General features: G+C 45.2%; 21 protein-coding genes and 10 long non-coding RNA genes across 96 annotated transcripts in view; 18 read left to right on the forward strand and 13 right to left on the reverse strand.

The window, feature by feature from the left end:
• The first annotated feature begins 9,731 nt into the window (after positions 1-9,731).
• On the forward strand, positions 9,732-68,604 carry ADAM10 (ADAM metallopeptidase domain 10). Of its 7 annotated transcripts, XR_014557926.1 has the most exons (17): positions 9,763-10,220; positions 31,489-31,639; positions 33,549-33,667; positions 35,476-35,634; positions 41,896-41,999; positions 43,118-43,267; positions 44,194-44,286; positions 45,697-45,880; positions 50,516-50,679; positions 53,048-53,231; positions 54,328-54,478; positions 58,214-58,397; positions 58,777-58,885; positions 59,778-59,981; positions 60,443-60,663; positions 64,449-64,575; positions 66,251-68,604. XR_014557926.1 is itself a non-coding variant. In XM_083712588.1 (16 exons), the coding sequence occupies exons 1-16, from the start codon at positions 10,166-10,168 to the stop codon at positions 66,343-66,345; spliced, it is 2,250 nt and encodes a 749-aa protein (XP_083568714.1). In that variant the 5' UTR covers positions 9,732-10,165; the 3' UTR covers positions 66,346-68,604. The 7 variants fall into 7 exon arrangements, 5 of the variants coding, with proteins under 5 accessions (XP_083568714.1, XP_083568718.1, XP_083568715.1 ...); XM_083712588.1 differs by lacking the exon at positions 59,778-59,981 and having other exon boundaries at positions 9,732-10,220; XR_014557927.1 differs by lacking the exon at positions 59,778-59,981 and having other exon boundaries at positions 9,765-10,220; positions 64,421-64,575.
• Positions 68,605-71,265: 2,661 nt separating this feature from the next.
• LOC310831823 lies at positions 71,266-73,228 on the reverse strand. Its single transcript, XR_014557994.1, has 2 exons — positions 73,032-73,228; positions 71,266-72,324 (listed from the first exon to the last, which is right to left on the reverse strand). It is a non-coding gene; the product is annotated as an uncharacterized lncRNA (long non-coding RNA).
• A 128-nt stretch (positions 73,229-73,356) lies between these two features.
• Positions 73,357-128,490, reverse strand: LIPC (lipase C, hepatic type). The gene is made up of 9 exons (XM_083712754.1): positions 128,330-128,490; positions 95,017-95,192; positions 92,597-92,776; positions 89,512-89,629; positions 86,641-86,874; positions 85,107-85,349; positions 79,312-79,432; positions 77,966-78,184; positions 73,357-73,778 (listed from the first exon to the last, which is right to left on the reverse strand). Exons 1-9 carry the CDS (start codon positions 128,412-128,414, stop codon positions 73,679-73,681), a joined length of 1,476 nt encoding a protein of 491 aa, XP_083568880.1. The 5' UTR covers positions 128,415-128,490; the 3' UTR covers positions 73,357-73,678.
• LOC310831841 lies at positions 93,733-94,691 on the forward strand. Its single transcript, XR_014558015.1, has 3 exons — positions 93,733-93,895; positions 94,444-94,475; positions 94,649-94,691. It is a non-coding gene; the product is annotated as an uncharacterized lncRNA (long non-coding RNA).
• On the forward strand, positions 118,445-119,795 carry LOC310830951. Its single transcript, XR_014557711.1, has 2 exons — positions 118,445-119,163; positions 119,689-119,795. It is a non-coding gene; the product is annotated as an uncharacterized lncRNA (long non-coding RNA).
• A 9,811-nt stretch (positions 128,491-138,301) lies between the features above and the next one.
• On the reverse strand, positions 138,302-174,708 carry LOC310831698 (tetratricopeptide repeat protein 24-like). Of its 4 annotated transcripts, none has more exons than XM_083712772.1 (7): positions 173,972-174,708; positions 169,437-170,131; positions 166,720-166,935; positions 160,785-160,913; positions 157,913-158,034; positions 153,866-153,970; positions 138,302-138,707 (listed from the first exon to the last, which is right to left on the reverse strand). In XM_083712772.1, exons 2-7 carry the CDS (start codon positions 170,101-170,103, stop codon positions 138,606-138,608), a joined length of 1,341 nt encoding a protein of 446 aa, XP_083568898.1. In that variant the 5' UTR covers positions 170,104-170,131; positions 173,972-174,708; the 3' UTR covers positions 138,302-138,605. The 4 variants fall into 4 exon arrangements, with proteins under 4 accessions (XP_083568898.1, XP_083568896.1, XP_083568899.1 ...); XM_083712770.1 differs by lacking the exon at positions 173,972-174,708 and adding an exon at positions 172,407-172,702; XM_083712773.1 differs by lacking the exon at positions 138,302-138,707 and adding an exon at positions 150,742-151,540 and having other exon boundaries at positions 173,972-174,693.
• Positions 174,709-182,249: 7,541 nt separating this feature from the next.
• AQP9 (aquaporin 9) lies at positions 182,250-213,483 on the reverse strand. The gene is made up of 7 exons (XM_083712905.1): positions 213,259-213,483; positions 212,589-212,715; positions 200,319-200,445; positions 195,152-195,289; positions 191,120-191,238; positions 188,936-189,153; positions 182,250-184,772 (listed from the first exon to the last, which is right to left on the reverse strand). Exons 2-7 carry the CDS (start codon positions 212,688-212,690, stop codon positions 184,583-184,585), a joined length of 894 nt encoding a protein of 297 aa, XP_083569031.1. The 5' UTR covers positions 212,691-212,715; positions 213,259-213,483; the 3' UTR covers positions 182,250-184,582.
• Positions 213,484-235,618: 22,135 nt separating this feature from the next.
• Positions 235,619-305,875, forward strand: ALDH1A2 (aldehyde dehydrogenase 1 family member A2). Its single transcript, XM_083712730.1, has 14 exons — positions 235,619-235,732; positions 236,235-236,409; positions 264,089-264,193; positions 265,680-265,820; positions 269,271-269,400; positions 279,507-279,568; positions 282,221-282,349; positions 282,594-282,707; positions 296,987-297,089; positions 299,014-299,198; positions 299,794-299,958; positions 300,357-300,514; positions 300,640-300,714; positions 301,485-305,875. The coding sequence occupies exons 2-14, from the start codon at positions 236,293-236,295 to the stop codon at positions 301,555-301,557; spliced, it is 1,557 nt and encodes a 518-aa protein (XP_083568856.1). The 5' UTR covers positions 235,619-235,732; positions 236,235-236,292; the 3' UTR covers positions 301,558-305,875.
• Positions 264,931-275,852, reverse strand: LOC310831812. 2 transcript variants are annotated; one of them, XR_014557981.1, is made up of 2 exons: positions 275,483-275,852; positions 264,931-265,459 (listed from the first exon to the last, which is right to left on the reverse strand). It is a non-coding gene; the product is annotated as an uncharacterized lncRNA (long non-coding RNA). The 2 variants fall into 2 exon arrangements; XR_014557982.1 differs by lacking the exon at positions 275,483-275,852 and adding an exon at positions 266,292-269,122.
• Positions 305,876-353,344: 47,469 nt separating the features above from the next.
• On the reverse strand, positions 353,345-416,002 carry MYZAP (myocardial zonula adherens protein). Its single transcript, XM_083712133.1, has 17 exons — positions 415,588-416,002; positions 409,251-409,340; positions 402,637-402,795; positions 402,212-402,304; positions 400,736-400,849; positions 398,149-398,301; positions 397,201-397,326; positions 395,584-395,712; positions 391,707-391,792; positions 388,364-388,469; positions 376,482-376,565; positions 371,187-371,287; positions 368,440-368,608; positions 359,357-359,742; positions 356,940-357,611; positions 356,031-356,253; positions 353,345-353,946 (listed from the first exon to the last, which is right to left on the reverse strand). Exons 1-17 carry the CDS (start codon positions 415,669-415,671, stop codon positions 353,806-353,808), a joined length of 2,916 nt encoding a protein of 971 aa, XP_083568259.1. The 5' UTR covers positions 415,672-416,002; the 3' UTR covers positions 353,345-353,805.
• A 6,606-nt stretch (positions 416,003-422,608) lies between these two features.
• On the reverse strand, positions 422,609-519,928 carry CGNL1 (cingulin like 1). Of its 9 annotated transcripts, XM_083712472.1 has the most exons (23): positions 519,757-519,886; positions 514,136-514,224; positions 511,681-511,794; positions 510,347-510,458; positions 509,730-509,813; positions 471,518-473,151; positions 470,888-470,982; positions 470,457-470,550; positions 468,502-468,603; positions 467,053-467,201; positions 466,073-466,208; positions 465,051-465,263; positions 450,703-450,909; positions 445,831-445,935; positions 443,998-444,150; positions 442,344-442,514; positions 440,403-440,564; positions 438,431-438,520; positions 433,019-433,102; positions 431,070-431,194; positions 428,461-428,569; positions 427,258-427,421; positions 422,609-426,653 (listed from the first exon to the last, which is right to left on the reverse strand). In XM_083712472.1, exons 6-23 carry the CDS (start codon positions 473,129-473,131, stop codon positions 426,518-426,520), a joined length of 3,909 nt encoding a protein of 1,302 aa, XP_083568598.1. In that variant the 5' UTR covers positions 473,132-473,151; positions 509,730-509,813; positions 510,347-510,458; positions 511,681-511,794; positions 514,136-514,224; positions 519,757-519,886; the 3' UTR covers positions 422,609-426,517. The 9 variants fall into 9 exon arrangements, with proteins under 9 accessions (XP_083568598.1, XP_083568599.1, XP_083568604.1 ...); XM_083712473.1 differs by lacking the exons at positions 509,730-509,813; positions 510,347-510,458; positions 514,136-514,224 and having other exon boundaries at positions 519,757-519,928; XM_083712478.1 differs by lacking the exons at positions 509,730-509,813; positions 510,347-510,458; positions 514,136-514,224 and having other exon boundaries at positions 470,457-470,547; positions 519,757-519,906.
• Positions 519,929-520,005: 77 nt separating this feature from the next.
• LOC310831824 lies at positions 520,006-522,858 on the forward strand. The gene is made up of 3 exons (XR_014557995.1): positions 520,006-520,172; positions 521,448-521,600; positions 522,763-522,858. It is a non-coding gene; the product is annotated as an uncharacterized lncRNA (long non-coding RNA).
• Positions 522,859-523,624: 766 nt separating this feature from the next.
• Positions 523,625-531,116, forward strand: LOC310831795. The gene is made up of 3 exons (XR_014557958.1): positions 523,625-526,396; positions 526,664-530,096; positions 530,380-531,116. It is a non-coding gene; the product is annotated as an uncharacterized lncRNA (long non-coding RNA).
• On the reverse strand, positions 523,625-661,401 carry TCF12 (transcription factor 12). Of its 27 annotated transcripts, none has more exons than XM_083712599.1 (23): positions 661,301-661,401; positions 659,775-659,910; positions 658,906-658,978; positions 635,055-635,116; positions 617,086-617,159; positions 613,546-613,614; positions 608,997-609,099; positions 589,062-589,126; positions 580,974-581,106; positions 578,685-578,737; positions 559,703-559,805; positions 557,889-558,028; positions 556,197-556,344; positions 553,437-553,501; positions 550,913-550,991; positions 547,440-547,513; positions 545,444-545,515; positions 544,026-544,232; positions 535,312-535,426; positions 532,395-532,566; positions 531,123-531,355; positions 527,185-527,338; positions 523,625-525,800 (listed from the first exon to the last, which is right to left on the reverse strand). In XM_083712599.1, exons 5-22 carry the CDS (start codon positions 617,155-617,157, stop codon positions 527,196-527,198), a joined length of 2,046 nt encoding a protein of 681 aa, XP_083568725.1. In that variant the 5' UTR covers positions 617,158-617,159; positions 635,055-635,116; positions 658,906-658,978; positions 659,775-659,910; positions 661,301-661,401; the 3' UTR covers positions 523,625-525,800; positions 527,185-527,195. The 27 variants fall into 27 exon arrangements, with proteins under 27 accessions (XP_083568725.1, XP_083568726.1, XP_083568727.1 ...); XM_083712600.1 differs by lacking the exon at positions 661,301-661,401 and adding an exon at positions 660,762-660,890 and having other exon boundaries at positions 544,026-544,229; positions 659,814-659,910; XM_083712601.1 differs by lacking the exon at positions 661,301-661,401 and adding an exon at positions 660,762-660,890 and having other exon boundaries at positions 531,123-531,352; positions 659,814-659,910.
• LOC310831855 lies at positions 557,422-570,728 on the forward strand. The gene is made up of 2 exons (XR_014558029.1): positions 557,422-559,379; positions 559,531-570,728. It is a non-coding gene; the product is annotated as an uncharacterized lncRNA (long non-coding RNA).
• LOC310831522 (uncharacterized protein) lies at positions 660,112-666,050 on the forward strand (the record flags this gene model as incomplete). Its single annotated transcript, XM_083712134.1, has 3 exons — positions 660,112-660,193; positions 660,351-662,964; positions 663,227-666,050. 2 exons carry the CDS (start codon positions 660,112-660,114, stop codon positions 661,280-661,282), a joined length of 1,014 nt encoding a protein of 337 aa, XP_083568260.1. The 3' UTR covers positions 661,283-662,964; positions 663,227-666,050.
• A 4,144-nt stretch (positions 666,051-670,194) lies between these two features.
• Positions 670,195-680,402, reverse strand: LOC310831811. The gene is made up of 3 exons (XR_014557980.1): positions 680,267-680,402; positions 673,910-678,567; positions 670,195-673,531 (listed from the first exon to the last, which is right to left on the reverse strand). It is a non-coding gene; the product is annotated as an uncharacterized lncRNA (long non-coding RNA).
• On the forward strand, positions 674,567-703,394 carry ZNF280D (zinc finger protein 280D; the record flags this gene model as incomplete). Of its 3 annotated transcripts, XM_083712413.1 has the most annotated exons (20): positions 674,567-674,708; positions 675,400-675,465; positions 675,563-675,861; positions 677,241-677,334; positions 678,145-678,168; positions 682,954-683,085; positions 685,636-685,739; positions 686,849-687,075; positions 687,675-687,832; positions 688,387-688,487; positions 688,587-688,733; positions 689,572-689,706; positions 690,472-690,773; positions 692,368-692,505; positions 694,239-694,301; positions 694,976-695,094; positions 695,188-695,224; positions 698,259-698,307; positions 699,357-699,421; positions 700,137-703,394. In XM_083712413.1, 20 exons carry the CDS (start codon positions 674,567-674,569, stop codon positions 702,436-702,438), a joined length of 4,704 nt encoding a protein of 1,567 aa, XP_083568539.1. In that variant the 3' UTR covers positions 702,439-703,394. The 3 variants fall into 3 exon arrangements, with proteins under 3 accessions (XP_083568539.1, XP_083568540.1, XP_083568541.1); XM_083712414.1 differs by lacking the exon at positions 678,145-678,168; XM_083712415.1 differs by lacking the exons at positions 674,567-674,708; positions 675,400-675,465; positions 675,563-675,861; positions 677,241-677,334; positions 678,145-678,168 and adding an exon at positions 681,929-682,066 and having other exon boundaries at positions 682,297-683,085.
• A 10,564-nt stretch (positions 703,395-713,958) lies between these two features.
• Positions 713,959-723,747, forward strand: MNS1 (meiosis specific nuclear structural 1). Its single transcript, XM_083712869.1, has 10 exons — positions 713,959-714,068; positions 715,415-715,651; positions 716,578-716,705; positions 717,099-717,201; positions 718,764-718,993; positions 719,486-719,702; positions 719,783-719,890; positions 720,988-721,245; positions 721,525-721,650; positions 723,365-723,747. The coding sequence occupies exons 1-10, from the start codon at positions 714,066-714,068 to the stop codon at positions 723,461-723,463; spliced, it is 1,509 nt and encodes a 502-aa protein (XP_083568995.1). The 5' UTR covers positions 713,959-714,065; the 3' UTR covers positions 723,464-723,747.
• A 140-nt stretch (positions 723,748-723,887) lies between these two features.
• Positions 723,888-745,654, reverse strand: TEX9 (testis expressed 9). Its single transcript, XM_083712836.1, has 12 exons — positions 745,320-745,654; positions 745,091-745,179; positions 741,853-741,916; positions 740,295-740,371; positions 733,288-733,336; positions 731,795-731,880; positions 731,125-731,288; positions 730,388-730,470; positions 727,752-727,925; positions 726,871-727,005; positions 725,362-725,496; positions 723,888-724,336 (listed from the first exon to the last, which is right to left on the reverse strand). Exons 1-12 carry the CDS (start codon positions 745,353-745,355, stop codon positions 724,259-724,261), a joined length of 1,170 nt encoding a protein of 389 aa, XP_083568962.1. The 5' UTR covers positions 745,356-745,654; the 3' UTR covers positions 723,888-724,258.
• Positions 729,536-732,604, forward strand: LOC310831818. Its single transcript, XR_014557988.1, has 2 exons — positions 729,536-730,243; positions 732,419-732,604. It is a non-coding gene; the product is annotated as an uncharacterized lncRNA (long non-coding RNA).
• A 6,543-nt stretch (positions 745,655-752,197) lies between the features above and the next one.
• On the reverse strand, positions 752,198-774,594 carry LOC310831804. The gene is made up of 5 exons (XR_014557968.1): positions 774,344-774,594; positions 771,619-771,861; positions 768,251-770,813; positions 752,636-753,405; positions 752,198-752,603 (listed from the first exon to the last, which is right to left on the reverse strand). It is a non-coding gene; the product is annotated as an uncharacterized lncRNA (long non-coding RNA).
• A 57-nt stretch (positions 774,595-774,651) lies between these two features.
• On the forward strand, positions 774,652-820,839 carry RFX7 (regulatory factor X7). 2 transcript variants are annotated; one of them, XM_083712420.1, is made up of 9 exons: positions 774,652-775,380; positions 795,791-795,824; positions 799,451-799,533; positions 800,053-800,175; positions 806,688-806,804; positions 807,728-807,812; positions 808,854-809,061; positions 810,993-811,288; positions 813,046-820,839. In XM_083712420.1, exons 1-9 carry the CDS (start codon positions 775,202-775,204, stop codon positions 816,418-816,420), a joined length of 4,500 nt encoding a protein of 1,499 aa, XP_083568546.1. In that variant the 5' UTR covers positions 774,652-775,201; the 3' UTR covers positions 816,421-820,839. The 2 variants fall into 2 exon arrangements, with proteins under 2 accessions (XP_083568546.1, XP_083568547.1); XM_083712421.1 differs by lacking the exon at positions 774,652-775,380 and adding an exon at positions 791,371-792,228.
• Positions 820,840-823,616: 2,777 nt separating this feature from the next.
• On the forward strand, positions 823,617-867,650 carry NEDD4 (NEDD4 E3 ubiquitin protein ligase). 6 transcript variants are annotated; one of them, XM_083712483.1, is made up of 29 exons: positions 823,617-823,828; positions 834,433-834,506; positions 835,245-835,323; positions 836,978-837,016; positions 837,188-837,241; positions 846,717-846,767; positions 847,303-847,364; positions 848,242-848,344; positions 849,185-849,345; positions 851,181-851,298; positions 851,822-851,986; positions 852,239-852,304; positions 853,010-853,129; positions 854,770-854,973; positions 856,337-856,414; positions 856,581-856,635; positions 856,735-856,793; positions 858,591-858,656; positions 859,893-860,122; positions 860,795-860,916; positions 861,020-861,090; positions 861,255-861,350; positions 862,180-862,253; positions 862,453-862,513; positions 862,920-862,979; positions 863,106-863,213; positions 863,637-863,733; positions 865,598-865,670; positions 865,785-867,650. In XM_083712483.1, exons 1-29 carry the CDS (start codon positions 823,730-823,732, stop codon positions 865,885-865,887), a joined length of 2,748 nt encoding a protein of 915 aa, XP_083568609.1. In that variant the 5' UTR covers positions 823,617-823,729; the 3' UTR covers positions 865,888-867,650. The 6 variants fall into 6 exon arrangements, with proteins under 6 accessions (XP_083568609.1, XP_083568610.1, XP_083568611.1 ...); XM_083712484.1 differs by lacking the exon at positions 851,822-851,986; XM_083712485.1 differs by lacking the exon at positions 835,245-835,323 and having other exon boundaries at positions 823,643-823,828.
• Positions 867,651-876,910: 9,260 nt separating this feature from the next.
• Positions 876,911-959,128, forward strand: PRTG (protogenin). 2 transcript variants are annotated; one of them, XM_083712494.1, is made up of 20 exons: positions 876,911-877,078; positions 878,390-878,692; positions 912,374-912,518; positions 912,803-912,936; positions 913,171-913,308; positions 915,107-915,265; positions 915,889-916,048; positions 916,568-916,815; positions 920,678-920,842; positions 921,519-921,824; positions 922,294-922,482; positions 943,815-943,910; positions 944,290-944,476; positions 945,896-946,023; positions 946,449-946,619; positions 947,480-947,665; positions 949,056-949,176; positions 950,005-950,170; positions 952,641-952,742; positions 953,472-959,128. In XM_083712494.1, exons 1-20 carry the CDS (start codon positions 877,021-877,023, stop codon positions 953,823-953,825), a joined length of 3,516 nt encoding a protein of 1,171 aa, XP_083568620.1. In that variant the 5' UTR covers positions 876,911-877,020; the 3' UTR covers positions 953,826-959,128. The 2 variants fall into 2 exon arrangements, with proteins under 2 accessions (XP_083568620.1, XP_083568621.1); XM_083712495.1 differs by lacking the exon at positions 952,641-952,742.
• A 4,281-nt stretch (positions 959,129-963,409) lies between these two features.
• PYGO1 (pygopus family PHD finger 1) lies at positions 963,410-981,954 on the forward strand. 2 transcript variants are annotated; one of them, XR_014557942.1, is made up of 6 exons: positions 963,410-965,269; positions 965,651-966,227; positions 966,399-967,529; positions 970,370-970,455; positions 971,757-973,083; positions 981,794-981,954. XR_014557942.1 is itself a non-coding variant. In XM_083712830.1 (6 exons), the coding sequence occupies exons 3-5, from the start codon at positions 967,478-967,480 to the stop codon at positions 972,870-972,872; spliced, it is 1,254 nt and encodes a 417-aa protein (XP_083568956.1). In that variant the 5' UTR covers positions 963,410-965,269; positions 965,651-966,227; positions 966,399-967,477; the 3' UTR covers positions 972,873-972,914; positions 981,794-981,954. The 2 variants fall into 2 exon arrangements, 1 of the variants encoding a protein (XP_083568956.1); XM_083712830.1 differs by having other exon boundaries at positions 971,757-972,914.
• A 2,301-nt stretch (positions 981,955-984,255) lies between these two features.
• DNAAF4 (dynein axonemal assembly factor 4) lies at positions 984,256-994,702 on the forward strand. 2 transcript variants are annotated; one of them, XM_083712831.1, is made up of 9 exons: positions 984,256-984,442; positions 985,335-985,482; positions 987,308-987,441; positions 988,286-988,514; positions 989,282-989,427; positions 990,568-990,677; positions 990,967-991,120; positions 992,687-992,792; positions 994,347-994,702. In XM_083712831.1, the coding sequence occupies exons 1-9, from the start codon at positions 984,320-984,322 to the stop codon at positions 994,445-994,447; spliced, it is 1,251 nt and encodes a 416-aa protein (XP_083568957.1). In that variant the 5' UTR covers positions 984,256-984,319; the 3' UTR covers positions 994,448-994,702. The 2 variants fall into 2 exon arrangements, with proteins under 2 accessions (XP_083568957.1, XP_083568958.1); XM_083712832.1 differs by having other exon boundaries at positions 984,294-984,442; positions 985,384-985,482.
• Positions 994,703-997,078: 2,376 nt separating this feature from the next.
• Positions 997,079-1,002,152, reverse strand: LOC310831523 (uncharacterized protein; the record flags this gene model as incomplete). The annotated part of the gene is made up of 3 exons (XM_083712135.1): positions 997,079-997,495; positions 998,369-998,931; positions 1,002,135-1,002,152. 3 exons carry the CDS (start codon positions 1,002,150-1,002,152, stop codon positions 997,489-997,491), a joined length of 588 nt encoding a protein of 195 aa, XP_083568261.1. The 3' UTR covers positions 997,079-997,488.
• CCPG1 (cell cycle progression 1) lies at positions 998,713-1,017,305 on the forward strand. Of its 5 annotated transcripts, none has more exons than XM_083712564.1 (10): positions 998,713-998,838; positions 1,003,879-1,003,949; positions 1,004,614-1,004,740; positions 1,007,449-1,007,528; positions 1,007,990-1,008,209; positions 1,009,766-1,009,816; positions 1,011,137-1,011,391; positions 1,013,940-1,014,088; positions 1,014,779-1,016,178; positions 1,016,603-1,017,305. In XM_083712564.1, exons 2-10 carry the CDS (start codon positions 1,003,890-1,003,892, stop codon positions 1,016,784-1,016,786), a joined length of 2,526 nt encoding a protein of 841 aa, XP_083568690.1. In that variant the 5' UTR covers positions 998,713-998,838; positions 1,003,879-1,003,889; the 3' UTR covers positions 1,016,787-1,017,305. The 5 variants fall into 5 exon arrangements, with proteins under 5 accessions (XP_083568690.1, XP_083568691.1, XP_083568692.1 ...); XM_083712565.1 differs by having other exon boundaries at positions 1,013,967-1,014,088; XM_083712566.1 differs by lacking the exon at positions 1,009,766-1,009,816.
• PIGB (phosphatidylinositol glycan anchor biosynthesis class B) lies at positions 1,017,294-1,034,433 on the reverse strand. 4 transcript variants are annotated; one of them, XM_083712623.1, is made up of 12 exons: positions 1,032,440-1,034,433; positions 1,030,620-1,030,755; positions 1,029,641-1,029,758; positions 1,028,220-1,028,324; positions 1,027,959-1,028,092; positions 1,027,055-1,027,195; positions 1,026,333-1,026,384; positions 1,024,496-1,024,707; positions 1,022,782-1,022,846; positions 1,021,152-1,021,374; positions 1,018,790-1,018,970; positions 1,017,294-1,017,721 (listed from the first exon to the last, which is right to left on the reverse strand). In XM_083712623.1, exons 1-12 carry the CDS (start codon positions 1,033,116-1,033,118, stop codon positions 1,017,596-1,017,598), a joined length of 2,172 nt encoding a protein of 723 aa, XP_083568749.1. In that variant the 5' UTR covers positions 1,033,119-1,034,433; the 3' UTR covers positions 1,017,294-1,017,595. The 4 variants fall into 4 exon arrangements, with proteins under 4 accessions (XP_083568749.1, XP_083568751.1, XP_083568752.1 ...); XM_083712625.1 differs by having other exon boundaries at positions 1,032,469-1,034,421; XM_083712626.1 differs by having other exon boundaries at positions 1,032,396-1,032,651.
• Positions 1,034,434-1,038,947: 4,514 nt separating this feature from the next.
• RAB27A (RAB27A, member RAS oncogene family) overlaps positions 1,038,948-1,043,186 on the forward strand; it is a 21,495-nt gene continuing 17,256 nt past the window's right edge. For 2 of the 4 annotated variants that reach the window (XM_083712934.1, XM_083712936.1), the window contains exon 1: positions 1,039,092-1,039,320. The gene's annotated coding sequence lies outside the window, so the exon portion shown is untranslated. Of the gene's footprint in view, positions 1,039,321-1,042,561; positions 1,042,645-1,043,186 lie in introns of all 4 variants that reach the window. The other 2 variants (XM_083712933.1, XM_083712935.1) reach the window with 2 other exon arrangements.

A 1,043,186-nucleotide genomic window follows, 5' to 3' on the forward strand; every position in this document is an offset into this window, starting at 1 on the left:
GCAAAATAACAGCATTCAAATTTCTGTTGTAGACCACCTTTTCTGTGATGTAGGTATGATGTTTGTGGGGGGTGGTCTTGGGTTACACTCTTTCTGTGATGTATGTATGATGTATGGAGGGGAGGTCTTGAGCTATATAAGGGCCAACACACCTTGGTTCTGGGTCCTCCTCCTCTCTCCTGCTTGTGGGGGGAGCCCCCTGTTGCAACAGTTCAATAAAGATCAGGCTTCCTAGCTGCTTTGCTTCTCAATATTCTCTGGTTGGCCTCTGTTATTTTCTCCGACTGATGGAAAACCTACAAAGGACTCTATAAAGGCTCTTGTGTCCCCCACAAGGGAACAAGGGCAGATTTTTGTTTATTACAAGTTCAAAAAGCTTTCCTCTCTCTGATCCCAGATCCTAAGTAACTTCCTTGTTAAAACAGTTAACTTCTACTCCTGCTGTTGCCTCCATCCAATGCTTGAGACGCTGTGTTCTTAGGGTCCATCTTCATTCTGTGAGAGATCTCTGCTAGACTTTCCAGTAATGAGTCATCAATTAGAATAAATCCTCAAATGGAAACATCTACCCCCTTGTGCTGCATTAGCTAGAGACAAGCATGCCTAATGCAAAGTTCTCTTTGCAAAATGTTTTCACAGAATCATAGAGTTGGGACCATGGGGATTGGGGGGGGGGGTTATCTGGTCCAACCCCCTGCAAAGCAGGAATCTTTTCTACCATGCGGGGTTTAAAACTAAGACCCTGAAGTTAAGAGTCTGATGCAAACACAATACAGTGGTACCTCGGGTTAAGTACTTAATTCATTCCAGAGGTCCGTTCTTAACCTGAATCTGTTCTTAACCTGAAGCACCACTTTAACCAATGGGGCCTCCCGCTGCCGCCGCGCTGCCAGAGCACAACTTCTGTTCTCATCCTGAAGCGAAGTTCTTAACCTGAAGCACTATTTCTGGGTTAGCGGAGTCTGTAACCTGAAGTGTCTGTAACCTGAAGCATATGTAACCCGAGGTACCACTGTACATACAAGCATAGCATTCTATGCACAATAAATTTATGCGCCCTATGCCTGCCCCACATTATAAATGCTTCCTCCCATTCTGCTCTCGCCATCTGCACTCTTACCTAGATTATAATTCCGTTATCCACTGGCTTTCTTATACAGGCGATACTAACTACCTAAAGTAATGTACTGCATACAGAGGACTAGGACACCTATCTGCACTGGAGGTATCCAGGGCTTTTTTCAGCCAGAACTTGCCAGAACCTAGTTCCGGCTACTCTAAGGTGGATGCCATTGTCATTGTAAGAGAACAAGGGAGAAGTTCATGGTGAATTCTGGCACCTCTTTTTCTATACAAAAACCTGGTGGCATCTCACAGAGAAAGCTCAGACAGCTTGCCAAGGCGAGCCAAGTTATTTTGGCACTTGAGGAAGATTCCCAAAGGTGCCTCTTCCTGGGAGAAAATATACACAAATAACTGAAATAGCACAATTTCCAGCCTTCCAGTGACACCCAAAGCCAGGTGCTGTAGACCGCTCCATCACTCACACCCATATAAAATCTCTGTAACAGTGTTGTGCTGTTAGTGTACCAGACTAGACCTGGGAGACCCAGGTTCAAATTCCCACTTGGCCCTGAAACCCATCACTCCCAGCCTAGCCTTCCTCACAGTATTGTCGTGAGGATGAAAAGGGGCTCCTTGGAGGGAAGATGGAATATAAATGATACACATACATAAAACCTTGAGTAGGATTCCTCTCAGGGAGGGAGAATCCAAATATCACCCTTGGATAAAGACCTTTATTTTCCTTTCCCTCCTCTCTCATTGTCCCCCCCTCATGGTAAAACAGTTGATGTAAGCTCCTTGGGGCAGGGGCGTCTGCTTGGATTAATCTGCACCAAGACCTAAAAGGCAGTGGTGGAGTGGTAAATTCTGAAGTGCAGGTGTTCGCATAACAGCCACCATAGCCACAAGCCTTCTAAGTGTCAGCTTGGATTTTCACCATGCATGCTAATATAATTTATGCGGGGCTGCCCTTGAAGCTGTCCCAGAAACTCCAGCGGGTGCAGAATGCTGCAGCGAGGCTCCTCACGGGGTCTCTGCCATGGGAGCATATTCACCCAGTGCTTTTCAAGCTGCACTGGCTCCCGGTGGAGTACAGGGTCAGATTTAAGGTGCTGCTTTTGACCTTTAAAGCCCTTCACGGCCTAGGACCCTCGTACCTACGGGACCGCCTCTCCTGGTATGCCCCACAGAGAGCCTCAAGGTCCATAAATAACAACACCCTAGTGGTCCCAGGCCCTAAGGAAGTTAGATTGGCTTCAACCAGAGCCAGGGCCTTTTCAACTCTGGCTCCGGCCTGGTGGAACGCTCTGCCTCATGAGACCAGGGCCCTGCAAGATCTGATTTCTTTCCGCAGGGCCTGTAAGACAGAGTTGTTCCGCCTGGCCTTTGGCTTGGAGCCAATTTGATTCCCTCCCTCTCTCTCTCTCTTTTCCCCCCTTTCTTTTCCTTCTCCTCCTGCGATGAGGCTACATTTTAATATTTTAATGTTCCATTATTTTAATGTTGTATTTTATTTTTGTTTTTAAGTTGTAATCATTCATCTTGTTTTTATTATTGCTTGTAAGCCGCTCTGAGCCCAGCCTTGGCTGGGGAGGGCGGGGTATAAATAAAAAATTATTATTATTATTATTATTATTATTATTATTATTATTTATCTCCCCCCTCTGCTTAGCTTATTTTGTGGATTTATCTGTAGGGGAATGAAAGTTTATATTCTACATGCAGAATATTTGCAAAAAGTGCCTCAGGAGATGACAGGCATGCCCGTCTTGTGAAATAAAAGGCAGAGTCCCCACCCCGCCCCACAATACCTCTTTGTAAAAGAATAAAAATACATCAAGGGAATATACTCATCACAGAGGGCTAGATGAGACAAACCACAGCTGCATGGCACTATGGGACAGCAAAGCCAGAAACTGCCTTTTGTTTTCAACTTCATCTCTGTTCTCTGGAAACAGCTGTTTCCTGTGTGCAGTCAAAAAGGACACAATTGTGGAGAGGAGGCCTTCTGTGTCAACAATACAGTGCTCCTCACATTACTCTGTTCAAAATAAAGCCTTTTAAGCAGTGTAACTTGCTTTCAATAACACCCATTAGTTATTTCCCCCCAAAGTGCCAATCATATTCCAACAAACATGCATACACATAGCAAAGCATTTCAAACTTTTTAAAATGTTACACAGCCCTTGAGTGTACTCTAAAGTCACATACACCATTGGTTTGATCTGTTGTCCAACCAGCACTGATAGCAACTGAATAAAACCCATGCAGCTGCAACAGATCAAAGGCCCATCAAGCCAAACATCCTGTTTCTACCAGCGGCCAACCAATATCTAGCTCTGCCACTCAGACTCTTAGACAGGAGACACCTGTACATTCTTGCTAGTGCCAGAGGAACCTAACTCATATATTACAAATATTTTCGTACCACAGTGTTCTAAGACACTTTTATGCTTGTATTTATATTCCACCTTTCCTCTAAGGAGTTCAGGTGGTTGCCCGATTTTCCTTGCTCCCCTTTTTATACAGTGGCACCTCGGGTTAAGTACTTCATTTGTTCTGGAGGTCCATTATTAACCTGAAACTGTTCTTAACCTGAAGCACCACTTTAGCTAATGGGGCCTCCTGCTGCCGCTGCGCCGCCGGAACACGATTTCTGTTCTCATCCTGAAGCAAAGTTCTTAACCCGAGGTACTATTTATGGGTTAGCGGAGTCTGTAACCTGAAGCACATGTAACCTGAAGTACCACTGTACTTGCAACAACTCTATGAGGTAGGCTAGGCTAGGCTGAATGAGAGCAACTGGCTCCAGCTCACCCAGTGGGCTTCATGGCTAAGTGGGAATTTGAATCCAGGTCTCCCAGACCCTAGTCCAACAGATGTGTGCAGTGCAGTGCTTGCGGTTGTAATCTTCCACCCCCAACAGAAGAAATCCATTGTTTACTATATGCTGCGTGAAACAATACTTCCTGAAGTCTGCCCTGAACGGAGGTGTACCTAAGCTCCCTTGTGCCCTTGACAAGGAGCTGTATTGGTGCCCTCGTCTCTTGGGCCCTTAGCAAGGAGATGCATTGGAGACCAGGCCAGCAACAGAATTTCTCTGCCAAGATGCCCAGAGGAGCCTGTGCACCTCACTGCCCAGAGCAGTGGAGGAATGGCCTTGGGAGTGTGTGAATGGGGGCGGGCTCCTAGCCACTCCAAGCCAGTGTGCAGAAGCACAATACCTGACAGAGCCCTAGACACACCCCTGGTCCTGAATCTTCCAGCATTCCGCTTCATTGGATGCCCCAAGTTCTAATATTTGGGAATTCACTTTCTTAATGCCATGCCTAACATTATTGTCAGGGGCTCAGGAGCAGAGGCACAGGGGAGAGAGGAGATGGAGAGCGAAGGGGAAGAATCCGAGGGCAGCGTAGGGGAGTATGACAGTGGCACGAGAGATTCCATGAGCTTCTCCAGCGAATCAGAAGATTCCCAGAGGGGGGCGCCGAGGGCCAGGGCAAGGGGGGTCCCAGGGGCCAGCGGGGACTCCCAAAGCAGCAGCGGGAGATCAGGACCAGTTCCCCCACCAGAGCGTAGTGGGGGGGAAGAGTCCCATGTATCGGGGCCAGCGTCTCCTCCAGCAGGGAGAGAAGATGAGTCAGGGCTGACCACACCTCTATCGGAGAGTGAGGGAACGGAGGGGAAGTCAGGTCCAGCTAGCCTCCCCGAAGGGGGAAGCAGTGACAGGAGCAGTGTAACGGTCAGGAGAAAGGTTGCCGGCTGGGCGCGCGCGCCAAGTTCAAATGTACAGGCGCGCGGGACAGCAGAAGACCCGGATTGGGAACCAGGTCCTAAAGCCCGCCGGAGACGGGGGGAAGACTCAGGGGACTCAGCGTCAGAAGAGTCTAGAAAGGGCAAGACCCCAGTGGACAGGCGGACCCAGAGGAGGAAAGAGCAAAGGAAGAGGTGGAGCAAGGCTAGAGTCTTAAACTGGTGTCTGGGGGGAGGAGATTCAAACGCAGCTTCAGCGGTCTAGAATTTGAGACGTAGAGCTGCGCGCCGCGGCTTTGAAATCGAAACTGAACTTCAATAAAGACTTTTGTATATAACAACGAACCGGTGTTGGTCCTTTGTGAGCTGGGACCTCAGGCAGCTCTGACAATTATATCTGTCTATTGTGACACCTCTGACTTGCCTTTTCTCTAAACTAAAAAATCCCAAATGTTGGAACTTTTCCACATAGCTTACTAGACCCATGCTTGGTGGCCTCAAGGTCAGATTGTTACATTGTGCTCCACATGGGGACTGAAGACAGCCTGGAAGCTGCATCTAGTGCAGAATGCAGTGGTCAGAGTGCTGATGGACACAGCGGATTGAACCCATACCTACTGATCAAGGGAACTTCACCGGTTGCCAATCCACATCTAAGCCCAATTTAAGGTGACATGTAAAGCCCTACAATGACTGGAGACCCAAATATCTGAAGAAGGGCATCTTTCCATATCAACCTCCCCATTGATATGTGGATGGGTCTTCTCTGTGGTGCCTCCCTGTCTCTTGAATGACCTCCCACCCACATTAATATCAGTGAACCATGGCTGGGAACCATTTGCACTTTCTGCAGCTTGGGAGGCTGTTAACATACCTACAGCTGGGGCTCCATACTTTGTTCCTGTTTGGATGAAGCAGCATGCTTCCTTCTGTAGATATTTGTAAAATGGCTTTGGTCCCCACAGTTGGGGCATGAGACTCCAGAGACAGGGCAAGGCTTTGTTTTATGTGCACTGCCACATATCTTGCAGGAATGGCCCAGAGCTGAGGAGCTGTCCTTAGGAACTGCAGACCGCACATAAATAAGTCTTTGCCTCCTGGTGCACTTTGTGCCTTTGCTTGTTATTTTGAGTGTATACAGGCATTGTAAATTGTAAGGGCTTGAGCTCTGAAAATGTTTATTGCTTGAAAAGGTGTGAGACTGGAATGCTCAGTAGGTTTCTCTTTTAAGTTGCAATCAAAGATGCTAAAAGCAATTTTGACTCTTATCATCACATCCTCTAAGGCTCCAAACTCACAGTCCTGAGCTTTGTGCTAGAGTAGCAATGCCTTCTGTTTCATTAAATTTGAACTATCCAAACCGAGAACATTCAAACTCTCTAGTGTCACAATGTTATTTAAAGGCTGGTGATGACTCCTTGACCGTGACTGGGAAGACTCCTCTATATAAACCAGGGGTTGGCAAAGTTTTTTGTGGCTTGGGCCGGTTCACGGTCCCGCAGAAGCTGCGGTGGAACGGAGTGCGTGTGCACACGTATGTGCAAATGCTATTTCCGGCGCTCCTTCCGGTGCGGAGGAGGCGCGCACAGCTTCTCATTGGCTGCAGGAACTTCCTGTAGCCAATGGGAAGCTGGCCAGTGTCGTGGAAGGTGATCCCCGCTTTGCTCCATGCCGGTTTAGCGCGGTGCACGGGAACTGACCGAGCGGGCGGCGGGGGTCCATGGGCCGGTTAAACAACCCCCATGGGCCACTTGTGGGCCTTAGGTTGCCGACCCCTGATATAAACCCCTAACATTACAGTAATGGAATGGTAAAACATTTCTGCCAAGGTTTTATTGGTTGGATCTGTTTGTTACATGTTACTGTATAGTGCCTTGTTACCAATGTAATGTGTTATAGATTATGGGGGGATCCCCCTGAACCCTATAAATTAAGAAATGCCAGGATTTTTATTAATTGGGTAGAGGCTGCCAGACAGGGAATTCCTTGGCTGGCTGGCTTAGTGAAGAACAAACCTGTTAACATGACCAAAGGTGTTGATGGGCCATTGGGGAGAGGAATCCTTTAGCCTGGGAAGTGAGATGTTACCAAGGTGATGGAGTGTGCATTTGAGGGGACAGAAAAGGGAGTTTTATGAGAAAGGGGTGCTGGGAGGGAGAGGAGCTGAGATCCATCTTGAGCAGGCAGGGAGAAGATTGCCTGTGCTGCTGTGGGGTACCAGCACCTCTGGAAAAGTCTATGCTGTAAGATCTGGACTCCCTCCATGCAGACTGAAGGTGTAAATAGGTGAATAAACCATATTTATTAAAGCCACGATAGTCTCCGCTGTCCCTTCCATTCTCCAAAGGGACACAGACTGTGTGGGCGGGCACCTGGGTCCCACGGGTTATTGCCACTGCTCGGCAGAGATAGGGGCAGGCACACAATTTTTGTAACAATAGTCTGGTTCATTGTTTGTATCAGAAACAATGAGGCAGAGAGGCTTTTGCTCCCATCTTATTCAGTTCTCCCAAAACTTCTAGCCAAGCAGACCCAGAAAGAGGCTTGAAGACATCCATGAAGCAGCTTCCAGCAACAATGGCAGACACTCTTAAAATAGCTCAGTTGGTTAGAGTGGTGCTGATAACGCCAAGGTTGCAGGTTTGATTCCTGTATGGGACAGCTGCATATTTCTACATTGCAGGCGTCTGGACTAGATCAGCGTTTCACAACTGGAGGCCATATGGCCCCCTGCCCCCCCGGATATTACAAGGGGGCCACAGGTGAAAATCGCACAAATGGGGGTGTGTGACTAGGGACCACAGAGGGAAGTGAGAAGTGAAGAAACCAGAGAAATAGCCAAGAGCAGAAAACAGAGAAGTACAGTGGTACCTCGGGTTAAGAACTTAATTCGTTCCGGAGGTCCGTTCTTAACCTGAAACTTTTCTTAACCTGAGGTACCACTTTAGCTAATGGGGCCTCCTGCTTCCTCCCACCACGTGATTTCTGTTCTCATCCTGAAGCACAGTTCTTAACCCGAGGTACTATTTATGGGTTAGCAGAGTCTGTAACCTGAAGTGTCTGTAACCCGAGATACCACTGTAGAGTGAACAGAGAAGTGATGGTGATTCCCATGCACATTCTACGGCAGCATCGCTTCCACTTCCTTCTCCCTCCCACTTCCATACTCCACTGCTGCATGCACCAAGCTGTCCACATTTCATATGTCTCGGGCAATGTGCGTGGCTGTAGCAGTGTTAGTGTGTGGGGTGCTGTTTTTTCATGCAAGTACTACTGCGAAAGGAGGCATGTTACTCAGCCTTGTTATCTTCCGCCCGTTCTGCTGTTGAAGACTTATTGGATCCTTCTTTGTCTAGCTCCTCCCCTTTGACCTTACCACCTTGGGCAACCATGCTGGCAGTACGAGATTCCTGACGGTTCTGCTCACAAGGATCATAGGAACTTGCAAGCCCATTCCCCACAAGATGATGATCCCGCACAAGACAATCTTACTAAGCTATGAGTGATTGCCAAAGAAGTTACTCAGTCTAACACAGAATTGCTTTAACATAACAGACAAAGGTGATTTTCGGTTATCCCTCAGAGCAATAGAAGCAGATATAAAAAAAGCTTGTTTCTGGTCATCAAGTACAAGGGTCACGTTGATCGAAAAATACTTAAAAAGTATATATTTTTTATGTAATTGCATTTTGTATAAATTATAAAAATTATAATTTTGTTTGTTCTATTTACAAATAAAACATTTAGATAGCTACCTTTCTACTGGTAGGACAGGGTGCCACAGGAAGGAAACAAGGTTGGAAAGGGGCCACAATGGGGAAAAGGTTGAGAAACACTGGACTAGATGATCCTCGGAGTCGCTTCTAACTCTACAGTTCTAGTTCTATGAAAAACTGTTATGGTTTATTGAAAGTGAAGGCCTACTCTGACACCATGTGGTATCCCACTGGTTTGGGAAGCATACCATGCAACGGTTTGCCCTAATACCAAGAAGCTGGAGTCAGGTAAGCTTCAATACTAGGCATAGCTGTCAACTTTCAGATTTGAAACCAAGGGATCAGCAGCCTCGAAAATAAGGGATCAGCAGCCTCACCTGTCCCGGGGACAGTCTACAGGATATCTAACAATCCGGGATAGCAGCGGGAAGCGGTGCTGGAATAAGGGAATTTCCCACAAAAAAGGGAAGGTTGACAGCTATGATACTAGTACAGTATTTCTCCATAAACAACAGATTAACAATTCAGCATAGCAGCTAAGGTTTGCTACATGGGTAAGGTCCCAAACCTTTTCGGTTGGGTTACTATCGCATGTCTCTTTAAAACAAAAACAGGCCACACACGCTATAATGGGGGGAAAGCCTCAGAAAGCTTAGAGGTGATCCACTTGCAAAACCTTTGTGAGACTCTGTAGAAAAGATCACGGCATAGACGAGATCCTCCCATGCAGTTTTTCAGGCTGGTTCAGTCTTTATTCTGTGTCTGTGTGGAGATGCTAGAATGTTTTTCTCCCCAAAAGGCCAAATATCAAGGGGGGGGGGGAAATTGCACTGCGAAAGGATTTGCAAATACAGCGGGGGTTAGATCTGCTGCACGCCGCTGCCCCAGCCATGACCCGGCCGCCACCTTCCCCTTTAAGGAAACAATGTTGGCAGGAAAAAACAACGCCCCTCACTCCCGCCCCAGGGGAGGGACTCACTGCGCACGCGCCAGCCGGCTCCGGCCAAGGCCTTCAAGTTAACAATAACAACCCCGGGCCACGTGATAGACAGGAGGCGGGCTTTTGGCTTGTGCCGGGCGGGAAAGAAAGGAAGAAAACACGAGACTGTAAGGGGCGTGGCCCCAAGCAACGACCGCCGGAGGGCGAAGAGGCGGGCCTAAACACAGCCACGCCTCCTCTCGCCTCCCCGGCGATCTCCCAGCGCTTGCGTGCTCGGCGCCGCTAACCTCCGTCGCCCCTGAGTGGCTGAGCGGAGGCGCCCGGGCGCGCGCGCGCACGGAGAGGAAGAAAGAGGGTAGCGGCGGCGGCCGGGAGGGGGAAGAAAGAAGGGCTGAGGGAGGAGGGGGGGGGAAGTGCGCGGGTGCGCGCGCCGGGCGCTGACTGGACTCTGAGGCGACCGAGGGAGCTTGTTCCGAGGCACTTTCGGTGGGCGCCTGAGGCGAGGCCGACGGGAGGCGGAGAAGGGGAAGGAGAACAGCCCCAGCAGCAGCGACGCCGCTCGGCTCCTCCTCCTCCCCCTCCTCCGGCCGGGGCGGATGCTTTGTGGGTAGGAGGAAGAGGAGGAGAGGCGGCCGCCTGGCTGGCTGGCAGGCGGCGGCGGCGGCGGCGGCGGCGGGGCCTTGCGGAGAAGATGGTGCTGCTGAGGGTGCTCGTCGTGCTTTGCTCCTGGGCGGCCGGAGCCGGAGGTGAGGCGAGGCGAGGCTAGGCCGCGTCGGAGGAGGGCGAGTGGTTCCCCCGCTTCTTCCTTCCTTTTCCCTCCCTCCTTCCCTCGCCCCGGGAAGCAGCCGAGGTTCCTTCCTGCCCCCGGGGGCAGCTTCCCTCACGGCTCCCGCTCCACTCCGGTTCTGGGTCCCCCGCCGCTCTTTCCTTTCCCTGCCCCGATAGCGGCTTCAGTTCTCTTTCGGTGTGGTTCAATTGTTGGATTGGGCCCATTTTGAAAAGGGAGGGTGGCGGGGAGTCTCCTCCACACTCTCTTGTCTCTTCCTTTCACTCCTATCTGCGGCCGCCACACTATTTATTTCGACCCCTCTCCTGCTTTTCTGGACAGCTCCGGGCTCTACGTAAAAGAAGAAACTAATTATGAAAAGTATAACTATACACACACACACACATATGCAAAGGTGGCCGTTTGACCCATTAAGGGGAAAACCAACCAATAAAATCCCACGGTTGAGTAATCCTTTTACTAGAAGCAGCCAAAAATGTCACTACTGTGTAGCAGTCGTTTGAGTTCTCTAGAACTCTTTATTAGACAATATGTTCCACAAAGCCCAGGTGAAACGAGGCAGAATAATAAAAGTACAGTAATGGGGAAAAGTGCAAAGCTTGCAGCCATGAGGTCAGCTTAGAGACTCCCAAGATGGAGCTTGCAGGCTGATTTATTTATTATTATTTTGATAAAATTTATATACCACTTGATTGAAAAAACACACTCCCTAAAAGCAGTTTGCTAGTAAGCCTCTTTCACAGTGACACTTGGAGGAGACTGTTTCTCCTCCGCTTAGTCTTATGTGCATACAGTAATTGCTTTGGGGTAGCACACTCCCCCCCCCCCAATAACTGTAAAACATTAGAAAAATATTGTCGTCTATACATGCCTTCATGTCTTTCCTGCCTTTTCTCTACCCTCCCCCCTATCGGACTTTCCCCTCTGAGATTTCCTCTCCTCTCCTTTCTGCTGCCTCAAATGAATGGAGGGGTGGGGTTGTGTGAAAAAAGGGGAACAAGGCAGGTAGGTACATGTAAATATGCCCTCTGCACTTACACCTAGTATGGAGCAGTTTCCAGTGAGTTTTTTGAATTCCTGATGTGCCATCCCTCTTTCTCACCACTGTCATAGGCCTGGAGTCTGATCCAGTTGGGCATCAAGTCAAAAGAGCTAGGAGGGAGTAGGCCTTCTGAAAGTTGTGTATTGTATCTGATACCTGGAAGGAATGATACACTAAATGAGTTTCTAAAGCAGGGTGAGGTATTTCTGAAAAGAGGAAGTGCAATATTGTTGAGATTTGCTAAAATGTTACAGTACTTGTAATTTATGGCAGATCTGCTTCTTTTATTTTATCTTTTGCTAGCATTCTGTCTGTGGTTCACTATCCATATTTTGAGTAAGCTGAATAATTTTGCTTACTTAAATCAGAAAGCAATTCTTGTGGATCAAAATTAGAAGTCCTCACCCCATCATTGCAACTTACTGTGAGTGCTCAAGAAGCGGCTTGGGATTGTGGCTTTGTCTTTATGCATAACATCCCTAAAGTGTCACAAAGCTCTTAGCACATTTATTCTGTCATTATCTTTTGTGGAACTGTACATGATGACGGGGGGGGGGGGGCTCTTATTGTGATGCAAGTTTTCATAGACATACAGTGCAGTCCTAACAATGAATACTCGGCAATAAATCCTATTAAATTCAATAGGTTATATGACCAGCTAAACAAGATTAGGATTGCAGCCTAATCTATTAGTCCAGTGGTTCCCAATTAGCTAACTACTGTGGCTTTTCAAAGGCCAAGTCATGAACCTACTACTTTTGAAAATTTTGATGATAGTTTTAGTTATGTGGGTGGGTTGAGCAGACCACCAATTGGGAACCATTGTATTAGTCTTAAAGATACATGGGGACTTTTTTTGCTGTGTGCTGTAGTGGCAGCTACTCTAAAATTTTGATATTATGGAAGGCAGAATAAACACATTTATCTTATAGTATCCTGCCATGGAAGGGTGTTTTGGTTTTGTTTGCTCTTTGACAAAGATTGGAATCAGAATAATTTTGTCTGAATGGTGACAAATTGCTCAGTCGGTTACCAATTCCAGACATGCAGCTCTGCTAGGAAAAAAACAAAAAATAAGTCTTTTAAAATACAGTTATTGTGGTGAAAACTTTTTTGATGAGAGCTGTGAAGTGGGCTCTAATTCACCAAACGTATGTCACAAATGAGGCACCTCTTTGGAAGGGCACAAGGTGTGGTCCTGATGATGTCATAGAACTCGGTTATGAGCAATTCTTATCAGGAAGTGGAGTAGGGCGTGGATTAACAAGATTAACCAACATTTCAACATCACCTGTGTAGTATGGTTTCAGTTAAGATCCTGACTCTAGGAAAGGCTCTATTTAAAAGTAAACCACATTTCACTAAGTTCATGCAGAAGCTTTTGTGAGTTAAATAGTTTTTTTTCTGCTTAGGGCAGTGGTTCTCAAAGGGTGTGGCATGCCACACTAGTGTAGTGGGAAAGGATGGCGAGTGTTGTGGGAAGATTCAAAGACAATTGGAGAAACATTTAAACATTTAAGTGTCGTATAGTATCAGAATAATATTTTTTTATTTGCAGAATAGGGACATATATTCAAAATGAGAGCAAGAGCATCAAGTGTTTGGGAATGATTGTTTTATACTCTGCAGTGATTTATACTTTCTGGGTGTCCCGTGATCATATTATAAAGTATTTGTGTTCTGTATTATAAATCAAGCACTGCTAGTTGTTGTTTCTCCCCCCCCCAATGTATTTCTTATCAATTAAAAATTGGGTGTGTCGCAAACAAATTTTTATTTTGAAAGTGTGGCCCAGAGGAAAAAGTTTGAGAACCACTGACTTGGGATGTTCACATATGAGTACGTGCAGACCAGTGGTTGCAAATGATTGATAGCACACTTCAGACTTACTCAGTTATCAACCTTCTGTTGTTCTGCACTTAAATAATAACACCACATTAAAGGTTTCAGTCCTTGCTTCAGAAATTCTCAATTAGAGTCAGTGGTATTAAGTGTTGGAGGATTTGCAATCTTAAGTATACTGTACTGAAAAGAAACTTTGTCTACCAACATACTTTTAGTTGTTGTTTCCTCAAAGTCTGAATCTAGTTGTGAGACCATATAACCTATGCTGTTGAGATGATTGGTAGGGTTAATGGCATGTTGGTTTGTTTGTTTTTTGATAATATATAGTAAACTTCAACCTACTGTCCTTCTAAGAGAAAGTCCATGATTGCATTTCTGCATGTGCATTTTAGCATCTTCTTAGGCTTTGCAGTCTCCAGTATACTTTAAAAAATGGGTATAAAAGTGGCTTCATATAGTGCAAAAAACCCAGAACCTAGTTCAGGATTGGGAACCTGCAGTCCTTCAGTTGTTGAACTCCAATTTCCATCATTTTTGACTATTACCCATGCTGTTTAAGTAGATGAGAGTTGGAATTTGTCTGACCCTAGTCAATGCTCAGAACTTATAAAATTCAAAGTAATTTTAAAAACTCAATTCTTGTTAGTTAACTAGAGAGTGATTCATTAAGTCAGGAGATCTTTACAACTATTTCAGCATTTTACATGGAACATGATGTATTCCAGCATCACATTTGCCTGGTTAAGATATTCACCGAAACTTTGACTCAGATGACCTGAAACTGTCCATGACACTGCTTTCTCTCTTTTTCCTCTATGCCTGAGAAAGAGTGGCAGCTTTTGTTTTTATGCTGGAACTAACTACAGTTTCATATTACATTACATCTGAATTGGGAAGCTGAAGATTATAATGCATGTGAAGTGCATTTTGTATGGTGCTTTCAAGTATTCAAAGTGATGTGAAAGGGCTATATAAAAAGCATTATTATCAAACTGGTTTCAGATCTTGGTTTAACTAATTTGAACAAACTGAGCTCTCCCAAGTTTAAATGTAACATGGAACTGTAATTGTTCCAAAGTGAAAGCAGAAGCATTAATTCTCTTCCTCTTGCACATAAATTAGTACTAAATAAGGTGAAAAGGAGAGGCAGCATAAGTCTGAGGCCTGCTGCCCCTTATTTCCAGTCATTGAAACAATATAATCTCAACACGGCCCCTATTTCATATATCTGTATTGACTGATTGTAGTGTCAAGCTTTGTGTTTACTGCTATAAGATAAAGTAAGGTTGTTTGACTTTGTGGCTAGTTTAATGCCTGGAAACTAAAACTTTCAAGATAAGGTCATTCTTTGGAGCATTTCCTAAGTTTGAGCTGAGAATGGAAACCCATTAACTTTCATCCAAGCAGTCAGCAAAATGATCCAATAGTTTGCATATCCTTTGAACCACAGACATCTGTAATAATTGCTGATAGTTGCAGGCTGGGAGGTAAGGTGTGTTCCTGGTCCTAAGTTCTAGTGTTTTTTAACATGGTATGTTGATGAAAGTGAAATGTGTACAGTAGATGCTCTTGCAGATTACATGAATCTAGGAGTACTTATGTACTTGAGGCTAGTATTTACAAGGCATGTAAATGTTCCTGTTCATTTTGGTTAGTCTGGTTTTCTTTGACTATTCTCCTTTATGTTAAAGGGACAGGCAAGTGTTTGCTTGTATGGTGGAGTTGCCAGGCACCATTTTGATATCTTGGAAAATTCCAGCTTCACAGTATTCTTTATTTTTGTTTCCTATCATATGCAACTTACTGTTGTCCAAAGTTATGAAGTTTATGACAGTTTTCTTACCTTAATTGTTTTTGAATTAAAACAGATTTTGTATTTACTTGCTTGTTGGACTTACAGGGCTGTCTAAAAAATACTTGCAAAAATATTATGCCAGTTTATATGAAGCTTTTAAACTTGTTCTTTCTGAAAATCCCTATTTAACAACTTTTGTGGAACCTGGTATATAAAGAATAAGCTATTTTGGAGCTGCTTAATGAAAAGTTAGATTTTTGTGGAAGAATGGAAGTCTTTTTCAAAACATTTAAAGAAATGTTATAGTACGATGAATTCGTGAGCAGTATTTGAACTATGAGCAACAGAAGGAATTAGAGATTGTTGTATGATGGTTATGATGTAAGGGAGAAAAAATAAGGGGCAGCAAGGGGAAGAAATTAAAAACACCATGGAAAACGGGAGGGGAAGTTGAAAAAGCCAAAGAATTTTTTTAATGCTTTGTTTATGTGATTTTTTTTGTAGTTTTGAATTTTAATAAAATATAATTATTATATTATGCTGCTCATTTATTCCTCTGATACTGGTTGCTGGTTGCTATTCCCATAGCCATCTAATTAGGAGTCTTAGAAACTGGGATAGAAAAGGTATTTGCCACATGGCTCCCTGGAACCTGGGTTATGAGTGCAAAAACCGAATGGCTACTTACCCCCCATGTAGCGGCACTTTGTTTATTTTTCCATAGAGAATTTATTTGGTTTATTTTGCAATTTGTGGTATTGGGAGGGTTGTAACCAGCCATAGCAAAGCAGGTCATACAGAGAGCACAGTGGGGCTTAAAATTAGGCGTGTATATGACAGTAACACTCAGTGAACTTCATGGGGATTTAGTGTGTCTAGTCATACAGTCATATACCACACTGCTTCTCAATAGGAAGAAGCTTTTTCTTTCACTTTGCAAAGTCACAGCTTCTGCCAGTGAGGGACCATGTCTCATTCTGTACAGTCATGCCCACATAACGTGATTTTCAAAGTTCTAATGTTTTTATTTCTGAAAAGGAAAGCACTTCCCTGTAAGTAGTACAGGAATACTCATGCAAATATTTTAAAAAGTAGGATGATACTCCACCAGTTTGTTTTTTAAAAAATCCAGCATTATGATATTCTTTAAGAGACATGGTGATGAGAAGTGCAAACAGTATTCCAAGTGCAGCTGCATCACAGACTTGTATAAGGCCATTATGATATCAGGAGGCAGGTGGTGCTGGGCTTGCTGATCAGAAGGTTGGCGGTTCAAATCTGCGACAGGGTGAGCTCCCATTGCTCTGTCCTAGCGGCAGGAAGGTAAATGGCGTTTCTGTGTGCTCTGGTTTCTGTCATGGTGTTCCGTTGCGCCAGAAGCTGTTTAGTCATGCTGACCACATGACCAGGAAATCTGTCTGTGGACAAATGCCACCTCCCTTGGCCTGAAAGCGAGATGAGTGCCACAACTCCATAGTCAACTTTGACTGGACTTAACCGTCCAGGGGTCCTTTACCTTTTTTTTTTTTTTTACCTATTATGATATTTCCAGTTTGTTTCCAATCCTTTCCCTAATGATCCCGAAAATATATTTCTCCATTTTACTGCTGCCACAACCTGGGTCAACTTCTTAATTGAGGTATCCACTTTGACCCTAAGTTCTTGGTCAATCACCACCAACTCAGACCTCACTAGCATATATGTAATGTTAGGATTCCCCCCCCCCCCCCAGCGTGTATCACTTTGCACTTATTAACACTGGATCAGATTTATCATGTTAATGCTTATTCATCCAGTTTGGAGAGATCCTTTTGGAGTGCCTAACAGCCTCTTTTAGTTAAAAGTTACTCCAAACAACTTTGTGTCATTAGCAGACTTTGCTAACTCATCTCCAGGAAAGGTTAGGAATGCTGCAGACTTGGGTTCACAAAACAGAAAAGCCACATCCAGTAAATCTCACTCACTGTCATAAATGGGCAAGACTGGAACAAAGAACTAGACCTGAATGTGTTTCTTATCTATTTCAAGAGATAAGAATGTTTATTCGACTTACACACCTCCCTCCACACCAAATACACCATCAGATACACAACATCAAATTTCAAAATGGGATACACAGGAAGGAACCCCCCCCAACCCTCCTTTTTGTCATAATTTCCAATGTGCTTTCCCCACCGCAGTGCTCAACCTGCATTCCTGGAAAAAACGATGCACTAGAATCCAAATAAAGGGTGTAAACCATTATTCTTCTAAGCAAGCCAGCAAAAATATTCTTACTGTATAAGATGAAATGAAAGGTAAACAAGAAAAGAGGCACTGCTTTACTGCTAGAGCCATTTCACTTTTGAGATGCAAAAAATTAGAAACATTTTAAATAATCAGGCAGCACAGGAAAAAAACCTTTCACCTGCTTGTGTTTGTTTGCAAACTACAATGTGCTTTCTACTTCACCCTGCCTCCGCCCCTGCAGGAGATAAACAATTAATTCAACTGTGTGAAAAAACTTTTCCTGTTTGCTTACTTTCCTACAACAATGAAAAGGTTCCCCTTCAATCCCCCCACCCGCAAGATATCTGTTGCAAGATTTTCACCCGCAAGATTTCCAGACTGGAAATCTCAACTTGGCCACTAGGTGGTGCTTCTGAGTAGCAAAACTGGCGATAGAGTAATTTCAAACGTTGTGCCTGGACCAGCGGCATAGCATTGTTTGCTGCTGCCCGGGGTGGGAGTGTGCAGGCTGGGTAGGAGCTAGGTGTGGAGAGCGATTGAAACCTGCTGCACCAGCCTAGCTGATGCCACCAGCCAAATGCAGAGTGTAAACAGAACCCGCCATGCCAGCTCAGCCCTTGCCACCAGAGCCAAGGGGGCCTCTGCTGCACTGCCCACCCATGCAGACGGGAGCCTGGCCAGCCAACACTGGCCTTGGTGGGAAAATCTCCCCCAATGCCCGTCAAGAGGAGCACTGAGCCGGGCTACGCAAGGGTTGTCCTTTGCCTCCCTCCCTTCATCTGTGCCTGCTCACCGTCTGAGCAAGGAGCAGGCCACTGCTCGCTGGGTTGCCAGGGACCTGACAGTGAGGCTAGGCCAGGTTCTGGGGCCCAGAGACCTCAGACAGCAAGCAGGGCGCAACAGGGAACCCTGCATGGGGGCGCCTGGTTCACGCCCCTCAAAATTGTGTGCCCAGGGCCGCGAGCCCCGGCCCCCCCACGCTACGCCCCTGACATGTCCACCCTCCTTATTTGATTTTGACTGTATTTACACACTAATACCACATCCTGTAGAATTCTATCAGTTACCTTTTATCTGTACAATCAAAATGAATTTAAAGATTCCTAATGCTTTTTTGTGCAGCTTGAGCAGGAACAGTGAACAACGTTATAGTTACCGGTAATTGTTGTAGCTTGTCTTTGCTTACCCTACTCCTCTGCCCTGCTCACAGTTGTGAAGAGTATTATTACGTTATGAATGGTCTGTGTCACCATTAAGAAAAAGAGGTAGGAATAGGCCAATATATATGAGGATATCTTGACAGGATATTGTTAAATTCTCAAAGTTTTTAACCTAGCTCAAGGTTGTTATCAGAACCAGCCAGATTTTTAAATCAATCACAGTCAGTTCATCATTTGAAAAATAAGACTATAGAGCTGCCTTGCCCCAAAATGGCAACTAGACATTCTTTTTTGGTGGCTCTAACCTTGGTTTAAGGAGCCATTTGGTGCGTAGTTTATATACCTGAGTTTCTAACACTGCTTTAAAGCCCTACGGCCATGGCCCTGTATAGCTGAAGGAGCATCTCCACCCACCTTGTTCAGCCCAGACACTGAGGTCCAGCTCTAAGGGCCTTCTGACAGTTTCCTCACTGCGAGAAATGGAGTTAGAGAACCAGGTGGAGAGACTTCTCCATAGTGGCATGCACCCTGTGGAATGCCCTTTTGTCAGATGCCAAACAGTTAAAAAACTATATGACTTTTATTTTTATTTTTTTATAAATATTTATTGAAGGTTTTTTTTTATAAATTACAATACAAATAAAGAAAACAAGATAACACATATCATGACATATTTTCTTAACTTCTTTGGACTCCCTCGCATCCCCCGCTCCTGCGTTCCTAATTTATAAATATCTAACCAGTAATTTATCACCTTATTTCCATTCTTATTATCTAATTTTCCAATGTTCTGTCTCAAATTTTCGATATCATTTATTCAAACCTTAAAAGTTTAAATTTAGCCTAATAATTATCCAAAATTTGTCTTTTCTTAAATTTAACTTATCTTCATATATCACTTCACCTAGCTTAATGGTGCCAAGTTATTTATAATCTAGCATCCTTCTTAACATTCATACAATTTACAATGTTTCTGTAGGTAAGTCTTGAATTTCTTCCAATCTTCTTCTACCGTCTCCTCTCCCAGGTCTCGGATTCTGCCGGTCATCTCGGCCAGTTCCATGTAGTCTATGAGTTGCATCTGCCATTCTTCCAGTGTGGGTAAATCTTGGGTTTTCCAGTGCTTAGCGACGAGTATCCTTGCTGCTGTTGTTGCATACATAAAGAATGTTCGGTCCTTCTTTAACACCCTCTGACCGACAATGCCCAGAAGGAAGGCCTCTGGTTTCTTAGGAAAGGTATACTTAAATACCTTTTTCAGCTCATTATATATCATTTCCCAGAAAGCCTTCACTCTAGGGCAAGTCCACCAGAGGTGAAAGAACGTTCCTTCATTTTCTTTACATTTCCAACATTTGTTATCAGACAAATGGTATATTTTTGCAAGTTTGACTGGGGTCATGTACCATCTATATATCATTTTCATAACATTTTCTTTCAAAGCATTACATGCAGTGAAGTTCAGCCCCATGGTCCACAACCTTTCCCAGTCCTCAAACATGATATTATACCCAATGTCCTGTGCCCATTTTATCATAGCTGATTTGACCGTTTCATCTTGTATGTTCCATTTTAACAGCAAGTTATACATTCTTGAAAGTACCTTAGTCTTAGGCTCTAACAATTCCCTTTCCAACTTCGATTTTTCCACCTGGAATCCTAACTTTTTGTCAAGTTTAAAAACTTCTTTAATCTGAGTGTAATGTAGCCAATCTCGCACTTTATCTTTCATTTTCTCCAAACTCTGCAATTTCCAATTATCTCCATCTTTTTCTAATATTTCCCAATACTTTGGCCATTCGGCCTCCATATTGAGTCTTTTCCGGGCCTTAGCTTCCAATGGTGAAAGCCACCTCGGAGTTTTATTTTCCAATAAGTCTTTGTATTTTGTCCAGACATTAAACACTGCTTTTCTGACAATATGGTTCTTGAACGCCTTATGAATCTTAGCCTTGTCATACCATAAATATGCATGCCAACCAAAAGCATTGTTGAAGCCTTCCAAATCCAATACATCAGTGTTTTCGAGAAGCAGCCAATCTTTTAGCCAGCAGAAAGCTGCTGATTCGTAATACAGCCTTAAGTCTGGCAGGACAAACCCCCTCTTTCTTTCACATCAGTTAGTATCTTAAGCTTTATTCTGGGCTTTTTGCCCTGCCAGACAAATTTGGAAATTTCTCTCTGCCACTTCCCAAAGCACTCCGTTTTGTCCACAATCTGCAAAGTTTGAAACAAAAACAACATTTTTGGCAATACATTCATCTTTATAGCGGCAATCCGGCCTAACAAGGAAAGTTTCAATCTCGACCAACTTTCTAAATCTCTCTTGATTTCTAACCAACATTTCTCATAATTATCCTTAAATAAGCTCAAATTTTTTGTTGTTATGTTTACCCCTAGGTATTTTACTTTTTTAACCACGTTTAACTCTGTCTCTTTCTGAAACCTTTCTGACTCTGTAACTGTTAAGTTTTTTTCCAATACCTTAGTTTTTTGCTTGTTTAATTTAAATCCCGCCACCCGACCAAACTCTTGAATCAATTGTAATACCCTTTTCGTGCTAGATTCTGGCTCCTGTAGAGTCAAAACCAGGTCATCTGCAAAAGCTTTAAGTTTGTACTGTTTCGCTCCGACCTGAATTCCTTCAACCAACCGGTCTCCTCTAATCATATTCAAGAGCACCTCCAAAAACTATATGACTTTTAGAAGACATCTGAAGGCATCCCTGTTTAGGGAAGTTTTAATGTTTAATGTTTTATTGTGTTTTTAATATCCTGTTGAAAGTCGCCCAGAGTGGCTGGGGAGGCTAATACTACAACTACAGTGGTGCCCCGCAAGACGAACGCCTCGCAAGACGGAAAACCCACTAGACGAAAGGGTTTTCCGTTTTGGAGGCGCTTCGCAAAACGAATTTCCCTATGGGGTTGCTTTGCAAGACGAAAAAATCTTGCGTCCCCCCCGCGGTTTCCCCCCTGCTTTTTTCGCCCTTTTCCTAAGCCGCTAAGCCGCTTATCAGCTGTGCCGCTGATAAGCCGCTTAACAGCTGATCGCTAGAAGCCGCTAGACAGCTGTAGCGCTAATCCGCTAAGCTGTCAATGGGCTTGCTTCGCAAGACAAAAAAAACCGCTAGACGAAGAGAATCGCGGAACGGATTCTTTTCGTCTAGCGAGGCACCACTGTACTACTACTACTAAAAATATTTATTATTTTATTGACCACCTTTGGCACATTACAGAAAGGTAGGGTAAAATGCTTTCTTTAATTTTATTGAAACTATTACAAATATATCCAGATTTAGTTGGAGCTGCCTGCAGCTTGAGCTGGTAAACGGCGGGGGGGGGGGGGGAGTTAAAAATAAAACAAAAGCTAAAATCTGACATTTTGGTAGACAAAAGTGATGGTTACATAATTTGGGCATAACAAAAATAGCACGTACAGCCCAAATTTTATGTAGAAATAAAAACCACAATTTTCGGAGAAAAAAGTTGAGTAAAGAAAAGAATAACCATAGGATTAGTTCTTTCTTTTTAGTGCTGGTCAGTGATATTTTATTAGGTGCCCCATAAACCTTCTGTTCATATCAGTTGGAATATTATTTCCCCCACCCCACCCATAGGTTTTGCGTCACTAGTTCAACAAATGATTTGGTTTGGTTAACTTGAAAAATGCTAGAGTGATTTTGCAGCTCTGTCTGTATTTAAGAGCCAAGAGATACAAAAGTGATCATTTTTCTAGATTGGAAGAAAGTGAGGAAGAGATCAGGAAAGGGGGTTGCTAAACCTTTTTAAAAAGCTCAATAGCCATGTCCACTTATTACTATTTAGATCAGTTCCATATCAGTGTGTGCTTGCAGCTCACTATCGAACCAGGTCTTGGATGACTTTGCTGTTGCTGTTGGTGGGTGAGTTAGGGGATGGGGGAAAGTTGCAATTCCACAAAGCAAAATGGTGTATCATGATAAAGCCATTGTTGGTAAGAGTGCTGTCTGAAATGCTGTTCACTCTAAAAACTGGTGGCGTCTTAACCATTGAATTGTCTCCTTAAAAAAAAAAAGACAAAACTCTTTATAAAACTAAAAATGTACAGTGGTACCTTGGTTTTCGAACATCTTGGAAGTCGAACGTTTCGGTTTTCAAATGCCGCAAACCCAGAAGTAAATGCTTCCATTTTCAAATGCGCCTCAGACATCAAACAGCATCCAGTGCGCCTCAGACATCAAACAGCATCCAAGAGGGAAGATGGCCGCCGAACTAGCTGCAGAGTTCTGGAGGTTAGCTGAGGCAAGTTCATAAACTTGTTTTTTAAATAGGCTCGACACCGAGCCAACTTTTGACACTCTTTTTTAATATACTTTAACTCCTCCAGAGTAGTTAAATAGTTCTAATTAGTTCTTTTAGCTTGTTTCCAAAAGAAGCCCTCCTTGTTATCTTAATGTCCGGAGGGTTTACTCCTCACGCTGCCGCTCTCCTCAAGTCTGTTCGATAATAAGGAAAACGGGTGACAGCTAATTTATTACCAACCCCGTGTTATGCTCTGAACTATAAGCTATCATTACAAACAGCTATCCCAAATCTTGCCTCAAATTTGGACTTTAGTCTACAGTTGGGTGGAGTCTCTGACTTCCTAAGAGACTTCCTAAGAGACAAGTTTTTGAAATAGGAAGAATAACCCCTGACTGGTAACAAGATTTACAAATGGTACTTACTAGAAAGAAACGTAGGGACCTGGGGATAGTGACAAGCCCATTGTTCCAGGAGTGCCTTGAGAAACAGAGTAAAATCACGCAATACTTTTCACATACAAGGGACAACGAGAATGGAAATGGAAATGAGCAAAAGATGGCTGAGATGATTGAGTTGAAGCAGGATGAGGCTCTTCTCTTTTCCTCTGCTGCTCAAGATCACTCAACTTTTCCTAGAGGAATACAGGACTCGGAGAATAACAACCAAAATAGAAATACAATGAGCCTGGCCCATGAAATAGTCTTGGCTGAGATATTATCTTCAGAGTTACAGGAAGAAACCCGAAACTCCCAGAAAACCCAGACTTCATCTATGGGCTCCCAGACGGAAAACAATGACTGCTATTCTCAGGACTGGCTGCTCTCTATAAATCTGGATCTGGCAGCTATGAAAAAATATTTAACAATAACAAATGGGTTGCTCCTGACACTAGTGGAAAATTATTCCCTCCAAGCTAAAGGCTCAGAATTTCATGGTGCTGATCCACCAACCATCCCTCAAGAGCCAGAACATATAAAGCAACCAGCAACCAGTAAGTGCACACAAGGATCATCAGCGGAAAATCATTTACACCAAGGAAAGGACATAGGGTTGTATGTCTCTGCCCCCAAAACTGAATCTTCTACTCAAGTAAATCAAAAGAAGCGAGGTATCAGCAAGAGATCCCATAAGAAGAAAGCTGAAACTAAAAAGAAAAGTAAGAACATAAAAACTGCAAGGAAATCTGTCATAAACCGACGTGCATGTAAAGTATGTTGGAAAAGACTATATAAGCTGATTCCAACAAAATCAAAAACAAACTCTAACAAACCTGCTACACATGGCAGCAGAGAGAATAACAGTGTGGATGCAGAAAAAAAGATCCAGCTGAAGTCTTTGAAAGAAACACCATTGCTGCCTAACAAAACAAGTGAGGAAACGAAATCACTACTCGGGTGCTCTATGCTGAAACCTCAAGGATCCACAAATATTAAAGAAGACTCACCCCATACCATTGATTATGGCAGATCTCAAGATGAGCCAGTAGCAGGGCAAGATCTGTCCCAGGATAAAGGATGGAAACTGATACTGGCAGATAGGAAGTTGGCTTTTCTAAACTACCCGAAGCCAAAGGGCTTCCTTACACAGAAAGAACGCTCGGTGCATTTTGTGAATACTTTAGATGATATGCTGCCAGGGAAAATAAGATTAAATGACATCACCTCAGTAGATTTCATATTCTATAATGGATACTCTCTGCGAGTGATTGCCTCCTTCAAAGATCAAAACTTGGCCAAATATATATATAGATCAAGACACTTGCTGTTAAAGAAAAGGATAACGGTAACAAGATATTTTGAAAACAGCACATGTTTGAATTTGCTTCCTGATGATATTACGACAGCTGAGATAAGATTCACTTGTAAATCAAAGGAGGAGAGAGGACACTCAAAAGACAAACTGGAATATATTGAGCAAGGGCCCTTGAAACTAAGACAGGAGATGAGACTGCCTAATGAGGGGACTGATAACTTCTATCCAGAAGAAAAGGCATTAATAAATCAGTTTGGATTGTTGCCTTTCCTTGCCCAATCTGAGATCTTGGGAAGATTGGAGACCCTTAGAAATAAGCTAACAGAGATGAATGTTCAGGAAAAAGCAAGAGAGAAAGATCCGGCAACGGACCATTTAAAGAAAGAGAACCTCTCTGAAAAAGCCAAGATAGACCCCATGAAGGACTACTCCTATAATACCTCTGCAACTGCAGAGATAAACCTGTTAACAACAGATCTAACACAGTGCACAAGGGACAGTAATAAACTACCATCTAAGAAGGAAACCATCCCTATGGCAACCATGAAAGACTACTTTTACAATACCTCTGCAGTTGCAGAGATAAACCTGATAGCAACAGATCTAACACAGTGCGTAAGGGACAGTAATAAATTACCATCTAAGAAGGAAACCATCCCTATGACAACCACAACGTGCTCTTGGACCAGCATGAGATATCTGGATGAGGACGAACTTGGTACTAGACAAATAGAACACCTCAAGGTAGATTCGCCAAAAAAAGGAGTACTGATCACTAATGTTAGCACGTTGCACCCTTCAATCGATTCCATTGAGTACTTGGGCGATAATACATCTATGGACATTGCCAAAATGAACGAAACTCAATCAATAGACAAAAAGATAGGCCCTAAAAATCTTTTAAAGGCAAATTGACTAAGATCAACTTTTGGCAAGACAACGTGCAACCTTACCTTGCTAACTTGGAATATTGCAGGTTGGCAAAAGAGGGCTTCTGACCAATCCTTTACTAAATATATTCAGAGACATGACATTGTGTTTCTCCAGGAGACCTGGAGCACAAGCGAAGTGGAGTTAAATGGCTTTTCTGCGTTCTCCCTCCCAGGTCTTTTAAGTACTAGAGGGGGGCGAGTTAAAGGTGGGTTAGTTACTTTAATCTCAACAAGGCTAAGGGCCATATTTAAAAAACTAGACCCACTAGACCATCTGGCCACAGCTGTGCAGGTACAGTGGAGAACCCACAGCTTGCTGCTGATTAACGTATACCTACCCCCACAAAGAGAGAAAAGACTGATAAGAAATACCTGGGCTCAGTTAGAACAGTATCTTGACAAACTATCAAATCAATTTCCTGATGCCTCTGTAGTGGTGGCTGGCGACCTAAATGCCAGAACTGGACAATCTGATGAGGCTTTGTATGCCCATTTCCATGAAACAGCCCCCATTATAGAGGAAGCCCACTCAATACCAGCTAGAATCTCAAAGGATAAAGGCTGTAATTATGCTGGCTTATGCCTATTACACTTGGTCAATAAGTTGGACTTGGTTATACTGAATGGCCGTACTGAGGGGGAGAAGGTCGGAGAATTCACATTTATATCTAACAATGGCGCCTCCACAATTGATTATATAATCGTGTCGTATGATCTTCAAAACAAAGTTCTGGAATGCAAAGTGGAGGAGCGCTTAGACAGTGACCATCTGCCATTAAGTGCACTTGTAGTTGCGGGAAAGGATTTATCCTGCGCTGAGAAAATCGAATATTCGAGCCCTACAGCTTTGGAGCTCAGATATTCTCGTATTAGATGGACAGATGAACTGCATAAGGAAATTTCAAGTAGGCTATGCTCAAAGGAATTCCTCACTAAGAGAGATAACCTTATAACTTCCTCAAGCCATGAATTAAAAATAAATTTATTTCAGGAGTTAATTTCACTCCTTCAAGATTCCCTGAAGGAAAAAAGGAACAGGTCAAATAGGCAATCCTCAGTATATAAAAACTCCAAACCCTGGTTTGATCAAGAATGCCAGGACATGAAGCTAAACTTACTGAAAAAATACAAGAATTATAGATCTGCCAATTTACCCCAACTCCCCACGGTCTGGTTTGAAGATAAACGAAATTATAAAATCCTGATTAAAAACAAAAAACTCCTGGCACAGAAAAGAGAATGGAAATGCCTAATAGATGCATCCAGAGAGAGAGACTCGGCCACCTTCTGGAGAATGGTAGCGAATGGAGTGCGATCTACCTCCTCAGAAGTGGAGTATACTATACCTGCAGGGACTTGGGAGGCATTTTTCCAATCACTATATTCAGCTCTGCCTTTGACACAGCCACTAACACAGTGTGCGGCAGGTGATGAGTGGCCTCCGGTGTCGGTTGCGGAGGTCAGGAGGCTTATTCAGGCACTCAAATACAGAAAAGCCCCGGGAGCAGATAATATCTCCCCTGAGCTTCTCAAAGCCAATATTGACTGGTGGGCCCCAGTCCTTGCCACCCTATTCACCAGCATAGATCAAACAGCAATAATACCAGAGGACTGGGGATTGGCAATCATCGTTCCCATATTCAAGAAAGGCTGTAAACTTGATCCAGCCAATTACAGACCAATCAGTCTCTTAAGCATTATTAGCAAACTTTACGCAACTCACTTACGTGAAAAGTTTGCGGACTGGCTGGAATGGGAACACATCCTTAAGGAAGCCCAGGCTGGTTTCAGGGCACATAGATCAACTTTAGACCAAGGACTGGTATTGCAACATCTAGTGGAGAAATACACCTCAAAGAAAGGAGGCTCCCTCTATGTAGCCTTTATAGATTTCAAATCAGCTTTTGATTTGATACCCCGGCACAGACTTTGGGAAAAATTAAGTGCCACAAACATCGACAGACGTCTTTTGCTTCTTATCCGTAGACTACATGAAAATACTCGGATCCGTGTTAGATGTGACCGTTATGGGAACCTATCAAAGGAAATCCAAAGTTTCCATGGTGTCAAGCAAGGCTGTGTTCTTGCTCCTATTCTATTTAATTTCTACATAAATTCCTTAGTCAGAAAGATGGAGGATGCAAGTACTCATCCCCCAAACCTAAATAATATACCAATTCCAGTCCTTTTGTACGCAGATGATGCGGCACTTATTTCCTTCTCTTGTGTGGGTCTAAGAAAACTTTTACGAGCTCTTACAGAGTATTGCGAAGCTGAACACCTAATAATAAATTACACTAAATCAAAAATTATGGTGTTCTCCAAGAGAAAACTCCGACATAAATGGAAAATTAATAACCAACCTATTGAGCAAGTAACATCCTTTAGATATCTTGGAATAATCTTTGATGAGAAGGGATCCTGGTGCCATCAGATTAAGAATTCCATTGCAAATGCGCAAAGATCCTCCAGAGCTATCATAAGATTCTTCTATAGAAAAGGAGGTCAATATGTTCCTGCTGCCTCCCAGGTCTTTGTCGCAAAAATACTTCCACAACTGATGTATGGCACCCAGATATTTAATTGTCAAAAACTCAAGTCCCTGGAATCTGTACAAACTAAATTTTACCGCTCCCTACTAGGGTTACCTACCTGTGTTTCCAACACAGCCATTAGGCTGGAGGTAGGTCAACTCCCTATCAATGCCAGGATATGGATCCTGAAGATTCACTTCTGGCTAAAACTCATATTTTTCCCAGTGGGAGTGGCTCCATTGACTCTATTAGACCCGTTCCAGTCTAAATGGAGATTGTTGCTCTATGAAAAATTGAAGGGCCTGGGGCTTTCCCCACAAGAACTTATAGCCTCAGGTTTTGAAAAGGCTAAAAGGATGGTGAGCCAGCGAATAGGAGATGTAGAGCTCCAGGACCATATGAGCAAGATAGATAAATATCCAGCCATCCAAGATTATGGAAAAGGGTTCAATCTAACACCATATTTGCTGGATTTACAAATCGCAAAATACAGGCGGGCGTTTACCCTTACCAGATTTGATGTACTGCCATCTGCCTTACTAAAGGGCAGATACGTGGGCAAACCCTATGCTGAACGAGTCTGCCCATGTGGTCTGAAAGAGGTGGAAACGGTTTCACATGTGTTGCTACACTGCGACCTCTATGGGGATATCAGGTCACTGTTTATTTCCCCTATCGTTCAGAAATTTCCAGGTCGATCTGAATCTCAGCGGCTGAAAATCCTACTAGGAGATAAAAACCCAGAAGTAACACTGAAAGTGGCCAAATTTTCTGCGGCTGCGATCAAGCGGAGGGCATTAGCTGTAAAAAAGTAAAAGACTTGACCCCTGGACAAGCCCCTTCATTTTTTAAGTCTATACATACATTGTAGTGCGTGTGTGCGTGTATGTGTGTGTGTGTGTGTGCATATGTGTATTGCTTTTATGTACAATTTTACAATTTTTAATTGACACCATTACTCCCCTTGTAAATTATCGTTGTTGTTTTTTCTGGTCTATGACCGTAATAAATTAATTCATTCATTCATTCAGTGGTACCTTGGTTTTCGAACATCTTGGAAGTCGAACGTTTCGGTTTTCAAATGCCGCAAACCCAGAAGTAAATGCTTCCATTTTCAAATGCGCCTCAGACATCAAACAGCATCCAGTGAGTTGTCCCCCCCATTTTCTCTATTGAATTTGCAGGCCGCCCTTTGTGCCTCGGTTTTTGAACGTTTCGGAACTCGAATGGTCTTCCGGATTACATTCAAAAACTGAGGTACCACTATATTTGCTAAATATTGCCTTGTAAGTATTTTGCTTTGGCCCACTTATTCATTTGTGTCAGACTTATGTTCTAGTATCGTCCCCCCAGTTGACTGGAAGTAAGGGAACCGAGGTTCCTTTTAGTATTTGCACATGTTTGGGGCCATGTGCTGTGAGACCAGTTAGGGAGCAAGTGGTCACTGACGCTGGGCAGTGAAGCGTACAACTGCCACCAAAGCAGAGACTGCTAACAACCGAAAAGGCTCCCAGAGCAGTTTGCTAAAATCAGTAAGTCAGGTTTGCAAATTAAAAGACACAACCCAAAAAGAAAAGGGCTTGGGAGACGGGCGGAGGAAATGCAAACTTGGGCATTTGTTCTTAGTCATGAAGTTCTTACTATCATCAATTGGATTGGAAGCAGTTCAAGGAGAAGAGGTGCCAAACATTGCTGGTCTCTCAGATAAGCTGATAAATTGGCTGTACTTATCAATCTCTCCCTCGGATGCTGCATAATGGAATGGCTGCTTCTGGATGACAGTTTGGGGAAGACAAATGTCCAGTGGGCTTGGCTTCATTTGGGCAGGAGAAGAATAGTGTTCTAGCACCTTGACCACCAATATATGACCATAGGAAGCTGTCTTTGGTCTATCTAGCTCAGTACTTCTAGGATTTCAAGCTGGGGACCTGGAGGTGCTGAGGATTGAACCTGAAACCTGGTGTATGCAAAACAGATGCTCAACTACTGATCTACAGCCCTTTGTTATATGGCTGCACATATACTTGGACAAGTTTTGTTTCTTTTATAAAACTTCCTGTGTTTGGTTCAAAACTTGTTGGATGGAAAATGCACACTTGAATTTGAACTTTGTTTCAATTCCATATGATGCCTCCTCATTTCACAATTGGTGTTCTCCTTAAGCTCAATTCTCCCATGAAAAATGTCCTTAGTTCTTTTCACTCTTTAACAGTCTCTCTTGTTTTCTGCGATAATCCTTCTTACTATATTAGCTCCATTTTCTTCTGTCATCGAACCCTGGTTAGATTTTTCATTTTTTTCATTTTTATTGAGCAGTTGTTTTTAATTAGCGGGTTAACTCTTTTAGTAGATACAGTAGTCTATTCAAACTGAGAAGTACAAGCATAATCTAGTTCTCAATATTTTTAGGAAAAAAATAATCTTGGAAAGCTGTTTTGAGGCCAGATTATAATTTATCTGTACCTGTGGTAGTGGCCTTCCAGATTCTGAAGCAAACATCTTTCCCATCACTTGATACTTTTTTTTTTTTTAATGGATATGCCGGGTAATGCTGGTTGATACCTGGTTTTCAAAAGTGTGATATATCACTAGCTAATCATCACAATATACTGATATATCACAATGTCTGAAATAAGAATGGAGCTGTGTAGAGGCACTGGCTGGCTTCAAGGTTTTCCCCACATTGTGATTTTTCAATAGCACAAACCATGATACATTGCCAGGACAAAAATTATGAAAGCAATATCATATTATGGACTTTAAACCGGTTTTGGGCGATATATTGCTCAGCCCCAAGACTAGGAATTTAATTTAGTGATTTCTACATGCAAAGCATGTCTTCTGGGTCACTGAGCTGTTGCCCCTCCCCCCTTAGAAATATAATTTCATTAAAGTGGAAGTGTCTAACCCCTAAGAGGTTCGGCTGATGGAAAGAGATTTGTCCGTGACTCTCCTCTCAGCTTCAAGTATGGGTGAGCACCTGTACCTTTGTCTTCTGCGTCCACTTCTAAAACCTGTTCACTCTCCAAAGGAAGTCTGTTGGCTTTCTTCTGCCCCAAACAGAGCACACCTCAAAATGCTAATATTTATTAGTGTAATAATAAATTTCCTAGTTCTTCACCAGCAGATCCAGGGAAGGTTACAGCAATTCAAAATTCAGAATTAAAAACATTTAAAATAGTACAGTCTCAGGCCAGGGTAAAGAGGTAGCCCAATGTGTTTCAGTCTAAAGGTTTATTCAGAAAGAGAAGTTAGTGTCCCTGTTTCTTTTTCTCTTTCTTTTGGTGATTGGCTTGGTAGGTACTTCCTAGTGTGTATTTTATAGTTCTGAAAAGAACAAGTTATCTTGACTGTCTATTGAAAATATTTGATATTTCTTAATCTGAAGTAATAGTGTTTGGAATCAAAAATATAAGTTATAAGCAACATCTTAAATGTATTTCAACATGCTTTGGAGTTACAACTGGTACATGTAAGAATATCGCTACCATTTGATGTTGAGTTTGTATTAACAATCTCAATTTACTTTTCTAAGCAAAAGGTTTAGAAAATTAAAGGAGAATGAAAATAGAAATAGTTTGGGGAAAGAGCCTTTCCCTTATTTCTGTAATGTGCCTGGACTGACTGATTTATCAATCCACTGTTTTGTTCACAGGTCAATACGGAAATCCTCTAAATAAACACATAAGACATTATGAAGGCCTGTCATATGATGTGGATTCATTACACCAAAAACACCAGCGTGCCAAAAGAGCAGTATCACATGAAGACCAATTTTTACGCTTAGATTTCCATGCTCATGGAAGGTAAGTATTACATCAAGCTTATTACTTTATAGCCCTTAAATTTCATTAAATATAAAGGAACGATAAAGAATTATCTTAATATTAACATTGCATTGTACTTAAAGTTGTGGTTCTTGGCTGTTGAATTCCTTCAAGTTTTTCGTTCAATGTGTAAAGGCACTTAGCACTTTGGAACTTTTTTCAACAACCTGTAGGCTTCAAGACTTAAGTTTTCAGGAACTGGACAGACTTTGACTAATCTGGTTTACAGTCTGGGGCACAATGAAATCTCCTCCTTTGTATATACATAGCTGGTTTTTCATCTGTTAATGTTCAAGGTTGAGGTGCTGAAGGAATGAAGGATAAATTGCTCCTTGCTGCATACATTTATAAGCCAATGCAGCTACAGTGCTTTTTAAAAAGTAAGCTGAAAAAAATAACACATGTTTGTTCTCTTTTCCTTTACTCTTGCTTTGCACACCACTAGCTCTATTCTACTCGCGTTTACCAATACTAACTTTCAGAAGTTTATCTTATAAAATTCAAGTGAATGTAATTTTAGTGGATAGTTTCTGGGTAGAAACCGGGTGTGTCTCCATCTATCTCTTAAAAAAAAACAGTCAGTTGTGTATTTATAGTGTTTAGAAATCGGTAGTTTATTCCCATAGTAGTAAACCAGGGATAGGGGACATCTGACCTACAGAACAAACTTGATCCACAAGGCAGTTTTCCTGTAACAGGTGGACTGGACAACCTAACATCAATACTAAATGAAAAGCGAAATTCATTTTGGGAAAGCCTTTACTCTCTTGTGTGGTTCCAACTGTGAATTTCCTCTCCGTGTTATGGTCTGGGCCTGCTTGTCTGTTAGCTTAGTTTCTTTTAGTTAGAATTACTAACGAGCAGAAGTAGATGTAGGCCCAGCTAGTTAATAGACCGGATTACTGCAAAAGAGCTTTATCCTATACTTGGCTTCTTGCCGGAAATGAAAGAGCAAAGAGAAATTGCCCTGCTCTAACTGACTAATAAAAAATTATGGAGTTCTCCAAGATTTCTGGGTTTTGGAGTGAGAGAAAGCTCACTGCAAATGGTCTTGCTTAGATCTTACTCCCCACCCCCAGTATTTTGTCCCCTGCTTATAAGATTTTGCCAAGTGGCACTGTCTCTTGCAGCTTTAATCAGAGCAGTATTCCTAATATGTACTTCTAGGCAGGGGGCAGATGTTTTCCTATAAGTGGTTGAAATAGGAAACCTAAAGATTATAATAAAGGAAACCGGGAATTCATGGCTGCAGTACCAGATGGTATTTTGGGATAATTGGGCTACATTGATGGCCTATGAATATCAAAGAAGGAAAGTATTTAACAAGATTCAGGATGTTCATTCTCACTCACACTCTTAACAGCTCATGTTCTTGAGGTATTTTTGTAATTGCAGAGCTATATGGCCTGTAGCTTAATGGTTGAGTACCTTGTTTGTATGCAGAAGGTCCCAGATTCAACCCCTGGCATCTTCAGATAGGGCTAGAAGAGAATGCCATCTGCAACTTTGGAGAACCCCTGCTGCCTAGTGTAGTCAGTATTGAGCTGGTTGGACCCAATTGTCTGACTTTGTAGAAGTGAGCTTTGTACAGTCATACCTCATGTTACGTCCGCTTCATGTTATGTTCTTTCAGGTTATGTCCTGGGGCAACTCGGAAGTACCGGAAAGGGTAACTTCCGGGTTTTGCCACTTGCGCATGCGCAGACACACAAAATGACGTCATGCGCAGAAGTGGCGAATCGCAACCCTCGCGTGAGCAGACGCGCCGCTGCGGGTTGTGCTCTTTTCATGTTGCGAATGGGCCTCCAGAACGGATCTCGTTCGCAACCAGAGGTACCACTGTATGTTCCTTTGTTTACATTTAAGTTCTGTTGTCTTCCCTTTACAGACAATTTAACCTTCGAATGAAAAGAGATATGTCTCTCTTTAGTGATGACTTCAAGCTAGAGATGTCAGATAAAGTACTTGATTACGATACCTCCCACATATATACTGGGCACATTTATGGTAAGTTCAATCATTTTGTATTTAAATAGTTTGTTGTTGTCTTAAGTTAGTGATAAATCTGTTTTAAGTGTAATAGTCAATAGATCAGGTCTCAATAATTGAAATATTTTTGGAAAGTCCACCTAAAAACTGCCTCTAAAAGTTTCAAGTAATGTGAATTTAAGCTGAAGTGCTCTCTTTCCATTGGTTTTATCAAATCTCATAAGCTAAAGCTGCTTACTTCAGGGCAAGCCTCACATCTGGCCTACTGCCTTTAACTGAAGGTGCACTATGTGTGCATCCCGCCTGCATGTAGCAACCCCTCACTGTTTTGACTGCACCCACTACTGGAGGACGACCTTCAGAAGATTGGCTCTGAAGGAAGGTGGGCCTTGGGCTCAAAAATATTCCCAACTTTTGCATGAGACCTTTGCACCAGTGAAGAAAAGGTGTAAGTCAGAGGTGTAAGTCATCTTTCAAATTAAAGCCACTTCAGCAATATTTAGATGGCCAAAGGTTTCTGAACTACAGCTGCCATTATCCCTGGCAATTGGCCATGCTTGCTGGGGTTGATGGGAGTTGTCGTTCAGCAACAATAGAAGGGCCAAATGTTCCTCAAACCTGGATTAAATAATTTATTTGTATGAATTTATATGAAGTACCTTTGTTACTGGTGTTAAAATCCAAGCATGGATCCCTGTTATGCCTTTGAAACAAATAAAGCCACACAAATAAATACATATAGCACATGCTGCACTCACACACCATCCTACCAATGCTAGGATGTTTGCTTTTACCCCCCCCCCCCAAAAAAAACCAAAGTTTATTGGCCATTGTTAATGTAGCCATCACCTTCTGTACTTTGCTGCATTTAATTTCTTTCTGATTGCACTGTTTACAATTCTACCACCACTACCAGCTATGTGTTTATTTTCCTGTAACACTTGAAGGCATCTGAAGAAGTGGACTGTATTCCATGAAAGCTTATATCATAGTAAATTTGTCAGTTCTTAAGGTGTCCCACAATTTGTTGATTAGCCGTAGCAGACTAACATGATTTAACCTTTTGGAAATTATTAGAAAGGTTATTATTCCTTCATAGCACAAAAAGTCAGCAAATCAGTAAGTGGCTTGATGGTGTCAGAAATATTGCAGGACATCTTGTTTGCTAAAACTCATTATTTGTGTATTGACAAATAATGTTCACAAAGTTAATGTTAGGAGTCTTTTTATGGATAACTGAGACATGTGTTTTTTTAAAAAACTTTTGGAATAAGTTTAGTCAACATCTATCAAAAAGACATCCTTTTCATTTTTCTGTGACTTTAAGGAAAAGGCTTGTTAAGAGAGTGGGAATTTAAACATTAAAGAACTGACCCTGCTAATGATGTTTTCACTATTTATTAAAACTAATGATAAACTGGAATTGTACAGTTATGTGCAGAATGGTATATTACTTTTTTGACTGTTTGCCACCTGCTGAAAAGTGGTAAACAATTTCAGCAAGATTGGCCAACTGAACTAATATTTTCAGAGGTTAAATCTGTGACAAAACTTCATGGTAGAGGTTTTATAATAAGCTGGTTAAGCGTTCATATAAGGGTCACATGGTATTTAATACAATATTTTTGAAGCAACTGGGGTAGCTCTGCAACTTTCCCGCTTTGAGCAGAGCATGTTAATGGTGGTTAAAGGAGAAGGCGGCTGGCAGGGGAGGGTATCAGCTGTTTGCAAGCATAGTTTAAGAAGCTAAATTATTGGTGGCTGATGCCTGAGTATGAAAACTGCCAGTGCACTTTTTTATTTAATCTTTTATTTCTCCCCCAAAGGTGAGCAGGGAAGCTTTAGCCATGGATCTGTTGTTGATGGAAGATTTGAAGGATTCATTAAGACTCACACTGGGACCTTCTATATTGAACCAGCAGAAAGATATATTAAGGACAGAGCCCTGCCTTTTCATTCAGTCATGTATCACGAAGATGATATTAGTAAGTATTTCCGTTTATCATGTACCGTGAAAATAATCAGTACAGCACAAATATCCTAAAATGGTGCGACACTTGATTTTTTATGAAAGCAAACCGCGTGAAAGCTGTTCCCATACTCATGTAGGCATTCGCTGTTGTGCTACTGTGTAAATATATGATAAAAACCATAAATCTCTTTGACTGCAAGTGTGGGGATGACAGATGCTTAAGGGCTAACTTATGGTGGGGTACAAGCAACAACAGCAACAACACCACATGGGAAGTGATATTACACATGTATCCTTGGTCTACCAAAGCGTTAGGGAATGCATGTAACTGAAGAGTGACATCACAGCTGTAAATTGTCATAGGTATGTTGCCTTGGAATGTTATATCAGATGTGTTTCTTAAGCAATAACTATTAGTATCATACAAGATAAAGGGTGGGCAAGAACCGCACATATTTTGTAGGTTTGTCCTGGTAGAAGCAATGTGAGGAGTTAATTTCCCTTAGTATTTTAATTTATTGGCTATGTTGCACTGGCTGTCAGTCTCTGAAATTAAATGTGTGGCTTAGCAGTTCTAGTGATTGTCCATGTCTTGAGGATAGCATTAGGGAATCCTGAAAGGATTTCTGCCAGCAATAAAGCTTTCCTTTGTTGCGTTCTGTTCTCTGTCCCTTTCCATGACCCCTTTGTTGTCTTAAAAAAGGACCAGCCTAGTCTCTTCATTAGGGAGGACAAATTGGTGCTAGTGTATACTGGTGCCATTGCTCTGGCTCCTGCCAACTTTGGTTAAAAAGCTATCTGTTCAGGCAGTGTGTCAAGAACTTCTGGGTTCAAGTGAAAGGAATGGATAGTACATTTCTTGAGATCATATTATGGAAAATCAGTAGCCAAAGTTGATAAGGATAATTAAAAAGATATAGCCAAACATAGTTCAAATCAGCTCCTATCTTCCACCTTCATCAACTTCTCTGTTGCCTCTGCTTTTTTTTTTTTTTTAAAAAAGCTTCCTTGAGGTTCTTGTTTATTTTCAGTTACCTCTTCTTCTGGGATCCCTACCCCTTCACCTCCTTACCTCAGATTCCTTCTCAGTTCACAGCCTTCTTTGCAAGGCTACTGCCCTTAAAGTCTGTATTAGGTTCTAATCTCAGGCATTTTCACCTCTCCTGGAAAGTGCATGACCAACATTCCATCAGCTTTGAGCTTTAGAATGTTTATGAACAGCCCTTGCCATCACAGCAGCTTAGTTAATGCTGTTAGTCTTCACTCATGAGCTCAGATACATAATACAATCAACAACCAAAATTCTCATTGCACTGTTCTCATTTTGCAACTGGCAACGGACCTTTTGAAACTGGTTGGAGATGTCCGGGAGCCACCTTTGTGCCTAGCATCTCCAGCTGCCTGTCTGCTGGGACCACTCTGCCCCGCAAAACACCTGATTCGCCAAGCAGAGCAGCAGCAAAAGTCTCTCTCTCCCCCTCTCCCTCTCCCAAAGGTCTGGGTGGGCTCTTCACAGCTGCTGAGCTGGCCAGTTCCATAAGTTTGAGCCGGCAGGAAAGAGGGCACTATCCCGGCTGGTTTACTTCAGCTGCGTAGAAGGAAAAGGAAAGGCGTCGAAGAGGAGTTTTATTTCTCTCTCTCTCTCTCTGGGAGATTTTCTTCTCAGCATGCTGTGGGATTAAAGTGGCCAGAACTTTATTGAATTCAGGTGTAGATAAGCCTTGGCATAGGCCAGGCTTCCTCAATCTTGGCCCTCCAGATGTTTTGAGACTTCAATTCCCTGCTAGCTAGGGATAATGGGAGTTGTAGGCCAAAAACATCTGGAGGGCCAAGGTTGAGGAAGCCTGCTAGGCATTGGGCGTTTGTCACTCTTAGCCCCCTGCTGAGGTTCTGAGGCATGACAGGGTCAGTTAGGGGAAGATGGGTCCAACGCAAAATGCGAGCTTATGCAGCCGGACCCTCTCCAATTTGCTGAAGGGAGCTCTGTGGCCTTTCCTCCGTGCGCTTCTGACACTTGGACCCCTCTGACCCTGTTATTGCCACCGCCCTTCCTTGCTTTCTTCCTTCCCGATCACAGCAGCAGCGAGTCTTGCATTAACAATGGAGATTGGGGGGGGGGGCGTGCGCTTTGGACAGGGAAGTGAGCACTCATTTGCTCTCTGAAGAGCTCAACAGCTACTCTTGGGATAGCAGTGCCTTGAAATCTTTTTAGAGAGAGAGGGAAAGGGGAGGAGAAGCTGGAGCCTTTGAGGGGAGAGAGAGCCAGGAGCAGCCACTTTGCCTTGAGATCTCACATCAGTACAGGCAAAGAATTTTTCTCAGCTGCAGAACCTCCCCCACCTTTATATCTAACCCAACTATACCTACTCTGCTATTAGTTTAGCAGCTGGATTGGAAGCAAAGTATGGAATTGGCAAGGCTACAAAGGAGAGGTAGAGATAGAAGATACTACTGCAAACCCAAATGTATGGGAGCAAAGCAGCTTGATGTTCCTGTTTAGGACATTCATTTTGGAAAACTAGTTTTTATACAAACAGACCACCATGACGGTGTCCATCATTTTGTCTGAGGTTTATCAGATCAAATTCAGCTGACAGAGAATAAAGTGAATGTAGTGAGTTTTTGATTGTGAGAAGTCTTCTATCCTGTGCTTTGCAGCACTCTACACTATGGGAAGGTAACAAGACAGGCATCAGCTGAGAAGATTGTTTGAAATAGACAAAATATGTATTTCTAATGGATGAGCCTCTTGGTTGCTGGATCTTTCAGTTTTTGGCAGGAATATCCTTTTAGCGGCTTTTCAGGCACAACAATGCAACATATGTTTAGCATCACAATAAAGTCTTATTCAGAGTTTAAACAAAAGCCTATTCTGCAAGTGGGGATCTTCTTGTCCATTTTCTACAAAGCCCTTTGTCCATGTTGCAGTGAAATTGGTGGCCAGTGAAAGGTGACCTTTCTATTCTAATTTCAAAGTATGGTGAACTATTTTAGATTCTTACTCTTGATCTTGATTCATACTTTTTATATTAGTGATGTTAAATATGTAAGTGATAAGGGTTCTTTCTTTTTAAAAAATTCTTTCTATTCTGTTTCAAAATGAATTGTCTTCGTTAACTAGTACTCGTTCTTTGCCGTAAGCCAGTGGTTTTCAACCAGTGTGGCGCGGCACCCTGGGGTGCATTGAATGATGGTCAGGGGTGTCATGGGCAATTTTCCTTCTCCCCCCCCCCAATGCCCTCTCGCATTTCTGCCTCCCAAAGGCTTGCACAGCTGTTTGCTGCAGCATCCCTGCTACCACCCAAGATAAGGTACTGTGCTTATGTTCACCTTTGGCCAATCTCTGTAGGGTCACTAAAGCTGGGGGCATCCTCTGCCCAAGCCCCTGTGGAGTAGCAGGAGCAGGCACCTCTTTGGGGGGGGGGCAGCTCAGAGACCAGGGGTGGCTGCAGCGGCTGCCCAGAGGTCTCCTGAGGAGAGAGGAGAGGAAAGGAGGCTGAGGGAGGGTGTTCAAGAAAGGGTAAGAGGCTGTCAGCTCTGCAGGCAAGGGGTGATATACCGTAACTGGGCTCCTGAGCACCACAGGGGTGCTGCAGAAAAAAGATAGTTGGTCAAGGGAGTCGTGGACTCAAAAAGGTTGAAAACCTCTGCTGTAAAGCTGTGTTACGAAATGCAGAAATCACTGGCAATTTTCTTGTAGAGCAAGATTTGCAGTTTAATCGTGGCTTTTTAATATACTATTAGTACTAAGTAAATGGTGGGTGATAGGAAATGGGACTGCTTTGGGGCTTGTTGGCACATTTGATTATACCCCCTTTTCTTTCATATGTTCAGATCAGAATTAAAAGCTGATAATACAATCAGAATTGTAGAGTTGGAAGGGACCCTGCGGATCATCTACTCCAAACCCCTCCAATGCAGGAATATACAGCTGTCCCTTATGGGAATCGAACCTGCAACCTTGGCACTATCAGCACCATGCTGTAACTAAGCTATCAAGCTGAAGAAAGTTTAAAGAGAAAAGAAACTATCTAGCAGTAGATCTAGATCAGCACACATTCGAAGCTGTGATATTATGAAGAAAATATTGATTAATTGGTCAAATTGCAAATGCAAAAGCTGGTATATATCTAATTTTAGCATTAAGTAGTACTTTGTTAAATATTTTCTATAAATAGCTTGACTGAATCCTTCCGCCACCAAGTGCCTTGGATTTGCTTTATCTAGGAATGCTTGTTTTGTTTGTTATTTCATAGTGTTTCTTAATACATACCAGGAAAATGAAATAAGTCATAATATAATACAGTGAACAGCATTCTTGTGAAATGATATTTTTAATGAGAGAAGATGTGCATACTGGAGCTTTCAAATTCTATTTTTACTACTTTAACTATATTTCACCTTATTGTAGAGGATTGCAGTTGGGAAAATAGCCGCCTGGAAGATTGTGCTTGTTGAGACTAGATTTGGTCTCGTGACATTAAATCATGTCTCAGATCTACAACCATGTTTCAAGACAGAAAAGCTCCCACTGAAATATGGGCATTTTGCATAAAAATTCAATTTATCCTGAGCTTCAAGATCCAAGGTTAGGGGCAGGAATGCATTGAATAAGTTGAAGTGTGTCCTGCTGAACTCTGTGCAAATGTGACCAAACTGTTTCTTGCATCATCGTATAGAGTAGTAATGGTGACGCAAGTAACCTCCAGCCCTAGAAGTCATAGATGACATGTATATTTTGTATTATAGCATCATTTACTTAATTGGGATGGAAAAAATAAACCCCAAATTAATATATATTGCTTCTCCTTCTTTGACCGAGTTCAGGTCCAAACAAACACATGAATAATGCCAGTGTTCTTCTAGAGCATGAGTTAGGCCTCTAACTAAAGGGCTGGCTAACCTTGCAGATGCTCCTGGACTACAACTCCTATAATGCCTGGCTTTATTTTTTACATTTATTATTAAATTATTATTTTTTATTGGCCATGCTGCTTCTTTGCCTCAAGAATGCTACCTGAGAGCCAGTCAGGGTATGTTACCTGGTCACTGGACTCCATGCTCTGGTAACCTCCCAATCAGACTGTTGCAATGTGCAGTATGTGGGGCTGGCCTTGAACATGATTTGTCAACTTCATCTTGTCTAAAATACTGCAGCCATGTGATCAGCTGGGGTTTCATGTAAAATGTACATTACCTTTGTTTTGAAACAGCTGTATTGGTTGCCAGTTAGTTTCTGAGCCCAGTTCAAGATGCTGCCATAAAGCGCTAAATTACTCAGGCCCCAAATAGCTGAAGAACTACCTCTTTCCTTACGGATCCTGTCAGATGTTAATATGTGCAGAGAGGGCCTACTTGGCAGTTTCATTGCCCTCAAGAATCATGGGGAAGGGGTGGCAGCCCAGGAGGGGGCATAATGGGTTTTTGTTGTTTGCTGAAGACACCCCCTTTACCTTGGCCTTTGACAGATGAGATTTTTGTGAGGCCACCTGTATTGCCTGATACATATCTTTTGGTTTCTTTAAATTTTTTATTAGCTTCCTCTAGACAAACCATGAGCTTGTAACCAAAGTCTGCTTTAGAGTTTACAGCTCATGGTCTTGTCCATAGTGAGACAAACCACAAGCCAAAAAAATGGATAACATTTTAAAGCGAAACCATGGCTTAACCTCACAGGAGGTCCAGAGGAGGAGCACAGTATCCACACACTCTCACATTTATAGTAAGCCATGTTAGTGTTACATGTGAATGAGTCCTCCGCTTGTGCAACCTGCTGGTAGCAGTGGCATTTGGGCCTAATTATTACTCATATCAGTAATAACTAAGTTGCAGCTGGAGGCACTATTTAACATTAGAAAACAATTTGTAAATAATTGCATCCTTGTTGTGAGCACGCGGTATCAAAGCATGAACATCTCTTTGTTGGCTCCTCTTTGTACATACCTACTACCTAATTCTTCTGTGCCTCTCCAGTATGCAAGCTCTTAAACACTGCATAGCCAAAACTTACACAGTCTTTATTAAACTGTTCATTGACATTAGTTAACTTTTTTTTTTTTACTTTTTAGTTACTTTGAAATCACTGTAATCTTAAAATAGGATGCATTTGTTTTAAACATGGAGGGAAATGGATATCTGAAGTTCAAAACGGCTTATGCGGGAAGCATACAGATTGTCTTCACTAAAAAGATTTGATAGTAACTTACAAGTATTAGGCAGATCTGTCACTAGTTTCATAATTAAGATTCAACTAGTCACTTGGTTTGTGTTCTAGGATACCCACATAAATATGGACCACAAGGTGGCTGTGCAGATCATTCCGTATTTGAAAGAATGAGAAAGTACCAAATGACTGGTGTAGAAGAGCCCATGAACCAGGTATATAAATATAATCATTTACTGCTGACCCCCACTACTCCATATTAGGATGCTCATAGCTTTGTAAAGGAACTTACACTCTTTAGCCAGAAGCCAAAGAGCTATTTACTGTAGCCGTGACCAAGGATCATGCCTTGTGATAACTATGTCATTATTGCACACTCTCCCCCTTCAGTTTCAAAAAGGAATTGATATATTTCATAGGAGGACTGTATGAGAAATACAAGCTCAAAGAACCCTTGATGGCACAAAACTAGTTAAACTGTTACTTGGATCTGAATCATATTACCTGATAATGCAGTTTACATTAAATTTCCTGAAGCTTTACAGTCAAGAACATGGATACCATTAAGCTAAGTTGACTTATTAGGTTTTCTGATTTTGATTAAAAGTTAATTGCAGCTCTTAAAGAACATTTTAAATACCTGTCAGTAGCAGACCTAAAAATTTTCTCAGGCTGCAGAAATGTTTTTTTTTTCATTGAAACTTCACTCATGCATTCAGCTAGCTCATGAGCTATTTTATTTCCTCTTAGTCCTTAGATAAACTTGCATGTGCCAGATTAATTGGAGGCAAACAATTTTAAGAGCCAAGTCTCTGTACCAGTACGTATGGAAATAGGGGAATGTGGCTGGATTCAAGCAACTGTAATTGTGGACTCAGACCACTCTCTCACTAAAGAGGACAGCCAAGTCCTGCATGATGGAGGATAGAAGCTTCGGTGTTGAACACATCTTTGCATATTACTGCATCAAAATTTACCAGCCAATACAAATTGTTAGTCACCACTTGCCCACAGTTGCCTTCTACATGTTGGAGCCCTGCTTGATTTGAAGGTTCTTAACAGGCCTTATTTTCTCTCATCCCCCCCCTCCCCCATTTTGAATGCAGATTGTTACTATTGTATTACAGCGCATAACATTTTTCATTGTGTGTAACTGAGGCTGCAATCATAATTCTACTTACCCAGGAGTAAGCTCCACTGAATTCAATAGGATTTACTCCCGAGTTGTCTTGGTTAGAATTGTGCTGTTGGTCTCTGTATTCTTTGAACTGGAAGGCTGTATAGAAGTGTTATTTATCTATATTGCTAAGCTCCTTGGCTTTGTATGGTGCAGCAAACTTCAGAAGAATCTACCAATCATGGCCCAGAGCTTTTAAGAAGAAAACGGGCTGCACAAGCTGAAAAAAACACTTGTCAACTCTATATTCAGACAGACCACCTATTCTTTAGATATTACGGAACAAGAGAAGCTGTGATTGCGCAGGTAAGTGTTTAGCTATTGCTTCAAGTGATAGTTTTCTTTTAAAGGAGGTAAAAAGAGGATGTCCTTTATGTAAAAAGTCATCTTAATGTACAACTGCCTACATTGTTCTTTTCTGGGAAATTGTCATGTATACAACTTTTTGCACAACACATAAAAAGCACATTGTCAGCAACAGAACCTATAGTTTCTTGTAGATGTGCACTATGGGTATTTATGTATCTCTAGAACATACGATAAATGACCATGCAGGGGTTGGACCCTGAAATTTCCCTGGGATGTGGTATAGCACATACAAAAAGTTCCAGGTTCATCTCCAGGTAGGATTAGAATCCTAGAGCAACAGCCTGTTATTTTGTACTGCTTTTAATAGTTTTAAAACTGCTTTTATATTGCTGTATACGGCCCTGGGACGCAGGTGGCGCTGTGGGTTAAAGCCTCAGCGCCTAGGACTTGCCGATCGAAAGGTCGGCGGTTCGAATCCCTGCGGCGGGGTGCGCTCCCGCTGCTCGGTCCCAGCGCCTGCCAACCTAGCAGTTCGAAAGCAGCTCCGGGTGCAAGTAGATAAATAGGGACCGCTTACCAGCGGGAAGGTAAACGGCGTTTCCGTGTGCGGCTCTGGCTCGCCAGAGCAGCGATGTCACGCTGGCCACGTGACCCGGAAGTGTCTCCGGACAGCGCTGGCCCCTGGCCTCTTAAGTGAGATGGGCGCACAACCCCAGAGTCTGTCAAGACTGGCCCGTACGGGCAGGGGTACCTTTACCTTTTACCTTTATACGGCCCTGACATATTTATGAGGGTGGTACATAAATACTACTTTAAATAAAGAAGTAAATGAACTAAATGAATCAATGGTTTAAGGCAGCTCCCTTGACATTTTGTCTCTCAGAGAACTACATGCACAGAACTTTAACCTTCTTCTGTTTTAGATATCCAGCCATGTTAAAGCAATTGACACAATTTACCAGTCAACAGATTTCTCAGGAATCCGAAATATCAGTTTTATGGTGAAACGAATAAGAGTAAGTACTCTGTAATTTAATTTTTAGAATTTCTGTTCCTTGCAAGCTTTAGCTAACTTAGCCATTCCTGCTAAATAAAGTGTTTTAAGTTGCCTATTACTTATTCCAGTAGTCCAGTGCTGGTGAACATACTGTTAAGTCTTACCCTATTTACACTAATGGAATGAAAGATGTGGAGGCAACTTTTGAATCTTCGCTACAAATGAAATGAAAATGTTGCATTGAGAAATGTTGTTGGTCAGGGTGCCGGCCAGCCATACCTCTTCCAGGTTACCCATTTCATTCCTCCTCCCGCAGCTTGCCATCCTCCCCGAAACACGTTCAGTCTTCCATAGCCGCAGAGCAGCATGAAGTTCTTCCATCTTGTGTGTGGTACCATTTTGACTAACATAAGCATTGAGATTCTCCTCCAAATTCCACAAATAGAGGGGTGACTGAATTTCTGAAAATCTCAAGGAAAATCAGTTGGTGAAATTCGATTTTTTACCAAGAAGCCCTGCTTAGTATAGTGGAGAAGTTTTGGACTTTGCATTTGGGTCTGAATACCTACTCAGCTTTGGAACCCGTTGGTGGGCTTAGACCTAGTCACTTTGTCAAAGAGAGATTATATAATGGAATATTAATAATATAGCGCTCAGACTTGATGACATGAAAAACAAACCTTATGAGTTTGAGAGCAATAAAAGGCAAATGGTATTCCTTTCCACCCCTTCTTAAAGTGTAAGATAGGCTGTCTGTGTGTGCAGAGTGATGTTGGTTGACCTCCATCCCTCTGACACTATGATTCTGGGTGTGATATTTTATCTCCATTTTCTGGCCAGTATAAATTTTATGCCACTCCATCTGTACTATTGGGTATTGAGGGTATTGAGGCCCTGAAGCTTTCCTATAACGGCAAATGTTCTTTGATTCCAATTACATTTTCCCTTAGAGTTCAAGGGATTTCTCCTGTGCATTTGCTTCCTCTTTGTTTAAATTTACTAGCCCCTAGGAATTGGAGTACATCTGTTGAACTTATTACATTGTTACCATTTACTTGCTGTCCTTGGGTGGTGATTAAAGCAGCTCCTTGGCTCTTGGCAAATAATGTTTTCTCTGGTCCTGTGTCACTTCATACCATGCCTCTTAATGACTGCAACATCAAGCCACAAATTGCATGTGTTGAACTGCTTTTGCAGATCAAGCGCCACAGTTTTCTTTCCCCCTCTGAATGCTTTTCAGTGGGTACTGTTCATATAATTCATTTCTGAGTCACTGAATGTTAAACTGGTGAGATTGAGTAATGTATATTATTATATCTGTGAATCAGTCTTGCAGTGTGGATTCTTACAGTGAGCATAGGTTACATCTTTGAAAAGCTGCTACTTGGCTAGCAAGAGTTATTTGACACCACAGAACCTTTTCTTTTAGATCAACACTACTCAAGATGAAAAAGACCCTACCAATCCCTTCAGGTTTCCAAATATTGGTGTGGAGAAATTTTTGGAACTCAATTCTGAGCAGAATCATGATGACTATTGTTTAGCCTATGTGTTCACTGATCGTGATTTTGATGATGGTGTCCTTGGCTTGGCTTGGGTTGGAGCACCTTCAGGTAAAAAAAAAAAGTTTATGTTGCTTGAGTGAAGTATAGAGGGCATTTTGTGTGTTAAAGATCTCAAGATCAAGACCAATCTGGCATCTCCTGTTAAAATGATATCTATTAGCAAGGATATCTATTTACCTGTATCGTAGAGAGCTGCTGCCTGTCAGTGTTGTGGCAATGGTCTGGCTCTATACACAGAGTTCCATCTTGGCCATCATTCGTAAATGGTTGTATTGCCTAGTTTAAATGGTTAAACTCCTAGTGTTACTGAAAGGCAGCATACCTTGCTACCTGGCAGGCTTGCCTGACTGAGTACTTGTAGTACTTGTACTACGTAGTTGTCATATGCGCCTTACTCCCACAAAAGTATATGAGGCACAGGAGATTAACTTCCATCCCACAGCTGAAGTGTTGAAATAAATCTTAACCAGCCAGAAAAAACGTTACAGCTTTTCCTCACCTGATGACCTCCAGACATTTTGGACTACAACTCCTATCAGCCTCAGCATCATATGGCAGTGCTGGCTGCAGCTGATAAAAGTTGTAGTCCAAAATACCAGGAGGGCACTATGTTGGGGAATTCTATGCTAGACAATACCAGAACAACTGCCATTCGGTATCATCAGTGCCCATTTAAACTGTGTACAGTGGAACCTCTGGTTATGTACCGTCCTCCTTACTTTGGGTAACGAGCTCCGCTAACCTGGAAGTAGGTGTTCCGGGTAGCAAACTTTGCCCCGGGATGCGAGTGGAAGTCACATGGTGGCAGTGGGAGGCCCCATTAGCAAAAGTGCGCCTCAGGTTAAGAACGGTTTCAGGTTAAGAACGGACCTCCGGAACAAATTTAAGTTCATAAACAGAGGTACCACTGTAGTATAAAGGGAAGAGTCTTGCTTTTCAATTAAGTGTCTAAAGCTGCCCTCGTTGCAGTTAACCAAAGTGGAAGGGTCTGAAACTTCTGTTTCAGTGTATATGAAGAAGTGTGCATGCACACGAAAGCTCATACCAAGAACTGACTTAGTTGGTCTTTAAGGTGCTACTGGAAGGAATTTTTTTTTGTTCAAAGTGGAAGGATCATCTAGCACAGTCCAAGGCTAGGAGGATGTGAAACTCGGACTAATTTCAAAAACCCTTTGCAAGCAGTCAGTTCAAACCTTTGGCAAGAGTGGCCAGTCCATTCTGCAACAGTCTCTGGGATACAGAGGAAGAGGAAAGAGAAGGCAGTAGTAGAATGATAGACTACAAGTTGTTTTTCCTACTGCTAACTGTAGCCCATTGACAGAAGACAGGTTGTGTCAGAGCTGCCTCTAGGTCCCAGCTCACAGAGGACCAACGCCAGGTTGATGTAATGTACAAAAGTCTTTATTGAAGTTTAGTTTCCATTTCAACGCCAGAGCGTGCAGCCCTACGTCTTAGACCTTAGATCGGCGAAGTCCCGTCTGAATCACCTCCCCTTCCGCACCAGTTTAAGATCCTAGCCCTGCTCCACCTTCTGCGCTGTTCTCTCCTCCTCTGGGTCCTCCTGCCCACCGGGGCATTGCCCTTTCTGGACTCCTCCGACGCTGAGTCGCTTAGCTCCTCCCCCTGCCTCCGGCGGGCTTTAGGACCCGGTTCCCAATCCTCATTCTCTGCTGTCCCACGCTCCTGTACATTTGAACTTGTTTCTCGCGCCAACCCAGTGACCTTTCTCCTAACCGTTACACTGCTTCTATCACTGCTTCCCTCTTCCGTGACACTGGCCGGATCTGACCTCCCCTCCGTTGCCTGACTCTCCGATGGAGGCGTGGTCAGCTCTGCCTCGTCTCCTCTCCCTGGTGGGGAAAGCACTGGCCCCGATACCTGGGACTCTTCCCCCCCCCACTCTGCTCTGGTGGGGAAGCTGGTCCTGATTTCCAACTACTGCTCTGGGAGTCCCTGCTGCCCCCTTGCTCCTGGGGCGTTCCCCTTGGGAACCCCCTGCCCCTGGTCACTGGCGCCCCCTTTTGTGAATCTTCCGATTCGCTGGAGAGGCTCATGGAATCCCTCGGACCACTGTCCCCTCCTACGCTCCCCTCGGATTCCTCCCCCTCGCTCTCCATCTCCCCTCTTCCCTGTGCCTCTGCTCCTGAGCCCCTGACAGGTTGCCTTGCTCATGTCTAGTCTTTGGATACAGGTAACTTCACTTGTTTAGTACTTAATGTCCAGGTTCTGCCTAAAAGCAAGTGGCAAAGCAGATCTGCTTCTGTTTCAATGGGCTTAGGGAAAGGCTATAGTTCAGGGGCAGAGCTCCTGCTTTGAATGCAGAATATCCCAGGTTAATCCCAGCATCTCTTATGTAGGGCTGGGAAAGGCCCTGTCTGAAACCGGAGACTTACTGCCAGTCAGTGTGTAGACAATACTGAGTTAGATAATTGGCATAAGGCATTATCCTGTAGTCCTTTTCAGGCATTGTCATTAGGGTTTTCCTTTTTGTACTTATCCAAGTCACCTTCGGGGAGCAAGCCTTAAACAGGAGAATGTCTTTTGAACTGATTATGGTTTGAACTCACTAACCATTATACAGGTGACTTATGGGTGTTTCACTTCAGGGCATTTGGGTGCATGAAACACACTTTAGGGCATTTCTCTACATAGCACTTCGATGGCAAAAATAACTTCTTTTTAAAGCTGCTTTGGGAGTCAATATTGACTGAAAAACAACATATACATTCAATAAGTAATGTATATGAGGAGGAGGGAAAATTATCAACCTTATCCTTCTGCAAATATCATTTTTAAAGCCCACAGACGGCTGGTTATTTTGGCAACTCTTGCATTATTTTTCTGCAGATGTAACATAGCCCCTTCCTTAAAAACAAACAAACAAAACAAAACCTTCGAGAGACTACTGTTAACCTCTGCATAGCACAATTTATGTTATTTTCAGGTCACAACCTATCCCACCATCCTATTAAAATTCCTGTTGATCAGTAGTTTCATCTTCAGGAAGACAATTTTGGATAACTCTGGTAACTCAGAAGTGGGTGCGACTTGTCTAATTGATATTTTTGTCTTTGTGGTTTCAACTCAAACTTCCCGAAGAACAGTTGGTCTGTAAATATACTCTTAAGAATGAGTCATACTGCTTGCTGAGATTAGCAGATATTCTTAGGCTAAGTACTTTGCAACAGCAAAGTGTGCTATTTAAGCACTTGAACTGTAGCACTTGGAAGAATCGCAGTTTAAGAAGCACATATTTGAGGACCTCAAGAATTTATAGTCTACCCCTGCAAGTGCATGTTGACCTCCATATATAATAGACTGTTGGCCATTGGGGGTTGCAGCTGAGGGTGGGAAAAGTTTGTGGCAGTGCAGGATTGTAAAGCTTTGTCTCTGCCCCACTCCGTCTCTCTCTGAAAGCCATATGAAAGGCTAAGGGTCACATAAGGCTGCAGGTTCTCCTCTCCAGTATAAGATAAAACTTTTTTTCCTCAGTCCAAAATTAGATATTTTACTGAGGCATAGTTTGTAGCCCCCCCCCCAAAAAAAAATAAATTACTTGTCCTGCTAAAATCCTAAGATCATAGATTTGGAAGGGACCACAAGGGTCTGCTAGTCCAACTTCCTGCAATGCAGGAATGTGGGGCTGGAACCCACAAACCTGAGATTAAGATTCTCATGCTGTACTGATTGAACTATCCCAGTTGTGAGACCCTTTCCAAACTTGGCAACAGAATGGAAGGTCAGTGATACATGTTGGAGCAAAGAATCAAAACTTCAAATAGAGCCTGAATGGAATGATAGGATTGTGGGAAGTGGTCATAGGATCATGGAAAGCTGCCTTGCACTGAATGAGACCATTGGCCCATCAAGCTTGGCCTTGCCTACACTGACCAGCAGCCGCTCTCTAAGGCAGGCTTCCTCAACCTCGGCCCTCCAGATGTTTTTGGCCTACAACTCCCATGATCCCTAACTAGCTGGACCAGTGGTCAGGGATGATGGGAATTGTAGTCTCAAAAACATCAAGAGGGCCGAGGTTGAGGAAGTCTGCTCTAAGGTATCAGCCAATTCGTAGGAAAAACTCACTGTGTCAGTTTCTTGTTCTGTGGCAGAAGTTCTGTGCTGGAGATTACCGTATTTTTCGCTCTATAACACGCACCCGACCATAACACGCACGTAGTTTTTAGAGGAGGAAAATCCGTAGGCATGCCACCCGTAGACATTCCCTCCATAACACGCACAGACATTTCCCCTTACTTTTTAGGAGGAAAAAAGTGAGTGTTATGGTGCAAAAAATACGGTATTCCAAATGATACTAGAGGTGGGGTAGTATTGTTACATAAACTAAAACAGTTCCTCACTTAACCCCAAGCAATGAAATGTCCACTTAAGTAAAGTGTGGAATGTGCCAGAAATTTGAACTTCTGATGGAAGGGAATGCTTTGCAGGGGATTAAACATGGCCAATAAATCTGCCTGTCATTCACTATTTGTCTGCACAAAGAGCTTTGTTACAGTTGCTCCTTGCTAATTGTGCCAGAATATAGGGTGAGATGTTTTGATAACAAAAGTAATGGTGAGAAAAGCTCTATTGTGGCATTTTCTTAGCTGGAATATTTATTCATAGCTTTCTAGTGAATCTAGAATAATCCCCTTTTAAAATGCTTTTGCTTAATTTTAACTGCAGGGAGCTCTGGTGGTATATGTGAAAAGAGCAAGCTTTATTCTGACGGCAAAAAGAAATCCTTAAATACTGGCATCATCACAGTACAGAACTATGGTTCCCACGTCCCTCCTAAGGTCTCTCATATCACCTTTGCACATGAAGTTGGACATAACTTTGGTTCTCCAGTAAGTATGAGTGTTACAGCTGCATTCCTAGCTGGCCCTGCTTCTACAGCAGATTAGGGGTACCCAAGAGTTGTGCTGAAATCCTCCCCTCCCGTTTTGTGTAAATAGAACTGATGTGAGTTGTGCTTCTCCCAAGTTAACAGTTTGTTGCATCCAAGCCTTGACTCTTGAACTTGGGCAATCAGGAATTATCATACTTTCCCAGTGCACTTATGACCTTGTGCAACAGAGCAAATGCTTCTCTCTCTCTCTCTCTCTCTCTCTCTCTCTCTCTCTCTCTCTCACACACACACACACACACAGAGAGAGAGAGAGAGAGAGAGAGAGATGACATTTTAGAGCCTTTGCTATGGCATAGTTGAAAGAATACTGGCTTGTTCCTATACAGTTTGGCCTTGTTTTTCCCAGCCTGCAGGGTCACATGTGCTAGCAAGCTTCTGCAAGATAGATGTTAACAAGGACTGAACTCTGCTTTCCAAGAACATGTCCTTTGCAAGCTTCAGTGAAATTACTAGGACTTGCGTGAGATGTGGCAGGAGTAGTTTGCAATAACCATGTGGAATGTGCTGTTTGTATAAATACAAAGGCAGACACACTCTTGTGTGGACACAGTTATTGCAACTTGCCTTGCTAAAATGTAAGCAATGATATATAGTCTGGTTAACCTAATCTGGAGAATCCATTTCTTTGTCCTGGCTTTTGATAGTGTTAAATATAAATCTTATCACTTATGCCAATGTTTAAGAAAAAATTGCCATGTCTCTTATGGTTTATGTGACTAGCTTGTATTGATACTGAACACCTTCCACTGGGATATAAAACATGTTGGGATTAGCAATGCCAATTTATGCTGAACTTGGAGCTTGGATGCTCAAAGCACTTTGAGATATTAAAATGTTTTTTGTTTTCATAGAATCATAGAATGGTAGAGTTGGAAGGGACCAAGGGTCATCTAGTCCAACCCCCCTGCAATGCAGGAATCTCAGCTAAAGCATCCATGATAGATGGCTATCCAATCTTCTTAAAAACCTCCAAGGAAGGAGAGTCCACAAAACTCCCAAAGGGAGAATGTTTCACTGTCAAATAGCTCTTACTGCCAGAAAGTTTTTCCAAATGTTTGGTTGGAATCTCCTTTCTTGTAACTTGAAGCCATTGGTTTTATCTATTGCTAGAGTGGTTTGTTGTGGTTTTAAGTCTAAATTTTACTTCAGTTGGTGCTCAGACTGTTCATATTGAGGTTGAATCCTGACAAGACAGAAGTACTGTTTTGGGGGGACAGGGGGCGGGTGGGTTTGGGGGATTCCCTGGTCCTGAATGGGGTAACTGTGCCCCTGAAGGACCAGGTGCGCAGCCTGGAAGTCATTTTGGACTCACAGCTGTCCATGGAGGCACAGGTCAATTCTGTGTCCAGGGCGGCTGTCTACCAACTCCACCTGGTACGCAGGCTAAGACCCTACCTGCCCGCAGACTGTCTCGCCAGAGTGGTGCATGTTCTGGTTATCTCCCGCTTAGACTACTGCAACGCACTCTACATGGGGCTACCTTTGAAGGTGACCCGGAAACTGCAATTAATCCAGAACGCGGCAGCTAGACTGGTGACTGGGAGTGGCTGCCGGGACCACATAACACCGGTTCTGAGAGATCTGCATTGGCTCCCAGTACGTTTCCGAGCACAATTCAAAGTGTTGTTGTTGACCTTTAAAGCCCTAAACGGCCTCGGTCCTGTATACCTGAAGGAGCGTCTCCACCCCCATCGTTCAGCCCGGACACTGAGATCTAGCGCCGAGGGCCTTCTGGCGGTTCCCTCATTGTGAGAAGTGAGGTTACAGGGAACCAGACAGATGGCCTTCTTGGTAGTGGCGCCCACCCTGTGGAACACCCTCCCTTCAGATGTGAAGGAAATAAGCAGCTATCTATCTTTAAAAGACATCTGAAGGCAGCCCTGTTCAGGGACGTTTTTAATATTTAACGCTGTATTGTTTTTAACACTTGATTGGGAGCCGCCCAGAGTGGCTGGGGAAACTCAGCCAGATGGGCGGGGTATTAATAATAATAATAATAATAATAATTATTATTATTATTATTATTATTATTATTATATTGTGCAGATAAGGGGATAACATATTGGTTATTAATGGATAAACAATCTATCGAATGTAACAAAAATATAATATTGCTTATGGTTGCTGGTTGGTGAATGTTCTATGAAATGTTTTCAAGTTAATTCCAGGAAAACTGGCTGCAAATATCATTTCTCCCTAACCCTGCCTGCCTCTTATCCTGGGGACATTCACTCTTCCACTAACACTATTACTGTAAAGCTGCCTTTAAGACAACAGAAAATTAAACCGAGAATTATCTCTTGCAGCATGATTCTGGAACAGAATGCACTCCAGGAGAGTCTAAAAACTTGGGACAGAAAGAAAATGGCAATTACATCATGTATGCAAGAGCAACATCTGGGGACAAACTTAACAACAACAAATTCTCTATCTGTAGCGTTCGGAATATCAGTCAAGTTCTTGAAAAAAAGAGAAACAATTGTTTTGTTGGTAGGTATCTCTTCTCGATAATTCATCCATGTAGGAATAGGGTATCAGTATGAAATCTAGACAGTCTCAAGTCTCTCCAATTTGTCATTTTTGAAAATTTCACTCGCCAGTTGTCCCTCCAACAGATAAAATAGAAAGCCAAGCAAAACCAAGCAAGAACCTTGCTTGTCACCAATAAGCTACAGCTCTGCTTGTTCACAAGTGTGTCCCACCCCCTAGCTCACACAGATGCTATTTTTCTGGGTCCTGTTCAAGGTGCTGGCATTTACCTTTAAAGACTCAAATGCCTGTCCCAACCTACCCATGTTTTGATATCTGCTTGGAGCTCTTCTTCAAGGGCCCTTCTTAACAGATGTGCACTGTGTCACAACAAAGGAGAGGGTTTTTGTGTTGGTGGTGTCCTGATTGCAAAGCATCCTCTCACAAAGAAATGCACCACACCATTAAGTGGCAACCTTTTTGCTCCTGGTTGTGTTTCTGTATTCCCAGGCATATAAATGCATGCACTGTCCTTAGCCTATGGTTTAGCTGTTGCCAAATATTAGTGCTAAAGTTACAGTTCCAGCAGAGATTCAGCAAGCATTCCTTTTGATTTGCAGGCATCACTTAAATATTTTTTCATGCCACAGGCCTATGTGGCTGTTCAAAGGATTTTTTTTTTAAACTGACTAGTCATTTTAAGAATTTTTGTACAGTTTTTTTAGTTTACATAGCCATATATGGCTCTGATATTGCAGCATAGAAATACTTTTATCAATAAAATCATTATATTTGTTCACTATCTTGGAATCTACTGGATGGAGAGCAATATCCACATGTTTTGAGTAAATAGAACATCTTAAGCAACAAAAAAATGCAACTTGGTACTCCCCCCCCCCCCCCCCCCGTGAAAGTCAGAGCAAGCTGATACCTGCCTCCTGCAACGCACTCATTAGAAGCGTCCTGCGAAATGTTTCCCATACCTGCTCTGGTTATTTAAAAGGAATTTCCATTTTGTTTTGGTTCAGTTAATCACTGTGTCCTCCAGTGTTGCTCCAAATATCTCACAATATATTGTTAAGGGACAAAGTGTTCTGAAGATCTTCCTGCTTTTCAGAGTCTGGTCAACCTATCTGTGGGAACGGATTGGTGGAGCAAGGAGAGCAGTGTGATTGTGGCTACAGTGACCAGTGTAAAGATGACTGTTGCTATGATGCAAACCAACCAGAAGACAAGAAGTGCAAACTAAAACCAGGCCAGCAGTGCAGGTATTGATGTCCAGCTTGGTTTTCACTATCCAGCTGCTTGACTATTGCTGCCCCTGAACATTTTGCCAATAAGTATCTGTAAACCACAATTTACAGTGGCAATTGAAATGATTCAACCCCCATTTCAAATTGTGTTTATTATCAAAATTACTTTCAGCTGTTTGCAGTGAGCAGATCAAACAGAAGCAATTGAAATAGCTCAACACAGTGGATGCTTCCCCAAATTCAGCTGGCTAACTGGCTTCTCCAGGCTCACTATTATCCAACTCCCTGAATAGAATCCCTCACAACAGCACAAATACAACAGGTGTTGTCTCAAGCACACTGGATGCAACTAATCAAGAGCTTAACTAGTTGCACCAGGTGTGCTTGAGCTGGAATGCATGAAAACTGCTAGGGCAGTAGTTTTCAACCAATGTGCAATGGCATCCTGGGGTGCCTTGAATGGTGGTCAGGGGTTCCATGGGCAACACTGGCCTCAGTCCCTCTTTCCTTCCCTCCCTCCTCTGATGCCCTCTCGCATTTCTGCCTCCCAAAGGCTTCTGCAGCTGTTTGTTGCAGCAGCCCTGGCTACAAGCTTCCGATGCGAATGGTGCCTCTGGGGCTGGCCAGGGGGTGCTGGTTGCCAGAAGCTGAGGTGGCCTCGGAGTAAAGCAAACAAGCAGGTGAGGGAGCCCAGCCAGCCAGTCCACCAGCCCTTGCTGTTGGGAATGGACAGACAAGTGGGAGGCCAGGCACGCGGGCAGGCACAGCTCTGGCCTTTCTTGTGCTTGCTGTGTGCAAGGCCTGCCTGGGAACTGAATGCCCAGCACTGATGGGAAGCCTTTCTGCCATGCATGCTCATTGGCACCCATTGCTGCCTCCCAAGGTGAGTAAGATAGATGCTGGCCTCATGTTCATCTTTGGCCAGTCTCTGTCAGGCTGCTAAGACTGGGGGCATCTTTCCAGGTCCCTGTGGGTGGGGTGTGGATGCACCTCTCTTTGGGGTGGAGGGGGCTCAGAAACCAGGGGTGGTGGCTGCCGCCTGGAGGACTCCCGAGGAGAGGAGAGGAGAGAAGAGGAGAGGAGAGGAGAGGAGACTGAGGGAACACTCCACAAGGGAGGGTGTTCAAAAAGGGGTGAGGGGCTGCTGGCTCTGCAAGCAAGGTGTGACATAACTGGGCTCCTGAGCCTCACAGGGGTGTCACAGAAAGAATGTAGTTGGTCAAGGGAGCCATGGACTCCAAAAGGTTGAAAACCCCTGAGTCTAGGGGTTTGCTGAGCGTCAAATTTGGCTGCATGTTAGAAATACGACGTAAGTCAAGAGAATGGTCCAAGAAGGCAAGTGAAGAGATCATCGGCCTTCACAAACAAGGAGCAGGATACAAAAAGATAGTGAAGGCACTGAATGTTCCTAGAGGCACATAGTTGGGAACATAGTTTGCAAGTTCAAAGTTAAAGGAACAATGGTTACATTACCTGGATGGGGCAGAAAAAGAAAGCTATCTGTGGCACCAACCAGATTTCTGAGAAGGCAGGCTGGGGAAAAATCTTGAGTGACGGCAAAAGAGCTGTAGCAAGACTTGGTGGCAGCAGGCACTGAGGTTTTAGTGAGCACAGTATGGCACATATAAATGCAGAAGGTTTCCATCCCAGAACTTCCAAGACGTACACCACTACGAAACCAAAAGCACAAGAAAAGTCGGATCCACTATGCTCAAAATCATATAAATAAGTCACAGAAGTTTTGGGATTCTGTTCTGTAGAGCAATGAAACAGAATTGGAACTTTTTGGCCCCATGGTTCAGCGCCGTATCTGGAGGAGGAAGAATGAAGCATACGCTGAGAAGAACACTCTGCCTGCAGTGAAGCATGGTGGTGGCTCGGTGATGCTCTGGGGCTGCTTTGCATCCTCTGGCACTCAAAGCGTGCAGTGTGTGGAAAGCAGGATGGATTCACTGAAGTATCAGGGAATCCTAGGAGGAAACATCATGCCATTGAGGAGATTTCACCCCTCCCATATCCAAGAATCTCCTGATGAGTCTGCTGATTCTCCAGAGAGAAAGAGGCGTGTTCTGCTCTCTACTTATTCTACTCCAGCACCAAGTCAGTCAGTCAGTGTGTCGGAGAGAGAGAGAGACTGAGTGTTAGAGATCGTGTGTATAGATAAGGTTGCTGCTAAGAGCAGCTGCAGACACTCAGTGCAGTTTAGCATTCATTTATGCTTGGAACCCATTAAGCTCTGTATATAGTTGTATAATAGTTGTAGACAGAATAAAGAAGATATTCTACAGAGCTGCTCTCCGAGTCGTTTATATACTCTGCTAGACTCTGCTGTGCGACGACTGTCTTCTTGTGGAAGTGAATCCGGTGCTCACAACTCTAAGCTGTGAGTCCACAGCACTTTGACCTGTTCCTGTCCAGAAGGTGGTCTCTGGAAGTGCCACCCAGCTCGCCTAGCCCAGTTGGGGCTGAAGTGTATGAGTCCAGTTGGTGGCACTGGCTCAAGGGCGATGCTGACAGCCGTCTGTGAGGAAGCTGAAGCTTGGACGTCACTGGACAATGATCCCAAGCATACCTCAGATTCCACCAAGGTTTGATTGCAGAAGTCCTGGAAAGTTCTACAGTGGTCATCACAGTCACCTGACTTGAACCTCATAGAAAATCTCTGGTGGGATTTGAAGAAGGCAGTTGCAGCATGCAAATCCAAGAATATTACTGAACTGGAGGCCATTGCTCCTGAGGAGTGGGCTAAGATTCCTCAGGAATGCTGCCAGAAACTGCTGTTTGGCTATGCATCTCTTTTGCAGGAGGTCATAGCAGCAAAAGGCTGCTCCCTAAGTACTAAAGTTGCTTGCCCTGAAGGGGTTGAATAATAGTGAGACTGAAGAAGCCAATATAAGTTGCAATTTCAGCTGAATTTGGGGAAACCGCTCGAAGCATCTATTGTGTTGAGCTATTTCAATCGCTTTTGTTTGATTTGCTCATTGCAAACAGCTGAAAGTCTGTACATTTTGATAATAAACCTGATTTGCATTGGGGTTGAATAATTTTGATTGCCCTTATACATGTGAATAGGGTCACTATTTGAGGCTTTTCAGTAGTATATGAGGTTTTTTTAAAGAACACTGGTGGTGACAAAGTCCATGTCTTTTTCTATTGTCAATCATGCTAGCTTTAGTCCTCGTTTCTGGCTCTGCTTTTGAGTTCCAAATTCCAATTTTCTGTTTTCCTTCTGCCAATGGTATAAAACACATCCCTTCTGTTTGGCCTTTGATTCAGCTGACTAGGCTGTTTGCTCCTATTGATGTTGTTACCTCTGTTTTGCTTTTGTTGAATATATTTTATTTATTTGTTGCCTTGAACACTTGAAAGGCAACTAATAAATTATTTGAAACTGAAGGAAGTGCCACAAGTAGGGCTGAGTGTGTTACAGATGGAAGGGGGACCCACATGTTCTTTTCAGTGCCTTGTTCTTTTTAATACTGATTTAAGCTTTTGAATTCAGCTAAAAACTATCAATGAGACTTTAAACAACCCTGTTATACCCACAGTCATAGGGATTAAAGAGTGATAGGAGGCACCTTTTAAAGAGCAAGCTTATTAAAGTTTTGATCTATATTGGTGATGGGCTGCAGAACAAAGGCTAAAGTTAATCCTTCTAGCTAAATAACAAAAGGGTATGTGTGGGCTGAATAAGGTGACAGGAGGTACCTGTTAAGAAGTGACAACTGAGTATTTCCCCCTCTTTTACAGCCCCAGTCAAGGTCCCTGTTGCACACCATCTTGTACATTCAGGGTATTTGGAGCAAAGTGCCGAAATGATTCTGAGTGTGCGGAAGAAGGGAGGTGCAATGGCAACACTTCTTTCTGTCCAACATCTGCACCGAAGCCTAACTTGACGGACTGCAACAGAAATACACAAGTTTGCATAAATGGAGTAAGTCTTCTAGAGATGTTACAGAAAAGCTAAGGAATCAATATCAGCTTACATGCTGCTGGCCCAGGATGATTGTATATTCCCCCCTGCTGGAATAAAGCATTTCCTTTATTGGGTAACAAGTGGAGAACCTGTGAATTTTCTTAGTGTTTAGGAAATGGCATTCTGAAGCTTTGCATTCTCAGGCCTTGTATTCTGCCCAGTCTATATCAAGCGCCACCAGCTGATGCATCCAGATTTATTATTTCCAGAGTGGGAAAGGTATTACTCTCTGTTCACAATATATGGTGGTGGTGGTTCTTTCTGTGCAAATGATGAACCTTAAGTTTTATGGAATGTAAAGCATGTATGGAAAATAACTGTATCTGTTCTTCTCTAGCAATGTGCTGGCTCTATCTGTGAGAAGTATGGCTTAGAAGAATGTACATGTGCCAGTTCGGATGCAAAGGATGATAAAGAATTATGCCATGTATGTTGCATGGAGAAAAGTAAGTTCTCTTCACATTAAAACATAAATAGTGTAAGCTTGGATTTTGATACAGTGGTGCCCCGCAAGACGAACGCCTCACAAGACGGAAAACCCGCTAGACGAAAGGGTTTTCTGTTTTGGAGGCGCTTCGCAAAACGAATTTCCCTATGGGGTTGCTTCGCAAGACGAAAAAATCTTGCGGCCCCCCCCGCGGTTTTTTCCGCTTTTTCCGCCCTTTTCCTAAGCCGCTAAGCCGCTTATCAGCTGTTCCGCTGATAAGCCGCTTAACAGCTGATCGCTAGAAGCCGCTAGACAGCTGTAGCGCTAATCCGCTAAGTTGTCAATGGACTTGCTTCGCAAGACGAAAAAACCGCTAGATGAAGAGAACCAGGGAACGGATTATTTTCATCCAGCGAGGCACCACTGTACTAGAATTTCAGATACTTTTATTCAATAAAACTGAAGCTGGGGAATAGTTTGCAGAACTCTTGAGTTATTCAGAGAACCTTACCATGAAGAAAGATGATTGGATCTTGTGTGCCATTAAGGACAGCCAAGTGTGAGGACACAATCCATTGAGAGATCCTGGTAAAAGCACTTCTAGCCACTGAGGCTCCCTGGGACTCCAGTGACGGAGTGGGATCCAGATGCATCCCCAGACTGTGCACCTGAACGGGCAATTGACCAACATCTCTGACATGGAAGCCCCTCACCGACCATACCTCCATCCTGTCAGGGTTCAAGCTTGGCTTATTTTGTGCACAAGCTTTATTTAAAAAATCTCTGCTCCTTTGCAGCAGGAAATGAAATTACTCATGTGAGAAACCATCCCAGTGCATTGTGTGCTATTCTACTAGTTCAAATGGTGTTCCTCCCTTTTCTCTTTCAACCACCAAAATGCCTTGGCTCAGTCCTGGTTGTAACACTTCAATCTCATGAAGACTATATCCATTTAACCTGAGGGGCAGGAGGAACCTCCAGCCCACCAACCTAATTAAGCTCACCAGACCTCTGAATTTGACCCATGAGGCCTTTCCGGCAAACTGTATCCATCTATCAGTTACCCAGTGACCTGTGATGTCAGGCGTAGAGATCTGTTATCTCTGATCTTGGCAGTAAGTGATGACAAGGGATCAGTACTTGTACCGATAAGCTTATATCTGGTCTTTAATGCTGTGGTGCTTAGCACTGAGATAACAAATAAGCCTCTGCCTGCTCTTTGTAAAAGTCAGCAAGATCTTAACCCATGATATGAGAAAATGGCAGCCCACTCTTGGAGCATTTCCATTCATCCACAGATTTCTTGCTTTGCAATCCTGGCTTGAATTTGAAGTGGGGCAGCAAAGGAAGAATCATGACACAACAAGTGATTGGCAGTTGTGTGCCCCCCCCCCGGTCAAAATGACCCATGGATCAATTTCCTACCCTTGATTTAAGTAATGATTGCTGTCCTGTACCTCTTACGTTCTTTCAATACACATGTAATTGTGGGCAGGCTGTTGCTTGTGATGCATTTTGTTATATTGCTCTTCCTAAAAATAACATCTGTTCTTAAAATGTTTTTTGCTTTATCCAGTGCTTCCAGACTCCTGTGCAAGTACAGGATCTGCTAAATGGAAGAACTTCTTCGATCACAAAACTATTACCCTGCAGCCTGGGTCACCCTGCAATGATTTTAAAGGTTACTGTGATGTGTTCATGAGGTGTCGATTGGTAGATGCTGACGGCCCCTTAGCCAGGTTAAAGAAGGCCATTTTTAATCCAGAGCTGTATGAAAACATTGCAGAATGGATCGTTGTAAGTTTTTTAAAATAAGAAATCTCTAATACTATGTTGTGAACTGTGGTAAAGCCTGCCATTCTCAGTTGTTTTGAATTTGAATTAATTCCCACCTCCAAAAAAAAACCCCTTTGATTGCTACAATTCAACAATGCTACCTTGATGAGTAGTGCTTTTACAAGAGCTGTAGTTCATTTTCTTCAGAGCCATTGTAGCATCTGCTTTGCTAATATGTAAATATTTACCCGAAGGGTAGCATGCTAGCAGTTTTATTGATGCACCACTAGGAGTCACGTTCTCTCCCCCCGCCCCCAATATGGATAATGGTAAAATTCTCCTGCGATCATACAGATTCTGCTTTAAGAATGTTGTATGCTTTTTCTAATGAAGCAGAGTGGTAGTACACTGTTGAATAAAGTGGGGTGGGAGGATGACAAAAAGCCATTAAGAATTGCTTGAAGCTGTCCTCATGAGCACTTGTATTTTCCAGTTTTCAGAATTTGAGTATGTGTAACATTGGCCATGGTTGCTGGGGCTGATGGGACATATAGTTCAGCTACATCTGGAGGACCAGAGGTTCCCCGTATCTAATAGAATAGAATAGAATAGAATAGAATAGAATAGAATAGAATAGAATAGAATGACACAAATATATAGAGATAAAGCTTGTTGCCAGCTTTGGGTATGACACGAGGTGAAAAAGGCTGTTGTGCACTTTCCAGGCTTTAGAAGACAGTGTGCTATGGGGCTAGAGCATTGGACTTGGTCCAGGAAGAGCTGGCTTAGATTCTTGCTTGGCCGTGAAGCTTACTAGGTGACCTTAGGCAAGGCATGATTAGTCTTAGTACAGTGGGGGTTGTCATGAGGGAAACTGCATAACTCTGTGCTTCTTAGAGGAAGGGTGAGATAAAGACCCAATAGGCAGGCACTGGTGCAGCTTCACTGATTTGTGTGCATCTGTATTGGCTGAGTGCCAGGATAAATAGATTTTGATTTTTATATTTCTATGCTGCTTTTCATACAAATGAATCCCAAAGCCGCTTGCAAACAATAAATAATAGTAACATGGTAGAGCATAATAGAACATCACAAATACAGCATGAGTCAAATGAAATAACTAAAAAAAAAATCATCAATATAATTATTACACTCTATAAAACACCATTAACAAAATAGCAACTAAAAAACAAGCTGCACTGTAATTAAAGCAAAAGTCATATGATTAACAAATCAAGACAGCATTTATAATCTATAAAACAGTATTAACAACATGAACAAAAAAGCAGCCAAAACTACACTAAGCTCTGTTAAATTCATACTGCACCCCCATGAATCATATTCTTTCACTCTGTTCAGTGCATTGAAATACACATGTGCATAATAACTCTCTTCTGACGGTTCTTCAGGCCAGACATGGGGCAACACTGGTGAAACCAGCCACCCTCTGATGGAAGCAGAGTCTCTCCTCCTCAGAGTTTGGAAACAGCTCCCCTATAAGATCTCCTAGGGCTGGAGGATGGGGCAAGGCAGGTGGGAAAAGCCATTACCTGCTGGCCAACTCAGTGTCTCTCTCACAGTTCTTCCTCTGGATATTACTGTGTTTCATTTCACATTTTCCCTTTATTCACCAGAACAGGAAATGTTACGTTATAATGAAACATTTTCAGGGTTGTTTAGGAATAGAAAAGAATGGGAATTGCCAGATAAGAAATTTTCCTACACACACTCAGTAACTAGGTTTATTGCAGTAATGTGTTTTTGACCTAGCACATTTTCCAAACAGTGACCATTGCCTGTGTCCATGGGCGTAGCCAGGATTTTTGTTAAGGGGGGCAGGCTTTTGTTGGAGGAGGCAGAACCTCAGTTAGGTATTTTTATTGATATGTGGGGCGGCTGCACCCCCCAGCTAAGCCCATGCCCATGTCCTTTAAATTTGGTCTCTTGAGGGGCTGATTCTCACCTCATTACATTAGAGAAGCTCTGCCATTGTCTTACCATGCTTGGTGGCTTGTTCAGGCCTGGGTGCCACTGCATTCCTTTATTCCTGCTGAATTGTGATTGTCAGACACGTTCTGTTTCGTCTGGTGACCAGTCAGCCTCCATATCTGCGCTACTTCTAATGAGACCTCATGGGAGACAGTCGTGCAGTCAGCTCTTCCTTAGCAGCTCTCAGTTTTGTGTGCAGTAAATGGTGGTTGGTAGAATTCTTTGGTGCCCTCTGATTTCAGAATCTATAGCTGCTGTATATGTCTCAGTTGTAAATGGTTCTTTATGCACTGCCAAAAGTGCAGCCATTTCAGCTTCCTTTTGCCACCTTACTCTGAATCTGGCCAATCTAACTGCTGGTGCAGTATCCATCTTTTCTTCTCTTAACAAATTTTATGTTTGGTCACTCTTTTTTAAAAAAATTCAATAAAATGTTGTCCTGTTCCAGTTTTATTTTCAGCATTTTCAGGTACAGGGCACATTGTTAGCTCTAACATGCAACTTGGGGCTAAGGTTTAAATATTTTGCCATACAAATATGTACTGTGTACCTGGGCATGGAAAGAAGGACTCTGCCTTCTTTCATCACTGATGTATCACTTAGCCAAATGATTAACATAGTTCCCAAATGCCAGGTCAGAATAGCACCTGTGGCCAGCCCTCTGCTCCCAGGAAATTTGCATATGATGGGTGCCCTTTGTGACACAGATTACAGGACAGAGAGCAGGACCTGTTTCCCCACCCCAGTTCCCACCCTGTCCGCCTACAGGAGATTCACTTCCATAATATATAAAAAGTGAGATGTCCCTGGTCTCTTATTTGTTTTTCCTGCTCTTGTCCCGTGTTCTGTCTTTTTCTCTCTCAAATGCTACTCTCCCCAGCAAAATGCAGCTGCCATTGTCACAACCCACCAGTGTCCTGTTCCAGTCTCTCCTCCTTTAGTAATTCTATTAGTGCGGTATTTTCTAGTTTTCCTATGGAGTTTGGGCAGTTTCCAAGATGGAGCTTAACCTTTTATTCTCTATATCAGTCCTGGGAAAATTCACTTTTCTAGACTCAAGTCAGTTTACTTTTTTGGAAAATGATTGCATTAATATATGGATGACTTGATTTTAACCTGCAAATTCAAATTGAATTAAAGCCAGAAAATGTAGTGGAGAAACTTCAACACAATAATTAGATTTGCTAATGGTTAAATGGCTTTTGCTTTGCAATTTGTGAATCATCCAACTTCAGCCTTGTTTCTAGAGCTGGGGTGGGGGAGGTGTGAGGAGGGCAAGTGCCTGCCCTGAGAAAGCAGATGACCTGTCCAGGTTTGGGTAGTTGAACTGGTTTCTGCATTCATTTGCCTCCCTCCTGAGAACTTTACTCATTTGATTTTTCCTTTAGTGCTGTAACTGCTTTTATAACCATCTAAACCACTCCCAGGTACGCTTTTATAAAAGTAGGTGGTTGACAGGCCCTCAACGATGCTGCTTCGTTCAGCTTTACTTGTTATAGGTCAAAACAAGCCACCTACCCTGCTCGCATTGCTGGGGTCTGCATGCCCTCTGCTGCCACCACTAGCACCCACTTCTGGTGGACCACAGAGTAAGGCAGGTGGGCTGCAGCTGAGGAGCCAGCAGCTAAGGCTGGGATCCATGGGCCTCTCCCCAGCTCCATGGGGGCTCTCAGGGGTCCTAGAATCTCATTCATAGAGGCCTTTGGTGGCATTTGAGGAATAAAGCTATGGCTTTGCACTGATTTTAAGATGCAGTAGGGTTGTACATGCACATCTATCTTAAAAATAGTCTTTTGTGTTCTGTCACAATATTTCAGATATACTGGTGGGCTGTACTGCTTATGGGGATTGCGCTGATCATGTTTATGGCCGGTTTCATTAAGATATGCAGTGTTCATACCCCAAGCAGCAACCCAAAGCTGCCACCACCTAAACCTCTCCCAGGTAAGCACCTTCATGTTGTGACTTCTGTAAATTCTGTATAACCTCTTCTGTATAATGGAAAATGTCGCTGGCACCTTGTAGTAGTTGCACTATGAAAGGGAAGGGCTGTGTTTCCTCAAAATACTCTTGTATATAAAAGAGGAAAACCTATGAGAAGGTGCTGCCCTATTGGACACTCAGGGGCATAAAAGTCAGTTGTCCCTTCAGCTGTCAAATCTTTGTGGACTTAGTATAATGGGTGGTATCCTTAACTCCTTCACACTAATGGGCTTGTACTGCCCCTAAAGGAGTAGGTACCGTATTTTTCGCCCTATAGGACACACCGTCCCATAAGGCGCACCTAGTTTTTTTGGGGGGGGAAATAAAGGGAAAAAAATTATTTCCCCCCCCCCCAGGCGCGGGGCTGGGGCGGGGGACGCCCGCCGGAGCTTCCCCTGACCCCAGCCCCCAAACAGGCAGCTCTCTGCAAGCCGTGGGAGCCCAGGGCTGGCTCCCGCTGCTTGCGGAGAGGTCCGCGAAGCCTGGACGCGCTGAGCTCAGTGCGCCCAGGCTTCCGCATGCAGGCACCTCTCCGCAAGCAGCGGGAGCGCTCCCCCCCGCTTGCGGAGAGGTGCGCGAAGCTTGGACGCGCTGAGCTCAGCGCGCCCAGGCTTCCGCATGCAGGCACCTCTCCGCAAGCAGCGGGAGCGCTCCCCCCGCTTGCGGAGAGGTCCGCGAAGCCTGGAGAGCGAGAGGGGTCTGTGCGCACCGACCCCTCGCACTCTCCAGGCTTCAGCGAAAGCCTGCATTCGCCCCATAGGACGCACACACATTTCCCCTTCATTTTTTGAGGGGAAAAAGTGCGTCCTATAGGGCGAAAAATATGGTATGTAGCTTATGTTTTTTATTGGAGGTCCAAATGACTTGGTGGCTGTTACCTGTTTAGTCTGGTGCAACATCTGTATCTGATAGCCCATGTGTTGCTAACATTGAGAATGGATTTCTGCAATGTGCTCTGTGTGGGCCTTGTTGACATAGGACAAGCTAGGACAGAATGCAGCAGCTAGACTACTGATGAGGGCAGAAAGCTGGCAGCATGTGACACCTCTGCTAAAACTTCTGTACTGGTTGCCCACGTGCTACAGGGCCAGGTTCAAGGTTCTTGTGTTGATATACAAAACTCTGAACAAAACTCAGGATGCTTTAAGGACCGCCTGAGCTTTTGTTTTTCAGCCCAATCACTGATAACATCCAGAGGAGAGCTGTTGTCCTCTGTGTTGTAGGGGCCTGACTGGCCTCAGCCTAGAGATCAGACTTTTTGTGTCACCACCAGTCCCATGCTATGAAGCACTCCACTAGCAGAAACTGAGCAGGCATTTTGACTTTCAGGCTTCCCCTGGCAACTTACTTTACGCTGACAGGCGTTTGCAGTTGCATAAAATGTTGCATAAAATGGTCGCCTCAACCACTGTTTTGTATTGCTTTTCCTTTGTTTAATGTAACCCCCCCACCCCACCCTGATGTTTTGCAGGAAGAGGGAGAACTGATCTTGAGTACTCTGTGCTTGGCATCCTTATTCTTACCTTATATAAGCAATCAAAGGCCTTGCACATTTGCATATAGCACATTAAGCCTTAGGCTTTGACTGGTCTCTAAACAGGCAATATGTTTTTTAAAACTATGCTTTTTTCTGTAGGCACTTTGAAGCGAAGGAGACCGCCCCAAACAGCTCAGCCTCCTCCACGCCAGAGGCCCCGAGAGAGTTATCAGATGGGACACATGAGACGTTAAGTGCTGTTTTTTGCCTTGGTTCTTCCTAGTGCCTACAGTGGGAAAATTTCACTCCAAAGAAAACCTATATTAAGTCATTGTCCCTGGTCTAACTTTCAACTAAAAAGCAGAAGAAAGAAAAAAAAAGGCAAGATGTGGAGATGTTCAATGCTCGCATTTCCCTGCCCCAAAAGAGAAGCGGCTGATCTTGAAGCAGATTTTTAACCGTCTTCAGCACCATGATTTTGACCTTCTCCTCCCTGTGCTCTTCGTTGTTGCCTTTTCTTCACCTGGAGGCAAACATGGCTCTTGTGAAACTCCTCTTCACATGAATTAAAGCATATATTTTTCAACTGTTGAGGCTAGGAAGCTAGACATTGGAGACATTACTTTGCCAATGTACATAAAATGTTATATGCAGACATTGTATTTCTCATGTACACCTGTACTTCTGTGTGCAATTGTAAAACAAGAGAATTGCAATATGGATGTTTCTTTGTATTATAAACCTTTTACGCTCTTAATGAAGAAATTACTGTTTAATTGACATACTCAGGATAACAGAGGTTGAAGGTGTATAAAAGTCTGGATTCTGTAATGCTTTATGCAGGAATTGTGAATCGGATCGAATCCTTTTTTAAATGTATCTATATTATGGTCAGAATTACTGCTAACATTCACTCTGGATGCAAAACCCAGATTTCTCATCCTGCACAAGCCCCACTAAAATGAACGAAGCTCTGCTCTGATCTAAAGGGGGCTTGTGGAGGAAACGTTCCCTCTGGGTTGTGCTTTCTCTCTCGCATTGTGCCGCTGCTGTCCTGGGGATAGCACATGCCAGAATGTTCCCATCATTAATTTTTATGTAAAATATATGATTTCTGAGAGCTCAGCATAAGTATTTTCCAAAAAAAGGAAAAAAAATCTTTGCCTGTTAAATGATCGACTTCTTTTTTCATGCTTTGGTAGAAAGACAAGTGTGTTCTATTTTTCCTCAGAAGATTGCAACTGACTTTCTTTGATATGCTCTGATAGTCTTAATATGTGGTAATTAGGTTCCCAGTTCTGACAGATATGGGAGAGATGAAAAGTTGTTTAATTTTTTTGTTTAAGTATTTTGGTAATTCTTCAGCATGATACTGTTCTTAAGGATAACCACTAAAACAAAAGTAACTGCTGCAGAGTCTGCTGTAGTTGTGTTTTAATTGTGTAGGCTGGGGAATGTCCACAAAAGGCGCTTAAAGGAGTCCGGAAGCTCAACAGCACAATGGCCCAAAGTTTTTATTATGAGTGTAAATAATTGGCATTTTAAAACAAAGTAGAAACAAAAGCAATGTCATAATATGCTTAACTGCTATGCAGGAAATGGAAGAGGGCATTATTCAAGCTTGTGATACACTGCTTCTGTTTTTCCAAAAGCACCAAGCTAATTAGGGAACAAATGGCTGTAAAAATATTTCTGGCTTTGCTTGGGAAGCAAATTTTATTAAGGGGTTGGCCAGGGTTTTGTTTTGTTTTGTTTTCCAAGAGTATACAGTTTACACACACATTCTCATAATGTGAAGCAAGCCAGCAAGGCCAAAAATGTTAAAAGAATATAATGAAATCTCTTCCTTGTAAAACTTGTACAGTATGTGGTGACTTTTTTCAAAATACAGCTTTTTTGTACATGGTTTAGAGACAAATTTTGTACATGAAACCCCCAGACCAATAGACTATAAATAATTCTGAAGGATCTTAACTAGTTAGAAATCTGTAGTTGCTTTTAAACCATTTTAAAATACATTTTGGGGTGGTTCTGTTCTTGTTCTGTTCTTCAGACTGTGCAAAGGCTGGAAGCTAGGTTTGCATTTCTAAAATGGTGACTTTTGTTCTGCAAGAGTTCATAGTAACTTCTTGAGTGTGGTAGATCTTGGAACATGTAAATTCTTTGCTTGTAATGTTCTCCTGTGGCTAGGGTGCCTGGCAGAGAGCTGGCTACCCTGTTTTATTTTGGGTCTAAGTTTCATGTTTTCTGCAAAGAGAAAAGTGCACTGAACTCTCCACTACAAGTTAAGATGTGGTAAATTAAAACAAGATTATCAAGGCAAATTGCAATCTAATACTACTGTCAGTTTAATGTCCACTGTGTTTTATACAGTATCCTTTTTTTTTTTTTTTTTGGTTCACTTTGGAAATTTTTACTAAAAAGTTGCAAAAATAAAATAAAGTATTGTGCAAACAGATGTAAGGTTTTTTTTAAAACTTGAAATGCATTAATAAATAGACCTGATGAAATCACCCTGGAGGTTGAGCTCTTTTTCAGAACTGAAGGGCAGTCAATTCTGATGTGCCTTCCTACATTTCACTGCCAGTAGCAGGCTGTGCTTCTTAGTAGATCTCATTTTATTGGTGTGGCTCAAAAAGGGGGGGGGGGTCTCAGTTAAACATGCCCCAAATCATACTGCTGCTGCATCTGCAGATTCTTCCTCCAGGCCTGTAAAACTTTATCTCAGTACAGTGCTGTGGTGTGATTATCAAACTATTTATTCTTTATTGAAATGTGTTTGTGGGTTAGAGGTGTGTGTGTGTGTGTGTGTGTGTGTGTGTGTGTATGTATCTATGTGTGGTGTTTTAGGGACGGATTGGCCTATTTCTGATCAGTGTCAATTCCACATGGGTTCTTAAGTACTTTCTGCATCATTCTGTGAATTTTCTAAAGCCCACAAGCAAATTTTGTTTTAAAATGTGTATTTAAATGCTTTATTTCAGTGTCATTTCCAAATGTATTGTATCTTAAATAAGCATTCGTTAACATGTTCTAGAACACTTTTAAGCAGAGAACTATATCACAAAGCTCAGAATTGTGAAATCTGAAGGAGAGTTACATTCTAATCTGTTTACAAAAATTCATGCACCACTAGTTCCACTTTTTTGCCAGTGTGCTTTTATTTTTTATTAGTGCAACACTTTGCATTGGTGGGTGGACCGCACAAGTAAACTGATAATGATGAGAGCAATTGTGGCTGTTGGATGGGGTCCGGCAGGCTTCCCTGTGCCCCACTGGACTCCCGTGGATAGCTCTCCGTTAGCTTCCTGTAGCAGAGTCGTCGCAGCGGTAGAAAACTGTTGCAATGTGTGTGTGATAAATCAGACTGCACGCAGGCTTTCTTGCTTATCTCCAACAGTTTTTAATCGTGTAGAAAAACATCATAAATCAGCCCGGCGAAAGAGCGCACATCTTGCTGCCTCTCCGCAAAAGCGAAAGGAAAAAGCACACAGAGAAACACTCCCCTCTGTGAATATAGCCACGCCTCAGAATGTGAGACGTCACTCAGAACTGTTTAACCCTGTAAGTTCTGATTCTCTTCACAGCAATTAGTTCTGGGCACTTGAGTGGTGTGAGGCTTTGACCTCTGTCTTAAATATTGACCCCTTCATTTTATATGGCAAACAGATAGTGAATTGGAGCTGTACTTTCAGATATGACACAGAGGGTAACAATCTCAGACGCCAAGAGAAAGTCAAAAATACTACTTGGAGCACCTAAAGTAGCACTTAAAGGTAAAGGACCCCTGACAGTTAAGTCCAGTCACAGACGACTCAGGGGTTGCAGCGCTCATCTCACTTTACAGGCCGAGGGAGCCACCGTTGGTCCACAGACAGTTTTTCCAGGTCATGTGGCCAGCATGACTAAGCCGCTTCTGGCGCAACGGAACACCAAAACCAGAGCAGCGCACGGAAACACCGTTCACCTTCCCGCCGGAGCGGTACCTATTTATCTACTTGCACTTTTTGGCATGTTTTCGAACTGTTAGGTTGGCAGGAGCTGGGACCGAGCAACGGGAACTCACCCCGTCGTGGGGATTCGAACCGCCGACCTTCTGATCAGCAAGTCCTAGGCCACAGCACCACCTGTGTCCCTTTAAAGTAGCATTTTGGATGCAACTAATTTTACTGTGCATGTTTCTGTTTAAGGTGGCTGAGTAATAGGCATGCTAGCATGTTTTCCCTCATCTCCAAGCACTGTCTTTCTGGTGAACTTATTTTGTGGAAAACACTCCCTATTATGTGGGAAACAAAGGATTGTATCCCAGGAAGTTCTGGTCAAAGTAGACCCATTGAAACAAATGGACTTAAGTTACTCAGGCCCATTGACGGGCCTAATTCTCAGTAGAACTTAGCTCTGGATACAAGCCAAAAGAACCATTCAGTGCAATTGTAAAATGTCCAGCTTGTTTTCAAAATATTTTTTTCAAAGATATGGATGACAAATGGCAACTTAAGGCATGGAAACAGTTGCTTAATTTACTTGAGCTTAAAAAAATGCATTCCACTTCCACTCCTGAATCTTAGGGGAAAAGGGGCAGGGTTGAAAATGTCCATAAAGAGTAGACTAGGGACTCATGCACCCTTCCTCTTGTCTCGCCGCTTTGCCCTGGAGAAAACTCTTCCTTAGCATTCAATCAGACCAAACAGCAATTCAGTTTTTTCCCAGATTGACGTTTGGTCTAATTTAGAGCCAAGGAACAGGTTTTCCCTGAGAAAGGAGTGGGGTGAGGGGAAAACCGCTTGAACCCATGCTCTATAGGCATGGGACAAGCAGAAGTGTGGATGAGCCCCTAGTGGCAAAAGAATGGCAGCCCATCCCTGCTGCTTCAGTCACCTGCACTAAGCATCATAACTTGGTGTGGGGCAACTGCTTTGCCTTCAAACAGTCCCTGGTTCAATCTTTAGTATCTCCAGTTAAAAGGTGATGAGCCCTGGATCCCTACACAGAAACATACTGCTCAGCTGTAGCGCCTTTTCCAAGTTGTTGTGAAAATCCTTAAACTAAAGTCTTAAACACACGTTTACCTGAAAGTCTGCAGAGCATGTATATGTTTAGGATTCTAGGGCTGGATCCAGGCATACAGTAGCTGTGGCTAACCTGCCCCATTAATTTCAGGAAGTATGGCTAGGTCAGGATCAAACCCACAGTTTGCAGAACTTGATTTTCTGGTTCACATAGTTTAAAAGCAAGGTTTCAACAAATATAGCCAATGTGTTCAGACCAATGTTTCATTTGGGGACCCTAACAAATTTGAAAATGTCTTCAGATGACCATGCTAGCCAGGGCTGGCCCTGCTATAATACAGAGTGAGGCAGCAGATGCTGCAGGGAGGAGAGCAGGCAAAGCTGCAAGTGTCATGCCCTGCCCAGCACCCCCTAAACAAGCCTGCCGCTGTCAGATGCAGTGGAGGGTTCTGTCCCATCAATGGTGTTTGGCTTTTGTACGTGGAATGGGGAGGCTGCTATCTCTGTTGCCTCAGAGATCAAAACGTCTTGGGCTGGCCTTTATACTAGCCACACGCTCATGGGGTGGTTGCAATTATCACTTTAGCTTGGTCATTTGAAGCTTCCATAGCCTTGCAGAAGACTGCCCTTAGCTCTTGATTGGGTTGAGAAGGTGGTTTGTTCTACTGCAGATGCTGGTCAAAGTGGGAATATATGCTCATGCCATACTAAACATGCACCCAAACATGTGATTCCAATGAATGCTTGCTTTTAATTTAGCTGGTATGAAATTTAACCTTGATCCTGTGCTCATAAAGTGTGTTAGAATTATAGGCTATAATCCCAAAACACATGGGCACAAAATCAAGACTTCACTTTCACACCACTGTTAAGCTTGAGCCATAAGCCTTAATTTTACTAATGCTTGTATGGCTAACAGGACTGGCTTTCCCTTTTAAGGGAAGCAATTGGGCAGTATTTTCCCTGCAGATCTGTCTAGCTGGGCTTGACCCATTTGGCAGGAGGCAGGAAGCAGCAGCAAGATGGAGAGGAAGGGGGGGTGTGTGTGCATGGCATGTGGCCTGCTTGCTGCCCTTGGGTGGAGTGGAAGATGCTCTCTAACGCCAGTGTTGGTAGAAGATTCAGCTTCCAATCCAGTCAGATAATGCCCTTCGCTAGAAGCACTGAACAGTCTTGGACCAGCCCCCCTAGATATAGCAAAGGGAATCCAAATTCCGAAGGTGCCTTCTGTAAGGCCCAAGAGTGCTTTCGATTTCAGATCGGTCGCTGCACTGAGGATGAGAGGAGTCAGGTAAATGCAGCTGGACACTGATGGTCTTTGATGGATTGTAAATAAGCTGTTTTTGCTGTACAATAAACGCTTCTAGGATAGAGAGCCATAAAGAAGGCTGATCGCCGAAGAATTGATGCTTTTGAATTATGGTGCTGGAGGAGACTCTTGAGAGTCCCATGGACTGCAAGAAGATCAAACCTCTCCATACTGAAGGAAATCAACCCTGAGTGCTCACTGGAAGGACAGATTGTGAAGCTGAGGCTCCAGTACTTTGGCCACCTCATGAGAAGAGAAGACTCCCTGGAGAAGACCCTGATGTTGGGAAAGATGGAGGGCACAAGGAGAAGGGGACGGCAGAGGACGAGATGGTTGGATAGTGTTTTCGAGGTTACCAGCATGAGTTTGAGCAAACTGCGGGAGGCAGTGGAGGACAGAGGTGCCTGGCGTTCTCTGGTCCATGGGGTCACGAAGAGTCGGACACGACTAAACGACTAAACAACAACAGGATAGAGAGGCCGTCTGGACTTGTTTACATTCTTTCTCACACATGAAATTTCGCTGTACATCTGCTTAATTGCTTTCTCCGGAGTTACGCTGAAAACAGAAGCTGGCAGACGGAGCGTAGCTGGACAATAAAAGCAATAAATCTACTGAACACCTTCTACCATTTCATTGAGACCTACGGGTATAGGGCGGTATATAAATTCAGTAAATAATAATAATAATTGTTGAACGGGTGTTATATGAGTGCAGGAGGGGTTATACAAGTGTACTTTCAAAATCACCAGCTATGCAAGTCTTCTCTACAGTACGGTGGTACCTCCAGTTATGAACTTAATCTGTTCCGGAGGTCCGTTTGTAAATGGAAACTGCTTGTAACATGAGGCGTGCTTTCACACACATTAGGGTTTAATCTTAATGAGTCTATAAACCTCAAGAGATTCTTGCTGTTTAAATTTCCTAACCAGATTGGACCAGAAAACTTTTTGTGTAAAATGGTATGTCCCTTTATTGAGTGAGTTGATAATGAAAAATCCATGCTGTCTAACCATTTATAAAATATGCATATTCTGGCCTACTTAACAGCTGATTTAGTTGTTTTCACAGTTTAGTCAACATTCGGGATAAATGTAAACAATTGAACTTTGGGATCCAGCAGGATTTTCTATGACCCCACCCCAGCCCGCCCAGCCATGATATATACATAAAAATTATAGATGTTAAGAAATAAAAACCCAAAGAAAAGGTACAGCTTAAAAGTGATTGAAGAGCAGTGGCAGTTTTTCCGGGTTCTTGCTTGTATCTTCACCTGAGCCGCTGGGAGCTTACTTCACATCTTACAAACATTTTCTCCTGGCCTGGATAGAGGTGTAAATCGTCAAGGCTTTGAGAACAGAATGTCATTCTATGCAGAAGATTGGGGTGGGGGAAAGAAGAGAAGAGAGAGAAACAAAATATTACTTGTTTATTTAACTGTAATAGTCACATCTCCAAGAGGACGTGTAGCGGAGGATTCCCTGGTCCTGAATGGGGTAACTGTGCCCCTGAAGGACCAGGTGCGCAGCCTGGGAGTCATTTTGGACTCACAGCTGTCCATGGAGGTGCAGGTCAATTCTGTATCCAGGGCAGCTGTTTACCAGCTCCATCTGGTACGTAGGCTGAGACCCTATCTGCCTGCGGACTGTCTCGCCAGAGTGGTGCATGTTCTGGTTATCTCCCGCTTGGACTATTGCAATGCGCTCTACGTGGGGCTACCTTTGAAGGTGACCCGGAAACTACAATTAATCCAGAACGCGGCAGCTAGACTGGTGACTGGGAGCATAGGCGCCGACTCCATGGGGCCTGAGGGGGCCCGAGCCCCCTCAAAAATTCGTTTGGGGGGGCTCTGCCCCCCCAATAATTTAAGAAAATTATTACCGTAAATTTCGCTCTATAACACACAGATTTTTTCTCCTACAAAGTAAGGGGAAATGTCTGTGCGTGTTATTGAGCGAATGTGTGGTCCCTGGAGCTGACTCGGAGCGCAGGGGCAAAAATAGGCAAAAATCAGGCAAAAATAAGATCGGGTGGGCGGGAGGAGGGAAGGCGGAAGCTGCTGCTTTCCTGCATTCTGCCTCAGGGTCTTACTGCCCACCCGCTTCTGTTGCTGCGTTTGCTCAAACTCAACAAAGAGCAGGGAATCCCCTGCCCTCCTGGCAAGCAGAGGGTTAAGGAAAGGATCAAGTCCTTCCTTCTAATTCTTTCCTAGTCACACTGCGTGCAGGCTCCAGCCCACCACCTCCTCCTCTCCGTGCTCTAGGGATGCAGGTGGGAGAGAGAGAGAGAGGGCTGGCTTGGGGGGGGGACTTTTGCCTTCCTTTCCTCCCCCCCACCCCGTTAAACTCCTCCCCTGCATTCTTAGCCAGCTGTGTTTTTCCTTCCCTCCCCATTTAAAACGTGGTGACAAAGCATGGATCCACATGGATCCTCAGGATTTTTGCATTGGGTCACCCCAAATTCACCATCAGATCACATTACATGTCCATGGCTACAGTCTGTACCAAAAAAATCACGCACCCATTGTTGCCTGGGGCTGCAATGGTGCAAAAACGCGGTTACAAAGCATGGATCCACAGGATCTTTGCACTGGGTCACCCCAAATTCACCATCAGATAACATAGCATGTCCATGGCTACAGCCTGCACCAAAAAAATCACGCACCCACTGTAGCCTGGGGCCACAATGGTGCAAAAACGTGGTTACAAAGCACGGATCCACATGGATCCTCAGGATTTTTGCATTGGGTCACCCCAAATTCACCATCAGATCACATAGCATGTTCATGGCTACATCTTGCACCAAAAAAATCACGCACCCACTGTTGCCTAGGGTCACAGTGGTGCAAAAACGTGGTTACAAAGCACGGATCCACATGGATCCTCAGGATTTTTGCATTGGGTCACCCCAAATTCACCATCAGATCACATAGCATGTCCATGGCTACATCTTGCACCAAAAAAATCACTCACCCACTGTTGCCTAGGGTCACAGTGGTGCAAAAACGTGGTTACAAAGCACGGATCCACATGGATCCTCAGGATTTTTGCATTGGGCTACTCCAAACTCACTGTCAGATATTAAAAATCTTTATAAAATAGAGAATTAAATACATACAGAATGTTAAATTTTCAGTTTCGAAATATTAGTACTAGTTTAGTACTGTATTTCTATATTACCATAGTACTGTATTAGTTATTTTCAAATACTTAAATATTTTTAGGGTGTAAGACCCAATTAAAGCCCGTTATTTACATACAGTATTACAGTATTTACATACAGTATTAGGCATACTGTATTAACTTTATTAACTGTATTAAAGCATTAACTTTGAGATATTATTTTTATTTAATGAACCCTCAGCCTTATTCAAAGTAAGCTTAAATTAGCTATTTCACTTATTAATCAAAGTGCTATTACTGTGCGACAGCAATATTTTTTGTTTTATTCTTTTAATGATAGTTTAGGATTTATTTAAATATCATTTCAGTCTTTTCAGAGCTATATATTCACTGCTCTGTAATAGTCTATAAGCATAATTGTTACTGTAAATTAAATTAGCTTTTTACGAAAATACCATGCGTGTTTATGTTTTGTTTCTTTTTTCAAAGCCAAAAAGTGTTTCAGGCTTGTCGAGTTTCCTGGAGTGTGGAGTTATAGAGAGTTGAGTTTTCGGGGTTCTAATGTTGATCATATGACTCTAAAATACTTTTAAAAAACTTTAAAACTCACTAATTTTCATCTAAAATTTATAAAACTTCCCGGGGCAGGACCCCGGTATGGGCCCCCCCAACATTTTTTATAAGTCGGCGCCCCTGACTGGGAGCGGCCGCCGAGACCATATAACACCGGTCTTGAAAGACCTACATTGGCTCCCAGTACGTTTCCGAGCACAATTCAAAGTGTTGGTGCTGACCTTTAAAGCCCTAAATGGCCTCGGTCCAGTATATCTGAAGGAGCGTCTCCTCCCCCATCGTTCTGCCCGGACACTGAGGTCCAGCTCTGAGGGCCTTCTGGTGGTTCCCTCACTGCGAGAGGCCAAGTTACAGGGAATCAGGCAGAGGGCCTTCTCGGTAGTGGCGCCCGCCCTGTGGAACGCCCTCCCATCAGATGTCAAAGCAATAAACAACTACCTGACATGCAGAAGACATCTGAAGGCAGCCCTGTTCAGGGAAGTTTTTAATATGTGACATTTTAGTGTATTTTTCATCTTTGTTGGAAGCCGCCCAGAGTGGCTGGGGAAACCCAGCCAGATGGGCGGGGTACAAATAATAAATTATTATTGTTGTTGTTGTTGTTGTTGTTGTTGTTGTTGTTGTTGTGTTTAAAAAGTGCACTCTAAAAATGGCATCGTGGAATACTAGACAGGAAGCTCAAAGACCAATGACAGCCGTCAGTTCATCATTACACAGCAGGGCACATGGATGATTAGCAAGGAAAGCCAATCATCATAACAGCTGCAACAGCCTTTAAGCAGTTTCATTGCCTGGTGGAGCACTGCAAGGCTGATGATCAGGTGGACTTCCTTTGGCAATGAAGTCCACATAGAGAAGCTGTCTTAAACCAGGTCATGTTATTGGTCACTTCTGCCATAGCTCTGTGATAGAGCATGTGTTTTGCATGCAGAAGGTCCTGGGATCTCGCTCTGCTTTGCTAGATGGACTGTAGTCTGAGACCCTAGGCAGCCATAGCCAGGGAATAGGCAGTGCTGAGGAAGAGGGGACAGTGGCCGGAGGCACCGTATGAGGCAGTTTCCTGTGTCCTACTATTGTCTGTCTACTCTGGTAGGAACTTTCCAAGGCCTCAGATGAAAAAGACTTCTTTCCCTTGCGATCTGCTCCTTTCCAACTCTGACCTTCCTGCTCGAAAAACACAGCCACTTAACTATGGGGGGTCTCCTCTTTCCTGTGCGACTGTCTCTATATTGTTGTCAAATTGGAACACACCTGTTCTATGATGTAATACAAGATTCAGGGTCTTAATAATCTCTCTGTGTTTGTTTTTTGTGGTGGTGGTGGTGGGGCAAAATCCATCCTAGTGCAAATGCAGACATTGCTGTTGGGCCAAAGAGGAAGGGCAGCTTGTCCCTTGGAGCAAGGGTGAGGGATATGAAGTTCTCCTGCTAGCATGCCTAGTGTTTAAAGGTGATGGGAGATGTTGTCCAGCAATGACTGGGGCCCCACAAGTGCCCTAGCCCTGCTCCAGACATCAGCTGCAGAAGGCAAGCAGTACTGGAATTGGCTGTGGTCATCCTCTAATGCAGCCTTTGTCTACCTGGTGCCCCTAGTTCTCATCAGCCCCAGCCAGCAAAGGTGTTGATTGGAGTCATCTAGAGCAGTGTTTCCCAACCTTGTGCCTCCAGATGTTTTTGGCCTACAACTCCCATCATCCCTAGCTAGCAAGACCAGTGGTCAGGGATGATGGGAGTTGTAGGCCAAAAACATCTGGAGGCACAAGGTTGGGAAACACTGATCTAGAGGGTACCAGCTTGGCTCAAATGGCCCAAACCCCAACAGGGCTGTAAGCAATCACCCCTCTTTGTCCCATGACACTTACTTCTGTTGAGTTTCGCCTGCCTTGACTCGTATCGTCTCCATGATGAGTCCCAGTCGGCGGTCGCCCTTTCCCCATGGGATGATGGTTTGAACAGTGTTCCAGATGTTTTCCCAAATTGCAATCCCTTCCCACTTCAACTTGATCATCATCAGCTCACCAATATCAATTTCCAGAGGGACAAGAAAAGTGTATGTTTTATTCCCTGTAATGCCTTCGACTCTTAAGGGAGAGTTGGAGAGGGAGAAAGCAAATATCCAAGCGTCATACAAGGCACAGACCCATTGAAATCAATGGACACGTCACTCTGAATAATTCACCCAAAATGCATGTGTGACACCAATGCACTTTTCACACATTTGTTTATTTATCCTTGGGTCACTTTCCCACCAAATTATGCTTGCTATATATCAAATGAACTTCACTGATAAACCAGTTCAATACATAACATAATATAAACAAAATCAATTTGCAGAGTCAATACAAAATAGTATCAGTAAGTCATTAACTATCCAGCCAACCCCCTCCCCCCAAATGGAGACCGTGTGAGGAATATGTGTTACAAAGGATAGCGAACACGGTGGTCAGTTTGGATGTCCAGGAGCTCATTGTGATTACACTTAAAGCTGTGCTCCCAATGAGAGACCAAAAATGCAGGTAGCTCTGTTGATCCATGTTATCTTCCTATATACATAAAAGTGTAAGGCTGTTGTCGGCAGCCAGGCAGATAAGCAAGGAAGCAGGGATGAGCTGCTTAATGTGGGGGAGGTGAGACATGCAGAAATCCAGAAGGAAGTGAGTGCTGGCAAAAAGCACCAGCTGACTGGCGGGCAAACTGAAGCTGCCTGCTTTTCCAGTGCACTTTTAAAGCTCCCAACTGTAGCGGCAGCAGTGTCTCTACCTGCCGCACACATGATGTCAGGTGTGAGATGGGTTTGGTTTAGGATTAATGTCCTTGTGGGCCAAATTTGAATCCTTAGCTGGCCAGATGTGGCCTGTGGGCTGAAGGCTCCCCACCCCTATTTTGCACAAAAATATTTGGTACCGCCCATGCTCCTCTCTGAGCTGATACACACCCATTGGTTTCAAAGATAGATTCTATACCCGGCACAGTAAAGGAGCACACTCGGCGTTAATTTGGCTTATAATTCAGCATTTAATTTGGCTAATTAAAAAATCTATGGCCTTTTAAACTGTAGGGTAGGTTATTGTTGTTATTGTTATTGTTTGTTACAATGTTATATATTTTTGCATTTTTATATTGCAACTGTCTGATCCTTGGATGAAGGCGGTATAGAAATTTATTAAAAAAAATAAAAACAACAGCAACAATATTATCCAGTACTCACAAAGTGATGGAGAGGTTTTCAACGTTGTCTTTGCTGCCTGTCAGTGAGATTGTGAATGTTGGATCTATTTGCCTCTCTTTGAATTCATTGATGAAACGGAACTTGAACTGATAGTGATGAACTGTGGAAAGGAGGAAACCACTGGCTGAAAATATGCACCTGCCTTTACAGGTACTCTCTGGCTGTCTTCTTTCTCCCTACCTCCAGGGGCAAACTTGGGCTGCTAGGGAATCCGCAAGGTCATTTCCCCAAAACCACCTCTCTCTCAGATGGGGGAGGGCAGGGTTCAATTCTGCTGGGTGCTGCTTCACCAGTGAGTTTCCTGTGGGGAATGTGCTGACAATGCAGACACCCCTCCTCTCACCCCTCTGACCAACTTTGACCAGTGGGTAGGACTGCCAAACTATCAGTTGCCTGATGTCCATCATGATGTCAGATGCGTAACAGCTGGGGCCGGGGCCACCCACCTGTCATAGTTGGCCTATGGGGTGGGAGGAGGTAAAATCTGGCCTGCTGGGCCACAAAGGTTGCCCACCCCTGTCCCACTGCAAATGCAACTTGGTGTTTGAATCCTTAGCTCAAAATTCAGATCCATAAAATGATATAAAATGAAATGCAGTGGTTCTCCCATAAAATAATTCAGTTTGTTTGCTTCATCTAATGCAACTTTCTACAACGTGTTGCCCTTCAGATGTTGTAAGACTATAGATTATGCCATCTATCATCCTAAAGGGTCATCCTTTAAGGGTCAACATGGCAGGGCACCTGCTTAGGGGCAACAGCCCAGCAGGGCGCCCATTCATGACCCCCTCCATGTACTGGTTCCTTCTCACCACTGTTGCAGCTGGCTGGCTGGCTTGCCTTGCACTCTGGCACAGAAACAACCACCATGTTGGCCTTCAGTGGCACTGGCTGGTTTGAAGACACAGGAGGTAACAAAGATGGGGCAGAGGAGCAACTGCAGTAGCCAGCAATAATGGTAGCAAGTGGGTAAACTCACTGAGAAAAGGGGGGCATTCAGAATGTCTTTCCCAAAGATTCCCCCCCCCCCAAAAAAAAATAAACCCTGAAGCCAGCATTGACTGTGATGCTCTTGTTTCCAGGGCAAGGGGAACTCCTCATTGGATTCAGCCTTGAATCCCTGATTGCTTTAATCGTTTGCAAAATGCATCCATGTTCTGGCGTGTGGTTTTGTTGTTCCTATCTGGCATTCTCACATGATCGCTGCAGCGTTTTGAGGAAAGTCATACCAGATCATTTGACAGGCCCAGGAATAATAGCTGCACTGTTGTTCTCCATTGCCTATGATGAAAGGCTGCTCTTGTTCCATGCCTTGACCTTTCGGATAACTTGACATTCTCCGAATGTCTTATTTCAATGGTGGCAGCCCCAGCCCCAGCAAGCAAATCTCAGGGTGGATGCTGAGTGGGGGAAGAGCAGGGCTGGGCCTCAGGGGAGGGAGGGTCTCGCTTCCGCCACTCCCTCCCTCCCCGGCCAGGTCTGAGCTGTGAGTCATGAAGTCACACTGCATTCGAATGTCACGTCTTTCGTTCAGGAAACCTTTGGCAACTTGCTAGCTTTTAACTTCAGGGTGCAACCTGGGGATAATAAATTTGTCCCACCTTACATGGATGATGCAAGGATGACCAAGATCATTTCTCCTTTACATCTGCAGGGGAGGCAGTGGAAGTGCTGGACCAGTGCCTTGCCTGGGTAATGGACTGGATGAGAGCCAACAAACTGAAGCTCAATCAGACAAAACTGAGGCACTGTTAGTGGGTGGTTCCCAAGACCAGACTGCTGGGAGGTCGCCTGCTCTTGATGGGGTTACATTTCCTCTGAAGGAGCAGGTTCATAGCTTGGGGGTCCTCCTGGATCCTTTGCTGTCGCTAGAGGCTCAGGTTGCCTCAGTGGCTCAGAGTGCCTTCCATCAGCTTCGGGTGGTGGCCCAGCTACGCCTCTATCTGGACAGGGATAGCCTAACAACTGTTGCCTGTGCTCTGGTAACTTCAATGCTAGATTACCAGAATGTGTTATACGTAGGGCTGCCTCTGAAGACAGTTCGGAAACTTCAACTGGTGCAGAATTCAACAGCCAGGTTGCTCACCAGAGCAAGACAGTTTGAGAGTATTACACCGATCCTGGTCTGATTGCACTGGCTACCAATCAGTTTCCAGGCCCGATTCAAAGTGCTGCTTTTGATCTATAAAGCCTTAAAATGGCTCAGGACTGCAATACCTCAAGGACTGCCTCTTTCCATATGAACCTACCTGGACCCTGAGATTATCTTCAGAGGCCCTTCTTCATGTGCCACCTCCTCAAGAGGTCCGGAGGGTGGCAGCATGAGAATCAGCCTTCTCTGAAGGAACCTTTTACCACCTTTGGTGGACCTGCCCAAGGATTAAGGCCTACTGGGAAATGATCTATAATGAACTTAAGAAAGTCCTTAAGTGGACCTTTTCAAAGAAGCCGGAGGCCTTTCTCCTGGGCATGGTTGGCCAATTGGTACCAAAAAAGGATAGGACATTTTTTATGTATGCAACTACAGCGGCAAGAATTCTTCTGGCAAAGTATTGGAAGACGCAAGAACTACCCACTCTGGAAGAATGGCAGATGAAGGTGACTGAATTTATGGGACTGGCGGAGATGACCGGCAGAATCCGTGACCAGAGGAAAGAGACAGTGGAGGAGGATTGGAAAAAATTTAAATTATATCTTAAAAACTGTTGTAAGATTGTGGACTGTTAAGATGTCAGGGGGTAAGAAACAGAGAATTACAGCTGTAAATAATAATATTAAGAAATTGGAGAGAGATACAAATAGAAAAAAGGACCAAAGGGTTGCTAAAAAATTGCAAAACAAGGATGCAGTGTAAGGGAGGTATGGGGAAGTCACATTTTTTGTGTTTTGTATATGTCTATTTCTTTTCTTTCTTTTTTTGTGTGTGTTGTTGTTTTCTTTTTTGTCTTTTGTTAGTTGTGAAAATTAATAAATATTATTTTTTTAAAAAAAAGAGAATCAGCCTTCTCTGCAGTGGCTCCCTGCTGTGGAATGTTCTCCCCAGGGAAGTTCGCCTGGTGTCTTCATTATACACCTTTAGCCGCCAGGCAAAAATGTTCCTTTTTAACCAGGCCTTTGGCTGATCCGATTTACATCCTATGCCTTTTTAAAATGTGTTTTTCAGGGGGGGGGGGCTATAGGGTTGTTGTTTTTATTTTAATTAGGTATTTTGTGGTTTTATAGCTTGATTTTATATCTTTGATTCTGTGGTTTTATATCTTGAGACCCCTGGGTGTAGGGCGGTATATAAAATCAAATGATGATGATGATGTTTAGGAGCACTTGGAACAGTCTGAAATGCCATGTACAGTGGTACCTCAGGTTAAGAACTTAATTTGTTCTGGAGGTCTGTTCTTAACCTGAAACTGTTCTTAACCTGAAGACCACTTTAGCTAATAGGGTCTCCTGCTGCCACCGCGCCGCTACTGTGAGATTTCTGTTCTCATCCTGAAGCAAAGTTCTTAATTTCTTAATTTCTGGGTTAGCGGAGTCTGTAACCTGAAGTGTATGTAACCCGAGGTAGCACTGTAAATGCAAACTAGCATGATTGATTAGAACCAGAAATTTCTGGTGCCCTTAGTTGCAAGCCCAGGAATGTCCATCTCGCTCATGCTCCTCTCTGACCTTTCAGATGTGCAGACTGAGCATTGCTTGTGTCTCCTCCTTTGCTCAGTTCAGCCCAGCTGGGCCCTGACACCAGGCAGGAGGGACTTTTCAGTGGAAGTACTTCTCCATGCAGTGCAGAGTTAAAGTGTGGAGCTCACTCCCATGGGACACATCAATGGCCACCAACTTGAATGGCTTTAAATTAGACAAATTTATGGTTATTGATGGCTACTAGCCATGATGGTTATGCTTTGCCTCCAGTCAGAGGAAGCAATTGCTTTTGAACGCCAGTAACTGGAAACCACAGGAGGTGGAGGGAGTGACTCCTGCGCTCAGGTCTTGCTTGCTGGTTTCTCACAAACATCTGGGTGGCCACTGTGAGGAGAAGATGCTGGACTAGATGGGATACTGGCCTGATCCACCAGGCTCTCCTTATCTTCAGCAGGGGCACAGCAATGGTGGAAGCTGCTCTTTTGGGTGAAAACGCAAGCCTAGCTGCTGAGCATCTTCTGTAACAAAGTCAAGCCTTTCATAGTTCAGAATTTAGAATTACCATTTGAGACGGGTTGACTCCACTCTGTCTCTTTAGTATGAGGTTGTTATTGAAAATAATGTTCAATGGCAATTAGTAGTCTGTTTTTCAAAAAAGTAATTTAAATACTTACCTGCTTTTATTCTGGATTGGACAACTATATGTTGTTGTCCCCCTTTACAAGTACTTTGAGTAAAATGTTGGATAGAATTTATCTAATAACCAACAATGTTATTGAAGAAAAGACTCACGTCACTAGTAGGCTGTGTTCTGTTTGGGAGTCACAGAGTTTTGTAAGCCTCAATTTGGAAGGTAGTTAAGAGGCAGGAGGGCAGGAGAGGGGGGGCAGGGAATGCTCCCCCCCCCCACCCATGGGAGAGACAATAAGTGTGGGATTGGTTTTAATGGGTAGGAGAGGATATATTAATTGCAATTTATCTCCCCAGGCACCCACATGTGTGGGCTGAACAGAGTTTCAAAATCCCATCTTTGACAGCAAAATTAAAAGCATAGGAATTTGGCTATAAAGCCTTATTTTGGACAGGTCCAGCTATGAAGTCAGCTGGCTCTCCCTTCCTTACCCCACTTAACTAAGAACCAGACAGCAACTTGTGAAGCAAGTTTAAAAATTATATTTACTTACTTTATAACCCTGTGTTGGTTCACAGCAACAGTAGCAGTAAAAACTATTCAGGGAAAATCTTTATATTTACAGTATAACCAGCTTCAGGCATCTGCTTGAAGCTGGAGCAAACAGAGGCAAGTCTGCATCCATGGCTAGTCAAAGGGAGAGAGAAAGGAACAGGGAACACCCCAGGAGAGGAGAGGAGAGGAAATGACGTCACCCAGAGCCCTCTCAACCAACTGTATTTCTGTGGCCCACCTATCAGCAATACAGCTCTGTGGACTTATCCCCTTCTCATACTAACTAGCAAGGATATGCATTTGTTAGCTTTTGCAGCTAATCTCCCACAATAAGCCACAATCTCAACTTGAAAATGCCCAAACTCTCCAGCTGCCTATTTGCACTTCAAAAACAATGCCAGTGTGAGTGACTGTTTGCGGACAAATTCCAAATAAAATCTGGAGTGCCATCAAAGGAGGAGGTCATTTGTGGCCCTCTCTGGGCAAATACACTGGCATGGCCGGTTCTTTGTCAGATTCATCAGAACCACTGAGTAATGGAAGCCTGCAGATCTGACAATCCTCCCTGGGTTTTTCCTCAACCTGTCCCCACCCCTGCCCCTTTCCATCCTGGGATAGCACACCTGGCAAGTCTGTCTCCAGCCAGAGGCCCAGGAAGGGGTGATTCTTCATATCAGGGCTGCCAAACTCAGGTTCCACCCTCACCATGGGTGTAGCCAGGGGGGGGGGTGTTGGGGAGGGGCAGCTGTTCCCCCTAAATCAATAAAATACAAAGCTAGCTAATGGAGGTTCTGCCCCCACAACAAAAGGCCTGCCCACCCCCACAAAAATCCTGGCTACGCCTATGATGCTCACTCAGAGACACACTTAAATCCACATGTTGTTGCCTGCCTTGGCTTCCCAGGAGACATGGTGGCAATCTCTTGCACCCTCCTCATCTGCTCACACCAACCTTTGAAAGGCATCTGGGCTCGCGTCTTCAGGAACAGCTGCCGGCTGCCAGGGACTCTCTCCTTCCGAATATGGTAGCCCAGGATGTTGCATCTCTTTGCCCTGCAGCTGAGGCACCGGCCCTTGTCAAAGGTCTGCATGTCTTTGCACCAGTAGCCCTTGATATGCTGGTTGTTGTGCCACAGGGAGTCGATGAAGAGGTGGACGGACCTTTCATGCGCACACTTCACGGTCTGAGCCAGACCTGCACAAAAACAGGGCAGCAGGACCAAGCGCTTCCGCGATCTCTTGTTCACAGGGAATGGAAAGAGCTCCTAACCTGGTCTCTTCTCCCCCAGCACTCTGCTGCCATGTCCCTCTTCTGACAAGCCCCTTCCTACCAGCACCAATCTGAAGGACAGAGCCAGCTATCTACATCCCAGAGATGAAATCAAGAATAAACCACCTGCTGCTACTCTTGAATCATTCCGTCAGAAGAGCCAGAAGGCAGACTGCAAGGAAGATGAAGACAGGACCCGATTTCAGCAATCTTTTATGATATGGCGCCCTGAGGCAAGCCAAAATTTGGCATTCCCAAATGAATCCTCTCAATTATGGATTGTCTCAAATTTGCACCCCCTCAGGGAACCACCTGCACCACCCTAAATCTGGCACTGATGAAGAGGAAGGGCTACTTGAGGAACTTCAGAACTTTTGCCTGCAGGGAGACCATCCCTGGGACCCCATCCGCTTGGGAAGGGCAGAAGCAAGGCAGAGGCTCTCTCATGCCAAGCAACAGGGGCAGCAGCCAGAAGTGCAGTCCTCTCCCTCTCTTTGCATCTTGCGAAATGCCAGGCTCTAACGGCAGAGGCAGAAAAATCCAGGAAGGTGGGAGGCAGCTGGTTGGCAGGCTGTGTTCTGTTTGTGGGCCACAAGACATGCAAGACTGAATGAGGGGAACAGCAGGAGAGAAGGCAACAGGAATTGGGGACAGGAGTGCTACTGGGACATTGCCACTATGGGGATCCTTAAGCTCTTTCAGCTGATGCTTAGAAGCACTAAGGACAACCCATGCTGTTCTCTTGCTTGGGCCTCCCCACAGTTCCAAGCACATCTGCCTATAAACTTTGGAATTCAATCCATTTCACTCAAGAGAAGGGGGGGGGGGCTCTTTCACACATTTTGCATGAAGGGGGCTCTGCTCCTCAACAGCTTCAGCGACATTAAAATTGTCGGCCTTTAAGGGGCCACAAGACTCGTTGTTGGTTTTACTGCACCAGACTATAACAATCATCTCCTTCAAAGCTGTGGAAATATCATATGCACAGATCCTGTGGGAGAAGATTTTGCCTAAGGGTGTGCATGGGATGCAACAGTATATTATGGGGGTGAGGAGGAGGAGTGCTGAAAGTGTGGGATGGCAGGCACACTTGTGGGCCTCACCCTGCAGAGCCCCAACGTTACCGCACCCCCTTCTCTCTTGCTGGTTGGCCTCTGTGAGAGGTGCCATTAACTTGATCCAGCTGGGCGCTTCTTACATTTGTTATGTTCCTTACCTGTAATTCCATACTGCACTATGTGATTATAGACATGCATGATGTGGCATCCAGGCTGAAAAGTCCCTCCATTGGGGTAGAAGTCAAAGTGAGCAACAGGCTGCTTGATGCCAACGCTGAGGCCCATTTGCTGCTGGGTGAAGGTGTGGATGGCATCGACAAAGTCTGCATCATCTGGTGATAAGCGGTCTGTTGGGGACATGCCTTCAAAGAGAGGGCCAGCCGGGTCAAGCCCTGTAGGAAATGCAAACCAGGGCTTGTGATGAGGGCACCATCTCCAGACTGTGCCCGTTGACAGGCTACAGGGACTTCTGCCCATCTCATGATGTAAAGTTCAATGCCTCCAAGAGGGGGAAGAGTAGGGGCAATGGAGGTGGTGGGTCATGGCTCAGTGGTAGAGCATGTGCTTTGCCTGCAGAAATCACACCACATTTTTGTAATTGCAAGTTGTTATAAACTGTTTTGAACATTGTGCTTTAATGTTGTAGCACGCCCTGGAATCTTGGGGTGAAAGGCCGGCAATTAATAATAATAATAATAGTAATAATAATAATAATAATAATAATTAGGGAACAGGGCAAAGGTGTCATAGACATGGTAAGGGATTCTGCAAAGTTTCGGTAAAAGTGTGGGGAGGAGAGCAATGTTAGCCCTTGATTTCTCCAAGGTGGAAAATCTCAAATGGCTCCATCTTTCCAAGCCTCAGCCTGGAAAGGATGTTCATGGGAGCTGAGCAAAAGTTCCTCGGCTGAAGACCCTCCTCAAGTTTTGCTTCTGCCTCACCTTTAGAACAAAGCACCAGCACTTCTGGCCTGGGAGCAGCGCTGGCTCTTGCCTTACCAAAATCAAGCAGGTGGTGCAGGGACAGGGGAGTAACCAGACCGTCCCCTACTTTTGCTCTGTCTTTTCCATCCACTCAACCTTTCATTGTTGCTCCTCCTCATGTTTTTGGAAGGCGTCTCTTTGACACAGAAAACACACAGCAGCCTATTGTGCAACTGGGTTCAAAGAAGGGGGTAGATAGCCGTGCAAGATGTGGAGATAGGTTGCTATGAATGAAGCTATTCAAGGCAGCTTTCCTTCTGCAAGAGGTCTCCTTTGCACTAATTCCTCCTAAGCAGGAATGCTGCACAATTCTAGACTTCCTGAAAGCATTTGGAATATGATTATTTAATTGCAGAAATGGTGGGGCCTGCTTCACAGTCCGTGACTGGAAGCCTGTTGGGCTTGGACCCTTTTTACACACCAGGCCCAAGATAGAACCCAGCACTTTTTCATCTTTGATGCAAGCACTGTTTGCATGTGGCTTACTCACTTGAAGGCCCCTATTTCTCAGTCCCATGAAATCTACGGGAATTATGCCAGACCCTACAAGGAGCGTCATGAGAGCTCTCATTAATGTGACAACACACAATAGGAGCAACTTCAACAAAACGCACACCAGAAGGCAAGGCAACCATTGTTCTGGGCGCAATTAGTTCTAAGCACTGAGATTTTCTTGCAGCTGCCAAATAGAGCAAATGCTACAGAGATGCTTTCTAGAGAGATTATCCTGTCCAGCCCAGGACCAACACCACAGGCACTGAAGAGTGAGGTTATCACCCCTCTACTATTGCCCATTGCTTCAGTGTCCTTTCTTTTGGCAGTTCAGAATTAACAGGTGACAGCAAAAACTGAATACTTTTTAGGGGGGGGCAACTAGAATAATATCTGTCATTTGATTATTGATCTAAACCCCCAAAATGTATTTTATATACAGTAGTTAAGTTTTTACCTTTATCTTCTGTACATTGTATCTTATTTTATTGCTATGGCTGGTGGTTGACGCAAATAAAGATTATTCTGATTCACAGGCACTGTTGAATGAAGCAAAATGATTTTTGTTCCCAAACATGTAAACTATCCCTTAAAATAGGAAGCATATGGCAGAAAACCTACTGTATTTTTTGCTCTATAGGACGCACTTTTTCCCCCTCCAAAAATTAAGGGGAAATGTGTGTGGGTCCTATGGAGCGAATGCAGGCTCCTTGGCTTCAGTGATAGCAACGCGAAGCCTCTGAAGCGCAGAAGGAGTGCTCCCTCCGCACTCCGGAGGCTTTGTGTTGCTTTCGCTGAAGCCTCTGGAGTGCAGTGGGAACTCCTGCTGTGCTCCGAAGGCTTGGGGATAGCAGCCTGAAGCCTCCAGAGCGCAGCAGGAGCTCCCGCTGTGCTCTGGAGGCTTCGGGTTGCCTTCACTGAAGCCTGGAGAGGCACTGCACAGTTTTCCGTCTCTGCGCAACGCCCCTTCAGCAAAGCGGGGGGAGAAATGGAAGGGGCTCCGTTTCTCCTGCCGCTTTGCTGAAGGGGTGCTGAGCAGAGAGGGGGAGAATTCCCCCCCTCTAAAACAAGGTGCGTCCTATGGTCGGGTGCATCCTATAAAGCGAAAAATATGGTAATTAATATTATTAGCTGATAACTGATTTTGCATATACCGGTAGGTGTGTGGGGGTGTGTGTGTAGAAATTATCCTACTGTATAAAAGTAAACTATACATTCATTACTCACTTTTTCTACTGAACAGGGTATGGGGATGTCCCCTCACCCCAGAAGAGCATGCAGGCTGGAAAAAGTTATCCGCCTCGGTTTTGACTGAGGGGTTTAAGACAGAAATCTGCCTTATATGGAGTCAGACCACTGGTCTATCTAGCTCAGCTGTGTCTACACGGACTGGCAGCAGCCCTCCAGGATTCTGGGCAAGGTTCTCTCACAGCCCTGCCTGGAGATGCTGCCAGGGATGGTACCCAGGGCCTTCTGCACACAAAGCAGCTGTTCTACTGCTGAGCTACAATGGCCCTTCCCCCAAGGGATGCTTTGCGGGATTTTTCTTCTTACCTGTAATTCTGCCAATCTTCCTTGCACCCCTAATGTAGCTGCCGGCAAAGCCAGAGACGTGAGCGCCAAGGCTGTACCCAATCAGGTGAGCATTGCCTCTGGAGAACTGGACAGATTCCTGGAAGATACCCGGCAGCCATGTAAGTGCAGGCAAAATGTGGGGCATGCATTGTTGTTGCAGGCTCAACCTGGGGCTGGCGCAAGATGTTTGGGTGCCCAAGATGGGAATCCAACTGACCTCAGTCCCTCCCACTAATGAGCATGAGGCACAACTTGGTGGGAAGTTCTCTTGTGCAAGCCCCATTGGAACAGTACAGTTGTGCTCTTGCATTGTTCCCATTCATTTCAATGGGGTTTGCCCAGGAAAACCTCCCAACTGGATTTTTTATTTGTTCCATTAGAATCTCAGCTGTTCCTCCAAGACTATTTGATCCTCACAATGGCCCTAGAAGGTAGGTGTGAGTGACTGGCTCAGGGTCACACAGGGTGCTTCATGGCTGAGTGGGGATGATGACGATGGTTAATTGCAATTAGAATCATAGAATTGGAAGGGATCCCGAGGGTCATCTTGTCCATTGCAGGAATCTTTTGACCAGTGCTCAAACCCGAATTTAAGAGTCTCCTGCTCTACTGACAGAGATAGTTGCATTTACTTTTTCACAATATGACTTATAATATGCAACTTGCAATATGATTTTAACCTGGGTCTCCCCAGTCTGCATGTGGTCTCATTCAGCCTTCCCAACCTGCTGTCCTCCAGATGTTGCTGATTTACCCATTGGTCCTGCTGCCTGTGGCTGATGGGACTTGCTGGACTTCAACGCCAGGTGGAGAGCTCCAAGTTGGGCAAGTGTGTTCTAGTCAGCATGTCAAACTGGATTGTACCCCGTGGCCCGAATCCATCTGGCTCCCTTGCAGGCGGAATGTTGCCCCAACTCCCTCAATTTACCTTATCATGCACCCACACTGGTCTAGGAAGCTGTTCCTACGGTTTGGGGACCACATTCAGAATTAATTTGAACTCTGAGATTCAGAGAGAGGCTGCACTCAAGAAAAGCCCTGCTTGATCAGTCTGCTGGGCCACGTAGTCCAGCATCTCACATCCCCCTGTGGCCCGAGCCGCCTGGGAAACCCACAAATGGAGTTTGAAGTCAGGCGCACACACACTCCAGCTCTTGCTCTCAAACAGCTGATATTCAGAGGCAGACAGTCTCTGTAAGTAGAGTCTTGATTTAGCTCTCATGCCTTATAGCTCCTGGTGGACCAGGAATATAACTTGTCCTTCTTAAAAGCTCTATAAGCTAGTGGTCATCACCATCACCACGTCATGTGTCAGTTAATTCCACAAGTTAGCAGCGCATCACCTGCTACTGGCTTAATCCCACTCTGTAGGGCAGAAATCACATGGAGTTGCTTGATTTACTTTTCAAATAATGCAGGAACTGTGTTCCTTATTACCGTGACAGAAAAACTGTGTTTAAACACATTTTTCTTTAGATTCAGATATGCAGAATGTTGATATGTTTTTAAATCTGTTTTTAGTTTATGGTTGACTTTAATTATTTTGTTAAATGTTTTAAATAGTTGTTTTTTTGTCACATTATTTTATTCTTTTTGTAAACTGCTTTGAGTTGGATTTTGTTTACAATCAAGTGGTATATAAATTTTATGAAATGAATGAAAAACAAATAAATGGTAAATAAAAGGGATTGCTTTGCAGATGTGAAAATTGTCATGCCTGTTCATTTCACCCTTTGCTTCAAGCAATGCTCTACCTTCCCCTGAGACACTGGCACATTGCAAGTGTCGCATCCTTGTCCGAAATGTAAGACGCCTCAACTGCACCTGACTTGACAGAATGACAGGCTATAGAGAGCTGATATGAATACAAGCCTGTGGGGTCAAAATTGGCCTGGGGCACTCCACTCTCCCTAATCAACACTGAATACACTTTATTTCCTTGTTTAAACTCTGCCACCATAATGGAAAGAATCACTCCCCCTTCTAGGCTAATGCTCTCTTTGCAGTATCTTCAGAAGACTGTATGGTTGCAGCTGGTGATTAGTAGGAAAACCCAGGCCTACTGCAAGCTTTGAGGCCTCATCCACACTTCTGCTTGTCCTGTGCTTAGGAAACCTGGATCCAAACAATTTTCCATTTGCCCCACTGCTTTTGCTAAGGAAACCCACTTTTTACCATGGAATTGGAGCAAATGTGAATCCGTAGAAAACCTGGTTGCTCCATTTCTGTGGTAAATAGGGGGTTTCCCCAGGGCAAGTTGGTGGGAGAAGCAGGAGTTTGGATGAGCCCTGAGAAGAGAGCCTTCCTCTATCCCTGCCCTGATGGTACAGCTCACTGCATGTAGAAAATTAGCACAGCCGAGTGAGGACTGAAGTAGGAGCCAGCATCGTGTAGTGGTTAAGAGCTGTGGACTCGTAATCTGGGGAACCGGGTTAACTTCCCCGCTCCTCCACATGCAGCTACTGGGTGACCTTGGGCTAGGCACACTCTTCTGAAGTCTCTCACTCACCTCACAGAGTGTTTGTTGTGGGGGAGGAAGGGAAAAGGAGATTGTTAGCTGCTCTGAGACTCCTTAAGGGGAGTGAAAGGTGGGATATCAAGTCCAAACGCTTCTTCTCTTCTTCTTCTTTCTCCTTGTCATGCTTGGGGTTTTTTCAGGCAGAGAGTTTGAAAAATGGCTTTGCCCATCTGCTGCCTCAAGGTGGTAGCGTCTATACCGGGCTTTCTCAACCTCGGCCCTCCAGATGTTTTTGGCCTACAATTACCATGATCCATAGCTAGCAGGACCAGTGGTTAGGGATGATGGGAATTGTAGTCTCAAAACAACTGGAGGGCTGAGGTTGAGGAAGCCTGGTCTATACCATCACATCAGGACTTTACCACCTCCTGCGTAGACCAGATCAACAAAGGCAGTAGCAGCAAGGCAGAGGATCTACACCAGCCCATAGCTATGAGTGGCCAGCACAAGACACATTTACAAATTTTAAGTTGGAGGAGCTGGGGTGGTAGGGAAGAGGCATTAAACACACGCTTCATACTGTCTCCTCTCTCTGAGTATGCTTACCTCCAGCCATTCCAGGAATCGAGCGATTTCTTGGCCAACGTCTCGGGTGTTCTGCACTGCAATGGGGTAGTGTGCATGAGCAAGGGCCAGCCAATCAGTGATGATCACGTTTGTTTGTGTCAGCTGGGATTTCAGGGCTTCGGCCAGCTTCCAAATCCAGCCTTCTAGCCTTCCATCCACCTGCAGTCATGGGAGAAAACCAATTCTGTAAAATTCATGATGCCCTGTCATGAAGTAGTGAGCCTGTGAGCAAGTACCACTGGGTGGAGCCCCTCAGGCAGGTGGTAACAATTAGTCCCCAAAGTGGGAGCATGTGATGGGGCTGGCTGGTTGCCAGAATTCCCCAGCCCCTATAAATATATGAGTTAACCTGCCGAGGGAGAGAAAGAACACACCATGTATTAGACTTGCTGGCTGATGTTCTGTAGCTGGTGCCAGAGAAGAAGCCAATAAAGCCTGGTAACTTGTTTGGTGCCTGCATGTGATTGATTAGTGGCTTGGAGGGAGGACTTGGGAAAGAGACCCCCTCCTTGAGAAGCCCAAGCAAGGGCAGGCCTGGCTCACAGCCAGCTGACAGCCAGGACACCAACTCCTTGCAAACCCCAATGGTGTGCCTTGGGTGATTGCTTCCTAATGGCCAAAGACAGCCTGTCACATCCTTGATTTCGGGCTCCAGTTTTGCCCATCTGCTGTAGCATGAACAATTCCCAGGACAGAATTTTTATATTTTTGACATCTGTATGGTGACATGCTTATATTTACTCTCACACACCCTTATTTCAGTGGAAAGAAGGAGTATAGTTCCGCATGTGAGGCCAACTGAAAGTAATAGCATCTTTGTGTTGTTTTTAAAAGGTTTATGGTTAAGACCATGACTATATAGATTCTTCTCATCCTTTTGGGGTGAGTGAATATAATTTATTGTTATAGGTTTGAGGGGGCAGCCTGGGACACCCCCCCAAACCCTAGAAATTAATAAATGGTAGGGTTTCAATTATTTGGAGTATTGAAAGGAAGACTGCAGGCCGGTGGAAAAATACAGGCTAAGCTACCTTTCCAAGCCAGGTCCTCACCTGGGATAGAGGTGTTAACATGACAAAAGGTGCTGATGGCCCAGCTAAAAGGAATCCTGGGCCTGGGCAGAAAGAAGGTTTCTAGGTTAATTGGGTGTGAAGTGACAGGCAATGACAGTCTTTAGCAAGTTGTGCTGGGAAGAAGAACAAAGGGAGAGATCCATCTTGGGCAGGTTGACTGAAGGCTGCCTGGGAGAGATGCCTTGCACTCCAGTGCTGCACAACTGTGGGGAACAAGTCCCTCTTGAAATGGTCATGCTGTAAGTTCTGGAATTCCTCCAAGCAGACTGAAGGTATAAATATGTGAATAAATAATATTTCTTAAAACTATGACAGTCTCCACTGCGCCTTCAGTTTTCCGAAGGAGGACAAACTTTGGGTGAGCGCTAATGAGTTCTCCCAAATGTTTAGTCAGAATCTCCTTTCTTGTAATTTGAATCCAGTGGTTCGGGTCCTGCCCCCTTGGAGCAGCATAAAGAAAGCTTGCTCCATCTTCCATGTGTCAGCCCTTCAGATATTTGAAGATAACTATTACATCTTTTCTCAGCCTTCTGCTCTCCAGGCTAAATATACCCATGTCTGCAAATGGTCTGGAGTCATTCAAAACACTTGCATTAGGCATCCTTGACGTAGCAATAATTTGAGGTTGAGCAAAAGGAGGTGGCAGAGGTGTAGCGTGGGCAAGGTGAGGGGGCCAGTGCCCCAGACACACTTTTTTCCAGGGTGCATTTTGCTCCCCACGCTGCCCTTTCCAGCCCCATGCTGGTTTGTGAGTTTGATCCCACATTCCAGCCTTGCAAAGCAACGTGGGGCTGGCAGGGCATCAGGAGGATGCAACAGGCATGTGATCAGGCTGATTGGAAGGGTGCATGCCTGCCCAGCTGCAGGCTCCTCACATTGCCCTCCACGCCCCACCTCCCTGGGGTGCCCCAGGTATGCCCGCCCCAGGTGCTGGGAAGACACGACCCGCCGCTGGAAGGTAGTAAAATCCTGAAATGGGAGAAGGGGCTGTGCCAGTGCAGGGTAGGTTTGAATGCCCCTTTGTTACGCCCCTCCCCCCAAGAACCTCTGTGCTAGAAAATTAGCACAGCAGAGTGAGGAAGGAACCTCTTCTCTGGTAGGGAGTCTGAAAAATGGCAATGCCCACCTGCTGCCTTTAGAAGGTACAGCCCATAACATTGTGTCAGGACTCTACCACCTCCTCCACAGATCAGGCCAATGAACAACCTTTGAGAAAAAATGAAGTGGGGGGACCCTGTATGAGGCCAGATTTATCTAGATATCAAAGTTCAGCTGAGCAACATCCCTGGATAAGAAAGAAAGAAAAAGTGCTGTGAAGTTCATTACCGACCACCCGTGGACTATCATCACCAAAGGAAGAGAGGCATTGAAACGGCATTTTTCAAGAGTATCGAACTGGTTAAATTCGATCAGGCAGCCTTCTTCAATGGTATTTGAGTAGAGCAGGAACTTTGTTTCGGAGCCGGAATGACTGGTCCTTCGGATTGGCTGCAGTTGTGGCCCTGCAAAGAGATGTTTCAGAAATTTATGGGAGGTTTTTACATAAAGTTTATACGCCACTTGATTGTAAACAAGAAACTAAAAACTCAAAGTGGTTTGCAAAAGATAAAACAATAAACAAGGTAAAGAAAAAAATGAAAGACTTTCAAATAGTATGATACATTGGGCAAAATATATTGGTCATAATATTCAGTTAGAAGATTGGGGGAAATTATGGAAGGCTGGAATAAACTTGACAGCATGCAGTTTACTTAAAGAGAATATAATGAAAATGATGTATAGATGGCTAAAGAACTTCTGAGACAGATCCTTGTGATGAACAGGCCTAGCGAACCAACACTGAAGGGGCAACCCAGGCCTGCACTGCTCTCTTCTCTTTTGTGTACATGTGTAACATTTTCAGGATATAATAAACTTGCTAACTTAAAAGCAAAATAATAATAATAATAAAAATGTTGAAATATACATTTGTAAAAAAACCAGAAGCCTTCCTATTAGGAATTGTAAGTAGAGAAATACAAAGGCAGGATAAGACATTATTTTTATATGCTATAACTGCAGAGAGAATATTATTAGCTCAACGATGGAAGCGAAAAGAGATACCATCAAAAGAAGAGTGGCAGATGAAATTTATGGACTATGCCGAATTGGCGAAATTGACTGGGAAAATTCGGAACCAGCAGGATCAGAATTTATTGAAAGACTGGAAAACAATTATGTTGTACCTGAAAGACAACTGTAAACAACTGACATTGCTAATAGGGTTACAATAAGTTTTGTAGGCTTAAATTATCATTTATTACTAAACATAATTTACAAATTGTTTATTTAAGATTATGCTGGAGGAGACTCTTGAGAGTCCTATGGACTGCAAGAAGATCCAACCTATCCATTCTGAAGGAAATCACCCCTGAGTGCTCACTGGAAGGACAGATCCTGAAACTGAGACTCCAATATTTTAGCCACCTCATGAGAAGAGAAGACTTCCTGGAAAAGACCCTGATGTTGGGAAAGATGGAGGGCACAAGGAGGACGAGATGGTTGGACAGTGTTCTTGAAGCTACGAACATGAGTCTGACCAAACTGCAGGAGGCAGTGGAAGACAGGAGTGCCTGGCGTGCTCTGGTCCAGGGGGTCACGAAGAGTCGGACACGACTAAACGACTAAACAACAACAAAATGATTTAATAGTAATATTAATAAGAATAAAATGCATACTAGAGATTAAGTTAGAAAACCATTAGTCGAGGATGAGGGAAGTTCCAGGCTTATACAGCCAAATATTTGTTTATTCTATTTACAAAATTGATGCTATGATGGAAAATATTTGGGGAAAACTAATAAAAATCATTCAAAAAGTTAAAGTAACAGTAAACTAAAAACAGATTAAAACTTGCCTCAGTTTTCTAAATATCTGGGTAGGCTTATCTAAACAAAAATATTTTTAGCAGACGCTGAAAGTGGAACAGTGAAGGTACCTGTTATCAATAGGCAGGGAGTTCCAAAGTGCAGGTGCTGTCACACTAAAAGGTGGAGTACAAATGTGGAATGGGTTTTATGTGGCACCTGTAACAGTGCCAGTTCTGCCGACTGAAGCAATCAGGTGGGTGTTAATGGGGTCAGGTGATCTCGTAGTCACCCTTCTGATGAGATTTGTTTGGTGGGTCAGGTTTATTCTTCTTTCTTTCCAGGAAAGGCCTCAGGGAATATGGAACAGGGTGGAAGGAGATCCTGCAAACCCATCAAGTTGTTATTTTTGAAAGGAGATGGCTGCTTAACAGGTCTTGTTCCAACGTTCTAGAGAGCATTTTGGTTGCCAACTTCATTCTAATAGGGCTCCAGTGTTCTTAAAGGCACTTTTCCTCAACAAGGGGACAAAGAGAATGGGGAAACTGGCTGACACTGCGAAAGGACTCCTGGTGGCCAGGAAAAAAGGCTGGTGCAGTGAAGCTCACCAAGAGAGAACTTTGTTGCTTATGCTGGATCTCTCATTCAGTGGGTCAAAAAGTTAAAAAACACACACACTTGGGGCAGTGACAGAGGATGAGACCCCCCTTTAGTTGCCTTCATTGGCCATGCAAGTACGTTATGAGTGCCTTCTACTAAGCATGTTGCTGCATCATCTGCGAAGGACAAGAAACAGAACCTCTGGTGACACTAACCATTTTCTTTCCGTTTGGCCATTTTGCCACAATTCAAATATGGGGGAGAAATTTGGTTTTGTGTGCATTTTAATGTGAACCCCCACCCCCTGCCACACTTCCCAAAAGAACCGAATTGTGCTCCGCCAAGTGGCAGCTACCCTGCAGAATTTGCCGTGCAATTATCCAACCAAAGAATGTGTATCTTAAAGGGAAGCATGCATAAAAGTGTACATGTATTTGGGAACATAAAAAGGCATTGCCTTTGGGGAATTGGTTTGTAAAAACATTTATGGTAGGCAAAATTGCATATAAAATGTGTCTATTAGACTAAATGTACCCAAAAATACTAACTTAAAAAAATAAATTGGAAGCTGATACAAAAATGTGGTGAACAGAGAGAGAGAAAACCCAAATCCACAGTGTTACCGATCTCTAGTCTCAGAACCAGATTCAAACATCTATTCATTTGCTGGAGCTTGAACTGGTTTTCCTGAACTGTTTACTTCCTCTGTTCATCCCTGTTAATTTCTACAGCGTTAATGTGACTTGCATCCTGATATAACTTTAACAAGACTTTATCTGCCACCAAGTACCACAACACTAACTAATCACATTAAGCAAAAAGGCAAGCTGTGAGCCGTAAATGTCAGAACAAAGCCATTCTTTTCATCACTTTAATTAAAAAAGAAATTCTTAGCTAGGATTACACTTATTAATGTTAAGTATCACTTATTCAAGGAGAACCACTTTCACCCAGCAACCTCTTGCTGGTGCAGGCTCTCCATACCCACAGAGAACCAGCCCCACACCTGCAAAAGCTCCCTTTCCCTCTCTCAGCTCCATATGTGCAAAGCCTTCCAACCTCACATTTCAGAGGAAGAAGACTCCTCCTCACACAAGAGTTCCATGTGTCCATCAGAGCACAGGTGAAGAGCAGGCTTTTCCTGTGACTTTCCTCTACTCTTTTCTGTTGGGGCTGAGCACAGGAGACTCCAGATTCTGAGGAAGGAACCTGTAAAGCAGAGCTGGGGAGGTTGAGGGGTGGGCTGACAGGAATGGACTCCAACTCCCACCTTTCCTTACTGCTGGCCGTGCAGGCTGGGTCTGGAAGGACCCCACAGGTGAGTGTGGGTGACTTTCAGAAAGACTGGGCCGTGGCTAATTCAGCTGCTAGAAATATATATAAAAATAAAAATAAAAAGTCCAGTAGCACTTTAGAGACCAACTAAGTTTGTTCTAGGTATAAGCTTCCATGTGCATGCACACGTCTTCAGATACACTGAAACTGAAGTCACCAAACCCTTATATATAGTGGGAGGGTGGGGTGGGTTTTTTTCTCAGGAGGGTAGTAGGAGATGGGTGATTGACTCAATGGGTATGGTAAACCTGTTGACGACTGTTAATGACTGCAATTAGTCCTACAGGAAAAAGCAAGGAATAGTATGCAGATGATTAGCATATGTAATGAGACAGGAATACAATATCTCTATTAAGACCATAGTTTTCTCCATAGTTTTCTCCATAGTTTTCAGTTTAGTGATATGTTGTAATTCAGCAACTTCTCTTTCAAGTCTGTTTCTGAAATTCTTTTGTAATAAGACAGCTGCTTTGAGATCCTGCATTGAATGTCCTGGGAGATTGAAGTGTTCTCCTACTGGTTTCTCTGTCTTGTGATTTCTGATGTCAGATTTACGTCCATTTATCCTTTGGCGTAGGGTTTGGCCTGTTTGTCCAATATAGAGAGCTGAAGGGCATTGCTGGCAGTTGATGGCATGCACAATGTTAGAATGTCAGCCGCTAGAGTTTTGGAGTTCCCTCTCTGATTTCTACAGAAGATGCTGGTAGTCATCACGAGGCTTTGTTTTCCCTCCACAGGGAAGGTAATCTTGTTCAAATGCCAACTTAACAAAAAATGATGAAAAAGACCTCAATTCAGCATCGTGTCTGCATTGCAGACTTAAAGAAAGGAGCAGCGGACCACCAGGAATGTGTCTTTTGAAATGGGGAGGGGGGTGGAGCCAGAAAGATGCTGCTTCTCTCCCCACTGCCAGCCTGCAAGAAAATATTGGAATATTCCTGGCATAGAAAAACGATTAAAGTGTCAGTACCCTGGAGCCCAGCCTAGGCCTGCAGCTCAAAGCTGAGCTTTGTGCACAAGGATCAGCTGAGCTGCCGGCCTGGTGTCACACAGGGGCTTCTGCTGAGCCAGTCCAGCCAGACAAGAGGTTTCAGAACCATTCTTTCGATTTTAATAATTGTTTTAATAGTGGGTGATTTTTATTGGCTTTATGGATTTTCTTTACTCCCTAAAATAAACTGCTTTGAAGAAAAACAAAGTAAAGCACCAGAAAGGTTTTAAAACAAATGATCCCAGGTCACTGTTGTGGAAGAATGGACTCTGGGCTGGGCCTCGGTGGTTGGTGGAGCGGGAATGGGTCTGCAGAACAACATACAGTTAAAAGGTTGGGAAAAACTCTGGAAAGAAGGAATAAAATTTATAGCATGCAATGCCTTAAAAGAGAATGTGATGAAAATTATGTATAGATAGTATATTACACCAGTGAAATTAACTAAAATGTATAAAACAAGTAATAAACTCCAAGTTTACTCTCACCTCTTCAGGGGATAGATATGGGCCAATGGACACATCACAAAACTGGAGTCTTTCCCAGCCCCACCCTGCCTGGCTTCCTCTCAGACAAATCACAGCCCTATGTTGGAAATGTAAAGAAAAGGAAGGATCATTTTATCACATGTGGTGGGAATGTCAGAAAGTGAAAAGCTTCTGGGAAATGATATATAATGAGATGAAAAAGATGTTGAAATATACATTTATAAAAAAAAAAAACCCAGAAGCATTTCTACTTGGCATTGTAAGTGAGGACATTAATAGACAGGACAATAAACTGCAAGTATTGTTGGCACAGAAATGGAAACAAGAAGAACTACTGATGAAAGAAGAATGGCAGACGAAATTAATGGACTGTGCAGAATTGGATAAGATGACAGGAAGGATTCGAAACCTGCGGGATCAGAGTAAATATATGAACTATTTGAAAAGCAATTGTAATCAACAGATTATGCTAGTAGGATTGCAAGAAGTTTGGTAAGGAGGATTATGCGAAATATTGCAGAGCAAAATTATGATAAGAATTATTAGTGAAGGAGTATTAAATGTGATACTGAAAATAATGAAATGCAGATTAAGTGATAAAGACTGAAAAATCTTCAGATGCAGTTGATGGAAGTCCAAAACATTGTATAAGATAAGCAAGTACGTTATATGATTTTTGGAAATTATTTGTAAAAATCAATTAAAAAAAATTTTTTTTAAGGGAATGGGGCTGCAGAGATGCACAAAGCAGCCCCCAGAAATGGTCTGGGATTTGTCTGAGAGGAAGCCGGGCAGGGTGGGGCTGGGAAAGTTTTGTGATGTGTCCATTGGCCCATATCTATCCCCTGAAGAGGTGAGAGTAAACTTGGAGTTTACTTGCAGAAGAGCACAAACAAGCCTCTTCCACAAGAGGAACATTGGACATTATTACCCCAGGCCAGGCCACTGGTTCCTCTAGGTCAGGACTCTCTATGAAAGGTTCTCTTTCTTAGCCTTCTCTGGAAACGGCTCATCAGGGATTGAACCTGGGACCTTCGGCTTGCAAAGTAGCTGCTCTGTCATGGATCTGTGGACCCTTCCCAGTGCACTCTCTTAGGCAATGGATGGTGTTGTCTTGCACACCATAATTCTATACGTATGCCAGTTTCCTTCCAAAGAACTCAAGGCAACTCAAGGCAACCCCCTACCAGCTCTGGTGAGAAGCCAGGCTCCTGCCTCCATCATCCATCCCTAGACAGCAGCTGTTACCTCAGCTGGTCATTAGAAGAAACTGCAACTAAGAATTTATATAGTGGTACCTCAGGTTACATACGCTTCAGGTTACAGACTCCGCTAACCCAGAAATAGTACCTCGGGTTAAGAACTTTGCCTCAGGATGAGAACAGAAATCGTGCTCCAGTGGTGCAGCGGCAGTGGGAGGCCCCATTAGCTAAAGTGGTGCGTCAGGTTAAGAACAGTTTCAGGTTAAGAACGGACCTCTGGAACAAATTAAGTACGTAACCCGAGGTACCACTGTACATGTATTTGCTTATCTCCTTCTGCCACCTAATCCGTTTCTTTTTTATATCATGTCTCTTTAAACTGAGGGGACGCGGGTGGCGCTGTGGGTAAATGCCTCAGCGCCTAGGGCTTGCCGATCGAAAGGTCGGCGGTTCAAATCCCCGCGGCGGGGTGCCCTCCCGCTGCTCAGTCCCAGCGCCTGCCAACCTAGCAGTTCAAAAGCATCCTCGGGTGCAAGTAGATAAATAGGGACCGCTTTCTAGCGGGAAGGTAAACGGCGTTTCCGTGTGCAGCTCTGGCCCGCCAGAGCAGCGATGTCACACTGGCCACGTGACCCGGAAGTATCTCCGGACAGCGCTGGCCCCTGGCCTCTTAAGTGAGATGGGCGCACAACCCCAGAGTCTGGCAAGACTGGCCCGTACGGGCAGGGGTACCTTTACCTTTTTTACCTCTTTAAACTGTAAGTCTGAGGGCAGGGACTGTCTTGGCTTACAGAGCTGTTCCAGAGCTTTTTTGGGGGTGGGGGTGGGGCAAAGAGTTTGATAACTACACTTAAAACAATGGCTTCCTATGTAAGAAATGCAACACAAAAGGAGAAAGTGACAGGGAGGGAAGAGGTCTCATGGCCACTGCTCAAGACAGTTCAGAGAAGGGAGGGGCCCAATGCCAGCTGGTCTCAGCCAAGCCGCTGGAGGGATGTGGCCGAGTGGAGGGAAACCCTTCTGAGAGCTCAGGAGCCTAAAGGTCCCTGCCATGGTGCCCCTCTTTTGGATCAACTGCCCTCTTGCAAAAGGTTTTCCTGTGTAATCCTCAGCACTTCCTTCTCTGCCTTCTATCTCACCTGCATGTGGGCTGCGCAGAGAGCCCTGCAAATGCCAGTCAAGGCAGTGGCATCAGGCTGGTGATTCCTCTCCAGAGTCCAACAGATGCAACAGCATTTCTTTGCATTGTAAGCTTAGGAACGATTAACGTGGAACCAATCAATGAACAATTGTAGCAGCAAATACGCAAAGCAAACATTCCGCTCCATAGCCCAACCCAGCCCACTGCTGGTGCCTTGGCAACAGTGAATTTGTTGAATTAATGAGGGAATGACCATGAACTGTTGTGAGTTACGTGCCTCTTTCTGCCCCAGGTCTGTCAGAATCCACTTTCCCCTCTCCTTTCCTGCTTTAGTGGTCATTCATTTCTGTGGAGATGGGGTTGGCTGAGACAGAGTGGTTTTGATTTGAGTAGAGCTACTGAGTGGAAAGGACGCGGGTGGCGCTGTGGGTTAAACCACAGAGCCTAGGACTTGCCGATCAGAAGGTTGGTGGTTCGAATCCCCACGACGGGGTGAGCTTCCGTTGCTCAGTCCCTGCTCCCGCCCACCTAGCAGTTCGAAAGCACGTCAAAGTGCAAGTAGATAAATAGGTACCACTCCGGTGGGAAGGTAAACAGTGTTTCCATGCACTGCTCTGGTTCGTCAGAAGCGGCTTAGTCATGCTGGCCACATGACCTGGAAGCTGTATGCTGGCTTCTTTGGCCAATGAAGTGAGATGAGCGCCGCAGCCCCAGAGTCGGCCACAACTGGTCCTAATGGTCAGGGGTCCCCTTTACCCTTACTGAGTGGAAGACCTTGCAGTTAGAAGGGGCCAGAGATATGCTGGCTCATTGTACCCTTCCTGGGCCAGGGCTTCTGGACATCTGGCACTTCAAATCCCCACACCCTGAGCAGGGGGCATCCAATCCTTGGTTTTGGCAACATTAACCCCCTGCCCAGTTATAGGGCTTGTAGCTCCATGGCAGAGCCCCTGCTTTACATGGAGAAGATCCCAGGATCAGTCCCCAGGGACATCTCCAGGTAGGGCTTGGAGAGAATTCCATCTGAAATCCTGGAGAGCCACTGGCACTCTGGGTAGACAACAGTGAACTAGATGGGCTCATGGTCTGACTCAGGATAGTGTATCTGTTTAAAACATGCATGGCCCACTTCTCCCCTCAGAAAAGGAGCTGCTCAAAGCAGCTTACAAGCAAACATAAATGTCACAGCGGTCTAATTATTACAACACAAATTAACAACACTAAAAGCAGCAGCATGAGAAATCAATGCACTAAGAAGCAGCAGACTCAAAAGCTTGTTTAAAAAGGGACAGTATGCATAGAACTATGATTCTGTGAAAACTGTCCCTTTTTAAACAAGCTTTTGAGTCTGCTGCTTCTTAGTGCATTGATTGCAGAGTTGGAAGGGATGCCAAGGCTCTGTTAGAATTCCTGCTCCATGATTGCAGTCATGGGATTTTTGTCTATCACATGACAGTGGATGTTTTGATTCCACAGAGTGGGAAGTGACAGAGGCAGGGTGTTTGTGTTACTGTGTTCTGTGAAGTGGGACTATTGTCCTTTGGTTTTTTCCCCCTTTGCTGCCTGATGCTAGAGAGAGAGGGAGGCATGTTGCAGTGCTCTGTGTGTGTTTATATGTAAATAAAGTAGATTAGCCAAAATGCTGAGTTGCTGGGGTTCTGTCACGCAAGCTGTGAAGACTCTGCGATCCCTAAGTGTGCCGGTGTCGGCATCAATTGCTGTGATGTTCTGGCTGAAGAAAGCTTTTGAAGCTCCCGAACGATTGACCAGGAGGGAGAAAACATGGCAGTCAGGCATGTGTCTCTACCAGGGTCCTACGTGAGTGTAGGCTGAACTCCTGACAGGCTCATCTAGTCCAAATCCCTCAATTGCCAGTTGAACGAAGATAAAAGAGGAGGAGCTCCCCATAGCTCTTGGAGCAGGGAGTTCCAAAAAGAAAACCTTCCTATATGTTGACACCAACCCTGCCTTTGAAAACAGAGTGAAACACTAACCTTAAAATATGCTGGGCAGATTTCACATGCGAGGAGATGGCTGTTCCAGGAGCGCTTTCCCAAACTATGAAGGGCAACCAGAATTACCCTTGGAAACAGACTAGGAGCTATAGCAGCTGATACAGTCGAGGTGTCATGAATTGGCAGAACAGAGGGGAGGAGGAAGAGGATCCTGAAGAGGGGTCTAGCTATGCCTAGGACACACCAGGACAGGCTGGGGATGGAGAAGGAGAGGTTGGCGTAGAAAGTACTCATGGGGCAATGGAGGGTGGCAAGGGCATGGAGGTCAGTGCACAGGAAGGAATCAGAGCAGTAGCACCCATCACCAGAGCGGAGGTGCTGTGTCTGCTCAACTTTCCCATGTTGGTTGGACCACAGCTTGGGTGTTCCAGGGGGCTCTTTGGTAGCTGCAGAGGTGGGAACCTGAACATTGGACTTTGGACTTGTTGGCCTGCCAGACTGCATCCTAGCATTCGTCATGGGATCGTGCACTCCCACTGGACTTGTCACCACGTATCCTGTAGTTCAAGACAGAAGGGGCCCCAGGAGGCAGGTTCACGTGTTCATATGAAACTCACCAGAGTTTTGGGGAGGGGCAGACAGAGCACCTCTTTTACATGCAAAAGGCGGCAAGTGCAATCTCTGGAGGCATCTCCATTTAAAAAGGCACAAGTGCTATGCCATGGGGTCCTTGCCATGCTGGGTGTGAATCATCAATACCCCAACACAGGCTGGAATGGTACCACTTGAGCACATCCACATTGGGGATGAGGATTGAAGCAAAGAACTCTCCTGTCTGTGGGGCAGGCACAGGCAGCACCATGGCAGGTCCCTCTGGGTCAGTTGGTGGGTGTTTTGCCTCTGGTAAGGCCCCTTCCCACTTGCCCAGTTCCACAGCAGCTAGAGGCACGAGGTGCCACAAACGCCCCTTATGCCAATTTCCTCAATTCCTGCTGAAAAATGTATTGTGTTTAAGGCCTGCTCTGAGTTACCTCATTTGGATTGTCTTCCATAAATTGTTCAATTTATTCACAAGACCATTATGGTCCCATCTGAGAGTATGGCCTGCTCTAGATTAGATGTGCTACATTAATTTGCAAAAAGAAGCAGCAGTGAATCAGAGAGGGAAGATGCTCTGAGGTTAGTGCTGGGTTCTTGTTGTTTCATCCTGTGGTGTGACAATCCTAGGCAAGTTCTACATGAAACCAATATTTGACAGAAACAATTTGGCCCGTTTTGGCGAGCTCAAAATATAAAGGCCCTTTCAAGTAAAGAGAACTTACAGAGAGCTGTGCTCAGTAATGAAGATCAGCAAAACTTCGGCTCTGGATTTTTCATGAAAGCCTTACAATGTGAGACCTTCATTTTAGCTGGGCAAGTATTGCTGCCATTTGTATGTGGGAAAAAACTCATTTCTGGGGGAAAAAGCATTTCATTTGCTATTATAGCTTAGGTCTCCATTTCTAATTAATGGGAGGGTTCATGGAGCTATGATGGGCACTCCCTTGCTTGCCGGTAGACTGCCCAGGACATTTCCCCCTGCCTAAAACCCACCAGCTTTTATCTTTGTTGAGTGAATTGTTGCCTGCTTTACAATCCACTCACTGTTCTCAAAAAACTCATCTGTATTATTACAGTTGTACCTCAGAAGTCAAACAGAATCCATTCCAAAGTCCGTTCGACTTCCAAAATGTTTCACTTCCAAAGCGTGGCTTCTGATTGGCTGTAGGAAGCTCCTGCAGCCAACTGGAAGCCGTGGAAGCCCTGTCAGACATTCGGCTTTGAAAAGAACATTCGGAAACTGGAGCACTCACTTCCGGTTTTTGATCGTTTGGGAGCTGGAACGTTCGACTCCCAAGCGTTCGGGAGCTGAGGTACAACTGTATTATTATTATTATTATTATTTCTTGTTTCCTTTTCTCCCAAAGGAGCTCATGCAAATAAAATCAACATAGAACAATAAAACCGCCAATATACAGTGGTATCTTGGGTTACAGACGCTTCAGGTTACAGACTCCGCTAACCCAGAAATAGTATCTCGGGTTAAGAACTTTGCTTCAGGATGAGAACAGAAATCGTGTGGTGGCGGCGCAGCGGCAGCAGGAGGCCCCATTAGCTAAAGTGGTACTTCAGGTTAAGAGCAGTTTCAGGTTAAGAACGGATCTCCAGAACAAATTAAGTTCTTAACCCGAGGTACCACGGTATAGTAAAATAACATACAGTAAAGCAACAGCAATAATTGAACTGTAAGGCTGTGTATGGACGCAGGTGGCGCTGTGGGTTAAAGCCTCAGCGCCTAGGACTTGCCGATCGAAAGGTCGGCGGTTCGAATCCCTGCGGCGGGGTGCGCTCCCGCTGCTCGGTTCCAGCGCCTGCCAACCTAGCAGTTCGAAAGCACCTCCGGGTGCAAGTAGATAAATAGGGACCGCTTACCAGCGGGAAGGTAAACGGCGTTTCCGTGTGCAGCTCTGGCTCGCCAGATGCAGCTTTGTCACGCTGGCCACGTGACCCGGAAGTGTCTCCGGACAGCGCTGGCCCCTGGCCTCTTAAGTGAGATGGGCGCACAACCCCAGAGTCTGTCAAGACTGGCCCGTACGGGCAGGGGTACCTTTACCTTTACCTTTTTAAGGCTGTGTATCCGCTATTCATTTAAAGCACATTCAAAGCACCTCCCCCACCCACCCACGAATTCTGTAGTTTGTTAAGGGCTGCTGGGAATTGCAACTCTGCTGAGGGGTGAACTGCATCATCCAGAATTGTTTGAGGGGGGAAATGGGTTGAAAACGTGATCCAAGCGAGATGCACGTTTGCAACCCGCATGGTGCATCTGCGCATGCGCAAAGCACGATTTAGCGCTTCTGTGCATGCGTGACCCCCGAAACTCAGAAGTAACCCATTCCAGTACTTCCAGGTTTCAGCGGGTCCGTAACATGAAAAAACGCCTGAGGTATGACTGTATAGACAACTGGGTCATGGAAGAGGTAGCAGAGTCTGAATTCTGTAAGGCCTTATGTTTAGTGATAGACGCCCAGCAAATCTTTTGGTATGGTCTTTAATCAGGTAAGTTGTATAGGAATTGAGAGACCAAAAACCTTTCCCGATCTCCGCCCAGCAGGGCCAGCTCACCAATGAGGCAAGGTGAGGTGATTGCCTCAGGTGGCAGGATCCACAGGGGCAGCAGATCTTTGTCTGCTGCCCCAGCCGTAGTAGCAGCAAGAGCTGTGCTCCTTGAAGACTGGATCTGCTAGCCTCTCAGCTGCCACTTCTCCAGCAGCCTTTTGGCAAATAGGAGGTGCGGCCGCTCTCCTCCCCTTCCCTAGTTGGGGGCTGCCCTCTGGGGGTCTCCTGGGCTCTGCACCTGGCCAGCTGGAGTCACCACAAGCCCTCACCTTCTGTGATGGCCTTTGATTCCCAATTTCGTGATTCACCTCAAAATGTCTTGAGGCAGCCCTGCCTCTCAGCATATGTCACTCTGCTTGGTAGAACCGCCCCGGTAAGCACTTTCAGTTTAGCCCCTGAATTAAGGGGGATTTAAATACCCGGTACTTCCTTGCTGTGCAGAAGGAAGTGTGAAGTGCCTTGTATATCCAGGCTCTCATAGAGTCTCACCCACACAGTTTATTAGATCTGGAAGTTTGGGGCTCTCTCTCAGATTCTCTTTTTATTTTTGTGTGTATATTAGGCTCCCAGGCCAGTTTGAACTTTCGTATTCCAGTTTTGTTAACCTAATATATTGCGAAGCCACACGATTATGCACTGAAATATGGGCCAAACAAGCAACACAGGCACTGCCATTTCTGCAGATTGAAAGTTGGCTGCTTTCAGGATCAACGGCCTTTATTTTTAGCATCACATTCTCAACAGTGGCCGATTCTGGCGTCATAAAACTAAGGAGCAATGCAGTTCGTTTACCGCATCCCCCTTTTTTCACCCCTTTCTTTCTCATTCTGCTGCAATATTGTGAACTGCTCTGACAGCCTGTCTTTAATGTAATAAAGCAGAAGTATTTTTATTAGGTCTTTGGAATAAGCACACGGCATGCATATTTCATTGGCCTCCATTGCAATGCAGCCTCCAATCGAGGCAGCCAGAAGGTTGCGGCAAAAATGTCGAGGCAACCCTTTTTCAGGATCCAAGGTTTTGAGGAGAATGCAAAACAGAGAAAGATGCTCAGCTTGGGCTCCTGAACATGTTGAGACCTCAGCAAGAAGCTGCAAGGGTGCCATTACTTTGGAAAACATTACAGATGTGCAGGGTTTCGTGATATCTTAAAGATTAAATGAATTTACTGTTGTTTTTGTTATGAATTCTACTACAGTCAGATGGGTGAAGGTCTGTTCCTGGGTGCAGAATGGGGGCAAGGAAAGTAAATGGTGTGAGATCAGAGGGAAATGAAGTGCTATGGGGCCATCAGGACAGGGCAGCGGTCAGCAAACTTTTTCAGCAGGGGGCTGGTCCACTGTCCCTCAGACTTTGCGGGGGGCCGGACAATATTTTTTTTGTGGGGGGGGAATGAACAAATTCCTCTGCCCCACAAATAACCCAGAGATGCATTTAAATAAAAGGACACATTCTACTCATGTAAAAACACGCTTATTCACGGACTGTCTGTGGGCCAGATTTAGAAGGCGATTGGGCTGGATCTGGCCCCCGGGCCTTAGTTTGCCTACCCATGAGATAGGGTTTTGGGTAAGACACCAAGGGCCCACACCAGCACAGGTAGCAGACGGCCCCAAAATGCAGCAGGGGCGTCTTACTAAATGCAAAAGTTAGTGAAATAATTACATTCCTATCTGAAGCAGCGGTGGTGTCACAGAGCGAGCTGGCAGTAAATTGCACCACTGAAAGTTGGAGTTAACTCTTTATTAGCAAAAACATGATCTTCACAGACTTGGCTGCGTGTCTAACCTAACAAGCACAGCTTACTCCATGAATCAGTTGTTCAGATAGAAAGTCCCCGCCTTGGCACCTCCGCACAGCCATCTAAGTCCCCTCCTCTCCAGGGCTTTCCCCAAGCAATCTGAGGCTAAGCCTTCATGAAGCCAACCTCTCCTCCGCTCTTTTCATGCCTTTTCTTGTTCTTAGAGACTGGGGGTGGGGAGAGGGAGCTTCTTGCAGCAGGAGAGGGAGACACCTGTGACTCTTCGCCAGCTGGACTCACCTTTGCCTCTGGGTCTCCCTCCTCCCACTCACCTGATTTGGCTTTTGGCCCTGATTCTGAACTTCTCTCTGCCATGTTGTTGTTGTTGTTTAGTCGTTTAGTCATGTCCGACTCTTCGTGACCCCATGAACCAGAGCATGCCAGGCACTCCTATCTTCCACTGCCTTCCACAGTTTGGTCAGACTCATGTTTGTGGCTTTGAAAACACTGTCCAACCATCTCATCCTCTGTCGTCCCCTTCTTCTTGTGCCCTCCAGCTTTCCCAACATCAGGGTCTTTTTCCAGGGAGTCTTCTCTTCTCATGATGTGGCCAAAGTATTGGAACCTAAGCTTCAGGATCTGTCCTTCCAGTGAGCACTCAGGGCTGATTTCCTTAAGAATAGATAGGTTTGATCTTCTTGCAGTTCATGGGACTCTCAAGAGTCTCCTCCAGCACCAGAATTCAAAAGCATCAGTTCTTCCGCAATCAGTCTTCTTTATGGTCCAGCTCTCACTTCCATACATCACTACTGGGAAGCTCTCTGCCATAGATGCTCCCTGTTCACTATGCCCTGCTGCCTCTTCCCAGTCTTCTCAGTCTTCTCCCTCTTTGTTTTCCCACCACCACTCCCCGTGCTCTGAGCCTTCTTCCCTTGGGGGTTCCCCAGCTGGTTCCTTCCACCATTCCTCTGCATCCAGCCTGTCCAAGACACCTAGGGAAGCTGTGGGATTCCTCCATGTGTTGTTGGGCTCTGACTTCCATCATTCCTGACCACTGGCCATGCTGGCTGGGGCTGAAGGGAGCGAGGGGAGTGCCCCACACATTCCCCATTCCTGGTCTCAAGAAAAGGGCTTGAAGTCCAGAGCCTAAATGCATCCCTGATGGAACTATCTCTGGGGTTCTTTTTGGAAAGTACCGGGGCTTTGAAGTAGTGGATTATAGCCAAAATCTGTTAGAAACTGCTGGTCTTTTAAAGTGCCTCAAGACTCCTTTCTTGTTTTTGCAGTAACAGCTGCCACCTCTCTGGAAACTGTTATCAATGCACAGGCAGGTGCTTATTTATTGAACAGAGAGAAACCCAAAGGGTTTAAGGAGAGCAGGGGCCACTTTGAGAGAGAGGGAGGGAGAGGTGCCAGGGTTGCCATATTTTGAAGAGCAAAAAAGGACACGTTTGCTGACTTTGACTTTTAACTATAGATTGCTATAACGACTCTCATGAAAAAGAGGATGTGTCCTGCAAAAAGAGGACATATGGCAACCCTACAGGGATCCTGGAGTACCAAAAAGGCAAGGATGCCCAACCTGAGAAGGTGCCCAAGAGAATGGGATGTGCTTTGATTGTAACCCCTCTTCATCTGAGGCAATTGTCTCCGTTGTCTCCTGAATGATGAGTTATTTTGTCATTTGGGAGCGGGCTAAATTGCAATTTGTTTATCCATAAAACATACATTTTTTCCCCAGCGCCTTTTGAAGCTCACCTTGTTTTGGTTGGAAATAGGGTCCTACCCTCTCCCCAAGTTATCCTGGTTAGACACCACCTTGGGAAAATGTGACAAATGCACAGGAGCTTGTTTTTAGCATTATTATTATTATTATTATTATTATTAGTACATAGCTGTCAAGTGTCCCTTATTTGAAGGGACAGTCCCTTATTCCAGCGACATGTCCCTTATTGATGGATGTCCCTTAAATGTCCCTTAAATGATGTCCCTTAAATTTCAAAGGAAGCAGCTCCTCTCCCTCCCTCCCTGCCGGCCAGGGAGGAGGAAGGCTCCAACTGTGTTTCTTGGCTGTGTTGCTCACCCAATAAGAAGTCTAAGAATGACTGGGGGTGGAGCTTGAATGCCTTGTGTGTGGCTAGTTAATGCAAGCTGAGGAGGTTTTTGAATGCTGGACGCCATTTTGTTGCACGTGCTGCTGCAAACTTTGCAGTGCAAAGCCAGGCCGGGGAGCCATCTTAAGTTGAGGCTGCATAGGCCTTGTGGTGCATGTGATTCAGATTCCATTCAGTTGAACCTCTGGTTACAAAGTTGGTTGGACAGTGTTCTCGAAGCTACCCAGCATGAGTTTGACCAGACTGCAGGAGGACAGGAAGACTGGAGTGCCTGGAACAGGTGAGGCTGCAGGTCCCTTATTTTCATGGCTGCTGGTCCCTTATTTTCAAATCTGTAAGTTGACAGCTATGGTAGTAGTATTCATTAAATTTTTATACTGCCTTATACCTGTAGATCTCAGGGCGGTTCACAACATAAAATTACAATACACAAAAAAAAGGTTCTTGAGGGTAAGACAGGGTGGTGGGCAGTCATGGCCAAATCCTTCCCAAACAGGAGAGTCACTGTCTGTTATTGCTGTTTGATGGATGTAATGGTCTGGATCAGGCAACTGAGGATCCATACCAGGCCTGGCCAATCCAGAGTCTTCATACTCCTGCCAACCAGAGGCCCTGATGTTGCACACTCCTATTCGGTTCCATACCCAAAGGGGGTCCTGAAGCCTATAAGTAAAGTTCAGTCACAACCCAGGGAGACAACTGCAACCTTTCTTGATGTATAGGTGCAATTAATAACTGAAAGCTTTTAATTTACTACAGAGGGGAGGGGGAGGAGGGAATGGTGCTCCAAAAGGACCTGGAACAATTACTATTAATCAAGGCAATTAATCAACTAACCTCTGCAGCACTTGAGGGCACCCACTTCTCCCCATTGCCTGATTTCCTTAGGTCCTTCTTACTCTTAGCTCTGCTGCCCACTTTCACTGGCCATGCTGGCTTTTATGCTTGCTGACCTGGTGAACACTTTCGCTCTGTTGGCACTTGTTGAAAGCTTGGAAGTTGCACAAGATGGGGAAGGCGTGGAAGGCGCATTTCTGGATCTGCAGTCTGCAATGCGGACTGTGCCACAAGCAACATTCGTTTTAGAAGAGGACTGGGCAGACTTCTGGAAGACAAGGCTATCAATGGCTACTAGCCATGATGGGGATGCCTCTAAAGACCAGTTGCTGGAAGCCGCAGGAGGGAAGAGGACTCTTGTGCTCAAATCCTGCTTGGGGGTTTCCCACAATCATCTTTTGGGCTGCTGTGAGAACAGGATGCTGCACTAGGTGGGCCACTGGCCTGATCCAGCAGACTCTTCATATGTTCTTATTGCTTGATAATAATAATAATAATAATAATAATAATAATAATAATAATGATAATAATAATAATAATAATTTATTATTTATACCCCGCCCATCTGGCTGGGCCTCCCCAGCCACTCTGGGCGGCTTCCATAAAAACCAAAAATACAGTAAAATATCACACGTTAAAAACTTCCCTGAACAGGGCTGCCTTAAGATATCTTCTGAATGTCAGGTAGTTGTTTATCGCTTTGACATCTGCTGGAAGGGCGTTCCACAGGGTGGGCGCCACTACCGAGAAGGCCCTCTGCCTGGTTCCCTGTAGCTTTGCTTCTTGCAATGAGGGAACCGCCAGAAGGCCCTCGGCGCTGGACCTCAGCGTCCGGGCAGAATGATGGGGGTGGAGACGCTCCTTCAGGTATACTGGACCGAGGCCGTTTAGGGCTTTAAAGGTCAGCACCAACACTTTGAATTGTGCTCGGAAACATACTGGGAGCCAATGTAGGTCTTTCAAGACCGGTGTTATATGGTCTCGGCGGCCGCTCCCAGTCACCAGTCTAGCTGCCGCATTCTGGATTAGTTGTAGTGATACCCAAAACATCCCCCCCTTTCCCTTTAGTTAGTTGAAACACTGAGAGGAAAAAACAATTTGTTAAGTTGTGGGTGAACATATCAGATGACACAGCGATTCTTCAAACAGCTCTTGTTTATTCACAGGCCAGGACAGAACTGAACTGAAGGGCTCAATCAGCCTGCTTATATAGAGCTCCAGTATCACGTTACTGTAACAACTTTCTAAAACTAGCCAATCACTGAACGTCACTTTCGATCCTTCATTTGCATAACTATCTACAGTATCCCCCTGCTGGCCCAGGGTGAGAACTTCAGTACATAACACTGTCCAGGGTTGTAAAGACTGCAGAGAGAATAATTGGGTGCACTCTTCCCACCTTGGATCAGATCTATGCTTCCAGGTGCCATAAAAAAGCTGCAGAGATAGCTCAGGATAGTGCACACCCTGGAAATGATCTATTTCAGCTTCTACCTTCGGGAAGAAGATACAGGGTTATAAAGACTGGGACTAGCTACCTGAGAAACAGTTTCTTTCCAAATGCGATAGTATTCAGAGGTCTCCTGCCTTCAGTACTGGACGTAGTACATCGACATCAAGGCCAATAGCCATTGATAGCCTTATTGTACTCCATCACTTTGTTTAGTCTTAAAAAAAGCCATCTGAGTGGCCCTCACCAGATCCTGTGGCAGCAAAGTCTCTCAATTAGATGCTGTGTTCACAGATATTCACAGATCATTGCATATCTGTATTTGCTTCTCATTTTTTTAAGGCCAGACAGTGACAAAGTTGCTCAATGATAAAGCCATTATGCAGTTGTAATAATACAATTGTTGATCAAAAACAGAGTAAAGAACCAACACAATGAATATCACCGTATCTGCAGTTCCCAAAAGCAAAAGGAAACCAATTCTGAAGACAAAGCATGTTTCTTAATAAACCCTTCCCTCAATTTTAGAGAACGTGTTAATTTTAATAATATCAGGATACTCACGATGTTCCCTCTACATTCATCCAATATAAATGTTTTAAGTTTTTGTATCAAATTAGTATATATTTTATTGAATGACATTGTATATATTGCAGCAGCCTTTGGCTATAAGCAATAAACCTGACTGAATGACTGACTCTACATTTATCACTCAGTGACAAATGTTTATGAATCGTGATTACGAACCTCTCTGCCACAATTAAATTCAACACAAAGGAATGCCATTCCTTTGCGGACAAGGCTTTTTGTTATTATTTAGAGTAACAGTTCGGGAGACAGTTGGTCTATCTACTCCAGACATGATTGATATCACCCTTCTGACTACTCCAGTCTATAAATCACTCTGCACTTTCAGAACAAATGTATTTATCTTGTCACCATCTCCAGAGCTTATCTGAATTAGTACTGTAAAAGTTCTGAATTTTGGCTAGGATAGGACACCATCAAAACATAATTTTATCCTGCTTTTCTTTTAACACGACACAGTGAGGCATAGCAAAGTTCGTGCGCCAAAACTGTAGCCAAATATCACCTGATAAGTGTTCTTCAAACACACATATTCTGGTACCAGTTAACAACCTAAGTATGCCTTAATATGTTATCCTCTTTTGCTGTCCCATTCAAATTTTTAGAAATGTTGTAAAAACCCCAAAAACCTTTATTAGCTGGTAACAAGACATGCCTTTTACATCCTGCTCATTTTGATAATTGTCAAGGTGACAAATGCCTCCTTCAGAGGCCCCTGCTCCATGTAGGGATTGGGGGGGGGGCTGTGGGTTCCCAAATGTTGGACTCCACCTTCCTGTTATAGACTTAAAGGTAAAGGGACCCCTGACCATTAGGGCCAGTCACGGACGACTCTGGGGTTGCGCCGCTCATCTCGCTTTACTGGCCGAGGGAGCTGGCGTACAGCTTCTGGGTCATGTGACCAGCATGACTAAGCCGCTTCTGGCGAACCAGAGCAGCGCATGGAAACGCCGTTTACCTTCCCGCCAGAGCGGTACCTATTTTCCTACTTGCACTTTGACATGCTTTCGAACTGCTAGGTGGGCAGGAGCAGGGACCAAGCAACGGGAGCTCACTCTGTTGCCGGGATTCGAACCGCCAACCTTCTGATCGGCAAGCCCTAGGCTCAGTGGTTTAACCCACAGCCCCACCTTATAGAGTTATAGAATTACGTGAGCGGAATTCCATTATCTTGACCTTGGGGACTTCCCATTCCCATTCAACAGTGCTATTTTTCTAGAAAAAGAGTTGCCAGAACTCACCATGAACCCTTGTTCTCTTAAAATAGAAATGGCGCCCAGCTGGGAGGTGCCGGAACTGAGTTTCTGGTGAGTTCCGGCTGAAAAAAAGCTCTGCCACTCAACCTGTAAATGTACAGTTGAACAAATTTTCACCGTGAAGGGCAAAACTCAGTGGTTCTCTGTCTCTCCTTGACTGAGCTGGAGAAAGGATTGGGACAGGTTTAAATAGCCATCATTTGAATGCTCACTTGGATCCCTTTCTGCTGCTGAGGTCCTTTAAGTTAAATGCCCCAAGTTATATACCGGTGAGATCTGTGTTAGACAGACTCCCAGCCACTTGTGAGCTGCTTCTGAGTTGCCTTCCAAGATCTGAGTGCTTCTCTGCCGTTCCCTCACCTTGAGTGCCACTGCTCTGCAGGTGGAGATGCTCGTGGGTGTGCTAATTACAGCTAATAATAACTCCCATGACCTGCCTTGGCACACAAACGCTTTTTTTTTGCAGCCGGATGTCAGCGCTTCTGGGCTGGTCTGATGGGGTGGAGCACGTCACCCTACATGCCCAAGAACTGTACAAATTAGGGATAAAAATGGTCTTTAATCACAGTATTGCCTTAAAGACAATGCATTCCACCTAAAGCTTGGATTTCTTTCTGTATGTGTTTTCAATCAGGTGGAATAAATAGTCATTGAGCAGGCCAGGAAATTTGTTTCAGCAACTGTTCCAGGAAGGACACTGAGGTAAATTTTAAAACATTCATAGAATACTGCGAGTGTACAGGGTACAATCTGATTAGTGGCGTCTCTTTGAAGAAAAGGCTCCCCCTCCCCCCTCGTCCTTGTCCCCTAAGGTCACTAGGTGTGCCAGCTCAGCCACAGGATCAGAGAGGAAATACAGTACAATAAATACGGCAGGGAACCACAAAAACAAATCAGTAAAAATCCCTGAAATCTAGGTCAGAGAACCACAGTATTTCTCTAAACTGGAAACATATAATTGACAGCTCAGCACCATCTTGAAATGCCTGAGCCAACAAACTCTCTTAAAATATTTTGCAGCGTAATGGGAATTTTTTTTTTAGTGCTTTCCTGAACATTTTTATTGCCAAATGAAAGCTGCAAATGGACAAGATAAAAAACATGTAGGTGAAAGTTTCACTTTAATTGACCACAGAGGTATTAATAATTAGCATTTATGCAATACTCTCGGTTGTTTTGGATGCCTCATTCATAGCACCAGAATTCTTACAACAGCTTCATTTGAGGGGGGGGGGGTGCAGAGGGGCGCTGCCAAGTCCCTCAAGGGAAGGGCCTATAGATTCATGGGAGAGTATATGCTCTGCAGGCAGAAGGTCTCAAGTTCAATTCCTGGCATAAAGGTAAAGGTAAAGGTAAAGGGACCCCTGACCATTAGGTCCAGTCGTGTCAATCTGTGGGGTTGCGACGCTCATCTCGCTTTATTGGCTGAGGGAGCCGGTGTGCAGCTTCCGGGTCATGGGGCCAGCATGACTAAGCCACTTCTGGTGAACCAGAGCAGCGCATGGAAACACCGTTTACCTTCCCGCTGGAGCGGTACCTATTGATCTACTTGTACTTTGACGTGCTTTTGAACTTGCAGGTGGGCAGGAGCAGGGACCGAGCAAGGGGAGCTCACCCCGTCATTGCGGGGATTCGAACCGCCGACCTTCTGATCGGCAAGTCCTAGGCTCTGTGGTTTAACCCACAAGCGCCACCCGCGTCCCTTAATTCCTGGCATAGCATCTCCAAATAAGGCTGAAACCCTGGGGGAGATGCTGCCCGTTAGTGCTGACATTATTGAGTCAGGTGGGCCAACGGTCTGACTCAGCATACGGCTGCTTCCTATTTATGTAGAACCATGAGGACTAGAACCTTACTTTTTAGAGGAAAGGCCAATACCCTCAGTGGTAGAACACTTGCTCTGCATGCAGAAATGCTCAGGTTCAGTTTTGGGCATCTGCAGGTAAGGCTGGGAAAGATTTCCATTTGAAACCCTGGGGAGCTGCTGCCAGTCAGAATCAAGAGTACTGAGCTAGGATGGAGAGAAAACCAGGGGAACTTGGCCATACCCTTGGGACCTTCTAGCAGCCCCACCAGGTCTGGGGGACATCAACTGCCATTGGCCAAAAGGTTGGTGCTTTGAGCTTACTGCCCTTGAGCGGGGTGGGGGCCGCTGCTGGGAGGAGGCAGTAAACCTGCCCCCTACTAATTGATCTTGAGGTCTACGCCACTTTGTTTAAAATTTTGGGAAGCAGCTGAGCAAGCCTGGTACAAATTGGCAAGGCTGCCCCACCTAGGGAAAGCCACAGAGTTTGAATGGTGAATATCTTTGACTCAAAAAGGCATTGGCTTTGGGGGGTTGACCCTGGCATGCCTCATTGAACAAAAAACAAGATCAATAACTTCTCTCTCTCTCTCTCTCTCTCTCTCTCTCTCTCTCTCTCTGTGTGTGTGTGTGCGCGTGCGTGTGTGTGTTGTTGTTGTTGTTAATTAAATTTCCTGATTTGACTGGGGCATCCTGGAATTACAGAAGCCATCCTAGCTTCTGATTAGATTCTGGGATGTCATGTTTTGTTTCAGTGAGGGCATGGCCCCAGAAGATGTGTGTCCTGATTTTCCTCTGCAGCATGTTGCAGGGTATGATATACTTGGTACTCAGACATTTTGGCTCCAGAATGCTGCAAACCCAGAAGTAAGTTTTTGGGAAGCTGAACGTTTGTTTCGGCTGTTGGCATTGTTTCCAGGTCCAATCAGCCAATCAGAAGCCGCGCCTTGGTTTGTGAATGTTTTGGAAGTCGAACAGATTTCCAGAAAGGATTCTGTTCAATAACCAAGGTACGACTGTATTCCACAAGCCAACCAATTTTGTTTTTAAAACGTGTCAGAAGAGAGGTTTCGAAATGTTTTAAATACAAAATTTAATAGAATTGAGAAATAATTGGTTCCATTTCCAAATTGCACTCAGCAACCAAAATCTCCCCTTTTGTCACTTGAGCCCTTGAGATTGAGCCCAGCCCACTGGGACAAGAGCAGCTGAGGACAAGGCTCCCCCACCCCCACGCATATGAACCCCCCCCCCATCTCCAGTCATGGCTCCTTCACACACAGATTGTCAGAGCAGGGTGTGATCACGCCTTGGGGGAAGTGCTTCACGCCACCGTGGGTAAGCGTGAATTGGTCCCATAATTCCCCTTGGTACATATTTATATTTCTCTCTCCTGTGTTTTCCTTGATATAAACTGTATGTTGTTAGCCCAGAGAATGAAAATATCCTCCAGCTTTCTGTGCTGTCAATCATTCTAGGAAATGGGCACACAATGTTCATTAAAAAATGTATTATTTCATCAAGGCAAGACATGGGGGCTGTAGAGTAGAAATGCTGCTTGTACTGGGGTATTTTCGTTCCTTTTTTTGCAGAGGGGGCAGTTTTTGGTTTTTTTAAGCAGAGTTTGAGGCACCTGAGCCTGGGGCCTCACTGCTGGTGTGTTGATTGTTGGACGCAGAAAGTTGCCTTCTACAGAGTCAAGGGTCATCTACACTTCTGTTTGTCTTGTGATCGGCAGGCATGGGTCAAAGAGATTTTTCTTCCAGTCCCTATCTATCTTCTCTTTTGAGATCCTTCCAATTTCTCCCATTGTTTTGGATATATTGTAGTACTCCAATAATTTGGCAAGCCACTCTATTTTTGTCGATACCTGGCTGGCTGTTGTGAGAACAGGATGCTGGACTAGATGGTTCCACTGGCCTGATCCTGTAGGCTCATGGTGCTCACCCCCTGTAATGGTTCTAAGGGGGTTGCTCGTGCGTAAGTTGCCGCCACTCCTGGCTAGGTTGCCTGGTTGAACCCTTTCCCTCTGGACAGCCTTGCACTCGTGGCTGTCTCAGTGGGCGTTTCTTGAACTTCTTCCAGCAAAGAAGTTCTTTGACGCCCAGTCGCCTCCTACTCTCCCTGTGCGGAAGTCTTCTGCGCAGGGAGGGTGTGGGCAGCGGAGGACCTGTGCTCTCCCCACTGGTCTCCGGTGAGGAGTCCAGGAGCCTTTTCTCCGATTCCCCCATCTGCCCCCCTTCTCCACTGGTGCTACGCTGATTTCCTTCCCCAGCGGATGGGCTGCCTCTCTCCCTACTGGGACCCTCTCCGGCATCCCTCTGGAGCCCTCTCTCCTCCCTTGGCTCCAATGGCAGTTCCCTGACACCCACCTTAGAGGGTTGTTATGAGGATTACTGTGAAATAATGTGACAGAGCGCAACTATGTTAAAGAGCTGTTTGAAGGCAAAGTGTAACTATTATGTATGAATTTTAAAGGATTTGGAATCTACAGTCATACCTCAGGTTACAGACGCTTCAGGTTGCGTTTTTTCGGGTTATGGACCGCCGAAACCCGGAAGAACCAGAACGGGTTACTTCCGGGTTTTGGCGGTCGCGCATGTGCAGAAGCGCTAAATCGAGCTTTGTGCATGTGCAGAAGCGTTGAACTGCAACTCGCACGTGCGCAGACGTGCTGCTGCATGTTGCGAATGTGCATCCCGCACAGAGCGTCCACTTTATATGTATCTGAGCCATTTAAAAAAGTGAGGTGGAAAAATGTATCTCCTCCTGGGGCTCTTAATAGTACAACCTTTGGAAAGCATAGCAAACACTTAGTTAAACATTAATGTATGACCTTTGGTGGTCCCCATCACCTCTCCTTACCCAAAGGTTAATTCCAGTTTATGCAGTCAGCTGAACTAAGTGTTAGAATGATGCATGGACTCAACCACTTCAGGCTTGCTGACACTGTTGTATATCTGAAGAAAGGAAAGACGTCCCTGATGCATAGACATTTAGCATGTGAAGGAGAAGAGCTCTGGGCTCATTGTCTTCCATACATGCTGTTTTCTTGCACTTGAGGGGCATCAAACATCTCAGCCCCACCAGCCCACAGTAGAGCCTTCCAAGAAGACGTTGGCACCCAGCTCCTCTGACTGTCTAGAATGGCCATGAAGAGGTCAAAATTGTGTAATGGGCACAAAGAAGGGGGACAGAATTGTGCCCACCACTAACTGCCACACACTCATTGGTTCTGCAGACACAGCACATTCTCCACTTAGAAGTTCTGCCATTAGGCATTAGGAATCTGGAGCGTCATATTCTCTTGGAGAACACTGGGGAGGAACTGATGCCAGCAAGTGGAGGAAGAGGGAACAGGCTGAGGAGGACGTGATCAAAGGGTTATCTTATTAATCAGAAAGCATCTTTGGACCACCCTCTCTTGTCTGCTGCTTTCTTGTTCTGCAGTAGAGCTATGGTTCATCTACATCTTAATTTAGGAGTCTTTATAAACGAGTGAAGGGACGTGGGTGGCGCTGTGGGTAAAACCTCAGTGCCTAGGGCTTGCCAATCGTATGGTCTGCGGTTCAAATCCCCGCAGCGGGGTGAGTTCCCGTCTTTCGGTCCCAGCTCCTGCCCACCTAGCAGTTCGAAAGCACCCCTAAGTGCAAGTAGATAAATAGGGACCGCTTTATAGCGGGAAGGTAAACGGCGTTTCCGTGTGCTGCGCTGGTGCCGGCTCGCCAGAGCAGCTTCGACATGCTGGCCACGTGACCCGGAAGTGTCTCCGGACAGCGCTGGCCCCCAGCCTCTTAAGTGAGATGGGCGCACAACCCTAGAGTCGGACACGACTGGCCCGTACGGGCAGGGGTACCTTTACCTTATAAACGAGTGAAGCAAAAAAACACCTCCACCATGGAAGATTTTCCTGTTTTTTACAGCATGCAATGTACTTCCATTAACTGTGAAATGTTCTGCATGGTTGATTATGGTGGTGGTTTCATTCAAAATACAAACATCTTGTTTATACCTGCAGAGTGAGGCTGATCAGCGGAACCAGGAGGGCTTCTTGTCAAGAGCAAAACTGCACCTTTTAAGATCCTGGTGGGCAACCTGCCTTATTTTATGATTACCTTCAAGGCAATGGCACCTTTGGCAGGAAAAGGCTGCCCACCCCTGTTTGGAGTGGAATGCCTTCACGAGTTAACTGGGGCCTGGGGACTACTTGCATCAGCTATCACTCTTTCTCAGGCTTACTTCCCCATCTGTTAAATGAGCATAAAAGTAACATACCTCACCTAAAGTCTGTAAAACTATGCTGAAATCCTCAACCCAATTACCTGTGCCTCATTGAACTCCATTTAATTTATATCGGAGCAAATGTGCATTGGCAGCGGTGGAATTGGATACTATGGTGTCCAAAATTTGGCAGCCCCACCCCAGCCCTTGTGCCTCCTTCCCAAAGCTGGAAAAGCAGTAACGAGGCTTTGGGAAGAAGGAGGGAGGACTCCAGGACCGGAGGACCCCGTCAGAAGCCCATGCCACCTTCCAAAGCCCCGTGCCTCGCTTATTGGGCTTTGAGAGGGCGCCCCCTTGGCTCAGTGCCCAGTAGTACAGTCTTTGTTCATAAGATGCAGCTGTCTCCCACTCTCCTGTCTTTAATGGTGCCCAGTTTTTGGTTCCTGTTGCTCAGCTTGTACCCTGTGAGGGCTGTTCCTGATTAGAAAGAGACACTTTCAGGCCTGGGGAAGATATTAATTCAAGGAGTGTACAGTACTTATTTACTGCTGGGTTGCTATTAAATCCCTCTATTCATAATTAACTAGGGTGAAAACTTCACACACACATTTCTAGTGAGTATTTCTTATTTGCAGGTTTTGGAATAATTGAATTTAGAGCCTGCAGACCAAGGGAGAAATTAAGTCCCTCCATTCATAATTAACTAGGGGGGAATATTTCACACATTCTAGCTAGTATTTCTTGTTGGCAGAGTTTGGAATAATTGAATGGAGAGAGTCTGAGGCCCTGGGAGGGATGTGGTGGAGGTGAATGGCAAATTCAGCTCCGCTTAATTCAATCCATGTGTCCACCCTGTTTGTGAAAGAGGAAGAGGAGAAGGGAAGGACAGGATGTCAGGTTCTGGGAAATCTCATCCTTCCAATCTCAGCACATTCTCCTGCTACAAAAGGTTTAATGAAAACAAACCAGTCCTCATCTGGCCATAAATGGAGCCCCTGGAGTTGTGACCAGAATGCGTTCATATTGAAAAGTCCTTTACAATATGGCATGTTCAAGGGTTGCATTAATCACAAAAGTCTGCTTAGGCTACTGCCCAGATGGGTTCTCTCTGTTTGCTGTTTCCTGGTACTCCCACAGTGCACTATTCAGCTACTGTTCCAGAGGGGTTTCTTTTTTTAAAAGAGAGATATATAATGTAAAAAACAGCTGCACCTGTTGTTGTTTTAAAGACATGCAACGCCCTTCATTGCACCCTAATGCTGTTCAGGTAACTGGTAACTGTACCTGGGCCAGGGGTCTGCAGAAAACCTCCAGCCTTTGGCACATTTTGAAAAAGGGATGGAAGATGGCAAAAAAACAGTTCCTTTTGCATCACAGGACACACGCCAGGCACTAAGCAAAAGATTCTTTTTTGAGTCTCTTAGGCTGTTTGCTTCCAGCATTCATTTCTCCAAGTGCTGCTCTTTCTGTACCCAAAGCAACACTATCCTATGGCTGAGCCACTTCTGGGGCCAAATGTCCCACCAGTCCATGAGATGGACTGTTGCTGTGGCCCTATTCTTCTTCCAGCTTGGAGTAGGAAAACACTGATTATCGTATTTTTCGCTCTATAAGACGCACCAGACCACAAGATGCACCTAGTTTTTGGAGGAGGAACACAAGAAAAAAAATAATCTGAATCTCAGAAGCCAGAACAGTAAGAGGGATCACTGCACAGTGAAAGCAGCAACCCCTCTTGCTGTTCTGGCTTCTGTGATAGCTGCGCAGCCTGCATTCACTCCATAATATGCACACACATTTCCCCTTACTTTTTAGGAGGGAAAAAGTGAGTCTTATAGAGCAAAAAATACGGTAGTTGCTTATCCACATCAGGCCCCGACAGAAAATAGTTTACTCAGTGCCACTGGCAAATGGGTGGCCTTCACGAGGAAGCCTTGGCAAATGCCTGGAGCTGGGCCCTTCTGTCACTCTTGCCAGTGACTGCCATGAAAAATGTACTTATGCTGATTGGAAATGGTTGCAGGCAGAACTGCCTGGTGCCAAGCATTTTCCCTGAGGCCCAGCCTAACCTTTGCCAAAGGCGTGGTTTCTCTCTTTCTGAAATGCTAAGGAAGAGGAGAGGATCCCTTTGGAGAAGCCATGTCGTGTCAACCATTTATTCATTTTGCACATTCAGCACCAGAACACCAAGCTGCAAAATCAGCTCGCAAGATACAGGGCAGTGGGGCGGAGAGGAAGCAGAATTCCAGTCTTGTGTTTCCTTCTGGCTGGCATTTCTCATTTGTTTTCTGTCGCCTGGAGGTGCTTTTTAGATAAGTGTTATCTGGTAAACAGTCCCAGTGAAAGCAGTTTGCCAAAGTGACAAAGAAACCCGAAAACACACGCATGTTTTTAAAACAAAGTCAGTGAAAATTTGGGTGCAATCTTATTGCACCCCCAATGTCTCCCGAACAAACCTTGTAGTTGAGAGTGTCAAGGTGAGGGATTTGCAAGCAACTGTTGCCATGTGAACATGTGGCCTCTTCTGTCCAGGGTTTCAAAGGCTCCATCTTCCGACCCTCCTCCCCTTCCAGATTTCATTTTACAGCAGTGAGGGAAATGCACTCTGCACTTGCTCAGGAGTAGTTCGATCTATTTCTGTTTCCTTTTTTCCCCACCTCAAATGTGCAAGGAGGGAGGCAGTAATCCTTTTTATTTCCACCTGTGAAATGCCTGTGGGTAATGCTATCTATTTAGCCACCAGCAATATGGAGGAATGGCAAATGCTTAGAATTTCAAAAGTCACCCTACAATTGTTAAGAAGCTGGTGTGGGTGTTTTCCAGGCCTTGGGAAATAATATTTTGAGACTAGTTGTATTCTATTTAATCCATTTCAGTATACAAAAGCAAGGTGGAAGCAAAACCCCCTAACTTTCCTGAAGCCACAAATCTTTAATTGACGCTAAAATCAATTTCTCAGATGTTGTCGTGGAGCCAGCATCCTCCTCCCGCTCTTGCTTTTCTTTGCATTTCTCCACCCATCGGAAAAAGAATTCAGCATCTTGATGACTGTGGCACCGGGCAACATCATTCCAATTAACCATAGTGAAAGTGAGTGTGGTATTTGACAAAGGAATGGCTGCCGTTGCTAAGCAAACACTGTTCAGCTATGCCTGTCAGAGATAAAAGCTGGCTGAGAGGGCTGGGTCCAAAGTTCTCATTAAAAGAGCATTACGGGGTGCTGCTGTAATGCGCTGAGTGGAGAGGTGCCCACCTCTCTTGGCTTTTGGACAGCTCAGTCGCTTGCTTAATGGCTTGTGATGACCGGTGGCTACTCTGAGCAACCGGTATCTGCAGCTTACACGTAACAGGCAGAGCTAGGACTGGAAATGAGTGTTCTGTTTGTAGCTGGAGACCGGAGAAATAGCTTGATGCTAGCAGTGAGAAAAGCACTGAATTTTGCTATTGGCTGGAAAAAAGCAGTCTCGGTGGAAACTGTAAAAATGTGTGCTTTTGTGGGGGTCAATGCTGTTTGAAAGGTCGGCATTCCTAATGGATGTGTAAGGTAGTAAAGGCATTCTGGGAAATGATATATAATGAAATGAAAAAAAAAGTGTTTAAAATAACCTTTATAAAGAAACCAGAAGCATTTTTTTTAAGGAATTGTAGACAAACCTGGACAGCATCTTAAAAAGCAGAGACATCACCTTGTCAACAAAGGTCCGTATAGTAAAAACTATGGTTTTCCCAGTAGTGATGTATGGAAGTGAGAGCTGGACCATAAAGAAGGCTGATCGCCGAAGAATGGATGCTTTTGAATTCTGGTGTTGGAGGAGACTCTTGAGAGTCCCATGGACTGCAAGAAGATCAAACCTCTCCATTCTGAAGGAAATCAGCCCTGAGTGCTCACTGGAAGTACAGATCCTGAAGCTGAGGCTCCAAGACTTTGGCCACCTCATGAGAAGAGAAGACTCCCTGGAAAAGACCCTGATGTTGGGAAAGATGGAGGGCACAAGGAGAAGGGGACGGCAGAGGACGAGATGGCGGGACAGTGTTCTTGAAGCTACCAGCATGAGTTTGACCAAACTGCGGGAGGCAGTGGAAGACAGAAGTGCCTGGCGTGCTCTGGTCCATGGGGTCACGAAGAGTCGGACACGACTAAACAACTAAACAACAACAACAACAACAGGTACCAAGATTCCAAAGGAGCAGAAAAGACTTTTCATGTATGCTACGACGGCCGCACGCATGGTACTAGCCCAGAGATGGGAAGAAGACAAAGTCCCTGCCAGAGAAGAATGGCAAATTAAGCTGTGGGACTACGCCAAAATGGCAAAACTGGCCAGAAGGCTCAGGAACCGAGACAAAACTTTCAAGAAAGAATGGGAAAGATTTATAATTCATTTAAGAGACTACTGTAAGCAAATGAAAACAATAGCAGGATTTTAACAACACTTGTAATGTAACAAATACTTTGAATGATATGGATAGACTTAAAATCTGGATGATGAAATAATATGCAGCTGAAATTGATGACAATAGGACCCATGGAGGGGATGGTGGGAAGTCTTGAGATTCAGAGAAGTCTCTAAATCTGAGTATGTATTTGATATTATTATAATTTTACACTTGTAAAATCAAATAAAAATTATTTACAAAAAAAAAGAAAGGTAGGTTGGCATTCCTAGACCTAGTGACTACTGCAGCTCAGCTTGTCTGTTTGCAAATAAGCAGCTTGTACTTTATTAAAGGCTTACAGTGTGTCTTTTTTTACTGACGTGGTTACAGGCCACTCCTGGAACATCCAGTTCTTCATGGAAATGGCAAGTGTGACGCAATAAAGAGACCTGTGTCCCTAAGAGGTTGATTTGGTTCGCATTTTGATACAAGCCTACTTCCAGGGTGGCATAACCTTACATTATGTGCTGTATGCCGTCTCCATTCTAATTGTGCTTCCTGCAAATTGCAGAAAATCAACAAGACTAAATTGACCCTCACCAAAACTAGACTTGACCTCTATAGTGTATTCAGCACACAAGCTGATGTTCTATTAGGTGTGCTCTTTTAAGTAGGTACAGTGGTACCTCGGGTTAAGTACTTAATTCGTTCTAGAGGTCTGTTCTTAACCTGAAACTGTTCTTAACCTGAAGCACCACTTTAGCTAATGGGGCCTCTTGCTGCTGCTGCGCCGCCGGAGCACAATTTCTGTTCTGATCCTGAAGCAAAGTTCTTAACCTGAAGCACTATTTCTGGGTTAGCGGAGTCTGTAACCTGAAGCGTATGTAACCAGAGGTACCACTGTATTCCCTTTGCAAGTGGGTGCATTTTTTAAAAAAAGAATTTACAATATCCTTTTGCAATAATGCCTTTTGGAATGGGACCATTTCAACACATAGCTCAGCAGGACTGCTGTTAAAGGACAGAAGCGAAGGGGCTCCTCTGTTTGCTAAAGGGTTGTACATACGGTTTTCATGAAAAACCCCAAACCCAGTACAGGTCGATGACTTGTTTGTAAAGGGGTGACCTTTTCCCTTGAGAAATGGTTTAAGCAGAACTGATTGCTGTGCCAATTACATCGCAACCACTGGCAGATTTGAACAGGTAAGATGGGTTATGAGCAGCAATAGAAATTATCAAAACTTTAGCTACAAGGAAGAGATTAAAGATACCAGGGCAGGTGGAGGCTATTCAGAGAAATCTGGCTGTTCAGATTTGATCCCCATTCCCCACTCTAAAAGGCTGCTCCTAAACTCTGCTAAATTCAGGTTTCAGACTCATTCCAACTTAAGTGTTTAGGGAAGTTTTAAATGTTTGAAGTTTTATTCCATTTTTAGTCCTCTATTGGGAGCCGCCCAGAGTGGCTGGGGAAACCCAGCCAGATGGGTGGGGTATTAAATAATAACATTATTATTATTATTATAAGTGTTGAGCCTGCAGAGCTATTACTGCAGCCTCCTATCAGAGCAGGAGAGTTTGGGCAAAAGAGAGCAGGCAATTGTTGGTGCAGGAGTTCAAAACCAAAAAGCAGCCTTTCTGGAGCTGCCCAATGGTCACTTACATCCTGTATTTTAAAAAATTCTCCTACCAATTTGAGAAGTGATGGTGCAGACATGCTTAACCTGACCCCCCCCCAAAAAACTGCGCTTCCCCCACCATGCTACAAATTGCCACCTCCTCCATCTGTTTCCTCCTCCATCGCCACTGCCCAGTTGGCTCCAGGAGTGGTCTGGGCTCTCAGGCCCAGTGATCCAAAATTTGCTCCCACCATGTTGAAGTTGGCCTCCGTCCACTTGGAGACCAACAAAAACATTATTTTATAAACCTATTGGTTAAACCAACAGAGCTTGCAGCAGCCCTTCTCACTGTACAATGATCTTACACAAACGGATGTTTTGCCAGGGTCTCTTGGATTCAAAGGAACAGGATGCTGTGTTACTTCAGGCAACTCAGATGAACAAAAGGGAGCCGAGAATAAGAGCCCAGATGTGGGATTTTCCTTGAGACCACAAATATTACACACACACACACACACAAACACACACACACACACACACGATTAAACTATTGCAAGCAGATGTGCCTTGCTCGATCCAGCCGTGGCTGGCTTTGCTCATCTACCTTGAGGTCACCTAGATTTTCACGAGTATTTCAGTCTTAGTAACAGAATACTGTACTCGGTTTCCCAATGAGCAGATACTTATGGGTGCTAATCTTGTTTTCTTTTTCTTTCGCAAAGCCACTTCAGTCTTGTTATAAGAGTTACCAATTTGGGGAGAAGGTGAGCCCAATTCTGCCCACCTTGTGCTCAAAGCAGACCCACATTTTTTTGAATTTTCCCATTATCTGTCCTCGAACAGCATCTACCATTTACTCAGCACGGCCACAGCGCAGTTTCCACAAATGCATGTTAAAAATCTGGAAAGTTGGCAACTCACCTTTCTTCTTCCTGTTCTTTGGAATCTCAGGACTAACAGCAAGGCAGGAAAGGAACAGAAGTGAAAAGATCAGGAAGCTTCTCATCTCTTTGCCTTTTGACACAACAAGAGAGGCTGCTTTCCTGTGTGATGTGGGCACAGGAAGGAAAGGAATAGCCCCCCCTGCTCATCAATACATAGTGAGGATCAGCAGCTCATTAATGATTAACCTTTAAAATGGAGTTCAGTGTCTCCCCCTCTTTGGCCCCAAAGAAACATCACCTTAATCTGAGTTGGTCTTTTCTTTTAGGCCTAACAGCACAGAACCACCCCTAGCCTAACCCCAGACCATAACAGAACTGACCTTTTTTGTGTGTTTTTTAAACTTTGAACAATTTTGCACAGATCAAAATGTGAGGTTGTGTGTTTTGTTTTGTGAAATACTGTGGTAGTTCACTCAGTTTTGGTTGATCTTAGTCCAAAGATATTGCAAAATGGGTACAGGAAATGAAACCCGTTTCCCCCAACTTCTCTGAACTATATTGTGATAATTTATGCCCTCCCTTCCCCACAGGTGGGCAGTGTTAAGTTGTGGGTGAACATATCAGACGACACAGCGATTCTTCAAACAGCTCTTGCTTATTCACAGGCCAGAACAGAACTGAACTGAAGGGTTCAGCCAGCCTGCTTATATAGAGCTACAACGCAACTGTAACCATTTTCTGTAACTATCCAATCACTGAACGTCACTTTCAATCCCTTATTTGCATATGTGGACTTGAGTGAAAACTATCTACAGCATCCCCCTGCTGGCCCAGAGTGAGAACTTCAGTACATAACAGGGGGTTTGCGGCACCAAGCGAGGGCTCACCTGGGCGGGTGCCTCCCACCTGCTTGGGCTGGCCTTTGACCCACCCTCAGTCAGGGAGGACAATGGACGGCTGGCCGGGGGTGGGGCAAAGGCCAAAGAAAAGATCCTGACCCCTTTTCTCCAAGCCTCTTTTGGTTTTCTTCCTTCCAGGATCAAGATGGGGGGATGCATTCAAGGGGCAAAAAACTGGGAGTCCCTGGCCCTAGAGCGGTGGCATGTAGGTCAAACTCCCGGGACAAGGTCGGTGGAAGGGCATGCTGTGTAAGTTTGTGCTTTACAGTCCCCTCTCACTGGATCTCATCTGCCTGTGTATCCTCAGCCAGACAGGCTGTGAGGGTTACCTGCCAAGGCCTATGAGAAGTTTCCCACTTCTGAAGCTCAATAAAGTTGTGGCCAATTTGAACCCATACTCTGGTCTCTTGTCTCATTCTTTGGGGAAAAGGGGAGGCACCATAGACAGGGTTTAGCATGTGTGCCCACAAAGCTAAGCAGAGTGGTGGACATGGGTGTAGCTAAGGGGCAGGGGGCAGCTGCCCTCCTAGATCAAGTAAAAAAACAGAAATACTTAACTATAACTGACGAATCACATCGGTTCTGCCCTCCTTAACAAAAGTCCAGCCCCCCCCCCATCCTGGGTCGCCCATTTTGATGGAGGGGGTGAATCTAGGAAGGAACAGGGCAGGATGCAAGGATCTGCCTATGTTGGTTCTCTGCGTTTTTCATTTTCTCAGTATTAAAATTCAGTTCACCACATTTCTCCAGCAATTTGCAGATTAAAATCCTGGTGAAAATTCATCATCTTTTTTTTTTCTTTTTTGTATGCAGTTTTGACTGCAGTTTTGATTAACCAGTGTGGAAGGATGGATTTTTAATTGCATGTGGAATATCAAGGTTTTCAGCAGGCATTAAAAAGTTGTCACAGAAAGCACCTGCTGAATCTCTACTGGTAGAGTATTCCACAGGACTGATGACACTAAAGGTTCAATTTCTTGATGTTGTCAAATGGGCCTTGCGAACTCGGAGAGCAACCAATGATGTTCCTGCTGACAATCTCAGTTATCGAGCTGGGATGTAATCAGATGATCCCTAAGGCCCCTCTGTGTGTGACACTGATTTTAGTAATTGTCCTTGTGCTTTATGCATTTTATGAATTACTTGTCAGCAGCTTTGATTTGATTTTATAAAGAAAAGCAGGGTGTACATTTAAACTAATATATAAACTAGGGCTGGGTGATATATATCAATATATTGTCCAAAACTGGTTTCAAGTCCGTATGATATTGGTTTCATTTTTTTTGACCAGGCAATATATTGTGAATAATGGTGTGTGTATGTGTGTGCTATGCAAAAATCACAACGTGCAAAAAACCGTGAAGCCAGCCAATGCCTCTTATTTCAGACACTGTGGTATTTTGGTATATAATGATGGTTAGTGTTATGTACTAAGTTGAATAGGATCCAAAATGCAGCAGTCTGATTGGTCCTAGAACAATGCAGCAGTATGATTGGTCTGCAGGAGCCACCCAATCCAGCTCCAGATGGAAGTGAATACACAACCTGATTGGCCTACAGGAGAATTCCAGAATTAGCCAATCACGTGCAGCCCATGGTGTAAATAATGTATATAAAGCAGATACTTTGAGGGGACTTTCATTCCTCCTCACCTTTATGAGCCGAATAAAGAGCATGAAATCCACTCTCGACTCTGAGTATATTTCAGTTAGCTAGTGATATATCACAATGTTGAAAATCAGGTATCGCCCAGCCCTAATATAAACATAAAACCAGTTGGCAATGGAAAAAGCTGCTGAGGGTCTTTTTCAGCAGAAGTTTTGAAACTGAGGCTGGAAAGGCAGAATATAAAATATGGTGCATACACCCTCGGTGTCTGCTTTTGCCAGACTGACCAAAACAGGGATCTGGGTGGGGAAAAGTGGTTTTTCTGAAGATGTAGTGACATTACGGAGCAGGGAAAAGCTGTAGGCTAGGACAGACACCAAGGACAATTCCAGATAAGATGTTTGCACACCTTAACAACAGGAAAATGTATAACCAGGTCAGAAGGAAACAATCCTGCACAAGGGGTGAGGGAGGGAATGCCATCAGTAAGAGCCCTGATGGGTCAGGTCACAGCCAGACACCCATAGAGACCAGCCTGCTGTAGAGAAAGGGGGGTCATGCCCTGCTGCCCTTGCTTATCTAGCATTCTCTGCAACAAAAGCCTAATGCTTTCTGGCATAATTCCATGATGCTGCAGAACAGTCACACCCAGGGCTTTGTGCAAAAAGATAAGATAAAATTTTGCGGCCGTTCTTCAGCCGGTATGAAGATGGATGGATTGATTATTTAATTTCTATACTGCTGAATGCGTTTAAAATGTCTTTAAGTGGTGTACAAAAAAACTGAAGCAGCAACAGCTAAGTTAAAAAAATTACAAAAACACAGTTGCATATGAAAATGTTACATTAATACAAAGTTACACACACACACTCATTTTCATTCTGACACACCCTCCCTCTCAGTCTCTGGGTTCTCACCAAGGGTCCAAACAAGCTCTCAGCTCACCCACAAAAATCTCACGACAAGAAGAGTTCCTGGAAACAGCAGACGTCACCCTGGTCTCCTGCTCTAAACTTGCTTTTTATGGGCACTCTCCACACCCAGTTCCAGGTGCAGCAGGTTTGCTGAGTTTCCTTGGGGGTCCAAAGGATGGGGAAAGGGCCCCGCTCCACTCACAGCTCTTGCTTCACCCTCTGCCCTCTCCTCCTCCAGCTGCAAAGTGCAAATTAGCCGAAGGATATCCTGAAAGTAATTTTATTAGTTACAAGGGGGAATGTGGAATCTGCTCCCACAAGAGGTAATAATGTCCATCAATTTGGGTTGCTTTAAAAGAGGATTAGAACAAATCCACAGAGGATAATAAGGCCATGCTCTGTCTCCAGTGTTGGAGGCAATGTGCCTCTGAATGTGAGTTGATGGGAATTGTGTGGGGTGGGGAGTGCTGCTGTTGTGATCAGGTCCTCTTTGGAGCTTCCCATTGAGGCATCTGGTTGGCCACTGTGAGTACAGGATGTTGCATTCGATGGGCCATTGGCCTGATCCAGCAAAGCTCTTTTTAGGTTCTTATGCAATTTACCTTTCCCAGGTTATTGGGGGTATTTGCAAGTGTGTGTGTGTATATATCCTGCTATGGGTGTGAGGTGTAACGCAATGGCTATAGATGATTGATGAAACTGTGGATGGTTGATGAAGGTTGCAGCCAGTGGGGCCCCCGATGCAGCTCACAGATGGCACTTTGCCAAGCCCCCCCTCAAACCTGTAGATGACCCTAATTTTGGGGCCAACTCTGAGATTCTTTGAGCTCCTTGAGCCATCCCCCTCCTGCTGCCTTGGGATCTGCTCAGCTCCTTCCTCTGCACATGACACCAGCACAACACACACACACACCCCCCCTATGGATTTCAGCTGGGTTACTATTCTGATGGTGTCCTGGTTCCCATTTTCCCTTCTCCCTTGTGGAATTCCATAGCCAAGCACATCACAGGTCTGTGGGGATGGCGCTGTTGGGGTCTATGGGCAAACATCCACATATTTTGTAGTCACTTGTGACGTTTGGAGGCACATCAGCAGGCAGGCTTGCAAGATTCACAACTGTGCTCCAGAGAGAATTTATGTATCTCCACCTTGCAAGCCACAAACGCATAAGTCTCCCTCCGTTGTTGCTGCTTTTGACAAGGCTGTGTTCTGCCCCCTCCTGCCTTGGTTGCTGGCTTGTTGCAGCGTGTGTGTTTTCGAGGGTCTGCTTCTTCTTTCCCTTTAAAGTAAAATAAAAAAAATGACCCTCTTCTCTATTTGATGTACATGAGTAATTCCAATTAATTTTAATGTGCACTCATCAAGTGAAGAATGACCAGCCTACAGCAAAACACTGTTGCTCAATGGAATTGGGTTTCTGCCCATGTCCCTTGCTTCATGGATCCAAATTGTGATTGAACCAGCAACTCCTGGAACTGTGATTTTGATTCTTGGGTGCCTGGATGTTCTTCTTTTAGCTTTGGAGTATGGGAAACAATAATAAAGATATCATTTCTAGGACTCAGACACAAGGAAAGGATATATTGTTTAGGTATTGTCCTTCCATGCTCATGTTTGTGAGATCAACAGAGTGCCATCCTTTGAAGTTTAAACTTGGAAGCTAAGGCAAGGTTTATTTAACCTTCTGCCACAACAATCCAGGGTCCTTTAAGACAGACTGGATTTTCCTGGTATTACCCCCTCCCCCCCTTAAAAACAATAATGACACAAACATGGTTATATAAAAAATAAAAAGTTTTTAATTACATATTGCAGGTCTTGAAGTAGCAGTTTACAGTAGCAAAACGAAGGCAGGTTTGATACTACTATCTAAATTAAGGTAAAGGTAAAGGTAAAGGTACCCCTGCCCGTACGGGCCAGTCTTGACAGACTCTGGGGTTGTGCGCCCATCTCACTTAAGAGGCCAGGGGCCAGCGCTGTCCGGAGACACTTCCGGGTCACGTGGCCAGCGTGACATCGCTGCTCTGGCGAGCCAGAGCCGCACACGGAAACGCCGTTTACCTTCCCGCTGGTAAGCGGTCCCTATTTATCTACTTGCACCCGGAGGTGCTTTCGAACTGCTAGATTGGCAGGCGCTGGGACCGAGCAGCGGAAGCGCACCCCGCCGCAGGGATTCGAACCGCCGACCTTTCGATCTGGGAAGTCCTAGGCGCTGAGGCTTTAACCCACAGCGCCACCTGCGTCCCCACTATCTAAATTACCAAAGTACAAAATGTAAGTTCAAAAATGGTCATGCACATGTGGTCAGCTTGCCAACATTATGAAGACAGATGCAATCAGGATGTCTGTAGTGTTACAGCTTCCTGCCAAGGCAGACAAAGGAAATGATCTCACAGAGTTCTCTCTAGCAAATTGTACAAGAAAGCTCTATGAATCTCAGTCTTTTCATGCGCCCATCTGCCAAAGCAGGAATTGTTGGTTTGACTGCAGGAATGTCCTTCAACTAGTCCCTCCCATTTTAACAATTAAGTGCAGGATTTCATGTCTCTCTGGATCATCAACAGCCGCCACCACTCAAGTAACTCTGCCCCCCTCTCCCCAGTCAGGACCTGGGAGTGTAATCTTGGTGCAGGAGTCCCAGAACATCTGGGGCAGACCATGGGGCCAGTAGTACTCTGGTGGAGCTTTGCAATGAAAGTGACTTTGTTCTAGGGAGTGGGGTTGAAATGAAGAAGTTATGGGGAGCAGCGGCATATTGTGAGTTGCCAGTGCCTGGGGCAGGGCAAGTGTTGCGCCCCCTGTTGGACTGGGCAGCCAGGGTAGAGGGATGTGTTAAGTTGTGGGTAAACATACCGGCCGACACAGCAATTCTTAAAACATCTCTTGTTTATTCACAGGCCAGAACAGAACTGAACTGAAGGGTTCAGCCAGCCTGCTTATATAGAGCTCCACTAGAACGCAACAGTAACCATTTTCTGTAACTATCCAATCACTGAACGTCACTTTCGATCCCTTATTTGCATATGTGGACCTGAGTGAAAACTATCTACAGTACCCCCTTGCTGGCCCAGGGTGAGAACTTCAGTACATAACAGGATGCACCTGGGTGGGGTGCACGTGGAGCCCGTGCAGAGGGCAAACACGGAAAGCAGCCTTGGCGCTTCTGACATGCGCCAAGACATGCAACCTCTTGCCCCATGGCTCTGGAAGTTGGCAGGAGCTCGGGCCAGAGGGAGCCAGTTCCACCCTCTCAGATTTGTGCCCAGTTCAGTCACCCCTTTCGGTGACCCCCACGTTATGCCACTGATGGGGAACACCAAGGAGGAAAGACAGCCCTCGTGCCACAACTGTTAATTATTTCATCCTGAATTGCATAGTTCAGTTCCAGACATAATCCTCTGTTACACCCCTTGCTTTGCTGTTTGTATCACTTACCACTTTACAGTGCCAAATATTATTCCCTAAAACTGCCTTCCCCAACCTGGTGCCCTCCAGACATTTTGGACTACAATTGCCCTCAGCCACAGCCACCCTTAACATCCTCTTAATATGCTTAACTTAAACATTCTCTTAATTTTATGAGTCCCTTCCAGCTGCCAAATTGTTCCTCTAAAAACCCCACCAGAGCAAGCCGGGTGTCCTTTCTAGCTAGTAGCCCCCAGTCATCAAAAGCCAATGAAAAAGTGTATAGTTGCAGAGCTTGGGGTTGTTTACGCATTCATTTGATGCCACCAAAACATCTTTCTCGTAAAGCAAGAACTGTGTTTCTTGTCTGCCCAAACGATGGACATTTTTCTAACATACCTCTTGAAAAGAGCAAGTGTTTTTTTAAGTCCTTACTTAGAGGCATATGAAAGAATGCAAAATGTATTTTATTCAGCACCAGGTGGGGACCAATTAGAAGAGTTCCTTTTCTTCACACACCAAAGTCAAGTTTTAAAGGTAACAAATTTGGTTTCATTTAAGGCCTAGCTTGCAAATTTGAGTCCCTGGATCACTTTCCCCAGAGATGGAGACTGCATACATTTCAAGCTCTCTTCCTCTCCTGGCCTTTCCCCAGTGGCACCCCCCTTCGCCCACTGACGCCACTGTCTGAGTTGTGAGAATCTGTGATTGCCAGAAGGGCTGCTCTTAATCAGGCCCTCCATCTGCTCCCAGGCTAGTGTGCCAATTAGAGGCAGACCTGCACGTCCAAAATGAAAGGTGCACATTCGTGATTAGCGGAAAGAGCATGGCTGGAAGGTGGATTCTATCCTGCCCAAAGCACCACTTAAAATATATTGAAGTTGGGTGAAAATACAAAAGAACTAGCTGGGGAAGCCCAGCACTCTCCTCTTCACCTCTCAGATGGCAACAGATGGTGCCCTAAGGGAGAGCAGTACTCTCAGTTTTGCACCACGAACGTTAACATTTGCTAAAGGAGAACTAAAAAGGGAGGGAGAAAATTGGCTAGTTACCTCTAAACTCTGTTCTGAAGTCATCTGAAGAGCTTGGGGAGAGTCTGGTTGCTGTGCCTTTTTGCAGGGGGGGCACTGAATATGCCCTGGGGAAATTTGCCTCTTCAATAAGTGGAATTTGGGGGTAATTAAATGCCCCCCTCAGCCACCCAGCATTGTCAGGTTACAGCTGCTGCCCATCCGCAGGGCCCACCTGAAGGCATTCTGTCCAGGACCCCCTCAAATCTGGGGCTGGCTGTGGGTGGAGAAAGTTCTCCTGCATCATTACCTGGTTGACAACAAGTGACGCCATTCTTAAAGTGTTAAGTTGTGGGTGAACATATCAAACGACACAGCGATTCTTCAAACAGTTCTTGTTTATTCACAGGCCAGAACAGAACTGAACTGAAGGGTTCATCCAGCCTGCTTATATAGAGCTCCACTAGAATGCAACAGTAACCATTTTCTGTAACTATCCAATCACTGAACGTCACTTTCATTTTTTTTTCTTCAAAATTTTTATTAGGTTTTTTTAATAAAAGAGATACAAAAATGAAAAACAGCATTGTTTGTGTCTTTACAAAATTTCATGACATCTTTGGACTTCCTCGCGTCATCCGCTCGCACTTACATTGTTCATAAAATTTTTCAAGCAAATTACCATCTTATTTGTAATCTTATAACCAATCATTACAATATAGTCTAATAATACTCATCTAATTTAGTGATGGCCAATTGTTTATAATCAAGCATCCTTCTTAGCATTCCATCAAATTACAATAATTTTGTAAATAAATCTTAAATTTCTTCCAGTCTTCTTCAATCCTTTCTTCTCCCAGGTCTCGAATTCTGCCAGTCATTTCCGCCAGCTGCATATAGTCCATCAGCTGCATCTGTCACTTTCAATCCCTTATTTGCATATGTGGACCTGAGTGAAAACTATCTACAGTATCCCCCTGGTGGCCCAGGGTGAGAACTTCTGTACATAACATAATCTGCACTGGCTGCCTATCTACTACTGAGCTAGGTTCAAGGTCAGGGTCGGCCCATCCCATTTCACCACCTGAGGCAAAACGGAAATGTGCTGCCTCCTACTCCCCTGCTTGCCCCATCACTTCTGCCCCTGACTGAATGCCCCTCGCTCTTGCTGAACTTGGCAGGAGAAGGGGGCATTCTGTAAGGCCTTGCCCCTTGTCTTCTCTACCCCAGCGGTGGGGAAGATGAGCAGAACAGCAACGCCACATGCCAGAACGTCTCCCTCTCGCCAAACTTGGCAAGAGCAGAGGGAGTTCTGTAAGGCCTCGCTGTTTGTCTTCTCCACTCCAGGGACAGGAAAGCTGAGCAGTGACATCATGTGCTGGAACGCCTCCCTCTTGCTGAAACTTGGTGAGAGGCGGGCGTTCCACCAGTGGTGGATGTGGTGGGGAGGGCAAGACAACACCTCTTGCGTTTCCACTGCTGGAGTCGGCTGCTTTGCATTTATTTACAAAGCCCAGAACAACTTAGGTCCAGGGTGCCTCAGGAACCACCCAAACCCTTATATCCCAGCTCAGTCTCCAATATCATCTGCAGGAGCATCATTGGCTGTTGTCCGTAGTAGCAAGGATCATTTGACCACAACAGGGAGCCGAGCCTTTAGTGTCCTTGGGCAAGTCCTGGGGAACTCTGCCAACAGAGATGCAGCAGGCGCATCTCTTTTAAACTTTTAAACACCTGCTGAAGTAGGGTCACCATATATCAAAAAGTGAAAATCAAGACACAAAAATTGCCATACATCCGCATTTTCCCAGACATTTAAGCAATTTCCACCTGGACACTGTTTCCAATGACCGAATCTTGGCTATGTCTGGGAAATTCCGGACGTATCGCAACCCTGTGCTGAAAACATTTCTGTTCCATCAGGATTATACACACAATTCAGCATTACAGTGGTACCTCGGGTTAAGAACTTAATTCGTTCTGGAGGTCCGCTCTTAACCTGAAATTGTTCTTAACCTGAGGTACCACTTTAGCTAATGGGGCCTCCCTCTGCCACTGCGTGATTTCTGTTCTCATCCTGAAACAAAGTTCTTAACCCAAGGTACTATTTCTGGGTTAGAGGAGTCTGTAACCTGAAGCGAATGTAATCCGCAGTACCACTGAACATCTTACAATATTAGCTTATTTCCTATTTTAACTTTTTAATATAGTTTTTATTGTATGGTTTTATGTGCAATTGTTGTAAACTGTTCTTTTTTCAATGAATGGGGTATATACTGTCGATATTTTTATAAGTAAAATGTAAAAAAGGAACTGCTCAGGCTGTCTGCCCTGCTGAGCCCCAACTTGTCAGATCTGGGATTCTTCAGGTTTGTGTGTTTTTTCTTCTCTGTTCCAGGAAGAGGACTGAAGTGAAACCTACAACGTCAGGGACCGTTTTCTTTTGAAGCTGCCTTGCTTGTTCACCTCTCTTTCTTCAAACAGGAAAAGATCTGAGAGGCCTACGAGAGACAAGGGCCCTTGCTCCACTAGCTCCAGGTGGAAAGGCAGGGCTCCCTTTTTTCTGATAACAGGGGTTCTGTTTCAGGAAGAGATTAATAACAGTTTGTACAACAAGTACAAGCCAGGCAGGGCTGGTTGCAAAAGTGATGTCTTTGCAGATGAGGTGTTTGAAGGTGTCTTTCAAAGAAGATAAATAAAGAGGCAGGAAGGAGCTTGAAAAGCGATCCGTGTTTGAGGGCTGTTTTGATGGTGCCACTTCAGAGGCAAAACATTTAGGAGAGCAAACCCCAAATCTCAGCCCAGAGAGGAGGAAGGACAAAGGCATCTGAGGACAAAGCCCTGAAACAAAAGCCCAAGTCTGAAAAGCAAATTTGAAATGAAGTTGGAATTTGTAAAATGTGCAAAGCGGCTGGAGAATCTGGAGCCAAGCAATGAAAAGGGGCTTCTACAAAAATCCAGGAGGGAGCAAATCATGTCTGGTTGGGTTTTATGGTTCAAGGCATCAGTGAATGCTTATACGTAGGGGGGGGGGAGACATAGCTTGCTACAGCATACATAATTTGTGACAAAAAAAGCACTGCGCACAGACAGCAAATATTCTGTGACACAAAAAATGGACCCATCTGCACTACACATTTAAAGCAGTATCACAGCACTTCAGAAAGTCACGACTTTCCTTACAGAATGTTTGGAACTGTAATTTGTTAAGGGTTAGGGTTGTGGCAGGGACGCAGGTGGCGCTGTGGGTTAAAGCTTCAGCGCCTAGAACTTGCCGATCGAAAGGTCGGCAGTTCGAATCCCTGCGGCGGGGTGCGCTCCCGCTGTTCGGTCCCAGCGCCTGCCAACCTAGCAGTTCGAAAGCACCTCCGGGTGCAAGTAGATAAATAGGGACCGCTTACCAGCGGGAAGGTAAACGGCGTTTCCGTGTGCGGCTCCGGCTCGCCAGATGCAGCTTTGTCACGCTGGCCACGTGACCCGGAAGTGTCTCCGGACGGCGCTGGCCCCTGGCCTCTTAAGTGAGATGGGCGCACAACCCCAGAGTCTGGCAAGACTGGCCCGTACGGGCAGGGGTACCTTTACCTTTACCTTTTTAGGGTTGTGGCAGAATTATAGTTCTGCAAAGTCTCCAGAGAACTCTCAGCACCCTTACCAAATTACACCTCCCAGGATTCTTGGGGGGGGGGGGGCGGTGCCAACCATTATGTCAAATTTAAACATCACCACAGCAATTAATTGACAAAGTCTAAAATACTTCCCCCTCACCCCAGATTCTCAGGACTGCCAAGCCAAAAAGAAAAACCCTATGTGTCACAAAACTGTACAGGCAACTCCCAATTTACATGGGGTTTATGTTCTCTCCTTCCTTGGATGTTTGTAAGCAGAGATTGGATGGCCATCTGTCATGGATGCTTTAGCTGAGATTCCTGCATTGCAGAGGGTCCCTTCCAACTAGAAGATTCTATGATTCTATATACAGATAATTTTGCATGGCAAAATATCCCAGTCTTCATAGTTTAATATTTTCAAGCTTCTGCCTTCTTTTCCTTCCGTCTCTCTCTCTCTCTCCCTCCCTCTCTCTGTGTGTTTGTGTGCAAGCTCACAATTGTGTTACAATTTTATTATGGTGGCAACTTACTATTTAGATAAAAGGTTCTATACACTTGAGACTTGGGGAATGTGAAGTTCCTCTCCACATGCAGAATGCAGATTTAGCGTCAACTCTTCCCTTGCAAGTTTCCCTGATTTGGGGAAGAAACAGGCACATCATAGTACATTTGCCTTTGACATGAAGCCTGTTTTAGGCCTAATGAGATCTTAAGGGCTTCTTGCGTTGAATTATTTTTTCACTTGAAAATCTTTCTTGTATATAGTGCCAGATTTAGGGTGCTATGGACAATGATTCCCTTGCACAGGGCACCAAGCCAAAAGGGTGAAAAATTGTGAAGATTCATAATTGAGAAGATCCATTTGGGGGCACTGAATTTTGGTCTGACATGGGTTGCCATGTTACGAAAGATGATCAAAGTCCGCCCCTGGTGGGATATTGTTGTTATATAAATGGGCCAAATGTGGACATTTCTGGCACTGAGGCAAAAAACTAAATCAGGTGAGCAACTTGTGGCCCTTCTGATGTTGTTGGACTACATCTCCCATCAGCCTCAGCATACTGATGACACTTCACTCCAATCCCCTCATGGGGATTCCTGGGTTCTCTACCTCCCTCTTCCCATGTCTCAGCCTGCCATGCAAAGCTATTCCTGTTTTTAGGACCTCTTTAATCTCATCCAAGCAGACAGCTTCCCTTCTCTCACAGGAAAAGAACAACAAACACCCTTGGTGTTTAATTGCCTGAACAGGTGGAATGTTGATGCCCATTCTTTGCCATTGCACTAGCTCAGCTGCTCCACATCAGTAGGTTCATTGCCACCAGCACCATACAATATAGATAAGCTGGCATAAAATAAAAAGTTATTGCCTTGGCAGTTCTTGCAGATCAAAGGTATGCAAATGTGGTCTAAGGTGCCTTTAATGTTTTTGGCATGCACATCAGTCACTCATCTGTATGGTGAGCTCACTTGAAAAAGAGCTCTCTGCTTCAGGCTGGCCTCCCAGGGTGGCAAGTCATAGCCGTCTGAAGCCTTCACGTGGCTTTTTGCTACAGCTTCATTATGTCTTACAAAAGAAATAGCCGTGCTATATCTCTGAGCCTTCAGTGAGAAAGGACTTTTTTGCCTGGGCCCAGGTGTTCCTGCAACCTGCTCTGTAGGGCGCATGGACTTTTTCAGTGTACATATATCATCAGTGCAGTGGAGGAACCCTGGGGTGGGAATTTACCTTTGGGGGTGAAGTCCAGCAGTCAGGTCTGGGGAAAGAATGTATTTTAGCTACGTCAAATTCATCCTGTGATGGTGAACCAATTCTCTGCTTAATTATAGTCCCAGCTGTAAATATTAAAGCATCAGGCCTGCTTCGTTTCACAAAAGTATACTATTTTGCATGGTAAGTTCCAGAAATAGCATGCCTGCCTATTTGAAAAACTAAAAAGCAGCAGATTTAGGCACATTGCTTTTGGCTGTCTCCAGTGCACCCTCTTCCCAATGGCTTGTCTCAGAAATGCTGTCTCTCTTCCCATGTTCACTAGACTGGAGGTCTTCCTTTTTTTAAAAAAAAGATATTTATTAAGGTTTCCAATTTAATACAAAAAAAAGACAACAAAAAACAAATAATGCACAAAAAATAACAAAAATACACAGTTAAAACAAAACAAAAACAAATATAATTCCCATTACTTATTTCCATTACCTTATATCCTGGACCTCCTCTCACCTCCCCCCTTTGTATTCCAGTTCAAATTCTTAATTCAGCAAATCCTTATTGTAACTTAATATAACTTATTTTAGTTTGTTACTCAACCTTTGCATTACAGCTGGTAACCACTTAATTTCTGTCCAACATCATTCTAACATTCATTAATTTTACAATATTTCTGTAAGTAGTCTTTAAATTTCCTCCAATCCTCTTCCGCCGACTCTTTTCCCTGGTCTCGGATTCTGCCAGTCATTTCTGCCAATCCCATATAATTGATCATCCTCATCTGCCATTCTTCCAGAGTGGGTAAATCTTGTGTCTTCCAGTATTTTGCGATGAGAATTCTTGCTGCAGTTGTCGCATACATAAAGAAAGTTCTGTCCTTCTTTGGCACCATTTGGCCAACCATGCCTAGGAGAAAGGCCTCTGGTTTTTCCAGGAAGGTATACTTAAATACCTTTTTCATTTCATTATAAATCATTTCTCAGAAAGCCTTAATCCTTGGGCATGTCCACCAAAGGTGAAAGAATGTACCTTCAGTCTCCTTACATTTCCAACATTTGTTATTGGGCAAATGATAGATTTTTGCAAGCTTGACTGGGGTCATGTACCACCTATAAATCATTTTCATAATATTCTCTCGTAAGGCATTACATGCCGTAAATTTCAAACCGGTGGTCCATAACTGTTCCCAGTCAGCAAACATAATATTGTGTCCAACATCTTGTGCCCATTTAATCATAACAGACTTCACTGTTTCATCCTGGGTATTCCATTTCAGCAGCAAATTGTACATCTTTGACAGATTCTTTGTTTTAGGTTCTAACAATTCTGTTTCTAATTTCGATTTTTCCACCTGGAATCCAATTTTTTAATCTAATTTATAAGCCTCCATTATCTGATAATAATGAAGCCAGTCTTGCACTTTACTTTTTAGTTTCTCAAAACTCTGCAATTTCAATTTGTCTCCCTCTTGTTCCAAAATTTCCCAATATTTTGGCCATTTGGACTCCATATTAAGTCTTTTGAAAGCTTTCGCTTCCATTGGTGACAACCACCTTGGGGTTTTATTTTCAAATAAGTCTTTGTATCTTATCCAAACATTAAACAATGCTTTCCTGACAATATGGTTTTTAAATGCTTTATGTATTTTAACCTTGTCGTACCACAAATATGCATGCCACCCAAAAGCATTATCAAATCCTTCTAAGTCCAAAATGTCTGTGTTCTCAAGAAGTAGCCAGTCTTTCAACCAGCAGAATGCTGCTGATTCATAGTAAAGTTTAAAGTCTGGCAGGGCAAATCCGCCCCTTTCCTTTACATCAGTTAATATCTTAAATTTTATTCTGGGCTTCTTGCCCTGCCAGACAAATCTAGAAATATCTTTCTGCCACTTCTTGAAACAGTCCATCTTGTCCACAATCTGTAATGTTTGAAACAAAACTGGAGGTCTTCCTGATCAGTTCCCTCGTGCCCCCTGCTTTCCTTTAGAAGGCAGCTTTCAAACAACTTGGGGCCCCAACACAACCACATTAAAAACATTACATGTGATCTGGCAACACACAGGGATGTTGGGGTATATTTTCAGAGATGCTTCAAACACAGAAGTTCTCCATCAGTGGGACTTTTTTTTTTTTTAAGCATTCTTCATGAAAACTCATCAGCATTTCAACTAGCAGAGATGCTTGTATGAAATTTAACCTAACATGCATAGTTTTGCAAAGCAATTTTTCCTATTGTAATGCAGTTTTCGATGTCATGTTCGCTAATATGCACATTTTATGCACAACTTCCCCCTGGGCTTGCATTTATGTACACATTACTTGGCTGGAGAACTGCATTGCAAAATTCAGGGAAGTGCAAATTTAATAGGATGCCTGTCTTTCAGCTGCCATATTGTTTCAGGAAGTGCAAACCAGGTAGATTTGTGTTAAATTGCAGAAGAGCATTTTCTTAGAGGAGCATTTTCATGCCTTGCAGTCTGACGCGAGTGGCACTGTGGGCTTGCCGATCAGAAGGTCGGTGGTTCAAATCCCAGCGATGGGGTGAGCTCCCGTTGTTCGGTCCCTGCTCCTGCCAACCTAGCAGTTCAAAAGCACAAAGTGCAAGTAGATAAATAGGTACTGCTCCGGCAGGAAGGTAAACGGCATTTCTGTGCGCTGCTCTGGTTTGCCAGAAGTGGCTTAGTCATGCTGGCCACATGACCTGGAAGCTGTACGCCGGCTCCCTTGGCCAGTAAAGCGAGATGAGTGCCGCAACCCCAGAGTCGTCCACAACTGGACCTAATGGTCAGGGCTCCCTTTACCTTTAGTCTGATGCCGGACTCTACATAGGCAGCTGGAGAGAAGCAACACAACTGCTCAAGTGTGGCTTATGTGATTCAATTCTGAAAATGTTGCAGAACTCGTGGCTAGTTAGGGTGGGATTCTGGCCTCCCCAGAAAAAAATAAGAAAATAAGTTTTCTGTAGGAAAGTAAAGAATGAAGTTACCACTGAAGAAGTTGCCTATGTTTGCAACAAAGAACCATAGAAGTTGTGGGACATGACATATCTACTGATAGGCTGTGTTGTATCTTCTGGAGAGTTTAACATGGAGTTTAAATCTTCAGGTGAGCACCGTCTCTTTGCCCCATCAACATCAATGGCCCAGTTGGTGGTGACACAAGAGAGAGCATTTTCTGTGGGGCTGGTTCCAGGTTTGGAATCCCCCCCGCAAAGGTTAGACTGGCTTCCTCTTTGCTATTCTTCTGCTGGCAGACAGGCCTTTGAAAAATACAGCCAATGCTGGCCACTGTGCTATAATGCATGGGTAGGCAACCTAAGGCCCGGGGGCCAGATCCGGCCCAATCGCCTTCTCAATCTGGCCCGCGGATGGTCTGGGAATCAGTGTGTTTTAACATGAGTAGAATGTGTGCTTTTATTTAAAATGCATCTCTGGGTTATTTGTGGGGCATAGGAATTTGTTCATTATCCCCCCCCCCCCAATATAGTCTGGCCCCCCACAAGGTCTGAGGGACAGTGGACCGGCCCCCTCCAGAAAAAGTTTGCTGACTCCTGCTATAATGCAATGCTGATTTTAAATGTGTTTCAATATATTTTAACTACTGTTTTTAAGAATAGTTAAGAAATGCTGTATTACTGTGTATTTAAAAAGATGTTTTCATATGCCATAAGCCGCACTGAACCCAGTCTGGAATACTGAATACAAATACATTTTTAAATAAAAAAACAGTAATTTTTTTATTACTGCAGATTTATTTTTATAGCATTATTTTATGCATCCAGTGCAACAACTGGAATAATATGTCAGCTCCAGGAGAGAAGACTGCATTGCAGGGCGTTGGATTAGATGACCCTCAGGGTCCCTTCCAACTCCACAATTCCTGTCCGGTGCTCTGAGAAATTCCCAATACCGAAATCCTGCTGAGGCAACTGTGAGCAGAAAGCTATGTTCCTCCCAGTCTCCACTGTGGCTTTGCAAGTGGGATTCCAAGGTCTTGGCTCACATCAGAGGCGCTTGGGAAAGGAAAAGGAAGCTCAGATCTGCCCTTGCCACAGTTGCAGCGCTTTCTCATTAGCCACCTAAGCTGCTTTCTCTAGTACTGTATGTGGTATAAGCTTTTCAAGTGGGGAGGAAGGGCAGACAATGGTGTGTGCATAAAATGAAATCCAATGATGAAAGAGAGAAGGAGAGAGGGAGAAAGAGAGGAGAGACTGTATGACAGTAAGATGCAAATATAAGCAGTACTTTATTCTTAATACCATCCTTTCCACACACCTCAACAATTAAAAGAGATGCCTCTTGATTCAGAGCAGATCACCATAACTTATAATTATATTTAATTCTTTGCTCCTCCAGCCCCAAAGAAAAGGAATCACATGAAGGGTGTACTGCAAGGAGCGGGGGGCTCAGTTGTGTGCAATATTTGGGTGAGTCTCTACCAGAGTAAGAATAGTGTCAGACTGGTTATCTAACCGGACTTCAACATTGTATATTAGCAGAGGGTTGGGAAGTTCAGACCACAGACTCAAGATTAGGACTGAACCAAATCAATCCATTTAAAGATGCACAATGCTTCATGCAAGGCATATGATTATCTTCATATGGAAGATAATGACATTCTGCACTTGGAAGGCAAACATAAAAGAAAAAGAAATGTAAGATAGCAATATATTACGAAGATTCAGAATGGAATAGGAACAGCATTATAATTACATCGACAGAGCAATCAGTTCAAGTAATTTGAACGAGAATCTTGGGCTTGTAGCTTCCTGCTCTAACGTTGGCCTCCTGCCTTTTTGGTTATTATATTTGTTTCTTACTAGGGGCTGTTGCCCCTGCTTGCTGCACTCAAGAACTACTTGCTAAGATAATCATGGATAATGTTGGCCTTGAGAAAAAAACGGAGATGTTCTCAGGCATAAAATGCAAGGGAAGGCAGATGTTGAGAAGTGGGAGGTGGCCGATCTCTCAGAAAAGCCCAGTGCTCACAGTCTTGGGAGACATCTGCTGTGACAAAAGGGCTGCTGCCCCAGGCAGAGAGATTTAGTCAGGACTCTGGGAAGAGCAGAGTGTCTCTTTTGGGGAGAAAAAACATGGGAAGGGAGGTGGTTAATCTTCTGTATGGCAGAGGCCAATAAGCTCTTCAATAAATTTCTGTGGTTTGCATCCCGTAGTTCTACGTGCTGGAATAAATGGTAACAGATATCTCAGAAAGCAGACTTGGATGTTACCTGGCAGCTTGGGAGAAATGAATGAGGAAGAGGTACAGTGGTACCTTGGGTTACATATGCTTCAGGTTACAGACTCCGCTAACCCAGAAATATTACCTCGGGTTAAGAACTTTGCTTCAGGATGAGAACAGAAATTGTGCTCCAGCGGCGCAGCGGCAGCAGAAAGCCCCATTAGCTAAAGTGGTGCTTCAGGTTAAGAACAGCTTCAGGTTAAGAACAGACCTCCAGAACGAATTAAGTTCTTAACCCGAGGTACCACTGTACAAGCTGCTTCATACAGGGGTATCAAACGTTTTCCTTCCCCCACTCAGCCTTGGAAACAGCTTTAGGTACCAGATCAACCTGCCCATTAGGTGGGCGTAGCCAGGATTTTTGTTGGGGGGGGCAGAACCTCAGATTGGTGTTGATTTGTATTGATGTAGATTGATTTATGGGAGAAGTTGCCCCCCTTGGCTATGCCCATGGCCGATAAGACTTGGCCAAGCAGTTGCCTCAGGGCAGCAAGATCAGGAAAGCTGGGAGGGGCAGGAGATCTGGACCCCTGAGGAATGTGCCACTCACCCCCCTTCCCCCCTTCCTTTACCTCCCATTTTTCTTGGTGTTGTCATAGGCAACAGGGGTGGAGTCCCTGGCAGAGATTGCATTTTCTATTTTGCCTCAAGCAACCCGGCAGCATGGGCTGGCCCTGTTGGGTACTATGCACAGGTCATAAATACATCCATTTCGTTGCTTATTTTGAAGATTTATACCCAGGGCTGAGTTCTGGCACCCTTTCTAGACGCATTATGGTCTATTTTAAAAAAAGCTCACCAACTTTGGTTGGTTGCTCCCCCCCCCCCAAAAAAGTACTTTTTTCACTCTATAAGACACACTTAGTTTTAGAGGAGGAGAACAAGAAAAAAAAATTCTCTCCCTCTCTGCGCTGCGCCTCTCCAGCGAAGTGAAGTCAGAACAGCAAGAGGGATCGCTGCTTTCGCTGCGCAGCAATCCCTCTTGCTGTTCTGGCTTCTGGGATAGCTGCGCAGCCTGCACTCGCTCCATAAGACGCACACACATTTCCCTTTACTTTTTAGGAGGGAAAAAGTGTGTCTTATAGAGCGAAAAATACAGTAAGTTCCAGTACAGTGGTACCTCAGGTTAAGAACTTAATTTGCTCAGGAGGTCCGTTCTTAACCTGAAACTGTTCTTAACCTGAAGCACCACTTTAGCTAATGGGGCCTCCTGCCGCCTCCGCGCGATTTCTGTTCTCATCCTGAAGCAAAGTTCTTAACTTGAGGTACTATTTCTGGATTAGCGGAGTCTGTAACCTGAAGCGTATGAAACCCCAGGTACTACTGTATCTCCTCTTTTTTTATAGAAAAAAAGCCCTGATTATACCTCACCTTTCGATCAGCAAAATCAATTTCAAATCAAATACAAATTGTAATGAAATTGTTTTTACAAAGAAAGCTGATCTCTCTCTCTCTCCCCCTCGGTCAGCAGCCCTTAATTCTCTGACAGGTGAATGGTGGCAGCTCTGGCTTCCCTTTGGTTCTGCAACCCCAGATCACAGATGAGAGGCTTCTGATTTGTAGGGCTATTGCCCTAAGCATGGTTCCCGGTTGCAGTTCCCCCAGGAAGCAAGAAACAGTTGCCCTGTTGCAGCTTGATCCTTGTCTACCCCACGCTGCTTTCTCCAGCAGCTTAAAACTTACTTGATTAATCAACTTAGATTTGTTTAATTGGGTGACAGTCCTGCCCCACATGAGAATAAAAGAAAAAATATTTTAAAAACCAGTTATAGACAGTGCCACAGATTCTATCAGAACTGTCTCTGGGTAAATATTTTCAGGACTTGGGGTTTGTGGCACACTAAAGATCAGGTGGGTCAGTGGGGCATCCGGGGAACAACTGAGCTAACAATCTGCACCAGCCCCGGACAATGAGGCCTTTGAAATGGACCAGTTTTCTTCTGGATGTGTGCCTAGAAAAGGCATCCATTCTCTTTCTGCAGCCCTCGTTATATTGCAGCAACAGCTAAAAAGTGTTGACGGAAAGCTTCAAAGCAGCGCTCTGTGACATTGTTAGCAGAGTGTGGGAAACGACCGACCCCTTTAAGCTACGGGTTGCGATTTCTCCCTGTGCAAACCCTGCACAGCAGCAGCAGAAGCCGGCACAGCAGAAGACTCTGCTTAAGCAGAGAGTGCATGTTGAACAGGAGTAAAAAATGGCATTACTACAGTTTGTGGAAATGCTGATAAGGACGGTTGTGTGGAAGGAAGAGAGGAAGTGGTTAGGCAAGTTTGCGTTTTTATTTTTCTAAGGAAGGAACAAAAGGATCTCTGTGTTGCAGAATTAAGCTCTTTTCCTGGCAATTTAGACACTCTACAAAGAGAAGGCTACTCCTGTGTAAGTTTCATGAAACTGCTGCAACTTCTGCCATGGCTGTCTTGAGCCTTCCTCTGGATTGGGACCCCAGAGTGTAAACCTATTGGATCCCCCACACTCTCCCTTTCCCTGGTGCTATGGTGTCTGGCAGGCTGAATCCCAGGAGAGCCACTGCCAGTCCGTGTTGACACTATAAAGTCTAAGGAAGCTTCCTGGGTTCCCTGCTTCTTTAAGGGGGAAGGCTGTAGCTCACTGGATGTATGGGATACTGGAAAACTCCAAGGAAAACAGAAACAGGAGCAGAAACGGCCGACACTCACTTATTCTGTAACAGAAAATGATCCAGTGAATACAATCGGTATTCGGTGTTCTGCTTTCTACCTGCAAACAAAACGTAACTGAGTACGTCCTCCCTCCCCCATTTGCATTAGGTTTCCTTTGCACTGAAATAAATGGGGTGGAATAATGTAATGAAAATGTAACATGTAATTAATTATCTAGGTTACGTGAGCTAGGTAGTTTTGCCACAGTGGACAGCAGGATAAACAACATGGTTTTTGGCAGGAAGTGAACTGCAGTGGAACAGAAGCAGTGCTGGATGTGATGAGCATAGGGGCTAATGGAAGATGGTGCCTTCTTCCATCTCTGGTGGAAGAGCAACTGTTTTGCATGCAGAAGGCCCCGGGTTCAATCCACAGCATCTCCAGGTATCCATGGGATCTCTGCCTGCAACTCTGGAGAGCCACTATCAGTCATGTTGGCAGGCAATACTCAGCTAGATGGATCAACGGATTGACTTGGGGTAAGGCATCTTCCTCTGATTCTAGGACCTTTGGACAGAGCCAGGAGAGTTCTTGTGATGTTCTTAGGCCCTGTCTCTTGACTACGCAAGCCCTGAAACCACAAAGAAGGGACCTGGGACAGCTGCCTCCAGGTTCTGCCTCAAAGACACAAGGTGTGGCTTTGATGTGTTTGCTTCATTGTATACACACACACACACACACACACACACACACACACACAGAGCTTTCTTTTTAATTCTCCAAGGCTTTTCAACCAAATTTGAAGCTTTGGTTTTTCAGTTTTGCATGAGTTTAATTTTATTGCTTAGTCTCTGCTGTGCTGCTTTTATTTTTATTATTTTTATTTTTATTATTATTTTACTGTGGTAGTGTTTCAGTGTTTATTTTGCAGGAGAGTTTCAATTATAAGGTGGCCTGTCAGTGCTGTTGATAAACAAATAAATAGGTACTTATTCTCTAATTTTCAAGAGAAGCCCAGATTTCACAATGCGTCTTAGTATGCAAGTAAAATAACATTTTTTTTTAAGCAATAAAAATTTCCTAATACTGTGAAAACATTTATTCTCTTCCCTCTTCAGTTTAATTTAGGACAGCCCCTCCCAACCTGGGGCCCTCCAGGTGTTTGCAACTACAACTCCCATCAGCCTCAGTCAGGTTGACCATATGATGGTGAGGCTGATGGGAGTTGTAGTCCCAAATACCTGGAGGGGCCCAGAATGGTGAAAGCTGCTTCAGAATCTCCCCAGGGCCAAGTTGTCCAAGGGGGAGCCTCTCAAAAGCTGCAACTAGCCAGCTCTCGCTGGTTCTCATGAGGAAATGGAAGGTTGATGGGAAATAATTTATGACTTTTGACGTGTGGAAGGAAGTTCATTTAAGAAGCAAGGAGACAGTTGGAAATTGGGGGACATTTGCATTTTAATCTGAGGATTTCCATGTACCACCAATTAGAGACAAAAGATACATAAGAAATTCTGATGAATGACGCAGGCCTCTCGGTAGCCTTCTCATTACACTGGCATCTGAAGTGGAACCAATGCCATTTATTAATAATTTAATTAAAATGGCAACACATTATTTTTTTCCTGTACTATACAGAACTGTAAACATTAATTTGATATGGTTGAGAATCATGAAATGCAATCTTAATTACTTAGAAACTAGGATAGCCAGTTGAACTGAATCAGGCAGGCAATTATCTTGAGTTTCCCCCCTTTCTCCTTCTCAAAATGAGCATCCATCTTAAAGAGCGGAGATAAAAAACAAACTGAAAAAATGAAGAATATTCTGGAGAACTCTTTGTATAAACAAACCACCCTCCTCCCCAAACTGATCGAACAGTTCTATGACGCTGTTAAGGAATTTCTAAAAATGAGATGTTTTGGTGCCCAAGGCACAAAATGGCTCACACACAAACACACTCCGCATCAGGTGCAATCATCTAAGAGGTTCTTATATGCATGCTCCATTGAAGTGAATGGGGAGTGGTCTACAACTGCACCACAGTGCTCACAGAATCATAGAATGGTACAATGTAGAAATGTCAGCTAAAGCATCCATGACAGATGGACATCCAACCTCTGCATAAAAACCTCCAAGGAAGGGGACCGTTCCACTGTCAAACAGCTCTGTCAGCTCCTGCTCTTTGCAATGGGATACCTGGAGAACAAGCCCCACATTCTGGATGGTGGAAAAGGCTCTGAAAAAAGGTAGGACAGGAGCTCAATTCTGTTGTTTTTTTTTTTTTGAAGAAGGTGGCGCATAGATTTGTCGCATGTTTCATAAGAACAGGATAAGAACACATAAAATGCATTGAATTTAATTGCCATATTTCTAGGGTTGAGCCTTTGAATTAAAAATAGCTGCTTCCCGTGTGCCCATTTCATGAGCCATCATCACAGCATGAGCTGGACGCCACACCCGCTTGCAACAACAGAGATAAAGTGGCTTTGTGGAATATGAGGTCATCGCTGGGAATAAAAGAGAACTACAATCAGCAGCCCCTGATGCCTTTGGCTATTCAGCCTAACGGGGTTCATGGGCAGCGCATGACACACACACTGAGCACGATAGAGAAATGGGCCCAGGCACTGCCTTCTTTGCTAAGCCAATTCTTACAGACCCATGTCCACAGGATGAGAAATCCATTAAATTAGAGAATGGAGAGTTGTTGGATCTAGAAGGATTTGACAATAGATTTGGGTGGCATGCATATCTATGGTATGAAAAGAGAAAAATTCATAAAGGTTTTGGAAACCACATCTTCCGAAGATCACTGATAGAGGTGTGGGAGAGGCATAAAAATCTGTTGGAACCAAAACTCCCCCATTGGATTTCACCACTGGAAGTGATGAGTGTGAAAAAGATAAATATGAGGGGGAGGTGGATAACTTATGGAGAATTGATAGTAAGAGAGGGGGGGAAATGGAAAATGAAAGCTTATGAAGAGGTGAAAGAATTTGTTTATGACTGGTTGCATTATTATCAGATTAGTGAAATGTTTAAAAAAGATTGTAAAATGTGTGGATATGAAGAAAAAGAATCAAAATTTCAAATAGAGGTATTGAATAATGTATAAAAATTTGTCTAAAATGTATAAAATGTTGCTGGAATGGCATACAAAAGATGAAGAGGTAAAATCAGTAATGATACATTGGGCCAGAGATTTTGGTTATAATATACAATATGATAACTGGATGAAATTATGGAACGAAAGGTTAAAATTTACGGCGTGTACCGCGTTGAAGGAAAATGTAATGAAAATGGTATATAGATGGTACATAACGCCAGTCAAATTGGCTAAAATGTATAAAACATGTAATAAGTGTTGGAAATGTAAAGAAAAAGAAGGAACTTTCTATCATATGTGGTGGGAGTGTAAAAAGGTGAAAGGCTTCTGGGAAATGATATATAATGAATTGAAAAAGATGTTGAGATATACATTTGTTAAGAAACCAGAGGCCTTCCTACTAGGATTGGTAGGTAATGAAATCAATTGAAAAGACTGAAAACTTTTCCAATACGCAGTAACAGCAGCAAGAATACTTCTGGCGCAAAGATGGAAGCAGGAAGAGATTCCAGCAGTGGAAGAATGGAGAATGAAACTGACTGAATACGCAGAATTGGATAAACTGACTGGGAAGATTCGATATCAGAAAGACCAAAAGTTTATTGAGGACTGGGAGAGATTTACAGAATATCTGAAAAGCATATGTGATGTACAGACAACGCTTGTTGGTTTTGAAGAGTCTCTGTGAAAAATTAATAAATATTGTAAAAAATAAGTAGGAGAAAGGAAAAGGAATGGTTAAAGGCAATAATAAGTTCAGAAATGCGTTAACAATAGAAATTTTAACGAAAGATTGGCAGAGAAACTGAGGGAAGTCAAAAATTGATGAATGTGTGATAAAATATGAGCTGATTGTATAAAAATGTTTGGAAAATGAATAAAAATTATTTAAAAAAAAGAAAAGAAATCCATGGTCTGTGTAGAGCACAAATTCCCAGGTTTCTGTTGGTTTCTATTTCCCTCACTGAGCAGCAACTGTAGTCACAAGACATTGTTTTGCATTCCACAGACAGAGTTACTGTTGGATTCCCATGGGAATGGGAGACTGGATGGGGGACTGGATGTGACGTACACTGGTTTCCTGTTTTTCACTGTTCTCTCGGTTTCTTTGTTAAAGAGACGGTTGCTTCTCTGCTCTCACAGAGGCAAGATGCATGTTTGTATTCTCTCAGCATAGAAGTGTAAATAAAGTTAAGAATGTGGCACATACTGCTTGTCCTCCTGCTGTGTGGACTACTCTGTTTGGGCTCAAGATAAGACGAGCCTGTATCAGCTTCAGATGGGTAGAAATCAGCTTCACATGGGGGTGAGCTCAGCCAGGGCACCCTGGGCCAGCTGCCCATTTGAGCCAATGGCCAAGCATGCTGGGACAAGCGGGAGGAGCCTGAAGAGCCAAGGTGGGCCCAGCACGGCAGCAGCATTTGTGCAAATGTTCCCCCCCCCAGTGATTCTTACATCTCTTATTGCCGAATCCGCAAACTCATCCTCGGCGTTCGCTTGATAGTTAGTGACAGCAGCCAATTTCTCCCAAATCCGTTTTCGAGGGATTTCAGATGCTTCCTGTTGATGAGGGAAGAAGAGAAGGAAATAAGATCCAAAGAGATGCAGCATGTGTCATTGTGGGAGACAAACACGAGAGCGACATGGGAAAGTGGTCGTAGGTCCATGGCAAAGCACCTGTGTTGCATGCAGAAGGTCACAGGTTCACTCAGAAGAGCTGCTGCCAGTCAGTGTCGACAGTATTGAGATAGATGGGCCAAGTTCATCTTCCTACTCTCCACAGTGGGGAGGGCAGCCATTTCCCCTCTAACCGGAGGATCCTGGTTGTTATATACTGAGTTGAATAGGATCCAGAATGCAGCAGTCTGATTGGTCCTAGAACAATGCAGCAGTATGATTGGTCTGCAGGAGCCACCCAATCCAGCTCCAGATGGAAGTGAATCCACAACCTGATTGGCCTACAGGAGAATTCCGGAATTAGCCAATCACGTGGGGCCCATTGTGTAAATAATGTATATAAAGCAGATACTTTGGGGGGACTTTCACCACTATGAGCTGAATGAAGAGCATGAAATCCACTCTCAACTCCGAGTATATTTCACTGGTTTTGGAGGCTTCCACTTTCCTAAGAAACACAAAACTTCCCCCTCTTCCTTTTCCAAGGCTGCCCTGAGTGGCTTGTCTCCTACACTCTGCGGTCACCTCAGCCTCCATTCAGCCTTCCTCCTTTTTCTACCCTGGCCAGGCTGAGTTGGGCAATTATTTCAGTGTGACTCCGAATAGCCACAGATCAAATCTGAAAATGGCATTGGAGATGGCTAGGCTAGAGAACCTGTAACTGATGGCTCCCTCGTGAAAAACATCTCTACAGGGTCTAGCTCTATACTCCTGCAACTGTGTCGTTAGCCCATCCCCACAGCCGCAATCCTATTCAGGGCCAACCCACCTGAACAAGCAACCCAAGCAATGTGTTTAGTTGCCAGTGGAAGCAGCTAGTCCCAGGGTAATCAATGTGGAGCATTTCAGATGTTGTTGGTCTGCACCTCCCATCATCCTTGACCATGCTGGCTGGGCTTGATGGAAAATAGAGCCCAGCAGCATATGGAGGGCACCACACTAGTCACCCTGGCTTAATGTGAGGAGATGTCCAACAGCCTCTTTTAACTGAGATTGCTAAATGGAACCTCCGTGTTCAGTGGCATGCCAGGAAGTGACTTTTTGCGCTGCTTAGGGGCATAGAAAACCGCCTTGTTGTTGTTGTTGTTTAGTCGTTTAGTCGTGTCCGACTCTTCGTGACCCCATGGACCAGAGCACGCCAGGCACTTCTGTCTTCCACTGCCTCCCGCAGTTTGGTCAGACTCATGTTTGTAGCTTCGAAGACACTATCCAACCATCTCATCCTCTGTCGCCCCCTTCTCCTTGTGCCCTCCATCTTTCCCAACATCAGGGTCTTTTCCAGGGAGTCTTCTCTTCTCATGAGGTGGCCAAAGTATTGGAGCCTCAGCTTCACGATCTGTCCTTCCAGTGAGCACTCAGGGCTGATTTCCTTCAGAATGGAGAGGTTTGATCTTCTTGCAGTCCATGGGACTCTCAAGAGTCTCCTCCAGCACCATAATTCAAAAGCATCAATTCTTCGGCGATCAGCCTTCTTTATGGTCCAGCTCTCACTTCCATACATCACTACTGGGAAAACCATGGCTTTAACTATACGGACCTTTGTTGGCAAGGTGATGTCTCTGCTTTTAATGATCCTGTCTTGGTTTGTCATTGCCCTTCTCCCAAGAAGCAGGCGTCTTTTAATTTCGTGGCTGCTGTCACCATCTGCAGTGATCATTGAGCCCAAGAAAGTAAAATCTCTCACTGCCTCCATTTCTTCTCCTTCTATTTGCCAGGAGGTGATGGGACCAGTGGCCATGATCTTCGTTTTTTTGATGTTGAGCTTCAGACCATATTTTGCGCTCTCCTCTTTCACCCTCAATAAAACCGCCTTACACCAGGTCAAATCCTTGGTCCATCAAGCTCAGAATCATCTACACCAGGAACAGGGAGCCTCACAGCTGCTGTAGGTCTTCTCCAGCTCCCACTAGCCCCAATCTGCATGGTCAGGGGGATGATGGGAGTTGGAGTCCAGCAGCATCTGGAAGGCCAATGGCTCCCTCTCCCTGGTGAACACTGATTGGCAGTGCTTCAGGTGGGGTTTCAGATAGGAATTCTCCCATGGTCTATCTGGAGATACCAAGAATAAAGCATGGGCCCTTCTGTACATAATGCTGAAAGGAAGGGATGTAGCCTAGTGGGAAAGTATCTGCTTTGCTTGCAGAAAGATCTGGGTTCAAATCCCCAGGTTGGGCGTGGAGAGCTCTCTGCCTGAAATCCTGGAGAGCTGCTGCCAGTTAGTGTGGGAACTACTGAGCCAGATGGACCCAAAGGTCTGATTCAGTATACGGCACACTTCTTATGTTCCTATGTCCTGCCCCTGATAGAGGCCCCTTTCCTATCTTCTGCTTCTAAAGCTCCCAGAAGCATCTCTTTGCCTACTTTGGGAATTTGGGTGCTGGATTATCCTGGACTTCAGTCTGTTTCTGTAAGGAAGTTCTGGTGTCCATATGTCTAAGGCCAACCATCTTTCCCTCCCCCAGTGGACTCTGGGATAGCACCTTTCCTGGGCCATGCAAGAATTGCTTCCTCCTTGCTCACCTGCCCAGTGATGCTGTCTGCTTCTGGAGGGGGTGGCAGTGATAGGCACTATCAGATGTGGAGAGCAGGGCCTATCCGCCCAATGGACAGCAGAATCCAGCCCTTGATAAATGGCCCAATTGCACCAGCTGCTTTGGTCTGTGCTCATTAAGCTACAGTTTTGTTCTTTTGGTTTTTATTTTATTTAATGATCCTCTTGTCATTAGAAGGTTGGTTGTTCTCCTGGGTATTTAAACTGTTTTAACTACTTGTGTATATATCTCTGCTTTGTCAGCTATAATGGCAATTGTGGGGTGTGTGTGATACTGATCCCTCTTAAATCTTTTTTTTTATAAAAATGCTGTAAATCTAGCTATAAAAATAAATTCAATAAGAGTTTGGTGTTGATCCTTTCTCTCCAGGAGAAAGGCAATTCTGGCTCCCTCTCTTCCTTATTTGTAATTCCTCAAAGAGTGCAGTCTCTAGATGGGATTGGATGGTGTCATCTGGGTGCTGCTTTCAGGGTACAGGGCTATATTCAGGCTGCCTCTGTACCTCTCAGGTGATTAAAGAGCCAGGGCCTAAGAAGAAGGAGCTGAGAACGGCAACTGAGATTCTGCCCTCCCTACAGGCCAGGTCTGCTATCTTCTGTTCTTTCAACTTCAGAGTGGCACCTGGCCTTGGAACTGGGCTAATCTTGCTGCGGTTTATTTCTGGGTCCTCTTGTGCCGGTACACCGGAAGGTAGGGCAGGGAATGATTAACATCAAAACGAGGAGGGAAAGTCTCTTTCGTGCTCCCAATTGCAGACTGTCCAAAGTCAGCAGCAGCAGTGCCAGCAGGGTAGAAAGGAAATTTCACTCTTCCTTTCATCTGTTTGCACTTCCGGGCTCCCATCTCCAGGTGACAACAATTGCAAAAAGGGACAAGCACTGTTGCTGCCTTTATATCCTGCATGTGGGCATCCCACAATGGGCATCTGATTGCCCACTGTGAGAACATGATGCTGAACTAGATAGGTCCCCTTTGGATTGATCCAGCTAACAGCCGGGCTCTTCTGATGTTCCCACAAGTAGAGGGGGAAAGGAATATGGCCCCCATAGTAACCTCAAGAGGTCTAAATTTCAGTAGGACATGAAGGCGGAAACTCTGAAGCGTGGGCAGTGCCACACTATCTTCCATGGTTGCTAGTTTTAGAAGCCCCTCTGAGAGGGGAGGGAGAATCAGGGCAGTTTCCTGATGTTGTCTCGAAGGCCTTTCTCCTCCTCCTCCTCCTCCTCCTCTGTATACAGTACAAAGCAAACAAGGCAGACAAACACAGATGTACCTTTGACTTTTCAAACAGAGCCAGGGCTTGTTTGTAGTAACGGATGGCTGGACCAAAGTGGCCCTGGCAGAGGTGAGTCATGCCCAGCTGTTCACAGGCCTGCGCCTCACCATAGGAGTCACCTGGAGGAAGAAACAGAACCAATAGTTACAGGACAGGGGCCAGGAAGTCCAGGATGGAATGAGGAGGAGCATAGGGTCAATGGCTTGTAGTTTATTGCCTGGAATTGGGGACACTTTGATCTGCAACTAGCTCAGGTCTTTGGCTGGCATATGAGCTGAGCTACTTTTCAAAGTGAAACAGTGTCAATCTGCTCAGTTATAAGCAGGAATATACAAAACTACTCTTTTTTTAGTTTCACCTCCTTGTCAGGCGGCAGGCATTGTAGGTTTCTGGAGACATCAGTGCAAAAACAAGGTTTGCAGTGGTGAGTTGCTGGAAGTTCTTAATAGCTCATTGCTCCACATTTAAGAGGACTTTCAATTACCATTTGATTACCTTGTATAAAACAGGTTTTATTGTTCCATTTGCATTTTGCAAGCAGAAATAAGGCAGCTGGCCCCGGAGGCCTCCAAGGGACAGTGAGAGTTCCTTCTTCCCCCCGGCTGCTCAAATTCAGAGGCATTTTGCACTCCAAAACATTCCTTCACTCACACTCCAAAATGTCTCAACAACACTAACAGCTGCATCTTATATACTTACAGAGAACTCATTGCCTGTGTGTGGATTCTTGTGTAGCCAAAGCAGCAGTACCCAAGCCCAAGAGGAAGGAGGAGATACTAACAGGCATGGAGCGAATGACAAGGAGTGCAGAAGTACAAAAAGGCTTTTGGGGCGCAGGGGACTAACAGCTCAATGAACAATACCTACAGAACAGGTCAGTTGGGGGCCCAGGAGGATGGAAAACCAGGGAGACGGCAAAATGGAATACTGTAGACTAGAGCAGTGTTTCCCAACCTTGTGCCTCCAGATGTTTTTGGCCTACAACTCCCATCATCCCTAGCTAGCAAGACCAGTGGTCAGGGATGATGGGAGTTGTAGGCCAAAAACATCTGGAGGCACAAGGTTGGGAAACACTGGACTAGAGTGTTCTGAAAACAGGCAAGGTAGCATGCATGTAACATTGCAACATTTTGCCGCTGGTCCCACCTGCCTGTTCTGTCTCTCAAATTGCTTAGTATGAGCTCTCCTGGAGGTTAACATGACTCTGTCCCAAACCCACTTGTAGTTCATGATCTTAGCCTGGAGCAGAAACCAGAGGCCTTTCTCCTGGGCATGGTCGGCCAATTGGTGTCAAAGAAGGATAGAACTTTCCTTATGTATGCTACAACAGCAGCAAGAATACTTATTGCAAAGTAGTGGAAGACACAAGACCTACCCACACAGGAAGAATGGCAGATGAAGGTGATGGACTACATGGAATTGGCAGAAATGACTGGTAGAATCCGAGACCAGGGAGAAGAGTCGGTGGAAGAAGATTGGAAGAAATCTAAAGTCTATTTACAGAAACATTGTAAAATTAAGGAATGTTAGAAGGAGGCTGGAATGAAGTTATGTGGCTTTAGCAGAAGTATTATAAAGGATTAAGTAAAAATAGATTGTTAATGGATGAAAGGAGGGAAGGTAAAGTCACATTGTATCAGGATAAAAATTGGGAAGGATGGAAAGGATTTGGTGAAATAGCTAACCGAACTAGAATACAAAAAAGGGAGGTGCGAGGAGGTCAAGGAAACAAGCAAATGAAAGATAAGCTATGGGAAGGTTTGTTGTATTTTTTTCTTTTTTTCTTTTTTCTTTTTCTTTTTGGTTTAATTGTATCTATTTTTCTGTTTGTTACAAGTCTGTGTTTAATTTGGTGTGTTTTCTTTTTCTTTTTGTAACCTTTAAAACCTTAATAAATATTATTTTTTTTAAAAAATGATCTTAGCCTGGAGCCTGCAGTGTCAGGGTTGCAGTCAGCTATGAAGAAAGCAGATCTCTGTTGTCAGCGAAGTTAACTCTTTATTCAAGGAAACGGACATACAACTCAGCCTAGTGGTCTCAGCAACACTCTCCAGTAGGTTTTGCCCCTATGGAGCAGTGGTCAGGACTGCAGGTCCCTGCCAGCCATCCTTTCTAAGCCTCCTCCTCTCCTGGGTGTTTCCCAAGCAGCCTAAAACTGTGTCTGTGCACCTCTGCTCTCTGGTCTGCTCTTCTCATTACTCTGCACATTCTTGGGAGACCTCAGAGTCTGAACTGCTCCTTAAAGCCTGCTGCCCCTTCAGCACTGGGCTCCTCCTCCTAATCTTCTCTCTCTGGGTCTCCCAGCTCCTAGTCTGCCCTCTAACCACACCAACAGTGGCTCTCTGCTTTGCATACAGAAGGACCCCAGCCTACTCCCCACGCTAGCTAATACAGTAGGATCAGTAGGTGTTCCTGGATAGCCCCTGCCAATCAGAGTGGACCTGCCTTCCCCAACTGGGCACTCTGCACATGTTTTGGACCGCAACTCCCATCACCCCTGACTCAGGCTTGGGCCAAGGGGAGTTATCATCCAGTCACTGGGACAGCACCTGATTGGAGATGGCTGGAATGGGTCATACTGGACCAGAGGCACCAAAGGACTGACCTGATACAGTGGTACCTCGGGTTAAGTACTTAATTCATTCCAGAGGTCCATTCTTAACCTGAAACTGTTCTTAACCTTAAGCACCACTTTAGCTAATGGGGCTTCCTGCTGCTGCTGCGCCGCCGGAGCACGATTTCTGTTCTCATCCTGAAGCAAAGTTCTTAACCCGAGGTACTATTTCTGGGTTAGTGGAGTCTGTAATCTGAAGCGTCTGTAACCCGAGGTACCACTGTATATAAGGTGGGCTTCACCACAGTCGCTTACCTGCATCCACAAAAGCTTTCAGTGCTTGCTGGGAGTAAAATCCGGCCATGTCGTAGTTTTTCAGCTGGCCGTGAGCAGTGGCCAAATTGTAGTAGCATTGAGCCTGAGCAGCCCTCTCCCCCAGTGCCCCTGGCAAAAAAAGGGTGGTGGGGGGGAATCCAACACGGATGATGTCAGCAGCTTGGCAAATGGATCCAGCCCCTTCCCAGAACTCTAGAAACTTTCCCCCAAAAGGATATTGTTCTGAAAACCTCCCTAGCAAGGGACATTTTAGCCTTATGCAATCCTGTAGGGTGAGATCGAATCTGCCACGGGGGCAGTGAGGGCTCCTGCAGGCTTGGAATTCTGTATCAGAGTAACCAAAATTATGCACCAATGAAAGCTACAGTCTGCAATCTGCATATATTATACAAATCACATACTGTCTCTTATTTGACTGTTTTGCTGAGAACTGAGGCAAAGAGATCTACATGCTTCACTGGAAGCCTTATACAGCCATCTGCTCTGGCTCCTGACATTTCAGACAGGGTAAAGAAGCGGAAAGGGAACCAATTTGCAGGGGTGTGTGTGTGTGTGTTCATGACTGAGGCTCCTGGCTGATTCCCACTTACCTTTTGCCCTGCTGGTTCCAGACACAGGTCTGCACTTTAAAGCCCCAAGTCCTGAGTGCTACTTTTTGCCCCAGAGCTTTCCCCACCAAAACCCACTCTTTAAAGCTCAAGTGTAACAAGCAGCAGGTTCAGAAAACCCAAATTGTGATTTGCTCTGATTCAGCAGTGAAGACCAGGTTTTTCTGGGGAAAACAGCAGGACAAAAAAATAAATCTCTTGGATACAGACTGAGAAAGCATGGACTTGTGTCTGGAAAGACACAGGGCAAAAGTTAAGCGTGGATGAGTCCTTGGCTTTAAAGAGTGTGTCTTCACTGGGGGAAAACTCCAGAGGGGGAAAAGACCCCTCAGACACAGACTTTTCAAGCGTGGAGGAAAATATTTTTATTTAAAAAAATAATCTTTATTACTTTTCAAACTTACAAGAAAAGAAAAAAGAAAAGAAAAGGCAGGAGAAAAAGACAAAATAGAGCAGACAAAAAAAAGAACAAAAGAAAAAACAATACAATAAACAATACAAAACACAACCTTAACACTAAACTGAACAAAACAAAACAACAACAATTTAAAAACATATAGCATGCCATTTCATTACTCTATCTTTCATTCCCTTATTTCGACCTCCTCTCACCTCCCTTTTTGTATTCCACTTCTATTACTTGTTTCAGCAATTCCTTTCCATCTTTCTCTATTTTTATCATTATGAATATCTTAACATATTTTTAACCCTATTTTCCATTAATACTAAAGTACTTATTTATACTTAACTCCTTATAACATTTCTGCTAAAGCCATAAAGTTTCATTCCAACAATTTTCAAACACTCACTAATTTTACAATATTTCTATATACAAACTTTAAACTTTCCCAATCTTCTACCACCATCTCTTCTCCCTGGTCTCGGATTCTGCCAGTCATTTCCGTCCATTCCATATAGTTCATCAACCTGGAGATCTTCTGTCCGAGGCTCTTAAATCTTTTCCAAGTCCCTTCTGCAATTCTTCTTCATATTCTTTGATGCTGAAGATGCTGAAGAGCAAGTCCATGCCCCCATTCCCTCTCGACAGGCCAGCCAACTCTCCACAGCTAGAACCAAGGTCCATACAATATCTCAAATCATGTTTCAAGGCTCCTCCAGATCCAAAGGCCCCCACAACTCCAGTCACCTCCTGACCCAGATTCAGGACCCAAAGGTCAGTAAATCCCTGCATGAAAGAGTCTATCCAACCTTCCTTCTCCAGTCCAAGCAGGGCTCCAATCTTCAAATTCTGACTTTTTCTATATTCATTCATAGAAGGCCTCCACTTATAGTCCTCGATTTGCCTCTGTAAGGCTGGGGCTTCCACTTGTATTACTTTAGGTTCAACAACAACAACTTTCTCCTTCGTCTTCTCCCCAGTTTGTCCTGTCAAAGTAGGTTCCTGTGTCAAATCCTGAACAATTTCTGTATTGATAGTCACTTTTTGTCCCAAATTTATCACTTTTTGTTCCAAGTTCTCAAGTTTGGTATTCATAACATCCGTCTTCTTGTGAAGCTGTTCCAACGAATAGCTTATCTTACATAAAACAGTCACTAAGGCTCCTTCTGTCAACATTCTTAAAATCCAAGGTCAATCTCTAATTCTCACAGCTCTTATCTTGCAGCTGGAAAAAACCCAGCTCCACTCTTGTAACAGTTTCAAAAGCTCCCTCTAGAGGGAAACAGTCTCCACTTGTATCAATCCTTTCAAGCACAATTTAAACTATAAAGTTAGTTTCAATTTTCAGTTACTTTTCCTCCTTTTTAAACGCAGAAGAGGACAATAGAAACAATATATTTCTCTTATTTAGCCATCTGTCAACATGCTTTCTGTTCACAGTCAATGAACTCTCCCAAAACGTCAATTCTGCTGGCAGCCCGTTTCCAGGTTCAGAGCAGTGTTAATTTAATTTTTCACTCTCTCCTGCAGGCTCGCTAGGTCCAAAATTTCCCCCCTCTTCTCCTGCTTCCAAGGGGGGTTTAATAGTTTTAACCGATGGAGATTTAATCCTTTACAAAAGACTTTCCAGGGCTTTAACTTGCAATGTCTTTGCTTCAATCTATTTACAAAAGAGGAAGGCGGACTTCCTGTTTAAAACCTTCCCGTTTCGATGCCAAATTAATGAATTTAAAGATCAAATTTTCCGTTCTACTCACGGGTAGTTGTTTAAAGTCAAATTGTCCACAGGAAAAAGTCAGCGCTCTCCGGCAACAGCAATGCGGCTTCACTCCATGAAAGAAGCAGTTGATTCAAAGCACCGCGCCGCTCACCCCACTTCGCTCAGGATCCCCAAATCAGGGTTTCCCCACGAGTAGGTTCACAAGCTTCTCCCGCCTGTGATTTCAGTGGGTCTCCGCCTTCGCCGTGGCGGTCAGACCCTGATTTCCACGGAGCAAATTCCTCCCGATCGGAGGAACTCTGCCATTGCCTGGAGGCGCCAACCCGGAAGTCCAAGCGTGGAGGAAAAGTAAGTATCAGACTTGACCTCTGCCTCTGCTCAGTTGGTGTGGTTGTGGGCCAGTTATGCGTTTCCTCACTTTGCCTTCCCTTAAAATGGGTATTGTATTGCAGCAAGAAATAGGACAAAAGAGTGTTTTGGTTTTTGGTGTTCATATCTGTCAGGACTGCCGCTAGGTCCCAGCTCACAGAGGACCAACGCCCAGTGGATATTATATACAAAAGTCTTTATTGAAGTTTAGTTTCCATTTCCAAGCTCTGGGCGCGCAGGCCCACGTCTTAACGCTAGACCGGCTAAGTCCCCTCTGACTCACTGCTCCACCCACACCAGTTTAAGATTCTAGCCCGGCTCCACCTCTTGCGCTGCTCTTTCCTGCGTTGGGTCCTTCTGCCCTCTGGGGTTCCCTCCTTCCTGGACTCCTCTGACGCGGAGCCTCCTGAGTCTTGCCCCTCCCTCCGGCGGGCTTTAGGACCTGGCTCCCTTCCCGGGCTCCCCGCTGTGCCGCGCTCCTGTACATTTGAACTTGGCGCGCGCGCCCAGCCGGTGACTTTCCTTCTGACCGTTTCCCCGCTTCCTGATGTGGGTGTTGCCAAACCTGACTCCTCTCCTCCCTCTGGTGGTGAGGACACTGGTCCCGACTCCTGGGACTCCCCCTCCCCACTGCGCTCTGGTGGAGACGCTGGCCCTGATCTCCAGCTGCTGTTCAGAGACTCCCCGCTGGCCCCTCCCTCTTGAGGTTTCTCCCTTGGAATCTCCCTTGCTCTGGCCACCGGCGCTCCCTTCTGTGAGTCCTCCGATTCGCTAGAGAGGCTTGTGGAATAACTCTGGCCACTGTCACTGCCTGCGCCCCCCTCGTACTCCTCCTCCTCACTCTCCATTTGCTCCCCCTCCTGTGTCTCTCCTTCTGAACCCCTGACAATATCCAACCTCTGCCTTACAGTCTGTTGAGCTTTTTTTTAGAAAGCCACCACTCTGAAGACTGGAAAAGAGACCCTCTTATGAATATTAGGGGGGTGGACAGGGGATAGACTAGGCCATGAACATAAAATTTTAGTTGCAGTTCATTCATTTTTAGCTTTGTATTCTAGTTATTAAAAAAGCGTGCCTAGACATTCCATTGTTGCGCCCATAACCTAGGTTTAAGGTGACATTTAGCTCCTAGCTTTCATATCTCAGTTTCTAACACCGGTCATTTCTCCCTGTCTGGCCCAGTATCCTGTTTTCCACATAGGCCAGCTAAATGCCTCTGGGAAGCTCACAAGAGCAAGAACATTTCCCTGTTGCTTGCCCCCAATATTCTGAGGTAGACTGCCTCTGAACCTGAAGGTTCCATTTACCTGTTTCAGCTTACACAGTCCCAGAGAGGGTGGAGAAGGGAGGAGGAGCTTTGGGTGGCTGGAAGTGCTTTAGTAGGGTGCAGCACCCCTGCAGTTTGGAGGGCAGCACTTGGTGGAGGAGGAGAATGCCAGGGAGCCAGTGGTGGGACTGAGTGCTGTCTTCCTGAGGCCATGAAGAGTGTGGCTGCCAGCCAGCGGAGGTGGGCTGTGGGATTAATTTAGCCTAAGGAGGCAGCCTGGCAGAAATAAGGACGTTTATTTTGTCACTCAACCAGTGCTTGCTTTATGGCAGTGGTGGCCAAACTTGGCCCTCCAACTGTTTTTGGACTACAACTCCCATCATCCCTAGCTAACAGGACTAGTGGTCAGGGATGATGGGAATTGTAGTCCCCAAACAGCTGGAGGGCCAAGTTTGGCCACCACTGCCTTATGGTGTCTCCCAAGCTCCACACCCTCCCGTCTCTCCCCTGCAAGAGGCAGCCATGAGAAACTGCCTCCCACCATGTCAGCTTAGAACCTGAAGCCCTCCTTGCAAATAGGACAGAACAGAAAGCAATGAACATCCCCCCCCTTTACCAATGAGTCCTGGGTAGCCTCCCATGGCTCTTTCCAGCAGAAAGAGGCACAATGGGTGGTGAGGTGGTGGGACCAGGTACTTCCAGCTTCTAAGTCTTTCAAATCTCTGCTAAGCTGCTTAACCAATGCATACCCCAGCCTAGAAACTCCAGGAGGACATGTTTTCAAACAGGGATTGTAACATTCTAGGTAAGAAGGAGTGCAAATGAATGGAACAAGCACAGCACCCCACAGATGAGACCAGGGACCCACAAGCTTTGTTAGCTGACAGACAGAGGCCCAATTGGCAAACAAAGCTGAGCAGAAATTAACAGACAATGACATGCAAAGATATGTGAACAAAATAAAGATTGCAATTAATTATTTGATGTGATCAAAACAACCAAATATTATAAAAGTTTGTATTAAGAAGTACCGTATTTTTCGCTCTATTACACGCACCAGACCATAACACGCATGTAGTTTTTAGAGGAGGAAAACAAGAAAGAAAATATTCTAAATGAAATAGTGGATATATGATTTTTGTGGTTCATGCTGTGGCCACAGACATGTCATCTGACAGTGACTTTGGAGTAGCCCAATGCAAAAATCCTGAGGATCCATGTGGATCCATTCTTTGTAACCACGAAGGAGGGAAGGAAGGGGAACCATGGATCCTCTGCTCACGACTGCAGCAGATCCCCCCCCCGCCACCCGCAAGCATTCGCTCCATAACATGCACAGACATGTCCCCTTACTTTCTAGGAGGAAAAAAGTGAGTGTTATGGTGCAAAAAATACGGTAGGTATTTTGTTTATCTTTAAAAGTAATATGAATAGGGACAATAATTTAAGTTTTTTGTTTATGTCACATAATTCTCTATGTATTGGTACAGCAATGTGTTTTTAAGATTTGAATAAATTGGCTTAAATAAAACTAACCCAATGCAACTCACCGTACATGTCAGCTGCTTCGCTGTGGTACCGCAGGGCCCTTTCGAAGCACTTCAGGGCATTGCAGGCAGCCCCCAGGTTCTGCAACAGGACAGCTTTCTTCCGCACCAAAAAGCCTTTTCCGCTGCAAAGGCGGAGAGCTGCTTCAAAGTGTTGCTCTGCCTGCTGGAAGCACCTCATTTCCGCATAGTGCAGCCCCAGGTGGTTGTAGAGTTTGCCTGAGAGCCAGAGTGGGATGAGAAAACCCACCATTAGCTGGAGGGAACTTGGGATCTTTCCAACTGACCAAGCAGGACCTTGTAGGCATTGCACAGCTGAAGGGAGCGAGACTCAGAGGAAATGTGTTCCCCAAAGACTGGGCTTTTCCACTGGGATGGAGCATCCCCCTCGCCCCTAGAAAAGGCTCAGAGGATGCCCCTCCCACTCAAGAAGTGGCAAAGCCCCCATCCCTACTTGGAACAGGCCATCTTCAGTTACCGTATTTTTCACTCCTTAAGACGCACGTCTTCCCTCCTAAAAAGTAAGGGGAAATGTGTGTGACTCTTATGGAGCAAATGCAGGCAGGAGGCTCTGCTCAGCGCTCCCTTTAAAGAGCCACATGGAGTGTGTGTGCGGCTCTTGGGGGCTTTTCCCCGAGGAGGGAGAAGGGCAGCCCGTCAGTGATGGGCTGCCCTTCTCCCTCCTCAGGGAAAAGCCTGCAAGAGCCATACACACACTCCATACATACTGTATGGGATGCATACAGGCTCTGCTCAGCGCTCCCTTTAAAGAATATTTTTTTCCTGGCATTCCCCCTCTAAAAACTAGGTGCATCTTATGGAGCGAAAAATACAGCACTTAAAAGAACCTTCAGCTTCCTCTTCTTGCAGAAGTACTCTTAGCATTGTGGCGTCAGTGTGAGTTCCAGCTATGACTGGAAGATAGGAGTCAACTCCTAGGGGCCAAGGCCCCTTTGCACCCCAATAAAATATTTGAGAGGGCATGCCCCCCAAAAGTTGATGGGACATTGCCATTCAAAAGGGGTGTGTGAGTTGCATCTTGTGAGGGGCTTATCTGGGCCACCCTAATATTTTATTCAAGTTGGCACCCCTATCGGAGAATGAGAGGCAATTAGAGTAGCATCCTGCTAGGCCAGGCTTTCCCAACCAAGTGCCCTCTAAGTGTTTTGAACCACAACTTCCATCTGCCCCCAGCCAGACCAGCCGGGGTCCCATCAGCCCTAGCTGTGCAGGCCGCGGTTGATGGGAGTTGTGGCCCAAACCATCTAGAGGGCACCAGGTTGGGGAAGTCAAGTGAAGACTTTCCTTGCAGTGCACAGGAAGAGACAGAAAGGGCCACTCCACCCTCTCTGCTGAAAGACCAGCTCCATCAGGACCGTCCTCTCCCTGTTCCTATTCAAGTTGGTCATTAGAAGAACTACCTCTCCTTCCCTCAACACAGCCAGGAATATAATATAACTGCAACTCAGGATAACACTTCATGCATCTGCAGAGGTGGGCTGTAATTCACAAAAGCTCATGCCATAATAAATTTGCTACTTTTTAAGGTACCACAAGGCTCTTTGTTGTTTTTGCTGCTAGAGACTAACCCAAGGGATACCCCTGTGGAAAATATGTAGCTAATTGGTGCCTATTTTATGGTTACCAGATTTTTTTCAAGGAATCCGGGGACACTTTTTTGTTTTTTTAATTTCATGCTTCATTATTTTAGGAAAGGGTTGCCCAGAGTTCTTAACCTTTTTTAGGGGGGAGTGCACCTTGACACAAGGCAGGCGGAGAAGCCCATCTACAAACACACAAATGCCCCCCAAAAAGAGGTTGGGGGGAAGAGAGCGAGTAAAGGTGTTAGTTGGTCTTGGGAAAACACACATTAAAACACACACACAAGGCTCCATCTCTGTCTGTCTGTCTGTCTTGCAACGCAGCAGAGCTCTTTTCTAGGCTTCTCCTCTTCTTCACTGCCTCAGCGCCTTGCTCGCCCCCCCCCCCAACTCGGGTGTGCAGAGCCCGCAGCAGAAGGGTGTCGAGGGCTCTTCTGCTGCAGGCGGCTCTGCGCGATTTCAGGGCAAGCATTGATCGAGGAAGTGAGTCAGAAGGCTCTCTGGCTCGTGCCTTGGCTTAAATAGCCCCCCCCCCCCAGCCAGCGGATTGGCTGGCTGGAACTTTGACATGGCCGGGACCTCCAGTGCTGCTTGCTGCCATGGCACCCGCCATGTTGCCTCACCGGAAGTCCCCAGGCATAAATCAGGGGACATTAATTAAAATCTGGGGACATTCCGGGGCAGATTTTGTCCGGGGACAGATTGGTGGATCCGGGGACGTCTGGTAACCCTAGCCTATTTGCCTGTTTTCCCTCCCCCTCCTTCCCCTTTGTGATGTGCCCATTGTAAACATGTGAACAGGGACAATCTTGTTTTTAATGATCATATGTAAGTTGCTCTTGGAGCCTTTCTAGCTGAAGAATGTGTTAGTACATCTGTCTCACACACACTGTCCCTGGGCATGAGATTTCTTCTTCCACTTCATCTTCATACTTGTCTATCCAAAAGTCTGTGTTTGGGAATCCCCATTCCTGCTGAAATCAAAGGTAGGAACTGGGTCCCAAAGGCAGAGTAGCTCATCTGGCTAGAGGGCACTCTGGCAGCCCCCTGAGATTTCTGGGGTGGCAGGATTTGTCCTTAAGGAGACCCAATGGGGACTACGGAGGTACTTAGCTATACCCAGCAGTTCCTGGTTCCTTATCTTGGTGCACAACTGGCTGCAGGCCTGCAAGCTCTCCAAGACGTCGTCTGGGGAGTACACTGGGCTTCGCAGGAAGTAATTTGCTGCCTCCCTCATAGCCATGGCTGCGTCTTCTGGGAGTTGCACTCTTTGGTAGGCCTGGCCGGCCAGGCGAAAAGACTGTGCGGCTGACTCTACGTCACCTGTGCTCACCAGGCAATAGGCCAGCTTGATCAGGGCATCGGCTGCGCTTTGCGTTTGATTTGTGCTGTATTCCTGGATGGCCTTTCCGTAGAACTCTGCGGCTTTTGCGTATTCTCTCATGTCGTCGTAAGCAGTGCCCATGTTGAAGGAGAGGTCGCCATCCTTCTCCTCAGCTCCAAGCTCTTTGGCTTTCAACAGGCCCTTGAGGCCCTTCTGGGGCTTGCCGGTGGCAATGTAAGCCGCCCCAAGGTTGAAGAGACACTTGGCTTTGGAGCCAGGCTCTGACAGGCTACCTGAGAGCCTGTATGCCTTTTTGAAGGCAGCCAAAGCCTGGCCTTCCTCGTTGCTGCTGAAAAGACATATACCAGCCTTCAACAGCCTTTGCATTTCAGTTTGGACAGAGCCCAGCTGGCTCACAGGCTGGTCTCCGACAGAGCCAGAGATCGGAGGAGCAGAGGCCATCTCTTCCGAAGAGGCAATGGAAGGGGAACTGCAAAAGGAAGCAGAGCATCACAACCATCTGCACTTTGAAGCACAGTTTATCTGCATATTTAGTTTTTTAGACTGCTTTTCAAAGCACAGATCCTGGCTCTAGGTAACCACCTCCCACCTCCCAGTGATGAGTCAGAAAAACAAATGTAAGGGAGACCCATGGCTGGCATCAGCACCCAGCCCTTCCAGGGTGCAAGTCGTCCAAGTAAGCCACCCTTCTCAGAAGATGGAGGTGCCACTTTCCTCTCTTCCTCCATGTGGTCAGGCAAGATGACCTTCACGGTCCCCCCCCCTCAGCTTTATGAGTTGCCCCACTCCCCTTTTTATAGCTCCCAAACCAGGGGACATCATCACTACACCTTGTGGCAGAGAATTCCTAAGATCATCAGGATGTTACACAGAGATCTCACCATCTTGTCTAATGCCTCAGTTTCCCACTGATCTTGCAGTGAGAATGCATCATGTAGCTATATTCGTATGTTGCTGTTTCAAACGCTCTGTGTCAAGAGGTTATAAAATCACAGAATTGTAGAGTTGGTAGCGACCCTGAGGATGTCCAACCCCCTGCAAGGTAGGAATATGCAGCTGTCTCATATGGGGATCAAACCTGCAACTTTGGCATTCTCAGTACCAACTGAGCTCTAACCAACTGAGCTATCCAGCTGGTGTCTGTGCCTTCCATTTTTTCTACATGCATTTTATTATCCCATACTTGTTTCATTTGCCTGCTCCCCACAACGTAGCTTTAAAATGATTTATAACAGGCAAAAGGGAGCAGAAAAAAGGGGGGATATTATGAACTAACACGTGTTAGGAGGGAGGAGGGAGAAAGGTTGTTTTCTGCTGCTCCAGAGAAGCGGACACGGAGCAATGGGTCCAAACTACAAGAAAGAAGATTCCACCTAAACATTAGGAAGAACTTCCTGACAGTAAGAGCTGTTTGACAGTGGAATTTGCTGCCAAGGAGTGTGGTGGAGTCTCCTTCTTTGGAGGTCTTTAAGCAGAGGCTTGACAACCATATGTCAGGAGTGCTCTGATGGTGTTTCCTGCTTGGCAGGGGGTTGGACTCGATGGCCCTTGTGGTCTCTTCCAACTCTATGATTCTATGATTCTATGTGTCTTCCATGAGAACATTGCTGACAGGTAATGCAAACAAGTCAGCAGAAAGAAAAAAAGGAGCTTTTGAAGAGAGAGATGCAGATTTTGGTATAATATTAGCTTCAGCTATCCAGGGAGCTCATTAGTTCCTCATTAAATGTTTGCTATAAACATACGTTTTGACTGATAATTATGTAATGAGCTGGAGAGCCTCGTTTCCCATCATCATGCTTTCCAGCTTGCGTGGCTGTTACTAGACTTTGATTAAAAATAGTTAATTGATGGGGGGTGGTCAGTAAAGGAAGCAGCACCATTTATGATCTGTGCAGTGGGAATCCTCTCGATTTCCTGGCTCTGGTGGATTAACTTTGGCTGCTTAAATGCCTTTCCAGGGAGCTATTTTGGTCTGTATCTGCATGTGTGTAAGAGAGAGAGAGAGGGAGAGGGATTCTGGGAGAGGAGGCAAAATTCTCTGCAAAAGGGGTGGGGGAAAGCAGCATATATCAAGGAGTTGCAATTCCTTTTGACAACTCAAGAGGGACGCAGGTGGCGCTGTGGGTTAAAGCCTCAGCGCCTAGGACTTGCCGATCGAAAGGTCGGCGGTTCGAATCCCTGCGGCGGGGTGCGCTTCCGCTGCTCGGTCCCAGCGCCTGCCAACCTAGCAGTTCGAAAGCACCTCTGGGTGCAAGTAGATAAATAGGGACCGCTTACCAGCGGGAAGGTAAACGGCGTTTCTGTGTGCGGCTCTGGCTCGCCAGAGCAGCGATGTCACGCTGGCCACGTGACCCGGAAGTGTCTCCGGACAACGCTGGCCCCTGGCCTCTTGAGTGAGATGGGCGCACAACCCCAGAGTCTGGCAAGACTGGCCCGTACGGGCAGGGGTACCTTTTGACAACTCAAGATGGCTATAGCAACGTTCCTGTGGTCACCATGGGCACAGAACTGGGACTCTGAAACCTCAGGGTTGGTGGAAAAGTCCATGGCAGATCCTACAGGAAGGATACCGAGAATGGCCAAGTCTGTCTTGGGAGAGCGGGAGCGGGGTGAACATTACTCCTTCATGCTCAGTGGCACGGCTCATGAGTTTGGGGGAGGCAAAGATAGGAAACTGTGCATAGAATGGTAGAGTTGGAGGGGACCCCAAAGGTCATCTAGTCCAATGCAGGTAATCTCACCTAAAGCATCCATGACAGATGGCCATCCAAACTGCTTAAAAACCTCCAAGGAAGGAGAGTCCGCCACCTCCCGAGGGAGTCCATTCCATGGTTGAACAGCTCTTACTGTCAGAAAGTTCTTCTTGATGTTTAGTCTGAACCTCCTTACTTGTAACTTGAAGCCATAGGTTCGAGTCCTGCCCTCCAGAGCAGGAGAAAACAAGCTTGCTCCATCTTTCATGTGACAGCCCTTAAGATATTTGAAGGTGGCTATCCTATCTCCTCTCAGTCTCCTCTTTTCCAGGCTAAACATACCCAGCTCCAACCATTCCTAAAAACCCTTGATCATCTTGGTTGCCCTGCTCTGTACATGCTCCAGTTTGTCAACATCCTTCTTAAATTGTGATGCTCAGAATTGGACACAAGTGTTCCAGGTGTGGTCTGACCAAGGCAGAAGAGAGTGGTTCTCTTGCTTCCCTTGATCTGAACACTCTACTTCTGTTGATCCAGCCTGGAATAGCGTTAGCTTTTTTTTGCTGCTGCATCACACTGTTGACTCGTGTTAAGCTTGTGGCCCACTAAGACCCCTACACATGTACTACATGTACATGACTAGGACATGGTGTGGAGGCTAAAGCCACAGAGCTGTAGGGAGAGGAGAAGGGGAGGGTTCTAGCCATTGCCAGCTGCATGGCTACCTGCTCTTTTGCTGGGTGTCTCTCCTCCTAGGTAGACCCATGGCAGTCAAATGAGCACTACTCTGGGCTTCTGCTGCCTTCACTCCTGAGGCCTGTCAGGGGGAGGGGGAAATGGGGGAGGGTGGAGATCAAGCCAGGGCTTGGAATTGGATCAGTGAGGTTCCTGAGGAATCCCTAAAAGGGGGCTCTGAATCCAGTCTGGTTTCTCCAGGTCTTCAGTTGGGAGTGAGATTCTCTGCAGGGCCCTAAGTGAAAGAGGTCTCTTTAGGGTCTAGGTTGGATGGGATCCTGCTGTAAACACAAAGCAATGGCTTCTCTCTGGGGAAGACCTATGAGGGTGGACCAGGAAAGATACAGCAAGCAGCACAAGGAGACAAGGCTGGTCCCAACAGCAGCTGGCTGAGGCTGGGACATCTGCCTTCAAGGATACTTCCAGACATGGACAATTTAGCAGTGGCCTGTGGCAAAACGCAACCAGGTAGCAGCCTGTAAATTTGGTCATTTTTGAGAAAGAGAGAGGCTTTCAAAGGGAAATCATGTGAGGTATTTATCTTGGACTGTCAAATAATTTGTCCATTTAAATAATTTTTGACACATTTATGAGTATTCTTCCTCAACCTCAGTTGACCTGTTGTTGGGTTTTAGGTTGTTGTTGCTGCTATGTTTGCTGTGCCCCCTGCCCCAATATCTCTGTTTTTTGCTTCCCAATAACCTAATCTATTGTTGGGCATCTCTAGTTGAAACGTTGCATTATGGGGGGTGTGCCATACACAGGCCAGGAATCTTGAGGTGCTTTAGTCCGGAATGGCTGACAGGGAAGGAGAACGGGGGGGGGGGGAAGAGAGAAAGCACAATCCTATGAGGTGCGCAGAGCTGCTCATCACTTACCTGTGCAAAGTTTTGGGAAGGAAAGTTCTGAATTGTACCAGAAACGGCAACTGCAGGCAAGCCCAGAGGCAGAGAGGAGAAGGGGCAGTTCAGCCTTTCTGCAAAACTCTGCTAGGGAAATGCTTGTGGAGGCGTCAGACAGGCTTGGCAACAATGCCTGGTTGTCATCAACAAACTTACTAAGGCTGTGTACACATCATACTTTGAAGCCACTCCCCTAAAAAAGAACAATTCTTGGAACTCAAGGGTGCTGGGAATTGCAGCTGTGTAAGGAAGGTCAGCGGTTCAAATCCCCGTGACGGGGTGAGCTCCCATTGCTCGGTCCCAGCTCCTGCCAACCTAGCAGTTCAAAAGCACGTTAAAGTGCATAGATAAATAGGTACTGCTCTGGTGGGAAGGTAAACGGTGTTTCTGTGCGCTGCTCTGGTTTGCCAGAAGCAGCTTAGTCATGCTGGCCACATGACCTGGAAGCTGTACGCCGGCTCCCTTGGCCAATAAAGCAACATGAGTGCCACAACCCCAGAGTCGTCCACGACTGGACCTAATGGTCAGCGGTCCCTTTACCTTTAAAGAGCAAACTACAGCTCCGAGGGTTCTGTGTGTGCGTGTGCGCACACTTTGAACATATGGTGCATATGCAGCCTAAGACTGCGATCCCAGACGCACCTACTTGGCTGCCTCTGTTTAAAGCCTGCCTTTCATGCAATTGCAAAGCAAGCCATCAATCTGAGGACAGCCAGCACGGTACCACCAGAAAGGGGCTGGCTGCCTTTCCTGGGTTCAACGGAGCACTGTGGGCTACGTCCTGCCTACCTGGTGACATTGACAAGTTGCAACACTCCTGTGATGGCCTGGAACTCGGGCTCGGGCTCGGACTTGGAACTGGAGGAGTCTCGATCCGCACCGGATTCTTTGCCTCAGGCGGCATCTGAACCTAGTCTGGGGCCTGATTCTGAAGAGCCCCAGTCTGCACAGGTTCCCCTGCAACAAACACCAGCTGGGCCAAGTCGGGGGCCTGAGCCTGCCCTGAATCCAGATGCGGGGATTACCTCGTTGCCTTCAGCTGGGCCATCACTTACAGCTGCTCCACTACCAGTTGGGTCAGGAGAGGCTGAGGCGGCCTCTGGGTCTAATAACCCACCAATGTCTCCCGAACTGCAGAGACTCAGGTCTGAGAGAAGGAGAGACCTGAGTACTCACAGGAGAAGTGCCCACCTTCGGGCAAGACAGGGAGCTGAGTCACCAGGGGATCAGAACTGGCCATTACCCCATCAGAGATGAAAGGCTGCCAGACTCCGCCCCAGGTTGTGGGAGCAACATTGTTGCTTGCTGGAACCTGCCTGTTACCCTGTGCCTGACCTAACCTGGTTTCCTGCCTTGGCCCTGTTGGACTGACTCCTTGTGGAATCCTTGGTTTCGGGACCAGACCTGGACCACGTTGCTCGGGTTAACCCCCGGTCCCAGCACAACTTCCTAGACCAGGAAGTTACCATCTTTGCAAAGGTTTGGAGGCACTAGATTGTTCTGTGTTCCAGTTGTGTGGTATCACGGGTGGAGAGCCAGAGAAGGGTCAGAAGGAGCTGAGCTCAAATTCCTTCTCAGCCATGGAGGTTCATTTGGGCGACCTGGTTGGCTCAGCCATACTTTCACAACCTAGCTTATCTTGAAGGGTGGTTGTGAGGATAAAATAGTGAATCATGGACACTTGTCTTGCTTGACCTTATGCTCTCCAGATGCTCCACCACCTGCATGGCCGCTGGCCAGGATGCCTGGGGCTGAGAGGGGTTGGGAGTCTAACAACACCTGGAGAGCATCAGTTTGGGGCGGACTGATGTATGCAGTTCTGGGCTTTCTGAAGGAAAAGTGGGAAGACAAATGTAACAAGTTATTAAAAAAACGAAACAGATGGCCAACCATAAATCTGAACTCTAAAGATGCAACGAACCTGCATTGGCTACCAATTTGCAACCAGGCCGGTCTCATGGTTCTTGTTTAGATACTTGCGTTGGTTCACAAAGTTCTAAGCAACTTGGGCCCAAAGTCCACCCGATTCCTTATGCTCTGATCTTCTGATGGGGCGCTTTTGGTGGTCCAACCTGCCCCTGAGGTTTCACCTGGCCATTACAAGACACTGAGCCTGGCCCTGTGGAACACTGTGCCAACAGAGGTTTGGCAGCTTCTGAACAGGGGCATAGCGCTGCTCATCGGTGCCTGGGGCAGGTGAGCACACTTGCCCACCTCTTGCCGCCAGGTGGGTTCTCTCTTCACCCTCTGCTCTCACCAAGCCCCCGCTGCTGGAGTCAGGCAGGGCACAGGGATCTCTGTGGGGCCGGGGTGCCCAGTTTGTGCCCCCGATTCTGTGGGATGTAAACACAGGAGCAGTCAATGACAACATTCCTAGAGTGTACATGTTAGAACATGGGGAGGGATGTCTGTCCAGCAAGCAGGTAAACTTCCTGGGGACGGACTTCCTCCGCATGTGACCAGAGGTGGGTGTGGCCTCACCTGTGCAGGTAAATGATAAAAGCACAGGGCAGGCAGCCATTCTCTCTTGCCTCTTGCCTCTCTCTCTGCCATCTTCCTTCGATGAGGAAACATCTAAGGATGCCCTCTTGGCTCTCAACCAAGAGAGGACAGTACTATCTTCCTATAAGATAGTTTCTAAGTGTATGTAACCTTTTTAAGCCTGCCTACCTTCTGGGATCATATTGTGAACAGAACGTGAGTAAACTCTTTTATACTTTTATAAAGACTGTGTCGTGTCTTGTATTTTAAGAGGGAACAAAGGGGAATTTACCAGAGTAATTATTATAGAGGTTCTAGCGAACCTGTGCAAGCGTTACCGTTGCGAACTTAAAGGGGAATGTCTATAAACTCTGCTGATATTTTGGGAACTTGTTAGCACAAGTTGGATAAGGATATAGTTAGTCAATATATCCTCTCCTGCACCCCAGAACATTCCCACAAAGGGTTAATGGCCCCAGTATTGCATATTTCTGCGTATTTTTGAAGGATTGTGTTGGATTGTGATTTTGAATTGGGTAGTATTTTTCTGAGTTAACTTCCTGGTAAGCACATGGTCCTTTGTTCCATTGTGCAGTGGGGATTAAGCAACCCCCCTTCCCTCAGAGTTCACAGTGACCCAAGGCAGTGAAGATTTGTTTTGCATTTTGAGATTTTTGAGATTTTGATTTTATAAAAAACCCTAATAAATATCTTTATAAAAAAATAATAATTTGATTTTAAAATTTTGAGAAATTTTGAAATTTTTGAAGAATTTTCAAATTTTTGGATTTTAAGATGGCTAGAGCAGCTTTTGATAGTGATGCACAGCTAGGAATGCCTGAGCTGAATGAACACAATTTCATGCACTGGAAGCAGCGCTTGATAGCTTAGATTATAAGCACATTTTGGAAGCTTTAAACCCTCAACCTACGGGATTGTCTGAGGAAGCTTTAGCCAAGATAAGTGCTTGGAGACGCATGAACAGCGAAGCTGGACACATAATTTTGAGTGGACTTCGTGATGAGCAGCTATCATTAATAAATAGTACAGATGATGCATCTCAAATCTTAAGAGATATTGAGCGCGTGTATGGAGAATCTAGCATAAACTGCTTCAGAAACTTGGTGTGTAAATTAACCAGAGTGAGGATGAATTCAAAAGAGGACTTCACAGAGCACATCAACAAGTTTACTGAGATTATTCAAAGAATTGATTTGACTCCCAAAGCTTTTGATGAAGATACAAAGATAGCATTTTTGTTATCATCACTTGGACCACGCTTTAGCGCATTTGTAAGTTTGATGGATCATAGACAAGGTCTGACTTTTAAAGATTTGATTGGTTATTTAAAAGAAGAATGCAGAGATAGAGCTGAATCTCCAGTGAGAAATGCTAGAAGCAAAGACAGCAGTTATGCATCTAGACAATGTACAAAGTCCAAAGAGATGCCTAAGAAAGTGATTTGTTTCAATTGTAACAAAGAAGGACACATTGCAAAGAATTGCAGAGCTCCTAAAGCCAAGAAACCCCACCCCTTTCAGCCAAAAGGAGAAAAGAAGGGGAAATGTGAATGCACATGGCTACTGCAAGAAAGAAATTTAACTGTCCAGAATCGTGAGAATAAACGTAATAAATGGATTTTAGATTCAGGAGCAAATTCGCATTTTTCATATAAAAAGGACTATTTTAATGAGATAAATGATGAAGAAGGATCTGAAATTGAGATTGCAGATGGCAACATTGTTAAAGCAAAAGGTGCAGGTTCCATGAGTCTGAAATGCAATATAAACAATGAATGCATTGAGAACACAATCTCTAGAGTTTTGTATGTACCAGAGCTGAGCTGCAATTTAATCAGCGTGTCCACTTTGGACAAGAAAGGTTTCCAGATCACATTTGGAAATGGAGAATGTAAAGTGAGTAGAAATGGCAAAGTGTTTGCTCAAGCAAAGCTAATCAATTGTGTATATGAGCTTGATCTTTCAGAGAATCAGTCTGCAAAAGTGGCACATTCCAGCCAGAAGGATGAAGCAGATCTGGACCTATGGCACAGAAGGCTTGGACATAGAGACACCAACGTCATTCTGGATCTACAGAAAAGAGATCTTGTAAGAGGTTTGCAGGTAAAGCAGAGCAACAAAGCTCCAGCAAAGTGCATAAGCTGTATTACTGAGAAGACTGTAAAACCTTCATTTCCACGTTGTGCAGAACAAAGAAGCAACAAAGTGCTTGACATAGTGCACACTGACATATGTGGACCCATGAATGTTCCCTCACTGGGAAAGAATAGATACATTTTAATATTTCTGGATGACTTTTCAAAATTTTGTGTTGTATATTTCCTCAAAGAGAAGAGTGAGACAGTGGACAAGCTCCAGGAATACATTGCCATGGTCAAGAATAAATTCCAAAGAGCTCCAGCTGTGCTAATGAGCGACAATGGAGGTGAGTACTGCTCAAATGAAATACAGGCTCTCCTGGCCAAGGAAGGAATTGCACACGTAACCACAATTCCTTACACACCACAGCAGAATGCCATAGCTGAGAGAAAGTTTAGGTCCATTATGGACATGACAAGGTGCATGCTAAAGGATGCATGTTTGCCACAGAAGCTGTGGGCCGAAGGAGTGTACACGTCGGTCTATTTGCAGAATAGACTGCCAACTAAAGGTGCAGAGCGCACACCATTTGAACTTTGGCATGGGGAAGCTCCCAATCTGTCGCACATACGTGTATTTGGAAGTCCGTGTTACTTCCACGTGCCCAAGGAACACAGACACAAGCTTGACTCCAGGGCAAAAGCAGGTATCCTTGTGGGATACGCCTCTGGAGGCAAAGGATACAGAATTATGGACTTACAAACTGGTAAGACAAATGCATACCATGCAGTTTATTTTGATGAATATGGAAAAGTAAACACTAAGAACACTGTTGTGGATTCTTCAGATGAGTCAGAAAGGACTCAAGAGTTTGTATATTTCCCTTTTGAGACCCCACAAAGTAATAATCTGCCTTCGAGTGTTACAGCGCCCCCTACAGGCAACGCACCAGAAGACGCAGAGGACCAGAACCCTGGCGGCACCAGAGACGAAGATGAGGACTCAGATGGGGACATGCCTGCGTTGGAGGAGGATGAGGAAGCTGATGCGGTCGCAGAACCAGAGGTCAGGCGCTCGTCCAGAACCAACAAAGGTGTCCCACCATTACGGTTGTCCTACTTTGCAGGGTCGGCGTTTCCACAGGAACCTTCCACTTGGGAAGAGATACAGGAGATGCCAGCTGCAGAAGCCAGTCTCTGGAGGAAGGCCGCGCAGGAGGAGATGGATGCACTGCATCAGAACAAGACCTGGACACTCACTGAGCTGCCTCCCGGTAAGAAGGCCATTGGCAGTAAATGGGTTTTCAAGGTTAAGAAGGGGTCAGAAGGAGAAGTGCAGCGCTACAAAGCTAGACTTGTAGCACAGGGATTTTCACAGCGTTTTGGTGAAGACTATGATGAAGTTTTTGCACCAACGGTGAGGTACAGCAGCGTAAGAATGCTTTTAATCATTGCAGCCTCCAAGAAAATGAGGGTGAAACACATAGACATTGCTACCGCTTTTCTACATGGGCAGATTTCTGAAGAAATTTATATGAAACAGCCCAAAGGTTTTGTAAAACCACATGAGGCACATTTAGTGTGCAAACTCCAGAAAGGACTTTATGGACTTAAACAGGCTGCTAGAGCCTGGAACCAGAAGTTGCATAAAATGCTGATGCAACTTGGGTACAAGCAAGGCGACGCTGACAAGTGCTTGTACGGTAAGTCAAATAATGGACAATTCTCATATATCCTAGCATTTGTTGATGACCTGATTATTGCCACAGCAAGTGAAAAAGACTATACACAGATAGTAAAACACCTTAGCAAAGAGGTGGAGGTCAAGGAGCTAGGAGATGTCCAGTACTACCTCGGGATCCAGGTGGAAAGAGAAGAGGACGGCTCATTTCTTCTCAGCCAAAGACAGAAGATCCACGAGCTAATTGAGCACATGCAGATGCAAGACGCACATCCAGTTGCTACACCGATGGCTACTGACTTCCTGAAGAATCAGCAGGATTCGAAGCAGTTGCCAGACAACAATGACTACAGGTCGGCGATTGGTAAACTTTTGTATTTAGTTACCACATGTAGACCTGACTTAGCTAATGCTGTGGGGATTCTTAGCAGAAAAGTGAATTCTCCCACTGAGCATGATTGGGCAGGTGTAAAGAGGGTGGTGCGATATTTGAAGGGTACCATGAATTGTAAATTAAGGTTACCAGCCGTCAGAGACCCTAAGTTGGTTGGGTATACTGATGCGGATTGGGCTGGGGATAATGCTGATTATAAATCAACAAGTGGTCATGTTTTCATGTTTGGTGATGGACCTGTTTCATGGGGCAGATATAAACAGAGCTGTGTAGCATTATCTTCCACAGAATCAGAATACGTTGCAGCAACAGAAGCCTGCAGAGAGATCGCCTGGCTTGATCAACTCATAAAGGACTTTGGGTTGGTGAGAAAAGGGCCAGTCAGCTTGCTAGAGGACAATCAAAGTTGCCTGAAGCTGACACAGAGTGAGAAGTTCCTGGCCAGAACAAAACACATTGGGGTTAAATACCACTACATACGCCAGATGATCCAGGATGGACTTGTGGAACTATCCTACTGCAGCACCCAAGAGATGACTGCTGACATCCTGACGAAACCCCTACCAAGAGAGAGTTTCCAGAATCTACGTGTCAAGCTGGGACTCTGGGTGGTTGAATAAAGTTGTTTATGTTTTGTATAATGTTGTATTGCCTGAGAAGGGGTATGTGGGATGTAAACACAGGAGCAGTCAATGTCAACATTCCTAGAGTGTACATGTTAGAACATGGGGAGGGATGTCTGTCCAGCAAGCAGGTAAACTTCCTGGGGACGGACTTCTTCCGCATGTGACCAGAGGTGGGTGTGGCCTCACCTGTGCAGGTAAATGATAAAAGCACAGGGCAGGCAGCCATTCTCTCTTGCCTCTTGCCTCTCTCTCTGCCATCTTCCTTCGATGAGGAAACATCTAAGGATGCCCTCTTGGCTCTCAACCAAGAGAGGACAGTACTATCTTCCTATAAGATAGTTTCTAAGTGTATGTAACCTTTTTAAGCCTGCCTACCTTCTGGGATCATATTGTGAACAGAACGTGAGTAAACTCTTTTATACTTTTATAAAGACTGTGTCGTGTCTTGTATTTTAAGAGGGAACAAAGGGGAATTTACCAGAGTAATTATTATAGAGGTTCTAGCGAACCTGTGCAAGCGTTACCGTTGCGAACTTAAAGGGGAAAGTCTATAAACTCTGCTGATATTTTGGGAACTTGTTAGCACAAGTTGGATAAGGATATAGTTAGTCAATATATCCTCTCCTGCACCCCAGAACATTCCCACAGATTCTGCACCTGGAGCCATGCCCCCCTAACACTACACCACTGCTTCTAAAAACTGTATTACCCAGGGAGGCCTTTCAAACCTGCAATGCTCTTCCAACCGGATCTTTGATGTTTCTGTCGTAACACTGTGTTTTTAATCTGTATGCTGCCTTGTGATATAGGAAAGTCCGGCTTATAAATATTTCAGCAGGTCTTGGCCTCCTACATAGGCCAATTTTGCTTTTTGATCTCATTAGCTAAGAGGGAGTTCTGACACACACACACACACACACACACACACACACACACACACACACAGCTTCTTTTGCCCCAGATAAACCTTTGAGTTACCAGAAGACAAAAAAAAAACACTTTATTTGTGGTCATTATCAGTGTATATATAAAAATCAGAGAAGGCTCTCTACTCTCTTTCCACTGCTGGAAACCAGGAGGGGGGGGGGAGAGAGGGGGACAGCGTGCACTTCTGCCACCAAAGACTAAGGCCCAAGCACCTCCTGCCCATTCTGTGGTGGAGAAAAAGTTGGCTGGTTGCTGGTTGTGTCCTGCAAAGAGTTTTGGAACCACTTAAGTAGGTATAAATACTTTCCGTTGAAAGGCTAATCCTTGGGTGACATGCCAAGGAAGAAAGAGTAGGAGAAAATATGGCACATTGCAGAACTTCCCTGACAAATTTAGCATTACTGAAAGATGCAGAGGTGCTGTTGGTGTTGTTTGGTGATAGACTCCTCCCCACATTTACCATTAATAAACATGGGGCACAGTCTGCTGGGAAGTTGTTATTGTAGGTGTTGGTGGAACTTGTGTAGGAAGGAGAGTGTTCAGGTGGATTGGGCCCTGTGGGTCAGACCTGCCTGTCTCCTGCATGGCATGTTTAAAAGTCCTCTGTGCACAGGGCGCCCTGTCTAATGTGTTCCTCCCACTCTTTTGTGCAGAGATGGCTAAAGTGTAGCTGCCTTTCCCTGATGTTGTCCGACTACAACTCCCATCACTCTTGAACATTAGCTATGCCTTGGGCTGAGGCTGATGGGAGTTGGGAGTCTAGCAACATCTGGAGGGCCATGGGGGGGTCACCCCTGCATTGGAGTTGCTGCTTTGGCCTTTGAGCCTAACAACCACTTCGTTTGAGCCTAACAACCAGCCTAAATGCCCACTTCGTTCCCAAACTGTGGAATTGCTTGATTGAACTGTTACAGGTGGAAGATGTGAGTGGAATGAGAGGGGTACATTTGTAAAATGTTTTTTCCCCTCCAGAGCATTTGCCCCCAAAGGTGGGGGTGCATAAAATCAGAAAAGTGTATTTTGTGGATGGATACTGATGAACAGATGTCATAGGAACAGCAAAGTTATGTTAGTGATGCGTGTATTTAAACACACGACAGTGAAATTAGATGGGGCTGGAGACGCAAACCAAGAAACACAGGAAGAGAAGTACAGGGAACTCTTCTAGTTTAGGAAGATCCCGTTAAGATTAAGATATCTGGCATGGGAAGTAAATCTGAGCACTTGGAAGTGCCTGGAATAAAGCCTTTGGTGTCCCAAACTTTAGTGCCCCAAAAAGTTAGAGACTGACAATTTAAAATTTGGTTTTTCCAATATTCAGTTCTCCACATCCATATATATATTTATATCTCTCCACAAAGATTTCCAGGATTTTAATGTGCATTTCTTCTAAAATACACATTTTTGCATCCAATTTGCCTAATTTAAAAAATATTTCCTCCCAATAGAATGCATTTTGTATATTTTCACATATTTGCATTTTTATACACATAATATGTGTGTGTGTGTTTACTCTTTTGGTTGAAGGATTGCATCACAAAAGTTAGAAAAGTTCTTTTCCATATATTTTGAGAAAGTGTATAAGAAAGCATATATTAGTGAAAACAATACACAAAATGCAAAAATGCATTCTATCAGGGGAAATGGGATCCAGAAGCCAGCCAGGAGCCTCTGGCGAAACTGGCAAATATGGCAGGAAAGGAATGAGTCTTTCCTATTGTTTGTTCCCAGCATTCAGTTATGTAGGGGTAGACTGCCCTTGAAGATGGAGTCCCCCCATCAGCCTTCACAAGCATTGTTATACGTATCTGCCATCACTGGTCTAATCTTCCATGAAAACCATCTAAGTTAATTGCTGTTTGATAGCTGTGCTGTTAATGCCTTTAAAACACAGCCAGGTCAACCTCATTTAAGGTTATCTCATTCAAGGGTGTATTTTCTTTTTTAAAAAACCCCTCAACCCTGTAAAATATAGCCCTTTTCAACAGATGCTTTTGGCAGTAATGAGTCTCTGCTAGTGGCACCACGGAACAATTAACAGCCTCTGTCTGCAGCTTGTTGACATGAACCTCACTCATTAGTGGTTAATTAGGTGACATTATTTAAATTGCATAGGCTGCATTAGCAGGTCAGGTGACTGCTCCCCCTTTTAGATTCGTGGGTGGGGGTGGGAACTGGACCTCAGCTGCGCAGAGAGGATGGCAAACATCCTTCGCCAGGCGATGCAGCCATCTCCCCGTTCCCTTCCCACCTGTCCTGCAATGCAAAGGAGACGGAGGTTCAGCAGCCTGGCCCGACTCTCAAGACCCTCTTTTTTTCACGTGGCCCACCTGGCAAGGGCTGCTCGGGGGGGGGGGGGGGGCATGTCCATTGTCCCTTTTTAAATGGAAGTGTGGAGCGACTTCTCTTCCTCCATGTTTGTGAGGGTGTATTTCTCATGTTCTGTGTTGCGCTGGGGTGGCTCCCGAGGGGCGTGGTGAAGTTCAATGAAGAGCATGTAGATAGCAGTTCCGATAGCTGCCCCAACCATCGGGCCGACGATAGGGACCCACCAAAAGTGGTGGCCAGCCCTGGGTGAAGAGAGAGAGAGAGAGAGAGATTAACATTCCAGTGTTTTCAATGCCTACATTTTTGTAGACCTGATTTGTGGTGGCTCCCCACTTCCACTTGATATGGAAGGGGGGGGGATGTCTTCTTCACCTTCTTCTTCGCTACAATATATCAATTTATTTCCAATTGTCAATGTCAAAAGGGACTAAAATCTATAAAATTCATAGAAAATCAACGTGCCAGTTTGCTCAATTTCTCTAGGACTCCATCAGACCTCCCCTGTCCAGCATAATCCCTCAAGCAAGGTGTTAAGACCCTAATCCTGTCAAATCGCTCTGATCAGCCTTTCCTCCAGGCAATGTCAGGTGGCAGACTATGCATATTTGAGACCATTGTTTTCTCATCCCCAGGAAGTGTTTATCTGTGCATATCTCCAGCTCTGCATATTCCCCCCTCCCTCCTCCATATGTTAATCTGTGTAACCCAACCTCCCTTTAATATATTCATGATGTAATCTGTGTAACCAAACCTCTCTTTAATGTATTCATGACGTGTTTTGCACTGTATTCTGGGACATGGAGGGAGTTTCAAAAACTCATGTCACCCCTTTCTCACTGTTCAATCTCACCTTGAACCTGTTGCGCAATAAACTTGGATCTTCTGCAGTTTGCTCCTGTCTATGGCTGAGCTCATTTTTCCTCCGCAGGGACCCGCGGACTTAGTCCGATGAGCTGGGTGGCAGAGCAGCCTCGCACCCAGATTTTGCCGTAACACACTATCAACTGTCTCTCCAATGTGGTGAGGCAATGTGGTACTGAAGATTTGAATGGGCCACTGTGCTTTCAGTTAAAAGCTTCCTATCCGTGGGAAAAGCTACCTCAGCCCTGGTAGAACCTCTCCTGGTATGTCCCACGGAGGACCTTACGGTCTTCAAACAAAAACATCTTGGAGGTCCCGGGCCACAGGGAGGTCAGGCTGGCCTCAACCAGAGCCAGGGCTTTTTTGGCTGTGGCCCCGATCTGGTGGAACACTCTGTCACAAGAGACTAGGGCCCTGCGGGACTTGACATCTTTCCGCAGGGCCTGCAAGATGGAGCTGTTCCACCAGGCCTTTGGCCAAGGCACAGTCTGACCCCCTCCTTCTGTATAATCCTCATAGCACTCTAGCCCAATGGTTGCCATTAATTTGATTCTGCATTGATTTTAGAATGAATTGATTTTAGAATGCTGTGTTACTTTTATTGTTGTTAGCCGCTCTGAGCCCAGCTTCGGCTGGGGAGGGCAGGATATAAATAAATTATTATTATTATTATTATTATTATTATTATTATTATTATTATTACTCCTTGCTAGGTTGTTAAAGGCAAAGGAGCAGAGCCAGTAAATGGATCTGCAAGGGACCCATCTTGGCTACTGTCACGCTTTGGGTGCAGCCATGTGGGGCTTGGTTTGGCAACAGGCAGAGCTTGTTTTGAGGGGCACCCTGTTCTGTTTGCAGGCTACCATTGCTGATTAGAGCAGGGGGGTGGGAACCCCTTTGACATGGCACCTTGTAGCTGAAGCACTGCAACATCTTACATTTTAAGGACCAGGCCTGACAGCCTGCAGACAAAACCTCTTGAATTGGAAGTTTATCCTCATTTTGAAATGCAACAGAAATCACGTCACAGTGCAGTGAGGCTAGCAGGGGTGGAATTGGGTAATATGGTGCCCTGAGCGAGGACAAAATCTGCACCCCCCCAATACTTCTTATTTTCACAATAATTCCTTTTGGTACAGTTACTTATTATTATTGTTTTGCACACCCTTGGCTCAGCACCCGGGGGGGGGGGGGAAACCACCCACACTTCCCTAAATCTCAAAACAAAAAAAATTCCTTCCAGTAGCACCTTAAAGACCAACTAAGTCAGTTCTTGGTATGAGCTTTCGTGTGCATGCACACTTCTTCAGAACTCTTCAGAACTCTTCAGAACTCTTCAGAACTTCTTCAGAACTCTTCCCTAAATCTGGCATTGATGCCAGCCACACTGGAGGCTGCGGGAACGACAGCACCAGGAGCTCTGTTGGAAGGAAGCTCATATTCTTATTAGAGTCTCCCAAGAACAATTGACTGTTTTCTCTGCTCCGATTAGAAAGAGTTGCTTCTGTGTGTCCTCTAGGGGTCAGCCTTGCAACACGATGGAGGCGAAGGCAGAGGCATCGTCTCCATCACTCAGAATTCCTCCACCATCCTCTGTCTTTTCTGAGCCTTGGCACTCAGGGAATATGCCTCTTATTTCAGTGAGCTTTTTAGAACCGCTCCTGCTTCCACAGCCAGGTGAAAGAGCTTCAGCTTAGAGCTTCAGCTTAGCGCTAAACCCCTGCCCCAGGTTCAGATCTCAGTCTCTTCAGGTAAAAAAGCAGCAGGTTAGGGAAACACGACAGCCACACAGCATGTTGTTGTTTAGTCGTGTCCACCTCTTCGTGACCCCCTGGACCAGAGCATGTCAGGCACTCCTATCTTCCACTGCCTCCTGCAGTTTGGTCAAACTCATGCTGGTTTGATAACACTGTCCAACCATCTCGTCCTCTGTCGTCCCCTTCTCCTTGTGCCCTCCATATTTCCCAACATCAGGGTCTTTTCCAGGGAGTCTTCTCTTCTCATGAGGTGGCCAAAGTCTTGGAGCCTCAGCTTCACGATCTGTCCTTCCAGTGAGCACTCAGGGCTGATTTCCTTCAGAATGGAGAGGTTTGATCTTCTTGCAGTCCATGGGACTCTCAAGAGTCTCCTCCAGCACCAGAATTCAAAAATATTGGAAAATATCGCCACACAGCATACAACTGTGTTTTAACATGGAAGTTCCTGGGAAGGGGCCCCCACTGAAACTACTACTACTTCTGCTGCTAAACCACAGACAGAACAAGCCAGAGTCCGGCTTCTGGTATTCTGTAAACCTGGACTCCTACCACAAGCCAAGAACATACCTTGGTAATTGCTCAGGGCTTGTTTGGAGTGAAGCCAATTCAAAAGACAAGACGGACTCTCTTGAGAAGCGTGCAGCACCATGCTGGCCTTTCACATTAAATCATAGTTTGTTTTACATTATGGTTTAATGTGGCATTAAAACTGGGCCATAATAATAATAATATTTTTTTATTTATATCCCGCCCTTCCCGGTTCAAAAACCGGGCTCAGGGCAGCTAACGACAAATTTAAAACACTTTTAAACACTTTATTATAAAATCAGCATTAAAATGCAGCATAAAAACATGAACAACAATAAAATTCAAAAATCAAAAATCAATTAGCTAATCCCCAGGGATTATCTGGCTGAATTGGTCCTACTTGGGCCGGCGAGGAGGCCAGGGGAGAATTAGCTGTGGGGTCTCAGAGCGGGTGATCTTCACAAAAGGCGAGGGGGAAGGAAGAGAAGGGAAATAAAAGATCAGGCTGAATTCAAATTAAAGGCCAGGTGGAATAAGACAGCTTCAGATAGATAGATGATAGAGATAGAGATAGAGATAGAGATAGAGATAGAGATAGAGATAGAGATAGAGATAGAGATAGAGATAGAGATAGAGATTAGATATAGATATAGATATAGATATAGATATAGATTAGATATAGATATAGATATAGATATAGATATAGATATAGATATAGATATAGATATAGATATAGATATAGATATAGATAGATCCATATGCTGATATCTATGGGGCAGAGTGGTGGTTCTGCCCATCTCTGCTTTTGCTGGCCAGGGTGAGGAGCTACTTCAGAGTAGCAGCCAAGAGACTGAGCTATGAGTCAGAATCTCACCCCTGCCATGAACACGGATCTCATGAAGTGACTTTAAACTAGTCACTCTGTCTCCGACTGAGGGTAATAATGATGATTTACAGGATTGCTCTAAGGATTACAGCAAAGTAATTCACGTGAAAACAATGATAAGAACATAAGACAACCTGCTGGATCAGGCCAGGATCCTGTGCTTGACCAGATGACCGTGGGAAGCTTGCTGGCCAGATATGAGGGAAACATCAACCTTTCCCACAGACCCCACCTATGAGCAAAGCCATCATGGATCATGGCCCTTGATAGCCACATCCTCCGTTAATTTGTCTAATGCTCTTTTAAAGCCATCCCAGCTTTTAAATGGTTCCACAAATGCAGTTTATCCTTCTGCCAAGGCGAGCGGACTTACGTGAAGACTTCGGGCCCCCATCCAGCAAAGTAGGTGAAGAGGCGTGGGGACAGGTCTCTGGCAGGGTTCATGGCACAGCCACTGTTCCTAGCCATGGAAGACGTCAGCAGTATGATGACCAGGCCAATGGCAATGGGCTCCAGCCCCTTCGGCACAGGAAGGTTGCACGGGTCAAAAACAGCAAAAATACCCAGGAGAAGGATGGCTGTCGACATCACCTGGTCAGTGAAAAGCAGGCGGATTCAGCTCAGGACCAGCCCAATACATTTGGGTACCAGAAAAGGGTACCTCCCCCACCCTGACCAGGGAAGAAGGGGGGAATGAAGATTGACAACAGGAACAAGGGGCCGGGGGGGCGGGGCGGTGAATATTGACATTGGGGTCTGCTGCCCCTGTGAATCCTGCCACCTGAAGCTGTCGCTTCACGGATTGGCCAGCCCTGGATGAAGTTTTACATCTGGATCCATTGTCTCAGTGGATCCTACCGCCTGAGGCAGTTGCCTTACTTGGCCTCATGGGTGGGCTGGCCCTGCCAGGAAGAAGTAATTTTTATTATTGAGGGAGTGCTCAGCCGCTCCCACAAAACTTTTAAAAGACTTCCCTTTAAAAAGCCACCACAGTTAGCAGCGGCCAGGGGCACTGTAGGCAGCCTCGCCAGCTGCCTATGCATATAGGAAAGGCCAGCTGAGGACATTGTGGGGTCCTCAGGAAGTGCAGGCACCTGGGGAGGCTGCAGACCACCAGAGAGATGGTTTGCAGAATTAAAGAGAGGATTCTCAAGTAAGGTAAGCAGAACAAAATGCCCACACGCTGTAATTTTTGAATAAAATGTCTTATTAATTGATGTGAAATGTTTGACAAGAATGTAGAAGAAAATTTCAGCACAGAACCCAGTGGCTTCAGCCCTCCCCCCCGCCCCCAAATGGTGGTAGAAAGGTTGCATGAGCAGAGCTGCCCCCCAATGAGCCCTTGATACGGGACTACTCCTGTGCCCAGTTTCCAGTACACAAGGTTGGAAAATCCCTGGCCCAAAACTTGGGGTGTGGGGAGGTCCTACAGAGACTTTGAGCCCCCAAAGGTGGTGAAGATTCCAGCTTCCTCATACCCAGTTTTACACCACAGTTCCTAACATTATTGCTTTCTTACTCCACTTTGTGCTAACCAGCTTCCAAATCCATTTCGCAGGGCTGGAAAAATAAAATTGCCTTGGAATTTGGCACAGCTGGTTCCTGGGCAATGGGAATGTTATTCCAGCCCTAAAGTCCTGTTTTCACCCCATGCCTTCCCAGTGGCTCAGGCGTGTAATAGCAGTAGGGAGTCACCTTACCCCATATATGCCCGCTCAAGTGCTTCAGCCTGCAGAACTGGCACTGTTACAGGTGCTACGTCATCCCCATTCCACACACGGACATAGTTCATCATTTAGTGTGGTAGAGCCTACACTTCGGAACTCCCTGCCTATTGACACCAGGTAGGTGCTTTGCTTTACTCTTTTTGGCGCCTGCATAAAATGTTTTTGTTTAGGCAAGTCTCTCCAGTAAGGTAGAAATTTTACGTAGGTATTTTATCTCTCTTTAGCCACTGTAGATTTCAATTCATCTGTTTAATGGTTTTATATACTTGATTTTATGGGACGCGGCTGGCGCTGATCAGAAGGTCGGCGGTTCGAATCCCCGCGACGGGGTGAGCTCCCGTTGCTCGATCCCTGCTCCTGCCAACCTAGCAGTTCGAAAGCACGTCAAAGTGCAAGTAGATAAATAGGTACCACTCCGGTGGGAAGGTAAACGGTGTTTCCATGCACTGCTCTGGTTCGCCAGAAGCTGCTTAGTCATGCTGGCCACATGACCTGGAAGCTGTACGCCGGCTCCCTCGGCCAATAAAGCGAGATGAGCGCTGCAACCCCAGAGTCGGTCACGACTGGACCTAATGGTCAGGGGTCTCTTTAGCTTTACTATTCTTGATTTTAACTGTGTTTTCCCGGCCCCTCAGAGAATCTTAATCTTTTATTTTAATTTTATGTAGACTTCTTGTTTTACAATCAAGTGGTATATCAGTTTTGTTAAATAAACACATGAAAGCACTTAGTAGTGGAATCCTCAGCTCAGTCACTCCAGCTCCCATAATCCTGCCTGCTAGATGCCCAGCTGAGCCGCACAGGAGACAGGTTTAAATGGGTGAAATTACCTGATCTGAAAATCCATTTGCCACGGACAGATACTCCTCTGGGTAAGTTGCAAAAATATGTGCCGTTTTATTTACTCCTGTGACGGTGAGCTTTCCCCCAGTGTAGAACATCAATAAATCTAAGGGGAAATGATGGTTAATAAATATTAAGCATTTAAACAGCATATTTCAGAGCACGTCATAGAAGGGAACTGCAGGTGCTTGGTACACACACACACACACACACACACACACACACACACACATTCCCCCCCCATTAAAACCCTTCAGGTGGGGCACATTCCTGAACTAACCACTGTTCTCTCCTTGCGGGAGAGGGGAGATTTAATTACTCATTTCCTCTTTGCAGCCAGAGCAATTGCTGAGCATTTTTAATGTTTTTGTTTATTATAAATAATGATCAGAATTATTTTTTTATGACTGCAAAGAGGAGACCTAGAATTAAAGCCTTCCGCCATCCGCAGCAGGGAACAGGGGCTGACTGACTAAGGGTCAACCCAGGAATGTTGGCCATGGCAAAGGACAGGAGACAAGCAGGGGCAAAAGTCTCTTGAAAAGAAAGGGGCAAGGAGGAGCCTTCTAATTAAGGAGACAGATCCTCTGAAAAGAGGAGTTTGTTGCTAGTCCACATGGGACAAGTGGAGGCAAAAAATAACTAACTAATTAAGTAATTAATCTGTCACATCTGAAGAAAGGCAGGAAGGACTCACACACTTTGGCAGAAACCTTTTATAGATTTTCTGGGAATAAAACAAATGAGAGTGAACAACGAGTGAAGTTAATTGTGGAGAAAATGGCTTCAGTGGAAGCAAACCCCAGTCTGAAAACTTGGACTGCCCTCTCATACCCTCCAACATTTCTCCGATGAAAATAGGGACATCTCATTCCATAATGATAATTTTACTATTTATACCCCGCACATCTTACTGGGTTGCCCCAGCTACTCTGGACACATATAAAAACATAATACATTAACATTAAAAAAACATTCCCTATACAGTGGTACCTCGGGTTACATACGCTTCAGGTTACATATGCTTCAGGTTACAGACTCTGCTAACCCAGAAATAGTACCTTGGGTTAAGAACTTTGCTTCAGGATGAGAACAGAAATCGTGCTCCGGCGGCGCGGCGGCAGCAGGAGGCCCCATTAGCTAAAGTGGTGCTTCAGGTTAGGAACAGTTTCAGGTTAAGAACAGACCTCTGGAACAGATTAAGTTCTAACCCGAGGTACCACTGTACAGGATTGCCTTCAGACAGGTTGGGGGCAGAATAATGCCATATCCTCAAACATTTCTCCAATGAAAATAGGGACATCCTAAGGAAAAGTGGGACATTCCAGGATCAAATCAGAAACTGGGACAGCTTCTCTAAATCCAGGACGTCCCTGGAAAATAGGGATACTTGGAGGGCTTGCCCTCTCCCTCCCGTCTTTCTCAGAAACATGCTTTTCTTTACCTCCCACCAAGTGTGTATGTGTGTGTGTTGTTTAGTTCAGCATCAAGTCTGATGAAGCATGATTAGGATCCTAATAAGAAGAATATTAATTAATAAATGATACCCGTTACTGTTACTTCTGTTTGTTTTCTAATGGCACAACAGGGTTACATCTAATGATTATCCCTGCAAAGTGGGTGGATACCAGCTTTCATATTTGATAGCTAAACCATATTTCTGGGCAAAATCCCTTAAAAAGTATTGTTGCACGCCAACTCAATCGCTGAGTGGTGTGAGATTCCAGGGTTTCCAGGAACTTACCCAGGGTTCAGTTTCCTAAGAATGAGGGGGCAGTGGAGACTCTAGTGTCTTTAAGATATATGGCTTATTGACACACATATATACAACTTCACAGCATTAATACCCTGAAAGGTCTTGCTTCTCTCATAGTCACAGAATCTGATTCCAGCAGAGGTCAAGCATGGCTCTGACACCCAGCGTCTGCCTGCAGTCTGCTCTCAGCTCACACACCAGCCAAGTGGCAATGGGCAAAGACCCCCATTTGCCCACTAGTACAGACGTGGGTGGCGCTGTGGTCTAAACCACTGAACCTCTTGGGCTTGCCAATCAGAAGGTCAGCGGTTTGAATCCCCGTGACGGGGTGAGCTCTTGTTGCTCAGTCTCTGCCAACCTAGCAGTTTGAAAGCACATCAAAGTGCAAGCTGATAAATACCGTATTTTTCGCTCCATAACACGCACCTGACCATAACACGCACATCGTTTTTAGAGGAGGAAAACAAGGGAAAAAACATTCTGAATGAAACAGTGGATGTATCATTTTTGGGCTTCATGCTGTGGCCACAGACATGTGATCTGATGGTGAATTTGGGGTGACCCAATGCAAAAATCCTGAGAATTCCTGTGGATCCATGCTTTGTAACCACGTTTTTGCACCATTGCAGCCCCAGGCAACAGTGGGTGCGTGATTTTTTTGGTGCAGGCTGTAGCCATGGACATGCTATGTGATCTGATGGTGAATTTGGGGTGACCCAATGCAAAGATCCTGAGAATCCCTGTGGATCCATGCTTTGTAACCACGTTTTTGCACCATTGCAGCCCCAGGCAACAGTGGGTGCGTGATTTTTTTGGTGCAGGCTGTAGCCATGGACATGCTATGTGATCTGATGGTGAATTTGGGGTGACCCAATGCAAAGATCCTGAGAATCCCTGTGGATCCATGCTTTGTAACCACGTTTTTGCACCATTGCAGCCCCAGGCAACAGTGGGTGCGTGATTTTTTTGGTGCAGGCTGTAGCCATGGACATGCTATGTGATCTGATGGTGAATTTGGGGTGACCCAATGCAAAGATCCTGAGGATCCATGTGGATCTATGCTTTGTAACCACATTTTAAGTGGGAAGCGAAGGAAAAACAAAGAAGGGACATGAGAGGGGTGTGCAGAGAAGCACCTGGCTAAGAATGCAGGAGAGGGATTTAATGGGAGGGAGGAAAGAAAGGCAAAAGTTTTCCCCCACCCAAGCCAGCCATCTCTCTCTCTCTCTCTCTCTCTCTCTCTCTCTCTCTCCCTCCCTTCCTCCCTCCCCCCTCTCTCTCTCCCTCCCCTCTCTCTCCCTCCCCCTCCCCCCTCTCTTTCTCCCTTCCCCCCTCTCTCTCCCTCTCCCCCAGCAGCACAGAGAGGAATTCCCCTCTGCTTGCCTGGAGGGGAGGGGCTTTCCCTGCTCTTTGTTCCGTTTCAGCAAACACAGCAACGAAACAGAGGAGGGTGGGCAGTAAGACCCTGAGGCAGAATGCAGGAAAGCAGCCACTTCCTCTTTTCAGGTTTCGCTTCTCCATGCAGTGCCGCGATTTGATTTTTGCATGATTTTTCGGCTCCAGGGACCACACATTCGCTCTATAACACGCACAGACATTTCCCCTTCCTTTTTAGGAGAAAAAATCTGCGTGTTATAGAGGGAAAAATACGGTAGGTACCACTCCAGCAGGAAGGTAAACGGCATTTCCGTGCGCTGCTCTGGTTTGCCAGAAGCGGCTTAGTCATGCTGGCCACATGATCCAGAAGCTGTCTGCAGACAAACACCGGCTCCCTCGGCCAATAAAGCAAGATGAGTGCCGCAACCCCAGAGTCATCTGCGACTGGACCTATCGGTCAGGGGTCCCTTTACCTTTACAGACCACTAGGGTTATTACCTCACAAGAGAAACTTGCCTGACTAGTTCAACAATAGAATTCTCCATTAAATTTTAACCCTTGCTAGATCTACGAGGACCTCAGGAATTAGACGGGACTCAGGCATCATACAGACTGACCCCACAAACTCAGAACACTATTTTCCATTGTCTACTAGCCTGTCATTTCAGTTTGGGCACCTCAAAACACATCCAATCTGGCAGGAACTACTTCTTATTATTTTTGGACTGGGGGGGGGGGGGGAGTCAGAAGCTACCTTGAAATGACATGAGATTCCTACAAGAAATTTCAACTTCTGAGTGTTCGCCAAAAGGTTTCAACCTAAGCGTAACTTTGGTCTTTGTTGGGAGGTTTCTTGAGGAGGAGGAGACTGGTCTCTTCCACTCACCGTAGTTGATCCAATAGACAGCAGCTGCTCCAACAAATGCGCCAAGAAACTGTGCTACGACGTAAACAGGGAATTTAATCCATCTTATCTTCCCCGACAGGCACATGGCAAAGGTAACGGCTGGGTTTATGTGACCACCTGAAAGAAGGAAGGTAGGGAGAAGAACAAGGGTTGGGAATAATTTTTATATGCAAGTTTTTATGAATCAGATATTTCCCTTCAGTAGATTTATTTCTTACTTATTCATTGCATTTATATCCCACCTTTCCCCCCCATGAAGCTCAAGGTGGCGTACACGGTTCTCCCTACCTTTGTTTCATCCTCACAGCAACCCTGTGAGTAGGTCAGGCTGAGAGGGAGAGTGATGGGCCCAAGGTCATCGAGTGGTTTCATGTCCTATCCTGACACTCTAATCACTACACCACTACTACAATCAGAGGTTTGGTGAAATAGTACATCCTATCATAGTATGGTGCTGGAGGAGACTCTTAAGGAGACTCCCATGGACTGCAAGAAGATCAAACCTATCCATTCTTAAGGAAATCAGCCCTGAATGCTCACTGGAAGGACAGATCCTGAAGCTGAGGCTCCAGTACTTTGGCCCCTCATGAGAAGAGAAGACTCCCTGGAAAAGACCCTGATGCTGGGAAAGATGGAGGGCACAAGGAGAAGGGGATGACAGAGGACAAGATGGTTGGACACTGTTCTTGAAGCTACCAGCATGAGTTTGACCAAACTGCGGGAGGCAGTGGAAGACAGGAGTGCCTGGCGTGCTCTGGTCCAGGGGGTCACGAAGAGTCAGACACGACTAAACGACTAAACAACAAATCATAGTACCAGCTTCATTTTGGGTGGGCGGGTGGATGATCCTTCTCTTGGTTCCATTCCAAGCCCAGTCCTTGGTGATTGTTCTGACACAGAAAGTCACAGACAGCTTGGAACCTAGGCATTTGATGGGTTGCCCTGAGCACCTGCCCAGACATGGTGATGGCTTTGGGCATGGGGAACACCCATTTAACTGTGCCACATCTGCTGAGCTCTTGCCTTGAGGCCATGCTGGCACACGGATTGCAGAAGGCCCTTCCCCCTTAGTCTCAGGTTAGACTGGCGCCAATCCTGCATGGCTTGTCAGCGCAAGTTAAAAGCAAATTTATCTTCCCACCTGCCTTTGTCTAAATTGGCACTGCTGGAGGAGGGCTGCGCCCTTGTTGAACTTAATGAATGAATGAATCTTTATTTGCATCATTGCCATCGGCCATAGCAATAAAACAACAATACGATATACAAAGGATAGAAATAAAAAGTCAATTATATAAAATACATTTTAGGGTTTTGAATCAATAGTCAAATAGTGGATCTTATTCTGATTGCCCCAGATAAAAATCTGTTGAACGTGTTGGTTTGCTGGTGCTACTGTTCTTTTAAGGTTCTGTTATGTTTTATTTATAATTTGGTTTTATTACATTCTAGGCATTATCAGTGCTTTTTTTTACCTAGAAAAAACGGTGCCAGTACTCACCACGAAGTTGTTACAGTAAGTGCCACATTTTTAATATTGGGGGGGGGGGGGGCGAAGGTGCTGGGACTGTGTACCCTTGAGGAACCCCAGAAAAAAAGCACTGGGTGTTATATTTTTTACATGATATCCTCCTCCAGGATTGGATTTTATGAAGAGCAGGCTAGAAATGCCTCAGATAGATAGATACATGCAAAGCAACCATAACTGAGGTGGTATACGGCCCCTGACTTTAATGAAATGTTTCTGATAACAGTGACCTTTGCCTGTCAAAGGGGAGCTGGGAAGAAGGGGCCCCCTCTACGTGATTCCTCTGTTTGCTTGCACTGGGGGGTCAGGGTGTTATCTCAGGCACCCGAGAGCACCTCTGATGTATCATGAGCAGCAAACACAGATAACAAAAGTTGGATAAAGGCCAGCATTGTAATGTCTTCAAAATGGTGTGACCTGCGACGAGCCACGGGGGAGTTAATTCTGAACTTTGGATTATTTCTTCTTTCACATTCTTCATCTAAGGATTGATGTCTGCTGGTTCTATGTGCTGAAGAGGTGGCTTTTCAAATTTCCTTGCCTTTTGGTTTTCTTTTAATCTGAATGAACAATTTTCTTCTCTTTCAGCAATTGCAAATATGGGCAGCGCATGGTAAGGTTTGGAGTAAGGAATTCATTTACTTTGTCACGAGGCCTTGTCCATCACTGACCGTTCCTGTCAAAAGAATAATTGTGTCTCTTGCTATGGATTCAGCCATTGAGCAGGACTGATGTGAAATGATTGACTGGTATGTGAGTGAAATGAGGGAGGGGCCACGTGCCAATGGTGGGCAGGGCCACAGGCAAAGAAGAGCAGGGCCAAGGGGAAGCGGACTTTATACAGTAGGCTGCATTCCAACCACACACAAGGCAGAGGCGTCCGTGCTGGACCTGTTCGCATTCTCTCCATCCTGCACCCAGGCAAGCATGAGGCCCTGGCCATTACTGTATTTTTTGCTCTATAAGACTCACTTTTTCCCTCCTAAAAAGTAAGGGGAAATGTGTGTGCGTCTTATGGAGCAAATGCAGGCTGCGCAGCTATCCCAGAAGCCAGAACAGCAAGAGGAATTGCTGCTTTCACTGCGCAGCGATCCCTCTTGTTGTTCTGGCTTCTGAGATTCAGAATATTTTTTTTCTTGTTTTCCTCCTCCAAAAACGAGGTGCGTCTTGTGGTCTGGTGCGTCTTATAGAGCAAAAAATACGGTAATTCCAAGGAGGCATTCCAACCAGGCAAAAGCAGTTGAGGGGGGCAGAGAAGAGAACAGATGAGGCACTTGGCCTGGAAGCTCAGAGAAAGACTTCCAGGGCTGTCTTGATCTCTTGAGTTTGCTGTTCTCCACCCCTAGCTCAGTCAGTCTGAAACATTCTGATAGTGTTGAGCTACTTGCAGAATGGAGAAGGGGAAGGGCTGGAGCTCAGGGGCAGAGGCCCTCATTTTGTAAAAAGAAGCTCCTGCAGCTGGGAACAATTTCCACTTGGGAGAGTGGCTGGAAGAAGCATGGCTAGTCAGCTTAGGCAACCATGGGAGAGATGGGTGGACCAGTGTCCTGACTCAGTATAAGGCTGTCCACTCTCTCTGGGCCTTGGAGCCCTACATGAGAAGAGGATGAGGATTGCGTTCCTCTCCTCCTTTTGCAGTGTGCTCCTGTGGGTTAAACCACAGAGCCTAGGACTTGCCAATCAGAAGGTCGGCAGTTCGAATCCCCGCGACAGGGTGAGCTCCCGTTGTTCAGTCCCTGCTCCTGCCAACCCAGCAGTTCGAAAGCATCTCAAAGTAGATGAATAGCTACCGCTCCAGCGGGAAGGTAAGTGGCGTTTCCGTGTGCTGCTCTGGTTTGCCAGAAGCAGCTTAGTCATGCTGGCCACATGACCTGGAAGCTGTATGCCAGCTCCCTTGGCCAATAAAGCGAGATGAGCACCGCAACCCCAGAGTCGGCTACAACTGGACCTAATGGTCAGGGGTCCCTTTACCTACATGCAAAATAGCCCTTGCTGAACGTGGACATCAAACATGAGCATCGAAACATAGAATTTTAGAGTTAGAACAGTGGTTCTCAAACTTTTTTCTCTGGGCCACACTTTCAGAATAAAACATTGCCCATGCCACACGCTCACTCCCAGTCTAATAAGTCCATGAACCTCACCCTGGTCCATTATCTGCATGTGACCTTTGCAAAGCGGCAAGAAAACAGATGAGGCAAATATTTTGAAAAATGACACTTTGACAAGCAGGTGTCATTAGGTAGCCGTTTTCATTTGTGGCATGTTAGAAATTATGGCTTACACAGTGGCTCTTCTTCTTCACAAACTGTTGATAAGACTTCTGTGACGTTTCCTTTGTTGTTAAATGATGTGCAAATTTGTTGTCCCAATCATTATCTTAGAAGAGGCACCCAAGAGAAAACGACTCTTCCAATATTGGTATTTGCTGTGTGCAGTTATTATAAATACTTGCATTAAAATATTGTTTTAAAAATCTGCATCAGTGTGTGATAAGTTGACTAATCAACTGAAGTGTTGCAGCTTTGCACCAAATACTCCTGCAGGTGTGTGTGGGGGGGTGTCAACATTTAATTAGGAGTAGGAGAAAATGGAGATCACCATACAATCTGTGCATATGTGCATGAAAAAAATGGTGATGCATGGATTTGGAAAGGCAACATCTAAGTTGCAAATATTTAGTACAAAAGCCATTAAAAATGCCATCAAAACAGAAGCCCTGCCCCCCCCCCCCGAATTTTGCAAATACAATTTCTTAAAAATCTTGGCTGATTCTGAACATTTTGGATCACCTTTTAAATCCACAATTTTCTTTCTTTCTTTCTTTCTTTCTTTCTTTCTTTCTTTCTTTCTTTCTTTCTTTCTTTCTTTCCAACACAGTTTACCACCAGCTCTCTTCTGAATTACTTCTCCTTTGATAACTCCAACTATAGGTTCCACCAGGACCAGCAAAAGCACTTCTTCCTCCCTCCCCCACCCATGAATTCTTTTTTTTTTGCCCCCCCCCATGGATTCCTTTTGTGAATTCCTCCTGGATGGTTTCCACATCCAACCCCACAGCATCATATTGCAGATTATTTTCCAGTGAGTCACCCATTATAATGTGGATGCCCTTCTTAGTATTATTCCTGCATTTATTTCTTATGCAACAGGGGTGTTTTTTCTTTGTTCCCAAGGGGCAACACTTGCCTGCTGTCTTTAATTTAAATCAATCCACTCATTTTCAATGGATTGATGTAGCCAGTTTACTGATTACACAGTGCAGCCTTACTAAATATTTTCACTGTTGTAGACACTATGAAAATAGCCATAAGATTTGTACTGTATAACATTTTCAAGTGTTCAAAGTGCTTCATTCACTGTTACTTACAGAAGCTCTGAAATAGACCTCACAACAACCCTGTAAGGTAAATCAGGATCATTATCCCACCCTCTTTATTACAAAAGGGGGGGGGCTGAGCGGAGAAAGGGGGCTTTGGCTAAGGCCACTGAGTTTTCTTATGGCAGAGATAAGATGAAAGCTGTGAACCTCCTGATCTGTAGTCTGGTTTCTTAGCCACCACTCCATCCCACCAGCTCTCCTCCAACTTCTTTAGCAACACGGTGAAAATGCCAGCTTACCAGAAACACCTCCGGCGATATAGATGGCGATAGTGACAGCCATGGCAAAGCCAAGGGATATCATTGGTGCTCCACCCAATTCACCTCTGCTAAGGACAGACTGCGCAACCGCACCGCATCCCAGGGCCTGCAGTTTGGGAGAGAGAGAGAAAGAGAGAGAGGGTGGGTGTACGCTCATGGTTTATAATGTTAAGGAAGGGTTAAGGAATGGTTTTCATAATGTAGTTGAACACGTTACGTTCTACTTTGAATGGTCATAAAGCATTATTAAAATGTGACACTAGAGGGTGCTGCAGAGTAATCAGGAACCAGCAGTAGGCAAAGTGTGTTTTGACGATTAAAACAGGTAAGAAATGCTTTTATTTTACAAGTAGGCCCTGTGAAGTTTTAGAAGGATATATCTAATATTGTTCTAATAGCATGAAATACCGTATTTTTCGCTCCATAAGACGCACGTGACCATAAGACGCACCTAGTTTTTTGAGGAGTAAAGCAAGAAAAAATATAGTCTGAACAAAACAGTGGATGTATGATTTTTGTGGTTCATGCTGTGGCCACAGACATGTGATTTGACAGTGAGTTTGGGGTAGCCCAATGCAAAAATCCTGAGGATCCATGTGGATCCACGCCTTGTAACTACGTTTTTGCACCATTGCAGCCCCACGAAACAATGGGTGTGTGGTTTTTTGGGTGCAGGCTGTAGCAATGGACATGCTATGTGATCTGATGGTAAATTTAGGGTGACCCAATGCAAAAATCCTGAGGCTCCAGGGACCACGCATTCGCTCCATAAGACGCACAGACATTTCCCCTTACTTTTTAGGAAGAAAAAAGTGCGTCCTAGGGAGTGAAAAATACAGTAGGCCAGTGTACACCCAGCCAGAGGGAGAGAAAAGCATGCTGGTTGCAATCTGCAGCACTGCTTTTGGAAGGCCGGGCAGCCAGAATTTCATCCTCTTGCCAAGATGCTAAAAAATGGGCACATCACCTGCAAGTGTACTTCTGCATGGATCTTTTTTTAAAACCTCTTTTCCCATCAAAGGCATGTTGTGCATATCGCATACATCCTTTGTCATTAAAAAAAAAATGAAGTCAGTTCTTTGAAGCAATTTGCCCACTGTGGGGCCCCCACAGGTATTTGTGAATACCTTGTTCCTCTTGACAGGGTGGAGAATTTTCGGAAAGGGCTACTCATTATTTGCAAATGCAAACTTTAAGCATTATTTGATTAACTGGCATATTTTAATTGGTGAGTCTGCAGAGCAAGGAGGACACAGGGTTGTTTTTTTTTGGGGGGGGGAGAGTCTGGTTCCAGCATCTTAAAAATTCACCTATATTTAGGTTTTGGTGGTATGCAAATATATTTCAGCTTTAGTCAATTGATTGATCAAAAGACTGCATTTTAATCTACCTCGAATTGTTTAATCTATTGTCAAGCCTTAGAAAAAGCTATATGAAGCAAATAAAAGTGAAACCTGACCCTTTTAGCCAGCTTAAAAGCTTCCTTGGGAAATGAAAGGGGAAGTGGAGAGGCCAGGAAATCCGGGTGCCAAGGTCAACCAAGAAAAATACAGTTTAAAATGAGAGATCCTCTATAAACCATTTGGTTTCTCTGGTAATTTATCTTCCCCCAGCCCCACCCTGACACTAAACATTTCATGAGAATTTAGTCTGTTTTATTAGATGTCAGTGGAACCCATTCCTCTTTGGGGTCTCCTCACGACCCACATTCAGGGTATTATTAATGGACTCCACTATAAAAACGTCCCTTCTCACGTTCAAACTTCTGCCCAGTTCAGAGCAGCCCCAAAGCATGGAATTCTCTGTAAAACTGGGCTGCATTTCACTTCCTTAAATGTTGTGAAAACAAGGGTGAATTTGACATTTCCTTCCCTAACTACAAGCAGTGACTCAGACTTTTTTTCCTCCGTAAAAACAATAGCAGAGCTTCTCTTTGTGGCAAATGTTGAGTCCAGAGGGGTGGGAATGGGGCTGCTATTAGGGATGGCAAGGAGGGTTTTAGTTTGTTTCAGCTACCAAATTTACACTTCCCCAAACAATACACAAATCACAACACAGACACCCTTTGAAATTTACACTTCTCTGAATTTTGCAGTTTAGATATCTGACAAAAATGAATGCGTACAAAGCTGTGTATAAAATGCATATATTGGTGAAAATGACATAAAATGTATTTTTTTCAAAATGCACACAAGATGAGTTTATTAAGAGTAATGCCCACTGAAACACTGACAATTTTTCATGGGATTTTTTTTCAAACACACACACACACACACACACACACACTGATACGGAAATGTAATCAACTAAATTTTAAGTTTGGGAAAATGAGAAACTGAAGAGAATCCATAGTTGTTGCCGTGGACACAAACCCACCCTACATGCCCAAGCAATTCAATGCAATAATTTGAGGCTGCCCTGTTTTCAGGGGTGCTACTGACACGGCATATGGCCTGAGATCCTCACTTCCAGAAACCTTTCTGATGCTGCACCTCAGAATCCTTTGTGACATTGCAAGAGAGCTCCCGTTCATTTCACTGATGGTTGTGCAAGAGAAATTGCAGGTGGCGAGAGGTGAGGAGATGGCAGTGCCATGTGGATTGTCCCACTCAGACACAGTGAAATTGGCATAATCTGAATAAACCAGCCCCTCTTTGCTGACTTTGTCAGATGCTGGCCTGGCAGTTATGCCCCACACAATTCCCCCCCCCCCCCCGTTCCATTTCCTTGTATTATGTGACATTACACAAGTGGCAACCTGATATGCAGATAATCTCTTCTCAGGTGGTTTTGATTGTGCTTGTATAACACTTACTTTCCCTTTTCACTGTAGAAGGGAAAAAAAGGCAATTCCCTTCTTTGTCTCCTGCAGTCATTTACTCTAGAGTAGCCTGTCTTGCAACAAGGGACGCGGGTGGTGCTGTGGGTTAAACCACAGAGCCTAGGACTTGCTGATCAGAAGGTCGGCGGTTCGAATCCCCATGACGGGGTGAGCTCCCGTTGCTCGGTCCCTGCTCCTGCCAACCTAGCAGTTCGAAAGCATTTCAAAGTGCAAGTAGATAAATAGGTACTACTCCGGCGGGAAGGTAAACGGCGTTTCCGTGCGCTGCTCTGGTTCACCAGAAGTGGCTTAGTCATGCTAGCCACATGACCCGGAAGCTGTACGCCGGCTCCCTCGGCCAATAAAGCGAGATGAGCGCCGCAACCCCAGAGTCGGCCACGACTGGACCTAATGGTCAGGGGTCCCTTTACCTTTACTAGCCTGTCTTGCACTGGCTAAACCAGCAGATGGCTGTCACAACACAGCTCTGCTCCAAAGGCGGGGAGGACAATAGAGAAACCAACCAGGGCATGACAGAAGTCACTACACTGTGGTGGTTCTCCCTGACACCTATAAAACAGCCTTTGTCAACCTGGTGCCCTCTAAATGTTTTGGACTACAACTCCCATCAGCCCCAAGCTGCAGGGACACTGCATTCAAAACAACAGATTGGCGCATGTGGCTCTCCAAGGTTTCTGGGCCAGGCTTGTTCCTGGGGCGGCCTGGGCCTGGGCTCTCCTGGGCCTCCACTCTGCTTGGCAGGAGCTATGGCTGGCAAATCTGCACCTTTTTGCCCTCACTCCCCAGTTTTCATTATCCGTGCCGTTTGATTTTCCGCCCAGCGATAAATAAGAAAGATGGTAGCTATTAACTGAAAGCTTAGCTAGGCAGCCTGTGAGGATGGCCGCCTGGGCCGCCTCTGCCAAAAAGCCCTTGCCTCACAAGACACCGGATCCGTGTTTGTGTCTGGAAGGTGGCTAACCTCACATGGAGGAAAACAGTTCTCCCTCGGAGGAGGGAGCAGCTCCCTTATCCCCTAGGAAGTTGCTGTGTTTCATTGGCAGCCCACTCATATGGGAGATTAAAGACCGGTGTCTTTTTCTTTCGGCTGCTTTCAGGAAGTATGCATTAGTGTTTCCAAGATACATAAATATGACTTTCCAGTATAAATAGGGTTTTTCTAAGAGGTCTGGGCCCTCAGCTTTTGGAAGAACAGGGCCTCCCTGGGTGGCCTCGGCCAGGCTGGTAATTCTTTTGGCCTCCATTCTCACTTCGTTAAATGGGGATTAGAGAGACAGCTACCCTACACTTGGGATCCGCCTTTGCCAGAGGATGTTTGATGTTAGCGAAGCTGACTAGAAACTGAGGCAGAAATGTCTGATAATAAATAAAGTCACCTTAAGAAAGGCATTTGGGGCTGGATTAATGAATAAGCTAAGGGTGATTTAGAGTCCTGGATAAATTGTCTTATGACAAGGAAAGACCCATGGTGTACATTCATTTTATCCCATTATCAACTTTGGTCTAACAGGTGTGGTAGGTTTTTTGGGGAACCACAGAAATATTCAAAATCTATTTAACCAGAGATCATAGAATGATAGAGTTGGCCTTGCAAGCCACTTAGTCGAGTGCATTGCAAAAAATGAGAATCCTCATTATGTACTTTTACATGACTGTCTATTTGTATATATTTTATAAAAAATTATATGTATGTTTTATGATGGCCTATATTTGTAATGCCTAATAAAGTTTTGGTGAAGTAAGCATTGCAAGAAAAGGACAACGATTTGCATACATTGGCATGTGCATAGATGCAAATTTTGAAATAACAACATAAATGAAAAATAGATACAATATATCTCACCATAGAGGGGCTTCCCATATGACCCTTATGGCCACTTCCATTTTATGGTAGGATTGCTATACATCTAGAGTTTCCCAGACATAGACGATGTTCTGCTCTTGCTAGGAGCGTCTGGGCAGAAATTGCTTTAATGTCCTGGAAAATCCGGCTGTATGGCAGCCCTATTCTATGGATTTTCACCTTTTTAAATATGGCAACCCTATTCTATGGATGTTCTTGGACTCCAGCTCCCATCAGCTCCTTCTGGATGCTCCTGGCCAGGAATGATGGGAGAGCTAGTGGGGCACAGTGGTTAGGGTGCTGGACTAGGACCTGGGAGACGGGGCTTCAATCCCTGCTCAGCCATGAAACTCACTGGGTGTGAACTTGGGCCAGTCACAGCCTCTTAGCCTAATAATAGAGGACACAATTGATTCAGCAGTGCAGAAATGCCTGAATGAGTGAACATGCTGTCCAAATGATGATGGGATGACTGTGTACACACCATAGGCAACAACTGTGCTCTCTTTTCACCTTCAGCTGTTTCAAAAACTGCCATCCATCTGCAGCCTAGCAAGAGAGCAATCTGAGAAATATCCTCTGCAACGTTGCCAGGGGGCTGGAGAGCACGGCCTGCAGCTGGCCGTGCGGACATTAACAATGACTGATACGTGGTGAGATTTGACCCATTTCTCTTGGTGCAGGTGACACATAACTCTCTGGTAAAGTACTGAATTGGCTGGACAACTAAGTGGCTCTTCCTTGATAATTAGTTATATATTTATCGTTTCTCTGCTGCATATTAGAAGGTAATCAAACTTGCAGTAATAAAATGGGCCAGATCCATTATTCCATAGGTCTCCAAGGAACACAATCAATACCCTTTCAGGTTCAAATGGATTTCCCTTCATTTGGTTTCAGGCCCAAGTTTAATTTATATATTAAAAAAGCAGCTTGGAATTAAAGATGGCCATTTAAGTACTCAAAAACTGTGGATGTAAGCCATACCAAGATTGCTTTTTCAAAGACCGCTTCCATTCAAATGGCAGAATGTGAGATTATTGCTCAATCACAAAATGTATGTTCCATAAGGCGATAGCCAAACTCTATACATTTTAAAGCTTTTAAAACTCATAAAGATCTGGTTCTAATTGCACATGGAAAATGAAACCTGTACACTCAAAACATTATGACTGTGTTTTTGTAAAAAAGAAAGAAAGATAGTTTTTACATGTAAAAACATTAAGTAGGAATAGAAGTGTTAAAATAGTAAATAGAAAAGGAACTGGCTGTATTTTCTCATGTGGATGAGTTCTGATGGTTTGTGCCTGGGTGCTAAAACCCATTTTTATAGACAGACAAGCATTACAAGTAGTTGGAAAATGACCACTGTGCACTATGTTGGCCATGAGTCCCACAATCAGAACAGCAAGGAAGCTTTGTTATACATTGTCTTGACATTATATCCCAGATTAAAGTCTCATCCTTACTCCAAAAAAAGGTGGAAGTGGTTACCTGCCGTTTACCATCTCAACAATCAGGTGAGATAAATTGGGCTGGGAGAGAAAGAGGCCTGATTCACAGGTGCCAAATCAGGGTTGATTAAACTATGGTTTCTTAATTGTTCATTTGTTTGAACCCTGCTCAGCAGCTGAACTATGGTTTGTTTACTGGTAACAAACTGTGATCTAAAGCCATGATTTGCTCTTGGCTTACAGATTTTGGTTTTTATTAAAGAACATAAGAAGAGCCTGCTAGATCAGGACAGCGGATCATCTAGTGCAGTATCCTGTTCTCACAGTGGCTTCCATATGCCTGTGGGACACCCGCAAGCGGGACCTGAACACAAGACCACTCTCCTCTCCAGCAGCCTCTGGCAACTGGTATTCAGAAACATGCTGCCTCCAAGCATCTTTCAACTGTGGCCTGGTGTTGTGCATGGATCCAGCACCCTTCCTTAACCATGGTTTCTTTGACCACCCCATCTCACCAAACAACAAAAGCACTTGGAAAGAGCAGCTGGGAAACCAACCCAACCCAAGCTCTTTGGTATGTTGAAATAGCTCAGTTGGTAGAGCATGAGACTCAAGGTCATGGGTTCAAGCCCCATGTTGGGCAACAGGCGGTTGGACTAGAATCACCCTTGGGATCCCTTCCAACTCTCCAGTTCTATGATTCTATTATTCTACTGGCACCCAAAAATCCAGAGGTGGCCTAATAGTAATGAATCACAGGATACTGGAGTAGGCAACAGCTGGCCTCCCCTGCTAAGAGGAGGGTGGCTGATTTAAGCTGGGTGAGTGTGAAGAGGAAAACAGCAGTTTGGGTTGTCTGAGGGAGAGAGAGGGGAGAGAAGGCTGTGATCTGGCTGAGGATCTGATCTGGGTTCACAGATTTGCTGCTTTTCAGGCGTGCCTCCTGTGGGCCTCCACTTACGCTCTGCCTGCAAATTTGTAATTAAAGTGAGTATTTCAAAAGTGCCCCATGCCATTTGCAGTGCTCTAAATTGCATCCAAAGGAAGCCAAACTCAGGCATTGCAGGAACTTCTCAATATTCTGGGAAGTGGAGAATGTCCCTCAGCTGAGAGTACGAAATGGAAAAGTAAACATCCACAGCAGGAGCCTTCACCAACTTGGCGCCCTCCAGATGTTTTGGACTACCACTCCCATCAGCCCCAGATGAGACTGATAGGTAGAAACAGAAGGAGGGCGCCAGGTTGCTGAAGGCTGGACCACTTTCAGCTCTCTGAATTGAAACGATTGTCTGCCTTCAGCCATTGTGCTCTACATCTGCTGGGTAAAATGGAAACACTGGACAGCTTGTTACGATGGGGTGAAAGTACCAGCAACTTTAGAGCCACACCCATTGATAGCCTCTAGAGATCTTTCCCAGCTATCACATGGGGTTTTTTGTTTCTTTATAAAATAAATCACACTAAGGAGGGCGCTTGATCATGTCATTGTCCAGGGCTGTCCTTCCTATTTAACCTCCAGACAGGCGCTCACACAGACTGCATTTTCTGCCCTCCAGGGGACTGTCAGGGTGGTTATTTTAGTCTGGATGTGATTCCCTGGAAAACGTGCCACCCTCGCCTCTTCTCCAGCCTTATCTCCAGCCTCTCCAAGTGCCGGAAAGTGGCAGCCCCCCTTTTCAGCAGCCCTCAGCCAACACATCTGCAATGCGAGTCGCCACTGTTCTGCATCTACAATTCCTGGCTACATCTTCAGTCCTCAGGGACTGAAACTGGGCCATAGTGGAGCTGCCAGTTGCTGGCACGCCAGAGACAAGACAAAGGCAGGCGCTTGGGCAAGAGTGCCCTGCTCTGACCAGGACTGGGGAGCTTGAACAGAAAAGGGAGAGCAAAGGGTGCTGTCCAACCAGATCCGAGCGATGTCCTTCTCCTTGGCCGGATCCTGTATTTCTGCCTTGGCAAACACTCGTTTTCTCTCCTCTTCCCCGCCTTGAGCATCTGATTCATTTCAAATACCTGTAGCTTGCTTTTTCATTTCAAATAAAGTTCCCAAAATGAGTTGCAATAATTTGAGGAATCAAAGGAAGTCAAGCAGAATACCAGCTCGTCAGATTGCAGTGCAATAAGAAGCACCACCAGTCAGACCTCCCTTTATACAATGTCAGGAGCTGGAATCAGGAGCAGGTCAGTAATAAAACACCCAGCGTCAGTTAACTCTATTCAAAGAAACCAAAAACAGTGCAGGCCTAGTGATCACAGCAACTCTTCCCAGTAGGTCTTGCCCCAAGAAGGCAGTTATGAGGACTGAAGGTCCCTGACTCCCCACCGCTCTCTAAGACTCTCTCCCAGGTCCTTCCGCAGCAACCGGAGGCTCCTCCATATCGTCTTTCTTTGCTCCACCCTCTTCATTCCTTTTTGTGTTCTGGGAGACAAGGTGGGAGGGGAGCTGGTCACAGCAGGAGGGGAAGACTTCCTGGCTTCTTCAGAAGCCTGCCTGACCTACTCTTGGCCCCCTTCCTCTCCAGCCTCTGCTTCTGCTTTTGAGTCAGAACTGCTCTCTACCCCAGCCTCTTCCAGCTCATTGAACCCTGTTACATCTTCAGCTTCTCCTCCCAGTCTTCTCCCTCTGACCACTCATTGTTGTCCCACCACCAATCCCCTGGCTCTGAGCCTTGGGGTTCCCCTGGGGGTTCCCTTGAGGGTTCCCCACCATTCCTCTGCATCCAGCCAGTCCATGGCATAGGACCCCCAAGAAGCAGCCATCTTGGGAAGGACCTGGAGAAGGGCCTGTGCTGAAAATTCTAGTTCTCAGACATGTTCAGATAGGAGAAGAGGACCTCCCAGCATTTGTTGTATGCAAAGGGAAGAGGAATTGTGTTCCCTCCAGAGGTGGTGGTGGTTGCCATCTGTGACACAATTTGCACGCTGCAGGTCTCAGATTGGGTGGGGAGGGAGACCCCCCCCCAGGTTTCTCCTGCTCCAGGCAGCTGCTGCCTAGATTGCTGACTACCCCACATCAGAGGATCACAGGGGCTGGCAGGCTGCAAATCATGGGCAGCAAAGCCATGCCAGGCTATTCTTCTTCCCTATGATTACTTCTGCATTCCAGGGTTCTCTTGCTATCTGGGCCAAGCATCAGCCACCTCCATCCTGGCTCTTGCCACCCCTTGCCTTCAGCTCTCAGTTTACCCTCCTTTAGCCCTGTAGTGTATCAGTCATGGACACTCTGTGATGTCCCCTCCCTGCATAGGCAAATAAATGTCCACTAGCTGTGCTAACAAAGCCCCCCCCCGCTTTCCTAACCTTTGACCTTTGTCTGTGCAGTTTGTTGTCTTCTGGTATCTGTTTGATGTTGTGTGTCATTGCAGGTCATTTGTTCTGGAAACCAGCTGGAATAATGTAGAAAAAACCCCAATTGCTCCTAGGACATACCCTCCGACATTTCTCTGATTAAAATAGGGGCGTCCCATACGAAAATGATAATTCTACTATTTATACTCCACCCATCTGACTGGGTTGCCATTCTGGGTGGTTTGTAACATATATAAAGCACAGCTTTAACATATATTGAAACATAATGTAAAAACTTCCCTATTCAGGGCTGCTCAGATGGCTCAGGGGTCGGATAACTCCATACCCTCCAACATTTTTGCAATGAAAATAGGGACGTCTTAAGGAAAAGCAGGACCTTCTGGGATCAAATCAGAAACTGAGACGGCTTCTGTAGATCTAGGACGTCCCTGGAACATAGGGACACTTGGAGGGTCTGCTAGGATGCTCAGGACAATATGGGCCTAAGCTGAGAGCCAGCACCTGGGCTTTGAAAATAATTAAAATTATGCTAGCATCCATTTTGTGTTTGCTTCTATAGGGATAGAGATTAATTCTCTAGCCCAGTTTGAATTTAGTTTCCTGTTGGGGGAGTAGCCCAGGTTCCAGTTGGCAGGGGGGTGGTTTCTTGAACAGATCGAGGGAATCTGCATTCCACAATGTTCCAATCAAGAGTCTGGGTAGAGCGGGATGCATTCTGGACTTAAAAGTTCTGTTCTTAGACTTCCAAGTGGCAACCCTCTTAGGGGCGTTGTGTGCTGGTACCACCAATTGCAGGATCAGATAGAAACTTTTCTAAAGTTGTTTATACGCCCCTGAACAATGCATTTTCTGTTACTTGTCCCATGAAAATCACCAGGTGTCCCGTCATTTATCTCATATCAAAGATCTACCTTATCTGAGGTCTATTTTTATTCCAGCTGTTCATTCCTGGTTCATCACTAAATAAAATGAAACACAACAAATTGTGTGATCAAAATATGGGGGGACTTGTTAGATAAACACCAAAACAGCATGCGTGGTGTATTCTGAATGTGACTCCGATTATGTAGTGCAATTTACCATATATTGATAAAAGTTGTCAAAAAAACCCCCAAAACCCCTCAAAGTGGTTTACAAAAAAGATAAAACAAAAAAAATTATCGATAAGAAGGCATTGTCTCTTTCAATGTATTCTGCAGCTTCCATTCATGTCAATGGGGCTTGCAGGGAGAACACTCTTGTGGATTACACCCCATGGTAATTCATAGAAATCCCTCACCTCCGGCACCAAAATGTGCCAGGGCAATACAAACTTGCAAAGACCTGTGCTTACTTCCTATTTGGAAGCCCTCAGAAGGGGCAGATTTAGGGGAGCACGACTGGTTCGCCCACACTGGGCGCCGAGCCGAGAGGGTGCCTCAGGGGGTGCTGCAACAATGACTTGGAACAGAAGGTGAGTTCCAGGGTGTGTGCAGAATTTGAATGTCTCACAGGGCGTAGCTGAGATTTGAAAGCTCAAAATCTGCCACTGGCCTCAGGCACCTTATTATCTCACAGGCTCAGTTTCTCAGTCTGTAAAATGGAAATAAGCGTGAGCTACAGTTTCCCTGGCAAACCACTCTAAACACACAGACCCTGGGTTGTTGAAAGGACAAATAGCATGTGTATTATTTAGCACGTTGCCATAGAAATAGGTAGCTATAGTTGTTAACTGAAACCCAAATACCCAACATGTTTTGGATTAAGTCAGCCTTCTCCAACTGGCGCCCTCGAGATGGTCTGAATGCTCGCTGGGGCTGGTGGAAGTTGAAGTTCAAAACATCAGGAGGCCGCTGGGTTGAAGGAAGGCTGAGCTGTGTTAGTGATACGTTTCTGCCTGTACTTCTCTTCCCATCCTTTGTTGTCTTTCCCTGTGTTGAATATTGGATTGTAAGACTCTTGGGGCAGGGAGCTGTCCTCTTGCACTTTTCTAAAGCATCAGGCACACTGAGAGCACCATAGAAATAGTCGTAATGTGCTGGGCATAGAAAGGGCAGCTGGTGCATTATGTGAAAAAATGCATGCACCCAGCCACCCTTTGTATAGCCCGCCCAACACCAGTTTAGCCAGGAAGCACTGGGGATGAATAAACTGGGGAGCAAATCTGAGAATTTCACTTTCTCTCAGTTTATTATTTTTCCAGTCCTAAATTCAGTTTCTCCACATTTCCACATCAGCTAGCAAACTTTTTTTTAGGTCCTGAAAATTCTTCAGCATTTTAACGTGCATTTTATACCTAATACAATACATCACATTTCTTGTAAATGCCATAGTTTTATTACAATCAAGTTATATATTTAACTTGCCAAATAAAGTCAAGCAATAATATTTTTGCAAAGCAATTTTCTCTAACATGATGTTCTTTCGTACGTCATGTTCACCAATGCATGCATTTATTTGCACGCTACCCTAGTAGATAAATTTTTGTACACATCATTTGGGCTGGGGAAATGCGAAATTTGGGGAAGTGTGAATTTCAAAGGATGGCCTCATTTTGCTCTGCACACTTTTGGAAATTGCTAATTTGGTGACTTTGCCTTTAAATGAAAACAGACTTGAATTTGCCCCTCATCCCTAAATCTGGGACTGCTGTGTTTTATAAGGCAGCACAACAGCTGAGTGGGCAGCACACCTCAGCCTTCCTTGCTGAGCTGCTGTGGCAGAAGATATCACTCACCAGTTGCTCTGCTTTGGGTCAATCCTGTTAGGGAGGAAAATAAGGAGGGAAGGAGGCAGGCAGGCAGGAAGCTGCTCACACTTACTACAAGAATGAACGTTCCCAGGAATTCTGAGAGGGCTTCCTTCACCAAGTGGTTCTTCAGGGCCAATTTTTCCTTGAAGCTCCTCTTCATGTTCTTGCTCATTTTGGTTCCTTCTTGCTTGGTGCTTCTGGAGCAAGGCAACAGAAGAACGGTAGTAGCTTTACAATCTTCTCTGCAATTGTCACTTTCTTCCCCCCCTTTTCTTCTTAACTTTGGCACTCCTCCTCATATGTTGAAATACGAGCCGTGGAGTGCCGCAACACAGTCTTTGGAATCATCTGATCGTTCCAGAGCTTTACAGAGACCACTTCACATTCCCTGCTCGTTCATTGAGAGTTTCCATCATGTGCTTTTCCTTCCTGGTCCTGCAGGCACTATTTATATCAGGCCTGACTAGATAATAACACACGTCAGCTCACTTCCAGGAGCTAGCCCACACTTTCCCTCCTAATTCCCTCCTAATTTCTGCCTCTCTGGATTAATCATTACCTGCTAATCATGACCCCCACCTCCAAAATAAACACCCATGCAATTAAACAAGCTGAGGACAGAAAAGAAGGGAAATGATCTCTTATATTACCTGCCAAATGCAAAAGCACTGCAGTAATTGGCTGGTTTTTAAAAACAACAACACAACAACCCCCAAAAGATTTTTCCTTTGGATGCTTACCAGGAGGTGTGTCCATACTGAAAAGGTGAGAGTCAGATTGCTGCTTGCATTTGTGGAATGCAGTCTGTCTCCACATGCCCAGGTGAACAGAGAGCATTTCAGGCGAGGCGAATCAATGGCATTGCTCTGGCATCCCACCAGAGAACCTTCTGGGTGTTAAAAACATCAGTTGAACCCTGCTGGATCATTCAGACTCCTCCGCCAATGAGCTTCTCGAGGCAGTTTACAAGTAAGCAAAGATAAAAACCACAACGGTCCAATTATTACAAAATAAATTATTACCAAAAAACAAAACAAAATTATTACCAAAACAAAATTATTATACAAAACAAATTATTACCTGTCAAAAAAAGAGGAACAAAGGGCAGCACCAGCTATCAACATATTAAGCAGGAATAGAATCAAAAACTTGCTTAAAAATGAAAGGTTTTCAATTCCCGGTAGAACAAAGATAGAGAAGAAGAGGACCCCTAGCCTCTTGAAGCAGGGAGTTCCACAGGCAGGGCCGCCACAGAGAAAGCCCCGCCATGTGTCGCATCATGGGGGCAGGGGCAACAGCCAATCTTAAAGGATTTTGGGCAGAGTCATATAAGAGACTGCCTTTCAAGGAGTATGGTCTCAAGCTTTTTAAGATTTTAAAGGGTCTCAGTTCAAGTAGATCAACAGCCACTTTGGGTCTCAGATCACAGGTTCATTCCTTGTGGAACCCTTCGATTTCTCTTTGTTCTCCCCTCTGGTGGTGGATCAGAGGCTCCAAACTTGGACCCCCCAAGTGGTCTCTGTAGCTGCACCCAGGGCCTGAAGGCACAACTCTGCAATCAAATCTGATTTCCCACTGGTGCCCTGGGAGTCCCCTTCGTCTTTTTTCCCCTCTTGCTGCCCCTGGATCACTTCATCCCCTGCTCCAAACTGAAAATCAAAGTCCTGCCACAAGTCTTGATCTGGGGGCCCCTTCTTCAGGAACAGCTGGCCCAGTCACCCAAGCGGACAGCCACGTATTCCCCTCTCTGCTTATTCCCAATCTCTCTCACGCTCCTCATGGGCCCAAATAAAGGCAAGTAACACAGCATCTCTTGCTCCCCAAACTCACAGGACCCTGGCGGCTGGGGCCTGCTTAAGGGCTGCACTCAGTATAGGGACTGGTCCCCATCCCACAAGGCCATCTTGGGGCACCCAGAAGGCAAGCTCATGGGAGGGCTTTATCTCACCCAGTTCAGCAGGCACTACCCTGGTGCATGCCCACGGATCTCCAACATTCTCCACCGCCACTTCCTCTGGTACCAGCTGCTCTTCCTGCATGCTCACACATGCCCCCCATTCCTTCTGCTGCCCCCCTTCTTCTGGCACTTCTGCAGGCACTAGTTCCTCTTGCTCATGCATGCCCACCTCTTCCATCTCCTCCTGCACCGCTGGCACACGTGGAGTGAAAAGGTCGATAAGCAGCAGCTCTTCACCTCCATCCTGCAGTTTGCTCTCCGCTCAGTCACTTTCCTCCTGCATTTCTTCTTCCACAACAGGCTCCCAGGGAGTTGAGACATCTAGCAGAAGCAGCTCCTCAGCTCCAACCAGCTTGCCCTTCTCCATAAGAGCCAACTTCTAGTGCCTGCAGGGATTTCAGCCCCCGCAATAAAATATTTGAGGGGGCTGGCCCCCCCAAAGTTGATGCATTCAAATGGTGTGCATGCACTGTGTCATGTGATCAGTTATGTGGGCCGGGGCTTACCTGGGTCCCCCACAATGTTTTATTCAAGTTGGCACCCCTGCCCTTCGTGGACGCGTCGTCTTCTCCCTTGCTTTCAGCTACTGACTGCCTCTGTTTGCAGTCCCAGCCCCTCTGCTGCCCATTCGCACTCTGGATCTCTTTGCCCACTCCTTCCAGCTGGGTGCCTTGCAGCAAGGTCCCTGGCTCACTTTCAGCCCCCTGTAGCATCTCACACAGCATGGCTCTCACCTCGCGTGGAGTCACGCTTTCCTCTCCACGGAGACTTATCACCCACTTTGCCACCAGGGAAAGAACCGGGGCAAAAAGAAAGAAAGAAAAGCACTTGGACACAGCTACTTTCTGGCAGAATTTAATCAGGGTCCTGCATCAGGACCAACACAGGGCTTTGTCAAGGCGTTGTGCAGAGACTCCAGGAGTAGGTTCACCAAGGACATAACAGGAAAAGTATATGTCATAGAATCATAGAATCATAGAGTTGGAAGAGACCACAAGGGCCATTGAGTCCAACCCCCTGCCAAGCAGGAAACACCATCAGAGTACTTGTCACATAATCTGCACATAATCTTGAACATAATCTGATTTGGGGTTTTCTTAGAAACGTGGAAGGAGCTATAAGCCAGTTTCATCAGAAAACCAACTTCTGCTTTGCAAAATGTCTTGGTCAGAAGGGTGGGCGAAGCAGTTGTTGGCATCTGTCTGTCTCTGGAGACAATGGAGGAGTGAGGCTTTGGGAGTGAAGTAAAACTGTTGGAAGGTTGCAGCGCCTGCTGTGGCTGTAGAAACCGATACAGGAGAGGCATGTTTTGTTGCAGCTGGGGCAGATGGAGGAGTCTGATTGTGCTGCTGCAGATGCACCATGGGGTTTCTTCTCTCTGCACTCCTTCCAGCGGTCATTCCTCCTCTGGACACTGCTATGAATGTACAACCTGTCTGTCTGTCTCCAGGCGCTGTGGTCGTCTGCAAGGGGGGGGGGGAGTGTTGATGTTGCCACCCTTCGTGTCACATTTGCAGACATCTTTGTAACACAGAGTTGGAGAAACAGTAGAGACACCAGAAGCTGTTTCCAGCCTTCCTCCTCCTTCTCCCCCCACTTCCCCTGCTCTTTCAGATCTCATTTATTCCAGCACCACTCCCATACCCTCCAACGTTCCCCCCCCCCAAAATTGGGGCATCAAAAGGGGTGCACCTTCCAGTCCAGTGCTCTCGCGCTTGTCAGCTGGGTTGCGCCAGAGCCCTGGTGTGACCCTGCTGACCTGTGCCAGAATGAGCATGTTTTGCAAGACATTCAGGGCTTCTAATAGGGAAGCCCAGTTCTTTTGGCAACTCCATGTTAAGCCCCGATCTGTGGAGAAGGCCCACCATGGGAGCTACCATCAGCAAACTGGGTACTGTAGCCCCATGGATAATTGACACTGAAGCTTCTTTCTGTGAGAGTCTTAAGTCCTTCTTGGCTAAACAAAGGGGAGGATATAGGAAGATCAGTAATCTAAAAGGTGGTGGTGGGGATGTCACACAGGGGACATTCCCAGCCCTATTTGGAGATGCCAGTGAGAACTGAGCCTGTGACCTTGTGTGGGCAAAGCATGGGCTCAACCACTTTGCTCTGATCTTTCTCCCAATATCAGAAGAATAGGCAGCAAGTCTCTCAGCAGAGGCAGGTTTCTCAGTATGAGGAGCAAGCACTGAGGCCCAGGGCTTTATAGGGCCTGGTGTGCTGGGACTGACTGGTTGGGAGCAGCAGATGGGATGCTCTGGGAAGTTGGCACTGTAGCCTAGAAGCTCCAGTCTGCTGGGTTTGCAGAGGGAGTGAGCAGCATGGTAGAACAACAACAACAACAACAACAACAACAACAACAACAACAACAACTTATTTATATCCTGCCCATCTGGCTGGGTTTCCTCAGCCACTCTGGGCAGCTTCCAACAAAATATTAAAAATACATTGAAACATCAGTCATTAAAAACTTCCCTAAATAGGGCTGCCTTCATATGTCTTCTAAAAGTCAGAGAGTTGTTTATTTCCTTCACATCTGATGGGAGGGAATTCCACAGGGTGGGCGCCACTACCGAGAAGGCCCTCTGCCTGGTTCCCTGTAACCTCACTTCTAGCAGTGAGGGAACCACCAGAAGGCCCTCAGAGCTGGACCTCAGTGTCCAGGCTGAATGATGGGGGTGGAGACGCTCCTTTGGGTATACTGGGCCAAGGCCGTTTAAGGCTTTAAAAGTCAGCACCAACACTTTGAATTCTGCTCGTAAACGTACTGGGAGCCAATGTAGGTCTTTCAAGACCAGTGTTATGTGGTCTTGGCGGCCGCTCCCAGTCACCAGTCTAGACCAAAGCATTTTTCTGCCTGAAGTAAAGGAGAAGGTTGTGTACACCCACACCCACCCACACCCACACCCTACATACAAAAGCTGACTGGAGCAGGAGCTGAATCTTGTTTCAGAGCTGGTGAAGGGCAGCGTCTTCTAACACGACTGAGGCAAGAGGCTACCTTAGGGGTGCAGGGCAGGTCACGTGGCCTAGAGAGGAATGGTTGGGGATTCTACAAGGAAGAGTTAGGGGCCTGCTGTTATGAGTTAGGGGCCTGCTGTTATGACCTCCTCCAGAGGATTTTGCCTCACTCTGCCTAATGGTAGAGCCAGCCCCTATGTTCAACACAAGCCTCAACATGTGAGTGTGTGTGTGCACACGTGCATGGACACAAACACACACCCTTTCTCTTTCACACAGTGTTATTTAATCCCTGGCAGGAAATGTGCCATTGCTGCTGCCACAGCATGCCCCTTGCCCAGTTAGTCAATATGAGATTATAAAAAGGGCGTGAAATTCAGGCATTAACATTTACCCAGAGCAGTTTTTGTTTAGTTAGCTGTGGCATACCTGCTGGGGCTTGTGAGAGTCCCCTGGAGGCTTCAGGTGCAGCCTAAGTCCTGTGAGGCGTGCCCTTGCCCACCAGGCAGCAACATGCAGGATGCTTGACCATGTATTCAATAGGCAATGTGATCTAGCTGTCCTTTGTTCCAGGTCTCTTATTCAGGGCTGCAAGGTGTGGTGGAACAACACCCCATGTAAACCTATAATCTACATGGGGAAGTGCTGTAGCTGAATGGCAGAGCGTCCGACTCACATGCTGAAGGTCCCAGGTTCAATCCTTGGCATCTCCAGGTGGGGTTGAGAAGGTCTCCTGCCTGAAACGCTGGAGAGCTGCTGCCAGTCAGTGTAGGAAATAGAAAGCGAGATGGACCATCTTGTCTGAGTCAGTATAAGGCAGCTTCCTATGTGCATTTGTTCATTCCATCAGCCCAGCTTTTTAAATTTCAGGTCCCTCCTTTCTTCTGTCAATAAAACGGTGATGTGCAGGGGGTCTTCCAGTGCTGTCTCCACTCCAGATCTGCTTCTCTTCAACAAGGCAGCTGCATTCGGATGGCCCACAACAGCATTTTGCTGCCTGGAGCAAAGGACAACATTTTGCTGCCTCACTGGCGGAGAGTTGAATGTTACTCCCACCCTGGTGACAGAGCAGCATCCCCCACCTCATCAAGCTAGTTTAGGGGCACACTTCTACTCTAGGGTTACCAGACGTCCCTGGTTCCCGGGGACAGTCCCCAGATTTGCAAATCTGTCCCCGGGAAACGTGGCAGTGGCAGCCTCAGCAGCCCAGAGCCAGCCTGGTAGCTCAGTTGGCCCTGCCTGGCTTCAGGAGCTGCTTGCTGCCATGGCACCTGCCATTTTCCCTCTCCAGAAGTCCCCATATGATGGGTCTTGTGCACAACACATCACATAGGGACTTCCGGAAAGGAAAAATGGTGGGCGCCATAACTGTGAGCAGCTCCTGAAGCCAGCCAGAGCCACCTGCACTACCAGGCTGGCTCCAGGCTGCTGACTGCTGCTGCTGCCGCCACTGCCAAAAGGGAACCAGGGGCGTCTGGTGGTCCTGCCTCCTTTGTTTTGACTGATTAGGGGAGGCTCGGGTTGCGGGTGGGTGCCTGTTGCCCAGTTTTTTAAAAACTCTGCGTATTTATGTTTCACAGGGTACGAAAGAAGGGCTTTGCACCTTTATACAATATGCATGTGTGCTTGGGCCCAGGGTCTTTTGTCTCACCATCCCCACTACTGACTCCCTGTTGCTACTCAGCTTCCCCCCCCCCCCAAAAAAAAGTATCCCCAGATTCATTGAAAAAAATCTGGTCACCATATTCTACTCACCTGCCCTCCAGCAGCTCACTGCCACTGCCCATCCCATGGCATCTGCTACTAAAGCAGCTGCTTTACTCTACCTAATGGTTTCATTTCATTGTACACTGATGACTGTCTGAAAGATCTCAAGGCAATTTAAAGTAGATAAACACATAAGGGTGCATCAGAGGTACACACAGTAGGAGAGGGTCTTCTCGGTGGCTGCACCCAGGCCTAGGAACTCCCTTCCTAGAGAACTTTGGTGGTTGTCTTTTCACTGGCAGGCAAAGACTTTCTTGTTCCAAGAGGCTTTTGGGAACTGACTGTTTGTATGGAAAGGGCTTGTGCTGTGGTGTTTCTATTGTAACAATCAGTATGTTTTAATAGAGAGTGAGTATGTTGTCCGCCCCCTCTTGATGTCTAATTGTTTTTTAATGGTAGCTAATATCTGAAGGGAGCAATGGACTCATGCCCCAGCCACACTGGTCACTGACCATCTAATACTCCTCCCCATCCCTCACCTGAGAGGGGGCCAGATTGATACCAGAGCAAGCTCTCAGCCTGGAGGATCACCAACTCCTCCCATTCACTCACTTGCAGCCACAGAGTCACAACATGCCTGAGTCTGCACAACTGATAAAGGGACCTTCAACACTGGCAGCAGATGCAGACATCAACCTGACACTCAAAGCAGCTCTGAAGGTCACCATGGACTCAGTTGGTTCGGCCAGCCCTCATGCCTGGGACACCTTGCCTTGGTTACTGTGTATATTGGGCTTTGACACCAACTTTGTTTCAGAAAAATCTTCAGGGGCCTTTTGGGCCAGGTTTCTCACGATAAGGCAGCAGGAGTGGGTGGCAGCAGTTTGCATTTACTGGGTAATAAGCAGACTTATTTTTGGATTAGGGAATGTCTCTGGGTGAGGCCTTTACAGGAGGCAAAATCTTAGAGGGAGGGGTCGTGGCAAGTACCCAAAAGGCTATCCAAGGCAATAATGATTCCCCTTCTGTGTAACATTTTATGAGCTCCTGGGAATCACCCAGTGTCACAAAGGGAGATGCAGGCAAGGTACACAGGGAGGAGTGAGAGAGTCATAATCCTTTAAGACCGTAATTACCCTTTTATGCTGGGCCTGTTTCCTTTTACTGCTGCTTTTCTTCTTAGGGCTGCTAACTTAAATAAAGGAAAGGTGATTTATGGTCACAGTGCAGTGTGTTAAAGGGTGTGGGGATCTTTCTGTGGCCTTGCATGCTGGGAGTGCTATTTAAGCCATATTCTCTAAGGACCGCAGGACCCAAGCATCTGGCCATTCGGATTCTGTTTCTATCACCAGTGTCCAGGACCTGAAAACCAGGCTCAAGCAATGCCAACTTTTGCCCTGAACCCAGAGCTCCTCCGTGGGCTCTGGGTTCCTATCCTGCTCAGCTCTCAGATGCCAGATTATTCCAGGCTTGGCTCTGAGGGACTCTAGAGCTAGGACCTCCTTTGCCTCCAAGTCCACCACCTGACTTTGACATCAAGTCCTTGCAACGTCATTTCATGCTGCCTCAGATTTCATGTCGTCCTACTCTTTGGGGTCATCCCCCGTTGGAGACTCTGGTCTTCCTTCTTAACCTGCTGCTACTGTTTCTCCTCCAGGCCCAGAAAACTGAGTTTGGTGGTACCATCTAGGCTGCAGTACCAGCCAGTGTGCACATTCCATCAGCTGAGCTCCCCCTTGCACCAGGCTCTAGCCAGTGTGGTGTAGTGGTTAAGAGCGGTAGTCATGTAATCTGGGGAACCGGGTTCGCGTCCCCGCTCCTCCACATGCAGCTGCTGGGTGACCTTGGGCCAGTCACACTTCTCTGAAGTCTCTCAGCCCCACTCACCTCACAGAGTGTTTGTTGTGGGGGAGGAAGGGAAAGGAGAATGTGAGCCGCTTTGAGACTCCTGAAGGGGAGTGAAAGGCGGGATATCAAATCCAAACTCCTCTTCTTCTTCTTCTTCTTCTTCTTCTTCTTCTTCTTCTTCTTCTTCTTCTTCTTCTTCTATCCTGGCCCATCAGGCCCTGTAGCAAAACCTGCTGCTAGGACTGGCCAACTTGGTGCTCTCTTGATGTTGCTGGACTCCAGCTCCCACCATCCCTGGCTGGTGAGCATGCTGGCTGAGGCTGGTGAGAGCTGGAGCTGAACAATATCCGCAGGGCACCTTGTTGGCTACCCTGCCCTACATGTGCCAAGCCAGCTTTGGAGGCTCAGCTCGCTATCCTGCCCACACGTGAGACCAGACTGCTGGGCTCCACCAGCAGACGGCCTACTTGGTGGCGCTGGGACTTAGAACTTCCTCTCTTGGTGACAGTCTGGCCGGTTCCTTCCTTCTCAGTTCGACACAGCTGGTAAAGCTTTTGCTAATTCCGGCCAGCTTTTAAGGCAGCTTTTTCTCTAACCCACACTTTCTGAATAAAAATTCTTTGCACCACGCCACATTTTTATTGATAAGAAATACAATGGAAAACAAAGAGAAACTCCTAGCCGTGCTTGATTTATAACATAGAACACAACTACTTTATAATATGATCATGGGACATCCAGACAGTATAAAACAAAGAACGTGAACCATTTAAAAAAATGAATCATTCCCAAAATGTAATTATAAACATATGTACCATAAGTATGTATGCGAACTTAATGAGAGGTGTGAGCTTGCCTGGTAATCTCGTTTAGATTAAGTCTAATTTGAGACAAATGTACTCTCATTGCCTCATCAGCACAAAGAAGCCTTTCTCTTTTCCGATTTCCCATATTTTCCAGAGTTGGAAATCCCCGCTCACAACAATATATCATGAAGAACTGTAGCATAGCCAATGCTGTTGAAGAGAAGTGTGGGTACTGTTTCTGGTTGTATATTGTTGTATATCCAAAGAGCCCAGTGCCGTGCAGTAAATGACACTGAAATGCTTAAATACTTCTTTGATGGTCTTTGAATCTTCCTGTCACACTTGCCACCCTCTCCTGCCACACCAATTTGGGATGCCACAGCCTTTCAGAACCACTGTTTTAAGGTATATTTGGACTACATCTCCCACCAGCCACGCCAAGGCAAACGATAAAAAGGTAAAGGTAAAGGTACCCCTGCCCGTATGGGCCAGTCTTGACAGACTCTGGGGTTGTGCGCCCATCTCACTTAAGAGGCCAGGGGCCAGCGCTGTCCGGAGACACTTCCGGGTCACGTGGCCAGCGTGACAAAGCTGCATCTGGCGAGCCAGAGCTGCACACGGAAACGCCGTTTACCTTCCCGCTGGTAAGCAGTCCCTATTTATCTCCTTGCACCCGGAGGTGCTTTCGAACTGCTAGGTTGGCAGGCGCTGGGACCGAGCAGCGGGAGTGCACCCCGCCGCAGGGATTCGAACCGCCGACCTTTCGATCGGCAAGTCCTAGGCGCTGAGGCTTTAACCCACAGCGCCACCTGCGTCCCCAAGGCAAACGATAACACTTGAGCTATTTGGCTTTCTGTAGAGTCTCAGCACCTCGACCCTATGCAAGGACAGTTTCTGCCTGTGCTCCTGGGCTCAATGGCCAGTCCACTGTGGACCTTGCCCTCTGCTTGATGTTGACTGTGTGTTGCAGTCTTCTGGGACACTGGGATGGGCTGTCTGACAGCCCTGTCAAGTGCCTTGTCCGGTGTCTAAACCTTGCCAAGGCCAGACAGAGCCCACCCCTCCCGCTGACCGCTATTGTTTGCATCTCCAGACAAGGATTTGGGTCCAGGTGTTTGCTGACCTCAACCCTTCCCTCCTTTCTAGAGGGTGTGTGTTTGTGTGTGTGTGTGGGTAAAAGAAGGATTACTCCCGGATTAATTCCAGAGCCCTTTTCATCGCCAGCAGAAAAATCTCCATCCCCTTAACCCAGGCTCCATATTCATTAAGCCATAATGACTCTATTAATTGAATATGTAAGTTTGCTTAATTAGACACAAGACTTATTTCTTCAGTTTAAAGGGTAAAAATAAAAAATTTAAGCAGGCGGACGAGATCGAGCATTTAGCGATGATGGATGGGAACTGGGAAAGTGCAATATCCCAAGATGGAGGTGGTTAATGGCACCCGCTCATTAGGCGATGTACATTAGCAGAAAGGTCAGTCCATTTTAGGGCTTGATGCGTTTCTCAGATAGTAAATTTTAAGCAGGGGTGGGTGGGAAGGGGAAGGTACACCGAGGAAGAGCTGGAAGTGGGGGGTGGATGCCATTGGACCCCAGGGGGAGCACAGTGGTTTTCAGAAGCAGCGCTGGGACCAAATTACTTCACATGGGTGGAAAGCTTGGCATTTCACTATTGGGGAAGATCTGTATGGGTGTGTGGCTCTTTTGGGCTCCGTATCATCACATTGGGCCTCTGGAACTCCCTGCCTCATGAGCTCTGTCTGAATCCTCCCCTCAAAACCTGTTCTGAGGGAGCCTAGTTAGAAAAAGAGAACCTGGCCTTTGGCAACAGTGTGTCGGAAGGGGTCATAGTTCAGAGACAGAGCTGTCTCACCAGAGTGGTGCATGCTCTAGTTATCTCCCGCTTGGACTACTGCAATGCGCTCTATGTGGGGCTACCTTTGAAGGTGACCCGGAAACTGCAATTAATCCAGAATGCGGCAGCTAGACTGGTGATTGGGAGTGGCCGCCGGGACCACATAACACCAGTCCTGAGAGATCTGCATTGGCTCCCAGTACGTTTCCGAGCACAATTCAAAGTGTTGGTGCTGACCTTTAAAGCCCTAAACGGCCTTGGTCCTGTATACCTGAAGGAGCGTCTCCACCCCCATCGTTCAGCCCGGACACTAAGGTCCAGCATCGAGGGCCTTCTGGCGGTTCCCTCATTGCCAGAAGTGAGGTTACAGGGGACCAGGCAGAGGGCCTTCTCGGTAGTGGCACCCACCCTGTGGAACGCCCTCCCTTCAGATGTGAAGGAAATAAGCAGCTATCTTATCTTTAAAAGACACCTGAAGGCAGCCCTGTTCAAGTTTTTAATATTTAACGCTGTATTGTTTTTAACACTTGATTGGGAGCCGTCCAGAGTGGCTGGGGAAACTCAGCCAGATGGGCGGGGTATAAATAATAAATTATTATTATTATTATTATTATTATTATTATTATTATTATTAAGCATCTGTCTAGAATACAGAGGGTCCCAGGTTCAGTTCCTGGTACCTTCAGGTAGGGCTGGGAGAGAACCCAGCCTGAAGTCCTGGGGAGCGGCTGCCAGTTAGAGTAAGCAGTACTGAGTTAGATGGACCAGTGGTCTGACCCAGTAGGCCAGCTTCTTATGGTTCTTCCTCGGCTATGAGCTGAATTCTCCTCACTGGGGGGCTCTACTCTGGCTTCCTGTTTCACTTTATTGCATTGTATTTTAATTGCCTTGGGCAAAGTATTTTACCATCACAGCACCGGATATGTTGTGCCGTCAGGATCCCCATCTCAGGGCCAACCTAAGACCGTGTGCTTGAGGGAGGGCCTTGACCCTCCATTTCTCAGCTGCCTGCCTGCTTGGCCTCTGCACAAAAGGGTTGGGGGGAGTCAATCCAGTTTGAATTTAAAGGCCAACCTGCCTCATTCGCACTTTCTTTTTTTAATATATAATAATTTTATTAAGGTTTCCATTTTAACAACCCAATCAAATCACATTAAATATTCCAAATTATACAAATACATATCATAAAGTCCAAATATTTTGCCAAGTTATAAATTTTTGTTGGGGATTCCCATGCTTCAGGTTCAGTGGGGTCCAATCATCTTATGTTTCTACTGCCTTGAGTTTCCAAAAGTTCCTTCTTTGAGTCCTCCTGTTGTTATCCTTCTTTCTTTCTCAGCCTCTGAGTTATTTCCACAGGCGAGTTGGAGTGAACAATAATATACTTCTGTGTGAAATTTGTATGGCTCTCCTTTTTTCTTTTTGCAGCTGGTAAGTCTATTATTTGCAGTATGTCCTCATACGCTGATGTTTATGCCGAATCAATCCAAAAGCCCTTCTCTGGTGGCAGACGCCATCTTCTCTCAGTTTCGATGAAATAAAATCTAGGCGTTTGCTCATTAATTTTCTCAGACAGGTTGCATCAAACAGTCTTTCCAGGGAAGGTTTGCCAAATTGGACTTGAAGTACAGATATAATAACAAATTAAGAGCTCGCCTCCCCCTATGACTATTTATCTCTGCAACTCAGTCTATCCCATAATGGCGGATCCCAATTAAATAGTGCGTCACAGGAGAGTCTTTTATCTTCTTCCAAATATTTTAAAGAACAAAGGCTTTAGTTAGTATTATTTCCACACAGTTTATATTTTCCAATCTCACTTGCTATCAGTATGTAGACAGTTCTTCGGGGGGGGGGTTGTTAGGTATTATCGTAGTAGAAAATGAGAAAGTTTTATCCCCCCTCCTTTCCGTTCCGTTCCAACATACCGGCTTAGATGTTATTCTTTGATGTTATCTTTCTTCCTCTCCATCACTCTTGGCTCCTCAGTGGCTGGCTTAATTAGCAAATTAATTACCCTTTCTTCACCTGAAGCATGTCCAAGATCTTAAATCAAATTTTTTATCTTAAGAAATGGAACTAGGAGCTATCATGAAGACAGCGTCCAGGAGATCCGAACTCCCTTGAGGGCTTTCCATCCAGTGCCCCCCCTTCTTTACGAACTCGAGGGTGATTTGTTGGGCATCCGCGGATGAGACTGCATCTTCCCTTCCACCGGGAAGAATTTGGGAGGCTGATTACTCCCATCTCAGCCTCTAAATTACCTCGTGGGAACTGGAGAGATGGTACTGTCAGCCATCTTTCGCGGCGCCCCTAGCGGCGCCCCCTCATTTGCACTTCCTAAAGCAATATTGGAACTGGAACACAGTCATCCTTTGAAATTCAAAATTCTCCAGCCGGGTAATGTTCACAAAAGGGCATTTACTAGGCGAAAACGAGTACAAAATTGCAAATCCTGGTGAAAACAGCATATGGAAATGCATTCCGTGAGGGGAAATTGCTCCGCAAAAAAAGAAATTTCCACTAAGTTTTGATTAGTTTTCAGGAGGACTTTAAAGAGAAATCACAAACTGATGGGGAAATATGGTTAATGGAATTTAAGATGGGAAAAACGAGAAGCTGAGAACACCTGAAATTGACACATTTGCCTTTGGTCTGATCCAGTTGCAGGCCTCCTCTTGTCTTTTTCACAATTCCTCCAAGTGTCACCTTTCCTCTTCCAACTAATTAAGATGTTTGCAGGAAGCTTTCTTGTGCAGGATGAATGGGGACCCAAGAGTGAGCTCCCCTGCTCTCCTCTTGCATGGCCCCTGCTCATCTCAGTGTGGCTTGTGCAGAAGAATTTCCCTCCTGGCTCACCTCTGTTTCTCTCCCACTTTATCCCACTTATGGACACCCAAAATGTGGTGCTTGGGGTCAGGTAGCCCACACCTCACCTTGTTCCAGGTTCAGGCCAGTTGGCTCCAACCTCCTTCGTTCCTCTTGGCAGCCAAAGATTTGTCTCCAGAACATCTGCAGAAATGTAAGGCTGCAACTGGGTGGAGTGGGGAGAAGCTGGCCCTTGGCTGGTTTGGCCAGTTCACTGCATCGTGTACAGTGGTACCTCGGGTTAAGTACTTAATTCATTCCGGAGGTCCGTTCTTAACCTGAAACTGTTCTTAATCTGAAGCACCACTTTAGCTAATGGGGCCTCCTGCTGCCGCCGCACCTCCAGAGCACGATTTCTGTTCTCACCCTGAAACAAAGTTCTTAACCTGAAGCACTATTTCTGGGTTAGCGGAGTCTGTAACCTGAAGCGTATGTAACCCGAGGTACCACTGTATAGGCTGGTATTTGGTGGTGGCTTCACCATTTTGACGACTGTTTTCTCAAACTGTTATAGTATTTTTGATTTCCACAACCTGCCACTCGCTTTGCCCTAACTCTTCTGAGGAACACAAGGTGGCCTGCTCTAGAGAAGCCCCCTAGACTCTGGAATGCAGAAGACGGCTTTACACTGAGAGACCATCTCAATCAGGATTGTCTCCAGTGACTGGCTGTGGTTGTCTGGGGTCTCAGGCAAGCAGAGGTTGGATGGCCATTTGTCATGGATGCTTCAGCTGGGATTCTTGCTTTGCAGGAGGTTGGACTAAATGACCCTTGGGTTTCCCTCCAACTCGGCAATTCTGTGCTCTTTCCCAACCCTACCTGGAGATTCCATGGGCTGAGTTCCTTGGGGCACTGGAATGCAAAGCATGTCCTCTGCCAGGGAGCTTTGTCCATCTTGCCCAATATTTTTCACTCCAGCCACTTGCCTGCCTTTAAATGAGAGAAGTCAGAGCTTAAAGCAGTGGTCTTCTGCATGCAAGGCCTGTCTCCCACCATGACTGAGTGATGGTCTCTTCCCAGGCACCTTGCTTGTCAGAGTAGCCAGGACAAGGGATGAGCCAAAGGACTGGACTCAGGGGTCAACAAGGCAGCTTCATATTTTCATAGGATGCCAGGTGGGGGGAGGAGGCTGTTTGGGGTGGCAGCCATGTGTCATCATGTGCGAAGGGTTGTCCCACCCTCAATTCAGGAACGGCTATCAGGCCCCATCCTTCCCTGTAAAAGGTCTAGAAGAGGAGAAGCAATATTTTGACAGATGAACCATTTGGTGGGAACACTTCTCCCTGCACAAAGCAGCAGGATCATTTTGCAGCCAGCCCAAAAGGCAATAAATTTGCAGGGGCTTTCAAATGGTGACCTCCTCTCAAATCATCATCAGGCTTGGAGGCATTTAAAGAATTGATTCAATTAACCCAGGTGGTGAGTCTTGGATGGGGGAGATGCTATAAGGCATGATTTATTCTTGCACTAAAATTAAAACACAAGTATCTGTTGAAGAACATTTGCTGCCAATGTGATGACTAATGAAAGTGCCAAGTAATTAATGAGAGAAAGCTAAGGCTAAAGCACTTGAGATATAATAGCGCATAAAACCATCAGTACATCGTAAGGGCTGCCTTTCTGGACCGGACTGAAGCTCCATTAGTTTAACATTTTGTTTGCAGCAGGAGTTCCCAAGGTGACAATTCCCTGGCTTAGGTTTGGTCCCCACTGCTTGCTTCAAAAAGGTAAACTGCATCTAAACCTGGAGGTTCTATATTGTTATTACATGTAACAGACACTGACAGACCTTCTCTCTCTCTCTCTTCTCTTTTTGTCTAACTCCCCTTTGGAAGCTATCTAGACTACGTATATGATGGATAAGGCAATGATATGTACAATTTTACAATATGCAGAGATTAAAATGTGTAAACAAACCAGAGAGGGGAGCTGAGGGAAGTCCTTTGTGGGTGGGAGAGGGAGGGATGGGAGGAAACAAAAAGGGGTGGTCAGGAAACGTAATCAGTTATATTGATTGATAATTTGTTTTGTTAAAATGGTTTAATAAATAAATATTTAAAAAAGAGGAAGCTATCTAAACCTACATTCATCTCTACATCTTGTGGCCGTGAGTTCCTAAGTTAAATATGCATTGTGTGAATAAAACCTTTCTTTTCTATTGCCAGTACATCAACAGGGCTCCCCCTACTGGTGGTTGACCTTTAAAAGACTACCTGCATGACGGGCAGGAGTCAGTTATAGTCGGTTCAGTTCCAGTGCCGCCTAAGCAAATACTGCTCACATCTGCAACCAATAAAGTTCTGGCCTTATTTATCCCATGAACCCAAAATACTGGCGTCCGTGTGTTTCATTATCTAAGAAATGGGGTGGTGCTTGGGGCCTTGCCATGCAACGCCCCTTCCCAGTCCATTTAGGGGTTTAGAAGGCACCCTCAAAGTGAGAGCTGGACCATAAAGAAGGCTGATCGCCGAAGAATTGATGCTTTTGAATTGTGGTGCTGGAAGAGACTCTTGAGAGTCCCATGGACTGCAAGAAGATCAAACCTCTCCATTCTTAAGGAAATCAGCCCTGAGTGCTCACTGGAAGGACAGGTCCTGAAGCTGAGGCTCCAAGACTTTGGCCACCTCATGAGAAGAGAAGACTCCCTGGAAAAGACCCTGATGTTGGGAAAGATGGAGGGCACAAGGAGAAGGGGACGACAGAGGACGAGATGGTTGGACAGTGTTATCAAACCAGCATGAGTTTGACCAAACTGCAGGAGGCAGTGGAAGATAGGAGTGCCTAACATGCTTTGGTCCATGGGGTCACGAAGAGTCGGACATGACTAAACAACTAAACAACAACAAAAGACAAAGCTGATCTTTCCATGCTGCCAAGAAGTGATCACCACTGCAGGCTCGCATTCACAGCCTTCCTGCCGTCTTTTGAACCAACTCACGTTTCTTAAAACCTTTCAGTGGCACTCCCATATGTGGGGCACTGTAGGACTCAAGCCTAGGTTACATGTGCCCCCCCCCCCGAGGGATAGCTGTCTCCCTTTGGCACACATTTTAACCCCCTAGTTTCTAGAGAGATTGGCCCCAGGCCAGCATCAACATGTTTGTTCAAGCACCGAAAGGAGTGTGGGTGGGTGTGGAGCAGTGTGTAATCTTGTGATAATCTGGAGGCTGACATTAGCTACTGGGCTACGTTCAAGGTGTTGGTTTTGGTGTATAAAGGCCCATACATCTTGGGTCCAGGATACCTGAAAGTTTGTCTCACCCTTAAAATATGCAGTTGATCACTGTGTCCTGCAGAGAACTACTTCTCAGGAGGTCCATTCTGCACAATCTAGGAATTGGCCCTTTAGTGCTGTGGCACCTGCCTTCTGGAATTACCACCCCTTGAGTATTAGACAACGTTGGTCTCTTTTCAGTAACTACTGAATACCTTCCTTTTCCAGCAAGCCTTTCAAGCTGAGATCTTTCCCAGTCTGCATCTGTGCTAGATTGTTTTAATGGCATTTTTGTATTGTTTTTATCAATTGGTTCCCACCCTGGGCTCCTTTGGGAGGAAGGGTGGGATATAGATTTAGTAATAATAATCTAGGGTGCACCTATTACCCCCCCCCCCACGTATTTCTTGGACTGGTGATTAAGAAGGTTTTCGAGCCTCTTGCTGGCATGTCTGGTTCCTTCTCTTTGGGTTTCCTTGGAGAAGGCCCTGCAAAGATTCAGAAGTTCGAACAGTGATTTGATTTGTCAAGATTTGTGCTGCAGAGCAATTCTCACACCTCCTCTGCAAAAGGTGAAACTGGCAGGATTTGAGGTCACCTCCTCTTCCCGCGAGGGACGCAGGTGGCGCTGTGGGTTAAAGCCTCAGCGCCTAGGACTTGCCGATCGAAAGGTCGGCGGTTCGAATCCCTGCGGCGGGGTGCGCTCCCGTTGCTCGGTCCCAGCGCCTGCCAACCTAGCAGTTCGAAAGCACCTCCGGGTGCAAGTAGATAAATAGGGACCGCTTACCAGCGGGAAGGTAAACGGCGTTTCCGTGTGCGGCTCTGGCTCTGGCTCTGGCCAGAGCAGCGATGTCACGCTGGCCACGTGACCCGGAAGTGTCTCCGGACAGCGCTGGCCCCTGGCCTCTTAAGTGAGATGGGCGCACAACCCCAGAGTCTGTCAAGACTGGCCCGTACGGGCAGGGGTACCTTTACCTTTACCTTTACCTCTTCCCGCGGCTGAGGCCAATCTCTGCAGGGTTCAGAGCAGCCTCGTCCTCCGCTGCCTATGAGCGTGTGTGCTGTCTCGAGTGAAGGAAGGCATCAACAGCCTCCCTCCTAACAGCATGGAGGCTCATGAAGTTTAATTGAGCAGATTTAATGTGCTCCTGCTGCTGACAGCTGGTCCTTCTTACAACGCCGGAGCTGCAGCTCCCTTTGGAACAAGAGAACATGAATTCTTGGAAGGAATGTTTCCGTTCGCAAAAGGTTGCTTACAAATGCCCCAAAACGTGTTCAAACATAGACTCTTTGGCCTAATCACATTTACTTTCTGCACTGATTTCTTCCTTCTCTTTGGGGCTACATGCTGAAGCAGGCAGATTTAAGAGCAGGCCCCACTGAACTCAGTAGGAGTTACTAAGGGAAACAGGACATAGGAATATGGGAAACTGTCAGAACATTGAGCCATCTAGTTCAGTATTGCCTACACGGACTGGCAGCAGTTGTTTAGGTTTAAGGCGGGGTCTCTCTCCCAGCTGGGATTGAACCTGGGACCTTCTGCAGGCAAAGCAGATGCTCTGCTACTGAGCTACAGCCCTTACTTCTGAGTAAGCATGCACAGGGTGTGGATCACTTCTTGCAAAATCTCTGCGGAGGGACCTAAAAGAATGAAAAGTGATTTTTTTAGTCCATCTCTGAGATCTTGCAACCTTTGTGCTTTGGCTACAATGCAATAAAAGGAGATGTCTGTGCTACTGCTTAAGTTTGCAAGCCAACCACAGAAGTATTAATTTGAAGCATGGTGCGGTGGGCGGCCTGGGAACTGTAGTTTGCTTAGAGGGCTGGGAATTCCAGCTCTGTGGGGGGTTAGACTTCGGGGTAGTCCCTGGATTCTTTGGGGGAAGTTTAAAAGCAAAACAAAAACCAAGCTTGATTACTTTTCTTTCAAAATGTTAAAAAAGAAAGGATACTATTACTATTACTATTACTATTACTATTACTATTACTATTACTATTACTATTCCCAGTGGAATAATAATAATAATAAATTTTATTTATATCCCGCCCTCCCCAGCCGAAGCCGGGCTCAGAGCAGCTAACAACAGTAAAAATAACACAGTTTACATAAAATCACGATCAATTAATTGAAATACATTCTAAAATCAATTCATTCTAAAATCAATGCAGAATCAAATTAATGGCAACCATTGGGCTAGAGTGCTATGAGGATTACAGAAGGAGGGGGTCAGACTGTGCCTTAGCCAAAGGCCTGGTGGAACAGCTCTGTCTTGCAGGCCCTGCAGAAAGATATCAAGTCCCACAGGGCCCTAGTCTCTTGGGACAGAGCGTTCCACCAGACTGGGGCCACGGCCGAAAAAGCCCTGGCTCTGGTTGAGGCCAGCCTAACCTCCCTGTGGCCTGGGATCTCCAAGATGTTTTTATTTGAAGACCGTAAGGTCCTCTGTAAATGGACGCGGGTGGCGCTGTGGGTTAAACCACAGAGCCTAGGACTTGACAATCAGAAGGTCAGCGGTTTGAATCCCCGCGACGGGGTGAGCACCCTGCTCCTGCCAACCTAGCAGTTCAAAAGCACAAAGTACAACTAGATAAATAGGTACCGCTCCGGCGGGAAGGTAAATGGCGTTTCCGTATGCTGCTCTGGTTCGCCAGAAGCGGCTTAGTCATGCTGGCCACATGACCCGGAAGCTGTACGCCGGCTCCCTCGGCCAATAAAGCGAGATGAGCGCCGCAACCCCAAAGTCGGTCATGACTGGACCTAATGGTCAGGGGTGCCTTTACTTTACCTTTAAGGTCCTCTGTGGGACATACCAGGAGAGGCGGTCCTAGGCCTTAAAGGGCTTTAAAGGTTAAAACCAGCACCTTAAACCTGATCCCGTACTCCACCGGGAGCCAGTGCAGAAGGAGCGGTGCTGGCTGTGGCAGTTCCCCGCGTGGCCAGCAGATGGAAGCAAACACACGGGAGATGCTGCATCCGCTGGGGAAGGTGATCTTGGGCTGGGCATCACCCCAGGCCCAGCCTGACGGACGCGGGTCGCGGAGGGGCAGTGGGCTGCCCTCCTGCCGCCATCCAAGCTGCACAAAAAGCAGCCGCGGGAGTGCCCTGTTGCGCCCAGCCAAGGCGGGCTTTCTGCACGAGCCCCGGAGCTATGAAATCAGACGCTGCAGGCGAGACCAGGGCTCTGGCCAGGTGCGGAGCGGGGAGCTAAGTCCAGGCGGAGTTGGGGCTGTCAAAGTAGCGCCCCCTGGTCGCCCCCCGCGCCCCTCCCGGCAGGAGTGGCTTCAGGGGCTCCTGCCTGGCCAGCAACCTGCCAGCAGAGCGGAGCCTTCCCTGCGCTTCTGGGGTCGCCCTGAGCTCAGCCAGCAGGCCCAGTGGTCGGAGGTGCTAGGCGTGGTGGGGGGCGCCCGCTCCGGGTCTCCCTCCCCGGACATCAGGTTGGGAGGCTGGTCCCACGCACATTGGCTCTCACTGCTTTCAAGAAAGCTTAGCAGGTGACTCTTGCGCGGATCATGAAACTTTATCTGCATCTAGAATGGATTTATGGACACACTGAGAAAGAGAGAGACACGCAGACAGACAGAGATCTAAAGCATCGGCCGCATCCGGAGCCCCCCCTCCTCGGGTCCCCGCGGCTGCCTTCGAGGATCGCAACGGGGCTTGCTTCCTTGGGGACCCGCAGAGGTCACGCGCATGGCCAGGGGTCTCGGGGTGACGCGCATGGCCGGGGTCCAGCAGCGCCTGAAACGGACAGAGCTGTCCAAGCCGGGATGGAGAGGGCCGCCCTTCCAAGTCCGGTCGCTTTCAAGTCCTAATTCTCCCCCCTCGACCAACTGGGCCGGAGGATCCGGCGGGGGTGCTGCTTCCCTCTGGATCGTGGCCCAAATGCCAAGCGCTGTGCTTGCCCCTGCCCCGCCTGGCCGCCCGAGCAGAGGAGGCAAAAGGGCTTCTCCCTGCGAACGTCTCTCCGGCGTCTCATACCAAGCGAGTTTTCCTGGCAAGCCTATTCCTTGCCAGGCCTACTCAGAGGAAGGACTGCAGGCATGGCCAAACTCGGCCCGCCAGATGTTTTGGGGCTACAACTCCCATCATCCCTAGCTAACAGGACCAGTGGTCAGGGATGATGGGAACTGTAGTCCCAAAACATCTGGCGGGCCGAGTTTGGCTATGCCTGACTCAATCCTCCCTCGCTGCCCGACCAGGGCCTTGCACGGATCCAGTGGCGTAGCGTGGGTTGTCAGCACCCGGGGCAAGGCAAGTAATTTGTGCCCCCTAACCCGTGGATTTGTGCCTCCTAACCCTAACCCCCAGATGTTGCGCCCGGTGCGGCCGCCCCCCCCCTGCACCCCCCACGCTACGCCACTGCACGGATCCACTGGATGATGGGAGCAGAACTGACGACCCCTGTCTTTTGTGGCTAACTGGACTCCTGACTTCTTAGTGGAGAGTTTCTCACTGCAACGCCATCCATTGAAAGCCCTCTTGCGCCTCTTTAAGAGTCTTGGCTCCCCTTTCAAAGAACCCTGGGAACTGTAGTTCGTTGAAGATTTAACAAGGCACCCTTCATAAACCACAACTCCCAGGGTTCTCTGGGGGCGGGGGGCAAGACTCCTAAAGTGGCCTGCAAGCCTGGGGTTATGTTGCGGGGTCAGGCTTTATGCAGCGGGTGGTCACGTCCTCAGTTAAGTTTTTTTATTGATTTACTTGATTTAGGGGGCCAGCTGCCCCCTGCTCGCCCCCGGGCACGCCCATGCCCACCAGTGTTTTACATGGATGGTGCCAGGTGCGATAGAGTGGAGATCTGGGGCCCTTGAGCCTTTTGGTCCCTTTGCGAAAGTCACCCAGCAATGAAAGGGTGGTGGTGGTCTTCGGGTGGCTCACTTGGGCCAAGGCTTAGAGTCACAAGGGAACGCGGGGCTTAAGTACAGGGGTTGCATTAGATGACCCCTGCCACCCCTTCCAATTCTATCAGTCTATGATCTGCGCCAGGTATCGGCCAATGAGCTCTACAAGCGAGACTCCTGCAGAAGAACTTCAAACCCACTTCCTTCCAAGGGCGCGCGCGCGGATGTGTCAGGATGAGTCCGTCCGACTCCTCGCTTTCTCCTGCCTGGCGATCAGAAGTCAGATTGAATGCGAAGATTGGGGTTCCCCCACCCCCACGTTCTCCGTGACGTTTCTCACTTTTGAAACTGAAATAAGTTTCCAATTAAAACAAGAACAAAAAAACCGATCTGCCAAACTCGGAATAAAACAGCCCCTCAGCAACAAAGGGTGGGTTTTTTTGGGGGGGGGGCGTTCTGCCCCTCTTTGGATCTTCTTCTGCAATCCCTGAACTGGTCTTCAAAGCAGGTGCTGTCAGTCACGCCTCAGCCCAGTCCCCTCTGGGAGGCATAGGAACCAAGGTCATTTCGGCGCCCCCAATAAAATATTTGAGGGGGCAGCCCCCCCAAAGTTTATGGGCATTGCCATTCAAATGGTGTGGGTGTGCGCCACGTTATGTGGGGTGGGGCTTACCTGGGGCCCCCAATATTTTATTCAAGTTGGCACGGCTCCTGTGAGGGGAACAGGGGTCTCTCAACAACTCTCAACACCCATAGCAAACTACAGTTCTCACGATCCTTGACTGTTCATTGTGGTATCAGAGCGCTTTAAATGAATAGTGTGGAGGCTGCCTGCGGCTGCTTCTCTGACCCGCCCCTCTGCCATCCATGGCTGAAGTGGCTTGGGGACACCCTGGCTTCCCCAGACCCTCGCATCGCTCCCACCTGGGCTGAGGCTCCGTGCCTGCGCCCCCAAGAGAGAGGGGGGCGGAGCGCGTTTCTGGGTCTGACATGTTTATGGCTCCTTTTCCTCCCTCCCTTGGCAGCGAGTTTCTAATTAGATTCCCAAATTCCTTCTGGGCTGCTGGAGGAGTGAGTCCCTTCTTCCCTCCTGGAGCCTCTGCCCAGAAAGCCCTCTCGTCGGATTTCCGCTGGGCTGCATCTAAGACCAAGGTGCTAATTCCTCTTTAATTATCCCAGGGAAACCCTCCGTAATTGCTTCTCTTCCCCCCGCCCCGCCAGCCTCGCCTTGGACCCTCTTCTCCCGCCTCTGCTTATCAGCAAAAGGGGGAAGAAGGATTCAGGCAAAGCCTCTTTCCCTGGTGAGCAAAGGGAGTTATCAGTTCCTGCTGGTGCCCAGTTGATGGGATGAAGCTCAAGGGGGGAGCGGGTGGCCGGACTTGACGGCCAGCCAGGGAGGACCTGTTGCCTCTCCTCGACGCCTCTGCAGGGCTTGGGGTGGAGAGGCTCTGGATGCTCCCATCCTCCTTGGAGGTCGTCCTGCCTCCTTGGCCCTGCCCTCCCGTCCAATAAGGAGAGGTTGCCTTGACACCTGCTTATATACCGAAGGCGGCAGCAGCCTCCAAATCTCCAGCGCTGGGTTGGGGGAAGAGGGGAGAAAATACACACATAAACACCCACACCCACACTCCCCTCTCTCCATACCTATTTCAAGCCACAGACTTAGGGAGACAGTCGCCCCGTCGGGCAAGGAGGAGAAGGCTCCCGAGACGATGACCTCCAGCAAAATCGAGATGCCAGGTGGGCTGAAGGCGGACCCGGCGGCTCTGATGGCTTCTCTGCATTTGCTCCCGTCTCCCACCCCCAACCTGGAGATCAAGCACACCAAGGTAAGTCACCTGTCTGCTCTTCCCTGCCAGAGGAGCACGGGCTTCTCTTTTTCTGAGCTGACTCAAAACCGCTTCCCTCGGACTTCTCTTCAAAGACACACAAACACAAAAGCCAGAAAGAGGTGCGTTTTCAGGTGCTGGATACCAGTAGATGGGTGGCTATATGTGAAAGAAAGTCCATAGGATAAGAAAAAATACCTTGCCCTTTCCAGTTTGCCTGGCATCATTTTAACTCTTGGGATCAGTTTGTCTTTCTTTCTGGGAAAAGGGTTTCTCCGCACAGACTTGAGCTCCTGAAGATTATTGGAGGGCGCGATTGTACAAATCTTGTTTTAGCCTATTGAAAGATGATGAGAATCATGTTCTGTTTTGCTGGTCTAAAAACTGGGGTCTTTCGCTCCTGGGACTCTTCCTTAACAATTCCTGCCGCAGATGTCACCAAGCCAAGTTGTTGTAACTTTGGAAGGAGGGAATCGTTTGCTGATTTCCTTCCTAGACAAATAACCATCTCGAATACAGGCAACTTGGCAAGAAAATTATTTGCTTATCCACATCACCAAGTGCCCAGGGTTGATGGCTTATTCTGCGGGCTAAGGTGTGCAGAGCTTTCCTATATTACAGTTGATACAGATCTGCAAGGTTTTTAGCATATGTGTGTTCGAAGACAGTTATTCCAAAACGCAATTTCGACAGGAAGTGTGATGCCTTTGGTCCGTCTTCTGGTTGTGAATGCCTGTTTGTATTATGATCCCGTGGGATGCAAGGCCATTTGCACAAGCCCCACTGAGGTTAAAGGGGAATTGCGCGAGAGCGCGAGAGCGTGCAACTCAGCGAGCAGTCATTGCAGGAGAATTCGGGCATGGATCAGGTCCCAAGCGCGGACATTCTTCATCCTTTGAAAGGGACATTAGACGCTTCAGGCTTGTAAAAAGGCGGCACTTCTATTTAAAGCCAATATTGTCCTGAAGGTCACGCAATGCCGATCAACAAGAAACCTCATTGATGCAAACATACATGATAAATGTTTGTTAAAGATGCATTCTGTTCCCAGAATGTTTCATCACGAATGTGTTCTATTCCCAAATTTCATCATGAATTTGCTGCTGCTCCCTGTTTTTTTCTTAAATCCGAAATACAATAGCCACATAAGGACTTGCTGATCATTCGAATAAACCACCTATTTTCAAATAAAAATAAAATAAATGTGAGTCTCGAATGCCTTGTGCCGGTTCACTTACCTGGCACTTAACTGCTCTTAACAATGTAAAGGATTATTTGTCTATAGTGCTAGGATTACTGGGGGGTGCGATCCAGTCAAATTAAGCACTTTCAAGCCTCATTGATTTCAGTGGGAGATAATGAAGCCCGTCGCTGACTCTTCCCGTTGAAATCAAAGGAATGTGCAGAAGCGTAGCTGGTTCGTAATCACAATACTCGTGGTTTTATGCGCAGAGGCTGCAATCCTACATACACTTCCGAGTACGGGGTAAGCCCCATTGAGCTCAATGGAACTTACTTCTGAGTAAAAAAAAAATACTGTATGAATTTTGCTGTAACAATCTATAGCTAAGCATCTTTACATCTATTCTGATGTCTCATCATCTTGCTTAGTTCTCTCCAGCTGAAATCAGTGAGATCTAATAGCGCTTAACTTGGGCTGGATCCTACCACAGTCTTGATATTATTTATAAAAAGAGAAAGAAAAGTGATCTAGATTAAATATGGATATGTAGAAATATAGAAAAAAAAAGAATCTGTCTCACGGCAGCTTGTTTCAGTAGCATACAATTAGTCCCAAAATATTTTTGGGTCACATCGTCGCCTCGGTATGCACCGAACGCGGGAGAGACCAGAGCAGATTCTTGAGGACCAGAAACTTGCGCCCCAAGTAGAAGCGGGGGTGACGACGGGCTGGGATTAAGGAGGCACAAGGATGGGACAGGAACTTCCCTCACACGACCCAAAATTCATGTTGATCTGATGTATTGAGTGGCTGTGGCACTCGTAAAAATACTTTACCTGCGTGGAACTGTGTTACTCTGCAAAAATCCATGCACAATGATGGTGTATATCAGTAGTAAGTCCTTGTTGTTTTTTATCCCATATTCCTATAAAAATTACAGTGCATCGAGAAATGGAAATAAAAGGTTGCCTTTGCAATTGCAAATGAAAATATGGTGTGTGTGAGAGAGGGGGGGGATCTTAGTTTCGTACACCCGTCTCTGTTTTTCTCGCTCCGTTTTTCTCCGGTCTCTCTCCCCCACTGCCGCCCCCTCTCTCGGCAGGCCAGGCAAGTGATTTATTGCTAATTGAAGCCTTTAATTGGGTGTCGTGGCTCTGGCCAGACTTTTATCCAGGATCCACTTTCCCACTTATTGCAAAGAAAAACAAGGAGATAGAAAATGACGGCTCTGCGCTGGATTCTCTCAGCCGGTGGGGTCACTTTTATGTCTCTCTCAAGTGACAACTCCTGTAAACAAAAGGGAACAAATCGCCTCCAGAAGGGGAAGGGGAGGGGGGGGGGAATCACTTGTAACCTCGAGCATCTCAAAAGTTATAGCAGCGCCCATTCTCTCCGGCTGCTCCGCCTCCCTTTTCTTCTGGGCTGTTCCTTGAGCGCCCAGCGGGATTTCCTTCTCTTGCCTGGAATTCGGCGCAACCGTTCCAGTTTGCGGATGCTGCGCGGCTCTTGCGATCCTGAGTCTCGGTGGAAAGGCCGCCGCAGTTGTGTCTGTGACTTGCATGCAGAGGCGGGACGAGGGGGGACACTTTCGGCGTGAGATTTCGAGCCTCGTTTAAGAGTTGCGGAGACCTGTCCCCCTGGGGCGCACAATCCACTGGGAAGTTCTCCTGCACGCAAGCCTGGAAATGAGTGAGAGTTGCGCAAGAGTGGTGCTGTGCCCCCGCGCACCTCTGTCATTTCAGGGGGGCTTGCCCGGGAGAAAGGGGTTGGCGGAAAGCATTCTGGGTTCATTAGTGGGAGGGGGGCTGGTTGTTTGTTTGTTTTGCTCCTGGGGTACCCAGATGCATTATAGACTGACCCCATCACTGAATGGGGTGATGTTGCTCAATGGAAGCCCTTAAACACATTAAACTATTGCAAGCATGCTCAGATGAGCGCTGAGTGCAGGGTGAGGGGAGGGCCAAAGGTGGACCAACAACCACAGAAGGAGCATGATGTATCCTTCACCAGAGACACTCCTTCACCCAGAGTAGTAAGACTTCTACACCCTACCAGACATAGGTAAAGGTAAAGGGACCCCTGACCATTAGGTCCTGTCGTGGCCGACTCTGGGGTTGCGGCGCTCATCTCGCTTTATTGGCCGAGGGAGCCGGTGCACAGCTTCCGGGTCATGTGGCCAGCAGGACTAAGTCGCTTCTGGCGAGCCAGAGCAGCGCACAGAAATGCCGTTTACCTTCCCGCCGGAGCGGTACCTATTTATCTACTTGCACTTTGACGTGCTTTCGAACTGCTAAGTTGGCAGGAGCAGGGACCAAGCAACGGGAGCTCACCCCGTTGTGGGGATTCAAACTGCTGACCTTCCGATCAGCAAGTCCTAGGCTCTGTGGTTTAACCCACAGCGCCACCCGCATCCAGACATAAGACTTCTTTAAAAACAAAGCCTGATTGGAATCAGAAAATAAGAGTTGAAGGTTAGAATCAGATGGTGGCTGAGTGTGTTGAAGAAGCTCTTGACTTCTGAGGGTGACTGGCAAAGAAGCAATTCCAGTCAGGTGGGGACTGGCCAAGGACAGACTAAAATTTGTAGGGCTGTTTCCCACTAGCCACACTGGACCAGCCTCCACCAGGAACAGAGCTCCTCAATGTTTCTCAAATCTGGGTGTCGAGCTGTACCTGGACTACAACTTCCATCATCCCAAGCTAGCAGGAACAGTGGTCAGGGATGATGGGAGTTGTAGTCCAACAACAGCTGTCAATGGCCCTCCAGATGTTGCTGGACTACAGTCCCTGGTCATTGGCCTGGCTGATGGGATGGGAGTTGGAGTCCAGTCACATCTGGAGGGCCACAGGTTCTCCATCTGTGCAGCAGCCACCTGTACTAGCAACCTTTGCTGCTTCTTGTGACAGCAAGCTTCATGTGCTAATTCTGCATTGTGTGTGATGAAGAGGCAACTCCTTCTTTCATCTGTTAAAAATACAGGGAAGGCTGGTGCATCTGGCCATCAGAGGAGATGCATGAATTCGCCTCCAGATGCTCAGGAACTGAATGTGGAGGCAGCTTGCCTTTGTGTGTTTCCTTGTAACATCCGAAGCCACCCTGCGCAGTCTGAGATGGGGTGCAGGGTGTAGGGAAAGGTTCAGGAAATATTTTGCTAGATCTACAAGCTGTTTACATTGCTGAGAGGTCTGCATTAAATAAATCCAGCATGTTAAATTGTGCAGTGAAAGACAGCAATATTCACTGAGTGACTCATAAATCTTTCAAACATCAGGAGGTGGACCAGTTTGTTGGGAGAATTGTTGGCTGATGCTGGAGGCTCGGAAGCACCAGGGTGTATTGCAAAGGCTGCTTGCTTGTGTATCACAGCTGCACATTCTTCCTCTTGTGTGTAGCTTGAACCGTTATCCTTTAGGGGAAATACCATAATGAAAAATGAAATTTACCTGGACAAGGGCATTTTAACAGAAGCTCAATCCAAGTAATGCAGAGATGTTGACAGTGAGCGGGTTGATTGCCTACTCCAGAGGGGCTTGTGTGCATCACTCTATTCCATGGGTCAGCAAACTAAGGTCCGTGGGCCGGATCAGGCCCAATTGCCTTCTGGATCCGGCGGACAGTCCCGGAAATCGCTGTGTGGATCGCCAGCAAGCGTGTTCTTTCCCTCTCCCTTACACATTGGTGCCAGTGCCTCCTCCCTCCCTCCCTCCTCCTGGCTTCTCCTTGCCCTGCCTAGAGGAGGAAGGGGGCTGGGCTTTGTTGGTGCCAACAGCAGCAATGCTCAAGCGGCCGCCATTTTAAGCAGCCCCTCTCTGGAGCCCTTCCGTGCGCTGCTCATTGTCCCTCCACCACCAGCCCCTGACGCTCGCAAGACACAGGTAACAGCCACCAGGGCTCATGGTGGTCTTGCATCATCCCCCCCCCCAATATAGTCCGGCCCCCCACAAGGTCTGAGGGACAGTGGACCAGCCCCCTGCTGAAAAAGTTTGCTGACCCCTGCTCTGTTCCTTAAGGGGCAGCTAAGGGATGTTGGGAGAATCCTCTTGGACTCTCTGGTGTTGGGGGGGGGGAGGCAACTCTGCACCACATTGTGCTCCTTGTCAATATTCTTACTTGCTTCACTTGGGGGCTTGTAACTGGACACATTTCCTTAGAAGCAAATCCCAAGGATCTCGCTTCCATGCAGGTGTGCTTAAGGTTAGGATACTAGGGCGTGTGTGTGCTCACATTCAAAGAAATAAGAAAGAATGAGTTACTTCCAAGTAATGCCTTGAAGCTTATGATACTAGCAGAAAGAGATTCAGGTGTAGGATCATGGGAACCAACTCCTAGAGGTCAAGGTTCCTTTACCCACCCATAAAATATTTGAGGGGGCTTCCCCCCCCCACTTGATGGCCATTGCCCTCCAAATGGTGTGTGCACGCTGCGCCTCGTGATCAATTATGTGGGGCAGGGCTTACCTGCCCTCCCCAGATTTTATTCAAGTTGGCACCCCTGTGTAAGGTTGTGGGGAATTGGGGATGCACTATACTCAGGCCCGACCTCACGAAAGAGCCAGTTGCTTGAGGAAGCAGTGATCTTCTGCAGCTCGAGGTCTTTTGCAGTGCTGCTGAAGGGGCACAACTCTGCGATTCCTTGTAGTTGTGCATGAACCAGGAGTTCCAAAGTATTCCTGGGACTGATTTGGGGTTTTCCCCAAGGCTGGGTGGTTCATCCCTACTGGACCATGAAGATGACTGAGGAGGATAGAAGCATACCTACCTGTCCCAGGAGATTCCCTCCGCTTACTTTGAACTCCACTTTTGGATAGAAGCCAGCCTCATTTTAATCATCCTAAAGAGCAAGCTGTCTCTTAAATATTGAGACATTCATGGAGGATTCATCTAAGTGGTGACTATCCAGGATTGTTCTGTGCAGGCTCCACATTCAAAGGCAGTCTAACACTGAATATGGGTTTTGGGAGAATGACATTGAGAGAAGTGACATCCTCACACTCTGCTTCTGGACTTCCTGGAGGTATCTGGTTGGCCCCCTGGGGGAAGTAAGGGCCTTGAACTAGATGGACCTTCAGTGACACCCAGCACCAGCCAGGCTCCTCTGATGTTCTTATGATCCTCCCAAACCATGTAAAATGACAACCATGTGCTTTGGAGGAATTTAAAATTAAAATGAATAGAATTTTTAAAAAAACATTTTTATTTTTTGCAGGAAACAAATTCTGTTTGACACAGATTTTGCAGGCCCAGCTTTAGGCAGCCTTTTAGAAGTGGCTTATCTCTCAGGAGACTTAGCACATGTATTCTGAAAAGTGACATAAAGAACCATCACATTGTCCTGCCAATTGGCTATGTCCCCGGGATGGAGAAGCAAGACGCGAGAGGTGTGGCGACTGCATCCTTTTTTGCCTCTGTTTAGAGTTGTGTCCCCCTGCTTGTTGGGCCTGGGAGAGCTCTGTGGTTAAACCCTCAGATAAACAGCTCGGTAGGAAGACAAAGTGGTGTTATGAATGGAAGACAAGGCTGTTGATACACCCGTCGGCCTCTGTGCAGGAAGGGAGATGCACCAGCCACAATCTCCTCCTTTCTGTCTTGCTTCCAGCTGTATAAACTCCATATAAACACTTTGGGGGGAGCTGGCAGGATTGTAAGCACAAACCAGTGGTCAAATGGGCTGGTGTGGTCTGCAGTGTAGGCAGAAAGTCTGAGGGGAGGGGGGAGATGGGAGTGTGGGGTGTCCCCTTCTCCCCTCCCCTGTCAAAGTGTGTGCTAAGTTGCAATGTCAAGGTGTTGATGGCTTTGCCCAAGCTCAAGGTACCCCTGAGATACAATTACTCCTAGGCTGCAATCCTACATTTACCTGGGAGTAAGCCCCATTGAACACAATGGGACTTTCTTCCAAGAAAACAGGCACGGGACAGTCGTTCAGAAGTGACAGGTCAGCTTTCTTCACTATGGTGTCCCTTCAGATGTTTTGGACCCAGAACTACGTTCTACTTCCACTGCTGGAGACCATAATGCTTCTGAATGTTACTTGCTGGAAACTGCAGGAAGGAGTTGTTGTGGTGGTGCTCTGATCCTGGTGGGCTTTGTATGGCCATTGACTGGCCACTGTGAGAACAGGACGCTGGGCTAGATGGGGCACCAACATGACCAGCAAGACAATTCTTACATGAACCTGTGGCTTCTGCCTCTGCTTCTCGTAATGCTGGGCTGAAGCAGTCCTACCTGAAGACAAAGCCTGGGTGCTCTTAAGGGCGGCTGAGTGAATGAGGGTTGCATCCCATTCCTCACAGAATGAGGAAAGAATGGGTAGAGAGGGATTTTTATCCCCCACAATTCATAGTCCCCCAGTGCCACTGATGGAGAGTAGATTGATGGAGAAAGAAGTTCTTCACACAAGACAATGTATCATTCATTGATGGATCTCACTGTGAACTTAGGCAAATTCACAGAAGAAGGGGAGAAGGCCATCAGCGGCTGCTTGTCAGGAGACGGCACTATCAGAGGCCACATGCTATGAAATACGGTGTCTGTGTTACTGGCAGGAGAGAGCCATGGAAGGAGAGCTATTTGTCTTCATACCCTGTCGGTGGACTTCCTGGAGGCTTCTTGCTGTTGGGTGGTGGAATGGGTGAACCTTTGATCTGATCCAGCATTGGTTCTTCTGGTGCTCTTCCAAAAAAAGTCCATTTATACCCGTTCCCCTCCTCTCTGCTGACAGGGCCTGATGGGAGTCAGAGCATCTGCCCTGGTTTGTTTTCACAAAGGTTGGCATTTGTTCTGGTTTGTTTGTGAGATGGTTGTACAGTGCTGCATCAGACAGTTGTTATCCCACACACTTCATTTCCCCATCACTTTCCTTACCGCAAGTAGTCTATGGAGGGTGTGTGGTTGTTGTTTTGGAAGCAGATCTGTTGTGGCAGAACTCCAAACTCACTCTAGTTGTACCACCTGAATTTGCCAGCAGGGGCCTGAGCCCCATCTCGAAAACCCAGAAATGCCCTTGGTGTGCAAAACCACTGCTGAGGGTGAGTCCCCACACAAACGATGCTCTGAGCGATGCCAGAATACTGTAGGGCTGCTCTTGACGGTACACTTTGCAGCTGAATGTTTTGGCCATTCAAGGTGGCTTTTAAAGTTAGTATGAAGTGTGTTTTACGTTGTTTTTTGTTTTAAAAAGCCCATCCCTACCCTCTGCCTTTAAGCATCCTTTAAGCTGTGTTAGTTCTGGCTCACCACTGCAATTTCTTCCTCTCTTCCTCTTTCTCTCTCTGAGTGCGGTTGCGGGTATCAGCTTTTGTTCAAAGAGCCCATTTGAGATTCCTGCATCTCCCTACACAACCCCACTGTTTCTGTCCTATATTTGGCTTCAGAAATACCCCCTGAAAGGGCCCTGGAGGTGGGGAAGGGGGAGAGGCACCTCCGTTCCCTCCCGCTTTCCTGCTGATTCTATGGACTCCAATTTCCGAACTCCTTGCAGGGAGTTTCAAATGTACTTCCTTTTTAAATTAAACCCACCCTCTTGCATCCTCGCACGGCACCCCAGGGTGCAGTAAGTCAAGCGCATCGTGTTCTGCCAGCCCGGCTGCAAGAAGGCTGACATTCTAACATGTTGGCAGTTAACTCACACACACAAATACACGCCTGCGATAGCTGCTTGAATCACCAGCCTTTGACAAGAATGTTTTGCATCACACAGGATGCCTTTTAATTGCCTTTATTTCCAGCAAATTAACATGGGGGGGGGGAGGCACGTGGAATTACTACTAAGCTTATTTTTCTCATGAGCAATAAATATCAGGCATGTGCTTACATTTATAGTTTCCTCAGGATATTAATGACTTCCATGCGCCTAGACCTTGCAAGGAATCTCTTCTCCCTTCCTTCCATTTGTATGCAATCATTGGAGGCAGGGCCTCTCCAGGGGTTGTGAGGCCTGGGGGTTGAAAGAGGGTTTCCAGGGCCACCGCCAAGTTCCCTTCCCAGAGGCCCCGATCCCTCAAATCCATCTCCAGCCTTTCAGGCCTGTTCTGCACCTTGAACCCTGTTCCTCACCTGCAGCAGCTGCAGAGCTGTGGCTCCTCAGTGTCCCACCAGTGGTTCTACAGCAGAGGGGACTTTTTTTTGAAGAGAAAGCCCCCTCCCCCTGGGAACAAGGGGGTCACCAGCTATTTGGGGTTTTTCAATAGTTTTTTTATTTATTGCCTTTCTATACCTCTCTTCTTCCCAGGATCATAAAAAGGTAAAGGGACCCCTGACCATTAGGTCCAGTCGTGGCCGACTCTGGGGTTGTGGCGCTCATCTCGCTTTATTGGCCAAGGGAGCCGGCGTACAGCTTGCGGGTCATGTGGCCAGTATGACTAAGCCGCTTCTGGCAAACCAGAGCAGCACACGGAAACTCCGTTTACCTTCCCGTCGGAGCTGTACCTATTTATCTACTTGCACTTTGACGTGCTTTCGAACTGCTAGGTTGGCAGGAGCAGGGACCAAGCAACGGGAGCTCACCCCGTTGCGGGGATTCGAACCACTGACCTTCTGATCGGCAAGCCCTAGGCTCTGTGGTTTAACCCACAGTGCCACCCGCGTCCCTCCCAGGATCATAGGCCAGGCCTTTTCCAGGGTAGCATTGTGGGATATTGTTCCTGCTGGTCGGTTTTTAACTTTGTATCTTGTTTGTTACTCTTTTTTGGTACAATTCCACAATACAGTGGAACCTCGGTTGTCAAACGTAATCGTTTTGGAAGACCGTTTTACTTCCGAAAAGTTTGACAACCAAGGCGCAAAGGGATGTTGGCAATTTCAATGGTGAAAATTGAGAAACACATCTCAGAAGCCATTCGACTTCTGAGGCATGTTCGAAAATGGAAGCATTCGCTTTTGCGTTTTCGGTGTTCGGCTTCTGAAATGTTTGGCTTCTGAGATGTTTGAAAACTGAGTTTCCACTGTATTTTCAAATGATGGTGTTTATCGGTTCTTTAATTCTTCACCAGGTAAGGACACAGAAACAAGTTCTTGCCCTCTGCCCCCCCTTGCTCTCTGCTTTGCTTCAGCCTTTCTTGGCCTTGGGGGGAACCTGCATATTTTGTCTTGTGGAACAAAGAGTAGCAGCAGGGGGACAAATATTTTTATTAGGAAAATGAAACAGGAAGAGAGGAAGGGTTAACATACAGACTTTGCTGCTACCACACCAATGTCTTGATCCAATTCTGGGGACAGAATTGTATCTCTGCAGCTGCTACTGACTTTTTTTGTTTCGTTTTTTGGAGTGGGGAAAACCTTGACTTTAGCAATCTCTTCTCCCATGGCCAGTTGTTCCTTGAGATATTCTGTACACCAGCTTTCTCCATCCTGTTGGTGCTCTCCAGATGTTTTGAATAACTGGCTGATGGGAGTCCAAAATCTCTGGAGGGCCCCAGGTTGGGGAAGGATGCTCTAAATTTAAAATAATGCCTTCAGAGGGAGGGGTTCCCTTCTGCAGTTACCTGTCTGACTCCCTTGTGGTGGCTTCTCTAAGGTCTCCACATTTCAGATGCCACCAGGGCAGATCTGGAAGCCTATAGCCGTCCAGGAAAGGGTTCAGATTTGACAGCCAGAGGCCTATTTGCTTTGCAGAGAGTTCTTGATGCAGACATTCCTGGTGGAGAGAAATGGCGGAATTCCTCCCCCAGCCATTCCTGTCCTCCCTACATAGTTTATTGCCAGGCGTAATGGGATGCCATGGAATTGTCTCCATCCACTGCCTTTCAGGAGAACTCTCTCCCTCTTCCTTTCTCTCCCTCTTCCCCCCTCTCTCTCTCTGTTTTTTTCTGGTGTGAAACAATCCAGATCACTCTTTTCCATGCTTTCAAGCTCCCCTCATTCGTTTGTGGGCACTTGCTCTTATTTCTTTTCTTTTCTCTTTGTAATAATGGTTGAAATTCTAATCATGGAAGAGGTGATCATATGGGGAACAATTAGGAAAGGAACTGAGAATAAAACAGCATTGTCTCATAATGCCTTCTTTAAAAAGGAAATCTCTGGTGCTGCTGCATTTTGAATAGCAGGCACAGTTTTGGTCGCCCCGTCTGAAGAAAATAATATAAGAAGAGTCTGCTGGATGAGGCCAGCTGCATGCCTGCCATTCTGGGAAGCCCACAAGCAGGATCTGAGCACAACAGCGCCGTCTCCCCTTGTGGGTTCCAGCAACTGGCATTCGGAAGCATTGCTGCCTGTGACCATGGAGGCAGAGCAGAGCCATCATGACTAGTATAAACATTAACCACCATGATTGGGTCCGATGTGTTTTTAAAGCCATCCCAGTTGTCGGCATCACTGTCCCTCCGGAAGCAAGTTCCATAGTTTAACCGTGCAGTATGTGGAAAGAATGGGACACAGGTGGCGCTGTGGGTTAAACCACAGAGCCTAGGGCTTGCTGATCAGAAGGTTGGCGGTTCAAATCCTCGATGCGGGGTGAGTTCCCGTCAACCTAGCAGTTCGAAAGAACATCAAAGCACGTCAAACTGCAAGTAGATAAATAGGTACTGCTCCGGCGGGAAGGTAAATGGCGTTTACGTGCGCTGCTCTGGTCCGCCAGAAGCGGCTTAGTCATACTGGCCACATGACCTGGAAGCTGTATGCCGGCTCCCTCGGCCGATAAAGCGAGATGAGCGCCGCAACCCCAGAGTCGGCCACGACTGGACCTAATAGCCAGGGGTCCCTTTACCTTTACATTATGTGGAAAGAAGTCCTGTCTTTTAACTGTCCTGAATCTTCCGACATTCAGCTCCATTGAATGTCCCCAAATCCTAGTATTATGAGAGAAGGAGAAAAACATTTCTCTATCCTCTTTCTCCATCCCATGCAGAAGTTTATAAACTTCTATCATGTTGCCTCTCACTCACCTTTTCTCTAAATGAAAAAGTCCCAAGTGACGCAACCTTTCTTCATGGGGGGGGGGTGTTGCTCCTTTCCCTTGATCACGTGGGTTGCCCTTTTCTGAAGCTTTTTGCCAGGAAGGCCCTGGCCTGTAGGGGGCATCAAAGAACCAGCTCACAGGCCCCATGCTTTGAAGATGCTGCTGTCCAGAGCTTCCCTATGTCCCCTGCCAGGGCTGAGCCAGTGGCTCCGAAGAATGTCTTTACAACATGAGCAGTAGTGCGTAGGCATTGGGGAAGCATTGCAGTGCAACTAATAAAGCAGGGAAATCCACCAACTGTGCAGTATTGCTGTGTCAAGAACATGGTGCGCAATGCATGCACTGCAATAAAGCACAAGTCTCGAGGGCCACCTAATCACAGTGCAAGGAGGACCCACTTCTGCCAAGCAGAAGACTTGGGTGTGAATCATGACGGGGACACATGGTGGTCAAGAGAACAGTTCCCTGCCTGCCCCATTAAGCTCACAACCTAAAATTTGATAATGAAGAAGTTTTGTTGTGTTGTGTTTCATGATGGGCGTAAAGCCGAATAAACATTTTGAGTTGAGTTGGAGGAAGTGGTCTGGCGGAGTACCAATGTAGGCAGGGGGAGGGGAAGGGTGCTTTTTCAGTGGCCTGATGCAGAGAAACTTGGGGGAATGGCCTGGCTCCACTTCCTGGGCCTTCCAAACCCTCCTGCTGATTTGAAGCCTTTGTGTGGCCTTTTGGTGCCATGTTTCCAAGCTCCCGGTTGCTACCAAAGAGCACAGCTCAGCTTTTCCAGTTGGGGGGTCCAGGACTTTTTGAGGCACCCCAGACAATTGCAAGCTCTTGGAGAGGCTGCCTCATGGAAGGGAGCAAAAGCATCTCAGAGAGAGAGAAGCCAAAAGGTTGTTTCTGCTGGGGGCCACCCTGCTGTGCAGCTGCTACCCCCGGGGAGGACGCTCCTGGCGGCAGAGGCCAGCCATGGCAAGATCCTGGGCCCAGCCTCTTGGACAGGGGAGGCAGCTGTGGAGGGAAAGCAGAGAGCAAAGGCAGGCGTTTGAGCCCCCTCGGCTCATCCCGCCCCCATCTGGATGTCTGCTGCATTCTTTCTCAGGGCGGGGAAGTGTGAGCCTTTCCCCTCTGGCTGGAACTCCAGAGGCCGATATAGCCTGCTACTCTCAGGAAACACAGCAGGGTCCAGGTGCACAGCTTAATTGGAAGCGGGACTTGATCCTCTGGGGCTCAGCTGCTGGACACCTAAAGCGGCAAGGGACAGTAAAAGCACTCTGGGCATGCGTCAAGTGCTTTTGCATCAGCTCCAAGGAAAGGCTGCCACATGTTTTAAGAAAGGGGCTTTTCAGTTTGGGCAGCACGTCCTGCAAACAAGCTTCATGAGTGGTTGTTTTGGGGTGTTGGGGAGCCTTTTCCTATACAGCTCTTGAACTCTGATGCAGCTCAATAGGCTAAGGCATGAAGGACCCATTTCCAAATACAGCTGCTGGCTCTCTCTCCCACTTTGTTCTGGACCAGCCACAGAGACGGGATCAGAGCCAAGTGATTTCAGCCCAGCAGGCAGAAGGGCAACCCTTTCCAGTCCGTTCCTTTGTGGGCAAATGTTTTGGGCTGTGTGTCCAAGTTTGGCCCACAGACCTGAGGCTGCCCACTCCTGCTGTAGAGAACACAGGGCTAGATCCATCCCAGTCTAAGGCAGCTTCCTGTGTTCCTACAAAATGAAGCAAAGTATCATCTTCGTTGTGGTCGAAAAGTGCCTCAGTATCGCTTTCCATGTTGGCTTTGGGGTGAATGAAAGGAAGAAACTCTTGCGGTCTGATGTTTGGCCACCTATTAGTAAATAGTTACAGTATGCTTCACCAAAACATTGCCAGTGATGGCTGCCAAGTTATGACAGGGCCATGCTGTGAAGCTTCAGTTGCAGATTTGACACTATCAGACGAGGGCTCAATAGAGATTGGGAGTGGCTCACTCATCGTTACCGAGAGGAACGTTTCCTCCTCTAGTGTTTATGTACAACTTGCTTTGCCAATTCATTACCAGTCAAGAGAGACTTGCACCCACTCAGACTGGATTTTCAACCCTTTTGAGTAGATCATGTTTGCATTAGCACTTTGCACAGTTCTAGAACAGTCCCCCCCCCCCAACTGAAACACTCCAAATGTTGCACCTTCCCTTTGTAGGGCGTTTCATCCCTTTGACCATTTTGGTTGTCTCTTTCTGCATCTTTTCCAGCTCTACGTTATCTCACCTCAGGCAGAGCCATGAGGATGTTGGTGGTGACACTGCCTTGATTTCAGCCAAGACAAGGGGGAGGCAAGAAAGTTACAGAAAATCAGGCCCTGTTCTCACAGGGACAGCATATTTTCAGGAATCTGGGGACTGAATATCAGCCCAGCCTTAATTTCATTAGTGGGATTTCAAAACCCTTTCTGTTTTTGTGCATTTGGGTTTTTTTAATACAGAAATTGCTGGAGGGGGGAAGTTCCCCTACATTTTAATATTAGGCACTTGGCAAAGAATTAAACTTACATTTTTAATTACACCTTGAGCACTGTCCCCCCCTTTGAATTTAGTGGTAAATAGAAATTTGTTGTTCACGCTGGCCTTTACTGGGGAACAAGTCATTACTATTCCCCCGCCCCCAAAAAAATTTTTTTCACAATAGATTAGAACAGAGGTTTTCAACCTTTCTGAGTCCACAGCTCCTTTAACCAACTACATTCTTTCTGCGGATTCCCTATGGGGCTCAGGAGCCCAGTTATGTCACCCCTTGCCTGCAGAGCCAGCAGCCCCTCACCCCTTTCCAGACACCCTCCCTTGTGGAGGGTTCCCTCAGCCTCCTCTCGTCTCCCCTTTCCATGGGAATCCTCCAGGCAGCAGCTACCACTACCCCTAGTCTGAGCTGCCCCCAAGGAGAGGTGCCTTCGCACACTGCCCCACAGGGGTCTGGGAAGAGGATGCCCCCAGCCTTAGTTGCCTGATGGAGACTGGGCAAAGGTGAGGCTAGCACCTTACCTTGGGGTCCTCTAATAATTTCCAGGGCCCTTAACTAACTACAATCCCTGGGGTGCTTTGAGGGAAGCCATGGCTCTCAAAAGTGGCATGATGTTGCTTTAAATGTATAGTGCAGATGGGGAGCTGTGCAGCAAAGTTTGTTATGCCTGCAAAAACAGGGGAGGCGCTTGACCCCCCACCCTTAATGTAGCCATGAAGAGTCAGAAAGGTGCCCTGGATTCTATGCTCTTGGCTTAGCAACCTCCAATTCTTGTACTGTCAAAGAAAGGAATCATAACTGCAGTTGCACAGTAGGGGGTGTGGAGGGCATCTGTGTCCAGCGGATCACCACCAGGAAACAACTGTGTAGGACATCAATGCCCTGCCAGCTAACGGAGCCTAAAGAAAAGGGCGCCAGCAATATGAATCGCTTCTTTGCACAACCATGAGCTGCCTTACTGAATTCACTGCCACAGGTGCAAGGGAAGATGGCCATTGGCTTGTTGTTGTTTAGTCATTTAGTCATGTCCGACTCTTCATGACCCCATGGACCAGAGCACGCCAGGCACTCCTGTCTTCCACTGCCTCCCGCAGTCTGGTCAAACTCATGCTGGTAGCTTCGAGAACACTGTCCAACCATCTCGTCCTCTGTCGTCCCCTTCTCTTTGTGCCCTCCATCTTTCCCAACATCAGGGTCTTTTCCAGGGAGTCTTCTCTTCTCATGAGGTGGCCAAAGTATTGGAACCTCAGCTTCAGGATCTGCCTTCCAGTGCGCACTCAGGGCTGATTTCCTTCAGAATGGATAGGTTTGATCTTCTTGCAGTCCATGGGACTTTCAAGAGTCTCCTCCAGCACCATAATTCAAAAGCATCAATTCTTTGGCTATCAGCCTTCTTTATGGTCCAGCTCTCACTTCCATACATTGGCTTAGAAGCATTTAAATAAGGTTTAGAGGTATTCATAAAAGAGGAGAGGTTTATCCAAGGGCTGTTAGTCATGACAGATGACAAGGAATGCTCCAGAAGACACCTATCACTTAATACCAGGTGCTGGGTGCTGTCTTCCTGTCCTGGTGGCGAGTTTCCTGGAGGCATCTGGGTAGCTCTTGGTAGGAAGAAGGGTTCTGTGGACCTTTGGTCTGATCCAGCTGGACTGGGAACATAACGCTTAAATGTTTCTTTATTGGTTTTGTGTAGGAGAAAGGGTCCAAACTCCCTTTTGTTTCTTTGGCAGCCAAGACAGTGGGAAGGATCTTCCATTTGACTCCATAAGGGTTTTTCTTTGGGGGGGGGGGATGTGGCTTTTCCAGCTTCTGCTGCCATCACCCAAAGTTTGCTTAATGCCTTTCACCAAAGATGTCATAGGTGGCAAAAGGCAGCGAGTAAATGTTCTTTAATATGATGTAACCTAATCCTGATGGATCCAAAACTGTCCTTTTTCTGAACTCCCTGTTCATGTTCTCCCATTTCACTGAAGTTGTTGAATGCTTGCGCTAAATTATAAGAAAAGGTCTACCCACAGATGATCCTCAGTTGGAGCCCCTCCTGCTCTTTGCTGCTTTGGCCCATCTCTAATTATAGACTGTAATAATAATCACCAACATCCTTCTGAGCAGATGAATTTGTGAACATCAGAAAGATGCTTTTGCCAACCAAAAGAGAGCGAGAGAGAGAGAGTGTGCTGTGTGCGCATCTTGACGGTGGTAGTGCTGGTGGGGGGGAGGCTAATTGGAACCACATGTTCAAACTTAACATTAGAAATACTCCATTATAGGCACCACAATCAGTGTTGATATGTATTCTGCTGCTTGCACTGAAATGCCAGAAGTCATTTAGACTAGTTAATCCTTCCTGAGCTCTTCCCATGGAGTTTTTAAAACTTTGTTTTAGAGCCACCAGACACAAAGAGACATGTCCGGCACAGGCTCTCCGCAGAGCTGGCTTTGAAATGCTCTAACAGGAGAATTGGGGGACATTAAGGAGGCTGGCGGGAGGCTTGCTGGAGTGAACCCTCATCCCAAAGCTGCCTCCTGATGGTTCACTTGGGCCTAATCGAACAGCCACTCTTTGCAGGTCACAGGCTCTGCTATTTGTCTCTGACCTAAGAGATCTGGAGTGTTCTTCACATCAAAACCGGGTCTTGCTGAGCTGAGATCAAACAGGCAAAGGTAAAGGATTTGGCCAGTGATTTATCATGCCACGGAGAGCGCTCAGGCCAAAAGGGGCCACTGAGGATGAAGCTGACATTCCAGCCGTTTCTCATATGTGCTTAGAAGAGGGACTTCCAAGTTAAACAGAAGGAGGCCCTCCCCCCTCTCTTTTTGCTTTTTTTCAGGAATAAATATTGAGAGATTGTGTTTAACTGCAAATGTCTTCCCAAGGACAGCATTTTCCAAAGCTGATGATTAACAGGAAGGTCTTCACCTAAAAATAACAGAGATACACAGACAATCTCAGTGCTACTGCAAAAGGGGCACATTCTACCAAGTGTAGAAGAGCAGCTCCTGCAGAAAGATTCAGCACCTACCTTTTATGTTTTATTAAGAAGTCAAAAAGACACCATCCTTCTGAACCAGACCCCAAGCTCTACTGATCTAGTCGAGCACTCTGTTTTAATGGCATTTTATTTGCTTGTTTGTTTGTTGGATTTCTTGCCTGCACTATACTGTGGGGTCTAAGGTAAGGTAAAGGTAAAGGTACCCCTGCCCGTACGGGCCAGTCTTGACAGACTCTGGGGTTGTGCGCCCATCTCACTCAAGAGGCCAGGGGCCAGCGCTGTCCAAAGACACTTCCGGGTCACATGGCCAGCGTGACATCGCTGCTCTGGCGAGCCAGAGCTGCACACGGAAACGCCGTTTACCTTCCCGCCAGTAAGCGGTCCCTATTTATCTACTTGCACCCGGGGGTGCTTTCGAACTGCTAGGTTGGCAGGCGCTGGGACCGAGCAACGGGAGCGCACCCCGCAGCGGGGATTCGAACCACTGACCTTTCGATCGGCAAGCCCTAGGCGCTGAGGCTTTAACCCACAGCGCCACCCGCGTCCCGGGGTCTAAGGTACATCACAACAATAAAATATACCATTTGTAAAACAAATAAAACAGTGTTATAGTGAATTCTGTCATTTAGCTACATATTGTGCAAAGAAGGGCTCTCTTTTGTTTGTTCTGAATCTGTTGCTGAGGAATGTCACTGAGTGTCCCAGAGTTCCTGAATTATAGAAGAGGGAGAAAGGGTTCTCTTTCCACGCCTCCCATTCCATTCATAATTTTATAAATCTCCATCAAGCCTTTCCTCATATATCATCTTCTCCAAACTAATACTGCCATGTATTGTCAACTTTGTCTTCTCAGATGAGGCACTGAGAGCCAGGGCCTTCTTATGTGTGGCACCTCTCTTGTGGATCTCCCCTGCTCTTGTCCTGCAGAGCCCAAGTGGTAGTGGAGGGGGGGAGAGGAGGAAAGCAGCACCATGGAGAGCTCATAGGGAGCTGCTTGCTCTAAGGAGGGCTGGAAGTGACCTGAGGCCTTTTGAAACTCTCCCTCCTAGGTTCTCCCCCCTTTCTGGAGAACAAGAACCTCTGGAAGGGCCAGTACACTGACCTGGAGAAACCCTCTGTCCTAGAGTGGTCCCTATGCCATTGGACTGGTGAGACAGCATGGGAGGTGCCAAAGGCAGGTGCCTGTGAGGGTTCTGGCTCTGGTCCTATAGACCCTGGTGCTGTGGGTTGTGCTTCAGTGGGCTCCTCTGCCAACCTCTGGTCCAGCTGTCCTCTGATCTACAGCATCTTGGAGTCTGCTCTGGTTCCTTAACTTCCGACTTGGTCACTGCAGGACTTAGCAGCAGAGCCCAGACTTGGCATGTATTACGTAGGTCCCGGGTCAAATCTCTAGCATCTCCAAAGGAATTGGCAGCAGGTGGCAGGAAATACCTGTCTGCCCAAGTCCCTGCCAAGCTGCTGTTTCAGTCTGAGCATCTAATACTGGCCTAGGCAGACTAATGGTCCCGACATGATAGTTGTGTCCACGAGCAAAAATGTGCAGCTGTGTGCTTGTCTCCTTTTACCAAAGAGAGGCCTTGGCTCAGGGACAGAGCACCTACTTTGAATGCAGAAGGTTTCAGGATCCACCCCCAGACTCTAAAGCAGCAGAGAGAGATCAGGGTTCTCACCTGGGTCAGCGCAACTAAGTGATGGGCGGGGGGGGGGGACGGCCACTAGGATACTCATATTCCTCTGTAGCCATGAGTGTGAGACCTTCACTTCACCTCACACATACACACCCCACCTGCCTCACAGGTTTGTTGTGAGGATGAAGAAGGATAGAATAAAAATGGGATTTAAAAAAATCATCCAAGGTAGCTTCATGTGTCTATGTAGAAGTGTCTTCTCTCTCTCTCTCTCTCTCTCTGTGTGTGTGTGTGTGTGTGTGTGTGTGTGTGTGTGAGAGAGAGAGAGAGAGAGAGAGAGAGAGAGAGAGAGAGAGACTGCTGCAGACTGAGCCCAGCAAAAAGTGGTGGAGGAGTAAGCATTCCTGGACCTCAATGCAGACGTGTGTGTGTGTGTGTGTGTGTGTGTGTGTGTGTGTGAGAGAGAGAGAGAGAGAGAGAGAGAGAGAGAGAGAGAGAGACTGCTGCAGACTGAGCCCAGCAAAAAGTGGTGGAGGAGTAAGCATTCCTGGACCTCAATGCAGAAGTGTGTGTGTGTGTGTGTGTGTGTGTGTGTGTGTGTGTGTCTGTCTAGGAGGCAGCAGGTACAGAGATAAAGGCATCCAAAGCTGCCTTTATAGTTGCTCATCCCTATCACCCACCTGGCCCAGTATTGCAGCTGCTTCCTGGGTTCTTGCCACAGAGGCTATTCCCATCTCCTACTTCCTGGGATCCTTTTTAATCAGAGGTTGAACCACAGAACCTAGTGAAACCCCCTGTCCCCAAGACCTTTCTCCAAGATCTCCCCTCCTGTCTCTTAAGCCCCTTCGCTCTAGGCGTGCTCTCTGGGGCCTCCTCTGCACCCTTCCATGGGACTGACAGCCTTTCAGCCCCCCCCCTCAGGTTTCTCTTCCTCTGGCTGACCTGAGACCTTCCTTTGTGCCAAATCTGTGCCCTGCCAATAAGCTCTGGGTCTCTATTCCCCGTACCTCATATTTGGAAACCTGCAGCAGCCAGGCACTTTGGGGACAGAGTGTGGGTGGCAGAGACAGACAGGGTCCGGGTGACCGTCTTCCGCCTTTGCCAGAATCTGTGATGGCCTTTGCAAAGTTCCGCTGGTGATGAGTCCCTAAAGCCAAATTCCTCCAAAGCGAAATGTTCATTGGGAAGGATTCTTCAGCCAGCTGCTGGTGGGTAGCTGATCCCAGGAATGCATCGTCATTCCCTGGCGGGAAGGTTTGGGCTTGAGTCGGATCAGGACAGCCATGTGCTTGATGAGCCCTGAGAAATCAAGACACATCACGCACCACACCTTGGGTTGGAGAGGATTTTCCTTTGCCAGGCTCAGCGCTGGAGCTTTTGAAAAGTTTCCAAACAGAGAGGAAATGAAGGATATGAAATTTCCGGAGGCACAGGTGCCAGGTATCTTCAGTGTTATGAAATATTTACCAAGGGAAGCGGGGGCTGCTGGATTTTTTGCATGCCTCCAAAATTATCCCCAAAAAGTGTCATTATGCACTCAGCTCCTGCAGCCACGAGATGGTCGCTTGGGGCCAAACAGCTGAGATTCCTCCCTTAAGCTTCTTTGGCATCCAATGCCTCCCCCCAAAAAAAAACCCTCTTGGAGGAACGAGCCTCATATGAAAAAGGGATCACTTTGATGGAATTGAAACTATAACCAGCTACTAAATCAAGAGAGCTAGGAAATTCCAGTTCATCCAAAAACATGCTTCTCTCCTATGGGAAGCTGTTATTATGTGGATGTTAAAATCCTCTTCCTGTATGGGGGAGAGGAAAAAAACATTATGGAATTGCAGAACTACAAGAACATGGTTTATTAAATCCATGGGAAAATAATTCCACCTTGGAGGACCCGAGGGCTCAGGCTTAATTTCTGTCCACTGGCTGAGGTTCTTGCTGGTGCTCCAGGGAGGTCGCCGCAGATGCCTGATGACATCATCACGAATCAATATTGAAGGAGGAATGAAAATTATTCACTCGCACATCGTTCCAGGACATATTTCAAGAGAGGAAATGAAAGGTTACACTGCATGCCATCCATGTTGATTCGTTGGCCAGTGGTGATTGTAATTTGGTTGCTTTTAACTGCAGAGTTTAAAAGGAGATGGTAGAAAAAAGAGACTCAGTGGATGTATTACTGTTCATGAGTTTTCAACATTGTCCTGTCCAAACTGGGTGGATGTTAGAAGGAATTTGTATTCAAACCCCCCACACCACTTCAGTTCTATACAGAATAGAGCAGGAAAATGTCAAATTTGAAACTGGGATGGGTGGGTAGGTTTTATACAATAATTTCTTAGCTGCAAAGAAAAGAAAGCCCGATGTGGGATTTATGTTTTCTATCTGAAGTAAATCCCCTGAGCACTGGGAAATTTCTTTTTCCATAAACGTGAATGAACTTCATTTTACTTGTCGCTAAGAAATGGATGAGACACATTCATTCTCAGTTTTGTGTTCAACACCGACCAGGATGTGTCCACAGGGCCATTATTCCATTTAGTTTCATAACATGAGGCAAGGGGCGATTTAGATGTTGTCATGGGTGGTAGAGTATCGTATACTCTGCTTAGCTGTCTCCCATTTCCTTATTATTTTGGAACAGTGGAGGCTGGCCGGTTGCTTTAGATCACCCTGTGGTTTCTTTTTCATAAGGCAGGCTGTTCCAACGACACTCCATGGTTTGGGAGGGAAGGAAATCTGGAGAGAATTGGCTGACTATTCCTCCCAGCAGCAACTGGAGACAGTCTGCTGGCAGTTTCCCAATTCCCAGGCCAGGATCCTGAAGGCTGTAGGTGCCTCTATGACAACCCACTACATGAGATGTTATAAACAGTGTCGTTGCCACACAATTTAAAGGTAGGAGCCACCAGTGGGGCTCTGGCCCCTTGCAGGGTAGATGTATCTGTGTGATATCCTGGGGTTCTGTGCCTGCTCCTAAGTAGAGGTTGCCTCTGTCAGCTTGAGGCTCTGAGGCCCCTTTTCTTTGGATTTGGGGTGTGAGAAGCCAGCACCATTGACTGAAGCCCTGGCTGATGATGTCCTAGAATTGGGCTAGCAGGGGGAAACAAAGACCAGAAGATGGAATAGGCAGAGGAGAGCTGTGGTCCACAAGTGTACAGGACAGGTTGGAATGGAAGCACCTCTTCCCATTCTGATGCAGTTTGCACATCTGGCAAACCATGCAGGAGGTCTCTGATTCCTTGCAGGAGATTGACAGTCCTTTTGAGGGGAAACTGGACCGGCAGGAGGATAGCATCCTTTACCCACCATGGATATGCACTGACTCATTTTCTTTCCCCTGCCTGTGGCCGAGGAGAAGTTCTTCCCTCTCTGGGCAAAGTGATCCAGAGCACCTCCTCCACAGAGGACAAGGTAGAATCCACAAGGAGAGCCCTATGGAATTGGACCAAGGGTGGTTTCCTTAGCCCTGCACCCTGTTTCCAGATGCCAGTGGGAAACCCAGAGGCAGGATATGAGGAAGGCTGCCTTGCAGGGGGTGCACTCTGCCAGAGCCATGCCCCCAGCATCCTTGGGGGGCACATTTCATGGCTCCAGTCTTAAGCAGTGGTGTAGCGTGGGTTGTCAGCACCCGGGGCAAGGCAAGTAATTTGTGCCCCCTAACCAGTGGATTTGCGCCCCCTAACCCGTGGATTTGCGCCCCTAACCCTAACCCCCAGATGTTGCGCCCAGTGCGGCCGGCCCCCCCTGCACCCCCCACGCTACGCCACTGGTCTTAAGAACTGGGCCAATCACATGCCTTTTCTGGATATTTATCCCTCTATTTTTCTGAAGGCTGAAGTGGCTTACAGCATTTCAGCATTTTAATGTCCTAACTATGAGACACCAGTAAAAATAGCATTCACAGGGTGAGGTGGTGGGGGGGGGGCTCTCCCTCTCCCAAGAACCGGGTGAGATCCCGGAATTCAGATGCCAGGCGAGAGCAGGGACATTGGGAGTTCAGCTCTGGGCTGCAGTTAGTTTCTGAGCTGTGAGGCGATAGCAGCAAATGTTTATGTGCTTTCCGTGTTACTTGCAAAATATATCAAGTGTTTCTCTCCATCCTACTGCCCCCCTTCCAATTTGGCTCAGTTCCATGGACCGTGCCCCCATGAGCTAAATTACTTAACTGCTTACAGTGCCACATAGCAAACACATGACACCCCTTTTAGCAAACCACGGAATGTAACTCTGGGGTTCAAACCAAAACAAATGACCTCAGCAACTCTTGGGAGATTACACACACACACACATATTTACACACACACACACACACACACACACACACACACACACACACACACACACTTAAAGCAGAATTAAGTTGTAAAACCCAATGGCTGATTTATGGCCGCAGTCAGCCTTAATTAACATTGATTCCAGGGGAATAGTAAACGTTGAATAGGGTTCACAATTGAAGTTGAACAATGCCCTCTCTGGGTGTTGTTCAATTTGTAGCATGATTTACATGGAGGCGAGCCCTTCCATTCCTGGGGTTATCCCTTTTTCATCTGGTCCTTGGGATGAGTTATATATAATCCACTGATAGCAACATTTGCTGTCAAATAGTCCCCTTGATTTAAAGTTACCCACTACAATGGTCACTATAAATAAGAAGAAATAAAAGAGGGAAACGAAAACCCAATTTGAGGCTTTGCAGGGATTCCTTGTTTGGGCAATGTGTCATCGCTTGTCCAGGCCTGTGGCGTTTTTACGAACTGGCCGTAATGAAAGTCAGATCAAATGTACGGGCTCTAAACATTTAATCAACAACCACTGGAACCGGACAAGTTCTTTAAAAGCCCCAGCAAGCTCAAATTTATTGTCTAAGAACCTCGGTCTTGGTGGGGAGGGAAGCCGGTGGAGGAATGGCACTACCTGACACCAAACGCCTAAAACTTTCAAAACGTGAGTTATTTAAGCATAAGGTTGTGCTTGTAAAGCCGCCAGCTGCTGGATTTCAAGATTTGAAACCCTTCCAAGAGTTTGGACGAGGTACTTTATATGGGCAGGAGAGTAAATACTCCAATTTTACTGCCAATTTAGAGGCGCTCGGTTTACAGTAATGAGCTTGCCTTGACCGTCCTTTGTTTATAGAAAGTGGAACAGGAAGAAATGAACGTTAACCATTAACAGTAGCAATCCCTCAAGCCTCTCCTTCTCTCTCTGCTCCGTGCCAGCCTGACGCCTTGCTCTTATTGGAAGGCTGGCTGGACACCTTGTCAACCGCAACTGGTCGTGTATAGAATAAAACTATTGGAGTGGATGCAGGGTCACTCAAAAAGTGACCTTTCAACAGCATTCTCCAAACGCTGTCTGTGGAACTCATTGTCACAAGATGTTGGATTGACTACTTGCACCAGCAGCTTGTCAGGATCAGCCCTTCCATTAGGCAGAGGGAAGCATCTGCTTCAAGCGGGAAGTGGCCAGGGTTAGCTTCAGCCACCTTCCATCACCCCCCTTCACCCCCCCCCCCAAATCTCCTCAGCTAGCATGCTGCCCTCACAGATCTGGGTGTGGAAATGTTGCCTAATTCCTTGTGTGGGAGTCAGATTCAGTGGGCGGTCCAGTTGGATCCTGCACATGGAATGAGGTCATGTGTCCCATCTGCCTTCTTTGCCTCAGGCAGCAAAATCTCTTGGGCAAACTTTGCTGAGGTCTGGACCATGGTGGTGCTGAAGGCTGACATCTCTTCATTGCTCAGATCTGCAAGGGGTTAAGGTAGGGCTGCCATACATCCATAATTTCCCAGGTATATATGGGATTCACCCATCGTGTATGTCCGGATTTTCACTTGAAATAGGGCAACCCTAGTTAAGGAATATCACCTGACTCACTCCGGCCTATTGGGGAGATTCCTTGGGTGGTAATGTTATTTCATGGCTCCATAGGTCCTTCCCTCAGCCAGAGATGGCGGCAGGGGGCAGAACAATGGCTGGGCATAGGTAAAGGTAAAGGGACCCCTGACCATTAGGTCCAGTAGTGGCCGACTCTGGGGTTACAGCTTCTGGGTCATGTGGCCAGCATGACTAAGCCGCTTCTGGCAAACCAGAGCAGCGCACGGAAATGCCGTTTACCTTCCCGCTGTTGTGGTACCTATTTATCTACTTGCACTTTGATGTGCTTTCAAACTGCTAGGTTGGCAGGAGCAGGGACCGAGCAATGGGAGCTCACCCCATCGCGGGGATTCGAACCACAACTTTCTGATCGGCAAGTTCTAGGCTCTGTGGTTTAACCCACAGCGTCACCCGTGACATACCTTAAGGTTAATCATGTGGCATACTTCTGAGTGCACAATTGCAACTCAAAACCCTCTCCTGGCACCTGCAATTTATATGGGTTGGGGTAGCTCCTATTGGAGCAAACAGGAGAGTTCCCGCTGTTTCCAAACACAGGTGTGTGCAGAGAAAATCCAAATTGGGACTGCAGTGACAGGGGATCCTAGGGATACCGCCCCCGGTCTCATGCCAGAATCCAAAGCCAGATCAGGGCACAGGGAGCACTGGCTGGTTCAGCAAGAAAAATTGTACCCTCAGGTGCGAAGCTCGCCATTAATGTTGAATGTGGTGTGGTCTTCAACTCGCCAGTGCTGCTCCATACTCAGGTCTGGACTCCCAGGACCAGCCTCCATTGTGGGCAGCTGGGCTCACCAGAAGCAGGATAGTGTGGCTCCTCCCCCTTTCATTGGGTCTTGTGTGGGAAGAGGCGGGAAGAGTCAGCCCGTGCCAAGCTGCTGACTTCCAGGTGTCATTGGACTACAACACCCATCAACCCTAGCCAACATAGCTGTGACCCCATCAGCCTTGGTGCTGTGTGGCTGGAAATGGTTGTAGTCCAACATCTGGAGGGCACCAGCTTGGGGAAGGCTGCCAAGTGTTGTGCTGTTGTTGTCTGTTGAATGTCTCAGTTGCTCCCATCTCTGAAGGTTGGATCTCTGCTTGTTTTTGTGATAACCTGTGAAGTCAGGCATCTGTTTTAAGAGTTGAGCTACCTGGTCTTCTTTGTGATGTGTCTTGTATACTGTAAAGAACTTTGGGTGCCTGGAATCCCGTGAGGAAGGTATTCTGTCCCCTACTCAAAAGGCGTCAAGGAGTTTTGAGTGGTGGTGGTGTAGCAAATAGAGAAGCAGAGGGGGGAAACTTGCACAGACTCAATGGACTGAGATGGGTTTTGAGAAGGGGTGCACCAGAAAATGTCCAGATGGATGGATAGATGATAGATAGATAGATGATAGATAGATAGATAGATAGATAGATAGATAGATAGATAGATAGATAGATGATAGATAGATAGATGATAGATAGATAGATAGATAGATAGATAGATAGATAGATGATAGATAGATGATAGATAGATAGATAGATAGATAGATAGATAGATAGATAGATGATAGATAGATGATAGATAGAATAGATAGATGTCTTCATGTTCGCAAGGGGGAGGGGAGTATGTGCCATTTGGATTTTCCGCCTTCGTCACCGAAATATTTTGAGCCAGCCCTGCATCTCGGATCAAGGCTACTGTTAATTCCACACAATGTGTTTTCGTCTCAATCAACGGTTTGTTTCCTTGAAGAAGAGTAAAGTTGGAGATGATTTCACATTATCTGGGTGATTCCCATGACAAAAAGGTTTATGTTTTGAGATGGGGTATTTGGATGGCTGAGCTCTGGGCGGATTTGCCTTCATTCTGGATAGTTGTGCGATTTTAACAATTTGGGGTTTTGCAGTTTCTCTTTGTGCTCCGAGAATCCCAATTTCAATTTCAGGCAATCCACTTAAGGCTTTAAATCCTATCTCTCTTGCAAAAGGACTGTTGATTTGGAGTGACAGATGGATCCAGGCTTTCATGTTAATTTGCAGGAGCTGGTGAGCTGGCCAAACTTGCTGCAGCAGATCCTGCCCATGGTGTGTGTGGCAACACACACACACACACACACACACACACACACACACACACACACACTTCATTACAAACAAGAGCCGCTCCCCAAAATAAGATGTGCCAAGACGCTTTAACAGCACAGATGAGAACAGTACCACCATCTTAGTAGCTGCAAGTTTAAAAAAAACCCAAAAAAACCCTCTGTGGCCTGGAAGCTCATTTCTGATTACCAGACTTAGTACTTGGCCATGGAAAAGAAGCAGCAAAGTAGCTGAGCACATGTACCTCAGGAGCACCTTGCATATTTAGGGCCACCACCAAGAATGCCCTGCCCTAGAGATCATCCTTAAATCAGCAGGAGCATCCTTTGCTAACCTGATGCCCTCCAGACGTTCAGGACTACAACACTGGTCAACCCAAAACTTCCAGCGGGTACCACCTTGGCAAAGGCTGAGGGCAAGGATGTCAGCGAGCCTCCCACCCTCTTTGATGAAAGCAAATGAGGAAGCACATATAGCCTTAAAAAGTTACCTTTGTCTTTGTTTAATCCATTTTTTTCTCATTCAGATTTTTATCAACAACGAATGGCAAAACTCAGAGAGTGGGAAAGTATTCCCTGTGTCCAACCCTGCAACAGGAGAGCAGATCTGTGAGGTGCAAGAGGCTGAGAAGGTAATGTATCCTCGGAATTTGTCTGCTTCTCATGACACCTGGCCTGCCCTATCCCTTGGCTCAGGCAGAGAAACAGATTCCTTCTCACCCTCCATGTGACAACAGTTCAGCTGGCAAGTGGGCACTTTGCCCACCCAAGGGCCCTCTCTGCCCATCTGAGCCACTGCCAGCCATTGGAGATGGGCAAGGGATTAAGAAATTTCCTGTGTGATGAAGAAGCGGAAACATTTATCTGGTAACTTCTCAAAGCACCTCCACCCCCATCTGGCACAATCAGGGTCGCCCTCTCCCGATTACCTGGGAAATGGCAGGCTGTGTGCAAATGGAGAAGGGCTCTTAGGCTACCTCCAAACCTCAGTGCCCCAACCTCTCTGGCCTCTGGAATGGAACTGCAGCCACAGTCCCCTGGGAGGGTCTTCTGTGCCTGAGGAAGGGGCACTCTAAGGCTTGCCCTCGCTCAGTGGCGTAGCGTGGGTTGTCAGCACCCGGGGCAAGGCAAGTAATTTGCACCCCCTAACCCGTGGATTTGCGCCCCCTAACCCTAACCCCCAGATGTTGTACCCGGTGTGGCCGGGCCCCCCCTGCACCCCCCATGCTACGCCACTGCCCTCGCTGCCCAAAGTGTGTCATGAGAAGCATCTATCTGCCCTCTTCAGCCAGGCGGCCTTGCGGCCCTTCCTGGGCAGGTTACCCAGGTTACCTGGTTCCAGTTCATGGTTGTCTAAGTCAGCCTCATCTTTTTTAAAAATATAATTTTTATTAGTTTTTTAAGATATCATTTTCAACAGTAATTAAACATACTTTTACATCTTACTCAATTTTTTTGACTTCCATCAGTCCTGTCTGAAAATTTTCCAATCTAATCTCTCAGTATGCATTTCTTATCTTCCCTGTTACATTTCAAACTCATAACCAATATCTCTATCTTTTTCTACTTTGTAACACTTTGTATATTTCTCCTTACAAAACTTCTTGTAGTCCTACTAGCGTAATTTGTTGGTTACAGTTGCTCTCCAATAATTCATATACTTCTTCCAATCTTCTGTAAATCTCTGGTCCCATCTCTGGTTTCGAATCCTTCCTGTCATTTTGTCCAATTCTGCATAGTCCATTAATTTCATCTGCCATTCTTCTTTCGTCGGAAGTCAGCCTCATCTTAACCCTGGTCCATTCCAAGCGCTTCAGACTACAGCTTTCTGCTTTAACGCCAGATCATGCCTTCTTTTCACCTGTGCATATTTTAATCCACTGAAAGACGCCTTGAGTCTTTTTGAGAGAGAAATAGTGTGTAAGGAATTTAATAAACTGCACTAGTGAAATGGGTGGGAACAAATCCTAAATGTCTTTTGTGTATTTTTCAAAGACACCTATCAGTCAGTCCATCTATCCACCGACATCTTTTCTTCCCAACAAGGATTGTTTCTGGTGCCGTGTTTGTACTTTGTACTCACTAAGGTTTCTCTCTCCCCCCCCCCCCCTTTGACAGCCTGACACAGACAAAGCCGTGAGGGCCGCTCGCCTCGCCTTCTCTCTGGGCTCTGTGTGGAGGAGGCTCGATGCCTCAGAAAGGGGGCGTCTTTTAGACAAGCTGGCTGACCTGGTGGAAAGAGACAGAACCTTACTGGCTGTAAGTTTTGCAATGGGACTGGTGGGAGTGGGGTGCTGTTTTTCCTGCCCGCTGAGAGTACTGTTAAAAATGCTTTGGGCATCAGAATATGACATGCAAATAAGTTTGTTTGATGTGCTTTTAAAAACGTTTTATTAGAGCTGCCACCCAATTAAAAAAAGAATGATTTTTGTTGATTTGGTAGTTCAGCCATGGTCAACCTGGGACCCTCCAGATGTTGCTGGACTCCAACTCCCATCAGCCCCAGCATCATATGGTCAGACTGGCTGAAGCTGATGGGAGTTGGAGTCCAAAATATCTGAAGGTTGAACAACAACAACAACAACAACATATTTGTACCCTACCCATCTGTCTGGGTTGCCACAGCTACTCTGGGTAGCTTCTAGCATATATAAAAACATAGTAAAACATTAAACCTTAAAAAGCTTCCCTATACAGGACTGCCTTCCTAAAATATAGACAATTGCTCACCTTCTTGACATCTGATGGGAGGGCATTCCACAGGGTGGGCGCCACTACCCAGAAGGCCCTCCGGCTTAACTCTTCTCTTCCCAGAAAGCCCTAATGAGAAAGCCCTTGCTCCACATCTGGGCAATTGAGGTCCATGTATGTTTATGGCAAGGGTCAGTTCTTGAAGCCTCCCATGTCAAAACAACCCCCATGACATGGCTCCTAGATGGCATCTGCCACTGGGCAGGAGTCCCGAGAAGAAGGTCTCTCAGCAAAGCATCCCCTTGCTGAATGCAGGCTGCTGAATTCGGGAGAGGCTTCTATACAGTCTCCAAGGGCAGCACTGCAGAAACAGGTGGGCAGACCCCCTTGCGACTGTATAGCTTCTCCCACTCTAGCTCTTTGGGGAGAAAGTTGTGTCAGAGGCTTGTGCCAGGAGCAACTGTGACTGTGTCTGTGTCTGTTTGGGCTGTGGATCCTTCAAACCTTCAGGCTCTGGGGTCCAAATGCACTCTCTGTGCATGTAAACCACTGCTCTCCAACCCCCTTCACTGGGGCTTTTGTGAGAGATGCCTTTGGGTGCTCAGTGGGTTGCTCGCAGCCTGAAGGCTGGAGGTTGCCAGTCCCCTGCTAGAATAATAATTTCTGAGCCTGTGCAAAGTAACCCCCCCCCCCGCACGCCACAGCGAGAACGCTGAGCTGCACAGTTCAGGCACGACGCGGAGGAGCACATGTGGTCGGCCCCGACATGGTGGCACTCTTAATGTTATTTTCCACATGTCAAGTGCTTTGAACTAAGCCGGCAAACATCTTAATTCCAGCTTTGTCAACACTTAAATCATCTTACCACCAGTGTATGCTGTAAAATCGCCACGGGGAGAAGGGGAGGGGCCCAGCAAATCAAGTCAGCTCCCTGCCTGTCGCTGGATTTGCGGTTCCCGAGCCAAATTCTTTATTGAGCGGAGCCCACCGCCTACCATGCCACTGACTTCAATTGCAGGATGGGAGGCAGGGGGAAAAATATGGCTATTGCCCTTCCGTATATCAATGGGATTTATGGCTCACATCCATTTGTGTGTTATACCTGCTTTCACGGATACATTTCCCCCAGCTTGGAACTATCGTGGGGAGATAATGGTGCCTCTTAAAAGTGATTTAAGCGATCTGGGTGGAAATTTTATGGGGTTCCTTAAGAGGATCTTTAAGGTCTTCTTTTTAAAATGGGAATATCCCCTTAAAGAAGGGCCCGTGGCTTGTTTCATTGGGGCTCGGAGCCTTCCTAGAGAAGAGCAGGCTTATTTGATGACGGGCTGGACGCCGTAGATATCACATCGCTCAGCAGGGGTCTTGGCAGCCACGGCAAGATTCCTTGGAGACTTGTTCCAAGGAACAGTGCAGTGGCAAAGCAAAGCGAGGAGCACAGAGGAGTGTGGCTTTTTCAGAGCAGGTGTGATGGTCTCACCTGCCAAAGTGCTAGGGTAATTGGCCGACCCTTCCATGCTCTGGTAGATGCATGAGGTGATAAGGAGGCTTCCACGTTTGTTTGTGACAGATGTGAGGAAAGTCAGAGGATGAAGAAAATAATCAAGCGGAAGCTGGATACATCTTTCTTTTCCTTTAAGACGGTTCCCACTTCACACAAGCAGTTTAAATGACACATGTCTTCTCTGCACAAAGTTTTGCATTTTTAACGAAAAGCTAAAGTTTGCATTTCATCTGAAGATATTTGGTTAAAGCTTGATGTGTTTTACAAACTGAATCTGTGCAGTTAGATGCAGGCACCACTGAGTTCAATGGAGCTTCTCCCAGGAAATGATGCCTGGGATGCAGTCACGCTGATCCTGAAAAACAGGGCAGGATGCTACTTCCTGTTGCTCTTTGGTGCATGTCAACAAATAGATTAAGGCTGCTGCCTGAGTCTTGGGCTCTAGTTGGGGGTTATCATGATGTACTGTATACTCCTGTTCTTCAAAACTTACCATGATACCACTGTTTCAGAAGGACAAGCTGACCCTTCGGTTTCAATATGTTTCTTATTAGGAGAGGGTTCTGGCAAGCTCTCTCCCAGCTGCTCTCATTAATGTAGCAAAGCCCAAGGCTTTCATTTTTCAGCTTGGCCCCTGTCCATAGGAACTTCAGGTTTATCTGGCTGACCTGAGCCCAGAGGCAAAAGGGAGGCAGACAGCTCAAGGGTACTGGGTATTGTCAACTTGAATGGTGGAGAAGGTGGATCTATGGAGCACACATGGTCTTCTGGGAAGTTTCCCTGTAGCTTGCCACCTGCAGATGATCAGGAGCTACGCAAGAGCATTGCATATCTCCCAATCATGTCAGTGCGACTTGTACAGGAGAACTTCCTCCTAAGATGCCCTCTTTCTGTGCTGTTGGGAACGGGCCTCTTTCTGGGATACATCCTGTGCCCCCAATTATAGCACTGAACTTTGGCAACTACCATCCAGCTACGCCCATTTCTTCCAGGCTTCTTTGCCCACTCCAGTTTGATCGCCAGGATACCCCACGGTGGCTCGGAAGTTGCTGAAGCAGCAGCTGAGATGCCAGGAGTGATTTGGGAGTGTACCTCTCAGATTATGTGCTGTTCATCCACACCCTGAAAAATCTTACCACTCCAGCTCCTTTGTACAGCTGGACCAGCCCTAGCTCACAATGGCACTTTGATGAGCTTCTGCAGATACGGAGACAGGAGCAGCTGTCCAAAGGGGCCCTGTGACTTCCCTTGGCATATTGACTAGGCACAGGAGAGGTACAGTCAGGAATGCACTCTGAAAAGACCGATGTTAAAGAGGCAGTCCCTGGTGTATGCCCAGCCAACTTCCTCAGGCCTTAAGGGTCAAAATCCAGTCCTTTGGCTCAGAGGCAGAGAGGCGAAAACTCACCAGTTGCAAATTATAATAGCCTTTTTCTACTGTCCTGTCTCTGAATAGGAAATGGTTGTGATCGCTGGCTCTACATGCCTTTTCTTTTGTCTTCTTTGTCCTCCAGACCATGGAGTCACTGAACAGTGGGAAGCCCTTCCTGCAGGCTTTCTATGTTGACCTTCAGGGCGTCATCAAGACTTTGCGCTATTATGCCGGCTGGGCAGACAAAATCCATGGAGCGACCATTCCTGTGGGTAAGTCAAGTCCTATGAAGCAACAGCTCCTGCCTACAAGGACATGGCTCTCCTGGGGTTTTATTTGTGTCACGAGTAGACCGAGGGCATCTCTGTAGCTCTTAGCCAGGATGGCAGCTATAGAGCGATGTTTCATGTTCACAGGCCGTGTGTGTGACATCTGCCACTGAGAGAGGGATGTTGCCGCCTCCCCCTCCAGGGTCTCTTCCTGGGCCTCCTGGGGGCATTTGGGCTGGTGTGGCAGGAAGCAGGATGCGGAGTGAAATGGACCGTGGACCAGATGGCTCCATGTTTGGGGAAAGAGTGTGACTCAGAATGTTTGTTTATTGCATTTACATCCCATCTTTTTCTTCTCTAAGGAGGTCAAAGGGGTGTGCACAGTTCTTCCTCCCTTCATTTATTCCCCCACAACAACCCTGTAAGGTGGGTCAGGCTGAGATGCAGTGACCGGCCCAAGGTCACCCACTGAGCTTCTCCACGGCCAAACCCTCCCCTCCCAGTCCAATTCTGACACTAACCATTCCCAGATGCGTTTGAAGGTAGAGCGACTGGTCCAGCTGCACTGGGTGTTGGCGCTGCAAAGGGCACTGCAACAATGATGCAGAGCAGAGTGCGAGAGGAAGGCGGGTGCTAAACTTTAGTGTTGCACCAGGTGCCACTGAAATTTGGAAGCCCAAAGTCCGCCACACACAGTTGGGGGGGGGGCAAGAGCAGAGAACAACTGCCCATCCTGCCCCCGCTTTTCATTCCATGGCCTTTGGCTCCCACACCTCTTTTTAGCAGCTCTGCTCAGATGCATTGTGGAGGCTTTGCCACTCAGCCAGAGAACCTGAACATCAATTGCTGCTTGCTAGGGAGACTGTGTCCGAAAATGTGCAAAAGAACCCCTGCCACGTGACTGTGAGTCTCTGAATGTCTGGTGCTCTCAGGCCCCTCCATTTTGTTCTAGTAGGGTCAGTGGGGGTGAAAGCAACTGCAAAGGGTGCCTTGCTTGCCATCTCTTGGAGAATGCAGCTGCCCTGAACCCCCAGTAACAACAGGCATCTGAACCAGTCTGTGTGGGGAGCTTTCAAGTGTAGAGTCTCTATGCCCTCCCTTCTTCCACTGCTGGCTCAAGCTTTGCCATGGAGGCTTGGGAGATGGCTTATGCTCCTGCCCCTCCAGCGGGAGAGCATTTGGACCCTATTCCAGAGTTTCTGTGCTATTGACAGAATTTGGCCTGTTCAGTGCCCACTGCAGCTGCTTTCCTCCATGCACTGCACCAAGGAAAATTTGTTTCATGGTGGTGATTCTTTTTTTGACAAGGAGGGAGGATGACTTTACAGCTCTCTTGGGTTTCTGTTGTCTCACCAAAGGCAGAGATGGCCTTTCCTCCCCTTGGCGGCAGCGCTGAGTAATAGTCTAATATTGCACACAAAGGTGAAGACAACAAAGGCCAGCGTGAAACATGACACAGGGCTTTTCTTCGTTCCTCTAGCAGCTAATTTAGTTGATTTAAAAGGGGCTTGGTGGGTGGGAAAGTTTGTCCCGGGAGGGGGAGAGACTTTAGGAGGCAGACGGCTTAGCCTGGAATAGGAGCACAAAGTCACCCAAGAGGAACTCTCTGCAGAAGAAGCCAATGTCCAGATGGTTGCACTGGGTGTAATTGGACACCCCCAAACTGACCCCAAAATCTTCAGGGGATTATTAACACCCCTCCCCACATTTGCACACAGAGCCATAGCTTTGAAATGCATGAAATAAGAGTAAATTCCCACTGAGCATGTGCAGAGTGTCTGAGTAATTGCGCTTCCAAGTCATCCACTGTGATGGGCCGGCTGGATGCAGAGGAATGGTGGGAGGCACCAGCTGGGGAACCCCCAACAGAAGAAGGCTCAGAGCCTGGAGAGTGGCGGTGGGATGACCATGAGTGGTCAGAGGGAGAAGACTGGGGGGGGGGGAGGTGTCGGAAGCTGAAGAGGCAACAGGGTTTAGTGAGCAGGGAGAGGCTGTGGCAGAAAGAAGTGCAGAAGCAGAAGTGGAAGCAGAAGAGGAGAGAGGCCAAGAGGCAGAGATCAGGCAGGCTGTTGAGGAACCCAGGGGGTCTCCCCCTCCTGCTGCAACCAACTCCTCTTCCCCCTGGTCCCCAGAACCTGAGAAGGTATGAAGAGGACAGTGTAAAGACAGGCAAGGTGATACAGCTTCATTTGTCTAAACAGACAGATCCTGGGATTTACTGCTTCCCAAAAGCCCACTCACCCAATCTCAATGGGTTGGCTAGTTAGTGGGGCACTTTTGCCTGGGGTCAGAAATTCAGAGAATCATAAAATTGTAGAGAATCATAAAATTGTAGAGAATCATAAAATTATAGACCCACGAGGGTCCAGTTCCTTATAATGCAGGAATCTGTTGCCTCTCAACCCTGAGATTAAGAGTCTCATGCTTCAACAGAAGCCTTGCAATTTTTGAAAGTGAAATCCTGGACTTGAGAAGAAAGGGGTGTTCTGATCCATGGGACCTTATATTAGGTCTTATTCTCCCATTGTTTGCACATGTCAAGCATTAATGTGTTCTGGAGCTGATACCTTGGCTTGAATGCTTTGCTTTTTGGGGGAGGACAGTGGGAGAGCACATTATTTGCCTTGCCCCCCCCCCTTCCAGATAGGCCTGTCAGAAACCTCAGAGAGCTGCTCTGTGCACAAGAGGGAGCTTGATGAACTTATGGTCTTCCTCACTAAGAGGTAGCTTTTGGTGCTCTGATGCTGTTCTGCTGAAAGGGGCTTCCAGGGAGTAAGGCACACCCGCCCTGCATAGGGACCCTCTGTTGCAATGCTGATCCCTTTCATTAGGACCACTCTGTGGCTTACTTAGCGTCCCTGTTAATCCCTCCCGGCTGCAACCATATTTCACTGAGCACATGTGAAAGCCCACTCTAAAAATGCCAAGGAGAATCCAAATGAGAACCACAAATGTTATTGATGCTTTTCTACAACATGTTAAAGTCGGATCATTTTCACTGCTGGGGCTTTCCGAGGTTTATATGGAAACAGTAAAACTTTCAACGTTGCCTGCTCAGTTTCCGAGGACAGGAGGCCCCCAGCTCCGGAAAGATCAATGTTTAGGCAAAGTGGGCCATTTTTGTCAAACTTCGTTATTCTGGTATCACAAACGCTGGTTTTATAGCAGGCGTTGGGCGGGCGGGAAACTCTGGGATGTGACTCTCCACATTCCGACTTTAATCTCCATCCTCTGTGTAAAACATTTGCCAAAAGGAGGGTCTAATAAACAGGTCTGTAAAATTCCGCCGTGATTGCAAATGCTGAATACAGGAAGGTGTTGAAAAAGGGCAGCTCTTTCAGAGTCCAGTCGCAGTTTGGAGTTTGGGAAGCCTGTGCGCAAAAGAAAACTCTTAGGTGAGGAGGGAAGACCTGGCCGTTTGTGTCTGATCAAATTAATTAGTGCCTTCCAGTGGCGTAGCATGGGGGGTGCAGGGGGGGGGCCGGCCGCACCGGGCGCAACATCTGGGGGTTAGGGTTAGGGTTAGGGGGCGCAAATCCACGGGTTAGGGGGCGCAAATCCACGGGTTAGGGGGTTAAATTACTTGCCTTGCCCCGGGTGCTGACAACCCACGCTACGCCACTGGTGCCTTCCCAGGTCCTGATTTAGAAACCGGGTTTCCCCTCACAGTTTTGGCCTCTCATCCTCAGGCGCAAGGCAGGGCAGGGACGCTAAGAGGCCACGATGTGTGGACTTGAGCCAAACCTGGTGGAACCACCATGGAAATGGGGTGGAAATGTTGACAGGCTGCCTGAAAGGAAAACGAACCAACAGAGGCCACTGCAGGGCGACAAAAGCCACAGGCAAATGGCTCTGCCCAATATGGACTGATTTTTTGGCTCATTTGCTAGGGTGCTTCCACCATGCTGGGCATTTCAGGTGGCACTGCCAAGCCTCGTTCACTCGCTCTTTTTACATCCTACATTTCCTCCGTGGCGACTCTGTTTCCCCCTCAGGAGTCAGTTGTATACTAGCAAATTTAGGTTGCACAATAAAAGTGGGTTGGGCCTTCTTGTGCAACCAGCTCAAATCAGAACTCTTTGTGGTAAATAAAGTGGAGGAAATGCCCAGGAAGGCAGGGGGTCCCAATTGCTCAATGCAATATTGTGCAACCTTCTTGCAAACAAATTAAGAACTAATGCTGACCTCGCAGGATCTCCCTGAAGGTTTTGTGAAAACAAATCAGGGTGGATGCTCACTAAAGAGGTTCTCTGGAAGAGCCCCCAGATCGCAGAAAGTCTGACAGATGCCTTTTGCACCATTCTCCTATCCTGTCTTTTTAAAAGGGTGGGGGGAACAGCTCAGCACACATCAAATATAGCCTTTGTCGGGGTGGGCACAATCTGATGACTCAATTTTTTAAAAAAATCAATATTTTCAATTACCTCAAAAACTTTACTTAAAAACAAAACAAAATGAAAGATTGTTGTTGTTTAGTTGTTTAGTCATGTCCGACTCTTCCTGACCCCATGGTCAAACTCATGCTGGTAGCTTCGAGAACACCGTCCAACCATCTCGTCCTCTGGCGTCCCCTTTTCCTTGTGCCCTCCATCTTTCCCAACATCAGGGTCTTTTCCAGGGAGTCTTCTCTTCTTATGAGATGGCCAAAGTATTGGAGCCTCAACTTCAGGATCTGTCCTTCCAGTGAGCACTCAGGGTTGAATTCCTTCAGAATGGATAGGTTTGATCTTCTTGCAGTCCATGGGACTCTTAAGAGTCTCCTCCAGCACCATAATTCAAATGCAGCAATTCTTCAGCGATCAGCCTTCTTTATGGTCCAGCTCTCACTTCCATACATCACTACTGGGAAAACCATAGTTTTAACTATACAGACCTTTGTTGGCAAGGTGATGTCTCTGCTTTTTAAGATGCTGTCTAGGTTTGTCACTGCTTTTCTCCCAAGAAGCAGGCGTCTTTTAATTTTGTGGCTGCTGTCACCATCTGCAGTGATCATGGAGCCCAAGAAAGTAAAATCTCTCACTGCCTCCATTTCTTCCCCTTCTATCTGCCAGGAGGTGATGGGCCCAGTGGCCATGATCTTCGTTTTTTTGATATTGAGCTTCAGACCATATTTTGCGCTCTCCTCTTTCACCCTCATTAAAAGGTTCTTTAATTCCTCCTAACTTTCTGCCATCAAGGTTGTGTCATCTGCATATCTGAGGTTGTTGATATTTCTTCCGGCAAGGGATTCTTCCAGCCCAGCCTTTCGCATGATGAATTCTGCATATAAGTTAAATAAGCAGGGAGACAATATACAACCTTGCCGTACTCCTTTCCCAATTTTGAACCAGTCAGTTGTTCCATATCCAGTTCTAACTGTAGCTTCTTGTCCCACATAGAGATTTTTCAGGAGACAGATGAGGTGATCAGGCACTCCTATTTCTTTAAGAACTTGCCATAGTTTGCTGTGGTTGACACAGTCAAAGGCTTTTGCATAGTCAATGAAGCAGAAGTAGATGTCTTTCTGGAACTCTCTAGCTTTCTCCATAATCCAGCGCATGTTTGCAATTTGGTCTCTGGTTCCTCTGCCCTTAAAGTCCTATAGCACTAACTCTTTCTGTCATGGGGGTTTGGGGCAAAGCCAGAAAAATGTTCTAGCACTAATTAAAAGATCATTAAAAAAAAAAAACTGATGAGATTATAAAATGGCACCCACCCAGGGGCGAAACTAGGTTTTATTTCACCAACTGGGTCAAAGACCCAGTTTGGTATCCCCCGCTATGTGCATTTGCGCCCATACACATACAGGCTGGGAGCCTCAATGGTGCCCTTCTGGAGTCTTCACCTGGGGCAAAAACCCTGGCTAGCCCAATAGCTATGGCACTGCACCCACCACAAGGTTTATAGTGAGTGTGTGCTGCACTACAAACAACACCCACACCACACTAGCTACATTGCATCCACTCATGTGGATGGCAAACAGCCATGTGGGCATTTGGGGGGCAGGAAACCCAGAATCCTCTCTTCCTGGTAGTGTGGAATGTCATCTGCAATGTTGATAATACAGTGGAAGAGTCATGATTAACTAATTATGGGAACCACTCACCTGCAAGCAGTACCCTTGGGTCCCCTAGGTGTGTTGGGAGATAGGCCTTGCCTTAGTGGCAGCAGAACCGCCATGCTTCATGTGGAAGGCCACCGGTTGGTGACCTCTCAGTGTTCTTGGACTCCAACTCCCATCAGCCCTAGACAGCACTGCCATGCTGCAGGCTGCAGAACACGCCAGGATGGAGAAGGATGAAGGAGACAGCCATGGGCTAAGACCAGACAGGGTCTAATGCAAGGCATTTCACTGGGGATCTCACAACAGAGATGTATTTTTTGAGCTGGATTCAGCCTGTTGTTTTTTAAAGTCACATTTCGAAAGGAGCTCCTGAGATTCCCCCCCTTTTCAGAATGTTTTCTTTTTCGCTGGACTGGCCCTTCTGTTGACTTCTTAAAAAAATCAGTTTCCTTTCTTTTTCGGGGGGGGGGGGGTTCAGTTCTCAACATTGCAAAATAAGAAGGTGGCTGGCTGACACATCGACCATCTTTCCTGTTGTATCAGGAACAGGAAAGGAAGTGAAAATAATCCCCAAATCATTGTTTCTTGTAATTTGGGAGGCCTTTGTGCTGTTCCAGGAAGAGACTTCAGCTTGCCCAGTTCCCAGATGAGATTATCTGAGCAGAATAGGTTCTGTGTGCCCACTGCTCAAAACCTGATAATGATGTGTGATCTGAGCAGATGTGTTAAAAGGGATCTCCCTGGTTTCTGCAGAATTAGGGCTTCCAAGTTGCACAAGCAGGGGTTTATTGCACGCACAAAAAGCCAGCCCCCTCTGTCTAGCTAGAATGTTTTCTTTCTGTCTCATCGTCTGTGCCTTTTACTAATTAGCCAATCTTTTCCTCTCTCTCCTTCTCCTCTTTCCTGTCCCTACTGCTTCTTATCGGGCTCCTCCTTGCTCCCACTTCACTGATAACGGGCCTATCTTTATTAGTCTCCTTCCAGGGCCTTGGAAACATCACACTGAGCAAAAGCAAATCCCCAGCTGGTCAGTCTAGAGCTCTGCGCTGGTCTGTCTTTCTCCCACTCATCCCACCCCGCTTTGTGGAGCAAACGGAACAGGGTGAAGAAATTCAGCGAGCTAGAGAAGGGGCTTGTTTCTAATCAAAGTCAAGTTGAAAACTATGTTTAGAAACCAGGATGCTTTCTGGATTCATCCCTTTATTATGACCAGATGTTTGCACAGATGCCTCCCCAAAATGCAACCAGCCCCAGTAAATCTTGATGTGTCCCTTGCCAGCCTTAGCTGCGGACTCCTGGCGTACTGGGCGAGTGACACATCCAAAGCCGGTGGGGAACTCCAGGAACCCCTAAATGCTGCCGTGAGAGGTACTAGTGTGGAACTGCAAGGCAGCAAGGAAAGAAAGAATCCAAGGCTCCTGTTTGCCCAAACAGAGAGAGGGGGAGGCTGCCCGCTATAGCTCTCCTTGAAATTCATTGTTTGCGCCTTGCTCTCCCTCCAGCTAGTCTTTACTGGTGGAGGTGATGTTGCATTGGGTCTGATTGGATCACTCACTTTTCCCAATGGGGACAAGAGACTTGCTCACTGAGAAGGAGGTTGCCTGTTGCATCTCTGTATGTGTTTCCCGCTTCTGGTCACAACAGCAGCGGAGCGTCTCCATACCGCTCGTGTGTGTGTGTGTTTGTGTGGGTGGGTGCACACTCGTGCCCTTGCTGGGGGTGGGCTGAGGGGCGGAAGACAAATGGAGCCCACCGTGCCTGCCCAGCCCCCTTGGCACTGATCCAGCAGTTTCTTCTGATGGACTTAGCCCTGGTGATCCTACATCCTGCTGCTCTTTTGGGGTTCCCTGGAAAATCCCTGACCCAGTTTTGCTTTTCGGGGAGACTGGAGGGAAGGGGGTTTCTCAAAATGTTGTTAAGTGTGCATATATATGTATTGTACATTGTTGTTTGCCACGTTTCAGCATACCCACCCTCCAGCCGTTGCAGGTTAAGAGTAAGGAAGAGGATGCCCTTTGGCTCAAGGGCCCAGAGCTGGACACCAAATTCCCCCTTTTCCTGCTTGTCTTCCTTCAGTCCCTCTAGAATCTGCCTATCCAGAGTGCAAATGCTGCTGAATCTGGCAGCTGTCCTGATACGTGCATGCGGATTCAGTGTGAGATTAAACAGCTTATTAAACTTTCATAAGTTTTATATATTATATGATGAAAGGAAGCTGTTATGGCTAATTTGCTAACACAAAACTGCTTCCGCTGTCAGCTGTTGCAAAGTTAGTGAATCAGTTGTGGGCACTCGGCCACAAAGAGCTTCATTTAGCAGTGGGAACTGAGCCCAAACTGGAGCTAAATTCATGTTCGAGTTCTCTGTACACGTTGGGAGCCGTGGTTGGTGAAGCAGGGGAGACCAATGAGGATCAGGGCCCACTCACATTATAGTTAGCATTTGCCAAAAATGTAAAGAGGTGGGAGACCCAGTTTTTGATCCACTTGAGCCTGCCCAGTGTGTTCCCTTGTAGGAGTTAAAGGGAATTAGATAAATTCATGGAAGAGGATAAGGCTACCCATAGCTATTAGTCACAAGGGCTACCCGGAACCTCCATATTCAGAGGAAATCTACCTATGGCAAGCTATTGCCTTCAAGCCCTGTCTGTGGACTTCCTGGAAGTGTTTGATTAGTCACTGTGGGCAAAAGAAAACTAGATGGATCCTTGGTCTGATTTGGCAGGGTTCTGGCTCTGGGGAAGTCCCCCCCCCCAAAAAAAATTCAGTGTAGAGAAGCTTCCAGCTGGGCTGGCTGTTGGGGTGCATCTAAGTACTGAGATGGGATTGTATCCTGCACTGCACCATAGGGAAGTAGGGAAGGCTAGCTTAGAGGGTGAAGTACAGGTGTTGTGCCAGCCACAGCTCTGTCTGCTCCACGCACACCCATCAGCATCTGCCACCTGAGGCAGCTGTCTCACAGCGTCTAATGGTAGGGCAGTCCCAGTCTCTCCTTATGTCCCTCTCACCACTGCTGAAATGCATCACCACGCAGAGGGGAGAGGAAATAGGGTCTGTTCGGTGGGGCATTCTAAGTTCAGGTGAGGCAACAAGGAAAGCAAGCAGCATCACCCTGGCATGCACTGCAATCTGACTGTGAACCCTGGAAGAAGCTCCTCAGAGCCTCTTCTGCAACACTTGAACTTGGTGGCAGATGAACGTGGACCTTTTAGCTAGGGAGTTGATGCAGAATGATAAGCACCCAAAAGGAAGATATTCTGCGAGCCCAGGTGGAGCAAGCCTGTTTTCTCCTGTTCCAGAGGGTAGGACCCGAACCAATGGATTCAAATTACAAGAAAGGGGGCTCTGACTAAACATTAGGGACACTGGTGCCACCTCCAGGGGGCCTTGGGGGCCTGGGCACCCACAAAACGTTAGCTGTGGGTGCCCTGCCTCTGCCTCCCCCTCGCATGCTGCCCCTGCACTTTGCTGCCTTAACCTCTGGCGCTCTGGCACCACGGCAGCAACTGGGTTTCTGCTGTGGCCATGGACATGCTTCTGGGGTGTGTCTGTGCTGCAGGCCCCAGCTCAGTTGCCGATGTGGCATTGGAACATGCACATACGCCGCACCTCAAGGTTCATGGCACCCACACTGTGGGGTCCAAGCAGCACTGCTGAAGGAAGAACTTAATGACAGTAAGCATTGCTCAACAGTGGGACAGGCTACCTGGGAAGATGGTGGACCCTCCTTCTTTGGAAGTTTCTGAACAGAAGTTGAATGGCCATCTCTCACAGATGCCTTAGCTGTAAATCCTGCATTGCAGAGGGTGGACTAATGACCCTTGGATCCCTCTCAACCCCATAATTCTATGATTCTGTGATCCATTCATTTAGTACACAGCAAATGAATTGGTGCTTCCAAAGTTCCCAGGCTGAATGTTCTCCAGTAATGCTTTGGTAGCTTTAAAAAATATATAGTCCCACTCATCAAAGCTGTCTCAACCTCTTTCCCCTTGGATTTTCTTTTCTTTTTGTGTGGCTTGCCTGGCCCAAGTGCTTTTGAGAGTAACCAGGCTCCTCTCTTTCAGACGGAGATTATTTCACCTTTACAAGACATGAGCCCATCGGTGTGTGTGGACAGATCATCCCTGTGAGTATCTGTGCTCGCACCTCATATTTATTTTCACTGGAATGAGCTCCCTTGAAAAGGCCCATAAGCCCCAGGCTTCAGCAAGGCGTGTTTTTCATTATGGGAGACCGGGCAATGGGGTGAGGGGGGAGGCAGGCGGAACTGAGCACACATTGTTGACATATCTTTAACAGCCGCCCTACCAGTGCTTATTTGCACATCCTAATAGAGTTTTCGAGCTGCATTATTAGGGAGGTGAGGCCTCCAGTCACAGAATTCCCAGGACTGGAGAGAGCAAAGCAAAACACGGCATTAGCATCAGGCGGCTGTCAGCCAATTGAGATGTTTGCACAATGGGGAGGAAGTGGAGCCCCCCCCCCTTTCAATCCAGCAGGATCTTTTTATCTCTCCTGTTCCAAACTGCAGCGTAACTGGGATCCTTTTCAGGTTCTTCATCTTTTTCCTTCTTGCCATAAGCAGGGCAGAAAACTCCACAATAGAATATACTTCCCTAGAACTGGTCCCTTCCATTGGGCAAAAGGGGCTATTGAGGTGTGCCCCCCACCAGAGAGGACCCCTGGTGTCCCCCTTCCAGCAGGAGGTGGCTATAACATCTTCTCCCCCATCTGGATTAGCCTTCCACTGCTAGAGCCGGCTCAGTCCAGCCATTTTGCTAGGCAGGGGTAGGGCAAGCGTGTCTTTCCAACCAGACCTCCGCCACCTAGTCTGTCAGAGTTATTGTTGGTCTGGAAGGGCAGGTGCAAAGATGCATATGTCCCTGACTGACACAGAGTAGCTTCCACTGTGTGACAGAAAGAACAGCTTCCCCCCTGGGCAGTGTTGCATCTGATGCCCCTGATTGATGTGCCTACTCCTGATGCAGAGACATCTAGCTGGTCTCCCAGGGAATATTGGATTCAAAGCTTCAGACTCAGAGCAGGAAAAGAGGAAACACAAAGGCCACAGACTTCCATCACATCTATTGCATGATTGGGGTGGTGGGGAAATTATTATTTATTTATTTATTTATACATACATACATACATACATACATACATACATACATACATTTATACATACCCCTCCCATCTGGCTGGGTTTCCTCAGCTACTCTGGGCGGCTTCCAACAGAAAACTAAAATACAATAACCTATTAAATATTAAAAGCTTCCCTAAACAGGGCTGCCTTCAGATGTCTTCTAAAAGTTTGGTAGTTATTTTTCTCTTTGACATCTGGTGGGAGGGCGTTCCACAGGGCGGGTGCCACTACCGAGAAGGGCCTCTGCCTGGTTCCCTGTAACTGGAAAGTGCATAATCCAGTATAGCTTCATGTTGCAGAGAGCATCTCTGCTATATCCACCAGCTTCAGGGCCCCACAGAGTTCAAAGGATTGGCTGGAGAGATGGTGCTACTCAAGCCAAGGTCTGCATCCCTACAAGAAGTCCATCATGTCCCCCATTAAAGGGGTACAAGAGTGTACCAGCTCTCCTTTAGTAACTGCACCTCTTGATTTGGAATGGCTTCTCACTGTTAAAACCAGAGAGTCCCTGCAAAAGCATTCAAACTGTAATCTGCTGCTACAAAACCCCGCAGACTTAATGAGCATTTTAAAACAAACGTTTGCAAGTTGCTCGGAAACTGCCAAGGTCAACCCAGAGTCCTGAAGCCCAGTGCCAGCTCCGATTAAAATCAGCACAGTTAAGCCTTCTAATCTGTGTTTGTACAGGACCGCACAGCAATAGGGGTCCTAGTGACACCCCCTACCAGTGGTGTTTAAATAAGTTATCATTCAAGTAGTTAGCCAAAATATCCCCAGTAGTAGTTCTGACGAATATCAGAGCCTCGTGTATTTTAGTGCCTGTTTGGAAAGAGCAGAAGAACCAACAGATGGAATTTGCTGTCACAAGAGTGATGATGGACCCCTTGCCACAGAGCCATGAGCCATGAGCGAGAAGGAGATCAGTGGCTGTTAGTCATGAGTGCTAAAGGCAGCCCCATGTTCAGAAGCAGTGGGGGGGGGGTTGTTGCCCTCATGCCTTGCACTGTTGGCCACTATTGGAAACACAGAACTAGGCTAGAGGAATGTGGTCTACACCTGCAAAGCCTCACTTAGGAAGTTTGGCTTTGATTTTTGATTTTTCTGTGTACATTTAATTGTGGGGTGTTGCATGTTGAGCACACAATAGTTACAGTAGATGTAAAGTATTCAAGGACATCAGTTGGCCAAGCCCAGTTTTAGTAAGATTGCTTTTCATTTTTTAAACAATGATGATGACGATGATGCTTTTGTATTCTGGTCAAACCAGAGGCATTCCAGGCTGCAGAAGTGGAACAACACATTGCCACTGCATGATTACTGTGCTTAATATGAGTACAGTTCACCTACAGAGCACTTATAGTTTTTCTAAGCACAATCTAACAGACATGATACAAAAGGAAAAAAGGACCAGGGAGGGAAGAGGAAAGCAAACACTGGAGCAGGTTGATGTTGCTCTAATGTTCTCCACCTTATTCTTTAAAATAGACTAAATAAGTAAATAAATAAATATCACTGGTGGATTGATAAGCTAAAACCACCTTTGGCAACCCTTTTGCCCTCCAGAGGACTCGAGCAGCTAGGATTTCTTGGGTCATGTGGCTGCCTTAGTAATAATGGCTGCATTCTTTCCTTCAGTGGAATTTCCCCCTGCTGATGTTTGCGTGGAAGATTGCACCTGCTCTCTGCTGCGGCAACACCATCGTCATCAAGCCGGCAGAGCAAACGCCGCTGACCGCGCTCCACATGGGAGCCCTCATCAAGGAGGTGAGCAGAGCAGCGGGGTCAGAGCCGGGCTTTTTTCAGCCAGGCCTTGCCGGAACTCAGTTCTGGAACTCGGTTGTAAGAGAGCAAGGGAGGTGTTCATGATGAGTTCTGGCACCTCTTTTTCTAGATAAATAGCACTGAGTCAGAGGATGCATCCAGGGAGCTGCCCAGCTTGGCTTGTGTGTGGTCCATTCACCCTAAACAGCTTGCCCCTCCCCCTTCTCTCTCTTTGTTGTTGCAACAGGCTGGGTTTCCACCCGGAGTGGTCAATATCGTGCCAGGATTTGGACCCACCACCGGCGCAGCAATTGCTTCTCACGTGGGGATAGATAAGATTGCCTTCACAGGATCCACCGAGGTAAGTGGGTGCTCTAGAGGCTGTTTGGCTTCATCCAAGAAGGCATTCTGGAGCCTGCGGTAGAGATTCGCTTTCCCAGTTAAGGCCAGGGCAGAGCATCACCTCCAGGAAGTCCTCACTGAACTGCCTGGGAGATGTGCCACAGGCCTGCCCATTTCAGTCGGGCTTTGCAGAAGTCCTTACCCATCAGCCTCTGGAGGTCTGGCACGCTCCTCTTTTCCCAAAGGCCCTGAAGAAGAGTCCTTTGCCCGAGAGGGTCTTTACAGAGGTGGAGCTTCTCTTGGTTGCTGTGGTTTTTAATGGAACTCCTGTTTGGTTTGAAGAGACAGATAAATGTGGCTGCAGGCCATGAGCTTTCCTAGAGACGATTTAAGGTGTTTCCTTTGTTTAGTGTTGCTGTTGTGTTTTGAACTTTAATACATCGACCACCTCGAAAGAGTGCTCCTTGGAAAGGCAGCATACAAAAGTAAAATTAAAATAAAAAGAATGAAGATAAGCTTGTCCCTGGATTGTGCCCAAGATGGGGCCCCTTCACTATAGACCCTGCAAAGGCTCCCTCAGATGGCTACTACCTGTTGACACCAATATTGGAGCATTCTGGAGAGTCTGGTAAAGACAGAGTCCGGTTCCATTGACAGATTTTGTAGCTGTATGTGGCCTACGTTTCAGACTCTCATGCAGGATGCACTCCTGATTGCGGGACCAAAAATACAGATGGATTTGCTTTCAGAATTGTCTCTTGTAGCCAAAATAAATTTTTAGCGTCATTCCAGCGGGCTTTCATTTCTAATAGGCGTTCAAACTCAAAATGCTGTGGATTTTGTCCTAACTCAATACCTGCCTTTAAGAGCCTTACTAATAGGAAGTGAAAAGCGTTACAGAGATGAAAAAAAGCAATTCTCTAAGAACCTAAAGTGGGAACAGCTGGAACATTTTAATGTAACGCGAGTGTAAACTGTTCCATATTGTTTTTTATTTCCTGTTCTGTGGAATTCTTGTAACAGCAAGTCGATGTAGTAACACTTTCAAACCAGTCTTGTAAGATCAGCTGTTCTGCAGAGCATTGGGCTTCTCAGAACTAATGAAGGCTGCCTAGCTTTGTTAACATAAAGGTGGAAATGGTTTGTTTTCTCCTGCTTGTATCCGTTGAATATCTCTCGCACAACCTGAAGACTGGGTTTACTCCTGCTTTCAAAATTTATATGCCACCACCTCCAGGAACTGGGAGCAGAGAGTGATAGTTTAGGAAAGTTAAAAGATGCCTTGTTAACAGGCAACAGAAAGGCTGGCGAAGTTTGCCAGATTCAGGCCCATAAACAAGCTTCCTGGTAAGGCTTGCCTCAAACTTCTGAAATCTTTTCTGGCTTGGCTTTTCATCCACGCTGGGGAAGACATCTCAGCCCCCAAACGCCTGGTGGGGGCAAACAGCACTCTGCCACTGAAGACCTTAGTTTGGAACCACAGGGTTTGCAGCTTGGGCTACCAATTGCCAGTCACTAGTTCTTTTCATGAATGCGCACAGATTTGTTTGTTTCCAGTATTTGTGTACCACTGTTTAACAACAAGTCCTCAGAGCAGGATGATAGTCGGGTCTAGAGCTGGAGGTCAGGGTCACTGAGTGGGGGGCAGCAAGCCTGTCATCTTTTCTGACGTCTAAGCCAGGCATGTCCAATGCCTAAGAGACTGCAATCTGCTCTGACTATAAAAAACTGACAGTGGATTGGATTGACCAAAGTTGCTGAGCTTTTTTTCGGGGGGTGATCAGGATCATGCAAATGACCAGGATCAACCAGGGACGCCCCACGATAGATTGGTAGATCGCGATCAACCTGTTGGACATCCCTGATCTCAGCTGTCTAATATAATTTGTGTGCATCTGTGCAATACCCATTCACATGAACAATACAGAGACCCACGTGGTCTGATGGGATTCTTGTATATATAATTGTTTTTTTAAAAATCTACTTTTTTCTTTTTAAACCTCCTTACTGTTTCTCCAAAGAGACTGAACACAGCTAACAATCAGCAATAAAAACAGAGTAACACAAATGTATGCACTACTGACTTTTAAAAGATATAAAAAATACATTAAAATTGACAGGACAAGCAGCTAATCCAGCCTCTTTGACAAATTCAAGCAACACAAAAATAGCAAAAAGTACACAACTAAAGACCCTTTTGAAAAGTCAGGTCTTTGCCAACTGCCTGAAACTGTGAAGGAACTTGCTCTGCAAGCTGTTTCATAGAGGAGGTGCCACAACAAGGAAGGCCCCGTCCTTAGTGAACACTAGCTTCACCACCTAAGATGGAGGGATTAGGAACAGGGGCCCATCTGAGTACTGGAGTTTGCAGGGAGAAACATAAAGAAAAGTGGGGACTTGAGGCCCATGGAAGTCTTTAATCTGTGCAACCCAATTCTATACCTGTTACTTGGACGAAGTTTCTGGTAAACGCAGGCCAGCTCACTCCCAGACAAGTGCCTGAAGGATCTCAGACTTTGCTGATCAATCACATGCATTTAGGAAGAAGAGTTTGCAGCCCTGCTACTTGTAAAACAACATGGCCATTGCCAGTTAACTTTTTTTGGTCCTCCTCCAACTCCTGAATAATGACTGTGTGGTGGTGGTGGGAGATTGGGAGATGGACCATATGTCAGATCTTTGTGGAGCCTTTGATGTGCTCTCCCCATCCCAGCACCCCGCCTCTTTTCCCATTCACGGCTCACCTCTCCCAGGTGGGGATGCAGCGGGGCGACGGTCCCCCCCAGCCTGCAGGCAGGCAACTTCTTACACGAACCCGCCCGTCATGGATCGCTTCTCTGCACAATCCCCCATCGCTTGTGTTTCATGCTGCCATGGCTCATTAGGGACAGCTCTGCAAAAACGCTGGGTTTCTGTAAGCACCAAGGCTGAGGCCCAAATGCTGCCTTTGGGAGAAAGGAAAGCAAAATGTGTGCATTTACACTCCATGCTTTTTCCCCGCTGGGCCTCAGATCAGTCACAGAGCCCTCAGAAGTAGAAGAAACGGGTGTGGAGAAAGAGGGACGTTTTTCTCCTTCTCTCCATAGTGCAAGAACGAAATGGGATCATTCCATGAAGCAGAATGGTGGAAGATTCGGGACAGTCTAAAGGAGGGACTTCTCTGCACATCTCAGAGTTAAATGATGACATTCACTCTTGCAAGGTGTACAATGGCTACCAACTTGGACTTTTTCTAAAAGGGAATTGGACCAATCCATGGAGCATAACGCTCTCAGTGGCTAGTATGGCCTGCTGTGGCTGTAGAGACCGATGTGGGAGAGACATGTTTTTTTGCAACTGGGGCAAATGAAGGCGTCCGGTTGTGCCTGTGCAGATGCACCATGGTATTTTTCTTTCTGTGCTCCTCCCAGAGGTCAATCCTCCTTTGGTCACTGCTGTGGATACACAATCAGACTGATTACCTCCAGGTGCTGCAATTATCTGCATGGGATTCCCACATGGCACGATCAATGTTGCCTTCCTTCATGTCATGTTTGCAGACATCTTTGTAAAGCAGAGTTGGCCTGCCAATGGGCCCGGTGCCTGAAGCCAGCTCCCCACAGAGCACATCCTTGGAGATCTTTACTGCTTCATCAGCATCTCCAAAAATCACTTTCCCCTACTTCCGAGCAAACACTTAGCTCTGGGGTGCTATCGCGTTGGCCTTGGGAAGTGAACAGGGAGTGGTATTCCTGGAGCTGCTTGAGTGTTTTCATCCCCTGTATGGCTTCACCTGCCTTCCTACCTCTCTGCCCCTTGTTAAATGAGCATCCAGTTATCAAGGATGAAGAGAAAGCAGAATGCAGGCAATGTAATGTCAGTGAGCCCTCAGGCAACAAACCAAATGGAATCTGAGGTCTGGGAACAACTTTAGAAATGTCTGGGTGGGGCTCTATGCCAGTCCCAATAGCCAGATGCCTCAAAGTCCTCTGGGGAATATGTGGAGCAGGAGAGTTTTTTACCAGCATCTCAGCATCACATTGCTTTCAACTCTGGATCCTTCCTTCCTTCTCTTTGCTCCTTCAGTGTTGGTCCTGTTCTAGCCTAGATGGCTGTAGAAACAAACTGGAGACATTAATGGAAGAGCATTGGTCTATCAATAGCTGCGGCTGATGGGAGTTGCAGTCCAAACATTTGGCAGTAAAGGCTGCTGTAAATCACGGTAGCTAAGCAGAACTTCCATGTGCCAAGGCAGTGCTCCTCAGATTATACCTGACACCAGGAGCAAAACCAGTGGATGGGCCTCTTTCCCACGCCTTGTTTGTGCGTATATCAGGATTAGACTCTGCTGGATTAGACTAACCTTGATCTCCTCCACCAAGACAATTCTTATACACTGAAAGGGGCCTGGGGCAAAGCATGAATAGCCTGAGATAGCGGTCAGGTCAGTCGCTGGATGATGTTTAGGGAAGCTCACAAGCCTTTTTCCTTGGGTGTGAAGTGGGCTGCAGATTTGCTTTGTGCTGCATTCCAGGTAAAATCAGCCATAGTGGTTACTTCTGTTCCAAGCTGACCACATTGTTGTCTCCAGATAGAGTCTCTCAGGCAGAAACTGAAGATAATGAAACATCTGACATTTGTTCTAACATACTGAAGTCTGTATGAGTGAGAGGAAAGATGAAGATTTGGTTGATACAACAAACACACCCAAGCAAACAAGTTAGATCCCTAGTTTAATGAGAGAGGGAGATCAGTGGGGGAGAGGGAGAGAGGGAGCGCTTTGGGCTCAAAGATCTTTAGGTTGAACAACTTCAGTCAAAAGCCCAAGGAAGCATCTTGCCTGATTTGCTTGCAACTCGGGTGTTTTCTTTATGCTGTGAGTTTAACAAAGCATGAGCTCATCATTAGTCAACAAGATACCGGGCGAGGCCATCAAAGCAAACTACAGGAGAGTCCAGGATTGAGTCATGCCAAGCAAATGTTTGCAGCTAACAGCTGTATTACCACTGATCCTGTCTTGCTCAGCAGGTGACCCCCCCCCAAGTGAGATGGATATCATGCTGCAGGATCCAGACCCTGTCTTGTCAGCTCTCCCTTCTCATCCAAGAGGATTTTGCACTAAAGGCCTGCAAGGACCTTCCAGATCAACCCTGCAAGACATTTTGCTCATTTTTACTGAACTTCTTGGGTTTCTCTCAAAAGTTCTCAGAAGAACACTCAGATTCCAAAACTTGTGGAGGGGCAGGGCAAATTGGACTGGCCCTGTTGAAAGCAGAAGTGGCACAGAGCCCACAAATGTTCCCCACCTCTGTTCTGTGCTGAATAAATGCTACATTTCAGATTAAAATGGTCATTGGTATCATTGCTCATAGCTTAGAACAACTTTCCCCCAGGTGCCCTTGACATGTTGCTGGACTACAACTCCCAGCAGCCCCAGCAGCCAGCATGGCCAATGGTCAGGGACAATGGGAGCTGTGATCCAGCAAAATCCAGATGGCACCAAGGCTGGCTACCACTCCATTAAGAGGAAACAGGTCAAATGGAGCCATAGGGCAAAGAGTCCACCAGGAATTCTACACAACAAGGTGGCCTGTCCTGTTTCACCACCTGAAGTGAAGTGGGAGGGTACTGCTATGTGCGCGCACTGTGCGTCACCCCTCCTTGCCACCCCTTACTGGGATGATGCAGCTTCCAGGTTCTGGCAAGATCTCACTGGAAGCCAGAAGTCACTCCAGATGCTTCTCCTTACTTCTCTGGTAGCGGCGATGGTAGGGTGCCCACAGAGGTGCCCCTTAGATTCAGCCCTCTGAGGCGGCTGCCTCAGTCTGCCTCATGGATAGGCCGGCCCTGCTGTACTAGCACCACTGGGATTTATGGAGGACTTTCCTGGTGAAGGCAAGAGGTGCCATTTGGACTTGTCACTCTGGGCACCGAAATGTTTTGGGTCACCAGCAACGTGGGAAAGACGACACACAAATCGAAAATGGAGTGAATGTGACCCAGTCATAAAGCAATGCAAGGTCTTCTTCACACAGGCCTTCTGTGCCATTTGTAAGCCCTGGTAGCTTGGGGGGGGGGGTCCTGAAAGCTGATCCCTGAAACAGTGCTGGTTTTAGGGTGGTGCACCCCACATAGAACATGGAGCCAAGGGGACACAAAATTGAGAAGATCCATCACTGAGAAGATCCATTTGGGGATGCCAAATGTTGGCTTCACTCAGGGCTCCATGCTATCAAAGATGACCAACATCTGACCCTGCCCTGAAATGCAGCTGTGATATGGACTGAGCTGAGAGGACCTGCCAGACCCCTGCATCTCTGTGTGCATCTCTGTGTGCTGCTGGCTTGGCTCATCTGGGCCAAGGAGGTTCTTCTGGGGTGTGCCAAGGACTGACAAGCACAGCTTACTCTTCTCCATGCCAATCTGTAGCCAGGTGCTGTGTTTGTGCAGCAAACCAGTGTCGTAGCGTGGGGGGTGCAAGGGAGGCCGGCCGCACCGGGTGCAACATCTGGGGGGGGGGCCGCTCGCACTCGCAGCTCTCTGCCCCTACTAAAATCCACGGGTTAGGGGTGCAAATTACTTGCCTTGCCCCGGGTGCTGACAACCCACGCTACGCCACTGCAGCAAACAACCCCACTTCTGCAGAATCGGTGTGTGTGTGTGTACTTTGCATGGGGAGTTAGGCTTTGACAGAGGAACCTGAGAATATTCTCATACCTGCAAGATCCTTGTTTGCAGTTTATGTTTGTTTTGATATTTAACCTTCCTTTCAGCCACAAAACAACCCCTTAAGCAACTCCAAAACAGACTGCTTAAAATAAAACACACACACCACAAAGCAAATTAAAAATAATTACATCCAGTGAAGAGCAGATCATGAATAATCACAGAGGACAAGTCTAAGCTATTTGACCCTTTCAATGTACTTTAAATTAACTGGATTATTATTTAGTAATTGAGAAGACAAAAGAAAAAAGCAAGACATTTTTTAAATTTTATTTTTGCATTTTCTATTTTACATATACAAGTGAAATAAAAACATAAACGCAAAATCCCCTTTGACTTCCCTTCCTTACCCCCCCCCCACCAAAAAAAAGCAAGATATTTGCCCCTTGTGAGTGACCCAAGCAGAGCTTTAAAAAAATCACATTTTTATAGAGGACTGAAGGTTATATATCTATTTTAAGCCAAATTTGTCCAATATTTTAAGTCTAATTAATGCATTAAGGGGTTAATACTATAGAGTATGCTGTCCTGCTAGGCTTAACTAGGTCACTCCCCAACACCTTGAGAGAAAGGTAAACCTCGTCTACCATGGCTGTCAACTTACAGATTTGAAAATAAGGGACCAGCAGTCTTGAAAATAAGGGACCAGCAGCCCAAATAAAGGACCTGCAGCCTCACCTGTTCCAGGCACTCCAGTCTTCCTGTCCTCCTGCAGTCTGGTCAAACTCATGCTGGTAGCTTCGAGAACACTGTCCAACCAACTTTGTAACCAGAGGTTCAACTGAATAGAATCTGAATCACATGCACCACAAGGCCTATGCAGCCTCAACTTAAGATGGCTCCCTGGCCTGGCTTTGCACTGCAAAGTTTGCAGCAGCACATGCAACAAAATGGCGTCCAGCATTCAAAAAATCCCTCAGCTTGCATTAACTAGCCACACACAAGCCATGCAAGCTCCACCCCCCAGTCATTCTTAGGCTTCTTATTGGGTGAGCAACACAGCCAAGCAACACAGTTGGAGCCTCCCTCCTCCCTGGGCGGCAGGGAGGGAGGGAGAGGAGCTGCTTCCTTTGAAATTTAAGGGACATTTAAGGGACATCCATCAGTAAGGGACAGCAGCGGGACATGGTGCTGGAATAAGGGACTGTCCCTTCAAATACGGGACACTTGACAGCTATGCGTCTAACTGAGAAGCTCAGTGTGTAAAGAGGTCTGAGCTGGTTGCACCAAGCTCAGACCACGTGGCTCTAACAAGCCTGAGTTCCTAAACCAATAATTTAGGAACTTTCACCACTGTAGCTAACCCACATTTTACTAATTGATGTATGAAAAAGCACATGAATCTGACCTTTGGAGAGTTTGTAAGTAAACAATTTTTAATTTACCAAATGTGTGGTCTTTTCTATGCTAAGAGAAAAGAGAAGTTTTGGAACTCACAAGGGCATATTTTAAAAGTCGAATAGCCTATATTTCCACGCTTCACTTTGCAGCATAATTTGTGATTTTAAAATCTCTAATGGGGTTCTTTTGCCAAAGAGTACTTGCCCCAAACTTGTATCCCAGCATCCAGGAAGTCTCTTTTTATATCTATTTTCCTCCTTTTTTGTAATAATTTTTATTACATTTTCTGTTTTACAATTTCAAATAAACATTTTACAAACTCTAAAATATCCAGTGGCTTCCCTTCCTCTCTTTCTATGGTTGATTTTACATATCATACATCCTTGCATATATTACTATAACCATTCAAATAAATTCTACACTTTTACATCCATCAAAAATTATTTACTCTGTTGAATTTATCTTAATGCTGTCAGTGTTTTCAGCTGTACAGTTATTTTCCAGATATTCAATAAGCGTTTTCCAATCTTCTTTAAATGTATGTTCTCCTTGCTCTCTTATTCTATATGTTAAATCTGCAAGTTGTGCATATGCTTTCGACTTAAGTTGCCAATCTTTTTTAGTTGTGACCTCGCTCACTTTCCATTTTGGGGCTAACAAAACACAGGCCACAGTTGTTGCATGCGTAAATAACCTTTTCTGACATCTGGGAATTTCACTCTGGGTTATCCCCAGCAAAAAGAACTACGGTATGTTTTTGGGGGGAGGGACGTAATTTTGAACATTTTTTTTCAATTCATTATAAATCATTGCCCAATACCCTTTTACCTTTTTACATGTCCACCACATGTGGAAGAACGTTCCCTCTACTTCTTTACACTTCCAACACTTATCTGATTCTGTCTTATAAATCTTAGCCAACCTACTCAGAGTTAAATACCATCTATGAATCATTTTCAAGTAGTTCTCTTTCAATGAATAGCATGCTGTAAATTTCAGGTCACTTTTCCAGAGTTTGTCCCAGAGGTTGAGATCTATATTGTGTCCTATATCATTTGCCCAGTGTGTTATTGAAGTTTTAACAAGCTTGTCTTTTGTTTCCCATTCTAATAGAAGATTATACATTTTAGACAAAGGTTTATCCTTATTTTGCAAGAGTTCCATTTCAAATTGTGAACTTTGGTCCAAAAATCCATTCTTTCTATCTAATTTAAACATATTGTGTAACTGGTGATATTGCAAGCAAGCAATAACTTGGTTCCTTAGTGTATCTGAAGAAGTGTGCATGCACACGAAAGCTCATACCAAGAACTGACTTAGTTGGTCTTTAAGGTGCTACTGGAAGGAATTTTTTTTGTTTTGACTATGGCAGACCAACACGGCTACCTATCTGTAATTGGTTCCTTAGGTTTTCCATTGATTTCAGTTTGGGTTCCCCAATGTAAATTCCAGCAGTTACAGGGAACAGTCTCCCATTGTCTACAGTTACAGTCGCCCATTGTACAGTGGTACCTCAGGTTACAGACGCTTCAGGTCACAGACTCCGCTAACCCAGAAATAGTACCTTGGGTTAAGAACTTTGCTTCAGGATAAGAATAGAAATTGTGCGGCAGCGGCACAGCGGCAGTGGGAGGCCCCATTAGCTAAAATGGTACCTCAGGTTAAGAACAGTTTCAGGTTAAGAACGGATCTCCAGAACGAATTAAGTACTTAACCCGAGGTACCACTGTATATCCACATTAACTTTCTTAATTGTAATTGCTCCGATGGGAGATAGCCATAAAGGTGTTTTTCTTTCCCACAGATTTTTATGATTCTCCCAAACTCTATACAGATTCTTCCTAAAAATGTGATTCATAAAACTCTTATAGATTTTCACCTTCCCATACCAAAGACATGCATGCCAGCCGAATTTTAAATCATGTCCCTATACCTATAAATGTATATATACCTATTTTTTCCTTGCCACCAACAGAGATTATATTGATGCAGGTCCTTGTGGCACACAGTGTTCTGGTCCCTCCCGGGTTATGCAGAGAATAATCCTCCCCTCCAGCCAGTCTCACAACCTATTCCAAGTGGGGATTGAGGAGTGGAAGATGCTGGTGCCAACATTCCTGTTGATGAAACGTCTTGGCTCCACTGTCTATGGGGGAGAAACCTTTCCCCTGGCATTCGCTTCCTGGGCTGCACCGGCTGTCTGTGGGGAGTTCATTGCGGGAGCCAAGAGATGGGAAGGAGGAAGCAAATGAGCAGTGCAGAAGACATAAAAGCCAACACACACCTCCCTTTGCAACCCTTTCCAAATTGAAAACTGGAAAGAACTGCCTTTTCTCTCTGCAAAGCTTCCCTCACCCTGCCCAGGGTAAAAAACCAAATAATCAAATAATTAGTGAGTAGTCATTCAAGAAAGGAGAGGAGTAGCATTGGAGTTAGAGCACATATTCTCCCAGATGAACTGCAACGCTCATTAAGCTTATATCTAGAGAGGCTTTGATCTGTGCACTTTACTGAGCTAGCTCTATTACGTAGTCCCATAATTCAGGTGATATCAGATCCCCACCCTCAATTTACTGTGGCAGCCACTCTGAGGAGCTCCTTCCCTGGGAAAACAAAGTTGCCTCCCTCTTCATCCAACTCCCTTCCCGGACAGGTGGAAATCTCCCTCTTTGCGAAGGTGTTTGGGGCTTCCTCTTGTTGGCTTTGCAGCATCTCTGGATTGTTTTGCTGCACGACTTTTCATTCATTGAGTTTTTAGCTGTGATCTGAAACTGTGATTGTTTTAGATTTTGTTGTGTGTCACTTTGAGCATTTAGTGGTTTTGAAAGGCTGGGAAAGAAACTGAGGTATTTTATAAATAAAAATAGAAACAGTTGACAGGATGAGGTTGCAGACCGAAGGGGCAACAGATTGCTAGTTCTTTGATTTATTGCTTGGTGTTTGCCACTGTGATGATTGTAGGGATGTGTATAGATGTTAGGAGAGGATGTATTTATTAGATGTTATCCTTCCTTCCTCACGTTTTAGCAGAGTGCATCTTTTTGCAACTTAAAAGGGAAGCTTAGATTGGCCAGTTTTAGCCTTTTAGTTTAAGTAACCAGTATGCTTTAAGGCAGACTGGATTGATTATCCTTTTCTCTCCCTTAAAACAACAATCACATAAACAGTCTTGTAAAAGGTAAAAAGCATTTGCTCACTCAGAATACTTGTTGAGGAGTAACAGATACAGCAGCTTTGTTCAGGCAGGCTTAAAATGGTAATTCTGTTACATAGGCATGCTTAAGTCTAGCTTAAGATGGAGTCTGGTCATTGGAGGTCAGACATGGAAGATTGTTCTTCACATTTATAACTTGGTGATGAGATAAAGAGTAAAAGTAAAGAGAGGCAAAAGAGCAGAAAGGAAAGACAAATTGCCCAGCCTGGTAAGGAGATTATACATGGCTTTGTCCTACTTCTGGCCTTGCATAGTGGGAGTGTCTCTCATACAGCTCTCTCTAGCAAACTTACTGGAAAACTCTGTGAGCGTCAGCAAACATGCATTGTTGGTTGGACTGCATTGTAAATATCCCACAATGATTTGGTGTTCTTGGGATATGTTGCATCCAACCATCAGGATGTCTCAGGCCAAAAGCATCTGAATGGAGTCAGTTCTGAAGGAAAAGTCTGAAGGTGTGTGCTTTTCTCTAAAGTGAAGCATCATATGGGTCTTCTTGAAACTTTGCTGAGGTCAATGGGGCTTGCACAGGAGATCTTCCCAGGGACTGGGCTTCTCTGTCCTCCCAGCTGCACTGTTTGGCTAGATTGCCTCTGCTTTGCATTTGCTTCAATCTTATGCTGTCATTTTTACCACATTTCCCATTGTCAAGTGATGATGGGAAAGAAGAAACAATTGTCGGTAAGCATGACCATTTCATAACACAGGAGGGGAGAGGGCTGCTGTGTTCAAGTCCTGCTCATGGCCTGACTGTAGGCAACTGGTTGGCCACTGTGACAACAGGATGCTGGACTAGATTGGCCAATGGCTTGACCCAGCAGGCACTTCATATGTTCAGCTCTGTTGTCCACTCTTGTTGATTTTGCACGTGTGCTTTTGGCAAAAATCTGAACATGTTCAAGGGTGTGAGCAGCAACAAAACAGTGTTGAGGTCCGTCATCTATCCATGAGCATTGGCTTGTAGTGGAATGCCTTTTTTGATATGCTGGCAGATGCCACCTGATCCCTTAGAAAAGGCTCATTAATGCTCTGTCATGCTACCACCCATTTCTGTGTGTGTTGTTAACAATATTAACCTCCATCATAGGTGCTGGCTCCCTGGGGCCTTGAGTGCCTGAGCACCCACAAAATTCCCTATGAAGGGGCCAGGCACCCACAAAATTTGGCACCAGGGCCACCATGGCCCCAGGTACCCATGGTTGCAGGGCCAAGCTGGCACTCTTGACTTCCATGATATGCCCAGCTGAGCCTACAGCCAAGGTTGTTGGGGTTACCTCAGCTTTGTGTATGATTAAGGATGTCTGAGCAGATAACAGGCAGATATGGCCAACTCTCCTAGCAAAGGCTCCAGTGCAATGCAGCAGATGTTGCATAGGCACACAGGGCTCTTGCAAGCTCTGCTTAGTTTTGCTGAGGCTTTTTGCTGCCTGCCATTATTGTGTGGCAGCTGACTGCCATACAAAATATCTGCCTCAGAGTCAAAATGTCTCGGGGTTTAACCACTCTTAACTTTCCCCTGCTTTTTCTAGGCATGGCCCACACTTAACAGCTCAATGTCTGAGCACCCTTTTCTTTTGCTCTGGAGCTTTCCTCACTGCCGGAAACCCAAATTGACATTTGCTCTGATTGAGCACTAAAGAGCAGGTTTTTGTGGGGAAAACTCTTGAGCAAATCAAAACAAAATGCTCATACCTGGAGATTTAAGCACAGTTTTAAGCACTTTCTTTCCGGGAAAGAATGGGGCAAAAGGTAATTGTGGATAAGCCCACAGTCCTACATTTGAGTAAAAATTGGAGACCACAGGGCACTGGTTCTGACTGCTTGCAGTACGCCCATCTCCCCGCATGGACTGCACAGTCAAAAGACTAACCGGTGTCTAGACTGTGTGGGCAGGCAGGGAATCTTTGTGGACTTGTATGGAGCAAAGAGACCAGGATGACTTCAGTCCCTCCTTAGACCCATTGTTGATATGTCTGCCTCCACTCTTATCTGCCCATTGCTTCTGGGAATCAAAATGTTTTGTTTCTTATGTCAGCATAATTATGCATCTCCACCTGCATCTCGTGTCAGGGCTGGTTCAGTTGCAGGTCAGCCCAGAGACTCAGAGACTAGCAGTAAAGGTGATTCTTTATTCAAGGAAACAGAATACAAACAGAAAAACCTAAGGTGAGACTGGCCCCGGTGAAGCAGTAGCCAGAACTGGCGATCTGGGCCTCCCACTTCCCCCTAAGCCTCCTCTCCATCTGGCTGTTTTCCCTGCAGTCCACCAGGGAGGGGCCCCTTCAAACCTCTGGGCCCATTGTTCGGCTACGTGCAAAAGTCTCTGAGACCTTGGATACAAGAGGGGAGCTGAATACAGTAGGACTGGCAGGCTCCTATGGATCTGTTGCAGTCTCAGCCCCCACCTCCAACTGTCTGTCCTATGTCTGCAATGTTTTCTTCCTCTTTGTTATGTACTGAGTTGAATAGGATCCACAAGGCAGCAGTCTGATTGGTCCTAGAACAATCGGATTCAGAATGCAGCAGTCTGATTTGTCCTAGAACAATAGGGTCCAGAATGCAGCAGTCTGATTGGTCCACAGGAGCCACCCAATCCAGCTCCAGGTGGAAGTGAATCCGCAACCTGATTGGTCAACAGGTGAATCCCGGAATTAGCCAATCACATGGGGCCCTTTGTGTAAATAATGTATATAAAGCAGACATTCTGGGGGAACTTCTATTCCTCCTCACCACTATGAGCGGAATAAAGAGCATGAAATCCACTCTCGACTCTGAGTATATTTCACTCTTCTTCGTCTCTCTCACTCAGAACTGTTGCTTGTCCAGTATTCAGCCATTTCCCCCCTCCTCTCTTCCGTGTCCCACCAGCATCCCCCTGGCCTGGAGCCTTCCTCTTCTGAGGCTTCCCTGGGGGGTTCTCTGGCTGGAGCTCCCCGCCTCTCCTCATTGTCCAGCCAGCCCCTGACATTCCACTACTGCCTTGAGCTGCCTGTTGCTCTGAGCCCATTTCTCAAGCCTTTTCTCCTTCATCTTCTCAGGTTGGCAAGTTGATCCAAGAAGCGGCTGGGAGGAGTAACTTAAAGAGGGTGACGCTGGAACTTGGGGGGAAGAGCCCCAATATTATCTTTGCAGATGCCGACTGTAAGTAAGGACGAGGGAGGGATTTTGTAAGGTTCACACTTTAATGCAAATAATGTAACTTAAATAACTCTCACTTTCTGAAACAGCCCGCCAATCAAAACACTGATGTCCTTCAAAATGAACTCTTCTCTGAGTTTTGCGATGCAGTCCTTCAACCAATTAAGATGTACAGAAATGTATATGTCAGGGAAAGTGTATACACCCCCCCAACAATATTGTTGTAAAAGTTGGGCACCATCCCCACTGTTTGTTGAGTGGTAGTGAGATTGCAGGGGGTTCCAGGCATTCACCCAAGATCTATGCTCCTTTGGAAAATAGAAGACTGCCATAGCTTTAAGAAATATGATTTATTCACATATCTACATCATCAGTCTGCATGGAGGGAGTCCAGATCTTGCAGCATGGTCCTCTCAAGCAGAGCAGCGGCACAAATAAAGAGGACAGAGGGAAGATTTTCTCCCTCTCTCATAATGACGGCACTTGAGAACATCCAGCGAAGCTGAATACCGGGAAATTCAGGACAGATAAACAGTTCTTCAACACAGCGCATAGTTAAACTGTGGAACTCATGCCTACAAGAGAAAAGGATAGCCATCAACCCAGATGGTCTTTAAGGGCGGATTAGAATTTGGGGAGAAGAAGACTATCAATAGCAACTAGCAATGATGGCTATTTTGTTTGTTTGTTTATTAACTTTATTTTAAATTATTATTATTATTATTATTATTATTATTATTATTATTATTATTATTATTTTATTTATACCCTGCCCATCAAGGACGCGGGTGGTGCTGTGGGTTAAACCACAGAGTCTAGGACTTGCCGATCAGGAGGTCGGCGGTTCGAATCCCCGCAACAGGGTGAGCTTCCGTTGCTCGGTCCCTGCTCCTGCCCACCTAGCAGTTCGAAAGCACGTCAAAGTGCAAGTAGGTAAATAGGTACCGCTCCAGCGGGAAGATAAACGGCGTTTCCGTGCGCTGCTCTGGTTTGCCAGAAGCGGCTTAGTCATGCTGGCCACATGACCCGGAAGCTGTACGCCGGCTCCCTCGGCCAATAAAGCGAGATGAGCGCCGCAACCCCAGAGTTGGCAACGACTGGACCTAATGGTCAGGGGCCCCTTTACCTTTACCTTTACCCCGCCCATCTGGCTGGGTTATTAACTTTATTAGATTAAATCCTTGGATCACACGGTAGTTTACAATATTAAAATACAAAAATACATCAGATAGTAACAAACAAAAATAATACTCCCCCCGCCCAGTGTTTATCTGTGCTCTACCTCCCCAGTCAGGGGTAGTAATGCTTCTGAGTGCTAGAAGCTGGGAATCAGAAATGGGGAGAGTGCTGCTGTTGTGCTCACAGGTCCTTCCTCTAGGCATCAGTTTGGCCACTGTGAGAAGAGGATCCTGGACTAGATGGACCTCTGGTATGATCCAGCAGACTGTCTTTACGTTCTTATGATATTTGGATAAAAGCTGCCGGTTCTCAGTTACTGGGTTTTCATTTCAACAACAGGCTGAGTTCTGAGTTGTCTGCCAGCGGTTTTATGATCTGACACAGTCTGAATTATGCAGGCCAAAATATTAATTAATCCGTTGTTGTCGTAACTAACATCCAGGACCTCCTGCAGAGCGCCGTGGGTTCTTTCTTACGGCCCTCAGAACCTTTTTGATCTCTGCCCTGCTCTTACAGGAATCCCTACGTAAAACAGAATGAATCATCTGCAGTAACGGCAGCATACACAAATAACATGTGTGTGGATGTTTTGATCTTTTCAAACGTCTGCCCACCACCCCAGCAATGGAGTTTTGTTCTGTTGCTTTGAAGTTGAGCAGCATTATTTGGAGTGATGTGTGTGACGCGGGCTCAGGAGCCACAGATGTGGGGAACGGTCCCTCAGCATGTGGCTCTCTTGCTTTCGCAGTGGATTACGCAGTGGAGCAGGCACATCAAGGGGTCTTTTTCAACCAAGGCCAGTGCTGCACCGCCGGCTCCCGGATCTACGTGGAGGAGCCCATCTACGAGGAGTTTGTTCGAAGGAGCGTTGAGCGCGCCAAGAGGAGGGTGGTGGGGAGTCCTTTCGACCCCACCACAGAACAAGGACCACAGGTAAAGGGGAGGTATCCAGGGCCCGGATACTAAATGCATTTCTACGGTGCATGCCAAGTCCTGGAAAACCACTGGCCACATTAGCACCATACATTTAAAGTGCTACGATCCCACTTTAAACACTCATGGCTTCACCCAAAGAATTCTGGAAGCTGTCATTTGTTAAGGGTGCTGAGAGTTCTTAAGAGGCCCTTGTTCCCATTGAAGAGCTACAATTCCCAGAGTTCCTTGTGAAGAGAGATTGATTGTTAAACTACTCTAGAAACTAGAGGGAGGGAGGAAGAGATCAGGCAAAAACACTATAACAGCTATGCAATGCATGTAAACTTTAGTGTGTAGTTTTCCAAGAGAGCAGATCTCCAGGTGCCAGGCAGTCACGGCAAAGAAATGAAGAGGAGGAATTGATAAAGACGGTTTGTGCTTTGCAGATCAATCTATGTCCACAGCCAATGATCCTGTGATTCCAGGTGCATCATGTTGGCTGCTGTGAAAAAAGGACGCTGGAAAAGATGGTCTTGTATTGGGTGCGCCCAGTTTCTGCAGGGCCCTGCTTATGCTCATCTTTCCTTCCTTCTCCTTCTTTTTCTTTTTAAAGATTGATAAGAAACAATACAATAAGATCCTGGAACTGATTCAGAGTGGCATTGCTGAAGGCGCAAGGCTGGAATGTGGAGGCAAAGGAATGGGAAGGAAGGGATTCTTCATTGAACCCACTGTCTTCTCCAATGTAACGGATGATATGCGCATTGCCAAGGAAGAGGTATTGGTTCCTCTCATCCTCTTTCCCCACACTCTGGGTCAAAGACCTTGTAGGATGTTGCCAGGATAAAACCCTATTCACAGGGGCTCCTGAAGTTTCCCCCTGGCAGGGCACCAGCGGTCAGCCAGGATGAGCACTGGTCAAGAGACCCAACAGCTCAGAAGCGCCCCTTGTTTGCTTGACCTAGCTGTGCCAGCTTACCATTCTCTTTGCTGGATTCCCAGGAGGTATCTCAGTGGGTGGTGGTGTGGTGCCATTTCTAAACAAGATCCAAATTTTTCTGAACAAGAGCCAAACATTTCTGAACGTATCTGAACAAGATTCATACTTGACTCCCGTCCACAATGACTGCCTGCCATTTTAATTTATCCCAGATGCCCACTCCATTTCTGTTGCAGATCTTTGGGCCTGTTCAAGAAATCCTGCGGTTTAAAACCATGGATGAAGTTATTGAAAGAGCCAACAATTCAGACTTTGGACTGGTTGCTGCAGTCTTCACCAATGATATCAACAAGGCCTTGACCGTTTCCTCCGCAATGCAAGCAGGAACTGTCTGGTGAGGAGGAGGGAGGAGGGCTGGGGGCAGGGGGTGCCTGCTCTGGGAAATGGGGTGTCTGTTTCTGGGGTGAGGGATAACATGGAGACTTTGTAATCAAGGTGTTTTCTTTCTTCCTCTGACAGGATAAATTGTTACAACGCCTTAAATGCCCAGAGTCCTTTTGGAGGATTCAAAATGTCTGGCAATGGGAGAGAGATGTAAGCAACACTTCCAATGTGGGCTTTGGGGCTCATTCCTGTCCAAATGCTGCCTCCACCAGAAAGGGGGAATTGGTGGCTCTCCAGGTGATGCTGTGGGAGTGGATGTGGAGGAAGCAGTCATGCAAACAAGCCCTTAGTCTGGATCCACAATGACCTTTCAGCACCTGACCCTGGGCATTTTAATGCCTGATAAAGCTCAACCAAAATGGCCCTCAATTTGGCAAAAGTTTATGGGGGGGGGAGATTGCTATGTTCAGTGTTTGACCTTGAACCACTTTATTATAGTCCAGTGGAAACAGGGTTGTAGTGGTGGTGGGGGCGGTTCTTTTTCTCCCCAAGCAAAAGCTTAATTAACTGCCTATATTCTTCCTCCGAGGAAACCACTGCCAGTATCCCCAGAGGGGAATTGGGGTGGGGGACAGCAGGGGATGGAGGGCACTGGGTCTGCATTTCCTTTGTTGAGCAGAGGGATATTCTCCTCTGCAAGCACCACTGAAGTGAATGGAGGCTTGTGATGCTCTACACTTGCTTCTCCCGTTCATTTCAACGGGGATCACACACAGGGATTTCTCAGGTCAAATCTCTTGTCTTTCATTCTCCCTCCTTTAGTGACACCCAGGATCTGCCTCCTTAACTTATCGTGTGGGAGGGTTGGCCATCCCTGTTTGTTGGTGCATCACCCAGACTCTGATAAGCATCTCTGTGTGGTACTTTTAGAGAGGAATAGTGTTTAGTCACAAATCTTGCACATTTAATTTGTTTTCTAGGGGAGAGTGTGGACTGCGAGAATATTCCGAAGTGAAGACTGTGACGATAAAGGTTCCTCAGAAGAACTCGTAAGAAGACAATGTGCCGATCACTGCAGTACATCAAGTGACCCTCTGTATTCCTTTTATGGGGACTAGCACTCAGGAATTTTTAAAAAAACAACGACACAGATTTCTTTTTTAAATAGCATTGCAACCAGGCTTGCCATTAAGCTGGATGGGTTTTCACCCCACTGTTGGCCACAAACCACTCGTTTAATATAGTACAGTTAGAAAACATTCAGAAATGTTCCCACTATACAAATTGCAAGTAAACATACACTATTATGTTCCTGAAAAGAAAACCTGTTTTAAACTGGCCTTCCCAACCATCATGTCCTTGATTTGCTCCATTCTTGTATGACGTTGGCGCTGCAACTGGATTCATTGGGGGACCCAAAACTCAGCAAGCAGACACTTACCAGAAATATAAGCCCCAAGGCTGGAGGTGGGCAACTTAACTGGAGATTGTAATGTACGTTCTTGAAAGCATAATCCTTTTCTCCTGAAGTGAGTTTGTATTCCTCCTCATTTCAGGGAAACTTGCAAAAACACAGTGCTCCAACAGAGAAAACGATGATGGAGTTTTGGATTCTCTCTGTAGCTGCAGGTGTGTCTTCATTTCCCTTTTGGATCTGACGTAAAGCGCACTTGCAGTATAACCACCACCACCACCACCACCCCCCCAAAAAAGGCTGGTTGTGTTGACACATGCTCTTCTAGGCAGAAAGGCAGGAGCTGGGTGAGAGGAAAGGGGCCACTTCAGCCACCTGCTCCCAGGTGGAGTTATGAGGGAGCAGATTCCTGGAACTTGACCCTCTTCAGCTGCAAGCTGGGTTTCTACCATCAGTGTTGCAGCTGATGACAGGCAGCGAACGTGAGGAGGAAGAGCACGCCTGGAACCCCATGGCACAATCTGCACAAATGGAGCTGTGGGCAAATGGGAATGAGCCCATTGCATCCCTGGGGGCAGTTCCAAATCCTGAGCAGAATTTGAGGTTTTGATGTTCAAATTGGCAGGCTAACTGCAACCTCCATTCAGAGCAGCGCTAAATGGCTTTAATGACAAGGGGCTGCTGCCAGCCACGTTCTGCATCATTTTTGTCCCTCTAAATCATGCTTTGCTTGGCACCCCCAAATCAGTGGCAGCAGCTGGGAGACAAACATGGTGACATCACACCATATGATATGTTAATGTGTGGGGAAAGGAGCCCCATTGCATCCAAAATGGCTGTTGCTGATTTGGCCCCTGGAGCAAGGAGGAACCTCCCTCTGCGGTTCGTCTGCCTTTTTCTGGCTTCTTTGCAGGCAGGTCCTCATTTCACATAGGAAGGTGGAACAGTGGCAAGTAACCTGGGCTTTCTGTGACTTTCACTCTTGACTGAAGCCTTGCAAAAAATAAAAATAAAAATGATCCTTTGGCTGTGGTTCTGCAGAACAGTGGTCTGACTTGAGAAATTACAATTACAATTATTATTATTATTATTATTAAAGACCAACTTGCCCAAAAGAAAAGCTGAGTAAGGAGGAGGCAATCCCTAGTTTTGTCATGGCTACTCTTAACCATACTAATTCCAAGTACACTTGCCAGCCTTCCTCTTGTGAAGGAAGGACATGCTCTGCTGCTGCTCCTTCCATAATGGTATTCAGCAGTTTGTGGCCGGCCTTTGAGAAGCACTAGATTTAGGGCCAAGGGGGCACAAAATTGAGAAGATCCATTTGGGGGTGCCAAATATTGGCCTCCCACAGGGTGCCCAATTTTGGCCTCCCACAGGGTGCCCTATTACGAAAGATGACTGAAGTCTGCCCCTGTTTTGATTGTCACCACCTTTGCGGCCACAGCCTCTCAGTGCTACTTGAATGAGAAATCTACTTGTTTTTTATTCCCCAAAACCATCATTGCTCCTGTTGCATAAGGATATAAATGCATGCAGAAGGGGACTGCTGGGTGATGCTGCCAGGTGAGCATCAATGGCACCAGCCAAGGTTGTGGGCGCTGCAACAGTGTGATTTCCCTCGAGGAGGCCGGATCCACATACAGAGGCCCACAACATCATCACTTTACCACTTTTTCTAATGGTTCCACTCAGTTCATCTGTTTGTGCTTCTGGCTGCCAACTGCAGAACAAGGGCTGAACCAAGAGGCAGACAGCAATGTTGGCTCCACTCATTAACTCACTCCCCTCTCTGTTGCTGAACTGCAACTTATCACCAAACTTAAAACCATGGAGAGAGCTGGTCTGAATAGAGACATTGGATTTGTAACTCATTATACATGATAAAGCTATTTTTAGCCATCTCACCCTTTGCTTTTTCCTGTAAGACCAATTGCAGTCGTTAACAGTCGTCAACAGGTTTACCACACCTATCAGCCAATCACCCATTCCCACCACCCTTCTGAGTAATACCCCTCCCCACTCTCTCACAATATATAAGGGTCTGGTGACTTCTGTTTCAGCGTATCTGAAGAAGTGTGCATGCACACGAAAGCTCATACCAATAACAAACTTAGTTGGTCTCTAAGGTGCTACTGGAAGGAATTTTTTTATTTTGTTTCCCCTCTCTGTGTGAACCTCACAATAACCCTGTGAGGTAGGTTAGGGTGAGAAACAGTGAGTTGCCCAAGGTCACTCAGTAAGCTCTATGGTGTAATGGAGATTTGAATGCAGTTTTCTCTAATTCAAACCCAGCACTCTACTGATACATCAAGGTGGATCCCGGTTCATTGTGTGGTTTAAACACGTGGCTCTAATTTACACAAGTGGCTGCAAAACCATTTAGAACTCTGGGCACATCTGGATTTTTCAGTGAGTGATGTGATTGTCACCCCTTCTGGTCTAGCTGTGTTAATGTGAACCTTGAAAAGCACATAGAGCTGAAACAGGAAGTGAGAAAGAGTGTCACTCTTCCATCTTCCTCCTTCAGCTCTGTGTACTTTTCAATGGAGAAGAAGTTAACCACCCTTTCCAGAAAGTGGGGAATTCAGAGACTTCATGGGCACCAGGGAAAGACCTAAAGGGCACAACTGAGCCCATGGAATGGTGTCTCCTGATTTACACCCTCATTCAGCCAGGGGTGATTTCAAAGGCAGGAGACCTTTGTTCCCGATGAAAGATGGAGGCCTCATGTTCTTTATAAAGGAGAAAACAAATTCAAAGACATTCGTTTGCATGTTATCCCCGTGGGAACATCCCACATCTGACAAAATCATGTCTGGATGAGACATAGAACAAATGTGAAATGTAGTGGCCAATCATGAGACAGAAATATCAGCAGTTTTTGGACACAATTTACCAGGAATTGGGCCAAAGCACAGAACGTCCCCAAGGGTGGTATTCAGAGGCGGTTGAAACACCAGTGCAGAAGATGCATTTTTGACTGGTCGACTGAGGGTTTTTTCTGGACTTTTGAAAGACAGCTGTGTGTACTCAGCTGTCCATGTTTGCTACAGCATCTTTACAAAAAATGGATCTCCCAAAATGAATCACTCTGTGTCAAAAACTCAGACAGAAACTCTGGACACTGAAAAGGTTCATCCCCTCTAAGCTGAAGGGTTGAGAGTTAGTTAATAAGGAACCTAGCCATTGGAAAGTTGTCATGAGAAGGGGTGAGAGCTTGGCGGAAAAGCAGACCAAGGCATCCTCTTGCTCCACACGAGGATCCAGATCAAGCGTGCAAGCTCAGCAAAGTACTTCATTGGCTGCCCAAAGCTGCCTAGAACCTGAAACATTTAATGCAAAGGGCTCCTCTTCCCACCACATCACATGGAGCACCCTCTGCCAGGAAGTTCCCCTGCACAAGCTCCAGTGGCACAAGTATGAGTCGTGTCCGATGGGCTTGCCCAGAAGAACTTCCCCCTGGAATGGTGGGGCTCTCTGTCTCCCTCTCTGCCACCCCCTTCAGGCTCTCTCCATCTCCCCTCTCCCTTCCCTTCCCAGCCCTGCACTCTCTGCATCCTGCCCCCTATGTTTGATATTTATGCCATCCTTGTTTGTCTCCAAATATAGATATATATTTTTTGCTTGATGCATAATTCAAGCTGTTCTTTTCCGAACGTGGAGATGCAATTGCAAGCTATACCAGAGCTGTGCAACATGAATGTCATATACTTCTATTGTAGAGTTATGTCAGAGTTTGGTTTTCTTTCTTGAAAGAAATATGCTTTAAGAAATTAGTTTTCTTATTATCTCCAATATTCATTGTGAAGGGATAATTTCCATTTCTTTTTCTGTTACATGCCTTTGGAAGAAACTCGTGCTAGCAATAAGCATTTATACTGTGTACTCCTCCGTATTATATGTGTCTTGTCTATTGTTTGTGTGTTATTTCAAATAAATTCAGGTAACAACTGATGTTGCCATTTTTCCCACCATCCTCAACGCACATGAGTCGGTGAAATTTGTCTTTTCATTTGCCAGATGCATCATGTGCTGCTCAAGGGCACCCCCCTACAGTCTTCGAAGTTTCCTGTTATCAGTTTTAATCCTGGGTATGGTTAGAGCCGACAAATGAAAACAGGTTATTGAAGTCTTTACTATTAAGTTTCGCTTAAAGGGCTTCCGAGGTGAAATTCGGCCATCCCCTCTCATTGGTGGGACTCTGCTCTGCACAGAGGCAAGGCCTCCTCCTCAGTAGCTTTATTTTCCTTTGCAAAATGAATAGAGAGTGGGAGAAGCAAGTCTGATTCCCCCCCCCCCCTTGAATATTATTGCAGCTGCATTTCTTTCTTTTTAAAAAGAAAACTCTGAATTGTGGATCCAGGTCAGAGGCAAAGTTCATCCTCACCCACTGTGGCCATAAAGTTTAGCTATCAGCGAAAGTCTGAAATCATCGGCCTCTGCAGGGTGCTCAGGCAAACTCTTGCTTCTTGGAGGGAGTCCTGGATAAAGTTTTAAGAAGTGATGATTTTTATTTCCTCTCTAGATGAGTCACACAGATACGATGAAGTTAACACCCAGATCGCTTGCAGAAGAGACACCCGCCAGCTCTCTTGAGCCACAGATTCTAAGCGTGCTTGCCGGAAGGACTCCTTAAAATCAACTGGCAGCTGCTTCCCAGAAAAGTGGCCCTGGACTTCAAGTCCTGGGCTTGGTTTTCCAAGCCGACAGCCGGCCGATCAGCTTCTAAGGCCACAATGCTACAGATGTGGCATAGGGCTCACCCATCTTTGCTCCACATTTCCAGATCCATGTCTGACAGCTTTTTTGTTTTGTTTTTCCCAGCAAAAACCCGCTATTTACCACTGAATCAGAACAAACAGCAATCTCTGGGAAAAACCCGAACAGCCATCTGCTCTGATTTAGCAGTAAATATCGGGTTTTCCCGGAGAAACAGCAAAGCAAAAGAAAAAAAGTGGTGGGGAGTGTTTATTTGGGTCTCCCCTCGAGGGTGCAGTCCCCTTAGGTGGCTCTTGCCTATTCCTACCCCTTATTTGTAGTTGGGATAATGCAATTCTCCCCCATTTCCATTGCTAGGAGGGGCTTCATAAAGTGAAGCACCTGACACAAACAATCCTGCCCACTCTCCTCGACACACCATCTTCGTTCCTCCTCTGATTGTGGAATTGCATTTCCTCAGCTTCTTAGGCTGCTGTGCATGTCTTGCACCTCTTGGGCACGTTCAGGGAGTAGATGGCTAATTACGATCACTGTATGTGCTACCTCCAGAATCCGTGGCAGTGGGCCTCTGCACATCAGCTTCTAGGTATCAGGAGTGAGGAGAGCGGTGCTGTTGCACTCAGGTCCTGCTTGCAGACTTCCTATAATGACAGGCATCTGGTAGGGCATTGCAGGAACGGGACTTTGGACTAGATGGGCCCCCTTGGGGCTGATCCGACTGAAAGGCTCATGTTCTTATGACTGAAAAGCATTCTGGTCCTACCTGCCCTCTCTGTTGACTTGGGAGGCCACCAAGTTGAGGGAGGGAGGTGGTGTTGTGGCTGAAGTTTTTCTTTGATTGGCTGAAATAAAAGGGGATGATGGGGTGGGGTTTTTTTGGGGGGGGGGTTGGACACCAGTCTGCAGGGATTGCTCTTCTCATATGGGGGGTGAGAGGGCAGCCAAGGTCCCTGGAGTGTTTGAAAAGGCACGTTGCGAAGCCTGAGGCGTGATTAGTCTTCCCAAAGCGGATACTTTGAAAACAAAGCCCTGGCCATTTGTTGGTGTCCCACCTAGGAAGGCAGCTGAGAGAGCCAAACACCCATGAGAAAGCGTTCAAGATGTGCTGTGTGTGTTTTTAAACCCCATCCCACCCACATTTTATCATAGCTGGTCACTGGCCAGCCTGTTCCAAAACAAGAGCAGCGCTGGTGGCAGAGAGGACAGCCTCTCCCTCTTGGAAGAAGTGGCGACAGAGAGGGGCCCAGCAGACAGGTCTGGATCCTCTGGACCTGCCATCCCTCCTCCTGCCCAACCCCACCAGTTAGGAGCAAGAGGGTCCTTTATTTCAAATTGCCAATTCCCTTTTGCTTGTTAAAGGCGTCTTGCAACGCCACCCGGGTTCCTGTTGGTCTTCCTGGGTTCCGAGCTCTGAGCTCTCAATACCTCAGGTGACCTTCTCCAACTCTGGGCTTTCAGCTGCCGCCCAAGAGACACTCTGATCTCTGGCTGGTTTTATCACAGACTTGATAGATTGGCCAGCTATGAGACATGGTTCAAATAAACTAATATTGCTTATAATAGGAAATGCTGACTATTACCAAGTTCTTATAGTGTTTGTTTTCAGTAACAGTGTTTGCATAGCTTTGCATTTCAAAGCATGTGCTTATAACTCTATTCCTATTCCTTACCTTATATCTTAGAAATATCTCCCTACATAACATATTATAGTACAGTGGTACCTCGGGTTACAGACGCTTCAAGTTACAGACTCCGCTAACCCAGAAATAGTGCTTCAGGTTAAGAACTTTGCTTCAGGATGAGAACAGAAATCGTGCTCCGGAGGCGCGGTGGCAGTAGGAGGCCCCATTAGCTAAAGTGGTGCTTCAGGTTACGAACAATTTCAGGTTATGAACAGACCTCCAGAACGAATTAAGTACTTAACCGAGGTACCACTTTATATCTCTTAATACAAAAATCTTGTGCCGGTCAGTAACAAAGAGAGACACCGCAGGACCCTCCACAATGGGGAGAACTTTCCTCGACAAGGGAGTGACAGCTCTTGGTTATGTTTGGAACAAGACCCTCTCTATGGGCCTCCTTCCTCCGTGCCGCACACGCTCCCTCATGGCTGCCAGCTGATCGCTTGCCAGGCAGAAATCCAACTGGGCAAGCAGGTGAGGCCAAGGCAGCTGCTTCTCTGGCTTCTCCTCCTACCCCACTGTTGGCTGAGCCAGAGGGAGGCACAGATGTACAAACTAGCAGAGCAGGGGGCCATGGGGAAGAAGAGGAGGAAGAGGTCCAGGGAGGTTCTTGTCTGTGGGCGCCTTGACGCCACCCTTGCTGTGCAGTGTCAGCACCGAAAGCAGCTGTCCCTGCTACTGGCAGCATCCCTTGTGGGCTTTCAAGGAAAAGGCTGCCTGGCAGGCTTGCTTGGGTTGAGAATTAGAGGATCTGTGCCCCCCCCCCTCCCAGTGCTGCTTTTGTCTTATTGTTGCTGTGTTGGGGAGAGGGGCACTGCTTGGCAGTGGAAAACCTGCTGTGCCTGCAGATGGCATCACTTTCCCCCCATCCCTGGCATCTGGGGTTGGAAGGAGCAGGCTGAAGTGGCAAGGGAGCGCTGGGCAGTGCCGGATTTACGTATAAGCTAAACAAGCAATAGCTTAGGACCCCACTCTCTTGCCCCCCCCCCAAAAAAAATCACCATTAATATATTTCTTCTTAATTGTATTTCAGTCCAACAATTACTTTGATAAAATACATATTTTGTTATCAGCTACTTTAAAATGAGGCTGTATTTTAAATTGCATTTTAACCTGTATTTTAAATTTTTCTTTTCTTTTCCTCCCCCTCCCTTTCCCCCCTATTATGTTTTAACTGTGATTTTATTGGTGTTAGCTGCCCTGAGCCCAGCTCTGGCCAGGGAGAGCGGGGTATAAATAAAATTTACTATTTTTCATTTTTTGCGTTGCTTCGCAAGACGATTTTCCCTATGGGCTTGCTTCGCAAGACGAAAACGTCTTGCGAGTCTGCTTCCTTTTTCTTAAAGCCGCTAATACCCAGCGAATCCGCGCTCCGCAAGACGAAAAAATCGCAAGACGACACAACTCGCGGAACGAATTAATTTCGTCTTGCGAGGCACCACTGTACTATTATTATTATTGTTATTATTATTATTATTATTATTATTATTATTATTTATTATTATTATCAAATGGCTTTAGATACCTATTAGGTCCATAAATTACCTTATAGCATATATTCAACACAAAAAAACAGCGACAATTTGTTGTTGACAAAGGACAGCTGGACATATAAAGGGCCCCATTACCTTCAGGAGCTCAGGGCCTCATTGAACCTAAATCCAGCCCTGCACCCGGACGCATTTCCCCATGGGTAATCTGCTGGGGACCAGAGGCAGTGGGGGGGGCTTTGTCTCTCTCCCCCTCCCCCTTTGTCACCTGCATGAAATCAGGCCAAGGTGTAGAAAAGGCCTCTCTGGGTCTGGCAGCCCTATGCCCCCTCCATCAATAGTGTTGTCCCAGCTGCCTCTTGGTCCTTCGTGGCAGGCAAAGGCACCTTTTGGTTCGCTGACTTGACAGTGGCTTGAAGCTAAGTGGGAGACCTCCCCTCCCCTCCCCCCACATGTTGTTGCTGGACTCTAACTGCCAGCAGCCCCAGCAGTCAGAGAGGGTGGATGTTGGGAATCCAGCAAGATCTGATGGGCACAGATCTCCCTCACTCTAGAATCTTAGAGGACCTTAGAGGTCATCAGCACAGCTACCCCATGAGTGGTTCTACTTTCAGGACTGCTCTTTGGAGAAGAGGTCCAGGGCCCCATTCAGGAGCAGGAGGGTCCCCAAGCGCAACAGGGCTGATATGCCACATTTGGAAGCAAGCCATTGGAAGAGGACCATGAGGTCCAGAGCCTAAACCTGCTCAGAGCACCCCTGCTCAGAAGGAAGCATCTCCCACTAGGCTAAGGAGTTCAAACCCCAGAGCCTAGGACTTGCCGATCAGAAGGTCGGCGGTTCGAATCCCCGCGATGGGGTGAGCTCCCGTTGCTCGGTTCCTGCTCCTGCCAACCTAGCAGTTCGAAAGCACCTCAAAGTGCAAGTAGATAAATAGGTACCACTCCAGTGGGAAGGTAAACGGTGTTTCCATGCGCTGCTCTGGTTCGCCAGAAGCGGCTTAGTCATGCTGGCCACATGACCCGGAAGCTGTACGCCGGCTCCCTCGGTCAGTAAAGCGAGATGAGCGCCGCAACCCCGGAGTCGGTCACGACTGGACCTAATGGTCATGGGTCCCTTTACCTTTTTACTGCACTTTCACTAGGACGTATGTGCCACCCCTCCCCACCAGCCCAAGGACAAATGATCAAATATGGAAGCAGCAGAGGGGGAATCCACCAGACTGCCCTGTTTCTTGCAGGGCTGCACCCACCAGTATTTTGCTGCTTGAGGCCAAGGACAAAATGGAGCCCCCTTGTTCCACCACATACAACGGGAGTGGCAGCGGAATCCAGATTCCACCCTCCTCCTGCAGCACACCTCCTCTGCCCTCAGGGCCAGCCCCAGCACCTGCAGCCTGAAGCAACTGTCTCCTTGGTAGAATGGCAGAGCCGGCCCTGGATTCTTGCCAGGCCATCATGTTTGAGTTGTGACAAGCCCCCTTAGTCCAGCAAGCGCTGGTCACCAAAGAGAAGCCGAGAATATAATAATAATAATAATAATAATAATAATAATAATAATAATAATTTATTATTTATACCCCGCCCATCTGGCTGTGTCTCCCCAGCCAGTCTGGGCGGCTTCCATAAAAACCAAAAATACAGTAAAATATCACACGTTAAAAACTTCCCTGAACAGGGCTGCCTTAAGATGTCTTCTGAATGTCAGGTAGTTGTTTATCGCTTTGACATCTGCTGGAAGGGCGTTCCACAGGGTGGGCGCCACTACCGAGAAGGCCCTCTGCCTGGTTCCCTGTAGCTTTGCTTCTCGCAGTGAGGGAACCGCCAGAAGGCCCTCAGCGCTGGACCTCAGCGTCCGGGCAGAATGATGGGGGTGGAGACGCTCCTTCAGGTATACTGGACCGAGGCCGTTTAGGGCTTTAAAGGTCAGCACCAACACTTTGAATTGTGCTCGGAAACATACTGGGAGAAGACCATTCCTCTCCCCTCAGTGCAGCACAGTGCATGCAGGATTGGATCCAGGTTGAGCCCAGGCTTGGAGATATTTCCTTGGAGCACCTCAATACCTTTGAAAGGCTGTCTGGCTTAGACATGGCTTGCAGTTCCTGCTCAGCGACGGCAACATAGATAAATGGCCAAAGGAAACGTTATCCAAACATTATCCGCTTCAAAGGCTTGACTGCAAACTTGCAGAGCTTTGACTCTGTCCAATCGCCCAGCGAAAACTGTAAGCCGATCCCGACCCAGGACGGGGGACCCATGCCGCTCCGGGCCAGCCTTTCCCAGGCTCCCCTGCCAGCCCTGCGGCATTTGATGTGCTAATGGCCTGTGTGTGATCTCACTTGGCAGCAGCACATTGTGCAAGGGCTCGGCTGCTGGATCCCTCCCATCGGACAGGCGGACGCCCCTCTGGCGGCCTTGGCTGGCCATGGGAGAGTTTCTTGGAGAGCAGGCCGTGTTCCTGAGGCAGCAGCACCCGTCAACAGGAAGGGCGTGCGCACCCCACCCCAACTTCAAAACAACACAGGATTTTAAAATGTTGTTTTTTTGGGGGGAGGTGGAGAGGGCAGAGGTTGCTTGCTGCTCTCTAGAACAGGGGTGGATAGATGCAATGTGGAGACTGTCGGACTCATTCCTTGCAGAAGGCAGCAGGGTCCATGGCCAGGGAACTTGGGAGTTGTAGTCCAACAACATCTGAAGGGCGCCAAGTTGGGGAAGGCTGTCCTGGAAGGCCACATCGGGGGCGGGGCGAGTGTCACAAGAGATGCCAGAATCTCCTCCTTCTTTTTTAAGCTTGTGTTTGATAACACAGGACCTCCCATTTTTATTAAGCCTGGTTAAACATTTCAGCCGGTGAATCATTTCCTCTCCGTTAAGTACATTTGCACATTACGGAAGTGTCAAGGCAGCACCTTTTTGGAGATGCTGAAATTGTAAAATGACTTACAGATTAATTAGCAAAAGCTGTCACTCTTTGACAGAAGGGGAGGCTGAATGGAGCTGCTATGCTCAGCCGCAGTCTACCTCTAAGTTCCAGTTGCTGGGGGCAGCAACGGCAGTAGTCAGAAAGGCTCTTGCTTTTCCACCAGGCAGCTGACTGACCTCTGTCTGAATGGTGATACTGGGCTGCTTGGGCCTGATCCTGTTTCTCTTAAGCAAGCTGCCCTGGTCATCAAATGACGAAGAGAATGGCTCCAAGCAGAAGTACATCCTCAATGCTCAACCCAGCCAATTAAGATCCACCCTTGCACTATCAAACAAATAAAGTTTGAATCGGTTGAGATCAAGCCATTCAAGTTAGGGCTGGCAAACCCAGTGCGCTTAGGTGTCATTGGATTCGAACTCTCATCAGCCCCAGCCAGGAAGGCCAGCGATGTGGGATGAAGAGATTTGGAGCTCAGAAACATCTGGAGAGCCACACATTCGCCACTCTGGATCAAAGCAGATTGTCTTCCTACTCAGTGCAGAATAAATGGTCTTCCTTTAAGTATTGAACTGATGAGAAACAAAGCGATCATCAGCTATATTATGTCCCAGGTCACATTTAATCCCTGCCCTTATCCCTTACAACCTCCCCCCCCCCCCCGACTGCTGTTAACTGGCGTGAATCTTATGTTGTGGAGGAGCGAAGGGGCCCAGATAAATCCACAACGGATGGGTCTATCAAAGCCTATTAGCCATGATGGCTACATGGAACCTCCGTGTCCAGAGGCTGTGTACCCCTGAATACTATTTTCTGGGGTGCAACAGCAGGAGAAGCCTGCTGGATGCCCTGCTGCTCGTTGGCTTCCTGGGGGCATCAGGTGGCCATTGTGAGAAGGAGGGGGAGGTTGCTGGGCTCTTCTGATGTCCTTAGGCCACCTCTTTGGACGGGTCTTCTTGGGTTTTATTTTATAGCATGTTGCACGCATAAAGTCTACATGAGCTTTATTGAAACATTTGGTCTAATTCGACAGACACAAATTCATCCCTGGAGACTCCCCTCATGGGTTAAGCGATGGTTATCAAGAGGCAGCCAGTTATAGCTAGAAGATGAATAGATGTGCATTGCAGGGAAATGCCTCTTTTAAGGCAAAAAATATCTCTCATGGAAGGCAGTGCCATAAATCTTCTTGACTACCTTGCATGGGAGAGCGAGAAGTTGAAAGAGTGGCGTGGGGATTCAAGCTGAGTCCAGCAGGAATAACATTCACACCGGACGGAAACAGCCCCACACAGCACACTGACTCTCTTCTTTCGAGGGCTGCGCCGTGTCCCTCGGCAAAACGGGCACAGACCAGGTGGGCAGGGCCGGCCTAAAACATTTTGATGCCTGAGATGGAACATTGAAGTGCGTCTGCCCAGCCCTCACAGCCTCATGTTGGACATAAGCCACAGGGAGTTTCTCCTGCACAAGCCTCATTTCCACCAGGAGGATGTGCAGCAGACCATCCTGCCAGATCGCGCTTTTTGTCGCTCAGAGTGGTCCAGCTCCCTCTCCCTCTCTGCAACCTTCAATGGCACCCAAAACACACCCCTCCAGGGGGCCACCTCGCCTTCCCCATGATAACAGAGCTGTGTGTCTGAACTCGGCTGAAGGACCACACAAGGTCTTGACATCACATGCGTCTCCGCATCAGGACTGGTTTATTCTCAAACATTCCAGAGGGGTTCTTGGGCTGCTCCATGAACCAAGGAGTCTCCAGTCCATCTATGACTTCTGCCATGAACTCCCTAGCTAGCCATAGCCCCCCTCCCCCACCTCTTTGTCATTCCCAATCTGTAATCTGTCCTCCTTTATGAGGGCATTGCAAAAAATCTCCATGATGGCCCCCCATGTATGGAATTCCTTTCCACTGGACTGGCATCAAATTTTTACACTGCTGGCTTTTTGGAAGGCCCTGTAGAAGACCCCTCTCTTTTTCCATTGATCTTCTAGGTAGGATGTCTATTAGTTGGCTGGTGGGAGAATTATGGGTTTGCTGTTGTGTTTCTGGCTTTTTTTTTTTTTTAAGGTGCAGTCAGTGTTCCTGTTTTCTGTAGTTTAAAGTTTTGCACTTTTTTTGCATTACAGTGGTACCTCTGGTTGCGAACGGGATCCATTCCGGAGCCCCGTTTGCAACCTGAAAGGGAAGCAACCCGCATTTGCACATGTGCGGGTCACGATTCGCCACTTCTGTGCATGCGCGTGATGTCATTTTGTGCGTTTGCGCATGTGCGAGCAGCGAAACCCAGAAGTAACCCTTTCTGGTACTTGCGGGTCGCCACGGGGCACAACCTGAAAAGACGTAACCTGAACCGAACGTAACAAGAGGTATGACTGTAGTAGGTCTTTCCATCTATTGTAGTTCTTGATTGCCAGCTGCTTTGGATAGGCAGGTGCTCAGAAAAGCCACCATTATTATTTTTATAATTTTGGTGGGACTCTGAACAGTTTGTAAATGTTGTGTTGCTTTAAAGCTTTGACCAATAACAACTGCACTAGTGGAAAGATTTTACTCTTGCACAAGTCACAGCATCCAATTTTCACTGGTTCTCTTGCTCCATGGACTCTCCCAAAATCTGACCCTGAGATTTGGGAGACAATCTAGTACACCACAGAATATTTGCAGAAAGCTGAAGCAGGGTTGTTGGGAATCTGAAAAATTGGGTTGCCTACATTGCCAGTGGCGTTGCGTGGGTTGTCAGCACCCGGGGCAAGGCAAGTAATTTGCACCCCCTAACCCGTGGATTTGCGCCCCCTAACCCTAACCCCCAGGTGTTGCGCCCGGTGCGGCCAGCCCCCCCTGCACCCCCCACGCTATGCCACTGTACATTGCAGGAGCACAAGCACTTTCAGCCCTTCATTGGATACAGTCCAAAATGTTGACTCTGGTTACCTGTAAACTCACAAACTTGAATCCCTGGTTCATGTTGCAGTGCAAGGTCTGAGAAGCCTGAACTTTGTGATGACAACTAATTAAGGCAAAAGTTCATAGACAACTAATTAAGCATTTGAGTGGTGGTGCAAATCCCCGCCCTGGAGCTTAGTGTCAACGTGAGAGAGTAACGCTGAAGAGCAGGTGTTGGAGGAGAATTCCCCTCGCCCCTTGGCAGGATGTAGATTTTTTTTAAAAAAAAAGAAATTAAATTGTGCAATAGAAGGAAGAGGCATATCACCATGTTAATGTGTTTCTTCCCAAGATGAAGAGCGATTAGAAAGCACCTCTAGGATATAATATTCTTTTTCCCTCCCAGTCATGTATTTTGCAGTAAATATTGCCATTTGATTTATATCGGTAAATCAACTTTCAACAGGAAAACCCTTAAGGAGGAAACGGAGAAGGCGAGAGAGCCGAGGTGTGGTAGGATCCAGGCTCCAAGCCTCACTGGGAGGAGGCCAGGATTCAGGTCACCTTTGGCCAAACAGTTGGGAGTGTGCTGACTCTCGCTTGCTCGCTTGTCCTTCCCCTGTCAGAGATTTAGAAACAAGTAAGACAGCCAACACGCCAGGCTCTCAGAGCCTCACATGGGCTGGTGTTGGAGCCCCACATGGCAGGCAGGTTAATCCCAGCAAAACCACAGCTGGAACATGGATAGGTGCTGGGCAAACAAGTGCAGTTCACAAGTGTGTACAAACGCAATACAGACATCTGTCACAACAAGGATGGTTTGCACAAAGCATCTTTAGAAATAAAAATAAAAAAGCCCTAACCCTAACAGCACAATCCTGCGCATGTTACCTAGGCCAAAGCCCCATTACAATCAATGGGACTTACTCTCCAGGTAAATGTGTGTGCCCTTCTTCTCTTCCCCCATGGAACTGCCATTGCCCACGATCACCATGTAACACTAGCATTTTATGAATTCTATTTTGCACTGATACTTCATTACCCATTTTATCCTCACAATACCCCTGTGAGGTAGGCTGGGTGAAGGGATAGCAACTGGCCCAAGGTAAGTTTCATGGCTTGAGTGGGAATCAAACTCAGGCCTTGCCACACTCTAAGCTGGGCTGTTAAAAAGTGGGACTTGCTCCTAGAGGAGGGAGTGGCAGCTGCCAGCTTGAATGGCTTTAGAAGATGATGAGATAAATTCATGCAGGAAGAGCTATCAGCTCCCAGCCACAGTGGCTCTGTTTTGCTTCCACTTTTGAAGGCAGTTTACCAGTTGCTAGGAAATCATAGGTAGGCAGATTACTCTTGCAGAATTCTCCCCTGGCCTCCTCGTTGGCCCAAGTAGGACCAATTCAGCCAGCTAGCCCTGGGGATCATCTATTTGATTTTTGAATGTTATTGTTATTCATGTTTTTATACTGTATTTTATGCTGCTTTTATAATTAAGTGTTTTAAAGTGTTTTTGTTGTTAGCTGCCCTGAGCCCGGTTTTTGAACCAGGAGGGGTGGGATATAAATAAAAATAATTTATCATCATCATCATCATCATTATCCAGCTTGTTGGTTTCTTGTTTGGGGCATCTTGCTGGCCACTGGACTAAATAGACTTGCTTGCATTCCTAGGAGGGGCAGCTTTTTCTCTGTTTTTCTCCTTTTGAATTTTGTCTCTCACCTGCCCCCCCCCCCAATTTCCCAGTAACATTACTCTCTTTCCCTTCCTATGGACGCCAGTAGGAGGGAAATTTCCCAGTAAAAGGGAAATAGCTGGCCTCTAGAGTTGAGTTCAAAACATAACTCAAAAAGAAAAAGTATAGAGGCAACTGAGAGGAGATAGGATAAAAAGGTAAAGGGACTCCTGACCGTTAGGCTGGCCGTATTCAAATAGCTAAAGGATGGAGCAAGCTTGTTTTCTCCTGCTCTGGAGGATAGGAGTCAAACCAATGGCTTGAAATTACAAGAAAGCAGAACATAAAAAATAACGTTCTGAGAGTAAGAGCTGTTTGACAGTGGAACAGACTCCCACAAGAGTTGGTGGGCTTTCCATCCTTGGGGGGGTTTTAAGCAGATGTTGGATGTCCATTTGTCATGTATGATCTAGTTAAGATTCCTACATGAACCAGATGACTTCGAACTTTACAATTCTATGATTAATTGGCAGAGGGCCTTCTCGGTAGTGGCGCCCGCCCTGTGGAACGCCCACCCATCAGATGTCAAAGCAATAAACAACTACAAATAATAAATTATTATATTATTATAATCGATCAACACAAAATAGGACGTGTTTTTAAATTGCTGGGTAAATATATTGATCTACAAACAACACTAGACCAAACTTTATTCCATGGATTCTTCATGTTAAAGTTTTTATTAATTGTATTAAAAAAAGAAAATAAAAGTGGTCTTACTGAAAAGTCAGCCAATGCCATATAACTCCGTGGAACTTTTTTTTGGGGGGGGTAATCAGGATGGTTAAGCAGGTTGCCTGGAAGAGCCTCTGTGCTCTCAATTTTGCAAAGACGCAGGCGAAGCTCACTCCTGGCCATCGTCAATACTCAGCCCAACCATGGCTGGAGACCTCGAGGAACGCATCCCACAAAGCCCTCTAGGGGTCAAGCAGGGAAGTGCCTCACCTGCGTGGAGGAAGAAACTAGCTGGGGGGCTGAGGAGGAAGGCAGAAGGGCTGCAACCCAAGCAGCCTTACTTTACTTGGGAGGAGGAGTAAATATTGTTAGAGCCGTTCCCCACATAAAATATTTGAGGGGGCCAGCCCCCCCCCAAAGTTGAGGGGCATTGCCATTCAAATGGTCTGTGCGCACCGTGTCATGTGATTGATTATGCAGGGTGGGGCTTACCTCCCCCCCCTCGATATTTTATTCAAGCTGGCAGCCCTGCCCTGGAGTGCTGCTGCCAGTCAGTGTAGACAATATACTGAGCTAATTGGATCAATGGTCTGACTCCACAGAAGGCAGCTTCCTGTGTTCCTGTGACTGTAACTGCCACTCCTAGCAACAGTGTCAGCTAGGACAGACAGGAGCTGTAATCCAACACACTTGAAGGGCACCAGGTTGGGGAAGGCTGCCTCAGTGCATCAGTTTGGAGTACGGCAAGGACATTGCACCCTAGTGAGTCTGCTTGGGATTCCAGTCCTTCTGCAGTTGTGTCTGCCTGCAATGGGGCCTTTTCGGTGGTGGCCCCACAATTGTGGAGCCAAAGACTATCACCATCTGCAATTTTCAGAATTTCATGTCCTCCTGCGCTGACTATTTGTATTCCCCTCTCCCAAACCACACACAAACAGCATCTCAGAATAACACTGCATGCATCAGTTGTTTCTTTTTTCTTTTTCTTAAAGCTTTATTGAAATTAAAAGAAACAGTGAACAGAAATTCATCCCGAAAGAAAAAACAGTAGTAAATGATACATCAAATCACAGAAAATTCTTCTTGCATTTATAACAACTTCCCGTCACTCCATCATGCATCTACCACTTATTTCATCTAACGCACTATCCATTTCCTTAATTAATTTTCATTAATGACTTATTCTCCTATAAACATCCACGATATCACAGAAGTCATTCAAGGCCTGCCATGCACATCATATTATTACAATGTTCCTTAAGGTATTTTTTGTACATGTCCCATTCTTTAATAAATGTTTTTTCACTATGACCTCTCAGTTTCCCTGTCATTTTGGCCAACTCGGCGTATTCCAATAATTTACTTTGCCACTTCAGTTTAGTTGGGATTTTTTTCCCCTTTCCAATTTGTAGCGATTAATATTCTTGCAGCTACTGTAGTGTACAAGAATATTTCCCTCGGTTTTTTTAGGTATGTCTGTACCTAGTATGCCCAGGAGGAAGGCTTCCAGGTTTTTTTTACAAAGGAAATCTTAAACATCTTTGAAAGCTTGTTATAGATTACCTCCCAAAATTCCTTTGTTTTCTTACAGTTCCACCTCATATGTAGCACTGAACCTTCTGCTACCCCATATCTCCAACATTTACTAGAGGTGTTTTTAATACGTTTTAGATAGTTTTAATGGCATTAGGTACCAGCGGAATTGCATCTTCATAAAATTTTCTTTCAAAGCATAACATGCGGTGAACTTCATATCTACCTTCCATAGTTTTTCCCAGGCATCCATGGCAATGTTGTAAGCAAAGTCTTGAGCCCATTTAACCATTACTGATTTTACCTCCTCCTCCTTGACTTCCCAGTCAAGGAGGAGTTGGTACATTTTAGAGAGAGTTTTCCCTTTGGAGTTGATCTGTTCTTTTTCCAGTCTGGAGGGTTCCGTTGCAAAGCCATTTCTTTTATCAAGTTTAAGTATCTCACGTAGTTGGTGATATCATCCATCATCATCAGTAGCTTCTGCTAGAATTTCTCAGCCTTTAAGGTGCTACAAGAAACTTGATTGTTTCTTCCCAAAGAAGTTTTCTTGGCAGTACTGTATCTGTTTCATGCTTGTGTTCTCCAATAAGCTACGACTGGCTATTATTGTTAACCAATGAAAGGGGAAATATATAAAACAATTGTCCAGTAGCACCTTGGAGACCAACTATGGTAAGTATGTTCTGGGCATGCACACTTCTTCAGATACCACTCAGGAGACAATAACTGTGCATGCACACAAAAGCTTATACTCAGAACTTACTTAGTTGGTCTCTAAGATGCTACTGGACAAAATTTTTATTTATTTTGACTGTGTCAGACCAACACAGCTACCTACCTGAATAATGAAAGGGGGACACGTTATGCTCCTTCTGGGGTAGCTTGTTCACCTTTGGTGTGTCCCCCCCCCCTGCACTCAGTTCTCACCTGTGGCTCCTGGAAGCTGTCAGCAGGCAACAGCGGCTGATGGGTCTCAAACCCTTGGTGCGTTAGGGACCTCCTCTGCATGTGAAGATGGGCTCTGATGGACTGAGTGAATGAGACCAAGAGTGGGTTCAGTGGTCAAGAAGAAGGTTTCTGCATGTGCTGTAGAGCAGCCTTTCTCAACCTGTGGGTCCCCAGATGTTGTTGAACTACAACTCCCATCACCCCTAGCTAGCAAGGCCAGAGCTCAGGGATGATGGGAGTTGTAGTCCAACAACATCTGGGGACCCACAGGTTGAGAACTGCTGCGTGTAGAGGGAAGTGAGGGGCAGATGGGACACATCCACCTGGCAAGGTAGCCCATCAAAGAGAAGGAAAACTCTGATCTGAAGCCTCTGCCGCCATGTAAGATATCTTCAAGAGAAGAAAAGTCTAAGGAGCAAACCGTACATAAATCCAAGTGGATTCCCTAATGTGGTTGAATTACACCTTGTACGCCTCCTTCTGGCAACTCCTACAGTCAATCTGGCGCCAAACACATTGCTCTGCTTTCCTTTGGGCCACATTGGTGAGGCCAAGGAGGCTCTTGCCCAGGACCTCCATACACACTGCCCAGGTTTGCTAATGCAGCAGATTGACTTCATTCCTGGAGGCAAACTTCATTGTCTCTTGAGACAAATGGATGCCAGCAAGAAATAAAGGGGAAGAGGTGGGCTCCAGGCAGCATGCTACCCCGTTCACCCCAGTCCCCATATTCCTAACCCCCCCTGGCCCTAATCTCTTCCCACTCCACATCCCTGCGGCCCAATTCATAAAAACATACATTTTGCTTTGAGCAGATAATACAGAATTCACTAAAGGCTGATGGGTAACATTCTTGCCTCTGAGTGTTCTGGGGTCGCAAAGATTATCTTCTTCAATCTCCATGTTGACACGTTTGACAGCTGCAATAAAAACAGTCAGCCCTCTCTATATTATTATTATTTTTCTCCAAGTCAGCGCTCCCTCCCCCTAAAAATACATCTGTTCGGAAGTGTTAAGATCCTGCTGAAAAACCTCCACGCAGATATGGGCAGGGCGCCATATTGAAAAACAATGGAATATCCAAACATCCTCCCATGAGTTATTTCAGCATAATTCCCCAAAAAGGAATGAATCAAAAGGCACGTCACCAAATGCTCCCCCCAAGAGATGCTGATGTTGTGGGGAAGGAAGAGGTGATGCTGGGGAAGAAATGCTGGTGCTTATGGGGGGGGTGGCCCATATGGGATCCCCGAACTGCACATGTGGACATGTAGATTTGAGTGGAAACAGGGCTGGCTCTTGGCATTTTGGCACCTGAGGTGAACCACAAAATTGTGCTCTGTCCCCACTACAGAAGAGGGGGTGAATGAAAACCTGCATCAGGAAGGGGGGGGGTGAATATCTACATCAGGATCTGCTGCGCCTGTGGATCCTGCTGCCTGAGGCAGTTGTCTCACCTTGCCTCATGAGTTTGCCTCATGGGTAGGCAGGCCCTGAGAGGAACCTGCCAAGCTGCTCCACAGGGCAAATGTAGGGAGGAAGTAAGGCTTGTTTCCTGTCCCCCCCCTCTCTCCCCCCTCCTTTTTGAACCATGTAACCAACCAGGTGCATGTCCAGATCAACTCCATGCCCAGACTCCATGCTTGAAGATACTTTTATATTTTGTACTGAATAAGTTTTTACCTGTGTTGTTTTTGCTGTAGCATTGGGCAATACATGAGTGAGACCTCTGATTACTGTAAGTAAAGCATTTAAACTTACTTAAATTTGTGGGCTATTTACTAAGAGAAGGGTAAAGGTGGGGGAGCACATTGTGAGCGGTTACTACTGGGATATTTAAAAGCCTAGCAACCTATATCTCCCACATTTTGAAAATGCTGCATATATTTCAGTTTTAAACACTGCTGGGGGCTCTTTTGGCTAGCGAGTGAATCAAGCCTAGTGCTTTTTTGAATTCAGGCAGTCAGAGAGGAAGGGCTTCAGGAATTGGTGCCATTGGTTGCTGAACAGTGCTTACTATCAATAAATTTTTCCTAATGTTCTACCAAAATCTTCCCCACCCATGGAAACTGCTAGCCCTGCTATGGGTGTACTGTAGTAGTAGTAGCAGCAGCAGCAGCAGCAGCGAACAAGCCCCCTTGTTCATTCATACTGCTTTTTAAACTAGCATTTGCCCAACATGGTAGTGCCTTCCAGGGGCCTGTACCAGTTTCCCCATGTATATCAGCCTTCACCAACCAGGTGCCCCCCATCAGCCCCAACATCATATGGCTGTGCCAGGTGTCACTGATGGGAGTTGTAACCCAGAACATCTGGAGGGCGCCATGTTGGGGAAGGCTGTCCTAGTTAATCTCCAATGATAGTCCGATATCCTCCTCAAATCTGCATAATCCGCGGTTGTGGCTGCCTCATGGCAGTGCCGTAACAATGCCCAGCATGCGACAAATAACTCCTAGCTATCAGCCTTCAGTGGGTCTCCTCGTGGGGGGTGGGGCTGCTTTGAAACAGCCACAGAAGTAGGAGAGGGAAAGGAAAGATATAAAGGGATCCCAGTATGTCCCTGAATGGGAAAGCAGAGAAGCAGATTGCGGGAGGAAATGGCGCCACCTGCTCCCTCAGCCATGCTTGGCTGATAAAATGGTGTGAACACTGCTGCAACTGAGCTGCGGGGCCTGCAAGCCTTTGCGTCGCAACTCTGTCTTTTGGAAACAGGAAGGCCTCTCGCATTTCCAAAGCGCCCTCATAAAGAGGCAGGAAGCTTGTGCCATGTGTGTCGCTCCAGCCCATCCTCTTGCCGTGCTCCCAGTTCGGAGCTCTGATGCAGATTCAGTGCCCACTACTCTCCTCCTGACAATTTGTTGTTTAGTCGTTTAGTCGTGTCCAACTCTTCGTGACCCCCTGGACCAGAGCGCACCAGGCACTCCTGTCTTCCACTGTCTCCTGCAGCTTGGTCAAACTCATTTTAGTAGCTTTGAGAACACTGTCCAACCATCTCGTCCTCTGTCGTCCCCTTCTCCTTGTGCCCTCCACCTTTCCCAACATCAGGGTCTTTTCCTGACAATTACCTCTGTCTTTTTGGCTGAGGGTGCATTCTGCCAGTCACTTTTTGGGATGCCCAACCTTGCCTGCCCACTAGACATCCAAGAAGATACAGAAGAAAAATCAGTCAGAGGTGCTGTTGCTGGACATCCGCTGCTGACAGATAAGAAGTGTTGCTGTGGAACCAGCCCATACAACTGATGACTCTCCAGCCAGGTCCTGCCAGCAGTTTCTGTTGCCATAGAATGATGGCAAAAGTAAATAGTTCATGAAAGTCCCTCAATGGGCTGCCATCCAGGGCCAACTTTGGCACACAGCACCTTTGAATGGCTGGCAGGGCTTCAACAGGGACCCCGCTGAGTTGACACCTGCCCTACTCCCCATGTCAAGCATCTGGGTGTGGAAGCTGCCATTTTAATTCCCATGCAACATCCCTCTGCTTAAAGGTAAAGGTACCCCTGACCGTTAGGTCCAGTTGCGGACGACTCTGGGGTTGCAGCGCTCATCTTGCTCTATAGGCAGAGGAGCCGGCGCTTGTCCACAGACAGCTTCCGGGTCATGTGGCCAGCATGACTAAGCCACTTCTGGAGAACCAGAGCAGCGCACGGAAACGCTGTTTACCTTCCCACCAGAGCGGTACCTATTTATCTACTTGCACTTTGACGTGCTTTCGAACTGCTAGGTTGGCAGGAGCTGGGACCGAGCAACGGGAGCTCATCCCGTCACGGGGATTTGAACCACTGACCTTCTGATTGGCAAGTCCTACAGCAACACTGTGCCAAGAGCATTATGGGTTCAAATGAAAGTGTCAAGCTGCCATGCTCTGATTTGCAATGCATATGTTAACCAAAGAAAGGCAAGCAGATGATCAAGGATGCCAAAAAAGGAAAGAATAAACTGGGTTGAAGATTTTATCTAGGGCCAACAGTACCATTAGGCAAAGCATTACGAGGAAGCACCTGTCCTGCACCACCCAGCATGAGGACTGGGAAGAGAGAAACCAGTGTGGTGTAGTGGTTAAGAGCGGTGGACTCGTAATCTGGTGAACCGGGTTCACGTCCCCGCTCCTCCACATGCAGCTGCTGGGTGACCTTGGACTAGTCACACTTCTTTGAAGTCTCTCAGCCCCACTCACTTCACAGAGTGTTTGTTGTGGGGGTGGAAGGGAAAAGGAGATTGTTAGCTGCTTTGAGACTCCTTTGGGTAGTGATAAAGCGGGATATAAAATCCAAACTCCTCTTCTTCTCTTCTTCTTATGGAGGAAAGGATGGCCGTCATTTTGGTCTGGTTGTTTCCACACCCCCCCCTGCCCTGAGGTGGGTTTCATGATGATGCCTCCTCCTCCTTGCCTTTCTGGTGAGCTCCCATCATGGACAGCCCCGGGGCAAGGACAAGTCAGGTGGCAACACAGTCTATTGTGTTTTACGAACGTCAAGCCTTCCCTTGATTGTGAAGGGGACGTAGAGCCTGTTTCCTTGCACGTCACTCTCATCAGACGGTTGTGAAATCGGATTCCGGGCCTGGATGGGGGACCAACTCTGCCCCTCTTGCACTCCGGATGCTTTCCAGATGTTTCTTGGTCACATAAATGCAGGTGATGAGAGCCACGGGCTGCACATGGGCCTACAGCAGGTGGGGAATCGCTGCCAGGGCAGCCTGCGGCAAATTGGAGGAGAGGGGCGAATGGATTTTTACAAAGAGGCAACGCCCAAGTCAAGGTGGACAGGGCAAAAGGGATGGTGCTTCCCTTGGCCTCCAGACCGCAAGAGGAGCAAAGAGGACAAGGCAGGCTGCACAAGACAGGATGGTAATTTTAGAGGCACCAGCAGTGATAGAAACATCTCAGCACCCTCCACAGGAAACCAGAGCACACCTCTTGGCTAAGTCTTCTCCAGCCTGCTGCCCTCCAGAAGTCATTGGACTACAACTCCCATCAACCTGAGACAGCAAGGCTGTATCATGGCAGGGCTGATGGGAGTTGTAGTCCAATACATCAGGAGGGCACCAGGTTCACAAAGGCTGTGTTAGTCCTAAGTGCTGCAGCTCCCTGAGATAGCAAATATCTTAGGCGAGTCCCCAGACATGGGAAGGTGATGAAAAATGAGTGAGGAAAGAAGACTCAATGGACATTTCATGCTGCTGTATATTTGGTCAGATTATTGTCCACCTAGAAGGCCAACAGGCAGCAGCTCTTCCGAAGCAAGGGGTTGTCTCTTGCAGAAAGAAGGGTCTGCCGTGATGAGCTAATTTTATTAAGGGGAGATGCTGCCAGGGTTGGCAAGAATTTTGGTTTTTGTAAATGTGATTTTCCTCAGAAGGGGAAATTCCAGATTGCATAGGAGGTGAGGAAAGAGGCTGGCCTTTTGATACCCATGTTGTCATGTGGACACTGCAAAAAACTTGCCCACCTGGAAGCCGCCCACTTCTCCCTTTTCACTTCAGACATTTTGGGCGCAAATTGGGAAGCAAGTAGGAGATGGGTGATTTCCAGTCCTTCTGCACAGCTCAGTGGAGTCTGTGCAGGGAGAGAGGGAGCAGCCTCCCAGGATGACCGTGAGATGGAAGAGGTGGGTGTGATCTTGGGGAGGGGGTGCCGTGCAGTGTGTTGGTGCAGGCTGTTGCTGACTCCAGGGCACGCCCCCCCGCCCCCCTGTTAGCAGCAGCTGTCGGCTGTGAGGGGGAGGAGGGCTGGAGGTGGGTGAAGCCAAGGAGATGCTGTGCAGATGTGAGGGGAGTGAAAGAGTGCAATAATATTTTTTAAAGACTGTCAGGGGGTGAAATCCCCAGCTGCACCAGATTAGCTCTTTCTCCTTTCCTCTGTTGCTGTCTTGGACTTGGAGGGGTTCGTGGTGAGGAAAATTATTTTCATTTTAAAAAAGAGAGAGAAGCCCAGGACAGGACAGACCTCTGCACCCTGTTGCCCAAAAGCCAGTTTGTGCCCTCTCACATGAAGACTGAAATATACTCAGAGTTGAGAGTGGATTTCATGCTCTTTATTCAGCTCATAGTGGTGAGGAGGAATGGAAGTTTCCCCAAAGTATCTGCTTTATATACATTATTTACACCATCGGCTGCACGTGATTGGCTAATTCTGGAATTCTCCTGTAGGTCAATCAGGTTGTGTATTCACTTCCATCTGGAGCTGGATTGGGTGGCTCCTGCAGACCAATCATACTGCTGCATTGTTCTAGGACCAATCAGACTGCTGCATTTTGGATCCTATCGTTCTAAGACCAATCAGACTGCTACATTTTGGATCCTATTCAACTCAGTACAGTGGTGCCTCGCAAGACGAAAAGAATCCGTTCCGCGAGTCTCTTCGTCTAGCGGTTTTTTCGTCTTGCTAAGCAAGCCCATTAGCAGCTTAGCAGATTAGCGCTATTAGCGGCTTAGCGGCTTTTAGCGGCTTAGCGGATAAGCGGCTTAGAAAAAGGGGGGGAGGGGGGGAAGTCGGAAAAACTCGCAAGACATTTTCGTCTTGCAAAGCAAGCCCATAGGGAAATTCGTCTTGCGAAGCACCTCCAAAACAGAAAACCCTTTCGTCTAGCGGCTTTTTCGTCTTGCGAGGCATTCGTCTTGCGGGGCACCACTGTACATAACAAAGACGCACTTTGAGACTGTAAATACTCATGCGTGGGTGAAGGGCCACAGGTGCAAACACTGGGAAATTAGCCAACGTTTGCATTAATGCACTCATGTGGACCCAGCAGCAACAGCTTCCTCTAAGTGGCAGCTCTGCAGGCCTTTGCTCTGTAGGAGAGCCTGGGGGGTGCTTCTGCCAGCACCTAGAATACATTCCCCAAATCTCCATTTAAAACAATCTCAGGTAACAGAGCTCGAAGGACACTTGAAAGGCACCTGTCTCAATCCAGTCAAAGTAGACCAGAGATGGGTAGGGGGCCTGTGACCCTCCAGATGTTGTTGGACTACAACTCCCATCACCCCTGATCGCTGGCCTGTCTGGTGGGGGCTGAGCTGAATGGACCAATGGGCTGGCTCAGAATAAAGCAGCCTGTTGTGGCAGGCCGATCATTCAGAGGCCTACCCCTTCCCTCTTTCCTGATTGGCTGAGATACTAAGAGGTCATGGATTGCTCATTAGAATTCTGAGCAATGAAAGAACAAGCCTTTTCAAGGGGAAATGCTCACAGCCAGTTTGGACGGGGAAATCCTCCCACAAGCCACAGGGGCAGGAGGAGGAAACCCTGTCTGAAAAGGCCCTGGTGGGAACTGTTAAGTTGTGGGTGAACATATCAGACGACACAGCGATTCTTCAAATAGCTCTTGTTTATTCACCGGCCAGGACAGAACTGAACTGAAAGGCTCAGTCAGCCTGCTTATAAAGAGCTCCAGTACCACGTTACTGTAACAACTTTCTAAAACTATCCAATCACTGAACGTCACTTTCGATCCTTCATTTGCATAACTATCAACAGTATCCCCCTGCTGGCCCAGGGTGAGAACTTCAGTACATAACAGAAATGGGCTCCAGGAAGGAGAGAAAGAAAGGGCCAAGGCTGAGCCAAAGTGCCTTTTCCAGCCTGGTGCCCTCCTGTTGGACTACAATGCCCATCATTCCCAGAGCATATGACTTTGCTGGCTGGGGCTGGTGGGAATGGTAGTCCAAAACATCTGGAGGGTATCAGGTTACACATGACTGATGCTGGAAGATAGTGGGCTTGACATGTTGAAGAGAAGTGCATCAGGCCTCTGCTAAGGCCCCCCCTGAACATTTTTTAACACACTGTTTGCTTGTGAGCAACTTAAGGAACTGTCACTGTATGAAGCAAAAGGCAGATAGCCCTAGACTCCTTACCTGGAAAGCACAAATAAGTTTCTGGGGCCAAAATCTGAGCATTAAAGCCTAAAGAACTGAACCATTTAAAAAACTGCTTTAAAAACATTTTAGCAGCAAATGTGATAAAGACATTATTGGCAATGAAGCTGCACCGTGACCTTTCGTGAATAGTGAAGTGTGAGAGACACAGAGGAATGCGGCAAGTCTTTTGGTGTGTTCCTATGAAATTATTACTGATTGCCAAGGCTTGGGGCTGAGCGGGGTGGGGGATGAGTGGTTGATCTTTTTTCTTTGGGTCAGGACAGATTCCGCTCCCCCTTCTCCTGGGCAGTGAGTCTGGGCCACTTGTGCTGCTTTTGCAAAGGGGTTGCAGGGTGAACAAGTCTCTGGGCACGGGGTGGCAAGGCGCCTGAGAGGTAAGTTCCAGAGACCCTGCTGCAGACGGAGTCAGTCCCAGGAGACGTTTAGCAAAAGGTGTCCTCAGAAGGCAAAGTGGGGTCCTTGGTTTACAAGAGGGCCTAGTCCTCCCTCCTGTCAGGGCCTCTTCCAAGTTCGCCCCCCAAACCCTGATCTTCCACTTTAAAGGCTTAACCATCTATGACATTTGCTTTCAATGGGAGGTTTGGGATGCACCAACAGGTCATGGCTTGATCTAAGGTGAGTTCAACAACAGTGCTATCACTATACAGACATCTAGGGTTTTAAAAAAAGTCAAGAATTGGTCCCCCAAGTGCATGCTTGGGTTAAAGGTGAGACACAGGCCTGAAGAAGTTGAAGACTTCTGCTCCAGAAGATCACCTTGTCCTCCTCCCCCACCAGCCTGTCAAAAGTAGTTTGTTGTTCCCAATTTGGTCAGAGGCACCAGCAGCCACATATTTTCCACCCATGTTTGACGCCTCCCAGGCATCTGTGTCGCCTGTGTTCCTGTGTCAAAATGGAATCCTCAAGAGACAAGTCACTCATTTTCACACGGTGGAGATGGATGGAGGCCTCACACCTTCTTCCATAACCATCTGATAGCTGCCAGTGTGGGAAGAAAAACCAGTCTCTGGATTACAGTCAAGGCCATTTGCTGTCTTAACAAGGTGCAAATGTTGTGAAGGGGTAACTGGGGGGAGGGGGCAATTCACAGCCTCCTGTACATGCCTGCCCTGAAAAGTGAAGGCAGAGTTCAAAAGAAACCCACCAGAAGTTGTTAAAAGAGACACCAGATATCAATCCCTCATTAGGCACCACTGAGGGGAAGGTTTTGGTATGAACATGGCTGTTTGCCTGATGCCCACAGAGTGTTGAGTTTGGCACCATTCAAGGCAGGATCCTGGGCCCTCAACGTCAAAGTGGCCTGAGGGGTCCCTATTTTGGTGTCCAAAGCACAGCAGGGGCTTTAACCATTTGATCCCTAGAAGACGGCTCAGCTCCATGTCCCTCATGAAAGTAGAACATTGCAATCTTGCACATGCCCACTCAGAATTACATCCCATGTTGAGTAGAGATGTATAGGGTTGCACTGGAAATGTATTGCTGCCCCAAAACCTCACAGGACAGCTTACTGTCAAAATGAACAGGAAGATTGTAAGCTGTTGGCAGAGGCTTGGTTTTGTTCTTCATTTGCACAGTCTCTCTAGTGCCAGCAAAATCAGGCACTTCAGAAATATCAAAGAGAAGCCAGTAAGTCACATTAACGTATCTCTTCAGCTCATCAGAATCCATCCTAAACTAAACCCTTTCATGATCTATGGATGAATTCCTGATCCTGGTTTTGATAGGAGAGTTAACTACATGCTTAAAATTTCTCCCCTTAGAAAGCAGTAAGGCAACCGCCTGATCAAAAAGTTCTTTGAAAATGATTGTCAGAGGATTAATTGCTTGATTACTGCATTGACTCTGCACTAAACTGCAAATAAATAAACTAAGCTCTTTGAAGGAGGAGGAGGAGGAGACAACATTTTAACCGGGTGAAGTAACTGAACATTGCAGCTGCAAAATCAACGTGCCCAACTTCTCTAGGAAGGCTCCTATCTGATCAGTAAGAAAGAGCACAGTAGTCTGGCCAGTTAAAATCTTAGAAGAGGCATCCCAGACAGAAGGGTGATGAAAGTGATGCAACTGCCATTTTAATAAGACTATTAAAACTATTCTGCCCCTGTCAGCAGAGTTCTCATTGCCCTCACATAAGGCAAAGCAATGCTGCCCTAGTCAAAGGAAGCTAAACCTGTCTAGTTGCTGGGAGATTGGCAAAAACATTCCCATTTCCAAATTTGTATTGCTGCCCCAATTTGGAAGAATCAACTAGCCTGGGATTACTGGGTTTGGAGTGTTTTAGCTGGATGGTTTTGAGCAGTTGTTTCTTTGTATTACACTTTAGGTAAGCCACCTTCAAGATCGTTTTGGATCAAAAGACAGGGTGGAAATTAATTAAGGGACTCCACACAATGTTGCTGTCAGATCGTGGCATTCCAGTTTCTTCTCTGTGGACCTTCTTTGCTTTTTTCCAGACCTGATTTCTGGTGATTTTTAAACACAACTGAAGTACCAGCCTTTCCACTGCAGTCATGCAAATTCTTATTGAGGCTTTTAAGGAATTCTGGGTCCAAATCAGAGGCTTCCTGTTTGCAGATTCAGTCCATTTCATTGCTTTCTGCTCAACGTGACTGAAGAATTGTCTGTGTGTAAAATTATTGTTTAACACACAAGGAACAGAAGCTGACAAAATAACAGAAAATTAAGCGACAATTCTTCATTAATCACTAGTCACACCAAACAGGAAGAACAAAAACCTGCACAACTTGCTTTTAATTAATATGGGAAAGGAGCTTTGCAGAATATGACTTATTTGTGAGTTATTATTATTACTATAATTATTATTACTATTATTACTAGTTATTATTACTATAAGTCATATAAATATGACTTATTTGTGAGTTATTATTAACGAAGGAGCATGGCCACAGAGAAGAGTATTGGCCGTGTTATATTAGAGCTATATTAAGTGCCACTGGTTGTAGAAAAGCTGGTTATGGAAGGATGTGGGTGGCGCTGTTGTCTAAACCACCGAGCCTTTGGGCTTGCTGATCAAAAGGTCAGCGGTTCAAATCCCCACAACGGGGTGAGCTCCTGTTGCTCGGTCCCAGCTCCTGCCAACCTAGCAGTTCAAAAGCACACCAGTGCAAGTAGATAAATAGGTACTGCTCTGGCAGGAAGGTAAACGGCATTTCCGTGCACTGCTCTGGTGTCGGTGTTCCGTTGCACCAGAAGTAGCTTAGTCATGCTGGCCACATGCCCTGGAAAAACTGTCTGCGGAGCGGACAAATGCCTCTCCAGTAAAGCAAGATGAGCACCACACCCCCAGAGTTGTTCATGACTGGACTTAACTGTCAGGGGTCCTTTTAAGCTCTCACTAGCAGCAAAGAGACCCTTGTGTGGAAGTAGCCCAGGGGAGTCTTTTTTAAAAAAAGTGCTTGGTTTTGTACATTTGTGGAAGGCTTGAAATACATGTCCTTCTGTTTGTTTATTTTTAAAGTACAGATTGTAATTCTGGTTTCTCTGTGTGATATTATATGCTTTACTTTCATATCTTTGTAACCTGAGGCTGCTAAGGGTGGGGTCTTCACGTAAAAATGGCATCTCCTCTCTCTGGGACCGACCCCCTTCCTTGCTGTGTGTTAGCACTGCCAGCTCTGTCTGTTCAGTATAAAGCTGGCCTGGGAATACAGAGTTTTCACACAGAACCGTCCCTGGTTATGTGTAGCCCTGAATGGGTTTCCTTTCTCATTTGTTAATCCAGAGCTTGTTTATTCTAGAAAACAGGAGAAGTGACAGGAGGAGATTGCTGGCATCAGAGGCTTCGGCAGTCCCTTCTATAACCGCCCCCCCCTCGACACACCCACACCCCCGCTGCAGCTTTTACTGTGAAGTGATAAATGATTCCTCGCCCCTCTTGGGTTAGAGGGCACCAAACTTCAAATAACTACAACATCCGATAACAAAGTTTTTTCTTCTTCCATCATTTACAATCAAAACACCGAGAACGCAGCCCTCTGGACCCTCATCCTTCTTGTTCAATTGTAAATCCCAGCAAAATGGCTTACAGGTGTCGGGATTAGAAAATATTCATTGGGAAACGAAACATCTCAGCAGCTGGATTCCTCGTTTGGGAGCTGGGCTTGCTCCTTTGTTTAGAGACTGTTGACGGGACAACTGCAAGTATTCCTTTGGGTAGAGACAGAGTTAAATAACAAGAGGGATGAGTAACCAAACAGCTGGTGAGTCTTCCTCCTCCTCCCCTTATCCACCCCCTCCCCACTAAACATACCTGTGTTTCTTGATTTATAGTAATTCCCCACCACTGCCACAATACAACTTGCATTCTGTGTATTCCACCCCATTCTGCGTTTGGCACCTGGGAGTACAATAAAGAGCTCAGGCTCCAGAAATGAGGTTTGGCAGGACTTGATAGGGTCTGCCTTTGCCAACTGGCTAGTCTTTATGTTTTGGGCCAAGGAAATCTGGATTGTCAGTTAACCGCACCTTTTGCGTACAAGCTACCGGAGATATTGATGTCAACACTTCATCAGTATCTGGCACATCAATATCCTGCTTGCAGTTCTTTGGGTCTTCCTCCCCTCCCTCCAGGTTTCATACTTCTGGGGTTTGCAACCCGCACCAGTAGCAATACATGAAATATTGGGGAAGAGATGATGGAGCAAGTTCAGGGATGTGGGGCCAGCTCTGATGTGTCTGCACAAGCTGTTAAGGAAATGGTGCTGTACACCAAGGGAAGGGGCTATGAGTATTTTTGGAGGGGAGAGACATGCTCATACTTGACCTCTTATCTCAACCTCTATAAAAACCCTAACCAGGGCTTTTTTCAGGGAGAACTCACAGGAACTCAGTTCCAGCATCTCTCAGTTGGGCAACATTGCCATTCTAAGAGAGCATGGGAGGTGTTCCAGCACCTTTTCCCCCCCTAGAAAAATAGCACTGATTTAACCCTATCCTTAAATGCTCCCGACAGATAATAATGCTTCTTAAAATTTCATTTGCAGTAATTCCCTGCAACTTGTAATCAGAAGCACACCACCTCTGACTATGGAGGTGGTTCATGGCTATTGCGGCCAGTAGCCACTCACAGCGACCTTTTTCTCCACTTACAGATCTCATTGCCTTTCAAAGCCTTCCATGGTGGTGGCTATTAGGCGCTGTGGGTCAAACCACAGAGCCTAGGACTTGCTGATCAGAAGGTTGGCGGTTCGAATTCCTGCGACAGGGTGAGTTCCCGTTGTTCAGTCCCAGCTCCTGCCAACCTAGCAGTTTGAAAGCACATCAAAGTGCAAGTAGATAAATAGGTACTGCTCCGGCAGGAAGGTAAACGGCGTTTCCGTGCGCTGCTCTGGTTTGCCAGAAGCGGCTTAGTCATGCTGGCCACATGACCCAGAAGCTGGACGCCGGCTCCCTCGGCCAATAAAGCGAGATGAGCGCCGCAACCCCAGAGTCGGCCACAACTGGACCTAATGGTCAGGGGTCTCTTTACCTTTTTATGAGGTGTAAAGAAGAATCAACATGGAAATGTGAAAGTCTTCCACGCAGGTACTCAACACTCTCAGACTGGCATGGCTACAGCAACGTGGTACCCTCATGGGATGTAGAGAGGTATGTAGGCAGGAATGGGGAAGAAAATAGATTCAGTTAGGACCCATGGACTACTGCTGTGGCTCCATGGCCAAAGACCATAAGAAGACCGAAAATTTGCTGAAAGTATGGAGAGCTTTATGCTTCTCTCTGCGTGTGTCCATTTCATGTGCCCTTTGAGGGTTCACAATGATGGTACACCTGTGGAAGGCAGAATGGCCCTGCTCCATGAGCCTCTTTGACCTCCAGAAGACCAATGCAGCTTTGTTCTCCATCTGAATGAAGAGCTAGGAGGCTTCCTCTTTCTTAAGACACAGTGATGGCAGTGCTCAGCCTAATCTCTATCACAGGCTCACTGTAGGGTTAAATAAAGAGGTGTTGAGATAATGGGTGGACAGTTGGACACTTGGAAGGGGCCTCCAAGGTCCTCTGGCCCAACCCCGTGCTGATGGAAGAAATCCACTGCTGCCACCTCCCTGATAGGTGGGCCGTCCAGCATCTGCTTAAAAACCTCCAATGAAGGAGAGTTAACCACTTCCAAGCCAGTCTTCTTCACAGTGTAACAGCTCATCCCTTCAGTAACTTCTTCCATGAGTCTAAATCCTTTTTCTTGTCATTTGAACCCACTGGTTTGGGTCCTCTTGCCCTCTGGAGCAACAGAAAACCCATTTGCTCCATCATGTATGTAACAGCCATTCAAATATTTGAATAGGGGCAGGAATTTTCAAAGGCAAAATCACAGCCGGAGCCTTTCTCTCTCATATTTTTCTCCTCTCCGGACTAAACCTGTTGTTTCACCATCATCATTCCAAGGTATGTCCTGACTGCCAGCTCTTTTATCATGCCTGTGGCATTCTTACTCACTGAGCTGAAGCTTGGTAAAGCAAAAACTCTCTTCAGATTTTCTGTGTGTTTGATAAGCTCTGATACTCCAGGTAAAATCGAATTTTCACAAGGCACAGTGGCGGAACAAGAAAAGCTCTCAGACCCAGAGGAATTAGTCAACACACAAGACAATCAACATATGGGTCAAGTGAAAGTGTTGACAAGCCTTTTGTTTCACTGCAGCCCCTTTTCACCTTCTTATTAAAAATAGACAAGGCAGAAATTAAACAAAAATGGGTATCTTGTGGATCCCAGATATTCAGTGCAAGAAAAGCTCAAGCCCAAGAAGAGAGTGTTTTAGACATCTGTATTGGGCTAGAAAAGATCCTGCCAAATGGCCCCAAAGTAATTTGCACAGTGGTGAGTATTCACTTGCTCATGACAGATTGAACTTGCATTTTCTAGATCCGGGCCTTATGAGGAATTCAAAGTGCAGTGTAGGAGTGGAGCACTGGGGTCAGGGAATTCCTTACACTCATTTTATTGGAATTCAGGTGGGTAGATTTGAATGAATCCCATTTCCCAAAAGCCCCTTTCGGTACCACTGACTGGGATGCGGCTGTTCCATATCTCTTTCTGAGGTGGTTCAAAAAAGAAAAATAATACAGTGGTACCTCACTTTACAGACGCTTCAGGTTACAGACTCCACTAACCCAGAAATAGTACCTCAGGTTAAGAACTTTGCTTCAGGATGAGAACAGAGGCCCCATTAGCTAAAGTGGTACCTCAGGTTAAGAACAGTTTCAAGTTAAGAACGAACCTCCAGAACGAATTAAGTTCTTAACCCGAGGTACCACTCTAATACTCCTCAGAAAATTCCAGAAGCCAGTATGACAGGACTTAGGAAATCTTGGAGGGGGTGGTTAAGCACATGTCATGTTTGAGAGCAGGACACAGGGTGGCCATGAGCTCTACTTGACAGAGGACAGTCCTCTCTTCTGAAAAGCTGTCAGAGGATAGTCCTCTATTTAGAGTGGGAATTCTCAAACTCCAGTTGTTTTTGGACTGCAACTCCCATCAACCCTAAGTAGCAGGACAAGTGGCCAGGGATTATGGGAATTGTAGTCCAGAACAGCTGAAGACCCAAGTTTGGGAAACCCTGACTTAGAGGCTGCACAGTCCACGCTGGGTTTCAGAGGGCGCAGAGGAGGAGAACGCTTGAAGCTGCCCATCTGGGTGGCAGGATGAGCAGGTGGCACATAGGTCTCCTGGTGTCTTCCCCACTATGGTAAGGTGCATTGTATAGGTATAAATGCAATTTTTGCAAATTTACCATATGCAAATGTTATGCAAATCAGTGCCCTCTTTTCTACAGTTTCCGCGGGCTTTCAGTGCACATCCAGCAGAATCCACTGTGGTGACTGCTGCCTCCCAGCCTACACTCCCGATTGTCTTCATTCCCTCTTCTCAGAGCCCCCGGAGCAGTTCCTTAAAATGTTTCTGAATGTTCCTTATCCCCCTTTTTTTTGTTAGCTGCAGCATGAAAACAGAACACACATAGGACCCTTGTACCTACGGGACCGCCTCTCCTGGTATGCCCCACGGAGGACCTTGAGGTCCACAAAGAACAACACTTTGGAGGTCCCGAGCCACAAGGTGGTTAGATTGGTCTCAACTAGGGCCAGGGCCTTTTCAGTACTGGCCCCAACTTGGTGGAACGCTCTGTCACAAGAGACTAGGGCCCTGCGGGACTCAACATCTTTCCGCAGGGCTTGCAAAACAGAGCTGTTCCACCTGGCCTTTGGTTTGGACTCAGTCTGACCCTTATGTTGCCTTCCCCTTGTGGTTTTGACTTTTGGGCTACTTTTAAAATGAGGCTGCATTTTAAATTGTATTTTAACCTGTATTTTAATAAACTGGTTTCCCTGCCCCCCCCCCACTATCTTTTATTGTAATTTTATTGGTGTTAGCCACTCTGAGCCCAGCTCTGGCCGGGGAGGGTGGGGTATAAATAAAAATTTATTATTATTATTTGCTTCCTTTTTCAGAAACATCTGCACTTTCAAATAAGTGAACTGCATCCCCCCCTGACTTTCAACATGTGCCCTTGATCCAGCATTTAACTTGCTGCCACGTACGTTTCTAACACCCCTTGCAGAGTTGGGTTCACACCACGAGTGAAGAAAGTGCCCCCGCCCAATGATTACGGCTTCCTCCAGCGCCAGAGTTCTCTCATCTAGAATTTCTGATGTGGCCCCTTTGGTTCTGGAGACATGAAGCCCTTTCTCTCTCCCCCCCCCCTTGCCTCCTTCCTCTTCTTCTTCTTTTTCTGCATTTCCTTTCTGTTTGCTCACACGCTCATATTGTTTCTTAAAATAATTTGCATCTGCTGAGATCACACATCTGTAATCACTGCAAGCAACATCAGGTGTGGGCTGCTTTGATTTTGACAAGGGACACTTGGTAGGGTGTTATTCTTACTTTCCATATATGCCAGTTCTAAAGGACCGGCTCAGGCAGGAGAGTGATGGTGAAAATGGGAAGTGTTAAGCCAGGGGTCTCGGAGGCAGAAGGCAGGCGACTGGAGGCCCCTTTTGCAAGGGGATAAGGCCACACAAGGCCACCTGATCAGCAGCCCTTCTGTCAGGAGCACCAGGCATCAGCGGGGGCGGGGGTAGGATCCCTCTTTCTTTCCAGTTTCTACCATACACTATTTTAATAATAATAATTTTTATTTATACCCCGCCCTCCCCAGCCAAGGCCGGGCTCAGTTGAATGAAAACAGAATTAAAATACAACATTAAAATATTTAAACATTAAAATATTAAAATATAGCCTCATCGTAGGAGGAGAAGGAAAGGAAAAAAGAAAGAGAGGGAGGGAATCAAATTGGCTCCAAGCCAAAGGCCAGGCGGAACAACTCTGTCTTACAGTCCCTGCGGAAAGAAATCAGATCTTGCAGGGCCCTGGTCTCATGAGGCAGAGCGTTCCACAAGGCCGGAGCCAGTGCTGAAAAGGCCCTGGCTCTGGTTGAAGCCAATCTAACTTCCTTAGGGCCTGGGACCACTAGGGTGTTGTTATTTATGGACCTTGAGGCTCTCCGTGGGGCATACCAGGAGAGGCGGTCCCGTAGGTACGAGGGTCCTAGGCCGTGAAGGGCTTTAAAGGTCAAAAGCAGCACCTTAAATCTGACCCTGTACTCCACCGGGAGCCAGTGCAGCTTGAAAAGCACTGGGTGAATATGCTCCCATGGCAGAGACCCCGTGAGGAGCCTCGCTGCAGCATTCTGCACCCGCTGGAGTTTCTGGGACAGCTTCAAGGGCAGCCCCGCGTAGAGCGAATTACAGTAGTCAAGCCTGGAGATGACTGTCGCATGGATCACTGTGGCCAGGTCGGGGCGGGAAAGGTTGCTTTCTGTTGTATAACTGCTGCTGTTGTATAAAGAAAAAAAGTTGTGTATCTTCTTTGGTATCTCATCACCAGTTATAGCCAATAAGAAGGCTTCAGGTTTTTTTGGGGGGGGGATGTAAACTTGAAAATCTTTTTTAAACTCATTATAGACCATCTCCCAATAATCTGTGGCATATTTACAGAACCACCACATGTATATAAAAGATCCCTCCAACTCCGAACACTTCCGGCACAATTTGGACCCTCTCTTATACATTTTGACAAGTTTACAGGGCATAAAGTACCACCTATAGAGCATCTTTCGCATGTTTTCCTTTATCAAATAACAAGCCGAAAAGTTCATAGTTTCATCCCATTGCTTTTCCCATTCTGAAATTTCAATGTTATGTCCAATGGCTATTGGTTTCCCACTCTAATAAATTTATATATAATTTAGATATTAATTTTTTTAAAAAAAAAATCTTATCCTTCTACGAATCCTTTAATTTTCTGATGGACTGATGTTCACATTAATTGATGGACAATGTTAAACAAAGTGTAGGGCACGTTCAGAGCAGCACTAACCTTGACAACTACTTGTGCTCTCCACTGAGTTGTCCAACACGCATCTGAATTGCACCTCTGCATGCCATGGATAGCCAGGCTGGTGCTGGGCTCTGCCACAAGAGCCCTTTTGACAGAAGGGCTTTCTTGGCTCTGCCCATGGCATCCCCTCGTTCAGCCATTACCAGCCAGCCTGGGCTGTGTTCCAGGGGAAGGGAGGCATTGTCTCCTTGAGCCTGCCCACACGGTCCCTGCAGTGTGGGAAGAAGCCTCATATTGCCTTGCTGACAGACAGAGAAGCGGCCAGTGGCTGCACATGACGGGCCACTTGGGACAGGGAAAGCAAACTCCCCACCAGGTGCCAACAAGCTCTGGGCATTGTCTCCCTTGCTGTCTAATGATGACATCAAAGAGCCTTGGCCAAATATTGGAGGTGTGTGTACTCCAGGCCTAAAGAACTGGCACTCTGCAACCTGCAAGATTCATGTCCTTCATAAGATCACTTGTGTTCTGCATACCTTGGTTCTCAAACGCCTTGTGACTCAAACGTTTTGGCTCCCGAACGCCGCAAACCCAGAAGTAAGTGTTCCGGTTTGCGAACTTTTTTTGGAAGCTGAATGTCCGACAGGGCTTCCACGGCTTCCAGTTGAGTGCAGGAAGCTCCTGCAGCCGATCAGAAGTCACACCTTGGTTTTTGAACATTTTCAGAAACAGACTTCTGGATCGGATTCCATTCAAGAACCAAGGTGTGACTGTATTTTACTTTGGTGCAAGACATGGGAGGGACTAGGAGAAGGCATTCAGAAGCCGCCTTCCGCTTCTGACAACCAGAAATCATATCTCTGCCTTGCAGCCCTTTTGGCTTCAGAGATTTTGCTGGTGTGGCCCACATATTTAAGTGCAGTAGTGCAGCCATGTGGACTAGCACTTTGCCTTTCTCAAAACTAGAAATCTGATATTATCAGAAAGCTAGAATCTTCCATATTAGGTTGTGCTTGCATTGGACCAAGACACACACACCGCTGGGGGCCCCCAAGGTCTGGGGCTGGCCCTGCTTCTTGGGGTTCTTTACTTTTAACTTAGGTCTGGGAGTGACAGCCCTTCAAAGAGATGGCTGTGCTTGGTGAAATAGGATGTCCCACCAATCTGTGACCTCACTATAGACTGCCCTCTACAGAGCCAGAGCATTGGTCCATCTGGCAGTCTTGGGCCCCACCAGAGACCCTGAGAGTTTCACCTGGGAGCTTCTGTATGCCTTTAAAAGTGTGGGTTCTACCACTGATCTTCAGCCCCACAGAGTCAATCCTATCAAGAGACATGACATATTTTATCTGGCGAGTAAATATCAGCATCCACAGAAGCACTGGAGAGGCCACGCTGTTTTGAAAACCGTTTTGCTTTTCTTCCTGTAAACCATCAACATTGCCAACTCCTGCATAAAACAAGCCTTCCATTCCAAGGGGACCGGTTGTCCTGAAACCACAAGAAGGGTGGAAATAAATTCCATAAGGCACCTTAAAATCTTCAGGCAATTATATAAACACAGCTGCATAAATGTTAGCTCCGTCTCTCTCTCTCTCTCTCTCTCTCTCTCTCTCTCTCTCTCTCTCTCTCTTTAAACCTTTGTTTTAAGCCAGGGGATTTAAAACAATTAGCACACTTCCCTGCTTTGAAAACGTCTCCTTGGCATTCTTTTCAGTTTGTTTTAGAGAAGTGGGGGGACATTTTGAATTGTAGGCCGGTTGGCCTTTCCCCTTCAGGACCATTTAGTCTTCTGGCACATGAATATAGATCTTTGCTGACATCCTAAAAGGTTGGAGGTATATACAGTCCCCAGCTTGCTTGGTACCGAATGCCTCGCATCAAAAGACACGAAGCTGTCACTCCTGTAATCCAGCCCACTTCCCCAGCACCGCCAAGGAGAAGAAAGCTCTTGCAGCCAAGGTCCACTTTCCTGCTAGTCCACACCAAGAATGAGAAAACTTTGAAGGACACACAAACACTTCCACTGAGCTTATTTGATTTTACAAACTGCCCGTCGTCATTATTATCCATGCCCAAGCTTCCCCTCACCACACTTTCTTTATTTTTGCAGGGGAGCACAATATTTCTTTCTGTTTAGACTAATTATGTGTTGACATTCTTTTTATAAAGAAAACAATTTCACAGCAGCAGCAGTAAATGGGTTCTAGGATTTAACTGCCTTGTGTCAGGAACTGCCTCCGAAATCATCACCTGTCTCCCTTCCTCCTTAGGCCTCATGAAGCCTTTGGTACGACCGCTTCACCCCCATCGCCTGCCGAAAGTAACCTAGGCTGAGGGCACAGGCAACCCACCTTGGCTCTTTGCCCCCTCTCTGCTCCCATCTCCCTCTCCTTCCCCAGATATTCAGCATAGAAACTTCTCTGGGCGGAGGAGACAGGAAAGGAAGGCCAAAGAGATTGTAGAATGAAGGGCAGCGGTGCCATCTCGCCCTCAGGATTGTGGGTGCCCACCGCCACAATGCGGACATGCGACATCACATGCACGCAGCTGCACGTAGTGTGTTTGACGTCACAGGTGCTACGTTCAGGCGTGTGCATGTGACATTGCACATCCGTGTTGCAGTGGCCAGCTGCAGCTCCTCTCCCTCCTCCTCTCCGCAGCCAGCAAGACACCCTTTCCCATGGGGAGGGGTGTGGACTTGGAGGCAGAGACCCTACCTTCGCATGCAAGCCCCCCCCCTAAAAGGGAGCCTCACTGTGGAAACAGGAAGAGATCCCGACGAAAGAAGAATGGAGAATGAAGTTGATGGAATACGCAGAATTAGACAAGCTTACGGGGAAAATTCGGAACCGGCGAGACCAGAGATTTACCGAGGACTGGAATAAATTTACAGAGTATATTAAGAATATATGTGAAGGTCAATTAATGTTTGTAGGTTTTCAAGAAGCTCTGTGATAATAATAGAAAGAAGTGTTGTTTTATAATAATTGTTAAGATTAATTTGGTTAAAAAAAAAACCAATACAGATGCAAGAAATGTGAATAATTGTGAAAATATGAAAATTTCCAGAATGACTGGAGGAAGTCTGAAAGTGGAAAGATTAGAATTGGATGTATAATTCAAATGGAATGTTTTTCTTTTATTGTTAAATTTGAAAATTTTATAAATAATTTTTTTATTATTTTTTTTTAAGGGAGCCTCACTGGCTGGCTGTGGAGGGCGGAACTGAACTGCTTCTCTCTCGGAGGCAGCCCTACTGCCACCTGCCAGATTTTCTCAATGACTTTGTGGGTGCCCAGCCCCCACAATAATATTATTGTGGGTGCCCAAGCACCCATGGCCCCCTGGAGTTGGCTCCTAAGGTGAGGGGTGGGGGAGCTTCATTAGGGCCACCAGACCATTTTTCTCAAATTACACTCTCCTGCTCTACCACCTGACCACCAGCTGGTCACCAGAGCTTGTGGAGCACCTACTCCTGGCTCAGCAAAAGACCCAACGATGAGCTGGTGCCATGTGGTGCCATGTGGGTGCACATTTGCCTTCACAGTTGGAAATCAAACCCTGTGGGCAAAAACAGGTCACCAGTGATTGGCCATTGAGCAGCCCTGCTCACCTCTCAAACTTGGACAAGTAGGGGCAGGGGAGAGAATGGTTTTGCTCACCCAACTGACCAAATCCCACCCCCTGCTCCTATTTTAGGGCCTTGGGGAGAAAATTAGCCTGAAGGACACAACCCATATCCCAAGAGAGGTTCTGAAGGAACAGGAGGCCACCTCCTTTCTGAAGATGAGCAGCTATCTGGATGGAAGACCTCCTGTGAAGCACCTACATGCTGCCTTGGGTCCCATAATGGGAGAAGGAGAGGCAGACATTCTGAACCACTTTGAGGTTTTATTGCAAGCAGGCGATGCAGAAGCTTGTGAAATAATAATAATAGAAATGAACCACACAAGCACGTTGAGAGGCTCTTCTGATGTGTTGTGACTTCCCCCAAGCCAATCAGATTTGTCTGTTGTGTCTTATGCAATACCTCCCTTAAGGGTACTCGAGAGATCTTAACAACAGAAATCTGGTGGGGAGAAATGTGAGAGGTACAGAGAGGGAGGGAACATGAACAAATGCAGTTGGACCTGCTTATTGGCTTTCCTGTTCAGTTTGGGGTGACACGTAAAAGGCAAAGGAATGGGGGCTTGATGGAGGAGGTGGCATTTGAGGCAGGATTTGTATATACAGTGACATGACAGCAAATGTTGACTTTGAACGCCCTATGTGAAATATTGGCCTTGCTCTGGAATGTGGCAAAAGTCCTGCTAAGGATAGACTGATTGAAGTTAATGAACATGACTAACTTGAGTTCACTCGTTTATATGGGGCTCCTCTGAGCAGGAGTAGCAGTGGACACAACCCCATGGTAGGAAAGGCAACACACATTCCCCAATGTGAGTCTTCTCTTTGGCAAACACCAACACATGGAAACAGAGGTGCCCCCTGCCATGAGATCCGGGGGGGTGGGGGTAGAGCCATAGCATTTCAGCCATGGGGAGGGGGTGGAATGGGACAATCTGCTTGGAAGTTCTCCTGAGAAATCTCGGTGGAGAGCGCCCCAATGTTAATTTGAAGGAAGAGGGGGGCATCCTCGGGGGTTTTCCACCTCAAGCTCCAAAAAGTCTCAGAGCAGTCTAGTGAGTGAATTGCAAAGTTGCCCTCCATCTCAACAAGCAGCAGGTTGTGCCTTGTTGTGGACGCTGCTCCCGATTTAAAGCTGTAAAGAACCAAATCTGGGATGAGGAGATTGCAGGAGTTCTTCTGAAAGCAACTTTTTTGCACTCTCCCCTCCCCTCCCCTTTCTTCTTCTTCTTCTTCTTCTTCTTCTTCTTCTTCTTCTTCTTCTTCTTCTTCTTCTTCTTCTCCTCCTCCTCCTCCTCCTCCTCCTCCTCCTCCTCCTCCTCCTCCTCCTCCTCCTCCTCCACAATCAGTTTTTGGCAAAATGTTGACTTAGCTCCCACCCCCTCCGTTGCCTGGGAGTCTCCGCCTGCTTCCTTGCCAAAGGATTCTGCACCAGATTCTGCACCTGTTTGCTCTCCCTGTAACAATGCAGGCAGAAGAATCTTTGGGTCACAAGGCTCCTTAAAAGCACCAGCCTGCTTTAAGGTAAAGGTAAAGGTACCCCTGCCCGTACGGGCCAGTCTTGCCAGACTCTGGGGTTGTGCGCCCATCTCACTCAAGAGGCCAGGGGGCAGCGCTGTCCAAAGACACTTCCGGGTCACGTGGCCAGCGTGACATCGCTGCTCTGGCGAGCCAGAGCTGCACACGGAAACGGCGTTTACCTTCCCACTAGAAAGCGGTCCCTATTTATCTACTTGCACCCAAGGGTGCTTTCGAACTGCTAGGTTGGCAGGCGCTGGGACCGAGCAACAGGAGCGCACCCCGCCGCGGGGATTCGAACCGCCGACCTTTCGATCGGCAAGCCCTAGGTGCTGAGGCTTTTACCCACAGCGCCACCCGTGTCCCAGCTGGAACTTGGCAGCTACACAATCAGCACCCAAGGCTCTTCTTGAAGGGGGGAGCCGAGAGGAGCCCAGAAAAAGCACCTTGGAACCAGCTTCCTGCAGCCACAAGCAAAGAGGAACCTTCCCCTTCAACGGGGGGGGGGGGCGGGGGGCAGCTCCACAGCTGCAGAGCCCAGTGGGGCTGAGGGAACTTCCTCCAGCCAGCAGCTGTGCAAGGAACTTTTGGCAGACTCCACACAGCCTTGCTGCGCCCCACAAAGCAGGCGAGGCAGACTCCAGAAACTGTGTGTGTGCCAGCAAAGCCTGCTGGTTTGACTGTGCCTGCTCCATCCTGCGGCTGGCTGGATGTGGCCCTGGCTGCAGGGACACAGAAAGGCCTTATGTCAAGACAGACCATGTCACTCCATATTGTCTGCACTGACTGGCAGTGGGAACTTTTTCCAGGCGATGTTGTTAGGGACTGAACTGGGGATCATCTGAGTGCAAAGTAGATGCTGTGTCCCTGAGTTACAGCCTTTCCCATCACCTAGTACTCTGTCTCCAAGAGTGGGGTGCTGCATGTCATTCTGCCATTTTAACAGCAGACTTCCTGTACCATCTTTCCCAGGTGAAGGTGTTAAAGGACTCCCTCTTCCCAGCAGCTCTTTACACGATGACCATGAGGGCAGAGTGCGTCCAAGCCAGCACCACATGCCCATGGGATAGACCACGGGTAGGCAAACTAAGGCCCAGGGGCTGGATCCGGCCCAATCGCCTTCTAAATCCGGCCTGTGGACGGTCCAGGAATCAGCGTGTTTTTTACATGAATAAAATGTGTCCTTCTATTTAAAATGCATCTCTGGGTTATTTGTGGGGCATAGGAATTTGTTCCTTTCTTTCTTCTTCAAAATATAGTCCGGCCTCCCAAAAGGTCTGAGGGACAGTGGACAGGCCCCCTGCTGAAAAAGTTTGCTGACCCCTGGTTTAGACGCTCCCCTTAGGCCATGGCCTCCTTGTTTTGCCTCTGGCAACATTGCAGGAAGAGACAGAAGGAGGGGGGCTGCCAGCTGGTCCAGGGCTCAGCGTTGTTATGCACCTGCTTTGGGAGACCCACACCTGGGGCCTTGAGTCCCTGGTCCTGCCACGAAGCGAGCGAGCTGCCACAGAGGGCTCTGAGCTGATCTCTCAAGCGGGAAGGTCTGGGGACTTTGCTCTATGATTCAAATGCTGCCTGGCCTCCTTCTCATACTCTCTAGTATCAGTGGGAATTAAAGATACGTTACTTAAAAAGAAGGTGACGTTGCGCGTTCCAAAAGCGCAGCAGTATCACATAGGATAATAGGAAGCTGAGTGAGACCCTTAGTCTACCTGGCTCAAGATTGTCAACTACTGTGGGCAGCAGTTGCTATGGAGTTTCAGGGCAGGTAACTCTCCCAAGCCCTACCTGCGGATGTTGTCGTGGCTTGAACTTGGGACCTTCTGCTTCCAAAGGAGGTGCTCTAACGATGGAGCAGCTACGATGGCCCTTCCCCTAAAGTCTTTCTCAAGGAGAGCCAACAAAATGCATTGTGACACCTGGAAAGTTAGCAGAGTCATTGTCCTAGAAGGAGCCTTTATGGGCAAGAGTCTGCTTTGCCCAACGCATGAATGAAGCAGTAAAATGGTGTGTGGCTGTGGAAAAGACACACACTTTGCTTCTCTATATCTCTTGTTGTTGTTATTGTTTAGTCATTTAGTCGTGTCCGCCTCTTTGTGACCCCCATGGACCAGAGCATGCCAGGCACTCCTGTCTTCCACTGCCTCCCGCAGTTTGGTCAAACTCATGCTGGTCTCTTCGAGAGCACTGTCCAACCATCTCGTCCTCTGTCGTCCCCTTCTCCTCGTGCCCTCCATCTTTCCCAACATCAGGGTCTTTTCCAGGGAGTCTTCTCTTCTCATGAGGTGGCCAAAGTCTTGGAGCCTCAGCTTCAGGATCTGTCCTTCCAGGTAGCACTCAGGGCTGATTTCCTTAAGAATGGAGAGGTTTGATCTTCTTGCAGTCCATGGGACTCTCAAGAGTCTCCTCCAACACCATAATTCAAAAGCATCCATTCTTCGGCAATCAGCCTTCTTTATGGTCCAGCTCTCACTTCCATACATCACTACTGGGAAAACTCTATCTCTATATCTCTATATATCTCTATATCTCTATATCATCTATCTCTACACGTACACAAAAACACATGGTGCAATGAGGGGAAGCTGCACGGTGATATTTTAAAGAAGTCAGGCGTCTGCTAAATGTTGAGGTGCAGTATATGAGCCCCATCAATGGAAGTGAATGAGATTCAGTCCTTGGGGTCAACAATCTCACAGGCGGAGGAAGGCCTAGCCATTCTCAGGGGGCCTTCGGTGAAATTCGGTCATTGTAGGGAGAAGGGTGAGCTGTGCTGCAAAGATGGAGGAAGCCCCCCCTTGACCCCCCAGCTCTTCCTCCCCCCCCCCCCCGCCTTTGCAATGGATCCGTCCTTTGAATCCCACCAGAGTTTCTCTGCTGCTGACTTTTTGAAGGGTTAATTGGGTGCAATTCTAAATACATTCAAGTATATTGTAGGAGACAAGGATTAAATCCAATGATGTGAAAACATTCCCACGGTTTTGACTTACTAAAAAGAAATAAGCAAGATGTTGGCCATCCTCATGTTGCATTACTTCATACTAGCCTGGAGGCAGACTTGACGGGAGGGAAATGAAGAGATATGTAGCGAGAGGAAACGTTGGAGTCCATGTTTGCTTCACACCCCGATTTTCTTATGCTCAGAGATGAACGGGCACTGCAAGCGAAGCACACCACTTTATTCCTACACGACCCCATCAAGTATCAAAAAGTGCGTTGCTGGGACATTACAAACTCATACCTTTGCTGCCATCTTCTGGCTGAATCAGGGAAGGACAGGCTGGCAGACTTTTGGAGCCAGGAGGACAGAACACCAAGTTTCCTAGTGTTATGTTTGGACCAGTTAGCTGCAAAATAGACTTCGACAGACTTGAGCAGGGGAACTTCTTATTGCTGTGCTCCATGTTAATTAGCTTGGCTAATTAGGCTTCGAGTGCTTGTAGAAAGCACCAGAATTGGCCCATCTCTTGCACCAGAAGTAAGGCTGCCCCCGTGGGCAAAACTGCACATTAAAATGCAAGGGCCGCTCAAAGAGTTCTTTGGATTATTACGTTTTAAATTTAAATCACATGGTGCTGGCTTTAGGCACTTGGGGCAAATATCCTTGCTCCCAGTTTGTGGGTCATAATAATTTTGTCATAACAGTGCCCTTCTCTGCCCCTCTAATCTCACAACCACATCAGCCACCTGTGTACTCCTGAAGGTGTCCAAGATGAGGTGCCCTTGGCTCTAAGGATCACCAGTTGCTCATCTGCCAGGGATGGATGCAAGCTTTCAGGTCTCATAACCACTGGGCTCTTTTTATTTTAATTTGAAGGTAACACGTGCAAGGGATATTGTGTGTGTGTTTTCATTGCACCCAGTTGCAAACATTTAAAATATTAATTATCAGAGGAAAACAAAGTTGAAAGTGAAATGTTAATTGTGTTTCCAAGGGTAGTAGGCACATAGACAGTTCAGGGGGTCGGGGACAGTTAAATGGCTGAACTTGGACTTAAAGCGATAACATTTGATTAAAGCAAATAAGAATCAATATAAGTGCAACTGGAAGGCTTGCTCAAGCAATGACTGGATTTTAGCTCGGTTGTTACAGTCTATCAAGATGCACCAAATAATTTGTTTCTCTGTTCTGTGCTTTTAATCTGCAGTATCACATTGTCCTTAAAAGCTGCTACACATTTTATGGGAGTTTAAAAACAGCAGCAGCAACTGCTTGTGTTGCAAAGGCAAGGGTGGTAATTTGGGTCAATTTCAGTCACTGCACATGGGTGCTACTCTTGAGTAATAGGAACAGTGAGAGAACTTACTAACAGGCGACTGCTACAAATACCGGTATGCGATTTGTCACTTGTACCCAGAAGAGCGATGCCTGCCTATTAAGAACAGATGTCAAATATATTGCAGGAAATACCCAAGTGCTTAGCAAGTCTGAACATCATGCATACTGCACTGAAGGTGGAGCAGAGGAGCTTTTCCTAAGCAGTAGGGCGGCATTGTTGTCGAGCGGGTCCCTAGACCAGATGGCTGGGAGGTTGCCTGCTCTTGATGGGACAGGGATAGCCTAACTTCTGTTGTCTGTGCTCTGGTAACCTCAAGGTTGGATAACAGTAATATGTTATACTTAGGGCTGCTTCTGAAGATGGTTCAGAAACTTCAGCTGGTGAAGAATTCAGCAGCCTGGTTGCTCACTGGGGCAAGACAGGTTGAGCATATTCACCTATCTTGGCCCGGCTGCGCTGGCTGCCAATTAGCTTCCAGGCCCAATTCAAAGTGCTGGTTTTGACCTAGAAAGCCTTGAATAGCTCAGGACTGCAATACCTCAAGGACTGCCTTTCTTCATATGAACTGACCTGGACCCTGCAGTCATCACGTGAGGCCCTTCTTTGTGTGCCTCCTCTGTGAGAAGTCTGGCAACACAAGAACAGGCCTTTTCTGCAGCGGCTCCCCGTTTGTGGAATGCTCTTCATTACACACCTTTAGGCGCCAGGTAAAAATATCCTCTTCAACCAGGCCTTTGGCTGACTAACAACCTGTATCCTTTTAGATGTCAGTGTCAGCTTAGATGGAGATCAAGGAGAAGAGGCCAGGGAGCCACCCCCAGGAAGGCCCTTTCACAAATCACAGGACCACGAACCACAATAGCACTTAGTCACTGCAAGAAGAGTGTGCGGCTAGACAGCCCTTTGGTCTGATCCAACAGCATGTTATATATAAAAGGTAAAGGTAAAGGGCCCCTGGACAGTTAAGTCCAGTCAAAGGTCAACTCTGGGGTTGCGTTGCTCATCTCACTTTTCAGGCTGCAGGTGCCGGCGTTTGTCCACAGCTTTTCGGGTCATGTGGCCAGCATGACTAAACCGCGTCTGGTACAACATAACACCTTGATGGAAGCCAGAGCACACAGAAATGCCGTTTACCTTCCCACCACAGTGGTACCTATTTATCTACTAGCACTGGTGTGCTTTCGAACTGCTAGGTTGGCAGGAGCTGGGACAGAGCAACAGGAGCTCACCACCATTGCACAGATTTGAACCACTGACCTTCCGATCAGCAAGCCCAAGAAGCTCAGTTGTTCAGAAGATATGTTATATTATATGTTTATCCCTCAACTTGCAAAATATATTTTAAAAACCCTTCTCTGAAGGGGTGGTGTTTCTAGAGGCGCCAGTCAATGGGACCCCTCCACTGCCAGCTTAGTCTGCTTCATTCTATCATAGCAGGACAAAAAAATGACAAAGACCTTTTCCTGTTCTTCAAAACAGAGAAGTAATGGCACCATCCCACTGCCTCCAATGCTTCAGAAAGTGGTTTGCCTTCACTCTTTTGCCCTAATGAGACTGGGCAAGTCACTGTAGCTATTGCTTTGGGGGCAAACAAAAGTAAATGGAATCCTATTAAAAATGGGAAGCTTAGCCCAAAAGAGTGGGGGGAACCACACCAAACTCCGATTCAATAAACATCAGAAGAGGTTCTATCCATGGATAATTAACTCTGATGTCTTTCTAAAAACGAGAATAATTGAAAACAGGGGTTTAAAGTTGATTCATGGAGGCTTCCCCAAGATATTTATTATTGCAAGCTCAGAAGATCTGTCTGGGTTCTGTCACTGGGGATGGCTAAACTTGGTGTCCAGATGTTTGTTTAAGTTTCTCCCACATAGTTCTGAAGTCCGTTAGCAGGGGGTTATCAGGGAGCAGGCCCTGCAAATCTTCCTTGACTAATATTCTCATTTCTTCCGCAACTTTGATGTTTTCTTTCATTAAAATTCCTGGCCCTTTGCCACACACACTAAAAAAAAAAACTGCTTGGCTTGCAAAAAGAGAGGCCTGCAGACATGACATACGACCGAAGAAAGCTAATATTTATCATCAGCTGTCATTAAAGCCTCGCTATAATTGGTGTGGTGACAATCAGAACAGCTTAAAATGGACCAAAAAAAATTAAGGGAAAACGAACTGAAGGTGGTGCATAACGACACAAGTCAGAAAAAGGTGTCCACCAAATTAATTGGGAGTTAGCAAATTCCTGCACTTTATTTTTTAAAAGGAAAAGAAAAAGCAAGACAAGAGTATAACTGTGAAGCTGAGAGGGGGTGAATTCAGGGCGCCATTGATGGTGGATGGAGAAATCTCACTCTCAAAAACTGAGGCACAACCCGTCGTGACAGCTTCCTGGGCAAGTCCCACATGAGAGAGTGAGCCTGGCTGTGGCAGGGAAGGAGTGTAGGGGTGTTGCACATGCGTGCATGCATGAGAAATGGACAGAGGTTCTCAAGCATTTTCATTGGCTAAAACATTCTTGGGGAGGGGGTTATCTGCAATTCGTAGAAACCAGCCTTATAACACAGCCTATTTCTTACTCATAAACTTTGTTATTAATTGAAAACTGTAATTCGCCGAATTTGCTCACAAATGCATCCATGTCGAACGGTACTGTACAGGGGGAAAGAGCCCCCATTGCAGACAGCAAACATCATAGTCAAGGATGAAACGCTGCAAAGTTAATGGGACTCCAGGAGACTTCAGGGAGAGCATGGAGAGCAGCAGGTAGGAAGAAGAAACAGGGTGAGGGGGGAACAAGTAGGGGGGTGCAGCAGAATTACAGGGCAAAAGAAAGAAGGGCAAGAGGGCTTAGACCTCTCCCACTGTTTTGAACAGAGGTACACTTTGGGTAGGCGCTGTGGGTTAAACCACAGAGCCTAGGACTTGCTGATCAAGTCAGTGGTTCAAATCCCCACGACGGGGTGAGCTCCCGTTGCTCCGTCCCAGCTCCTGCCAACCTAGCAGTTTGAAAGCACATCAAAGTGCAAGTACATAAATAGGTACCACGCCAGCGGGAAGGTAAACGGCGTTTCCGTGCGCTGCTCTGGTTCGCCAGAAGCGGCTTAGTCATGCTGGCCACATGACCCGGAAACTGTACGCCGGCTCCCTCGGCCAGTAAAGCAAGATGAGTGCCGCAACCCCAGAGTCAGCCATGACTGCACCTAATGGTCAGGGGTCCCTTTACCTTTACACTTTGGGTGAACTAAGAAGTGCCTCTCCCAAGGCCCCCTGCTCTCCCAGCAGCCCAATGGCAACACTTTCACTGACTTTAAGGAGCCTAGAGTACGTTTTTGTTGATGCATTTAAGATTTTAAACTATGTTCCTCCCCAGAGCAGATTCCGCCACCATCAGAAACCTGACAGCATTTAAAATAAAGTATATCTTCAAAGGAGTGTAGTGCTACAAAATTAATCTGGTGTTCACCATTTTAGGCAAAGGTGGTGGGAAAGAAAGAACCATGTTTTCCATGTGTAATCTTTCTCTCTCTCTCTCTCTCTCTCTCTCTCTCTCTCACACACACACACACACACACACACACACACACACATCAAGAATCTTCTCTGGACTAGATGGTGGGAAGTAGGAAGCTTTGAAGGCAACCGCATTTAAGATGTGATGTGGATCACTCCCACAAGGCAGTGTCTCAAATGAGGCCCCTATTTCACTGCACCACTGACTGCCATTAAGAGGCTAGAAGCAAGTACTTGGGTGATGCAGAACAAGTCTAAGCAGATGGTCATATCCTAACAAGTCCTACTCAGAGTAGATCCATGGGAATTAATAAGCCTAAATTAGTCATGTCCATTAACTTCAATGGTTCTATTTGGAGTACGATTAGAACTGGATTCCACTACACTGGGGGCCACATGTCAAACTGAGTACGTAACCTATGTGTAAAGGTGGACAGGGACTTTTTTTTTTAAAGGGCAAATGGTGGGGTCTCACAAAACCATTCTGGCATCATTGATACACAGTAGAGGCGTGTGGGAGAGGCCAGTGAGTACAGGACTTAAAAAAATTAAATGGTCAATCCCGACCAGAGACGAATGGTTGATGAAGATGATGGACTATGCCAGGGGTCAGCAAACTTTTTCAGCAGGGGGCCAGTCCACTGTCCCTCAGACCTTGTGGGGGGCCGGACTATATTTTTTTGGGGGAGGGGGATGAATTCCTATGCCCCACAAAATAATCCAAAGATGCATTTTCAATAAAAGCACACATTCTACTCATGTAAAAACACATTGGTTCCCGGAACGTCCACGGGCTGGATTTAGAAAGTGCTTGGTCCGGATCCAGCCCCCAGACCATAGTTTGCCTACCCATGGACTATGCCGAAATGGAAACACACACACATAATTAAAATTAAAAATTGGGAGTGGCTTGGGAGGTCGCAAAAAACCTTTTGACCATGGTCTCACAGCAGGAGACTTGAAGCAGTAAAAAGACCTTTCAAAATTAGCTTTTGTTTTTGTTTTTTTTAGACAAATTGGGTGAGGGTCTTGAGGAGGTGCAAAATAACCTATTGAGGGGGTAGCTACATCCCATGGGCAGGTTAGCCATCCCCACACTTTAGCCAACACAGAGGATCACTAGTGCATCTAGTGCATGACCTGCTACGCTGGCAAGCTGAGACTTCCCAGGGCTTCAAACAGGGAGTCTCACACAACCCCATGGAGATGCTGTGATTGAAACAGAATCTTCTGCATGCCAATCATGTGTACTAACACTATGCTATGAGCCTTTGCCACAGTCCCAAGGGCTCTATCTAACCACCCCAACAGTGGCTCCATCAAAGTTTAATCAGAAGGCAGCAAAAGGAAACCTGCCAGAACTGAACTGGACATACTCCAAGAAGGTGAAAGACTATGACTGATCTGCCTCTTGAGTCACTTCCTGCCTCTGAATGCCTTCATTCCACCCCAGCACGTGTGCCTCAAACCTGCAGCACTCCTCGAGACTATTGATCTGCAAAGGGTTGGATCTTCTCTTCCCCACAGCAAATATCTACAGAGCAGAGATGTACACTTCTTCCCTCCCCCCCCCCCCGGTTTGGTCAGCCCTGATCCAGGAGATGCCTTCACAGGCAGTGCAACTAACTGACGGGATGGTATTTTAACCCTGACATCACAAGGAGACACACATTGAAACATGCTGCTCCTGAATTTTAATGCCACATAGAAAAATATAGAAACACAACACTTGTATTTTTAAATAGAAAATATTTGTAATCTTTTACACAAGTTAACAAATCCTACATTTGTTTGGAATCAGTCGAAGACTAGAAGGCAAAGACTTGGCTGCTCTTGCATCTGCTGCCTCCCCCTTTTACATGGGGGGCGCAGCAGACTCAGTATGCCCCTGCACAAACCCAACTGAGGCAGGCCACTGTGGACTTACAAGCTTTCGAAATGCACCAACTTCTTTGGCAAGCAACAGAAAAGGGAACAGGGAATCTGGAAACCTCTGCAGCACTCTGGTTAATCCAGGGCCTCCGCAGGTGAGCACTCCTAACATCCTTGGGCAAAGATGTAGCAGCCCACAAGAGCAAAAAGCACTGCGATCCTTCTGAGTCTTCGCCCAGGCATCCACTGCGGATTCTGCCTTGGATTCAGTCTTCAGCCGAGCTGTAGCATTCCTCGTCCCTCACTTCTCTGTAGTTGCCCAGCATCTCCCCCTCTGGCTCATAGCTGGCCATCTGAGGGCCTAGTCTGCCTGCAAGCTTCTGGGCTGCAAGTTTGGCTAGCATTTCCTATAAAAACAAAGAAGAGAAACCATGTAATGAAAGTGAGTAAACACTAGGGTGGTCCCTAGGCCCAACAGAAACACACCAGAGAAAGCCATATACTATGAGCTGCCCACAGAACCCCCTGGTATCAAGGCGCAGGGCCATGCTAGAAAGAAAGGCAGTGGAGAAGAGGGGTGGGGGGAAACAAGACCGCCATTCACAGTGCTAAAGCAACTTTGACACATTGTGCTGAACACTGGGAAGTTTCTGGACACACAGAGAGAGAGAGTTGCAGAACAAGCTGGCGAAGGACAAAAAGCCCAGTGCAAGCAAGTAGGTGGAGAGGGAGATCCAGTCCTCTCTTTTCTCTGGCATCGTTAACCACTGAGTTTCAACACCAATGTACTAATTCATGAACTTCAAGAAAGAAAGAGACACCATAGAGCAAACTAGCTGTTAAATGCTGGAGGTAATTGTCCTTTACAGGCGAACTGCACTTCAGGCGAAGGTGTTCAGAGAAAAAAATCAACTCTGGCTGATGTTTATCTAGCTGAGTCTACAAATCCGAGATGGTTGGACCAGATATGACATTATTTGTAATTTAATTACAGACAAACCGTCCCAAGTTGTTTATTAACATCACAATAAGCAAAAGAAAACAAAGCAGAGCGTGACAAGACAGTATTAATTTAGTAATTAATTTAGTGCCCGATACTCTTCTGTATTCATTCCATTCTCACCTGCATTTCAATTAAATTAAGGCTTGCAAGTAAATTAAGTGGATGTGCATATGAAAAAGATTCATAACTCAAATTCAGCATGTAGAATTCCAAAGCTATGCAAAACTGGCTTATTTGCAATCTGCGTATTTTTACTTGTAAGTCAACATGAGTTAGATTGCAATCACAGACAAATGGGGAATAAATATCAAAATAAATAAGCTAAGTTTGTTCTGAACATTTCTATTCAGAACATTCCTATCCAAGTGTTTTTAGAAAGCAGCATCTTTTGGGTGAAGTTGAATACTGGTACTGCTGAGCCAGGCCACTGATCAAAGTATTGCCTCCTCTGACTGGCAATAGTTTTCCAATATCTCAGGCAGAAACAAGAACAGCCCTGCAGCAGCTGCATGAGGTCAAAAGGGGCTCATCTAGTGCATCCTCCTCTCCTGATAGTGGCCTGCCAGGTTCCTATTATGGGAAGCCACAAGAACGGAGCGCAACAGCACTCGGCAGCTGGCTTGCAGAGCATACTGCCTCTAACGGGGTCTAAAACACAGCCATCTTGACTAGTAGCAATGGATAGTCTTATCCTACATGAATTACCGTATTTTTTGCTCTATAAGACTCACTTTTTCCCTCCTAAAAAGTAAGGGAAAATGTGTGTGCGTCTTATGGAGCGAATGCAGGCTGCAAAGCTATCCCAGAAGCCAGAACAGCAAGAGAGATTGTTGCTTTCACTGCGTAGCGATCCCTCTTGCTGTTCTGGCTTCTGGGATTCAGAATTTTTTTTTCTTGTTTTCCTCCTCCAAAAACTAGGTGCGTCTTGTGGTCTGGTGCGTCTTATAGAGCGAAAAATACGGTAGTCTCTCTTATAGCCACCAAAATTGATAGCCACCATTACCTCTTGTGAGAGTGAATTCCATAATCTGACTGTATTTTGCATGTAGAAGTACTTTCTTTTGCTTGTCCTCAACCTTCCACCCTCCAGCTACACCAGATGAGTTCTAGTATTATGGGAGAGGGAGAGGTTTCCTACCCATCTTTCCCGCATGATGCACAACACGTCTCTCCCACCTCCTGCTACCTTTCCACTGAGCCTGCACATTCTGTAGGATAAGCTGTGCTGAACCACCAAGCAATGCATTCTCCCTGGTGTTGGTTTGGGGCTTGTGCCTCCTTTCTTTCCTCTGTCCTCCACAGCCCAAGGCAAAGCAAAAGTACTGAAGCCTCTTTGCCACCACAAGCTGTTCTAACTCTGGGGTCAAGGAGTTCCCTCCTTGGAACAAAATCCTAGCAGACACTTCTCCCCCCTCCACCACCCCAATCTGCATGTTCCCATAATATGTAACAGGAGCTCATGCAAAGCACCAGTGGTTTCATCCATACCTCATAAGCTTCCTTTTGTTGTATCTGAATTGCTATTGAATCTTCTAGGGAGAGCAGCTGCGTAGGCTCATAATGAAGAGGGGGTAAGCGTGCAGCTGTGATGTCATCCAAGTGCTTCTTATCTCTGTGGCGTCTTTCCTCTGCAGAAAGGGAAAAGGAGGGACCTCTAGGTGAAGGGATATCTGGGGAGCCACAAGACGATCCACTTGACTCAGCCAGCAATCTAGAAGAAACCAAGAGCACAGCTCATGAAATGCCTCCTGGCTCTCTGGCACATAAAGTTGCTCCTTCCCTCCACTCTTATTCCGCTCAGAAATTTCAGGTCTGGATGAGTTTGAGGCTAACATCTGATGCTCAGGGAAGCTTCCTCAGTTGTGCTTGCACAGAAGAGTGGGGCCATGAAGCAGTCAAGGAATTAAAATGACCCCCCATCTTGCTCTATCCCAAGGATTTTGGCTTATAAGAGGACTGAAACACTTTGTATTCTCATATGTATTCTCCGTGGCAGAGAAAATGGCAGCTCTGGTCAGGTGGCAGCTACTTCCTGGTTTCCTTCAAGTCCACCTGGCATTCGGCCAAGAGAGAATTTAGGGGTCTCTGAGTGGAAGAGACCCCTGTGGCTCTGCACTGCTTGGGCTAAGCTCCCCCTGCATTCGGGAAAGGGCCATAGCTTGGTGGTTTTGCATTGCATTGCAGGGGTTGAACTAGACGATCCTCGGGAGTAGCTTCCAACAATTCTATAATTCTAATGTATCACAGAAAATAATAACTATTTTATAATCCTACCTTTAAAAAATATTTATTCCCCAAAATATGTATCATAAACTTCCCAGTATGCATAAAACATACCCACACTTGTGGTTATTGCAAAAGCTCTCTCTGCAAGAGTGCGTTTCCTACAGTACTCACACATTAGCTTTAAATCTGCTTCTTTTTGCCACAGGGTTCTTCGCTCTCAGTTCCAGCACTTCCATGTAATGTGGAGTTTTGGGTGGCGTGTTTGGAAAGTTCTGAAAAGCACGGCCTTTACAGTCAAAACTCTGCCCATTTTCAGAGTTCTCCCCACTCTCTCCTCCTCCAACTGAAATTCTTTCGAAGGCATCCACCAGTGCTTCACTGCTGCTGCTTGCAGAATGTGCTGGATTTTCAGCTTTGTCTAGAGAATTCCGCTTGGGAGCTTCCTGAGCATCTTTTGGAAGCCTGGCTATTGACACCTCCAAAACATTTTTGCTTCCTTGAGGAAAACTGGTGTCCTCCGGGGCTTGTCCTACTAATGCACTTCTGTTTGCTTTGCTTCTTTTCTTGGTCCAGACACTTTGCTTGTTCTGCAGAGATGATTCAATCTCATTGTAGTGACGTTCAGAAATAAGAGGTGGGTCTTGGCATGTTGACTTGTTGCTGACAACCCCTTTTTGTTTGCTAGATTTGATTGCCTCTTGTTTTTCCTGGAACTCTAATCTAACAGCAGATAGAAGCTCAGTTGTTCTCTGCAGCTCTTCCTCTTGTGCAACGGCAATCTTCAATTTCTCAACGAAGTTGGATATCTTTTTACCTTTATCCGGAAGCCTGGATACAAATTTCCTATAATAGATGTGATGAAGATACACACTAAGGTAAACAGAATTCAAGGATGAGTTCGAATTCACATTTTGAATTCCTCTGAAGCCCATTAGCAAACAGTCTGCTACTATCCCTTCTATTTGTTTGAGGTTGTCAAATGCAACAGCATGGTTTTTTCCAGAAGATTTTCTGGGGTGAATTGTTTGCATAATAAAATCTTTTTATGTCCTAGAGAACAATCTAATTAAGCATGTTTATTTTACTTGTATTTAATAAAGAAAACTAAAAATGTTGAAACTACCAAGATTGTACAGTATTTGAAGTTGGCATCACAGGAACATAGGAAGCCCTGTGGAACACCCTCCCTTCAGATGTGAAGGAAATAAGCAGCTATCCTATCTTTAAAAGACATCTGACATCAAGGATGTTTTTAATATTTAACGCTGTACTGTTTTTAACACCTGATTGGGAGCCGCCCAGAGTGGCTGGGGAAACCCAGCCAGACGGGCGGGGTATAAATAATAAATTATTATTATTATTATTATTATTATTATTATTATTATTATTATTATTATTATTATACCTTATACTGAATGAGACGATTCACCTATTTAGCTTGGTACTGTACTCACAGTAGGATTTCATGCTGAATTCTCAGCTTCCTACCAGGGACTGTTCTGTATGCAAAACAGATGCTTTTACCACTGAGCCACAGCCCAATCTCATGCTGCTAATGAGATAAGGAAATAACACCCCCCCCAGCCTTAGCACATAAAACAGGGTAGAGGGGCACATATGACCCTATGTGACATTTGGCTACCCTTACTTGGAGCTTTCGTTACTGAAGGGGGAGGGGGAGATCTTCTAACATTTCACAGGTGACAATAGGCATATCAGTGTGCCTGCAGTGCTTCTATTTTCATATCACATTCAACATTTAATTTTTAGATAAAACAGTTTTAGTTGAATTAAAAAACAGCAGCTCACTGGCAGCGTGCATTTATGTGTGCACTTTATATGTGCCAACCATTTCCATAGAAGCCTCTGCTGTTTGTTTTGCTATTGATGCTGCACAATTTTATTTAGTTTGTCATATCTGAGAAGGACCTAAAGCACCTGCCTCACATGCAAAAGTTTCAGTCCTCAGCATCTCCAACAAGGGCTGGCCCAGAATTCCACCTGAAATTCTGGAGAGCTGCCGTTCATCAGTGAAAAACACAGTGAGCCAGGCAGACCAATAGTTTTATGCCTTAGCCTTTCTCCCACGTATGTGTGTTATTTATTGACTGTGACATGCTTTGAGGGGCACCAAGTAGCAGGAAACCAGCACGTAAATACCAGCTATTGATTTTCGTAGAAAAGTAGGCAAAGGACACATTTCTGAAATACAATAACAGAAATGCTTGAGAGGCCACGTTCACGACGGTACCAGCACAAAGGGCTGTGTAAGTTGTTTTAAACTGTTCTTACAAGTTATAATTGCGTTTTGATGCTGTAATCCGCCCTGGGGCTTTAGGGTGAAGGGCGGTTTAATAATAATAATAATAATAATAATAATAATAATAATAATAATAATAATAATAATAATAATATCGTTAATACTACTACCACTGCTACTAATATTGTCCCGGGGTTGAAGGGGGGGCCCCCGAAAGGCAAAAGCGGAGGGAGAGCCGCCCTCCAGGGGAAGGGGAGCTGCTCGCCAGCCCCGCCTGAGCCGCGGAGGGGGAGTCGGCCCGGCCCCCCTTCCCGCCCCGGCCTCTCACCGGTCCCCCAGCAGCTTCTCCTGCCGACTCAGCATCTCCCGCAGCTCCGGCAGGCTCCGGCCTCGCAGCTGCTCCGGCGCCGCCGCCGCCATGCCTCGCCCGGGGAGGGGAGGCCCGCATGGTCCCGGAGGCAGGAGGAGAGCGGGCGGGGACGGACACAGCAGCGGCACCCCCGCCGCTTCCGGCCCCCGGTGGGCGCCGCCATGTTTCCGGAAGCGCCCTACGGCTCCCCAGCAGGGCCAAAACACTTCGGTGGCGCCTTTACGCCTTCGCTCGCTTCCTAGGCAGCCGTTTCGGCAGGAGCCAGAGAGGCGCTGCTGCAAACGCGTTCCGACGTTTTTAGGGTGCTTGGCTCCGCCTCCTTCTCCCTTATATATAACTTGTTTCTATTTATAAAGTTAATTGCAAAGCGCTTTGGACGCATGTGGAGCTAAGAAGTGGTATCATTAAAACCAATCGTTAACAATACTAATTAATGCCCAATGATGGCCAATGAATCAACAGTGTGATGCGGCAGCAGAAAGGGCTAATGCTACTCTACTCTGCATCAACAGAAGTATAGAGTCTCCGTCAAGGGAAATAGTACCACTCTATTCTGCCTTGGTCAGAATACACCTGGAGTCCAGTTCTAGGCACCACAATTTAAGAAGGGTGTTGGCAAACTTACGCAGAGGAGGGCAAGCAAGATGATCAAAGGTCTGCAAACCAAGCCTTATGAGGAACTGTTGAGAGGAGATATGATTGGCCACCTTCAAATATCTTAAGGGCTGTCACATGGAGGGTGGAGAAAGCTGGACTCCAGCCAACTGATTCAAGTTACAAGATACAAAGTTATAAGAAAGAAAGGGGATTCTGGCTAAACATATGGAAAAACTTTCTGAAAGTAAGAGCTGTTTGACAGTGAAGCAGATTCCAACAAGAGGTGTTCGACTTTCCTTTGGAAGCTTTTAAGCAGAGGTTGGACGGCCATCTTTTACGGATGATTTACCTGTAAATCCTGCATTGCGGGGGTAGACTGGTTGACCCTTGGGAGCTAGAGTTTTAAGTTTTATAAGCGCCTCAGAGCACATGTAGAACTATTTCCTTTGAGGTGAACTAGCATCTCTTTACTGCTGCTTTTTTAGAAAAGATACTGTTCCTTAGACAGGGACGCAGGTGGCGCTGTGGGTAAAACCTCAGCGCCTAGGGCTTGAATCCCCGTGGCGGGGCGAGCTCCCGTTGTTCGGTCCCAGCTCCTGCCCACCTAGCAGTTCGAAAGCACTCCTAAGCGCAAGTAGATAAATAGGTACCGCTTTCTAGCGGGAAGGTAAACGGCGTTTCCGTGTGCTGCGCTGGTGCCGGCTCGCCAGAGCAGCTTCGTCACGCTGGCCACGTGACCCGGAAGTGTCTCCGGACAGCGCTGGCCCCCAGCCTCTTAAGTGAGATGGGCGCACAACCCTAGAGTCAGACACGACTGGCCCGTATGGGCAGGGGTACCTTTACCTTTTTACTGTTCCTTAGAGTGAAGGCACAATGGTTTGCCCCCTTGGGAAGACTTAAAGGTAAAGGGACCCCTGACCATTAGGTCCAGTCGTGACCGACTCTGGGGTTGCAGCGCTCATCTCGCTTTATTGGCCGAGGGAGCCGGCGTACAGCTTCTGGGTCATGTGGCCAGCATGACTAAGCCGCTTCTGGTGAACCAGAGCAGCACACAGAAACGCCATTTACTTTCCCACCGGAGTGGTACCTATTTATCTACTTGCAATATGATGCGCTTTCGAACTGCTAGGTTGGCAGGAGCAGGGACTGAGTAACGGGAGCTCACCCCGTCACAGGGATTCGAACCGCCAACCTTCTGATCAGCAAGTCCTAGACTTAGGAAGCTGCTTTATACCAAGTCAGATTGTTGTCAACACTGACTGGCAGCAGCTCTCCAGTGATTCAGGCAGGGTTCCCTCCTAACCATACCTGGAGATGCTGAGGTTTGAACCTGGGAACGTCTGCCTGCTGCAAAGTGGAGGCTTTGCCACTGAGCTACAAGCCCTTCTATTTAGAAGGGGACATGGATGGCTTTAGATGAAGAAGTCTCAGCTCTCACAGAAATACTGAAGCCAGCCAGACTCATGTTCTGGCCTTACACCTCCCATTTTTTCAAACATTCCCGGAGAAAGCTCAGCACTTAGTGGATCTGCTTCCATCCTAAAGTCCAAGCTCCCGCTGAAATAGGCTTCCTTCCTTCCTTCCTTCTGGGATGAGGTCCATGCCACTGCCCATCCTGTTTATCAGATATTTGGCTGAACAGTAACTGCATCATCATATTTCCGTTTTCCAACTGATTGTACTGGTCTGGGCTTTCTTTTCTTTTTTCCTAAGAAGAAAAAGCCACCAAACTGGGAGGGTTTTCCTAATATTTCTTCTATGTGAATGGGTTTCAAAAAGTTCAGATCAGCAAAAACAAAGCAGGCCACAGCCAAAAGTGTAAAATGTGCTCTGCAAAGGATGTTTCTTCTTGAGAAGAAATTGCAACCACCTGATCAAAAGTGAATCCTTCTTTCAGTGGACCTTACTTCTGACCTGAGCAAGCAAGCAAAATGTGAAATAGGGCATTACCACTTTGCGGTATTGCACAGTACTTGGCAAAAGTATTCTATGTGCATAGCTGCTGCGCGACAGACACATGATTTGTGGAACAGCTACAGATATAGTATTTATTTATCCCACTTTTTTGAAATGTGGTAGTGTCTGAGGTTCCCAACACCATAAATGCATGACAGTATCAAAATAAAACCTGCAAGACCAAGCCTAACAATATGAAGAATAGTAGGGGAACCCATCAAAACAAGAGAGCCAAAAGCTCCTTAAGAATTAACCCTAGTCAAACCAAAGTATTGCCTGAACAAAACGTTTTTCCCACTGTTACCCTCCACCAAGCGATCCTTTCTAGGGCTAGATCAGGAGGAAGGGGGCCCAGCAGCCTTGTTCTCACTGTGGCCACCCAGATGCCTTTGGGAAACAAACAAGTGGGACCCGAGCCCAAGAGCCCTCTCCCCTCCTGCAGCTGGGACTCAGAAGCATTACAGTCTCCGACTATGGAGGCAGAGCATAGCCTCTGTGGCTAGTAGTCCTTGAAGGAAGGAGTTTTACCCAGTGGCGTAGCATGGGTTGTCAGCACCCGGGGCAAGGCAAGTAATTTGTGCCCCCTAACCCGTGGATTTGCGCCCCCTAACCCTAACCCCCAGATGTTGCGCCCGGTGCAGCCGGCCCCCCCTGCACCCTCCACGCTACGCCACTGGTTTTACCACTAGAGAAAAGGCCCAGTATCTCCCCACCAGCCTCACTTTGGAACAGGGGTGCAAAACCAGTTTCAGCCCAAGAGCCACATTCCCTTTTGGACAACAGAGGTGGGGGCATTCTGGTGATGGGCAGAGCCAGATGCAAAAAAATGAATGGGGGGTGACACTTTGTACAATAGGTATAGAACTCTCCTCCCCATCTTCCATCTAGCCAAGCAAAAGCACACAATACAACAAGATAAAAGCACTCAAGGGTGGGGGCATGCAGAAGGACTGGTGAGAGGCATGGCCTGGGAATGGGCCTGAGGTCGTCCCCCCTTTGCCTTAGAAGTTAGAAGTGGATAACATGTGAGTAAAGTGGCCTCATCAGGTGATCTCAGTAGACAAGGCAGTTTCATAGATGAGGTCTTTTTGGTGTCCTATAGGCATGGTCTTGGTACTTAGAGACACCAGCTCCATTTCAAAGGGAGAAATGTTTTTTCTGTTGACTTACACCTAGCCAACAGTCCAAATTTGGATCATGAACTCTTTTGGGCAGAAATCTCTTTTGCTAACGTTACTCTGTAAAGTGCCATTTAAACCCTATACACAAATCTCAAAACTGAAATGCACTTAGAATCTAGTGGTTCGACTTTGGAGGAAGGTAGTTGAGTCTACCTGGGAAAAACCCAGACTCTAGTCCTCTACTGCAGTTTCCCAAACTTGGGTCTTTAACTGTTGTTGAACTACAACTCCCATCATCCCTAGCTAGCAGGACCAGTGGTTAGAGATGATGGGAATTGTAGTCCAAAAACAGCTGGAGACCCAAGTTTGGGGAACCCTGCTCTATTGTATCAGGTGGTCTTTGTTTTGTATTGCTCTAAAGGTACTCAGAAGTTGAACTTATTTTAATTTAGCTAAGGACAAGATGTTGATGTGAGGGAAAAGACACAGAATTCTTAGAGAAAAGCAAGCATATATTTGTGTAACCATAACTTTAATTCAAAATCACGCAACAGACAGCATCAGCCATGTGAGACAATCAGAGAGCAACCTCATTAGCACCTCCGTAGTGCCAGAGAAATTCTCTGCCCACACACTTCCAAGTTACAATTGAAATAATTGCAGCAGTCGTCATTCTGCTGCAAGAATGTGAACTACATTCCCCTCCTCGTTTCAAAGTCCACACTCATATCTGACTTGGCAGGTGTTCTCCAGTATATTTCGGGAGGTGCCCTTCTTACAATATCAGTATTTAAATAGAAATAAAACTTCAGCAAAGTGAAGTCACAGAGCCAAGGTCATCTTCAGGGGTGACTTGCATATATAGCATTGGGGTTTCCCCTGTCAAAATAGGAAGTTTCATTTCTGCCTTTGCTAAGGGCTAGCTTTTGGCCCGTTATATCCTGTTTGGTTTGCACAGTTGGAAGAGTGTTGTAGAAAATTTCCATATCCATTCATATTTCAACTCTTAACAAGTTTGTTCATCATTTTTAGGCAAGCTCACATTTATTCCTCTTCCACTGAATATGTAATGTGCAAGCTAATTTGCCAAATATTCTATCTATTCCAAGGAGGTAATAGAATTGTTTTCATTTCATTTATTTATTTCAGCCATTTATACAGTGCTTCACCCCTTAGGGTTGCATCCATTGCTAGTCCTACTCACAGTAGACCCTGAAATCTCTGAAATTTTCCTGGTAGGGCTGAACCTATGGCTCACCGCACCTATGGCTTTCCCTGGACTGGGATAGTCCAGCCTCGGTCCATGCATAGTGACCTCCCTCTTGGACAACTGCAGGACACTCTACATGAGACTGCCCTTCAATACTGTCCGGAAACCAGCTAGAGTAGAATGCAGTAGTTGGTGAGTGGGGCAGTCTGGTGGGATTATGTGATTTTAGCAAAAAGAGTTTGTGTCACATCTAGAGAAGCGGGACCATTCCTGTACACCTGAACAGCTTAACGGCTGAAGACCAGTAGGGAAGCTTTGAGAAGTTTGAACATAACCTGCAGACCCACAATTCCTGTAAACATCGCTAGCAGATTCAGCCACGACTTGAAATTATTTCCCCCCTCTCTGCCTTTGTGGATTATACAGTCTCAGTGATGGTGGAAACTCTCACAACCTGTTCTGTATTTACTTCCTTCTTTTCATCATAGTTTTATTTGCTCCCTGATTTGGATTGCTTTTTGTTTCTAATTTATGGACCTACTATAAAGACTCAAAGGTGGGGTTGGTGTGCTGAAATATGCTCAGATAACTTCAGTTAATCATAAGAAAATCACTGTAGTGTGCTCCTTTTTAATTAGTGCTAATTAAACTTAAAAATATTCCAAACCAAGGCCAACAAACTCTATTCATTAAGTTTCTACACTGCCCTTTCTCCCAAAGCAACCCAGGGCAGCAAACGAGGCAGAAAAACAATGCAATTAAAGTAAGTGAAATGATTTTAAAACATTAAGACATGCAGTGCTTTCAGGACTCATGACACATAATCCCATCAGACTGCCCCCTTCACCAACTACTGTGTTCTACTCTAGCTGCAGTTTCTGGACAGTGTTCAAAGGCAGTCTTATGTAGAGTACACTGTAGTAGTCCAAGAAGGAGGTTACTAGAGCATGGACTGAGGCCAGGCTATCCCAGCCTAGGAATAGCCGCAGGTGGTGAACCAAATTTTACACTTACATGGGAGCTGTGAAGGCCATCAGAGGGTGAGGAAGTGACAGTTAGGCCAGGCATAGGCAAACTCGGCCCTCCAGATGTTTTGGGACTACAACTCCCATCATCCCTAGCTAACAGGACCAGTGGTCAGGGATGATGGGAATTGTAGTCTCAAAACATCTGGAGGGCCGGGTTTGCCTGTGCCCGAGTTAGGCACTCTCCACTTTGCCGGGATATACCTCCAGCTGCCAACTACCATTACTGAGAGTAGTAGCAGGCCTTCCATTGTGCTTAGATCTCTTTATTTTAAAGGTGTATACCCCTGCTTGTCATCACCTAGCTCTCAAAGCAGCTTACAGCAATAAAAATATAATCAATGCAACATAAATTAAACCTCAGAAAGCTTCTGCTCCATGGGAACCCTGTTCTCCCAGATGATCTCAGTGATCAACTTGGGATAACTAGGGCAAGGGGGTTCTTAAGGTGTCCTGGGCTTTGTACACCATTATCATTTATTTTTAATTTATTTATTAAATGTGTATACCACCCTTCATCCAAGGATCACAGGGCGGTTCTATATTGCAAAATGTGTAACATAGCAACAAAGAAAAATAATACCCATCCCGGCTCCCGTATAAAAGGTCATATGTTGTTTAATTAGCCAAAGGCCTGGCAGAAGAGTGTTTTTTTGCTTGCTGCCTAAAGGAGTCAAGGTCCCCATGGATGCAAGCAATTTTATCCTTAAAACTGCTTTGCAAACAAGTCACAGCTAGCTACCGCCTTCTGTCACCTTCTTCTGGAGAGACTGTGAAATGTCCTGCACCACCTGGAAAAGCTCTGCTGGATGGTACAAAGAGGATGCAATGGAGATAGTAAAGTATTCCTTCTTTGCTGCCTTCATTGCCACTAGGTAGGCTCAATGACAAGTCCTTGTCAGTGTTTGATTTCCTCCATTATGTTCAAAGAACCTGGAATCTGGAGCAGTAGATCTAGTTCCATGACCTGCAGAATTAGTGCATGAATTTGCTTTTCCCCCTCCTCCCTCCTGTTTCTTTTTTCTTTTGTGTCATGTCTTTTTAGATTGTGAGCTGCTCTGGGAGCTTGGTTGGGCAGAAGCGTGGGTGGAAATGCTTTAGACAAACATACTGGGACTTACTTCTGAGTAAACATGCCTAGGAGAGTGCTGTTTGCAGGATGTTGGACCAGAAGACCCTTTAGTCTGATTCCAGCAGCAAGACTCTGTTTACGTTTGTAGGACTGCCCCACACATGACTCAAGATTTTTTGTCCAAGGTATATGAAGAAGAGGCAAAGCACTAAAAGAGTCTGGGCCCTCAAGCCCCATATTTATTGCCATTTTGAACCCAATCCACTTTGCTGCTATATGTACCTACAGTACATATTGTCACATGGTCCTCACTTCTCCAAGTGATGAAGATTTTCAGGTGTGCAGGTGCTTTCCAAGTGCTTGCATTTTTTTCGGAGGACGGAACACTAGAGACTTGCGGCATTTTGTATTATCAGATTTATTTACAAATGGCAATAAATCAAATCTCCAGAAAGAGGCACACCCAGGTGCTTTCAACGTTTCAGCTCCCTCAGCGCTGCTCTCTCTCCTTCTGTTGCAAACTGCAGTTTGCTTCCCTCAGAGACTTCAGCCTCCTCCCCATGACAGCAACAGGAACGCCACACTTCTTCCTCAATCTCTGATGTCTCTCTCTCTCCATTCAGAACTTTCCAGAACAATCTCAAACTACTTCCTAGGCATTCACTCACGCTGGAAACCATTAACATTACTTCATCAAATCCCAGACTCTGACCACGTATTGCCTTGGGAAGCCAAGGGCAAAGGCATGATAGTCCCACCCACAGTAACAATTTCATAACAATATAAATGGAATATATAACATCACAGGTAATATATACTTCATATTTAGGTTTTCCCTCCATTTGTAAATGTAGAATATGTTGCCTTTGGTACAATTTCCAAAAAGTATTTATTCAAACAGGCACACTAGAGCCAAGTGGGAAGGAACTGAGGTGGCTGGATGGTATCCTAAGCAATTAGTTCTCTTGTTGCAGAGTTATCCAAGTGACTCATATGGCCTCCGACGTCCTATACAGTGTTCTTTTTTATTTACTAATTAAGTAGTGCACATACATGAAAATAACAAGAGCTCTGTTAAATGTGAAACACAGTGACAATGGGCCAGAGTCTTTAAAAGCATGATGCCAATCATTTTAAATCAACATTTTCCCTGTTAACTCTTACACATTGTGTATTCCTTGAGGAATAGCTAGCCCCTCCAGCACTTATGTTAAATGACATTAAAATACAACATAGCACATTATAAAAATGCAAATACAGTGAGTTAGTCAAATGTGGCTTAAGCTTCAGTACAAAGGATTTTTAACCATATTTCAGTGGAGCAGCATTCAGGGATTTTCAATATACAAAATAATAGGCTTTGTTAAACAGGAAGGTTATAAATAGACACGTAAGTATTTCCAGGTATTAAAATACATGAAGAACCAATGCTATATTTCCTGGAGACAGATGAGAGGTGGGTATGAAAGACTGAAAAAGTCCCTTTGAAAAGAAACTGTGACTCTCAGAAATAAACTTGGTAGTTAACAGATTAGAAAGCTATGTGCCTTGTTGCAGAAATCCAACAAATTTCATTCCTTTCCACAAAGCTCACAAGAGCACCACTGGCACGCTTACTTGGTGGTGGTCCCTGCCTCCCTCTTCAGGAGCACCGTGGTCCCATTCAGTGTTTTCAGAATCAGCATCTTAAAGAGCTACAAAAAGCAGAGACTTCCTCCCCAAGCAAACTGCCAATATATCTTTGGCTGTAACTACCACTTTTCCAAAAAGGAAAAGAGTAACATTGAACATTACTTGCCCTAGTCAAGTAAAGAAAATGGCACTTCTGTGAAGTAGAATTAGATTAAAGTTCAAACGAGAAATGAGTTTCCATGTGCAGTTAGGATTGCTGTCCAGCAGCCTCTCCTTCAGGTGTGCTCAAAATGTGGCAGGTGACTTTGCATACTCCTTCCTCTAAAAAAGGAACAGGGGCAGAGGTTTTGTTCACCTTTGGTTCCCTTGCAAATAAATACAGGGCAGCTTCATGAACAAAGTGTCTGAAAGGCTTCTCTGCCTCATCAGTCCTTCATGCTGCAGAGTTTCAAGACGCTGGAACATGTGTGAGGAGTTCCTGGGCCTGGAATTATGGCAGTTGTGCTGCGCTTTGACGAATACTCCAAGACTCTCTTGAATGGAGTGTATGTCCTGGCAGGCTTTGATGTCTCGGAAGATGTGCCGCTGTTCTCAGTGCTAAGAATGAAAACCAACAGCACAAAATGTTAGACACTCAAGAAATCAACCAATACTGTTTGGCTGATCAAAACCAATGAAAAGGAATCCACAACAAATATAACTCTTTCCTTGAGCCAGTAGAGTGAGGAAAGTCCTTCATGCAGCACAGCTGGTAACCAGAAACAAATCTTCTACATGTTTTAGAAAATTGTTTGATGGTTCGTTATAGAGTCTGTTCAATATTTGGAGACCTTAAAATATCAAAACCAAATTTTGCATGATGGTTCCTGAGACCAAGGAGCTATCTTGATCTATGTTTGGATACATTTAGATGCCATTTTGAATCAAAATGTTGGACTGAACCTTTCAAAACTGCACTGGTTTTTGGTTTCTTGGAATTCCCAAGCAACACTGGTTATGAGGCTGCTAGTTCTTTATTTTTTAAAAAAGACACAGCATGTTGGAAGAATTGCATCTAACATGTAACTTGTTGTAACATGGCAGCCCACTGCAGTCCACCTTTAGTCTCCAGACACCGAACTGGAAAAGTGGGGAGAACAGTGATGCATGCTGGGAATAGCTCTGCTCCTTAAAGCCCAGGGGAAGGTAATTTGACTCTCAAATTTTTTACACTGCAACATCCACAGGAATTGACAATAACTGGCTTACAAAAGGCTGACCTAGTGAGGCCCACAAAAGATGACTTCGATCACCCCCCTCCCAAAGTGTAGGTAGAAGATCTACCTATCATGCAAATCAAGGTAAACAATAACCTTTGGTTCATATGTGGGTTATTAAGTACCTGGGCAAATAAGACAATACTTGTATCATACTTCCTGAGGAACCAGCATAAAAACATCACTCCTGAGGCACAATAGCAACCTCAAGCAGAGCTTCAAATGAATTTTTAACTAATAAGGGTAGGGAAAGCTCAGCCTTTGTCTCCTTTCTCCCCTTCTCTTCCAGCCATTCCTTTGAAACCAGACTCCCAAAAAAGAGAACAGATTCTGGCCCATGCTTGGAACTTCTTTCTGTACACACCCACCATTCTCCTCTGCTTCCCACTGCAGTCTTACTCAGAGCAACTGAATGTCAGAGCTTGTGGGTCCCAAGAGCTGAAAAATCGTAAGAGTACCTGAAGCAGAGGAACTCTGGCCTAGATGCTTGGCCCTAGAATCAACACCCACCCACACCCACTAGTCATTTAGTCATTTGCAACTGCAGGAACTCCTCTGATTCCCAACCCTTTAAATCTACTCTAGTTAGCAACCTCTCTCTTTCCTCTTCTCCACTGCATATCTCTTTCTCCACTTTGGGGGTTTGAGTGCAGTAGATTATTGGGGGGGGGGAGCCCAAGGAACTCATTATTTAGTGTGTAATAGAACTTCCTTTCCCCACCCTACCTGAATATATCTTGTACTTCAGCATTCAACTCAAGCTCTTGGTGTGAATTCCTGGAACCTGGAACCATGTGCCAGGGTGGCACACGGTCAACCCACAGAAAGCATTCCCCTCTCACAAGTCTGTTTAAGGGTCACATGTCAAGTACATGCAAGTCCCCAGAGATACATGCATTCAGAGAGTTCAGCATTCAAACTGGAATCTGATTAAGAACTTTCCCCCCAGGAACTAGAAGTTATTATTTATGTATAAGAACTTGCAAAAGACTTTATTTAAACAGATGTTTTACCAGTGATCCATAGTTGTTGGTATTAATTGCTACTTAACACTTTTGCACATGGTTGAAATCTTATTATTAGTATAATATACCGTAGGTTGTATTTGGATATTATTGGGTCTCTTTATTTCGTTGTGCAGAAAATACATTAAGCCTATGCCTGATGAATGGCAATTAGCTATTCATAAACAGCGTGAAAAAAGCCTCTTCCTGGTTTGTTTGTTTTACTGGCATTTGCTAAGTTGCTACAAACTGAGGGACATCTGCCACGTTCCCCATACACATTCTTTTGGTTTAGGGCCTTAAGAGCTTTCCTCAAGCCATAAAAAATCATTAATTCTTGTTTACTTATAAAAATTAAACAGGAAAAATAAAGGGCTCCATAAAGCTAAGCAGAGTAAAGGTCAATGATAAATTTCCAAATGAACCACATATAGATGCTTTGGCACCTTGAGGGTCCCCAGGAAGCATCACATAAATAGCTGTCACACGGCCTGGAAATTTCTTAACTTGTCTTATTATTGCAGCCTCTAGGCTGAAGCTCTGGAAACCAGTGTAGCTGGTTGTTAATGTCAGAGGGGCAAAATCATAACTGAGTAATCTTATTAGTACTTCATTAAACTGCTCTAGTGAAATGACTTATTCAGCGTGCCGCTAAGACTTCAGGCTGCTCTGGCAAGCTGAAACACAGCAAGCATATAAAAGTTTATTCCGCGTGATAAATCACTGTTCCTCATTTGGCCTTGAAGAAGCACCATTTCACCCACGGAAATGCCCATCTGCCCACGTCCCCCCTCCAAAAAAAAACTTCACAATTCCATGAATTTGCAAAGGGAGGGCAGCTGCTTTAGTTGTCTCAGTCTCTCGACGAAGTGGGCTAAAAATGATTCCCCCTGAATGTATTTCAAGCCCAGATACCTCAATGGAAGGTCACATCCTACTCCAACATCTCTGGTTTCTACATCAGTCCTTGACTGTGACTCCATCAAGTAATCCAAACGGTCTTGTAATTCTTTATTCTGAAACATACAAAATTGACAACTCAATTCTTCAGTTCAATATGCCAACAGGCCCTGCAATTAATTGTTACACATGCATATTGTAAAGCAATGAAGAAATTTTCTTCATTAGTATCTTTTTTAACTTTTGAGAGAAGCTCATGATAGTGTACATGACTCATCCTGCTTCAGGCCCCACCCCTGTTGCTGAACCCGGTTAGTCTTAGAGATGGTGACCAGTCCCAAGGTCACCCAGGGAGGCCCTCGAACCAGAGTCTCCTCCCCTGTCCTAAGTCAACACTCTTAGCCACTGCCACTGCATAGCCTACCATTTAATCTCTTTAGATTAAGAGAGGCTTGCTTTATTTATTTTTACCATTGAAAGAGAACATTAAGACAACAGAGGTGGGGGGAGCAGGAGGTATTTAAAAGGAAGCTTATAGGGAATTTCTTAAACTGGAGGTGTAGAAAGTGAGAAAGGAAAAAGATGAAAGCTGGCATGGGAGAGGAGTGAAGAATGTTGGACTTAGGACTCATCCTTACTATCATTCAGTATGGATAATAAGTTTCCTGTACTTCCATTAATTCTCTGTTGTTCATATGACATTCCCCACCAATAACTGCCTTCCCACACATTCTCCTCTCTCAATCTGGATTTTCTCTTACCCTCTCCTTTTTTGAGTGATTTGGAGGAGAGTGTCCTATGGACAGGGGCGACTTATCCAGTGCTTCGCTGCCTTTCATGTCACAGCTCCCATGGGTCCTGACAGGTTTTGCAAGCGGGAGCAATGAGAAGCCTAGATGCTAACACTCAGATCTAGCTTCCAGGGTTTTCCTGGAAAAGCTGTCGCTCAGCAGTTGAGCATCTGCTTTGCGTGCAGAAGGCCCCGAGTTTAGTCCCAAGCATCTCCAGGTAGGGCTGGGTGAAACCTCTTTCTGAAATCCTGTTGAACTGCTGTTAGTCAATGTAGAGTGTAGACCAATGGTTCCCAATGGGTGGTCCACGGACCACTGGGCAGTCCGCGTAACTGACCCAGGGGGTCTGTGGTACCATTCACGTAACACAAACTACCATAGTCAAAAACACAGAGTCCATGGATCAGCTTTTGAAAAACAGGAGGCCCACAATACTTAACCAGTTGGGAACCATTGGTGTAATAGACAATACTGAGCTAGATGGAGGAATGGTTTGACTCTGCAAACAGCAGCTTCCTGTGTTTTCCCCTCCCAAATCTAACCACAAATGTGAAAAGACGTTTCTATTAATTTTCACAGGCTTCTCTTTACATCTTACTGCTTAGCTGTACAAAATATAAATTATTTTTTTTATTTGTTGAGTGCCTGAAAAATAGGTGTTTCACAGAACATGTAGGAAGATAGGTGCTGCCTAAGTAGACTTGCTATCTAATACAAACCACAAAACCAACCTACAAATTAATCAAAAAGTAGGAGGCAGCACACACCTTAATTGAAATCTAACAAAATTAGTTGTAATATAATGTCTAGGAATATTTTAGCTAGACATTGGAAAAATATTTCAGGGTAAACTTAGATCATTCGTACAAAAGTATATGGGACATTGGCCTAGTGGAAAAAACTAACTAATAAATTACAACACAACAGGAGACTTCCGGGTTAGCGCCAACATCTAATGGCGGATTCCCTCCAAGCTCCGGAGGGGATCGGCTCAGTAGGGATCGGGTTCTACCGCGCCGGCAACGCGGGGACCCTTAAAAACCACAGGCGCGGATGCTTGTGGACGTGGTGACTCGGTGGGCACCATTAGCGCCCCCCGACCCGCAAAGGAGCCTTTTTAAAGGCTTCGGAACGGGGGACGGGGATCGGCGCGGTGCTGAGAGTCTTATGCTTCCCCTGCTGAGCGAAGCCGCATGCCATGGATGGAGAGCGCTGACTTTTTCCTTTAAACATTCGGACTAAAAAGCAACAACCCGTGAGTAACAAACAAACTGGACTTAAAAGGGAAATCTTTTTTTAAAATTCGGTACTGTCAGAGCTGCCCTAGGTCCCAGCTCACAAAGGACCAACGCCAGTTCTTGTTATATACAAAAGTCTTTATTGAAGTTCAGTTTCGATTTCAAAGCCGCGGCGCACAGCTCTACGTCTTGAACTCTAGACCGCTGAAGCTCCGTCTGAATCTCCTCCCCCCAGGCACCAGTTTAAGACTCTAGCCCTGCTCCACCTCTTCCTCTGCTCTTTCCTCCTCTGGGTCCGCCTGTCCACTGGGGTCTTGCCCTTTCTGGACTCTTCTGACGCTGAGTCCCCTGAGTCTTCCCCCTGCCTCCGGCGGGCTTTAGGACCTGGTTCCCAATCCGGGTTTTCTGCTGTGCCGCGCGCCTGTACATTTGAACTTGGCGCCCGCACCCAGCCGGCAACCTTCCTCCTGACCGTTACACTGCTCCTGTCACTGCTTCCCCCTTCGGGGGGGCTAGCTGGGCCTGACCTCCCCTCCGTTCCCTCACTCTCCAACAGAGGCGTGGTCAGCCCTGACTCATCTTCTCTCCCTGCTGGAGGAGGCGCTGGCCCTGATGCATGGGACTCTTCCACCCCACTACGCTCTGGTGGGGGAGCTGACCCTGATCTCTCGCTGCTGCTTTGGGAGTCCCCGCTGGCCCCTTGCTTCTGGTGCGTCCCCCCTGGGACCCCCCTTGCCCTGGCCATCGGCGCCCCCTTCTGGGAATCTTCTGATTCGCTGGAGAAGCTCATGGAATCTCTCGGGCCACTGTCATACTCCCCTACGCTGCCCTCCGATTCTTCCCCTTCGCTCTCCATTTCCTCTCTCCCCTGTGCCTCTGCTCCTGAGCCCCTGACAGGTACGATCGGGGGTGGTGTAAAAAGGAAGTCCGCCCCCCCCGTCTTGTAGACAATCTAAAGCAAGGACCAGATAACTAAAGTTGAGAGAAACATCTTTGTCTTTTTGGAAGAAAAATCATTATTTTCGCGATTGGACTGTACAACTAATTTTGCTGGAGGATAAGAGCCGGTTTAGGCTAAAGTGTAACCCCCCGAGATCCGGGAGTGATCCGGAGAGAGACTGCCAAAAGATTCAGAAGACTTTGACAGCTGTCAAATTAGCTGTCAAAGTTGGGGAACAAAAGGAAATTTTGTTTTTGGTACTCTGCTGGCTAGACTTTCTTTAACTTGGATACAATTTGTCGGGAAGAAAGGAAAATAAGCTACATTTGACTTTTGGATTGATACTGGAAAGATACTAAGTAAACAGAATACCTCTAGAGGGAATTTTGAGATATTGCAAGAAATGGCTGCAAGTGGAAAAATACTTACTGAGCTGAATAGGACTTTTTATCTCCTGGGAAAGCTCAAGGACCAGAGTGATATTTTGACTACAAGGATAACAACATTGAATGAAAAAGTAAAAAATCTTATGGGAACAGGAAGAGATTTGACACAAGTCATTGTTACTGAACCAAAAGCCCTCGAAGTTGGAACAGAAGCTGCTGCAACTGGGGAAATGAAATTTGATAAACTCCAAGAGACATATGAGGATTTTCTGGAAAATGAAGGTGAAGCCACAATGTTGCGGAAGACCAAGCTAGACCAGAGGCCTGGTAGCATAAATTTGATCAAGATGGAGGCTGGAGCTTTAGGGACATATAGATTTAAAAGACTTAAGAAATATAATCTGAGCTCCACTCTTAAATACAGAGGCCTGCCTGGAAGAAAATTGGACATTATTGGGATAGAGCTTCTTCGAGAGTGGGTGTTGAAAATAAAGAACTGTCAAAAAAACCGGCAGAGAGAAATTGAGAGAGGTTTAAAAGCCTCAGAAGTCTGGGATCCTGGTTGAGAATTGATGGACTGATGGTCATTGGTTTGGGGATCAAAACCGGGAAAGGGTGGGTGGGATTTGGGAATCCAAAGGGTGTTATAACATAAATTTGCTAAGTTCTTCTTTATAAGTATACTTTTTTTTCTTTTCTTTTCTTTTTTGCAATTTTTATGGTATGTGGGAAAATTGTGGAAGGGAAGGTTAGGTCGACTTTAGGAAAAAAGTCTAAGATTAAGTTAAAATTGGGTCTTTTAAATTAAGTAGATATAAGGTTTTAAAAATAAATTTTAAAAATAAATTGAGGAACGAAAGAAAGAAGAAAAGGAAAACAATAGCATGATTTAATTAAACTATTAAGTTAAGGCTGAGAAATAAGCTAAGAACTTGTTGAGCGGAGAATAATGAAATTATAATACAGAAGGGGGAGGTGTGAGGAGGTCGGGGAAACAAGGTTTAAGAAAAAAAAAATTGAAACTATACCTGTTTTTTGTTTGTGTATGTTTGTATGTTTGTGTGTGTTTATATGTATAAATTGAAACTTTAATAAATATCATTATAAAAAAATAAAATAAATTACAACACAACAGTTTGGCTTAATTTATTATGTGTGCAAGTCTTCCAGACAATAATCAACCCCCCTTATAAGATATAGCTCTACATGGCTACAAGAGTGGCGTGCGGCAACATTTTTTGTAGGAGAACAGTTAGGGCCAGAGGCGCCAGTTTGTGAGTGTGAAGGGGCAATGTTGTACACGTGAGCATCACACCTCCCTCCCTAAGCTGGGCAGAAGCTTCCTGGGCTTTGGGAAGGAGGCGCCAAGCTTCAATACTTGAATTTAATCAGAACATTTAGGGGACTAGTGTAGTCCCCTAACAGTCCATTGACTGCACTCCACTGGGCTACAGTGATCCTATAAAAGGAAAAAGTATTGGGTTTCCATTTCCTCTGTCCTTCCCCTCACATTCACATTCACACAAACACATCCTGGTCTGCATTATCTAATACAGGAAGCACTTAGTTCATTATCATCCCTGCTCCTGACTCACTCAAATCTCTAGACTGCCACTCAAATACAGCTGACGAGTATACTCAATTCAGTTTATTGTTTTCTCTTTATAGATTTTCTGTGGTTCCCCCCCTCTTTTTTCTTCTATGCTATTGACACTTGATTCTTAATATTATGCTGCCTTGATCAGAAGTGTTTCATATTTGTTTTTGAATTTTCCAGATTGAGAGTATATAAATGTTCTACATTGTTAAACTTTTATATTATTAAATTTGTATTTATATTTGTACTGGGCTAACAGAACTAGCAGTCCTGAGGCATTTTTACACTGGGAAAGATAATCGGCTAAGTATCAGTTAACAACAATAACGTTCAGTAATTAGCCAAATATAATCCTTACCTCTCCTTCAAGGAATGATATTTTTTCTAAAAGCTGTAATATAAACAGTTCCTTTTGCTTCATCTTTCGCTTTTGCAGCTCAATCTATGAAGAAAAGAAAGAAACAATGTAAATGCAGATAGGAGGGAGAAGCTCTGTTACTAAGTAAGTTGCCTACCCAAAATTAGATTGTACATATCCGTAGGAATGATTTCCAGAGGGATAGCTGTGTATCAGTCTGTTGTGCAGCAGCAAAAACAAGACCCATGACATACTCCATTCATTGGAACATTAAATTACTCATTTCAAACTTTATAGCTAAGCCTGAATGTTTTTACAGAATGCAAGCAGGTCAAATTGTGATTGTCGAACACATAAAAATGTAACAAATGGCAACGGGGAATAAGTTTCAGGGTTCAGAGCACTAATGTTACTTTTTATTTAAAATATTTTTTATTCCACCCTTCTGTCACTACAATATTCAGTGATGTATAAAAATCAAAACTATCATGAGATAAATCCTAATAATAAAACTGAACTCTCTCACACCTACAGAGTTGTTGTATATATGTGTGGTAGCCCCATATATGCTGTCTTGATCTTCTTGTGGTAAGGGGGTAAATACAAACATGCTTATATCTCATGCACAAGCACACACCCCCTCACCCCAAGAAATCAATTTGTTATGTTCCCATGTTGTGCTGATGACAGATTATACCCCATGTCTGCACAAACTAACCATGTGCTCATGTGCATAGCCAAGGGGGGCAGGGGGGACAGCTGCCCCCCAGTCAATAGGAATCAATACAAATCTGAGGTACTGCCCCCTAACAAAAGTCTGCCCCTCCCCAAAAAAACCCATGCATGTGTTGCTACTGCACAATGTGAGACTACTCCATGGCTCCTAAGTCTTCCCTTTCATTTGTGCTGCTCTGCCACTGCAGATGTTTTCTTTGACTTCTCTGCCAGGCAAAAAGTCGTTGGATGCGGAGAAGGAGAGACCTAGCAGCAGAGAGGGAACTAAAGGCTACTAAGATGATGCAGAGGCAACGGGCATGATGGTGGGCAACAGGGACACCCCAAGTTATTTTAGTGCCTGCATCAGCAGAGAAACCAAATGGCACCCTCACGACTCACTAACAATGATTACACCGTGAATTTTTAAGGGACGTCAGGACATAATTGAATAAAAACCCCACACAACCAGTGAAATGAGCAGGAGTTGCACAACGGCACTGCTCTGCTCCCGTACATTTCAACTGAGCTCACGTCTTGGTGATTTCCACCTCAAGGCTCTGTCTGGCACTCCCTCCTAACATATGTGAAAATGTCCAGGAAAATGACATTCTAGGGAATTAGACAAAGGAGGAAGTGTGTGTGTGTGTGTGTTTAAGTCCCTGGAGAATTACATCAGTGTATGAAGACAGGAGAGGCAGGCAGCATGGCAGGAAATGCATCTGCACATGGAAGGAGGCAACCAAACAAGATAGCGCCTCTTGTCTATACCTGTTAGGGCAGGGATACAGCATACCAGGATGGGTCCGGAAAACCATACCATGGATGACTAGACAGTAATTATCTTATTTCATTTAGATTAAAGACATTCAGGGCAGCTAAGTACATTTCCTTGTTTGCTCCCACGACATCACAGTCATCATTGTATTTGTTTACCTTCAATCACAAACAACAACTATTTATATACCTAAGCAAACAAGCAAATAAAAACAAAGAAATAATAGGATAAAAATCAACAAAATATTAAAACTCTAAATTAGCTGAAGATAAACTGACCTGATTCGAAAATTGTAGTATTCCAATAGCAGCAAATGCTTAACAAGTTTAAAGTCTGGGTGAATAAAAATGGTATTTACCTGACAGCTAGAGCTAAGAGGAGGCACTAGGATTGTGGACCAAGGGGGTTGTTCCAAAGAAGGGTGCCAACACTAAAAAGACCCAGTCCCTGGTCACCACCTATCTAACTGTAGGAGGCCACTGCAGGCAACTATTTGGAACTGGGTGGGGTGGGGTGGAATACTTCCTTTATATCTGAGAGGCCTATTTAGTATTTTCTTTATATTTCAGAAACATTGGCCAGTCCAAAGCCAAGAAGCAAATTCAGGGTTCAGCTGTTGAAGTATGTTTAAACAATGGAATTCATTCTCACAAGATGTGATGATGACCACAAAGTTGGACGGCCTTAAAAGACAATTAGATAAATTCATGGAGGTTAGAAGCGATGTCAGTGGCTACTAGTCATGATGGCTGCTGGACCCACGTCTTGCTTGTTTGCTTACTAGAGGCATCTGGTTGGCCACTGTGAGGACAGGATGTTGGGAGTAGATTGGTGCTGGGTCTGATCCAACAGGACTTAAGTTCTGGGATTTTTACAGCAAATGCCTTAAATTGCCAACAGAAGATGCAGAATTAAGAACAGGAGGACTGGTTAGACACCCTATGAGCACAAATGACAGATATAAGCACACTGCACACCTTTTTTATCCTGTAATGATTATCCTAATTTTTTAACCTTTAGTGATAGTATTTTCTATGTTTTTAGCTTTTTCTAGTTTATCTGTGTAAACCACCTAGCATCCCAGACTGGGAAAAAGGCAGGAAATAATAATAATAATAATAATAATAATAATAATAATAATAATAATGGCACATTAGCAGACTATGTGCTTTATGTACCATCTGCCACTCGTATTGAATGTGAGGTAACAAAGACAAGTGCACCTATAAACTTCCCTGTTTGGGCAAATAAATTCAACAACAGGGACTGTGAGCCAAAGAAAATCATAATAAATAGCTTTTATTACGTCACTGTAAGAGAATGGTAAAATAAAATCACAGCAATATAAACAGGAATTTTCTATAAAATGTACACCTAATTAAAAAGATTTCTGAATGGCACTCACCTTTGCTTATTAAATATTTTTTAAATAAATAAGATAAACTGCAGCAAAGGGATTGTTTATTTTAATTAGCTCTTGAGAATTTTTGGTTTCTTATTCAAAATAAATCAAATTCCCATCTAAAACTATCACTACACTTACACCCAGATGCATAAAATGTGTTTAGACTGCTATGATTGTGTAACTGATCTTTTATTCAAGTTACCGGTAATACTTTTAAAACATATGTTTAACAAGTTCACTGTTTGCAGATGTATATATAACAAAAAGTTTGAGCCAAATGAGAAAAGAAGAAATGTAAAAAGAAGGACATTGATAAAATGAGAGTATTTGTCAAGCAAAATTTTCTATCAGCATTGTTGCTTCTAGAAACCTAAAGGGAACTACCACTCATATGCGTTTATCAGCTACCTCTGAAATGCACTTACAGAAGATCAACTGCTGAAGCTTTATGTATATAATGTGTGCTATTTACCCATTTCTTCTCAAACAGCAGAGCTTAAAGCAACATGCAAGCAGCCACTGAAATACGATGAATGTGATCCAGCAAAAGTTGAGCACTTTTAGAAGTCCCCCTGATTTTATTTGGAGAGTCAAGGATTTACCTAGCCGCACTGCAAGATATCAATTTTATTGTGAATTCATAATTATTTGTGCTCATGATGGCATTGGGACAGTTATACTGTATGTGATCCCACTTTCAATATACTATTTGTGCACACAAAGTTTCAGAGTGGACAGGCTGCTTTGTTTCAATTTGGTGAATGTCTCATAGCTTCCTGCCGAAATTCTGTAACTTTTTATACCACAAAATTCAAATTTACTTTTTGACCTGTTTTTGTTGTCAAAAGCACCCTTCCAGACAGCAATAATGTAATAACATTGGGAAAACATCACAGAACAAATAATAAAGCAGAATGAAGCACCACTGATGCTTTATAATGGGATCATTGACATGTTGCAGAATACAATGCCCTAAACAAAACCTGGAGGGACCCTTAAATATTTGGGACGATCATACCCAATGGAACCAGTGTAAAATCTCATGGCTACAGATCGAAGAACATTAATACAATTCATAGAATCATGGCAGAATTGCAAATAAACATAATGGGAAACATCCAGTGATGTTAGTGCAAGAGCAAAAATCATGTCATGTGCAACAAAAGGGTTATATTCTGTTAGTGTTAAAGTCAGCTAGCCAAGAGGGTGATGGGGGGGGGGTGTTACTTAGCAACCAGGCAGAGTGGCATGATGCCCTAATTGGCTGTGTAGTTCTGAGGGAGTTTTTTTCTATATGTTTGGTTGACGTTCTCCCTGTTATGTACTAGGCCTGACCTAAGAAGTCAAAACCTTTCTGTTTATCTCTTCAAATTCATCAGGAATTCTTTTCTTTCTTGACTTTGCCAACATTATTTAAGTGACTTTGCTAACAGTCCACCACTTGTGCAATGGTGGACATCCAGTTTCTATTCTCCCCTCTACAGCCTCCAGATGCCCCCCAAATTTGCTCTGTGTGGTCCCCTAGTTCTCCAGAGCAGATTTGGGGGATGCAGGGGGAGGAGAGAAAGGAGAGGGCCCACTGGGTGAGCAGATGCCGTCTTGGGCCATGTTGGAAGGACCTTACCTTCTGTGTTTGGGAATCCCTTTTACAGCGTGATAACAACTAGTGGAATAGTAATTGTCTAAAGCATTGTGCACCAGAAACTGTCACTCGACCAGGGGATGCGTTCAAAGAGATGGCAACATAGCACCAAAGTCAGCTAAGAAGGATTGCTTCTCAGCCTCAGAGAAACACACTTTTCCTTCCCAAAAATGACACATAGCCTGGGTTTTAAAAAGAAAGAAAATGGAAGCAGTTTAAAAGTATTATAAAACATTTATTAAAATAAAACTTGTAACACAAAATGTTGCTGCTACATAATAGTATTTTTATGCAGTTAACACTGCATAAAATAAAAGTGCACTGGCTGATAAGCTTATTGGCTCATCTTTGCATTGTTTTGATAAAGCATTTTAAAAACCAGATTAATACTTAAAACATTTAAAGGAGCTTGACACTTTGCAAGATCTATTAAAGTGAAACAAGCAACCCATATTCCTAACACATGAAAAGATAATGCTGCATTTAAGTTCTATCGACAAGAGTAAACACCAGCAATGGCAGGAGAGAGTGCTATTGGGCACTTGGCATAACTGGGCTCCAGAGATCTCAAGCCACTCATCACCAGCATCAACTATGTGTCTTCAGTGATTCAATTGAGCATATGGTACCATCAAGCACATTTCACAGTATAATATGAAACAGGGCCAGTGTTCAGGATTAACAGAAAAATGGGGTTGCTGCCATTTGAAGTGTGCAGAGTGATGTGTGAAATTATGTCCATGTAACTTGTAAGAAGAAACAAAAGCTAATTAAAAAATGAAAATGATTTCATTTCTATGTCCTCCCCTCAAAACACATCAATTTTCATGACAATACTTCCTTATCATTCATTCCCATCATCTCCTGTTATTTCAATACCTCTCTTGGACAATCTCTAATCCTCCTTTCCCTTTAAGGCCAGAAGTCCCTGTTCTTCAGGATGTTTTCCAAAGGCATTTCCTATAGACATTTCCTCCTTCTGGTTATTCCAGGAATTATAAAGCAATATCATTGTCATCATACACTATGCAGTGTAACAGAGACAAACAATATTGGCTTTCATAGAAGAGGAGCATAGGTGAAGCTGCCTTATACTTATATACTTATATAGAGGCTTTCCAGGGTCTTAGGCAGAAACAAACCCAGTATTTCATACAGAGATCATTTTAACTGAAGAGCTCTCTGCAGCACTGTATCACTAAGCCAAGGCCCTCCACCACATTGTTCATTTGCTTTTTGTGTGAATATGATGTTAGATATAAAAGACACCAGAAACATGATTGTAAGCAAGAGACAGAAAGTGCAGTTACAGAATGGACAAATTATATGCAAGAAAGATCAGGTTTCAACCTAAATACATTCCATTGTTTATTAAATCCAGTAAAATAAGACTGACTCAAAAGTAGGCTTTTAAAAAGTGGAGCCTTAGAGTCTGAATGTTTCTGTTTGTGCCTACTCAAAAGCTATCTAGATTCTAACCTAACCAAACAGGAGTGGAGTTTCCCCAAGAGATTCACAAAATTCTCATTGCCCAAACTTTCCCACTGAGATTTATGATTAGAGTTTAACTCCCTCTTATGCCCTTTGAAAATTCCAGTCCATTACTAATATTATTATTTACTCTACATAAACTTTCAGTAAAATTGTCATTTTGCTGAGTTTGTTTTTACAGATACTATAATTCCAGTCAATTATACAACAAGTTAGTGCTCTACTATAAGTACCTAAGTAATTGGTTTTGGAAATATATTGCACAAGCGTTGGACTGGAATTAGCAGCTGGTATAATTCTGAAATTTGCTTTTGTTCCTGCATTACAGGTGCTTAGAATTGACATCCCTGCCACAACGTAACGGTTGTAGTTTATGGCACACATTTCTCAGATCCACCAAAAAGTTGAGCCCATGACCTCTTTGGTTCCTTGTCTTCTTTTTTTAGTAGTTCAAGTAACTTTTGTGGGATGGAAAAATATGCAACATCGCACAGCTTGCAAAAGCTTGAGTTTGTATGAACAGGGCATTTAAGAACTGCTTCTTCTACAGCTGGGTTTTCAAGTGCCTGCTAAACAAACATTGTCATCATACCACACTGGAGTTTTCGAAGTAACTACAGGAATCAAGATTCAGTTTGGCCTGGGTATATAGGGTAACTTTACAGAGCGGATCAGAGAATATTCCTTGGTTGTGGTGCATCCATGTTATTTCTCTCCATCGTTTTGTTTCAGGTAGTCACCATTTATCATCTTCCAATGAATCTGAGACTAAATGTGGAGAACAGCTCATGTGCCATGACCTAGAGACAGTTCAATTCAGTTGGTTAGGGGAATGTCACTCTAAATCTGTATTCTGCAAACAGCTCCTTAACCAAGGGATATATTTCCTTTACAAAACCAACCACTCCTTTTTGGCTCATTCTGTAAATTCCCATCTATCAATCAGCACTGCTTTGACAATTACCCTCTTCCTATGATGAGAGAGAATAGATGGCTTACTAATGAGGCTGTTAAATGTGGTTCCGTGTAATCAGCAAAATAGTGACTTTTTTTGCTCTTCTCCTTTCTATGCTATTTTGTAGCACATGATTTCTCAAACTAAAAATGTACTTTTGTTGCTTGGTCAAATTAGCTTTTTACTTAATGGTTTGTTTTACTCCCATTTATTTTGCATGGGCTTGGGTAAATCTAGATTAACACATTTGCCAAGAAATATCAAGAGAACAATGCTGTCTTTTTCTATTAGAAGTATATTTTTGAGCTCTCCAAGGGAACAAAGTACAGGAGTGGTCTGGCAGGGTCACCAACACCGAATCCTGAAAGAGCCTAACACTTTGCTATCCTATTGTAAACCTCCACTCATCTTCCTGATCCTTCCAAGGAAAATATGAATACAGCTGGGCTTCCAACTAACTACTAATCAGGATGCTCATATTTTAGATAGCTGTTTCTATATGAATTTCTGTAGAGTTAATGTAAAGTGTATGAACAAGAGAATCATATTTGTGTAGCTTGGCAGTGGCTCCATTAATTCCCAGATGCTGTATGTGCAGGCAACGCAAAACATTTACCACAAATTATACCATGAAAATAAAATGTTTGGCCGCAGTAGAGGGGAAACAGCATTTCTCACGCTTAGAGGTTGTTCTTAACAGAGCAGTTGCTACTTCTCTGTAGTTCCTACCTATACTGTTTCAGTAATGTCTGAACTAGGGAGGTCACCCAGATGAGATGTATTATGTCATTACTTTCCAGCCTTCCAAGAGGTTGGCAGGGAGAGACAAAGAGTTAGTACTGGCACTGCAAGTAACAACATTATTTGATCTCTGCATGTAATCTCTCATATTCAAACCTTACTGGAATGGTGTAGGAAAGTAACTATGGTAAACAGCACCTTCACTATAGGGGCTGGTCATTCCCTGAAATGGAACTTCTTGAAGATTGGGCCATAAATGACATTTCTTCAAGGAACATAGACCAAATTCATACTCTGAATTTCTCTTTTTAAGGTCTGTCAGATCTGTTTCATCATCATCTGTTTCTTCACCCATCCATTAATTCCTTATTATTCACAAATGGCAGGGTACAACAACATTTCCTACAGTGAGCTAAAAGATTTCTATCCCTGTTAAATATCACACATTCAAACATACAATTATTTTTTCTAGTCTTGGCATAGTGCATGGGTAGGGGCTGGATCCAGTCCAATCGCCTTCTCAATCCGGCCCGCGGACGGTCCGGGAATCAGCGTGTTTTTACATGAGTAGAATGTGTCCTTTTATTTAAAATGCATCTCTGGGTTATTTGTGGGGCAATCCGTTCATTTTTATTTATTTTTTCAAAATATAGTCCAGCCCCCCACAAGGTCTGAGCGACAGTGGACCAGCCCCCTGCTGAAAAAGTTTGCTGACCCCTGGCATAGTGCATGCAGCTTAGTTCACTCCCTTCCTCCTTTATGCTACTTGGCTTTCTTCATTTTAGAATGTAACTGACAGCAACACCTGCCAGAAACCCTAAGAGATTTTACATATAAATTAGTTCCTATAAACTAATTTTTCAGGTTTGTTATTTGTTTGATTCTACTTACATATTTACAGCCCTGTACAAGCACTAATTATAAACAACTGCTCAACATAAAGACAAAGCTGATGAAAATTATAAATCACCTAATATCGTTAAGAGGTAAACAAAAATGCTAGGAAATGAAACTTGGAGCACAAAAGTGAAGAAAAGGGTAACCACAAATGTCAAGGGTTACAAAACTTGGGCATAGAAAAAAGTGGGAATAAAGTGGGGCATGATAGATGTGCATAAGATTATGCACAGTGTGAAGAATGTGAACAAAGAAAAAAACTACCCTCTCTCATAATACTGAGCTCATAATACTCTAATAATACCTGAGTTTTAACTCAGGGCCATCCAGTGAAGCTGACGGTTGGAAGATTCAGGGCAGAAAAAAGGAAGCTCTTCTTCACACAGCAAATTCACTTCTCCAATGGCCACAAAGTTAAATGATTTAAAGGGGGATTAGACAAATTAATGGAGGGTTTTCAGGCTATCAGTGGCAACTGGTCATGATGGTTGTGTAGCCACATTCCATGCAGTTGGTGATTTTTTTTCATTTTAAATGCAAACCCCTCCTGTGCTACCAAATAATGAGAGAGAAGGAGAGAGGGAGAGGGAGTGGTTGTAGAGTTGCTGGTACATAAAGAACTCACATCAGCATCTGATGCCATTTTTTTATGCAAAGTGTGGTATAACTGACTTCATTTCCTCAAACCATCCTGAGAGGTAGAGTATTAACATTCTCATTTTGCAGATACTGCAAGGCTCAGGGCAAAACTAGGCATGACATTAACTGCATGAATGTTATCAGTGCTTTATCAGTGTGGCTTTTGATATTTAAATAGCATGACCATGGAGGTTGGGGACGGTTCTGCTGAAATAAAAATAGCAGCTTCAGAAAGTCATTTTTTTGTTGGGACCCTGGCACGGAAGAGAACGAGGTTGCTCAAGCTTCTCTGGGACTTCTCTGAGGCTATTTACTTCTACTTGATCTCTCAACGGCTTTTGATACCATTGGCCATGGGCCTGTAAACCGCTGTGATATATTTTTTATGATACAGCAGCATATAAATATTTTTAAAATAAATAAACCGCAACAACAATGTATTAACTGAATCTATACAATTAACATAATGCAGTGGTTTTCAACCAGTGTGCCTTGGCACCCTGGGGTGCCTTGAATGATAGTCAGGGGTGCTGTGGGCAACACTGTCCTCTGTCCCTCCCTCCCTCCCTCCTCTGATGCCCACTCGCATCTCTACCTCCCCAAGGCTTCCACAGCTGTTTGTTGAAGCCCTGGCTACAAGCTTGCAGGGCAAATGCTGCCTCTGGGGCTGAACAGGGGGTGCTGGTTGCCAGGAGCTGAAGTAAGCAAGCAAGCGGGCAAGGGAGCCCAGCCAGCCAGTCCACCAGTCCTTGCTGTTGGGAATAGACAAGTCCCAGGCCCCTGTGGGGCAGTGTGAGGAGACACCTCTCTTTGGGGCAGGGAGGGCAGCTCAGAGACAAGGGATGGCAGCAGCAGCTGCTTGGAGGACTCCCAAGGAGAGGAGAGAGAGAAGAAGAGGCTGAGGGAACACTGCACAAGGGAGGGTGTTTGAGAAAGGGGGAGAGGCTGCCAGCTCTTCTGGCAAGGGGGGGCATAATTACACTCCAGAGCTCCACAGGGGGTGCCACAGAAAGAATGTAGTTGGTCAAGGGAGCCAGGGACTCAAAAAGGTTGAAAACCACTGACATAATGGCCCTCAAATAAGTATAATGGCTTGTACAAAGCCAGACTCAGTTAAGATGAAAATCTGCTGGACCATATCAGCTTTCAATACTTTGAGCGTGCATTTCTGGGAGGGTGCGGGATGAAGGTGGAGGAACCACCTTCATGTGTGGCTGGGCTTGATATGTTAGAGCAGAAGCAACGGTGGAGAAATACACTGTGTTCCAGGTGGTTTCATGGGACCAGGAGGATTTCGGAGTCTTGGGTCCAAGCCGCTTTGTGGAACACCCAACATGCCCCCTTTTTGGCCCTACTGACTGATGCTGGGTGGGCCAAGGCGCACCTTGGTGACTAGATCCAATCCTATTTTGAATCTTGGCACATCCTCCAGGGACCATAAGATTGTGCCACTGTTGTATTTTGTAATATTTGTCGGTGTCCAATATTTGTATGTTGTGTGAATTAATTTTATTTGCACTTTTGTACAACACCCTATAACATTTTGATTTAGGGTGGTTAAGCAATATTTTAAATAAATAAAAATGCATTTCCTGCTTATCATGAACCAGAGTTAGCCACAATCTCTGAATGAGATTGCTAATCACACCAGGATTATATAACAGGACAGGATGCATGAAGTAGATAAAATAAACTCTGGTTTAAATCTATTCCAAAGAATACTTGTTTGAAATAGAAAATAAATAATGACTAGTTGGACACTACTTTGTGCTGGCATTTCTTATCCAGAAACCTACCAATGCAGAGATCCCAAATTGCTGCCTGCTTAGACCCATTAGAGGTCAGTTTGGCTTTCACAAACAACCATGTCAATTCAGAGAAACTGGACACAGAGGAAACCATGATGCACAACATGAGGTACATTTTCAGTGGCAGGGAGTATGCCAACCCTTTCAAAGACAAGCACAAAGAAGACTCTACAGCAAGAAGCAAAGGGAGGTGGGAAAGCTGATTTGCTTATACTAGTATTTTTGAATATGGCAGATAACGAGCTTACAAATAGGAGAATGTAACAAACAGATATCTTTCAGTTGCTTTACAATCCTCCATAAAGCTGTGTGAGCCTTTGTAGCTGTGTGATTTGTGCTCAAACTGTACTGTGTTGGCCATTGGCTATAAACAATAAAATCTACTGACATTACCTTCATTAGCTACAAATTATGTCTGCATTTCATGTTCCAACTGGCACATTGGCCAAGAACATTAAGAAAACGTCAATATTTTTAATAATAATTAGTGATGATGATGATGATAAGAGGAGGAGGAGGAGGGGAAGAAGAAGAAGAAGAAGAAGAAGAAGAAGAAGAAGAAGAAGAAGAAGAAGAAGAAGAAGAAGTTGTTCACAGACCGTATTGTCTGATTTCTGGTATAACTGTGATTGGTCAAAGTGAAAATTTAAATTAACATTTTAAAAACATTTTAACATGATCGTTCTTGAAAAAATATTTATGATCATTACATCTATTTGATAATATGTTTCCCATCTCTGCCTTAAGAAAATCTTCATATTAGAATATTAGGTTATTCAGAGTAAAAAATAAATAAAAATGCCACAACTTACTTCCTCAACCATGTGCTTGACTTTCTTCTGTTGGCAAAGAACCATGTCATCCAGATGTTTGATTCGTTCTCGCAGACTAGCTGTAACCTCCTCTAACTGATGTGACCTAACAAAAGATGTGAATATTAAATTAGTAAATTTAAATGAGTAAGAAATAAATCTGTAGAACAGCTGCTTCCCCAACACTGTATCATATACTTTAAGAAAAAAAGGTCTGTCAATGATAAAACCAATGACACATAAATGGGAAGTACAGAATCATAGAGTTGGAAGGGTCCCAAAGGTCATCTAGTCCAATTCGCAACATATATCTACAAATTCATAATTGTCTTCAATAAGCCAACTACCACCTGCCTTAGATGATCTTTACGTTAGAGAAAGGAAGCTTTTCATCAGTTGCAAAGTAATCTATTTTAGAGTATGAATCAGAGGAGGTGGAAGATTTGAGAAGCAATTTAATTTGAAAAATTGGTGGAGATTTTAGAATTTAATTTTAGAAAATAATTTGTTAAATGTATGCCTGGTACATTTTATAGGTAAAGGTAAAGGGTAAAGGGACCCCTGACCATTAGGTCCAGTCGTGACCAACTCTGGGGTTGCGGTGCTCATCTCGCTTTATTGACCAAGGGAGCCAGCATACAGCTTCCGGGTCATGTGGCCAGCATGACTAAGCCGCTTCTGGCGAACCAGAGCAGCGCATGGAAACGCCGTTTACCTTCCCGCTGGAGCGGTACCTATTTATTTACTTGCACTTTGACATGCTTTCGAACTGCTAGGTTGGCAGAAGCAGGGACCGAGCAACGGGAGCTCACCCCGTCGTGGGGATTTGAACCGCCAACCTTCTGATCGGCAAGTTCTAGGCTCTGTGGTTTAACCCACAGCGCCACCCGCATCCCCTGGTACATTTTATACTTGGCCACAATCCCTGGAAGATTTTAAGTGGGACATATCAATAATCCTATCCGTCAGCATTTCATTTGGGGACAAAACAAACTTCACTCCATGTGAAAGTTCTAACTTATATATGTACAACAAGGCCAGCTCAGGACATTTGCTGCTTGATGCAAAACAGAAAATCCCCCCCCCCCCCACCTACATCTTTTTTGCTGCTTGAGGCAACTGGAGGCAGCCCAGGGAAGCCCTGGCATGCTGAAGGCAGCAAGGGAGAAAAAAGGAGGCTGGAGAGGAACAAGTGGTAGTGGTGGGGAGTGGCAGTGGAGGAGGAGCTGATGTACATAAGAACATCAGAAGAGCTTGTATGCAGCTGAACAGGTCAAAGGACCTGTCTAGCATTCTCTTCTCACAGTGGCCAACCAGATGCTCATTATGGGAAGCCCATATAACCTGAGTGTAACAGCAACATCATTTGTTGTCAGCCACATTTTGTTGACATGCCTTTCCTGTTCAGAGGTGTGTGTGTCCAATTTTAACAGAAATGTGACCATACAAATGAGGGAAACTGAACCCTCCCCACTTTGCCAAAGGCCTTTCAGTCAGTCATTTTTCTCTCAGCACAACTCATTTCTAGTGCTGGAGCCTGGCCCAATGATAGGGAGATGGAAGATGGGCAGGTGTGGCTAGGGAGAGCTGGACTTCCCACCCGCCCCACTTGCATACCCCTTTTAATGTTAAAATTAGACCAGTCTATCTATGAATGGGGCAGACGTGGCTGTCACCATCATGTATGCTTTGGGCCAGCGCTGCAGCTTTTCAAATCTTGTCTTGCCTGCCCTTTGAGTACATTCTGGAGTGTCTTGACAGTAGGGCTGGGCGATGTCAGCTTTTCAACATTGCAATGTATCACCAGTCAAACATTGCAATCTGGCGATACACCACAAAGTTGAAACGACAAGCTGCATTGGTCCCAACCCACAATGCATGGGGTGAAACTGCTTTGGCTCTCACCGCAGAAGCTGAGGCGCTTTCATGAGGCACCCCATGAGGTGCTGGGGACCACACAGCTTGTTTGTGCTGCTCAACTGGGGGTGGGAAGGCTCCCGCCCCCCAGCTGAGCGAGCCCCAAAGTCCCTCCTGCTTGCCTGCAAGCAAGTGTGAGGAACCTTAGGGCTTCTTTGTATAGCTCGGCTGTAGAGAAGGCTTCACCCAGCAGTATATCACGGGTGAAACCGCCACTGCTCCTGAGTTCCTCTGCTACCTGCAGCCCAATGTTGAAAGTGGCACTGGTGGCAGAAGGACTCAGCAGCGGCATTGGTTTCTCCTGCAATCTACTGCCAAGTGAAGTTGCCATCATGGTCTGCCCCTCATACCGGTCCTGGGCGATGCATCAACACATTGTCCAGGCCTGCTTGACACGAGTTATGTAAAACTGTGCTCAGTTCAAATTTCCTCACAGATTTTCTCTCCATGGCAGATTAGGTGCTCCTCATACAACAAATGCCTCTGTGCCCACCTGGAGGGGCTCCTGCATGAAAGGCCCCTTCAACATGTGGATGCACAGACAGACTGGATCCCTAGGGACTTTGGTGTGTCTGATCCAGCTCTTCTTATCTTCCCATTATAAATATTTCCTGTCAAATAATTTTCCTGACTGGAAGGCACACCTCTGCATAGTTTTCTTAATTGCCCTTCTCTTTCTCCATGTTTTCCAGGACTTGAGCTCCTAATTGTTATCGTCACCATAAAAGCTGTTGGGCAAAGAAAGTATAAATGGTTTTCAGAAAATAGCCCACAAGGTATCAAAGAAAATCTGGATTTTTAGGGAAGAAAGAATGTACATAAATTTCTCGAAGGAAATACTAATGTTACCAATGCTCTTCTGCTCAGTAATGAGCATTCTCCAAATCAGAAGATGACCTTTAGTCGGGTCCTGCAGACAAGTGACATTTTAATGCCTTGAAGAAACCTTTAAGGTCTTCCACACAATGAAGACTAAAGAAACATTTACTTCTTTTTACAACTGAGAAGCCATGCATGCATATTACCAGTAATAGCAGGTGGGGTGGAGCCACACCGCCCCCCACCATCAACATCACTACAGCTTACCTGGATGGCACTGGGGGATGGCAGTAAGGTCAGCGATGCACAGCAAGAGCACTGGATTTTCTTTACAACGTAACCTCAGCTTTGCAGCCACCCTCCCCCCCAGCCCTGTCCAGGTACACTGCAGTGATGACCCCACCAGGCCAGTCACCACTGCAAATTACTATGGAAGAATTGTGCAGGGCTCCTTCTCTATAAGGAATGCAGATAGTAGCAGTATATATGGCATACTGAGAATTTTTTTAAAAAAAAATCTAACATTATATCATTCAAAGTTAATTATCAACTACAGTTAGGGATAGTTTATGAGCACCAAGAATCCTAGAAAGAATCAAGACCTCACCTTTGTCTGCCTGACTGACTGTGAAGGTTTGATCCATTAAGTTGTATTTCATATTCTATGAGTTGCTTTTGCAGTTGATGGCGTTCCTATGTGGGAAAATACATTTTTATATATTTCTGTCTTTTAACATGTAAGAAATCAACTACAGTATACAAAACACTTTTCACTGGAATGCACACACTGCTCATAGAGATCCAAACACATAGACTTAAAAAAAACAAGGTCCATTCACTCCTGAGCCCAGTTCTTAGTGCTTGTGCTTTACCTTTAAAGCTGTAAATGGTTGGCACAGGGCAGGTGGAGCTTTCAGCAGCACAGTAGAGACAACACAGATAAGGCTTCAGTTGGTGCTAAGGGCTGGTAGAGACAACAGCTAGTAGAACTACCATAGCAAGACCCTGGGAGCTCTCCAAGATCCTGCAAGTGCTCTGGGCGCCCTAGACTCCTGTCATGGCCTTTTGACAGGACACCATCAAGCTTCCCCCAACAGCCCCAAATTTTCACAGAACAGGACACCTTTATGAATGGCTACTTTTCATCCAGCCCTTCCTAATTGATGAAAACCACCAGAAAAGGTTGTTCTAGTTTCAACACTGTTACAACCTCCTACTTGGGTGGGCCAGTCATTCATGTCCTCTTTCCCTCTGCACTAAACACTGTACCTGGATACAGGTAGTTGCTTAGCCTCAAAATTCATATTGAAGAATGAGACCTGGTCTACATATGCATCAGAATGAGGTGCTAAAAGTGGATTGTACTATTCCAGACTACAAGTGGGGGATATAATTTTTGAATAATCCCTTACATAAACGCCTCCCGGCACTGCCACCTTATCCTCACCTCAGGGTCAAATTAGAAATGGAACCAAAATAGAGCCCAGGAGGAAAAGGTATCTGTACACTTAGAGAGCGTTTGAGATCTTTGAATGAACTGATGTATTTCGTTCTGACCAGGGCAAACATATACAACAACAGAGAGCATACAGATAATAATAGATTAAAATTAAGTTTTATGAGCTGATACACGATAAATAATTCAGATACAAAACAGCTAAAATATTTTAAGTTAAACCTTAACCACTAATTTAAAGCATATTAAGATACTGGCCATTCGATTCATTCAAAGCTTATCCCCTTAATTTTATAGCAGCAGCACAGAATTTAGCCACTTTTAATGTAATCTCTGGTTCCCTGTCCTCTCTTAAGTATTTTAAGTAGCAATCATCAGTTCTGCTTGCGGTTTGCTGCATGATTGGAGTGATAAACATAGAACGTACAGTATAGCCTTGTAATAATGACAATGTAGTAGGGCATGAGTAGCAGTTTTGACTTCCTTCACACCATATAGGCATATTTGCTCTGAATATGGTTTGCGTTCAAATCTGCCCTGCAGTAATGCAGATGGAAGGACATTGAATCTGGCAAGGGTAAAAGTCTTCTTCATTCTCTCTTTGAGTTGTTATTATGTCATAATTTTCAAAAACTGCACACTGCCAATGCACATTAATGGATCAGGTATATAGGCATATGTTACCAGCATAAGGTGGGTGTTTCCCCCTCTCAGCTATGTGAACACTAATCTTCTCTTCTACGGAAGAAAATTCCTATGCTCATATTAATTGCCACTGTGGTGTTCCAATATTAATTAAATCCTTTGATGGATGAGTTCCACACACACACCCCACGTCTAATTAGAATTGTAAACTAGTTTTCCAACAGCAAAGAAGTCGTGTTTCAGAATGTGATCCTCAGCAACAACTTCAGGCTATAACCCCCCAGCTTGGAGTGAATTGTACAATACATTGATGAAAATGGATGAATTGCACTGACCACGAGGACCTTCTTCATCTTCCTCCAGCATCAGAGATGCAGCAGCTGACCACAAAGGAAAGGGGCTTTTCCATTGTGGACTCTGGACTGTGCAATTATCTCCTTAGAGAGGCGTGCCCTCCCCCATCACTGCCTGCTTTTAGGCAGGCAGTGAAAAGTGTACTTTCTAGAGAGTATTTTTAGAATTGTTGCCTCCTTGAAAGATATTAGCTTGTGGTAATTTGTTCATTTTGATATTGGCCTGGTTTGCACATAATGCTAACTCAAACCATGGTAACTCAAACCAAATGCTAACTCAAACCAAGCCCCACCGCACTATATATAAGGGTCTGGTGACTTCTGTTTCAGAGTATCTGATGAAGTGTGCATGCACAGGAAAGCTCATACCAAGAACAAACTTAGTTGGTCTCTAAGGTGCTACTGGACAATTTTTTTATATATTTCGACTGCGTCAGACCAACATGGCTACATACCTGAATCTAGAACCATGGTTTAGAATGAACAAGCAAATGTGTGGGCTCCTGGAAAGGAAATTGCAGCCTCTTTGCTCCTTCCCAGTTATGTTGTGGTGCTATGGCATGGCTTGAATGAGCATGTCCTCCAAAACTGAGCTCATGATTGAGACAGCTCTAGCCAACCAGGAGTTGTAACCAAGGCTTGCCCTATGGTTTACTAATCATGGTTTGTCTGGAAAGCTAAACCACAAGCTTGGGTTTAAGCAATACATTAAGGCAGACCACAACTTAGTGCACCACCAAAACAACTGGGGAGAAACAAAGTGGTTGCAATCCTGTCTCTGCGTGGCCACACCTTTTGTCATTCATGCTAAGGCATAGTTTGGCTTAGCAGCATGCATGAACGCTTTATCTTATCTATTATAAGTATGTACAAAAAGGTGTGTGTCTGAATCAATAAATTAAACTAAACTTTCAAAAATATGGTCACATATGGGAATGTGCAAGTCTTGTAAAGTACATAGGTTTGGCATTGGCAGGATCACTAAAATAAAATGTTTAGATGTGTGAGAAGATAGGTCTACTTCATAGATTTTCTAGCTTACATTAAATTCAAAATAAAATCTTGTTAAATCACATTGAGATATAGCCATCGTCTCAAAACTAGCATGACATTCACCCGGGGCAAAGTCCATGAAAAGAAAAGGGCAGGGCAGGAGACACAAGGAAGCAAGAGGAAATCTGCCACAACTTGTTCAACAGCAGTACTATGAATGTCACAAGAGGTATGTGGGCAGCAGGCTTGCTGCAGTCACTTGTAAAAACATATTTGATGCTTGGCTGTGATTTTCAACAAACAAACTCAATATTGAGCCAGTTGCCCTGTGGCTGCAGTAGTAAAAGGAAGGGTACCCTAACCCCTGTGATAGGCAACCTATGGCTTTGCAGAGGTTCTTGGACTCCAGCTTCTTTAATCTCTCACCATTAGCCATGCAGGCTCACTGCAGCTGATAGGAGCTCAAAGTCCAACAGCATCTGGAGTGCTACAGAACTTTCCTCCCCCTACTCTACCCCCTGCCATTGACTCGGAGGACTATGGGCCACTGGAAGGCTGTGCCTCCCCTTGCTCTCTCAAGAAAATTGCCACAGAAAGAGGAAGTCTGGTCTAGACTCAGACAAAGGCGAGGGAATGAGTAGATGTAGGAAGCCTGCTTCTTCCGCTCTCTGCCACAAGGAACTGTGTCAATTGCCCTATGACAGCCACTGGAAGAAGAAAGTTGACACTATGGCCAAAGGAGCAAAGGGCCTCAGCATTGGGGGTGGTATTAATGTGCTGCAAGTTGCTTTGGATAACATTTCATCAAATAGTGGTATATACAACTTTATTTATTTATTTATTTTTAAATTATCTGTGCACACAGAAATGGAGGATAAGTGTAAAAACAACTGTCCCTAATTGCTATTTTATATACGAATTACTTTCTGTACCACAACAACTGAGGAAACTTAAACCATCTTTGTATTTTTGTAAAATGGATGAAGCAAGCACACAGACAATTTACTGTATTGAGGAATTTTAGTGTACATACTTACATCTTCCATGCGCAAAATAAACTGATCCAGCTCGCCAATTCTTTGGTCTTTTTCTTGTAAACTCATCTCGGTAAGTCTCATCTTCTTATTTGCATCTTCAATGGCTGTAAGTAGTCTATTTGTTTCAGACTGTGAAGAAAAGGTTAAAATAGGCAGGGTCAGCAATACACTGTATAAGCAGGGTAATGTCCTAAAGCAATGATCTATCAGGAATATATCTCTGCTTCCAATTCTCTTGTCAGTCTCATCCCCACTCTGAAAATCCTCTCTCCCAGACCCCGGAGAAAGCTTGGAGCACAGGAAGCTGCTCTATCCTGACTCAGACCATTGGTTCACATAGTTCAGCACTGCCTATTCTGATAGTAGCTCTCCAGGGTTTCCAGCAAGAGTCTTGCCCAGCCCTACCTGGAGATGCCAGGGATTGAACCTGGGAGCCTTCTGCATGCAAAGCAGGAGCACCTTCACTGGTCTACAACTCTTCCCCAGAAGGGCAGTAAGCATCAGCTACCAGAGTTCATTTTGCAGTCACATAGTCCCCCATGATCCCCAGAAGATCCAACTATGTGAAAAGCTACAGCTACAACAAACACACCCACTTTGTTCCTTCTGACCCTAGAACTACAGGCATTGAAAGCTTAAGCACTTTGGAAATAACATTATTAACTTACTTTTTCTTAGCAAAGTCAAACAAATTATCTTAAAAGCAACCTATTATAACCCAATCTTGTACTTGTTTATATGGAATTAGAGATGAAGGAGAAATTAAAATCAGTTCACACATTTAAAGCAAAATCTATCAAATTTGCATGTTCCCAGACAATATGAAAACCAAAATGCAGATATCCTTCAAAATTTGCACATCCAAATTTTGTGATATAGTTCTCCAAATAACCAACATTTACAATAAGGCAGTGGAAAGTGTACATAAAAATGAATATAGAAGTGAAATATTCATTATATTAGGAGAAATTGCTTGCAAAAATATGTACATTAGTCAAACTACATACAAAAATATGTTTATTAGGAGAAATTCACACTAAAAACTGAAACAATTTCATGTGGGCTTTTTAATGGCAAACTGCTGCAAAAATGTTGGGAATTGATTTTAAGATTGGAAAAATGAGAAACTGAGAGAACCAATATTAACAAATCCTTCCATCCCTATTTGGACACAAGTTCTGCTGAGTTAAATGGAATTAAATTCCAAGTAAATGTGCACAAGAATAAAGGCATTTCAATTTTCTTCCTCTGAAATATTTAGGTTTATTTTTTTTCCTTTTTATTGATTTTACAACATATCCTCACACCACAGTGTACGCTGGAAGAGGACTTGGCTTCCTGCTACTACACTAGTTGGTAAACTAGTCTGTACATATCACGTACATGTTCAGTTGAGATCAAAACAAAACAAAAACTATAAAACAAAGCATGTGTCCATCACTCAGCCTTGCAGCAACCCATCAAAACCATTTCCTCTTTACAAGTGGATGGACTAGGCACAGCTACTCAGTAAGAGGCCTGCTGAAACTCACAACCTGGGGTTTCCATGTTCTGTTTAGTGTAAGACTCTCCCACCACCACAATAATATACAACACAGGAAAAAGCTTCCCACGTACTATTAGAGTTTCTTTCTCAAGTTTATGTTTTTGTTCTTCTTCTCGTAGCTTCTCTTCATATTGACTGTATAGTTTTCTGGTCATCTCTCTCATTACTTCTGCATTTGCTTCCTGTGAACATTCTACCTATTAAAAAAATGAGGACATTTCTCACCGCCAAATGAAACATGTAAGACAGAAAGCGAAAGGAATATATTGGCAGAAGAAAATCAGATGCCATAAAGCAGGAGCTCAAGAAGTTGTCCTAAGACATATTATGCCTGAAGCTGAAAATCCAAACCCCCTCCACCCCCCAGCCTTTCAACTGAGGTTGGTTGGCCATCCATCATGGATGCTTTACTTGAAATCCTGCACTGCAGGAGATTGGACTAGATGACCCTCAGGGTCCCTTCCAAATCTATGATTCTATGATCCAACCTGGGACACAATCCTGAAAGCACCAGAGAGTTGTCTGGCACAGGCCTCTTTCAAATTAAAGGGACCTATGCAGGAACACAGCTCCTGGTCACTTCAATGGGACTGGCACCATATATATATATTACATTTTACTTTATATTACATTTTACCTTACTTTTCAGCAGAAAAAAGGCTCCCAGACCAGCTTACAAATACCAAGACTATATATACTAGGCTTTCACTCTCCGCTTTCTCAGCCTACAGAGCTGTTTCCCATCATAATAGAAAACAGGGTTGCAACTAAAATTCATGAACACTAGCAACAAAAACAAGGGGCAGGAGAATAGGCAAGTTTTGAGGTAAACACATCCTGAATTCTGTGTCAATAAATGAGTAATGATATAACATTCCACAGATACTGCCTTTCCAACCAGTCACTGTTTTGAAAAGATTATCACGTTCCTCATGCTGTGAGGCACTGCAATTTCCTTTTCCAGGCGTCATCAGCAGTAGGATCCTCCACCACCCATGCATTGTATTGCCTCAGCTTACCTTGAGTTTGAGCAGCTCGTTTTCAACTCTGGCAGTTTCCAGCTGTTTCTGCTTTTCCTTCAGTTTTTCCATAGACTGTTCATGTGTTTGTTTCAGATTTTTTATTTGGTCTCGTATAACTGTATTCTCCAAAGTAACATCAACTAAAGTTTTCTGTGAACATATTTTTAAAAATACAAAATTAATTCAGTTGCTTGAAAAACTTGGGGAAACTGTTTTTTTCTCCCAGCATTCCCTCCCCACCCCCCGTTACTCCTTTGAGAGGGATGCAAGGACCAGACATATTGAACAAACTTTAAGATCAGACTTACCAAGTTTGTGCTGTACAAGAGACCCACAAATACAACAGATTATTTGTAGGACCCAGTTCTGTGTAAGATTTCTGAGAGCATGGGTGGAGAACCTTCAGCCTCTCCATTTGGCCAGCAAAACCATTTTGGCCAAGCCATACCCCTCTGACCTAGGCTTGATGTCATATATGACGTCAGGTTTGAAGGAAGTGAAGCCCTGGCTCAGCCTAAAGGTGTTTGCAAGCACCACACACCAGCAGGGCTGGGCGATATCTGGTTTTCAACCTCATAAGATATCGCCAGCTAAACATCATGATGTAGTGATATATCATGATGTCTAGAAAGAAGGAAGAATGAGGAGATAAGGCAGGGAAGGGAAAAGCAAGCAGCCAGCGTTAATTCCTGGATGTGAACTTCAAAGCGGTTTGAACTAACTCAGTAGGCAGCCCTTCGTAGGCAGCCACACAGGTGATCAGTGACACTGTTCACAGGTTCTGCCAGTTCATGGCAAGGTTAGACAGGCAGAGTGTAACTGTCAGGGTGCTGCAAGGCGCCATACATGCCGAGTAGCCACAGGGCACTGCTGGCCTCCTGGGGCACCAGCCTCCCTGAAACCGAGGCCATTCGCGGCACAGCCTCTCCCCAAAGCTGGTCCGGACCTGCTGCCAGCTCTGGCTCATATTGATGGTTGCCTGCTGCCGGACAAGCGGCAGCTACTGGGAGTCACCCTCCAGAGCATGGCTTGTGCTGTGCAAGGAGCCAGAGGCGGCTCCATTCTGCCTTAGTGCTAAGGTGCAGCAATCACAGCAATCACAGCCGCCAGCATGTACCAAGCACACAGCTTCAGAAGCAAGGAAGAGAAGCCACTGCTGCTTTCCATGTGCTCTTGCCGCTGCGGGCAGGCAGGTGGGTGAGTGAGTGAGCTCACGCAAGAGGTGGGCGCAGGCACAGCTGCCGCCCCCAGACCCACTCAAGCATTTTTGGAGGGACCTTCAGCAAAACACTGGTGACGCCCAGGAGCGAAAGGCATGGTGCTGGCATTCACGATTTTTTGCTGGGTTAGAAATTCCAAAATTGTTACCACAATAAAGAGTTCAAACTGGTTTTGTGCGATGTATTCATAAATCGCCTAGCCCTACCCACCAGTTTGGAACACTCCTTACAAAGCACTCCTCAAGACTTGCAGAGTGCTTTGATAGGGGCTTTGAATGCTGTGCATTTGCCCACATGGTTTGGTTTCAAGCCCTCTCAACAAAAAGGGTTCCCTGATGTCATTTTGATATCAGGAGATTGAAAGGTATGTGGTCCCATCCACTTGTCAAACTTTGCCCACAGAAAGTGGGGGAATCCAATAAACTTTCTCCACCCCTGCCCTAGGATTACTAGTGAATAGGGAATGGTGATGAGGAGAGGAGAAGAGAATCTTCTGGTGCAAATCCATCCAAAAATAAACCAAGAAGCATTATAGATTACTGTGAAATAACAGACTACCAAGCATGAAATGCTGGCTTTAAGACCAAAACACAACACAATACATTACAACACAATACTTTAATACAGTGGGCTCACCACTTACACGAGGGTTAAGCTCCCAGGGTCAACATGCAAAGGCAATATTGTACAAAGTCAGGAACCCCTTAAACTGCCTCCCTGGGAGGCAGAGGACTGCTTACTGGGCTCTGGAAAAGCTTCCAGAGCACTCTGGGACACTCCCAAAGTCCTCAAACAGCCCAGGCTCAGAGGTCCGAGGGAGGTTCCCAAAGCCCTCGCGCCTCCTTACCAAAGCATGATAAATGAGGTGGAAAGCTGCTCACCAGGCTCTAGGAAGGAGGCACATGGGCTTTGACAGCTTCCCAGGACCCTCCTGCAACCTTCCCAGATCCCTGTAAGCAAGGAAAAGCCATTGGGTGTGCAAGTGGGTGGAGAAATAAATAAATGGATAGCAGCAAACATCGAGTTTCCCCTGCTCTTCATTTATTTATTTATCCCCCACCCTCACACCCACACATAAGGTTGCAGTAGCATAAGTAAAGCAAACTTAAGTTGTGGGCCCACTGCATTTTATATTAATTTATCTTGCAGAAAATGACGTAAGCACTTAACTCTAAAATGTAAGTTATGTGCTTTAATTCACAATGCTTTTCTACCACTGGATATTTAAAAGAAGAGAGTCCTAGCTCTAAATGTTTAACTAATTGTCATTTTGGCCTACCGATGCTTTATACAACTGACGTAAGAGCAGTGATGTTTGCCAACATAATCATGTATCTATGGTGACCATACTATCAGCAATTTACCTGCAACTCAATTGAGGCTGAGGTCAACGAGTTATTCATTTCACTGAAGCTATTCAGAGCTGCAGAGTGCACTTCTATGTGATTGTCCAATGATTCTTGTTGAGCACTTGATACCTGAAGAAATATAAGCAAGATTTTCCCCTTAACTTAAGATAGCAGGAACTGCAAGCTTACCAGTTGTTTTGTATTAAGGTTACCTGTTTATACAATGTGTTTTACAGGCATCTATGGAAATACATGTGCTCCATCATTACTTGTCACAGTTCACACTTTTGCAAGGGGAAGTAAAGTTGTGTTCTACGCTTGGCAATGAAATATGTCCTGGCTGCCGTTAAGAGTCCACTAAAGCTGTCCCAATGCACCTTCCTCAAAAGAAGTGGCATGAATCATCTTTGACTTTGTGGTTCCTGCAGAGTAGTACCCCATATTGTATGGCAAAAGACACTTGAAACTTGAAAGCTTCAGAAATGATGTGTAATAATTCATTAGTGTGTGGCTGTCCTAGAGGTCACATTCAAACAATATTTGCACTTAATACTGCTCTCTGTATTGCAGCCCTAATATCTATTTTTATAATATTCCTGTAAAAATGCCCCACAATTTACAGATGTTAAAATATTGATCACAAGGTGCATTAAGCACCTGACCCAGAATATCTTCAGGGCAAAATACAAAATGGCACTATACTGACATTGCAGCCAGATATATACTAGCATAGATGTATAGAGAGAGACTAGATAAGGAATCCAGGTGGCCTGTGCTTAATGCTTTGAAGGGAAAAAACGACAAATCCAAGACAAGAGTGAATGTAGAGATCTGCTTCACTGAAACAGAAGGGAGGATATTGCATACAGCAGCAAAATCTGAGAGAGGGATACAGCACACTGACCAGCATGCGTAATTTTGATCACAAAAACACACTACCAGAAAACCCCACAGTAATACAAACAATGCCAAGTAAGATGAAAGATCTGGACTTGCCAACATCCAATGAGAGCCATGTCTAGATGAAATGTGCATGGACTGGAGGCACTCCTCCATAAATATGTGAATTATTCAACAAAAAGCTTATTAACCAGTGGCAGCTAGGCCAGCAGGGTGTACTTTGGAGACATATGCAGGACAGGAAACCAGAGAAACACAGACAGATTTTAAAGGGTGGATTAACCAGGGAGGACAAAGAAAATGGAAGCGTGAAAGCACCCTATAGCCTGTATTTCCACGCTAAGCTAAAAAGAGTGAAGGAACAGTAGCTACATTAGGCAGAGACACACTGGTTGTGGAAGTAGTCCTTGCTTCTGACTTATTCATGTTTTATAAATGTAACCATCTTTGAGCATCAGACCAATGCTGTATCCAATGTTGATGGGAATAAAATATTCTTATTCATTCCACCTAAACAGTATCAACGTACTGAGAATTCAGTAATTATTAAGCTTATCACTTTTGCCATCTTTAAAGTACATGAGTACTTACTGCCAGTTCATTTGTAAGCTCTTGGATTTTGCGTTTCATTTCATCATATTCGCCATACATTTTCTTTCTTACTTTTTCCAATGTTAATCTCACCTAAGAAAATAAAATATATAAATCAAAATATTGAATCTTGCTTCCAGTTCTGTGTAGATTATCATTTCCACAGCCCAAACATATTGATCTATTTATAATGATAGCCAGTGCTTTTTTTCTGGGGGGAAGCAGGGGTGATGCATACCCCTAAACATTTTGTGAATCTAAGTTTGGTCTCATTGAGGGGCAGTATTTCAATATGAGTAGGAAAATGAGAGTACCCCTAAACATTTTTTTAGAAAAAAGCACTAGTGATAACCAACTAAATCCAATATAACAAATCCTATTTTTATTTTTAATGAACAGCATCCTGTACAGAAAATTCAACTCACATCTCTTATATATTTCATTTCTTCTTTCAGCTGTTGAGTTGACCATCCATAAACCACCATTTCTTTGTTATGATTATCATCAGATCTACGCACCACACCATACACCACACCGTGCGATAAGTTCCCTGCAGACAATCCATTGGGAACCTGGTAGAGTTGCTATATAAAAATAAACAAACTTGTGTTACAGTCACTCTGAATTTCAAAATATTTTAACAAATCTGGAGCAGCTAACAATTCCCAAATACTGGATGCTTTCCTTCACCATTGTGAACTCAATTAAGAATAGTTATGTGTATATTTTCAAGTAAGTGCTTTTAGAATTCTATTTTTAGGGTTCCAAAAATCCCATGGAAAATAGAGATGGCGACTACAAAGGTCAATTAAGCTTGGTACTGATCATCTATCTAAATAACCAGTAACTTCTTGCAGCCCTTGCGCTAAATGGTTCACATCCACAGAGGCATTTTAAAACCAATTTACCGTAAGTATATAACCTAAAGTATCAAATAATTACATAAAGTCACGTTATAATACATGTGTATGACCAGACTGCCTCAGAATTCTGACTCATCAATAAAAATACATTGTTTTGTTTTGAAAGGAGGGGGAGCAAGCATATGCAATTTGAAATGGGTGTGTCGCCACACTGAAAAACAGTTTTTCATTTCCTGGGTTAAATATTTCCTTTGTTGCTTTGGTATCAACCACTCCCCTACCCTCATTATTCATATTGAAACATTCAAGAATTATTTCTGTGAAATACCAAAGAGCAAAGTAGTTTGAACTGGGAACAACTGTTTTAGAAGTATGTACTTTTCCAAGGACTTGAAGACTGCACACAGAACAAGTTCTGGCAGAATTCTAAGTATCGCATTCTCCCCACATGCACAAAATGGGGGGGGGGATGCTCTATATTAGTACAGTGGTACGTTGGTTTAAAGGGACACGGATGGCGCTGTGGGCTAAACCACAGAGCCTAGCTCTTGCCAATCAGAAGGTGGGCAGTTCGAATCCCCGCAACGGGGTGAGCTCCTGCCAACCTCGCAGTTTGAAAGCACGTCAAAGTGCAAGTAGATAAATAGGTACTACTCCGGCGGGAAGGTAAACAGTGTTTCCGTGCGGTGCTCTGGTTCACCAGAAGCGGCTTAGTCATGCTGGCCACATGACCCGGAAGCTGTACGCCGGCTCCCTCAGCCAAAAATGCGACATGAGCGCCGCAACCCCAGAGTCAGCCACGACTGGACCTAATGGTCAGGGGTCCCTTTACCTTTACCTTAATCCGTTCTTAAACCAAAGCATTCTTAAACCAAGGCGTGCTTTCCCATAGCAGCGGGGGACTCAATTTACAAATGGAACACACTCAACAGGAAGCAAAACATGTTCTTATTCCAAGGCAAAGTTCACAAACCAAAATACCTACTTCCGGGTTTCCAGCGTTCTTAATCCAAGTTGTTCATAAAGTAAGCTGTTCTTAAACCAAGGTACCACTGTACTGTCATGAAGAGTGTTCTGAGGTACAGTCGTACCTCGGAAGTCGAACAGAATCCGTTCCGGAAGTTCATTCGACTTCCAAAACGTTTGGAAACCAAAGCGCGGCTTCTGATTGGCTGCAGGAAGCTCCTTCCACACTGCAGTTTTAATTTGAAATCTTAGGTGCAGTACTGCCCTCAGAGCTCAGAAACTGCTCACGCTAATGAAATTCCCTGTTGCAAAATGCAACTAGAACAATGGGAGTTTTGAATGCTGACAGGGAGTAACAAACAGGGGGAAATCTGTCAGGAAATAACTTCCAAGGATGTGTGTGCTAAATCAAACACATATTTCTTGCACAGCACACCTTAGAAATCATACTTTTCCATGTCGAAACCCTAGGTTTTGCACAAGTCCAGTAGACTGCCATTTATCCTGCTTAAAGCTGCAATCCTTATACGCAATAACCTTGGAGTAAGTCATTGAACTCAAAGGTAGTACCCCTTTGGGGGGTACCCATTGCTTGCACAATGACATTTGGTTATGCAAAGGAAACTTCAGTTCCCCCCCTCTCCCCATGGCCCCTATATCTGTTCTGGGGGTTATTCCAACCCTCCGGAGGGGATCTGGAGAGGTGGGGGGAACATGAAGAGGAGAGGAAGGGGAAGTGCCATTGTGCAAGAAAATCAATGTGCTACCAGATCTATCTACTTGGATTCTGCCCAAAGAGACTTACTATTGAGTAGACATGTATAAGATTGTACTACAGGTCTCTTCTCTTTCCAAAGAAGTTGGTGAAAACTGAGGATATTCAGCCTAGCACAATGGCTACCTCACTACAATCCTGACTTCAGATCATTTCTAAGTTGAATAGCACTGGCCTTAGCACGAAGATCCCATGGGAACTCTGCTGTTTACTTCCCTCCATTGTGAAATGTGCCTGTTTATTCCTATTCTGCCCTTCCTGTTCTTGCAACATCTGCCATTTCTTCTCTTCTCTCCCCTCCCCACATTTTGTTTACCATCTAGACTGATTAAGAGTTCTGGAAACCTTGAAACTTGAAAACTTTTCTGTAACGTTTTGATTGATTTAATAAAGGTATTGCCCAAATGTGGATTTGTGAGTTTTTCCTATGGACCAACGTTGATCCCTTCCTCTTTTGTATATTTTAAACTAGTTACAGAAGACTTTCACTACTGCCCTGACTGATGAATGTTTGACAGTCACCTGGTTCACACGTAATGCTAACCCATGGTTTGTTAAGCCAAAATGTGGTTAGTTTTAACATTAACAAAATGTGGTTTGTTTCCGAATCCAACAGCATTCCTTAACCATGGCTTGTTTGTCCACCTCCTCCCAGACACTCACCAACTTACAAAAGCGTGAGACATCAGTAGCTGGAAAACCAGGCAGATGGCCTTCTTGGTAGTGGCACCCTCCCTTCAGATGTCAAGGAGATAAAGAATTAAACAAGTTTTAGAAGACATCTGAAGGTAGCCTTGTTTCAGGAGGTTTTTAACACTTGATGTTTTATGTTTTTAGATATGCTCTAAACCACCCAGAATGGCTGGGGAAACCCAAGCCAGATGGATGGGGTGTTGTTGTTGTTGTTGTTGTTGTTACAAACCAATCTGCCTATGAAATGACTTATAGGTTATTGAATAAACCATGGCTAAAAGAAACCATGGTTTATATGCAAATACAGCCAGTAGTCCATAAGGGCCATTGTGAAAGCTTTCCAACCAATGCCCATTAGCTTACATCTACATTTTAAAAATCATGCTGGCCCTGAGCCAAAGAAGCAGGAAAGGAAGATCCACATCCAAAGTTAACATTTTTCTTTTTCACTCTTATAGACACAATGCCACATCACAAACAGAGTTTTCAGATACCTACAAATATAAAGGCAGCTGAGCTGCAGCTTGGAAAAATAAGCAAAAGCCTTGTTCTATGCTTACAATCACTGACATACAAAAAACTAATCAATGGAAGAGGGTTAGCTTTCAAGCCACAAGCTTTGAAAAATACTGTTCAAAATGAGGCATATAAGCTTTAGAACATTTGTGAACATGTACTTGGCAATAACTGAAACAGGTTTTAGAGGAAGCTTCCCAGCCTTGCCTTATTAAAAAACTATATTCTTCAAGAGCAGATATTAAGCAGAGCAAAGGTATATCTTTTTATGCGCTAGTAACTGCCAATGCACTTTCCTTAGCAATGTCACACTAAGCATACATAAAACAATGGTATTTTTCTCTGCCCTTTTTGCTACCTCTCTACTGCTTTTCTCCCAGAAACAGAAATTAGTGTCCTGTCCCGTCCCCAACCCATGAAATGGAACAAAACCGTCCCCCTTTCCTTCCTTAGCACTCTGCTACTCAAAGCATTCTTATTCATTTTATATTTAGACCACCCTTTATTAAAAATCACAGATTTTCTTCCAGCTTAGCAGCATCCCCAGAAATGAGTTATTAATTAACAAGATTTTCAATTCATTTTTTTAAGAACCATGCTCTACAAAGTGCCTCACAACACATATAAAATATAAAGACACATTCAAATATTGGGGAGAAGACCAGTGAGATGCAACTGAGCACAAAAAGGTAGGCCAAGGGGCAAGTTTCACCCAGGTTAAAGATCCAGCTCAGCGCATGTGCATGAACAAACACACACACCACACACACTTGCATACACACAGATACAGGCTCGGAGCCTCAATGACGCCGTTATGGAGGCTTCACCTGGGGCAAAAAATATGGCTAGCCTCCCCTCCCCCAGCTATGGCTCTGCCTCCCACACATTCCATTTCATGTTAAAAGCAAACGACACATAAACCCTTCATATGTTCACAGGCCAGACTAGTGGATAACAATGTTAATGCCTCATCACATTTAGCTTGGCCTATGTGGCTTTTTAGTAACTTCTTGCCCATGGCAAATAAGAATTGGTGACAAGCATAAAGAAAGCTGGTTCTTTTTTGTCCTGGCTGTTGTTGTGACACATTTACATGGACAGACAAGCTAGTCATTGTTTTATCTGAGCTAGTAGTTTCTGCGAACTTATTTGCAAGGCTGTCTTCCATCACAGACAACTCTGGCATCTCACAAAACACATTTAGTCATGAAGACAATGAGGCATGTAATGGTTAAATAAAATGTGCTGATCAGCCTACAACAGTTGTTTGGCAGGGTCATCCAGTTAGTGCCACTGAACCACCAGCCTGACACTGTGCCTCAAAAGAATGAAGCCCAGCCCCATTTCAAAACCTACCTTGGCATTTATAGAGCACAGCTATTTCCATACGGCCTCGTAAAATTGTGGGTGTGATGATAATAGAGCTATTACTAAGCTTTCGATGTTGCTTCACCTCTTTGTGAGCCTCACTTTGCAACGAAGGCCATGGGAGCAGGGAGAGAAGTGTGTCACCTGTGCCTTGCACATTCAGCACCATACCCATTTCTGCATATAAAAGTTCTTATACACAAGTTCACACACTGGATCTATGAGTGTAGGATTAACTCTTTCCTTCATGCACCCCCGTTTCAATTACACCCCTCCAGCTACTATTTTTTTCATTGCAGGGAAATGCATACAGGTGCATATGGACACCTGCATGTTTCTTCCCATGGGGCAAAGGACAGATGGAGAGGATTTAAACCAGGAAAGCACCACAAGGAATAAAAGTAGGGGTAGGAACCAAAAGCCTCCCCCAGATCCAATCGGAGCTCCCACAGGAAATCCTAATTACCAAGATCCTAATTACATATTTTCTGAGTTGCAATTAGTTGTGCCCAAAAAGTCAGAAGATGCTGACTGAAAATTTATGTTACAGTACTAACACTGGTCAGGGCCCTAACTGAAAACTCTGAGGATTTACAGCTGTCAACTGGCCAACAGCATCACCAGCAGAAGGTGTAGCACAGCACTTATCTGACAACACAGCACTGCAGCCACATCTGAAGAGGAATTGTGGAATTCACAGCTTTTAATTAATGTTTAGAGACAACACAGATAGGGGAGGGAATTTTAAAATTGCTGACTGAGCTGGGGGCACAGATTGGCTTTTCTGAGCAGTTAAGTAGATGGCTTTTATCAGAATATTGTTTATTATGATGATTTTATATTTTGCTGTAGAATGTTTGGGATTGTTATATTTAATTTTGGATCATTGTATTTATGTATTACTATTTATAAGTGTAAATAATAATACTTCATGCTCATGTAACATACAGTGGTACCTCTGGTTACGTACTTAATTCATTCTGGAGGTCCATTCCTAACCTGAAACTGTTCTTAACCTGAAGCACCACTTTAGCTAATGGGGCCTCCCACTGCCGCTGTGCCGCCGGAGCACGATTTCTGTTCTCATCCTGAAGCAAAGTTCTTAACCCGAGGTACTATTTCTGGGTTAGCGGAGTCTGTAACCTGAAGCGTATGTAACCTGAAGCGTATGTAACCTGAAGCGTATGTAACCCGAGGTACCACTGTATTAACATTCTGTAATATTTACAACAGTCCTATACTATAGAATTATTGTCCCCACATTACTAATCAGGGACTGGTGCGGAGAGAACAATAGCTCCCTAAGGTCACTAGTAGATTCATGATTTAACCACATTTGAACTAGCGGTGACTCAAATCCCACTATTAAGACAGCCATAACACTTCTGAATCCTAGGTCTTAAAACCAACTACCCTCGCTCCCTTGCTCTTTCATATGCCTAGAATTGCTCCCATTACACATTACCTCTTACTTACTTCACATTCCTCCTTAAAACCCACTATTTCCGTTGGCATAACCACCTAGTTCCCATGTCCTGCTGCAGCTCTGCTTGCTTTTCCTTCAGAATAAAGTTGGCCAGCTTATGCATGCTTTTTAAAAAGAGTGAACAATGTAATATGGATATGCACTTTGGTCTTAGTTCTGCCCAAAAAGGAACAGGGGGGGCACGCCTTCCAATAAAACAATTGGTAATTTTGTAAACCACCAAAATGTACTCCATTTGCAAAATCTGTGATGTGTAGTGCAGATTTCTAGAACTTTTTTTCAGTGCATGCCAACAGACTCATCTGAATTTTTTTTAGGTGGATTAATATTTACAGGGGTGAAGCAAACATCAGCAAAATTTCGTTAACTTACCTTTTTTGTCCTTTCAGTCTTGTTTTTAATTTCCTGAGAAAGCGAGTTTTCTTCAGGGGGCAGGGTCAAGCGTAGCCGACACACGTTTGCCTAGAAGAAAGACAAAGCTCTTCTTTCATTATATTAAAAACATTACTGTCTTTGTGAAAAGAATGAAAAGTAACTTTCTAAGCGATAGCTTGTTTACTTCAGGGAACAAGAAAAACAGACGTTTTATAACAGAAATTATTAAATACTGTTGAAAGACAAGGGAGGGTCAAAAGCAGGGCTATCTACAAGCAACAGTTTTCTCCATAAGTCAAACTCATTCCATGGCAAATGGAATTATTACTATAACAATATTCTCATGGAAAACAGGTATTTGCAAATTTTTTAAAAAATTGAATAAATTTTATTAGCTTTTATAAAGAGCGATACAAAGATAATTATCAAATACCTTTTTCTCCAAACTAAAAAGTTAATCTAAGTAAAATAAAAACATAGATCCAGAGGAAAAGAAGAGGAAAAGATGGAAAGAAAAGGAAAAAAGAAGAGAGAAAGAGAGATAGAAGGATTAAAACAGAGAAAGAGAAAAATAAAGTTAAGAAACTAACAAACTCCCCATTCTTCTTCTGTCAGCTATATATAAACATTATTCAACTCATCCACTCCAATATAACACCCAGCACAACTACTTTCTATAAACTTCAGCCTTTAAATCCAAATGTCATTATTTCTTTTTCACGCAAAAAGTCTATGAGAGGCTTCCAGTCTTTAGTAAATGTTAACAATGACTTTTTTCTGATTAAACATGTCAATTTCACCATCTCAGCTAAGTCTAATAATTTTAATAACCATTCCTCCATTGTTGGTAATGATGAGTCTTTCATCTTTTATAAATAGAGACTGAACTAGGTGGGGGAAAGTTAATTACAGTATACCAGAGAAAATACATTAAAAATCACACAGCAGTCTTACTCCTCTGAAAAACTTAGTTTCTCACTGCTTTCACTTTGGTGAGCAAACATTTTGAAATGGTTTTCAGTATATTTTTTCAAGACACAATAAAAGGAACTGAGAACACATATTGTGATACTGTAACACATGGATAGGCAAACTAAGGCCCAGGTGCGAGATCCGGCCCAATCGCCTTCTAAATCCAGCTCGCGGATTGTCCAGGAATCAGCGTGTTTTTACATGAGTAGACTGTGTGCTTTTATTTAAAATGTATCTCTGGGTTGTTTGTGGGGCCTGCCTGGTGTTTTTACATGAGTAGAATGTGTGCTTTTATTTAAAATGCATCTCTGGGTTATTTGTGGGTCATAGGAATTCGTTCATATATTTTTTTCAAAATATAGTCTGTCCCCCCGCCCCAAGGTCTGAGGGACAGTGGACCGGCCCCCTGCTGAAAAAGTTTGCTGACCCCTGCTGTAATATTTACATATTACATATTTACATAAAATAACACGTTAAGATAGGGGTGAAGGAACTTTTTCACACTGACAGCTAAATTCCCTTCTAGACAGCCTCCAAGGGGCAACATGCCAGTGGTGGGTGAGACCAGAAGCAAAAGCGGGAAGAGCAATGAATGGAAATTTTACCACTGTACTGTAAGTAGTTTTCACATACATTCACAAAGCTCACTCTGTCCTCCATCCAAATAAGCAAGAGGCATTTTGAGAGTTCAAGGACATATTCCAGGCAAAGACATTAAAGGGCAGTGCAAAGTAGGGCCATTGAGTGGTGTGGACTGGAGAGAGGGGCTGTGACTAAAGAGATAATGTAGAGGAGAAAGAATTGCAAGTGCCAGATTGGAAGGCCTGAAGGGCCACATTTGGCTTCTAGGTCTGAGTTTTCTTGCCCCAATATTAAGGCTTATTGGGATCAAATTTTGCTTGACATTACGTTACTGCATGAGACGTGTTAACATTCCACTATTTTTATTAATATTGAACCTATGAGTGTTGCTTTGCTACATGAATAGAGATAGCAAGTGTTCCAAAACATAATAATGGCTTTGTAATAGCAAGTGTTATCAAGCTGATCTCAGTTTTCTGTCCCCTACAGCATACAAAGAATGTGCATCCTGGAATGATAACAGCCTACACTATCAAATTAGTGGAAAAGCTATTTAGAGGAGGATGACTGTTTTAACAGCCCTTTCATTAGTTCTACCAGTGTTTTAACACAGCATTAAAGAGTCAAGATCTTAATCTGGTTTATGAAACATTTCAGAAATAATTTACATAGTTTTAGTTAATGTTTCAAAGTGATAATTGCCAGTATCCAAGATAGCAGCAACATCATCCTTGTTACCTCATTCCTTTCGGGCCTTTTCATTCATTAAGCAGCAGCAAACCTGGGTTTATTTCTGGAAGCACACTTCACATAGATCTACAACCAAGCCTAGATTCCTGAGTGTGCAAACACATGATACACTTTTATGCCAACACAAGTTTTATCCCTCTAGTTCCTGCTTGTTTCCACTTCAAACTTATTAGGTACACACTTAAAAAAACCCATAATGTATGAATAACAACATTCTTGGTGAAGGACCCAAGCTCTTAGTAGCTAAATCTAATGCCTCTATGCTGACCATTCTCTGTTAATGTCAATCTTACAACCAACTTCTCTTCAGACTCAGGAAAATACTGTACGTATTTTGGACCACACTAAAAATAATAAACTGATGCTTCAACAAAACAAATGTGTTGTACCCGGCACACATCATAAGCACACATTCTCAAGCATACAGGTACAAATTAAATCCAATCAGGTTTAAAAATGTGCTGTGAACCCAACACTTCTGCATTTCTAGTCACATTAAGTCAGGGGCGGGGGGCGGGGAATAGGATTGCAGCTGTGGTCAGGTTACCTTTATATGAATCCAGAAGTATGGATGCATAATGGAGGAATGAGTAACTCTGGAGAAAATTTACAGTAGTCAAAGCACTTTTAACTAACAATTTATTTTACATTTGCTTTACTGAACAGGTGCATTTTGGGTAACTTCTCTCAGAAGGCTAAAGGCAGCCCTCCAAATTCTTTGACCAAGACAGTAAAAGAGACACGCAGATTAAGGCATGTGTGGTGGAATTTATCAATGCAAGATGGGTCACTGGTTTAGGCTATGTTCACATTTGGCCTTAAGATGCAGCAAAGTTGTTCCCCCTTGCTGCATTTCAAGTTGTATTTTTACTTGCAGAACACACCATTACCTGTTCTGTTACTTACACACACACCAAACTCCTATTCAGTAAAGCCATAATCTGTGCATGTGCTGTCATCTGCGCATGTGCAGTGGATATCTGAAATGTACACACCTCATCTTAACAGGAGCTTACATTTTCAAATCAGATGGAAGTTAGTTTGAGGGAAAATGTATCAAACAGCAATATTTCTCAACAAACTATATGAAGCCTATGCATTGTGACTAATGTCATACATACTCAGATTCAAACATTAGCATTGGGAGCGCACTGGAGCCAAAGAAAGCAGTCATGTGTTCACAGCCTTAGAGAACCTGAAAATGGGCTTAGACAATTACATAAAGGAAAGCTCAATCAATGGCTACTAGTGACACTGGGTTCATGCCTTTCAGGGTGGAACTAAAAATGTAACTACAGTACACAGATCCTTTTCATTATTACTTTTTAAATCAATTCTTCCACCAAAGGGCCTAAGATGGAGAGCACATGTTATCTTCACACCAGTCCTCTGAGATAGGTAAAAGTGAGAAAGCACACAACTGGCCCAAGGGCACCCAGTGAGCATCATTAAACAGGGATTCCAGCATAGGTCTCCCCTACCAAAGTCCAGCACATAATCCACTACAACACAGATTAATAAAATATTTGCATGGCACCAGGATGGCCCAACCACATCAGCTGCTCAAAGCAACACTTTGGAACAGCACAGAATCAGACTCTCGAATCCAAACATCTTCAGTGATGCTGCAAGAGATCCTGGAGTGCAGCTACTTAGCAGGTTTCTCAAGACAACTCACATGCATTCATGTATACTTCCTTAGATATATGCTGACCTTTGAGGTAAATCCTCTTCAATGATACACCCATGCCAACCATAGTAAATTACTTTCTCTACAAACACATAGTTTACACCTTCTACATTTTAGGGGAGGTTGCCAACAAGCCAAAATTTTACAGGAATGGCTGTTATTTTGTTTCTTTGCCAGAATAAATGTAGAGAGAGAATGCAAAATTCTGAGTTTGATGTTTCCATTGTTATTTCTTTAAAATGACACCTTTCGGAAGAAGGCAGAGGAGTCTGCACATGCTCAGAAATAGACATAATGGATGAGACCATGGTGAATCCAGCAGTCTTGTCCAGCATCCTGCTTCCTACAACGGTCAACCCGATGCCTCAAGGAAACCCACCAGCACAGCATGAAGACAATGCTCCCCTACTGTTGCTCCCTTGTATTTGGTAATCAGTGGTAGACTGCTTCAAGTCTGGAGGCTCCAAATGGTCATCCATCCATTATTAATTTACAAAGCCCTAAACAACTTAGGTCCAGGTTACCTCAGGGGTAACCTGAACCCTTATATCCCAGCTCAATCATTGAGATCACCTACAGGAGCATCGTTGTTAACGCTCAGTTGACAAGAAGAGAAATCAAGCCTTTGGTGTCACAGGCCCAACCCTGTGGAACACTCTACAAGAGAGATTCAGCAGACACCTTCTGTGCCAACTTCTAAACACCTACTGAAAACTTTTCTATTCCCCCAGGCCTACACAAACAGTTAAGAATGGCTCTCTCCACAATGGCTAATTGATCTCTGTTTTAAACGTTTTAATATGGTTTTTATTGTACGGTTTTGTTTTATTGCTGTAAACCACTTTGGGCTTTGGTTTGGTTTTTCACGTAGTGGTATATAAATATTTCAATCAATCAATCAATCAATCAATCAATAAAATAGGCATGTCCTCCTAGGCCTCTGTGAATTTGTCAAATTGCCCTTCAAAGCCATCTGAGCCACAGACCATTAGCACGCCTTGTGACAGTGTCCTGCTGTCATATAAAATATACCGGTAGTTTAAAACAAGCTATAGATTGTTTAATGTGAAACAGCAGAGTTCTGGTGCCAGCTTCTCAGAAGTCCCAAGACGCTCCTCCCACTGCTCAACCCCGGAAACAAAAAGAAGCCAGAGTCTGGTTTGTGCCATCTGAGGCAAGGTGCGTCTTGAAAGAGAGGGGGAAACTTGTCTGTATCTACTTTCTCCACAAAAGGCATAACATATCATACACCAATATCCATATTTCCATCTTAAAGCTGTTGTGAGGGACCAATACATCCTACTACTTCTTTTCTTTTTTTTGAAAGTAACTATATTATGATGCAGGATAATTCAATCCATAGAGCATGAGACGCTTAATCTCAGACTTGTGAGTTCTAGCCCCACGTGGGGCAAAATATTCCTGTGTTCCAGGGGGTTGGACTAGAAGATGACCCCCGTGGTCCCTGGCACTTCGGTCTAAACCACTGAACCTCTTGGGCCGGCCGATTGGAAAGTGAACAGTTCGAATCTGTACGATGGTGGTGAGCTCCCCACTGCTCTGCCTCAGCTTCTGCCAACCTAGCAGTTCAAAAGCACACAAGTGCAAGTAGAAAAATAGGTACCACTGTGGCAGGAAGGTAAACAGTATTTCCATGCACTCTGGCACTCGTCACGGTGTCCCATTGCACCAGAAGCGGCTTAGTCCTGCAGGCCACATTACCCGGAAAGCTGTCTGCGGACAAACACCGGCTCCCTCAGCCCAAAAGTGAGATGAGCCCTGCACCCCATAGTCGCCTTTGACTGGACTTAACCATCCTGGGGTCATTTACCTTTTACCTTACCATACCATTCTATGATTCTATGGTAAAGCAAGATTATCCCTTTTATGGAGCAAGGGCATCTTGGCGCAGGTAAGGGGTACAGAACAAAGCCACCTTGGCCTGCCCTTCCTCAACCTGTAGCCCTCCAAATGTTGCAGGAGCCCACCACCCCATGAACCATGCTGGGTGGGGCTGATGGGCCTTGGAGTCCAGCAACCCCTAGAGGGCAGGGGCCTTGCCTTCAAGGCACCCAAGCCCGAAACAGCGCTAAGGAAGGCATGCGGGGAGCAGTGCGGCTGAGGCGGCTCCCATTTCCCCCGAGGCTTCGCCTCGACGCCCTTCCCGCCTTTTTTCGCCCCTGAGGGAACTCGCTTCGCGCATGCGCCTCCTGTTCCTGAGGTAAGTTGCGCCCCTGCCTCCGACACCTCAAAGAGACCCGCTCGGGGCCGCCGCTCTCTGCGCCTGAGGGGAGCTTCCTTCATCGCCGTGCGCTGTTTCGTCGCCCCGTCCCCGCTCACCTTTCTCTGAGCAGGGCCGCCCTGGCCGTCGGGCTTCTTCGGCGTGGTGGTGGTGAGGGTCAAGCCCGAGCTGTAGCGCAACATCTCGGCCGCCTTGGAGTTGTGCCTCGCTCCGCTCCGCTCCTCTCTCCGCCGCACACGCCCCGCGCCGCCTCCCTCCCGCAATGGCCACGGGCCACTGACAGCCTCCTCCTGACCCGGCGGGCGTGGCGGGCAGCCGCCCGGCCCGGCCAGCCTCTTCCCCGCCTCCAGCCCGCCCGCCCGCCCGCCTGCTCGGACGGACGGACGGAGCGGAGTGAGGAGGCGCGCTCGCTCTGGCGGCCGAAGGGCCCCCGGGGGAAGGAGAGGCGAGTCGACCGCGCCTCAAAGCGGCTCCCGAAGGAAATCCTTCCTGCGAGGCGCCTCAGGCCTCCTGCTGACAAGGGGACAGAAAGGGGGGGGGGATGATCAGGCGGCTATTGGGCTCGATAAATCGGTTTTTCAACTTTTCATTCGACTTAAAACGGAGCCTTGCGCTCCACGACAAACGTAGAGCTCTGGAAAAAAACCCTAGGAGTGGGATTCCTCAGTGAGATTCCAGAGTTTTGAGACGCGACGCAGCCGGGAAAATTAAATCGACTCAAAAAGTTGCTTGTCCATTAAGCAAGCAGCAGATTTGTGGCGTTGGTGTTGGTGGTGGTGTTTTTATACAAGCTAATAGGTTAAAAGGTTTGTAAAAACATAACATTCACAAACAGCAATTAAAATAACTTCTCCCAAATATTCATGAAATAACTATTATTTTTACCAGTTACAGATAGGTAGCCGTGTTGGTCTGCCATAGTCAAAACAAAAAAAAATCCTTCCAGTCGCACCTTAAAGACCAACTAAGTCAGTTCTTGGTATGAGCTTTCGTGTGCATGCACACTTCTTCAGATACCTTCAGTGCATGCACACAAAAGCTCATACCAAGAACTGACTTAGTTGGTCTTTAAGGTGCTACTGGAAGGAATTTTTTTTGTTTTGACTATGGCAGACCAACACGGCTACCTATCTGTAACTGGAACTATGGAAGGCACCACATTGAGCCGCATGAAATGGAAGGTATCTGAAGAAGTGTGCATGCACACGAAAGCTCATACCAATAACTGACTTAGTTGGTCTTTAAGGTGCTACTGGAAGGAATTATTATTTTTAATCATCCCTGTTGGTAGCCAACAGGAATACATGGTCAACATAATCCCACCCTAATTCTCTGCCCACTTTTGCCCCTGCGTGGCCAGGCTGAATGCGTTAAGGGAGCTCACATAAATGTTGCTCCTCTACTAGATTTTAAGAAGCATTTAAATTTGGTTTCAGCCCAGGGGGGCATAAAGGGGTGTATAAGTATTTTAATAAAGCTGCATTCCGGGAGCAGTGGGGCAAGATAGCTACCTCAGCATCCAAAGCCCTATGACAGGGACCACTAACCTATTTCAGCTGTGGGCCGGTCCACCGTCCCTCAGACCATGTGGGGGGCCGGACTATATTTTGAAAAAACCCCCAAAAAATTAATTCCTATGCCCCACAAATAACCCAGAGATGCATTTTAAATAAAAGGACACATTCTGCTCATGTAAAAATATGCTGATTCCTGGACCATCCGCAGGCCCGATTGAGAAGGCAATTGGGCCGCATCCGGCCCCTGGGCCTTAGGTTGCCTACCCATGCCCTATGGCTCCTGGCCAGAGCAGAAATGGAGGGCAATAAAACTGATTTTGGGCAAATCTTGGCTCACTAACCTTTTTAGAGTTATTTGAGAGTGTCAGGTGATCTCATTGACATTACCTGGACTTACAAAATGCTTTTGACAAAGTACCTCATCAAAGACTTTTGAGTAAAATTAGCAGTCATGGAATAAGAAGTCCTCTTGTGGATCAGGAATTGGTTAAAGAAGTAGGAACCAGAAATAGGAAATCATTTTCCAGGGGATGGGGGTGGGGAGGAATGGCTGTGCACCAGAAAAGGTAACAGAAATATGTGTACCTTTGGATGCCATGTTGAGGACCCCAGCCTCAACTGAAGGGTTCTTGGTATCAGAAAGATGGAAAAGACTGAAGATCATAAATCCAATCAGATTACTCAAAATGAGACAAGCAACAAGATCCTTCCTTTGGTGTACAAACAGTCTTTTGATTTCCAGTCTAATATTTTCTGCAACCGAATTGCTCTGAATGAAGCTCTGTGATAAATGCAAGAAAAGCATTGTGTTTCTAGGGGTCTTGTCATTCTTCTCCAATCTTTGCCAATAAGGTAAATAGACAAGCAACCCTAATTCCTTCTGTTTGGTGCTCATTGTGACTTTGTAGTCTAATTATAGATTTCGTTCTATTGTTACCAGATCAATTTTTACTCTTCTTGATGTTCCACACTCTGCTTTTTTATAGGGGTTAGAAATGTCTTCTTCCTCAACTCTGTTCTGGCACAAATCCAACATTTACTCAAAAAACTTCACAATACGCAGAGGCAGATTGCTTAAACATATGCACGTGTCATTTAACAATGTGCAGTACAGGAATAGCAGCATTGCTGCATGAGGGTTAAGATTCACGCTTACAATATACATTGAGTAATTAAGCCAGATGAAAGAACAGAACATGGCACACCCTGTATCACAGTTAACAGTGTGTGTAACAAATGAAACGGATGTCAATCATTTAGGCTATAATTTCCTATTCTATCAAATCCAGAATGTGATGACCAGTTACTGTTGAGGAATGAGAGGAAATTGCAGAAGAATAAGAGATCTGAACTTTGATGGTTCTGTAGGGCACATCAAAGTATATCTTGGATGAGACACAGTCAATATCAAACCACTTTAGTGCAGATTATATAATCAGTTGAAGGAGATAGATTGTGGATTAAAATATTTATTATTAATAATACTTTTAATTGGACAAAAAATAATTGTGGACAAAAATATTATTAATAATACTGTCTCCCTTAATCTGAAACTTTCAGATTTGCTTCAAATGGGCACATTCAGAACTTATACATGCTCATTTCAATAACGCTAAAGGTGCTTCCTGGTTGGAATGTGTGACACTGATCCAGTTTTTCTTTGTGTACACATGACAAATTAGCTGTCATACATTTCTGTTTACTTCAGTCATGGATATTCATTTTTGCTCTGCAGCTTCTGTCCACAGTAGTGGATGGGACTTGATGAAATGAATTTGTAGGTTTCTTTGTATTTCAACCCCACAAACACTTCTTCCACACCCTCCACTTCCTTTTTTCTGTTCTGGGTATGTACCTGTGCACATGAACAGTGCCAGATCTGTACAAATGTTTGCTGTAGGGGGTAAAACTCTGCCCTGCTGCTCACTCTACTTGGTTGTGCACTCCAAGCAACAAAGAATTTTATATAAATCCTCCCATGAATTTGACTCCCATTAATCCTTTTAAAATCTATTTGAGCTAGAGGGCATCATCACATCCTTTGACAGTGAATTCTGTTAGCTAATTGCACAGCATGTGGATAAATTATTTAATTTGTATACTGTCCTTAGGAGTATATGGGGCCTTAGGGGAGGGGTAGTACTTCTGGTGGAGACATGTTGTGTTCCTAGGGTAGTTTGCCCATCTTTGGTCCCCAACCTGCACTCAGCTCTCACCTGTGGCTTCTAGAAGCTGTCAGCATGTGATAGAGGCCGCACCCTGGGAAATGGCTTTGACTGGCCAGCTAAACCAGGTGAGATTAGCCAATGGATCTCAAACCCTTGATGTGTTAGGGACTTCCCATGCATGCTAAAACAGGCTCCAGTGGATTGAGTGGACGAGACCAAGGTGGGTCTAACAGTCAAAAAGGCATGTGCTGTAGAGGAAACTGAGGGGCAGATTGGGCTTGTCAACGTGGGAGGGTAGCCCATCTAGGAGAATGAAAAAACTGATCCGAAACCACTGCTGCCTTATAAGATATCTTCAGGATAGGAAAAGGCTAAGGAGTAAATTCTACACAAATTGGAGTGGAGTCCCTAAGATGGTTGGATGGCACATTGTATGTCTCCTTCTGCCAACACCTGCAGTCAAGCTGGTGCCAAACATATTGCTCAGTTTTCCTTTGGAAAACATCAGCAAGGCTGAGAGTGGGGGTCTTGTCATCTGTCAGCCCAGGACCTCCATACACACTTCCCAGGCTTGTGCAGTGGGGAGGTCACTGGTCCTGCTAACAGTGCTTTGACCTCATCCCTGGAGGCGCACTCTTGAGACGGACGGATGCCAACCAATACCGCCCTTCATCCAAAGATCACAGGGTGGTTCACTTCTGTTTGGGACCTATTGCCTATTAACTTAATTGGGTGACCTTGAATTTTAATAGTGCAAGAGTGCAAGAGAAATGTATGCGCTTCCTTGGCCTATAAAATTTTATTTCTAACGACTGACTATCAGCATGGAGAATATGCTTAGAAGGAAGAACTAGAGATCGGGTGACCAAGTGACTTACAATTATTCCAATAGGAGGGATCATTTTGTGATAAGGTCTGTAGTATGTAGTAGCAGCACCCATCATTTAATGAGAGGTCCTACTCTGGAGAAGACATGGAAACACACCCAGATTTCTTAGTTAGGTGACCTCCTGAGTAGCTCTTCCTAGTATTTTCAAGTATCATCCATTCTGTTCTACAGTTCAGTAACAACCAATATTCTCTTGCATGTGAGCTCTTTAGTAGTAGTAAACGGAAATTTACTCCTGTAATTTCCACGGAAATAGGCTATTTCACATAGATCTGATTCACATACCAAGTTAAACGGTCAGACCAAAAGCAATCACATAACCAGCCTAACAAGATTTTCCGATTTAAATATGTCGGAGAGATGCTAAGATCCAGATAATTTTCAGACTAAAGCTTTCAGAGTTTGAGACGGACCTTCCAAAGCAGACACAGGCAGCTCTGTCTTCCCATGGTTAAATTGAAATGTGTTAACTGAAATGATCAAGAGGTCCAGCATCAGCCTACTATTCACACAACACGGATCCATCCTTCGAGCCACTAGTGTTGGCTTCAAAAAACTGAGTCCAGGTTCAGACATAACAATGTTAAACCATGACTTAATGCTCAACGGAGCAGCAAGGTACACAATCTTATTTCCCGGAGACCACACATTTGTCATGTTATGGCTTAGTGTAATGTGTGAAAGGCCATGTGTCATTTTTAGGAACTGGCCACAAATCAGGCTATGAAACTGATTTCAAGTGAGGTTTCAAACCATTCTTTGACTTAACCAGGGTTATGTTACCACATAGGTTGTATGTCCCGTGAAGGAGGAAGCCTTCGACAACTAAGGCTCCCTGTAGCTTATCCTTATTTCAAGTATCCTTATTTCTTTTAACAATAATTTTTATTAGTTTTTAATTACAATAATCCAATGATAGCCTCATTATAGCAATGCCAAATTATAATACAATTACTAATCCCAAACATTCAAATGCCAAATTACCAGTATATAATTTAGGTGGCCTGCGTGCTAGCATCAATGGTTTGATTATTTACTTGGTTTCTGCATTCCAAAATCTTATTCATCTCAATTACATTCCAGTCAAAATAACAATCCCTTATAGGACAACTGCAATGTTAACGCCATCTGTTTGTCTTGACACATTAAATGATTTTTAAATCTATAGGTGAAGCATTCAAACTATCTTTATTCCTCCTGTGTGTGACAATTATTCTGGCCATAGTGTTCCTTCCTGTCCTTGTAAAATGTTTTATCTATCTTTTCCCAGCCGTTGCTGCCCTCCATCATGCCTTGGGCAGAGCTAATATCCCATTGTTGTTTCAGAAGTCAAGTATCCTTATTTCAAGACATTGTTTTAAAATAAAATCACTTACTTTATACTCAGTGATATGTTGCATAGTGGGTCATACCCAGAGTAGACCGACTGGAATCGATGGATGTGACTGTTTTAAGCTAGTTGACTTCAGTACAGTAGGTATATTCTGAGGGTGACTTAGTTGGAAACAATGTTTTGCATCATATTGTTTTATATTCCCTTTTCCCTTTTTTTGCATTTTCTTTGGCCAGGAATTATGTTCTCTTGTTCTCACAGCAGCTTGCCAGCCAACTCCTGTAGTTGCACAACTGTCTCAGTTGCCATGTTACCTCCTACCAATCTGCATGCACAGGTATGCCAAATGGGAGAAAAAAGGAACCAAACATCACATGAAAAAAGATGGTCCATTAAGTCGATCTCATTTTGAAAGGCCTCATCAATCCCCCTTCTCCACTTTTGTCAGATTTTAACTATTACAGTGGAACCTTGGTTTTCAAATGTAATCTGTTCCAGAAGTCCGTTTGACTTCTGAAACATTCGAAAACAGGATCAAAGGGCTGGCTGCAAAGTCAATGGGGAAAAATGAAAAATGTGCCTCAGAAGTCATTCAAAAACGGAAGCATCCACTTCCAGGTTTATAGCATTCAGCTTCCAAATTGTTTGGCATCCAAGACATTCAAAAACTGAGGTTTGACTGTACTAAATCTCTCCTTTGACACAGGACATACTGTTTTATGCAGTGCTATTTTTGGGGGTACTCAAGGCTATGCTGTACTGGCACTTTTTTTCTAGAAGAAAAGCACTGCTTTGATGTAGTGTTACGACAGCTCCACTACTAACCATGCCTGGTTTTTAAACAAGTTTTTGAAAAAGAGGCTTGTAGCTAGTTTGCTACTGGATTAAAAGGTTACCCCCATTTTTGTTAATCTCAGTTCAGACATAACATGGCAACATGCTTAATACTAAAGAGGGAAGGAGAAAGCGCAGGAACCCACAGGATGCTTCCATTCTCTAATTGTGAAGAGATGGAGGGAATATTATTCATCCATTAGGCCTATTCCTGTTGACCCATTTCCATGGGGCTTATATAAAAGTTCCCACTGAACTGTCTTCCACTCTGCCACCCTTAACAATGTTCGAGATCCAACTCTGTTTGGGCTATCACTGGGTGCCTCTACTCTTGAGAAAGAGGGTGTTGGAAGTGCACAAAGAGACTCCAAAATTGGATGATATTTAGCCAATGTAATTTTATTTCAGAATGACTAGTCCTTTACAGTTTAAGCATATCTGGAGGTAGCTGCCAAAATTACTTGATTTCCCACCTCCCCACACACAAATGGCTTGAGTGAATCAGTTTATGGGCAGAGTCCACAAGGAGATTTCTCTTGCATGAATCCTTGACATGAACAGGGACTTTGGAAGGGAACCTCTTGGTGGATTCTGCCGTATATTTCTGGAAGGACAGCTGAACACTAGTGTAAAATAATGTCTATATGATAGTTTCAGAACAAACATAAAACCACAAGAGGTAGCCTCTATTGATTGTCAACACAATAGACTTCCAGTTTCTTTTTCCCCTTCTAAAAATGCTGTCCGAATATGGTGCAATCTGCCTCCTACAGATATTAGTGACAATCCTCTCATTGATGCTGATGGGCTGGAACAGAGAGAGAGGACTGAAAAGAACATTGTTTGGCAGGAACCACAATACCTACTGGAAATCCTGCACACTTACAGCACAAGTTATTCCTATTCACCAGTATGTACAGATTTCTCTTTGACTTGAAGTAGAAAACCCCAAATGCCACCTTGCCTCTCACTCATGAACATCAGGCACCAGCCACTAAGAACTTTTCCTATGCAGTTACATTGTCAAGAGATACTGTGCTGTTTCATAATTCAGATTTGTTTTCACCGGATTTGCACAGTATAACCTCCCTATTTGAACAGAAATAGTTGCCTCATATTGAGCATCATCTAGCTTCGTATGAGCTACTCTGATGGGTAGTGGTTTTCCAACATCTCAGGTGGGTTCCCCCCCCCCAGCATACCTGAGATACCCATAACAAGTATTTTGAAAGTTCTTTACACAGTGCATAGTTAAACTATGTTATTCACTCCCAGAAGAGGTAGGGAGAGTCACTAACTTGGATGGCTTTAAAGGAGGATTGAACAAATTCGTGGATGATAAGGCTATGGTTCATGGTTCTTCCTCCACCGTGGGAAGCAGCGTGCCTCTGAATTCCACTTGCTGGGAATCGCAGGCGGGGAAAGTGCTGTTGCGCTCAGGTCCCACTTGTGGGCTTCCCATAATAGGCACCTGGTTTATCACCATGAGAGCAGGATGCTGGACTGGAAGGGCCTTTTTGGCCCAAAGCAGCAGTGCTTTTCTGTGTTCATATGGAGGGATTAGGGACTGAACCGGGGCCCTTCTGCATACAAAGCTGGTGCTCTGGCTGTACCTAGAATCCCCTTCCCATTCCCTACAGCTGCTGCCCTATAAGATGGACCAGCCTATTCTGCCAATCAAACTTCCACAGGAAAACAACTTGGGTGCTTTCAGATTCTTTCAGACCTCCATGGCATCCCAATTCCAGTTCTCTCGAAGCCTCTACCTGCCCCTAGGAACTCTTAGCATGAACGTCAGGCTACAAAGTCAGCTGCTGCAGCAGCCCAGGAGCTGCCATTTCTAACGGGACAATCAGTGCCTGGATTTGATTTTGCTTAGATGATCAATGTCCTCCCCTGCCCCCTTTATAGCCCTGCAACTCATCTAAGGCTTCTCCTATTAAAGGGTACTGCCAATTTCAGGGTTGTGGGGAATTTATTAATGTATGCATAATGGGTGGCATTATGGAGGCTTAATTGCTTTTATGCAAGACTCAAGCCATACAAACACTGCTCTACCTGTTCCAATACAGAAGCAAAGTTTCCTTCATCAGGAATGGTTTCTTACCCTTCCTTTTTAATTGATATCTTTGTTCCCCTAACAGTGCTACTGTGGACCTATATGCACATTTTTTTGCTTCCAAGATTTTCATTGTTATTATAACCATAGTTACTTAAAATCCCAAGCACACTTGAGACATACTTGTTTTTGTTGCTAACTAGGCAGCATTCAACAAGTTCATTCTCAACATCTTGAGCAATGGATTTCCAAAACTGATTAACTCCTCAAAGTTGGCCACCTATTATAATTAACATAATTCTCATGTAATTCAGCATTCATCGGTATAGCAGTTTGATGAATCAGGATGCTTCCTTTTGTAGAATACCAAAGCTGCATAGATGGCAATATGGCATTGCAATAAAACCTCTGTGTGTGTGTTTAATCCTCGCTACTCTGTTCCCCTCCTGATGATGTGGGGCTGCAGCTCCCATTAGCTCCAGTTAGCATAGCCAATGGTCAAAAATGGTGAGGGGAGCTGTAGTTTAACATCATCAGAAGGGACACAGGTTAGCCTCCCCAGTGTACACAAAAGCATGTTTATAAAAGCCTGTAGATAAAATGCAAAGTCAGGGTGGGATAGCTGTTCCTTATACGGTATGCTTGTTGTGCAGTTCTTTGTAGTCTACAACAGTAGATCTGGTAAACCATTTAGAACAAAGTAGCTTGTATTAGCTTCTGGTCCAAGACTGGCCATGTACACATTAGCAGCTTAAAACACAGCGAGGTTGTTTCCCCCAACCCCATGTGTTTCAAGTTGCATTTGCATGTTGCTGTGCACACCAAAGTTTGGGTGGACCTGATGCACATTACCTGTTTGGTTTTCTGTGCCTACAACCCCTTCTCCCCTCCCCAGAAAATCCTATTCATGAAGGTGTCATATGCAAATGCACAATGACTGTCTCAAATGTACACCCCTCAGCTTAACTGCAGCTTAAGTTTTCAGAATCGGGATGGAAGCTGGTTTGAGGGAAATGCATCAAAAAACAGTATATCAGTTTGTGCAAAAACTCTAAGACTCATATAGAATATGGCTAACATGATGTGTACCCAGCTTCAAACACCAGAAGTGGGAGTGCACTAGAACTGGAGTAAAGAGTCGGGGATTCTGTACCTGGCTGTAGCAGGAAATCACCTGGTTCTTTTGCTCTCAAGGGCTTTGCTGGGTCAAAATGAAACAGACCAAGTGAAAATAGGGGGGCTTTGTTGAGGAAAAAATAAGTTGCAAATCCAGAGGAGAACCGTTTTTTCTCTACTCATTTTTCATGAACAACAGAGGATTTAGATGTGAGAGAAGCTCAAGGCACCACAAACTGCTGTACTTCCATATGTCAGGAAAGCCTTGCTGAGATCCATGGGAGCTCATTCCTGTGGAGGTCATCGCTCCTGGGATGCAGACCTAGCTCCAAAAATTCTCTTTCTTTACTGAAATGGCAGGATCAGTATGAAAGACACAGTGAGTGCATCCACACACTCCTGAAAACCAAGGACTGGGGACTGGAATAGCAGCATCCAAAGTTTCTGGCTCAAAACCTGTTCTTTATGTTCTATGAGCCCTGGGAATAAAAGCTTTTCTAACCCTCCCACAGAGTCTTGCTTGCTTGGAGACCTAAAACCTTGCTTGCTGAATACCTGGAATGTAAGGCTTTTTCAAGCTGAAAAATAGTATGATATTTCAGCAGAGATTTCAGTACTTTGCATGTGCTCTATAAAAACGGGAAGCTTTACAAAAATAGCTATAGTGTGATCAATTAAAACATCTAATTTAAAATATGTACATTCTATACAGTTTCCTCTAGTTACATCAGTTAAATACCCTTTTTCTCTCTTAAAAAAAAAATCTAGCATCCATGTCAGATGGATGCAGTTTAACCACGCTTAGAAACAGAAGGCACTGGCTCCTTAGGACACAATTTTAGCAACCATCCTATTTCTGCTGAGAAACGTCATCCTAATTTAGTGGTGTACTCTTATGGCTGCAGGCAGCTTTGGGTTTGGAAAGCAAGTCCTTTGTGTTTTAGGCTGTTTATTTCTGAAATATCTCAAGTCTGAAAATGGCACACTGTGGAGAGAGATATAAATGCCAACCAGCACCAATATTCCTGCAGCCATTGGCTTCCAGAGTCCGTAGCTCATTGCTTTTCAACAATGAAGGCTGAACATCCACAACTCATGGAACAGCTGAATTTTTAGCTTTTGATATCATCGTCCTTTAAGAATTTAAATCCTGAAGGTGCTTCATAAAGGCTCTCCCCATCAGTGCTGAAGTCGTCGTCGTCATCTTCAAGGTCATTCAGCATTTTACTAGAGGTCTTTTTGTGTCTGCTAAAGCAAAAATATATAAACATGTTAGTGTGGCTTTATAAGCTGGCTGTCAACATTTGGACTGCTTTCATGATGTATTTTAAAGACGCTGGTTGATTTGAATGAGCCATTCCAATGCCTACAAGACTAGGAAAATGGGTGCAACTGTCTCCTCCACAGCCCTGGGGGGAAACACCAGAATGAGCACTGCAATCTTGGGCAGGTGCCCCTTTCTGCAAAGTTCCTCTTTCTCAGAATGTTTACACAAAAATAAGCTCCTTGGCAACTCAGCAGTGAAGGTTCTGGGCATGACACTTAAGTCCTACATTTTTTCTGGAAGGAATTTGAGGGAAAGCTCCAAATTTGGACATTTTAAACTAGTTCCCAGCAGAGGGCTGAATGTTAGGGTACGGGGAAATCCAATCCAAAATGCCATGGAACCCCAAAATTATAAATTGGAAGGGGCAGGGACAATCAGCTTGGTTAAGGTTTCCAAACAAAGATTCTTAGATCCAGAATGAGGAGAATGAGTTGGGTCATACAACCCATGAGCAAGGAGCCACTGTGGCAAGTGGAGCTGTGACTTTCCAGATCTTTCTGGGTCCCAAGGCTCTTCCTTTCCCACCTGAGTTCCTTTTTGATTGCATTCAGCTGTCCTTGCAGTTGGTCATTCAAGTCAACTTGCTCTTCCAGCTCCCTCTGAAGCTTTTTCTTGGTGCTCTCAAGCCTATCTATTTCTTCTTCTGCTCCCTCCACCTGGCGTTTCATTGCTTTCAAACGCAAGCTCAGCTGAGAAATAAGAAGAAATGGGCCAGTTAGAGCCTGGGAGGACAAGGGGTCATTCATCCTCAGCAACCCTTGATGGAGGGCATGGAGCCTATGTGAGCAATGGAGTAATCATGGGAAATGCTATTTTATGGTCAGAAGAAAGCTTAAGCTCAAAGCCTTTGCCAGAGGCTGGGAACTGGATCCAGATGAAGGACCTGCTCCAGAAGTGACCAACCCTCCATGGGGTCCCTTTGACCGAGTATGTATGAATGTATGCATTTTACGCTTTGGAAAATAAATGGGTCACTAAAGTGGTGCGTATCAGATGCTGCTGGATTGCAACTCCCATCATCAACATCATCACTGGCTGGGCTGGCTGGACTTGATGGGAGTCCCAGACTCTGAAGGACACCATGTGGGCAAATCCCTGCTTTAGAACAACAGAAGGCATTGGATGCAACATACAAGAAAAAGCAGAGGTGTACTCGGTGATTTTTTCTGGGGGTACAGAAGAGTATGAGAAGAGAGAAGAGTACAGAAGAGAGCCAGTGTGGTGTAGTGGTTAAGAGCGGTGGACTCGTAATCTGGTGAACCGGGTTCGCGTCTCCGCTCCTCCACATGCAGCTGTTGGGTGACCTTGGCCTAGTCACACTTCTCTGAAGTCTCTTAGCCCCACTCACCTCACAGAGTGTTTGTTGTGGGGGAGGAAGGGAAAGGAGAATGTTAGCCGCTTTGAGACTCCTGAAGGGGAGTGAAAGGCGGGTTATCAAATCCAAACTCCTCTTCTTCTTCTATGCAGTACTGGCACACACACACCCAAAATGCTAAAAGTGTAGCACTTACTGTAACAACTTCATGGTGACTACCAGTGCCATTTTTTCTTAAAAATGGAAGCCATTTCATATTGTGTGATATTTGTTATGGTTTTAGTGTCTTTAGTGAGTTCCTGGGGAGGCTCACAGTCCCAAGATGAAGGGTGAGCTATAAACTTAATAAAAGTAAATTTGGGGGACAAATCCTTGGTAACCACAATAGCCCAAGAGATGCTTTCCTTCCTTACCTGGTCCTTTTGATCTGTCAGAGAGAGATGCTCATCGTCCACTTGCATCATGACCTCCTTAACTTTCTTTTCAAGCCGGCGGTTACTCAGCTGGAGGTTAGCTCGATCCCTAGGAAAAGAGAAGGGCATACTCACAGGTAGCAAGGTAAGAACCAAAAAATGTTCAACTTAACTGGGAGAAGGACCTACAATTGAAAATGGATGCCTCAGAGTAGAATGCAACATGGGTACTTAAGCCCTATAAATCAACCTCAGCTTGTGTAAGGGAATGTTCCTTAAAAATTCTGCAAGGTAGCATCGTACTCCTGGGCAGCTTTTTCACGTGACATCAATTGCCCCACAAGACTGTTGGTGCAGCTCTGGTAGCAGGGGGACATTTTCCCATATTTGTGGGAATGCCCCTGACATCCAAATTTTGGAGTGGTGTTTTTGAAGAATTTAAAAAAAATAAAAAATACTCCATCTAAGCCTCCCCACAACTTGTCATTTTGAACTTATGGGATGATCAAACAGCAATTTTCAGATCGAATTAACTTCATATATGGATGCCGGATACAAGAAGAACTTCTTTGGCCCAGAAATGAAATATATTACTGGACTTAAACCTTTCATTGTGACGCATTGGAAGATGGCTGAAAATAACATCTCTCCGACCCATATGAGGTAATTAAGAGGCTGCTATGGGAAGTATGCAGTCTTCCTACCCCCCCCCCAGGAGATGGGGGGGCTGCCTTGCCAGCGGTGTCCACAATGCACCCCCGAATTCGAGAGAAGGGAGTGCAGGTCACTTGGCACGAGCCCTCTATGAGGTCGGCTCTTCCTGACGCCGATTCCAATCAGCGCATGCTGGTTTGCTTTAGCTCGGAATTATATTTGGAAACATATGATTGGAATGAAGCTAAAGCACATACATCAAGCAACATTCGAGAGATAAGACTACTGATTAATGGATCTCTGTGACCGGAGTGACAGATGGATAAGTAAATCAACTGATGAACCACCATTAAGAGACTGTATGTTTGGAATGAAGGGGGGGTGGAGGAAAAAACTTTTATTTGCATTATGTAACATTAATAACCCTCCACCCCAGAAAGAAATAAGATCGTTGCGTTTTACTAACCACAAGCAGGAATTCAAGAACTGTGTGGAGTGGACTATAGTTAAAGAGATGATTGGTAAACAACGAGAACGAAGGAAAATTTTATGACGCAGTTTTAAATGGCGTCTCGCTAAGACAGGCTTGCCTGAGAAAGAAGGACAGGGGGAGGAGAATCAGGACCATTGGAATGAGAAGGATGGTTGGAATGTGATCTTAACCTGACACAGCCCTCCTCATATACTTGGCAAGCCTGAGAAAATTAAAGGACAGACCGAAGATTAATTTTTTATGGAAGCGTGGAATGGCAGCTGTCATTGAGCGATATGATCTTTGGAATGTATAAAACCCACACAGAGGATGCCTGTCTCTAATCTGCTTGTAAAGATTATCAGAGATCGCAAAGAAAGGAATATATGATAACAACAAGAAGATGAAGAAAGTAATAAAGGACTATCTGGATTGAACTGGATAGAACTGTTTAATTAAAGCCGCAATACAAGTGATGTTTGGACACGTTTGGAGCTTGATGTACGGGTACCCCCAACAAAATTTAAAATTTGGCTGTATAATTTGGAATTAATGTGATTTGGGTGATGTGATTGGCCTATTAATAAAAAATATTTTTTTAAAAAAAATTAAACCTTTCATTGTGGAAGAAAAATATGTCAACTGGCTATTGCAGAGAAAATAACCCATGAATTACATGTCTCTAAGGGTAAGGAAGACCTGGAACAATATCAAAGGCCTTCTATATCAAAGACCTGTCTAGACAAGTGGGAAGTCTGCCAACCGGGCATAGAGACAACAGCCCTTCCGTATGGTGTGTCTCCAGCATGAGATATTCTGATGTCCACTGCCAGTAAGTATGGACGGTCTGCTTCTACTACCTGTTCTTCTTATATGTGGCTCTGCTGTTGTGTTATTTTTATTGGATGGGTGGATTATAAACTTTTTGGGGACGCAGGTGGCGCTGTGGGTTAAAGCCTCAGCACCTAGGACTTGCCGATCGAAAGGTCGGCGGTTCGAATCCCTGCGGCGGGGTGCGCTCCCGCTGCTCGGTCCCAGCGCCTGCCAACCTAGCAGTTCGAAAGCACCTCCGGGTGCAAGTAGATAAATAGGGACCGCTTACCAGCGGGAAGGTAAACGGCGTTTCCGTGTGCGGCTCTGTCTCGCCAGATGCAGCTTTGTCACGCTGGCCACGTGACCCGGAAGTGTCTCCGGACAGCGCTGGCCCCTGGCCTCTTGAGTGAGATGGGCGCACAACCCCAGAGTCTGTCAAGACTGGCCCATATGGGCAGGGGTACCTTTACCTTTACCTTTTATTATAAACTTTATATTGATTTGAAATATTGTAAGTGGTACCAATTTTGAAATAGGTTCAATTCTTTTTTAAGCTAAGAGAGGTGGTGGGTCTCCAGTATTTAGATGAGAGGCTTGTTGCGACTCTTAAAATAGATGAATATCTGACTGGGACATGGTGTTCCCTGGGTGGTCTTGCAGTCTGCTTTACCTCTCTTCATTCTCCAGCCGCTCCTCCAGTTCCATGATCCTGGTTTCCATCTGAACCAGAAGCCCTTCTTTGCTGGACTGGTAAGAACCTTCAAGATGAAAGATCCGGCTTTTCAGGTCTTTGTTCTAGAGTAAGAATGTGCAGAGCTTATTGAGCAGGTAAGTCTGTGGACAAATCTGCAATGCAGCACGGGGCCTGGGCAGTTGCATGCCCTAGACTTTTTGACTGGCGAATGGCATCCATCTCTTTCCCCCAGTTAATATGAGTCACACTCTGTCAGAAGAGTCTCTCATGTTGATTAATGGAAACCTCTGAGGGGATTGTGGCTCAGATCTGACCTTCGTACCTTCCAGGTCTGATGCAAAGTGCTGTGATAAGCCTGAAAGCCCTTACGATTCCTCAGAAAGGATCAACAATTCAGATCAATCTGCCTATGCCTAACAATCTGCTTCACAGGCCCTGCTTAGGTTGCTGGGCACACAGAACAGGCCCTTCTCTTGAGTGAGCCCACATTTGTGAAATTCAGTCCCATGGGAAATCAGGGAAACTTCACCCCTTTATATTTTGAAATGGGCCTTAAAGACCCACCTCTTTTGGTGGCTTTTACTGGCTGGCAGAAACTGTTGGGGATATGGAAGTTATAGATGTGAAGTTTCTGTATTTCACAACATGTAGTGAAAGTCTTGCTGAAGATCACGGGTGCCGACTTGAATAAAATATTGGGGGGGCCTAGCTAAGCCCCGCCTCACATAATCAATCACAATACACAGTGCACACAAACCCTATTTGAATGGCAATGGCCATCAACCTGGGGGAGAAGTCAAATACTTTAGGGGGGGCGGAAGGGACCTTGGCCCCTAGGAGTTGGCTTCTATGCTGAAGCTACACAAACACAAAGAAAATAGTGGATCCTTTGGAGAAGGAAAAACACACACGTAGGGATCATCCACATTTCAGATACTGCCGCACTTTTCAGGCACAGATCTGCACTTTAAAGCTCTTTGTCCAAGCATTTTCTGTTTTTGTTTTTGTCCCAGTGCTTTCCTTGTGAAAACCCATGTTTTGCCACTGAACTGGAGCAAAATGACAATCTGCAGAAAACTCGATTGCCATTTTCTCCAATTCAGAAGGGAAAGCGCTGGGCCAAAAAAGAAACCGCTCGGACACAGAGCTTCAAAGCCTGGACCTGTGCCTGGTGGGACAAAAGGATGTCTGGCTGAGCCTTTAGTTTTGGTTACAGATAGGTAGCCGTGTTGGTCTGCCATAGTCAAAACAAAAACATTCCTTCCAGTAGCACCTTAAAGACCAACTAAGTTAGTTCTTGGTATGAGCTTTCGTGTGCATGCACACTTCTTCAGATAGTGTATCTTCAGATAGTGTATTCAGATACACTAACTGAAGAAGTGTGCATGCACACGAAAGCTCATACCAAGAACTAACTTAGTTGGTCTTTAACGTGCTACTGGAAGGAATTTTTTTCCTTTAGTTTTGGACAGCTAAGATGCATGTCCACCACTAGGTGGCACTCTGCTCCTGAAGTGTTTAAACTGGGATGGCTATGGGTGGATTTTTCCTGTGTAATTTCCAAGAGAAGAGGCACTGGTGTCCAACCCCCCTGCTAGGAGGCAGCTGTGCTCCTTAACCCTGAAGGTGTGGGCCTAGGCAAGCCTTCCCCAACCTGATGCCCTTCAGCTGTTTTGGACAACACCCAGCAGCCCTGGCCAGCACAGCCATAAGATTCTGGGAATACAGCTGTGGGTGTGGCAGCCCAAACTATCTGAAGGGATCTAGGCTGGGGGAGGCTGAGCCAGGCTCTGCCCACGCCATGGCACTGGGAGTGCACTCAGTACACAGTCTGGGGCACTGCCTGCTAACATCCATATTTCCCATTGTCCGGTCCTGGCATCAAACACCCCAAGCCTGAGCACAAAACAAGCCGCAATCCTTGCCTGTCTCTCCAGCGAAATCTTGTCACATTCCAAGTCTTGCCTCGCAGCCCTTTCCTGAAGTAGCTCACTCCGCATTTGCTCAATCTGTAGGTGATAAGCAAAAAAGAAAAGAAAAAAGGCTGAAACCTCCAAATGGTAGCAACCTAACAACACGTCTTAACACTCTCCTCTACAGCTCCAGGCAATGCCGTAGAACTGCAGGCACTAAAAAGAGACCTGCAGGTGGGTGGGGCAGACCCAAGCGGGCCTATCCAGCCCAGCTTCCCACAGGGGTGAACTAGGGGCTTCCTGAAAGCCCACAAGCAAGGCACAAGGGCAACAGCATGTCCCTAGGTGTGATACAGTGGTACCTCAGGTTACAGACTCCACTAACCCAGAAATAGTACCTCGGGTTAAGAACTTTGCTTCAGGATGAGAACAGAAATCGCACGGCAGCGGCAGGCCCCAATAGCTAAAGTGGTATCTCAGGTTAAGAACAGTTTCAGGTTAAGAACGGACCTCCAGAACGAAATAAGCTCTTAACCCGACGTACCACTGTACTCGGCAGCTGGCCTTGCCTTTTATCCTGAAAGTAGTACACAGCCATCATGGCTAGTATTCACCCACTTGGCCACAGCTAAGGGCATTTCCAGTCTGAAATGGGCAGAAAGGGCACAAGTGGTGGGAAAGGCAGCATGAATATTAGTACAGTGGTACCTCAGGTTAAGAATTTAATTCGTTCTGGAGGTCCGTTCTTAACCTGAAACTGTTCTTAACCGGAAGCACCATTTTAGCTAATGGGGCCTCCTGCTGCTGCCACACCGCCGGAGCACAATTTCTGTTCTCATCCTGAAGCAAAGTTCTTAACCCGAGGTACTATTTCTGGGTTAGCAGAGTCTGTAACCTGAAGTGTATGTAACCCGAGGTACCACTGTATGAGGATGGGCGAGGATGGGAAAGAAAGGAGCCAGGTTAATCTCCAGGTCCCAGGTTAATCTCCAGAAGCATCTCCAGTTAAAAAAGCTCAGGTTGCAGGTAATGTGCATGGGACTTTTCTCTGCATGTGCCACCACTAAAGAGAGCCCCCCCCCCCCGCCAGTCAAAGTGGGCAGTGCTGAGACGAACTAATAGTCTGGCCCGCTTGTAAAGCTGCTTCTGAAGGAAGGGAGCTATTTCTGACCCAAGGGAGCAGTGGGGAGGGCAAAGACCAAATGGTGGGTTTGGGTGAAGACAAAGGGGCTGGCAAAGGAGGAGCTTAGTCACAGAAGGGGGGTCAAGAAGGGGCATGAAGTGGGGGAAGTGGAGCTTGGGAAAGCAAAGTCATTTTCTTAGGGTAAAAATCACAGCCACACAAACACCGCGAGAGAGATGGAATGAGATACTAGCCAAAGATAGTAGCGCCATTTTATAGGAAAATGAGGTCAAAGAGGATCCCAGTGGAAGGTTCAGTTTGGCATCATATCCAAGACACAGGGTCTGGGAAGACCATTGCAGGAGCTCTGGACAGTGTCCAGGTTTTAAGGATATTTAAACTGATTTTGGGGCAGTTCCCTACAAAGTGTCCATCCCAGTGTGCACCAAATTCCAAATGGCAGCATATGCACTCCAGATGCCCACACATACACACCCCAAGTACCATGAACTTCTGAAACCAATGTTGTTGTCTGGCCATTGGAAGATCTTGTTATGGAGTGCCCACCATCCCTACTTTCATCTTTTACAAGGCCCTTTTATTGGGGTCATGCAGAAAACTCTGAAGCTATAATTGCTTCAGGAGGCCCAGACAAAATGAAATAAAATTCTGAAGGGGAGGGGGGAATTAATGAGCAACTAATTAAAGATGCAGCTTTTAAATGGATGATGTTTGTCAGTGGGCTTGGATGTAGCTGGTCACAGTGAGGTTCTAGACACTGAGCTATTGTGTCCTCTGTGTGCTCAGAGGCTGTGAAAAATGTGGGCAGCCATCCCTGGGTCTCACATTAGGGATGGATGTAGGACAGCAAGGGGCATTGAGGTGATGGATGCTGCTGCTGTGGTGGTTGAAGGATGCTTCTGTGTAGAAGGGTCAACACAGAATTTTCTATTGGACATTTTCCCAAGGGCTGCCTGTGGTGCCAATCTCACTGTGCCCAATGCTGGGGGGTCTGAAGCAGGGGTCTCGTCAGGGTTTGCTGGGCTTCTCTGAATTGCAACCTTTGGTGCGGCTCTCAAGGGGTGTTAACTGAGCTGTGGGCCACGGGAGGGTCTTGTTCTTCCTTGGTGGAGACAGTGCTTTTTTGGGGTGGGGTACGCAGGGGTACGCATACCCCTAAACATTTTGTGAATCTAACGGGAGAAGAAACTAAAAATGTTTAAAAAATTAGTTTCTTCTCTAGCACAGTGAATCGTCAGTTCCGTTGCTACCCCCGATGGTGGCCTCATTTCCTGTCACGGTGTTTCCCAAGACTCACACAGAAGCAAGCGTTTAATGTGTGAAGTAGGAGTTGGAATCTAGCACGGTGATTGGTCAGTTTGGTTGTTACCACCTCCAACAGTGGCTTCATTTCCTTTCCTGGTGTTTCCCGAGTCTCAGACGGAAGTGAGCGTTACTGCGAGCTGTCAGCTGTGTAATATGAGGTCATGCATGTTCTTTGTACTTTTGTCCATTTACTGTATTTATTTTCCCCAATTTGCACTATTAAATGGTGGTTTTCCTGAGTCAAAATGAGAGTACCCCTAAACATTTTTTAAGGAAAATAGATGCGTGGAGAAGATCAAATTTAGTGAAGGATCTAGGCAGGGGTCAGCAAACCTTTTCAGCAGGGGGCCGGTCCACTATCCCTCAGACCTTCCTTGTGGGGGGCCGGACTATATTTTTTGGGGAAAATATGAACAAATTCCTATGCCCCACAAATGCCCCAGAGATGCATTTTAAATAAAAGGACACATTCTACTCATGTAAAAACACGCTGATTCCTGGACTGTCCGCGGGCCAGATTTAGAAGGCGATTGGGCTGGATCCGGCCCCCCGGGCCTTAGTTTGCCTACCCATGATCTAGGGGCAGGTTCCTGATAGCCCCAGACTGGCACATCTTGGCCACTAGGGCAGAAGAGACATGGGCCTACTGTGCCCTTCTGATTTTTTTTATCTTCTCCTCCCCAGTGCATCAAAGATGTTCTAATTCTATGACAAGCGCAAGCATGAACTGCACGGCTTCAGGTAGCAGCTGCTCCAGCTGGAAGGGAGGCCCATTGAAGAGCAAGCACGTCCAGTCCAAGGGGCCTTTATTAGAGAGCTTGGTGCTTTGGGTCTGTTTCTGTTCGTTGTCAAGGAGAAAAGTAATTTGATTTCTAATAATAGCCTAAAGACGGCTGCAGCCGCTGTCTTCCGTCTCCCACTGGACACACACACGTCTCACTAGTCCTCGGGAAGGGAAAGCCAGGAGAAAATAAAGCCTCAGCCCTCCCTGTTTCCTGGGCCACCTGACTCAGCAGAAACACTCAGCTGCTCAATAAAGGGAGCTAATGGAAGCCTAGATGCCTCTCTGGCCAAAAAAGAGCCGGCACCTCCCACATTTTCATCTGCCTGCTCCACGCACCTGCGCCAAGTGAGGAGCAGGTGTGCAGCATCCACTGGGACTGCTTTGCCAAAAGAAGTGAATGACAGCCCTGCCAGTGTAACTTCATCCTTTGCTCATTTACTGTGCCATTGCTATGGAAACAGGCCCCTCAAGAGAAGCTGCTCCGGAGTCAATTAATTCATGTTCAGTCGGCTTTATTTCTTTGGTCGTCCGGCCCCAGTTGTTAGTTGCTGCAGGACGAGAATGCATCCAGGCAGTAGGGGAAGAAGGGCTGCTCTTGAATGCTGGCCACTGGCACAGTGGCATTGCCAAAGAAGGCTCTCTCATATCCACAGCTGGACTCGGGTTCAAGTCACCCCTGCAAGCTTTGCAAATAATAATACAGGATTTTGTTCCTGCTGATAGTGTCGTCCTCAGCATTGATTCTGGGTGGCATCCCTTTAATCAAGGTTTAGGGAATGACTAAACAAAATGACACAGAGACACAACTGGTTCTCCCATCTCCTTACATTTTTGCAAAAGCAAGCCAGATGTTCCCTTCTCTTCCTTACAGTTCGGATGCCAACAACACAATGGGCATAATCCAGAGAAAACAATCCTGGAGTCCCACAATCACATTTCAATTACTTCTTTCCTCTCAAAGCCACCTGAAGGATGGGCTATGAAAAAGCTACAACTCTCACCTGCTGAGCCGGAAGAGCTGCCATTAACTTCGAAGCAGAAATGTGCAGCTTCTCAATCATGACGAACAGCAGTTTAAGGAGTTAAATGCCCCATAAAACTTAGGCAATATTTTCTATTTAATGCCGATCACTCTACAGATTAGTCTCCATTAACTTCATATTAAGGGAGCTTGCCAGCAATGGGGGAGGGGGAGTTTCCTGGGTCACCCAAAGGTTTGCCAACTTTTCAGTCAGCCCCTGCTGCTGTCACTTCAGCAGCAATTAGCAAGTGGTAACAACATTTAGCTTCATCCATGCCATGGAAATGACACCTGCACATCGCCACAGCCCAAACCTTTGTTAAAAGCACAGGGGCAAACTGGGCTGGGTCAGTTGGCACCCTTAATCAACGATGTTGACCAAAACAAACCCATTATTAGTCCTTCCCTTATTGTGAATGTTTAGCAGACCCTGAAATAGTCTCCTGGGAATCCATCCTTTGGCCATCCTAGTGTTGACTCAGAACAAGGAAAACTTTGTAACTCATATAAAATTAGGGGCTCCAGAGCCTTTGGGACAAACACCTATTTTGCCCTGACCCAAACACCCCGCCTCCCAACTTACATAATATGCTGCTGGTCAGGAAGTTGGTGGTTTGCGTTTCTTTTAAAACTTCTGATTAAAAACTACAGCTACATCCCTTGAAGGCTACCTCCACTTCGTGATCCCAGGCACAGAATGGGCTGCAGCATCCCCACTGAACACTGGCATGGTCTGTGGGTCCAGTAAGGGCCCCCTTGCCCTACCCCCACAAAATGCTGCATAAATACAAACAACTTTTAAGCAGGAGAGAGGAAGGAAGATGAGAAGGCTTGTACATGCCCAATTCAAACCAACAAGAAACAAGAAATCAGCCAGCTGATGCTGCTGACAGAATGCTGGACTCACATTCCTGGCACGGCCCCCAAACTCACCCTGGGCCAGTCCTACTCTCCCAGTGCCACCTGCCACACAGAGTAGCTGCAAGGATGACACAGGGCAATCGTCTTGTATGCTGTCTGGAGGAGAATGTGAATGGAAACCCTAGAAACACAGCTGAGTAGCGGCTGGTGGGTTGGGCCCAATTAGAGAACTCCAGAGGATTGTCAGGAATCTTAATGTGCTCCCTCCAGACAGAGCTGCCCAGTGGAGAATTCCCCCTGCTCAGGTACCTGCTCTCTGCACCTGCTGATCCTTTCAGACAAGATGTCTGAATTGTTCCGCTCCTCTTCAAGCTCGAGTTCCAGCTGGGACATCTTGTACTAAAAGAGATGACACAACATTGGCTCAGTGGCTGAGAGTGGGAAGGAGGAGTGGCAGTGGGTGACCAAGGCAAACTCTGGAAGATAAGAATTCAGGACTAGACACTGGGTGAGGACCAGTGTTTTTTACCAGGAAAATGGTGCTGGTACTCACCGTGCCCCTCAAAGGTGCGCCAGCCTTGCTCCCAAAAGAGGCGAAGTCCCATATGCGCCCCTACAGCAGCTGCAGCATCTCCACTGGCGACACACCCACATGAGGAGACAGGCATTGAGGTGGGAAGAGGAGAGGGAAGCGGCGCCTGTGCAGTGGGACAAGGCACCAGAAGCGCCTTCCCTGCATGGCTTCTTTCCCTCAACCCCTTCCTTTCCGTTCTCAAAGCTCATTGGCTGCTGGCGCTTCCCACCTTTGCAAATCATGCCCTCAATGGCTTGCAGAGTTGCCGCTCACTGCTCCCCACCTGCCCACCCAGAAACCAGCTGTCAGTCACCTTCCATATAACAGTCTCTCTCACTGGTCAAATCAGAGTGGACAGAGGAGGCAGTGGACTCAGGGAACAGCTGGGGTGGAGGTTAAGTTCTGGAGATGGGATTGGCTGAATAACCTGCCATGATGACAACAGCAATGACAACTATGATGTTTGTCACCGGCAATGCTAAGAAACTAGAGGAAGTGGGAAACAGGGAAACGGGATCTTGGAAACACTTCCAAGGTGCAGAGGACTGAGCAGCCCCCAGTCATTGCTCTCCTGCTTTAAGCTGCTGGAAAACAGTGCTGGTGTTGCATGGAGCAACGGGGGGGGGGGAGCACTGGTGAGGACTGTGCGCTCCCAAGTGTTTATCTCAGGAATGGGGAACCTGTGGGTCTCCAAAGGTTTACTGGGCTCCAACTCTCATCAGCCCCAACAAGCATGGTCTATGGCCAGGGATGCTGGCAATTATAGTCCAACATTAACTAAAAGGTCACAGGCTCCCATCTCTGGCTTATGTTGATCATCATTCAACATCTCTCAAGCTTAAGGGAATCAGCAACTGGATGTGAAATCCCAAAAAAATTCTCTGGGGCAGTTCTTTAGGGCAACAAGGGTTTCATTCCCCTCAGCCATGATGGCAGCATCACATGAAGAACCCCAGAAAACCAGAGGTCCACATCTGACACAGCCCATAGAGCGGGCAGCTTTTCCCAGGCCAAGGGCAGTCTTCACAGTTCCCCTTCCTGGAAAAGGGGTCGGTGATGCCTTGAGGGGCTTCTACATACTCCAGCAGAGCCGTGAGTGCCAAAACATAGCTTAGCTGCTGTTTTATAATTCTACTACCATTTTACAGTTCCTTTTTGTTTTATATTGTCATCTTTTTGAAATACTCCCTTGGAAACAGTCTTTGAAAGGAGGTGTGGAAATGTGGCAGGGGGTGAGGGGGTGAGGGGAAGAGAAAAGGACTGGGCTGAATGTACCAGCAACCTCAAGGGACACTTAGAGGGGCAACATTTGATGGAGTGTGAATGGAGCAGGGTGAGATTTGAAACATGCGCTCCCAGAGCCCTTGCAACTCTGTGTGTAGGGTGTGCTTCTGTGGGCACTCTGTGTCCCAGTGCCAGGGACGGCCTGCTCCAGTTCAAATAGCCAGCTGATCACATCTGGGCAACATGTCTTTCCCTCTCCCGAGAGAAGGGAGGAAGGAAACATGTAAGCAAAGGCCAAGCAGCTAAATAGTCTTGTGTGAGACAAGAGAGAGCGAATCAAACCAAACCTCATTGGCCTCTGGTGATGCTGAAGGAAAGGAGATGGAGCTGGAGTCAGTCCCCCTCCCCATGTTCATCTTCCTGGTGGTGCCTGAAAAGGTGACTCAGCATTCTCCCACCCTTCACCCCACTCATCTCATCTACCTCCATGATCTTGTCCTGTCTTGCTCTATCTTCTTTCAAGTGATTTTTGGCCTCCAGTTCATATTCCAGGGCTTTCAAAGTCTGTTCCAGAAGCTGTGTTTTGGTAATAGCCTCATCTTGAGCTCTCTGGTGATCTCGTAATTCTTTTTCCATAAAATGCATCTGAAAGAAGAAGAAGAAATTGTGGGCTAAAGACCCCCCTGGGTAGGAGGCAATCACTAGTCTGGTCTGTTGTGGACATAGAAACTTATAGGGCAAAGTAAACCCATATTGCATTTTTCAAGTACAGATTCATGGGCCCATCTGCTATTACAAGCCTGACTTCCCTCCAAGCCTGATTCAAAGGTGAGAAGGGGCAGTGGCTCCCCATAAGGCTAACTGCCCACCCCTTGAACAAACCACCTTGCCCTGTGCAGGAATCCTGGCCTAGTGTAGCAAGCAATCCCATTTGGGAGGTGTCTTGTGAAAATTTACCTGTCCAGCCAACACTGAAAGCAGCTTAACCATTTTGGGGTACCCACTCCAGTTTGAGAAGAAGAAAGTGGTTGTTGAAAAGAAAGGAACTGGTTGCAGAAAGAAATACCAAATGAGGCAGCTCTATTTTATCAATATCGGGAATCTGTGGCCACATTTGTTAAGCAAGGGGCATTGCCCAGATCAGCAAGTAAAAAAACTCACCCCAGCCTCCTGGGACAACCTTCCCCAAACCGGTATCTACCATATGTTCTTGACTACAACTCCCATCACCCTCATCCAGTACAGCTGTATGATGCTAGGACTGATGGGAGTTGTAGTCACAGAATCATAGAGTTGGAAGGGACATCTAGTCCAACCCCTGCAACGCAGGAATCCCAGCTAAAGCATCCATGGCAGATGGCCATCCAACTTAAAAACCTCCAACGCATCTCAAGGGGACTGGGTTGAGGAAGGTTGTCTAAAGGAAACAGGAACGTGGGAGCACAAGAGGCAAGGCAAATGAAGATCCAGGCGTTTGTGCAAAGCAACAAGATATCTGGACGTTGTGGCTCATTAAGCAAGCCAAAAGAGAAGCACAGCTTGGTACAAATTGCCTTTGGTGGTGTGTTCTGTGCTCGTGGACTTTCTTGGGTGACTTTGTGAGCACCTCATGTGGAAAAAGATTATTTGAATATAATACCACTTTCCAGATTCAGAATCTTAGATTTCTGTTCACAGATACAGCTCTAGATATAGTGTGCAGATTAACAATCTCCATGTAATGTTTCCACGTGGAATCACTCACGCAGAGACTTTTTTTAAAGTCCAGGCTCTTTCATGAGCAAAGTCTGTTAAGTCAGAGCTTGCACTTCTTAACTGTTTGTCTCAGTGATCTTGCATGATTTCCTTCCAGCCACAAGATGGCAGCATGCCAATGGCTTTTGGGGGAGACAGGTGTGGGATGGGATAAAAAACATTCTAACTAAACTATCTCCTAGTTTAGCAAGCCTTAGATAATAACTCAGTAACCCTGGACAGCAAGCCAAACCCTCCCTTCTTCCTGGAGCATGTTTACATGATCTGTGACCCTTTAAACTCATTATAGGCTTTACAGTCAGTTACTGAATCATGCTGGAATACAGGTTTCTTGTTGGACCACTTTGCCCAGGGAGGTTCCTGTGTAAATCATAACATAGAAAATGGCCCATTTTCAAAGATGAAGAGGCCACATTCTTTTATATCCTCCACTGATAAGTTCTCAGATTTTTGTAAAACACTGAAGCTTGCCCAGTGTGTCTGTTCTTACCTCTCTCTTGACCATGGGAGACCGAAACAGGACACTTGCTGGCAAGGACTTGGATGGAGCTAACTCGGGTGAGATTGGGATTTCTCTCTCTCTCTCCCTGCCGCCACCCCCCCTCCCCAGCAAAAGTCCACATTGTCCCAGAGAATCAGGATGATTCTTCCAGGCTGAGGAGCCGTTACCTCCTCTTGCATCTTGAGGGACGCCAGGTGGGCCTTTTCCAGCTCCAGGTTTTTGTCTTTCAGCTGCCTGTGTGTCTCGGAAAGCTCCCGGCGATTCTTCTCCTTGTATTCATCAAGCTGGTTTTGGAGCTCCAGCGTCGATGTCCGTGAAACCTCAATGATTTCTGCCATCTAGCAAAAAATGGAAAAGAAGCATTAGCAAGAAACAGGAAGCAATCAAAAGATGCCCAAAGCAGGCTCTCATCATCCAAAAGCTTTAGGCCAGGGGTCAGCAAACTTACCATGCCTTGGGCTGGTGTCTCCAGCACCAATCACATGGTGGGCTGGAGGGCGGGGGAGCGCGTGCCCATATGCGTGTGCACACGCTATTTCCGGTGCACTTCTGGGTCGGAGGAGCACTGGAAATAGCTTGTGTGCATGTGCACAGGCCTCCTCCGACCCGGATGTGCACCGGAAATAATGCTTGCGCATGCACACAAGCTATTTCTAGTGCTCCTCCGACCCAGAAGTGGGCATCTGTGCAGTGCAGCACCGGTAAGAGCAGGCGGCGGGAGTCGCTGCGGGCCAGATAAACGAGTCCCTTGGGCCTTATCCAGCCCACAGGCCTTAGTTTGGGGACCCCTGCTTTAGGCTGAACACAGAAGCCCAAAGAGCAAATCACAGACTGATGGTTTCTCAGCTTGTGTTGCTCACAAATTACCATCTAAAGTGAAAGGTGGGTGAGGAACTTCTCTGGTTCTCCAGATGCTGCTGGAACCCCAACATCCATCAGCCCCGGCAGCCAGCATGGCCAATGGTCAAGGATGATGGGAGTCACAGTCCAAAAGCATCTTGAAGGGCACCAGGCCCCCCACCTCTGCTATAAAGTCTTTGAATAGTGTTTTTAGAAACACAGTGGCTACTTAAACTGTGGGGACTTGGCCTGGCTTTCAGCACTGGTGGGTGGGCATGCAAGTGGCAGTTCCAGGAGTGCTGGTTGGCAATGAGAAGGGCGAGTGAGTGGCCCAGGAGGCCTGAGACAATGGTCTCATCTGGCTTCATGAAACAGCTAATATAATAACAGTTCATCTTGCATTTTTAAAGATAACTCTTATGGTTACACTGAACACTACCTTCAGCATACAAGCAGAAAAATGGTTCTAAACATTTAAAAAATGAACCCGTAAGTAATTATATTAAGAAAAGGAGCAGCAAAGAAGGGCTGTGGGCTGGAATGAAAAGCCGGGGGGAGGAGAGAGAAGGCAGTCATTCTGACTAATTCATGTTTAATAGGTGTGTTTCTTTGGCTGTGATTGCTGCAGCCAGCCCTGAGGCCGCTGGGTTAAAAAAAACAAAAACCAGCAACAAATATGTTGTTCTGAGGTTTTGCTGGAAATAAATCACCAGGTTTGCTGACATTTCAGGCCCCAGATGAAGTGCTGTCCGTTTCCTGCAGTTTTGCGTTTGAGATAGATGGCTGTGTTCCTGCCCCAGCTACAACTCCTGCTCTAAAAGCGCCTATTGATCTTCCCTGGGTCCCAAACATTAAGTGCAAAGTTCACATTTCACTTTCATTTGCACCTCTTTCTCTCTTTCTCTCCAACCCTTTTGTACAATTTGGTCTTTTCTTTTCTCTCCCCCTGCCCTTGATATTTAATCTCCAGCCAGCTCGTACCTCCTTGTGTAACTTCTCAATAGTCTTGTCCAGTTGCCACCTCTCATTCTCTAATTCACTCTTCATCCTCTTTAACTGATCCTTCTGGTTAGCTTCATCTTTCAGCCGGTCAGTTAACTGTTGCAGCTCCTGGTTCAGTCGGCTGACGTCCTTCTGCAGCCATGAAAAAAAGCCACCGCGTGAGATGCTCTCTTGCATTTTTTTTGATCCCATGCACTTAACATTCTTCCAAGAAATGAGAACAAATGGGGGGGGGGAATCCCTGCTGTAACAAGAAACTTAAAAAATAAAATAAAATCAGAGAAGGTTGTCCTCTGATTTAAGTTCCCTGGTGCAGGGACCTGGGCTTTTAAGGTTGCTCTGTGGGCACAATCAGTATTTTAAAGGTTAAATACAGAGGTTACATTGTAAGTAAAGTACCGCCAAGCACAAATCATGCCCAGAAGCACACCTAGCATTTGACTGTGCTGAGCACCAGAGAAGTGCAAATTCAGTGCACAAAACGGACAATGGTGGATGAAGGGCATTTATGTAAATGTGGGTTCATGTGCTGCACACCCCTGCACCTAAAAACCTCACCCTGCTCAATGTGTACAGTTCATATTCTGAATCTGATTGTTTAGGTCCGCCCCCCCCACCCCAGTGTTTACATCAAGCATGGGGCAAATGAGACTCCTCAGCAGCACAAGTAAAGCTAGGAGGGGTCACTCTTATGTCTTTAAAGGTAAAGGGACCCCTGAACGTTAGGTCCAGTTATGGACAACTCTGGGGTTGCGGCGCTCATCTCACTTCACTGGCCGAGGGAGACAGTGTACAGGTCATGTGGCCAGCATGACTAAGCCGCTTCTGGCGAAACCAGAGCAGCGCAAGGAAACGCCGTTTACCTTCCTGCCGGAGTGGTACCTATTTACCTACTTGCACTTTGACATGCTTTTGAACTGCTAGGTTGGCAGGAGCTGGGACTGAGCAATGGGAGCTCACCCCGTTGCGGGGATTCGAACTGCCGACCTTCCGATCGGCAAGCCCTAGGCTCAGTGGTTTAGACCACAGCACCACCCACATCCCCTTATGTCTTTACCTTACTATAAAAGGGAGTTCTGATAGCTGAAAAGTTTCACACCAGGAATTAAATAGGAGAAGAGGGTGCAAAGATTAGCACGATCCTTGAATTCGCCTGAAGAAAAAGAGCCTAGCAGGCAATGTAGCACTTAACCAGAATACAGTATGATGTTAAAAGCTACCACTGTGTTTTTTCTCTTTCTGTGTGTATCTTTAAACTAAATCTGCCAGCCCTGCTCCATTCCAAAATACTCCTGCAGCCCCATGAATCCATCTTTCACAGGTCATTTAACTTCACCATTTGTTTACAAATCCTTGAAAAACAACCAACACCAACTCAGGTCAGACAGAGATGGAGGCTGCATGGCAAAAGCATTAAGTCCTAGAGAATAAAAACTGCATGTTCTGCCTGTAGCCCAGACTACCAATGAGGTAAAGTTGGATCAGTGGCGGCAACAGATCCAGCCCATTTCAAAGTCCCCTGAACCAGCAGTTCTGTTGATCTGCTGCTCATCGTTCCATGAGAAGCATGACAGCTTCGTGGGAAGAAAATGACAGCTTAGAATGCTGCAAAGCAAGTCGAAGGGATACAAACTTAGAAAGCAAAATATGATGCTGATGTTCAACAACAGTGGCAGGAAAGCAATCTTGCTGGTGACACCACCAGGGACACCAGTAAAGGCCAGAGGACATGGAAGCCCAAGGACTCTGCCGGGAGGGCAAAAGGGGACGGAGCAGGCCTGATGCAAGCCTCAGGGTCAGATTTTCCTTTACCTGTGCATCCTCCAGCTGGGCTTCCAAAGAGGTTTTGGCCAGTGCCAGCCCCTGCCTTTCCTCTGCCAGACGTGCCAGGGCCTCTTCCAAGTGCTGCTTCTCTTTCTGCCATAAAAGACAAGGTAATCTTTGAAAAAACGGAGGAAGCATTCTCCCCACGGTGTCTCTCCCAAAGATACAACATTTCAAACTTCTGCCCATTTTGGAACTCCAAAACTTCTGCTCCTTTACAGTGATTCTACATATTCACCTAGTTTGGCTTTCTTTCTTGTGGCACCAATTCTGCTCTTTTTTTTTAACCCAGCTCCTCAAACCAAGTGAAGGCAGCCCTGTTTAGGGAAGCTTTTAATGTTTGACTCACTATTGTACTTTTTTATGCTTCTTTTTTTATTAAAGAGTTTCTTGTTTTACAGAAGTATGTGTAATGTCTCATATTTTTTCCATGTAACATTTTTACAAATCAGTTTCATTTGTTGAGACGTTGGGGGGGAAGCGGGGGAGATGGGTGGGGGTGGGGTCAGGTGGCGATGTTTCTATTATGCTTAATGTATATAGGGTTTGGTGTCAGCGTTGCTTGTGCTGTTCATTTGTGTTCCTTTGGTATTGAGAGAGGCTGGGGTTGGCCTAGGGTGTGGTTGTTTGTTTGTGACTGGCTGTGGTGATCTTTGTTTTCGTGCGAGAGTGGGGTGGGTGGGTGGTGTTTTGGATCAGGTTTGTATTGATTTGTATGCTGTTGGTGGATTATTGTCATTGTCTTGTTGGGCTGTGTGTGTGATGAAGGGGAGCCATACCAGGGTGAAGGTGTCTTCTTCTGTTTGTCCCCGTGTCAGTTTCAGTTTATTGTTAATTTTTCTAGTAGGGCTGTTTTCTATTTCAATATTTTTTTGGAAGCCACCCAGAGTGGCTAGGGAAACCCAGCCAGATGGGTGGGTATAAATAATAAGTTGTTGTTGTAGTAGTAGTTGTTGTTGTTGTTGTAGTAGTAGTTGTGTGGGCTTAGGGCCTCCCCACCCTCCCTGCATGCCCCATGAGGGTCAAGGGATTGCTTTCTGAACCCTGCTATTGCAGCTGCACACAGAGCTGCCTGATGCCAAGTCATGCCATTGGTCTACCTAGCTTAGTACTGTTTACACAGGCCAGCAGAGGCTCTCCAGGGGTCCCTGGCCCCACCTGGAGATGTCAGCAGAGATCAAGCCAAGGATCATCTGCATGCAGAGCTACAGCCCTTCCCCATTTGTCTTACTCACATCCTTTGAAACCCTCCCTTGACACCCCCTCCCCCAGCAGAAGTCAAGCGGGAGGGCGGGGGTTAAAGGCACCACATATTTGGAATATTTTCTATGAGAAGCTTTCCGGGAGTCAGTGGTGATGTCATCTGAGTGATGGGCAGATTTTTTCATTTGCCCAGGCTGCCCAACATGATGACTAGGTAGTTTTAGAGGTTTTTATGCCCTTTGTTGGTTATGGTTCTGCCTAATCCATGGTGTCCTTTGGGCGGTTCACAATTTAAAAATCAAATGAATTTATTATTACGGTCACAGACCAATTCCGGCTCACTTACAATATCAGGAAAATCATAAAACACAACAGGAATACATTGAATTGCAATTGGGTATAACAGAGACAATTCAGATATAGTGGCAGTTAAAAATATATATTAAATCTTGATCACTAAAATATAACCTAAAATTGTCATTTAAAACCTTAATCACCTTGGTAGTACAGCTTGTTCCCTAAGTTTTATGGCAGTCGCACAGAATTTGGCCACCCTTAGCGTGATCTCTAGATCCTTGTCCTCTACCAGGAGTTTTAGACATTGAAGTTCAGACCCATTTGGAGATTTTTGTATAACAGGAGTGATAAATACCGAGCGTATATCCTCGTAGAAACAAAATCAAATAAATATACAATCCACAATACTTTAAAAAAAACCAGAGTGTGATATTCAACTAAGTTTCACTCAGGGCAGACCCACTGAAATTAATGGGCCTAACTTTGTTATGTTCAGTGGGTCTACACTGAGTAAAAGGTGAATCTCACCCAGTGTGTGTGTGTGTGTGTGTGTGTGTGTGTGTGAAGGCAATAGCAGCACAAAGTTAATTTTAAAGTGTGTATCTTCAAGGGTGATTTTAGTTATTATGATTGTGTTGGCATGATTCCTGTGTTCAACCTGACAATCTTATGCAGAAGGGTGACTTCTGTACAGTATTTACAAAATAAAGCAAATAAAAAAGAAACCATCTTGTTCAGACTTCACCTTCCTCACGCTGCCCAGCCCCTTGTTACAAAGCCCGCAAGCCATACTGGCTGGGGATGATGGGAGTTGTAGTTTGAAACATCTAGAGGCTCCAGACCGGCAAAGGTCGCCCTAAACCCTTCCACTTGTGCCTTTGCTGCAGCTGAGCATTCAAAGCCACAGGTTTCTTTTGGTTTCTAAACATGTTGGCTGTGGCTAAGCAGTGGATTAGTGGATTTGGATGATGGGCAGATTTTTTCATTTGCCCAAGCAGCCCAACATGATGACTAGGTAGTTTTAGTGTTTTTAGTGGGGTTTAGATAATAAAAAAATATATCTGTTATCATAGGCGCCGACTCCATGGGGCCTGAGGGGGCCCGAGCCCCCTCAAAAATTCGTTTGGGGGGGCTCTGCCCCCCCAATAATTTAAGAAAATTATTACCGTAAATTTCGCTCTATAACATGCAGATTTTTTCTCCTAAAAAGTAAGGGGAAATGTCTGTGCATGTTATTGAGCGAATGTGTGGTCCCTGGAGCTGACTCACCGGAGCGCAGGGGCAAAAATAGGCAAAAATCAGATCGGGCGGTCGGGCGGAGGGAAGGCGGAAGCTGCTGCTTTCCTGCATTCTGCCTCTGGGTCTTACTGCCCACCCGCTTCTGTTGCTGCATTTGCTCAAACTCAACAAAGAGCAGGGAATCCCCTGCCCTCCTGGCAAGCAGAGGTTAAGGAAGGGATCGAGTCCTTCCTTCTAATTCTTTCCTAGTCACACTGCGTGCAGGCTCCAGCCCACCACCTCCTCCTCTCCGTGCTCTAGGGACTCGCAGGTGGGAGAGAGAGAGAGAGGGCTGGCTGGGGGGGGGGGACTTTTGCCTTCCTTTCCTCCCCCCACCCCGTTAAACTCCTCCCCTGCATTCTTAGCCAGCTGCTTCTCCGCACACCCCTCTTGTGCTTCTTGTCCCTTCTGTGTTTTTCCTTCCCTCCCCATTTAAAACGTGGTGACAAAGCACGGATCCACATGGATCCTCAGGATTTTTGCATTGGGTCACTCCAAATTCACCATCAGATCACATTACATGTCCATGGCTACAGTCTGTACCAAAAAAATCACGCACTCACTGTTGCCTGGGGCTGCAATGGTGCAAAAACGTGGTTACAAAGCATGGATCCACAGGATCTTTGCACTGGATCACCCCAAATTCACCATCAGATAACATAGCATGTCCATGGCTACAGCCTGCACCAAAAAAATCACGCACCCACTGTGGCCTGGGGCCACAATGGTGCAAAAACGTGGTTACAAAGCACGGATCCACATGGATCCTCAGGAGTTTTGCATTGGGTCACCCCAAATTCACCATCAGATCACATAGCATGTCCATGGCTACAGCCTGCACCAAAAAAATCACGCACCCACTGTTGCCTAGGGTCACAGTGGTGCAAAAACGTGGTTACAAAGCACGGGTCCACATGGATCCTCAGGATTTTTGCATTGGGCTATTCCAAACTCACTGTCAGATATTAAAAATCTTTATAAAATAGAGAATTAAATACATACAGAATGTTAAATGTTCAGTTTCGAAATATTAGTACTAGTTTAGTACTGTATTTCTATATTACTATAGTACTGTATTAGTTATTTTCAAATACTTAAATATTTTTAGGGTGTAAAACCCAATTAAAGCTCGTTATTTACATACAGTATTACAGTATTTACATACAGTATTAGGCATACTGTATTAACTTTATTAACTGTATTAAAGCATTAACTTTGAGATATTATTTTTATTTAATGAACCCTCAGCCCTATTCAAAGTAAGCTTAAATTAGCTATTTCACTTATTAATCAAAGTGCTATTACTGTGCGACAGTAATATTTTATGTTTTATTCTTTTAATGATAGTTTAGGATTTATTTAAATATCATTTCAGTCTTTTCAGAGCTATATATTCACTGCTCTGTAATAGTCTATAAGCATAATTGTTACTGTAAATTAAATTAGCTTTTTACGAAAATACCGTGCGTGTTTATGTTTTGTTTCTTTTTTCAAAGCCAAAAAGTGTTTCAGGCTTGTCGAGTTTCCCGGAGTGTGGAGTTATAGAGAGTCGAGTTTTCGGGGTTCTAATGTTGATCATATGACTCTAAAATACTTTTAAAAAACTTTAAAACTCAGTAATTTTCATCTAAAATTTAGAAAACTTCCCGGGGCAGGACCCCGGTATGGGCCCCCCCAATATTTTTTATAAGTCGGCGCCCCTGTCTGTTATAAAACAACTAATAAAAAGGAGTAAAAAAACCAAACATCAGGTAAGGAGGGGTGGGAAGTCAAGAAGAAACTTCGGATGTTTAAAAAACTGTATATAATAATAATAATAATAATAATAATAATAATAATAATAATAATTTATTATTTATACCCCGCCCATCTGGCTGAGTTTTCCCCAGCCACTCTGGGCGGCTCCCAATCAGTGTTAAAAACCGTACAGCATTACATATTAAAAACTTCCCTGAACAGGGCTGCCTTAAGATGTCTTCTGAACGTTTATGATGATAAATGCTTTGAAACATTTTTGGAGACTTAATAAATAGGATATAAAAAGCCACACATGCTGGCTGTGGGTTGTGCATCAATGCTCACCTCATAGCTCTTTATTATTTCCTCCCTTTTCCCTCCTTCTCCTCTCACGCTCTCCAGCTCCTGCTGGAGTTCTTTGCTTTGCTTCTCCAGCGCTGCAATGGCTCCTTCCAACTCCTGCCTCTGCTCCACCATCTTGGCCACTTGAACTTCCGCCGTCCTCTGCATCTTCTCGGCCGCAGCCTTGGCACTGGACAGGGAGCCCATTTTCTAGGAACACAACACATGACATGGGTCAGAAGACGGCAGCTCTGAGAAGACAGGCCACATGATTTTTGGTCTGGGCTGTACAGTAAGACAGTTGCTGCTCAGTGCTCACCACACACAGACACACACACGGTGTATAGCATGTGCCTCCATTGGAAAGACACACTGGCCTGTATCTGAAGAGCTGGGCAACACTGGCCTGCAGCTCTCTTGAACCTCGAAGTATGTGGCTTCATGCCCAGCTGCCTTTACTTCACGGGCTTGTAAATGGAGACTGGAGGGGGCAAAATTGCTCTGGATTTAAAGTGGCAGAAGCCAAAGTCCTGCTTGCTGATGAATTTAGATGATCTGACCAATTTGCTCAAAAAAGAGGCAACTTAAGCATTTGCGAGTGGGGAGGAGAGGATATGCTGGGTCATTGCAAAGTAGAAATCAGGAAGCTGTTGAACCTTCTCAGCAGGTTGCTGGCAAAGGCTCCATCTGTTGCCTGCTGGACTTTGTTGATGTATTTGCTTAACACGCGGGCTTGGAGTTAGCAGATGGCCAAGGAGGGTGTCCTGAGCATTTAAATGCAATTCCATTTTAACAAACACTGTTAAAGAAGATCCTCCGCCAGCAGATCTGCATCAGCAGAAACTCAGACTAGGCAGATATGAACCAGGAGAGTCCATGCTTCCCCCCTGGGATTCATCATTTGAACCATCTACCATGGAGGAGGAGGAGACCATCGCATAACATATCTTAGAGAATCAGCATCAAAGCAGGAATGACGTGAACAGGGAGAGGCAGTGAAGGAAATGGCTTTGGGGCTCACACAGCCTGTCTTCTAAATACAGTGGTACCTCGGGTTAAGTACTTAATTTGTTCCGGAGGTCCGTTCTTAACCTGAAACTGTTCTTAACCTGAAGCACCACTTTAGCTAATGGGGCCTCCTGCTGCTGCCGCACCGCCGGAGCACGATTTCTGTTCTCACCCTGAAACAAAGTTCTTAACCTGAAGCACCATTTCTGGGTTAGCGGAGTCTGTAACCTGAAGCGTATGTAACCCGAGGTACCACTGTATATGGTTTCTCTTCTCAACTCTGGTTTGCTGCAAGTCTACTAGGAAGAATATACCAGAGGGCAACAGCTTTGGACATCACTGGATCCCACAGTGTGGAAAGGCAGAATTTAACAGGAATAGTTCAATGGACAGCACTAAAACAGCTTCCCTGGCCATTCTCTCTAACCAAAAACACACAATGGACACTGGGAATGGAGCTGGGGTTGGAGAACTGGATTAATTGACAGGTATAATGGCTCTCCTTCCTTGGTTTTTTAGCAGAGGCTGGATGGCCACCTGTCATGGGTGCTTTAGCTGAGATTCCTGCATTGCAGGGGGTTGGACTAGATGACCCTCAGGGTCCCTTCCAACTCTATGATTTTATGATTCTCTCAGGTTAGAATAGACTCTGGGTTCTTGCCAGCACCTGATGCAAGGGCCTGTCCCACTGGCTTGGCTAGCACCACTGGCCATTTGACTCCTCCCTTCCCAGAACTGTTCCCATTGGCAGCCTGCCATGCCATCATCTAATACTTTCTAAGAGTTGCTACACAGATTTGTCTATTTTGCTTTTCTCCTCCTCACTCCTTTTCCCCGCTGTAACGTGCCTATCAGATTGAATGTCATTTTTTAAATTGCATGATTTGTTAGAAAGGCTGTAGCTAGCAGATATCGAGCAAGATAGACAGATCAGGTAGGTCTGCCTCTGCTGCGGCTGCACAGGTTTGTTCCAAGTTCTCACAAAAGAGAGCCGAGAGTTTTCTGCTCATTAGCAAACCCTCCAGAGAGGGGCCTGCCTTTCCTTTGGCCTCACGCTGAAAGGACCTGCTGAGCCGCAGAGCTGAGTGAATGCAATGCTGAGGTCTCTCATAACCCTCCAAGTGCTGGTCACACCCACGTTTAGGGACAACTCGAGTGCAACTTCCAGCGCCATCAACCTGGCACACGGGCTCTTGTCATGCGGGCAGCATGGCTTTACAGCTCCCACGTGGTAGTGGGAGAGAGAGAAACGGGAGGAAAGAAATAACTCTCAGAGGGGCTTTCACAAGGTTCTTTGGACGTGCATTCTGCCATGTGGCTCTGTACAAAGATGCCGGGGGCAGTTTTCTAGCCAGACTACAGAGAAGGCAAGGGCCATTGGGAGAAGTTGGCACAGAGATGGTATTGGAAGCACCAGTCTTTCCAAACTCTGTCTTAGTTTCTATGGAGCATTTTAAATTGGATTAATTGAAAGAGAGCAGAGAAGGGCTGTGTGTGTGTGTGTGTGTGTGTGTGTGTGTGTGTGTGAGAGAGAGAGAGAGAGAGAGAGAGAGAGAGAGAGATCTCCATCCATCCTTTGCACAAAACTGAACCCTTTTGGATAGGGAATGACTTTGGGCTGCTGCCTGCTCTCCCTAATGTTTATCAGCTCCTCGATGCCAATTCCTCTGCCCCTTTCGGCTCCCCAGAGCTCACCAGTAAAGAGCCATGCTATGAGAACCTATTCCAAGGATTTCTGCTCCCCCCCCATGTTATTTAGAATCACGAGGCTGGCAGGAAGGGGGGGAAGGGGGCGTACGAGTAAAAGCTGTTGAAGGCTACCCAAAGCTGTGTGACCGGCACTTAGTCACCAACCGCCACAGGTCTCCCAACGACCTTGGCAGCTATGCAAAGGTTACACTTTCGCTCAAATGAGCTGCCCTTTAACCAGTTCTCCCATGCATTGCGGTACAAAATGTTTTAAAGAGGGATTTGTCCCACTGGCACCATCCTGTCATCCTCGGACCGAGCACTGCTAAAGGAATCCCATTATGCACATGAAAGTGAAAGCTGAGGGAGATTATGTTGTTCATAGCTCAAGACTGAATGGCGGGGATGTGGGGATGTAATATTTCAAATTAATACTTTGCAACTGTGCATTAACCAACTCCTCACTGATCACTCTCAATATCTGCTGCTTATTATAGGGTTTAAAAGAAGAAATCCATAGAGGTGATCTAGTCTTCACTTAAACAATATCTCTACCCAAGCTTTCCATTTAAAAAAGAAGTTAACTGTACAAGCAAAAAAAAAGAATATGAGGGAAATATGGGATAAGGAGGAAAATGCAGCACAGCAGAGTCCTGTGCTAAAAACCAGGAGAGGTACGGTAATAGCTGAATACAGAATCATTGTTAACAGGGCACCTCCCTCAAACAGTCTTTCTTGCAGTAGCCTCAATGGAGCAGGATAGGCCTCATTCTGAGGACGTCCCATAGTTCTGGCACCAAGACATGTCTTATGTGCCCACCCACAGGACCTCGGGTGGTGGGAGAGAGAGAAGGAAGGGCCTCTGATGTCCATTGAAGAGTCCAGGTAGAAAATTGGTGGGTGGAGACAGTCTCAGGATTGGAACCAATAAAGATGTCACAGAACTGGAGGATTATTTTGCTGCAGCTAATACTCTGGCAGCTGCCATTTCAGTCTTACGTTTCACACTAGACAGATAAGACACCTCCTACTCTATACAGTGGTACCTCTGGTTGCGAACAGGATCTGTTCCGGAGGCCCATTCGCAACATGAAAAGAGCGTAACCCGCAGCTGCATGTTTGCGCACACGCGGGTTGCAATTTGCCGCTTCTGTGCATGACGTCATTTTGTGCATCTGCGCATGCGCGACCGGTGAAACCCAGAAGTAACCCTTTCTGGTACTTCCAGGTCACCGTGGGATGTAACCTGAAAGAACGTAACATGAAGCAGATGTAACACGAGGTATGACTGTATATCAAAGGACTACAGGATTTTATAATGCTATCTCTTTCCAAATGTATCACCTATTACAGTACATGGACTCTCCTTGAAAGATCTGGTCAGTGTATATGGAATCTGCCTCCTAAGGATCCCAACAGCCTCAATCTGGTCTGTGCACCTGCCTCATCTTCCACGGCTGGAAGAAATGTGGGCTGCATGAGGTAACTGCTAGGTGGATTTGTAGCTGGCTGATTGAGTACTTATTGTTGGTCCCTCATCATCCTCGGGAAAAGTGACACAGGGTTCTGTCCTGGGCCCATTGTAGTTCCATGTCTTTATAAAAATAGGCCGACATAAAGGAGTTCCTAAGAAGGATAGGATAGGGTGGCGCTGTGAGTTAAACAACAGAGCCTAGGACTTGCCGAGACAGGGTGAGCTCCATTGCTCGGTCCCTGCTCCTGCCAACCTAGCAGTTCGAAAGCACGTCAAAGTGCAAGGAGATAAATAGGTACCGCTCCGGCGGGAAGGTAAACGGCGTTTCCGTGCGCTGCTCTGGTTCGCCAGAAGCGGCTTAGTCATGCTGGCCACATGACCTGGAAGCTGTACACCGGCTCCCTTGGCCAATAAAGCGAGATGAGCGCCACAACCCCAGAGTCGGCCACAACTGGACCTAATTGTCAGGGGTCCCTTTACCTTTACCTTTACCTTTACCTTTAAGGAGGATAGAGTTTGCGGCTGCAACTCTGTGTCATAACTCATGTACTCCTTGGATGCCCATTTTATAACGATCTTAGAAACAATTACATCTACCCATTTGTTAAGATCGCAGAAGGGAGGGACGTCTCTTGCAAAGACTTGATTTTTGTTGTCTGATGTAGAGAGAGATATATCCTTTAGAACAATTTTTTGCCAAGGCTTTACAAATTCGTGTAATAAAATTTAAATGAGGATTAGGAAATCATTTATCCTCTAAAGGTCAGGAAATAGAAATGTAAGCCGCTATAAGCAGCAGTATTCTTGTTATTATTATTTTTATGTGTGTAATGTAAACACAATAAACTGAATTGAACGTCTTTATGACTTGGATGAAGGAATTGAGGGGATGCTCATCAAATCTGTAGATGACACCAAACTGGGAGGGTGCCCCGGGATGTGAGTGAAAGTCACGTGCTAGCGAAAGTGCGCCTCATGTTATGAGCAGTTCTGGGTTGAGAACGGACCTCTGGAACAAATTAAGTTTGTAACTGGTGATACCACTGTAGAAGTAACTCCAGAAGTAACTCTATTAAATATCTTCCATGACAACAATGCAAACGTACACAACAAGGAACTCATAAGTCACTTACTCTCAGCAGCTAAAGACATCATAAGTAGACCCTGGAAAGACCTATCAGGAGCAAACATAGACACTGGAACCAAAATGTATGGGAAACCGCCCTACTGGAGAACTTAGCCAACATACTTAAACTAGCACGGGGACAAGCAAAGGAAGACGCCTTCATCCCAGTGTGATTCCTCTTCATCACATACACAGCACAACAAGACAATGACCTGCCCCCCACAACAACATACAAACCAATATGGCTAACCTGACCAAACAACCACCCCCACATATAAACAAGCCACGCTGCAACCAACTGAACACAACCAACCAAACTCTAGACCCTCCAACCCCTCGCAATGCCAATGAAGAGAAATATATAAATATTTGACCTACCCATCTCTTCCCCCAAGCGTAAGATGTCTATGACATTAGTGTTTCATACTGAACATTAACGAATCGTGAAAAAGACTCTATGAATCAAAAGTGGAGATGCTATATGTACTTTCCCTTGTGTATTTGTCAATTTTATAAAACAAGAACATCTTCAGTAAAAACTAATGGAAAAAAGAAATAGCATGATTTTTTGGAACAAAAGCACATGACACTTTAAAAGAGATTTAATGGTTTGTTTGTTTGTTTGTTTGTTTGTTTGTTTGTTTGTTTGTTTGATGGTCCTGAAAGCCTCAAAAGTGCTGCTACTAATCCCAAATCTAGGCTAAGAAAAGATTCAGCTGCTGGAGTGAAGCGGGGGGGAGCATCTCTGATTTGTGGTGTGGCCAGATCCTGGGGGTCTCACTTGAACGGTGTTCCGTACCTGAGAAACAGATAGCTTCTGGATCTGCCCCAAAGCACTGTTATTTCCTAACAACTTGGGTTACGTATAACAAGAATTGCACATGCGGGAAGCACTGTGTATGGAACACCATATCCTCTCCCTGCTCCCCCCTGCCCTACTCAAACACACAGAGATACACAGCCTTGGGATACAGCAGCAGCCAGGTTAAGCCAGGTTGACAACACCGATTTGTTCCAGATGCCCCCAAACTAACAGCAGAGTGTTTAAAGGCTACACAAAGTTTTGAGTTAGATGCCTGTGCTGGACTAACCTTGTTTTACTGTAATCCCACCCCACCCCCACCACGCTCTGCCCTCCTTCATTTGTGATTCACAGCGGCTCTCCCAAGGGTTAAAACGTGATTACTTGATTTAACACAAAGCACAGAATACAAGCCACAGAACCGGCTGTGCAAGATTCCTGCAGGCAAAGGCCAAAATCACCTGCTCACTTATCCAGATAGGCTGAGAATATCTCAAGAACATAGGTGGAAAAAACCCACTTAAAAAAGAGCCTTCAGTGGCCGGCCGGCCGGCCTGGCCTTGAACCTGAGCTCTTCACTTCTGAGACTAATTCCTTGCAACACTCTGTGTGTGCCAAGAAGACATGGGAGGGGGGCACATGGCCTGGCTGCTTTGCCACAACAAGAGCAGCGCACTGCACTGGTTTGAAGGGTGGGTTTTTTTTAGCACAGCCAACGGCAAGTGGCAATTTTGTTAGGCTTGGTTGCATAGGGCTAAATGCAGCAAGTATTTCTTAGGAAGGCACCTGGGACGACACAACCTCCCACCCTAGGAGCTGATGCCAATCTGTACAGAAGTCAGCCAGCAGTACACTGAGAAGGAGAAGATGGGGAGGTGGGAAACCCCCAGGCCAAATGCTGGCTCAGCCACAAACTTGTCAGGCTGCCTGTGGCAAATTGCTGCCCTTTCAATCCCAGTGCCATTGGTGCCACACTAGAGGGCAGAGGCTTTGGGCCCCACACGGCAGGAAGGCTCTGAACACCGCAGGGCTGGCTTGCCACATTGAGGTGTCAGCCAAGCACGAGACATTGTCCTCTAAAGAGAGAACCCCTCATAAGACCAGAGCCTTAAATTACTGCATTGCACCCCTGCTCAGCCCCCACCCACTCATCTGCAAAATGGAGATAAAAATGACCAGGTTGATGCTTCTGCTGAAGCTGGTGCCCTCCAGATTTATCGGACTACAATTCCCATCATCCACGATCACTGGCTATGTTGGCTAGGGTCAATGGGAGTTGTAGTCCAACAACATCTGGAGGGCACCAGCTTGGCAGGTCAACTTCAAATTTTCTCCTACATGTGCTTCTACTTTGGTGACCTGGGGGTTAAGAAAGTGAAGAGCCTTGTTAGTGGTGGCCCCCCGTTAAACTCCCTTTTTGCAAATGTATACCCAGCACTTTTGCTGGCCCTAGGGAAAGTGCCTGGCCTATTCATCCTTTAATTACTCAATTCAGCTGTTATTTTCAAGTAACAATGTTGCCTTGCTTCCATTTTTATATTTTGCTACTGTTTCAACCCTTCTGCTAGAAATATTTTAACAAAATACATAAATATAAAATGTAAATGAGAAGCACATAAGGCAGAACTAGGCATTTCTGACCACCTGGGCCTATAGCCAAAGCCAGCTTCCCAGCATCTCTCCCCACCCCCACCCCATTCCAGGTCCACTATATAAAATGTACCATAGATGGTGCAACTGCTGAAGAAGCCCACAAGACTCCCTAGTGGAGGGCAATATTTGCCGGGGCACCAATTCTGCAGTGCAGCCTAAGAGGCACATGCTGCTCAAATGGGCTAGCACAGCAACCAGAAGGCTATCTACTTTGGAGACCAAAATGGATCCAAGTCTCTCCAATACAAATTCTTCCTCTCCTGCTTCCAAAATGCCGCTTTCCAATGTGTCAGAAGCACAACTCTAGCTGCTACTGCACCCTCCCCCTCAAGTGCACAAATCAATCTGGGCAGATCTGCAACGTGGCTCAAAAATTGACTCCCTTGGGAAGTTATGGACTCTCCTTCCTTGGAGGTTTTTAAGCATAGGCTGGATGGCCATCTGTCATGGAAGTATAGTTGAGATTCCTGCATTGCAGGGGCCTGAACTAGATGACCCTTCGGGTCCCTTCCAAGTCTGTAATTCTAGGATTCTGTTGCTAAAGTACAGCTAAGTCCTTGCAGCTCAGGAGGCCCATTTAACTACACAGCTAAGTGTGACTCACAACATTCCCTTCATGTCAGAAGGAAGCCAAGTTCAAAGCAGATTTTCAGTTTCTGGTCATCTTGGATGGGCCCAAGAGTTGCCCTGCAATCCCACTGATGAATTTACAGAAAAGACTTAGTGCTGAATGTGGAATAAGCTGGTTATCTTAACTGGATATAAGAATATCACCGTCTGGACAGTTTAAAAAAACAAGCATATTGTGGGTTGGGAAAACAACCCCTGCCCCACAGGTCAAGCCAGCAGTCTGGCCATACAACAGCAGTTTAGAGAGTTTGCTTAGCTTAAACACAGTGGGGCGAAAAACTGCATCAACAAATGAAGGTGGAAAATAAGGCTGGATTTTGTTTGTTTTGCTTTAACTCTCAAAGCAGTTCTTATAGTAAATAACCTTTCCTCCTTTGGGTCAAAGGATAACTGGATACAATGCTGAAGGAGACCCATTGACTTATCTTCCAACACCTCAGTTGTGACCCACCTAAGTTATAGGCCAACTCCCTTCCAGGGATACAGTGATGTAGCAGCCCTAGGAGAATGGATCCGAATTCGGACTCTCAGTACTAAAATCCTAGAAGGAATTGGGTGCGTACATCGCCTGAAAGATTATTGTATACTTAGCCTAATTATCAAAAGGAATGCTAATAACAGACAGTGGGGGCTGGATTAACCCATTTTACCTTGGTAGTTTATCACTCAGAATTAGGGTTTAGTTGAAAGGAAGATCACTGGATTTCCTTCTGAAGGCTTCTAATCTAACATCCAAACTTAAATTTGAACTCTAAATTGAAGGCTTCTCCATTTGGGATGCCATTAAAAGCTGAAAACTAGGAGACAGGCAAGTCTGACTCATTAGACATTTCCACCAGTGGCAGGAGGCTTCTGTAGCACAGAATAGCTTTAGGGAGACGTCAACAGGTAAAATCTCCAAGTAATCACGATCTGTGTTAATTCCAGAAGAGGCAACATGGGCATAAAAATACCTTGGGTTAGCTCAGCTCCTGTCACTCATTTCAAAGTTCCCACCCCCAACCCATTTTCTGACTTAGCAACAAAACCTGGCCTGACACAAAGCTTTTGAAGATCACATGTGTGCTGGAATTACAGCTTTTCTGGATTTCAGAACACTACGTCAACATCAAACACTATTTTTGCCTCAACTCCATGCCACCATCTTCATGCTTTGCCTATAAATATGAAAAAAATGAATACCTCTAGCATGGGCTTGCTGTGGGAGCGAACCATCCCAGTGACAGCCTGCTCATCACTTGAGGGGCTACAACATCATGTGATGGTTTGTCTGTGTTATGGACCATCACCACAGACCAAGTGTCACAGGCAGACTGTTCACATTGCCTGACATTGGACATTGAGCCTTTGGTGCAATCCATTCACATCTCGGCTGGAAGACCTGCTCCCTGCCTTGCAGGCCTTTTCCACCTGCCATGGGAGGCTGACGACTTGACTGACTCCAGCTACCAAAGCTGAGGTGGCTGAACAGACTCTTGGGTTGGGGAATTGTTTGAGGGGGGGTTGTTGCTGTTAGGGGGGATTATGTTGCTGTTATTAGTGCCCTAATTGTTTAAAATGCTTTAGTTGTTTCTAACTGCTTTTTAACTTGTTTTTTTTTTTAATTTGGGGGTGTTGTTGTTTTAAATCAAGGGACATAAGATGTCCCTGGGAAGAGAGGAGCTGGGGAGAGCAAGGGCGACTGGAGACTGGTATATTTAGCAGTACATCCAGCCTCTGGATATGGAGGGTCCAATGGAGCCACAACTAGCTTTCTCTTTGTCCATGAATTTGCCTAATCTCCTTTAGTCATTGCTAGATGCTGCAGCTATTGGGTGATGGCTTGCTCTGTGTGAACCAAGGTGCAGTTTGCGTCAAAAGAGGACTCCAGAGCCTTGTTCCTGGGTTAATAACAGAGTGTGTCACTCCTATCTTTGATTACCACATACAGTTCACGCTAAACAAGCCACTTCATTCACAGCATAAACACAGCCTAACGTGGCTACAAGCAGCCAGAGCAGGAAAAGGATTAACCTATCAACAAGTGGTTATTTCAGGGCTGTGTTATCCTCTTAGCCGTACATTGCTTCTGCCACACTCTGTTTGCTCGGCTCTACAGCACAGCCAAGGTCATACCAATCGAGTAGAAGATTAACTGGCCTGGGTCTCGCTAGACAGGTGGATTGTTTTCCCTCAGGGCCTCAACCTGTGGACTTGTTAGGCTTTAAACAGGGAAACCCTGAAGCTCCCGCCCTACCAATATAGGTTTCCCTGTTTCAGATGTGACACCATCAGACAGAAGTATTCTGCTTGCTTCTAGATAGCCTTAGGAAAAGATTGAGACTAGACTGCAGCAGAACTGGGCCAAGCTTCGAGAACTAAGGCAGTGTGGCATGTATTACACCGGATACCAGGGGCACCATGAAAATGTTTCGTTGCCCAAGACAGACCAACTCACTTCTTAAATCAACTACAACACAGAGCACTGGGAAATTCTCCTGCACGAGCCCCACTGAAATGAATATGCAAGAGTACAGCCAAGCTCTTTTTCCATCTCATGTTCATGTCAGTGGGCTTGTGCTAGAGAACTTCCTGATGGGCTGGGCCCAATCTCTCTCTGCACCCCTTCATAGCACCAAAAATTCAGCAGCAGAGGGACGTCGCTTCACATGGCCTCTGGCCAGGAAGTGCCACATTGTGCTATGCGCTGCTGCTTCATGGGGCCTTTATGGCTGTAATTAGTGCTGCAGCCAAGTAGATAAGAAAATGATTTTTAAAAACCCAAACACAGAAAGGCAAACAGATGATTCAGTTCAAATAAATAGAAATAACAGAACAGCAGAAGATTTTGACACCTCTGCCAAACAGTAAGCTGGTTATATAAAGTTCAGTTAGGCCAAAAGAATTAACATGGGAGGGTTTTAACAAAGTGTCTCAAATGAAACTTCCAGATATAAATAATGTCAGCCTGACAAACAATAAGAACCACATGATTACCCTTCTGTGCAGAATGATGGAGTTTTTAACCACATGGTGTGTGTGTGTTTTTAACTGCTAATATAAACATATATTTGCCAGATCTTTCAGCCAATTATTGACAATCAAGCAGAACATCCCATTGGGATACGCAGTTATCTGTATTCAGGGGCTTCTCTGCAGCAGCAACTTGACTACAGAATTCCCTTGCACTAGAGGTGTGATCAGCACTGATCAGGCCTTCAGGTACCAAGTTAAAATGTCCTTCTTCAAGCAGACTTGCTCTTGGTGGAACTGATCAGTCTCAGATCAGCTTTTGGAATCCAGGCAGATTATGCCTGCTGCTGTATTTTGTCTCATTCTTTTAAACTGCTCTTTTACTCTTCCATTCATAGTTTAAATGTTACTCATTTTGTAAATTGACCTGGAATTTGTTTGAATGAAGGATGGTTTAGAAATGCAAGAAATAAACAACAAAACATCTAAAGGAACTCCTTTTACTTCCAATATCCACCCACCCACAAGGCAGATTTAAGTAGGCTTGAGTAGGAGAACTGCTCAGTTCTGATAAGTCACCATTTTCACCACGCAACCAGAAAAATCAAGTGAAATCATTATGCAAAAAGCAGGGACAGTCAACAATACCAGCCGTGCCAAACCTGGTGCTCTCCAGCTGTTTCCAAATACCCACCAGCTTCAGCCAGTGCAACTGTATAATGCTGGGGCTGATGAAAGTTGCAGTTCACAACAGCTAAAGGGCACCAGCCTGGGGACATGTGAGCTATGTAATGCACAAAGAATACATCAGAGAGGTAGAATGCTGGGAAGGGACGCAGTGAAGGGCCAACCCTCTGCCCTCTCACCAATATAAGCATGACAGAGCAGGGGGGTGGCTGCGGAAGCCACAGGAAAAGGGTCAAATTGGCAGCAGAACTGGCTCCTTCCCACCAGCTCTTGCTACTGAAGATTGCTGGTGAAATTCACCCAAAACATCGGTGGCCTATGCCTAAGCCACAGGCAGGAAGCAAACGAGTGCTGCCCATGTTAACATATCTTATTGTTATTACTGCAATATGATATTCACAATGGAAAATGTGGTCTGGTCAGATTAAAAACTGAATGAATCTAGCACACTCAAGATTAAAGGGGCTGACCGGGGAGGGGAAGGATGACGGCATCAGAGCCTTTGAGTTTCCACAAAGTGTTTAAAGGGATAATCTGGGCCTTGCAGGCTTTGTCTAATGGCTTGCCAAGACCATTAAATAGATTTTTACATGTGCATGGACTCAGCTTCCCAAGGATGCTCTGTGGAGGCCAAAGAAGTTCTGCTACAGGATGCAGGTTGGCTTTTACATTCTGAACATGCAGCAAGTAAACAGAGCAAAGTATCTGAAATGGGAGGCAAATGTTTATTCCATTTTGTCCAGTTGGCCAGGAAGCAACAAGCGAGTGGTTTATATGTGCCATTCAGTATGGCAAAGTAGGGGGGGGAGGCAAATGTGGCCCCCATTTGGGCTACAATCCACCAGGATGTATGAAGCTGCTTCATTCCCAGGGCTGGGAATACATTTTGACACCTTAGGTTCCCCCTTTACAAACAGAGAAGTCCCTGTGATGGGCACTTAAATCTTATATCAAAGCGGGCAATAGCACAGTACCCTTCACTGCACCAGCAGAGGGCAGCAGGCAAGTGGGGGGGGTGCACAGTTCTGTCCTCTCTGCGCTCCTCAACAACAGCTACAGGAACCAAAAAAAATCCTGGGCCAGCACAAATCTTCCACCAAAGGAGAAAGGAAGAACATGAGACCAGCCTTCCACCATGCCCCTTAATTTCTCCAGCTAGCTGAGTCCAGACTCCCAAGTGGCAGCGCTTTCCAGGTTCCCTGGGATTGAACCTTATGCATGCAACTCAGGGGCTCTGCCTCTGGGCTCTGATCCCCCCCTTCCAGAAGGGCTTATGGGACCTCAAAAAGGACCTAAGGCAGGACAGGAAAGCATCCCATACTTGCCAGGAGATCGTCTTGCTCCATTTCAAAGGCCTTCTTCACTCCTCCCCACCAGTCTGCATCCTCCTCCTCTGAACCCCAATTTTCTACCCCCTGCTCCCCCAGTTCCTATTAAGGGAAGTGGAGGTACAGGGAAATGCCTTGGGCTTCTGAGCACTAAAGCAGGGAGCTGTCTGAGACCACGGGCAGCCGCCTCTGTTCTGACTGCAACTGCTCTATAAGACTCTTCTTGCTCAACCGGACAAAAGTCTCTCTAGGGGCATGTTCTGGTGCCCCCAACCCGCCCTCCACCTTGTGGTCAGTATCCAGCTGCAGAGATAAGACTTCCTCTGCAAATGGAGGCTCCATTCAGCTCACAGCTGTTGGAAGACCTGCCCTGTTCCCAATTCTGTCCCTTCGCTTTCAGGGAGCCATCTAAACGAGTACCGTCCCAGACACATCCTGAAGCCCAAGTGTTTATTACATGCTGTCTGAAGGAGGATTTCTGTACTTTGGAACTGGGCCTCGCTCAAGTGTCATGGCTGGGTCTGAGGTGAGCCAGGAATTAGGAACCAGGGGGCAAGCCAGGTATCAGGACCAAAGGAACACAAGAAGAGTCCAGAAAGCCTTTGTTGCCCCCACATGGTCCTTCCTGTCTACCTGGGTTCAATGCCCAGCCTGGAAGGAAGGGTGTCAGCCCAGGAACCGAGAACGGCGAAGGCAGGTGCTGCAATACACTACTCAGGGACATGGCCCCAGCCGCTCCCCAGATGACTCCAAGGGTGTCAGCAGGACAGGAGTGACCAGGCCCAGGGAGCAGGGAGAGGCTCATTTCAAACAGGGGCAGGGGAGTAACCGGGTGATGGGGAACCCCAGGATGAAAGCTACCCCAGCACAGCAACCTGGCTCCTGGGCTGGGTTAGTCCCCTCCTAGCTAGTCCCTGCTCCAACAAACCAGTTGTTCACCTCCAGAGTCTCCCAATGAACAGCCTTGGTTGAATGTTAAGTCTGGCTCTGCACCACACTAACCTCTGTAACCTCTTCCAAACTCTCTCTCAGGGTCTGGAGTTCCTGGCTGTGTTGCTCTTTCAGCCGGTCTATCTCCTGGTCGTGGCTGGACACTTCTTCCTTCAGGGCCCCCTTCAGGGCTGTCAGTTCACGCTCTCGCTTCCTCAGGATGTCTTCCTGCTGTTCTTTGACCCTCAGGATGGCCTGAAGATCCTGCTTCAGCTGCATTAGCTCCTGCACCAATAAAAAAAAGAAGAGACTTGTAGCCAGCGCTGCTTAAAAAGAGAGGTCAAAAGCACTGAGAGCAGAAGGGTCATTTCCAAGGCCCTCAGAAACTCAGCACCAAGTCCTAGCTTGAAGAGTTACCTGAAACTGTTGGTGCTCAGGCCGCAGAGACCTCTTCAGCCACAGAAGAGGATATAAGTGTAGAGCATTAGCAGGGCTGGCCCACCCATGAGGCAAGGTGAGGCGAATGCCTCAGGCAGCAGGACCCACAGGTCCAGTCTTCAAGAAATGCACTATCTGCCACTGCCACCACAGTGGCAATGATGGTGCACTTATTAGAGGCCAAATCTGCAGTAATCACCCCCCCATACCACCTCTACAGCAACCTCTCAGCAAATAGGAGGTGCTGCTGGTCTCCTCCCATGCCCAGAGACGAAATGGCAGGGGCTGTCCTCTGTGGACTCTGCACCCACCCAGTCTGATTCAGAGTGGGCCTCTTTCCTCCCCAAGGTGGCCTTTGAGTCCCACTTCAACTGTTGGGCTAGGTCAATTTGATACCCCCGCCTGTTCTCGATGTAGATTTTCAGGTGGTGAAGTGGGATAGGCCACCACCCCGAGCCTCAACCTCAGGCAGCAAGAACTCTCTGGGTGGACCAGGCTTGGTACAGAGCCCAGGAGCCCAGATTTCCTCCCTTTGCCCAAAGAGATGCACTTTTGGCTTTTTGGACTACCACAGTGGCTGCTGGTTCCTGCCCCTTCTTCCAAAAAGAACCACGGCCCCTCCCCCCAGGTCGCATTCTGCCTCCCTGACGACTCACCCCAAGGAGCATCTCCCTCTCGCCATCCTCAGCGTGCTTCGCGTTGTCCAGCTCGTCGTGCATCTCAGACAGTTGGTCCTGCAAGTCTCGGATCTCCGTCTGCTGTTGCTCCTGCTCCATTTTCACTTGAAAAAGCCTCCATAAGGGAAACGGAATCATGTTTTCTACTGATATTTGGTCATGTATATATTTCATTAATATATTCTTGATTTCTGAGGAAGGCCAAAGGGGTCCCCTCCTTTCAGGTAATGGCAAATGGAAAATTGGGGCCTTCATGGTGTTGGCGACCCCCCCAACCTCTTGCCTTGGGAACTCCCTACCCAAGAAGACGCTCTCAGCCAACTCTCTCCAGAGTCACAGAAGAAGGTTCAAGGCTGGTTTATTTGGGAGAGTTTCTGGTGAGAACAGAGGGAAACCGAGGCTGCTGGTGTAGTTTGGGGGAGGCAGCTCCTACACAAACATAGCAATGGAGGAATGCCTGAGCCACAGTTTTGGCAGTAAGAGAAAAACATCTGGTGAAACCAAACTGTGTTTCTGGGATGTTTTCCTCTGTTCTGGCCACTCCCTTTTTTCATCATTTCTGGAAAAGAATTGCAGTCAGTGCTCAGCTTCTCCCTTTGCCCTTATCCTTGACCATTGGCCATGCTAGTTGGGGTTCCTGGCAACATCTCCCCCCTCCCAGGTTCCCCACTCCTGGCGCAGAGCAGAGGAGGCAGGAAGGGAGAGTAGCATGAGAGTCGCAAAGAAGCAAAGTCTGGAGGGTGGCATTTGAGGGAAATGGACTGAAACCGTAAAGGGGCATGAACATTGTGCCCCTAAGCCAGGATCCCTATCAGGCTGCTGATGGAAGGCTGCAAAGGAGGGAGGGAGATTAAGACGGGATCTGTGGGCTGAGGGGGTGATTCCCAAGAGGGCAGACAATCACGCCCCACTATTCACCCCAGCAGGCAGGCAGGCAAGTCCTCCTGCACAAAACTCACTCTTCAAGGTGCTGCCTGAGGTCTTTCTCGCTCTCCTCCAGCTGCTTCCGGAAGGAGTCTTTATCTTCTATGGTCTTTTCCAGCTGCTGCTGGAGCACTCTCAGCTCTGCCTTCACGGCATCTCTTTCATCTGTAATGTTCTGTTGGTTCTGCAAACAGGAACACAGAACACAGATACACAAGATGGTGGAAAGAGGCTGGGGCGGGCCCTTTTCAGAAAGAATGCTGCATTTTTGAGAAAAGGGGAAGGCAATACATTGAGTTACTATAAGAAGAGGTGCCCCCCCTTTTTAAATAGTAACGTTTGCAGAAATTCACTGTACCCAGCAGCTGGGCTCAGCACCACCAGCAGCTCTAGTTACAGGGCGTGGGGCCACATCCACAGCCAGCCCCCACCAGCTTAGGCAGAGTCTGTATTCTGAGAGACCCTTGGTCCAACTAGGCCAGCATTGGCTCTCAGGCAGACAGGATGCTACCTGGCCCAGGGTGGAGAAATATTACCAGATTTTTTTCCCCAATGAATCTGGCTGAGTAGCAACAGGGAGTCAATAGTGGGGATGGTGAGGCAAAAGACCCTGGGCCCAAGCAAACGTGCATATTGTACAAAGAAGAAGAAAAAGAAGAAGAGTTTGGATTTGATATCCCGCCTTTCACTCCCCTTCAGGAGTCTCAAAGCGGCTAACATTCTCCTTTCCCTTCCTCCCCCACAACAAACACTCTGTGAGGTGAGTGGGGCTGAGAGACTTCAGAGAAGTGTGACTGGCCCAAGGTCACCCAGCAGCTGCATGTGGAGGAGCGGGGAAGCAAACCCGGTTCCCCAGATTACGAGACTACCGCTCTTAACCACTACACCACACTGGCAAAGCCCTTCTTTCACACCCTGTGAAACATAAATGCGCAGAGTTTTTTTTAAAAAACTGGGCAACAGGGCGCCGCCCACCCATGATTCCCAAGCCTCCCCTGATCTCCTGCCCCCTTCCCCCTTTGTTTTGACAAATCAGGGGAGGCTCAGGAGTCGCGGGCGGGCTTCAGGAGCTGCTCGCTGCCGTGGCGCAGGAAATATGGTGGGTGCCACGGCAGTGAGCAGCTCCTGGAGCCAGCCAGAGCCAACTGTTCTAACAGGCTGGCTCCGGCTGCTGAGGCTGCAGCTGCCACGTTTTCCAGGGACAGATTTGCAAATCTGGGGACATTCTGGGGACAGAATTTGTCCAGGGACAGATCTGCAGAACCGGGGACTGTCCCCAGGAACTGGGATGTCTGGTAACCCTAGCCTAGGCCCAACATAGAGCTATGGGCTCCCCAAAGAAGGGCACTCTGATGCAAAGGTGAAGCTGCCCTTAACAGTCCCTGGGCTTTCTGCCCATGCAAACAATTTTGCTTCTCCCTGAGAAAGCAGAGCAATGTGCAGTGAACAACACTGGTGCAACAACAGGGTGGATGGGGACCTACCTTGACTTCCAAATCCAGCCTCCTCTGTAGATCAGAAACCTCATTTTCCAGCTCCTTTGTCTGCTCCATCAACGCCTTGACTGAAGCAGATGTATCAGAGGCCTACAGTCAAAGAACACATGCTTGCTCTGAAAAATCTATAGATTGTTTTGTTCTAAAAGAGCCATCCAAAGCCAATGCCTCAGTTTAGAGCAGGTCTGATTATCCCACGCTGTCCCTGAAGGAGCATCACTGTACTACATCTAAATAATGTATTGGGGGGGGGGGGACACATGTCACCAGGGAGTCCTGTCCTTTGTGTGCACCACAGAGAAGGGCCAACTCACATTGGTGCTACCTACAATTCCTAGGTAAGCCCACTGGGTCCAACTCAGAGCCAGTGTGGTGTAATGGTTAGAGCCCTGGGCTACGACATGGGAGATGCGGGTTCAAATCCTGACTCAGCCATGAAGCTGAGTGACCTTGAGCCAGTCACCATTTCTCAGCCTAACCTACCTCACAGGGTTGTTGTGAGGACAAAACAGGGAGGGCAAGAACCATGTACATCACCTTGAACTCCTTGGAGGAAAAGGTGGTATATAAATTAAACCAATGAAGCTGACCCTCTTAAACTAGGCCTGAAACGAAATTGTCCATTCGGTTTTGCTTTTGTTTTCACCAGCAGCTTTCACTCATTTTCCGTCCAGGTTCTGAATCCGTTGCAAGAGCTAAACTCAGGGGATCTCAGTAAGCAACATCTCAAGGACCCCACATAGGCCCAGCCCTAGTCCTAATGATCAAAGGGAGGGGCTTCCCGTGAAGTGTAGGAGGGTTCAGTCATGACTGAGGCTGAAGTTCAGCTCAAAAGGATTTATTGAAGCACGAGGAACAACCTAAGAAGGGCAAAGCAACTATATTTCTGGAGGCCTGGGCCACACCCACTCTCAACGTGATTGGCTGTCTAAGCCCCCCTAGCAGCGAATCGTAACTCAGAGCTTAAGAGCCAGTGCCAGTAGCCCAAACCCTAATGCTACGTGATTGGATAGTGTGTATCAAATCAGAATGCAGGGGCTCAGGATCCTTAGTCCAGACTCGAGCTCAGGTGAACATAGATCACTGAATACATAACATCTCACCCCTCCCCAGTTTCACCGCACAGCATCCCTTTTCATCTTCAACGCTGAGTACCAATTAGCAGAAGGATTTCCTGTATTAATATCATACTTAACATAAGGCAGGATCACATGTGAATGGACCTTTGGATCATGTTTTTACTTCAATGGAGTTCAGCCTAAATTTGAAACTAACATTTGAACCTGATGATGCTCAGCTAACCATTGCTATCAACATAAAACAAAGAACAGGCATAAAAGTGTGTGTAACAGTTACAAAGCACAGCTTGCCAGCTTAACAGTGCGCCAACACACTTATGGAGCTTGGCATAGTCTGAAGCTTCATTATTCTCTGGAGTTTACATGCTGGAAAAGAACAGAAATCCAAATACACAGCAGAATCCCTGCCAAGTTACTAGATCTTATAGAGTGAGGAGGAATTCAGACTGTCACGCTTTTGCAGGATGCATGCACATTCCAGAACTTTAGATTTGCTCAATTAAAGTAGATTATATTGCTCTGTCACCGTAGCATGAAAAATCCACTTTTTAAAAAAGAAATTGACTTTGTAGTTTGAAAGTGACAGGAAAATGCATGGAAACATGAAGAGATATTTAAGGGAAAGGAATGCAAACATCCTGCAAGTAAATCAGGATGAATGCAGGATGAACACCCATTGTCATCTAACTGCCCTGTAAACAAATCAGAACAATAAAGACTGGAAGCAAACCAGAGTGGGTGCTCAAGCGTCAGGGTTGCCCAGAGGAGCCCTAATCTTTTTTCTTCACACAACAAGGTGAGGGATGTGGATAAACACAAGAAAGTTGAAGAGAGAGACAACCTTGTTTTCCTCGTGTACTTTACCTGTGAGTTCCCTGCTGCTCTGGACTTTAGAGTCTGGATTTTCTCAAATACCAAATTGACTTTCCTCTTTGTTGCATCATCATTTTCGCTGCTTCTGAAATATGAACAAACGTCAGCCAGCAAGGCAATGACTGAGATGTCTCACAGTCACCTGAAAGCCCCCAATTCCTACAGTGACCATCTTATGAAAAGACACTCAGCCACAGATGTTAGTAGGTTAAGATCAGAGTGGAATTTTACCTCCTGGTAGTAAATCAGAGATGCCTAGCTAGACCTCAAGGTTGCTTTAAGGACTGAAAATCAGGGTAGGGTGCATAATGTATTAATTGGAGATAGCCACCATATCAGTCCCAAATATCAAATATTCATCTGCTCAAGTCCTCAACGTAATGCCATTTCCACAAGCTACAAGTTTGTGCAAGCCCACTAACCCTTCCTTGAGATAGTTGTAGAGAATCTGCTTAGCTGTTTCCTCGTTGCTTTGCTGTGCAAGTTCCTGTTGGCCCTTCAGCAGATCAGGAGTGACCTGGAAAGACAAAGCCAGGTATCAGTCATATCCCTTGCAATGAAAGCCTTTGGCTTCAGACAGAACAGCCTCTGTGCCACAAGCAGGGTGAGCCCAAAACAGCGCTATAGGATGGTCTGAGAGGTGTGTGGCAGGAACATTTGCAAAGTTTCAGAAAAGAGGATTTGCAAATGACTGCCTTGATGCCAAAGTCAGGAGGGGAAATTGGACTTCTGTGTCCGCAGAGCTCTGTTTATTTGATACTTTGCCTTCATAAAAGTAATGGCTCAAAATCCAAAAATGTGAATTATTCCTAAATATGTCCTAACTTGCCATCACCACTCCGCACTACCTCCCCAGAGCATGGAAGCTGCTTAGCTGAACTCCCCCTTTCTGTCTCTCTAAGTTTTCCATTCAACAACCTCACCCCCGAGTGGCTGAGGCCACAAGGTGCAGGGATAACCAGCTCTTTCATTCATATGTCCAAAATTGCATTTCTGTAGCACAGCATCCTGTCACTGGATCAGGTCAACAGATTACACTCTGGCAAACATACCTGAGCAGCTGAAGCAGAAGCAAATGTTTTCACAGGCAGTTTCGGAGTCGCAAGACGGTTTGGTAACAAGAGAGTGGAAGTCACCATTTTATTTTCACTTTTCATGGTCTGGCCTGGAAGTGTGGATGATTTATAAGCCGAACTCTCGCTGACTATTTTACTTTGCTTGTGATATTGCAAAGAGTTGAAATGCTTGCTGGGAGAATCTCTTGCTGCTCCTGCTGCTGTTGCTGCTGCCTGGAGTTTGCCCACAGACCGAGGAGAAACCTGATCCCCAAAAGACACTGACTTCTGATCTGGAGAGAACACCTTCTGAAGGCAAACTTTAGAGGGCTGTAGTAAATGCTTGGACGACGTTGCCGAACTTTGACTAAATTCATCTGAACAACTGGAATTCACCTTGAGCCCGCAGGGAAGGGCACTGTCGACGCTCCTTGACCGCTTACGGTCGTCTGGGTGAATCCTGCTCCTGATTCCCAGCCTGCCTCTTCTCTGAGGACCCATCTTCCGGTCAAACTTTTCAATGAGCTGATCAACTGCAGGAATTGAGCCAGTGTCAATATCGCGACCAGTCCCAGGCAAAAATGGGATATACCTTCTGTTTTCATGCCTGTTTACATTGTCAGCATAGATGGCATACTCTTGGTCATCAAGGAAGAACTTGTACAGGGAAGCAACAGAAGTTGGGGTAGTTGATGATGATGACGACCGCCGTGAGCCATTCAGGACTGATCCTGCTGAATCTTGCCTGCGGAAAGGAAGGAGATCAGGTCTGCATTTCCTTGTTTCCTGATAGGTGGGCGGACTTATAGCAGATGTAGATCCATCACTAGAAGAACGTGATCCATGCATTCCATTGGGCGTGTCAACGACGCTGGGGAATTCCAATTCCTGCTTGCTTTGGTCTGCCTCCACTGCAGGCATGGTCAAATTCACAGTTTTTGGTTTGGGCTTGGCCAGTTCTACACACTGGAGGGTCATTTTATCTAATGAAGCAACCTTCAGTGGTGAGCTCCAAGGCTTGCTGTCTGGTTTCTCTTCATCTGCAAGAGATTTGGATTTACTGGATGGGGGAGCCTCAAAGCCTTCCAAATTCAGGATGTTCTTTTCAGGATCATAGGGCTGCAGAAGCTCAGGATTCCTCTGGAAGTTCAACAGACTGGGCGACTGGGCGAACCCAGCCTTGAAATGCAAGGTGCTGCTCTCTCCCTCATCCACACTGGCCTGCAGGCTTTTAAACTTATTTGGCAATGTGCTGTAAGTTCCCAAACACTGTCTTTCCTCGCCAGTTTTCTTCCCCAGTTCAGGAGCAGAACTGGAGTCCAGCACTGACCTATCAAGTGTCTCGGTTGCAACCTGTGGGCCGTTTGCAGGTGCTACGTGACTGTCAGGCAAACATCCCTCTGCATTGTTGAGCACAATGTATGGATGCCCGTCAATCCCTTGGACCCGGATGCTGACTCCGTAGGACCCATCCTTTGCATTCAGTGCAGTCTTTGCCTTTGGAGGCACATTGCTTGCAAGCTTGAAGTGGATCCCGCAGTGCTGCTGCTGCTGCTGCTGCTGCTGCTGCTGCTGCTGCATGTGCCTGAAGCTGCCCACATAAGACTCCATTGTTCACATGGGTTTAAGCACTGCAAAGAGGAAAGAAACAGATATGTGAGTAGAGGAAATGAGCCACTTTCATCTTCATCATACCATCATTTTCTTCACTGACATATGGGGCTGAGCCAAGACAATTGGGCATCTGCAGAGGAAAATCCAAAATGCATCCACCACATACAGTGGTTAAAAGGAAGTTCAACAGAAATGGGCTGGAGTGGGAAGTGAGAAGAACAAGGCTGGCCAATCTCCTCAAGCAGGGAGTTCCAAAGGGAAACACGAAGATTGCCCAACCTTCATTGGCCTGAGTGCTGCCTTCACCCTTGGCTAAACCTCCAAGGGCTGGATGCTGGCAGTGGATACAACCACCCCACAGCCTCTCTCACAAACTCTTAAAGGCACACACAGCTTCCTCATCTCAGGAATTCTATGATCCATGCATGTCAGCTGAGTGGTGGACCCCTTCTCTTCTCAGCAAATAATCAATCTAAGGACCCAGGAGGGAGCAATTTTCATTCTTCATCATCAGGGCACTAGCCTTTCCCTACCTCACTGTGATGCCATTATTATTATTGTCAGGACTGCCGCTAGGTCCCAGCTCACAGAGGACCAACGCCCAGTGGATGTTATATACAAAAGTCTTTATTAAAGTTTAGTTTCCATTTCCAAGCTCTGGGCGCGCAGACCCACGTCTCGACGCTAGACCGGCTAAGTCCCCTCTGACTCACTGCTCCACCCACACCAGTTTAAGATTCTAGCCCGGCTCCACCTCCTACGCTGTTCTTTCCTTCGCTGGGTCCTTCTGCCCTCTGGGGTTCCCTCCTTCCTGGACTCCTCTGACGCTGAGCCTCCTGAGTCTTGCCCCTCCCTCCGGCGGGCTTTAGGACCTGGCTCCCTTCCCGGGCTCCCCGCTGTGCCGCGCTCCTGTACATTTGAACTTGGCGCGCGCGCCCAGCCGGTGACTTTCCTTCTGACCGTTTCCCCGCTTCCTGATGTGGGCGTTGCCAAACCTGACTCCTCTCCTCCCTCTGGTGGTGAGGACACTGGTCCCGACTCCTGGGACTCCCCCTCCCCACTGCGCTCTGGTGGAGACGCTGGTCCTGATCTCCAACTGCTGCTCAGGGACTCCCCGCTCGCCCCTTCCTCCTGGGGCTTCCCCCCTGGAGCCCCCTTCGCTCTGGCCACCGGCGCTCCCTTCTGTGAGTCCTCCGATTCGCTAGAGAGGCTTGTGGAATAACTCTGGCCACTGTCACTGCCTGCGCCCCCCTCGTACTCCTCCTCCTCACTCTCCATTTGCTCCCCCTCCTGTGTCTCTCCTTCTGAACCCCTGACAATTATTATTATTATTATTATTATTATTATTATTATTATTATTACTACTACTACTACTACTACTACATTATTCTTTGCCAGTGCTGTCAAAATTAATAGAGTCTTAGTGGGCCAGAATAAATGGGTGCTGGATCAGGTTTCCAAACTGTGGGTGAGCCACTCCTGGACAATACCATGAGTGCAAAGGCCACTGACCTAACCTGAGAAGGGCCTCCCCAGGTGGACTCTCAGTCTGTGGAGGGAACATGTTGAGAGAGAAAGTCCCCTCAGATGCCCTGGGCCCAGTTCCTCTTCCCAGCTTCCAAACGCCCCACTTCCTCCCCTCTTCATGAAGAAGCAAGCCCAAACCAAACCATACAGAGAGTCCACTCATGTTTCCAAGCTGAAAGCTCCTTCCCTAAGCCAGGTAATGCTGCCTTCACCAACCTAGCTTTAGCCCATCAACTTTACGTATGATGAAAAGGTTTAGCCATCCACACATGCAAACCTGCTGCACTTCTCAAGTAATATAAGCCTGAAAGAAGGATCCCACTTCCTGTTGGATGTGCACTTGCAGAGCTTATTCCATTTTGCCATGAACACATTCTAGAGCTCCATGAACAAAAGTTGGCTGTTCCGCTTCTTCTAGTTGGTGACTTCCTAACTCTGCATCCCAAGCCAGACAGGAGTGTCAGCTGGCCATGAAAGTAAGGCTGTAGCAACTATGTGTGGCACAAAATGGGAAAAAGGCCCTTCCTGTGGCCAATGTGCTTCTGTAGCACCATGCATGCCTCACTTCTTGGCACTTGATCAAAGACCACCTTGGGGTAATAGTGGCCAAAGGGCAACTCAACATTTTGCCCATATCAGGCTTCAGAAGGTTGAGGAACCAGGACACAGCTGCTGCTTGCCAACAGTCGTCACTGAGAAGACCATGTGGCCATGCTCAGAGCAGAACACGCCAAGCTGCAGCAGCATGCCCTGTCCCAGCTGCAGAATGAAGAGCAGAAACTCAAAAATGCACAGGAAAACACAGGTGGACAACGAACAACTGCAGGAAATGACATTTGCTGCTCCCAGCCTCCATTTCTCGGTTCCCCACAACTTCCCCACACTTCCAGCTTCCCTTTGTTTGTTCTGCACAATCACATCTCCCACAAGATCTCCAACTTCCAGGTATTATGAGAGAAGACAAGACCGGAAACTGTACCTCCAATCTAATCGCAGTCAGACAGATCCAGCACCCTTGGATATCCACAAAATGTTCTGTCCATTCTGACAGATTTTGAAGCAAGATTGTAAAAAAGAAACAATGCATAATTTATATTGGCTGGGTAAGGGGGGTGATATCATAATACTATTAAAGCGACAGCCAGTAAGGCCAGAATAAAGAGAATTCTCCATTTCTAACATTTTAAAGCAACACCCATCCTGAACCTTCAGCATCTAATTAATGCTACAGATCAAAGTGAGCTCTTCCTATGAAAGTCAATGCTATAGTAAGGTTGCAATTCAATTCACACTCACCTGAGCATAAGACTTAAGTAAACATGCCCACGTTGGGCAAAATATTTCTGCATTGTTGGACTAGTTGACCCTCATGCTCCCTTCCAACTCTACAATTCTATGAGTCTGTGAATATGATTGTGTCATGAATCTGTTATTCTTTAAGGTGCTAGCAATGGCTTTTATTGCAATAGAAATAATCATCTTCTGGAATCTGGCCAGTGAGACACTATAGGGAGATTTTGAACCTGTTTAGAGTGGTTTTCCCCACCTCCGACCTTCTTTTATTACACACAACACAGGCACACAAGCATTGACATCTGTATCAAATATATTTTAAACGCTGGAAACTGAATTACGAGCCTGAGCTTTTCATCCAATGGCTGTGGAATTTTCCTTTTTTAAAAACATGGCCTTCTGTTTTAATTTGCCCTTTTTATTCATCGCACTAAATTTCAGTAATGTGTTAATTTAGAGGGGAAATTTATTTATCATTGTTCAGTGTGCTGATGCATATAAAATAGTTTTGCAAATAAAATAGAGGCATAACAATATCAATTTTGAGTGGTAAAAGCATAAAGTAGACAAATTATTGTGCACTGTGTTGTGTTGTAAATCTTGAGGGCATGCCTAACGCAGATTAATGTACAGTTCTTGAAGTTATCTACGGCTGCAGTTTTATTGACATGGACCTCTTCCAATCAGATACAAACAGCCACAGCCACTTTGCATGGTCCCATCAAATAATAAAAAGATAGGAATAGTGGTTGGACTCAGTTCAATTTTACACTGGCTCACGTACTGTTTTCTTAACAATCACATCCTAAAGTGGAGAGGAAAAAGCTGTTTCACCAGAGACATCTTCAGGATCAAAGAATTTTTCCAAGCCCAAAGGCATCTGGTCCAAATAATGTAATCACATTCCAGCTATTAATACAGCCGGTCTTGTCAGAAATGAAACAGAAACCATTAATCTCTTAGGAAGGTGCAGCAAATGTTCTTCAAATGCACAAAACCAATCTGGGGCTTGTTGAAGAAAAGAACTGCCTCTGCACAGGATTTTGCAACCAAACAAAGCTTCTCTCTTCCTTGGAATTATTTTGACATTCCAGAAACCTGTCCACTTTGCAAAACAGATATATCATCCCTGGGAGAGCAGCCAGGGGCAGACTTTGGTAGTCTTTCGTAATGGCGCCCTGTGCAAAGCCAAAATTTGGTGCCCCCAAATGGATCTTTTCCATTATGGGTCTTCTTGATTTTGTGCCCCCCACAGCTTGGCACACTGGGGGGGGGGTGCCCATACCCCCCTAAATCTGGCATTGCAGCAACATGCCCCTGATCGGCAGGCGGCAGCTTATTTCTCATAAATTAGTTGGAACAAATTGCTTCCTCTACTGTCAAGTAATGCGCCTGAAGACTTTGGAGGCCAATAATGCAACTCCCAGGATCTTCTGGCACTAAAAACCGTCAGCTGCAATTTAGGAAGTGGGGGGCAAGAAACACTTTTGATGTTCTCTGCCTAGCAGGACAACACATCCACTGTTTCATACTATGCCAAATTTGATGGAAAGGAAGAAAAAATACCCTTTCACCTGGAAAGTCTGAATTCAGGCCAAGGAAGTCACAGGCTGCCTTTTTGTAAGCTGATTGTATTTGATGCAACAGCTGGGTTTTGTAAATGTTTGAGAAGGTGGCACCCTCCGGCTGGTGAGAGGGGAGGGCAGAGCAATGGCCTGGAACCAGTTTTGCACCTTAAATTTAAAGAGAGGCAGGCAAAGAGTAGAGAGTTCTGCTGGAGCTGACTAGAAACCGGTACAAGCTTAGGGGCTCTGGGAATCTAACGCAGGCTTGTGGGCTCTGGGAATCCTATCTTTTTGCAAGCTCACTAGCTGTAAATAATACAAAGACACTTCAGTTTCCACTGTTCTCTTGGCGCCAAAGAAAACAAAACCCTGGACTTCTCACCACTCGGGAAATGAGGGAGCTCATAACAATCCAAAACAGGTGGATGTAGCAAGATCTAAAGCAAGGAAGGGAGACCCTTTTCAGCACAAAGGCCACATCGGCAACCTTTTAGGAGCGACACGCCAGTGGTGTGTGGGTCTAGAGGCAGAAGCGGGTGCAGCAACAATATTGCCCATTTCTTTACAGGAAAAGTCAGAGCGTTTCCACATGCAGATGGCCACATCCCTCCATCCAGGTAAGCACCAGGCACAATCACAGTGCGAAGACACATTCTATCCAGACAAAAGCACTTGAGGAGGATGCAGAGAAGCCCTACACAGAGGTGTAGCAAGGAGCATAACTCTGAGGGCCAGACAGAGAAGTCTGGAGGGCCACATGCAAGGTTCCTCGCCCTCTGATCAAACAACTGCAGTTCTCCATTGGCAATTAAGATTTCCCTCAGAGATTTCTCCAGGTGCTTAGAGGTCTGCCAGGTGGGAAACTGGAGAAGGCCTGCCATGACACTCCCTCCCTTGGTCTGTCCACCTGGCACCTTTTTGTTAAGGAGCCAAGCTAAGGCTATACCAACATTCCCTACCTAATTTGGTACCTTCCAGATATTTTGGACTATGACTCCCATCTACCCCAACCAGTGGTGTCCAAAACATCTGGAGGGCTCCAGGTTGGGGGAAGCTGCTCTGTACTGCTCTCTAAGCCATCCATTGGCGTCCCATTGGCCCATAAGGGTATTCACTCTCTGTTATTGTGACGGGAGTTTTTGCCAGCTTCGGGTATACAGTGGTACCTCGGGTTACATACGCTTCAGGTTACATATGCTTCAGGTTACAGACTCCGCTAACCCAGAAATATTACCTCAAGTTAAGAACTTTGCTTCAGGATGAGAACAGAAATCGTGCTCCAGCAGCGTGGCAGCAGCAGGAGGCCCCATTAGCTAAAGTGGTGCTTCAGGTTAAGAACAGTTTCAGGCCTAAATATTGGGAAATAATTGAAAAAACTGGAGACAATTGGAGGTTGCTAAGCTTGGAGAAATTGAAAACTAAGGTACGAGATTGGTTGCACTATGCGCAAATTCAAGAGGTATTTAAAATAGATAAAAAAGTTGGATTCCAGGTGGAAAAATCGAAACTAGAGACTGAATTGTTAGAGCCAAAAAGTAAATTACTTTCGAGAATGTATAACTTGCTGCTCAAGTGGAATACACAGGATGAGACAGTTAAATCCGCTATGATAAAATGGGCTCAGGATGTGGGGCATAACATTATGTTTGCAGACTGGGAAAGGTTATGGAACACCGGTTTGAAATTCACGGCATGCACTGCCTTGAAGGAAAATATTATGAAAATGATATACCGGTGGTACATGACCCCAGTCAAGTTAGCCAAGATATATCATCTGTCTGACAACAAATGTTGGAAATGTGGAGAGGTGGAAGGGACATTCTTTCATCTCTGGTGGACCTGCCCGAAAGTGAAGGCCTTCTGGGAAATGATCCATAATGAACTAAAAAAGGTATTGAGATTTACCTTACCTAAAAAACCAGAGGCCTTCCTTCTGGGCATGGTGGACCAGAGAGTGCTTAAGAAGGACAGAACCTTCTTCATGTATGCTACCACAGCAGCAAGGATCCTGATTGCAAAATACTGGAAGACACAAGATTTACCCACGCTGGAGGAATGGCAATTGCAGTTGATGGACTATATGGAACTGGCTGAAATGACCGGCAGAATCCGAGACGTGGGAGAAGAAACAACTGAGGAGGACTGGGAAAAGTTTAAGGACTATTTGAAAAAACACTATAAGCTGTATGAATGTTAAAAAAAAATGCACCTTTCAGGAAATTCTAGCTTCAGCAAATGTAAGTTAATGAAATGAAAATTAAGACACAAGAAATTCAGAGGTAAAATAATGAAATAACTTTATTGTGTTTAATATAAAACATATAAGAATTGAGCGATAGTAAAATTGAAAATAGGGAACATGATAAAATGGAAGCTACAATAAGTTTTGAAATAAGTTAACAAATTGCTGATGCTTTACAAGACAGAGAACGCAGGGTTCGGAGGATGTGGGGAAGTCCTATAGGTTAGATGGAAAAAGAATATGGAAATTTGCTATTTATATCTTTTTATTTTTATAACCACTCTTTATTCTTTTTTCTGTATCTTTAAAAAAGCAATAAAAAATGTTTAAAAAAAAAAAATAAGAACAGTTTCAGGTTAAGAACGAACCTCCGGAACGAATTAAGTATGTAACCAGAGGTGCCACTGTATTTTACTGATTCTGCTGCTGCTCCTGCATTTTATTCATATTATTAGCAACAATATTTGGATATTTCATTAATTAGAATATGAATTATTCTTTTTTATTAACCATATTTGGAGAAAAGTGGATATGAATCCATAAATAAACTAAAAAGATTTATACTCTAAGGAGGTGCAGAATACCGTATATTATACTAGTTCTAGAGACACTTTGAATAACCAGTAACTGGCACTGGCCAAAAGGTATCATTTTTTAATCCCCGAATCTAGCAAGGAAGTACTGTCTCTGGCTCATCTTCCAAACAGAAAGAACTTCCTTTCTCCCCAGGTCAGTCCGGGCACCACAGCAGTCAGGCCGACCCAAACCAACCCAGCTACTACTTTGCTGGCTGGAAAACTGCAGGCCAGAAGGAACATCACACAGCTGCCGCACTGGGAGCACTGTTTGCTCCTGGAACTGCTTATATGTAGGAAAAACTTGCGCAAGATGGAGCATTTAAGTAGCTCTTAAAAATCTGTTTTATCAGCTGCTAGCTTGGGATCAGCTGTGTCAGAATCAGCATTCAAATCCAATTTTCTCAAGTACTGAAACCCAGCTGCGAATGTTTCAGAGGCCCTGTTGCAGGCAGCCAACATCTTAAAAAGAGGGAGGAAGGATGCAGTTACAGTTCTTTCCTTACATTTTTCTACCTGACTGAATGGATTTAGAAAAGGGGGGGTCCATTGCTGCCCCAAAAGCAAAGAACAAAAATAGGCTACTTCAGGAAAAAGAGCTTCTTAGGCAAAGTTTCAGCTGCTTCCTACAGTACTTCTGGGGAGACGTATTTGGGGAAAGAACACCACAGAGGAGGAGAATAGGGAAGAGGATGGTGCAGAATGAGATCCCTTGGCTGGTCCATTTATGAGATTCACTGTCACAAATCATGGAGATGGCTAGAAGGGAAGGAGATGGGGCGGCCCAAGAGGTTTTGCCACTGCCCCTGTCCTTGATGCCCAGGCCCCCTCCTTTGCACTCATCCCTGCCATTGCAACTGGCCTACAGCTGTGTCCAGACTGCTGCCAGAAGGGGAATGGTGCTGTGCCAGCAGCCTGGGTGAAGCCATTTTCCAAAGGAAACATCAGCTCCCCCATATCTGCACCTGCCCTGCCTTTTTTTCTTTTTTCCTCTCCAGGGCTCAACCCTACTGTAGAACCAGAACCTGGGACTTGGCGGCCACCAAAGCAGGGATGTAGCCACTGTTCCCCACCACCACCACAGCTCTGGCCAAAGGCGGGAACTGCAGCCTGGGACACCTCTTTCCGCTGAGAGGCTAGAGCAGGTCAGGGGGTGCTCCTCCTGAACCCCCAGATAAGCTCCCAGGTTGGGCCTGTTGAACATGGGAGGTTCTGTTACCAGAGACAACTTGACACATTCTGATCCCTCCTTCAGGCCATCATAAAAATGAAACAACTGGACGATTTGCAGCTCTTTTAATGGGGCTTCTGCAAGCTCTGCCTGAGGCAAGCAAACCACCTTGCCTCGGAGACTCCAGGTGTGGGTCCTGCCTTGGCCCATGCTGCCCAGACTCTGTCTCCGTTTGCAGACTTCCAACACAGCAGGAGCCATTGCCAAGCACCAGGAGGCAGTTTTATTCTACATACAATGGTACCTCGGGTTACATACGCCTCAGGTTACATACGCTTCAGGTTAAAAACTCCGCTAACCCAGAAATATTACCTCAGGTTAAGAACTTTGCTTCAGGATGAGAACAGAAACCGTGCAGCGGTGGCAGGAGGCCCCATTAGCTAAAGTGGTGCTTCAGGTTAAGAACAGTTTCAGGTTAAGAACAGACCTCCAGAACGAATTAAGTTCTTAACTCGAGGTACCACTGTACATTTCTTTTTTCTGGTCTGTATATGTACAAATATCTCACTGCCACCTTCAAAATGACAAGAGGCAATGGAATTCTTTACAGTACTTCAAAAAGGCCACCAAAGCGACGTTCTAAGCCCATCGCCTAGCTGTAGCAGTTTCCTCACGGCCGCCTCTCCTCTGGCCCTGTGGCGACCAACCAGGGTTGGATTTCCTCTATGACTGAAAATTATTTTATTTATCCTTCCCTTTTAAAACAGGAAACACTTCAGAACAAGCGGTCTTTGGCAGGCAACTATGGGGAGGGGGGTTGCAGGGGTGCTCTTATTCCAGGCCCAGCTGTTGGATGAGGGAGACAGAGAAACCGAGGAACTGAAGTGTCATATCAGATCACACAAACAGGAAAATGGACCACTAGGTTTGTAAGTAAAGGTGGAATGAAGACACGAGCAGACGGTCAATTCATGCTCACTTCTCCAGCATCAAAGGGCAAAAAAAGAGAACCTGGCGAGGTCCATTTGTATTTCTGCCAAAATGGCTCCCACCAAAAGACACACAAGGGGCCCCTTCAGAAATGGAGACTGGCTATTAACAATTATTAATTGCTAGCATACGAAGTTGCTGCCCTATACTCAGAGCAACACTGTTTGTTCCATGGCAGATGTGCCTCTAAAGGGGGTGTCCCTCATGAAATGCAGTTGTGAGAGGCTGTCATTTCAAATAGATGAGCAGGGGGCTAATAACTTCAGCAGTCTGATTTTCCAGTCAAAATTGCCTCTCCAAAATACTTTGCTACCACTTGGGGTGGGGAAAGATGGACAGGGAGGGCAGTTTTCATCAGAAAAATGGGCTGTGTGGAAAGGCATAAGGACCCCTCCCCTTTTAATAGAGTCATAGCCACTTGTGGCTTCTTTTCCTTGAAAGAATCACCCTCCTACCAGCTAGCTATGGATCTGAAGGGACCAAATCAATGGTTGGAGAGTTCTGGATATAGTTTTCAAAGAGCCCCAAGGATCTGCACAGGACCCCATTCCTCACAGCCACTGAGGTTACCATGCCTCTCCTGCAAAGACAGAATGCCACACTTGGGACAGTAAATTATCCCTAAACATAGCAACCCTTCCTGTTTGGCAAGGTTCAATGTCTTCCCTTCCAACTTACTAGAAGGAAGATACAGCAAAGCCCCAATGAACAACAGATGTTGCCCTTGTAGCAGCACTGAGGTGTCTTCCAGGTTCTTTTCTACTGTTCTTCTATTAGGAAGACCTAACAGATCCCACTATACAGTGGTACTCGGGTTAAGTACTTAATTCATACCAGAGGTCCATTCTTAACCTGAAACTCTTCTTAACCTGAAGCACCACTTTAGCTAATGGGGCCTCCCGCTGCTGCTGCGCCGCCAGAGCACGATTTCTGTTCTGAAGCAAAGTTCTTAACCCAAGGTAATATTTCTGGGTTAGCGGAGTCTGTAACCTGAAGCGTATGTAACCTGAAGCATATGTAACCCGAGGTACCACTGTACAGTCCCTCCCTGGCTGATCTGCTGAGTCTATTAATGAGAGAGTTTAGCATTATATGCCTGTGATTTACAGTTGTATCCATGCACTGGCGTACAAAGGGGGGTGGAGCACACCACCCCAGGCACCATATGGGGAAAGGGTGCCATCGCGGCTGCCCCCCTGGACGCACGCCGCATGGTGCGCAACCCTGGCCATGCACCATGCCCCCATGGGCAAAGTGCCACGCCCCTCCTCTTTTCCGCTCCGGGGACTGCAGCATGTTGCTCCACCACTGTATCCATGTATATTTTTATTAGTATGATTGCCAATTGTTATACAGCATTTAAATGGAAAAATAAAGAGTTTCATTAGAAGAAACTCATGGGCTTTGGGAGACCACGTGTCTTCTGTAGAATTTCCAGCTTGACTCTGGCCAGTGCTGAGCCTGAGGCAATTTATGTCAAATCCACCCTGTACCAGACCCCACAGAACCCTACAGAAAATTGCCACATCCTGTACTTGTTGCTGAGCCCTGCCCAGGTTCCTCCCACACAGAGGCTTGCACTGCACTCCCAGGAATGTGATCTGTTCTCTCTACAAATGAACTTCAATCGCATTCTGATATTTCGCAACTTATGCAAGCAGGTCTTTCCAGGCAGCAGGTCAGACTGGAGAGGCAGCCGGCACCAGACTCAAGCTTCTCCAGAGCAATCCCGAAATGACTGTAAAGTCCAACCCACCCCTAAAGGGAACCTAAATGCAAAACAAGAAATGCACTATCAGCTCTGTGGCCAATGATCAAAGAGCTCCATGCTGAAGACATCCACATCACTGCCTAAATTGTTTGAATTTTCCTGGACTCCCTGGCTGCAGCCTCAAGCAGCTCCCACCCAAAGAAACTTCTGCTGCTGTTTTCACTCTGGTCATCAGCTCTTGGAGAAGGGGCAGAGCTGAGCAGTGCAGCAACTGCTTTGCATGCAAAAGGTCTCATGTTCAATCCCTGACATGGTATCCCTGGGCAGAACCGGGGGAAAGATCCTGCCTGAAACCCTGGGGAGCCACTCCCAGCTTGTTAGCTTAGGCAGCACTGAGCTAACTGGGCCAGTGGTCTGACTCCGTGTCAGGCTGCTTCCTATACTTCTACCTGGCTGGTCCCCTGAGCCTGCCTGTCTTCAGCCCTTGCCTCCTTCTGTGACATGAACTGGCAGGATGCAGAGGAAGGGGAACAGGATCCTGGCAAGGGCTGTAGCCACGACTGGTACACACCAAGGCAAGCAGAAGATGGGGAGCTTGGGGACTTAGGAGGTACGCACAGGACATGGTGTGGGGGCAGCTGACAGTTCACAGGAGCCAGGAGAGGGGGGACATACCAGCAAAACCAGAGACAGCCCCTTCTCCACAGACATGGCGCTGGGAACAGCGGGAAGGACGCTCTAGGAAACTGAGGCAGGCAAGGGAACACAACCCAGCTCACTAGTTGACCAGGTGGGGATCACAGGGATCAGTAGGTCTGGGAGAATGTTTGTGGTCACACAGCTGGATTAGGCTCAGGGCAGGTGAGGATCACATGCCTTGTCGAGTGCAGAGACACAGTTGCTCAGCTAGAGCAAACCCAGATGTGTCAAAATTGGAAGGATAAAAGGGAAGCAAGGCAGAGAATTTGTGTCTGCTCAGCTTTCCATGTTGATAGACCACGGCTTGGCTGCTTCAGAAGCTCCACTGGACTGTGACTTCAGGACTGACCACAGGTTTTCTGACCCTGGATCTGCTGCAGAGGCGGGAGCCTGGCCAAACTGTTTGACTTTGGACTTGGCCTGGTCTTTGACCTCCTGGACTTTCTGACTACTCTCTAGCATTTCCCTTGGGAACTGTGTACACCAGTGGGACTTACCTCCATGTACGTCGAGGTTCAGGACATTCTGCTTCTAAGTTCCTTTCCCCCTCAAACCTGTTGTCTAGCCCAGTTCAAGCAATCTGGTTCACCCTTTGTATATGCTCCCCATCCTTGCACTGTCCCGTCCTGTCACGCTGTGTTAAGTCAGGAAGTCTTTAATTAACCATAGATTCCCACTGAACCTAAACCTAGAGACAGGTTGCCATGTCTGGAAGAAGCCAGGGTCTTAAACTAACTTCAAATCATGGACTGAGGTCTTGGCTTGGTCTGAGTCTAATACAGTTTTCCAGTTTGGAATGAGCAGGAAATGAAGCTTAACTAAAGACTTCCAGGCTTAATCACAGCACATTGAGGAGGGAAGAGACTGTATGTGCAGGCAGGCACAAAGCTCGTTCATTTGTTTGAGTTTACTAAGTTAAAATATGGCTGTACAAAGTTGGTCTCTTTCTGGCCCGTCTCACCTGCTTCCTTTTCCCCAGGTAGCCAGGCTGATTTCTCCAGTCCAGCCTCCATTGTGGTAAAGCTCCCCCAGAATTTCAAAAAAATGCAAACATGGCTGGACTCGAAACAAAAGCAAAAAAAACCAATCCTAGTCAATATAGAATAACTGTATTTTGAATTACACCAATCATTGGGTTGGAAACATCCTTGCCAGTTCACCAACATACAATTTCCACAGTATTCTTATAATGGTTATTTATATTGAATCCTGATATAATTACTATGCTGGTTTACAGCAGGGGTGGCCAACTCCCAAGAGACTGCGATCTACTCACAGAGTTAAAAACTGGCAGATGATACCCCCTTTTCAGGGGTTCAGGTCAAGGCTGTTGAGCTTTTCTTAGGAACAAAAGCCCTGTTTTGGGGGGTTCAGGGCAAAAATGTTGAGCTTTTTTTAGGGGAGCCAAAGTTGTTGAGCTTCTTGGGGGGGAGAGTCAGTGATCTACCAGTGATCTACCACAGACGTCCAATGATCTACCAGTATATCACAATCTACCTGTTGGACATGCCTGGTTTACAAGAAAAATTCACCACCTCCTCACAATCCTAGATTTCACGTCCTCCAAAAAGCAAAGGAACATTTTCTTCCTGCAGTTTAGAATTAATTCAGGATGTAAGGATGGCTACAAGCTTAGATTGAGTTTTGTTCTTGGTTTTGTTTTGTGTTTGTTTGTTTGTTTGTTTGTTTGTTTGTTTGTTTGTTTAGAAGAAGGAATAGACCAATTAACACTGGAGAAGAGGTCCAACAATGGCTACTAGATTCTTGGGTACTAAATCTTAGCAGGTTAGTTGTAAATTTGGAATTCAGAAGTTCATCATGACAGCTCCATAGGAAAATCCAAAAATGATTCACTTATCCATTACTGTACCCCACCAAAAAGGAGCAGTATGCAACACAACACCCAGTTTACTGGAATCAGCTTGACTATCCATAGTTTCCTTGAGTCAGTTTGTCCTTACTTCATAGATTCAACTTTCTAAAACACATTCAGCTTTAGCAACTCCAGCCAGCTGAAATACAACCTCTAGCTCTGAATCAGAAATGCAAGCAATTTTGCAAAGAAGGGTTGCCATTTTTAATGGCCAGCATGAAGTAGGAACTTCTTCTTGCTAGCCGCTTCAATGGTAACACTTCAGAGAAAAGGAGGGAAATATCTCTGCTTATTTTCCTTATTCTCTTTCCTCTATGTAATACTGCACAAACACAGTAAAACCCGAAAGCTTCAGTATCAGCTAATTCACTTGCCACAGCTGCACCTGCTCTGAAAAAGGTCCCAGAATTGCACAAACCCACATTCAACTCCATTACTGAATCTCAAGAGGCTAGCAATGTCTGTTTGAAGTCACTGCTCTCAAGGGAGTAGACACAATTAGCTATCCCTCCAAACTGAACCTGAACAGGTCCTGTTCAGACCCAGCAGAAGGAAATGTCTTTATAGAAATGCCCATCATTGGTGTCTGCATGAGTCTCACACTTGGAATGTCGGGTATGAGCCATTTTGGCACTGGATTCCAGATTCTGAGAACAGGAGAGGCAGATTAGTGAACACTGGCAGCAGAACCAAGTACAAGAACCATCGATCTTCCTCCAGGAGAAAAATGAACAAGCTCAACAAACTACCCAAATGAGAATCTCAGGTCCAAAAGAGCAATGCTCCTTTCACAAAAGAGATCCAATTGCCATGTTAGAGGCCAGGGCTCCCTTCCTGACTCTGCTGCGAAGCCACACAATGCAGCCCCTGGACCTTGTACCTGTAACCATCCTTGTCTCTCCTCCAGGAAAACAGAGAGCCTTTGAGCCACAAAATCTAAAGCAGCACACCATCACCTGCTGCAGAGAATATTCCTGTAGGCTAATGGGCTACAAGAAGCTTCATTAAGAGTGTTAATCCATCTCCCAACATTCAGCATTCAGCAAATGAAAGGCTAAGCTAAGGAAAGACAGCAGGCAGGTAGATATTAATTCATACATTATCATTTCTTAAATATTAGTATTCCATTGTGGAATGCCTTCCAGGGGAGACACGCCTGACACCCGGGTTACTCAGTTTCTGGCACCAGTTTAAGCTTCTCATTTGCCTAAACATATTGGTGATGGTTTTAATTAGACTGCAAATGGCTGATTTAGGGCTGAAAGGGTTTGATCTGCTGTTTTGCTGTCTATAGTATTGCTTTTTACACTGTGGCTTTTAGATGGTTTTTATCATTACCCACATTGAGAATAAGTGTCCAAAATAACATTTTTTAAAGAGCAGGTAATTCATTTTTATAAGAAGCCAGCAGTGAGTCTGCCATATCACCAGCCCAGTCCAGCCCAGTCCAGTCCAGACTGGCTGCCAGGAACTATTCAAGGGGCAGCGTCCTTCCCAGTCCTGGTCCTGGAGCACCTGCTGGCTAAGGTGCAGCTGGTCGTTTCAATAATAATAATCACAATGATGTTATTTATACCCCACCCATCTGGCTGGGTTTCCCCAGCCACTCAAATCAAAGCTCCCTCCTTTGAGCTGCCTCTTCCAACCCTCCTTTCTGAACCATAAACTCTTCCTTCATGGCCTGCCTTTCTCTAACTCAGGTGTAGTCAACCTTTTTATACCTTTTTTATACAGAGCCAGTGTGGTGTAGTGGTTAAGAGCGATAGACTCGTAATCTGGGGAACCGAGTTCGCGTCTCCGCTCCTCCACATGCAGCTGCTGGGTGACCTTGGGCCAGTCACACTTCTTTGAGGTCTCTCAGCCCCACATAGTGTTTGTTGTGGGGGAGGAAGGGAAAGGAGAATGTTAGCCGCTTTGAGACTCCCTAGGGTAGTGATAAAGCAGGATATCAAATCCAAACTCTTCTTCTTCTTCTACCTACCGCCCACTAATGCATCTTTCTTAATGCTAAAATTTCCTTACTGCCCACCAGTCCTTGATGGAAGGAGAATTCAGCTTGTGCTGTAGAACTCCCTACCGCCCACCTAGAATCCTGAAATTTCCACTAGTGGGTGGTAGGGACCAGGTTGACAACCCCTGCTCTAACTAATGGCACAGACTCTTCTGTTTCACATTTTAGCAATTTTTATCTAGACTCCATACCTGGAAACAGTTCAGACTATTTGAGAAAGCCACATGCAATCTTCTCGTACAAAGTGGATCAAGATGCAACTGGCGAACCAGAGCAGCACACAGAAATGCTGTTTACCTTCCCGCTGGAGTAGTACCTATTTATCTACTTGCACTTTGACGTGCTTTCAAACTGCTAGGTTGGCAGGAGCTGGGACCAAGTAACCGGAGCTCACCCCGTCATGGGGATTCAAACCACTGACATTCTGATCAGCAAGCCCTAGGCTCTGTGGTTTAGACCACAGCACCACCGGTGTCCCTGGAACTGATGAGAGCTGTAGTCCAAAACGTCTGGAGGGCTTCAGGTTGGGAAAAAGCTGGTCTAAAAGGTACAATTAACAGGTAAGGCCCCGTTTCCTCTTTTTCCTCCTCGGTGTTTTCTTGCCCCATTGATGCAGAGCCCCAAACTAGACTATGGTAGAAACATGTGATTCACTTTTTGGAGTTCTTTCTTGAACATCAAAGCAGCCTTTGTGGAAACAATGGCAAAGCAACGATGGTTGAGCTACCACTGAGAGCCAGGAGCCTTCGGTGCCTCTAAATGCAGTTTGCGCTTTCAAGCACAATAGCTGGTTTGTGTCCAAATATCTGATAACAACCAGCCCTTTTCTCCACAGGAGGCTCTGGCTTGTTTTACTAAGTTTTCCTCCAGCCGAGACTCCAGAAAACCTTGTGTCTCCGTAAGGCGGGACTCCCAACGAGATAATTACTGCTCTGTTTCAATACGGAAGGCATCCCAGACGGATTTCTGATGCAACAGCATTTAAAAGGAAAAAATGCTTTAAAATGCAGTTAAAACATAAGAAAGACCCTGGGGTGCTCCACTTGCTTAGGACCCAGCTCCATGGCTGGGGGGTGGGAAGGGGCCACAGCCTTCAATCACTGCCGTTTCAGATGTGCCCCCCCCCAATCAAAGGTGCCACTTGGAAGCAGTTCCCACCCTGCCATGGACTGTATGAACTGGGCCCCATCCATGTGCTCCTCATGGGAGCCAGGATTCTGTTTGTGTGGTGCATAACCAGGGCAAGCTGGCATCATCTCATGCAAGGCGGGTGCCCCATAGGGAGGCCTCCTAGGCAGTGGCCTCATTTGCACAATTGCATACACTCAGCTCATTCACTTGCTACTCTACCATCCCTATCAAAACCCAATTATAAACAGGGGTGCTTCTCTCCCTCCCACCCCCAGCCGCTTTCTGTGTCATGTATGCCTTCCTTCTCGGATGCTTTTGCCGCCCTCCCAGCATTATTACAGTCCTTGCTTCCTTAATTATCATTCCATTCTCTGGGAAACTGGCCTCCGACCAGAGTCTCCTTTTTAACTCATTCCTCCGGGCAGTCAGATGTTTAAATATGCAGCCAAGGCTGCAGCGTTAAGCACAAAGAGACCCAAGCAAAAATGACATCACCCGGGGGGCTCAGGCCTGCGGAAGCCGCTGCTGCATCCGACCGCAGCAGCAACTGCTTCCCCACCCCTGAAACTCCCAGTGTACTCTTGGGGGCCAAGCCTGAAGAAGAATCCTTGGAAGCAACACTCTTCCCCTGCCAATGAAAAACCTGCAAGGGAAAGAGAGTTGCAGCTGAACCCTGGACGGCGGCTGCCAGTCAGCATCACCAACCCTAAGCTGGGTGGACCAATGGTCTGGCAATGCCTAAGGCTGTTGCTTCCTCTGTGGGGTGGGGGTTGTGTATGGTCTGCCTGGGTGAGTTCATGTGTGCTTTAGGTGTGGTGAGTGGGTTTGTGTGTGCGCCTGCAAATGGCATGCAACCTTCAGAACACGACCAACCTTCAATGCAGGCTTTGGGCCAGAGAAGGTTAGTCACACCCAGACTTGACCCTGGACCTTCCTCCTTCATACGTGTTATATATATATATATATATAATATTTTTCCTTCTATAGGACGCACTTTTTCTCCTCCAAAAATTAAGGGGAAATGTGTGTGCATCCTATGAAGCAAATGCAGGCTCCTTGGCTTCAGCGATAGCAACATGAAGCCTCTGAAACGCAGAGGGAGCGCTCCCTCCACGTTCTGGAAGCTTCGTGTTGCTTTCACTGAAGGCTGGAGAGTCTTGCTCTCCCGGCGTCAGCAAAAGGAACCCGAAGCCTGCGGAGCGCAGCGGAAACTCGCGCTGTGCTCCGAAGGCTTCAGGGATAGACTCTCCTGGCTTCAGCAGAGAGGGAGAGCTGTGCAGTGACCCTTCAGCCAAGCGGGGGCAGAAATGGAAGGGGCTCCATTTCTCCTGCCGCTTCGCTGAAGGGGCGCTGAGCAGAAAGGGGGGGAATTTTTGTTTCTTGTTCTCCCCCTCTAAAACAAGGTGCATCCTATGGTCCGGTGCGTAGTATAGAGCGAAAAATACGGTATATAAAGTAAATTTATTCTCCTCATCCATGGGTCTTCCTTTTATAAAACATCAGTTATATCAGTGTTTCCCAATCCGTAGGTCACAACCAGCAAAAGGGTTGCAGGCTTTATAAGCAGCAAACCCAGTGCTTTTTTTCTGGGGGGGACGCAGGAGGATGCATACCCTAAACTTTTCGTGAATCTAAGTTTCGCCTCATTGAGGGGCAGTATTTCAATATGAGTAGGAAAATGAGAGTACCCCTAAAAATTTTTTTTTTAGAAAAAAAGCACTGAGCAAACCCAAAATAAATACTGCTTGTCGCCCTAAACTGCTTTGATGAATACCTTTCAACTTTTTGTTTAGTTCGTATTTTATAATGCTGTTTTGACACTTGTAACTGAACATCAGAAAGGTTTACATTTTAACACTTTGGGAACTGCCCTGATCCAGTGATGGGCCACCACAACGCAGGAAGTCACCCTCAGTGACCAGCACAGCTCACCTCCAATGTGCATCAGAGGCAATTTGCAACCATCACTCAAAACACCTCCCTGCACAAGCACCTTGTGGCAAACCATTACTGTTTTTGCTGCCAAGGTTAGTCAATAGTTAATCCAGGGGTGATTTGAAGTTCATTATATTTGCTCATGCAGCCGTGCGTTTTTAGAATAATTTTTTATAGCTTATTAAGTACAATTCTGCAATCAGATGGCTCTTACATTCCCATGAACAAAACCAAATAACTCTGTAAGTGCTATAAATAGTCCAACAAACTCCACTTTAATAAGTGTTAAGCAGATTTTTTGCCAGGTTGCCTCAAGTAATGTTAAGAGAATGGGAAAAGTTGCAGTTAAAATACATGAAACTGACAGCTGCCAAAGGCCTGTGGTCCAAACCCCATGTGACAATAAACCAATGGGTCACCATAATAAGCATTGTGGGTTACCATACCAAAAGGGTCGGGAACCACTGTGTTATGCCAAGTTTATCTTGCACCCAAGGCTTCCATCCGTTATATTGCTTCCCAGTTAGTTTGGCGCTGTGGTCTAAACCACTGAGCCTAGCGCTTGCTGATCAGAAGGTCGGCGGTTCGAATCCCGGTGACGGGGTGAGCTCCCATTGCTCGGTCCCTGCTCCTGCCAACCTAACAGTTCGAAAACACATCAAAGTGCAAGTAGATAAGTAGGTACTGCTCCGGCGGGAAGGTAAACAGCATTTCCGTGTGCTGCTCTGGTTCGCCAGAAGCGGCTAAGTCATGCTGGCCACATGACCCAGAAAAACTGTCTGCGGACAAACGCCGGCTCCCTCAGCCAGTAAAGCGAGATGAGTGCCACAACCCCAGAGTCGTTTGCGACTGGACTTAACTGTCAGGAGTCCTTTACCTTTATCTAGTTAGTTAGTTAGTTTGTTGTTGGTCTCCCTCCATTATCTGCCACTTAACTTCACTTTCTGAATTGCATCCACTGTAAACATAGTACCGGAGACAAATCTCATCTGACAAGCCTCTGTGCGCATTTTGGCTTTCGGGTTCAGCTTCCTGTTTTCTTTTAACAATGTACGTATTCTTCTTCTGTCATCATAGCCTGCTCCTGTCAATAAATGCTCTGTAACTCAGTTGGCTAGGGCTGATGCAGGAGGGCACCAGGTTGGCAAAGGCTGTGACCGTATTTCTGAAGTGTGGCTTAATCTATTTATTAACAACCCTGTCAATATTTGCCTAATTTTGAGGGAGAGGTACTAACAGGTGTATTTTTAAGACTCTGCCTGCTTGCTTTAGGAGTTGAGCTGGGATTTTCTATATCCCTGCTTGTTCATTTTTCAGTTCTTCTAATGCTGACTGATTCCTATCAAAGAATGCACAGATGTTGTCTTCTCTCTGTCACATTTTACCTATTTTTCTTTTCTGCTCATTGTCTGAAAGCTTTTTTACCGAATAGTTTCTTTAAATATTGCTACCATTATATTTCTTGTAAATTGTGCCATCTTCAGCCAAATTAGAAATTATTCAAGGAAGTCAGAATGGTAGTGGTAAGAGGACCCGTAATTTGTCTAGTTGGTGAAAGCTTTTTTAAATATTTCTCATTGTCTGTTCAAGTTTGTAAGTATGTGGATGTAGTTGCTGAGAATCTTCTTTCATCCTTGAGCTTGATAAGGCCTTTCTGGAGCCCTATTTTGTTGCAATGTATGGCATTTTGTATTATATTCTGTTGTTTTAATCTGCTGTTCACTACTTTGGGGAGCTTTGGACTAGCAAGCAGCATATTGCAGTCATAATGGTATTTCTCAACGACTCTCCTCTTATTCCGATTGGTTAGTTCTGGGCTATTATGTCAATGGAACCTGGGTCATTTGTGAGATTTTAATGTTGTTAATAATATCATCATTGTGAATAATAGTGATACTTAGCATGGAAACAGTACTTTTGAGTGTTCAAAGTATTTAACATACATTATATCTTCATGTGACCATTAACAACAACTGTGTAAAGAAACAAAATAAAAAAAATTCTTCCAGTAGCACCTTAGACACCAACTAAGTTTGTTATTGGTATGAGCTTTTGTGTGCATGCACACTTCTTCAGAAAGTTAACACTATCCTATATTGCAGATCTGGAGGGAGGGAGGGAGGGTGTCTTAAGGCTTAAGCCATGGGTAGGAAAACTAAGGCCCGGGGGCCAGATCCAGCCCAATCGCCTTCTAAATCTGGCCTGCGGACGGTCCAGGAATCAGCAGGTTTTTACATGAGCAGAATGTGTCCTTTTACAGTGGTGCCTCGCAAGACGAAATTAATTCGTTCCGCAAGTCTTTTCGTCTTGCGAGTTTTTCGTCTTGCGAAGCACGGTTTCCCATAGGAATGCATTGAAAATCAATCAATGCGTTCCTATGGAAACCGCCTTCAGACCAGGTTTGGGGACAGTCTGTCCCCCGACCTCTTCTGAAGGCCGACGTGGGGGGGCGAAAGTCTTTGCTTCCCCCCCCCCTTCCCGGGACAGCGGAGACTTCTCCGCTGTCCGGGGCGATCTTAAAATGCTGGCGGGCGGCAGCGCTGCCGCCCGCCAGCATTTTAAAATCCCCCGGGAAGGCAGGCAGGGGGGACAAAGACTTTTGCCCCCCACCCGCCTTCAGAAGAGGTCCAGACGGCTCTCCAAGCTGCGGATAGCAGCCTGCTGCCCCGCGTGAGGGGCAGACATTCGCAGCTTGGGGAGCCCTGCAGGACTTCCCCGCAGGGCTCTCCAAGCTGCGGATAGCAGCCTGCTGCCCCGCGCAAGGGGCGCTCTTAAGCAGAGCGCCCCTCGCGCGGCGCAGACATTCGCAGCTTGGGGAACCCTGCAGGACTTCCCCGCAGGGCTCTCCAAGCTGCGGATAGCAGCCTGCTGCCCCGCGCGAGGGGCGCTCTTAAGAAGGGCGCCCCTCGCGCGGCGCAGACATTCGCAGCTTGGGGAACCCTGCAGGACTTCCCCGCAGGGCTCTCCAAGCTGCGGATAGCAGCCTGCTGCCCCGCGCGAGGGGCGCTCTGCTTAAGAGCGCCCCTCGCGCGGGGCAGCAGGCTGCGCACCTTCCCCTCTGTTCCCGGACCTGTCCTGAAGGCTTGCGGTGGGAGGAGGGCTTTCCACCCCACCGCCAACATTCAGAATGCTGTTCTGAATGTGGCGGTGGGGAGGAAAAACCCTCCTCCCACCGCAAGCCCCGGGAACAGAGGAGAAGCGCTGCGCACCTTCCCCTCTGTTCCCGGACCTGTCCTGAAGGCTTGCAGTGGGAGGAGGGCTTTCCTCCCCACCGCCAACATTCAGAATGCTGTTCTGAATGTTGGCGGTGGGGAGGAAAAACCCTCCTCCCACCGCAAGCCCCGGGAACAGAGGAGAAGCCCTTCGCGCCTTCCCCTCTGTTCCCGGACCTCCCACCGCAAGCCTTAGGACAGGTCCGGGAACAGAGGAGAAGGCGCGCTGCGCTTCCCCACTGTCCCCGGAGATTTCCCTATGGGCTTTCGTCTTGCGAAGCAAGCCCATAGGGAAATTCGTCTTGCGAAGCCGCTAAAAAATCGGAAAACCCTTTCGTCTTGCGGGTTTTTCGTTTAGCGAGGCATTCGTCTTGCGGGGCACCACTGTATTTAAAATGCATCTCTGGATTATTTGTGGGACATAGGAATCCGTTCATCCCCCCCCCCAAAAGAATATAGTCCGGCCCCCCACAAGCTCTGAGGCACAGTGGACCAGCCCCCTGCTGAAAAAGTTTGCTGACCCCTGGGCTTAAGGCTACCTGGGGAGCGTATAGAGCAGCCCTAGGCAAACTCCCTGGGACGCGGGTGGCGCTGTGGGTAAAACCTCAGCACCTAGGACTTGCTGATCGCATGGTCGGCGGTTCGAATCCCCGCGGCGGGGTGCGCTCCCGTCGTTCGGTCCCAGCGCCTGCCAACCTAGCAGTTGCACCTCCGGGTGCAAGTAGATAAATAGGGACCGCTTACCAGCGGGAAGGTAAACGGAGTTCCGTGTGCTGCGCTGGCTCGCCAGATGCAGCTTGTCACGCTGGCCACGTGACCCGGAAGTGTCTGCGGACAGCGCTGGCTCCCGGCCTATAGAGTGAGATTGAGCGCACAACCCTAGAGTCTGTCAAGACTGGCCCGTACAGGCAGGGGTACCTTTACCTTTACCTTTATGCAAACTCCAGCCCTCCAGATGTTTGGGACTACAATTCCCATCATCCCTAGATAACAGGACCAGTGGTCAGGGATGATGGGAATTGTAGTCCCAAACATTTGGCGGGCCGGAGTTTGCCTATGCCTGGTATAGATGAGTTGACATTCAAACTGAAGACCTTGTTTGCATTTCTGTCTTTTAGTCACCACTGTTGCTTACAACCCGGAAAATCCTGACAACTTACATGAGCAGTTTGTAAATATTTATACTGAAAGCAAATTATCTCCAATTTTTATGGTAAAGTAAATTTTAACCAATATACATTCCATTCCTGCTAGAGTAGAATAAACTATTACTTTCAGGAATAACGCAACAACCCTTTCCTTGCGGGTTCTAAAGGCTTCCCTCTGAATCACGGCCGGCGTGCAGATCCCGAGAACATCAGGAGAATCAAGAAACTGCTCCAAACTGCTGGGCAAAGCCCTGCAGGCCACCTCTAGCCAACCCAGGCATACAATGCGGGGTTTACTTAGAGGAGGGTGGTTTCAAGAATGTAGCATGCAGACAAACAAGCCTTTGAACAAAGTCAACTTCCGCTGTCCCACTTTGTTTGTTTTTCTCTCTAAAATTTGCCAAAGGAGCCTTTGGACTTTCAGTGCAACACTATCCTTCAAAAGCAAAAGACTGCCGACACACGGGGTCCACAGTTCAGTGCCCACAAGCTGTTGGTCAGCAAGAGCCAGGCACCTCCCCCCCCCACCTGCACCAGCCTTAGCTCAGAAGATGCAAAATAAAGAATCAGACAGATTGGAGGGGGGGGGTGCCAGCAGCTTTCTGAGCTCCTGTCTAGCCAAAGAGCTCAATTATCTGTGCATCACTACAGGGCCTGACAGAGGTGTGCTGTTTTCCACAAGCCTGGGGGGGGCGGTCTGGGAGGGACAGGTTCAGTTCAGCACAGGGTAGTTATTTGACCCTTCCCCCTCCACCTCCCCTTTTCCTGTTTTGAACTCTTCCCCCCAACCCAGCTGTTATCAGCCACTGAGGGAATGAAGCAGGGCATATAGCTCAGGAGTAGGCAAACTAAGGCCCAGGGGCTGGATGCGGCTCAATCGCCTTCTCAATCCAGCCCACGGACGATCCGGGAATCAGCGTGTTTTTACATGAGTAAAATGTGCCCTTTTATTTAAAATGCATCTCTGGGTTATTTGTGGGGCATAGGAATTCGTTCTTTTTTTCTCTCCCCAAAATATAGTCCGGCCCCAAAGGATTATTATTATTTTTATTTTCAGAATATAGTCCGGCCCACCACATGGTCTGATGGACGGTGGACTGGCCCACGGATGAAAAAGGTTGCTGACCCCTGATATAGCTTGTTAATTGGGGAAATGGCAGAGTGAAAGGGTTCCCCTCCTCCAGCGTCAGTCCTACCATTGGGTAGGGTGAGCATGTGGCCCCAGGCAGCAGGTACTGCTTGGAGGGTGGCAGAACCCCACCCCTTCTGGGTTCCCTAAGGCAGCCTGCTCACCTCAGATATTGTGGTGAATAAAAGCTTCACCTGCCTGTCTGGTAGGATTCTGCATGTGGGATGGGGTGAGCCCCATGTGCTCCTCCACTAGCCCTGGATTCCCCCCCCCCCTCCAGATCAGGTGATCTCGTCTACTGGGGAAGGGCAACAGCTTCTTTCAAGTCAAAAGATCCTATAAACCAGCCTTTCTCAACCTGTGGGTCCCCAGATATTGTTAAACTACAACTCGCATCACCCCTAGCTAGCAAGGCCAGAGCTCAGGGATGATGGGAGTTGTAGTCCAACAACATCTGGGGACCCACAGGTTGACAGACACCTATTTTTCATGGTGCAAAGTTTGAAAGAATTCCCATGAAAATCTATACATATCCCTACCTATCACAGAGAAGAGTTTCAGCCTAGCTTTCTGAGCAGGAGGATCATTTTCTATCTGTGGGGATAATTCCTTTGAGGGAGCACAGAGTTCCTTCTCTGAGGCTCAGATCCTAGATTTCTGCTATTAGTGGTGCCCCAAACCAACCCACTGGGCCAGGCAGCCTCCATTCCATCTCTGCTCTTCCTCATCCTGGGGCAAACTCTGCAATCTTCCAGTTAGCAAATATTAATGATTGTATTTTGCATTTTTGTTGCATTTCTTGAGGGTGCAGAGCACTTTGTCCCAGCAACATGTACACTTGTCTCTGAATGACTTCCAAACCTCATTTGAGCCAGTTCACACACTCCAGAGTGCTGGGGTTTTTGAGGAGGGTAATGATCCTTTGCCAGCACCAATAAAGAGGCAGGAGCTCCCGGGGCTCTACAGGAGGGTGGATTTCCGTGCCTTTCAAACTTCTGTTCTCCAAGGGCACTTTTGGCTCCCAGCAGCTGTTGGGTAAACAACTCTTGCAGTACAGCAAAGGGGCCAGAGGGAGGGATCCAAAAGGAGGGCTTCCTGGAGCAGGCAAGTCGCTGTGCCCTTGGAGCAGCTCCACAAACAATTCACCTTCATGCATGACAACCCTCCAGCCAAGCTAACTTTTTTTGTGGGGGGAGCTTTCTGTTCCATACTCTGGTAAGGAAGAGGTGGAATCAAAGAGGAAGAGAAGAATAGCATAGCATTGGGGGGGGGTGTAAGCCCACCTCCCACCAAAGCAGCACCTGCTCCAGACCATCTGTACCTGATGCAGATAAGTAGGAGTCATGGTGACAACCGTCAGGCTGGAATACCCTTCCCCACAAAGGGGCTAGGAGAAGTGAACCAAAGAAACTGAGCTGGTCAAAAGCTGCCTTTCTGGAAAAGATGGGTCTTTTCAAATAATCAGAATGGATATTTATCGTCTTCATACTCCACCGAGAGCAGCACCTGCACCTCACGACAGCCCTCTGGGACAGGTCAGGCCACCAAGGGCTTGATTCCCATTTGTACAAGAACCACAATTTATACTTGTTGCCATTAATGAGAGGGAAACAGAAGGAAAGAAGGGGAGGTGTTACAAAAGTTATCAGTTCTGTGGGCAGACACTGGACGCTCCTGATTTGATTCACTGGTAAGCATCATATTCCAGACCACAGAAGAGGTCATCTAGCTACTTGAGGCACCCTCCACCCCTTCCAGGTGATAGATTAAATTTGCATTTAATGTGGAAATTTCAGATTCTTTAAATAGGAGACACGGGGATCTCCTGAGCAGGATTGGGATTACGGTGTGCAGAGAGATGGAGTGAAACTTTTCCCTATTTTTCTGCAAATCTCTCTCTCTCTCTCTCTCTCTCTCTCTCTCTCTCTCTCTCTCTCTCACACACACACACACACACACACACACCCCTAGCCCCAAGACAGAAGCCTCTACTGAAGCCCAAACAAACTTTCCCTCAGAATTTTGGAAGGAGAAAGAGGCAATCGTTGGGCTACCCTCCAGACCCCAGCTGTAATCTAAGCCTATTTCAGAGTTTGGTTTTGTTCCAGGGTCCTTTCGGACTCTGGTCTCCTCATGGGTTCCAGCAGGGCTGCAAGGGGCCCAGCTGGAAAACCAATGACTGACCCCTGAGTCACTGTAGTGCCTGACTACCTAGAGAAAAACCTGGAGATGGAAACATCTGTTCTCTGACATCACTTCCATGTGGGAGAGACAATGGAGAAGCAGCCAAGAGTGGCTCACAGTGAAAGTTGGACAGAACAGGCTCTCCAGGGGAGGGGGCAAGGGTCACAGGTACAAAACAATGGCACAAGGAAAAGTTTCCCCAGCTACAGCTACCAGCTTTTTCTTTTTTCCTTTTGCAAGGGGTGAGCCAAAGTTTTCTTCTTGTTTCCCTTCTGAGTTACATTCACCCAGACGTCCTTCCCAGCCTGGCCCCCATTTCTCAGCACACAGGACATGCCAGAGTACAAGTGTGAATTAAAAACAAACTTTGCACTCATTATTTCTGGTGCCATCCTTCAGGAGCTCCCACTTGACCAGCCCTCCCCCACACCTCCAGAGTGTCTCAGGATCTTGGAGATCTTGATGGATCTTCTACAGTGCAGGTGTATACATCCAGTAGCTCACAAAAAGCCAACATTGCAATAATTAAATGAATTTAGAAGCCAAGGAGATGGTGCAGCTGTCCCTGCTTTTGCAGCAAACACCGGAGCTTGAAGGAATGACGCTTTAACACGCTAATGTGTAGTAAGGTTTCAGCTACTTGTCAAAGTTTAACATTAATGTTAAATGTTAATGCTAGGTTAGCAAATCAACACACACACACACACACCACCCACAACAAGCCACACATTTCTGCAATCAAGCATGTTGTGCCCAGTTTTTATAAACTTTCTGCCACTGAGTGTGAAAAGCCCAAGACAGCAGCATTAGCTCAGCCTGGTTCTATGGCCTTTTCAGCCCAACCCCTAAAGAAGGTGGAGAACAGTTCTTCTCATGCTAGACTAAGATGGAAAGGAAGTGCCCTCCAATCCTCTGACAAGCAGCAACAGAGGGCTTGCCAAGGGAGCACCTCCTGACAGCCTAGGTAAAGGTAAAGGGACCCCTGACCGTTAGGTCCAGTTGCGGACGACTCTGGGGTTGCGGCGCTCATCTCGCTTTAATGGCCGAGGGAGCTGGCGTTTGTCTGCAGACAGCTTCTGAGTCATGTGGCCAGCTTGACTAAGCCGCTTCTGGCGAAACCAGAGCAGCGCACAGAAACGCCATTTACTTTCCTGCCGGAGCAGTACCTATTTATCTACTTGTCGCGGGGATTCGAACCACCGACCTTCTGATCAGTAAGTCCAAAAGTCTCAGTGGTTTAGACCATAACGCCACCCGCGTGGTCTAAATCCACTGACAAGCAGCAACAGAGGGCTTGCAAGGGGAGCAGCTCTTGACAGCCTAACCCACAGCAATTTAATTATTTGCAAGTCTCATTTTTTGCTGCTCAAAGTCAACACACACACAAACAGAGACTTTTCTGCTTAATACTACAGCCACAGACAAAAGATGGACAGGATTTGCTCCCCAAAGCCCTATGCATGTTTTTACAGGAGTTCTGAAAGAGATGCTTCCCTTTCCATCTGCTACCCTAACATTGTGCTAATGACAGGTCAATTCAAACCCTGCCAACATTTCCATCCTGAGACCCAAAAATGTCAGGCCTTTTCCAACATCAGGTGGCTTAACTGCAGCCCTTTCTCACATGTGAGGTTTATTTCAAAGGTTGCTTATCAAACAAGCATACATTAAAGAAATCAAAACTCCAGGAGAAACAACATAGCTATATCTGCTTTTCCACAAGCAAATGTGGACAAAAGTTTCCACCTTACATTGTTCTACGATCAGGGAGAGGGAAGATGAGCCAAGGCCAGAGAGACCCACTGGGCTCAAGACACACAACCATGTGAAATTCTGTGGGTGGGTGATCTTGGGTGAGTTGCTGTTTTTCAGCCTATCCTACCATACAGGGTTGTTGTGAAGATATAATGGGTGCTGTGGGTGGTTGTGGGGATCCTGTAAGCTCCTTGCAGAAAAGCATAGTATTGTAGTAGAAGAATTAAAGTAAAATATACCAGAACCTGTTTTTCTGAAGCAGGAATGGGGAACTTTTATCCAGCTGGATTGCTTTATGGGGAACCTTCTGGCAGCTGCATATCAGGGCAATTTGGCAGGACCAGATAGCAATGGACGTAACTCTTTCTTTCCTGCAAGAGGCCACATTCCAGCCATGCAAAAGTGTGTTTTTGCTACGCACACTCTCTCTCTCCTCTGGGTCCAGACAAGCAAGTGGTATTACCATAAATCAAGAATACATTTCAGCCAGGCAAAATGACTTAAGGAAGGTGCAAAGCAGTGCTAGAGACTAGCGTGTCCCGTTGAGGGGCATGGCCTGAGGAAGGTGTCTGAGAGCCTGTTGGGGGGGGGGCTGGGAGAGCTGCATTCACCCCGAAACCTGAAATACCCCCCCCTCACACCAGCTGCACAGCCTCCAGGTAAACCAGCAAATCCAGAAAGAACCAAGAACTTGTTTTATGTGTCGCAAAATAGCCTTAGAGATCACTGCACTCATCATCGCCTCACAGCTGAACAAGAAATGCTTCTAGTTACAATGGAAAAGCAAACACAAACATGTCCTGAATCCTACCTAGCCTTACACATTCATTCATTTATTTGCATGCATAACATGCATCTCAACCCAATATGAGTTATTCAGACAAAAGAGACATTAATGGTGGTGTCAAAATCTCATCAGGAAAATGAAGTTTCCTTCCTTTTTCCCGGCGTGCCCAACCCAAAACAGTCCCACGTCTACTGCCAGAGCCAGCACAGCAGACAGGAGTCCTGTTCTTTCCACACGCAGCCCCAAGACATTTTAGTCTCCAGTCACAACTTTTAACCAACCCCTTGCCGCTTCCAAGTTCTAGCCTAACAGTATGCAAACACCAGAAGGTCCCTCTGCAGTTGATGCAAGACAAAAATAGGGCTGGGGACTATGTCTCCCAAGTGCACAGACATCAACATGAGGAAACCATACAATTCACTCTGTCCTCAGACCCCTTGCTTCAAATAGGACCATTTGGCATATTCTCCAAAAATTTAAACTGACAATCAGCACAAAGAGCAATGGTTTAAAAGACAGTAGTAACATTATTTAAATTAAAAGAACAACCAACAGAAGTGCAGGCAACTTTAAAAGGGAAACAGGACACACACACAAAAGAAATGTCCTGGCCAATCTCCACTCAGGAGTCTGGACATATTACTGATTTTTTATTTTTCAGATGTTTATGTCACTGTCTGGCTGAAGAGGATGGCGCAGATGAGAATCAAGACTGAATCTTACCACAAAGCCAGTAAGCCATTAACAAGTTCAACAAAGCAACAATAAAAATACATAATCTTAAAGTCAGCAGCTGGAGACTAACACCAGCAAACTCTTTAGCAGCCCTCCAAAGCCTTAGGAAGAGAAGGGCAGTTTTACTCTCTTTCAGTGGCTTCAGCCCTGCCCTGGAATTCCTCCCCAAGAAGACTTCCGGCAGAGTAGACATGTAAGGGGTTGTACAGTCAAAGACTCAAGAGTTTGCCCAGATGGGAAGGCACCAACATCAAGGAGTCCTGCTCAATACTGTGCCAAACAGAATTGGGAAGAACATTCAGAGTTGCAGGGCCTCCTCAACACTCACGTTACCAGAAACGATGCTCTCCGCATTACACACAGATCCTACAGATTGCATTCAACCCAAGATGTCTTCAGCTCAAGAGTCAGCCTAAGATATTTTTCTGTCTGAGATGCCATGCCTTGGTCCGTGCAGCACAGTCATGACAGCAGCTCTCCAGGGTTCCAGAGGCGCAACATCCCCAGCCCTACCTGGATTTAACCTGGGGCCTTCTGCACTGCTGAGCTATGGGGGTCCTTTCCTGATAGAGCTACTGCTCAGAATGAAATGAGTGAAGTTTCCCCAAAGCATGGGACAAAGCAGTCCCACAACTGACAAGGAAAAGTGACAGGGAGTTTTAAGCCTGCTGTCCTAGGCTGATGCTGCAACAAGGGAAGAGGGTGGGCAGATGGTTCTAGCAGCCCATCATGAAAAGTCAGGAATAGAGTGGTGGAAAAACAATAGTGAAAACTTGAACAGTGTGGATGGCGAACATGCTGCTGACCTGAACCTGTTTGGTTCTTTATTCCTCTCCCTCCCTCTGCTGTCAATCAACAATGGGATGCTCACCCCTCTCGTCTCCTTCTCTCCTGGAACAGCGCTTAAGCATCACCCTTAACAGGAAGGTCGCTTCCAGACAACTTCTTTGCACAAAGTTTGTGGGTATTTATTGAGCGTTTATTCTGATTTGTTTGAGAGGAAGTTCGACAATGTCATGCCAATAAAATGTTATCCCAAGCTTTCAAGTGCATCGCTATCCTTATTGTAAAAAGTCTGATTTGGGAGAGAATAGAGCTTGTTGTGCAATAACTCCAAATTTAACAATGCCTGCATTTGGCAATATTTGATTGAATTCCACCCCAAAATAGTGACTGAGAGCTCCCAAAGTTGTTTAAGAAACTTAATTTTACCTTCCCTACCAGCTACAGATGTGTGGCCCATCATTAAACTGTCTATCTGCTTATCCCAGATGACATCAACAGACATTGTGCAAAAATTGAAGTACTCTGTGACACATCAACCACCCCAGAACCAGCGCACTGTTTTATCATCCCTGGCTCTACAAATGGCCAGAGGAGCAGGAGTACCATCAGGGAAAGAGCCATAGAGGACAAACCTTTCAATGGTCTGAGGGGAGCGAGAGACTCCAAAAAGAATTTTTAAAAATAGAAAATAAGAATGGGACTACTGGGGAAAATATCACTGATTGTAGCAAACCAAGTGGCAGCTGATGCTGCTCCACATGTCTCCAAGCAGATCAGGGTTCACCAACATTTTTGGACCAGTGCGCACATTTCAAATTTTGAGAAAGTGCTGTGGGCGCCAGTCATAAAATGGCTGTCATTGGTGCATGACATAACACAACATGGTTGCCATAGGGCAGCCAAGCATAACACAAAATTACAGTGGAGTCATGGTGGAGCTTTCCTCATAACTGTATTTTGTTACCAGAAAAGAAGAAGAAGAAGAAGAAGAAGAAGAAGAAGAAGAAGAAGAAGAAGAAGAAGAAGAGTTTGGATTTGATATCCCGCCTTTCACTCCCCTTCAGGAGTCTCAAAGCGGCTAACAACCTCCTTTCCCTTCCTCCCCCACAACAAACACTCTGTGAGGTGAGTGGGCCTGAGAGACTTCAAAGTGTGACTAGCCCAAGGTCACCCAGGAGCTGCATGTGGAGGAGCGGAGACGCGAACCTGGTTCCCCAGATTACAAGACTACCGCTCTTAACCACTGCACCACACTGGCTCTCATAGTTTAACCAGCTGAATTTATGTTGAAGGCATGAAAACTGTTCCCCTCAGTGCCAACCCTAAACCAAAGCTTAGACTGCCCCATTAAACACAAGGAGACTTACTTCTCAGTAGAGAGGTGCATTATACTATTTTACTGTACAGTGAATTCTTAACGAGTGCCTGGTCTTTCGCTCCCACACATTGGGAGTCATGCCTAAGCCTCTTTGCAAAGTTTTCACATCCACCCACACTTATTGTGCAGTAGTAGCATTTGCAGAAAATAACTTCTAGGGACTACAGTGGTACCTCAGGTTACATATGCTTCAGGTTACACATGCTTCAGGTTACAGACTCCGCTAACCCAGAAATAGTGCTTCAGGTTAAGAACTTTGCTTCAGGATGAGAACAGAAATCGGGCTCCCACAGCGCGGCAGCAGTGGGAGGCCCCATTAGCTAAAGTGGTGCTTCCAGTTAAGTACGGACCTCCGGAACGAATTAAGTACTTAACCCGAGGTACCACTGTATCTGATCTCAGATGAACCCACCACAAGGAAAGAAGTATCCTGATTGCTAAGGACAAACTACAGAGGTTCCAAAGACTAGAAAATAAGATAGAAGCAGGGAAAAATAAAGGGAAGGGCAAATAAGGAAAGATTATTGTGTCCAGTGAATTCACTGAAGAGTGTGGAGGAGAGAAGCCCTTCTTGCACAGTACAGGATCCTAACCCACCCTAAGCATCTCTCCTCCTCCAGTGCCACCGGCCTCCTGCTGCTCCTGGGTTCCAGAAGCCCATGAATCCAGGGGCTGAAACGGACAAATTTCAGAGAAGCAGAACAGCCTAATGGGCGCAAGCGCATGATTCCCCACTCACTTTGCCCAATGCTGAGATGTCCAAACAGCGTCCATTCATGTATCAAATGAAAAATCAATAAAAACTGTTAAAAACAAACAAACAAACAAACAGCATCCATTCCTTGGGAGGCACTTGAGAACCACTGAAGGAAAGCAACGTTGCCACAAGGCCTGATCCTTGAGGATTTTGGGAGACAGTCTGACCCTCAGGGCACAGTAGGAATGTAAGAAGAGCCTGCGGGATCAGGCCATCTAGTGCAGCGTCCTGCTCTCACAGTGGCCAACCAGATGCTTGTGGGCAGTGGCGTAGCGTGGGCTGTCAGCACCCGGGGCAAGGCAAGTAATTTGAGCCCCCTAACCCGTGGATTTGCGCACCCTAACCCCCAGATGTTGCGCCAGGTGCGCCCGGCCCCCCCCTGCACCCCCCACGCTACGCCACTGCTTGTGGGAAGCGCCCAAACAGGCCACAAGGGCAACAGCAACTCTTCCCACCTGTGGATCCTGGTAACAGGCATTACTAAGAGAGGCACAACAAAGCTGCCTGGGTCAGCAGCTGCTGATAGCCTTGCCCTCAACAAATCTGCCTAAACCCCTTTGAAAGTCACCCAAGCTGGCGCCCATCACTGCCTCACGTGGGAGCAGGGACCATAGCTCAACTATGCACCAATCCACACCAGCCTTCCCCACCTTGGGGGAGGGGGAGCGACCAGGTGTTGCTGGACTCCTTTGGCTGTGCTAGCTGGGGCAGGTGGGAGTTGAAGTCCCACCTACCTACCCTAATTTAGTTAGCTGCCATGCCTCATAATCAGTGACGTAGCGTGGGTTGTCAGCACCGGGGGCAAGGCAAGTAATTTGCACCCCCTAACCCGTGGATTTGCGCCCCCTAACCCTAACCCCCAGGTGTTGCGCCCAGTGCAGCCGCCCCCCCCCTGCACCCCCACGCTACGCCACTGCTCATAATTTTAAACATGTAGTAATTCTGCCCATCCTGCTGGTAGGCAGTGAAATCCTAAAGTGGCGTTTATTCTGACAAGGCAAGAGAGGAGGGGGAGAGGCCAGCTGCGGAAGGATCCTGCAAGAAAGCGAGTGGTATCTAGATGCTGGGAAGCGTTAGTCTGGGGGCAGGGCAGGCCTAGGCCAAGATGCTGGTACCGCAGGTGGCAAATCCAAGCGGGACTCAAAGAGATGGAAACCCCGAGGGCAGACTCCCCTTTAAACGAATGCGAACTGTGGAAGACAGCAGAGCCTCCCGGTGGATCGGTCCCTCCGCTCTGCCCTGGCTATGCGGGATTCCCGCGCCCTCACCTGGACAGGGCAGCTCCCCTCCAGGGGTCCAGAGACCCTCCTCTTCCTCCCGGGAAGCTGCAGCTGCAAGGGGCGCCGCGCAAGCTTCACCTGGACAGGGCAGCTCCCCTCCAGGGGTCCAGAGACCCTCCTCTTCCTCCCGGGAAGCTGCAGCTGCAAGGGGCGCCGCGCAAGCAGGGCTCTTCCGACGGCGCCGAGCCCTTCGCGGAGGCTGCGTCGCCCGTACTTCAGAAAGCGGCCCCGGAGCACGTGCAGAGCGCCGATTCCCCCTGCGCGATCCCGGCCGGCCGTCCAGTCGGCGACAGCGCCGGCGCCGCGCTCCTTCCTCCCCGCGAGCGCCCCGTCGAGGGAGGCTGGTCCTCCGAGCCAGGCACGGCCGAGCGCGACTGCCCGCCTCCTCCCGGCCATCGGGGGAGGGACCCGAGACGGGGAGCCACCCCGGGCGGAGGCGGAGTCGCGCAGGGGAAAGGCCGCCCGCGCTCTCCGCCGCCCTCTGCACATGCTCGCGGGCGCCGCGGCCTCGCTCCTCCGACGAAAACCAGATCCCGGGAAGCAAGCCCCGCGCAGCTGAGAAAGAGGCTCCGCGAGCATGGGCAGAGCGCCCGCCCGCCGGGACTGCGCGAGGGAGCCAGCAGGCAGCGGGGGGGGGCAGGAGGCGCCCGGGACCCCGCTTCCTTCTGGAGGGGAGATGGCGCTTGCCCAACCCCAGCAAAGTGGAGGAAGAAAGTCTCTTCCCGGGTCACTTACCAGCTTCGTCCCCTTCCGAATCTTCGATTTTTGAAACCTATGTCTAGGGCGGGTAGAGCAGCGAAGAGCTTGGCGGCTCCTTCAAGGGGGCCCGAATCTGGAGACTGCAGGCGAAGCCTCCCCAATGCCCAAAGGGCGAGGCTGATTTTAGTACTATAAAAATCCAAGGCTCCTAGCCCAGTCTCCGCTCTCCGATTTTAATGGCCCGATGCCTGTAAGCCGCCCTTTGATGGACTTTGAAACCCTCAAAGGGGGCGAGGGAGCAATATTTCCAATCAATCAACAGCCCACCTGAAAAGGGGGGGGGGGATAATCTGCCTCCCTCCCGCGATGGGAGAACTGGCAAAGATTCCTTCTGCTTTAACTGAATTAGATTATAAAGGGGGGGGGTGTTGTCCCTCGCAGAAGGCGGCCTGCCTCCTCTCGCTAAAACAAAGCCACGAGGTTCCAGATTGTCTGGCTAGCCAACACTGCGATCCTAGAATATATGTAAGTCGCCCAAGGTGTTCCCACAATTGCAGAGGAGTGTGCTGGCTGGAGAGTGACAGACGCAAGTCCTGCAGCCTCAGGAAACAAATCAAGAGTCAATAAGAACCAGGGAAGCAGGGCAAGGAGTCTCCCTTAGGCGTAAAAAGAGGATTAGAATAAAAGCCTTTACAACAATGAAGGCTATGAATGAGGTGGGGCGAAACCCAAGGAAATGCTGATGGGCGACCTTGCCTAAGAACCTGAGCCTGGCCCCATCAGGGCTGCAAGACCCTCAGGCGTTCTGTGTGGGAGCTGTTTTGGAAGACACTAAAATGCATACATTAGATGCACTAGCACTGAGCTACAGCCCATGGAGGATATAAATATAAATTCTGTAATTATAAATGAATGGATCTCCTTGTGCTTCCTCTTGGGTCGCAGAGCAGCTCACTTTCTGGTCAGTCATGTCTCCTGTCAATTGGGTACCTGCCATTTTGGATTTTACACCTCTGTGTATCAGAATGCCAATTCCAGCAGGAACAATTTGCAGCAAGGAAATAAAAAGGTAAAGGGACCCTTGACCATTAGGTCCAGTCGTGGCCGACTCTGGGGTTGTGGCGCTCATCTCGCTTTATTGGCCAAGGGAGCCGGCGTACAGCTTCCGGGTCATGTGGCCAGCATGACTAAGCCGCTTCTGGCGAACCAGAGCAGCGCACGGAAACGCCGTTTACATTCCTGCCGATTTACCTATTTATCTACTTGCACTTGACGTGCTTTCGAACTGCTAGGTTGGCAGGAGCTGGGACCAAGCAATGGGAGCTCATCCCGTCGCGGGGATTTGAACCGCCGACCTTCTGATCGGCAAGTTCTAGGCTCTGTGGCAAGCCACAGCACCACCTGTGTCCCAGCAAGGAAATAGTGGGCAAATAAAGGATTCTGCTCCCCCCCCCCCATGCCTCTGCTCCCGACATCACCACCACTCCACGAAATGCAGCTTTCCTGATCTGGAGGGGTCTGTTGGGTGCCTGAGTCATATTTGCTGTCTGAAATAAAGCTTGTCTTCTGGTTCTTATAGCCTGCATTTTGCAAGGCCATTTGTGTTCATTCTTAATCAGATGCACAGGGACATAAACATGAAACAGTTTATTATTCTACCCAAATATCAGTAAGACGGGCCAAAAATAAGTTATAAATGGAGTCAAATGTGAACAATAATCAAACAAATCTCAAGGTGGCATGAATGCAACCACTAATCTGGTGAGACCCAAGAGGAAATGAAATTGCTCCCTCTCAACGTTGTGGGGAGGGAGGTTCCAATGACGGTCTCCTTCCCCATTCAGCCTCCTTCCCAAAATTTTAATTTCCTAAATTACTTGGATAAAATTGTGTGTAAGGTTTGCTACTACATCCCACAGAAAATTAGAGAGAACCCCAGGGTCCTAATTTATAAAATTCAGTTGTTGGCTGGAAGCAAGCTTACACAAAATGGGCACTCGTGTGATCCCGCTGAGAACAAACCTTCAGTCCAGGAGTGTGGAAAATCCAAAACGGCAACACGCCCACCCTGCATCAAGGTGGGACATGACCCACTGCGAAGGTCTCCTGCAGACGCCTCTCTGAAACGGAGGGGAGATGCGAAGGGGCAAGTTGGAGCTTGTAGGTGGAGGGCGCCCATGTTGGCTGCATCTCTCTGCCTCCCAATGTGCCACCCTGACTGGTCTTCACAAGGTGGCAAGCGCCAAATGGAGCTGCCGGGAGGGCTTAGCCGTCCTCCTGCCTTGGCTGCCTGCCTCAGGTGGCAGAAATGGAGGAGTGGGGAGCTGTAGGTTTGGTGTAGTCCGGGGGTCAGCAAACTTTTTCAGCAGGGGGCCAGTTCACTGTCCCTCAGACCTTGTGGGAGGCCGGACTATATTTTTTTTGGGGGGGGGGGGAATGAACAAATTCCTATGCCCCACAAATAACCCAGAGATGCATTTTAAATAAAAGGACACATTCTACTCATGTAAAAACACGCTGATTCACAGACCATCCGCAGGCTGGACTGAGGTGGCAATTGGGCCAGATCCGGCCCCCGGGCCTTAGTTTGCCTAAGATGGGGTTATTTTACATTTTAATTAAAAAAAATATTCACGTACCACACAGTGATGGTGTTGCGTACCCTAGAGTACTTTCAGGAAAAAAGCTCTGCTACCACTGCTCATCAAATTCCACAGCTGCTCACACACTGGAACAGGCAGGTAACAAAACCTTCAACAAAATGATACCAAACATTAAAACCAAGCTACTGAGCAGTGAAGCAGCAGTGCGATCAAAAACAACAACCCAGCAGGCTGGAGCTGGTTAAAGATCTTAATCAGCAATTTCCAAAGACTTTAAGAACACAAGAAAGAGGCAGCCCGGACTCCCCATAGGTGGAAGTTCCAGAGTATATGGACTGCCTGGAATAGACAAGGCCCTGAGCCCAGAGGAGGTCCATCTTGCATCCACACGCAATGAAATTTAGAGCAGAAATTTTCAAATGCCAAGGGAACTCATTCAGGAGGAGATTTTTGGTAAATACAAGCATCCTCCAAATGGAGCATTGGGTCAATGGTCATCTTAGGAAAGCTACCACTACTCAGTTTCAGCACCACCACCCCAACAACAATCCTGGCGTGTCTTACAGAGCTGAATACCAAGGCCATACAACTGTAGCGCTTGAAACATGAAAAGTCATATAAACAATAAGTAGTATGGTTAACACTCATTGCAGTCATCTTAAAAAATTAATTGAGTATCCCTTTCAACCTCAGTCTACCTAATGACCAAAGTTGGTATAATTGCATAGTGATGTAGTTTCCCAGGTGAGCAACTGAGGCTGAGACACACAGGTGTGTGTGTGTGGGGCCCTGCTGCCTCTTCCCATGAGGTTCTCCATCCACTCCCTTTCTAGGCTTATGAAGGCAAGTGGGGAGTGTGATTTGCCCTGGATGGGACAGCCCTGCTAAGACACATAGATCCTTGGCCAAGCTGGGGCCACCTAGTGAAATGGAATTTGAGCCACACCTTTTGGTCTGGTTCCTTGAGTCACGTTCAGCTGTAGAGTTAGGAAAGAAAATAAGCTATTATTATCCCCTGAGCCTGTAATTAACCTTGTAACGGAAATGGTTTAATTGCTTCCCAACTGGCAGAGTTTCTCATTCAGAAGACAGTCTTCCAGTTGGGCAAGATGTTGAAAGGGCTGAGGGCTCCGAATCACACTTTCCAAACCCAACATAGTGTTCCAAAGACCACAAAGTTCTCTTGAATCTATGCTCAGTTTCAAAAGCAAATTATCTCCATGCAACTTGGGGAAGAGAAAGAACTGCTGTTTCAGAATCAGAAGGGCACAGTGTGGCCCCCGTAGCAGGGGGAGTTGGTTGCCCAACCCCCTGGTCAAGGCCTTTGTGCCAGTCTACCCTTTCAAAAGTAGAGGAACTAAGGGATCAACCTTGTTCCAATCTGCCCTATCAATGCCTCTGATAGTCCCTCTTTCCCCCCCATTCACTGTCTTCCTATTGAAACTGCCCCAGAAGCTTCCCAGAAGTTCATGGCTCTGCCCTTCCTGTGGAACAGCTATTACTATTGTAATCACCACATATATTTTTTTGTTCTGCTAAATGAGTGGATTACCTGAGTAATAATACAAAATGAGTATTTCTTCCATTATCACATAGATGAATGCTCCTTTACTGGAAAGGTGGTGCCTGTTGCAAACACTGTTTACAGGAGTTTTTTGTGGGGTTTTTTTTTGCAAATATGTGGCTTTCACAAAAGCTCTGAAGTATCTTTTGCTGTGTTCTGCCCCAGTGGGTTCACAGAGCTGAGTCAAAAGAGGAATGGCAATAGAAAGCTGCAATTTAAATGTTTTGCAGCAGATGGCCAAATTGTTAGCCTGTTTCAGCCACCCTTTCAAAATACTAAGCATTGATTTCTTCTTAATAGCAGACTGTTATCTTGTCATATATAGCATGCACACTTATTTATATCGATTCTTTATCCTTGACTTGACAGGCAGTAGTAACAGAAGAGTCTAGGCCATCCTTTGTCAACCTGGTGCCCTCCAGATATTTTGGCTATCAACTCCAATCACCCCCAGTTAGCACAACGGTCCAGAGTCCAAAGCTTATGGGGTGCAGCAGGTTGGTGCAGGCTGGCCTAGGTAATAAGGACTGATGGGAAAAACCAAGAGTCTTGTGGCAGCTCAGAGACCAACAAGTTTACTGATGCTGCTAAGTCTCAGGCAAAATATGTACTGTACATCATTAGATCTCTATGTGGTGATGTTCTTTTTCCTGGAGTAGGCTAACACAGCCATAAGAGCCAGTTCCTAGGGGCCGAGGTCCCTTCACCCCCCCCCCCATAAAATATTTGAGGGGACCACCCTCCAAGTTTATGGGTATTACTGTGCTGCTGTGTGCTGTGCCATGTGATCAGTTATGTGGGGTGGGGCTAACCTGGGCCCTCCAATATTTTATTGGCACCCCAAACATAGCTGAGAGATGAGAAAAGAGTGCTAAATGCTTTGCACAGTGAAATGTGCAGACAATACTTTGCCGAATTCCTGATATCTCTGGGACTTTCAACACAATTACAGTTAGTTGAGAAAGAACTTCCCAACTGACCTTCTCTCTTGAAGAGAAAATGTGCCTCTTTCAAAAAGCTTCTATACTGATCAGTCAGTAAGAGCATGAGATTCTTAATCTCAGAGTGTTGAGTTTGAGCCCCACATTGGGCAAAAATATTACTGCATGGCAGGGGGGTGGACTAGAAAAATGACCCTTGTGGTCCCTTCCAACTCTACAATTCTATGATTCTATGACAGGGGTAGGCAGCCTAAGGCCTGGGGGCCGGATCCGGCCCAATCGCCTTCTGCGGGCAGTCCGGGAATCAGCGTGTTTTTACATGAGTAGAATGTGTGCTTTAATTTAAAATGCATCTCTGGGTTATTTGTGGGGCATAGGAATTCGTTCATTTCCCCCCACAAAATATAGTCCAGCCCCCCACATGGTCTGAGGGACGGTGGACCGGCCCACAGCTGGAAAAGGTTGCTGACCCCCTGTTCTATGATGACCTCATGGCAATTAGCATGGCCAGACCTCAAACTTTGTCAGTTTTAGGGGTTGGAGAGCAGTGAAGTGATGCAACACTGCCATCTGGTGGTAAAGTCCATTTTTAATCCCTTTCCCAAATTCAATGCATTAATCAGCGCCAACATAAAGCCAGGGAAAATTACATACGTAATGCAATGGCAGCTGGTGCCCACGAGACCCAGTGGGGTTGCTAGGAGGTCACGGGCACATGGCCAAGTTTGGTTTTCTCCTCCTCCTCCTTTGGAAAGCTACTGTGGGCATTTAACAAATACAATTTTGCAAATAGCTAGCACCCAGCTAAATTTAAAAGTGACTTACTTTGGTTCAGAAGGGCTATCAGAGTTGTTTCTGTGCTGGGATAAAAATTGTGTGCCCCCCCTGTTTGCTCCCTACCCTCTTCCAATGGACACTTAAAACACCGCCGTTTGGGGGTCCCTGCTGCCACCATTTCCAGTGTGAACGCAAGCCAAATAATCTGTACTTTAATCAGAAGTAAGCCCCACAGAATTCCATGGGAATTGCTCCCTGATAGATATGTACAGGATTGAAGCCTGAATTGGTTAGTGTTAAAAGTGGCACACAGGACTCTTAGAATAGACCCTAAATATCCAGACATGTGGGAAAAGATTATTCCCTTTCCCCAACTTATTCCCTTTTCTGTCTTTTCCCCCAGGATGTGGAATAAGGTGGTGAGTTATTAAGTGGAGAAGGACCTGGGAGACCAGGGTTACAATCAGCCAAGAAGCTTATTGGTTGCCCTTGGGCCACTCACTGTCTCTCAGACACAGGATAATAACAAGGGGGAAAGGAGACCATGAGCTCCTTAGAAGAGAGGTAATACTCATGACCCAGTTTTCAACTGGGGAGGGAAGCCAGGTTGGAAATCATGAAAGAAGCCTCACCTAAAAATCAAAGAAAAAAGAATCTGAGACACAACCAAGGATATTCAGGCCTACAAACAGCAGACTTTATGCAGGTGTCCTTGGCAAATCCAATGTATGGCCGTTTGCTAGGACAAGCTTGCTTGGGGAGGGTGTGTAGGCAGGATGCAACCCATGTTCCTGTGCTGCACACCCAGGCTGTGCGCACTGAATTCTCATCTGAACTATCATCTGCACCATGCTACTTTTGTAAAAGCATTTTAAGTTAGCTGGAGGGTTTTACGGTCTTTTTATCTTCACAATAACTGCCCAGAGACATATCGGAGGGCATATTCTTCTCTTTAAAAGACATCTGAAGGCAGCCCTGTTTAGGGAAGTTTTTAACATTTAATGCTGTATTGTTTTTAACACTTGAAGCCGCCCAGAGTGGCTGGGGAAACTCAGCCAGATGGGCGGGGTATAAATTTTATTATTATTATTATTATTATTATTATTATTATTATTATTATTATTTGCCATATCTATAATTTAGGATTAGGATAGTTTGAGTGTTACAGAGACTGCAATGACAGAAATGCTTGCAGAGCTTCTCTGAATTCAAGTAGAAGTATAAAATGTGTTTTGAACATGAAAGAATGTGTGATGTTGATTTTTTTGGGGTTGGGGAGAATTTATTTTTAAAATGCGTAACGTGTTATGTGAGAGGGCTGTGCGCCTGTTGCCTTAGTGGACCATCATCCACTGTGTAACCCCTGTTTAATATGGGGCAATTAAAAATAAAATAAAATCCTGTTTTCACTTGTGCTTATGAAGAGATTAAGATCCAAAAACTTTAGTTTCCATGTTGTCTGATTTTGCAGTTTTGTGTATGCAAAACCCTGCAGTATGTGAAGTTTCTTGGCCTGGTAGATTAAGTCACCCCAGCAAGACTGAAGCCAGCCCATCTCTGACATCTCTTTCTTGCAACAGCAAAACAGCTGTTGGAAGAAAGCCTGCTGTCTGCGATTTCAGCATTGTTTCTTTCACTTCCATTTTGGAGCATAATGTGGCAAGCTGGGAGATGGAGGCTGCGTTGGAGCTATGCCCACATTAGTCTAATAATCCCATTTCTGGGGAATCCAGCCCATTGAGTTGAACTGGAATTAATTCCAATTGCTATGCACAGAGAATCAACCATGGCGGTTTTTAGGAATTTTTCGGTGGTTGCTCTTCAGAGAATAATATTCCAGCAGCCACTGGGGCGATTCTTTCTCACCAGGAGAGGCAGCAACAGGGCCAAGGTGTTGTTCTTCCTTCTTTAAAGAACCGCCTGCACTTCTACGTTGGAACTGGGTAAATGTAACCACCCATCTTTGTTCCTAAAAATACCCTGGGAACTTTTCAAGAGCTGGCTTGTTTTCGCTTGCGTATGTCTGCCAAACCCCAAATGTTATCTTGTGAGAAAACCAATGTTTCTGTCTAGCAAGTAAAAGGAGGGTTTAAAGACAGAATATTTTTAGCTGCGAGGCCACAGTGGAGCTGGATAAGAGCTTATTGTTTTCCACAGTGCTGAAAATGCTACAGTTTGATGAAGCAGGTGTGAGAGAGCAGGTTTGGGCTCTTGTGAATTGCTCCTTTGTCTGGTGTGGAGCTCAAAGCCAGTTCCTTCGAAGTGTCTGCCACAGTCAGGCCAGAAGAGCTCGTGAACAAGCAGTGGCGTAGCGTGGGGGTGCAGGGGGGGCCGGGCGCACCGGGCGCAACATCTGGGGGTTAGGGTTAGGGGGCGTAAATCCACGGGTTAGGGGGCGCAAATTACTTGCCTTGCCCCGGGTGCTGACAACCCACGCTACGCCACTGTGAACAAGGCAGCAGCCAGCCTTAAGGAAACATGCTGCCTATTCAGAGTGCATGCAGTTGATTCCTGGGACCCAGTCAGGAGCACTCTGGGAACGCTGGGGCTGGGAGCCAGTTTTGCACCCTTCGGCCTCATCCTGCCGCCATCCGCAGATCTTGTCTGTTAGCTCCCCCTCACCTTCCTGTGGCCTCTTGCCAACTACGGCCAAAGTTACTAATCAGAAAAGTCTGTCATAGAATCATAAAATGGTAGAGTTGTCACCTGAAGCCCCAAGGGGAGAGCAGGAACAAATATAAGCAAATGTTCTAAATCTCCCAGGTATTTAGAATGCACCATTTGAAACAAAGCTTTTTAATGAAGACTCTTCCTCACCACTCAGAGCAACATGTTCTGGCAAACAGCAAACACATTGCATAAAAACTTGAAAGTTTACCTAAATTTTATTTAGGCAGGCTTTTTATTAGCCTGGGTGCTTTTTTATGCATTCCGATGTTTTAGTTATCTGCCACACTATTTTGGGTTTTAAATTGTTTTATTTTGATTTCTTTTAGGGAGGGGATGTTGCTAACCACCTTGAGTGGCATTTTATAGTGGAAAGGTGGGGTGTCATTTTTTTTAAAGAACCAAGCAAGCAGATAAGTCAATTAGTGATAGGAGCTGTGGTAATTCACTGCCCAAGTTTTTGAAATAGTTTATTATAAGAAGTGTGATGCTATTGTGAGTGGTTTTGCCTACTAATGCCCCAAAACGCTTAATGTTACTCTTAATGGTTGAGTAAGATGTTACTTGAACTGCCGATTCATAACACAAACAGTGCTCTGGACTCGGTGTGTATTTTTGTGTGAAGGTGTGGAAGTGGGGGGGGGGTCCCTTAAGTGACTGCTCCCCAAGTTGATTGCTGGAAACCTCAATGTCTGTTTTTCAGTCTGATCCCCTTTTCAGTAAACTCTGATTAGACACTTTGAAATAAAGAAAACATTGGAAACCCTTGATAAATCTCCAAACATCTATCATTCAAAGGAAACTAATGGAAACTAAAGCTGTACTCCTGGTCACACATACCTTGGAGAAACTCCCACTGAACAGAATGAGATTTACTTTGGAGTAAATGTATAGGGATTAACCCTGGAAGCAGAGTCTCTGGGACTTCTCATTCACCCCTGACTTTTGGCTGCCTGGAACTGATGGGAGCTGGGAAGTCAAATATCAGCTTGGAGGGCAACAGGTTGGGGAAGGCTGCTCTAAAGCTTATCACAGACTCACATACCGACAGAACAATAGATAGGAATTGCCACAGCATCAATGCCAATAACCATAGGAGCCAGCTCCCAGGGGCTGAGGGATATTCGGTCCCACCAATAAAATATTTGAGGGGGGCAGGTTCCCCCCTCAGTTGATGGGCATTGCCATTCAAGTGGTGTGTGTGTGCACCGTGTCATGTGATTAGTTATGCAGGGTGGGGCTTACCTGCCCTCCCCCCAATATTTTATTCAATTGGCAGTCAAGGACTGAGAGAGGAAACCCATGGCCATCCTTTTGTTCTGCTGTTGGGGCTCCTCCAACCCTGGTGGGTGTGAAAGTGCTTCGCCCAGGGCTGTGCAAAAAGAAATTCAAAGGCGAAGTTGTCATAAGGAGTTCTGATTGCAGGAAGGTGCATTTCCCATCCCTGCCTAGTGGGGAGGCCAAGGAGTTAAGGATGAAGAAACCCACTCCCACTCCCCTAATTAGGAAAAGCATTTTAGGCCAGAAAAATAAGTAAAAGTTTAATGCCAGTTCTTGTCAGACTGAGATGTTTGCCAGGAGGAATTAGGGCAACAGTGGATTATTATTTCCTTAAGCCTTTGATTGAGATTTCAGACTTTCATCATGGCTTCTGTAGTGATGTAAGGGGGAGTCCAAAGACTCTGCCAGGAAAGGGAGACTTCCGACTGAAGGCCAGAAATCAAAGCAACTTTGGGGAGCAGCTTAGGCAGGTGGGTATTTATCAAGCCACCTGCTGGAAGAAACAAAAAAAGCGGAGGAGCTATTTGCCTGTTGCTTTGAGAAATGTGCAATCATAAATGCTTTCCCAGGGGAAAACAGCAAAAGCAGAATTAATTTTGCAGTTGTTAAGCAGAGAAGCTGACAGGATCTGGAAGTCCCAGAAGGAATTTCTCTCTTTGTCTCTCTCTCTCTCTCACACACACACAGTCTAGGGCTGCAATATTTTGAAGAGCAAAAAAGAGGACACGTTTGCTGACTTCTGCTTTTAACTATGGGTCACCATGATGACTCTCATTTTACATTCCCATTAAAAAGAGGACATGTCCTGGAAAAAGAGGACACACACATATACACACACAGTGTTGGCACTGGCTTTTTGGTGTCATGTGTTATAAGAATTCTAAGGTCTCAGATATAGAATAAATGTTCATAAATGCACAAGGCAAACACACATACATGAGTATATAAACCACGTGTCTGAAATAGTACAAGAGAGCAATCCCGAAGCCATTTTGGCTCTCCCAAATTGACCTCAAATATTTCTTTGCAAGAAGGAAGGAAATGGGAAAGCCTCCCCATTGTATTTTCCTTACCTGCCTTAAGGGCATATTTGTGTATGAATAGGGTGAGCCCGTGATCTGGATTCAGGAACTAAAAGTATTAACCATCACAAAAGAATGGCCAGACTGCCCAGGCAATGCAACCAGTGACCATTATTAGGTCTCCTTTGCTGTAGATCACCTCCTTCTGTGATGTATGTATGAGGGTTTTTTTGGGGGGGGGGTCTTGGGCTACAGGGTGGGCAGTTTCAAAAGTCTATATAAGGGCTTGTGCACCATTGTTCTGGGTTCAGTCCGCCCTCCTGTGTGTGGGGAGTAGGGACCCTGTTGCTTCGCTTCTCCATATACCGTACTCTGGTTGGCCCCTGTTATTTTCTCCCATCGGTAGGGAACCCACTTAAAGACTCTATAACGGGCTCTTGGATACCCCATAAGGGAAAAGGAGCAGTTTTTCCTTATAGCACATGGATCCGATTCTCACTTTTGACATAGAAGCCTGTCAAAGCACACAGGAATGTCTGACTCCTTTAGCTCTCCATCCGCACAGGTGACACAACAGAAGTGTGGCCTTCCATTTTGTGACCAACAGCTCCTGCTGCATAATGTAACCAGTCTTCTCTGTCGTTTAGCACATGGTTTCACATCACTTGTATATTTTTAAAAAAATATATATAAGAAGGAGGAGATTGAGATAATGGCACATGCAGTGGGTTTTCAACTGATTCCTCCTCTACTTGAGTCCCAGAGAATATCACCCACACCTTCGTAAAGCTGCTATTTGACATGAGAGGGCTCTCCTCCCTGGGATAACATGGGCGTAGCCAGGATTTTTTTTGGGGGGGGGGCGGACAGGCATTATGTTGAGGGGGGGAAGAACTGAGTTGTCTGCAACGCAGTTGGTCAGTCAGTTAAGTATTAAGAATAGCCCCTCTTTATGTCTCATATTTCCAAGTGGAGAAGGGCTCGAGCAGTAGCTGGCCTCACCACCAGCTCCAGAATCCAACAAGCTCAGAGCCAGCTCTAGGGCAGGCTGCCCCATCCTGCCAGGGGTCCTGTGATCTGCTGAATATGGCTACCTGTAGGTTTTAACCTGGTGGTCTTGTTCTGGCAGTTTATAGGATTGTGGGGGTGTTAGTAAAAACTAGCAGCACAGCTGAAAATATATACAGTTGGTACCTGATTCTGTAGAATGAATGCTGATTTTTTCCCCTTTTGGTATGTACACCCTGTGCTGTTTTACAAACAGTGGCTCAGGAAACGGTCTTCCTTATTCCCTACAGAACAGCTGTGAAGGCTGCAATTGACAGAGAACTGCCCTCCTCCATTCTAAGCTATTGCTTTGGATGCTATGTTGCTAGGATCAGAATTCCAGAACTACACTGTCCCATTGACTTCAAGGCTCCCTGCAGCTTCTTCATTGTCTGAATCAGTTCACCGTCCTTTTAATTTAAAGCCACTTCTTTCCACTGAGCCCACCCTAAAGTCATTCTCATTAGTAATCAGGAGCTTGTCTGTTTACATTAAAATCTGTTGTGAAATAACAAGCAACAGTCATTTGAAGAGAACGACAGGAAGAAGATCAAACATCATCGGTATTCTTTAACCCTCCATACTAGAGCTGGTGGCAGGTTCACAGGGTGTCAATCAATCACCAGTGGGAACAGGATGCCCCAAGGCTTGGCATAAGTGGGCATCTCCCAGGGGGCCAGACCCCAGCAGGAGCTCCCCTTATAGTGAGGAGGTAGATTCACAGAGGGAGGGTGTATTCTGAAAGGCCCATTGAAATCTAGAGCTGACAATGTGGCAGAATTTCAGATACCCTTGCAAAATAAACAAGTTCTAAGGCAAACAAGCTGTCTGGGAAGGTAGCCCTCTGGCCCTACTTCCTCCTCATCCTTTCTGTGGTCTTAGACCAGCTGGGCAGGCAGGGTGCTCTATCGGTGCAGCACCCACCAAGCCAAGCTGCCTGCCTCCTCTTCCTTTTTTCTTTTTTGTATAATAATTTTTATTAGTTTTTCATTAATAACAATCCAATATAGACCACATTAATACCAAATCATAATTCAATTAAAGAAGCCAATTGTCAGAATCCAAATTAAACATTTTGGTTGACTTCCCATGTTCTGATTTTAGTTTTTTAGGACTGCTCCAATTCCTGCTCCAGTCCGCTTATTTAATCCAAATAATACAGTTCCGATGTTGATCCTTTATTTTAACCGCCACTGATGTGTTGACTTTCGTTCGTTTTAAATTGTTCCATATCCTTTAATTTGCAAGAGGAGTAACTTTCTGTGTGGAATGTTTTTTTTTAATGTTTGACTTTCATTTCTTGTTGCAATCAATCATTTTTGGCATTCCTCCCCGCCCCCCACTCCAAAGACTCAATTTTACTGCGTAGTGACCTTTCGCCATCTTGCTTTTCTCAAAACCGAAAGTGGTCTGACGTCTGGCGAATGGCCATTACTCCGGGCAGACTTCCAGAGTTTTCTTTGAATACTTTCCCATCCGATAACAAGCTGATATCTCGCCAACACCATAATAAATCAAAGTTACGAGTTCTCCGTAAGAGGGTATTGCCACAGAACATCCCAATATTTTCCACACAATTCCATTGTTTCAGTTAATCCATAAGCATTATAAAGTTCTTGCTGATTCCCTCTTGCAGTCCATTAATAATTGCAATCCATTAATAATTACAATCCATTAGTAGCTAATTTTTTCTTCGGTGAAGAGCTGCCAAATCATAAAACAGCATAGTGAATATATAAAGAGAAAACAAAGGCTTCTCTCTACCAGGTTAACTTGTCTCCTTCTTCCAGAACATGCCTGTTTCTTAAGTCCAAATTCTGATATATCTTAAAAAACAGAAGAATCTCTGCTCACGGTGACCGCGTTGGAGTTTCCGATGTGTGCAGTGCTATGCACTCAGCGTCCCCTCCCCCCTGCCTGCCTGCTCTTTCTGAGACGCTCCAGCCTCATATGTGCGAGGGCTGTCCACTGGGCCCACATGATATTCAGCAGTAAGTAACAAGACATGGGCTGAATATGGGTGTTTCTGAGCACAATAAGAGTTCCTTTCCCCACTCTGCAAGCAGCTCTGGGAAGCCCCAGGGTTCAGCAGTTCTGGGAAGCTTTGAGCAAAGAAGTGTGGCTTCTAGAAGGCTCTCTGGAGTTGACTGCTAATCGAAGGATGCAGGCAATTTCATTTCTCAAGGTTTTGTTTTTCTTGCATATTGTAATTGTTGTTAAAAAATTATTTTTATTTTTATTATTACTATATGACTTTCTTTTGGCACCCTCAAAGCAACCGTTCTAGCTAGCTACAAAGTACCTCAGAACAGGCTCCCTGGTGGTGCTCACATGTTTTGATACCCACCACAGAGAAGCCAAGAATGCAGGGATATTTTTCATCGTCAAGAACTTTGTGGTTCTTAATAGTTGCCAAATGAGTTCTGCTTGCAGTCCTTTGATGGAGGTGGCCTTTCGCCATGAGAGCGGTGAGGAGGGGGCGGCACATTTCTGCTGCTCCGGAGCCTGTTTCTTCTGGCCAAACTTTGCCTTTCCTGATTCATGCAATGAAAAAGCACATAAAATAGAAAAGCTAAACTTTTAACTGTTCCAGGATTCAGCAATGCTCTCTGGCTAGTTGCTGTTGCTACAGAGCATTTCACAGAGAGCTGGCTCTACATCTGTGCTTCTTTCTAAGATTCTCACCCACCTCAATCTCAAACACTTTTGCCCATATTTCAGTGAGATTGGGGCCCAATCCAACCTTTTATCATATGTGGTGGACCTGTAGAGTAGCTGAGGAATATTGGGAAATGATACATAATGAGTTGAAAAAAATATTTAAAGTGGGGGGGGGGAGGTTGTTGGGTCAGATTGATTTGTATGTGTGTGGGGGGGAGAGATATGTCATTGTCCTGTTGTGCTGGGCATGTGATTAAGGGGAACCTCACCAGGTGAAGGTATCCGTTTTGCTTGTCCCTGTGCTAATTTAAATTTGTTAGTTACCTTTTCTAGTAGGCAGTTTCCCATACATTTTGGTACCAGTGGTCTATATTCACTCCTGATAGGTCTTTTCAGTGTCTAGTGTTTCTTGCTGCTGAAGAGTAAGCAACTTATGAGTTCCTTGTCATGTGTGTGTACATTGTTGTTCTGGAAGATATTTAATAAGGTTAGTTCTGGAGTTACGTCTATTATGTGTTTTGGGGCATTCCCACCACATGTGGAGGTATGTGCCTAAGAAGGTGCAGCCTCTCCAGCATTCTGAGAAACCCATGGTGAGTTTTAGTAATCACAGCATCCTTTTCTAAGTGCTCATAGTCTGTTGAATTATCTGTTCTAGGATCTTTCCTGTATTGTGTCAAGCCCACACTTGAGACTGCTCTTACATCCATCCCCATGATGAATGCCCTCCATCATTCATCATTCTTAGGTAAAAGTGGAAATTGGTCTTACCATGAATTCTGTTTACTGAGAATGGATGACATTCCACCCACCTCTCCTTCTTCTGCTGGCAAGCTGAGGGGTGTGGGTTTTGACTCTTTCCACAGCCATACATATGGTTAGGAGTTTCGCCTGTCAGTGTATGTTCCACTCATTTTGGGGGGGGGGGGTATCTGTTCTACTTTGCTGTGGATAAGCCCTTTTTATGCTTCTCTATTTAGCGTTGGTTTCTCTTTTGCTGTTCAGTACAATTTCTCAACTGCTAGGTTTCAGTCAATGGCAGAGTTAAAGTTGAAATGTTGGTGTGGGGTCACGTTGTCCGTTCTGCTAGGCAATCTGATGTGAGGCATAACGTCTGCCCCTGGGGAGGAGGCAAAAAGCTTCAGTGGACCCTGCCTGTTCCTTCCAGGAGGAGTAATGTCCCTTTGAGGAATTTTATCAATCATTCCCAGTAAACAGAAAAATTCAGGGTAAGACCAATTCCTTCCTTCCTTCCTTCCTTCCTTCCTTCCTTCCTTCCTTCCTTCCTTCCTTCCTTCTAAATCAAACACACAATAGCATAAGAAAAGTGTTAAAATAACTGATTTACAAAGGCTTTTTTTAAAAAAAAGATGGCACATTTATTGCTACATAAATGTTATATACATAGTGTTTTCTGTTACATTTGACAGAAAAAATGTTGAACTTCTTTCTGCTGGTTGAAAAAGTTTATCAGTAACATCCTGAAATTTGACACAGGGTACAAATTTTCAATAAACCAACAATGGAAACCGGGTAACAAGATGAGAAGCAATTCATCTCGGACAAGTAGCTCTTACAATACTCCATAAGGTACTATACAGTGTGCTAGAACCCTACTATGCTCTTACAATGCTATTGTAAATTTATGGTATTAATGGACAGGTTACGGTAAATAACCCTACATTTTTTACTACCTAATATAGTAAAATAAAGTAAGAAATTTTTTTTACTGAAAACTTTTTTGATTTCAAAAATCTAGAAAGAGTAATATTTAGAATTCAAGACACTTTCTTACAAGATTATTGTATAAAAGACTAGCTACAGTGAAAAATAAGCCAAATGTTTTCTTTTTCTCTCTCTCTCTCTCTTTCTATTTTATGAAGGAAAGCTTCTGGGCATACCACAAAGTCTAATACAGCCAAGAGACAACAAGCTTGGAAGGAAGAAGGTCAGGCAGTGGCAGGTTAGCACTTTCACATGTCATCATAAGCAGAAGTTCATTGAGACAAGAAGCACTGAAATGAAGAACAAGGCCACAGAAGTTGGGTCAGGTGTTACTGGAGAACTGATAAATAATCCAGTCAGTCACTTCACAAACCAGTTGATTTTCTAGGAACCATCTAAGACGTGATCTAAAATTCTTAAGCCTGTTGTAGCAACATTTTTGTTCTTTCAAATGTGGTGAGATTATTCAGATGGCTAGTTGATCTATTTCTTTAGTGAGTACAAGCAGATGGCAGCCAGGAAGAGAGTTAGGAAAGTTGTGTTTTGATTGTCCCTTCCTGTCTGCCACACTCTGGGGTGCTACAGTGGAAGACAGCTTTTATGGAAGTTCAAAAGAGCTGGGATATCCCCAAAAGAGGGAGCAAGAAGGGAAGACTTAAGGACCACTCAGGTCAAGCTGCAACATATTCTGAGATTGCTGTTGCAGCTTATTTTCTAGGACAAAGACGTATGGCAAGAAGTTGATAAGATCCCATCCCAACCTTCTTTGCAGGTAAACTAGATGATAATTTTTAAGCTAAAGTGTAAGGACAGTCTGGCTGTTGCTCTTGTATCCCAGTGGTCAGATCCACTCACCCTACTCCTGCCACAACAAACTTCAGATCGGACTGCTCACCAGACTTTACAACAGGTAAGTAAGTCTCCTTTGCATTTTAATATATTTTATGCTTACAACCATTTACTTATACTTACTGCTTAGAAAACAAAGCAGTTCTAAGTTGGTTGCCCCCCCCCCCAAATTTACAGTTCACATTGTAAGTTATACTAGGAACCCCAACTGTCTAAAGGGTTTGAGAAATCAATAGTACATCACTTCTTTTCATTCCAAGAATGCTGTGACCATAGTATGGTTCATGCCTTGCACTTGGAACAGGAACACCTTTGCAATAAGGAACTGTGCCTGAGAGGGCTGGCAAGCATTTAAAAATAAAAAGACATACTAAGGAAAACATGCACCAAACAGCCAAAGGAATGGGAAGAATGACAGAAGCCCTTGTCCCTTCTTTCTTTTAAGACATTCACAAGTATGTTGGGAATGTGAAGGCTTAGAAGTTTTTGTAGTTTTGCTCTCTTAACACCAACCTCTCAGCTGAACTCCCATCAGTTTTGAACAGCTTAACATTTCCCTTCATATGTAGACCTTCACAGTTCCATCACAAATAAATAACAATTTGTAGTTACAATGCATTTGTCAATTCAGTTTAGGCACAAGGCAACTTCCACGGCGAGTGGAGGAATCAAAGAGTCTCTGATTGTGCTGGAGCGGCATGCTGCTTGCAAGAGGACAAGGAGGAGGAGGAGGAGGAGGAGATGCACAGAATATTTCTGGTGCTGAAATTCTATCAGGAGGAGATGCTGTTGGCATCATCACCCTGATGCAGTTGGTCACCAGTTACTTTAACCATATAATTGCGTTTGGGTTTCTTGTGTCTCCTATCAGATGTGTCTTTGTTCAATTTTGAGTCTGTGTCCTTGTGAAGAAAAGCAGGTCACCTTCTAGGTTTCCTCCCCATGATTCTGGAATTCTGGTGTGAAAATCATAGAAGATATTAGCAAATGATGATGGCACCATGAATGTCTGCTAAATCTACTAATAGTTACTATTTTCACCAGCAAAGCCTGGCTGATCTGCAGCTGGCCGAAAGACCAGCCAGCCCCAGCAAGCCATGTAGGACAGCATCCAGTTTTATGTGCAAGATCAGATTCTGTTTCTCTTGAAGCGGTTTATCCCACAGCACTGAGGCCCAATGGCCCCATCCAAGAAACTAGAGGCAGATCTACACTAAACATTAAAATCCTATCCAACACACATTTAGCCTCCCCCCCCCCCCCAAATCCTGTGAACTTAAACTCCAGCTCCCATGATTTGGGGGGAAAGTCATGTGCTTTGAAAGTGCACTGAATGTGCTTTAAATGTATAGTGTGTATCTGCCCTGCATAGAAATTGGTCTATTGCACTAGCCAATAGATCAAGTAGGAGTTGAAATGGCTTGACTTGCTTCCATTCTCTGTGTGGAGGTAGAGCAAAGTCAGCACCAAAGCATCAACTGTGCAAAGGAAAACACTCTACTCAAAAGAATCTCTCTGTCATGACAAGCTCATGGAGAAAATATGCCCAAGAGCCCATTTGCATTACCAGCTACTGGTCTATTTGCAGATGACCCCCTCAAAACTGGATGGACCACCTGCTGTAACCAAGACAGGCACACAACAGAGACCATTCCTATACCAAGCAATCAGTCTAGTTTGCATGGACAGAATTTTAGCCTTGGTCTACCCTCTTCAAAACTGTTCTGTCTTCACAATATATACATACTTTGTGGTTAATTCTCACAGTGAGTTTTACAGTAGCACAAAAGAGCCAGGTGACAAAATGCTTGGCACTCAGCTACTTTTGTGCAAAACTGATGTAGCAAGGGGGAAAGTAAAGGATGCCATAATAACAAAACAGCTACATCAAGTCATGAGGGCCAATCAGGGAGCTCACTTGGATGCTTCTTCCACAGAATTGGTTCTTTTGTGATTCTTTTTAGTTGCGTCTCTCATCTCTCCCGGCTAAAAAGTGGTACAAGTGACTTACGCAAACACCTACACAGGCTGAAGATCTGGTGCTTCTTAAGGTGAGCTCTCAGTAGATTTTTAGTAATGGCAAGTCCTAAAGGTTTTTGTTGAGTATTGCTATTCATTTTAACAAAACTATATTTGATGTGGTAAAATGGTAAAGGACTTTATAGCATTTGAAAACAACAACTAGATCTGGGTCTCATGGCAATAGTTAAAACAAGCACAAAGAGTAGTCAAATCATTTTCATACTTTAACTATGTCCTGTGTCCTGCCACCCAAATTTCAATTCTAGATATTCAAAAGAGCTTTCTTTAACTCACACAGATGTGAAATGTTTCACCTACCTGGCTGGTGTTTACATATGACCCATAGGGTTGGTAGTTTCACTAAGTCCAGGATGGCTTCCTGGGTGTGATGCTGGTGGCTCTGCCGATACGGCAGAAACTTTTTCTTCTTCCCTTCTCTTAAGGCAGGCTGCTTTTGGGTTTAGGTTCCTCTCTAAGAGTAACATAAAAAACACCACCTCTATTAATGCATGAAAGGTATGGTTTTGCTTGATGACTAGTTCTCAATATGGAAGCAAACCAAAGATCTATCTACCTGGCATTATCAAGCATGCTGAACTCCACAGATAGTTCTTACAGATGTTTATTTATTTCAATCTAGATATGCCATCTTTCTGAGCCAAGGCATCGCAAGGCAGCTTGTATAATGACATTTGAAATACATTGTTTTATGATTCACCAATTTTGCACAAAACAACAGTTTCAAAAATAAAAAATCTGTTTATTTGTTGTACTCAGCCCCAACCAGAGAGAGAACCAGCAGTCCACCAAGAGTTCAGAGATAGCCTGGGAGGTTTCCACAGAAGCCCTGCACATTCCTAGTGGCACCTGATTCTGGTGTGGAAACTCACGATTCAAAACAAAAGGACCATATTGATTTACTGTTTTTCACATTTATACCCCAAATATGGTTTCAGCAGGTCCCTGAGGCAATATAAGTCACAACTAAAAGCTTTTAAAACTTTATTTAAAATTTTTAATAAAACAAACAACACCATGTTAAACATTTTTCAAAAGATACTCCAAAACACAATGGAGACATTGTGATGGGTTACTGGGTTGTTGTTTATATTTTGATTATATATTTTATGGTTTTGCTAATGAAGCTTAAATTCACATTAGCTTTTTTTGCGTCTGTATCACACTAGTGACTCATGTGCAGCTTGTGATTGATTAAAACCTCAATAACCCTTTCAGATATACCAGTGTCAAGATATTCTCCAATCTATAGATCTGTGTATTTTATTGATTTTTGTCTAAATGCAGAAGTTTGCATTTGGTTCTGTTGAATTTCATTTTGTTAAGTTTTGGCTGATTTCCATTTTGTCAAGATCATGACTGTTTTCTACACTTGATCTTAGCTGACTGGCTAGGCGATTCCTGTTTTCTGAGATATTACTGACTCCTCCCAGTTTCATTTCTCATTTACAAATCTGCTAAGGATTCCATTCACCTCTTCATTCAAGTCGGCCATCCTCAACTTTGTGCCCTCAAATATGTTTGAGACTACAACTTCCATAAATCCCAACCAGTACAGCTGTGTGGTTCATCTGGAGGGCACCAGTTTGGGGAAGCCTGATCTAAGCACTGATAAAAATACTGCTATTGAATATTCCATTTCCATGTTCAGCTGTTAATTCCGTCACTTCCAAGATAAACACTCTCATCCTTGTTTTCTTACAACGTAACAGAAAAAAAGAATTCAAAATGAGGCCCAAGTTGCTGGCATAAGCAACAGAACAGATGAGATGTCACTTGGTGATTTAGACCACTGAGCAGATATTAATGTTGACACCTTCTGCATCTCGAAGACATTTATATGTACACCCTGGAAATGCATCAGATGAGAAAGCACAATACAAAACACAGCTGTGTCCAGGCGGCCCACAGGGAGAAATAAACAAGGGAGGGAGAAACACATCCTCTTTAGTGGGAGATGGTGTGGCTCTGATGTCCGTTTCATCATTTCTTTGACACAGATACAAAAGGAGTTGCATACGAGAGGTCAACAGTCGCTCCAGTTCGACAGGAGAATGTGATTATAAAGAACTGTGCTTATTTTATAACCCAACCTCAAGAGAGGACTTTTCAAGGTTGACATGGATATGGATTTGTTGCTAAGGGTTAACTCTGCTTCCAGTGGCAGCTGGTGCCCCCTCAAAGTCAGGCAAACCCCACAAGGATTATGATAAATGGACTTGACAGAATGTAATTTAAATAAAAAATTATCGCCTATGGTTAGGATTTAAAGCACTCAGGGCACTGGTGTGCACACAGAGCTCAGCAGGAACATTCCTGACACGGAAGACAAGGGGACAGCCCTTCCTTGCGCAGAGCTCCAGGCACGCAGCGGATCCTCCTTCTATGAACCCGCACTGCAAACACCACACAAGCTGAATTCATGATCATTAGCGAAGATTATCAATGTATTTTCAGTTGCATCTATCCTTTGCTTTCTTTATTCAGTTTTAGTATTTCAATTTGTAGATATAGCCAAACATCCAGAGGTTAGGGAGGACTTGGACCTGAGAGAGCAAGCTTAAATTCTCAGTTCAGTCATGAAGCTCCTAGCCTGCCTTGGGCAAGTAGATCAACATCTAAAATTGCCTGCCTGCATCATGGGAACGGTGGTGGCTGGCACAAGAGTGCTGCTCACCTGCCTTCCCAGCATGGAGGTTGCTGCCAGGAGTTAAGGGAGCAGGGAGGTCGGTGTTGTGGGGGCAGAGCTGCAGAGCCAATCAGATAATCCCGAGACCGTGTTCTGCACCTCGCCCCCCCCCAGGTTACCAGCAGTGACCTCTGCATTGGGCAGCCAGGGCAGCAATGCTGCTCCACCCTGTTTTGCCTGGGAATAACAACTGACCTTATGTTAACTTACGTTTACTGATATCATGCCTGCAGTAACAATGAAATAAGCCCAGACAGAAAATCACCACAGAGTGACTGCATGAAGTGACTGTGAAGCCCTAGCACACAGTTTGAAGGAAGAATGAGGTACACAAACCAAAAAAATCATGAATAGGCCTACAAAGACTTTATGGTAAACATAAATTGAATTATAAAAGCAAAACAATTATACAAAACACACAGCACATAAATAGTATAACACTAATGGAGAAGAAAATACCTGCTCCCCTGCGCCCTGGCATGGCACTTTACCCCCTTTTTCCTGAAAAAGAGCCCCAGAGCCAGTGTGGTGTAGTGGTTAAGAGCGGTAGTCTTGTAATCTGGGGAACCGGGTTCGAGTCTCCGCTCCTCCACATGCAGCTGCTGGGTGACCTTGGGCTAGTCACACTTCTTAAGTCTCTCAGCCCCACTCACCTCACAGAGTGTTTGTTGTGGGGGAGGAAGGGAAAGGAGAATGTTAGCCGCTTTGAGACTCCTGAAGGGGAGTGAAAGGCGGGATATCAAATCCAAACTCTTCTTCTTCTTCTCTTCAATCATAAGTGATAAAATGCTACCACATGCTTCTAGAGAAGGGGAACTGAGGCAGGGGGCTGCTGGCCTTGGCTTAAAGTTACTGCGCTCTGTCCCAAGCAGCACCATGCCAACCCCAGAGGGTCCAGATGCCTGTGCTGAACTGTGATTTATTTATTTTAAAAATTTATATACCACTTCATTGTTAAAGAAATCTCTAAGTGGTTTACAACAATATTAAGCAGTATGTGATACATGGGCATTTTCTTGCCTCTGTGATATTTCTGGGTGACGGGGTGGAGTTTGCGAGAGAAGCAGATACAACAGCCTGGACCCGTTTGTTAAAAAGCAATAAAATCTCTCTGTGTTCCCAGGTTTATGTTGAATCTTACTGAAAAAAGGAACTCTTAAAAGTTATATGTGCTCAGCTCTCCCACTAAATATGCTGGAACTCAAAAAGGGTTAGGTCTGGCCATCCTAAGTTTATACACAACAGAGCTGGCAGCCACCCATGATACTGTGGAATTGCACCACCCAGCATGAATGGATAGGTGGTGAATCCTGAGTGCACCACACCCACTTCACACAGCACTGTGCAGAAAGGCCTGTCAAAGTCCTGCCACTGCCACCTCTTGCCCACAAGGCAACATGGCCTGCCCTCCTCCTTCATCCCTATCCCTCTTAGATGCAAATTAGAACACGGCTTAATAAATGACATTCAAACTTGGATGAAGAAGGCAACACAAAAACTGGGACAAAGAGGGAAAGAAGAGAAAGATGCTCCGCCCAGCCAAGCTCACCTCTGACTTGCTGCTCGAGACTGAGAATGACTGCCACAGCCTGGTGAAGAATAAGCAGCTTGGTCTGAGGTTTCTCACTCTTCAGATGAAGTTGACACATCCGGCCCAGCTCTTTGAATGCTTCGTTAATATCTCGGACCCGCAAGCGCTCACGAGCGTTATTGGCCATCCGCCTCTCTCGCTCCCGCTCCAGCTTTTGTTCCGGATTTAAGTCCTCATCTTCATTAGTGCTGCTGTAAACACAAGCAGGTAAAGTGCCTGGAGTAAGCACCTGGCAATCATCCCTGTTCATATCGTATCACAGAACTTTTTACTGCTGCCTGCATTCCTCCTTTTCAAGTGTCTTCCATGCAAGGAATTGGCCTCTGCAAACCAGAACAATGAGCCCTAATTTCTCACTCTAACCCCACTCCCCACCCGCTTTTGCTACTTTTGGCCAACCCATCTCTCACACAAGTAGAACATTTGCATGAATAGTGTAGCCTGTCAGTGAGGTTATGGCAACCTGAAGACAGTGTTCCAAAAATGTTGCCAGAGTTGAGATCTGTGAGCACCTGGCTCTTAGTTTATGCAAGCATGTTGTGAGCAAGTTCACCCCAAAGTAATTAACAAGAGAAATTACTGCCGCCAAGGTGAATTTGCTGAAGTGATCCTTCTTTTTGCCTTACTAGTCATTTCCTCCAAACCAGAAGCAGATCTTTCAGAGGTCCACGCAGCTCACATGAACAGTTCAGGATGGAAGGTATACACAACAAAGACTCAGAGCTTACTTAAGAATGACAGCTTATCAGGAAGAGCAAAAAAACACCTACACCTGGCAACTCACTCCTGACTTGAAAAGCTGCCCACTTCTCCATGTGAAGTGCCTGTCATCCTTTGTGGTGTACCAGAAATAGTGGACCTTATTCTGAGGGGTCAATAACAGTTTGCATGAACTACTGTGCCTTAGAACAGTGTTTCCCAACCTTGTGCCTCCAGATGTTTTTGGCCTACAACTCCCATCATCCCTGACCACTGGTCTTGCTAGCTAGGGATGATGGGAGTTGTAGGCCAAAAACATCTGGAGGCACAAGGTTGGGAAACACTGCCTTAGAAGACACTGAAAGAAAACTTCCATATTGAACTTTCCATTATTTGTACACTGAACTGACACCTGAAATCATATATGCTCTTTTTTATTCTGCCCCCCCCCCAACCACTCTAAGACTTTTTCTCACCCCAGGCAGAGGGTACTGACAGAGAACCTGACCTCTGAGGAGTGGGCTGCTATACCTTGTTCTTCCTCTTGATGAGATTTTGATATCCTTTTGGGAGGACTCATCGTCAGATTTCATATCATCAGAGGAGGCAAGTTCATGTGTGTTGTCATCTTTCTCCTTGTGCTCTGACTTGATCTCAGCCGGACCTAATGCTACGGAGTGGTTCGGCAACCCAGATGACAGCACTGCATGCAAACACAACAGAGTAATAAGAAATAAGATCAGGCAATAAGAAATCCACCACCTCCCTTATGTTTGTCCAAAGACAACCTGGATTAAGAAAATGGGTAGCAAGTGGCTCCCACCCAGATAGAGAAGACACAGGAAAATGTTGAAAAAGGAACTAAGCTCAGGACGAAGGTCATAAGGTAGTATTAGAAACCCCTCCCTTCTTTTGCTCCAAACTAAACATAAGTGTTTCAAGGTGACAATGTGGGAGGCTCTAATGTTGAGTCCATTAGCTGTCTGAAATAGCTACTTGATGGGTTGGGTGCATTTGGGTTTTGTGGGGAAGATGATGTAATTTAATATGACAGATAAAAACAGTTTGTTTTTTCACTTGAACTCCAACACTGATGCTTTTATTGGCTGCTCAACATGTCACCCATTAGACTTTTTTTCTTGATAAAAAAACCCAAAACTTGAAGTTTTCAGTTAAGAATCTCTCACAATTCCAGAAAACCTTTGAAATGTAATTGCTGTCTACAATAAATTAGAGGTCCATGCCAGGAGAGAAGAAATTTAAGACCGTGCTTATTTCAGCAAGTGTCACAAAAGACCAGGACCAGTTCACAACAATTCTGAAGTGAGAAAAAGAGCCTCTAGGAACTCTGCTGGATACGTCTGTCTTGCCCCTGTTTTGGCTTCAAATAAGTGATCATGTAAAGCCCTGGGCAATAATAATTCTCCCTGCAAAGACAAAAACAAATTGCTTTGGGAGGGGGAGGCAGGAACTTTTCCAGATTCCAGTCGCCTTGCCCTGCTAGCATTGTGTGCATGTCTCAAGTGGAACTAAGTGTGGCTCTCATCCCAAACCCTTTTCAGTGCAACATGAATGGTTCTCATTTCCCCATATTCTACTCTTGAGAACCTGAAATACATGGCACATATACACTGCCTCCTGCAGCAGACTCTTATTAAGTGATCCTTGAGGGGATATAACCTCTCCATAGTGCCCTACTGTCTATGAGAAATGTTGAGAGAATAAAAGTTTTCTGTGATGTACCTAATAAATGATTACTGCAGGTTGAAAGGCAAAGGGTAAGAAATTATTCAGTATTTACATGATATGGGGCAGCGGGTAGGGTGGGGAACAGGCAGAGATCTTATTAGCTGTAAGAGTAACGACTCTTGGTGTTGACCAAGCACACAGACTATCATTCTTTTCAGGACCCACAACCCAAATCACTGTGCTTTGGATTTATAAGATACCATTCAAAGAAATATTATTTTAAGAGACCATTTGGAGAATTGTTGGCAAACACCATATGAATAAATCAGGGACCAGAATGGGCAGTCCTTGTGCACTGTGGCTGTAAGTTCCAACTAGTCCAGAAAATGACGCATTCTACCCCCTCTGTGCATAAGACCTACTCAAAGAAGCCATCTGTGGTACTGCTCATTTTACTGTGCGACCTAAAGGGAAAAAGAAGGGAATCCATCCATTCAGGCCAGCAAAACTTCTCATGCCTTAGCTTGTTTCAGCTGAGAACTGAAAGTGCTCTTAAAGATACCTGCTATGAATGGGTGTGTTCTGCCAAGGCTGGGGTATCAGTTCAGCTTGTTACTGTATAAACATCATTTTAAAGAACAGGAAGTGCTACACAAGTCCATTTCAGTTTATAGGGAACCACTTCTGCAGGTGAAATCCAAAAGTGATTGTGCAGATTTAATCCCCTTCTTTAAAAATTTAGAAGATAGGCTGACACATGCAGTTTGGAAGGAAAGACAGACAACTATTATGGGATATGCTACATGCGCGCGCTTAAGTAGAAGTGGGGAACTTCCAGCATGCACATCAGATTTAGCCTAACTAAACTCCCCATTTGGCCCCCAAGGCCATTTTGGCCAAGCCATGCCCATGTGCCCTACATCTGATATTATATAGGATGTCAGGTGTGGAGCAGGTAGCGGTGGGGTTAAAAGAGGCATCCCACAATCAGCTGGTTGTTAGGCTTTTGGGAAGCTTATTACTGATTGAGAAGTATGTGCAAAGTACTTTGCAGTTATTGTGCTCAGCACTGCCCAAACACCAACTAGAGCAGCTTTCCAAACTGTGTGTCGTGACCCGTTAGTGTGTCAGCTGCAATGTGTGGGTGTGTCGAATGAATGCTCTTACAAGGGATTAGTTTAACCTCCGGTTTGCTAGTAAAACTGAATCACTGTGAGCGAAATGAAACATGTCTAAAAAGTGTCACCAACATGAAAAGTTTGGAAAGCTCTGGACTAGAGGGTTTGCAAAGCACCTTGTGCAGCAATTCTGAAGCACCCAACAATCAGCTGGTTGCTGGATGCTTAGTAAACTCTGCACAAGGGTTATGCTTTGACAGGTCCTGTCTACTTGTCAAAGATGGCCTGCACAGGTGGAGTGGGGAGAAGATACAAGATCTGGCTTATCGGTGAAAAAATGTTTCCCATCACTGTTTAAGACAGGTATACAAACATTGCCAAAGCATGCCTGGGATCACAACAAACAGCAACCCAAATACAAGTTTTTAGGGAGAGGAATCAGTGGGGTTTACATGAAGAATTTTACTGCATATCACAAAGATTCCTCCAGCTACAGTATATTTCTCGTTCATGAAGAGACAATTAAATACAGGCAGGTTTGTAGATTAGACTCCCTAGGATGCTTAGATGGACTAGTCACCCAGAGTCATGCGTTAGGAAAAATCCAGCTGGAATTCATCTTACCTCTGTACTTTTCTTACCTCTGTAGCTTTCTTGTGCTTTGTGGTTTAGTTCAGAATTCTGAGCAGAAAGGGCACTGGACAATCCCGAATGACTGCCACTGAGGCTGACACTGTCTTCTCGGTGCGCACTGACCTAGGACAAAAAAAGCACAATCACAGATAATCAGTCAGGCAATAGACGCAGTCAGCCCAAGGTCTTTCTCAGTGGCAGTGGCTCCTAGCACTGCTGACACGGGGAATGAGTAGTGAGGTCGTTATGTTTGCTGATGATACTAAATTGTTCAATAAAACAAAAAGTGATTGTGAAGAGCTCTGAAAGGACATATCCAAATTGACCAAATGGGCAGTAAAATGGAATTCAGTGTAAATTCAATGTAAACAAGTGTAAAGTGATGTATGTAATTGGGGGGGGGGGGTCATAATTGCACAAACAAGATAACGGGATCTGAACTGGCAGTGACTGACCAGGAATGAGACCTTGGAGTAAAAGTAGATAGCTCAATAAAGATGCTGACCCCATGTGCAGCAGCTGTGAAAAAGGCAAATTCCACGCTGGAGTTAAGAAAAGAATTGAATTTGGAATACTTTGTACAGTTGCAGTCACCTCATCCCAAAAACAATATTGTAGTTGGAAAATGTTCAGAACAGGGCAACAAAATGATAAAGGGATAACAACTCCCTGTGAGGAAACATGGCAGCATTTTGGGCTCTTCAGCCCAGAGAAAAGGCAAATAAGAGGTTACATGATAGGCATTTATGAATTATGTATGGTATGGAGAAGGAAGAAGAAAAGTTTTTCTTCTTGCATAGCACTAGAACTTGTGTACATTCAATAAAGCTGAATATTGGAAGATTTGGGACAGAAGAAAGTACTTCTTCACATACTGCATAGTTAATCTGCTATTGAATTTACACAACAAGAGGTAGTGATGGTCACCCAGTTAAATGGCTTTAAAAGATAAATTCATGGAGGACAAAGCTATCAGTAGCTACTAGCCATGATGGCTATGCTCTGCCTTCATAGTCAGAGGCAATAATGTTTCTGAATGCCAGCTGCTGGAAACCACAAGAGAGGAGAGTGCTGTTATGCTTGAATCCTTCTTGCAGTTTTTTCACAAGTGTTTGGTTGGCCACTGTGAGAACAGGATGCTGGCCTAGATGGGCCATTAGCCTGATCTAGCAGGCTGTTCTGATGTTCTGCCAATGCAGAGTTATGGTTCCCCTCCTATGACACAATGCTTCTACCATTAATTGAAGAAGATCCAAGAGAAGTGAAGTTAAAAGTACCGTAAATGGGAAGGGAAATAATATCACTTCACACAGCCAAGGTCCTGTTCTTATTCTTATTATAATTTTACTGCCCTATACCTGCAGGTCTCAGAATATAAAACCACAAGGTACATAATCAAAATAAAAACCACCACCACCCAACAACCCCCCCAAACACATTTTAAAAGGGCATAGGATGTCAATCAAATAAACCAAAGGCCTGGTTAAAGAGGTGTATAATGAAGGCTCCAGGCGAACCTCCCTGGGAAGAGCATTGCACAGACGGGGAGCCACTGCCGAAAAGGCCTGTTCTCGTGTTGCCACCCTCTGGATCTCTCTTGGAGGAGGTGGGTTCATATGGAAAGAGGCGGTCCTTGAGGTATTGTGGTCTTGAGCACTTTAAGGCTTTATAGGTCAAAACCAGCACTTTGAATTGGGCCTGGAAAATAATTGGGAGCCAGTGCAGTCGACCAGGATTGGTGTAATACGCTCAAACCGCCTCACTCCGGTGAGCAACCTGGCCTTGCAACAACAAACACTATATTATTTGTACCCCACCCATCTGATGGGGTTGCCCCAGCCACTCTAGGCAGCTTCCAGCATATACAAAAGCATAATTAAACATTAAAAGCATAAGATATTAAGCACTTCCCGATACAGGGCTGCCTTCAGAGGTCTTCTAAAGGTTGCAACATATCTCAAGGGTTGAGAGTTGGGTTGTAAGAGTTTGTCTCCTCACCCCTCATGAGAGATCCCTTCTTGCAACATCAGTGCCAATATCATACATTTTTTGCTGATTGGCTGCCAGGATTGATGACATGCTTCACCATGAACCCTTGGTTGCTGGCACTGAAGGCCTATGCTTGGCAGGTCAAAGGTCATCCCCCTCCGCCCCTTTAACACACGTATTCATGGGAGAAGGAACAACAAATGCAAACCTGAAAGGGGGGGGGCATGCAATCAAGCACTACTATAGAGATGAAGCTTTTTTTTTATAGGAATAAATAGCAGAGAACAGCAGCTAAAAGATTAAGCCTTTAATTAAATAGGTTTATTGCCCACAGTTACACATGAGAACCCCTGCTTTTCAATAAATCCTTCAAGCCTAGTAAACTGCTGAGCTTTGAATCCCTCTTGAGTAATTAATGCAGCTTTTCTCTTTAACATTTAGTGTGGATTTTACTGAGACATAGATAAATACCCTTATGCAAGTTCATGCTTTAATTTACTGTTTCCTGTGAACTCCAATTCATCCTGATTTGTTGTATTACTTTCCAAATGCAAGATTCTTCCACAAAGACAGATGCATACTAGTCAAATATTTCCTAGATGCTCTTCTTTTCCTTTTAACATAGAACCATGCCTCAGGTTAGTGTAAAGTTTCACAATAATATCAATAGTCACCAGATAGAAATAGAAATGCAAACAAGTTTCTATATGAAGAAAGTGTGAAACTCTCCGGGGCTGGAGGGTTAAAAATAAAACTTTGTTAAATTCTGCTGTAGAAGGTTTGTATATCTTTATTCTAGTTATGCTCAAATCCAAATAACATTCAAGCTGCTAATCATGAGATGTCTTACGGGCAAAGTAGCTACAGAATATTATTAAATTTTTATTCTTCAAGCAATGTCCAAACCTAACAGCTACCAGATTCTTGATAATGTTAAAATCTAAGACTAATCCAATAATGACAGACAGATCAAATGTTAGATTCAGAAAACAGTCTGGAAACTTTGAAAGTGAAGTTGTACTTCTAGGAACATATAATAGGGGACTCAAGAAAATAATTTAGATTAAATATTTTGCCAGGAATGCCATTACACAGCAATGTATGACATAGAATCATAGAATTGTAGAGTTGGAAGGGATGCTAAGGATCATCTAGTCCAACCCCCTGCAATGCAGGAATATGCAGCTGTCCCATACGGGGATCAAACTTGCAAGCTTGGCATTCGCTGCACCATGCTCTAACCAACTGAACCACCCAGGCATGTTAACCAAGTACAATATCAAATCAACTTAAATGAGTTCTCAGGTTGATGAACTAAACCCCATTAGATCATTAACTGAATTCAAACAGCTACTTTCTTAATAAGATACTTCAGGAAATACTAATTTCTGGAATTTCAAAACCTGGCCAGAATGTTAACTTTGTAACAACACTGGCAGTGTTTAGACATCACACTAAGCCATAGTTTAGAGCAAACTTAGTCTGGATTACTCAACTCTCACTCTAATGTAGCAGTCCTAAAGTAACTGACACTGAAACCAGAAGGTTTCACATCTGACCAAGGTGACAAAAAGAGAGAGCAAAGGACAACTCCCCTGTTGAAAACAATCCTGGCATCCAACAAAACGAGGACCCATTTAAGGGGGCATTTCCATGTAGGCAAAGCCAAGCCTATGAACACAAGGATCAAGCATAAAGAACCAACTGTCTGCCATGCATCACAGATTTTTGAGGGGATATTTACTGAAACCTTATCAGGTGCGACACAAAACACCAGCAGGAGCCCTAGCACCTGTGGGTGCTGCACTGGCAACCCCTGCACTATACATTTCTTGCAGTGGACCGAGAAAAGTACAGCATGTCCAAGCAGCTTGCAAAATAGGACTCTTTAACTTGTTGCTGAGTACCGAGTACAAAAGGAAATACGTCAAAGAATAGAGAGACAGCCAACTTACTTGAAAGTGCTCAACATGTCTGGCAAGAGAGCTAGTGAAGGACTCTGCTCCCTACTTTAGCTTAAAGTTATTGTAGTTCATGCCAATGCCAGGCTTCTCCCAAAAAGCACAATGGAATCTAACAGTAATGTATGCTTCCAAACATGAAATAGAACGCAAAATGGTGGGTTGCTTTTAAGATTTAAAATGTTCATTGAGTAAAGAGCAGGGAAAGTGTAACAGCCAGCACAACAGAACACACCAAAACAACAATTAAGCAGAGATGCAGGAAATGGTTTTTTTAAAGCTGGCAGAAAACTTAAGCAAGTGTTACAATAAAACCATGCCTGGTTATGCAAGTCATAAAAAATAAGACTTACATTACTCATTTCCTTGTTTCTTCTGCCAAGGACATTTTCAAGGAAATTTAATTATTTTTTCTAAGAGTTAAGAAGTTAAAATGAGCTGCAATGGGATGTCCAAAATATATTGCTAAATCTTAATGAACTTTTTTTGGCCAAGGTTTACTCAGAAGGGCAAACTTTCCTACTTCATCAGTGCTTCAGTCAACATACATGATCTTCCCCAACCTAGTGTTCTCCAGATGTTTAGAACTACAACTCCTTTCAGACCCAGCCAGCATAGAAGGCCTTGTCCTACGCATTCTATCGACTGAGAGCAGTCAGAATTCCATCAACAAAAATTATATGGAGAAGAAACTACTAGGCACCCATCCTTCACTCAGGCCAAGGGATTCAGACTGCTCAGCTGTGGATGATGCCTCCATATCTGACTGGTGAACCCTCCACAGTTTCTTCTTAGAGAGCAAGCTAGAATGAGAAAAACTTAGCTCTTCCTCGCTGGTGCTTCAGAGGTGATGAGAGGGGTAAGGAGGTTTGGCCTTATAACATTATTACTTTCATAATGTTATATTTGATTAAGAGCTATACTAGCAATGTTCACCAATATTAGCATGTCTACTTGCACTAGTCAGCCAGCCCAACAAATCTGAGCACATTTTCTATCTCACCACTGAAGACAATCCTATACCAGACCCACCAGTCTGTTTCTCCCTTAGTACCTATGATGTAGAGCCCATCATTTCTGAATTAAATGGGGATTCAGGACAAGTTTCCAGTGATACACACAGACCATGACTGCATCTTCTACATAAATCACAATCTCTACACCCAATATCAAAACAAAAAAATTCCTTCCAGTAGCACCTTAAAGACCAACTAAGTTAGTTCTTGGTATGAGCTTTCGTGTGCATGCACACTTCTTCTATCTGTAACTACACCCAATATGTAGTTCAAAAAAATGAAATTGGTTCTTACTATTTCTATTTGCAGATTAGGTTGGAAGACATTTTATCTTGAGTATGCCACTTCCTACTGGATTTGATAGGCAAGGACCTGAGTCTTTTGCCTCTTCCAGGGGGAGGAGTCATCTTGCCCCTCCAGATCAAACTGGCAGAGCAGAAATAACTCCTCAACCCTAAAAATCAAAACACAAAAACAGAACCATGCAAGGGAATAGGAAAGAGAAAACAATAACAGAAAGAAACAAGCTGAACAAACAGCATCACTAAGCACTGTGTGCAGATTGAAGGATGCAGGTTGCAGCCATGATGCCCAAACACCGCAGAAGAGGGATGCAAAGTGTTTGCAAATATGGCAAACACTTACCGTATTTTTTGCTCTATAAGACTCACTTTTTCCCTCCTAAAAAGTAAGGGGAAATGTGTGTGCGTCTTATGGAGCGAATGCAGGCTGTGCAGCTATCCCAGAAGCAAGAACAGCAAGAGAGATTGCTGCTTTCACTGCACAGCGATCCCTCTTGCTGTTCTGGCTTCTGAGATTCAGAATATATTTTTTCTTGTTTTCTTCCTCCAAAAACTAGGTGCATCTTGTGGTCTGGTGCGTATTATAGAGCGAAAAATACTGTACTCCACAAATACACCTTTTATAAGAATTACACAAAAACAAAAATAATCCGAATTAGGACTTTGGTAGCAGTCCAAGAAGATCAAGTTAGAAGAGTATTAAAATTTAATTGTCAAGGGTAAGAAGCCTGATATCCACAAGAATATAAGAGTTTGACATTTTGCTCTTTGCTGACCACAACAAATGCAGCTTCTCTCTCTTCTTCTGTATTTCAGTGGTTAGCTTGTTCCACCAGAGCACATCTGCAATGAATGGATACACAGCTGGCTGAGTTCCAGAAAATCTCAATATCCTTTCTACAAATGGCCAGGACCACATGGACCAATAGAAACAAAAAAGAATCCAGTTAGGGGTACCAGAAGAAACAAACTCTTAGGATATATGCAGAGAGGGGCAAAGTGGAAGGCGAGAATATACCCAGAGCCTTGCATAAGATTAAGAACAGTCTTTTACTTCCCATATAAGCCTGGTCAGTGAGTTTCATAAACTCAAAACCAAGTCCCCCATTTTACCTACTTTTCCAGTGTGAAGTGTTTGGTTTGCCCCCCCCACACACTTTATTTCCTTCTTCATTATAGCTTCTCTCTGCACCAAAATGCATGAATAACAAAGGCATTCTAGTTTCAAGGCAATCATACAGGAAGGAGAGAGGAATGGCATTATATGTACAGGATGTGTACACTTGTGAATAGATCCATGACCCAGAGCATGGAAAGCAGATTGTGAGAATATGGGTAAAAACTGTAGGAGAGAGAAACAACAGTGACCTTACTGTGGGTGTCTGCTATAGACCGCCAAGCCAGACTCAAGTCTTGGATGATGCCTTTCTAGAGCAGATTACCAAACATTCCAAAAGGAGAAATACAGTGGTCATGGGAGACTTCAACTTCTCAGATATTGTTGGAACTCAAACACTGCCAAGAATGTAAGGACTGACAAATTCCTCCATTGCCTTGCTATCAATTTCATTTCCCAGAAGGTGGAAGAAGCAACAAAGGAATCATCTGTCTTGGACCTGGTCCTCACCAATAGGGAGGAACTATTCAACGTAATGGAAGTACAGTGGTACCTCGGTTTAAGAACAGTCCAGTTTAAGAACGATTCGGTTAACAAACTCTGCAAAACCGGAAATAGTGTCCCGGTTTGAGAACTCTACCTCGGTCTAAGAACGGAATCCAAATGGTGGGAGGGCACCAGCGGCAGGAGGCCTCATTAGGAAAAGCACACCTCAGTTTAAGAACCGTTTTGGTTTAAGAACGGACTTCCAGAACAGATTAAGTTTGTAAACCAAGGTACCACTGTACTGGGAAACTTGAGAGGAAGTGATCATGTCCTCCTGGGTTTCGTGATACAGAGGCAAGAGAAAGCTGAGTGTAGTTGGACGCACTCTGGTCTTCAAGAAGGACAATTTCAAAAGCTTAAGGAACTACTTGATGAGATCCCACGGTCAGAAAAGAGAGTCCAAAATAGATGAGAGCTTCTTCAAGTTGAAATAGTGAAGGCCCAAATGCAGACAATTCCAACAAGAAAGAATAGTGGGAGGCATCTAAGGAAACCAGTGGTGATGTGTATGTTTCTGATAGTAAGAGCTGTTCCAACAGTGGACTCTCTTTCCATGGAGGTTTTTAAACAAAAGGCTGGATGGCCATCTGCCATAGATGCTTTAGTTGAGATTTCTGCATCACAGGGGGTTGGACTAGATGATCCTCAGGGACCCTTCCAACTCTAGAATCATAAATTTCCAACTCTAGAATCATAAACTTAGCCTGCTGATAATGTCTATCATGCAATTCTATGAATGCCTGAAGCCAAACATGCCACTTTTGGGGGGCGGGGGTTTAACAGGAAACCAGCTAGTCTCCTGGATGCTTAACAGTATTAATAAAAATGGAAGTGAAAGTCATTCTGTTTTCTATATTGTACCCCTTCACCAACTACTTTGATGGGAGGTGAAATTCTGCCTTCATTAAGAAATACCCAGCTGTGAACCTGTTTAAAAGGAAACATTCTCAGAATAGCCAGCAGCTTTGAAAACCAGGCTGTAAACAAGCCAACCTAAACTGTTTGAGGGGAAAAATGAACAGAAGCAAATCTGCGATATCATTTTCTTACACAATGATTTCAGCGTCTCTGACTCTGATTCATGGCCGTCTTAAATCCATTTATGTAGAATGATTCATACATGTATTAATGACAGTGAGATATTTCTCTCTTCTGGGGATGAGGGAGAAGATTAGTCTAAGGACTTTGCTTTCCCATTGTTACATAAACTACAGCTGTGCTCAAAGTCATAACATTCACATTCTGAGTTTGGGCACAACTTGGTTTCACATACCAGCAGCTTCTTTCCAGGCTTGTTTGCCAGCATCTGTTACTAGAAGTTGGTTGCATTTTATAACCATTTTTCCAACCCAGAACACTTGAGACCAATTCCATCCCCCTTGACTGCTTTCCCAGTTCAATCTCCATGTTTGCTACTTCAAGCAGAACATGGCCTGCCAATTATTAAACATCTGGAAAAATCATATGTATAAGCTCAAGTACTATTAGTAAAAGTCTCCGGTTTCTGTATCGGTCAAAGCAGCAGGATTTTACGGAGCGTTCACCAGGCGAACCACTTTAGCTCTTCCCCTCTTTCTGCCCTCCCTTCCCCACCCTCTACATTCCTTCCAAATGGGAACTACCAGCAGATGCATCAGGCTGCCATTTCTTCTTCCACAATCACTATCACTAGTTTGGTTTCTGACAGATGTTACTGATGCATAACATCAAATCTTCAAGCTTCAGTTCTACTAAAAATTAAATCAGGAGTCAGTCAGTTTAACGCATTCAGTAGATTAAATAGCTACTTACTATTGAGGCTTGCCGACTGGTGGTTACAAGGCTGGAAGCTCCATAATTTGAGTTCAAACTACTAACTGGCCCATTGTGGGAAGATCCCAGTAAACTATGTATCTCTCCATGGGCGCTCGGCAGGCTCGTTGAAGGCCCCACCGCATGGCTCCTCAGCACATTGATGGCATCATCGAGTCTGTCCAAGCGATCCTCCATCCGGGACTGCTGTTAGGATTTAGAAGGAGCACAAAGGTCATTTATTGTACACATCTGCTAAATCCATTATATACTGTCATGCTTTCTACAATGGAAGACATGAAAGGCAAGTGAAATGCAGTATCAAAAGGATTTCAAACGCAGCTAAGCAGCACTATAAACAAATAGGTGGGTAGTGGGGGCGGGTAGCTGATTGGAGAGGATGTGGAATTACTTCTGTCTAAAAAAAGGAAAAGGATGTTTTTCAACATTTGGTTATTTGTAAGATTCATGCTGTTTGATATTTTAGGATGCAACTTGAAGAAAGAAAAACCAGCAAAAATGTCAAAATCCCAATTTGGATTTACAAATAAAATTGCTGCATAATTTTGCTGAAATGAAATGTTGGCCTTTTCAGTCAAATGTTGGCCTTTTAGTCAGCAAATGACTGGTGGAGTAGATAAAATACTGAAGACCCAGGTACAAATCCAATCCACCCTACAAACTCCCTCCCAACTAAGCCACAAAGATCAAAAACCGTCCTTAAGACAACTCACAGTCCTTTAGCCCTAAACCCCACCTCATTTGATAGCTATGATAAAGCAAACATTTTAGAAATTAGTCTGAGCTCAATCCAAATACAATTTACATTCCAAAAGGAAATTTGGATTTCTCTCCCCCCCCCCTTTTTTTTTTTAAAAAAGGAAGTTTGTATTTCTTATTTCAATTCATCACTTTCCCAAACAGCTCAGAACAGTATTTCAAAACTACCATCCTGTAAAGTAGGTGAGGCTGAAATAGTAACTTGCATTAGGCTAAGTGAATTTTGTGGCAGTGTGGGGATTTTGAATCTAGATTTTCTGTATCGAAAAACAACACTCTAGCCACTGCACTGACTATGGCATTTTACTGTCCTTAACTAAGGTTTATTGTTTATTTAAACAGAGTAGACAAAAATCAGCTTAACCTTGGAAACTCTCTACAAAGTGACATAACAAAATGGTTGAAGGAAATGTGTTATCTACAGCTTTCACCAAACTAGCACCCTCCACATGTTTTGGAGCACCAATTCCCCAAGATGGCTAGGACTGATAGGACTTCTAGTCCAAAATATCTGAGGGCTGCTGGTTGCCAAAGGTTACCATACTATACTATATGGTATTTACTGCTATTTTAGGAAAGAATCTGTAAGTAGTGTTAACTGGAAAAATAAAAAGGCACCATCTAAAGAGAAATAGTACCTCACAGACATCCTTTAAGAATGACATAGCATCTTGCAAATGCTCGTGAAGTTGTTGCTCAACTCGATTTTTCTGGCAAAGTCAAGACAGAACAAGAAGCAAAGCACAGGTTAAGTAATTTTAAAGAGGTGAGATCAACAGCTAGTATGTGTGATGGCCTCAGTGGTTAGTTAAGTTAATTCAACAAAGATTTAAATTATACTGAGAAATGAGAAGATAAAATACTGAATACTGTAGTAACATTGGAAACCTAATTTCCACATACTGCTTACATTTATTAGTAAATTGTATGGCAGTAACAGAATACTCTTATTTGTTAGTTGCATGAAAAAATGTTATTATTTTTTATCATTGTAGGTCTTCGTTCCACCCCCCCACCCCATGTCCTAACATTGTACAGTGGTACCTCGGGTTACAGACGCTTCAGGTTACAGACTCCACTAACCCAGAAATAGTACCTCGGGTTAAGAACTTTGCTTCAGGATGAGAACAGAAATCGTGTGGCGGCAGTGGGAGGCTCCATTAGCTAAAGTGGTACCTCAGGTTAAGAACAGTTCCAGGTTAAGAACAGACCTCCAGAACGAATTAAGTTCTTAACCTGAGGTACCACTTTACTTCCAGCTATACTTGATTATTGGCTGCCTGCAAGTGAATGTCCTCAGAATCCCGACCAAAGGCTATGTGCCATTTCTATGTAGCGCACAACACAGAAGAATAGATGAGGGAAAAAGCCCTACTCATTCTAGCAATCTGTTTCTCACAGAGCTAAACAGAGGCCTATGGGAATCTCACAGGCAGGCAAGGGAGCAATAAACTTCTTCTGATGTTATTCCCCAACTAGTATTCAGAAGTATGCTGCCTCTGATCTTGGAGATAAAATGTGCCATCATGACTTGTAGCCACCAATAGTTTTATCCTCCATTAATATGTCTAGTCCCTTTTAAAGCCATTCAAGTTGAAGGCCATTACCACATTGTGTGGTAGCAAATTCCATAGTTTAACACTGTGTTGTGCAAACTTGTGCTTCCTGTTTGCATATTCTACTATTCAGCTTTATTGGATGACCCTGGATTCTAGTTTCAAGAGGGAGGGAGAAAAACCTCAAAAGCCACTTTCTTTACTTTTTCGTTTACCATGGCATTTGCCTTCTTTTCTAAACCAAAAAATTCTAAATGCAACTTTTTCTCATATGAAAGTTGTTCTCGTCACCTAATCACTTTGATTATCCATGTCCAACTCTATATTATTCTTGTTGAGATAAGTGCTCTGTAGATACGGCAGGTGTTAAAGAAATATCAGCAATGGAAGTCACAGCAACAGCGAAGGAAAGTTAGAATCCATCATCTCTATACCAATTTCCATATCAAATTATCAAGCTTTTATTTCCTAAATAAAGAGTTATCATACTTTTTTGTAGCAAGATGAACAAGACATATTTTAATACTTTTCCTAGAAACACAGAATAGTAGAATTGGAAGGAACTCCAAGGGTCATCATCTAGTCTAATCCCCTGCAATGCAGGAATCTCAACACACAATTCCCCATCCAATTTGAAACCATACCAGACCCTGCTTAGCTTTGCAAATGTGCTAGCAGTTTTACTGCTGCTGCACCACTAGTTCCATTGTTATGACAGTTTCATAGTCAAACATTGAAGACAAAAACAAAAAATGCAAGATTTTTTTTTTAAGTGTGAAGTATTTGCACACCTTTTTTCTTGCATGAATTTGCTGAGGGGTTACAAAAAGGTAGCATAATTTCTAACAAGACTATCACATAAGCTGTCTTTAATACAGAAGCTTGATGCCTAGCAAACAGATGGCCAAAGACCCACCCTGCATGTTTGGTATTGTTCATTTAAAGACAGCCACTTTTGTTAGCAAAAAATCAATTCGTAATGCTGTAGTACTGCTTCCTTTAAGGACTGTAGAATTTATTAAAATTAAAGTGTTATCTTTTGACAATGAAGTCATAACTAGCTTTAAATAATTCTTACCAAAGAGTGCAGAGAATTTTCATAGTTTGGAGAGGAAGGGGCTTGTCCTCCAGTCCTTGACCACTGACTGGCACCTGTCAAAATCAACCAGAAGAAATTCTGATGCAGGCAGGAGAAACAGGAAACAAAAAAGGCAATTTACTGTAGTAAAGTGAAGTTCCACATCATTTGTAACACAAGACTTCTTAGCTTCTAAAACTTGAGCTTTGGGAAGGACTGTAGTTCAGTGGCAGAGCACATGCTGTGCTGGTACAAGGTCCCAGGTTCAATCCCCAATGGGATCTCCAGGTAGAGCTTGGAAATGCTCCTTCCTGAAATCATGGAAAGCTGTTGCTGGTTTGAGTACACAATACTGAGTGCTAGATGGCCTAGTGGTCTAATTCTGTATGACGCAGCTTCCTATGTCCTAGAATTCTATCACAGATGCTGGGAGTTTCCTAGATAGTATGGTAGTTTCCCAAGAGAGACAAATATGCACCAACACAAATGTTATTTCCTTATTTAGAAAACAATGGATGCTGCCCATCGAGAGGGAGGGGGGGAAATCTTAGGCAGTTTACAATAAAATAATAAAAGCGGATGGGGAAGCAATGAATATTCTAGGGCAGTTAGCAACTGAGCATCTAGTGATGTTTCCCAAATGCTGGATACTCTTTGCTATGACCCTAAATTGAGGCAGATAAAATAACCTCCTGAGAGCCTAACATGGAATAAGATCAGATTGGCATAAAATCATGAGTTCCTTTAAATAGCATGAATTATTTTAAATGAATGCAGCACTCAATGCCAACATATTACATCAGAAAAGTTATGACTCTGCCGAAAACAGGAATCCTATGTAGAAATTAGCCTTGTCAAAAGACTCCCCCTTGAACCCTCTTTCTTAGTGGTGGCTGGAAGCAGAGTTAAGGAGGATGCTACAGAATCCTCAAGACTCAGCGAATGAATCCTTCTGAATAAATGAAACAAAAACATTTTCTACCCAGACCCTGGAAAACTTCTCAACAAGAATCCTCTGTCCAACTTGTTTAATTACTGCCTCATTTTTATATCCATAACACCATTTGGGGGGAAAGATAGGCAATATAAGAAGAGTAAAGCAATCTATTACACTCCACACCTATAATAGATCAGGATTATTGTTAGGCTTCAGCATAACAGACATCAGCTATTTTGTGTGGACATTTCACCAAGCAGCAAATGCAATACAGAGATTGCTATAAAGTTTTTTGTATAAATTGTATGAACTATATACTTTAAGAGTTACATCATCCTGCCATTAGTTCTAATTCCTTGTTAAATAACAAATTTAAGTAAATTGGGCTTTCATAAGTATTCTCTGTGTGTTGAACAGCTGTTCAACATTTACTTGGCAGCTGAGGTCCTAGTATCAATGGAAGCAATAGTATCCGCTAAGAATGATGCAGCTGCCGAGAGTACCTCTCCACACTAGACAACACTCAACCCGTTCTTACAAGCAATTCACAAAACTCCTTTAGAGTATTTTTTTTTAAAGGCACAATAATGTAACACCCACAGCATTCTCTCTTCCCTTTCCAGAACACAGCAGCAAGAGGTAGAAATTAAACACACACAAACACATTTCACAGAAACACTTTTTCAAAAGGAAACTCAAGGTTTGTGCAGCATTATTAAAAGCAATCTCACCATCTTGTGTTGTTTATGCAAGGTTTTCCTGAAATACCTCTAAATTCAACAGTACTAAGTGTTAGTCCTACTCAGGGTAGACCTACCGAACATGACTAAATTAGGTTACAGTGGTGCCTCGCTAGACGAAAAGAATTCGTTCCGCGATTCTCTTCGTCTAGCGGTTTTTTCGTCTTGCGAAGCAAGCCCATTGACAGCTTAGCGGATTAGCGCTACAGCTGTCAAGCGGCTTCCAGCGATCAGCTGTTAAGCGGCTTATCAGCGAAACAGCTGATAAGCGGCTTAGCGGCTTAAGAAAAGGGCGTAAAAAGCGGAAAAAACCCGCGGGGGGATGCAAGATTTTTTTCGTCTTGCGAAGCAACCCCATAGGGAAATTCGTTTTGCGAAGCGCCTCCAAAACGGAAAACCCTTTCGTCTAGCGGGTTTTTCGTCTTGCGAGGTGTTCATCTTGCGGGGCACCACTGTAATTTCAATGAGTCTACTCTGAGTAGGACTAAGTTGAAGATAATTTTCGATTTTTGTAAGTTAATTCATTATACAGCAATTTTAAGCAGCCAATGAACTAAAAAGTAGCTAACTATGTATGCTTACTCAAAAGTAAATCCCATTGTATTAAATGATGTTTACCCTCAACTAAGTGTGTTTAGCACTGTAGCCCCAAGGTGCTTAAAATGTAGGTGTTTCTATTATCAAAAACGGCCCTTATGACAGTTATATCTTGATTTTGCTTCATTTACTTAAGATTAGGAAAACTGTGAAAGAACAAATCATACAAACAAAAAGCTCCATCAGCATAGAATCTATCAAGTAAAACTGTCTAGGGTGAAACCAGAACCCTAAAATGCAAGGTTGTTGCAATGGCCCCATGGTGGTAAGTTATGACTGGGCCCCTTACAGTCTGGCTGAGCATGGCAGATCTCTGGGCTCTCCTTATCAGGCCTGCGTTCTATGGCTGTGATATCAGCACAGAAACCAAATTAGCTGACAGCCTGTCGGAAATTTGGCAGACTGTGTAACTCAGTGAAACCAGACTGCAACATCCAAATTTCTCTTAAGAAATAAACATATACCCATCCTTAAGAAGGATATGCAGAATACAATAAAGAGTAAAATGGGTAATCTAATCAGGAAGACATTAATTAAAAACTGTGAGCAGGGCTGGGCGATATCAGCTTTTCAACATCGCAGTATATCACCAGCCAAACATCGTAGTCTGGAGATAGACCGTGATGTTGAAAAAAAGGCTGCATTGGTCCCTGCCCATAAGGTGCCGGGTGAAACTGCAGCTGGGACAAAGCAGCTTGTTTGCATGGCTCAACTGGTGTGTAGGAGGGCTCCCGATCACCAGCTGAGCCAATCTCAGTGTTCCCCCTGCTTGCACATGATCCAGTGCTGGGCTGGGGGCTCCTTGAACCGCTCAGCTGAGGGGAGCGGCAGCCACGCTACCCTCAGCTGAGTAGTTTCACGGAGCCCCCACCCAGTCGCCAGCCCATGCAGATGTGGGCTCCGTAAATCTGTTCAGCTCAGGCAAGGACAGCTTCACATTCCTCAGCTGAGCAGTTTAAAGATGCAGAGGGAGGAACAAGCTGTATCACACTGTATGAGGGCAGAGTGGTATGGCGGTTACACTCAGCGTGAGGAGTCAAGAGTCTTGGCTTCCTCCAGTGGGCATTGCCAGCAGAGGGACTCAGGAGCGGCGGTGGTTTCACCAGCGATATAGCTGAGTGAAGCTGACATTGCAGTCTGCTCCTCATACTGGTCCTGAGCGATATATCACCCAGGCCTAGCTGTGAGAGGGGCCTTACCTGTGAGAGGTGATGGTGATCCAACAGGTGTTGAAGGATTTGAAGGGAAACTACTGCTAGTGTGGTCAGGCGAATAAATCTAAAGGAGAAAAGGCACAAATGCAGTAATTTGAACTAATTATTATACATTAGCAAACTGTCAGTACATACAAGGTCACAGTTTCTGTTTGAACATTTTTGAAGGAAATAAAATGGTTAGAAAGCATGTATTAATGAAGTGAATAACCAGAGTTGTTAAGTTGCACCATAGCTCTCATTTACTGAGACAGAGTCAGAATTTTCTAGTGCCAGTGTTCAAAACTCCCATTGTTCATGGCGCATTTTGCAAAGGACCAGGCCATGGAAAAATGAACATAATATTTTAGCTGCAGTTCATTCATTTTCAGCATTGTATTCTTGTTATTAAAAAAGCGCACATAAACATTCCATTGTTGCGCCCATAAACTAGGTTTAAGGTGCCATTTAGCTCCTAGCTTTCATATCTCGGTTCATATCTCTGTCTTAGTGCATAGTGCCCTGTAAGTTTCAGATGCATAATACTCACTTTATAGTCTTTCTAATAGGCATCTAAGAAACTTGGGAAGGCAGAACAAAGCCTAATATAACCACAATCGGATAAGACATGATGCTTTAAAAAATAGAAGAAAGAAAATGTGTATTTTTAAAAGCCCACAGTTAAAAGAGACCAATATTTCTTATGCAACTGAGGGCTGCTACTTTTGCGGCTGATGACCAATGAGGAGGAATTTTCGGGGGCATTCTGCCTCTAACACATTTTCTTGCAACAAATAAGGGCCCTCTTTTGATTAGTCATGGTCCATTCTAACCAGTGGGATGCCAATATGCCTGGCCAAATGAAAAGCCCTCCATACAAAGCCTAAACAACTGAGAGCCTGCAGCACCAAGCCTTGGAGCTGTTAGCACACTGTTTTAAAACACTTCAGAGTACATTTCAGTTAAGCTTTGTCATGCTAATGTCACTGGGCCTCAAGCAACAAAAGCCATTCAGGAATTACTTGGAAAAGTCAACTTCCAAACATTTTCTCCTCCTTTGTTCAAGGACTACTGGCCATTTAGCTATCTAAGCGGCACAAAGGCTGTTCCCCCCTGGTTTGGAGGTAGGAATCAAAACACAGGTTCTGACAAAGAGATTTGATATAATCAACGAAGTTAAACAGCTCTCCACTTTGATCTCCTTTAAATTAAAGACCAAGTGTTTTGATTTGGCATTAAGCACTGAAATAAACCAGATGTTTCTCCTGCCATATAACCCTCCATGGGCACAATCTTAAAAAGGTTATTGTTTGGCAAATGTTCAGGGAAACACATTACAAATGGCACAAATACCCAGATTTTCTTTGCTTTCTATCTACACTGGTTCATTATCCAAACCAATGTATAATCCGTTGGGCTTTGGGAACTTTGTGTAAATACTTTCATGTACAATTCTCTTTCTTGCCTACTCTGAGATTAAGACCACAATTATCCAGGCTTAAACCTAAAATAAAAGAACCTTTGCAAACGTATTATCTGGCCTTACATGTTTAATCACATAGTGGTCTGTATGGTCTTTAATACTTAAACTGAGGAAGAATGTTGTATCTTCTGATGATTCACACATGAAAGGCTTTTGTTTTTCAAATGATGCACACCACCCGAATTTTACAATTAGACACTCTTTTCGTTGCTACTAACAATATTCAAAAGCTAGTAAAAAGAAGCAGGTTCACAATTTCAAGAAGATTTAACTACTTCAGCAACAGTTCATAGTGCTATGACCCAGGTTAAAAAGAAAACTCAAGAACAAACACACCGTGATCCCTTTATATTACTATCTACTTCCTGAAGTATAGCTTGCATGACACTGTTTGGGTCAGTGGGAGCAGGTGGAGAAATACCAGAATTCCAAGTGTGCAGACTTTAGCATGAACTGTTGGAGGAGATGGAATGCATCACCATCAGCTATGACAGAAATGGTTTATGGAATGACCTACCAAGAACAGCACAGGATGAGAGACCTAAGTTACCATGGCAACTGAAGTCCACCCTTCAGTTACATATACTTCTTCTTTCATCCAAACACAATAAATCTACACCCCTGCCACCTCCTGTCCTCTGTCCAACTGCCTATCCATACAAGCTAAGGTTACATTGGGGGTTTGGGTTAGGAACTTGGCCTACCCTCTCCCATTCCCCCCCCCCCCAGAGGGCCTTGTTAGCCAAACTAGTAGCTGGGCAGGGATCAAATTCTGACCAACCCAAGCAAAAATGGGCTCTGTCAGAATAGCTAACTGGAACCCAGGACAGCAAACAACAGGAGATAAAACAAGAAAACAAATTTAAACAATTTCAATACAAATGCAGAATAAGAAAGATATCCACTTCAAATGCTTGCTGGAAGAGGAAGGACAACAGAGATGGCGGCAGTCTAATATTCAACGCATATGCCTGATATAAATAAAAGGACAAGAACTTGCATGCAGCTTAAATTATTCCAGCAAGTGCTTCAGATAGTATTGCTTACAGATGCCAAGGCTTTTCCAAGAGCATCCCCAGTCTGTGAGCTTCCGGCAGCATTGCCTCTGTTGACTGTAAAGAAAACACAATGTGAATGTTGATTTAATGCAGAAGATAATTGTGGTCTGCTGCTATTTAATACATATGCTCTTTCAAAAGGATTACTATGATTTAAAAAGCAAAAATATGGGGAAGATCATTAAGGGAAAATTGGATTCACTGGTGATTTGCTCTTCTCAGTGGTACAGGGGTGCGGGAGTCTTAATATTTGGGAACATACCTCATCTTAGTTGTGTTAGGTAGGTTTAGGCTGTAAATACCAAGAGAAGGTATGGGGAGCTTTCCTTACCTATACACAAAACCCCAATAGGATTGACAAACTTTAGAATAGTTATAAAAGCCACCAGACTGTGCCAGCAAGTGAAAAACCATGAAGAGGATAGGACATATGGCCATCCCCAGGACTCTTAAATAGTTAGCCTATAACCCAGAGCCAGGTCAGTTCAACCTGGGTATTATAGTCACTGTTATGGGGGATCAGGTGGCCTCCACCATCCAGATTCTACTGAGAAGAGAAATTTCTCCAGTGGTGCAGTCTTCATATCTGGAATATACTCAATCCTTTAGACAGGTAGAAAGCTACATTTTTCCAATTATTAGGAGCCAGTCTTTGCAACATTTTCTTCCCAAATGCAGCCTTGTAGACAATATACCTTTTCATGCTTTATACTTGTATGTAGTGCTAGGACTGTGTAGTGAACACTGTCCAATAGCACTGCATGCTCAATCAGATTAAAATTTGCAGGAGATTGGAACTGTAGACATAATACCATCTGAGTAACATCACTTGGAAAGACAGGCGAATTAATGTCAGTGTACTGGAAGAAGCAAAGATTGCCAGTGTTGAAGCAATGATTCTTCAACATCAACTTCATTGGACTGGTCATGTTGTTCAGATACCTAATTATTGTCTTCCAACTACTCTACTCCCAATTTAAGAATGGAAAGCATAATGCCGGTGGTCAACAAAAGAGGTTTAAAGATGCTCTCAGGGCAAATCTAAAAATGTAATAAAAATGTAAAGGTACCCCTGACCGTTAGGTCCAGTCGCAGATGACTCTGGGGTTGCGGCACTCATCTTGCTCAATAGGCCAAGGGAGCCGGCATTTGTCCACAGACAGCTTCCAGGTCATGTGGCCAGCATGACTAAACCACTTCTGGCAAACCAGAGCAGTGCACGGAAACACCGTTTACCTTCCTGTCGGAGCGGTGCCTATTTATCTACTTGCACTTTGACGTGCTTTCGAACTGCTAGGTGGGAAGGACCGAACAACGGGAGCTCACCCCATCGCAGGGATTCAAACTGCCGACCTTCTGATTGGCAAGCCACACTGGCCTGTAAGCACTCCAATTGGAGAACAGCCTTTACTAAAGGTGTCATGGACTTTGAAGAAGCACAAACTTAGGGTGAAAAGGAGAAATGAGCTAAGAGGAAGGCATGTTTGGCAAACCCTCGCCGTGATCAACTCCCCCCCAGAAACCCATATCCCCACTGTGGAAGGACGTGTGGATCCAGAATTGGCCTCCACAGTCACTTACGGACTCACTGTCAAGACTGTATTCATGGAAGACAGTCTTACTCAGCTACGAGGGATTGCCAAAGGAGAAGAAGAGTAATTTAACCTCCACTGCAGTTGTTGTTCAACACCAGACTGTTAATAGCTGAGAACTACACAGCATTTCAGAATGAAGCTGTAAAGAATGTTGCTGACAAAGAAACCCTTTGTGTAAATCACCTTTGGGGAATGTATGTGTATAAATTACTGTTTGGGAATCTCAGAATCTCCCACCACCAGATTATCTAGCAACCAACACACTGCTTGTGAGTTCAACAATGAGACCTGCAATACAGCCCAAAGAGGTCTCTAACTCCTTCATTAAATCTACTCAAGCTGCCTTCAGCACCATTTGGTAAAAAGGTGAGATACAAATATAACAAATAAACATTTTAATGCATTTCTCACAGAAGTTCTGTAATAAAACAAGTGTATTCACCAAGTTGGTCTACAATCTGACATTACAAAAAAAAATCCTCCAAATTGGGTACAGGCAGCCACCGTTTTAGGAGTGTCTGATATGTGGGCAATTGTGCACACTTGCATCACGCCAAACCAGGAAGTGACACCAAAACATCACAAAAACCTAACAAAAAGGGGTGGAATGAGGACTTTGCAGGCTTTTTCGATGGTGTTTCAAATATATGTCATTTCACTTAAACGTGCAGTGTGCTGGAACGTAACCCCCGCTTAAATGTGCAGTTGTCTGTACTTTAGAAATAATGCCCACATCAATTAAACAATACTGTCAGAGTTTCCTCACCTTTAAGAATTATACACTAGATTCTTGAATGAATCCATTAGTGGGGCAGAGGGGATAAATTCTGGCTGGGCTCTCTCAGTGAAAAACAAAGTAATGAATTGGAAGCCCAGTTCTCACTTTGTATAATAATTCGCCCAGCACTAGAAAGTACTCCACACTACCAAATATACCCACCCACCCATCCTGCCCTGGAGCCATCTCTTCAGGCAAAATTCCAGCAGTCAGCACTGACAATGTTGTAACCCCAAACGATGCAACAAAATCTTGTGAAATGACACATTCACTTTTACATTCCACATGGACCATTAAACAGCATCAGCATGGACATACAGATTTCTAGATTAGCCATAATCTTCCCATGATGCTTTAGGGATTAAAAAAATCTCACCCAATATGTTGTTGTTATCTGATCCATTGACAGGTGGAGTGTGTGAGGCAACATACGACGAACTGCTGGTACTGCCCCGGTGGAAGCTGGACATTGGAGGAAGGCTGGCGTTTATATCCGATGGTGAGACTGAATGTGGGGGATAGCTCTAGGAAAAAGCAGAAAACAGGGATCACAACTGAAATATGTGCCTTAGTTAGTATTAACAAAATAAAAAGTAAACCAGAACATGCAAGTTAAGAATGTCAGAACTGTATATCTACAACAGACCAAAGTTTATCCATCTCAGGAGTGGCTAGAAATGTGTCATGAATATCAAGATTCTATCCTTAGCTATTAGGGCTAACAGCCACAGATGGATTGAGAGACAATTCAGACACAATGCTTCCTGCTAAGTGAATGAGCCTTATGGTTATGTGTCCCCACCCCTTCCTAAGCTATGAGGTGAAGTCTAGAAGCTTCCATTCTGGCTGTAAATTAACCCCAGCTCCTCACTGCTTGCATTCAGATTATAAAAATCTTATGGTTTAAAGTTGGCTTCTGTCTCCCAACTTGTTTGAAAGCCATTAACCACAGTTCCCAGCCAGGGCATAATGGGAGAATATGGTGAATTGCAGCTTTCTGGGTTGTTTTACTACTCACACAAAATGAGGAGTGAAATGGCTACATGAGGGTGACTGAAGCTTATGCCTTAATTTTGGGAAATGTGGTATAGAAACAGCCAGGATCCAAAACTATGGCTTGAGCCTGGCATGCTCTAACAAACCACCTTGATATAAGAGGAAGCTGAGGTTATATTAAAACTGTAAGCAAAAGCTTCCAATCTCCTCCTCTTCCTGTCAAGGAGGGTAGGGCACAAACCTAGGGCTTATGCAATCTCATTCATGATTTGCGAAACTATAATTTCCTATAAGACCCAAAGTGATGTTTCCTGTTCTATTAGAACCTCAAGATAACTTATTGGATAGTCACAGCCCGTTCGTATCCAGAGGTACCACTGTAAATATAAAATTAATGGGGGATATCATTGCTTACATCCCTTTAATGTGAAAACTCTTGGTAGAATGTAAGCCACTGCTTCCTGTCTATTTTATTATGAGTTACAGGCTCCTCAGACAAATTGCCATCACCCAGGATAAGAATGTGCAGGAAAACTGAAGAAAGTGAGAGTAAACTTACAATATTAACAAACAAGAGCTTCCCCCAAGATTAAACTATTTAATTATTTATTTTATTTATTTCAAGTATTTATATGCTGCTTTTAATAAGAAAAGATCACAAATCGGTTTACAAAGAAATAGCAAAATAGGAGTATGTACAATATTAAAAATGAAATTCAGTATGGAAAACATCAAAACCCATAAATAATACCATATATACAACACCACCTCCATAACATAGAATTATATTCATTCAATACACTTACTCAATATCCTGTTTGTTTTTCCTTTTCCATTCTGTATTACAGCAACATACAAGGACCTAAGGAGCTTTTTAAAAAGTGAACACCTTTGTCCTTTTGTGCAGATTAAAATTTGTTCATGCTTGGCTATCATAGATCAATCAGCTAAAGGTTTAAATGACAATTTACTTATACCCATAATCCAGTAAAACCAGTCTCTTTAATGATAGTAAACTTTAACAACTGTGTTTCAATTGACCAAACTGAAAGATCAAGAGTTACTGTCTTACCAAGCGGTCGTGTGTGTGTCGACTGCCATAGCTGCTGGACTGTGACATGTGAGAGGAGGAACTTTCTAGCATTCCACCGAAGGAAGGTTGGCTCATTCCATTGGAAGGGCTCCAAAGGTCTGAAGCACTGTGAGTCCCATCTTTATTTGTAATAAAAACAAAATAGAAAAAGAATGATCTTAGATTAGTAAAACAGCACATGTTGTACCGGCACTTCATTGCTCATGTCATGTACATTTTATACCCTAGCTAAATTTTATTCTGAGTCAGTGGAGGCTGGTCCACTGGGGCACAGCCCTCTCACTGAACTAGTCCATTTTAAAAAAAATCCTCAAAACCTCAAAGCCACACAATCTTTCCTGTCCCACACATATTTTATGCTTCCTTGTATTTAGAGGCACTCCTGTCAATCTCCTGTTCCCTGGCCAATCAGCTCTCTGCACCACTCAATCAATCCTAATCCAAAAACATAGCTATGGCAAGAAGAGAGGGAACTCATAACTGTGACGATGTCGCTAAAACCTCCTGTTTAAAGAATAGCAACAGGCTCTATGTGAGGCAAATGGAGAAACATTCAGAAAGTGTAACTAGTAGACAGGTTGCTATTGCTGTCTGCACAAAATTCAGAATGTCAATTTCACATAAGCTCCGTTTGTTGCCTGTTTCCGAACCAAATTGTGCTGGTCTTCTGCTTTCAAGCTGGGTCTGGAAGGACCTTCTCAATTATGTAACCTCTTCACTGTCACCCATGAGAGGTCTAGTGGCAGCAGTTTACTGCAAGTGCCTACTCCAGTATTAGTGGGAGTGGTCCTGAGGGCTTTTCCTACTAAACTCGGAACCCACTGAACCATCTCCCCACAAGGAATCTGTCAGAGCCAGGATACGGGTCTGCTTAAGCAAGCCTTGTAAACTTTTTTCATTCAGAATGGCTGAATCTGCAGCCCAGAGCCTGCAGTTGCTACTTGTCTCCATTCTTTTTTCTTCTTTGATTGTTGTATTAATTTTATCATAGCTGTTCTCCACCTTGGGAATATTTTATCGAAACATTTACTGAATAAATAAATCTTAGCCAAGGACCCTGGGGAGGGAAAGGGAAGATTGCCTTTGCATGGGACAAGAGAAAGGTATGGAGTGTGTGTCAGTCCTCTGGGTGTACGGCTGTCATTTCACATTTGCTAGGAGAGAGGTTTGTGGGTGATGTTATTGGTTGGTAGATGAAAATTTGCTATGCTTTTTGTGGGAGTGGCTGTCACTGCTGATGGAGTTTTGCTATTCTTGCTAGGCAATTGGCATGTGTCTGAGATTGTGTTGTGAGCAGATGATACTACAGACTTCACCAGCACCTGCACAGGGGCCAGCTATGCAATAGGAATGATATGCCACTAGGCTGTTTTTAAGCTCTAAACCAAAATATGAAATTATAATCTTATATAGAAGAAATGGGCCCTGAAATGACATGACCCATGAAATCCAAGCATATACATAACTTCAGTCAAAACAGGTATCTGAAGAAGTGTGCATGCACACGAAAGCTCATACCAAGAACTAACTTAGTTGGTCTTTAAGGTGCTACTGGAAGGATTTTTTTTTGTTTTGACTATGGCAGACCAACACGGCTACCTATCTGTAAACATAACTTCAGGTTAGCATAATGAAAATGAACCAAGAAGAAGCAATAGCACATTTTCATTTCCCACAAACTCTCCTATCATGTATGAACATTTTCTCCCTCCTCGGATCCTAATCTCACTCAATAATATTTGTTAACTTGCTATGCCAGTCTTTAAAAAGTGGCTCAGTTCACAACATCTTACCTTGCAGAAAGAAAGTGCTAGCGAACATACTGCTTGGTGGTTTAGGAGACGGGTAATTTGGAGATTCTCTATTAAAGTCATCTGAATTAGATGGCGCATAAACCTAAACCAATAAAATGGAAGGGAATGGAAAGATAAACATGTAATCGTTAAAAGTGAAAACAAAGTTCTAGTGGAACACAGGATAATTAAACAAGTGACGTGAGCAGGCCTCGCTCCACCCAGCCATCTCGCCCACCCCTCCAAGGTACTAATTCAAAGAGGCAACCTGATAAAAGTCCAAACATGAGCAATTACTTAAATTAAAAAAGAAAAAGGAAGAACAAGCAGCAGGCTCCCTAAACAATATTTGAATTAGAGACATTGAATTTGTTCATTGTTTGCTTAAGTTACAATTCCAGGGGTCAGGTAAAAAAATAGAGTATCAAAGGATAAACTTTAATGGACCATCATCTACTACATTAGATGCCATAATAAATTATCTAGTCTAAGGTGTCATAAACCTATTGTTGCACCACATTAAAGTGGCTACCCCTCTACAACTATTCAAAAGAGTACATTTGCAATCAGAGTGAGTAGATTTCAAGCTTGTTCGGTCTTCTTTTCTTTTTAGACTTCTGAAGTCCAAAAACCAGAGCCAGGTACAAAACACAAGAGAAGAAATCTAAGCCCAGTAATTTGTTCTGAGTATCAGAATGGCACAAAGCTCACATGGACAATATAAATTTATGAATATACAATGAAAATTTTACATGTTCTATCATTCATAATAGACAACCAATCAAAATTCTTGAGAGAATGATGTGTTTTTCTAGGGAGATTCAGAATTTAAGCTGATTTTGGTTTACACTATTTTATTCAAATTGTATAACATTTTATTTCATTTTAGTTGTTTTACTGTTTAAGAATAGTAATCTTTTCCTTTTTAAGAGGCAAAGTTATGTTTTCCAAGGAAATTCAGCATTCTAAATCTGTCAGGTTGTAGTTTGCATCCAAGTTAATTTCTGCTACATTGTCTTACTTTCATATTGCTAAACTTCCAGAATCATCTAAAAACCACAAAGAAATTACTCTGAATCTTCTAAGCTCAAAATCCCTCCACACATAAATTCACTACCACATCCCACTTCTTTATTGCAGGAGTGTAGTTTGTAAATAAATTCATTTTCTATTTGCTCCTGCAATATACCACACTTCTGCAAGTAAAACAGAATTTCAACAAGCAAATTCTTACAAGTCTGGAAAGGCTACACACACACACACGGCCTACTGCTTCAGAATGTCATGCTTTAAATATTTCATGCTAATATAATGAGCAACATTATCATTTGAGAATCAGCCAGATACTTTCAACTGCAGTCAACAAGTGAACAACTGTGTCGTATAAAGTGAAGATTTTTGCTTACAAGGTGTATAGTAATTAGTGCTGCAATTTCAAATCTAGTCCAAAATGTATTCTAAAAAAACTTTTAATTATTGTGTGTGTGCACATGTACTACATGTTTTTGTTTAACTTCTCTTACATACAACTTACATGAATCACTCAATTGCCTACTATTCGAGGAGCTCAAACCACTTCAAAATCTGGCATGTATGGCTTAACGTTATTATCTCATTCTTAAAATGTGCTGTGCTTTGAAATGCAATAAATATTCACAATGAAGGCTACTAATGACATCTCACAATTCTAATTACTTTTTCCTACCTGCATTTAAGAAGTCAATATTTGGCAAGCTCAAGTAATACATAATCTGATACATCAGAACAAAACTATTTCTTAGAAGATTAATTCATTAACATTCTATTAATTTATTTCACAATGAAATATCAATATATCACATTAACGACATCTTCCTACTAGAGAACAAAAAGATTATTATTATTATTATTATTATTATTATTATTATTATTATTATACTGCCCTATACCTGGAGATCTCAGGGCAGTTCACAGAAAAAATCAACATAAAAATCACAATATATATGATCAAAATTATCCAATGCTGACTGAACCTTAATCACAGCTGCCTTCACTTTAACTATAATCCACGTTTCCTTTCTTGAGACCAATCCACATTATTCCTATATAATTTACGTAATGTAATTGAATAGTAAATACTTCCTTTTTATTTTTAAGGAGTTGTAAATATTTTTTACTTTTCAAGAAATTGTCAGGGGGAAAAATAATCCTATGTAATGGCTGTTGAAACAGTAACAACTGCTAAATGTAGTATCTTAGTGTATATGTAGCAAGATTTTGGGGTTTAGTCTACATCTGATGAGCTGCTGTGATCAAACTGGAGACTGTCAAATCCACCCATGGACTTTCCTGCTTATTTCCAAGTGTGCCACGCAGTCTGTTTGCCTGTGGTTTCTGCATCGCGTAATCCAAGAGTCTCTCTGCATCCCGTCTGCGAATGGCAATAACTTAAAGAACAACCTGCAACCTCCCTGACAGGGCTGCCCTCCCCTAGACCTCCCCTCGCAGCTATGGATTACCATTCTGACTTTGGAAAGAATGATTTTCCCTGGTTGGATAAATGAGAGCTGACAATAATGACACAGTCATCTTAGTTACTGTCTTCTTAAAAAGACTATGTAAGATCTTTCTGCTTGTTTTACTGTTATAAAAGTAATAAAAAGGAACTGCACAACTGAACATTCTACACAGAAGTCAACTGATCTCAAAGATGTTTTGTGCACTTGGAAGAGGAGGGTGACAGAAGCCACCAACTTTTAAAAGCAATTTTAAAAAACCCTGTTTTTTATCTGCAGTGGAGAGCCTGACAGATTTAATTTTGTACAGTACAGTTCACTGCAATTTACAGGAAGTACACTAGTATATTCATAGCATGCATTGTATACACCCACACATACTTAGCAACCAAATGCCCAATTTTAAATATTCAGAATCCAAAGACACCAGGCAGACAGAGAATACTTAAATTTACAAGTTGAATCCGAAACATTTTAGCATGTACTGCAGTTCCTTCAATAAGACTTAAAGAATGCAGAAATGGAGATGAATATTATTGTATTAAAGCCAACAGTGACAAAAACACGCTACTTTGAAACTGCACTGGGAAAATGGTTCAACAATTCTTGTGAGCAAGTCTGAAGCTCAGTTTAATAATCAGTGCAAGGAGAAACTGAAAAGAAAAAAATTATCTGCAACAAATCTGTGACAGCAATATAATACAGACCACTTTTATAATAAAAAGTGGAGGAAAAGGGTCCTTTCAAAAAGGACCAGAAGTGTTCTAGTGCAGGCACACAACTTTATATAGTTTTGCTGTGTTCCAGTATCTTAAGTATAGCTTCCAAAAACATAGCTGCAGTGATATCAAGCTGCACTTCTTCCAGCCTGGATTCCGAAGATCAAAGAATTCTTGCGGCAGAACACAAGTGATGTGGTCTCAAAAGGCTTCATTAATTCCAGATGTGGTGAAAAAGTCTGCCAATTCCACAAAAAAGAGCGAGCTTTCCTTTGTTACAGTCAGAACCGCCCACAAATTAAAACCAGGTCTCTCAAGTCATTTGATCACCTGCAGATGACTGCCAGCTCACCCCAGCCCCACCTCGCAAGCTAAAAGCAGGTTTTATTTTTTGTTACTACAAACAAAAATTTAAAAATACAAGAACAGAAAAGAATTGCTGGGATAGTGAGATTAGGCAGCCTATGAGTAAAGAGATCTGTGCTTATAATTACAACTTGACATTGAAGGCATTTTAGACTTTAAATATAGGCAGATGCTTCACTTTAAATAGAATCAAGGCCTAGGACCCAATCCAGCACAAAGGAGGCTCAGGTGAAGAGAGCCAAAGCCTTGTTCTTAAAGTTCTGCTCTCACCTCCTCATGGACCATTAATAATACAACTATTTCCCTTTTTTGCCTCCCATCTTCTGAGCACTTAGACCAGGACCCAGAAAAGGAACTACTGGGTACAATTCAGCCTGATTTAAACAAGCAAGAGTGCCAAGCTGCCAACTGATACCAGGCAGGCAGCCTCACTATATCGCTATCAACACCTGCTGCAAATGTTTTTGTTTAGGCATGTCTACTCAGAAATGTAATTTTGATACATATTTTTTAAAAACTGCTGGTTTTACTTTTCAAAATTTTAGGTGAAGTTGTTTGCAACTTTTGAGTTTATCTGTATTTTAAATATACATTTTGTATTGTTTTTTTGTAAACTGTTTAGATGTGTTGAAGATCCAGTGATATATAACTCTTGTTAAATAAATCTATGCTGCAGTACATTATTAAGAAGATGTAGGACTCTGAACCCTGAGATTTAATGAAAAGACATTCTCAAAAGCCAGTTCCCAGTTTGGGGGCTCCCTCATCCAGACATCTGGAAACGCCCAAGCCTCAGAATTTTTCAGAAGAAATGCCAAATCTTTTTTACTCAAGCACACACACACAGAGGCTGTTGATAAACAGAGGGGCCTTCAGGGGGTAGCATGCTCTTTAAGTGTTTGGAGTACTTTCAAAATGGTAAACTATTCAAAACCTTTGTGAGCAATGACCCAGCTTCTGAAAATCATGTCTCTCTTATCCCTTTCAGAGGCTGTGCACAAGGCTCTCGGAGTCTGTGGATTGCAGCAAAGCATATCTCAGAGCCCCCAAACATCAAACAATGTCTAAACCCTTCTCTGGGAGGCTGAGCTAGCTCATCTTTTTGTTTACAGAAAGCTGACCAGGCTTTCCAGCCTGCAATAAACAGCTAACCTGACCTCCCTGGCATCCCTGCAAGCTCTGAAGTGCTTAGCATCTCTTACCCTAATAAATGGGTATGTAAGAAAGGGTGACCCACCCCTCCCCACCCCTCTCTCTCTCTCTCTCTCTCTCTCTCTCACACACACACACACACACACACACACACACACACTTTATTGTCTTTGTCAGACCACAACAGTCAAGTTAAGCTCTGCCACATGCATCATATTCCTTGGAATAATTACAAATCCAATGAACCCATCATGCATGACTTTGTATTTAGCAGGCACAGCATTAAGAATTTGTTTTTTTTATGAATTAGGAAAGCACCTCATGCATGCAGTGCAGCAAATAGCTGGAATGCCAGGTAAATTATTTGGAAGGAAAATATGAAATATTCAGCACCTTCACATATAAAGAATATGGAACAACCATATATTAATGCTGTCTTATCTGCTGTCAAGAAACTACAAAAGAATACAAAATGTTCACTGAAAATTATCCATTCTAGAACACTGGACAATGAGGAAGCAAACCTTTAAATCTCAAAAGAAATAAAAGTTTTTTCAATGTCCACCCTTAAAGGAGAGAGAGGAACACAGAGTGCCCCGCTTGCTTTACCTGTAGATGGGCTTGAGAATGCAAAATGGGAAAAGGAAGCCAACAGGCAAACATTTGGGAGTTAAAGGCAGGTGGGAAGGACTGGTTAAGAAATGCAAGCAGGTTCAGTACTCTCAGACGCTACCATTAGAGATAGACTAAATTCAGGAAAAATGTTCTGAAACAAAAGTGCTGAAGTCACTCTCTCCATACCTAAAGAAAGGTCAAGGGCTACTGAAGCCATTTAGAAAACAAGAATATGACTCTGCTCTCTTCTTCATCCCTCTCTTTAGGTGTGGTCAATTGGTTTAAAGTCAATGTTGTTGCAGCTGCAGACAATGTCAAAATGTATTTGAGGTAATGCAAGAGAAGGCAGGCAATGGGCATTTCTGTCAGTCCTGAACTATGCCAGATCCAAGCTGCATTTTGTGGAACAAACAACAAAGTAGCAACAGTCAGTGATAACACACTTCTGTTTATCAAAGGCATTCTGTGGAATAAAGAGTGATTCTTAAATGAATACAGTGCAAAAATATGGTACTTTAAAAAGAAGTTTGTGCCCAATAAGTTCATCGTTAAAAGCAGCAAAAAATATTTTCAAATTTGTGCTGTGTAAAGCCTACCTAATGAATTAAGTTCTTTTGAAATAATTAGCCCTGGCCTTATGTACTTAGAGGAGTATATATTGACAAACAGGGGTGGGATGGAGATATATTTCATGCAGCAGAACAGAAAATTGGGCAGTTTCTCTGGAAATTTCTCTCAAAAGTTTCTGACAAGGGAACACATTTTTTAAAAAATGCAGCTCTATCATTCTGCAAATGGTGAGCAAAAGTGAATTATCCACACTATCTATATTTATACATCGTCTCATCAGTTTGAAAAGATCTGTAAGTCAGATGTCTGGAGCAGAGATAGAAACATTTTCCTGGGCTACTTCAGTATAATATCTACTAGAGACAACACAGCAGAGAGAATAATCAAACAGTGTAGTGCTACAAGCAAGTTTGCTTCTGGAGATTCCTGGATGAGCCCCTTCTTAGTCTTGACTTGCAAATGTTTATTGTGATCTAGAGTCAGCTAAACACAACTGATACAGACGCTAAGTTCAGACAATCATATCCGATTTTCATAAGGCGATGAATGAATCAACCTTTTGCTCATACACTGAGACCCCCTGCTCTTCTGTTCACCACGATTAAACAAGGAAATATCTAATTAAGCATAGCTCCCTGTTTCAGATGGACTGAGAAACTACTGTTCCTTTAGCCTTGTAACACACCAAGTTCTTAATCCCGGCCGGTTCCAAATCTGTTAACCATAGTTTACTTGATAAATATAGGCTGCAGTACTAACTACACTTACTTAGGACTTACTTGTGAGTAGACATGGTTAAAATTGCAGTACATGTTATATATGTTATGTACTGATAAAAGAGGACACAAATATTTCTTGCAGCAATTGCATACGGCTGCTGCAAATTTTACTCCCCCTCCCCAAATCTACACATGAAGATATTTTCTCCTAATTCAACTTAGCATCTGTATAAGGAATTATGAGGGAATATGGCATACTAATAATTAAAAAATGTGAGATATCCAGTAATATATTAGTAAATCTAAAATGAAGATTGTTTTCTCTGCTCCCCACATGCTGATAGCCCTAGAAAGTTAATATATCTTTCTGAAAGCATGCCTTACCTTAACTCAAATTAATGGAGTTACGTCTTTAAAAAAAAACAAAAACAGGATGGTGCTTCGGGTTTCTGAAACTTTCCCCCTAAAAATTTCAAGTATTTACAGTCAATCTGCTATGATGACTGTAGGTTCTTAAGATCGATCATGGGTGGTATTCTCTTAGCGAGTCACATCAGCGTAGCAATTTTTTGCTTCTGAGACAAGACTTCCTGTCCCTCTTCTCCCTCCATGTACACCGTTATGCTTTCTCCAAATCTGTTCTAGGGGGTTGGTGATACTCCTTGAACAGATTTAGGGGGTGTGCAGGGAGTGGCGAGGGGGAAAGAACATTCTGTTGTGCAAGCCGAACTCCTTGCACTGATGGAATGATTGCCTTGCTACTATGTTGGATTCCACCCCTTACCCTTGGCTAAGAGAGGCGTAAAACAATTCAATTTCAAAGGTCCAGTTTTTACAATCAGTCAAAGTGTTCAAACTTCCATGACTGTACCACTTTAGCCTTCAGGCGTGGGGGGTGGGCAGCCTCCTCTCTAAAAATTTCCTTGCATACAGAAAAGAGAAATCTTCAGCCTCCTCTTTTCCTTTACATGCTATTTTTCTATATGCAGGTCCGTCCGCCCCCCCCCCCATGGGAACAATTCAAAAACAACTTATTCTTTGCAGTTTACTGTTCAAGAAAAGCTTTATCCCTCCACCCCACTGATTACATAAATTTAACCCCAGTGTGTCTGATTGTCAGATTCAGACTCTAAAGAACACTTACATTCATCATTAAAAGACTCTGATCCAAAGTGCACAAGTGGGTCCATGACGGTGATGCTTGCCAGTCAACTCTTCCCTATTTACTGTACTGATATGTTAGGTACATCACCATAGTGTGTATGGATTCACTTTCTCAGATTTAGAATGTGTTTGGCCCAGTTGGCAGAAAGCTGCTCTCTCACCAGGGTTTGACAGCTGTCATGGGAATATTTGACACAGAGCCGGGGCAAGATATTACCTCAACTTCAGTTGTTAAAGTGGAATTAAGTGGCATACAACAAAGGCAACACAGAAGAAAAACTGCATTAATACAGTGAGATTATTCTCTAACCACAACCCATTGTCTCCAGAATGTCAACAGGTTATTCTCTTTGGTAATTATTTGGTAATTCTTCACAGAACTCTAGCCCAATGGTTGCCATCAACTTGATTTGAACTGATTTTATAATGAATCGATTTTAGAATGCTGTATTATTTTACTGTTGTTAGCCGCTCTGAGCCCAGCTTCGGCTGGGGAGGGCGGGATATAAATAAATAAATAAATAAATAAATAAATAAATAAATAAATTATTATGAGACTGCAGACCACGGACCTCTTTACACAGTACAACAGTCCTTTCGAAAAAATAATCTGACACAGGTTGCCTAACAGATACAGACAGTGCAACACACTGTGACAGCATTTAACCTATTTCTGCAAACTGGCTTACCTACACTCACAATGCACATTTTGTTCCCAGAAGATGGATGCTTACTTTTTAAATAGGTAGAGCAAAATGTAAACAAAATTCTGTCTGAAAACTAGCTTGATAAATTGCTTACACTGCATCTGTCTGCAGGGAGGGCCTTACTCGCCTTTTCATTTTAGAATTAAACTACTCAAAACTACTTCTTGCTCTGTGGTTAAGCCACAAGGCTTTAATATGTTACGGCTTAATGGAGGAATAGTTGAATTTTTAAATACCGATCTGTAGCAAAATATAAAGAGGCACATTTATTTCATTCTAACAAACAAAATCTGATTTTTTACTTTCTTTCCATCCCAACACATTAGAGCCTATAAGGATTGCCTCCTTCATCATATCCAGAGATAACTTTCAGCTTTGTTCTAATATTGCCTCTATTAGTTAACTTGCTAACCTTTTTGTCCTCCTTTAAAGATCAAAAGGGGACAGATCAAGGAGGGCTACAGATAGGGACAGCAGGCCTTCCCACGGGCTCCAAAAAGCCCTAGTAGCTTTTTCCAAATCATACAATGCCACAGAAACTTTCAATTCCTCACTGCATGCTGGAATCTTCTGATACTTAACAATTAAAACTGTTATTTATTTGAAGTTCTGAAACATGTAACCAGACTTTATTAACTATAGACTGGGCAAATACTACAAAGAAGGTGGCTGGACATGATTCAGCCTGATACAGTTTTAGGAGTGTATTAGCTATCCTTGACAAATATTAAGGCAAAAAGATGCTTCAGAATGAAGCCCTGAATCAGAGCAGTAGAGAAGACAAGCCAACATTTTCCACTTAACACCACAAATATGAATACACCAATGAATCAGGATGATTTAACCTTTCTCTTTCCTACCCCCTTTTGAGTTGCTTCCATAAAGCCTAAACGCTAAAGTGTCACAACACAGAAGGGGCACCAGGATATGGAATTGTTATACAATTTCTAGCTCTTCAAGTTCATGAGCGTCACCCATGAACCATAACAGGCAGATGCTGTCAATTCTTGAGGCTTGCTTCTTTACAGTACCAGCACTTCCATCCATTACAAGCCTGGAAATACTTAATAAGATCAAAGCTTTCCCCCTCGCTGCAGAACAAAGAGGAATGTTCAGAGCCAGAGAAAGAATAAAACCAACACTCCATGAAAGCCAGACTCCCATTGCTTCTGGGGAACTGCAGACTTCATTTTACTTCTTTCCAACATACACATCTTCACACGAAACTGCAAAACTACTTAAACTTAGGAGGCGACATAAAAAGAATCATTTTCCCATTTGGAGGGCTTGGGGTGTTGACACCAAAGAAAATAAGTTTCCCTAAAGTTGCCTGTAACTCAGATGCACTTTATAATGATTTAGATATGTCCAGAGAGCAATTTACCAAACCTTTAGTATTTTGCAATGCTACTGAAGTTTGACTATGCTTTAAAAGACTCAAAACAAAACAGGATCACATCACTCAGATTGCTAATCAACGGCAATAAAATATGAGGCAATACTTTTGAGAGTATGGGCAGAACATAGGAATGCCTCAATATTAATTGCAACTTATCTCTTCTAGTTAATGCCATTTGCCAATGTACATCGTTAGTAAAATCCTAAAAGAGACTAAAGCTTTTAAGTACTTTGCAGAGTGAGCAGCAGTCATTACATGACACATAACACGACTGGATTAGTTTTCTGCGGTGTCTAAAATAAGTTTTGATTACCATCAAACCCATAAAATGCACTTAATGCTCCTATGAAATGTGGAAGGTTCAGTCTATATTACACAATAAGCCATATGGACAAAAGACCAACGCACAACACAATACTTATCATACTCTAAAATGTCCATATTGCTTTACACATCTGAAGAGATGCAGATTTATAAACCATTCCTAGGCTATAGAAAGTATTTTTGTATAAAGGAGGATTCAACTTTATGAATCAGATTGAAGATGTTCAAAATGAAAGCACACGGTATCACTGTAAGGACAGTATCTGAATAAAGCACAAACACTTCAGTGCGAAACAGCAGCCTGGTCAGCCAGTTGCTTTCTGAAATATTCCTCACTTTTTGTACTCACTTTTTTAAAGCAAGTAACTGGAACGGTTTCAGTTTCTTTCGCTGCTGCATGAAGCAGCAATAATGCCTTTCACATTTTCAAATGCATTGCTACAGGAGTGAAATAATGACATTCTCAAGGCAACAGAACAGCTGCATAAAATAAAAGCAAGTTATGTGCAACGATCATAGCACTAACTGAAGCAATTTAGTCTAAGTATTCTAGTCTATACAAGTATATCTAGCTGCTAGACCAGACCAGAGACGACAAACAACATTTCCAGCCACACTACTTTGGAAAGTATCAGAACAAAAGGAAAGTCCCCTTACCGTTTTTCCATTGTAGTAATACATCAAAGAGTTGCTGCTCATTCCAGGTACAGGATACGCACAATACATGTTCACTCTAAAAACAACACAGCGTGCAGTCTAAGAGCACAGCTTCCCTCCAAGACATCAATTCACCAAATGAAACACAGCAATTCTTCAGTCAGATACAAGCACACATGCATCTACTCAGAAAGAATTTATGCAAAACAGGACTGAACCATCTAATACAGGAAAATAGGGTGTGCGTGTGTTAGAAACTATGCTGTAAAATCTTCCTTCAAAAGTAATCCAGTTTAGTTGTAATGCAAACAAACAAGGACTTCCATAAAGGATTTAAGAATTTACACCTTAGTCAAAAGGGCAGTAGTTTGCAGCTGCACTCAAATAAAAAAGCCATTTTTCAGAGCCAAAAAGGGAAGCAATGGTAAATCCTTAGCAATTCAATCTTTTTTTGTTTTAATTAAATGAGAGCTTTTGTGGCAGCAGAGACCAAACTTCATGCATCTCTAGCCATACTTCCATCTGGTTCTCTCTAAAGCTGCTTCCAACTTTCACGAATACGCCACTCACTGGTTTGAAATGCTGAATTACACACTGGGAGAAGGAGGAGGAGGACCTAGACAGTTAATTGCTTCCTGGACCAAAAAAAGCAATAAGCCCTTCATCATTAGGTGCCTGTTAGAGCCCAGGGTCAGAGGACATCCAATGTCCTTTCAAAGAGCTGAGGGGGGAAATGTGGTGCTTTAGGACACAGAATTCACACATCAATCTAATAGTTATGAACATACAAAAACAGACTATAATTAATATTTAAATTGACATAACAAAATAAACTTGGCCTTGTAGTTGTCTGTTTTAAACATATTTTCTAATTCATTTTAGTGACATTTTTACTTAATTTTTTAAAATGTTGGTTAATATTAAAATTAATATTTATTTTCTCTTCTCCCTGAATGATGTAATTCAGACGTTAAGATTTCATTTCAATGCACCCTTACAAAAATAAAGCAAGGTATAATAAAAATAGGAAGGTTAAATGCAATCAATAAATACCCATATATCAGTCTTACTAAGAATTCTCAACTTGGGTAAACAGGAATTTATGTTGTGGGGGTGCAGCCTTCATTTTGCTGGGGGGGGGGGCAGAACCTCAGTTAGTTAAGTATTTTTATTGATTTACTGTATTTGGGGGAGCAGCTGCCCCCCTGCCCCCTGGCTAGGCCCATGACTCTGTCCAAAGAATCACACAATATACTCAAATGCAGCTAAATGCTGAACATTTAAAAAACTATTTTTACTGATTTTATTTTAATAACATGTGTGCTTTTATTTAAAATGCATCTCTGAGTTATTTGTGGGGCATAGGAATTCTTTCATTCCCCCCCCCCCAAAAAAAAATATAGTCCGACCCACCACATGGTCTGAGGGATGGTGGACTGGCCCACAGCTGAAAAAGGTTGCTGCCCCCTGCTCTTTGGTGAGGTTCATTATTAATTGTATTGCCTACATTTGTAGATAAAACAGAAATTACACTCAGGAAAGACAACAACAACAACAGTATCATCATCATCATCAACAACAACAAATCCCATCTTTACAAGCCTTCAATTTGGCTTTGCAGATCTTCAAGTTGCTTCTTCCTAAAATTTACTATGCTGCTCTTTCCTGAATTGGTGCTAAAACATTTTTCTCCTGTTAATGATACTGTGCTGTTGAGAGCTATTCTTAATGCTGTTTATTGTTACGGTGATAATTATATATTTTAAGTGTTTTGATGAAGCATTTTGTGTTTTCATATGCTGGAAGCTGCCTAGTGAGGCCTTGGCCCTAAAGGGGGCCTAAACGAAAAAAACCACTGAACAGGCTGAGGAACAGCTGCAAAACAGCATCAGGATACAGACTGCCAAGCGCTGGCGTGCCAAGCAGCTTGCAACTCTCTCTGTCCGCCCTCAGAGGCCACATGGATCCTCTTGGGTTCTCAAAGCACTGGCTAAGATGGCTTGATTTACACTCTTTAAACCTGCACTCCAGTGTTTATACTTCTGCAGGCAAGATATGTTAACTCTCTCTTTAGATCTTACTCAGGCTCTCCCCCAAAGGTTAGCAACTGTTCTAGGATTAAGATGTTTTTCAGAAGAATATACTCTATGTCAAAGTATGACAGAATGTTTAAGACCTACTTGACTGACAAAGACAGACAAATGTAAGAATTTCCATCTGGAAGAGTTCACAGGAACACTTTCAGTCAAGTGATCCATGGCAATCTCAGCACACTTCATGAAGCCTTGACAGATATTTTGCAGGGGTGAAAGAGTTCTTGCCAATCTTGACAGACTTTTTCGAGTGTAAGCATGTCAACCTGCTGTGTGACATGGCAGGCTGTAATACTTAGTCACACAGAGATTCCCTTGCAGTTTGGGTTTCCTAGAAGCTACCGATCACAAAATGTGAGTAATTGTGTTGGCCACCCAACAAAAACCATTTTTGTACCTACAGCTTTTAAAGTGAACTTTTAATCTGTGCAACAGCTACATCATACTCATATTTTTCAGGAACAGCAGAAACTGGAGCAGCAACCAAACTGGTGAACATGTTATTTTTAAAATACCTGTTTTGATTTATATTTTTTTCACAATAAGAAACAGCCACTACATATGAAAATCACTTTCTTTCTCTCCCCACCTCTTTTCAATGCTTTTTATGCCAACTGTAACACATTCCTCTTCATTTAAAGGGTGCTTGAGACCACCAGCATATTTTCAAGCTCTCAAATGTGATGAGTACTGACTACTCATCACATTTAGAAGTCCTAAATCCTTTTCACAGGCTCTCATGACATGAAGCCGCCCCCGCCCCCCCCCCATACAACATAGTTATTAAATTATAAAACCCTTATGCTTGAGAGTTCTATGTGAGAAAGTGAGGGAAAGTAGAGTCTGGAAGGATGCCTTGATTATATGAAATGCTGCCATGGCAGACACCCCACATATTGCCCAGGACGGGAGGTGTCCAATACTTTGTTCTAAGTGGTGCCCATTTATTAAAAGACACCTGCAGATCCTATCTGAGTGTCTGGTGTAAAATGAACAACAGGAGACAATGGAATATATTTGATCTTACCCTTTCCTGGAAAATGCCATGAACAAAATTAAAGAGCATCTCTGAAACAGCAACAACCCAAGCCTACAACCCACCGAATTGAATTAGCATGTATCCAGTATACAATGGTATTGAAATATAAGAGCATATGTAAAGCCCTGCTGGACCAGGCCAGTGGCCCATCTAGTCCAACATCCTGTTCTCACAGTGACCAACCAGATGTCTGTGGAAACCACGCAAACAAGACCTGAGAGCAACAGCATTCTGCAACGATTTTCAGCAGCTAGTATTCAGAAGCACATTGCCTCCGACAGCGAAGGGAGAACACAATCATCATGGTTAGTAGCCACTGACAGCCAAATAATAGTTAGTGGTCACCATTGCCTCTTGCGTGAGTTAATTCCATAGTTCACCTATGTGCTGAGTGAAGCACTTTCTTTTGTCTGTCCTGAATATCCCAACATTCAGCTTCATTAGATGTCCCTGATTTCTAGGGTTATTGGGGGGGGGGGGGACTTTTCTCTATCAACTTCTTTCTCACTATCCATAATGTCTCTCCCATCTTGGGCTCTACAGCCACAGCAGGTGCTGAAACTCTCCCAACAGTTTGACTTATTCTATAATATTCAAGACAGACTGATGCCACCATCATGTCTCAGCCCCACTAAACTAAAATCATCAAAATATGACAAATGCACACACCCCAACTAAAATAAAATCTTAAAACGTAATGGGGAAAACAAATCCCTCTGCTAGCTCAACTCTATAACTTTAGGTTTTCCTGTTTAAATCCTCTTAATAAACCATTGCATTGGTTACATGCCAAGATACAATCATTGGGTATCAAAGTACTGCTGCAGTTTCGGATGTTTCCTGCAGATGGCTGTATAATCTAATCCTTCTCCCTAATCAGAACACCATACTGTACTTTTAATCAAAAGTATACCAAATCGAAACGATCATGTAGCAAGTTTTAAAGCAAGCAACAGGAAATCTTATTTTGCAGAGCATTCTACTGGCTTTTGGAAATCATGGCAGTGGAAGTGCTATGCTCAAATGGCATGAGGAGAGAAATGAAAAATACAAGAAGGGGCTGCCAGGCTTCAAAGACATGATCGTCCTGGCACACTGACACACAAATTTGAGACTGCTGGAAACTGGATATTGGCAGACACTAGAAAAGCCACTCAGTGTCCTTCCTCTTGCACATCCCAAATTTATTTTGGCATCACAGCACTCAGCAAACAGAGTACCCTCCCCTACAAGTTTTTCCTTTGATGAAAGTCCTGGCAGCAGGATTTATGCCAGAGTCTGATGCAAAATCCAAGGCCTTTTGAAATTATTTTAATCCCATGAGTTCCTTCTATGTATATTCCTGTGTGCAAATGTTATCTGGCTAGAAGCCACCATCCGAAACACGATCTACATAATGTTCCATCAGCTTCCACATCTATGATCAGTCTGGGTAAGAACTGCTTTAATGGGGCAGATAGAAGGTGGAACCCTATAAAGCTTAGTAATAGTAGTAGTAATGTATTAGGCAAACATTTGGCTTTCTTAAAAAAGAAGTGGTATGGGCCAAAAAAACCTTAATGATCTGGGACCCTGTTACTTAAATGACTGTATTTGCTCATATGAACCAACTCAATTTTTAAGGATCTGTTCTCGAGGCTTCCACTAAATTGAATGTGTTTGAGGAATATCAGAGACATTGCCTTCTCTGAAGCAGCAACAATTCCTTATCTAGGGAAATTTGCCAAGCCCTAAATGATTCCCCCCTCTTAGGAAATACACTGGAGAAAGCCACAGCTAAGATGAAGGCTTGAGTACCTTTGTGACGTCAGTGGCCAGTAGCCCTTCATCCCATCTTAACTACACGGGGCGTCCTTCTTCATCCCACCCTTAATTAAATGATTAGGGCACTGACTAGCAATAAGACATTGGACAATCCTTGTTGATACTTCAAGAAGCTGCAGAACAACCAACAACATCACCCATGCCTCACATGAAGGAAGTTGTAAATTCCATGAAGGAGGCAAACATTACCTTGCAGAACAGACATAGAAAGAAAAGACCATGGAGTAACCAAGAGAGAAGCTTTCCTGGACACGCAAAGCAGAACTTTTACTAGGCAAAAACCACTGAGAAAAAAAGGACTTGAGAAGGACCCTGAGAATGCACATGCCCCTTGATGTGAAAGTCTCCCTTTCCTCTGAACAGCCTGAATGTTCTCAATTGGAGCAGCATTGAGAGACACCAAGTAAAACTAGGATGCTTACTGGTGAGTAAGCACCACAGAACAGTTAGGCTTCCTTTATAGTAAAGGTGCATGAGACCAAACTTCTAAAGCTGCAGTCCTATGCATATCTACTGTCGATGTTGGTGGAGCTTACTTCTGAGTAGATCAGCTGCATGATGAAGTTTGGGGAGAAAAAGAAATGAAACTGTAGTTACATTTGGGACAGAAAGGATTAAGGAGAAGGAGGGGAAACATTGTTGTAGATAACTGAGATTATGTCTGTAGAGCTCTTTTGAATGCAAGACTTTCCAGGTTTCCCACTCCTTACATAGATGCCTTTTGCATCCAACCCTACCTACACAGAGATCCCTCAGTAAATCCCTCCTATTTCTTTTCCACGTGCATCATTTGTATTAAATATTGACACTGGTTTTTAATTGTATTTTCATTCCTTCTTTCATTCAATGAGGGGATTCAGTGTTAACTGCTGGTCTATTTTTAGCTCCTGCTTGGGAACTGAAATGGGGGAGGGGAAGATTCCTGAGGTTGCCATTGTGACCCTGAGTTTACTGGGCAGCTATTCAGCCCACGAGCTTATGCAAGCAAAATCTGTTAAGTGTCTCTCCAGCTGTAAGCTGCCTTCCAGGTAAGCTGCAAGTTCATAACACAGCTGCCCCTCAGTCTGCCCAACATACATCTCACTGGAAGAAGAAGAAAAAATGAAAACAGAAGCTTGGGTTCAGTTGTTTTGTGAAATACAATGGAGGGCATAAACAAACCAGAGTACCAGCTCCACTTCAGAACTAATGCCAAAGAAGGAAAGATCTGGCCCATTTTGCATCCACAGCTTTCCTCCTGCCTTTGCAACAGCAGCAGCCCATGCTATTCAGCCTGCACAGCTTTGAGTTATGACTCATCCAAGTGCACCTGCGCCATGTGTTAAGTACTGCTGAATAAAAGCCCAACACCTCCATTTACACAACAAAGAAACAAGTTCTGCATCTCTCCCTCCTTTCTTGTTTGCTCTGAAAGGGAGGGATGGGTGGAAAATCCTGCCTGCATTTGATGTGGATTTTAAATACAGATTAATGTATTAACCATTTTCTTTACAGAATAAGAGACTTTTAATACCACAACACAACCAAAAAGCATTAGATTATCACATTTATTGATGATTTTTTACCAAGCCACGCCAACCCCAACTCCCCAATTAAAGCCCTTTATTCTCAAAGGACACATTTTGGAGCAAGGGAGATGAACAAACCGGTTGCTTGAAAGCATTCGTGATGTTAGACTCAAGTTAGAAAAGACTTAATGAAGGCTTGAAAATCCGCAAGGGCTTCATAAGGAACATCTGACTTGGTGATTTATGCATATTAATAACAGTCCTATTGAGGCAAGCCGAGCTGCACATGTCCTACGCATCTTAATGTCTTCAGCTCCACTGGGATTATTACCAATGTAAATTTCTAGGATTCTCAGCTATTAATCTGTCTGTCCTCCTGTTCAGCAACATAATGACTAATTAAACATCAAAAGACATGAACAGAAGATAGTTCCTGGGCCACCCCTCTTCCCATGAGAGAAATGTGCATGACAGGGACAAGTAGGTAAAAATGTACAAATATTTTACAAATCATTGCTATCAGATGTTTAAAAGCACTACAAAGGTGTAGCTAAACCAGGGGCAAAACACTCACTCCACCCTAGAGGCACTTTAGCATTATTGATGTCTCAAGAGGGATAAATCTAAGTTACACATAGAAAATCACTACCACAATTTTAAGTTTGCATTTTGTTCGTGTGCATTCTGTTAAGTCCCCTTTACTCTGTGCATTACCACAGGTCATTTTGAAACCCTTTATCCATGCTCATCTCTGCTTCCCATTCTTTATTTCACGAAGCGTGCTTCCCACCTCCTCCTCTCTGTGCGTGCATAGGACTGGTCTGCAAACTGCATCCCAGTTTGTCATTTTTTTCTGCTTTCCAGCCCACAGATCTTTCAACAGCTGCAGCCCCTTCTTCTCTGTGCACCCCACAGCACACTCCTCTCTTTTTGTCCAATCCATTTGTTCCTCACTTCCTCCTCCTCACTCCGTTCCTTAGATTCCAATTTTCCTTCAATCTCTCTTTCACTCTTTCCCCTTCTCCTCACTGACTAGGGTCACAGCAGCACAGAAGGCTTTCCCTCTTCCAACAGTTCATGGTAAGGGAGACTCAGGACTCAGCTACATTAGTAAAGAAAAAGTGTTTTATATGCATTAGAACACTGTGACACCAGATGGTGCTGTGGAGTCCTGTCTTTCTCCAACATGATTTCTCACTATGAGGTTTACAAATCATTTTCCCGAATTTTTTTTTTAATGTGTTTAGATCCAACCTCAGTAAAAGCCGATTGTTCAACATGTCCGGCTAACTGCAAGAGGGTAAAAAACTTGACCAACTCCAACATGTCACCTGCTCCAGAAAGAGGAAGAGCAATGCAAATAGTTATAGAGATGGCCACAATTGGTTGGTAGGCTTATGTTGTGCAAGCCTCAATTAGATTTTCAAACAGCCCTCACATCAGCATTAGCCAGCTTGGCCACTGCTCAGGACTGATGGAGCTTGAGTCCAACAACTTATGGAGAACTACAGGTTAGTTATCCCTGCTTTATAACTTATTGCTGCTCAATTTTACTCTTTGTAACCGATACACAAAGAAAGCAATCCAATGGTAACTGTTTACTGAAAGATAGAACAACCAACAATACTTACAGATGAAGGCAAACCTGGGGGCACTTTTCTTACTTTCTTGGTCTGTAGAGAATCTGCATATGAAAAGCCAAATTTTATCAACCAGCAGCATTAGTAACGTTAACAGAGTAAGTAGCATTGCTGAAGAAAAACTGCCTAAATGAGAAAAGAACTAGAAAAATGTAGTCCTAAAGAGTCGAATAGTAGCAGGTGCTTTATAAAACTCTTTTGCCCAGCTACTTATTTTCCAGATTTAAATACAAATTGTTTTTTAAAAGGACACCAAGAATTATGAATTAATTTCCAAGATCTAGTTTAAGAGTTGAACCAGTGGATTCAGCCCAGTAAACACACCCAAATAGAGTTCACCTCCCAAAAGAACAAGGGATGGAATAACATACAAATGCTTGTACTTTGAAAATCATCACTATATAACCAAAGAAGGAAATGGCTCATATGCTAAGGAAAAAAGACCTAAGTACGTGGCTACTGTTGCCTATTTGAAATGAGACCCTCTGCATGGAATAGGTAATTGGACAAAACAAACTGGGAACAATATACAGTGGTATCTCCGCTTACGAACGGGATCCATTCCGGAGGCCCGGCCTCATCCTGAAAACTTCATAACTGGAGGCGCGCTTCTGCACACGTGCATGGCACAATTGAGCGCTACTGCACATGCGCGCACAGCGAAACCCGGAAGTATACATTTCTGGGTTTGCCGCGTTTGCAACCCGAAGTTTACGTATCCAGAGGGATACAAAAGCAGAGGTACGACTGTAGGGTAGGGTGTTATGACTCAAAAACAGTGGAGATCAGGGCCTCCAACTTGGGCTCCCGCACTGTGGGTGCCCAACGTCACAGTGCGCACTGAAATAACGGCATCGCAACATGACATCACATGTTGCAATGGTGGAATGGCGCACACGGTCCAGCGCAGCAGCAGCAACTGTACTGGGGCCTGCACCTCTCCACTGTGGGGCCCCACAGCAGAGGCGCAGACCTGGATCCAGTTGACACTGCTGCGCTGGAGCGCCAGAGGTAAGGTGGTGCTTGGCGTGGTGGGCGGTGCGCAGCGGCTGTGGAGACAGCTGCGCAGCCACTGTGGGTGGCGCACGGAGGCTTTTGCAGTGGCAGCAGCACATGGAGGCAGCTGCAAAGGGTGGAGGCAGCCGGGCACCCAGGGCACCCACAGGAAAACCAGTGGTGGGAGCCAGGGCACCCAGGGCCCCATGAAGATGGCGCGCTTGCTGGAGATAGAGTGATATAGAATCCAAGACTGTGAAGTCATATCTATTGTGTATGGTTTGTACCTAGCAATTTTAAAGACTCTTGCATTCCATTTCCAGTTTTTAGCAGTGTGTGCCTGCACTTATATAGCCAAAATGGCAGCATTCACGCACAAGAATGTATGTTTTCGAGTCACAAAGGTAACATTTCTTGATACCCTAAACAATTGTGTCCTCGAACAGTTGGTCACAGAACCAACCAGGTATATAGTAGAACAAGCTTTTGGTAAAGCAGAATAAACATGGCTTCTACAACGAAATGTCCAGTCTATTAGTGTTCTTCGGATGTCAAGAAAACTAGAAGATCAAGCTGATGTTCTGTACTTGAACTTTAAAAAAGCTTTGGACAAAGTACCTAATCAACTTGGGAGTCAATGAATAAGAAGCAACAGCTTCTTGTGGATCAGGAACTGGTTAAGACAAATAACAGGAAGTTACAGTATTCCTGATACGAAGGTAGATGGCAGAGTCCACCAAGTATTGGTATTGGGATCTGTGCTCTTTAACTTGCTTATAAACGATTTAGAGTTGAGAAGTGAGGTGGCCAGATTAGCTGATTAACTTACACTAAGTTCTTCAGGGACTAAATAGGCCATTAGCCTGATCTAGCATGCTCGTAATGTGTCCTTATTGGGGAATGTTTAAGTACATGCTTCTGGGACATCATTCTGCTCTTACAACTCTTTTGGGGTGGATTGCACATTACATGGGGAATGGATGACTGGGGAGGAGTTACAGAAGGAAAAAGGCAGCAGATGCTACCTAATTTTGCACTCAAAAGGGAAAAGTGCAATGTCAAGCTGCTGGCTCGCTCCTACAGCCCACTTCAATGCTCTCCCACTTTCAATTTATATGAGTCCTAAGCCGCCAGGTTAAACAGAATATAAAATTCACAGAAGATAATCTATAATTAAACACATTTCTTGGGGGAAATGATTGGACATCTCCCTGAAAAGAGTGCTCTCAATCTTAAAAATGTGATGAGGGGAAAGCAGAATTAGCTAACGTATGATTGACTCACCAAGAGAAGATGAATCATGAAGTGATCTTCGTCGTGGATTTGTGGTAGGAAATGGGTAATATGATGTTCCGGCTTTTCCTGAGGACACCAGACCTGGACTTCCAAGCCCAATATCTGATCGAATCAGACTTGACTGCAAAACAAACCAACAGGAGTAGGACATTAAAAGTCTCTCTTTCTCTGTGCCTAAAGGACCAGGACACACTAAGCTTTAAAGCAGGCATCCCCAAACTTGGCCCTCCAGCTGTTTTGGAACTACAACTCCCATAATCCCTAGCTAACAGGACCAGTGGTCAGAGGTGATGAGAATTGTAGTCCCAAAACAGCTGGAGGGCCAAGTTTGGGGATGCCTGCTTTAAAGAGATGAAGTATAAGAAAGTAAACCTACCATTATTCTTTGGCTTGTACACTCTCCCCTCCCCACCGCTTCCCCCAACACACCTAGGAGGACCATGTTAGCAGATTCATTCATCCCTTCTCCTGAATCCTTGACTTGTTGTGTTGCCTAGACCAGGATTATTGTCTTTAAGAATGGTGACTAGTGTACCCACTGGCACTAGAGCTGGAGTCAATGACAAGTGGAGCTACTTTATTCTAGTTTTGTCCCTATTCTCCTCCATGCTGAGTTTTACAAGGGAAACACTAAGCCAGGCCCCCCACTCCAGTACTCAGGCCTGTGCTGAGCTTGTCTGAGGCTCAGAGCTTGGAGTCTTGTTAGAATTAAGTTACAAACAAAAAATCAGCCAGTTCCTGGTGGAGCCACCTAACCGACTTAGCCCTTTGAGGCCCAGGGCAAGTGTACCTGGGTGGCTGCCCCTTCTCTGCACAGGCCGGCCTGCACCCATAAATAAGAAGGCAGGCAACTGAGGGCATGCTGAGGGCAGAGATTCATTTGCCCTAAGGGAGCAGCTTTCCACTGGTTTTTAACAAACTCTGAACAGTTTCAAAACAACTCAGCTTCCAAATCTTTTTTTAAGGAAAGTGAAACTAAAAGCCGCTAAGTCCATCTCCTGGCTGTGTTTGAAAAGGGCTGGAGAAGTGTGTGACACAAGATTAAGACTGCTCCTTCCTGCTTGTTAGGCCTTGCTAAAGCAATATACTATTAGCATAACATATTAGCATAGACTGGGCCTAAGTCTCAAATGATGTGGTTAATGCATCAACCAATGACTAGTGAAAACGGTGTATTCAGCTTCAATCTCATATCACTGTTCAAAGAAATGTTAATTGTGGTTTGGGGGGGGGGCTTAAGCCAAAGAATTATTTATTATTTTATTTGTTTGTTTCACAACATTTATGTTCACTTGACTGCAAGGGCACCAACTCAGACCCCCGACTGTGGGTGCACAACGCGTCACGCAGCATGTCATGACATGACATGACAATTATTTTCCTGGGGCAGAGGTCAACTGTGCCTTGCGCATGCTCCCCCACCCCAATCAATGGGACTTGTACCCTGAGAACTACAACCGAACTCCACTTCCAAATGACTTTTTAAAGCCATTTGAGGAAAATAATTTCAAAATAGTGGGGTAGAGGAAACATCCAAACATAGAAATAAATCCTGGTGTGGGACTCTATAATTTCACTGACGTGATAAATGTAACTCATTAACAATTAGAAGCAATGTTTATGTAGTGACTGAAGCTGACACCTCCAATCAATGGATTAACAGCAACTGCAAAACCTGAAAGTTGCCATAGTTCGCCTGTCCCCTTCTCAGCTTTCTTCTGCATGGCGGGGAATGGCTCCTCTGTTAAATTAGCATAGTGCCATGACACCTCCCTAGATTTTGAGGATTCAGGCCAGTTTGTGCTAGTTTTAAAAAGTCATTCCTCTAAAAATGTGAGTTATTTATTTTTCTGTATTACTGCTGATACTTGAAAAAGTTTTATCCAGCTTATTTGAAGTACTTCTGTTTGCCAAATCAAAATCAATACAGATGTAATTAATACATCTCATTGATTTTTCTGCCTAGCAGAACCAAGCAACCTTAAGATCTATCCTACCCTGAGGGCATCAGATAGAGATGGAATACTCCAAGGATGATCATAACACTATGAAATAAGCTTTGTATTATCAATACCAGGCTCGCTCTTGACCAAGTGCCTGGGGTCTCTTCAAAAAGATAAGTTTGCTGACATGATACACGTAGCTTAGTTCCTAATGCTCTTAAAACTGAATTGGAGACTTCTCGCAAGCTGGAACCTCGTCTTCTAAACTCACATCCAATTACTAAAGGATAATCAACAGCAAGCAATTCTCCTGGAATACTGACTAGCACTGCTTGGATTACTGTCCTCAGTAATAAGCACTCACTGCTGTAAGCTAATTCAAATATACCTAGCTAATCCACAAATAACCTTCAACAGACACCCAAACAAAAAAGTCAGGGACTACACAAATACTGCGCCGACTATTCACCAACTAATGAACGACCAGAAACTATTTAAAATACCTAGGCGCTGACATCCATTTCCAAATAAACACGTTTAATTGAAACGGCAAGGCAAGTAAAGCTATTGATAAATTAAATATTTAAAATACTCAGGATATGAGTTTGGAAATCCACAGAACCTGCAGCCACAGACCACTCAAGAGTAGTGTTAAGGATTATTATATGGACTGGAGAACTACTGAATTCATTCTATTAAGCAAATATTTATAATGATCTACTATTTTAATACTATTCCAATAGAATTCTGTTGTATTTTTGTCACATTTTGTCACTTTAGTGCATTTTTCATCTTTGTTGGAAGCCGCCCAGAGTGGCTGGGGAAACCGAGCCAGATGGGCGGGGTACAAATAATAAATTATTATTATTATTATTATTATTATTATTATTATTATTATTATTACTGCATAAGAAAGATGCCTTATGAGGCATACACCCCAAAGAGGTGGCTAAGATACACCTGTCATTTGAAGAACACTGTGTCTTCTTTTTCTTCCACTGTAAAACACCCACAATATCCACTGAGGTGCAAGGCTATCCATCCAGCACCAAAAGAAACTTTGTTCTATCCATTATTTTGCACAGAACTCAAAGGATACAAAATTTGGATATAGTTTTAGGGGTACAGTCACTCCTATTGCTCAAAAAATATATAGTTTGTTGGGTTTTCACCTGTTTTATGCTGTATGAAATGATGAATAAGCTTACATTCTGCTTTGTTTTAATGTGTAAAGTGGCTTACAATAATAGAGCATCATACAATATATAAGAGCATATACAGCAAGCCATTCATAAAACAGCTATCACAATGGAGCACAACAAAACAATAAAATAGGAAAATCATCAAGAGGGAGTAGCATTAAATTAATAAATAATGAAGGGTGATATACATTGTTTTATATAAATATAGTGGGTTGCAGCCAACCAAGTTCTACTCAGAGTAGACCCATTAAAATTAACGGATCTGCCTTACTCATGTCTATTAATTTCAGTGGGTCAACTCTGAGTAGGTCTAACATTGAATACAACCCAATATATACAAGATATAAATGCTGCATTTTAAACTGTTGAATGAAAAATAAAACCATGGGAACATCAAACATGGGGAATAATGACATTTAGAAATTATATTATATTGCAAATTCATTCTGCATGGAAATGTTAGAAATAAGCTCACAATTATCTGTAGGTTGTTAAGAATTCACTCTGGAGAATATCATTAGATAGTGAAAAACAAAGGAACCTTGAATGAGTAATCAATAGCAACTGCCAGAAAATGAGATAGATTAGGATTCTCTCTGGTGGTTTGTCTTAGAAAGTTTTCATTAAATGCATTGTGCTAACAAGTCATTAGATAGGTACATGATCGCATAGCACTTAAAAATAAATGGGATCTGTTGGAAATCAAACAGTGAAGAATGAAAGGTCTAATAAATTCTTGATTTGCTGATAATTTCATCGTCCAGAAGAACTGGTTGATGAGATGAAAGGAATGGGGACCTTGGGTGGAGGTGACCACATCACAATACTGAGGAAAAGGAAATCTTGATTCAAGCCAGAAGTGCCTCAAATATGCACTAAAGGAGGTGCCTCAGAGTTCTGCTCTGGGCCTGGTGTGATTTAATGCCTTTATAACATGACTTGGATGGAGTGGAGGAGATGATCATCAAATTTTCAGTGGACATCAAATCTTGGGACATTGTGGAGGCGCTGCAAACACCAGACATGATCTAAGATATTGACAGGATGGAGAACTGGTCAAACTAACAAAAATTATTTAAACAGAGATCAATAAAAAGTTTGGTATTTAAAGTATGAAAAATCAGATGTGCAAATACAGTATGGGTGACACCTGGCTTGACAGCACACATAGAAAAAGGAGCTAGGGGTTTTAGCAAACCATAAAGTCAGCAGTAGAATGCAGCAGCTAAAAAGGGTAATACAAATCTAGGCTGGATCAACAAAAAGACAGTGTCCAGTATAGGATTTCTACCTGTCCATAAAAAATGGAATTGTCCCATTTTTGGAAGTAAATAGATGTGTCCTGTTTTAATTTAAAATGGGATGCAGTTCTTCTATTTCTGAAATCATCATCAAACCATGGTAGGAGAGCGAGAGTTTGTGCAAAGCAAAACCAAGATGTGCTGGGAAGGAGCAGAGTACAGTGAGGTTGCCGTTGTTCGAACTCGCTGCCTCCCTCCTGTGCCTGCTTGAAATGTGATGCCTAAGCCACCAATTGGAAGAGAAGCAAGAGGAAGAACCGCATCTCAAAGGAGGCAGAGTGTGATGGTGCTGACTGCCTGTAAGCTCCAGTCCCACGCTGCCAGAAGCGCCTGTGGAGGGCAGAGGAGGCTTGGAGCCTAATGTTGCGCTGGGTGCTCTGTCTTGGTTTGGGGCGGCAGCGGAGAGTGAGGGCGAGATGGGCAGCATACGAAGCACCACCTCACATGAAACAAACATGAAATGTCCGCTGCTGCAGCTGCTGGGCCACCACTTACTCCTTGGTAGCAGTGGCAGCAGCTGGCACAGGGATGGCACTGGGCTTTGACGTGGCACTCCAGGTCTCAGCCACCCCCAGCATCAACCTGTGCTGGTTCTGGGCTATCTGTTGGGCTGAGGCATGCAATGGAGAGGTGAGGAACAGGTGGCCAGGTGCACGGGGAGGGGAGGGATGGCGAGTGGGAGAAGGTGGCCCTTGCTCACTCGTATGGTGGAGGGGGAAAGCATGAGTGAGCACAGGGTGGCAAAGATGGGACTTGCACCTGACAGGAAACCAGAAGCCTGGGCTACCGCAGGAGGCTAACAGACACTGACAGGCACCCCAGGATTCAAATTGCTGGTGCTGCTGTACAAGTGAGAATGCTTCCCTACCTGACTCCCGAGTAAGTTTGCTGCTGCCTGAGTGAAATGCTGTTTCTCCAGCCACAGTGTGGATAATCTGGCTGGCACTGAGGGTTTGGTGCTAGAAAAGCCGCCCTGCACGACTCCAAAGTAAAAACTGCTCTTAATTTTTCAATTCATTTGAATACTGTGCTGTTAGAACAAAGGGTGAGGAAGAGGAAGAGCTGTAGCTGCCTGCTGCCCTTTTAAATGCACTCCCTGTCTCCCCTATCTGTCTCAGGGGGTGTGGGGAAAAACTTTGAGCCCCTCATTTCAGGGACTGTTCAGTCTTACTGATTTACAGTGGTGCCCCGCAAGACGAACGCCTCGCAAGACGAAAAACCCGCTAGACGAAAGGGTTTTCCGTTTTGGAGGCGCTTCGCAAAACGAATTTCCCTATGGGCTTGCTTCGCAAGAAGAAAGCCCATAGGGAAATCTCCGGGGACCTCTTTTAAATGCTAGCGGTGGGGAGCAAAGCCTTTCCCCCCCCTCCGGCCTTCAGAAGAGGTCCAGGAAGGCCGGCGGGGGCCGAAAGGCTTTGCTCCCCACCGCCAGCATTTTAAAAGCAGTCCGGGATAGCAGGGAAGCGCTTCCCGCTATCCCGGATGGCTTTTGAAGGCAGGCGGCGGGGGGGGGGAGCAAAGACTTTCGCCCCCCACCGGCCTTCAGAAGAGGTCCAGGACCTCTTCTGAAGGCGGGCGGGGGGCAAAAGTCTTTGTCCCCCTTGCCTGCCTTCCCGGGGGCTTTTAAATCGCCCCGGGACAGCGGATAATTCCTCCACTGTCCCGGGGCGATTTTAAAATGCTGGCGGGCAGCAGCGCTGCCGCCCGCCAGCATTTTAAGATCACCCCAGACAGCGGAGAAGTCCTCCGCTGTCCCGGGGTTTTTAAAATGCTGGTGGGCGGCAGCGAAGGCTTCGCGGGCAGCAGCGCTGCCGCCCGCCAGCATTTTAAGATCACCCCAGACAGCGGAGACTTCTCCGCTCCTGGGGCGATTTTAAAATGCTGGCGGGCGGGAGCGCTGCTGCCCGCGAAGCCTTCGCTGCCGCCCACCAGCATTTTAAAATCGCCCCAGGAGCGGAGAAGTCTCCGCTGTCTGGGGTGATCTTAAAATGCTGGCGGGCGGCAGCGCTGCTGCCCGCGAAGCCTTCGCTGCCGCCCACCAGCATTTAAAAAACCCCGGGATAGCGGAGGACTTCTCCGCTGTCTGGGGTGATCTTAAAATGCTGGCGGGCGGCAGCGCTGCTGCCCGCCAGCATTTTAAAATCGCCCCGGGAAGTCTCCGCTGTCCCAGGGGCTTTTAAAATGCTGGGGGACGGCAGCGAAGGGTTCGCTGCCGCCCGCCAGCATTTTAAGACCGCCCCGGGACAGTGGAGAAGTCTCCGCTGTCCCGGGAAGGCAGGCGGGGGGGGGAGCAAAGACTTTCGCCCCCCACCGGCCTTCAGAAGAGGTCGGGGGACAGACTGTCCCCAGACCTGGTCTGAAGGCGGTTTCCATAGGAACGCATTAATTGATTTTTAATGCATTCCTATGGGAAACCGTGCTTCGCAAGACGAAAAACTCGCAAGACGAAAAGACTTGCGGAACGAATTAATTTCGTCTTGCGAGGCACCACTGTAGATAGATATTCGCTTCCCTTTGCTGTTTGGTGCTAAGCATCATGTATTTGTCTATTGATGTAAGTGGACTTATGCAGAAAGCATATTGTTGCTACATACAGATCTGAGAAATTTCAGTGGTGCAAATCTGTTTTGGATTTTGTAAAAGGATCTTTCAGGCATGCCTTTTTGCACATGCTCACTCCAGATCCTTGGCAATGTACAACAAAAGGTCTCAGGAAGTGCCACTTACTATTGCCTTGCAAACTGAGAGTGTCTGAAATGTGCAACACAGATCATTTGTTGACAGAAGCATTGCAAAGCAAACTTTGGAAGCATTTAACAAAGCTTTTAACCTTATGTTCTGAGGCAAACCTAGCAGTCATGGAATTGGAGAGCAAGACAACTTGCAGATTGCCTGAACCATAATATTAAATTGTAGAAATAAACTCTAATAATTATAGTAATAAAATATTTCTTTAACAGATTTATAAGCTGCCTTCTAGTGTGACTACCCTCACAAGGTAGCTTTCAGTCAATATTAAAATTCAAAAATACAGATGACTGCACACATATTACAAAAGCTATTGCACAAAAAGATAACAAGATAGAGGGGGAGGACTGTAGCTTCACAGAAGGGGAGGAGTGTAGCAGAAGACTGGAAAACCAACAGGAAGTGAGCCAGAGCAAATGGCAGGCAGAGCCACCCCTCATTGGTTGTAAAGGCGGGCAGGTGAGGATTGGCTCAGGGCAGACTGAGGTTGGCAGGGCAGTGCCAGATGTGTCCTAAGGGCCAAGCCTCCATTGCTACTTAGAACTGATACACATCATGGTTACATCACTGACACCGTGGTTATAGCAAACCATGGCAAGAAAGAGATACAACAAGAGACTTTATAGCATGTCCCCAATCTCCTAACCATGGTTAGAAAATCAGGACCTGCAGGTGGAGCATGATATTGATAAATATATTGATATAGCAATATATTGATATATTGATAAAATGGGAGAATTGCAGAGCAGAAAACTTCAAACATACATATCCAGATCCTATACAATCACAAGCCATCTATCTGCATCACCTCTGCATGCCCAGAAACACTAACAGCATTAGTTCTAATAAGCTGCTGAAATGTTTTAAAACTAAAACATTTACCTGACAGCCTGAGAGTCCTGGTTCTCGACCAAACAATGGAAATTGAGTTCTTTCTGATGTCTTTCCTATAAAATTAAAAATAAAAATGAACTACGTACATGCAGAGAACCTCATAAGTAGTGATTTAACAACACATCAATACAGCATAAAGGGTACATAAAAGAAAACAAGTACAAATGTTTGATACTTAAAAAGGTTGATTTTTTTTTATCAGAAGCAAAAACTACAATTATTAATTTACACACTTTGGCTTAAAATGAGGAACTTGAAAAAAATACATTTGATACACTTGCTAAACCTGTAATGAAAAATGCTAGCTTTTGATGCCTTCCAAGTATGAAATTATTTTTGCTGTTTGATATTGAAAAAAATGTTATTTACAAATTGCTGCTTAAGACTGCAAGGCATGCAGGGGTTGAGACCTAGATAATCCATCCCTCTTGTAACACAGAATTGGAGTTTCTTGGGAGGTTAATAAGACTGACACATATTTCACTATCGCTTACTTGAAAAACGGACACATTACTGTTAAAAAAGCAAAAGAAAGTTACCAATTTCTTGCTCAAGCAATTTGCCCCCAGCAACTGTCAAGAGACCAAGCAAATAAAATACCTAGCTTGCAAAATTGTTTGAAGCAGTATGAATCATGCTGTTCATGTTAACTGCACTCAGCATTTTCTTTCCTGTAAATAAGAAGCCCTATGCCAAATGATAAACAGCTTTGACTAAAGTATGCAATATTCCAGGCAGGGTTTATAAACAAAATATTTGCACTAGACTAAATTACAAGCACTGAAAAATTGCTGCGGCAGAGGACAAGCTGAAATCTACATCTCTACAACTTTGTGGGAGAACACCTTCCCAAACATATATTAAATAGTCACTTCCTTTATTTACAGACTGCTGTCGTTGGGCCTTTGAGCTCCCAGGCAATATAGATTCACTCTGAAATAGGTAACTCCAAGGGCCAGAACAACTAGACCCATAACCTCATTGCAAAACCAGCACTGCATGGCTAAATTCTAGATCTGAGATGATTCAGCCCAAACATGTGACATCAACAGCTCTTAGGATAGAATATACTTCTATTTCAGTAGAAAGCAAGGTCTGGCTTTGGGGTGGAACATATTGTCTGCAGTTTTTTCTCTTAGAAGAGTGTATTTCTAATTTGCTAGTGTGTGAAAACTCTTAGGAGTGGTTAGAAGAATTTCCAGTTAAACAAATTTTGTATGTGTGGTATGTCAGTACCCTCTTTTATTTTCAGTGCAATAATGCAAACATCTGGTTTCTCTTAACAGATCAATGTAATTTGACATCAGAGCTCTGTAACAGGAATTAAGAATGTGGAGCCTTCTAGATTTTGTTGGACTACAACTCCCAATGCTGGCTGTGGTTGTTAGGAGTTTGGAGTCCATTCAACAACTGGAGGGTCATAGAATATCCATCCCTGCTCTATAACAGGCATGTTCTTCAATACATAGAAGCCATTTTAGCAAGTAAACAGTGTACAGAATAACAACAGCAACAACCACCACCATCATCATATCAGGGGGTGCTGTGAATCCACAAGGTGACTGTTAATTACTTGAAGTTGTTACTTTTCCTAAAGTATAGGAAACCATTTGCATTAATTTCCTGCAGCATTTTCTTGCCAGCTATTTTTGAAGTAAGATTTAACGGCATGCCATATGTGAAGCGTGTATGCCCATGTAAAAGGTAGGAGTTAGAAACTGCATTATACAAGTTACTATTTTGTAATTTTTATAGGGTCAAAATATTTATTTGTTCTCTAATTGCTCCCTTCCCAGAAAGATCTTTAGAGCAGCATATGGCCTTCCTGGTCACGGATATGCAATTCCATGCAGCTGACCGCCAATGTTATATTCCAGGCTCTTGAGATTTGTAAGCAACGTTTGAAGAACTGATAACAAGTACTGGTTGTTTTGATCTTGTTCAAATCTTGTTTCCATTTTTAACAATGAGAAATATGTTGGTTGTGAGCTTTTCTGTATTTTTGTTTTCCCCTCCCCCCATATTGTATGGAATCTTTTGTGTTTTTTTAATGAAGGTGGGTGCGTTATTAATAAAAGAATGTGGGAAGCCAAAGACCCATCTAGGTTAGCATCTTGTTCTCATGGTGGCCTATGGGAAACCCACAAACAGGACCTGAAGGCCACAGCACTTTTCCCACCTGCAATTCAAGCAACTGCTATACTGAGGCATACTTAGTAGGTTAGTAGTCATGGTTAGTAGACTCTATGAGTTTGTGTAAACCTCTTTTGGAGCCATCCAAGTTGGTGACCACCATTACCTCTTGTGGGAACAAACTATGTGCTGTGTGAAGAAGTACTTGATTTTGCTGGAAATTTCCAACGTTCATCTGCACTGGGTGGCCCCATATTATGGGATTGGGGCAAACCTTTTCCTATCCACTTTCCCTGCAACATGCAGTTTTACACACATAGAATTGTGTATCCTCTTATTTGCCTTTGCTCTAAACTAAAATGTTCAAAAGCTGTAACCTTTCCTTGCGGAGGAATTGCTCTTGAACTTGAACTCAGGTTTATCTAGCTTCTTCTCCAAAGAGCTCCTGTGAGGCTGAGAAATAGTGACTGAGCCAAGATCACCTAGTGAACTTTGTGGCTAAGGGGGAATTTGAACCCAGGATTTCTTGGTCCTGATCCACTCTACAAGATCAGGCAGGGTTTCATGGCAACCCAAGACCTCCTGCTCCTGCTGAGCATGCAGCATTTCAAACCCACACCCCATGCTCACAGGAAGCATCTCAAGAGAAGAGTGTGTCCTGTCACAACAATGCTGCTTACATCTCCATTGCATTAATACAAAGAAGGGCAGGTGCCACTGCCATGAAACCAGGTAGTCTCATGAAGTGGGATCAGCTGGGGATAAAACAAAGAGTACACTGGGAAAACCTTCTGCCCTCAACTTCCACTGAGCAACAGGCTGCCATTGAGTACTGGCAAACAAGTGGTGGGGCGGGGAAGGCTGCTCCAATATATTCCTTCCACTCCAACCCTCTCATTCTTCCAAGAGAGAAATATTAAATACACACCCTTCCCATAACGCCATTACAAAATCAAATATGCAACTAAAGTGTGAATTAACTATGTCTACTTAATCATTTAAACTGGTTTGCCAGTCCCCTCCTGCATATATCAGTAGCGGCGGCAGCAACAGTGGCAACATATCCACTGAAAAAAGATAAAAATGGCACCTGCACAGAGTCCAGCAGGGTCAGCACTGTCAGTGCTGGGAGAAAACCCTGCTTCTCTACACTTCAGGAGGCATTGGATGGCAGTGGTGATCTCTCGTTCTCTCTCATCTGCTCTGATCTTAACACAATGCTTGGTGATTTCTGCCTGCACATGGAAAACATCCAAGCTGCTTGGAGCACTGATGCGGAAGTAGACAGCCGAACACTTTGATCTTTCTTGAATACAGTGGTACCTCGGGTTACATACGCTTCAGGTTACATATGCTTCAGGTTACAGACTCCATTTACCCAGAAATATTACCTCAGGTTAAGAAATTGTGCTCCGGCGGTGCAGCGGTAGCAGAAGGCCCCATAAGCTAAAGTGGTGCTTCAGGTTAAGAACGGTTTCAGGTCCAGAACAAATTAAGTTCTTAACCCGAGGTACCACTATACTTGCAATCACTGCCATCCCTTAGTAAACCTGCCTGCTCCTTCTGTGAAGAAGAGGAGAACTGACTGCTGCCAGTGGCTTCCCCATTGACAAAGGCAAGGAAAGTCAGCTTTGTTGGAACTGTATCAGCAGGAAGGATTGTGGAGAATGGAACTTCAGCAAACCCCTCTCCATTCTGAAGAGGGAGTTATCTGTGTTTGTATGTGTGTGGGATGACCACATCCCATTTTTTGTCATCTCTACTGCTATCATACAACCCTAAAGGGTTGGACAAGAATAAATGCAACCCTCAAAAAAGCATAAAAAAGGGGGGGAGGGATCCCCATTCCTACTATGATGAATACATACTAAAGGTAAAGGTAAAGGTACCCCTGCCCGTATGGGCCAGTCTTGACAGACTCTGGGGTTGTGCGCCCATCTCACTCAAGAGGCCAGGGGCCAGCGCTGTCCGGAGACACTTCCGGGTCACGTGGCCAGCGTGACATCGCTGCTCTGGCGAGCCAGAGCCGCACACGGAAACGCCGTTTACCTTCCCGCTGGTAAGCGGTCCCTATTTATCTACTTGTACCCGGAGGTGCTTTCGAACTGCTAGGTTGGCAGGCGCTGGGACCGAGCAGCGGGAGCGCACCCCGCCGCAGGGATTCGAACCGCCGACCTTTCGATCGGCAAGTCCTAGGTGCTGAGGCTTTAACCCACAGCGCCACCTGCGTCCCTGAATACATACTACATTGATACAAAAACCTCTGATGCTGAATACATACTACATTGATACAAAAACCTCTGATTTAGCATTTCACCATTATAACACAACATATGGCATAAGAATATAAGGAAACACCCTACTTAGATTTTCACCATCATAAACAGTTTCGTGTCACCTGAAAATCTGACTCTCTCACTGCTCAACCCCAGATCATTTATGAATGCATTCACCCTACCACATTTTGAATGAAATGGTGTGGACTGCAGGGTGATGTGTAAATGTTAGCTCAAAGTTGCTGTAAGAGGCAGAGAATAAAAGTGTAACATCAGGAGGCAAAACACTGTTTTTGTTTTGAATGTGCACTCCTGTCATTTTAAAGAAATGCAAGTCTTGGAAATTCAGCACACTACATCTTTGGATTTTCTGGGCCCTTCCTTAAAAAAAGGAGGGAATTAAAATACTTCACAACTCTTCAAGAATTCAACTACTGATTGCAAAGCAAATACAGAATATAACATTAAACATCCAAATTACTTGGAGTCTTACAGCTTCCAGAACAAAGCAAAGCAATGTTTGAGCACTTTACATGCAATATATGGTGATTTCATTTACTGAAACAATATGAAAAAATAATACTACAGTATGTTGATTTTATAATACCGTATATGTGAGCATCCATATATATCTGGTTGGCCACAATGGATGGCGTTTGCTTTGATCTAGCAGTGCTTTTATTTTGTTCATTGTCTTCTCCTAAACATATTCCACTTCACATACACACCAATAAGCATCTAGAAGCAGAGGAAAACCACATACTTTCCCCCAAAATGCATGAGATCCTAAAGTATAATGGCTTGCTTGAGCTAAGATGGAGGGGATGGAGGATTGCACACTGGACAGGGACCATGTGCAACCTGAATATTTGAAATAGTTTTCATTTTCCAATAAGATTTGAGCAGCCTATTTTTTTTCTAGCCAGTGTGCAGAAAATGCTAATCAAACAAAACTCACTGTCAGTAAAGGATCGGACTATAAAAAGGCATGTAGGATTGCATGTTCCCTTGCTTTTATTTCTGCTTAATGTTGCACCTTAACATAACTGCTTCTTCCCAACAGGATGAATATTTCAAAAGATTTGTTGTGCTGTTTACATTTTGAGGCATTTGTTAACTGGTACTCTTCCCCTGGGCCAAAGATGAGCAAATACCCTCTCTTCTCATTGGGCCTATTATCATTTTAATTACGTTCTCTTCCCAGGTGGTCATGTTCCTGGATTGCTGCAATTTATAAGCAGTTACTAAATACATGCAGAATGTTAACTAAGGTATAATTATTTTTCACAGCTTAATAAAAATAATTATGGTTGTAAGCATATTGTTACTTGAATACCCTCCTTTTGCTGACCTTTTAGTTGTGTGTTGGTTACTTTTGTATGTGATGATTTTACAAAAGAGATAACTAGTGTTCTACTTTGCTTGAAAGTTCAGAGGTCCACAATTCCATTTCTTCTAAATGTCTAGAAGAGCCAAGCAAATAATTTGCCATGAATAATTTACATAGTGAATTTAGTTTTAGTTTTCTTGTGGAGCATCTGTGAGCTGACTGCATTTCTTCCCAATCTGTTTTTCAGTTATTAGGCCATTTTTGAGCTTTCCCCTCTTATCATTGTAACATTTATTTCAGGGGTTGCCAACCATAGTCCGCGAAGATTTTCTCTGGTGCCTTCAGGTGGGGGTCCCAGTCTCTGAGCTTCCATTTTGAAAGAAAATGAAGCTTCTAGCCCTCCTAGAAAAAAGGCTACGAAACAAAATATATAGGTGCCCTTCTAACCAAAATGAACTGGCTTAGCTGCTCCTGCCTGTCAGTGTTTGTAGCCAATAAATGAAATCACAGATGTGGTTGACAAGCGAATTATTTGGACAGTAGAAACCACTGGTGTCCTAAAGAGTTACTGTTTCATACTTCACTTTAGTTTACTTTAACTGTTTTTGTCTTATTTTCAAGTCATTGGAGCCACCTGTTTATTGCCCTGTTTGTTTTGTTGCCTGCCATCCACGTGGAACAGGCAGCAGACAGCTGCTTGAGATAATTCATGGGTAGCCAAACTAAGGCCCGGGAGCCAGAGCCGGCCCAATTGCCTTCTATATCCGGCCCGTGGATGGTCCGGGAATCAGTGTGTTTTTACATGAGTAGAATGTGTGCTTTTATTTAAAATGCATCTCTGGGTTATTTGTGGGGCATTGGAATTCATTCATTTTTAAAATATATATATATATATAGTCCGCCCCACCCCCCACATGGTCTGAGGGACAGTGGACCGGCCCCCCGCCCAAAAAGTTTGCTGACCCCTGAGATAATTTTTTGAAAACTAGGGTGGAGGGGAGGAGCAATTCTTGTTATATTTGTTTTGATGCCTGCCTGTACATGGAGCATGCAGCTGTTTGGGAAAAACCACAGTTGAATATGAGGGTGGGATGTGAGGTGGGATGCTGCATATGGGAACCATTTTCTCATTTCTCATTTCTGCTGCATACCCTGCAGCAGGGATTGTTTCAGAGTTGTGGGTGCAGTCTAGTGCATAGGCATGCTGATGACAATACTAACGATCATCTTTTTTCCTGCTTGTTGTTGAGGTGTTTGGGGGCAGGGGGAGCATTTCAGGGGCATCATCACCACCTTTTCCTCCTGCCTGGCCCACAGCAGGGCATGTTCCCAAGTACGGTATTTGGGGGTGGGGAAAGAGCTCAGTGCAAAGGTAGAAACATTATCATCATTATCTCCTTTACATCCTTAATTCTGAAAAGCTTGTAAAGGACACTCAGCTTCAAACATCATACTACTCTGGGCCAATATTGTTCAAGTACTTCTTCATGTAGTGCATGGTTAAACTATGGAACTCACGTCCACAGGAGGCAGAGACAACTAATGGCTTAGATGACTTTAAAAGAGAATTGGACTAATTCAGCACCCCTAGCTCTGGTCCACAACCTGATTCAAGTAATTTTAAAAACCATAAGCAGCACCTAGCAGGGCCATCTTAAGCATATATGGCGCCATGGTACAAAGTTCCCTCCGCCCCCCCCCTTCCCCAGAGTTGTCCCTTTTTTTTTTTAGGGAAGACGGCACTGCCAGCAGGGCTGGAGGAGGCGGGCAGGGGCTAGAGGATGGTTCCTCTGGCAGGGAAGAGGCGGAGGCTGGCTGTGGTGCCTCCCGGCTCAGCTGGCTGCTTTATGCTGTGATGGTCACGGCAGACAGAGGCTTGGTGCTGCTTTGGCGTAGGCGGCATGGCGGAGGCAGGCGAGGGTGGCGAGCTGATGCCGGGAGGTGCTGCATCCAGCCTCCACCTCTTCCCCGGCGCCCTCCAGAACTTGGCGCCCTGTTCCACTAGCCTCTATGGGTAAGACAGCCCTGGCATCTAGCCTTGTTTGGTGAAGCAGGCACTAACTAACCCTTTGCTACTGGATTTTACATGCAGCATTAACTAGTCTGTTTGCAATGATAAATGAATACACATGACTGTTGAACTGGGAATAACTAGTAACAGTATTCTTAAATGCCAATGTTTTTAGGAGTGATTGATGAAAGGCTAAAACTAGTCTAACTTCCATACATACAGCAAAATCTCCCTGGAATACTATCTCCCTGGAATACTATCTCCATTCCTTCAGCAAGATTTCCGTGGAAGCCTTCATGAAAAAAATGGTGGGTGCTCACCAATAGTGCTTGCGCACAATGTTTCAAAATCTCCAGGAACCTGCTTAATCTTGAACTTGAGTTTGGATTAAAATAAGACTAATTCAGATATAAGGCTTTACTGATGCATGTCACCTACTAAAATATAAGGATTTCACTACTTAGGTTGAATGAAATGGATAGCTTTAAAATTTATAGAAACTGAAGTTTAGAAGGGTGTATATGGGATATACAGAAGCTTTACCTTATTTACTGGGCAGTTCAGACAAAAAACCAATCATAGTCTATAGCAGAGCTTTCCAAACTGTGTATCACAACACGTTAGCGTGTTGGCTGCAGTGTCTAGGTGTGTCGTCCAAACGCTCCCCACGCTTTTATAAGGGGTTAGTTTGCTAGTAAAACTGAATTACTGTGTCGCAGTGTGTCAGCAACATGTAAAGTTTGGAAAGCTCTGGTCTATAGTGACAAGTTGTGTGGATGGACTGCCCTCTGCCTTCAAGTGCTCTAACTTCTTACATCTGAACTGGTCAAATTATGGTTTGTGAGTACCATTGCCAGCAAACCAGACTGTAAGCTATAATTAGTTGGCAAACTATGGCTTGCATGACACAGTCTGTCCAGTTCAACTGCATCAAACTAAGGCTTGTCACTAAATCAGAAATAAGGAGAGAAATTTGAGAATGTGAAGCAAGGTGGAAAACACATAGGTAAAGGGTTGGCATTTTATTTGATCTGATCCACTATTAGATAGGTATATTTCTTCCTCTCAGTGAATGCAATGTTTACTATTGGTGCTACCTTAAAACAGGAGGGTGTGCTCCAATTACATGGCAAAAATTAGAAGTGCAACTCTTGTCAAGCAAATTCATCTGCATGTTAACTGAATTCTGTACTTGTGGCCCCCAACCAGAAAGAATAATAGTTAAGCTGCAGGCAAAATTGTCTCCATATACTACAATGTATTATCCCTGTCAAGCTAATGTTCTGTGTTAAACCATATGGCATGGGTACATATTCAACAAAGAAAATTCCTTAAACTTGTTATAATCAGCATTTGCAGTCATCCAAAAAAACCTGACACAAACAATAGCTATGGCGAAAGCCATGAACACAGCACAAAAATGAAGAACAGAAGAAGTGAAACTGCTGTGAAATGACTATATATTTTATAATTTTCCTAAGCAACTGATTTTCAATTACACTAAACTCAAACCTCCCGACACAAAATCATTTTGTTGAACAAATCTGTATTTGCATAATATACTGCATGCAAATAATACTCCTAAATAAATATAATGTGGTATGTGTAACAATGTTGTTAAAAATGAGCACTTTCTAATTCTCATGGTTCTTTCTTCCCCATAGTTGTTGCATAATTACAGAAGTCTAACAGTGCTTCATTAGAAATAAGGCCATTTAAATCAAATATCTTCATATGCATTGAGGGTAGGTCATAGGTGAATTAAAAACTCCCCAAAGTCTCTGGTACCTGGCACAACCCATCATATCAAGTCAGAAATGAGGCTCAAAGAAGAGCAGAACTTCATTCCAGCCCCCAGAGTAGTAACAATAAAATGCTGAGAAAACACACCATCAAATCCTGAACACAGCATCAATTTCGGTTAATTACAGTCTTGTAAGCAATGTGATTATTCAAACAGCTCGTGCAAATGTTAATGAGTTCTTATTTGCATATTTATTTTTCCTTTGTTGAAATGTCATTATTACATTCTACAGTGATGAATACTGCTGATGAAGTGGTCTGATATGTAATTAGTCATTAGATGGAATGAATAGATCAATTATGAAAAAACTGAGATTAAGAAATAGCAAACAAGACTGCCCAATATTATAAATGAATCTTTGAGAGAGAGAAAACTGAGACAACCACATAATATTTTTTTTTGCTATTTAGATTTCAAAATCGTTAACGATAAATAAAACAACCAATTAAAAAAAGTGAGGTTTTAAGGATAATAAATTAATCAGACAGTAGAAGTGTTCTGTGAAAATGGGGGTTAGACCTCTGATGTTGATCCCTTAAATTATTTTTGATATCAACTATTATTTACAAATGATTGCTCAGCCTTCTAAAGTGTGTGTGTGCATACTGTCGTTGGTTTCTTTAAAACCCAAAACCCAAAATGCATACCACAGAAATGGGAGAGAGTATGGCCTGAAATCCTAGTCTATTTTAAAAAGGAACATCTTCCTTAGCCTTTTGCGACTACTTGCTATAGTTATTAAGGCAGCGCTTGCTATTTGCTGGGGGTGGGGGAGAACACATTACTGCAGACCAGATGGGAACATTCCACATGACCAAACCAATCAATCACCTTGGTGGGGCGCAGGTGCAACACAGCCGTGTAGCAACACACCATTTCACAGTCTATCGGGCACAAACACATGGTCACCAATCAATGGCACCCTAAGGACCTCAGAGGGGGGAGGCTCTCTCGAGTCTTACTGGTCCATGCCTGATGACTTCATAATCACACATCATTTCATTCACTGAAGGATGCAAACTAGCATTCTAATAACGTTCTATTGAAAGCATTTTAGGTTGTGCATATTAATAAGAGCGCAGTTTGAAGTACAGTCACGGAGTTGAACCTGTACGGAGTGGAGACTAAAGCGACTTGAAGCTGAAAACTTCTGCCTTGGAGGATATTTTGCTCAGTCCAAGATCAGTGACAAAATCATTCATTTTGCAGCAAAACCCACATACAATTCCATTTTCACACAAAGAAGCCATTAAAAAATACTAGGCTAGTGGAGCTAAAGGGGCAAATTTTAATGTGTGAATACACCTCCCCTTAGACTACTGCAAAATATTTATTTTGACAACTTTTCTAGTGTAGTACCTATGCAATTTTTTATTATTATATACAAAGATAATTGATTAAAGCTTTTCCCACTCGTCAGTGTAGCCCCATACTGCCACTGTGTGGCATCTTGCATTCAGACCAATCATTCCTAGAGCAAAAGAGCAGAGCGGGACAGGGAATAAAAAGTTAAAATCTGGCAGCCAGCCTATAGAGTGTGAGTACTTATACTCGCTGGACAATTGCTCTTTTATCCTTTTATATCCCCAGAAGGTTTATATTGTTTTCCTTTTTTGACCAACACATATATGGCATCAAGAGGCAGCAGAATGGGAACATATTACATATTTCATCCAGATAGAATGGCAAGTGTCCACCTTTGTTTTACAATTATACAATTAAGTTTCTCCCCAGATGCTAGCCCACTGTTTGAGTGCTGGATTGATCTTTCCAACTTTGCACTAGACACCTCTTACTAACCACCAAAACTTCCCCTAACAAATTATTATCTCCTAAATATTATATCCATGAAATCCTAGGACCATACTTAGCTATATCAAGTGTCGTGAGGTTACTAAGATTATAAACTCTGAATACTTCCACACATTACTTGAATTAATCCAGTCTTATTTCCAATGCACAGAAAAATATATGTCAAAGAAGTTTTATGTCAGTGTCATGTTCTGCATCTCCACACTGCATTCATGCCTGCTGCTTCTATAGAAGGTAACAAATAATTTACTGTAACTTATTTCAATTATTGCTTTGACATCTCAAAGATCTCCAGTACTCTTAACTTGCCACAACACCAATGGGCCTTTAGTATAACATAGTTTTAGTCTTTATATTTTTTTTAAAGTAAATTTTCATTGAATTTTAACAATAAACAGAAATTGCAAATGGTGTATTTCTCCTGTTTTTGCCTACAGAACTAAAATGTAAGAAGTGACGTAGTCTGTACCAGGTCAGCACAGCATTTTTTTCTATGAGCAAATCCATACAAAAAGACATCTGAGAGGCTGGGGGCTGCAGCACATTGCCTTTTTTAAAAAAATAATAATTTTTATTAGTCAATTTTTATTAATCAAATCAAATCAAATCACATCACATAAATTACGAATTACAAAGCCGAATTTTAAATTTTTGTTGAGGGGACCCATATTTCAAGTTCCGATGGGGGATTCCGATCATCTTCTTGCTACTGCGTTAATATCCAAATCAGTCCAAATAATGTTCATAATTCTATCCAGTATCCACATCTCATCTTGTTCGTATATTTTTTTATTTTTTTATTTATGATCTCTTCTGATAATCTCCTTAAACAGATAAACACCAATTATAATCCTGTGTGAATTTTTCCGTTCGTCCAATCCTCATATCAAGATGGTTTCCATATATTATCGCTTTCATAAATAACATCGCTCTTTCCATCATTAATCTTGCAGATCTGTCGCTCTTAAATCCCTCTGAGGAGTCTCACCCATAATATAAAAACAGCTCTGTTCCTCCTCCCACACTTAAGTCCTCTGACAGAACTTGCCAACATGGCAACAGTATTTTAACTGCTCATTCCAAAGCTCTTATACTTTCCATGATCTTCTTGAAACATGCTTTGGTTAGAAAATTATCTCCACACAGACATAAATCCACAGTTTAAGTCCTTAAAACAGTACTTCTGACTTGTGGGGGGGGGGGGATTCTTGTTTAATCACATAGAGGAAAGAAAGGAAAGTTTCCCCCCCTCCCCCATCCAGTCCCTTTGCCATACCGAGCCTTGGTGATCTTCTCATGATTTATTCTTGTTCCTCCGACCCGTCTTGTTTATCAGAGATCTCTTCAGTTAGCAGTCTTTACTCCCCCTCCTTCCTTGAAATATGTGCATTCGCTTCCTCCTAATTGTTTCTTTTGAAGTTATTGCAGCTAGAGGCGCGGATCAGAGACAGCGTCCAGGAGCGCCGAGATCCACAGGAGGGTTTTCTGCCTAGTGCCCCCATCCCCGCAAATTTGGGGGTGGTGTAGGGCACAGCAGGCAAAGGCAGCCCCCCTCCACAGCCTTGGGGGGGGTAGGGAGGCTATTTACTCCCATCACAGCCTCCTAATTACCTCGTGTGGGTCGGAGAGATGTTATTGTCAGCCATCTTCCGATGCGCCTTGGGAGCTGCAGCACATTGCCATTGCAAAATATTTACAATATCTAAAGAGAGAGAAAACACATGTAGCTTCTACATGTCTGGAGAGACTTGCCTTAACAAAAACATTTTAAGCAGGTCCCGAAAAAGAATACAGCAAACCTGCCTGGTGTCAACGGGCAGGGAGTTCCAAAGATCTCTTGGAAGTGCAGAATGGCTAGAGGACAATGATTTCTGCATGGTTACATATTCCTTCCCTAATAATCCCTAATAAGTAAAGGTAAAGGTACCCCTGACGGTTAGGTCAGTCATGGACGACTCGGGGGTTGCAGTGCTCATCTTGCTCTATATGCCGAGGGAGCCGGCATTTGTCCGCAGACATGTGGCCAACACCCGCCCATCAGATGTCAAGGACATGGGTGGGCAAACTAAGGCCCAGGAGCCAAATCCGGCCCAATTGCCTTCTAAATCTGGCCCATGGAGAGTCTGGGAATCAGTGTGTTTTTACATGAGTAGAATGTGTGCTTTTATTTAAAATGCATCTCTGGGTTATTTGTGGGTCATAGGAATTCGTTCGTTCCCCCCTCCCCAAATATAGTCCGCCCCCCCCAAGGTCAGAGGGACAATGGACCGGCCCCCTGCTGAAAAAGTTTGCTGACCCCTGGTCAAGGAGATTTAAAAGACATCTGAAGGTAGCCCTGTATAGGGAAGCTTCTTAAGGTTTAATGATTTATTATGTTTTTATATATGTTGGAAGTCACCCAGAGTAGCTAGGGCAACCCAGTCAAATGAGCGGAGTACAGGTAATAAATTATTATTTAAATTATTTTTTATGTGTTAATACTCAGTATTGCACTAAAATATATCTCACCTTCAAACAAACATTAACAATATTCAAAACCCTTCACACTACCTACAGGGCACATACCTCAAGTGGTCATCCCTTGGTTCCTCCCTTCCTATAGCAGTGAAAGCAAAAACATGAAGCCAGCTGGTTTAGCGTTACATGTGAATCAGTGCTCATGTGGTTTGCTTCTCCATATTAAATAAGGAAAAAGTTTTTGCTAGTCTTGTAGTAGGTTGGCCTAATTTTAAGTAATTGAAATAGTATGCAGCATTCTGAGCATTTTTACTGTTGATGTTCAAATAAAGAAAAATAATGTTAGTTTTATGTTTTAAAAATTAAATAGGACACTTTTCAAAACTATAGTGGTATTTTTCTCTCTGAGCATATGTAACCAGCAGATCAAAATCTTCACTTGTCTTTTCAGATTATCTGTATGCTCCCTTGAGTGAAAAAACCCCTGTATCCTTACACCTGCTCACTCCACAATTTCTTTGCACTTGACTTCAAAGGCAGTGTCTCTACAGTGCTGAGAGCAGCAAGATGGTCACGGAGGATGACCCCCTTAGAGGATTTGCAGCAAAGACAGAAATATCAACGTGGCAACTTCTTGTGACCTGTGAATTCTAATGTCCTACACCTGATGGCGGTTCCTCAGACTGCCACAGCTGCTAACAGGGAAGAGGGGGGGGCACAAATGGACACCTGCTGCAATATACAGATACATTTGTATAAAGCCTTCAGGTATTACTGCGCTTAAAGCCATCTGACTGAAATACTACCATAAACACGTGTGTGTGTGTGTGTGTGTGTGTGTGTGTGTGTGTAAAACAAGCTGAACGTACTCTTAGATGTATAAAAACCCAAGGGTAAAAAGGCTCTTATACACTAACGGCACTGAATTATCATGTAATTTAATTTTCCTGAAACCCATTAAGTTTCCATAAAAGGAAAATGAAAAATAGATGACAGCATGTCTTCATTGTGAGCAAAATTCAATTCATGTAACACTTGGGGAGAAATAAATTATATGAGTATATTAGGCCACACCACGTCATCCCTTTCATCAGAGGCAAGTATAATTATGGCAAAGGCTGCTTTACCCATTAACAACTCATTTGGGGTTGACTTTTTAAAGTCAGATCAAATGTATAAATTCAGAGTTTGAGCATGCAAGATGTCAATAAGGAGCTTTAATGGATTAAACCTACCCTAAGTGATAAAGGAGAGGGATTATACACAAACCAATATGAAAAGTTACATCATCATCATCATCATCATCATGCTCCTCCTCTTGCCCTTCACCCTAAAGCTCCAGGGTGTGTTACAACAATTCAAGCACAATGCAAAAATAGTTTTAAAAAACTTAAAATTGCAGAAATAAGGGGGGGGGTGATGCATCTCAAGTGTCAAACATCAGGGGAAAGTGGTGTGTCTTCAACCTTTGCTGAAAACTGCATAGTGAAAAAGCCAGAGGCACCTCTGTGGGGAAGGAGTTTCATAATAGGACCCCCTCTGAAGATTTCAACACCCAAGAGCATCCAGTAGGGAAGGAGGCAATCTTTCAGATATCTGGGGGCTTTGGTGTTTGGGGCTTAAATCACTTACGTTAGCACCTTGAATTGGGCCTAGAAACAAACTGACAACCAGTGCAGCTATTTTAAATCAGGAGTTGAAATCTAAATAGAAACCCAGTCAGTAATCTGGTTGCTGCATTTTGAACCTATTGAAGTTTCAAAGTCATCTTCAAGGGTCGCTCCGCATAAAACATATTGCAAAAATTCAACCTGGAAGTTAGCAGTGCATGGCGTATAGTAGACAAGTCATTTCTGTCCAAAAGGTAAATCATAGCTAGGCATCACAGTTATAGAGTATTCAGACCCAGAGTGAGACAAGAGCAAACAAACAAATATTTTCATTTCTAAATGTCTCAAGGTACTCGACAATAGTATATCATTTCCAGCTCAAATTCAACCCCTCCCCTTATTCTACACAGCAATGGAAAACAGGATTAAGCTAAAAGTGAGCTTCTACTGGTAAATCAAATCACAGATAGAGAAAATTATAACTGCAGGCCAGAGTAATTAATGCAGTTCTTAGAAGAAGGTAATTTGGTTCACCAGGGATTCACACACACACACCCCACTCAACATTTCTTCCAAATTGCATCATCAAGACATCCACCAACAACTGTTGTCTACTACAAAAGCGCAATATTCTTTTCCCTTCTTTCATGTCAAACAGCCTTAAATCAGAGTACTCATTTCTAACCGTTTACATCATGTGATACCCAATTACATAGCTTTATGCAATTTGACACCATCAGATGTAACCTTTGATGGAAAATAGATGCACTGCAACCAATCAGAAGAAAGCATACATGTATGCATGCTCCCATCAATAGTGTGAGCCACACACTTGTTCAATCAAAAAGTACTGCATAAGGATTCCTTAAAAGCAAGCTGTAGTATGACCTAATTCCAGAATCAGATTAAATATCAGAAGCTTCCTTTAGTGTTAAATCTGTCCTGACAAAAGCAGGGTTAATACAGAGCAACCTTGTATTAATGTAGGGTAACATGATTATTTATCTGAATGGGCAAAGGACTCAAAGACTTTTAAGGTCATTGCATTTTGGATAAAAAGCTGGTAGGCTCCGTTCTGACTAAAAGAGTTGGATTTTGCATGGATCTGTTTCTATTCAAATTCTATGCAACAGGGCAGACCTTGGAGCACCCCTGCACCACAGTATCAGTAACTACCCATTTCTTTACCAGATTATTAGCTAGCACTCACCCTTTCATGCATATCTCCCTCATATTTTCCCTATCTCACCACCAGGGATCCAGGCTGGGTCTTCCAAACCACCAGGAAGCTGATTCTCTTCATGGTTTGCTTGGCCTAATGTTTAATTGTCTATTCTGCCTACTTGTAAATAGACTAGGAATATCACATTGAAGTGCATAAATCAGGATAGGTGAGTTTTAGAGCCACAGCACTCAGGTTTATTTTGTATTCCGTTTGGCCTGTTGGCTGCTTTTCCCCTACCTCTTATTTCTAATAAAGTTTCACAACTAGGCTAGTGCAGTCAGTGTGTTTGCCAGTCTTGGGATTTCAGAACTGCCATGTGCCTAGATCGCTTTTTGTTACATGCTACTGGAAGTCTAAAAGCAGAGTGGATAAAGCCATGAAGACGCCCTTTTCTCTGGGAGAGGCAGAGGGCTGGAGAGCTGACTTTATCCTCTGAATAAACTGTAAGTGATTGGCTGGATGCATGAGGCACGCTGGTCCAGGATCCCAGGATTCAACAACTAACATCCTGTTTTCCTTCCTGTATCTGGGACTACAGGTGACCAAAAAGGGTGGGGGCAGCAACTACCAGTCAGTAAGACCCAATGGGCAGGACTGTGGGGCTGTCGTGTAGCAGCTCACGGAGAGTGAAGAGCAGGGCTGGTGAGGCGTGTGGTTTGGGGAGGGTTTCGTTCTGGGCAAGTCTTGAAGGCTAGATGGAGAGGCCTGGGCCTGACATTCCTCATTCCTAGTTCAAAAGGTGCTCACTGTGAACATTAGCCACAGTGCAGTCATAATGGCCACATTTGGCCAATCATATTTTGATTTAATATGTCAAGATATGGATGAGCCTCATGGTTTAAATTCGACTTTATTTTCTGGCTTGTTTGGAAGCCATTAACAACAGTTCCCCAGTTTGAATGCAATGGAAAGTTATAATTAACTAAAGACTTCCCTGCTTGTTTGCTCACTCCTGCAAAAGAAGGAGCATACCAGTTGCATATGGGGAATGACTCTCAGCTTATTAAACTAAAAAATGGTTTTAAAAAAACTATACCTATGTTCACAATGAAAAGGGAACAGGAAAGGAAAATTCATGTGTGAGGGAGATGGAGCAAGTGCACATTCAAGCATGGTGAGGTCTGGAAGTGGGGAAATTCACATGAAAGGAAAAGTGAAGCCATGAACCTATGGAACACTAGTGACTTTTTAAAACATGTTTTCAACTGCCTTGTTGGTGTAATTTTGTATTGTCCAATATACGGTTGGTTTTGTGCATTGTACTCAGCTCTGGTATCTTATAGATGAAAGTCAAGTTACATTTGTACTGTACCTATTTTAATGAAAGAAATGAAATTCCAGATATGGCAACATTACCCTGAGCACATTTCAACCTGGTTACAAGTTCATATAATGCCATTATCTTACTCTGGTACCAGAACAACTCAATTGTGTTTCTTGAACTGCAAAGAAAACGCTTTTTTCACACTGACAACATAAACAGGATAATTCTGGAATTAGGAATGAACACAATTCAGTTCAACATAACAGCTTTACATCCTCTGACAAAAGCACTTTAAAATGTCTAAATGAATATTAAAATGCATCTTTCCACAGCAAATTGTTCATTACTGAATCACTATCAACTCTTGTTAGACAAAATTTCTAGCTCCTGCAATGTACAAGATAATTAAAGTGTTTAATAGCTCCATCATCAAAGACAGTGGCAATTCATAATCTGCTATCTTTTCAGGCAAACATGCTTATGGCTGAATATGATATACAGAAACAATATCCCGTTGACACATAATTCTCTGTTTTTAATAGTGCTTGTAAGCCAGGACAGAAATTATGAAATATGTTTGTTATCTCAGTTCTAATACTATATAGTTTAAAGAACTGTGAAAAGCAATTGTTGTACTCCAGTTGAGCAAGGGTGAGCAAATCACCAAAAACTGGAGCCTCAAGCAAACAGTCTGAGACTCTGGTACAAGAAATGAGGCCAGCATCAAATTTGCTGTAATATTGTAAAACACATCAACTGCCTTTCTAAGAATATCTCACAACTCCAATGACATTTATATTAAAAAGTAAAATAAACATCAATACAGCCTTACACTTAAAGCTGTCATACAATCTTATAATACGAACAGCAGCCTAAAGAAAAAATTCACCTGCTGCCATGCAAGAGTATAATAAATGCAGCAAAAGACATGTATGACAAATGTAGCAGGGATGATGGGAAGTAAATTCCTCAGAGTATGAAGCACAAAATTATAACCAAGAGTTTCACCTAACTTCAAGATCTTCTGGTTTAGACACTGTCTTCTATCTTTGAGGAGGTCAGCAGGGATGATGTTGGTGAGGCTTTAAACAACTCCCACTCTTACCATGAACGGGGGAGGGGGACTTCCAAACAGGCTGCTAGCTTTGGAGAAAATGTTGCTACTGTTAAGATTTCATGCCATGCAACAGGCATTTGATGGTCAGCTCTGCTTATGAACATACTTTGTGCAACCCAGTCATTTGTTTCTCTGTTTGTGGAAGACTAAAGCAGAAAACAAAGGTAAAATGGAAAGATCTGCAGAAGACCACCAGGATTTGGATTTATGTAATCTACTTAGATTACTGTGGCAGTGTCTTAAAAGGACAATATCATCAAGAACACAAATAGGTCACATGCACCAGACAACATCAGTTTAGCAGACGAAGTAACATTATGAAGAAATCCTAGGCTACAGGAACAAGCTAAACCAACTTGCCTCAACAAATATTCTACAAATCAGTGCAATTGCTACATTTAGGTCACACAAAAAAGAAAGCAATTAAAGCAGCATTTTAAGACAAAGAAAACCCCCTATCCAACAGCTAAGCATTCTCTTACAGGGAATCTTCACAACACACAGGATGAAGTGGACCCTAGCTCACGAAAGCTCTTGTTCATCTTTGTTGTGCCTTTTTTGCTGGAATTGCTGTTACTAAGTCATCAAGATGTAACTGTACTTTGAAAAACAGAAAAAGCAGTTCCAAGTTTTGATAAAGCATAATAGAAAGCATTTAAATACTTTTCAAAGCAACAGATGCATATTAGATTTACTGTTGGTGGTTTGGCCTCTTTCACAAAGCAGTATAAAATCCCTAGACTAAGAAGTTGCCCTGTAAAGCAAATGTGAAGTGCAAATACCCTATATTTACAGGAACTACTATCCATCTACTAAATGGGAAGAAAAATATTTCAAAGCCAGAGGGGCTTTGATGGGCTACTCACAAATAATTACCTACTTACCCATCAGATTTGAGTTCATGAAAGGTGTGGGGGACAATCCTTCATCGGGGCCTAATCGACTATCATTTAAGTGATCACCATAATGAGGGCTGTCTGTAAAACCCTATGGGAAAATAACAGAGTATTTAACAGATTATTGGGCAGCACTACTAATTGAGTTCAAAGATACTCTTCTAATTAAATGCAGAGATACAGTCGGTCATTCTTCAGTGGGTTGGTCTTCAAATCTGCGAATCACAACAAAAACACAAATGCTGAGCCTCTTAGCACTTCATAAACTCCCTTTCCCCTTTAATTGTACAAGAAAAACAACACTATAAATAAACTTCAAAAGAAGAAGCTCCAAAGGGTTTGATAGCACACTTTAATAATAATAATAATAATAATAATAATAATAATAATAATAATAATAATAATTTGATCGCAAGGCTCACAAAGTGTCCTAAATGCAAATTTTGAGATTCAGGTCTAGCCACATCTACAAGCAGAAAAGTTCCTAGAAATTAATTAGCAGTGGAAGAAATTATGGCATCATGACAGATTTAAAGAAGGAATTTCACTATTTTGAATGCCACATAGCCACATGAAGTTACCTATTGATTTGGAATCTTATAATATATATAGCACATGGTACTATCAAGACTGTATCATCCAGAGAAACTCTGGGATTTGGCCTAGGGACCATGTGCTCTCCCTACCTCCCAGGGATTTCTAGCCTGTTCCTCACCACAGAAGAAGTCACCAAACACATTTATTTCAGCACATTACTTCCACAATCATGGAATTATAAAGCATGCAGCAGTCACAAAGACCTTCAGTTCAACGCCACCTGTAGTGAGGCAGGATGAGAATAGTACCTATGGCCTGCTCCTGCTATCTTTGCAAATGCAAACTCAGGGAGAAAATATAATATGAACAGAATCCAAGCCTCATCCCCAAATGCAGTTAAGCCTAAGTCCACGTAGCAGCAATGCTCACATTCATATTTTGCTAGCCACATTTATTCCTCCCCACCCACTGTCTCCTCCCCGCCATCTGACCAATACATACTGCTTCAATCTGCAGAACTGGCACTGTTACAGGTACTTGTTCCACGGTTGTGAAGAAAACAAAATATTTTCATGTGGCAGCACATATGCTTTGGAACTCCCTGCCTATTTGCATCAAGTAGGTGCAATCTCTGATAGTCGGTGTACTATTTCTGGTGCCTGCATAGAACATTTTTGTTTAGACAAGCCTATTGAGACATGTATAATAATAATAATAATAATTTTATTTATATCCCGCTCTGGGCTCAGAGCTTTGTTACAGATGTTTTAATCTTTTTTAATGTTAATTTAATTATTGTATATGTTTTTAGCTTTTAAAAGTTTTTTATTGGTAATTTTAATATCTCTTATAAGCTGCTTAGTTTTTACTCCAATCAAGTGGTGTAAAAAAATTGTTAAATAACTTCAGGGATGGTGACAGGAAGCATCTACAAATTGCTGCTATTCTGTTTCATTGTACAAGAGTGGGGAGGTACCTTTTTCTAAGATCAGAATTTGAGGGCATAGGATTTGGAAGGGGAGGAAACATAATTTTTGTATTTACTGATGTTTTGCTTAGAATGTCACATAACCAGGTTCTTTAAATCTCTTGGCATTGAAGCATTAAACAACTTCTAAGACAGGCTCAAGACAGAGAGTAAATTGCTCTGGCCTGCAGCAATAAGAAACCACCCAGAATCCCTAAGGACTCTGAAATCATCAATCACTGAACATTCATCATTTTCCAGGCTGTGGGCTTGAATTCAAGACGACATTAATGGGGCTGAAATAGGCCTCCCTATCTTTGCAGGCGTGCTGTCAGTTCAACCCAAGGGCTAGTAACTAAGGGCTAAATATCTGTCAGATTCCTACAACTGCTTATAGATGCATGTCACAACTTTCTGCTATTCTGCCTGAGCATTTATCTTCTGGGAGCCCCAGAAGATTACTCACTTTACCTACTTCAGAATCAGAGATACACATGTGATAGACATTCAGAAAAAATCTTAGTGACATTTACAACTTGCTTATGACTACAAGGGTGTCCTCCGGTATCCGTGACCTGGCCCCATCTGTCAGACAGCCAGCAAGTAGCAGCAGCTGCCCAGGAAATGAGAGGCTCCTAGCCAAGGTCACTGAATGCAGTTTATTTTATATTCAAGTACAGAAGAATATTATAAGACACTAGCTGAACAAAATAACTTGCAGAGTACACCATCAATCTAGCATAATCTTCTAATGATTTGATCTTTTATCTAATTAATGCAGCAAGACTTAAAGTAACAAGTCACAACTCTCAAGTTTTTAAGAACCAAAAATAAAACACCAACAGTGGGGAGAAGTGAATCACCATCTATAACTAACTGAAGCCACTAAATACTGCTGAAGCTTTGCTAAAGAATACAGTTGTGTTCTAGAGTCATCCTAGTTAGCAATGGCATGTTAATACAGGAGAAACAATTCACAATATTAAAACTAGTATTATCGGCTTTGCTAGAGAGGGAGAAAAGCATGCAAATAAAGACAGGAGCCTAGTTATTATAAACAGCCTGGAGGAAATGAATTTTAAAAACAATCAACAAAAGCTGGTTGACAGTCTTTGAAATAAAACATTAAAATGAGCGTCTAGATTTAAAATGAGGCGCTCATAGTTGTCTATATTCCCCTTCCCACACACCATTGCTGCAGAACTTCAGATATTACTAAAATAAAGTAATAAGCTTGTAAATGTAGTATGAACAGTGTGCTTGGCTCTCCACAAAACATAACATCCATGTGGCTCTCTACTCAGAGGGTTCCACAACTCAAAAAACAGCTAACACAGGGTGGGAAAGACGTGGGAAACTAACACATTCATCGTGGGGGATGAGTGTAGAAGGAAACCAGTCAGTCGCAGGAGCCCCTACTGTAGTACCCGCTCAGTGACAGGGAGTTACTGAGAAAGCCTTAAGATGAGGGAGACTGGGAAGGAAATTGTTTCTAAGAAACAGTTGGCAGACTTCTCAAGTAACTACTGATAAAAACACAAGCCACCTGAACTGTACCCACATAACTGTGCTTCAGAATGCCTTTTCCATTAGGTGACATCCCCACCACCTCCACGGAGCACAACCTGCAGCCAGTAAAGCCTTGAAGTTAGAAACTAGTGAACTGTAAAGTAAAGAATGAGGTCTTAACCACAGATCAGTTGGTGAAAAAGGACTCTTGGATGCAACTGATACCAGACATTTTGTATATCATAGTTCCAGGAGTATATTCCAACTATACGACTAGATGACCAGGTATAGCCTTGCTTCACTTGGGCACATCCTGGTAACCTCTTGTGTGGAATACTGCAGTATTTTGTACAAGGAACAGACTGGATATGGTCCAGAATTTCAGCTGGTCTCAAATATGGCCGAAAGGTAACCAAATGGGGTTGGGTTCTACAAATTTATAATCCCTATAATGGCTCCCAGACTATTTCCAAGCACAAATCAGTGTTGATATTGACCTTTAACTTTTTGGTGCCAACAAGACCTTTTTTATTTTCCAGACTTTGAGAGACCCAGCAAGATTTTAGATCATGTTCTTAGTTTTACTGTTTTATCCTCCATGCTTAACAACTCAAGAGTTGCTTTAATTCATTATACCAATTATTACATGTCTTATTGTTAAAACTGATATTTTGCAAACTTCCCTGAGAAAACTTTGTTATATGGTGGAATATAAATGAAGAAGCATGTATCATTTATTCAGTGTTCCTAAAAGTTTCTGTACTTGGGCCTTTGTCTTGGAATGTAAGAATTTGCTGATGTTCAGACTATTTGTCCATCTAGCCTAGAATTTATGTTGTGAACCAACCTGAAGGCTTCGGGTATAGTGCGGTATACACATTTAATTAATTAATAATTGTCTCCTCTGAAAGGCTTCAGCTGCCCCGAGTCTCAGACAAGTAAAAGCCTTTCCCATCACTTGCTATCTGAACCTTTTGACTAGAGATGCCAGGACTAGAATCTGGAAACTGCTGTGTGCAAAGCAGGTGCTCTGTGGCCTCTCCTCTAAACTCATACCATCCCTTCTGAAACAATCTGCCCCTTTTAAACTTACACTGTGTCTACCACCCCCACCCAGCTGTGCATACAGAATCCTGCACACACAGTGATGTGTGCAACCTGCTGCTGACAAGGATCTGTGGACTGGTACATTAACATAACACTGGTATTTGAAGAAGACTAGAGCAGGGCATACCAGAGTTCTTCCTATGAAGAGAGGAGGATGGAGATGAAGTTAGTGCCAGAAGTGCACTGTGTCCCTTGCCTGTGCTCTGCAGCTTCCCTGCTTAGCATAGTAGTTTAGATGGCTGCAATAATACATTTCTGCTGCTAACAGAAGAGTCTGTGGCTGTCTGCTGCACAAGCCTTTCTACTACTAGAACTCTGAACCCACCTTTGAGCAACTCAAACTTTTGAGAACCATCTTTTTTTTTCACTTTAGAACCTCAGATGCAAGCAAATAATTACAGAGAAAACAAATCCCACCTCCTCATGTTTCAGCTTCTCAAGAGCTGTTGAGAGATCTGAGCTTTTTCCAAGGAGGCCACCATTTTCCTGTAAGAAAGGAAATATTCAGAAAAATTAGGGCAAAATTAAAATAACATTGGTTCCAAAAATTTTTTTGATATTGTACCTCACTTTAAAACAAAAGTCTGGCATTTAATGATTATGCTTAAACCCCCCCCCCCCAAAAAAAAGGTTGCTTACTGAACTGTTCAAATGTTTGGTAATTTGTTTCGCACTCCTATATATGAATCTGCATTTGCACATGGACAAGAGGTGGAACCTTCCAGAAGTTCTAAAAGGAAGGGTTGGAGCTCCCCTACTTTCAGCCATTTGCTTTGTGCAAAGCAAGGGACACTCTGTTCACCCTCTCCACAGTACAGGCACCCTTAATAGATATTACCACCTGGATTTGAGACAAGAGTCCATATGATAGAGCAAGAAAGTGTGACATATGACTGGAAAAGGGTTCATTCTAGGAACAGCTAGAGGTAAGCAACCCTGTTTTCTTCATGGTCCCTGTGCAGTCCCTCACATGAGAAATTAGCAGGCTTGTTTTGTCACACAAACCACCACCCTGGCTGGACCAATTCTGTCTTGAACGTGCAAAAAATAGTAATAATCACAAATCTGGAGTATACAAACTAAAACAATCCTTTATGAATTGCTTGAATGAAGTCCCTGAATGTTGCATTGTAGAAGCAACATTGGAATAACTCTGGCACAATGGATCTTGAGAGGAACTAGGCACATTTTCCTCTAGAGACTACAAAACTCTAATTGCCCTCAGAAGCAACTCAAAACATGTCTGTAAAGAAATGCAATTGCCTTCCAGGTGTCTCTGCAGTCAACAACATTGTTTTGATAAGAGATATGGAATAGGAGTGAGCAGTGGGATAGCCGGCCTTACTGGTATCACCAAGCTATTCAGGGATGTAAAAACAAAAAGTGATTGTGAGGAATTCCAAAAGGATATGGTCACCTCACCTCAAAAAGGATATTGTACTGCTGGAAAATATTCAGCAAAAGGCAAATAAAAAGATGGGGATGGAGCATTCTCTTATGAGGAAAGGTTGATGCTGTGCTTGGGACTTTTTAGTTTACAAAAAAGGCAAGTCAGAGCAGACATGACAGATGTTTATAAAATTATTCAAGAATGGAGAAAGTGGATAGACAAAAGTTTTTCTCCCTCACTCAGAACACTAGAACTCATGAACATCCAATGAAAATTAATGTTGGAAGATTCAGGACAGATAAAAAGGAAGTACTTCTTCATGCAACACATACTTAAGCTATGGAGTTCATTCCCACAGAAAGCAGTGATGACTATCAACTTGGATGGCTTTAAAAGGAGATTAGACAACTCATGGGGGAGAAGGCTATCGATGGCTACTAGTCACAATGGCTGTGCTCTGCCTCCACTGTCAGCAGCAGTATGCAGTATGCTGCTGAGTACCAGTTTCTGGAAACCACAGGAAGGCAGAGTGCGCTTGTGCCCAGGTTCCGCTTGTGGGTTTCCCACAGGCATCTGGATAGTCACTGTGGGAACAAGATGCTGGACTAGATGGGCCATCAGCCTGATCCAGCAAGCTCTTCATGTTCTTATCTCACCCAACTGGGTGAACGGACAGTAAAATAGTAAATGCAATTCAACTGAAGTGTAAAGTGATGATTATGTATTTATAAAAGTATTTATATACTGCTAAATTACAAAACATATCAAAGTGGTTTATACATTAAAAAGAAAAAAGACATTGGGGCAAAAATCCTCATTTTACATATACACTCAGGGAGTCTGAACTGCTGGTGATTGACCAGAGATGAGACCTTGGGATTACAGTGGATAGTCAATGCAGTGTACAGCAGCTGTGAAAATGTTGAATTCCATGTTAGGGAATGGACTAAACTGTGGAATTCACTCCCAAAAGATGCAGTGATGGCCACCAATTTCAATGACTTTAAAAGAGGGTTAGATAAATTCATAAAGGCAACATAAACAACAACGACGTTAACACAGTGGAGTAACCTCACAGGATCTCAATTCATTTTAGAGGAGACAAGGACTGAACTTAGAACAGGAAGAGACAAGACACCCAGGGACCATCTGCATGTCTATAGCAGTCAATACCTTCTGTCACATAGCACACCAAAGTCTCTGACATTTTAAACTAATGCTCAATGGATGCACAAGTATCTGCCATATGGCAGGGGGAAATTTCTTGTATCTTACCAATGCAAAGCCAGCATCTCAAATTGTCTCTTGCCCAATATGACAAAAGCAAGAAAAATATGTGCCTATGTCAGATATGACGCCCCTTGCGCTTGCAATTTTTGCCTACCCCTGGAATGCAAAGCTCTCTCTAATTCAGCCACTGGTGCAATTTTGTCTCTTGGTCTCACTGATGTATAGAGGACACTCTACAGCAGGGGTCAGCAACCTTTTTCAGCTGTGGGCCGGTCCACCATCCCCTCAGACCATGTGGTGGGCCGGACTATATTTTGAAAAAGAAAAGAAGGAAATCCTATGCTCCCCAAATAACCCAGAGACGCATTTTAAATAAAAGCACACATGTAAAACACGCTGATTCCTGGACCGTCCACGGGCCAGATTGAGAAGGCGATTGGGCCGGATCCGGCCCCCGGGCCTTAGGTTGCCCACCCCTGCTCTACAGGAGTGGTGGAGAACCTGTGCCACTCCACATGTTGCTAAGCTAAAACTCCCATCATTCCTGATCACTCGCCATGGTGGCCAGGGTTGTTAGGAATTGAGCTAAAACAACAACTTCATGTCCAGAGGCTCCCCTCCCCTGCCCTCCTGACTTATCCGAACTCAAAGTAAAAAAGGTAATCATTTCCCCTCAAGTAAACAACTGTGATCTTTTATTTAACATTTATTAAACTATTTTAAATGTGCATACTATATTACTGATTCTGTAGAGCATTATGTTCACACTGTATTATATTTAAAATAATCGGAATTAACAAAGGCTACTATTGTTAAAAACTTTATAGTTTTATTGTATCTTAAATACAATCCATGAACAGGATCTGCCACTTTTTAAAATGTCTGTAACTGTAATGTAGAGACGAGTGGTGACTGCCTGGGTACCTGGATATTTTGCAGAAAGTGGCAAGCTGTTCCATGAACAGATTTTACTCAGGTAACCGCAGGGAGGGGAAAGGGGGGAGCCCTTTTTCCCAAACACTGTTGTCCCAGATCTCCTGCATATCTAGATTGGTTTCCATCACTGATGATAAATAATCATTTTCTTTAAAGAAATTCTTTAAAAATGTAATTAATAATTAATTCGTGCAAAGATGTTCATCAATTCACCGCTCAAGCAATCCTGCGAGATACAGGTATGGGCAGGAAGATTGCCTACTAATGTTTTCTTGTCTGCTGATAGATTAGTTCTAGGTGCCACCTCTGAACCACAGACCGTATGCATATACAATAAATGCTCTTTTGTTAGCCATATAATCAACTGCCTATAATCAACTGTAGTCCAATTATACTCTTACCCTTGTAGGTTCATATGAAGGACTTGACTGACCACTTGCTCCCCAAGATGCAGCACCTGTCCGTTCTCCCATACCTGACAGTAGAAAGAAAGAGCACAGGCTATATAATATAATGCAAAGATTGGGGGAAATTAGATGTATACCATCATTCTATTACATGGAAGACAGAGAAAGCTTGTTTTTCTCTTGCTCTGGAAGGTAGGATTCAAGCTATAACAAAGAAGATTTCGACTAAACCAGGAAGAACTTTTGGATGGTAAGAGCTGTTCAATAGTGGAACAGACTCCCTTGCAAGGTGGTGGTGATGTTGCAGGGAGATGTTGCAGGGAGTTCTAATAGATGTCCCTTCCAATTCAAATTATACAATTCTATGATTCTATGCTTGTTAAGATAGAAAAAAAATCTCTTAGCTTTCTTTCAGTATTGATCAGAAGTGCACCCAAGAGAAACAGGGCGTGATACCAATTCCCATCCTGTTTATTCACAGCGTTTGTAATCAAGAAATAGACATCCACTTTACCCAATTGGAATTCTGGCCATCATTGTTAATAGGCTTTGTACTGCTTCATTACCACCACCTTACACACATTTATTTATGCAATCTTTTTTAAAAACCATTTATGCTAGTGGTTATCACAACTGTGTAAAGCAATTCATTCATATTTCCATGATATGCTTGTATGACAAGGTACAGGCAGCCCCCGTTTACGCAGGGGTTACATTCCGAGGCACCATGTGCATGAGTGAAATAGAGTATAACTGCAACACACTGAAAAAGCCGGCAAACACTCTGCCACCATTCCACCCTTTTAATGACAATTTAGTGACATATTTATGTTGTTTCCAGGTTCGGCGCAATGCATCTATATACACTCACACACATACTGCACGTGCATAAATGGGGGGCGGCCTATACCTCATTGTCTAACGTTTTTCCCCACCAGTAAATGTTTCTAAGCTCTTGTCTTCAAGAAATACTGAATCACCTTTTCATACATACTTTCTTCCTACTAGTATCATTGGTGTACCCCTAGTCCCATTTCTCTCTCTCTCTTTTCAAAGACTGCTCTTTTGTAATATGGTGTGCATTTGGTACGCAATTAACGTATTTTTCCATGTATAAGACACCATGTATAAGATAATCCCTATTTCTTTCAACCCAAAATTGAGAAATCAACATTTTGGATTTAGCTGCTCAGTTTATTTTCTTAATTGGTTTACTTTGGCTCTGCTTGGATCATCGCCTGTTGTTGCAGACTTCACAACCTTGCAGCTAGGGACCTCCCTACATGCTCAACCTCACATTCCCTCTCCTTTGCTAGCATCCTAGCCTTCAATCAACCTGAGCAGTAGGAGCTAGCTCGAGGCAGCACACTGAGGACAGGAACTTTAACAGCTGCATGGTGGCAGACACCTCCACGTTATTTCCAGGCTCCCCAGGAAGGAGTGTGCAGCTGAGGGTCTGGTGGGGTCAGTGATTGATGAATCTTGCATGTGCTGTATGGAGAGTGACTATCGTTTTTGGGGTGGCTGGGTGAGTGAGTGAATTAGGGGCATAGGTGCTGGTTTGGGTTTAATCCTTGGACGTTTGCAAGCTGATTTAACTGGGACTAGCACCCCTTAACCACAAAACAGTTCTGTGCAGTGTGTGCAGCTTGTGTGTGCTCCAAGATCTAATTCCAAGATCTACTTGTCCTTGGGCTGCTGAGGCTAAGCTCAGACGTGCTTTACAACCAGGGCAGCCCATCCAGCCCTTCATTCGCCACGACCTCCATCCCACCCCATCGGTTGTTGGTGCGTTTGTGCATCGTTGGTCTGCTTGCTCCTGCTTTGTGGTCTCTCTTTCCCCTCTCTGGGCGCAGAGGGCTTGCAAGCATCGGAGCGTGAGAGCACTGGGATTGGGTGTGTGTTAGTGGGTTTGCCTTGCTTCTTTTGTTGCTTGCTTCACTTCAGCCTGGTTGCTCTTCCGGGTTTGCTGTAGGGCTCCACAGAGGGTGTGTGCCTGCTTGCTGCCTGAGCTAAATTATTCCGGTTTTTTTGGCCGGCTGGCAAGCAACAGTGTGTTGGTTTTTTAAAAACCCCTGTGCATTCACCATTTGTGTATAAGATGACCCCCAATTTTTGACTATTTTTTTTTTTAGCTAAAACCATTGTCTTACACGGAAAAATGCAGTATTTGAGTTGCACTGGATATGGTATGCAATTATTTCACTTATTAGATATCCTCTTCTACAGAGAACCAAAGCCACCCACAGCATTGTAAATATAGACACACCAGTTTCATAAAGGCTCAATCTTTTCTCTCATCTTCCATTCCTCCTTACTGCCTGCCTTTTTCATTAGTACACATGCTGTACTGACATTTCTGCCCAAAAGTCTTTCTCCTGGTTATTTCATGTCAAGTTAGAAGCATCACCACCTCTGTCTCTGTCTCTCTCTCTCTCTGTGTGTGTGTGTGTGTGTACACACACACAAAAACACACGTTTACCGATCAGTTCCGGAATTACAGAAGTCATCCCATTTTCTGATTTGATCCCAGAATGTCCCGTTTTTCCTCAGGACATCCCTATTCAGAGAAATGTTGGAGAGTATTGTGTGCGACCCCTGAGCCAAGAAGATACGTAACTAAACAACCTTTAGAAGGCATCTGAAGGCAGCCCTATATGGGGAAGTTTTTAAATGTTTAATGTTTGATTATGTTTTTATATGTGTTGAAAGCTGCCCAGAGCGGCTGAGGCAACCAGTCAGGTAGTCAGGATACATACGGTATTAAAAAATATAATTATTATCATCATCACCGTCATTGAATAGGACATCCCTATTTTCATTTGAGAAATGTTAGAGGGTATGTGTTTATGCAGGGAGGGAGGGAGAGGGAAAATTATTTCCCTCACAGTATGCATTGCCTTATACCTGCAATTCTCTTATGCACTCACCCTGTTTGTAGGCATTATTCTAGGCGGGGAACTTGTGGCTCTCTATATGAGGTTGGACTTCAGCTCCATTCATCCCCAGGCAGCATGGCCAACAGTAAGAGGTAATGGGTGTTGTAGTTCAGTAACATCTGAATGGCACCATATTCCCTAACTCAGGTCTATAGTCTAACTATCCACAAAGTTTGTTGTTCTCAGTGAGCTTTGCTGGTTTAATTTTCCTAATCTCCAAATAATTCATGAACAAATTATAAAGCACCCAATTTTGGACCAGACAGTTACAAGTGTCTAACCAGTCCTTTGCTTCCTTCTCTTCTATCCATTTGTTTTGAAATCATGTGATCCTCTTACCTAATAGCTACTAAGGTTCCTTGAGAAACTTTAGTAAGTGATTGGGGCAAAGCTTTTTGCATTAAACAGGTTTATGCTATTTTTTTCCTAAATATGATTTCATTTATTATTTTTATTCTTATTAATGCATATAACACCTATGTTGTACCCACTGTTCATTTTATGGAATCTCAGACACTACTACAACACAGTACCTCAGTATAGTATGACAATGACATTCCTGGACTATTAATGGCATATAAATAGCTTTAAATTCTATACAAACACACTTAGCATTGGCCCAATAGTCAGGTTTATACAAAATCAAGTTAGACAAATGTGTACACTCATGTGCAGGAGGTTAAACTGAACGATAGTTTATCTATTTCAGCAGCATCTTTCTAAGGGTGGACAGGGTGGAAACTCAGATTTGCTTTACATTATATACACGATGAATCTAACATGCTATTCTCATGACTATTAGACCAGGTTGGAGATTCTCATTTCTATCTGCTTTCCAACCTGATCTATTTGGCAGCATCTTCAAAGTTGACTGTCTCACTGTCCAGCATGACCCCCACTTACTCATGAATATTAGGTGGCACCAGTCTCAATACAGAGCCTGATACCACATTCTTACATGTGAAAATGGTCTATTTATTTCTATTCTTTTTTGGAGTCCAAGTGTATAATATTTACCAATCTTCTCTATCTATATGCCAATGCTGTTGAAGAAATCTAAAAGCTAGGAAAATGGCTAATCTTCCATTTGTAAAAGCTATGCTGGTTTCTCCTCAGAAAGGTGCTATTTATATATATTTAGCTTTGGATAGCACTTTTCACCAATTTACCATGAACACAAGTTAAGCTGACAGTAATTCCTAGATCCACACTGATTTTTCTATTGCTTACCTTTCAGTCCTCCACTAAGGAGTTTGCTTTTAGTGATTAAAGGTAATTGTTGCAAGTTAAAAAAAAGGAAATGCATAAAATAAGCCTTTTTTGCAAATGATAAAGCAATTATGCTATCTAATCCAAAAGCTGCAATGCCTGTATTAATGAAAGAATTAAGCAATTATATGGTAAAGTGACTAGATTCAAAAATCAATGAATCCAAATAAAAAATAATGTATATGGGTATTTCTCCCTCTGACCATTTAATCATGCAAAAACAGACAGGTTTTTAAATTTGCAGCAAGGTAATAAAATATATGGAACTGCAGATAACTAAAAATCTGTCAACTTTAAAAAACAAACTTCACATCATTTCTTTTACAGCTATGACAAGAACTTAGATCTTGGAAAGACCTACATTTATCATGGTCAGGACTCATAGCTTCTGTAAAGATAGTTATCTGATGATGATGATGATGCTGTTCAAGTTATCTATTCAATTTATATACTGCCCTTTATCCGAAGATTCCAGGGCAGTCTTTCTTTTTCAAGTGCTACCGAGTAGGATTACACCCCAACAATTTAAAATATGGCAGGGCTCAGTAAAAAAGTTCATACACAAAGGACAAAAAGTGCAACCAGGCTCCTGAATTAGATGTATCCGTGTTTAAAGTGGCGGATTCAGAATCCCACACCTCCAAACTTATTACAATGCCTTCCAATTAAAGCATTTGATGTCACTGATCCACAGACAAAAGGGTAAACCACGGCTAGATACAGTCATACCTTGGGTTGAAGTAGCTTTGGGACAAGTATTTCCAGGTTGCAAGCTGAGTGCGTTACTTTCAGGTTTCGCCACTTGCGCATGCGCAGACGGTCAAAATAACGTCACGTGCATCAGCAAAAGCAGCAAATCGCAAGCCGCGCACGTGTAGATGTGGGTTGCATTCACTTCTGGATGCGAACGGAGCTCCGGAACGGATCCCGTTCGCATCCAGAGGTACTACTGTATAGACATTTCAAATCCAGTATACAGAGCATGTCCTTTTCTGCCCTCTTTACTCACTGAAACCCATACCATTGCAAACCCTTTCCTCCACACCACACCGAATGTTTGGAAAACAGAAATTTAAAAATTGGCTTCTCTGATTATCTCCCCTTATTCCTCTTCACTTCCAACTCTCTTTTAAAAAAGCAGGACAATGCTTAGATTGAATGGCTGGGAACAGATGGCAGACTTTTATACACTAAAATACCTTTTTTTGCAAATGGTATTCCTCTATGAAAAGAACAATTCATAGCTGACATGCCAAACCTTAAATGGTCATGGTACCATTTCAATCAGCTGTTAAGACTCCTGTGAAATCCAGATATTTCCACTAAGGCAAACAGGAACCTAACAGCAACAGAACACATCTTTGTTAACCTCGCTCCTCTCTCTAAGGGCATAGCTTCCTCAATTTATAAAGCTTTAATAAACCTAGAATATGGCAATCTTTTGTACACAAAAATGACGTGGGAGATGGACCTAGAAGTCAAAATACGAAATGAAAAATGGATGTCTTTGTGGTCCAAGAGCCTGCTGAAATCCGTTTCTGCAGAAATCAGGGAATCCTTATGAACACTTTTGCATAAATGGCACTATAAACCAGTGATGCTATCCCAGATATCTAAGGTATTGGAGGGGATGCACAATCAAAGGTACATATTCCCATATGTGGTGGTTTTGTAACATCATCAAACCCTTCTGAAGTTCAAAGAAATAAGGTTGATATATAACAAAACTATTGAAATGTATGCACTAACACTACTTGGGCTTATGATCCCACCCAGTGCTTTTTTCCTACAAAAATGTTTAGGGGTACTCTCATTTTGACTCAAGAAAATCACCATTTTATAGTTCAACTCAGGAAAAATAAATACAATAAACGGCAAAGGTAAAGGTAAAGGTACCCCTGCCCGTACGGGCCAGTCTTGACAGACTCTGGGGTTGTGCGCCCATCTCACTCAAGAGGCCAGGGGCCAGCGCTGTCCGGAGACACTTCCGGGTCACGTGGCCAGCGTGACAAAGCTGCATCTGGCGAGCCAGAGCCGCACACGGAAACGCCGTTTACCTTCCTGCTGGTAAGCGGTCCCTATTTATCTACTTGCACCCAGAGGTGCTTTCGAACTGCTAGGTTGGCAGGCGCTGGGACCGAGCAGCGGGAGCGCACCCTGCCGCAGGGATTCGAACCGCCGACCTTTCGATTGGCAAGTCCTAGGCGCTGAGGCTTTAACCCACAGCACCACCTGCGTCCTACAATAAATGGACAAAAGTACAAAGATTCACAAAATGTTTAGGGGTATGCATACCCCTGCGGGACCCCAGAAAAAAAGCACTGACCCAACCCATTCAAGATTAATCTAACAATGACCACTTAGCCTTTCTACTGACAGCTGCCCATATGGAGATAGCCAGATATTGGAAAACTGGTGTTAACATCTATTCTAGGCACACCAGAGTATGGTCAATAGCACTGGCTGAGAAATTAACATGTCAGGTCAGAGCAGCAAAGAACAAACACAATCCCTATGGCAAATGTTTATTAAATACATCAATTGTTCAGACTGTGGCAGGAATCCACCCAACACTCATGGGAAAATGTGTGATATTTTAGACTAATCTAACAAAACTTTACTACACAGTGTGACAAAAGTCTAATTTGATCAGGACAAGTTGTTTGTTGCCTACTGTTGTAACATGTGTTTTCTCAAAATGTATCTTCTGTACCATGAAAAATAATCAAAGTTAATTGTTGTTAATTTCTTTCCCTCTCAGCTTGCATATATGTCAAATAGTTGGTTCATGGGTTAATAGCATAGACAAAGGACAAAATATTCATGTTAACACTCATTTAAGATTGGCCTAAAAAGAACAAGGCAGGTTGAAAGAGAAATTTCAAACTAAGAAGGACTGCTTTCAAGGAAGGTCTTTACAGTATCACCTGCTGAAAAGCCAAGTCATGTTTGTTGTTAATTGGCAGTTATAATTTAATGCCATAAGGTACAGCCACAGTATAGCTGTAAATCATCTGCATGGTACGAGGGTGTGATTTCCCAACACTCTTGCCAGAGCAGAAAACCTCTACAACTTTGTCACATCTTGCAGCTGACAATGCTGTATTAATTTTGCTGTACTTGATCCAGGAGCTGAGGAAGTGTGGTAGCTGGCACTGACAATGACAAAAGTAATCTCTTGGCATATATAACTTCTTCCTCAGACAAGAAAAGAAATAACACAACCACCACCACAAAACACACACACAAAAATATATTTGCTTGCCCAGTACCCAGAAAGTAGAAAACTGACTCATGAAAATATCAAGATTTAGCAAAATCTGGAAACCGACTTTTTACAAAATCTAGCAGTATTTTTATTTTACTATTTTATTTATAAAAAGATTCATGAATTGTCAAGTCATAACAAAATCAAGGCAGTGTATACTAAAATGATTAAAATAGCATAAAACTATAAAAACATAAAATACAGAACAAATAACTAACGAGGAGTCAGATTAATTCTTCTATTTATAATAATATTTATTAGGGGAACATACATAGATATAATAATGAACACTCATTTATGGATAGCTTGTGAACAGACCCTGCCACCAAGAACAGGGCATTAAACTAGGAGGTTGCATTGAGCCCTTTCAGGCATTCCATAGCTGCTGGCGGGTGTTCCTGCAGGTCATAGGCATCAATGATGACGATATTTTGTTATATATATCCTGACTAGCTGACTGGGTTGCCCCAGCCACTCTTGGTAGCTTTCAACACATATAAAAACATAATCAAACATTAAACATTTAAAAACTTCCCCATATAGGGCTGCCTTCAGATGCCTTCTAAAGGTTGTATAGTTACTTCTCTTCTTGGCTCAGAGGTCGCATACCATACCCTCCAACATATCTGCGATGAAAATAGGGATGTCCTAAGGAAAAGCAGGACATTCTGGGATCAAATCAGAAACTGGGACGTCTTTTCTAAATCAAAAATGTCCTTGGAAAATAGACACACTTGGAGGGTCTGGTATTCAGGCTTTGTAAGCCAAATGCATGCTGTGTGTATACCATTGCAGGTCTAGGCCTTAATGCCTCCTGGAGCTTCAGCTGCCTAACAAAAGACAGGAAGGATTCTAAAACTCCCCAATAAGATTATTGGTAGCTGACAGGTAGCCAATCCCCTGCTGTGAAAGGACCAGTGTTGTGATTCGCTAGTTACAGAACAAGACGACCTATGGGAGGTTGTGTTGCCTAGGGTGGGTTAAGATATATATACTAGGTTGTGTGCCCCCGTTTGTCATTCTTGTTCCTGGTGTTTAAATAAAACTTTTTGAGTTTAATCTCGGTCTCAGGTTATTCTTAAACCCACCTACACTTCAGACACCACAAAGAGCAATAAGCTCCCACCTCTGTAATGACTATTATCCATCCTTCTAACAGTCAAAAGTGGTTTCTATCTGCCTACTTCCTCAAAGGCTTCATACAACATAATGACTATTTAAGTTCTGGAAGTGGGGAAAGACAGGCCACCAATGCATATATATTTGGCAGGCTTTTATCAAGGTATGTGGGTCGTGTGAATTATGGACTGATTTATGAACAACCTTGCATGACACAACCGGCAGCAGAGGAAAAGCAAATGGTGCATAGCAATAGCCCCTATTTTTGTTATCTGCCATACAATATTTGTGTGTGATGCGAGGGACAGCTTCCACAGCCATCATTAGTGTGGTTATTTAATAATAGATGTAGATGGAATTTGTAATGTTCCAGTGGAATTCTACACCAGCCGCTCACAATGTTTCAAGCAGCTTCAGAACAATATTGCTTAAGCAGAATGAATTCAAGCTAGACCAGACAAGAATCAACTTTAAAAAAACCAAAATGTAAAATTATTGAATCCTTTTAAAAATCTGACTTAAAATTATTATTGTTATTAATTAAATGTATATACCGCCCTTTATCAAAAGATCCCAAGGCGGTGTACAACATTAAAAACACATTACAGAACATCAACAACAAAACATAGTCAGTTCGATTTATTGTGTTTAGCGAACAGCCGTTACAGACACAAAAATAGTAATCAGAATACTGCTACAATAATGGTTTACATTTCTACTCCCTGACTTTTAGTAGGCAAATCATTTTCCATTCCCACTTTAAGTTTTATTACACAAATTTGTAAAGCCTTGGCAAGAAACTTGGATGTTCTAAAGGATATATACCTCTCAAAACATAATAAATATACCTGACAAAACGTAATAAAAAGCATACTGACAGACAGCCTAGTAATAAAATAGTCAACATAATAACAGTCCTCTCCCCCACACTTTCAAGGTTTGTGATCAGCACAACAACAGCAATGGAATACAGTAGGAAATAAACAATTCATGTCAGTTTTACAAAGTTTCAGTGTCAAAATTCAAAATCCTACCTATAACGTAAGACAACTACAGGAACAATTACTCTCCTTAATTTTTTTAAAGAATTGTTTACATTTCCTGCAATGAGGCCTACATATTATCTGTTTTACAACTCTTTTCACATAATATATTTCTCTAATGACAACATTCCGAAGCAACTGATAAAAATCTCTTATTACTTCTATTTATGCTATATTATAATCTACTTCTTTACAATGAAAAACCTCAGCACATCCAAATAGATCTGCAACTACAAAGAGTTATTTCAAAATCCATATGCTAAATATGCTCCACCATATATTTAATTGATTTTGAAATAGTCCACGGAGACTTTGGAATTGAGAATCAATTTTTCCCATTGCCCCAGACAGACAGCTGTTTGAACCAAGACCTCCAGAGCAGTAGGGGTATGCGATATATTGATACTTTGTCCCTTACCAGTAGGAACTCCAGACTGCGATAAAGGTTTCATATTTTTTTCACAAGAATGTACTGCCCAGCTGGCCTCGCAGACCCTCCCCACTAGGCAGGCAGCAGCACTTTACTGCAAAGTAAAGCCTTTACTGCAGGGGTCACCATGCTAAGGCCCATGGGCCAGAAACAGCCTGCAGAGGTTGTTTGACCTGCCCACGAGCTGCCCCCGAACTGAGTTGCCCACTCGCTGCACTAAATCAACGCAGCGCGGCACCGGAACTCACTTCCGCAGCGCCAGAAATCACATCTGCGCACAATCTGGCCCACAGAGGGATCTCCACGGGACCGATCCGGCCCAGGCAAGATAAACCTTGCCAACCCCTGCTTTACTGCAAAGTAAATGGCCGTTTCCTGCCTGCCGATCTGCAAGGCATTGCAGAGTAAAGGACTGCACTCCATTCAGCAAATGATAAGATTCAGGTGGCTTTACTCTTGCTTTTGTTATGCAGGTTTAAAGCGCACACCACACCTCTTGCTAGGCAGAGTAGAGACCCAGCTTCCCTGCTGAGGGATGGAGATTCTGGTGGCCTCTAGAGCGATGCTCAAACAGTGGGTCTCAGGGCTGCAATCTGCCTCTCCTGTCACCCATTTGCCTGTCGTGCGCCCCAGTCTTGCCAGCACCTTTTGGTTGGATCAATGAAAGAACTAGCAACTCTCTGCATGCTGAGTAAAAGTGGCCAGGAAACAGAAGAATGGGGGGGGGGGGTGAAGTGAGGAAGAAAGGGCGAGAGGCGTTGAAAAGTGAGAGAAAAGGTTACTATTAATTAATAAACTGGGAATAGAAATTAATAGGATAAGATAGGAAAGAAATGAATGTAAAAAGGATCAGGAAGAAGTGATGAAAGAAACCGCTTGTCCACTTAGAACCTCCTGCCTAAAATGGGGAGGCTGAATCACCATACCTCCAGGCAGTGCTTTTTTTTCTAGAAAAAGAGGTGCAGGAACTCCCACCTTTTGGGGACAGACAATTTTCCGTCACCCAATCGCAGAGCTGCCACAATCTCAGCACCATGCCGCCCGTTGCATCCAATGCGAGGTTACTAGTGCCATTCCAACAGCACCGCTAAAGAGATGCCGGAATGCACCAAAAAGGGCAGGTGTCTGTACTTAGCTCAAGAAAAGATGAGCCATAGAACTCATTGCCTCAAGGAAAACATTGTGGCAAAGAATTTAGCAATTTCCAAATATGGATTAGATATCAGTAGAAAATGCTGTCAGTAACTGTGCTTACATCTGCCACAATTCTGTGACTGGCTCTGCTCCTGCACCACCATTTCTGACTGATGAGCCTCAGTAATTTTCAGCTGCCTCAAGTGGGTTCTGGGGATAGAGAGTTCAAGAATCCCTGCTCTAGATGTTTTGGACTCCCAACTCTCAGCAGCTCTAGTCAGAATGACCAGTGGTCTGGGATGATAGGATAACTAGAAGAACCTCACCTGCAGATCTATATGGGAGGAAGCATTCTCTCAGATAGCATAGAACCAAGTGGTTTAGGGTTTTGTAAGCCATCAACATGTCATAAATCCTGGCCCAATCCACAACTTTATTGCGGTCTTAAACCAGCATAAGGTAAGAGCATCTCCATATATAAAGAAAACATTCTAGATAGGCAATAAGGCTACTGCAGAAGTGGACAGTACTCATTCTCTCAATTACAGTAGACCGGCATAAGATAAAAACACATAAAACATTTAAATCAAACCCTCAATTTTAGACCTCCTATGACGTATGTCAATCATAGCAGCACTATATCTGGCAACTGAATATGTTATATCAGGATTTATATCATGGAGCAGTAAAGAGATATAGAATTGCTCTGTGTGTCCTGGAAATTTGTGTATTATTGGCAGGATAAACCTAGCACGTATATTTGTGTAATACTGGCAGTGCAGAAAAACATGTTCAATTGTTTCTATGTGCCCAGAGCTGTAGGGGCATTTTGTCTCCTCATAAGTTGTCTTCCTAAAACAGCCCTCCTGGGTGGCTGAAGGGAGAGCCTGGCAACGAGCCAGAGTGAAAGCTCTTCAATGTTTTGGTATTTCAAGATTAGTTAAATATGCTATTGGGGAGGTGATGTACTGGGGAGGCAGTTCTTTTCAGAAGTGATATAATACGCTTGCAGTACATAGTTTCATTCAGGAATCCAGCTCTGGCCTTATCAGCTTCCAACACAACCTTAAGGACAGCCCCAGATGCAGTACATTACAGTAATCCAGTCTATATGTTACCACCACATGGGTCTATGTGGCTCACCATGATCTCAGTGGCAAGGCTATCCCTGTCCAGGAAAGTTTATAGCTAGTGCATCAGCCAAAGCTGGTAAAAGGCACTCCTGGCTACTCCAGCCTCCAGTAGCAGCACTGGATCAAGGAGTACCCTCAAACTACATGCCTGCTCCTTCAGAGGAACTGTAACAGCATCTAGAACAAATTACCCACTTCCTGGATCCAAGACCAACAAGGCCTCCTTCCTCCAGCCCACCACTGTATCCAGACACTGGCCCAGGACTTGCACAGCCCCACCTGACTAAGCTGTAACAGAGAAACAGAGCTCCAAATCTCCCAGTAACTGCTCTCAAAGGCTTCATATAGATGTTATACAGCATTTGAGACAGGTCTGACCCTGTAGCAGTTAACACTCAGGGGACCAAGGCACAACCATCCAATACAACTCTGTGGTATAGATACCATGGCTGATAGCTTCAAAAGTTGCTGAAAGTTATTGTAGAAGCAATAGGTTCATACTCCCTTTACTGTCCTTCTCCCAGTAAAAGTCATTCAACAGGATGAACAAAGTTTATTCAGTCCTGTAACCAGGTATGAACCGAGTCCTGAACAGGTCCATGTTGGGACCAATTCCTGGTTGGGGTCCTAGAAAAGCAGTGGAGAAAAGCAAGAGTCAATATCCTAATGCAATATTGAAATCTGGAGGTAAAACTGACAAGGCAAATAAGAAATGGAACATGTGGAACAAATCGTGAAAATCACACAAAACAGCACTAATCATAATACATCTAAAGCACAGCAGTTAGTGTAAAAAAATCACATCTACAAGCTCAACGAGGTCACAGGCTAGTAGTCCACTGGATACAAGTATGAGGCACATACATTTCCGTTCAAAACCTGACTGTCCCTGAAACTGAAACTGTTCCATTATCTTCAAAACCTAGGCGTTTGTTGCATGAGGGTCCCATTGGGGCCAAAACCACCTATAAGAGGAAAAGCCTACTATATTAGGTCAAATAACTATTTAAGTCCCACACTCTGCCTATGGGCAAAATCTGTGTGCCATAGTATTCTTCCCACTCAGGATTCCCAACAACTTGTATTCAGAGGCGTACTGTCATTCAACACTAGATCTTAGGCGTAGGTAGGTGTAGGTAGATCTTAGGTGTAAGCAGTCATTTGTCAATTCAGTTACATCCAGCCAGGTCTCTGTAACACATATCAGGCTGGCAGCTTAATCCAATTAAACAATGCATGGTGCTGTTCTTATTTCTAGCAATAGCTATTTGCAAAAAATGGAGCCTATAGATTCCGAGGCACAAGCCAACCAAAAGCACACATCAGGGGAGGCTTGCTGCCTTTATGCCCTGTTTATGGCCTTGAAGTGGGCTTTCGCAGAAGGTACAAGCAACAGATTACTGCTGTTCCTTCTGACAAATATACAGTTGGAAGAGAGAAAATACACCCCTTCTTTACTTCTGCGTGGAGGGTGTGTAAGAGGGTTTGCCTCCCTCCTTTCCTGTTAAGTTTTGAATAAGAGGGAGCAACAGCAGTGGTGAGGCATTGCTGGCAAATTCTGCAGAAGCCTACTGAGTATCTTGGAAGACGGAACAAGCTTGTTTTCTCCTGCTCTGGAGGGTAGGACTCAAACCAATGGCTTCAAGTTACAAGAAAGGAGATTCCGACTAAACATATGGAAAAACTTTCTGACAGTAAGAGCTGTTTGACAGTGGAACAGTCTCCCTTGGGAAGCTGTTGACTCTCCTTCCTTAGAGGTTTTTAAGCAGAGGTTGGGGGGCCATCTGTCATGGATGCTTTAGCTGAGATTCCTGCATTGCAGGGGGTTGGACTAGATGACCCTCAGGATCCCTTCCAACTCTACCATTCTATGATTCTATGAACTCAAGGGACAAAAGCCACGTCTTCTTTCCTTCCCATTCTCTCTTGAAGAACAGGTAAATTTGTTCGCACAAGGTGGACTTTTAAACAAATGCCAGCCATACCTCATTGCTGCTTCCAGCACAAAATAAATGGGAAAGGGGAGAAGCAACAGCTTATTTCATAGCTGTCAACTTTTCCCTTTTCTTGCAAGGAATCCTATTCGGAATAAGGGAATTTCCCTTTAAAAAAGGGAAACATTGACAGCTATGGCTTATTTCCTCCATGGAGCAGAGTGAATAAGAATTACACTGGTTTCTCTCTTTCCTCTTTAGATGTTTGTGGGGGGGGAACAACTATAAATGAATACAATCAGGATCCAGCATTCAAATACTGCCTAGCCCGAGAGACTGGTAGGATGCAAGTATACTAACTACTCCCATGCCACTTCAACTAACAATTAACATACTACTGAATTAAATGCCAGGTAAAATTTAAGCTTTGCAACCTTTGTGAAAACTTGGCTGAGATTAAGACTTCCTTAGCATTCCAGAAGTGAGGGACAACTGTAATAAAATACATGCTCCTAGTTGCTACCATCTTAAGCTGATGAAAAACTAAATTTGGCCTACTGACTCAACCAAAACTGGCAGTCCAAGCTGATATGATATAGTCTTTTCTATATTCCCAGGCAACTCATAAATCTTGGCCAGTCCAAATCCCACATTCCTCTCACCAACACAAGGAAACAAACTCAAGAGACCTGATGCTCCTACAAGCACCTTCTTTTCCCAAAGACAAAGTGAGTTCCACCCTGAACATGAGAGTATGGATCTCTATACACACACATTCCAGCCTACAAAGCCCATCATTTTTAGTGTTTCCCCTTTAGTGGAACTTAGTCTCCAACAGATGCCTCAGATAAGCATTTCTGGAACTATAGGTCAGGTACCATCAGTGGCTGCAGCCAACTTTCAGGTGGAACTCTACCTTACCCATCTACTCATCAACAGAAGAGCAGGGAGGCTGTTTGAATGTGTGTTTGTCTACCCATCTGAATATGTGAGGTCTGTGTTTGTTTGTTTGTTTGTTTGTTTGTTTGTTTGTTTGTTTGTTTAATATCAAGACAATTTCATAAGCATTAACTTACATCCAACTCAAACCACAATACAGTGGTACCTCGGGTTAAGAACTTAATTCGTTCTGGAGGTCCATTCTTAACCTGAAACTGTTCTTAACCTGAGGTACCACTTTAGCTCATGGGGCCTCCCGCTGCTGCGGCCTCGCAATTTCTATTCTCACCCTGAAGCAAAGTTCTTAACCCGAGGTACTATTTCTGGGTTAGCCTAGTCTGTAACCTGAAGCATCTGTAACCTGAAGCGTCTGTAACCTGAAGCGTCTGCAACCGGAGGTACCACTGTATTCAGTCATTAAAATACTGTAAGACATAACCAATCTGCAGTGAAGATAAAATAGAAGTCTCAGTGACACTTCTCACCCAAATGTCTTTGACACTTGCAAAGGGACACAATGAAATCTCCAATGGAAGGAGTTCAACATCCAGGGGATCACCACAGAGAAGGCCCTACCAACGACAGTAACTGTCTTGCTGATTGTGCAAGACAGTAGAAAGCTAGAGAACTCATACCTCAGAACAAGCCCCTACTGACAAACAATGCACCCAAAGCAGATCTGAGTTGTAATGAGAGGCCAATCTACACCCAGGGCTGCAGTTATTGCAGGCTAGTGGCTCAACTCAGGTAAGTAGTCTCATCCCCACCATCTGCCAACTGATGGGACAAAAAGTCAGAATGTGGAGACAATACTCCGAGGAAAACCCTGTTTAAGCATAATATATTCATCATTAACAAAGATCACAATATTTCAAAGTAATTCATTTTTCCTATATACTTTCATTGGGAATTTTAATACTTAGGTACATCTGCCAACCTAGCAGTTCGAAAGCACGTCAAAGTACAAGTAGATAAATAGGTACTGCTCCGGCGGGAAGGTAAACTGCGTTTCTGTGCGCTGCTCTGGTTCGCCAGAAGCGGCTTAGTCATGCTGGCCACATGACACGGAAACTACTGTATGCCGGCTCCCTCGGCCAATAAAGCGAGATGAGCGCCGCAACCCCAGAGTCGGTCACGACTGGACCTAATGGTCAGGGGTCCCTTTACCTTTACTTTTTTACATCTGCTATGCTCTGCTGGTAACAAAGGATTGCCAAAAAAAAACTTTAAAGAATCTTTTTATTGCACCTCATGCTCTAGAAAGTCAGCTCAGAAACAGAGAAGGGGCAGGAGGAACTGGCTGTCCTACCAGGAGGAATTGGTCCAAATCACGTCTACAATTCTCTCTACAACTAGCAGCATTCAGTGGTTGAACAATATTTTACTATATTAAAATGCAGACACAAAGTTATTGAGAAAATGCCCGTAACAGGTTTCCTATTCCCCATCTGGCTGCAGCTTAAAGTTGTAGTAGATCCAAGCCCCTTCCTCGCTCTCTCTTCAACAGGAATTAAATTAGGTTTTCCAAGGGCTATGTAAGTCAATCAAAATGACCAATGACCCATTAAAAGTGACACAACTTCATTAAATATTAAATAAGTAGATCAGCAAGAAATGTACAGCATATATAGTCTTCTATTTTTCCCCATATTATTTAAATTACATTATAAAGAGTATATGCTACAAATTAATATTTAGAAGCACTGCATTTCACTGGGCAGGCACAGTACTTATTTGTAAGTTCAAGCATAAATAAGTAACAGGAAACCTAAAACTCAAGAGTAATATTACCTAAGTGACGTTTTATAAGTTTCTAAATCTGCAGAAACGCACAATCCTAGCATAAAATAATCCTTATGCTTGCATTTCATCTTAAAGTCCAACAGCAGCTAAACAAAATTAACATATATATCAGTAGGAAAACTTTCTTCCTAGCTTCCACCTCCCAAAAATCCTTTTATCAAGTGAAAAGTAGACAATTAGCACAATTGATTTGGGTGGTAAAATTTATACACTGCAATGATACAGTGCCCTGGAAGGCCAGCAATCACTATAAGAAAGTCTAAGAGTATAATAGTTAAAGATAGGTAGCCGTGTTGGTCTGCCATAGTCAAAACAAAAAAAATTCCTTCCAGTAGCACCTTAAAGACCAACTAAGTTAGTTCTTGGTATGAGCTTTTGTGTGCATGCACACGAAAGCTCATACCAAGAACTAACTTAGTTGGTCTTTAAGGTGCTACTGGAAGGAATTTTTTTTGTTAAGAGTATAATCGTAGGTATTTGTTTTTCTCATATTCCCTCTTTGCTAGATCTAAAGTAGAAGCATGAAACAGAGTTTACTTTGGGTAGGATCCAAAGACCTGCTTAGGTTCTTGCAGGTTCTTTAACCTGCTTAGTGGAGTTTTTAAAATTTTCATTGAATAGCTCACTACCATGTACTATCACAAACTGCTTTAGAAACTCCCTTCACGATTGTGGAGAGGGGAAGATTCTGCCAGTGAAAAAGTAATCTAAAGTCCTTGTTCCATGGGTTGCTGGCACTTTTAAAAAATTATTCTTGACTTTGGTTTTAGCTATATCCTGAGCAGCAGCTTCATGGACAGCACTAGCAAAAATAATTTTTTTTAAAAAAAATGGGTCACAGCATCTGATCTAAAATATGACTTTCCATTCTTTTCTCCCAGGGAAGTCTGGTTAGATGCCATGCTACATCTTTCAGTTCCATTGCCTCTACATTAGGGGGGAATATCTTACTTGCTTATTCTGTTTCATGGAGTTCTTCTATATCATCCAAGACGCTTGGGTGCAGTTGTTCCCTGCAAGCAGATGGAGACAGCAACAAATAGATTTTTTTAATGGCGTCATCCCCTTATTCAAGGGGAGTTCACAGGCTCAAAATCCTACGTTTTCCAAGAAAAGTAAAAATAATAATATACCACACATTACTTTTTAAATGTTTTAACCTCAAGTGATGGTAATACTAACTGATAAAAATATAGGAATTACAATCCATATGAAAGTTAAGTATTATGCAGACAAAACAAAAAAACTCAACTACTCGTTTATTAATAAATATCTAAAAGAGGGAGAGGGAGGCGGTCATTTTAATGCAGTTATCATCCCCATTTGATTACAGATATTACATTTGGTCACTCAAATGTTAGGAAATTGTACTATTTTATGATTACACCCACCTCCATGTCTAATTAGCAGCACTTGCACTAGTCCAGTTTTCAATTGTCACCTTCTTTAAAAATGATTCTCTAGCAAGCCTAATTCTGTTTCCAACTCTGTAGTACACTAGTTTGTAATAAAACCTGACCCTCCTACAGACTTTTAACACAGCTATGTGATCAGAAAAACCACCTCACATGCATTTTCTGACATATAGGCGATCAACACGCACACCATTTTCAGTGTCAGTGCTAGAAATTAACCAGGCACAGTTTGTGTCTGGCACAGTCCAACTGCAACCACGTGGAGATCTCTGGGTGCCAGGTTGGTGCCAGGGGAAAACAAATGTCACTTAGAGAAAGATCTGAAATATTTTCCTTGAAGCTTGAATTTATTTTATTCTGGATTGTTTTATTTGATGTTTTAATATGTTGTAAACTGCTTTAGGATTTGTAATTTTAAATGTAAAGTGGTACAGAAATGAAATGAATAACAACAACAAACCTCTTGGGGGGGGGGGAGACCCTGGCCAATCCATTGTGGTAACCATAACCTAGGTTTAAGGTGCCATTTGGCGATTCGATGATATATCTGGGTTTTTAACACTGGTCAGTGCCGAAAGGGGACTAGGCCGGGAACAGAAGGCACTTGGGCATGAGGCAGTTGGGAACAGTAACGCCGCGTAAGCGGGGATTCTTCTGTAAACTACATACATTCTTAAGCAATGCCAGTGTGGTGTAGTGGTTAAGAGCGGTAGTCTCCTAATCTGGTGAACTGGGTTCGCGTCTCCGCTCCTCCACATGCAGCTGCTGGGTGACCTTGGGCCAGTCACACTTCTCTGAAGTCTCTCAGCCCCACTCACCTCACAGAGTGTTTGTTGTGGGGGAGGAAGGGAAAGGAGAATGTGAGCCGCTTTGAGACTCCTGAAGGGGAGTGAAAGGCGGGATATCAAATCCAAACTCTTCTATTAAACACACACCCAGATATTTAGTCTTCTTTACAATCTTTAAGGCTGATAAACTTTGTAATGTATTTTTACTCTCATCATTCATATTTTTTACCAGAAGTTTGGTTTTATCTTTATTAATTTTAAGACCTGCTGTTTCTCCATTATTATTTTTTTATCTCTTCCAGTGCTTTTGGGATTGACTCTATTGGTTCCTTTACAGATACCACCACGTCATCTGCAAAATTAATTTATATTGTCTCTGTCCCACCCTTATACCTTTAAGTTATTGATTACATCTTATTCTTTGCGCCAAAACTTATAGAACTGTTATAAACAATAAAGGTGACAGCGGGCAACATTATCTAGTTCCTTTAGTTATTTTACAATTCTCTGTCAATACATTATTTATTATCAATTTTGCTGATTGATCGGTATATATTACCTTAACTCCTTTTATAAAAGTGTTTCCACAACCCATATATTCCAAAACCTTAAAGATAAAGTCCCAGGAAACATTGTCAAATGCTTTCTCGGCATCTAAAAAGGCCCTCCCTTTTGTTGGTGCTAAACTTCATGCCAGCTCTCTTAACCTGGCTGTCAAATTTACTGATATTGCAATGCTCCTTGGCAGTGTTAGAAACTCAGGCCAAATAGATCTTAAACCTTGGTTGCGGTCGCCACAATGGAATGTCTATTTTTGCAATAAAGTTTTTTTTATATATTTATCATTTCATTTCTATTCTGCTTTATATTTTAAGGAAAAACCTCAAAGCAGTTTACAACACATTAAAATATAAAATTAAACAATCCATAAAAAAACCAAATTCATGCTTCAAGGGAAATATTTCAGATCCTTCTCTAAGTGACATTTTGCTTTCCCCTATTTATTTATTTACCTACTTAATTTATAAAGCTGCCCCATAGCAGAAGTACTCTAGGGAGCCAGTGTGGTGTTGGGGTAAGAGAGATTTGAACCAGGACCTGGGAGATCAGTTCAAATCCCCACTCAGTCATGAAGCTCACTGGGTGACCTTGGGCCAATCACAGCCTCTTAACCTACGTCACAGGGTTGTTGTAGGGATTGAGGAGGGGTGAATCATGTGCTTTTTGGAGAAAAGGTGGGATATAAATGCAATAAATAAGCCCTTCTGCTTACCAGTTTAAGCACCCTGGGGAGACCAGCTATATACGATGGCAAATATTTATTTAAAACACTAGTTCATGTAAAGGTAATAAAATTTCTGACATAACTAGTGGGAGATTGTTGGGCAACTGTGAAGCTAGTTCCTTTTCTCTCTGTGTGTGTTGAGTAATTCTATAAAATATTTACATAAGCATTTATGTAACCATTAAGGTTGAGATTTTCTGGTTAGACCCAACATCATTCCCAGTGCATTACATTCACGCATGGAAGCAATTTTTGGAAGGAGACATATACGTGCATCAATCAGTGTCCAAGTAATTAACTTCAAAGCCACAATGCTTTAATTGTATTAGCAATGTAATTGTAAAGTATTAGAATGCTAATAAACACTCCCACTGCAGTATCCCTTAATCATTCAGGCGACTAATACGATGCCTGAATTCAAAATAGCAAACAAACAAGTGCAGCATGCGGCAGTTCCTTTTAAGGCGAAAACAGTTGAGACACTGTTCATAGAACAGACAGTGGTGTCAGTCAAACAAAGCATCAATTTTCCTCTTCTACCTAAGAATTCTTATATTTGTACCCATGTCATCCTTTTCCCAAAAAATGGAGAGAACATATATAAGATTCTCAAGGCACCTTCCAGTCAGGTGGAGCTATATCAGACACCTTCAGACCTCAACTTTTAGGATACAACAACTCCTGGCTCCATGCCTCCACATCATCCAAAACAAAAGCGTAGGGGACCAAAGACAGGCCTTTTCACCCTGCATGTGTGACACAGTTCCCAGAGTTCTGCCAGGTGCAGCCTTCACTTTCTTTTCAGCATTACATTACAATGTTTTTACTTGCCCAGGCCTTTCAAGTTCGTTTTGTTCTTCTATGCTGCTGTTTTAGCTTCATGCTGTGATTTGTGGGATGTTACGGTAGTTTTATGTGATTCTTTGTTAGCTCATCTGAGAGTCACAAATAAATATTTTAAATAAAATAAATACAGAAGATGAAACTCTTCTCCAGCAGTAGACAACCTGACAGCGTAAGTTCTCACAGACCAATAATAATAGCAATGCCCTAGCACCACAGACACCAAAGGAACTGTCCTCTGAATTTTTCATGTAATTATCACCTAAGACAAATATAGCCTTTCTAAATATATATAAAAGTAGGTCCTACAGACATACATTGATGGAACGTATCTCGTAGCAGCAGAAGAAATTCCAGTCATTTTACAATTATTATATTTTTGCCATTCCAAAAAATATAATTGAACCTTAAGAACTGTTGGCCCTTCATTTCTTTAAAAAAAAAGAATAGCAAACATAGGGTAAGAGGAAAATAAGATGCTTGGGTCATTCCATATCAAGTGATCCAATTTTTTTTACCACATGTCACCCAATTTTCTTAATATTTTGTACACTTGTTGAATTATCAAAACTAAGTTTAAATCTAAAAATTTAAATTTTCGTTTCATCCCGTTTGAAGTTATGGGGGTTTGAAAATTCAAAAGAATGACAATTTTGGCCTTGCCTGACTACACACAAATGTCAAAAGCTCAGCCCAGAACTGAGATATTTCAAAACTAAAAATACCAATCTCTTCAGAACTTCATGGGCTTTAATGTGATATGTCATATGATTGACTTACTTTAAATTTTAAAGTTCAGTTACAAAATTTACAATTTTAAAAAGTGATTTAAAAAATTTAGTATGAATAAAAATGTCAAAAACTGTATTATTTTTAGGAGCTACCTGCAAAATTTTATATTGGGATCTCAATGGGATCACATTTTTTAAAATATATTTTGTAAATATAAGCCCTATTGGGTTCTAATTAGGATACCAATTATTGGAGCAGAACATAAAAGAGTAAACAAGACTTCAAAGTATAGTAACAGTTACTCCAGGTATTTCGTTAGAAAGCTAGTAAGACTTTTCTTTTACAAATGTGTGTTCCAAAGCAACATAATAGCTTGCTGTTACATGATAGAATGTTTTTTTTTTTTTGTAGGGGAGAGCTCAACAACTCGAGTGTTGGGTGATCTCGGGTGTTGGTGGGGCATGTTCCACTGCTGCCCATGCACCACCACCACCTCGCTGCCCCAGGCACTGGCGGGGGTTGCTATGCCAGTGACTTGAATATTTAATAAAATATCAAGGTTGTTCTGTTTGATATTTAAAATATTGATTTCTTGATTTGGGGTTCCAAAAAACGGGTTGTCTTATACATGGATAAATATGGGGTATGTGCGCATGAATGTATAACAAACAATTAAAAAATAAAATTAAGCACAACAGAATGAATATTGGTATCCTTCAGTATAATATAAAGTTTTGACTACACCATGCAGTTTTCAAGAAACAGATATAAAGAAATATTTGTGAATCAGCATCTTCAGCAGCTTGAGTTATCATGGCTTAAATATGTATGAACTCAGAACAGCCAAGTTAGCATTTTAAAAGATTAAAAATGCAAGGGGGGGGGGGACTGTGGCAGCGAAACGTCTTCAGATTTTTCATATCAAGCCAATACAACATTATATACATTTGGCTTTGTGCTTTATTATTCACCTGTAATCACCTTTTACAATCATCTCAAGATGATATGCAATGAAACAGCAGTTACAAATTTTAGTAATATAATATAATTTTAATATAGAGTAGCTCCATGTGTGATGTAACACCTCCCAGTTAAAGCTCCTCATCTAGCTTTCTTCATCAAACACATGTGAGGCTGTGAGTGTGCAGAACACAGATAGGATAGGATAGAGGTTTTCAACCTTTTTGAGTCCACAGCTCCCTTAACCAACTACATTCTTTCTGCAGAACCCCTATTGGGCTCAGGAGCCCAGGTGACCACCTTGCATGCAGAGCCAGCAGCCCCTCACCCCTTTTTGAACACCCTCCCTTGCGGAGTGTTCCCTCAGCCTCCTCTCGCCTCTCCTTGGGAGTCCTTCGGGAAACTACCACTGCTATCCCTGGTCTCTTGGGCTGCCCCTCCTTGCCCCAAAGAGGGGTGCCTCCCAGAGGCACCATTTGCCTGTGGAGCTTATAGACAGGGCTGCTGCCATAAACAGCTGTGCAAGCCTTTGGGAGGCAGATGGCATCAGAGGGAGGAAAGGAAAGAGCGACAGAGGCTAGTGTTGCCCGCAGCATACCTAATCAGTCATTCAAGACACCCCAGGGTGCCACGGCACACTGGCTGAAAACCCCTGGGATAGGACAAATACTGAATGCAAACAAGTTGGCTGGTGGTTCATTCACCCAGATAGAAGACGGAGTTATACGCTGAGTATGGAAAGATACTTGCCTAAATCACAGATTTAGACAGATGGACCAACCTGCTTAAAACAAACATTCTCCCCTATATATACCACAATGACATTGCAAGTGCATCTCTTTTGCAAGTTTTTGTAGGAACTATTCTTCTCCAAGATTTTTACTTTAAAAAATGCAACTGGCGGAGGGCTTTGCATTCTCTTGACTTCAAAATGTACTTCAGGGTCTGCTTGTTGCTTAGCATTCAAAAGTAGCAATGGCTGCCACCAGCTGATGCTGTTCCTGCACAACCTTATACTGTAATTCTTTTATTTGACTCTACTCTGAGGATTGAATGCTCTTGGATCCATGCATGTAAGGGGAAACGTCATTCTACCTACCATGTCAGCAACACAAAAAACACACTGCTATACAATCCTTTACAACACTTTATAGAAGTGTCAAGAAATTTTGGGGTGAAGGGGCCTCAACACATGTGATCAATCAGTGGGTCAGCATGTAGAATTCTTTCCTTTCTCAAGATACCAAAAAAACCCCCAGCAACCCCTTTGTCCTCCTGTTCAATTAAAGTATCTCTTGACTACCCTGCTTCATCCTGAGGCCCTTAGTGCAGCTGAGTTCCTTGAGTTATTGGAATATCTGATCACCTCAACACATCTTTCAAAATCTGTTATTTCTATATAAAGCTCTAATTGACAAAACCAACTTTGATTTACGTGGGTGAGAGGAATGGAATGAGTATTTGGAATAACCGATGCATGAGTGGCAATGGAAGGATATTCTGGTGTCTGTGCAATTAACTTCTCAGATTGCACTTAATACAATAAAAATAATTTTCAGAAAGTATTGGATCCACCACACCTCTTCCAGAACTTGATAGAGAAGCAGAGATTGGACTCTGCATGTATTGATGGTGATAAAAACCTGGAAGAATGCTCTCCACTACTGACTGTGCAGTGCTTAGAAGATTTCTCAACATTAGCTGCATATGAGAAAGCGACCCAACAGCAGCAACTGGAAGGAAAATTGTCTGATATTTGGGCTTTGTATTTATATGAATTTTCATGAGGAAGTACTAACTGACAGGACTTGCTTTACAGCTCCAAGTAGTGTGACTGGACTGATTCCCTAGCTTCCCATTCTTGCATTGTTTAAAGGACTGATCACTGTCTGTTCAGTGTACATGTATGTGCTTTTGTTCTATGAGAAATTGTTTAAAACTGAATAAAAACATTGGATGCTATTCAACTAAGTTTTATCCTGAGCAGACTCACTGAAATTAATGGCTCTACCTTAGACATGTTCATTAATTGCAGTTTGTTTACTCTGAGTAAAACTTAGCTGAATACCACCCACTGGTTAAAAAGTCATGGTGTGTTCTTACTAAATTCCTTGCTTAGGTTCTTTATTTGTTCTCCATCTGTGCTGGTAGTTAACCTTGGAGAGAAATGTAGTTTATTCAGGAGATTTGAAACTTGTTGCATGAAACCTATTTCTGGCCTCTCCAATAATACATACAGGAGCTAAATCTCAGCTGGTTTTTTTGTCATTAGACAAAAAAAAATTATAACTTTGTCAGCAACTTGCAACATGGCATACTGTAACACTAAAAAGGAAACACCTTAATCAACATTTCATTCCATGAAAGAAGAGACCCCACATATCAGGGTGAATGCTACCCATGCTAAACTTGTAGAGCAAAATATACATATTGCTTAAAGAATAAACAGACTTAAATTGGGATATGCAGGGGGAAATAAAGAGAACAAATTTATGGAACCACAGAAAGGGGGAGGGAAGTCGAAGATTGATATCTAAGAATTGTTTCCTTTTTTGCTGAAATGTTTATTTGTTATAAATGAAAATCATAATTTTTTAATGTGTTTTGCTTAAACCAAAACATGCTAAATTTCAGTACAAACTTGTAGTTTTGTGATTAATCAACATTAGGGTAGAGAAATCAGAACTGGGAAATGTTACACAGTAACATTATTCAGTAAAGACAATGTTGCAATTTTAGTAGTAGCAGCATGAGCCAAGGAATCCGTATTAGATCTCACCTTGCCTTAAGTAAGCTACTACAGTAATGCCTCCGCGAACATCCACCTCGTCTAGCATCCATTCTGGCGAATGTCTGCAGCAAACCCAGAAGTACCGGAACGAGTTACTTCCGGGTTTGCCACTCGCACATGCACAGAAGCGCTAAACTGCGCTTCACGCATGCACAGAAACGCAAACCACTCCACGCACATGCGCAGACACAGCACTTTGCCCTGCGTCCTTTTCGGCTAGGGCTCTGGAATGGATCCCAGCCACAAAACGAGGTACGACTGTATGTTCTTAGCTTTTGCAAGTCCAATTTCAACAAAGAAGTGGAAGTAATCGTGACATCTCTTACTTACATGGCTATTTTAAGATTGATAATATAGGTAATAATATTTATACACTCTCAATCAAGTCCAGTAAGCCATGGTGGGCTTTAAGCCACACAAACCCTAAGTTGAAATCTATAGATCAGACTACACTCTTTGGTGTTATCTCTGCTTTGGCTAAACCCATGGTTTATGGTGACAAAAAATAGATGCAGAAAGACTCTGGTTCATGTACTGTTCCTTGCCTCTTCCAGTGCAGTTAGAAGGAGGAAATTGGAAACCTTCACTTCCATTTTTTATTAACCACAGTTAGTTAACTAAGGCTTGTTTCAACAAACATTAGCTATATTATTATTACTATTTATTAAATTTGTATACCACCCTTCATCTGTGGATCTCAGGGCTGCTCACAAGATAAAAACAAAATAATAATAAAAACAAAAACAAAGCAAACAAATACCCCCCCTTCCATCAACACATTTAAAAGGATATAGGATGTTAATGAGCCTGGTTGAAGAGCAATGTTTTCACCTGATGCCTAACAGGATTGCGGTTGTATGCTCAAACTATCTTGTCCTGGTGAGCAACCTGGCTGTACCAGATGAAGTTTCTGAACTGTCTCCAGAGGTAGCCCTACGTATAACACATTGCATTAATCTAACCTAGAGGTTACCAGAGTATAGACAACAGTAGTTAGGCTATTTCTGTCCAGATAGGGGCACAAGCTGGGCCACCAGCCAAAGCCAATGGAAGGCATTTCATGCCACTGAGGCCACCTCAAGAGACATCAAAGGATCCAGAAATACCAATCCAAGCACCTTGTCCACATCCTCAAACCTTCTAATGGAAACTAATCCAACACAACAGGATAGGACAGTGCTGTGGACACCCCTTTAGATTCATCTGTAGTGGAGTTTGCCTTTAAAACCAGCTATTAAATTTATTTTTACTTTCAAACTCATGTAAAATCTCCATAAAGGTTGGTTTTAAAAATGTGAATGGGGGTTGGTACTCAACTAAAACCAATTATAGGAAGCTAACACTGTAAAATGTACAATATAAATATTTCTAAATCTAGAGGACCATACTTTATATCTTTGGTAGTTTAACAGATCTAGCAAACAGTGGCACGGTAAAGACATTTTATACCCATAGAACTTATCATTCTTTAAAAAGGACTCCTGCTTCTGCTCAGAACCTGGAAGCTTAACTATTATAATGCTGAATTATTACTTCTGTGGTGTATTTTCTGTGTCATGTGAGCACCTTCCAACTGGCTTCCTATGCATTTTAGTATAAAAATCATGCATGCCACACAAGGTAACATTAGCAGTGACTAGGCAGCTGTGCAAGGACTGTGTTCATCAAAATACATTTACTTACTACCATGGCTTTGTCCTGAAACTCACCAGCAAGTTAACCCAATTCAAAGCTACTCCAGTGCCATACATAACTAACACAAGTGTGAGGTTGGAGTAACACTGACACCAAGATAGATGTGCTGAAATGTGGTGCGTGCCAAATTCTTTCTAGTGTTAAAAGGACTAGAAGCCATTCACCCCCATCTGATGTAGTCAAATTTCAAATATTTTACATTCTATTTCCCACATACATTCATCCTATAGCTATAACTATTATTACTGTAGATTGCATTTATAGAAAAGGTACCAGCAAAGCAATATGCCATATTTTTCCGTCTGTAAGATGCCCCCATGTATAAGACGCCCCCAAATTTTGGCTATCATTTTTTAGGGGGGGAAACCTAGTCTTATACACGGAAAAATACGGTAGTTACAGTATGTGTCTAACTGTAACCATGACAAAACATTTAACACAATTTTGAGGGAGGGTATTTTGAATTTTGAAATATAGTTACAACTGTTAGAATTTAATGCATAACGGTAATCACTGAGGCCTTTGCAAAAGACATGAGGGGAAAGTGACAGGATAATATTGCCAACAGCTTTATGAACTGACTTTATTTACTGGTGACTCTCAAGGTCAAGTTAGAGTACGGGGATTTGTTTTCCAAAACAAGTGAAAAAAATAATATCAAGAACAATTATGCAATAACTGTGGATTAAGCAAGTTGGAAGCAATATGAAAAATAACAGTACTACAAAAGCCCCAAATACAAATGTAGAGTACTAGTGTAATGAAAAGGAAATAATGTTATTCTTTAAAACAGCAGAATTTAATTCACATTAGGAAAGTTGAGATGGTGGCTCACCAGACACATATTTTTTAAGTTTGTATTTCCTACCAAGGTTTTTAACATATCATATACATACAGGTGTAAAAAAATAAAATAGAATGCAAATTTATTTTTTTTAAAAAGGAAAAGAGGGGAAAAAATGCAAGGAGGGACCTATAACTGAAGGTGGATCCTTTCATTTCTACATACCTAGAGGCAGCGCCACCTACCAAAAATAGGTATTGAATATGCTCTCTCTATAATTACCCATGCTAGGGTATTCATAGAAAAAGAAACTCACCACAGATTCTAAAATGCTGTTTATCTGACAAGACTGAAACTAGTCATCTAATTTATTGGTTTATCAATGATAATTCTACTTAAGACAGTAGAGCTGGGACAGGTAGTGAGGGCAGGAGTTAACTGTACAAGTTATGGAACTGTACAAGTTATGGAACATATGTAAGAAACCATGCAACTATTGAACTTTTAGAAAGCAGACACATGTGTTTCTCTACACAGGATCACAGACAGAAGATCAGTGACAATCATTGATTTTATCACTAATCAAAAGAAAAGCACTGCAACCAAGTAAACGTCATTATGAAAGCTGGCTTTTGATATTCTCACCTATGAACAATCCTCACATACTTGCTTAGTTTTGAGATACCATGGCTTTTGTGAATTCACAGAAGCATTTGCAGAAAGGAAACCCTACTATAACATTTACTTTATAAAAGGCAAAAAAACCTCACCCATTTCCATAACAGCAATATGGCTTCAGAATTTGTGTAAAACGAAGCTGACTATACAAACTATAGAAAATATACCTATAGAAAATACCTGGTCTATTAACAGATTTGAAAGTTACCAATAAGTTGCTATTCTCTTAAAATGTTTGAGTTCTTTCATATTGTTAAAGAAAGTATTATAAATTAAATGAGAGATGCACACTAACAAGCGGATGTGGTTAATCCCAAGAAGCAGTTGGACAGTTGTCCCAACTTCACTTCCAATGCGATTCCACCACTTTTAAGTTACCATGGAGGCATCTTCCAAATCATTAATCTCTCCCTCTCTCTATTAAAAGGTCAACTGTGCGCAATGTCTTTCATTTTTTCCACCTACTTTCTGGTCAGTCTTGGCTCACAGTGTCATTAAATGAGACTTCTTCTGCCTCTAAACTTCATCCCCCAATAACAAGCTAAGGAGAAGTCATTAGGCTGGATCCAGGCTAAGTTAGAAGATTTCAATGGGATTCAATTACAACTGACTTAATCTGGAATCTGGATCCAATCCACTGAGTCAATCCCTTGATTTTTTAAGACTAGTTCCACCACCACTCCTCTTTTATGTAGAATAAAAAACGAGCAATACATTCTTATTAGCCAAATCCCGTTGTTGCAAGCAGAATACATTTGTCAAAAACAAACCCAACAACACCTTGATCACAGAATCTTTAGACAACTTGTTACCATATCCATGATTATTAGATCATGGCCACAGGCAAGACACTGGTACATGTCTCCAACTGTCAAAGTGAATTTAATCCATTAACTTCAGAAGATAACAATGGACAAGGCTGTTTTCCAGAGGAAATTGATTTGGGAATATTTTTCCCACCTGACAAGTAGTTTGTTGTGCCTACTCGGCTGCAAAGGTTTTAAACACCGTGACCTTATAAAAGAATATATGCATATAATATTGATCAAGCATATAAATTCATTTGATTACATTTAACTGTAACAAGGTTTATAAGTATTAATGTCTAAATTTCATGTTTTCAGTTTGATATAATAACGTTAATTGTAACTTGAAGAAAGACTCCTCAATTGTTGTATTAACATGAATCTTCTGTGTTATGGTAATATTAGCTGGCTGGAAAAGGTGCCTGAAAAAAATATTCTATGCCCTAGAATAAAACACCTATGCAAAATATACAAAATGTATACTATTCTCAAATTCCAACCCTTTTATTGTAGAACAAGAACAGTAACAATTAAATACAAACAAAACATAAGGTAAATAAGCCAGTTTTGACCAGTTTTATAAAGGTTTTATAAAGGTTCACTGTGTTGAACAGATATCAGCAAGCTTCACTGGGAGAGACTCCCATAAAGTAGGAGCTGGAAGAGACAGTTCCAGTTTATAGCCCAAACAGATCCTGTCCAAGATCACATCCGTTGAGGGCCCTCTAGCATCTCAACTGACAGGATGACTTGGGTTGGCAACAGTGTTAAATCAAGACCTTTTAGGGCTCTAAAAGGTAAAATCCAGCTTCTATTGCAGGATCTGCTGGAACTTAGGGATATCACTGGATATGATAAACCTGAACTCGTAAAGACACACTTTTGAGATGTTTATAAGATATAATTTAAGAGGGACATCTACAGCACTGGTGAGGAACTTCCATGCCACTGGTTGGTAGTACTGAGTATGGCACGCAGGTAGGGCACTGTTGCTTCCAAACACTAAGCATTGCTGCCTGTTACTGAAAGGGAGTCACAGGAAGCTCACTACACTGCACGAATGGTGACAGACGTGTTGGATTGGCAACATGTCACAACACGCTGAACTCCCCACAGCTCTCCCTCTGAAGAACTGAAGACATTCAGTGTTTAGAAGGGAAAAGAGCAATGCCACCCTACCTGTACCACCCCACCAATCACAACTGCCACAATCCTATTTAGGCCCATCAGGCATTGGAGGTTGGGCTGCCAGGTTGCTTGGGGTGAAGTACCGCCACATTTCCCAGGTACGGTATCACATTCATATTCAATGAATGGCTGCAAAGGAAGGAAAACTAGGAGCACAATCCTAAGATTCTTAATTTGCATGCAAAATTCAGCACTTTTTAAATTTGGAGCCTTTTCTTGTCACTGCATATGCCACCAGAAAGAGTGTCATATTGAAACATCTCTGATCTCAGAGGCTCCAAAGAAAGGATCTTAAATTTTAGCAGTCAATTTTATCACTTGAAATTGGCAGCTGTCAATTTCAATTTATTATCACAGCTCCATTAGCAGGAGCTGCAAACTAACTTTCAAGGTGAGGTCATTAATCAACAATTTTTTACTGCATTTGCATATGACATATGGCTCTATACAAGGAAGATTTCTGGAGGTCTTGTACCAGTGTAGTGAGAGACATTCCCACATCCATTTAAAAGATGGCCCAGGGGGCGGAAGCGTTGGTGGGAACTTTCAAGTGTGCTTTGTTCTAGCCTTCCTTTCCTGACAAAATGAGCCAACATTCTTGTGAAGCAACAGACATAATGCCATTGCAATAGTGCTATCCTGCAACTAGCACATTTGAAACTAACTTTTAATTTCCCCAGGCCCCTTCCTTAAAGCAGAGCAGCACTTTTATGCTTATACATCACCCACTTGTCTCATTAGACATTCTAGATGTTTTACGATACTGCAAAAATAGATTTAAAAGAATAAAAACAACAATAGTGATAAAATTAAATCCAAGTTAAATACAAAAACTGTTGGTTGGCAAGGAAAATAAAAAGGTATACAAAAGGAGAATTCCTTGGATGCCAATACCTAGGTTTGGGACAAGTACTCTTTGTCGAGAGAACCTGAGCAGAGATTTAAAATCAAATCTTCAAAAAACGGAAAAAGGAAGACCCAGGTAACTACCGACCTGTGAGTTTGACATCAATACCATGGAAGGTCCTAGAACAGATAATCCAGCTGTCAGTCTGTGAGCATTTAGGAAAGGAATGATGAAATTACAAACTTGGTGGATCAGGGAAATGCTGTGGACATAGTGTATCCTGATTTCAGTAAGGCTTTTGACAAATTCCCCCATGATATTCTCATGAGGAAACTGGTAAAATGTGGGTTGAATAAGGTGACTGTTAGGTGGATTTGTAGCTAGTTGATTGACCAAACCCAATAATTACTCATTAATGGTTCCTCATAATCCTGGGAAATAGTGACAAGTGGGGCGCTGCAGGGTTCTGTCCTGGGCCCATAGTTGTTCAACATCTTTATAAATGACTTGGATGAAGGAATTGAGGGGATGTTCATCCAATTTGCAGATGACAGCAAACTGGGAGGGGTAGCTAATGCTGCAGAAGACTGTCAGAATTCAAAATGACCTGAACAGATTGGATATTGACAAGATGGAACATATGCAGAGATGGGCAACCAAGATGATCAAGGGTCTGGAAACTAAGCCTAACGAGGAGCGCTTGAAGGAGCTGGGTATTTCCAGGCTAAACATACTATCATTTCTCCTCTCAAGTCTCCACTTTTCCAGGCTAAAGAGGAGACTGAGAGGAGAAATGATAGTCATCTTCAAATATCTTAAAGACTGTCACATGAAAGAGGGAGCATGCTTGTTTTCTCCTGCTCTGGAGGGGTTGACTCAATCCAGTGGTTTCAAATTACAAGAAAGGAAAAACTTTCTGACAGTAATAGCAGTGGAACAGACTCCTACAAGAGGTGTTGGTCTCTCCTTCCTTGAAGGTTTTTAAACAGAGTTTGGATGGCCATCTGCCATGGATGCTTTAGCTAAGAGTCCTGCATCACAGGGGGTTGGACTAGATGACCCTTGGATCCCTTCCAACTCTACAATTCTATGAAAATATGCAGCAAAGGAAATCATGGAAATATAAGCTATTAGACCTTTCAAAATGCCCTTGTGAGTTCCTTCCAAAATTATCCTCTTCCTCTAGTATAGAATAAGACCACATGTTTACTAAGTTGAAAATGATTTACTTACAAACTCTCTGCATGTCAGGTTCATGTGCTTTTCCATACATCAGTAAGAAAAGAGAGGCGGTAAAATTTGGCTTAGTTACAGTGGTGAAAGTTTCTGAATTATTGGTATAGAACTCAATAATAGCTTGTAAAAGCCATGCGGTCTGAACTTGGAGCAATCAGTTTATACCACATAACCTTGAGCTTTTCAAGTAGGCTGAAGGAGAACAAAGGACTTGATTACTTTCCTCTCAAAGTGAGGGGGAGTGACCTATCTAAGCCTGGCAAGACAGCTGACTCTGTGGCATTAACGCTTTTGTGTATTAATCAAACTTCAAGCACATTGGTTATATAAGGCTGGTTATCACACAAAAAAACAGCAAAGATATTAAAAATACTCAAATCCTTTAAAAAACCAATGCGCTTACAAATCCAGATAAGCTTGATAGTATGATCAAAAGAGACCCTTGGACCTAGCAGATAATGGATTTTTTCTGTTTTATTTAGAAAATGTTAAGACTTTGCTTTCTTCAGCACAGCTCCCATACCATCCCCACAACATGTAAAAACCTAACAAGTTCTAAAAACTGGATACATTTAGACGCATAGCTAGCTCATACATAGCACCACATTATAAAATGTAACAAAAGCTTGCTTTGTTTCTTTTCCTTAGTATTCAGTTAACATCTTCACCAAAAGTATGTCCTTTATGCTTTTGAATGTTGTGTTTGTAACCACAGCTTTGTTTTCTAAATGTAGAGATACAAAACATTCATTCAAGTCATAAAATCATCAATTATCTCATCCTTGCTGCAAGAAAAGAAATTGACCATTACGGTTAGCCAAAAATCATTGTGTCACTCACAAAATGCTAAGATAAACTAAATTTTCAAAAGAATACGTTCAAAGTTAGAAACTGATGCATGCTATCTTACACTAGACTAGAGAGTGAAGCAATTACTAATACAGTCATACCTCGGGTTGAAGTTGCTTCAGGTTGAGCGCTTTCAGGTTGTGCTCCGCGGCAACCTGGAAGTAACGGAACACGCTACTTCCGGGTTTCGCCGCTCACGCATGTGCAGATGGTCAAAATGACATCACGCGCATGCACGGAAGAAGTGAATCGAGACCCGCGCACGCACAGACCTGAGGTACCACTGTAGTGGCTGAGTCATAAGCAGCATTCATCACCAAGAAAAGACAAGGGTTAGAGGCAGGCAGACTCGTTTTTATCTTTTGACATGGTGACAAGTTGGCTTATCTACAACTCTCTTTAAATTTTCCCAAGGTCTCTCTAAAACAGGTATGTCTAATCAATGGCACTCCAGATGTTGCTGGACTACAGCTCTCAGCATCACTGACCATTGGCCAGAATGGCTGCGATGGATGGCAATTAGGAGTCCAACAATATCTGGAGGGCTGCAGGTTAGCTACCACTGCTTTAAATGCTTTCTAAAAAGACAACTACTGAATTATCCAGAAAAATAATGAAGACCCACCTAAAGGTCTCCCAGAGACCTCATGACATTAGACACAATCTCAGGTTCAAGTACTTCCTTAAAGTGTCAGATGCAATTCAAAACCCAAGTTTCAAAAGCCAAAATAAACAAAGAATTTGTCCTACTATAATTATTATACCCATTCTCTTCCTCCAATGAATACAGAACAGATTATTTATGGTTCCAAGGCAATCCCCATTGCAAATTTTTTAACTTTAACATTTATAAATATATTAAACTAAAAAAGCCATAAATACAATATTCAAAGATGAAACAAGAACTAGCTGTCGCCATCAAGTATTATGTAGATACAATGCAAACCAACAATCACATTTTTAACCCAGAGTAAAAACATGTTTTAAAAATTTGCAAGTCCCATCATAATAGAAGTTTGTTGATGGCTTCAGAAGCCAGCACACTCTTGGCAATCTTCCAGGCAACAGAAAATTTATGTGAGCCTGCTGTCAATCTGAAGATTACAGTAGCACACAGAGAATATTGTGCTTTCTTCAGCTTGTAAAAGCCAAGTCCATGTTTTGCTTGTCAGATACTACTCACAGGCAGTAACTAGGAATTGAAGTGAAGAATGAGGCACCAATATAATTTGCTCCCAGCAACCAATTATTGTAGGCCAGAAATTCTACCTACATACAGAATACAATGTCTCATAACATTTTTAACACAACAAACAAACACATCACTCATATTTATTTAAAACACTTATATCCTGCCTTTCTTCAGAGGAGCTTGAGATAAAAACCACTTATTGACATTTAAACATGGAGAGCTAAAAATTCACTCACAATATGAATAAAGTCACAGAAGGTAGCAGGGATGGATAAAAGAAAAACTGAACAGTAAAGTTGTGCCTAGCTGTTTCAGGTGACTATTAATAGTAAGCATGTATATTATTATTATTATTATATAATGTATATTATTAAGTATACCCCACTTACTAACTGAAGTTCTTGAGATGGCTTACCATGTATTTAAAACATAATGAAATAAACATTGACACAACAGAAACTACAGCAGACAAAGGTGTGTTTTTATTAAATCCCCTTGTTCTGTATGTTACAACAAATGCCATTCTGCAATCTCCTGGTCTTGAACTGATGGCTGAAGCAGCTAGAAGTCAGTTCCACACAGACCACGACTTCCCACTGGGTGGTTGCTGCCGATGTTTCTATCTGCCTCAGCCCTAGTGGCATATGCACGAGGTGCTGAGGGAACAAAAATGTTACAATGCTTCTCTCCCAGTTCCCAGATGATCCAACTGCCACTTTGCTGCAGAATCTCTGGGGCACAGCAAGTCAACTAGGAAATAATCTCAGCCCAGACATGGCTGCCTAAGTATATTAGATTGCATACAAAGTGTTAAACCCTGAAATTGGGGTGGGGAGAAACAAGACTTTTTTCCTAGGCCTTCCCCCCCCCCCCCCGTTTTTCTAGTTGAAAAAGATGACATTTTGGTGGGGGGAAATATATTTGGCATTTAAAAAAAATAAATGAGATACTTTTTAAAGCAAGGTTTTCCTTACTCAAACTGAATGGTATATGAGTAGTTTTTTACTCTACAACCTTAGAGCATGACGGTTTGTGTTTACTACAGACATATGCAACATTCAAGTCCAATATGCATCTCTATACCTAGAAGTGCTGCCATCTTCATACTACCATTCCTTTGCTGTTTGCAAATTGATCTTTGCCTTCTTTTGATTTAAATTTGAATATTCTAAAAGCTGCTCTGCTGACCTGGCTCTTCCCTTGTGGTCAACCTTTTCACCTCTCCACTCAAACTAATATTACATAGGTACAAGTAAAGGCAAAGGACCCTTGGACGGTTAAGTCCAATCAAAGCGCTCATCTTGCTTTCCGGCTGAGGGAGCCGGTGTTTGTCCGCAAACAGCTTTCCAGGTCATGTGGCCAGCATGATTAAACTGCTTCTGGTGTAACAGGACACCGTGACAAGTGCCAGAGCACACAGAAATGCTGTTTACCTCCCCGCTGCAGCGGTACCTATTTATTTACTTGCAGTCATGTGCTTTTGAACTGCTAGGTTGGCAGAAGCTAGGACAGAGCAACAGGAGCTCACCATTGCATGGATTCAAACTGCTGACTTTCTGATCTGCAAGCCCAAGAGGCTCAGTAGTTTAGACCACAGCACCACCCACATCCCTTTACTACATAAACATCCTGCTACAATACTAACAAGAAGCCTATACATGTCTACTCAGAAGTAAACCCCACTGAATTCAATGGAGTTTACTGCCAGCTATGTGGGTACAGGATTGCAGCCCAAGACACTATACTAATGAGGCTACAATCCTATGTACACTCACCACTAAACAGAGCAGGTCTTCCTTTTGAGTAAACATGCAACGGATTGCTCTGTAAATGTCATAAATATGCTAGTATAATTGAATATTCTAGGTAAGTTATATATATTGTTAGTGAAGGTTAGCTAACAAAGTAATGTATACATTTCTGGTTTTCAGCCCCCAGGGGAAAAAATATTTTTTTCAGTGATTCCAAAATTTCCAGAAATATTATATTATGTCTTTAGCTGTTCAGGTATGATTTAAGTCAGCAACTTAAGGGTTCTTAACATCTTCACGTTTTTCTTAAACTCTAATACTCTAATTGCCATTTTGAAATATTTCTAAACACCCCAACACCCCCGCTTTGAATACAACGCTTAAACCACTAAGTGCACTATCTATCTATCTATTTTCTAAACAAGTATCTCAATTACTTTTGGCTACTAGATAATGTTTCCAGATATTTAGAATCAAATTGAAAAATAGATATTTGGGGGGGGAAATACACTAAATCAGATCTGCATTCATTCTGGGCAGAACAACCCCCCCCCAAAAAAAATCCACATTACTGACATCAACTGATACTGCAAATAGCAATGATACCCTGGTCTGTATCAAATACAGCTCCCAAACAGTGTATAAAGTGCCACTCCATCAAGCCAACGGCAACAGTCAAGCCTCAATGCTATGATGTCATGAACAGCTGTCACTAGCTTGACCCCACCCCCCAAGAAAGAATGTTACAGCCTTCTTCCCAGATTTCATTCATTAAAGTGTGTTTCTATACACTGCCAATGCCTGCTGTTCCAAAATGAGGGTGACTCCAGACACACCTTACATCTAACAAACAAACAAACAAGTAGGAGAGGCTAATGCCATCATTGATGTAATTTCACTACTTTAGTTTAGACCACATCAGCCACCCTTATGCGGATTCAATTTGTGTGTGTGCGTGAGTGTGCACACACAAACATATATGTAATATATATCCTTATAGCCTGCATTTCCTCAGAGAAGCTCAAGAGGGCTAACAAGACATAAAACAATTTATCAGTGATTAAACATCAGGAAGCAAAACACAAGTAACAATATTTTTATAAGAACCATTCATGTGGCATCTGCCATAAAGTAAGAAACTTGCCATCTGAGACGCAACTGCATGCCATGAGCATACTGATGGCATTTCGTTCCACATCTCTGTAAGTAACCCTTCCCCTTGAAGAAAACCCACACCTACAGAAACCCATGCAGGAGGCCTCAGGAAGCCAACATCCAACTGCCGATTCCCTGCGAAGGGAATGTGCTGCAAATATTCATGAAATCCCAGTAAGTGTATCATTATCACATCATGCTAACAGTAACAAGCCCCGAAGTACAACTGGGGATGAATCATCTATAGATTGAGGCAGTGTCTATGCCAGGGAGGAAATTCTCAGACGCAGGGTCCAAATACTGTGCTCTGGCCCCAAGGCCATACCCCTCATCAGCCCTGCATCCTCTTCAAATTCTTTGTCCTGGCTGGAATGTGCCTTTGACCTGTGGTAATGCCTACAGGTGTTTAGAGGCTTTTGACATTTGCATGGCTGCAATGCAGCCTACTTAAGAGTTGTACCCACTTCTCCACCCACTTTTGCCTCTGACCCCTTAAGGAGGACAAGTGGCCACTGAAAGCTGCCACAAGAGAACGCAGCCCCCGGGGACTGAAAAAGTATCATCACTCCTGCTGCACACAGACTAAAAGCCAGGTAGGGACTAAGTACCTCCAAAACAAACTGGAATTGATCCCATTAACCAGGTAAAACTGTCTGCGTATTCAAGCTAAGAAGCCCAGTCGTCAAATACAAGCTACTGTCTGTGAAGCAAATGGCAAGCTTCACACAAGCAGACAGTAGACGCTTAGACCTTAGTACAAATCATCCAGACTGGTGAAGACACATAGAAAGACAGAATGGCATTTTAATAGAAACAACAGAAGAGGAGAGGCATTCCAGAATATATTTAGATCCTGAGCCATAAAGAGTTTTATGGGTTAAAACCAGCACTTTGAATTGGGCTTGGAAATCTACAGCCAGCCAGCATAGTCATAACAGAATTAGTATTATGTGATCTGTGTTATGGTTGCCTCACCTCAAAAAAAGGTTATTTTAGAGATGGAATTTTTTCAGAAAAAGGCAACCAAAATAATAAAGGGGCCGGAACAACTCCATGAGGAAAAGTTACAACACCTGGGGCTTTTTAGTTTTGTGGTGGGGGGAGGATTAAGGGGGCATGATAGAGTTTATGTAGGATGTAGGGAAAGCAGATTGGAAGTTTTTCTCCCTCTCTCATAATACTAGAAGCTAGAACCATCCAATAAAGTTGAACGTTGGAGGATTCAGGGGAGACAAAAAAAGTATTTCTTCACACAGCATAGTTATACTACGGAATTTGCTCCCACAAGAGGTAGCCATGCCCTCCAATTTGGCTGGCTTTGAAAGTGGATTGAACAAATTCATTAATATGAATGTCAATGTCTACTAGCTATGGTGGTTATGTTCTGCCTCCACTGTCCGAGGCAATAGACCTCTGAATCTCACTTGGGTCTTGCTTGCAAGCTTCCCATAAGATCTGGTTGGCCACTGTGAGAACAGGATGCTGGACATGATATGGTTTTGGCCTGATCTATCAGGGCTCTTCTTAGTAGCAGCACTTCTTTCACCATCAGCAAGACACAAATGATGAAAGTTTTCTGTAGATGATAACTGAACCTTAATGTCTCTAGTAAATTTCACAGCCACAATCTTCCATGTTGACTTTTTTAAGTAGTCACTGAGTATTCAGTGTGACTTATTCTGATATAAATGTGCACAGGATTCCAAACTTACTTCATGTTGCAAATTATTTGCAACAAGTTAAAAAATTAATGTCTCTCACATGCACGTAAAATTCAACTTACTGGAAGATTTTGTCAAGTCTCAGTTTTAGATTATAGGTTTTTGAAAGAGACAATACCATTCAGGTTCATGTAACAGGTTTTAACAAATTGAGCACAAAGCACAAAACCACTACTGAGATTCAGAAGATTTACATTAATATTTAACAGAAAAGATGCAGATGTGAGGGTTACTTGTGAACATGAAATCTAGACATTTTGAAATTATAGACAAATCTCAAAATATATGTTTAAGGTTATATAATGAATATGGTATATATTTCAATAAAATAAGCCTCTCACATTTATATGCTGAAAACAGATTGTCATTCTCTGCTTCCATAACTCTGCTTCAGAAAACTGTGTATACTATGGTACAATTGCAGCTGCTTGCAGCTGCTATTTTCTAGGAAATTAGAAAGCCTAGGGAAGCTTCCTGTTTGCAGCCATATTCATTTCCCAAAGAAAAATGGCATATACTTGCAACTCCACATCAAGCTGTACAGGAAAATTAAAGCACAGTTATGTTTCTTTATCTGTATTCTCCAACAGCAGTTCAATAACCATAGTTACAAGTTTGAAAGTTATGTTTGGCTTAACTATGATTAACAATATCACTGATGGAAATATAATGCTATTAATAGTTATTTCTTAAATAAAGTAGGGGAAGAAATGTCCACATGACAAAGAAAACTGCAAGCACACAAGGCACTCCAAATCACTTCACTATGATTAGACACCAGGAAGCATAATGTCTACACTGGGTCTATTATGAAATATATCAAAACATTTTTAAAATTATCCAACAGCAATCTAAATATTAATTTTCATTCAACAAAACTTTCATTGAGAGTTTAATTCAGACTTGGCTGCAGCAATATTAAAAGACTCAAAACTAGTAGACAGACCAGCTTCCTTTTTATCCATTCAGAAGTTAATCTCCTTGGGTAATTCAAGTTTAGATAGAATACCAAAGATTTGTGAGGACGGACAAGACTCAGATTCCCAGTTAGATTATGGAAATACTTACTAGATTACCCCTGACAATTAGAAGTCAACACAAATAAAAATGCAACAGTGCTTCCAAAACTAATAATGTAGCATTTGATAATATGTTTTATTTTCCTTATCTATAAAAGACAACAAGTACAACAGATCAACACAATTCTCTGAAAATGCTTTCCAATAATGCAATCTCATATCATTCTACACTGGTCAAACTAAAATAGTCATCTATTTTAAATCTGTAGCTCAATTATGCCTACTGTGAATTTAAAGTAGGATATGAAAGTATACGTAACATATGCAAGAGAGAAGAATGCCAGAAAACATGTTTTAGGCACAAGGTTCTAGGAGCACTGAACACAGAAGAACAGCTCTGCACTGCTGCCATTACAATTTACAGCATTTTTAAAGAAAAGCATCATCTTCAATACAACTCAATTTCAAATTTTATTTCCTCAGCAAATACTTCCTCTCCCAATTTAAATGGTTTATGCACACATAAATACACATCTGTTCAATCTGGTCAATCTACATTATACATTTGCCTCTCTTTTCCTACTTAATTTGGCCAGGTGAACTCTAGAAACAAAACGCTGCTTTCGCTATTTAGCTGTACTTTATTCTAGTCTTGCTTTATGCCTTAATTTTGTATCAATTACATAAAAGGCTTTCAACTTCAATATTTTGAATTTATGTTAGTGTTACTTAAGTCACTAAAAGTTTTTAAAAATTCAAAAGAAATAATATAATCCCAAATTACTGACAAAAAATAATATCCACATTTTCACGAATACCTGTCTTCCTGCAAACCCAATATTCTCAATTGAATTAACCTTTAAACTCATTCCACAGCATCAACAAACTAGAGATTCCTGCAGAAAACTAACTCATTTTTAAAGTGTTTACACTGCATTTGTTTTAACTCCCTGAAAACAATATATAATTCATCCACAAAAGTTTGTCATATACAAATTAAGATTTTATATATAACATAATACAACAGCATTGCTCTTGAACTTTTATGTTTTTCAGCTGCCTCTTACCTGATCCACTGAACTGGCTGCTTCCTAGTGTTGTTGGTCTAGTTTTCCCACTATTAAGAGGTGGAGAAAACATCTGCAAAACAAGTGGATGCATTTCAGTCAGCATGGAATGAAAACTAATTCAGTTATGTATATTTGGAATGTAAAAAAGCTGGGAATACATTCATAGAAAAATTAATAGCATTAACTGTGCTTAAAAATGTTTCATAACACAGAGAATTAGTGGTACAATTTTTAAGGTCAGTAACATGTCCAGTTTATTACTCAATATAATAGGTCTATTGGTCAAAATACTACAAGTGCAGGATAACCTAACAAAGCCAAGTAAGTATTCTGTATTTTACTTTCACAAAATACACTTGATTTAAAAAATAATAATGTAAGACATTGTGGGACATCATGACTTGCTTCCAATCTAATATTACAGTGCAAAACAGGAATAAAGATACTAGGGCTGCAATCCTACACAGACTTACCTGGGAGTAAGTCCAATTCAACTCAATGAGGTTTACTTCTGAGCAAACATGCGCAGAATTGAACTGAGACTACAACCCTAATTATGGATACATGAAGACAGGTCCCACTCTTCTGAGCAAATAGGATTAGGATTAAGCTGCTTGGGGTCCCCCTCCCCATTACCTACACTGCATTTTTACAAAAAAAAACAAACACCCTTTGAGCTATCTGTGGAAAACAAACGAGAAAAGCTATCCAATGGCTATCTATGGGTCAGCTGGATTTTAACCAGTTCAGATGACTGACCCAGAGCCTTCAATACGGGAGTCTACTTATTACTTATTATCCCCTTTGGCTGAGCCAGAAGCAACCAAGCCCTGCACGCAGCTGCCCCACTTCTCGGTCCGCTTTACCGTGGAGAAGCCATAAGAAGACTTCGAAGAATATCCTACCGCGCTGAAGTCCAGCAGGTCGCTCAATTCCTTGTCTGTCCCTATAGCGGCCATCCGCTGCTGCTGAGGATTCATCTTCATCCACTTACGGAGGGTCCTAAGCGGCAACAAAAGGGAAAGGAAGAGGCGCGTTAACCAAAACAAGGAGGACGGCATCCTCAGCCTTGAGCAGCCCCTCGCAAAGCCAAAGATCGTTCTCTCTCTTTTCCCCCGCATCTCAAAAGCAACCAAAAGCAGCAGCAGCAGCAGAGCCAACTCCGTGGAAGTTTCTTTCCTCCCTCCCTCCTCCATCCCGGAGATGTTCGCATCCACAGAATTTAATCCTCGCCTTGGGGATGAAAGGCGCGCCACTGAGCTGGAAGCCCGGGCTCGGGAAGCGGGCAAGAGGGGATGCCTAAGAGGAGCAGCCCAGAATGGGAAGAATAAAGCGGAGGCAAAGTCCTCCAAGCAGGCCGAGCGGGGAAGGGAGCGGGTGGGCCGAGGGAAAGGCGGGCAGGCGCTCGACTCCCTCCCCTCGACGAGGCTGCGAACAATAAGTCTCTCGCCCACCTCTCCGCCAGCCAAGCGCCGTCAGGAACCCGAAGTTTAAGGGTTTTTTCGCGGGAAAGAGAACTGGAGAACGCGGCGCGTGTGTAGGAACCGGGGCCGCTAGTTGGGGGCGGGGGCGCGGAGGGGCCTGCGCGGGAGAGCCAGAGGAGCAGCCCCGCCGCCCCCGCGCCGAGAGGGGGTCTCCTGCCCGCCCATCCCGCGGCCCCGACCGCCTCCCAAAACAGGGCGCCGGAGCCTCTCAGCACCAGGCGCGCGCCCCGGGCCGTGCGCGTCCCCGCTTCTCCTCCCTCCGAGCGGGGAGGGAGCCCCCTCCGGCCGCCACCGGCTTCCCTTCCCCTCGGTCCCCACCCCTGCCCGCTTCTCCCGCTCCCTCCCTCCGCGACGCCTGCCTGCCTTTACCCGGTTCCCGGCCCCGCTGCCCGGGTCCAAGTGGCTCTTCTTCTAAGGCGGCGGCGGCGGCGGCGTCGCCACCGCCCCGGAGTCAGTCAGGAGAGCAGCAGCAGCAGCGGAGGAAGACGGAGCGGAGGGGCGAGAATGCCGCGCGCTCTCCTCTCCCTCAGCCCGTCCGTCCTTTTCTTTCTTCCTCCTGCCCTCTTCGCGCTCGGCCGCTCCGTCGACTGCCGCCCGTGGCCTCCCTTTCCTTCCCCCGCCCGCGCGCGCCTGCCGGTCTGCCTTTCTTGCTCCCCCGCCCCGTCTCGACGGAACTTGCGGGGCCTCCCCTCAGGCAGACATTTTTGGGCTTCGGGGCCTCAGCACCGCCACGTTCAAGGTTCCTGCTCTGTATCCCTCCGCGCTTGGCGGCGGCGGCGGCGGCAGCAACCTTAGCAGCAGCGCCGCGAAGAGCGCGGCGGCGATTAACCCTTCTCTGCCTGACGAGTGCTGCCGCCGCCGCCTTAATAAGGCCAGCGGCCCTCACTTAGTCTCTGTGAGGTAAAGACCTGGAGCAGGGAGAAAGCGGGCGCTTCTTCTCCGGCCGTCGGCCTCGTCTCCTTGCCAGGTCCCGCCCGCCTGCCTCTTCTCCCCTCAGCGAGCGAAGAAGCGGGCGCCGAGGAGCCAGGAAGCCCAGGTGGGCGGGCGGGCGGGGCGGGCGGGCGGCCCCGGCGCTACTTCCTGCCGCAGGCGCGCTTCAGGGACCTGGTACCCAGCCGGCTTCCTTGGGAGTAAGCGCGGCTCTGAGCGCAACGGGACTTGCCCCGCGTAAAGGCACCGAAGAGAGGCGCGGAGTTTTAACTCCGGCTGCCTCAGTCTTGATTCTCGGCGGGAAGGGGAGGCTTCGCTTCTTTCTAGAGGGCCAGCCGAGGAAAAGCAACCCCGAGCCTCGTGGCTCCCTCAGAATAGCCAGGTCCTGGAGGCTCCACCAGATGCTGTGTTGCTTCGACTTCTCCTGTTGGCTTTGTAACAAAAACATGCAGCTTATCCGTAAGATCAGCCTCCAAAAAGTGGCATCAGTTTTCAAAAAGGAATCGTTTGGCCCTCTGGGTGTTGCAGAACTACAACTCCCATTAGCCCCAGCAACCATGGGAAGGAAAGATTGGAGTTCTTGTTCAGCCACATCTGGATGGCCAAAAGTTCCCCAGTTACAGGCTGGAAAGCAATATTAAAAACAGAATTATTGAGCCACCACAGCTTCTTCACTAACCCTTTAGATGCCTTTGGGAATGTCAATAAGCATGTTGATAGCTTACTATGTGTCCTTAGACTTACAGAAAGCTTTTGACAAAGTAAGAAAAGGGATTGCAAGCAACTCCAAAAGGATTTCTCCTACCTGGCTGGACAGGAAGTGAAATGACAAATGCAACTCAATGCAAACAAAAATGTAAAGGGCTGGACCTGGGGCAAAGAATCCTAGTTTCACATATATGCTCATAGGGTCTGAACTGGTGGTGCCTCCCAGGAATAAAACACTGGGTTGTAGTAGATACTCCGATGCAGATGTTGATCCATTGTGCAGCAGCTGAAAAAAAGGCAGACTCCACATTAAGAATTAAGGAAAGGAACTGAAAATAAAAGTATGTACAGGTCTACTCACTTCACCTCAGAATGGATATTGTGTGAGCTGGAAAGGGTTCAGAAAAGGGCAACCAAAATTATCAGGAGGACAAAGTTGCAACATATGGGGCTTTTTAGTTTAGAAGAAAGGTGAGTAAGAGGAGACATAAGAGGTGTATAGAATTTTATACATGGTAGGAAGATCTAGGACAGAGACAAGTACTTCTTCACACAGTGCATACTTAAACTATAGAATTAGTTCCCACAAGAGGTAGTGATCCCATTGGATGGCTTTAAAAGAGGATTAGACAAATTCATGGAGGATAAGGCTATCAGTGTCTATTAGCCACAATGGCTATGTTCTATCTCCATTATCCAAGGCAAAATGTATTTGAATGACAGTTATCTAAGAATCACTGGGGTGGAGGTGCTGTACTCAGATACCTGAAGAAGTGTGCATGCACACGAAAGCTCATACCAAGAACTAACTTAGTTGGTCTTTAAGGTGTTACTGGAAGTATTTTTTTTGTTTTGACTATGGCAGACCAACACGGCTAGGTAAAGGTAAAGGTACCCCTGCCCGTATGGGCCAGTCTTGCCAGACTCTGGGGTTGTGCGCCCATCTCACTTAAGAGGCCAGGGGCCAGCGCTGTCCGGAGACACTTCCGGGTCACGTGGCCAGCGTGACATCGCTGCTCTGGCGAGCCAGAGCCGCACACGGAAACGCCGTTTACCTTCCCGCTGGTAAGCGGTCCCTATTTATCTACTTGCACCCGGAGGTGCTTTCGAACTGCTAGGTTGGCAGGCGCTGGGACCGAGCAGCGGGAGCGCACCCCGCCGCAGGGATTCGAACCGCCGACCTTTCGATCGGCAAGTCCTAGGTGCTGAGGCTTTAACCCACAGCGCCACCTGTGTCCCATGACCAACACGGCTACCTATCTGTAATAAGTCACAATGAGGAAAGGTTGAAGGTGTTGGGTGTGTTGAGCCTGGAAAAGAGGCTTCAAATACCTGTAGTTCAAGGGCTCTCACATAAATGATGGAGCAAATAGGTTTTCCATTGATCCAGTTGGTAGGAACTGAATGAATGACTTAAAATGCAGGAAAAAGGAGATAAACAAAACAGGAAGAATGGTGTGATTGTAAGAGTTGTTCAACAGTGAACAGCCTACCTTGAAGAAAGGTAGAGATTTATTTGCAGAGAGGGGATGGTCAGCTATCAGGGATGCAATAGCAACAGATTTCATGCATTGACAGCAGTGGGGGTTAGATCATTAGGTGGTTTTAGAAGTATTAATTCTGTTAGTTACTTTATTTCATCTTAGTCATTCAAGTCTTTATTTCTGGTCCACCAAAATAACTGAAGGTTGTTTATGTACAGTGCAGCTAGCATATTGTGTATATTCAGACCCTTAGCTCTGACCCTGAGGTTATTGTGAACATAAAATGAGACAACCTCCTACATATATTGCTCTGAGCTTGAAAGAAGTATGGGATAAAAATGTGATAAATAGAAATTAATGTAAAGAGTATTTGCACAAATTCAAGAGCTTGCATGTTACTGGAGGTGATTTACATGTGCCACAGGAGGTAGTGTGGGGCATGACACAAAAAAAGGAAAAAAACACATCAATGTCATCTTACATCTACTTGCTCTGGTACAGACACATCAATTTTACCAACATAGGCATGTCAGCATTTTTAGGATTGGTGCATAAAAAGGTTTAAGTAACGATGACAACAGTATTTGCTTCACATACAGGCAGTACATTATTTTTAATAGTCTGCTCTAAGCCTTTGTGCAACGTGGGGGTGGAAAGAAATCAAATGTGTCACTACCTTTTGAGTCAAGTGTGTGCCAGTGATGGATGAGGCAACGGTACCAATCAATAAGTCACTGCATCGTCAAAAAGCGAGATGACAAAATGTCTACAGCGTCTTGGCCACCAGCATGAGCAAATATCTATAGATAATTAACAAAAAATTAAAAACAGCTATGCACAACCCAATCTTGAGCAATTCTAACGTCTGAGGGATGTATTCCCAACTAAGTATGCACACAACTGTAGTCGTGCAGCACAATACCATAAATATCTACTCAAAAGTTAAGATCATTGAGTGCAGTGAGGCTTGTATCCAGGAAACTGAGTACAGTATAGGGTTTGCAGCCCTAATCTGTAGGATCCATGGACTCATTAAAGGTTACAAATGACAAACTAACCTTTAGTGAAATAAATAACACTGCACTATTTCTCATTGTATAGTAACTGATTCTTGCCCATTTAAGTTCTTCCAAAGAACTTGGCCTTTTCCACTTCCAAATGAAAAGCAGGCTTTGTTAGATTTTTTGAGGGAGCTTCAAATATAAGGAATGACCCATAAGCACCTATATATAAGCATTTATACATTGCCCCATTATTCAACTTTGCTTCTGTCACTAGTTGCCATTGTTAGCTGAGTGTTGATGTCAGTCATGGAACATATACTGCAAATGGACCAGATCTCTTAAAGATCAGTGCTATGTCCTTTGCAAATGATTTTGTCTGTATAAATGAAAATGAAAGCAAGGCAGTTGAACTGTCCATCAAAATTAAAAACTGGTAGATGCTGTAAGCACTCCCCGCTTTCATCCCATAATGTCCATGTAAGCAACTTCTTTCTGTGTAATTAGCATTGGGAATATTTTTTAGATTTATTTATCATTTGTGCATTTGCTGTCCTGGGCTCCTTTGGAAGGAAGGGTGAGATAAAAATAATAATACGTAAATAATAATACTTTTAGCACAGATGGAAGGAACAGCATTTTACCTGATACAAAGAAATTGGTGATTTCTTAAATTGTTTCCTGATTGAATGGCTTGGCATTTAATACTTCAGTTGGAACTGCAACAACCATAGAGTCAAGTTCTTTTGAAAGTAGAGTGGCTTTATCCACCAAAAGTATAGCTAGTGGGTCCTTAAGGATAACACGGGTTTTTCCCCATACTGGGAGTTGGCAAACTCTGGACTGACTGAAAGTGTTCCGCTGGCTGGCTATTTGAGGTTGCAGTGCAGTTTGCAAAATGTGTCATCTTTGCCACCTGTACTGCAGCATGGTAAGCACAATTATGTGCCCTAACTGGTGTTTGGGCAACATCAAAACAAGACTTGTATCACTTGTGCCCTAGTCATCATCTGGCTTGCTTTATAGCCTGCAGCTTTCCAGAATACTAAGAAGCGATAATGGCTCAGCAACACTGGAAGGAACAAGCATCCATTGTAGCAGCCACTCATCTCCTCTCACCATTCCATAGCAACAGAATAGTAGGCTTTCTTCATTATTTTGAATAGTTCTTTTATGATACTTGCTTTTTCCTATGTGAAATCTCATGAGGAAGAAAAACAAAACAAAACAACCAAAGCAATATAAATGTGCCAGTCGTTATTGATGGTCAAATTTGGGTAATTAGAGCAGTGGGTGTTGATTGAGAGAGATTAATGCTTTATTGATCATATACACCATACTTTGCTGATTGAAGGTATTTCTCCAGTGCAATTGACCTTTTTTTTTTCTTACTGCTGCATAGCTACACCCTGGGCTTGCCACCTGAATAGTTAATAGTTTGCATTTTATTCAGTTTATTGTTTTTTCTTTGTGTTAATTGTACTTCTTGACATGTATCTGTAATGAACCTCAGTAAAATAATTTTGAAAAATCAACTTTTGGGACTGAGATTATTTTGTGGGGGCAAGAAGAGTGCAGGGAGACTGAAATTTGTTAGAATGCAGTGCAGGCATGGTGGCTCCAAATAATATCCACAACTTATCTCCATATGTGATTAAAATGCTTTATTATATTTACCGTACATCCCATCTAGGTCAGCAGCCACTAGTCACTGGCATTCATTGACAAACAGCAAGTGATCAGAAGCCATTTAGCAAGCATCTTCAGCTAAACTCATCAGCTAAGCATCATTGTCCATTACAAAGCTAGCAAGCTAAAAATAAATAAAAGGGGAAAAGGCTATCTCTCAATTGACACCCTAACCTTTTATATGCTGTAGTTTCCAGGAGGGGCATGTTACAGAAAACCATAGCAGCTTGTGAAATAGTTGCATTTGAAATAAAGAGCAAATTAAGAGTTATAAAGCTTTAGAGTGGAATGCCTTAACAAACAGAATTTATGTCAGAAAAATCTGTGCTGCTTTTTCTCTTTCTTGCATTCAGACACTCCTTGTCCCAGAAAATGTGACTTGTTGAAAGTATAAGTTACAGTTGTTCCCTGATGTAACAATTCTGAATGGAAAGCAGCCTCAGAAAAAATAATGCTGCCACCCTTTACTGCCATTTCTCTAGCCTTATCAGCTGGCTGAAAAATAAAATATTAGCCTGTCTTCAATTGTCAAAGTGATGAGCTCTTTTCCACTGACTTGAACATGGTCTTCTGAAAAAACTAATTTTGGGGATTGGCACATCTGGTGGGTAATCCTGGATTTGAGTAAAGTATACGAATAGCTTTCACACGAAAAATATGAATAAATATGACATTTTAAAGCATTGTCAAACTTGGATAAGTATCTATGTGTTGCAGAAGTTTGACATCTCCACTCCATCTGCCCAAATGTCCAGAACCAGCTTCCTGAGGCAGTGTTGAAAAATCCTTTGCACAAAAATAAAGGTTGCAAGGGAAGGAAACAGAGTAAATTCCATCAACTAGCTGGTTTATTCAATTAAAATAATACAGATTTTAAGAGGAGAGTTAATCTGAGCGGAGGCCTGTAGCTGAATCAGGCTGCAAATGTGAGCCCAAGAGGTTTAAGGGCAAAAAAAGCAGCCATTTAGCCATTTGGGATGCTTTATACAAGGGGTGGGGACGGGGGGTATTGAGGTTTCTCTTCATCTGTTTTCTCTTCACTTTCCCCAAGCCAGAAGGGAGTGTTGTGTCCTGGGTGGGTGTGTAGAACAAGATAGCAGCCACAAAAGGAAGAGTCCCAAGTGAATGTGGCATTCCTGGCAGCAGGGCTCCTATGCTTTGGACAGTTGCCTGGAAGGCAATTCAACAGGTTCAGCTTGACTGGCAGGTAGAGTCAGTGCCTCTGAGAGAGCATGAGAAGTGCACGGCTGCCAGATTAGGCCAAAGGGGCCATTCAGTCCGGCATCCACAGGGACCAACCAGGTGCCCATTATGGGAAGCCCATGAGCAAGAGACACGCTCAAAAGCAGCCATGTGTCCGAGTTATTTGTCCCCGATAGCCTTTGTCCCCCATGACTTTTGCCTCACCCCTTTATAAAGCCCTCCAAGTTGGCCGCTGTTATGTACTGAGTTGAATAGGATCCAAAATGCAGCAGTCTGATTGGTCCTAGAACAATAGGATCCAGAAGGCAGCAGTCTGATTGGTCCTAGAACAACAGGATCCAGAATGCAGCAGTCTGATTCGTCCACAGGAGCCACCCAATCCAGCTCCAGGTGGAAGTGAATCCGCAACCTGATTGGCCTACAGGAGAATCCTGGAATTAGCGAATCACGTGGGGCCCATTGTGTAAATAATGTACTGTATATAAAGCAGACATTCTGGGGGAACTTCCATTCCTCCTCACCTCATCTTTTCCAGTATCCTGTCTATTGGGCCTGATTCTTTTTGTCTCAGCTGTCAAATGAGCGGAATAAAAAGCATGAAATACACTCTTGACTCTGAGCATATTTCAGCTGCCATCATCACACACCCCCAGGGCCGGATTTAGGTTTGATGAGGCCCTAAGCTACTGAAAGTAATGGTGTCCTTTATATGTCCAGCTGTCCTTTGTCAACAAAAAATTGTTGCTGTTTTTTTGTGTTGAATATATGCTATATGGTAAATTATGGACCTAATAGGTATCTAAAGCCATTTGCCCATGTTGCCATGCAACCAGTCCATGCAGAATGTAGTCACCCTATACCTAATATAGAAATGAGCAAACTAGTGATATTTTAGGGAGCAGGCTAGCAGGCGGGGCCCATTACTTACATCATAGGAACCTTCACAACATAAACATGTTGCTGCATGTAGGTTTTTTTAAATTTGTTTTTTATCTTATATTTTGGAAATGTACATCCAGTTTTTTCCCCTTTAAATTTTTTTGGGGTCCCCAAGAGAGTGGGACCCGAAGCTATAGCTTGTTTAACTTATACGTAAATCCGGCACCGCTTGACGCGCCCCACTCCCCCGTCTTGTGGCGATCAGTTCCGCAGCCTAAAACCCTCCGCGCTGCGTCGACAGCGCCTTCCTCTCGCGTTATTCGGCCTCGGGGGGGGGGGGGAGAAGGGAGGGCCGTCCTCCTCGCCTCTCCCAGCGGCTGGTACCCGGAGCTGCCTCCGCCCTCGCCTGGGACTGCGGCCGCCCTGAGGGGAGCGGAGGGCGGCCCGGCGGCCTCACGCCACGCCCCTCGCGCGCCCGCCCGCCGCCAGGAGGCCGCGGAGGAGGAGGAGGAGGAGTTGGAGGCGGCGCTGCTGCTGCTGCCTCCGTCGTCGCTGCTGCCGCGGCGCCTCCACAGGCTCGTCCTGCCCCGCTCTTTCCTCCACCCTCCCGGGCGGCCCGCGCGCCGCCTCCCCTCCGCGCCTCCTCCTTCCTCAGGCGCAGCACGGTAAGCCCCTTCCCTCCCTCGCCCGCCCGGCCCGGGCCTGCTCTCCCTCACGGTGGTCCCTCAGGAGGGATTGTTGCCTACGAGACCGCAGCCGCCGCCGCCATCTTGGCTGGGAGGGAAGCCCGGCCTGGCGGTGACCCCGTGGCTTAGGCAGGCCAGCTCGCCATCCCCGCCGCCGCCGCCTCCTCCTCCTCGGCGGGCCTGCCTGCGGGGCGGCTGTGCAGAGTGAGGCCTGTATGGGCCTGGGTTTCGCCTGGCGAGGGTGGCCCAGCGGCCGGCGAGGGGAGGCGGGCGAGGACTGGGCCTGGTTTGGCGGGAAGCTCCCTCTCTGGGGATGGGGAGACGGCTGGAGCCCCGGGGGAAGGGGGCGGCGGCCCTCCTCGCCTCATCTCGGGCCCAGACCCAAGCAGTGTCGGGGCTGCACCGCTTTCACACAAAGGGCTTTCAGGTGTGCTTGGAAGGAAGCGGCGGGCGCGCAGGGCCTTTTCTCTCCTCCGGGCCGGCCCCCTCCTCCGGCCCATGTACCGGTTCTGGCTGCTCTAGGAGACCTTGTCCCAGGAGGAACTTGAAGAAAGGCTTGCTGAGTCCGTGTAGCAAAAGCAGCAGGGAGCCTTAGTTTGATGGAGAAGGGTGAGGGGTTAAGATAGGTCTACTCTTGTTGAATAATGTGCTGTTGGAAGTGGGTTAGTTACAGTGGAACCTCAGGTTACATACGCTTCAGGTTACAGACTCTGCTAACCCAGAAATAGTACCTCGGGTTAAGAACTTTGCTTCAGGATGAGAACAGAAATCGCGTGGCGGCAGCAGGAGGCCCCATTAGCTAAAGTGGTGCTTCAGGTTAAGAACGGACCTCCAGAACGAATTAAGTACCTAACCAGAGGTACCACTGTACACATGTTTGTTGTTTTTCATAGCAGACTTTCCCAGGAAAGGGGTGGTGGTGAGTTCACATGAGAAAAAAATAAAGGCCAGGAACAAGCTTTCAGCTCCCCCCAGATGCTGCTACACTTGGAACACTACTTCTTCAGTGTGATGCTAGGATAGACAACAGTTTGTAGCCATCTCAGTTCAATAAATAGGATTTATAGAACCTCATATTTGTACAGTTGGAGGAGACCCACAGTGTCATCTTGTCCAATCACCTGCAACACAGGAATCACATCTGAAGAATCTCTGGCAGATGGCAATCCACCTGTTTTAAGAACCTCCGATGAAGGAGAGCCCACCATCTTCCAAGGTAGTCTGTTCCACTGTCAAACAGCTCAGGCAGTTCCTAATGTTTATTTTGAATCTCCTCTCTTGTAATTTGAATCCATTGGTGTGTGTTCTACCCTCTGCAGCAACTGAAAACAAGAATTGCTTCATCTTTCATGTGACAGTCTTCTAGATATTTGAAGATGGTGATCATACCACCTCTCAGTCTTCTCTAGGCTAAGCATATGCAAGTCCCTCAACAATTCCTCATAAGGCTTGGTTTCCATACCCTTGAGCTTGTTGGCCACCCTCCTCTGCACACATTCTAACTTGTCAGTGTCCTTTAATTGTGATGTTCAAAACTGGACACAGTACTCTAGGTGGGGCGTGACAAAAGGAAATGGAGTGGTCCTATTACTTCCCTTGGCCTGTACACTAGACTTTATTAAACGTGGAACAAGCATTATGCCCATATCCTTCCATTCTGTTTGTTGCTTGATCAAATATTTTCTGAAAATTAGTTTTATTTATAAGAATATTTAACTCGTAAAACAACCAAGTCAGTATACATTAAAATCATTGAAACACAATAAAGCTTTAAAATTGCATAACAAATGACCAAAAATATTTATAAATACAAAAGGAAATTCAATATTTCAAAGGCAATGTTTAAAAATCCTGAGTTATTAACATAAGATTATTATAGAAATCATCTTGGAATAACCTTTCTCTTGTGTGAAAAAAAAATGCAGGGGGCCTGTTTCTTCTCATACACTACCAGCTGTATGAAATCCATTTCCATCTTAAATCTGAAGATATACTAACAAAACATTGAGTCTGCTGATGGCACCCTCACAAGAACTAAGGAATTGAAGTTAAACTGAGCACATACATACAAACAAAACACCTTACAGTCTTAAGACATTCAAGTTACTGATTGGAAGTGTTGTTTTATTGCTAAAACAGAACTGTTTAATTTAAAATTGGTCCAGTTCAGGCATAACTATCTGACTCTATCTGAAAACACTCTGCTGTTTTCAGTCAGTAATGTTTTATTTGGGACTGGGAAACATGTGGCTCTACAGATGCTGCTCGACTATAATTCCCATCATCCTTGACCATTGGCCATACTGGGAAGGACTGATGGGAGATGTAGTCCAAAACATTGAAAGACAAGCATTTGGAGAGGCCTAGTAAACAGGACTGCAGCCTTAGGTTACTTTTATTGTGTAACTGTAACAGACTGAATATTGAACGAGTGTGTGTGCTTTTAAAGAAAGTCTCTCAGTTAGTAAGGTAGTTTGTAATAATAGTGTAGCCTGTCACACCTTCCATAGTCAGATCATTGAAGGCAGCTTTCTAGCACTAATTGGAACTCTCCCATCATTTGTAAGACAGAGCACTTGGAGAGATACAGCACTGTGCTGCTTATATGGAAAAAAATATATTTTAAAAAACGCACACAGAACACTTGATCCAAAGCAAAGGAGTCCACATTACATTGTTTAAGAAGGACGTTAACATTTGTAATGTAACATTTGTTGCACTTTGCTTTGCCTCATGTGATTTGTATGCTCTATCGGTTCTTATATTTTTTGCTCCTTTGCTTTGTTCCTGTGCAACCTGAGATCCTAATACCTTACACACAATGTTAAACATAATGTTAAGGATTCCTCCATTGGCATTTTTAGCAAGTTGTAGAGAGGAGCTTAGTGCAGTTCTTTCAGCTAAACATTTTTTTAATTTCAAAAAATCTAGGCAGAAGAGTTCTGTAACTCTTAGATTTTTACACTGTGTTGTGAATTCTAACAAAGATGGTATGTTGTTACAGTGGTGGTGGTGGCTGTTGGCTTTTTTTAGATTACTGTTGTTTTCCGAGCACTGATCCCACCGCATCAGCTATTACCTTAAAAGATGCTTCCACCTTGCTGGAGTAATGGATTTAACAGAAAATCACATTTTTTTTCAGTTTCATTTAGGGATCTTCTTTCCTGACTGTAGTTATGTTTTCAGATGTTCTCAGCTTTATTTATCTCAAGCTTTCATTAAGTAACTGTTGACTTCGATAAAAACGTTGCTTCATTTAAAATTGTTTTATTGTAATTTAAAATCATTCCTGCCATTGGCTACCTTGGGTGCTACTAAAATAATGTTATAGATTTGGGAGTGGGACCCCACCCCCTAAACCCTAGAAATTAATAAATGGTAGGATTTTGATTATTTGGGATGTGAAGGGAGAAATACAAGCTGCAGAGGAACCTGGCCAAGCTAAGGCCATTAAGAAACAATTGAGGGTCATTGGCAATGCAAAATGACTGTCCTTCCCCCCTGCCCTGAGATGTGAACAGAGACTGGGGTAAGGAAGGTTGCCATGGTAACTCTGTATTTGAGGAAAAAGGAGTCTGGTAGCAAGAGGTTCTGGGGAGGAGGAGGAGGAAGAGAGACTGGGATCCACCTGTGGGCAGGCTGGCTACAGACAGGCTGGGGGAGATTCCTTGGATTCCAGGGCTGCCCTGCTGTGTGGACAAGCCCTACTTGAAATGATCAGTAAGATCTGGACTTTCCCCATTCAGACTGAAGGTGTAAATTGGTGGATAAACCATATTTCTTCAAGCTACAACAGTCTCTGCTGTGTCAGAATTCTCCAAAGGATCACAGATCCTGGGTGAGTTCCTAGAACCCCATGGGCTCTTGCCACTGCTCGGCAGAGAGGGGGGGAGGCACTCAACTTTTGTAACAATAATTATTAAATATGTTCTGATTTTACTTCTGTTGAAGAATTTAATTCAGCTGACTGCCTTGTTTAGATTTGCTGGTCCTCTGCTACAAAGAGATTTCACTACCTTTCTGTTTATCCTTCTCTTTGCTTCATGTAAACTGCCCTACCCACCTGAGTGTTTTTCAAGGGACCACCACTCATTTATTGTGTGTAAGGTTTGTGTTCAGCTGTTTCAGTCCCTGGAATCAGTAGTTAGAGAAGTTCTGCGTCTGAAACCCTGGAAAGCTGTTGCCACTCTGTGTAGACAATACAGAATTTAGATGGACCAGTGATCTGATTGTGTATAAGGCAGCTTCCTATGTTCCAAAGTATGGCTTGTCAACATATAGTTATTAAGCCTTAAGCTCTACAGTAGAGACCTGGCCAATATTTGTTGTGATAAACCTGCTCTTACTTACCTGAGGCAGAGACAATGTATAACTTGTGAAATGAGGAGATAGCAAGGCTACTTCTGGAAAGAAACAGAATACTCTGGATGCAGAGGTTTATCATCACCACAACCCTGTCACCTTCTTGGGAAGGTACTTGAGCAGGTCAGGAAACTTGTTGCCTTCATCTATTGCAGTTTAATAGTCCTGGTTTCAAGACTGTGTTGGCCTTGGTTACCCTAATGAATAATCTTTTGTTGTTGCTTTTTATAAATATTTATTAAAGATTTTTATAAGAAAAAAGCATAAATAACAAACAACAATGCTTATGTCATACACAAAATTCCATAACTCATTTGGACTTCCTCACGTCTCCCGCTCCCACTTACATTGTTAAAAAGTTTTTCCAAGCAAATTATCATCTTGTTTTCAATCTTATATCCACTCATTTAAATACGATCAAATAGTTCTCCCAAAGGATTTGTCCTTTCCTTAATCTCACTTATCATCTAATTTCAATCTAGTTTAGTGGTGGCCAATTATTTATGATCAAGCATCCTTCTTAACATTCAATCAAATTACAATATTTTTGTAAATAAGTTTTAAATTTCTTCCACCTAATGAATAATCTTTTGGGGGAAAGTGTACAACCCTCTTGCTTCTGTTCAAATCTTGTGGTAGCTTTTGATACCATTGACTACGGTATCTTAGACTGAGTTTTGGGTTGGGAGTGGTGTTGCACTGGTCCCACTGCTACCTATAGGACAGTTTCATTGGGTTGCTGCACTTCATCTCCTTGGCAGTTGCTCTGTGAGATGTTACAGGTATCATTTTGACCCCAGAGCTGTTCAACATCTATATGAATGTGTTTGGAGCATCATTAGGAGATTGAGAATGTGGTGCCATCAATTTGCATCAGTAGGCCCATCTCTCTTTCTCTGAGTTGGGTGTGACTATGCAAGCCCTGCACTGGTGCCTGGATTCAGTGGTTGGCTGGATGAGGGCCAATAAGCAGAGGCCTTGTGGGTGGGTAGTTCCTGGTTCTGGGAATTGGGCAGATTGCCTTTTCTAGATGGAGTTGCACTTGCCCTCAAGAGACATACGCTTAATCTGGTGGTTATTAATCTTCTTAATTATTTTTGTATTTGTTTAGTAATAGGTTTTGTTTTATTTTACATGGTTTATATACCTCTTAACCATTAGAACCGCCAAGTGGTTTACATAAAACCTCTAAGTGGTTTACACAAAACTATTATTTCTTATCTAGTGCCACAATGGCAGAGCTATTTATGGAATGCGAAGAGGAAGAGCTTGAGCCATGGCAACAGAAGGTGAAACCAATTGTTGTAGATGATGATGATGACGACGAACCCATATTTGTCGGGGAGATCCTGAGCTCCAAACCATCCAATACCTGTAAGGTGACATTTTTTGAAAAATACTGCTCTTAGTGATATGTCTTATAATGAATGCTTCTGTTCCAGGTGAGGGTTTTCTGGCACCTTGTTATAAATGAAGAGTGCCCCAAAATAAGTGATTTCTGAACAACTACCAGAATGATTTTGCTTTTCTCTGTAACTCACAGTGGATGATTGGAACCTGATCATGCCCATATTTCTGACTTCAACGTAATTTACTTTTAATTAAGTGTGCAGTTGCACCCTTATTTTGACAGTTGAGATAAAGGCTTACACAACTAGCACAGTACAAGCTCCTAGGATCCCATTTTAATGAATGACTTGCTCATACAAGTTTTAATTTTTTAGCAAGTGTTGGAGATATTTTGGGAAACCCAACTGTGTAGCTGTATGTGTGTGTGGTAAAAACTGTAAGATAAATATACTTTAATTGACAGGCTTACTGAAGAGGACATGGCTATGATTGTCCTGCTTCATTCTTAGGGCGTATTTGAAAGGAATTTAGCAACCAGCTTTACTTGTGTGAAGATTGCCAAACATTTGGGCACTTATTTTAGAATTGCTGTAACTTTATGGTGAGGAGTAGCTTGATTTGTTTGCATTCTCTTCCATATGTTCACACAAGTATATTTTACATCTTCCATATGTTCACACAAGTATATTTTACATCATCTCTCACTTTTAAACAGATATATTGAACAGAGTCAATCCCAGTTCACCACGGATTGGAATGCAGAATGGTGCACCAAAAAGAGGTATTCTGATGTACTCAATCTGGTGACTTTGTAAAACTGAACTCCTTATAGTCTGAATGTGGTGGAGTTTAATATATTTCATAATTCTTTGTGGCAGGTGCTGTGGCTGTTTCTCCAGGGTTTCCCTCTGCAACAAGACCTGTAACTAGTACTCTAGCTGTTCAGCCTCAGCCAAGGGTCAGTAATGTTTCAGGAACCTCTCAGGTCTTGCAGAGACCTCTTTCTGCGTGTTCCTCTCTGCAGGAAGCAGCCAAGGCAAGCACTGGAATATCTCAGCCTATCAATAGATCTGCCACCACTCAGTCATTAGCAAGGAACCTCGGCATACCTGTAATGGCTCAGTCTCCATCCAGGCCAGTGGCCACAGTAACAGCCCAACCGGTATCATTAAATCGGGTGAGAATTGACCCTTTTATTTTATTCCAAGAGGGGTTTTCTTTTATTGTTTAACTGAACAGTGCTGGCATAACAGTACTCATTAAAAGCTCTGAAAGTCATTTGGTTTTGCTGACACAGCATAGCTTCGCCTGAAAATTAGCATGTTCCGTAAGAGTAATTTGGGAAAACAAACTGATCAAAAGTTGAACTCTTCAAGACTTTTAAAACAAAATTCTTTAAAGTTCTTATAATAGTAATCATGACTATTCATATGGCCTGTATCCTATCATCTCTTAACAATTAGTCATGCTGACTGAGGCTGATGCGCGAATTAGAGTCTTCTCGAGGACTGTAGTTTCCTTTTTGACTTTTATAGATTTTAGAGTTGCAATGTTTAATTAATTAAAACATTTAATTGACTTAAAGAGCTCAGGCTGCCAATTTAAAAGCAAACAAATCATTACAAGATCTCATAAAAATTGCAGATGGCATTCCCCCCTCCCTTTTTCTTTTGCATAGGAGGGAGATGTCCTATAATATGATATCTTCTCTGCCATGAGCATGCATCATCTGAAACCAAAGTTTCAAGAGTCCATGGCACATTCTTCACTCCTCCCTGATCCTAAATTGCAGAGAGCTAGTGAGGACTGATTAAATGTTTGCCTCCTTTCAAAGATGTGCTCCCAGCATTTTATAGGTAGATTTTCAGTCCTTTCAGTTGCAAATGTTTGGTTTAATTTGCAGACTCAGTTACATTGGATATGAGAATTAAGAGGTTTTGCCAAAGACTTCTTGGAAGCAATGAGTTCTAAGAAGGGAAGTAAGAGAGGTCCCATTGGAGTGTGTGTGTGTGTATTGTGTGTGTGTTGTGTGTGTGTACACACACACACACACACACACACACACCCATTACAAAAAAGAGGGGAAAAACACAAAAAATGAAATCCCATATCTTCCCCCCCCTTCCCAGGACAGATCAATCTAGTTAGGTTTGTCTAATCTATTGTTTCGGTAGTTGCCATTCTTCAGGGTTATCAGTAAAGTATTTTATGTATAAAAGGATGCCATCTGGCATATGGGATCATTGGACTATCGATGAATGAACAAAGATCCAGGGCAGTAATGCATCAGGATATAAGAATGAAGGACAAGGCAAGTTTCTGACTGAATCTTAGAATACAAGCTGTTATTTGTACAGACTCCTACAGAAAGGAAAATATTTCTTTGCAGAAATTGGGTGACATATTTAGTTAGATTTGGATTTGGTTGATTTACCTATCAAACACAAACATTCCTAATTACTTTGGATTATTTTTTAAACCCTACTGAAAAGATAACCCAAAAAGAGGTTACTAATTGGAATATTACAGCTGAGCTAATTAACAAATTCTTTGCAGGTTATACCGAATAATCCTTTGCCTGTAGCTTTTGGTTTAAGGCAAAATTCAGGAGTAACTCAGTGCCAGAGTGGATCTGCAGTGACTACAACAGGTATGACTAGTACATTTTCAAAGTTTATTATTCATATCATTAAAAGCAAATCTATAATAAAAAGAAAAAAGAAGCATTGCCAAAACAACCAATAAAATGTGTTTTCCTGTTTTTTTGGGGGGGGGAGGAGAGGCGCTTTTTAAATTGTGCATATATTTGGTGCACTAGGATCATAATGATAAATTAAGGGTTATTGGACATAGTTGTAATGATCCTCGAAGTAAAGAGGATTGCTTGAGCCTCCATAAGTATAACTAATATAAAAAACAGACATTGAAATCCTTATTCCGGCACCTGATTGTATTCTTGGAAGAGGTGTTTTGATGATGGAGTTGCTGGTCTTCTGATTGTCTGCAAGGTTTTTGAACATAAGGCATCTTTATTTTAGACTTCCTCCTTAGCTTTGCAGGCCCCCCCCCTTACACAGAGGTTATGTTCCGGGTGCCCACACACATAAATGAAATTGCATAAACTGGGGAGCGCCCTCTAAAAAGCCTCTAAATGCCTATTTCCCCCTGCTCTACAGCTCCTTTTCCATACAACTCTCTTCAATTAGAGTTGAAGCTCTGGGGCCAGTAAGAGGACGTGTGGGAAAGTGGCAGGTGGCAGCTGCTGTGCTTTGCCACACATTAGCTATTAGGCAGGGAGGCTGAGCAGCCTGAACAAAGCCCCGCTGCACCTTAGGTCTTTTGAGGGCTTCATCTGCCTTCACTGACGTCCTCCTCTGGCTCCGGGGAGGCTTTCCTCGTGAGCCACAAGGACTTTCCTGCCATTTCCTGGTGTGATTCTATTTATTTATTTATTTCCCAGCACCATGTATATATGCAGTCACATGTGAGTATTTATTTCTTTGCTAGCGTGCTACTGATACGTCATTCTAAGTTTATTATACTTGCCTGCTGCTTGTCTAGTTCCAACTGAGATGCTAAACCGTGCAAACCTCCACCTTCAGACTTCTCATAACTGATGGCTCTTCCATATGGGGGGAAAAAACTTTGAGGAAGGCCAGATTAGAACCAGACTTCCTAGGTGGCCAGTTTTCTACATGGTGCTAATTTATTTTTATTTTATTTGTGGATTCAGCCATGTAAGCTCCTTGTAATAATAGCTATATTTCACCTTCAGTATTAGAGACAGCATGCTTCTGAATACAAATTACTGAGGGAAAACCTTGAAGGTGGTGTGGTGCATCCAGTCCTGGAAAAAAAACCATCCTGGGCCCAGAGGTTTATTCTTTTTTTTTTTATAATAATTTTTATTAAGGTTTTCCAAATTAAAACAAATTAAAACAAATTAAATCCAATTTATAAACTTTTTGCCAATAACCAGGACTTCCCCTCCCTACCCCCTCTTGTGTTCCAAATCTTCCAAATAAGCAGTTAAATTCAACAAGTTCTTATCCCCAAATTACACTCATCATCAATAACCCAATTTATCCAAATTCCCATCCCCTAAGATCGATCTATTCCCTTCCACGAGTTCCCCCCTTTCAAACATAGTACAGATGGAAATAAAATAAATATGAATAGTGATTTTACAGCCTTTGGATTCCAACTTTCCCTCCCCTCTTTCCCCTTTGCGTTTCAACTATCCCTCTACTTCTAATATCTTCCTGGAGTTCCCACATTACACTATGTCCCTCAGGTTCTTTGCCAGTCTTTAATTACGGGTGTCCAATCATAGAAGGAGTCTATCAAAAAAGGGGCCCATTTCTTCTATCCAGGTTTTTATATCCAGGAGTAAAAACTCCAATTTTGTTTCCATAAGCTTGTCAAACCTGGATATCCCAAATGTTCCCTCTCCCAGTTCTGTCCAGTTCTTGTTGTTTCCTTGTTCTTGTCAATCATTCTCCTCCTTTTTGTTTCTCTGTTCTCCCACAGAAATGTTCTTTTTCCAAAAGTTTCTAGTGTCTCTGCAGAGGCTTGTTATTCAGGAGCAAAGCATTGCATCATGTTCCTTTCATTTTCCAACAAATAGTTCCATTGTTTCCTGTAGTGTATAGACCTCTGTAGACAAAATAATGTTCCATTCCTGCAGTTTCCCAGGAGATTAAAAGTTCCATTCAACTGTTCAAGTTTCCTGTCAAAAACACATGCAATGTCCCTCAGCTCCTCTAGATGGATTACAGTAGCAAAGTTCCCTTCCAGAATCACATCCACCAGTCCAAGTAGCTTGTTAGCCCATATTTGAAACAGTTTATATTCAATTTATAACAGATGTAACCGGCAAAGTCCTCATAACAAAGTCTCTATTTTAATCTTCCTTTTTGACAGCTCTTTGACAGCTGTCAAAACCTCCATTGCTTTTCTCCAGGCAGTTTCACGAATCGCTCCAGGGATTCCGGGGGGGGGGGTTGCTTTTTTTAAAACAGTTCCACTTTTCTCCTCCAGCTCAATCTTATAATTTTCCCTCGCGAAGTTGCTAATTCGGCGAGATAAAGTTACACTCGATCTTAGTTGTCCAGTCCTTTGTTTTGGCTCTTCTACAATTTAGGGGTGGGCTGACTTCCTTTTTTCCGCCTCCCCCGTTCGCTCCGAATTTTAAAAATTTATCCCTTTTTTTTTTAGTCCATATTCCAATTACTCACGGGTTCTTCTTTAGATCCAAATTTTCAATAGAAGAAGTCAGCGCTCTCCGCCGGATGGCATGCGGCTGCGCTCGGCAGGGATAGCAGAGAACTCAAAGCACCACGCTTCTCCCCGGCACCCGATCCGTAGCCTTTAAAAAGGCTCCTTCACGAGTCGGGAGAGCGCTAACGGTGCCAGCCGAGTCTCCATGTCCACGGCCTCCTCTGGCCGTGGTTTTTGAGGGTCCCCGCATCGCCGGTGCGGTAGGACCCAGCCCCTGCCAAGCCGGCTCCCTCCGGAGCTCGGAGGGAGTCCGCCATTCGGCGATGGCGCCGACCCGGAAGTCCCCAGAGGTTTATTCTAACTACTTCCTGGTCACTAGTCTGGGTTCATCCCTTGTTTTGAGACAGAATCAACCTTGGCTTTCTTGATGGATGACTTTCTTTGGAAGAGGAATAGCGAGAGTTCAACCCTGTGGAATCTTCTGCATCACTGAGTGGCTTTTGGGATCCTTGACTTTACGGTGACATCCTCCTGCACTATCTCCATGTGTTAGGAGCCGTTTTATGGTGTTTTCACTCCTACAGGGTTGGTTCCAGAGAGTAGTATTGGGTGACTGTGTCCTGGCCCTTTGGCAGTTGATTTGTGTGGTGCTGCAGGGCACAATTTTGTCCACAGTGCAATTTAATAGCTATAGCATTTGAGAGAAGATGTCACCAATATGTTGATGATGGTCAGCTCCATTTCTTTAGAACATTTGTTTCAGGAGACGCTGTGCATGGGTTGGATGAGGACTGCATCCAGAGGCTACAGCTGGATATAATAAGGTGGAGACCACATGGAAGGGTGGTTCCCAGGTCCAGGCATTAAGTTATATACCTGTTTTGGATGGAGTTGCACTCTCTGAAGGAGCAGGTGCATCCTTTGGGAGTGCTCCTGGATCTATTGTTTTCCCTAGAGGCCCAGGTGAACTAATTAGTCTCTGCTAGATAGTGATAGCTTTACTGCAGTGGTCCATGCATTAGTAACATCACAATTAGACTACTGTAGAAGCATTCTATGTAGGGCTACATTTGTGCCTGACTTGGAAACTACAGCGAGTGCAAAATGCAGCAGCTCAGTGAGACCTCCAGGTTTACGCATATTACACCAGTGTGAAAAATCTGAACTGGGCACCTATTAGCTACTAAGCCAAGTTGAAGGTTTTATTATAACATTTAAAGTTGTAAACAACGTGGGATCACTGTATCTAGCAGAACCCCTCTCCTGCCCCGGTACAGACCCAGCTGATATTTTAAGATCTTTTAAGAATACCATTGCTGGTCATTCTGCATAGGCACCGGTGCCATTTGGCAATTAGATTGTATATCTGAGTTTCTAACACTGCATCTGAGGCCCTTCTTTGTGTGCCTCCTCCATGGAAGGTCCGGGGGGCAACAACACAATACATTTTTTTCTGAGGCAGCTCCCTGTTTGTGAAGGCTCACCTGGCACCTTTGTTACATATCTTTAGGCACCAGGCAAAAACATTCCTCTTCGCCCAGGCCGTTGGCTAATTAAGCAGTCTGCAGCCTTTTAAACTGAAGGGTTTTTTGTTATTATGTTGTGTATTTTGTATTTTTATACTGTAAACAACCCTGTGAAACTCAGGCAAAGTGTGGTATATAAATTTAACCACGACAACAACAGTAAGGCAGGCTCCTGCAACCTCAGTATTGCTTTGAATTCTAGACATGGCTGAGAACTGCATATGGGCCTACTGGTGGAGGCTGAAGTAATCATGGTTACTGGATTAACTGGATTCAGCCCTTCTGGGCCTTCTTGAAAGCATGAGGAGCTCCTGAATTTGTTGCTGGATTGTTTCAGTGGGTAGGAGCAGGGGTGTTCCGCTCAGGGTGCCATTCCAAAGGGGGGGGGGTGTCAAAATGCCGACACCCAATTGGCAGCACCTCGGACGAGCACCGTTCTGGGTGCTGGAGCAGGTTGCTCTGCCTCTGGGTAGGAACAGCTGCACCAACTTTTGACTGGTGGGAAAAATGCATCTCTCTTTGTAAAGCTCAGATCACAGCAGACTTTCACCTGGTGATAGCCTCCAAAACCTTGCAATGCCCTTTGCCTTGGACAGCCTTGGACTAGTCAGAAACTTCAGCTAGAGTTAAAGATAGGTAGCCGTGTTGGTCTGCCATAGTCAAAACAAAAAAATTCCTTCCAGTAGCACCTTAAAGACCAACTAAGTCAGTTCTTGGTATGAGCTTTCGTGTGCATGCACACTGCACAGGTATCTGAAGAAGTGTGCATGCACACGAAAGCTCATACCAAGAACTGACTTAGTTGGTCTTTAAGGTGCTACTGGAAGGAATTTTTTTGTTTTGACTTCAGCTAGAGTTGAATGTAGCAGGCTGTCTCACAGTGGGGTAGTGGATGGAGCACATGTCAGTGAACTAGCACGTTAACTGGTTATGATTCAAGATGCTGGTTTTCACTTTTAAATTCCTAAAAAGCTTTGGATCAATGTTCTTGAAGCCTTGTTTCCTCCTTTCCTTGTTCTCTTGCTTTGCATTGTGATCTTTTAAATCATCTGCTAGTGCCTGCTCAGTAAAAATAACAGTTTACCAAATTACGTGCTTCTGTCTTGAATAAACTCTTGATACATCTACTGATGCTGAATGGCATGTTTGTCCTAAAGCTAATAAAACAATCAAATTTAATTAATTCAAACAAATAACATTTTGCACAGTTGTTATGACTTGATAACTCTGCTCACAGTGACCTTGCAAAATACAGTTTTATGGGTTGTGCCATTTTTGTTGACAATTGTATTCATTTCTGGGGTGCTGATTTCCTGCTTTAAGATGTTAGTCAAGGTTAGAGGACTTTTACTCCTCCACAAAGGCAGTGATCCTCCTAATTCTACCATACCTTGAAGGACTCTGCAGCTTGAAGCAGCTGGAATCAGAGTATTGGAGAAGAAAACAAGTCAAGGCTTGCTTGGGTTGGTTTTAGCAATAGTATATTAGATTAAGACTTACTTAATTTTCAAAACTATTTGTAGGCCTGTCCAAGCGTCCTTCCACTTCTGAAGCTCACAGTATTAATCCAAAAAAGGCCAAGGCTGATGAGGCAGTTTCTGGAAGTGATTCACCTTCAATTATATCTCCAAATGACACATCATTGCTTCAGAAAGGTAGGGAAGCGTCTTATTGTCCCAGCTGTTACAGCATTTTCATGAAGAGATATATCAGAAATGTTTTTTTAAAAAACAGAACAAATGGTCTTTACAGGAAAAATTTAGTGTCATTACTCAGTGCATTGGTGCGGCAACTTTCCCAGTCCAAGAAGAATTCCACAATTTTTGGTGCAAAGAGTGACTGTTTAAAAATGTAAGAATAACTTTTTAGAACAATGAGAGAACATGTAATGTAGGTGTAGAAACCTGGGGCATTGGAGCTAGGAAGCCAGAGACAGGCAGGTACCACTCCCTTGCCCCAGGCAAAGGTGGGAGGTTTCCACAGAGAGGGCACCCCAACTGGGGATCCAGTGGCGTAGCATGGGTTTCTAGCACCCAGGGCAGGACAAGTGTTGCACCCCCTTGGTGGACTGGGCAGCTGGGGTGGAGGTGTACGCCAAAGGGTGCACACCCTGAGCTCTTGTGAACAGAACCTGTGAGGACCCAGCGGTAAGCAGCTCTCGGTGACCACTCCCTGAAACACAGATGGGAGCATTAAAATAAGCTACTTTCAAAACTTCTTTGTGGGAGGGTGTTGCTGGTGGTCTGTATGTCACTTTGCAGTCACTTCAGCACCATCCTCAGCTGAAAAAGCAACTCTTAAAAAATCATTAAAAATGGGAGGGCAAAGGGCCTGGACATGCACCAAGGAGCTGTATGAGATTGACATGGTGCCACATTGGGAACTCCAGGTATAAGGTGGCAATTTTGCCTAGAATACACCCCCCCCCCCGCAAATGTTGGCTGTGTCCCTAATATTCTTACCTTGCATTCACATCCAGAGTACAGAAAAACAATGAGAGAAATATGCTTGTATTAGAGTGTTGTTTGAAGGTGCACAATGCAGTGTGATTTTTAATTAAACTAAGGGTGAAACATCAGGGCTTAGATTGAAACATTTTAAATTTAGGCCATGCTGGAAATAGACAAACATGGTACTGAGCAAATGCCAGTATTCCACCAAGCTGCAGAGCAGAAAGAGAGATGGGGTGGTAGGGAAGAGGAAGGGAAGTGACAAAGTTTTGACTGCTAGCCATGCAGCATAGCGCTTTTCTTTCTCCGCACAGATTTATACATAAGGATTTGCTATGGTTAGGTTTCTTTTTTTAAAAAAAGCAAACAAACACAGGCTTGCTGTTTCAGAAATGGTTTTCAATTGAAGATAGTCAGAACTGTACCATTAGTTTTAGCAGGTTAGTGAAGGACTTCTCCTGCATTTATATATTTATTAAGCTTCGGGGGAAACTGAGTGTTGTTCACTCAGGTTTGTTTGAACAGAAGAGAGTGAGACCAGAAGCCATTCAATGCAGGAAAGCAGCGTCGCTCCCACCACCTGCTTCCCCAACCGTTGCCTTTTATTTGCTCAGGGTGGGAAGTTACTGCCACCCATTTGCCTCACTTTCTCCCAGCACCCTGCTCTGATTCTGCCCCTTGATCTGGCATATCCCCGCCCCCCAATTACCTGCCTCCACGACTTTGCGAGGAAGCACAGGGGAAGCAAGACAGAAAACAAGCTCCTCATTCGCTTGCAGCCTTCCCTTCAGCTCTAGGAATGACAGCTCTTTTGCTGCTATTAACCCTTGCAGAACTGAGCAGTAGGAACCTCTTTGCTGGTCCAGGCAGAGAGTAAGGAGAGGGACAAGGGACACTTGCGGGGTTTGCATTAATGAGGGAACCTGTCTCGGGGGGAACTGGAAGCACCTCTCTGAAATATGTGTGCTGGGGCAATTGCCCCCTCGCCTGGCCCATGTTAAACCTCTCTTTGTGAATCCTTCTCTTTACAAGGAGTTGCTTGGTATCTACCCATCTTACCAAGCTTTAAAGATTGCACTTTAATCCTGTCAATCTGTTTTATACCGTTTTTATGATTTTGTGCCTTTTAGTAATTTCTAGTTTTTGTATTTATATTTTAATTGATTTATTTTTGCAAGGCACCCAGAGAATATAAAGTGTAAAAATACTTACAAATTTAAGAGTCTTGGAACATAGCAACTGATTTTGATAGCATGTAGAATGCAATTATTCTCTCAAAATTATCACCCTTTCAGAAGGCCCATGGATGTAAGCATTGCTGTGTTCGACCTAAGAGCTCTTGATGTAGCAGGTCAAGCATAAATATAAGTCCAAAAAGTAATTAGTTTACTTTTGCATATCTACATTAATTAGTGATAACACATTGACAGCCTGCAACAGAAAAGATTCTTTCCGTTTACCAAACTACAGTTCTTGTGCCACTTGGGGAAATGTTTTGCTTGTTACAGGCAAGCTATCAAATGACTTATGTGTTGCCTTTTGAGGAATATGCACACAAAGAGACGAGGCTTTTTTTTTTTTTTAAGAACAAATTATAATGTTACTGGTTATATATCTTACTTATCTGCTTTTGTTGGTGAACTCTGTATATTTGTCATAGTTACTCAAGCGGTACACCATAAATTTGTAAATTTGAAGAAAGTGTCTCTTCAGAAGTGATAATTAAGTCATAGGGTGTACCTTTCCTTTTTACAGGTATTGCTTCGAGCAATGTTAAACATGGAGCACCTTTTCCACAAGCATGTCCAAAGTGTAATATTCATTTCAATCTTTTGGAGCCATTAAAAAATCACATAAAGGTAAGGACGTGTTTTGGCAGAGGAAGGGGAACAAAATGAAATCATAGATGTGGCATTGAGTATTAATACATTTTAAAGATGATAGAACTTCAGAGTTAATTATACTTAAGCATGTAATGGTTCTGGCTAGTTGCTGTTCTGTGATGCTTTGAACATTATCCGCTTTCAAAAGCAAATTTCATGCATAGCTGTCAAGATGATAAATAAGAATGGAAGAAGGGCCTGGCTGCTGAGTCGTGCCAAAGGCCCATCTAGCCAAGAACTCTGTTCTCCCAGAGGCCAACCATTGCCCTTTGTGAGAATCATGATTTTTTGCTTTTAAAAAATAACTTCGTTTTGCATATTAATTTTTATGGCTGCTTGTGGTTTTCCCTGTGTGAAGAGCACTTTAAATGGCAGAATGTTCAGCTACAGCATTTTCTGTTTGCTGTGTTTGTTTCTATGTATGTTATTAAGGATATTGTAACTCATAGAGAAAATACATATTAAATTAAGCTGACTAGTATTAGCCCTCTCAGTACAGAGTTAAAAAGAAGCCTGTGATTTATTATATAAATGTGCAGAATTCTGTACAGCTTGGACCTGTTATTTAGTAGCCCCTTCCCTTGAAACCATTCCAGCTTCGTTATAAATATATTATGAAGAGATCTTAAATTTTCTCTCTTGTTGCTTTTGATTCTTTGCATTGCTTCCTTATATGTACATCCCATAGAAGTCAAAGCTAGTGCCACTGTTATGTAATGCATAGTAAGCTAAAGATGCATTTTTATAACAGATGGTTTATGGAATTGGGGACTCCATCAGTATTTATGCTAATCACATTTGGGTGGAATTAAGTACCCTTGATCTCAAGTTACAAAACCGTCATAATTCTAGGTGTGTTTCCTTAAAAGTTATCTGAAATCTGTGGCCCTCGCTTTTCTACAAATGTGTTAAAACTTCTGGCCCCACTTACATACATGCAACTTACCTGGGCTCAAAATATCAGGTATTCGGGTTGGGAGGGGAAGGTTTACAAACATATTTTTGTTAGGTTCTAGGCTATACTTCAGTTATTTTCTTTTAAAGAGAAAATGGTTTAGTTGTTCTTTAACTTGCTTCTCTTTCAGTATTGCTGTCCAGATATGGCACATACCTTTCTGGGAATAACCCAAACAGACAGTTCAGGGACATCAACTAAAATGGCTGAAAGTGAAAAAGGAAAACTGATCATGTTAGTTAATGACTTTTATTATGGCAAACATGAGGGTAACGTCCAGCAGGTGCGTCAGGAGCAGAAGACACATACGACCTTCAAGTGTGCCAGCTGCATGAAGCTTCTCAAAAGCAATATCAGGTATTTTTATATCCTGAAAAATGTATGTGGGATAAAAACTTTGGGCCCAGGTTTGGCTAGTGTGTAGCTCACAGTGTCACTGTAAGACATCTATAGGTAGTGTTTTTCCCCTTTGTTTTTGTTTTTTTGTGCAAAGCTGATTTTACATTCTTTCACAAAATGGTGTTTTCCTATTGCTACACTCAGAACAGTCTCAAGATCGTACTAGAGATTGAGAGTTCATCTTTGGGAGTCCTTTCATAAGAGAGAAATGTAATCCCTGGGAATGGGGGAGTGACAGTGTTTCTCGGGAGAAGCTGCCCTATTTTTCATTTATAATCTTTGAGATCCCACTTGCACTAATCTGCTTGAAATGATAAATAGTGATAGCAGCGTATTTTAGGTTGCTGTTTTTTCTGTTTCCCTCTATTTCCTTCCACGTGTTTGAGGAGCTTGCACAGAGGAAGGCACTGCAGTCCATTAAAGGGCATTTTAAAAAACATAATATGCTAAATATGTGTTTATGGCAGTGTCTTTAGCACCTGTCTAGTTTATTCATTAATGTTGTGGTGTTTTTTTTAAAGTGTGGTCTATTGAGCTGTTCTTTGTGTCGCTCCCAGGTTTATGAACCACATGAAGCATCACTTGGAGCTGGAGAAACAGAATAGTGAGAGTTGGGAAAGTCACACCACCTGTCAGCACTGCTACCGTCAGTTTCCAACACCTTTCCAACTCCAGTGCCACATTGAAAGCAGCCATACCCCTCATGAGTCATCGAGTAAGTTTCTCAAATGCTGTGTCTTGTACAGCAGCCATCGGTCTAGATCAGGGGTAGTCAACCTTTTTATACCTACCACCCACTAATGCATCTTTCTTGAAGGTAAAAATTTCCTTACCACCCACCAGTGCTCAATGGGAGGAGGATTCAACTTGTGCTGTAGAACTCCCTACCGCCCACCTAGAATCCTGAAACGCCCACTAGTGGGCGGTAGGGACCAGGTTGACGACTCCTGGTCTAGATGGCAGCCATGCTATTTTGTCATGGTGGGGGCACATGGACTCTGCCCTAGTTGGGGCATGGGCATGCAGCAGTCCAAAGAGATATGGGATATTATGGTTAGAAATATTTGACTTTTGCAGCTTAAAAGCATTTCTACTTTTCATTAGGAGCAAAGTAATAGGCAAATATTTTTGCCACAGCATGATTTAAAAATTAGGCTGCCAAAAGACTTGAGAGCTGTCCTTGGATTAATAGGCACCATCTACTTTGTCCTCCCCCCGTGGTTCCAATTAAGAAAAAAAAGTTCACCTCTTGTTTCTGCTCTTTTCTAGCTCTATGTAAAATATGTGAACTATCTTTTGAAACCGAGCAAGTTCTTTTGCAGCACATGAAGGACAACCACAAGCCTGGGGAGATGCCCTACGTCTGCCAGGTACCTCAGAGCATCCTCCCCCTTGTGTATGGCTGTTTGTCAAAGACTTGTTTCTAAAGAATGTTGCTTCAAGGCAGTCCATCTCTTTTTCCATTCTAGGTGTGCAATTACAGATCATCAGCATTTTCAGATGTGGAAAAACACTTTCGAGCTGTTCATGAAAATACAAAGAGCCTGCTGTGCCCATTTTGCCTCAAAGTTATTAAACTTGGGGCACCATATATGCATCATTTCCTGAGACACCAGGTAAAAATACTTGATTATCTTTGGAGTATAAGCACTAGGCAAGAGGGATGTAAGATGTCTCTGCAGAAGCAACCAGTAGCTAATAAATTGTTAATCCCCTCCCCCCAAAAGCCCGGGTCTTCTATAAGCTATGATAACAATAGAGCTTAGAGCCTTATCCACAATGAACATTTGCTGACCATTAGCATACTTGAGAAAAGTTCAGCTACGTTCACAAAGCTCCAGATGTCAATTTAAAGTTGAATATGGCTAATGCAAAGGGTTTTTTCTTTTTAAAAAAAATGTTTCCAAGGTGAGATGGTGGCAGACGGAACTTGGAAGAAGTGTTTGATAGTAGGAATGGATGGTGCCTTAACCCATACTGTTTTTTTGCAAAGGTTTGGTTTAAGGAGCTGGAAACTATATGCTGTATCCAACATTCTGTGTCTGCTAGTGTGATTGTGAGTTTTAATCTTGCCTAACGGGAATCCAGTGCAACAGTTGTGCTAGTAGAAACTCACTATGCAGCGCATTGCTGGTAACTTGGTGCCTTCTTTGGGGCAGCAAGGTTCCCTTGGTGCAAACATTTCACTAGTGGAACAAGTGTACTTAACATCACATTCGATACAACCTTATGTGATGATGTGTAATTAATGTGAATTGTTTGTGATTATTTTCTATCAATAACTTAGTACAGGATTTTGTTGATACTGAATACAGTTACTCCTTTATTGCTTGCAGCCACTGCTCATCACTTTTGCACTGTTTATGTTTTTGAAACCTCCTGGAATACTAAGCTTCTATTATCCATTTCATCAGTATGTTTTGGCTTAAATATATTTTTCTTTTTTAAAAAAAGAAAAAGGGAGTACATCGCTGTACCAAGTGTAGACTCCAGTTCTTGACATGCAAAGAAAAAATGGATCACAAATCTCAGCATCATCGGACATTTAAAAAACCTGCTCAGTTAGAAGGATTGCCTCCAGGAACCAAAGTAAGCTTAAAGCATCATGTAATGTTTATTCTGAAAAATGGCTACAGGGAAATGGCAGGAGAGAGTGGTGTGTGTTCATGTGTGTTCCCCACTGCTGCTGGGTTTTTTTGTGGGGAGGGGACTTGAAAATCACTAAGGCTCTCTAGAGACTTGCAAAAGGGTTCAACTCTAGGCACCTTTTAACAACATTTAAAACCTTCCTGGGACTCAGATTTAAATCCGCTGCAGACAGGGGTCTTCTTTGTGGTGGCATCTGCTCTGTTCTCCTGGATTTGCAGAAGTTCAGTCCTGCTTGGGTCGCCTGACCTGACCTTAGGTGGGTGACCAGCTACAAATAAATTTGGACATACACTATGCAAAACAGATAGTTTCAGCCATCATGGACCCTTTAATGGATTTCCCCTTGCTGTGTTTGTGTGCTTTATATGAATAGGTGGGAGGGGAGTTTGCACATAGGCATGTGTGTGTTCGTCATTGCTTTCCTGTGTATTGCAGCACAGGCTCTAGCTGTGATTGGATGGACACTGATCTCATGGTGGGCATACTGCTAGCCATTGCCTCTGACAAAGTAGTCTGAGGGTTACAATAACAGAATTGTAGCATTGGCAGATACACCAAGGGTCATTTATTCCAGCCCCCTGCAGTGCAGCTTGCTCAGAACTGCTCAGCCTTGTGCCATCCATGCACTCTTCTTGCAAGTCTTTTAAGCAAGATAAATGATTGCCATTCATTTAGGAGAAAGTTAACTGGGTCTCATGTTTCTAGGTTACCATCAGAGCTTCTGCTGGATCTCTTCAGCCTGGATCAGCAACTGCATCTCCTGTCATCCCAAGTGCGTCTACTTTACACTTGTCCACCAGTGCAGCTAAAGTGACAAATGCTAAAACAACTCAGAACAAAACGAATGCAAATAAAGTAAAGCCAAAATTGAAGCCACTGAGCGTACAGAAAAAGCAAGGTCTGGGGACCACCCACAATAACAGTAGTAGCAGCAGCAGCAGCAGTAGCAGTGGCGGCAACAGCAAAAGAAACAATAAAATTGCAAATACAGCATTAAATAATCTAAGGTAAGTCTTCTGGTAGCTTTCCAGAGTGTAGTTTTGAATGTTAACTGATTGGAATAAAAAAGGAAATAGAACTTGAGTTCTTCTGAATCAATAGAATGGTAACAAGATTAATTTTGACTGGAATGGCCAAGTGTTTGGGCCTTGTTCAGTGGGTGGGTATGTTCTGATCGTTAGAGGGTTGGCGATGCAAGTGTCACTTGGATCAGTTCCCTAGTATAAGGGTCACCAAATAGGACCTTTAGAGGCAGTAGTTTAAGTAGGAATTTCTTTCAATAGATCAGCTTAAGGACTGTACAAGTAACATCAGCATATTTTTTCTTAAATCGTGTAGGTTTTTAAACTTAAGAGCTATCTGCTTTCAAACACTTAGTGACAGCAGATAGCTTAATGTGGACCTTCTAGGATACACAGTAGGCTTAACTGAGCCAGCCTAAGACAGGGACTGGCACTGGTTTCTTTAAATTCCCAAAGCTTCCGCACTCTGCTCCTTTCTTTTGCTGTGACTGACTAAATAACCATGGCTATAGAAGTGTGTGCACAAGAGAGACTCTTTGCCCAAGAGCATGTGCCTCTGTAGGGAGACATTACTGGCATGCAGAGATGCAGTGAGATAGAATCAGAGTTGTTGAGTTCCAAGTGTCATCTAGTCCAACCCCCTGCAAGGAATCACAATCTCTTTGTTCCACTGTCAAACAGCTCTTACCATCAGAAAGTGCTTCTTGATGTTTAGTTAGAATTTCCTTTCTTGTAAATTTTGCAGCCATTGATTTGCATCCAACCCTTTGGAGCAGCAGAAAACAAGCTTGCTTCATCTTCCATGTAACGGTCCTTTAGATATTTGAAGATGGTTATCATATCTCCTCCCAGCCTCCTGTTATCCAGGCTAAACTTACCCAACTCCCTCGGCCATTCCTCATAAGACTAGGTTTCCAGACCCTTGATCACCTTGGCCATTCTTATCTACACGCGTTCCAGCGTGTCAGTATCCTTCATAAATTGTGTCCAGAACTGGACACAGGATTCCAAGTGGGGTCTGATCAGAGTCTTGTATTGAGTCTCAGCTACAGTAGCAGTAAAAACTCTGCAGATAAAAGACATTTACAGTAAAAACAGTCTCGGGCATGTGCCTGAGCTGGAGCCAAGTGGAGGGTGCCTCTGCCCCATCGCTGATAAAAGCAAGAGAGAGGAAGATGTTCATATGAAGAACCATTGACAGTTGCAACCTGTGTACACATTTTCAAACCTTTTCCACTGCTTTCAGTTGGTTAAGCATTGCAAACCTGTTTGCCCAGTATCCATAAGGCCTTGAAGTAAAGAAGGCTATTTTCAGAATGCCATGTGCCTCCTTGGAGCTTCCCAGCTGCCCTTCCCACTTCTTCCCCTTGTGCCACATTGACTCCCACCCTGGAAGGTCCTCTGGAAAGCCTCTTTCTAAAGATGGGGCGACATTATAAAGCAGAATTCAAAAGCCAGATTCTTTTTCTCCAGGCCAGTGATATTAACGAAGCAAGCTTTTCTGGAAATAATGATTTGAAATGGGAACTTAACTTTTTTCTTAATACTGCATACTAATTCTGACATTGGTTCCTATTAGATGCCCGAATATTCAGAAGTGCATTGAGTGTTATTCTGATATAAGGACATTCGCCAGCCACTTTCCAGCCTACGTTCGCTGCAGTTTATGCAGATACAGCACTAGCTGCAGTAAAGCCTACGTGAATCACATGATGAGGTAGGAAATCTTCAGCTTCAAGTTGTTAAATGATGTCTGTAGTTTGTTTCTGTCCTGGTAGATTTCTGGTCTTTTTTATATTGCAGCAAGTCTGTGCCTCAGCGCAACCCTAACACAGCCTCCCCTTTTGTGGGCACTGACCCTAACCAGGATTACTCCTGGGTAGGTTTCCCCCTTAAAAATATTTGAAACCTGCTTGTTGGTGGTTGGAAGCCTGGTTAGCGTTCAGTATGGTTAAAGCTGAGGCTCAGGGAGAGAAGAGGCAGGCAAGGAGCATACTGTCTCTCAGCCAGTGCTATACTGCAATGCCACAGCTGCATTAATGGAAGATTGGGGCTCTGCATGGCCTTAGCGTCCCCTCTTCCATGATTTATAAATTAGCATTTTATGCTGGTTTTTTTTTAAAAAAAATGCTAGGCTGCTTTCTTCCACTAAGTAACTCAAAGCAGATTACAGTGTAAAAATAGAAAAATAATCAAAGCAATACCAGAGCAGCACAATAAAATTCTGTGGTAAAATCAGTAGTCAGAAAAGCAGTGAAGAAAATCCAGCTCATCAGAAGTAAAAAAAAACCCTCAGTTGGTGTAGCCTTCCCCAGAGATCTCTTCAAAGAATCAGGTTCTCACCTGGTTCTGGAAGGCCTTCCTAGGGAGAGCATTCTGAAGCATTGATGCCACAACTGAAAAAGCTCCTGTTCCTCGTGCCCATTTTGGTCCCCTCCGCCTGGACCTCTTCTGAAGGCGGGCGGGGGGCGAAAGTCTTTGCTCCCCCCTGCCTGCCTTCCCGGGAGAGCGGACGGCTTTTGAAGGCAGGCGGAGGGGAGCAAAGACTTTCGCCCCCCGCCCGCCTTCAGAAGAGGTCCTGGACTTCCGCCTGCCTTCAAAAGCCGTCCGCTCTCCCGGGAAGGCAGGCAGGGGGGAGCAAAGACTTTTGCCCCCCGCCTGCCTTCAGAAGAGGTCTTTGCTCCCCTCTGCCTGCCTTCAAAAGAGGTCCAGGACCTCTTCTGAAGGCTGGCGGGGGGCAAAAGTCTTTGTCCCCCCTGCCTGCCTTCCCGGGGGCTTTTAAATCGCCCCGGGACAACGGAGAAGTCCTCCGCTGTCCCGGGGCGATTTTTAAATGCTGGCGGGCGGCAGCGAAGCCTTCGTTGCCGCCCACCAGCATTTTAAAATGCTGTCCCGGGGTTTTTTTAAATGCTGGGGGTGGGAAGAAAAGCCCTTGTCCCCCCCCCCCAGCCTTCAGAAGAGGTCGGGGGACAGACTGTCCCAGACCTGGTCTGAAGGCGGTTTCCATAGGAACGCATTAATTGATTTTTAATGCATTCCTATGGGAAACCGTGCTTCGCAAGACGAAAAAACTTGCAGAACGAATTAATTTCGTCTTGCGAGGCACCACTGTATTGCCATTTTAACATGCTACAATTTGTTATATTTTAGCTTTTTGTAAACCCACCCTGGAACCACTGCTTCTGCTCTCCTCTCAAAAGTTGCTCTGGAGGAATCTCTGGTTCTTAACAGAGGTGTCTGGATAGTGGCTGAAATCAGTGGCACACCCTCCTTCACTAGTAGAAGTATCTCCCAGTCATGCAGCAGAATCTTTGGGCTCAGGAATGACTAGACATCTGCTTATTTTTATACCTTAGATTGCAGTCTTATTGTATAATGTTGTATTATATGATATGGGGGGACGGGACATTTCTTTAGGAAGTCCATTTCAGCTATTTTATTATCTTGTAGTTTTCACAGTGCTCGACAAAGTAAACGATTTTGGATTTATAAGACTCATTCAGAAGATCTGAGGTAACCATCTCCTTTTTCTTTTTTAAGGTGTACATTTTTTGCAACATGCATCACAGTCCTTGGATAAGTCCCGCTGTGTCTAATGAGGCTTTCTCCCCAAGTGTATTTTAGATTGCAATTTCAGTTACTGTTGAATTGGATTTAAGATGTGTGTATGTTATCTGGATTCCATCTAACTTTTATTTCTTATATAAAGCTTTGTTTTCAGAATGCAAAGCTTTCTTCATAAAATGAGACAACCCTAAACTAATATCCAAGCCAAAATTCTTGATTTTTCCGATGTTCTGAGATGTGATACTGATTCTTTTGTTTGTTAAATTTTGCTCATCATAATAATTTGTTGTTTTGAATCCATTTTTCCACATATCAGCAATTTCACATATCTAGAAGTTATAAGGAAAATCATCCAGGGAAGGGCGGGCATTGATAACTTTGCTTACCGAAAAAAGTACAACCTTTCCTTCTATAGTCTTGTTCTTTCCAATAATATTATTCATACATGCAATGCTCATGAGAAATTCTTGGAACGAACATGTGTACCAGCTAGTATGTAATGAGTTATATGTATATATTAGTCCAGTGCATAGTTGACTTCACATGGCATGGTCAGAATAAGCTTTTTGTAACCTTTTGCCTCCCTTGCACTCAGGGTTACTTCTTCCTTTTTCTCCTAGGGGTGTTACTCTTGTTTGTCTTAATTGTGAGTTCCTGACTGATGCTTCCGGCTTGGATAATATGGCTACGCACTTGAACGAAAACCTTACTCATACTTGTCAAGTGATTATCGAAAATGGTATGTGGCTCATGTACCTCTGACATAACCCAGATGTTAGCCTGTTGTCTTTTTGTTGGTTTTTAACACTACTGATCTTCTCTTTAATTCCAGTTCCCTCGGACTATCTGGTTGCTGACAACCTTTCTCGGTAAGTTTCTGAGATTAGCTTGTTTGTCAGTTGGGTGGTTGTGTTGATGATCTTCCAGCATAGAAACAAAGAGTAGATACCTTTTCTATGATACAGAAGCAAGTTTGGTTGTACTCCAGATAAAAAATGCAAATTCCCTTTTAATTATTTTTATTAAGCTTTATTACATACACAAAGGCCAGGATAAAAAACCCCACGCAACTTGCTTCAAGTGTTTTGGGGGACTTGAGGTTTATGTTTTACGAATAGTAGCCCCCAGTACTGTGTGTTAAGCCATATTGAAAGCATATGTGTTTGAGTGTGTGTATGATAGAGAGTTGTTCGGGGGGAGGGGTGTTAAATCTCTGCTTAGCATCCCTGAAGTGCCTTCTTTTGGAATCACAACCCAAGTCTAATTACAGTGCTTTGTCTAATAAATTGTAGTGTTCTGATGCATCCTTATCAGTGAGGAAGCAGCCACCCAAGCCGGTGGAGTTCCTGTGTGCTGCATCCGGCCAAAGGGGGCCCCTCTAATTCAGCCTCCTCTTTCCCAGAGTGGCCAAACCTGATGCCCCAAAGGGCCTCTCAAAGCAGGGACACGAAGGCAGCAGCCCTTCTCTGCTGCTGCTGCTGCCCCCACCATCCACAATTGGCATTCTGGGTACACCGTCTCCGAATCTGGTGTTTCTGCCAGCAATCGTAACAGTTGATAAAGCTCTTCTTCATGATTTGTCTAAATCCACCTTTAAAACCATCTGAGCGAAACTGTTAGCCACCTTCCTATCTTGTGATAGTGAGTTCCGAAAGCATATTGTGCTTTGTATGAAGAAGTAGTTTGCTGTTGTTGAGCCTAGCCTGGGCCTGTTGCTGGTTGTTCAAATGCCTTCTGTTACACCCTGTTAAAAAATGAGTTCCCACCTATTTCCTGTAGTTCTAACCTGTTTGAGGGATGTGAAATTTACCATTGTTGCAGCAGCTTGTATTCTTATTTAGTTGGTCAAATTAAATATGTTTAGTGTCTCCCATATACAGATTTTTTAAATTTTATTTTTGCTATGTCAGACAAGTTTTAACATAAGACAGTTTATCATACTTTTTTTTCAACCACAGTAACAAATTATCAACCTTCAATGTAAATAAAACAATATTTTCTGTATGCTGCATCTCTGGACCAGCTGCTGGCACAGATAAAAGCCTCTTTCTCCTTTCTGAGTATCAGTTGCATTCGGGTTCCCCACAAAGCTGATATATAGCAATGCAAGAAAAGGAAGTCTCTTTTCTCTGGTCACTTTCAGTAACAGTATTGATTGTAAAAGTTCCCTCCCCTTCCATATGGCTTTGACATAACATGTTTTGCACATGGTGGGTTGTTTTCCCTGCACTACGTAATAAACATGTTTTATAATATACAATGTTTCACAATATAATTTGCATGTTCTGCAGATATTTTTAACATGTAATGCTGGTTCTATGTAGTATTTTAAAGTCATCAGTAAGACATTACAAGAAGTTAGATGTACTTTTAAATATATGCTTTTAAGGCCAATCCTATGAGGAGTCTTTTGATAATTGTCAAATGGTTGCTAATGACATACATCCTTTTAAAGTTACAAAAAATGGAATGAGTTGTCAGCCTGTTAGCACTGGCTCTCACCCTCATAATTAAACACATGCAGCTCCTTAGTATGCCAAGTACCTTATATGTTGCTGCAGCCTTAGTTGGGTCATTAATCATTTAATTCATGATTAATAACATTTCTACACAGGTGTAAGAGGTGCAGTTCCATACTTCAGCAGATTAAAATTCACTTCAGTGCCACATCAACAAAGAAGATACAACCACCAGAAATTTCTTTAAACAAAAGCCTTTGAAAGGTTAAATTGTATGTTAAAAATCATGAGTCTACAAGGTTTTATAGGAGAGGTGCACTTCTTGCTCTTTCTGCAGTAGAGTTCTAGCATAAAATATAAAAATCAATCATGGTGATGTGATAAGTTGCTTGTTTATTGTGGTTTAGAAGTCAATACATTTAAATAATGTATAACTAATGAAGTATGCCCTGGGGAAATATTTGCAGAATAATCTACCCTTTAAGTGATAGATTGAGGTCTATATTTATTAGCAAATACTACAGAAAAACCCTTCATTGTGGTACAAAAATGCAGAGTTATGGCTGGAAGACCTTTTCCATGAATATCTCAGTTAAAAATAGGCAGGGAAATGGGAACCCATTCTTGCCACAGAACAGCAAATCTGTGAACTTTTAGGTATGCATTTTGCTAACAATTTGGTTTAGGAATGGCAGCAACCTTGCAGTTCAGAAAGTGCAGTTGCTGGGCATTAGTGCTTTATAGAATGCAGAGGCAAAAGAAATGCAGGCCTTGCCCAAGAAGCTGAGTATAATCTAGGTGTGAACAGGAGCTGCCATGCTGGTTGCTCACATGTTGGTCCCATTTCTATATAATTGGGTGGGATTAAACAAGCCTGGCTGCTCCCGTCAGATTTTGTTCAGCCCCAAAGCTGAATGGGAAAAACAGCAGAGGGGAGTGGAATTTCCTCTTAATTTGAAATTAATTTACTTAATTTGAGCAATTCATACCTTATCCTTCTATTCCAATAGCAGCACTCATGGTAACTCAAAAGAAAAAATAATAAAAATTTGACCAACAATAGACTATTAAACTGAGAAAAGCATCACAGATGAAAATGCATTATGCTGCAGAGTTATCTGCTAAACCTTTTTGAAGTTGGCACACCAAATTCCTAACAAACACAAGCTGGTGAAGAGTAGAGAGGTGGGGCCAAGCTGGCCTCTCTTTTCAGGTAGTTCCACAACCTGCATGCAGAAGGTTGTAGACGGAACATGCAAGGAGTAAAACAGCCATACTGCTCCTTGAGTTATTGTTTCATTAGGGAAGGAGGAAACCAGTGACTCACAGTGGAGATTTTCAGAATAGTTGAAAATTTTAAATATGTGTTAGTATTAATTTCCTGGACTTTAACGTTGATGATAATATGCTGTCTGAGAATAACAGATGTTGTTTCGTTCTTTAGCCTGGTTAGTGATGCATCAGTGAACAGTGGAAGTGAAGAAACATCCCAGGTAGTGTACATTTGTGTTCTCAACCTTTTGAACTGGCATGCTCCTAGAGTGTATTTAGAAGTGTGTGTGTGTTTGTGTGTGTAGCTTTATTTTTATTTATCTGCAGCATAATAATCTCCAGTGTGTATATATTCATTGTTCAAACCTGAATTTAGATTTTCAGAATGGTAGGTTTCATAACTAAAAAATATTTAGTGGTCTATTAAGCCAACTTTCAACAGGGCAACTGCTACTTTCCTGTGTGTATGTAGTGTGATATTAATGCTTTAACTATTTGGCATGCATAGTGACTTTGGAGTGGAAAAAAGAATGCCCATATCCCAGATGGGCCCTGGCCATGTGGGTGGGGAGTGGGGAGCAGAAGTTGCCACAGCACATTCACACTCTGCAGAAAGCTCTCTTTTAAACTAAGATATCTCAAATAGAAGGCATACGTAGGATGGAAGCAGGTGAGCAAGGTGGGCTAGCAATGTGCTTTTATCATTGGAAGGCTTAGGGTGTGACTGGCTCTGCTGAGTGAAGGAAATCTGAAGAACTTGCACTGCTGGGGTTCCTTAAATCTACAGGGCTAAGTGATATTTTGCAAGCAGGTCTGGTAATACCTTGGTGTTCCCTAACCTGCAGGAGGATGCATGGCATGCCTCCATCTGCTAAGCCCAACTCCTGAGAGGCCATGTCCCCCTTTCCTCTTTTGCTACAATTCCTTCTCTCCCCTCCCAGCCAGAAATAAAATGGTTCTCTTTCTGATTCTGTCCTTGCCACAGATTTTGGGCCTGTGTGATCGCCAGTTATCTGTGCATGTCTCCACTGCTTCCTTCTTCATCTTCTCATTTACTGCAGCTCTAGACTCATAATTACAAGAGCTTCTGGGATCCCAGTTGTTCTACAGGGGTTTCCTCCTAGATTCGCGCATGCAATCTTGTTAGATATTCACTGAAGGTCACTCTTCATTGGGAGCCCAGATTGTCTTTTGGAAACCCTCATTTCTCCTTAGCAATACCTAAAATTCACTGCATTGCACTGTAAAAATAATATTGTGTATATTTCAGAAAATTCCAAGGCTCAGTGCACCTGAAGATCAAAAAGAGCAAGAAGAAACATCCATCTCTGCAAGGTAAATATAAGCACTCTGTCTTCTCACAAGGTAAAGTGAATCCAATATATTGCAGTTCCAAACTGATCTCCAAATTAAGTATCCCAAGTGGGAACTTGCAACAACCTTTTGCAGTTTATGATGCTGCTCTTCTTCATGGTTCCAGAAAGTCATGTCCTTTTTCAGGGTAATCTACTTTCTCCTGGTTTATTCTTTCCCTTCTCTATCCTGCCTCCTGCCAGAAATGAAGAGAAAAGAAAGAAAAACATTCCATGCCTTCTCGGCATGATCAGTCCTAATTTAGTTGTTTTGTGTTGTTGTCGTTGTCATCGTCCCCCTATGCTTGGACTCCCTCATGCTTGTTCAATGATGGTGCCTTTTTGTCTACATAAGGATCAGCACTCAGAGGGTTGAGTTGGCTCTTGGTTGAGCTGATGTCTCTCACCTTGTAACTTGTTTTTAAGGTTGGGGCCTGAGCATATTTTAGAGAGAGAGAAAGAAAAAGAAAGAAGTTTTAAAGTCCATCTCTTCCCCTCCTTCACTTTCTTTTCTATGTCTTAATGCACAATAATGGACAAAGTGGGGTGGATTTATCCCAAGGTTTGAGCTCTTACTGCTTTATAGTAAGGGAGGAATTATTTAATTTCGAGGGTTGTTTTTTTTTTTTAAAGGCACTACTAAAATATAAGCAGTATGTTTTCTTAAAGTACTAAACTGTTGGATTTGCTTTTTTCAGCCCAGAAATAAAACACATTACAGAAGAAACAGATAAGGACCGTCTGGAAAATCAAAGCGATGAAGCTGCTTTAGAAGTTGAGTGTGAAGAAAATAAACTGCCTGTTCTAGAAAACAGCCTTGGTTCAGAGCTTCAGGTCAGCTCAAATGACTTCACAGGCTCTGTAGATGGGGGAGAGACAGAGGGCCTTGGAAATCAAAGGGATGGAAGCCCTTTTGCAGCTGAGTTCAAAGAAAAGATACCTCCATGTCCAGAAAACACTACTGGCCCAGTGTTCCAAACATGCTCAAAAGATTCTTTGGGAGAAGGGAACTCAGATGACCTTGCAAATCAAGGTGTTGAAGAAGGTTCTTTAGCTGCTGAGTGTGAAGAAAATCCAACATCTCCGGTTTTAGAAAGCTCAAATAACCCAATAAACCCTGCAGAAAAAACAGACATAGAGAGCTTTGTAAATCAAGGTGATGAGGGTCCTCCACCTGCTGCTTGTGTAGAAAATATGCCTGTGTCACCCATGGAAGACTCCTCCATTTCAGAACATAATAGTTGTTCAAAAGGCACTACAGAAGAAGGGGACCTTGCGGTTGACCTTGCAAATCAAGGAGATGAAGGTCCTCTAGCTGCAGGGTGTGAAGAAAGCACACTGCCTTTGGTTCCAGAAAACTCCTCTGGTTCAGGACTTGACTCAGCCAGCTCAAATGATCCTGCAAAAGAAGAGGACACAGGTGCCATTGCAAATCAAACTGATAAAGGTCTTCTAGCTGCTGCTTGTGTAGAAAATATGCCTGTGTCACCCATGGAAGACTCCTCCATTTCAGAACATAATAGTTGTTCAAAAGGCACTACAGAAGAAGGGGACCTTGCAGTTGACCTTGCAAATCAAGGAGATGAAGGTCCTCTAGCTGCAGGGTGTGAAGAAAGCACACTGCCTTTGGTTCTAGAAAACTCCTGTGGTTCAGGACTTGACTCAGCCAGCTCAAATGATCCTGCAAAAGAAGAGGACACAGGTGCCATTGCAAATCAAACTGATAAAGGTCTTCTAGTTGCTGCTTGTGTAGAAAATATGCCTGTGTCACCCATGGAAGACTCCTCCATTTCAGAACATCATACTTGTTCAAAAGGCTCTACAGAAGAAGGGGACCCTGCAACTGACCTTGCAAATCAAGGAGATGAAGCTCCTTTAGTGGCCAAATACAAAGAAGAGAAATCTCCATGTCTAGAAAACATTTCTGATTCAGGGTTTCAAGCCTGCTTAAAAGACGGTTCAGGACAAGGAGAGACAGGTAACCTTGCAAATCAAGATGTTGAGGAAAATCCATTGCCTTCAGTTCTTGCAAATCAAGAAGTTAAAGAAAATCTATTGCCTTCAGTTCTGGAAAACTCCAAGTCAGGATTTGCAGCCTCCTCAAATGACTCCATAGACCCTGTGAGCAAAGACACAGAAGGCAGTCTTGCAAATCATGACAGTGAATGTTCTTCAGCAGCTGAGTGTGAAGAAAGTACATCGACTTTGGTTCTAGGAAACCTCTCTGGTTCAGGACTCTCAGACTGGTCAAATGATCCCATAGATCCTATGGAAGATGAAGATGCAGAGACTCCTGCAAATCAAAGCGATGAAGGTTTAGCTGCCAAGTGTAAAGAAAGTCCATCAGCTGGAGAAGAATCCTCCGTTTTAGAACTCCATGTCTGTTCAAAAGGCTCTGCAGAAGATGCTTCAAAGGACCGTCTTGAAAATCAAACTGATGAGCATGAAGAAAGTACTTCTGTATCAGCTGTGAAAGACTCCTGTTCAGGATCCCAAGCCAGTTCAACTGAGACCTCTTGTGAAAGGACAGAATCTGATGATTTGGGTAACGGTGATCAGATAGAAGAAGGAAAATCCCCGAAAGCTTCAGATAATAAAACCAACTCTTTCCAAAGTTCAAAGGATTCAGTCTCTGCTGCCGAGACAAAGGTGGCTGATTTGGATGAAGCTGAGCTAGAAGACATAAATTCTGACCACTCAAAATTGGCATCTGATGAAGAAGATGTCAGTTTTGAACAGTTTCTGAGGAGAAGTGAACCTGAATCTGTGAATTCTGATGCGAGTGAGCAAGGCAGTGTTCATCTGGAACCTCTGACACCATCAGAGGTCCTTGAATATGAAGCTACAGAGATTCTCCAGAAAGGTGGCGTTCCACCTTCAACAAAGAAGGCTGAGCCAGGTTCTGAACTCGAGGATTCTGCTGATTCCGGAGAGAGCAGCCCTGCTAGCCGTGTGGAGTCACCAGTAAGCCAGGCAGAAGAGAGTGATGAAGCAAGCTGAAGCAGAATATTTGCATGACTTTGAACCAATTGCTGTGTATACTCTTACAGGTGCCAATTGGGAAAGAAAGTGGGGAAACAGAACCATGGACTATGTAATACTGCCGAAGCTCAGCAGTGACAAATGAAATATTAGACCCTCTGATATGAAAGAGCTGTCAGAAGCCAGAACCATTGCCTGCAGTGACCCAACCCGTGAAGCCAAGAGGGAGACATGTTATTTATTTGATTCAAAGTAAGATCCCGATAGGGGCCACAGTCTTTGTAGTACTTGGGGTACCGGTGTTTCTCTATAAAGGGCATTTGATCCACCGTCGCTTGGGTTTGATGTTGCGTTCCTGTCCCATCAAGTCATGCTAGGAAGGAAACTGTGTGAAGGTCTGGCACCTCAGGACTGATGTGATCTTACACGATAATATGCTTACCTTAAACTTTCAGTGAAAGTGGAATTATTATTAAAAAAGTAAATATAGTTGTGAGTTTCCCAGTGTGCAAGGTGTGCAGAAACCTGACACTTCACTTGTTTGAAATAGGGCATGTGGTGGCCTCCGTGTCTTCATTTTATTTTTATTTTTGTTAATTGGCAGCAGGCCCCCAAAACATAAGGTGGGTGGGAAGAGTTTAAAAACTAATATGGAAATGTGTAAACTGTTACAAAAAGAATAGGACCTGAGAGGCATTGATACATTCTTAGTTGAAATTTATGTAAAACAAGCAAAGGGGTGGGGGTGGGGATGGCATGAAAATCATTTTTATACATAGTTAGGTTAAGGAATGTGTGTGACATCATTTAGAGTAGCTTGCCTTTTAAGTATTAAACTGAATTAAGTGCTCTATATGAACCTTTTCAGAAAGTGATTTTGAACTTGTTGAGAATTGTTTTCAATGAACATAAATGTTTTGAACTTCTGTTAGGACACTGATGTACATATTTTGGATTAAATATTTGCAAGAAAATATGATGAATTATTTTGTTGTTCATGTGTGTGTTTTTATTAATCACTTTGCTAGCTTGTGTTTTGCTCACATTTCTTTTATTACCCCCAGGCTATTATTAAACTGTTTTGCATCTCCTACCCAGAATTACTGAAGGAAAACCATGTTTAAATAATTAAAAGACCTTAAACTACACCCCGGACTGCAACGAAATGTGAATGTATCATAGGAACAGTGTTCAGTTTTATGCGCTTATGGCAGGTGTGGGGTTTTCTGAGTGGATGCAATCCCTCTCTTCTCATGGGTCCTTCTCCTGCCTATGCTACAGTTGCCTGTAAGTTCCACCAGTTTAAGTGGTAGAGAGAAGCATGTGGAGCTGTGTCATCTCACACAGCAGGTGGGAGAGAGATTTCTCATAGTCCTTTCTCCCAGGGGTGAGTCCACTAGAGGCACCATTTTTTTAAGCACTGAAAACTCCTGCATGCTCTCTGCTTTCCCCCTCCAACTTGTTGTTTGGGCCAAGAGTTGCCATATATTGAACCAGCTTGGCCATGACCATACTGTATTAGCAAAGTGGGGAGTTTCAGCCACTGAAGAACTAGGTTACACCATGTTTTGAGCTCTTGGAGGCTTGGACCAGTTTCCTGCTCTAAGCTACATGATTCTGTCAACCTTCCCTTTGCACTTGGAGGAGAAATTTTGTGGGATAGGGTCTGTGGGAGTCACAACAGCCAACCACAGGCAATCCTCATTTTGTGCGGGGGATACATTCTGGATACCCACATGCATCAACAGAGCACACAAGCCTGTTCTGCCCCTTCTTGTGACATCTATATGATGTTTTGGGGCTGCTTCTAGGTTAGGCATGTTTGCGATTATGCGTCATTTGGCCGCTCCTAAATCGGTCGTTGCCTGTGCATCCACTTTGGCTTCTTTTCCTGAAAATAGCCGACCTGTCAGGTCCACTGAAACTCTGGCCTGGGGGTGTTATTTCCCTACATACCACACAACATAAGTCCCTACATACCACACAATATATTTTTCTTGGCAGGCTACAAATCTGTGCCCATCATGGCTCTCCCCATCATCCAGCTGCTTGAGAAGAGCCATGCATGGAATTGGGAGTATGCAGAGGCAACATTTTTGGGAGGCAAAGTGTGGCAGCCAACTCTGGCACAGTGGGTCTTTGGGCATAGGCGGGTGGTAGAGCGGAAGACTTAAGAGGACCAGCCTATGTGGCACTATCCCCTGGAATGTTCTCTAACTGGAATTAGTGGGATTTGTATCATGGAAGTTTGTGCAGGGAGGTGTCCCAGTGGATTATGCTCCGTTTTGATTCGGGTGTAGGGGCTGCGGCCGTGTGCCCTGCACTGCTCATTCCCCCTCCTAGGTGGAAACGTCGTGGAGAACTTGTGCTTAATAATATGAGATTAGAGAGATCAGTAATGTAACTGCTGCTGGCAGGCCAGAACATAATTTCAAATATTTGAACTATGTGGCATATGTGCATATTTTTCTTTGTTTAAAAGCAGCATCAGTCTCTGAGCATGAGACAGACTCTCAGCCAAGCTCCCTGAGGTCCAACTAATTCAGTAATGAGCAGCGACAGCTCAGTACGTGGTAGCTGTACCAATGCCTGAAACTGTAATATCTCTAGATAAAGATGTGTCTTTCTCTACTTTTCAGAATTCAAAAGGGAGGTCGATGTAATTGGGCCACCTTCACTTTGGGTGAAACATAGTGGCAAAATCGATAACAAATGAGTGCAGCCTAAGGTTGTGTAAAAACATTTCTGGACTTCTGAAAATTAAGTCCAAGAGCCTTATTGTCAGTGAAACATGATAGGTTTATTAACTACTCAGCAGAAAACAGCATCTGAAATACAGCTTTTATCTGATGCAATTTTTCTCCTTAATCTGAATTGTGTATGCGATGGGTGTTTCAGAACATCTGGATGTGGTGATATTTTTTTCTCTTGCCTGCACCTGCAAGCAGAAGTACGCACATAAAACAAAAAAAGAAATTAAATATTTCACAAAGCAAGAGAGGAAGGAGAACTCCATCTAGCCATGAAGCTCAAGGGAACCTGATGACTAGAGCAGAGCTGTAAACATGTTTTAGATTTAATTCTTCTGACAAGTGCCAGTGGTGGCACCTCACACAGGCATAGCATATGCCCAAATTTCAGTGGAGGGATCATGGGAGGCTTCATGAAAAGGCTCAGAGCACACCAGCCTCATTTTTATCTAAAAATAGCCTCACAAATCAGGAAGAACTTGTGTCATTATCTTGATTTCCTAGAATTAAAACAGACTCTCTCCCCTGAAACCCCAGTGGCTACAGATGGCAATTCTCATATGCCCAGAAATATTGTAGTGTTCAAAAATTTACAACCAGCTTACTTGCCCATGGCTGTCTTTCAATGTAGTTTTCAATATAAAATAATTAAAATACAACGAGAAGAAAACTAATTATAGTTGAATCTGGATTACAGATCTTCCCTCTGGGTTTTGGGAGAGTGTTTAATGCTTTGCTCTGCAAGTGCCTCTCCCATTAGGGCTAATTCTAGCATCCACATTCGGGGGTTGTTACTCCAGTAAAGAATTAGTAATAGTATGTTAAAATAATCTAGAATACAACATTACAAACTGTTTTAAAACAAAGTACAATCACAAAAATGGGGTGGATCCTAAAAGCATACAACTCTTAAGGAACCAACTAGCAGCCGCTTTCAAGAGGTTTTTGCTCTTGATCCTGACCTCCAAATCATTGTGTCTCAGCACTATATCTGGGTGCACCACTGTCTATCCATCTTCACAAACCCAATGACCGAACATCTGATTTTGACCCACATTGGAACACGTGCTTGTTTTACCCAGCCCTACCAGCTTTTGTGAATTTGTTGTATTTGTGTGTCTGCAAACATGACATGAAGTCTGCCAACATCAACACCATTGTGGGGGAATCTCCTGCAGACTCCTGCAGTGTCGAGCTGAGCATCCATAGCAGTGACCAAAGGAGAAATGACCACTGGGAGGAGCGCCGGATGCCTGCATCTGCCGCAGCTGCAACAAAACATGTGTCCCCCATATCAGTCTCTACAACCTTCAGCAACCTTCCAAACATTTGATTTCAGCTGCAAAGGCGTGCTCCATTGTCTCTCCAGAAAGACGTACGCCAGACAGACCTTTCAAGTGCTCCCAGAGTTAGCTTTGTGATGCAGGGAAAGAAAATGTATCTAAAGTCATATTGTCTGCTCGGTGGCCGAGTAAGAATTTAGACCTGGGTTTTGTAACAACCGTGCCTGCAATTTTTTTGAAGTGATTTACCGCAACGGCAAGAACATTGGATTGTTGTTGGTTTTTTTAAACCAAATCATCAGGATTTCCTGAGGGCTCTGAATGGAGGATTTGATGTTCTACATTCTTAACATGATTGCTTGTTCATAGTTCATACTGGCACCTGCCTTCAAATGCTTACTGCCAGTTCTGTCATCGTCATTTCAAATATCAGCCCCTGCCTCAATTCCATTTCCATTCATGTAGAATAATGCAGAGTGCAGTTCATATTTCTCCATAAGTAGCAGGATGTCTCAAAGGCTGGATGTACATGCTGTATAGCAGCGCTCAATGTTTTCAGATCAAGGACCTGGCTTTAGTCCAAATACGCATTTAGGAACCAACTTTTAAATTTTGCACACTATTTTGTATGTTGGTAGTGTTGCTGCCGCTCACTAGTTGCAACTTGCCAATCTTCTCTTAAAACATTCATTCCCCAGCCCTGCTTATGTAGCACTACACCACTTTGCATCATGAGGTTGGGCTCTCTACTGCCTGTTTGTAGACTTGTTTTATTGTTTCTGTCAATACTGCCTGCCTGCCTGCCTGCCTGCCATCGTCCTTAGTTCATAACACTAGTTCTACCCCATAGAAGAATGCAGCCACCATTCCATGCTTTTTCCAGGCCACCTAGTCTGCTTTCCACTTCAACGATCAATAGGGCAGCATTGGTGTCCTCCAGCCTACTTTTCAGTGATTTGTTTTTAATTTTTTAAAAAATACTTATATACCTCTAATTCGTAAAGAAAACATCAGTGGTTCACAACATATTGAATGGTGTACATAAAACCAAGCAATGAAAACCATTAGAAAGTTAAAATTAGAAATCAGCTAACTTGTGAAAACATTTATTTAACAGTAGTGCTGCCTGTTATTACACAATTGCCCCCGTCAGCATTCTGGCTACTACATTCTGCAGCAGCTGGAGCTTCTGAAGCAGGCCCAAGGGCAGCCCCACGATAGAGTGCATTACAGTAATCCAGCCTCAATCCAGACAATGGTCAAGTTATCTCTGCTCAGAAATGGTTGCAAACCAGACGCCTAGGCTTCTAGAGACATATCAGGCAATACCACCAAGTTAAGCACTTGCTCCTTCAGAGGGGTTGCATTTCCTGGACATGGGAACCTCCTACTCTGAGTCTGGTATCCTAAGATTCAAGTCGTTTATTGGCCCCTGTCCAGTCCATCACTGCATGCAGTGATCTAGAGCTTTCATAGCCTCTCCTGATTCAGATGTTATGGAGAAGCAGACTTACTTGATAAACCTAATAGTAAATTCTGTTTCCATTAGTGGTTCCAGAGTGTAAAAATTCTGTGTGTATATTTAGCGAAGTTGAAAATAATTTTGGAGAGAGCCTTGCTATTAACAATGCATGAAATTTTGGCTCTTAAGGAGATTCAGCACTTTATTCAGTGCCTTTTCTATCTGAATTATTTAAAAACCGACATTCTTTTTAAACTATGGCTCTGCATTAGGAATGCTATTGGCAATTTGCATCCTAAATAGAATCCTAGCCACAAGGACACACAGAGAATCAATGATACCATTTCCCTGTCACTGCCTGTAGGAAAGCTGTACTTTGTTGTCAAGAAAGATAGCTATAAACAGAAGACAAGCTTCTTAACCCCTCCTGCCCTCTAAAGGAGTTCCAGAAAAATTCCCAAAGCCCTCCCAGATCAGCCAGGTTCCATTCCTTTGAGCTCTACTGCCATCTTCCGACAAAAATGCAGATTTGCAACCTCAATGTTTCTTCTCTGGTCTGCAGTAAATTACTTGGTGAACTCAGGTTGTTGCATCAAAGCAGCTGGAAGAAGATGAGACTTTGCGTTCTGACCTTGGCAGAGGCTCTGGGCAATTGGCAGGTGTGTGGTAAGCAGAAAGGGAACAGGTACGGCTTTTGCCAACATCTTGTTAGAAAAAGCTTTTCCTGTAATTTCAACTGCCAAACAACTGGCAAAAGCTAGTGTGGTTTACTGGGTAAAGTGCTGGCCTAGGACCTGGGAGACCAGGGTTCAAATCCTCATTTGGCCATGCAGCCCACTAGGTTACATGGGACCAGTCACTGCTTCTCAGATTAAGCTTCCTCACGGGTTTGTTGTGGGAATTAAATGAGGAGAGAGGGAGAGAACTGTGTATGCCATCTTGGGCTCCTTGGAGAAAAAAATATGGGACGTATGTGCAATAAATAAAAGGTAGAGTGCTTCCATTTGGGAAAGGATAGTAGGGGTATCTGACTCTAGCTGAAGTCATAAGGTGAAGGGAAAACATGTTCTGACAGTTAGAAATATCTGCAACCTAATTCACTTTTAACTCATCCATAGGCTCTCCATAGGTTGCAACTGCTGTTAATTATAAAATGAGAGATCTGTGCTTCTACTGGGCTCTGAACAAAAAATATACAGAGGAAGTTAATCTTTCTTCTTCTTGGTTTTCCTGTTTTGTACTTCACCCCTCCATACAGATACAAGTACAGGCCTCCCAGCTTCTCGGGGGGACGGGGACGGGTAAAAAAAGACTAAGGCTGCATTCAGACAACGTTTTCTATTGTCTTCCCCTTGTTGCCTTACCTATCATTTTTTGTTCTGGAAATCTAATCAGAGTTTAGCACTTACATTGGGGGTGTGGTAGGGAATCTACTTGCAAGCCTGGAAACCCAGAACATCACAGGAGTTTTGCATTTTAAGTTTTCTGTTGTTTTCCTGGATCACACCCCTACAACCATGTAATAAGTCAGCTCATTAAGGCCAGGTTCCGCAGCAGCTGCTGTTGGTGCTGGTGAAAGGGCAGGTGTCAACCTGTGGTAATGTAGCACGGGTGGAAAATACAGGGAAGAGACTTGCCCTCCCTCAGTTTTCCAATCCCAGTTTGTGGATGCTCCCTGCAGCCCACAACCAAAGCAGGTGTGGCAATGAATGCGCTGAACTGACAACTCATACCCATCAACCACCCAGAATTTACTGGGCCATCCTAGAATTTTTGTAAAATTTGCTTCGAGACTTTGTAAAGTTGATGAACAGGTGTAATAAATAATAACAGTAGAATCCATCTGCATCTGAGTGAGGAGCAAGGGCAACCTGAGGTGTAGTGACGAATTTCCCCCCTCCTCTCGTTCCTTGCTTGCTTGTCCCATATGCTGGTATAGGCATACATGCACACCAGGTTCCAGACATCTAGGCCAGGTGTAAAGAGCACAGGCAACTTCAAGTCAGAGGCGCCTTCATGGCACTTGCTATTTTGCAACAAAAGGACAGGCAGCATTTGCAAATTGAAAGCCAACCAGGATGGTACAGTGAGCTCCTTCTCCCTTGCAGAGTGAGCCCAGCTCCCTGGCTGGCTTCTCCACCCTCTTCATCTTCCTGCTTATTCCAAGTTTCATTAACGTCAATCTTCTGCAGACGGACTGTCATTCACGCTTGCACTGCCTGAGCCATGTCCTCTCTCCAGAGAGCCCCCTTCATCATTCTGATAAATGGGCTGTTAGCAGAGCGCATGATAAAACAGCAGGGATGGGAAGAGGGTTCTCTGTCGCCTATTTCTATGGGCTGCGATGAGGAAGGCAATTCAAGCTGGATTGGGACAAGGAGCTACACAAGGCTGGTCCAATGAGTTAAGGCAGGCTCTTGTTAATTTAGCAATGCATGTGAGTAGCAAAGAGTTTTAAGAGAAGCCCAAGAAGAGACCTGCACACTCCAAGTTGGGGCACTTACAAAAGGAAAGAAGGTAGCCTGCTCTATAGAAGGTAGGGAGCCAGCTTGGTCTGGTTATTGGAGTTTTCTTGACCTCAACCTCCCACACAACAGGGAGGTCAGAATTATGCATGGAGACAGAAGAATCTCTTGACACCCGCTTTAAGGTAGGGGCTAATCATGGGCAGCTGGAGTGTGTGTCTCCAAAGTCCAAAGGGATCCATGTCCCTTCTAAGTGTGCAGTCTTGCCTGTGACACTTTTTCTAAATGGCAATCATATTTATACAATAAAAAGTGTGTGTCCATCACTTGCAAACTGCATAATTGTTTGCTTTTCCACAAGACATATATAGTGTTCATTACCTACAAAGGTTCAAAACTCTACATTGATTCCCAATACATGAAGGTCAGGTTTATAATAAATAATAACAAACCTCATTGGGAAGAATCGTGCATCAGCTTTCATTTGTCTACATTTATTCTAAGCCACCCAGAGCACTTTGTTGTGGGGTGACATGCAAACGGCATAAATAAGCAAATGTGTATGAACGGAAAATGGCCAGGGGCCTGGAAGGAGGCCATTGTTCTGAATTTTCCTTCTTTATCAGACGTTGGCACAAGCTATCCCTGCTGCTATTGCTATTGTATTATTTATGTATTGCCTCTCACAAAGCACAGGGCAGTGCACAACATGATAAAACAGAATACAGCAATAATAATTAAAAGCAATTAATTACACCAACTCAACGAACAACCAAAACAGCAAGACATAAAGAATAACACAGAATCAGCAAGTCTTGAGTGCTGTTGCTTTCTGTTTGTTTGATAGAAAAATTATATTCAATGTATATTCAATCTTTGCTTATATTTCTAGTTCTCTGTCATTTTTGCAAGCTATCTGTGGCAAAGATTGTTAGAAATTAATTGAACTGTATGATCAAACCAACCCCAGCTTGACCCATTAGATCTGCATTTTCTTAGCTTTCCCCTGGGTCTTGGGGGAAGAAGGCAGCTACTTTATTCAGAGACAGTCACCCCTGAGCAGTTGTGAAGTGCTGCTTTATTCTCACAGTTAGGGTCTTAAGCAGAGGCTGATTTAAGTGACTTGTAAAAGGAAGGTCCTTAATCCTTGAAGTTCAGGAAAAGCCCTTTTGAAGATGGCAGGTCTCCTGGCTCATGCATGTTTTATTCCCAAATAAAAATTGATAAAACAATGGCTTGCTAATCTCAAACAGGCAGGACTGGATGGAATTCTCAGTGTGCAGCAATGCCAGGCATTTGACCATCATAGCCAGGCTGTGAAATCACCTCCACTGCCCCAGGTCACACGAGGAAGCCCTGTGTGCTCACAAGCAAAACCTGTGATCTGGACCATCAGTGGTACAGTTAGATCAATTTAGATGCTAGACTTAATGATCTTATGAGGGGTGTCACTCTTTAGGTGGCAACAGGTATTATTTTTCCTACTTCAAAATGTGCTCAACCAGCCTTCCTGGGTCCGGGGTCCTCTTGCTCATCATACTGCACGAAGCCCTGGCCTTCTTCCCCATGATATTTGTGTTATAAAATGTTATGAGATTCTATCAGGTAGTTAAAGGACAGAATGGTGCAAAGAGTATTGAAAGTGGGATAGTATAAGGTAAAGGTAAAGGGACCCCTGACCATTAGGTCCAGTCATGGCTGACTCTAGGGTTGTGGTGCTCATCTCGCTTTACTGGCCAAGGGAGCTGACGTCCAGCTTCCACATCATGTGGCCAGCATGACTGAGCCGCTTCTGGCAAACCAGAGCAGTGCTCGGAAACGCCGTTTACCTTTCCGCTGGAGTGGTACCTATCTATCTACTTGCACTTTGACATGCTTTCAAACTGCTAGGTTGGCAGGAGCAGGGACCGAGCAACGGGAGCTCACCCCGTCGTGGGGTATTGAACCGCCAACCTTCTGATCGGCAAGTCCAAGGCTCTGTGGTTTAAGCCACAGCGCCATGAGTGCCCAAATAGCATCATGGGCACAAGTCATCAAGACCATGCAATAAAAAAGATGTTTGTTAGGGGCCCACTATGAATGACTTATTTCTAGGTTTCTTTTGACAGTGATGCTCCCTTTGCTGCTCAGGCTACTGTCCCATCCATCAAGCAAAACAAGCACATTTCTTAGCGACTTATCCGAGTCTCTAGTAGATCAATATTCTTCTCCTGATGGGTTTAGACCCTTCCAAGCTAATTCACATATGTCTTTTCACTCAAGACAGCAAAATTGTTCCACAAAGAACGCAATGCTATCCCCAACAATGGCTTATAATGTTGCAAACTCAGCAGGAACTAAATAGGCTCATCACAGTCTCATGCATTGCCTACTTGCTTGCAAACAAATTTGGCAATGCACTATGTGTTGCATACTTTAATGAACTTGTTGACAATCATCATTCTAAAGTTTCCTAACTGATGGCTAAAAGAACTTTATTGAACAAGCGGGATATTCTTGCATCAGCTGGGAAGGTTACGCTGCATTTGGAAGCTACATAGAAAATATTTTGGGGAGAATCAGCAGCAGGTTTTTCAACTGCCTTGGGGGCTCTAGTGAGATGCTGGGCACGTCTGATCCACCATTCTCCACCTGCATACTTGTAAATACACACCTTTATTTATTTAATTTATATCTCACCTTTTTCTCCAAGGAGCTCAAGGTGGCATACAAAGTAATCCCCACAAGAAACCTGTTGTAGTCACCCACTGAGCTTCATGGTTGAGTGGGGATTTGAGCCCCAGGCCACCAGGTCCTACTCTGGCACCCTAACCACTACACCACACCCCCCAAGGCCTCCAATGTGTTCTCATCCAGCAGGAAGCTGAACCATTTACCAGTTCCCCTGCAGCTCATCACTGGAGCTCCCAGAAGTGGGAAGCCAAGAACATTTCTTGACTATTTCTAGGGATGGCATTTTCAGTCCAATTAAAACAAAAACAGTGTCTTGTGGCACTTCAAAGGCAAATGTTTTTTGTATATATGTGTGTGGACTTGAGACCATTTAATCAGATGGATGGAGTATTACCTGGCTGGTATATGCACACATACAGGGAGAGAATGTTAATTGTACACTCAGAGGGAAATAAAATGCAACAGTTGCACTACAGCTTAAAACGATATAGAATAATTGCAGTGGCCATTTATACATTCAACGCCGTTGAGGATAACACAAATATCCTGGCATAATACAGTAACTAACGTTGGTAGAAGAATAAAACCCCATGATCAAAACCGAACTTCCTGGCAAGCGCCAATTCAGCAGTTATTGATTGCCGCCTTTTTCTCCAAGGAGCAAAAGGCGACGCAGGCGGTTCTTCCCCTCCCTCCTCTTTAATCCCCACAACAACCCCGTGAGGGAGGCCGGTCTGAGAGGCCGCGGAAACGCAAGAGCACTGCGCAGGCGCAACGGCGCGGGCCAGCAGTTGCCCCGGTAACAGAGCTTCCTCCTTTCCAAAACGGTCCTCGCGGAGGCGGAGTCAAGCTCCGGGCTGGGCCAATCGCAGCTCGGGCGGCGCTCGCAGGCGGGAGGAGGGGTGGGGGCGGGGCTTCTCCCGGAAGTGCCGCCTGCCACCGCCGTTTCCACGGCAACGGTGTGCTTGAGCGGGAAGCGGCCGCTCGGGGAGCCTCCGGGGGCGGCGGGAAGATGGTGAGTCTGGCGGGCGAGTCGGGCCTGAGCTCCGGCCCCATGACGCCGCCGCTGGTCCGCCTCGCAGGGTTGTTGTCGCCGCCAGAATTCCCGGCTGACTCGCAGGCCTCCTTTCGTTTTGCTCTTGTCTCGCCTGCTCAGTAAATACAATTCCGAGGCGGCTCTTCAGGGCGAACGGCCAGCGGGGGGTGGATTAACGGGGCGCTTGTGGATTAACGGGGCGCTTTCCCAAAGCGGCCTCTTGAGTATCGCGTTTGCGCCCCCTGCGCGCTTTCTCAGCGACGAGGAAGTCTCCCTTTGCTTCCCTGGGGGACCTGCAGTGCTTGCATCTCAAGGGGTTGAGGGCGGGGCAGGCGAGGACCCTCTCCATCTCCACACAGGGCCAAAAGCTCAATTAATTTAGCAACCGGGGGGGGGGATCTTCAAGAGCCACCCCTCTTTCTGCCTCGGAAGGCGAGGGCGCCAGAGTTGGCCTTTTCTAGATGATCTCAGCAGCCAGCCAGGCAGCCTGCGGAGAGCTCCCTTCTGACGTCTAGGGTCAAGGTTGCCCTGGCTGTGCCCCTGCACTTCTCTAGGGCCTCAGTAGGGTCTTGCTAGCCTGACTGACTTTCGGATGTAGGAAGCTGCCTCATGCCAGATCCAACCTGCCCATTGAGTCCAGTCCTGTCTGCTCTGTGTGGCAGCTGCTTTCCAAGCCCTCAGGCTTTCCCATTCTTTTGAGACCAAGGGACCTTCTGCATTCAAAGCAGGTGTTCTCTAAGCTATGGCACCTCTAGCTAAGAAAAGAAAATGGACAAAGCTGTTTCTGCTCATGGGCTATGACACTGCCTTGTACACAAGCAATCCCATTATCCATCTCGCTTAGTATGGTCTACTTTGACCCTTGCTGCTTGATCCTTTACGCTGGAGAGATTGAACCTGAGATCTTCTGCATTCAAAGCAGCAGCTTTGATGCTGAGCCAATTGTCCCTCCCATGATGAAGTGTAATTGCCACAACCAGTGTCTGCACTTGCTGCTGCTGGGCTGCCGGCTGATGCATTTGGCTCCCAGCCCTTGCCTGAATAACTGGAGGCACATTTATGGGTAATCTTCTTGTGTTCTAAATGGCACCAGACAAAAAGAGGAGGCGGTGCCACCCTACATGTCTGTTCTGTAAGTGCAACTCCCAATGACAGCACTCCTTAACTTTTGGGTTGTGTTGGTGATCTTGTGTAGAAGAGGAGAAGGGCACCCTGCCAGTGTGAGCCATCTTTCCAGTAGGATGCTGGTGGTCTCAGTCATGGAGAGACCTTGACAGTGCTTTCCTGCAGCCATGAGAATTCTCCCATATCTGACTCCCTTGCAGGCGATGGCACGGCAGCGGGGCGGTCGGGCGCAGCTGACAGCGGCGCAACAGCTGGATAAGAAACAGCATGAGGCTTACTTCCAAGAAATGAGGGAGCTGGAGCACCTGAAAAAGGTGCAGCGCGTTCATCAGCTGGAGGTGATGTGGGAGGCTGAAGACCGTGTTGAGGAGAAGCGTCTCGCACGGCTGCTCAGGGAGGAGGAGCATGAGCGGCGCATGGAAGAGGCTATTCAGAGGGTGAGTCGGATTGTCTGGAGGCAGGGAACTACTCCCCATAATTAAGATCCTGATGATCTGTTGCATATTTGGTGAGTCCCACTGAGTACACTTGCTGAAGTTTGTGTTCTAAACTGCAAAGGGAAAATGAGCCTGGCTGTTCAGCAGATTTGAAGGGAAGAAGGGCCACAGGCTGTAGGTAGGTTAGTGACAGTGGTAGGCTGTGATTTATCTCTGGGAAACATGAAACAATTATAGTAATATTTCACCTAACAAACAGCCTGGCTGGCGGGGGGCTCTGCTACACCAGAGACTCCCAGGACCTGAATAAGAACTTGATGCTCATGGTTGGTTGAGGCGTCTTGCTCTTAGGGCTGAGCTTGCAGCATCCCAAGACATCCCTCCCACCTCCATGGCCCCCAAAACTGGATTCCAGGTAGTGAGACAGCTTATACAAGCTTGGTGGAGTTAGTAACAACTTGGCAATGTCTTGTGTAATGAAAAAGTACTAAAGCTGAATATATGGGTCTTATGCTACGAAATGTTGATGAAGCCTTTCTGAATCTGCTTTGCGTGATCTTTAAAAACTTTTTCAGGTGTTAGGCTGTTGCTTAATCAGAATAAACATCAACTTTGTGCTCACTCTAAGATTAATACTGCTGAAATCTATATCTTCTTTTAAAATGCCAATGTAATTGTAAATATATCTTCTGTCAGTTCAGCACAGTTTAGTATAGCGGGGATCTGAGTGAAAGTGTTCCAGACTGAAGGTATGCAAATAATTTCCATTCCACTGAGGTTTTTTAAGGATTATTGCAGGACACACTAAACCATTTCTTTAGAGGCACACTGGATAATAGTTGCAGGATAATAGTTTAAGAAAATCTAGGCTTTCATTTAAGTTCTAGAATCCAATTCTGATTTGTTAAATTCAATTTTGTGGTCAGGCAGAAGAGAATAAAAGGTTGAAGGAAATGGAGTTGCAACAGGAAGAAAAACTGGCAGCTGAGTTAGCAAGATTAAACCATGAGAAACTCAAAGATGAAAAGATGAGACAGCAAATAAGAGAGACCAGGTATTTCTTTCTTCAACAAATAGGTTTCTTTATAATCCCACATAAAGTTGCAGCTTCCCTAAACTCTAACTGTTGTTTTTGAACCTACCTAATGCTTCTGTTTGATGTCAGAGTTTAGCACTGTTGGGGGCATCATGGCAGATGAAGATAATCTCTGTGGTGTGGCGGCATCTTCTTCTTCCCCCAGCTAATAGATGCTAGTCTAGTGGCTTGTCAGAGTTTTAGCATGAACACACTGGGCTGGTAGAAGCATTCATTTTAATGTTATCTTTTTAAACTATATAAATGTGTTTAAAATCAGATTTGTAAAGTGTCTGCAATGAGAGGTGCCAAAGAAAAGAATGAGAGGCAGTTTTCAACACGTTTCATACTTTTTGTCAATTTGGTTTCTAGTATTGAACTTCGGGAGCTGGAGTTGAAGCTGAAATCTGCTTATATGAATAAAGCGAGGGCTGCCCAGATTGCTGAGAAAGAAGCTATAAAATATGAAAAAATGGTAACTGGCTTTATGGACTGTTCCAGTCTTGGATCTGCTCAGTGTGTGTGTGTGTGTGTGTGTGTGTGTGTGTATGACAACTGACTTAAAATCTTGCTTGTTTGGAAAATGGATTGGTCAGCTTAGTTAGATTTTGGATAAGCCTAGCCCTACTGTTTGTTTTCATTGGGAATTTATGGTAAAGGGTAGGAAAGACATTTAATTAAAGACAACAAAAATGTTTAAAATCCATTTCTAAATTTAAAAATTACATTTTAAAAAGGAGATTTATTTTGGTTAGTAAGAGCAGTGTTTTATTCTACATCTTGATGTCTTCCACCAAGCTAAATCAATGACATGATGCGGACCTAAGCCTGCTTACTCAGGAAAAAGTCCCACTGAGCTCAGTAGAGCTTATTCCCTAGTAAGTGGGTTTTCTTAAGGATTGCTGCCATAACAACCATGCTTGCTTCTAAAGGCAGTGTGGGGGAAACCCCTCAAAGCTGAATTCATGCAAATAGTTTTAAATGTATAGCAAATGGTCTACACAGCACTGCATTGTTTTTCAAAGGTCATCTCTCCAAATGTGATAATTAAAACCTTTCAAGCAGCATGTTTCTAACATGTCTCTTAGTGGGCTTTATCCAATTATGCCATATACAGAGTACATATATTGAAATCAATGGACATGACTAACGTTTCAGTTAAGCCAGATTTAACCCATAACTAGGGACGTGGGTGGCGCTGTGGGTTAAACCACAGAGCCTAGGACTTGCTGATCAGTAGGTCGGTGGTTCGAATTCCCAGGACAGGGTGAGCTCCCGTTGCTTGGTCCCTGCTCCTGCCAACCTAGCAGTTCGAGAGCACGTCAAAGTGCAAGTAGATAAATAGGTACTGCTCCAGCGGGAAGGTAAATGGTGTTTCTGTGTGCTGCTCTGGTTCACCAGAAGCGGCTTAGTCATGCTGGCCACATGACCTGGAAGCTGTACACCGGCTCCCTCAGCCAATAAAGCGAGATGAGCGCCGCAACCTTGGTCGGCCACGACTGGACCTAATGGTCAGGGGTCCCTTTACCTTTACCTTTAACCTATAACCCATAACCCATAACTATCAAACAAGTTTGGCTGCAATTTTGAACCAATTACCATGAAATAATTTCTTTTGAACTCAGCAGCTTTTACTTCTGAGTTAGCATGCTCAGGATTGCACTGTTAAATAAATAAGTACTACATTTTAGGGAAAAATGGCACTGAAATGGTTTACAATGCATCAGATTGTGGTTTGGATTTCTAGTCACTCACCCTAGCTTTCAGTTGCTTTTTACAAAGATTCCATAGCCCTTAGTAGCTTCATTTTCATAATTTTATTTCCATGTACTGCTAGTTTAGCTGAATGGATGCAACAGTGTGTGTGGAGAGAACTATTTCTTGGTGTCGCAGGTGGAAAAAAATGGATAGTTCCTAGAGGGCTAGGTTAATAGGAGATAAATATATGTAAATAATACACTGGGATTCTAGTCTTCTTTGGAGTTTGTTACTCCATTCTTCATTTTTTTAAAAAAAACCAGATTAAAATCTTTTCAGAAAGATGATGCAGAAATATACAAAGCAATGAAGGAAGCTCAAGAAAAGGCAGAGGAAGAAGAGAGGACAGCTGAGGCAAAGCGGAATCAGGAAAAGCTGCTTTATCAGCAAGAACTGGAAAGGCAGCTTGAGGACCGAGAGAGACGGAGGCAGGCGGCCTATGAGGAGTTCCTCCGAGAGAAGCTCTTGATTGATGAAATTGTGAGAAAAATCTATGACGAAGATGAACGGTTAGTTTGACTTCCTGTGTTTATGTTTTAAACTTGTTTAGCCTTACTGTTTGCACTTTGAGTTTTGCAGTAAAACTTGCTTGCTTCTTTGCTGCCTGTTAAATGTCACAAAATGTTAAACAGTCTTGGACCTAATAATGCATAGTAAGAAGTAAGAAATTTTCTCTGGTCTGAGGGGTTCCTTTCTTTATATTTCATCTGTCCAGCCTGCCCTGTGCTTACAGTGCTCACAGTGATGGCAGACCTGCTGCTTCACAGTGAGCAAGTTGTGTGTCTGGTGGCTCCTACTTCAGAGCATTTGAACTTGACTAGAGGACTTTCAGGCTGTGACAGTCACTTAGCTGGGAAAGTTGCCATGAGCACAAAACGGCAGACACTGGAGTGTCCTTAGCTCCCCGGGGGATGGCTGGGTGTGACACATGAAGAGCAGGGGATTCTTAATTATCTGGGTTACATTTAGAAAAGTTACTAAAGTTTGAGACTTCTCCATAGAGCAAAACAAGGAAGACTAGAGAAAATGAGAGCAACTCAAAGGTTCATAGAAGAATTTAAAAACGATCAAGCTATGAGGAAGAAAAGGCAGCGTGAAGAGATGGAAGAGGAAAACAGAAAACTCAAGGAATTTGCCAACATGTGGCAGGAAAGAGAAGATAACAGGATGGCAAAAATCCAGGAGAATGAGGAGCGGAAGCAAAAGCTCCAGAAAATGGTATTGAAATGCCTCTTAAATTTCCTTCCTTTGATATGAGAGGCAGCAGGTGCCTAAAATCTCCTTCCTCTCCATGACAGCTTGAAGAGGCTCTAGAAAGGGAGCAGCAGGAACGGGAAGAACTTGAACAAATCCGTGAAGAGCTGTATTTCGAAGAACGAGAAGAGGAAAACCGAAAAAAGGAGATGGTAAGTGACTGCAGTTTTTAGTCTTGTTCTGGGCCTGCACAAGAGAGCTTAGTAGAGTTAAATAGTAATAATTTAAAAGCACATTCCCCTGCCCCCCCCCAATTGCCCTCCCTGTGAAATAGCAGCTTCAAGAGCTTTGTTTAGTTAGTTTCCATGGCTTGTTAACCTCCACTACTTCATATTGCTGCAGACATCTTTGTCTTCCTTAGATATACCCCCTTCATGTAGACAAAGCAGTAGCCCTTTCTGTACTTCCTTCTTCCCAAGGGACAGTATTTCATCCAACGTGAATTTGTGAGGGTGTTTTGCCCAAGGGCTATGTAACACTCCTCTCCAGGTCTTGCCTGTTTGAGGAGGAAGGCTGCACTTGCCCCAGGATCCTCTCTCTTCCCCATCAGGTGTCCCCATGTCTCCTAAGACTGTCTTGAATGACAAGTTATTGCAGTATAAAGGTATGGCAAGGTTTTCCAATCTGTGGTCCATGGACCATCAGTGATCCACAAGCCCTCTATCAGGTGGTCTGTGGCATATCTCTGAGGAATGGCGGAAGTAGCAGCAGCAGCTCTGTCATTCTTAGAACCTAGTGGTCCACCTGGAAGGTGTGTGGGATGGGCTGGAAGTGATCAGGAGAGAAAGCACTTGAAAAGGGGCAGGGAAGATTAGCAGCAAAGATAATGTGAGGCTACATTTAAGAAGTTTAATCTGGATTCCATAAAAAATCATACAGCATGTAGTGCAGTGTGTTACATTTGCTACAACAGGCAGAAAAATCATTAAATGGTCCTCCAAGACTCTCAGCACTTTTCAGGTGGCCCGTGGAGAAAAAAGTTTGGGAACCACTGTATTGAAGGTAGTAGTGCAGGCAATTCCTGGGGGTTGCATTCTGGGTTATTGTATGCATTGGTGGAGTGCACATAAGCCCGCCTCATCCTGTTACGCCCCCATCACACCCTCTCCTGGGTCTGAAAATGGCCCATGCATACAGGGTGGCACATAAAACGGGAGTTGCCTGTATCTTGCCTAATTGTTCACCCTGTGAACTGGCAGTACTTTTTTTTTTTAATGACTGTTGTATGCTGTACACTCCTTCCCTGCAGGAAGAGTTGGAGAAGAAACTTAGGCAGCGCCTGGAATTGCGCAAAGCGTACGAAGACCAGTTGGCCATGAGGGAGGTGATGCGGCAGGCCATGAAGGAGGAGGAGGAGGCCTTCCGCCAGTCCATGCTGGCCAAGTTTGCCGAGGACGACCGTGTTGAGCAAATGAATGCTCAGAAGCGAAGAATGAAGCAGCTGGAACACAGGAGAGAAGTAGAGAAGCTCATTGAAGAGCGGAGAAAGCAGTTCATTGCAGACAAGGTGAGAAACTGGCCTCTTTTGACAAAACTAGCCAGAGCTAATAAGGCAGCTCCAGGTTCTGTGCACAGCATTTCAAGTAGGGCAATGCATGCACTTTTATAAACTAAGAAAATCTTTAATAAAAAACATTGCAGGGGGCAGGGAAATATTAGAGCAACCCGTGGCTTTAAAGCCAGAGCAGAAGCATTTTGTTTTTCACAGGGCAAAAATCTACCATAGCTTCATGAAATTGGGTTTTGAACTAGAAAAAGGTAATACATTTTTATTACTTCTGTATAGGAACGCGAACTTGAAGAAATGCAACTTGAAGAAAGAAGGAAAGGCATTGTTAATGACATCATTGAGGAGGAGCGGCAGAAGCTGCTTAAAGAACACGCAGTGAAACTATTGGGATATCTTCCCAGAGTAAGTAGAGACAAATGCAGCTTAATGGGGGTGAAATAGCAGCAGCAGCAGCAAAGTTCCCTGAATTAGGATATCCAGGTAGCATTTAACATTGGAGCAGGGGCAGGCAGTCTCTCCCATGGCCAGCTCTCATCATTCACATGGAAAATCTATGTGGTTCTGGTGAAAAACGGAATTCTAATCGTGCAAGACTGAAGCCCACATTCACCTGTCTTAAAGGACAAATGAACAAGGCTTAGAGTGGGAAGGATGAGAGAAAAAGTAAAGCTGCATGACTGAAACTCTTTGGGGGTTTGCTTTGAACACGGAAGGGAGAATGTGCAGTGAGCTCTGCTCTCTCAATGATACTCTGCACACCAGGCAAACACCTTGTTAGTCTGAAGGGGGGCTGGCTTACTTGCATGTAGGGTTTCCAACAATGGGACAGGAGCCCTGCACATTGGCACTTAGTCTTTCACACATGCAAACTGAATGTCTGAAAAGAGCTTGAGTGTAAAGGGGGAAGGCGGGGGGGGGGGTGGCATGGATAGGGTGTTTAACATTTGTTTATTTGTGAAAGAGAGGGGATTTTGGAGTGGAATCTTGTTTTGATTCTGGGACAAAGTGGGGAAGGATGGGTTAGTAGAGAAGGCAGGGCAAACCTGTAAAAGATGCTTCCTCATGTATATTTACTCAGAGTAAAGCCCTGCTGTTTTAAAACAAAATCTTTCACTTTCCCCCGCTTCTCACCCTTTCACCCCTGCATTCTCAATATGGTGCTCTAGTTGTTTTTGTACTCAACTGCTGCCTTCCCTCATTTCTCTTTGCCTTCCCCAGAGGTCCCTCTGTGCCCTTGCCTGTCAGTCCCCCTTCAGGTTTTGCTGTTTCTGTCTCTTCACCCCCTTCTCCATCCTTCCTTGCTGAATTTAGTGGCTGCAATACATAAGGTTTTCCCTCTCCTGGAGCAGCTAGAATGGGAGAATCTGATAGTCTAGAAGGGGCAAGGCTGCTTTGAGATTTATTTTCTCAAAATGCAAAAATCTTACAGCCTTGACCCCTGCTTCCACTAATCCTGAACTTCATATTAGCATATTACAATGCATCACTATAGTGGAAGCTTATCACCAAACTCCAGTTTGGTACACAGTGCCATTGCCACTTAAGCAAAGTACAGTTAGCAGGATAAAAAGAATTAAATGCAACATAGAACAAAGCACAAACCATTAAATGTTGTGCAAAATAAAAAGTGTTTGAGAACCTTACTGTGCAGGCTAATTCTTACAGACTTCCAGTAACTACAATCTTAAAATGCCTTTTATGGTGTCATATTGAATTGAATGGGACGCAGGTGGCGCTGTGGGTTAAAGCCTCAGCGCCTAGGACTTGCCGATCGAAAGGTCGGCGGTTCGAATCCCTGCGGCGGGGTGCGCTCCCGCTGCTCGGTCCCAGCGCCTGCCAACCTAGCAGTTCGAAAGCACCTCCGGGTGCATGTAGATAAATAGGGACCGCTTACCAGCGGGAAGGTAAACGGCGTTTCCGTGTGCGGCTCTGGCTCACCAGAGCAGCGATGTCACACTGGCCACGTGACCCGGAAGTGTCTCCGGACAGCGCTGGCCCCTGGCCTCTTAAGTGAGATGGGCGCACAACCCCAGAGTCTGTCAAGACTGGCCCGTACGGGCAGGGGTACCTTTACCTTTACCTTTACTGAATTTAATATTGTTCTTTGTGTGTTCAGGGAGTTCTTAAAGATGAGCAAGATGTTAACATGCTGGGAGAAGAGTTCCGGCAAGTTTATCAAAAGAGAAAAGGCGATGGGCCAGCGCACGACAATTGAGACCTAAGTTTGCTTCAAGAAGTATTCGAAGAAGCTCTGGGACTGTATAGAGTGCAGTGTTCTTACTGCTAGGTAATTTTTGCCTCTAAATCATTCCATGTGTCTTTCAACTGCCTTCGTTTTTATAGTGATAAAATTATTTCTGCAAAAATAGCTACTTTTGTTTGCGTTTTGTGCTTATGCTGGAAATGGGGAGCTGAATTTATCTTCACTTGACAGAAATGAAGTTGTTGCAAAAGTCTGATAGCTTCAAGTGTGTTTACTTTAAAAATGCTTTAAACTCATACATAGCTAAAACGTCTACAGCTTATTTAATAAGTGATTGGAAATGTACTCATTTATTTGTGCTTCTGTGGAGGGAACTGTGACATGGGAGTAACCTTACTCAGAAGCAGCTCTTGTTATTTAATGATGGACAGGAAACTTGGAAAATAACAACTTTATTGTGAAAAATAAAAAGGTTTCACCAAGCTACTGATGAAGTAACTCATGAACTTAAGGGAGTCTTTAGTGTCAGTGGAATATGTGAAGCTCCCCAAGCTAGTCTTGGTAACCTGGAAGACAACAGCAGTCGTCAGCACAATTGCTTAAATGGAGGAAGATGAACCAAATGGCAGCTGGCAATAACAGTGGGGAGGAGACACCAAACAGGAGCTGATACTACACTAAAATTAACACATTCCAGTGTTTGAGAAAACTTCAGAAGATTTGCTTTGAAACATGTTTGTTATTTTGAGCCACCATAGTGCTGAATGTTAATTGTGTTTCTGTCCATGCCATGTACAGTGTTGAACATTAAGAATTTCCCCATTCCAGGGCTTTCATAAACTCTTCTTCAGTGAAAGAAAGCATCTTTGCAGATTCAATGTGCATCTAAGGAAAGGGAGAAAAGCCATTAATAATATAGCTACATGAAAAATTTAACTCTGACAAAATTTACCTTATTCCCTATTTTAACATTTGTAAAGTCAAAGTGCAGGTGAGAAGGAAGCTGAGGCAACCATGTATCCTTCTGTTATGTATGAGGTTCTTCCAAGCATGGTGTAGGGGGGCACATTTATACTGAATTATAAAACTGGCCATCTGCACCCTTGACAATAAAACTGGTTCTCCCCCTCTAGACCAGCTCCATCCATCTCCTACTTACTATGACAGATAATGAAGTTGCATGAATATAGCTGAGTCAGCTGGAGGGAGCAGATCATTTGGGATGCTTGAAGCCACTGCTCAAGCTGCTGGTGCTTTCTGAGACAAAGCAGCCCAAATCCTTGTCAGACCTATTGGCTCTGCACAGCTTCCCTGGTGGTGGTTCAGCTGCAGTACTTAGCTTATTTTTCAAGCAATTGTCTTAAGGAAGTTGTCTGTTCTTAAGTCCAAACCACTTCCAAGAGAAAGTTTAGGAACAGATGTAGCTGGAGGCTGGCTAGGCCACCCAAATGTGCTCCATGGTTAACTGCTGCCTTGCTAAGACTTGCTTTCCCTTTTCCCGCCGGGAAAGTTTTCTGATGAAAAAGAAATTGTATTTGTTCAAACAGAGCAGTTCTTGAATCTCTCAATGTAGTGGACAAAAGACAGCATGGCTAGTTGCTAATACTGATACCTGGGAAGGGAAGAGATGGGTGTCCTCCTTGCCTTTTTCTGGACTGGTTCAATGCAAGTCTCATGTCCTAGTCCTAAAGCAGCCCATAATTCTAGTTTATGTTGGCTCAATTGTGTAATCCAAAGTTGTACCACATCATAGTTCTGAAAATGATCTTAACCTTCTTGGAATTTGGAGCCTCCGTTTCATATTTTGCCATTGTCTTCCTTGTCTCCTCACCCAATCAAATAAATTCAAAAGAGTCCTATGGCCCTAACTTTAATTCAATGAAAATTGCCAACAGCACAGGATAACTTGCCTTTTGTCTCTTTAATATATCAATTAACTTTAATTGTTTCTTGAATCCTGCCATCAGCTCTCCCTTTTGCTTTTCCAACTTCTTGTTCTCAGTTTTCAGGTCTTCAAGCTTTTTATGTTCCTGGTTGACTAAATCCTAGTGGGAGAGGAAGGATATAGTGTGTGTTATGCCTTTATAGGGGACGCGGATGGCGCTGTGGGTTAAACCACAGAGCCTAGGGCTTGCTGATCAGAAGGTCGGCAGTTCAAATCCCCGTGACGGGGTGAGCTCCTGTTACTCGGTCCCTGCTCCTGCCAACCTAGCAGTTTGAAAGCACGTCAAAGTGCAAGTAGATAAATAGGTACCACTCCGGCGGGAAGGGAAACGGCGTTTCCGTGCGCTGCTCTGGTTCGCCAGAAGCGGCTTAGTCATGCTGGCCACATGACCCAGAAGCTGTATGCCAGCTCCCTCGGCCAGTAAAGCGAGACGAGCGCTGCAACCCCAGAGTTGTCCGCGACTGGACCTAATGGTCAGGGGTCCCTTTACCTTTACGCCTTTATAAGCAGCTATGAGTAGAATCCTTTGGGATGTTATTGTAGAACCCAGAGCATGTAATTCCAAAAGGGAAGTTTCAGTCATAGGACCAGTTCTTTATTTCTAGGAAAAAAGGTGCCACAAGCACCATACCCCCCATCCCCTCCTATCCCACCACCGTTTGCCTGCTTGCTCCCAACCCCTCTCACACCTTTGCCTGCTGCCGCTTCCCACAGCAGTAGGCACAGCCTCCCAGAGGCACTTTTTATTATTATTACTACTACTACTACTACTACTTTGGCACAACCCTTTTACAATTGCCAAAGCACTTTCCAGGAACTTGGAAATCATAAAAGGGTCGTGCCAAAGGGGCTTTAAGAGGATGTGCCTGTCACTGCGGGAAGTGGCAGGTAAAGGTGTACTGCAGGGTGAGGCACAGGTGGCACTATGGCATACTGCCTCAAAAAAGGCACTGCATGTGATTCAGGTGATGAACCTCTTTCTAAAGCAAAGAAGGCCAGTTAGTCACTGTGAGGTGTGTATTCCAGGCACACAATAGCAACATCCGGGCATCTATAATTCTGCAACCAAAAGAAATTCTCCTGGAATTCTATTTAATTTCATATTTGACTCTGACTGCTGTGTTTGGCATAAACAGATGTATGGACGGTGTTGAGAACAAAGATACAGTGTTGTGGTTGTTGTTACCCCACCTTTCCCCCTGACATGGTCTCAAGTTAGCTTACAGATAAAAATAAATTCAGCTAAAAACATGGGGAGGGGACAGTATTATTAAAAAGTATGGCAGCCTTGTTCACTTGGTAACTTTCAGCCTAACCTACCTGACAGGGTTGTTGTGAAAATAAAATGGGACAATCTGCCCTAAGATCTAGACGGCTAAGGAAGTTACAGGGGGCTATTGCAGGGTGAACTTAAACCTGGACATCATGTACCTCTGCTGGATTTTCTTGTTTTCTAAGCTAAAACAAAGCCTACCTTGTTACTTTGCTTCACTTTATTCAGTTCCATTTTATATTTCTCTGCTTCTTCAAGAGCTCTGTTGAAGCGAACCTCCATTGTACTCTGGCTGGCTGAAGCCTGTTTTTGGGCTCGCTTCAGATTCTCCAGTTCCTATTGCAGTAAGTCAAAACAGAAAACAGGATGAAGATTTACAGCAACATGCACTTAGGGGGTTCTGGGGGTGGCAGGTGCTGGATTTAGCCCAGAGGGCAGCAGCACTGGAGACTAGAGGAAGGACTTCCCAGGTGACAGGACCCAGCAGACGAGGTGGATGCTTTGCAAGAAGTCCATTGCTGCAAATTCCTGCAACCAGGGAGGAACATTTCTCTTTGGAGCCACCACCTTGCTGACTTTCAGAAGACGGAGAGGAGGCCTCTCTGTTCTGCCAAGATCAATGCTGTTGCTTTCTTACTGTGGCACGCTTTCCGTGCTCACGCTGGCTTTGTGTGCATTATATCATTCTGCCGCTATCTGTTGGTGTTTTTTCATAATTTAACATCACTTTCAGCACAGCACTGTGGGAAATATATACGTGACTGTTGTCCGCCCTGACTGCTAGAAGCAGAAGAGTGAAAAGGGTGCTGAAGTACAGTGCTGTTCTTCTCCCTACATGGAGAAAACGCCCCTATGGAGGGAAAATAAGAAAGAAACAATTTCCCTAATAATATACCCAAATTTGATTTATCTGATCACAGGAACCGAGCAAAACACTCTTTGCCCCGGCCTCCTGCTTTGGGAGCAATGAATTGGCTGATTTCCCTTTCTTTGTACTTTTCTGCAAAATGGGAATTAAACTGAGGGCGGCCAGTCCAGTGACATATTGCCATGTAATGAGGCTGAAATGGGGACCTTGTTACCTTTTCTAGTGCAGAGCACTTCTGCTGCAGTCCTTCACTTTTACTGTTTGCTTCTTCTGACAGCATTTTATATTTTTCTATTTGAGATTGCTGTACACTGGCTGTTCGCTGCAGCCTCCCACGCTCTTCTTCAGCCTCTTTTAGGGAGCTGCTTAAATTCCGATTTTCTTCATCCTGAAGACCAAGAATTAACTTACTGAACGGAGTTTAAATATGCACAAGCCATGTCACAAGAAGTGATGGCTAGGGCTGAGCAATATCTGGATTTCAACACCGTGGTATATCATCAGCTAAACCTCACAACATACACCATGATGTTTGAAATAAGGATGGAGTTATGTAGAAGCATTGACTAGCTTCACAGTTTTTCCCACATTGTGATTTTTGCATAGCACACACACATCACAATTTGTGATAATTGCCAGGTCAAAAATTATGAAACCGCTATCACAATATGGATTTCAAACTGGTTTTTGATGATATATTGATATATCGTCTAGCCCTAGTGATGGCCACTAACTTGGAGAACTGTAAAAGAGGATTAGACAAATTCACGGAAGATAAAGTTATCAATGGTTACTAGCCATGGTGACCACGGTCTGCCTCCAACATTGGGAGGTCTGACGCCTCAAATGCCAGTTGCTGCTGGGCTTCCCTTCGAAGCATCTGGTTGGCCACTGTGAGAACAGGATGCTGAACTAGGTGGGCCATGGGCCTGATCCAGCAGCCCCTTCTTCTGCTCTATAGATGAACTTAAGGGGCCGCTCAATAACTGCATTTTCTTGGAAGTTTAATTTGAGGAAGGCAGATTGAAAAAGCTGCATCCTTTCGTTTAACATGCACACCTCAATAAGATGCTCAGAAAATGTGACTGAACTTACCAGAAAGAAAAAATTGGGAAGCCTTTGCCTCTACAAATGGAATTATGTGCAAAGTAGCACTTGCAGACCTTCGAACACTCCAAGGAGGCTTTGGAAGGCACAGATGAGGAAGAGACGGGTGGTGGTGATAGGCGATGTCAGGGGACTGCCATCGAACCAGGGGAGGGAGGCAGGGGGATACAGAGAGCCTTCAACGCTTCTGAGGAGCAGCGCCTCAGAAGCACCTCGTCCAGCAGTGGTGAAAGCCACACCTCCAGTGGAGCAGAGGGGGAAGGGGGCAGCCAAGTGAGGGGAGGGCTCAAAGATGCTACTGAGAGCCCAAGCGCCTCACCTAGCCCGGCTGGCCAGGAGGCAGACGCGCTGTTTCCATCACCCAGCTTACGCAGAGGGGTGGCATGTAAGGAGGGGAGGCGGAGATTTGGGGTGTCTAAGTTCTTATGTTGGGAGAGAAACCGGAAGGAGCCACTCCCGGAATCTGCAAGTGACTAAGACGAACATGAACTTTGTGGTTCTGCACTGTAAATAAAGGTAAAGGTAAAGGTACCCCTGCCCGTACGGGCCAGTCTTGCCAGACTCTGGGGTTGTGCGCCCATCTCACTTAAGAGGCCAGGGGCCAGCGCTGTCCGGAGACACTTCCGGGTCACGTGGCCAGCGTGACAAAGCTGCATCTGGCGAGCCAGAGCCGCACACGGAAACACCGTTTACCTTCCCGCTGGTAAGCGGTCCCTATTTATCTATTTGCACCCGGAGGTGCTTTCGAACTGCTAGGTTGGCAGGCGCTGGGACCGAGCAGCGGGAGCGCACCCTGCCGCAGGGATTCGAACCGCCGACCTTTCGATCGGCAAGTCCTAGGCGCTGAGGCTTTAACCCACAGCGCCACCTGTGTCCCACCTGTGTAAATAGTTTGCACCAAATAAAACCTGTTAAAGGCAGGTTGGAGTCCTGCCTGGTTACGAGCAACCACCACCAGCACCTGACAGGTGACTCCCTACTGAGGGGGACAGGTAGTAGGGCGTGGAGGAAACAGGGTGTCGCGGGAGGTGTGTTGTCTTCCAGGTGCAAAGATTAACAATGTAGCAGAGAAGCTGCCAAATCTGATGAAACCCACTGACCACTACCCCTTCGTTCTGATTCATAGTTGAGATTTCTGCCTTTCAGGGGGCTGGACTAGATGACCCTTGGGGTCCTTTCAAACTCTACAATTCTGCGATTCAAGCAGGTGCTGGAAGCTTCTGGGCAGCAGCATGGCCAGGGAGCTCTGGGTAAAAAAGAAGCACCTACCATTGGTTTCAGCACCACCAGCAAGGTCTCAGTTCTTCTACCTCTTAGGTTCATTTCCCAGCCAGCTCTTCCCAAGAGTGCTTTGGAGGACCAGAGCAACAATGAAGCAGGGACTAGAACTATCCTGGCACCAGCCAGAAAAGTATTTGTTTGTTGACTGCATCAAAAGGATTGTCTGTTGTGTAGGATTTCTGCTTGCGGGTGAAGAGTACAGGCTTTGCTGCCTGCAGAAGGTTACTGGCTGAGGGAGTGCGAGTGTGGACCAGAGCCCAGGCTTGGCTATAGGAACAGCCTTGCCATGTACAAACATACACTTCAGATCCCTGGCTGGTGAGTATGTGAAAAGACCTTTAATCTCGCACTGAGTAACATTTAGGTGCTAGCAACAATTGTGAGCCAACAATATAGCCCCTCATACAAGGATGTTGCTGCCAAATATTATGGTGCAGGAAGAGAAAGTCTACCTGTTCTTACCTTCTTACTGCATTCTAGTCCCAGGGCATCCAGCTCCTCCTGCATAACGCGAAGCTTTGCCTTTAGGAACCGGATTTGAGCCTCTGCAGATTTGCAATAATTACATTTAATGTTCTGGACTGTTGTGCCATTCTAGACCTGACAGAAAAGAGCCTCAAAACATCTGAAAAGCTTTTAACCACACGCTTATGCTAATGGTACAATGATATAAAAGTTCTGAAGACTGACAATTCTAGAACATCCTTCATGGATGCAAAGACATTCCATGAAACAGGCCGTTCAATTCCCTGGACTGGGGGTCCCTAGTGTCTGAAGGGAGTGCACAGGATTAAAAAGTGCAATGTTACCAGCCTTCCCCTGGGACGACCTTAGGAGGGATTCCGTGCAGGGAGGGACACCTGGAAACAATTCCCCACCCCAGGTGGCTTGCCAAGTGTGGTGATCTGCTGTTGCCAAACAAGCAGAAAGGAGATGCAGCTATGGCAGCAATGAGGATAGCACAGGGGGGCAATACACTCTGAGACACTGAAAGACACCTCTGTTTTCTCATGTGACTGATAATTTATCCCTCATTCTAGGAACTAGATGAAACACTGCCAATTCAAAGGCTAGGCATGTGTTAGAAAGCCTGGCTATGTGAGGCCTTAAAATTTAAAGATCATATGAACAGGTCAGTTGGAAGAGAAATCCAGCTCCCTTTTAGCGGGAAGGAAAGGACAGTAAAAAAGCAGACCCACCTGCTCCAATTTCACTTCCTGCACCGGGGAGAAGATCGTCCTCTAGATCAGGAAAGTTTCCTTCTTCAAGTTGCCCTTCAATTTTCCCAATTGTCTTGGCAAGAGAGAAGTCTGGGACTGCAACATCTGCAGCACTTGGAATGTCATGTGGTCTTAGTTTTGTGCTGGAGACAAGGCCAAAACACAGCATTTCTAAGCATTTTAAGAGTGAACAACAGAAAAAAGGACTAGAATGTAAGAAGCAATTGGCAAAAACAAATAAACTGATAAGGGGCTATTTCACCTTTCTAGAAAAAGGGGGGATTTCTCCAGACCTGGTCCTGAAAAGTCAACAGGACCAATAATCCCAGTGAAATAGAACATCATTAATGTGACATGGATGGGATTGTTAGCTGTTGAGGTGAGGCCAGTTTTTTAAAGCTGCCCTTCTTCAGAAAGCAGAATGCTGTTAGAGGCTTTCTGTGGTTTGTTGATTGTTTTTAACACTTCACCTTGCTATTAGCCTCCGTCAATGCTACATAGGCAAAAATAGTTTTAGCCTCTTAACTTTTAATTATGATCACGTAGTTACCATCACCAGGCATGGTTAGAAGATAACACCAGTTGCTGTTGTACTTTGAAAAATGCCTAAGATAAGCTGGGTGCTATTCAGCTGCTGCTGCTGCTGTACCTTGACAGAGTTCCTTTCCCCTTCTTTCCAGATAGTGGCCTAGTCCGAAATGTAGACGCAGAGCTAGGTTTCTTCTTGTTTGGTTGCTAAGGAAAATTCACAAAACAAAAACTCTTAGCTACCTAAAGCATATTATGGTCTTAGACATATGGACACAAGAGGAGCTCTGCTGGCTCAGGCCAGTAGCCCACCTAGTCCAACATCCAGCTGCCAACCAGGTGGCTTGAGGGAGGCCCCTGAGCAGGATCTGAGCACAACAGCACTCTCCTCACTTGAGACTGCCATCAACTGATATTGAGAAGTATCCTGCCTCCAACAGTGGCATTTTTCTTCTCCAAGCCTGCTTTTCTGTAACTTAGGAGTCACAAGTTTTGTACAAAAGTTTGTTCTAACTACATGTGAAGCAGAGTCAAATCCCCACCCTTTCACAAAGTTCTCTAGCTGCACTAGTCCACATCTCTCAGCTCAACTTCTCTCCCTAGCTTGCTGTGAAAGGATAGCATGTGCTGTGACACTCAGATTAATTTTAAGTGGTTAAATACTGCACTGATTACTGCGTGTCCCCTATTGATCATCGTATCCTCATCCTGTTTGCAATCTTTATCTTGTTTGTCCATGTTAGAGGACCTAGAAAGGAGGGCACAATCGTTCCTCTTTTGTGTAAGAGCAGCTGCGCAGAGCTGGACCCCTGGCAGACTGGAGACAAAAGACAGAACGAATAATGATCCACCGCTAGAGGGCCACAGGGAACATGGAAAATTTAGACTATCTTTCTTAATGCTCCTCTTGCTTCTGGATCACACACAAACACAAACAAACAAACAAAAAACAAACAAACGCCCTGTGGCCACAGACCTCTGGCCTGTCCAGAAGCTCTTTCATTTCCTCCCACAGGCTCGCACATCAACTCTCCACTACTCCTTTTGTGCAAGGATGCACCTGATCTTTACAAGCCCATGCATCTGAGCCCATACAAGTGGACTCAGCAATGTAAGGCTACAAGCCCGATGCAAATGCATCTGGGCACAAGCGTCACTGGATTCCGTGGGAATGACGCTCACTGTGATACCATTAAGGTAAGTGGTATAATAAGCAATTTTTGTATCTGCAAAACATATCTTCAGATCAATGCACTAAATTTAAGTAACAGTGTTTGTGACTGTATGTGCTCTGACTGAAGAGGTTCATATATAAGTGTCCATTCCCAAAGTTTTTTTTAAAAAAGAGTAGAAAATATGAAGGCCTTGAACAATTTCCTTACACAGAAGATCTGTCTTGGGTGTAGAGAAATAAGAACGAGATGAACAGTTGTCATCCGGTCTACCGTCCTGCTTCAGTCTAACCATGACCCAAAGAGAGGCGGGTACTGTCCCACCTCATTCTCTGACTCACTGAATGGATTCCCTGTGCCTCCACGGCTATTGAAGACACACAGCAAATGTTACCTTCTCCTCCTGCTTTGAGAGGAGCACATCCACCCCCAATTTCAGTACCTTATTAAGTGCAAGAGGAGCAGTTGGCAATTCAGGAGACCACTGATCTCTGGAGAGAAAAAGGAAATTGCAGCAATTAGCTTATTTTGAAGAGCAAAATAAATTATGCATTTTACTGTGTTTTAATTTTTTTGAACGAAAATTGTAGAAGAGAAGATCAATGATGCAAAACACATCACTCACTTTTCAAAATGTTTTGGCTTCATAGAAACAGCTTCAGTAAAGAGCTCATTCCTGTGAGGTGGGTGGCATGAGCAGCACTGGCAGAGGACTGTGGTCTGTCACGCTGGAGATACCCAGAGATTCTGAAGCTGGCACCATATGGCCACATCCTCATGGACATGGGAAGAATCAAAGCATCCAAGGGGGGGAAGCCTGGGGGGAAAGCCTTCCTGTGGGATATCCAAGCCCTCTCTGTATTGGCTGCTAAGAAAGAAGGGCAATCAAGGGGGAAGCTGTGGCATTTGCCTGCTGCTCAATCTTGCACTTGATAAAGCCGAAGGCAATGCTCACCAAACCAGGGCACAGGGGTGACATTTTAAGACTGATTTGTGTCCTGCCTGGAGAGAATGTCAGGGGTAATGAAACTAGGAAACTCCCCCACCATCTTGGACCTTCCCATCTTCCCCTGCGACCCCAAGTCTCTCTCCTTCAAGTCCCAGGCGCAGAGATCCCCAGGAGTTCACCGTGTAGCTGACCCCTCTTGACTTCTGCAAGCCGTGCGGCTTGGTCCTTCAGCAATCCTACTCTTTTTGCAATTAGTTGGAAGACTACTTGAAACTATAGGACTGTAAAGACACAGGCTACTTCCAGACTTTGTTCTCCAGTGCTGTGTGTCTGCCACCTAGTCATGAAGGAAGACTGCAAAATGCAGCCTGGATATGGACATAGTGCCCAGTTAACAAAATGCAGCTGGCCTTTGGAAATATCCTTGGATGGTTCTGGGTCCAAAGGAAAGGGCAATACAAAACTCTGGCAACTTTCTTGTGTGGTCTAGTTTTTTTATGAAGCAAGGGAGCAGCAAGCACCATGGTTGAGATAAGGTCAACATTTTTCTTCCAAACAGTAAGTACATATAAAAACAACCCAGAGAAAAATCACAGCAAAGTCTACTGGGCAACCAGCTTAGACTGGTAAAGGTATTTCCCCTTCACTGGCCGTAATGGAACAGCGATCTCTCCCTAACTTTGAATCTGACTGATCCAAGAGATCAGATGCAGCCATCTGGCGTGGGATGAAGGGAAAGGAGAGCTGAGCTCACAATCTTCAACATCCTGATATGCCCAGATCCTAGCATGGGCACGTGCAAATTTACTTAGAGGTAAATTAAGATTCTGGGTGTGTTGGCATAAGTCACACCCCCCAGCACAGGAAGCCAAGTCCCAAAGCACCCCAAGCATTGTGGAAAGACAGAGTGCTGCACAGCCAGTGGCCATGCAGCTACCCTTAATATGGCTATGAGAGGTTGGAGCAGTCCACACAGAAGCTCAAAATCAGAATCCGCAAACCAGTAGCACCCTGCTTGACCCCAGACATGGCTAGCCCAGCCAGTTGATCATGCTGGCACTGAAGTGGGAGGGATACTGACAGTTCTAGGCCCTTTGATAGAAGCCCCTACTACCTTTTGCAGGAAGCCTCTGGCTCAGTTTCCTGGAATAGGCCAGAAAAGGTAGAATAATAATAAGAATAATAATGCATCTTAAAGGGAACGGCTTCTAGATTTAGGGGCAAGACCTATAAAACTTTGTAGCAAAGTCCCACTGCTTAAAATGTCCTGTGAACTAAAGGCCAATCAAGGGCATAGACACGGAGTAGGGAAAAGCGGCAGCACTTTGGAAGAAGAGGGAGGAAGAAGCAAGCAAGCAAGCAAGCAAGCAAGCAAGCAAGCAAGCAAGCAGGGGAGGTGGGGAAAGGGAGGAGAGGAAGGAAACCAGCCCTCCCCCACCCCCGAAAAAGAAAAAGATTGTACTTCCAGAATATAGTGACTCTTGTTGGTCACAGGCAAGGATCACTGCCTGCCTTCAGAAAAGCTGATTTGGCAGAAACAGAAAAGCCCAACACACCTATACAGAGGCAAGAAGAGAAGAAAACTAAACATTAGATTATAATCTTGGCAGGGAAGGAGAGAGTGTCAGGAGTGGGCAGCCCTTGGGTTTGCAGCTTCCCTAGGTAATGCCAAGCACTCATGCAAGCAGAAGTTCACAAACTTGTATGAACTGGAGTATTTACAATGGAAAACATAATAATAGCTGTGGGGTGTGTAAGCTGGAAACACACTGTGTAACTGCTGCACTGTTTGAAAGGTATGTATGTGAATGTGGAACAAAAGTGGTGTAATCTGATTTGCCAGCTGACAAAAGGGCCAATTTAGCTGCAGCACTTTCTTCCTGGAGAGTACTGATGCCCAACAAGCTGCCCTGCAAGTCTTGCTCGGGGGGGGGGAGGGGGAGGCTTTCTCATGCCATCCACTGACTTAGTGCCTTCCCACTGGTTTCTTAACATCCCCGGAAAGGGCTTGGCAGCACAATACACTCTGGTCTGCAGCTCACCTAAATAGGCAGAATTATGAGAATTATCCTAAAATGATAAAGAAAGAAGTCCTGATTTGAAGAACAAGGGGTGCCACAATGGCCAGAAAAAGCCAGGATAGAAAAACCAAGTCTGTACCAAACAGAAAGTGGAACTTCAGTTATTATGTCTCTTCACAGGATGCGGTCTAAACACTGCAGCTTCCTTGCGCAAGCATCAACCCATGAAAGACCACTGCTGCAAGCCATTTGTGTATTAGAGAGGATTCCTGTGGCACCCTTGCCTACACTTGATCACAGAACCACAGTTCCAGGCTGGAGTATACTCACTGTCTTCTTAGACCATGTATTATTTCTTCCCTGGAAGACTTGCAAGCAGAAGGGCCAGGACTCAGGCTCTTCTACTCAAATCTGTGAGATGCTGTAACCCAACTCTCTCCTGAGCCACTTCTTAAAGACTCTGGATGCTACAAACCCTCTGAAAAATGAAGCTACTTGCGCACAGCTGTGAGAGTTATTCCCATATTCAAATGGGTCAGCAGTGACCTTTTGCTGCCTAGGGGCAGAAACACTCAGTTCAGCTCCAGTACTAGTGGAGTCTGAGTGGCTGGATGCAAACATGAGAAGCACATGCCTGACCGTCTCCTCTGTGTTCAAGTAATCTGGTTCCTACATGACCACACACTCACCCCGGCCAAATGCTATGAGGTGCACAGCTGAACAAAAGGCCAACAACTGACTTGCTTTGGTTATCAACTGTAGAAACAAATCCCCACCCCAAACATATATTCAGAGGTATATTACATTTAAAAACTTATAGGTAAAGGGACCCCTGACCATTAGGTCCAGTCGTGGCCGACTCTGGGGTTGTGGCGCTCATCTCGCTTTATTGGCCGAGGGAGCCAGTGTACACCTTCCGGGTCATGTGGCCAGCATGACTAAGCCGCTTCTGGCGAACCAGAGCAACGCACGGAAATGCCGTTTACCTTCCCGCCGGAGTGGTACCTATTTATCTACTTGCACTTTGACGTGCTTTCAAACTGCTAGGTTGGCAGGAGCAGGGACCGAGCAACAGGAGCTCACTCCGTCATGGGGATTCAAACAGCCGACCTTCTGATCGGCAAGTCCTAGGCTCTGTGGTTCAACCCACAGTGCCACCTGCGTCCCAAAAAAACTTATACAGTCTATCTTATGCACCCCTGTTTAAAGCACTGCAATTACACTGTTCATGCACAACATGGAGCTGTGTGCTCCTCCTCTTTAGGTGAGTTTGTTTAACTGCTGTTTCTGACTCTATGGGGAGGGGGCACAGAGCACACCCTTTGCATATCTAAGGACTTGGGAGGTCCATTCCTTGACTTCTCCTGTTAAAAGGGGCTCTCAGCCAGGTAAGAGGGCTGGGAAAGGCCATGTGACTAAGATTCCAGTGAACTAACCTTTTGAGGTGATGTGAACTAAGGATTTAGCTTGGTACAAAAACAACAACTTGTAATTTTTTGTTAGGGGTAAGGAATTTAGGAAAACAATAAGTCATCTCAGAAAATAAAGGGAGGGACTTTATAAAAAATACTTGGGCTGTCCACACTTTGAATGCCAATCATTAGGGCTGGGCGATAACTGCTTTTCAACATCGTGATGCATTGCTGGTGAAACATTCCAATATAGTGATATATCACAATATCTGAAAATGAGGAGTTTGAACTGGCTTGGTAGCCAGCCAGCCCTCTATGGCCAGCCACACAGATGATCAGGAACACTGTGCCCTGCTTCTTCATAGTGCGGCCAGGTGGGCAGCTATGCTCTGGGTAGAGCACATCAGCTGGGGTGCAAACAAGGAGCCCTGGGGCATGGCTGACCTCCCCACCACAGTCTCTCCCTGGAGCCTGACCTGGGCTGCCCGCAGCTCCCACTCACATCGAGGGTGACTACCGGAAGCTGCTTCATTCCTCCAACGCAGTGGAGCTCCCATCTGTGTTGATCACTGCCACTAACTGACCAGGAAGCCCAGACCCGGAGGCAAGGAAGAGGAACCAGCACTGCTTCTGCTGCTGCTCCCCCTGTGCTCTCACCACAGGGACCCTTATGACATGGCCAGCACCCAGTGCGAGGTGGAAGGGAGGAAGGAGGCAGCCTGGCTGCTCAGGTGGAGAAGTGCTGGCAGGCAAGTGGCAGGCAGGTGAGCGAATGAGCACACAAGAGATAGATGCAGGCACGGTTGTCGCCCCTGGCCCCACTCCAGTATCTTAGGGGGCAGCTGGGCTGCAGAGGGAGGGAGGGAGTGGGCCTTGGGTGGCCTTGCGGGGCTCCGAGAGGACTGGTGCTGCTGTGTGTGAAACCCTGGCGAAACCTGCTGGCATTCATAGTATACTGCCTGGCAAAAAATTGTGAAATCGTTCCTGTGATGTAGGTTTCAAAACCAGTTTCGGGCAATGAATGAATACATTGCCCAGCCCTATGGATAATCTTGCTTCTAACTGATTGAATTTAAATAAATTTGTATACTAATAAAAACTAAGTCCAAGCACCCCCCCCCACTTGCGTGCGATCATGTATACGTGTGGCACTGGAAAATAATTAAATAATTAAATTCATATCAGGCAATGGAGGGAGAAAGCTGGAGAATCCTTTTGGCTTGAGAGGAGATTCTTCCTGGAGCCCAAACAGGACTTCAGTTAGGGTGGAAGAGACCGGAGTGAGTGGAGCTTTGTTTAGTGCTACCTCAGCTGCAGTTTTCCATGCACCCTCCAGCTGGCCCCAAAGCTTCAATTCCAGTTGTGGATATTTTGGATGCAGTATTTTTTTATCTGGATTGGAGTGGCAGAGAGAGCATTTAAAGGGTGCTCCCCACTTATTTTCATTTGTGCATATGGGGCGCTGGAACGTAACTCCTGCATAAATGGGGAGTTGCTTGTATAGATACCTCTGTAAAGGTATGGATGGATGGGAGGTTGCCTGCTCTTGATGGGGTTACACTCCCTCTGAAGGAGCAAGTACATCGCTTGGGGGTACTCTTGATTCACTCCAGTTGCCTGAGGCTCAGGTGGCCTTGGTGGCACAGAGTGCCTTCTATCAGCTTTGGCTGGTAGCTCAGTTGCACCCTTATCTGGCTAGGAATAACCCAAGTTCTGTGGTCTATGCTCTGGTAACCTCTAGATTGTTGTTGTTGTTTAGTCGTGTCCGACTCTTCGTGACCCCATGGACCACAGCATGCCAGGTACTCCTGTCTTCCACTGCCTCCCGCAGTTTGGTCAAACTCATGCTGGTAGCTTCGAGAACACTGTCCAACCATCTCGTCCTCTGTCGTCCCCTTCTCCTTGTGCCCTCAGTCTTTCCCAACATCAGGGTCTTTTCCAGGGAGTCTTCTCTTCTCATGAGGTGGCCAAAGTCTTGGAGTCTCAGATTCAGGATCTACCTCTAGATTAGATTACTGCAATTTGTTATACGTGGGGCTGCCTCTGAAGATGGTTCAGAAACCTCTGCTGTTGCAGAATTCTGTGGCCAGGTTGCTCACTGGGACAAGATGATTTGAGCATATTACACCCCACGATCATCATCTGAGGCCCCACAAGAGGTCCAGAAAGTGGCAACAAGAGAACAGGCCTTTTCTGCAGTGACTTCCAGCTTGTGGAATGCTCTCCCCCAGGAGGCACATCTGGCAACTTCATTACATATCTTTAGGTGCCAAGGAAAAAACATTTATAAGCAGGCCTTTGGCTGATTAATCTATGGCCTTTTAAGCGTGTTTGTGGAAGGGGGTTTATTGGTTTGGGGAAAATTTTGTTATGTATTATTTTCTCTCCTTTTGTATTTTTACGTTGTGAACTGCCCTGTGATCTTTGGATGAAGGGCGGTATAGAAATCTAACTTAAATAATCAAGAAAAAAATAAGTATAACAACAGCCTTTGGTGAGAGATGTGCAGTGTGAGCTTATACAGGTCAGTCCCGGGGGGTTTATGGCTTGCTGTTAGGTACAGAGGATGGCAGCCTTAGTGGGGAACTATGCAGCACAAAAGATGGGGGTCAACAGGTGCCTCAATGTTCCCAGGAAGAAGAGACATATGATTGTTTTGCAACATGGGAATGCAAGACTTGAGAGGCCCTTACAAGACCTGCGTCACTTGCACAAGGCCTTACAAAAGGTCTTATGAAACTGGAGGTGGGGTGTAGGTGGAAGAGAACAGGTCAAGGAAGAGGTCTCAGCACAGCTGTGGAGTGCAATCTCTTGTACTGTCTGCTTTGGGAGACCAGGGCACTTGAAGGACTCAGAAAGAACTATTTCCCAGGTAAGCACAACCACCCAAGAGCCTTTTAGTGGGAGAAGCAGCTGGACCCTGAACCAAGTGTGGACTTTCCCACTAAACTATGGCCACCATTACATTAACTCACAGCGCTGAATTTTGCAAATAAAAAACTATTCTCTCTCAAACCTCTCTCTAGCACTGAAGGCCTTCAGCAGATAAGTTTTAGGAAGAGCTTACCTCTGATGTTTGGTCTCCTTGTCAAACAATTCAACCTGTGTAGAGATTGGCCTGGACAACATTTCTTGCTGATCTCTCTTCAATAAGGAAAGATATTGTATTATAGTCAAATACTGTGCATATTACATCCAATTAACAGCCATCATAAAAGCTTAATTATGTTGGTTGTGATGATTAAGAGATGTGCAGAAATGAGCAATAACTACCTCACCACCACACTGTGTCAAAGACCACTTTTTTAAATTCCCCAGAGTTCCCAAAGCTTTGTTTTCCACTACTGAGATAATTCTATATCACAACTTTAGTGAAAAGAATTTAGAATAAGAAGATAACTTTAATTACCAGTTAGCCCAACCCACTCTACTCTATAGATGCTAAGAAGATTGCCAGGATGAGAAAGAAAGATTTGGTGGATTTTTACTCGCCAGTAAAGCTAATTTTTTCTTTCCATACAAGGGCAGGTGAAATCAGTCCTTCTCAAAGCAAATGTTTTTGCCATTCAGGGGAGTGAACCCTGTCCAACCACAATGCAGGGACAAAGTCCAAACCCAAACTGGCAGGGTTGGGGGAGGGGGAGGCATCAGTATGCCTAGTGCTATGTAAAACCAGTGTGAGCAGCAAGTGGGCTAATGGTATCTCCCTAAGCCTCACCTACTGTCTTGTAAAAGAAGCAGAAGCAAGAAGCAAGAAGCCAGCACCCACCAATCCATACAGAGAAGGAAGGAGGCTAGAGAAGTCCTAATCTCTATAGACTGAGTCAACAAGAGAGACAATCTCCACATGCAAAGACCACCCCATTGTTGTGGATAAGTACTTGCAATCAGGCCACTTTTAGAGATAGGCAATGTGAAGTACATGTTTTTTAAATATTCAAACCCTGTAATGGTCTGAAAACAAACGTTAGTGTACTGTGTACGAAAATAATGCTATTGTAATGATGCTCAAAGATGCCAACTTTGCTTTGTCTTGACTGAAGCTAGGAAATAAAACATGGAGTGACTGGACACACAAACTGGTTGTCCATTGTTTGTTTTTCTAAATGATCCATGAGCAGTACCGGTAAATCAAGAACAAACCTTGGTTTCCGCTTCTGTTTCGTCTAGGAAGAAACAAACCACGAGCGCTCGTTCACATGCAATGCCAAGCCAGCATGGTTTGCTTCCTAGCTGAAGGGAAGGCGTTAAAGATCTCCATCTTGTCACATTCAATCACAGCTTTCATCCAGCCCATGTGTTTAGGGCATGCGTGGCTTCTGTTGATTCAGATGCCACAAACAGAGTTGAGTATTGTCAGCATAGTGGTAACACCTTGCCTCACGTCTCCTAATAACCACTCCTAGTGGCTTTGAATAGATATTAAATAGCAGAGGACAAAACTGTGGCCTGCAGGTGGAACTACAAGGGACCCAAAGCGCAGTCGCTGAGTAATCGCTAGAACCAACCCCGTAAGTAGGAGTCAAACTGCCGTAAAATGGTACTCCCAACTCATGGAGGTAGTCCCAAGAAAATACGGTGGTCAACAGTATTGTAGCTAAGCAAGTCTGACACTGGGTACTCACCATGACTTCTTCAGCCTGACGCACCAATTCTGCTGTCTTGGCTTCTAATTCTGCATTTACACGCCTAAAACAGTAATTGAAAACTGTGTTTAACTCGGCTATATTTTAGAAAGCAAGACCACTAAAATGGTGCTGCAAACAGTCTGCCTTCCCGGGACAGACTCCCAGGAGAAACTTGCTGGCTGACGGCTGCAGGGCGCAATAGAAAGAATACTTTGCTAGGAACACAGAATCATAGAACTGTAGAGTTGGAAGGGACCCCAAGGTTCTAGTCCAATCCCCTGCAATGCAGGAATCTCAGCTAAAGCACCCATGAGAGATAGCAACCTAACCACTGCTTATGTAGTCTGGTCCCATTAGTTTTAAAATCTGTGTTTGTGCTGAGTTTTCTTTTTGCATCTGTTTCTTCTGATTTCATGGTTTTGTGTTTCTATACTTGTGTACTGAAAGCCACTCAGAGAAGGGTAGATAGCACGCAAATATCATTAATAAACAGGCAATGTAATTTTAAAAAGGCATCTAAGGGCAACTCTATCAAGGTCTCTGGAGGTGAATGCTCTGCTGAAGTCATCCACTCAGTATGCCTGGGCACCCTCCATATATGTTGGAAGTACTGTAGTGTATTAGGTAAAAATGTAAAGGACCCGTGGCAGGTTAAGTCCAGTCAAAGGCAACTATGGGATGCGATGCTCATCTTTTTTTTAAAAAAAAATATATTTTATTAAGGGTTTTCTTGTTTTACAGTGTAAGTATAATGCCTCGTATTTTTTTTCCCCCCGTGTAACATTTTTACAAATCCATTTCATTTGTTGAGGCATCAGGGGGAGAAGAAAAAAGAAAAAGAAAAAAAAGAAAGGAGGGTGGAGGGAGGGGAGATGGATGGGGGTAGGGTAGCGGTGTTTCTATTATGCTTAATGTATGTAGTTTGGTGTCAGTGTGCTTGTGTTATTCACTTGTGTTCCTTTGGTGGTGAGAGAGGTTGGGGTTGGCCTAGGATGTGATTGTTTGTTTGTGATTGGCTGTGGTGATCTTTGTTTTCGTGTGTGAGTGAGGTGGGTGGGTGTTTTGGATCAAGTTAGCCATATTGATTTGTATGCTGTTGGTGGATTATTGTCATTGTCCTGTTGGGCTGTGTATGTGATAAAGGGGAGCCATACCGGGGTGAAGGTGTCTTCTTCTGTTTGTCCCCGTGTCAGTTTCAGTTTATTAGTTAATTTTTCTAGTAGGGCTGTTTCCCATACTATTTGGTACCATTGGTCCATGCTTACTCCTGACAGGTCTCTCCAGTGTCTGGTTATGGTGTTTGGATGCGATGCTCATCTCACTTTTCATGCCAAGGGAGCAGGTGTTTGTCCACAGACAGCCTTCCGGGTCATGTGACCAGCATGACTAAATTGCTTCTGGTGCAACGGGACACCGTGACGAGTGCCAGGGCACATTGAAATGCTGTTTACCTTCCCGCCACAGTGATACCTATTTATCTACTTGCACTGGTGTGCTTTCGAACTGCTAGGTTGGCAGAAGCTGGGAAAGAGCAATGGGGAGCTTACCCTGTCACACAGATTCGAATCGCTGACCTTCTGATCGGCAAGCCCAAGAGGCTCAATGGTTTAGACCACAGTGCCATCCACTACGTATTAGACTACAATATGGCCAAGGGGAGTTGCAGCTCAAAGCATCTGGAGCCAAAGGATTCAACTTACAAGAAAGGAGATTCTAACTTAACATCAATACAGTTAAACCTTGGTTGTCGAACATAATCCGTTCTGGAAGCCCGTTCGGCTTCCAAAACATTTGACAACCAAGGCGCAGCTTCTGATTGGTTGCAAGAGCTTCCTGCACTCAAGTGGAAGCTGCGTCGGATGTTCAGCTTCCAAAAAACGTTCAAAAACCAGAGCATTTTCTTCTTGGTTTTTGGCGTTCGGGAGCAGAAACGTTTGAAAACAGCTATTCAGGAACCGAGGTTTGACTGTACTCTGGCAGTAAGAGCTCTTTAACAGTGGAACAGACTCCCCTAAGAGGTGGTGCACTTTCCTTCCTTGGAGGTTTTGAAGGAGAGGTTAGATGGCCACCTGTATTGTATGATCTAGTTGGGATTCCTGTATTGCAGAGGGTTGGGCTAGATGACCCTCAGGGATACCATCCAACTCTACAGTTCTATGAGGTCAGCAAGCTAGGAAAGGCTGCTGGAGCATGTTTTGAACCAGTCACTGCGGTGCAGAGATGAGTGAATGTCAATAGTGCCTTAGTCTAGAGCAGACAGGATGGCAAGTGTGGGACTAAGATTCAAGGACCATCAAAGAAACATTTGAACTAACTGATATCGGCCTGAAAGCGAGAAGTCCTTTGACTGGACTTAACCGTCCAGGGGTCCTTTACCTTTATTTACCTTATTGGGAAATATTGGAAAATTAATAAAAACATTTTTGACAACAGCAACATTTAAACATTTCAGTGTAGTATAGTACAGTATAGTATCAAAATGATTTGTTTGCAGAATATGGATAGATATCTTTTCAAAATCAAGCACTGCTGGGAGCTGTTTCTTTTGGTTTTCCAATGCATTTCTTAACAATAAAAAATTCGGTGTGGTGTGAGCAAATTATCATGCCCAGGGAAAAAAGTTTGAGAACCAGTGGTCTAGAGCTGGGGTGGCCAACTCCCAAGAGACTGCGATCTACTCACAGAGTTAAAAACTGGCAGTGATCTACCCCCTTTTTTGGATTCAGGTCAAAGTTGTTGAGTTTTTCAGGGAGGAGGTAAAATATTGAGCTTTTTTTGGGGGGAGCCAATGATCTACCAGTGATCTACCAGTAGATCACGATCTACCTGTTAGATATGCCTGGTCTAGAGGAAGGCAAGGGTGCTTCTGAGAATGCCTAATTGCCTCTCATATCCCCACGCAACTGGGCTTAGGGGCTCAAGCCTGAGCCCGAGAAAGCGGCACTTACTCGGGAGCAAGGAAGCAAGGGGGGGGGGAGACGCCATCAAAACCCGTCTCTTGGACCAGACACCTCCCCCAATAAAAAGCCCCATCGTAGCGTCGTGTGGCCAGAGATGGAGATGGGGGCTTCCTTGGCCAGCCTCTATACGCCCCCCTCCCACTCGCTGGATTCTCACGAAGAAAAAGACACGCGTCTTGAATCAAGGGGACGCCCTTGAGGACTTAACGGGGGGGGCGTTAAAGGGGGGGCGAGCATCAGCAGGGACCCCCCTCAGGGAGAGAGACGCCCCTTACTTGTACTCCTCCTCCTTGGCCAGGAAGGCGGCGGCGCTGCAGCTCCTCGCCCTCTGCTCCGCGCCCGCGGAGGGCCGGCGGAGGGGCACCTGCGGAGGGCGAACCAAGCGGAGAGGAAAGTCAGGCGGGAAAGAAACCTCCCGCGGCCCCGCGCGACGCCCGGCCCGGCCCGCGGCCCCATCCCACCCCGCCTGGGGGGTCCGGACAGGCCGGCGCTTCCTTCACCCACCCGGGCCGAAGACGAAGAGGCGCCTCCCGCCGCCATTTTGCGCCGCAGCCGGGGAGGAGGAGGCGGCAACTGGGGCTCCGGCGGCGCTTCGCCCTCGCTAGGCAACGGCGCGCGTGAGGGCGGCCCTCCTGCTCGGTCCCCCTCGGGCCAAACTCCTCGTCCTCTTTGGCTCGTTTGGCTCGGCGGGGGGGGGGGGGTTTGTTCATTGCATTTACTGCATATCTCCCCTTTTCCTCCAAGCAGCTCAAGGGTCTCCCCGCCCACGACAACTCTGTGGGGTAGGTTAGGCTGAGAGGCAGTGGCTGGCCCGACTGAGCGGGGATTTGAACCCTGCTCTCCCGGATCCTAGTCCACCCACTGCTGGCCATCTCAGCAGCCTCACCTCCCTCCCTTGAGGAGGCGCCTCTTCTTAGGGGGCTTTTCTGTGGGGGTGCATAGGATTCCCCATATGGTGAACACCAGCTTCAGTGGCCCCTTTGGGGCAGGGACCTTGGCTTGTGTTGCCCCCCAGTCAGAGCCGAAGTTATTGGGGGAGGGAGGCTACCTACAGGTGAAGCCTCCAGAGGGGTGCCATTGAGGCTCCCAGCCTCTGTGTCTGTGTGTGTATGTACACAAATGCGCATGGGGGTGTCGAACTGGGTCTTTGACCTGGGTGAAATAAAGCATGGGTGCCCTGGTAAATGTCGAAGAGCAGGAGCTGACTGACAGCCCCCAAGGAGAAGCTAAACATGTGGGTGTTATCAGTGGCGTAGCATGGGTTGTCAGCACCCGGGGCAAGGCAAGTAATTTGCGCCCCCTAACCCGTGGATTTGCGCCCCCTAACCCGTGGATTTGCGCCCCCTAACCCTAACCCCCAGATGTTGCGCCCGGTGTGGCCGGCCCCCTCTGCACCCCCCACGCTACGCCACTGGGTGTTATTAATGTGCACCAAAGAGCAGCAGTACAAAGCACAATACTGTACTGAATTCCTTGGGACCAGTAGCTGGCAGTCATGGAATAGAAAAGAGGCCTCCCTCTCTAACTTCCACTACCTGCTCAAGCTACAAAGAACAGTAAAACTTGAAAGCCTCACTCTGTTCACTTGCCAGAACAAGGAATCACTACCCAACTGAGAAGACTAGATCTCCCTCAATTGGGGGATATGGGTGCACATGTGGCCAGGCCATTCATACTGCACAGGCCTGTGTCTTTCCTGTGCTCATAGCCTTGAGTCCACAGCAGCACACAGACGATGAGTTGCACTGCGTTGAGTTCTCCTCAGATACAAAACATGAATTTCAAACCTTCTTTGCTGTTAACTGTCTCCAAAAGCAGCTCACATCAGTCAATAGCACACTCAAAGGAAGAAGTGAGCCCTGTCTTCCAGCTTACAGACCAAAAAACAGAATAGCATCAACAGCAAAAAGAGACAGAAGAAAAGGGGAGGGGAAAAGCAGAGGCAAGAGAGGAGCTTGAAAGTGCAAGCCAGGTCAAAGTGGAGAGAAGAAAACAGGCTTAGCTGTCTGCTGCATTTAGAGTCATTGTTTTATCTGCTTGAGAATTTTATGCTGCTTTTCAAAACAAAAGAGGTTTTCCCAAGTGAGTTACAACCTGTGCCATAAAACATTTAAAAATAAAAACCAGTCTCTAAAAATGTTTAAACACAGCAGCATAAAACAACAGTATTAAACACTTTGTAGCTAGACCTTACCAAGATTCCACATAAAACCATTAAACAATATCACAATTTTCAACAGAGGGCAGTAACAATTCAAAAACCAGCCCATTGTTTTAACCAAAGGGAGAAGAAAACAAAAGGCCTAGCTTGCTTAAAGTAGACTGCGAAGAGTTTAGCCATAGTCCCCAGTGAGCCTTTTGGCCTTTCTCATGAGCCAAAGGAACAAGTGCCCTGGTTTCTGTAGTCCTGGGGCAACAATACTTTCTGCCTGGAAGCTACACTGCGATGCATCCATTATTAACAGAGACAACAGTCTTCACTTTAATATTGCAACCAGTAGTTAGACCCAGTGGCGTAGCGTGGGTTGTCAGCACCCGGGGCAAGGCAAGTAATTTGCGCACCCTAACCCGGTAGGGGCAGAGAGCTGCGAGTGCGAGCGCGCCCCCTCCAGATGTTGCACCCGGTGCGGCCGCCCCCCCCCTGCACCCCCCAAGCTACGCCACTGCTTAGACCTGTAGCTACCTGGAAACAACTAAATCTTGGTCCTGATGTGGGTGTCAACATTCTCACACAAAGAGTCACATAGCTGCCTTACACTGAGTCAGACCATTGGTCCCGTTCCATCTCGGTTTTGTTGAAGTGGCTCTTCAGAATGTCAGGTAGGGGTCCTTCCCCAGCCCTGCCTGGATATGTCATGCCAGGGATTGAACATGGGACCATCTGCATGCAAAGCAGCTGTTCTGCCACTAAGCTATGCCTCTTCTCCTTTGTGACCACTTGTGGCAAGAGGTCAGAGTGGAACCTCTTGCAGTCTCCTCTTCTGAGGAGGAGGAAGAAAGAGAAAGGGCTGCTGTGGTGGACATAAACTGGTTTCTGGGTCTAAAATATGGCAACTCGAGCACATACTGTGTGACATTGGTGTGGCTGGAGAGTCTTTGTCAGAGATAGGCAGGCAGGTGTCTGGATAACAATATGGATGCATAATAAAATCCCCCAGCAGCCCAGCCCTAGGAATATGTTAACTGTTTTGAAGCATATTTCCAGGCAAGTGTACTCAGGATACATAAATATAATGAACATGATTAGGGTTGATGTGTAAGCTATACAGCTTCACAAAGAATACAGTGCTGAATCCTTTGTATGGCACTTTCAATATCAGCCGATGTGTCTACACATGCCCAGCCAAGCAGAGTTCCCTCTCTGGTCCGCACACCAGAAGAATAAATGGTTTCTACGTGGTTTTAATGGCTGCCTTTGCAGCAGTCCTTTCTGTGACATTCTGACATCCTGTGACTTTGTTTTCCTTTGTTTTGATTTTTTGCTTAAGCAGTTACACTGGCATCACCATTTCCACCCTAATCCGAACAATGCCCTTGGCTCCTCTGTTTAGCCATACAGAATCCTCTGCCAGAGAGGTTTTCCCTGGTAATATTCTCCGATTACAACAGCTTTGTGTCTAGCAGGGGGGAGAGAAGGACCTTAAATGTTATTAAACCTCATCAGCACTATGAAAAAAAGGTAAGTGGTTCACCAGCAGCCTGCATTTCCTTGACAATACCACAAGTCTTCCACAGGGCATAATCCTTTAAGCTCAGGAGTTTGGTCACTTTTGTTCTGATTATTACAGCTCAAAAGATTTGACACTGACACACATCCTCCAAACCACTTTCCAGCCTTTTGTTATGCCAACATGTTCTTGTGGAAACAGAATAATTGATTCTTATTGTGGCCTGTGTTTAGAGTTCTTAAAAACTCACAGTGTACCCAATCCATTGTGACTTGATGAAGTCATCCTTTTGCAGAGTTAAAAGGTAAAGGTAAAGATACCCCTGCCCGTATGGGCCAGTCTTGCCAGACTCTGGGGTTGTGCGCCCATCTCACTCAAGAGGCCAGGGGCCGGCGCTGTCCGAAGACACTTCCGGGTCACGTGGCCAGCGTGACATCGCTGCTCTGGCGAGCCAGAGCTGCACACGGAAACGCCATTTACCTTCCTGCTAGAAAGCGGTCCCTATTTATCTACTTGCACCCGAGGGTGCTTTCGAACTGCTAGGTTGGCAGGCGCTGGGACCGAGCAACAGGAGCGCACCCCGCCGTGGGGATTCAAACCGCCGACCTTTCGATCGGCAAGCCCTAGGCGCTGAGGCTTTTACCCACAGCGCCACCCGCGTCCCTTTACAGAGTTAGTGTCCCATTAATCTATCAGCCCCCCCCCCCGGACCCAACAACCAAAACAAAATAATCTTTCCATCTGGAGCACAAGGCAGATCTGCTAATTTACAGAAAATGGAATTTATGGGAGATGGATCTGTTAATGGACAGTAGCCAAGCTAGATGGAAACCCCACTATTAGTGTTAATGGCTTCTGATTGCTGGATGCCAAGGGCAAACCAAATGGCCTGACTGCTACATCATCATGACCTGCCTGTGGGCTTCTTTGTGTGGATGGCAACTGATAGAGACTGAATGCTGAACTCTATGGACCTTTGATATAACCTTGCCTAGCAGGACTTTGTGATACAGTCCAGCCATTGCATTTTCTTGCATGCTTATGGGAAGCATCCACGTACAAATGTACTGTGTGGATAATGTGCATGCTGCCAACTGGTGCCAGGAGGGTACATGATCTGCAGGATCCTGGAAGCAACTCCTGTGATTCAAACAACCCAGGAGAGAAAAATTGTTCCGTAGCCACAATAGCCATTTTTTTCAAAGTGAGATTTCCCATCTTCATATACCACGACAGACCATGGTTCAGTGGTAGAGCATCTGTTTTGCAAGCAGAAACTCTCAGGTTTGAACCTTGTCAGCACATCCACGTAGGGCTGCGATGGATCCCTGCCAGAAACCATCCTGGAGAGACATTGCCAGTCAGTGTGGGCAATACTGAGCTAGATGGAGCAATGGTCAGAGTCAGCATAAAACATTATTATTTAGATTTTTAAAATCTAAATAATAGATAACTAGGGACGCGGGTGGCGCTGTGGGTAAAACCTCAGCGCCTAGGACTTGCCGATCGCATGGTCGGCGGTTCGAATCCCCGCTGCAGGGTGAGCTCCCGTCGTTCGGTCCCAGCTCCTGCCCACCTAGCAGTTCGAAAGCACCCTTAAGTGCAAATAGATAAATAGGTACCGCTTTATAGCGGGAAGGTAAACGGCGTTTCCGTGTGCTGCTCTGGTGCCGGTTCGCCAGAGCAGCTTCGTCACGCTGGCCACATGACCCGGAAGTGTCTTCGGACAGCGCTGGCTCCCGGCCTTTAGAGTGAGATGAGCGCACAACCCTAGAGTCTGGCAAGACTGGCCCGTACGGGCAGGGGTACCTTTACCTTTACCTAGATTTTTTAAAGTCACTTGTTAGCAAAGGCTCCAAGTGACTTACATTTAAATCTATAAACAAAAATATGTTATACCATTAAAAATTCAAACAAAACATTAACATTCTCAAGCAAAACATCTACAGTAATAGTCACAGGAAGCTTTGGCAGCACACTTAACAGCTGAACAAAATCAGCTCAGTCCATGAAAAGCCTGAGTGGAAAGGTAAGGCTTTTCCTTCTGCTAAAAAGATGTCAGCGAAGGTGCCAGGCAGACTTTGACAGGTGGAGAGCCACAACTGAAAAGGCCCTGAATAGACTTCCTGTGTTCCTGTAAACAATCAGTGCTTTCAAAATAGCCAGAGCAGCTTGTTTTGCCTTTGGGAAAGGCTTGAGTGCGCTTTTTTGCCAGGTTACTTCATGTTCACTCTCTGGCTGTCCTCAGAAGGCCAGGAACAATTAGCATGTGAAGAAAGGGATATGGTGGTTTTACGTGATGGCTTTTGCATAATTGGAGCAATTGTATAATTTGTTCTTCAGCCAATGAGCAAAAATATACATCTGAAGGATAAGTAAAATAAAGCAGCTGGCAAACTGAATAGAGAATGATGCACGTGAATTACAGCATGACCCTCAGACAAAGCCCTCTCTGCTTTCTAGGACTCCAGTTAAACCCAGATTCCTCAACAGTGCACCGTCAAAACAAACAGCAGCACTAAACCAGGCCACAGCATTTGATAAATTGAGAGGGATTTCCTCCACAGCCCCTCCACCCTAAGTACAGAAAGCTCTCTGCAGCCGGTTTTCCTGTGTTCTGCATAGTCATCCATCTTCTCAGACGATGTTTGTTTTGTGTTTGCCAGCAAAACATATACAGTAATTTAGCTTTCCCATAATCTCCCAGCTATAATCCAGACAGATTTCTCCTGGATTTCTATTATCTAGATTTAGCAATATGTTGTTCACTGGGCAACTTAAATTGCTGCAAAGCCTTTAGTCCTCACAATAAACATATTCTGATGCCCCTGATAATGGAGACAGCGGATTGTTCTGGACATTAAGCGCATGTAAACTTGTATATTTGGAAGGGGCACAGGTTGAACAGCTGGGGCAAAGCCTGAATGGGGCCCACTAATTTCACTGCACAACAAAAGCACCATCTGATGTTTACATGAACCCATCATAATAATGAGGGGAATGAGATATAGAGGATCACCAGCAACAACTATGACATTTATTTGCAAGGAGCTTTGGAGGACAACAAATATTTTCCTTACGATTTCAAAAAGATGGAATGTGAGATGTGTTGGGTGATTGCAGGATTACAACCAAGGCTACACTCTAAACAATAGGAGTAACTCTCATGGAACAAAGTGAGTCTTACATCCGAGTAAACCTGCATAGGATTGCACTGTAAAGCAGCTCTCTTCTGAGGTCCATTCCTTATTTTGCTTTTGCAAGTCTGCCACTGGGAATTTGATAGGCTAAAGCAGGCAGAGAAGGGAGAAGCTGCTTCCAGGTGAACACAATCATGAATTGTCTTCAGATGTAAAACTCTGGGTCACTGCATAAAACACCATTTGCTTACCTTGTTTATTTTCATGCATGATGTGTCCTGTGGCATAGTTTATTATTTTTCCCATTTTATGGAGACAGAACTGAGGTTGAGCTTGGGATAGCTCAGTCAGTAGAGGACGAGGAAAAAAGTGCGTCTTATGGAGCGAAAAATATGGTAATTCATTCTGGAGGTTTGTTCTTAACCTGAAACTGTTCTTAATCTGAAGCACCACTTTAGCTAATAGGGTCTCCCACTGCCACCGCGCTGCCGGAGCACGATTTCTGTTCTCATCCTGAAGCAAAGTTCTTAACCCAAGGTACTATTGCTGGGTTAGCGGAGTCTGTAACCTGAAGCGTTTGTAACCCAAGGTACCACTGTACTAGTAAAGTTTGACATGCAGGAGCTACAGTAATCATGACAGCTCTCATAGTTAGGCCCCCAAAAGGGAACCAAAACCAGCAGGAAGTTGTGCTTCCAAAGAGCAGCAGTTTATTAGGGCCAGCTGCAATGACCGGTAACATGACCTGGCAGAAGGTGCAGTAGTGGTGAGCATGCTGAACTTGGCTGGGGAAACCTGGGCTCACTTGACGGAGTGATGTTGGGCAGGTCATTGCCTAAGCCTAGTCTTCTCCAGGGGGGAGAATAATGAGGATAAAGTGAGATAGCCTACTCTAACTCTTAGGTCAAGGGAGGAAGGGTAGGAAACAAATGTAAACAGCATTAAAGCACCATGTGGTTCACAGGTTGCCATTTCACATGCTAATGAGACAAATTTTAAACTATTTCACAACATTTTGGGCAATAAAGTTATTGCCCAGCTGTGGATTTTGGACCAACACATCTTTGTTTGTACGGACCAGCATGTCTGCTGTTGCTTTCAGAAAAACATTTAGAATGTTAATGATGACACTTTTCCTGTGCTCAAAATAATGTTATGTTGGTACCTAACGCCTGGGAAAAGTGAAGGCTGTGTTTGGCAATATAAAGTCCTGGAAGATATCTGTGTGGCAGGTCCTGGTGACCTAAAGGCAGACAGAAGGTTCTGCAAGGAATCAAGAGAGTCACTCTATACTGTGAGCAGCTAGATCTATAGCTGAGCTAGAAAGTGTTCTGACTCCAGAGGCAGCAGAGCCACACCAAAGTCAGCAGCTTTTTATATATATATTATTTATTTGACACTTTTGCTATACGAGGAAGGAAACAATATGGAAAATAGTACAGTCAACAAGTGGACAACATCAGCAATACTTCTGCCAAATACAATCTGGTTAAATTATTATATTTATTATTTAGATTAATAGCCTGCCCATCAGTTCAAGCTCTCAGGGCAGGTTCAACAAAACCATTTAAATAACAATTAAAGGTTAAACCCCTAATTCAAGATTTCAGCAACACTACTTACTGCTACCATTACACTTATACGCCACCTTTTTTCCAAGGAGCACAGGGTGGTGTCGATGGTTCTCCCACTCTGCATTTTACCCTCATGATAACCCAGTGTGTAGCTGAGAGACGGGTTAAGCCCAAGGCTAACCAGTGAGCTTCATGACTGAGAAGGGGCCTGAAACAAAAATAAACCAGAATAGAATCAAATAAACTATACTATGTCAAAATAGACTTCCCGCCATTTCCCAATGTACTTTACATTTACAATATTGAATGTACTTATACTTATTACCTTACTTTTAATATATTTTCTAATACTTTCTCATAACATCGTAACATTTTTCCTTATTTATTTTAAAAAAAAATCCTTCCAGTAGCACCTTAAAGACCAACTAAGTCAGTTCTTGGTATGAGCTTTCGTGTGCATGCACACTTCTTCAGATACACTGAAACAGAAGTTTCCAGACCCTTCTATATAGTGAGAAGGTGGGGAGGGGTATTACTCAGAAGGGTGGTGGGAATGGGTGATTGGCAGATAGCTGTGATGAGCCTGTTGACGACTCTTAACGACTGCAATAGGTCTTACAGGAAAAAGCAAGGGGTGAAAAGGTGAAAAATGGCTTTGTCATGTATAATGAGATAAGAATCCAAGGTCTTTGTTCATGTTATGTAGTGAAGTTTCACCCTGGGCCAGCAGGGGGATACTGTATATAGTTTTCACTCAGGTCTGTAGATAGTTTTCACTCAGGTCCACATCAGTTATTTTAGGCGGGAACTCTGGGCTGTTGTTGCTACAATGTTGACAGCCAGCTGCCTATAAAAGCAGGCCGGCTGAGCTGTTTGCAGTCAGTTCTATTCCAGCTTACAAAATAAAGAGCTACTTGGAGAAATCACTGTGCCGTCTGCTATGTCAACCCACAACTTAACACTGGCGACGAAGGTGGGATCGATGGACATCAGAGCACAGCCAGATGCGGCCAGCCTCTGAACTGAGCTGAATCACAGAGCGAAATCACTGAGCGAAATCACTGGACAGAACCAATTCAGAGCTGACTGTTCTGACTAAGAGCACTGTGTTCCATCCATCGCCCTTCACGCCGGCATCGGAATCATGGCTTCACTTGTGCCTCTACCGCCGTTTGCGCCAGCCTCTGAATCATGGGACTCCTACCTCGCTCGGTTCGACTGCTACCTTCAAGCCAACGAGCTGACAGCAGTATCAAAGGATCGGAAGCGGGGCCTATTCCTCAGCCTCTGTGGGCCTGAGGTGTTTGAGACGGCCCGAGCATTGGTTGCGCCTGAAGCAGTCCAGGCAACACCATGGGACACGATCCAAGAGAAGCTCCACAACCACTACGCACCAAAGCCGTCCAATATTGCTGCCCGCCATGCGTTCTACCACCGGAACCAGGCAGAGGGGGAGTCAATCAACAACTACACCACCGCCCTGCGACAGGCTGCAATGCACTGTGAGTTCCGAGACTTAGACGATGCCCTGATGGATCGAATCGTCTGCGGGGTCCGGGACATCCGTCTGCAACGGCGTCTCCTCGCCAAGCCAGACCTCACGCTACAGAAAGCCATTGAGGAGGCTGTGGCCTCAGAAGCTGCTGAACGCTCCGCCCAGGAGATCCGCAAGTCCAGCAGCCCGCGTCTTGCTAGGGAGCCAGTTCCGGTGCATCATGAAGAGGCCAACAGTGATGAGGCATCCTCCAGTGAAGGCGATGACGTGCACCAGGCAAAGCGGGAGCGCAGAAAGTTCCAACAGAAGTCCAAGGGCCAACCGGAATGTGCCGGCTGCGGAGGCAACCATTCCCGTGCCAAGTGTCGATTTAGAGACGCCATCTGTAGGAAGTGTTCCAGAAGGGGCCACATTGCTAAGGTCTGCTGATCGGCTCCGTCTGACACCCCCCCTTCATCGACTCGCAAGTCCAAGTCTTCACTCCAGTCTGCCAAGGAAAGTTGTTTCGCTCTCACCAACTGCCGCTGCCCGTCTGGAACCACGATTGGCCAAACCGACTCGCCTACGCGACGCAAGCTGAACGTCACGGTGCTCATTGAAGGAGCTCCATGTGACATGGAGATCGACACCGGGTCTGCCCTGTCCATCGTGTCATGGAGCACCATCAAAAGACTGGTACTGTGCTGGTCCCTGGGGTAAGGTACCGTGGGCGTAAGCAGAGTCCACACGAAGAGGGGCGAGGTCCGAGGCGGAGAGCCGGGCGGGGAACAGGAACGCTGGAACAGGAGGCCGAGCAGGGAACAGGAGCACCGGATGGTCAGGAACAGGAGGCCGAGCAGGGGTCAGGAACACAGGAAGGTCCGAAGCCAACAACGACGTTGCTCCCACAACCTGGGACCGGGCTGACTAAGCTTTTATCCTCTTCTAAGGCCGGGGGCGGCCCCGGCCCCCAGGAGCCCCACCTCCTCTGGCCTTAAGGCGAGCACTCCTCCTGGGAGCAACCAGTTCCCTTCGCCTCTCTGCCCTAAGCCTCTGCAGATCAGACTAAGGTTTTGGAAAAAAATTAACAAATGTGGAAAGAGAAAGATTCCAAGAGGTAACTGGTCTAATTATGGCAAAAAAAGTGAAGTACCTGGGAATTAATATGACATCTAAAAATGTGAACTTATTTAAAGACAATTATGATAAGTGCTGGGCGGAGATAAGGAAAGATTTAGAAATATGGTCGAACTTGAAGCTTTCCTTGCTAGGCCGAATTGCTGTGATTAAAATGAATGTATTGCCTAGAATGTTATTTCTGTTTCAGACATTACAAATTGTGGATAAATTTAACTGTTTCAAGAAGTGGCAGAAAGATATATCTAAATTTGTCTGGCAGGGCAAAAAGCCCAGAATAAACTTTAAGATACTTACTGACTCAAAAGAAAGAGGGGGTTTTGCCCTGCCGGACTTAAGACTGTATTATGAATCGGCAGCCTTCTGCTGGTTGAAAGACTGGCTACTACTTGAAAATGCAGACATTTTGGATTTGGAAGGTTTTAATAATATGTTTGGTTGGCATGCATATATTTGGTATGACAAGGTTAAGGTTCACAAGGGCTTTAAAAACCATATTGTTAGGAAAGCACTGTATAATGTTTGGACTCGGTACAAGGATTTGCTGGAAAATAAAACTCCCAGGTGGCTATCACCAATGGAGGCTAAAGAGGTGAATAAACTTAATATGAGAACTAACTGGCCGAAATACACTGAGATTTTAGAATTCAAAAGTGGTGAATTTAAATTACAGAGTTTTGAGAAAATTAAGTCTAAGGTACAAGATTGGCTCCATTATTTTCAAATAATGGAGGCCTTTAAACAAGACAGGAAACTCGGATTCCAGGTGGAAAAGTCGAAATTGGAAACTGAATTGTTAGAACCAAATACTAAGAACCTATCAAGAATGTATAACTTGTTGTTGAAGTGGAATACAATTGATGAGACAGTTAAGTCAGCTATGGTTAGATGGGCGCAGGACTTAGGTCATGATATTATGTTTGCTGACTGGGAACAGTTGTGGACCACAGGTATTAAATTTACGGCATGTAATGCCTTAAGAGAAAACATTATGAAAATGATTTACAGGTGGTACATGACCCCAGTCAAGCTTGCGAAGATTTACCATCTGCCCAATAACAAATGTTGGAAATGTAATGAGACCGAAGGCACCTTCTTCCACCTTTGGTGGACCTGCCCAAAGATTAAAGCCTTTTTGGGAAATGATCTATAACGAAATTAAGAAAGTACTTAAGTGCACTTTTCATAAGAAACCGGAGGCTTTCCTCTTGGGCATGGTCGGCCAATTGGTGCCAAGGAGGGATAAGATCTTTTTTATGTACGCCACAACGGCAGCAAGGATTCTTCTAGCAAAATATTGGAAGACACAAGAGCTACCCACGCTGGAAGAGTGGCAGGCTAAAGTGATTGACTACATGGGACTGGCAGAATTGACTGGCAGAATTTGCGACCAAGAGAAAGAGACTGTGGAGGAAGATTGGAAGAAATTTAAAGTATATCTTAAAAATGGCTATAAACTGGAGGAGTGTTAAAGTGTCAAGGGAAAGGAAGATGTATAATTACAGCTATGCTTATCTTTTTCTTTTTTGATTTAAAGCGAATTTGAAATGAGAACAAGTTAAATTTTAATTGACTAAAAGGATTGCTGGAAAATTTGTAAAATTAGGATGCAAAAAGGGAAGGTATGGGGAAGTCTGAGAAAAGAGGCTTATGAAAATGAGGTTAAGAATGTAAAATCTATGTATTTGTTGTGTTTTTTATGTGTTTGTTGTGTCTTGTTTGGTGTTGCTTTGTTGTAAAAAATTGAAAAACCAATAAAAATTATTATAAAAAAAAAAGCCTCTGCAGATCAGGAGAGGCCGAAGGGTTACTGGGCCCTGGAGGAAGCTCACCTGACGCCACTGAGTCCTCAAGCACCTCTGGGGCCAGAAGGGTTTCACCTGGGGCCAGCTCCTGGTGCTCTGCCACAGGTGCAGGCTCTTCAGCATCTAGGCCTTGCCCCAGTTCAGCCGGCCCTGGAGGCGGGGACTCCTGTGCAGGCTGGGATTCCTCTGGTTCATCCTCTGAATCGGAATCCCAGGCCATCACACCATCCCCCCTCCCAGGCCCCCCCCTCAACCGAGGGTCCGGACCCGGCTTGCCGGGGTACGTCGCATGGAACTCTCGGAGGCAGGCAGGTGCGTGGATGTTGGCTGCTGGTTCCCAGGAACGGTCCTCCGGTCCGTACCCCTTCCAGTCAATGAGATACTGCAGCTTCCCCCTGCGGTATCGGGAGTCCAGGATGCGTTCCACCTCGTACTCAGGCTCTCCCTGAACCAACACTGGCTGCGGTCGGGGACGGTTCGGGTGGAACTCGTCGGGTGGGGCCACCGGACTCAGAAGGGACCTGTGGAAGACCGGGTGAACCTTCAGGGTTGCGGGTAACCGGAGACGGAATGCCACAGGAGAGACTTGGTCCACGATAGGGAACGGGCCGGTGAAGCGGGCGTCCAACTTCCGCGAAGGTCGAGAGGGGTGGAGGTGGCGAGTGGAGAGCCAAACCAGGTCACCGACGCGAAGTTCCAGCCCCACCTGGCGGTGGCGGTCGGCCTGGGCTTTGTACGCTTCCTTGGCCTGGTGCAGTTGCTCCACCAAAAGCTGTTGCTGGGACTGGAGCTCTTGTAGCCACTCCGTCACCGCCGGGACTGCGGAAGCCGGCAGCACATCTGGAAACAGCCGTGGATGATAACCGTAACTGGCCTGGAACGGGGTCTGCTGGGTGGACGCATTCACCGCGTTGTTGTAGGCGAACTCCGCCAATGCCAGGTGGTCGACCCAGTCATCCTGCTGGTAGCTGCAGTAACACCGGAGGTACTGCTCCAGCACCGCGTTCGCCCGTTCCGTCTGGCCATCGGTCTGTGGGTGGTAGGCTGACGAGAGGCAGACCTCTGTCCCGAGAGTCTGGTGTAATGCTCGCCAGAACCGGGACGTGAACTGAACGCCCCGGTCGGACACCACGCGCTCAGGTAGGCCATGCAGGCGGAAGACATGCTGAAGGTACAGCTGAGCGGTTTCCTTGGCTGTGGGTACAGATGGGCAGGGGGTGCAGTGCACCATCTTGGTGAAATGGTCGGAGAAAACTAGAAGGCAGGTACAGCCACGAGACGGGGGTAAGTCCACTACAAAGTCCAACGAAACCGTGTGCCAAGGACGTCGTGGAACTGGCAATGGCTGAAGTAGGCCGGGGGGTCGCCCAGTAGGGCCCTTGGCGCGCCGGCAGACCTCACAACCAGCAACGTAGCGAGCCATGTCAGCCTTCAGGCGGGGCCACCAAAACTCACGACTTACCAGATGGGTGGTCTGATACCGTCCAAAGTGCCCCGCTGCTGGGGCATCATGAGCCATCCGGAGAACCTCCAGCCGCAGTGGCCCTGGCGGGATATACAGACGACCGTGGTGCAGCAGAAGGCCCTGATGCAGGACCAGCCCCGGATACTGAGGACTGGACCCTTCAGCCATCTCCCGGAGTCGTTCCTGGGCCCAAGCGTCGACCCGCTGCTGTTCCCGCACCCGAGCCTGCAGTGGCTCCGCCTCCTGGGTGGCCAGGAATGCAGCTGGAGGTAGGATCGTGGTGGGTACTGCTTGCTGTACCATGTCTGCGTTGTCTTCAGGTTTCCGGGACAGGGCATCCGCTTTCTGGTTCTGAGAGCTAGGGATATAGCGGATCCGGAACTGGAACCGGGAAAAGAACAACGCCCACCGGATCTGTCTTTGGTTCAGCTTGCGGGTGGTCTGGAGGTACTCCAGGTTCCGGTGGTCGGTTCTCACCTCCACCGGATGTCGTGCCCCCTCAAGATGGTGGCGCCAGACCTCAAAGGCCACCTTGATGGCCAGTAGTTCCCGCTCCCACACAGTATAGTTACGCTCCGCTGGTAGGAGCTGGCGGGAATAGAAGGCACAGGGTAAGAGTGGCGCTTCAGGTCCATTCTGTTGAGACAGGACGGCACCGAGAGCCATACTGGAGGCGTCGGTCTCCACCACAAAGGGTCGAGAGGGGTCAGGGTGTTGTAAGATTGGCGCCCTCTGGAAACAGGCCTTCAACCCCTGAAACGCCTCCTCTGCCTCCTTGTCCCAGGAAAACGGCGTCTTTGGGCGCAGTAGCCGGGTCAACGGGGTGGTGCGATGAGCATAATCTGCAATGAAGGTCCGGTAGTAGTTGGCGAACCCCAGGAAACGCTGTAGGTCCTTGCGGTTCCGGGGTGCCGCCCATTCTCGAACCGCTGCCACCTTCCCAGGGTCCATCCGCACCCCATCTGGAGAGAGCCGGTGACCAAGGAAGTCCACAGTCCGCTGATGGAACTCGCACTTGCTGAGCTTTGCGTACAAACGGTGCTCACGCAAGCGCTGCAGCACGGTCCGGACATGTCCCTCATGGCGAGCCGGGTCACGGGAGTAAACCAGTATGTCATCCAAGTACACCACCACGTACTTGTCTAACAAGTCCTGGAACACGTGGTTGATGTAGCGTTGGAACACAGCAGGCGCATTGCACAAACCGAAAGGCATAACCAAGTATTCGAACTGCCCGTACCGGGTCCCAAACGCTGTCTTCCACTCATCCCCGGCTCGGATCCGAATCAAGTTGTAGGCCCCCCGGAGGTCCAGCTTGGTGAACACCTGTGCCCCTTGCACCCGCTCCAGCAACTCCGAGATAAGGGGCAAGGGGTACCGGTCTGGGATGGTAATTTTGTTCAGGGCTCGGTAATCATGGCAAGGGCGGAGTTCCCCACATTTCTTCTTAACAAAGAGCACTGGTGCCGCGGTAGGCGAGGTGGAAGGCCTAATGAACCCACGCTCCAGGTTCTTGCGCAAGAAGTCCTGCAAAGCCTTGCGCTCTGGCTCTGTTAGAGAATATAAGCGACTCACTGGTAAAGGCGCTCCGGGTTGGAGGTCTATGCCGCAGTCAAAAGGCCAATGCGGCGGCAGCTGGTCTGCCCCCCGTTCCTCGAACACGTCCTGGTAGTCCTGGTACACGGCTGGGAGCGTGGGTGCTGCCTCCTCCGTGGGCGCGGCCGCCAGCATCTCGGATTGAGCATGGGAACATGGGTCTGGGAAGTGCACAGTCCGTTTGACCCAGTCAATCTGAACGTTGTGAGCTTCCAGCCACTCCATCCCGAGCACTAGGGGGAACCGGGGCATAGAGGCAATGTCCAAAGTTCGCAACTCCCAGTGCTGCTGGAGACACAGGACCAGGGGCTGGGTCTCCTGAGTAACGGCACCCGAATGCAGGAGCCGTCCGTCAATTGCCTCCACCTGTACCGGTTCTGGCTTGTTCCGAAGTGGCACCTGATGATGAGCGGCAAAGGCAGCGTCCATATAGGAGCGGGTTGCCCCCGAATCTACCAGAGTGTGGGTAAGAATCCAGGGCTCACCTGGAGGGTAGAGACGCACCGGAACCATGAGATGTCGCAATTCCACTAGCGAGGGCCCCTCTTGCATGGTTTGGGATCCCAGGTTGCTAGGGCCTTCGGCTACCGAGGTTGGCGGTTTTCCTGCGACTGGCATCTTCTCGGGACAGGATCAGGCGTAATGTCCACTCCCACCGCAGTAAAGACACAGGTTCCCCTCCCGACGCCGCGTCTTCTCCGAGGGGGAGAGGCGAGGTCGCACAGCCCCGAGTTGCGTTGGCTCGTCCGGCAACTCAGCTGTGGGCGTGGACCTGCTGGGAAGGACTGGAGCCAGGAGCCGGGAGTGCTGGCGGTCCCGGGCCTGGCGACGGTCCTCCAACCGATCGTCTATCTGCAGGCTCCGCTGAATAAGGGCGTCCAGCGTGGTGGGACGATCCATCATGGCCAGCTGGTCCAGTATCTCATCCAAAAGCCCCTCAAGATACTGGTCCCGAAGTGCAGAGTTATTCCAATACAAGTCTTGCGCCAACAACCGAAATTCCATGGTGTAGGCGGCCGCAGTAGACTTGCCCTGTTTCAAACGCCTAATTGCCCGGTTGGCCTGACTCTCCTTCTGGGGGTTGCCGAACGCGGCCTCCAAATGGTTGCAAAACCCCATATAGTCTGCCAGCAAGGGGGAGTCTTGCCTGAGTAGCGGCAACGCCCACTTGGCCGCCTGGTCCTTTAACAAACTAATCAAAAAGTGCACCTTGGTGCGGTCGTCAGGAAAGTTCCGGGCTCGCCCCTGAATATACAGCTTGGCCTGGGCAAGGAACATGGGAAAGCTGGCCGGGGCCCCATCAAATTTCTCAGGCAAAGCCACTGGGTACTTGCCAGGAGCCGGGGCGTTGGCTCCAGGAGCCGGTAGGGCTTCCAAGCGCTGCTGAAGTGTCGTAACCGCGTCGCTGATCTGCTGCACGGTGTGAGTCAAGGCCTGGTTCTCCTGGGCCAAAGCCACCAGCGCAGCAGCCTGGTCAGCCATGGCCTCTGGCTCTTCCCGAACGCACCCCAACGAAGGGGGAGTGCGGGTGTGGCGGGAGCAAACTGTGCTGGTCCCTGGGGTAAGGTACCGTGGGCGTAAGCAGAGTCCACACAAAGAGGGGCGAGGTCCGAGGCGGAGAGCCGGGCGGGGAACAGGAACGCTGGAACAGGAGACCGAGCAGGGAACAGGAACACCGGATGATCAGGAACAGGAGGCCGAGCAGGGAACAGGAGCACCGGATGGTCAGGAACAGGAGGCCGAGCAGGGGTCAGGAACACAGGAAGGTCCGAAGCCAACAACGACATTGCTCCCGCAACCTGGGACCGGGCTGACTAAGCTTTTAGCCTCTTCTAAGGCCGGGGGCGGTCCCGGCCCCCAGGAGCCCCGCCTCCTCTGGCCTTAAGGCGAGCACTCCTCCTGGGAGCAACCAGTTCCCTTCGCCTCTCTGCCCTAAGCCTCTGCAGATCAGGAGAGGCCCAAGGGTTACTGGGCCCTGGAGGAGGCTCACCTGACGCCACTGAGTCCTCAAGCACCTCTGGGGCCAGAAGGGTTTCACCTGGGGCCAGCTCCTGGTGCTCTGCCACAGGTGCAGGCTCTTCAGCATCTAGGCCTTGCCCCAGTTCAGCCGGCCCTGGAGGCGGGGACTCCTGTGCAGGCTGGGATTCTTCTGGTTCATCCTCTGAATCGGAATCCCAGGCCATCACAGGTACCCAGAGTGTCCAAAAGGCAACTCGACTCTCACCGCGTACACCTGAGAGACTACCAGGGAAACGACATTCCCGTGGTAGGTGTTGGCCGGTTCCGGATCGCCTTCAAGGATTTTTCGGGCCTGCTCCGGTTGGTGGTGGTCGAAGGTCAGCGGCCAAGCCTCCTAGGGCTAGACTGGTTTGATGCCCTCGGCCTGGAAGTCACCGGCATCAACTGCATCTCTAACGCAGAGACTGAGGGTCTGGTCAAAGACTTTGCCGAGGTTTTTGACGGCACCTTGGGGCAATATACAGGTACGCCCATCTCCTTTAGCCGTGATCCACAAGTCGCCCCCATCAAGCTAAAGCCACGCCGGGTTCCCTTTGCTCTCAAGGCTAAGGTGGACGAACAACTGGACAAACTGATCGCCCAAGGAGTTTTGGAGCCGGTTGACCACACCAAGTGGGAAACCCCCATAGTCACGCCTGTCAAGCCAGATGGGTCGGTGAGAATCTGCGCTGACTACAAGTGCACGATCAACAAGGCACTTCAGCAGCACGCTTATCCGGTTCCTGTTGTCCAACACCTGCTGCATTCCCTGGGTGAGGGTAAGGTCTTCGCTAAGCTGGACCTTGCCCAAGCCTATCAACAACTGCCAGTCGATGATGCCACTGCTGAAGGCCAGACGATCGTCACCCACCGGGGGGCATTCCGTTGCCGCCGGTTGCAGTTCGGGGTGAGTGTGGCTCCTGGCATTTTCCAAAGCCTTATGGAGCGTCTCCTGCAAGGGCTTCCGGGCGTGGTACCATATTTTGATGATGTCTTGGTGTCTACAGACTCACACCAGCAGCTGTTTGAGCGCCTCCATGCCATGCTGACCAGGTTCCAAGAGGCCGGGCTCAAGGTAAAGAGGGAGAAGTGCCAGATTGCCGTTCCACAGGTAGAGTTCCTGGGCTATCTTATCAATGCCTCTGGCCTTCACCCGACCACATCCAAGATCCACGCTATCCAGCAGGCCCCCCACCCCAAAGAACAAGACGGAGTTGCAGGCGTTCCTGGGGCTGCTGAACTTTTATAACATGTTCCTGCCCCACAAAGCCACAGTGGCTGAGCCTCTTCACCGACTCCTTAGCACTAAGACGCCTTGGGCCTAGGGTCATCGGGAGATGGCGGCCTTCAACGCGGTCAAGGCTCTCCTTTCATCAGACAGTGTGCTGGTACAGTACAGTGAATCCAGGCCGCTGGTCCTTGCCTGCGACGCCTCACCTTTTGGCATCGGTGCTGTCCTTAGTCACCGTTTTCCAGATGGAAGAGAAGCACCGCTTGCCTACTTTTCCAGGACGCTATCTCAGACGGAACGGAATTACAGCCAGCTCGACAAGGATGCACTGGCACTTGTGGCTGGAGTGAAGAGGTTCCATGAATACCTCTATGGCAGGACTTTTGACCTCATCACTGACCACAAGCCACTCCTGGGCCTCCTCGCCGGTGATCGTCCAACTCCACCGGTCCTCTCGCCACGCATGCTGCGATGGACTGTTTTCCTGGCTGCCTACCACTACCGGCTCATCCATCGCCCGGGGAAATCGATGGGCCATGCCGACGCCCTCAGCCATTGCCCTCTTCCAGCATTTGTGGAAGACCCGGCTCCAGCTTCATTGCTCCCTCTGATTGAGGATCTTCCGGCAGCGCCTGTATCGGCTGCCACTGTGGCCTCCGCGTCTGCCCAGGATCGCACCATCAGCCGGGTGCTCACCTGGGTGTGGAGGGGGTGGCCACAAGGGCCTTTTGCATCGGAGTTCCAGCCCTTCGCAACCAGACAACATGAACTCTCAGCTCATCGCGGCTGTCTGCTGTGGGGAGACCGCGTCGTGATTCCCCAGGGACTCCATCAGCGCGTCCTGGAGGCTCTGCACGTTGGCCACCCGGGAATTGTCAAAATGAAGGCGTTGGCTCGGTGTTACGTCTGGTGGCCTAATATGGACGATGCCATCACTGCCTGGGTGTCCGCCTGTCAAGCGTGCCAAGAGTCGAGGCCTGCACCACCGGCAGCTAAGGGACACACCTGGGAGACGCCAAAGACACCCTGGTCGAGGGTGCACATCGACCTGGCTGGCCCCTCTCACGGCTGGACCTTTATGGTAGTGGTGGACGCCTATTCCAAATGGCTGGAGGTCGCCCTGATGCCCTCCACCACTACCGAAGCTGTCATCCGGGTGCTGCGAGGCCTGTTTGCAACGCATGGGTGTCCTGATGTCCTTGTCTCTGACAACGGACCGCAGTTCACGTCAGGCACGTTTGAGCGGTATCTTTTGGGACTGGGCATCCGCCATGCCCTAACGGCACCCTTTCATCCATCCAGCAACGGGCAAGCGGAAAGAATGGTGCGCTCGGCAAAAGAGGCACTGGCGCGCCTGGACCGGGGAGACTGGCATGAGCGGGTCGCCGAATACTTGTTCGTGCAACACATCACCCCTCATGTGGCCACAGGGAGGAGTCCTGCTGAACTGCTTATGGGCCGCCGCCTCAGGTCACCGCTCGACCGGCTACACCCGGACTTTGCCGTGGCTGAACCCCCAGGCTGTGCCAACCCGCCGCGGTCATTTGTCCCAGGAAACCAGGTCTTTGCCCGGAACTATGTGGGGGACATTCCTTGGGTGCCAACCACAGTAGTGGGAGTCACTGGACCTCGCTCGTACCAGGTGGCACTCAAAGACGGACGCTTGTGGCGACGGCACATAGACCAGCTTAGGCGCAGGGTTGGGGACTTGGACACTACCGAGGTGCCCCCAACTGCGCTTGCGGCTCCAGAAGAGACACGTACAGATGGCGAGGCCCCACCTAAACCTCCCTCGCAAACTGCCAGCGTGGAGCCGAACCAAACCACTCCACTTGCGGAGGCTCCACCCACAGCATCGGATCCAGGGGAGGTGGTTCCAACGCCACCTAGGGTCGCACCATAGCCTCAGCAAGAACTGTGTGGCCCTCCGGACTTGGCTACCAGTCCCCGGCGGTCTGGCAGAGTTCCCAAGCGCCCAACTTATTTAAAGGACTATGTTGTTGGACATGTATCACTGTTGGTCTAAGTATGGGAAATGTAACCGATATGCTTTTGTGCCCAATTGAACCATTACGCGTAGTGCTGTATATAAGGAAACCATTACGATTGTAACTAACGCCTTATCTCGGTGGGGAGGGGTGTTATGTAGTGAAGTTTCACCCTGGGCCAGCAGGGGGATACTGTATATAGTTTTCACTCAGGTCTGCAGATAGTTTTCACTCAGGTCCACGTCAGTTATTTTAGGCGGGAACTCTGGGCTGTTGTTGCTACAATGTTGACAGCCGGCTGCCTATAAAAGCAGGCCGGCTGAGCTGTTTGCAGTCAGTTCTATTCCAGCTTACAAAATAAAGAGCTACTTGGAGAAATCGCTGTGCCGTCTGCTATGTCAACCCACAACTTAACAGTTCAGACCAGGTTTCTCCATGGTTTTAAGTTTGGTGATAAGTTGCAATTCAGCAGCTTCTCTTTCCAGTCTATTTCTGAAATTCCTTTGTAGTAAAACAGCTACTTTGAGATCTTGTATAGAATGTCCTGGGAGATTGAAGTGTTCTCCTACTGGTTTCTCTGGAATCACAAGACTGGTTTCTCTGGAATCAGGAATCACAAGACAGAGAAACCAGTAGGAGAACACTTCAATCTCCCAGGACATTCTATACAAGATCTCAAAGTAACTTCCTTATTTATGTTTGATTTACACACAGGTCATTCAAACGCTGCCATAGATGTTATGTCGTTATTGTAAATATCCCATTTTTGAGTGGATGGCTGTTTTGTATTTCCCCTTAATCCATTTGTTAGTTGAGCCATTTCTGCATAGTCTAGTGACTTATTCTGCCATTTCCTTACTGTTGGTACTTTCCCTCCTTTCTAAATTGATGCCATTAGTAGCTGGCCAGCGACTGTTTCATATAAAAAGATTTCTCTTATATTTTTCGGGATATCACTGCCTAGAATTTCAAGCAGAAATGGTTTATTTTTGTTAGACAGTACAAGAAAAGAGTACATATAAGTACAAGTTTAAATAAATATTTAATGGTATAATTATTTAAGGTTATCATCATCATCATCATTACCTTTTCTGTGTACGTGTATTTAAGATTGTGTATGATATCCATGGATTCCAATTAATAATAATAAAAAGGGGGAGAGAGAAGGGGCTTGAAACACTGGTCTCCAAGGTCCTCACCCAACATCCTAAATATTACACCACACAGGTTTGACACTGCAAAGGGAGAAGGCAGCAAGCTTTTACGTCACTCATCCACCCCAAAGGCATAAGCAAAGAGGTGCCTCTTGATCTGGTGATGGAAAACACAAAAGGATGCATCTCTAAGGGGAAGAAGTTCCATAACCTGGGGGCCACCACAGAGAAGGCCCTCTCATAATAAAGGCTGGGTAGTGGGAAAGTTTATGGAAGAAGAAACTACAGTGCCCAGCATGGCCAACAGTCATGGGATGTTGGGAGTTGTAACCCAACAATATTTGGAGAGCACTTGGCTACCACCCTTGCCGTACTGGCTAAACTGATATTGAAATAATATACGTTGGTAATGGAGATACAAGCGGCAAAATTAACTCATTAAGAGATACACCACCCCCTTTTGGAATTGCATTGCTCTGCCCCAGGCAGACTGCTAAACTACCGGTGCAGTTCATGCTCATACATTCCTAGGGTTGCTTCTGAAATTATGCCTTCTGATCACAGAGGGCGGGGGTGAGGGCTGGGCCAAAGGGAAATGGGTTGTAGCCAGCCTTGCAGGACTAAAGAGTGAGACAAAGTTGGTGATCGTTCAGTATATTTTACTAACTCAACCAAATTGGTTTCATAGATTGTGCAGCTGTCAGTATGGAGTTGCTTTCTTGCGCAGGCATAAAAACAATAGTAGGCTAGGTTTCTCTCCTTGTCTGAGAGTGTGCACTTATCAAATGCACTTTTTAGTTCTCCTGGCTTGAGTTCAGAGCAGCTCTCTTCTCTGGTTGCCAAAGACAGAGGGAGGGGAACCCAAATTTAGCTTGGCCCTCGTTATCGGTGGGGTGGCTAAATTTATCCTTAGACTGGCTGCTCTGTCGAGCCAATTTCTCCTTGTCTAACCTGCTCTAAACTGTAGTGTGAGAAACTATACACACACTAATCCCCCCCCCCCTTAATTCTTTCTCAAGCAATGCAATACAAAATTGTTTGGGCTGAATAAGTTTTCAGTTCATAGATCTGATATTGTCAGAGGCTCCAATGCTTAGTATATATTTTAACGTGACTCCCTTCCGCTTCGTAATTGTGCTTTCCAGTGCAAACTAAAAGGTATGTAAAGGAATTTATTTGTATTTATTTATTTAAATAATTACTACCTGCTCTTCATTGTTCACACAAGACCAGAGCAAGGGAAAACACTGAAATACAATAAAGCGATTATTTCATTTAAATACAATTTAGTATAAAATCAAGCAGCATACTAACGGCATAACTACATCAGTCAAGTGAGGGGCACTACTTTAACCAAATGCTTGGGTGAATAGCCATGTATTTACCTCCATTAGCATTGGTGCTGCTTGCATCTGAGAGGAGGGGGGCACTGCAGAATCAGGGTGCTGCCACTGCTGAGAGTGCCATTGCATTATATCTCAGAGAACTGTGGCACCATGAGGACACCCCCCCCCCTGACCTCAAAGTCAGGGCAGGTATATAAGGGAGCAGGTGGTCTTTCAGGTATCTAGGTTCCAAGCCATGTAGGGCTTCTGCTGTCAAAGCCTGCACTTTAAATCTGGCTCGATAATGTATTGGCAGCCAGTACTGAGCTGTCAACACATGTGTTATATATTAAAGGTGAGCTGTCCCTACAGGCAGCGTCTGAATCTAAGGCAACTCCACACAGAGTGAATTGCAATAATCCAGCAGTGAACTTAACCAATGCATGAACCAGAGAAGCCAGACCACCCACAAGGGCCTTGGCCTGTTTGTGTGTCTGGTTCATCCTTCAAGGACTCAGGGTCTGGCAGCAGGTCAGGGCTAGGCATGGCAGAGGCCTTTTGCAATGTGCCTCCCATCTTCTGAGGAAGGTGCAGAGGGTGGCAGCACAAGAATAGGCCTTTACAGGGGTGGCTCCCCAGTTATGGAATGTTTCTTAGAGAGAGCTGCCAGGCACCATTATTAATAAATGTGACCATTATTTACAACATTATTAACAACTTTAATTGTTGTAACCTGCCCTGGGGCCTTAGGGTAGAGGGGCGAGTAAATAGCTGTAGTAACAGCAACAACAGCTTTTAGACACCAAAGACATTCCTGTTCTTTACTTTGTTTACTCCTGTTCTTTCTTTCTTTCTTTCTTTCTTTCTTTCTTTCTTTCTTTCTTTCAGGGATCCTCAAATATGAATTTTAGTAGGGTGGGAAAGGATTTGCACTTTTTTTGTTATTGCCTAATGAACACCTTTAGTCGATTGATGTTCTGTTACTTTTTTGGTATATTTTAAAATGTACATCATACCTGCTTTTATAATTGTATGTCATTTTAAGACACTATTGTAGTAAGTAATGAATAAATGCAATTAATAGTAATACTGTTTCCCAGAACTGAGCTCTGCTTTGACCTTGAATAAGTGTCAACTGAGGAATTGGCTCTTCTGGATAGAAGGGACCTGCAAATAATTAGAAACACCAATTCTGCCACCCCACCCCAGTATCCAGAGCATTTTAGAGCTAGTTATCAGACCAAACTCTCACCAGCTTCCTTAAGAAATGCCTTTATTGAACTGCGTTTCCAAGTGATGCCCACTGCAGTCTTGGATGGCCGCTACAACAACATCCCATACCAAAATAGACTTTGAATTTGTGGTCAGCCTCGGGTGAAAGACATCACTCATTATCTGTTAGCCTGCCCCTTATATAAAGACCTGATTGCTTTCTGAAACCTTTGCTCATATAAGCAAGCAGATACACCCTGGTAGAAATGATCTGGTTTCTTTGAGCGACAATAATAGCTTCATAACACAGGGTGGTTCTCTATGCACTGGCTGCAAGAAAAAAAATCACTATAAATTATTGTGGTGATTTGGAGGTTTAATTTGAAATCAAGAAGGATTTGAGTTTGTTGGTGTCTCTGATAACCCCTCTCTTACAGCATGGATGTTGGCTCATATTATGGATCTGTATTGTTTTATTGGTACTGTTTGTCATGGTCTTCGGCTAAAACAATAAACTTATATGAAATTGAAAATCAATAATAATAGAGCCAGGGCAAAATAAAAAATTAAAAGACAATTTAAAAATAGCATCAAATACATTAAAAAGTTTCACACAGTGGTACCTCTGATTACGAACTTAATTCGCTCCAGAGGTCCTTTCTTAACCTGAAACCGTTCTTAACATGAGGTACCACTTTAGCTAATGGGGCCTCCCTCTGCCGCCGGCACACGATTTCTGTTCTCATCCTGAGGTAAAGTTCTTAACCCGAGGTACCACTTCCGGGTTAATGGAGTCTGTAACCCGAAGTGTTTGTAACCCGAGGTACCACTGTATTTTGGTAAGGTGAATCCCCCACCCCTCTCTAAATTTCACTGACACCAGCAGTTAATGGGAAGCTGCCAACTGAGTAATGCCTAGCAGTCTGTAGTGTAGCACACAGGACACAAGGGACCAAGCCCTGGGACTTCCCCTGCAAAAGAAGGAGCAATGACATCACCTGCCAGAGTCGTACCAGGCCAACTGGCACATTTTCCTTCCTCTAGCAAGTGACTGAGGTGGTAATAAGGATTTCAAGTTTGCTTCTGAGTCCCAACAGCTGCTTTTCAGGCCTTAACCTTGGAGGCTGAAGGTTGCAATGAGGAACTCTTGTGCTTCAACACTCACCATAACACTATTGCTGAAAGCTAGCTGGAGTCTGCATTGGCAATTATAATAGATATTTATAGGATTCTGTATTCTATAGTGATAATATACTACTACTACTACTACTACTACTACTACTAATTTATTTGTACCCCACTCGGGGCGGCTTCCAACAGAACACTAAAATACAATAACCTATTAAACATTAAAAGCTTCCCTAAACATGGCTGCCTTCAGATGTCTTCTAAAAGTTTGGTACAGTGGTACCTCAGGTTACATACACTTCAGGTTACATACGCAGGTTACATCAGGTTACACTCCGCTAACCCAGAAATAGTGCTTCAGGTTAAGAACTTTGCTTCAGGATAAGAACAGAAATCAGGCTCTGGCGGCGTGGCGGCAGCAGGAGGCCCCATTAGCTAAAGTGGTGCTTCAGGTTAAGAACAGTTTCAGGTTAGGAACGGACCTCTGGAACGAATTAAGTACTTAACCTGACGTACCACTGTAGTTGTTTTTCTCTTTGACATCTGGTGGGAGGGCGTTCCACAGGGCGGGTGCCACTACCGAGAAGGCCCTCTGCCTGGTTCCCTGTAACTTGGCTTCTCGCAGCGAGGGAACCGCCAGAAGGCCCTCGGCGCTGGACCTCAGTGTCCGGGCAGAACGATGGAGGTGGAGATGCTCCTTCAGGTATACTGGGTCGAGGCCGTTTAGGGCTTTAAAGGTCAGCACCAACACTTTGAATTGTGCTCAGAAATGTACTGGGAGCCAGTGTAGGTCTTTCAAGACCGGTGTTATATAGTGATGTTTCCTCTTTGGCTTGAAAGACCTCTTTGGCTTCCAACAGAACACTAAAATACTAAGTCTTTCAAGACCGGTGTAGGTCTTTCAAGACCAGTGTTATATAGTGATGTTTCCTCTTTGGCTTGCTGAATCTGTGCCATGGTGGGGAGCTCCCGTTGCTCTGTCCCAGCTTCTGCCAACCTCGCAGTTCGAAAGCACACCAGCACAAGTAGATAAATAGGTACCGCTGCGGCAGGAAGGTAAACGGCATTTCCATGCGCTCTGATTTCTGTCACGGTGTTCTGTTGTGCCAGAAGCAATTTAGCCATGCTGGCCATATCACCCGGAAAGCTGTCTGGGGACAAAGGTGTACACACACACACACAGGTCACAGGGTGGTTTACAATACAAAAATACAGAAATACATAACATAGTAAGTAACAAACCAAAACAACCCCCCTAGTTTAAAAGGTCAAAAATTGCTTTATTAGCCAAAGGCCTGGGAGAAGAGGAATGTTTTTGTCTGGTGCCTAAATACATGTAATGAAGGCACCAGGCAAGCCTCCCTGGGGAGAGCATTTCACAAATGGGAAGCCACTGCAGAAAAGGCCTGTTCTCATGTTCCCACCCTTCAGACCTCTCATGGAGGAGGCACACAAACAAGGGCCTCAGATAATGATTGCAGGGTCTGGGTCAGTTCATTTGGGAAGAGATGCTGTTTCTGGAAAAATAATTAAAATTGGAGAAGGAAAGGGAATGGTAATGACTTTTGCAAATATGTATTGTATAAAATGATTGAATTATCAAAAAAATGTTATTATTTGGCATATATTGGTACATAACATCATTGAATTATTTTTTAATATATTTGTTTGGGGGCATTTATAGCCTTCCTAATAACTGAAGTTTGCGAGGTGGCTTAGAGTACATTTTAAAATGCAATAAAGTAGATAGGATTTTATTATGCAGGGGGCAAAGTTGTATACAACACTCCCCCCAGTCTCCCGGAGGCTGCTGAGAGCAAGGAGTGCTTGAACTGTAGCTGGCAGTATTCAGCTGACCAAGGTAGGGCAGAAGACAGGGCTGCTAGTATTTATTCAAGGCATGACCAGCCCAGGGGCTTCGGCCTGCCAGTCATCACAAGGCCCAAAGTGGTACACGCCCTTCTTCCCAGGTGCCAAGGGGAGGCAGTGGTCGTAGGTGGGACAACACAACCACACAGCTACAGGAGATGTCAAGTGGTAAGGATGCTTCCAAGGGGAGGGGCTATGCCCTGCCTGGGTATAAATGGTGTTACGTGGGAGCCACGTCAGCACCCTTCAAAAGCTGCTGGACTCATCAGCCCCAGCAGATGTGGCCATTAATTTGAGAGGATGGGAGTTCTGGTCCAGCAACATCTGGAGAGTACCATATCGGCTACCCCTTATGGTCATGAAAGAGAAAAAGCTTTTCAGAACAGTGCTCTTTCCCCAAGTCCCAAAGGAGCTGAGGAAGAACCATTCACCACAGGAAAGAGAAGCCAAATGTCCTGCATGACACCTGTGCTCTTCTCCTCCAACTTTGTGGCTGGGAAAGGTGTCTTCCTGAGACAGAAACCCAGTGTTAGGGTCATAACTTCCAGAGGACTGATGTGCTTCTTCCCCTCCTTGAATTGGCTCTTTATTGGAGCTTTAGCCTTCAAACAGCTTCCCAGAAAGCATTGCTCTTCCTGAAAACTGGCCTTTCTCTCTGGAATCTGTTAGGGAGCAGGATGGAAATGGGGACCCCAGAATTTTAGACCAACTACAGGCCAGACACGGGGCAAATACTGCCCAGTGCACGAGAAGTTTTCTGCACACTTCTCTCCTCCAGCCCGCTGTTATAGGGGAGCCCACCAAGAGCAAGCCCAGAAGAAGCTGTCTTATCCCAAGTCACACCTTTGGTTCATCCGCCTGTGTTTCGCTACCATGCTGACTTACAGCTCTCCATGGTTTCGGTGAGCTGAGTGGCGATTTTAATCTTGCCCCCCTCCCATCCCAGTCAGACATTTTCATCACCAAGCTAGCTCTCCAAAAAGAGCCAGTTAAATGCTAATGGCACTATCAGAACCCGAGAGCATCCCAAACTTGAACTTGGCTTCCAGCCTTTAGAAGGTGTTCCTTCTTCACATAAGGCACAGTCAACCATTGGGACTTGCTACCAAAGAGAGTTGGTGATGGTTGTGGGCTAGATCTGTGCTACTCAAAGTGCTGGTCCACAGACCAGTGCCAGTCTGTGAGCCATAGGCTGCTGGTTCACAGTGACTCCTCTGCAGGCCAGCTTGGGTGGGATGCTTTAGGGGCCAAATATGGTACCGGTTCCTGGTACAATGAATATTTTTTTTGCCAGTCCATATCAGATAGCTTGACATGGTTTCAAAAGGGCCTTTGACACACTCATGGAAGCCAATTGCTCTTAGCCAAGGTCTCTAACTGCAACCTCCATGCTCAGAGACAGTATACCACAAATGGGGGTAAAAACGATGTGTGACCACCTTTGCTCAGGAATTCCTCACTGTCCTTCTGTTGTGGAGGAAAGATGGACACCACAGAGCCCTTTGGCCGCTGCCAGCAAGGCAAATCCTCAGGTGCCCAATGGCTCTCCTGTGTCATAATTCATGTGATCTCAGGTGGTGCGATCCACTGCAGTCTACTCAGAAGCAGCATGGAATCCGAGGCTGCAATTCCCGACCCACATTCTCGCCTATGCTGAACGCCACGGGGCAGGTGCAGGAGCGCGACGCTGCTTCCAAGCCGCGTTCCCTCGCGCTCTGGAGTTCTGCAGGCAGAAGACGACGAGTAGAAGTCGAGGCACCTTACCTTGGCATCAAGTCCCGCTGCGTTCCGCTGGCCGGCTGCTCCTTGCCAAGAAGCGAGCCCCCCTCAATGCGCGGGATTGAAGCAGCCTCCCTCGTGCCTTCCTCTTCGCCGGGGGCGGTTCCTCCGAAGCATGCCTAGGGATGCCAGCAGCCGGTCTCTCCTTCCGGGCAGCAGAGCAGGAGCAGCGACAGTGGCACCGGACCCTGGGAGGCAGCGAACACCTCCGACGGCCGGGGCGCTTGGGGGGCACCCATCTCTCCGGGCCGAGCACCAGAGGAGGCGGGCAGGCGGCTGCGCCTTTTCTCCTCCTCCTGGGCCGAGCGCGCGCCCTACTTCGCTCGCTCCCTGCCTCTCCCGCGACAACAGGAGGGCGGTCGCGCGAACTGAGGCTGCGCGCACGGCAGGCTGTCCGGCCGGCCGACCGACCGACCAAGTCGGCAGCGGCGGCAGCCACAGGAGGCTGCAAGGCGGAGAAGCCAAGCCCGGCGGAGGCGAGGTGCTGCTGCCTGCGCTGCGCGGCCGCGGGCTCCCTTTGGCCGGCCTTCCTTGTGCGCGCCTGGCCGCGATGCGCCTCCCTCCTCCTCCTCCTCCTCCGGCGTAGCAACGGCAGCGGGAGGCTCCTCCTCCTTCGGCGGCGGCGGCGGCTCCTGCTCGGGTATGCGCCCCTCCAGCCAGCAGCCGGGCCAGGCGGCTCCCGCGAGGGCTGCAGCGGTGGCTGCTGGTGGTGGTGGTGCGGCGGCGGCGGCGGCGGCGGGGAAGGCCTAGCCAAGCGAGCCAGCCGCGCGCCCTCTCCGCCCGCCTCCCTTTTTCCGCCTCCGCCTCCTCCTCCGCCAGCCAGCCAGCCCCGACCCGGCAGTGATGGCAGACGAGCCGCAGCAGCACCAGCCACCTCCGACTCAGCAGCAGCAGCCGCCCCCCGAAGCCCCCGGCGGGGTCGCCCCGGTGGCGACGGCGGCCCCTTCGCTGCCGGCGCTGGTGCCCGGGCTGCAGGGGACCGAAGCCAGCGCGCTGCAGCACAAGATCAAGAACTCCATCTGGTGAGCAGCCCGGGGAAGGCTCCGGGCCCGGGGGTGGCTGGCTGGGTGCTCGGGAGGGAGCCGGCCGGGGGTTGACTCATGCATGCGCTGCATGTGCCCAGCCGCCCTGCCTGCTGCATATTGATAGGGCGCTCTGAGCCGCGACGGTGCCGGGTCGGGGTGCCTGGACGGGCCCCTCGCCTTCCAGATCGGGGTTTTGTTTTTGCAAGGGTTGCAGAGCCCCCGTTGCGCCGCCTCCCCTCCCATGCTGTCTTCTGGCTCCGATCCCGCAAGGTTCTTTCTGCGGCGGCAGGAGGAAGAAGGCGGCGGCGGGGCGTGTGTGTGTGCCTGTGTGTCTGCAGGGTGGGGGAGGGGAAATGGAAAATGTGTTTACTCGGCTCTGCGGAGGGAGAGCGAGACAGACCCGGGCAGACAGAGCCAGACACGCTCGTATGGAGAAGGGGTCGGGCTGGGCGCGCAAGCCAGGGTGCACGTCTGCCTGCATGCTTCCTAGCTAGCTTGCTGGCGACCCAACACAAAGCTCGCCAGGCGCTGCTTTGCACGGGGCTGCTTCCCGATCCACGGTGGTCGCGTCCAGTGCAGCCCGGGGCAGGAGGCGAGAGACATGCCTTCTCCCCCCCCCCACCCCGCCTCGCCCCGTCGTGTGCAAAGCAGCAGGTCGTTCCGTGAAGGGGCATCGCCTCGCCTGGCGGCTGGCTGGGCTCGCCCTCTCCTCCTCCGCCCAGCGCCCCCCCCCCCACTCCAAGGCGCGTTTGTCGGAGGAGGCGGGGGCGCCTCTGCCGCATGTTGACATGCATCTCTTTCTCCCTCCCCTCCTTGCTGCAAACACCAGAATGGGGTGACTTGCCTCTTGCTGAGCAGCAATAGCAGCAGCAGCAGCAGCAGCAGCCCCTCGCTTGTTTACAGCTGCTGCTGCTGCTGCCGCCGCCGCAGCCCCCCTTTTTTGCAGCGTAGGGCGCCGTTTCCTCGGCACTGCTCCGGGTTTTCCATCAGAATCAGACCTCCCCTTTGAGCAAGAGAGCTGGAGAAGATGTTCATTCAAAAAAGACTGCAATACGTTGTTCCTTGGGTACACTCCTAAAGCCAGGGACTGACTCGCTGTCTGCCATTGAAGATTTAGACACTACACTGGCTTGCGAAGTGGGAGGCACCCGGGCTTTGCCTTCCATTTGAAGCCTTTTTCAGCTGAACCGACTTCTTTGCAAAAATAAAATTCCTGAAAACGAAGTGTCTTTCAGTGCTTGAAAAACACAGTATAAAGGCCTTTCACTTTCCTTGTGTGCACGATGTCCTTTGAAAGCTTTAATGCATTTGCTCTTGTGGTTTAAAAATGACATTTTGGGTATGTGTAGTGCTGATCTGAAATTGAGATCTACATGGCGTAAAATATATGGGGCAGATTGAATTGTCAGTGGAAGCAATACAGGTTGTGTGAAGGGATTGCATTTGAGATGGTGAATTGCACACAGGCTTTGGGGAACAGACTATTCAGTAGCCTTTAAAAATCTAGGCAAAGGAGGCGTCTGCTGACTCCAGTCTGCTCGCTGCCATTGTTTTGTTTACAGAATGCCATGAGTTAGAAGTTCTCTCCATCAGCATCCTGACTGTGTCTTAAATTGCTGCTGCTACTGAAGTGTTTGATTTACAGTATTATTATTTTTTTAGACACCCACTTAAAATATTTTCCCATTCTCCTAGTGTTCAGAAATCAGCCACTTGAATAGGGTGTTTACATCAGTGGTTTCAGGGGAGGTGTAACATCCAAGTTGGAAGACAAAATGGCTACTAAGTAAAACCTCTTCCCTTTTATATGAACTTGGGTGTATAGGCTTAGTTCAAGCACAACACCATAGCATTGTTTGTTTTAATTCCTAATAAAATTGGGGCTTCTAGGACATCATTTTTTTTAAAAGACACATAGACAACCTGCCAAATGTTTTTGCATAGCCTTGGCTGCTTTAGCTAGGGATTGGCTTGTCAGCCTGATGGGAGTGAATGGAGGATGCCCAGTGGCAGTGCCTGCTGGAATGGTGCTGTTACTGGGAGTGTGACCAGCCAGCGCAGAGTACCCAAAGCCATCTTTGGGCAGGCAGCATTTTTGCTTACCCTAAAGGTGATCCTGAATGCTGCGTCTGGGAAGGAAGCCCCGCCAGTTTGAATGAGCTTGTGTCTCAAGTGTTCAGGATTCTAGCTCTGGGCGCATGCTGCAGATAATAAGGATTAGTTTCCTTTTAACCCCATCTCCCCATTGGCTGCTCTTGGCCCCAGAGTCTGTGATCCTGTGTGTGCTTAGCAACAAGTGTGTCCCCTTGAACTCAGCCATTCAGGCTTCAAAAAAACCTGTCTTGAAGCTGGGATTTATTTGTGTTTCAACTTTCCTCCACGCATCTTGGCGCCACACCTGCGAGGGCCCTGCCCTCTTATTTCTGCAACAACAGCCCTTTGGGGTGGGCTAGTAAGCTGAGAGAGAGTGCGCCAAGGTCACTCAGGGGATCACAAGTGAGTAGGAGGAACATGTGAGCCCCCCATTGAAGCTCCGTAGCCACTGGGCAAGTCTGTCACCATTTTCTCAGTCGTGTGGCTACAGGTGGGGTGGGGATTCAAATTCATACACATGATTTTGGGAATAGAACTGGGAATTGGAATTTGGATTGTATAGATAGAGTAGCGTCTTGTTGCATGTATCCTTGTGTCTGTGAAACAGCAGCTCAAAAGCATCTTGTTGCAGTGCTCTCAGGAGATTGTGCCCTGGTGTGTACTCTGGGCTGGTTTTCATTGCTGTTGCTTTGTAGTGGACTGCTAGTAAACAGTCTTCAGCTTGAATGGCTTCTCTCACTCTTTGCCGGAGTCCATGTGCTCAACCAGGGATTTTGTAGAGCATAGCTCAGACTTGCAGTTCCATTACATGCTGGAATAGTGCACTGATCTAATGCCCTGAGGTTTGGGGTAGGGTGGGCTAAAAATCCCATAAATAAGTAAGAAAAATGGCTGTGTATGGAAGGTGGCAAATGGTCTGTGTTCTCCATTAACCAATAAAGCTTAAAATGAAACCTTGTCTTTCTGGCTGGGATTACTGAAAAGAGCATCTGAAAATCTGTATGCTAACTCCTGAAACATAAGTCGGATTTAATGTGACTGACTTCGACTGCAGTCCAAAACACACTTACTAGGAAGTAAGCCTCATTGAATTTAGTGGGACTTAATTCTAAATAAATTATATTATTATTATTATTGCTACTTATTTAATTCATAAATCACTTCTATGAGGCATGGAGCAATTTATAACACAGCATTTTGTGTGTGTGTGTGTGTGTGTATGTATGATACCTGCTACATATAGTAAAACTTAAAATAATTGCATAGATGAAAACAGGTTAAAAAATTATATTAAAATAGTTTTAAAGAACCACACATACATAAAATCAATTAAAATCCAATACAGGCACCAATTGAGATTAAGACCTCCATTTGAAAGGCTTGTTGAAATTCTAAATAAACATACATAGGTTTTCACTGTTGGTGGGTCCAACGGTTAAGAAGGCGGTTTCTGCACAAGCTGTAGAGGGGGCAGATGGGGCTTGTCAACCTGGGAAGGTAGCCCATCTAGGAGAAGGAAAACTTTGAACTTAAACCTCCACGACCTGAGGGGTACCTTTGCGTGAAGAAAAGGCTAAGGAGTAAACCCTACACAAAACTGGAGTGGGGTCCCTAAGATGGTTGGATGGCGCCTTATACCCCTCCTTCGGGCAACAGCAGCCAAGCTGGTGCCAAACGTCTTGCTCTGCTTCCCTTTGAGCCACATCAGCGAGGTTGAGAGGAGGGTCTTGTTCTCTGGGCAGTCCGGGACCTCCAGATACACTGGCCAGGCTTGCACCCTAGGGAGGTCACATTGGTGCTACTGACTTCACTCTTGGATGCACACTCCATTGTCAACAAGTACAGGTGGCAACCATATTAGACACATCCAATTGACATGTGATCGCTGACACACAGATCTTTTTGAACCCAAAAGAAGGCAGAATGGGGGAGGGGCAGAATGGGATGTAACAGGGTGGGGGCACCTATATACACTTTGCCGGTGTGTGTGGCGGCCGGGAGCAGAACCCCTGTGTGAAAGGATCACTGCTTGTGCCTAAAAGTGCAGTACACCTCCAGGTGAGCACTAGGGGAGGGACCCAAGTTCAAATCCCACACAGCCACAAAGTTTCTAGTTCAATCACTGTCTCTTGGCCTAAACTACCTCAGAGGGGAAATTGGGTTGGGGGGAATGAAGATGGGTAGAGCCTTTTACGTTTTCCTGGAGGAGACGTGAGGTTACAAAAAAATATAAATGTTATATATCAATAAAATGTTATACGTAAGTTTGCTTCAATGAATTGTCACTCTCTTAAAATAACTTTTTAATGACAATTTATTTGCCTTTTAGTGGTTTGCAATTAAAAACAATACCTCAGTATAGGTGCTATTTTAAGATAATTGAAGTACCTTACAAAATTGAAAGAAGAGCTTCTGTTTGGTGATAGAAGGATAGCTCACCTTTTAATCTCTCTATTGCAGTGGGCACACTAGTGCCAAAATGTGCCTCCCCTTTAATTTGCTTTCCCAACATCTAAAAGTTTACCTCACTAATTCCCCCTCCGCCACCGATTGATCAAATAATCCTGTAGTTGATTACTAATTAAACCTGTTCTCCCCATTGTCACTTTTAAAGTGTACAGTGATATATAGCAGTTACTAAAATGGAAGACTTGGAGATGATAACAAGTCTATATGGACCACAGTGCATTTGGTCAGTTGCGGCCTTGGTCGGCAATATTGTTTCTTGCTTTAGCCACAACAGAATTTATTCTGGAAATTAAAATGTGTTTGACAGGCGATATTTGTTATATTATGAGGCACTTGTAGAACCGGTTCTCTAGGCGCATGGCAAAGGGCCTCTGCAGATGACCTTGGGGCAGGCTTTCCCAACCTGGTGCCCTCCAGATGCGTTTCCACTACAATGCCCATCACCCTCAACACCATCCTGCAGATGCTGGCCTGATGGGAGTTATAGTCTGACACATAAGGACTGAACCAAGCTGACAAAGGTTGCCTCAAGGTATGAACGGGTACAAATGAGAGAAGGCAGTCTGTTAGGCACTGAGGTCCCAAGCCCTGTCCCTTTACGTGAAAACCAGCACGCTGAATTGGGCTCAGGAGTGAATCAGAGGCCAGATTACTTGCTCAAAGCAGCTCACAACTAAACTTTTTAAAAACTACAGATTGTGTCTGTCCCATGTGTCTACCTTGGCCCTAGGATCACATTCAGAGTTCTTTCTCCAAGTGCCCTGCCAAATTAGTTGTGGTGGTGACTTTTTGGTGTTGGTGCCCCAGTTGTGGAATGCCTTACAGTCTTCCTGGTGTGAGCTGAAGACATAATTATTTACAGAGTTTCCATAATTTCTTCTTCTTGTGGGCGGGGGGAGTGTTTTTTAGATCTGCATTGTTGTTATCATCTGTTATCTGGCTTCTGCGGTTGGTACTATATTTTAGGTTTAACATTTTATGGCCTTTGTCAGCCTGGTGCCCTCCAGATGTTTTAGATTGCAATTCCCATCAGCCCTGGCAGATGTTCTGGAGTACAACTCGCATTGCCCCAGCATCATAATGCAGCCATGCTGACCAACGTTGATGGGAGTTGTGGTCTGACACGTGTGAAAGACACCCAAGGTTCAAAATTTGCCAGGCTCTTTTTGCTACTGGCGTGGGTCCAATTGCGGCCAAGTGGAGATCTCTGGATGCTAGGCTGGTGACTGGCTTCTCCATCTGACTGGCCCCTCCAGCTTTCTTAAGCAGGTAAGCAGGTTTTGGTGACTGCAGCTACGGTTTAAGGAGCCATTTGGCACCTAGCTTATATATCTGAGTTTCTAACACTTTGGGGTTACACTCCCTCTGAAGGAGCAGATACATAACTTTGGGAGTGCTTCTAGATCCTTTGCAGTAACTTGTGGCTCAGGTGGCCTCAGTGGCACAGACTGCCTTCCATTGGCTTTGGTTGGTGGGCGAGCTGCACCCCTATCTGGCATGGATAGTTTAACTTACGTTGCCTATGCTCTGGTAACCTCTAGATTAGATTTCTGCAACATGTTATATGTAGGGCTGCTTCTGAAGATGGTTTGGAAACTTCAGTGCAGAATTAAGTGGTCAGGGGCAAGATGGTTTGAGCATATTACAGTGGTACCTCGGGTCAAGTACTTAATTCGTTCTGGAGGTCCGTTCTTAACCTGAAACTGTTCTTGACCTGAAGCACCACTTTAGCTAATGGGGCCTCCTCCTGCTGCTGTGCTGCCGGAGCACTATTTCTGTTCTCATCCTGAAGCAAAGTTCTTAACCCGATGTACTATTTCTGGCTTAGCGGAGACTGTAACCTGAAGCGTATGTAACCCGAGGTACCACTGTACACTGATCTTGGCCCTACGGCACTGGCTGCCAATTAGTTTTCAAGCCCAATTGAAAGTGCTGGTTTTGACCTATACAGTGGTGCCTCTGGTTACGGATGCTTCAGGTTACGAACGCTTGAGGTTACGAACTCTGCTAACCTGGAAGTAGCTGCTTCTGGTTGCAAACTTTGCCCCAGGGTGCGAATAGAAATCGCGCGTCTTTGGTGGCCCCATTAGCAAAAGGATAAGAACGGTTTCAGCTTAAGAACTGACCTTCGGAACGAATTAAGTTCGTAACCAGAGGTACCACTTTACAGCCTTAATTGGCTCAGGACTGCAGTACCTCAAGGACCACCTCTCCCCATATGAACCAAGCTGGACCCTGTGATGATCACCTGAGGCCATTCTTTGTGTGCCACCTCCACAAGAGGTCGCTTTTTCTGCGCTGGCTCCCTGTTTGTGGACTGCTTTCCCCAGGGAGCCTCACCTGGCACCTTCATTACATATCTTTAGGCACCAGGCAAAAACGTTTCTCTATAACCAGGCCACAGGCTGATCAGCATTCCATGGCCTTTAAAATGTGTTTGGGGGAGGGTTACAGATTTGTTTTTGTTTTATAGTATTATGTCTTTTGTGTTCTCATTTTGTATTTCTCTCTTGTGAACTGGACTGTGATCTTCGGATGAAGGATGTATGCAAAATAAATAAATAAATAAATAAATAAATAAATAAATAAATAAATAAATAAAATTAATTAATAAATCTTAAATGGGTTGCAGCCATAACAATTGACTCTTTTCTTGCAGCTGATTAAGTATTGTGTAAAAATGATTTGGTATCTTCTAATCCTGTCAGGATTATTCTTTTCTGCCCATCTGAAATGGATATGATGAAATGGTGTCTGTTTTGTTGTCCAGGCGTATGTGTGTTTATATATACAATAATCGAAATGCAACACAGGCATCAGTGAGCTACATACCGATGCTGTTTTTGTTTTGTTTTTCTGGCCATGAACTGGTTTTTTCCTCTTACAGTACTGATGAAAAGGCCCAAGCTGATCTCTGAGCTCTTTATTTCCCCTTTTCTCCTTCATGGATTACATGTCTAGACAAAAAGACCAGGCCTGAGCAGCAGCGTCCAGACAACCCTGATTAGTGTCACTTAGGGCAGGGTTGCAAATTGCCCCAGCCTTTGCTGCACTTTGGGGATTTAATCTCTGTGTTTCTGTTTTTATTTTAGATTCATTAAAGCTTTTATGCTAATCGCTTTTGTGTCCAGACACTTAAACATCAAAAGGGAGATAGATCTTTGTTCAGCTCAACTGCTTGTGAATATGGGATTTTGGTTAATTTAGAGTGGAGTGGGGGGGAAAAAGGTAAAAATAAAAAATTAGGGCGGAGTGAGCATTGTATGGCCCACTGTGTGTTTGTGGAGGGTGCATTTGACAAAGAGGCTGTCGACAGACATCTCTGATGCTCCAGACTTTTGAGAGTCAGTCTGCAGTTTTACTAAGGCTGCTAAAGTGTGTTCCACTTGTGAATGCTATTGCTGGCGGGCTTGCCCTGTTAGGGCATCTGGTTGGTCAACCTGGTGCCCTGCAGATGTGTTGCACTACAGCTCCTATCAGCCACAGCCAACATAGCAGTGCTCTCAGCCCCGGTAGCGTGCGGTCATGCTGGCTGGGACTTACAGAAGTTGTAGTCCCAAACATCTGCTGAGTGCCAGGCCAGGTTCAGGGAAGATTGGTGCAACAACTTTCACACAGTTGCCAATAATGCAACCCCTGCGACCATCTGCCAAGCAGTGCCTCACACATTCACATTACATGTTGGTGTGTGAGAGTGAAACCCTGTCCCCTGTTTTGAAGGAGACAGTCTCATTCTTGGTGCCACTTCCCACCATTCTTCCGTGAGAAAGTCACAGAAATGTGGCCAAGGCCTTTCTCTCCAAGTAAGCTGGAGACAGGTGTTTTGGGTGCTACCCAGGGCTAGAAGTCAACTGGGAGCCACCATGTGACTGCTTCAGAAAGGGGCAGATGTTCTCTTGTCTCTCTGCATGCTTCTGTATCCTGAACCAGGCAGAGCTTCCAAATGTTCTTTAGAGCAACCACGCATATATTGGGCTGCCTAGACGATAATCCTGATCAATCAGGGTCCTGTCAGAAGTTAGTGAAGTTGTTGTAGTTTGGCTCAGCTTTGGTACAGCTTGAATGGCATCCTCACTAGCCCCTTTTGACATGACCCTCACTGCAACACAAAGAAATCAAAAATCCCAACCCTGTTTCTGCCAAAGGCTTTAATGCCAAATCAGAGTGGTGCATAGGCAGGCAAAAGGTTACAGGGTGCAACAGCAGCTACATGGGGCGTACATAAACAAAATGCCAGCTAAGACGTTGATCCAACAAGCAGCTTGCACATATTCCCAGAGTTCTTTGCCTTCCACACTATCTGATGTGCCGTTCTGATGTCGTATTGTTGTGTGTAGAATTTTGGTCTCCAAGAACAGCAGCTTTCATTGAAAGTTTATCCCCATGGATAAACACAATCCCAGTTTTTTATCCAGTTTTTTAGGCCATTTGGCTATCCCAAAGAAAGGGCTGCAAAAGTCATAGTTCCTCAGCGAATCAGAGTGGGTCAAGTGCCCAACCTACCTGCCCCAAGACCTTGTAATTAAAGCATCTTCAACAGAAATTACACTATCAAGGCAGTGGATTGCAAGTCCTATTAAGGATGCAGACTAGTTTTTCCCCCCAGCAGATGTACCATAAGGATAATGCTAGAAATGTAAAGAACACAGTGATGCTGGCATGGCCCAGCCCCTGTTCATTTCAGTAGAACTTGGCCAGGTGGATTTGCTGGTGGATTTGATTTTTACCCATTTTAATTAGTGTGTGTGTTGAGGTGTTGTTGTTCCCCAGTCTCCTTCTTTGGGCAAATAAATGTCTAACAAGACAGTTGTCCACTTTGCTGTCTTTTGAGAACTTCCAGTGGAGCTTGTCATTCTTTGTATTTTCCTTTCACCGAAATTGCTTAAAGACAGTGTTTGAAATTAGCCAGGCACCAGGCACAATTTGTGCCTGACTATTGCCGCTGTGGGTTAAACCACAGAGCCTAGGACTTGCCGATCAGAAGGTCGGCGGTTCGAATCCCCGCGACGGGGTGAGCTCCCATTGCTCGGTCTCTGCTCCTGCCAACCTAGCAGTTCGAAAGCACGTCAAAGTGCAAGTAGGTAAATAGGTACCGCTCCGGCGGGAAGGTAAACGTCGTTTCCGTGTGGTGCTCTGGTTCGCCAGAAGTGGCTTAGTCATGCTGGCCACATGACTGTATGCCATGTACAGTCCGAGGGAGCTGTACGCCGGCTCCCTCGGCCAATAAAGCAAGATGAGCGCCGCAACCCCAGAGTTGGTCATGACTGGACCTAATGGTCAGGGCTCCCTTTACCTTTACCTATTGGCCGCTTGCGACCAAGTGAAGATGTCTGGGTGCCAGGATGGCACCTGACATCTCCATCTGGAGGTGCATGTCTGTGTATCTTGACTGTTTTCACACACTAATACCACATTTTGTAGAATTCTATCAGTTATATTTTATTTGCACAGTCAGGATGAATTTCAGGAACCAACATGCTTTTTTCTGTTCAGCCTCAGCAGGAGCAGTGAATAACATTATAGTTAATTGTTGTAGCCTGTCTTCATTCACCCCACCCCACTGCCCTGCTCACATTTGTGAAGAATATTCTTAACGTTATGAAAGACCCATGTCACGGTTAAGGAAAAAAAGGTAGGAATAGGCCAATATGTATGTGGACTATCCTTGGATAAATTAACCTAGCTCAAGGTTGTCATCTGAACTAGCCAGATGTTTAACTGATAATCACAGTCCATCATTTGAAAAATAAGACGACATTCCATTTTGGCAACTGAAACTGTGGTTTAAGGAGCCATTTGGCACCTGGCTTATGTATCTTGAGTTTCTAATGCCACTTTAAAAAAATCACTTTCATGCAAAGCTGGCTTGATCTGCTGCCTCAGCCTGCAGCCAGAGCACCTTATCAGTCTCATTTCTGATTGTTTCACCCACCATTGTTCATCAGTGAACTACTAGGTACCTGTGGGTGTTGGTGTCTGGGGGGGGGGGGGGAGAGAGAGAGAGAGAGAGAGAGAGAGAATATCTGACTGTATATATGTGTATTGTCTCCTATTGCCTCCTCTAACACATCAACACACACACAGGTTGCTTTTGATAGCAAATTTGGGCGTAGATGATGTATTTGTGCCTTAGGGATACATAAGGAACTGGGTGTGCCCTTCCTCCAGGTGGTGAGTTAGCCAGAAAATATTTGGAGGGTAGAGGAAGCCAACCTCAATTTCCAAGCGACTTCCAGCTGGTATCATGAACAACTGGAAACCGTGTGGTGCCTACAGTAATAGATCCTAGTTTTAAAGAAATAAAACAGTTGCTGGATCTGCCGATCCTTTCAGACATTCACTGAAGTCAGTGGACTGAGCCAGGAGGCAGGTCTGCAAAAAAAGCTTTGTGTGTGGTTACCTGTCTTTTAACTTTTGTTGTTAATCCCTTCCGCCTTGCTTGAGCAATGGTAGTCACATTTGTATGGGGGTTGGGGGTTGGGTTTGCTTCAGCTCAGGATAGATGTTTGTTGCAGAGGGAGACAAGGCACCTAAACAACAACAGCAGCATTTTTAAATGTTTCATGGAGTCTCGGGCATAATTGCAGGAGGAGGAGGTAGCCATAGTTATAATTTATTTTAATTCATTTATACCCAATTTTTCCTCTGAGTTCAAGGTTGTGTACATGCAGGTCCTGCTTAACGGACATTTGCAGTGTGAAAATTCACTTATCCAAACATGAAGATTTAGTGCCTAAACCTCGCTATTCACACCACATATTCCGAACAGAGAGCATTTTTTTTACTTCCTTGTTTGCCTTCTGTTGGTTGGCAGAGGAAAGGAGGGAGAATGATCCGACAAATCAGAGCAGTTTTTCTGTTTTTTGTTTTGGCTTTTGGGGGTCAAAATTCTGTGGCTGGGAATGCATTAGAAATTTTCCCATAGGAATAAATGGAAATCATCATCTTGTTATGCGAACGCTCGGCTCATGCACGATTTTCATTGGCTTCAGTCAGCGGGACCTGCATGTGCAGCAACCGCTGATTTGCGTGGCCCCCCCACATGTTGGCAGAGCATGTGTAAGCAAACCCCGTTCTGTCCCCTTTTCTGGCCACTTCTAGGTTGCAACAATGTGCACTTGCATTGAACAAGTGTAAAATAGCCATTGCCTGTATATGGTTCTAAACCCCCCCCCCCCAATTTTATTCTCACAACAACCCTGGGACACTGAGAGAAGGTGATCTGATTCAAAAAAATGCTGCCCCTGAAATATTCTATGGCAGTGTCCCATTAAAGGGCATTTTCACCATCAATTACATGCTTCACACACCTTTTGAAGAGGCAAATTTCCCCCCTAGCCTTTACCTGATCTGTAAGCTGGACCCTGGGGTGTTTGTTGTTGTTGTTGTTGTTGTTGTGGACCCTGGGGTGTTTGTTGTTGTTGTTGTTGTTGTTGTTGTTGTATATATTACAGAGTTTTATTGGAGTTCTGTATTTTTACTGCTGCTCTGATTGTTTGTACTGATTTTGTTATATATCTATAACATACTGTTTAAGCTTTTGTTGGAGGTTTTCATATAACACAGTTTAGAAATTGTCTTTTATATATTTATTACATTGTCATGTTCTCGAAGTAAAAGTTGACAAAGTCGAGTTCCTGATGAATTTTTGAAATATAAATCCTTTAGTTTTTATTTGAGCAGAAACCACAAGCACCGTCCTAATGTCGGGGTGTAGCATCTTGCAGTGCTGGCCCTCTGCAGCGCAATGCATGTTTTCTTGGGAGTAAACCCCATTGAACTTGGCAGAACATACTTGTGAGTAAATGTACACCTTAGCTAAGCACATACTTAGAAATGCTATCTGTATTGAACAACATGGAAGGTTACATTCAGATGTAAATAGTACATTATTCAAAAATTTTACACAGAATAAGAATACACTCATATTTCTTGTGGAAAAACCTTGAAGTGTGAACAATTTTGTACTGCACTTATTCCTTTAGAGCAGGGGTCAGCAAACTTTTTCAGCAGGGGGCCGGTCCACTGTCCCTCAGACCTTGTGGGAGGCCGGACCATATTTTTTTGGGGGGGGGAGTGAACGAATTCCTATGCCCCACAAATAACCCAGACATGCATTTTAAATAAAATGGCACATTCTACTCATGTAAAAACACGCTGATTCCCAGACCGTCAGTGGGCCGGATTGAGAAGGCAATTGGGCTGCATCTGGTCCCCGGCCTTAGTTTGCCTACGCATGCTTTAAAGTACTTGCAGGCCACTCCATAACAATGTTTTCAGGGCAGTTCACCACAGATCCATGGGCGTAGCCAGGATTTTTGTTAGGATGCAGGCTTCATGCGGGGGGGGGGGGCAGAACCTCAGTTAGTTAAGTATATTCCTTGATTTACTTGATTTAGGGGAGGCAGCTGCCCCCCCCGCCACCCCTTGGTCATAATATTATGAACTAGCAGTAAATGTGGATATTTTGTCAAGTTTTAATGACAGGCTCATTCGTACAGTATCATCACTATTATCATTGTGCATGATACTAAGAACCAAATGTCTTGGAGACATTTCAGATTACTTCAGATTGTAAGCCAGTCCCCGCCCCCCACCCAAAAATCTGGTGCTTTCCAGATTTTTTTGGACTAGTCTCCCTTTAGCTTCAGTGTCCTATGTCATTGCTGGCTGGGGCTGATGGGAGTTGCAGTCCATAATATCTGGAGAGCACTAGGTGGACTAAGACTGAGGCAAACTTTCGAACTGATTCTCAGCTTCACAGACTTAAAAAAACTGAAGATTTGTATGAGTTGAAACCCTTTTTTCAACTCTTCCTACATGCCAGTTTGCTGCTTCTGTGGCCCTATTTGCACACCACAAGAAACCCAGGGCCTGGTGTGATGTGGACGAGCATAAATAAGTCTGTGGTTCACTCCTTTCCCACTCCTTCAGCGTGGCTGTGATAAGTCTAGAGAAGCTTTCACTTCTGGTTTTGCTTGTTTGCAGTTTGCTGCTTTGTTAGAATGGACACATTTTGGGTAATATTATTATTTATTTACTTGATTTGTTACCTGCCCTTCACCACAAGGACCTAGGGTGAGTAACAGCAGTATAAAAGCAGGTTATATATATTTTTGTAGCAGTATACAGCTATTAAGACAAGTAAAACCAAGCTGTTCCAACAGAACAGTGTAGGTTCACCCAAAGAGGTGTGTCCCACAAATAACAACAAAACGCTTACCTGTCAAAGGCCATGGCGCAGAGGTCTGTCTTCAGCATATGCCAAAAGCTATGCAATGAAGATGCTCAGATGCACCTCTGTGTGGAGCGAGAGCCACAATCTAAGGGCTGCCACATAGAATGTCTCTTCCTGGCTACCATTCCTTACACTTCTGAAGGTGATGAAACTACCAAAAGAGCCCCACAGCCCCTCTGCTCTTCACACCAAAGAGGATCTGTAGGGATGGAGAAGGTCTTTCAGATATTTGGGGCCTAAGTCATTTAGGATTTTAAGCACCTGTTGTTGTTGTTGGGTTGTGTTTTTTTTAAAAAAAGGTTTTTTAAATGAGACACTTGAAACCAGTTTTATTGTGTTGGACAAAATGACAAGCTGCTGTCCATCTGAACTGGAAGCAAAAGCTTCCAAACCTGCCCTTGTGGCTGTGGCAAAGAGGAGCCTGATGCTCACCTAGGCTTGCTCCTGTCGTGCTAGGCTGTGATTTAGCATTGATGTCTGAACAGGAGTTCCATGTGTATCTCCAAACAGTAGCATGAAGCCGAAGGTGGTGGTGGGGTTTGAGAATCAAGATACAGGCAGAGGAGCAGAGGTGGGAGTAGTGATGAAGGAACTGGTGCTCCCTGCTCTTTATGACCCCATACTTTGAACTAGTCACACTGGACCAGTGAGAGACGCTTACATCTTTTGCAAGCAACAAAGCAAGACCAAATAAAGCCCAACTGGAGGAGCCATGATGTCGAATTGAGAACGGAGAAAGTCAACAGAGGATGACTAGGTTGGATTTTGCTTTGGCTCATTTATAAGAGGTGGTGGACTTATCCCAGTTTGGACACCTTCATGGCAGGCCAAGCTCAGGGGTTTCACAGTAGCAGCCTGAGTCTTGAGGATGACCAGCTCCTTGTTACTTGCAAGTGACATTTTTTCTGCCTTCACGTAAGTTGAAGAGAACATGACGTTGATGCTTTTATCACTTGCTGGTGGTGCTGGGGAAACAATTGTAGGTTCTTCAGGAGCCTTTGTTTAAGTAATGACCTTTGTTCATCGCAAGCAAGATATTATCTACTCAATGGGTTCCTGTTTTGTTTTGTTTTTTTAAACCAAAACCCTCAAATTCCAGTTACATGGATGCATTTTCTGGTTGCCGTGGACAGTTAAGCTTTCGCAAAACAACTTTCAGTTCACTAAAAGTCAAAGCTTGGAGATGGGAGTTCGAATCTAAAAAGATCTATGAACTTGATTGTTGATTTTGGGCAAGACATTGTCTTTGACTCAGAGTTTCTCATGAGGTATTCATTGTTTTATTTTACGTAGATGGTTGTAGGAATAGAAAAGTTGCACCTTGTTGTTTTTCCTCAAGCAATTATTGCTGGGCCAGAAGAAGGAAGGTCCTCTCTCTCTGTAGCAGCAAGGAGTGGGCTGTGCTGCTGCTGGGGAAGCTCACCTAAACAGCCCCTCATGCCTTCTTTTTGGCTGCTCTGCCCCTCCCTCCACTGTCTTTTCTTCTCCTTCCTCACTGATGCTGCTGCAACCTGGTGAGCTCCTTGTTTGCAGAGTATTGTAATCCACGCTGCCAGGAATGTGCTGTGTTGTCAATGCATTCTGCTTGGCTCCTGTTGTGCAGGGAAACATTAAGCTGTTGATACTGAGTAGAGGCAGCCTCTGTTGACTTAATATATTATATGGCATACAGTGTGTGTGTGTGTGTGTGTGTGTGTGTGTGTGTGTGTGTGTGTGTGTGTGTTTTAAAGAATGTAAGAAGAGCCTGGGTGCTGGATCAACCCAAAGGGGGTTCATCTAGTCTAGGGATCAGCAACCTTTTTCAGCCATGGGCCGGTCCACCGTCCCTCAGACCATGTGATGGGCCGGACTATATTATTTGGAGGAAATGAACAAATTCCTATGCCCCACAAATAACCCAGAGATGCATTTTAAATAAAAGCACACATTCTACTCATGTAAAAACACCAGGCAGGCCCCACAAATAACCCAGAGATGCATTTTAAATAAAAGCACACATTCTACTCATGTAAAAACATGCTGTTCCCAGTCCTTCCATGGGCTGGATTGAGAAGGCAATTGGGCCACATCCGGCCCACGGGCCTTAGGTTGCCTACCTCTGATCTTAGCATCCTTTTCTCACAGTGGCCAACCAGATGCCCCCAAAGGGAAGCCAATAGGTAGGACATGGGCGCATGAACCCTCTCTGACCCCCTTTTCTCCAGTATTCAAAGTATTCGGAGGCATTTACTGCCTTTGACTATGGAGGCAGAACATGGCCGTAATGGCTTGTAGCCATTGAGAGCCTTATTGTCCTCGATGAATTTGTCTAAACCATGGGTTCCCAAACTCTGATCCACAAGCCTCGTTCAGGTGGTCCATGGTGTATCTGTGGATTTGTGACTGAAGATGGTAGACACCACATCATCACATTAAATACCTGTGCTGATTTCTTATTTTTATTGTTTCTTTTATTATTATTTCTGTGGAATAATGTGTGTGTGTGTGTGAAAGAGAGAAGTGATTAATTGACACCTTATTTTCAGTCGCCCCTGCTGGTTGGTTGGTTGGTTGGTGACTTGTTCTACTTCTATAGTTGAGGGTGAAGGTCAGCTCCCTTTCCCTTTGTACCCCACCAAAGCAAATTGTGTTTGGCTGCTTTGACCTCTTCCCCTCCAGAAATGGATGGTGGTGGTTGTTGTTTGATTGGGGGCCTTCTTTACAGTGGCTTCCTCCTTTGAGGAGTCCTCTGGTTGCCTTCGTTACAGGCGACTCCCCACTTACATGGGGGTTATGTTCCGGTGCATAAGTGGAAAACATGTAAACACACTTTCAATGCCCTCTCTCCCACTCTCTCTCCAATCCAGATCAAAAATACTGTACCAAAAATATCCACAACTGGAACTGAAGCTGTGGGGCCAGCAGGAGGCTGGAGGACGTGCAGAAAGCAAAGCCCTGCTGCGCCTCCAGTCTCCTCTCCGCTCTCACTGAAGTCTTCTTCGGGCTGCAGGGAGGGTTTCCTCTTGAGCCACGAGGACTCTCCAGCTCTCTCCCTCCATTTCCTGGTATGAATTAAATTACAGTACAGGAGACTCCCCATTTATGTGGGGGTTACGTTCCGGCCCCTTGTGCACATAAGTGATATATGTTTAAGTGGGGTGCACCCCACTGTGCCTCCAGCTTGCAAGGAGACCCTCCCTGGAGCTCAAAGGGGGCGTCCTCCTTGGGCTCTGGGGAGGGTCTCCTCACAAGCTGGAGGTGCTGTGGGGCTTGGTTGAATCTCCCCCCCCCCCCACTTCTGGGTTTCATGCGTAACCAAACCAAAAGCCTCCCCAAATCTCCTGCTCCTGACACCTCCGAAATGCCTTTTTGCCTGCCAACTTCTCAGCCTCATGAGACCAGCACTGACCCTCCTCACTGCCCCCTAAGCAACTCCCATCTTCCAACATCCCTCCACTCTGGTGCCTCTGCTCCTGAAGCTACCCTCACAAAGCATTCTCTGTCCACCCTGCGAGGCTCCCTCAGCTGGTACCTGCCACCAGGCCACTTCCGAGTCCCAATAGTGCTTCGTGTCCAGCAGGGCCACCACTAGGCCCAAAACAAGGCCCAGCCAGGGCACCCGATTGATGTTTGATGATTCAGCAGTAAACAGCGGGTTTTCCCAGGGAAAGCGGTGGGACAATACTAAAACCTCTAGGACCCATGACTAGAAAAGTGTCGGTGAGCCCTGAGTCAGGCCATTTATCTGTTTAGCTTTGTATTGTTCACACTGACAGGCAGTAGTGGCTCTCCAGGGTTTCAGATGATGAACATCCCCTAACCATCCATCCATCCATCCATCCATCCATCCATCCATCCCTGCCTGCCTGCCTGCCTGCCTGCCTGCCTACCTAGAGATGCCACGGAAGATTAAACCCTTTGTGGCATCACAGTCATGACCACTCCTCTCCCTTTCTGCAGTTCATGCTCCTTGAAGGGGATAATCAAAGTTCTGTGGAGCTCCATTGAAGGTTTATCAGGGAATAGCAGGTGTTAGAAATATTTCTGCTGCAGTTTCCTTTGCATCCCCGGCACAGTTCAGGACAGCATGGTATTGTCACATCCCTGGATCTGATATTGCAAGTGCAATTGATAAGAGGTGCATGGCAAGTTGGCGCCTGGATCAAAGTAGCCCAGCCTCCCGCAGCCTGGCAGCCCCCAGATGGCAGTGGTGGTCCAGTACATGTGGTTGGGGTAGGCTGTGGTCGCCTGATGAAAGAGCCCCCTCTCAAGCCGTGTGTTGATTGCATGTTCTTTGCGTGATTGCTCAGTTGCTGCCCCCTGTGTGTTGCTGAGTGTGTGGTGTGGAGGCCTTCTCTTGCCCCTTGGAGAATGACCCACATGCCAGCCATGTGCCACCCCTATCCCCATGCTCGATCTTGCTGCCTTCTCTCCCCCACCCCCCAGCTGATGCATCTGTCCATGTGGTGATCTGATGCTTGCTCATCAGTAAAGGTCATGGCCGAGTCCCTGGGCAGAGTAGGGGCTCCGCTTCCTTCTCACCAGCTGCTCTGCTGCCCATGAGAGAAATAGGTTAGGCACCAAATGGACAGATGGATGGGCAGCTTTGAGGCAGCAGACAGCTGGTTTAACCCACTGGGGGAACACGCCCCCCCCCCTGGTCTCTCTGTGTTTGGGTGCTTGCTGTTTTCTCCCGAGCAGGAGCAGCCATGCAACTTCCATGCAACTTTGCTCTGAAGAAGCAGGCAGACCTTCAGCAAGCAGTGTTGTCCAAGACAGTTCCTTCCTACACAGCAGCCTGGGCATGGAAGCTGCTTCTGTCTGTAGCACCCTTGACACATTTCCATTTAAAAAGCAAACTGGACAGAGGTGACTTGATAGAGTTTCATGAATTTTTTTTGGGGGGGGGAGTTTTCCCCCTCTCCCCCCTGCCTAGTGCTAGAACCCCCTGAGTCCACACAGTGAAATTAACCAGCAGCCAAATTGGGGCAGACCATATATAAAGAGTTTTGTTTAATTGTATGTGTAATATAAATTATCCATATAAATAATTTATGGAATTACGGGATTAGGATGGTGAATTCACAGCAGGGTTGGTGGATGAATCATGGTTGTAAGGTAAGAACCCTTGACTGGTCTCTCTGGGAAATAGAGTGCAGGAGGCTTTGACTTGATCCAACAAAACATTTGATCCAACAAAACACTTCTCGTGATTGAGGTGGGGAAAAGGATCTCCCCCCCCCACCCGTGGTGTGTGGTGTGTTTTGGATCCCTGGAAATTAAACTCGGGATTGGAAGCAGCAGCCTGATTTCATGAGGAAGTCGGCTGAGACTGACTGACTGATGACCACCTAGATGTTGTATTAAAGGCCTAAAGCAGCCACTTCCCCAATGTGGTGCCCTCCAGATGTTAGGGGCCACAGCTCTTACCAATTAGCCAGTAAAGCCAATGGGCAGGATTGACGGTGGAGGGTTGGGATCCAAAACATCGTGGAGGCTGAGGAAGGTGCACACAGGCAGAGGAGAAGGGACAATATTGTGTAATAAACCTGTACAGAAGGAGAGCCAGCCTACCCCACCCTCCCTGCTTTCCTGTCTGAATGCAAAGCTTTTGGGATTAAAGAGGCCAGAGATTTGACAGGAAAGTTGAGCTTTTGAGAGGCACGTTATCAGGTGGGAAAGAAGTGTCAAAGCAGGATGTCTTGACTTCCAGTGTGTTTCTGGGTCCAATTCAAGGAGCTCATGTTACCGTTCAAAGCCCCAAATGACATAGGCCCCAAATATCTTAAAGGCCACCTCCTTCCTTACAGACCGTCTCGGGTGTTAAGAAGGGCCTGGTTGGTCGTACCGCCTCTCTCAGAAGTTTGGGGGGGGATGCCCAAGGGAGGGCTTTCTCTTTGGCAGCCCCTAAGTTGTGGAGCTCCCCACAGAGATGCTCCTGGCTTCCTCACTATACGGATGTTACACCTGTGTCACTTAAGCTGTGTGTTTTCAGGGCCTGCCCTATTCTTGTGCACGTAACATGTTTTAACCGTTTTTAATTCTGAATTTGTAACCTGCCCTAGGACCCGCTGGTGAAGGGCAGGGAATAAATTTAGGAATATTAATAGGAATAAGTAGGCAGGAGGAAGGGTCTGCTGGGTGCCGAAGAGGACAGGCAATGACCGAGGAAGAGTTGATAATATAGCCTGCCTTTTGAGCAGCAGAGCTTGGCTCTGAAAGCCATATTGTGTAACTGTGTGTGGTTTGTAATGCAAGCCGGCCAGCAAGCGCCAGGTTCCTGCAGCGGTTGTTGCTGCCGCCTCCAGATGGGAAAACACATGGATCCTATTTCTGAATAGTGGGACTTCTCTGGTGCTGGGTTAACAGGTGTTCAGTACCTCCTGGCATTAGCTCTTAACATTTGCCAGGGAAAGAGTGGTGTTTGGTTGCGTCTATATCAGGAGCGGTTTTTCTGTTAAGTCTTGAGATGTCATGCAGATTGGTTGGCTGCTAAATGAGGTAAAATGCAGCATTTGGGTTCTTGCTTATTGACAAAGGTTGTGCTGCTATAAATCTTTAAATAAACCTGCAGAAATAATGACGGTGAATATTAACTTTGTGTTTTCTTTTTCCTTCACTCTCCAGCAAAACTGTACAATCTAAGGTGGACTGCATTTTGGTAAGTAGCCTTGAAACCAAAGTTGCTTTCATATTAACCTAGCCTCCTCTGCTTCCAACTCTGTCGTACGCTGCCAGCTTCTTTAAAATACCCCAAGCTGGGAAGCTTGAATTGGAAAGCTTTCTGTAGCTGACAGGAAGCAAAAGTACCCTCCTCTTGCAGAGGAGGCTTTTGTCTCATCACATGGAAAACAGACCCAGCAGTAAGCTAAAACTAGATCTTTTATTTAACAACACCAGCCCCTACTTGTTTTATAAGAAGCCAGGAGAAAAAGAGGTGAAAGAGAAACTGAAACTCACAACTCAATACAGTGGTACCTCAGGTTACATATGCTTCAGGTTACATACGCTTCAGGTTAAGAACTTTGCTTCAGGATGAGAACAGAAGTTGGGCTCTGGCGGTGCGGCAGCAGCAGGAGGCCCCATTAGCTAAAGTGGTGCTTCAGGTTAAGAACAGTTTCAGGTTAAGTACGGACCTCTGGAACGAATTAAGTACTTAACCTGAGGTACCACTGTAAGGCCATTTTGCTTTCTGGGCCTAGAATCCTGGGAATTGTAATTAGTTAAGGGTGCTGAGAGGGACGTGGGTGGCGCTGTGGTCTAAACCACTGAGCCTCTTGGGCTTGCTGATCAGAAGGTCAGCGGTTCAAATCCCCGCGATGGGGTGAGCTCCCATTGCTTGGTCCCTGCTCCTGCCAACCTAGCAGTTCGAAAGCACGCCAAAAAGTGCAAATAGATAAATAGGTACCGCTCTGGTGGGAAGTCAGGGGTCCCTTTACCTTTTACCTTTAAGAGGTTCCAAAACTCTTTGCTGGACCCAACCAGCCTGTTTTTTCTTCACCTCAGAATGGGCAGGAGGCGCTTGGGCCTTAGTCTTTAGTGGCAGAATTGTGTGCGCGCGCGCTCTCTCTCTCTCTCTCTCTCTCTCCTGGTTTCCAGCAGTGGAAAGAGAGTAGAGAGTAGGTACTGCTCCAGCGGGAAGGTAAACGGCGTTTCTGTGCGCTGCTCTGGTTCGCCAGAAGCGGCTTAGTCATGCTGGCCACATGACACGGAAAAACTGTCTGCAGACAAACATCGGCTCCCTCGTCCTGTCAAGTGAGATGAGCGCCGCAACCCCAGAGTCGTCTGTGACTGGACTTAAATGTCAGGGGTCCTTTACCTTTCTTTTCTTTTTTTTTTAAGGGTGCTGATTGTTTTTAGGAGACCCCGGTTCCCATCACAGTTTCAAGAATACTCCTGGGAAGATGGATTGACTGTTAAACACGTTATAACTCTTAACAACTCTAAGCGCATCCTTAGCAAACTGCACATCCCAGAGGTCTTTGGGGAAAGCCATGATTTTTTTTAATAAAAAAAAAAACTTTATAAATTTTCAGAATAAATGCAAAATACAAACAACATCAAACATACTGATACAAAAGTAAAATAAAAAAAATGGAAGACTAGACTGGATAAGACAGAAGGGAAGAAAATGAAAATAATACCCTACATTAATTTGTGTGATGCATCTTTTACAATCACAATCCAAGGCACCTAGAAAACACTTTATCCTAAACTTCTAAATTATATACTCTCCACAAACCTAATGGGACCATTGTTCAGTCTCTGTGATATATATCAAATATATAGACTAAATAGTATAAAAATGATCTATTTTAGATTCTCTCCTAGTTACTGTTATTTGATTTGTAAGTCGTTCAGAGAGAGTTAGGCTGTGATTTAATTTGTTGGAAGCTGCCCAGAGTGGCAGGGGTGACCCAGTCAGATGGGTGGCATATAAATAATGTAGTAGTAGTTGTTAAGGAAAATTCTGGGTTGAGAGACTACTCAACAGCCCAGCTCCTTGGGGTACCAGTCCCCTGCGGGTCCATACGGTGAGTAAATGAAGTAAATTCCAGCCAAGCAATTTGGAGCAAAACAGCAGTCAGTAGGCTTAGATCCTTTATTGTTGTTCAACAGGTTCAACAGCAGCGAGTAAACCCTGAGGATGGGGTGACATTGACTTTTAAAACTTCCTACCACATCCCAGAATACAGTTCACACAGCATCATTGATACATCATCTTTACATCACTGACGTGTAACCAAAGGGGAGGGGTAGACAGGGGTTACACTAGTTCAACCTTGGCAAACATGTCCAGACAAGTCCTTGGTCCAAGATTAGCATAGGCAAAACATGTCAGGGCAAGACCCAAGTATAAGGTTAGCATAGGCAAACACCTCTGAAGTCCCATCACCCAAAGTGCAAAAGAACTTCCTTTGCATGTCCAGACCCCTATGCAAGACTGGTGATGGGATTACCGTAGGTTTTCCTTGGCCAACAATCAGCTCAGCAATTGTCACTTCTGGTTACTTCCTGGAGTCCCTTTTTCAAGGGCAAAATAGCGTTGGAATGGAAGAAACTGGCAAAGGAGTTGATTTTATATTATTTTAAAAGCTAGGTAACTTCCCTGAGCTGTCAAGTTGAAAGGATACATTCAGGCATAATATTTGTAACGTTTTACAACTTTAAAGATGTGCCCTCCCCCGTAATTTCCGTAACATAGTGGTAGTAGTACTAGTAGTAGTATATCCCAGACTCTACCCAACCAATAATTATCAACCAAGGGAACTGAGCAAGATTTCCATTGACAATCTGTTGACATTCATGCCACCACTAGTAATAGAAATACCGGTTTCTTATGAGATACTGTGGGATTTGTATTGCTTTTTATCAAAAGCCAAGGTTGGCTTTTGACTGGATCTGGTGTTAGTGATTGATCTATGATTTGAGGGATAATGCTAAAAACCTTTATCCAAACACTATGTAATACTTCACATTCCCACCACATATGAATATATGTTCCAATAGTACTACTGCCTCACCAGCATAGTGAAGAGATGTTTGTATTGATTTCTGAAAGCCATATCGGAGTCCAATACCACCTAAGTATTGTTTTTAGAGTGGATTCTTGAATCCTAGAAGATAGTAGTTTTCAATGGAGCATTTATTCAAATTTGAACCTACTCATGTTCATCAATCTGACATTTAAGGTCACCATCCCAGGATATCCTAAGTTGCTGGGAGGAGCCAATTGCCTAGCTTATTAGCAACTTGTAAATATTGGATACCAAGCCTTTAAAATTCAGAGATATTTGAGCAACTAAGGATTCAAAAGTAGAGAAAGTAAACAATCCCCCTTACAAGGTAGAGATTTAGCATATGTAGTAATTTGAATTAACTGTGGTATATTTCCAATCTTTTCCTTTAGGGTAGACATGGAAGGATGACTATTAGGAATAATATACTTAATTCTATAAATTCCTGCTGCCTTCCATTCTTTATATTGTACATATTTATCTGTAAGGCAGAATGATGGGTGGTCCAGTACGGGAATTAAAGGGGATGTAGGCAGAGCTAAATGTGAACACCATCTCTTAAAGTGTTTAAAGTGGTATGATACCGATTTAAATGTATAGTGCAGATGGGGCCTAAAAGATTGAGGACACAAGAAATTTAGAGAAGAGTTCTGTATTGATTGCTGAAATTGAAACCATAGCAGTTTAGCTGTAATTACATTTTGTGCAAAAATATGCACTCACTCTCTTCGCTACTGACTGTGAACTCTATTAAAAATTCTGTATTTAGCAAGAAGTTGAGAAGTTTACAGATCTACAGAAACTCTACCTCTACCTTCAGCTGCCTTCTGGTCCTAGCAATGGAGAGAAAAGGTATGTACATGTCAGAATAGTCATATAATTCACATTTGCTGACTAATTTCCTGTTGTTTGATGTGACAAACAGATGTTTTGTTGAAAGGCTGCTGAGGAAGTTGGAAAGACAAAGAAGTTTGTACCTTGTGGCAGTCTGGCTGTGGCTCTGTCCCACTGCCCAGAACCAGACCTCATCATTGGGGTGGGGGTGGGGTAATAGGCATGATGGAAAAGTGGGGTGGGCCTTGGCTGCCCAGCTCCCTCCCCTTGCTGTCTCTGCCATTGTGGGTGGTGATAGCTTTTTGTTCATTAGATATTATCTTTCTCTTCCTTCGATATTCTCAAAAGTGCACCTATATTGGAGGTATTGGCAATGGCCAAAGTTGCAGAAAGCAGATTGGTTAAGAGTCCAGGTGATCTATTGAAATTGGAACCTGCCAGTCTGTCGTTTCTCTGGCTTAGGATTCAGTACACACTGGATGGTAATATCGCAATAATAAAAGTCGTCCTAATTGACCCTCTTTTCTCCTGGCTCAGCGATCAGCTGTCTGTGTCATCCAGCCGTGCCCAGCAAATGCACGCCTTCTCCTGGATCCGTAACACCTTAGAGGAGCACCCGGAGACATCCCTCCCCAAGCAGGAGGTGTATGATGAGTACAAGTGAGTGTTTTCAAATGTATTGTGGGGAGGTGGGTTTACTTGTGCACTGGGAGAATATCAAGGAGGAGGGTGTCCCTGATTAAACAATGAAATACTTACTTGTGCTGCAAAGCAGAACAGCACCGCACAAAACCGGGCAGGGGGAGCCCTCTTGAATAGTGGAGGCCAGGGGTCGGCAATGGTTTTTGAAGCCGAGCCGGTCCACTCCCTGGCAGACCTTTCGGTGGGCTGGAGTGTGCGCACCCGCGTCCACTCGTGCGCTCAAGGTATTTCCAGTGCTCTTCCGGGTCAGAAGAGCGTATGCACATGGGCGCTTCTCTGTCCCGCGTACGCTACTTTTGGCGCTCTTCCAACCTGGAAGTCGGTCCCCGCGGCGAGAAAAAAAATGGCACTGTGAAAAAAGCATGGAATCCCCACACCAATCTGCGGAACCCACTGCTGCCGCACACTCACCTAGGCATCAGCAGTGATGGGCAGAGCATGGCATGTGTGTGGCAGCAGCACCCTTCCCAGCTGTCTGAGACCACACTTCGCTTTTCTTCATGGGCCCTCCTTCTAGGTTCTGTCTCACTAGGAGAGTTGCACGGGCTCAGCCAGACAATGGCAGCACTGCTCGTTCAGCTTTCAGGTTCAGTGTGCTGGCAAACGTAGCCAAGCGTCTCTCCTCCCGTGGCTTTGTAAATTATTAATCCCCGTTGTACGGCCTATAAAAGTGATCCCTTGACCCACAAAGGCTGCATGGTAGATGGCCGAGGCAACAGTGCTGGGGTGTGTGTGAACCAAAGGGCAACAGTAAAAGCTATTTGAGTGCCGAAATGTACTAGATGGAAGTGTCTGGGCATGGGAAGTGTTTCATGCCCTCTGCTTTATGCATAGCGCAGTATTAGCTGGTCATATTTTCAGAATCATTTGCTGCTTCCCACACAAGGTGCTGGTTGTTGCACCCTAAGTTGTGCACAGCACTTCTGCACTTGCTGGTCCGGCATGAAATTTTTCCCCCTTTTAAAGGCAGCCCTGTGGGTTCCGCCGTGCCCTTTCCCTTCTGCTTGAAGGCTTTCCCAGGGAAAGCCCCAGAGGGGGTCCCATTACAGGTGTCTCTCAGATGTGGTCCTCAGCAGCCTCTTGGATTCTCCCCTGGAAAGGTCACATCCGGGCTGTGTGGGCAGGCGATGATGGGCGCTGCAGTATCCTGCCTCCACTGTTAACTTGAACTGCCACTTCTGTCTGTTTCCTGCTGCACTTCCAAAGAGAACGGAGGACTTTTGGGGACAGGTTATAGCTTAGTAGTAGAGTGCGGGCTTTGCAGGTGGAATGACCCAAGGAACTTGTTTGGCTAGAGATGATGGGAGCTGGAGTCCTGCAGCATGTTGGACCACAGGTTCGTCATCCCTGGTTTAAAAGGTGCATACTGCTTTTCCAGAAAGTAGTCTAAAGCACTTTGGAGCTGATCAACTCAACATAGATGGCCCTCATTTTGACCCTGTGACTGATCCCCTGTTTTTTTTTGGGGGGGGGGTTGGTTACTTATCACTGGAGGGGCTGTAGCTGAATGAATGACAGAGCACATGCTTTGTGTGCTGAAGGTTGTAAGTTCAGTTCCCGGCACTCCCAGTTGGCAGGCAACTTTCTGTGGCCTAGTCAGAGCATACCACTGACCAGAACTTTGGGGAATTAATAGCTGGACAGTACCATGTTGGCTACCCTGGGTTAGATAGGCCAGTGATTTGGGGACAGGCCAAAGCTATATGGATGGATCAGTCTATGGTCTTAGTATATAATGTGCATTAGCAGTCTAAGACAATAGCCAGTTACAGCTGGGCAGCATAGTTTCCTCTTTCTAAAAAAGGCTGTGTGTGAATGAGGGGGAGAACAGGCTTGTCCTTTTTTTTGCTTGGCTTTAGCCAATTCCAGTCCTTCTTAATGCAGGAGCAGGAAGCTTCCTACCTGCTGGTCTTATGTACAGGTGTTACAAAAGACTGACTAGAGTCTTTGGAATATGTACTGGCCAGGAATCAAAGATCACACGGGAAATGTTGAATTGTTTGTTCATTTGAAAACTTTTGTAAGCTGTCGGAGGAGCACCATTTGGAAAACTTCTTTTGCTTTCTTGTCTAAACGTGGTGCAACATTTGTGAAAATTATACTTATAAAATATGAAAGGGGGTGGGTGGGATCAGACCTGTTACTTAGGGACACTTACCCATTATATGCAAGCCTCTTTGAGATGAACAGAACCTCTCCAAACTGAGGCAATGGGCTGTGAAATTGCAAATGCAATTTAGTGTAAACTGGTGTAAAATGATGCACATTGGTCATTAGGGGGGGGGGAATCTTCGTTTCACAGTTATGCTGCTGGGGTCACTGGTGGTGACTGACCAGGAACAAGACCTTGGGGTTGTAGGGGATAGCTTGATGAAGGTGTCAGCCCAGTGTTCAGCAGCTATGAAAAAGTTGATCCAGGAAGGGAATAGACTTCCAGGACTTCTGGGGAGGAAGATGGCAAACTAGGCATCTCTTGCGAGATAATTATGTGGTGATTAAAGATAGCCAACCCATAAGTCTTGGTTGTCACACTCTCTCTGGGAAGACAGAGAGAATGGAAAATAACATCTGATTCTCTGAAAAAGCAGCTTTCCATGCTGGGAGACGGAGAAGTTTTGAGGGACCCAACAGGGGTGAGTAACCTAGACCAGAGGAACTGCTCAAACACCTCATAGTAGTCCTGAGAGTGAGTCCTTAGGGCGTAAGGCCAGCAAAAGATCCATTTATTTTAATTACTTTTGAGACTGTTAGAAATTATAACTGACGTGATGGTTGAAATTTGAGTCTGGAATGTGAACTGATTCCTGGCTTAAGAAGAGACAGTTATTAAATAGCTGAATGCAAAACAGAAAGCATGTTTTAATTCTTTGTGTCTAAGAAAGATTCTAAACGGTTAAGGGGTGTTCCAACTGTTAGAACTCTTTATTTTGTTTTATTTTTAACCTTTCGTTCCTCTGGTGAAAGTGCTGGCTCCAAAAGTTAAACTAGTTTATCTATGCCACTGTGGGAAAAGAATGTGGTCTGGAGATAAGGAGACTAAGATCTTAAGATGGAGAGTGTGGATTGTTATTAAACCAAGAACACTCAGTATGGCAGAAACACTGTTGGGCACCCCATTGACTGCTGGCATCATGCAGCAACTACTAGATGAGCAATTAAAAGAAATCAGGGCTGAGATGCATAACATGGTGAATGAAAATGGAACAGATAAATAATGTGGTTAAAGAAGAAACAGAACCTTTGGATAATAATACCGATTAAGGACTGTCAGAACAGGAGTGTGGAGTGGTAGAGCTGAAGGCAGTAGATGATGAAATGGAAAGGACCTTCACACAGGTGACTGGAGCAGAGAAATAGTCATGTGGTGGAGTTACGATGTTGGAGGAGTGGAAAGAATCATAGAATCATAGAGCTGGAAGAGACCACAAGGGCTATCGAGTCCAACCCCCTGCCAAGCAGGAAACACCATCAGAGCACTCCTGACATATGGTTGTCAAGCCTCTGCTTAAAGACCTCCAAAGAAGGAGACTCCACCACACTCCTTGGCAGCAAATTCCACTGTCAAACAGCTCTTACTGTCAGGAAGTTCTTCCTAATGTTTAGGTGGAATCTTCTTTCTTGTAGTTTGGATCCATTGCTCCGTGTCCGCTTCTCTGGAGCAGCAGAAAACAACCTTTCTCCCTCCTCTATGTGACATCCTTTTATATATTTGAACATGGATGGAGAGATTAAGAAATATTCTGAGCTGGCAGAGAAAAGAGCTGAGAGGAAAAGGGTTTTGTGTACAATTTGGAGTGAATTTAGAGGAAAATGCTACCAAGCCTCTAGCGACTTTCCCGGGAAAAGAATAGAAGAAGAAGAAATGGAAGGAACTTTTTTTTTCTAAACTAGGTTGGAAATCACAGCCAACAGAAGATGTGGAATTAGGTGTGAATTAATGAATCTACAATTAGTAAATAACCATGGATTACTCTTTTAATATATGGCCACAGTGGGGAATCTCCTGTGTGAATAAAGGAGGAGGATTAATCTGGTTCACTGAGGAGACTGTATGCAAGTGAAGGTGAGGACTGGCCAGTGAAGGACCCTGTGTGAGAGGCAGGGAAGGGAAGATCTCCCAGAGTGGGAGGCTGAGAGAAGAGTCCCCAGGTGAGAGCTGGGAAGGTCCACCCCCTTCTGTGTGAGACAAGAATTAAGTTCTGCCTTTGAGAGAGGGCTTTGTATTTACTTTGGGTTTTTTGCTTTTTAAAATTTAGATTAGTTTGCTTTTTATTTCATTGTATGATGAAAACGTTTCCACAAAAATTTATGTGGAGAAAAATAAAAAACAACTGCCAGTATTGTTATGCCGTTATACATATATGTGGTTGAGACCATACTGGAATGCTGTGTACTCTTCGGGTTGCCTCACCTCTGAAAGGATATTGCAGAGCTGAAAAAGGTTCAGAAAATGGCAACTAAAATAATTAAGGGGTTGGAGCAACTCCCTTGCAATGAATGGTGACAACATTTGGGTTTTTTAAATTTTGAGAAATGGTGACTAAGGAGAAACATGAGGTGAATAAATGATGTGCAGAGAATGGATAGGCCTCTCTCATAATACTAAAGGTCGGGGACATCCAATGAAGCTGAATGTTAGGGCAGACAAAAGGAAGTATTTCTTCACATAGTTTAACTTGTGGGATACAATCCTAGAGCCAGTGTGGTGTAGTGGTTAAGAGCGGTAGACTTGTAATCTGGTGAACCGGGTTCGCTTCCCCTCTCCTCCACATGCAGCTGCTGGGTGACCTTGGGATAGTTGCACTTCTCTGAAGTCTCTCAGCCCCACTCACCTCACAGAGTGTTTGTTGTAGGGGAGGAAGGGAAAGGAGAATGTTAGCAGCTTTGAGACTCCTTCAGGTAGTGATAAAGTGGGATATCAAATCCAAACTCTTCTTCTTCTTCCTATGAGGTGGCCACCAACTTGGCTTGTTTTTAAAAAGGATTAGACTGTGCTCTACCTCAGTGTGCCTTTGAAAACAAGCTGGTGATTGCAGATGAGGATAGCCTTCTTGCCGTGTTCAGGACCGCGGCATAGTGCATCATAGCAGACATGCGGTTGACTACTGCGGGAATGGAATGTGGGGCCAAATGGACCTTTTGGCCTGAGCCGGCTTAAGTTGTCACTAGACAATCTCATGGGGAAATTATCCTGGGGATGGGATGGGATCAAACTATAGCTTGATTCATGTGCTCCATAAAAACGGTTAGAGCTGGTAGCCTGGAGGCAGAGTTGGGCAACCAGGTGGCTAGACCCAACCAAGTAGGCACGAGGGGAGAGACAGGGCAAGGCAGCAGCCTCTGTGATTGATGGGGAACCCTCAGCTAAGGCCTCTGTGGGGCTGTCCTGAGAGGGAGCCGCCGGGCTTTTCCAGGGCTGCTGACCCTGTTCCTTTGGTACTCCAGGAAAAGGCCAAAGCACCAGACATGTGGATGCAGCCTTAAGTGCTGCTTTGCTGACCTAGATAATTTAATACTAATTATTTATTATTTCTACCGTTCCCATCTGGCTGGGTTTCCCCAGCCACTCTGGGCGGCTTTCAACAGAACATTAAAAACAAGATATATCCCTAAACAGGGCTGCCTTCAGGTGTCTTCTAAAGGTCAGGTGGTTGTTTATCTCTTTGACATCTGGTGGGAGGGTGTTCCACAGGGCGGGCGCCACTACTGAGAAGGCCCTCTGCCTGGTTCCCTGTAACCTCACTTCTCGCAGTGAGAAGGCCCTCGGAGCTGGACCTCAGTGTCTGAATAGAACAATGGGGGTGGAGAAGCTCCTTTAGGTATACTGGCCGTTTAGGGCTTTAAAGGGGACAGCACCAACACTTGGAATTGTGCTCAGAAACGTACTGGGAGCCAATGTAGGTCTTTCAAGACCAGTGTTATATGGTCTCGGCAGCCACTCCCAGTCACTAGTCTAGCTGCCACATTCTAGATTAGTTGCAGTTTCCAAGTCACCTTCAGAGGTAGCCCCACAAAGAGCACATTGCAGTAATCCAAGCGGGAGATAACTAGAGCATGCAACACTCTGGTGAGACAGTCCGTGGGCAGTTAGGGTCTTAGCCTGCGTACCAGATGGAGCTGGTAGACAGCTGCCCTGAACACAGAATTGACCTGCGCCTCCATGGACAGCTGTGAGTCCAAAATGACTCCCAGGCTGCGCACCTGCTCCTCCAGCAGCACAAGTTACCCTATTCAGGACCAGGGAGTACCCCACACCCACCCACACTCTGTCCCCCAAAAACAGTACTTCTGTCTTGTCAGGATTCAACCTCAGTCTGTTAGCCGCCATCCATCCTCCAACCGCCTCCAGGCACTCACACAGGACCTTCACCACCTTCACTTGTTCTGATTTAAAAGAGAGATAGAGCTGGGTATCAGCCTTGCCCCAGTCCTGCTCTCATTCATTTCTTCTTGCTTCCCTTTTGTTTCAGGAGCTATTGTGACAATCTTGGATACCATCCGTTAAGTGCTGCTGACTTTGGGAAGATCATGAAGAATGTCTTCCCCAACATGAAGGCTCGCCGTCTAGGCACAAGAGGAAAATCAAAATATCCTTTGTGGAAATGTTTTTGAAACCATTTCACTTAACTTTCCTGGAAGTCAGGGTCAGCATCAAAGGCTGGCATGCCACCAGCTGGGGACCCCCAGGACCTGTTCCTCCTCTTCATTGCAGCAGCCTGCTTGCTCAGCTGTCCTTCACTCTTGCAAGGAAGCAACAGTGGCAGGGAGGAGCAGGAGAAAGAAGGCTGGCCATTTGCTCATTGACATTGTCTGGCAAGGGCAAGCAGACAATGGCAGTGGTGAGGCAACGGTAGCTTTGGCCATGAGTAGGGGGAGCACAGGGGGGCAGTTTGCCTCACTATAAGAGTGGGGGTCCATTGAAGGCCTGGAAGGAACAATAGAAAGCAGAGCTCCTCTCTTAACCCTTGATCATTTTTGGATCACACCTGCATTTCTGCCCTTAAATTCAGAAAGGACGTTCTGTTGACCAATCAGCTTTGTATCTATGTTAGGTCTGTGTAAGAAAGTTACTGTATTTTTTGCACCATAACACTCACTTTTTTCCTCCTAGAAAGTAAGGGGAAATGTCTGTGCGTGTTATGGAGGAAATGCCTACAGGTGGCGGGGGGGGGGGGGGAGGATCTGCTGCAGTCATGAGCAGAGGATCCATGGTTCCCCTTCCTTCCCTCCTCCGTGGTTATAAAGCATGGATCCACATGGATCCTCAGGATTTTTGCATTGGGCTACTCCAAACTCACTGTCAGATCACATGTCTGTGGCCACAGCATGAACCACAAAAATCATATATCCACTATTTCGTTTAGAATATTTTTTTTCTTGTTTTCCTCCTCTAAAAACTACGTGCGTGTTATGGTCGGGTGCGTGTTATAGAGCGAAAAATACGGTAATTTAATGCAAAGGGAAATACTGCAATTTTACAATTATTTACACCTTAATTTTAAAAAATCACGTATTGCTATAGTGGACTTCGGAAGAAAGCTTTTGTGCAGATGCCCACACTCCCCAACCTTGACTTCCACAAAACTGCCGATGGGGTAATGTAGACACCTGAGCTGTTGGGCAGAATGATTAAGACCTTTTAGGTAGAACAAAAAGGGCTTTAAGGAAAGCTGACAGCTTAGCGTTGCAGAATTAAAGATTACTGGGTTTGCTTTGCAGAAGTTGGAATGTTTAAAACTAAGGGATTTCATTATGTAGTAAATGGGAAGAAGGAGCAACTTCTTAAAACACAAGGTAAATCATAAAGTCAAAGACTCCTCTGACACTTGAGCTTGTTACATTTTGTGTACACATTGGGCGGGAAAAGAATACCTCCTCTGCTTTCAGAAATATACTGCATGTCACTTTGGAAATGTTGGGGCCATGTGCCTGCCACAAGACACAAAGAGCATGTTTTCACCATGTATTTTTGCATCTGTCCAAATGCAGATGTGACCATATCATGCCTGCAAGCAGTAGTGTGGGAAATGGCATTAAAAGAGGGGGCAGACTTTATCCATAACTTTTTTTGGGGGGGAGAGCATCTTTGGGGGCCCTCCAGATGTTGCCACACTCCCGACTCCCATCAGTACCATCCGTAACCATTGGCCATGTTGGCTGATGGGGACTGATTGAGACTAACAACATCTGGAAGTTCCCTGCAGGCATTCCATAAGCACTTTTTTGAAATGAGGAGACCTGATTTCAGTTTCCTTTTGTTAAAATGGTTACTGAAGCTTCATGTTTTATATCAGGTGTAGGAAATTTGGCAGAGCCACCAAGACAGTGTCTGAAATAATTTTAAAAGGCTAAATCAGAGTGGAAAACCCACTTCAGGTCCTTCAAGAACCCCAACACAATGCCAGAATTCTTTTACTTACCTTACTGTGTTATGGAAGGGACACCATGGAGCTTGTGGCAAAAATAGCGAGTCCTTTTCAAGGGAAGCATCAACAAACCCTCGCTCAGGCCTTCCTTAAGCAGCAGCTCAGTACTAGCCCCAATCTCCATGGCTAGATTGAAATGCCTTGTACTTTTCAAGTACTATAGCGAAGCTGTTGCTGTTGCTCAGGGTCTCCTTTTTGTTTTTGTTTCAGCTGGAAGGGGCAGAGTCCTCTGGGCACCTGCAGAGTGCCGATGAAGAGGTGGTGTCAGCTGCCTGCCAGCTGGTCTGCCAGTGGGCCCAGAAAGTGCTGAGCCAGCCCTTCGATTCCGTCTTGGATCTGGCCCGCTACCTGGTCAAAAGCCACTACATAGGCACTAAATCAATGGCAGCTTTAACCGTGATGGCTGGTGCCCCGGCAGGTGAGGAGGTTTGGCTTAGTGCACCATTTGATGTGCTGTTCCTGGGAGGAGAAAAAATGTTGGCGTTTTTCATGTTATAAGGGTTGGAGGATTCATATTCCCCTACTGTAAATATGAGCGTGGTGGGCCCATGCTGAAATCTCAACAGATTTATTTTGGAAAAGCATTTTGGGACTTCTGGTTCATTCTTGTTGGCCTGTCAGTAATCCGGTTTGGGGAGCAGAGTTTTCTCTGCACTGGCTCCAAGGATTATTGCATTATTGCATGTTCGTTCTCTCTCTCTCTCTCTCTCTCTCTCTCTCTCTCTCTCTCTCTCTCTGTGTGTCTGAGTGAGTGTGTAGTTAGAGTTCCATTATCCTGTACACTGCTTAGAAATACAGTGGTGCCTCGCAAGACGAAAATAATCCATTCCGCGAGTCTCTTCGTCTAGCGGTTTTTTCGTCTTGCAAAGCAACCCTATTAGCGGATTAGCGCTATTAGCAGCTTAGCGGCTATTAGCGGCTTAGGGGCTTAGAAAAAGGGGGGGAGCGAAAAAAATCGCAAGACTCGCAAGACTTTTTCGTCTTGCGAAGCAAGCCCATAGGGAAATTCGTCTTGCGAAGCGCATCAAAAAAACGGAAAACCCTTTCGTCTAGCGGGCTTTTCGTCTTGCGAGGCATTCGTCTTGCGGGGCACCACTGTATTAAACATATTAGCGGTTTGGAAGTACTTCTAAAGAAAGAAATTTTAACAAGGGGGTCACTTGGGACAAATTCCTTCCTATATTAAATTGAGGGTGGTACAGTCCCTGCAGAGGGATCCTGCTATCTCACCTGATACATGGGTTTTCTATATGCAGGGTATTTTATTGTGAAATATTTCCCTACTGTGACCAGAAGCAGTGCAGTCTGAGGAAGGCCTTTTCTCCTGAAAGTCAGTGTGCCACTTGGCATGCAAGCATCTCTTATCTGCCTGGGAAATGTTTGGTCTCTTGTCTAGAGCTGCAGCAATGACTCAGTGAGGCGGCGGGGGGGTGGGGGACAGGCCTAACTCTGCACCATGGAAAGACCCACCAGCTATCTGGTTGCAATACAGGAGGGTCTACAAACCCCTGCAGCAGGTGGACTTGACAATTGTTTAGTTGTTGTTACTTCCATTTTACAACTTCTATTTTCATTTCTGTATAGAAGGAGGGGACTTGTGTCTCACAGAGATGCGTTCGCTGGGGACCTTACAAAATTTATTCACTGCCACCTCCTGCCAGGCATTTGAGGTGCTCTTAGGCAACAGTGGGAAACTTCTGGCCTTTGGGCCCAGTTAGGCCTGGCACGGGTTCCAGCTTGGCTCATGAGGTGTTTCCCCACAAACCATGCCTGCGTGATGTCATATGTGGGGCAGGTATGTCCAAGACTACAGAGGGATAACTGGAAGCTTAATGTGAGCTCCCAATTCAAGTGGGGCTCCTCACTGGGAGTTCCTTACCTTAGCCGAGGGTTAAAGCAGGGTCCTTTGAAGGCACACACCCTGCACCAGTCAGCTCAAATGCACGCTTTTAAAGGAGGTTACTGCAGCACCTGACCAGCAGTCACAATGACCGCCTTTGAACTTGGACAATAGTTGTTGTGGTTAAGCAGACTGTGTGGCTTTTGCAGTTGTAGTGTTGCTGATAAGCCTGATGTTGTGCTCCTCCAGGTACCTGAGGGCACAACCCTCTCCTCCTCTGCAAGTGAACCCAAACTGCGTCTGAAGAGCTTGGCCGAGGATTGTGTGGGCCGTCATTTCCCATGCTGGTGCCCCCCTGCCATTTGGGATTACAATTCCCATCAGCCACAGCATCGTAAGACTGAGCTGGCTGGGGCTGATGGGAGTTCTGGCCCAACACAGCAGGAAGGCTGGTGTAGGTGCTCAAATGGCAGGCCTGCCTTACCCGCCCTCCTCCTCATCTTTTCCAGGAATCAAAGGGATCCCCCAGCCTTCGGCTTTTGTCCCAACCGCGGAGAGCAATTCCTTCCAGCCCCAGGTGAAGACTCTGTCCTCCCCAGTTGACGCAAAGCAGCAGCTGCAGCGGAAGATCCAGAAGAAGCAGCAGGAGCAGAAGCTGCAGTCGCCTTTGCCAGGAGAGTCCCCGGCCAAGAAGGTGGAGGGCACCACCAGCAATGGGGTCACCAGCCTTTCCAATGGGAGCCCAGCCATCTTGTCTCCTCAGCCCATTGGCATTGTCGTGGCTGCTGTTCCCAGCCCTATAACGGTAAGCTGTTGGCGTGGATGTTGGTAGACACAGTGGGCCCTAAACCTTTTGCTGACCTCCCCATGAGCTTCCAGGTGGGAAATAAATTGGGGTGGGGTTATCTTGGGTACTGCGTGTGATGATGAGTTGAGGAAGACAGATGAATTCAAATCTATTTTCTCTGGAGGTTTATTTGGGGGAATACACGGAAGGAACTGAACTGATTTGTAGCAGGGTTTTTTTGGAAATTAAATGGGGTTAAACAAATGGAAGCGAAAGTGATTTGGGGTGATCTGAGGGTGGGGTGCAGATTTATTGTAGAACTTTTCTGGTGTGATTTGAATCAGGAAATTATCTGGCTTGGCCTTCTGTGACATTTAAAATCTAAGCGTGAATCTATAAATAATAAACTAGCATTTACGGATTTTATGCAGGTTTGCGCCTGTGGCCCTGTGCTTTCATGTACAGTGGTGCCCCGCAAGACGAATGCCTCGCAAGACGAAAAACCCACAAGACGAAAGGGTTTTCCATTTGTGAGTTGCTTCGCAAGACGAATTTCCCTATGGGCTTGCTTCGCAAGAAGAAAGCCCATAGGGAAATCTCCGGGGACCTCTTTTAAATGCTGGCGGTGGGGAGCAAAGCCTTTCCCCCCCCCCCCGGCCTTCAGAAGAGGTCCAGGAAGGCCGGCGGGGGCCGAAAGGCTTTGCTCCCCACCGCCAGCATTTTAAAAGCGGTCCGTGATAGCAGGGAAGCGCTTCCCGCTATCCCGGACGGCTTTTGAAGGCAGACGGGGGGGGGGGAGCAAAAACGTTTGCCCCCCGCCGGCCTTCAGAAGAGGTCCTGGACCTCTTCTGAAGGCCGGCGGGGGGCAAAGGTCTTTGCTCCCCCCCGCCTGCCTTCCCGGGGGCTTTAAAATCGCCCCGTGACAGCGGAGAAGTCCTCCGCTGTCCCGGGGTGATCTTAAAATGCTGGGGGTGGGAAGAAAAGCCCTTGTCCCCCCCCCAAGGCTTCAGAAGAGGTCGGGGGACAGACTGTCCCCGGACCTGGTCTGAAGGCGGTTTCCATAGGAACGCATTGATTGATTTTCAATGCATTCCTATGGGAAACCGTGCTTCGCAAGACGAAAAACTCGCAAGACGAAAAAACTTGCGTAACGAATTAATTTCATCTTGCGAGGCACCACTGTACCTTGCAAGATCCCTGACAATTGGGAAATGCAGCTATGCTCTCATTTCTTGTTCCTTGGTGAGGTCACCCGACGGTCGGGGGGGGGGGAGAGGGAGGGAGGGAGGAGGAGAGGAGTCTCCCTTGCTGAAAAAGTGGAATAAGGCAGGTAGAGAGGTAGGGAAAAGGTGCAGCTGAGAATCAACATGTGGCAGCCACAGGGAGTCACATGGAAGTTTGACGGTGGCAATGAAGAGATCCTTGGCGATTTTGTGAGGGTTGTGGGCTGTCAGTGCAGCGGAGTGGACAAAAGATGCGTATCAGTGGAGAGCCCACTCCCAAGAGTTTGGACAATAGTTGGTGGGGCAGGAGGTGTTGAAGAAGCCGTTTTTTGAGAATGGGGAAGAGACACATGTGACACATGAGTGGGTCAGAGAGTTAAAAAACATAGGGCATGGGAGATTGTAGGATGGGGGGCTGTGTCAAACAGGAAGTAGTGGAAGTGGACAGGAAGGAAACTTGCCTTCTGTAGACCAAATTTGATCTGTTTAGTTTTGCTGGGTGACTGGTTTTATAAGAGGAGTAACTGGAACCTTATTTCCCTCCCCCAACAGGTGCCGAGGACCCGGCAGTTGGTGACATCGCCTAGTCCTGTGGGTTCAGCCGATGGCAAAGTTCTCCCGCTCAACGTCCAAGTGGTCACCCAGCATATGCAGTCGGTCAAGCAGTCACCAAAGACCCCCCAGAATGTTCCCGCCAGCCCTGTTGGGGATCGTTCTGCCAGGCACCGCTACCCTCAGATCCTGCCCAAGCCTGCCAACAGCAGTGCCCTCACCATCCGATCCCCAACGACAGTGCTGTTCACAAGCAGCCCCATCAAGACCGTTGTCCCTGCTCAGCACATGAACGTGGTGAAAATGACCACCATCTCCCTCGCTCCGAGCAGCAGCAGCGCCGGCAGCACGCCGGTCAAGCACACGCCTTCAGTTGTCAGCGGTTCCGGAGCAGCCGACGAGCTGAGGACTGTCCCGCAGATTCAGAATGGGTCCGTTGTTTCGCTTCAGTCTCCAGGGCCCAAAGCTGGTGGCAGTGGAGGAGCAGCAGGAGGAGGCTTGGCTCCCTCTGCGTCTTCAGTTGAGGTCAAAATGGAGCCAGAGGCAGCCCTGGAGGAGACAGTGCTGCGGTGCCAAGAGAACTCAGACGCCTCTAAAGTTGCAAAGGTTGCTCTGAGCACCTCAGTTGGGCAACAGAGGAAAGGTGAAGCAGAACTGTGGAAAGGTCAAGCCGAGGAGGTCCGCGGAGATGGGAAGTGTGTCCAGGGCTGTGACCTGAGAGCCGAGGAAGCAGGAAGGAAAAGCCTTGCCCAGCCCACTGAACCCCGCCCCGTTCCCACATTGGAGATCAGTCCTGGCACGATCACTCCCTCGGTTGCTATGCAGACCTTCTCTGGCACCAGCATCCCTGTGCCTCCCGGTGGTGACAAAGTTTGTGCTAAAAGCCCAAGGAAGCGGCTGCCATCTGCCTTTACAGACTCCCAGGGCCCCCCAGTCAAGAAGCTCTCTGTGGGGCAGGTCTCTGCAGCCAGCACAGAAGCCCCCAAAGCGGGAGGTGTGAAGAAAGTGCAGCAGAGAGTGGTGGCTGTGGCCAAGAGCGAAGGGGCTGCAGCACTTGTGCAGGTGCCTGGCAAGGTGACCATCAAAGTCCATTCTGCGGTGCCCAGCAGCTTAGTGACCACTTGCCCCCTGGACGCCGACCTTGTTCTTGACTCCAGCGATCCCACTTTAGGGCAGCAGCTGGCAGACTCCTCTTCAGACATCAAAGTGAAGTTGGAAGGGAACGTCTTTGTCTTAGAAAGCAGTTCCCAGCCCAGTGACCGCTTTAGCCCCAACATATGGCAGCATCTTGCAAAGAGCTCCGACTTTGCCCCTCTGAACTGCGAGCAGCAGCCGCTGCAGGAGGACGTCGGTGTTATGGCTCTCACCGAACACGCTGGCGGCTCAGAGGCCTTGCCGAAGTCTGTCTGGGAGCCAGTGCACTTCGAAGGGCTCCAGCAGGCAGCTGCCTATGGCCAGCAGGTGCAGAGCCAGGGGCCAGAGCCCTCTCTGGAGCAGCAGCTGCAAGCGCAGGCGCCAAGCCAGTTAGCTCTGCAGCCGGAGCTCAAGGAGTTTGAGGATGCCGCCTCGCAGTCCAACGAGAACTTCTTCTCCTTCGACGACGACCTGACCCAGGACAGCATCGTGGAGGAGCTGGTGCTCATGGAGGAGCAGATGTCCATGAACAGCTCTCACCTGTACGGGAGCTCCCTGGGCATGGCCCTCCAGAGCCAGGGGGCGGCCCAGGGGGCATCCTTGTCCTCTCACGCGAGCAGCGCCCACTTCTACCACCCGATCCACAACAGCGGCACCCCTGTCCACACCCCAACGCCCACGCCCACCCCGACACCTACTCCCACGCCCACTCCGACGTCCGAACTCATTGCGGGATCGCAGGGCGTGTCGCGAGAGAGCCCCTGCTCCAGGATGGCTCAGACAACGCCCGTCGACAGTGCCCTGGGGAGCAGCCGACACACGCCCATCGGCACGCCCCATTCCAACTGCAGCAGCAGCGTCCCGCCAAGCCCCGTGGAATGCAGGAACCCCTTTGCCTTCACGCCCATCAGCTCCAGCATGGCCTACCATGACGCTAGCATCGTCTCCAGCAGCCCCGTCAAGCCCATGCAGCGGCCCATGGCCACGCACCCCGACAAAACCAAGCTGGAGTGGATGAACGCTGGGTACAGCGGAGTGAGCAACCCGCCCGTCTCCAGCCATGGGATCCTCCCGAGCTACCAGGAGCTGGTGGAAGACCGCTTCAGGAAGCCCCACGCCTTCGCCGTCCCTGGCCAGTCCTACCAGTCTCAGCCGCGGCACCACGACAGCCATTTTGGCCGCGTGACTCCTGTCTCTCCCGTCAGCAGCGCCGGCAGCAAGCAGGAGGGCTTCGCTGTGCCTGCGCCCCTCGACGGCAAAGGGGCGGGTTCCTCCCATAACAGCAGCTTCAGGTGCCGGAGCGTCAGCCCTGCTGTGCACCGCCAGCGCAATCTCAGTGGGAGCACCGCTTGCCCTGCTGGCAATGTGCTGCGCTCCAGCACGACGACGGCCGCGACCGCAGCGCCCTTTGGCAGCCCCGTCACTCCGGAAGTCCACAACACCTTCAGCGCCGTCCACGCGGACACGAGTGCCAGCAGCCTTGCGCAGAGAAGCCAGTCAGTCCCCTTGACCGTCATGATGCAGACGGCTTTCCCGCCTCCTCAGAAGCAGCCGAATTCTAAGAAGATAACAAATGTCTTGCTGAACAAGCTCGATTCGGATAACGATGACGCGGTGAGGGGCCTGGGGATCAACAACATGCCCTCCAACTACACAGCCAGGATGAACCTGACCCAGATTTTAGAAACTTCCTCTTCCACGTTTCCGAGTGCCAATGGCGGCCAGAACGTGCTCAGCCCCAGCCCTTCGGTTTTCGAATTCCAAACACCAAGTTACCTCACGAAGAGCAGCAGCGCCGATCACATCCCTTTTGCTCCCGGAGATAACCAAGCACAATCGGAGCCTCTGGAGGAGGAGGAGCAGCAGCAGCAGCAGCAGCAGCAGCAGCTGGATTTCAGCAGCACCGTGAAAGACTTCCTGGGTGAGGGCAGCCTCCAGAGCAGCCAGCAGCTGGCCAACCAGGTGGCGTCTGATCTCAGCAACGTGGCCTCCGTCTTCTCCAATGACATCAGGTTGGCTTCCGAGCTCTCGGGCAGCATTAATGATTTGAACACGCTGGACGCAAACCTTCTCTTTGACCCGGCTCACCAGCAGGGCCAGGACGATGAAGCAACACTGGAAGAATTAAAGAACGACCCCTTGTTCCAGCAGATCTGCAACGAGTCCATTAACTCAATGACTTCGGCAGGTTTTGATTGGATGGAGAGCAAGGACCATCCTGCTGTTGAAATGTTGGGTTGAATCTTTTTTTTAAAAAAAAAAAAGATTTAAAAAATAAATAAATATATGTAATATGATGTATGTAGCACACTGTATCTAAAAGACAGACAGACACTTTGTATTTGTCTTAATGGAAGTGCCTCCCTGCAGCAGAAACATTGACTATGACTTAATTGTGGCATTTTTACAAAACGAAAAAAAAAAAAAACCAACAACAACCAACACCTTTTGCTCCACCAGCTGCTCTATTCTTCAGCAGGGAATATTCAGTCTTACCCATTTTAAAGACTTTTCTGAAGGATACAGCCTGATCCAGAGCCAGTATTAGATTTTTAAAAATTTTACTTACCGGACAGCACTTTTTTGCTGTTGCAAAAGTGGCCGGGGAGGTTCCAAGAGTGTAGTGAGTCTAAATTTCTTAAGGAAAGGGGCTCGCCAGTTCCCCAAGCAGTGTTACCTGGCTGCTCCTCCCTCTGTTCATTTCAGTCAGTGCCGCCCTGAGTCCCTTGTTGGGCTGCTGTTCTCTGGGTTACCAAGCAAGCTGCACTGGGAGTGGAGGTCATGCAGCAACCATGTTCCTCGGATGGAGAAGGCTACGTGCGCTTGGGTTTGGACACGGGGCCCTTGCACACGCTGGCGCATCCCTTGCGCTGGAGGGCCTGCACACATCTGTGAGGAGCGAGCCTGTAGAGGAAACGGGGGAAACGGTCCAGGAGGCAAGAATTCCCTGTGTATATCCGCACAGGTTGCTTGATTGGGTGATGGACTTTAAATGGCTGCTTCCCAAAGATTCTGGGCTCGCTATCGCCTCCTCTGTTTCATTGCTGTTAGAGAAGCACAGAGGTGGGGGTCCCAGCTGTGGATAATGGCGGAGGAAGACTTGGGTAAAAGCTGACCATACAGCTTAGAAGGTGTGAGAACGCTATACTTAGACACCAATACAACTTAAAATGACAATAAAGGGCTAAAAGGGGGAGCGACAGATAGGAACTATCAAGGAATGAGAAAGAAGCACTAAAATTTTATTGGAAAGTGTGTGGGGTGTGTGTGTGTGTGTGTGTGTGCTTAGCCTTCTTTAGTTGCTTGAAAATCTCAGCTTAAAAATCTATCTGTTTTTATTGGTTTTAATATCCTTGAAAGGAAATGTAATTCTGAGCCTTGAAACTTCATAAGACTTCATTCCGTTCTGTTTCCTATTTATTTATCAGAATTGGAGAAACCTGAAGTTAAGGTGGAAATGGCCCCAACCCATCCATTCTCACTAGTAAACAACATTTGGGGTGCAGAAAAGCAGTTGCCTCTTCACTGATGTGCAACCCCTCTGCTCTTTCCTGAGAAGCTGATAGAAAGAACAATTTTCATAGAGCCATAAGTGCTACTAGATGCCATGGGGTACAGACATGCCATGGGATGTATTTCAGAAGCTACCCTACACAAACCCAATGGAAATGGATGGGGAAAGATGCATTGGTTTGTTGGTGCCCTATTTCCGCCTGTTGCACATGGATGCGCCCAGCAGGAGCTGCCCGGGGAGTGTGGCCATTGCCTTTCAAAGGACTGTGAAGAGAGAACAGACAGCCATTAGCCAGCTGGGGCTTTACTCAGGCAGAAGGATCTGTGCCAGAACTGTGACTTCACCTGGGAAACCTTTTGCCAGATCCATTGTCCAAGGTTGCGGGAAGCTGTTCTCTGGGTGCTTGTGCGGTGTTTGCCTCCTCTTGTAACGTGGGCTGATCATTTTGCACCTGACAAAACCCAAGTAAGGTGTCAGGGCCAGAATATTTCTGGGAAGGAGAGAAAGAGAGAGAAGCCGTTGCAAATGGCTGCCCATGAGACAAAGCAAGCAAAAAATGCACCAACCAGTCATGGCAGGCTTTTGAGACTACCAGCCGGTCAGACGTAGATTGTGCCCTGATTGTTGGCACATGTAGGGCAGTTCCAGAGCAAAAGGTTTCAGGGCAGCAGTTCTGGTTAATGTGCTCGTGAGGAGGAGGTTTTCCCAGTGTTGTGCCTCTGCTTCAAGGTGCTGGAATCCAGGCCCCATGACAATACTTCATTTCAGGCCCCACAGGGATTGCCAGCATCTTACTCCATGTATGTGGGCCATAGCCAGCCCCTTTGGTGTCAGTGGGGTGGGGGGCAGGGAGCAAGGAGCAAGGGCCATGGGGAGTTTCCTGACTGCTTGTGTGTTCCTGGAGTTAAGGCAGCAGTGTATAGAAAAGTTGACTTTGGAGGCGAGGGCAAAGCAGCAACTACTTACCTGGGTACCCCACAGCACATGCACCCAGTATATTGTGGTTTTTTTTAAAGGGAGAAATCCGATTTCTGCATGGTTTTTGGTTGTAATTTTTAAGATTTGTGTGTGCACACGTGTTTTTCATTAAATAAAAAAATCTGGAAGTACAGAGAATCAAACCAAACGAGATTTCCCCTTTCCATCTAGGTTTTGTCCTGGGTGGCAGGATAGCTGTGTGTGTGTGTGTGTGTGTGTGTGTGTGTGTGTGTGTTTTCTCACATCACAGGCCCTTAAAGGAGGCATGCTGGCTTATATTTTAAGCACTCCTTGGCAGAGAGGGATGCCTCCTTCACCCCTGCCCAGGCATTACTGCTGTGCAGATGGAGGTTCCCATTGGGTTCTCTGGCCCCCTCCAAGAATGGCACTCTTGGTTTGTCCCTAAGGTGATGGTAGTGAAGGTGTAGCAGCCTGGGGGTGGGGGTGGTACATGTGCTGCTCATCCGTCTGGCGCTCCTGATTGGCCAGCAGGGAGCTCTTGCCCACATCCAGATCAATTGGGAGTGGAGCACTTTTTTGACCGGTGACCCACCTTTAACCCAAAATGTGTTGGATGCATTGTAGATACAGGTTTGAGCATGGACTATAATGTAGATACAAGCTACAGATGGCTGAATTGAAATCAATTTTAAATGTGAGACATTCAAACTATCATGTGACCACTATCATTTTGTCTCTCCGCCCCACCCCCTCCCCCAAATAAATAAAAGAAAGGCCTGTTACCTTAATTTTGAAACGCCACTGGTAAATCGGACTGAAGCGATAATTCTGGGAATTCTGCGATAACTTAAAAGCGAATTGAATGGAAGTTAGGTTTGCAAGGAGGGCCTGGGGAACCAAAACTTTTTCACACACACTTCATGGTGCTAGACCCAAAATGGGCTTTTGTGTATTGTTGGCCTGTGCTTGTTTTGTGGTTTCCTCCGTGTGTTTGGAGTTGTAATGGGCGGCTTGCTGGACCCCTCCCTCTTCCTGGTGCTTGCAACCCATTCTGCTTTCTGCCTGCAGACAAGTCCCTGCTTCACACCAAAGCGTGCCATCTCCGGGGGGGGGAGGAAGCCCCCTTCTGCCAGATAAGACCCCTGCAATGATGATTTTAGTTGTTCAGAGGGTTGCTCTCCTTGGCTAAAGGCGAATGAACTTGCACCCCCATGTACAGTATTGCCAAGAATATATTTTGGATTTGGCTGGCCAGCCTGTTGGACTGTGTGGGGTTCAGCTATTGCACTAAGGCTTCTGTTGAACTGTGGCAGGCACATTCCTTAGGATAAATGCAACAAATTTGACGGCCCACGGATTATAAAAAAAGAGAGAAAAACAATGACTACAGAAAACTTTTTTAATGTGTTTCATTATTAAAAGGCAAAATGTCATGCAAATGACAGGTAACTTGTCTTATGTAGCAATGTGCATTGATCTCAATGAGATGTTTCTATTTCTTATTCTCTTACGTGAGAATCTTACAGCAGGAAGAAAAAAAAAGAACTGTTTTGTTTGCCTCACCATGTTAATACATGACCACCTGATGTGCATGCGTGTTCTCTTGACTTACCTTGTACAGTGCTAGGTAGACTCTTGTAACCCACTCTTTTTCATTATTATTATTTTTGCGCTGTATTAGATCTGGGTCTGTGCTAACCAGACAAGCATAGCTGAATCACCAGTTACATTTTTTTTTTTTTTTACGTTTACTAATTCTGCTTAGTTATTGTTAAATACGTTACTTTCTCATTATCTTTATTGCTCTGGTGTTGGGGGGGAAATCCTTTTGGCTTAATTTTTTTCATGAGAATTCATGAAGTAAAGAATTTGCAAATAATTGCAATAAGCACTGACTTTTGAACTGAAAAAGAAGGAAATTGTTTCTTGGGCAGTGCAGCATCTGAAGTTTATATAAAGTCTTGTACTATACTTTTGTGCTTTCGATAAGGAAAGAAGAAAAAAACCACCCTCTCTACCTTTTCATCTAGTGCACAGATTCTTCTCTCTCTCTCTCTCTCCCACCCCCGGTGTTTTGTTGTCTGTTGTACCTGCTGAAATGACAGTAGTTGGATATTGCAGTAGCATTTCAGTTGATTTTTTATTGAAAGTGCTCAAAATTTGTTTTTTTTTAATGTTTTCAGAAACAATAAAACATTTTATATTAAGCTGGACTTGAGGAGCAATTTATTACATGGACACGGGTGTTAAGAAACGCCGCGGGGGAGGGTGTGTCTCTCTGCAATGTATGTGGGAAAGGGTGTATGCAAGACCTGTACAAGCCCCATGGAAACAAGCATTAAATGTGATAAACAAGAATGGTTCACATTGACAGGTTCCTTTGGAGCACTCAAACTGCCTTGCCTATGATTCACAACGTATGAAACTGCTTTAGACTCGGTCAGACCACTGATTGAGCTAGCTCAGTGTTGTCTACACCTGATGGGCAGTAGCTTTCCAAGGTTTTGGATGGAAGTCTCTCCCAACCCCACCTAGAGATGCCAGGGATTGATCTTGAGATCTTCTGCATGCAAATTACGGCATATGCTCAGCTACTGAGCTGTGGCAATTCCAAATATATGGCTATTAATTGGGGGAGGGGTATGGGCTGTCCAAAGACTGGAAAACTGACTAGAAAACCCACTTTACAAAGTCACATCTCAATATCTTCCTCAGCTGGTGAGACAATTAACGGGAAATATTAACGGGACAATTAACCAAATAGGCAGGGCCTATGGGCATAGCTGTCAACGTTTTCCCTTTTTTAAGGGAAATTCCCTTATTCCAAATAGGATTCCTCGCAAGAAAGGGGAAAAGTTGACAGCTATGCCTATGGGCCCCACTCCTTTTTGGGGCCCCACGACAACTGATCAAAATAATACAGATTTGATATTGAAAGAAAATTACAAAAAGGTATTAGGATATCATATGGAGGTAGAAGGCTAGGATAGAAAAGTAAACACCCTTTGAAAAATTATGTGGGAAACTACCCTATTTTTCCATGTATAAGACTATGTCTTCCCCCTTAAAAATGCCAAAAATTAGGGGGTGTCTTATACACGGATAGTGCCGAGGGTGGACTGGCAATTGGTTGCCACGAGCGGGGGGTGCGTCTTATACATGGGGCATCTTATAGACGGAAAAATACGGTATATATTTCAGGAGGTTTTCACCCTGCACTTGGGTGGAAAAAGCTCTCAAGATTGCCTTACAAAAAACCAGTAGTAAGAGAGTTGCGGCCTTCGGACTTGCAATCTTAAGCATCTTCAATCTTTTCCTACCTGGGAACCATTTTTCATAGGCACCCATATATTTGTATGGTGACAGACAGTGCTGCTGCTGTGACCCACCTCAGAGCAGACCAGGACCCAGTAGAGGGTCCTGACCCACCAGTTGAAGACCAGTGAAACACCAGGAAAACGAAGGGAGGGGAGGGTGGCATAATGGTTAGTGTGTGGGACCATGACCTGGGAGACCAGAGTTTGAATCCCCACTCAGCCATGAAGCTCACTGGGTGACCTTGAGCCAGTAAATATAATATATAAGTAAATAAATAAGTTGCATCTGTTCCTCGCGACCCACCCAGGATGGAAATCAAGCAGGAGAACTACTGGTGGGAGCTGCCGCTTGGCTGCAAGATAAGTCACTGCACCATTGTTATTGTTGTTGTTGTGTTTTCGTTTAGTCGTGTCTAACTCTTCGTGACCCCACGGACCAGAGCACGCCAGGCACTCCTGTCTTCCACTGCCTCCCGCAGTTTGGTCAAACTCATGCTGGTAGCTTTGAGAACACCATCCAGCCATCTTGTCCTCTGCCGTCCCCTTCTCGTGCCCTCCATCTTTCCCAACATCAGGGTCTTTTCCAGGGAGTCTTCTCATGAGGTGGCCAAAGTCTTGGAGCCTCAGCTTCAGGATCTGTCCTTCCAGTGAGCACTCAGGGCTGATTTCCTTAAGAATGGAGAGGTTTGATCTTCTTGGAGTCCATGGGACTCTCAAGAGTCTCCTCCAGCACCATAATTCAAAAGCATCAATTCTTTGGCGATCAGCCTTCTTTATGGTCCAGCTCTCACTTCCATACATCACTACTGGGAAAACCATAGCTTTAACTATACGAACCTTTGTTGGCAAGGTGATGTCTCTACTTCTCAAGATGCTGTCTAGGCCTGTCATTGCCCTTCTCCCAAGAAGCAGGCGTCTTTTAATTTCGTGGCTGCTGTCACCATCTGCAGTGAACATTGAGCCCAAGAAAGTAAAATCTCTCGCTGCCTCCATTTCTTCCCCTTCTATTTGCCAGGAGGTGATGGGACCAGTGGCCATGATCTTCGTTTTTTTGATGTTGAGCTTCAGACCATATTTTGCGCTCTCCTCTTTCACCCTCATTAAGAGGTTCTTTAACTCCTCCTCACTTTCTACCATCAAGGTTGTTGTCATCTGCCCATTGTTATTACTATTTATTAAACTTATTAAGACACCCTTGGATTCCCCCCCCCGCAAAAAAGCAACTCAACAACAAACAAACACACACAATAAAACCAGCATAAAACAAACCATACAAAAATCCAAAAGCGCACTCAATCTTTTTTAAAAGACCAGATTAAAGCTTCCCCCCCACAAATAACTGAGCTGCCCGTTCGGAAGCCGGGCAAAAAGAAGAGGCCGGGAACGTTAAGAGACTGACTAGACCTCGCCGGCCACGCCCACTTGTGGCTCCTCCTCCAGAACTCGGCCTGGCTCCTCCCCACCCCGCCCTGAGAGGGAAAAAGGCGGGACACGGGGATGGGTGGGGCGCCAAGCCCGTGAGGCGGGCGGGGTTGTTGTTGACACGAGCGGAGGCGAGGTGGGCGGGCGCCAGCTCGCCGTGCTCCAATCCCCTTGAGCTTCCCGCGGCGGCTGAGGGCGGCGCGGCGGTCTCATTGGCTGCGGGGCGAGCGGCCCGGCTTATCTGGGCGTGGCCAAGGGAGGAGGGAAAGCTGGGCTCGGCCGCCTGTCGCTCATCTTGCCAGTCCGTCAGTCAGGCGAAGACGCTGAGGGATTCCGGCGGCCTTGTGCTCCCGGGGCCATGGCCGCCGCCGCCTCCTCCTCCTCCTCCTCCTCCTCCTCCTCCTTCTCGCCCGGGAATGTGCTGGGGCTGCCGGAGGGCGAGGGTGCTGCCGCAGAGGTGAGCCTGCGCTGGGCCGGCCCGAGGGCTTCTTCCCCCTCCTGCCTCGGAGGGTGGCGGGGGCAGCGGCCCCTGCGCCTTCTTCGACGGCGTCGCGGTGGTCCTGCTGGTCCGGCCCGGGGCGGCTCCCTCTCAGGTCCCCCACCGCCGCCTTTGCTCGGGCGCCCCCTGGTGGCGAGGACGGAGAGGCGGCAAATGGACCCATTTCACGGCTGGGGCAAAGGGAGGCCGGCCGAGCCTTGGGCTGGGGGCGGCCGAGGGGGCAGGGAGCGGGGATTAGCCCCCAGGTTTCCTCCTCCCCTCCTGTTTTTCCCCTCCCTTCCCAACCCCTCTTCTTCCTCTTCTCTTCATTCCCCCTTTTGATATGGGGTGGCGTACTGGTTCAAGAGGGAATCTTTTCGGGGGGGGGCGGGCTGGGAAGGTTAATACAATGTTTCTCAAACTTAGGTCTCCAGCTATTGTTGGACTACACCTCCCTTCATCCCTGACCACAGTCTTCCTTAGCTAGCAGGACCAGTGGTCAGGAATGGTGGGAGGGGTAGTCCAGCAACAGCTGGAGACCCAAGTTTGAGAAACGCTGGAGTACAACAAACTCTTGTTTGTTTGTATTGTGTCTTGCTTCACACCAAAGTAGAGGTTGTGGGGCAGTACTGGGGAGCGGTGTTTGTCTCCCATGTCTGGTTGTGGAGACTTGGGCCAGAGAAAGGCCTCTTCTTTTGCATCCTGTCCTGTGTGGGCAGAGGCAGGGTGTGGGGCAAAGAGAAGTGCTGAGAGCATCCGCTCCCATGCAATGGGGCCTTCAGTCTCCTCCCCATCTGTCATCTGTCTGCAGCCACTGACAATCTTTGAAAATCAATCATGGGAACTGTGAGTGGAGTTTCACTTTTCTTTTTTATTAAAGAGGTTTTAATAGGAGCCCTCTTCAGAAGTAAATCCAACTGCGGAATTTCTCAGCAGTGAAAGGAAGGCATTCTGTCTATGCCCTGGAGACTTTATCAATTCCTATCTCTGAAAACTGAATTCCCCATCTCCCAGGTTTCATTGGCCATGGCTTAAAAATGGAGAGTCCCCATCTCTGTTGCTTCCTCTTTTTTTCTGCTTATCCTCCACTGACATCTGAGATTAGGTTGTGCGGGTTTCCAGAACAAGTGATCAAGTGAAACTGCTAGCTAGGACAATCTTTGTGTGGTGGCAGCAGCTGCTCTTTCCCATCACAGGAAATGCCCAAGAATACATGCATAAAGTATCAGCTTCAAAGCATACCTGTCACTTGTACCTTTGAGTAGGTGCATGTTAGGGCTGGGCAATAATCTGGTTTTCAGCATAGTGATATATCACCAGCGAAACACCGCAATATACAAATATATCAGGATGGAACTATGTAGAGCAGAGCTTTCCAAACTGTGTTGCAACACGTTAGTGTGTCGGCTGCAGTGTGTAGGTGTGTTGTGCAAATGCTCCCAATGCTCTTCCCGGGGCTGGAAAGGGGTTAGTTTAACCTCTGGTTTGCTAGTAAAACTAAATTACTGTGTCACAAAATGACGTATGTCTAGAAAGTATGTCACCATCATGAAAAGTTTGGAAATCTCTGATGTAGAGACATGTGTGGTTTCTCTAGTGTTGTGGTTCTCATCTTCTTGCAATTGTGAGGCCCACAGATGCAAGCCAGGCAGAAATAGCTTGGAGTGGGCCCACAATGCAGTGGAATGAGCACCTGTTTTTCATGCAGTGGCACCTCTGGCGTAAAAGATCTGGGGATATTTTGGAGAGCTGCTGCCCATTGGAAGAAGCAGTACTGTGATGGTGTGAGCTGGTCTAAGGTGGCTTCATCTGTGACTTGCTTTTGTTTGAATATACATTTTGAAGTTAAGTAATATCCCTCTCAGTCCATAGAGGTTAGCTGCTTGTGGTTGTAGTGGCCCATATTTGGAATTGTTTGCCTTGAGGGCCACGTTCATCTGGAACTCCTCTGTTAAACCTATTGCATATGGGTGTGAGTATGATAGCTTCAGCATTTCAGGTGAGTACGATAGCTTCAGGAACAAAGAAACAGTGTGTGTGTGTGTGTCTCTGTGTTAAAATTGCACTCTGACAAGTACTTCTAAGAATTCATGTTTGCCTAGGAAGGAAAATGTTATGCCTGCGGTCCACACATACTGCCTTCGAAAATAACCTTATTTAAATGAATGGACCTCAAAGCCCAGGGCTATTTGGAGGAAGGAAGAGACTAGAGTGGATGAATCTGCCAATTCTGGTTTCTCATTTTGTTCAATCTTAAATTCAGTTTGCTATGTTTCCACATCAGTTTGCAAACCTTAAAAAAGAAACCCCACAGGAAAATGTTATGCATTATTCCTAAATACAGTAAACACATTTTTGCACAGCCTTTGCCTACAATATTCATTTTTGCAGGCTGCTTTCCTAAACATTTTGTATGTAATTTTTACTCAAAGACACACTTTTGAGCACCAATTTTTCTAGGTCATTATTTGCAAAGCATGTTTTAGCTGAAGAGCTACAGTGCAAAACTGGAAGAAGTGTGACTTTTGAAGAATCCATTTTGGTTTGAATATATAGGTTTGGAAAGTACTAAGTAAGTAAAAATTCTCTTCCTATCTGCAGATAAAATACATAGGATTGTTCCATGCTGCACTGGAGCAGCATGGCTGGAGAAAATTGCCCCTTACTGTATTGATACGTTGCCCAAAACCAGTTTAAAGTTCAGATTGCGATAACGATATCAGAATTTTTGAGCTGGCAATGTATCGTGGATTCCGCTCACCCCTGTGGCTGCTTCAAACACCATGCATTTTTTCCTCTGGAGTTACCATTGTTTCAAGCATGGCCTCCTCAGCTCTTCTCACTGTTTGCACCCAATCCAAATAACTTTATTGTACTAGCCATTGGCCATGACAGATCTGAATCAAAAATAAATACAAGCAAAAGGGGTGTCGCACCCTGCAAGGTTGCCTGATGCTCACCCACTCCCTCCTTCACTGCCAAGCTGTTGGCCTCAGGAGCCTGAAAAGGTGCTGGGGCCCGGCTGCCCCCAGCCATGCCTGTGCCTACCTGTTGTGTGCGCTCACCTGCCTGCTTGCCAGCACCTTCGCTTCCTTTTCCGGCCGAGCAAACGGGCTGCCTCCTTCCTCCTCACACCGGGTACTGGGAAGTGAAGGCTTGGCTGCATCCTGTGAGCCTCTGCTGGTGGGAGCAGCACTGGCTCCTCTCCCTTACCTTCAGGACTATGTGGTTGATTGGCGGCGGCGGTCACCAGAGATGGGAACTGCGCTGCGGCGATAAAGAGGAATGGAGTAGCCTCTGGTGCCTTGCATGGAGGATGGCTCCCAGTAGTTGCGACCGTTGCTGTGAGCTGGGCAGGATCTGGGGAGAGGCTGTGGCTCTTCATTTGTTTATGTGGTGGCCCGCCTGATGTGCTCTGCCCAAGGCAGCACCATCCACCTAGCCTTGCCATGTGGCAGCAGAACCTGTGCATGCTGTCACTGTGTTTAGGGGTAGGTGATGTATCCTTCAAAACCACTTTGAACTAGTCCACCTATAGGAATCAATACTGGGCTGCTTCTTGCTCCAAACCTTATTTCCTCTCTTCTCCCCATTTCAGACAATGTGATATATCAGTATATCATGATGTTTGGCTAGTGATATATCGCAGTGTTGAAAAACTGATATTGCCCACTTTATTTATCTGTCTTGTAGACAGCTTTACATTGCAAGGTAAATCTCTTAAGCCATCCACATATTTCAAAATAAATAACTATAAAAATACAATACAACTTTAACATTCAGCTACTCATCACTTCTACATTTTTAGTAACGTAATTAAGCAACAAAAACAATGTACATAAATAAAATCCCACAAAATCTAATTCTATACAAACTACCAATCAGCATCAAATACAGCATACAGTATCTAGAACAGGCTTCCTCAACCTAGGCCCTCCATATGTTTTGAGACTACAATTCCCATCATCCCTAACCACTGGTCCTGCTAGCTAGGGATCATGGGAGTTGTAGGCAAAAACATCTGGAGGGCCGAGGTTGAGGAAACCTGATCTAGAAAATATAATAAATAGTCCAAAAAGAAAAGCAAAACAAAAATTTGCATATAACGATGTTGTCACCCCAATGGCTCAGCTATTCTCCTTAAACCCAACATATCACTCCTTCCACTAAATTCTCACTTCAATAAAATATATTAATAAGCAACCAATAATTATGTATAGAAAGATAGGTCTGCTGAATAAGAACAATCCAATGACAGGAGACCTCCCCCAACCCCGCTCAGTTTCAGTTTCATCTCTCATCTGATGCAGTACAAAATCTCTCATCACCTCTCTGCTGGGAAGATTAACCTCTTCTCCACCAATAGACCTTCACCCAACGTTTTCAATGGGTTTGACTGGAGGAGTCCTAGGCTGTTTTGTGGACATTTCTCTTTTTATGTGGTGCACTATATTTCTTTACCTTGTTTTACTAGGTTCCTAAGGTGGGAAGACAGCGCATCTTAAGAGTCCTGTCCATCCCTCCCCCCCCCAGCCCCACTTGTTACCTAAAACTGCTAGTTCATATCCAGTTTCTGAAATGTGTAGTAGAGGCGAAATTGGATTTGTGGCTGCCGTCTGCTGGATAAGGGACTAAGCCTAGCTTGAGGATTTCTACATTGTACTAACACACAGGGCTTGTTCACACTTCCATTCATCCCAATCCTAGAAAGCAGGAGTCTGATTGGTTTTGTCTTTGTCCTCCCTGCTTTTCCCTAGGAAACCCATGCTTAAGCATTAAATCTGGAGAAAACGCGGTTTGCATTTGCTTCAGTTCTGCAGTAAATAACAAGTTTTTATGGTGGGAAATGGTGGAGCAAGCAAAAGTGTGGATGAGCCCTCAGTAGAGCAGCTCCTAAACTGAATCCCCAAACCCACAAGAAGACCTCCTGCCCCATTTTCTCCTATCTTGCAAAATGCTCTACCAGGGAACTTTATGCTGCTTCCTCAAAAAAGACTTACAATAAGACTTCCTCTCTGTGCTTTGCTTTGTAATAACCTTTCCCATCCTTGTGTTTTCCAGATGTTTTGGACTTCAGTTCCCAGCAGCCCAATCCTGCATGCCTTATATATCCCTCCCCACACTATTTTGCTTATTTCGCATACACTGCAAAGCCTGCTCTTTCACATTCCATATGGTAGAAATCTTTAAATCTACTTTAAAAGCAGAGCAGGAGGGGTGCATCGGTTTTGGGAAGAACATCTTTGCTTATGCGTAGCATAACACTGTGTCCAATAACTCTGCGTATGAACCATGTATCCTGCACTTAGGGCTGATGCCGAGACTGTGATGATTTTATCAACAAAGCTTTTGGGATTTCCTGTGTGGAGAGCCTGAATCTTTCATCTGAGGGTGGGAGCCTGACGTATGTTTTAAGTCCAGACGACTCTTCAGAAATTGCTTTTTAATTGCCAGTAATCAGATAAAGGTGCTGTACTCTCAGGATGCACATTCTTACCCAACATAAATGCAACATTTTGGCTTCCAACCCCAGCTGTTGTAATGACCAGTTTGAGGCATTGCTGGCACTGTAGCCAGTGCCAAGAGCAGGCATGCAGAGATTTTATCTCGCCTCTTTTTATATAAGCAGAACTTTTTGCACTATGGCAGCTTGTAAACCGCCTTGAGTGTTGTAAGATAGAAAAACGGTATACAAATTGAAAATGATGATACTTTCACTTTTACAGTTTTAATGTTCATTAAACTGAGTGATACATTACTCAGTTCCACAGAAACAGCATTATCAGAAATTGAGGAAGTGGCTACGTCATGTAGAACTGGCACAGTGCCAGGGCAACACAGCACCTCAAAGGTGGTGATAGTAAGAACTAAACTGGAACATTTCTGGCTTGAAAAGTTTCAGAATATTTGCTCTGGTTCACCAGAAGTGGCTTGGTCATGCTGGCCACATGACCCGGAAGCTGTCTGCGGACAAACACCGGCTCCCTCGGCCAGTAAAGCGAGATGAGCGCCGTAACCCCAGAGTCATCCGTGTCAGGAACTAACAGTCAGGGGTACCTTTACCTTTTATGGGATGTGGGTGGCGCTGTGGTCTAAACCACAGAGCCTAGGGCTTGCCGATCAGAAGGTCGGCGGTTCGAATCCCCACAATGGGGTGAGCTCCTGTTGTTCGGTCCCAGCTCCTGCCCACCTAGCATTTGAAAGCACATAAAGTGTTAGTGGATAAATAGGTACCGCTCCAGTGGGAAGGTAAACGGTGTTTCCGTGCGCTGTTCTGGTTCGCCAGAAGCTGTTTAGTCATGCTGGCCACATGACCCGGAAGCTGTCTGTGGACAAATGCCGGCTCCCTTGGCCTATAGAGCGAGATGAGCTCCGCAACCCCAGAGTCATCCGCAACTGGACTTAACGGTCAGGGTTACCTTTACCTTTTATGAGCCACGCATAGATTGCTATGGGTGTGACTGTCCTGAAAGTTTTGATTGCACAAATCAGCTTGAAAGCGGCAGAATACAAATGATCCTCTTAATGTGATTGGGATGGACATACATGCTGCCGCATTCAAGTTGAAAGCATATTCTGTTATATGTCTGGTAAACCTGTGAGAAGGGAACAGGTGGAAGGAATTCTGGAAAGTAAAATAACATATTTCTAAGTATTTTGTGTTTTTCTTTTTGGCTTGGATATTCTACTTCATGATCAAATTACGTAATATCTCTAATGAGAGACAGTTCCTCTGAAGGCTGTTCAGGGTCATATGTAAAGTGTTGAATGGCGGGCTTGATGCTTCATGTGTTCAGCTTAATAACTGAATCTTAGTGCGTTGAAGGGGGGAAAATCTATTAATAGTAGCTTGTGTCCTTCCTGCTCCAGTGCCTTTTGACTCTGGATTTCTTGCATTTTGTATGCTAGCCAATGCAAGTTATCTCACATTTCTTGGAGTTGTTGATCCAGCAGCTCAAAAAATCATCTTAGTGCAAGTTGCCACATAACTCTGTATTCCTGTGCAAGCTATGCTCATCTTTAACCACAACCCATTGGAGACTAATTTTGGTTTGCTTGAGTGTCCTTGTAAAAAAACATTCTACCAGGAAAAAAAATCACTTTCATTTCAAAAGTTCTGAATGTTATTTGGTCAATATCTTTAGGGTTAACATCCCACTTGTATTCCAACTTCAACCAGTTTCAGCTGAGTAGTTAAAATTTTGTCATTTTAAGCACCCCCCCCAAAAAAAAATAAACAATCACTTTTCATTTGCTTTCTTCATTCTTCTTTGGAAGCACAGCTGCATTCCTGCACCCACCTTAATCCATCTTCCTTTCAATGGAACCCAACACACTGGGTCTGATTAAGAATGGGCAAGCCTTTAAATGATTATTGGGTCCGTGATGTCAACAGCCATCTGTTTCAGCTGAATTAGGCCCTAATAGAGTGGCAACTAGTTTCCCACTAGATTTGCTGAAAGGAGGCATATGAGGATGCTGTGTAGCAGAGTGGTATTGACATCTAGCTCAGTAGAGTATGGGACTCAGGGTTGCGGGTTCAAGCCCCTGCATTGTAGGGGGTTGGACTAGATGAACTTCGTGATCCCTTCTAACTCTACAATTCTGTTATTATTTCTTGCTTTCCTGAGGTACTGGGAAACTGTGGAAGGGAAAAAGGATCCATAGTGGGTTCCTTTATTCTTGGTGAGCTTTGTCCTGCTGTGCACCAAGGAACATAGGCTTGGAGACCAGGACCTTCTCTTCCATCTCCCCCCTCTTAATACCCTGTGTGTTCTCGCCTTCCTGAAGAAGACCATTTTGAGAGAGTTTTTGTGAGAGTGGTCATACACTGCTTAATTTCCATTCAGGTTATTGAAAAATTGCTAACAAATTGTTTATGTGTTATCTTACTGGATTTCCATGGGAAATAAAAAATCTGGATTAAAGTTGAAAACTGTATGTGAGGAACATACAACGCTAGTGTGTTTTAAAGAAGCTTTGTGAAAAAAATAAGGAATATTGCAAGAATGTAAATGAGGACAGTAAAATTTTATTTAAAGGCGATACGATAATTAAGGAATGCGAAGATAGAAATTTAACTACGGATGATTGTCAGAGGAGTTGAGGGAGGTTCAATAAGTCAAAATATGTGATGTGGAAATTTGTATGATTGGAGATTTTATGAAAAAACGTAATAAAAATTTATTATAAAAAAAAATAAAGTTGGGGCGGGAAGAGATACAGGCTGAAATTACATGACAAAAACATTGTGTGAACATTGAAAGAAATTTGCGTCCCGTAATAAACACCTGTCTGGAAGTACCCCAAGTGTTAGTTGAGCAACCTTTGCAACGGGTTCCATTGTGAAAAACAGCTTTCCCCAACCTGGTGTCCTCCTGATGTTTTGGATTCCAGTTCCCATCGGTCCCAAGCAGCACAGTTGGCGGGGTGGAGGGGTCCCGGCTAGGATGCCTTAATGCAATTGGGATCATGAACTCAAACAATAGACTGGGGTGGACAAGCTCTAGATTTTGCTGCACTTCCCAGCAGGCAGCATGGCCCATGGTCAGGGATGATGGGAGTGGTAGTTCAGAAACATCTGGAGGAGGGCCAGATGTCCCCCCCTGCAACAACATCTGTCTTTGGGGCAGGATAACTGAGTACTCCCTGGGAGACATTCAAGAAATGGGGAAGTTTTTATGCTCCGTGAAGCTTTTCTTCTTCCCCCAGTTGTCCTTGGGGTTGTGGTAGCAAGATGTGGCTGCGGGAACCCAGCTAGATGGGCGAAGCATAAATAATAATAATAATAATAATAATAATAATAATAAATAATGAATTATGTGGGGTGGGGAGCTTGAAGGCAATATTTACATTGCTTTGCTTTCTATTTCCTCAAGCCTTGGGTGCACAATTTGTACCCTAGAGGGAGCACTTCCCCATAATTTGGGAGATAACTACGGTAATCATCGCAAAGACAAAAGTAGATTGTATAACTTAACCATTCAGACCACTTCAGGTCTGCGTGCTGCTGATGGCAATTGGGGAAAGAGACTACCTGGGTTTTATTGACTGGGTATTGTGCTGCTGCTTCTAAATGGTTACTGCAAGTACTTTCCCACCTGGTACATACTCATTTGTGCTGCAGGAAGACTGAAGCATCTTAAATGTGAAGTGGCTGTGGATAGTCAAGGGCTGATGTAAAATCTACTGCTGTACATTATGTAAATCAGCCCTCGTAAATTTGAGAGCCTACAACTCACATCATCCCTGACTGTTAATCCATCCTGGCTGGGACTGATGGAAGTTGCGGAGTCCAAAACCACCTGGAGGGCCACCGGTTGAGGAAGGATGGCATGTAGGCATATTCAGTTGTTATGAGTGCAGATCATAAGATGGTGAACAGCAGCAGCCCAGGTTCCTTGCTGGCTGCTGAGCCCCTTCCACCCTGCCGCTTAAGGAGCAGAGAGCACTTAGAGGAGCCTGATGAGCAGCAGGCAACTGTCTTCCCTGTCAGCACAGCCTGGCCCTTTCATAAAGAAAGCAGGATGCTCTGGTACTGCCTTGTGTGGTTGAGAGAGGGTGTTGCTTTGGCTGCCTTGCCTGGCACCAGGAAAGAGAAGGAAGCATAGCTTTTTGCCAAGAGAAAACTTTGGCCTGTGATGTCACGCAGGTGTCTGGGGATGCCCCACATCTAACCAACCCAAACAAAATGAAATTGAAATAAGTGAGCTTCTAAGAAAGATGGTTTGGGATTTGGAAAATATGGGCTTGGTGCACACAAACCAGCCTCTACCTACTGTGCCATCATAACTGGAAAGTCCAAGGATTGTGTTTAATTAACTGCCTTTACTTTCTTTTGAAAAGAGAAGGGAGATAGAAATATTTTAATTAAAATTGATTTTATTTTCTAACTATCATTTTCTTGACAGACTCGACTAGAGTAATGAGCTTCCCAGGCCTTTGACTTCCCCCCTGCCCCCCAAAACTGATCAGTCAGAGATAGTAGTAGTTTACATAAATTAAGGTAAAATAAAATGATGATAAAAGCATTACAATTATTCTCCTAAATAATCAAGCCTGGTGAAAAAGCAGGTTTACCTAGCATCTGAAAAAGCACAAAGTTGGGCTAAGATGCACCTCAGTGGGGAAGTCATTCCATAGATGCAGAGCCACCACCAAAAAGGCTCTTCTGTAGGCCCTGGCACTGCACACCTCATTTAATGCAGGAACCACCAGGACAGCCTCTTTCACTGACCTTAAATACCTAGGCAGGTTGATATGGAAGAAGGTGTTTGCTCAGATATTTGGAACCCAGGACATTCAGGATTCTAAATGTCAACCTAAGCACCTGGACTTAGGCTTGGAAGATGACAGGTAACTGGTGCAACTGTTTAAGAATAGGAGTTAAATGTGACCAATCTGCTGCTCCCATCAGCACCCTGGCTGTACCTACTGTAGTAGATGGTATCAAAAGCTACTGAGAGGTTAAATGTGTACTCACTTTCATATTGTGGAATCAATTGTGAGGTGGTTCTTAAACTGCACAGTCACCTTGCAGCTTGGCCAGAAGCTAACTGGAAGCAAAACTACTTCTTTTTCAGGAAAACGTGCGGATAGTGAGGCTGAAGGTGATAGCTGGAATTGGCCTGGCCAAGAAGGATCTCCTAGGAACAAGGTAAGCATCCAGCTCTCTCTACAAAGAGGAAGGGAGGAGGAAATAATGCGCTGTCCCTTCTGAAAAATCTCTTAAACTTACTTTTTCAGTGCCACTTTTAAGTGGAGCGTTAGTCATGCTTGTTCCAGTGCTCCTTGATCAACCTCCTGATGATTCAAGGTTGTACAAGGAGTAATGAGAAAATGATTTGACTCCTATGTAGGATCCCTTCCAGATTCTACAAGGCATACGAGATTGAATGCAGGAAATTATGTCATGTTCAGTCCACCCCACCCCACCCTGGCAAGTGTTATAAGAGGTTAGAGAAGGTAAGCTGTAGAGATCTGGACTGACCTGAGTTTTGGGAAACCTGGATTCAAATCCCTGTTCTGCCATGAATCTCATTCTAAAGAGAGGCACTTGCAGAGAATTGAGACTTCTGGGGCAATTGTTCTCAATTCTAAAATATACTACTAAATATATTCCTCCTCTTAATCTGCTAGCTTAAGGTCAACTGCAAAATGGCCACGTATGAACCAAGGAGAATGTTGGCTTAATTTCTCCCCTTATCTCTTGATAGTGAAAAAACAAAACTTTTGGGTGTGTGGGAGAGTGTTAGTGACATTTTGGCATGGATGGATTGACAGAATTTAGCAATACATACCAAGGTCAGTCTGTCTCTTTAAAGGGGTTGTGATGCCCCTATCTCTTGCAAACAAGTAATCCTATTTTAACCGTTTGTGCTTGTATTTTGTACAGTGATCCCTATGTGAAAGTGACAGTATATGATTCAGCAAATGGAATCCTTACCAGTGTTCAAACAAAAACTGTTAAAAAGGTTAGACTTTGCACTTTCTTTTGCATAATGAATAGGTGCAAAATCAAGCAAGTGACTTGAAAGTAGACATTTACTTGTTTAAGCTCAAATAGGTGTAAGATGCAGTAGTTACCAATGCAAAATAGCAGCAGGAAATAGGCAGAACAATATACCCTTGTAAGATGGCCACCTCCAACTTGGTGTGACATTTGATGGTTCCTTGTGGATTTTTTCAACAGCTACTGCAAACATAGTAACTATGTAAGAGATGTGTTTTTCCTAAATCAGCCCAGAAAACTGTACCAGAGTCTGATAGGAACCCGTTGCTACTAATCGGACTCCTCTAGAATCTGTCTCTGGGAATCTTTTTAAAATGGGCAGAACAAAACATAATGAACTATGTTGTCTACTTACATTTTAGCCACAGAGACATAGATGTTGAGATCTGCCTATAGAAGGTGACTTCCCCACCCCCCTCTTCCTGGCACCCCCCTCCCTCAAAAAAAGAAAGAGTTTCCCTTCCCGCAAGGGTTGGGAGATCCTTCTGAATGGATGGGCTCTGAGGGAGAAGGACCAGGTTTCCTCTTATCTTGCTTTAGCAGCTCAGCCTGCCTCACTCAGCAGGAGCCTTTGGGATGTACTTGTGGATAGAGAAGAGAGTGGGAGCTCCTCCTCCTGCCCACCCTGTTACCTGGCCTGCACTCTTGGTTGTTTTGATGCTGTTTTCTAATCTGCCATTTGCAGATGCAGTTGATATCCTCTGGAGTTGCTGATTTGTAAATGCACATCTCCTAGTATTAAAAAATTGTACTTGCAACTTTGGAATGGGTCTGTGCCAAATACAGTACTGGGGGAAACTGAATGGCAGAGAATAAATACATCTATAAACCCCCCTGGAAGGATGGACTCCTCTGGAACCGCAGCATTCTTTCCAAGTTCTTTTCCTTGCAAGGGTCAAAGGATATAGGTGCGGTTGGTTGGCCAGCCTTCCTTCCTGTTTGGTCTGCTCATCGGCATAAAGGTTAGCTGACGTTCAGTGCAAAGTTCTCAAATAAGACAGTGTGCATTATTGAAGGGGAATTGTGGAAGTCAGCTATTTTTAGCTCTCAGTCGACACCTAACTAAGACAGTATGTCAGGTCTGTGTTTAGTGCAGCTCATCAGATCCACAGTTTTGTTCATCTCTTCGAGGCAGATCACAGCAAATGTGCTTCGTGACACTGGAGCGCTTTGAGGGCCAAAGGCTGAAATGAAGTAGTCAGGTGTCTGTTGCAGCTGTATCAGCTCTCCTTGCAGCTGGGGTGATGCTACTTAGTTCTGAATGCTTTTTCCTTGCTGGCGATGCCTTTACATCGGCAACTGCAACCTCTGATGCTAATGCTGGTCTGTGTTTCTAGTAGCAGAGCCATCAAAGACCTTTGCCTGAGATTGTGGGAAATTATTGTCAGGTAGACCAACCTGATGCCCTTCAGATATTGGGGGCTACAAATCCAAAAGTCAGGTCGCATGTTTGTGAGGGAACCAACTGTCCCAAATGGCTGATGGCATCCAGAACATTTGGAGGGTAACCAGGTTGGCAGAGGCAGAGCTAGGTAGGTATTTCTGGGCTATAAGGGCCAGGTGAGAAAAGGCAGCTGCGTATGTCTTGTAGTAATTGACTCTTTCTTTACTTGCAGACGTTGAATCCAAAGTGGAATGAAGAGTTTTTCTTTAGAGTAAGTGAACCTTGTTGCACGTTGAAGTGATGACTGAGCGTTGTAATCCAGCATAAGTCTGTTGTGGTTAATGCCTTTTAAAGTTACGTGGTGTAATAGAAAACAACGTTGTACTTTCTAAAACTCCTTTCCTACCAAGCCAACTTACCAGAAGTTAACTGTTTCTCCTAGGTCAATCCTCAGAAGCACAGATTCCTCTTTGAAGTCTTCGATGAAAACCGTTTGGTAGGTGGACTTTTTGTTGCTCGGGAACAAAATCAGAATCCTGTACATTTTCCTGTGATGTATTTTGGATTTGTTGGGAACCGTGGCACTGTGACATGCAAGCCAATCCCTGCACTCTTGGGGTTATTTACTTTCTTTTTAATGTTCCACATTTCACTACTTGTTGTAGACTCCCTAGTTGTCCAAACTCTTTCAGATCTGTGGTGTGGCCTGGTAGCCAGATTTAAAAGGAGAAGGGAGCTTTAATGGGGAATTGATACCGTGCTGGTGAAGGCAACACTGGAACTGATTTCATGGAAAGATACATGTATTGTGTGATGCTCTGAACAAGGAACCTCTGGGCAGCTGAGAGTACTAGAGAAGCGGTGGGCAACCTGTGACCCTCCAGATGTTGTAGAGTTGGAAGGGACTCTGAGGGTCATTTAGTTCAACCCCCTGCAATGCAGAAATCCTGCCCACAGCCATCCCTGGGTGGGCTTGAACCACCAGTCTTCTGGTTAACAGCCAGACACACTGACCCATGTTGTTGGTCTCCCATCAGTCTGACTCTCTCATCCAACATAGCCAGTGGCCAAGGATGAGTTGTGGCCCTCCATCCATGTTCTAGGAGAAAACAGAGACCTAATAAGACCTTGTTAGTGGAAACTGTCACAACCAGCTTACTTCCATTGCTTTTTCCAGTTGGCATGCTCTATTCTTTTCACTCACAAGACCCAGCTAAGAATTAAATTGGCTCTAGCACAGGATTTCTGAAAACTGTTTCGCTTCCTCATAGAAAATGTAAAATGCTGGCTTTAATGGAAAACTCCCTGAAAATGTAGTAAAGGTTAAATAAATACCTAGCAGAAAATATTCAGTCATGTGATTTACACAGGAATAAATGGTGCAGTGTTCTCTGCTGCCTGCAGTTTAATTCTGTGTTGCTGTGGTGGGATTCAGAAATGTGTAGTGTGTAACTTCTGGGTGTTTAAAGATGTCTGTAACTGGATGAATGTTTGCTGGCTAGCATAGATGTTGGAGCAGTGCATTTTCCTCAAAGTGCCACTAGGTGCCAGGAAAGAATCTGACTTAGGAGCAGTGGTGGCAGCAGCACAAAGGAGAAAAGGCAAGACGTAAATGACAATCATGAAAGTTAACATTTCAAGCAGATCTCAGATATACTCCCATTTGATTTCTGCCACTGTGGATGTGCTCTTAATAGAGGAACTGCTTGTTTTGGTGGTGTTACAGCAGAAATGGTCTTGAATACCTTGGTTTCATAAGCAGCTAGGATAATTGTTTGGTTTGGTTCCAGACCGTAATGTTGGAATAATGAAATTTGCTTTCAACAGATTCTAAATGGAACTCTTATTACAATTATATCTGTCTACGTAGGGAATGTTTTTCCACACCTTGTATAAAAAATATCTGTTTCTCTCAGAGCTCAAGCACCAGCTAATTGTAAAAACAGTCTGCAAATTTTAAGCTTTAAAAGTATGGGCAGAGTGTAAAAAAAATAGTGCTAGCCCTTCCAAAATATGCTGGTTTTTTGGGGACCCACCCATGGTTTTTCATCTGTTCAGTCGCTTCTCATCATTAAGCCCGCCCACCTCCTTCAAATATGAAAGGGCTGTTTTTCTCAGTAGCTGCCTTTAAATTAAATGTATGCAGTAAGAACTTCTCTCAAACTGAAGTTCCTTGCTACTTTATGCAGGGCATACTCTTATCCAGTTACTAGCACTATCGATCTTTCAACAGTGAATCTTAGATTTGATAATTATGTGGAACTTGGTTCCTACCAACTTCCTGTAACTCTACACCGCTGGGTAAAAATATTAGTGGTCATACACTGCTAAAGAAAGCACAGACCCAGATTCAGCCAGGGCAGCCGGGGGAATCTGTAGGAAGAACTGCTGTTGAATTAATTTGCCATGGAAGGGTAGAATTCAGACAAGGCTTCCAGTGTTGATCCACTGCAGCTGAGTTGAGCTTTAAAGGTCGCTTGGCACTAAGCGTTTTGTGAGTGAATGTGCTCTTCACAACAAGCAACCCTGGGCAGGCCAGAGACGGTAGTGTGGCAGGAATGACTTGCTAAATTCAGAAGGCACTCTGGCTAACAGCTACCTGCATTTCTGTGGTCTTCATCTGTTATACTGAAGATTAACTGGCAAGTGATTGCGGGCAGCTGCTTTCCACTTAAGAAGAAGAAAAAACTCTCTGACCTTTATCTTTGGAAATGAGGACAAATGGCAAGGCAGTTGAGGCTGCATTTTGCAGCTGAAAGGAGTCACACGGATCCGTTATTAGAGACCCTTGGAGATGGCTGGTATAAAGAAGATACTCGCATGTACACCCAAAGTCCTGAGTCGAATGCTGCCCCTTACGTTGTTGAAATGAAGCGGAATCCCAATCAAATGCAGGAAGAAAACAAACTGCCGGTTTCATCCCGAAAACCCAAGCGGAGTGCTTCGCTGAAGATTTCCTTGCAGACTTCTAGAGGCAATGGATGTTTGCAGCCCGTTGCCTTAGAAGACCATACTTCCCTGGTCAGCCTACGGAAGAAAGGGGACTGTTGTAACAGGAATGCGACTGTCAGTCAGTCTCACCAGCTAACAAATGGCAGCGGTCTGGCTGATACTGCAGCGTTTGGTGGGGTTCCCAGCAGTTTCTCAGCCAGTGACAAAGGAGCCTACAGCAGCGCAGGGAGTGACTACGGGTCATGCACAAGTACCACAAGTGATGGCGGGTCCTATAGCAGTAGCATCATCAGTGACAGCAGTAGCTGCCCCTTTTCTGCTGGAGATGCCTGTCTTTTTTCTGGTAACATGGTCTCTGGCAGCCCTGCAGGTCGAAGCACCAACCGCAAATCCTCTACTCCCCACAGGAGCAGCACTGCACAGAATAGTGTAAGCGGAAATATTTTTGACCAAGAAGACCCAGAACAAGCTGAGAGGGCAACAAAACTGCCATCAGCGAGAGAGACAAATGTTTCCTTACGACGCTGCTCATCTCTGGTCATTTTCCCAAGGAGTCCTTCAGATACTCCGCCAATGTCTCCAACGTCTCCTCCGCCAACTCGGCGACCCTCTCAAGTGTCTCATAGTGAGCAGGTGCAAAGTGAAGACAAGGCCGTGTCTGGGGGGTCCCTCTCTACTGTAGTCAATGGATTTCGGCTTTCTAAAGGTTCTTGTTTTCCTAATGAAAGTAGGGATGTTAGGCAACTGCATTTGAATAGCTCGCTGCGGGAGAGAACCTGCTGTGAGCAAGGCACCTGTGAGGAAATACCAAATGGAGGTTCTTGTATTTCATTTCACCTCTCCCATGGAGCACGAGCACCGAAGGGTGACACTGTGTCCTCTTCCAGCGGACCCTCCATAGCAGCCTACCCTAATCGAAGAGTCAGACATACAGCATCTGCCTGCTTGCCCTCGAATTTGGAGGATCATGCTAGCATAGGAACTGAAGAAAGATCATCTGCATGGAGGAGCAAGCCCCATCATGGCCTACAGAGGAGCCTCTCACTGGGGTCATCCCAGCCTTCATTTCTATCCAGTTTTAAATACAGTTCCAAGGCAGGAATGTCACATTTACACATACAGTTTGGATCCGAGAGAGAGGGGAAGCCGAGTGGAGTTCAAAGGAGTACTTTGAGGAAACCTCTTGAGGTGAGTCCCTAGCTCCAAAAAGAGCGACCTCTTGCATGTGATGCTTTTTATTTACACTAAAATGGGGTTAAACGTCTGTGGAACATATTTTAAAGCTCTTTTATTGTATTATAATTAATAGATCACTACAGTGAAACACACGTGTGTTTAAAATTGGCAATCTGGTTTTAGCTGTATGTTAGTTATTACTGGTTTTGCAGTGACTTTACTGTACTTGGGTTCCCTTCCGATGACTGTCGCTACTCTCTGTACCTAAAAAGTTTAAACCGATTTCCACTATCAGTTTTATAATAAGCCTTCAGACCTCAAGGGAGCACATAGCATGTTATATTCTGCTCATCAATCTTCATTTTACTTTAAAACTCTTAACAAGTTACACATATTTAACAGAAAGGGGGAAGCAAAGTGCTTGTTACTTAACTGAATTTTAGTGGGTTTTGTTTCATAGTTATGTTTTTAAAATAGCTGTCTCAGGAGAAGAGAGGGCTGAATGTCAGAAGATATAAAGATTTTAAAAAACAATTTAGCAACCTTCGGCCTAGAAGTGTACTCTGGATCAGAAAAGGGGCATAACTCTCCCCCGCTTCCACAAATTGCTATTTTAGTAATGCTACTTGCTGAATGAACTGTGAGCTTTGCAGTCTGGTGTGGCATGAGAGGCGGGAAATGCCCAATCGATCAGCAGCACATTCTTTTAGCAGCTGGTTGTTAAGGAGTTCTCATATGGCACTAATTGTGCAATCACAGCAGAAGAGATTGTTGGCTTCAATTCATATAATTCTGGAAATTAATTTCAGGGCAAACAATTTTTTTCCTGAGACCCTAATCTTGTATAAATAGCAGCTGTGAAAACATTTTAAGATAATTTGTTAGGATGTCTTGCTGCTGTGGTAGTAGTTCATCTAGAGACAAATTTAAAATCTGATATGAAATGCAGAGCATTAGTAACAGTAGTCAAATATGGTTTTGATGCCAGGCTAGCTGTCTTTCAACAAGAGCTTGTGCACTTATGCAAAATATATCCATACTTGCATAAAGACTGCTTGGATCTGGGTCTCAAGTCAAATTGGTGCTTCATTAACTGGGCAATGTGAAAAGAACCCTTTAATGCAGTGATTCCCAAACTTGGGTCTCCACTGTTTTTAGACTACAACTCCCAGCATCCCTAGCTAGCAAGACCAGTGGCCACAGATGATGGAAACCGTAGACTGAAAACAGTTGGAGACTCAAGTTTGGGAAGCACTGCTTTAATGCTTATGGGGGATGGAGCCTGCGACCCTTCAGAAATTGTTCATCTGTAACTCCCATCATCTGCCCTCACCAGGGGCCACGCAGGCTGCTGGGAGTCAGAGTTCATCAACATCTGGAGGGCCACATGTTCCCTACTCTTAAATTTGGGTAGCCAAAAAAGACATTTGAAACAGTGCTGTATGACCACATTCTTATTAAGTTGCAGCTGAAGGACTTCTGCGTTAAATAAGCACTGTTGGAAAAGTAGCCTTCCCAAACAATTTTGTTAAATATAAGTGTCGTCTCTAATTATAGTTCTGTATTGTGATTCATTTTAAAATTAACAGTCCTGAAAATACTTCCTTGACTCCAGTTAGTCTGGCCTAGTATAACGATATGCTGAGTCTCATTTCCAATTTAACAGGATGATATTGGAGTCACATTTAGTAATGTCAGCTATCTGTGCCGAGTGTCATGAAATTAAATTTGTGCTTGGGTTTCAGACTTCAATGTCTGCAGCAGCAAAAGGCCTCTTGCCTGCCTGCTCTGTAGGTCTACTTGCTGAGAGTTAAGTTTACCGTTCTCCATATTCCACAGCATTTTTGTAAGGTTTCTGTGCAGTACTTGGTGAGAAGCATTGTTTTGCTGTCGGGTCCTGGAGCTTTGACTTGAAAAGTTTGGGAGAGGGAACAAGCCACACATGAAGGATACAGCTAGAATTTTGCCAGGTGGAAAGGAGAATGGGAAGGGGTTTTTTGTGCAGGGTGTGTATGTGATAGTTTCCACCTTACACATACACACACCGTTTGCCAGTAACGTGCTTGCCTTGGCCTGTTGCTGGTATCACATGCTGCAAGAACCCTGGGGAGGAGAGGAGGACGCTGGGAACAGCTGGCCCATATCAAACTGATTGGTCCACAATTTTATAAAATATACATTAACAAGGCACAGCAAGTCACCCCAGCAGGGTACACCAAAAGGAAAGCACCAAAGAAAATTGTCCCTTTGGGTTGAGTTACTCCTTTGGGCAGCAGTGAAGTCATAGACCTCACATTCTGAGATATATATTTTTTTGAGAGGTTGGGTAACTCTTGAGTGAGAAACAGACGTAAGGCAGTGTGTGGGGTGAGTTTTCAACTTAGCCTCTCAGGGAGAGGAGGAGTGCTGGGGGGAACAGCTGCTTTAGTGAGAGCTTAGATCAGCTGTTCCCGGTTACACACTTGGATAACGGGGAATTTGTGATGTGAGCACAGGATGAGTGTGGTGGGATGTGTTGGAATAAGCATGCTGGGGTGACATGGAGGGGAATCGGTATCCCATAACAAGTTATTTCTGGGAGGGAAGATAATGTTATGGCGAACAGAAAAATAGAGGGGGAAGGTGGCACCAGACCTTTGGCTCTACTGATCCCATTTTGCAGATAACTGGTTATTTGGCTACTGAGGCTTCTAGCCCGGTGCTCCTGTTGATCAATGCCAGGTCAGCATATAAGAAGACCACCTTTATCTATGATTTAGTATTACCAGTGAGGGAACTGACTTGTATAACCAAGAACAGGGTGGGTGAATTGGGTAGAGTGACTCCTACTCTACTCCCCCCACCCCACAGACCAGTTCAGCACCAGTCAAGACTGGCAGGCTGGCATGCAGGCAGTTGCTGTAGTCCATAAGACATCTGATAACTAGAAAGCCCCTGGGCTGTAAGGTCCTGTACCTGTTAGGCTTGTCATTGAACATGCTGCTGAAAGGGCCTAAACTTGCTCTGTGCCCCTATGTGACCCTGAATCAGTTTCTTTGGAATCTTTGTCCCCAACCATCTTGTCAAATGCCCTCGTATTTGCATGTCCCAGAAGGCTAGCAGTTATACAGGCTGTTAGTGTCAATGCTACAAAATCTAGATGTTTCATCCTGGCCTTTGCAGATGTTAGTAAATACTCTGTGGTAAGGATGTCCAACTCCTAACAGATAAGCATCTTACAGGATTGGTCTTTTTGGAATGTTATATATAACATTCCAATATATAATGCAGTGAAACTGAGATGGTAAGAAGAATATTCTGAGGCCCTGTCTTGCCATTCTTTCCCCACCTCCACTGTTGTGGACTGGTGTCCCCAAACCAAGGTTAAACAAAACAAGGTGTGATATATTCTTGGTATTTTTTTAGTAAACTGTTGATAGGCAGGTCCTGTAACTTACTTCAGCAGCACAACTCTGATTTTCTGGTAATACTAAAGCTGATGTTTGGCTTTGTCTGTGTAATACATTTTTTTACAAATAACTTCCATTTTCAAGTCATGCAAATTATTGCATTCTATTTCTTCACAATGATCTTTCTATAGGACTGACTTGCAAGTAAATATGACTAGGTTTCGCCTGTTACTTATCCGTTGCCTTTACTGTTACCTTGTGCCCCCTTAATTCCTGTCACCTGTATCCTCCCAGGTGCTTCTGAAAACTTGTACTTGATTGAGAAGAACCTGTGAAGTTGCATAAAGTTATTGGTGTCCCTGCACAAATGTTTATCCAGTGTCCTGACTCTGAGGGGATGAATTTCCTCTGCAGGGTGTCTAATTTAAACCAAAGCCTCCTTGGCATGTGGACATCTCTTTCTTCTGGAGTACGTCCAGTGATATATCAAGAACTCTTTGCTTCCTATCCTCTGCAAGGATTAGCTGTATTCTTCACCAAAAGGAAGCCTAGCAAGTACCTAGCACAGTTACTCACAAACTGTTCCTGGTATTTCTGTGCTCACTGCAGGAGTGTGTGTTTTTGTACAAACTTCAGCATGCATCTTACTGGCCTGAAAAAAAATTATCTCATATTATTTGTAGCTGCCAAAATGAAATAAGAACTGAAGCAAATTATGAAATATGGGAGGAACTTGAAGTGGTGCCGGGGCAGGGGGTGGGAAGAGAGAGAGAGGAGACTGAAGTGGTGGAGAAGTTCTCAGACCTTGCTACAGACAAGAGAGCTGTTTAACTCTTCAAGACAAGCATAGTCAAGTGTCTGACCTTGTTCACGGCATGCAGAATTTCCCTTGGAAACACAGGCACTAAGAATCCGTAGCATAAGAGGGAAAGTGTATCCTGGGATGCATTTTGTGTTTCCCTCTAGAGGTCTTATGTTTTGAGCCCCATTAAAACAGCGTTAGATTCCAGTATAAAAGATGGGGCACTTGACATCTGTATAAATTCTAAATAATTTTTAATAACCTTGGGCTATTAAATAGAGAGTATGAGAAACAGAAGCTCCAGCTTTCCCCAAGGTGGACAAGTGACAAGTATTTGGCAATGCAGTCTTATTGTGTGTGTATATATCTGAGGACCCGAATACCCAAATCACCATCTCGCCCAACTAGTCCCTGGTCATGGGTTAAGAAAGGTAAACTTGTTTGTATCTCTAACAGTTCTGAGATATGCCAGTGGGCACATTCATGTTTTAGTTGGGTCGGCTCTGAAATGTTAAAAAAGAAAAATGCTATTTGGACCCAGGCAATAAAAGCAAAATGTGAGTACAGTGGTACCTCGGGTTACAAACACTTTGGGTTACAGACTCCGCTAACTGGGAAGTAGTACCTCAGGTTAAGAACTTTACCTCAGGATGAGAACAGAAATCACGTGGTGGTGGCATAGTGGCAGCAGAAGGCCCCATTGGCTAAAGTGGTACCTCAGATTAAGAACTGTTTCAGGTTAAGAACAGACCTCCAGAACGAATTAAGTTCGTAACCACTGTATCTTGCCTGTAGACTGACTCTAACTGACTGGTCTGTCATAAATTCAGCTGCTAGAGTTTTAACTGAGACTCAGAAAGCAGATCATATGACTAATCTTACTTCATCTCCACCGACTACCCATTCAAGCTGCTGGTGTTAGCATTTGAAAGTCCTTAAGGGCCCCATCAGAATTGCCTTCTGCTACATGAACCTGTCTGACCTGCTGCGTCCCATCTATGTTTGAGGCAGGCTAGTAAGTATCAGAGATGAGGCCTTCTCTGTGGTGGCACCTAGATTTGGAGAGCTGTCCTTGGGGAGATTTGCCAAGCTCGTTCTTTCCTTGCTTTCGCGTGGACAATTAGGACATGCTTGTTCCAGCTTGTTTTCAATCTCTTGTTGGCTTCGTTTTAGTTTTGTATGACTTACTGATACTATCTGTTCCTCAGTTATGATGTTTTAATGTGAACTGTTGATTCGTTTTAAAGCTGTCTTTTATCACTGAATGTTTTAATAAACTGGTTGTTAGCTTTTTAGGGTGTTGCATAGGAAAAGTGGGATAGATATATGTTGAAGGAAATATTTGGGAAACAGCAGAGAATAAAAAACGGATCCTGTTTTTGAACTTGGGCGGCAGCAAGTTGCTAGACAGTAACTCTAAACCCTAAAAAAAGGAGGCTTGTGAAGGAAGATGCATTGCATGTTTTTGAGTAAATCAGAACAAATGTCTATTTATAAACTTTCTTCCATTATTCTTGGTGGCTGATGCCTTTGTTCTCTGTGTGGACCTGCCTTGAGAACACACAACACATTTTGGGGGGTGGGGGGCTTTTGTTCAGACAGAACCTTTTCTTAAAGGTTGCATGCCAATAATTTTTTTTTTCTCTTCCTAGACGAGAGATGACTTTCTTGGCCAAGTAGATGTGCCTCTCTGTCAACTGCCGGTTTGTATTTGTTTAAAAATAATCTTTTGCTCTTCAGTTCAAAATTCCTCTGTGTCTTTTTAGTACCTTTTTGTCTATTTTTTGAAGGGAAAGAGATTGTCCTAGGTAGGTGGTACCTTTGACAGGAAGCATTTACAGCAGCAGGTAAACTGAACCTGATTACCCTGTGTAACCAGTCTGTGCCCTGTCTCGTCAGAAAGGTACATGCTCTGGTTATCTCCCTCTTGGACCACTGTCCTGACAGACAGGATATCTTAAAAAATGGCTCAGCTCCTGGATTCAAAAGTAGTGAGGAAGACAGGACATCCCTACTTAGAAAGTGTGAGCGCTAGAGAAGGCAGCTATCTTAAAGAAAGACACCTCTGGCAGGATGGAGCTGTGGCTTTGCCATTGCGACGAGCATGGACTGTTGCTGCTGTAAAACAGGATGTGCTTTGGAGAAGTGAACACTGCATAAATTCTTTTCTCAACGGAGGAAAGCATCAGTATTTTTTGCTTGGGTGAAGAAAAACCTGAAACTGTTGTTTCATTTCAGACAGAGAATCCAACTACTGAGAGACCATACACGTTTAAGGATTTTCTTCTTCATCCAAGGAGGTCAGTAAACATCATGCCTGGACAGCACTGAACATCCTGATCTGCACTGTACATTAGCATGAACGTTCTCTCTCTCATTCTTGGTGGGAGTGACTTTTCTTCAGAAAACTTGTCCTTCCATTGTCCTGTGGCCAGCCGGGTACCTCTGGGAAACCTACAAGTGCAATAGCAGTCTCGCTGGTATTCATAGGGAACCACACACCCATCATGAGTAGCACCAATTGATGGCCTTATCCTCTTCCATGGATGTGATTAACCACTTCTTAGAGCTGTACAAGTTTGGTTGCCGCTGCTGCATCCTGTGGCAATAAAATGCAAGCTTAGCTTTGCAATGTGTGAAGAAACAGCAGCAATTCCTTTTGTCTGGCCCAAGTCTCCTGTCCAATGAAAGTGAATGGTGAGGTGTTCCAGGACAGACAAAAATAAGGCTTCCTTCACACAGTGCATGGTTAAAATGGACTCCACTGATCCTAGATGGCATGATGGCCATCAACTTGGACTGCTGTACAAGAGGATTAGACAAATTCATGGAGGAGGGATAAGGCTATGTATCAGAAGCAGTATACCTCTGACTACCCATTGTTGGGAATTCTGAGTGGGAGAATGCCATTGCACAGGGTTCCTGGTTGTGGGTTTCTCATAAGCATCTGTGAGAGCTGGCCAGGTAGGCCTTTGGTCTGATCCAGTGGTGAGGGCCATCTTCTGGTGGGCTTCCAGCTGCAGGAATAGGATGAAAGAAATAGGAGGCAGCCTGGGTGAGTAGATGAGGTAATGGCTACTAGTCCAGCATGAGCCAGGCACTATTTATAAATGTTTGCAAGTGTTGGCATTTTAACAGGCTCACAAACTTTTACAATCCCACCCCCCTCTGCTGCAGCCATAAATCCAGAGTGAAGGGGCATCTCAGGTTAAAAATGACCTACATACCTAAAAACAATGGATCTGAGGAAGATGGCACAGAACAGGCAGAAGAGCTAGAGGTGAGTGGTTTGGTGTGAAATGTGGCCTGATCTGGTATGATGAATTCAGCCGGCACATGCGTTTCAGGTGACTTTAGTCATCAGAATGAATTCAGCCTCTGGCCACATTGAGAAGGGTCCCCACTGAGCATGTGCCACAAGATTAGCACCCACTGAAATTGGATCAGCAGCAGTTCTTGAATAGGGGTTTCCAAACTTCATTCAGATGGTCCTTGGCATGCCTGTGGATTTGCAGCTGAAGGTGGGAGGCTGTTCATCCATTGTGTTAAATATTTATATTGATTTCTGATTGTATTTCTATTGCCTCTTTTATTTATTATGTTGCATTCCACAAAATAAAATATGTAAGAAATAAAAGAAGCAATAAAAATATAATTTATAAACCATGTAGCATCTATGCTTCTATGAGATTTTGAATTGAGGGGGAAATGAGTGAGTTGAGGTATCTGAGTGGCAGACCACCAGAGTTGTTATAAGCCCCATATAACACCCATGTATTTTTATCAGCAATCCTTCATATAATCTGATAATTCATTCAAAACAATTAGGATCCATCTGACTTCAGTGACGGATCAGAATGTTTGGTGTTTTCACCCCTACAGTAGAAGCATTATAAGAAACTAGACTTTTCTGGTGTCTGTATCTGCTTGGAAGGCATGAGGAATGCTGCATGGTGGGAACATGGCCTGTCTTGAGTACTTGGCTGTATGTGCAGAGGCAAGATTCAGGCAGCCATCGCAGTCTTGATGCCATTGTTCATATGGCTTTCTTAGCCGCCCTTCACCATAAGGTCCTGGGCAAGTTATAACCACATAAACCATCTGCTCTTGTTGTTTGCAGCCTGGCTGGATTTTATTGGACCAACCTGATGCTTCTTGCCAGTTGCGGGAGCCAGAGTCTTCTCTACCCGCAGGCTGGGAAGAGAGGCAGGATGTCCTCGGCAGGACCTACTTTGTCAACCATGAATCGAGAAGGACACAGTGGAAAAGACCAACGGCTCAGTAAGTCTTACTGCGATCTTAATTCAAAATAGTCTGCGATAGGGATATTACTAAATGCATGTTACTAGAGAAGGCTTGTCTGTGGGAGGTGCTTAGGACTTCTGATCTGTGGATCTGATTCGAAATACTTTTCTGAAATGGCTGTTAAGCAAGAACATTTCTTGATTTCCATTTTAAAAGGGGAAACCCCCACAATTTTAAATGAAACAAATTAGTTTTGCATTTTTAGAGCTACTTTCTTTGACTAGTCATGCACCATTTGTGCTTCTGTGTAGAGGGCCGACCTGCCCATTGCTCTTCCGCTGTAAGCTACAGGCAAAACTGCAAGTAATTTCTCAGATAATTGGGAATTTTGTTGCACTTTGACCCCTGTGGATATTGCATTGTGTTCTGTTGACACTAGTAGGCATGACATAGCTGTGTGTGCAGAGGCCCAGTTATTTCCCACATCAGTCTTTTTAAAAAAATCATTTACTTGTGCTGTAGTGCTGTTTATTTCACCAGTAATGGTCCTCTGAATCAGTGGTGGTTCTTGACTCTTATTTCCCCAGAAGTCAGCACCAGTAGGCTTCTTTTACAGCTTTGCAATACCCCTTAATGCCTCTTCCTCTTCAGCTGCATCCAGAAAGGAAGGAAGGAAGGAGCCAATGTGGGTCATTGCCCTTCTTGCAGCACTGGAGGAAACACAAAGCAGTCAGCGGGCCTAGAAACTGGGCAGGAGGTGGCACAGGATTATGTCCAAGGAAGAAGCAAGCAGCAGGAATAGAAGCGCAGGCAGAATAGAAAGGAAAGGAAAGATCATGAGAAATAGCCTTTAGCTGTCTTTTTCAGATGGATTGCACTTCTTCTGTCTCACAGTATATTAGAGATGCATATACTTGTAGCGGCAACAGGATAAAAAAAAAAAGAACCGTCTCAACTCTCCACCGCCTTCTTCACAGATCACAGGGGCCCTTGTGTCTCCCTCCTGAGCTTTAGCAGGGTAGCAGTTCCCAGATGCTAGGAAGGAAGGGTACGCACCTCAGGCCCCAACTCTGCAGGTGAACAACCGAAGCCTCCCAAGACTCTTCCTGCTCTTCCCTTGGAAGGAAGTTAGTGACTGGGGAGCAGGAACTCCTAAGATGGTCACTTTTTATAGACAGTAAGGTCTCCTTTACGTCATCTTCGATATCAGCCAGGCATATTTGGTGGGAGTTGAGAATGAAGCTAGGTTTATTAAATTTGCTTATAGCTCCCCACTAAAAAGCCCTAAAATGAGTTAGAAGCAGTGACGGCGCCAGGCCATTTTGTGCTCTAGGCAAGCAAAATTTGCACCCCTCCCAATTTTTGTTGTTGTGCTAACTTCAGTTTTCAAAGACAGAAGTCTCAGAGAAATGATAATATTCTTCAAAATATAAAATAAATGTCAAACATTATCATATAACAAAAACTAATCTGTATAAAACCGTGCCCCTCAAAGGTCAGTATTGCGCCTCCCTGAGGTCTGTGCCCTTGGTGGCTGCCTTGTTGGCCTGATGATAGCACTGGCCCCAGTTCCAAACAAGAAAAAATACAGTAATAAAACTACAAAAACAGATTAAACCCTTCGTCAGGAAGAGACCCGTGTCAGGCCTGAAGCTTGCCATAGCCTCCGGTCATTCAAAACGCTGAAAGCTCTTCCAAATGCCTTATGTTGGTCTGCTTTAAGCTTCTCAGCCAGCTCCATGATTTAATCTTGTGACCTGCCTCGTCTCCCTATGAAAGCAAACCTTTCGTTTACATTGTACCTCTTCAAATATTTGAAGCCTCAGAATCCACCCACCTCCCATGTTCCCTTAAACAACATTTTTGTGCAGGGACAACGGACCCGATTCAGAGACTGGCAACATTCAGCTGGAAGTGCAGCATGCTTTTGCTCGCCGGCATCAAATAACCGAGGAGGCGGAGAATCTGGACCACAGAGAATCTCCTGAGGTGGGAACCTCACTTTTCATAGCTTTCATAGCACCTCTTTACCCTGACTTTGACACTTGAGATGGATATTTTTAGGGCCCACCTTATTTTTGTAATTGTAAAGTGTTTTAAATATTGAGTCTTAATGTTATAATCTGCTTTGGGACCTTAGAATGAAGGCCAGTTAAATAATAATTGTTGTCACCTGTCTGTCTCGAGAGACAGTGGAAGAGTATGTCAAAGTCAAACCGTTGGAGTTCCAGCACCAGCTGTGGCTGCAGAGGCGGATTTGGGAGAGACATGTTTTGTTGCAGCTGGGGCAGATGGAGACGTCTGGTTGTGCTGCTGCAAATGCACCATGTTGTTTCTTCTGCCTGTGCTCCTCCCAGCAGTTATTCTTCCTCTGGTCACAGCCATGGATAGACCTGACTGTCTGTCTCCAGGCACTGTGGTCATCTGTGAGGGATTCCCACACAGCGGGATAAAATGATGGTGATGATGATAGTGACATTAAAATTCTGATGAAATATTTAACGTTTCTTAGAGTTGGGAGATCATCACAGAAGATGAAGCAACTATGTACAGCAACCAGACTCCCCAAGTCACTGTGCAACACAATTCTGAGGCAGAGAACAGCCTTACAGAAGAACTGAGCACAGAGCTTACGACCTCTGGGAGTTCCACTGCTGCCCAAGCAGCTTCCTGCACTGTAAGCATGATGATAAATCAAACATTGCATGCTTTAAGCAGCAGGGTCTGCCCCTGAAGAGGCTCTGTATCACACACCCTCTCCCAACAGCTAGCTTGTTCAAAGGGTAGCCTAGTTCCATCTCCTGGTTTCTGGTGTATTGGGTAAGCATAGTAGGGTATGCATGTACCAGGGATTGACACCTCTGCAGGTGCTGCTCATCACAACAGTAACTGTAGAACTAAAAAGCCTTTCCCCTTCTTGTCCTTCAAGAGTGATTTAAGCAGAAGAAGTAACCCTCAGTCGTACCAAGCTGAAGAACAACCAGCTCTTCCTGTTGTAAGTTAAGCTCTGAATTATCCTGCCTGATTGTGACTCTTCACTGCATGTGACCAAGTCGCATGTGCTCTGTCCGTGTTACTGCAATCCTTTCACTACGACCTAAAGCATTGGGAGAATATATTGGAATAGTGTTTAAGGGTTTCCTGTACTGATTCAAGATCACCAAAGAATAGGAAAACAGATAGGAGAGAAGAACTAGTTTGGAGGGTGATTAGCTTAGCAAAGTGGTGGTGAACAGAGGGGAACTTGTGCATTTCAGAACTAACTGGGAAATGAGCAATTAATCTGAAAACAAGTAGAACTCCCTTCAAACAGCACACTGTTGATGTTTGGAATTCACTCCTAGCTTCCAAAATGGGGCTAGGCAAACTTATGGATGATCAGAATACTGTTGACTGACTGGGATGGCACCTGCAACTTCTTTCTGTTGGTCAGATTTATTGCCAGTGGCTGATGTTGCTTTATAATAGTTTACCACCTCTGGACTTGCTCACGGATGGAGTAGGAGACTGCCTAGTGGGTGGTGGAGGTTGACTGTATTGGTAACTGCCCAACAAAGCAATTCACTTAGTTGGCATGTACATTCTTCTCAGTTGTCAACTTGCTTCCTAAAATATTCAAATCTTTGTTCTGCGATGTGTCTGAGCCCTGAACCCCCCCCCCCACAAGTAGCCTTTGCCAGCTAATTCTATCTTCTTTTAGTTACTGCCTACTTCATCTGGACTGCCTCCAGGCTGGGAAGTAAGGAAAGATGACAAAGGAAGGCCGTATTATATAGACCACAATTCCCAGACTACCACCTGGAAGAAGCCAGCTGTACAGGTACCTTTCTTCCCCCCCCCCCCCACCCCATAGTCATCTGATCTAGAATTAAGATTGCTGCATGGGGTTTGGCCAAGTCACTAAAACGTACAGCAATCAGTTCCTGCTTATTCAAGCTTTCCTTGCAAGTCTCATTGGATAAGAAAACATGGACCTTGTAGTCTTCTTTCAGTCTTGTGGAACGCCCAATTCCCATCAGCCCAGCATGGACATTAGTCTGGGATGATGGAAATCGCAGTCTGATCTTTAGAGAGTCACAGGTCCTTTGTCCCTGTTCAGATAAACATTGCAAAAAACTCCACTATCCCTGATGGTGTGCATGTCACTACAGAGTTTGCTTGTATCAACATGTATTTGGATGAGAGCATTGGAAATTGCATTAAGGAGCTGACAAGAGTTTGTCTGTTTCATATTGAGGCACCTTGAAACCATTGAATCATGTTTCTTTGAGATCTGTGAAGAATTGGTTGTCATCCTTTTGTTCCATTTGCTCGTCCCCTGAGCACAACCTGCCATTTTGTTCCAGCAGCCCAAATGATGCAAGCATGTCTTATATCCATCCAAGGGTCCCATGCTGAGGGCACTTCAGTACATGCAAGACTTTACCTGAGTGTCTGGAATTGCAGTGCACACATTGGGCTTAAAAAAAGAAAATACAGGGGTCTTGTGCAAGATCTTTATCAGAATTTCAGTATAGCTACATTCTTGCACAAGACCTCTGATTAATTAAGATAAACTAACAAGTAGGGATAGATATCAAAATCAAAAGATATCACCGCATCAAAAGCACAACTGTTATTATTATTATTATTATTTATTATTTATTAAACCTATTGTTACTCAGGGGTCTCCAAATGACTTACAGCATTATATATGCATATTATATATATATACACACACAAAAAAAAACGTAAGGGGGAGAAAGTGGATGGATCATGTCATACACCAATATATCATCTAACTTAACATTTATTTTTTTAAAAAACAAAAACAACATGCCTGCCATATACCGTATTTTTTGCTCTATAAGACTCACTTTTTCCCTCCTAAAAAGTAAGGGGAAATGTGTGTGCGTCTTATGAAGCAAATGCAGGCTGCGCAGCTACCCCAGAAGCCAGAACAGCGAGAGGGATTGCTGCTTTCACTGCGCAGCGATCCCTCTTGCTGTTCTGGCTTCTGAGATTCAGAATATTTTTTTCTTGTTTTCCTCCTCCAAAAACTGGGTGCGTCTTGTGGTCCGGTGCGTCTTATAGAGCGAAAAATACAGTAAATTACAAACAACATTAACCATACTCAAAAAATAAACAGAGTTTACTGACACCCACTAATTAGTAGATAAACAACCATTTAGTGAAATATAACTGGGGACTTCATCACTCTTGTGCAAACCGTATGTGCAAATCAGGAAAATAACACTCTTAAGCCAAACCTCAGTAATAATTTTAAAACAAATAATTTGAAATTGCCCTCCATTAAAAACAACCAACCTGTATTCTTTCAATTGTAAAACACGATACCTGAGACTGGTAACATTCCCTCTTGTGTAATCCATCTCATAGACTCTGGCTTGAGGCGTTGAGCAAGGTCTTCCCTGCTTACCCACGCATTTCACTCTACTTGCATTCTCAATTTTCCATCAGATCGGGGTGGATGTGGGTCAGCAGGCCATGGCTCCACATTCTTCCTCTAGACAACAGTTGGCATCAGATGACTCACCGCAGCAGCCTTCGTTCCAGAAACCCCCAGAAGCTGATCTAGGACTTCTCCCAAAAGGCTGGGAAGTTCGTAACGCTCCAAATGGGAGGCCTTTCTTTATTGACCACAATACCAAAACCACAACGTGGGTAGGTAGCTTCTGGATTTAATGCTGCTGTGTATTTTTAATATTGAGGAGACAGAAGGTGGGTGGGGTGAAAGGACAATTCTTTAAAGAGCAATGCAAGGTCCTTACACCAGCGAAAGTGTTGGCTTGCTGATTGACCTTTGCTGAACTGCAGACACTTCCCAGCAATGTCACGTGAAAGAGGAGGAATCTGTGACTTTCAATCAGGAAGGGAAGGCCCGGCTTGTCCCCTTGAAAGGCTCCCTCTGAGCTTGGTTTCCATGTGATCTTCCTCACACAAGGTACTGACTTGCTAGCAGGTCCTGCTGTTTAGCACCTTCCCTTCCTGATTCCTTGCTGGGTTACTTATCCTGCCAGCTGCTTCAGTTGTACCCTAAAGGTAAAGGTAAAGGTACCCTTGCCCGTACGGGCCAGTCGTGTCCGACTCTAGGGTTGTGCGCCCATCTCACTTAAGAGGCCAGGGGCCAGCACTGTCCGGAGACACTTCCGGGTCACGTGGCCAGCGTGACAAAGCTGCATCTGGCGAGCCAGCGCAGCACACAGAAACGCTGTTTACCTTCCCGCCAGTAAGCGGTCCCTATTTATCTACTTGCACCCGGGGGTGTTTTCGAACTGCTAGGTTGGCAGGCGCTGGGACCGAGCAACGGGAGCGCACCCCGCCGCGGGGATCCGAACCGCCGACCTTTCGATCGGCAAGTCCTAGGCACTGAGGCTTTTACCCACAGCGCCACCCGCATCCCTTTACAGTTGTACCCTAATAGCCATTTATTTGTTTTGATTATAAAAACCAAAAACAGTAAAGTAACAAGAAAATCAGCTGGCTGCGAAGAAAACCGAGTTGAGAACAAGCCTGTTTCCATAAAGCAAAGCTGAGCCAGAGCTATATCTCTACTCCCCACCCGACCCCAATCCAGGCACTGGTCTCAAACCCCAGCATGGCGTGTCAGTTTCTCTTTCTGGAGAACATTCTGTCATTGCCTGGAGGGAAGCTGCTAACAAAAGGAGCAGTTGCCCCAAGAAAGCAGAATTCGCTTTTGAAAGGAATGGGGAGCAGATAGAGCTGCTTAAATCTGTCAGATTTGCTGACTGAAAGCAGCAGTTCTAAGCACATTTTCCAGGGATTAAGTCCCGTTGAACCATGATTTTGCCCATGGAGAGAGGCATGGCTGGATTTCTATGGGGAAATCTTCCTCTTCGTGAAGTGTCACATGGATCCGCTGTTTGAATTCTGCCTCCAGCTGCTTGAGGGAAAGTAGAGTTCAGTGGCTTCCCTTGTGTGGAGGCCTTCCTTTAGCAGCCAGCCAGGAGTCTTAAATGTCCGTGGCTAAAACAGTAGCTTAACAGTGTTTTTTCCCTTTTCAAAGGATGACCCCAGATTGAGAATTCCTGCTCAAATGAGAAGAAGGACCTCTTTGGACCCTGCAGACCTTAGCCCTTTACCGGTAAGTATCTGCCTCTTGGCCTTTTTAATACTTTACATCCCTCAGATTACCATTAAGCACAAACATTCAAAAGGCTGCTGCTGTTTAAATCTGTGGAACCATGCCAGCACACCCATCATTTAGCATCCTGCCAACGGGTACTTATGGTTTTCTCTCTTTCCTTTAGCCTGGCTGGGAAGAGCGAATACATACAGATGGAAGAACATTCTACATAAACCACAGTATGTAGAAGTTATAGCACGACTCTCCCTTATAAGATATAATATGACTCTCCCTTATTGCTCAGCCTTATTGCAACTAATACATATGTGTGCTTGCAGATACCAAGAAAACTCAGTGGGAAGACCCTCGCTTGCAGAATGTCGCAATAGCTGGACCAGTAAGACTCCCTAGATTACTTTAAAATCATTTGTAGCAGCTAGCCAAGTATTTGCAGCTTCTGTTCACCCCAGGGCACTTTCACCTCGGAAGTTTATAAGTCGGGTGCAGGTTCAATATTTATCCTTCTGAGCAGTCGGCAAACTGTATGGTAGAAATAAGAGGATACAAAATGGTTCAGATGCCTTGGTGCAGTTATTTTGAGTGTGAGAAGTGACTGAAATGGGGCCAGGAATTGAATTAGTGGTGGGAGGCAGTGGTGTTGAAGTTCACAGGCAGGAGGTGAGGGCAGTGCTTGTGAAGATGAACATCTCCTAGAGCTCAGTGATGTTCATCTGTCTATCGTTTTACTATTGTATATGTTTCAAACTGATTTTATCAGATATTGTATGTGGCCTTGGGAAAATTTGGCAAGGTGGCTAGTAAGCATTAAGTGAGCTAAAGTAACCCTTCCCCAAGGGGCTCTTTGAGCCAGTCCAGCATTCCAAACACAGCTGTAATGATGGTTTTGCAAGGGGAGTGCCTTGAAGGGCCCCCTCTCCATTGCTTCTACCAGGAAAATAAAAGGCCTGGGGTGAGAAGAGGTACTTGTTTCCTGGCATGGACTCCTGGTACCATCACTGGGCCTCTAACTTTGGAATTGACTTGGAAATCGTGCGTTTTTCAGATTTTCTTTCTTTCTTTTGGAAAAGCTCGTCTAAACTCAGATGGCGGGAGGGGCGGAAAGTGGTTTCACCCATCTCTATAGTGACAGTTGGATTTGAGAAGAATTCTTGAGACTCCCCTCGTCACAACTGAGCCATAAGATTGAACCCAGTTTTAGGCATCTGAATCCCCGACTCTTCACTTTATGCTTTCATACTGTTCCATTGATTTTGGGTTCTCCTTTTCTTTTAAGGGATAGGGGATTTATATTGTACATAGTGTACACCACTTAGAGATATTTTGAAACATTAAGCAGTTTAGAAATGCTTTTAAATAAAGTGCAAGGCTCTCAAATTGGTCTCCAGCCACAGCTCAGTTGCATCCCTGAGATAAGTAGGTGGAGTGAACTCAGGCCCCTTTTGGCAGGCTGTGTGGAAACTATTTACGGTACTAAAGGTAAATCTGAACCATTTTACTAAAGGTATCTGAACCATTTTGGATCCGTTGTGGGATCTGTTCCTGTTCATTATTTCCCCCCGGACAAAATAGAAAAAGCTAAGGAGGTTTACTAAAGGGGCTGATTTTGTGTTTGTGAGGGATAAGTGATCCAATGCTGGCTTGCAGAAAATGAGAAAATTTTTTTGGAATAAATTTATATTAATACAGTGGTACCTTGGTTTACAAACTTAATCCGTTCCAGAAGTCTGTTCTTAAACCAAAGTGTTCTTTCCCATAGCAGCGGGGGACTCAATTTACAAATGGAACACACTCAACAGGAAGTGCAATATGTTCTTATTCCAAGGCAAAGTTCACAAACCAAAACACCTACTTCTGGGTTTGCAGCATTCTTAACCCAAGTTGTTCATAAACTAAGCTGTTCTTAAACTAAGGTACCACTGTATTTCTGTAAAAAGTGAATTAAAACTTTAGGTAGTACTGTGGACAAGGATTGCAAAACAAGTGTGTGGTATAAATGAAAGATGTTCTAGTTACCTCCTGAGTGTCTTCCCACCCCAAATTCTATCACAAAACTGTAATCCCCTGGCCTAAGGCAGAAACTTTCATGCATCAACAAATATTTGCCCCAATGAAATGTGATGTTGGATACTTGGACATCTTACATTCTTCTACCCTTCCCTCTTCTTCTTCAAAGGCTGTGCCTTATTCCAGAGACTATAAAAGAAAGTATGAATTCTTCAGAAAGAAGTTAAAAAAGCAAGTAAGTTATGAGTCTAGTAACTTCAAAGTCAGTATGTTTCCAGAATCTGTCCTGCTTCTCCTGTCTCCTTCTCTCGCAATGAGTGCAAAGATCAGCAGTGTTTCACCTCTCCCCATCCCCAAAACTATGATTAGTGATCTTCCCCTGCCCCCTGGGCTATGACAATGTTACATGATGTGAACAAACAAGTGGAGTGACCAGTGTACAGACTACTTTAAATAGTCACTTGGCACAGAAGTACAGTTGCACGCGCATGCCCACCTTGTTACCTATACATAAGAAAAACCCTGCTGGGTCAGAGCAAAGGGGACCCAAGGCCCATCAAGTCCAGCATCCTGTTCCCACATTGGCCCATTATGAAATGCCCACAAGCAGGAGCTGAGTGCACCAGCAGTGCTCTCCCCATTTTTCATCCCCAGCAACGGGTATGCAACCAGCTGTCCCTCTTAGTTTTTATTGGTCATGAAGGGCAGGGGTCAAGGGGCCTGGCGGTTCCTCCACTGTGAGATGTGAAGTTACAGGGAACCAGGCAGAGGGTCTTCTCAGAAGTGGCACCCACCCTGTGGAACACCCACCGTCAAATGTCGAACAGATAAATAACTATATGACTTTTAGAAGACATCTGAAGGCCGCCCTGCACAGGGAAGTTTTAAATGGTTGGTGTTTTATTGTGTTTTTAAGATTTTGTTTGGAGCCATCCAGAATGGCTAGGGCATCCCAGTTAGATGGCGGCATATAAAAAAATAATACTATATAGCACACGTGGTCGCCTGCGCCAACCTGAGCACCTTGTCCATGCCCCCAAGCAATACTAACTGAAACTCATCCAAGCCTTATCCTCTATGAATTCATCTAATCCTGTCACCTGCCCTGTGATCCTCAGATGAAGGGCAATATATAGATTTAATAATAAAAAATACATAGTCTTCTTTCAAAGCCATCCAAGTTGGTGGCCATCTTGTGGGAGTGAATTCATTAGCTATGTGCTCTATGAAAAAATAACTTTAAAACAGGTATACTACTTAAGTGTAGTCTTTGTAAGCTTGGAGCATTAACAGTCTAGGCTGATATTTGTCAGGGCACATAACTTCAAATGCTCCGTGTTTAATTGAAGAGCATTTTTCAGTCTTCATTAATCAAACTTCTTGCCAAAAGTGCAGGGCCCTGTTTAAGTATCCTCCCTTCATTTTGCTTGACAGACTACTCTTAACAATCAGTTACCGTGTTTCTCTTCAGGGTGATATTCCAAGTAAGTTTGAAATGAAACTTCACCGTGCCACAATCTTCGAAGACTCCTACAGAAGAATTAGTGCTGTAAAGAAGCCAGAGTATCTCAAAGCCAGGCTATGGATTGAATTTGATGGTGAAAAGGGTTTGGACTATGGAGGGGTCGCCAGGGAGTGGTTCTTCTTCATCTCCAAGGAAATGTTTAACCCATACTACGGATTGTTTGAATATTCTGCCACGTAAGTAAGACACCTACTGTGGCCAAGATTCTGCCATTTTTCTGCGGGTGTGAAATGTTGAACAGCTTAAACAACAAATTAGCCAGCCTGCCACCCAGATACTTCATACCTCATTTGAAGTTCTCCTATGTTAGCTCTGTGTGTGTGTGTGTGTGTGTGTGTGTGTGTGTGCATAGAGGGAGCACTAAGCTTCTTCTCTTGGCTAAACTTGGCTACCCTAAGGCTCCTCTTTGCCCATTTCTTCGAGAATGGCAGTTCTACAATTTGAGTCTTAAGAATCAAATTTAACCTTGAGCCAAATTCCAGGAGGAGGAGGAGGAGGACGAAGCAGCCCTTCTGCTACTCATCTTTGCACTTCTACCTGGGAGAGGCCCAGTGGGATGAGGCAAGTTCTAGACTGGGTGGATGGCAAATTCTGACTTCCTGGGGAAGGGCAATAGCTCAGTGGCAGAGAGTTTGCTCTGTGTGCTCCAGGTTGATTGAACTGCAGGTTTGGTGCTCAGTATCTCCAGGCAGAGTTGGGGAAGGACTTTAGGGAGCCATTGCTGGTCCACATAATCAAAGCTGGTCCTGATGGACCAATGGCCTGATCCCCATAGAGCAGCTTCTGAGATGTTTGAGCAAATGTCTACTGCTAGTATATGGAGCACATGGCCTCTACTTCCCTTGCAGGGATAACTATACTCTCCAGATTAATCCAAACTCCGGCATGTGCAATGAAGACCACCTTTCATACTTCAAGTTCATCGGCCGTGTGGCAGGGATGGCCGTCTACCATGGAAAGCTCTTAGATGGTTTGTACTTGACATTACAGAGGCTGCTTCTTGGCCGCTATTATTTGCACTGTGCTCCATAACATTTCTTTGCGACCAAGCTCTTCCTCTTTGTCTCTTGCAGGTTTCTTTATTCGCCCTTTTTACAAAATGATGCTTCAAAAGCCAATAATTCTTCATGATATGGAATCTGTGGTATGTAACATTCACCTCAAGCTGCTGCTGTTGCCTCACATTTTTATGGAGAATTAAATTAGTGCACAGTCTTTACCCATTATTTACATTTGTTAACACCTTCCACCCAAAGGACGGTTTATGTTGCTGGTCTTAATCACTCATCCATGTCATGTTCACTCTAGGACAGTGAATACTACAGTTCTCTGAGGTGGATTCTTGAAAACGATCCCAAGGAACTAGACCTCCGATTCACAGTTGATGAAGAACTTTTTGGGCAGGTTTGTAGCCATGCAGGGCTTAAATTAGAACACTCAAAAGGAACATAATGCCTTATGGTTGCTTCAGTCTTACCTTGTCTAATATTGATTTATGCTTTTTTGATAATGAAACAGTAAGTTGATAAGTGAGTTGAATTAGAGTTTTTACCTGGTCGTCTCAATATTTGTGGTCATCTACAAAATAAGTTTAAAGTGCAGTGAAGCATACATGCATGGCAACAAGCAAAACACTGCCACAAGCCAGTGACCACAAAAAAATTAATCTTCTGAAACAGACGTAGGTACCAGGTCTAGTTTTTCAGAGTAGCAAATGGTCTTTTGTCATCTGACCAGGAGAGTGTTGCTCTGGCACCCTCAGGAATCTGCTGGGACAATTTTGTGAGACACTTTAGGGATAAAACACTCAGATACAGACAGAATTAGACGCCATGGGTAGAGCAAGTCTCCCATGGAGGTGCCCAGGGCCCTATCTGTGCTGGACCAGTTTCAATTATTGTGGATAAGCAGCTCATGGAAGAGCAGTCAACCACCTGCCTGTGCTTCTGGTGTAAATACACTGATTTGATTTTGAATTGTATCATTGTTTCATTGTAACTCGCCCTGGGACCCTGTGGTGAAGGGCCAGTAAGAAACCTCACAAATAAATGGAGAAATCCTGAAGCTCCGCCAGCAAGCCCTGCAGCTGGTAATAGCAAGCCTTGCTGTATCTCCTCACTCACTTCAGGTGATCAGCAAAGAGGAGGTCTATGTTTATGGAGGGAGGAGGAGGAGGAGATTTTGCCTTACGCCGTATGTAGTGCTCAGTTTGCTTTGGTCCTCTTGTCTTTAGACTCATCAACATGAATTGAAACCTGGAGGGTCAGATGTGGTGGTCACAAATAAGAACAAGCAAGAGTATATTTAGTAAGTAACAGACTGCAGAACTGACACCACCCCACCCCTTGTGTGTGCATTTTCCAGTGGCAACTGTTCGCCATAAACTCTTTGTTCAATTTCCAATCTTCCCTATCTTAAAGCTAATGCTATGAAGAATCTGTAAAAACCTTTTAAATGTAGCTGTCATGTTGGTGTTTAAAACTCAATACTTCCTTCCATTTTACAGTCTTGTAATACAGTGGAGATTTGTGAACAGGATCAGGAAACAAATGGCTGCCTTCAAAGAGGTACCGTCATTTGCAGATACTCTTTGTGTTCTAATGTTGTCAATAGTCTCTTTCAGTATTGATTTCAGTCCATTAATTTTTTACCTGTGTGCTATTGAATTTTTACCTTGCTCTATACCTAGAGTGGCTTGCATTATTATTTTTAAAGCCATAAAGCTGTGTGAGCACAGCATGAAACCCCAAAAGAGAATGTGGAAAACTTAGATTCTCTCTCCCCCCTCTTAACTCCTGCCGTAAACTCCAGGATAAAATAGGAATCTGTCCTAAATGTCTTCCAAAATGGAATGGGACCGAGGTGCAGCAAAGCTTCTTTGAGGGGGGTGGGTTCCATAATGGTGGGGTTATAGCTACAAACACATCGCCATTCCAGTTGTCCAGCTTGCCTGATGCCTCTTCTGTATCCTAGGGTTTTTTTGAACTAATACCACAAGATCTCATCACAATCTTCGATGAAAATGAGTTGGAGGTAAGCTTTCTTCTGCTTCTTTCAAAACCTGTTTCCTTTGGGGAGTTTGTGTGTTGATATTTTCTGAGATAATGTTTCCTTTCTCTCTCTCTCTCTCTCTCTCTCTCTCTCTCTCTCTCTTTTCAGTTACTGATGTGTGGCCTGGGAGATGTAGATGTGAATGACTGGAGGGAACACACAAAGTACAAAAACGGCTACAGTGCAAATCACATAGTTATTCAATGGTTTTGGAAGGTAACCAAAATGGTGATTTCATTCTTCTAGCAGGAACGTTTTAAGCAAATGTTAGGCCAGAATTGCGTGAGAGTGTTTATGTCCTGCTACAAGTAGCGAAGAGTACATAGGGTGCTCAACATGCTCTCTTCTTCCATGATTGTACTAAAGATGGATGGAACTCAACTTAAAACAGTGGCACTGTTTAACCACCCATCACTGATCCTGGCAACCTCCTAAGTTAACAACAAATGCTTCTTCTGTGCAGTGGAAGCAAAAAACAAACAAACAAACAAAAAACTCCACTTGGAATGAAACCAGACTAATTTTCTCTGAGCAGACACTTAATAAACAAGCCACATTGACCAGATTGAACAACAACGAACACGTGTGATGGTTGGTCATAAGGTTAGCATTTCAGTAAGTCTTTGTAACTCTTCCTAGGCTGTGCTGCTGATGGACTCTGAAAAAAGAATCCGACTCCTTCAATTTGTGACGGGCACATCCCGCGTACCTATGAATGGATTTGCTGAACTATATGGTATGTACTTGCAGGGAAGTAACAGTTACAATAGCAAGGCATTTCCACGGGTATTCTAGAGCAAATTCTTCACACGCTGAGTCATCCTTCACAACCTCATATTACAAATGGTCAATATTATCCCCGTATCACAGATGAGTGTGTCTGTGTGTGAAGCTGAGGTGGTGGTGGCCTCTTTGTGAGTTTATGGCCTGAGGTGGGCTTTTAAGTTATTGCCTTCAAAATCTCATTGGGGTAAAATAACACCCTAAAAATAAGGGATGCGGGTGGTGCTGTGAGTTAAACCACAGAGCCTAGGACTTGCTGATCAGAAGGTCAGCGGTTCGAATCCCCATGACGGGGTGAGCTCCCGTTGCTCGGTCCCTGCTCCTGCCAACCTAGCAGTTCGAAAGCACATCAAAGTGCAAGTAGATAAATAGGTACTGCTCCGGCAGGAAGGTAAACAGCGTTTCCGTGTGCTGCTCTAGTTCTCCAGAAGTGGCTTAGTCATGCTGGCCACATGACCCGGAAGCTGTACGCTGGCTCCCTCGACCAATAAAGCGAGATGAGCGCCGCAACCCCAGAGTCGGCCACGACTGGACCTAATGGTCAGGGGTCCCTTTACCTTAACACCCTAAAAAGAGATGGTGTGCCTGTCCCAGTATCATGTGTAAGGAAGATAAATGCAGGGGCCACTTGTAGAGGGATTTGTGGGGTGTGGGTGGGTTCCTGCACTTTCTACCTGCCAGTTTCCCTCATGCCAGAGCAGGTGGGCCAGTTGGCATGGGCAGACTCCTCCTGGTAGAAGCAAAGGGGGCAAATCTTTGGTAAAGATTATTGATATTGCAAGGAGAATCAAGGGGGGGGGTCCTTTAGCACAGGATGTTAATCTTTTAAAGAAGAGTCAAAAAGATTAATACAGAAATATAGATAAGTAAATGCAGAAATGGGGCCTACATTTCCCATCTGGCCTGGGCTTATTGCCAGCTTTGCATGGGCCTTGTTCTCCATTTGACTTGGGAGGACATCCAGCAAAGGATTACCCTATCCTCCACCCAATGGACCTTGCAGGATGTCCTCCCAGGTCCAATGGAGAACAAGGCCCATGCAAAGCTGGCAATAGGCCCAGGCCAGATGGGAAATGTAAGCTCCGTTTCTGCCCCATTTCTGTAAAGCTGATAATAGCACATGTGGTCCCTTGCATGTGCCCTTCCTGTCTACCCTCCCCTACACACACACACACCCCTCTTCAGTGTGGGGTTGGGGAGATGCAGCTGACGAAATCACCAGCTCTTGTTTATCCCCAGTAAATAGAATTAATTTAATAACTAATGGGAAGATGTATTGATTTGTTTGTGCTGCAATTACCCAAATAGGAGCAAAAAAACTTAACAGGAGCCCTCCATCTTGCTCCCTCAGAGCTGAGTTGTGGGACCAACTTAGTCTGCATATTATTGGAAAATAACTTCTTAAATATCATGATTCACCACTTCTGTTAATGGCTGCATAAGGTTGGGAGGGTCACCAAGTCTAGAGGCATTTTGGAATCAGCACATGACATTGAGCTGCTTTTTCTGCGTTCAAGCAGCCTCATCACGTTCATTATGTCAGGAACCCTTTACCACGCTCCTGCAAGGTAGGCTTTTGACCTTGTGTTGCAGATGAGGATGGGTTTGCCACAGGGCAGAGGTAAGGTCTTCTCCACTGGACCACCTTAATTCACAAGTCAGTCTTGGCCCCTACCCTGCTGTAGCTGGATTAGTTTCTTTTTCCCATAGTTTGCACGTTCCACTTCCATAAATGAGAGCTGCCTAATAGCCAAGGCTTACACTGTGACCAGGTGAGGATCTAAAATCATTAGGCTTGCTGTGTATGTTCTTTGCAGGTTCAAATGGACCACAGTTGTTCACCATTGAGTACTGGGGCAGCCCTGACAAACTGCCAAGAGCTCATACTTGGTAAATATTCCTGAGCATGAAGTATTCTGTTGAGATTGTTCCTCTGTCCATCCTGGCATATAATATAGCTGTTTTTTTTTTGTGCCTCTTCTATCCATCTCCACCCCACCCCAGTTTTAACCGCTTGGATTTGCCTCCATATGAATCTTTTGAAGACTTGTGGGACAAGCTTCACTTTGCAATTGAAAATGCTCAGGGGTTTGATGGCGTTGACTGAGCCCCAGAAGAGGAGGGTGACGATGCTGTACTTCTTCTCTGTGCTGCAATTTGAGAGTTTACAAGCTAAACAAATATTCCAGGGACTCTATTGCTGCATTTGAATGGCAACTGAATCTTTATGGTATCTTTTTTTTTTAAAAAAAAGTGTTAATTTCAGTTACAGCTAATTGTATTTTGCATTTCAAACTCTTGCCTGTTGGATTAGCGGGTGCGCATGAACACTGGTGAGGCTGGCATGAATGAGCCTTGCATTACCTCTTTCAAGAATTTGCCGCCTTGGCAATCTTAACTACTGAAAGCGTAAGCTGTGAAAAGCCGAGTGTGTCTGTCTGTCTTCCGTCCATTTGTCGGTCCATGTGTGCATTCTCTCTCCAGAGGTTGCTGGACAGCCCACGGATTCTGCTCCTGGGTTGCGAAGCACTTCTTCAGACTTTCCAAAGCACCTTAACTATATCTTTGGGTAACCTTAAAATCTTTCCACCTGTGCGCAGTAAACTGGCTCTGGCTGGGTGCTGGATGGCAGCTTCCCTGTCCAGCTGTGCTTGCTCTGAGCAGCGAGAAGCTGTGCACGGAGACTGGCAGCAGCTGCTTCCCTGGGCATTGCACAGGAGGAAACATCTTCCCAGTCGATTATGCCCAGTTGTTTCCTTTTTTAGTATTCCCAATTCTATTTCTAAACTTTTTAACTTTTGAGATTAAAAAGTAGCATGGACTTAAATGAGATTATTTTAAAACCTGTTTGGATTTATATGCTAGTGTATTTTTGGTAAATCATATTTTGATAAATTGTCTAACAAATAATATTTTCAGCTTTGCTTTTTTGAACTCAAGACAGACTTTTTTTTTTTTGAATACTACAGTGTTAAGTCATAGCAAAATGCCTTTTCATATTCATTCTTGCAGTATTGCACCACAATAAATAAATAAATATGCAGACATGTTTACAGGGTTTTGCGGGCCAAATTCAGCAATCTGATCTGTGGAAACGTGAGTGACGCTTCTCAGAATAAGCACCCAGGGCAGAATTTGGCCCTGAAATTAGTTTAGATGTTACAGGACTCCCCTTCCATCCCTATTCCAACTGCATTTTTATATTTTGTCAACATTTAGTCTAGAAACCAAATAAAAATACAGTATAACCAAAGTTATAGTATATAATGTGCAATTCAGCATGAAACATTTTGTACATTTGTTCAATAAGAAATAAGGATATTTTAGTATGAGGGTCAGGGCTAGTATTTTGGTCAATGCTGGTTTGAAATCATGTTTTGAGAAGTGGAAGTTTACAAAACAGTCTTTGGTTTTGGTTGACTCTTGAACCCTTTTGTTATGCACGTACCTGGAGCAGTTCCCCAAGTGCCACAATCCTGACCCAGTTGGAAGGGCTCATGCCTGACCTGTTGGAGAGGTCACTGGGCTGCCGCAACACTTGGTGAACTGCACCAAAGACGTGGAGAAAAAGCAGGTCCACCCCTGTGGCCAGTTGCCATCTCACATGCACATTGTTGAAGGCCTGCAACTCGCCCTAACAAATGGGCCTTAAGGGATCTTTCAAATCCTGTTTGGACGGGGTCTAATGCATTCAGGAGTATTACAAGTAAATAAAAATGGTTATTCAATCTACATACTTTTTTGGGGGGGGTTGTGTGTGTAAAATTTGGAATAATCTGTCTGTATAAATTTGAATGTAACAGAGTACTTTAGTCTAACAAATGAACAGTCTGAAGAACCTGAAACGGTAAATAAAATCTATTCTGATAAGCTGGCTGGTTTTCATTCAAGTCAATGCGGTACTACTGAAATGGTCTATAATTAGTTCTCTGAAGCAGCCATTCCCATCAGTTTCTTCTCCTTTGCCTCTTAGCTCCAGGAAATATCTGTTCCCAAAGCTCTTGCTATATATCCTCTTACCTTTCACTGTTCCTTGTTGTGTGGATCAAATGAGGAGGTGGAGAACCAGGTACCCCACCTTGAGCGCCTCCTTGGAGAGGGAAGGTGGCATATATATTTTTTTTTAAAAAAATTCTTTTTATTAAGTTTCATTCATCACATACACAAAAAAGAAAATAGCACATAAACATTAAATGAAAAAACAAAAATGCACCAACACAAAAAAGAAAAAAGGGGGGGCAAGTCAAAAAAAAGAATGAATAAAAATTAAACTAATACATAACACTCACTATCTGACTTCCTTCCCTCCTGATTTCGGACTCCTAGTTTTAAAGATTTCGTTTTTTCAGCTGATATTGGTTATTAGTTTATACATCGGAAGTTTTATAATATACCTGCTATAGTTGGTAGGTTTCTATAATTGCCTTCTATGTATAAAGGTAAAGGTACCCCTGCCCGTACGGGCCAGTCTTGCCAGACTCTGGGGTTGTGCGCCCATCTCACTCAAGAGGCCGGGGGCCAGCGCTGTCCGGAGACACTTCCGGGTCACGTGGCCAGCGTGACATCGCTGCTCTGGCGAGCCAGAGCCGCACACGGAAACGCCGTTTACCTTCCCGCTGGTAAGCGGTCCCTATTTATCTACTTGCACCCGGAGGTGCTTTCGAACTGCTAGGTTGGCAGGCGCTGGGACCGAGCAGCGGGAGCGCACCCCGCCGCAGGGATTCGAACCGCCGACCTTTCGATCGCTAAGTCCTAGGCGCTGAGGCTTTAACCGACAGCGCCACCTGCGTCCCTTCCTTCTATGTATGCCATGAATTTAATCCAATCATTATTCAACTTTGTATTCTTTTGGTTTCTGATTCTCTGCGTCATTTTTGCCAATTCGACAAAGTCATATAGTTTCGTTTGCCACTCCCTCACCGTTGGTATATTTGTACTTTTCCAGTTTTGGGCAATTAACATTCTGGCCGCTGCTATTGAATATTGAAATAAGATTTTATCTTCCTTCCTAATTTCCTCCCCAATAATACCTAATAAGAAGGCCTCTGGTTTTTTAGGGAACGTGTATCTAAATATTTTTTTAAACTCATTATATATCGTATCCCAAATTTTTTTTATTTCCTCACATGTCCACCACATATGTATAAAGTTGCCTTCTTTTGTTTTGCATTTCCAGCAGGCCTTATTTCCAGTCTTATACATCTTGTTTAGTTTCTCTGGTGTTATATACCATCTATATATCATCTTTTCTAAGTTTTCTACGATTGCCACACTCGCCGTGAATTTTATTCCCTCATTCCATAGTTTTGCCCATTTTTCATATTCTATATTATGTCCCAGGTCTATGGCCCACTTCACCATAACTTCCTTAATCTCTTCATCTTTTGTATCCCATTCTAATAGTATATTGTACATTTTGGATAGTAACTTAGATTTGCTTTCAATTATTTCTATCTGAAATTTCGATTTCTTGTCATTCATTCCAATTTTTTTGTCCTCTGTCCATATTGCATTGATTTGATGATACTGTAGCCAATTTTTCAACTTCCCCTTCAGCTCCTCATATGGTTTTAGTTTCCAGCTGTCTTCCGATCTTATTAATAAATCTTCATATGTCAATTTTTGCTCCTCCATATTTATTTTTTTAATTGTTAAGATATTTGTTGGGGACAGCCACCAAGGAGTTCTCCATTCTAGCAGTTTTTTGTTTTTTCCCCAGACTTCGTACAATGGACCCCTGATAATATGGTTTGAAAATCCTTTGTGAGCTTTCTCCTTATTTGACCACAGGTAGGCGTGCCAGCCAAACCTGTTGTCTACCCCTTCCAAATCCAATAAGTTGGTATCTTCCAAGGTTATCCAATCCTTCACCCAACATAGGCAGGCGGCCTCATAATATAATCTTAAGTTAGGGACTGCAAATCCTCCTCTCTCCTTTCGATCCGTAAGTAGTTTAAATCTAATCCTTGGCCTCCTTCCCTGCCATATGAATTTTGAGAGGGTTTTCTGCCAATCTCTGAACAATTTAGGCCCCCTAATTACCGGAATGTTTTGGAATAAGAACAGCATTTTTGGGAGGACATTCATCTTTATTGCCTCCATCCTGCCCATCCATGAGAGATTGACTCTGTTCCAGACATCCATATCTTTTTTGATTTCTTTCCATGTTGTCGAGTAATTGTCTTCAATTAAGTTTATGTTTTTTGATGTGAGCCATATTCCTAGATATTTTATTTTTTTAGCTACCATTATTCCATATTTTCTCTCTAATTTTTCTTTTTCTACCTTTCCTAAGTTCTTTATTAACATCTTTGTCTTTAGTTTATTCAATTTGAAGCCTGAAAGTTTACCGTATTCTTCCAAAGTCTCCAGCGCTTTGCCGATACTTCCTTGCGGCTCTTCCAGGGATAGCATCAGGTCGTCCGCATAGGCTCTTAACTTATACTCCTTCGATCCTATTTTTATTCCTTGTATTTCTGGTCTCCAAGTATTCAATTATATTAATAACATGTCTCACATTATCTTTCAAAAACCTGTTCGGGAGGAAATCCGCCTGATCTTTGTGGATTAAATTTGTTGGACACTTTTTCAATCTATTTGCCATGATGTCTGCATATATTTTATAATCATTATTTAATAGAGATATTGGCCTGTAATTTTTAATGTTCAGTTTGTCTGTGTCTGGTTTTGGAATTAACGTTATAAATGCCTCCCTCCAAGACTCAGGTATTTTCCCCCCTCTCAGGATATTATTCATGGCCTTACAAAGCGCTGGTGCCAATTGATTTCCCAAAACTTTATAGTATTTTGCCGATAAGCCATCCGGTCCCGGTGCCTTCCCTAACTTCATTTTTTTAATCGCATCCTGAATCTCTTCTATTCTTATGGGTCTGTTTAGTTGAGACCTTTCTTCTTCTGTTACAATCTTTCCTTCACAGTTCTTGAGATACTCTTCTATCTGGATTAGGTCTTCTTCTCCTTTTTTGTGAAACTTCTCATAAAATTTGAGAAAATTTTCCTGTATCTTTTTTGGGTCTTCTATCAGTTCCTCCCCTACTTTTATTTTGTTTATCACATTTTGTTTTTGTCTTTTCCTGAGTTGCCAGGCTAATAATTTCCCGGTTTTATTTGCTGATTCAAAATATCTCTGCCTCATTAGCTTGATTTTCCATTCAATTTCTTGGCTCGTTAGCATCGAGTATTGTGTTTGTAGTATCTTTATTGTTTGTATGCTTTGTTCATCTTTCGGGTTATCTGTTAATTTTTTCTCAGACTCCCTAAGTTGTCTGAGAATTTCTTCCTTTTTTTGCTGTCTTATTTTCTTTTTATAACTGTTTTGTTGGATGAAGAAACCTCTTATGACCGCCTTACTGGCATCCCATACTACTTCTGAATTTATTCCTACGTTGAGATTCAAATCAAAATACTCTTTTAAGGTGGCTTTGGCTTTTTCAATAACCTCATCATTGTCTAATAAATATTCGTTTAGCCTCCATCTGAAACCTCCCTGCATTACCCCTCTTATTTCCAATGTTATTGAATTATGATCGGAGAGGGTTCTCGGTTGGATTTCACATTTGGTGGCTCTTAGTGTAAGTTCCCTCGAGGTCCATATTTGATCTATTCTGCCCCAACTTTTGTGTACCTCTGAAAAAAAGTGAACTGCTTTTCTGTTGGGTGCTTATAATGCAATAAATAAATAAAAACCCTGAATTATTTGGAGTGGGGACTGTGTGTGAAAACCTATGACAGTGGTTCGCAAACATTTTTCTCTGGGCTACACTTGCAGAATAGAAATTTGCTCCTGCTGCACTGAATTTTTTTATTGATAAGAAAACCAAAAGAAACAACTCATAGCAGTGCTTGATTTATAACATGCTTTACAATATGATCATGGGACATCCAGAAATTATAAAACAATGTAGCTACATAGGAACACAGATCATTCCCAAAATATAAACATATATACCTTAAGTATGTATGCAGACTCAGTGAGAGGCGTGAGCTTGCTTTTGGCAGGTAATCTCTAATTTGAGACAGACATATGTCATGGAGCACCAGAAGAATAACCAATTATCTTGAAGAGGGGCATGGAAACTATTTCTGGTTGTATATCCGATTTTTTCTTTTATTTTTATATTCTACTAAGCTACCCTGAAATGTTTAAATGTTTCTTTGATTGCCCTTGAACCTTCCTGCCACATTTGCCATCCTCTCCTGCCACACCATTTGAGAACCATTGACCTGTGACAAAATGCAGCTGTTTATTTAATGCATAGATAAAAGCTACTCCCAAACATGCAGCTGTGTCAAACCCAGACATCAGTTGATTTGCCTTACTATGTAGTTGGATGATTATGAAAACCAAGCTTATTTCCTGGATCAAGCAAGTCTGTGAGTTGCAGCCTGCCAGGCAGTCACAAGGTGTCCAGCTTCCCTCTGAGCCTTCCACAGCCCCTGAATGATGGGTGAGGTTTGTAAAATGGGTTATATTCCACTTCCACATAGTCCAGATGACTTCTTTCAAATGGGGAGTTAGATCAGACTTCCTCAACCTTGGCCCTCCAGATGTTTTGAGACTACAATTCCCATCATCCCTGACCACTGCTCCTGCTAGCTAGGGATCATGGGAGTTGTAGGCCAAAAACATCTGGAGGGCCAAGGTTGAAGAAGCCTGAGTTAGATGAAGTGCTAAACATGCAGTTCAGAGGCTGATCACAGATCAAAAACCCCAATGGGTGAGGGTGGGATCAGCCAATGTGTAAGTTATCCAAGATTGTGGAGTCTGATGCTTTTGCATTTCTTCAATAAAAGAAGTGAAATGTTTCTCTGCAGTGCAACTCTGCTCTGAGTGACATCCATCAGTCCCTTTCCCCCTTTGATTCAGCTGCTGATCATCTATTCCAGGAGGTCTCACTTTTCCCCCATCAAGGTTAGTGAGGTTAAAAGCGCTCTTGCTATCCACAAGATATCCCAAGCCATTTTTGCTAGTCTGTCTTAACTGGTATAGATAGCTTCCTGTCTCTCCTCAAATATTCAGTGGCAAAGATTTTCCCCTAACCTTTGCAGGCAATGAGTAAGAGCACTAATGATGAGGAATCTCTCTTTCTTGAGATATTGAGGCAATTTTGATTACTCCTCAAGCTCCACCAGAGGGCATAACAAGCCAGCTATCACATTGCAGATGAATTTAGGGCCTGAGCAGGAATACATAAGTTTAGGACTCAAATACAGTACTCTGAAATTTGCCACCTGAGCTGCCCCAAATCACCTGGTAGGGATATTAATGGGGTCTGAAGGGAATTGGACCCAGTAGCAAAAGGGTGGGGAAAAGCTTCATGAACACAAAAAATAGGATCCAACATTCATCCTGAATATGTGATTAATTCACTCAACTTGGCAACTGTTCCCACTGGAGTAATCAGAAACCTTTTCAGTTCCATAAGAGGGAGCCACTGAATCTTATGAATACCATCTTAAATAAGTCCAAAATGTGGTTCCCTCCAGAAGTTTTGGACTATAGCTTCCACCGGCTCTGAGCAGCATGATGGGAGTTGTAGTCCAAAACATCTGGAAGGCGCTAGGCTGCACTTTCCTAGAAGGCAACGATGGAGGCAGCTGTGCATTTAAAAGTAGTTGGTGTTTTTAGTGAAATGTCCGAATGGTGGGGAAATGTCTCAAAAAGTGGCTATAGTGGCTCTGGGTCATATTTGGAGCAAGCACTTGTACCACTGAATTTGCTTATACCCGTTGCTGGAAACCACAGGAAGGTAGAGTGCTGCTGTGCTCAAATCCCACAAGCATCTGAGTGGCCACTGGGAGAACAGGATGCTGGAATATGTGGGCCGTTGGCCTGATCCAACAAGCTCATCTTATGCTCTTCGCTTTTCCGCAATCCCTCTGCTGCCTCTCCTCTCAGCCACTGCCAGCTTGGACCCCATTGTGATATTTTATACTTGTGTACACTGCTATTTTTCTGCCAGTTTATGTAGCGTGGAGAGAAGATTTTGGAGCTCCTCCTGATTCCTTTTCTTTTTTCCACTCTAAATAATTTGGTGCCATCCTCAGACTTTGTTACCTATAATTGTTTTCAACTAAGTCCTGCTTGGAATTAAAAAGCACGAATCCTGTTGCAGATCTTCAGGGTTCCCACTGATTCAATCTCTCCATAGCAAGAACTGTCTTGGTTCATCCTTATTCTCTTTAACCAGTTTCTGATTCATAATACAGTGGTACCTCGGGTTACATACGCTTCAGGTTACAGACTCTGCTAACCCAGAAATAGTACCTTGGGTTAAGAACTTTGCTTCAGGATGAGAACAGAAATTGCGCGGCAGCAGGAGGAGGCCCCATTAGCTAAAGTGGTTTTTCAGGTTAAGAACAGTTTCAGGTTAAGCACGGACCTCCGGAACGAATTAAGTACTTAACCCGAGGTACCACTGTACAACCCACTTAAAGATTAAAGCCACTGTCCATTGTCTTCTATGTCAGCCTGCTTCTACTTGTGGAAGAGTGTTGCAGATGAATGTTCTGTGCAAAATCCTCACAAAGTGCTGCCTCTGTCGTTGTGGCACCTGCTTTGGTGCAGTACTGTATCTCCCATGGAAGCAAGGACCATGCCACACAACCAGCAAAAGGTGTCACTTGTACTTTTGCATTACTGGAAGTTTGCTAACGTTCCTGGAGACATGCAGAAGGAAAACAGAAGGGGCTTGTTTCTGACTCCACTTTGGTGCCAGGCAGGAAAAAATCCTACTGCAAAGCCTGTTGGGTCTAGGGAAACGAATTCCTCCTTCCGCTCTCCTTGTGCATCCAATCTGAGCTAAGCAAAAATTCCAAGAGTTTCTAGCATTAGCTGGAAATGAACAGTTTTGTTAGCAAGATGAGCAAATGGACAAACTTTCATGGACTGTTTTGTTTTTTGCAAAAAGGCCTTAAACTGCATCAGAGGAGCTTTTGTGTGTGGTTCAGGACCTCTCTGAAATATAAGACTCCTGGTGAGGAGAAATATTGTTATGGAAGCTAGACCTGTGGTCCAGTGTGTGTGTGTGTGTGTGAGAGAGAGAGGGCTTGGGAGATGCCTTGGAGGCTTCCGATCTGTTTATCTTCACACTCCTGAGAGGTCATCGCTCTTGTGCTGTGACAGCAGCTGGTAGGTAGGAAGAGCCTTTTGGAGGAGGGGGGAGGTTAAGATAAGGGGACAGGCCTGGTGGAGCCGCCTCTGGTCAGAGTTCCTGCACGTCTGTGGGAGATAAAATGGAGCAGAGGCAGAAGGCCTCAGCTATCTATCCTTCTGATAGGTAAAAAAAAAAGGGGTGGAGGTGGAAATCAAACAGCTAATTCCTAAAAATCCACGTAAGAGTAGACAAGGACATGAAACATATTTGTGTCTATCTCTGGCCTTAGTAGGTGTCTGGTCAAGCTTCCCACCTTACAAATGTGAGTTTGTTAGGAAATTCAGCAATGTGACCAAAATGCTGCAATAAAGAACAACTCTCAGGGGCACCCTTGGGTGGCAGGTTCAGCCTATACAAAGGCCAAAAGGCAGGTGGCATTCTAGCCAGGCATCTAACAATAGCCCTGTGCATACTTCTGAACCCCAAGTTATACTTGTGGTGGGGGACGGGGTATACTTAATCCTCAGTCCCTGAAAACTCCTGTCCTCTTCCCTAAGTGTTTCCAGATCTGTGTGTGAGGTTAATGGCAGCTCTGGGTCCCTGCCAGAGACAAGAGGTGGTCAGTTGGAGCTTCCTTAGGACAACTGGAGAACTTCTTGCAGTAATGTGGCCCTAGACTTCATCTCATGGCAGCGACATGTGGGGAGCACATGCCCTGCTTTCAAGCTTATTCCCATTGGGCTACTGGGAGAACAGGATGCAGGACCGGGCAGACTTTTGGTTTGATCCAGCAGCCCAGTTCTTCTTATGGAATTAAACAAGAGGCAATGAAAGAGTCGAGTATTTGCTGCGAAAGAATGCCAAAGGGAGTTTTATGCTGGCCACACACAGCACTGATGCGGAGAGATCTTTATCAGCCCTAAGTGCTGCGTGTTATACCTTGCATAGCTTCAACAAGGTCTCCAGTTATAGCAGCAATTCATCAAAATCAGAGCTAGGAGGACAGCCATAAATAGATAACTAGAAAAGAAAGCGGAGTTTGGCAGGCTCTTCAAATACATTTTGCCCCAAGCCATTATTTTAAATCTACAGAGACAAATAGGAAGGCAACAACGGGTTAACGGTGCTTGGAGGGGCATCTTTCGCCCTTTATCTGCTCTGGGACCCCGGCAGCCCCCACGAAGCTCCCCTTGGGGTCCCTCAGCAGGCCCCACTTTTGACGGTCTACTTCGGGCAGGAGCTGCGCAGCGAGCGAGCGAGACGTCGGGGGGTCGCAGCCTGGGGAGAGAAAGGTCCGCTCCCTGCGCTCAGGTTGCAGCGGGCCGCTGGCTGGGGGGGGGGGGGAATCTTGTGCCCTTATTGCACGGGCTGCGAGGCGGGAAGCCCCTCCGCCCGGCTGCTCCTGGCGCTGGAGGCTCTTCTCGGCCGCCCCGTCGGGCCGGCCAGCCAGCGCGGCACAGAACCCCGGGGCGAGGAGCCCGTCCAGGAGGGCGCGCATCCAGCCCAGTGGTGTAGCGTGGGTTGTCAGCACCCGGGGCAAGGCAAGTAATTTGCACCCCCTAACCCGTGGATTTGCGCCCCCTAACCCTAACCCCCAGATGTTGCGCCCGGTGCGGCCGGCCCCCCCTGCACCCCCCACGCTACGCCACTGATCCAGCCCCCCGTTCTCCCCACACCGCGCCGGGCCCGAGGCAGCGAGGGGATCCCCCGGGAGAGCCCGCCAGCAGCCTCCTCCCCGCGCCGGCTCCAGCGCCCCCCCCTCCTCCTCCTCGGCGAGGCTGACCTCAGGTGCCTGCGCGGAGAGGGGGCGGAGGGCCGGCTCCAGCCAAAGGCCAATGAAGAGGCCCCGAAAGTAGGGCCGGGGAGCCCCCCGCGCCCCCGCCTCCTCCTCCTCCTCCTCCCTCCCCGCCTGGCCTGCCGGACCCCGGCCGCGGCCCCCTCCTCCCTTGGTGCGTCCTTCCACACTGTGTCCCTGCGCAGCCCCAAGCGGGGAGGGGGGAGAAGAAGAAAGAGTCCCCCGGCGGGCGGGCGCGCTGGCCGGCCAGGCAGAGAGAAGCCATTCGGCCCTCTGGACGGACGGACGCGCTGCTGGCCGGAGGAGGGCGATGCCCCAGAGAGGCTAAATGGCGCCCCGACGGAACCCGCTCCTCGCCGCCTTCCTCGGCCTCCTCGCCCTCCCAGGTGAGCCGCCGGCCCGGGCGCCGACGCCGCGCATCCCCCGGACTAACTGGCCGGCCGGCCGCTCGCTCGCTGGCTCGGCCGGTCCTCCTCCTGGCAGCCGGCCCAGAAGAGGCGGAGGCGGCCGCCCGGCCCCTCCTCTCCTCCGGCTTGGCGCTTCCCCTTCCCACTCCGGAGCCGCCGCATCCTCTGCCCAGAGCCCGACGGCTGCCCAGGCGGCGCGTCTCCGTCCGTCGGAGCTCTTCCCCGGAGCGGCGCTTTCCCCTTTTGGGGGGGGGGTCTCGCTCGCTCGCCTCGCGGCGTCCCGGCCGCTCAGGGCTCCCCCCGCCGCCGCCGCCAGTCCAGCGCTGGCTGGGCTAACGAGCTCTTGTAAAAAGAGCCTTTTACGAGGCGCCCCGCGCGGGATCTTTTTTTTTGACGAGCTTGTAAAATTAGCGACCGGCTTGTGGCCTGGAAGGGGTCCGGCGACGAGGCTCGAAGACCCCGCTCGCAGCAGCGCCTATTCCCTTGCCGGAGAGGGGGGGTCCCTTCATTCCCGCGTTGGCCGGAGGGGCCGTTTCCACACAGGGACATCTTAGGAGCCCGGCACCCCAGCTCGGAAAGGGGGGCGAGGGGCCATTTCCTCGGCGAAAGGAAGGGGAGCCTCACGGGACGCCTCCCGCCCCTCCGGGTCCTGCTCCCTCCGCGGCTCCCCTGGAAGCGCTTCTCCCCAACAGCCCCAGCCAAGCCGGCCAGGCAGGAGCTTTTCGGGGTGCTCCGCGGGCGAGGCGGTGTGTGCCCCCGACTGGTCCTCCTGGGGGCAGCATGCCCGTTTGCTCCCCTTGGCCAACCAGGGTGGGATCGTGAAACCCCAACGGGCATCGATAGTGCTGGGGCTCTAAATTTTTCCGGGGCGGGGAGACAGAACTTTCTTCCGAAAGGACCTTTAAATAAAGTTATCCACGTGTTAGCTCCTTTCCCTCTCCTTTGATCTAGTCGCCATCTGTTCGGTTGGGCTGCAGTGTTTGTTCAATTAATCTGTTAATCAATTTGACCAAAAATAAAACAAACCCCCCCCCCACTTCCAATCAACAAGGAGAAAAAGCTCTCTTTCAGCTTTTAAACAAGTACAGTTTTAAAAATGTAACCTTTAGCAATGCACCCAGCAAACACTGTATATTGATATATAATGTTTTCATGTGTGGAGTGTTATTAAAATATTTCAGGCCTCCAGCACTTTAAACCAGTTACACAGCAGTTAGCATGTGTTTGACCCTACACAGAAAAGAAACTACTTTCTTTCTCTTTCCTTTCCCCTCTTTCTCGTTCTCTCAGGAATATGGTGCTTTAGTGAACTGTTTTTTGCGAAGGAGCCGCAGGACATAACTGTTGTTAGGAAGGAGGCTGTGGTTCTGGACTGCCAGGCACGAGGCGAAGCCCCTATCACCATCACGTGGCTCAAAAATGGGGTGAAGGTGGCTGAAAATGAACGGATCTACACTTTGTCTAATGGCTCTTTGTACATCAGCGAAGTGGAGAGCAAACGTGGGGAGACGCTGGACGAAGGACACTACCAGTGCTTGGCTCTCAACAAATACGGTGCTATCCTCAGCCATAAGGCCCACCTTACATTAGCCAGTAAGTCATCACAGTTGTTCTTCGCTGTTGATCATTTCCTTCCTTTGTAAACCTGTTCAGGAACAGAGTGACAACATTAGCCCGTGCGCGAGCGATAAAATGCATTGCTATCATTCTTCCAGTACAGTTTTAAACCTTACGGGAATTTTAAATGACTTCATGGTTCAGTTTGTAAATGCATGTGTTTGTGAAGCCTCTTTTAACCTCTGCTACATAAAGGTTGACTTTGCCTGGGCTACTCCAAATAGTACACCTGGCATCTTCATAAAGGGAGATTTCTGAGTGAGCGAACTATTGCTGCAAACTATATTTCAAAACATGAATACATGAACTTACAACAGCCCTTCCCTAGCTTGGCACCCTCCAGCTCTTTGGGGTTGTAGCTCCCATCAGCCTCAGTCAGTGTGGTTGCATGAAATCATGGTGGTTGCTCTCCTGCTGCTGTTGGACTACAACAGGTTAAGGAAGGCTGACTCCCAGGGACCTAAATATTTGTGAGATGCTTGCCTTTAAGCACATTGAAGCTCTTATTTTGTTGTTGTTAATCTGCTGGTATCAGAGTTGGGAATCCACACCTGCTGCCATCTTGCTTTGAAGGGCTGAAGCTCAATGGTGCAGCATCTGCCTTGCATACTGAAGGCCCCAACTTTAATCCCCAATGGCTTCTCCAGGCAGGGCTGAGAACTGTCTCCTGCCTGCAACCTGGGAGAACCACTGCAAGTTAGCATAGACAAGTTAGTGTTGACAGCTAGATAGCAAAGTGATCTGACTAGCTATAGGGCAGCACTTCCTGTGAAGGAGGATCGGCTATTGGTCCTCCATAGGTGTGCCACTGCTGTTCCTCAACTGGACAGAAGGGTACTCAGCCCGGTGTTGGTCTGCAGCAGCAAAAACAATGAATACTCTTCTAGCATGGGCTGATGCATTTTCATTCTGTACATCTAAATTTGGGGGAGTGGCTGCTGTGTTCATCTGTAGATGACTATGTGCTGCAGGTCTAGGCAAACTCAGCCCTCCAGATGTTTTGGGACTACAACTCCCATCATCCCTTGCTAACAGGACCAGTGGTCAATCCCTGTCTATGACAACTGAGAATTCAGGGATTCTTGCTGATTGCAAGGAAAAAGCAAAGGCTAGCTATGTAAATGGATTAAAATTAATAGATGAGAATGTGAATAAAGAAGAATGAAGCAGCAACATCAGAAAGCAATGGACATATGTTTGTAACAGGAACGGGAAACCTAATTACTTTAAAAAAATTGTATTAAATTTAAATAATTTGGATTAATTTGTTAAAATTTGGAAAACTAATAAAATTAATTTATATAAAAAAGAGAAGAAAAAGAAACAAAACAAAACATCTGGAGGACTGAGTTTGTCTATGTCTGATGTACTGTATATAGCTGACATCCCTCTGTCCCAAGAGACAAGGGAGGAGGGCAATTTTGGGTATGAGGTCAAGCTGTTGGAAGGTTTCAGCAACTGCTGTGGCTGTGCTCATTTGTAGATGAGTGGTGCTCAGGTTTTTCCCACTCTGGCCCATTTGAAAATTGCTGAGCATCTTTGGCAGGCCACAGGTTTTTCTGCCTGTTGTAGCAATTGTAACTCTATATAATTCAGATTGTGATAAGAGTAAAATACACTTGGGTAATAAAAGAAGCAATAAAATACAATTAAACATCAATATGAATATTTTATATGATGGATGTTCCAATTCCCACCTGAATGAAGCTTGTGGGCCAATGGCAGTCCAGAGGATACAGTTTGGGAACTCTTTGCTGGAGATGCAGAAATAACCCTCTCATGGCGTTTCACGCACCTGATGAAGTAGACTCTAGTCTAGGGAAGTTTATGACAAAATACAGTAAATATTTTTGTTAATCTTAAGGTGCTGTAAGACCTTAAAAGTGTGTTTTGTCCCACAGGAGTCACTGTTGGGTCCCAATGAGAACTTAGATGTTGGTGCCTGATGCTGAGAGTTGGTTTAGAGACTAATTACTTACATAGTGTCTGGAGATCACAAAAGGCCACTCCATATGCTGCCACAGAAGTGGGGAAAGGAGGAAGGAGTGAGATATTTAACCACTTCTGTGTAAGGAATGAGCCAGCTTCTCAATGCTGCATGTGGTGGTGTGAAAGCCATTACTTTACTTGTAGTTGCTATGTTTAGATTCTGCTTTTCTTGCATCTCGGAATTTAAGGCAGCTTACATGTGTGTGTCTGTGGAGGGTCCCAGGTTGTATCTTATCTGAGCACTGACTGACCAAAGCCAGAACTGCTTAACTTCAGCTTAAGTTGTGCATCATGTGCCTGCAGTCCACACCTAGATCTTAAATGGCTGTGCAGTGGCATCTTGTTGGGCAAATGTGATGACTGGAAAGTGACTGCCACTTTGAAAAGTAAAAACTCTTCAAGACCACATCAGGGTGTTCCTGCATGGGCTTTGCTTATCACACAAAAGCCCTCCCACCCTCAGCCAGTACAGTGGTCCTTGCAAGGAGCTCATCCAATGTCTTGACTAGCAGGGGAGGAGTTGCTGCTGGGTTGTGGCCAAAAAAACTTGCACAGCAGAAGCATAGTTTCCCTTGAATATATTCCTTTTCTCCCAGCCTCACTTACTCTTATGTTCAGTCTTCTGTGGGATGGAAATGTCCTCCCAGACTTTGAGTCTGGGTTTTTGTCTCAGTTTTGTTCCTTGTGAGCAAACTTATTCAGGATCAATTTTCTTACAGCTTGACCCAAAACATGTCTAATTTTTCTTCCAAGTAAGAGTGCAACCTTAAAAGTCAAATTTATCTGTCTGTCTATTACATTTCTATACCACCTTTGACTTCCAAGGAGCTCAAGGTAGGGCACCTGGTTGTCCCCCTTCCCATTCCATCCTCACAACCACCCTGTGAGGTAGGTTAGGTGAAGAGATGGTGACTGGCCCATGGTCACCCAGTAGTGAGCTTCATGGCTGAGTGGGGATTCATACCCTGGTCTCCTAGGCCATAGTCCAACACTAACCATTATGCCACACATTTAAACAGTTATCTGGGTAGTGGCATAAATATGCAAGAGGGAAGCTGAGACGTGGCTGCATGTGAACTTCTGGGACAGGTGAGTGAAGTATATGGTAATACTGCCAGTGTTATCCTCACTTGCTTTTATATCCCAAGCAAAGCACTTGGTGCTCTGGCCTCCCCACCACAGGATTTGCCCTTGTGGGAACTCTTCATCTTGTTTTGCAAGGCTTCCTCCCAGAGGGCTTTGGAGCTTCCTGGAGGCCTGTGGCTGCCTGCTGCTTCCCAGCTTTGCCCACTCAGTAGGGCAAAGAGTGACCTCCACCAGCTAATTCCTCTTTGCAACCAAGGATTTGAGGAACTTCCTGCTTGGCTTGGCTTTTGGTGCCAGAGTTGGGGAAAGCCTTCCATCAGTAGCCTACCTTATAAATGAAATATTCCGCGCCTAAGTTCTCAGGTTTCAAATAAGTGGAGAGTCAGTCACCTGCTACTTTCTGAGTTGGTGGTTCAACCTGTATATCTACAGATTCTGAAAGATGTCCCTTTTGCTCCTGGCTCATTTGTGCTTTTAATCTCCCAATGGTTGGGGATTGGAATCCATGTCTGCCGAATCTTGGCTTGGGTGGTCTTTGCCTGTGTGTGGAAGAAAGTCCTAAAGGCAAAATAATTATTGCTGTGAGATTTCTATAATAACAGTCTCCCAGCTTCCTGGGGAAGCCTCTGATGACACTGGAGGCAGACAGGACACATTTGAAGAAATGGTGATGTCAAACCTATGTAGAAACATGGTCCGTGTAAGTGGTGGGGGATCCCAGAGCACCTTGTTCTTGATTCTCAGAAAAGGTGGTAGATGAGCTCCTAGAGAGTTCACACCTCCATCCTTTCTGATGCATTTCGTGAAGCCTAGTCTTGCCTATGAAAACATTTCCCACAATAGAAGACAGATGACTGGGCAGTCTGTGACCACCATGGCCCCAGAAGTTAGCAAACTCCTCCCAAAGTTTTGCTGCTTTCATTTTGGATTAAGTAGGGTGACCCAACCATCTAAATTCTGATCCATGTGTTTTGATATTGAAAGGTATAGCTTCATTCTCTCGTCACCTTGTCTCACAAGATGGTGTTTGGGTCACCATGAATATAATTAAAATAATTCGGACAATGGTCAGGCTCGGTAGACAATAAGAGTTACGGAACAATATACATTATGGTGATTCCCCCCCACACTTTCTTGAATCAAGTGTTTTTCCTGTGTTTATATGGAATGGTAAAGTTTAAAATATATCCAAAGTTTATGACTCCCTTACATCATGATCCTATACCTATTTATTTGTCCCATGTAAATGTGTATCGGATTGCAGTCTAAATGTGATAAGGGGTCAAACTCTACTTTTCAAACTCCAAATGCATTAGAAATAGAGGAAGCCTCCTTTCCTGTTTCTCAGAATTTCAGTAGATGCGAATGAATTTCCAGCATTTTGTAGTCAAAGGAAATAGTTTTAGCTGGGCTCATGATGGCTTTACAGCTCTGAAGAACAAAATGACTTTCTTTGTGGCCATGGCAAAGCTGAAACTATACATACTAAGCAGGTGGAGGCTGGGCTTCCCTTTCTTCTCTTTCTTCCTTTGCAAAGGGTGAAAAGCAAAAGGCTGCTGCTCCAGCCCCCACCCCCACCCCCACCCCAAGTCTGTTCTCTCCCTTTTGCTTGCTCAAATCTCTCACCACCTTGGTTTATCTTTGGTTTCAGAAGTGTATTCCTGGGTGCTGCATTTGGAAATCTGAAACTTTAATCTGTCCAGAGTTTGAGATTTGAGCACATGGGGAGCTTGGATCTAAAGTTAGGGGGGGGGAGCTGAGGGTTGCACTCTAGGCAGCCATTCCATTATTCATGTGCAAATTAAGAATTCACAGGGTTAAAAGGTTAGAAACTGGCCAGGATGAGGTTTACCCTTGTGATAAAGAGCAGATGACCCTCATTCACTGGCCAAAGCTTTCATGTAAGCTCCTCTGCAAAGTTAGTGATTGCCATGAATTGTTCTTGAGGAATGCAGAGTTCCCAATGCGTCCTGGCCTCCCCTCCGCTGCCCCTCTGCAGCCTTACCTCAAGAGCCCATCAGAACAAGTTTGCAGGGATGGGCCTGGATCCCTTTCCAGCCCCCCCCCCCGCTTTTGTTTTCCTGTTGTTCATCCAAGCACAAAAGAATTTTGACTTGCTTCTAGTCTTTATTTTCTTTCCTTCCAGCATCCCTTTCTGGCCGTCACCATATCAGTTAGGTTAAAAAATATTGCATTTTGGGAGGGTGACTGCTGTTGCTCCTAATGCAACAGGGTAATGGGGGGCGGTAGGCGGGGGGGGGGGGAGCATGCAGGAAGATGCCTTCCTCCTTCACAGTTTCTTTGTGAGGCACCATGTGGGGGTAAAATGCTAATATCTGAAGATTAAACAGCTTATTGGAAGTTCAGGCTAGCAGCGCCTCTTTGACTAACAGGATTCAAAGTTGCTAGAGTATTTGAGCATTGAGGTCTTTTCAACAAGGATGGGGGTGGGTGTTAGGGCATTGGAACTTAATGCTTAAGCCCTGTACAGTTAAAACTGGAACAAAAGCTTGATAAGGTTGGTTGGATGGGTCCCCCTGAAATTATTTACTTTTTAAATACAATTAGCCTTTGGATAACAGAAAGAGATGCACTGGAAGATACTAAAGTAAAGCACTCTAGCGCAGATTGGAAAGCTTTCGTCTGACTGAAGGAGATGGATGTTAAGGGTGGATGGATGGAAGTGTGGTGTGTTGTTTTTTTAAGAGAGCGAGAGAGAGCTTCTTATCTTCTTTTTTAAGATCAAAGGAGACAGTGACATAGCTGGCATATTATTGATTTCTGCACTGCAGGGCATAGATGGGTATCAGAGGATACTGACTTAAAATCACTCCAGATCTTCTAATTGATTGTGTCAGCACAAAAGCAGTTTGCAGGGTTTGTTTGTTTATGTTTTGCTTTTCTGTAGAAGATTCCTTTGAACAAAGGTGGGTGGCTGCCAGTTGAGTGGAAGGGAAGTTAGAGCCTCGCTGATTGTCTGCTGCTTCAGACAATGAGGTGATGGACTTTTGCTTCTTTCACATCTGCTTTCTTGCCTCTCCAGGGGCTTAAGGTAGCGCCCCTCCCTCCCTAGGAATACAAACGTTTGCTTCCTGTTTATAGTTAAAAGCCTACCTAGTATATTGATGGGCCTGCAGTCACTGGAAGCATCCCCTCTTTTTTCAAATCAAGTAGCGGTTTTTTGGAGGTGATATTTAGCTTTTGTGTGTGAGAGAGGAGTGTCAAAAATGTTAATTTTATTAAAAAGCAAAGGTTGGTCCGTAATGCGGGAAATTTAAAATCCACTGCTGAAAACCTTCATTGGGACCAACCAAAACATCACAGAGTACAGTACTACATCCAGCCTATTTTTTGGTACTTTTTTTGTCCGCCCCCCCCCCTTGCCTCTGCTTTCATTGCCTCACTTTGTGTTAACATGTTGCCTGATGAAGAGTTCTGGAGAGCTTGAAAAGCCAAGCTTTTCTGATGCTTTGATTGGTACTAAAAGGGCATTTCCTAACTGCATTTTGGAGTTTTCGTTTTCTGGTGCAAACTATAAAACCCATTTTCAGGATTTAAAGCTGAGAATAGCAGCATGAGACATGTTAAGGAGGTCATATCAAATGATGCAAAGCTGAGACTCTGAGCAAGTGGGGGTAGCAGAAACCTTTCTTGGATTGGGGTGGGGTGAGAACTAAGAGACTTCCCCAGCAGCAGAACACATAGGTAATGAAGGGCCACATGCAGCGGCCGCAGGGAAAAAGAAATCTGCTTTTCCAATGATAAAAGTTTTCATTTCTGGTTGCCTGCAGACAGTTTGACTGGATGAGTGTCTATACCCAAGCCCACTTAAGAAAAATTCCACAATCCCTGTTAGGGCAATACAGTGGTACCTCAGGTTACAGACACTTCGGGTTATGCGTTTTCAGGTTACAGATGCGCTGAAACCTGGAAGTACTGGAATGGGTTACTTCCAGGTTCCAGTGCTCACACATGCGCAGAAGCACTAAATCGCACTTTGCGCATGAAGCACCAAATCGTGTCACATGCATGCGCAGACGCAGCACTGTGGGTTGCGAACGCTGTGGGCTGCGAGCGTGCCTCCCGCACGAATCACGTTCGCAAACAGAGGTTCCACTGTACCTTTACTAGGCCAACCAAAATGTCACAAAATAGGGTGCCAGTCTTAGAGTACTTCAGAATTCTTCATCAGGCTAGATTTGGGGTCCCCAGCTTTTTGAGCCTGGGGGGCACATTTAGAAAACTAAGAAACTGTGGCAGGCACCACAGGAATTACCTCTGATACTAAGAACCTGCCCCCTAAAAGAGGCAGAACGCCCACACTCAGAACAAATAAAGCATAGGCAAAAAAAGCAATGCCTCCAAAAGCCCCTCAAGAAACCTTAACCCCCCACAACCCATCACAATTTAAAAAGCAACAATTGGTCAAGGGGCCTTGGCTGGGGCTGAGAGGTGGGTGTCCCCATTGGAAACTCCTGGACTAGATAGTACTGTAAACACTGATGTAAGCTGCAGTTAGCATGAAAGTGTTTGGAGCTGCTGTAGCTTCTCTTTTAAAGCAAACCCCTGGTTAGTTTCACCTTAGCTAATATTAGTGCTGCTGCTGTAGCGCTTAAGTGCACTTGAGATGTTGGTGGGTGTCCCATCTCATGGCCCCCTCTTGCTCTCTCAACCCTGGTTAAGGAAGCACCTTCATGGTTTCTGTGGCAGTCCCCGGATGGGATATATCTTCATCTGAATAAGGCTGCAGTCCTATGAGCATCTATGACTGAATTCTAATGAGTTCAGTGGGACTTACCTCTGAGTAGACATGTATAGGGTTTCACTCTTAAGAGACCAATGGAATTGTGTATATTTTGTAAGGCAGGTTGTTCGATGACTAACGTGGAGCCTAATTCTAACCAGGCTCACTTGCAATGAGCTTGATGATTTGGGTGGGACTTGCTTACGTGTAAGTGTGCTCTGCATCACAGTACTAATCTTTTCTTTAATATAATAAAAAAGGTATTTGTGAAGCTTTTGCAATTTCAAGACAGCAGCAACAATATAACAAGAGCTACAAAAAAAGAATATCAAAGTACAGGAGAGGTTGCTCAGACTACAACTGTAACTGGTGGGGACTGACAGTATTCTGAAAAACTTGGGGGTGCTTCCTGCTTCTGGCCATCTTCTTTCTGGGTCACCTGTGTATGTAGGGGCTCCCCCATGTGCTGACGGAGCTGAGTTGCAAGCCTTATATTTTAATAGCCGAGCCGGTGCTCTGCTCTGGCCACTTTTGTTCTCTCACAGCAGTTGTCCAAAGGGCCTTCAGCACAGACCCCTTTTGTCATGTACCCTTTGGCTGGGTACAGAACCTATGATAAAGGAATAATACAGGGGCATCTCCAAAGGCAGAATTTCGTATAAGAAGCGCAGCCATTTCTGAAGTGTCTTGTGTGTGGTGGGGGGTGGGAGAGAATCCTGTCCCAAATGTCGCTGCCGAACCTTTTGGAAGAGCTTGGGTGTATCTCTCAGTTTGGCCTTGTTTTCCTTTTGCCCCCTCCCTCAGTAGGCCCAGCTGTTAAACTGGGATTGATTACCTCCAGTCTTTATAACCGGCAATCACCACCTAAGTGAAAACTAGTCAACACAGCTCCACCATTGTTGACTGCTCAACTGAAGTTGCTGTCCTGCTTAAAGTTTAAGCAGATGCTAAATAAGGCAGGGTGTGGATATTCTGGGAAGAAAGGAAAGTTTGCTATATGCTGAGCACACCATCATGTACCTGGAGATTTTAACAGGCTAGATAAACCCCAAGCTTCTTTTTCTTGCTCCTTGTTCTTAGATTTTCTGAAAACCTAATTGAATAGCAAGCCGAAGGAAGGAAATAAGCAGAATTGATAGAGGACAGAGGCTGGGCTGACACTGAAACAGCTGGGAATACAAAAGACATGTATTTGGTTAAATGATTAGAGAGCTTTGGGGGAAAGAAGGCTGTCTTCTACCCTCCAATCTAATTAGGTGATTTGGTGTCCTCCCTTGTGTGTGTGTTTAAAAAATAGCAAGCAATTCTTGTGAAGTTTGGTCTTTTACCATGATAAATTGCTCTGGCTTTTGAAGAGCAAATGGCACTGAAGGCCTTGTTTAAAGGCCCAAATTCCTACATTGTATCTTGTGAGAATAAATAAAATAACTAAGTAAGGATTGCTTTTGTTTTATTATTCGTGGATGGTTTTCCTATTGCCCACTATTTGCATGTGTGTGTTTATGGCATAAACAATGGTCCAGGCAAGATGAATGAAGTGACATCTGGCTGCTGCTGCTGCTGCTGCTGCTGCTGCTGCAGTGGCCATTGTGGGGCAGCCCTCCCTGACCTGATTTGGGGCCTGCGCAAGGAGGATGTGGAGACTGGGATCCAGCCATTGTTTTGATTTGGCATCTAAGGCCTTCCTTCTACACAGGCTGGCTCTGGAGGGCAGGCAAGGGCAGCCTCCAATCTCCAAGGTCCGTGTGGCCCCAAGGCACATTTTGCAGCCCGTGTGCTTTTTCTTGTTTAGAAGCCAGAGAACGCTGGGCCTCACTGAAAGGAAAAAACGTGTTTTCTCTAGTCAGCAGCTTTTGAAAAAGTGGTGGCGAAAATTATTAACGGATCAGAAGCCGACAGACCAAATGGATGAAGCAGAAAAGGCTCCCAGAGAGGCTTTCCAAAGTCAGTCATTATGACAGTGCCTGCTGACATTCTAAAAGATTCCACACACAAGGAAAAAGGGGTGGGAAGGGAGGAGGAAAAAGCAAGCTTAGTGACTAGTCCATAAAATTATAGTTCTTCTAATGATCAAGGCAGCCTGATGGAATGGCTGTTGCTGAGTCACTTATGGGTCTGTTTCATAACAAATGAACAACTTAGCAATTTCACAGCACGAGAAGGAAAAGGATGGGAGTCTTGTACATAGCAATTCCCCTATTATGGAGAAATAGAGCAAAGTGTAATCAGCAAACGGATGGAACATTCTCCCAAACTCCTAATGACCATTTCCAGTGGCGTCATCAAGATATTAAATCACATTGGATACAAGATCGTGCCCTGCGGCACACTGTAAAGTAACTGCCAGGGGGCCAAAAAGCAGTCTCCCCATGCTACTCTCAATAACTTGTGTCATCCATGGATCTCAATACTCTGTGAAATACCCTCTGCTAGATTTAATAAGCCAGGAGTGGCAGGGGTCAAGGGAGCACATGGCTGAGTGTCTCCTCACCAGCACTGTCTCCATGTTTGCTGACTCAGTAAGTTTAGGCTCCTTTCATTAACCAAATAGGCATCCCTGTATACATTCTAGCTCAGCTTCTTGTATTGTGGCTTTAAACAACTCTCAAGCATTTTGGAGAGACCTGAGCCTCCTCTTATTTATTTGTTGTTGTACCTTGGGTTACATATGCTTCAGGTTACATGCGCTTCAGGTTACAGACTTCGCTAACCCAGAAATATTACCTCGGGTTAAGAACTTTGCTTCAGGATGAGAACAGAAATCGTGCTCCGGCGCCGTGGCGGCAGCAGGAGGCCCCATTAGCTAAAGTGGTGCTTCAGGTTAAGAACAGTTTCAGGTTAAGAACGGACCTCCGGAACGAATTAAGTACTTAACCCGAGGTACCACTGTATTTCCCACATTTTTCTCCAAGGAGCTCAAGGTGGTGTAGATGGTTCTCCCTCTCCTCATTTAATCCCCACAACGACTCTGTGAGAGGCAGTGACTGTCCCAAGAGTCACCTAGTAAGCTTCATGGCTGTGTGGAGATTTGAACCCAGGTCTCCCAGGTCATAGTCCGACATTCTAACTATTCCATCACTGGCTCTCCAATTTCCTTTTCACCAATCTCCTCATTTGGGGGGAAGTTTCCTTTCCCCCCTGAAGTCTGTCTATGAAGTTGCCTCTGCACCTACAGCCTGAGGTAGCACCATCTAGTTAACTACCTCAGGATCCGACCGTCTTGCTTCCCTCTTGGTCTGGTGCATGTGTAGACTGAGGCTGCTAATTGTGGCTCTAGGCCCTGTTAGAGGGCTCTGAAGTTCCTTAATAACTGTAATGTGTGCCTTAGGCTAAGTTGTGTGCTACGTATGCTCTTTGTAAATAGAATTCATTGAGCTGCCGTTGGCCCTGCCAGATATCCATCACTTATGATTAAACTTGTCTTTGACATCCAGTAAATTGATGGGAACTGGAAATTTTTGTTGGGAGATGTGGTAGGGCTCGGTCATTTTGCCTGAGGAGGAGACAAAACTTTGTACAATGTATGTCCCAAATTACAGGGGTGTCATCTGTCTGTCTTTTAAATAAATGAGTACACCAGCAGCCTTGAGAACCTTCATTTCCGTTAAACAGCCCAACAGCCAACAGAGATACGCAAACTCAACTGTTATTAGCCTCATTATATTGCTTGGAACTTGTGGAGTGCTCATATTTAGATGGTCCAGGCCAAGAGAAAATACAAAGTTTAGTTTCACTTGCACGTGCAAGAAGCAGTGATATTGCAGTTCAGGCAACTGGTTCATATTGTTCTTTTCTATATATTTTGACATGCTCTTCAGGGCAGCCTTGAGCAGAGAAGGGCCTTTGCCCATCACCTGCTGTGCTACCCGAGAGCCTTTTAAATGGGCTCTTCTGAATGCAAAAGGAGAAATCGCCTTTTCAGCAATGACTGCACTTCCCCAGTAATGCTGTCCCCAGGGAGACTCACCTGGCACCAACTTTGATGTGAGCATGGTGCCAGACAGAAAGAAATTGCAGCAGGTTGGCTACAACATTGGCTGGAGTGTTTGGAATTACCTTGTGCCTGATCCTCCGAGATGTTCTTCTGCAGAACCCCATGGAAAGTCCCAGAGGATTGTCCTCTGTATGTGCAGTACTGTAGACTGTGGGCTGGGTGAAAGAAATGGCCCCATCTTGCCGTCTTGGTTTTGATTCTTGCGGATGTGCAAATCTTACACTCACTAAGATCCATTTCACTGGAGCTTGCTTGGTTACACAGCTGGGTGGCAGGGTCCCCATGGTCCTAGCTGGATTAGCTTCATAGACGAACCTCTTCTCAGGTCACAGCAGAAATTGTTAAAACATAAACAGGCAGCTGTGTAAAATAAGCAGAGCCAAGGCAACCGCCCCAGAGTAAAAAGACAGGGGAAGAAGGCAGCTGAATAACCAAGAAAATCCATAGACGCGATATGCAGTCTGTTGAAACAATGGCCGCACATCGGGCCCCTTATAATATATTGTGTGCCCCTGCATAATAGTTCACTGAATTAAATGAATTTATTGATTTCTGCTTCTTCCTTTACACGTATCTGCAGGCAGCTTCTCCAGCACCGCAGACACATGTCAAAGGTCATAACTTTCTTTCACTGTGGAAAAACACATATGCACAGGCTTTCAGATAGTAAATCACTGGCTTTTACATCAGTGGCCTGTACCTTAAAACAAACATTTTCTTCTATAAAATTCCCAAACTCTTGACTGTTAAAGCCATACTTTTCTAATATCAATGTCTGTCGGCATGAATGTTCAGAAAACTTGGACACAGCTTAATAGCTGCACCTCAAATAGGGTAACATATTAAACTGTAATATCTATTTATTTGGCAAAAGTTAGCCTGTAGACGTAGCACTGTCAGAAATACAGGAGTCAAATATGTGGTGATTATTATATCCATTCCATTAGAGAAATAATGCAGGATAAGACACACACACCCTCTGCAAGACCCTCCTTAACCCATCTCTCTCTTAATTTAAAATGGATAATGGCTTTTAGCATGTGTTTTAAGAGTCATATTATGATTCAGACAAATCTATTCCACTCGTCAAAGAAGTGGCTTTCCTTTTCAGTCTTGTATTTCAAATGCAAATTGGAAAATATTTTATAATCATCGTTTCTTGCAGTTATCTGTTTTTAGTGTGTAATTAGAAAGTGAACTTTGAAAAATGAAAAGGAATTAAAAATCAACTGCTGTTCTCCTGCAAGCTGTTTTGGTTTTGCAGTATTTACTGCAAAGAGCAGTCTGGGCTGAACTGGTTTCACAACATGGTTGAGGCCATCAGAGATTTTAGGAAAGGAAAGTAAGGATTGTGATTGTGGTTCGCAATGTGGTCATTTAAGAAAAAAGTTTCCAGCTTTTTCCTGGGTCTGTATTGTTTTGTTGCATCCAAAACAACAGTCAGAGATGGACCAGTGCTGAACTAGATGGAGCAATGGTCTTGCCTGGTATAAGGCAGATTCCTGTGTTCAAAAACAGCAGTACAGAAGGAACACATAAAATTGCATTTATGCATTGGGTAAAGCAGCAGGAAACTGAAGGTGTCAACATCCTGGAGCCAAGCACTAGCAGGGATGCACTGCCTGCTACAGAAGTCCTGGTGTTGCATTTAGCTAAACATTAGCAGGAAAAGAATCCAAACATTTCTGGTTGCTCCAGGAATGGAGTCTGGTCTGTGGGAATGGGCTGCATGGACTTTTACGTCAATGTAGTACTTTTATGTGGACTTTTGTGGGCTTAGCAAGGTGATCCATATTTTGAAACATTTACAGTTAAGAGAGATGATTTTTTGCTTTGCCTTAGTGGCACCAAACAACCCTACACCCAGGAAGCTTTTTCTCTCAATGTCTCTGTTGTTCCTGCTGAGCAGGAGAGGGGACAGGAGAGAGGTGTTAAAGGCAGCTGTATCCACCCCATTTACTAATCCCAAGGAGTTGCATCCAGCTACTTGGAAGAATCATAGAATGGTAGAATTGGAAGGGATCACGAGGGTCATCCAGTCCAGGCCCCTGCAATGCTGGAATCTTTTGCCCCACATGGGGCTCAAACCCACAACTGTGAAATTAAGAGTATCATGTTCTGCCAACTGAGCTATCGCAGGAAGAGCTCACTACATTACCTGCTGAAGACCAAATATTGTCATTGTTGATAATTAAAGATCTCTCCTTCCCAGTCTGCCTGCCAGGATGACAGCCCACCTTGCTTTAAGTGTGCAGAAGAATGACTTAAGCTACCATTGTTTAGTCCAATCTGACCAGTGGCAAGAGCTGTATGGGAAGCTCAGGCCAGCAGAGCTTCTTGAGCTGGAAGCAAAACTCAGACAGTGGTCAAATGCAGTGATTGAGAACCAAAGGAAAGAAGATGTCATGGCTCAGCTAAGGTTTTGGCCTTGCCAGAGTACGACACAGCCACACAGATTGCTGGTATGTCCACAGTCCTTGCGTGTACAGCAGACCTTCCTGCTTCTCTGCTCTGAACATAGCCTTGGTTTTGGATGATGATGATCTGCAATATTTATTTGTATGCCTGAGCAATATTGGCTCTCCAGATCTGCAGACTATCTCCAGACTTGGGGGGGGGGACCCCAAGGTTCACTGAAGTTTAAAAAAGGCTTAGAAATTCTAAGACTGGAGGACCCTCAAGCATCCCAAGAAAGTTGGAGAGCATCAAATGAAAAAGGGCACCTTGAACAGAAGCGGTCCGCAACAAAACTTAGGTGCATGTGCAACTTTTAATATGAATTTAACTCTTAAGTGTGTCAATAATGGCATGTGACTGCATTTGTATTTTTATTAAGGCAGTCTGTTAGTTATGTATTCTTTCTATGTATTAAGTCTCCTTAGGCCAAATCCTCAATGGTGACATAAAATTTAAAGAGTCATGGAACAACCATTTCACTATAAATAGCAATCAGAACACACATCACAGTAGCACAGTGAACCAGCCTCCAGTACATTGGTAACTCGGGTTAAGTACTTAATTGGTTCTGGAGGTCCGTTCTTAACCTGAAGCTGTTCTTAACCTGAAGCACCACTTTAGCTAATGGGGCCTCCTGCTGCTGCCGCGCCGCCAGAGCACAATTTCTGTTCTCATCCTGAAGCAAAGTTCTTAACCTGAAGCACTATTTCTGGGTTAGCGGAGTCTGTAACCTGAAGTGTATGTAACCTGAGGTACCACTGTACAATTTAATGTAGTTAACCTATTGAATATTTTACTAGTGGATTACAGTGACACTAGGGTTGCGAATGTGATCCATGCGGGAGGCATGTTCGCAACCCGCAACGTTCACAACCTGCAGTGCTGCATGTGCGCACGAGCGGGTCGTGATTCGGCACTTCTGCGCATGTGCAAAGTGTGATTTAGCACTTCTGCGCATGCACGATTGCCAAAACCTAGAAGGTACCCGAAATGCGCAACCCGAAGCATCTTTAACCCAAGGTATGACTGTACGCATCTGACTTTTAAACAATAATTTTAAAAATGCAAATACATTTGCATGCTATCAAGACCTCAGAGCTACTGTCTTAGATCAATTAAAAAGCTCCTACCCCTTGCTAGACAGAGTGCCAAAACCCCACCATTGAAAAGTGATATGGTAAAATGTGACCTTGTGGATAAAACTTAATAACTGAGTCCTTAGTGGGCTGATCTATCCGCATAAAGCTTGCGGCCCAGTCAAGAAGCTGCTTTCTTGCTGCTGCTTAGCTTATGGGACTCCTCTTCACCCAATGAATGCAGCCTGGCTTTGCAGGGTGAGTCTTGTGGCCGCCCCTATCCCAAGGCTGCCTCCCCAGAATAGCAGAAGACGTCCCTGTTGGCAGGAGAGAGCTATTGACAAGAGTTTTCGGCTGACCTCTTGGACCCTGAAGCCAGATCTTTGGAGGGGCCAGGCAGGCCTTTGTCCTGTTCTGGCCAGTGGTCAGTGAACTCCACTGAGGCTTTTCAGTGCCTCTTCTCCTCCATAGAGGAGCAGCTGGCCATTGATTCTCTCCCGTGTCCAGATTCACATTCTTCTGTCGAGGGCTTGTCAGGGGAGAAAGGGACGCGGAGGAGGGGCTATTCATTCTTCTTAAATGGGAGGGGGACAGAGGCATTATTTGACTGAGTGGATTGCTTTTGGGTCAGAAGAGCCCTGCATGGCTCTGCCTTAATATGACCCTCTATCAAAGGAAGATTTAGGGCTGTTTCTTCTTCTTTTTCTGCGGCTGCTCTCTCTCTCTCTCTCTCTCTCTCTCTCTCTCTCTCTCTCTCTCTGCTAGCACTCTGTGCTGCTCACAAAGAGGCCAGAGAGAGCTCCCATTTCAGCAGGACAATAAGTCCTGTCCTGCATTCCACCAGCTGGACTCCACATCCATGCCAGAGATTATTCTGCTTTGGGGGTGAGCTTGCTTAGACAAAGACAATGTCTGCCACGCTAGGTAGGAAGATAAGTAAATTTGGTTTTTTCATCACACATCTAGGGCCCTTGTGATTCCACAGTAGCCAAATCTGGCTTTTCAAACAATTTGGAAATAGTTCATTTTAGTTATTTCAGACATTATGGTATGACACTAGCACCAAAGGTGGTAGTTTTATATTGTGCAAACATTTATGGAAATCAAAGCCTCTTTGGAACATTGGAAGCAAGGTTCAGACATCAAGCTAAGTCAGAGATCCTGGCTCAATAAGCCAGTATGTGGTATGGGCAGCCCCTTTTGTATTTTTTTATTCCCCGTGATTGTGCAAACAGCAAAACAAGCCAAGGTTCAGCACTTCCTGTTATGTGCAAACCTGGAAACCATCGTTAATTGTTTCCAAGCAAACCAGGGTTGGGAACCCAAGTTTTAACCATGGCGTCATATCATGCCTTGATTCTAAGCCATTAGTTATCATTTCCAGGTTCTCATGCAATGGGAAACTACAGTTAGTGCTTAATCCTGGATTGTGTTACTGCTTGCACAAGGGAATAAGCAAAGAGCCCCTCCCTCCAGACACACATGGTTTTTTGTTTTTTGCTCCAAATTCAATCTTCATTGGTTTATAAACAACACACACACACACACACACACACACACACACACACAAAACCACAACACATAACTCACAAATAAAAAGAAAAGAAAACCATACAACGTGAAAACACAAAAATATTTCAGCCATCAACTTCCGCCCTTCTTGGTGTGGGTTCTTTGTTTCCTTATTGCTTGCCTCTGTTTTCAATAAACTTAGCCTGTATTAAACATTATTTGTGTTCTTTATACCTTATACAGTTCCAATAGTTATTCAAAGCATTCTAAAGTTTTAATGTGGGGACAATGTTCTTTTTGAATATTGCCTATAAATCTCCCATTCCTTTTAAAACTTTTGGGTCGATCGATCCCTGATCTTTTCCATCATATTCGCTAGTTCCATATATTCCAGCAGTTTAACTTGGCACTCCTCTTTTGATGGTATTTTATCTCCTTTCCATCCCTTGGCAATCAGCATCCTCGCTGCTGTTGTTGCGTACAAAAGAACCCTCCTTTTCTCTCTTGGGATGTCTGATGCCACAATGCCTAAGAGGAAGGCTTCAGGTTTTTTGATAAATGTTATTTTGAACAGGTTTTTTTAAATTCATTGTATATAAGTTCCCAAAAGCTCTTTTTTTTTTTTACAACCCCACCACATGTGGTACATTGTTCCCTCTAGTTCTCTACACCTTCAGCATAAATTTGAGTTGGTTTTGTACATTTTAGCCAATTTGCTGGGGGTGATGTACCATCTGCATAGCATCTTCATAAAGTTTTCTTTTTATAGTAAAGCAAGCCGTAAATTTCAGTTCATTTCTCCGTAAGTTTTCCCATTCCGCCATCTGTATATTACTGTATACTTTTCTGTGTATAACATGCCCCAGTGTATAACACGCCCCCTATTTTGAGGGACTCAAAATTAAGAAAATGGGGTAATTCCTGAAGTTGTTGAGCTTTTGGGGGGAGCATCGCCCACTGTCGTTGAGCTTTTTTTTGGGGGGGGGAGCCAGAGTTGTTGCGGGGGGGGAGCCAGGAAATGCCAAAAATTGCTCAGCAGCCATACCAACAATGCTGCTTGCACACCTCAACAAGGCAACCTATCCTCTGTCCCATTGCCAAAAAAAGAGCAAATTGCCCACCCAATTGCCGCAGTGACAGCCAATTGACAACAGTCCTTGCAGCAGCCACCAATAACAACCTCCAACTTGCAGCAGCAACCAATCCCACAGCCCCACAATGCACTACCCATGTATAAGACGACCCCTGATTTTGAACATGTTTTTTGAATAAAAAAACCATAGTCTTATACACAAAAAAGTACAGTATATCCGAAGTCCTTTGCCCCCTGAACCATAGCCACTATTTTACATTTTGGAAAGTCACTTGCATTTATTTTTTAATAGACCTTTTTCTAATTCCGATGTTTCTGTCGCAAAGCCATTTTTTTTGTCTACCTTAAAGGTGTCGTCCAATTGGTGATAGTGTAACCAGTCTGTTACAGCACAGTGATACCTCGGGTTACATTACCTTTGGGTAACATAATTTTGGGTTGTGAATGCAGCTCTGCACGCTTCGCGCATGAGTAGAAACGCTCTATCGCACCATGCGCATGCACAGAAGTGGTGCCTCTAGATACAGATTTTTTGGGGTAAGTACGGACCACCGGGACGAATTCAGTTCGTATCTGGAGGGTCCACTGTACGTGTTACTTGTACATGTCCTGGCTTAATGTTGCTCCTGAAGGAGGAGGTCACTGAGCCCAGCTAACACAAAACTGCCAGTTCTTGAGTGGCAGGAGCGCTCCAAGGATGAGGGAAAAGAGATGTCTTTCCCATCACCTCCTAGGATCTGATCCTTTTAAGTAGAGAGGCTGCCAGTAATTGAACCTGGAAGAACCTTCTGCATGCAATGCATGCACACTGCCACTGAGCTGCGGCCCCTCCACCACTGGATCTTAAGTGCCTCAAGGCTGCCACCATATACAACAGTCTCCCCCAACCTGGGGGGAATGCTGCCTGGGGATGATGGGAGTTGTAGTCCAGAATCTCTGGAGGCACCAGGGTGTAAAAGGCAGGTTTACAGCAGCATACCTGGGATTGCCATTGCACACTTAGGGTATCCTTATGCCAGTCTATATGTGAAAAATGCATTATATAAAAATGACCCTCAAATGAGTGCCCAGGAGAGCACTGGCACAAGCAGGGGCCCTGGCATGTCATTTCATGTCTTTTGTGCCTGGGGCAGCACCTGCAAATCCCTGTGTTCCTATTTGTTAGCTTAGTTCTCCCAATGCCCCAGAGGAGGTCTTTTAAGAGAGAAGGGGGCAAGGAAGGCTTTTACATTCCTAGTGAGAACCCTAAAACAGGCTCCTAGTTCTCTTGATCACAGAGTGAAGCTTTGTAGACAGCATAGTCTCCAAGCTGTTAATAAACATCTCCTATGATTTTTATACCAGCCTCATGAACTTAAGATTCCTGTTGTTTTCCATCCTTTAATTGGACATTGCTTAGCCCTTATTATCAGAAGCTGAAATGGATTTGAAATGCTGTCGTAGGGAAGTTTAATTTAAAAAAAAACCCTTTCTCTTTCTCATTCTACCCAATAGTTCTCTCCATTGTTTTCAGTCCTGACAAGTGTCCTTCTTAGTGGTGGTTTGTACCCAGTGCTATTTTTTCCAGAAAAAGAGGTGCTGGGACTCACCATGAGCCTCCCTTGTTCTCTTGGAATGGCAATGGTGCCCACCTGAGAGGTGCCGGAACTGAGTTCTGGTGAGTTCCGGATGAAAAAAGGGCTCTGTTTGTAGTTTTCTGTGGCTGTTTTCAGTCTGAACAACCTTTTTTACCCGGTGGAAACCTTGTCGTGTTAAAAAGCGTGTCAGACTCCTGGCTCTCTGCCAGCTGACATGATGGGCTGCAGCAGACGCCTACATGGATCTTTATCCTCCCTCACACAAACTATGTATTGTTTTGATTTGGCTTAATGGATGCTTTACGAAGGGATTTCAGTCTGGCTCCTAGCCAGCCTCTTGCTCTTCTACCCTTCAAAGCAAAAAGACTGTAATTCAAAAGGAACCAGGCACGTGGGCATGATTTTGGGGCTCTGCGTAGGACTTTGCTGCCTGCTCACTCTGCAGCAGGAACATGGAGTTTGGTTTTGGGAGAAGGGAATTGCCTGCCCCTTTGTTTGTGCTTGGCATTCCAGGATTAAAAGGCTGTAGAATCATAGAATCATAGAGTTGGAAGAGACCCCAAGGGCCATCGAGTCCAACCCCCTGCCAAGCAGGAAACACCATCAGAGCACTCCTGACATATGGTTGTCAAGCCTCTGCTTAAAGACCTCCAAAGAAGGAGACTCCACCACACTCCTTGGCAGCAAATTCCACTGTCAAACAGCTCTTACTGTCAGGAAGTTCTTCCTAATGTTTAGGTGGAATCTTCTTTCTTGTAGTTTGGAACCATTGCTCCGTGTCCGCTTCTCTGGAGCAGCAGAAAACAACCTTTCTCCCTCCTCTATGTGACATCCTTTTATATATTTGAACATGGCTATCATATCACCCCTTAACCTCCTCTTCTCCAGGCTAAACATGCCCAGCTCCCTTAGCCGTTCCTCATAAGGCATCGTTTCCAGGCCTTTGACCATTTTGGTTGCCCTTCTCTGGACACGTTCCAGTTTGTCAGTGTCCTTCTTGAACTGTGGTGCCCAGAACTGGACACAGTACTCCAGGTGAGGTCTGACCAGAGCAGAATGCAGTGGCACTATTACTTCCCTTGATCTAGATGCTATACTCCTATTGATGCAGCCCAGAATTGCATTGGCTTTTTTAGCTGCCGCATCACACTGTTAGCTCATGTCAAGTTTGTGGTCAACCAAGACTCCTAGATCCTTTTCACATGTACTGCTCTCAAGTCAGGTTTGTTTGGGTTGTGCCCATTCCTCGGGAATTGTGGGTCAAATTCTTCCGTTTCTCCTGAGCTGTTCCAAGGCACGAAGTCAGCCCTGGTTTTTTCATCCAGATGTTGCGGACAACAACTCCCATCTGCTCAGTACTGACTTAATTAGTGAATTTCTCCTTCTCCTCCTCCTCCTCCTCTCTCTCCATGTGCATAATTTGGGTTGCTGTTCCAAGCTTTCAGGAAACCTAGGCTGGTTTGCCTGTGCATTCGATATTACCTTTGCAATTATCTCATGGGTTGCTCATGGTTTTTTCATATGGAGTGTCAGAATTTTGAGGAGGAACCTAGAGGGCCATGAAGGGCACTCAGTTGCTGTGGTGCATTTTATTACCATGCTGCAGAATGTTACATTCAACAATTGGCTGGAGCGGATGTTGCCTAATGGAAAAGAGGATGCATCTTTCTACTTCCCACAGCAGCCCTTTGAGATCTGGCTCTTCCCTCAGCTACCGTATTTATGAGCTACTGTCCAAATGTTTGGGAGCACAATACATACAGCCATGTGGGTCTTGCATCGATTTTGGAAAGGGGTTCCTGGCCAGGCCCAGGAATACTTGGGAGTGTGGAGGCCCAGATCAAAGCAGGTGGAGGTCTGTGGCAATTGAAGGTCTTCTCTGCTGCAGGATATGAAAAGCACAGCCGGCTGCAGAAGGTGGAGCCTGCCTACCTGCAGTAACCTTGATGTTCTGCTTTATAAGTAACTGGAGTTATGGTAGCCAACATGAGTTGGTTTAAAACAGAGGTCGGCAAATTTTTTTTAGCCGTGGGCCGGTCCCTTAGACCTTGTGGTGGGCCAGAGAAGCGGCAGGGGCAAGGGAGCTGGAAGAAGAGGCGAGGGGGGCAAGTAGTCCTCCTCCCCAGCCCCAGCCGCTGCGCTTACCTTCCCTGGGGCTACCGCCACCGCCACCGCCACCACCACTGCTGCCGCTTCTCTTGGGTAGGCAGAGTGAGCTCATCCGCTCCACTCTCTGGCCCACAGGAGCAAAGTGACGGCGGTGGGGGAGGGAAGATGAGCGGCACGAAAGGGCTGGCTCCGGAGAGGGGCTGCTTAAAATGGTGCTCAGCCAGCCCCCTTCCTCCTCTAGGCAGGGCAGGGAGGAGCCAGGAGGAGGGAGGGAGGAGGCGCCACCACGATGGGTGTGTGTGTGTGGGGGTATGGAATGGCGCAGGAAAAAAATGGCGCAGCCCAAATGAACAGCATCCCCATGCCAATCCACGGACAGTCTGTGGGCCAGATCCTGAAGGCAATTGGGCCTCATCCAGCCCACGGACCTTAGTTTGCTGACCCCTGGTTTAAAATAAGAGATTCATGCCATGTATTAGCAGGGCTTGAGTGTCTCCACAATACAGCTCTCTAGTAGTAAGTAGATTAAAAACGATTTGCAGGTGTCCTCCAAGGAGACCTGTGTTGCGGTTTTAAACAAAATCCTCATTTCATATGAAACAGGATGGCAAATTCCTGGGCAGTACCCTGCAGAACAATTGCTGCCATTTGTTCCTGGGCTGCTGCCTGCCCCATCCCTGATTCCTGCTTGTGTTCTGTGGAAGGAAGGAAGGAAGGTGCTTGCTTCTTGGTTCACTGTTCTCAGAGAGTATTTTGCCACTCTGGAGACAGAAGAACACAAGTCTGCTGTGCTCTGGTGGCTTTTTGATAATAGCGGAACTGGGAGCTTTGCAAATAAGACTCAAGAGCTCTGGCTGTGTTTCCTGGGGCTCCTGGTTGTTCTTTAATGTGCCTGGGAAACATCTGTGGTTCTCCAGATATTGCTGGACTCACAACTCCCAGCATAACCAGAAATGATGGGAGATGGAATTCAGCAACAGCTCGTCCCAGGTGTTCCCCGCCCCAGAAGAACACCCAAGTAGATTGTGTCCATGGTGGGCTAACTCTGTCTGGAACCCCCAGTAGCATCTGTTACTAAGGTAGCCTCTTCTTGCCATGTGACTGAGGGACAAGGGTAGCAACCCTTTTTGGCCCAGGGGCTACATTCACACTGGGCCAACCCTTGGGGGGGGGCGGTAGATGCCACTGGTGTGTGTAGCCACCCACACTCTCTCAGGCACACAAACAAGATGCAGGTAGCAAACCCCTCCCTCAGCTGATCTGTACTTATCAATTGATCTGATGTCTGGTGAGGAGATGTTTTGCGTCTTGCATCACGCTCTGGTGAGGGTTAAACCAGCACTGCATTGATTTTCTCTTTTTGTTGCACTGGAATCATTTGGTTAGCCAGCTCCTCTTGTAGGGGCACTTCTGCCATTGGTGGGGATTACACAGACCTTTTCCCCTTCAGCCTTCCGCTGCAACCTGGTGCCCTCCAGATGTTGCTGGTCTACAACTCCCATCAACTGATGTAACCAGTGGTCTTGTGGCAATGAGTTTCACGAGCTTATAACACCTTCGTATCCGCTATGTTGAGGCTGCGGCCTCTTATTTTTCTTAGATGACAGCCTTTGGTGACTAGTTAGGGCTTCATTTCTTAATAACATCAAAGCATTCTGTTGTGCTTACTGTGAAATGAGTAAATACAGTACCGTATATTGATTTTTTTTTTAAAAAAAACCTGTCGTTATGCAAACCTGTAATAATTAAAACAGAGCCCACATGTTATTGCCTACAGCCTTAAATACTGTTTTCTTCATTTGCTAGAACTTAAGGTCCTGTTAAACTAGAACAGGGGTAGGCAACCTAAGGCCTGGGGGCCAGATCTGGCCCAATTGCCTTCTAAATCTGGCCTGCAGACGGTCCGGGAATCAGTGTGTTTTTACATGAGTAGAATGTGTCTTTTTATTTAAAATGCATCTCTGGGTTATTTGTGGGGCATTGGAATTCATTCATTTTTCCCCCCTTCAAAATATAGTCCAGCCCCCCTCAAGGTCTGAGGGACAATGGACTGGCCCATGGCTGAAAAAGTTTGCTGACCCCTGAACTAGAATCATAGAATGGTAGAGTTGGAAGGGACCTTGAGGGTCATCCATACTAACCCCCTACAATGCAGGAATCCTACCCACAGCTGTCCCCACGTGGGCTCAGACTATCAGCCTTCTGGTTAACAGCCAGCCATAGTCACCCGTTGTGCCACCTCCAGGTGCTTTTCTTAATTTTTTTTATATGCATAAAACATATTTTGTGCATGCCAGCTGACTAGATTCTCCCAAGGCAAACAGAGAGAAAAATCCCACGACCCAAAAGGGGGGCATCACAATAGGACTAAAGCAGTTCATTTGCTAAAGGCTTAAATAATAATTCGAACCAAACCAGTGGAGAAGGCAGGGGTGTGTTAGAAGAGTGAAAAGCAGCATTTGGGTTGCTGCCTCTGTACCCTAGGGGCCCAATCCTCCAGGCGCATCTTCCTTCCTTGCGGGAGGAGCGGAGCAGACGCTCCTTCCTTGCTCCCTTCTTCACTCCCCACTTGTTCGAGGGGGCGGGGGCAAGTGACTTTGTCCCCAGGGGGTCAACGGACCCACTTGCCTTTCCGTTCCCTTTCCCCTTCTCTGCTCTCCTGAGAGGGCAGCTGACATATGGTTAAGAAGTTAAATTTCATTCTGTTGCAGAGCCTCAGTGGTTTAAACCACTGCACAGGACAGAGGAGGCTGCTTGGTAGGGGGGGGGGGGGAGAGAGAGAACTGGCTGAAGCAGCCTTTGTGTGCTGCATCCTCCCCCCCCCCCCAGCCTTTCGCTTTGCTGCGATCAGGCCCTGCAAAGATTTGTCCAGGGCAAAGGTGATGAATTGAGCCTAGCAGGAGGGACAGATGGCCAGAATCCTCTCTCATTATTGCATCTGGAATCCCCGCCCCCCCTCGCTATTTATTGATGAAAGCTTTGTGTAATTACCTCTCTACGCAAGGCAGATTTATGCCCCTTCACAGCTCAAAGAAAAACACAATGTGGAAAACAAGAGTCATTTGGGCTTTGATCATGATTTCACAACGCCCTGACTCACAGCTCTTGTAAAGGTGCTCAGGGTTGCCACTGGCAGAGCGCATGAGGGCACACATCGCCTCTGGCCTCCTTGCCATGCTGAGATATACCAGTTCCAAACAGCAGCATGTTGCTCTAGGTCACACCCAGGTGCCTCCTCCTTTTCCCAAGAGGAGAAGCCTTCTGGTTTCTTATCCAGTCCCACTTGCTTTGTGATGTTTTGCTTACTGGTGGGACAGAGTGATGTAGGAGCCCCCCCTGGCCTCTTCTGCCTTTATGCTGCCTGAAACAGGATGGGGACTGCAGAACAGGACTGTTTGCAAAACCATGTGCCTCTTTCTGGCACTAAATCCAGTGCTCTTCCGTCTGGCATTCTCCTTCAAAAAAGTAATAATCAAAAATTATATTGCTCTGCATTGTGCAGTGGCTGAGCTTTTGCTTATCTGCCAGCACAACTTGCCCCCACTGCTGCATCATTGGGAGGCACCAAACAGCCTCTAGTTCCTTGCAGGCCCAGGAACTCCTAAGCAATGAAAATGACTCTTCTGGGCTTGTGTAAGGGTCTTCAGTTGCCTCCCCTTCAATAAGTTTTTCACGCATGCTCAGGAGACTTTTTCTTTTCTTTTAATGAATGCACTTGCATTGTCTCTTGCTGCCTTTGCAGAGGTTCCCCTGGGCCCTCCGAATACAAAAGGGGAGGGGAGCAGAGGGGCTATTCCTGCAAGGTGCTGGTGCAATCCCATTGATTCCCAGGGCTCAGGGCTTCGTATTGTGATCAGGGCAGTTTGCAGCAAAAAGTGGACAGCTCATGCATCTGTTCCTTGGGGTTTGGCCACACACAAACTACCGAAAAATATTTAAAATGGAAAGGAGTGGGTCATTTCTCTCTGTCTGCCCCTGAATGTCTTTGAACATGCCCAAGAAGCAGGTGAAGAGGAAATGCCACTCATCTTGGGCTTCCTATTGCCTCCATACCTCTCTGATTTGTCCAGAATGGAACATTTGTGTTTTCCCTTTTGGGGATAGCCATACGTGTTCCGCATCTAGCCAGTGTGAGCATCTACAGTGGTACCTCGGGTTACAGATGCTTCAGGTTACAGACTCCGCTAACCCAGAAATAGTACCTCGGGTTAAGAACTTTGCTTCAGGATGAGAACAGAAATTGCGCGGCGGCAGCGGGAGGCCCCATTAGCTAAAGTGCTGCTTCAGGTTAAGAACAGTTTCAGGTTAAGAACAGACCTCCAGAACGAATTAAGTTCTTAACTTGAGGTACCACTGTATATCTATATTATATTGTGTGAGCAATATGTGGGTGTTCTCATGGTAATACATAACCCAGTCTTGAAATTGCTGCTCCTTATACAGAGTCAAACTTTGTCCATCTAGCTCACTGTTGCCACTCTAAATTGACTGACAGTGGCTCTGAATCTTGGACCTTTTGTATGCAAAACCACTGTTATGCAGCCTTCCCTTAAAAATAGAGAGAGCTTCTAGTCCTCATGGTTCGGAACAAAGCACTTTATTTCAAAGCCACATTTCCACAATGCGGTTGAGCTGTTTAAGTCCTCCCCACCCCCCACCAGGGATCCCTAGGAACTACAATTCCAGAAGGGGACATTGTGAGCTGTCAAGTCCTAGGAAATGCAGTTTGGAGGACTTGTTCTGTGTGCTTTGCTCATTTGCCTGGCCTAGATTGTAACAACAACAACAACAACAACTACTGCAACAACAACAACAACAACATATTTATACCCCGCCCTTCTGGCTGAGTTTCCCCAGCCATTCTGGGTGGCTCCCAATCAAGTGTTAAAAACAATACAGCATTAAATATTAAAAACTTCCCTAAACAGGGCTGCCTTCAGATGTCTTTTAAAAATAGGATAGCTGCTTATTTCCTTGACATCTGATGGGAGGGCGCCACTACCAAGAAGGCCCTCTGTCTGGGAAGGGGGTCAGCTGTGGCTGCTGGTGTTTCCCAGCAGGCAGGGGAAAATGATCCATATATGAGATCAATTTCTGGTGATTCGTGCATGCGCTGGGCAGGTGAGAGGGAACTGCTGAAATGCAGGTTTAATATAATTTTTGCAAATGTGTTAGTGAGACTTTAGGAGGCACTTGGAAGATGCAACAGCATTTTCCGCAAGGGGAAAAGTGTTTCTGGCTGATATGCATTGGGCATTCCTGGTGTTTGAATACAGCTCTGGACTACCACCACCCCTAAAATGTCGCTGCTTGTTGGCTGGGATGCCTCCCATCCTTGTACAAGGGGAATTGAAAATGAGTGGACAAGTCCAGAGAACCTCAGATGCTGTGATGGGGAGGGGTGAGAAAAGCTGAGCAGGGGTGGCTTCCAGAGCGTGGGGGTGTGTGTGGCAGGATAGGGGTTCACTAACTTGCATTGCTCCTTCCCCTCCGTGTGATTAGCTAAATTAGTCTTCACCAGCCTGGTGGCTTCCAGATGTTTTGAACTGCAGCTCCCAGCAGTCCTGGCTAGCGTGGAAAACAAAACAAAACAAAACAAAACAAAACAAAACAAAACAAAACAAAACAAAACAAAACAAAACATCTTAAACAGTTAGCTAGTTGAAACTTAGTTTTAATCCATTTTAAATCTGCATGCGTTTCCGTAAGAATGCAAGAAGAATCCTGTTGGATGAGGCCAAAGGTCCACCAAGTCAGGCATCCTGTCATCACAATGGCCAGTCAGGATCCAAGCACAACATCGGCATTCTTGGTTTTTAGATGGCACGTGGATGCATATTGCAGCAGGCATCATCTTAGAAGATGATATTCTAATAATATATTTATATGGTTTTATTGCTTGTGATTTTAGACTGTCTTGGGGGGCGAGTTGTGTGGCTGAAAAACAACATACAAATTCTGGGAATATACATTCCATCTGGTGTGAAAGTGAAGAGAGAATAGTTCCTTGAAGGCGCAGCCAGACACCTGCAGTTTTGATATGTACCTACCTTAAAATTGAGTCACTTTAAAAGTTTTGCCCAATTCGTAGGGAATGAAAGATAGACAGATAAGTGGCTTATAAGCAAACCTTTTTTTACACAGTACTTTAAGGTACTGTCAACCACAGTGTGCATTACATTTTTGTCAAGAAAGTTTTTTCTAATTATAAAGCTTTTCCTTATGGTAGCCTTGTTAAACCTTTCAAGATCCAACACACCACATTCTTTGAATTATTTTAAAAGAAAATAAAACAAATATATTCACATGACTATTTGACAGAAGAGCATATGAACCATGAAAACCACAATGAATTTTTTGGAGACAATTTATTTGGCAACACCAAATAAACAAGACTTCCAGAAATCTATTTTGTCCATACCCGTGTTTTGTTTTAAATCTTAAATAATATGTTAATTTTGGCATTGGAGCTATTTCCCAAAGCTTGCTTAGCCACTCAATACTCTGAGGTGATATTTGAGCCTTCCATTTCTGGGCAAACAACATTCTTGCTGCTGTTAAATAGATCAAAAGCAGCCACCTCCAACCTAGTGTTGCTCTCCAGATGTTTGGGACCACCCCTCTCACCAACCCCAGCCAAGATGGCTGTGTGATGCTGAGACTGATGGGAGTGGTAGTGCAATAACATCTGGGAGACACCAGCTTGAGGAAGGATGATCAAACAGATGGATCGATTAATACAAAAACACTGAACCCAAAACTTTTGTTGCTGAAGCATCATTCCTTTTCCATTGTGGGGGCCAAGGCTGTTGGCAGCCGGGTGACAATAGGCAACATTGGCTGCTGCTACTTCATCTATTTCATGAGCTCCCTGCCCTCCCAAGCGCTGCAGCACTGAGCTGCCTAAACCAAAACATGAGTTGTCTGGGTGATTCCCTTTTCCAGGCAGTTGCCCACAAGGGACTGGTCTGAAAACATGGCGTGTATTTTATTTCTGAATGAACCCAGATGTGGACAGGACTCAAGAGGGGGAAAGGAAAATATATTAACGCTCCGCCATAGCAACAACTATCACTCACTGTGTTTATGTTACAGTAGCACCACTGATTGATTGATGCTGCTATAAAGCAAACTCTTGGGAGAACATTTCTTCTTATAAACAAAAAATAAATAAGGAACAAGAGAGAGGGGGAAGGCTGTGGAGAATGACAGATATATTTGGGCAGCATCTATGGGTGCCCCAGCAACCCTGTTCCTCCAGTCTTTCCACCATGAACCATCTGACAGCCAATACCTTGTCCCCTGAACCCTGAGGAGGAGACACCTCTGCTGCAGGACTCAGGCACCTGGGAGGGTCAGGAGAGCCCTAAGTAGCTTTCTCCAAGGCAGTTCCCACAGCTTGAAAAACCAGCCACTATAGACAAGGGCACCAGCACTTTAACTGGACAGATGGTGCTTGGGTGGAGGGGCTTCTATCTTGACTCCCTGCCCAGACTAGAGAGTTCTGCTGGTTGCTCCAAGATGTTTCTGAGACAACTTGCCTCAGTTGCAGGACTGCTTAGCTCAAGTCCTTAACTAGCACCTTAGTCCTTATTCAAAACCTGGTTTGGCCTCTGTTCCAGAACCCAGAGCCTATTGATCTCATAACAACCCACCCAAGAAGAGCCCTGCCACAGCAAGATCAGACCAAAGGGGGGACCCACTGTTGAATAGTTTGTTTAAATGTTAGGGTTCATTATTGTTTCACAGGATGTGTACCGCTTTAAAAGCCAGGGTCATATCCTGACCTAGTTTTTACAGCTGTGTAGCAGGTGCTGGTAAGTCACTGTAATTAGCTGTGTCAGCATTTGTGAATGATATATAATGTGTAGTATGTACCTTATTCTGCCCTGGTGGGTGACAATTATAGACGCTATGTAAGATGTGTGTTTGGGAAGTTGTTATTAAACCTTGCAAATATATTTTTGCATCTCTTCAGTGTTTCCAGCTGTGTGGTCTACTCTGCACGCACTCTGCGACATGTTTCAATGCCCAGTACCCAGTGGCAGAGCTTCAAGCTCCGGCGGGCGGTGGGGCAGAGAGCAGGCATGGGCGTGGCTGGTGGGCGTGTGTCCCGGGGGTGTGGTGCGGCGCCCTCAGGGGTGTGATGCCCAGCCCGTGGGGAGGAGCCGCAATGGCACCCCACTGGGATCATGACGCCAGGGGCCGTGCGCTCCCCCCGCACCCCTGTTCCTTTGCCAGTGCCAATACCCACCTGTTGCAACACTCTGTTTTCACAGTGGCCAACCAGGTGCGCATTAGGGGGAGCCTGAAAGTAGGACCTGAACACAACAGCAACACTCTCCCCACCTGTGACTCCCAACAACTGGTATTCAGAGGTATTCCACCTCTGGCAGTGGAGGTGGTGGAACATAAGCATCATGGCTAGTAGCCATTGAGACCTTGTCCTCTTCCATGCATGAGGTTGTCTTAATCCTCTTTTGGAGCCATCCAAGTTGGCCATCACTGCCTGTTTGGGAAGCCAGTTCCATGGCTTTAATACTCTTGTGTGAGAAAGCACTTTATTTTGCTAGTCTTGAACCTCCCAACATTCAGCTTCACTGCATGGCCCCACTTCACATTCTTATATACCTCCATCATGTCTCCTGTAACTCACATGTTAAAAAAACTTTAAAAAAAACCTTTCCTCGTAGGGGAGTTGCACCATCTCCTCGGTCGTTTTGGTTGCCTCTTTCTGAACCTTTTTGAGCTCTACAATATCTATTTGGGAGTGAAGTGACCAAAATTGTACACAGTATTCCAAGTGCAGGCACACCAAAATAATCAAGGTGATATTAGCTGTTTTCATTTAATAATTATTTCTAACATGGAATTCCCCTTATTCACAGTTGCTACATGATAATTTTTTCATTTAAAAAATCTCATAAAGTGGCTCATGATATACATTAAAAACATTAAGTAACAATAAATAAGAACAGTCAAAACATGCAGATAGTAATACCACCTAATTTTAGCAACAACCACAGCCAGAGCAACAACAAAGATCTCAGTTTCAACAGTCAGGAGATGGCCAGGTAAACAGAAATGTCTCTATTTGCTGCCACACTCATGTAGGGTAGCATTGCAAACAGCTCACAAAGTTTATACACATCTATGTTACTAAATTAAGTAGCAGACAATATATTATCTCTCTGTGCTTTGATTCTGGAATTCTTCAAGTTTGTGGCTCCCTTTTAAGGAGTCAAATGTAATCTGCTCCCCATTCTCCAAAGACTTATCTGCATTTGTAGTTTTAGATATGAAGGGCCTTATTCCTTGGTGTTTTTGTTTGTAAAGCCCAGTAAACTGAGAATCAAGCTGTGTTGCCCAGAGATAAGCCCCATGTTTTTCAGTCCTGATTTGAAAAGCAGTGGCTCTTGAAGAAAGCTTAGGGGAAACTCCTGCTCAAGGAAATTAAATCAACTGTCTGTTAATCCTACAATGTGCCAACTCCCAGACCGCTCTCCCAATCGAGGGACCGTTAGATGTCCCTTTCTGAGCCTTGGTTGTGATAAAGGTGGGGGGGGACGACGACCCATAAGGAAAAGTCATTTCCATGGGGCTGGCCAATAAGTGCTTCACAGTAGTTTTCATGCCAGGAAACACTGCATGTGATGCAATGACACAAACACTTTTTACTAAAGATAAATTGCATACCATAAAACCAAGAGCGGTATAAAGCAATTTCTGCAGCAATTAAGTCTGAGGGCCAAACTGGTCAGCAACTTTCAGTCCCCTTGAGTCAAATTCTGCCCACTTGGAACCCTCTTAGTTGTCAGCCTGGTGAGGCAAAAGTGGTGTGGTGCCATCTGCGGCAAGAGGCTTAGCTGGTTGGCAGTCGGGTGATGGGATCAGAGGCTGGGAATGACACCGGTGTTGTTCCATTGGTAGCCTGTGGCAGAAAAGTAAAATGCTGCAACAGAATTTGGACCATCACTCTAATTGCCCTGCGGAAAAATGAGTGGCTGATTGGTCCACTCTGTCTTCCAATAAACTGAGCCTTGAGGCACCATTTTGTTTCCCTGTCCTTAATGTTTGTTTTCTATGCTGAGTGACCTTGCATTTATTGCCTGTGACTTATCAGTCTTAGGGCTTGTAGATTTGCAGCTTAATGTTGCAGATAAGGTAGTCCTGTAGCCCTTGCAACCCAGGAGAGGAAGAAAGGGCAGCTTCTTTTTTTGGGGGGGGGGGTTCTTCCTCTGCTACCAGGTACAGCTTTCTACGTAGAAAAGTGAGTTGGATTTTCTTTTCCTGAAATCTGATTGCAGGCACCTTTCTCTCATGCAATCACTGGCGTATTTTGGCCTCATCTGATTCATCAGATGGTTAACCTCCAAGGTTTCTTAGCCATAAATCCCACCTACAGCTTACCTGTCCAGTGCCTCTCAATAACATCAGCACTAGGTCTGCAACTTCTTAATTGACTAAATCATTTTTTTAAATACAGTGGTACCTCAGGTTACAGACGCTTCAGGTTACAGACTCTGCTAACCCAGAAATAGTACCTCAGGTTAAGAACTTTGCTTCAGGATGAGAAAAAATAGTGTGGTGGCCGCGTGAGGCCCCATTAGCTACAGTGGCACCTCAGGTTAAGAACAGTTTCAGGTTAAGAACGGACCTCCAGAACGAATTAAGTTCTTAACCCGAGGTACCACTGTACTCTGCTAAAAGGTGTCTCAGTTTAGTGATGAACTGAAGCCTATACTCTTTTCTTGAATTTCCCCTCCCCCCTCCCTCAAAAAATAGGCCTCCATCTTCCTCTCTTCTAATTGCAGCGAGTGTGGGGTTTCCTTATGAGGTGGCCACGGGTGATGTGCTTGTGTGATTTTTCTTTGCTTCACCTACCTCTCCAGCATTTTCATCTTACTTAGCTGCCCACATTTGCTGGTTTGAAAAAAAAGCCTCATGGGAGGAGCTACTTTATGGAAATTTCTGCTGGACTTTAAATCAAAGTCTCACAACAAATGAAACATCACTTGAAAAAAAAAGACAATGCATGTATTTTTGTAAACGATGAAATCTTTAATAAAAACTTATTTCTTAAAAAATGTTTGGGAAGCTAGGCAGGCTGGATACTGAGTGTGTGAAATCGCTGTACCTGCTGGTGGTTGTTGCTTTAAAAAAAAATTCACACCAATATCTTGCAAAGTAAAAAGTAGGAAAAAAAGTAGTGATTCGCACAGTAGACTGTGCCCCTTGCTTCCTGGTGCTTTGCAGGAGATCCCAGCTGAGGGTGATGTGGGGTTTTCAGGAAGCGGTCTGTGGAAACTGGCAGTAGTACATTGTCTATTAACAAAGGGCTGTGTTTTGTTTGTTGTTTTACTTCAGAACTTACTTGGTTACTTTTTACTCATATGCAAATGTAATGCATTAATTGATTGGCTAATTGACTAAAACCCATATGACTGATTGGCTAGTATTTCTGTAACCCACCCATTGTAGCAGGAGGTCATTGCAGTAGCTCTCGTTTGCCTAAAATAACCTCTATAGAGCAACCTGGCTGGGGTTGATGGGCGTTGTAGTCCAAAACAGCTGGAGGGCACCAGGTTGGAGAAGGCTACTCTAGAGAAAGCACTTTAAAGAGTCACATGTTGGCTGCAGTAGGGACTTCATGTGAGTGTATGTATCTATGTGGCAGAGAGCCACCGTGCCTAATCTCTGACTGGTTCCTGTTGCAGCCGAAAATGGGTTTTGCCAATTGCCTGGGAAATGTTTGCAGCATGACCTGTAAAAAAAATTCATGCGTTATAGCAGCATTTGGCAAATGAAGTGCATTCTTAATGGAATTTCAGTTTAGTTGCAAGGATATATCCTTGTGAGACTGGTTCATTCATCTGTTGTCTAAATTGATCTCTCTGTAGAGGCTGTTTTCTTAAAGAAGAAAAGAATGTGTTCTTCTTAATAGGATAATGTGTTCATTTTGCTTTTTGCTTGTTTTCTGTGTTAATTCTCAAGCTTTCATTTTTCTCCCCCTCTTTTAGCTATGTCTGCATTTGAAATTCAGCCACTTCCAGTGGAGGCGCATGAAGGGGGTGTGGCTCGCTTTGCATGCAAAATCTCTGCCAACCCTCCTGCCATCATCACCTGGGAGGTGAATCGGACAACCTTGCCAATAGCCATGGACAGGTACGGATACTTGGTTCTCTTGCACTAAACCTATTTATTACATCTGCATCTTACCATTCTTGCAAGAAGTTCAGGGCAGCAGTGTGTGTCGGGATTGTCCCATTTTATTAGGGGACTGAGGTTAGGCTGAGAGAACGTACTGTCACCCAGTGAGCTTAATGGCTGAGCAGGGATCCAAACTCTGGTCTCCCTGGGGCCAAGTTCAGCATCCTGCTCTGCTCATCATACTGGTTCTCTGATTCATTCTGAAACTCTTCTCCCCTCCCTTTCCACAATCCTTTCAGAATAACTGCATTGCCGATGGGAGTGCTGCAGATCTATGGCGTTCAACAGAAGGATGCTGGGAATTATCGCTGTGTCGCCACAACAGTTGCCAGCCGGCGCAAAAGTGTGGAGGCGATGCTCACGGTTGTCCCAGGTATCCTGATAATATCTTGTTGACTCTAGCATTGCTCCATTGCATCACCTGCAGGCACTGACTTCCCTCATGGGACAACTGCCCAGATTTTCACTGCGGGTCTATTCCTTCATAACTTGGGGCCTGATCCTAAGACTTGCTGTGCCACATTCATGTTTGGTGGGTCTCTGCGTGTATGTCAGCTGTGCATTTCCATTTAACTTTCTGCTTGCTTGTGCTTCTTATTTTTTTAAGCCTCCAACATTAAGCTTTTCCACAAGCCATCCATCATAGCTGGTCCTCAGAACATCACAACTTCCCTCCACCAAACTGTCATCTTTGAATGCATTGCCACAGGGAATCCAAAGCCTATTGTTTCCTGGAGCCGTTTAGGTGAGTCCTGAAACCAATCTTTGGGCAAATTGAAGATGGTCTCCTCTTTCATTTCCACCATCATTGTGCCAGATGAGGAAAAGGAAGGAGAGAAAGAGATGGTCCAGGGGTTCCTCTTGTTTCCAATGTGTGTTTTCACACTATTGCTGTAGAACCACGAGGGCAGGTTGGGGGCTGGGAGTGCAGTGATCAAATGAATGCTGAGATAAGTGCTGGAGGAGAATCCTCCAGGACTTCCCTAATAGGAGGCAAGAGTTTCTCCACAGACTAGTCAGTGTGGAAAGAGTGTAGGAAAGTTGACAGCCACTTCTGCTTTGCATGCAGAAGGCTCCAATGGTGGCACATCCTGGTCAGTCTGGGAGGGACTCCCTGCCTGAAACCCTGAAGAGGCACCACTAGGTCTGTGGTTGAGAATCCTAGGCTAGATGGATCCAGTGATCTAACTTGGTAGAAGGCAACTTCCTATGTTGAGGGTCACATGCCAGTGGTGTGGGGGTGCCGGAACCCCCTCCCTCCATACACCCCTTCTCTGTCTCACACACAACATGCCCCATTCATATTTTTTCTCGCACACACCACATGGCCCCTCCCCTCCAACCATTCACATGCTTACAAGCACATGCTCCATTCATTCACAGTCTCTCTTATGTGCACGCAACCACCCATTTACATACAGAAACATGTACCTCCTTCATCCATTCATTCTCTTACACCCACAATCTGTTTCCAACCCCTTCCTCTTCCCCTGTGGTCCTGGTCCAGATTGGGAGGCCCATGCTTGCACTTTGCATCAGGTAAAGCGTCCCATTCACTCCAGTAAGATATAAACCCCACCCCATGCAAACTGCAGGTGTATATTGGGAGAGGCTATTGTGGGTCAGGATCTTAGGATGGTGGATAGGATTCCTTTGCTCCTTGCTCATCCAAATGGGCCCCCTGTGTCTTCTGTTCAAATTGGGGAAAGAAGCTTCCATTAATTTCAGGTGGAATGCCTTTTCCTCTGCAGTTGCAGGCCAAATATCATCCAGACTAAGACTCTGGCATAGGGATTAATTCTTTTGCCGCTGCTGTGACGCCAGTGCGGTTCTGGCCTCTGCGCCTGCTGTCTTCATAGAAGAAAAGCTGCCTTTGGAGGATATGGAAGCTTTCCCCCAAACTGCAGCTGTGGCCCTGCTCTTAAGCTTCCCAGGCCCCACAGAGTCAGCTGTGCCAATGCAAAGCTTGCATGATGTAAAAGAAGCAGGATTGCAGCTGATGAGCAACAGCACTGCAGGCAAGACTTTTCTTGTGTAGAAGGATCTGGTGGCCATTGCCGCTTCACAAATGGGATGTCTGGAACTGGATGTTGTCTGTTGGGGTCAGCTTCGCTACAGTGGTTGGAAAGTGTTTAAGAAGCAGGAAGCATGGGAATGCCAAGGGTAACGTCAGCACTGTTCCAGGACTGAAGAGGTTATGCCTATGCAAGTGTTTGGGATCAGGTCAGGATGCTTTCACCCAATTCTAACTAGCTGGATGTCCATCACACAAATTCTAGAATGAATTAGACTGGAGGTGGCTCACCTGTGGTCCTCTCAGATGTTGTGGGACTGCAGGTTCCATCACCCCTAACCATTGGCCACGTGGGCTGATGGAAAGTCTACAGTTTAGCCACCCCTGGATTGGATTCTTTGCTAAAGTGTAGACTGGTGTTGAGCCATCACAAAGAGAACCTGGGCAATGAAGGGGGACTCCAGAAGGTGGAATTGGTTTATCCACCACCAAATAACATCTTCATTGCTGGCTTGTTCTCCCCAAACAGACCATAAATCCATTGACGTTTTCAACACTCGTGTGCTTGGGAATGGGAATCTCATGATCTCGGATGTGAAAGTACAGCACTCTGGAGTTTACATCTGCCGTGCTACAATTCCTGGCACGCGCAACTTCACCACTGCGATGGCAACACTTGTTGTGCTAGGTGAGCTGACTTTGAAAGCCTCTCAGGGTTGGGTGTGAAGCAGATTTAGCCACTGAAGAAATGGCGTTGCTCATGCAACATCAGGCTTTGAGAACCTGGTGTACTCTGGTGTTTTTAACTACAATTCCCACCAGTCCCAGGCAGCACAAGCATACTGTGTTACTCTGGAACAAAGCCTTCCTGTTGAGTGAAGGGTCTTGTTGCTTGGACTGGGGGGGGGGGGGCTGAACTGTGAAAATAAACCAAATGAGGCGGCTCTGTAGAAATGCTCTACAGGAGGCATTTTATATTGGCACAGAAGCAGAGATCCACTCGTGTCACTTGATCTTAAATTTCATGCCTGTCCTAACCCAGAGGCTTGAAGTGGTGGGTGATGAAGCAGAGTATGGAACACCTGTAAAATAGCCAAATAGCATCTCATTAAAAATGGCTCCTACTTTGCAACTGCTTCCTGTTCCTCCCTCTTCCCACAAGAAAGCCACTCCGGACAAAGGTGCCTTGTAACTCTGCCCCCAGGTGCTCTGCATTTGGAAAGACTCTAGAGGAAAGGGGGAGGTTTAACAAATTCTGGGATCTTGCCTGAGAAAGATTTTGGTTTCAACTTTTGTTTCATAATCCCTCAGCTCCCCCTTCGTTTGTGGAGTGGCCAGAAAGCTTGACGAGGCCTCGAGCTGGCACAGCTCGTTTTGCCTGCCAGGCAGAAGGCATCCCAGCACCCAAGATGTCCTGGCTGAAGAATGGGAGGAAGATCCATTCCAACGGCAGAATCAAAATGTACAACAGGTGAGAACGGCCATCTGCCCAATGACTCTGGAGCTATTGAGGACCTGCGGGTAGAGGTGCTCCTCCCAAGGCAGGGAGGTGGATTTGGCGGTATCACAGTGAAGAATTGGCAGGTCTGCCCCATGGATTGCGTGGCAGTGTGTTCATTCCAGTGTGGCATCTGGATTGGAGCATCTTTGCAGTTGGTTGTTTTTTAATTTTGAATAATTCCAATCATGTTCTTTCCATTATTTTATGTGCCTTTTTAATAGGAGTGAGCAGAATAAATCCCTAGCAATGGTACTAAATAACAAACTTATGACTGTCACACCCTTGTCACCACGAGAAATGTCCAGCCACTGGTTTTAATGCTTGTTTGTTTTGTACATGGTACATCCAATCACTTTAAAAAAATAAATAAAAATCTGTAAATGTAAAACCAACGGTGCAAATATATGAAGCTGAGTTGGTGGGCAGTCTGCTCTTGCTTCTTTTTAATTTTTCCCTGGGCTCTTGTTGTCTGTCTGTCTGTCTGTCTAGCAAACTGGTGATCAACCAGATCATCCCTGAAGATGACGCCATCTACCAGTGCATGGCCGAGAACAGCCAGGGCTCCATCTTGTCCAGGGCACGATTGACGGTAGTTCTGTCCGAAGACCGGCCCAGTGCCCCTTGCAATGTCCACGCAGAAACTATGTCAAGTTCAGCCATCCTTCTGGCCTGGGAGAGGCCACTTTACAATTCAGACAAAGTCATCGCTTACTCAGTGCACTACATGAAGGCAGAAGGTAAGTATGGTATCTGTCTGATGAGCACCCTAAGCTGCTGCTTGGCTCCTCCATATTTCGGGCACAAGAGCCTTCCCTATAGAATGGATGGTTCTGGGCCTTTTTGAGGGCAAGGGCTAATGAATCTGCTGCAGTCTTGAGGACCAGCATCCTCCCTGACTGGAAAGGTGCAGAGAGCCCTCTTGGAATATTTCTCCTCTGGCTCATGCAAGTTCCTCCATAAACTTCTGCAGCATTTCCTTTTATTTACCTTTTGCTCTCTAAATATTAACCTGACACCACTGGGATAAATCATATGAAGAATTGTAATGTGCTGCCTAATCTGTGGGGTTTTAGGTGCTAGTAATACAATATCTGGCTTGTGGTTCCCTTGAAATGAATGTATGGAGAAGTCGCTGGGCCTATTTTAAGGAGATCAAATAGCATGTGGCATTTTATACTTCCAGTATCTTTTGAAAGCCAGCTTTAATTGATGTGTCATTACTCTTCCACTGATGAATCAAGTTTATATCCTGTGTGGGTTGTTGGGCCCCAGACTGTGTTTGGATGCATGTATGTCTGGCACTTCAATATCTTCCCCAGACTCAGTTGCTTGCATTCAGGTTGACCAATGGAGGAAGGATATGGTAGTTGTCACCCTTCCTGCTATACCCTCCAAGCTAGATTACTTCAACATGCTGTATGTGGAGCTGCCATTTAAGACTATTTAGAGGCTTCTGCCATGGAGGCAGAATTCCACTTTTTAGCAGGGTATAGATGGCCATGACTGTTGAAGAACTCCAGTCTTACGAGATCTGGAGTTGTCTGTTGGCTTCTAGACATGGTTTATGTGCCAGTTTCAACCTTTTAAATCGCCTGGGGTCACTTGAGGAGGCCCATCTTCCCATAGGAGCCTGGTCTTGTAGGTGGAAGTGTAAAGGATTCTACTTCTACTTCTACTTTTATAGACCAGCTTCTGTCTCGCCAGAATAAATACTGAAGGTTTCTGGAAATTATATGGGTACAATACGTTAACTGTTTGATAACTGATGGGCTGGTTAAAAGCAAGACTTGGCTGTTGTTTTCCTCTGTTTAATTGGCCTTGTCTGCCGCACAAAGTGGATAGTCCCTGGTTCAGCTGCTGTAGCAGCAGCAGCATCCTTAGCCTGTCCTGAAGCACTCTGGGAACTTTGTGGGAACTCTTGAATTGCCGGAGGTGTATCTGGTCTCACAGGCTCTTGCTTGAAGTAGTTAGCTAGCATTTACTCCTATGCTGCCTTTTCCACTGAAAAAAAACTCCGCAGCTCACAATGGTTAACACAAAGACAAAATTCAAGCAATAGATCAAGGGAAGTAATAGTGCCACTGTATTCTGCTCTGGTCAGACCTCACCTGGAGTACTGTGTCCAGTTCTGGGCACCACAGTTCAAGAAGGACACTGACAAACTGGAACGTGTCCAGAGAAGGGCAACCAAAATGGTCAAAGGTCTGGAAATGATGCCTTATGAGGAACGGCTAAGGGCGCTGGGCATGTTTAGCCTGGAGAAGAGGAGGTTAAGGGGTGATATGATAGCCATGTTCAAATATATAAAAGGATGTCACATAGAGGAGGGAGAAAGGTTGTTTTCTGCTGCTCCAGAGAAGCGGACACGGAGCAATGGATCCAAACTACAAGAAAGAAGATTCCACCTAAACATTAGGAAGAACTTCCTGACAGTAAGAGCTGTTTGACAGTGGAATTTGCTGCCAAGGAGTGTGGTGGAGTCTCCTTCTTTGGAGGTCTTTAAGCAGAGGCTTGACAACCATATGTCAGGAGTGCTCTGATGGTGTTTCCTGCTTGGCAGGGGGTTGGACTCGATGGCCCTTGTGGTCTCTTCCAACTCTATGATTCTATGATTCTAAAATGCAGCATGCAAAAATGTAAGACAGCAAACTCCTGCCATCTTAAAACAACAGCCACCTAAAAGCCAAACACAACTATCACGCTCCATAAAGACAGGCCAGTCCCAGCCCACCCCCCAAAATAAATCAGTGAGCAGGAGCAAGGGGAAATTCTCAGACAACAACCCCTCCCTATAAAGGTACCGAGCAAGGGAGTGGCTGAAAAAATATGTACCTTGATGCTCCAGCACAATCTTCCCCCATGCAAAAAATGAGGTGGGCAGGTCTACATGCCAATGTGCCTCTGAGTCCCAGTTGCTGGAGTCTGATCCAACATCAGCTTAGCTCTTCTGACGTCCTTGTTTGTAACTGCACTGTCCATGGAGGGAAAGCTGAGAAGTTTCTCCCACTTCCTGTTGACAAAGCACTGCACTTTTCACACAAGCCCGATATTGCTCCATTCACTGTAAAGAAATGCAGCATTTCTAAAATATGCTCCAAAAATCTGGTCATATTTCCCCCCACCTGCCTCACAGGCCGAATAATAAAAGTTAGCATTGAATACAGATTGGGCTAGGGGCAGAGGTAGCAGAGAGAGAAAACAAACAGGTGTCTGCTGAGAGCTACTTAAAGAAAAGAAAAAAGTATTTCAAATTGGGGCAGGGGAGATGTTTGTGGTACTAGGGAGAAGGGGGACTTGATGAGGGAGCGTGTTAATTCCTTGTTAGCGATTAAGAAAAGGAACAAAGGAATGGCTGATTGGGTGGGAGGGAGGGGGCGCCTGCCTTGTCTTCTCTGCTGCCTCTTCTAGGCGGGGGCCTCCTTTCCTCCCCATGGAGTCTTCCCAGCTATTCAAGACAAGAAGGAGCCCTTTCAGTTTGGGTTCAGGGATCCTGTGTAGCAGGTCAGAAATCGTGCCATGCAGTTCCTAATTAACCAGCCATTAATTAGGGTGTTGTGAGATGCTCATAATCTTGCCTAATTAAAATGCTATCAAGTTAACTCAAAACGGTGGGAAAACCGACTGGTGGAATTTTTGTTGTTCAGTTTGTAGAGAGGTTCTCTTCTTAGGAGGGGAGGCTTAAACTGCTTCAAGGAGCGAGGTTTGTGGTTTTTTTGTTTTTTCCCACAAAGTTGACAAGCAATTTGGCATGAATTGTGCATTAAGGAAGGGCCTCTGGCTGCCGCCACCAGCTGCTTTCTGCTTTAGAGCTTTGCTCTATAGGAATGAAGCAGGACAAAGCCCCACCAAGCCTACCATGCATTTATGGGGCACGTTTGGATGTAAATTGCTGCACTCATTAAGGAGGAAAAGCATGTTTTAAACTCATCCTTGTTCTCTGTCCCCGAACTAAAACAGGTACACAGTCCTGTGTGCACCAAACAGAACAAATCTATTAACAGGATCATTTGAGTTAAAATGGGGGGGGGGGGCAGGAGTCCAGAGCATCTTCGCTTTGATATGGTTGGTGTATTTAAGCAGCCACAGCAGAGCACTCACCACCCCCCAGGGTCCAAAATGAGAGGGGCCATAAAGCAGGGGATCCAGAGGCTGCGATGGCTCCCCTCCTGTGCCTTCCTGCTTTCTCTTCACAGTTTGTTGTGGTTTAGTTTTCTGAATGGAGCTTTTGAGCTGAATCAGCACATCCGCAGAGAGCCTTCTGTTCAGCACATCCCAAAGCCCCATGTTCTGTAGAAAGGCACAGTTTGGTGGCATGAAACTGCTTTCACTCAGACTACAAAAAAACCCCATTCTGACCCAGTCCAAATATTTTTCTCAGAAATGCCCCATTTTTAGTGGTTGGACTTACTTCCAAGTAAGAATGCCACCTTGTAGTTCAATCCTAAGCCTCATTACATACAAGGAAATCTCCTTGATTTATTCTTGCCTGGCTTAGAGCGATTTACCAGGTAAATGTTGATAAGATCGCAGCCTTAAACATATAATCCTGTAGAGAGGTTTCAGGTGCATTTGTTTCTGTAAATTCTTTCTGCATTCCAGGTTTAAATAATGAAGAATATCAAGTTGTCATTGGAAACGACACAACACATTATATTATTGACGACTTGGAGCCTGCCAGCAACTACACCTTTTACATAGTGGCCTACATGCCAATGGGAGCCAGCCAAATGTCTGACCATGTGACACAACACACCCTGGAAGACAGTAAGTTCTTTTTTGAAAAATAATACTTACCGTATTTTTCGCCCTATAGGACGCACCGTCCCATAAAGCGCACCTAGTTTTTTGGGGGGGAAATAAAGGGGGGGAAATTATTTCCCCCCCAGGCGCGGGGCTGGGGCGGGGGAGGCCCGCCCGAGCTTCCCCCGACCCCAGCCCCCAAACAGGCAGCTCTCTGCAAGCCGTAGGAGCCCAGCGCTGGCTCCCGCTGCTTGCGGAGAGGTCTGCGAAGCCTGGACGCACTGAGCTCAGCGCGCGCAGGCTTCAGCATGCAGGCCACTCTCCGCAAGCAGCGGGAGCGCTCCCGCTCCTTGCGGAGAGGTCCGCGAAGCCTGGAGAACGAGAGGGTTCGGTGTGCACCCACCCCTCTCGCTCTCCAGGCTTCACCGAAAGCCTGCATTCGCCCCATAGGACGCACACACATTTCCCCTTCATTTTTGGAGGGGAAAAAGTGCGTCCTATAGGGCGAAAAATACGGTATATCCTGCCTTTTCTCTGACAGGGACTCAAGGTGCTAAACAGCTAAAAACAGAAAAAGCAACTGTTAATTTAATTGTTTAAAAAACAATTAAAGTGTGTGTGTGAGAGAGAGAGAACGAGAGACTTAATCCTGTTATATCAGAGGGAAAACTATTCTTCTTTCTGCTTCTCCTCCTCTTAGTCCCTCTGAGGGCTCCCGAGATCAGCTTGACAAGCCAAAGCCCCACAGATATTCTCATCTCCTGGCTGCCGATTCCAGCCAAGTACCGGCGAGGCCAGGTCGTCTCGTTCCGCTTGTCATTTCGACTCAGCACCGAGAGCACCGTCCAGGTTCTGGAGCTCCCAGGCACGACCTACGAACACCTTTTAGGGGGCCTGAAGCCCGACAGCATCTATTTGGTTCGTATCTCTGCAGCAACTCGGATTGGCTGGGGAGAGGCCTCCCTGTGGACTTCTCATCACACGCCGAAAGCCACGAGTGTCAAAGGTGTGTCATCTTTTCAATTTAATATATGCCCAAATAATGGACCTTTCAACTGAAGTCACTGCAGAACATCTCTAGCAAGCTAACCTGAATTGCCCCTGGTGTCCTTTCCTTTGAAGTGTTGTCCTTGCATCCCTGTGGCTCAACCGAAGTTTATATTTGCTGCTTCATGAACTCATTTCACCCTCATTTTATGATTAGGGGCATTAGTTTTGCACAGACTTTGCACTGGCTCTGTAGGCTGTGTAGCCGTGGGTGTGATGCACTGGACCTCCCAGGGGTTTTACAGGAAGGGAAGAGCCATGGCTCAGTGATGGTGTGTGGGAGAAACTCCCTGGCATATCCAGGCATGCCTGGGAGAGACATTTCTAGGCTTAGCCAGGTGGGTTAATGGTCTGACTCAAGATAAGGCAGCTTCCTTGTTTTCTGCTTGTTCCTCCAATGTGAAAAACAACTCCCCTTATTTTCCTAGCACCAAAATCTCCTGAGCTGCGTCTGGAGCCCCTGAACTGCACAACGATCACGGTCAGCTGGCAAAAAGATTTGGAAGACACGGCAGCCATCCAGGGCTACAAATTGTACTACAAGGAAGAAGGCCAGCAAGAAAACGGACCTATCCTGCTAGAGGCCAGTGACTTGACACACACCATCAGTGGCCTGGGTGAGTTTGCACACAGCTTCTGCTTTCTGTATTTCTGAAGGAGAAGCCACGCTCATTTCACAGTGGAAGTGAGGGGCAAAGCTTTTTGTTAGAGCCACTTGTGTGATGATGGGAAGATTCCCCTTTAAATGCATGTGGAGTCACTTGTCTCCCTTCAGAAGGAATGTCTGGATTGAATTGCTTAAATATGGGGCAGCTCAGAGGTTATGTAAAAGCTGGTTTTCTTCTACTTGCATGTTGTTGTTTAGTTGTTTAGTTGTGTCCGACTCTTCGTGACCCCCTGGACCAGAGCACGCCAGGCACTTCTGTCTTCCACTGCCTCCCGCAGTTTGGTCAAACTCATGCTGGTAGCTTCGAGAACACTGCCCAACCATCTCGTCCTCTGTCGTCCCCTTCTCCTTGTGCCCTCCATCTTTCTCAACATCAGGGTCTTTTCCAGGGAGTCTTCTCTTCTCATGAGGTGGCCAAAGTATTGAAGCCTCAGCTTCACGATCTGTCCTTCCATTGAGCACTCAGGGCTGATTTCCTTCAGAATGGATACGTTTTATCTTCTTGCATACAGAGGGACAATTAAGAGTCGCCTATATTGGAAGGCCTTTGATCTGTGAGGGTTGCTATGCTTTATTCCTTAAAAATTCCCTATCCTGAGGTTGATTCAGCTAAATACCTCTGCTATTATGGGTAGTATTTGTGGCTTTTCTCCTGCAACTGGTTATTTTAATGGTTTTATTAGCCACTTTGAATATAGTTTATGCATAAAAATGATATAAATAAATATGTTCCTGAATGTTGACATTTACCTAGGATTGTAGGAGACCCACAGAGAAATGCCGGAAATATTTTTACCCTGTTTTTTTTGTATTTATTACTTGATTTATATATCCTCCCTTATGATGCAGTTGTTCCATCAAGACAATGTTCAAAATTTAATAAGTGGTGGTGATGATGAAGGCATGATCTGGTAGACACTGTATACTTGGAGTTCCCAAAAACTCTTGACAAAGTACCACACCAGGGATTCCTGAGTCCTCTTGTGGATCAGGAATTGGCTAAGAAACAGGAAGCAGGCAGAAGGAACAAATGGACAGTTCTCCTGATGAAGGGATATAGAATGTGGGGTTCTCCAAAGATTGGTATTGGGACAGGCGCTTTTTATCTTATTAATTAATGGTTTAGCAATATTTTGGCTAATCATGCTGATGATGCCAACTTGTTTAGGGTGATAAAAATGAAAGGGGATTGCAAGGCGTTCCCAAAGGATCTTTCTGAACTGGGCGGGTGACTCTCTTACTCATTAAAATAGCAAATGTGATCCAGTGCAAGCAATTGTGATTTGATACATCTTGGAGGTAAAGCTTCACATACATGTTCATGGGGTCTGAACTGGCAGTGACTGAACAGCAAAGAGGTCTTGGGGTCACAGTGTATAGCTCAATGAAAATGTTGACCCATTTTGCAGCAGCTGTGAAAAGGGCAAATTCCATATTTGGGATCATTGTGGCTTATCACTAAGCACATAAATTTATCCCCTACCTAGGTTGATTAGGAAAGGAATCTAAATAAAAGTTTTTCTCTATCTTTCAACATTCTCGAACCTGGAGCCATCCAATAAAGAAGAGTGGTTGGAAGTTCTGGACAGTCAAAAGGAAATCTTCTGTCTTGATGTTATGTCTTCTATGTTCCTGTATCTTTAAAACTGTTTTGACTGAAATCTAAATAACTAGCTGGGTCTAGTGTGATAACTTGGAGTAGAAAGGAGAAAAAGAGCACTAAGGAACTCCCTGTTTTTAAGGTGCCAGAATGGGATTTCCTCCCCACCTTGGGGCTGGGATGAGACTAGATGATTGACTGAATTGTCAGAATTAAATCATCACCGCAGCCAGGTCAACTGGCCTCTTTACCACACTCAGATTCACCCCCTTCCTCATGTGTTACTACTCCAGAAGCAAGAGATTTTTTTAGACAGAGCAACTGCCAAGTCTTCTCAATGGGTCAGGGTCCATATGTGGTCCTTTCAAGACGGAGGGCTTTTGGCAGCAGGATGGGAGCCACTGAGCACAGACCAGAATACAAAAGGGTCAGCAGTGGCTCAGTCAAATAAAGGATGCCTCTTCTTTTAAGATGTCATTGATCTGTCTTTGGACAGTGTATCCTGCTGAAAGCATTCAGATATAGACTGGCGCACCTGGCTCTCCTTATTGCAGAGCATTTCAGAGCCTTGCTGATTTGGCTCAGGTGTTGCACAGAAGGCTGCAAAATAAACCGGGTTTTTTAGAATCAATGATCAGTGAAATGGCACAGGTGAAGCGTCATAGTAAAATGGGCTGGGATAATCATTTAAGGATAAATGTTGTCACTGCAGTTGCGGCCGCTTAGCAAATGCCCTCTCATGCAAAATGCAACTTGAGCCGGCGTAGTTGTGTTGTTACATTGGCTATGAAGCGCCTGCTCCGATACCGTGAAGTCTCTCCCAACATGCATGCGTGCTGGTCACCTAGCGTGTTTCAGAAATGGTGTCACTGCTGGAAAGCTTTGTCCACCGGTGGTGCTCCCCCTCTCCAGCTCAGCTTCCCAAAGAGCCTGACTGTGGTTGTTAAATTACACAACCATATGTCACTAGTTCCTAGATCCATTTTTGTTTTGATGGCATCCTGTTAAAGGAAGAATTAATATTTGGGGTTACACTTTATGCTGTCATGTAGCTGCACCTTGGAATCCAGATGATGTCACAACAGAACCAGTGATGTCATTTTAAGATTGTACTTGCCAAACTAAACAGCTTGCAGAGGGGCAGCCTTGTTGGTCTGTAGCAGCAAGCACCAGAAAGGAACATAACGGCCTAGCAGGATTAGTAGGACAGAACCCTTGTGGACAGTCCTCAGGCTCATGAAGCAATGTTCCCAAGTGGCAGGCAGGTATACTCAAGTATACCCGGAAGGTGAAGGTGACCTGGAAACTACAACTAATCCAAAATGCGGCAGCAGGACTGGTGACTGGGGGCGGCCGCCGAGACCACATAAAACCGGTCTTGAAAGACCTACATTGGCTCACAGTATATTTCCGAGCACAATTCAAAGTGTTGGTGTTGACCTTTAAAGCCCCAAACGGCCTCAGCCCAGTATATCTGAAGGAGCGTCTCCACCCCCATCATTCTGCCTGGATGCTAAGGTCCAGCGCTGAGGGCCTTCTGGCGGTTCCCTCATTGCGAGAAGCAAAGCTACAGGGAACCAGGCAGAGGGCCTTCTTGGTAGTGGCTCCTGCCCTGTGGAACACCCTCCCATCAGTTGTCAAAGAGAAAAACAACTACCTGACATTCAGAAGACATCTGAAGGCAGCCCTGTTCAGGGAAGTTTTTAATGTGTGACATTTTAGTGTATTTGGGGTCTTTGTTGGAAGCTGCCCAGAGTGGCTGGGGAAACCCAACCAGATGGGCGGGGTACAAATAATAATAAATAAAATAATAATAATAATAATCATCATCATCATCATCATCATCATCATCATCATCATCATCTGCCTGCATGCATGTGGAGCAACTTCAGCAAAATTAGTGGGGCCTTAAATCTGGATTAACTGGTGCGAGGATTGCAATTAAGATGCTGCTATCAGACTGTCTGCTCTGGCAGCATTCCCAGTTATTCGTGTGATAGAATTAGGAATCTCTGGGTTCTTTGTTGCTGCCCTCTGTGACATTTTCTCCCCCTCACCTCCACCACATGCTGTCAGACCAGATCTTGTCTCTGGGTGTTTGAGTCTCTCCTTTGTGCCCGCTGTTTATTTTTTAACAGAATTTTTCGGCATGCTTTCTCTTTTCCACCCCACCCCCTGTGTCAGTGGGACTAATAAACACAGCAGCCGAGTTCTGGGCTGCTCTTCTCCAAATAAATATATTGGCACACTTAGTGACATTTATGTCACAACTTTCCCCTTCCCCACACACATTTATTTTTCTGCGGGATATGCACACACATATACACCCCTGCTTCCTGCTCCAGTGTAAAATTCCGTCCCTGTTGCCACTTGGCTTTCCTGCAGGAGTTGACTCTGTGGAGCATGCCTTGCGTTTTTGCCCCTAATTTTAATCCTTCTCGCTCCACACTTTGCAGAGAAACTCCCCTGTTGTGGCACTTGGCACATGTCTTCCTCCAGCTTTTGTTTCTGTAATATTCTCCAGATATTTCTTGGCTTCCTGTGGGTGTTTGTTTGTTTGTTGGGAAGGATCTCTGGTGTGCAGCAAAGTGTGGAAACCAAACCAAACAAGAAAGGACACACTGCAACCGTTTTCATAAGTTCTTAATACATCTTCAAGCAATGGGCTAGTCTGCAGTTTGGAGGAAGAAGGTTGTGGATGCTTTGGAGGTAGAGGACTTTGCAGGCAGCAGGGAAAGTGTTTGCCTTGCATGCTCAGGGACAGAGTTGGGGGAGTGCTAGACATTTGGGGTTGGAGGTTATTTGAGGGTGGGATGGGAGAGAATTGGAGCTTCAAGAGGGGGCGATTAAAGGTAGAGTTTGGGAGTGGCAAAACCTGTACTACCTGTGGATTATGCTTTGAAATGGTTCTGAAGGTTTCTTGAGTACCTTCTGGAGATCTTTAGGATGGTTTCTGTCTCTTCTCCCTGCCCTCTAAAAGAACTATGCTGCCTTTAGGATAATATCCTAGCAAATGCCACTGTGCTCACACAAGGCGATGAAGGAAGGGGAAGCTGGGGCTCTCTTATCACCTTACTCAAAAGAAGCAGCCTGGGCAGTGTAGAGGTCAACCACCTCTGCCTTCCTCTGACCCTTTTGACTGTTTTCCTGGAGAACTCCAGGAATTCACTCTCTGGGTACTCAGGACAGGATAGGCTCTGTGTCTTGTGCTTTAACCTAATGGTGGCTGCTTCCTTTGTGCTGCAAGAATTAGGCCAGTTGGCTTGAGTAAAGCTTCTAGTGGCGACCCTGGGCTCATGCTGGATATTCTAGCCCCACAGATGCCTCAGGCACATCCTGAAGAAGGCTTTGCAGAGGGGGAAATGCAGTGGTGTATGCTTGGCTAGCACACTTGCTATCTATTGTGAAAAGTAGCCCTGATAGCCATAACAACAACAACAGCAACAATAACAACACTTAATATATAATACAATATAATATTATTTATAACCCCACCCATCTGGCTGGGTTCCCCCATATCTAAAAACATAATAAAAACATCAAGTGTTAAAAACCTCCCAATACTTCAGCCTTCAGTTGTCTTCTAAAAGTTGTGTAATTCTTTATCTCCTTGACATCTGAAGGGAGGGTGCCACTACCGAGAAGACCCTCTGCCTGGTTCCCTGTAACTTTGCTTCTCGCAGTGAGGGAACCAGCAGAAGACCCTTGGAGGAGGACATCAGTGTCTGGGCTGAGCGATGGAGGTGAAGATGCTCCTTCAGGTATACTGAAGGTATACATCACATGGTGTGTGATGGCTTGAGATTCAGGTTTGAATGAAGGAAATCTGGGTTCACACCTCTTTTCAGCCAGCAGCTATCTGGGTGGCCTTGGGCCAAATGTGCTTCTCTGTTTAACCTGAGCTGTGAGTTAAGCTGTGTTCTGGGGGAAGAAGGGCAGCCACCCTCAACCTTTTGCCATTTGTACCATCACGTCTGAAGTGATAGAGTATCCTCCAGGGGAGTCTAGCTGCAATATGTCTTGGGGAACCTGATGAATCAGCAGCTGGGGACCAACAGCAGTACCTGGGCAGTGTGACAGAGTGAGAGCAGCATCACTCTTCCTTTGGGAAGCTACCACACAACCCTATAACAGCACTGAGAAATGGAAAGGAACAACACCCTCACATGGAAAAGTTGTTGTGAACACTGCAATCATGGCTTTCAATGGAAAGGGTCCTCTTTCTTCTCCCCCCACCCCACCAGTACAGTGGCCTATATTTTCTGTTGGTAAGAATCTGTTTGTAAGAATCCCAGCTTGAATTAATCTCAGTGCCCCCAAGTTGTGAAAAACTGAACATGATGAATTCCCACTGTAGGGAATTTGTAGGATACGGAAGAGGTAAGGTGATATCTGTGGGACTCCCCATTTGATAGAACCCGCCCCAGTTTCTGTTGACCTCCACATTCTCTGCCCCAGGCTGGCTTGAGGTTGGGCTTTTGCAGCTAAAGTAAACGTAGACATAGCCAAAGTCTGCCTTGCTTTTAAAGAAACACCACAGGAAATCTTTGCACTAGAGGCAGCTAGTAGTTTGTGTTGCCGAAGAAGAGAAGGACATCTTGCTGCTCTTGGGAGGAAGTTCACCACGTGTTAGTGGAGAGTTTGACTGACCAGAACAATAAATATTGTGATCCTCTGGTTACTGCTTGCACTTAGGCAGGTATTTACTTTTTCTGATTCCATCCTTATATTAAACTTCTTCTGTGGGAAGAGTTTTTTTTCAGGAAAACTAGTGGAAAGTATTGAGAATGTCAGCAAGTACAGTGGTACCTTGGGTTACATACGCTTCAGGTTACATACGCTTCAGGTTACACACTCCACTAAGCCAGAAATAGTGCTTCAGGTCAAGAACTTTGCTTCAGGATAAGAACAGAAATCGGGCTCCGGCGGCGCAGCAGCAGCAGGAGGCCCCATTAGCTAAAGTGGTGCTTCAGGTTAAGAACAGTTTCAGGTTAAGAACGGACCTCCGGAACGAATTAAGTACTTAATCTGAGGTACAACTGTATATCAATAGAGGTGATCCAGTTAACATAGTGTAGTACAGCTTTCAAAAAGATTCCAACAAGCTTTCTTACCAGACTCTTTAGTAAGCTTGGCAGTCATAGGAACTGGTTAAATAAAAGGAAGCAGAGTAGGGGTAAATATACTCTGAATGGAGAGATGTAGACACTACATGCAGGATAATTCTGTCAGTTGCTACTAGCCATGATGGCTGTGTTCCATCTGCACTGCTGGAGGCAGCATGACATGCCCCTGAATACGAGTTGTTGGGACTCGCAAGCGGGGTGAGTTCAGATCCTGCTTCCAGGCATTTGGTAGGAGTCTGAGAACAGGATCTTGGACTAGATGGATCCCCTTTGTTCTGATCCTGCTGCTGCAGGACTTCTCTTAGGTTCCCATGAGATCAACTGGCTCAAGGTTCTGGCACACAAGCCAGGCCAAGCATTGAATAAGGACCAAGGTGCTAGTGCAGGACTTGTATTTTCTGCCTCAGCTGCAGGACTGCTTAAAGAAAGTTGTCTCAAGCAGTGTGTTTGCTTCGTTACATCACATGCAACTTATCCTGGGGCACAAGCTACTGGGATGCACCCACAGGCCAGCTCCATCCAAATGACTTCTCCTTATGCATTCCTCCCCCTTCATTGCAACAAGGCTCAGAAAGGGGAGTGTCCTAGAAGATCTCCAAATAGCTATGATGCTTGCACAGATGCCCTACTCAGTATTTGAGCAGCTAAGTTGATTACCAGCTGAACCAGTAAATCATGGAGAGCCTTGGTGGTGTTTTTCAGAAGCTGGCAGGTGCCCTGAACTTAAATGAAAGCCTTGCATAAAATTTGAAGGCCGATAGAGTTAAAACAGAGAATTATTACGAGTAGAATATTGCAGTGCATCCAGCAAGAAAACAGCCTTTCCTCACACTCTGCTGATCATAGACAAAATTGGTTTTCCAGAATGCATGAAACTCACCAAAACCTTGGGAAGGTGAAGATTCCCAACCATAGAAGCTCCATTCCTTCTGCCTTTCCAGGTCTGCTCAGTGGCGTAGCGTGGGGGGTGCAGGGGGGGCTGTCTGCACCGGATGCAACATCTGGGGGGCGCGCTCACTGCCTCTGGAGTCGCCAGAGAGCCTCAGGCACAGGCTGTAGCAGAGCCCCATGTCTCGCGGAACCGACGAGCTGTGCGCGCGTCCGGGCTGAAGGCGTCCAGCAGGCAGTGGCTCTCAGTGCTCGCCGCGGTCCCCGCGCATCAGGGCCGCGGAGGGTGCGCCAGGCAGCCCCTCCTCACAGCCCCGCTGCTGCTGCTGCAGCTGCTGGGCCATGTTGTATTTTCCTCGCCTCTCTGCCCTCCTCCTCCTCCTCCGGGCAAGCGGCGTCGTTTGGGCGGCAGCGCCAGCGGCAACTCGCCTCAGATCACCTGACACGGAACCGCCGCCGCCGCCGTGGCTACCTTACCATAAATACCCCAGCCCAGACAGCAGCAAGAAGAAGCTGGCAGCGGCTGACAACCCATGCTACACCGCTGGGTCTCCTCACATCTTCATAGAATGGGGTGCGAACACTCTAGTAATAGGGCAATAGGGAGGTAGATTGGTGATTGCGAGATTGGTGATTGTGGGTCTGCTCCTCAGTTGACAGGCAAGGAGGCAGCAGCTTGGCTTGGCGGCCGCCCTTTTGAACTAGCAAAGCAAGGACTCATCCACACATGCTTGTTTAATCCTTGAGGACTGGCATGTGTGAGTGAGCCCCCTTTGCAGATAAAGATCTACACGTGGGCAAATGAAAAGAGCTGTCTGGGTGAAATAGTTGGGACCCTGTTGATACGGTGCCCCCTGTAGCTGTGCCAAATAATTGAGATTTCGTGCAAGGCATTTTTGCATTTGAGTACATGTTTCGGTTGTCTTAAAAACAAAATGGAACAACCAAGTGTGACTGTGGTTTTTATTTTATTTCTTTTGCTTGGAATATGTGGCCAAACTGTTGGGGTTGACTAGGGTCTTTGGTTGTGTGGCGGCAAGCAAAACTAAGAATCACTTCAGGGTCTGTTCCATGCAGGAATTTGCATATATTTATGGATGCAATCATGGGGCAGGCTGAGATGTTAGGGAGTAACTTTATTTTTTATTTAATTTTTGTTAAAATATTGTGTACCACTTTTCATTTAAAAAGCTCAAAGCAGTTTACAATATACATTGCCTCCCCAATTAATAGCAATAAATAAGAACAATTGAAACATCCAGTTAACACCTATTTTCAGCAATTACAGCAGCCCAGACACAAAAAGAACTCAGTATCAACAGTCAGAAGGCAGCCTAGTAAAGACAAAGATCTTTAAATGTCTGCAACACCACCACATCTTTGCCAGTCCCATTGAATTCAGTGGACATTGCTTCTGAGTGTGTAGGTTAGCATTACAAATGTGTTTGTTAAAAGTGCATCTGTGATGCTGAAAAACCGTTCACCAAGCTTTCCAAACGGCCCTGTAATGAAAATGACACACTTCTAGGCTATTACCGAATTAATTAGCAAACAATATGTTGCCCCTCAGTACTTTGGAATTATTTGCAGCTCCTTGCAAGGAGGAAAAGAAAAGTTGTTTTCCGTTCTCCTTGAAAAGACTTATTTGCATTTGTAGTTGTAGATATGAAGGGCCTTACTCCTGGGTGTTTTTGCTTGTGAAGCCCAATAAACAGAGAATTAAACTATGTTGCCCAGAGATAAGTCCCATCCTTTTCAGTCCTGATTTGCAAACAGTGGCTTTTGAAGAAGGCTTAGAGGGAACTCGGGTCCTGTTCAAGGAAATTAAATCAACATTGTCTATTAATCATACCGTGTGTCAACCCCCACCCCCTCCTGGTGAATGTGAGGGACCATTAGATGTGTGAGGTCTCTAAAGATCTGACCAAGTCAAATGGGAAGAGGGTTTCAAGAAAAGGGAAAAAAGAGGCCGCCATTAGCACATGAAAGAGAGTTTGGAGTGAAAAGAACAAGAGAGAGAGAGAGAGAGAGAGAGAGAGAGAGAGAGAGCCCTACGTGGGTGTGGGTTTCTGTTTTTAACTTTGTTTAGTTAACAGAAATCACAATACTCAAAGAGTAAAGTCCGATGATAGTTTTCAATCAAATGTTGCTGCTCTCCAGGAACTGATGCATAATCTCATGAAGAGTAAACATTCCGCATTTGGGGGGCTGAGGCTAAGAAGCCGGATTCTTTGGTGCAAACCTTTTAGTCCCCACAACCCAACACATGCCTCCTCTCTGAGTACAGTGGTACCTCAGGTTAAGAACTTCATTCGTTCCGGAGGTCTGTTCTGAACCTGAAACTGTTCTTAACCTGAAGCGCCACTTAAGCTAATGGGGCCTCCTGCTGCCGCCGCACCGCCGGAGCACGATTTCTGTTCTCATCCTGAAGCAAAGTTCTTAATTCGAGGTACTATTTCTGGGTTAGCGGAGTCTGTAACCTGAAGCATATGTAACCTGAAGCATATGTAACCCAAGGTACCACTGTGTGTGTGTGTGTGCGTGGCCATAAATGTATATTCTTCCCTTGTTTACCCCCTTCTTCTATTCCTAACTCCCTCATCCCTAAAGTCTCCATCCCCCTGGGAGGCAGGTAACCTGTTGAGACTCACAGTGGAGCCAAGCCAAGAGTAGGTCGAGCCAGAGTCACCTTCCCCGCTGTCTCACCCCCATCCACATGCTCTTGCAATCCAGGCATGCCTTTGATTTGATTCTCTTGCAACACACACCTTCCAGCCAGCCATTTTCTCTCTCATACACATACACCCCCCCCCACACACATGCACAGAATTCTGCACAATCCATTCACCACAGAAGTGCTTTCTCACACACATACCCCCCCCACCCCTCTTCCCTCCTCAGCTGCCTCCCTTTCTTGCCCCACCCATGAGGAAATTAGCCTTAGCTCACTAGTGCCAATAGAAACTTTTTTCTAAACCTCTTTGCGATGGAGGGGCAAAGTGGGGCACATGAAAGAGAGTTTGGAGAGTTTGTCTCTTTGCTTTTCAGTCCTGAGCCTTTTGGGCTTGCCGATCAGCGGTTCGAATCCATACATGGTGGTGAGCTCCTGTTGCTTTGTCCCAGTTTCTCCCAACCTAGCAATTCAAGAGCACATCAGTGCAAGTAGATAAATAGATACTGCTGCAGCGGGAAAGTAAATGGCGTTTCCGTGCGCTCTGGTTTCCGTCACGGTGTTCCGTTGCACCAGAAGCAGCTTAGTCATGCTGGTCACATAACCTGGACAAACATCTGTCTGTGGACAAACATCAGCTCCCTCAGCCTAAAAGCGGAGATAAGCCCCACACCCCACTGTCAAATTTGACTGGACCTAACCATCCAGGGGTCTTTACCTTTATTTACTTTTCCCCAATGGATGGCAGCACTCAGGGTGTGAATGGCCAAATTGAGGGAGGAGAGATCTTTTGGTACCACCGGTGCATCCAGCCCACCAGCTTGGAGATTCCTTGGGAGTGTAAGCCCCTCTGGGCAGAGACCTGCTCCTCCTGCAGTGTGTAAAAGACTTAGCCCTATTTATGAACAATTAATTGCTTGGGACAGCAAACGTCCCCCCCGAGGCGCAATCCTTAGAAATTATCCTGCACAAATTCCTTTGCAATGAACACAAGTGTGCAAAAGCTCTCTCCTTCAGGCTTTACACTACTGTATTTGTGCAAGAGAACAATGCTGGGCTGCTTTGAGGGGTTTGTGTGACCAACTCCTCATAATGCCTGAGCCACGGCAGAAGCCTTGTCTTTTTGTGGGAGCTCTGTGCAAAAGATGCAGCATTGCATCTTCTTAGGAGAGTATGTGTGAGGGGCTCAGTTTCTTTGACACACTCTGACGTTTGGTGCACGTTGTCTCTTTGCTTTTCAGCCCTTGGCAGGGGATTGGGCAGGCAAACATGGGGATAGCCAAGATTTATTTTGGAGGGGCAGGTATTTTTGTGGGGTCAGAACTAAGTTATCTGTGATGCAATTGGTCAGTTAAGTATTTTTATTTATTTACTTGATTTGAGGGAGGCAGGTGCCTCCCTGACATGCAGGCAAAGCAGCCCCTGTACCATATTGTGTGGACGATGGAGACTCTTTAAGAGTACAGTGGTACCTTGGAGCCAGTGTGGTGTAGTGGTTAAGAGCGGCAGTCACATAATCTGGGGAACCGGGTTCGTGTCTCCGCTCCTCCACATGCAGCTGCTGGGTGACCTTGGGCCAGTCACACTTCTGTGAAGTCTCTCAGCCCCACTCACCTCACAGAGTGTTTGTTGTGGGGGAGGAAGGGAAAGGAGGTTGTTAGCCGCTTTGAGACTCCTGAAGGGGAGTGAAAGGCGGGATATCAAATCCAAACTCTTCTTCTTCTTCTTCTTCTTACCTTGTGTTACGGATGGGATCCATACCGGAGGCCCGTCCGCAACATGAAATGCCCGCCTCGAAGCGCTGTGCATGCGCAGGCGCGCAGCGCGATTTGACACTGAATCTGCGCATACGCGAGCGGCGAAACCCAGAAGTAACCTGTTCTGGTACTTCTGGGTTGCTGCGGGACATAATGCGAAAGGACGCAACATGAAGCGGACGGAACACGAGGTCTGACTGTAATAAAACGCTGCTGTGGCCTGGAACTGGGTGTGTGCAATGCAGCGGAAAGGGACTAAGACTGTGGGTCACATGAGGAAAGTTCCATCCACCTTGGCAACTGCCCATAAAAACTAGGCCAGAGTAAGACTAGGATGATGTCAGAAGACTCCAGGAGCCCTATTTGTTGACAGATTTTGAGGGTGAGGCTCTGGGTGTGAAAGCCAGCATGGCCAATGGCCAGGGGTGTTTGGAATTCTTACATGTCAAGGGCTACAGGTGCCCCACCCCGAATATTGAGTCAGGTGAGCCAATTGGTCTGACACAGTTTGAAGCTTGTGTTTCCGTTTAGCTGGGTTTTCTTGGTGGAAAATACGCTGTGCATTGTCCCAAAGGGAATCCTAGGGTTACAATCCTGTGGGATTGTGTCTTCCTTCTCTTGTCTGTGTGTTCAAAATGGACTAATGGCATCTGGGGCACTGAAGCATCCGGATGGGCTGGCTTGTGCAAATCCACATGCCACATCCATTTGCCCATCCATCCTATTTATCCTCCTAATGCAGCAAATTGCTTTATAGGTAATAGGTGAAGCATGTCGTCCCCCCAGAGCAGGACTGAAACAGCAAGTGCCTTTGTAAGCTGTCTGCCTGATCTGCAGCCCAGAACGCCTGGAAGGGCCGGGCTTCTTGGTGAGTCTTCAGCCTGCAGATGGCTTTGCAATGAAAGCTTGCTCCTTGCTGCAGTGCAAGGAATGATAGATGGTGTTTTCATTTTGCTGCTCCAAGGGGTCAAAGTGCCATCAAGGGCTCATGACAGCCCAACAGAGAAATGTTAGTTCTGAAAGGAAATTTATTTCATAGCTCTAGGGGAAGTTTTGGGGGCCCTGAATGGATTCTCTCAGTCAGTGTGTAAAAATGTATTATTGTTCATAAGATAACGCTGTGTGCCCTGTGCTTGATTGTAGGTGTTGCTGTGTGACAGCCACTAAAACAGATGCTAAGACAAATTTTGTAGCATCTTCTCATGGTTGCTGTTGAGAAGCTTTTTAGAGGGAGTATCTCAGTCAGAGTGTGAATGAAGAGCCCATGAATTATGTCTCCTCTTTCTTTATCTGTGGAGTCCTGGAAAGCTGGTCTCCTGTTCTCTGGAATTCACTTAGAATCATAGAATTGTAGAGTTGGAAGGGACCCTGAGGGTCATCTAGTCCAAACCCCTGAAATGCATCCAACTAAACCATCCATGACAGATGGCCATCCAACCTCTGCTTAGAAACCTCCAAGGAAGGAGAGTCCACAACCTCCTGCAGGAGATCGTTCCACTACCAAACAGCCCTTACTGTCAGAAAGTTTTTCCGAATTTTTAGTCGAAATCTCCTTCCTTGTAATTTGAACCCATTGCTTCAGGTCGTACCTTCTGGAGCAAGCGGAAAACAAGCTTGCTCCATCTTCTATGTAACCGCTGTTCAGATACTTGAAGACGGCTATCATATCACCTCTCAGTCTTTTCTCCAGGTTAAGCATAACCAACTCCTTCAACCATTCCTCATCAGGCTTGGTTTCCAGACACTTTATCATCCTGGTCACCTTGACATTTGCCGGGCTAATCTGGGGGAACAAGCTGCTTTGTCCCCACTTTTCAGGCAAGGCCACCATGGCGTTCCAATGCACCAACAGACTTCCTGAGGTCTTTCTGTGAACGAAGAGCTGCTCTCTGCGCATGGCAAACTCACATGCTGCAGGTGTGCTTTGGGTAGCAAGGACATGGCGCTTTCCTGAGCGCTAAACAGGGGTCAGCAAACTTTTTCAGCAGGGGGCTGGTCCACTGTGCCTCAGACCTTGGGGGGGGGACTATATTTTTTTTTGGGGGGGGGAGAACAAATTCCTATGCCCCACAAATAACCCAGAGATGCATTTTAAATAAAAGGACACATTCTACTCATTTAAAACATGCTGATTTCCGAACCGTCTGCAGGCTGGATTTAGAAGGCGATTGGGCCAAATCCAGCCCCTGGGCCTTAGTTTGCCTACCCATGGCTTAAGTGATCCAGTGTGCTCCTTTCAGGTGGCTAGTTTGATTATCATGTGCAGTCGGGTTCTGCAGATAATTTCCTTTACAGTCATACCTCGGGTTGAAGTAGCTTCGGGTTGAGCGTTTTTTCGGGTTGCGCTCCGTGGTGACCTGGAAGTAACGGAACGTGTTACTTCTGGGTTTCGCTGCTCGCGCATGCGCAGACGCTCAAAATGTCGTCACATGCATGTGCAGAAGCGGCGAATCGCGACCCTTGCACTCACAGACGTGGGTTGCGTTCGCTTCAGGACGTGAATGGGGCTCCGGAATGGATCCCATTCGCATCCAGGGGTACCACTGTACCAGCTTCCTGTTGGAAGTATCCTGCTGCATGATATTGCTATAGACGCACACCTCCAGACATTTACTTATTTTATTTTTTGCAGAAGGTGGGTGGGTGAAACAAGACTCAATGTCTTGCCTGCCCCCCTGCTCCAAGGCAGCTTCTTCAGCTATTACATGTTGATGAGGTTTTGTGACGGAAAAGCCACCCACATAACACAGGCCTAAAATGTGTTTTTCCCTGATTGTGGAGACTGGCCAGGAGCCCAGGGGCTCCTCCCCTCCCCCCTCCATCCCGAGGTGGCCTCCTTTTCTCTGTAATTCCATTTAAATGATTGTTGTCTACGAGGTGAGTTTTAGGGGCCATCGTCTCATCTTACAAAGCTGAGCCAGTGAACTGTGCTCAATCCTTTGGGCAGCAACAAAAGGGAGGAAGGGCTCCTGGCAGCGAGAGCGAGTGCAAGGGGTCCAGATTAGAGGATGGCAATAAGAAGATGCCAGAAGCCTGCTGCAAAGTCAGATTTTTTTAAGGCAAACCCAAATTGCCTTTCTCAGGCAAGCCATCATTTAGATTTGGACTCAGAACTATGGCAAGAGCTTCCAGATGCCCAGGCAAAGTTTGTTTGCCTGTGTCTGCTTGTCATTAGCTCAGCAGCACTCATGTTCCTTTGGTGCAAGAGCCCCTGGAGGTGGAGCAATTGCTATAAAATAATAATAATAATAATAATAATAATAATAATAATAATGATGATGATAATGATATTTACTCACCCATCAATTGATGGTCTCAGGGCAGGTCACATTAAAATACAACATTAAAAATAGTTTATTAAAACGCAATCACAAAAGTAAGGTGGGTCCTAAAAATATACCTCTCAAGTGTCAAAAGCCAGGGTAAAGAGGTGTGTCTTCAGCATTCTCCAGAAGCTGTACAATGAAGGTTCCAGCTGCACCTCTGTGGTGTTCCACAGGGAGTTCCACAGCTTAGGGGCCACCACAGAGAAGGCCCTTTCCTGGGCTACCACACACACACACACACGCCTATGCCTACACCTACGCCTCTGAGGGCGGAAGGACTAAGAAGAGAGCACACTTTGGCAATCTCTGCACCCAAGAGGGTCTGTAGGGAAGGAGGCATTCTTTCAGATATTTCTAATCTGTCAGTTCAGACCTTATGTGAGCCAGTTAGTGCACACACGGCTGGCAAAGCTGCTTCAGACCATGACTTCTGATTCTGCTTGGCTGGCTGGCTGCAAACCATAGTTAACCAATTCAGACATCAACCAAACCATAGTTACGTTACCACTAGTGGTGGTTTGACATGATGCTTGGACAAAGCCGATATTCCTGGGGCTCTACCCCACTCCTCACCCCCCCCAGTGCATGCCTTTATATATTTTAGCTTTTGAGCTGTGTTGCTGACCCCCAACTTCCCATCCCTGATCTCACCATCACACCTGTTTTAAGAAAGCTGATTGCAACTTCAGAAGCACAGCTAAAATTAAAATAAAACAAACTTCTACCTCAAGTGGAATTGCCATGCAGGGTCTTCATTCATCTGTTTTCATCCCTCTCCCCCCCCCCCCACACACACACAGAGAGAGAGAGAGAGAGAGAGGCCTTGCTGCCCCAGGGAGGCCTCTCTTCTCCCTCCCCCCTCCTTTTTCCAGGGATGTGGACAGTAAGAGCAGTGATGTTTTTACTGCCAGCCCACTGGGGTGGGGGGCAGTGAGGTGATGTTTGTCCGGAGGCCCCTTCAAGGGAGCAGAGGCCAGTCACCAGAGAATTGGCGTCTTTAGATTTTGACAGATAAGCAGGAAAAGGCAGCAGCCAACACGGACTCTTCCATCTGGTTTCTAGCAACCTGGGGTTTTATGCAGTTACTTAGTTTGTGGAAGAGATAGCAGAGATTGGAGCCCCCCCCCCCCAGTCACCTTTCAGCTGGAGTGTAAACCACTGTGGTTGCCTGAAGGGTTAGCATGCCTCTCTCTATATTTTTTAAGAGACCTCTTGTAATATTAGTTAGGTGTGACCTAATGGTTAGAGTGGACTGTAGCCTGGGAGACCAGAGTTTGAATCCTCACTCAGCCAGTCGATGCTCTCTTAGCCCAGTGCCTCTCAAACTTGGGTCCCCAGCTGCTGCTGTACTACAACTCCCATCATCCCTGACAGCTGGTCCTGCTAGCTAAGGATGATGGGAGCTGTAGTCCCAACAGCAGCTGCGGACCCAGATTTGAGAAACGCTTTCTTAGCCTAAACCTACCTCACAGGGTTGTTGTGAGGATGAAATAGGGAGGGGGAGAACTATGCATGCCACCTTGAGCTCCTTGGAGGAAAAGGGTGGTATATAAATGGAAATAAATAAATGAAATAAATGAACCAACACTGATACTGTGCATCAGTTGCAATATTTACAAGCGCGTATTTGACTTAACTAGCCAGTCTTCTTTGATCCTTCACAGAAGTGATGCATTGATGAGCTGCTCTCCCCCCCCCCTATCAGTGATGAGAGGAAGTAATTTTGGAGAGGGCCCCTCTCCCCTCTCCCTGCCTCCCCCTCCTCTTGCTCTGAACAGCCTCCTCGGCTCTTGCAGCAAACCTGGCTGCCTCCTCCTTTATTTATGCCTTGAACTCACAACGCCTTTGCTTATTCTCGTAATCGGTTTCTGGTGTATTTACATTTCTGTGCTTCAGACGTGCATTTCTAAGGATCGGGTTTCTCTCTCTCTGGGCCGGCTGTTCCCACCCTTCCCCCCTTCCCCAATTCCCCCGGACCTCTGTTGCTTGGAGCAGACTCTGGCGAGTCCCAGATCCCATGTCAAAGGCCACGACCCAGATGTCAGAGCAGCCCTTTCTGCTGGCCTCCTCTTGAATGATTATCTGGAGTTTATTGTGTTGGAGGGGATGGGATTGGGGGCAGCCCAGTCACCCCAGCAAGGCTCTGCAGCCGGACTGCAGTTCAACAATGGAACGGGGAGTTTCACAGAAGCACAAAAGATTAAATTAAAGTTGGACATTTGGCCAGAGAGGTGTGTGCCTTAGAAAGCCCCCTGGGCAACCCATAATTCTTCCTGTTTCTTGTTAAGGAGCATTTTTTAAAAACCACAGCAAGCTAACCTGAAAAATTTCCTGGCCGAAACTTTCATCAAGTCAGTTTGGCTGAGATTTAAGAGTAAATTGCTGACTTGACGTCCCTGCTGCAACAAGGCCTCCAACGGATTTTCTGTTGGATCTCATATTTTCAGGTCAGAAACAATATAATGTCCAGTGGCACAGCTTAATATGTGATCACATTTTTTTAAAAAAAAGAAAGACTGTTTCCCCTCCCAAGGCTTTAACAATAACAACAACATCAACACACATATCCAATTTATTATGAAATGTTATCTTTGTCTTCTTGCTCACCCCCACATCCCCTTTGCTTTCTCAAACCTTCATCTGTAATGAATGAGAGGCTTCAGGGAGGGGGGAGGGGTGGATTCTCTGCTCTGAAAGAAGAGAAAAGCCACTCATGCTCCTGACCTCGGATTCCTTCTTAATTTTATCTAGCCCTGACCTGTTGGCTCAATTCTGCCGTCTTTGGAGACTCACAAACATGTAGCAGCTGAAAGAAACAATGGCAGGGTTTTTTTTGGGATTGCAGCATTGCACTTCTGTGACCTCCATGTAAACAGATGCTTTTCTGCAAAACTTTTGCTAGGACACCCCCCCCCCCAAAAAAAAACCTTCACAAAACGTGCTGTGACCATCCACAACAGGACCCTCTCTCCAGCCTCGGATTCAGGACCAGCAAGAAAGAATGGATCTCCCTTGCGTTTCCAATTCTGTCTCTGCCTGTCTGTCTCTCTTTGTTTGTTTGTTTGTCTTTTGCTTCATGTATAATTCCAGGAAATGAATTCTGCCCTCTTTTTGTACTTGCTGGCAACCAGGGAACCTTCTGTGAAACGTGGTTTTAAAGGCATGGGGGTGATTCCTGTGTGCAAAAGATTGGCAAGGATTTGAACACTTTCATCCAGAAATTCTCCAATAGTTGCACAGTGATTTAAAACCAATTCTTTGGGAGGGCAAGAAACTCTGTCAGGAAGAGACCCAGTTAGTTAGGAAAGAGGCCATACCTTTTTTAAAAAATGAAAAGGAGCACATGGTCTCCCCCTTCTGTCAGTTATATGGCACTGGGCATATTTAGGGCAGCCACCTCATTTTGTTGATGTAGAGTTTAATATAGATGTGGAGAACATCAGGCCTACAGGCCAACCAAGCAGTTCGAAAGCACGTCAAAGTGCAAGTGGATAAATAGGTACCACTCCGGCAGGAAGGTAAATGGCGTTTCCGTGCGCTGCTCTGGTTTGCCAGAAGCAGCTTAGTCATGCTGGCCACATGACCCGGAAGCTGTATGCCGGCTCCCTCGGCCAACAAAGCGAGATGAGCGCCACAACCCCAGAGTCATCTGTGATTGGACCTAATGGTCAGGGGTCCCCTTACCTTACCATCTACTTTAATAGCTTTGTGGCAAACAGAAGTCCAACCAGTGCAGCTTCTCCTGCTTTTACATGCAGAGGTCATAGAAAGCCACATCTCTTGCATAGCCTGGCACACACCTCTTCAGGGTTCTGGTGGGAAGGCATGGAGGCAGCTCTGTGCTGACTGATGTAGCAGCAGCAAACTGAAGCGGTTCCTCATAGCATCATGCCCATCTTCCTCTGAAAGGCCAGGAGTCTGTCTCATTGCCTTTTATTTTGGGGAGGCTGAAACCTTCAGAACAGCTGGACTTAACACCAGGGCTGGATTAGCGATTCAGTGCCAAGTCTGGACAGACTCGCTTGCCCTTTCTGTTTCACTTAATCCATTCTGTTCCAGCAGTTGGGTAGGTCCCCTGTAAGTGGAGACAGTCTTGCCTTGATTTCGTTGAACTCATGAATTTGGGGAGCTTGAATTGCTTCTCCCACCATCATACAAGATGTTTGTGCTCATCAGTCAGAAGTGTGTCTGGAGACACGATGTTAACCTCCAATTCACATCCCTTCTCCTTGCTGATTATTTGGGATTGTTCTGTGGTATCAAAATCTCTTCACGAAAGGCTTTTCCATTTTGTGCCTTTCGCTGCATCTTTGAGGATTAGCGAAGGAAGGAAGGAGCTAGTGCTGGATTTCATTAGAATAGATCTTTTTGACATTTGCCTCTTGCCATTTCCCCCCAGCTCTTTCCATGGGGGTTGGGGGCGCAGCCTGCAGTTTTGCCTAAACTGAGGGTGGGGAGCCTAAAGAGTGTCTTCCTCTTTCAGGGGAAGTGCAGGAGCCCCCTCTGGTGTCTTGCTGCAGAACGACATCGCCTCCAGATGCTCGTAGATCAAAGGACCCTTTTGGAGGAGGGAAGCAGACAAAGGGGGGCGAAGTATAAAAGAACAGGAGGCGCACACTGCTGAAAGGGGGCGGGGAGTTCTTTGTCATATCCTCCTCCAAAAACACAACTTAGATATTGGCACACTGTCTTGCCTGTTGAAGAACTTCAACTGCAGATATGTTTCGTTAAAAGTTTTGTTGAAGCTGAATTCACTGCAAGCACCAGAACTTCTTATTTATTTATTGTATTTTTATCCGACCCTTCCTCCAAGGCACTCAGGGCCCCATCCCATTGTTACTCTCCCCTGTAAGGTAGATCAGGCTAGGAGTTGGTGACTGCCATGAAGTCCCATAGAGAGCTTCATGGCAGAGCAGGAATTTGAACCCGCATCTCCCCCAGGGCTTAGGCTGATGACCCAACACGAGGATGGAGAGACAGTGGCAACCCAGCCAGGTGGAGGGGGAATAATAATAATAATAATAATAATAATAATAATAATAATAATACATTGTCACATTGTTCTGGCTGGGGATGAAGGGAGTTGGAGTTCCCCACCGCTCCTCTAGCTACTCCACCAAGCTATCCTTCACCTGATGGGTCACACCTGCTCATCCATAAGCTGCCAAGGGCCACAGCTCAGTGGCAGAACAGCTGTCTCACATGGAGAAGGCCCCACCATCAGAAGCGGTGGGCTAGCTGCCTGTAGGGGCGGGGCAAACATCCCAGGAGGCGGGGCAGCGATGTCATCACCCCCAGGGATGATACCCGGGATGGGCTGCACCTACCGCACCCCCCTTCCTCCGCCAGTGCCCACCACCTATCTCCTGCTGGCCTAGGTAGGGCTAGGAAAGGCTTTCTTCCAGAAGCCCTAGAGAACTGTCACTGCCAGTAGGTGGGTGTAGACAACTCTGATTTGGGGGACCAAAGGATGGATACTGCGTAAGGCAGCCTTCTATGCAACTCCTGGGGTGATAGTGAGGCCTCTCTTACTCTTTCTGCTGGTAGCACTTGTAGCAATGGGTACACAAACTTGCTGTCATTTGTTACGCAAATAGCACCTGTAAGTGTATAGGGCGCTTCATATGCAGACATCTTCCTATGCCACTGAGCCTGCCTTTAAATAAAAAAGGGCAAGGAAGGAGTTGGGGCAGCCATGATGGTCATGGTGTCAGCATGCAGGGGAGCTTCTTTGGCCATAGATGTGCCCCTCCCAATATGTCATCATGGAAGAGATTAAATGAAGGGCATCTTTTAGTGAGGCACCTGTGCCCTGTTGAGTTCAGTGTCTTGAGCTGTCTGAGTCCAGTGAGGAAGAATCTGAGTGGGTCTTCCTGGGTCTCAGTTGATTAATTAAATATTCTTATTTCTGCAGATCCCAGAAGGAAGTACCATGTCAGACTCCTGGCCTACAACAGTGTGGAAGAAGGCTACCAGGCAGATCAGACGGTCAGCACTCCTGGATGTGTCTGTAAGTGTTGAATTATTTTATGGAAATCACCAGCTGTGGTTCTCTTTTATGGATATAGTGATTGCTGTTCGTTTTCTGCAATCCCTCTAACTGCTTTTGGTATTAGGTCGATATTGTGAAGTCTATGCCTATGGGGAAAGGGCTTTTAAAAAATGTGTCTGTGGTATATGTTCCAATGGACTGAGAGCTTGTTTTGGAGTGATCATAGACTTGTTTGATTTATTAAGACTCTTTAGTGGCTGGAGGTCTTAAGCCCTCACACTGACTGCTATGAGTCCTTGCACAAGATGGGATATTAGTCTAGTTTTCAAACTCTCCCTGTCATTCCTAGCCGCTTGTGACTCACGTTCCTTGTTGCCTCTTCTCCTCTTTTCCACAGCTGTCCGTGACCGAATGGTCCTGCCTCCGCCACCACCTCACCACCTTTATGCCAAAGCAAACACCTCTTCTTCCATCTACCTGCACTGGGGACGACCTGCATTCACCTCTGCACAAATCATTAACTACACTCTCCGCTGCAACCCTGTAGGACTACAGAATGCCTCTCTGGTCCTTTACCTCCAGACGTGCGTATCATCCGTTTTGATAATTATACTTGCCCCCATTCCTTTCAGATAGTTCGTGGTTCTTTTAATTGGCATTTTTATGGAACATCTAGGATTGCAAAGCCAGTCAAGCCCCCAGATCTGCTCCAGGGCAAGTTCATTTTGGGGCCCGTTTGTATTCAGTTTGTCTCAACTTGGTTAAATTGGGCTGTTCTTCCTCCTCTTCGTCAGCCACAATCCTTGGGTGATACCATAAGATATAAATTCTGGGATTTGCTACCATAAGATGGCTTTAGACAAATTCATGTATAAGACAACCAGTCTCTCCATTTGTCAAAGGCAGTAAGTACATCTGATTGCCAGTTGCTGGGACTCACAAGTGGGGATTGTGCTGCTGTTCCGGCTCTCGAGGTTCTGCTTTCAGGCTTCATCCCTGGTTGGCCACTATGGGAACAGGATATTGGACTAGATAGGCTTTGGGCCTGATCCAGCAACCAGGCTCTCTTTAGTCAATGTGTGATTTGGAAAGTGGCCTCTTTTGCTGTAAAGGCTTCAAGCTCAGGAAAATATAACCTGGAGTTAGTTTCAGTTAATGGTTATGGAGATCCCAATCGTTAAGGGTATAAGCTTATTCTGACATGAATTTCTCCTTTTCAAAAAGGTTTTGAAAACAACACAATATAAAATTTTGTCTTACTTATTATGTGTATGGGTGGAGGTTTAATATGTATTTTTGGGGGGTAGTGGTCTTGATACAACAGGCTGTGGAATGTATCAATAAATTAAATTACAGTATATTTAATCAAAGCATTCCCCCCCCACAAGGGAACGCTAAAAAAAACTTTGAAAAAATAATTATATAGTAATGCCCTTATTCAGATATTAGGCTTTTTAAGGGCAATATGTTTTCTAGACTATTTTCAGTTCAGTTTCCAAAGTCTTCCTGCCACTGACTCCATTGTTTACAAACGCCACATATGAGGTCACAGCGATGAGGCCATGATCTACCCACTTGGCAATGCCTAGTGAACTTAAGAGACCTGCCTGTTACGTTTTTTATCAATTAGAGAATGCCAGCCTTTTCAAGGCCATGTGATATATGGCCAGTCATGGGACATTTCCTGGAGAGGCCACGTAGACCAGACATGTCATTGTTCATGTTAGGGCAGTAATGAGAGTGAACTGGAAATGCAGATCCTGTTTGTGACTGTTCAGGTTCTGCAATCCAGGGCAGGTGTTGCTTTCTTGATGGGCCAGAAGATGGAGTCCTCCTTCTCAAGTCTTATATTTCAGCCATCCTGTAGAAACATTAGAATACCTCTTTAAGTTTCACATTTTCTGGGTTTTGCAGAAGGGAGCAGGGGTCAGGTCACTTTGGTGGAAAGCGGATCAGCCACTCCTGGTATTAAATTTTGCTTTCTCGTGTTTCTATGTTTACAGCTCAGAAACTCATATGATGGTTCAGGGACTGGAGCCAAGTACTAAGTATGAGTTTGCGGTTCGGCTACATGTGGATCAGCTCTCAAGCCCTTGGAGTCCTGTGGTCTACCACACGACGCTTCCAGAAGGTGAGGGTGACATTGTAAAGAAATGCTCATGTCATCATGCAAATTCCCTTTGACCAGCTGGGCACTGGGCAAGATCCCCATGCAAAGGATGTCTTTGTGTACATTTTGCCAATGTTGATCACCTGCCATGGCATGTTTGGATGTGGGTGGATGCCAGGTGCTACAAACCCTTTGGGTATCTTGTTCCCAAGCAATGAAATTTCAGGGTGGTGGCTCTGGACATCAAAGCGGGAAACAAAAATGACAATTTAAGCTGAGGGCACATTTGTGTCCATAGGGGAGGATTCTTCAGTTGGCATCTAGAAGTTTAGTTACATTGCAAGCAATTTTGGGGACCTTCCAGTGAGTTTGGACAGGGGGGGTTTCAAGGCAAGGGCTTGCTGATTTGTTTGCCTCCCAGTAATTCTGTGTGGCTTTCCCCCCAGCACCAGCTGGTCCTCCGCTGGGAGTGAAGGCGACTCTGATAGAGGAAGACACAGCCTTGGTTTCCTGGAAGCCTCCCGGTGGGCTTGGCACCGTCATATCACGCTACACAATCCTCTATGCATCAAGGAAAGCTTGGATCGCTGGCGAGTGGCAAGTCCTGCACCGGGAAGGTGAGTGAGTGACTGTGGCAAGGTGGCTGTGGAGAGCTTGTTCCCAGATTTATCCAGGTAAATCTAAACTTGCTGTTTCTGCTAAATGCTACCAGCCCTGTTAAGCAGGGCTCGCCTCCTGGGTGATAGACTGTCTGATAGAATCCAGAGTTTCACCTTCAACTTTGTTGCAAAAGTTGCTTCCTCCACTCAGATATCAGAAGGGAGAGAGAAAAGGGAGCAAGCCAGCCTCCCTTGTTTGCTTCAGCTAGGCAGCAATATTTAAACCTAGCACCCACAACTCTGCTGGAAACACAGAGGATGCTCCTGGAATGAGGGCTGGTTGCTCAGCTAGATTTTTCTTCTGCCTGCCTGGTTTGTGGTAGAGAAGGAGAAAGGAGGTGGGGCTGAGAAGGTTCTTCTTCTTGAAGAAGAACTATTAAGAGACTTTTGGGCTATTAATTGGTTTAGAAATTCTTTTAAAGAAAGAGATTAAACATTTATGAGGTTAAACATTTAGAGGACTACAGGTTGACCATCCTTTTTCTAGATTCAGATTATAAACAACCGGGTCCAACTCAACAGCATGTTCATGTAGAAAGTGAGGAATTCTTATACTGATAAGCAGGTTGAGGCCATCATCTCTATTCTGGTCTACCCTAGTACTTAGCTTTTCTGGATCAGCTCTCCAGCTGATGTTGGACTCAAAACTTCCACTGGTCCCAGCCAGTGCAGCCAGGGTTCCTGGGGATATACTCCAGCAGCAGCTGAAGGGCACCAGGGTCTAGATAAAGTCAGATGGGTCTGTCCGGCTCTCTGGGATATGGTCAGCTATATCCCAATTCAATCTTCCTGCCTTGTTTTGTCTCCCTCCCCTATAGGAACTATAACAATGGCTTTGCTGGAGAACCTGATGGCAGGAAACATCTACCTCATTAAAATAGCTGCATCCAATGAAGTGGGGGAAGGGCCTTTCTCCAACGTGGTGGAACTTGCTGTCCTACCAAAGGAAGCATCGGAATCAAACCAAAGACCCAAACGCTTGGATTCGGCAGATGCTGACACAGGTGAGTGCAAAGAATTTGTGACAATCACCTAGTCAGGTCTTAGAACACCAGGTCTTTATGTTATTATGATTCACATTTACAGTCTCTTCACACATTCTTTACTATTGTTTGTTGCTGTTATAATACATTTTTAAGATTACATTCTGTCATGAAGTTTTCTCAGAATGGTTTACAGTAGCTCTCAAAGCAGTGTAAATATGAATCCTAAAATACAATTTAAAACCACAGCAATGAAAACAATACCTCAGCTCTGGTCTCTTTTTGGTAACCTAAACGTGGTTGCCAAAAGCCTGGGAGAACAGAAAATGTCTTTGCCACAACAATGAGGGAAGGACTAGTCACAGGGTCTGTTCTTCTCCATCCCCACCTGCACATGTGATTTATTTATTTATTTTACTTATACGTGATTCTTCTGCATGATGTGAAACAGGCTGCCTGTTTCAAGAGTCACTATAATGTTACACTGGGGGTGGGAGGGAAATGTGTGTAGATTGTTATGTGTTAAGATTGCCTCATATTGTGAATCTACAGTTGAGTGGCAAAAAAGGACAGACACACAGTCTACCCACTCTCTCCTCCACACACCTCAAATACTTTCCTAAGTAAAATCACACTTGAAGGGAGCCTTAGCTGGAAAGAGCAGCTATGAAGCTACCTTAAATCAAGGCTTCTGCAAACGTCAAACCTGCAGGGACAAAGAGTAGCTCCTGGGGAATTCCCCTACCCTACTGACTTCAGTAAGAAATCCTTGGAGACCCACAGTTTGCGCAACCAAACATGGCACCTTGGAGGCGCCTGGTTCCTCTATTTGTTTGTGGCTCTCAGAGTGGCTGACAAAAATCTGTGTTAAAACACTCCCTGCAGTCGGGCTTACAGTCTAAAATGACATTTTTTAAAAATTCATTTGTTTATTATTTTATTTATGCCCCCAGTTTACCATAAGAATAAAACATATGATATATAAAAGCTAAAACACAGATTAAAACATCAGAACAGTATTGCATGATGACACACAAGGAAAAAGTAAGGAGGTGGGTTGCTCCTGCAGATGTTTATAAAGTGACCCTTATTAGAAGGCAGTAATTTTTCAGTGATGGCTGTGGGGAGTGTGTATGCCTTTCTCAAGGTCAGTGAGGGGAGGAGCCCAGGGAGGGTCCCAAGGGCCAGATAGAGAGTGCTGCATGTGGCCCCCGGGCCTCATCTTGCCTGGGAACTGGGCACCTTTGTATGGAAAGCAGCCTGTTACAGCCTGGCCCAGTTAGTTTCCTCAGGATTCCCCGATGTCTATAGCTGATGCTTCTTGTGTTTTCAATTGCAAGGCTTGCCCAGAAATTGTGCTGCAAAAAGGGCACGCAAATGATAGACCTGGGTGTTGCTTTCTTCCTTGCAGCTAATTCCGGCTATTACCAGCTGGACCAGAAGTCAATGACAGGCATCATTGCAGGTGTCTGCATTGCCCTGACGTGCATCTTGATCTGCATCCTCATCTTGATCTATCGCAGCAAAGCCAGGTAAGCTTGGAGGGGGCAGCTAGGTGCTTCCAAAGTGGTACCATTGAAGCACCCACAGAAGTGAGGGTCCGGTGAGGTTGGGGGGACTTTGGAGTGCTGAAGCACACTTCTCACTTGGAGCAATTCAGTATTGTGACAGCAATGGGCTCCCAGGCTCAGGCCCTGAGTGGAATCTGTGGGAGGGGAAGTCTGAAGCCCATGACCATACACCTGTTTGCATGCTGTGGACATGTGTGCTCTTCTGCTTGGAGAAGCTTACCTGAGATGTGTCTGGATTTGCAGTAAAGAACTGTTTTGCTTACATATCCCAGGTCTTAAAACTCCTGGGATCCGGAGCCAGAATATACACAAGCTGAACGGTCAAGTATGGCAGCTTTTGCCAGGCTGGCCCATTTCAGGCTGTGGTTGAGGATGGAGTGAGGATCACCTGTTCAAATGCTGAAAAACAAATACTGTAGTTTAGGGTGGAAGAAGGCAAGGGTAGAACCTTGCAGGGAGTGTTGTGGTTTTGTTTTGTATTGTATTTACTGGGGAGCTTTGTAAATATTCAAGCACATGAACACACACAGACACCTGCAATCTAAAGTCCCAGAGAGTTTGGTTCCATTCATAAGTCACTGCAGTCGGTTTATTTTAAGAGGGCTGGGAAATCTTTGGCTCTGCAGATGTTATTGGCCTCTGACTCCCATCATCCAGCAACATCTGGAGGGCCAAAGAATCCTCTCTCCTGATCTAACAGGATGTAGGCACGCAAGATCGAAAGGAATTTGCCTCAGCCTAGCCTGCTTGTCTTAAGTCTCACTTTCCTTCCTGCTCCACATTGAACAGGAAAACGTCAGCCCCCAAAAGCATCCATCAAGCGTCCCACCAGCACTCTCACAGCAGCATCTCTTCCATGGGTGCCAATGAGGTGGGCAAGAGCATAGAAGACCTTGCTGAGAATGAGGAATCTCTACAGCCAATGATGGCGGGAAGCAGCTTCCTGGATGCCAAGGTACAACCTGTCCTTTCTGGGCTCCTGCTGCCTTAACTTTCTTTGTTTTTGCTTGTTTATTCAGAAAATTTACTCACACAGCCCAGCCTGTCAAGGGATTTGCACCACACAGGACAGCTTACAATAATTAGAAGCAAAACAGTCTCATAAAAGGAATGAAGCAGCACAAAAATGGAAGCAGGCTTGATGGATAAAAACATTTTAAAAATGAGGGTCACATGAAAATAGTCTGCCCAGGGAGACCAGTGCTGTCTGGAACAGGAAAGTTAACTAGTCACCGAAAAATTATTATTTATTGAAGTTTTATAGCACCCTTCATCCAAAGAGCATAGGGAAGTTTACAACATAAAAATACAAAATGAGAACACAAAAAAACGATAACAAACCAATAACACCCCTCCCACAAACACATTTAAAAGCCTTAGATCTTAAGCGGGGGAAGACAAATGGCTCTCAAGAAGTAAAGCATTCCCAGGTCCATCTGTAGCCACTATGGAGCCTCACTCCTCATCCCAACTAATTGTGTCTCAGTCAAGATACAGAAAAGGCTCTCTTTGGGGGTGGTCAGGCTGATATAGGAGGACAGGAGCCCTCAGTTACCCTAGAGCAGGGGTCAGCAAACTTTTTCAGCAGGGGGCCAGTCCACTGTCCCTCAGACCTTGTTGGGGGGCTGGACTATATTTTGGAAAAATAATAATGAACAAATTCCTATCCCCACAAATAACCCAGAGATGCATTTTAAATAAAAGGACACATTCCACTCATGTAAAAACACGCTGATTTCTGGACCGTCCGTGAGCCGGATTTAGAAGGCGATTGGGCCAGATCCGGCCCCCAGGCTTTAGTTTGCCTACCCATGCCCTAGAGCCAAGCTTTTTAGGGCTTCAAAGATAAAGAAGCTGGCACACCCAACTTAGATGCATTTAAGATAGGGTTTCTCAAATTTGGGTCCCCAGCTATTGTTGGACTGCAACTCCCATCATCCCTAGCTAGCAGGACCAATGATCATGCCATGGAGTGGGAGAAGTGTTTGTGGGATTCTCCCACCTCTCAGGTGTCAAAGTGTCTTGTCCAGCCTTTGCTGCTATGCACTATTGGTAGGGATGCCATTTGCAGGCAGCAAAAAGTCTTGCGCCAGATCTCTGAGTTCAGGGCACTTCAGCACATCCGATGAAAAAGAGAAACAGAACCCCCCCCCCGCATCGCTTTCAAAAAAGGATCCCTAAGAAAGGACAGGGACACCAGAAACCAGGGCCTCCCAAGCCCATCCTGTCAAGGGATCCAGAAAGATACCAGAGTCAATGGTACTGAAACTCTACAGAAAAGCTCGTTCTCTTCAGCTCCCAGGGTAAAGATTTTCCCAAAGCAGCCCAAATCCCCAAAACCAGGCCTGAAGCCACATGGAAATGTGTCTAGGGGAGGGGTTTCCAACTTGTGGCCCATGCGCCACCAGTGGTTTGGAGCTTCTTTTGGGTGATCTGTGGCACGTCCACATTAAATAGCCATGGTGATTTTATTTGTATTTTTGTTACCACTTTTATTTCTTATATTGTATTACAATTTGAATTTTATGGAACTGAAATTGTAATACAATAAAATACAATATAAGAAATAAAAAAGCAATAAAGTCACTATTAAAAACCACTCAGCCCAGCACATTGCAACTGCTACAACAGGCAGAAAAATCATTGGGTGGTCTGCAAAGACCATCCATAATTTTCAAGTGGTCTGTGAGGGAAAACGTTCATGCGCCACTGGTCTAGGATAATCCATGTTACATTTTGTAGAAAGCCTATCATGCTTCAAACTGCCAACAGCATTTGATACTAGACAGAGATAGTGCTGGTGTTTTTCTAGGGCTCCCCCCTGCCCCATCTGTAACATTCTCCAACTTATTCAGAAGGTGAGTTCTTCCAGAGAAGCCAGTGGCTGTCAGAAGACTTCTGCTCTTTCTTCTCCAGTGGCTTTTGGGGAACAGCAGCAGCATGTCAAGGCTACCTTCAAGAGCACCAAGATCACCGTTTCTTGCTTCCAGTCTGCATCCACCTCATTAAAATTGCCGCTTTCCTTAGAAACGTGGTCTAAAATTACAGCCCTACAAAAGTTGCCCTTCTCACAATGCTCTTTACTTTTGACTTTGCTGTAGACTAAATGTCCTCTCAACAGAAATCAAGCAGACTTTTGTGGGTGTTTGGGGGGAAGGGGTTGAATGCAAGAATTTGCAAGGCTTCAAACACAGTCCTATGCATGTTTACTCAGAAGTAAGTCCCACTGTGTTCAGTTGGGCTTACACCTAGGTAAGTGTGCATAGTATTGCAATTTAAGCCAATCTGCTTCCAAGAGAGAGCAGAAATTGCTGGAGTTAATATTTTTTGTAAAGTTTTAGAGTTGAGTTGTGAGGACCTTGTTTTAATTTCAGCCAAATCCTTTTACCATTGTGTAACTTAAGGTTTCCTCCCCTATCTCTTAGGGTGGTACCAATTTAATTATAAACAGCTATGGGCCAATTGCAAAGAAGAGTTCCAGGAAATGGCTCTTCTTTCAAGACTCTAAGAGAGTGAAGTCAGAAGAGGTAAGAGAATGACTGAGTGTATTCTGCCTCCTGGCCTCTTCAGGCTTGAGAGTGGCTCTGAATTTCTGCCTTGATATCTTGTGTTGGGGTATTTTGTAAAGTGAACTAATCACAAGGGCAATCCTCAAATCTCAAATAGCTCAAGAGCTTCTCTTTCCTTTGGCTGGAGACAGGGTTGGCTCAAGATAATTTGCTGCTTGATGCAAAGCGCCTCATGGCAGCTCTCCCCATCCTGTGTGCCGAATCAGACTTGATTGGCAGTTGAATCTTACCTCAACATGGCATACTGCACCTGCACCACACCTGAGGTCCCGGGGAGGCTGTGTGGCACACGGGGCTGTATTTTCCCACAGCTTGCAGCCAATCCCCATTCTCCAGCATCTGACACCTGAGGTGACAACCTCATGGTAGGACCAGGCCTAGTCAGAGAAGATGTTGTTCTTTGCAGTTTATTTCAGTCTCCAGCTTGCCCTACTATGAGGTAGTGAAGCAGGAAGGCATTTCCAATTGACTTCAAAAGATAGGCATGGTTTGGGAGAGAAATGGCCTCGTGAGCCAGTTTGGACCCCCAGAAGGCCAAAATTGGCCATGTGTTTCCTACTCCGGATCTCAGTGTTCACCTTTTACCAGCAAAGCTTTTGGGTGTTGCTTGTATTCTATTTTGGTCTATTCTGCCTTAGAAGCACCTTTATTTTTGTGTAATGCTTTTCCTCCCTGTGTTTCCTCCAGACCCAGAGATGTTTTACAAAAGCAGTGTGTTTGTATCAGTCGGGCACTGCCGTCCTCATTGGCAAAGATGCCTCCCCAGAGCAAAAGCCGAACTACCAGGCTGCGTACAGCATCGTTGCTGACACAGAGCATTCAGCAAACAGTGAAGAAAGCCACGAAACCGGTGATTCTGGAAGGTTCTCTCACGAGTCCAACGAAGAACTTCACCTCTCTGTGGGCGTCAGTGCTACTCCAGTGACCCCCGATTCCTTTGCAGGCAGTGCCCCCGTGTGTCCACTCCCGAGTGCCTCTGAAGAGCCTCCTGACCAAAGTCCGCGGCCACTTCTCCAGCTTCTGCCTGCAGGACAAAACTGAGCTTGCCACCAGAGCGGCGTGTGTGTGTCTGTGTCTGTGTCTGTATGTCTGTGTGTGTCTGTTCAAAGGACAATGAACAAAGAGCCAAAGCTTTAAGTGGGAACCCTGAGTGGCCAACAGGCGATCCCGCAATTCTGTCGACCATTTTTGTTTTTTTAAGAAATGTGTTAAAACTCACGCTTTTTGAATGTTCAGTGCTCAACAATGTGAAAGGAAAGTACGGATTTCTGAGTAGAGCGAAGAAGAGAAGTTTTTATATATCTATATATCTATATATCTATCACTGGAGCAAAGGTGATCCCTTTGCTTGAATATCTACCTCAGTTTGCCGGGTGGCATTACCTCATGTTTTTTTGTGTTGAGAGTTGGTCTCGGCTACATAACTGACGATAACTTCCTAGTAGTCCCATGTATTTCCCCTCCATTTTATGTGTAGGGTGTGAATGTGTGTGTGTGATCCAAAGGAGTTGTGTCGGCAGGTGAGCAGGGATGTTCAGCTGAAGCTCTGGCTTTGAGGAAAAGGCGGGGGGGAGCCTCTCCATGGGGCAGGAGCAGAGGACCAGGGCCAGACTAGAATCTGGAAGGAGGGACTCTGACTGCAGCCTTTTCTGCCAAACCCCCTAGAAGGTTGCCTAGCGAGGGAGACCAGGCTCTTATGATTGTTTCACAAGAGGCCAGGGCCTGTTGAGTTGTTTTGCCTTCAGGGCTGCAGCCCTGGGAGGGGGCCAGTAAAAGCCAGCCCCTGAGCTCCCAAACACTGAATCGCTTTCCTTTTGAGACTTGAGGGTCACATCTCCCTCCTCCTTCCCCCAACCTGCCTCAGACAGTGCCTTCTTCTTCTGATCACATCAGCCGAGCATTTTTTGGTCAGGATATGCTGTGGTGAATCGCTCGGGCCCAGCCGTTATTCCCTATTCCTTGACTTGCGCCCACCAGGCAGGTAATGCTAAAAAGGGAGTGTTTCCTCATGCTTCAGAGCAATGGTGCCTTTCACTATATAGATATCTTATGAAATCACTGTTTTGCCTTATGCCTTTTTTTAGTATTCGTGAAGTTGCTTCAGAGAACAGAAAGATGCCTTAAATGTGCTCTGCAGGTTGTGGGGTGCAAAGGGTCTCAAGTGCTCAGAAACTCTTCTCATAGGTCTGTTTCTGGCCAGTCCTGAGCTCCCCAGCCCTGCTCAGGGCTCCTTGCTTCAGATTCAGATGCTGTGATTCTTGCATTGCAGGGGCTTGGGCCACATCCCTTCCAATTCTACAATTCTATGATTCTATGAAAAGCGTTAGGTCCTTCCACAGGCCAGCTTGAGCTCTGCCGAGGCCTCTCTTAGAACAAAGGAGCCAGAGACTGAGCTGAACAGCTTCTCAGAAGAGGGGGGCACCTGTTTCTGCCACCTCATACCCACACAACTCCTGTTTTATACTACCTCCTTTTAAAGTTATTCTAGTATTATTGTTTTCCCGTACTCAGGGCGCAGTTTGTTACTTTTTAAGCTGTCTTGCAGCAATGTGAGGCAAACTGACAGGGTATTGTGTATTATTTTGTTTTTAAGTTTGGGAGAGAATGCGAGAGAGTGAATGAGAAAGCAAGTGAGAGAGAGAGAGAGAGAGGGCTATATTCACCAAAGTTGGGAGCCAGTCAATAGAGATCTCCCCCTCCTCTCCCCCAATCAGAATTCATTTCTTTTTCCAAAGAACGCAATACTGGCAATTAACTTCCCAGGGAAATCCCTGGTTCTGTTGCGGACAGCAAAAAAATGTCCACTTGTGCCATATTAAGATGGGAGCCAGTATGCAGGTATGTTTGGGGAAGAGGAGGGGGAACTAACAAATCTCTCCCCACCTACCCTTTTTCATTTTTCTTTGGTGAATTGGCCTCTGTAGATCTTTAGAATGCAGGTGTATGTTTGCTAGCGCTGTACCAGACAAGACCTGTTCACCTTTCACAATTTTCTTGACGCAAAGGCTTTAAAGATGATAATAATCTTGTACCAAAGAATTTTCTGTAGAAAAGAGAAGAAAGCTGCATATTTTCCCAAAAAAATAATGGTAATTGAGCTAGTTAAAACTATAGGTTTGCATACATTTTATTACCTAAGTAGTTACTAACCAAAAGGAGGAGAGAACCAAACGAGAAGGGGCCTCTATGGACTGTAGGAGTTTATGGTCCAAATTAGTTCTACAATGTTAACTATCTTTATTGTTACAAAAGACAGCCTTTAAAGAAAATTGAAATAAGACTTTTTCAGCATATAAAATCTCCAAAGACTTCCAAGTGTAATTTTGTTTTCCTTTTCTTCAGCAACTAAGCTCTTTTAACAGTCCAGTATTAGATACACTATAATATTTTTAAATGTGTTATATATATATATATATTTACTTGCTGAAGAAAAAGAAACTTGTCTCACCAAATATTTTATTTTTGGTCTCATTGGACAAAGCTGTGTCGGGCACAGTGGAGAGTGCGCTGCTTGAAGCCAGGAGACAAAAGACGGCACAGTTCATGCCGTGAAACTCCTGGCATCCTTGGCGAGCCTCTTAGCAATGGCTGATATGCCAAGGTAACCATTTTCTTCTCCCAAAGACTTATTTGCTGTGAAGTACTGACACTTTTTGACCCCTTCCTGATGCTGTTGGGTGACGCCAATAGATCCCCCTCCTCAGCAGTTTCATGCCAAAGACCCATCAAGCTCCACGGCTGCTCTGGGAATAATCAAGAGGAGCAGGTGCGGCTGTGGGAACCGTAGTAGATGGTGGCTGCCATTGTTGGGCCCTTAGGCTGGAAGATGCTTCGTGATCTCTCTTGCCCTGAGCATTTTAGACTGGGATAAGGTTGCGATAGCTTTCAAGTTACACGGGAATCTGTGAGGCCTCACAAAGAGCTCTGTGAAAATTAAAAGTCTGCCTGCATTTGTGTGGGCAAATCTTGGCTCATCTGAGTAAAGATACTACTTTTACCTCACACGTGTCTTCTACTGGAATTCTTGTCAGTCAGACAGCGGGTTAATTGCCTCAGTTTCCAAAGATATCCAGTTAACTAAAGAGAGTGGCTTTATCCACAAGGTGATCTGCCAGTAAAGAAATAGCTTTTATTCAAGTACTACTTAGCAGCAAATGAAGAAAAAAACCAAAGATATTTAAGGTTACCTCAGTATAGAGGCATGATGTGTTAGGTAGGTCTCTTTGCCTTTTTTTTTTTTTTTGAGTTAGCATTATATTATAATGTGTCCCTCCAGCCTGTATCCAGAGAGGCGCTTAGCACTTGCTTTGCCTTTGAATCACCATACGGCAAAACCAAGGATAATTCTAGACCCTTCTTTATCCCAGGGTGTGATGGCTGTGGGAGCAGCTTCCGCTGCTGAGTCCTAGAAGGGGTTGTAAGCCAGACAACTTCTAAGAACGACTCTTTCTTGGGCCTCTCCTTTATCACAGAAGTTTTCTTCTAGAATGTGAATTTCCTTGGCCTTTAAAATTGTCCAAAGGATAGCTGAGTAAAACTGTCATTTCCTTTACCTCTGAAGAGCCAACAGAGAACCATTTTTGATCCCAGTGGGATCTGAATTGGGTGGAAATGAGGCTATCTGGAAAGTGCATGTTCTGGAGTAGTCCCATTGGTTTCAATGCTAAGACACCGAAAGAGTGGCCCCAGGGGGCATAAGCGGTGTGCTGAGCCATGGGTGCTTGCCCCCAATGGCAGCCTCATGACCATGTGGCAATAATGCTGATGCCATGATGTCCAGGGAGCAGGCTTTGCGCTTGTTATTCTTACCTCTGGTAATTGTGAGCAAAATGTGCAGGCAGAATTTTATCTAGTTTGGTGATGACTGTCCACAGACCCCAAGTTCTGGAGGTGGGAAGACTCTCTCCCTTGTGTAGTGGCCAATTTTTCCAAATATGTATTAGAGGATGAGCATAGGTCCAGATTATATATTTTCAGTGTGATGTCAACCCAAAAGCCAGGGCTGGCGTAAGGAGCGTGTGTATGTGTGCAATCTTTAGGTCTTTAAGGAAGCTGGCGTGATTTAAAAAGCCTGCCTGGCTCATGTCTGGGATGCTGATCTCTCTTGAGTCTCAAGTGCATGTCCTGTACTGTGAGAATCCGCCACTGGGCCAAGTGCAAGAATTTTCTAAAGACACATCTACCCAACCTCTGCACTGGCACTATTTCTGGTAAAGTTAGAAAATTTAAAGCATTTCCCTGTGACAGCTTTACAAATTTGTTCCTTTTAGTTATTCTACCACTTAAGATTAAATAACAGCTGCTGGATATGAACATGCCTTTGCTCTGTGTACACAGTCCCTTTGATAAGCTGTGGCTGAACCAGCAAGCCTTTGATTGACCTTTAGTTTATCTTTTTTTCTGAACCAGGAAACTATGGTTACCAGCTTTGGAACCAACTAGGATGTTAACACAGCTTCAAACCATGGTTCAGCATCCTGTCTTATTCCAAAGCTGATAACCATAGTTTCCCAGTTTGGATAAAACAGGAAACAGTGGTTAATTGAAGACTTCCAAGTTTGCTAGCTACGAACAAAGGAGCTGCATTCATGGGCAAACACTCAATCATAGCTTTTTAAGCCAAGATATGGCCAAGCAGACGCAGCCACACTCCCAATATAAAAAATCTTGCTCAAACCAGATCCACAAATTTGAATCTGATCTGAACATGATTTGGACCGAGTAGGAATTTGTTGTTTTTCCTTCTGTCTTTTGTGCACATACACACTCCTTAAACCCACCTTGTGCTTTTGGTAAATGGCTTGTTCATGAAACCTAGGCTTTTAAAAAACAAAAATATTTTTTGTTTCTGTTGTATTTTTAAATATGTGAATGAACTGCAAGTGCGGGAGTCCAGCTATATTTCTTTTGCGAAGGGTGTTCTGGCTCCCGGCGCTCCTTCTGCTGTTTCTGGTAAGGGCAGCAACAGCTGACTGGCAAATGGAGGACAAAGCTGAATTATATTAATTTTATATTTGACTCAGGGGATCAGCTCTGTGAATTCCATTGCATGAGGGCAGCTGGTGTTTGCCTTGATAATGAATGTACCTTTTTCAATGTATTTTTTAATGTTTTGTTTAATAATGTGGATTTTTTTAAAACGAAATTCTTTTTTTAAAAATAGCATTATAGTGAATGTTAAACCTTGGTGTGTTTCTCCTCTTCCCCACCCCTCAGGCTTGTTCTTATACTAGCACAAATGTCATGCCAAAAATGAGTAGAAATTTAAATGCCAAAATGTTTATAAAACTGCTGTCTAATACTGATGGATTGCACAGTTTAAATAAAAGTTTCTTTTAGTAAAAGTTTTCCTTTTTTCTTTCAAGGAGTAATTGTCCTTGCAGTTTTTTCAATGGGTCAATACTTTGGGGAGGGGCTTTGCATGGAGCAAGTGAGGGAGGAAGCTGAAATAAGGACATCAGGACCATTCTTGGGAAGACAAAATAGTCTCTCAGCAGTGTTTCCCCAGACCATCATAAGAATCCATACAAGGAGGAACTCAGCCCCTTACTTCTTGGCTTTCTCAACAAAGGCCCTTTGAGTCTTTTGCACAATTTGGTATGAACCTGAGTATTTTTATTTACCAGAAGTTTAGACCATTTTTATTTTTTAAAATAATATTTATTAAAGTTTTAAAGGTTACAAAAAGAAAAAGTAAAAACACCATATTAAACAAAAACAAAACAACACATCACAACAAGGGGGGGGAAAGAAAGAAAAAGAAGAAAACAGAAAAAATAAAATCCATTAAAAAAACACAACGAACCTTCCCATAACTTATCTTTCATTTGCTTGTTTCCTTGACAACCTCACACCTCCCTTTTTTGTATTCTAGTTCGGTTAACTATTTCAGCAAATCCTTTCCATCTTTTCCAATTTTTGTCCTGTAATTTATCTTAATATAATGTAACTTTACTTTCCATCCTTTCACCAATTAACAGTCTGTTTTTTCCTAATCCTTTATAACATTTCTGCTAAAACCACATAACTTCATTCCAACATCCTTCTAACATTCATTAATTTTACAATGTTTCTGTAAATAGTCTTTAAATTTCTTCCAATCTTCCTCCACCGACTCTTCTCCCTGGTCTCGCAGAAGTTTAGACCATTTTTATAAGCCAATGATATTCAGATTTTTAAAATATTTATTATGCACTCTTGCAGTGAAGCCTCGCCATACCCAGCACCTCAACCTTCATCTTGAGACACTTCCTGTTTTGGTTTTTTCCATCACAAATGTGTGCATAGACACACACACCCCTTGCTGCTCAGCTACATTATAAGGTCCCTCAAAGACTGTCCCCTCCCACTCGCTGCTCACCTTTTCAACAGCGCACTGCATACCTTTTTTAGAATTGGGGTCCTAATTGCCCACTTTGATGACTCACTTTATTTCTCCTACTTTTGCTTGCACCCCAACCTTTCCCAAGTGGGTGCTCTCACATTTCTCTCTCTGTTCTTCTTGGTCCCAAAAGTGTCGCCTTCAGTTTGCACTTGGAACACCAAGTCAAAATTAGTTCTCTAATGGCTAATTCTGGCAGTATATTTCAAGCAACCTATCTCTAGAAAAAACATCTCAAAATGAAGCATTCAGTACTCTTTCCAACACCCACACACTATGTGGTGTGTCACCACACTAAGACAGAAATGGGAAAAACATGGCACTGCACCAAATCTTGCCAGAACTATAGACGTGCTAATGCATCTCTGAACATCCCAACGCATGCCTGCCTGCATTCTACCACTAGAACTACAGTGGTACCTTGGTTCTCAAACTTAAGCCATTCCAGAAGTCCGTTCCAAAACCAAGGTGCACTTTCCCATAGAAAGTAATGCAAATCAGATTAATCCATTCCAGACTTTTAAAAACAACTCCTAAAACAGCAATTTAACATGAATTTCACTATCTAGCGAGACAACTTCCAGTTGTCATTGCAAAGCCACAACTCCCCCAACTTCTGCACAAATAGTACAGAAGCAGCAGCTGGTGAGGAAGAGGGTTATATAAAGCATCTCTGCAGGTTCTTGGTGATGAACTTGTGTATCGCAGCCCATTCAGGTTCCGACAAAAGGTAGATACAGACTTCTTGAATTTGAGACCCAGGAGCCAGATTGATAGGACAGTCGTAGGGTCAATGAGGTGGCAAGAGGTCTGGTTCTGTTTTACTGAACACATCAGCATACTTGGCATACTTGGCTGGCAGGTCGGCAAGCCCATCCTTTTCTGTTCCCACTGCCAGGATCGCTGGTGCCAAACAGACATGGCCCAAGCAGCCCAGGACACCAAAGTTGATTGTCCTCTGGGACCAACTGATGTGTGGATCATGGGCCTCCAACTACTCCAGGCCCAACACAAAGGGGAAATGGAGTGCAGAAGCCAAATAAAACCCCACCTCCTCACTATGAGTCCCCACCTGCAACCGCAGCTTGTCCGCTGCCCAAGTCCCAGGGCCAAAAGCCAGCCATCAATTGTTTCTACCACAAGAGGTGGTTGGGTGGGATCTCTGGGGATTCCCTGCTGGGTAGCAAAGTCCATGCCCATGAAGTTGGCCATAGCTTCTGAATCTATCATGGCCCAGGTCTGCAGGGCTGGTCTCCCTGGAGCTGTCAGGGCAACAGACACCACCAGGTGCTTGGAGGGTGTGGGGCGAGGTATACTAGTAGTACAGCCAGACCCTGGCTTAGTAGCCCACCTAAGCCAGGGGGATTCCGCTTCCCCGGCAGGGAGCAAACTCCCTCTTTGATGGGCATGTGGCTGCCATACGTCCCCAGACTCCAGTAGAGACACAGTCCCTCTCTGCGTCTCCTTTCATTCTCAGCCGGTGTAAGATGAGGGCGATTTCCCCCTATTTGCAGTGGCTCCTCAGCAAGAGGCGCTTTCAGAGCACGTTGGGGCACAGAACCCCCTGGAGAAAGTGCCACCAGATGGGTCCTGCCCCGGGCTTTGCGCTGTTGTAGGCATCCATCAATCCTGAGGCACAGGTGAATCAGGTTTTGCAGGTCCGCCGTGCACCCTGTGTGGGCTAGTTTGTTTAGAACCGGGTCTGAAAGCCCTTCTTGAAACTGGTCCACTAGAGCTGCCTAATTCCAGGCCAATTCCTGTGCCAGCAGCTGAAATTCACTGGCATACTTTTCCACCAACCGATTCCCCTGCTTTAGCTCCCGGATCAGGCGGTTGGCCATCTGTGTACATGGCTTGCAGCTGTTGGCTGAAGGTGTCAAAATCAGCCAGCAGTGGATTCTCTTGTTACAGCAAGACCCCCCTCTTTGACCGTCATGTGGCTGCCATACGTCCCTGGCCTCCACAGTAGAGACACAAGTCCTATATGTTCACATAGTCCTATATTTATGGGTAGATAACCTTCTTTAGGTATTTTGTTCTAAAAACATTTTATTCGAACATTTATAGTGTTTTTTGTCATAAAAGTTTATAGGCCTTAATTAATAACATTATTATATGGGGGTGGATTATTGATTTACTTTTTCTTCTTGCTGTTCTCATGTATTTTGTGCTTTTATGTTGCATTTTTATGTCATCAATGCCCTGTGATCTGTGGATTAAGGGCAGTATATACCTTTAATAAATACATTTAATAATAACAACTTCCACAAGGTGTGTGTCTCTTTGCCCCCTGCTGTAGCAGGCCGGGCTCTGCAAATGGGCTGAGGTGTGGACAAGTTTGCCTGCTACTTACACTGTTTTTCCTATAGAGGCTGCTGTTTCCTAAGGGGATTTAAAATTCAAAGGGCAACTGCCATTTTTCTGTAGTGCTTTCATTTGGGGTATGGGGCTGTGTTTGTGCTTCTGTATACAGTGGCACCTCAGGTTACATACCCTTCAGGTTACAGACTCCACTTACCCAGAAATATTACCTCGGGTTAAGAACTTTGCTTCAGGATGGGAACAGAAATTGTGCTCTGGTGGTGCAGCGGCAGCAGGAGACCCCATTAGCTAAAGTGGTGCTTGAGGTTAAGAACAGTTTCTGTGCTGGTCCGGGGGGGGGGGAGAGGTTACCATGGGGCGAGGTCCAGGACCTGAGTCGAGGGTCAGCAGACAGTCCTCCATGGGCGAAGCGGGGCCCAAAGCGAGGAGCCGGGCAAGGACAGGAACTCTGGGGGAACAGGACTGGATGCTGGCTGAAACAGCTCTTCAACATTGCTCCCGCAACCTGGGACCGGGCTGACTGGCCTTTATCTTCTCTGAGGCCAGGGGCGGTCCCGGCCCCCAGGTTACCCGCCTCTCCTGGCCTTAAGGTGAGCACTCCTCCTGGGAGAAACCAGTTCCCTCCGCCTCTCTGCCCTGAGCCTCTGCAGCTCAGGAGAGGCTGGAGGGTTACTGGACCCAGGGGGAGACTCACCTTCCCCTGACAGGGCTGGGAGAGGCGCACCTGTAGGCAATGGGCCCTCAATCACCTCTGGAGCCAGAGTGGATTCACCTGGTGCCTGCTCCTGAGGATCCGGCACAGGTGCAGGCGCTTCAGCATCAAGGCCCTGCCCCAGTTCAGCCGGCCCTGGAGGCAGGAACTCCTGTGCAGGCTGGGATTCCTCTGGTTTAGCCTCTGAATCGGATTCCCAGGCCATCACAGTTTCAGGTTAAGAACAGACCCCCAGAATGAATTAAGTACTTAACCCGAGGTACCACTGTATTGATCCATACATAAATTGAAAGCAATAATCAAAACAGTATTGTAGATGATAAAAATTAAAATTACATTTTTTTCTTACTTGCACTGATGATAGTCATTGTTTGAATGGGGGGATTTTATCCATTTCCAGAGTCACACAATCAAACAATCAGTAGCAGAACTGGGTTCCGCACAGTCACAAAAAAAAATTTAACTAAAAAAGCCTCAAAAACAAAAATGCAGAATAAATAGCAAAAACAAAAGCCCAAACTTAATCCGTTCTGGAAGTCCATTTGACTTCCAAAATGTTCGAAAACCATGGTGCAGCTTCTGATTGGTGCAGGTGCTCCAGAAACAATAACTGACAGGCGCATTGGACGTTTGGCTTCCGAAAAACGTTCCAAAAGTGGCACACCTCCGGGTATTTGGTGTTTGAGAACCAAGACATTTCAGTACCATGGCGTTTGAGAACCAAGGTACCACTGTATTAGAATGCAGGGGACAGGAGCTTCACAAACATGTTCTAGGACCGTCGTGAATTAGGATCTTTTGGAGAGCAACAACAGTGTGCTTTGGCAGATTTACCCATTAACTTGCACAGGTCTTAAAACAGGAGTGTTTATTGCACACACAAAAGGCAATCAAAATACAGGTATACAAATCCAACACTCCAGCAGGGGTTAGTTCTGCAACAATGCGTAGCTATGAAAGCAATAATGGGGATAACTTAGTAACAATATGGTTTGAGGAAGTTAGCTCATTAATTCTAATCATGACTAAACCAACACCAACCCACCAGGAGATGGAGTAGGTGCTCAGTGCTACTTAGGAATGGCCCACTGGCTCCCTCTCAAGACCAAAAAAGGTGTTTCCTTGTAAATAAAGAAGGAAACTTTTATTATGGCAGTCAAATTATACAAACTCGGGAGGCTAGGGAGGAGCACAATCCGGTCCAGGTGCTGTTACAAGACAGAGGAGCAGCCATAATAAACCCAGTTGAACAAAGGTTCAAGAGTCCCAGGCTACATCCGTACCATACATTTAAAGCACTATTAGCCATGGCTTCCCCCAAAGTATCATGAGGGAAATAGTATGGTATTTAGGCCAAAAGTTGTCAGGAGACTCCTACTCTCCTCACATGGCTACGATGCTCAGAGTGGTTTAACAGCCCATCTTCCCAAGGAGCTCTGGGAATTTTAGGTTTCCCAATAACGCTCAGCACCTGTAACAAACTGCAGTTCTTTGAAGGAAGTTCAAGTGGCATAATAGTGCTTCACATATATGGTGCAGATGAGGCCTGACATGAGTAGCAAGAGTTTGGGAGCTGCAAGGTTGTTCCAACAAGTTTCCCTGTCTAGCCACCAAGCTTTTAAGCAGAGGTTGAGAGGATCAGCTGCTCTCAAGAATCACTGTCCTAGAATAGCATTCCTGGCTATTCTCCTCCTCCTCTGAGCTCTCATGCTCTGTCACAACAGGATGGGCCTCTGAGCCTGAGTCTCCTTCATCCTCCAGAGTCTGGGAAGGGTCTCCTGCTGCCTCATCAGGTCTGGAGGCAGAGGCAAGGGGCTTCACCAAACAGGCTCTCCTGCACAGCCTTTTCCCATCTCTGATTCCTCAAGTGCATCTCCTCCTGCTGATCTGAATCAGAGGGAACCATGTTCTTCGTCCCTGGGCTCAGACTAAGCCTGAGTCATGTGCAGCTGGGCAGGGCGGCTTCTAAAACATGGCCATGCACACACCCCGAGGAAACAAAAAACACAACGCACAACTGCTCAAAGATGCAGGGAAGAGGGTGTCAGATGTAGAGGTTACCATTTGTAGGTAAGGTAAAGGGTAAAGGTAAAGGTACCCCTGCCCGTACGGGCCAGTCTTGACAGACTCTGGGGTTGTGCGCCCATCTCACTCAAGAGGCCAGGGGCCAGCGCTGTCCGGAGACACTTCCGGGGCACGTGGCCAGCGTGACATCGCTGCTCTGGCGAGCCAGAGCCGCACACGGAAACGCCGTTTGCCTTCCCGCTGGTAAGCAGTCCCTATTTATCTACTTGCACCCGGAGGTGCTTTCGAACTGCTAGGTTGGCAGGCGCTGGGACCGAGCAGCGGGAGCGCACCCCGCCGCAGGAATTCGAACCGCCGACCTTTCAATCGGCAAGTCCTAGGCGCTGAGGCTTTAACCCACAGTGCCACCTGCGTCCCCATTTGTAGGTAAAGGATCTCCAAAAGACAGGTCAGGTAGCAAAATCTACATTGCCTGTCTTAGCAGGCATTTCGGAGGAAGGAGAACTAAGGCACACTGAAGCTCCTGGGTTTGGTAGGAAATGGCTGGACAGGTAGGCAGGAGCCTTGGTCTGAGCAGCTGGGGCCAGGATCCTGGCTTCAGGAAAAGGAATGTAGTGGAGTCCCTTAAAAGGGCTTTTGAAGCAGCTGCAGCAAGCAGGGACCCAGAGGAGCAGTCGAAAGCAAAGGAAAAGCAGAGTAAGAACTTGGAGGCAGTAGTGAAAAAATGACTGTAGGCAGCAAGTGGAACCCAGCAAACCAGAACAGGTCGTGGTGGGATCAAGAGCTCAGTTTTTATACCTTTCTAGATAAAAGCTTCAAAAGCAATTCTGAAACTGATTGGACTGGGAGATGTCAGCCAGGCAGGATCCAGTGCCATCTTGTAAAGGACAGTCTCCTGGACACATGATTTGCGGGTGGCCCAAAGCACATTTTGCAGTGCCAATCCATTACTTAATTTTCAAAACGTATTTCGACTATGCATAAACGTGCTTGGTTGTACTATGTGCCCACAGAAAGCTCTGGGCTGGGAAGAATCCAATGCCACCTTGTAGAGGACACCCTCCTGGATTTGTGCGTTTATGATGCATGATGGCCCAAAGATTAATTTGGGGTGGGACCTAGTTGCTTTTTTATATACAAATGTATGTATTTCAGCTATTGTTGGCATGTACAGATGCCCTTCTCTATGCCCTAGACCCAGATGAAGCTCTGGAACAGGTGGGGTCCCATCTCAGCCTGCAGAAGTCACACCCCTGAATGGGTGGGCATAAGATTTGTGGTGGCCCAAAGCATATTTTGTGGTGGTAGTTCCTTCTTTTTTAAGGTTTGTGTACAATACTGTAATGTCATCACACATTTAAGAGTGTCTCACAAGCATGGGCAATTTGAATGAAGGAAATTCTCACTGAACTCAGAGAGTTGAATCCTGGGATCATGGAGATCTATTCAGTCTGGATCAACTACTGCATCTCCAGTCAGCCCAAGTGCCTCTACTTTACACTTGTCTCCCAGCGCTGCTAAAGTGACAATTAATTATAGAACACGCCCAAATCTTATTTTGGTGTTCAGGGACATAAAACCTTTGTAGTTCAGGGAGATACGCACGTTCCTTTTTTAACAAAGTGTTTCCAACTTCTTGGAACTAGCAAGTGACTTGAACAGCATTCTCGGGAGGGACAGAGGAAGCGGGCGCTCTCCTGGAAGACAAGGGCGGGCAGCAGCTTGGCAGGATTGGAGGCTGGGGCCGGTAGTCGCAAACCTCGGCCCTTCGGACACGTTGCCTTCGGTGCCAAGTCCTGGGGCCGACCCCTCCGTTCTTCCTCCAGCGATTCCCGCAGAGCGCCAGAGGCCGAGCCCCTGCCCCGAGGAGCTTGCAAGAAGCCGCTGCTCGAATCCGTGGGCGGGGAAACCTGCCTCCTCCAGAGCTGAAGGAGCAGCGGCAGCAGCGGGCGGCGTGCACACGCCTCTGGGCGACACGTGGAGTCCCGGGATGGGCCGGTAGCGCGGCGGCCGCCTCTGCCTCCTTCCTGCGGAGGGCGTCGCGGCGGCCCCTCCGGGCCCAGCCAGGCCGCGGGCGGAGCTGCCCGGCCGAGCTCCCTCCCTTCTCCCCCGCCGGGGGTCTCCACGCAAGGGCGGCGGCTGCTGCGGCTCCCGCTCCCCGCTGCCGCCCCACGCCGGGCCCTCTCGCCGCCGCCGCCGCTCCTGCTGCTGCTGCTGCTGCCTGGCGGGGCCTGGAGCGATGCTTCGCCGGTGATGTCCGCGGAACACGAGAAGGACCCCGCCGCGGCGCTCAAGAGGCCCCGAGGTGGGAAGGAGCGGCCGCGCGAGGCCCCGGCCCGGAGGTGGCGGCGGCGGCGGCGCCCTCGCCTCGCCTGGCTGCCGCCGGGAGAGCAGGGCGGCCTCTCTTCCCTCCGGCCGGGCCGGGCCAGGGCAGCCTCCCGGGCCCTTGGCGAGCCCCTCTCCGGCCGCCTCCCGGCTCTCGTACCCCTGAAGGGCCGCCTCGGCCCCGCCGTGGCTTCTGCGGGAGGAGGGGGGCCTTCCCTCACAAGGGTTCTCGGAGGGGCTCCTCGGAGCGGCAGGGGGAGGACAAAGCGGGATGGCGGGCGGGCGGCGGGGCCCCGAGGTTGCTGCTTCGGGGTTGATTGTTTGCCGTGTGACTGAGAAAGGGCCCCGTCCTTCTTGGGAGATGCTCCCATTCACTCGTAGGCCTCAAGGGTCATCTTCCAGGGAAGGGCGCTGAGAGAGAGGGAGAACACAGACTGGCATGCGGTCCGATTCCGACAACCGTCCAGCAAGCCCGGGAGCATTCCTGAGGCACCTTGAATGGAGAAGGATCAGGAGCTCGGCACACAGGCAGCAGGGACTGGTGTGCTGGTTTTTGTGTTTTTTTTTGCAAAGCTTCGAACTACCTTGCTAAAGGCAAAACATCTTAAGGCTCCTACTCTGCTGAATTTTTGGAATGAAAAGGGAATGACTTGTCTCAGTTGCATTCCAGTCTTGTTCCTCCTTCTTTTCTTTGGCGATCCCTCATAGACGAGTAAGATTGTCTTCCATAAGCAGGGTTTTAACAATGAATCCGTAAGTGACTGGAGGCCAATTCTGGAGCCACACGTCCTTCCACAGTGGGGACATTGGTTCCCGGGTGGGAGTTGATCACGGTGTGGATTTGCCAAGTGTGCCTTCCTCTTAGCACGTTTCTCCCTTGTGTTCTGAGTTCGAGTGTCTTCAAAGTCCACTACACCTTTAGTAAAGCTGTTCTCCAGCTGGAGCGCTCCCATTTATACTACATTTTTTTTAGATTTGCTTTGAGACAGTCTTTAAACCCCTTTTGTTGACCACCAGCATTACACTTTCCATTTTTAAGTTCGGTTTAGAGTAGTTGCTTTGGAAGACGATAATCAGGCACCCGCACAACATGACTAGTCCAACGAAGTTGATGTTGAAGAATCATTGCTTCAACACTGGTGATCTTTGCTTCATCCAGTACACTGATATTAGTTCACCTGTCTTCCCAAGTGTTGTGTAAGATTTTTCGGAGACACCTTTGATGGGCTGCACCTTCTTCAGCTAATGAATGCTGCTTTTATACAAATTTAACACTGGACCGTGTTAGTTGCCGTCTGTCTTCTAAACAGCAGAGAAAACGGATGCTTTTCATCCACTTTGGTGCATCTGTGGGCAAGTAAGCATGGGGACATCATGGTCCGGATGCTGAGAGAGACAGCATGCCCCTGTGATTCCACCAGCCACGCTCTGGCTGCCTGTCACAGCTATCCACATCAGATAAGACCAAGTTACCCACTTCAGCATTTTTAGATTATACCTGGTTTCTCAGGATGCAACACTTCCCCACCTTCTGCAGAAAGTGCTATAACAAAGGAAAGCTTTTGAATGTGTCCTCCTGGCGGAGGGTACAGCAAGCTTACAGTTCTAAACATGGCTATTACAGAAGTGGAAGTTTGGTATGTGTTGAACGGCTTGACAGAGAAAGTCGGAGCTGTTGCTGCAAGGATCATCAGTTGTGTTAATTATGAAGGATGCCTCTCATAAGAAAAAAAAATCCTTTGCTACAATCTTGTAGATTTAAACTGATGACCAGACAAGCACAAGCAGTGTGAAGCTTTTAGTGCAATAGGTCTGAGCTTTCAATGAGCCCTCATACAGATGGCTAAAATAGCTCATTAACATTTTCCTGCCATTAAGTGTCCCTCCAAATAGAAATATATATGCAAAAAACCACACTCTGTTCCATCTTTCCTTTTCTCTGTATTGGCTGTGTCCTGGGTTAGCTGAGCTTTTGGAACTTAGTTGGGCTTTTAGAACTTAGTTGTTTGAGCTTTAGTGTAGGTCTTAAAGCTCCCTAATCACTAATTGTCATCACTAATTGAGATCACTAATTGTCATCACTTGCTGAAGCCTTAATTTAACCTGGGGCCACAGGATTCTCAGAGTACCAAAGAGAATAGTCATTTTTGGAGTGTTTCCTTCACCTTAGAGAGCTGTGTCTTAATTGCAAAGTTCCAAGTCTTGTCTGTTTCCAATTTTTCACTGTGCTACATATTCACGTACAGTGGTACTTTGTTTTGCAACCATTTTGGATTACAAGCACGTCAAATCCTGAAGTGTGTGTCCGTTTTTTTGGATTACAACCCATTTTTTTGTAGGCCCCATTGGCGAAAGCGCGCCTTGGGTTACAAGCTGTTTTGGTTTACAACCGGACCTCTGGAACGGATTATGGTTGTAAACCAAGGTATCACTGTATTTTTGTACATCCTCTCAGTAGCTTAACCAAGCAATGGCATATAATTCTGAAGGCATGTAGTTGGCTAGAATCTACCCAGAACAGAACACAGCACCCATATAAGTGAGAGAGAGGTATGGTTCAATCCATAGGAGAAGACACAGTTGATGTTCACCTGTGAAAGAAAAGACTGGTTACCAGTAACATACAGTATCTTAAGTTATGTGTGAAGTACTGTATCTTAGCCTGATTGCAGAAATTCTCTGTACTGCCATTTCTCTGGACAGCAGTGCTAAGTAAATGCATGTTACATAGACACATATTGAACAGCTCGACTTGCCTGCACAATCCATAATTTTGTCAAAAAGTTAACTACAGAACGGTATACTTTTGAAATCTTATAGGTGGTGACGGTGGATTGGATGGGTTAGGAGGCCCAGGTGTGCAGCTTGGCAGTCCAGATAAGAAAAAGCGCAAGTCGAATGTTCAGGTAAGCTGCCTATTGCCTCCTCCCTTTGGTTGGAACATCTAAACTGGCCTGACTCTTCCCCTGTGGGAGTTCCTATCTCTTTCCTTATTTTTTTTTTAAATATAATTTCCATTTATATACATTACAACAATAGTTCAACAATAATTCTAACATTTCTAACCTCGACTTCCTTCCCCCTCCTATCTGTGGTTCCTTATATTTATTTTCACATTCTCTGCATACTCTAAATGATATTAACTTATTCTTTTAATCATCTGTTTTCATGTACGGTATATTTTTGAAACTGCAGGTTTTTACAATAATCCTGCCAATGTCTTAATCTGTTTACAGTTTATTTGTAAATATTCAACAAACCATTTCCATTCCTTTATAAAAAGTTTAGTGTCTGCATAAGCTCCACTATTTCTACATAGTCCATTAGTTTCAGTATCCATTTTCCTTTCATCAGGACATCTTCTGCCCATTTTGGGGCAAATAACATTCTTGCAGCTGTAGTTGCATACATAAATAAATTTCTATACTGTGTAGGTAGTTCTGATCCTATAACTCCTGAGAAAAAAGCTTTCCCAGTAAGCTTTAACCTTATTACAAGACCACCACATGTGAAAAAATGTATATTCTTTCTCTTTACATTTCCAGCACTTGATTCACTTTTGATTTATACATTTTTGCAAGTCAGCTAAGTGTTAAATACCATCTATATAACATTTTCATATAATTTTCTCTTATACCATAGCATGCTGTAAATTTTATATCTGTATTCCACAGTTGTTACCATGCTTCCATTTCTATGTTATAACCAATATCTATTGTCCAGTGTATCATTATACATTTTAGACATCACTTTAACATTACAGTCTAAACAGATCTCTCTCTAGTTGTGATAATTGTATTTAACACCTAGTCAACTATGAAGAATGGAAAGACTCTTTTTTTCTCTCTTTCTTTTCCTTCTCCTGCGATGAGGCTACATTTTAATATTTTAATGTTCCATTATTTTAATGTTGTATTTTATTTTTGTTTTTAAGTTGTAATCATTCATCTTGTTTTTATTATTGCTTGTAAGCCGCTCTGAGCCCGGCCTTGGCTGGGGAGGGCGGGGTATAAATAAAAAATTATTATTATTATTATTATTATTAATGCTTTTGCAGTGGAGGAATCCTAAATGGATTCTGAGGCCAGCAACCCACCTTTGTAACAGACACAGATGTTTCATTTCATGAGATGAGGGGATCCTCAGGTTTGGCCTTCTCTTCTGTTGGAATTCCAAGTGATCTTGATTTCTGATTTAACATTTCCAGGGGTCATCCTTTCCTCCACCATCTGAATATGCGCCTCCACCAAATCCCAGCTCTGATCACCTTGTAGCTGCAAATCCGTTTGATGACAACTACAACAATCTTTCTTACAAGCCGTTGCCATTGGGGAACCCATATTTTGCCAATCCCAGCTACCCCGGCTTTGGAGGCTACAACACGTTCAGGATGCCACCGCAGATGCTTCCCAGGATGTCCTCACCCTACGGTGCTACTTACCCACTTAGAAACCAGCCACACCCATTTCCCCAGAACCCAGTGGGAATGGTCTACAACCGGCCTCAACCCATTAACTTTGGGCCACATGAAAATGTGTCTTTTGGAAACCAGCCATCCTATAACAGTAACATGAATCAGAATGTTGGCATGTCTGGCCAACACTTCAGGCCGAACCCTGGTGAGAATTTTGGTCACATTCCTTCACAGAACACAACACAGATGTCACCCCATGACATGCCATTGCACTTTGGACCCGGCGGCAACCCTAATTTCAACAATTCCCAGATGGAGTCAAACCATTCTTTCTTTCCCTCGCCAAACAATTACAACCAGGCAAAGCCTTTGCAAAAGCAAGGTGCAAATAAGCACAACCACCCCCTGCCACAACACCATCTGCACGGCCCAGAGGACACTGCGAACTCAGGAAACACAGATATAAAGACTGTGAATCGAAATAACCCAGCAAACCAGGAGAGCATCCCTTCTAAAAATGTTGAAAATCTGAACAGCAATCATGCGAATGGGGCTCAGAACAAGCCCCGGCTCCCCAGCCGAGGTCCAGCTGAAGGAGGCAGCTCTGAGAAGGGCAGCAAAATGCCCCTACACCCTGGTCAGCATGGTCACGCCGCCTCTGAGCCAGTCTATCCTTGTGGGATTTGTACCCACGAAGTGAACGATGACCAGGATGCCATCTTGTGTGAAGCTTCTTGTCAAAAATGGTTTCATCGGATCTGCACAGGCATGACGGAATCTGCCTACGGACTGCTCACTGCAGAAGCATCGGCAGTGTGGGGCTGTGACACCTGCATGGCGGACAAGGATGTTCAGCTGATGCGCACCAGAGAAACAGCTGGGCCACTAGTGTTGAATGCTGATGCGTGATGCCCACCCTGGTTCCTTCAGATACTCAACTGGCTGCCATTTGTACGGTGTTTCCTTTTTCGGTCATGGGTGGGCTTTGTTTGCTTCCATTTCAGCAATTGGTCTTCACTTTCTGCCCAAGTGCATTAAGATTTTACCAGGAGAACTTCTAGCAAATGCTCAACTGACGATTAAGTGCCAATATGGCTTTACTCACATGGAAAGTTTGGGGGTATGTAAACATCTGCCTTTGTGGATCACTTTGCCCAGGGCTATTCTACTTGGCAGTGTTGGAGGAACCATATACTGATTTATCTTTTGAGTACATGGGAGTTAATTCTGTCCTCTGTTTGGGAGCCTTTCTTAAGTTCTGAAGGTTGAGGGCATGACACAGGGAGAAGGATCAAGCAATATTTATTTTAAAATGATCACCAGGAATGTCAAACTATTTGTATAAGTAGCTGAAAACCTCAAGTCATATTAACCTCCTTTTCACATTTTGATTTAGCTTGCTCTTTCAGAACATATTGGTGAGCTTTGAAGATAAGGAACAGGTCCATTTTTAGTGAATTCTGAAGACTTACTCAGTGGGCATCTCTTTAATGGTCTTTAGCAGCCTGTTTCCAAACACATTTACTCAGCAAGAACTCTTGTAGTTTTCATTGGCCAAGTGAGCATCAATAAGACTAAGTGCATAAAAGCTCAGCAGGCCTGAATGTTTTTTTTTCTTCCCTTTTTTCAAAAAGGGATTGAGGTTTGTATGTCTGTGATATTAATACACACTCACCCATCATGTCCTCCGCAATGGCATTGCAAGACCATGAAGTGTGATGCTGCCATCCCGGTGTTGGCTGTCTTGGAACTCCATTGTGGTGCTAGATTAGAGTTCTGGGCTCTTTAGACCTTTTTGGGTGATGAATGTAATCCAGATAAATTTGCTAGTATGGTAAATTGTTCAAGTCCCACTGTCTTCAGAGGGACTTGACTTATTAAGCATGCTAACTTTTCTTTGGCTTGGGAATGTGCATTTGGTTCCACCTGGACTTACTCTGGTGCCTGCTGTACAGAATCTACTGTTGCACATAGGCAGCCTCTGTGTCTCCCTTTTTCCTGCCCTCAGTCACAGCTAGCTTGCACATTTGGCTTTGTTTGAAACTTTTGCTGTAGTGTGTTTTTGTGTCCGCTCAGCTGCTCTTTGCAGTGCTTGCTTTCCCATACAGTTCAGGGTCTGCGCTGGGACCCTGGCTGCTCGCTCAGATGTCCACTGCCATTGCTTGCTCCTTCCTCTGCTGCTTCCAGTTGAGATTCTCAGCTCTGCTGCTGCTTTTGTTTTGCTTCTGGCTGTGTTCTTGAAAACTGCTTGTCTTTGGAGGGTATAATGTCTCCCTCCAGGGAAGGGAAGGTCACGCCCAGCATTTTTCTCCTCTACTCGCCCCAGTGTAACTGCCTTTGGGGATTTGATACAGTAGATCAGGTGCAGAGACCAGAGTGCAGGGCACAAACAATAGCCCAGGTTTCCCAACTCTTTAATATCTAAAGCCTGTCTGGAAAAGACCTTAGGTCAGAGTTTTTCTCCATTACAAAAAGTCTTTTTTCACTTCCGTGGGAACCCCAAGCTCTTCCAGCACATTGCGGCTTCACTGATATCCTCTAAAGTGAGGTTTTACAGAGCACATGAATTTCTGAATAATGCTGGAGGAATGAGCAGCTGTTGCAGCTATGGATGGTTGGTGGAAATTCTGCTGCGTTTTAGCCTCATTTTTTTCTCATTAAATTAATAGTAGTAGTAGTAGTAGTAGTAATAATAATAATAATAATAATAATAATAATAATAATAATATATTTGTATCCCACCCATCTGGCTGGGTTTCCCCAGCCATTCTGAGTGCCTCCCAACAGAATATTAAAAACATGATAAAAGATCAAACATTAAAAACTTCCCTAAACAAGGTTGCTTTCAGATGTCTTCTAAAAGTCAGATAGTTGTTTATTTCCTTGACATCTAATGGGAGGGCGTTCCACAGGAAGGGTGCACTACTGAGAAGGCCCTCCACCTGGTTCCCTGTAACTTGGCTTCTCGCAGTGAGGGAACCGCCAGAAGGCCCTTGGAGCTGGACCTCAGTGTCTGGGCTGAACGATGGGGGTGGAGACACTCCACACAGGCAGCCTGAGGGGCCCACAAAGGATATCTGCGGGCAGAACTGTACATGCTCTGTGGGCATGCCTTGTTTGAATTATAATTCCCCAAGGCCTTTGATGTTTGAATTAGATGAATTTAACCTTGTAGCCCATCTAGAGAAGAGTCAGTCCTCTGTGGGCTGTACCCAACCCACACTTCTCTGTTTAAACCAGGCATAGGCAAAATCGGCCCTCCAGATGTTTTGGGACAACAACTCCCATCATCACTGACCACTGTTCCTGTTAGCTAGGAATGAGCTAGCCACTGTGATCCATGCAACGGTCACCTCCAGACTGGATTATTGTAACTCGCTCTATGTGGGGCTGCCCTTGAGACTGACCCAGAAACTCCAGCGGGTGCAGAATGCCACGGCGAGACTCCTTACAGGCTCCTCACTGCGGGATCACATTCACCCGGTGCTGTACCAGCAGCACTGGCTCCTGGTGGAGTACAGGATCAGGTTTAAGGTGCTGGTTTTAACCTTTAAAGCCCTATACGGCCTAGGACCCTCGTACCCACGGGACCACCTCTCCTGGTATGTCCCACAGAGGACCTTACGGTCTTCAAACAAAAACATCTTGGAGGTCCCGGGCCACAGAGAGGTTAGGCTGGCCTCAACCAGCTTTTCGGCTGTGGCCCCGATCTGGTGGAACGCTCTGTCACAAGAGACTAGGGCCCTGCGGGACTTGACATCTTTCTGCAGAGCCTGCAAGACAGAGTTGTTCCACCAGGCCTTTGGCCAGGGCACACCTGACCCCCTCAATGGTTGCCATTAATCTGATTTGAATTAATTTTATAATGAAATGATTTTAGAATATTGTATCATTTTACTGTTGTTAGCCGCTCTGAGCCCAGCTTCGGCTGGGGAGGGCGGGATATAAATAATAATAATAATAATAATAATAATAATAATAATAATAATAATTTATTATTATAGTCCCAAAACATCTGAAGGGCCGAGTTTGCCTACACTTAGTTTAACTGAAGCTTAAATCCAAGAACGGCTGCAGCAACCACAAAACTTGACTGTGGAGCGGACAGATGCTGGCTCCCTCGGCCTGTAAAACAAAATGAGCGCTGCAACCCCAGAGTCATTCGCAACTGGACTTAACTGTTAGGGGTCCCTTTATCTTTACCTTTTAGTGTGCAGAAAATACTTCTAAGTTATAGTAAAATAAAAGTTGGTAGTCTTAACTAACATGGCTGAAACCATGTGCATCTGGTCAGCTTGGAGGCATAGTGGAAAGAGAGAGTCTCCTTACAGGCAAAAGGAAATAAAAAGGATTGTCTCATTTGTTACAGAGTTCCCTCCCAGAGGAAGCAAAGGAAGTGACCACACACAAGAGGGTTCTCTTTAGAAAATTCAAGAATTCTCTGTGCTTGTCTAGCAAAACATCCATTTGTGATTTTGACTGTAAACCGCACAGCTTCCCTCCCTCTTCAGCCCTGGGTTCTTGAGATCATGTAACCTACAGGAGGCAGTGTGTGCCTCAGTCTAGTCCCCTCTTTGTGACCTCATGAGGCCTTTCTCCCAGCCTATCCTGCTGGGGCTGAGAGACCTAGGTGGGCTGTCATTAGCCTGGCCTGTTAATGAGATTTTGAAATAAGGCAAGGGAGTTTTATTCCAGAGTAAGCTGTGATATAAATGAGCTCTGTGAGAGCTTGTGGGAGTTTGAATGCCAACTCTGCACTCTCATTAGTAGGGATTCTGAATTATCCAACCAAATTCCTCTTCACGGACTCTCCACCAAAGAATGGTCTTCCCTTTCGTAAGGCAAAGTTGAGATGTCAGAGGGGCTTGCACTTTCTCTCTTTTGCGGCCATGCACCAGCACACCCCAGAGGGTTCCAGCAAAATAGCAAAATAAGTGTAACCTACTACCATTGCTGCTGCTGCTGCTGCATTCTCAAGAGCATTCTCCTGGTAATTGCCATAGAGGAGCACCTGGGCTCTCTCATCATTTTATTGTTTGTACTGCATAGACCCTTGGGAAGTTCCAGTTTGAGTTAAAGAGGTGCATTCTTGTGCATAATGCCCATGTGACTGTTTTGAGGAGGGCTGCTTTTCTCTTCTTTCTTTGGAATGTGCCCTGCCAGTTGGAAAAATGTGTAAAGAAAATTTGGGGCAGTTGAGATACTTATGCGTTTGAGGTGCTTGCAATAGCTGTGGTCTCAATGATGGCCTTGAACTCTAGAATCAGAGCAGGAGACCTCAAGGCTTAAAAGGTTTAGCTGGGACCACTTGAATCTCCTTTGTCAACAATGTGCCTTATTCTGTGACCTCTGGGTTTGTTTCCCCCTGATGAGTTGTGGTTCATTTTTTGACTCTTGGGTGAAAGTAGCCATGCCAGGATCAAGGAGTAGCCTGGTGGCTAGCCTTTGCGGACAACACATTTCTCTCAATGTGGTGCCTTGCAGCCCTTCTAGAGCTGTTTCAAGGTGCTCACACACCCAACATGAACTTTCTGTTGTATTCGGTGTTGTGGAATGAGAATGTAAAGAAACACGTTTTGTGAGACTTTCTCTTGAAAATGTTGTTTGCGTTTGTGGCTTTCGCCCAGCATTCTTTTATCACCCCAAATCAAGAGTAAATCAGTGTCATTATAAAACCAGAGCCCTGGAGTGCCTCCATTGCTCTTTAGGCAGTTTGCACATGTGTGCTGGAAGGGGCAGCCTTGCCATAAGGTAATGAGGGTGCACAACTCAGGCAGTGAACGTTATGCACCAGTAGGGAACATAAGCAGAGCCCTGCAGCTGGGTCAGCCCAAAGGAGGCCAGTCCAGTCCAGCATCCTGTTCTTATAATGGCCAACCGGGTGCCTCTTCTGGGAAACCAGTGAGCAGGACCTGAGCACAACAAGATCATCTCAACTTATTGGTCATCACAACCGAGAGCCAGTGTGGTGTAGTGGTTAAGAGCGGTAGACTCGTAATCTGGTGAACCGGGTTTGCGTTTCCGCTCCTCCCCATGCAGCTGCTGGGTGACCTTGGGCCAGTCACACTTCTCTGAAGTCTCTCAGCCTCACTCACCTCACAGAGTGTTTGTTGTGGGGGAGGAAGGGAAAGGAGAATGTTAGCCGCTTTGAGACTCCTTCAGGTAGTGATAAAGCGGGATATCAAATCCAAACTCCTCCTCCTCCTCCTCCTCCTCCTCCTCCTCCTCCTCCTCTTCTTCTTCTCCTCATCCTCCTCCTCCTCCTAGAATAAAAGTTATAATTGTCCCAAATGTCAGCCATTGGTAATCTTATTCTCCTCCCTGAATTTGCCTTTTTAAAGCTGTCCAACTTAGTGTCCATCACTACATCTTACAGCAGCAAATGCCACAGTTAGATTTAGGTGCTGTCACCTCAGCAACATGTTTGTACAATCAATTTTTAACTCAGGTGCAGTTAACAGCAGGAGGCTTCTAACAGGAAGCCTTCATACTTATTAATAGGTGGTGATCATTCTGCAGTATCAGGAAAAAACAGAACATCTCATTTTATCTAGGAATCAGCAGAAATGCAGCTTAGCCAGAGAGGAGCACATATATAACTTCTGCTCCAGCATTCTGGAGATGTGGCTTCTTGTTTCTGTGTAAAAAAGCAAGGTGCTAGGCTTCATGGTTCTGGAGAAAAGCAGCAACTGGCTATCTCTGCAAGGCAGACTTCCAGTGTGCAAGGTGCAGTGGTACTTCAGTTGCAGTGGTACTTTAAGAAGCAACTGAATCATTCTTTTCCAGCATGTATCAAACAATTTGGAGTGATAGTACCCAACTGTGGCAAAAGACAAATCCAGGCCTAAACAGTGGGCTGGGTATGGAAATTAGTAAATATGTGAAGGCTTGTGCACCACAATTCGCTCTAGGTACCGATTTTGAGGTTTTCTTCATCTAGAATTTTGGGTAGAGGCTAGCACACTCTCCTATGTCTCTCCCTTCTCCCAATTCCTGTGTTTTAATTAGCCAAAGCTTCTAAAACCTCTCTGAAATCTCTGGCAAATGAGCAACTTGACAACCCATAAGCTGATGGAGTCAGATTCCACTGGGGTAGAATTCCAGTGTTGCAGACTGTGGGTTCAGTTTAGTGTTGGATCTGTGCCTCTGCAGCATCTCTTGAAATAAAGAAAAGCTGGTTGTATGCCAGCAGTGCCCTGGTGAGTTGGGCCCTTGAGGCATTGGAGGAACAGTTTACTGTTCAGCAAAATGGGGATAATACTGGCAACAGTAGCTAGAGAAAAAGGTTTGAAGGTGCTTAAGTAGAAGACAGGTGAGAAGTGTCTTATCAGAAAGGTCCCTTCTGCGTAGGCCATCTGCTTCAGCTTTCTCCCACCAGCTTTGCCTCTGGAGGGTCAACCACAATGTGTTCACTTAGGCAGAAGACAGGTGCACTGCAGATATATTTTGTCAAAGCACATGACTGGAGCCAGAAGGAAAGAAACAGCCTTCAGGGTGCCATTGCAGGGATTGCAACCCTGCAATGGGTTGGACTCTGTGCTTCCAAAGCAAAGTCAGAAAAGATTATTCCGTATTATCTGTTGCGCATTTTATACTTAAATATCAGCTGTCCTAAATTTATAAATGTCTAAGTTGGGTTAAAGTAGGGGTGACTAACCTGTGACCCTCCAGATGTTGTTGGACTCCAACTCCCATCATCATAATGCTGCTTGAGGCTGCTGAGGTACCAGTAGCATCTGTAGTGCCATAGGTCAGCCGCCCTTGGTTAAAGAGACACCAATGGGTTCAAGAGCCAAGAAGCCCACCTCTTGCGGACTGTTGATTTATCCTTAAGTCGCGTGCAAGTTGGTCACTTGAATACCACAGCAGCAAGCATCAAACACTGGCATCCGGTTGGCCACTGAAAACAAGATGCTGGCTTAGGTGGGTCACCAGTTTGATCCAGTATCCCATTCTTCTCATGCTCTTAATTCAACAGAGAGAAGTTCCATATTTCTTAGTGTTTTCTCTGACCCACACATTTCCATAGCATTGGTTGACATATTTGCCTAGAGGCATTGCATAATGCAAAAGGAATATATAAGCTGGCTCACCTCTTCATCTCTTTTCTTCAAAGTGAAATGGATTAAGCTCTCTAAGTCTTTTGGAGATAAATTTCCTATCCCTGTGGTCATTTCGCTCCTTAGAATCATAGAATCGTAGAGTTGGAAGGGACCATGAGGGTCATCTAGTCCAACCCCCTGCCATGCAGGAATCTTTTGCCCAACGTGGGGCTCAAATCCACACCCCTGAGATTATGAGTCTCATGCTTTACCAAGCTATCCTTCTTTGTACTAAATTTACGTCAATTGAAGAACCCTCTAAATTATCTTTTAAAATATCTAATTTGACAACTATATCTTAAGATGGCAAAGGATTCCAACTCTCCAGTTGCCAGCATACCTGCCTCTCTCAGGCTGACTGTTTTGCAGGCATCTCAGTAGACAACTCTCCTTCTTCTTGACTCCTATTCTCTGCCTGTGACTAATGATGGCTTTGAATGATGTGGGTTAATCTGTCTTCCAAGTGCTAGGATTCTGTTGCCCAGATCCAGTAAGGTATGGCTTCACACAGGAACGGATTCTGCCTACTAATTGTTGTCACCACATGGCCGAGAGGAGACAGCTTGGGTTGCACATGGAGGTCTGGCTCCAAGCCAGTAGGCCCACGGCCATCACTTGATCTGCTTTCCTCCAAGGCCGAAATTTGTCCTAAGCACTCCATCTTTCCCACAAGCTCTTAGGTTAGGGTGTATGAGACTACATTTAGCAATGCAGCTAATTATCTTAAAGCCCCGCAATAAAATATTGTAATTACTTGTGGGATTATTTCTCACATTTTTTAATTATAAGGGGAAATAATTTCATAAATGTTTTTGGCTTGATATTTTTTATTTTTAAAAATACAGTAGTCTTGAACTTTGACAATTTCCCATGTCATTTCAATCTAATAGTAACACTACCACGTGATGTTTAAAATATATGTACCCCTCTCTTTATATATAAATAATAGCCTTGCTTGCTAGTAAAAGTACGTGTGACATTTTATACGTAGTTTGATCATGTGTTTTTTATGTTGTATGTGACTTAATGACAGTTTCATATTAAAACTAGTCTTTCCTTATGTACTGCTTACATATACCTGTTTTTGGGATATCAGTTCAGTACTTTTATACAATCTCAAATGTGTTCCACATTGGTGACATTTATTTTTGCAACAACTTTAAATGAAAACGAAATTAGAGCATGTCTGAAATAACACGTGCAGTAGAACTGTGGTGTGCGGCAAAGTTGATGTATGTAATTCAAATTGGAAACAAACGCCCAGACTTTGTCCATTATTATTCCTTTAGTTCAGCCTTCCCCAACAACTGGGACCATCAAGATGTTTCTGGACTCCAGTTCCCACCATCATCCCTCAAGCCTGGTCATGCCAGCTGATGTGAGTTGTAGTTCAGTTGAACGTCTGGAGGGTACCAGGTTGGGGAAGGCTGCTTTAGTAAGAAATTTAATTACTATGTAATGCAAATGATTTCATATCATGGTGTGTGTTAAGCTACTCTATGACGTATAGGAACCATGTTTATGTCTCTGGATAGTTGCTGGTCTTACATTACAAGCTGAGTTCTAGTAGATGATAGCAAGTGCATCAACCCGTGTAAATGCCTTAAGGCACACACAGAATTTGTGTCTGATCTAAATGGTTAAATGTTTCAATGTGCGATGCCGAGAAATGGGTGCCCATTTGATTGCATTACCAAAATGACAATCCTATGTTTGTATTTTCTTCAGGATGTTCATCATAAAAAAAGAAAAATGTGAGGGCACCATATCAGAATTTTAATTCACTGCTGGAATTGTTAATATTTCAATTCACTTTTCACAAAGTTGAAGACGGACAGAATTAAGTGCTTGTAAAATGAATGTTAATAAAGTCTTGTCAAAGTAACAAAGGAGAATGGAAGGTGTTCTGTTTGTGCATGAAGCACTGCATCACATCACGCTTGTATTAGGAAGTCATTGCAATACCCCCAGTAATGCCACCTTTTGTCATATCTTAATTGATCATTGTTGTGACTCTGAAGAATCAGGAAGAAAAGATTTTATCCTGTTTAATTCACAGACTGCTAGATTTGATGTTTACCTGACTGTAGTGGGTGCTTGCTGGAGTGGCAGCTGTATGAACTCTGCTTACCCTGCAGGCAGCAACATCTCTGCCAGAGTGCCTTGACCCATCTTCATTGCTAGCAAAGGCTGCAATCCTGTGCACGTTAACCTGAATGAAAGCCCCGCCATACATTGAGAGTTACTTCTGAGGAATCCTTTAGGGTCCAGGTCACAAGCTGAGTTGGCCTTGAGTTGGCTGTTCCTGCTGGTTGAGCAACACGGATTAAAAAACAGAATGCCTGTTGAGTCCAGCTGGATGTGGGAACTGCACTCATCCTTGCCCTGGGCTGCTCTCTCTGTGCCTTAATAGAAGGCATGAGCTGCCATATAGCTGAAGTTCAATGGGCAACTTAACAGGGGTTAAAAAGGACTGCAGGTGGTCACTACGGCTGTGAATATAGCATTCATGATAATTTTAAAAACATTTTTATTGAGATGAGGATTTACTCATATAAGGAAAAATAGCATTAGTGCAACAATGAAGCTAAAACAAATAACCAAATGAGCAGCTGCTGGATTATTGACAACAGGGCACAACATGGAATGATGATTAATGTCAATCAAGGGTAATGGGTTAGTATTGTTCATACATTTGGACTCATTCAGCTGGGGAAGTGTTTCCAAGTGTGGAGATGGCCTATTAGCAATAAAACACGCAGGAGCTTTGTCAGGGGGGAAAGTAGCAACCCTGAAGGTTTCTGCAAAAACATTTTTAACTACTTTAGTTCTGGGAGTTTTGTTTTTGTTTCTCTTCTACCTAAAGCATGGGAGGTAAACTCTTTAAATAAACTGCGCAGCTGCTCCTCCTGGCTACAATCAACCTGTCCCAGGCATTCTTATTTATAGCAACCAATCTATTTCAGGAGTTATACTTCAGAGGTTGAAACCACTGTGATTTAACTTTGCCTACAGGACTGCAAATGGCAGGTGTCTCATAGTCGGAGTAGGGAGATGTTTGCTTTTCAGCAGTGCTGTGAGCTTTTGATCTCGCTGATAACAAGTCTGGGTGGAAAGGATTATTTAACTGCCCAGCACTTGGAAAATGCTGCTCCTGCTCTGGCCTCTATTCCTGTATTTTCCCAATTGAAATGTATGCAAATGATCAATACTCTGACCTGCATTTATCATGACATTTCTCTACTCCCCACCAATCTATATACTCTGATGATGATGCCTTTTCTCTGGGTGGGAGGGAAACGAAGGAAAAAGCAAACTATATTTGAACGTTTTCGCAGTTGGGCAAAATAAATAAATGCCTCCTTTTCAGGGGCTGCATATTGGCAGACTGGAGTTTTTGTAGGGAGCACCCAGGCGAATTTCGCTGTGCAATTTTGGAGTGCAATTCCATGCAGCCCTGAACTCACTGGAACAGTCCTGCACGAGGGCACATGAGGTCTGCCCTGCTCCACAACCAATGGTGCGCCATTTAAAAAAAAGCTTGCACCCAGTGGCTCTCCTGTCCTCAACTGAGATCCACTTGGCCAGTGTACAAGTGGTGGCTGAGAACAGGCTGGAGGCTTTAGCAAACTTGGGGAAACAAACATGGGAGAAAGGTGGCCTATCTGCTTTGGAACTGCTGCAGTAAGCATTCTTCCTTTTGCGTGGTAAGCAGGAACTTTCTGTTGCAGAATTCCTTTTCTGTTTTTTGTTATTATTGAATTAAGAGGTTGCTCAATCCTGTTGTTTAATCGAGTAATGCAGTTGGGGGAAGAAGTGGTCGTCAAATGGATTGTGGCTTTTGAAAGCCTCTAGGGAGTTGTTTCTTCGCTTTCAAATGTACCAGCGTTCTCAACTGCCTCCGAAAATCCCCCAATTGAGTTTTCATAGTAAAGGTTTGGTTTTGTAGTTGAAGGTGGGTGATGAAGATTGGGAAACCGATTATCTCCCCCCCCCCCATTCCTCTTCCTACGATTATTTAAACTGCTTTTGGTGTGCATAAATTGGTCTTTTCCCCCTCCCTACAAAGCAAAATCCTTTTTAGTAGCAATAAATGCTTGGAAGATGAAAAAGAAAAAGAAAAAGAAGCGCCAGGAGGGAAGGCAACGCGCGCCATCCTCCGGCTCCGTTCGCCGGAAGTGCTTCAGAGCTTCCTGGAAACCGTTGCTTAGCAGCGGCGATGCCGCCGCGGACGGGGCCCTTAGCAACGGGATCATGCCGGTGTGGGTGCGCGACTACAGCTGGGAGCAAACGGCCGAGGCCGTCTACCTGGTCGTCCCCTGGAGGGCCGCCCCGCTCCGCCGCGACGGCATTTTCTGCGCCGAGCGATACCTCAAGGTCTGCGGTAGCCCGGGGGGGGGGGGCGGGCAGGGCCTGGGGGTGGGGTGGCCCTCATGCAGCTGGGGGCCCTTTGCCAGGAAAGGAAAAGAAACAGTTGTTGTTGTTGTAGTGACAGGGCAGGGGGCGCCTGTATGTGTCTACTCAGAAGTAAATCCCAGCGAGGTTTGCCCTCATCAGGCCCACGTAGGTCTTGCAACCTTAAGCTAGTGTTGCTGCTCTTTAAGGTAGAATCATAGAATTGTGAAGTCGGAAGGGACCCTGAGGGTCATCTAGTCCAGCCGTCTGCAACACTGGAATTCTGATCGGATCTCCCCTTCTTGTTTCAGTGCTTTTTTTTAAAGGAGCCGCAGAGGGATGCCTCAATCTGGATCGAAAGAGCAGCACTGGGGGTGGGGTGGGGGTGTTACTGGGTTGTTGTCTTTATTTTGATTGCATATGTTGTGTTTTTTAGGTCGATCTTTTTTGTGAACCGCCTGAGACCTCCGGGTACAGGGCGGTATATAAATTCAATAAATAGTAATAACAATAACACAGGAGTATGCAGCTATCCCATATGGGGATCAAACCTGCAACCTTGGCGTTATCAGCACCACACTCTAACCAGGCTGACAAATGAGTTGGGGCCTAGCAGGCTTGGGGCAAATATAACGTGTACATGTTTTGGGATACATATTATTATTATTATTATTATTATTATTATTATTATTATTATTATTATTTTATTGATTGATTGATTGATTGATTGATTGCATTTATAGCATTTATATCCCACCTTTCCTCCAAGCAGCTAAAGGTGGTGTGAAGCTTTGACTTGTGCCCCCAGTGTGCTGCCCAAGTGGGTTTCTTAAATGCAAGCATATTCATGTTGATTTCTAAATGTTCTTCTTAGGTAAATTCTCCTCCGTTTCTATTTGAAGCCATTCTCTATGCTCCTATAGATGATGTCCGCAGTACTGCCAAAATCGAGAATGGCTCAGTTTTCTTCACCCTCTATAAAAAAGAAGCGGCCATGTGGGAATCCCTCATTATGGAAAATGGTGAGTTTTCCATTGGGTTAAACAAACCTTTGCTGACCTTCCTGCAGTATATTAATATAATATAATATAATATAATATAATATAATATAATATAATATAATATAATATAATATAATATATTAATTTTCTTTGCCACATATATGTATCACCATACTTATTATATATTAGAACTCACAATTCCTAACATTTTATATCTGATTTAACTAAAGCTTAACAAATGATGTGATGCCCAGATACAGCAATCAACCTGGTTTTTGTCTTACATACAATCATAACTTTTCATTTGGCAATAACCCTTATTTTTTATTATATTCGGTAAAGTTAATCCAGTTTGCTGTAAAGTTGTCTTATCTTTGTTCCCTGATTCTAAGAAAGTTTGTTAGTCAAGTGATTAGGGCAAACCCCTTTCCATGGGCGTAGCTAAGGGATGTGGGGGTGGGGCATCTGCCCCCCTCCCTAGATTCACAAATATTTTTGAAAAGCATTGAAAGTTGTTGTCTGATGTAGAGCTGTATATATCCTTTAGAACATCCACATTTCTTGTCAAGGCTTTACAGATTTGTGTAATAAAACTTAAAGGGGGAATGGGAAATTATTTATCCTGTAAAGGTCGGGGAGTAGAAATGTAAACCACTATTATTAGCAGTATTCTTGTTATTATTATTTTTATGCGTGTAATGGCTGTTTCCTAAACACAATAAACTGAACTGAGCTAAACTCAATTATCTGAGGTTCTGTCCCCCTCCCCGCCCCCAGCAGAAGCTTGTCCCCTGCAATGTCCTGTTTATAGGGTATTTTTACCCATCATTTCCTAAAAAAATCTCAACAACTTTGGCTGCACCTCCCCCCCCCAAAAAAAATCCTGGCTACACCCATGCCCCCTTCCTTTGTCAACTCATCTTTTTAACAAATGATGCAGTCAGCAGTCTCCACTTCCCCACATATTGATTGGACTCAAGGCAGCTTACAGATAAATACACGAACTGTTAAAACATAGGAAAAAACAATCATTTAAAAAAATTAAACATAGAGTTTTAGCTGCTCTTGCCATATAAGAAACACCGGTTCTAGTAGACTTTCATATCACACAGTCCCTTTTACATGACTTTTTATTTTTATCCAATATTTCTTTGCCATATCACATTCCTGCCACATGTGGAACAAGTCACCCTTCTTTTAAAATATGTGGGCAGCATTGTGTTTTACCTTGCCACCCATGGTTTATGTGCGCTGCTGGTGGCAGAAACTAAACTAATCACATTGGTAAACTGCTCTGTGTAAACTGGTTATCTTCATAATTTAGCAGTGGATGAGAGGCCAAACAGTTTGATCCAAAAGCCAGAAGCAGCATTATAAAATTGGGAAGTAAGAGTGAGCTAAAATGTCAAGCTGCGGTGATAACCCCTCCAGGCAGTGCTGCAAAGGCAAAGAGGGGCGGTAAGTAGTAATTAATTTGTCCCCAGAAGGGTTTAGTCTGCAAGGAGTCCTTGGCTCCTCCCCATGGATTGCTTACTGCTTCAGGGGGCATGATCTTTAGGTCCTCTTCTTGCCACTACTGTCCAGGGAGAACAATTCAGTTCCCAGCTCCTTGGCTGCAGCTTTGTCACTGGAAGTCTCTTTTCCCCTTCCTTCCTTCCTGCTGTTGGATGAGGGGATGGAAGGAGTTGCCCAATCAGCAGCGTTTGGCTTGCCTTACTGCCCCACGAAGAACAGTGCCTGAATATCACTGCAGCTGACACAGTTTCAGAATCTCTCATTTCTCATACCTCAATTGTACTATCACACCTATTGGTCTTTTAATTGATATTGGAATGGTTCTCTTCAGGGGACAAGGGAGAAATGCAGAGAATCCGAGAGGATGCTGTGCGCAAAGCACAAGAAGACGCAAAATCAGAAGCAGAAGCAAAAGCTGCTCAGAAACGAGAGCGCAGCAAGTTTGCTGTGGAGGCCACAATTAAGGTAAATCAGGTGCTGCCTGAGTCATCCTTACGAGCAGAAAACAGGATTGCAAATAATGGATAACCAATATTATACCTACTGACAATATTATAAAGGTAAAGGGACCATTAGGTCCAGTCATGGCCGACTCAGGTTGTGGCGCTTATCTCGCTTTATTGGCCGAGGGAGCCGGCGTACAGCTTCCGGGTCGTGTGGACAGCATGACTAAGCCGCTTCTGGCGAACCAGAGCAGCGCACTGAAACGCCGTTTACCTACCCACCGGAGTGGTACCTATTTATCTACTTGCACTTTGACATGCTTTCGAACTGCTAGGTTGGCAGGAGCAGGGACCGAGCAACGGGAGTTCACCCCGTTGCGGGGATTCGAACCGCGACCTTCTGATCAGCAAGTCCTAGGCTCTGTGGTTTAACCCACAGCGCCACCCGCGTCCCTTATTATATTATAATATTATACCTACTGACAGTATTATACCTACTGACAAATGTTTCTTCAGATGCTACAGGTTGCATTGCAGCCTCAGAGTTAACATGGGTGGAAACTACACACATATTAAAAACACTGGGAAAATGCTTTCTTTAAAAATGTTTTGAAAAATGCATTGAATTTGGCATATCACATTCTTGCCATGTGTGGAACAAGTCACCCTTCTTTTATATATATATATATGGGCAGCAGTGTGTTTTACCTTTGCTGGGTATCCAGCAAAAGTAATGTGCTATATCCTCCACCCCCTCCTTCATAAGAGTTACTGTGTTGACTATAAGAGATAAGTCATGAAAGACTTTGCACCTTAAAAGTACAGTAGTTGTAGTGCAGCGTTTGACGGTTCTGCAATTCAATCAGCTAGAAGATGCGGAAAGAGAAAGGATAGAAGAGCTGAAAGAAAAGGAGCGGAAAAAAGCCACTGAGGAGATTGAGAAATGGAAAGAGCAGAACGAGAAACAAAAGAAGATTCATTTTTGTCAGCCACATCAGGCACACAGAAAAACCCCAGAGCAAAGCAAGCAAGAGAATAAAAGGAAAGTGAAATCTTCAAGTAGAGGAACATCCAAGTCAAGTACATCTACAGGAGGTAAAATGTTCTTGCTGTGTTCAAAACAAACTAAACATTTTAACCTTCCACTGCTTTTGGCTTGTGAAACCATTTCTAATCTGTCTTCACCCTAGTATCCGGGCTCAGCATTATTGCTCCATTTTTTATTTCAGCTGCTTTTATTCCTTGCTAAAGTATCAGCACAGTACTTTCCTCCTTTGTGGCATCTCCTGGTGGTCCTAGGACTTTACAGTATTGACAGTACACAATAGGTTATCTGTAATTTGTTTTATATGTGTTCCATTATTATTTGTTGTTTATATTTTATATAAGCCCCAGTTGCCTTTTTTGGCTTTAAAAAAAAAAATGATTTAAATTATGAGATAAATTATCTAAAAGTGTTCCCGTCCTGAGAGTTAGCTTGCCTGTTAGTGTTTCCCCTGAGGTCTTTTTCTTCCTTCTCAGTGGCTTGCACCATCAGATGCACATGTGCTGGTGTGCTTCTTTGGGCCTTCAGGATCCCACCAGGCACTACTACCCCCAGGATATTGGATGCTCTAATCATAGCAAATGCCAAATGTTTAGCTCAGCAGTGGTGATACAAATAATGAGACATTTTACATGCAGCTTCAGCCCTGTTAGTTTTAAATAATCTGTACTTGTATCATCCTGCCAACGCCTGCCAAATAAAGGTTAGAAAGAGGAAACCTATTTAGATCTGTGCTCAAGACTCTTCTTTTCCCTCCCTGGTTGCTGTGAACTGATACATTGAAAAATTAATTCATTATGTATCCTGATTATTGCAGATACAATTTCTGGAAATATGTTTTCAGAGAAGCTGAAGGAAGAATCTATCCCTGCTCCGCGATCTGCCAGTAGCATTGAAATAAAATTCACCCCTCGCGTCTTTCCTACAGCTCTCAGAGAATCCAGGATTCCAGAAGAGGAGGAGGTAGGGAGACCCAGCTGCTCTGCTGTGGCTTCAAGGCATGCTGAGGAGCTGCAGCTGTAGAGTGGGGCGTGTGGGTGGGCAGGCCTCTGGCATTATTTTAACCGCTTTCGAAAAAAGAATCTGGATAGACAATCCCACACGTAGAAAGCAAAAAATAAAGGTACTTTGAAAAGGTCATAAAGTGATGTGGACTTTAAATGGAGGGAGAGGATTTGTCCTACTGATTGCTAATGATGTCATAGATACTGTCCAGTAGGGGCCAGTGACACTTCTTCAGTCATGTTCCTCACAGCAATTGAAATTGCAATGTTTGGGCTAGCTGCAGGCAGGAAAGCATGTTCTCCTGTCAGTGAAATGTTGGCAGTGAAATAGCCCCACAACACACACGGCAAACTGAGGGAAGACTTCAGCCATTGAGAATTAACTGTGCACTTATGATGTTGTAAACTGATGGTTTGGAAAGGCCTGTATGCTATTAATTCAGAGGACAGTGGAAGCAGGCTGTAAACAAAGGGAAAGGAGAGTGTTTTTTGTGGAATGTGGTTTTCTTTATGAATGTGTGCATGTACTGCTTTGACTTGTAAAAGTAAGCAGTGCCTGTTCACCAAAAGGGATTATGACAATGACCCTTACCACAAACTAGAGCAAAGGTAATCCACAAACACTGCAGAGAAACTGTACGCAATGCTTCTCTGGAGGTACTGATTTTCTATCACAAAAGACACAAGCAAACAAGCCTGAGTTAACTGAAAGTTATCAACAGCCATTGGCCATAATAACTCAGTGGAACTTTCCATGCGCAGAGGCACCCTTCCTCCATAAATTGGTTGCTGAAGGGGAAAGCAAATGACAAGGGAGAGGGTTGGTTCCAGGCCCTGCCTGTGGGCTCCCCAGAACTACTTGGTCTGCCACTGTGGGAAGAAGCAGGATGTTGAGCTAGGTGGACCCACCTTGACCTCATCAATTTGGGCTCTTCTGGCATTCTAAATCTGGAACCCTTAAGAAGTCAAATGCCAATACACTTGGTGTTCAGTATTGTTGCCATACACTGGCATATTCACTTGCATTTGCTAAATAGGGCAATTGAATATACTTGTACTGTTTTAGGCACAAAGCACTGCACATATCTTTTATTCACAGTGGCTATGTAAGCAAGCAGAGGCTCGCAGAATCATAAATTCAGACATTGCTGAGCTAGAAGATTTAAAAGAAGAGGAGAAGAATCCAGATTGGTTGAAAGACAAAGGAAAGTGCGTTTGGATGTTGCTTCAAAGGATGTGTAAAATCACTTTTATCTCATATGTAATAATGGTTTGCTGTTTATGGGGGAAAGGGAATGAAGTAGCAACAAGTTGGATGGGCAGTGTATGTGTGTTTGTGGTTCAGTGCAGGCTTTTGCGATTCTCCTCAAGCTCTGCCAGAATGGCAACAATTATGAATCCCGGTGGGAGTCCTAGAAGTAAAATTTAGTTGGATACAACCCTTAGTCCTTTTGGAAATGTAATAACTAGACTATTCTGTATACTCTTATCTTTTTAGTAAAATGTTTGCAACGGGAAATTATCTTGCTGCTGTCAATGCCTATAATTTGGCAATTCGTATCAGTAATAAGATTCCAACATTGTACTTGAATCGAGCTGCCTGCCACCTTAAGCTGAGAAATCTACACAAGGCGATTGAAGATTCCTCAAAGGTATTTGCTTTTATCAAAGCTTTCAGGTCTGTAGCAAAACTCTGTATCACGTTCATTTGTCACCCTACTGCGACTATACAAGCCTTACAGTATCATGTGCAATACTGTTATTGTTTAACACCGAGTAATTATAATTTCATCAAATATCAACATTTCCCAAAATTGACACCTAACAAAATGAAATTCTGTAAAAATCTGTTGTGCCATCATCTAGGTTATCTGAAACTTTATTAGAATTTGCTGTCTGCCATAGATTTTTTTTTTCATGAGAATATTTGTAAGCTGACTTGAGAGCCTCTTGGGGCTATAAAGCAGGATATAAAATATATATAATAAAATTGGCTGATGCCACTGTGTTAGGATTACAAAATGGTTGGGTTCAAGGGCAAGTTCATGCTTTCCCTCCCCCCCCCCTTCTTTGTGTGTGTCACTCATAAGGGTGTATGTGCACTATGCAGCTGTCAACTGATAAGCCTGGTTTTGCTACTTTAAGGGTCTGATACTGTCCTTGCCTGCAGCCTGTAGTAGTTTCCTTACCAGTCTACTTACTGCCCTCTTTTATTATTATAATCTGCTAATTTATATGCCTCTTAATGGCCACCTGACTTCTAAGTGGTTTACAAAATATGAAAACTAATTGTGCAATGTTGTTAAAATGCAGTAAGATACACCATTATTAAAATACATATTAAAATAATCTCAGTAAAAATGTCAAAATATAAATGGCTGTAGCTCAGTAGTGGAGCATCTGCCTTGCATGCAAAAGCAGCATGAGAACCATTGTGATGTGGTTAGAGTATTGGACCAGGGGGTGAATCCTCACTTGGCCATGACCCTTCCTGGATGGCCTTGGACCAGTCACTGCCTCTCAGCCCAATCTACTTCGCAGGGTTGTTGTGGGGGTTAAATGAGGAGGAGAACCATGTAAACTACCTTGAGTTCCTTGGAGGAAAAGATGGCATATGAATGATGATGGTGGTGGTGAAGAAGAATAGGCCCCATGTTCGGTTCTTGGTGGCATCTGCAGGTAGGGCTGAGAGAGACTCCTGCCTGAAACTCTGAGAGCTCTGGAGAGCTGCTTCCAGTCAGTGTCAATAATGCTGAGCTAGATAGACCGATGGTCTGACTCAGTATAAAGCAGCTTCCTTTTCTATAGTGAAAATATACAGTAAAACAGTTGGGCAGTTAAAGCAAGAGAGCTGCGGTCTGTGCCCATTTGTGCACCAGGTAGCATAGCAATATGTTGTAGCTGCTGCCAGTGCCGGACTTACATAAAAGCTAAACAAGCTATAGCTTAGGGCCTCTAATTGTGATATTGATAAAAAAAAAATAAAAAATACAGATACCCACTAAGACTTCAGACACCTCAGCCAAGGCTCAGCTTGTTTTGTTTGTGCTCCAGGGTGGTCCAGCAGAGAGGTACTTGACATGTTTGTGTCTCTGCAAATGAAGGCAAGGAACCCGATAGATTTGAAAACAAATGCTGGCAAATGCTTGTGTGAGTCGTACACTGTCTTCAAGGGACAGCTAAGCTGACTTCCAAACTTGTGGGTTTTATTTTTCAAGGCTCTGGAATTACTGACTCCTCCTGTTCCTGACAATGCTAATGCTAGAGTGAAAGCTCATGTGAGGCGTGGGGCAGCATTCTGCGGACTGGAATTGTATGCTGAAGGTAGAGGAAAGATACATGCTGAAGATAACATTCCTGCATTTGTTGGGATTTATTGTATGATATGAACAAGACTTTGTTAATCTGTACTTTTTATTTTGCTTTTTCATCCAGAAAGTTAAATCTTTTTAAATTTTAGTTTTGTTTTATTTATGGAGATGGGATGATGCAATACAAGGCATTCACCGGACTCAAAATAGACCTGACACCAACAGACTTAATGAACTTCTGCCCATTGATTATTTCAGTAGGTCCACTTTGAATTATTTGCATAGCTCAGCCACAGTCTGTTAACACACTGTTACCCGCAACCAGTAGGAACAAAACCACAAAAGTTCCTTTCTTCTTTCTACAAGTATTATTCCTGTTGGATGAAATCTTTAAGTATGGTATTACGGACAGCGTGTTGCATTGGAACACTTTAATTGCTAAACTAGCTTTCTTTGCCCAATGTGAAAGTGAACAGAAGTCTTCTGTATCTTTCTTTCCTTTTCCAAGTAGTTTCTCTCTTTGTAAATATATTTGTTTGCTACCTTGTTTCCTTTAGCTTTACTGTACATCTAATTTGGAGCTTGACAAAATGCTTCCTTACTTCAATCTGCTTTCATCATTTCTAGCACCTGTAGATTTCTGTAGTAAAATAATTGCTATGTTTTGCCTTTAGCTGTATTTTCCTTGTCCAGTACATTTCCCCAAAGAAAATTACGTAATACTTCTCCCTAAATTTCTGGGAATTGGAAGGTGAGCAGCCATTATGCCCCACTTCTCCCCTCCAATGTAGCACAAAGTAACTCAAAAGACAAGGCACCAAAACACCTATTTCCATGTTTATTCACTCCATGCAGGTGCTTTTGAGAAAAAAGAAACGTACAGCTTCTCAGCCAACTACACATAACTATAGTTTTATCAGTGACTCAGCAGAGTCGTGTTCCTGTTGTCAATATCTAGAAATCTAACTTGCAGTTCTGCAAAGTACTGTTTTTTTTATGGGTGGCTGCAGGGAGCCTTTGGGTTCCGAGTCAAACCTGAAGAGCAGGCATTGCTTGTATTCTGCTTTAGAGTTTTACTTGCCTGTAAATACCATTGTTTATTAAAGGAAAATCTGTCCGTTTCCCAGGTCTTGCTGGTATAAAGATTCTATGCTAGCGGGACCCCCAAAGCCCCCAAATGGAGGTATGGGAAAGGGCTGAGATCCACTGATTCTACCATTTGGGGGCTTTGGGGGTCCCACAGGCAGAAGAGGGGCTTTGGATTGCAGCCCAGGGCTATAATCCAGGGATGGGGAACTCCAGATGTTGTTGGACTCCCAATTCTTAGTAGTCCCGCTAGCGTGGCCAGTGGTCAAGGATAGTGGGCTGTCCAGCAGCATCTGGAGGGCCATAGGTTCTTCACCCCCAGTGCAATCCTATACATACAGTACTTACCTGTGATTCAACCCCTTTGAACACAGGACTTGCTTGTAAGTCAATATGCACAAAAGTAGATGCATCTTCTAATTCTATTTTATAGTATGTTGCTGCCATTGTATGATTAAAATGCATGCTAAATTAACCCTAGGTCTCCAAGATTATATTGCTGCTCTCAAGATTGAGCCCACAAACAAAAATGTAGAAGATGATGCTGAGAAGATTCGACGCATAATTCAAGGAAATGAATGATTCGTGGAGGTGGAGAATGAAAATTTGGTGATCAGCTATCATGTCCATGCTAGTAATGTTGATACTTATCCTTGGAAGATATTTTGTTGGTGTATTAAATAAGTAGTTGAATATTCCTCTTCTTTAGCTCAGGTATAGTAGTTAACAAATAGGGCAACATTTGAGGGCCTTTATAAGAATATAATATAAAATGCTTTCTTAAACTTGGAACACATTTTTTCTTATCTTGCACAATAAACAAATAGAAAAGCCTAACTTTGCTTAAGTTTTGATTTGTTTTAAAACTTGGGAAAAATAACTTGTAGTCTTAGATCATATTGCATAATTTATGAAATATGATGTCACAATTCATAAGGTGATAGAATAGCCACTAGTCTACATAGCTTTTCAGTGATAAGAGGTACAGTCAAATACTCCCTTGAAGAAAACCTCACCAAAAATACATGCCACTTCTATTTATTTCTAAAAATAAAATTCTAATGTGCAATATGTAAGATATACTGAAATCAAAGCTGATTTGTTCCTCTGTAAAAATCCATAACCCAACATTATTGAAAGGTTTAATCAGAAAACTGTAGGCTTATAAGAATGTTTATGTTGTGTCAGTTCTCCAGGCAACTCCATGACCTCCTTTTCTTCTTTGGCTTTGTTTATTGCCATGCAGAAGATGGCTTAACTGAAGGTTTAAGAGCATTTGTCAATTCAAAATGTGCCTCAGTGATCCCTCTCTTAACATGAGAAGTGGTCCTCCTTGAGCTACAATGTCCTGAAGCTTGTTATTTCTTGGATTTGTAGGGCTTGGGTCCTCTTACAAACTACTAAAGTCCTCCCTTTCTGGTATATTTGTATAACCATTTGCATAGTTATAGGGCTGGCAAAAAGGCGTACATGAAAAATGTTTCAGGAAAAGTCCTCAGTCCTACTGGAAAAACACCAAAAAGATTTTGTTTTGTTTTGTTAATCCCATGCAACATTTTGCCTCTAGTTCTAATTCCTGATATGAAGAAGAAAACTCATGTTGGTAAGAGGAGCACTTCTTGATGTCACAACCCTCTAGGGAGCCAGCACAGAAACCTGCTGGTAGTTCTCACTAAGATTCAAAAAAAGGAGTGTCTGTGCAGCATCACCACAGACTGCACTTGGGGACTCTAAAAACTGAATGCTTCTCCATACCAAAGCCAGCGTGGCAGTGTCCTGCATATTTAAAAAACAAACAGCTACATCAGGGAAGCCTAGGATTAAACCTTCTCCCCAACATACATAATAGAGAGGAGCATTGAATCATGCAAGTTTTTACCTGCATTCAGATATTAAATCTCTTACCTCAGTAAAAACTAGATCTTAAAATTCCATTTGATGAAAGATCTCCTGACTTTATTTGCTAGCATACTTAACTGCAGAGTTTTGAGAAGTTAAAAGATAAGGTGAGAGATTGGCTCCATTATTATCAAATTTTGGAGGCCTATAATAAGGACAAGAGAGTTGGCTTCCAGGTGGAAAAATCTAAACTAGAAACAGAATTGCTGGAATCCAATACTAAGACTTTGTCAAAAATGTATAATCTGCTGTTAAAATGGAATACTGAGGATGAGATGGTTAAGTCTGCAATGATCAAGTGGGCACAAGATGTGGGTCATAATATTATGAGTGCTGACTGGGACCAGTTATGGACCACCGGTATGAAATTTACAGCATGTAATGCTTTAAGGGAAAATATTATGAAAATGGTATACAGGTGGTACATGACCCCAGTCAAACTTGCAAAAATTTATCACTTGCCTGACAACAAATGTTGGAAATGTAAAGAGACTGAAGGTACATTCTTTCACCTTTGGTGGACGTGCCCAAAGATTAAGGCTTTCTGGGAAAATAGATATAATGAATTGAAAAAGGTAAGTATACCTTTCTGAAGAAACCAGAGGCCTTTCTCCTGGGCATGGTCGGCCAATTGGTGTTAAAGAAGGATAGAACATTTTTTATGTATGCAACAACAGCAGCAAGAATACTTATCGCAAAGTATTGGAAGACTCAAGATCTACCCACTCTGGAAGAATGGCAGATGAAGGTAATAGACTATATGGGACTGGCAGAAATGACCGACAGAATCCGAGACCAGGGAAGAGAGACGGCGAAAGAAGATTGGAAGAAATTTAAGGACTATCTTAAGAAACATTGTAAAATTAATGAATGTTGAAACGATGTCGGTTTAGATACTATGTGGTTACTAGCTGTAATGGGTATGAAAAGGGAAAGAAAGGTAAAGATCTAAACAAGATTAAAGGAAAGGATTTGCTGAACCTAGATTAGAAATTGGAATACAGAAAGGGAAGGTATGAGGAAGTCGGGGAAGTAAGGTTGTAGAAAATAAGGGAATGAATTTATGCTTGTTTTTCCGTTTTGTTTATGTTTTCTATGTTGGTATTTGTTGGGTTTGTTATGTTTTTATTGTTTTTATTGTCGCTTTATTATATGTGAAACTTTAATAAAAATTTTCTAAAAAAAATATATTTGCTAGCATACTTAATAGGATGTTGAACCACGTATTTTTACTGGTATGGCCTTATTGAAATCAGACTTACTTTTCAATAAAGATGTTTCAGTATTAGATTATTAAACAATAAAGCCAGACTGTTACTCTCTTATTTGCTTTATTATTTTAAGATAACAAAAACACACTACTAGATTTTATAAAGTGTGCATAAGATCTGATTGATCACAAACTTTGCTTTTGTCAGTGCCAGTGTTAATACCGTTAAATCGTGTCATCCCACAAGTGAACAAATGATTTGTGAAAGCATTGTCCTTTGGACAGAATTTACAAGGTACCATTTGTGTGGTAGGCGGTATAGCACCGTATTCACCTGATGTTGTTTTATAGAGCAAAAGCTGGGGCTTAGTTAAGAAATTGCTAGAGGTGAGAGTCTTTGCCTCCAACATGCAGGAAAACACAGGATTGCCAGGGTTTGCACATGGACGCCACTGGAAGGAGGCTGTGTTCTTTGCACCACCCATTGGTTTTGTTTCTGGCTCAGAAGTCATTTTCAGTTCCTGTGCAAAAGTAGAAAAATTAAGAGGTTCCATAAGAGCACTGGTAGTTAAATTACATATTTAAATCTAGCTTTATAGATGGTTCACTTTTAAAAACTGAGCTAAGGAGGTAAATCCTGCTGAGCTCAATGAAACAACTTCTTCTTCCTCTTCTTCTTTTTCTTCTTCATGAAATTTGTATACCACACTATACCCTTACATCTCTGGGAGGTTCACAACATAAAATCACAATATAAAAAGCACACAATACATAACAAAAACAAAGACAACTCAATTATCCCCCCTTCCACAACACTTTTAAAAGGGCATTGGATGCCAATCAGCCGTACTATTTTTTATTATGAGTGGAAGTATTTAGGACCAACTGAGGTGCTCGATGCTTGCATGGTTGTCTTCCTTAAATGCAAGTGACTTGGAAAAACCTTTACCCCTCATTGAAAGGAGCCCTGCTACAGATTTAAGGGACCCAGTGTGACCTTTGTAGCAGCACTTTGTAGTGAAGTTCCTCTGAGCTATATGCTGTCACAAACTGATTGGCTTGGCTCACAACTACTCATACCTAAGAGCTCAGTGTCCTGTATTTTTGTCTCACATCTCAGAAAGAAATGTACTCTTACAAAAACCCAACAACTTCAATTTCTAAAAAAATGATGCTCTGTTCTTCTTCTTAATACCGATTTACAAGATACTACTAAAAGGAGAAAAGCGGCAGGGAGCACCGCTCCTAAAAAGGCCGTTCTTTGCTGTGATGTAGGCAGCTAGCTAGGCCAGGCGAGCGAGTCGTCTGTCCCCCATTCTCCCACTACAGCCGCTGGGCTTTGAGGGCCAGGCTCCGCCGAGCGGCCCCAAGAGCGACAGCACCCCGCTCCTTACCGGCCGGCGGCGAGAGCTCGGGACTCCCGACTGCGGAGGATGCTGATGCTGCGCCGGGCTGGCGGCGTCACCATGGCAACTGCCTCAGCATCTCCACACATCACGCGTCCCGCGCCGCGTCGGCGCACCCTTTGTTGACTCAGCGTCCGGGTCTCCGCCAGCGCTGGCCCCGCCCCGCAGCGCCCGCGGCTCCTTGGGGCCTGTAGTCCCCGCGCGCCTCCCTCTGCCGCTGCGCCTGGCAGAGGCGAACTACCGTTCCCAGGGTTCGTCCGGGCCCCGCGGGAATGCGCAGGCGCAGTGCTCGCCTCCGCCTTTCCGGCTGCTTGTTTGTTGTTCTGGCGAAGGAAGGAGGCGGCGGCGGCGGCCGTGACAGCAGCAGCAGCGGGAGCAGCCCGGCCCGAGCGCGGCTCACCTTCCCCGGCCTCTGCCCCTCCTGAGCCCCTCGCCCTCAGGGGGCCGGGCTCGCTCAGGTAGGCCCGGCCGGGAAGGTCTCCTCGCCATCGGGCACCTGCGCCCTTTGCCCAGCCAGGCCCCCGAGAGGCCTCGGAAGGGGGCGGGCAGGTCTACTCGGGAGGAAGCGGGCTTCGGAAGGCTGCCTCCCCGCGAGACGCCGGGGAAACGCTTCCTGCTGCAGGCCTCGCCGAGGGACAAGCCGCACTTTGCAGTTCAGGGGTTTCCAAACATAGCTGTCAACTTTCAGATTTGAAAACAAGGGATCAGCAGCCTCACCTGTCCTGGGGACAGTCTACGGGATATCTAACAATCCGGGATAGCAGCTGGAATAACGGAATTTCCCGCAAAAAAAGGGAAGGTTGACAGCTATGTTTCCAAAGCAGAGGCGCCTTTGGATTAGTGACTGGTTGGCCCTTCGCTGAACTGGAACTTTTCACAGAGTCGCGCAATTATTTTGTTCCCTGAGTGCAGCTACTCCAAAGCCTCCCCTTGGCGCAGGTGGAGGTGGGTGACAACTTGGCTCCTTCAAGGGAAGGCGAGGCTGCAGCAACATCCCCTGCCTGTCCTCCTCTCAGCTGCTGCAGGGGGCTCTTGGGATTCCCAGGCTGGCCCTGGAGAGTGTTTTGCTCTGTGACAGCTGACTCAGGAGACTGGGTGACTCCTGACAAGGCAGTTGCTGTGGGAATTGGTTGCCTGCCCAATGGAGTTGAATTGCCCCTTAAGGAGCACATGTGTCATCTAGGGGGACTCTTAGATCCAGCATTGGTGATGGAGGCTCATGTTGCTTCCATGGCTAGGAGTGCCTATTGGCCAGCCATTCCTGTGGCCCATGCATTGGTCTTATCATAGTTTGTTTAAGACCATGTGCTGTATTTGGGGCTGTATTTGGGCTTTGTTTGGAAAGTGAAGCTGGTGAGTGGGGTAGCTTGCTGCAAATGTATAGTAGTTCTAAAGGAAGAGCATTGGAGGCCAGTTAACTACTGAGTCAGGTTCAAGACACATGTGTTTTCTTAGGACCGAGGCATTTTCTTAGCCCTTCCCTCACAGATTTAGCTGACACCAACCCTGATAAATTTCAGGCAATTTAGTAAAGACATTTTATTTGCTTTGGCATTCGGTTAGTTGATTGAAGGATGTTGCAGTTCTGTGACATCATTTTGATTTATTGTTATGGTTTGGGTTGTGTGTTTTTTTAGATTGTTGTATCATTTTATGTTGTATCTTGCTTTAGGATTGATTTTAATGAAGATCAAGCACCTAAATGAAATAAGTAGCACACTTGTAACTAGATGTAACTAGATGTACTTTGATGGGAAGCTAACATTCCTCATGACCTCTGGTCAGAGGGTGTGATGGACAACATGGGGAAATTAGTTTCTTTCTTCCTAGGAGAAAGCCCCAAAACAGAATCCTAATCAGGGAACAGCCCTGCCATATTTTAGACATTTCCCCATTAATTTAAAAGATTTTTCTAAAAATTGCCAAAAGTGGCTGCCTGAATCACTATTAAAACAATGCAACAATTTAAAAGCTAAACCATAAGGAGTATAAAACAGTAAGATAATCATTACCTATACAAACTAGAGTGTTCCTTGGTGGAGTGTAATTATAGCATCCCTGCAAATCAATTTCTGGAAGCTGCTAGCCCACCTACCCACAAATCCCTGTGTTAAGATATTTGTGTTTTAGAAGGGAATGACTTTCATGGCTTGTTACCTGGAATAACTTCTCGTGGCTTTAGAAGTACAAGTTGTACAAATAAAAAAAATACAGAGCAATCAATAGCAGCCATTGTATGCAAGATTGATAATCAGTTAACATCCTTTAATGTTAAAAAGACATAATGGCTCTGCTTGTTGACTTGCTGTCTGTTTTAATACTCTGCACAAGAATGACTATTCCACCTGACTTCGTTGCCCTGGGACTACTTTGCATCTGTTTCCATAAGTATAAGACAAGCCTCTTAGAAGTGGAGGAAGAGGCAAGGCAATGCCAATCTCTTCCTGCAGAGTGATACCACTTGTGCTGAGCTCCCTGTTCTGCCTTCTAAGTGGGGAGGTGAACAGAAATCCGCAATAAGCCCTGAAACAGAGAGAGGCTGAGCTGACTTGGGATCTGCTGGTTCCCAAGTAGACCCTACTGATTTGCTTCTACTTTCTGCCCTAGGTGGCAAGAGTGGGCAGGCTGTGGGTGTGGTGGTGGCCCTGTCACTTTGGTTAAGCTCTGCTCCTGCCCAGCTGAGGTTTGGTTTGCAGCTGTATCCGGGAGTAAGCAAACACAGTGGAGGTCAGCATGCATAGGGTTGGGCTGCCCCCATTTTAAACTCTGGAGCTGAGGGATGACAGAAAAACCTGTTATGTGAAGTAAGGCTTTCAGCAGATTTCATTAGCACTGGGCTGTGGTTGGAGTTTGAAAGAGCTAATATTCTGCCTGTATCCAAGAAAGATCAAATTGCTGAAGGTAGTGGAGCTGTTAGGTTATTTTCAGTGGCAGATAAGGCTTAGAATAATAAATGTTTAAGTGGATGTTCGGATAGGTTCACTGTGGGTGGAATAAAAGATCAGTGCGTTTCTGGAGAAAGGGAATGTACTACACTCAGTCCCATGGAATTTCAACTTCCTACTCTTCAAAAACCCATTCCATATAGAGTTGTCTGCAACAAGCTCTCCTGTCAAGGATGAACTCTCCATCTGCACCAGGGGCTAGCAAGGAACTCTTTGGCCAAGTCCTTGCAAACTCCAAACTGGAGAGTCTCCACTGTGCAGGGCATAGACAGTTATGAGAACTGAGCTGCCCCTCAGCTAGCTGGCCCAGCATTGCTGACCTCCAGGTTCCTGGGAGCACAGGTTTAAAACCACTGCTGTAGTCAGCTTAGATTTTAGCAAAGCGTTTGCTGATAACGATTATTTAAACAGGAAAAAGTTACTGGTGAAAAGACAGAAAAGCTGCAGAGTGTGGCTAGATGCTGTGAATACAAGCAAGCATGCCACTGGCTGAGAGCAGAATCGGGCACCCTGAGCACATCAGCTGCATTTGTCAAAAGAAAGGAGGTGCCTTCCAACCCATCTGGCTAGTGTGTGGCCAAAGACCCAAGGAAGTGAATTGCTTGGCTGGATGGGAAAGAAGTAGCTGGCCAAGTTTTTCAGGGATCAGTCTAGGAGCCTGTTTTAGTCAGTATTTTTCCTTCAAAGAAAAGGGGGAGGAGTGTCCCTCTGATATTTGCATGTACCTAGCAAAGAAGTGTAGTTAATACAGACAAGGCATTGTTCCTTAGGGAATGTTACAGAGCAAACTGGGTGATCTTCTGAACTACCAAGTGACATTCAGCCATGTCTAGCATCAGGTTATGTGTTTGTGGGCAAACAGTGACTGTTTTTACTACTGCTTGCAAAACAGCAAAGGAGGGAAATGTGCTTGAGTACTAGTTCATCACAAAACATCTGGGAGCTGTTCAGACGTGACAAGACAAAGTTTTGGATATATCAAGTGAGGCATTTCTAGTTAAGTTAATGAAATATTGGCTCCCTTCTATGAGCAATTGATGAAGCAGTAGTTCCCCACCCTATCCCTTTCAGAAATGGTGAGTTGAAATTGGAACAAATGGAGAGAAGATCAGTTAATGATCAGAGGAATCAAGAATTTCTCTTCAGAGTCTAAGGAGGTGATAGAGCAACATTCACATCTTTCTCTCAAGTAGGATAAGGCAATCAGTGGCTAACAGTCATGATGGTTGTGGACCACATTTTTGGATCCACCGTTTCTGGATCATCACTGGGGAGACTGCCGTTACTTTTATGTGGAATTCCCATAATGTGCATCTGATTTGCCACTGTGAGAACAGGACGGGCCTTTGAAAGGCAAGCAGAGAGAAGCAGTATGTCTGTGTTTGGTACTGGAAAAGGAAGAGGCAAAGGTTCAGCTGGCCCTCCTGCAGTCTGCCCTTCTTCCCTAGTTAAATTTTGCCTCATGTTCAGCATATGGTAGGTGGCCATATTTAGAAAGAGTTTTTGAGTTAGGTCAGAGATGGCCCTAGAGACTCTTAGGCCACTTGCCTTCCTTCCTTCCAGCTATGGGGAGTGTCTTCAAAGTGGGCACGTTTGTGCAGTGTCCCAGCATTGTCCACATGGCTTGGATTGGGTCAGGTGAATATGGACAAGAAGTTAAGGTTGGATTAAATCACCTTTGCTCCCCACTCTGTGATCCTTCAAATGCCATGAAAGGGCTCTTTCTAGATTCTGTTTGCAGTGGTGAAGTTTGAAATGTATTTGAACAGAGATCCCCATTTAGGCACAAATACAAGGTAGGTGACACCTGGCTTGAGAGCAGTACATGTGAAAAGGATCTAGGAGTCTTGGTTGACCACAAACTTGACATGAGCCAACAGTGCGACGCGGCAGCTAAAAAAGCCAATGCAATTCTGGGCTGCATCAATAGGAGTATAGCATCTAGATCAAGGAAAGTAATAGTGCCGCTGTATTCTGCTCTGGTCAGACCTCACCTGGAGTACTGTGTCCAGTTCTGGGCACCACAGTTCAAGAAGGACACTGACAAACTGGAACGTGTCCAGAGAAGGGCAATCAAAATGGTCAAAGGCCTGGAAACGATGCCTTATGAGGAACGGCTAAGGGAGCTGGGCATGTTTAGCCTGGAGAAGAGGAGGTTAAGGGGTGATATGATAGCCATGTTCAACTATATAAAAGGATGTCACATAGAGGAGGGAGAAAGGTTGTTTTCTGCTGCTCCAGAGAAGTGGACATGGAGCAATGGTTCCAAACTACAAGAAAGAAGATTCCACCTAAACATTAGGAAGAACTTCCTGACAGTAAGAGCTGTTCGACAGTGGAATTTGCTGCCAAGGAGTGTGGGGGAGTCTCCTCCTTTGGAGGTCTTTAACCATATGTCAGGAGTGCTCTGATGGTGCTTCCTGCTTGGCAGGGGGTTGGACTCGATGGCCCTTGTGGTCTCTTCCAACCCTATGATTCTATGAGAGTCAAGTCGGCTAATCCTTTCAGGTGCCACATTTGTACTGTTCTTTGTTGTTGTTTTTTTACTTTCAGCATCTGTCAGAATGTCTGAAAACTCCAGTGACAGTGATTCATCTTGTGGCTGGACGGTCATCAATCATGAGGTACTCCATGGCAGTGTCTTTTAAGTGGGGCTGGTGGTGATTTGCCCATAGATATTGCAAGCTCATCCTACAAATTTCCTTCAATAGCTGTTACTTTGGACTCAACGAAGGACGAGTCCCCTATGCATTTTTCTGCTGTTTTCAGCTAAGACACCAAGAAATGAGTTGATTTCTATAGGACACTTAGTTGAATCAAGCAAACCTCACAACAGAGCCCAGTAGCAGGAAAGAGCTCAAGAGCACTGATGAAGCCGATCCCATTTTCTTAGACAGGGCAAAGAAGAAGTCTAGATGCTTCCATAACCTCAGGGCCACTGAAGCAAAATTAGATAAATGAGAGCAGTCAGGATTTGAGTTTGATCTAAACTTGAAAGTGCTTTAGTAGATTATGCTCTGCTGGCTTAAGGTTTCCTGATAACCTTGAAGTAATTTCTTGTATGACTTAAAGCCCCCTGAAGATAGTCTGGGAGAGATGCATGTCTGAGACCCTGGGAAAGTGCTGCTATTCAGAGTAGCCAAGACACTGAGCTGGATGGACTGAGAGATGCAGTGTGCAGCCCTTTGGACTCACAGGAGCCTTTAGCCATTTATTTTGTTTGTTAGCTATCACCAGGTGAGCACCTCTAGTTTCACTTGCGAGCTCCTCCTTTTCTTTTTCATTTAGGGCTCTGATGTTGAGGCTGTGGCATCTGAATATGAAGCTTTAAGTGGTCACGTGGAGCCAGCCTTGGATGAATCTCTCTCTCTCGCACAAGGTGATGAAGGGCAAGAGCAGCCCATCGACTTGCAAGGTAAGCCTTAGGCCACAACTATGCCACCTGCAACCCCGTGTGCAGTGACGACGACTCGGCTGCTTCGGTCATGAGCTTGGGAACACTTGCGGAACTTGAAGATGAATCTGATAACCAGGACATGTCAGTAAGGGCAAGTGAGCATGGGGAGCTGCCTTATAGAGAGACAGCAGGCCTTTGTACAGCCCAGTATAATGACTGGAAGGTTTCAAACAGGAGACTTTTCCCAGCCCTACTTGGAGGTGCTGCCTGGATTAAATCTGTAACCTGTGTGCAAAGCAGATGCTCAGTCATTAACTAACAGCAAACATAGGAGCTGGGGCAAAATGACCTTGGATTGTGCCATTGTTAATACAGGTATATTCACGTCTTTCATCCAGGGAGCTCAAAGTGGCATACCTGGTTCTCCCTCTCTGCATTTTATCCTCACAACAACCCTGTGAGGCAGGTTACGCTGGGAGTCTGTGACTGGCACAAGGTCACCCAGTAAGCTTCGTGGCTGCATGGGGATTTGAACCCTGGTTTTCCAGAGCCTAGTTTGGTACACTAACCAGCACACCACACTGTATCTCTTAACAAAAAGCTAGTTAAGGCTGAGGAGGGCATGTAGAAATACACTGCAGGGGCAAGCTGTTATAGAGAATGGGGATGCATTTGCCATAAGAAGGTGTGATGGCGCAAAGAGCCAGTGCTGTGAGGAAGCAACCAGACCAAGCCACTTCAACACTCTGATGGTCCTCTGTCCTGTCACCAGGTGTGTTTTTTCCCCCCTGCCTGCCTCCACTGATCAGCCCTTTCACCTCTGTAATGTATTTGCTGTCCCAGTGAACTCACTGTACAGTGGTAACTCGGATTACAGACACTTCAGGTTACAGACTCCACAAACCCAGAAATAGTACCTTGGCTTAAGAACTTTGCTTCAGGATGAGAAGAGAAATCACACAGTGGTGGCAGCGGGAGGCCCCATTTGCTAAAGTGGTGCTTCAGGTTAAGAACAGTTTCAGGTTAAGAACGGACCTCCAGAACAAATTAAGTTCTTAACCTGAGGTACCACTGTACTGGCTGGGGGGGGGGAGTGGGGGAGGCATTTAGGCGTGAAGTGACAGCCAGGGCATCCGACCAAAGTTAAACCAAAGCAAATTTACATTTTACTACACGCTATTTCTAGGAGGAACTCTCCAGATTTTAAATCAGTTCAGTAGTTAACTCCAAAAGCATTTGGGATGTAAAAAGGACATGGAAAATGCATCCATCTCAATCTCGCCTAGGTTGCTTTTCTACTAAAGCAAAAGCCTTGCACTTGCGGGAGCAGTAGACTCACATGGACTCACTCTGAATTGAGTAATGCTACACTTTTCAAATTGGACGGAAGCTGGCTTGTGGGGTGTGTCCAAATGATGCGTGATTGGCAACGTTGTGGGTCCTTTTGGATCTAGAGGATTGTGGAGCAGGACCGCCTGTACATTAAACTGCAGTATTTCACATAAAACAGCAGTATATCTCTGGATCCCAGACAATGTAGGTACATGGATTTGAAACCAGCTGTGGGAGCACACTGTGTACTGTGGACACAGTTTACTTCTAATTTAGTCCCCTTCCTCCTTCCTTCTGAGTACAGTGGTACCTCAGGTTACAGACACTTCAGGTTACAGATGGTTCACGTTACAGACTCTGCTAACCCAGAAATAGTACCTCGGGTTAAGAACTTTGCTTCAGGATGAGAACAGAAATTGTGCTCTGGTGGCGCGGCAGCAGCAGGAGGCCCCATTAGCTAAAGTGGTACCTCAGGTTAAGAACAGTTTCAAATTAAGAACAGACCTCCAGAATGAATTAAGTTCTTAACCTGAGGTACCACTGTACTACTAGAGGAACATGGAGGAGGAAGGAGGAGGAGGAAGAAGAAGTTGACCGCCTGTCATTGGACTAGCTATTAGTAAAGTGGTGGGCAGGAGGGGGCTGGCTTATGGCAATCTGAGGTTGGTAGGGCGATGCCCCATTTGTTCTTGTGAACTAGCATCCATGGGCTCTCAGACCAGCCTCTTCTGATTTATAGCTCTCTCTATCTTCAAAACTCCTCAGCCATCCTCCTCCTCCGCTTGCCAGCTTCACTTGCACACCATGTTCTCATTCTCCACTCCCATCACTGCTATCTGGATGACTTTAAGGTTTGATGGGGAGCGTGGAGTTTTGCAAAGTTTCTTTTTCGCCCAATGTTCTCCACCCCGTTTCAGTTTCCTGGCCTGACCTTTTCTACCTTCTGGCAAGAATTGCCTCTAAGCATAAAGGAGCAGTTTTGCAACCAAGACAAACACAAGGCGGCCAAGAGTCTCCTTGTAACTGTTCGCAGCATAGGAGTGTGGAATAAACTCCCTGCCATTGTTCTGGAAGCAAACCCAGGGAAAGTTTTGTTGCTTTGTTTAAGGAAGAATTTGCCATGCTTACAGAATGGATACCTAATTTGTCTACAGGGTGTTGTCTTTCTTCTTTCTTTCTTTCTTTCTTTCTTTCTTTCTTTCTTTCTTTCTTTCTTTCTTTCCTTCCTTCCTTCCTTCCTTCCTTCCTTCCTTCCTTCCTTCCTTCCTTCCTTCTCTCTCTCTCTCTCTCTCTCTCTCTCTCTCTCTCTCCCCCTCCCTCCCCCCTCCCTCTCTCTGAGATAATTGTAGTATTTGCCTGTTTATCTGATATGTGCTCAACTTCTATTTTTGTAGCTGAATTTGGCCAAGGTGATGTGTCATCCATGATAGTTCAAAGTCATTCTACCTCAGAGGCCACCAAGCCAGTTCTGGAGGTAAGTTGTAGTTCTATGAAACACACAAGTGTAAGAGACAATGGAGCCTGACCAACCCCTGCTGGCCGAACATGATAGAGGGAAATATTCACCTTAGGGTTTGCTGCTAACTTGCAAGCCCAGCACCTGCTGCTGACTCTTTTGGGATAGTTTGATGGGAACTTGAGTCCCAGGCAAGGGCATGTAACCCTCAGGTAGTTTTTTTTAGAAAAACACCTTCCTTATATTACATCATAATGATTTAGTAAAAGTTTGTTGCATTAGAGTTATTTATTTATTGGACCCATATGCTGCTTTTCTAGAATAGTTTTTCTCAAAAGCAGTTTACAGAAAATATTTTGTCATATTAAAGGAGGGATGCAGAAGGACTTTCAAGAGGGACTTGGAAGACAATATAGATTCCACAGGTGAGAAAAATGCTTTATCCTGTGTGACACCTGTCATTTTACATTACATCTAAGGATGAAAAAGAGAAAGTGACAGATGAAAGCTCCTGTGTGGGGGCAATTAGCGATGACTCTGACATTGTGACACTCGAGACACCGAAAGTCGAAGAAATTGGAAGCCCAGAAGAAGAAGAAGAAGAAGCTGTGCCTGCTGATGAGGCCGTTCCTGCCCCTGAAGATTTTAACATGGGCTCCTCTTCGAGCAGCCAGTACACCTTCTGCCAGCCAGAAACAGGTAGGTGACGTCTCTTGCACCTTGTAGGCCAGACTTGGCCAGAAAAGAGGCAGCTAGTAGTGCCATGCTCTGCAGGCTTCACAAATCAACTGACCACCTTTCCTGCTGCCAGTCAGGTTAAGGAAATAAGATCAGTTTCAGGAGCAGCCCATGAATGTGTCAGCAGTGACTTGAGCAGCCTCACTTTCATTCCTTAAACTGTGGTATCATATATGGCCTTTCTCTTAAAAGAAACTGATTTTGCACCATACTGACGGATCAAGTGATTAATTCTTGGCGCTGTCCATTTAATTCAGTTAACAGTATGGGAGATCATGATACCACTTGCAAGAGACAGATAACATGGGAGCCAGTCAAAGAAAGCTCATTCCTAGCTAAGCTTTCCCTCCAGCTTCGATTCATATGTGCTGGTGTTGTTCGTTCTTTAAAAAACAAACAACCTGTTGATTTGGTACCAGGAGCATCTGCTGAAGTGGTTGATGGCCTTTGAAGCTGCAACCCCATCTTTAAATACAACAACATGAAGTCTTGGGGAAGAAAATCTCCTCTTTCCAAACCACACCTAACCTACACAGGGGAAAAACGAAGCAGAAAAAGTGCCCTGGCAGAGCCCTGCATGATTTCTGTTAGGGGGAAAAGATCTTTAAATAATTGGAGGCTCTTTAGTTTCACTTTGGCCTGGATGTGAGGTTAGGCTCTTTTCAAGTGTTAATACTTTGCCTGTTCAGCCTTTTCTAAGCAAATTTGCTATCTGGCCTCTATCACCTCTTCAAGCCCCGTGCCTTTTCTAATCACTGCAAATTTAGAAATGAAATGCTAGAATTGCCTGCCTGTTCATCAGATGCAGTTGGCCGATCTTATTCCCAAGGGATGTTGGGATTCCCAGGACTTAAGTCTTGTAAGGTAAGCCACCCTCCCCCAACATGGTGCCCTTCAGATGTTTGGGATGCTGCTACCGTCAGCCCCAGCACTATATGGGGCTGCTGGAATGTTAGGAGATGTACTTCAAACATCTGTATGGCACCAAGTTGGGGAATGCCGCTGCAAGGAAAATGCTTTCACCCAGCAAGTGCGTTTTGCCTGTGTGACTGTCTCTTCTGAGACTTCCCCAGCAGCCATCTAAACATTAACAGAATGTGCTTGACAATCTCAAAGTGTTCATAATTCTGTTTCCCAGGCTCTGGCCATGTGCCTCTATTTAAAATCTACCCAGAAGCAGTTTGTACAGGGGCATGTCAGAGACTGGACTGAGTGTGTGCACATTGCAGGGCCTTCAGAGTCAGGGTCTCAAAATCTTGAGTCTGGGAGAGTCGGGGCCTAGGGACCACCTCCAGCTGCTGACAGGACAGCTGCTCTTGGGGCCAGGGGTTTCACATGTACCAGAAAAGAAGACTTGGAAACCCTAATGTCTAATTTGCTTTTGGTGATCAAAGTGTCATGTACCCATGCTTTCTATCTGCTCCCACCCTAGCCAAATTGCTTTGTGATCCTGAGTTGCATTTTCCTTTTAGTCAGCGGTTAAAATCTCTTCTTTCTGTTATATATACATACAAAAGCCAGTTGGCTGGAGAAGCTCCGGAAGATCCCAGAGTGTATCAGTGGATGGGGTGAGCAGCTAAAGCAGCAAATGGCCGGCAAGGTCCCTTTCCAAGGTGGCCCAACTGCTTGTGCCTGGTGTGAGCTGTGGCTTGTGGTGTGGCATCTTGTCTGCTTGTGTGGTGGGGACAGCAGTTTCAGGAGTTAGCTCAAGTTGTTGCATAGCGATGGCAGGGTCAGGAAAAGCAAAGAGAAACGTGGAGGGGGCAGGGAAAGGGAGGAAACAGTAGAGGGGGAATCCATTTGGCTTATTTTGGGAAGCCCCCTGCATTTTGAATCTGGGAAGCTCTTCTCCAGGGACAACTGTAAGAACAAGCCTATACCCCCTAACTCAACTAAAATGTGTGCCATTAAATGCAATAATCTGTTACAATATTTATAGATTAATCTAATGCGTCAGGTTGTTCCTCTTCTTTCTGGCTTGCTCTTGGCATTCTGCTTTGCATCACTGGCCTATTGGTGATGTGCTTGGATGTTGAGTGAACTGTCTGCCTTAGAACTGGCAGCAATCTTAAACTTGTAAGTTACTAGAGAGAAAGCCCTTTGGGTTGTCAGCAGGGAGGAGGGCTATTTCTGGTCCTTCAGCCACAGTAACCCCCTTCCATTTGCTCCATGGCCACCTGAATGACCATCCTGTCACTGGTTTCTCATAGTGGGTGCCCCCCCCCCCAAGATCTGAGGCTATGTGGCCTTGGCATGAGCCAATCTTTACCTTATAATCTTGTTTTGACAGATATTTTGCATTTGCATTGGAGCATATATGATGTTTTCAGTTGCAATACAGATGGAATGGATAAAAAGGCCATTTAGGCAGGCCCCCTACTCCTAAAAATGCACCCACACCCTTCCTCCCAGGACTCAACCCACATGATCCAGCTGTTAATCTACTGATCTCTGCAGCAAGGAACCTACAGTGCAGCCAAGTTCTTGGTTACTTGAGCACAACAACTGAGCCCCACACTGCTGGCAAAGCAGATGGGGCAAGAAAATTCCTCCTGGTTCTGGGTTTCTGCTTTTTCAGAAACCCCAAAGCCAAGTTTTGTCAGAATTTTAAAGACCCCAACACCTTAAATTTTAAGAAATATAATGGTATTTTTATCTATATTTTCTTGCCCCTCTGAGGGAACAAGGATATCATTCTCTGTACGCAACTGAGAGGAGAGGGTTTGCTCAGAACTAGCAGAAGGGGAAGCTCCCGCCCTGCCACAAGGGACACACCTTAGCAGGCTCTAATCTTCTCCTAGGATGGAGAGAACAATACTCCGTGTGTCAGCCTAGGAGGCTGCACATTCCTTGCTGACAGCGTAAAGGATTGTGGGTTTGCTTTTCAGTCTTTCTGCCTCGTCCCAGTGGCGAAGAATCAAGCAGCGACGAAACCAGCAATCGTTCCAGCCCCACCCTGAGGCGACGACGTGCGAAGAAGAAGTTGGTCTCAAGTTCTGAATCAGAGGATGTGCCACCTCTCGAACAGGAGACCGAACAGGCCAAAGAGCATTCGCACAAGCATCAGCTCAGTAGTGGCCTTAACAGGTGCATTATCCTGGCGTTGGTGATTGCAGTCAGCATGGGCTTCGGGCATTTTTATGGTGAGTACATGAATCATCCTTCATTGAACTAATAAGAAATACGTTTTTAAACCAGTGGCATTTCCTCACAGGGTGCCGTAAAGACCAGATCCTTACTTGCCCTATCCCCTGCAGGCCAAATTTGAGAGGTGGGCAGCCCCACTCACCTGACATCGCAATGATCGCCAGGACTTCAAAGCAGTTAAGAGAGTTGGCGGCATACGGAACTTAGCTTGAGGACATTTACATTCACATCTTCACAAGCAAAAATCCCTGCTTGGACTTGCAAGTGCCCAGGTTGCGCCTTCGGACCAGTTGCCTAACTTGCAGGGTCCTTGTGGGGAAATTCTCTTGCACATTGTCCTCAGCTGCTGGGTGGGAAAGTGGGATATAACAGAGACTGACAATATAGATGAAAAGAGATATGTGATTCTTACAGCTGGAGTGTGTGTGTGTGCATGTTCTCCCTGCTTTCCTGTCAGTCTGCAAGCTGAGGGAGACGTCTCAGTTAACAGAGGCTCCTAGGCAGGATGGGTGACGTGATTTGGCCCATTCCACTGACACACTCTTGCTTTGTGTGTGTCAGTTTGAAATTTAGTTATAAAATCCAGGCACTGATCCCCTGCCTGTGTTTTCTGGTTTCTGCTGTTTATCCCAAACATAGTCACCAGTCATCTAAAATACAGTGGTGCCTCGCAAGACGAAAAGAATCCGTTCCGCGAGTCTCTTCGTCTAGCGGTCTTTTCGTCTTGCGAAGCAAGCCCATTGACGGCTTATCGGATTAGCGCTATTAGCGGCTTTTAGCGGCTTATCGGCTTAGCGGATAAGCAGCTTAGCGGCTTAGAAAAAGGGGGGGGAAAGGGGAAAAAACCCACAGGAACTCGCAAGACATTTTCGTCTTGCGAAGCAAGCCCATAGGAAATTCATTTTGCGAAGCACCTCCAAAATGGAAAACTCTTTCGTCTAGCGAGTTTTTCGTCTTGCGAGGCATTCGTCTTGCGGGGCACCACTGTAGAGAAAGTCCTGTGTGCAAAATTCCTTTAGTTGACGACCCAGATTCCTGATGTTCTGTTCTAGTAATACCATTTTTAATGGTGTGTAAAAAGAGACTAAAGATTCTTGACTGAGTTATAAAGCATTCAGTAGAACAACCTTAGAGCAAAACTTAACACCTATCCATTATTTTGTCCTCAGGGAAATATGAAGGTAAGAGGCTTGGTTGGAATGTGTTGCTGTGAAACAGAGGCCAACGGTCTTTTCCCTCACCTTCTCACTCTGAGATGCTTTTTGACTGTGGATGCTCTAGCACAGGGGTAGGCAACCTAAGGCCATGGGCCGGATGTGGCCCAATCACCTTCTCTGGGTTATTTCTGGGGCATAGGAATTCGCTCATTTCCCCCCTAAAATATAGTCCAGCCCACCACATGGTCTGAGGGACAGTGGACTGGCCCACAGCTGGAAAAGGTTGCTGACCCCTGCTCTAGCAGATTAACCTTGTTTTCCACTAGGGGGCATCATTGCAGGCTCTTGGACTTGGGCTATTCAGTCCAGCTCCTACATTGGGAAACATTTTTTCATGACTTTCTGGTTCTTTGGCGGTAGCATGCACATTTTGATGTCAACACTGGAATTCCTGGATGGGAGGTGTTTGTGTGCTGCTTGTATAGGAGAATCAGATTAGCCTTTTGCTTCTTGAGAAGCTAAATGTGCCTGCTGGGCCAGTAGTCTGTGCTCAGGCACTTAACAAAAAATTTCTATGGGCTTGTGTGGATTCCAAGCATCATGTTGCTGCCACCCCTTGTACCTTTTCCATGATTCTTGAGACCAGTGTCTTTCCCCCTCCTGGGTGGACCTGCCCTTCATTGTTTGCAGTTGGTTTGTGCTCAGAGTGCAGGACTTTGAAGCAGCCTCCACTGCTCTCCTCCTTAGTCACTAACACAGGCCCAGGGAGGATTTGTGGTCCTCTGGCTGATTCCAACCACTGGCCATGCTGGCTCTTGGTGTTCAGCAACATCTAGAGGACACCAGCTTCCTTAGCCCTGCTCTCATGTCACTGAGTGAGCATTTGTGACATGACATTGCACGATATAGATTTGCATGTAGCTGTTTTCATGTTATTTGTACTGATCGTAGTACTTCATACATTTCACCTTTTCAGAGAGGAATGTATGTCACAGGCTTTCTTTGTCCAAATTGATGCTGCTATTGTAATAGATTTCTAAGGAGGCCTGACCTGGATTTGCCCCTCTGATTTTGCTGTTTTGCTAATACAGGTTAATGTGCAGCTGTGCATAGGGATACACTGGGGCTTTGTGAGTGTTCTGAGCCCCATCAGCCTGTTCATTTAATGATGGATCAGTGTCTTTGCCACTGAGCTTAGCTTGCTTTCATCAGCATAGCGTTCATGCCTTATTTGGTTAATGCAAAAGTCTAGCATAGCTGTTGCAAACAATTAAAAAGGTGACCGTTTTAAACTACACTGTTCACTGATTAATGTACTTATGAAGGACTGAAGAGAAAAAAGCCATCATCACTGATAAGCTGCCTAATTTCCAATTTTTCTTGTCAGATAAAAGAGAAAATTTTCTGTTTCAAGGTACTGTTCAGATCCAAAAACGCCAGCAATTGGTTGAGAAAACTCATGAAGACGAACTGAATGGTATAAAGGATAATCTTATTCAGTGCCAACAAGAACAAGGCATGAAAGCAGAATGTAAGGTAAAGGTGGCTTTCCCATCATACTTGAAAGCGAGGATGACATTTTGCCTTTGGCTTCCAAACTCCACCTCCATTGGGAAACTTTGCTGTCATTACTACCCCAAGTGTTGGAAGCTGTCTTCTAGATGAAGGCATGGCAAAATCCAATCTTGGCATAGCAGGCAATTTTGAACTGGTTCAGTGTCAACCACAGAGGGTAGGAGAAGATGCCATTGCATCTGCTTCTTGAAGCTTTTAGAGTGGTTCAGCAGATTATTCTGTAGCAAGGGCTGGGTAGTCCCAATTGCCACTGTGCTTGCCTTGAGCACTTTCTCCCCAGAAGCATATCAGCTTCCTCTGTGCTTGGCCCATGTAGGCTCCATGGCTTTCCTCCTCCTTCTGGGGCTGCATCCGTGCACCTTGCTGTCGACAGCTGGCCCCTAAACACACCACTCCCAGGCAGCGTTTGTGGGGTTTTCTATCAAAAGTGGAGGAGACTCTGCAGGCTTTGTGGGGGAATGTACAACTCTGCACAGCCTGTTCCCCCTGCCCCTAGAGCAAGTGCCACAGAAGCTCCTTACTAGCCCTATTTATCCATCGATAGGTTGGCTTCTGCTTAGCTGTCCTCCTCCACCCTCCCAGTATTCTTGCAGCATTTGGACACTGGCACACAGCAGCTGATGTGTTTGCTTTCATTTTGTCTCTGGTCAGTCTCTAAAGGAAGGCCTTGAAACATGCTTGCATACAACAGAAGTGGAAAAGAAATCCTTTGAATCTCAGAAGCATCATCTCGCTTCAGAAAACCAGCACCTGAGAGAATCTCTAGAGAGGGAGGAAAAAGCTTTGGCATTGCTGCAAGAAGAACTGAGGAAGCTGAGAGAGCAGATTCGGCACCTGGAGAACAAAGGTTCTGGCCCAGAGTTGGTTGCCACCGAGAATCAGAAGCTGAAAGCCCACCTGGAAGAAGAAAGGCACCGCATGCAGAGTTTTGTGAAGCAAAAGGAGACTCTGTTGGCAGAGGCCCAGATGCTGCGAAGGGAACTGGACAAAGAGCGCCAGCTGACGGTGGCTCTCAGGGAAGAACTGGACAAGTTAAGTTCTCAGCAGACGTCTCCTGAGGGGGCAGGTGCTGGCGATGAGAGCCAAGAAATAGAAGCTTTGCGGGGAAGGCTGACTGAGCTGGAGCAGAAGCTGAGCTTCGAGCAGCAGCGTTCTGACTTGTGGGAAAAGCTGTATGTTGAAGTCAAGGACCATGCCGAGAAGAAAGAGCAGACCGAGAGGCCACAGAAGCCAGATGGGAAAGGAACCAACAAAGCCAAAAAGAAGCCAAAAGGAACATTTTTTGGTTCTGTGAAAGAAACCTTTGACGCCATGAAAAATTCAACCAAGGAATTTGTAAGGCACCACAAAGAGAAAATTAAACAGGCCAAAGAAGCCGTGAAAGAGAACTTGAGGAAATTCTCAGATTCTGTGAAGTCCACCTTCAGGCACTTTAAGGACACAACAAAGAATATATTTGATGAAAAGGAGAAGAGAAAGTACAGTGACAGCAGGCATGAGGCGAACAGAAAAGGGAAAGCGGGCAGCTCCCAGGAAGGGTTACACAAGCAGGCGGCCCACCGCTCACCTGGCAGCCAGAGAGAGTTTAGAGATGGAAGGCGATCCAAAGAGAGCCGCTCTCCTCTGCACTTCTCCAAGGACCCTCCCTTCCAGGAATGCCCCAAAGGTAACAGAAAGCATCGCCCTCTTGTTCTCAAGGGATGTTCAGGCATCTTTGACTGTGCCCACCAGGAGTTTTTAAACCTCTTCGACAAAGACTTGGACCCGATTCGGGCAGATGAATTTAATCAATTAATGCACAAATATTTGCAGCAAGAAGTAAAGAACTTTCACCACTGGCGAGAACTGGAGATCTTTGTGAATAGGTTTTTCCGTAATGGCGTCTTTATACATGATCAGATGCTGTTCACGGACTTTGTTAATGACGTTAAGGATTACCTTGAAGACATAAAAGAATACCAGAGGAACAGCGATGGTGTATTTGAAGACCTGGATAAATATATCTACCGATACTACTTTCATTATGATCACTTGCCTGAGCACGGACCAAGGTTAGTACTAAAATTCTGCTAATAATTTAAACCGGGCATGTTTGAGTTGTGAAAGAAGGAACGCTTCAGCTGGCTGACCTAGCAGGTTATTTCCCTGTTTGTTTGAGCTTTGCAGTTGCTGCTGGGCAGACAAGGAAAGCCTCCATAAAGAGGGGTGATTATGCCATCCTCAGATAAAGGCACCAGTTCCATTGTACATTAAGCACCACAGTACAGAATTTCTAATGTAGCAAAGTGGCAGCGTGTGTCAAAAGGAACGGAAGGAATTCCATTCCACCCACTTGCCGTATCCACTTTGCTTATTTTTAATAACAAAGTTGGTTGTAGCCTTTCGGAGGAGTTAAAACGTTTGGGCCATTGGGCTTAAGGCCTAATACTGAGGTGCTCATGCAGCACTAACTTCCCTTCTGTACTTTCCTTTCAGCCACCCTGCTAGGCGGGCTCCTTTCACGCACCCTCATAGTCCACAGCAGGACAGACATGCTGCAAAGCACCAGCATCGCTACAAAAGAGAAGGCCGGTGGCACAAGCAAGGGCGCAGCAACGGAAGACACATGGCAAATTTGGAGATAGAATTGGGCCAGATGCCCTTTGATCCAAAGTATTAAACAGCTGTTGTCCGATGGAACCCAGCAGGATGGTAAAAATAGTGGACGCGTGGCTATTTCTGCAGCTGGCTGAATCAGCAGAGCAATCGAGGGCACGTTTCCCCTTTCCTAATGACACTCCCTCTCCCCTGCGAAGATCAGCCCAGCTTCTCCATCTTTCTCCTTTCCTTTCAGCCTCTTGGGAAACATTAATTTGGGTGCAGTCCTACTATTGCAATAAATTAAGCAGGGTAAGCAGTAGCTTGTGTGTGTTTGCAAAATAAGCTTCTTTGCACTGGTTGGTACTAGAATTCATACTTGATTCAGACTTAATGTTAGAGTAATATTATGATGTACTAATTTCATCTCATACTGTTCAGAAGCATGTCTGTTTTACAACTGTCTATTTGTTCTCGTGATGGGGTTGGAACCTGTTGACTTCATGTGTGTGCTATTTTCCGATCAGCTTGCTGACTTGCATTTGAAATTTCTTGTGCATCTGCAAATTGTAGAAGAAAAATAAAGATGTGGTTGGAAAAAGTTACTTTTATTTTTATAAGTTTGCATAGCTAAACATCCTCAGAGAAGGACTCAAAGCCTTTGTTAAGGCCACTCTTCTGTTATCTTGCACATGCTGTCCATGCTGAAGTGTGTCTTCTCTACACCCGCAATGAAAAATGGTCCAGGCTGCAATCAGAGTTCCATTAACTCAGCAGGATTTACTGCTAAGCGAAGAGGACTATATCTCATGTGAAACACAGACCCATGCGGTGATCTTTGAACAAGATATAATTACATTCCTGTATTTGTTGTTTGGGCTGAGACCATCTTCAAAGGCGCTTTTGATTTCTTTTGTAGACATGAATGGAGCTCCCGATCCGTCCTTGAGGCAGATGAGTGTGAAAAAACGTGGCAACTTTTTCATACCTATTTGTAACTAGAAATGGTGATATATCCTAGAAGTAAAAAATTCAATATTCAGGTTCTGGACCAAACATCAGGGTCCAGCAAACAAGAACTGAGGAAGAACCATCATTATGCTGGCCACATACATTTTTCCACCATTTATTTTGAAGATCGGGGGAAGGGGAGGGGAAGGAGCACTGTAGAATTGCATATTGCTAGGAAATTAAATTTTCAACCTAATTTTGTTGAGTAACTCATCAGCCACTAACAACTTGTATTTTCATAAAAGTGGAAAAAGCACAAATCCATCATCTATATTCATTGCCGTAAAGGCCAGGAGTTGCCAACCTTTTTGGACCAGTATACATATTTTTTAATTTATTTTGAGACAGTGCTACAGGCACCAGTCACAAAATGGCTGCCATAGAGCAGGACTATAGTTCATCCCAGAAGAGTGCATGAACACACACACACACACACGCCATTGCAGGCACCACCACACTGACTATCCTAGCTATGGCCTGACCAGTTCAGGTGCTCTGAATTTCTCCACATGGAACATGTTTTGTGGCACCAATTTCTGATAGTTTATTTTCAACGGTATCACAAGAGGAAAAATTAGCTGGATCAAAGAGAACTGTGGACAAACCAAAATGTGAACCCTTCCTTGCAGTGTGGAGTTCACGGGTGGAAATAACTTCCAAGGTGAGGTGATGTCTGTTAGCTTTAGTGGCACAGAGGAGGAAAATGAAGCCTATCAATTCAGTCATGGGAGGAATATGAACCCCCAACTTCAGAGGGAGCAATGAGAGACGCAGACAGTTGGTCTCATCCAGCAGACTCTTTTTACCTTCTTAAACATAGGTATGCTCCTCCCTCCCCATCCCCCGCTTTTTGGGACCTTCTGGGCTATGCAGCATTCATTCATTTCCCATCCTCCACCCCAAGGTCCCTGGGTGGGTCACAATTTCAAAACAACAATAAAACCAGTTTAAAACAACTTATGCTTACACCCTCTGTAATCATCTCGTTCATCTCCTTGATGAAGATGCCAATAGGGGTGTGCTCGATGCCCCACTGAAAACAACGAGACTGGGATTCTTCTGCACTTCCCTTACCTGCTCAAGCACACTGAAGAACACCAAGTGTGTGGGTAGCAGCGTAACATTGGAAAACGTTTCACTGAGCCAGCTGAGAGGGTCTGCATAAAATAAGTCGGCTTCATCAAGATAATTTGCCCTTCCGGTCAAATCAGGGGGGCACTGAAGAAACCTCAAAGGTAGTGGGCAATGAACATGGCTAGAAAGTGGAGGGGGGGGAGAAGAAGCAGGCATTAATACAAATGGCTGAGGCTATTTTGCATTGGCAAGTGTTGGCAGCGCTTCTTTTCCACGTGCTGATCTGAATACACACATACCAGTGTCTGTTTGTGTTATCAGTTGAGAGGCACAGCAAATGGGACCTGCAGGATGGGTGGAAAGGGCTGAAGGTGACTTTTCCACACACTCTGTTACAGATAGTCCCCATGTCACCTGCTGAAGACAAAGCGTGAGGCAATGGAGACTTCCTGTGCTTTGGAATTGGAAGCAGCACTGACTTTACAGGCGCAAAGACGGGGAAATGGCTCAACAGCTAGAATACAGTCAAGGTTCCCACAATCCCAATAGGGGCACAATTTCCAGGGTCCCCTCAAGTGTGAAACTGGCTTCAGGTGCTTGGGCAAAGTGTTACACAGATACAGTGGTGCCCCGCAAGATGAATGCCTCGCTAAACGAAAAACCCGCAAGACGAAAGGGTTTTCCGATTTTTAGCGGCTTCGCAAGACGAAAGCCCATAGGGAAATCTCCGGGGACAACGGGGAAGCGCAGCGCGCCTTCTCCTCTGTTCCCGGACCTGTCCTGAAGGCTTGCGGTGGGAGGTCCGGGAACAGAGGAGAAGGCGCACAGGCGCGCAGCGCTTCTCCTCTGTTCCCGGACCTGTCTTGGAAGACTTGCGGTGGGAGGAAGGTTTTCCTCCCCACCGCCAACATTCAGAAGGCTGTTCTGAAGGCTGGCGGTGGGAAGAAAAGCCCTTCTCCCCCGCCAGCCTTCAGAAGAGTTCCCCGCAGGGCTCTCCAAGCTGCGGATAGCAGCCTGCTGCCCCTATCCGCAGCTTGGAGAGCCCTGCGGGGAAGTCCTGCAGGGCTCCCCAAGCTGCGAATGTCTGCCCCGGGCGAGGGGCGCTCTGAAGAAGAGCACCCCTCGCGCGGGGCAGCAGGCTGCTATCCGCAGCTTGGAGAGCCTTGCGGGGAAGTCCTGCAGGGCTCCCCAAGCTGTGAATGTCTGCCCCGCGCGAGGGGCGCTCTGAAGAAGAGCGCCCCTGGTTTGGGGCAGCAGGCTGCTATCCGCAGCTTGGAGAGCCCTGCGGGGAAGTCCTGCAGGGCTCCCCAAGCTGCAGGTGTCTGCCCCGCGCGAGGGGCGCTCTGCTTCAGAGCGCCCCGCGCGCCGGGCAGCAGGCTGCTATCCGCAGCCTAGGCAGCCCTGCGGGAACTCTTCTGAAGGCTGGCGGCGGGAGAAGGGCTTTTCTTCCCACCGCCAGCCTTCAGAAGGCTGTTCTGAAGGCTGACGGTGGGGAGAAAAGTCCTTCTCCCCCCGTCAGCCTTCAGAGGAGGTCCGGGGACAGACTGTCCCCGGACCTGGTCTGAAGGCGGTCTCCCTAGGAACGCATTAATTGATTTTCAATGCATTCCTATGGGAAACCGTGCTTCGCAAGACGAAAAACTCGCAAGAAGAAAAAACTTGCGGAACGAATTAATTTTGTCTTGCGAGGCACCACTGTACAGGGTTCTGGGTTCTCTATCTCAGGCTCTTTGCATCAGTTCCAGCAATAGCTGCTGATCCAGCCAGAAAGACACAATTAAGCCCACAAAGGCTGCTGCGGTTACAAAAAGTATAGCACAGAGGTGTAGACTAATAATGAGTCAGTTTAAGGAGAAATTTCTTCCAAAGGCTGATTACATCAGCATCAATCCAGCATAAACTATTTAGAGGACAGTCCTATCAATGGTCACTGGCAGGCTGTTCCAAAGGCCAGGTCAGGAGGTTGCCCCACAGAGGATCACTGCAGCCACAAAATCTCCACAGCTGTCCCTTTCAGCAGAAAAGTGACGTTCTGGGGGCGGCTTTGCCAAAGCCAAAGCCTTTCTGTTCCCCTGACGTAACCCAGAAGGAGATGGAAGTATGCTAGTCCCGGAGCTGAGATCAACAGAAAGGAAAAAGGCCAAAGAAAGAGGTGGGAGGGAAATGGCAGCTGCCCTGCCCCAATGCATTTCCCCCTCCCGGTGTGATCCCAGGAGGGCTTTTGATGTGGTTCCTCCACCTTGGATTCACCTTCTCCTGCCTCCTCTGAATTGCTCTGGCAGTAAAAGAGCAGAAAAGCTGCAGATTCCCATGCAGAGTGCCACCGGAACCTCACACACATACACCCCCTGCTGGGTCTTACCTATAAAACGGAGTTGAATGGCAGGGCATGAGCATGAAGACGGATGCCGGCTGCTCTGGAGAGTCAGCAGGAGTGCTGCAGAGGCTTTGCAGGTGGCCCATGACATCCAGGGTTCCACGCTGATGGACCAAGCCAGTGTAGAGGGCGGGCAGCAAGTTTGTCACCAGCAGGAAGGAGACGGCTGCTGCCCGCTGCCACCTTTTCAGCTGCTTAAGAGAATGCCCTACGGGGAGGAGAGGGAAGAGAGCAGAAAATGGAGCAGATGAATCTAGGGTCCTTGAGATCAGGGACCTGAGCAGATCCAGAGACTTCCAAACAGCAGCGTGGTGGGGCTTTCCTAACACCTCAAGATCCCCTTCAAAGACCCTTCCCCATTTGGCTCAGCCCTGAGGCTTCTCATCATTCAACTTCCCCTTCAGCTTGGCCTCCCTCCCTTCCATCAAATGTCTGAGAGCTATTTCTATAAAGACTGCCCAGCCTTTACTTTCATTCCTGCCTCGGAAAGAGCCCAAGCACTAAACCTGCCAGAAGCCACAGCTGAATCTTTTTTTAAAACAACAACAACAACATTGTATGTAGAAGATGTACTTATTAATCAATGGGAGTGAAATAATGTGTCACTATTGGACAGTTTACTTTTACAGGTACGCTGTTTTGGTGGATGTCAGCCAATTTGGACACAATGGCAGCATTTTTTCCTGCAGTGACACACACAATCTCTGTATCAAACCATTTAAGATGCTCATTCCCTTTAAAAGAAGGAAGCAGTATTTCAAACTTCTCAAAGATGAGACACATTTTGGCACTAAAACTTCCACAACAGCAAGTTTTTCCTTTAGAGTTAAGATTTAACAACACCATGAATCCAAATATATCGACCAAACGGGACAAATGTAAGGTTATATGCAGGCAGGAAGAACCAACTGCACAAATACGATCTAGAATCAGTGTGATGTAGCAGCAAAAACCGCTAAGCTATATTAGGCTGCATCAACAGAAGTATAGTGTCCAGATGAATGGAATTAATAGTACCACTCTATTCTGTCTTGGTCAGACCACACCTGGAATATGATGTCCAGTTCTGGGCACCACAATTTAAAAAGGATATTGACAAGCTGAAATGTGTGCAGAAACAAAGGCAACAAAGGGGATAAAGGTTCTTGGAAACCATAGATGGGGAACGGTTGAGGGAGTTGGGTATGTTTAGCCTGGTAAAGAGGAAACTGAGAGGAGCTAAGATGGCCACCTTCGAATGGGCTGTCACATGGAGCAAACTTGTTTTCTCCTATTCCAGAGGGTAGGGCCTGAACCAATGGCTTCAAGTTACAAGAAAGGAGAGTTCAACTAAACATCAGGAAGAACTTTTTGAAAGAGAGAGCTGTTTGGCAGTGGAAATGACTTCCATGAGAAGTGGTGGACTCTCCCAACTTGGAGTTTTTAAAAGCAGGGATTGGATGGCTGTCTGTCATGTATTATTTGTTGTACATTTACTGTATGATCTATCTGAGATTCCTGCATTGCAGGGGGTGGTACTAGATGACCCCCAGGGTACGTTCCAGCTCTACAATTCTATGATTCTATGAAACAGCACATAGAAACATCATAATGTGTTTAAAATTAAAATTTTTACCACAGAGCACCATGCAGATTGGGAGCACTGGGTAGATAAAGCGGAATTCTTTGTGGCTCAGGGTGCTGTAACACAAAAGGAAGAAGGTGTAAATGGAAGGTTCTCGCTAGGCATCTTCCCAATCATCCTTACTGCAGAAAAATGTGTCAAAGGTCCTCCCAAGTCACAGAAGCAGCCAGCTGATGGGGCCACAGCCCAATCCAAAAGCTCCCTTGAGCTGTGGTGGAGGAGCCTGCTGCCAACATGGGAAGCACAGAGGACTGTGGCAGACTATACTGTTCCGAGGCAGATTTTAAAAGTAAGATTCCTCAGCCACAAGCCTGGGCTATATATTGATATATATCACCCAGGACCAGTATGAAAGGCAGATTGCGATGATGGCTTAACTCAGCAATATATCACAAGAGCCAGTGGCAGGGTGGGGGCTCCGTTAAAGTGCCCCCCCAGCTGAGAGAGTCCCAATCCTGCCGCTTGCAAGCCGGCGCCAGGGTGCAGATTCCATTAGACTCCCCCCTCCCAAGGTGGTGGTGGAGGCTGAGGCACTTGCCTCATCCGCCACTGCCTTGGCACAGGAGTCAGGTGGGCTCAGATAGGCAGTGTAGAGACAAAGCGCAGGTAGCGTGGTTTTGCACCCCACACCTTGCGGAGTGGTACAGAGGCTGCCTGATGCTGGTGCTGGGGCAGAGGCAGCTCTGCTTTCATCTGTCCAGGAGGGTGAACTGCGCCTTTCCTCCCAGGGTGATCGTTCACCCCAGGAGGAAAGATGGAGCCTACTCTCCCGGGTGAAGGCAGCAGCCAGGCCCAGCGCTGGCCAGCAAACTCAGGCAGCCCCGCTCCACAAGGTGCGGATAGGGTGGCTATGCACCCCACGCCTTGCAGACTTCACCTGGGAGGGTGGACTGCATTTTTCCTTCTGGGCTGAATGACCACCCCAGGAGGAAAGACTAGCCCTGTCCTCCCCCAGCACAAGGAGGGACAGAGCCTGCCCAGCAGTCGGAACCAAGGGCTCTGGTCACCAGCTGCAGCTTGAATCAAACTTTTCCAGAGCAAGTGGGGCTCCTAACATGCCGCCATAAAAGCTACCCCACCTGGCTCCATAAGAAGGAGAAGCCAGAGTGGCTACCATTTTGCTCTGTCCCTCCCACCACCAATTCACCAGAACACCAAATGCTGAACTCTGTATAAGAAATGGAACCCACATTTTCTTCCCATTGGATTTTAAACAGTGAGCTGGCTCTTCTGGCACATTGGCAGGAAGGCAGCATTAGAAGAACCCTAAGCAAACTAGCCAACAAATCTGAAAGAGGAAATACCCATATTTTTCGCTCCATAAGACGCACTTTTCCCCTCCTCAAAAGTAAGGAGAAATGTGTGTGTGAGTCTTATGGGGTGAAGACAGGCGGGAGGCTCTGCTCAGCACTCCCTTTAAAGAGCTGCGTGGCTTTTGCTGGCTTTTCCGGGAGGTGGGGGAAGGGACAGAGGGTAGCCCGTCAGTCCCTTCTCCCTCCTTGGGGAAAAGCCCCCAAGAGCTGCACACACGCTCCACGCGGCTCTTTAAAGGGAGCGTAGCTCTTGGGGGCTTCTGGGTTTCAGAATATTTTTTTTTCTTGTTTTCCTGCTCCAAAAGCTAGGTGCGTCTTATGGTCTGGTGCGTCTTATTGAGTGAAAAATACGGTACCTGGCACAGAGTTCTGTGGTGTGGAAGGAAGCCTACCTGTAAACAGCCACTGTCCACAGCGCCACCACCAGGAATATGCCATGCCTCTTTGATGCTTGGAAGCAGCCATGGAGAAAGAAGGGGAGGTGAGGGCCAAGGACCACAAGGAACCCCTGGGTGAAGTACCAGTGCCACGGGTGGGATCCGTAGAAGGTGGCCACATTCTGCAGCACGTTGAACTTCAAAAAGTTCAGTTGAACCAGGACCCACTGCAGGAGCAAAGAAGAAGCAAGCAAACAAGACAGGAGAACTGTGGAAGGAGGGGAGAGGAGTGGTGTACTTGTCCTGACAATGCTTTTGTAAGCTTAGGATGGCTTCCTCAACACATCCCACTTCCAATGGAATTGGAATCTGGAGCACCAAATCCATCAACACAGCCTAAGCATCGCTTAACTATCCCTGTCACTGATAATTGCCAGAACTCTCCAAAGAGGACGGGGCGTGGGCTGGTGGAGATGGGGAAGGGATACTCCATTCCTCTTTCGCCTGTTTGCTGGCAAAAAGAAAGAAAGTGCAACCTACTAAAGTCTGAGCGCTTGTGTTCAAGGCAGGATTACTGAACTGCTTTAAGTTGCTTATTCATTTGGCGCTCCTAAAGGAAAGAGAGAAAGAGAGAGGAGGAGGAGATGAGAGGAAAGGCCCACAGTCCAGGCAATCACCTGGATGCCCTTGTTGGCATGGTGTCAGCAGCTATACCAGAGGACAATGGACAGAGGGCAAACAGCAAGATGTAAAATGAGAAATTTCCCCTGCCCGTCCAGCTGCTGCCTTCCCTTGCAGTTCTCTGGCTTTTCTCATTTCAAGTCAGAGAAGGAGAGCACGCCACAAGCGCTGCTCTCCAATTCTGCACGTTCCTCAGCAAGAGCAGAGACTGGCAAAGAGCACAGGGGAACCCTGATCTTTCTCTGGCTGGGAAACTTCAGCCTGGCACTTTCCAGCCGGGCAAATTGCCTCACCATGAGCTTCCTATCTGACAGCCCAACAAATGTATTACCGTATTTTTTGCTCCATAAGACGCACTTTTTCCCTCCTAAAAAGGGGAAATGTGTGTGCGTCTTATAGAGCGAATGCAGACAGGAGGCAGGTGGGGAAAGCCCCTAAGAACCGCACACACGCTCCGTGCTATCTTTAACTGATGGGCTGTCCTTCTCCCACCTTGCAGAAAAGCCAGCAAGAGCTGCGCACTCTTTAAAGAGTCACACCTAGCATGTGTGTGGCTCTTGGGGGCTTTTCCCCTGAGGAGGGAGAAGGGCAGCCCGTCAGCTCCACGCGGCTCGTGAAAGGGAGCGCTGAGCAGAGCCTGGGATGCATACAGGCTCTGCTCAGCGCTCCCTTTAAAGAATTTTTTTCTTTTCTTGCATCCCCCCTCTAAAAACTAGGTGCGTCTTATGGTCTTGGAGTGAAAAATACGGTAGTTAAAAAGCAGCCCAGCTGCTCAAATAGACAAATCTCAAAGCCAGGATCACACTATCAGCACAAGTTTCTCTTTGCCTGAGCCACCCTGGCCACGGCTGGCAACTGCACAGGCCAGCCCTGTTCCCACAAGCGCTGATGTGCCTCATGGAGCTGAGGGAGAGGAGCTGCCAGGCGGAGTGGCGATGGTGTGTGTGTGGAGACAGAATTGAAACTCCCCTGGCTGGTGCATTACAGCTCTTCTGGAATCTGGGTGCAATACTCAAGAAGGAAGGGGAAATTCATCCCCTCATCCAAGCCCCCTGCAAGAATGGCAACAACCACAGGAAGGAGTGGCAACCGGTTAGGGAAAGTCTGTGGCACCATCTATAGGAGAACTCACTTTAACTGATCTCAGAATGCTGAGTGAATGCCAACTTACCTTGCCAAAAAATACTCGGTCAGTAATTAAAGAGGTTCCCAGAATGATCAATCTGTCAAGAAAGAACACACTGGAGAAAAGAGGGACCTGCTGGGGTGCACACGGCAACCATCTTCCCTGGAGTCCCCCTTGTGGAGCAGGCCAATTCAGCTCCCAGGAAGAGTCCAGCTCCCACCTGCTCCTGGCACTGATTCACAGGCAATCTCCACACTGCCCAAAGTGGGAGCTGCCTCTCCTGGCCGGAGGAACAGTCCTTCTCCAGGCAAGCAAGCTGGGCCAGCTGCTCTGCACAGCATCTGCGGCCTGGCTCTGCTCCTGCTATTTGGGGCACTCTAGCACACCCAGGAGGACCTGGGTGATGCTGTGGGTTAAACCACAGAGCCTAGGACTTGCCAATCAAAAGGTTGGCGGTTCAAATCCCCGCGATGGGGTGAGCTCCCGTTGCTCAGTCCATGCTCCTGCCCACCTAGCAGTTCGAAAGCCTGTCAAAGTGCAAGTAGATAAATAGGTACCGCTCCGGCGGGAAGGTAAACGGCGTTTCCGTGCGCTGCTCTGGCTCGCCAGAAGCGGCTTAGTCATGCTGGCCACATGACGCCGGCTCCCTTGGCCAATAAAGCGAGATGAGCGCTGCAACCCCAGAGTCGGTCACGACTGGACCTAATGGTCAGGGGTCCCTGTACCTTTTCCTCACCCAGGCCTAGATTCTGAAGAGACGCCCTTACCCCACTGGGAGGCAGCTGTGCAGGACGAGGTGCCGCTTCTGGGGCTCCTTCCAGAAGTGCCGGAGCAGCAAAGGCACCCACAGAATGAGAGCGGTTGGGCGAATCACAAACGAAAGAGCAACCAGGGTCAAGTAAGGGATGCTGGAAAGAAGAGGCGGCAGTGAGGGCAGGAACATTGGGGGCAGCTTCAGCAAAGCCAGCCAGGCTGGTGTGGGAGCCTGGCCATGGGGGGTTGAGGAGGGGGGTTGCAGTCTTACTGTTTCACAGCTATGGGGATCATAGCTGTCAAATTTTCCCTTTTATTGCAAGGAATCGTATTCAGAATAAGGGGATTTCCCTTTAAAAAAGGGAAACATTGACAGCTATGATGGGGATGCCTCGGAAGGCAGCCCTGCTGCGTATAATGGGGCTTACACTCAGGTAAGTGAGTAGAGGACTGCAGCCTTTTATATAACATGTCTTGAGAAAAGGGAAATGTTGCCAACAAAGAAGAGAGGCAGACAGACAGATGTGAGAGCTTTTACATTGATCTATACAGATCACACAGCCTATACAGATCACACATATCTGCCAATCTGGAGCTGGGCAATGCCTGAAATCAAACCCATTCCTTTGCCTGCCAGGAAACAACACATTTGAAAAGAAGAACAAGGTTCTTGGGAAAGGGTGTTTTTGCTTGAATGATGAAAAGAGTGCTTGGTTATTGGGTGACCCCCATTTACATACAAAGAAATAGCTAAGCTGGCGATGGAAATATGCTGCGTGAGGGGAAAGCCAAGCATAAGGAAGCTCAACAAGGGTGTGACATTTCCCTAAACCTACCATTATAAACATTTTAATTAAGCGTCAGGAGTCTGCCCCAGCCCCTTTAATGGCTATTAAAGATATCCATAGGTATTCTCACCTGCTCCTCTTTGTCCTGGTGCCTTCCAGGGGATAGTAGTAAAGAGCAAAAATGGTGAGAACAGCTTCCATGGTGTTGGTGAGCGTTCTGGTACAACAGTACCATGTGAACCAGGAACACAACTGGCAGAAGTACTGGAAACAAGGTGGGAGGAGAAGAAGAAGAGCTGGTGTGGGATGAGGGAAAGAAGGGTCACAAGGCAAGACAAAGGACCAGGCGCTCATCACCCCCCAAGAAAGAGGAAGGCAGACAGGGACTCACCACCCACTTGGCCACCTCTGCGCCATCCAGTCGCTTCACCAAGGAGTACAACGCCACGTCTGCCAGCGCAGCCAGAAGAGCCTGTGCAATTCTAGGGAGCCAGATCTGTTAGGGTAGGAGCACAAGTCATTCCTGTCTGAGGAGGGATCACTCATGCGTAGATAACATTAATGTGCTTGATGACGGAACACACAAGCTCCAGTTAGGAAGACAATGCTTTCAAATCAACACAAAGTTCATTTATTGATTGCTTTGCCACCCTTTATGTTTCTGTTTTCTTCCTTCCTTCCTCCGTTGTTGCTGTAATGTGGCCTGTGTGCCTTATGCGCAATGTAAGCTCACGCTTTCCTTCCCATGGACACCAGCAATAAAAGTGTTTCAAAAGTGGCTAAAAATAAAGAGGCCACACAAATCTGCTGAAACTGTGGAGCCTTATGCTGAATGGCAGTGAACTGGCCCCAAGACTCAGATCTTGGCACAAAGCAGTGCCTTCCTTGTCCTGACCCCATGACTGAGGCCCATCAAAGAACCCCAGGTCCCATTCTTGGAAATACATTTCCAAGGATGTTGAAAGCCAGAGCAGGCAAGGCATGGGGCTCCTTCATGCCTAGCTCTCTCCTGCTCCCAGTTTGCACTATTAAACCCAAAACTGCATGAGAAGGGTACCACTTGCCCTGAGAGAATCCTCTACCAGATCCCAACTCATTCTGCATAGTGCAGCCAGAAGCGGGGATGAGGAAAGCAAGAGACAGACTGACAGCAGGCAACAGCCCCCCCACGTATCATTGCCCCCCACCATGCTAAAAGAGGGTAGTTGCTGCCTACCCGTCTCCATGTTACCACTGGACTGTTAGGATATAGTTCCGTTCCACCTTAAAAGGGAACAGGCATGACTGTTGTATGTCACATGCCTGTTTACTTCCAGCACTTGCTGGGAACTTCCGTCTTGTATATTGCTGTTTTGCTGGAGACAAAGGGAAGCAGACATGTTTTCCATTGTGCCTGAACTATGCTGAATAAAATGCTGTAGATAATGCTTACACATGGCTCTGTCCGTCTCTTCCGTTGTGAGATTTATTCACTCTGCTGATAAGAGCGTGCCTAGTCTCTAAATGTATCTGAGGCTCGTGTCACTGTTTGATGCTGTTCCAAGGGAGACCAGTGATCGCCTGGCTGCCAGCCGGTGGCTGGAGCCAGCTGGGGGCCTGCCTGATGCCCCCGTCTCCCCGACAGTATCCCAACATGGACAATCCCCAACCCCCTTCCCACCAACTCTGGGTTTTTTGCCTGCATGTACTCAGCAAAGGCACCATGAGATATGCTTCTGTGGGATGAAGCATAACTAGGTAATTCCTGCCACAAAAGCAAAATGCTTGATGTGTTTCTGGCAGCAGCTGAATGACACCCAAGTCCACACTCACCAGCAGCTGAACATCATCCTTGTTAAGCAGGTGCAACACTTTATAAATGCTTGCGAACAGCAGAGGGTAGAGATGGCTCCGCAGACCTTCTGTCCACTCCCAGGTCAAATAGCCATAATTATCATCATTAAAGATATCATAAAGAACAGGCATGGAGCATGGTGTTATGTGGCCAACCTCCAACATACTCATGAAAATTCAACTAATGTAATATTTTAGGGTCTTTGACAATTACTAAATTACCACTACCCCCACCTGCTGAAAAACTGAATCTTGTTCCACCCAAACCCACATCTCAGATGTGTCAAGAGTCAATCAGCTGGCACATTCCTGTGGCAGGAAAGAGCCTTTTCCACTACCAGTTTGTGTCTCAAGTTCCTTGTATCTCAGAGTATGCTGGAGGGAGAGGGAAAGGAATGGGCAGACCTTCAAGGAAACCATCAAAGCCCCACACCTGAGCTTCAGGGTCCTCTGCACTGCCTAATGCTTCATGACAACCGATAGTCAAAATGGCCCAGTTGTGACAATGTGATGAAATAAGAATCCTTCCAAGCCTGATCCTGTACACTCCAGGTAGCCTACATGATGCTTCCTAGGCCTCCTCTAACCGGCTACCTTAACCCAGCCACAACATGCTCAACCACAGCCATGTTCCTTTACTTCATAAATTTACATCCCACTATCACAGAATTCAAGGCTGCACACAGGTAGAGTTTCCAGAGGGGCTCCTATCCAGGCCCTGACCCAAGACTGAGTGATTTCACTTCAGCGAAGTAGATGCCCTAGGAGACTGCAGGCAGCAAGCCACTCCTAGGACTGAACTTGGATTTACTCTCAAGTTGTGCAGCCCAACAGGACAGCCCAAAGTGTGTTGACTTTATGCTGAAGCGAGTCCCATTCTGCTCAGTGGGACCTACTTCTGACCTGTCCTAACTAGGGAAAACTTTCACTTAAAATTTCACTACATAAAAAAGGATATTTGAAAACCATATGATGTGCGACTTCAAGTGACTGCCAATATTCATCTGGGACAAAGCTTGTCTGGACTAAGAAGCAGTTTAGTAGCCTCACCGTGATGGTAAACAAGCACAGATAAAGGTTTTCCCCAACAAGAGCTGGAAAAAAGCAGATGGGATTAACCTCGTGTACAGTGGGTTTTTTACGGTTATGTTGTAATCAATTGCAAATAAATAAACCTTGGATACCTTTTGGGAGTCCTATTTCAATTTTTGCCCTGCCTCCGAAGCTGTGAATTGATTTTTCAGTGTCACAGAATCATAGAATTGCAGAGTCTGAAATGACCACAAGGATCATCTAGTCCAACCCCCTACAATGTATATTGCCCAATGTGAGGCTTGAACCCATGTCCCTTAGATTAAGAGTCTCGTGCTCTACCGACTGAGCTATCCCTTGTCAGAAATTCTAACATCCCTTAGTTTGTGGACAACTCTAAAATTGGCTTTTACACCACAACCTTAGCAAAACAGAACCTTGATGTGGGGGGGGGGGACCTTGACTTTTCTCTAAATTAGAACTGTCTTTCTCTTTGAAGAGGCTGAAACAAAAGAGGCTCTTCAGAGATGAATCTACAGTCACATCTAAAGAGCTAAGTGAGCACTGAATCCCCCAGGCTCCTGAGTCCTAGAATTTTCCTCACTAGGACTCCACAACAAGGGTCAGCTGCTGGGGCCCTGACTAGCAATGCTACCTTTGCTAAACCAGGAAAGGCTGCAATGACCTGGGGCAGGTGGCCTCAAAGGGGGGACAAGGACAAAGTCTCCAGACTTGAACAGGTTTTTTCCAGCAGCCATGCCTTTAATGGTTTCAAAGGAGAATGGAAGTGGCTGAGAGACAGCTATGACTATACACAGCAAGATGCCACAGCTGCCCTTGCAATGCACTACAGTGGTACCTTGGGTTACATACGCTTCAGGTTACAGACTCCGCTAACCCAGAAATAGTGCTTCAAGTTAAGAAATTTGCTTCAGGATGAGAACAGAAATCGTGCTCCGGCGGTGCAGCGGCAGCAGGAGGCCCCATTAGCTAAAGTGGTGCTTCAGGTTAAGAAGAGTTTCAGCTTAAGAACGGACCTCCGGAACGAATTAAGTACTTAACCCGAGGTACCACTGTACTGGCCTTCTTCTGGCCAGCCACAAGGGCTTCGCTCTGGCCACAGATCTACAAAAGGGAAGCACCAAAGCCGCCAGCTCCTGCCCATCAGGTGCCATGTGGCAGCAACAGCACTGCCATCTCCCAGGCCTCTTGGTGCTGGAGGAGGCAGAGGCAGCAAGTGCAAAGGTCCTCCCTGCCCCCATTCAAGCATCCTGTAACCCAGCAGGAAGTTCTCTTGCACAAGGGCCACGGATGTGAATAAGCATCACTGCAGCCTTGCGTGCCTCCCACGGGGAGTTTGTGCAGGAGACCTTCCCAAGGGATGGGGCCTCCTCACTGCCTTTTGAGGGACAAACATCCCAGGGGCCAAGAGTCCCCCAAGGGGTGGGAGCGAGGCTGGGAATGTGCTTCGTGCATGACGTGGCCTCTCCCTCTGGCCCTGCAGGTGCTGGTCAAGGCAGCTGGAGGGAGCCTCCCTGGACGTGCACGCCGCCGGCTTCCTTGCTCCTGGGACGGGGCGCCCCTGCGGGAAAGGCCCCCTCCTGCCCAGCGCCTTGGCTTCCTTAGGCCTCTCCCAGCGCGGGGGCAGCAGCTACTTCGCCCTCACAACAGCCCCGCGAGGTGGACCGCGGCCTCTCCTCACCCGCCCCCCGCCCCGCGAGGGTCCCGGAGGGGGCGGGCCTGTACAGCGTCGACTTCCGCTTCCGCAGCCGCACCGGCAGGGTCCGCCTCCCGCCGCTGCCGTCGACCCCCCGCGCGGCTTCCATGGCGACGTCGGCGCGGCTCCAGGACGGACACTTCCGCCTTCCTGGGGGCGGGGGCAGCCTCCTCCGTCGGAGCGCATGCGCGCCCCAAAGCTGACCGCTGCTTCCTCCTTTGCGCATGTGCGTCTCGGCTCCTGGCAGCTCTTCTCGCGAGAAGGGGCGGGGCGAGACCGTTGCGCGACTTCCGGCGCCTGGAGCCGCACCGGTTGAGCGGCTGCCTGAGGAAGAGTTGAGCCGCGGAGAGCGAGAGAGGCGTCGCGGAGGCCATGCTGGGGCGGCGGGGCTTGTCCTTCGGGCAGCTGCTCCTGGCCACCGGGCTCGGCGTGGCGGGAGGCATCTACATCTACCAGCCCATCTTCCAAGGCGGCCCACGCGCGGGAGGCCCTGCCGGGGACACGCCGCCGCCGCGGCAGGAGGAGAAGCCGCCTCCCGGGACCCGCCTCGGCTGAGTCGGAGAGAGGCTGGCGCTCCCTCGCGGCCTCGACGAGGCTCCTTTCTTGGCCCCCCACGACGGGAAGCCCACCCGGCGCACAAGCGCTGCCCAGAAACCCCTCCGAAGCGAAAGAGATGTGGACTGAAAAATTCAACATGCCATAAGCCATGTGCGAGGGATCATCAGGAAAGGGGCTGCCAGCAGCACAGCGCCAAACCACGACATCCACAATTGTTGGAACAGCCAAGAACTGGGAGGGAGGCAGGTGATATCTTTGCTGTCACACGGTGAGAAGTGATATCAGCAGCAGCAGCCACCAGTGAGGACATCCTGGTCAACGTGGGACTGACGTGGCTGGGACGCCAAAGAAAAAGAGGAGCAGGGACTTGAATACGTTGTTCAGCTGTAGTGACTGTCGTATCACTGCCCTTTAAATTGTTATTTGAATATAACAATTTAACATAAGGCCGCCTCAAGAACTTTGTTCGGTAGCCGGGGTATAAATACTCCTAAATAAATAAAATAAAATAGACCTATGGCAAGACAATGCTTGGAATGTCGTGTGCCGTTTTGGCTCACTTAAAAATGGATGCTGTGGAGTTGGAAAAGGTCAGAATAGGGCAAATGGAATGATCAAGGGGATGCAGCAGCTCCCTTGTGAAGAAAAGTTGCAGCATTTGGGCTTTTTTAGTTTGGAGAAAAGGAAAGTAAGAGGTGATGTGAGGGAAGTTTATGAAATAATGCATGACACACAGAACTGAGTTTCTCTCATAACATTAGAACCCAGTGGCAGATTTAAGAAAACCAGAAGGAAGGAGTGCTTCACATAGTTAAGCAAGCTCACGCCATTTTTTTATTATTAAATTACCACTTTATCTTCCAAGGAGCTCTAGGTGATGCACATGGTTCTTCCCATTTCATCCTCACAACAACCCTGTGCTACCGCACAGACTAATAGATGGTCATCTAGTAGTCCAACATGCTAACCATTACGCCACATTGGATGGTTTAAAAGAGGATTAGACAAATTCATGGATAAGGCTTTCAACAGCCTACTACGGACAACAGCCTTGTTCTACCTCTGTTGCCAGTGGTGGTATTTTGTATTCTCATTTTGTATTTCTCTGTTGTGAAGCGCTCTGGGATCTTTGGATGAAGGGTGGTATACAAATTTAATATAACAACAGCAACAGTATGCCGCTGAATGCCAGTTGCTGGCAACTGCAGGTGGAAGAGTGCTGTTGTTGTGCTCAGATCCTGCTTTTCAGCTTCAGATTTGGGGCCTCTGGACTAGGTGGGCCCCTTTGGCCTGACCCTGATGCAGCCAGACTCTTTGGCTTCCCCTCTGGGCTAAAGTGAGCCGAACTCACAGTTGTGCATATCTGGGGGAACTTTGGAGAGAGAACTTAGGAATCCATGAGGATGGCCAGCCGCCAGAGGGCACCAAAGCCGCAGGAGCTGTGGCAGCTGCTATGTGGTTGAGACAGTGGATACAGAGCTGCTTTTGTAGAGCAAAACAAATTCAGAACCCTTGGGGGACAACTGAGCAGATGATGGGCCTTGACCCAAGGAAGCCTTCACTCATCCTTCAGGCACTGCCTTGCAGGGGAGGGAAGCTTCAGCCTCTTAAGTCAGACATAGGCAACCTCGGCCTGCCAGATGTTTTGGGACTACAATTCCCATCATTCCTGACCACTAGTCCTGTTAGGGATCATGGGAGTTGTAGTCCCAAAACATCTGGGGGGCCGAGGTTGCCTGCTCTAAGTGGTGCCTCCCCTTTCCTTGATGCTGGTTTCAAATGACCCCTAAATCTGTAGGGGGCTACTAGTTGTTTTTGTGGGCATCAGCACCACCTCTCAGGTTTCTCCAAGTCGGTAGGCCTGGGCAGACTTCCCTGCCAGCCCCTGTGAGCTCACTGGGTGGGACTGACTGCCTAGTAGGTAGACAGGGGAGCAAGTTAGCCAGAGGAAGGGCAGGGGAAGATGCAGACCCTACAGAGAGCCCCAAGTCTCTCCATCCAGCTGTGCTGGCAGAATGGAGATGTGAAGGCCCAAGGGGGAAATGGTGGGACACTGTGCCATTTGCTTTAATGGACTGACCTCCACTGGTCATATTTTTCATATTTAATCATTTTTATTTTCTTGATTGCTGTGTCTTTTAAAGCATATGCTGCCTTGGGACTTTCGGTAAGAGGTGGCATGGAAATGCTTTGAACAAACCAACCAACACACTTTCAATTTGAAAGCATCCCAGAGTGCTAGTCTCCAAAGGGTGAGCCGTGTTGGTTTACTGCAGAACAAAGGGTGTTGAGGCTTGTGGCTGACTTTAGCCTGTGGAAGTTTATTATGCCATAAAGTTATTAAGTCTTTGAATTGTCACAGGATTCTTGGCTGTTTTGAGAGCATCAACCAAGCTCTTCATCTCCTTTAGCAAAATCTACACCCTTTCAGGGCATGTTCCAACCAAAGTTGAACACATTTAAAGCTGCAGTCCTATACCTTGGAAATAAGTAGGATTTATTTCGGAGTAAAGATGTATCAGGCTGCATTGATTGCAAAAGGCAAAGTGAAGCATATGCCTGCCTCTCTCCTGTTGGGAGTCCATGTGGCACAAAAACAATGCCCTCCCCAGTGGGGCCCACTTTTGATGCCTTCTTGCTAGGACATTGAGGGTTGCAACCTGCATCAGGTAGTGCTGGTTTATTAAAATAGAAGCCTAGGGTTTGCTTAAAAGGAAAATTGGGAGAGCAAAATCTGGGGTAGGGAACCTGCAAACCCCTTAAGACATTGTTAAGCTATAATTCCCACCATCCTCTCTGCCCCTGATCTTTCTGTCTGGGGCACTGGGTTCCCCTCTCCTGATCTCATGAAAGACTAGGCCTAGGATCTTCCTTGTGTCAGGAGGAGAATTGGATTAAAGCAAAAATAGCATTGCACCCTCAGCTTAACCCTGCTTCTTTGGAAGTGACTCCCATTGATTCCAATAACGCTTCCTTCTAGATAATTGTGTCTAGGTCCGCAGCCTTAATTGGGCAGAAAGAGATCAGTTCCAGCCAAGAAAAGTTACTGGTAGGTGCTTGTTGGCTCCTAGTAGCTTATTATGAGTACCAAAACCTGATGCATCATAATAGATTGATGCTGTAGACCTGCTTTATAAATTCATTGAGCAGCCATGATTCACAGCCCTTTTTCTCTGTTATGTGCAGTGCAGCTGCATCCTTTGAAATCAAGTATCCACCACCTGGGATTTAAAGCACAGCAAAATGTGTGCAAGAAACAAATTTCTCTTGGTTTTTGCCTCTTGGTCTGCACATTTGTCAAAAAACCCTTCCGGATACTGCATGAAGCCCAGTCCATCATGGCTGTGCAGAGAATGAATGTTAAGAGGCTGTCCTTTTGGACAACAACAAGCACCTTCAGCTCTTGTGTTTGAGGTTCAAGTCTTGCAACTCTCATCCATGCTGTTCCACACATTACACAGAGAAATCCACTGCAGGAATCTGAGCCCAGTAAATGTATGAGATACCCGTTTGTTTCAATCCCAGGTCATGTGGGCATCTGCTTTGCCACTGTGACAAAAGATAGTTTGGCCGTTGCTCAACATCTTGCCTGGTGAAGAGTTCTGGAGAAGTCAAAAGCCTGCTTCACTTTTGTGACATATTGATTGATCCCAATAAAGACTTGATCCACGGGTGGATTTTGGGAGTTTGTTCATAGCTGTCAACGTTTCCCTTTTTTAAAGGGAAATTCCCTTATTCCGAATAGGATTCCTTGCAGGAAAAGGGAAAAGTTGACAGCTATGAGTTTGTTTATGGGACTGGCTTTGATTCCCCCCTCCTCATGTTGCTGGGTAGCATTTAAAGAACCCACATATTTGATCTAATATGAACTGTATATATCTGTCTCATGGAGACTTTTCATTCCCCACAAAAAAAGAACAAATAGACCTTCTGTCTGCATACACACATAATTAAGGGGATAGAAGTAGAAAGGAGAGGAAGGAAAATTGCTGGGGAGGGGGCAGGCTCTGTGCTCCCAGTCCCAGGGAAGGAAGGGCCTGCTGGCGGTGCTACCTTCAAGTCAGTGCTCAAAATTACAGGTGGGGAAGTAGGGGGTCTTTAATCAAACCCACAAGCCCCATCCAACTTAGCTTCTCCCAGTTTTAGCCTGCCAATATTTGGGTGTCCTGTCCCATCTTCTGCAGTGTTGCTCTTTTAATAGGCATGTCTTAAAAGGGTGTCTCTTAGATCCCCCTCTGGTCCCTCCATGCTGACCTTTGAGTCCACAGCTCTGGTAAAAGCCATTCCTCCTCACCCTCACCCTCCTTGCACATCAATTTTCCAGGTGGTTGCTAGGTGCCGTCACAGGACTGGTTGCCATGAGACCCAAAGGGGGTGGGTGTTGGGGGCAGAGCTGGGTTGCTGCTGCAGATTAATTTCTGTCACTTGGGCCTCTCTTGCTGCTTCCTGCTCAAGGTGGTTGCCTCATGGGAGACCCCCCCCCCCGCCTGATGCAAGCTTGCTTGAGATGAGCAGGAGGCCCCAGAGGTGCCTAGCTCCCATTTCCTTGCACTGTATTGTGCCCAGGTTGTCAACCTGGCTTGGCTCTGTGGTTGAAGTGACAACAATATGCGTGTCTTCTGCTGCCCAACAGATGTTTGGACTAGGCCTCCCCATAAGCCTCTGCCAGTGTGGCCAAAACACCTAGAGGGCACATCTAGAGAACATTGTATATTTAAAAGCTTCCTAGAAGCCAGCCAAAGACTTAGGTAATAACATTTCTCCCTTTGAAGGTTGCCCTGGTCTATAGAGGTCTGCCCAGAGGTTATTGATCCATTTGCAGTCAGATTCTAGGTCCCAGGCCATCACCAGCTTGGTGTCCTCCTGTCCTTAGGCTATCAGGGCTGACGGGAGTTGCAGTGCAAAACACCCAGAGGGCATGAGGTTTGCAAAGGCTGAAGGATTCATGTGCGTACTTGAAAAATGCAAATATTGGAATTGAATTGTTTAATGATTTTCTTCCTGGGACTCTTGCTTTCTTTCTCTCTCTTTAAAGGGAAATGTACTTTCTTTGCTTATGACTGACTCATCATGGGCAGATGAAACTCTAATCAACCTTCAAATTCCTCTTGGGTGTTAAAAGGCAGGTGTGGCTCACTTCTCTTCCAGTGGAAAACCACCCTCTTTCGCTAATGCTTGGAAGAAAAATGTAAACCTTAACGGTGACATCCGCCTCCTATAAATGGTTAGCATTTCACAATACATTCTTGCAACCTTCTGTACACATCACTGAGGCCTAAAGAAGCATAGTTAAAAGGGAAGGCTGGACCTTGTGCATGCACACACAAGTTGTTTTCTCTCCCATGTTATCCTTCTCTGCTTCCAAGCTGTCCCAAAACCATGGAGGGTGGAAGTGGGATGAGGGAACACCTGTGGTCTTTCAGATATAGTTGGTCTCCAGCCCCCGTCGTCATCATCCCTGACCACTGGGCATGCCAGCTCCTGGAGCTGATGGAATCTGGTGTCCCATAACCCCTGGAAAACCCCAGAGGTTCCCCATTCCCACACTCTTCCCTACACTAGACCTGCTGGGTGGTGGCGAATTAACAGGGTTTTCATCCTTGCTGGAACAGCCTGTGGGATGGGCTTTAATGGGCAGGAGAGGATATATTAATTGCAAGAGCAGCTGCGTTGCATGCTGAAGTCCCAAATTGGAAGCATCTCCTGTTGGTTGGTTTCTGAAAGCAGCGTTGCAGGGAAAAGTCTCTCTGTGGTCGGAGACCCTGACGGACTGTGCCATGGCAGGCTAGATGGGGCTTGTGGTCAGATGCAGCAGGGACGACCCTCTGGTCTGCCTTGGTGGAGAAGAGCCTCCCTAGTCTGGCTCTGTTTCCCCCTTTTCCAGCAGACCAGCTGCAGGAGCAGCTCAGGCCCGCCCCCTCCAGCCTGTGCTGCTGACAAACCTCTAAGCCCCAGGGCTGGCCACGGCTGTTGTGGCACATTCCTGCTTCTCTGGGCAGAAGAAGGGCTTGTTTGCAAGCTCCTGCGCCTGGGAAAGGAGGCAACACCACAATATCACTTGATCAGCCAGCGAGGCCACATGACAAACAGCTGAGAGTCATTAGGGTGGGCTGGCAGGCAGGCTGGGCTGAGAGAGGGGGGGCTACTTTGGGTGCAGCCAGACTAGGGGAGCCAAGGGGACCTTCTGAAAACCGGCTCCTTGTTGCTCTTACCTCCTCACGTGCCAGCTGGCTGCTTTCCATGGCTCTGCTACTGGACCACAGACCCAAATTCCATCTCTGCTTGGGGACCTGTCTGTAGGACCTGCTGGGAAGGTGGGCGCAGCTGAGCATCTCCTGCCAATTCCAATCAGGTAAGGAAAGGATTTCTTCATTCCTCCACTCTCCTTTCTTCTTCTTCAATGGTTTAAGCTCACGTTATCTGTGTGCAAACTACCTCACTAAAATTACACACCTTCAATGAACCCGAACTTAGCTAAATTATACCAGGGAATTAGGGTGAACTTCAGTTACGATGCCAATCTGCCAAAGGGGGGGGGGGAGATTTCAGATGGATTCAGTGAAATCCCCCTGGGTACGTTTCCTTGGAAGTCCTTTGAGCTTAGGGGGTGAATGCATTTAGGGTGGCAGCCCCAAGTCCTTGGGGGATGGTAGGGTGGGCTCCTTGGTTCTTTGGAGCCTGACCCAGGGCTCTGCTGTTCACATAATGTGTCTAAATGCTGGAGGCTTTCTTGCTGAGCTGACCCTGGGAAAGTGGGTTTCCTTTAATTTTCAGAAAGCGCATTTTAATCTCTAAGCTGTGCTGCCCTAGCTTGTTCTTTATAAACGGGGCATGTTTAGGCCAAAGGAAGAAGTGTGAAAAAGAAAAAAAGGTGCAAATGTATTCAGGTAGCTTTCAAACACTTAAAGGGATTTCTGAAAATGAGGAGGAAGAAGGTGTCTTCTTTACGCACAGCCAGGGTATTGTGAGCTTAGCCAAACGGGTGCTTTGCACTACAACTCCCATCGGCCTCAGCCAGCACAGCCTTTTCTTCCATTTGCTCCTCAGCTGCATCCTTCTCCAAAAGCTTGGGCGAAAACACAGCAGCTGGGTCAGGCAAGGCTGCCTAGGACATTTTGCTGCCTTAGGAAATCCTGAAAATCCTGCCACCAACTGCATGTATGCAGGCTGCTGACTGACCATACACTTTGGGCCAGGGCCGGCCCACCCATGAGGCAAGGTGAGGCAGCTGCCTCAGGTGGCAAGATTCACCGGGGCAGCAGACCCTGATGCCGATCTTCTCCCCACAGCCCTTGTTCCTGATGTAGATTTTCCTTCTTCACTGGTGGGTTGGGGAGCTCCATGTTGGGGTTTGCCTCAGGTCCCAAAGTGTCTTCCGCTGCTTCCATGTCTGCATGCCGCCTGAGGTGCCCTGGGGAGTGAAAGGAAGGGTGCAGCAGCAGGAGGAGGAGGGCAGCGGTGGGCATGCTGGGTGGGCCTGAGGCGGCCACCTTCCCGCACCTCATGGGCAGGGTGGCTGGTCCAGCAGCCAGGGCGTGTCACTCTCCCACATGTCCTGCAAGGGCTGCTCCCCTCACTCGCTGTGGGACCTGGGCAGGACAGCTCCCCGCCGGATCGTGTCCTTTGCCTTTCAAGATGGGCCATGGAGAGCCTTGTTGCTGGGTGGCTGGCCAGTCCAGACTCAGAAGGACATAATGCTCTTAATGAAGGGAAAGAGAAAAAGGCCACTTTGTTACGTGCATTCAGCTCCCACCAACATGAAAAGAAATAATTCTTTGCTTGGGGATCATATGATGCAGCCTGGAAGTTGGCGGTTTGTCAGTTGTGCGCTGGGCCAGAGGCAGGTCTTCAGCCTTGCTGCAACTGCAGGCTGGGCAACCGCAGCACAGTTGTCTGGCAGGGTTCCTCTTCCTTCAGCTCCTCTGAACTTCACGGAAACGAAGGGGATGTGGAGAAAGAGCTTGCGGAATTTCTTTTTCCTCAAGCCGTCCAAAAGTGCTGAGGGCCTGTCAACCACTTACACTGTGGGGCTGAATTAAATCAACCACATTTAACAGACAGAATAAACTATAAGGAACTCAAGCATTTCCCAGCTCATTTCAGGCTGTTTGGCTGGCTGCCAAGGTGAGGTGCCACCTGGAATCAGGGAGAAGCTGCTTCGGAAGGAGAAGGTCTCCAGCTTTGATCACTGGAAGCATCTCCAGTCCAAAGGCTCAGTCATAGGAGAGGCTTCTCTGCCTGAAGCTGTTATTATTATTATTATTATTATTATTATTATTATTATTATTAATAATACCCCATACATCTGGCTGGGTTTCCCTAGCCATTCTGAGCACCTCTCAACAGGAGCAGGCAGGAGTCTGAAGGGTGGGCCGAGGAGGCAAGGGGGCAGGAGGATGATCCAGGGGTAAGGGTCAGTGATTTGTGAGGTTCGGTGCCACCTGTGAAGCAGGGGGAAGAGGGGCAGTCGGAGAGGACAGAAGAGGAGCTGGAGGAAGAGTTGCAGGAAGGTGAAGAGGTGGAAAAGATTCCCAGGGAGAGTCGGGGAGAATCTCCTTCGTCCCCTGGTATCTACAAGGACAAGGAGGGGCTAAAAGCGACAGGAGCTGCTGGAGATGCTTTCATGTGGTACATCGGAAGAGGGGAGTTAAATGTCCTGATGGAGGCATGGTTGCGCTGTTGCACAAACTGTTTAGGGACTCGGCTATACAGCTGCAAATAAAACGTTTTGAATGTGTTGTAAAGTGCAATATACAGAGGGCGATTTTGAGCCAAAGCAAATTCAATGCATTTTTCAAAAACGATTTTCAAAAAAGCATTTTCACAACGTTCTTAACATGTGTGTAGATTCCACTTTGGTTGGAGGACAAGTCTGAAGATGGAGATGCCTATCTAGCTATTTCGCACAAGTGGTGCATGCAATTCTTGCATATTAGGAGCTGACACGTGCTTTGCCAATAAAAAACTAGACTTCCAATCACATTGAGTGCTTTGCCAATAAAAAAATAGACTTCCAATTGCATGTCCTCATTGGGGGCTGGGTGTGCTCAAGATAGAAGCCCCGGAGAATCCCTGCCTGTCTAAGTAGACAAATCTGGGCTAGACAGATCTTTAAGTCCAGCTTGGTTTGTGGCATTTCCTTGTCTGTATTTTCAGCGCACTTTAGGCATTGAGCTCAGCTTCAGCCTAAGAAGTGGACTGTGCCTATGAGGTTGAAAGATGCCCTATAAACATGCCTTACAGCCAGAGTTTATACCAAGTCTAAGAGAGGACCAAAGCCCTGGGGGAAAGGATGGGAAGCAAACAAAACATTTGGGCAGGGGCAGAAGGCCCTAGGACACCCCCCCCCCCAAATCTCTTGTTATATGAGCTCATTCAATCCCTTAGAGTGCAAATCCCCCTGGTTTTTGTTCACACTGGTGAAATTTGTAGCAATTATATACAACATTCCCTTTTGGCACAAAAATGTTCCGTAAAGCCCTGCATGAAATATCCACCCTGGCAGTTAATAAGCGCTACCCATTTCCTTGCTTCAGAGATTTCTGTATCATTAACTGCTAACAAGTCATTTTCAAACATCCACATCCAAATAGGGAACGCACTTAGAGGGTCCCCTGGGCATTGAAGAAAAGGCACTGGTGGCTTCAGCGATAAAAGAGCCGTCCTTTGTTGCCAGGTAAGTTGTGTCCAAGAATTAAAGGTGAGGGAAACAACAAGGACTTTTTCCTGAGATAAAAAGCAAAAATCCTAGCGAGACTAAACAAATACGACTTGTAGGCCTGGCAATTCCCGGGCTTTTTAAATGGACTGAATCCCTCCAGCTGGCTATGATTGACAGCTGCCTTAAAGGAAAACTCCCTACTAAATCACCACCACAGGATCCAGGGCCAAGGGCTCTTGGGCTACAGGCGTTTCTGCTCTGGAGACGCCTGGAGGTGAAGCTGAACGGAAAACGCCTAATGCCTGTGATCAAACTGATTTGACAAGAAGGAAAAACCACACTGTTTGTTTTAGTGGAGAGGCCGATAAGCACTCAGCGATGTCACTTCCTACACCGTCCAGTCGGAGCCTAGTGTTTCCCGCTGCTTTTGCAGGAAACAAGCGAAAAAGCAGAAAGAGCGCGGACTAGCTAGCTGCTGCTCCAGATTAATCTGTGCTGTTCAGTGTGAGTTAGAGGAGTTCCAGCTCTGGCCGCCTGTGTCGCTTCCCAGGCTCTTC

Source organism: Podarcis gaigeae (genome assembly GCF_964106915.1).
Source record: "Podarcis gaigeae genome assembly, chromosome: 14".
NCBI classification, from domain to species: Eukaryota; Metazoa; Chordata; class Lepidosauria; order Squamata; family Lacertidae; genus Podarcis; species Podarcis gaigeae.

Bases quoted from the DNA above. Each gene is read 5' to 3' on its own strand.
- ADAM10 (XM_083712588.1), top strand. From the start codon at position 10,166: ATGGTGCTGCTGAGGGTGCTCGTCGTGCTTTGCTCCTGGGCGGCCGGA. The intron at 43,268-44,193 runs GTAAGTGTTTAG...CTTCTGTTTTAG, and splicing joins GAGAAGCTGTGATTGCGCAG to ATATCCAGCCATGTTAAAGC. The intron at 50,680-53,047 runs GTAAGTATGAGT...TATCTCTTGCAG, and splicing joins GACATAACTTTGGTTCTCCA to CATGATTCTGGAACAGAATG.
- AQP9 (XM_083712905.1), bottom strand. From the start codon at position 212,690: ATGAGCAAGAACATGAAGAGGAGCTTCAAGGAAAAATTGGCCCTGAAG. The intron at 200,446-212,588 runs GTAAGTGTGAGC...CCCAAACTGCAG, and splicing joins TGGGAACGTTCATTCTTGTA to GCCCTGGGATGCGGTGCGGT. The intron at 191,239-195,151 runs GTGAGTGGAAGA...ATTTCCCCTTAG, and splicing joins TGTCTATTGGATCAACTACG to ATTTATTGATGTTCTACACT.
- TCF12 (XM_083712604.1), bottom strand. From the start codon at position 659,894: ATGAAGATGAATCCTCAGCAGCAGCGGATGGCCGCTATAGGGACAGAC. The intron at 559,806-578,684 runs GTAAGTATTGTT...TTATTGGTTTAG, and splicing joins CCCCAGGTTTGCCTTCATCT to GTTTATGCGCCATCTAATTC. The intron at 558,029-559,702 runs GTAAGATGTTGT...TTACAAATAAAG, and splicing joins TAGCACTTTCTTTCTGCAAG to ATGGGACTCACAGTGCTTCA.
- DNAAF4 (XM_083712831.1), top strand. From the start codon at position 984,320: ATGCCGGTGTGGGTGCGCGACTACAGCTGGGAGCAAACGGCCGAGGCC. The intron at 985,483-987,307 runs GTGAGTTTTCCA...GGTTCTCTTCAG, and splicing joins ATCCCTCATTATGGAAAATG to GGGACAAGGGAGAAATGCAG. The intron at 992,793-994,346 runs GTAGAGGAAAGA...AATTAACCCTAG, and splicing joins ACTGGAATTGTATGCTGAAG to GTCTCCAAGATTATATTGCT.
- PYGO1 (XM_083712830.1), top strand. From the start codon at position 967,478: ATGTCCGCGGAACACGAGAAGGACCCCGCCGCGGCGCTCAAGAGGCCC. The intron at 967,530-970,369 runs GTGGGAAGGAGC...GAAATCTTATAG, and splicing joins GGCGCTCAAGAGGCCCCGAG to GTGGTGACGGTGGATTGGAT. The intron at 970,456-971,756 runs GTAAGCTGCCTA...TAACATTTCCAG, and splicing joins AGCGCAAGTCGAATGTTCAG to GGGTCATCCTTTCCTCCACC.
- RFX7 (XM_083712420.1), top strand. From the start codon at position 775,202: ATGGCAGACGAGCCGCAGCAGCACCAGCCACCTCCGACTCAGCAGCAG. The intron at 795,825-799,450 runs GTAAGTAGCCTT...TTCTGTATTTAG, and splicing joins CTAAGGTGGACTGCATTTTG to CAAGAAGTTGAGAAGTTTAC. The intron at 811,289-813,045 runs GTAAGCTGTTGG...CTCCCCCAACAG, and splicing joins CTGTTCCCAGCCCTATAACG to GTGCCGAGGACCCGGCAGTT.
- MNS1 (XM_083712869.1), top strand. The intron at 716,706-717,098 runs GTATTTCTTTCT...TTTGGTTTCTAG, and splicing joins CAGCAAATAAGAGAGACCAG to TATTGAACTTCGGGAGCTGG. The intron at 721,651-723,364 runs GTAAGTAGAGAC...TTGTGTGTTCAG, and splicing joins TATTGGGATATCTTCCCAGA to GGAGTTCTTAAAGATGAGCA.
- PIGB (XM_083712623.1), bottom strand. From the start codon at position 1,033,118: ATGGCTTATGGCATGTTGAATTTTTCAGTCCACATCTCTTTCGCTTCG. The intron at 1,028,325-1,029,640 runs GTGAGTGTGGAC...CTACCCTAACAG, and splicing joins AGGATGATGTTCAGCTGCTG to ATCTGGCTCCCTAGAATTGC. The intron at 1,027,196-1,027,958 runs GTGAGAATACCT...TCTTCTTTCCAG, and splicing joins ACCAGGACAAAGAGGAGCAG to CATCCCTTACTTGACCCTGG.
- CCPG1 (XM_083712567.1), top strand. From the start codon at position 1,003,081: ATGTATTTGAACAGAGATCCCCATTTAG. The intron at 1,003,109-1,003,809 runs GCACAAATACAA...TGATTCTATGAG, and splicing joins GAACAGAGATCCCCATTTAG to AGTCAAGTCGGCTAATCCTT. The intron at 1,011,392-1,013,939 runs GTGAGTACATGA...TTTTCTTGTCAG, and splicing joins GGGCTTCGGGCATTTTTATG to ATAAAAGAGAAAATTTTCTG.
- NEDD4 (XM_083712481.1), top strand. From the start codon at position 839,467: ATGGCAAGGCAGTTGAGGCTGCATTTTGCAGCTGAAAGGAGTCACACG. The intron at 854,974-856,336 runs GTAGGTAGCTTC...CCCTTTTCAAAG, and splicing joins ATACCAAAACCACAACGTGG to GATGACCCCAGATTGAGAAT. The intron at 865,671-865,784 runs GTAAATATTCCT...ACCCCACCCCAG, and splicing joins CTGCCAAGAGCTCATACTTG to TTTTAACCGCTTGGATTTGC.
- LIPC (XM_083712754.1), bottom strand. From the start codon at position 128,414: ATGAGAAGCTTCCTGATCTTTTCACTTCTGTTCCTTTCCTGCCTTGCT. The intron at 95,193-128,329 runs GTGAGTTGCCAA...ATCTCTTTGCAG, and splicing joins AAAGAACAGGAAGAAGAAAG to GGCCACAACTGCAGCCAATC. The intron at 89,630-92,596 runs GTAAGCATACTC...GGTATCTTCCAG, and splicing joins GATTCCTGGAATGGCTGGAG to GAATCTGTCCAGTTCTCCAG.
- TEX9 (XM_083712836.1), bottom strand. From the start codon at position 745,355: ATGGCGGCGGGAGGCGCCTCTTCGTCTTCGGCCCGG. The intron at 727,926-730,387 runs GTAAGAACAGGT...CTTGGTCTTCAG, and splicing joins GACTAGAATGCAGTAAGAAG to GATGAAGAAAATCGGAATTT. The intron at 725,497-726,870 runs GTAGGCTTTGTT...CTCTCCCACTAG, and splicing joins AAGTGAAGCAAAGTAACAAG to GATTTAGTCAACCAGGAACA.
- LOC310831698 (XM_083712770.1), bottom strand. From the start codon at position 172,432: ATGGCCATCTGTCATGGATGCTTTAG. The intron at 166,936-169,436 runs GTATAGCTAAGT...TCTGGCTCTCAG, and splicing joins AAGGAACCAGGAACTGCTGG to GCAAACTCTACAACCACCTG. The intron at 138,708-153,865 runs GTAAGAATCACT...TTCCTGAAACAG, and splicing joins CGGATTCGGCAATAAGAGAT to AACCCCTGTTATCAGAAAAA.
- ALDH1A2 (XM_083712730.1), top strand. From the start codon at position 236,293: ATGACCTCCAGCAAAATCGAGATGCCAGGTGGGCTGAAGGCGGACCCG. The intron at 269,401-279,506 runs GTAAGTCAAGTC...CCTCTCTTTCAG, and splicing joins TGGAGCGACCATTCCTGTGG to ACGGAGATTATTTCACCTTT. The intron at 300,515-300,639 runs GTGAGGAGGAGG...TTCCTCTGACAG, and splicing joins ATGCAAGCAGGAACTGTCTG to GATAAATTGTTACAACGCCT.
- MYZAP (XM_083712133.1), bottom strand. From the start codon at position 415,671: ATGTTGCGCTACAGCTCGGGCTTGACCCTCACCACCACCACGCCGAAG. The intron at 376,566-388,363 runs GTAAGTTGTGGC...TTTTCTTCATAG, and splicing joins TCAAGCACATGGTTGAGGAA to ATTGAGCTGCAAAAGCGAAA. The intron at 371,288-376,481 runs GTAAGGATTATA...TGTATGTTTCAG, and splicing joins TATCATTCCTTGAAGGAGAG to AATAAAGAATTACAAGACCG.
- PRTG (XM_083712494.1), top strand. From the start codon at position 877,021: ATGGCGCCCCGACGGAACCCGCTCCTCGCCGCCTTCCTCGGCCTCCTC. The intron at 916,816-920,677 runs GTAAGTATGGTA...TCTGCATTCCAG, and splicing joins GCACTACATGAAGGCAGAAG to GTTTAAATAATGAAGAATAT. The intron at 952,743-953,471 runs GTAAGAGAATGA...TGTTTCCTCCAG, and splicing joins AGAGAGTGAAGTCAGAAGAG to ACCCAGAGATGTTTTACAAA.
- CGNL1 (XM_083712473.1), bottom strand. From the start codon at position 473,131: ATGGAGTCTTATGTGGGCAGCTTCAGGCACATGCAGCAGCAGCAGCAG. The intron at 450,910-465,050 runs GTTAGTGTGGTG...TTGTGTTCCTAG, and splicing joins GTTTGGAAGAGGTTACAGAG to AAAATGGGCTCCCTGTCCAG. The intron at 445,936-450,702 runs GTGAGCATTGAT...CTTTTATGGCAG, and splicing joins AAATAATAAAGAGCTATGAG to AAAGAGAAGCAGCACTTGGA.